We start from the raw sequence: 1,153,433 nt of genomic DNA, 5'->3' as shown, positions 1-1,153,433 counted from the left end.
TTACCACCGATAATCCTGCCCCCCACCATATCACACATAATCCCGCCCAACACCACATTACCACATAATCCCGCCCAACACCACATTGCCACATAATCCCGCCCCCCACCACATTACCACACATAATCCCGCCCCCACACCACATTACCACACATAATCCTGCCCCCCCACCACATTACCACACATAATCCCCCCACCACGTTACCACACAATCCCGCCCCCCACCATATTACCACACATAATCCCGCCCCCCACCACATTACTACACATAATCTCGCCCCTACTACATTACTACAGATAATCCTGCCCTCCAACACATTACCACACTTAAAGGGAACCTGTCACCCCCAAAATGGCTGGTGAGGTAAGCTCACCGGCATCAGGGGCTTATCTACAGCATTCTGTAATGCTGTAGATAAGCCCCCAATGTTACCTGAAAGAGGAGAAAAAGACGTTAGATTATACTCACCCAGGGGCGGTCCCGCTCTGGTCCGCGTCCGATGGGTGTCTCCGGTCTGCTCCGGCGCCTCCCATCTTCATTCCATGGCGTCCTCTTCGGGTCTTTACGCCGCGGCTCCGGCGCAGGCGTACTTTGTCTGCCCTGTTGAGGGCAGAGCAAAGTACTGCAGTGCGCAGGCGCCGGAAAGGTCAGAGAGGCCCGGCGCCTGCGCAATGCAGTACTTTGCTCTGCCCTCAATAGGGCAGACAAAGTACGCCTGCGCCGGAGCCGCGGCGCGAAGACCCTAAGAGGACGTCATGGAACGAAGATGGGAGGCGCCGGAGCGGACCGGAGACACCCATCGGACGCGGACCAGAGCGGGACCGCCCCTGGGTGAGTATAATCTAACGTCTTTTTCTCCTCTTTCAGGTAACATCGGCGGCTTATCTACAGCATTACAGAATGCTGTAGATAAGCCCCTGATGCCGGTGAGCTTACCTCACCAGCCATTTTGGGGGTGACAGGTTCCCTTTAATCCTGCCCCTGTTGTGGACTCCGTTTTCAGGCTCCCTCTTGTGGTCACAGATGGTATTGTGTGACTTTGGTTTTTTGGCTCCCCCTGGTGGTTTGGTTTATTATCCTGCAGGTCTGCTGGATCAGCTGCCTCGTTATTCACCAGGGAGGCTCCTATTTAGCTCTGCTTCACTTCCACTTGTTGCCGGCTGTCAATGTATTGAGTGCTATTCTGATTACTCCTGATTATCTCGTTTTCTGCCTCTTCAGGATAAGCTAAGTTCTGTTTGAATATTTTTTGCTCATCTGCCTGCAATATGATTTCTGTGTATGATGAGTCTAGTCCAGCTTGCTAACATGTGATTTCTTTTTGCTGGTAAGCTCTGGGGTACGGAGTTGCTTCCCCCGCACCGTTAGTTGGTGCGGGGGCTCGAGCAATCTCTGCGTGGATATTTTGAATAGGGATTTTTATTGACCGCACAGTTTCCTTCCTATTTTCTGCTATCTAGTATTAGCGGGCCTCATTTGCTAAATCTGATTTCATCTCTGCGTTTGTGCTTTCCCCTTAACTCACCGTTAATATTTGTGGGGGGCTATTCTATATCTTTGGGGTCTTCCACTGAGGCAAGTGAGGACTTACTTCTCCTCCAGGAATAGTCAGTTTCTCAGGCCGTGACGAGACGTCTAGGATTTTTAGGTAACGTTCCACGGCTGCCTATAGTTGTTTGCGGATAGGATCAGGTTGCGGTCAATCTAGTTACCACTTCCCCAGAGCTAGTAGTCTGTTCAGTTACTTAGCTAGTCCGACCTGCGATCCTTGCCACTAGGATCATAAGATGCCCCCCCACCACATTACTACAGTTAATCCTGCCTCCCCACCACATTACCACACATAATCTCGCCCCATACCACATTACTACAGATAATCCCGCCCCCCCACCACATTACCACACATAATCTCGCCCCATACCACATTACTACAGATAATCCTGCCCTCCAACACATTACCACATATAATCCCGCCCCCACCTCATTACCACACATAATCCTGCCCCCCCACCACATTACTACAGTTAATCCCGCCCCCCCACCACATTACCACACATAATCCCGCGCCCCCACCACATCACCACACATAATCCCGCCTCCCGACATTACCACACATAATCCCGCCGCCTCACCACATTACCACACATAATCCTGCCCCACCACATTACCACAGATAATCCCGCCCCCACCACATTACCAAACATAATCCCTCCCCCCACCACATTACCCCACATAATCCCGCCCCCCCACCCCATCACCACATATATTCCCGCCCCCCCACCCCATCACCACACATAATCCCGTCCCCCCACCCCTTGACCACACATAATCCCACCCCCCACCCCATCACCACATATAATCTCGCCCCCCCACCACATCACCACACATAATCCCGCCCCCCACCATATTACCACACATAATCCCATCCCTACCACATTACTACAGATAATCCCGCCCCCCACCACAATACCACACATAATCCCGCCCCCACCACATTACCAGACATAATCCCGCCGCCTCACCACATTACCACACATAATCCCGCCACCTCACATTACCACACATAATCCCGCCCCACCACATTACCACAGAAAAACCCGCCCCCACCACATTACCACACACAATCCTTCCCCCCACCACATTACCACACATAATCCGGCCCCCCACCCCATCACCACACATAATACCACCCTCCCACCCCATCACCACACATAATCCCGCCCCCCACACCCCATCACCACACATAATCCTGCCCCCCCACCCCATCACCACACATAATCCCGCCCCCCACCCCATCACCACACATAATCCCGCCCCCCCACCCCATCTCTACAGATAATACCACCCCCCACCACATTACCACACATAATCCCGCCCCCAACCACATTACCACACATAATCCCGCCCCCACCACATTACCACACATAATCCCGCCCCCCACCACATTATCACAGATAATCCCGCCCCCACCACATTACCAAAAATAATCCAGCCGCCCCACCACATCACCACACATAATCCTGCCCCCCACAACATTACAACACATAATCCCGCCCCCCACCACATTATCACAGATAATCCCGCCCCCACCACATTACCAAAAATAATCCAGCCGCCCCACCACATTACCACAGATAATCCCGCCCCCACCACTTTACCACACATAATCCCGCCCCCACCACATCACCACACAAAATCCCGCCCTGCACCACATCACCAAACATAGTCCTGCCCCCCCACCACATCACCACACACAATCCCGCCCCCCCACCACATCACCACACATAATCCCACCCCCCACCACATCACCACACATAATCCTGCCCCCCAACACATCACCACACAATCCCGCCCCCCAACACATCACGACACATAATCCCACCCCCCACCACATTACCACACACAATCCCGCCCCCCCACTACATTACCACACATAATCCCGCCCCCAACACATCACACATAATCCGCCCCCCCACCACATTACTACAGATAATCCCGTCCCCCCCACATTACCTCACATATTCCCGCCCCCACCACATTACCACACATAATCCCGCCGCCTCACCACATTACCACACATAATCCCGCCCCACCACATTACCACAGATAATCCCGCCCCCACCACATTACCACACATAATCCCTCCCCCCACCACATTACCACACATAATCCCGCCGCCCCACCACATCACCACACATAATCCTGCCCCCCAACACATTACAACACATAATCACGCCCCCCACCACATTACCACAGATAATCCCGCCCCCACCACTTTACCACACATAATCCCGCCCCCCACCACATGACCACACATAATCCCGCCCCCCACCACATCACCACACATAATCCTGCCCCCCAACACATCACCACACAATCCCGCCCCCCAACACATCACGACACATAATCCCACCCCCTGTCATGGTTCCCAATGGCAAGGGAACGTAAGAAACATATGAATAACGAACGAGCTCTCGGGTGATGGAAACTCGAGTTGACCGTGAGCTAAATCTACCACACAACTAATAGTAGCCAGGGAGCATACCTACGGCTTCCTATATGCCACGCGCCAGCCGGAGGACTAACTACGCCTGGTAGAGGAAGAAACAGACCTGGCTTACCTCTAGGGAAATACCCCAAAAGATGATAGCAGCCCCCCACATGTAATAACGGTGAATTAAGAGGAAAAGACATACACAGTATGAAAGTAGATTTAGCAAAGAGAGGTCCACTTACTAGATAGCAGAAGGATACAAAAGAGGACTTCACGGTCAACTGAAAACCCTTTCAAAAACCATCCTGAAATTACTTTAAGACTCCTGTGTCAACTCATGACACAGGAGTGGCAATTTCAGCCCGCAAGAGCTTCCAGCTACAGAGAATTACAAAAACTGCAAACTGGACAAAAGGTACAAAACAAAAGGACAAAGTCCACTTAGCTGATCAGCAGACTAGTAGCAGGAACATGCAACCGAAGGCTCTGGTTACAATGATGACCGGCAAGGAAATGACTGGAGAGCAAGGCTAAATAGGAAACTCCCAAACGCTGATGGAAGCAGGTGAACAGAAGCAGCAAAGTGCAAACAAGTCACCAGTACCACCAGCAACCACCAGGGGAGCCCAAAAAGCGGATACACAACAGTACCCTCCCCTTAAGGAGGGGGCACCGAACCCTCACAAGAACCGCCAGGGCGATCTGGATGAGCCCTATGAAAGGCACGAACCAAATCCGAGGCATGAACATCAGAGGCAGTTACCCAAGAATTATCTTCCTGACCATAGCCCTTCCATTTAACCAGATATTGAAGTCTCCGTCTGGAAATACGGGAGTCCAAGATCTTTTCTACCACGTACTCCAATTCACCCTCCACCAGCACAGGAGCAGGAGGTTCAGTAGAAGGAACCACCGGTACCTCATATCTCCGCAACAACGACCGATGGAACACAATATGGATAGCGAAAGATGCCGGGAGGTCCAAACGAAAGGAAACAGGGTTAAGAATCTCCAAAATCCTATAAGGACCGATGAACCGAGGCTTAAATTTAGGAGAAGAAACCCTCATAGGGACAAAACGGGAAGACAACCACACCAAGTCCCCAACACGAAGGTGGGGGCCAACACGACGACGGCGGTTAGCAAACTGCTGAGTCCTCTCCTGGGACAATTCCAAATTATCCACCCCTGGCCCCAAATCTGATGCAACCGATCCACTACCGCATCCACTCCAGGACAATCCGAAGATTCAACCTGACCAGATGAAAAACGCGGATGAAACCCTGAATTGCAAAAGAAAGGAGAAACCAAAGTGGCAGAACTAGCCCGATTATTAAGAGCAAACTCCGCCAACGGCAGAAAGGCAACCCAATCATCCTGATCCGCAGACACAAAACACCTCAAATAAGTCTCCAAAGTTTGATTAGTTCGTTCCGTCTGGCCATTGGTCTGAGGATGGAATGCAGACGAAAAAGACAAATCAATGCCCAACCTGGCACAGACTGCCCGCCAAAATCTAGACACGAACTGGGTACCCCTGTCAGAAACGATGTTTTCCGGAATACCATGCAAGCGAACCACATTTTGAAAAAACAGAGGGACCAACTCAGATGAGGAAGGCAACTTAGGCAATGGCACCAAATGAACCATTTTAGAAAAACGGTCACACACCACCCAGATGACAGACATCTTCTGAGAAACAGGGAGGTCCGAGATAAAGTCCATAGAGATGTGCGTCCAAGGCCTCTTCGGAATAGGCAAGGGCAACAACAACCCACTAGCCCTAGAACAACAAGGCTTGGCCCGAGCACACACATCGCAAGACTGCACAAAAACACGCACATCTCGAGACAAGGAAGGCCACCAGAAGGATCTAGCCACCAAATCTCTGGTGCCAAAAATTCCCGGATGACCTGCCAGAGTAGAAGAATGAACTTCCGAGATGACTCTAGTGGTCCACTCGTCAGGAACAAACAGTTTACCAGACGGACAACGATCAGGTCTATCCACCTGAAATTCTTGCAAAACACGTCGCAAATCTGGAGAGACAGCAGACAAAACCACTCCATCATTAAGGACACCAGCAGGTTCAGAATTCCCAGGAGAGTCAGGCTCAAAACTCCTAGAAAGAGCATCTGCCTTCACATTCCTAGAACCCGGTAAGTACGAGACCACAAAATTAAACCGGGAAAAGAACAACGACCAACGTGCCTGTCTAGGATTCAGGCGCCTGGCAGACTCCAAATAAATTAAATTCTTGTGATCAGTCAAAACTACCACCTGATGTCTGGCACCCTCAAGCCAATGATGCCACTCCTCAAATGCCCACTTCATGGCCAAAAGCTCCCGATTACCAACATCATAGTTTCGCTCGGCGGCCGAAAATTTTCGCGAAAAGAACGCACAAGGTCTCATCACCGAGCAGTCGGAACTTCTCTGCGTCAAAACCGCCCCCGCTCCGATCTCGGAAGCATCGACCTCAACCTGAAAGGGAAGAGAAACATCAGGCTGGCGCAACACAGGGGCAGACAAAAAGCGGCGCTTAAACTCCCGAAAGGCCTCCACGGCAGCAGGGGACCAATTGGCAACATCAGCACCCTTTTTAGTCAAATCCGTCAGAGGTTTAGCAACGCCAGAAAAACCAGCTATAAATCGACGATAAAAATTAGCAAAGCCCAAGAATTTCTGGAGACTCTTCAGAGAAGTAGGCTGCGTCCAGTCGTAAATAGCCCGAACCTTGACAGGGTCCATCTCAATAGAAGAAGGGAAAAAAATGTACCCCAAAAAGGAAATTTTTTGAACCCCAAAAACACACTTTGAACCCTTTACACACAAAGAATTCTCCCGCAAAACCTGAAAAACCCTCCTGACCTGCTGAACATGAGACTCCCAGTCATCAGAAAAAATCAAAATATCATCCAAGTAAACAATCAAAAATTTATCCAAATATTCACGGAAAATATCATGCATTAAGGACTGAAAGACCGAAGGAGCATTAGAAAGGCCGAAAGGCATTACCAAATACTCAAAATGGCCCTCAGGCGTATTAAATGCGGTTTTCCACTCATCCCCCTGCTTAATTCGCACCAAATTATACGCCCCACGAAGATCAATCTTAGAGAACCACTTAGCCCCCCTTATGCGAGCAAACAAATCAGTCAGCAAAGGCAATGGATACTGATATTTGACTGTAATTTTATTCAGGAGTCGATAATCAATACAAGGCCTCAGAGAGCCATCCTTTTTAGAGACAAAGAAAAAACCGGCTCCTAAAGGTGATGAAGAAGGACGAATATGTCCCTTTTCCAGGGACTCCTTAATATACTCGCGCATAGCAACATGTTCGGGTACAGATAGGTTAAACAAACGACCCTTTGGAAATTTACTGCCAGGAATCAGATCTATGGCGCAATCACAATCCCTGTGAGGAGGGAGTGAACCAGTCTTAGGCTCCTCAAAAATATCACGATAATCAGACAAAAATGCCGGAATCTCAGATGGAATAGATGACGAAATGGACACCATAGGAGTGTCCCCATGAGCCCCCCGACATCCCCAGCTTAACACAGACATAGCCTTCCAGTCAAGGACTGGGTTATGAGACTGTAACCATGGTAATCCAAGCACCAAAACATCATGTAAATTGTACAACACAAGGAAGCTAATCACCTCCTGATGGTCTGGAGTCATACGCATAGTCACTTGCGTCCAGAACTGTGGTTTATTACAAGCCAAAGGTGTAGAATCAATACCCTTCAGAGGTATAGGGACTTCCAGAGGCTCTAAATCAAACCCACAGCGCCTGGCAAAGGACCAGTCCATAAGACTCAGAGCGGCGCCAGAGTCCACATAGGCATCCACGGTAATAACTGATAATGAACAAATCAAGGTTACAGACAAAATAAATTTGGACTGTAAAGTACCAATTGAAATGGACTTGTCAACCTTCCTAGTACGTTTAGAGCATGCCGATATAACATGAGCAGAATCACCACAATAGAAGCATAACCCATTTTTACGCCTATAATTCTGCCGCTCGCTTCTGGACATAACTCTGTCACATTGCATTTTCTCTGGCATCTCTTCAGAAGATACCGCCAAATGGTGCACGGGTTTGCGCTCCCGCAAACGCCGATCAATCTGAATTGCCATTGTCATGGACTCATTCAGACCTGTAGGCGCAGGGAACCCGACCATAACATCTTTAACGGCATCAGAAAGACCCTCTCTGAAATTTGCCGCTAAGGCGCACTCATTCCACTGAGTAAGCACAGACCATTTACGAAATTTTTGGCAGTATATCTCCGCTTCATCTTGCCCTTGAGATAGGGCTATCAAAGCTTTTTCAGCTTGAATCTCCAAATTAGGTTCCTCATAAAGCAACCCTAAAGCCAGGAAAAACGCATCCACATTGAGCAACGCAGGATCCCCTGGTGCCAATGAAAATGCCCAATTTTGAGGGTCACCTTGCAGCAAAGAGATTACAATCTTAACCTGCTGGACAGGATCTCCTGAGGAGTGAGGTCTGAGAGAAAGGAATAATTTACAATTATATTTGAAATTCAAAAACCGAGATCTATCTCCGGAAAACACCTCTGGTGTAGGGATTTTAGGTTCAGAAATAGGAGCATGTATAACAAAATCTTGTAAATTTTGAACCTTCGTAGCAAGATTATTTAAACCTGCAGCCAAACTCTGAGGATCCATCTTTAAACAGGTGAGCTCAGAGCCATTCAAGGATTATAAGGAGAGAAAGGCAAAGGCTGTAATTAGAGCTGAAATACAACTGATCCAACTATGGAGCAAGCATAGGGGAAAAAGAGAAAAAAAAAAAAAATTTACAGACTTCTTTTTTCTCTCCTTTCTTCTGCCAATAAGTTTAACACAGGCCGGTCATACTGTCATGGTTCCCAATGGCAAGGGAACATAAGAAACATATGAATAATGAACGAGCTCTCGGGTGATGGAAACTCGAGTTGACCGTGAGCTAAATCTACCACACAACTAATAGTAGCCAGGGAGCATACCTACGGCTTCCTATATGCCACGCGCCAGCCGGAGGACTAACTACGCCTGGTAGAGGAAGAAACAGACCTGGCTTACCTCTAGGGAAATACCCCAAAAGATGATAGCAGCCCCCCACATGTAATAACGGTGAATTAAGAGGAAAAGACATACACAGTATGAAAGTAGATTTAGCAAAGAGAGGTCCACTTACTAGATAGCAGAAGGATACAAAAGAGGACTTCACGGTCAACTGAAAACCCTTTCAAAAACCATCCTGAAATTACTTTAAGACTCCTGTGTCAACTCATGACACAGGAGTGGCAATTTCAGCCCGCAAGAGCTTCCAGCTACAGAGAATTACAAAAACTGCAAACTGGACAAAAGGTACAAAACAAAAGGACAAAGTCCACTTAGCTGATCAGCAGACTAGTAGCAGGAACATGCAACCGAAGGCTCTGGTTACAATGATGACCGGCAAGGAAATGACTGGAGAGCAAGGCTAAATAGGAAACTCCCAAACGCTGATGGAAGCAGGTGAACAGAAGCAGCAAAGTGCAAACAAGTCACCAGTACCACCAGCAACCACCAGGGGAGCCCAAAAAGCGGATACACAACAACCCCCCCACCACATTACCACACACAATCCCGCCCCCCCACTACATTACCACACATAATCCCGCCCCCAACACATCACACATAATCCGCCCCCCCACCACATTACTACAGATAATCCCGTCCCCCCCCACATTACCACACATAATCCCGCCCCCACCACATTACCACACATAATCCCGCCGCCTCACCACATTACCACACATAATCCCGCCCCACCACATTACCACAGATAATCCCGCCTCCACCACATTACGACACATAATCCCGCCCCCCCACCCCATCACCACACATATTCCCGCCCCCCCACCCCATCACCACACATAATCCCGCCCCCCCACCCCATCACCACACATAATCCCGCCCCCCCACCCCATCACCACACATAACCCCGCCCCCCACCCCATCACCACACATAATCCCACCCCCCACTAAATCACCACATATAATCTCGCCCCCCACCACATCACCACACGTAATCCTGCCCCTCACCACATTACCACACATAATCCCATCCCTACCACATTACTACAGATAATCCCGCCCCCCACCACATTACCACAAATAATCCTGCCCCCACCACATTACCACAGATACTCCCTCCCCCACCACATCACACATAATCCTGCCCCCCACCACATCACCACACATAATCCCGCCCCCACCAAGTCACCACACATAATTCCGCCCCCCCAACACATCACCACACATAATCCCGCGCCCCACCATATTACCACACATAATAACGCCCCCTACCACATTACCACACATAATCCCGCCCCCCCACAACATTACCACACATAATCCTGCCCCCACCACATTACCACACATAATCCCGCCCCCCACAACATTACCAAATAATCCCACCCCCACCACATTACCACACATAATCCTGCCCCCATCACATCACCACACATAATCCCGCCCCCCCACCACAGCAACACACATAATCCCGCCCCCCCACCATATCACCACACATAATCCCGCCCGCCCACCACATCACCACACATAATCCTGCCCACCACATCAGCACACATAATCCCGCCCGCCCACCACATCAGCACACATAATCCCGCCCCCCACCACATCACCACACATAATCCCACCCCCCACTCCATTACCACACATAATCACGCCCCACCACACATAATCCCACCCCCCTCCACATTACCACACATAATCCCGCCCCCCCACCCCATCGCCACACATAATCCCACCCCCCACCCCATCGCCACACATAATCCCGCCCCCCCACCCCATCACCACACATAATCTCGCCCCCCCACCACATCACCACACATAATCCCGCCCCCCCACCCCATCACCTCACATACTCTCGCCCCCCTACCACTTTACTACAGATAATCCTGCCCCCCATCACATTACCACAGATAATCCAACCCCCCTCACATTATCACACATAATCCCGCCCCACCACATTACCACACATAATCCTGCCTCCCCACCCCATCACCACACATAATCCCGCCACCCCACCACATTAGTACACATAATCCCACCCCCACCACATTAACACACATAATCCCGCCCCCCACCACATCACCACACACAATCCCGTCACCCCACCACATTACTACACATAATCCCGCACCCCACCACATTATCACACATAATCCCACCCCCCACCACATTACCACACACAATCCCTCCCCCCATCATCACACATAAGCCCGCCCCCCACCCTATCACCACATATAATCCCACCCCCCACCCCATCACCACACATAATCGCGCCCCCCTACCACATTACTACAGATAATACCACCCCCACCACATTACCACACATAATCCCGCCCCAACCACATTACCACCGATAATCCTGCCCCCCACCACATCACACATAATCCCGCCCAACACCACATTACCACATAATCCCGCCCAACACCACATTACCACATAGTCCCGCCCAACACCACATTACCACATAATCCCACCCTCCACCACATTACCACAGATAATCCCACCCCCCACCACATTACCACTCATAATCCTGCCCCCCACCACATTACCACACATAATCCCCCCATCACATTACCACACATAATCCCGCCCCCACCACATTACCACCGATAATCCTGCCCCCCACCACATCACACATAATCCCGCCCAACACCACATTACCACATAATCCCGCCCAACACCACATTACCATATAATCCCGCCCCCCACCACATTACCACACACAATCCCGCCCCCCCACCACATTACCACACATAATCCTGCTCCCCCACCACATTACCACACATAATCCCCACCACCACATTACTACACATAATCCCGGCCCCCCACCACATTACCACACATAATCTCGCCCCCTACCACATTACTACAGATAATCCCGCCCCCCCACCACATTACCACACATAATCCCGCCCCCCACCACATTACCACACATAATCCCGTCCCCCACCACATTACCACACATAATCCCGCCCCAACACCACATTACTACAGATAATCCCACCCCCCACCACAATACCACACATAATCTCGCCCCCACCACATTACCACAGATAATCCCGCCGCCCCACCACATCACCACGCATAATCCTGCCCCCCAACACATCACCACACAATCCCGCCCCCCTACACATCACCACACATAATCCCGCCCCCCCACCACATCACCACACACAATCCCGCCCCACACCACATCACCACACATAATCCCGCCCCCACCACATCACCACACATAATCCTGCCCCCCAAAACATAACCACACAATCTCGCCCCCAACACATCACCACACATAATCCCACCCCCACCACATTACCATACATAATCCCGTCCCCCACCACATTACCACACATAATACCGCTCCACACCACATTACCACAGTTTATCCCGCCCCCACCACATCACACATAATCTTGCCCCCTACCACATCACCACACATAATCCTGCCCCCACCAAATCACAACATAATCCCGCCCCCCACCAAATCAACACACATAATCCCACCCCCCACCATATTACCACACATACCGCTTCTCCACCACATTACCACACAATCCCGCCCCCCCACCACATTACCTCACATAATCCCGCCCCCCTACCACATTACTACAGATAATCCTGCTCCCCACCACATTACCACAGATAATCCAACCCCCCCTCACATTATCACACATAATCCCGCCCCCACCACATTACCACACATAATCCTGCCTCCCCACCCCATCACCACACATATTCCCGCCACCCCACATTAGTACACATAATCCCACCCCCCACCACATTACCACACGTAATCCCGCCACCCACCACATCACCACACACAATCCCGCCACTCCACCACATTACTACACATAATCCCGAACCCCACCACATTACGACACATAATCCCACCCCCATCACATTACCACACAATCCCGACCCTCACCCCATCACCGCACATAAACCCGCCCCCCACCCCATTACGACATATAATCCCACCCCATCACCACACATAATCGCGCCCCCCTACCACATTACTACAGATAATACCGCCCCCACATTACCACACATAATCCCACCCCCACCACATTACCACCGATAATCCTGCTCCCCACCACATCACACATAATCCCGCCCAACACCACATTACCACATAATCCCGCCCAACGCCACATTACCACATAATCCCGCCCCCCACCACATTACCACACATAATCCTGCCCCCCACCACATTACCACACATAATCTCGCCCCCACCACATTACCACCGATAAACCTGCCCCCCACCACATCACACATAATCCCGCCCAACACCACATTACCACATAATCCCGCCCCCCACCACATTACCACACATACTCCTGCTCTCCCACCACATTACCACACATAATTCTAACCACCACATTACTACACATAATCCCGGCCCCCCCACCACATTACCACACATAATCCCGCCCCCCACCACATTACCACACATAATCCCGCCCCCACCACATTACCACACATAATCTCGCCCCAACACCACATTACTACAGATAATCCCGCCCCCCACCACAATACCACACATAATCTCGCCCCAACCACATCACCACACATAATCCCGCCCCCCACCACATCACCACACATAATCCCGCCCCCCACCATATTACCACACATACCGCCCCTCCACCACATTACCACACATAATCCTGCCCTCCACCACATTACCACACATAATCCCGCCCCCCACAACATTACCACATAATCCCACCCCCACCACATTACCACACAATCTCGCCCCCCCACCACATTACCACACATAATCCCACCCCCACCACATTACCACACATAATCCCACCCCCACCACATTACCACACATACCGCCCCCCCACCACATTACCACACATAATCCCGCCCCCCACCACATTACCACACATAATCCCGCCCCCCACCACATTACCACACATAATCCCGCCCCCCACCACATTACCACACATAATCCCGCCCCCCCACCACATTACCACACATAATCCCGCCCTCCACCACATTACCACACATAATGCCGACCCCACATTACCACATAATCCTGCCCCCACCACATTACCACACATAATCCCGCCCCACCATATTACCACAGATAATCCCGCCCCCACCACATTACCACACAAAATCCCGTCCCCCACCACATTACCACACATAATCCCGCCCCAACACCACATTACTACAGATAATCCCGCCCCCCACCACAATACCACACATAATCTCGCCCCCACCACATTACCACAGATAATCCCGCCACCCCACCACATCACCACACATAATCCTGCCCCCAACACATCACCACACAATCCCGCCCCCCTACACATCACCACACATAATCCCGCCCCCCCACCACATCACCACACACAATCCCGCCCCCCACCACATCACCACACATAATCCCGCCCCCACCACATCACCACACATAATCCTGCCCCCAACACATCACCACACAATCCCGCCCCCCACCACATCACCACACATAATCCCACCCCCACCACATTACCACACATAATCCCGCCCCCCCACCACATTACCACACATAATACCGCTCCACACCACATTACCACAGATTATCCCGCCCCCACCACATCACACATAATCTTGCCCCCTACCACATCACCACACATAATCCTGCCCCCACCAAATCACAACATAATCCCGCCCCCACCAAATCACAACATAATCCCGCCCCCCACCAAATCAACACACATAATCCCACCCCCCACCATATTACCACACATACCGCTTCTCCACCACATTACCACACAATCCCGCCCCCCCACCACATTACCTCACATAATCCCGCCCCCCTACCACGTTACTACAGATAATCCTGCCCCCCACCACATTACCACAGATAATCCAACCCCCCCTCACATTATCACACATAATCCCGCCCTCACATTACCACACATAATCCTGCCTCCCCACCCCATCACCACACATATTCCTGCCACCCCACCACATTAGTAGACATAATCCCACCCCCCACCACATTATCACACGTAATCCCGCCACCCTCCACATCACCACACACAATCCCGCCACTCCACCACATTACTACACATAATCCCAAACCCCTCCACATTACCACACATAATCCCACCCCCATCCCATTACCACACAATCCCGACCCTCACCCCATCACCGCACATAAACGCGCCCCCCCACCCCATTACCACATATAATTCCACCCCCCCACCCCATCACCACACATAATCGCGCCCCCCTACCACATTACTACAGATAATACCGCCCCACCACATTACCACACATAATCCCGCCCCCACCACATTACCACACATAATCCTGCTCCCCACCACATCACACATAATCCCGCCCAACACCACATTACCACATAATCCAGCCCCCCACCACATTACCAAACATAATCCCGCCCCCCACCACATTACCATACATAATCCTGCCCCCCACCACATTAACACACATAACCCCCCACCACATTACCACACATAATCTCGCCCCCACCACATTACCACCGATAATCCTGCCCCCCACCACATCACACATAATCCCGCCCAACACCACATTACCACATAATCCCGCCCAACACCATATTACCACATAATCCCGCCCCCCACCACATTACCACACATAATCCTGCTCCCCCACCACATTACCACACATAATTCTAACCACCACATTACTACACATAATCCCGGCCCCCCCACCACATTACCACACAATCTCGCCCCCTACCACATTACTACAGATAATCCCGCCCCCCACCACATTACCACACATAATCCCGCCCCTCACCACATTACCACACATAATCCCGCCCCCACCACATTACCACACATAATCTCGCCCCAACACCACATTACTACAGATAATCCCGCCCCCCACCACAATACCACACATAATCTCGCCCCAACCACATTACCACACATAATCCCGCCCCCCACCACATCACCACACATAATCCCGCCCCCCACCATATTAACACACATAATCCCGCCCCCCACATTACCACATAATCCCGCCCCATCACATCACCACACATAATCCCGCCCCCCCACCACAGAACTACACATAATCCCGCCCCCCCACCACATCACCACACATAATCCCGCCCGCCCACCACATCACCACACATAATACCGTCCCTCACCACATCACCACACATCTCACCCCCACCACATCACCACACATAATCCCGCCCCCCACTCCATTACCACACATAATCTCGCCCCCACCACGCATAATCCTGCCCCCCTCCATATTACCACAGATAATCCCACCCCCCCTCCACATGACCACACATAATCCCGCCTCCACCACATTACCACACATAATCCCGCCCCCCCACTCCATCACCACACATAATCCCGCCCCCCCACCCCATCACCACACATAGTCCCGCACCCCCCACCCCATCACCACACAATCCCGCCCCCCCACCCCATCACCACACATAATCCCTCCCCCCCACCCCATCACCACACATAATCCCGCCCCCCACTCCATCACCACACATAATCCCGCCCCCCCACCCCATCACCACACATAATCCTGCCGCCCCACCCCATCACCACACATAATCCGCCCCCACTCCATTACCACACATAATCCCGCCCCCCACCACATTACCACACATAATCCCGCCCCCACCACATTACCACACATAATCCGGCCCCCACATTACCACACATAATCCGGCCCCCACATTACCACACATAATCCGGCCCCCCACCACATCACACATAATCCCGCCCAACACCACATTACCACATAATCCCGCCCAACACCACTTTGCCACCGATAATCCTGCCCCCCACCACATTACCACACATAATCCCTCCCCCACACCACCACACATAATCCTGCCCCCCACCACATTACCACACATAATCCCCCCACCACATTACCACACATAATCCCGCCCCCCACCATATTACCACACATAATCCCACCCCCCATCACATTACCACACATAATCCCGCCCCCACCTCATTACCACACATAATCCTGCCCCCCACCACATTACTACAGTTAATCCCTCCTCCCCACCACATTACCACACATAATCTCGCCCCATTCCACATTACTAAAGATAATCCCGCCCCCACCACATTACCACACATAATCTCGCCCCATACCACATTACTACAGATAATCCCGCCCTTCAACACATTACCACATATAATCCCGCCCCCACCTCATTACCACACATAATCCTGCCCCCCCACCACATTACTACAGTTAATCCCGCCCCCCCACCACATTACCACATAATCCCGCACCTCCACCACATCACCACACATAATCCCGCCCCCACCACATTACCACACATTATACCGCCACCCCACCACATTACCACACATAATCCCGCCCCCACAACATTACCACATAATCCCGCCCCCACATTACCACATAATCCCGCCCCCCACCACATCACCACATAATCCCGCCCCCCATCACATCACCACACATAATCCCACCCCCCCACCCCATTACCACACATAATCCCACCCCCCACCCCATTACCACACATAATCCCACCCCCCACCCCATTACCACACATAATCCCCCCCACCCCATTACCACACATAATCCTGCCCCCCACCACAGCACCACACATAATCCCACTACATCACCACACATAATCCCGACCGCCCACCACATCACCACACATAATACCGTCCTCCACCACATCACCACACATAATCCCGCCCCCACCACATCACCACATAATCCCACCCCCCACCATATCACCACACATAATCCCGCCCCCAACCCCATTACCACACATAATACCGCCCCCCCACCCCATTACCACAAATACCGCCCCCCCACCACAGCACCACACATAATCCCACCCCCCACCACATCACCACACATAATCCCGCCCGCCCACCACATCACCACACATAATCCCGCCCGCCCACCACATCAACACACATAATCCCGCCTCCACATCACCACACATAATCCCGCCCCAACACATCACCACACAATCCCGCCCCCCAACACATCACCACACATAATCCCACCCCCCACCACATCAACACACATAATACCGTCCTCCACCACATCACCACACATAATCCCGCCCCAACACATCACCACACAATCCCGCCCCCCAACACATCACCACACATAATCCCGCCCCCCCAACACATCACCACACACAATCCCGCCCCCCACCACATCACCACACATAATCCCGCCTCCACATCACTACACATAATCCTGCCCCCCAAAACATCACCACACAATCTCGCCCCCCAACACATCACCACACATAATCCCGCCCCCCCACCACATTACCTCACATAATCCCGCCCCCTACCACATTACTACAGATAATCCTGCCCCCCACCACATTACCACAGATAATTCCCCCCTCACATTCACACATACTCCCGCCCCCACCACATTACCACACATAATCCTGCCTCCCCACCCCATCACCACACATATTCCCGCCACCCCACCACATTAGTACACATAATCCCGCCCCCCACCACATTACCACACGTAATCCCGCCCCACCACATCACCACACACAATCCCGCCACCCCACCACATTACTACACATAATCCTGCACCCCACCACATTACCACACATAATCCCACCCCCCACCACATTACCACACATAATCCCGCCCGTCACCCCATCACCACACATAAGCCCGCCCCCACCCCATCACCACATATAAACCCACCCCCCCACCCCATCACCACACATAATTGCACACCCCACCACATTACTACAGATAATACCGCCCCCACATTACCACACATAATCCCGCCCCACCATATTACCACCGATAATCCTGCTCCCCAATACATCACACATAATCCCGCCCAACACCACATTACCACATAATCCCGCCCAACACCACATTACCACATAATCCCGCCCCCACCACATTACCACACATAATCCCGCCCCCCACCACATTACAACACATAATCCTGCCCACCACCACATTACCACACATAACCCCCCCACCACATTACCACACATGATCCCGCCCCCACCACATTACCACCGATAATCCTGCCCCCCACCACATCACACATAATCCCGCCCAACACCACATTACCACATAATCCCGCCCAACAACACATTACCACATAATCCCACCCCCACCACATTACCACACACAATCCCGCCCCCCCACCACATTACCACACATAATCCCAACCACCACATTACTACACATAATCCCGGCCCCCCACCACATTACCACACATAATCCTGCCTCCCCACCCCATCACCACACATAATCCCGCCCCCCCACCCCATCACCACACATAATCCCGCCCCCACCCCATCACCACACATAATCCCGCCCCCCCACCCCATCACCACACATAATCCCGCCCCCCCATCCGCCCCCCCACCCCATCACCACACATAATCCCGCCCCCCCACCCCATCACCACACAATCCAGCCCCCCCACCCCCCCATCACCACACATAATCCTGCCCCCCACCCCATCACTACACATAATCCCGCCCCCCCACCCCATCACCACACATAATCTTGCCCCCCCACCCCATCAGCACACATAATCCTGTCCCCCCACCCCATCACCACACATAATCCCGCCCCCCACCAAATTTCCACACATAATCCCGCCCCCCAACACATCACCACACAATAACGCCCCCAACACATCACCACACATAATCCCGCCCCCCCACCCCATCACCACACATAATCCCGCCCCCCCACCCCATCACCACACATAATCCCGCCCCCCACCCCATCACCACACATAATCCCGCCCCCCCACCCCATCACCACACATAATCCCGCCCCCCCACCCCATCACCACACATAATCCCGCCCCCCCACCCCATCACCACACATAATCCCGCCCCCCCACCCCATCACCACACATAATCCCGCCCCCTCACCCCATCACCACACATAATCCCGGCCCCCCACCCCATCAACACACATAATCGCGCTCCCCCACCCCATCACCACACATAATCCCGCTTCCCCACCCCATCACCACACATAATCCCACCCCACCATCCCAAAACTACACATAATCCCGCCCCCCACCACATTACCACAGATAATCCCGCCCCCACCACATTACCACACATAATCCTGCCCCCACCACATTACCACAGAAAATCCCGCCCCCACCACATCACACATAATCCTGCCTCCCACCACATCACCACACATAATCCCGCCCCCACCACATCACCACACATAATCCCGCCCCCCGCCACATCACCACACATAATCCCGCCCCCCACAATATTACCACACATTGTCCCGCCCCCCCACATTACCACATAATCCCGCCCCCACACATTACCACACATAATCCCGCCCCCATCACATCACCACACATAATCCCGCCCTGCCACCACAGCACCACACATAATCCCACCCCCCCACCACATCACCACACAGAATCCCGCCCGCCCACCACATCACCACACATAATCCCGCCCGCCCACCACATCACCACACATAATACCGTCCCTCACCACATCACCACACATAATCTCGCCCCCCACCACACATAATCCCGCCCCCACCACACATAATCCCGCCCCCACCCCATTACCACACATAATCCCGCCTCCACCACACATAATCCCACCCCCCTCCACATTACCACAGATAATCCCACCTGTTATGGTTCTCAATGGCAAGAGAACATAGCCCAGCATACATAAGAACAAGCTCTTGGAAGGATGGAAACTGAAACTGACCATGAACTAAACCTGCCGCACAACTAACAGTAGCCGGGTAGCGTGCCTACGTTTTATCCCTAGACGCTCAGCGCCAGCCGGAGGACTAACTAATCCTAGCAGAGGAAAATACAGTCCTGGCTCACCTCTAGAGAAATTTCCCCGAAAGGCAGACAGAGGCCCCCACATATATTGGCGGTGATTTTAGATGAAAATGACAAACGCAGTATGAAAATAGGTTTAGCAAAATCGAGGTCCGCTTACTAGATAGCAGGAAGACAGAAAGGGCACTTTCATGGTCAGCTGAAAACCCTATCAAAACACCATCCTGAAATTACTTTAAGACTCTAGTATTAACTCATAACATCAGAGTGGCAATTTCAGATCACAAGAGCTTTCCAGACACAGAAACGAAACTGCAGCTGTGAACTGGAACAAAATGCAAAAAACAAACAAGGACAAAAGTCAGACCTAGCTGGGAGTTGTCTAGAAGCAGGAACATGCACAGAAAGGCTTCTGATTACAATGTTGACCGGCATGGAAATGACAGAGGAGCAAGGTTAAATAGCGACTCCCACATCCTGATGGGAACAGGTGAACAGAGAGGATGATGCACACAAGTTCAATTCCACCAGTGGCCACCGGGGGAGCCCAAAATCCAATTTCACAACAGTACCCCCCCCCCCTCAAGGAGGGGGCACCGAACCCTCACCAGAACCACCAGGGCGATCAGGATGAGCCCTATGAAAGGCACGGACCAGATCGGAGGCATGAACATCAGAGGCAGTCACCCAAGAATTATCCTCCTGACCGTATCCCTTCCATTTGACCAGATACTGGAGTTTCCGTCTGGAAACACGGGAGTCCAAGATTTTTTCCACAACGTACTCCAACTCGCCCTCAACCAACACCGGAGCAGGAGGCTCAACGGAAGGCACAATCGGTACCTCATACCTGCGCAATAATGACCGATGAAAAACATTATGAATAGAAAAAGATGCAGGGAGGTCCAAACGGAAGGACACAGGGTTAAGAATCTCCAATATCTTGTACGGGCCGATGAACCGAGGCTTAAACTTAGGAGAAGAAACCCTCATAGGGACAAAACGAGAAGACAACCACACCAAGTCCCCGACACAAAGCCGAGGACCAACCCGACGCCGGCGGTTGGCAAAAAGCTGAGTCTTCTCCTGGGACAACTTCAAATTGTCCACTACCTGCCCCCAAATCTGATGCAACCTCTCCACCACAGCATCCACTCCAGGACAATCCGAAGATTCCACCTGACCGGAGGAAAATCGAGGATGAAACCCCGAATTACAGAAAAAAGGAGACACCAAGGTGGCAGAGCTGGCCCGATTATTGAGGGCAAACTCCGCTAAAGGCAAAAAAGCAACCCAATCATCCTGATCTGCAGACACAAAACACCTCAAATATGTCTCCAAGGTCTGATTCGTCCGCTCGGTCTGGCCATTAGTCTGAGGATGGAAAGCAGACGAGAAAGACAAATCTATGCCCATCCTAGCACAGAATGCCCACCAAAATCTAGACACGAATTGGGTTCCTCTGTCAGAAACGATATTCTCCGGAATACCATGCAAACGAACCACATTTTGAAAAAACAGAGGAACCAACTCGGAAGAAGAAGGCAACTTAGGCAGGGGAACCAAATGGACCATCTTAGAGAAACGGTCACACACCACCCAGATGACAGACATCTTCTGAGAAACAGGAAGATCCGAAATAAAATCCATCGAGATGTGCGTCCAAGGCCTCTTCGGGATAGGCAAGGGCAACAACAATCCACTAGCCCGAGAACAACAAGGCTTGGCCCGAGCACAAACGTCACAAGACTGCACAAAGCCTCGTACATCTCGTGACAGGGAAGGCCACCAGAAGGACCTTGCCACCAAATCCCTGGTACCAAAGATTCCAGGATGACCTGCCAACGCAGAAGAATGAACCTCAGAAATGACTTTACTGGTCCAATCATCAGGAACAAACAGTCTACCAGGTGGGCAACGATCAGGTCTATCCGCCTGAAACTCCTGCAAGGCCCGCCGCAGGTCTGGAGAAACGGCAGACAATATCACTCCATCCTTAAGGATACCTGTAGGTTCAGAATTACCAGGGGAGTCAGGCTCAAAACTCCTAGAAAGGGCATCCGCCTTAACATTCTTAGAACCCGGTAGGTATGACACCACAAAATTAAACCGAGAGAAAAACAACGACCAGCGCCTGTCTAGGATTCAGGCGTCTGGCGGACTCAAGATAAATTAAATTTTTGTGGTCGGTCAATACCACCACCTGATGTCTAGCCCCCTCAAGCCAATGACGCCACTCCTCAAAATCCCACTTCATGGCCAAAAGCTCCCGATTCCCAATATCATAATTCCGCTCGGCGGGCGAAAATTTACGAGAAAAAAAAGCACAAGGCTTCATCACGGAGCAGTCGGAACTTCTCTGCGACAAAACCGCCCCAGCTCCGATTTCAGAAGCGTCGACCTCAACCTGAAAAGGAAGAGCAACATCAGGCTGACGCAACACAGGGGCGGAAGAAAAGCGGCGCTTAAGCTCCCGAAAGGCCTCCACAGCAGCAGGGGACCAATCAGCAACATCAGCACCCTTCTTAGTCAAATCAGTCAATGGTTTAACAACATCAGAAAAACCAGCAATAAATCGACGATAAAAGTTAGCAAAGCCCAAAAATTTCTGAAGACTCTTAAGAGAAGAGGGTTGCGTCCAATCACAAATAGCCTGAACCTTGACAGGATCCATCTCGATGGAAGAGGGGGAAAAAATGTATCCCAAGAAGGAAATCTTTTGCACCCCAAAAACGCACTTAGAACCCTTCACACACAAGGAATTAGACCGCAAAACCTGAAAAACCCTCCTGACCTGCTGGACATGAGAGTCCCAGTCATCCGAAAAAATCAGAATATCATCCAGATACACAATCATAAATTTATCCAAATAATCACGGAAAATGTCATGCATAAAGGACTGAAAGACTGAAGGGGCATTTGAAAGGCCAAAAGGCATCACCAAATACTCAAAGTGGCCCTCGGGCGTATTAAATGCGGTTTTCCACTCATCCCCCTGCCTAATTCGCACCAAATTATACGCCCCACGGAGATCTATCTTAGAGAACCACTTGGCCCCCTTTATGCGAGCAAACAAATCAGTCAGCAGTGGCAACGGATATTGATATTTAACCGTGATTTTATTCAAAAGCCGATAATCAATACACGGCCTCAAAGAGCCATCTTTCTTAGACACAAAGAAAAAATCGGCTCCTAAGGGAGATGACGAAGGACGAATATGTCCCTTTTCCAAGGACTCCTTTATATATTCTCGCATAGCAGCATGTTCAGGCACAGACAGATTAAATAAACGACCCTTAGGGTATTTACTACCCGGAATCAAATCTATGGCACAATCGCACTCCCGGTGCGGAGGTAATGAACCAAGCTTAGGTTCTTCAAAAACGTCACGATAGTCAGACAAGAATTCAGGAATCTCAGAAGGAATAGATGATGAAATGGAAACCAAAGGTACGTCCCCATGTATCCCCTTACATCCCCAGCTTAACACAGACATAGCTTTCCAGTCGAGGACTGGGTTATGAGATTGCAGCCATGGCAATCCAAGCACCAACACATCATGTAGATTATACAGCACAAGAAAGCGAATAATCTCCTGATGATCCGGATTAATTCGCATAGTTACTTGTGTCCAGTATTGTGGTTTATTACTAGCCAATGGGGTGGAGTCAATCCCCTTCAGAGGTATAGGAGTTTCAAGAGGCTCTAAATCATACCCACAGCGTTTGGCAAAGGACCAATCCATAAGACTCAAAGCGGCGCCAGAGTCGACATAGGCGTCCGCGGTAATAGATGATAAAGAACAAATCAGGGTCACAGATAGAATAAACTTAGACTGAAAAGTGCCAATTGAAACTGACTTATCAAGCTTCTTAGTACGCTTAGAGCATGCTGATATAACATGAGTTGAATCACCACAATAAAAGCACAACCCATTTTTTCGTCTAAAATTCTGCCGTTCGCTTCTGGACAGAATTCTATCACATTGCATATTCTCTGGCGTCTTCTCAGTAGACACCGCCAAATGGTGCACAGGTTTGCGCTCCCGCAGACGTCTATCGATCTGAATAGCCATTGTCATGGACTCATTCAGACCCGCAGGCACAGGGAACCCCACCATAACGTCCTTAATGGCATCAGAGAGACCCTCTCTGAAATTCGCCGCCAGGGCGCACTCATTCCACTGAGTAAGCACAGACCATTTACGGAATTTTTGGCAGTATATTTCAACTTCATCTTGCCCCTGAGATAGGGACATCAAGGCTTTTTCCGCCTGAAGCTCTAAATGAGGTTCCTCATAAAGCAACCCCAAGGCCAGAAAAAACGCATCCACATTGAGCAACGCAGGATCCCCTGGAGCCAATGCAAAAGCCCAATCTTGAGGGTCGCCCCGGAGCAAGGAAATCACAATCCTGACCTGCTGTGCAGGATCTCCAGCAGAGCGAGATTTCAGGGACAAAAACAACTTGCAATTATTTTTGAAATTTTGAAAGCAAGATCTATTCCCCGAGAAAAATTCAGGCAAAGGAATTCTAGGTTCAGATATAGGAACATGAACAACAAAATCCTGTAAATTTTGAACTTTCGTGGTGAGATTATTCAAACCTGCAGCTAAACTCTGAATATCCATTTTAAACAGGTGAACACAGAGCCATTCCAGGATTAGAAGGAGAGAGAGAGAGGAAGGCTGCAATATAGGCAGACTTGCAAGTGATTCAATTGAAAGCACACTCAGAACTGAAGGAAAAAAAAAATAATAATTTTCAGCAGACTTCTTTTTTCTCTCCTTTCTCTGCCAATTAATTTAACCCTTTGTGGGCCGGTCAAACTGTTATGGTTCTCAATGGCAAGAGAACATAGCCCAGCATACATAAGAACAAGCTCTTGGAAGGATGGAAACTGAAACTGACCATGAACTAAACCTGCCGCACAACTAACAGTAGCCGGGTAGCGTGCCTACGTTTTATCCCTAGACGCTCAGCGCCAGCCGGAGGACTAACTAATCCTAGCAGAGGAAAATACAGTCCTGGCTCACCTCTAGAGAAATTTCCCCGAAAGGCAGACAGAGGCCCCCACATATATTGGCGGTGATTTTAGATGAAAATGACAAACGCAGTATGAAAATAGGTTTAGCAAAATCGAGGTCCGCTTACTAGATAGCAGGAAGACAGAAAGGGCACTTTCATGGTCAGCTGAAAACCCTATCAAAACACCATCCTGAAATTACTTTAAGACTCTAGTATTAACTCATAACATCAGAGTGGCAATTTCAGATCACAAGAGCTTTCCAGACACAGAAACGAAACTGCAGCTGTGAACTGGAACAAAATGCAAAAAACAAACAAGGACAAAAGTCAGACCTAGCTGGGAGTTGTCTAGAAGCAGGAACATGCACAGAAAGGCTTCTGATTACAATGTTGACCGGCATGGAAATGACAGAGGAGCAAGGTTAAATAGCGACTCCCACATCCTGATGGGAACAGGTGAACAGAGAGGATGATGCACACAAGTTCAATTCCACCAGTGGCCACCGGGGGAGCCCAAAATCCAATTTCACAACAGTACCCCCCCCCCTCAAGGAGGGGGCACCGAACCCTCACCAGAACCACCAGGGCGATCAGGATGAGCCCTATGAAAGGCACGGACCAGATCGGAGGCATGAACATCAGAGGCAGTCACCCAAGAATTATCCTCCTGACCGTATCCCTTCCATTTGACCAGATACTGGAGTTTCCGTCTGGAAACACGGGAGTCCAAGATTTTTTCCACAACGTACTCCAACTCGCCCTCAACCAACACCGGAGCAGGAGGCTCAACGGAAGGCACAATCGGTACCTCATACCTGCGCAATAATGACCGATGAAAAACATTATGAATAGAAAAAGATGCAGGGAGGTCCAAACGGAAGGACACAGGGTTAAGAATCTCCAATATCTTGTACGGGCCGATGAACCGAGGCTTAAACTTAGGAGAAGAAACCCTCATAGGGACAAAACGAGAAGACAACCACACCAAGTCCCCGACACAAAGCCGAGGACCAACCCGACGCCGGCGGTTGGCAAAAAGCTGAGTCTTCTCCTGGGACAACTTCAAATTGTCCACTACCTGCCCCCAAATCTGATGCAACCTCTCCACCACAGCATCCACTCCAGGACAATCCGAAGATTCCACCTGACCGGAGGAAAATCGAGGATGAAACCCCGAATTACAGAAAAAAGGAGACACCAAGGTGGCAGAGCTGGCCCGATTATTGAGGGCAAACTCCGCTAAAGGCAAAAAAGCAACCCAATCATCCTGATCTGCAGACACAAAACACCTCAAATATGTCTCCAAGGTCTGATTCGTCCGCTCGGTCTGGCCATTAGTCTGAGGATGGAAAGCAGACGAGAAAGACAAATCTATGCCCATCCTAGCACAGAATGCCCACCAAAATCTAGACACGAATTGGGTTCCTCTGTCAGAAACGATATTCTCCGGAATACCATGCAAACGAACCACATTTTGAAAAAACAGAGGAACCAACTCGGAAGAAGAAGGCAACTTAGGCAGGGGAACCAAATGGACCATCTTAGAGAAACGGTCACACACCACCCAGATGACAGACATCTTCTGAGAAACAGGAAGATCCGAAATAAAATCCATCGAGATGTGCGTCCAAGGCCTCTTCGGGATAGGCAAGGGCAACAACAATCCACTAGCCCGAGAACAACAAGGCTTGGCCCGAGCACAAACGTCACAAGACTGCACAAAGCCTCGTACATCTCGTGACAGGGAAGGCCACCAGAAGGACCTTGCCACCAAATCCCTGGTACCAAAGATTCCAGGATGACCTGCCAACGCAGAAGAATGAACCTCAGAAATGACTTTACTGGTCCAATCATCAGGAACAAACAGTCTACCAGGTGGGCAACGATCAGGTCTATCCGCCTGAAACTCCTGCAAGGCCCGCCGCAGGTCTGGAGAAACGGCAGACAATATCACTCCATCCTTAAGGATACCTGTAGGTTCAGAATTACCAGGGGAGTCAGGCTCAAAACTCCTAGAAAGGGCATCCGCCTTAACATTCTTAGAACCCGGTAGGTATGACACCACAAAATTAAACCGAGAGAAAAACAACGACCAGCGCCTGTCTAGGATTCAGGCGTCTGGCGGACTCAAGATAAATTAAATTTTTGTGGTCGGTCAATACCACCACCTGATGTCTAGCCCCCTCAAGCCAATGACGCCACTCCTCAAAATCCCACTTCATGGCCAAAAGCTCCCGATTCCCAATATCATAATTCCGCTCGGCGGGCGAAAATTTACGAGAAAAAAAAGCACAAGGCTTCATCACGGAGCAGTCGGAACTTCTCTGCGACAAAACCGCCCCAGCTCCGATTTCAGAAGCGTCGACCTCAACCTGAAAAGGAAGAGCAACATCAGGCTGACGCAACACAGGGGCGGAAGAAAAGCGGCGCTTAAGCTCCCGAAAGGCCTCCACAGCAGCAGGGGACCAATCAGCAACATCAGCACCCTTCTTAGTCAAATCAGTCAATGGTTTAACAACATCAGAAAAACCAGCAATAAATCGACGATAAAAGTTAGCAAAGCCCAAAAATTTCTGAAGACTCTTAAGAGAAGAGGGTTGCGTCCAATCACAAATAGCCTGAACCTTGACAGGATCCATCTCGATGGAAGAGGGGGAAAAAATGTATCCCAAGAAGGAAATCTTTTGCACCCCAAAAACGCACTTAGAACCCTTCACACACAAGGAATTAGACCGCAAAACCTGAAAAACCCTCCTGACCTGCTGGACATGAGAGTCCCAGTCATCCGAAAAAATCAGAATATCATCCAGATACACAATCATAAATTTATCCAAATAATCACGGAAAATGTCATGCATAAAGGACTGAAAGACTGAAGGGGCATTTGAAAGGCCAAAAGGCATCACCAAATACTCAAAGTGGCCCTCGGGCGTATTAAATGCGGTTTTCCACTCATCCCCCTGCCTAATTCGCACCAAATTATACGCCCCACGGAGATCTATCTTAGAGAACCACTTGGCCCCCTTTATGCGAGCAAACAAATCAGTCAGCAGTGGCAACGGATATTGATATTTAACCGTGATTTTATTCAAAAGCCGATAATCAATACACGGCCTCAAAGAGCCATCTTTCTTAGACACAAAGAAAAAATCGGCTCCTAAGGGAGATGACGAAGGACGAATATGTCCCTTTTCCAAGGACTCCTTTATATATTCTCGCATAGCAGCATGTTCAGGCACAGACAGATTAAATAAACGACCCTTAGGGTATTTACTACCCGGAATCAAATCTATGGCACAATCGCACTCCCGGTGCGGAGGTAATGAACCAAGCTTAGGTTCTTCAAAAACGTCACGATAGTCAGACAAGAATTCAGGAATCTCAGAAGGAATAGATGATGAAATGGAAACCAAAGGTACGTCCCCATGTATCCCCTTACATCCCCAGCTTAACACAGACATAGCTTTCCAGTCGAGGACTGGGTTATGAGATTGCAGCCATGGCAATCCAAGCACCAACACATCATGTAGATTATACAGCACAAGAAAGCGAATAATCTCCTGATGATCCGGATTAATTCGCATAGTTACTTGTGTCCAGTATTGTGGTTTATTACTAGCCAATGGGGTGGAGTCAATCCCCTTCAGAGGTATAGGAGTTTCAAGAGGCTCTAAATCATACCCACAGCGTTTGGCAAAGGACCAATCCATAAGACTCAAAGCGGCGCCAGAGTCGACATAGGCGTCCGCGGTAATAGATGATAAAGAACAAATCAGGGTCACAGATAGAATAAACTTAGACTGAAAAGTGCCAATTGAAACTGACTTATCAAGCTTCTTAGTACGCTTAGAGCATGCTGATATAACATGAGTTGAATCACCACAATAAAAGCACAACCCATTTTTTCGTCTAAAATTCTGCCGTTCGCTTCTGGACAGAATTCTATCACATTGCATATTCTCTGGCGTCTTCTCAGTAGACACCGCCAAATGGTGCACAGGTTTGCGCTCCCGCAGACGTCTATCGATCTGAATAGCCATTGTCATGGACTCATTCAGACCCGCAGGCACAGGGAACCCCACCATAACGTCCTTAATGGCATCAGAGAGACCCTCTCTGAAATTCGCCGCCAGGGCGCACTCATTCCACTGAGTAAGCACAGACCATTTACGGAATTTTTGGCAGTATATTTCAACTTCATCTTGCCCCTGAGATAGGGACATCAAGGCTTTTTCCGCCTGAAGCTCTAAATGAGGTTCCTCATAAAGCAACCCCAAGGCCAGAAAAAACGCATCCACATTGAGCAACGCAGGATCCCCTGGAGCCAATGCAAAAGCCCAATCTTGAGGGTCGCCCCGGAGCAAGGAAATCACAATCCTGACCTGCTGTGCAGGATCTCCAGCAGAGCGAGATTTCAGGGACAAAAACAACTTGCAATTATTTTTGAAATTTTGAAAGCAAGATCTATTCCCCGAGAAAAATTCAGGCAAAGGAATTCTAGGTTCAGATATAGGAACATGAACAACAAAATCCTGTAAATTTTGAACTTTCGTGGTGAGATTATTCAAACCTGCAGCTAAACTCTGAATATCCATTTTAAACAGGTGAACACAGAGCCATTCCAGGATTAGAAGGAGAGAGAGAGAGGAAGGCTGCAATATAGGCAGACTTGCAAGTGATTCAATTGAAAGCACACTCAGAACTGAAGGAAAAAAAAAATAATAATTTTCAGCAGACTTCTTTTTTCTCTCCTTTCTCTGCCAATTAATTTAACCCTTTGTGGGCCGGTCAAACTGTTATGGTTCTCAATGGCAAGAGAACATAGCCCAGCATACATAAGAACAAGCTCTTGGAAGGATGGAAACTGAAACTGACCATGAACTAAACCTGCCGCACAACTAACAGTAGCCGGGTAGCGTGCCTACGTTTTATCCCTAGACGCTCAGCGCCAGCCGGAGGACTAACTAATCCTAGCAGAGGAAAATACAGTCCTGGCTCACCTCTAGAGAAATTTCCCCGAAAGGCAGACAGAGGCCCCCACATATATTGGCGGTGATTTTAGATGAAAATGACAAACGCAGTATGAAAATAGGTTTAGCAAAATCGAGGTCCGCTTACTAGATAGCAGGAAGACAGAAAGGGCACTTTCATGGTCAGCTGAAAACCCTATCAAAACACCATCCTGAAATTACTTTAAGACTCTAGTATTAACTCATAACATCAGAGTGGCAATTTCAGATCACAAGAGCTTTCCAGACACAGAAACGAAACTGCAGCTGTGAACTGGAACAAAATGCAAAAAACAAACAAGGACAAAAGTCAGACTTAGCTGGGAGTTGTCTAGAAGCAGGAACATGCACAGAAAGGCTTCTGATTACAATGTTGACCGGCATGGAAATGACAGAGGAGCAAGGTTAAATAGCGACTCCCACATCCTGATGGGAACAGGTGAACAGAGAGGATGATGCACACAAGTTCAATTCCACCAGTGGCCACCGGGGGAGCCCAAAATCCAATTTCACAACACCCACCCCCCCTCCACATTACCACACATAATCCCGCCCCCACCACATTACCACACATAAGCCTGCCCCCCCACCCCATCACCACACATAGTCCCGCCCCCCCACCCCACTCTATCACCACACATAATCCCGCCCCCCCACCACCACACATAATCCCGCCCCCCCACCACCACACATAATCCGGCCCCCTTACCCCATCACCACACATAATCCTGCCGCCCCACCCCATCACCACATATAATCCGCCCCCCACTCCATTACCACACATAATCCCGCCCCCACCACATTACCACACATAATCCTGCCCCCACCACATGACCACCGATAATCCTGCCCCCCACCATATCACACATAATCCCGCCCAACACCACATTACCACATAATCCCGCCCAACACCACATTGCCACATAATCCCGCCCCCCACCACATTACCACACATTATCCCGCCCCCACACCACATTACCACACATAATCCTGCCCCCCCACCACATTACCACACATAATCCCCCCACCACATTACCACACAATCCCGCCCCCCACCATATTACCACACATAATCCCGCCCCCCCACCCCATCACCACACATAATCCCGCCCCCCCACCCCATCACCACACATAATCCTGCCGCCCCACCCCATCACCACACATAATCCGCCCCCACTCCATTACCACACATAATCCCGCCCCCCACCACATTACCACACATAATCCCGCCCCCACCACATTACCACACATAATCCGGCCCCCACATTACCACACATAATCCGGCCCCCACATTACCACACATAATCCGGCCCCCCACCACATCACACATAATCCCGCCCAACACCACATTACCACATAATCCCGCCCAACACCACTTTGCCACCGATAATCCTGCCCCCCACCACATTACCACACATAATCCCTCCCCCACACCACATTACCACACATAATCCTGCCCCCCACCACATTACCACACATAATCCCCCCACCACATTACCACACATAATCCCGCCCCCCACCATATTACCACACATAATCCCACCCCCCATCACATTACCACACATAATCCCGCCCCCACCTCATTACCACACATAATCCTGCCCCCCACCACATTACTACAGTTAATCCCGCCTCCCCACCACATTACCACACATAATCTCGCCCCATTCCACATTACTAAAGAAAATCCCGCCCCCACCACATTACCACACATAATCTCGCCCCATACCACATTACTACAGATAATCCCGCCCTTCAACACATTACCACATATAATCCCGCCCCCACCTCATTACCACACATAATCCTGCCCCCCCACCACATTACTACAGTTAATCCCGCCCCCCCACCACATTACCACATAATCCCGCACCTCCACCACATCACCACACATAATCCCGCCCCCACCACATTACCACACATTATACCGCCACCCCACCACATTACCACACATAATCCCGCCCCCACAACATTACCACATAATCCCGCCCCCACATTACCACATAATCCCGCCCCCCACCACATCACCACATAATCCCGCCCCCCATCACATCACCACACATAATCCCACCCCCCCACCCCATTACCACACACAATACCGCCCCCCCACCCCATCACCCCACATAATCCCGCCCCCCCACCCCATCACCACACATAAGCCCGCCCCCACCCCATCACCACATATAAACCCACCCCCCCACCCCATCACCACACATAATTGCACACCCCACCACATTACTACAGATAATACCGCCCCCACATTACCACACATAATCCCGCCCCACCATATTACCACCGATAATCCTGCTCCCCACTACATCACACATAATCCCGCCCAACACCACATTACCACATAATCCCGCCCAACACCACATTGCCACATAATCCCGCCCCCCACCACATTACCACACATTATCCCGCCCCCACACCACATTACCACACATAATCCTGCCCCCCCACCACATTACCACACATAATCCCCCCACCACATTACCACACAATCCCGCCCCCCACCATATTACCACACATAATCCCGCCCCCCCACCCCATCACCACACATAATCCCGCCCCCCCACCCCATCACCACACATAATCCTGCCGCCCCACCCCATCACCACACATAATCCGCCCCCACTCCATTACCACACATAATCCCGCCCCCCACCACATTACCACACATAATCCCGCCCCCACCACATTACCACACATAATCCGGCCCCCACATTACCACACATAATCCGGCCCCCACATTACCACACATAATCCGGCCCCCCACCATATTACCACACATAATCCCACCCCCCATCACATTACCACACATTATACCGCCACCCCACCACATTACCACACATAATCCCGCCCCCACAACATTACCACATAATCCCGCCCCCACATTACCACATAATCCCGCCCCCCACCACATCACCACATAATCCCGCCCCCCATCACATCACCACACATAATCCCACCCCCCCACCCCATTACCACACATAATCCCACCCCCCCACCCCATTACCACACATAATCCCACCCCCCACCCCATTACCACACATAATCCCCCCCCACCCCATTACCACACATAATCCTGCCCCCCACCACAGCACCACACATAATCCCACCACATCACCACACATAATCCCGACCGCCCACCACATCACCACACATAATACCGTCCTCCACCACATCACCACACATAATCCCGCCCCCACCACATCACCACATAATCCCACCCCCCACCATATCACCACACATAATCCCGCCCCCAACCCCATTACCACACATAATACCGCCCCCCCACCCCATTACCACAAATACCGCCCCCCCACCACAGCACCACACATAATCCCACGCCCCACCACATCACCACACATAATCCCGCCCGCCCACCACATCACCACACATAATCCCGCCCGCCCACCACATCAACACACATAATCCCGCCTCCACATCACCACACATCATCCCGGCCCCAACACATCACCACACAATCCCGCCCCCCAACACATCACCACACATAATCCCACCCCCCACCACATCAACACACATAATACCGTCCTCCACCACATCACCACACATAATCCCGCCCCCAACACATCACCACACAATCCCGCCCCCCAACACATCACCACACATAATCCCGCCCCCCCAACACATCACCACACACAATCCCGCCCCCCACCACATCACCACACATAATCCCGCCTCCACATCACCACACATAATCCTGCCCCCCAAAACATCACCACACAATCTCGCCCCCCAACACATCACCACACATAATCCCGCCCCTCCACCACATTACCTCACATAATCCCGCCCCCAACCACGTTACTACAGATAATCCTGCCCCCCACCACATTACCACAGATAATTCCCCCCTCACATTCACACATAATCCCGCCCCCACCACATTACCACACATAATCCTGCCTCCCCACCCCATCACCACACATATTCCCGCCACCCCACCACATTAGTACACATAATCCCGCCCCCCACCACATTACCACACGTAATCCCGCCCCACCACATCACCACACACAATCCCGCCACCCCACCACATTACTACACATAATCCTGCACCCCACCACATTACCACACATAATCCCACCCCCCACCACATTACCACACATAGTCCCGCCCGTCACCCCATCACCACACATAAGCCCGCCCCCACCCCATCACCACATATAAACCCACCCCCCCACCCCATCACCACACATAATTGCACACCCCACCACATTACTACAGATAATACCGCCCCCACATTACCACACATAATCCCGCCCCACCATATTACCACCGATAATCCTGCTCCCCACTACATCACACATAATCCCGCCCAACACCACATTACCACATAATCCCGCCCAACACCACATTACCACATAATCCCGCCCCCACCACATTACCACACATAATCCCGCCCCCCACCACATTACAACACATAATCCTGCCCACCACCACATTACCACACATAACCCCCCCACCACATTACCACACATGATCCCGCCCCCACCACATTACCACCGATAATCCTGCCCCCCACCACATCACACATAATCCCGCCCAACACCACATTACCACATAATCCCGCCCAACAACACATTACCACATAATCCCACCCCCCACCACATTACCACACACAATCCCGCCCCCCCACCACATTACCACACATAATCCTGCTCCCCCACCACATTACCACACATAATCCCAACCACCACATTACTACACATAATCCCGGCCCCCCACCACATTACCACACATAATCCTGCCTCCCCACCCCATCACCACACATAATCCCGCCCCCCCACCCCATCACCACACATAATCCCGCCCCCACCCCATCACCACACATAATCCCGCCCCCCCACCCCATCACCACACATAATCCCGCCCCCCCATCCGCCCCCCCACCCCATCACCACATAATCCCGCCCCCCCACCCCATCACCACACAATCCAGCCCCCCCACCCCCCCATCACCACACATAATCCTGCCCCCCACCCCATCACTACATATAATCCCGCCCCCCCACCCCATCACCACACATAATCTTGCCCCCCCACCCCATCAGCACACATAATCCTGTCCCCCCACCCCATCACCACACATAATCCCGCCCCCCACCAAATTTCCACACATAATCCCGCCCCCACAACATTACCACCGATAATCCTGCCTCCCCCACATCACACATAATCCCGCCCCCCCACATCACTACACACAATCCCGCCCCCCACATCACCACACATAATCCCACCCCCACCACATCACCACACATAATCCTGCCCCCAAAACATCACCACACAATCTCGCCGCCCAACACATCACCACACATAATCCCACCCCCACCACATTACCACACATAATCCAACCCCCCCACCACATTACCACACATCATACCGCCCCACACCACATTAACACACAATCCCGCCCCCCACCACATTACCACACATAATCCCACCCCCACCACATTACCACACATAATCCCACCCCCACCACTTTACCACACATAATCCCACCCCCACCACATTACCACACATACCGCCCCCCCACATTACCACACATAATCCCGGCCCCCACCACATTACCACACATAATCCTGCCCTCCACCACATTACCACACATAATCCTGCCCCCCACAACATTACCACATAATCCTGCCCCCACCACATTAGCACACATAATCCCGCCCCATCATATCACCACACATAATCCCGCTTCCCCACCCCATTACCACACATAATCCTGCCCCCCAAAACATCACCACACATAATCCCGCCTGCCCACCACATCACCACACATAATCCCGCCCGCCCACCACATCACCACACATAATACCGTCCCCCACCACATCACCACACATAATCCCGCCCCAACACATTACCACAGATAATCACTCCCCCACCACATTACCACACATAATCCTGCCCCCCCACCCCATCACCACACATAATCCCGCCCCCCCACCCCATCACCACACACAATACCGCCCCCCCACCCCATCACCCCACATAATCCCGCCCCCCCACCCCATCACCACACATAAGCCCGCCCCCACCCCATCACCACATATAAACCCACCCCCCCACCCCATCACCACACATAATTGCACACCCCACCACATTACTACAGATAATACCGCCCCCACATTACCACACATAATCCCGCCCCACCATATTACCACCGATAATCCTGCTCCCCACTACATCACACATAATCCCGCCCAACACCACATTACCACATAATCCCGCCCAACACCACATTACCACATAATCCCGCCCCCACCACATTACCACACATAATCCCGCCCCCACCACATTATAACACATAATCCTGCCCACCACCACATTACCACACATAACCCCCCCACCACATTACCACACATGATCCCGCCCCCACCACATTACCACCGATAATCCTGCCCCCCACCACATCACACATAATCCCGCCCAACACCACATTACCACATAATCCCGCCCAACAACACATTACCACATAATCCCACCCCCCCACCACATTACCACACACAATCCCGCCCCCCCACCACATTACCACACATAATCCTGCTCCCCCACCACATTACCACACATAATCCCAACCACCACATTACTACACATAATCCCGGCCCCCCACCACATTACCACACATAATCCTGCCTCCCCACCCCATCACCACACATAATCCCGCCCCCCCACCCCATCACCACACATAATCCCGCCCCCACCCCATCACCACACATAATCCCGCCCCCCCACCCCATCACCACACATAATCCCGCCCCCCCATCCGCCCCCCCACCCCATCACCACACATAATCCCACCCCCCCACCCCATCACCACACAATCCAGCCCCCCCACCCCCCCCATCACCACACATAATCCTGCCCCCCACCCCATCACTACATATAATCCCGCCCCCCCACCCCATCACCACACATAATCTTGCCCCCCCACCCCATCAGCACACATAATCCTGTCCCCCCACCCCATCACCACACATAATCCCGCCCCCCACCAAATTTCCACACATAATCCCGCCCCCACAACATTACCACCGATAATCCTGCCTCCCCCACATCACACATAATCCCGCCCCCCCACATCACTACACACAATCCCGCCCCCCACATCACCACACATATTCCCACCCCCACCACATCACCACACATAATCCTGCCCCCAAAACATCACCACACAATCTCGCCGCCCAACACATCACCACACATAATCCCACCCCCACCACATTACCACACATAATCCCACCCCCCCACCACATTACCACACATCATACCGCCCCACACCACATTAACACACAATCCCGCCCCCCACCACATTACCACACATAATCCCACCCCCACCACATTACCACACATAATCCCACCCCCACCACTTTACCACACATAATCCCACCCCCACCACATTACCACACATACCGCCCCCCCACATTACCACACATAATCCCGGCCCCCACCACATTACCACACATAATCCTGCCCTCCACCACATTACCACACATAATCCTGCCCCCCACAACATTACCACATAATCCTGCCCCCACCACATTAGCACACATAATCCCGCCCCATCATATCACCACACATAATCCCGCTTCCCCACCCCATTACCACACATAATCCTGCCCCCCAAAACATCACCACACATAATCCCGCCTGCCCACCACATCACCACACATAATCCCGCCCGCCCACCACATCACCACACATAATACCGTCCCCCACCACATCACCACACATAATCCCGCCCCAACACATTACCACAGATAATCACTCCCCCACCACATTACCACACATAATCCTGCCCCCCCACCCCATCACCACACATAATCCCGCCCCCCCACCCCATCACCACACACAATACCGCCCCCCCACCCCATCACCCCACATAATCCCGCCCCCCCACCCCATCACCACACATAATCCCGCCCCCTCACCCCATCACCACACATAATCCCGCCCCCCCAGCCCATCACCAAACATAATCCCGCCCCCCACCCCATCACCACACATATTCCCGCTCCCCCACCCCATCACCACTCATAATCCCGCCCCCCTAGCACATTACTACAGATAATCCCACCCCCCACCACATTACCACACATAATCCCGCCCCCCTACCACATTACTACAGATAATCCCACCCCCCACCACATCACCACACATAATCCCGCCCCCCAACACATTACCACACATAATCCCGCCCCCCAACACATCACCACACAATAACGCCCCCAACACATCACCACACATAATCCCGCCCCCCCACCCCATCACCACACATAATCCCGCCCCCCCACCCCATCACCACACATAATCCCGCCCCCCTATCACATTACTACAGATAATCCCACCCCCACCACATTACCACACATAATCCCGCCCCCCACCACATTACCACACATAATCCCGCCCCCACCACATTACCACACATAATCCCGCCCCATCACATTATCACAGATAATCCCGCCCCCACCACATTTTACAAATAATCCAGCCGCCCCACCACATCACCACACATAATCCTGCCCCCCACCACATTACAACACATAATCACGCCCCCCACCACATTACCACAGATATTCCCACCCCCACCACTTTACCACACATAATCCCGCCCCCCACCACATCACCACACAATCCCGCCCTCCACCCCATCACCACACATAATCCCGCCCCCCTACCACATCACCACACACAACCCCGCCCCCCCCACCACATCACCACACATAATCCCACCCCCCACCACATCACCACACATAATCCCGCCCCCCACCACATCACCACACAATCCCGCCCCCCAACACATCACCACACATAATCCCGCCCCCCACCACATTACCACACATAATCCTGCCCCCAACACATCACACATAATCCGCCCCCCACCACATTACTACAGATAATCCCGTCCCCCCCACATTACCACACATAATCCCGCCGCCTCACCACATTACCACACATAATCCCGCCCCACCACATTACAACAGATAATCCAGCCCCCACCACATTACCACACATAATCCCTCCCCCCACCACATTACCACACATAATCCCGCCCCCCCACCCCCATCACCACACATAATCCCGCCCCCACCACATCACCACACATAATCCCGCCCCCCACCCCATCACCACGCATAATCCCGCCCCCCACCCCATCACCACACATAATCCTGCCCCCCACCCCATCACCACACATAATCCCGCCCCCCACCCCATCACCACACATAATCCCACCCCCCCACTAAATCACCACATGTAATCTCGCCCCCCCACCACATCACCACACGTTATCCCGCCCCTCACCACATTACCACACATAATCCCATCCGTACCACAATACTACAATTAATCCCGCCCCCACCACATTACCACAGATAATCCCTCCTCCACCACATCACACATAATCCTGCCCCCAACCACATCACCACACATAATCCCGCCCCCACCAAATCTCCACACATAATTCCGCCCCCCACTATATTACCACACATAATCCCGCCCCCCCACAACATTACCACACACAATCCTGCCCCCACCACATTACCACACATAATCCCGCCCCCCACATTACCAAATAATCCCACCCCCACCACATTACCACACATAATCCCGCCCCCATCACATCACCACACATAATACCGCCCCCCAACCACAGGACCACACATAATCTCGCCCGCCCACCACATCACGACACATAATCCCGCCCACCACATATAATCCCGCCCGCCCACCACATCAGCACACATAATACCGTCCCCCACCACATCACCACATATAATCCCGCCCCCCAGCACATCACCACATATAATCCCGCCCCCATCACATCACCACACATAATGCCGCCCTCCCACCACAGCACCACACATAATCCCGCCCCCCCACCACATCACCACACATAATCCTGCCCCCCACCACATCACCACACATAATCCTGCCCTCCACATCACCACACATAATCCCGCCCGCCCACCACATCAGCACACATAATACCGTCCCCCACTCCATTACCACACATAATCCCGCCCCCACCACACATAATCCTGCCCCCACCCCATTACCACACATAATCCCACCCCACCACACATAATCCCACCCCCCTCCACATTACCTCACATAATCCCGCCCCCCACCCCATCGCCACACATAATCCCACCCCCCACCCCATCGCCACACATAATCCCACCCCACCACACATAATCCCACCCCCCTCCACATTACCTCACATAATCCCGCCCCCCACCCCATCACCACACATAATTGCACACCCCACCACATTACTACAGATAATACCGCCCCCACATTACCACACATAATCCCGCCCCACCATATTACCACCGATAATCCTGCTCCCCACTACATCACACATAATCCCGCCCAACACCACATTACCACATAATCCCGCCCAACACCACATTACCACATAATCCCGCCCCCACCACATTACCACACATAATCCCGCCCCCCACCACATTACAACACATAATCCTGCCCACCACCACATTACCACACATAACCCCCCCACCACATTACCACACATGATCCCGACCCCACCACATTACCACCGATAATCCTGCCCCCCACCACATCACACATAATCCCGCCCAACACCACATTACCACATAATCCCGCCCAACAACACATTACCACATAATCCCACCCCCCACCACATTACCACACACAATCCCGCCCCCCCACCACATTACCACACATAATCCTGCTCCCCCACCACATTACCACACATAATCCCAACCACCACATTACTACACATAATCCCGGCCCCCCACCACATTACCACACATAATCCTGCCTCCCCACCCCATCACCACACATAATCCCGCCCCCCCACCCCATCACCACACATAATCCCGCCCCCCCACCCCATCACCACACATAATCCCGCCCCCACCCCATCACCACACATAATCCCGCCCCCCCACCCCATCACCACACATAATCCCGCCCCCCCATCCGCCCCCCCACCCCATCACCACATAATCCCGCCCCCCCACCCCATCACCACACAATCCAAAATCACTACACCCCCCCATCACCACACATAATCCTGCCCCCCACCCCATCACTACATATAATCCCGCCCACCCACCCCATCACCACACATAATCTTGCCCCCCCACCCCATCAGCACACATAATCCTGTCCCCCCACCCCATCACCACACATAATCCCGCCCCCCACCAAATTTCCACACATAATCCCGACCCCACAACATTACCACCGATAATCCTGCCTCCCCCACATCACACATAATCCCGCCCCCCCACATCACTACACACAATCCCGCCCCCCACATCACCACACATAATCCCACCCCTACCACATCACCACACATAATCCTGCCCCCAAAACATCACCACACAATCTCGCCGCCCAACACATCACCACACATAATCCCACCCCCACCACATTACCACACATAATCCAACCCCCCCACCACATTACCACACATCATACCGCCCCACACCACATTAACACACAATCCCGCCCCCCACCACATTACCACACATAATCCCACCCCCACCACATTACCACACATAATCCCACCCCCACCACTTTACCACACATAATCCCACCCCCACCACATTACCACACATACCGCCCCCCCACATTACCACACATAATCCCGGCCCCCACCACATTACCACACATAATTCTGCCCTCCACCACATTACCACACATAATCCTGCCCCCCACAACATTACCACATAATCCTGCCCCCACCACATTAGCACACATAATCCCGCCCCATCATATCACCACACATAATCCCGCTTCCCCACCCCATTACCACACATAATCCTGCCCCCCAAAACATCACCACACATAATCCCGCCTGCCCACCACATCACCACACATAATCCCGCCCGCCCACCACATCACCACACATAATACCGTCCCCCACCACATCACCACACATAATCCCGCCCCAACACATTACCACAGATAATCACTCCCCCACCACATTACCACACATAATCCTGCCCCCCCACCCCATCACCACACATAATCCCGCCCCCCCACCCCATCACCACACACAATACCGCCCCCCCACCCCATCACCCCACATAATCCCGCCCCCCCACCCCATCACCACACATAAGCCCGCCCCCACCCCATCACCACATATAAACCCACCCCCCCACCCCATCACCACACATAATTGCACACCCCACCACATTACTACAGATAATACCGCCCCCACATTACCACACATAATCCCGCCCCACCATATTACCACCGATAATCCTGCTCCCCACTACATCACACATAATCCCGCCCAACACCACATTACCACATAATCCCGCCCAACACCACATTACCACATAATCCCGCCCCCACCACATTACCACACATAATCCCGCCCCCCACCACATTATAACACATAATCCTGCCCACCACCACATTACCACACATAACCCCCCCACCACATTACCACACATGATCCCGCCCCCACCACATTACCACCGATAATCCTGCCCCCCACCACATCACACATAATCCCGCCCAACACCACATTACCACATAATCCCGCCCAACAACACATTACCACATAATCCCACCCCCCCACCACATTACCACACACAATCCCGCCCCCCCACCACATTACCACACATAATCCTGCTCCCCCACCACATTACCACACATAATCCCAACCACCACATTACTACACATAATCCCGGCCCCCCACCACATTACCACACATAATCCTGCCTCCCCACCCCATCACCACACATAATCCCGCCCCCCACCCCATCACCACACATAATCCCGCCCCCACCCCATCACCACACATAATCCCGCCCCCCCCACCCCATCACCACACATAATCCCGCCCCCCCATCCGCCCCCCCACCCCATCACCACACATAATCCCGCCCCCCCACCCCATCACCACACAATCCAGCCCCCCCACCCCCCCATCACCACACATAATCCTGCCCCCCACCCCATCACTACATATAATCCCGCCCCCCCACCCCATCACCACACATAATCTTGCCCCCCCACCCCATCAGCACACATAATCCTGTCCCCCACCCCATCACCACACATAATCCCGCCCCCCACCAAATTTCCACACATAATCCCGCCCCCACAACATTACCACCGATAATCCTGCCTCCCCCACATCACACATAATCCCGCCCCCCCACATCACTACACACAATCCCGCCCCCCACATCACCACACATATTCCCACCCCCACCACATCACCACACATAATCCTGCCCCCAAAACATCACCACACAATCTCGCCGCCCAACACATCACCACACATAATCCCACCCCCACCACATTACCACACATAATCCCACCCCCCCACCACATTACCACACATCATACCGCCCCACACCACATTAACACACAATCCCGCCCCCCACCACATTACCACACATAATCCCACCCCCACCACATTACCACACATAATCCCACCCCCACCACTTTACCACACATAATCCCACCCCCACCACATTACCACACATACCGCCCCCCCACATTACCACACATAATCCCGGCCCCCACCACATTACCACACATAATCCTGCCCTCCACCACATTACCACACATAATCCTGCCCCCCACAACATTACCACATAATCCTGCCCCCACCACATTAGCACACATAATCCCGCCCCATCATATCACCACACATAATCCCGCTTCCCCACCCCATTACCACACATAATCCTGCCCCCCAAAACATCACCACACATAATCCCGCCTGCCCACCACATCACCACACATAATCCCGCCCGCCCACCACATCACCACACATAATACCGTCCCCCACCACATCACCACACATAATCCCGCCCCAACACATTACCACAGATAATCACTCCCCCACCACATTACCACACATAATCCTGCCCCCCCACCCCATCACCACACATAATCCCGCCCCCCCACCCCATCACCACACACAATACCGCCCCCCCACCCCATCACCCCACATAATCCCGCCCCCCCACCCCATCACCACACATAATCCCGCCCCCTCACCCCATCACCACACATAATCCCGCCCCCCCAGCCCATCACCAAACATAATCCCGCCCCCCACCCCATCACCACACATATTCCCGCTCCCCCACCCCATCACCACTCATAATCCCGCCCCCCTAGCACATTACTACAGATAATCCCACCCCCCACCACATTACCACACATAATCCCGCCCCCCTACCACATTACTACAGATAATCCCACCCCCCACCACATCACCACACATAATCCCGCCCCCCAACACATTACCACACATAATCCCGCCCCCCAACACATCACCACACAATAACGCCCCCAACACATCACCACACATAATCCCGCCCCCCCACCCCATCACCACACATAATCCCGCCCCCCCACCCCATCACCACACATAATCCCGCCCCCCTATCACATTACTACAGATAATCCCACCCCCACCACATTACCACACATAATCCCGCCCCCCACCACATTACCACACATAATCCCGCCCCCACCACATTACCACACATAATCCCGCCCCATCACATTATCACAGATAATCCCGCCCCCACCACATTTTACAAATAATCCAGCCGCCCCACCACATCACCACACATAATCCTGCCCCCCACCACATTACAACACATAATCACGCCCCCCACCACATTACCACAGATATTCCCACCCCCACCACTTTACCACACATAATCCCGCCCCCCACCACATCACCACACAATCCCGCCCTCCACCCCATCACCACACATAATCCCGCCCCCCTACCACATCACCACACACAACCCCGCCCCCCCCACCACATCACCACACATAATCCCACCCCCCACCACATCACCACACATAATCCCGCCCCCCACCACATCACCACACAATCCCGCCCCCCAACACATCACCACACATAATCCCGCCCCCCACCACATTACCACACATAATCCTGCCCCCAACACATCACACATAATCCGCCCCCCACCACATTACTACAGATAATCCCGTCCCCCCCACATTACCACACATAATCCCGCCGCCTCACCACATTACCACACATAATCCCGCCCCACCACATTACAACAGATAATCCAGCCCCCACCACATTACCACACATAATCCCTCCCCCCACCACATTACCACACATAATCCCGCCCCCCCACCCCCATCACCACACATAATCCCGCCCCCACCACATCACCACACATAATCCCGCCCCCCACCCCATCACCACGCATAATCCCGCCCCCCACCCCATCACCACACATAATCCTGCCCCCCACCCCATCACCACACATAATCCCGCCCCCCACCCCATCACCACACATAATCCCACCCCCCCACTAAATCACCACATGTAATCTCGCCCCCCCACCACATCACCACACGTTATCCCGCCCCTCACCACATTACCACACATAATCCCATCCGTACCACAATACTACAATTAATCCCGCCCCCACCACATTACCACAGATAATCCCTCCTCCACCACATCACACATAATCCTGCCCCCAACCACATCACCACACATAATCCCGCCCCCACCAAATCTCCACACATAATTCCGCCCCCCACTATATTACCACACATAATCCCGCCCCCCCACAACATTACCACACATAATCCTGCCCCCACCACATTACCACACATAATCCCGCCCCCCACATTACCAAATAATCCCACCCCCACCACATTACCACACATAATCCCGCCCCCATCACATCACCACACATAATACCGCCCCCCGACCACAGGACCACACATAATCTCGCCCCCCACCACAGCACCACACATAATCCCGCCCGCCCACCACATCACGACACATAATCCCGCCCACCACATATAATCCCGCCCGCCCACCACATCAGCACACATAATACCGTCCCCCACCACATCACCACATATAATCCCGCCCCCCAGCACATCACCACATATAATCCCGCCCCCATCACATCACCACACATAATGCCGCCCTCCCACCACAGCACCACACATAATCCCGCCCCCCCACCACATCACCACACATAATCCTGCCCCCCACCACATCACCACACATAATCCTGCCCTCCACATCACCACACATAATCCCGCCCGCCCACCACATCAGCACACATAATACCGTCCCCCACTCCATTACCACACATAATCCCGCCCCCACCACACATAATCCTGCCCCCACCCCATTACCACACATAATCCCACCCCACCACACATAATCCCACCCCCCTCCACATTACCTCACATAATCCCGCCCCCCACCCCATCGCCACACATAATCCCACCCCCCACCCCATCGCCACACATAATCCCACCCCACCACACATAATCCCACCCCCCTCCACATTACCTCACATAATCCCGCCCCCCACCCCATCACCACACATAATTGCACACCCCACCACATTACTACAGATAATACCGCCCCCACATTACCACACATAATCCCGCCCCACCATATTACCACCGATAATCCTGCTCCCCACTACATCACACATAATCCCGCCCAACACCACATTACCACATAATCCCGCCCAACACCACATTACCACATAATCCCGCCCCCACCACATTACCACACATAATCCCGCCCCCCACCACATTACAACACATAATCCTGCCCACCACCACATTACCACACATAACCCCCCCACCACATTACCACACATGATCCCGACCCCACCACATTACCACCGATAATCCTGCCCCCCACCACATCACACATAATCCCGCCCAACACCACATTACCACATAATCCCGCCCAACAACACATTACCACATAATCCCACCCCCCACCACATTACCACACACAATCCCGCCCCCCCACCACATTACCACACATAATCCTGCTCCCCCACCACATTACCACACATAATCCCAACCACCACATTACTACACATAATCCCGGCCCCCCACCACATTACCACACATAATCCTGCCTCCCCACCCCATCACCACACATAATCCCGCCCCCCCACCCCATCACCACACATAATCCCGCCCCCACCCCATCACCACACATAATCCCGCCCCCCCACCCCATCACCACACATAATCCCGCCCCCCCATCCGCCCCCCCACCCCATCACCACATAATCCCGCCCCCCCACCCCATCACCACACAATCCAAAATCACTACACCCCCCCATCACCACACATAATCCTGCCCCCCACCCCATCACTACATATAATCCCGCCCCCCCACCCCATCACCACACATAATCTTGCCCCCCCACCCCATCAGCACACATAATCCTGTCCCCCCACCCCATCACCACACATAATCCCGCCCCCCACCAAATTTCCACACATAATCCCGCCCCCACAACATTACCACCGATAATCCTGCCTCCCCCACATCACACATAATCCCGCCCCCCCACATCACTACACACAATCCCGCCCCCCACATCACCACACATAATCCCACCCCTACCACATCACCACACATAATCCTGCCCCCAAAACATCACCACACAATCTCGCCGCCCAACACATCACCACACATAATCCCACCCCCACCACATTACCACACATAATCCAACCCCCCCACCACATTACCACACATCATACCGCCCCACACCACATTAACACACAATCCCGCCCCCCACCACATTACCACACATAATCCCACCCCCACCACATTACCACACATAATCCCACCCCCACCACTTTACCACACATAATCCCACCCCCACCACATTACCACACATACCGCCCCCCCACATTACCACACATAATCCCGGCCCCCACCACATTACCACACATAATCCTGCCCTCCACCACATTACAACACATAATCCTGCCCCCCACAACATTACCACATAATCCTGCCCCCACCACATTAGCACACATAATCCCGCCCCATCATATCACCACACATAATCCCGCTTCCCCACCCCATTACCACATAATCCTGCCCCCCAAAACATCACCACACATAATCCCGCCTGCCCACCACATCACCACACATAATCCCGCCCGCCCACCACATCACCACACATAATACCGTCCCCCACCACATCACCACACATAATCCCGCCCCAACACATTACCACAGATAATCACTCCCCCACCACATTACCACACATAATCCTGCCCCCCCACCCCATCACCACACATAATCCCGCCCCCCCACCCCATCACCACACACAATACCGCCCCCCCACCCCATCACCCCACATAATCCCGCCCCCCCACCCCATCACCACACATAAGCCCGCCCCCACCCCATCACCACATATAAACCCACCCCCCCACCCCATCACCACACATAATTGCACACCCCACCACATTACTACAGATAATACCGCCCCCACATTACCACACATAATCCCGCCCCACCATATTACCACACATAATCCTGCTCCCCACTACATCACACATAATCCCGCCCAACACCACATTACCACATAATCCCGCCCAACACCACATTACCACATAATCCCGCCCCCACCACATTACCACACATAATCCCGCCCCCCACCACATTATAACACATAATCCTGCCCACCACCACATTACCACACATAACCCCCCCACCACATTACCACACATGATCCCGCCCCCACCACATTACCACCGATAATCCTGCCCCCCACCACATCACACATAATCCCGCCCAACACCACATTACCACATAATCCCGCCCAACAACACATTACCACATAATCCCACCCCCCCACCACATTACCACACACAATCCCGCCCCCCCACCACATTACCACACATAATCCTGCTCCCCCACCACATTACCACACATAATCCCAACCACCACATTACTACACATAATCCCGGCCCCCCACCACATTACCACACATAATCCTGCCTCCCCACCCCATCACCACACATAATCCCGCCCCCCACCCCATCACCACACATAATCCCGCCCCCACCCCATCACCACACATAATCCCGCCCCCCCACCCCATCACCACACATAATCCCGCCCCCCCATCCGCCCCCCCACCCCATCACCACACATAATCCCGCCCCCCCACCCCATCACCACACAATCCAGCCCCCCCACCCCCCCATCACCACACATAATCCTGCCCCCCACCCCATCACTACATATAATCCCGCCCCCCCACCCCATCACCACACATAATCTTGCCCCCCCACCCCATCAGCACACATAATCCTGTCCCCCACCCCATCACCACACATAATCCCGCCCCCCACCAAATTTCCACACATAATCCCGCCCCCACAACATTACCACCGATAATCCTGCCTCCCCCACATCACACATAATCCCGCCCCCCCACATCACTACACACAATCCCGCCCCCCACATCACCACACATATTCCCACCCCCACCACATCACCACACATAATCCTGCCCCCAAAACATCACCACACAATCTCGCCGCCCAACACATCACCACACATAATCCCACCCCCACCACATTACCACACATAATCCCACCCCCCCACCACATTACCACACATCATACCGCCCCACACCACATTAACACACAATCCCGCCCCCCACCACATTACCACACATAATCCCACCCCCACCACATTACCACACATAATCCCACCCCCACCACTTTACCACACATAATCCCACCCCCACCACATTACCACACATACCGCCCCCCCACATTACCACACATAATCCCGGCCCCCACCACATTACCACACATAATCCTGCCCTCCACCACATTACCACACATAATCCTGCCCCCCACAACATTACCACATAATCCTGCCCCCACCACATTAGCACACATAATCCCGCCCCATCATATCACCACACATAATCCCGCTTCCCCACCCCATTACCACACATAATCCTGCCCCCCAAAACATCACCACACATAATCCCGCCTGCCCACCACATCACCACACATAATCCCGCCCACCCACCACATCACCACACATAATACCGTCCCCCACCACATCACCACACATAATCCCGCCCCAACACATTACCACAGATAATCACTCCCCCACCACATTACCACACATAATCCTGCCCCCCCACCCCATCACCACACATAATCCCGCCCCCCCACCCCATCACCACACACAATACCGCCCCCCCACCCCACATAATCCCGCCCCCCCACCCCATCACCACACATAATCCCGCCCCCCCACCCCATCACCACACATAATCCCGCCCCCTCACCCCATCACCACACATAATCCCGCCCCCCCAGCCCATCACCAAACATAATCCCGCCCCCCACCCCATCACCACACATATTCCCGCTCCCCCACCCCATCACCACTCATAATCCCGCCCCCCTAGCACATTACTACAGATAATCCCACCCCCCACCACATTACCACACATAATCCCGCCCCCCTACCACATTACTACAGATAATCCCACCCCCCACCACATCACCACACATAATCCCGCCCCCCAACACATTACCACACATAATCCCGCCCCCCAACACATCACCACACAATAACGCCCCCAACACATCACCACACATAATCCCGCCCCCCCACCCCATCACCACACATAATCCCGCCCCCCCACCCCATCACCACACATAATCCCGCCCCCCCACCCCATCACCACACATAATCCCGCCCCCCCACCCCATCACCACATAATCCCGCCCCCCCACCCCATCACCACACATAATCCCGCCCCCCCACCCCATCACCACACATAATCCCGCCCCCCCACCCCATCACCACACATAATCCTGCCCCCTCACCCCATCACCACACATAATCCCGACCCCCCACCCCATCAACACACATAATCGCGCTCCCCCACCCCATCACCACACATAATCCCGCTTCCCCACCCCATCACCACACATAATCCCGCCCCACCATCCCAAAACTACACATAATCCCGCCCCCCACCACATTACCACAGATAATCCCGCCCCCACCACATTACCACACATAATCCTGCCCCCACCACATTACCACAGAAAATCCCGCCCCCACCACATCACACATAATCCTGACTCCCACCACATCACCACACATAATCCCGCCCCCACCACATCACCACACATAATCCCGCCCCCCGCCACATCACCACACATAATCCCGCCCCCCACAATATTACCACACATTGTCCCGCCCCCCACATTACCACATAATCCCGCCCCCACCACATTACCACACATAATCCCGCCCCCACCACATCACCACACATAATCCCGCCCTGCCACCACAGCACCACACATAATCCCACCCCCCCACCACATCACCACACAGAATCCCGCCCGCCCACCACATCACCACACATAATCCCGCCCGCCCACCACATCACCACACATAATACCGTCCCTCACCACATCACCACACATAATCTCGCCCCCCACCACATCACCACACATAATCCCGCCCCCCCACTCCATTACCACACATAATCCCGCCCCCACCACACATAATCCCGCCCCCACCCCATTACCACACATAATCCCGCCTCCACCACACATAATCCCAACCCCCTCCACATTACCACATATAATCCCACCCCCCCTCCACATTACCACACATAATCCCGCCCCCACCACATTACCACACATAAGCCTGCCCCCCCACCCCATCACCACACATAGTCCCGCCCCCCCACCCCACTCTATCACCACACATAATCCCGCCCCCCCACCCCATCACCACACATAATCCTGCCGCCCCACCCCATCACCACATATAATCCGCCCCCCACTCCATTACCACACATAATCCCGCCCCCACCACATTACCACACATAATCCTGCCCCCACCACATGACCACCGATAATCCTGCCCCCCACCATATCACACATAATCCCGCCCAACACCACATTACCACATAATCCCGCCCAACACCACATTGCCACATAATCCCGCCCCCCACCACATTACCACACATTATCCCGCCCCCACACCACATTACCACACATAATCCTGCCCCCCCACCACATTACCACACATAATCCCCCCACCACATTACCACACAATCCCGCCCCCCACCATATTACCACACATAATCCCGCCCCCCACCACATTACTACACATAATCTCGCCCCCTACCACATTACTACAGATAATCCTGCCCTCCAACACATTACCACACATAATCCCGCCCCCACCTCATTACCACACTTAATCCTGCCCCTGTTGTGGACTCCGTTTTCAGGCTCCCTCTTGTGGTCACAGATGGTATTGTGTGACTTTGGTTTTTTGGCTCCCCCTGGTGGTTTGGTTTATTATCCTGCAGGTCTGCTGGATCAGCTGCCTCGTTATTCACCAGGGAGGCTCCTATTTAGCTCTGCTTCACTTCCACTTGTTGCCGGCTGTCAATGTATTGAGTGCTATTCTGATTACTCCTGATTATCTCGTTTTCTGCCTCTTCAGGATAAGCTAAGTTCTGTTTGAATATTTTTTGCTCATCTGCCTGCAATATGATTTCTGTGTATGATGAGTCTAGTCCAGCTTGCTAACATGTGATTTCTTTTTGCTGGTAAGCTCTGGGGTACGGAGTTGCTTCCCCCGCACCGTTAGTTGGTGCGGGGGCTCGAGCAATCTCTGCGTGGATATTTTGAATAGGGATTTTTATTGACCGCACAGTTTCCTTCCTATTTTCTGCTATCTAGTATTAGCGGGCCTCATTTGCTAAATCTGATTTCATCTCTGCGTTTGTGCTTTCCCCTTAACTCACCGTTAATATTTGTGGGGGGCTATTCTATATCTTTGGGGTCTTCCACTGAGGCAAGTGAGGACTTACTTCTCCTCCAGGAATAGTCAGTTTCTCAGGCCGTGACGAGACGTCTAGGATTTTTAGGTAACGTTCCACGGCTGCCTATAGTTGTTTGCGGATAGGATCAGGTTGCGGTCAATCTAGTTACCACTTCCCCAGAGCTAGTAGTCTGTTCAGTTACTTAGCTAGTCCGACCTGCGATCCTTGCCACTAGGATCATAACAGTACAGCCGGCCTATAAAGTGTTCATTGCATGGCAGAAGCAGGAGAAAAGAAGCTTGGAGATTTTTTTTTTTTTTTTGCCTCCGTGTGTCTAGCTGCTGTGTGTCTGGCTTCTCTCCTCCTCTTAATCTTGGTGTGGCTCTGAGTTCAGCTGCTGATATGGGTATCCAGAGTTTAGCCTCCAGTGTAGATCATCTTGCTGCAAGGGTACAAAGTATTCAGGATTTTGTTGTGCACAGTCCTATGTCAGAGCCTAGAATACCTATTCCGGAGTTGTTTTCTGGAGATAGATCTAGGTTCCTGAATTTTAAGAACAATTGCAAGTTGTTTCTTTCTTTGAAACCTCGTTCCTCTGGGGATTCTGTTCAGCAAGTTAAGATTATTATTTCTTTCTTGCGTGGCGATCCTCAAGATTGGGCTTTCGCATTGGCTCCAGGGGATCCTGCATTGCTCAGTGTGGATGCGTTTTTTCTGGCCCTTGGATTGCTCTATGAGGAACCTAATCTTGAGAACCAGGCTGAAAAAGCGTTGTTGGCCCTCTCTCAGGGGCAAGATGATGCAGAGGTGTACTGCCAGAAATTTCGGAAATGGTCCGTGCTTACTCAATGGAATGAGTGTGCCCTGGCTGCAAATTTCAGAAAAGGTCTTTCTGAAGCCATTAAGAATGTCATGGTGGGGTTCCCTACGCCTGCAGGTCTGAATGAGTCAATGACTCTGGCCATTCAGATTGAGCGTGTTTGTGGGAGCGCAAACCTGCGCACCATTTGGCGATGTCTTCTGAACAGACACCTGAGTCTATGCAATGTGATAGAATTCTGACCAGAAGTGAACGGCAAAATTATAGACGGCAAAATGGGTTGTGCTTTTACTGTGGTGACTCAGCTCATGTTATCTCAGCATGCTCTAAGCGCACAAAAAAGATTGATAAATCTGTCACCATCGGTACTTTACAGCCTAAGTTTATTTTGTCTGTTACCCTGATTTGTTCCCTGTCATCTTACTCGGTTATGGCTATTGCGGCCAGAACGCAGCCAGCGGGTAAGGAAAGGGTGAATCAAACACCCGAAAACCCCGCCCATATGACCCAAAACTGGTCCCGCCAAATTCAGGTGACAGGTTCCCTTTAATGTGGTTCTTGGTAAAACAAGTTATCACTGATCCATGGGCTCCACAGGATAGGTGATCGCTTAGATCTGACCATTAGAAACTGGGGAAGTTTTATCCCTGACAGGACACTTTTATCACTATTTTAAAATGCAGCGGCAGGTGGGATTTCTGACCGCAGCTCCATTCATTCTCTTTGGGGCTTCCAGAAAAAAACAAGTGCAGCCACTGAGGGAATGAATGGATCAGTGATCTAGTCGGACATGCCACTCCAGTCTAATGGGGATAAAAAGTTCCACATTTTGCTGAGTGGGTCCAAGCAGTCAGACCCCACCAATCAATATGTTATCACTTATCCTGTGGAGAGGTGATTACTTTTTTCCACAGGAAACCCCTGTAAGTGCATCTCCGCCGCTGTGTATAAAGCATTAAAACTCTAAGGGTGCGTGTCCACGGTCAGGATGGCCGGCGGTATCGCCAGAGCGGAGAAGCCACTCGGCGCTAAGCCCCGCCCCCTTTCTGGGACGCGATGATGCCGGATGTATACAGTACACATCCGGGATCATCGCACCCCTCGCCATAGGGCCCTGTGATATTACTTGCGGACATGCTGCGATCTGAAAAGACGCGCAGCATGTCCGGAGTCGCAGGGCCGCCGCGTGCGGGTTTCCACGCATAGTGGACACGGGATTTCAAAAAATCCCCTCCACTATGCTGGAACATCTGGATGCTGCGTGTTTGACGCTGCAGCGTCAAACACGCAGCATTTACTTACCGTGGACACTCACCCTAATGGAAATAAAGAATCTTCTCCTAATTAATATCAGAGAGAACAAATGACCGCCATACACAACACAATCCACTATACCAAGACCAATATTACCACATACAGGAAAAAATACCACCACACCATGACCAGACCACATAGTGACCGAATAATACTACATACAAGGGACAAATACCACCGCACCATGTCAAGACCACATATTACCACTACATAGTGACTGAATACTACAATACTGATCAGAAATTAAAAAAATAAAAAAAAAACACAATACTATCACCATAAGGCTGCTGTCACACTAGCAGTATTTGGTCAGTATTTTACATCAGTATTTGTAAGCCAAAACCAGGAGTGGAACAATTTGAGGAAAAGTATAATAGAAACATGTGCACCACTTCTGCATTTATCACCCACTCCTGGTTTTGGCTTACAAATACTGATGTAATATACTGACCAAATACTGAATGTGTGACGGCAGCCTAAGTGACATTATACACAGGAGATCTGTACTTAGTATGCAGTGTCTGTGTAGAGGTAATACAGAGATCACTGGTGACATTATACACAGGAGCTCTGTATATAATGTATAGGTAATACAGTGATCACTGGTGACATTATACACAGGAGCTCTGTATATAGTATACAGTGTATAGTGTCAGTGTATAGGTAACACTGACTCACCAGTGACGTCTCTAGGTGAAGTCCTTCATCTTTCATCCAGCACAGACCGCCATCATTTCTTCCAGCCAGGACTCATTTCTGCAGGAAATAGCAGTTATCTCGAGCTCCGCTTGCAGAACACATTACTTAATTTTTCACAACTTCTACATTACCCCACATGAAGAAAAAAAGGCGACAGTGTCACTCTACACAGTAACAGGACCGCCCCCCCAATTAAAACAGTATACTCAAAAAATAAAATAAATACATCACTGCAGTAATAATATCCCTTAATTAGCCCCTATGGTAATAATATTCCCCACCCTGGCCCCGTTTATCTCATTCCTGGCTCCAGCCATATGTTCTCGCATCCTGCCCTCATGAGTATCCATTCTACCCCATATGATCTCCCCATCCTGCGCCATCTGTCTCCATCGTATCCATCCTGCCCCATGATCCAATCCTGCCCCATGTCTTTCATTCTGCCCCGTGTCTCCAATCATGCCCTGTATCTACATTCTGCCCATGCCTCCAGTCCTGCCCCCAGTGTGTCCAGCAATCTACCCCAGTGTGTCCAGCATATTACCCCCAGTGTGTCCAGCAACCTGCCCCAGTATGTCCAGCATATTGCCCCAGTGTCCAGCAATCTGCCCCAGTGTGTCCAGCATTGCCCCCAGACAGTGTGTCCAGCATTCTGCCCCAGTATGTCCGGCAATCTGCCCCAGTGTCCAGCAATCTGTCCCAGTATGTCCAGCATTGCCCCCAGACAGTGTGTCCAGGAATCTGCCCCAGTATGTCCGGCAATCTGCCCCAGTGTGTCCAGCAATCTGCCCCAGTATGTCAAGCATATTGCCCCAGTGTGTCCAGTATTGCCCCCAGTGTGTCCAGCAATCTGCCCCAGTGTGTCCAGCATATTACCCCCAGTGTGTCCAGCAATCTGCCCCAGTGTGTCCAGCATTCTGCCCCCAGTGTGTCCAGCATTCTGCCCCCAGTGTGTCCAGCATTCTGCCCCCAGTGTGTCCAGCATTCTGCCCCCAGTGTCCAGCACTGCCCCTAGTGTGTCCAGCACTGCCCCTAGTGTGTCCAGCACTGCCCCCAGTGTCCAGCGTTCTGCCCCCAGTGTCCAGCGTTCTGCCCCCAGTGTGTCCAGCGTTCTGCCCCCAGTGTGTCCAGCGTTCTGCCCCAAGTGTGTGCAGCGTTCTGCCCCAAGTGTGTGCAGCGTTCTGCCCCCAGTGTGTCCAGCGTTCTGCCCCCAGTGTGTCCAGCGTTCTGCCCCCAGTGTGTCCAGCGTTCTGCCCCCAGTGTGTCCAGCGTTCTGCCCCCAGTTTGTCCAGCGTTCTGCCCCCAGTTTGTCCAGCGTTCTGCCCCCAGTGTGTCCAGCGTTCTGCCCCCAGTGTGTCTCCAGCATTCTGCCCCAGTGTGTCTCCAGCATTCTGCCCCAGTGTGTCTCCAGCATTCTGCCCCAGTGTGTCCAGCAATCTGCCCCAGTGTGTCTCCAGCATTCTGCCCCAGTGTGTGTCCAGCAATCTGCCCCAGTGTGTCTCCAGCATTCTGCCCCAGTGTGTCTCCAGCATTCTGCCCCAGTGTGTCTCCAGCATTCTGCCCCAGTGTGTCTCCAGCATTCTGCCCCAGTGTGTGTCCAGCATTCTGCCCCAGTGTGTCTCCAGCATTCTGCCCCAGTGTGTGTCCAGCATTCTGCCCCAGTGTGTCTCCAGCAATCTGCCCCAGTGTGTCTCCAGCAATCTGCCCCCAGTGTGTGTCCAGCATTCTGCCCCCCCAGTGTCCCCCACTGCTCCGGGGGCCCTCCCGGCCGCCCTCCTTGAAGACGATACTCACTCTGCTGCCTGCTCCAGCGATGGTCTCGGCGTCTGCTCTGCACTGCATCTTCTTCCTGCTTGTTCTTGTGAGGTCATGTGATACTGATTAAAGTCATAAATCTGCGCATATTCATGACCTTAATGAAGCGGTACCACGTGACCGCACAAGCAGGAAGAAGATGCAGTGCAGAGCAGACGCCGAGACCATCGCTGGAGCAGGGTGAGTATCGTCTTCAAGGAGGGTGGGTGGGGGGCGGCCGGGGGGGCCCCCGGAGCAGTGGGGGCCCCTGGAGCAGTGGGGGCCCTGCCAGCAGATGTCAATGCCTGGGCCCACCGGAGGATCCTCCGGTTCTCCGGTGGGCCAGTCCGAGCCTGACGGGATCCCTGAAAATATTGTTTCCGACAGAGGATCCCAGTTTGTGTCTAGATTTTGGCGGACCTTTTGTGCTAAGATGGGCATTAATTTGTCTTTTTCGTCGGCCTTCCATCCTCAGACGAATGGCCAAACCGAGCGCACTAATCAGACTTTGGAAACCTATTTAAGATGTTTTGTTTCTGCTGATCAGGACGACTGGGTGACTTTTTTGCCATTGGCCGAGTTTGCCCTTAATAATCGGGCTAGTTCTGCTACTTTGGTTTCGCCTTTTTTTTGTAATTCAGGGTTTCATCCTCGTTTTTCCTCGGGTCAGGTGGAGTCTTCTGACTGTCCTGGAGTGGATGTTGTGGTGGATAGGTTGCATCAGATTTGGAATCATGTGGTGGACAATTTGAAGCTGTCACAAGAGAAGGCTCAGCGCTTTGCCAACCGCCGTCGCTGTGTGGGTCCCCGACTTCGCGTTGGGGATTTGGTGTGGTTGTCTTCTCGCTTTGTTCCTATGAAGGTCTCCTCTCCTAAGTTTAAGCCTCGGTTTATCGGTCCTTATAAGATTTTGGAAGTCCTTAACCCTGTGTCATTTCGTTTGGACCTCCCGGCATTGTTTGCTATTCATAATGTGTTCCATCGGTTGTTGTTGCGGAGGTATGTGGTGCCTGTGGTTCCTTCGGTTGAGCCTCCTGCCCCTGTGCTGGTTGAGGGAGAATTGGAATACGTGGTGGAGAAGATCTTGGATTCTCGTATTTCTAGACGGAGGCTTCAGTATTTGGTTAAGTGGAAAGGCTATGGTCAAGAGGATAATTCCTGGGTTGTCGCCTCTGATGTTCATGCGGCCAATTTGGTTTGTGCCTTCCATGTGGCTCACCCTGATCGCCCTGGGGGTTTTGATGAGGGTTCGGTGACCCCTCCTCAAGGGGGGGTACTGTTGTGGACTCCGTTTTCAGGCTCCCTCTTGTGGTCACAGATGGTATTGTGTGACTTTGGTTTTTTGGCTCCCCCTGGTGGTTTGGTTTATTATCCTGCAGGTCTGCTGGATCAGCTGCCTCGTTATTCACCAGGGAGGCTCCTATTTAGCTCTGCTTCACTTCCACTTGTTGCCGGCTGTCAACGTATTCAGTGCTATTCTGATTACTCCTGATTATCTCGTTTTCTGCCTCTTCAGGATAAGCTAAGTTCTGTTTGAATATTTTTTGCTCATCTGCCTGCAATATGATTTCTGTGTATGATGAGTCTAGTCCAGCTTGCTAACATGTGATTTCTTTTTGCTGGTAAGCTCTGGGGTAAGGAGTTGCTTCCCCCGCACCGTTAGTTGGTGCGGGGGCTCGAGCAATCTCTGCGTGGATATTTTGAATAGGGTTTTTTATTGACCGCACAGTTTCCTTCCTATTTTCTGCTATCTAGTATTAGCGGGCCTCATTTGCTAAATCTGATTTCATCTCTGCGTTTGTGCTTTCCCCTTAACTCACCATTAATATTTGTGGGGGGCTATTCTATATCTTTGGGGTCTTCCACTGAGGCAAGTGAGGACTTACTTTCCCTCTAGGAATAGTCAGTTTCTCAGGCCGTGACGAGACGTCTAGGATTTTTAGGTAACGTTCCACAGCTGCCTATAGTTGTTTGCGGATAGGATCAGGTTGCGGTCAATCTAGTTACCACTTCCCCAGAGCTAGTAGTCTGTTCAGTTACTTAGCTAGTCCGACCTGCGATCCTTGCCACTAGGATCATAACATGCACCCCACCACATTACTACAGTTAATCCTGCCTCCCCACCACATTACCACACATAATCTCGCCCCATACCACATTACTACAGATAATCCCGCCCCCCCACCACATTACCACACATAATCTCGCCCCATACCACATTACTACAGATAATCCTGCCCTCCAACACATTCCAACACATAATCCCGCCCCCACCTCATTACCACACATAATCCTGCCCCCCACCACATTACTACAGTTAATCCCGCCCCCCCACCACATTACCACACATAATCCCGCCCCCCACCACATTACCACACACAATCCTGCCCCCCACCACATTACCAGACATAATCCCTCCCACCACATTACCACACATAATCCCGCCCCCACCACATTACCACCGATAATCCTGCCCCCACCACATCGCACATAATCCTGCCCAACACATTACCACATAATCCCGCCCAACACCATATTACCACATAATCCCGCCCCCACCACATTACCACACACAATCCCGCCCCCCCACCACATTACCACACATAATCCTGCTCCCCCACCACATTACCACACATAATCCCCACCACCACATTACTACACATAATCCCGGCCCCCTACCACATTGCCACACATAATCTCGCCCCCTATCACATTACTACAGATAATCCTGCCCCCCACCACATTACCACACATAATCCCGCCCCCCACCACATTACCACACATAATCCCGCCCCCCACCACATTACCACACATAATCCCGCCCCAACACCACATTACTACAGATAATCCCGCCCCCCACCACAATACCACACATAATATCGCCTCCACCACATTACCACAGATAATCCCGCCACCCCACCACATCACCACACATAATCCCGCCCCCCAACACATCACCACACAATCCCGCCCCCCAACACATAACCACACATAATCCCGCCCCCCCACCACATCACCACACACAATCCCGCCCCCCCACCACACCACCACAAATAATCCCGCCCCCACCACATCACCACACATAATCCGTCCCCCAAAAACATCACCACACAATCTCGACCCCCAACACATCACCACACATAACCCCACCCCCACCACATTACCACACATAATCCCGCCCCCCCACCACATTACCACACATAATACTGCTCCACACCACATTACCACAGATTATCCTGCCCCCACCACATCACACATAATCTTGCCCCCACCACATCACCACACATAATCCTGCCCCCACCACATCACCACACATAATCCCGCCCCCCACCACATCACCACACATAATCCCGCCCCCCACCATATTACCACACATACCGCCCCTCCACCACATTACCACACATAATCCCGCCCCCCACCACATTACCTCACATAATCCCAACCCCTACCACATTACTACAGATAATCCCGCCCCCCACCACATTACCACAGATAATCCCACCCCCCCTCACATTATCACACATAATCCCGCCCCCACCACTTTACCACACATAATCTCGCCTCCCACCACATTACCACACATAATCCTGCCACCCACCACATTACCACACATAACCCCCCCACCACATTACCACACATAATCTCGCCCCCACCACATTACCACCGATAATCCTGCCCCCCACCACATCACACATAATCCCGCCAAACACCACATTACCACATAATCCCGCCCATCTCCACATTACCATATAATCCCGCCCCCCACCACATTACCACACACAATCCCGCCCCCCCACCACATTACCACACATAATTTTGCTCCCCCACCACATTACCACACATAATCCCAACCACCACATTACTACACATAATCCCGGCCCCCCACCACATTACCACACATAATCTCGCCCCCTACCACATTACCACACATAATCCCGCCCCCACCACATTACCACACATAATCCCGCCCCAACACCACATTACTACAGATAATCCCGCCCCCCACCACAATACCACACATAATCTCGCCCCCACCACATTACCACAGATAATCCCGCCGCCCCACCACATCACCACACATAATCCCACCCCCCAACACATCACCACACAATCCCGCCCCCCAACACATCACCACACATAATCCTGCCCCCCACCACATCACCACACACAATCCCGCCCCCACCACATCACCACACACAATCCCGCCCCCCCACCACATTACCACACATAATACCGCTCCACACCACATTACCACAGATAATCCCGCCCCCACCATATCACACATAATCCTGCCCCCACCACATCACCACACATAATCCTGCCCCACCACATCACCACACATAATCCCGCCCCCCACCACATCACCACACATAATCCCACCCTCCACCACATTACCACACATAATCCCGCCCCCCACAACATTACCACATAATCCTGCCCCCACCACATTACCACACATAATCCCGCCCCACCACATTACCACAGATAATCCCGCCCCACCACATTACCACACATAATCCCTCCCCCACCACATTACCACACATAATCCCGCCCCCCCACTCCATCACCACACATAATCCCGCCCCCCCACCCCATCACCACACATAATCCCGCCCCCCTATCACATTACTACAGATAATCCCACCCCCACCACATTACCACACATAATCCCGCCCCCCACCACATTACCACACATAATCCCGCCCCCACCACATTACCACACATAATCCCGCCCCATCACATTATCACAGATAATCCCGCCCCCACCACATTTTACAAATAATCCAGCCGCCCCACCACATCACCACACATAATCCTGCCCCCCACCACATTACAACACATAATCACGCCCCCCACCACATTACCACAGATATTCCCACCCCCACCACTTTACCACACATAATCCCGCCCCCCACCACATCACCACACAATCCCGCCCTCCACCCCATCACCACACATAATCCCGCCCCCCTACCACATCACCACACACAACCCGCCCCCCCCACCACATCACCACACATAATCCCACCCCCCACCACATCACCACACATAATCCCGCCCCCCACCACATCACCGCACAATCCCGCCCCCCAACACATCACCACACATAATCCCGCCCCCCACCACATTACCACACATAATCCTGCCCCCAAAACATCACACATAATCCGCCCCCCACCACATTACTACAGATAATCCCGTCCCCCCCACATTACCACACATAATCCCGCCGCCTCACCACATTACCACACATAATCCCGCCCCACCACATTACAACAGATAATCCAGCCCCCACCACATTACCACACATAATCCCTCCCCCCACCACATTACCACACATAATCCCGCCCCCCCACCCCCATCACCACACATAATCCCGCCCCCACCACATCACCACACATAATCCCGCCCCCCACCCCATCACCACGCATAATCCCGCCCCCCACCCCATCACCACACATAATCCTGCCCCCCACCCCATCACCACACATAATCCCGCCCCCCACCCCATCACCACACATAATCCCACCCCCCCACTAAATCACCACATGTAATCTCGCCCCCCCACCACATCACCACACGTTATCCCGCCCCTCACCACATTAACACACATAATCCCATCCCTACCACAATACTACAATTAATCCCGCCCCCACCACATTACCACAGATAATCCCTCCTCCACCACATCACACATAATCCTGCCCCCAACCACATCACCACACATAATCCCGCCCCCACCAAATCTCCACACATAATTCCGCCCCCCACTATATTACCACACATAATCCCGCCCCCCCACAACATTACCACACATAATCCTGCCCCCACCACATTACCACACATAATCCCGCCCCCCACATTACCAAATAATCCCACCCCCACCACATTACCACACATAATCCCGCCCCCATCACATCACCACACATAATACCGCCCCCCAACCACAGGACCACACATAATCTCGCCCCCCACCACAGCACCACACATAATCCCGCCCGCCCACCACATCACGACACATAATCCCGCCCACCACATATAATCCCGCCCGCCCACCACATCAGCACACATAATACCGTCCCCCACCACATCACCACATATAATCCCGCCCCCCAGCACATCACCACATATAATCCCGCCCCCATCACATCACCACACATAATGCCGCCCTCCCACCACAGCACCACACATAATCCCGCCCCCCCACCACATCACCACACATAATCCTGCCCCCCACCACATCACCACACATAATCCTGCCCTCCACATCACCACACATAATCCCGCCCGCCCACCACATCAGCACACATAATACCGTCCCCCACTCCATTACCACACATAATCCCGCCCCCACCACACATAATCCTGCCCCCACCCCATTACCACACATAATCCCACCCCACCACACATAATCCCACCCCCCTCCACATTACCTCACATAATCCCGCCCCCCACCCCATCGCCACACATAATCCCGCCCCCCCACCCCATCGCCACACATAATCCCACCCCCCACCCCATCGCCACACATATTCCCGCCCCCCACCCCATCACCACACATAATTGCACACCCCACCACATTACTACAGATAATACCGCCCCCACATTACCACACATAATCCCGCCCCACCATATTACCACCGATAATCCTGCTCCCCACTACATCACACATAATCCCGCCCAACACCACATTACCACATAATCCCGCCCAACACCACATTACCACATAATCCCGCCCCCACCACATTACCACACATAATCCCGCCCCCCACCACATTACAACACATAATCCTGCCCACCACCACATTACCACACATAACCCCCCCACCACATTACCACACATGATCCCGCCCCCACCACATTACCACCGATAATCCTGCCCCCCACCACATCACACATAATCCCGCCCAACACCACATTACCACATAATCCCGCCCAACAACACATTACCACATAATCCCACCCCCCACCACATTACCACACACAATCCCGCCCCCCCACCACATTACCACACATAATCCTGCTCCCCCACCACATTACCACACATAATCCCAACCACCACATTACTACACATAATCCCGGCCCCCCACCACATTACCACACATAATCTTGCCCCCCCACCCCATCAGCACACATAATCCTGTCCCCCCACCCCATCACCACACATAATCCCGCCCCCCACCAAATTTCCACACATAATCCCGCCCCCACAACATTACCACCGATAATCCTGCCTCCCCCACATCACACATAATCCCGCCCCCCCACATCACTACACACAATCCCGCCCCCCACATCACCACACATAATCCCACCCCCACCACATCACCACACATAATCCCACCCCCCAACTAAATCACCACATATAATCTCGCCCCCCACCACATCACCACACGTAATCCCGCCCCTCACCACATTACCACACATAATCCCATCCCTACCACAATACTACAATTAATCCTGCCCCCACCACATTACCACAGATAATCCCTCCCCCACCACATCACACATAATCCTGCCCCCCACCACATCACCACACATAATCCCGCCCCCACCAAATCTCCACACATAATTCCGCCCCCCACTATATTACCACACATAATCCCGCCCCCCCACAACATTACCACACATAATCCTGCCCCACCACATTACCACACATAATCCCGCCCCCCACAACATTACCAAATAATCCCGCCCCCACCACATTACCACACATAATCCCGCCCCCATCACATCACCACACATAATCCCGCCCCCCCCACCACAGGACCACACATAATCTCGCCCCCCACCACAGCACCACACATAATCCTGCCCGCCCACCACATCACGACACATAATCCCGCCCACCACATATAATCCCGCCCGCCCACCACATCAGCACACATAATACCGTCCCCCACCACATCACCACACATAATCCCGCCCCCCACCACATCACCACATATAATCCCGCCCCCATCACATCACCACACATAATGCCGCCCTCCCACCACAGCACCACACATAATCCCGCCCCCCCACCACATCACCACACATAATCCCGCCCCCCACCACATCACCACACATAATCCTGCCCACCACATCACCACACATAATCCCGCCCGCCCACCACATCAGCACACATAATACCGTCCCCCACTCCATTACCACACAGAATCCCGCCCCCACCACACATAATCCTGCCCCCACCCCATTACCACACATAATCCCACCCCACCACACATAATCCCACCCCCCTCCACATTACCTCACATAATCCCGCCCCCCACCCCATCGCCACACATAATCCCACCCCCACCCCATCGCCACACATATTCCCGCCCCCCCACCCCATCACCGCACATATCCTCGCTCCCCCACCCCATCACCACACATAATCCCGCCCCCCACCCCATCACCTCACATAATCCCGCCCCCTACCACATTACTACAGATAATCCTGCCCCCCACATTACCACAGATAATCCAAACCCCCTCACATTATCACACATAATCCCGCCCCCACCACATTACCACACATAATCCTGCCTCCCCACCCCATCACCACACATAATCCCGCCACCCCACCACATTAGTACACATAATCCCGCCCCCCACCACATTAACACATGTAATCCCGCCCCCCACCACATCACCACACACAATCCCGCCACCCCACCACATTACTACACACAATCCCGCACCCCACCACATTACCACACATAATCCCACCCCCCACCATATTACCACACATAATCCCGCCCCTCACCCCATCACCACACATAAGCCCGCACCCAACCCTGCCCCCCCACCCCATCACCACACATAATCGCGCCCACCTACCACATTACTACAGATAATACCGCCCACACCACATTACCACCGATAATTCTGCCCCCCACCACATCACACATAATCCCGCCCAACACCACATTACCACATAATCCCGCCCCCCACCACATTACCACAGATAATCCTGCCCCCCACCACATTATCACACATAATCCTGCCCCCCACCACATTACCACACATAATCCCTCCCACCACATTACCACACATAATCCTGCCCCCACCACATTACCACCGATAATCCTGCCCCCAACACATCACACATAATCCCGCCCAACACCACATTACCACATAATCCCGCCCAACACCACATTACCACATAATCCCACCCCCCACCACATTACCACACACAATCCCGCCTCCCCACCACATTACCACACATAATCCTGCTCCCCCACCACATTACCACACATAATCCCCACCACCACATTACTACACATAATCCCGGCCCCCCACCACGTTGCCACACATAATCTCGCCCCTACCACATTACTACAGATAATCCCGCCCCCCCCACCACATTACCACACATAATCCCGCCCCCCACCACATTACCACACATAATCCCGCCCCCCACCACATTACCACACATAATCCCGCCCCAACACCACATTACTACAGATAATCCCTCCCCCCACCACAATACCACACATAATCTCGCCTCCACCACATTACCACAGATAATCCCGCCGCCCCACCACATCACCACACATAATTCCACCCCCCAACACATCACCACACAATCCCGCCCCCCAACACATCACCACACATAATCCCGCCCCCCCACATCACCACACACAATCCCGCCCCCACACCACACCACCACAAATAATCCCGCCCGCACCACATCACCACACATAATCCTGCCCCCAAAAACATCACCACACAATCTCGCCCCCCAACACATAACCACACATAATCCCACCCCCACCACATTACCACACATAATCCCGCCCTCCACCACATTACCACACATAATACCGCTCCACACCACATTACCACAGATTATCCCGCCCCCACCACATCACACATAATCTTGCCCCCACCACATCACCACACATAATCCTGCCCCCACCACATCACCACACATAATCCCGCCCCCCACATCACCACACATAATCCCGCCCCCACCATATTACCACACATACCGCCCCTCCACCCCATCACCACACATAATCCCGCCCCCAACCCCATCACCACACATAATCCCGCCCCCCCACCCCTTCACCACACATAATCCCGCCCCCCCACCCCATCACCACACATAATCCCGCCCCCCCACCCCATCACCACACAGAATCCTGCCCCCCCATCACCACACATAATCCCGTGCCCCCACCCCATCACCACATATAATCTCGCCCCCCCACCACATCACCACACATAATCCCGCCCCCCACAACATTACCACACATAATCCCGCCCCCACAACATTACCACCGATAATCCTGCCCCCCACCACATCACACATAATCCCGCCCCCCCCACATCACTACACACAATCCCGCCCCCCACCACATCACCACACATAATCCCGCCCCCACCACATCACCACACATAATCCTGCCCCCCAAAACATCACCACACAATCTCGCCCCCCAACACATCACCACACATAATCCCACCCCCACTACATTACCACACATAATCCCGCCCCCCCACCACATTACCACACATAATACCGCCCCACACCACATTACCACACATAATCCCGCCCCCCCACCACATTACCACACATAATCCCACCCCCACCACATTACCACACATAATCCCACCCCCACCACATTACCACACATAATCCCACCCCAACCACATTACCACACATACCGCCCCCCCACCACATTACCACACATAATCCCGCCCCCCACCACATTACCACACATAATCCCGCCCTCCACCACATTACCACACATAATCCCGCCCCCCACAACATTACCACATAATCCTGCCCCCACCACATTAGCACACATAATCCCGCCCCATCACATCACCACACATAATCCCGCTCCCCCACTACATCACCACACATAATCCCGCCTGCCCACCACATCACCACACATAATCCCGCCCGCCCACCACATCACCACACATAATACCGTCCCCCACCACATCACCACACATAATTCCGCCCCCTACCACAATACTACAGATAATCCCACCCCCACCACATTACCACACATAATCCCGCCCCCCCAACACATTACCACACATAATACCGCTCCACACCACATTACCACAGATAATCCCACCCCCACCACATCACACATAATCCTGCCCCCCACCACATCACCACACATAATCCTACCCCCCACCACATCACCACACATAATCCTGCCCCCACCACATCACCACACATAATCCCGCCCCCCACCACATCACCACACATAATCCGGCCCCCCACCATATTACCACACATACCGCCTCTCCACCACATTACCACACATAATCCCGCCCCCCAACCACATTACCACACATAATCCCGCCCTCCACCACATTACCACACATAATCCCGCCCCCCACAACATTACCACATAATCCTGCCCCCACCACATTACCACACATAATCCCACCCCACCACATTACCACAGATAATCCCTCCCCCACCACATTACCACACATAATCCCGCCCCCCCACTCCATCACCACACATAATCCCGCCCCCATATTACCAGATAATCCCGCCCCCACCACATCACCACACATAATCCTGCCCCCATATTACCACAGATAATCCCACTCCCAACCATATTACCACACATAATCCCGCCCCCCACCACATTACCACACATAATCCCGCCCCCATATTACCACAGATAATCCCGCCCCCACCACATCACCACACATAATCCTGCCCCCTACCACATTACCACACATAATCCCGCCCCCATATTACCACACATAATCCCACCCCCACCACATTACCACAGATAATCCCACCCCCACCACATTACCACACATAATTACGCCCCCCCTCCCCATCACCACACATAATCCCACCCCCCCACCCCATCACCACACATAATCCCACCCCCCCACCCCATCACCACACATAATCCCGCCCCCCACCCCATCACCACACATAATCCGGCCCCCCCACCCCATCACCACACATAATCCCGTGCCCCCACCCCATCACCACATATAATCTCGCCCCCCCCACCACATCACCACACATAATCCCGCCCCCCACCCCATCACCACACATAAAAACGCCCCCCCACCCCATCACCACACATAATCCCGCCCCCCCACCCCATCACCACACATAATCCCGCCCCCCCACCCCATCACCACACATAATCCCGCCCCCCACCCCATCACCACACATAATCCGGCCCCCCCACCCCATCACCACACATAATCCCGTGCCCCCACCCCATCACCACATATAATCTCGCCCCCCCCACCACATCACCACACATAATCCCGCCCCCCACCACATTACCACACATAATCCCGCCCCCACAACATTACCACCGATAATCCTGCCCCCACCACATCACACAAAATCCCGCCCCCCCACATCACTAGACACAATCCCGCCCCCCACCACATCACCACACATAATCCCGCCCCCACCACATCACCACACATAATCCTGCCCCCCAAAACATCACCACACAATCTCGCCCCCCAACACATCACCACACATAATCCCGCCCCCACCACATTACCACACATAATCCCGCCCCCCACCACATTACCACACATAATACCGCCCCACACCACATTACCACACATAATCCCACCCCACCACATTACCACACATAATCCCGCCCCACCACATTACCATAGATAATCCCTCCCCCACCCCATCACCACACATAATCCCGCCCCCCCACCCCATCACCACACATAATCCCACCCCCCCATCCCATGACCACACATAATCCCGCCCCCCTACCACATTACCACATAATCCCGCCCAACACATTAACACATAATCCCGCCCCCCACCACATAACCACACGCAATCCCGCCCGCCCACCACATTACCACACATAATCCTGCTCCCCCACCACATTACCACACATAATCCCAACCACCACATTACTACACATAATCCCGGCCCCCCACCACATTACCACACATAATCTCGCCGCCTACCACATTACCACACATAATCCCGCCCCCCACCACATTACCACACATAATCCCGCCCTCCACCACATTACCACACATAATCCCACCCCCCACCACATTACCAAAGATAATCCCGCCCCCACCACATTACCACACATAATCCCTCCCCCACCATACTACCACACATAATCCCGCCCCCCACCCCATCACCACACATAATCCCGCCCCCCTACCACATTACCACACATAATCCCGCCCCCCACCCCTTCACCACACATAATCCCGCCCCCCTACCACATTACCACATAATCCCGCCCAACACCACATTACCACATAATCCCGCACCCCACCACATTACCACACGCAATCCCGCCCCCCACCACATTACCACACATAATCCTGCTCCCCCACCACATTACCACACATAATCCCAACCACCACATTACTACACATAATCCCGGCCCCCCACCACATTACCACACATAATCTCGCCGCCTACCACATTACCACACATAAACCCGCCCCCCACCACATTACCACACATAATCCCGCCCCCACCACAAAACCACACATAATCTCGCCCCCACCACATTACCACAGATAATCCCGCCCCTCAACACATCACCACACAATCCCGCCCCCCAACACATCACCACACATAATCCCGCCCCCCCACCACACCACCACACACAATCCCGCCCGCCACCACATCACCACACATAATCCCGCCACCCCACCACATTACCACACAATACCGCTCCACAGCACATTACCACAGATAATCCCGCCCCCACCATATCACACATAATCGTGCCCCCCACCACATCACCACACATAATCCTGCCCCCCACATCACCACACATAATCCTGCCCCCACCACATCACCACACATAATCCCGCCCCCCACCACATCACCACACATAATCCCGCCCCCCACCATATTTCCACACATACCGCCCCTCCACCACATTACCACACATAATCCCGCCCCCCACCACATTACCACACATAATCCCACCCTCCACCACATTACCACACATAATCACGCCCCCCACAACATTACCACATAATCCCGCCCCCACCACATTACCACACATAATCACGCCCCACCACATTACCACAGATAATCCCGCCCCCACCACATTACCACACATAATCCCTCCCCCACCACATTACCACACATAATCCCGCCCCCCCCACCTCATCACCACACATAATCCCACCCCCCCACCCCATCACCACACATAATCCCGCCCCCCCACCCCATCACCACACATAATCCCGCCCCCCACATCACTACACACAATCCCGCCCCCACCACATCACCACTCATAATCCCGCCCCCCCACCACATTACCACACATAATCCCGCCCTCCACCACATTACCACACATAATCCCGCCCTCCACCACATTATCACACATAATGCCGACCCCACATTACCACATAATCCTGCCCCCACCACATTACCACACATAATCCCGCCCCACCACATTACCACAGATAATCCCTCCCCCACCACATTACCACTCATAATGCCGCACCCCCACCCCATCACCACATAATCCCACCCCCCAGCCCTTCACCACATAATCTCGCCCCCCCACCCCATCACCACACATAATCCCGCCCCCCACCCCATCACCACACATAATCCCGCCCCCCACCCCATCACCACACATAATCCCGCCCTTCCACCCCATAACCACACATAATCCCGCTCCCCCACCCCATCACCACACATAATCCCGCCCCCTACCATATTACTACAGATAATCCCACCCACCATATTACTACAGATAATCCCACCCCCCACCACATTACCACACATAATCCCGCCCCCCACCACATTACCACACATAATCCCCCCACCACATTACCACACATAATCCCGCCCCCCACCACATTACCACACATAATCCCACCCCCCACCACATTACTCCAGATAATCCCGCCCCCACCACATTACCACACATAATCCCTCCCCCCACCACATGACCACACATAATCCCACCCCCCAACACATCACCACACAATCCCGCCCCCACCCCATCACCACACATAATACCGCCCTCCCACCCCATCACCACACATAATCCCGCCCCCCACCCCATCACCACACATAATCCCGCCCCCGAACCTCATCACCACACATAATCCCGCCCCCCACCACATTACCACACATAATCCCATGCCTACCACATTTCTACAGATAATCCCGCCCCAACCACATCACACATAATCCTGCCTCCCACCACATCACCACACATAATCCCGCCCCCACCACATCACCACACATAATCCCGCCCCCCCGCCACATCACCACACATAATCCCGCCCCCCCGCCATATTACCACACATAATCCCGCCCCCATCACATCACCACACATAATCCCGCCCCCCCACCACAGCACTACACATAATCCCGCCCCCCCACCACAGCACTACACATAATCCCGCCCCCCACCACATCTCCACACATAATCCCGCCCACCACATCACCACACATATTCCCGCCCGCCCACCACATCACCACACATAATCCCGCCCACCACATCACCACACATAATCCTGCCCACCACATCACCACACATAATCCCGCCCACCACATCACCACACATAATCCCGCCCACCACATCACCACACATAATATCGTCTCCCACTACATCACCACACATAATCTCACCCCCCACCACATCACCACACATAATCCCGCCCCCCCACTTCATTACCACACATAATCCCGCCTGTTGTGAACTATACTTTTTGGCTCCCTCTTGTGGTCACTAGTGATTTGGCACTTGGATTGTCTTTTACCAGGTTGGTGCTCACCTGCTTCGTTAGGCCTGGGGTGTTGCTATTTAAACTTCCTGGATTCTCAGTCCAGTGCCTGGCATCGTTGTAATCAGTTCACTTCTGTTTGCTCCTGTCTTCAGGTCCTGGTTCTTTGCAAGATAAGCTAAGTTCTGCTTTCGTACTCTTGATCATTTGCATTGTTCATATTTTTTGTCCAGCTTGTACAATATGTGATTCCTGTTATTGCTGGAAGATCTAGGGGGGCTGATATTCTCCCCCCACACCGTCAGTCGGTTTGGGGGTTCTTGGATATTCAGCGTGGTTATTTTGCAGGGTTTTTTGCTGACCATATAAGTCTTCTTACTATATTCTGCTATTAGTCAGTGGGCCTCTCTTTGCTAAATCTAGTTCATTCTTACGTTTGTCTTTTCTTCTTACCTCACCGTTATTATTTGTTGGGGGCTTGTATTACTTTGGGGTCTTTTCTCTGGAGGCAAGAGAGGTCTTATTTTCCCTGATAGGGGTAGTTAGTTCTCCGGCTGGCGCGAGACGTCTAGGATCAACGTAGGCACGTTCCCCGGCTGCTGTTAGTGTTTGCGCTAGGATCAGATATATGGTCAGCCTAGTTACCACTTCCCTATGAGCTGGTATTTATGTTTTGCAGACTTTGCTGTAATCTTTGAGGTCCCCTGCCATTGGGATCATAACAGTATGCCAGGCCAATAAATAGTTAATGCATTGCTGAAGTGGGATTAAAAGAAAAGAAGTTCTGAGTTTTTTTTTTTTTTCTTCCTCCCCTTTATCTCTGAGTGGCTTGAAGCTTTGCTGCAGACATGAATGTTCAGACCTTGATTACTAGTGTGGATCAGCTTGCTGCACGTGTGCAGGGCATTCAGGATTTTGTTGTTAGCAGTCCTATGTCAGAGCCTAAGATACCTATTCCTGAGCTGTTCTCTGGAGATCGATTTAAATTTAGGAATTTTAGGAATAATTGTAAATTGTTTCTATCTTTGAAACCTCGTTCGTCTGGATATTCAGCTCAGCAAGTTAAAATTATTATCTCCTTCTTGCGTGGCGACCCTCAGGATTGGGCTTTCTCGTTAGCGCCAGGAGATCCTGCATTGGCGGATGTTGATGCGTTTTTTCTGGCGCTCGGATTGCTTTATGAGGAGCCTAATCTTGAAATTCAGGCAGAAAAAGCTCTACTGGCCATCTCTCAGGGCCAGGATGAGGCTGAGGTGTACTGCCAAAAATTTCGGAAATGGTCCGTGCTTACTCGATGGAATGAATGTGCTCTGGCCGCAAATTTCAGAAATGACCTTTCTGAAGCCATTAAGAATGTGATGGTGGGTTTTACAATTCCTACAAGTCTGAATGATTCTATGGCGCTGGCTATTCAGATTGATCGGTGTTTGCGGGAGCGCAAATCCGCTAAACCTCTGGCGGTGTTGTCTGAACAGACACCTGTCTCAATGCAATGCGATAGAATCCTGACTAGAACCGAACGACAAAATCATAGACGTCAGAATGGGCTGTGTTTTTACTGTGGTGATTCTACACATGTTATATCAGCATGTTCTAAACGCCTAACCAAGGTTGTCAGTCCTGTCACCATTGGTAATTTGCAGCCTAAATTTATTTTGTCTGTGACTTTAATTTGTTCATTGTCTTCCTACCCTGTTATGGCATTTGTGGATTCAGGTGCTGCCCTGAGTCTTATGGACTTGTCGTTTGCCAAGCGCTGCGGTTTTGTCCTGGAGCCTTTAAAGATTCTGATTCCTCTCAGAGGAATTGATGCTATGCCACTGGCGGAAAATAAACCGCAGTATTGGACACAAGTGACCATGTGCATGACTCCTGAACATCGGGAGGTGATTCGTTTTCTTGTTCTGCATAAAATGAATGATTTGGTCGTTTTAGGTCTGCCATGGTTACAGACCCATAATCCTGTTTTGGATTGGAAGGCTATGTCTGTCTCAAGTTGGGGTTGTCAGGGAATTCATTGCGATTCTCCGTCGGTGTCTATTGCTACTTCTACTCCTTCAGAAGTTCCTGAGTATTTGTGTGACTATCAGGATGTATTCAGTGAGTCCAGGTCCAGTGCTCTTCCTCCTCATAGGGACTGTGACTGCGCTATAGATTTGATTCCTGGCAGTAAATTTCCTAAGGGACGATTATTTAATTTGTCTGTACCCGAGCATGCCGCGATGCGTTCTTATGTCAAGGAGTCTTTGGAGAAGGGGCATATTCGTCCATCCTCTTCCCCTCTCGGTGCGGGATTCTTTTTTGTGGCCAAGAAAGACGGGTCTTTGAGACCTTGTATAGACTATCGGCTTCTGAATAAAATCACTGTTAAGTTTCAGTATCCGTTGCCGCTATTGTCAGACTTGTTTGCTCGGATTAAGGGCGCCAAGTGGTTCACCAAGATAGATCTTCGTGGTGCGTACAACCTTGTGCGCATTAGGCAGGGAGATGAATGGAAAACTGCATTCAATACGCCCGAAGGTCATTTTGAATACTTGGTGATGCCCTTTGGGCTCTTTAATGCCCCTTCAGTGTTTCAGTCCTTTATGCATGATATCTTCCGGAAGTATCTGGATAAATTTTTGATTGTGTATCTTGATGATATTCTAGTTTTCTCGGATGATTGGGATTCTCATGTAAAGCAGGTCAGGATGGTGTTTCAGGTTTTGCGTGATAACGCTTTGTTTGTGAAGGGCTCAAAGTGTCTCTTTGGAGTGCAGAAGGTTTCCTTTTTGGGTTTTATTTTCTCCCCTTCTGCCGTGGAGATGGACCCAGTCAAGGTCCGAGCTATTCATGATTGGACTCAGCCCACGTCTGTTAAGAGTCTTCAGAAGTTCTTGGGGTTCGCTAATTTCTACCGTCGCTTTATCGCTAATTTTTCTAGCGTTGTTAAACCTTTGACGGATATGACCAAGAAAGGTTCTGATGTGGCTAATTGGGCTCCTGCAGCCGTGGAGGCCTTCCAGGAGCTGAAGCGCCGGTTTACTTTGGCGCCTGTTTTGTGCCAGCCTGATGTCTCACTTCCCTTTCAGGTTGAAGTGGATGCTTCTGAGATCGGTGCTGGGGCTGTTTTGTCGCAGAGAGGCTCTGGTTGTTCTGTGATGAGACCATGTGCCTTTTTCTCTAGGAAGTTTTCGCCTGCTGAGCGGAACTATGATGTTGGTAATCGGGAGTTGTTGGCCATGAAGTGGGCATTTGAGGAGTGGCGTCATTGGCTCGAGGGTGCTAAGCATCGTGTGGTGGTCTTGACTGATCACAAAAATCTGATGTATCTCGAGTCTGCTAAGCGCCTGAATCCTAGACAGGCTCGTTGGTCATTGTTTTTCTCTCGTTTTGACTTTGTGGTCTCATACCTGCCTGGTTCGAAGAATGTTAAGGCTGATGCTCTCTCTAGGAGCTTTGTGCCTGACTCTCCTGGAGTCTCGGAGCCAGCTGGTATTCTTAAAGAGGGAGTGATCGTGTCGGCCATATCTCCGGATTTGCGACGTGTGTTGCAGAGATTTCAGGCTGGTAGACCTGACTCGTGTCCACCCGACAGACTGTTTGTTCCTGATAAATGGACCAGCAGAGTCATTTCCGAGGTTCATTCCTCGGTGTTGTGTCATGAATCCCAATGGCTAGGGATAGCACAGGACAAGCAAAGTACAAATAAATAACGGACGAGCTCTAGGGTGATGGAACCTGGGCTGACCGCTGCCCTACGCCTGACAAACGCAACTAGAGATAGCCAGGGAGCGTGCCTACGTTGGTTCTAGACGCCACGCACCAGCCTAAGAGCTAACTAGCACTGCAGAGAAAATAAAGACCTCACTTGCCTCCAGAGGAATGAACCCCAAAAGATATAGTTGCCCCCCACATGTAATGACGGTGAAATGAGAGGAAGGCACACACATAGAGATGATATATATAGTTTTAGCAAATTGAGGCCCGCTGTAAACTAGAAAGCAGAACGATACAAAAGGGGACTGAGCGGTCAGCAAAAAACCCTAATCAAAAAAACCATCCTGAGATTACAAGAACCCATGTGCCAACTCATGGCACATGGGGAGAACCTCAGTCCACTAGAGCTACCAGCTAGCATAGAGACATAATAAGCAAGCTGGACAAAAAACCAAACAACTGAAAATCAGCACTTAGCTTATCCTGAAAGATCTGGGAGCAGGTAGGCAGGAACCAAACAGAGCACATCTGAATACATTGATAGCCGGCAAGGGAATGACAGAAAGGCCAGGTAAAATAGGAAACACCCAGCCTCTGATGGACAGGTGGAAACCAAAGGCCGCAACCCACCAAAGTCACCCAGTACCAGCAGTAACCACCAGAGGGAGCCCACAAACAGAATCCACAACAGTGTTGGCAGGGCATCCGGGAATTTTTGGTACCCGAGATTTGGTGGCTAGGTCCTTTTGGTGGCCTTTCTTGTCACGGGATGTGCGGTCATTTGTGCAGTCCTGTGGGACTTGTGCTCGGGCTAAGCCTTGTTGTTCTCGTGCTAGCGGGTTGCTTTTGCCCTTGCCCGTCCCGAAGAGGCCTTGGACGCACATTTCCATGGATTTCATTTCTGATCTTCCGGTGTCTCGGGGAATGTCTGTCATCTGGGTGGTGTGTGATCATTTTTCCAAGATGGTCCATTTGGTACCCTTGCCTAAGTTGCCTTCCTCTTCCGATCTGGTTCCTTTGTTTTTTCAGAATGTGGTTCGTTTACACGGCATTCCGGAGAATATCGTGTCCGACAGAGGATCCCAGTTTGTGTCCAGATTCTGGCGATCTTTTTGTGCTAGGATGGGCATTGATTTGTCGTTTTCATCTGCCTTCCATCCTCAGACTAATGGTCAAACGGAGCGAACTAATGAGACACTGGAGGCTTATTTGAGATGTTTTGTTTCTGCGGACCAGGATGATTGGGTGACCTTCTTGCCATTGGCGGAGTTTGCCCTTAATAATCGGGCTAGTTCCGCTACTTTGGTTTCGCCATTTTTCTGCAACTCTGGTTTTCATCCTCGTTTCTCCTCGGGTCATGTTGAGTCTTCTGACTGTCCTGGGGTGGATTCCGTGGTGGATAGGTTGCAGCGGATTTGGAATCATGTGGTGGACAACTTGAAGTTGTCACAGGAGAAGGCTCAGCGTTTTGCCAACCGCCGCCGCGGTGTGGGCCCCCGACTTCGTGTTGGGGATTTGGTTTGGTTGTCTTCTCGGTATGTCCCTCTGAAGGTTTCCTCTCTTAAGTTTAAGCCTCGCTTTATTGGTCCTTATAAAATTTTGGAAGTTCTTAACCCGGTTTCTTTTCGTTTGGATCTTCCGGTGTCGTTTGCCATTCACAACGTGTTCCATAGGTCTTTGTTACGGCGGTACGTTGTGCCTGTGGTTCCTGCTGTTGAGCCTCCTGCTCCGGTGTTGGTTGAGGGCGAGTTGGAGTACGTGGTGGAGAAGATCTTGGATTCTCGTCTCTCTAGACGGAGGCTCCAGTATTTGGTCAAATGGAAGGGCTATGGTCAGGAGGATAATTCCTGGGTGGCCGCCTCTGATGTTCATGCGGCCGATTTGGTTCGTGCCTTCCACGCTGCTCATCCTGGTCGCCCTGGTGGTCTTGGTGAGGGTTCGGTGACCCCTCCTTAAAGGGGGGGTACTGTTGTGAACTATACTTTTTGGCTCCCTCTTGTGGTCACTAGTGATTTGACACTTGGATTGTCTTTTACCAGGTTGGTGCTCACCTGCTTCGTTAGGCCTGGGGTGTTGCTATTTAAACTTCCTGGATTCTCAGTCCAGTGCCTGGCATCGTTGTAATCAGTTCACTTCTGTTTGCTCCTGTCTTCAGGTCCTGGTTCTTTGCAAGATAAGCTAAGTTCTGCTTTCGTACTCTTGATCATTTGCATTGTTCATATTTTTTGTCCAGCTTGTACAATATGTGATTCCTGTTATTGCTGGAAGATCTAGGGGGGCTGATATTCTCCCCCCACACCGTCAGTCGGTTTGGGGGTTCTTGGATATTCAGCGTGGTTATTTTGCAGGGTTTTTTGCTGTCCATATAAGTCTTCTTACTATATTCTGCTATTAGTCAGTGGGCCTCTCTTTGCTAAATCTAGTTCATTCTTACGTTTGTCTTTTCTTCTTACCTCACCGTTATTATTTGTTGGGGGCTTGTATTACTTTGGGATCTTTTCTCTGGAGGCAAGAGAGGTCTTATTATCCCTGATAGGGGTAGTTAGTTCTCCGGCTGGCGCGAGACGTCTAGGATCAACGTAGGCACGTTCCCCGGCTGCTGTTAGTGTTTGCGCTAGGATCAGATATATGGTCAGCCTAGTTACCACTTCCCTATGAGCTGGTATTTATGTTTTGCAGACTTTGCTGTAATCTTTGAGGTCCCCTGCCATTGGGATCATAACACCCGCCCCCACCACACATAATCCCGCCCCCACCCCATTACCACACATTATCCCGCCTCCACCTCACATAATCCCACCCCCCTCCACATTACCACAGATAATCCCACCCCCCCTCCACATTACCACACATAATCCCGCCCCCACCACATTACCACACATGATCCTGCCCCCCCACCCCATCACCACACATAGTCCCGCCCCCCACCCCACCACCACACATAATCCCGCCCCCCACCACATTACCACACATAATCCCATGCCTACCACATTTCTACAGATAATCCCGCCCCCACCACATCACACATAATCCTGCCTCCCACCACATCACCACACATAATCCCGCCCCCACCACATCACCACACATAATCCCGCCCCCCCGCCACATCACCACACATAATCCCGCCCCCCCGCCATATTACCACACATAATCCCGCCCCCCACATTACTACATAATCCCGCCCCCACCACATTACCACACATAATCCCGCCCCCATCACATCACCACACATAATCCCGCCCCCCACCACAGCACTACACATAATCCCACCCCCCCACCACAGCACTACACATAATCCCGCCCCCACCACATCACCACACATAATCCCGCCCACCACATCACCACACATAATCCCGTCCGCCCACCACATCACCACACAATACCGTCCCCCACTACATCACCACACATAATCTCACCCCCCACCACATCACCACACATAATCCCGCCCCCCCACTTCATTACCACACATAATCCCGCCCCCACCACACATAATCCCACCCCCACCCCATTACCACACATTATCCCACCTCCACCTCACATAATCCCACCCCCCTCCACATTACCACAGATAATCCCACCCCCCCTCCATATTACCACACATAATCCCGCCCCCACCACATTACCACACATAATCCTGCCCCCCCACCCCACCACACATAATCCTGCCCCCCCACCCCATCACCACACATAGTCCCGCCCCCCACCCCACCCCATCACCACACATAATCCCGCCCCCCCACCCCATCACCACACATAATCCCGCCCCCCCACCCCATCACCACACAATCCCGCCCCCCCACCCCATCACCACACAATCCCGCCCCCCCACCCCATCACCACACAATCCCGCCCCCCGCCCCATCACCACACATAATCCTGTCGCCCCACCCCATCACCACTAATAATCCCGCCCCCCACCACATTACCACCGATAATCCTGCCCCCCACCACATTAGACATAATCCCGCCCAACACCACATTACCACACATAATCCCGTCCCCACCACATTACCACACATAATCCCTCCCCCACACCACATTACCACACATAATCCTGCCCCCCCACCACATTACCACACATAATCCCCACAACACATTACCACACATAATCCCGCCCCCCACCATATTACCACACATAATTCCACCCCCCACCACATTACCACACATAATCTCGCCCCATACCACATTACTACAGATAATCCCGCCCTCCAACACATTACCACATATAATCCCGCCCCCACCTCATTACCACGCATAATCCTGCCCCCCACCACATTACTACAGTTAATCCTGCCCCCCCACCACATTACCACAGATAATCCCGTGCCCCCACCACATCACCACACATAATCCCGCCCCCACCACATTACTACACATAATACCGCCACCCCACCACATTACCACACATAATCCCACCCCCCACCACATTACCACACATAATCCCGCCCCCCACCACATCACCACATAATCCCGCCCCCCACCACATCACCACATAATCCCGCCCCCCACCACATCACCACACATAATCCCGCCCCCATCACATCACCACACATAATCCCGCCCCCATACCATTACCACACATAATCCCGCCCCCACCCCATCACCACACATAATACCGCCCCCCACCCCATTACCACACATAATACCGCCCCCCCACCACAGCACCACACATAATACTGTCCTCCACCACATCACCACACATAATCCCGCCCCCACCACATCACCACATAATCCCACCCCCCACCACATCACCACACATAATCCCGCCCCCACCACATCACCACATAATCCCACCCCCCACCACATCACCACACATAATCCCGCCCCTCACCCCATTACCACACATAATACCGCCCCCCCACCCCATTACCACACATAATACCGCCCCCCCACCACAGCACCACACATAATCCCACCCACCACCACATCACCACACATAATCCCGCCCGCCCACCACATCACCACACATAATCCCGCCCGCCCACCACATCACCACACATAATACCGTCCTCCACCACATCACCACACATAATCCCGCCCCCACCACATCACCACACATAATCCCACCCCACCACATCACTACACATAATCCCGCCCCCCAAAACATCACCACACATAATCCCGCCCCCCACTCCATTACCACACATAATCCCGCCCACCACCACACATAATCCCGCCCCCACCCCATTACCACACATAATCCCGCCCCCCCACCCCATTACCACACATAATCCCGCCCCCCACCCCATTACCACACATAATCCTGCCCCCCCACCCCATTACCAAACATAATCCTGCCCCCCCACCCCATTACCACACATAATCCTGCCCCCCACCACATGACCACATAATCCTGCCCCCCACCACATGACCACACATAATCCCGCCCCCAACACATCACCACACTATTGTTATTAACTTCATTTTAATTAAATTTACCACCTGCGTAAGGGCTATTGAATGTTGTCATTATTTACTTTAGTTTAATCACCAGCAATCATAAAAATCCGCTAAAAAACCCGCTATAAAAGTAAATCAAACCCCCCTTCATCACCCCCTTAGTTAGCGAAAAATTAAAAAAATTGTATTTATTTCTATTTTCCCATTAGGGTTAGGGTTAGGGCTAGGGTTAGGTCTAGGGTTAGGGTTAGGGTTAGGGCTAGGGTTGGGGTTAGGGTTGGGGCTAGGGTTAAGGCTACAGTTAGGGTTAGGGTTTGGATTACATTTACGGTTGGGAATAGGGTTGGGATCAGGGTTAGGGGTGTGTCAGGGTTAGGGGTGTGGTTAGGGTTACCGTTGGGATTAGGGTTAGGGATGTGTTTGGATTAGGGTTTCAGTTATAATTGGGGGGTTTCCACTGTTTAGGCACATCAGGGGCTCTCCAAACGCGACATGGCGTCCGATCTCAATTCCAGCCAATTCTGCGTTGAAAAAGTAAAACAGTGTTCCTTCCATTCCGAGCTCTCCCATGCGCCCAAACAGGGGTTTACCCAAACATATGGGGTATCAACGTACTCAGGATACATTGGACAACAACTTTTGGGGTCCAATTTCTTCTGTTACCCTTGGGAAAATACAAAACTGGGGGCTAAAAAATAATTTTTGTGGAAAAAAAAGGATTTTTTATTTTCACGGCTCTGCGTTATAAACTGTAGTGAAACACTTGGGGGTTCAAAGTTCTCACAACACATCTAGAAAAGTTCCTTGGGGGGGTCTAGTTTCCAATATGGGGTCACTAGTGGGGGGTTTCTACTGTTTAGGTACATTAGGGGCTCTGCAAATGCAATATGACGCCTGCAGACCAATCCATCTAAGTCTGCATTCCAAATGACGCTCCTACCCTTCCGAGCTCTGCCTTGCGCTCAAACGGTGGTTCCCCCCCACATATGGGGTATTAGCGTACTCAGGACAAATTGGACAACAACTCTTGGGGTCCAATTTCAACTGTTACCCTTGGAAAAATACAAAACTGGGGGCTAAAAAATAATTTTTGTGGAAAAAAAGATTTTTTATTTTCACGGCTCTGCGTTATAAACTGTTGTGAAACACTTGGGGTTCAAAGCTCTCACAACACATCTAGATGAGTTCCTTAGGGGGTCTACTTTCCAAAATGGTGTCACTTGTTGGGGGGTTTCAGTGTTTAGGCACATCAGGGGCTCTCCAAACGCAACATGGCGTCCCATCTCAATTCCAGTCCATTTTGCATTGAAAATTCAAATGGCGCTCCTTCGCTTCCGAGCTCTGCCATGCGCCCAAACAGTGGTTCACCCCCACATATGGGGTATCAACGTACTCAGGACAAATTGGACAACAACTTTTGGGGTCCAATTTCTTCTCTTACCCTTGGGAAAATAAAAAATTGGGGGCGAAAAGATCATTTTTGTGAAAAAATATGATTTTTTATTTTTACGGCTTTGCATTATAAACTTCTGTGAATCACTTAATGGGTCAAAGTGCTCACCTTACAACTAGATAAGTTCCTTAGGGGGTCTACTTTCCAAAATGGTGTCACTTTGGGGGGTTTTCAATGTTTAGGCACATCAGGGGCTCTCCAAACGCAACATGGCGTCCCATCTCAATTCCAGTCAATTTTGCAATGAAAAGTCAAATGGCGCTCCTTCGCTTCCGAGCTCTGCCATGCGCCCAACAGTGGTTTACCCCCACATATGGGGTATCGGCGTACTCAGGACAAATTGTACAACTTTTGGGGTCCATTTTCTCCTGTTACCCTTGGTAAAATAAAACAAATTGGAGCTGAAGTCAATTTTTTGTGAAAAAAAGTTAAATGTTCATTTTTATTTAAACATTCCAAAAATTCCTGTGAAACACCTGAAGGGTTATTAAACTTCTTGAATGTGGTTTTGAGCACCTTGAGGGCTGCAGTTTTTAGAATGGTGTCACACTTGGTCATTTTCTATCATATAGACCCCTCAAAATGACTTCAAATGAGATGTGGTCCCTAAAAAAAAATGGTGTTGTAAAAATGAGAAATTGCTGGTCAAATTTTAACCCTTATAACTCCCTAACAAAAAAAAAATGTTGGTTCCAAAATTGTGCTGATGTAAAGTAGACATGTGGGGAATGTTACATATTAAGTATTTTGTGTGACATATCTCTGTGATTTAATTGCATAAAAATTCAAATTTGGAAAATTGCAAAATTTTCTACATTTTCGCCAAATTTCCATTTTTTTCACAAATAAACGCAGGTAATATCAAAGAAATTTTACCACTATCATGAAGTACAATATGTCTCGAGAAAACATTGTCAGAATCATCAGGATCCGTTGAAGCGTTCAAGAGTTATAACCTCATAAAGGGACAGTAGTCAGAATTGTGAAAATTGGCCCGGTCATTAATGTGCAAACCACCCTTGGGGGTAAAGGGGTTAAGGTATTACATGATGAGACAACACATGGTACACTTAGGTAAAGAAGTGGTATCAATTCATACAATAATAAAGATTTTTTTTATTGCATTATGTAAACAGTAAATTCTCCTCATCAAGTTTACATACCCCAGCAGAATTTTTGCTTTTTTGGCCTTTTTTTTCAGAGAATATGAATGATAGCACCAAAACTTTTTCTCCAGTCATGGTTAGTCATATCAGAGGAGAGAGAGATTAAATGAGAAATCAGACTTTTTTTTATTTGCGGTCGCTGTTATTCCATGAATAACGGTGATCGCAACACTGGGGTCAGTAAAAACCGACCCGAACCATGATCTCCGAGCCGAGACCCCAGAAAATTTACCATGTTGGGGGGCGCTATAACATTATCTCTCAGCGCCGTTAAAAAGCAGATCTGAGGAATAAGTACCCTTAACTGCCGCCATTAAAAGGCGTATCGGCAGTTGTTAAGGAGTTAATTATTCTCAGAAATACATTTGGTATTCATATATATTTATTAAACCACCATCTAGTGGCAACTAAAGGAATGGTATTCTATTAGAACTATTAACATCAACATATACTAAGAGGAATGAGGGCCCTGCTCGCAAGCTTACAATCTATGAGGAAAAGGGGAGACACAAAAGATGGATGGTAACAATTATTTTAGGTGTTAGGACCAGCCATAGTGTAAAAATTTGGGTGTTCATGTAATGCTGCATGAACCGGTTATCTGCCAGAATACGTAACAGTACAGACACAGAGGGCTATTAAATGCATAAAGCGTACGAGAGCATGATGCAAGGAACCTGGTTATGGCAAAAATTTTGAATGGGCTATGCTGTGATAGATTAATGTGTTGAGGCGGTAGGCTAGTCATTTTATGAAAATGAATTGTTATTGTGTGTAATAAAGATTTGCTAATTATCATTTTAAATTGAGTTCTCCAGTTTTTTTTTCTGAGAGGATGTTATTAACCTCTCAACCGGATAGGAGATACTGTACTTTTGCCCAACTATCGGATATTTTGTTTTTTGACCTATGAAGGTAATTGCTTGCACGACAAATTTTTACGGGCTTCATAGCAAAAGGAGTGAATATATATGCGCATGCCAATTTTCAATTATTGTATCTCATTTGGGCCTATATTTTTCTCACTTTACCAACTTAGACTATTTAGTGCTGATGCATCACACACAAATCAGATAACAAAAATGCTTAAACACAAGTTGTAAATGTAACAAAATAGTTAAAAAGGGGGTGAATAGTTTTGCAAGCCACTGTATGTATACTTTACTGTGTCTTTTTCTCCACTGTATACAGGCTGTTACAGGAGTTACAGGAATGGGATGATATTGTATATAAACCTGCGGACAAAGGGGGTAATTTGGTGGTGTGGCCATCTGTGATGTACGAGCGCCAGGCATTGAAATTGCTTGATGATAGTGACTGCTATAAAAAACTGGCATATAATCCCACATCTTCTTTTCAACAGATTTTGGTGTCCATTTTGGAAAAAGCATTTGATGATGGTCTGATTTCTAAGACACTTTTGGATAGGACTCGTAAATTGGTACCTAGACTCCCTACTTTCTACCTCATCCCCAAGGTACATAAAAATCCCACAGATCCCCCAGGACGCCCGATTGTGGCAGGAAACGGGGGTCTGTGTGAGATCATCTCTGATATTGCTGACTATTTCCTTAAACCCATTGTCTCTACCCTTCCATCCTTTATTAGAGACACCAACCAGGCCCTTCAACGATTAGATCAAGTACAACTGGATGATAATATGATACTAGTTACAGCAGACGTAGAAGCGCTATATACGTCAATCAAGCATAGTGATGGTTTAGCGGCTACATCATGGTTTCTATTGCAAATAATCATATAACAATTTATTAGTGTACATACACATCAAAGACAGCAGTGCAAATGTATGCAGTAGAAAGCGTATACATAGACGTTTCGAACCCCACCGGGTTCTTATTCATATAACGCTGTGGAAAAAGTGGGGAAATATAAACACATGAATCATAACAAATCATAAACATTAAGAAAAAAGTTTATTGAAGGCAGAAAGTAAGAAAATGTACACAAAAAGGCACAGAGCCCAAAAGGAGGTAGCCCCAAATCAAAAATAAGTAAAGACTCATACCAGTCCCAATGAGGAAGGGTGAAAATTCACCAATAATATTGAATAATCACCAGAACAGACCAGAACCACCATAAAATCACACTGGAGTGAGTAAAGGGAAGTCAGAATTACCTTACAATGACATGTAGTAAAGAGAGTAAACGGATATCCCAGCCGGGATAGAGTATTGCACTGAGCAGAAATGCTGTGGGGAATTGTGTGATAATTAGAAAACTACTGAAAATGGAGGTAGGTCAAATTAGTATATGATAGGTACCTAATAAAAATGTGGGGAGAATCCACTTGCAGGCTAGCTGTCGCTAGAAAATAAAGCCTGTGGACAAAAAATGTGTCATAAGCGATCTTGGATGCAAATAGAGCCTTGGGGGGCTGTTGTGGATTCTGTTTGTGGGCTCCCTCTGGTGGTTACTGCTGGTACTGGGTGACTTTGGTGGGTTGCGGCCTTTGGTTTCCACCTGTCCATCAGAGGCTGGGTGTTTCCTATTTTACCTGGCCTTTCTGTCATTTCCCTTGCCGGCTATCAATGTGTTCAGATGTGCTCTGTTTGGTTCCTGCCTACCTGCTCCCAGATCTTTCAGGATAAGCTAAGTGCTGATTTTCAGTTGTTTGGTTTTTTTGTCCAGCTGGCTTAGAATGTCTCTATGTTAGCTGGTTGCTCTAGTGGACTGAGGTTCTCCCCATGTGCCATGAGTTGGCACATGGGTTCTTGTAATCTCAGGATGGTTTTTTTGATTAGGGTTTTTTGCTGACCGCTCAGTCCCCTTTTGTGTCATTCTGCTTTCTAGTTTTCAGCGGGCCTCTATTTGCTTAAGCTATATACATCATCTCTATGTGTGTGCCTTCCTCTCATTTCACCGTCAATACATGTGGGGGGCAACTATACCTTTGGGGTTTTTTCCTCTGGAGGCAAGTGAGGTCTTTGTTTTCTCTGCAGTACTAGTTAGCTCTTAGGCTGGTGCGTGGCATCTAGAACCAACGTAGGCACGCTCCCTGGCTATCTCTAGTTGCGTTTGTCAGGCGTAGGGCAGCGGTCAGCCCAGGTTCCATCACCCTAGAGCTCGTCCGATATTTATTATACTTTGCTTGTCCTGTGCTATCCCTCGCCATTGGGGATTCATGACAGGGGGCCAGAAGCTGCACATTAGGGGTGCATTACCTTTGGCTTGAGAAGTGAAGAGCGGCGCCCCCGCGCCCTGCTGTGCTGCACCAGTAAGGGGTAATGACCGGGTTTAAATAGAAACTTGTAAGTGGTGTACCGGAAGTAGCTATAGCGAAACCGGAAGTGATGTAGCGCTAACTAGCAAGTACACCTCGTTTATGTGAGTGTAACTATGGACGCTTGGAAGTGCTATGTGTTCATTAGAACACAGGGCGCCTGCGCAGTAGTGGCCAGAGTGGCAATAACCAGGAGCTGTGTGCAACATACTTTACATCACAGCGCAATGCATCCGGACGGAGGCAGCGGTAAAAAGGCTGTATAATGTGGCATAATGTATGGGTCCACTGTCAGTGGCTGGCAAAATCATGACAAGGGACATGGAAGTAAATGCAAAAGGTAGTGAGAGATCAATGTTAGCAAATTTTGGGAAACTAATGGGTAGACACTAGATAAAAAATGGGAATCCACGGAATCCACAAAGATAAAAGTAAAAATAAATAAAAAATAAAAATGGTAATAAATACAAACATGTAGCCTGGACCCATGCAAGGTGATGTCGAAAACAACAGAAATATTAGAAAAAATAAAGTATAAATAAAATAGAATGAAAAAAATGAAAAAAAGAGAAAAAAAGAGAAAAAAAATGAGACAATATAAAATGGAAAATAATGAAATAAAAATATATAAACTAAAAATAAAAATAAAAATGATAATAAAATGAAAAATAATCAAAGTAAAAATGAAAATTGGCAATAATCGGAGCTAGGTCACAAAATAGACTCACCAGCAGGGTATCCAGGTCAACGTGTCTAGGAAAAAAGAACAAATTGTTAGAAGGTCCGGGAATTTATGGAAGCCAATCCATCTCTCTATTTAGACCCCTGGGTTCCAGGGTGTCCAATGTATATATCCAGTAGGACTCCCTTTGCTTTAGAAGTCTAACGCGATCACCACCTCTCCTAGGACGACGCACCTGTTCAATGACCTGGAAACGTAACTGCGCTACAGTATGTCTGAATTTGGTGAAGTGATCTGGTAATGGAAGCCAGTTCTTGCTGCATCTGATCGTAGACTTGTGGCTTGCTATGCGTTCACGGACACATTGTGTGGTCTCTCCTACGTATAGGAGACCACAGGGGCAATTCACTACGTAGACCACAAAGTTAGAATTACATGTAAAGTAACCGCGAATGGGGTAGCTCTTGCCCGTTCTAGGGTGAGTAATATTCTCCGATTTAGTGACATTGGAACAAGCTGCACAGCAGAGACATGGAAATGTGTCATGGTTCCCAATGGCAAGGGAACGTAAGAAACATATGAATAACGAACGAGCTCTCGGGTGATGGAAACTCGAGTTGACCGTGAGCTAAATCTACCACACAACTAATAGTAGCCAGGGAGCATACCTACGGCTTCCTATATGCCACGCGCCAGCCGGAGGACTAACTACGCCTGGTAGAGGAAGAAACAGACCTGGCTTACCTCTAGGGAAATCCCCCAAAAGATGATAGCAGCCCCCCACATGTAATAACGGTGAATTAAGAGGAAAAGACATACACAGTATGAAAGTAGATTTAGCAAAGAGAGGTCCACTTACTAGATAGCAGAAGGATACAAAAGAGGACTTCACGGTCAACTGAAAACCCTTTCAAAAACCATCCTGAAATTACTTTAAGACTCCTGTGTCAACTCATGACACAGGAGTGGCAATTTCAGCCCGCAAGAGCTTCCAGCTACAGAGAATTACAAAAACTGCAAACTGGACAAAAGGTACAAAACAAAAGGACAAAGTCCACTTAGCTGATCAGCAGACTAGTAGCAGGAACATGCAACCGAAGGCTCTGGTTACAATGATGACCGGCAAGGAAATGACTGGAGAGCAAGGCTAAATAGGAAACTCCCAAACGCTGATGGAAGCAGGTGAACAGAAGCAGCAAAGTGCAAACAAGTCACCAGTACCACCAGCAACCACCAGGGGAGCCCAAAAAGCGGATACACAACAGTACCCTCCCCTTAAGGAGGGGGCACCGAACCCTCACAAGAACCGCCAGGGCGATCTGGATGAGCCCTATGAAAGGCACGAACCAAATCCGAGGCATGAACATCAGAGGCAGTTACCCAAGAATTATCTTCCTGACCATAGCCCTTCCATTTAACCAGATATTGAAGTCTCCGTCTGGAAATACGGGAGTCCAAGATCTTTTCTACCACGTACTCCAATTCACCGGCAAGGAAATGACTGGAGAGCAAGGCTAAATAGGAAACTCCCAAACGCTGATGGAAGCAGGTGAACAGAAGCAGCAAAGTGCAAACAAGTCACCAGTACCACCAGCAACCACCAGGGGAGCCCAAAAAGCGGATACACAACAGTACCCTCCCCTTAAGGAGGGGGCACCGAACCCTCACAAGAACCGCCAGGGCGATCTGGATGAGCCCTATGAAAGGCACGAACCAAATCCGAGGCATGAACATCAGAGGCAGTTACCCAAGAATTATCTTCCTGACCATAGCCCTTCCATTTAACCAGATATTGAAGTCTCCGTCTGGAAATACGGGAGTCCAAGATCTTTTCTACCACGTACTCCAATTCACCGGCAAGGAAATGACTGGAGAGCAAGGCTAAATAGGAAACTCCCAAACGCTGATGGAAGCAGGTGAACAGAAGCAGCAAAGTGCAAACAAGTCACCAGTACCACCAGCAACCACCAGGGGAGCCCAAAAAGCGGATACACAACAGTACCCTCCCCTTAAGGAGGGGGCACCGAACCCTCACAAGAACCGCCAGGGCGATCTGGATGAGCCCTATGAAAGGCACGAACCAAATCCGAGGCATGAACATCAGAGGCAGTTACCCAAGAATTATCTTCCTGACCATAGCCCTTCCATTTAACCAGATATTGAAGTCTCCGTCTGGAAATACGGGAGTCCAAGATCTTTTCTACCACGTACTCCAATTCACTCTCCACCAGCACAGGAGCAGGAGGTTCAGTAGAAGGAACCACCGGTACCTCATATCTCCGCAACAACGACCGATGGAACACATTATGGATAGCGAAAGATGCCGGGAGGTCCAAACGAAAGGAAACAGGGTTAAGAATCTCCAAAATCCTATAAGGACCGATGAACCGAGGCTTAAATTTAGGAGAAGAAACCCTCATAGGGACAAAACGGGAAGACAACCACACCAAGTCCCCAACACGAAGGTGGGGGCCAACACGACGACGGCGGTTAGCAAACTGCTGAGTCCTCTCCTGGGACAATTCCAAATTATCCACCACTTGTCCCCAAATCTGATGCAACCGATCCACTACCGCATCCACTCCAGGACAATCCGAAGATTCAACCTGACCAGATGAAAAACGCGGATGAAACCCTGAATTGCAAAAGAAAGGAGAAACCAAAGTGGCAGAACTAGCCCGATTATTAAGAGCAAACTCCGCCAACGGCAGAAAGGCAACCCAATCATCCTGATCCGCAGACACAAAACACCTCAAATAAGTCTCCAAAGTTTGATTAGTTCGTTCCGTCTGGCCATTGGTCTGAGGATGGAATGCAGACGAAAAAGACAAATCAATGCCCAACCTGGCACAGACTGCCCGCCAAAATCTAGACACGAACTGGGTACCCCTGTCAGAAACTATGTTTTCCGGAATACCATGCAAGCGAACCACATTTTGAAAAAACAGAGGGACCAACTCAGATGAGGAAGGCAACTTAGGCAATGGCACCAAATGAACCATTTTAGAAAAACGGTCACACACCACCCAGATGACAGACATCTTCTGAGAAACAGGGAGGTCCGAGATAAAGTCCATAGAGATGTGCGTCCAAGGCCTCTTCGGAATAGGCAAGGGCAACAACAACCCACTAGCCCTAGAACAACAAGGCTTGGCCCGAGCACACACATCGCAAGACTGCACAAAAACACGCACATCTCGAGACAAGGAAGGCCACCAGAAGGATCTAGCCACCAAATCTCTGGTGCCAAAAATTCCCGGATGACCTGCCAGAGTAGAAGAATGAACTTCCGAGATGACTCTAGTGGTCCACTCGTCAGGAACAAACAGTTTACCAGACGGACAACGATCAGGTCTATCCGCCTGAAATTCTTGCAAAGCACGTCGCAAATCTGGAGAGACAGCAGACAAAACCACTCCATCCTTAAGGACACCAGCAGGTTCAGAATTCCCAGGAGAGTCAGGCTCAAAACTCCTAGAAAGAGCATCTGCCTTCACATTCCTAGAACCCGGTAAGTACGAGACCACAAAATTAAACCGGGAAAAGAACAACGACCAACGTGCCTGTCTAGGATTCAGGCGCCTGGCAGACTCCAAATAAATTAAATTCTTGTGATCAGTCAAAACTACCACCTGATGTCTGGCACCCTCAAGCCAATGACGCCACTCCTCAAATGCCCACTTCATGGCCAAAAGCTCCCGATTACCAACATCATAGTTTCGCTCGGCGGCCGAAAATTTTCGCGAAAAGAACGCACAAGGTCTCATCACCGAGCAGTCGGAACTTTTCTGCGACAAAACCGCCCCCGCTCCGATCTCGGAAGCATCGACCTCAACCTGAAAGGGAAGAGAAACATCAGGCTGGCGCAACACAGGGGCAGACAAAAAGCGGCGCTTAAGCTCCCGAAAGGCCTCCACGGCAGCAGGGGACCAATTGGCAACATCAGCACCCTTTTTAGTCAAATCCGTCAGAGGTTTAGCAACGCCAGAAAAACCAGCTATAAATCGACGATAAAAATTAGCAAAGCCCAAGAATTTCTGGAGACTCTTCAGAGAAGTAGGCTGCGTCCAGTCGTAAATAGCCCGAACCTTGACAGGGTCCATCTCAATAGAAGAAGGGGAAAAAATGTACCCCAAAAAGGAAATTTTTTGAACCCCAAAAACACACTTTGAACCCTTTACACACAAAGAATTCTCCCGCAAAACCTGAAAAACCCTCCTGACCTGCTGAACATGAGACTCCCAGTCATCAGAAAAAATCAAAATATCATCCAAATAAACAATCAAAAATTTATCCAAATATTCATGGAAAATATCATGCATTAAGGACTGAAAGACCGAAGGAGCATTACAAAGGCCGAAAGGCATTACCAAATACTCAAAATGGCCCTCAGGCGTATTAAATGCGGTTTTCCACTCATCCCCCTGCTTAATTCGCACCAAATTATACGCCCCACGAAGATCAATCTTAGAGAACCACTTAGCCCCCCTTATGCGAGCAAACAAATCAGTCAGCAAAGGCAATGGATACTGATATTTGACTGTAATTTTATTCAGGAGTCGATAATCAATACAAGGCCTCAGAGAGCCATCCTTTTTAGAGACAAAGAAAAAAACGGCTCCTAAAGGTGATGAAGAAGGACGAATATGTCCCTTTTCCAGGGACTCCTTAATATACTCGCGCATAGCAGCATGTTCAGGTACAGATAGGTTAAACAAACGACCCTTTGGAAATTTACTGCCAGGAATCAGATCTATGGCGCAATCACAATCCCTGTGAGGAGGGAGTGAACCAATCTTAGGCTCTTCAAAAATATCACGATAATCAGACAAAAATGCCGGAATCTCAGATGGAATAGATGACGAAATGGACACCATAGGAGTGTCCCCATGAGCCCCCCGACATCCCCAGCTTAACACAGACATAGCTTTCCAGTCAAGGACTGGGTTATGAGACTGTAACCATGGTAATCCAAGCACCAAAACATCATGTAAATTGTACAACACAAGGAAGCGAATCACCTCCTGATGGTCTGGAGTCATACGCATAGTCACTTGCGTCCAGAACTGTGGTTTATTACAAGCCAAAGGTGTAGAATCAATACCCTTCAGAGGTATAGGGACTTCCAGAGGCTCTAAATCAAACCCACAGCGCCTGGCAAAGGACCAGTCCATAAGACTCAGAGCGGCGCCAGAGTCCACATAGGCATCCACGGTAATAACTGATAATGAACAAATCAAGGTTACAGACAAAATAAATTTGGACTGTAAAGTGCCACTTGAAATGGACTTGTCAACCTTCCTAGTACGTTTAGAGCATGCCGATATAACATGAGCAGAATCACCACAATAGAAGCATAACCCATTTTTACGCCTATAATTCTGCCGCTCGCTTCTGGACATAACTCTGTCACATTGCATTTTCTCTGGCGTCTCTTCAGAAGATACCGCCAAATGGTGCACGGGTTTGCGCTCCCGCAAACGCCGATCAATCTGAATTGCCATTGTCATGGACTCATTCAGACCTGTAGGCGCAGGGAACCCGACCATAACATCTTTAACGGCATCAGAAAGACCCTCTCTGAAATTTGCCGCTAAGGCGCACTCATTCCACTGAGTAAGCACAGACCATTTACAAAATTTTTGGCAGTATATCTCCGCTTCATCTTGCCCTTGAGATAGGGCTATCAAAGCTTTTTCAGCTTGAATCTCCAAATTAGGTTCCTCATAAAGCAACCCTAAAGCCAGGAAAAACGCATCCACATTGAGCAACGCAGGATCCCCTGGTGCCAATGAAAAATGCCCAATTTTGAGGGTCACCTCGCAGCAAAGAGATTACAATCTTAACCTGCTGGACAGGATCTCCTGAGGAGTGAGGTCTGAGAGAAAGGAATAATTTACAATTATATTTGAAATTCAAAAACCGAGATCTATCTCCGGAAAACACCTCTGGTGTAGGGATTTTAGGTTCAGAAATAGGAGCATGTATAACAAAATCTTGTAAATTTTGAACGTTCGTAGCAAGATTATTTAAACCTGCAGCCAAACTCTGAGGATCCATCTTTAAACAGGTGAGCTCAGAGCCATTCAAGGATTATAAGGAGAGAAAGGCAAAGGCTGTAATTAGAGCTGAAATACAACTGATCCAACTATGGAGCAAGCATAGGGGAAAAAGAGAGAAAAAAAATTTTTTTACAGACTTCTTTTTTCTCTCCTTTCTTCTGCCAATAAGTTTAACACTGGCCGGTCATACTGTCCTGGTTCCCAATGGCAAGGGAACATAAACATATGAATAACGAACGAGCTCTCGGGTCATGGAAACTCGAGTTGACCGTGAGCTAAATCTACCACACAACTAATAGTAGCCAGGGAGCATACCTACGGCTTCCTATATGCCACGCGCCAGCCGGAGGACTAACTACGCCTGGTAGAGGAAGAAACAGACCTGGCTTACCTCTAGGGAAATACCCCAAAAGATGATAGCAGCCCCCCACATGTAATAACGGTGAATTAAGAGGAAAAGACATACACAGTATGAAAGTAGATTTAGCAAAGAGAGGTCCACTTACTAGATAGCAGAAGGATACAAAAGAGGACTTCACGGTCAACTGAAAACCCTTTCAAAAACCATCCTGAAATTACTTTAAGACTCCTGTGTCAACTCATGACACAGGAGTGGCAATTTCAGCCCGCAAGAGCTTCCAGCTACAGAGAATTACAAAAACTGCAAACTGGACAAAAGGTACAAAACAAAAGGACAAAGTCCACTTAGCTGATCAGCAGACTAGTAGCAGGAACATGCAACCGAAGGCTCTGGTTACAATGATGACCGGCAAGGAAATGACTGGAGAGCAAGGCTAAATAGGAAACTCCCAAACGCTGATGGAAGCAGGTGAACAGAAGCAGCAAAGTGCAAACAAGTCACCAGTACCACCAGCAACCACCAGGGGAGCCCAAAAAGCGGATACACAACAGAAATGTGCCTAAACGTTGTGCGTTAAGAAATCTCTGAGTAGTATCTGGACGTGAGCTACCCAAGTCGGCCCTAACAACTGTGTCTTTGATGTTAGTGGGCCTCCAGGTACAAATTAGTGCGGGTATACTAAATGATTCAATCTTGGGGTATGCCTTAGAGAGGAGGGACCAATGCTTCCTAATAATGGAGTAGACCTTAGGCATGCATGGATGGTATGTATGGACAAACGGTACCCTGTCAATTTTCCGGGATGGTGGGGTAGGGGACAGTGCAGTGGTGGCCCATGTCTTTTCTCTCTCCAGCAGTCTGGTAGGGTATTGTCTTTCTCTAAACTTCTTGCTCATAGCATCCAGTCTAATGTCCCGTGTTCCAGGGTCTGTGACTATCCGTGCCACTCTGGTAAATTGGGACCGCGGTAAACTATCTCTTGTGGCTTTGGGATGACAACTGGAATAATGGAGTAAATTGTTACGGTCAGTGGGTTTGCCATATAGATCAAGGGAAAGAAGTCCAGTGTCATCCTTGACCACTAGTGTGTTTAGAAAGGGTATTTCCTTCATATTGTATTGAATGGTGAAATCGAGTTCTGGTATGATTGAATTAAGATACTCATGAAATGTTATAAGGGAATCCAAGGACCCAGACCAGATGCAGAATATATCGTCGATATAGCGATGATAGCATTTTGCATGTTGTAGGAATAGAGTATTTTCAAAGATGTGTTTAGTTTCAAACTCGTTCATGTATGCATTTGCATACGCGGGTGCTACGTGCGAACCCATGGCGGTCCCCTGCTTCTGAATGTAAAAACTGTCCTCATAGAGAATTTTTTTTTCGTATAAAACGAGTTTAAGCAAATCCATACAGAACTGTATGGAACCTTCGGGTAATTTTGACGAGCTCAAAAGCGACCTCGTGGCTTCCATACCTCTGGTGTGTGAAATTGAGGTATATAAACTGTTAACGTCGAAGGTGACTAACCAGCTGGTGGGGGGTATGCTTCTCAGGTCCTTTATGACTCGTATAAAGTGACCTGTATCCAAGATGAATGACCTCGTTGTTTTAATAAGTGGTGTTAATATTTTTTCGAGAAAAATAGATAACGGGGACAGAATAGAATCAGTGGATGCCACGATTGGTCTACCCGGTGGGTTTACAAGGGATTTGTGAATTTTAGGCAATACATAAAATACAGGTATTATGGGGTGAGCGTTTGTAAGAAATGTGGCAGTTTTCTTGTCAATAATATGTCTCTCAAGATAATGTGAGATTATTTTGTCTATCTTAATTTTGATCTCCGTGGTCGGGTCCCTCTGGATGTTCATGTGTGTCTCCTGATCGGAAAGTTGACGTAAGATTTCTTGAGTGTATGATAATCGGTCCATGACTACCACTGCTCCGCCTTTGTCGGCAGGTTTAATGGTAATCTGTTTATTGTCTTGGAGAGACCTGAGTGCTATTCTTTCACTTTGTGATAGATTAGAATGAGTCGGAAAGAAACCCAATTTGTGCTCATGTGAGAGCTGTTTCACCTCTCGATCCACCAAATCAATAAATGTTTCTATTGCATGATGGGTACGTGGTGGTTGGAAATGGCTAGGAGTGCGAAGACCAAGAGATGAGATAGAAAGTTCAGAGTGAACAGAATCACCAGTAAGGAGAGACCTTTGTTCGACTACATTGGGTGATAAGCCAAAATGAGTTTTGAGTCTTAGTGAGCGATAAAACATTTGTAAATCTCTCTCCAGTTGGAATGCATTCCAGCCAGGGGTTGGACAAAAGGATAAACCCTTTTCCATTACTTAGGACTCATTGTCCGTTACACCTGCACCTTCTGTCGATATAGCATGAGTGCAGACTAATTTCTCCCCGACATCATGGTTTCTACAATCAAGCAACATTGATGGCCCCCTGGCCGACCTTATTTTGGTGTTACTGGAATTCATCTTAACCCATAATGTCTTTACCTTCAATGGAAAAATATACCGGCAATTACAAGGTACGGCTATGGGGGCATCATGTGCTCCGTCCTATGCGAATCTTTTCTTGGGGGCCTGGGAAAGGCGAATTTTCTTGGGAGAGGAAATTGAGGAAATAGGTCGTGTACATAACTGGATAAGGTATATCGATGATATACTGTTTGTATGGGAAGGGGACGAACCTGGGCTTGTAGGATTGATGCAGAAATTAAACAACAATGATGTTAACATTAAGTTGACGTTTAAAACCGGTAGATGTTTGGAATTTTTAGATATTTGGATTAAGGCGTCAGAAGAAGGTGTGATCCATACTGACATCTACAGGAAACCCACGGCTACTAATTCATACCTCATGGCGGATTCAGCTCACCCCATTAGCACCATCCGGGGAATCCCTATTGGCCAGTTCCTCAGAGCAAGAAGAATCTGCTCGGATTCAACGGCATTTGAGAAACAATGCCAAGATCTAACAAGGAGGTTTGAAGACCGAGGCTATAGCCGTAGGATGATTCGAAGAGGATACAAAAGAGCGTCATCTATAACAAGAAACCAATTGTTATATAGTGGGAAAAAGACTGCTACCAATGAGGATAAGTCACAGGTACGATTCATCTCCTCATACAATGGAGAATGGAATAATCTCAGAGATTATTGGAAAACATTGGGGAGTTTTACTTACTGATCCCGCTTTGAAACAGATCTTGCCTTCATCTCCCCAATATGTAGCCCGTCGGTCAGCCAACCTCAGAGACCTCTTGGTGCATAGTCACTATGAGGTCTCTGGGGGGCATAATACCAATTATCCTGAGAAATGGGTTTTTTTTCCATGTGGCCTTTGTAAGGTGTGTTTAAATCTGATAAAGACCAAAAATTTAAAAAATGCGGATGGATCCCGTACTTTTCAAATAAGGAAACATCTTACGTGTTCTTCTAAAGGAGTGATCTATCACGCTGAGTGTCCCTGTGGGAAAGTTTATGTGGGCCTTACTACCAGGGAATTCAAGATCAGAGTTAGGGAACACATATTAGATATTGAAAAGGCGGCCCTGATTAAAGATGAGTCTGGTTTAAAAACACTACCAAGACACTTTAAAAGGTACTATGGATGTAATCCTAAATATCTAATGTTTAAGGCTATTGACCAATTACATCTAGGTATCAGAGGTGGTGATTTGGGTAGAGCTTTGGCCCAATTGGAATGTCGGTGGATCCATCGCTTAGGGACCATGAGTCCCAAGGGTCTGAACGAAAATATGGGCTTTTCAGCATTTTTATAAGAGGCATTCTTTTTTAGGGGTGAGGGTTGCTGGGTGTACATTGTTTTGTATTTGTATTCTAACCTTTTTTATTCTTTCAGTTTAGACTCTGGGAGTCTTCAATAAAGATGATCGTATGTGGATATGTATGGATGTCAGTGGATTATGTCAACATCTCATGAAGAAGTTCTCCACGTCCTCTATATGTTCTCCTATTGTATATAAAATTATAGGCTATTTTAGATTTATAGTTAGGGGTATGTTCTATAATATTGGCAGCTTATGTATTGTGTTTTGTATGTTTGGGCAGTGGTCTTGTATGTAATTAATATTATTCAATTGGGCACTTTACATAGTATTATACACAGATTTATATGTAATTTATTGTATTTATTCTATAAAGGGTACTACATTTATATATATATTTTTTATCACTTGTATCACAGTGCAATTATCACTATGCACTTTAATAATCGTATTTATTATGGAATTGTTAATTAGATGTATTCAATGGTTATGCACTTTATTAATTATGTATTTTGGCTTTTTTATTTATTTACATGCATATGTGCATTAGTATTCTGTTTCCATTTATGTATGCTGCTTTTTCGTTTCCCCTTTCTGCTCGTTGTATTTTGGATGTCCCCCTTTGGTATTTATTACACTATGGGTTACATGTTTTATACTTTCCACATATGCTGTTCCGGCTTTAATCGCAGTGGTGTCATAGCCGATAGTGAGCATGCGCGCCGTCCCGATCCTCTGTCGCTTCCTATGACGCTCACACACTGACACGCAGCCTTTGGGCTTGTGTGTCATTGAGCGGCGGCAGGAAGTGATGTTATCGGAGGAGGGCAGACGCGCGATTCACCGACGTTATCGGTGGCGTGACTTACACTGCGGGCTGGTAATTGGACACCTCCGGTTTAAAAGCTCGGCTCTCCTTCACCCTGACACGCCCCCGGAAGAAGCTGGCGGCGAAACGCGCGTGAAGGGACGCCCGGGAGAAGCTGTGCAGCAGGTAATATAAATCCGGCTGTTACCTCTCTTATCCCCCCATTTCTATTGAGGCTGTTATGCCCTCCATATTGGCCCATTGTGGCATGTACATATGAATTGGGGAGGTTAAGTATTGTATTAGAGACCCTATGTTATAGGATCTTGGGTATTGATATAAATGCCGTCTAGATTCTCAGCAACATTGAAGTTGGTATAGTGTCAGCATGTATTTGGCTTAGGTACGTTTTGTCATCCTCTAGCATGTGCTATATGCAGAAGGTTGCTGTACATATATATATACCTATACTCATTTTGTTCTGTGGCGTCCCTTAGTATGGTATCTGATGTATTTTTGGATTGATCAATTGTTCTATTTTAATTATTTACTAAAAAACATGATTTTATATTGTATTTGTGGGATGTCTTCTTGGCCCCATTGAGACTATTATGGGATCGTGTGTTGTAGTGTTGTTGAAGTGCCCTATGTTATAGTTGGACATTTAGTGATTTATTTGTATACAGGCTGTGTATACTGTACTGGGAATTATTCTCCACTGTGTACAGTTACTTATACTTTCCTGAGTCTTGCCTTCTACTGTATATGGGCTGTGTATACTGTACCGGGCATTGTTCTCCACTGTATAACAGTGTAAGGTTAGTGGAACTCCTAAGGTGAACCCGCAGGACCGTGACAATGAACCTCCCAAGGGTGAGCTGACCTGGTGGACCACCCCCTATACAGGAAGCGTCAGGGGCAGGCCCAGGAGAGACTATTGCCGCAGAAGCTGATACCTGGGGATAGGAGGTAGGAGACACACGAAAAGGAAGATGAGGAAACAGGTAGCAGAGACTGGAGAGTACAGGAAGGGCTGCTAAGGATCAGACTGGGGATGGCAGAGGAGGAACACACAGGAGGAACTGTAGAAACGGAACAGGCAAGGAGCAAACAGGGAAGGACGGATGGCACTAGGTGAGCACACAAAGAGGTCACAGGATTTGGTAGCACAGGATACAAGGCAGGACCCAATACTGGGCTGACAGGCAGGTAGATAGAGAAGCTCAAGGAAACAAGGGACCTGGATCAAGCGTGAAACACAATTGACAGACAGGCACAGAACAGGGGGAGAGGCTACCTGATATAGGAAGAGTACCGCAGGACTTCCGGGTCAAGAACCTCCAGGATCATAGAAAGGAGGAACGGAGCGAACAAAGACCAGCCCGTGGAGATGCGCGTGCACTGCTGGAGTTGGAAAGCGCAGTGCCCATGCGTATCCGATGAGAATCAAGAGCCGGTGACAAGACGGGAAGAGAGGAGGTCGGGTGACGCGCACACACACCGGAAGTGCGCAGGGACGGGTGAGTATGTCGGAAGCTCGAGGAAGATACGGCAGATGCGGCAGCAGCGTGCAGGGACGGGTATGTCAGGAGCCAGGAGGGGAAGCGGCAGGTGTGACATACAGCTACTTATACTTTCCTGAGTCTTGCCTTCTGCTGTATATGGGCTGTGTATGCTGTACCGGGCATTGTTCTCCACTGTATACAGCTACTTATACTTTCCTGAGTCTTGTCTTCTGCTGTATATGAGCTGTGTATACTGTACCGGGCATTGTCCTCCACTGTATACAGTTACTTATAATTTCCTGAGTCTTGCTTTCTACTGTATATGAGCTGTGTATATACGGTACCGGGCATTGTCCTCCACTGTATACAGCTACTTATACTTTCCTGAGTCTTGCCTTTTGCTGTATTTGGGCTGTGCATACGGTACTGGGCATTGTCATCCACTGTATACAGTTACTTATACTTTCACGAGTCTTGCCTTCTGCTGTATATGGGCTGTGTATATACGGTACCGGGCATTGTTCTCCACTGTATACAGTTACTTACTTTTCTGAGTCTTGCCTTCTGCTGTATTTGTGCTGTGTATACGGTACCGGGCATTGTTCTCCACTGTATACAGTTACTTACTTTTCTGAGTCTTGCCTTCTGCTTTATATGGGCTGTGTATATACGGTACCAGGCATTGTTCTCCACTGTATATGCAGCGCCCCAGAGTCCTGGTCCTTGCAGTAATGTTATTCTTCCACCAGGGGGAGTGATATTACGTCTGAAGGCAATAAAGGACATCTTCTGTCCAGGAATCACAAACCATACACCACACTTCACACTCCAGTCCACCAGGGGGAGCCTTGCTCCTATTCACTAGGGCACTCCTCACAATTAGGTAAAACTGGTGGGCTGGATGGAAAGTTAGTCAGACACTGGGCAGCACCCTGGGAGTGAGACGCTGACTGGGCTTCACCCAGGCAGTTCCTGTCAGGCAGACAGAGGGGAAGGAGGAACATCACAGAGCTGCAGACAGAGAGGTCACTGACAGGGGTTGGATCCTGTCAGAGGCCTAGACAGAAGGCCACGGAGCTGCGCCTGCCTCACGTGCAGCAGCATCCTAAGAAAGGACACGAAAGCGAATTGTATTGTAGCGGGTGAGAAACGAAGTCATAGCACAAGGAGAGGAAACCAGGAGTTCTGCCCTGCAAAAGGCTGCCTCCTTCTGAGGCGCAGAAGCCGGTGGCCGGAACACCGAGGGAGCAACAGTCTCTAAGCCTTGCTCCAGAGACCGTCAGGACAGTCAATTCCACGAGTGGCTGCCCGACCATATACCCAGGAGGCACGGTGGCAACTTGTGGGGGCTGGGGCGTCGTAGGGTCCCTGTAAAAAGCCTCAGGCCATCAGTCATACGGGTTTGTCCTATCCATACCATCTGGGGGACAGAGAGGAAGACATAACACCTAGAACATCTACAACAGTTGTGAGGACCTTACAGAGAAGCTCAGCAGGGAGGTACTACAACACACAGGCGCTAGAGAAAGGCTACTGATTTCTACCTGGATAAGGGGACTCTGGATTTGCCTTCAGACAGGCTGGACTCTGCCTACTCTGTGGTCTGTACCCTGGACTGTGGATGCTGAAGCCTTCAGTAAAGGTAAAGAGACTGCAACCTTGTGTCCTCGTTATTCACTGCGCCTCACATCATCAACCATCCATCACCTACACTTTGGGAAGCCCTGGGGACACCCTTCACCTGTGGGAAGATATACCTTCTTGCTGCCATAACATCACCCCAGCGGACCCCTAAGCAGCGTCGGTCACCCTGACCGAATACCACAGGTGGCGTCACGAACATTATACAAACTTTCCCTTTAATTGGACGCCCCTCAAAAGGGCCACGGACCGAGTCAGGCCACCGTGACATTCCCTGAACCGAAGGACCCGGTACCGAGTACCCCATTGCCCTTACGTGGGGGCGCTCCATATACAGTTACTTACTTTCCTGAGTCTTGCCTTCTGCTGTATTTGTGTTGTGTATACTGTACCGGGCATTGTTCTCCACTGTATACAGTTCCTTACACTTTCCCGAGTCTTGTCTTCTGCTGTATATAGGCTGTGTATACTGTACCTGGCATTGTCCTCCACTGTATACAGTTACTTACTTTCCTGAGTCTTGCCTTCTGCTGTATATGGGCTGTGTATATACGGTACCGGGCATTGTTCTCCACTGTATACAGTTACTTACTTTCCTGAGTCTTGCCTTCTGCTGTCTTTGTGCTGTGTATACTGTTCCGGGCATTGTTCTCCACTGTATACAGTTACTTATACTTTCCTGAGTCTTGCCTTCTGCTGTATATGGGCTGTGTATATACGTACCGGGCATTGTTCTCCACTGTATACAGTTACTTACTTTCCTGAGTCTTGTCTTCTGCTGTATTTGTGCTGTGTATACTGTACCGGGCATTGTTCTCCACTGTATACAGTTAATTATACTTTCCTGAGTCTTGTCTTCTACTGTATATGGACTGTGTATACTGTACCTGGCATTGGCCTACACTGTATACAGCTACTTATACTTTCCTGAGTCTTGCCTTCTGCTGTATATGTGCTGTGTATCCCCGGGTATATTCTGGCCTAGCCAAATTATACCCCGGGGTATAAATTGGACTAGTCCAGTTTATACCCCTCTGGGCCAGATTATACCCCAGGTATATTCTGGCCTAGCCCAAACTATACCCCGGGGTACAAATTGGACTAGTCCAGTTTATACCCCTCCAGGTCAGAATATACCCCAGCTACTGTAGATCAGATTTTTCAGGCTTTTGAGAACCATTGAGTGCCATTCTTAATAACGGGGACCCAGGCAGCACCCAGGGCCCCAGGCAGCACACAGGGGCCCCAGGAAGCACACAGGGGCCACAGGCAGCGCATGGAGCCCCAGGCAGAGCACAGGGGCCACAGGCAGCGCATGGGGCCCCAAGCAGCGCACAGAGGCACCAGGCAGCGCCCAGGGCCCCAGGCAGCGCCCAGGGCCCCAGGCAGCGCACAGGGCCCCAGGCAGCGCACGGGGCCCCAGGCAGCGCACGGGGCCCCAGGCAGCACACGGAGCCCCAGGCAACGCACGAGGTCCTAGGCAGAACACAGGGGCCCCAGGCAGCACACGGGCCCCAGGCAGAGCACGGGGGCCCAGACAGCACAGGGCCCCATGCAGTGCACAGGGCCCAAGGCAGCACACAGGGACCCATGCAGCACACGAGGTCCCAGGCAGCACACAGGGGCCCCAGGCAGCAAACAGGGCCCCAGGCAGCACATGGGGCCCCAAGCAACACACGAGGTCCCAGGCAGCACACAGGGGCCCCAGGCAGTGCACGGGGCCCCAGGCAGAGCACGGGGGCCCAGACAGCGCACAGTGGGGCAGAGACAGTGAAGAAGGCAGGGGGATAGTGACAGTGTGGAAGGGGGGAAGAGACAGCGCGCAGGGCCCCTGTGCGCTGTCTCTGCCCCCTGTGCGCTGTCTGGGATCCCATGTGCGCTGTTTGGGACCCCCTGTGTGATGTCTGTGGCCCCGTTCTTGAGTATATTAAAGATTAAAGCATATTAAAGATCAGATTTTTTACGTTTATGAGCACCATTGAGTGATATACTCAAGAATTACATAATTTTTCAACATTTTAGTGTTTAAAACTCTAAACACACAGACTTTTTTTTACTTCAACCTGAAAACCTTGACTGTTCATAAAAAAACTGTTCAGGATATAATAAAAGTTATAACATTCTGAAACTTCAACTTATAAAGGTACTTTTACATGGGGCGATTATTGGTTCCAGAGAGGCTTTCGGCTGATAATCGTACACATGGCTGGTGACAGGACACTACAATATAAACGCTCAAAGGTAATCACTGATAACAACATTAAAATGATTAGTAAACACTGATAACATTAAAATGATTAGTAAACACTGATAACAACATTGAAATGATCATGATTGTTTTAAAGATAAAGTGCATGTTCTGTTGTTGACTGCAGATTGAAGCTTGCGGGATAGGTCAACCAATGCATGGTGTCACCAACTCTGGTGTGGATGACGATGTCACAACTCAACAGATTTGTTGTGGCCATGATTTCAGCATCAGTTGCCCAGACTCCATCACGAGAGATGCCAGAGGTGTTTACATATTCATTCACATCTTGATTTCAGTAGCCCTGTAGTTTTTGGACAAGTCAGTTTTCATGTGGTGGATGACTTTAGCTCTGAGAAGGGAGTAGTTGTCCTCTGTTCCTGTCAGGAAATAGCTGATGGCCCGAAAATAGCAGTTCCAATCACCTTTGGTTTTATATGTACGCCGTGGTTGTCCAAGATCTCTTGTGCCTCCAAAGTACACAACCCTATTAAACTTAAGGTCAAGAGTGGTGGTAAGATACTTCCTTCCTGAACTTGGTAGTGGGTTGAAAGTCTTGGTTTGTTGGTGTTTCTGTGTGGCAGAGTCACTGGGACAGTCATCAGGGGACTGGAGTGCTAGAGAAGTCTCTTTATCCTGGTAAATCTTAAGGTTGCTGGCATGGTAGGTGTTGTTTAGTATCTTGCCAGTCTTATTGTTTTTAAGTTTTACTCGTCCCTTGGTTAAGGATTCCACAACTATGTAGGGTCCAACCCAGCGTGGTGCCATCTTTGAACCCATGCGATGAATACGACATTAATTCTTGATATAAACAATGGTGCCAGCAGTGATTTCTTTGTTGCTCTTGTGTCGGCGATCAAAGGCACACTTTTGGTGTTCCTGAGCAGAATGGATGTTGGTACTTACAGTTGAGAGGATCCTGTTATGAATGGTTGTGAGTGTATTTAGCACATCAGGGTTGGCATCATCTGAAAGAGACATGACATCCACAGTGTCATTTGCTGATGGATTGAGGTCAATAGGAAGCTTAGACTTTTGTCCATACATGACCTCAAATGGAGCGCACTTGGTTGAGGCATGCACAGATGTGTGATAGGCAAACAAAACACCAGGGATGAATTGGTCCCAGTTGGTTCCTTGCTCATTGACACGCTTGCAAAGAGATTCTTTGAGTGTTCAATTGTCACGTTCCCGCTGGCCATTTGTTTGTGGGAGGTAGGCAGATGGATCATTTTAAAACAGATCACCGCATTTCATCAGGTTGTCTTTGATCGAGTTCACAAACTCTCTTCCCTGGTCGCTAATCAGAGTGTCCATACAGCCTAAGTGGCAAATAATGTACAAAAATTTTGCTACTGACATGGCACTCTTGTCTGGAACAGCTGTTGCTTCAGTCCACTTCGAGAAATGATCAGTGACAGCAACTATATATTTGTTGCCGTTTGATGTTTCCTGAAGAGGACCGATCATATCTGTCATGATATGGTATGAAATATCATAAGTTTAGTTTCTCTTGTCAGCCCAGGATGTGGGCTAAGAAAACCCCCTTCTCTTTTACTTCAGAGTTGAGCTTGCCTTGCCAATGTATGTGAGAGGGGAGTTTTATTGAAGAAAGGTATTTACGACCGGCATTTCCTGCCGCGTAAGCTCTTGTCCAGCTATCACTGGACTAGAAGCTTCTAGAATCATGAAAGTCCTTTGTTCTGTTTTTGTAAGATATTAGGCAAACGATTTAAAATACGAACACCAAAATATATCGTCATAATCACACTCGGAGGATCTACGCATCACTCTAAATACGGGCGTCTAACTCCATCTGGTGAAGAAGTAGGGATTTCTCTGTAAATATGTATCCCAGACAGGGCATATTTGATCTTATTAGAAAGCCCACGTTACTCCGAGATGAATGCTGGTTATGTTAGGACTATGATAGGTACAGCAGCGGAATTACAAGTCTTAGAAAGATTTAGCTTATACTTAGTCAGAATGCAGAGAGAGGAGGGACTGGGATAGCCAGCCTTTTTGGTGATGTCACCAGGCTAAGCTATAACTGTTTTGGCCGGACTCCAGCAGTCAGTCTGTTGCTGGAAGAACATGTGGGTCTGACCTGAAGAGCTGTACCTCATGCATTGGGATTTTTGGGAGCCCCTCCCACTAGCATGGTGTTTGCCTGAACTGATATGAACTAAGAACATGTGAGTTATCTTTTCTTCCTTTAATCCTTTTATTTTCATAATTACCTTGTACATATTTGCAATTGTCTCATTTGTAACATCTTTGTATAATTTTGATAAAGCACTGCCTAACCTTTCTGGAGTATAATATTTAATGCTAGTTCTTCCTCCCTGCTCTAAAAACGTACCCTAAGTCTCTTGAAGGGAAATTACGCTACTGTTTTGGGTTAGCTCCGGACCCGTTTGATTGAAGCTGGTGGCAGCGACCGTGTGCAGGCTTTTGGGTGCTGTTTCAGCGACTGCGGCTTGATAATTATTGTTCCTGCCTGCGTGGGAGTAGTTATCGCGTCGCTGCAGCGCGCCCAATAGCCAGTACATAGCAGGCAGCCTTTCTGGCGACTAATTACCCTAGGTGCAGTACCTAATCTGACCTGAGAGTAAGGGGGGCGCCAGAGAGCTGCAAGTGTTAAGTGGAACTGTAAGCGGGATACACAAATCCCTGCAGTTCATGGTATATTGGAGAGCAGTGGGATAACTAAGATAAGCCCCCTGCACATGTGATAGCCGTCTGCTGGTCTAAAGTCACCCCAATTCGTGACATATTGTGGGCAGCGGCTAAGGGATCTTGACAGTCACGGTGTGAATCGTGACAATTGGTGGCAAGGCGGTGGGATATTAGAGCATTAGTGATTCGGTTTGAGCAATCATTCCTCTCACTAAAAACTTGCAGAAAGTTCTTGCGAGGACTCTGCGCAAATAAGTTTGGGAGAACGAACTCAGTGTTTTTTAGTCTTGAGACAATTGTGTACTGGTAATTATCCCCTCCCTTTTTCTTCGTTTTTCTATCCTATCTTTTATTTGGCAACCATGGTTGTGCTGGGAGAAACCTTTTATAAGAAGCAGTCCAAGGACACTCTTATGGCCTTGTGCATGTCACAGCAGATTGACTGTAGAAACAAAACCAAGGCTCAAATGATCGCTGAACTGGTGCAATTTGAAGCAGACCAAGCCAGGCCACAGAGCCCAGAGGCCGCAGAAGCCGGCACCAGCGAACATGGTGCTGCAGCAGAGGTCCAACCACTGAATGCTGGCCCTGTTAGCAATCCGGGCGAATTGGACCCCCACCTGCAGGCGGCCTTGAAAGAATTCCCCACTGACGACCATGAGGGACGTCGGCAGCTGATTCAGCAATACCGGCAGGAGGCCGAGGCCTGAGCCGAGCGAGAGGCCCAGCGAGCCGAGCGAGAGGCCCAAGCGCAGCGGGAGTACCAGCTGCAGATGGCCCGACTGCAAATGCAGGGGTCGTCCCAGTCCAGTCGTGAGCCCAGCAGCGCTCAGACACCAAAGCCCCATCCCGACCACTTTCCTGTTATGGAAAAGGATGGGGACTTGGACACTTTTCTGCGGGCCTTTGAGAAAGCCTGCAGACAGTACCAGCTGCCTACACAAGAATGGGCACGATACCTGACACCAGGGCTGAGAGGAAAAGCTCTGGAGGCGTTTGCTGCCCTCCCTCAAGAACAAGATGGTGACTATGAGGCCATCAAGCAGGCTCTCATAGCCAAGTACCAGCTTACACCCGAGGTGTACCGTAAGAAGTTCCGGACCCTCCAACGTGGCAAACACGACAGTTACAGTGATGTGGTGCATGGACTGGGGACCCACTTTGACCAGTGGACCCAAGGACTGTCAGTGACCACCTTTGCACAGCTGCGAGACCTGATGATCAAAGACCAGTTCTTCCATCTTTGCCCAACTGAGGTGCGACAGTTCGTGATGGACAGAGAACCCAAAGACGTGACGAAAGCAGCGCAGATTGCCGATGCCTATGAGGCCAACCGTAGATCGGAAGTGCGGAAGCCAGTCACCACCAGCTGGAGAGGGGGTAAGCCTGCATCCAACGCCAGTACCCCTGCCAGCCAACCTACCAGAGGTCCTGTCCCCGTGGCCAACAGCACCAGACCTACCACCGAACTTCGCCAGTGTTACCACTGCAGGCAGACTGGACACCTCAGTCACCGATGTCCAGCCAAGCAGAAGAACCCCTCATCCCAGGCCCCAGGGCCTAACGCAGCAGTTCTTTTGGTGGGTGGTGTGGCTGGGAGGGGGTGTGATAACGTACAGCATGTCATTGTGGGGGGTCATGTTGCTACAGGCCTCAAAGACACCGGAGCTGAACGAACCCTCATCCGACCCGAACTGGCGGCCCCTGAAGAAATCATTCTGGGGAAAACCCTAACTGTCACTGGGATTGGGGGCATCAGCTGTCCCTTACCGATGGCCCGGGTTTTTATTGATTGGGGTGCCGGGAGTGGGGTGAAGGAAGTGGGGCTGTCTGATAATTTGCCCACTGATGTTTTGTTGGGGACTGATTTGGGGAGGTTGGTTGCATACTTCGTGGATGACCCTCCTCCCCAATCTACTAATGAGGGTAAAGTTAACCCTGATGATGATGATGATGGGAAATCGCATGTGTTACCTGACCATGCTTTATCTTGTAATGTTGCATCTGATAACCATTTTTTCCCTAGGATTGATGGGGAAATGTTGTACCTGTGCCAACTGTATCTGATAATGATGTTTCTGTGAAAGTTGATGTGTCCATAGGTACAGGAGTGCTCAGCCACGTCGCTCTGCGGAGTGAGACGGCTGAGGAACCCCTAGCAGGGGCAAGTGTCGGTGCTACAAGAAATGGGGAGATACATGGGAACCGTGAGGAAGGTGATGCCATGCAATTGACCAGTGCCACCGAGAAAGGTAACTGGCCCATAAGTAGCAATGCTCCTGAGGTAATGGGGGAGGATGGGGAGGTAGAGCCCATAGCAGCGTCGGCTGATGGGTCTGTAGAAACCCCCGGGGAGACAGCCTACGTAGCTGCTGTCACCCGCAGTCAGAGTGCCCGGAACGCAGATAACTGTCTGCCTTCCGGACCCTCCTCAGTCATCATTATGACTGAACCAGAGGTGGACCCAGGGCAGGTCCCAGAGGGCTCCCGTGGGGAAGGGACCCTGACGTCGCTTCTGGCTTCCCCTAGCCAGGAGTTTCAGGCCGCTCTGCACACAGATGCGAGCCTAGAGAGTTTGAGACAACTCGCCGGGACGTCATTCTCCGAGACTGATAAGGAGAAGGTGTTCTGGGAAGGAGGAAGGTTGTACCGGGCGACAGTACCTGGAGAATCACAAAAGGAGTGGTTGAGGGAAAGACAGCTGGTCGTCCCACAGCAATTCCGGGGTGAGTTGTTGCGGATTGCCCATGAGATCCCGCTAGCTGGACACTTGGGGATCAGCAAAACTAAGGTCCGGCTGTCTCAACACTTCTATTGGCCTAAGATGGGGACAGATGTGTCAAACTACTGCCGCTCCTGTGTCACCTGTCAAAGAGTGGGGAAGGCGGGGCCTGCTCTTAAGGCTCCCCTGATCCCTTTGCCAGTGATAGAGGAGCCTTTCCAGAGGATTGCGGTGGACATTGTGGGCCCGCTGGCCGTCCCCAGCAGCTCTGGAAAGCAATATATTCTTACTGTGGTAGACTACGCTACCCGGTACCCAGAGGCAGTAGCTCTGTCGTCAACTAGGGCAGATAAGGTGGCGGATGCCCTGTTGGCCATCTTTTCACGTGTAGGATTTCCCAGGGAAATGCTTACTGATCAAGGGACCCAATTTATGTCTCACCTAATGGAGGCTCTCTGTAAGAAAATGCAGGTGAAGCACCTGGTATCGAGTGCGTATCACCCACAGACCAATGGCTTGTGTGAACGCTTCAATGGTACCCTCAAACAGATGCTACGCATGCTGGTTGAGACACAAGGGCGCGACTGGGAGCGGTACCTCCCACACCTGCTATTCGCTTACCGAGAGGTTCCGCAGGCCTCGACGGGGTTCTCCCCCTTCGAGCTCCTGTACGGCAGGCGAGTCCGGGGACCCCTTGGGTTGGTAAGAGAATCCTGGGAAGGGGAGCCGAACCCTTCTGAAGTGTCCATAGTGGAGTATGTCATGCGCTTCCGTGACAAGATGCAGACCTTGACGCAGTTGGTGCATGACAACATGACGCAGGCTCAGGCTGATCAGAAGCACTGGTACAACCAGAACGCCCGGGAGCGGACCTACCACGTGGGTCAAAAGGTGTGGGTGCTGGTTCCTGTACCAACGGATAAGCTTCAGGCAGCCTGGGAGGGCCCGTACGTCGTCCACCAACAGCTCAACCTGGTCACCTACGTGGTCACGCTTGACCACACTCGGGGTAGGCGAAAGGCCTTTCACGTCAACATGATGAAGGCTCATCACGAACGTGAACCTTTCGTCCTACCGGTCTGCAGCGCACCCGAAGAAGGGGAGGAAGACACCCTCCTGGACATGCTGGCCCAAGCCAAGGCCCGTGGGTCCATTGAGGACGTAGAGGTAAGTGCCTCGCTAGATGAACCACAGCGGTTGCAGTTGCAAACCACACTGGAACCCTTCCGGGTCGTGTTCTCCAACCGGCCTGGAAGGACTGAGTTAGCCGTCCACGAGGTGGACACCGGGAATCACGCCCCACTACGGCGAACACCCTATCGAATCTCTGACCAGGTGCAGCAGATTATGCGCCAGGAGATCGATGAGATGTTACAGCTGGGGGTGATTCGACGGTCAAAGAGCGCGTGGGCCTCACCTGTAGTTCTCGTGCCAAAGAAGGACCGGACCACCCGGTTCTGCGTGGACTACAGGGGGCTCAACGTCATTACAGCCTCTGACGCGCACCCAATGCCGCGCATCGAGGAGCTGCTTGAGAAGTTAGCTGGTGCAAAATACCTGACAATAATGGATCTGAGTCGCGGATACTGGCAAATTCCCCTGAGACCCGAGGCGCAGGAGAAGTCCGCCTTTATCACACCCTTTGGACTGTACGAGTTCACGGTCATGCCCTTCGGCATGAAGAATGCCCCTGCCACTTTCCAGCGGATGGTCAATCTCCTGCTTCAGGGACTGGAGAAGTACGCCGTGGCGTACTTAGATGACATTGCCATCTTCAGTCCTTCCTGGGATGAACACCTGCAGCATCTCGAGGAGGTGCTCAGGCGAATTCACCAAGCAGGCCTGACTATCAAGCCGGGAAAGTGCCAGATGGGCATGAGGGAGGTCCACTACCTGGGGCACCGGGTAGGCGGAGGCACCCTGAAACCAGAGCCTGACAAAGTGGGCGTGATCGTGAACTGGCCCACTCCTGGGACCAAGAAACAGGTGATGTCCTTCCTGGGCACTGCAGGGTACTATAGGCGCTTTGTGCAGCACTATAGTAGCCTGGCAAAACCTTTGACGGACCTCACCAGGAAGAAGCTACCCCACATCGTCAACTGGACAGATGGCTGTGAGGGGGCCTTCCAGGCGTTGAAAACAGCACTGTGCAACGCCCCGGTGTTGAAAGCAGTCGACAGCAGTCGACCGTTCTTGGTACAGACCGACGCCAGCGAGTTTGGCCTTGGTGCTGTGCTCAGCCAGGTTGACTCGGAGGACCAAGAGCACCCCGTGTTGTACCTGAGCCGGAAACTTTTGCCGAGGGAAGTGGCCTACTCCACCATCGAGAAGGAGTGCCTGGCCATAGTCTGGGCCCTGCAGCGCTTGCAGCCCTACTTGTACGGTCGCACCTTCACGGTGGTGACCGACCAGAACCCTCTGCGCTGGCTAAGCACCATGTGTGGAACCAACAGCAGGTTGCTACGCTGGAGCCTTGCCCTTCAGCAATTTGACTTCACCATTGAACACAAAGCGGGCAGGGAGCATGGGAATGCAGATAGACTCTCCCGCCAGGGTGAACCCACGGAGGTGCGCATGGAGGCATACCGAGAGGTTCTGCCGCCGTAGCGCACGCCAAAAGGGGGAGGTGTCACGATATGGTATGAAATATCATAAGTTTAGTTTCTCTTGTCAGCCCAGGATGTGGGCTAAGAAACCCCCCTTCTCTTTTACTTCAGAGTTGAGCTTGCCTTGCCAATGTATGTGAGAGGGGAGTTTTATTGAAGAAAGGTATTTACGACCGGCATTTCCTGCCGCGTAAGCTCTTGTCCAGCTATCACTGGACTAGAAGCTTCTAGAATCATGAAAGTCCTTTGTTCTGTTTTTGTAAGATATTAGGCAAACGATTTAAAATACGAACACCAAAATATATCGTCATAATCACACTCGGAGGATCTACGCATCACTCTAAATACGGGCGTCTAACTCTATCTGGTGAAGAAGTAGGGATTTCTCTGTAAATATGTATCCCAGACAGGGCATATTTGATCTTATTAGAAAGCCCACGTTACTCCGAGATGAATGCTGGTTATGTTAGGACTATGATAGGTTCAGCAGCGGAATTACAAGTCTTAGAAAGATTTAGCTTATACTTAGTCAGAATGCAGAGAGAGGAGGGACTGGGATAGCCAGCCTTTTTGGTGATGTCACCAGGCTAAGCTATAACTGTTTTGGCCGGACTCCAGCAGTCAGTCTGTTGCTGGAAGAACATGTGGGTCTGACCTGAAGAGCTGTACCTCATGCATTGGGATTTTTGGGAGCCCCTCCCACTAGCATGGTGTTTGCCTGAACTGATATGAACTAAGAACATGTGAGTTATCTTTTCTTCCTTTAATCCTTTTATTTTCACAATTACCTTGTACATATTTGCAATTGTCTCATTTGTAACATCTTTGTATAATTTTGATAAAGCACTGCCTAACCTTTCTGGAGTATAATATTTAATGCTAGTTCTTCCTCCCTGCTCTAAAAACGTACCCTAAGTCTCTTGAAGGGAAATTACGCTACTGTTTTGGGTTAGCTCCGGACCAGTTTGATCGGAGCTGGTGGCAGCGACCGTGTGCAGGCTTTTGGGTGCTGTTTCAGCGACTGCGGCTTGATAATTATTGTTCCTGCCTGCGTGGGAGTAGTTATCGCGTCGCTGCAGCGCGCCCAATAGCCAGTACATAGCAGGCAGCCTTTCTGGCGACTAATTACCCTAGGTGCAGTACCTAATCTGACCTGAGAGTAAGGGGGGCGCCAGAGAGCTGCAAGTGTTAAGTGGAACTGTAAGCGGGATACACAAATCCCTGCAGTTCATGGTATATTGGAGAGCAGTGGGATAACTAAGATAAGCCCCCTGCACATGTGATAGCCGTCTGCTGGTCTAAAGTCACCCCAATCCGTGACATATTGTGGGCAGCGGCTAAGGGATCTTGACAGTCACGGTGTGAATCGTGACAATATCAATCCCAACTAAGCTCCATACTTTTTCAGGCACTGGTATACTGTTGAGTGGTGGAGCTTCTTTGCTGATTTTGGGACATGTTACAATACATTTTTGACAGGCTTTGACATGTTGGTAACCATCATTCTTCATTCCCTTCCGGTAATAACGGTCAGAAATTTTGGCAAATGTTTTATCTCTGCCAAAATGGCCACCAGAAGTTGCATTGTCGTGACAGGCCTTCAGCATATTTGGCAGTCGGCTTTTAGTTAGAACCTCCTTTTTTCCATAGTAAATTATCCCTTTCTCTGCTCGATATGGCTTAGATGTTCATCTAAACTGGGACTTGGCATTTGAACGTTTCTCTGGAGATAGATCGTGGATCCACTGGGGGTACTTTTGTTCTGTTGCAGTGTAGAATCTCATAAGCTGATCATATAGTTGGTCTTCCATTGTTGTCAAAATTGGAAAACTTTTTATTTTTGTTGGAGGTGTTCCAAGTTCACTTTATATACCTTATCAGGATAGAATAGGAACTCACACTGGAGAACTTAAGGTGCATATCATAGAGAGAAGGGAGAAACATAAATAACAAGTTACAACACATAACATTAACTATGCACTGATGGAACTGCACCATCTACTGTCAGTTCAATGTAATGCCTCCAACACATGCTATAAGTCTAGTCCACCCGTTCCTTTGCACTAGATTTGCTGCTGATTTTCAACAGGGAAAAAATCAGCAGTCAATCTGCATCAAAATCCGCATCCCATCGATGTGGATTTTTTTGTGCAGAAGCACAGCAGATTTCTCCGTGTCACGTGGAAGAGGGAAATCTGCTGCAGACTGCATTAAAATCTGACAAAAGCCGCATGAAATGGTATATGGTTTGTGTATGTGCATCTATATATACTGTAGCACTACAGCAGCAAAAACACACTAATATTCTGCCCTAGAGGAGTATAGACCATGGGTATATTATACCTAGGCCAGATTATACTCCTCCGGGACAGAATATACCCCTGCTGCTGTAGATTAGATTTTTCACTCTTATGAGAACCATTGAGTGATGTACTCAAGAACGGGGCCCCGCACATTACACAGGGGCCCTAGACATCTTAGGCTAGTTTCACATTTGCGCACGGCTGTGTACGCTCTTAGTGAAGCCCCGCCCACTTCCGCGCCTGCCAGGTAAGCTCCGCCCAGGTACGCATGCAGCCTGTGTACCCTATCTTTATCATTGGGTACGCAGGCCCTGTGGATGTTTGCGTTTGCGTCCGCATGCGTTGTTTTGACGATTCGGTGAATGCAAGAAAATCCAACTTGTTACCTTCGCCGCGGGTTGCAGCACCGTCAAAAGAACGTGGGTGGAGCTTAACCGGCGGGGCGCAGCAGTGGTCAAGGCTTCACTGATAGTGTACACATGTGCACGGCTGTACGCAAATGTGAAACTAGCCTTACAGGATTGAGTGATATACTCAAGAGCAGGGCCCCAGACATCGCAAAGGGGGTCCCAGACAGCATACAGTGGGTCACAGATAGCACACAGGGGGTCCCAGACAGCGCACAGGGGACATGCGCTCTGTCTATTTCCCCCCCTTGCGCGCTATCTCTTAGGCTACTTTCACACTAGCGTCGTACGACGCACGTCGCAATGCGATGTTCCGACGCATACTGTGAAAGCGCCGCACAGCGGGGGCAGCGGATGCAGTTTTTCCACGCTTCCGCTGCCCCATTGTGAGCTCCGGGGAGGAGGGGGCGGAGTTCCGGCCGCGCATGCGCGGTCGGAAATGCTGGACACGATGCACCAAAAAACATTACATGCAACTTTTTTTGTGCCAACGGTCCGACGCAACACGACGCAACCGTTGCACGAGCAGTTTGCAGGATGCGTTTTTTTCCAAAACGATGCATTGCAACGAAAGAGGCCTTAACCCCTTGCTCACTGTCTCTGCCCCCCTGTGCGATATCTGGGACCCCCTGTGTGCTGCCTGGAGCCCTGTGTGCTGCCTGGGGCCCTGTGTGCTGCCTGGGGCCCTATGGGCTGCCTGGGGCCCTATGGGCTGCCTGGGGCCCCGTATGCTGTTTGGGGCCCTGTGCACTTCCTGTAGCCCCGGTGCTCTTCCTGGGGCCCCTCTGTGCTGCCTGGGGCCCCTCTGTGCTGCCCGGGGCCCTGTGCGCTGCCTGGGGCCCCTCTGTGCTGCCTGGGGCCCTGTGCGCTGCCTGAGGCCCTGTGTTCTGCCAGGGCCCCGTGTGCTACCTGGTGCCCCTGTTCTCTGCCTGGGGCCCCATGTGCTGCCTGGAGCTCCATGTGCTGCCTTGGGCCTCGTGCGCTGCCTGGAGCTCCATGTGCTGCCTTGGGCCTCGTGCGCTGTCTGGGACTTCGTGTGCTGCCTGAGGCCCTGCGCACTGCCTGGGGCCCTATGGGCTGCCTGGGGTCCCTGTGGGCTGCCTGGGGTCCTGTGCGCTGCCTGGGGCCCCGTAAGCTGTTTGGGGCCCCGTGCTCTTCCTGGGGCCCCTCTGTACTGCCTGGGGCCCCTCTGTGCTGCCTGGGGCCCCTGTGCTCTTCCTGGGGCCCCTCTGTGCTGCCTGGGGCCCCATGTGCTGCCTGGAGCTCAGCGTCGGACTGGAGTAGCTTGGGCCCACCAGAGAAAATCATTCTAAGGGCCCACCATGCTTAAGGGGTACTAGCTGCAGAGTCTTCCCTTAGCTTCCATCTGGTCAAGCACGCTAGACACAGGATACATACACGTGACACACACCAGTCACACGCTAGACACAGGATACATACACGTGACACACACCAGTCACACACTAGACACAGGATACATACACGTGACACACACACCAGTCACACACTAGACACACGATACATACACGTGACACACACCAGTCACACCCTAGACACAGGATACATACACGTGACACACACCAGTCACACGCTAGACACAGGATACATACACGTGACACACACACCAGTCACACACTAGACACAGGATACAAATACGTGACACACACCAGTCACACGCTAGACACAGGATACATACACGTGACACACACCAGTCACACGCTAGACACGGGATACATACACGTGACACACACCAGTCACACGCTAGACACAGGATACATACACGTGACACACACCAGTCACATGCTAGACACAGGATACATACACGTGACACACACCAGTCACACGCTAGACACAGGATACAAATACGTGACACACACCAGTCACACGCTAGACACAGGATACATACACGTGACACACACCAGTCACACGCTAGACACAGGATACATACGCGTGACACACACGTCACACGCTAGACACAGGATACAAATACGTGACACACACCAGTCACACGCTAGACACAGGATACATACACGTGACACACACCAGTCACACACTAGACACAGGATACATACACGTGACACACACCAGTCACATGCTAGACACAAGATACATACACATGATACACACACCAGTAACACGCTAGACACAGGATACATACACGTGACACACAGCCTCATCATCCCTCCTTCTCCACACAGCCTCATCATCCCTCCTTCTCCACACAGCTCATCATCATCCCTCCTTCTACACACAGCCTCATCATCCCTCTTTCTCCACACAGCTCATCATCCCCTTCTCCACACAGCTCCTCATCATCCCCCCTTCTACACACAGCCTCATCATCCCTCCTTTTCCACACAGCCTCATCATCCCCCCTTCTCCACACAGCCTCATCATCCCTCCTTTTCCACACAGCCTCATCAACCCCCCCTCTCCACAGCCTCATCATCCCCCCTTCTCCACACAGCTCATCATCCCCCCTTCTCCACACAGCTCCTCATCATTCCCCCTTCTCCACACAGCTCATCATCCCCCCTTCTCCACACAGCCCCTCATCATCCCTCCTTCTCCACACAGCCTCATCATCCCTTTTCCACACAGCCTCATCATCCCTCCTTCTCCACACAGCCTCATGATCCCTCCTTCTCCACACAGCTCATCATCCCCTTTTCCACACAGCCTCATCAACCCCCCCTCTCCACAGCCTCATCATCCCCCCTTCTCCACACAGCTCATCATCCCCCCTTCTCCACACAGCTCCTCATCATTCCCCCTTCTCCACACAGCTCATCATCCCCCCTTCTCCACACAGCCCCTCATCTTCCCTCCTCCACACAGCCTCATCATCCCCCCTTTTCCACACAGCCTCATCATCCCTCCTTCTCCACACAGCCTCATCATCCCTCCTTCTCCACACAGCTCATCATCCCCCCTTCTCCACACAGCTCATCATCCCTCCTTCTCCACACAGCCTCATCATCCCTCCTTCTCCACACAGCTCCTCATCATCCCCCCTTCTCCACACAGCTCATCATCCCCCCTTCTCCACACAGCCTCATCATCCCCCCTTTTCCACACAGCCTCATCATCCCTCCTTCTCCACAGCCTCATCATCCCTCCTTCTCCACACAGCCTCATCATCATCCCGCTTTTCACACAGCCCCTCATAATTACCCTTTTTTCATACAGCCCGTCATTATCATCTCCCCTTCTACACACAGCCTCATCATCCCTCCTTCTCCACACAGCTCATCATCATCCCCCTTCTCCACACAGCCCCTTATCATCCCTCCTTCTCCACACAGCCTCGTCATCCCCCCTTCTCCACACAGCCTCATCATCCCTCCTTTTCCACACAGCCTCATCATCCCCCCTTTTCCACACAGCCTCATCATCCCTCCTTCTCCACACAGCCTCATCATCCCTCCTTCTCCACACAGCCTCATCATCCCTCCTTCGCCACACAGCCTCATCATCCCTCCTTCTCCACACAGCTCCTCATCATCCTCCCTTCTCCACACAGCCTCATCATCCCTCTTTCTCCACACAGCCTCATCATCCCTCCTCCTCCACACAGCCTCATCATCCCTCCTTCTCCACGCAGCTCCTCATCATCCCTTCTCCACACAGCCTCATCATCCTCCCTTCTCCACACAGCCTCATCATCCCTCTTTCTCCACACAGCCTCATCATCCCTCCTTCTCCACACAGCCTCATCATCCCTCCTTCTCCACGCAGCTCCTCATCATCCCTCCTTCTCCACACAGCCTCATCATCCCCCCTTTTCCACACAGCCTCATCATCCCTCCTTCTCCACACAGCCTCATCATCCCTCCTTCGCCACACAGCCTCATCATCCCCCCTTTTCCACACAGCCTCATCATCCCTCATTCTCCACACAGCCTCATCATCCCTCCTTCTCCATACAGACTCATCATCCCTCCTTCTCCATACAGCCTCATCATCCCTCCTTCTCCATACAGCCCCCTCATCATCCCGCTTTTCACACAGCCCCTCATCATGACCCTTTTTCCATACAGCCCGTCATTATCATCTCCCCTTCTACACACAGCCTCATCATCCCTCCTTCTCCACACAGCTCATCATCCCCCCTTCTCCACACAGCCCCTTATCATCCCTCCTTCTCCACACAGCCTCGTCATCCCCCCTTCTCCACACAGCCTCATCATCCCCCCTTTTCCACACAGCCTCATCATCCCTCCTTCTCCACACAGCCTCATCATCCCTCCTTCTCCACACAGCCTCATCATCCCTCCTTCTCCACGCAGCTCATCATCCCCCCTTCTCCACACAGCCTCATCATCCCCCCTTTTCCACACAGCCTCATCTGTTATGACCCCAATGGCGAGGGTCTCAGAGGAACAAGTAAGTCTGCGAAGTACAAAAATCCAGCTCATAGGGCAGTGGTAACTGGGTTGACCATATATCTACTCCTAACGCCAACACTAGAAGTAGCCGGGGAACATGCCTACGTTGGTCGCTAGATGTCTTGCGCCACCCGGATGACTAACTACCCCTAGAAGAGGAAAACAAAGACCTCTCTTGCCTCCAGAGAATAGACCCCAAAAGTAGGATACAAGCCCCCCACAAATAATAACGGTGAGGTAAGTGGAAATGACAAACACAGAGATGAACTAGGTTTAGCAAAGAGAGGCCCACTTACTAATAGCAGAATGTAGTAAGATAACTTATATGGTCAACAAAAACCCTAACAAAAATCCACACTGGAGATTCAAGAACCCCCGAACCATCTAACGGCCCGGGGGGAGAACTCCAGCCTCCCTAGAGCTTCCAGCAAGGTTAGGATACAGATTATGAACAAGCTGGACAAAAATGCAAACAAAAACAAATAGCAAAAAAGCAGACTTAGCTTAATTTAGCAGGAACCAGGATCAGCAGACAAGAGCACAACAGATTAGCTCTGATTACAACGTTGCCAGGCATTGAACTGAAGGTCCAGGGAGCTTATTGTTGTGGATTCTGTTTGTGGGCTCCCTCTGGTGGTTACTGCTGGTACTGGGTGACTTTGGTGGGTTGCGGCCTTTGGTTTCCACCTGTCCATCAGAGGCTGGGTGTTTCCTATTTTACCTGGCCTTTCTGTCATTTCCCTTGCCGGCTATCAATGTGTTCAGATGTGCTCTGTTTGGTTCCTGCCTACCTGCTCCCAGATCTTTCAGGATAAGCTAAGTGCTGATTTTCAGTTGTTTGGTTTTTGGTCCAGCTTGCTTAGAATGTCTCTATGCTAGCTGGTTGCTCTAGTGGACTGAGGTTCTCCCCATGTGCCATGAGTTGGCACATGGGTTCTTGTAATCTCAGGATGGTATTTTTGATTAGGGTTTTTTGCTGACCGCTCAGTCCCCTTTTGTATCATTCTGCTTTCTAGTTTTCAGCGGGCCTCTATTTGCTAAAGCTATATACATCATCTCTATGTGTGTGCCTTCCTCTCATTTCACCGTCAATACATGTGGGGGGCAACTATACCTTTGGGGTTAATTCCTCTGGAGGCAAGTGAGGTCTTTGTTTTCTCTGCAGTACTAGTTAGCTCTTAGGCTGGTGCGTGGCGTCTAGAACCAACGTAGGCACGCTCCCTGGCTATCTCTAGTTGCGTTTGGTCAGGCGTAGGGCAGCGGTCAGCCCAGGTTCCATCACCCTAGAGCTCGTCCGATATTTGTTATACTTCGCTTGTCCTGTGCTATCCCTCGCCATTGGGGATTCAGGACAGTATAGCCGGCCAACAAAGTGTTAATTGTTTGGGCTGAAGCAGGAGAAAAAGAAGTGTTCAAGGGAAATTTTTTTTTTTTTTTCCTTTCAGAGTTTTGCTGCCTAAGCCCTTAATTGCGGTCTAGCTGCTTCTTACCTCCTCTTAACCCTTGAATGGCTCTGATCTTAGCTGTTTATCATGGATGTCCAGAGTTTGGCTTCCAGCCTGAGTAATCTCGCAGCAAAGGTTCAAAACATACAGGATTTCGTGGTTCACACTCCCATGTCTGAACCTAGAATTCCTATTCCAGAGTTTTTTTCTGGAGATAGATCTACCTTCCTGAATTTCAGGAACAATTGTAAATTGTTTCTCTCTTTGAAATCTCGCTCCTCTGGAGACCCTGCTCAACAGGTCAAGATTGTTATATCGTTCCTACGGGGCGACCCTCAGAATTGGGCATTTGCATTGGCACCAGGGGATCCTGCATTGCTCAGTGTGGATGCGTTTTTTCTGGCATTGGGATTGCTCTATGAGGAACCTAACCTAGAGATTCAGGCTGAAAAGGCTTTATTAGCCCTCTCTCAGGGGCATGATGAAGCGGAAATATATTGTCAGAAATTTCGGAAATGGTCGGTGCTTACTCAGTGGAATGAGTGCGCCCTGGCTGCAAACTTCAGAAATGGTCTTTCTGAGGCCATTAAGGATATTATGGTGGGGTTCCCTGCGCCTGCAGGTCTGAATGAGTCTATGGCTATGGCCATTCAGATTGATCGGCGTTTACGGGAGCGCAAACCCGTGCACCAGTTGGCGGTGTCTTCTGAACAGGCACCTGAGACTATGCAATGTGATAGAATTCAGTCCAGAAGTGAACGGCAAAATTATAGGCGGAAAAATGGTTTGTGTTTTTATTGTGGTGATTCTGCTCATGTTATATCAGCATGCTCTAAACGCACAAAAAGGGTTGATAAATCTTTTGCCATTGATACTCTGCAGTCTAAGTTCATTTTGCCTGTGACTCTGATTTTTTCACTGTCTTCCATTTCCGTCGATGCCTATGTGGATTCAGGCGCTGCCCTGAGTCTTATGGATTGGTCATTTGCGAAACGCTGCGGTTTTAGTCTAGAGCCTCTGGAAGTTCCTATTCCTCTGAAGGGAATTGATTCTACACCATTGGCTATGAATAAACCGCAGTATTGGACACAAGTGACCATGCGCATGACTCCCGTTCATCAGGAGGTGATTCGCTTCCTTGTACTGTATAATTTACATGATGTACTAGTGCTTGGTCTGCCATGGTTACAAACTCATAATCCTGTCCTGGACTGGAAAACAATGTCTGTGCTAAGCTGGGGATGTCAGGGGGTTCATGATGATGCACCTCCGATTTCTATCGCTTCATCTACTCCTTCGGAGATCCCTGCGTTTTTGTCGGATTATAGGGATGTTTTTGAGGAGCCTAAGCTCAATTCGCTCCCTCCTCATAGAGAGTGTGACTGTGCGATAGAATAGATTCCTGGCAGTAAGTTCCCTAAGGGTCGTTTATTTAATCTGTCACTGCCAGAGCATACTGCTATGCGGAATTATATTAAGGAGTCCTTGGAAAAGGGACATATTCGTCCATCTTCGTCCCCTCTGGGAGCAGGTTTTTTTTTCGTGGCAAAAAAAGATGGTTCCCTGAGGCCTTGTATAGATTATCGCCTTCTGAATAAGATTACAGTCAAATACCAGTATCCATTGCCTTTATTTACTGATTTGTTTGCTCGCATTAAGGGGGCTAGGTGGTTCACTAAAATAGATCTTCGTGGTGCGTATAATCTGGTGCGGATAAAACAGGGGGATGAGTGGAAAACCGCATTTAATACGCCTGAGGGCCATTTTGAGTATTTGGTAATGCCTTTTGGACTCTCCAATGCTCCGTCAGTCTTTCAGTCCTTTATGCACAATATTTTCCGTGAATATCTGGATAAGTTTATGATTGTGTATTTGGATGATATTTTGGTGTTTTCTGATGACTGGGAGTCTCATGTTCTACAGGTCAGGAAGGTGTTTCAGGTTTTGCGGGCCAATTCTCTGTTTGTGAAGGGCTCAAAGTGTCTCTTCGGAGTCCAGAAGATTTCTTTTCTGGGGTACATTTTTTCTCCTTCTACTATTGAGATGGATCCCGTTAAGGTTCGGGCTATTTGTGACTGGACACAGCCTACGTCTGTTAAGAGCCTTCAGAAGTTCTTGGGGTTTGCTAATTTTTATCGTCGGTTCATTGCTAATTTTTCCAGTATTGTTAAACCTTTGACTGATTTGACTAAAAAGGGTGCTGATGTTGCTGATTGGTCTCCTGCGGCCGTGGAGGCCTTTCGGGAACTTAAGCGCCGGTTTTCTTCTGCTCCTGTGTTGTGTCAACCAGATGTTTCACTTCCTTTTCAGGTGGAGGTTGATGCTTCCGAGATTGGTGCGGGGGCGGTTTTGTCACAGAGAAGTTCTAATGGCTCGGTGATGAAGCCATGTGCTTTCTTCTCTAGAAAATTCTCGCCCGCCGAGCGCAATTATGATGTGGGTAATCGGGAGCTTTTGGCCATGAAGTGGGCATTTGAGGAGTGGCGTCATTGGCTTGAGGGTGCTAAACATCGCGTGGTGGTCTTGACTGATCACAAGAATCTCATTTACCTTGAGTCTGCCAGGCGTTTGAATCCTAGACAGGCTCGTTGGTCGTTATTTTTTTCTCGTTTCAATTTCGTGGTTTCATACCTGCCAGGTTCAAAGAATGTGAAGGCGGATGCTCTTTCCAGGAGTTTTGTGCCTGACTCTCCTGGAGACACTGGGCCTGCTGGTATCCTTAGGGATGGGGTAATATTGTCCTCCGTATCCCCAGACTTGCGACGCGCATTGCAGGAGTTTCAGGTGGATAAACCGGATCGATGTCCACCAGAAAGACTGTTTGTTCCGGATGATTGGACCAGTAGAGTCATCTCCGAGGTCCATTCTTCTGTGTTGGCTGGTCATCCTGGAATATTTGGTACAAGAGACTTGGTGGCCAGGTCTTTTTGGTGGCCTTCCTTGTCTAGGGATGTGCGTACCTTTGTGCAGTCTTGTGAAGTGTGTGCTCGAGCTAAGCCTTGCTGTTCACGGGCTAGTGGGTTGTTGTTATCATTGCCCATCCCGAAGAGGCCTTGGACGCACATTTCCATGGATTTTATTTCTGATCTCCCGGTTTCACAGAAAATGTCCGTTATCTGGGTTGTGTGTGACCGTTTTTCTAAGATGGTTCATTTGGTGCCCTTGCCTAAGTTGCCCTCCTCCTCTGAGTTGGTTCCTTTGTTTTTTCAGAACGTGGTTCGTTTGCATGGGATTCCGGAGAATATCGTTTCTGACAGGGGATCCCAGTTTGTGTCTAGATTTTGGCGGACGTTTTGTGCCAAGATGGGCATTGATTTGTCTTTCTCGTCTGCATTCCATCCTCAGACGAATGGCCAGACGGAGCGAACTAATCAGACCTTGGAAACTTATTTGAGGTGTTTTGTTTCGGCTGATCAGGATGACTGGGTTGCTTTTTTGCCACTGGCCGAATTTGCTCTTAATAATCGGGCTAGTTCTGCCACGTTGGTCTCTCCTTTTTTTTGTAATTCGGGGTTTCATCCTTGTTTTTCCTCTGGTCAGGGGGAATCTTCGGATTGTCCTGGAGTGGACGTGGTGGTGGACAGGCTGCATCAGATTTGGAATCAGGTGGTGGACAATTTGAAGTTATCTCAGGAGAAGACTCAGCAGTTTGCTAATCGCCGTCGCCGCGTGGGTCCCCGACTTCTTGTTGGGGACTTGGTGTGGTTGTCTTCTCGTTTTGTCCCTATGAAGGTCTCTTCTCCTAAGTTCAAGCCTCGGTTCATCGGTCCTTATAGGATCTCGGAGATTCTTAACCCTGTATCTTTTCGTTTGGATCTCCCAGCATCGTTTGCTATTCATAATGTGTTCCATCGGTCGTTGTTGCGGAGGTATGAGGTGCCCGTTGTTCCTTCGGTCGAGCCTCCTGCTCCGGTGCTGGTGGAGGGAGAATTGGAGTATGTTGTTGAAAAGATCTTGGATTCTCGTGTTTCCAGACGCAAACTCCAGTATTTGGTTAAGTGGAAGGGTTATGGTCTGGAGGATAATTCCTGGGTGGTCGCCGCCGATGTTCATGCTACTGATTTGGTCCGCGCCTTCCATAGAGCTCACCCTGATCGCCCTGGGGGTTCTCGTGAGGGTTCGGTGACCCCTCCTCAAGGGGGGGGTACTGTTGTGGATTCTGTTTGTGGGCTCCCTCTGGTGGTTACTGCTGGTACTGGGTGACTTTGGTGGGTTGCGGCCTTTGGTTTCCACCTGTCCATCAGAGGCTGGGTGTTTCCTATTTTACCTGGCCTTTCTGTCATTTCCCTTGCCGGCTATCAATGTGTTCAGATGTGCTCTGTTTGGTTCCTGCCTACCTGCTCCCAGATCTTTCAGGATAAGCTAAGTGCTGATTTTCAGTTGTTTGGTTTTTGGTCCAGCTTGCTTAGAATGTCTCTATGCTAGCTGGTTGCTCTAGTGGACTGAGGTTCTCCCCATGTGCCATGAGTTGGCACATGGGTTCTTGTAATCTCAGGATGGTATTTTTGATTAGGGTTTTTTGCTGACCGCTCAGTCCCCTTTTGTATCATTCTGCTTTCTAGTTTTCAGCGGGCCTCTATTTGCTAAAGCTATATACATCATCTCTATGTGTGTGCCTTCCTCTCATTTCACCGTCAATACATGTGGGGGGCAACTATACCTTTGGGGTTAATTCCTCTGGAGGCAAGTGAGGTCTTTGTTTTCTCTGCAGTACTAGTTAGCTCTTAGGCTGGTGCGTGGCGTCTAGAACCAACGTAGGCACGCTCCCTGGCTATCTCTAGTTGCGTTTGGTCAGGCGTAGGGCAGCGGTCAGCCCAGGTTCCATCACCCTAGAGGTCGTCCGATATTTGTTATACTTCGCTTGTCCTGTGCTATCCCTCGCCATTGGGGATTCATGACAGCTTATATAGCAACACCCCTGACCTAACGACCCAGGTGAGCATACAAGGGATGGCAGACATTCCCAGAGTCAAATCACTAGTAACCACTAGAGGGAGCCAAAAAGATAAATTCACAACAGTACCCCCCCCTTAGTGAGGGGTCACCGAACCCTCACCAAGACCACCAGGGCGATCAGGATGAGCGGTGTGAAAGGCACGAACCAAATCGGCCGCATGCACATCAGAGGCGACCACCCAGGAATTATCCTCCTGACCATAGCCCTTCCACTTGACCAGGTACTGAAGCCTCCGCCTGGAGAGACGAGAATCTAAGATCTTCTCCACCACGTACTCCAACTCGCCCTCAACCAACACCGGAGCAGGAGGCTCAGCAGAAGGAAACACAGGCACAACGTACCGCCGCAACAAGGACCTATGAAATACGTTGTGGATGGCAAACGACACCGGAAGATCCAGGCGAAAGGATACAGGATTAATGATTTCCAATATCTTGTAAGGACCAATGAAGCGAGGCTTAAATTTGGGAGAGGAGACCTTCATAGGAACAAATCGAGAAGACAGCCATACCAAATCCCCAACGCGAAGTCGGGGACCCACACCGTGGCGGCGGTTGGCAAAACGCTGAGCCTTCTCCTGTGACAACTTCAAGTTGTCCACCACATGACTCCAGATCCGCTGCAACCTATCCACCACGGAATCCACCCCAGGACAGTCAGAAGGCTCCACATGTCCCGAGGAAAAACGAGGATGGAAACCAGAGTTGCAGAAAAATGGCGAAACCAAGGTGGCGGAACTAGCCCGATTATTAAGGGCAAATTCAGCCAACGGCAAGAAGGTCACCCAATCATCCTGATCAGAAGAGACAAAACACCTCAAATAAGCCTCCAGAGTCTGATTAGTTCGCTCCGTTTGTCCGTTAGTCTGGGGATGGAAAGCGGATGAAAACGACAACTCAATGCCCATCCTACCACAAAAGGATCGCCAGAACCTGGAAACAAACTGATATCCTCTGTCCGACACAATATTCTCAGGAATGCCGTGCAAACGAACCACGTTCTGGAAGAACACAGGAACCAGATCAGAAGAGGAGGGCAGCTTAGGCAAAGGAACCAAATGGACCATCTTGGAGAAACGATCACATATCACCCAGATGACAGACATGCCCTGAGACACCGGAAGATCAGAAATGAAATCCATAGAGATGTGTGTCCAAGGTCTCTTCGGGACAGGCAAGGGCAAGAGCAACCCGCTGGCACGAGAGCAGCAAGGCTTAGCTCGAGCACAAGTACCACAGGACTGCACAAATGACCGCACATCCCTTGACAAGGAAGGCCACCAAAAGGACCTGGCCACCAGATCTCTGGTGCCAAAAATTCCCGGGTGCCCTGCCAACACCGAGGAATGAACCTCGGAAATGACTCTGCTGGTCCATCTAGCAGGCACAAACAATCTGTCAGGTGGACAAGAGACAGGCCTACCAGCCTGAAATCTCTGTAACACACGTCGCAGATCTGGAGAAATAGCAGACACGATAACTCCTTCCTTAAGAATACCCACAGGTTCAGCGACTCCAGGAGCATCAGGCACAAAGCTCCTAGACAGAGCATCGGCCTTCACATTCTTAGAACCTGGTAAATACGAGACCACAAAGTCAAAACGGGAGAAAAACAATGACCAGCGGGCCTGTCTAGGATTCAGGCGTTTAGCAGACTCGAGGTACATCAGATTTTTGTGATCAGTCAAGACCACCACACGATGCTTAGCACCCTCGAGCCAATGACGCCACTCCTCAAATGCCCACTTCATGGCCAACAACTCCCGATTGCCCACATCATAATTTCGCTCTGCCGGCGAAAACTTCCTAGAGAAAAAGGCACAAGGTCTCATAGTAGAGCAACCAGGGCCTCTCTGCGACAAAACGGCCCCTGCCCCAATCTCCGAAGCATCCACCTCAACCTGAAAGGGAAGTGAGACGTCAGGCTGGCACAAAACAGGCGCCGAAGTAAACCGGCGTTTCAACTCCTGGAAAGCCTCCATGGCAGCAGGAGCCCAGTTAGCTACATCAGAGCCTTTCTTGGTCATATCCGTCAGCGGTTTAACAACGCTAGAGAAATTTGCGATAAAACGACGGTAGAAGTTAGCAAAACCCAAGAACTTCTGAAGACTCTTAACTGACGAGGGTTGAGTCCAATCATGAATAGCTCGGACCTTGACTGGATCCATCTCCACAGCAGAAGGGGAAAAAATGAACCCCAAAAAGGGAACCTTCTGTACACCAAAGAGACACTTTGAGCCTTTTACAAACAAAGAATTTTCACGCAGAATCTCAAAAACCATCCTGACCTGCTCCACATGCGAGTCCCAATCATCAGAAAAAAACAGAATATCATCCAGATAAACAATCAAAAATTTATCCAGATACTTCCGGAAAATGTCATGCATGAAGGACTGAAAAACTGAAGGTGCATTAGAGAGCCCAAATGGCATCACCAAGTACTCAAAATGACCTTCGGGCGTATTGAATGCGGTTTTCCATTCATCGCCCTGCCTAATGCGCACAAGGTTGTACGCACCACGAAGGTCTATCTTGGTGAACCACTTGGCACCTTTAATCCGGGCAAACAAATCTGACAACAGCGGCAAAGGATACTGAAATTTGACAGTGATCTTATTTAAAAGCCGATAGTCAATACAAGGCCTCAAAGATCCGTCCTTTTTGGCCACAAAAAAGAATCCCGCACCAAGAAGGGAAGAAGGACGGATATGCCCCTTCTCAAGAGACTCCTTGATATATGAACGCATCGCGGTATGTTCAGGTACCGACAGATTAAACAGTCTCCCCTTAGGAAACTTACTGCCAGGAATCAAATCTATTGCACAGTCACATTCCCTATGAGGAGGCAGTGCACTGGACTTAGACTCGCTGAAGACATCCTGATAATCAGACAAATACGCCGGAACTTCCGAAGGCGTAGAAGAAGCAATAGACAAGGGCAGGGAATCTCCATGAATTCCATGGCAGCCCCAACTTGACACTGACATAGCCTTCCAGTCCAAGACTGGATTATGGGTCTGTAACCATGGCAACCCCAACACAACCAAATCATGCATTTTATGCAGAACAAGAAAACGTATTACCTCCCGATGTTCGGGAGTCATGCACATGGTAACCTGTGTCCAAAACTGCGGTTTATTTTTTGCCAATGGCGTAGAATCAATACCCCTAAGAGGGATAGGATTTTCCAATGGCTCAAGAACAAATCCGCAGCGCTTGGCAAATGACAGATCCATAAGGCTCAGGGCAGCACCTGAGTCCACAAACGCCATGACAGGATACGATGACAGTGAGCAAATCAAAGTTACAGATAGAATAAATTTAGGTTGCAAATTACCAATGGCGACCGGACTAACAACCTTAGTAAGACGTTTAGAGCATGCTGAGATAACATGTGTAGAATCACCACAGTAGTAACACAAGCCATTCTGGCGTCTATGAATTTTCCGCTCATTTCTAGTCAGGATTCTATCACATTGCATTAAATCAGGTGCCTGTTCAGACAACACCATGAGGGAATTTGCGGTTTTGCGCTCCCGCAACCGCCGGTCGATTTGAATAGCCAGGGCCATAGAATTATTCAGACCTGTGGGAATGGGAAAACCCACCATCACATTCTTAATGGCTTCAGAAAGGCCATTTCTAAAATTTGCAGCCAATGCACACTCGTTCCACTGGGTCAGCACGGACCATTTCCGAAATTTTTGGCAATACACTTCAGCCTCGTCCTGGCCCTGAGACATCGCCAGCAAGGCTTTTTCTGCCTAAATCTCAAGATTGGGTTCCTCATAAAGCAAACCGAGCGCCAGAAAAAACGCATCAATGTCAGCCAATGCCGGATCTCCTGGCGCCAGCGAGAAGGCCCAATCCTGAGGGTCGCCCCGTAAAAAAGAAATAACAATTTTTACTTGCTGAGCGGAGTCTCCAGATGAACAGGGTCTCAGGGACAAAAACAATTTACAATTATTCCTGAAATTTCTAAATTTAAATCGGTCTCCGGAAAACGGTTCAGGAATCGGAATCTTAGGTTCTGACATAGGATTTCTGATAACATAATCTTGTATACCCTGCACACGAGCAGCAAGCTGGTCCACACTTGTAATCAAGGTCTGGACATTCATGTCTGCAGCAAACACAAGCCACTCAGAGGTAAAGGGGAAAAGAAAAAAAAAATGAGAGAGAAAAAAAAACTCAGAACTTTCTTTCTTATAATCCCGCTTCTGCAATGCATTTAACATTTAATACTGGCCTGGCAAACTGTTATGACCCCAATGGCGAGGGTCTCAGAGGAACAAGTAAGTCTGCGAAGTACAAAAATCCAGCTCATAGGGCAGTGGTAACTGGGTTGACCATATATCTACTCCTAACGCCAACACTAGAAGTAGCCGGGGAACATGCCTACGTTGGTCGCTAGATGTCTTGCGCCAGCCGGAGGACTAACTACCCCTAGAAGAGGAAAACAAAGACCTCTCTTGCCTCCAGAGAATAGACCCCAAAAGTAGGATACAAGCCCCCCACAAATAATAACGGTGAGGTAAGTGGAAATGACAAACACAGAGATGAACTAGGTTTAGCAAAGAGAGGCCCACTTACTAATAGCAGAATGTAGTAAGATAACTTATATGGTCAACAAAAACCCTAACAAAAATCCACACTGGAGATTCAAGAACCCCCGAACCGTCTAACGGCCCGGGGGGAGAACTCCAGCCTCCCTAGAGCTTCCAGCAAGGTTAGGATACAGATTATGAACAAGCTGGACAAAAATGCAAACAAAAACAAATAGCAAAAAGCAAGAAAGCAGACTTAGCTTAATTTAGCAGGAACCAGGATCAGTAGACAAGAGCACAACAGATTAGCTCTGATTACAACGTTGCCAGGCATTGAACTGAAGGTCCAGGGAGCTTATATAGCAACACCCCTGACCTAACGACCCAGGTGAGCATACAAGGGATGGCAGACATTCCCAGAGTCAAATCACTAGTAACCACTAGAGGGAGCCAAAAAGATAAATTCACAACACTCATCATCACTCCATCTCCACACAGCCTCATCATCCCTCCTTCTCCATACAGCCTCATCATCCCTCCTTCTCCATACAGCCCCCTCATCATCCCGCTTTTCACACAGCCCCTCATCATGACCCTTTTTCCATACAGCCCATCATTATCATCTCCCCTTCTCCGCACAGCCCCTCATCATCTTCCCTTTACAAGCCCCACTCAAGTTACATCAACCCTTTCCAAAATACATCCTCTCACCACTCTCACTGAATCCTGGGTCTTCATTCCTATTGGTGCAAGGGTCCATTGTGCAGCTTCTCGGTCCTCTCCTCACGGGGCTCCATGGTGCAGCCTCTCATTTCATTCCTCTCCAGGCAGCAGCCTCAGAACACGCTGCTTCCTGCTTTCAGATCACTGGTCTGATGGAGGCCCCGCCCCTTCCGGTGACATCATGCCATTGCCCTCAAAAAATCAACTCCGCTCTAGAGGCTGTGTGCAGTGCAGTCTCACAGCCTGTGGCTCTGTTTTGTGCGTGGTGTGTTATTCCACACCAGGAGCCGGCCGCCTGCTCTGCTCAGCAACAAGTGATGTGAGGTGAGCGCTTTCTCATCACCTGCTGCTGCGGCTTCTATTGATCTCATCCAGCACGCCACAGCTGATAGAGCGGTGAGTGCCACAAGATCAGTAAAAGCCGCAGCAGCAAATGATGAGAAAGCGTTCACATCACATCACTTGTTGCTGAGCAGTGCAGACGGCCGGCACCGGGTGTGGAATAACGAACTCACCGCTGGGTGCAGGCGCCGCAATCCTAATACAGGGCAGAGCAGGCACTAATGAGTGAGGCAGGAGTCTGTTGCTGGTGAGGGGGAGGGCCCACTGGGAGGCGGGCCCACCGGAGGATTCTCCGATCTCCCGGTGGGCCAGTCCGACGCTGCTGGAGCTCCATGTGCTGCCTTGGGCCTCGTGCGCAGCCTGGGACCTCGTGTGCTGCCTGGGACCTCGTGTGCTGCCTGAGGCCCTGTGCACTGCCTGGGGTCCCTGTGGGCTGCCTGGAATACAATTAATAGTTCCATAAATTGGTTAGACCCTCTGCTACAAATATCCTCCCATCTTGTAATAAAACTTTCGTCATCAACTGGAAATGAAGGGAAAATTTGAATCCGGAGGCCGCGAGGAATATACTTCTTTTTCACATAATTTTCAAGGAACGCCCTATTCCACCAAATTTTGGTTCTTTTATGTATGAGCCGCTGTATTTTCAGCTGCAAGGTACTCAGATCATTCACTTCTCCCGACCCGTGAAATTTGACTCACCAAACACCTGGGCTACTTGTGACAGCCAGACGCTATCCCTGGCTTTAAAATCCATGAGTGCAAGAGGTACTCAGTTCTGTGAAAATACACAGAAAATAACATGAACATCAGATGGTAACCTGTAGCAAAAGGGACTCACAATTAGCATACTATGTGAACTGAAAAATTCAGAAGAATGTAGCATCCAAATTGGATAAATGATAAATGTGAACACCTGTTCTATGCTAAATTCATGTAATCATATAGAAAACAAAGTATATTGAACAATAACTATAACAATCTTTATTGATATACGCTACAACCAGACGGACTTAACGAAGCATTGAGTTTTGCTCCTTTCATTTAGATCCTGACCCCGTGCAAAATAATTTTTTCGGCATCATTGTATATGGAGCGCCCCCACGTAAGGGCAATGGGGTACTCAGTACCGGGTCCTTCAGTTCGGGGGGATATCACGGTGGCCTGACCCAGTCCGTGGCCCTTTGAGGGGAGTCCAATAAAAGTGATAGTTTTTATGGGAATAGTGTTCGTGACTAGTGTTGAGCATTCCGATACTGCGGGTATCGGCCGATATTTGTGGTTTCGGAATTCCGATACCGAGTTCCGATATTTTTGTGATATCGGAAATCGGAATCGGAAGTTCCCAGTGAATGGTTCCCAGGGTCTGAAGGAGAGGAGACTCTCCTTCAGGCCCTGGGATCCATATTCATGTAAAAAATAAAGAATTTAAATAAAAAATATGGATATACTCACCCCTCCGGCGGCCCCTGGACCTTACCGATGTAACCGGCAGCCTCCGTTCCTAAGAATGAGGAGTTTAGGACCTGCGATGACGTCGCGGCTTGTGATTGGTCGCGTGAGCCTCGCGTGAGGTCCAGGGGCCGCCGGAGGCGTGAGTATATCCATATTTTTTATTTAAATTCTTAATTTTTTTACATGAATATGGATCCCAGGGCCTGAAGGAGAGTTTCCTCTCCTTCAGACCCTGGGAACCATCCAGGATACCTTCCGATACTTGTGTCCCATTGACTTGCATTGGTATCGGGTATCGGCGATATCCGATATTTTTTGGATATCGGCCGATACCATCCGATACCGATACCTTTGAGTATCGGAAGGTATCGCTCAACACTATTCGTGACGCCACCTGTGGTATTCGGTCAGGGAGACCGACGCTGCTTAGGGGTCCGCTGGGGTGATGTTATGGCAGCAAGATGGTATAACTTCCCACAGGTGAAGTGTATCCCCAGGGCTTCCCAGAGTGTAGATGGTGGATGATGTAAGGTGCAGTGAATAACGAGGACACAAGGTTGCAGTCTTTTTACCTTTACTGAAGGCTTCAGCATCCACAGTCCAGGGTACAGACCACAGGGTAGGCAGAGTCCGGACGATCTGAAGGCAAATCCAGAGTCCCCTTATCCAGGTGGAATTCAATAGCCTTCCTCTAGCGCCTGGGTGTTGTAGTACCTCCTCTTCACGGTAAGGTCCTCACAACTATTGTAGATGTAATGTCTCTGTCTCTCTGTCCCCCTGATAAATAGGATAGGACAAACCCGTATGACTGATGGCCTGAGGCTTTTTACAGGGACTCTATCACGCCCCGGCCCCCACAAGTTGCCACCGTGCCTCCTGGGTATAAGGTCGGGCAGCCAACGTGGAATTAACTGTCCTGCCAGTCTCTGAAGTAAAGTGTAGAGATCCTTACTCCCTCGGTGTTCTGGCTACCGGATTACTGCGCGTCAGACGGAGGCAGCCTTTTACAGGGTAGAACTCCTTCTGGTCTCTTCTCCTTTTGCTATGACTTCGTTGCTCACTCACTACAACGCAAATTCCCTTCTATGTCTCTTTCTTTGGATGCTGCCGCAAGTGGGGCAGGCGCAGCTCCGTGGACCCTCGTCCTACGCAGACAGCAGTCTGCATCTGACTCCCTCTCCCTCCAGTCAGCTTCTGCCTAACTTCCTGTCCAGACTACCAGTTTTACCTAACTGTGAGGCGTGCCCTAATAGATAGAAGCGTAGCTCCCCCTGGCGGCCTGGAGTGTGAAGTGTGTTGTGTGGTTTGTGATACCTGGCAAGAAGATCTCCTTTATTGCCCTCAGACGTAACATCACTCCCCCTGGTGGAAGAACTACATTACTGTAATGACCAGGACTCTGGGGCGCTGCATATATATTTTGTTTATGTTGTTTTTATGGTGTTTTTATTTGGTACGAATATATGCTATTTTCTATGCTTCTTAGTATGATCTTGGAGACTGATGGATTGACTATACTCTATTCCTTCCCCATCGTTGCCTTCTTCCTCCTCCCTCCGTTGGCTTGAGAAAGATAATATTGTGATGACTGTATAAGAAGAATGGGTACCTTTACCAAATAAGACAAGATTTATCTGATATCTTTCATCATCCAGTATATTAATATGGACATTTTCTGCCCAAGATTGGACCAATGTTGGTCTACTATATTTTAGATATGGACTTTATTGCGGATGACTAATTGGAAACCGAGTGAAGCTGTATCTGCTGTCTATTGGAACATTGAATCATTCATTGCTTTTATGACCTACTAATTGAATAGATAACACTCCCTTTGTGATAGTTATAGTAATATGTGATTCTTTGTTGAGCAGTTTTTATATTGATTCTCTACACCATGTTTATATATATATTGTATTGATTTCACTTCTAGGTGGGATATGTGGTGCAACTTTATATACTTGTTGATATCACTTTTTTACTATTCTATAGTATCACATTTGTAATTGCAACTGTGGTCAAGTATTTTATATTTTTTATTAAAATGGCACTTTGGCACTTTATCACAGTTTCTTAATTGACTCTGGACATTGCTATTTGTTCCTTTCACTAATACTTTAATGTGTATTGGGTCACTTCTTACCCTCATTTTTTATCACTTTTATAGGCATTTGATCACTTTAATAATGTAGTTAGATTGTCTCTGTTGAGACGTGTTTATATATATATTCTATCACATGATATAATTCTTTATATTCACTGTGGTGGTGTTTATATTTTAAGGCTGCTTATACACTATAATATCACTGGGTGGTCCATTATACTTGTATATATATGGGTTGAAGGATCGAGAATTTTAGGTCACTATTAATTTGTATTAAATGATAAGACTTTGTTCTATCTGTAGACATATATTTACGATATTGATTGGCAGATAACTTGCTATTTAGATAATGGACAGTTGCGGTACTGATACCATCAGAGTTTCAGCCAGTGCGCATGCGCTTTTGCATCCTGGAGGTGTTGGTGGTAACGGTGTCTATCACTGGCGGTGAGCGGGGTGCTGGGTCCTGCCCCTTCCCACGTGGTCTCGCGCGGCTTGTGGCTCGATCTCGGTGCGTCGCTGCTTGCCAACACGCACTTGCCTGCCTCATTTTGTCCGTGATAGCCTGCGCTGCATGGGCCACAACATGGCCATTTTATAGATGACTATTGATCACTGTTTTGATAGTAATCTATACCAAAACTACAAGTACTGGCATTCCACCTGCCTATGTCACATGGGGTTTAGGGTGGGGTTATATCGCTATTGGTCAGCCTTGATTTAAAAGGAGCATGACTTGGTTATGATGCCACTCCACCTGAGGAAGGCACGCCGCCTAAACGCGCGTAGGGGCAGCGGCACCATCACTAGAGCATTGGGTAAGTTTGTATTCTTTATTGTTACTATTTTCACTTCTTGTCCAGTGTTCAATATGTCACTATTGATCTGTGATTCTAGATGTATGTAATATGGGCACGCTAATATGGTCTGATAGACTTCTAACTGATTATATAAATTGATAGTGCCTCTCTGTCTTTATTTAGAACTACTATAGCGATAGGGGAACACTGCGTAATATGTGTATTATTATATTATTTTATTCCTAATACTACCTGCTCAGTGGTGGTGCCACTTTACATCTGCTTTGCTCAACTGCTAGCATTTCTGGCTACCATTTTTAATTCTGTATGTATGTTTTTAATATCAATAAAGATTGATATAGTTATTGTTCAATATACGCTGTTTTCTATATAATTCTATACTCCTCCTTCTAGACCTGTCCTCTGCTTTCAACACAGTTGACCACTGCCTCCTACTACAGATCCTCTCCTCTTTTGGTATCAAAGACCTCGCCCTATCCTGGATCTCCCCATACCTTTCCAATCGCACATTCAGCGTCTCCCACTCCCACACTATCTCCTCATCCCACCCTCTCTCTGTTGGAGTCCCCCAAGGTTCTGTTCTTAGACCCCTACTCTTCTTAATCTATACATTTGGCCTGGGACAACTCAAAGTCCCATGGATTCCAGTACCACCTTTATACTGATGATACTCAGATCTACCTCTCTGGCCCAGACGTCACTTCTCTGCTGTCCAGAATCCCAGAGTGTCTATCAGCCATATATTCCTTCTTCTCCTCTCGCTTCCTCAAACTCAAGTGTGGACAAATCTGAACTCATCATCTTTCCTCCATGTCATAGATCTTCCTTACATGACCTACTGTATCTATCACAACGAAATTACGCTTTCCCCCGTACCAGAAGTCCGCTGCCTCAGAGTAACCTTTGACTCTGCCCTGTCCTTCAAACCACACATCCAAGCTCTTTCCACCTCCTGTTGCCCCCAGCTTAAAAATATCTCCAGAATCCGCCCTTTCCTCAACTGTCAATCTACTAAAATGTTTGTGCATGCCCTCATCATCTCCGGCCTCGACTACTGCAACATCCTTTTCAAGGGTTTATAACATGCGATAAGTGCATGTTATAGGAGTGGAGCTCTATTGTTTACATTAAAATACTTATGCACTTTACTGAACATTTGGCTATGCTTTAGAGGTGAAGATAACCATTCTTAACTTGGAAGGGTTTATATAGTAACATTATCATATGTCAAAAAAACCTTCAGTACTATAAGAGAGTCTAGAGACTATTAGCGAGATCATAGATGCTTTGTTTCATTTGTGTGCATGTTGGATAATATTGGTACCGCTTTAGTAATAGGGACCTGCAAGGATTTCAAGGGACAGCCGACGTTAAGTGGGGGCACCACATCAAATTTTAGGGTGCTAACCTCCGCTGTCAGGCAGGCTATCAGCTTATTAGGGCATTTATACGGGCAGCGTGAGGACTGTATCATTACATTGTCCATTTTTCTCTGGCAATATTCCCATAATCTAAACCTTTGGGAGGTACGATTTGCATTTGTTAAGAATTTAACTAGGGAATTTTTCTAGGGAATTTTTTAAATCCTATTGTATTTAAAAGTTACATTTTAAGGTTTGGTTTTTTTTTTGGTTTTGAGCGTAATCACACCCATCACAATTGTTTTTGGTTGCCCTCCAAGAGTACCCGACCGCGGAGGTTACGTTTTCCAGCCCGTGTGGAGAAATAAGACATGTGGTGGGAATGGTAAAAACTATCCCGTATGGGGCTGTGTTGGGAAGAGACTTGCCCCTGTTCTGGTCCCTATGGGAGATCAGGGTTAACCCTCCCAAGGAAAATGCTATTCCGGGCACAGAACCCAAAGATCTCGAGTTAGGGATACCTGCCATAGGGGTCGCCAACATAGGGACAGAATGTAACCCCGATAGGTTTCCCCTAGAGGTATTGGCAGGAGAGGTCGAGGAGACCCCATGATCCTCGAACTGCAAGTGTCTCCTGGTAAGTTCGGGACAACACAGCTCCAGGATCCTACCCTGGCCCAGGCACAAGAAAAGGTGATTGAAATTAATTGGGTAGCTCAGCAACCAGGTGCAGAGACAGTTTTGCCCCACGTGGCTATCCACCAGGAGTTGTTATACCGGGTGGATAAAGTCTGGGAGGAGGTGATGGAACAGCTGGTGCTGCCCCAATCTTACCATTGGATGGTGCTCGATATGTCTCACACTCATGCTAGGAGGGTACTTGGGGACCTAAAAGATGCAGGAGCGCACACCCTGCAGCATTTTTCTGGCCTGGTGTATGCGGAGGACCAGAGGTACTGGTACTGTGATGCATGTCCAGAGTGCCAACCATCCTCTCCCACCACAAACTACTGGAGTCCATTGGTCCCTCATCCCATCATAGGCTAGTTTCACATTTGCGTTACAATCCGCAGCGTTTGATCCGCATGCGCAAGTGCAGGAAAAAACGCATAGAAACACGTCCAAACGCGGCGTTTTTTAGACGCATGCGGGAACGCATGCGGTTAAAAAAACGCAGCGTTTGCACGCTTTTCTATGCGTTTTTTCCTGCGTTCGCGTTTTTGGTGCGCATGGTGACAAATTTTACAGGAGAAAAATTTAGATAACCAGACTGCTGATCTCTATATATAGACCCTAGGGCTGCTGAAATCTTAACAGTGTGCTACTGTATCCTGTGTCATGATGGATCTTCGCATGGAGAGCTTTTATTTCAACCTGGATTTCAGCTTCAAACTGTTTCTTGCCTGTGCATTTGCTTGGGAGCAAGACAGAAATCGCCAAAGACGGAGAAGGAGACAACGTAGGCGTTTTTGGAGGCACCCCATTATCGAACTACGTGAGAGCCGTGGAACCTACCACACGCTCTATGCCGAGCTTAATGCCAACCCGGAGAAATTCCAGGAATACACACGAATGTCGCTAGACTCGTTCCGGGATTTGCTTGCTCGTGTCCAAGGAGCCATACGGAGACAGGACACCCAGCTCCGTAGAGCGATTCCACCAGAGGAATGTCTGCTGGTTACATTAAGGTATGTAACAAATCTAAACCAATGGCAGTGCTAATTTTGGGTGTCCTGACATGCTAAAGACATAAAGGAAAATACAAAAAAAAACCATAACAACACCATAAATAGAATTGATAGTAAAACAGATCTATACTCATCAAGTCAGGTGTCAGAAATAATGAATTCATGATGCACATAGCCTCATGAATTCACTATTTCTGACACATGTACAGGTGAGCATAGATATGCCGTGTATGACAGCCATCGTCCCTTCACTTTGTGTGAAATAGATTACGTACACAGAAGAGAAAATAGAGGTTATACAAGGCAGTTCTCTACTCACCAGGTCAGGTGTCCTAAAACTAATGAGTTTGTGGACACCTGACCTGTTGAGTATAGTTCTGCATTTTATTTCCGCCATTTTCTCTTCACTCTGCAACACTAGTCACAGACTAAGCAGAAGGAAGAGATTATGGAGATAATACAAGTATAAATATTTTGGCCCACCTCATATCTCTATACTAAAGACACACAAAGCTGCAGTCTTTTATTTGCTAAAACTACTGGAGCTATGGTGTGGCCAAAAAATTAAGTGTTCGGGGTACGGTGTGTGTTGACGGTGGCGAAATACACAAGTAAACCACACATAATTGGGGGCAAAAAACAATATTATTTATTTTGTTTAAGACAAAATTTTTATTTACTGCGCCTGCTTGGGGTTGAGTGATGTAAACGGGGGGTGTGAAGCAGTGAGGCCTGGCTAACCGTGGACGACGCAGAGGTGGCAGGAGAAGGGGCAATGAAACTTGTGGGGTCTGGTAGTTCGGGGATAGGGCTTGACACATGAGAGGCTTGAGACGCACTGGAAGGGTGAGACAAACCTGACATTACAGACACACTGGGAGGTGAAGGGAGAGGAATACTAAGAGTCCGCTGTTTTTTGTTTTTTTTTTTGTTTCTGGGATTGCCGGGTTCTGGTAAGCCTCGGTGGGCTCATATGTCGTGGCATGGTCGTGGTGGGTGACCTGTCAGGGTCCGGCTGCACTGTGTCAGAGTCCATAGTGCTCGTAGAGCGTGTAGCCATGCCAGAGTCCATAGTGGTCGTAGAGCGTGCAGCCATGCCAGAGTCCATAGTGCTCGTAGAGCGTGCAGCCATGCCAGAGTCCATAGTGGTCGTGGAGCGTGCAGTCATGCCAGAGTCCATAGTGCTCGTAGAGCGTGCAGCCATGCCAGAGTCCATAGCACTTGTAGAGCGGAAGGCCATGCCAGGGTCCTGCTGCATCGTGGTGGTGGCGGAACGGAAGGCCATGCCTGGGTCCTGATGCATCGTGGTGGTGGTGGCGGTACGGAAGGCCATGCCAGGATCCTGCTGCATCGTGGTGGTGGCGGTACGGAAGGCCATGCCTGGGTCCGGCTGCATCGTAGTGTCAGTGGAGGAGGTCCAAGCAGGAGCAGCGGTTGTCATGGTGGTGGTGGTGGGCTGTCCAACAGCACTCGGCATGGTGGTGGTGCTGTACTGGTATCAGGCAGTGCTAGGAATAGAGGTGGCCATGCAGTGGTATGCAGCAGAGGTCGGCACTGAGGTTAATCGTGACAGTGAAGGCACAGGTGGATATGCCGCCACTGTCTGCTGAAAATACCGACTCTGCTGCATAGCCTGCACGTAAGCAGCATTGCAGGCCTGCATGACAGTAAGCTGGAGATCAGGAGTAAGGTGTTCTGACATGCCCTGCTCAATTTGGTTAAAAAAATGATGTGCTGGCCTCTGGAGGTCGGCTTTTACTTAGTCAAGGCTTTTGGTGACCTCCTGGATACGTGTATTCATGTGGCTAAGGGAAATATCCTTTCAGTCACCCAAAGCCTTGAGTTCTTCGTGAAAAACCGAGCTCAAGTGCAAAAACTCGGGCATGAGGGACCTGTCCGATGCCCTCTGCCGCTGCCGGGAGGAGCCCCCAAAAAAGGGGCAGTGGCAGAGGACTGGGAAAGGGGAAGACCTGATGGACCAGCTTCCTGGTCTCCAGTTTGTGTGGCAGGCCCACTTGCTGCAGTGCTGCTGGATGGCTGGGACGGGTCCGTGGCTGTCTGATGAAGGACCGCTCCAGAAGCTGGGCCAACAGTGCTGCTCCATGTGCTGTGAAAAAACGATAAAAAAATTAATACCACAAATTAACCAGACGCCAACTCCTGTGGAATAGAAACAAACAGATTATGGCAATACAACACAACCTAATGCACAGAAGAAATACTTACGTTCTCTGGGCAAGGACCGGTCTTAAAAATGCCAGAACGCGATGGTATTTGTACTTTCTGATCCTTGCTCCTGAACCACTGGGAACACGGCTCTCTTGACGCAGGTCCTTGTTGAAGCGGTCCTTCATCGAACGCCAACGTGTTTTGACTCTGGCCACTGTTGAAAAAACAAAACATAATGGTCAGACAATGGACTTTTGGCTGTGCTCACACAACTGTGTGTGATGAGAGAAACTCCTGAGAGTTTATCTCATCACACACAGTTGTGTGAGCATGGCCAAGGTCTCTGCTGCTTCACACTGCATTGCAATACTTACCAAATGCATTTCGGACCCGAGTCGGGGTGTTGTCCCAGCCATCCCACATCTCTTTTGCCACCTCATTCCATAGGCGCCAGATCGTCACATTGCCCGAGTGCTGTGGAACCCGGGTGTCCCACAACGGGACTCGCTCCTGGACCAGGGAGATGAGGAGGTCAATTTCTATGAGGTCTTCATCCCGTTCTGGAAAGTAAAAATTAAATAAAGACATTAATGTTGGATACATTAACATAAGGAAAAGAAAGAAAACAGAGGCTGAGAAATGGCATGAATAAGGTAAGTCAAGATACAAAAGGATTCCAGAAGAAAAATGTAAAGAAATAGGAATGTAAAGAAAGGAAGATTCAAGAATACTAAAGTGAGGATACAGTAAACAGTCAGACTTGTATACGTACATGCTGCCGCCTTGCCACCCGACCGTGACTCCGCTGCTCCTGCCCAGTCTCTGCCGCAGTAGAAGAAGTGCTCTAAAAAAATGAAAAACAAAAATTGTCATATGTGTAGATGTGACAGTGAATACTTACCAATCTGAGGAGGTGAGTACTCACTTCACTGACATGTTCTACTTCAGAAGGCCCAGGACGTTACTCCTCATCAGAAGAAGACATTCTGATGCATGCATGCAGAAAGAAATGGCAGATATTAGGACATGTAGAGACAGAAAATAGAAAATAAAGGCATTGGCTAGGATATACTCACATTGTTCAGAGGCTTGTTTGCTCCAAGATACTGTGGTCTGTCTGCTCTGCTTGGCTGTCTGCTCCCTTTATCACCTTGTATGTGGGGGGTGGCTTATCAGTGTCTAGACATGTTTTTCTCTGGTGCAACGCATGCGTTCACGAACGCAAGCAAACACATGTGCCTATGAACGCATGCGTTCACATAGACAGCAATGCGTTTTTTTGGCGAATTCCTTACGCAATCGACCGCATACGTTTCTAAGCGGCAAATTGACGCCTCTAAAAGTTACTACATGTAGCATTTCCGCGCCAAACCGCAGACGACGAAACGACGCATGCATCATCAAACGAGGCAAAAAGCAACCGATCGCAGACGCATGCATCCCTAATGTTAAATATAGGAATACACAACGCATGCGAATATCTGTGGAAGAAACGCTGCGGACACAACCGCAAATGTGAAACCGGCCATAGAGGTACCATTTGAGCGGATAGAGAGGTTTAGCTAGGGTCTTGGTTCAGAGGGGTTAAACTTCTGAGTAGGCCCCTAACCAGGTAACCTTAATTACAACTTGGTGAGGCACCCTAATAGTGGATGTAGGAGAACCTAAGCAGATGACTGCACTGTTGCTGAAAATAATCTCTATACAAAAACCAACATTGATATTACCGCCATATGGTCAGTGGTAAATACCAGTACTACAGAACATATAAGTGATTACATCACATGGTAACTTACAGCTGAAGTTCCTTCTGATGGAATCGTTCACTTTTCCCATGTTTTCCATCTGGCCAAGACCGACATGACAACTTCTTCCAGCCTGGACTCGGCTGCAGAGAATACAACAAAGACAAATTTCCATTCTCATATTCCAGCCATCACCAACCTGCACAAACTGCTTATCCTGCGGATACCCCAATGCTGAGCCACTGCTGCCGTAAATGTCCCTATTACTGCACCTGCTGTGTGGTTCTGTGTGCCCTCTAACTTCTAAAACAACCCTGTAGTAATGCCAGGTGCAAGAGCCCTAGAAAACAGTGCCCACATTTTCTCACTAGAAACCTAGAAAGTAATAGTGCCCTGTGTGACCCTTTGACAGTCACAGTAACCTGAGTTCCCATATAACAATAAGTGCCCACTTTACATTTAATAATGTCCCGAGTCTCCCCCCTGTACAGCTCCCCTACACACAGTATGACTCCTCGCTGTATAGTACCACCCAGACAGTATTCTAACCCCTTAGTAGCCAACAGACTGTTTAATGGCTCCAACACCGTGTGATGGCCCCCTAGATAGCCTCTATATTGTATACTGCACTCCCCATAGGCCTCCATATAGTGTAATGTACTCCCCATAGGCCTCTATAGTATAATGCATTCCCCATGGGCATACTCTATTTAGTATAATGCACTGCTCATAGGCAGACTCTATAGGGTATAATGCACCCCCTATAGGCAGACTCTATAGTATAATGCACCCCCCATAGGCAGACTCTATAGTATAATACATACGTAGGCAGACTCTACATTAGGCAGACTCCATAATGCACCCCCCACAGGCAGACTTTATAATATAATACAGCCCCCACAAAGTAGGCTGACTCTATAGAAGGCAGACTCTATAGTATAATGCAGCCCCATAAAAACAATAAATACTCACCTCTATTTCTCCTGGTTATCCATCACTGTTAGCTATGCTACTGGCGGATAGCCATGGATCAGTTAAGGCCTCTTTCACACTTGTGTTGGTACGGGTCCATCGCTATGCGTCGGGCCAACGTACCGACACACGTTGTGAAATTTGTGCACGATGTGGGCAGCGGATGCAGTTTTTCAACGCATCCGCTGCCCATTCTGAAGTCCGGGAAGGAGGGAGCAGAGTTTCGGCTGCGCATGCGTGGTAGAAAATGGCACACGTGATGGACAAAAAAACGTTCACTTGAATGTTTTTTCGTGCCGACGGTCCGCCAAAACACGACGGATCCGTTGCACGACGGACGCAACGTGTGACCATCCGTCGTGATCAGTCGCTAATACAAGTCTCTGGGAAAAAAACGCATCCTGCGAGCACATTTTAAGGATCCGTTTTTTTCCCAAAACGACGGATTGCGACGGATGCCAAACGACGCAAGTGTGAAAGATTCCTAAGCCCCATAGTGAAATCCGCCCATGGCCATCAACATATTTTGGTCATAGTGGACTATGCCACCCGGTACCCAGAGGCGATACCTCCCCCTCACACCTCAGCCAAACTAATAACTTGTGAGCTATTTGCCATGTTTTGTCGCCTTTGGCTATCAAAGGAGATTCTTGCAGATCAGGGGACTTCTTTTATGTCCAAGGTGACCAGGGAGCTATGTAAGCTGCTCCGGATTAAACAGCTACGTATGTTGGGTTGGTGGAGAGGTTTAATAAGACCTCAAAGCCAAGTTCAAAAAGGTGGCTGCCAAGGATGGCAGGAATTGGGACATGTTATTGCCCTATCTGATGTTCGCTATCCATGAGGTACCACAAGTGTCCACAGGTTTTTCCCGATTTTAGCTGTTATGTGGCAGGCATCCGAGGGGACTGCTCTATGTAGCTAAGGAGATGTGGAAACAGGAACCCACTACCACATCAAAGAGTAATTGAGCACGTGACAAGCATGCATGACTGGATTGCGGCAGTACAGCCCATAGTAAAAGAGCATCTGATGGATGCCCAGGCTGCGCAGAGCTATACATAGAATAAAAGAGCCACAGTCAGGACCTTTAAAGAAGGGGACTGGGTGTTGTTACTGGTGCCCACCCTAGAGAGTAAGCTCATGGCCAGGTGACAGGGGCCTTATGCGATACGGAGGAAGGTGGGAGAAGTGAATTATAGGGTGTACCAACCTGGAAAAAGGAAACTTGAGCAACTATACCATGTCAACCTACTGAAAGCCTGGAAGGACTGGGAATGTTTGGTCATGGAGGCGTCTCCAGTCATACCACTGGGGAACCCACTGGCACCGGCTGGGGGTCAGGTTAAAATTAATGACGCGCTCACCAAACAGCAGCGATATGAGGTTCGGGCACTGCTACAACAGAATACAGGCGTATTCTCAAAGCTGCCGGGGCGAACCTCGGTGATCTAGCATGACATAGTCACCAAGCCCCGGGTAAGGGTACGGATTAAACTGTACCGGGTGCCAGAAGCCCGAAGGCAAGCAATTGTGGCTGAAGTGAAACAAATGCTCCAGTTAGGAGTCATTGAGGAATCCCGGAGTGAGTGGGCTAGCCCCATTGTGCCAATTCCAAAGCCAGATTGGTCTTTACGTTTTTGTAATGACTTTAGGAAATTGAATGAGGTATCTACGTTTGCCCTCTATCCAATGCCCCTGATCGATGAGCTAATTGAGAGATCTTGGGAGGACCAGTACTTCACCACACTCGATCTCACCAAAGGTTACTTGCAGGTCCCATTAACGGCATCGGCAAAAGAAAAGACAGCATTTATCACACCAGAGGGTCTCTATCAGTATGTTGTCTTGCCTTTTGGGTGACATGGGGCTCCGGCCACATTCCAGAGGCTGATGGACGTTGTGTTAGAGCCTCATCGGAAATACGCTTCGAACCTATTTGGATGACATATTCATTTATAGTAGCAACTGGGATACCTAACTATCCCAGTTACAAGCAGTGCTGCAGTCTCTCAGAATCATGGGGTTAACAGCAAACCAAAAGAAATACGCGATAGGATTCACGGAAGCCAGGTGTCACGCTACAGCTCTTCCGGTAAATGCAAACTCCACTAGGTGGCTGCAGAGTGGAGAGAGGACTGAAGTCCTGTTCAGAGCAGACAAGCAGAACTGCAGCAGGACTGCACCAGGCAGCAGCAGAATAGTCAAACAGGTGAGGACATTCCTTGGCATCATTGGGTACTACCGCCGGTTTATACCCAATTTTGAGGGGAAATCGGCACCCTTAACTGACCTATTAAAAGGTACGAAGTCAGTTATGGTTCGGTGGAATCCTCAAGCAGAGGAAGCATTCCAGTCCTTGAAGTCGGCGTTGTGTAGACAGCCAGTCCTCATCAGCCCCAACTTCAAGAAAACCTTCATTATACAAACTGAAACGGATGCCTCAGAGGTAGGTCTAGGAGCAGTGCTGTTGCAAGAGGTGAATGGGGATGAAAACCCAGTCACCTACTTGAAGCAGGAAACTGACTCTGGTGGAGAAAAATTATAACGTAGTGGAGAAGGAGTGCTTGGCGATTAAGTGGGCCTTGGAGTCCCTATGCTACTATTTGCTCAGGCATCAGTTTCGGTTGATAACAGACCATTATCCCCTTGTCTGGATGAGCAATACAAAAGAGAAGAATGCTCAAGTCACCAGATGGTTCCTGTCCCTACAAAACTTTTTGTTCTCAGTGGAACATCAGGCGGGGAAGTCACAGGGAAATGCGAATGTCCTGTCGCGGGCCCCTTGTATGGTTACAAATGTTCAACCTCACAAATTTGAACAGAGGGAGGGGTATGCGAGGCAGTGACTGGGGTCATATGCGAGGGTCGATATATATCCCCCAGGATACGGACGGAGTCCTATTAGACCTGCTGCAGTGCCTCATATTCACAGCGTTATGCCTGTGAGTCACAGGCAAAGTTAAAGTGTGAACCTGGTCAAGCTATTTGACCAAGGCATTGTTCAGGAAAACCCGTTATGGGCTTTTATTTTTTAAATGGACTACAGGAAGGCAGTGGGGTTTTTCCTTTTCCTCCGGCCGGGTTTTTCATATGGCCTACGGCCACAGGTTGATTGTTAAAAACATTTACGGACTGTCTGGTTTCCCAGGTGCAATCCGGAGGATACTGTTGTGTTTTGTTTGTAAGTTTGGACATTACGGCTGCCGTTACACTAGCAGTATTTGGTCAGTATTTTACATCAGTATTTGTAAGCCAAAACCAGGAGTGGGTGATAAATGCAGAAGTGGTGCATATGTTTCTATTATACTTTTCCTCTAATTGTTCCACTCCTGGTTTTGGCTTACAAATACTGATGTAAAATACTGACCAAATACTGCTAGTGTGACGGCAGCCTAAAACTGCGTTTTACTTTGAACTTTCCTGGGTCACAGCATCATCACTGTATAGTGTGGGCATTGCTGTACTACAGGGGTCAGTCTTTACAAGGGTTGTTTTTTTTGTGAGCTGGTGTTAACAATGGGCGGAACGCTTACTCACCATATCTCCACCTCAATGGTATGGTTGGTGTAATGTATAAGAATTAGATCTGTCTCTTTAAGAAAGTGAGGGCGGGAGTTGAGTTTAGTTTCAGTTTATGATATAGCCTGAGGAGAAGATGTTATGCTGTGTGCTGGAGGAAAAGAGGAGAAGAATAAAATATGTAACGCCGCCTTTTCATACTTACCTGCCCGGCCGGCGCGCTCCCGATGCTCCCTCCTCTTCTCTGTCTTCCTGCTTTTCTGGCGCTCGTCCCTCCTGTGCTTCGCGCATGCGCAGACGCGCTCCTTTCGTCGCTGGGTTTGCTGGGAGGTCGTGACCCGGTGGCTCCTCCTCCAATATGGCGTCGCCCGTCGGGTACTTCTTCCCAGCGCCTGCCCTGCTTAGACGCCTTTGCGTCTATTGCGTTTGCTGGTTAACCGCCAGCAATCCCTTAGGTGCCTTGGCTCTGATCAGTGTCTCTTACGTCCTTAGTTTGCTGTCTCCTGCCCAGTCCTGTGTTACTGCCGTATCCAGCCCAGTCCTGTGTTCCTGCCGTATCCTGCCAAGTCCTTTGTTCCTGCCGTATCCAGCCCAGTACTGTGTTCCTGCCGTATCCAGCCAAGTCCTGTGTTCCTGCCGTATCCTGCCAAGTCCTGTGTTCCTGCCGTATCCAGCCAAGTCCTGTGTTCCTGCCGTATCCTGCCTAGTCCTGTGTTCCTGCCGTGTCCTGCCAAGTCCTGTGTTCCTGCCGTGTCCTGCCAAGTCCTGTGTTCCTGCCGTATCCTGCCCAGTCCCGTGCTCCTGCCTAATCCCACCTAGTCCTGTGCTCCTGCCTTGTTCTGCCAGTCCTGTGTTCCTGCCGTTCCCAGCCAGGCCAAAGGCTCCGTTGTCTCCATCTCTCGAGTACGAGCGTCTTATCGGTTAGTACCTTGTCTTTGCTTCCTCCACCATTTTAGTTACTCCACTAGTCCCGTCTCCCCGCTGCCTGTCATTCTCTCTGTGCTCTAACTACAGTCGTCCCTTTGGCTCCGGCAGTTGCAGCTTCACCCTCCTTGGGCTTGTCCCTAACTCTCCCTGTACAGGGGGTGGCATCATCTGGTCCACTCGTCCTTGGGGGCTCTGAAGCCGTGACCCAGAGGGTCCACTTCCCTAGACCTAATAGAACGCAAAGGCCATGGACCCCCGCTGGAGCTGCAGCCGCGCAGAAAGAGCTTCTTTTTCTGCGGGAGAACCAATCCCGCATGATGTCTTTCATGAAGTCTATGGAGTCCCGTCTCTCTGCCCTCCAGGTCTCCGACCCGGGGATTGCCTCTCAGCTGGCCAGTTTACAACAAGAACTGGCTCAGCAGCGCGATGCTCAGTCCCAAATTCTGGGGTATATGGCTTCTGTAGATAGTCGACTGCTTTCTCTCCAGTCTGCTACGTCCGTTCCTTCCCCAGCTCTTGCTCCTCATCCCACTCCCCGTTTGGCCAAACCTCCTCGCTATAACGGGGATCCCAAACAATGTCGGGGATTTCTCAATCAGTGCCGTCTTCAATTTGAGCTCCTTCCCATGCAGTATCCTATGGATCGGGCCAAGGTGGCTTTCATTGTTTCCCATTTAGAGGGAGATGCTTTAGCATGGGTAAATCCTCTTTGGAAGCGGGATGATCCAGTGGTACTTCAACTCACTCCATTCTTGGAGACCTTTTCTCAGGTTTTTGATGAGCCGGGTCGCTTGGCCTCAACTACTGAGGCTTTGTTTAATTTACTGCAGGGCTCCTTGACGGTGGGGCAATACGCTATTCAGTTTCGGACTTTAACTTCAGACTTGGGTTGGAATAATGAGGCGTTAGTAGGGGCATTTTGGCGGGGGCTTTCTAGTCGTATTAAAGACGAATTGGCAGGTCGTGATACTCCAACTAATTTGGAGGATTTGATTTCCTTGGCTACTCGCATAGTCCTTTGCTTTCAGGAGCGAGCTCGGGAGAGAAGATTCCCACGCTCGTCCATGCCCTCTCGTAGACCTCCTAGTCCATGGCCCAGAGCCTCTGCTTCGGTCTCTGCTCCTGAGCCAATGCAAGTGGATCGCATTAAACTCTCCGAACAACGTCGGAAGGAGAGACGCACCCAGGGTCTCTGTTTTTACTGTGGGAGTTCCTCTCATCTTCTTCGAGTCTGCCCTGAACGTCCGGAAAACTCCTCCACCTAGGTCAGGTAAGAGAGGCCTCCCTATGTGCATGTGAAACCTCTCTACCCCTCACTCTGTCAGTTTTATTGTACGCTCATGATAAGCGCATTTCTCTTGAGGCCTATGTGGACTCCGGTGCTGCGGGAAATTTTATTAGATTAGAGGAGGTTATTAAGTTCTCTGTCCCCGTTAAGTTTTTAGAGAATCCTCTTTTCCTAGCTTCCGTAGATGGAAGACCTCTGCAAGAGACTGTCACTCAAGTCACTCAGGTTGTTGAGCTTCAAGTAGGGGCTCTTCATAGGGAGCGAATCTCGTTTTTTGTTTTAGCCAACATTTCTCATCCCATTCTTCTCGGTCTTCCGTGGCTACGGGTCCACGAACCCTTTTTAGATTGGCATAGGGGCAACATTCTTCGCTGGGGGATTCTTGTCAGGCTCGTTGTCTGTTGCCGGTGCATCCTGTTGGTGTCCCCTGTCCTACTCCCATTCCCACCGGGTTGCCCTCTGTTTATGCCTCCTTTGCGGACGTTTTTGACAAAAAGGAAGCAGATAATCTTCCACCACATTGTCCCTATGATTGTCCCATAGACCTTGTACCTGGTACCACTCCTCCTAGAGGAAGAATTTATCCTCTCTCGCTGGCAGAGACCCAAGCTATGTCGGAGTATATTCAAGAGAATCTTTCCAAAGGGTTCATTCGAAAATCTTCTCCAGCTGGGGCTGGTTTCCTTTTTGTGAAAAAGAAGGATGGTACCCTTCATCCGTATATTGACTACAGAGGGTTAAATAACATCACTGTGAAGAATAAATATCCTTTGCCTCTTATTTCTGAACTCTTCGACCGCCTGAGGGAGCACAAATTTTTACCAAGCTGGACCTGCGAGGAGCCTACAATTTGATCCGTATCCGTGCTGGAGACGAGTGGAAAACCGCATTCAACACTCGGGACGGTCACTACGAGTATTTGGTAATGCCTTTTGGACTTTGCAATGCTCCTGCGGTTTTCCAAGAGTTCGTCAACGATATCTTTCGTGATTGCCTCTATACCAGAGTCGTGGTCTATTTGGATGACATCCTCATCTTCTCTCCAGATTTGTCCACTCATCGGCGTGATGTTCGCCAAGTTTTACTATGGTTAAGACAGAATCATCTTTTAGCGAAGATAGAGAAATGTGTCTTCGAACAGTCCTCGGTACCTTTCCTGGGTTATATTGTCTCTGAAGATGGTCTGAAGATGGATCCTGAAAAAGTTTCGGCCGTTCTAAATTGGCCACGTCCTTCAGGAGAGAAGGCTATTCAGCGATTCCTAGGCTTTGCCAACTACTATAAACAGTTTATCCCTCATTTTTCTTCTTTGACCAAACCAATTTCTGCTCTGATCCGCAAAGGGGCAAACTCTAATCTCTGGTCTGCCAAGGCCGAAGCTGCTTTCCAAACTCTAAAGCAAGAGTTTGCTTCTGCACCAGTACTCCATCGACCTGATTCCAACAAACCGTTTATCCTTGAAGTTGATGCATCCTCTATTGGAGCAGGAGCGGTCTTACTTCAGAGGTCTAACTCGGGTCGTTTTGTCACCTGTAGGTTTTTCTCCAAAGCTTTCTCTCCTCCGGAGCGAAACTATTCCATAGGTGACAAGGAATTACTGGCCATAAAATTGGTTCTAGAAGAGTGGCGGTACCTCCTGGAAGGGGCAGTACATCCTTTTGTTATTTTTACGGATCACAAGAATCTGTCCTATGTCCAGTCCGCTCAGAGGCTTAACCCCCGACAAGCCAGATGGTCTTTGTTTTTTAGACGTTTCGATTTTGAGTTGCATTTCCGACCCGGGAATAAGAACATTAAAGCTGACGCTCTGTCAAGGTCTTTTCAATCTCAGGATGAAGAGGAGAGACCAGCACATATTCTTGACCCGGCTAAGATTGTCTCGTTGGCTCCTCTGAAGGTGATCACTACACCCCCGGGAAAGACCTCCGTATCCAATCATGACAAACTGAAAGTTTTACGTAGGGGTCATTCTTCCCGATTCGCTGGTCATGTTGGGGGCAAGAAGACTCTCTCCCTGATTTCTCGCCATTACTGGTGGCCTTCACTTCGGCAAGATGTCCTGGATTTCGTTGCCTCTTGTTCTTCATGTGCTAGAAACAAAGTTCCTCGACAGCTTCCTTCTGGACCTCTCCATCCACTTCCTGTGCCCTCGGTCCCCTGGAGTCACATTGCAATGGATTTCATCACCGATTTGCCGAAATCTTCAAATTGTACTGAAATTTTGGTGGTGGTAGATAGATTTTCCAAGATGGCTCACTTCATCTCTCTACCTGGTTTACCTTCAGCTCCTGAGCTAGCAAAGGTCTTTCTTCATCAGATATTTCGGCTTCATGGATTCCCTCAGCAAATCGTGTCCGACCGTGGAGTTCAGTTTACCTCCCGTTTCTGGAGAGCTCTGTGTGGACTTATGAAGGTATCACAAAATTTTTCTTCTGCATACCATCCCCAGTCTAACGGTCAAGTGAAGCGGGTAAATCAAATTCTTACATCTTATCTTCGCCATTTTACTAATGCTCATCATGATGACTGGGTGTCTCTTCTTCCTTGGGCAAAATTCACTTATAATAACCATACTAGCGAATCTTCGTCTAAATCTCCTTTTTTCATTGTTTTTGGGCAACATCCCGGCATTCCTCTCCCTGTTTCCCCCACCTCAGGTGTAATGGCGGCAGATTCCTTGTCTGTGGAATTCTCCAAAATTTGGCAGGAGGCTAAGGAGGCGCTTCAAAGAGCAAGTTTCAGAATGAAAAAGTATGCTGATAAAAAGCGTTTAGATGTTCCTCCGTATCGTCCAGGTGACAAAGTCTGGTTATCCTCTCGTTACATCAGACTCAAGATTCCCTCTCAAAAATTTGGCCCACGTTACATTGGTCCCTTTGAGATTTCTAGTCAAATTAATGATGTAGCCTATAAGTTGAAGTTGCCCTCCTCGTTATGTATTCCTAACTCTTTTCATGTTTCACTTCTCAAACCCGCAATTTTTAATCATTTTCATTCTGCTCCGTCGCATTCTCATTTTCCTATTTCTTCCGATGCTGCTTTTGAGGTTAAGGATATTCTTGCTAGGAAATTTGTTAAGGGTAAGGCTTACTACTTAATCGATTGGAAGGGCTTTGGTCCCGAGGAGAGGTCCTGGGAACCCCTGGAGAACATCAACGTTCCTGTGATCTTAAAAAAATTCCTTTCCAGTTTTAAAGAGAGGGGGGGTAAGAGAGGGGGTACTGTTACGCCGCCTTTTCATACTTACCTGTCCGGCCGGCGTGCTCCCGATGCTCCCTCCTCTTCTCTGTCTTCCTGCTTTTCCGGCGCTCGTCCCTCCTGTGCTTCGCGCATGCGCAGATGCGCTCCTTCCGTCGCTGGGGCTGCTGGGAGGTCGAGACCCGGCGGCTCCGCCTCCAATATGGCGGTGCCCGTCGGGTACTTCTTCCCAGCGCCTGCCCTGCTTAGACACCTTTGCGTCTATTGCGTTTGCTGGTTAACCGCCAGCAATCCCTTAGGTTCCTTGGCTCTGATCCATGTTATCTCCGCAGTGTCTCTTACGTCCTTAGTTTGCTGTCTCCTGCCCAGTCCTGTGTTCCTGCCTTATCCAGCCAAGTCCTGTGTTCCTGCCGTATCCTGCCAAGTCCTGTGTTCCTGCCGTATCCAGCCCAGTCCTGTGTTCCTGCCGTATCCCCGTGTACCTGCCGTATCCTGCCAAGTCCTGTGTTCCTTCCGTATCCAGCCAAGTCCTGTGTTCCTGCCGTATCCTGCCAAGTCCTGTGTTCCTGCCGTGTCCTGCCAAGTCCTGTGTTCCTGCCGTGTCCTGCCAAGTCCTGTGTTCCTGCCGTGTCCTGCCAAGTCCTGTGTTCCTGCCGTGTCCTGCCAAGTCCTGTGTTCCTGCCGTATCCTGCCCAGTCCCGTGCTCCTGCCTAATCCTGCCTAGTCCTGTGCTCCTGCCTTGTTCTGCCAGTCCTGTGTTCCTGCCGTTCCCGGCCAGTGCAAAGGCTCCGTTGTCTCCATCTCTCGAGTACCAGCGTCTTATCGGTTAGTTCCTTGTCTTTGCTTCCTCCGCCATTTTAGTTACTCCACTAGTCCCGTCCCGTCTCCCCGCTGCCTGTCATTCTCTCTGTGCTCTAACTACAGTCGTCCCTTTGGCTCCGGCAGTTGCAGCTTCACCCTCCTCGGGCTTGTCCCTAACTCTCCCTGTACAAGGGGTGGCATCATCTGGTCCACTCTTCCTCGGGGGCTCTGAAGCCGTGACCCAGAGGGTCCACTTCCCTAGACCTAATAAAATACAGTTAAAGCTTACTCTTTCTTAAATTCCTTACACCATGTGGATGCTACAACTGGCAACAAGGATGGCATTGAATCACCTGCTACTGTGAGTACTGACCCCTGCTTTACTGCTTCACATGCCAGCGCCACTGAGAGACTCCATCATGGCTGAATACTTGCACACGTTCCCACAGTTTGATATGACTGATGTTACTAATCTCTCTCATAACTGGAGAAAATGGTTAAATCGGTTTGAGACTTTCCTGGAAGCAATAGATATTAAGGATGAGAAAAGAAAGAGGGCTGTGTTCCTGCATTGCGCGGGCACAGGAGTCTATGACATATACAGCACATTACCGGCAGCAGAGACAGACACGTACAGCAACTGCTCCAAAGCTCTCACTGACTACTTCAACCCTAAACAAAACATCAGATATGAAAGATACAAGTTCAGGATTGCTAACCAGCTTCCAGAAGAATCCATAGACACCTATGTCACCCGGCTAAAAGAACTTGCACATGGGTGTGCTTTTACTGACGTAGATGATGAAATCCTAACTCAAGTAATTGTCACCTGCTCGTCTAATAACATAAGGCGTAAAGCTCTGCAGCAGGATCTCTCTCTGAATGATTTACTCAAGATGGCCCGTGCTATGGAGATAGCAGATCATCAGGCAACTGCAATGGAGAATGGGGATAATTTACATGTGCATAATCTCAAACATAACAGTACACAAGGCAAGCAAGCCCCGAAACAGAAGAAATGTTATAGATGTGGACAAGATTTCCCACACCACATGAACAAATGTCCAGCTATAGGACATACTTGCAGTAAATGTGGAAAAGGGAACCATTTTGCAGTTGTCTGCAAATCAGCACCCAACAAGTCTCCTCTGCCAATGACAAAGCCTGCAAATATACAAATGCTAAATCAGGATATAGAAGAAATGTCTGTGGCTGAGAACTATGTGTTCACAACTTCTGTCACTGGCTCAGTGCAGTCCCCATGTATTACACTCACCATCTGCAACACGGATATCACCTTTACAATAGATACAGGAGCTTCGGTGGATATCATAGAAAGCAATACTTATGAACAGTTGAAAACAAAGCCAGTCTTTGTCATGTCGGACGCTGTTCAGACCAGGTCGTTCGACAGACAGCGGTACTTCCGCTTTTGACCAGACCAGCTAGATAAAATCTAGCTGACGCCAATGAGCACATGCTCATTGGCGTCAGCTAGATTTTATCTAGCTGGTCCGGGGTTAATTTACCTGATGCTCGGATTGGAAGCTGGGCCATGCCCATTGCCTTTAAATAGTTCTCCTGAACATTAGGCGTCGCCGATTATAGCTTCTGTCTTGTGCGTTATCTCGGTCTGGAGTGGTGAGCTAGTAGTTGGAGTATCGTTGCTGGTGGTGTATTTCCCTTTGTCTTATTTACTCCTTCCTATATTTGTATTTATTTTGCCCTGAGCATTTATAGTGTATTCCTGAGTGACTGCAGCGTGGTGTATATTTTCCGTTATCCTTGTCTGTTCTAACTGTGGGTATTGGTGTATGATCTTTTCACTGGGTGGTGGGCGGTGGTTTCAGCCTAGGGTTGAAACAGGAGACCGGGCGAGGGTCGAGGCCTAGACATGCACACCATCAGTGTAAACTCTAGGTAGAGGGTCAGTCAGGATTTCCCTAGTCTGAGGGAAATTGCAGGGACCCGGTTTATTAGCTCTTGCCCACCTAGTCTCCCCGTGACATTATAATCGGCCTTTAACACAAAAAAAAAAAGAAAAAAGAAGGGGTTTCCTTTTTTTTTTGTCATGGATCCCATGACTTCCATAACCCGCCAGTTGGAGGTGCTGTCCCTACAGGTCACTGAGTTGAGGGGGGCAGTGCAGCAACAAGGACTAGCAGTATCTAATGTGCAAGCTGGAGCGACAGGGTGAGTTGCTGAGCCTAAGTTTCCTTTGCCTGAAAAATTTGCTGGGGAACGCAGTAAATTTGTTTCTTTTCGTGAAGCTTGCAAACTATATTTCCGTATGCGCCCGATCTCCTCAGGTAATGAGGCTCAGCGTGTGGGCCTGGTGTTGTCATTGTTAAGCGGGGATCCCCAAGCATGGGCGTTTTCTTTGCCATCTGATTCTGCTGCATTTGACTCTGTGGAGAGTTTTTTTTCCTTTCTTGGAAATATTTACGATGAGCCAGACAGAATGGCTCTAGCAGAATCTAAGATACGCACTATTCGCCAGGGGGAGCGAGTTGCAGAGGATTACTGTTCTGAATTTCGTCGCTGGGCGATTGATACACAGTGGAATGATCCAGCGCTGCGGAGTCAGCTTATTCATGGTGTTTCTGAAAGGGTTAAAAAAGCCCTTCTGATGTACGAGACTCCTACTTCTCTAGATTCCGCTATGAGTCTGGTTGTCCGCATTGATCGCCGTTTGCGTCAGGGGGAGCATGAGACACCGCCTATGGGAGAGGGTTTAGGTTCATGTTATGATCCTAGTGGCTGAGGATCACAAAACGGACTAGCTAAGTTTATGAACATAGACACGAGCTCTAGGGAGGTGGTAACTGGACTGACCGCAAAACCTGATCCTAACCAAACACACTAAAGGTAGCCGGTGAACGTGCCTAAATTCCTAGACTGTTATGATCCTAGTGGTAGAGGATCTCTGGTATTCCGGCAAGTCTGCGAAAAACATAGAACTGCTCTACGGAGGTGGAAACTGGGCTAACCGCAAACCTGATCCTAACACACAACTAGAAGTAGCCGGTGAACGTGCCTACGTTGATTCTAGACGTCTCGAGCCAGCCGGAGAACTGACTACCCCTAGAGGGAAAATAAGACCTCACTTGCCTCCAGAGAAATTAACCCCAAAGATGTAGAAAGCCCCCAACAAATAATAACGGTGAGGTAAGAGGAAAACAGAAACATAGAGATGAACTAGATTCAGCAAAGTGAGGCCCACTAATCTAGATAGGCAGAAAATAGAAAGTGAACTATGCGGTCAGCAGAAAACCCTGCAAAAACATCCACGCTGAATATTCAAGAACCCCCGCACCGACTGACGGTGTGAGGGGAGAATATCAGCACCCTAGAGCTTCCAGCGAGCTAGTGAATCACATTTTGAGTAAGCTGGACAAAAAACACTGATAATGCAAATGATCCAAAGTATGCAAACAGGACTTAGCTTTTCTTGCATGAGACAGATGGCAAGGAATCAGGAGACCAAATTGGACTGAATACATCGATACCAGGCAAGAGACTGAGTCCTAAGGAGGACTAAATAGGGAACACCCACAGCTTAATGAAACAGCTGAAGTCCAGGCCTGCAGAAAGACAAGACTCATACCATACCATTAGTGACCACAAGAGGGAGCCCAGAAACACAGTTCACAACAGTACCCCCCCCTTGAGGAGGGGTCACCGAAACCTCACCAAGACCCCCAGGGCGATCAGGATGAGCAGCGTGAAAGGCATGAACCAAATCAGCCGCATGAACATCAGAGGCGACAACCCAGGAATTATCCTCCTGACCATAGCCCTTCCACTTAACCAAATACTGAAGTCGACGTCTAGAGATAAGAGAATCCAAGATCTTCTCTACTACGTACTCCAACTCGCCCTCAACCAAAACCGGGGCAGGAGGCTCAACAGCAGGAACCACAGGCACCACGTACCGCCGCAACAAGGACCTATGGAACACATTATGAATAGCAAATGACGCTGGAAGGTCCAAACGAAAAGACACCGGGTTAAGGATTTCCAAAATCTTATAAGGACCGATAAAGCGAGGCTTGAACTTAGGAGAGGAGACCTTCAAAGGAACATGCCGAGAAGACAACCAAACCAAATCCCCAACACGAAGTCGGGGACCCACACCGCGGCGGCGGTTGGCAAAACGCTGAGCCGTCTCCTGTGACAATTTCAAATTGTCCACCACATGGTTCCAAATCCGCTGCAACCTATCCACCACAGAATCAACCCCAGGACAGTCAGAAGGTTCAACCTGGCCCGAGGAAAAACGAGGATGAAAACCAGAATTGCAGAAAAAGGGCGAAACCAAAGTGGCAGAACTAGCCCTATTATTAAGGGCAAACTCGGCCAGTGGCAAAAAGGTCACCCAATCATCCTGATCAGCAGAAACAAAACATCTTAAATAAGTTTCCAAGGTCTGATTAGTTCGCTCGGTTTGGCCATTAGTCTGAGGATGAAAAGCCGATGAGAACGACAAGTCAATACCCATCTTAGCACAAAAGGATCGCCAGAATCTGGACACAAACTGGGATCCTCTGTCAGACACAATATTCTCAGGGATGCCGTGCAAACGAACCACATTCTGAAAGAACAAAGGAACCAAATCGGAGGAGGAAGGCAACTTAGGTAAGGGCACCAAATGGACCATTTTAGAAAAACGATCACACACCACCCAGATGACAGACATCTTCTGAGATACTGGAAGATCCGAAATAAAATCCATGGAAATGTGCGTCCAAGGCCTCTTCGGGACAGGCAAAGGCAAAAGCAAACCGCTGGCATGAGAACAGCAAGGCTTAGCCAGAGCACAAATCCCACAGGACTGCACAAAGGAACGCACATCCCGCGACAAGGAAGGCCACCAGAAGGACCTAGCCACCAAATCTCTGGTACCAAAAATCCCAGGATGGCCTGCCAACACCGAAGAATGAACCTCGGAAATAACTCTGCTGGTCCATCTATCTGGGACAAACAGTCTCTCTGGTGGGCAACGGTCAGGTCTATCCGCCTGAAATTTCTGCAGCATTAGTCGCAAATCTGGGGAAATGGCAGACAAAATCACTCCCTCTCTAAGGATACCAGCCGGCTCTGAAACTCCCGGAAAGTCAGGCACAAAACTCCTAGAAAGAGCATCAGCCTTCACGTTCTTCGAACCAGGCAGGTACGAGACCACAAAATCGAAACGGGAGAAAAACAACGACCAACGAGCCTGTCTAGGATTCAGCCGCTTGGCAGACTCGAGATAAATCAGATTTTTGTGATCAGTTAAGACCACTACACGATGCTTAGCTCTCTCGAGCCAATGTCGCCACTCCTCAAATGCCCACTTCATAGCCAACAACTCCTGATTACCAACATCATAATTCCGCTCGGCAGGCGAAAACTTTCTTGAAAAGAAAGCACAAGGCTTCATCACAGAGCAATCAGAGCTTCTCTGCGACAAAACAGCCCCTGCTCCAATCTCAGAAGCATCAACCTCGACCTGAAAAGGAAGAGAGACATCAGGCTGACACAAAACTGGAGCCGAAGAAAACCGGCGCTTCAGCTCCCGAAAGGCTTCCACGGCCGCAGGAGACCAATTAGTTACATTAGAACCCTTCTTGGTCAAATCCGTCAAGGGTTTAACCACACCAGAAAAATTAGCAATGAAGCGACGGTAAAAATGAGCAAAACCCAAGAAGGCTGAGTCCAGTCATGAATAGCCTGGACCTTGACTGGGTCCATCTCAATAGTAGAAGGAGAAAAAATAAAACCCAAAAAGGAAACCTCCTGTACTCCGAAGAGACATTTTGAGCCCTTCACAAATAAGGCATTAGCATGCAGGACCTGAAATACCATCCTGACCTGCTTCACATGGGACTCCCAGTCCTCAGAAAAGACCAAAATGTCATCCAGATACACAATCATAAATTTATCCAGAAATTCTCGGAAGATGTCATGCATGAAGGACTGGAACACAGAAGGAGCATTAGAGAGTTTAAAAGGCATCACCAAGTACTCAAAATGGCCTTCGGGCGTATTAAATGCTGTTTTCCATTCATCCCCCTGCTTAATGCGCACAAGGTTATACGCACCACGAAGATCTATCTTGGTGAACCAACTGGACCCTTTAATCCGAGCAAACAGATCAGACAACAATGGCAAAGGATACTGAAATTTGACCGTGATTTTATTTAGAAGATGATAATCTATACAAGGTCTCAGAGAACCATCCTTCTTGGCCACAAAAAAGAATCCTGCACCAAGAGGGGAGGAGGACGGGCGAATATGTCCCTTCTCTAAAGACTCCTTTATATAGCTCCGCATTGCGGCATGTTCTGGTACAGACAAATTAAAAAGTCGTCCCTTAGGGAACTTACTACCAGGAATCAAATTTATAGCACAATCACAATCCCTGTGAGGAGGCAGGGCACCGGATCTAGGCTCATCAAATACATCCTGGTAGTCCGACAAAAACTCAGGGACCTCAGAAGGAGTGGAAGAAGCAATTGATACCAAAGGAGCATCGCCATGAATCCCCTGGCAACCCCAACTTGACACAGACATAGCTTTCCAATCCAGAACTGGATTATGGGCCTGCAGCCATGGCAGACCCAACACGACAACATCATGCAAATTATGCAGCACAAGAAAGCGAATCACCTCCTGATGCACAGGAGTCATGCAAATGGTCACTTGAGTCCAATATTGAGGCTTAGCAATAGGCAGAAGGCTGACAGCACTCACTACCTGGAGCGCCCGTCCGTGTCCAGGGAACCATCCAGGACCGTAGAAATCTCAGGCAATAGAAGAACAGCGCTCCATCCAGGTGTGTAGTATAAAAAAGTAGTTTTATTTAGCCAAAAAACAGCAACGTTTCGGCCCCAAAGGCCTTTATCAAGCATGCTTGATAAAGGCCTTTGGGGCCGAAACGTTGCTGTTTTTTGGCTAAATAAAACTACTTTCCAATATTGAGGCTTATTCTCAGCCAATGGTGTAGCATCAATTCCCCTCAGTGGAATAGGGAATTCCAAAGGCTCCAGGACAAAACCACAGCGCCTGGCAAACGACAAATCCATCAGATTCAGGGCAGCACCTGAATCCACAAAAGCCATAACCGAGTAGGATGACAAAGAACAAATTAAAGTAACAGACAAAATGAATTTAGGCTGTATAGTACCAATGGTGACAGGTTTAGCGATTTTTTTAACGCGCTTAGAGCATGCTGAGATAACATGAGTTGAATCACCACAGTAAAAGCACAACCCATTTTGACGTCTATGATTTTGCCTCTCAATTCTGGTCAGAACTCAGTCACATTGCATAGACTCAGGTCTCTGTTCAGAAAACACCGCCAGATGGTGCGCAGATTTGCGCTCCCGCAAACGCCGATCAATCTGAATGGCCAAAGCCATTGAGTCATTCAGACTTGCAGGCGTGGGGAACCCCACCATAACATTCTTAATGGCTTCAGAAAGACCTTCTCTGAAATTTGCAGCCAGGGCACACTCATTCCATTGAGTAAGCACCGACCATTTCCGAAATTTTTGAAAATACACCTCAGCTTCATCCTGGCCCTGAGAAAGAGCCAGCAAGGCCTTTTCTGCCTGGTTCTCAAGATTAGGTTCCTCATAAAGCAGTCCAAGCACCAGAAAAAACGCATCCACATTCAGCAATGCAGGATCTCCTGGCACCAGAGAGAAAGCCCAATCTTGAGGGTCGCCACGTAACAAGGAGATAACAATTTTAACTTGCTGAGCGGAATCACCAGAGGAACGAGGTCTCAAAGATAGAAATAATTTACAATTATTCTTAAAATTCAGAAACCTAGATCTATCTCCAGAAAACAACTCAGGAATAGGTATTTTAGGCTCTGACATAGGGCTATGAACAACAAAATCCTGAATGCTTTGCACCCTTGCAGCAAGATGATCCACACTAGAAGTCAGACTCTGAATATCCATGTCTGCAGCTGAACACAAAACCACCCAGAGATTAAGGGGATGAGAGAAGCTGGACAGACTGCAGCAAAGATAGAGAGGAAAAAAAAAATTGTACTCAGGGCTTCTCTTATCCCACTTCTGCGATGCATTAAACACTTTTCGGCCTGCTGTACTGTTATGATCCTAGTGGCTGAGGATCACAAAACGGACTAGCTAAGTTTATGAACATAGACACGAGCTCTAGGGAGGTGGTAACTGGACTGACCGCAAAACCTGATCCTAACCAAACACACTAAAGGTAGCCGGTGAACGTGCCTAAATTCCTAGACGTCTCGACGCAGCCTGAGAAATTAGCTACCTCTAGAGAGAAAGAAAGTAAGACCTCACTTGCCTCAGAGAAATAACCCCAAAGATATAGAAAGCCCCCAACAAATAATAACGGTGAGGTAAGGGGAAAATACAAACGTAGAAATGAAACAGATTCAGCAAATGAGGCCCGCTAATACTAGATAGCAGAAGACAGATAGGAAACTGTGCGGTCAGTAGAAAACCCTATACAAAATATCCACGCTGAGAATTCAAGAACCCCCACACCAACTAACGGTGTGAGGGGAGAAACTCAGCCCCCTAGAGCTACCAGCAAGCGAGGAAATCACATATTAGCAAGCTGGACAAGGACAGATAATAAACCAAGAAACATATTGAACACTGATGATCAAAAAATGAACAAACAGAAACTTAGCTTCTCTTGAAGAGACTGATAACGAAGGACTGCAGGAGAGCTCCAAAATAGCACTGAAGACATTGACAGCAGGCAACAACTGAGAGTCCAGGTGAACTAAATAGGAAACCAGCTAACAGATAACGAGACAGCTGATCAAGCCTCAGACCTGAAGAATGACACAAAGAGCCACCAGAGGGAGCCCAAAGACAGCACTCACACAGTACCAGTTGTGACCACAAGATGTGTGTGCAGCATAATGTGCATATTGTGTAATAATAATAATAATAATAATAATAATGCAGCATAATGTGTGCAGCAAAATGTTAGAAATGTTCTACCAGTCTGTGGTGGCAAGTGCCATCTTTTTTGCAATCATATGCTGGGGTAATAGTGTGCGGGCCTCTGATGCTAATAAGCTGAATAAGATTATCAAGAAGGCAAGCTCTGCTGTGGGCTGCAATCTGGACTCTCTTGAGGAGGTAGTGGAGAGAAGAACTCTGAAAAAGTGTATGGCAATCATGAACAATAATGCACATCCACTATATGAGCTATTCATGAGACAGAAGAGCACCTTCAGTAACCGGCTAATACTTCTGAGGTGTAAGAAGGAAAAATATAGGAAATCGTTTGTGCCAACTGCGATGGGAATGTACAACAATAACATTAGGGTTAAATCATCAAGGTGAATGTCTGCTTTATTCCTTCTACTTTTCAGTTTACCTGCGGTGTATGTCCTATTCTAATGTATAATGTCCTTCTGTCAACTACACTGTCATGTCAATTAAGTAATTCATTTTATGATTCTTATGATGTAAGTTGTGCTGCTGTGATACCATAATTTCCCACGGGATCAATAAAGTGTATCGTATCGTATCGTATCGTAAGAGGGAGCCCAAAAACAGAGTTCACAACAGGTTCACGTGTGGTTGCTGCAGGTGAGCCCATGGAGCCTATGCAAATCGCAGGGGTGTCACATGTGAAGTGTCGAGCCCCTGAGCTCAGGAAGCAGGGAGCCTGTTTTTACAGCGGTAAGACTGGTCATTTTATTAACATCTGTCCTCTACTGTCTAAGAAAAACGCAACGGCGGAAAACTTCTAAGCTCAGAGGGTGTGGAGGAGACCAATCTGAGCTTATGTATATCCTCCATGGTGGTTTCTCAATGCATGCTCCCTGCTAAGGTTATAATCGCTGGCAGTGAGCTGCCAATTACTGTTTTTGTGGATAGTGGTTCAGCCACAAATCTCATTGATGAGGAGTTTGCGCGCACAGCAGGTTTTAGGATTGAAAAACTGCCTCATCCTATCCGCGTGGTCACCATCAATGCTGCTCCTCTCTCACAGGGGGAGATTACTGAATTTGTAGCTGAGGTGAAACTCCACATTGGGGTTCTACATTCCGAGCAGGTTACATGCAAGGTGCTCAGGAATCTTCCTGCTCAGGTGGTTTGGGGTTTTCCATGGTTGTCTATGCACAACCCGGTAATTGACTGGAAAACTCAGGACATAATTCAGTGGAGAGAATTCTGCCAGGAGAATTGCCTGGCCACATGTGTGTCTGCTGTGACTTCAAGCGTTCCGGAATCACTTCTGGATTTTGTAAATGTGTTCTCTGAGAAGGGTTGTTCAGAGTTGCCGCCACATCGCCCCTATGACTGTACTATCAGATTTAAACCAGGGGCCAAGTTGCCTAAAGCAAGGATGTTTAACATCTCCGGTCCGGAGAGACAAGCATTAAAGGATTACATTGCTGAAAGTTTGAGCAAAGGGCACATCAGGCCTTCATCCTTGCCTGTGGCAGCAGGGTTCTTCTTCATGAAGAAGAAAGATGGCGGATTACGCCCGTGTTTGGATTTCAGGGAATTGAACCAGATTACAGTTCGTGATCCATACGCTATGCCTCTAATACCAGATTTGTTCAACCAGGTGGCAGGTGCGAAGTGGTTTACCAAGCTTGACCTCAGGGGGGCGTACAACCTCATAAGAGTCCGTCAAGGTGATGAGTGGAAGACGGCTTTTAATACCCCTGAGGGTCATTTTGAAAATTTGGTGATGCCATTTGGGTTGACTAAGGCACCTGCAGTATTCCAACATTTCATTTATGATGTGTTTTCACATGTTTTGGGGAAATTCTTTATCGTGTACCTAGATGACATTCTCATATATTCTTGCGACCGTGATACTCATTTAGATCACGTCAGGCAGGTGTTACAGCTTCTCAGAGAGAATAAGCTGTATGCTAAACTTGAGAAATGTGTATTTTCTGTTCAAGAGTTGCCTTTCTTGGGTTATATTGTGTCTGCTTCTGGTTTTAAAATGGACGACGCTAAGGTGCAAGCGGTGCTGCATTGGGAACAGCCTGATAACCTAAAAGCACTTCAGCGGTTCCTTGGGTTTTCTAACTACTATAGGAAATGTATCAAGGATTTTTCCATCATTGCTAAACCGCTAACTGACATGACTAAAAGGGGTACCAATTTCTCCGTTTGGCCTGAGGCTGCTGTGCGCGCATTTGAATTTCTTAAGAACAGTTTTGTTTCAGCCCCCATTCTTGTGCAGCCAGACGTATCAAAACCTTTTGTTGTGGAAGTCGATGCGTCTGAGGTGGGTGTGGGGGGGTACTATCACAAGGCTCATCTTTGAGTGACTTGTGTCCTTTCGCCTATTTCTCCAAGAAACTGTCGTCCGCCGAACGTAACTACGATATCGGCAACTGGGAGTTGTTGGCAATCAAGTTGGCCTTTGAGGAATGGCGACACTTCTTGGAGGGGTCGGTACATCAGGTTACTGTTATTACCGATCATAAGAATCTGCTGTATTTGGAGTCAGCCAAGCGTCTGACCCCCAGGCAGGCTCGCTGGGCATTGTTTTTCACGCGGTTCAATTTTGTTGTCACTTACAGACCGGGGTCTAAAAACACTAAGGCGGATGCTCTGTCCAAATGTTTTCCGGGGGGAGAACCTCGGGAAGATCCAGTACCCATTCTCCAAAAGGGTGTTGTGGTTTCAGCTCTCACTACCGAGGTTGAGGCTGAGATTGCCGAGGCTCAGGAGGAGCAACCAGCTGAGCTTCCCATCAACAAATCTTTTGTACCCCTTCATCTCCGCTTAAAGGTTTTGGTGGAGCATCATGATGCTGTCCCAGGGGTTAGAGGTACCTTGGAGTTGGTGTCACGTCGGTTTTGGTGGCCCAAGATCCGACAGGACGTGGTCTCATACGTGTCAGCTTGTACCACGTGCGCTAGGGCTAAGATGCCCCGCTCCCGTCCTGTTGGCACACTACTTCCTCTTGAGGTACCTAGTTAAGCCATGGACGGAAATCTCCATGGATTTCATCACTGATTTGCCCTCCTCAGCTGGGAACACGGTCATCTTGGTGATTGTTGATCGGTTTTCAAAAATGTCGCACTTTGTGTCTTTGCCTTCGTTGCCTAACGCTAAGACTCTGGCTCAGGTATTTGTGCAGGAGGTGGTCAGACTTCATGGGGTTCCGTCTGACATCGTGTCTGATAGGGGTACTCAGTTTGTGGCAAAATTTTGGAAAGCATTTTGCTCACGGCTGGGGATCAAGTTGTCTCATTCATCGGCGTTTCATCCTCAGTCAAATGGTCAGACTGAGCGTATGAACCAAAATTTGGAACAGTTCTTACGCTGCTTTGTCTGGTTCAGTTCTTACGCTGTAGACTGGAGGAGTGGTCTACCTTTCTTCCTTTGGCTGAGTTTGCCATCAATAATCACCGCCAGGAGTCGACTGGGGAGTCTCTGTTTTTTGGTGTTTACGGGCTACATCCTCAATTTTGTACTTTGAGTCAGAGGGGCTCTTCCGGCGTTCCGGAGGAGGACCAGTTAGGAGCACAATTGTCATCAGTCTGGAGGAGAGTTAAACAGCGCCTGTTGAGTGTGGGTGCTAGGTACAAACGTGTGGCTGACAGTAGACGTGTGCCAGGTCCGGACCTGAGTGTGGATGACTGGGTGTGGTTATCCACAAAAAACATAAGACTCAAAATACCATCCCTTAAATTGGGTCCACGGTTTATTGGTCCATTTAGGGTCACCGCCATCATTAACCCAGTAGCGTACCGATTGGAGCTTCCCACGGTGTATAAGATACACAACGTGTTCCACAGGTCTCTTTTAAAGAAGGTGGTGGGTTCTGTGGACGCGGCGCCTATGCCACCTCCAGTCTTGGTGGATGGTAATTTGGAATTTGAAGTCTCCAAGGTGGTTGATTCTCGCGTAGTGCGCCGCACTTTACAGTACTTGGTACACTGGCGTGGTTATGGGCCTGAGGAGAGGTCCTGGGTACCAGCCTCGGACATTCATGCGGATCGGCTGGTCAGGTTTTTTCACCGTCGCCATCCAGACAAGCCGGGCCCTATAAGCTGTGAGGGCCCTGGGGGTCCCTCGTAGAAGGCGGGGTACTGTCATGTCGGACGCTGTTCAGACCAGGTCGTTCGACAGACAGCGGTAATTCCGCTTTTGACCACTATGTGCTCATTGGCGTCGGCTAGATTTTATCTAGCTGGTCCGGGGTTAATTTACCTGATGCTCGGATTGGAAGCTGGGCCATGCCCATTGCCTTTAAATAGTTCTCCTGAACATTGGGCGTCGCCGATTATAGCTTATGTCTTGTGCGTTGTTATCTCGGTCTGGAGTGGTGAGCTAGTAGTTGGAGTATCGTCGCTGGTGGTGTATTTCCCTTTGTCTTATTTACTCCTTCCTATATTTGTATTTATTTTGCCTGCGCATTTATAGTGTATTCCTGAGTGACTGCGGCGTGGTGTATATTTTCCGCTATCCTTGTCTGTTCTAACTGTGGGTATTGGTGTATGATCTTTTCACTGGGTGGTGGGCGGTGGTTTCAGCCTAGGGTTGAAACAGGAGACAGGGCGAGGGGCGAGGGTCGAGGCCTAGACATGCACACCATCAGTGTAAACTCTAGGTAGAGGGTCAGTCAGGATTTCCCTAGTCTGAGGGAAATTGCAGGGGCCCGGGTTATTAGCTCTTGCCCACCTAGTCTCCCCGTGACAGTCTTACAGCAAGTTCATACTAAAATCTTTCCATATGGATCTAAAACACCTCTAGATACAATGGGAGAATTTGATGCTGAACTTAGCTATAAAGAAAATAGGCAGAAAACCACTTTTCACACATTACAAGGATCGGGAGGCTGTCTTCTCAGCTATCACACTGCCTTGAAGCTAGGACTCATCCAGATTGTTCATACCATAACTGACCCTGCGGACCTGGATGTACAAGCCATGGTGAACAGTTTTCCCTCCCTATTTAGTGGATTAGGAAAATTAAAGGACTCTCAAGTGCATCTTCATGTGGATGACAGTGTTCGTCCAGTAGCCCAGGCTCACAGGCGTATTCCATTTCACCTGAGAAAAGCTGGAGTTACACTAAACGACTTACCAACTATCACGACCAGCGATACGACCTGGCCGTGATCGTTGGTAAGTCGCTGTGTGGTCGCTGGGGAGCTGTCACACAGACAGCGCTCTCCAGCGACCAACGATCAGGGGAACGACTTCGGCATCGTTGAAACAGTCTTCAACGATGCCGAAGTCCCCCTGCAGCACCCGGGTAACCAGGGAAAACATCGGGTTACTAAATGCAGGGCCGCGCTTAGTAACCCTGGTTACCATTGTAAAAGTAAAAAAAAAAAAACACTACATACTCACATTCTGATATCTGTCACATCCCCTGCCGGCGTCCACAGGGTTAAAACTGCTTTCGGCAAGAGCGCTGCTAATTCACGCGCTTCCCTGCACTGAATGTGTCAGCGCCGGCAGTAACAGCGGTGACGTCACCGCTGTGCTTTGCTTTACGGCCGGCGCTGACACAGTCAGTGCAGGGAAGCGCGTGCATTAGCAGCGCTCTTGCGAAAGCAGTTTTAACCCTGTGGACGCCGGGGGACGTGACAGACATCAGAATGTGAGTATGTACTGTTTTTTGTTTTTTTTTTTTAACTTTTACAATGGTAACCAGGGTAAATATCGGGTTACTAAGCGCGGCCCTGCGCTTAGTAACCCGATATTTACCCTGGTTACAAGTGAACACATCGCTGGATCGGCATCACACATGCCGATCCAGCGATGACAGCGGGTGATCAGCGACCAAAAAATGGTCCTGATCATTCCCATCGACCAACGATCTCCCAGCAGGGGCCTGATCGTTGTTCGCTGTCACACATAACGAGATCGTTAGCGGGATCGTTGCTACGTCACCAAAAGCGTGACGTTGCAACGATATCGTTAACGATATCGTTATGTGTGAGTCAGCCTAAAGAAGGTAGAAAAGGAACTCCAATTACTCATGGATGATGATGTCATAGAAACTGTTTCTGGTCCCACTCCGTGTGTCTCTCCACTTGTGGTAGTTCCAAAACCAAAGACTCCAGAGCAGGTGAGACTGTGTGTTGACATGCGCCTGCCCAACACTGCTATTCAAAGGGAAAGACACATCTGACCCACAATTGATGACATTATTCATTTATTAAATGGAGCAACCGTTTTTTCAAAGCTCGACCTCAATAAGGGCTATCATCAACTAGAATTGAGTCCAGAATCCAGATACTTAACAACATTTTCCACCCATGTGGGTCTCAGAAGATACAAAAGATTGACGTTTGGGGTCTGCTCAGCAGCGGAAATTTTTCAAGATACGATAAGGAGCGTCATTCAACATATTCCAAATGCCTTTAATTACAGTGATGACATACTGGTTTTTGGGAAAACTCAAGCTGAACATAATTGTGCTCTATATGCTATCTTTGAATGTCTGCTCTCTGCTGGACTCACTTTAAACAAAGAAAAATGCGAATTTGATAAAAATTCATTGGAGTTCTATGGTCACATTTTCTCGGCGGAAGGAGTACGACCTGATCCCAAGAAAGTGGAATCCATCAGAGCAGCTTCAATTCCACAGAATGCCAGTGAAGTGCGCTCTTTTCTTGGAATGGCAAGCTACTGTGCTGGATATATTCCAAATTTTTCGACAATCAGCACTCCATTAAGGGAACTTACGAAACAAAATTGCATTTTTCAATGGTCCCAAGACTGTCAGGCCTCTTTTGAAACAATTAAAAATGAACTCTGCTCAACAACCACCATGGCCTATTTTGATCCAGCTCTTCGAACCGAACTGATTGTGGATGCCAGTCCCGTGGGACTGGGTGCAATTTTAGCACAATACAAGGATGACAATCAAAGTCCCCACATCATTTCTTATGCAAGTAAAAGCTTAACAAGCACTGAAAGTATTCGCAACCTGAAAAAGAAAGCTTGGCAGTCATCTGGGGATGTGAACACTTTCACTTATTTCTCTATGGAGCTCCCTTCACTATTGTCACAGATCATCAAGCCCTCCTTACAATTTTTGGAAATCCCAGAGCTAAAATGCCGGCACGGATTGAACGATGGGGTCTACGTCTACAGGACTATAATTACAAAATTGTTCACAAACCTGGAAAATACAGCAATCCGGCTGATTATCTCTCAAGACATCTTACGAATGATAATTTACCTGTGCATTCCTCCATTGAAGAATTCATCCACTTTGTTACAGCTCATGCCGTGCCAAAAGCACTTTCTGTTGATCAGTTTGTGAATACAACAAGTGACAAGACACTCTGTGCCTTAAAGGGGTTGTCCACTACTTTCAATTAACCCCCCAATGTATCCCCCCGGGGCCCCTGATGAATTGTGTAATTACCTTCCGTTGCCGTTTTTGCCTGTGAGAGGCGCTATTCCGGCGGCTGAGTCCGGGTCACGTGACCCCCAGGCTGCAGCCGCCGCTTATTTCCGCTGACGTCACGTCAATTTCCAGACTCTGGAAATTGACGTGACGTCAGTAGCAGGGCGTGAGCCAGCCTCACAGTCAGCAGTCACTCATCAAGAGTGACTGGGTTGTGGGCGGGGCTGGTGGCTGCAGGCCTGTGCTGGGGGGGGCAAGGCAGGGATGTGTGGGCGGGGCTAGGCAGGGATGATTGTGCGGGCGCCGGTGCTCTGCAGGCCGGCGCCGGTGCTCTGTGGGCCGACGCCGGTGCTGTGCGAGCCGACGCCGGTGCTGTGCGGGCCGACGCCGGTGCTGTGCGGGCCGACGCCGGTGCTGTGCGGGCCGGCGCCGGTATGTGCTGGGGTCTGCTGGGGGGGTGGTCTTTGGGGTGTGTGTGTGTCTCTGTGTGCAGGCATCGTCCGATGGGACTACAAGTCCCATCGGGCTCTGCCTGCTACAGTGACAGTGAGTGACACATTAGCCAATGATGGGACAGTAGTAGTCCCATCATCCGGCTAATGTGTTGAATGAAAAAAAAAAATACACATATACAGTACATACATACATACATACACCATGTGACAACATGCACCATGCGATATGCGAAAACATGCAACATACGACATGCACCATGCGACGACATGCACCATGCGACGACATCCAACATGCACCATGTGACGACATGCGACATGTACCATGCAATGACATGCACCATGCTACGACATGCAACATGCACCATGCGATGACATGCGACATGTACCATGCGATGACATGCACCATGCTGGGACATGCACCATGCTGGGACATGCACCATGTGACGACATGCACCATGCGACGACATGCACCATGCGGCGACATGCACCATGCGGCGACATGCACCATGCGGCAACATGCGGCAGACATGCACCATGCGATGACATGCACCATGCGACATGCACCATGCGACATGCACCATGCACCATGCGGCGACATGCACCATATGACATGCACCATGCGACGACATGCACCATGCGACGACATGCAACATATGACATGCACCATGCAACGACATGCGCCATGCGACGACATGCGCCATGCGACGAAATGCGCCATGCACCCTGCGGCAACATGCGACGACATGCAACATGTGACATGCAACATGCCACATACAGTACGTACATACATACAACATACATACAGACATACAGTACATGTAACAGAGTACATACTCACCATCACTTGTCACCTTGATCCCCGAAGCCATTGTCATCTGTAAAAAATATAAAAATAATAAACAACCAATATACTCCCTGATCCGCAGAAATCCAATTAAAACGAGTGTCCCTCGACGATCTCCCGTGGAGAGCAGGAGCATCTGCTGATGCGACTGCTCTACAGGGACTCCAGGAACACAATGATGGAAGGTATCCTTCCACAATGTATTCCTCACAATGCATTCCTACGCCCCTGTGAGAAAATAGTCCCTAGTCTCACTTTATGGCATTGCTGTATGAGAAATATTCCCATGCAGCTTTTTGCCATAAAGTAAGACTTTGAACATTAGTAACCTCAGTGATGCACTGCAGGAGCCATTGTCTCCTGTCAGTGTGTCACTGAGGGTCCTATAGAGCAGTGACATCACCCGATGTCACTGTTCTATAAGGGAGATTGTCGTGGGACACTCGTTATTATTTGGACTACGGCGGACAGGTAGTATACGGTTTATTATTTTACGTTTTTTGCAGGCGCTGAAGTATGGTAAGTATGGTTAAATGAAGAATATTAAAATACATTTTTCCTAATGTGTGTGTGTGTTTTATTAACCCTTTATTACTATTGGATTAATAATGGATAGCAATAGCAAGGTGACATTAACCCCTTATTACCCCATATCCCACCGCTAAACGGGAGTGGGAAGAGAGGGGCTAAGTGCCGGAATTGGCGCATCACAGATGCGCCATCTCTGGGGTGGCTGCGGACTGGTATTTGTAGCCGGGGGGGACCAATATCCATGGCCCCTCTCTAGGCTATGAATATCAGCCCGCAGCTGTCTGCGTAGCCTTTCTGGCTATAAAATATAGGGGGACCCCACGTCATTTTTTTTGGTGGTCCCCCTATTTTAATAGCCAGTAAAGGCTACGCAGACAGCTGCGGGCTGATATTCATAGCAGGCTACAAATATTGGCCCCCGGCCGTCGGCTTTCCCCCTCTGGCGCAGAATATTGCGCGGGAGCCCAAGCCATTTTTTTCCATTTTTTAATTAAATTAAATGCTCATTAAGGCCTCTTTCGCACTTGCGTCGTACGGGTCCATCGCTATGCGTCGGGCCTACGTACTGACGCATGTTGTGAAATTTGTGCACGTCATGCGCAGCGGATGCAGTTTTTCAACGCATACCCCTTGCCCATTCTGAAGTCCGGGGAGGAGGAGGCGGAGTTTTGGCCGCGCATGCCCGGTAGAAAATGGCGGACGCGACGGACAAAAAAAGTTAACTTTAAAGTTTTTTCGTGCCAACGGTCCGCCAAAACACGACGCATCCGTTGCACAAAGGACGCGACGTGTGGCCATCCGTCACTAATACAAGTCTATGGGTAAAAAACGCAGCCTGCGAGCATATTTGCAGGATCCGTTTTTTCCCAAAAAGACGGATTGCTAAAAACGCAAGTGTGAAAGTAGCCTTAGGCTGCTTTCACACTAGCATCGGTAAGGGGCCGTCGCGCTGCGTCCCTAATAAAAGTCTATGGAGAAAAAATGCATCTTGCAGACAACTTTGCAGGACGTGTTTTTTCTCCACAACGACGCATTGCGACGTGCAGTGCACGACGCTAGTGTGAAAGAGGCCTTAGAAACATTGGCCTTTCTATTATATATCTATGGATATATCTATCTATAGAAATATTTATAGATAGATATATCTATAGATACATAGATGTATCTATCCATATATTTGGCTGCTTTTACACATCAGGTTTTTGCCGTGAGGCACAATCCGGCGAGTTTTGAAAAAAACGGATCCATTTTTTTCCGCCGGATCCGTTTTTTTGTCATAGAGTTGTATTAGCGCCGGATTGCGCCTGATGGCCACACGTTTCATCCGTTTTTTGCCGGATCCGTCAAAAAAGCTGTTTCCGCTGGATGGAAAACACATACAGAGGAACGTTTTTTCTGTCCGGCGAAAAAACGCACAGTGACGGATCAGGCAAAAAAACGTATGAAACTGAGCTGTGAAATGATGAATCTGGCCTTGGAATCCGTTTTTTCATGCATGTTTCCATTCAAATCATGCACATTTTCCGTTTATTTACTTATTTCCAAAAACGGCATTAAAACCGCACCAAAAAAAGCATAAAAACTGCACTAAAAACTGCATCAAGACTGCACCAAAAACTGCATCAAGACTGCACCAAAAACTGCATCAAAACCTGGTGCAGTTTTGCAGTTTTGGTGCGGTTTTGATGGAGTTTTTGGTGCGGTTTTGATACAGTTTTTGGTGCGGTTTTGGCGCAGTTTTGATTCAGTTTTTGGTGCAGTTTTGATGCAATTTTGGTGCAGTTTTGATGCTTTTTTTTCAGTTTTGATGCGTTTTTTATGCAGTTTTTTGCACGGTTTTGGTGCATTTTTTAATTCGCTTTTGGTGCGGTTTTTGCACGGTTTTTAGGCGTTTTGGTGCATTTTTGAAAGCTAAATAAAGATGTATTATTGAACAAAAGAAAAAGATTTGTGATGTCATTATTGTCCAACCTCCTCTTTTACATTTGTCCAACCCACACTCCATTAAACACACAGATAGACAGACATATAGATGATAGATGAAATGGATGGACAGATCTACATATAGATAGATCTATAGATGCATACATCTATCTATTCATATATCTATCTGTAGATGTGTCTGGATAGATATATCTATTGATAGATGTATGGATAGCGTAGGGTGTGTGTCCACTGTCCGAATGAGCTACAGATTGGATGCTGCGTACTTTTAGTCCCATCAGATGATGCCTGCACACACACCCCAAAAGACCCCCTGCACAGCCCCGCACACACCGGAACAGTCCCGCACACACCCGAACAGCCCCGCACACACCCGAACAGCCCCGCACACACACAAACAGTCCAGCACAGGGCTGTACACATCTGAACAGTCCCACACACATCCGAACAGCCCGCAGACCCCGCACACACCTGAACAGTCCCGCACAGCGCTGCACACATCCGAACAGCCCGCAGACCCCGCCCGCACACATACACGCACACCGTCACCGCCCACACACTTCCATCCTCCCGAGCTGCAGCGTTTCTCGGACCCACATCCGCAGCAAAACTGCAGATCTTTTTTACATCTGTGGTTTTGCTACGGATGTGCCCAACTCAATGAAAGTCTAAAGGTGCAGAAACGCTGCAGTTCCACATAAAAGAAGTGACATGCTGCGAGAAAAAAAAGCTGCATTTCGGTGCGGCTTTTTCCGCAGCATGTGCACAACAAGTCTGCGGCTCCCATAGACTTACATTGGTTGTGCACTACACTGCGGATTTGATGCAATTCAGTGCGGCAAAAAACGCTGCGGATCTGGAATCAAATCCGCAATGTGTAAACACAGCCTTAGCATTTAGTGAACCTAGCAAAAAAGCCAAGCAAAAAACAAGTGTGGGATTGCACTTTTTTTTGCAATTTCATTGCACTTTGAATTTTTTTCACATTTTCTGTTACACGACATGCTAAAACCAATGATGTCGTTCAAAAGTAGAACTTGTCCCGCAAAAGACAAGCCCTCACATGGCTATATTGACGGAAAAATTATGGCTCTGGATAGAAGGGGAGCGATAAACGAAAACAAAAAAGCTCCAGGGGTGAAGGGGTTTAGAAACATGGATATGGACATATCCAGCGTCGGACTGGAGCACCTTGGGCCCACCAGAGAAAATCACTCTTGGGGCCCACTATGTAGCTACATAGAAATAAATACAAGACCACCAATTGTGTGGTAAAACATGCTAATATCAGGGTATAATATAAGGTAGTACACGTCTTAATTGTGTAGCAGGGGTTGGGGTAGCCCCCTCATAGGGTACAATGTATCCCCCTCACAGAATATAATGCAGCCCCCTATAGAATATAATGTAGCCCCCCCCATAGAATATAATGCAACCAGCCTCAGAGTATAATGCAGCCCCCCATAGGGTATAATGTAGCCCCCTTAGAGTATAGTGCAACCCCCCTCATAAGATATAATGCAGCCCCTTCATGGAATATAATGTAGCCCCCTCATAGGGTATCACGCTGCCCCCTCTCATAGGGTATCATGCAGCTCACCCTCGTAGGGCATCATACAGCTCCCCCCCATAGGGCATCATGCAGCTCACTCCCCCCCCCCATAGGGTATCAGGCAGCTCACTCCCCTCATAGGGTATCAGGCAGCTCACTCCCCCCATAGGGCATCATGCAGCTCACCCTCCCCATAGGGTATCAGGCAGCTCACTCCCCCCATAGTGTATCAGGCAGCTCACCCTCCCCATAGGGTATCAGGGAGCTCACCGCCCCATAGGGCATTATGCAGCTCACCCTCCCCATAGGGTATCAGGCAGCTCACTCCCCCATAGGGCATCATGCAGCTCACCCTCCCCATAGGGTATCAGGCAGCTCACCCTCCGCATAGGGCATCATGCAGCTCACCCCCCCATAGGGCATCATGCAGCTCACTCCCCCCATAGGGTATTAGGCAGCTCACTCCCCCATAGGGTATTAGGCAGCTCACTCCCCCCATAGGGTATCAGGCAGCTCACTCCCCCCATAGGGCATCAGGCAGCTCACTCCCCCCATAGGTCATCAGGCAGCTCACTCCCCCTATAGGGCATCATGCAGCTCACCCCCCCCTTGCCCCATAGGTCATCATGCAGCTCACCCCCCCTTGCCCCATAGGGCATCATGCAGCTCACCTCCCCCTAGCCCCATAGGGCATGCAGCTCACCCCCCCTCCTCTCCTTGCCCCATAGGGCATCATGCAGCTCACCCTCCCCCCTTGCCCCATAGGGTATCAGGGAGCTCACCGCCCCATAGGGCATTATGCAGCTCACCCTCCCCATAGGGTATCAGGCAGCTCACTCCCCCATAGGGCATCATGCAGCTCACCCTCCCCATAGGGTATCAGGCAGCTCACCCCCCCATAGGGCATCATGCAGCTCACCCTCCCCATAGGGTATCAGGCAGCTTACCCTCCCCATAGGGCATCATGCAGCTCACCCCCCATAGGGCATCATGCAGCTCACTCCCCCCATAGGGTATTAGGCAGCTCACTCCCCCATAGGGCATTAGGCAGCTCACTCCCCCCATAGGGTATCAGGCAGCTCACTCCCCATAGGGTATCAGGCAGCTCACTCCCCCCATAGGGCATCAGGCAGCTCACTCCCCCTATAGGGCATCATGCAGCTCACCCCCCCTTGCCCCATAGGTCATCATGCAGCTCACCCCCCTTGCCCCATAGGGCATCATGCAGCTCACCTCCCCCTAGCCCCATAGGGCATCATGCATCTCACCCTCCCCCCTGCCCCATAGGGCATCATGCAGCTCACCCTCCCCCCTTGCCCCATAGGGCATCATGCAGCTCACCTTCCCCCCCGCCCCATAGGGCATCATGCAGCTCACCTTCCCCCCTTGCCCCATAGGGCTTCATGCAGCTCACCCCCCCTTGCCCCATAGGGCATCGTGCAGCTCAGCCCCCCCCCATACAACCAGGACTCAATAACAAAAAAAGCACAATACTCACCTCTCCTCCTCGCTCCCACGCTGACTCCAGCAGCGGCTCTGCTCCGATGTCAGGAGCTGCGCTGCTGTCGGCCTCACACAGCAGGTGCGCGATGAAGTGACGTCATCGCGCCCCTGCTGTGTGTCAGCGGCGAGGGGAATCATGGGAGAGGGAGCGTCATCTGACGCTCTCTCCCCATTAACGAGCACTGGGGGGCGGCGTTGGCGCCGGGACCCCTGGCTTACGGCCCCATAGCAGCCGTGTGAGCTGGGGGCCCATGAGGGAGCGGCGGGGGGAGCCCCTGGTCTGCGGGCTCTGCATAGCGGGCAGTGTTTAGCCGCAGTTTGCGACAAACGCTGCCCCCTATTATAATTAAATGAATTCACTCCTCTCCACGCCCATGGGGGCGTGGGGAAGCGTGAATATTCATTTCACTTTAGCAGCGGGGACAGGCTTAGGCTTCCTGTCACCCGCTGCTTCTCCGCTGGTACCGGGAGCCCCATAGCAGCTGCGTGGTGTGTGCTATTAGCGACACCCCACTTGCTGGGGGCCCCTGGAGCAGTGGGGGCCCTGGGCACTGCATGCCAGCAGGTGTCAGAGCCTGGGCCCACCGGAGAATCCTCCGGTTCTCCGGTGGGCCAGTCCGACCCTGGACATATCTATGGAAATAGACATAGATATATCTGTATCTATCTATCTATCTATCTATCTATCTGTGTAATGGAGTGTGGGTTGGACAAATGTAAAAGAGGAGGTTGGACAGAAATGACATCACAAATCTTTTTGAAGAGAGAGGAGGGAGAGGAGGGAGGGGTTGGGGTGTGTTTTGGAGTGGGTGTGCAAGGTGCAGAGTTACAGGCGAGTGCAATGCATCATGGAACTTGTAGTATTAGAGCACAGTAAGTTAGGAGAAAGGAAGTTGTCGATTAACCCCATGAGAGCTGGATCCAGCACTAAAGATGTGCTGCTACAGCATGATAAAAGGTAATATTGCTAAAATAAACACAGTAGATGTTTTCAGTGGCACATAATAGCAAGATTTCTGAAAAAAAAGGTTATAGTAGTGGACAACTTCTTTAATACAAATTATCCAAAACAGAAGGTGGCATGAAATTCAAAAGAAAAAATTTCCTGAAGATGGGATTGATCTGAAGGAGTTAAAACTATTTTCAAATGTACGTGAGGAATTATCAGTCACTGAAGACCAACTCATCCTTCGTGGTACCAAACTGGTTGTACCTAAGGCCTTGCGCAACCTAGTCATACAGATAGCACACGAAGGTCATCTAGGAATTGTTGGCACAAAAAAGTTACTCAGAGAAAAAGTGTGGCTCCCAAATATGGATAAATTGGTGGAAGAGAAGATTAGACATTGCTCCACTTGTCAATTAATTACTCCATCGTCAACTCTAGAGCCATTACAAATGTCTCCGTTACCCACTGCTGTATGGGAGGAAGTGGCAGTCGACATATATGGACCATTACCAAATGGCCAATACATACTAGTAACAATTGATGAATATTCTAGATGTCATTTCATTCATCTCTTCAATGTCTGCTAATAGTGTCATACCAGAACTGGACGACATATTCTCTGCATATGGCATTCCAAGAGTGGTCAAAACAGATAATGGACCTCCATTCAATAGACATGTGTTTGCACAGTTTTCTGAATACTTGGTGTTCAACCACAGAAAGATCACACCTTGCTGGCCGCAAGCTAATGGAATTGTAGAACGTTTCATGCGCACCATGGGGAAACGAATCAAGGCAGCTAGCCTGGAGCACACCCCACTGAAACAGTCACTATACAAATTCATGCGCAATTACCGCAATACGCCACATTCCAGCACTAATGCTGCTCCATCTCATCTAATGTTCAGCAGAACTCTTCGTACACGGATCCCTGATGTGACTAGTCATCCCTTACCAAATGACTCTTCAGTGCGATCAACAGATTTCTTTAGCAAGCACGCCATGAAACATTATGCAGACAGAAAGCGAGGGGCACAGCCATGTGCCATCAAAAGAGGTGATATGGTTGTTGTGCGTCAAAAATCAACCAACAAAACCTCAGCTGTATATAGTCCTGCAAAATATAATGTTACTGAGAGAAAAGGCAATATGGTCACAGCTGAACGAGACAGACACTCCATCACTCGAAATTCCTCACATTTTAAAATCATACCGCAGAACAATGGTAATGAAATCCCACCAGTGGAAGATTTGATACCCAACGGTGGAGAGGACCAACAAGAGGTGGCTGATCCGTCAGCACTGGACACCCCCAATGAACCCAGACATTACCCTACACGGGAAAGAAGGGCTCCATCAAGACTTATTGAAGAGATATAATTTAAAAAAAGGGGGGAATTAGACAATACAGACATATGGTTTTTCTTGGACATTTTGATGTTGTTGCATTGTCAATATTTGTTTTACGTTGTTAATATATATATATATATATATATATATATATATATATATATATATATATATATATATATATACACTCACCGGCCACTTTATTAGGTACACCTGTCCAACTTCTTGTTAATACTTAATTTCTAATCAGCCAATCACATGGCGGCAACTCAGTGCATTTAGGCATGTAGACATGGTCAAGACAATCTCCTGCAGTTCAAACCGAGCATCAGTATGGGGAAGAAAGGTGATTTGAGTGCCTGTGAACGTGGCATGGTTGTTGGTGCCAGAAGGGCTGGTCTGAGTATTTCAGAAACTGCTGATCTACTGGGATTTTCACGCACAACCATCTCTAGGGTTTACAGAGAATGGTCCGAAAAAGAAAAAAAATCCAGTGAGCGGCAGTTCTGTGGGCGGAAATGCCTTGTTGATGCCAGAGGTCAGAGGAGAATGGGCAGACTGGTTCGAGCTGATAGAAAGGCAACAGTGACTCAAATCGCCACCCGTTACAACCAAGGTAGGCCTAAGAGCATCTCTGAACGCACAGTGCGTCGAACTTTGAGGCAGATGGGCTACAGCAGCAGAAGACCACACCGGGTACCACTCCTTTCAGCTAAGAACAGGAAACTGAGGCTACAATTTGTACAAGCTCATCGAAATTGGACGGTAGAAGATTGGAAAAACGTTGCTTGGTCTGATGAGTCTCGATTTCTGCTGCGACATTCGGATGGTAGGGTCAGAATTTGGCGTAAACAACATGAAAGCATGGATCCATCCTGCCTTGTATGGAGCATCTTTGGGATGTGCAGCCGACAAATCTGCGGCAACTGTGTGATGCCATCATGTCAATATGGACCAAAATCTCTGAGGAATGCTTCCAGCACCTTGTTGAATCTATGCCACGAAGAATTGAGGCAGTTCTGAAGGCAAAAAGGGGTCCAACCCGTTACTAGCATGGTGTACCTAATAAAGTGGCCGGTGAGTGTATATTAAAAAAAAGAAAAAAGGGTGATGATGTAATGTATAAGAATTAGAGCTGTCTCTTTAAGAAAGTGAGGGCGGGAGTTGAGTTTAGTTTCAGCTTCTGATATAGCCTGAGGAGAAGATGTTATGCTGTGTGCTGGAGGAAAAGAAGAGAAGAATAAAATACAGTTAAAGCTTACTCTCTCTTAAATTCCTTACACCTTGTGGATGCTACAGTTGGGAAGTTAAATGTCCAGCTACTGCTTTTTGTCTCTGTTGTGTGTTTGGAGACAGACAAGTCTCCAGACGGTAATTCCAGGTGGAGCTGAAGACTAAAGGCTGAGTCACACATAACGATATCGTTAACGATATCGTTGCAACGTCACACTTTTGGTGACGTAGCAATGATCCCGCTAACGATCTCGTTATGTGTGACAGCGACCAACGATCAGGCCCCTGCTGGGAGATCGTTGGTCGTTGGGGAATGATCAGGAACATTTTTTGGTCGCTGATCACCCGCTGTCATCGCTGGATCGGCGCGTGTGACGCCGATCCAGCGATGTGTTCACATGTAACCAGGGTAAATATCGGGTTACTAAGCGCAGGGCCGCGCTTTGTAACCCAATATTTATCCTGGTTACCATTGTAAAAGTTAAAAAAAAAACAGTACACACTCACATTCTGATGTCTGTCACGTCCCCCGCCGGCGTCCACAGGGTTAAAACTGCTTTCGCCAAGAGCGCTGCTATAATGAATGCGCTGCTGCCGAGAGCTTCCCTGCACTGACTGTGTCAGCGCCGGCCGTAAAGCAGAGCACAGCGGTGACGTCACCGCTGTTACTGCCGGCGCTGACACATTCAGTGCAGGGAAGCTCTCGGCAGCAGCACGTGCATTATAGCAGCGCTCTTGCCGAAAGCAGTTTTAACCCTGTGGACGCCGGCGGGGGACGTGACAGACATCAGAATGTGAGTATGTAGTGTTTTTTTTTTTTTTTACTTTTACAATGGTAACCATGGTAATTATCGGGTTACTAAGCGCGGCCCTGCACTTAGTAACCCGATGTTTACCCTGGTTACCCGGGTGCTGCAGGGGGACTTCGGCATCGTTGAAGACAGTTTCAACGATGCCGAAGGCGTTCCCCAGATTGTTGGTCGCTGGAGAGAGCTGTCTGTGTGACAGCTCCCCAGCGACCACACAACAACTTACCAACGATCACTGCCAGGTCGTATCGCTGGTCGTGATCGTTGGCAAGTCGTTTAGTGTAAAGGTACCTTTAAAAGAACGAACATACAAAGGCTGTAACCAAACAGCAACTGTTAATTTATAAATTGTTACTCCCGCGTAATTTTAATAACCAGCAGAGGGAAAGCCATCAGCTAAGGGTTGATGTTAATAATCTGATAAGGAGCCAATAGCCATAAAGGTTCCCAGGCTATTAATATCAGCTCACAACTGTTTGGTTAGCCATTACCGGCTAGTTTACAGGGGAACCCCAGAAAAAAATTGACATAGTGTCCCCCTATAAAATCTAACCAACAAAGGCTAGGCAGACAGCTGTTGGCTGATATTAATAGCCTAGGAAGGGGTCATGGATATAACCCCGCAGCGCTCTGATGGACAGTCTTACTGGCGCTAGCGATAGATAGCAGTAATTCCACTTTCGTCCACTACACGCTCAGTGGCGTCGGCTAGATTTTATCCAGCTTGCTCGGGGTTAATCTAGCTGGTAATCAGGTTGGAGGCTGGGTCACGCCCACGGCCTTTAAATAGTCGCGCTGGACTTTGGGGGTCGCCAATTATAGCTTGTGCTTTATGCCTGGTAATTCCGGTCTGGAGTGGTGGTCTTGTTGTAGGAATATCGTATCTGGTGGTGTATAATCCTTTGTCATATTCCTCCTTCCTATTTGTATTTGTTTTGCCCTGTGCACATTATAGTGTATTCCTGTGTGTCTGCGGTGTGGTGCATTTTTCAGTTTTCCCTGTCTGTGCTTTCTGTGGGGATTGGTGTGTGGTCTCTTCACTGGGTGGCAGGTGGTGGTTTCAGCTTAGGGCTGAAACAGGAGTCAGGGTCAGGCCTGGCGGCCCAGACATGCACACCCTTCGTGTAACTTCTGGGAAAGGGACAGACAGGGGCCCGGGTAACCAACCTTAGTCTACCCAGTTCCCCCGTGACAATCGCACTGCAAATACTTAAGGAAATTTACTGATCATGTGCACAACACTTCAGGATTCTCATTGAATTAGCTTGCATAAGGATTCCAGTGTTTTTGCCCCATTTCCATGCTGAGAAAACACATAAAAAACGCATTGTGAGTGTAGGATGGGGCCAGGGCTGTAATCATGGCCGACAGTAATCCCTGTATTACCCGCTGGCCCTTTCCCTTCCGAGTACCTCGGTACTGCTCCGGGGTTATTTCCTCTGCAGATGCTTTCACAGATAAAGAGTCACAGTCCGGCTTCACTTTAACTTCAACTCTTTTACTCAGCATGACATCATCCAGGGCACAATCAATAACTGCAATTGGCAACGCTTTCCCTTGCCTCTTCTCTCTGTTGCTAAGCCTGTCCCTAGGACGGACCACATCTTCTGATCCCTCAGTGTCCTCAATGCCCAGAATTTCTGCTTCTCATGGGCGTAGTCTCTGCCGTTTCGCCCCTGTCATAAGAATAGCGGCCCATGCAAAACTCTGTCACATGTTGGATTACTTGCTCCCGTACTGCTTAGCCTTCTTCCTCAGTGCTACAGCCCCAGCCACTCTGCGTGGGCTAGCTCGGCTGCTGCTGTACTCTCTTCAGTGCTCTGGCCCCCTGGATGCTAGATGCTGGGCCCACTCTTCTAGAATGTTACGTGGCACGGTGTTGCCCTTGGCTAGACCGCTCTAGTGAGCTACACGGGTGCACCGGCCCCAACTAACTCAAACCGGGAAGACCTCTCTATCTTATCCCACCATGCCCCTCCTACTTTAACTATTTCCTATCTTAACTACCTCTTAGCTATAAGGCTAACCCTGCAATGCCCCATCTAGTGGCCAATTTGAGGTAAACTGTCCCTATTTAGTACATACAAATACAGTAAATGGTAATACATATGAGATGTAACAGTACCAATATTACAATGGTAATACACCTTAGTGGTGTAGCAGTACCAAAACATAACAGCATATATAATAACATATTTAATGTAAGGACCTGTTAAGGTGGAAAGTCTAAGGCTGGTTTCACATTTGCGTTTGTTGCCGCAGCGTTTGTACCGCATATAAACGCATGCGTCGTGTTTTCCTATATTTAACATTAAAAACGCATGCGTTTTTTTTTGTTCGCGTTTTGCCGCGTTTGACGACGCATGCGTCGTCTTGTCGTTTGCGGCTTGACGCGGAAATGCAACATGTAGTAATTTCTGAGGCGTCTATTTGCCGCCAGGAAACGCATGCGGTCGATTGCGCAAGGATTGCGACCAAAAAACGCATTGCTGTCTATGTAAACACATTGCCTCGTCAGATTGGTAAGTATTCACTGTCACATCGACACATGTGACAATTTAAATTTTTCTTTTTTTAGAGCTCTTCTACTGCGGCAGAGACAGGGCAGGAGCAGCGGAGTCAAGGTCCGGTGGAAAGATGGCAGCGGGTACGTATACAAGGCTGACTGTCCTCAGTGTAATATTCTTGAATCTTCCTTTCTTTCCATTCTTATTTCTTTACTTTTTTCTTCTGGAATCCTTTTGTATGTTGACTTCACTATTCATGCCATTTCTCAGCATCTTTTTTCTTTCTTTTCCTTCTGTTAATTGAGCAAACTGTAATGACGTTCTTTCATTTTTAGGTTTCACAACGGGAGGATGATCTTATCGAGAATGACATCCTCATCCCCCTGGTCCAGGAGCGAGTCCCGTTGTGGGACACCCGGGATCCACTGCACTCAAACAACGTGACGATCCGGCGGTTATGGAATGAGGTGGCCCAAGCGATGTGGGATGGCTGGGACAACGCCTCGACACGGGTCCGAGCTGCATTTGGTAAGTATTGCACTGCAGTGTGAAGCAGCAGAGACCTTGGCCGTGCTCACTCGACTGTGTGTGATGAAAGAAACTCTCATGAGCATGGCCAAAAGTACTTTTTTTGACCACCATTTTTTATTTAACAGTATCCAAAGTCAAAACACGTTGGCGTTCGATGAAGGACCGCTTCAACAAGGACCTGCGTCAAGAGAGCCGTGTTCCCAGTGGTTCAGGAGCAAGGATCAGACGCTACAAATACCATCGCGTTCTGTCATTTTTAAGACCACTCCTCACCCAGAGAATGTAAGTATTTATCACGTGCATTAGGTTGTATTGTATTGCCATAATCTGTATTTTTACATTCCACATGATTTTGCGTCTGGTAAATATTTGATAGTAATTTTCTTTTTCCTTTTTTCACAGCACATACAGCACTACTGTTGGCCCAGGTTCTGGAGCGGTCCTTCATCCGACAGCCACGGACCCGTCCCAGCCATACAGCAGTGCAGCAGCAAGTGGGCCTTCCACACTAACTGGAGACCAGGGAGCTGGTCCATCAGGTCTTCCCCTTTCGCAGTCCTCTTCCACTGCCCCTTTTTTTTTGGGCTCCTCCCGGCAGTGGCAGAGGGCTTAGGACAGGTCACTCATGCCCGAGTTTTTGCACTTGAGCTCAGTTTTACACGAAGCAATCAAGGCTTTGGGTGAACGAATGGATGTTTCACATAACCTCTTGAATGCACGTATCCAGGAGGTCAGCAAAAGCCTTGATCAAGTGAAAGCCGACCTCCAGAGGCCAGAACATCATTTTTTTTTTAACCAAATTGAGCAGGGCATGTCGGAACACCTTACTCATGATCTCTAGCTGAGTGTCATGCAGGCCTGCAATGCTGCTTACGTGCAGGCTATGCAGCAGAGTCGGTATTTCCAGCAGACAGTGGGGGCATATCCACCTGTGCCTTCACTGTCACGCTTGGCCACAATGTTGACCTCTGCTGCATCCCACTGCACGGCCACCTCAATTCCTTCCACAGCCGGACACCACTACAGCACCACCACCATGCCGAGTGCAGTTGGACATACCACCGCCACCACCATGACATCAGCTGCTCCTGCTTGGACCTCCTCCACTGACACCACGATGCAGCAGGACCCTGGCATGGCCTTCCGTACCGCCACCTCCACGATGCAGCAGGACCCTGACATGGCCTTCCGTACCGCCACCACCACGATGCAGCAGGACCCTGGCATGGCCTTCCGTGCCGCCACCTCCACGATGCAGCAGGACCCTGGCATGGCCTTCCGCACCGCCACCTCCACGATGCAGCAGGACCCTGGCATGGCCTTCCGCTCTACAAGAACTATGGACTCTGGCATGGCTGCACGCTCTACAAGCACTATGGACTCTGGCATGGCTGCACGCTCTACGAGCACTATGGACTCTGGCATGGCTGCACACTCTATGAACACTATGGACTCTGGCATGGCTGCACGCTCTACTAGCACTATGGACTCTGACACAGTGCAGCCGGACCCTGACAGGTCACCCGCCACCATGCCATGCCATATGAGCCCACCAAGACCTCCCACAACCAGGCAAACAAAAAAAACCCAGAAAAACAAACAAACAGAGGACTCTTAGCATTCCTCCCCCTTCACCTCCCAATGTGTCTATAATGTCAGGTTTGTCTCACCCTTCCAGTGCGTCTCAAGCCTCTCATGTGTCAAGCTCTATCCCCGAACTACCAGACCCCACAAGTTTCATTGCCCCTTCTCCTGCCACCTCTGCGTCCTCCACGGTTAGCCAGGCCTCAGTTCTTCACACCCCCCGTTTACATCACTCTACCCCAAGCCGGCGCAGTAAATAAATTTTTGAGTTGTTTACAAAATAAAAAAAGTTTTATTTGACACAATTATGTTTGGTTTATTGTGTCTTCCGACGCCGGCAACACACACCGTGCGCCAAGAAACTTCGCCACACACTTACTTTTTGGGCCACATCATATCTCCACTAGTTAAAAATAAAGACTGCAGCTTTGTGTGTCTTTAGTATACAGATATGAGGTGGGCCAAAAAATATTACATGTATCTCCATAATCTCTTTTTGTCTGTGCCTAGTGTGGCAGTCTAAAGAGAAAATGGTGGAAATACAGTGCAGACCTCTACTGAACAGGTCAGGTGTCAAAAAACTCATTAGTAATGACACCTGACCTGTTCAGTAGAGAACTGCCTTGTATAACCACCATTTTCTCTTCTTTATACATAATCTATTACACACAAATTGAGGGGACAATGGTGGTCACACACTACATATCTATGCTCACCTGCGCAGGTGTCAGAAATAGTGAATTCATGAGCCTGTATATGTTTATCATGAATTCATTATTTCTGAAACCTGACTTCATGAGTATAGATAGTGTGACAGTGATTGTCTCTTCAGTTTGTGTCAAATGGATACCGGAGAAGAGAATCATGATGCAATGACGTCAACAAGCTTACCAATAAAGCAACATGGCTGCCATTACTAGCAGTATGTGTCCAGTGTTTTAGATCAGTATTTGTAAGCCAAAACAAGGAGTGGAACAATTAGAGGTAAATTATGATATTAACATAACTAGCACCTCTGCTTTTATCACCCACTCCTGGTTTAGGGTTACAAAAACTGATATTAAATACAGATCAAATATTGCAAGTTTAGGAGAGTGTTATGACCTGGTGGTTAGGAGCACCTGGAATGACCTGATGGTTAAACTAGAAGACAGGACAAGCTCTGGGGAGTGGGATCTCTGCTGACCGCAAACTCTAATCCTATCGCACACACTAGAAATAGCCGTGGAGCGTACCTAACTCTCCCTAGACGCCTCTTCACAGACTAAGAGCTAACTACCCATAAAGATAGAAAATAAAGCCTTACCTTGCCTCAGAGAAATTCCCCAAAGGAAAAGGCAGCCCCCCACAAATATTGACTGTGAGTTAAGAGGAAAGTCACAAACACAGGAATGAAACAGGTTTTCAGCAAAGGAGGCCAGACTTACTAAATAGACTGAGGATAGGAAAGGGATCTATGCGGTCAGCACAAAAAACTACAAAAAGCCACGCAGAGTGTGCAAAAAGACCCCCGCACCGACTCACGGTGCGGAGGTGCCACTCTGCACCCCAGAGCTTCCAGCTAGCAAGGCAAAATCATGTTAGCAAGCTGGACTAGAACTTAGCAAGTACTAATAAATATATTCAGTACACAATGAACAACAAATGAACTAGCAGGGACTTAGCTTCTGCTGGAGTAGACAGGTCATCAGAAAGATCCGAGAGAGATCTGAACCAGTACCGATACATTGACAGCTGGCATGAAGTAACGATCTGACTGGAGTTAAATAGAAAAGCCAGCCTAGCCCCAAACGAGGGCAGCTGAGGAAACAACCTCAGAACCAGCAGTTCCACTCACAGCCACCAGAGGGAGTCCACGGACAGAACTCGCCGAAGTACCATTCATGACCACAGGAGGGAGTTTGAGAACGGAATTCACAACAGGAGAGCCTTGGTTTGGAGAGGAAAAAGTTAGGAGACACGGTCAACTCAACCAAAACTAAAGTTTATTAATGAGAAATATTATAAAGTTTATTAATGAGAAATATTATTATCATTGTAGAAAATAACTTGTACAGATCGAATTACAACTGGACATTTACACAACATTGTCCTGCCATGACACACGTCCAATATCTGAATCAAAAAAGGCCGCAAATTGGTCCCGCATGTGACCAACTGCTGCAGTTGACCGCAGCGGGTGATGCTGGAAATCGGGCAGTGGGTGTGCAACTGGTTCATCCAGTTCAATGTTGGGTTGCTCCTTAACCATTATATAATTATGCAGAACCACACAGGCTTTGACCACCTCGTCGACTGTTTCCACTTTTAGATTTATGGCTGATGCAAGAATGCGCCATTTAGCGACCAGAATGCCAAAGGTACACTCCACTGTTCTTCGGGCCCTGGTCAGTCTGTAGTTAAAGGTCCTTCTAGTGTGGTTCAAGTCCCGACTGGAATAGGGCTTCAGTAGGTTTTCACACATCTGAAAGGCCTCATCCCCAACCATAACAAATGGCATTGGTGGTCGTTGAGTGTTAGGGAGAGGTTGTGGCGGGGGAAAATTGAAATTGTTGCCATACACACCCCGGCCCATATCCGAGTTCTTGAAAGTCTGGGAATCTTTGCCACGTCCAAAAGCTCCTATGTCCACGGCGATGAAGCGACAGTTCGCATCGGCTATTGCCATGAGCACAACAGAAAAATATTTTTTGTAATTGAAGTACTCCGATCCTGTTCTGGCTGGTTTGATAATGCGAATGTGCTTTCCATCCACCGCTCCTAAACAGTTGGGGAAATCACACGCACTCCAGAATTTCGCCGCAATTTCTAGCCACACGTCCAAGGTGGGTAGGGGTATAAACTCATCCCAGAGTACATTCCACAAAGCCCGGCAGGTGTCCACAACTATTCCGGACAGGGTGGATATTCCAAGCCGGTATTGGAAGTGGAGGGATGATAAACTCTCTCCGGTGGCCAGAAATCTGGAAGAAAAACAAACACAAAAAACATTACAATCTATTCTTTTTAGGGTGTTGTTACTCTAAAGAAAGAAAGGAGAATACCCAAAAAATACATGTCAGAAAACACTAAATTTGGACTATCATTGGTTTAGATTTTGAACGTACCTTAATGTAACCAGTAGACGTTCCTCGGGTGGAATCGCTCTACGGAGCTGGGTGTCCTGTCGCCGTATGGCTCCTTGGACACGAGAAAGCAAATCCCGGAACGAGTCTTGCGACATTCGTGTGTATTCCTGGAATTTCTCCGGGTTGGCATTAAGCTCGGCATAGAGCGTGTGGTAGGTTCCACGGCTCTCACGTAGTTCGATAATGGGGTGCCTCCAAAAACGCCTACGTTGTCTCCTTCTCCATCTTTGGCGATTTCTGTCTTGCTCCCAAGCAAATGCACAGGCAAGAAACAGTTTGAAGCTGAAATCCAGGTTGAAATAAAAGCTCTCCATGCGAAGATCCATCATGACACAGGATACAGTAGCAAACTGTTAAAATTTCAGTAGCCCTAGGGTCTATATATAGAGATTTCATAATACACCCCCTCTGTAGTCCCATTGGCGTTGTCTGGTTATCTTGATTTTTCTCTTGTGAAATTTCTCATCATGCGCACCAAAAACGCAAACGCAGGAAAAAACGCATGTAAACATGTACAAACACAGCATTTTTTTAACCGCATGCGTCAACGCATGCGTCAAAAAAACGCCGCATTTGTACGCGTTTATTTGCGTTTTTTCCACAACTTGCGGATGCGTTTTAAATGCTGCGGATTTAAACGCAAATGTGAAACTAGCCTAAAAGGAACATTATCCTCCTCCCTTACATGTGCACACAGCCTTATGGTATTTTGAGAGGGCAAATCCAGAAGTTATAAGAACTCTGCTATGCTTTATCTTTTGTTTTTGCCGTTATGCCTAAAAAGACATGTTTATTTTGTGAAATCCTGCCATGGTTTATGGTGTGCTTTAATAAACCAGCAGGCTATTGACCCAAGAAGTTTTTCTGTGTCTGCCTCTGAGAGCAGCTAAGTGAGGCAACGTACTACAGCCACAACCACACACACTCGCTGAAAAGGCAGCCACATAGGATCAAGGGGACCAGGAGGACGTCTCCCAACAGGATCCGAGGCTGCTGGCTTGGGACACTGTGTGTGAAGGCGCAGGGCAGGAGAGGCAGGAGCCAGTGCAGTGAGACGGCCAGGGAAGGAACATAAGGGGAGGGTTCTGGCAAAGTGGACCTCAAATTACCCGAGAGCTGGCTGGACCACAGACCCGGAGGACACAGCACCCGGGACGGCATTTAAGAACTGTGAGTAAAGTGTAGAAACTGCACCCTGCTGTGTCCTCTGAATTATTACTGTGTCACCTGCCCTGCATCACAGTATTCACCATCATTTACTTTAACCTCTTCCCGACCTTTGACGCCACGTAGGCGTCATGAAAACCCGTGCCAATCCGACCCATGACACCTATGTGGCGTCATGGAAAGATCGCATCCCTGCAGATCGGGTGAAAGGGTTAACTCCATTTTCACCCGATCTGCAGAGACAGGGGGAGTGGTACTTCAGCCCAGGGGGGGTGGCTTCACCCCCCTGTGGCTACGATCGCTCTGATTGGCTGTTGAAAGTGAAACAGCCAATCAGAGCGATTTGTAATATTTCACCTATGAAAATGGTGAAATATTACAATCCAGCCATGGCCGATGCTGCAATAGCATCTGCCATGGCTGGAGACCCCGATCTGCCCCCCCCCCACCGATCGCCCCCCTAGTCGTCATTTCTGCCCCGATCTCCTGTCCGCTCCCCTCCTCCCTCCTGTCCGCTCCCCCGGTCCTCTTGTCCGCTCCCCCGGTCCTCCGATCCCCCCCCCCGTGTTCCGATCCCACCCCCCAATACTTACCTAGCTTCGATGTCCCTCCCGGTGTCCGGCTGTCTTCTTCATGGGCGCCGCCATCTTGGAAAATGGCGGGCGCATGCGCAGTGCGCCCGCCGAATCTGCCAGCCGGCAGATTCATTACAAGTACATTTTGATCGCTGTGGTGGGTTCTATCGCAGTGATCAAAATAAAAAAATAATAAATACCCCCCCCCCCTTTATCACCCCCATAGGTAGGGACAATAATAAAATAAAGAAAATATTTTTTTTTCTTTTTCCACTAGGGTTAGGGTTAGAACTAGGGTTAGAACTAGGGGTAGGGTTAGGGTTACGGGTAGGGTTAGGGGTAGGGTTATGGCATGTGCACACAGTGCGGATTTGGCTGCGGATCCGCAGCGGATCGGCCGCGGTTCGGAAGCGGATCGGCCGCGGATCCGCAGCGGAACGGCCGCGGATCCGCAGCGGATCGGCAGCGGATCCGCAGCGGATCGGGCGCGGATCCGCAGCGGATCGGCCGCGGATCCGCAGCGGATCGGTCGCGGATCCGCAGCGGATCGGCCGCGGATCCGCAGCGGATTGGCAGCGGATCCGCAGCGGATTGGCCGCGGATCCGCAGCGGATGGGTCGCGGATCTGCAGCGGATTGGCCGCGGATCCGCAGTGGATTGGCCGCGGATCCGCAGCGGATTGGCAGCTGCGAATTCGAAGCAGTTTTCCATCAGGTTTACAGTACCATGTACACCTATGGAAAACCAAATCCGCTGTGCCCATTGTGCGGAAAATTCCGTGCAGAAACGCTGCGTTGTATTTTCCGCAGCATGTCAATTCTTTGTGCGGATTCCACAGCGTTTTACACCTGTTCCTCAATAGGAATCCGCAGGTGAAATCCGCACAAAAAAACACTGGAAATCTGCTGTAAATCCGCAGGTAAAACGCAGTGCCTTTTACCTGCAGATTTTTCAAAAATCGTGCGGAAAAATCTCACACGAATCCGCAACGTGGGCACATAGCCTTAGGGTTAGGGTTGGAATTAGAGTTAGGGTTGGAATTAGGGCTAGGGTTTGAAATAGGGTTAAGATTAGGCTTGTGGTTAGGGTTACGGATAGGGTTAGGGGTGTGTTGGGGTTACAGTTGTGGTTAGGGTTGGGATTAGGGTTACGGTTGGGATTAGGGTTAGGATTAGGGTTGGAATTAGGGTTACTGTTGTGTTGCGGTTAGGGTTGTGGTTAGGGGTGTGTTGGGGTTAGGGTTGTGATTAGGGTTATGGCTACAGTTGGGATTAGGATTAGGGGTGTGTTGGGGTTAGTGTTGAAGTTAGAATTGAGGGGTTTCCACTGTTTAGGCAAATCAGGGGTCTCCAAACGCAACATGGCGCCACCATTGATTCCAGCCAATCTTGCGTTCAAAAAGTCAAATCGTGCTCCCGCCCTTCCAAGCCCCGACGTGCGCCCAAACAGTGGTTTACCCCCACATTTGGGGTACCAGCGTACTCAGGACAAACTGGGCAACAACTGTTGGGGTCCAATTTCTCCTGTTACCCTTGCAAAAATAAAAAATTACTTGCTAAAACATAATTTTTGAGGAAAGAACAATTATTTTTTATTTTCACGGCTCTGCGTTGTAAACTTCTGTGAAGCACTTGGGGGTTGAAAGTGCTCACCACACATCTAGATAAGTTCCTTCGGGGGTCTAGTTTCCAAAATGGGGTCACTTGTGGGGTGTTTCTACTGTTTAGGCACATCAGGGGCTCTGCAAATGCAATGTGACGCCCGCAGACCATTCCATCAAAGTCTGCATTTCAAATGTCACTACTTCCCTTCCGAGCCCTGACGTGTGCCCAAACAGTGGTTTACCCCCACATATGGGGTATCAGCGTACTCACAACAAACTGGGCAACAAATATTGGGGTCCAAATTCTCCTGTTACCCTTGTGAAAATAAAAAATTGCTTGCTAAAACATCTTTTTTGAGGAAAGAAAAATGATTTTTTATTTTCACGGCTCTGCGTTGTAAACTTCTGTGAAGCACTTGGGGGTTGAACGTGCTCACCACACATCTAGATAAGTTCCTTAGGGTGTCTAGTTTCCAAAATGGGGTCACTTGTGGGGGGTTTCTACTGTTTAGGCATATCAGGGGCTCTGCAAACGTAACATGATGCCCGCAGACCATTCCATCAAAGTCTGCATTCCAAAACGTCACTACTTCCCTTCCGAGCCCCGGCATGTGCCCAAACAGTGGTTTACCCCCACATACGGGGTATCAGCGTACTCAGGAGAAACTGGACAACAACTTTTGGGGTCCAATTTCTCCTGTTACTCTTGCAAAAATAAAAAATTCTGGGCTAAAAAAATATTTTTGAGGAAAGGAAACACATTTTTTATTTTCACGGCTCTGCGTTATAAACTTCTGTGAAGCACTTGGGGGTTCAAGGTGCTCACTACACGTCTAGATAAGTTCCCTTGGGGGTCTAGTTTCCAAAATGGAGTCACTTGTGGGGAGTTCCTACTGTTTAGGCACATCAGGGGCTCTGCAAACGCAACCTGACGCCCGCAGAGCATTCCATCAAAGTCTGCATTTCAAAACGTCACTACTTCCCTTCCGAACCCCGACGTGTGCCAAAACAGTGGTTTACCCCCACATATGGGGTATCAGCGTACTCAGGAGAAACTGGACAACAACTTTTGAGGTCCAATTTCTCCTGTTACCCTTGGGAAAATAAAAAATTGTGGGCTAAAAAATCATTTTTGAGAAAAGAAAAATTATTTTTTATTTTCATGGCTCTGCGTTATAAACTTCTGTGAAGCACTTGGGGGTTCAAAGTGCTCACCACACATCTAGATTAGTTCCTTGGGAGGTCTAGTTTCCAAAATGGGGTCACTTGTGCGGGAGCTCCAATGTTTAGGCACACAGGGGCTCTCCAAACGCGACATGGTGTCCGCTAATGATTGGAGCTAATTTTCCATTCAAAAAGCCAAATGGCGTGCCTTCCCTTCCGAGCCCTGCCGTGCGCCCAAACAGTGGTTTACCCCCACATATGGGGTATCATCGTACTCAGGACAAACTGGACAACAACATTTGGGGTCCAATTTCTCCTATTATCCTTGGGAAAATAAAAAATTCTGGGCTAAAAATCATTTTTGAGGAAAGAAAAATTATTTTTTTATTTTCACGGCTCTGCGTTATAAACTTCTGTGAAGCACCTGGGGGTTATAAGTGCTTAATATGCATCTAGATAAGTTCCTTGGGGGGGTCTAGTTTCCAAAATGGGGTCACTTGTAGGGGAGCTCCAATGTTTAGGCACACAGGGGCTCTCCAAACGCGACATGGTGTCCGCTAACGATTGGAGCTAATTTTCCATTCAAAAAGTCAAATGGCACGCCTCCCCTTCCGAGCCTTGCCGTGCACCCAAACAGTGGTTTACCCCCAAATATGAGGTATCGGCATACTCAGGAGAAATTGCCCAACAAATTTTAGGATCCATTTTATCCTGTTGCCCATGTGAAAATGAAAGAATTGAGGCTAAAAGAAATTTTGTGTGAAAAAAAAGTACTTTTTCATTTTTGCAGATCAATTTGTGAAGCACCTGGGGGTTTAAAGTGCTCACTATGCCTCTAGATGAGTTCCTTGGGGGGTCTAGTTTCCAAAATGGGGTCACTTGTGGAGGAGCTCCAATGTTTAGGCACACAGGGGCTTTCCAAACGCGACATGGTGTCTGCTAACGATGGAGATAATTTTTCATTCAAAAAGTCAAATGGCGCTCCTTCCCTTCCGTGCCTTACCATGTGCCCAAACAGTGGTTTACCCCCACATGTGAGGTATTGGTGTACTCAGGAGAAATTGCCCAACAAAATTTAGGATCCATTTTATCCTGTTGCCCATGTGAAAATGAAAAAATTGAGGCTAAAATACTTTTTTTGTGAAAAAAAAGTACTTTTTAATTTTTACGGATCAATTTGTGAAGCACCTGGGGGTTTAAAGTGCTCACTATGCTTCTAGATAAGTTCCTTGGGGGGTCTAGTTTCCAAAATGGGGTCACTTGTGGGGGAGATCCAATGTTTAGGCACACGGGGGCTCTCCAAACGCGACATGGTGTCCGCTAAAGATTGCAGCCAATTTTTCATTCAAAAAGTCAAATGGCGCTCCTTCCCTTCCGAGCCCTGCCGTGCGCCCAAACAGTGGTTTACCCCCACATATGAGGTATCAGCGTACTCAGGACAAATTGGACAACAACCTCCATGGTCCAGTTTCTCCTTTTACCCTTGGGAAAATAAAAAAATTGTTGCTAAAAGATCATTTTTGTGACTAAAAAGTTAAATGTTCATTTTTTACTTCCATGTTGCTTCTGCTGCTGTGAAACACCTGAAGGGTTAATACACTTCTTGAATGTGGTTTTGAGCACCTTGAGGGGTGCAGTTTTTAGAATGGTGTCACTTTTGGGTATTTTCAGCCATATAGAACCCTCAAAATGACTTCAAATGTGAGGTGGTCCCTAAAAAAAATGGTTTTGTAAATTTTGTTGTAAAAATGAGAAATCACTGGTCAAATTTTAACCCTTATAACTTCCTAGTGTTATGGAAATATTAGGGTTGGATAAATATATCCCTGTGTGTGCTGTGGCCGCTCCCAATTAGACTGAGTATTTTGAGCGCTCAAAGGAATGAGACTGCAACACCATTGTGTCAGAACAACATTCCATCAATACTCATACTTTATTGTACATACATAGTTTTATATTTTCACATAGAAAGGAGTGGTTAGGGGTTGTCAGGGGTGGTTAGTTAATTACCATATTGTCTAGCTCCTCTGTCATTGGTTATCTAAACATATATGGAATATTGTGATTAATGCTCATATGACTGCTGATCAAGCAACTAAACTCGAGTTCTCTGTCTAGGACAAAGTGGAGACACCTGACACTGTTGGTCTGCCGTTTCAGCAAGATTCAGCTAGATTCTAGGCATTATCTCAGACATCTGACCCGATTTCCTGTTTTTAAGATGGAAAAACACCATATGATCTGTCTGGGTTATATCAGGCTTATATCAGTTCAGTTTGTGTCAGCCATTTTAAACCATTGATTATAATGTATATATTAGCTGTGAGCATATAAGTATATATTTGATTATAGAGGAGTATACATGCAAGTGAGATCTACATGATATATATATTTCTATCACAAGCCCCCCTTAGATATCACTTGCCCTAATCCTAGCCTCCTGTCCCAAAGCGCTGCAACTCTTTTGTGCTGTTGGCGAACTGACACAAGCCTAACGCCTGTGCCCCACTCCATACAGACTTTTCGCAAATGGGCGGTCAGGAGATCTGTCCCTAACGGGGGTTCGTTGCAATCAGTCTCTTAGTCAATAGCAGGTGTAGTGAGCGATGTGCAGTCTTTATCAGGTAGGTCATCTGTTCGGTCAGGCAGGGCATCCACGACATCATTCTGGCTTGGGTGTCATCTTCTGGTAGGGGAGCTTTCTTGCCATGCGATGAGTGGATCCAAGCGAGTCTTCCCTCCAGTTTCACAGAGTTTGGTGTCATCAGCAGCACTTGAGCAGGACCATCAAATCTGGGATCGAGTGGTGTTCTCCTTACAAGCTTTTTCACCAACACCCAGTCTCCTGGCTTCTAGGAGTGCATACCGGACACTGAATCTGGATCTGGCAATGAAGAAAAAAACTCGAGAATGGATGTTAGCAAGTTTCTTGGTGATTTCAATTACATAAGCAGACAAAGTATCATATTGCATAATCAGCTGCTAAGGGAAAGGATACCCCTAACCTGGGACTAGACACAAACAAAATTTCATATGGTGACAGCTTTGCTGGGCCTCTGGGAGTATGCCTAACACTGAGTAGTGTGATTGGGAGTGTGTAGGCCTAAGTCTGACCCTACTGCTGACTAGATCTCTCATGTGAGGTTTGCTGTGAATGTGGGTCCCTGGTCACTCTCTATCACTTCTGGGACCCCATAGCTGCATATCTCGTATCTGAGAGTAGCTTCTTTGCAGTAGTCTTTGCTGACCGGTTCTTCACTGGGAAAGCTTCTGGCTGTCATCCTGAGAACATGTCCATGGCCACAAGGGCATATTCGAATCCTCCACTTGGCGGCATCTTGATGTGGTCTATCTGGATCCTCTGGAAGGGGGTACAGTGGTCTGGCAAGACGATGTGTGGGAACTTTCTTCATTCTTCCAGGGTTGCATTTGCCACAGGTCAGACAGCTGTTTATGAACTTGGCTGTTAGGGTGGAGATTTCTGGAGCGAACCAGTAAGCACCAATCGGATCATTCATCTGTGTCTTTAATCTGTGTGTGGGCCCATGTGCCCACTGGACCACCATAGGGTACATGCTTCGGGGTAAACAGGGTTTGTAGTCTATTTAGTATACCCTTCCTTCTTCATGTGTTGCTCACTTCTGCACCCAGCATTCCTTCTTGTCCTTTGGGGCTTGCTCTTGCAACTTTTTTGAGCAGATCCCAGGATGTCATCTTGTCAGGTTTCCTGTCTTCAGCCGTCCTGTAGTAGCCGTCCGGCTCTACGACCTCTTCCACTTGTCCATATTGTCTTCCCTTGACTGTTTCTTTGGCTGCCATATCCGCCATGTTGTTGCCTCGTGCCCCTACTGTGTTCAGTTTTCCATGCGCTTTGACTTTTAGCATTGTCACCACTTTTGGAAGTTGAAGTGTGTTCAGCAGGTCCTTAATGGCTCCATTGATGCTTCACGGTTGTTCCGCTTGCTGTGAGGAAGTCCCTTGCAGCCCAGATGGGTCCGAAGTCGTGTGCTATGCCATGCAAGTACCTTGAATCGGTAAACATTTTCTCAGTCTTGTCTTCTGCCATCTGGTAGGCCTTCATCAGCGCTATCAGTTCTACTTCCTGGGCTGACAGACTGGGCGGCAGACTTCTGGACCACAGGATCTCTTGATTGCTGGTCGCTGCACCTCCCGTGTGGAATCTTCCTTCATCATCTGCAAATCTGGAGCCATCCACATAGAGGATCAACTCTGGGTTGGTCAGTGGCTCTTCTGCCACCTTGGGTAGTCCTGCTGTTTCCTGTTGCATGATGCTGAAGCAATCATGGTCATCCGTCCGGAGCAAATTCAGATCCCTGCAGAAGGTATCATGCAGATTTTGATCAGACTTTTTATCTGAGGATCCGTATCTGTATCCCCCCTTGGGAGTGGGAGTAGAGTGGGCGAATTGAGGACTGTGCATTTGGAGATGGTGACATTGTTGGGCAGGAGTAGAGAGCACTGGAGGCGAAGATGCCTGGCGGTGGAGAGATGTTTTAGCTGGGTTTGGTTGAGGATTGCTGAGATGTCATGCAGAGCCAGGATTTCCAATGGTTTTTCCACTGATGTCAGTAGTCCTGTCCAGGAGGGCGTGTGCTGCAACTGCTGCTCTCATGCGGGAGGAAGAGGCTCCCCTTGCAACTGGATCCAGGCAAGCTGAAAAGTAGTCCGAAAGTCTCTGCTTTCCCCCCTGAAGCTGTGTCAGGACTCCAGTAGCAAGGCCTTCTCTTCTCATCAAGTAGAGACGGAATGGCTTCTTGTAGTCAGATAGGCCTAGTGCTGGCGCTGAGACTACAGAGCCTTTTAACTTCTTGAACGAACTGAAGGCCACATCTGTCTGGAGGAACGGGGTCACACTGACGTATTCACACAGAGGCTGCATTAGGATGGAAGCATCAGGGATCCAGGCTCTGCAATATGAAACTAGACCAAGGAAGGCCTGTAGCACCTTTGGAGTCGGAGGGACCATCTTCTCCACTGTGGTCTTCCGGTCATCTGTCAGGTGTTTCGCCTGGTGAGCAATACAGTGTCTCTGGAACGTAACTTGCTTCAGACACCACTGGACTTTGTTCTTTGAGATCTTGCAGTGCTGCTCCGCCAGGTAGAGTAGGAGATACAAGGAATGGGCTTTACACGTGTCAAAGTCAATTGCACAAAGGAGTAGATTGTCCACGTATTGTAGCAGGGTTACTTCTGCATGTTCTGCGACCCAGTTGGTGAAGACTGTGGACATTGCTTTGGTGAACTGTGAATGGCTTTTCTGGGCCCACTGTGGCATCACTGTTCATGTGTGGTGTCCCCCCTGGTGCATTAAGGCAAACAGGAACTGGTCATCCGGGTGAAGGGGGAACACTGGAGAAAATCTTAGTCAGGTCGGTCACTGTGAACACTTTTGCTGTGGCAGGCACATTCGAGAGCAGAGTGTGCGGATTCGGCATAATTGTTTCAAACTCTGTGGCGTCATTCACAGCTCTCAGGTTATATACCATTCTGAACTTGGCTGGCTCTCCTTTTACAGTCTTTTTCTTGACGGGGAAAAGCGGGGTATTGCAAGGCGATTTGCGAGGAACAATGATTCCTATTTCCAGGTAGACCTTCAGTTGGTCACAGGCAGCTTGACTCTAGGCCTGGCCTGGGCCTTACGAGGGTACGGGGTACATGGCTTGAGTGACACCCGTACTGGGGCAACTTGAGGTTTTCTCACGTGCTGGGGTCCCTTAGACCATAGACTTTCTGGTACTACATCCAGTACCTCCTTGGGTAGGCCTCATCGATTGTTTAATGTTCTTGTAGGGCCGCCAGCATGACTCTTCTCGGGTCAGGGATGAAGAAAGTGTCACTGTCCCATCTTCCTGGAACACTGTGGTTGTCTTCAGCTTCTGCAGTAGGTTCGCTCCCAGCAGGTTGAGTGGCAGGTCCTTTACACCACAAACTGGGACAGGATAGAGTGTCCTGGCTGAGTGCACACGCTCAGTGGCTTTGTAAGCTGAGAATGTCTGACTTGACCATCAATGCCCATGCGAGACACAGAGAATTCTGATAGGCAGGTGGGATCAGCGAGTTCCACAGGTGTCATCACACTTCTGGCTGCAACACTTTGGATCTGACAACGCCATCCACTTTTAAAGGTAATTTGAGGTATTGGTCCTGCAGATGAAGTTTTACATGTCAGGAGCGTAGTGTCTTGCGGACCTGGCTTGCTTGCCTCTGTCCTATGAATGGGGTACTTCACTGCTTTCTGCACTTCCTCCTTGACCTGTTTCTCTGGACCAACTCTTGGGTTGCATGGGTCCAGTCTCTTCGGGGGCGTGGGTGCTTTTGCACTGGTTCTGGTAATGGCCAAACTTGCCACAGATGTAACACTTGACACTTTTTCTGTCTTTGTAGGGTGGTTGCGCTTTCAGGTCAGTGGTCACCATGAGAGGGGCTGTCTTCTGCACCCCTGGTTGGGACTCAATCCCTTTGGCTACTGTGGACAACGGCATGATGGGTACTGTAGCGGCAGCGGGGTCCGGCCTGCTGATTGAAGCTGCGGTGGTAAGACGGGGCCTGCAGGTGCATTCGTGGCGAGGCCCGGGGTGCCATGAGACCGGCGGCTGCATCCAACCCAAGGTCTTGGGGCGTTACAGGGGCTGTGGCTGCATCTGCCATCACTTCTTCCTCCTGCTCCGACATAGCTTCTCCCCTTTGCTAACCTTATTGAGGTCGGTGTCTCCTCTCTGGAGTCTGCAGCGGTTCTTCTGGTGGTGTGTTGGTCGGCACTTTGCAGCGTCTTCACCTCTGGCTCCCCTTCTGGTGTTCTCAGCAGCACGGCACCCTTTTCCTTCTTTGTGCTCTTTTGTGGTGCTAAAATGGTGCAATTTTGGTGACAATCGGCAATAAACAGTCTCCTAGGCGCACATAAAACATTTTTTCTGGGTCAGTCCACTGCTATTGACCTGTTCCTAGGCCTAGCCACTATCAGTGGTTTCCTGATTGGCTGTCTCAGTCCATGCCCAAAGGCCTGTGTATCTGGTCATGAATGGTGAAGCCCAAGTCTTGGAATACTTGCATTACTCTGCAATGAAACTTCTTTACAGACTCTGTCTTTTCTTGGCTCATGTCATGGCTCACTCTCTGAGCTGTTCAATTAGCTGTGGCCCTGACTTCCAAGCGTGTATGTCTGATTCTGCTGGAAGTTTGAATTGTTCCTTCATGATTGGCCAGAGTGCATCACCTGCTTCTATTTTCATTCATGGCCCAGAGACCATTCCAGCTGGCTGCATATGTTTACTGCTTCTGCTACTCTCTTCGGTAAAATGGCATGGGATGCATCCCTGGGTCTGGAAGATTGTCACCTGACTTGAAGTGCAGTGCACATAGTGTGATGGTGGTGCCTCTATCTGCCCCTGCATTCTTGGTGCCTGTGGGTTTCTTTTCTAGTACTAGACAGCATGTATGATGTTCCCTCTTCATCTTCATCAGAGGAATAGTTGTGATAGCTTGTACTGGGGTCGTACACTGACTGATTTTGAACTTAGAAGTTGCTTTTTTATGTGAGGATGTCTCCCCCCTTGCTGAAGCTGTGATGGATTAGGCTTATAGTTTCATGTTGGTGTGAATGTGGATGCAGGCAGCTCTGACCGGTGCTGAAGCTGTACATTATCAATACATGGTGATATCAAAGTTCATGTAAAACCTTAAGGGTTACAATATTGTTGACTGTGAAATGAGGTAACGGAGGATCTGTCAGTGAGCTCGTTCTGATATCACTCCTCCCCCCTCTGCACCCAGGGCTGAGCTGACTGCTGCCTGACGTGTCTGGGGCTGCCCACTGTAGGGGGGGCTTTCACCTTCTCTCCCCGATATCACAAATGGCAATGGCTGGACTGTGCCAGGGACACCTTGTGCTGTAAGCACCATATTGTTTGAATTGGGCGTTGGCCCAGCCGGCAACACGGAGGAAAAAAAGAGGAAGAAGAAGGAGGAGGGGTTGAGGAGTGAGACAAAGGAATAGTAGGAGGGGAGAGAGAATGTGGAGAGAGAGAAGAAAGGTGTGGTGGGGGAGTGGATAAGGAGGGAGGAGAAGATGGAGGGTGGAGGGAGGAGAGAGGGAGGAGAAGAGAGGAGTGGAGAAAGAGGGGAAGAGAGAGAAGAGAAAAAATGTGGAGGAAGAGGAAAGGAGAGAGAGAGAGAGAGAGAGAGAGAGAGTGCGGAGAGAAAAGACTGACAGAGGAAAAAGAGGATAGATTAGAACAACAAGAATAATAGAGAGGAGCAATTATGCCTTCTCCCTGTAGGGAGAGACGGGGCGCACCACATACTGTGCAAAAATAACTACCTATACCATGGATTCTGCTAAAAGCAGACTGCGCAGATTCTCCCGTCTCATACCCACAAAAATCACTTCCTGGTTTGCTCACATAACTTTCTGTACCAACTAAACGATGTAAGCTCTGCTGCCACTTCATACCATGTATTAGTATTCAGCAATCTAACATCAGCTAACTTCCCTTATTTTCCTTTCTACGTCATGCCACTCCGCAGCTTGAAATCTGCCATTCTAATGAATTTCACATACTTTATACCTTCCAAAATCTTCACATACTTAACACCTTCGTATTCTGTCACTATCTACTGACTGTTTTCTCATCAGGAAGTAAAAAGACTTTCCTGTTGCTCGGCCACTTTATTCCCCATAGCAAAAGCAAAAAAATGAAAATGAAAAACACACAAAAATGAGAAAAGAAAACAGTACTAAAAAAAACTTCTAAAAATGAGTATATAAAACACTAAGTAAAACTCAAAACGATAAAAAAAACCTTCAAAAACTTAGTTCACAACCAAAAACTCAAAACTTTGATACAAGAGTAAAAAAAAACTTTTTTCAAAAATAAATAAATAAAAAATAAAAAGGTAAAGAGATTGAAGATTGAGGAAAACTTAATTAAAAACTTTAAAATGCCGCAAAAAAAAAAGACCCTTTAAGAGAGTAAAAAAAATTAAAAATTAAAACGGCTGTCAGTCAGCAATAATATCAAATGTCACTAAAATCACGTTTCTGAAAACATTTATGTCACATCAAAAATGATAGATACAACTTAAATTTCACTTCTTCACAAAAAAAACTACACATACCCAGCACTGCAGCTGAAAACAGTCCGGAAAAAAAAATGTGACAGTTTGATTTACAATGCATATCTCTCCTCTCAGCTGAAAAAGAGGAAGTTCATGAAAGAAGGAAAAAAAAAACCAAAACTTTCTTTTCACTATTTCATGCTTCTTAAAGCGGCAATAGTACATGACACAAACAGACACAGATAGACAATCCGAGAGACGCCCTTTTAAATTCTGTGACACATGCAGGTTGCGCTGGGAACAGACTACTGCCAATCGCACTGGACGCACCTGCGCCCGGGTTCTACCACCCCGGTCCGGACGTCCTGACTGGATCGCCGGCACTACGGGAATCTGCAGTAGCCCCTCTAAGTTATCACTACCCGTGCCTGGATCATGGGACCACCTGCCCCGGAACTCTGCGTGTTCCTCCTATGCACGGGGATCCTGCAATAACTTATCGAGCGATTTGACTTCCTGCGGTCTGTTTCTCAGCAACCATAAACAAAAGTCACTTTTTCCTTCCTCTCTCGGATTTTACACAAACACATACACGGTCCACAGCAGACACCTCCCAGGGTGGATTCGTGGCTCCGGATTTTTTTTTACACTACCTGGGAATTTGTGACCACATCTTACCGGCAAGAGGCATAGACAAGGACTGGGCACAGGGGACTTTCAGGTAAGATGATAACATTTTCTTACCTTACTTATGGAGCTGCGCAGTCTCCTGCCCCTGTGCCAGGCCACGCTACAACTTCCGTATCTCCGGTAAGAAGGATCACGTGCTTTTCATCCGGGCCCCACGTTGGGCGCCATTAATGTTATGGAAATATTAGGGTTGGATAAATATATCCCTGTGTGTGCTGTGGCCGCTCCCAATTAGACTGAGTATTTTGAGCGCTCAAAGGAATGAGACTGCAACACCATTGTGTCAGAACAACATTCCATCAATACTCATACTTTATTGTACATACATAGTTTTATATTTTCACATAGAAAGGAGTGGTTAGGGGTTGTCAGGGGTGGTTAGTTAATTACCATATTGTCTAGCTCCTCTGTCATTGGTTATCTAAACATATATGGAATATTGTGATTAATGCTCATATGACTGCTGATCAAGCAACTAAACTCGAGTTCTCTGTCTAGGACAAAGTGGAGACACCTGACACTGTTGGTCTGCCGTTTCAGCAAGATTCAGCTAGATTCTAGGCATTATCTCAGACATCTGACCCGATTTCCTGTTTTTAAGATGGAAAAACACCATATGATCTGTCTGGGTTATATCAGGCTTATATCAGTTCAGTTTGTGTCAGCCATTTTAAACCATTGATTATAATGTATATATTAGCTGTGAGCATATAAGTATATATTTGATTATAGAGGAGTATACATGCAAGTGAGATCTACATGATATATATATTTCTATCACACTAGCAAAAAAAAATTGTTTCCAAAATTGTGCTGATGTAAAGTAGACATGTGGGAAATGTTATTTATTAACTATTTTGTGTCACATAACTCTCTGGTTTAACAGAATAAAAATTAAAAATGTGAAAATTGCGAAATTTTCAAAATTTTCGCCAAATTTCCATTTTTTTCACAAATAAACTCAGAAATTATCGACCTAAGTTTACCACTAACATGAAGCCCAATATGTCACGAAAAAACAATCTCAGAATTGCTAGGATCCGTTGAAGCGTTCCTGAGTTATTACCTCATAAAGGGACACTGGTCAGAATTGCAAAAAACGGCAAGGTCATTAAGGCCAAAATAGGCTGGGTCATGAAGGGGTTAACTAACTGCCCTGGGGCCTAGCTCTACCCGTGGAGAGCTGAAACATCTCTGCTGCGTCACCATCTGCCCCAGTGGACCTGAACCCGAAACCGCAGTTTTACCTTTTGCCGAGTTCCACGGGTGGCATCACAAACTAATCCCTTATAAACTTTATTTCCCCTTCATTCTCATTTTATTGGATGCCCAGGGCCACAGCCCGGGTCATTGCTGCCATGACAACCCCCTGAAGAACCGTCGGACTCGGCCCGAGTACCCCAAGGTCCTAGCGGGTGCTCCACAGGATTTTTCTAAGTAAACTACAGACAATCTCAGGTTGGCAGTGTTACACTGATTAAAATGATACCTGGGGTGAAGAAATCCATCTTGTTGCTCTTGTATAACCAGTGTTAAAAGTTTTCAGTTAATGAGATGCCCGTGCTCCGGGGCAGGACTGTAGGCAGAGTCTTATCTTCCTGCTCCAAGCCAGAGAATCCAAGGAAAGACCTACCCACAAGCCTCCCCAAAGCACAAACAGTGTGTCTTTATGATAAGGATCATGTTTGTGCATTCGAGGTGGGCCTGTGGGCAGGTCTTTCCTTGTATTCTCTGGCTTAAGGTACCGTCACATTAAGCGACGCTGCAGCGATATAGACAACGATGCCGATCGCTGCAGCATCGCTGTTTCGTCGCTGTGTGGTCGCTGGAGAGCTGTCACACAGACAGCTCTCCAGCGACCAGCGATGCCGAAGTCCCCTGGTAACCAGGGTAAACATCGGGTTACTAAGCACACGGCCGCGCTTAGTAACCCGATGTTTACCCTGGTTACCAGTGTAAATGTAAAAAAACCCAAACACTACATACTTACATTCCGGTGTCTGTCCCCCGGCCTCAGCTTCCCTGCACTGTCTCAGTGCCGGCCCTAACAGCAGAGCGGTGACGTCACCGCTGTGCTTTACGGCCGTCTGGCGCTCACAGTCAGTGCGGGAAGCTGACGGCGAGGGGACAGACACCAGAATGCAAGTATGTACTGTTTGGTTTTTTTTACATTTACAATGGTAACCAGGTTAAACATCGGGTTACTAAGCGCGGCCCTGCGCTTAGTAACCCGATGTTTACCCTGGTTACCAGTGAAGACATCGCTGAATCCGTGTCACACACACCGATTCAGCGATGTCTGCGGGAGATCCAGCGACGAAATAAGGTGCTGGCCTTCTAGCTCCGACCAACGATTTCACAGCAGGATCCAGATCGCTGCTACGTGTCAAACACAACGATATCGCTATCCAGGACGCTGCAATGTCACGGATCGCTAGCGATATCGTTGTTAAGTCGCTCAGTGTGAAGGTACCTTTAGAGCAGAAAGATAAGACTCTCACATAGTCCCACCTCGGCGCATGGGCATCTCATTAACTGAAAACATCTAACTCTGATTACACAAGGACCACAAGATGAATTTCTTTACCCCATATTTCATTTTGATCAGTATAATGACGCCAACCTGCTAATGCCTGTAGTTTACTCAGCAAAATCCAGCTGGCAGGTTCACTTTAAATAAGTTGTGTGGGATGAGGGGACGCTGAGCACATCCCTCGTGGCGGCTGTACTTCACATTATACAAGTACAGGTCCTTCTCAAAAAATTAGCATATAGTGTTAAATTTCATTATTTACCATAATGTAATGATTACAATTAAACTTTCATATATTATAGATTCATTATCCACCAACTGAAATTTGTCAGGTCTTTTATTGTTTTAATACTGATGATTTTGGCATACAACTCCTGATAACCCAAAAAACCTGTCTCAATAAATTAGCATATCAAGAAAAGGTTCTCTAAATGACCTATTACCCTAATCTTCTGAATCAACTAATTAACTCTAAACACATGCAAAAGATACCTGAGGCTTTTAAAAACTCCCTGCCTGGTTCATTACTCAAAACCCCCATCATGGGTAAGACTAGCGACTTGACAGATGTCAAGAAGGCCATCATTGACACCCTCAAGCAAGAGGGTAAGACCCAGAAAGAAATTTCTCAACAAATAGGCTGTTCCCAGAGTGCTGTATCAAGGCACCTCAATGGTAAGTCTGTTGGAAGGAAACAATGTGGCAGAAAACGCTGTACAACGAGAAGAAGTGACCGGACCCTGAGGAAGATTGTGGAGAAGGACCGATTCCAGACCTTGGGGAACCTGAGGAAGCAGTGGACTGAGTCTGGTGTGGAAACATCCAGAGCCACCGTGCACAGGAATGTGCAGGAAATGGGCTACAGGTGCCGCATTCCCCAGGTAAAGCCACTTTTGAACCATAAACAGCGGCAGAAGCGCCTGACCTGGGCTACAGAGAAGCAGCACTGGACTGTTGCTAAGTGGTCCCAAGTACTTTTTACTGATGAAAGCAAATTTTGCATGTCATTCGGAAATCAAGGTGCCAGAGTCTGGAGGAAGACTGGGGAGAAGGAAATGCCAAAATGCCTGAAGTCCAGTGTCAAGTACCCACAGTCAGTGATGGTGTGGGGTGCCATGTCAGCTGCTGGTGTTGGTCCACTGTGTTTCATCAAGGGCAGGGTCAATGCAGCTAGCTATCAGGAGATTTTGGAGCACTTCATGCTTCCATCGGCTGAAATGCTTTATGGAGATGAAGACTTCATTTTTCAGCATGACCTGGCACCTGCTCACAGTGCCAAAACCACTGGTAAATGGTTTACTGACCATGGTATTACTGTGCTCAATTGGCCTGCCAACTCTCCTGACCTGAACCCCATAGAGAATCTGTGGGATATTGTGAAGAGAAAGTTGAGAGACGCAAGACCCAACACTCTGGATGAGCTTAAGGCCGCTATTGAAGCATCCTGGGCCTCCATAACATCTCAGCAGTGTCACAGGCTGATTGCCTCCATGCCACGCCGCATTGAAGCAGTCATTTCTGCCAAAGGATTCCCGACCAAGTATTGAGTGCATAACTGAACATTATTATTTGATGGTTTTTTTGTTTGTTATTAAAAAACACTTTTATTTGATTGGACGGGTGAAATATGCTAATTTATTGAGACAGGTTTTTTGGGTTATCAGGAGTTGTATGCCAAAATCATCAGTATTAAAACAATAAAAGACCTGACAAATTTCAGTTGGTGGATAATGAATCTATAATATATGAAAGTTTAATTGTAATCATTACATTATGGTAAATAATGAAATTTAAGACTATATGCTAATTTTTTGAGAAGGACCTGTATACCTTACTCTTTTCTGACTGTTAATCCTACTTTTAGTCAGCACCTTATTATATTAGACTTTACAGTACTCCAGCTTTAGAGCTTATCTGATTATTGCTAACAGTACTAGGGGATATATAGTGGACTCTGATATCCCTTCACCCCACCTGGATTTTGTATACCTTGAGACCACCGCCATTTTGTGGAGGTTTATTTCTTGCACTCATATTTATGTACTGCATGATATAGAGAGTTTGGCCATCTGGCTAATGGGGGGGGTTATTAAACAGTTACTATACCACATTTACCTAGTACATTATATGCTTCCATTTACATCTGCTCTGCGTCCCTTTTACAGCATTATTCTGCCTTTTAATGGTATGTTTTAATATTTTTCAATAAAATTAATATTTAATTTTTTTCTGTTGGATCGCTTCTTTCACCCTTCCACATTAACCCTTTGTGTGGGGCTTCAGGTTGTTGCAAGTTCATTTTAATGCATAACTTTCAGAAGAACAGTGGTATATGGCTCCACTATTCAAGGTCTCCCAGAAAGCTGCTTACGTTAACACCTAAACAGGTGAGCGCTGAAGATCGCTATGCAGCAAGAACACGTGGTCAAGTATAAAGGCAAGATGGTTGGTTGTTCTTATATTGCCGACAATGCTCGACAGCATCCCTGTCCTTGTACATAGTGCCAGGGCAGCCATCAGGGCAGTACTGCTGTACAGAAGCACAGATTAGTAAAGAAAATTGGCGCGCACTCAGGGTAAATTAGGGAGCGAGGTGCAGGTGTAGTGGGCTATGAAAGCCCCACGTACATAGAAAATATAGTACACCGCACACTCTGTATATATATTGCAAAGGTGAAGATTTATTTACAAAATGACTATGTGATATGAAAGCGACCAGAGGCAGTTATGACGTTTCGGCCCTACCAGAGCCTTAATCATATAGTCGCTAGGAAAAAACAGAAACAAAATACGTAAGTATACAGTATGTACAGTACATAATAATCAAAATCGGTAAATGAAAATAAACATAAAAATAAAAGGATCCCGACTTGGATGGAGGAAATGAAAACATAAACAAATAACAAAGAAAAACGGACATAGTAACTTCATAAAATCATGGTACATGTTATATACAGAACACCACGTATATACGCCCAGAAGGGGGCGTTGGTAATATTACACAATCAAGGGTAGAAGGCTAAGGAAGCCAGAACATATGACTAAGCAGATTGGCAAAACCAGATAAGGCATCATTTACCTTGGTAAAGCAAAAGGGAGAGGATATGAGATCCTTGAGGATGAAGGCATACACTGTGAAAAGGAACAGTAAATGTATATGAGTAAGAGAAGGTACATTGAGGATATAGTGATCATAGCAGATCTGTAAGTAGTGTACCTTAAATGCCTAGATGCTGTGGGTATAGGGTTGCAGAGGTAACCCTGCTGTGAGGTCTGTAGATAAATATAAGGATGGGTAAGTAAGGGACATAAAACCAGCATACTTGCATTATTGTGCAGTGGTGGAGAAGGCCCGGTGTGCGGATAAAGAGGAGGGGTTACCTTAGTTGTCAGATTAATGAGCGGCGCTCCCGCGCCCTGCTGCCAGAGTGTAGCGTGACCGGCGGCGTTGTGGCTTAAATACGCGCACCGGAAGTGGGGCCTGCGGTGCCGGAAATGATGTCGGCGGTATGGGAATGCTTATGCGCATGCGCGGCCAGCGATTTAATATGGGCCTGGTTGCTGGGAGACATGAATGCTGCAGTGATGTCAGGGGCATGGGGCTCACTACTGCGCTTGCGCAACAGGCGATACTGTGTGTATTTATTTGTTAGGCAGCACAACCGCTGCAGTATGTATTGGAAAGCCTGTGCAAGTAGTGAGTGCCCAGCCTGAGTGCAATTCTTGCCACTGGGTAATGAAGCTTAATGTGTGATGCCGTCAAGCGCAATGTTCAATGGAACCACATAAGATACTAGGCATAGGATGCTCATATATAGTGGTCTAGCTTAGGGACTATAAAAGTAATGGCTGGGATTTTGACGTTATTTAATGGCGGAAGGAACTCACCATAGTGTTCAACGAATCTGTAAGGGAAGAGGAAAGAGTTAATAAGCTGGAAGGACAATTTAAAGTAGCCAGTCGATTTCCCTATTGAGGCCCCTAGGTGCAAGGGTGTCTAGTGTATATATCCAGTACGTTTCCCTGGACCTCAGCAGTTTAACATGGTTGCCACCCCGTCTAGGACGGGGTACCTGTTCCAGGACTTGGTATCTCAGTTGGGCTACTGAATGTCGGGCCCTGGTAAAGTGGTCAGGAAGGGAAGCCAAGTTTTTTTGCACCTAATTGTGGACTTGTGGCTTGCGATCCTATCACGTACGTGCTGGGTGGTTTCACCCACATAGAGCAGGCCGCAAGGGCATTTGATGATGTAAACCACAAAATTTGAGTCATACGTATAAAATCCGCGAATAGGGTAAGATTTCCCTGTTCTTGGGTGGGTCACATTGTCGGCCTTGATCACGTTCGAGCAGGCGGCACAGTTCAAGCAAGGGAAAGTGCCATTGCGGCGTGTTCCCAAAAACTGTTGAGTTGGAACTCGGAGTATACTACCCATATCAGCCCTGACTATTTGGTCACGGATGTTGGGGGGTCTCCTGGTACTCATGAGTGCGGGCACCCTAAAGGATGCGATCTCAGGGTGGGCTCTACCAAGAAGGGGCCAGTGCTTCTTGATGACAGAATAAACTTTTGTCATAAATGGATGGTGAGTGTGCACGAACGGAATCCTATCTTGGGATTGACGTGGTGCTGGACTCATGGGTGGACCCGAGGACCAAGCGAGTTCCTGTGTCAAGAGAGTAGAGGGGTAATCCCTATCGCTGAACTTTTGCGCCATGGATGCCAGTCTGATTTGTCGTGTTTCAGGGTCCGTGACGATGCGGGAAACTCTTTTAAATTGGGAACGAGGTAGACTGTTTTTGGTGGTGATTGGATGGCAGCTTGAATAAAGTAGTAGGTTGTTACAGTCCGTAGGTTTTGTATATAGGTCCGTTTTAAGAAATCCATTGGCATCCTTCAGTACCAGGGTATCCAGAAAGGCTATTTGTGTTTCGTGGGAATGAATGGTGAATTGGAGTTCCTGAGAAATGGCGTTGAGGGTAGAGAAGAAAAAATCCAGGGTGTCAGATGTCCCAGTCCAGACCAGGAAGATATCATCTATGTACCTACAGTAATTCAAGACAAATTGTGAAAATAGCTCATTATTATAGACGTGATGTGACTCAAAGTGATTCATGTATGCGTTAGCGTAGGCTGGAGCTACGTTTGAGCCCATAGCGGTCCCGCATACTTGGACATAGTAGGTGTCCTCGTATAAGAAATAGTTTTCAAAAAGGACTGTTTTCAAGAGGTCAAGACAGAAGGAAATAGCATTCTGGGACATATTAGTCTGTTCTAGGAGGTCTCTGGTAGCGAGCAAGCCCTTCTCATGGGTTATAGATGTGTATAAACTATTGACGTAGTGACAAGGAGGCTATGGGAAAGTACTTGGTGCATCTGTTTTATTTTTTCAAGAAACTGGCTTGTATCTAATATATAGGATCTGGTGTTTTTCGTTAAGGGGGTCCGTTTTTACAGGACTATAAGACTTAAGACTCATTTCGGCACTATGCCTGTATTGGACCCAGTTGTGGGATCTTCCAGATCCATGAACATTATGTCAGAATTGTCCATTTCTTCCCTGGGACTCCGCAATGTCAGCACTTTCTCACCTCCTCACTCTCACCATGCTATAGAGACCTTCATCTCTCTCGTGGATCGCGACGTTAAATCTTTGTCGCACCAACAGAGATTGGGCTTTTTTCCAACACACACGAACATGACACTTGAGGAGAAACAGGCACTTTCTTCCCTACGGTCCAATAATACCATCACTATAAAACCTGCTGACAAAGGGGGCGCGACTGTTGTCATGGATCGGTCACAATACCGAGGCGAGATCCTTAGACAACTTTCTGACACTAACACCTATAGGTCCATACCTAGGGACCCTACTGCATCTATTACCACCAAAATTAAGGATCTTATTGGAACATACCTTGACAAGAAAACTATTGATAGCAAGACAGCTACTTTTTTACAGAACCCCCATCCCATTATCCCAGTTTTTTACGTCCTTCCCAAGATACACAAATCCCTCCATAATCCACCGGGTAGGCCAATTGTGGCCTCCACGGATTCAGTGCTTTCACCGCTCTCCATATTTCTGGAAAAGATTTTGACCCCCTTAAAGAAAAACACCCGATCCTATATATTAGATACAAGCCAGTTTCTTGAAAAAATAAAACAGATGCACCAAGTACCTTCCCATAGCCTCCTTGTCACTATGGACGTCAATAGTTTATACACATCTATAACCCATGAGAAGGGCTTGCTCGCTACCAGAGACCTCCTAGAACAGACTAATATGTCCCAGAATGCTATTTCCTTCTGTCTTGACCTCTTGAAAACAGTCCTTTTTGAAAACTATTTCTTATACGAGGACACCTACTATGTCCAAGTATGCGGGACCGCTATGGGCTCAAACGTAGCTCCGGCCTACGCTAACGCATACATGAATCACTTTGAGTCACATCACGTCTATAATAATGAGCTATTTTCACAATTTGTCTTGAATTATTGTAGGTACATAGATGATATCTTCCTGGTCTGGACTGGGACATCTGACACCTTGGATTTTTTCTTCTCTACCCTCAACGCCATTTCTCAGGAACTCCAATTCACCATTCATTCCCACGAAACACAAATAGCCTTTCTGGATACCCTGGTACTGAAGGATGCCAATGGATTTCTTAAAACGGACCTATATACAAAACCTACGGACTGTAATAACCTACTACTTTATTCAAGCTGCCATCCAATCACCACCAAAAACAGTCTACCTCGTTCCCAATTTAAAAGCGTTTCCCGCATCGTCACGGACCCTGAAACATGACAAATCAGACTGGCATCCATGGCGCAAAAGTTCAGCGATAGGGATTACCCCTCTACTCTCTTGACACAGGAACTCGCTTGGTCCTCGGGTCCACCCATGAGTCCAGCACCACGTCAATCCCAAGATAGGATTCCGTTCGTGCACACTCACCATCCATTTATGACAAAAGTTTATTCTGTCATCAAGAAGCACTGGCCCCTTCTTGGTAGAGCCCACCCTGAGATCGCATCCTTTAGGGTGCCCGCACTCATGAGTACCAGGAGACCCCCCAACATCCGTGACCAAATAGTCAGGGCTGATATGGGTAGTATACTCCGAGTTCCAACTCAACAGTTCTTGGGAACACGCCGCAATGGCACTTTCCCTTGCTTGAACTGTGCCGCCTGCTCGAACGTGATCAAGGCCGACAATGTGACCCACCCAAGAACAGGGAAATCTTACCCTATTCGCGGATTTTATACGTGTGACTCAAATTTTGTGGTTTACGTCATCAAATGCCCTTGCGGCCTGCTCTATGTGGGTGAAACCACCCAGCACGTACGTGATAGGATCGCAAGCCACAAGTCCACAATTAGGTGCAACAAAACTTGGCTTCCCTTCCTGACCACTTTACCAGGGCCCGACATTCAGTAGCCCAACTGAGATACCAAGTCCTGGAACAGGTACCCCGTCCTAGACGGGGTGGCAACCATGTTAAACTGCTGAGGTCCAGGGAAACGTACTGGATATATACACTAGACACCCTTGCACCTAGGGGCCTCAATAGGGAAATCGACTGGCTACTTTAAATTGTCCTTCCAGCTTATTAACTCTTTCCTCTTCCCTTACAGATTCGTTGAACACTATGGTGAGTTCCTTCCGCCATTAAATAACGTCAAAATCCCAGCCATTACTTTTATAGTCCCTAAGCTAGACCACTATATATGAGCATCCTATGCCTAGTATCTTATGTGGTTCCATTGAACATTGCGCTTGACGGCATCACACATTAAGCTTCATTACCCAGTGGCAAGAATTGCACTCAGGCTGGGCACTCACTACTTGCACAGGCTTTCCAATACATACTGCAGCGGTTGTGCTGCCTAACAAATAAATACACACAGTATCGCCTGTTGCGCAAGCGCAGTAGTGAGCCCCATGCCCCTGACATCACTGCAGCATTCATGTCTCCCAGCAACCAGGCCCATATTAAATCGCTGGCCGCGCATGCGCAGAAGCATTCCCATACCGCCGACATCATTTCCGGCACCGCAGGCCCCACTTCCGGTGCGCGTATTTAAGCCACAACGCCGCCAGTCACGCTACACTCTGGCAGCAGGGCGCGGGAGCGCTGCTCATTAATCTGACAACTAAGGTAACCCCTCCTCTTTATCCGCACACCGGGCCTTCTCCACCACTGCACAATAATGCAAGTATGCTGGTTTTATGTCCCTTACTTACCCATCCTTATATTTATCTACAGACCTCACAGCAGGGTTACCTCTGCAACCCTATACCCACAGCATCTAGGCATTTAAGGTACACTACTTACAAATCTGCTATGATCACTATATCCTCAATGTACCTTCTCTTACTCATATACATTTACTGTTCCTTTTCACAGTGTATGCCTTCATCCTCAAGGATCTCATATCCTCTCCCTTTTGCTTAACCAAGTTAAATGATGCCTTATCTGGTTTTGCCAATCTGCTTAGTCATATGTTCTGGCTTCCTTAGCCTTCTACCCTTCATTGTGTAATATTACCAACGCCCCCTTCTGGGCGTATATACGTGGTGTTCTGTATATAACATGTACCATGATTTTATGAAGTTACTATGTCCGTTTTTCTTTGTTATTTGTTTATGTTTTCATTTCCTCCATCCAGGTCGGGATCCTTTTATTTTTATGTTTATTTTCATTTACCGATTTTGATTATTATGTACTGTACATACTGTATACTTACGTATTTTGTTTCTGTTTTTTCCTAGCGACTATATGATTAAGGCTCTGGTAGGGCCGAAAAGTCATAACTGCCTCTGGTCGCTTTCATATCACATAGTCATTTTGTAAATAAATCTTCACCTTTGCAATATATATACAGAGTGTGCGGTGTACTATATTTTCTACAGAAGCACAGATTGGCGGCCCAGACCTAGTCCAGGGTATAATAAAGTGCTATGCGCTGCGGAGGGAAAGGGAGCTTTCCCAGAGCTCCACGGATGTCAAACCTGAACGGCTGTGCAGCTCCAGCTACCTCCGCCTTTTGTCGACGTCTAGTCAGGCGATGGCGTGTACGATATGTACAGTGGGTATGGAAAGTATTCAGACTCCTTAAAATTTTGACTGTGTTTCATTGCAGCCATTTGGTAAATTCAAAAAAGTTCATTTTTTCACATTAATGTATACTCTGCACCCCATTTTGACTGAAAAACACAAATTTAGTAATTTTTGCAAATGTAATAAAAAAGAAAATGAAATATCACATGTTCATAAGTATTCAGACCCTTTGCTCAGACACTCATATTTAAGTCACATGCTGTCCATTTCCTTGTGATCCTCCTTGAGATGGTTCTACTCCTTAATTGGAGTTCAACTGTGTTAAATGAAACTGATAGAACTTGATTTGGAAAGGCACACACCTGTCTATATAAGACCTCACAGCTCACAGTGCATGTCAGACCAAATGGGAATCATGAGGTCAAAAGGAACTGGCCGAGGAGCTCAGAGACAGAATTGTAAAAGGCACAAATCTGGCCAAGATTACAACAGAATTTCTGCAGTACTCAAGGTTCCTAAGAGCTCAGTGGCCTCCATGATCCTTAAATGGAAGAAGTTTGGGACCACCAGAAGTCTTCCTAGACCTGGCCGACCAGCCAAACTGAGCAATCGTAGGCGAAGAGCCTTGGTGGGAGAGGTAAAGAATAACCCCAAGATCACTGTGGATGAGCTCCAGAGATGCAGTAGGGAGATGGAAGAAAGTTCCACAAAGTCAACTATCACTGCAGCCCTCAACCAGTCGGGCCCTTAAAGCAGAGTGGCCAGACGGAAGCTTCTCTTCAGTGCAAGACATATGAAAGCCTGCATAGAGTTTCCTTAAAACACATGAAGAACTCCAAGACTATAAAAAATTCTCTGGTTTGATGAGATAAAGATAGACCTCTTTAATGATAATTCTAAGCGGTATGTGTGGAGAAAACCAGGCACTGGGGGTGTTTTTCAGGTGCAGGGACAGGACGACTGGTTGTCATTGCAGGAAACATGAATGCGGCCTAGTATAGAAATATCCTGGATGAAAACCTATTTCAGAGTGCCCTGGACCTCAGACTTGGCCGAAGGTTCACCTTCTAACAAGGCAATGACCCTAAGCAAACAGCTAAAATAACAAAGTGGCGGCTTGAGAACAACTCTGAGACCATTCTTGACTGGCCCAGACAGAGCCCTGACCTAAACCCAATTGAGCATCTCTGGAGAGACCTGAAAATGGCTGTCCACCAACATTCACCATCCAACCTGAAGGAACTGGAGAGGATCTGCAAGGAAGACTGGCAGAGGATCCCTAAATCCAGATGTGAAAAACTTGTTGCGTCATTCCTGAGAAGAGTCATGGCTGTACTAGCTCAAAAGGGTGCTTCTACTCATGAATGAGCAAAGGGATCTGAATTCTTATGACCATGTGATATTTAAGTTTTTCTTTTTTAATAAATTTGCAAAAATTACTACATTTCATTTTTGTTCAGTCAATATGGGGTGCAGAGTGTACATTAATGAGAAAAAAAATTAACTTTTTTGAATTTCATATAAAACTGAGATATCGCGCTAAACACTGTGTGTCCTACTCGAGACTGTCAATTAAAACACAAAGACCTTTTCTAAAGTGATAATAATAATAATAGCAAACTACCGCCACTATGAGTGCCAAATCCAGTGTAGATTATATAAAGAAAGTGAGCTCTGCTCCTTACCCCAAGAGGTGACTTGATAGGGGTTACGGCTGGTATAGCGATGCTGATAGTAGGTGTCAGTCGTTGTAGATACTAGACACCTGGCGGCAGGATTAGATATCAAGATGCCCGTAGTCAGGGGACGCGCAGAGCCAGCAGCGCTCCGGCCGGTAGCGATACTGGATGCGCGTATGAAAAAATGGCCGCCGCTGCTAGGCAGCAGCGTGTGACGTCACAAAAACTACGGCGTGTAGAACAGGGCAAAAAGCTAAACCAACGCGTTTCGAGGGACTCCGTCCCTCTTCGTCAGGGTTACCGCCCCCTCACTGCCGATCACTATATATACTATAACAGTGTAATTACTAGATTAGCCAATTAACCCCTACAAAGAAACATGAGTGTGCGATAATTACTTGCACTGATTTATTGTGATATGTGGGATAAAGTGTATAAAGTTACCAACGATTCCTGCATGAAATAAGATAAAATCAATTTTATTTTATTAATATCCTAATTAAAAACAAAAAAGTATTTAAATACATATACCAATATAATAATATAATAGGATGTATAAAAAATTATGTATAAAAAGTTACTTACTTTCCATGTAGGAAATAAATACGGAATTAAATAAGGAATTAGATAAATATATATTATATAAAACTAACAGTTATCATGTGCATGAAAAGTATATACGTATGTTTGAGCTACTCCGTCTCAAAGCTATTATATTTTAATTAAAATTAAAATCTATACCACCAATACGAAGGCATTAAAATGCATATAATTCTAATTCATAGTTCAGGCCCATAGGGGCCAGACTATTTAAATTAAAAATCCATAGGGATTCGACCCTGGACATTTTCATCAAATAGTCCCCACCCCTCTGGCTATGGGGGACAGTCTGTATACCGCAAAAGGTGACATTTCTCAAAGATTGGTTGTGTCTTTCTTTAAAATGGCGGGAAAGGGGGTGTCCCACAAAGCCCCTTTGTATGTTTCTGAAATGCTCATTGATGCGCTCCATAAGGCGGCGTTTGGTGCGACCAACGTATAACTTCCCACATGGGCATTTGATCAGATAAATTACCCCTGAAGAAAAACAAGAGATATTTTCTTTAATTAAAAATTCTTTAGTACCATTTGTGTCATAAAATGCATTTATTCGGGTCTTCTTAAAAGAGGTGTGTAGGCAGCCAAAACAACCGCCGCATGGCAAAAAAACAGCCTTTAATTGGTTGGCTGTTTGAACGCCTTTTCTGGTATTATCAGCCAAAGTGGGGGGCTATAAGATTGCCCAGTGTTTGTGCCCTCCTATATATAAATCAAGGGTGAGGGGGAAGAAGTTCACCTATCACTTTGTCTTTCTGTAGGACAGGCCAATGTTTGCGAATGATGCGGGTAAACTTATTGTAACCCGCATGAAATTGTGTCACAAATGGTAAACTATACACTTGTTTCGATAAGCCCCCATTGGTTGGGTCCTCTTTAGATGTTGGTAAAAGCAGGGCACGCCTATCTGTTTCGGCCAATTCAATTCTTGTTCTTTCCAACAACGGTCTAGGGTATCCCTTTTCCACAAATTTTTTATAGTGAGAAAGCTAGACTCCAAGTGATAATTATCTATCGTTGAGCAATTACGTCTGATCCTTGTGAATTGCCCCTTTGGTATGTTTGTAAGCCTACCGTCTACCGCCTCTAATAGTGCCAGGACGTTCAGTTTGCTAATATAGTGTAAAGTGGGGTCCCCAGTAAGTTGCTTATACGTTACTTGATCCTGTAAAAGCCTGACCGATTCCTTAGGTCCTTAGGTTCTCTTTATTGTGGATTGCATTAAATTCATTTTGCAACACAACTATTTCACATATGAGGGCCAGTATTACTTACAAACTATAGACGACATCCTGTTTATATGGGAGGGGTCCCAAGTTGAGCTTAATACCTTCTTATCGGGACTTAATAATAATTCCTATGGTTTGGAGTTTACATCACATACAAGCTCTGTGGAGGTTAACTTTTTGGACCTCACCATCTATGTGGAGAATAACCAATTGTGTACTAGATGCCACCGGAAGGCGGTAGACTCTAATAGTTTCATACATCTTACTAGCTGCCACCTTCCGGTTTGGCTTACAAACATACCAAAGGGGCAATTCACAAGGATCAGACGTAATTGCTCAACGATAGATAATTATCACTTGGAGTCTAGCTTTCTCACTAAAAAATTTGTGGAAAAGGGATACCCTAGACCGTTGTTGGAAAGAACAAGAATTGAATTGGCCGAAACAGATAGGCGTGCCCTGCTTGTACCAACATCTAAAGAGGACCCAACCAATGGGGGCTTATCGAAACAAGTGTATAGTTTACCATTTGTGACACAATTTCATGCGGGTTACAATAAGTTTACCCACATCATTCGCAAACATTGGCCTGTACTACAGAAAGACAAAGTGATAGGTGAACTTCTTCCCCCTCACCCTAGATTTATATATAGGAAGGCACAAACATTGGGAAATCTTATAGCCCCCACTTTGGCTAATAATACCAGAAAAGGCATTCAAACAGCCAACCAATTAAAGGCTGGTTTTTTTGCCATGCGGCGGCTGTTTTGGCTGCCTACACACCTCTTTTAAGAAGACCCGAATAAATGCATTTTATGACACAAATGGTACTAAAGAATTTTTAATTAAAGAAAATCTCTTGTTTTTCTTCAGGGGTAATTTATCTGATCAAATGCCCATGTGGGAAGTTATACGTTGGTCGCACCAAACGCCGCCTTATGGAGTGCATCAAGGAGCATTTCAGAAACATACAAAGGGGCTTTGTGGGACACCCCCTTTCCCGCCATTTTAAAGAAAGACACAACCAATCTTTGAGAAATGTCACCTTTTGCGGTATACAGACTGTCCCCCATAGCCAGAGGGGCGGGGACTATTTGATGAAAATGTCCAGGGTCGAATCCCTATGGATTTTTAATTTAAATAGTCTGGCCCCTATGGGCCTGAACTATGAATTAGAATTATATGCATTTTAATGCCTTCGTATTGGTGGTATAGATTTTAATTTTAATTAAAATATAATAGCTTTGAGACGGAGTAGCTCAAACATACGTATATACTTTTCATGCACATGATAACTGTTAGTTTTATATAATATATATTTATCTAATTCCTTATTTAATTCCGTATTTATTTCCTACATGGAAAGTAAGTAACTTTTTATACATAATTTTTTATATATCCTATTATATTATTATATTGGTATATGTATTTAAATACTTTTTTGTTTTTAATTAGGATATTAATAAAATAAAATTGATTTGATCTTATTTCATGCAGGAATCGTTGGTAACTTCATACACTTTATCCCACATATCACAATAAATCAGTGCAAGTAATTATCGCACACTCATGTTTCTTTGTAGGGGTTAATTGGCTAATCTAGTAATTACACTGTTATAGTATATATAGTGATCGGCAGTGAGGGGGCAGTAACCCTGACGAAGAGGGACGGAGTCCCTCGAAACGCGTTGGTTTAGCTTTTTGCCCTGTTCTACACGCCGTAGTTTTTGTGACGTCACACGCTGCTGCCTAGCAGCGGCGGCCATTTTTTCATAAGCGCATCCAGTATCGCTACCGGCTGGAGCGCTGCTGGCTCTGCGCGTCCCCTGACTACGGGCATCTTGATATCTACTCCTGCCACCAGGTGTCTAGTATCTACAACGACTGACACCTACTATCAGCATCGCTATACCAGCCGTAACCCCTATCAAGTCACCTCACTTTCTTTATATAATCTACACTGGATCTGGCACTCATAGTGGCGGTAGTTTGCTATTATTATTATTATCACTTTAGAAAAGGTCTTTGTGTTTTAATTGACAGTCTCGAGTAGGACACACAGTGTTTAGCGCGATATGTCAGTTTTATATGTTTTTCGTGGTTCACCAGCAGGTGTGACGGGCGAGGCACGGCACCCGTCTGATATCAGCAGCTTGCACACTTACCTACTACCTCATTAGCGCCAGTGTGCTATTGTTTGTTTTTTAACTTTTTTGAATTTACCAAATGGCTGCAATGAAACTAAGAGTGAAAAATTTAAAGGGGTTTGAATACTTTCCGTACCGTGTGCGCGTCACTTACTGTTGCCAGGACACCAGAAGCAGAGCTGAGCCTGCAGGGGATCGTCAGTGAGATAAGTAGAACATTTTCTTTTCTATATAAATTGAATGTAATGGGTGAGGTGGGGACTGCAAATGATGAAGTGAGGGGGAAAGAGGGACTGCAAATGATGAAGTTGGGGAGGGGAACTGCAAATGATGACGTGATGGGGACTTCAAATGATGAAGTGAGGGGAGGAACTGCAAATGATGAAGTTAATGGGGGGACTGCAAATGTTGAAGTGGTGGAAAGGGGATTGAAAATGATGAAGTGAGAGGGGATGGCAAATGATGAAGTGGGGGAAGGGGACTGAAAATGATGAAGTGAGGGGGAAGACTGCAAATGATTAAGTGAGGGAGGAGGGGACGGCAAATGATGAAGTGAGGGAGGAGGGGGACTGTATATGATGAAGTAAGGGGGACTGCAAATGATGAACTGAGGGGGGGGATTTCAAATTATCAAGTGAGGCGGGGAAAATGGGGCAACCATCACCCCAAAGGAGGGGTCGATGGAGCATGATTAGTACACAAGCATTGACCCTACTAATGAATAAGGGACATGGATATCAGTGTATCTTGCTGCATAAGGCATCTAGGCAAAGGAAAACTATAATGACCAGCATCAGTGAGTATAAGGTGTCTGCGCACCCTTAATCATAATAGATAGAGAAACTTCTGATGGCTTTCCCACCTGACAGCAGGGTTTCAGTGTAAGAACAAGGCAGAAGAAGAAGAAGTCCCCAACACAGCTGGTGAACCGTCACCACCTCGAAAGGCAGGGTTAGCATGGGCACAATGTGGAAAAACTTTATGATCATGCCACAACATCCGGCAACACCATGTGATACTGGCAAAAAACGAAAAAACAGCACCAGGTGATTTCCATAAAAATTCAAGTTTTGTGTTTTATTTAATCCATTCTTTGTAAAAAGTAAAAAACATACATATCATAGAGTCTCAAGGGGCAAACATCCCCCGCACGCCTGACGCATTTAATACTTTATGTCCTTACGTTTAACCTAGAACTGTCCCTTGTTAAAATAAACAGCCCACTTACTTTGAGTGTTCCTGTGATCTGCAAAAGAAGGGAGGGGGGAGCATCTGTGCAGGAGGACAGGGTCAGCATGGCCCATCCTAAAGAACTTGAACTTTTTGTTCCAGGGCTCCAACCAAGTGGAGCTGGGGTCATGGATGACCCACTGAAGTCAACAGAGATTGTGTCAATTTTATTAACCCCTTAGTGACGGAGCCAAATTTTTGAAATCTGACCAGTGTCACTTTATGTGGTAATAACTCTGCAACGCTTCAACAAATCCCAGTGATTTTGAGATAGTTTTTTCGTGACACATTATACTTTATGATAATGGTAAATTTCGGTCAATATGTTTTGTTTATTTATAAAAAATATAAAAAATTTGAGAAAAATGTTAAAAAATTAGCGATTTTCAAAATTTGAATGATTATCCCTTTAATCCAGATGGCCATACCACAGCAAACCATTAATAAATATCATTTCCCCCACATGTTGGCTTTACATCACCACCATTTGTAAAATGTTCTTTTATTTTGATAGCATTTTAGGAGGATTAATAATGTAGCAGCAATTTTTCATTTTTTCAAGGAAATTTACAAAATTTATTTTTTTAGAGACTTATCCATGTTTGAAGTGACTTTAGGGATCTCATATATTGGGAAACCCCCAAACGTGATACCATTTTAAAAACAGCACCCCCTGACATATTGAAAACTGCAGTCAGGTAGTTTATTAACCCTTCAGGTGCTTTACAGGAATTAATGCAAAGTGGCATGTCAGAAATGAAAATGTGTATTTTTATCACCTAAACGTCTCTAACTTCTGAACAGATTACTACAGCCGCCAGATTCTTAGGCCACTATTTGGTCGTGAATTGCCATGGCAAACATCAGGACCACAAAATCATGATCTGAGGGCAGCAATTGGGATAAAGAGGAAGCCCTCAAACTCTGTTAACCATTAATAATGATGTAGTCACTATTGACAGCAGCATCTAAGGGGTTAAACAGATATGGACGGTGCAAACACTGATTGTGGCTGATGCAGCAAGTTGTCAGCTATAGTGTACAGCCGACAGCTGCTGGATTGTCACCTGTATGGAGAGGCTATTCTCTTATATCTCAGGTCAGTTAAAAGACGTATTGGCTGTCATTAAGGGGTTAATGCTATTATGTGTTTTATATGACCATGTTTAAGAAGGGATGAATGTAAGGGGGTGACTTGGTACGTCACATGCCACTCCTCCTTTGACTGCTGTGTATATGAGATACCTGCTGTATCTGGATGACTTGTTAATGTTTTGCTATGATATACATTGGAGTGTGTTAGTTATATACAGTATTTGTTATGTAATGTGTTCTGCATAAGAGATAGGGATAGGTTAGGAATTAGTACAGGATTGTAAGGGGCACATTAGAGTTAGGATATATGATAGATGTAAGAGTAGGAAGATTCAGGCAGCAAAGTTAAATAGATGGGAGAGGCACATAGCAGAGCAGCACATAGGAAAGGGACTTCCTGGTAGAAGAGACTCGAGAGAGAACGGTCTAGGACCTCAGACAAGACAGATGTATATGAACACAGGGCATTGCCAGGCTTCCAAGTCGGGAGGGAACTGCTGCCCTGAATTAAGGACTGAATACTCAGAGAGTGATGCCCAGGCAGCTTGCTCAGGGGCAAGATGTGTGGAGAGACAGTGAAGATGGGACCATCTTGTTAATATCCTCTGTAAGAGTCATGTCGGTCTGGTAGTCGCGGGCAGGTATATCTCGCCCAGGTACTTGTCCTATGTGAATTAGGCCGCTCAGTATTTTCAGGATACTCAGGGGTTAATAAGTGTAGGAATAAAGGATGACCAGCTGGGGGTTTTCAGCGTCAGCCTGGGGCACACAGAATGCCTGTCTGTGTGAGACAAACGTGAGTGAGAGCTGTGCTCATGATCTGTGTAATGTTAGCTGGGAGGGAGAAGCCCCCCCAGTTGTTAGATAGCAACGTATTTGTTTAGTTAGCGCCGGACAGGCTAGGATTTATTTTTAGGTTTTGTTTTCTGTATTTGCTTTCACTTTAATAAACCTGACCTGAGGTCAGTCAACTTGGAAACCTGCTGTTGCCTCAGAGTTCAATGCACAAACCACGTGACCTTTGACCCCAGCAAAGGCGATCCCGGAGCGTTTTGTTACACCTCTTATTCTGGTGCTGGGGTCTAAGACAGGGACAGGAGCAACAGTGGAAGCACTCCTGGGATCTCTCCTTATAGGAGCGGGACCAAGTACAGATCAGAAGCTGATAATAAAGAGGAACAAGAGGGTACAAGAACAGAACGGGAACTGGTCACAGAAAGGGACTTATAGCAATACGGTCAGTCCTAAGGATAGGGCCGGAGTTGCCAGACAGCGGTAGCATTTGAAGAAAACAGAATCTGTCAGATTTTCCATGGAATGAAAGGACTGTGCTGCTGAATTTAATGTTTGCTGCATATAAAGGAAAATACGTTTCTTTTCAATGTTAAGTTAAGTTGCCATGTTGAAAGAACTTTTGGAGTACAGCGTGCTTATTGGAGCTTTATTATCAAAGACTGGACCAGAGTGGAATCTTCAGTAACTGAAGTGAGTACAAAAATTGCATACTGCATTAATCAGAATTGACATTATTCTTGTGAGACAACAGGGTGTTGGAATAGTTCTAACCGTCGCCACGACTACCACCCTGGCTGTCTTAAGTATAGCAGCACCAGCCTCCCCTGTTCACCAGTATATAGCAGCACCAGCCTCCCCTGTTCACCAGTATACAGCAGCACCAGCCTCCCCTGTTCACCAGTATACAGCAGCAGCCTCCCCTGTCACCAGTCTCCCCTGTTCACCAGTATACAGCACAGTCTCCCCTGTTCCCAGTCTCCCCTGTTCACCAGTATACAGCAGCAGTCTCCAGTCACCAATCTCCCCTGTTCACCAGTATACAGCAGCCTCCCCTGCTACCAGCCTCCCCTGTTCACCAATATATAGCAGCATCCTCCCCTGTCACCAGCATACAGCACAGCCTTCCCTTTCACCAGCATACAGCACAGCCTCCCCTGTCACCAGTCTCCCCTGTTCACCAATATACAGCACAGCCTCCCTTGTCACCAGTCTCCCCTGTTCACCAGTATACATACAGCACAGTCTCCCCTGTCACCAGTCTCCCCTGTTCACCAGTATACAGCACCAGCCTCCCTTGTCACCAGTCTCCCCTGTTCACCACTATACAGCAGCAGCCTCCCCTGTTCACCAGTATTCAGCAGCAGCCTCCCCTGTTCACCAGTATACTGCAGCAGCCTTCCCTGTCACCAGCCTCCCCTGTTCACCAGTATACAGCAGCAGCCTCCCCTGTTCATCAGTATACAGCAGCAGCCTCCCATCTCCAGTATACAGCACAGCCTCCCCGTCACCAGCCTCCTCTCACCTGTATACTGCACACCCTCCCCCGTCACCAGCCTCCACTCACGAGCATATAGCAGCAGCCTCCCGTCACCAGCCTCCTCTCACCAGTATACAGCAACAGCCTCCCCTGTCACCAGCCTGCTCTCACAGTATACAGCAGCAGCCTCCCCTGTCACCAGCCTCCTCTCACCAGTATACAGCAGCAGCTCCCCTCTCACCAGCCTCCCCCCATCTTCAGCTCTATGAGCGCTCACCTGCTCCTGTGTCCTTCTCCCATGTTGTCTTCCTCCTCCTCTGCTGTGATGTCTGCAGTGAGAGACGAGCTCATCCTCCTCGCTTGCACAGATGCTGAAGCACCTTGGATGCAGGGACCTCTCTGACCCTGAAATTTGGGACGCCACTACTTTCTGGGTAAGTCAGCTCCCTGCATCGAGGTGAATATGGAGGTGCACGCCCCTCCCCCCACGAAAAGAAAGCAGATTTCCTGGATTGTCTAACGGAGGGAGGGGAGGCTAAGAAAAAAAATATATATTCTTCCCTGTCTTGGTGCCGTACCCTGCAGCCCAGCACCCTAGGCATGTGCCCTCCAGTGCCTAGTGGCAAATACGGCCCTGTCAATCATTTTAAAGCATCTCAATGTGAAATATATGAAGTGAGAATAGCAAAATGGCTTTTGAAATTTAGGAAAAATACACGAGATGTTTAGCACAAAATTTGGCTAAATAGTGTGAGCCCATCAACCATCGTCAAGGTAATCTCATGAATCTGATGGGTCCCTGACCTAACTGCCCAGTGTGAACACTTACCTATGGCTAATGTCAATGTATGGGTGAATATAAACACCTCTATTGGTAACCTAGACCACAAAGAGAAACTACAGTGTAGTGCCGAGTTAAAAATATCTTTTATTTAAACACAATAAAAAAAGAAAAAACACTATAATATCCAAGGTAACTGCATTCCAAGCAGGGAAAACCACCATACAAGATGTACAGTAATTACACAGCGCTTGCACTCTTATTTTTTTTTTCAAAATATATTTATTAACAAATTTTTATTAACAAAATTTTACAAACAATAAAACTACTTTTATAGTGTTGTTATACATCAGCTATATAGAGGAAAAGCTGGGAAAGGTAAGGAAGGGAAAGGGGAAAAATGGGAAAGAGGGGGTACAGGGTAATTGTAGCAAAAATAAAAGCACAGCAAAAATAAAAACAAACAAACATAAGGAAAGAAAAAAAACTAAACAAAACAAATGTATAAACAATAATCATGCTTTTTGGGCCATTGACCTGGATAGGTCAAAAGAATGCCCTAAAAAATACAATTGACTATTATATTTTATTACACTTCTTAGTTACATCGTCAACAACAACCATATCTGCTGAATAGATTATTGGTTTTGGAATTTGATGTTCCACTTATTCCATTTTCTTTCGTATTTATGTAAACATCCATTAACTATAGCAAATTTAAGATCTAAAGAGTTATGAAGGCTAAGATTGTCCACAACGTCAGGGAATCTCGGAGTCTCTGAACTTTTCCACATTGCTTCAATTTTATTTTTAATCAACAACAAGATGTGAATAATCACAAACCTCGTTGAACCATGTAATTTTCCGGTGTCCACCGAAAGGAGAGCCGTCTGGGGAGTAAGTACAAAGTCCTCATTAAGCAGATTACCTATATATTCAGATGTCTGCTTCCAGAGGTTGGTTAGTTTTGGGCATGACCAAAAAATGTGGAGCATATCTCCCCTGTTTCCACAGTCCCTCCAACACAATGGTGAAGAATCACCACCAAAGTGTGAAATTCTATCTGGAGTAAGGTACAATCTTGTAAGGATCTTATAGAATGTCTCGTGAAGCTGTAAGGAAATGTTAGAAGCATAAGTGTGTCTTAGTGCCTCCTCCCACTGATCCTCATCTATATGCAGGCCTAATGTTTTCCCCCATTTTTTCATATATTTATTCTTTTTAAATGTACAATCTTTGTTAAAATTGCTGTAAAGGAACTTGGTACTCCCAAAAATTTTATGTTCATGATTTCTGAACAGTAAATAGATTAATTCAGATTTGGGGGTGACCTTGGATATGTAAGTCTGGAGGAATTCTTTGATTATGTTATACTGAATGAACTCTGAGGATGGAATATTGAATTTTTGCTTAATTTCTGAGAAGCTTTGTAGCTTATTATTTACCAGCAGATCTCCTAGTTTTTTAACTCCTTTCTGTTCCCACAATGATGGAATTTGTTGCCCGAAGAAGGATGCAATTAAAGAGATTGGTAGAGATTCCCCAATTGTCTTTTTGTTTTTCTTTCCAGGAATTTTAGCTATTTTATCCCATGCTTGGAGAATTGCTGAAATAATCGGGTGGTTAAGTTTGTACCTGTTTAGATTTAGAGTATGTTTAAAGAGAATATTTCCCAACGAGTCCGATTTGTTCAAAGACGATTCCATTTCAAACCATACCTGTTTTCCCTTATTTGTTAACCATTCCTGACTATGTTTTATTAAGTTTGTATTATAGTAAGCTGATATATTCGGGAGACCCAACCCACCATTAATTTTGCTTTTATACAGGATGTCCCTAGTAATTCTGTTTTTTTTTCCCATTCCAGATGAAAGATATAATTTTTTTTCTGAGAATTTTTAAAAAACTCCAAAGGAAACCTTAAAGGCAAGGCTCTGAAGATGTATAAAATTTTTGGAAGAATCATAGTCTTTACTGCTAATACCCTACCCATCAGTGATAACCCAGCTTTGCCCCATTTTTGAAAATCTTTATTGATTACCGAAAGAATGTTTTCCCCATTAGTTTTGGATAACTCACCAACCCTTTTTGTAAATGTGATTCCCAAGTATGAAATCTGTTCCTGCTCCCAGGTAAAGTCTACGGTTTGTTTTATAAGGTTAACGGTTTCTTCCTGTAAGTTGAGTTTAAGAATTTTTGATTTAGTATTATTTATTTTAAATAGAGAAACTTTAGAAAATTCCTCTAGTACTTCCAAAAGATTTTTGATGGAGTGGTAGGGGTCCGTGAGGGTTAGCAACATATCATCTGCAAAAAGGGAAATTTTATACTGGTTATAGCCAAAGTCCACCCCTTGAATATTCTTATTTGTCCTAATCATTTCTGCCAAAGGTTCAATTGCAAGGGCAAACAAAAGAGGGGATAACGGGCAACCCTGTCTAGTACCATTATTTAATGGGAAGGAACTTGATAGGTTGTTATTAATATGTATTTTTGCACTGGGAACTGAGTAAAGTGCAAATACCGATGTCAGCCATCCCTGATCGAAACCAAATTTCTCCATCACCATTCGGAGGTAAGTCCAATTTATCCTATCAAACGCCTTTTCGGCGTCAAGCGCCAGCAAGACCGATGGGATACCATTGGCGTTGATCTTACTAAGAATGTTAATTAACCTCCTAGTGGCATCAGAAGTCTGCCTCCCCTCAATGAACCCTGACTGATCGTGTTTTATTATTTTTGGTAAAATCCTTTTTAGTCTATTGGCCAAAATTTTCGAGTAAACTTTAACCTCAGTGTTTATCAGTGAAATAGGCCTATAATTTTTAATTTCCTCAATGCTGCCCTGTGATTTTGGGATCATTATCAAGGTTGCCTCCAACATTTCTCTGGGAAAAGTCCCGGAGGTTGCAGCTATATTAAAAATATTAGTCATATGGGGGGCTAAAACTTCTGAGAAAATCCTATACTATTCGTTGACAAACCCATCTGGACCTGGAGATTTTTGTAGTTTAAGGGAGTTTATTGTTTCTGTCACTTCGGGAACAGTGATGGTCGCTGTCAAGTCGCTTAAATCCGAGGGTTCAACTGTTGAAAGATGTAATTTACTAAGAAATAACTCAATTTCCTTAGGATCTGGACTAGGTGTTAAGGTATCGTCCTTTAAATTATACAAATTGCGGTAAAATTTCATAAATTCCTCCGCTATGTCTGTAGGATGGTGAATCATGTCTCCCGAACTATCCCTCACCTTTTTGATTCTTTTGTTTATCCTGTCACCTTTAAGTTTAGCTAACAAATTTCGTTGGTTTGATAGTCTCGGAATAGTTCCTAAATTTGGATGCCTTTATGATTTTTTCATAATCTTCCATGATGGCTTTATTCAACAATTGTCTCAAAACTACGATGTCTTTATGAACGCTTTGTGTATCACTATTTGAAGTATTAAGACTATTCTCTTTTTCACGAATTTTTTCCTGAATACTCTTAATGTTTTCTCTTTTTTTTGCGTTATGTCTGACCGAAATTTGTATTAATTTTCCCCTAATTACTGCTTTGTGGGCGTTCCAAATGATAAATGGGTGAGTCTCACCGTTTATATTTTCCTTGAAATAATTTTGTAATGAGGTTTTGATTTCTTCTCTGTAATCTGGAACGTTCAACAGATAGCTATTGCACTTCCACAAAGCAGAATTTTTCAGATAAGGTCCAATCAAGACTTCAGTCATGATAAGAGAGTGATCAGAAATTGACCTGTCCATAATACTGCTTTTTTTACTTTAGTTATATTAAATATTTCTGTGAGAAACAGATCTATCCTGGACTTAGTTTTATGTACCAATGAGAGACAGGAAAACTCCCTCGAGGCAGCGTTCAGACATCTGAAGGTGTCAAACAGCTCATTATTAATGATCCATTTGTCTAGATTAACTAAGGAGAGGCGTGAGGCCGAATTGGAATCAAGTTTTGCGTCTGGAACCATGTTAAAATCCCCCATGAGGTATAGTTCTCCTTTTTTATATTTGTGTATTTTCTTCATAACCTTATTAAAAAAGCTGAGTTGTTTCATATTAGGGGCGTATATGTTTACAATGGTGCATGTAACCGCGTTAATTTGGCACACCAGAATGTGAAATCTGCCATTTGGGTCCCTAACCTCTTCTAAAAGTTGAAATGGTACAGTGTCCCTGACCATTGTGAGCACACCTGCCCTTCTCCCTTTTGATAGGGAAGAAAAGCAGTGCGAACATTTTTTATTTGTAAATGAGGGGGGATTACCTTCTCGGAACTTTATTTCTTGTAAGCATACTATTTCTGCTTGTAAATGTTTAATCTCCTTCCAGATGGCACACCTGTTCCACGGACTATTGAGACCCCTGACGTTATAGGACATAAATTTCAGTTGCATGTTGTAGACCGCTGACGATGCTGCAAAAAAAAAAAAAAATTAAAACAAATTTAAAGCTTTAAGAATAACTAGATTGAACCAGGTATAAGAAAAAGAAAAAACAATAACAAGAAAAACCACCTAAACTAAAAACAATCCGGTTCAATTGACCGATCTTCGTCCCTTAAAGGGACCTTTGATCCAATGGGGGAAAAGTTCGTGTAATGAAACTCCCCAACCCCCCAATGATTAGAGACCATCTTTTGATAAAAACCTACTGTAAAGAAAAAATGGGTTCATCAGACTACTCTATATAAACCATTCTGTAACAGTTAACATATCAAGTTTGAGCTCTAAAAAGGCTCCTCCACTGAGTTAATAATATTAAATTTGTCCTTGTAATGGAACATAAGCTTTGTGGGGAAACCCCACCTGTACTGAATATGCTCCTCCTTGAGAATATCAGTCACCGGTTTGAAGGACCTACGCGAGTATTGGACATTTGGTATGCTTGGAGAGGTCCGTAAATACTTTCAAGCCATCGTAAGGTTTTGGCAACGATCCCTTATCCTTGATAAAATTTTGAATTTTTTCCTTAGTCCCATAGAAATGTAAGCGCAAAATGGTGTCCCTAGGTTTCTCCTCTGGTATACCCTTTGGCCTAGGTAGTCTATGGGCCCTGTCGATGCAAAGATCCAGATTGGAAATATCGGGCAAAGCTTTCTTGAACACAGTTTGAATAAAGTCTGGAAGATCCGATTGTTTCACCTCCTCTGGTATATCCCTTATTTTTAGATTATTCCTACGACTCCTATCCTCAATATCCGCTATTTTGGATCTCATGTCGTTTATCTCCATTTTTAAGGCCATATTTTGGTTTGTTAGGGACTCCGTTTTCTGTTCCAATTCCACTAATTTAGAATCAAGTATTTCGAATTTTTTTGTAAAGGCGCTACATACTTCCTCAAAAATCGAATTGTGTTTTTCAAATCCGGCATTCATCTTATCATCTATTAGCTTTGAAATGATTTGAAAAAATTCTTCATTACGGTTTGGTTTTACCGCGTCTATCTCCGAATCCGGATGATCCCTTTTAATATTACCGACGGGTCCCAATGACTCCTCAGAAGCAGATCTTTTTGCTGACACAGAAGTATCCATCGCCGGTGCCCCAGTCGGGGCACCAACAGATGCGTAGGTGGCAGATTTTACTTTCGTCTCCTTATCCGTTTTTGTGTTATTAGATCGTATTGCGGTCACACTTTTTTGGGAAGCCATTCTTATGCTACTTGATTGTGACATTTTGTTTGACTTATGGTCATCCCCTTTTAAGGGGGATCTAAACTTGATTGGGCTCAACAGGTTAGGTATATCCACATATGACTTAGAGACTGTTTTTTTCCAACTCTTTGCTCCATTTAATAGGGATTACAGTTATAACAATACTACAGTCTCTTTGCTGATTTCCTTTATGTGAGATCTCCCTAGATGTTTTGTGCAATAATGATAGTGTCTGTCTCTTTAAATATTGGAGCTGAAAAAAAAATAAAAACAAAGGAAACGAAGATATTGACCAAAGGATTCCTGTTATTGCTAAAAGATGTTCATACGGCCATCAGATGGTGCTATTGCACTAATGCTTATTGGTACTTAGTTCAGGTATCAATGTTCCTTAAAACTATGTGGGATTGGAGGAGCAAATTAGTACACTGTCCTTCACCACAGCAATATGCTGATGTAGGCTCAAAATAACTCACAGCTTTGTCTCCCTTCTCTCTGCAAAAGTATAGTTATACCAAGTAATATCCCAGCACTGGCTCCCACTTTTAATATGCTTTATCAATTGTAAAAATAGCACTTATTCCACAGAATCTGCTCCCTTCCGCTTCCACTTTAGTAATTCCACCGCTTTGCTCCCTGTCCCCTCCGGTATAAAAGTTCCACAGCAGCTCCCAAATGATTAATATTATTTCCACAGTTATGGCTCCCGCTGCTCAGAGAAGGAAGATCCCTTCCTATATTCTTACTGCTCGTCAATGTCTAGGGGAGATTCCTGATAGATGGCTTACCTCGAGCCCCCAAATGCAAGGAGGGCACTGGCGCTGCTGTGTACTGTGCTGTAGCGATGTTCCGGATGAAGTCCTGTGTCGCTGCCGTGGTCAGAAGCGGCTCCTCAGCTGTGATGGGGAGATGTCTGGAGCAGTCACCGTAATCCAGACATCCAGCGGTGCTCCGGATTGTCAGCTGTTGGATGGCGGTGTCCCGGCTGTGATGCGAGAACGTCAGAAGCGGCAGGTCCTGTGCGGGAATCCGGCGCTGGTGATGATTGGCAGCTCCTGCCTGCAGCGCTGTAGAAGCAGGTCAGGAGCGGCTGCTTCAAACCTGAAGTCCGGCGCTGGTGATGATTGGCAGTTCCTGCCTGCAGCACTGTACGGAGGGGAATTCCCCTGTCAGACACCGCTTAAGCCAGCGTGGGAAGGAGCACCGATCAGCTGTGAGGGAGAGACTCACCGATAGCTACGGTAAGAGGAGCGATCTCTCCTCCTGTCCTCGGCTGAATCCACGGCTCTTTGTCTCTGAGTAGCTTCACTGGTTGGGAGCTTCAGCGCAGCTCCCAGTCTGATGCTGCTGTGCTGTGATGAGGAAGGCTTCAGATCCCAGTCTCTGCCGCTGATGAAATACGGGCAAAACAGCCTCCCCTCTGTACCATCCCCCAATAAGCAGGGGAAGCTAGCGTCGCAGACGATGAGCTGCAGAGCAAATCCTAGGCACAAGGGAGTAGTCAGCTCCAAGATGGCGGCTCCTTCCACCACCCAGTCAGACAGAGAAGGGCCTGTCCACAACTCAGTCCAAAAACTGGCCACAGACCCAATCCTGGTCTCAAATGATAGCTTGCAGAATTGGCTTTTAAATAAAGTTGTAATATCCACAAAAATGTCTCTGTAAGTCGCTTCTTTGTTGCTTAAAAAAGGGTGCTACAGGAGAGCTCCAAGCTCCTGCTTCCTCACATGGCAGAAGCTAGGCCACACCCCCCGCTTGCACTCTATTATATATCCTTAGAGCCACTTGTAAATCAAATATATAGGAGAGGGATGTATTCCCTATAAGGCAGGCAATAATATACAGTTAGGTCCATATATATTTGGACAGAGACAACATTTTTCTAATTTTGGTTAGAGACATTACAACAATGAATTTTAAACAAACAATTCAGATGCAGTTGAAGTTCAGACTTTCAGCTTTCATTTGAGGGTATCCACATTAAAATTGGATGAAGGGTTTAGGATTTTCAGCTCCTTAACATGTGCCACCCTGTTTTTAAAGGGACCAAAAGTAATTGGACAATTGACTCCAAGGCTATTTCATGGACAGGTGTGGGCAATCTCTTTGTTATGCCATTCTCAATTAAGCAGATAAAAGGCCTGGAGTTGACTTGAGGTGTGGTGCTTGCATTTGGAAGATTTTGCTGTGAAGTAAACATGTGGTTAAAGGAGCTCTCCATGCAGGTGAAACAAGCCATCCTTAAGCTGCGAAAACAGAAAAAACCAATCCAAGAAATTGCTACAATATTATAATAGTCCACGGAAAACAGCAGTGGTGGATGATCGCAGAATAATCTCCATGGTGAAGAGAAACCCCTTCACAAAAGCCAACCAAGTGAACAACACTCTCCAGGAGGTAGACGTATCAATATCCAAATCTACCATAAAGAGAAGACTTCATGAAAGTAAATACAGAGGGTTCACTGCACAGTGCAAGCCACTCCTAAGCATCAAGAATAAAAAGGCTAAACTGGACTTTGCTAAAAAAAAATCTAAAAAAGCCAGCACAGTTCTGGAATAACATTCTTTGGACAGATGAAACCAAGATCAACCTCTACCAAAATGATGGAAAGAGAAACGTATGGCGAAGGCGTGGTACAGCTCGTGATCCAAAGCATACCACATCATCTGTAAAACACAGCGGAGGCAGTGTGATGGCTTGGGCATGCATGGCTGCCAGTGGCACTGGGTCACTAGTGTTTATTGATGATGTGACACAGGACAGAAGCAGCAGAATGAATTCTGAGGTATTCAGAGCCATAATGTGTGCTCAAATCCAGCCAAATGCAGCAAAACTGATTGGTCGTCGTTTCATACTACGGATGGACAATGACCCAAAACATAAAGCAAAAGCAAACCAGGAGTTTATTAAAGCAAAGAAGTGGAATATTCTTGAATGGCCAAGTCAGTCACCTGATCTCAACCCAATTGAGCATGCATTTCACTTGTTAAAGACTAAACTTCAGACAGAAAGGCCCACAAACAAACAGCAACTGAAAACCACCGCAGTGAAGGCCTGGTACAGCATCAAAAAGGAGGAAACACAGCATCTGGTGATGTCCATGAGTTCAAGACTTCAGGCAGTCATTGCCAACAAAAGGTTTTCAACCAAGTACTAAAAATGAACATTTTATTTAAAATTATTGAATCTGTTCAATTACTTTTGGTCCCTTTTAAAACAGGGTGGCGCTTGGTAACCCCTTCCCGACCTTTGACACCATGTAGGCGTCATGAAAGTCGGTGCCAATCCGACCTGTGATGCTGTCAGGACTCTGAACATTTTTTACCTTTTGTGCATTACTGCCCTTTTCCAACATGGCGTCTTTGGTCTCATGTGCACTTGCCTTCCTGCTATAAAACTCCACCCCAGCCTTCAGTCTGTGCTAGATTATTCTGCTTTGCATCCATCTCCTGATTACTCCCTGGCCTTGCACCTGCTCCTGTGAACCTGTGTTGGAGATCCTGCCACTCTGCTCTGAGTTCCTGCTGCATACACCATTGTTCAGTAATCCTTCATCTGCTGCTCGTGTTACTTCCATCTGCATTTGCTGGACATGTAAGCTGTGCTGCTCTGCAATAACCTGAGACTATTAACCAGGCCTCCCTGGTTGAGCTAAGATATGATTTGAACTGCCTTATAAGCTTATCTATCTGTGTCTGGACTAAGTCAAGGATCTATTCATGTCAAGTTTCCTCAAGAATAACTGTGCTTCACAGACTTTCTGTTTGTTTGCATCTACCTCTGAAGTTTCCTATTGACTGCTAAGCTGCGTTTATTATTTGCACCAAGTGTTGTGGACTTGAGTTTCTCTCTGCACCTGTTTGAATCACCGTGTGATAATATAAACTTTACCACTTATAAAACTGTGTCCTGTTGTCTTGTTCCACGCAAAGAGTCTCCTGAATTATCCCCTATAATTATTACAGGATAATCTAGCCATAAAAAAAGGAGACTGCTGGAACAATGACTGCAGAGAGCAGATTAGAGCAGGTGTTTTCCATAATTAGATCACTGCAGAAAGATGTGGAAGGTCTGCAAAAGAAGCTTGGGAGCTTTGAACACAATCAACAAGTGTTTGGACAAACTTTGCAGGACTTAAGCAATCGCATGGCAGCCCAGGAAAACAAACTTGCTGACATAGAGTCCCAGTATGGACGGGCTTTTCAGGACATAAGCACGCAAATAGCTGCACAAGTGACTTTACCCTCTGGGCAACCGCCACCAGCTAGCCCACCTAAGTTGCCCCCATTCAGATTTAATGGTGATTGCGACAAATTTCGTGGCTTTGTGAATCAATGTATGCTATATTTTGATGTGCATGCTGACCGTTTTCCTACTGATAGATCCAAAGTATTGTGTGTAATAATGCTACTGACCTCACGAGCGCTCGCCTGCGCGAATCCGATGATTGAGTCTCGTGACCCACGGTTAAATGACTTGGATGATTTCTTGGCCGCTATGGCATTAATGTTTGATGACCCTAATCGCCGTGCAACCGCTGAATCTGCTTTGTTGTCTTTACGCCAGGCTAAACGTTCTGTTATTGAGTATGCCACTGAATTCAGGAGATTGGCGGCAGATACCAATTGGGGCAGTTATGCACAATTGCCTATTTTTAAAAGGGGTCTGTCTAGTATTATAAAAGATGAACTAGCTCGCTCGGAGTCACCACAAGAACTAGAGACATTTATACAGCATTGTGTGCGCATAGACATTCGCCTTACTGAGCGTAGGCAGGAGAAATTTGCTGCATATAACCGTATTTCTAACTTTTCCCTTCCTTCCAAAGATACTGCAGGTAAAACATCTCGGGAAGTGGAGGAGGTGCCAATGCAAATTGATTCCGTTCAGAGACGAGAGATCAATGAGCGCCGGGAGCATCGCCTTCGTAAAAGTCTATGTTTCTACTGCGGCCAGTCTGACCACTTCTTGATCAATTGTCCTAAGTGTCCTAGACGGCCTAACAAGGTGCTAGCAGCAATAGGGGAGTATGACAACTGTGATGATGAATCTGACATCTCTGAATGTAGCCTGCCTTTAAACGCTGTATTCCATTCACTTTCTATGACTTCACCCCCCAAGGAGCTGAAGGAAAAGAACTCTCACTGTTCTCTCCCTATTAAGATCCTGTGTTCAGGACAGTGGATTTCCAGTTCAGCTATGATTGACTCTGGTGCAAATGGAAATTTCATGGATATCGCATTTGCAAAGGAACATGGTATTAAAATTCAGCAAAGAGCCTCTCCAATTACCATGGAAACAGTGGATGGGTCACCTTTAATCTCTGGGCCTGTGGATCAGGAGACCGTACCCCTTGAAATTTGTTGGAGTCTAATCATCAGGAGCAACTTTCTTTCTTGCTAATTTTTCTCCTCATTTTCCTGTGATTTTAGGCATTCCTTGGTTGCGTTCTCAGAACCCAATTATCAACTGGGAGACAAAGGAGATTATCTTTCCAACACGGAGCAACTCAGCATTAACAGAAGCTGTCCCTGAGTCCACGGCTACGGAACCACATATACAGGTATTTTCTTTACCTCCAGCATATAAAGAGTTCTCTGACCTCTGTGACAAGAAGAATGCAGATCAGCTTCCTCCACACAGGCATTATGACTGTTCCATTGAGTTGCTTCCTGGGGCAGATATTCCTTTTGGTCACGTATACCCTTTGGCGGCACCTGAGCTTCAAGCCTTAAAGGAGTATATTGATGAAAATCTGGCCAAAGGCTTCATACGTCCTTCTTCCTCACCAGCAGTGGCACCCATTTTTTTGTAAAGAAGAAGGATGGGACCCTGAGACCCTGTGTTGACTATCGGGAACTCAATAAGGTAACCGTATGAAACCGTTACCCTTTGCCTCTGATTTCCGAATTACTGGAAAGAGTCCGCCATGCTAAGGTGTTCTCTAAGCTGGATCTTCGTGGGGCTTATAATTTGGTGCGTATTCGTCCAGGGGATGAGTGGAAGACAGCATTCAGATGCCAGTATGGACACTTTGAATCTCTTGTGATGTCCTTCGGGCTTTGTAACGCCCCTGCAGCATTTCAACACCTTGTTAATGACATCTTCAGAGATTTGTTGGACCAGTTTGTGGTGATCTATTTGGACGATATACTAATCTTTTCTGACTCTCTACAGGAACATGAAGAACATGTCAAAACTGTTTCAAGACGTCTAAAAGAGAACCAACTGTATATCAAGCCGGAGAAATGCGAGTTCCATCGTTCTGAGATACAGTTTTTGGGTTATATCATCTCTCCCCGGAAGCTGAACATGGAATCTGGTAAGATTCAGGCTATCCTTGACTGGCCGGCACCCAAGAACGTTAAGGAGGTCCAACTTTTTTTGGTTTTGCAAATTTCTACAGATGCTTCATTCGAAATTTATCTGATATTGTCCGTCCCATTACTTCCTTGACAAAGGAAAAGTGTTATGAACTGGTGGTTTAGGAGCAACATGGGACGTGCTCTGGAGGAGGTGGTACCTGTACTGACCGCAGTTCCTGAGCTTAACACAACACTAGAAGTAGCCGTGGGATGTTCCTGTCACTCCCTAGACACCTCGTCACAGCCAGAGGACTAACTACCCCTAGAGATAGAAACAGGAAAGCTATCTTGCCTCAGAGAAAATTCCCAAAGGATAGGCAGCCCCCCACAAATATTGGCTGTGAGTGGAGAGGGAAATGACATACGCAGAATGAAACCAGGATGTAGCAAAGGAGGCCAGTCTAGCTAGATAGATCGAACAGGACGGAATACTGTGCGGTCAGTATTAAAAACTAGAAAAATCCACCACAGAGTTTACAAAAATCTCCACACCTGACTAAAGGTGTGGAGGGTAAATCTGCTTCCCAGAGCTTCCCGCTTAACTGAATAAATCCATACTGACAAGCTGGACAAGAAAAAACATAGAAAGTGCAGAACGATTAAGTCCACAACAAGTGAACTGCAAAAGAACAAAGCAAGGACTTATCTTTGCTGAACAGGTCAGAATATCATGGAAATCCAAGCAGAGATGTGAATCCAAGCAGGAACCATTGACAACTGGCACAGGCTGAAGGATAGACCCAGGTTAAATAGCCGAGCCAGAAAGACAATCAGTGGAAGCAGCTGCTGACTGCTAAATCCAAGGAGCAGCAGTACCACTTAAAATCACCGGAGGGAGCCCAAGAGCAGAATTCACAACAGTACCCCCCCCCTTGAGGAGGGGACACCGAACCCACACCAGAGCCCCCGGGCCGATCAGGACGAGCCAAGTGAAAAGCACGAACCAAATCGGCGTCATGGACATCGGAGGCAACAACCCAAGAATTATCCTCCTGGCCATAACCCTTCCACTTGACAAGATACTAAAGCCTCCGCCTCGAAAAACGAGAATCCAAAATTTTCTCAACCACATATTCCAACTCCCCCTCGACCAACACCGGAGCAGGAGGATCAACCGAGGGAACAACGGGCACCACATATCTCCGCAACAAAGATCTATGGAAAACATTATGGATGGCAAAAGAGGCTGGAAGGGCTAAATGAAAAGACACCGGATTGATAATCTCAGAAATCTTATAAGGACCAATAAACCGAGGCTTGAACTTAGGGGAAGAAACCTTCATAGGAACATGACGAGAAGATAACCAGACTAAATCCCCCACCCGAAGTCGGGGACCAACACACCGACGGCGGTTAGCAAAACGCTGAGCCTTTTCCTGAGACAACGTCAAATTGAGTACCACATGAGTCCAAATCTGCTGTAACCTGTCCACGACAGAATCCACACCAGGACAATCAGAAGGCTCCACCTGCCCCGAAGAAAAACGAGGATGAAAACCAAGATTACAAAAGAAAGGCGAAACCAAAGTAGCCGAACTAGCCCGATTATTAAGGGCAAACTCGGCCAACGGCAAGAAAGCCACCCAGTCATCCTGATCAGCAGACACAAAGCATCTCAAATAGGTTTCCAAGGTCTGATTAGTTCGCTCAGTTTGGCCATTTGTCTGAGGATGAAACGCCGAAGAAAAAGACAAATCAATGCCCATCCTAGCACAAAAGGCCCGCCAAAACCTAGAAACAAACTGGGAACCTCTGTCAGACACAATATTCTCCGGAATGCCATGCAAACGAACCACATGCTGAAAAAACAATGGAACCAAATCAGAGGAGGAAGGCAATTTAGGCAAAGGTACCAAATGGACCATTTTAGAGAACCGGTCACAAACCACCCAGATAACAGACATCTTCTGGGAAACAGGAAGATCCGAAATAAAATCCATGGAAATGTGCGTCCAGGGCCTCTCAGGGACCGGCAAAGGCAAAAGCAACCCACTAGTGCGGGAACAGCAAGGCTTGGCCCGGGCACAAGTCCCACAGGACTGCACAAAAGAACGCACATCCCGCGACAAGGAAGGCCACCAAAAGGACCTAGCAACCAAATTTCTGGTACCAAAAATCCCAGGATGACCAGCCAACACTGAACAATGAACCTCAGAAATTACCTTACTAGTCCATCTATCAGGAACAAACTGCTTCCCCACAGGACAGCGGTCAGGTTTATCAGCCTGAAATTCCTGAAGCACCCGCCGTAAATCAGGGGAGATGGCAGAAAGAATCACCCCTTCTTTAAGAATGTCAACCGGCTCAAGGACTCCAGGAGAATCAGGCAAAAAGCTCCTGGAGAGGGCATCAGCCTTAACATTCTTAGATCCCGGAAGATACGAGACCACAAAATCAAAATGGGAGAAAAACAGGGACCATCGAGCCTGTCTAGGGTTCAGCAGCTTGGCCGACTCGAGGTAAATCAGATTCTTATGATCGGTCAAGACCACAACGCGGTGCTTGGCTCCCTCAAGCCAATGTCGCCACTCCTCAAATGCCCACTTCATAGCCAACAACTCCCGATTGCCAACGTCATAATTGCGCTCCGCAGGCGAAAACTTTCTGGAAAAAAAAGCACACTGCTTCATCAAAGAACCATCAGAATTACTCTGAGACAAAACGGCCCCTGCCCCAATCTCAGAAGCATCAACCTCAACCTGAAAAGGAAGAGAAACATCCGGCTGACGCAACACAGGGGCAGAAGTAAATTGGCGTTTAAGCTCCTGAAAGGCCTCAACAGCCGCAGAGGACCAATTCGTCACATCAGCGCCTTTCTTCGTCAAATCGGTCAGGGGTTTAACCACACTGGAAAAGTTGGCAATGAAACGGCGATAAAAATTAGCAAAGCCCAAAAATTTCTGAAGGCTCTTCACCGATCTGGGTTAAATCCAGTCATGAATGGCTTGGACCTTAACAGGATCCATTTCTATAGACGAGGGAGAAAAAATAAAACCCAAAAAAGAGACCTTCTGAACTCCAAATAGGCACTTAGACCCCTTCACAAATAAAGCATTATCACAAAGGATCTGGAATACCATCCTGACCTGCTTCACATGAGACTCCCAATCATCGGAAAAAATCAAAATATCATCCAAATATACAATCATGAATTTATCAAGATAATTGTGGAAAATATCATGCATGAAGGACTGAAATACAGAAGGAGCATTAGAAAGCCCGAAAGGCATCACAAGGTATTCAAAATGGCCTTCGGGCGTATTAAATGCCGTTTTCCATTCGTCACCCTGTTTAATACGAACAAGATTATATGCCACCCGAAGGTCAATCTTAGTAAACCAACTGGCCCCCTTAATCTGAGCAAACAAATCAGAAAGCAAAGGTAAAGGGTATTGGAATTTGACCGTGATCTTATTAAGAAGGCGATAATCAATACAGGGTCTCAAGGAGCCATCCTTCTTGGCAACAAAAAAAACCCCGCTCCCAATGGTGATGAAGACGGCCGAATATGCCCCTTCTCCAAAGACTCCTTGACATAACTCCGCAAGGCGGCATGCTCTGGCACAGACAGATTGAAAAGTCGGCCCTTAGGGAACTTACAGCCAGGAATCAAGTTAATAGCACAATCACAGTCCCTATGTGGAGGAAGGGAACTGGACTTGGGCTCATCAAATACATCCTGGAAATCCGACAAAAACTCAGGGACTTCAGAAGAGGGAGAAGAGGAAATTGACATCAAAGGAATATCACCATGAACCCCTTGACAACCCCAACTAGTCACAGACATAGATTTCCAATCCAGCACCGGATTATGTTCCTGTAACCATGGAAAACCCAGTACAACAACATCATGCAAGTTATGCAACACCAGAAAACGGCAATCTTCCTGATGTGCTGGAGCCATGCACATGGTCAGCTGAGTCCAATACTGAGGTTTATTCTTGGCCAACGGTGTAGCATCAATGCCCCTCAAAGGAATAGGACTCTGCAAAGGCTGCAAGGAAAAACCACAGCGCCTGGCGAATTTCAAGTCCATTAAGTTCAGGGCAGCGCCTGAATCCACAAATGCCATGACAGAAAAGGACGATAATGAGCAAATCAGGGTCACAGATAAGAGAAATTTAGGCTGTACAGTACTGATGGTAACAGACCTAGCGACCCTCTTAGTACGCTTAGGGCAATCAGAAATAACATGAGCAGAATCACCACAGTAAAAACACAGCCTATTCTAATGTCTGAATCCCTGCCGCTCTGCTCTAGTCAAAATCCTATCACATTGCATAGGCTCAGGACTCCGCTCAGAGGACACTGCCATATGGTGCACAACTTTGCGCTCGCGCAGGCGCCGATCAATCTGAATGGCTAGAGACATAGATTCGCTCAAACCAGCAGGCGTGGGGAAGCCCACCATAACATCTTTAAGGGCTTCAGAAAGACCTTTTCGGAAAATTGCTGCCAGAGCATCCTCATTCCATTTAGTGAGCACAGATAATTTTCTAAATTTCTGGCAGTATAATTCTGCCGCTTCCTGACCCTGACATAGGGCCAACAAGGTTTTTTCTGCATGATCCACAGAATTAGGTTCGTCATACAATAATCCGAGCGCTTGAAAAAATGCGTCTATATTAAGCAATGCCGGATCCCCTGATTCAAGGGAGAATACCCAGTCCTGAGGGTCACCACGCAGCAGAGAGATGACAATTTTAACCTGCTGAATGGGATCACCAGAGGAACGGGGTTTCAAAGCAAAAAACAATTTGCAGTTATTTTTAAAGTTCAAAAACTTGGATCTGTCCCCAAAAAACAAATCAGGAGTAGGAATTTTAGGCTCTAAAGCCGGAGTCTGGACAACATAATCTTGGATACTCTGTACCCTTGCAGCAAGTTGATCCACACGAGAATACAAACCCTGAACATCCATGCAAGCGCCAAAATCCTGAACCACCCAGAGATTAAGAGGAATAAAAAGACAAAACAGACTGCAGAAAAAAAAATGGCTCAGAACTTATTTTTTCCTTCTTTTGAGATGCATTTAAAGGGAACCTGTCACCACGTTTTTGGAAGATGGGATAAAAATAGCGTTAAATAGGGGCAGAGGTGGGCGTTACATTAGTGTGTGTGTTATGCGTTTATTACCCACCTAAGTTGCCGAAATAACTTTGCAAAGTCTCCGTTTTCGCCTGTCAATCAGGCTAGTCTGGTCAGATGGGCGTTGTCTTCACCCAGATTTGGCGTAGTTTTCCGTTGGTGGCGTAGTGGTGTGCGCATGCCCAAGGTCCCGAATCCTCTTCCAGGGGATTTAAAATAGCGCGGTGTTCGTTATTGCATTGGTGATCGGTGGGCGCGGCCATCTTCCTTTGGCCGCGCGTGCGCAGAAGCGGCGCTCTGCTGGCCGCGGCTTCAGGAAAATGGCCGCCGCGATATCCATCTGCGCACGCGCGGCATCGCGGCGGCCATTTTCCTGAAGCCGCGGCCAGCAGAGCGCCGCTTCTGCGCACGCGCGGCCAAAGGAAGATGGCCGCGCCCACCGATCACCAATGCAATAACGAACACCGCGCTATTTTAAATCCCCTGGAAGAGGATTCGGGACCTTGGGCATGCGCACACCACTACGCCACCAACGGAAAACTACGCCAAATCTGGGTGAAGACACCACGCCCATGCGACCTGACCAGCCTGATTGACAGGCGAAAACGGAGACTTTGCAAAGTTATTTCGGCAACTTAGGTGGGTAATAAACGCATAACACACACAATAATGTAACGCCCACCTCTGCCCCTATTTAACGCTATTTTTATCCCATCTTCCAAAAACGTGGTGACAGGTTCCCTTTAATTCATTTTTGGCCAGTTGTACTGTTATGAACTGGTGGTTTAGGAGCAACATGGGATGTGCTCTGGAGGAGGTGGTACCTGTACTGACCGCAGTTCCTGAGCTTAACACAACACTAGAAGTAGCCGTGGGATGTTCCTGTCACTCCCTAGACACCTCGTCACAGCCGGAGGACTAACTACCCCTAGAGATAGAAACAGGAAAGCTATCTTGCCTCAGAGAAAATTCCCAAAGGATAGGCAGCCCCCCACAAATATTGGCTGTGAGTGGAGAGGGAAATGACATACGCAGAATGAAACCAGGATGTAGCAAAGGAGGCCAGTCTAGCTAGATAAATCGAACAGGACGGAATACTGTGCGGTCAGTATTAAAAACTAGAAAAATCCACCACAGAGTTTACAAAAATCTCCACACCTGACTAAAGGTGGGGAGGGTAAATCTGCTTCCCAGAGCTTCCCGCTTAACTGAATAAATCCATACTGACAAGCTGGACAAGAAAAAACATAGAAAGTGCAGAACGATTAAGTCCACAACAAGTGAACTGCAAAAGAACAAAGCAAGGACTTATCTTTGCTGAACAGGTCAGAATATCAGGGAAATCCAAGCAGAGATGTGAATCCAAGCAGGAACCATTGACAACTGGCACAGGCTGAAGGATAGACCCAGGTTAAATAGCCGAGCCAGAAAGACAATCAGTGGAAGCAGCTGCTGACTGCTAAATCCAAGGAGCAGCAGTACCACTTAAAACCACCGGAGGGAGCCCAAGAGCAGAATTCACAAAAGTGCCACTTACAACCACCGGAGGGAGCCCAAGAGCGGAATTCACAACAGAAAAGCCCTTTAAGTGGTCATCACAGGCTCAAGAAGTTTTAGATCGGCTGAAGATCTGTTTCACATCAGCACCGCTGTTGATACACCCAGATCCAACACATCCTTTCATTGTGGAGGTGGATGCTTCTGATAATGCTTTGGGGGCTATTCTCTCCCGAAGAACTGGAGAGAAGGGTCTGCTACATCCTTGTGCTTTCTTTTCCCGTAGACTAACCTGTCATGAATCCCAATGGCTAGGGATAGCAAGGGACAAGCAAAGTAATACAAAATATCGGACGAGCTCTAGGGTGATGGAACCTGGGCTGACCGCTGCCCTACGCCTGACAAACGCAACTAGAGATAGCCAGGGAGCGTGCCTACGTTGGTTCTAGATGCCATGCACCAGCCTAAGAGCTAACTAGTACTGCAGAGAAAATAAGACCTCACTTGCCTCCAGAGGAATGAACCCCAAAAGGTATAGTTGCCCCCCACATGTATTGACGGTGAAATGAGAGGAAGGCACACACATAGAGATGATATATATAGGTTCAGCAAATTGAGGCCCGCTGTAAACTAGAAAGCAGAACGATACAAAAGGGGTCTGAGCGGTCAGCAAAAAACCCTAATCAAAAAAACCATCCTGAGATTACAAGAACCCATGTGCCAACTCATGGCACATGGGGAGAACCTCAGTCCACTAGAGCTACCAGCTAGCATAGAGAAATAATAAGCAAGCTGGACAAAAAACCAAACAACTGAAAATCAGCACTTAGCTTATCCTGAAAGATCTGGGAGCAGGTAGGCAGGAACCAAACAGAGCACATCTGAATACATTGATAGCCGGCAAGGAAGTGACAGAAAGGCCAGGTAAAATAGGAAACACCCAGCCTCTGATGGACAGGTGGAAACCAAAGGCCGCAACCCACCAAAGTCACCCAGTACCAGCAGTAACCACCAGAGGGAGCCCACAAACAGAATCCACAACAGTACCCCCCCCTTGAGGAGGGGTCACCGAACCCTCACGAGAACCCCCAGGGCGATCAGGGTGAGCTCTATGGAAGGCGCGGACCAAATCAGTCGCATGAACATCGGAGGCGACCACCCAGGAATTATCCTCCTGACCATAACCCTTCCACTTAACCAAATACTGGAGTTTGCGTCTGGAAACACGAGAATCCAAGATCTTCTCAACAACATACTCCAATTCTCCCTCCACCAGCACCGGAGCAGGAGGCTCAAACGAAGGAACAACGGGCACCTCATACCTCCGCAACAACGACCGATGGAACACATTATGAATAGCAAACGATGCTGGGAGATCCAAACGAAAAGATACAGGGTTAAGAATCTCCGAGATCCTATACGGACCGATGAACCGAGGCTTGAACTTAGGAGAAGAGACCTTCATAGGGACAAAACGAGAAGACAACCACACCAAATCCCCAACAAGTCGGGGACCCACGCGGCGACGGCGATTAGCAAACTGCTGAGTCTTCTCCTGAGATAACTTCAAATTGTCCACCACCTGATTCCAAATCCGATGTAGCCTGTCCACCACCACGTCCACTCCAGGACAATCCGAAGACTCCACCTGACCAGAGGAAAAACGAGGATGAAACCCCGAATTACAAAAAAAAGGAGAGACCAACGTGGCAGAACTAGCCCGATTATTAAGAGCAAATTCGGCCAGTGGCAAAAAAGCAACCCAGTCATCTTGATCAGCAGAAACAAAACACCTCAAATAAGTTTCCAAGGTCTGATTAGTTCGCTCCATCTGGCCATTCGTCTGAGGATGGAATGCAGACGAGAAAGACAAATCAATGCCCATCTTGGCACAAAACGTCCGCCAAAATCTAGACACAAACTGGGATCCCCTGTCAGAAACGATATTCTCCGGAATCCCATGCAAACGAACCACGTTCTGAAAAAATAAAGGGACCAACTCAGAGGAGGAAGGCAACTTAGGCAAGGGCACCAAATGAACCATCTTAGAAAAGCGGTCACACACAACCCAGATAACGGACATTTTCTGTGAAACCGGGAGATCAGAAATAAAATCCATGGAAATGTGCGTCCAAGGCCTCTTTGGGATGGGCAAGGATAACAACAACCCACTGGCCCGAGAACAGCAAGGCTTAGCTCGAGCACACACTTCACAAGACTGCACAAAAGGTACGCACATCCCTAGACAAGGAAGGCCACCAAAAAGACCTGGCCACCAAGTCTCTAGTACCAAATATTCCAGGATGACCAGCCAACACAGAAGAATGGACCTCGGAGATGACTCTACTGGTCCAATCATCCGGAACAAACAGTCTTTCTGGTGGACAACGATCCGGTTTATCCACCTGAAACTCCTGCAATGCACGTCGCAAGTCTGGGGATACGGCGGACAATATTACCCCATCCTTAAGGATACCAGTAGGCCCAGAGTCTCCAGGAGAGTCAGGCACAAAACTCCTGGACAGAGCATCTGCCTTCACATTCTTTGAACCTGGCAGGTATGAAACCACGAAATTGAAACGAGAAAAAAACAACGACCAACGAGCCTGTCTAGGATTCAAACGCCTGGCAGACTCAAGGTAAATGAGATTCTTGTGATCAGTCAAGACCACCACACGATGTTTAGCACCCTCAAGCCAATGACGCCACTCCTCAAATGCCCACTTCATGGCCAAAAGCTCCCGATTACCCACATCATAATTGCGCTCGGCGGGCGAGAATTTTCTAGAGAAGAATGCACATGGCTTCATCACCGAGCCATTAGAACTTCTCTGTGACAAAACCGCCCCCGCTCCAATCTCGGAAGCATCAACCTCAACCTGAAAAGGAAGTGAAACATCTGGTTGACAACACAGGAGCAGAAGAAAACCGGCGCTTAAGTTCCTGAAAGGCCTCCACGGCCGCAGGAGACCAATCAGCAACATCAGCACCCTTTTTAGTCAAATCAGTCAAAGGTTTAACAATACTGGAAAAATTAGCAATGAACCGACGATAAAAATTAGCAAACCCCAAGAACTTCTGAAGGCTCTTAACAGATGTAGGTTGTGTCCAGTCACAAATCGCCTGAACCTTGACGGGATCCATCTCAATAGTAGAAGGAGAAAAAATGTACCCCAAAAAAGAAATCTTCTGGACTCCGAAGAGACACTTTGAGCCCTTCACAAACAGAGAATTGGCCCGCAGAACCTGAAACACCTTCCTGACCTGTAGAACATGAGACTCCCAGTCATCAGAAAACACCAAAATATCATCCAAATACACAATCATAAACTTATCCAGATATTCACGGAAAATATTGTGCATAAAGGACTGAAAGACTGACGGAGCATTGGAGAGTCCAAAAGGCATTACCAAATACTCAAAATGGCCCTCAGGCGTATTAAATGCGGTTTTCCACTCATCACCCTGTTTTATCCGCACAAGATTATACGCACCGCGAAGATCTATCTTAGTGAACCACCTAGCCCCCTTAATGCGAGCAAACAAATCAGTCAATAATGGCAATGGATACTGATATTTGACTGTAATCTTATTCAGAAGGCGATAATCTATACAAGGCCTCAGGGAACCATCTTTTTTTGCCACGAAAAAAAAACCTGCTCCCAGAGGGGACGAAGATGGACGAATATGTCCCTTTTCCAAGGACTCCTTAATATAATTCCGCATAACAGTATGCTCTGGCAGTGACAGATTAAATAAACGACCCTTAGGGAACTTTCTGCCAGGAATCAATTCTATAGCACAGTCACAATCTCTATGGGGAGGGAGCGAATTGAGCTTAGGCTCCTCAAAAACATCCCTATAGTCAGACAAAAACGCAGGGATCTCAGAAGGAGTAGATGAAGCGATTGAAATCGGAGGTGCATCATCATGAACCCCCTGACATCCACAGCTTAACACAGACATTGTTTTCCAGTCCAGGACAGGATTATGAGTTTGTAACCATGGCAGACCAAGCACTAGTACATCATGTAAATTATACAGTACAAGGAAGCGAATCACCTCCTGATGAACGGGAGTCATGCGCATGGTCACTTGTGTCCAATACTGCGGTTTATTCATAGCCAAAGGTGTAGAGTCAATTCCCTTCAGAGGAATAGGAACTTCCAGAGGTTCCAGACTAAAACCGCAGTGTTTAGCAAATGACCAATCCATAAGACTCAGGGCAGCGCCCGAATCCACATAGGCATCGACGGAAATGGAAGACAGTGAAAAAATCAGAGTCACAGACAAAATGAACTTAGGCTGCAGAGTACCAATGGCAAAAGATTTATCAAGCTTTTTTGTGCGTTTAGAGCATGCTGATATAACATGAGCTGAATCACCACAATAAAAACATAATCCATTTTTCCGCCTATAATTTTGCCGTTCACTTCTGGACTGAATTCTATCACATTGCATAGTCTCAGGTGCCTGTTCAGAAGACACCGCCAACTGGTGCACGGGTTTGCGCTCCCGTAAACGCCGATCAATCTGAATGGCCATAGCCATAGACTCATTCAGACCTGTAGGCGTAGGGAACCCCACCATAATATCCTTAATGGCCTCAGAAAGACCATTTCTGAAGTTTGCAGCCAGGGCGCACTCATTCCACTGAGTAAGCACCGACCATTTCCGAAATTTTTGACAATATATTTCCGCTTCATCATGCCCCTGAGAAAGGGCCAACAAAGCCTTTTCAGCCTGAATCTCTAGGTTAGGTTCCTCATAGAGCAATCCCAATGCCAGAAAAAACGCATCCACACTGAGCAATGCAGGATCCCCTGGTGCCAATGCAAATGCCCAATTCTGAGGGTCGCCCCGCAGGAAAGATATTACAATCCTGACCTGTTGAGCAGGGTCTCCAGAGGAGCGAGATTTTAAAGAAAGAAACAATTTACAATTGTTCCTGAAATTCAGGAAGGTAGATCTATCCCCAGAAAAGAACTCTGGAATAGGAATTCTAGGTTCAGACATGGGAGTGTGAACAACAAAATCCTGTATGTTTTGAACTTTTGCTGCGAGATTACTCAGGCTAGAAGCCAAACTCTGGACATCCATGTTAAACAGCTAATATCAGAGCCATTCAAGGGTTAAGAGGAGGTAAGAAGCAGCTAGACAGCAATTAAGGGCTAGGCAGCAAAACTCTGAAGGAAAAAAAAAAAATAAAAAATTTCCCTTGAACACTTCTTTTTCTCCTGCTTCAGCCCAAACAATTAACACTTTGTGGGCCGGCTATACTGTCATGAATCCCAATGGCTAGGGATAGCAAGGGACAAGCAAAGTAATACAAAATATCGGACGAGCTCTAGGGTGATGGAACCTGGGCTGACCGCTGCACTACGCCTGACAAACGCAACTAGAGATAGCCAGGGAGCGTGCCTACGTTGGTTCTAGACGCCACGCACCAGCCTAAGAGCTAACTAGTACTGCAGAGAAAATAAGACCTCACTTGCCTCCAGAGGAATGAACCCCAAAAGGTATAGTTGCCCCCCACATGTATTGACGGTGAAATGAGAGGAAGGCACACACATAGAGATGATATATATAGGTTCAGCAAATTGAGGCCCGCTGTAAACTAGAAAGCAGAACGATACAAAAGGGGTCTGAGCGGTCAGCAAAAAACCCTAATCAAAAAAACCATCCTGAGATTACAAGAACCCATGTGCCAACTCATGGCACATGGGGAGAACCTCAGTCCACTAGAGCTACCAGCTAGCATAGAGAAATAATAAGCAAGCTGGACAAAAAACCAAACAACTGAAAATCAGCACTTAGCTTATCCTGAAAGATCTGGGAGCAGGTAGGCAGGAACCAAACAGAGCACATCTGAATACATTGATAGCCGGCAAGGAAGTGACAGAAAGGCCAGGTAAAATAGGAAACACCCAGCCTCTGATGGACAGGTGGAAACCAAAGGCCGCAACCCACCAAAGTCACCCAGTACCAGCAGTAACCACCAGAGGGAGCCCACAAACAGAATCCACAACACTAACCTCAGCAGAGAAGAATTACTATGTGGGAGACAAGGAATTGCTGGCTATTATTGCGGCTTTCAAAGAATGGAGGCATCATCTGCAAGGAGCTGCACAACAGATCATAGTGCTAACTGACCATTGCAATCTAGAGTTCCTTAGATCCGCTAGATGTCTTTCTCCTCGTCAGCCTCGTTGGAACTTATTCTTAAATCAATTTAACTTTGTTATCTCGTACCGTCCAGGTTCTCGTATTGGGAAGGCTGATGCTTTATCCCGAATCAATGCTGCGGATTCCGTACCTGGAGCCCCGTCCAAGACCATTCTATCTGATGCCAATTTCATCGGAGTTATCCACGATCAGGACTTGGGGAAGGAGTGCAGGGAGGCCTATGAAGGTGATGTATTTCTGGCCAACCCACCTGTGGATATTAATCTTGTCTTTAAGGGTGGCATGTGGTTCAGAGATCGACGTATTTACATCCCGGAGGTCGTCCGTCTGCAGGTCCTCAAGTTGGTACATGACTCCAAGTTGGCTGGTCACAGGGGGGTACAGAAGACACAAGAGTTCCTGAGCCGATTCTTCTGGTGGCCAACTTGCCTGAAGGATACCAAGGACTATGTTCTCTCTTGCGAGGTATGTGCCCATTACAAGACTCCTCATGTGGCACCTACGGGTCTTCTACAACCATTACCTGTTCCATCCCACCCTTGGGGGTCTATATCAATGGACTTTATTGTGGAGCTGCCTACATCGGGGGGCATGAATACAATCATGGTGGTAGTTGATCGCCTGACTAAAGCTGCTCATTTTGTTCCGTGCACCAGCCTCCCCTCAGCTAAAGATACAGTGAACTTGGTTATACAGAATGTCTTTCGGTTGCATGGGGTGCTGGATGAGATCATCTTTAACCATGGAGTACAGTTCACTTCAAGATTCTGGAAGGGGTTTTGCTCTGCACTCAATATTAATGTCTGTCTCTCTTCTGCTTACCATCCCCAGACAAATGGTCAGACTGAGAGTACCAACCAGACGCTGGAACAATATCTAAGATGCTATGTCAGCCATCTCCAGGATGATTGGTTGGAGTTGTTGCCGTTAGCCGAATTTTCATATAATAATTCTCAGAGCGCCTCCACTAAATTTACACCTTTATTTGCCAATCTGGGTTATCATCCGTGTATTTTACCTAGGTCTCCCATTAATTCTCCGGTTCCAGCAGTGGAGGAAAGGCTGACTGCGATGAGACAAAATCTGGAGGTTCTGAAGGAATCCCTGACCACGGCTCAAGAACGTTATAAGAGATCGGCTGATAGATTCCGTAAACCTGCACCCACGTTCAAGGTAGGAGATTCCGTGTGGTTAGCAACTAAGAATCTGAAGTTAAAAGTTCCTTCACAAAAACTTGGACAGAAATTCATTGGCCCTTTCAAGATCAACAGTATTGTGAGCTCTGTGGCCTGCCGGCTGAAGCTACCTAGGACAATGAAGGTACACCCAGTTTTTCATGCATCTTTACTAAAGCCTGTATCTCCTAATACCTTCCAGGGACGTGTTGTGCCACCTCCGCAGCCTGTGTTGATTGATGGGCAAGAACAATTTGTGGTGGAGGAAATTATTGATTCCAGGATTCACAGGAATCGGCTCCAATATCTGATAAGATGGCAGGGATATCCCCCTGAGGAAGACTCTTGGGAACCTGTGGAAAACATCAATGCCCAACAGAAGATTTCTCGTTTTCATCAGAGATTCCCTGAGAAACCAGGTCCAGGATCGTCCTGAGGCCGCTTCTAAGGAGGGAGTAATGTCAGGACTCTGAACATTTTTTACCTTTTGTGCATTACTGCCCTTTTCCAACATGGCGTCTTTGGTCTCATGTGCACTTGCCTTCCTGCTATAAAACTCCACCCCAGCCTTCAGTCTGTGCTAGATTATTCTGCTTTGCATCCAGATCCTGATTACTCCCTGGCCTTGCACCTGCACCTGCTCCTGTGAACCTGTGTTGGAGATCCTGCCACTCTGCTCTGAGTTCCTGCTGCATACACCAGTGTTCAGTAATCCTCCATCTGCTGCTCGTGTTACTTCCATCTGCATTTGCTGGACATGTAAGCTGTGCTGCTCTGCAATAACCTGAGACTATTAACCAGGCCTCCCTGGTTGAGCTAAGATATGATTTGAATTGCCTTATAAGCTTATCTATCTGTGTCTGGACTAAGTCAAGGATCTATTCGTGTCAAGTTTCCTCAAGAATAACTGTGCTTCACAGACTTTCTGTTTGTTTGCATCTACCTCTGAAGTTTCCTATTGACTGCTAAGCTGCGTTTATTATTTGCACCAAGTGTTGTGGACTTGAGTTTCTCTCAGCACCTGTTTGAATCACCGTGTGACAATATAAACTTTACCACTTATAAAACTGTGTCCTGTTGTCAGGGCCGTATTTAGAGTTTCTGCTGCCCTAGGCACTTTTAGCGCTGCCTCCGCCTTTGGTGAGTATGACACTATCGGCAGTGACTTTTGGCAATAATCGCTGATGTGAAAGTCGCCTTTTGCAGCAGATTGGGCAGTTTTTCTGCATGTGCCACGTAACGGATCACTTACAGCAACACTGCGTTCGGCCTCATTAATTCCCTATGGGATTTGTGGCACTTGCCATGATCTGGAAAATGTGGTACTATACCTCCCAACTTTCAAAGAAGGGAAGGAGGTATAAAGTTTGCGTAGTGCGCCGCGGCAAATTTTAGGCCACGCCTCTGACCACACCCATTTCACAACTAGTCACACCCATATCCACGTTCCAACCACAGCCATTTAGCACTGCTGATCACACTGTTTTATATACAATAATTATAAACAAAAAAAAATATGGCCACAGTGCTCCATACTGTATAATGGCCAGACATGATGCTCCATACTGTATAATGGCCAGACATGATGCTCCATACTGTATAATGGCCACACATGATGCTCAATACTGTATAATGGCCACACATGATGCTCCATACTGTATAATGGCCACACATGATGCTCCATACTGTATAATGACTGCACATGATGCTCCATACTGTATAATGACTGCACATGATGCTCCATACTGTATAATTGCCACACATGATGCTCAATACTGTATAACGGCCACACATGATGCTCCATCCTGTATAACGGCCACACATGATGCTCCATCCTGTATAACGGCCACACATGATGCTCCATCCTGTATAACGGCCACACATGATGCTCCATACTGTATAATGGCCAGACATGATGCTCCATACTGTATAATGGCCACACATGATGCTCCATACTGTATAATGGCCACACATGATGCTCCATACTGTATAATGACTGCACATGATGCTCCATACTGTATAATGACTGCACATGATGCTCCATCCTGTATAACGGCCACACATGATGCTCCATCCTGTATAACGGCCACACATGATGCTCAATACTGTATTATGGCCACACACAGTTCTCCATACTGTATATTGACACCCCCCCCCTCCTGTATGCATGGCTCATATTCACCCCCCCCCCTGTATGCATGGCTCATATTCACCCCCCCCCCTGTATGCATGGCTCATATTCACCCCCCCCCCCGTATGCATGGCTCATATTAACCTCCCCCCCCCTGTATGCATGGCTCATATTAACCTCCCCCCCCTGTATGCATGGCTCATATTAACCTCCCCCCCCTGTATGCATGGCTCATATTAACACCCCCCCTGTATGCATGGCTCATATTAAACCCCCCCTGTATGCATGGCTCATATTAACCCCCCCCCCTGTATGCATGGCTCATATTCACCCCCCCCGTATGCATGGCTCATATTCACCCCCCCCCCCGTATGCATGTCTAATATTAACCTCCCCCCCTGTATGCATGGCTCATATTAACCTCCCCCCCTGTATGCATGGCTCATATTCACCCCCCCCTGTATGCATGGCTCATATTCACCCCCCCCCTGTATGCATGGCTCATATTCACCCCCCCCTGTATGCATGGCTAATATTAACCTCCCCCCCCTGTATGCATGGCTCATATTAACCTCCCCCCTGTATGCATGGCTCATATTCACCCCCCCCTGTATGCATGGCTCATATTCACCCCCCCCCCTGTATGCATGGCTCATATTAACCTCCCCCCCTGTATGCATGGCTCTTATTAACCTCCCCCCCCTGTATGCATAGCTCATATTAACCTCCCCCCCCGTATGCATGGCTCATATTAACACCCCCCCCTGTATGCATGGCTCATATTAAACCCCCCCCTGTATGCATGGCTCATCTCCCCCCCGGGCCTGGCTCTGGCTGTATGCGTGGCGCCGCGGCTCATCGGCTCACCGACGCTCCCATCCTGTGTGGCTCGGCTCCCCGTCCACCGCGGGCCTCCTACATCCTCCCCGGCCCCCCTACTCCTCCCTGGCTGACGCTGTCAATCATCATTCATACTCACCTCACACACACCGCGCAGAAGGACGGAATCCTCGGAGTCGGAATCCTCAGGCTCTGTCCCTGCGCAGCACCGTCCTCCTCGCCTCGTCCTGTGTGAGCGCTGCGGTCAGGTGGTACCGCTTAATGAGGCGGCACCATGTGACCGCTCACACAGGGCGAGCTGCAGTCGTGCAGTCGCTGAGAGCAGACCAGCCGGCACCGCTGGAGCAGGTGAGGTGAGTATGAGACAGACAGTCAATGGGGGCTGTGCCAGCAAGGAGGCATCAGCAGCAGCGGCGGCGGCGGAGCTGGGGGGGCTGGGGGGGGCGGTCGGACCGGACCGGACAAGACAAAGTGATATAAAAAAAACCAAAAACCTGCTCAGGTGCCGCCCCCCCGCATTGCCCCGCCCTAGGCACGTGCCCTCACGTGCCTAGTGGCAAATACGGCCCTGCCTGTTGTCTTGTTCCACGCAAAGAGTCTCCTGAATTATCCCCTATAATTATTACAGACGCCTGTGTGGCGTCATGGAGGGATCGCCTCCCTGCAGATCGGGTGAAAGGGTTAACTCCAATTTCACCTGATCTGCAGGGACAGGGGGAGTGGTGCTTCAGCCCAGGGGGGGTGGCTTCACCCCCCGTGGCTACGATCGCTCTGATTGGCTGTTGAAAGTTTAACAGCCTATCAGAGCAATCTGTAATATTTCACCTGTGAAAATTGGTGAAATATTACAATACAGCCATGGTCGATGCTGCAATAGCATCTGCCATGGCTGGAGACCCCGATCTGCCCCCCCACCGCCACCGATCTCCTCCTATCCGTCCTGTCATGTCCCCTGCTCCCCTCCGTCCTGTCCGCTCCCCCAGTCCTCCTGTCCGCTCCCCCGTGCTCCGATCCCACCCCCCATACTTACCGAGCTCCAATGTCCCTCCCGGTGTCTGTCCGTCTTCTCCATGGGCGCCGCCATCTTCCAAAATGGCGGGCGCATGCACAGTGCGCCTGCCGAATCTGCCGGGTGGCAGATTCTTTCCAGGTACATTTCCAGGTACATTTTCCAGGTACATTTTGATCGCTGTGATAGGTTCTATCACAGCGATCAAAATAAAAAAAACAGTAAATAAACCCCCCCTTTATCAACCCCATGGGTAGAGAACATAAAAAAATAAAGAAAATATATTTATTTTTATTTTTCCACTAGGGTTAGGGCTAGGGTTGCACTTAGAGTTAGGGTTGCACTTAGGGTTAGGGTTGCACTTAGGGTTAGGGTTGCACTTAGGGTTAGGGTTGCACTTAGGGTTAGGGTTGCACTTAGGGTTGTACTTAGGGTTAGGGTTGCACTTAAGGTTAGGGTTGCACTTAGGGTTAGAATAAGGGTTAGGGTTGCAATTAGGGTTGGGGTTGCAATTAGGGTTAGAATTAGGGTTAGGGTTGCACTTAGGGTTAGGGTTGCAATTAGGGTTAGGGTTAGAATTAGGGTTACAATTAGGGTTAGGGTTACAATTAGGGTTAGAATTAGGCGGATTCGTAGCAGTTTTCCATCACGTTTACAGTACCACGTAAACCTATGGAAAACCAAATCCGGTTCTAGACGTCTCGCGCCAGCCGGAGAACTAACTAACCCTAGAAGGGAAAAGATAGACCTTTCTTGCCTCCAGAGAAAAGACCCCAAAAGTTGGATACAAGCCCCCAACAAATAATAACGGTGAGGTAAGAAGAAAAGACAAACGTAAGAATGAACTAGATATTTAGCAAAGAGAGGCCCACTGACTAATAGCAGAATATAGTAAGATGACTTATACGGTCAGCAAAAACCCTATCAAAATTTCCACGCTGGATATTCAAGAACCCCCGAACCGTCTAACGGCCCGGGGGGAGAATACCAGCCCCCTAGAGCTTCCAGCAAAATCAGGAATCACATTTAGTACAAGCTGGACAAAAAATAAGAGCAAAGCAAAAACCAAAAAACAAAGAAGCAGGACTTAGCTTAATTTTGCAAGATCCAGGACCAGCAGACAGGAGCAAACAGAAAGGAACTGATTACAACGATGCCAGGCACCAGACTGAGAATTCAGGAAGTTTATATAGCAACACCCCTGGAATAACGACCCAGGTGGGTGCCAAACTGAGGAAAGACAATCCCAGAGTCATATCACTAGTGACCACAAGAGGGAGCCAAAAAAGTCTAATTCACAACAGTTAGGGTTGTGATTAGAGTCATGGTTAGAGTTTAAATTAGGGTTAGGGGTGTGTTGGGGTTAGTGTTGGAGTTCGAATTGAGGGTTTTCCAATGTTTAGGCACATCAGGGGGTCCACCACTGATTCCAGCCAATCTTGCATTGAAAAAGTCAAATGGTGCTCTTTCCCTTCCGAGCCCCGACGTGTGCCCAAACAGTGGTTTACCTCCACATATGGGGTACCAGCATACTCAGGAGAAACTGGACAACAACTTTTGGGGTTAAATTTTTCCTTCCTGTAACCCTTGGGAAAATAAAAAATTGCGGGCTAAAAAATTATTTTTGAGGAAAGAAAAATTATTTTTTATTTTCACAGCTCTGCGTTATAAACTTCTGTGAAGCACTTTGTTAGGAGTCGAGTTCCCGCTGCTGCACAGGGGGAATCTCGAGCCGTGTCTGCTGCGGTCTCCCATTCTGCATCGGCCGCAGTGGAGCCTGCTCAGCGGAGACGTCGGTCCCAGTGTCTCACTGAGTCTGATACTGTGCAAAGGGTTACTGCTGTCTCTCCAGGCTCTGCTATTGTACCCTGCACTGATCTGCAGCGAGCAGGCTTTTCTGGGACCAAGTCCTGCTTTGCACACACTGAGCATGCCCAGGGTAAGATTTCTCTGTGGAGATCAAGGGTCACATGCTCAGGTACTGCAGCAACTTCCATTGGTCCTCCAGGAAGGTCCTGTACCTGATAATGTTCTGTGGCAGCCTTCCATTGGTCCTTCTTGGAAGGTCCTGTAGGTGCTGCAGCTATATAAGGTTCTCATGACCGCACGGCCATGCGCTAGTGTCAAATATGTACGAGCTCAGCGCCAGTGTGGTCGTGTGTGTGGTCAGGAACCCGACTGAAATAAGCCCCTAGAATGTTGGCACCTCCGGCGAGGAGTTTATGTGTGAATTCACGGCTGGCTAATAGCCGATAGAATTTTGGCTCCACCGGAGAGGAGCTGTGTGTTGGTTGGACTGCATGACCACTGTCGGCTCTACACAATAGCTGTGTCCCCTGTGAGCTAAACTGGGCACAGCATTCTCTTTACTATGGGCTCTGTGCAGTAACAGAGTTCGTTTATTCTAATTTGCTTTGCTGCCTTACTTAGCAGCAGGTTCTTTCCTGCACAGTGGATCCCGGGTTGCGAACGCACCTATCCCATCTAATAAATATATTCGGTGCGTTCCGCCAACTCTAACACACTTGGAGGTTCAAAGTGCTCACCACACATCTAGATAAGTTCCTTTGGGGGTCTATTTTCCAAAATGGGGTCACTTGTGGGGGGTTTCTACTGTTTAGGCACATCAGGGGCTCTGCAAACGCAACGTGATGCCCGCAGAGCATTCCATCAAAGTCTGCAATTCAAAACGTCACTACTTCCCTTCCGAGCCCAGTCGGAATTGAGGCTGAAAGAAATATTTTGTGAAAAAAAGTACTTTTTCATTTTTATGGATCAATTTGTGAAGCACCTGAGGGTTTAAAGTGCTCACTATGCATCTAGATAAGTTGATTGGGGGGTCTAGTTTACAAAATGGGGTCACTTGTGGGGGAGCTCCAGTGTTTAGGCACACAGTGGCTCTCCAAACGCGACATGGTGTCCGCTAATGATTGGAGCTTATTTTTCATTCAAAAAGTCAGATGGCGCTCCTTTCCTTCTGAGCCCTGTCGTGCGCCCAAACAGTGGTTCCCCCCACATATGAGTTATCAGCGTACTCAGGACAAATTGGACAACAACTTTCGGGGTCCAGTTTCTCCTTTTACCGTTGGGAAAATAAAAAAATTGTTGCTAAAAGATCATTTTTGTGACTAAAAATTTAAATGTTCATTTTTTCCTTCCATGTTGCTTCTGCTGCTGTGAAACACCTGAAGGGTTAATAAACTTCTTGAATGTGGTTTTGAGCACCTTGAGGGGTGCAGTTTTTAGAATGGTGTCACTTTTGAGTATTTTCAGCCATATAGACCCCTCAAACTTACTTCAAATTGAGGTGGTCCCTAAAAAAATGGTTTTGTAAATTTTGTTGTAAAAATGAGAAATCACTGGTCAAATTTTAACCCTTATAACTTCCTAGCAAAAAAAAAAATTTGTTTCCAAAATTGTGCTCATGTAAAGTAGACATGTGGGAAATGTTATTTATTAACTATTTTGTGTCACATAACTCTCTGGTTTAACAGAATAAAAATTCAAAATTTGAAAATTGCGAAATTTTCAAAATTTTTGCCAAATTTCCGTTTTTTTCACAAATAAATGCAAAAATTATCTACCTAATTTTACCACCATGACGAAGCCCAATATGGCACGAAAAAACAGTCTCAGAACCGCTATGATCCGTTGAAGCGTTCCGGAGTTATTACCTCATAAAGGGACACTGGTCAGAATTGCAAAAAATGGGCAGGTCATTAAGGTCAAAATAGGCTGGGTCATGAAGGGGTTAAGGAGCTGAAACTCCTAAACCCTTCATCCAATTTTAATGTGGATACCCTCAAATGAAAGCTGAAAGTCTGAACTTCAACTGCACCTGAATTGTTTTGTTTAAAATTCATTGTGGTAATGTCTATAACCAAAATTAGAAAAATGTTGTCTCTGTCCAAATATATATGGACCTAACTGTAGTAATGAATAGTAGCACTTACATGAGTCACGAATCTGTGTGTGGCGTTCCCGCCGCCACAACGCATGTTTCGCTTCTTAATCAGGAGGCGTGTGCTAGGGAGGGGTAGGGCTGATTAAATAGTATGGCCAACCAATCAGCGGTAGCAAATGTGGAGGTGTGCGCTGGTCACATGCATGTAGTGCTGTGTGCATAGATGATACAGGAGGCGTTTCTGGTATACTGTGCGCATGTGCTGCTGACGTCACCCAGCTGCTGAGACGCATGGACTTGTGGCCATGGAACGCAAGCCAGCATGGTCCGTCTGTAAGACGGCACATGCACCTGAGCCCCCAAATGGTCACTTATCCAGGCGTCAGAGGGTGAGAGAGCGCCACATGCAACACACCGATACTTAGAAGCCAAGAATATGATCTCGTATAGAAACTTATGTTATGAATAAGGAGAGCAAGATAAGTGAAATTAGTAATTATGTTACATATGGTATAAATATTAAAAATGAAAGCAAAGAATGCTTTGTATTGAAAAGCCACTTATAGGCTGTGAGTATGTGATATCTGACCAATAATGTGATATGACAGAATGTGATGTATGATACTATAAATGAAAAAGGGACGAAAATAAAAAAACAATAATAAACATGCAAATGCCGCTATTCATGCGTCACATGCTAATTACAAATAAATACCTTTAACAACTGCCACAAAGACAGAGCTAGGCATGAAAGTGACAATAGTGCAAAAAAGTGCCATGTGCTTACGTATCATGATGAGTAAAACATTGGAGTGCCATAAATTACACATAGTTTTTTATTTTTGTGCACTATCTTAAAATATAATTGATCTCCTCCAAACTGTCGATCATGAAGAAGTCACGAGACAAAAGTCCTTAGTTAAATTTACTTAGTGCAGGTGTCCTGGTGAATATTCACCAGCAACTTTCTCCGTAGCAGCAGCGTAGACGTAGGTCACAGTTAAAAGAAAAACCCGAGGCACAAGACCACGTCAGATCTAATATGTCGCGAGGCAAATAGACGGATATTGTGTATTTTTAGAATAGATAAAAATCAATTAATATGCTATCAGATAAAATATGGATACCAAGTTAAGAATTACATACTAAAAAAAAAAATAAGCTTATTGCATGACCCATAAAAACTAAGTCCATCACCCTGCCCCCCAAAAAATGAAAGATAACAAGATTCAGAGGAATGAACTGAACACAAAATTTTCATTGAGGCCTAATGGTGCAACTGTCTGTAGCCAGTAACTCCAGTGACTCTCTATCTGTGCTAATCTCTTGGATAGATTACCCCCCCCTGACCCATTGATACCTGATCGATGGCCCTCAGGATGAGTTTACTCAAGTCCGAATTCTCTGAAATGTTTCAGTAGATTCTTTAAAGGTTCTTCTGCACTCATGGTCCTGGATTTGTCAATGTCTCTTATATGCTCTCTTACACGGATTTTAAATTTCCGGATTTTAAGCCTAACACGCAGGGCCGGCTCCAGGTTTTTGAGGGCCCCGGGCGAAAGAGTCTCAGTGGGCCCCCACCTTTAACACATACCCCGATTCATGATGCCCAGATACGGCACAGAAATGTATAGTACAATGCCAGATTTCACTTCTTACATAAGTGACAGCTATTGTAAATTCTGCAGTGTATATATACAGGACAGGAGGAGTGGTACTGTGCAGTGTATATATACAGGACACGAGGAGCGGTACTGTGCAGTGTATATATACAGGGGAGTGATGGTACTGTGCACGGTATATATACAGGGGCGTGATGGTACTGTGCAGTGTATATATACAGGAGGAGTGATACTGTGCAGTGTATATATACAGAACAGGGGGAGTGCAGTGTATATATACAGGAGTGATACTGTGCAGTGTATATATATACAGGACAGGAGGAGCGGTATTGTGCAGTGTATATATACAGGAGGAAAGGTGCTGTGCAGTGTATATATACAGGAGAGGTGCTGTGCAGTGTATATATACAGGAGGAAAGGTGCTGTGCAGTGTATATATACAGGGGGAGAGGTGCTGTGCAGTGTCGTGAGCAGGGCGTTGTTGTATCAGAAAATCTTTTGTTTTGAGTTTTTCTATAAAACAAAGACTTTTCTACATAAACAACGTTGTTTGGTTTTGCGGCCCCGACAGATCTGTGCTACAAAGTAACAGGCGGCTCAGGCATTAATGAGGGACCTGATGCTGAATCCTTTCCACAAACCCTAATGATCCAATTAGTGCCCCCTCATTAGAAGCTCATTAAAAGCCTCCCTGTCCCGAGCAGTCATGTACAGTATGGGGGGATCCTGCAGCCCACCCCCTGACTGCTCCATACCATACACTGCCCTCTGTTGCGCTCACTATTATCCTGTGCATTTCTCCTTCATCGTTACCCTTGTCACCCCCCACTACAGAGTAGCAGGGCAGCCAATGTCACAGGTCACCCCCTCCCGGACCCTAATGGCAGCAGGAAATGTCTGCTCCTCTATTGGGTTGGAACCTGATTTAATCAAGGAATAATGTGGATTTGTTGCCGGTGGCCGCAGGGGAAGGGTTAAGTAATGCCATGTCCGTGGTGGGAGTGGTGGCAGCTGCTGGGACCTGGACAGACACAACCAATGTTGCTGTGACTGCACTGTGTGATGTGGAGGAGAGAAGCTGAGACTCAGAAATCACCCACATGCCAGCTCTGGGCAGAGTCCCTCCAGTCACCAGCCTGGGGCCACGGGGGCCCCAACGTACAGCCCACAGCTCAGTTTTAGCCATGGCAGCAGCTCCTTTTCCTCCTGGCATCTGGTTAACCCCATTTATGCGGGTCGGATTGTTATCTTTAAGGTTCAGCAATAACCTTCATACAGATGGGAAGGGGTTAAGCTTCTTCCTACCCCACTGGTGCAGGTTCGGGGGGCGGCATGCAGGACTGGCATGCCATGGGTTAATCAGCAGTGGTTGCAGTTGGACTTGTGGCTCAGTCTGCTGCTGTCTGTCTCGCTGCCTAAAAATGTGGGTGATGTCTGGAGGAGCTGGTGGGGTGCAGCCTGCAACCTGCAGCCGCCCAGCTCACCCAGAACCCCAGAATACAGGGATACCTGTATATACCTCCGGATCCAGAATCTGCCTGATAAGTTCAGCACTGCAGCCAGCCAGGGGCAGAGAGCAGGAGAACGTGCTCTCTCCGCCCACAAAGTCGGCTGGCTGCGTTCTCTTAACCCCTATGTGCCTGCTGCCTGGCTGCACTGAGTGAGTTAGAAGATGCTTGTGCCGGCAGCTGTATCTATGACAGCGTGAGTGGGCCCCCCTCTCTCACCAGTGCCCCGGCACTTGCCCGGGTACGCCGGGTGCTGACGCCGGCCCTGCTAACACGCTTTATGAAAAACAGGCATAAAAACTGCTATCTGACAAAAATTGCTACAGAAAATTATCATATAATCCCATAGATAAATTCCAGGAAGAACAATCTGCCATCATGATCAGGGCCTTTGAGGATTGTGTAATTCCCAAAAAGATGATAGAAATAATTGTTACAACTAAACCCCGCATGCCCACTTTTTACTTAGTTCCCAAAGTTCATAAAAATTCCACAGATCCCCGGGGGCGAACTATTGAGTCCGGGATTGGAGGTCCCTGTGAAATAGAGTGTCAATTTATCAAATTGTACCTCAAACCACTTGTCTCATTTTTACCCTCATATATTAGAGACACTACATCTGCTCTTGGTCAATTTGATCGACTACTCTTGCATGAAAACATGATCTTGGTAACGGCAGACGTTGAGAGTCTGTATACGTCGATTAGACACACTGATGGCTTAAATGCAGCCTCTTGGTTTCTGCAAACAAGCAATCTTGAGAGACCCCTGATAGATTTCATTATCAACCTATTGGATTTTATACTAAAGCACAATTGCTCTATCGTCAACAACCAAATATATCTCCAGCTCCAAGGAACAGCTATGGGGGCCACGTGTGCCCCCTCGTATGCAAATCTGTACCTTGAGGCATGGGAACATGTCATCTTTCTATGTAACGTGTCAAACATGTTGACAAAATACACCACTAGATTTGTTACATAGACAATATTTGGCTTACCTGGGAGGGTTCCATAGATGAACTTAACCCTTTAGTGACAGAGCCAATTTGCAGCTTAATGACAGGCCAATTTTTACAATTCTGACCACTGTCATTTCATGAGGTTATAACTCTGGAATGCTTTAGAGGATCCCGCTGAGTCTGAGAATGTTTTTTCGTGACATATTGTACTTCATGTTAGTGGTAAAATTTATTCAATATTACTTGCTTTTATTTATGAAAAAATGGAAATATGGCGAAAATTTTTAAAATTTAGCAATTTGCAAACTTTGAATTTTTATGCCTTTAAATCAGAGAGATATGTCTCACAAAATAGTTATTAAATAACATTTCCCACATATCTACTTTACATCAGCACAGTAAGGGTTAAAAGTTGACAAGCGATTTTCTCATTTTTACAACAAAATTTGCAAAACCATTTTTTTAGGGACCATCTCACATTTAAAGTCACTTTGAGGAGTGTACATGACAGAAAATACCCCAAAAGTGACACCATTCTAAAAACTACACCCCTCAAGGTGCTAAAAACCACATTCAAGAAGTTTATTAACCCTTTACGTGCTTCACAGGAACTGAAGCATTGTGGAAGGAAAAAATTAAAATTTTTTTTTTTTTTTGACAAACATTTTACTTCAGAACCATTTTTTTTATTTTCACAAGTGTAAAAAGAGAAAATGAACCACAAATTTTTTTGTGCAATTTCTCCTGAATACGCCGATACCCTATATGTGGGGGTAAACCACTGTTTGGGCACATGGCAGAGCTTGGAAGAGAAGGAGTGCCGTTTTACTTTTTCAATGCAGAATTGCCTGGAATTGAGATCGGACACCATTTTGCTTTTGGGGAGCCCCTGGTGTGCCGAACCAGTGGAAACCCCCCACAAGTGACACCATTTTGGAAACTAGACCCCTTAAGGAACTTAACTACACTGTGTTCCAAATTATTATGCAAATAATATTTCCTCCTATTTTCTCTAAATTACATATCTGAATTGCAGTCATTGTTATTTTCCAGTCATCTACTATTCTAGTATAATTGCAATGTTTTGGAACAAACTGCCTATGAAAACAGTATCTTTTTTAAACAAAATAAACACTCAAAATGCATGTTCCAAATTATTATGCACAGCAGAGATTTCAACCTTTTTTTTTATTTTGAACAAAAAAATGGCCAATTGTGAAGTTATAAGCTTTATCAGCTTATTACAAAATGAAATCAAACAGTTTTCAAGTGAAAACTTTATTCTAGGTGATGTTGCATTTGCACATAGGACCCCTTGTTTCGAAAGAAGCTTCTGAACTCTCTCGTCCATTGAATCTGTCAGTTTTTGGATGGTTTCTGCTTCAATTGTTTTGCATGTGGACAGAATACCCTCCCAGAGCTGTTGCTTAGATGTGAACTGCCTCCCGCCATCATAGACACTCCTTTTGATGATTCTCCAGAGGTTCTCAATGGGGTTGAGGTCAGGGGAAGATGGTGGCCACACCATAAGTTTGTCCTCTTTTATGCCCATAGCAGCCAGAGATGCAGATGTGTTTTTTGCAGCATGAGACGGTGCATTATCATGCATGAAAATGATCTTGCTGCAGAAAGCACAGTTCTTCCTCTTGAATCATGGCAGGAAGTGTTGTTTTAGAAACTCCACAAAGATTATGGAGTTCATCTTTACCCCTTCAGGGATCATAAAGGGGCTGACAATCTCTCTCCCCATGATTCCTGCCCAAAACATTACTCCACCTCCTCCTTGTTGGCGCCTTAGCCGTGTTTTCATGGGGTGTCCATCAATCAGCCATCCTCCACTCCATCCATCTGGACCATCGAGCGTTGCACGGCACTCATCGGTGAACAAAACAGTTTGGAAGTCAGTCTTCATGTATCATTTGGCCCACTGGAGCCGTTTCTGCTTGTGTACAGTGGATAGAGGTGATCGACAGGATGGCTTACGCACAGCTGCAAACCTCTGAAGGACCCTGCATCTTGTTGTTCTGGGGACGTTGGAGGCACCAGCAGCTTCAAAAACTTGTCTGCTGCTATGACAAGGCATTTTTGCAGCTGCTCTTTCAACCTTACGCAATTGCTTGTTGGAAAGAGTCCTCAATTTTTCCTTATCAGCACGCACACGTGTGTGCTTGGAATCAGCTACAGACTTCTTGATTGTGCGATGATCACGATGAAGTGTCTTGGCAATGTTGATTGTAGTCATGCCTTGACCTTAATACTCCACAATTTGTTGCTTCTCAGCAGCCGACACATCCTTCTTCTTTTCCATTTTGGCAAAAAATGTAGGCTGCTTAATAATGTGGAACAGCCTTCTTAAGCAGTCTTGCCTTTATTTGGACACACCTGCCAAACTAATTTGCACAGGTATCTGCAATTGCTTTCAGTGATATAAAGAGCCCTGACGCACATCACCATCAATGAGTTTAAATGACAAACAAAAAAATTCTAACCTTATCACTCCTAAACTCTATGTGCATAATAATTTGGAACACAGTGTAGATGTGTGGTGAGCACTATTAATTCCCAAGTGCTTCACAGAAGTTTATAATGTAGAGCAGTGAAAATAAAAAATCTTTTTATTTTCCTCAAAAATGATTTTTTAGCCCGCAATTTTTATTTTCTCAAGGGTAACAGGACAAACTGGACAACAACTTTTGGGGTTCAATTTCTCCTGAGTACGACTATACCCCATATGTGGTTGGGCACACATCGGGGCTCGGAAGGGAAGTAATGATGTTTTAAAATGCAGACTTTGATGGAATGGTCTGCGGGCGTCATGTTGCGTTTGCAGAGCCCCTGATGTACCTAAACAGTAGAAACCCCCTACAAGTGACCCCACTTTGGAAATTAAACCCCCCAAGGAGCTTATCTAGATGTGTGGTGAGCACTATGAACCCCCAAGTGCTTCACAGAAGTTTACAACGTAGAGCCGTGAAAATAAAAAATCATTTTTTCCATAAAAATTATTTTTCACCCCCAAATTTTTACTTTCGCAAGGGTAGCAGGAGAAATTGTACCATGAAAGTTGTTGTGCAATTTGTCCTGAGTACACTGATACCGCATATGTGGGGGGACCACTGTTTGGGTGCATGGCAGGGCTCGGAAGGGAAGGAGCGCCGTTTTGGAATGCAGACTTTGAAAGAATGGTCTGCGGGCGTCATGTTGAATTTGCAGAGCCCCTGATGTGCCTAAACAGACTAAACAAACTAGACTCCCCAAGGAACTTATCTAGATGTGTGGTGAGCACTTTGAATGCCCAAGTGCTTCACAGAAGCTTATAATGCAGAGCCGTGAAAATAAAAAATCATTTTTTTCCACAAAAATTATTTTTTTAGCCCCAATTTTTTTTTATTTTTCCAAGGGTAACAGGAGAAACTGGACACCAAAAGTTGTTGTCCAATTTATCCTGAGTGCGCTGATACCCCATATCTGGGGGTGAACCACTGTTTGGGCGCACAGCAGAGCTCAGAAGGGAGTAAGCACTATTTGACTTTTTGAATGCAAAATGGGCTGCAATCAATGGTGGAGCCATGTCGCGTTTGGAGACCCCCTGATATACCTTAACAGTGGAAACTCCCCAATTCTAATCCCAACCCTAACCATAACCCTAACCACACCCCTAACCCCAACACACCCCTAACCCTAATCCAAACCCTAATAATAACCCTAATCACAATCCTAACCCCAACACACCTCTAACCCTAATCCCAGCCCTAACCATAACCCTAATCAAAACCCTAACCCAACACAACCCTAATCCCAACCATAACCATAATCTCAACTCTAACCCTAACTTCAGCCCAAAGCCTAACTTTAACCTCGACCCTAAATTTAGCCCAGCTCACTTTAGCTCAACTGTAACCCTAATTGGAAAGTGGAAACAAATACATTTTCTTTATTTTACTATCTTTTCCTAACTAAGGGAGTGATAAAGGGGGGTTATTTACTATGTTTTATTTTGATCACTGTGATAGGGTCCATCACAGTGACAAAAATGAACCAATTGGAAAAATCTTCCTATTGTTGCCGGGTGCAGGCCGGCAGATCTTGGCGGGCGCACTGTGCATGAGTCTGCCATTTTCTTCCCGGAAAAATATGCTTTTTTATCCTTCCAACCTTACGTTGGAAGAACGACATGCTCTCAAATCACTACAAGTTAACTATTCGATTGTCATAAAACCAGCCGATAAGGGTGGGGCTTTGGTGGTTATGGACAAGTCATTGTACTTGACAGAAATCACGCGACAACTGAGCGACAACTCGGTATATCGCCTTCTCAATAAGGATCCCTCATGTAGTATTCCTAATGAAATAGATATTATTCTCCAAAAATACTCCACTTTAGGGGTCTTCAACCGAAAAACTTGCGACTTTCTCACCAACAATAACCCCATCACCCCGGTCTTCTATACCCTCCCAAAAACACATCATAACCTCGGAAAAAACCCTGGGAGACCTATCGTAGCATCAACCAATTCGATTCTGTCACTATTAGCAATATACCTGGAGAAAATCCTAACTCCCCTGATCCAGCAAACAAAATCCTATCTCCTTGACACGGGCACTTTTTTGACCACCATCCAACAATTAGTGCATTCGCCGGTATAGTTCCTATTAGTGACCCTTGATGTTAAGGATCTATATACCTCATCCCCCATTCGGAGAGCATAGACTCCACATACCGGTTACTAGCGGCCACAGACATGGATAGGGACCAAAAACAAATGTGTGTTGACCTCCTTAAGTTGGTACTTACCTCCAATTACTTTCGCTTTCAAGAGGAGTTTTTTCTACAGATACGTGGGACAGCGATGGGCTCCAATGTGGCACCCCATATGCAAACGCCTACATGGCTGATTTTGAGGAGAGCAGCATATACAATATTAATCTGTTTTGCAACAATGTTATCCTATGTAAATGTTACATAGATGATTTTTTTGCATATGGGGGGCCCATTGGAGTCCTTACTCCAATTCATTGACTTCCTCAATGCATCTAGGCCTGGGATTGGATTTACCATGGGGCATGACCTCTGGTGTATGAATTTTTTGGATACTGTGGTAATCAAAGACTCTGAAGGTACCTTGTCCACGGATCTTTATATTAAAAAAAAAATCGTAATAGCATCTTACATTTCCAGAGTCTCCACCCCCCTTCAACCAAAAGGTCAATTCCCAGGTCACAATACCACAGAGTACGCCGCATCGTCACGACACCAACATCAGAGACCAGCGCCTTAACGAAATGACCGATAAATTCCTCTCAAGGGGTTACCCATCCGCTCTATTGAATAAATCTAGAGCCATTATTAGTAATCTCCAAAAAAAATCTCAAAATGTATACCATTCATACATACGTTCCACCCCTTCGCCTACATCATCCATAAATCGATACATAAGAACTGGCCGTTGTTACCTGCCGCTCACCCCGATGTCCTTGAATTCAGACAACCATTTCTTCCGTGCTTCAAACGAGCACCAAATATAAAAGACTCTCTTGTGAAAGCTGATATTGGTCCAAAATTTCCACTTGATAAACAACGATTTCTACAAAGACTGAAAATGGGGACCAATAATAATAATAATAATAATAATAATAATATTTATTTATATAGCGCCAACATATTCCGCAGCGCTTTACAGTTTAACAGTTTCAAAAACAACAGTCATAGGTAACAACGATAACAATACAATAATAAAGCAAAATAAGACGACCCTGCTCATGAGATCTTACAATCTACAATGAGGTGGGGGAGATACTAAGTACAGGTGTGTATTTACAATAATGTATTTACAATGATGGTCCAGCCATCTTCAGGGGGTGGGGGGTAGATGGAGATAGTGAATGGGCTACACACACACACAAACATAAAATGACTTTGATTAGTTTGATTACTTAATGTGGTAGGCCGCTCTGAACAAATGTGTTTTGAGCGAGCGCCTAAAACTATGCAAGTTGTGGATGGTCCTAATATCTTGGGCTAGAGCATTCCAGAGGATTGGCGCAGCACGGGAGAAGTCTTGGAGTCAGGAGTGGGAGGTACGGATTAGTGCAGAGGTTAGTCGAAAGTCATTTGCAGAGCGCAGCGGTCGGCTAGGCCGATAGACAGAAATGAGGGAGGAGATGTAAGGGGGTGCCAGACTGTGGAGTGCTTTGTGGGTGAGAACAAGTGCTTTGAATTGTATCCTGTAATGAATGGGCAGCCAGTGTAATGACTGGTGAAGAGCGGATGCATTTGAGTAGCCAGATGGACAACCCTGGCTGCCGCATTAAGGATAGACTGGAGAGGGGAAAGTCGAGTAAGGGGGAGGCCAATTAATAGAGCATTGCAGTAGTCCAGGCGGGAGTGGATTAGGGCGACAGTCAGGGTTTTTGTTGTCTCCATGGTGAGAAAAGGGCGTATTCTAGAGATGTTCTTTAGGTGTAAGAGGCACGAGTGGGCAAGAGATTGTATATGGGAGGTGAAGGAGAGATCAGAGTCAAACATAACACCCAGACAGCGTGCCTGCTGCCGGGGTGTTATTATGGTGCCACCCACGGAGAGGGAAATGTCAGATTTAGGGAGGTTAGTAGAAGGCGGGAGCAGAAGAAGTTCAGTTTTGGAGAGGTTGAGTTTCAGATAGAGAGCGGACATGATGTTGGAGACTGCAGACAGACAGTCAGTGGCATTCTGTAGTACAGCGGGGGTAAGGTCAGGGAATGACGTGTATAGTTGTGTGTCATCAGCATAAAGATGGTACTGAAAGCCAAATCTGCTGATGGTCTGTCCAATTGGGGCTGTGTAGAGGGAGAAGAGAAGGGGCCAAGGACAGAGCCCTGAGGTACCCCAAGAGTGAGAGGAAGAGGAGATGAAGTGGAGCCAGAGAACAGAACACTGAAGGAGCGGTCAGAAAGGTAGGACGAGAACTAGGAGAGAGCAGTGTCCTTAATGCCTAGAGACTGGAGCCTAGAGAGTAGGAGAGGGTGGTCAACAGTGTCGAAAGCTGCAGAAAGGTCAAGGAGAATGAGCAGAGAGTGGTCACCGTTACATTTTGCTGTCAGAAGGTCATTGGTCACCTTGATGAGCGCAGTTTCTGTCGAATGCAGGGGAAGGAAACCGGACTGTGAAGGGTCTAGGAGGGAATGAGTGGAGAGGTAATGGGTAAGGCGGGAGTAGAGCAGGCACTCCCAGAGTTTTGAGATGAAGGGGAGATTGGAGACCGGTCTGTAGTTGTTTGTGCAGGATGGGTTGAGGGTGGGGTTTTTAGTAATGGAGTAATTATAGAGTGTTTGAAGGAGGAGGGGAAAATGCCAGAGGAGAGGGAGAGATTAAAAATTGTAGTTAGGTGAGTTGTGACGACTGGAGGAGGTGTATGGGAATGGGGTCGGTGGTGCATGTAGTCGGACGAGAAGAGGAGAGGAGCTTGGAGACTACTTCTTCTGTGATGGGATCGAATGTGGAGAGTGAGCCAGGGGAGATGCAGGGAGGGACGGGAGTCATTGCACTTGGTGTCTGGGAGCGGATTTCCTGACAGATATTGTCTATTTTCTCTATAAAGTGGGAAGCCTAAAGTGGGACCTTTCCATGTTTACACTGTGTCCAATGCAACAACGTTCTCAGAGGGGATAAAGTCGTACACCCCTTCTCCGGTAAAGAATTTAGGATTCAAAACTAGTTTACATGTAACTTGTCATATGTTATCTATATTATCAAATGCCCTTGTGGCCTTCGGTATGTGGGAGAAACGACAACCGATTCGAGATAGAATCTCTAAACATAAATCCACAATGAGATGTAAGATTCTCCTTCTCCCCATTCCTCACTACTTTGTTACTCATGGATACATTTCCCAGCTCAGGTATCAAGTTATTGAACAGGTGCCACCCCCACGACAAGGAAGGTGGCAAAAGGATTCTTACCCTAAAAAGACGTGAGGCTTTTTGGATTTATACCTTAGACACCATGAGCCCTAAGGGCCTAAATAGGGAATATGAATTATCGGCATTTATATAAGATTTAACTTTACTCATTCATATGGTTACCGGTTATAAATACATATGAAGATTGATATTTGATATGTGATACTTCTTAACCCATGGTGTCTTTCTCTTGACAATCTACATTTTTCATTTGTTTTTTTTCATAGAGCCGCTTGTACTAATATGTATGGATCAGATATCACCACCACGAATATATTCTGCACGCTTCCAGAACCGATCACGATCACAACCTTATAGTCCCGGGCCAAAGGAATACGCTGCTATTCAGTTGGAAATATACCATCAGCACTCGATCTATTCTATCTAATACTTTGCAGTGTCTATAGATATTATTGGTGCTCACATATATTTGTTATAGCCGCTCTCCTTCCCTCCCATCTTCTTTCATGATCATTTGACAGACTATTAGCTCTTTCCAGTCCCTATCCCATACTTCACTTATAGCCATACGCAATCGCCTTACAGCCAAGCGCTAAGAACCTCCTCGCAGCAACAAATCCAATATGGATGTGCTGGAGCGCAAGCTGCATACAGAGTGGAACGCACCACCATTAAGTTCCGGTACGTCATTTCTGGTATACACCGGCTCTCTATTGGCTGGCTGCCGAACAAGACCTGCCTCTTCACACACTTATTCCCACCTCCCCAGACTTGCGGTGGACTCTGCATCTGGTAGCACGTTTGCCTGATCGACATTACAGCTATTACTTCTATCTTCTATCCGTTATTGAGCGGCGCGGCACATTTCATCACATTTATTAACGGCTGTCACCACTCTATTTGCAGCTTCTTGTACCGAACCATACGGTCTTCTGTTGTAAGTATCACAGTGTCAAATACTCCCAACAACTTACGCTACTTTCGTTTGACCACATCTTTCTCCATAGATAACGTACAAAATACCAAGTCTCTCATTTGAGAGTTATGCATCTTTACATGCTCAGTACAGCACGGTACGTGTTATATACTTTATGTGGGTACTCTATTCCACTTCCTCATCACACAGTATGTCAAATTCTCCTTATTCACCCTCACATAGGCAGGATTGAGTGGCGTTCTTGGCTAGGACTCACTGCTACTTATGAAATGTCCACTATTGACCTAAGTCTCTTGCATTGTATATACCATACCCCTTTTGTTTTATTGTATCATTTTACTACGCTATGCTGCATATATTTTGTTTTGTGTTGTAGTAACTGAAGATGGTTCTGTATGAGCCATCTTCATTGATGACGTCCTCTTCTTGTCGTGGCTCCGGCGCAGGCGTACTTTGTCTGCCTTGTTGAGGGCAGAGCTATATACTGCAGTGCGCAAGAGCCGGGCCTCTCTGACCTTTCTCGGCGCCTGCGCACTGCAGTACTTTGCTCTGCCCTCAACAGGGCAGATAAAGTACGCCTGTGCAGGAGCTGCAGCGTGAAGACAAGAAGAGGACGTCATCGTATGAAGATGGGAGGCACTGGACCGGACCGCGACGCCCATCGGACCGGGACCGCCCCCGGGGTGAGTGTAATATAACTTTTATTTCTCATCTTTCAGGTTACATCGGGGGCTTATCTACAGAATTACAGATCGATGTAGATAAGCCCCTGATGCCGGTGGCCGCAGCTCAGATACGATTTTGGGGGTGACAGACTCCCTTTAACACTGCATTCATTTTTCGGTCACTTTAGTGGTACTATTTTCTACTGTGGCCATTAATCTTTTGGTGCTCTTTTATGCAGGATTTAATTTTTTTAAACTGCTTTGTTTTTCTCTGCCCATGTAAGCGTCACTATAGCTGCTGTGCACTTGGTAGGTTTGCTTCATGCTACTTCTGCCATCTTGTGGCCATGCTTCTTTATTGCTCAGGGTACTGCTACACATTATCCTCCATGTTTCTGAATCTTTCATGTGTATTTTTTGTATTTCTTAGTTTCTCTAGTTATTTATAGTTATACACTTGGGACAAAAGTCTGCGGTCACTATGTTACCATGTATGCAATTTGCATACTGGTGGTCAAGTGTCAAGTTAAGTTATCTGGTTTCTCTCAATTCACTTCAATTGAAAGAAGCCGAACACGTCATTGGCAAACTACTGAAAGTGTGCAAATCATGGAGGTTATTTTGCCATCAATTTAAAAATCACTGGTACAATAGGACTAAATTAGTGGACGTCCATCTCACGGGTCTTATAGGGGAACTATAAAGGGAGATACTTATCAGACAGATGCCCAGTAATTTAGTTCACTGCACCAATGATTTTTAAATTGATAATATACTTACAGTGGTGCTTGTAAGTTTGTGAATTCTTCTGAATTTTCATTAATTTGTGCATAAATTTGACCTAAAAATACAAGAGGTTGTAGATAGGGAAACAAATGAGTAAAAATATCAGATTGTCACTGTCACGACTCTGTTGTCGGGTGTCCTGGGGCTCCTTCACTGTCCCTAACAATAGGGGCACCCTAGCTAGGTGTGTTTCTCGGATTACTTCTAATTATTAAGATGCCAGGGCCACATACCTTGCTGAGCTCCTGATATCACCCTCAGTCGGTTCGCTCCCCCCATCCAGGGAAGAGGAGAGTTGTAGTGTATGGCTATACACCAACCAGACAAACAAGGTAATAAGAACAGGGATAAAGGAAAATACCAATTCTGCAAAAATATACTCACAAACAGCAGATGTAAACACTGGGGAGTGCAGGATGAAAAAGACCAAAGAAGGAGAGGATTTGCACACAGCCAATACCAAGCAACAGTCTTAGATAAATCCACCAAATACCTGCCTGACCATAGCGATAGGCCCTGGTTAGGGAGGGGATGGGGTATGCACGTGTCAGTCCCGAATACAACTAAAGACAGAGAGGGTAGACGAACGAGGGGAACACTTAGCTTGAGAAGACAACAGAGATGCCACACCAGCAATCCTTCAAGAGTCCTTTCAGAAGGAACTAACCGAATGTTAGCACTTCCAACTAGACAGAGACAAGAGCGAAAACCAGCAACATGAACGGAACATGCACGGAATGAATATAAACTTTCAGCAAAGGTATCTTATTAGCAGCAGAAGGAGGTAACCATTGGGTCCTAAAGGGAGAGGGATATCACTCTACAACAGAGATACAAAAATCAAGAAGGTGAGTGAGCTAATTGCAAAGATCTTTTATAGCCGGATCCAGGACGAGTGTGTCACCCCTGACACACCTTTGACAGTACCCACTCTTCTACAAGTGGTGTCACGCTCACACCCAGACTGGATGGCGCGAGCGTGGGATTGTGGCCCCACTGTGCCACAAACCAGACTACCCTGGAAGGGGCGTGACTAAGCAGCTACCTTGGTGTTCACTGGAGCCCCTGATGGTGAGGTCAGGCTTGTGCAGCAGTTAGCTGCCAGGTACCACTCCAGGGCAGTGTCTGGCTGTGGCAGCTGATCCCACTGAGGGACTAACACAAGATGCAGGTGCAAGCAAGTATGGTTAGGCACGACTGGTACTCTGGCGGGCACGGCTGGCACTCTGGTAGGCAGGCAGGCATGGCTGGCACTCTGGCAGGCGGGCACTGCTGGCACTCATGGCAGGCAGGCGGGCACAGCTGGCACTCTTTGCTGACAGTCAGGCATGACAGACACTGGCAGACAGGCGGGCACAGCTGGCAGGACTGGAACTAGTTCGGGTAGGATGGGAACATAGGCAGGAACCAGTACTGACTAGAGGGTGAGGAACAGGTAGGCACGAGCACAGACTGGACGGACAGGAACAGGTAGGAACCAGTATAGACTAAAGGGCGAGAACCGCAGGGAGAGGAGCAGAGCAGAACCACAGTACGCGGTGCAGTGCGGAAGTGCAGGAGGTGATGCAGAGCCACAGGAGGTGGGGCAGAACCACAGGAGGCGGGGCTAAGAGGAGAGCCACAGGGTGCAGAGCAAAGAGCAGAGCAGAACAGCGGGGTGCGGAGCAAAGAGCAGATCCACAGGGTGCGGAGCAAAGAGAAGAGTCACAGAGTGGGAAGCAAAGAGCAAAGCAGAGCTGCAGAGTGCGGAGCAAAGAGCAGAGCAGAGTCGCAGAGTGCGGAGCAAAGAGCAGAGCAGAGCCACAGGGTGCAGAGCAAAGAGCAGAGCCACAGGAGGTGGAGCTAAGAGCAGAGCCACAGAATGCCACCAGGAAAGCCTCTAGGTCCGAGATGATGGGACCCTCTGCTTCCCAGTGGCGATTGAGCCATTCCAAAGCATCTCCTGTTAGGTAGGAAATTATGAAACCCACCTTGAACACATCAGAGGGGAAATCGGAAGCATACCATTCAAAGTTCTGCATGCACTGGTCCAGGAACACACGGCACTGCTTTGGATCCCCATACTACCTTGACGGATCTGCAGGAGCTTGCTTTTCGTAGGCCAGAAATTGATTAAAGATAGCATCAGAGACTATGATTGGTGCATCTTGCTCTGGGAGTGAAAGGACATGGGACTCAGCGGGGACAATGTCCTGAGCAAACTGTCACGTTCATGCCCAGACTGGATGGCACGAGCGGGGGATTGTGGCCCCACTGTGCCATAAATGAGACTACCCTGGAAGGGGCGTGACTAAGCAGCTACCTTGGTGTTCACTGGAGCCTCTGATGGTGAGGTCAGGCTTGTGCGGCAGGTAGCTGCCAGGTACCACTCCAGATCGTTGTCTGGCTGTGGCAGCTGATCCCACTGAGGGATAAAACACGAGGCAGGTGCGAGCGAGTACGGTTAGACACGACTGGTACTCTGGTGGGCACGGTTGACAGGCGGGCATGACAGACACTGGCAGACAGGTGGGCACAGCTGATACACTGGCAGACAGGCAGGCACGGCTGGAAGGACTGGAACTAGTTCGGGTAGGATGGGAACAGAGGCAGGGACCAGTACTGACTAGAGGGTCAGGAACAGGTAGGCATCAGTACAGACTGGAGGGACAGGAACAGGTAGGAACCAGTAAAGACTAAAGGGCGAGAACCGCAGGGAGCGTAACAGAGCAGAACCGAAGGACGCGGTGCAGTGCGGAAGCGCAGGAGGCGGTGCAGAGCCACAGTAGGCAGAGCAGAGCCACAGGAGGCGGGGCACAGCCACAGGAGGGGGGCTAAGAGCAGAGCCGCAGGGTGCAGAGCAAAGAGCAGAGCCGCAGGGTGCAGAGCAAAGAGCAGAGCCGCAGGGTGCAGAGCAAAGAGCAGAGCCGCAGGGTGCAGAGCAAAGAGCAGAGCCGCAGGGTGCGAAGCAAAGAGCAGAGCAGAGCCGCATGGTGTGGAACAAAAAGCAGAGCCGCAGGGTGCGGAGCAAAGAACAGAGCAGAACCGCAGGGTGCGGAGAGCATAGCAAGGCCGCAGAGTGCGGAGCAAAGAGCAGAGCAGCAGGGTGCAAACAGAGAACAGAGAAAGGTCGCAGAGTGCGGAGCCGAGAGCAGAGCAAAGCTGCAGAGTGCGGAGCCGAAAGCAAAAGGAGTGAACACAAGGAAACACACAGAGAGATAGGGAAGGCTCAAGACAGGGATACAAATGGACAGGTATAGGACTTCGTTCAGACAAGGACAGGTATGGGACAAGGCACAGAAACCAGGATTCAGATGGCGAAAACGAGAGACAGGAAACAGGCACTGACGAGGGTACAAAGCCCCACTGCATGGCAGACACAAGAGAAAGAACACAGGTACAGGCCAGGGTACAAAGCCCCACTGGGTGGCTAACACAAGAGGTAAAGACAGGACCTGGCACCTCAGCAGTGAGACACTAACTGAGGAAGTAAGTTGCTCAGGCATTCCCCTAGGGGTGGGAATGCCTTAAGTACCAGAGGCCTCTTGGCAATTGGCTGGTGACACCTTTGGAAGGTGCACACTGATTATAAGAACCAGGAAGTGTTGGCACCGCCCGCCTACGCACACAGCCAGGAAGTATGCAAAGAGCAGGCAGGAGACATGAGGTACACAGCATGGAGTCGGCAGAAGACAGAACTCAGCATGGACCAGGGTAGTGGGTAAGTTGGTGTGTAAGGCAGGTGGGGGATGGGAGGCCATGCAGTGATGTCGGCAGGGTTGTTACAAGTGGTCTCTGGACACTCAGAACCCGGTTTTTCAGGATGAGAGGCATGGAATGAACAAACCAGTCTAGGGGCATTCACCTCTGATGCTGAAACCCACATCCTCTCTTCTGGACCATAACTCCTCCAGTGCATCAAGTACTGCAGGGAATAACGCTGAAGATGAGAATAAACAATCCTCGAGATCTGGAACTCCAAATTACCATCAACAATGATTGGGGAAGGCGGTAAGGGAGAGGACTCACAAAGTCATTCACACTTAGGTATGGCGAGCGTTTTCTGATACATGCCATACATTTGTACCTGTCTCCCAGGACCTTCAAATTACTCTGAACCCCCCCCCCCCACTAAAGAGTGAGGAAGCAAAACTTTCCTCCTCAGTAAGGGTACCGTCACACAGTGCCATTTTCATCGCTACGACGGCACGATCCGTGACGTCGCAGCGTCGTATGATTATCGCTCCAGCGTCGTAGACTGCGGTCACACTTTGCAATCACGGCGCTGGAGCGATGCCGAAGTCCCCAGGTAACCAGGGTAAACATCGGGTTACTAAGCGCAGGGCCGCGCTTAGTAACCCGATGTTTACCCTGGTTACCAGCGTAAACGTAAAAAAAGCAAACAGTACATACTCACATTCCGGTGTCTGTCCCCCGGCGTTCTGCTTCTCTGCACTGTGTAAGCACCATAGCCGGAAAGCAGAGCGGTGACGTCACCGCTGTGCTCGCTTTCCGGCCGGCAGGCGCTCACAGTGCAGAGAAGCTGAGACGCCGGAGGACAGACACCGGAATGTAAGTATGTACTGGTTTTTTTTTTTTTACGTTTACGCTGGTAACCAGGGTAAACATCGGGTTACTAAGCGCGGCCCTGCGCTTAGTTACCCGATGTTTACCCTGGTTACAAGCGAACACATCGCTGGATCGGTGTCACACACAACGATCCAGCGATGTCAGCGGGTGATCAAGCGACGAAAGAAAGTTCCAAACGATCTGCTACGACGTACGATTCTCAGCGTGATGTCTGATCGCAGTAGCGTGTCAGACACAACGATATCGTAACGATATCGCTAGAACGTCACGAATCGTGCCGTCGTAGCGATGAAAATGGCACTGTGTGACGGTACCCTAACTCTCAAAGCCCCTCCCCCACTAAAAGTACTACTAAACTGTGGATGAAAACCATATGCACCAAAGAATGGTGACCTGCCGGTAGATTTTTTGATGATGATTATTAATAGCAGTATAGTATTAAACTTTAGCACACTCCAGTGGGTATGATGCAAAAGGGGTATTTAATGCAATACATACAGTAGTCACAAACGTTTCGGTCTGCAAAGACCTTTATCAGTGTACTACAAAAACAAAATTAAAGGTGCATAAACAAACAATAAAATAACAAAAGTATATACAGTGAGAGCAATAAATAGATATGGTCATAAGTGACACTATTGAACAACCATAGAAGATTAACCCTCAGCAAAATCCACTCAAAATTCAATTGTATCAAGACTAAGAGCAATATACGCTGGATGTACAGGAAAAAACAGCACAAGAACAAGGACATGCTATTTTGCGTCTCTGACTTGCTGTGGATACCGCGTCTTTGCCTCCCCTTCTAGCCTTTTATCGGCTTTGGTAAGTAATGCACTCCCACGTCCTCCACCACCGTTACCATGAGACTCTTGTTATACGTGTTATACACATTTACACTGTGTATATATTTTCCTTTAGACTGGCCATTATCCGGCCCTTCAAAATAACAGCATTTACTCTATTGGTAGATATTGCACCAGCTTACCCCTCTCCACGTATATCACATCCTCATAGACTCTTCATTTTACTCCAGATGCAAATACTTTTTTTCACGGCTTAAATCATCCATACCCCATTCCTGCTACTTATAGGTACGTGTTCACTTTATCCACGCAGTCCTCCACTAAGTATTGTCACCTTGTTCTTGTCCTCTGTTTTTTCCTGTATATCCAGTGTATATTGCTCTTGATACAATTGAATTTTGAGTGGATTTTGCTGAGGGTTAATCTTGTATGGTTGCTCAATAGTGTCACTTATGACCATATCTATATTTATTGCTCTCACTGTATATACTTTTGTTATTTTATTATGTTTATGCACATTTAATTTTGTTTTTGTAGTACACCGATGAAGGTCCTTGCAGACTGAAACGCTTGTGACTACTGTATGTATTGCATTAAATACCCCTTTTGCATCATACCCACTGGAGTGTGCTAAAGTTTCATACTATACTAGTACTCAAGGTTTGTGAACCTACTTTAGAGGCACCTCCACTTATAGGCTGTGCTGAACATTTTCTTTACTGATTATTAATAGCAAACTCGGCCAACGGTAAGTAAGATGCCCAATCCTCCTGGTTTTCGGAGACAAAACACCTGAGGTACGTCTCCAAATTCTGATTAGTGCGCTCGGTCTGTCTATTCGACTGAGGATGGAAAGCAGAGGAAAAGGACAGCTGCACTCCCATCTGAATACAGAATGCCTTCCAGAACAAATTGGGTCCCCTGATCCGATATCACATTGGAGGGAACCTTGTGAAGCTTCACAATTAGTGATGAGCGAATATACTCGTTACTCGAGATTTCCCGAGCACGCTCGGGTGTCCTCCGAGTATTTTTTAGTGCTCAGAGTTTTAGTTTTTAGCGCCGCAGCTGCATGATTTACATCTGTTAGTCTGCATCAGTACATGTTGGGGTTGCCTGGTTGCTAGGGAACCCCCACATGTACTTATGCTGTCTAACAGATGTAAATCATTCAGCTGCGGCGCTAAAAACGAAAACGCCGAGAACTAAAAAATACTCGGAGGACACCCGAGCGTGCTCGGGAAATCTTGAGTAACGAGTATATTCGCTCATCACTATTCACAATCACATTAACAAAAACCTGAGCAAGAGTCCTGGCATTCAGAAGTGCCGGTAAAGCAATGGAATGCACCATTTTACTGAAACTATCCACACCCACCAGAACCACAGTCTTGACTGCCAATATCGGAAGCTCAGTAAAAAAATCCATGGACAAGTGTGTCCATGGTCTGCTAGGAATGGGTAGTGGAAGGAGAGTACCAGACGGACAGGTATGCGATACTTTACAATGCACGCAAACACTGCAAGCAAACACCTGTTCAACCACTTCCCGATGCAACCCCCGGTCACCAAAAATGACAAGAATGGAGGTCCGCGGTTGCCTTACCACCTGGATGACCAGCAAGTACAGAGTTATGACGATCCCTAATTACTTTACAGCGCAAATCAGAAGGCAGCAGGCAGGGGCGTCCCCCTGAGCCTCCAACACCTCACCCTCCAGGTCAGGGTATAAGGCCGAGATGACTACCTCCTTCTGAAAAATTGGGGCAGGGTCCTCATGGTCACCACCACCAGGAAAACTCCGGGACAAATCATCCGCCTTGGTGTTTTTAATTCATGGATGGAAAGTGACTACAAAATTGAATCTAGTAAAGAACAGGAACCACCTAGCCTGTCTAGGGTTAAGACGTTTAGCTGATTGAAGATATGACAGGTTCTTGTAGTCTGTGATAACAGTAATAAAATTTAATGCCCCCTCCAACCAATGTTGCCACTCTTTGAACACGAATTTAATCAACAAAAGCTCTCTATTACCCGCGTCATAATTTCTCTCAGCCGAGGAGAATTTTTTTGAAAAAAAGGCTCACGGATGCCAGGACGGACCCTGCGACAATACAACCTGACCCCACACCTCCGACGCATCCACTTCTACGATAAAAGACTGAGAAACATCAGGTTGACTGAGTATAAGTGCAGTGTCAAAACAACTGTTTAAGGAGGAAAAAGGTGGCTGAGCAGCATCTGATCATTTAGAAAAATCAGACCCCTTCCTTGTCATGTCAGTAAGGGGTTTCACCATTAGCAAAAAATTATGAATAAACTTTTGGTAAAAATGTTTAAAACCCAGAAAACGCTGTAATGCCTTCAGGTTCTCGGCACGGTCCCAATTGATTACATCCCAAACCTTTTCCAGATCCATCCGTAAACCTGAAGATGATAAAAGGTACCCCAAAAACAATCTCCTGGATGGCAAAAACGCATTTCTCTAGTTTGGCATAAAGCTTGTTATCCCTTAATATCTGAAGCACCTGTCTCACATGCCCCCTATGTGTTTCCAAATCAGGTGAATAAACCAAAATATCGTTCAGATAGACCACCACAAACCTGCCCACCAAATGATGGAAAATATCATTAGTGAAATGCTGGAACACAGCTTGTGCATTGGACAGACCGAAAGGCATAACCAGACTCTCAATATGACCCCCACGGGTATTGAACGCCATTTTCCATTCATCCCCTTCCCTGATTCTAACCAGTTTATAGGCCCCCCCTTGAATCTAAAGGTACCGTCACACTAAGCGACGGTGCAGCGATACAGACAACGATGCTGATCGCTGCAGCGTCGCTGTTTGGTCGCTGGAGAGCTGTCACACAGACCGCTCTCCAGCGACCAACGATGCCGAGGTCCCCGGGTAACCAGGGTAAACATCGGGTTGCTAAGCGCAGGGCCGCGCTTAGTAACCCGATGTTTACCCTGGTTACCAGTGTAAAATGTAAAAAAACAAACACTACATACTCACCTTCACGTCCCTCGCCGTCCGCTTCCTGCACTGACTGAGCGCCGGCCCTAACAGCAGAGCGGTGACGGCACCGCTGTGCTGTACTTTCACTTTGCGGCCGGCCGAAGCTCACAGTCAGTGCAGGAAGTGGACGTCTGATATGTCCCTTTTCAAGACTCTCGGCAATAAAATCTTTCATTGCTTGTCTTTCAGGACTGGACAGATTGTAGTCGGGACTTGGATAGTATAGCTCCAGGGGTGAGGTTAATAGGACAGTCATATGCACAATGGGAAGACAAATCTTGACACCTCCTTCTCAGAAAATATGTCCTCAAAGCCAGATAAAAATCCTAGTAGGGTCCCCGTAGACACTGCGGAAAGGGATATGTTTAGGTAGTTATGACAGTAATCTCCCCACTCCCCAATTTCTCTGGATTGACAAACCACAGTCGGATTATGCTTCACCAACCAGGTTAAACCCAGAAAAATAGGAATGGGGAGACCCTCCGGGACATAACAAGGAATTATCTCATAATAAAAAGACCCCACCCTCAGTCTTATGTTATGCACAATCTGCATCAGAGCTCTCTGTGCAAGTGGTGCTGAGTCTATGGCGAAAATAGGAATAGGCTTAACTAAGGTAGAGCAAGCAAGTCCATAAGTTCTGGCAAACTCAGCGTCAACCATACTGACTCCAGCTCCACTGTCTACCAACACAGAAATTTTCTCAGTCCTGCTCTCTAGAACCACTTCTGCTGTCAGGACAAACTGAGAGTTACAGGTTGAAGATGAACTTACCCCTTGATTATCAAACTCCATGCTCCCAAGGGTTAATCAAAGGATATACCCTAATTAAAATGTCCCTTCCTCCAACAAATGCGAATGTCAAGAGAGACATAAGACGCGGAATCACCTCCTAAATGCATGGGTACCTCTAACTCCACAAGAATAGGTTCACCCGACGCAGGGGCATTGTGTCGAAGAGAGGGCTCAGGAGAGGGTGATCTCACCCCCATCTAACCTGCAGGCATATATCCAACTGTATAGCCAATGACATGGCAGCCTTCATTGACTCAGGGGTTTCATACACTGCCAAAGCATCTTTTAACCTTTCAGTAAGACCTTGACAAAATTGGCTTCTGAGAGCCGGGTCTTTCCATTTGGTATCGATTGCCCAGCTGTAGAATTCAGAGCTATAATTCTCCACTGAACGATTCCCTTGCTGAAGGCGATGGAGCCTGGACTCAACCAAGGAAATACGGTCAGGATCAAAATACAGGTGCATCTCACAAAATTAGAATATCATGAAAAAGTTAATGTATTTCAGCTCTTCAATACAAAAAGTGAAACTCATATTATATAGAGTCATTACAAACAGAGTGCTCTATTTCAAGTGTTTATTTCTGTTACTGTTGATGATTACGGCTTACAGCCAATGAAAACCCAAAAGTTATTATCGCAGTAAATTAGAATACTTTATAACACCAACTTGAAAAAATGATTTTAATGTACGAAATGTTGGCCTACTGAAATGTATGTTCAGTAAATGCACTCAATACTTGGTCGGGGTTCCTTTTGCATCAATTACTGTATCAATGCTGCGTGGCATGGAGATCAGTCTGTGGCACTGCTGAGGTGTTATGGAAGCCCAGGTTGCTTTGATAGCAGCTTCAGCTCGTCTGCTGCATTGTTGGATCTGGTGTCTCTCATTTTCCTATTGACAATACCCCATAGATTCTCTATGGGATTAAGGTCAGACGAGTTTACTGGCTAATCAAGCACAGTGATACTCTTGTTTTTAAACCAGGTAATGGTACTTTTGGCAGTGTGGACAGGTGCCAAGTCCTACTGGAGAATTAAATTTCCATCTCCAAAAAGCTTGTCGGCAGAAGGAAACAAGAAGCGCTCTAAAATTTCCTGGTAGACGGCTGCGCTGACTTTGGTCTTGATAACACACAGTGTACCTATACCAGCAGATAACATGGCTCCCCAAACCATCACTGATTGTGGAAAGTTCACACTAGAACTCAAGCAGCTTGGATTGTTTGTCTCTCCAATCTTCCTCCAGACCCTGGGACCTTGATTTCCAAGGTCTACTGTGAAGTCACAGACTGCTCATATCCATGCCACGCCGCATTGATGCAGTAATTGATGCAAAAGGAGCCCCGACCAAGTAATGAGTGCATTTACTGAATATACATTTCAGTAGGCAAACATTTCAGATGTTAAAATCATTTTTTCAAGCTGGTGTTATAAAGTACTCAAATTTACTGAGAACGACTCAACAGTAACAGAAATAAACACTTGAAATACATCACTCTATTTGTAATGACTAATATATGAGTGTCATGATCCATCCCGGGTTTTGGGTCTTGTCTCCCCTTTCCCCGGTCTAGTTATGTCAGGGGTTAACGTTCTTTGCCTTGTTCTGGTGTCAGGTCTGCTATTTCTCTGCGCTACATCCTGCAGGCAGAGTCAGTTATACTTCCTGCCTACGGCTTGTGTAGCTGACTCTGGTGATACCGATGTGTCCTGCTGCATTTAGCTGTCTTTGCCTGTGTCTATTCATTCCTCTCTTCTTGCCCCGACTCTGTGTTTCCCTTCGTTTTTGGAATACCAGCTACTCGAATCTGCTTTGGCTCCAACCTGATTCTATCTCTTCCTTCTGGTATTTCTGCTTCGGACTGGTACTAACTTTTGGCGCTCCTCTGACTCTGTGTTCGGTATTCCCCTTTGTACTACGCTACTCTCTGGTATCGATCCGGTTTGACTATTCTGCTGCCATCTGGTGGTAGCCTCGCTGCAGTTCTGCTGGTCTGCTCTGAGCCGGATTTCAGCCCTCTCTCCACTCTGCTGCCATCTATTGGAGTTTGTGTTTACCTGCAAAGCTGCAGCGTGACATTTTAACTGAACTTGGACAGATTTTTTTCCTTTGTTCCTCTCTTTATGGATCTGCTTCGCACCTTGGCGGATCAGATGTCTAATCTGACTCAAACAATGCAGGAATTTTTTGTGGAACATAGAGTCCTGGCCACTTCCCATAATCAACTACAGAGGGAACTTACCGAGACGGTTAAGTCTTTTCAAGGTTCTACTACACAATCAAGGACTGTCGGATCATCTCAAGGGCGCTATGACTCTCCATCTGCCACCTAGCTTCTTGGAGGAGGCCATGATTCAGGTCATTCGTATGGATTTGAGGTTGTGGCAGAAAGGTGTAATGCAGCGAGAGGTTTCTTTACATCCTGATAATTCTGATGTGGTGCCATATAAAGGAACCTATGGAGGTTGGAGCAACCAACCTCAGGTGTCACGACTCCTGGGTATTACTGCTGCGGTGAGAGCTCCGCGCCTCAACAAGGGAGCTGAGAGCAGTGCGGCGGGGAATTCACCTGATAGCAAACAGAAGCTGAACCACGTGACAGGGTAGGAGGTGGTTGAGTATTGCGCCAGACGCCAGGGTGCAGAGGAGACGATATACACTGGAGTAGTTAAACGTGCCAAGATCAAAACCAGGAGATAGCGAGGTAACCGAGGGGTGAGGCGGAGGGATAGTCAGAAAGGGAGCCAAAGGTCAGAAAGCCAACAGAACAAACAGAGTAAAACAAGGAGAGTAAAACAAGTAAATGCAAACCGAGCACACACTCAAGGGGTCAGACACACAGACTAAACAAAAGTATAGCTGACAGGGAATCTTAGTCTGGAGTGTGTATAAATATCCCTCCCAGATCCAAACAGAGGCCAGCAATATTAACCCTGAGAGAGCAAGACATGAAACATGTCCTATACCATGACAGTACCCTGTTATGATCCGGTGGTAGGATCACCAAACTGACCTGATAGGTAAACCTGAATAGTAGGACAAGCTCCGGGGATGTGGGAACTATACCGACCGCGATCCTGATCCTATCCACACACACTAAAGGCAGCCGTGGAGCGTTACCTAAAAACCTAGATGCCTCTTCACAGCCTGAGAAACTGGCTACCCCTAGAGAGAAAGCAAAGCCTCACTTGCCTCAGAGAAATAACCCCAAAGTTTAGACAGCCGCCCACAAATAATAACGGTGAGTTAAGGGGAAAATACAAACGTAGGAATGAAAACAGGTTTAAGCAAATGAGGCCCGCTAACACTAAATAGACAGAAGATAGCAAGGGATCTATGCGGTCGGTACAAAAACTACCAAAAACTATCCACGCAGAAAGTACAAGAACCCCCACACCGACTCACGATGTGAGGGGCACACTCTGCACCCCAGAGCTACCAGCAAGCGAAAAATCACATATAAGCAAGCTGGACTGAACACATCATATACTGAGAAACATTTTCAAGGAAACAATGAGCAAAAAGAACTAGCAAGACTTAGCTTCTCAGAAAGAGACAGGTCACCAGGGAAATCCAGGAGAGGTCAGAACCAGTACTGAATACAACGACAGCAGGCAACAAGTAAAGGTCCAGGTGGAGTTAAATAGGAACCAGCATAGCAGGAAATGAGGCAGCTGAGCCCAGCTCCAGACCCGCAGTATCGCTAAAGGCCACCAGAGGGAGCCCAGACGGAATACACAACAGTACCCCCCCCTTGAGGAGGGGTCACCGAACCCTCACCAGAACCCCCAGGCCGATCAGGACGAGCCGAATGAAAGGCACGAACCAAATCGGCCCCATGGACATCAGAGGCGACAACCCAGGAATTATCCTCCTGACCATAGCCCTTCCACTTAACCAAGTACTGAAGCTTCCGTCTCGAAACACGAGAATCCAAGATCTTCTCCACCACATACTCCAATTCTCCCTCGACCAAGACCGGAGCAGGAGGATCAACAGAAGGGACCACAGGCACCACATATCTCCGCAATAATGACCTATGGAACACATTGTGAATGGCAAACGATGCTGGGAGGTCCAAACGAAATGACACAGGGTTGAGGATTTCCAAAATTTTATAAGGACCGATGAAACGAGGCTTGAACTTAGGAGAGGAAACCTTCATCGGAACATAACGAGAAAACAACCATACCAAATCCCCCACACGAAGTTGGGGACCCACACAGCGACGGCGGTTAGCAAAGCACTGAGCCTTCTCTTGTGACAATGTCAAATTGTCCACCACGTGGTTCCAAATCTGCTGGAACCTATCCATCACGGAATCCACCCCAGGACAGTCGGAAGGCTCAACCTGACCTGAGGAAAAACGAGGATGAAAACCAGAATTGCAAAAAAAAAAGGCGAAACCAAAGTAGCAGAACTAGCCCGATTATTGAGGGCGAACTCAGCCAATGGCAAAAAAGTCACCCAATCATCCTGATCAGCAGAAACAAAACATCTCAGATAAGTCTCCAAGGTCTGATTAGTTCGTTCGGTTTGGCCATTCGTCTGAGGGTGGAAGGCCGATGAAAAAGATAATTCAATGCCCATCTTAGCACAAAAGGACCGCCAAAATCTGGACACAAACTGGGATCCTCTGTCAGACACAATGTTCTCAGGAATACCATGCAAACGAACCACATTCTGAAAAAACAGTGGAACCAAATCAGAGGAGGAAGGCAGCTTAGGCAAGGGCACCAAATGGACCATTTTAGAAAAACGATCACAAACCACCCAGATAACAGACATCCTCTGAGAGACTGGAAGATCCGAAATAAAATCCATGGAAATATGCGTCCAGGGCCTCTTCGGGACAGGCAAAGGCAAAAGCAATCCACTGGCACGAGAACAGCAAGGCTTGGCCCGAGCACAAATCCCACAGGACTGCACAAAGGAACGCACATCCCGCGACAAGGAAGGCCACCAGAAGGACCTAGCCACCAAATCCCTGGTACCAAAAATCCCCGGATGACCCGCCAACACCGAAGAATGAACCTCGGAAATGACTCTACTGGTCCATCTATCCGGGACAAACAGTCTCTCCGGTGGACAACGGTCAGGTCTATTGGCCTGAAACTCCTGCAGCACCCGTCGCAAATCAGGGGAGATGGCAGACAAAATCACCCCTTCTCTGAGGATACCAGCCGGTTCAGAAACTCCCGGAGAGTCAGGCACAAAGCTCCTAGAAAGGGCATCAGCTTTCACGTTCTTCGAACCCGGAAGGTATGAAACCACGAAATCGAAACGGGAGAAAAACAGCGACCATCGAGCCTGTCTAGGATTTAACCGTTTAGCAGACTCGAGATAAGTCAAATTCTTGTGATCCGTCAAGACCACCACATGATGTTTGGCTCCCTCAAGCCAATGTCGCCACTCCTCAAATGCCCACTTCATTGCCAACAACTCCCGATTACCAACATCATAATTCCGCTCGGCAGGCGAAAACTTTCTTGAAAAGAAAGCACATGGCCTCATCACAGAGCCATCAGAGCTTCTCTGTGACAAGACAGCCCCTGCTCCAATCTCCGAAGCATCAACCTCGACCTGGAAGGGAAGAGAGACATCCGGCTGGCGCAAGACAGGAGCCAAAGAGAACCGACGTTTGAGCTCCTGAAAGGCCTCCACGGCCACAGGAAGACCAATTCGTCACATCAGAACCCTTCTTGGTCAAATCCGTCAAAGGCTTCACCACACTGGAAAAATTAGTGATGAAGCGACGGTAAAAATTAGCAAAACCCAAGAACTTCTGAAGACTCTTTACCGATGTAGGTTGAGTCCAGTCATAAATAGCCTGGACCCTGACTGGATCCATCTCAATGGTAGAAAGAGAAAAAATAAAGCCCAAAAAGGAAACCTTCTGGACTCCGAAGAGACATCTAGAGCCCTTCACAAACAAGGCATTGGCTCGCAGGACCTGAAATACCATCCTGACCTGCTTCACATGAGATTCCCAATCATCAGAAAAGATCAAAATATCATCCAGGTACACAATCATAAACCTATCCAGATACTCTCGGAAGATGTCGTGCATGAAGGACTGGAAAACAGAAGGGGCATTAGAAAGCCCAAAAGGCATCACCAAGTACTCAAAATGGCCTTCGGGCGTATTAAATGCTGTTTTCCATTCATCGCCCTGCTTTATACGCACAAGATTATACGCTCCACGAAGATCTATCTTGGTGAACCAACTGGCCCCCCTAATCCGAGCAAACAGATCGGACAACAGTGGCAAAGGATACTGAAATTTGACCGTGATGTTATTTAGAAGGCGATAATCTATACAGGGTCTCAGAGAACCATCCTTCTTGGCCACAAAAAAGAACCCCGCACCCAAAGGGGACGAGGACGGGCGAATATGCCCCTTCTCCAACGACTCCTTGATATAACTCCGCATAGCGGCATGTTCTGGTACAGACAAATTAAAAAGTCGTCCCTTAGGGAACTTACTACCAGGAATCAAATTTATGGCGCAGTCACAATCCCTATGAGGAGGTAGGGCACTGGACTTGGGCTCATCAAATACATCCTGGTAGTCCGACAAAAATTCAGGGACTTCAGAAGGAGTAGAAGAAGCAATAGACACCAAAGGAGCATCGCCATGAATCCCCTGGCAACCCCAACTTGACACAGACATAGCTTTCCAATCCAGGACTGGACTATGAGCCTGCAGCCATGGCAGACCCAACACGACAACATCATGCAAATTATGTAACACAAGAAAGCGAAGCACCTCCTGATGTGCAGGAGTCATGCACATGGTCACTTGAGCCCAGTACTGAGGTTTATTCTTGGCCAATGGCGTGGCATCAATTCCCTTTAGTGGAATAGGGAATTGCAAAGGCTCCAAGATAACACCACAGCGCCTGGCAAAAGACAAATCCATCAAATTCAGGGCAGCACCTGAATCCACAAAAGCCATAACTGAGTAGGATGACAGAGAGCAAATCAAAGTAACAGACAAAATGAATTTAGGCTATACAGTACCAATGGTGACAGACTTAGCGAAGTTTTTTGTGCGCTTAGAACAATCTGAGATAACATGAGCAGAATCACCACAGTAAAAGCACAACCCATTCTGACGTCTGTGATTTTGCCGTTCAATTCTGGTCAGAATCCTGTCACATTGCATAGACTCAGGCTTCTGCTCAGAAAATACCGCCAGATGGTGCACTGGTTTGCGCTCCTGCAAACGCCGATCAATCTGAATGGCCAAAGACATTGACTAATTCAGACCCGCAGGCGTGGGGAACCCCACCATAACATCCTTAATGGCTTCAGAAAGACCCTTTCTGAAAATCGCTGCCAGGGCACACTCATTCCATTGAGTGAGCACAGACCATTTCCTAAACTTCTGACAGTAAACCTCTGCTTCATCCTGACCCTGGGAGAGAGTGTTGTGAATTTGGATTCTGGGCTCCCCCGGTGGCTACTGGTGGAATTGAACTGGTGTCTTCATCTTCTCTGTTCACCTGTTCCCATCAAGATGTGGGAGTCGCTATATAACCTTGCTGCTCTGTTAGTTGCTTGCCGGTCAACAATGTTATCAGAAGCCTCTCTGTGCTTGTTCCTGCTCCTAGACAACTACTAGATAAGTTGGACTTTTGTCCATGTTTGTTTTTGCATTTTGGTTCCAGTTCACAGCTGTAGTTTCGTTACTGTGTCTGGAAAGCTCTTGTGAACAGGAATTGCCACTCTGGTGTTATGAGTTAATGCCAGAGTTTTAAAGTAATTTCTGGATGGTGTTTTTGATTAGGGTTTTCAGCTGACCATGAAAGTGTCCTTTCTGTCTTCTGCTATGTAGTAAGTGGACCTCAAATTTGCTAAACCTATTTTCATCCTTCGTTTGTTATTTCATCTTAATTCACCGCCAATACATGTGGGGGGCCTCTGTCTCCTTTTGGGGTATTTCTCTAGAGGTGAGCTAGGACTAATATTTTCCTCTGCTAGCATTATTTAGTCCTCCGGCTGGTGCTGGGCATCTAGAATCAACGTAGGCATGCTACCCGGCCACTGCTAGTTGTGTGTTAGGTTTAGTTCATGGTCAGCTCAGTTCCCATCTTCCAAGAGCTAGTTCCTATATATGCTTATGCTATGATCTCTTGCCATTAAGATCATGACAGTTTGACCGGCCCACTAAAGGGTTAAAATCCTTGGCTGAGAAAGGAGAGAAATAAGTAGTCTGCTGAAATTTTTCTTTTTTTTTTTTTTTTCTCTCCTTTGAATGGCTCTGTGTCCACCTGTTTGTAATGGATCTTCAGAGTGTAACTGCAGGTTTGAATAATCTCGCCACGAAGGTACAAAATTTGCAAGATTTTGTTTGTCATGCACCTGTATCTGAGCCGAGAATTCCTTTGCCGGAATTTTTCTCGGGGAATAGATCTGGGTTTCAGAATTTTCGAAATAATTGCAAATTATTTTTGTCCCTGAAATCTCGCTCTGCCGGAGACCCTGCACAGCAGGTCAGGATTGTGATTTCCTTGCTCCGGGGCGACCCTCAAGACTGGGCTTTTTCATTGACACCAGGGGATCCTGCGTTGCTCAATGTGGATGCGTTTTTTCTGGCCTTGGGGTTGCTTTATGACGAACCTCATTTGGAGCTTCAGGCAGAAAAAACTTTGATGTCCCTATCTCAGGGGCAAGATGAAGCGGAAATTTACTGCCAAAGATTCCGTAAATGGTCTGTGCTTACTCAGTGGAATGAGTGCGCCCTGGCGGCGACTTTCAGAGAGGGTCTCTCTGATGCCATTAAGGATGTTATGGTGGGGTTCCCTGTGCCTGCGGGTCTGAATGAGTCCATGACAATGGCTATTCAGATCGATAGGCGTTTGCGGGAGCGCAAACCAGTGCACCATCTGGCGGTGTCCACTGAGAAGTCGCCAGAGAGTATGCAGTGTGATAGAATTCTGTCCCGAAGCGAGCGGCAGAATTTTAGACGGAAAAATGGGTTGTGTTTCTATTGTGGTGATTCTACTCATGTTATATCAGCATGCTCTAAGCGCACTAAAAAACTTGGTAAATCTGTTTCCATTTGCACCTTACCGTCTAAGTTTATTCTATCTGTGACCCTGATTTGCTCTTTGTCATCTATTACCACGGACGCCTATGTCGACTCTGGCGCCGCTTTGAGTCTTATGGATTGGTCCTTTGCCAAACGCTGTGGGTATGATTTAGAGCCTTTGGAGACTCCTATTCCTCTGAAGGGGATTGACTCCACCCCATTGGCTAATAATAAACCACAATACTGGACACAAGTAACTATGCGTATTAATCCGGGTCACCAGGAGATTATTCGCTTTCTGGTGCTGTATAATCTACATGATGATTTGGTGCTAGGATTGCCTTGGCTGCAATCTCACAACCCAGTCCTCGACTGGAGAGCTATGTCTGTGTTGAGCTGGGGATGTAAGGGGGCTCATGGGGATGTACCTGTGGTTTCCATTTCATCATCTATTCCCTCTGAAATTCCTGAGTTCCTGTCTGACTATCGTGACGTCTTTGAAGAATCCAAGCTTGGTTCGTTACCTCCGCACCGAGAGTGCGATTGTGCCATAGATTTAATCCCGGGTAGTAAATACCCAAAGGGTCGTTTATTTAATCTGTCTGTGCCTGAACATGCTGCTATGCGAGAATATATAAAGGAGTCCTTGGAAAAGGGACATATTCGTCCATCGTCATCTCCCTTAGGAGCCGGTTTTTTCTTTGTGTCAAAAAAAGACGGCTCTTTGAGACCATGTATTGATTATCGGCTTTTGAATAAAATCACTGTTAAATATCAATACCCATTGCCGTTGCTGACTGATTTGTTTGCTCGCATAAAGGGGGCCCAAGTGGTTCTCTAAGATTGACCTTCGTGGGGCGTATAATTTGGTGCGAATCAGGCAGGGGGATGAGTGGAAAACCGCATTTAATACGCCCGAGGGCCACTTTGAGTATTTAGTGATGCCTTTTGGTCTTTCTAATGCTCCGTCAGTTTTCCAGTCCTTTATGCATGATATTTTTCGCGATTATTTGGATAAATTTATGATTGTGTATCTGGATGATATTCTGATTTTTTCGGATGACTGGGACTCTCATGTCCAGCAAGTCAGGAGGGTTTTTCAGGTTTTGCGGTCTAATTCTTTGTGTGTGAAGGGTTCTAAGTGTGTTTTTGGGGTACAGAGGATTTCCTTTTTGGGATATATTTTTTCCCCCTCTTCCATTGAGATGGATCCTGTCAAGGTTCAAGCTATTTGTGATTGGACGCAGCCCTCTTCTCTTAAGAGTCTTCAGAAATTTTTGGGCTTTGCTAACTTTTATCGTCGATTTATTGCTGGTTTTTCGGATATTGCTAAGCCATTGACCGATTTGACTAAGAAGGGTGCTGATGTTGCTGATTGGTCCCCTGATGCTGTGGAGGCCTTTCGGGAGCTTAAGCGCCGTTTTTCCTCTGCCCCTGTGTTGCGTCAGCCTGATGTTGCTCTACCTTTTCAGGTTGAGGTCGACGCTTCTGAGATCGGAGCTGGGGCAGTGTTGTCGCAGAAAAGTTCTGACTGCTCCGTGATGAGGCCTTGTGCCTTCTTTTCCCGTAAATTTTCGCCCGCTGAGCGGAATTATGATGTTGGGAATCGGGAGCTTTTGGCCATGAAGTGGGCTTTTGAGGAGTGGCGCCATTGGCTTGAGGGGGCCAGACATCAGGTGGTGGTATTGACTGACCACAAAAATTTGATTTATCTTGAGACCGCCAGGCGCCTGAATCCTAGACAGGCGCGCTGGTCATTATTTTTCTCTCGGTTTAATTTTGTGGTGTCATACCTACCGGGTTCTAAGAATGTTAAGGCGGATGCCCTTTCTAGGAGTTTTGAGCCTGACTCACCTGGTAACTCTGAGCCCACAGGTATCCTTAAGGATGGAGTGGTATTGTCAGCCGTTTCTCCAGACCTGCGGCGGGCCTTGCAGGAGTTTCAGGCGGATAGACCTGATCGTTGCCCACCTGATAAACTGTTTGTTCCTGATGATTGGACCAGTAGAGTCATCTCTGAGGTTCATTCTTCTGCGTTGGCAGGTCATCCTGGCATTTTTGGTACCAGGGATTTGGTGGCAAGGTCCTTCTGGTGGCCTTCCCTGTCACGAGATGTGCGAGGCTTTGTGCAGTCTTGTGACGTTTGTGCTCGGGCCAAGCCTTGTTGTTCTCGGGCTAGTGGATTGTTGTTGCCCTTGCCTATTCCTAAGAGGCCTTGGACGCACATCTCGATGGATTTTATTTCAGATCTGCCTGTTTCTCAGAAGATGTCTGTCATCTGGGTGGTGTGTGACCGTTTCTCTAAGATGGTCCATTTGGTTCCTCTGCCCAAGTTGCCTTCTTCTTCCGAGTTGGTTCCTCTGTTTTTTCAAAATGTTGTTCGTTTGCATGGTATTCCTGAGAATATCGTTTCTGACAGAGGGACCCAATTCGTGTCTAGATTTTGGCGGGCATTCTGTGCTAGGATGGGCATAGATTTATCTTTTTCGTCCGCTTTCCATCCTCAGACGAATGGCCAGACCGAGCGGATTAATCAGACCCTGGAGACATATCTGAGGTGTTTTGTGTCTGCTGACCAGGATGATTGGGTTGCTTTTTTGCCATTGGCGGAGTTCGCTCTCAATAATCGGGCCAGCTCTGCCACTTTGGTGTCCCCGTTTTTCTGTAATTCGGGGTTTCATCCTCGATTTTCCTCTGGTCAGGTGGAATCTTCGGATTGTCCTGGAGTGGATGCTGTGGTGGAGAGATTGCATCAGATCTGGGGGCAGGTGGTGGACAATTTGAGGTTGTCCCAGGAGAAGACTCAGCTTTTTGCCAACCGCCACCGTCGTGTTGGTCCTCGGCTTTGTGTTGGGGATTTGGTGTGGTTGTCTTCTCGTTTTGTCCCTATGAGGGTCTCTTCTCCTAAGTTTAAGCCTCGGTTCATTGGCCCGTATAAGATATTGGAGATTCTTAACCCTGTTTCCTTCCGTTTGGACCTCCCTGCATCCTTTTCTATTCATAACGTTTTTCATCGGTCATTATTGCGCAGGTATGAGGTACCGGTTGTGCCTTCCGTTGAGCCTCCTGCTCCGGTGTTGGTTGAGGGTGAGTTGGAGTACGTTGTGGAGAAAATCTTAGACTCTCGTGTTTCCAGACGGAGACTCCAGTATCTGGTCAAGTGGAAGGGATACGGCCAGGAGGATAATTCTTGGGTGAATGCATCTGATGTTCATGCCTCTGATCTGGTTCGTGCCTTTCATAGGGCCCATCCTGATCGCCCTGGTGGTTCTGGTGAGGGTTCGGTGCCCCCTCCTTGAGGGGGGGGTACTGTTGTGAATTTGGATTCTGGGCTCCCCCGGTGGCTACTGGTGGAATTGAACTGGTGTCTTCATCTTCTCTGTTCACCTGTTCCCATCAAGATGTGGGAGTCGCTATATAACCTTGCTGCTCTGTTAGTTGCTTGCCGGTCAACAATGTTATCAGAAGCCTCTCTGTGCTTGTTCCTGCTCCTAGACAACTACTAGATAAGTTGGACTTTTGTCCATGTTTGTTTTTGCATTTTGGTTCCAGTTCACAGCTGTAGTTTCGTTACTGTGTCTGGAAAGCTCTTGTGAACAGGAATTGCCACTCTGGTGTTATGAGTTAATGCCAGAGTCTTAAAGTAATTTCTGGATGGTGTTTTGATAGGGTTTTCAGCTGACCATGAAAGTGTCCTTTGTCATGATCTCCATGGCCAGAGAACTAGCATAAGCCTCAATAGGAACAAGCTCTTGGAAGATGTAACTATACTGACCATGAACTAAACCTACCGCATCATCTAGAAGTAGCCAGGTAGCATGTCCTACTTTTTATCCCTATATGCCCAGCGCCGGCCGGAGAACTAAATAATGCTAGCAGAGGGAAATATAAGACCTGACTCACCTCTAGAGAAATGCCCAAAAAGGAGACAGAGGCCCCCCACATATATTGGCGGTGATATGAGATGAAACAACAAACGCAGCAGGAAAATAGTTTTAGCAAATTTGAGGTCCGCTTTCTAGATAGCAGAAGACAGAAAGCATACTTTCATGGTCAGTAGAAAACCCTAACAAAACACATCCAGAAATTACTTTAGGACTCTGGCATTAACTCATAATACCAGAGTGGCAATTCCTGATCAACAAGAGCTTTCCAGACACAGTAACGAAACTGCAGCTGTGAACTGGAACCAAAATACAAAAACAAAACATGGACGAATGTCCAACTTATCTAGTAGATGTCTGGGAGCAGGAACAAGCACAGAGAGGCTTCTGATAACATTGTTGACCGGCAAGCATCTAACAGAGAAGCCAGGTTATATAGCGACACCCAGATCTAATCAAAACAGGTGAACAGGGAAGATGATGTCACAAGTTCAATTCCACCAGTAGCCACCGGGGGAGCCCAGAATCCAAATTCACAACAGTACCCCCCCCTCAAGGAGGGGGCACCGAACCCTCACCAGAACCACCAGGGCGATCAGGATGGGCCCTATGAAAGGCACGAACCAGATCAGAGGCATGAACATCAGATGCAGTGACCCAAGAATTATCCTCCTGGCCGTATCCCTTCCACTTGACCAGATACTGGAGTCTCCGTCTGGAAACACGGGAGTCTAGGATTTTTTCCACAACGTACTCCAACTCACCCTCAACCAACACCGGAGCAGGAGGCTCAACGGAAGGCACAACCGGTGCCTCATACCTGCGCAATAACGACCGATGAAAAACGTTATGAATAGAAAAGGATGCAGGGAGGTCCGCTTTCTAGATAGCAGAAGACAGAAAGCATACTTTCATGGTCAGTAGAAAACCCTAACAAAACACATCCAGAAATTACTTTAGGACTCTATTGTTGACCGGCAAGCATCTAACAGAGAAGCCAGGTTATATAGCGACACCCAGATCTAATCAAAACAGGTGAACAGGGAAGATGATGTCACAAGTTCAATTCCACCAGTAGCCACCGGGGGAGCCCAGAATCCAAATTCACAACAGTCCTTTCTGTCTTCTGCTATGTAGTAAGTGGACCTCAAATTTGCTAAACCTATTTTCATACTACGTTTGTTATTTCATCTTAATTCACCGCCAATACATGTGGGGGGCCTCTGTCTCCTTTTGGGGTATTTCTCTAGAGGTGAGCTAGGACTAATATTTTCCTCTGCTAGCATTATTTAGTCCTCCGGCTGGTGCTGGGCATCTAGAATCAACGTAGGCATGCTACCCGGCCACTGCTAGTTGTGTGTTAGGTTTAGTTCATGGTCAGCTCAGTTCCCATCTTCCAAGAGCTAGTTCCTATATATGCTTATGCTATGATCTCTTGCCATTGAGATCATGACAAGAGAGCCAGCAAAACCTTTTCTGCTTGGTCTACCAGATTAGGTTCCTCATAAAGCACTCCAAGCACCAGAAAAAACGCATCCACATTTTGCAATGCAGGATCTCCTGGCGCCAGAGAGAATGCCCAATCTTGAGGGTCACCACGCAACAAAGAAATAATAATTTTAACTTGCTGAACCGGATCACCAGAGGAACGAGGTCTCAGAGAAAGGAATAATTTGCAATTATTTTTAAAGATCAAAAACCTAGATCTGTCTCCGGAGAACAGCTCAGGAATAGGTATCTTAGGCTCTGACATAGGACTGTGAACTACATAATCCTGAATGCCTTGTACCCTAGCAGTGAGATGATCCACACTAGAAGACAGACTCTGAAGGTCCATAGCTGCAGCTGAATTCTGAACCACCCAGAGATTAAGGGGAGGAGAGAGGCTAGACACACTGCAGAGGAAAAAAAAAAAAATGAACTCAGGATTTCTCTTATCCCTCTTTTGCGATGCATTAACTCTTTACGGGCCTGCTGTACTGTTATGATCCGGTGGTAGGATCACCAAACTGACCTGATAGGTAAACCTGAATAGTAGGACAAGCTCCGGGGATGTGGGAACTATACCGACCGCAATCCTGATCCTATCCACACACACTAAAGGCAGCCGTGGAGCGTTACCTAAAAACCTAGACGCCTCTTCACAGCCTGAGAAACTGGCTACCCCTAGAGAGAAAGCAAAGCCTCACTTGCCTCAGAGAAATAACCCCAAAGTTTAGACAGCCCCCCACAAATAATAACGGTGAGTTAAGGGGAAAATACAAACGTAGGAATGAAAAACAGGTTTAAGCAAATGAGGCCCGCTAACACTAAATAGACAGAAGATAGCAAGGGATCTATGCGGTCGGTACAAAAACTATCAAAAACTATCCACGCAGAAAGTACAAGAACCCCCACACCGACTCACGATGTGAGGGGCGCACTCTGCACCCCAGAGCTACCAGCAAGCGAAAAATCACATATAAGCAAGCTGGACTGAACACATCATATACTGAGAAACATTTTCAAGGAAACAATGAGCAAAAAGAACTAGCAAGACTTAGCTTCTTAGAAAGAGACAGGTCACCAGGGAAATCCAGGAGAGGTCAGAACCAGTACTGAATACAACGACAGCAGGCAACAAGTAAAGGTCCAGGTGGAGTTAAATAGGAACCAGCATAGCAGGAAATGAGGCAGCTGAGCCCAGCTCCAGACCCGCAGTATCGCTAAAGGCCACCAGAGGGAACCCAGACGGAATTCACAACAGTACCCCCCTCTTAACGGGGGGCCACTGGACTCCCAGGCTTCTCAGGGTGTCTGGCATGAAAAGCCCGCACCAGTCGATCAACGTGCACAAAACTGGCCGGAACTCATGACCGATCCTCAAGAGGCTATCCCTTCCAATGTATTAGGTACTGAAGCCTCCGATGCACCCACAGTGAATCAATGATGTGCCCTACCTCGTACTACAGCTGACCCTCTACCAACATTGGCGGAACATTGGATGAGGAATCTTCTCTAACCGTCCCCACAGGTTTTAATAGGGACCTGTGGAAGACATTAGATATTTTGAAGGAGGTGGGCAACTGTAATCTATAGGCCACCGGGTTGATCACCTCCACAAACTTGTACGGACGTATAAACCTGGGGCCCAGCAACACAGAGGGTATTTTAAGCTTGATGTTACGGGTGGACAACCACACCTTCTCACCCCACTGCCAATGCCGACCTGACCCCCTCCTCCTGTCCGCAAATCGTTTGTACCTTTTCTGGGCTTTAGAGATGTTCCCCTGAACCTCCTTCCAAAGGGTTCTCAAATGTTGTACCATGGCCTCAGCATCAGGACAATCTGAAACCATGCGGAAAAATTCCCCAAACTGCGGGATAAATCCATAAATGACCTGAAAGGGAGACTTTCCAGTAGACTGATTAATATGACAGTTGAAAGTAAATTCTGCCATGGGTAATACCTCACACCAGTCTTCCTGTCTGGACGAGGCCAGGCATCTCAGAATTTGCTCCGACGACTGATTCAGCCTGTCCGTTAGATTCCAGGTGATATTCAGAGGAGAATGATAATGTGACCCCCAACTTCTTACAAGACACTCTCCAAAACCAGGCCATAAATTGCACTGTTGTGTGTTCGACACCACATTCACCGGTACGCCATGCACCCAAACCATGTGCTGTATAAATAAGTGGGCCAAGGTTTCAGCAGCCGGTAACGCGGGTAACTGTACAAAATGGGCTTGTTTAGAAAACCTATCAGCCACCACCCATACCACTGAGTTTCCCTTGGAAGGAGGACGATTAGTGAAAAAGTCCATGGACAGATGTGTCCATGGTCTATCCGGAATTGGCAAAGGCACCAATTCCCCGGCCGGACGGACCTTAGAGAGAGCACATACCCCACAAGTGCTCACAAACTTTTTGATATCAGCAACCATGGAGAGCCACCAAAAACCCCTAGCCACTGCCCCATGGGTAGCTGCAATCCCAGGGTGTGCACTTAACACAGTATCATGAAACTCCTGCAGGAGTGTGAGATGAAAATTTTCGGATACAAACAATTTACCGGGGGGTTTATTTCTGGGAGCTTGTGCTTCCAGAATCTCTCACTGTAACTCAGATGAGACTTCTGCCACAACCACTCCCGGCTGAAGAATGGAGAAAGGAGATTTTGGAGGGGACACAATTAAAACTTTGGGATAAGGCATCCACCTTTGCATTTTTAGACCCTGGTTGGAACGTAATGGTAAAATGAAACAGAGAAAGAAAAAAAAAAGTGTCCACCGAGCCTGTCTGAGGGTCAATCTCTTAGCAGACTCGATATAGGCCAAATTTTTATTATCAGTGATGACCGTAATGGGATGGATGGCCTCCTCCAAAAAATGCCTCCATTCTTCGAAGGCCAATTTAACGACCAACAATTCCCTTTGCTGACATCATAATATCTCTCGGCCGAAGATAATTTTTTTTTTTAGAGAAAAAGGCGCAGGGTTTGAGGTTAGTGAGGATGGAAGGGTCCTGGGATAACACTGCCCTCACCCCCACCTCAGAAGCATCGACCTCTACAATAAAAGGTCTCGACAGATCGGGTTGTACCAACACAGAGGCTGAAGTAAAACATTTATTCAGTGTCAGGAAGCAAATTTTTGCAACCACGGACCAAGTTTTTAAATCCGCCCCTTTGAGAGTGACATCCGTCAAAGGTTTCACCACCTTGGAAAACCCTTTAATGAACTTTCTATAGAAGTTAGCGAAGCCCAGGAATCACTGCTACCCCTTTAGGTCATGAGGCTGCACCCAATCCGTAATGGCCTGAACCTTCCTAGGATCCATGCGGAATCCCTCCCCTGATATAATTAATTCCACAAAAGACAGTTACTGCACAAAGAACGAGCATTTCTCCAGTTTAGCATATAAATGGTTCTCCCCGAGACTCATAAGAACCATATGCAGATGATGTAAATGAGACTAGCTGTCCTCTGAGTTTATCAGAATGTCATCCAGGTAGATGACTACATAACGCCCAATCAGGTCAGAAAAAATAACATTAATATAATTCTGGAAAACAGCAGGGGCTTTAGTGAGACCGAAAGGCATTACCAGGTTTTCAAACAGTCCCTCGGTCGTCAGGAATGCTGTTTTCCATTCATCCCCCTCCCGGACCCTTATAAGGTTATAAACCCCCATAAATCGAGGTTAGAAAACCATTTGGCCCCTGTGAGTTGGTTGCATAAATTGGGAATCAGAGGGCGAGGGTATGTGTTCTTTACAGTAATTTTGTTCAGTTCCCGAAATTCGAGGCACGGTCGCAAACCACCATCCTTTTTCTTTACAAAGAAAAACCCTGCTGCCACGGGTGAGACAGAAGGCTTGATGGCATGGCACTCAGGCCCGGACAACACGTCTTCGAAATCCTTAAGGTATTCCGGAATACCCTCCAGAAAGACAGACGACACAGATACAAATTTTACCGGGTTGACAAAAGGTCCCAGGTTACAACACAGACCATTATCCTTACATCCCCATTGAGTGATCTCCCCCATCACCCAATCAATGACAGGATTGTGGCTTTGCAGCCAGGGCATCCCCAGTATCAGTCCTGCAGGCAGATTATTCATAACAAAACAACTTAATTTTTCCACGTGAGTGGAACCCACTTTCTGAGAAAAGACATCAGACATGAAACAAATTCCATCCCGGGTGAGAGGGGATGAATCAATAGCCAAAATTTTAACAGGGTTTTTCAGTCTGACTGTCCCCATCTTAAGTGTCATGACTTAGGCATCAATCAGATTAATGGAGGAACTGCATTCAACAAAGGCGGTAGTCACCACAGGACCGCCAGCAAGTTCCAATTCAACCTGGAGCACAATTTTAGCAAGCAAGGAAAAATGTACCTTGGAGTCTGGACAACCTCCTCGATTGATGCCCAGACAAAGTCGTTTTCCAATGGTTTCACTGAAGAAAAGCAGGAGGGACAGTCCCTTTTCCAATGTCCAGAGGCTCCACTGTAAAAGCATAGTAGATGGTCTCTACGGTGCCTTCTCTCTCTTTCCTTTACCGAGATAGACCCAATCTCCATGGGCTCAGGTACGGGTGCAGCGTCACACAATTTGGAGTACAAGGGAGTCTCTTGATACATCATTCCTCTAGCACGGAGTCTCCGATCCATACGGACCATCTGCGTCATGGCGTCCTCCAGGGTATCAGGAGGAGGATGTAATGCCAGAGCGTCCTGTAGATGGTCAGACAGGCCTCTGCAGAACAAACCCCTCAGGGTGACGTCTTTCCAAGATACTTCGGCTGCTCAATGTTCAAACTCTGAGCAGAACCATTCAGCAGAGTGCCTTCCGTGTCATACTCATCAACATATCCTCTGTCAGACACACTCTTTCAGGCACATCATAAATGTGCCCCACAGCCTCAAAGAACAGGTTCACAGACATAAGTTCAGAAGCAGAGGAAGAGAGAGAGAGAAAGCCCATGCCTGTGCAGACCCCCTAAACAAGGACATTACGATCCCCACCCCCTGCCCTTCATTTCCAGAGGCCCGGGGACGTAATTCAAATTACAACTTGCATCTCTCCTTGAAGAGAAAATCTCTGGAAAAATTGTCGGGTAACTTTACCGGTGGCTCGGGGTCCGCTAGGGATACAACAGTGGGGCCCCCCTCTGGAACCTTGATGGAGCAGACCTCTGTAGAGTGCCTGCCACATCTCTCTTCACCTGTTGGTGCGAGCGAACCTGGACTTGCTGCTCCATGGACAGCTTCTGCATAATCTGGGAAAGCTCAATAACCGCTTCGTGAGAGCCTTTACCGGATACATAATATACTAAAACCCCACCACCAGGGAAAGACTGTACGGTCAGCTATAATGTCATGACTCCCAGGTATTACTGCTGCGGTGAGAGCTGCGCACCGCAGCAAGGGAGCTGAGAGTAGTGCGGCAGGGAATTCATCTGGTAGCAAACAGGACCTGAACCACGTGACAGGGTAGGAGGTGGTCGAGGGTTGCGCCAGATGCCGGGGTGCAGAGGAGACGATAAACACTTAAGAGTAGTTAAACGTGCCAAGATCAAAACCAGGAGATAGCGAGGTAACCGAGGGGTGAGGCGAAGGGATAGTCAGAAAGGGAGCCAAAGGTCAGAAAGTCAACAGAACAAAAAGAGTAAAACAAGGAGAGCAAAACAAGTAAATGCAAACCGAGCACACACTCAAGGGGATCGGACACACAGACTAAACGAAAGTATAGCTGACAAGGAATCTTAGTCTGGAGTGTGTATAAATACCCCTCCCAGATCCAAAGAGAGGCCAGCAATATTAACCCTGAGAGAGCAAGACATGAACCATGTCCTATACCATGACACAAGGAGAAGGAGGTATATACTACATGAAGGGAGATTATGCTTTTATTGTAGAAGTCCTGGACATTGGAAAAAGGACTGCCCCTATTGCCCACCGACTAACAAGTTGTCGGGAAACGCCTAAGTCTGCTTGATTGCCAAGGAGGTCACGCAGACTCTCAGGTACCTTTTTCATTTCAAAAGATTTTGTTGGAGGTGGAACTTTGTTGTGGGGGTGGTTACACACCCACTTCAGCTTTCGTGGACTGTGGGTCATCCATGAACTTCATTGACTCAAGCTTGGAGTCCAAGAGTAAGATAGGGACAGTTAGGCTTGCAACCCCAATTCATATAATTGCCATTGATAAAACACAGCTGGTTAAGAATACTGTTAAGCTTGTCTCGGAGGAGTTTATCCTCAAGGTGGGATCCTTGCATCAGGAACGCATTTCATGTTATGTTCTGGATAATTTTCCAGCGGGACTGGTGTTGGGGTTCCCCTGGATAGTTATATAATCCTGTTATTGACTGGGGATATTGTGAAATGGGGTCCTAATTGTTCAAACTGTTGTCTTTCTGCTGTTCTGGTGTCGTCTGTTAATCTGGAGGGTATTCTGGAGTACCTGAAAGATTTTAAGGACGTTTTCCAAAAAAAGAGGCTTAGGTCTTGCCACCTCATCGCCCCTATGACTGTGCTATTAGTCTCATTCCAGGTGCTAAATTGCCCAAGGCCTGTCTGTACAATCTTTCCAGCCCGGAAAGTACAGCTATGAAAGATTATATCTCAGAAAGTTTACATAAAAATCACATCCGTCCCTCTGTATCTCCGGTGGCTGCTGAATTCTTTTTTGTAAAAAAAAATATGGTGGTTTACGTCCTTGCCTCGCTTTTTGGCAACTAAAAATTACGGTGAGAAATACCTACCCTCTCACGCTTATTCCTGATCTTTACAACCAATTATCTGGGGCTAAGTGGTTTTCCAAGTTGGATCTCAGGGGAGCGTATAATCTTATTCGGGAGGAAGAAGAGTGGAAAACGGCATTTCTCACCTCTGAAGGTTTGTTTGAAAATCTGGGCATGCCCTTTGGTCTCACGAACGCGCCAGCAGTTTTTAAAAATTTCATTAATGATGTATTTTTTGACTTTACTGGCCGCTTTATGGTGGTATATCTAGATGACATTCTTGTATTTTCATCTGACAAAGAATCTCACATGGGTCATTTACGTGCAGTTCTTCAGAAGTTACGGGAGAACTCTCTGTTCGCTAAACCTGAGAAGTGTTAATTTTGTGTCCAAGAGCTGTCCTTTCTGGGGTTCATACTTTCTACCAAGGGGTTTTCGTATGGACCCTGGAAATGGATTTTCCATTGTTGATTGGGTGCAACCCGGAGACCTCAAGGGTCTTCAGCGTTTTTTTGGTTTTGCCAATTACTATCGCAAATTAATTAAGGTGTTTTCTCAGGTGGTCAAGCCTCTTACTGATCTCACTCATAAGGGGGCTGATCTTAAAAACTGGTAGCCCCTGGCAGTTGTAGCGTTTTCTACATTGAAAAAATGTTTTAGATCTGCTCCAGACCGATCCGTCTGAACCATTCATTGTACTAATTTTGCAGGCTGATCACTTCTACAGTGTAGGGATGCAACCACATGCTGCAGAAACTGTCAGCTCTGCACTGACAGGGAAAGTTGCTGATCATGCACTGTGCATGATTCGCAAGCTTCCTAGCTCTGGTGACCCAGATATCGTCATGACGGCATTGGGTCACCATGGCAATTATCGGGACCCGGCGTCACGCCGCGGGGTCTCCGATCCAAAAGCAGAGGGACAGTCAGCCCTCTGCCTACTCCTGGAATGCGGTGACCTTGTTCGAGCGCAGCATTTCTTGGGTTAAAGTGTCGGGACCAGTGCATGACTGCTCACAGTACTTAGTGCCATGTGTCAGCTGTCAGAATCAGCTGTCATCCTGCGGCGATCGCCGCACACCACCCGTGTGAGCGGGTGATCACGCAGACAGTGATCCGTCCCTGGTCTGATAGACCCAGGTCACATGGATGGATTATTATGTCTGATGTCAGAAAGAGGTTAAATAGAAAAAACCTATCCCTACCTCCTGAAAACCAGTCGAGGGCAATTGTGTGTTCAAGCTGGACTGACCTGCTCGCAGAGTCCCCCACAATAGGAGTATGCAGCCGCTGTCGTTGCTGCTGAACCTCAGAACGAAGGTTGGTCACCTCCAGTTACAACCTCTGCAGCTGCTCTGTCAGCACAGAAATGGGATCCACAAACCCGGAAAAAGAAAAAAACCCATACCGAAAAAACCCACACACAAAAAAAAACAAGTTTCAGGGGTTTTTTTTTTAATCAAAAGTGTACATCTGGTGTTAATGTCATGCTGGGTGAAGTGCACAACAACTGGGAGAGGTGGGGGGAGACCAAACACTAGGGAAGTGGGGAGTGGAGACCCCTAGGCATATTTAAAATCACCCAGTCTGCCCCAACAAACCCTATACGAGTTCTGCACCTATCGCCGAGCAGGAAACTAATCCCTGCCTGACGATAGCAATAGGCCCTGGTTACGGGGTATACACTTGTCAGTCTCCGCTACAACTAAAGACAGAGAGGGAAGACAAACAAGGGGAACACTTAGCTTAGAAGACAACCGAGATGCCACACCAGCAATCCTCCAACAGTCCTCGGAGAATGAACTAACCGACTGTTAGTACATTCAACTAGACACAGACAAGCGCTAACATCAGCAACATGCTGCAGACACAGAATCAGTATAAACTTTCAGCAATGGTGTCTACTTAGCAGCAGAAGGTGGAGGTAACCATTGGGTCCTTAAGGGAAAGAGATTATCGCTCCACAACAGATTTACAATAAACAAGAAGGTGCTTGAGCTAATTGCAAAGACTACAGCCGGATCCAGGATGAGTGTCAGTCACTTCTGACACACCCGTTACAGCTGAGAGCCTAAAAGCAGGTAAGTTTCCAGGAGCTCTCAACTGAGTAAATTAACCCCTGCACTGCTTCTAATTGCCAGAGAAGGAGTAGGAAAAAAAAATCAGACGGCACAGTCTTCTGGCTCTTCTCTGTCATGGTAAACCCATGAAGGTCACTTTTTTAAATGGGGAAAATTATCTTAGATCATGTGAGTGGTAAAAGTATGTGAACTTTTTTCAGTACTAGATGTGATCAACTTTTGCAACAGTAACTTCATCAAAATGTGCCCGGTAATTGGTTTAGTCCTGCACATCGGCTTTAAGGATTTTGTAACCTATTTCTCCCCCCAAAAAACAGCTTCAACTCGGATAATGTTTTTTCCCCATGAACTGCTCTGATATATTTAATTGTAAATATGCATTTTGTATTTGGGCACTATTGGGCATTAACAGGTGTAATTTTCTGAGCAGACAAAAGCTTGTTTTTATCATGAGTATAAGTGCTAGTGTATGTCTTCTATCAGCACTCTGAAAGCAAATTTATTTAGTTAGACAACCAGGTTTTCTTACCTATTTTGCCTGTATTTCTATAAACAAACAAAACACAGAAGTAAGCTGCATCAAACTCACTGAAGATATTTCAGTTGAAAAACAAAATGTATTTAAAAATATTGCAAAAATAAACAGTTAAGGGGGGTTGTTCTCATCTTCATGGAGGCATACTTTCAGATAGTCACTGCAAAAACAAGCACTCTTGCAATTTATAGTGTATTACAATTTGATGCCACTTTTTCCTTTTCAGCTTGTTGCTTCAGAGAACGACCACTGCTGCTGTCTAGTTTGTAAGCACTGCACTGAAGTTGGCCAGCATTAGGAGGTAACAGTCCAGTGATCCTGGCCAGCTTCAAAACAGTGATTACAAGCTGAATATAAAAGCGCTTGTAAGCACTGGGCATGTTTTGCAGTGCAAGGTAACAAGCTGTGAGCTAAAGTGTTGCTATCTCAAGAACTGAAAATTTTAGTAAGTAGGAAATTGCTAAATTACTTGTATTTATAAGCAGTGTCTGACAATATCCATATTTAAATATGGGAGCTACACTTTAAAATAAAATGTGCAGTCACGATTGAGATACGGTGACAAATATGTTGCTAAACTTTTGAGTCATCAAAATTCTCATTGCTATGGAATCTTTTCTTAAGCTGCACTCCACCTTGAGAGTCTGTCATGTCAATACTTTCATTTGGGATTCCTCTTTTTCTTTTCAGAACAAGATCACTTTCTTTCTCTCCAAGTTTTCCTTCTGGAAGTCCTAATGTTCGAAGACACACAATGGCTGCAGCCTGCTCTGCTAACTTCTTTGACTTGTCCCTGAAAGTAGAAAAAGAAAAGGGTTGAAAATTCACAGATTAATTTAAATAAGTGTAGTACCAGAAAAGTAATCAATCACTGTTTAAATCAAAATGTTATGTCAACCATGAATTTTTCACTGATGGGGTATAGTTGAGTTCAATTAGTGCTCTGCACCCGTTGCCACGTAAGGTTCATTGGAGCCTAACAGCTGTCAACCACTTTAAATAGTGACTAAAGTCTCTATTTTCCAATCTCCCTGGGAGTGTTCAGACCTATACATGATATTCCAAAATATATACATGTATACGCACACACACATTTTTATATCACAGTTTATTATGTGTTGAGGCCTCATGTCCGAATTCGCTTTTCTACTATCCACTGTGTTCTATAAACACTTGAAAATATAATCCTAACTTTGCAATTATTTTTAATCTCAGATTTAAAAAAAAATCCTGAAATATTGCAGTTTTCACAGTAGTTTCTCTCAGTGTTTCCCAATCTGTGGACCAGAAGCCACATGTAAGCAGCGCGTGCGCAGATGGAGATCACGGTGGCCATCTTCCTGAAGCCCCGGGAAGCAGAGAACTCAATCTGCACACGCGCGGCCTCAGGAAGATTGCCGATGCCACCGAGAAAGCCGTGATTCACCCGGCTCTGCTATTTGCCTTGAATACTGGGCCGCGGCGTCACCTCACCTGTGGAAGGGACTCTGCTCACGCCATACCGCTCACTGCACCTCATCATCCCCGCACCTCTGCCGCCGCCACACTTCTGCTACAACCAACTGGTAAGCCTGCATTCCAACTATAAGATGCACCCCCCATTTTCCTCACAGTTTTTTTTGGGAAAAAGTGCGTCTTATAGTCCGAAAAATACGGTCGTAAGCTGCAGATAGTACGATACTATCCGTCAGAGGAAGTACTTGAAACTGGATGCAATAGGATGGTGGGAGTGCTTGATGCGAGAACAAGGAATGGGAGTATAGTAGGAACCACTGGATGTAGGGATACGGCATATAAAAGGACAGGTGCACAAGATTTTGGTAAGTTTTCTGTGTGGACGCTTTGTCATTGTACCGAAAATGGGGGACTCTGGATGTCACTATTGTGGGGGGAAATAACTTGTAGGAAAGAAGCGCAAATAGTGTCTTATCTCACAAGTTATAGAGGATTTACCTGTAAAATTAACTGGTCACCTCATGTAGAATATTCACAAGCATATAGTGCCGGCTGCCGCAGATCCATTGGTCGACATGCGGCCGTAGTTATATCGCTGAAAAGGAGGATTTGTGGGTTATGATGTGCGCTGCCAGCACATCCAAAAACAGACCAATTGTATAGTTGACCAGTAGTGTTGAGCGATACCTTCCGATATCGGAAAATATCGGATCGGATTGGATGGGACCGATACCCCAAAAATACCAGATATCGCCGATTCCGATACCGGAAACCAATGCAAGTCAATGGGACACAAATATCGGAATTAAAATAAACCCTTTCTTTCCTTGCACATCCAGTTCGGGGGGGGGCGGGGTCTGTGCGGGCCTGCCAGGGTCTGTACGGGCCTCTCGGAAGTCTGTGCGGGCCTGCCGGGGCTTGTATGGGCCTCTTGGGGGACTGTGATGGCCTGCTGGGGCCTGTACAGGCCTCTCGGGGGTCTGTGCTGGCCTGCTGGGGCCTGTACAGGCCTCTCGGGGGTCTTTGTGTCTGTGTGCAGGCATCATCCGATGGGACTACAAGTCCCATCGGGCTATGCCTGCTGCAATGACAGTGATTGACACATTAGCCAATGATGGGACAGTAGTAGTCCCATCATCCGGCTAATGTGTTGAATGTAAAAAAAACAAAAAACACAAACATACATACTACATACATACAACATACATACATACAAAATACTACATACATACTACATACATACAACATACTACCAACATACTATATACTACATACATACAACATACTACATACATACTACATACATACATACTACATACATACAACATGCATACATACCACATACTACATACATAGTTATATATATGTATATGTACATACATATAGTTATATGTATGTATTGTATGTAATGTATGAATGTAGTATGTATGTAGTATGTATGTTGTATGCATGCATGTATGTAGTATGTATGTTTGAAGTATGTATGTTGTATGTAGTATGTTGTATGTATGTGGTATGTATGTTGTATGTATGTATGTAGTATGTATGTAGTATATAGTATGTAGTATGTATGTAGTATGTTGCATGTATGTAGTATGTATGTAGTATGCTGCATGTACAGTCATGGCCAAAAGTTTTGAGAATGAGACCAAAATTATATTTTCACATGATCTGCTGCCCTCTGGTTTTTATTAGTGTTTGTCTGATGTTTATATCACATACAGAAATATAATTGCAATCATATTATGAGTACCAATAGGTTATATTGACAGTTAGAATGAGTTAATGCAGCAAGTCAATATTTGCAGTGTTGACCTTTCTTCAAGACCTCTGCAATTCTCCCTGGCATGCTCTCAATCAACTTCTGGACCAAATCCTGACTGATAGCAGTCCATTCTTGCATAATCAATGCTTGCATTTTGCCTGAATTTGTTGGTTTTTGTTTGTCCACCCGTCTCTTGATGATTGACCACAAGTTCTCAATGGGATTAAGATCTGGGGAGTTTCCAGGCCATGGACCCAAAATCTCTATGTTTTGTTCCATGAGCCATTTAGTTATCACCTTTGCTTTATGGCAAGGTGCTCCATCATGCTGGAAAAGGCATTGTTGGGCGCCAAACTGCTCTTGGACGGTTGGGAGAAGTTGCTCTTGGAGGACATTCTGGTACCATTCTTTATTCATGGCTGTGTTTTTAGGCAAGACTGTGAATGGTTTCAGGATGCTTTTCAGTTGGCATGAGACAAGACTGGTGGTAGCGCTCACCTCTTCTCCAAATAAGCTGTTTTCCAGATGTCCCAAACAATCGAAAAGGGGATTCATCAGAGAAAATGACTTTGCCCCAGTCCTCAGCAGTCCACTCCCTGTACCTTTTGCAGAATATCAGTCGGTCCCTGATGTTTTTTCTGGAGAGAAGTGGCTTGTTTGCTGCCCCCCTTAAAACCAGGCCTTGCTCAAAGTGTCTCCGCCTCACAGTGCGTGCAGAGGCACTCACACCAGCCTGCTGCCATTCCTGAGCAAGCTCGGCACTGCTGGTAGTCCGATCCCGCAGCAGAAACAGTTTAAGATACGGTCCTGGCGCTTGCTGGTCTTTCGTGGGCGCCCTGGAGCCTTTTTGACAACAATGGAAGCTCTCTCCTTGAAGTTCTTGATGATGCGATAGATTGTTGACTGAGGTGCAATCTTCGTAGCTGCGATACTCTTCCCTGTTAGGCCATTTTTGTGCAGTGCAATGATGGCTGCACGTGTTTCTTTAGAGATAACCATGGTTAACTGAAGAGAAACAATGATACCAAGCACCAGCCTCCTTTTAAAGTGTCCAGTGATGTCATTCTTACTTAATCATGACTGATTGATCGCCAGCCCTGTCCTCATCAACACCCACACCTGAGTTAATGGATCAATCACTAAAACGATGTTAGCTGTTCCTTTTAAGGCAGGACTGCAATGATGATGAAATGTGTTTTGGGGGTTAAAGTTCATTTTCTGGGCAAATATTGACTTTGCAAGTACAGTAATTGCTGTTAAGCTGATCACTCTGACATTCAGGAGTATATGCAAATTGCCATTAAAAAAAATGAAGCAGTAGACTTTAGAAAAATTAATATTTGTCTCATTCTCAAAATTTTTGTCCATGGCTGTATGTATGTAGTATGTATGTAGTATGTTGTATGTATGTATGTAGTATGTATGTAGTATGTTGTATGCAGTATGTATGTTTGTGTTTTGTTTTTTTTTTTACATTCAACACATTAGCCGGATGATGGGACTACTACTGTCCCATCATTGGCTAATGTGTCAATCACTGTCATTGTAGCAGGCACAGCCCGATGGGACTTCTAGTCTCATAGGATGATGCCTGCACACAGACATAAAGACCCCCGGCAGGCCCGCACAGACCCCCGAGTGGCTCGTACAGACCCCCGAGAGGCCCGTACAGACCCCAGGCAGGCAGGCCCGCACAGACACGCAGTCTCCGCCACGCACCGCCCACCACCAACATAATTTCAGTAGCCAATCACAGCCATGCCATTAGTTAACATGGCTAACATGCCTAACAGGATGTGCCTACACTTTTTAGGATCCCATTGGCTGAATAGAATAAAACTGGTTCATTGCATTAGGGGAACTTCCGATTCCGGTTTTCGATATTGTAAAATTATCGGAACTCAGTATCGGAACTCCGATACAGCGAATATCGGCCGATACTCGATATTTGCAGTATCTGAATGCTCAACACTATTGACCAGTGATGTATTCTACACGTTTCGGAATACCCATGACTCCTTCCTCAGGAAATGCAACAAGTACAGACAAAAGTGGTTACACACTTTAAATAGGTTCAGATTTCAAAATTCAAATAAACGCGCCAAGGATTCACCTGACATTTGACGTCACAGGTGCTGACGTGTTAGCACATGACAAGATTATTATTAAATAAAGAATTGGTTTAAAGATAGTTCAATATATAATAAATGCCTTCTTATCTACAGTACAGACCAAAAGTTAGGACACACCTCCTCATTTAAAGATTATTCTGTATTTTCATGACTATGAAAATTGTACATTCACACTGAAGGCATCAAAACTATGAATTAACACATGTGGAATTATATACTTAACAAAAAAGTGTGAAACAACTGAAATTATGTCTTATATTCTAGGTTCATCAAAGTAGCCACCTTTTGCATTGATGACTGCTTTGCACACTCTTGGCATTCTCTTGATGAGCTTCAAGAGGTAGTCACCGGGAATGGTCTTCCAACAATATTGAAGGAGTTCCCAGAGATGCTTAGCACTTGTTGGCCTTTTTGCATTCACTCTGCGGTCCACCTCACCCCAAACCATCTCACCCCATCACTCTCCTTCTTGGTCAAATAGCCCTTACACAGCCTGGAGGTGTGTTTGGGGTAATTGTCCTGTTGAAAAATAAATGATGGTCCATTTAAACGCAAACCGGATGGAATAGCATGCTGCTGCAAGATGCTGTGGTAGCCATGCTGGTTCAGTATGCCTTCAATTTTGAATAAATCCCCAACAGTGTCACCAGCAAAGCACCCCCACACCATCACACCTCCTCCTCCATGCTTCACGGTGGGAACCAGGCATGTAGAGTCCATCCGTTCACCTTTTCTGCGTCGCACAAAGACATGGTGGTTCGAACCAAAGATCTCAAATTTGGACTCATCAGACCAAAGCACAGATTTCCACTGGTCTAATGTCCATTCCTTGTGTTCTTTAGCCCAAACAAGTCTCTTCTGCTTGTTGCCTGTCCTTAGCAGTGGTTTCCTAGCAGCTATTTTACCATGAAGGCATGCTGTACAAAATTTCCTCTTAACAGTTGTTGTAGAGATGTGTCTGCTGCTAGAACTCTGTGTGGCATTGACCTGGTCTCTAATCTGAGCTTGCTGTTAACCTGCGATTTCTGAGGCTGGTGACTCGGATAAACTTATCCTCAGAAGCAGAGGTGACTCTTGGTTTTCATTTCCTGGGGAGGTCCTCATGTGAGCCAGTTTCTTTGTAGCGCTTGATGGTTTTTGCCACTGCACTTGTGGGGACACTTTCAAAGTTGCCCAATTGTTCAGACTGACTGACCTTCATTTCTTAAAGTAATGATGGCAACTCGTTTTTCTTTACTTAGCTGCTTTTCTCTTGCCATAATACAAATTCTAACAGTCTATTCAGCTGTGCATCCACCAGACTTCTGATGGTCCTAACCCCATTTATAAGGCAAGAAATCCCACTTATTAACCCCTTCATGACCCAGCCTATTTTGGCCTTAATGACCTTGCCGTTTTTTGCAATTCTGACCAGTGTCCCTTTATGAGGTAATAACTCAGGAACGCTTCAACGGATCCTAGCGATTCTGAGATTGTTTTTTCGTGACATATTGGGCTTCATGTTAGTGGTAAATTTAGGTCGATAATTTCTGAGTTTATTTGTGAAAAAAACGGAAATTTGGCGAAAATTTTGAAAATTTCGCAATTTTCACATTTTGAATTTTTATTCTGTTAAACCAGAGAGTTATGTGACACAAAATAGTTTTAAATTTTTTTTTTGCTAGGAAGTTATAAGGGTTAAAATTTGACCAGTGATTTCTCATTTTTACAACAAAATCTACAAAACCATTTTTTTTAGGGACCACCTCACAATTGAAGTCAGTTTGAGGCGTCTATAAGGCTGAAAATACCCAAAAGTGACACCATTCTAAAAACTGCACCCCTCAAGGTGCTCAAAACCACATTCAAGAAGTTTATTAACCCTTCAGGTGTTTCACAGCAGCAGAAGCAACATGGAAGTAAAAAATGAACATTTAACTTTTTAGTCACAAAAATGATCTTTTAGCAACAATTTTTTTATTTTCCCAACGGTAAAAGGAGAAACTGGACCACGAACGTTGTTGTCCAATTTGTCCTGAGTACGCTGATACCTCATATGTGGGGGTAAACCACTGTTTGGGCGCACGGCAGGGCTCGGAAGGGAAGGAGCGCCATTTGACTTTTTGAATGAAAAATTGGCTCCAATCTTTAGCGGACACCATGTCGCGTTTGGAGAGCCCCCCGTGTGCCTAAACATTGGAGCTCCCCCACAAGTGACCCCATTTTGGAAACTAGACCCCCCAAGGAACTTATCTAGATGCATAGTGAGCACTTATAACCCCCAGGTGCTTCACAGAAGTTTATAACGCAGAGCCGTGAAAATAAAAAATAATTTTTCTTTCCTCAAAAATGATTTTTAGCCCAGAATTTTTTATTTTCCCAAGGGTAAAAGCAGAAATTGGACCCCAAAAGTTGTTGTCCAGTTTCTCCTGAGTACGCTGATACCCCATATGTGGGGGTAAACCACTGTTTGGGCACATGCCGGGGTTCGGAAGGGAAGTAGTGACGTTTTGAAATGCAGACTTTGATGGAATGCTCTGCGGGCGTCCGGTTGCGTTTGCAGAGCCCCTGATGTGCCTAAACAGTAGGAACTCCCCACAATTGACCCCATTTTGGAAACAAGACCCCCAAGAAACTTATCTAGATATGTGGTGAGCACTTTGAACCCCCAAGTGCTTCACAGAAGTTTACAACGTAGAGCCGTGAAAATAAAAAATAATTTTTCTTTCCTTAAAAATGATGTTTTAGCAAGCAATTTTTTATTTTCACAAGGGTAACAGGAGAAATTGGACCCCAATAGTTGTTGCCCAGTTTGTCCTGAGTACACTGATACCCCATATGTGGGGGTAAACCACTGTTTGGTCACAAGTCGGGGCTCGGAAGGGAGGTAGTGACGTTTTGAAATGCAGGCTTTGATGGAGTGGTCTGCGTGCGTCACATTCCATTTCCAGAGCCCCTGATGTGCCTAAACAGTAGAAACCCCCACAAGTGACCCCATTTTGGAAACTAGACCCCCCAAGGAACTTATCTAGATGTATAGTGAGCACTTTGAACCCCCAAGTGCTTCACAGAAGTTTATAACGCAGAGCCGTGAAAATAAAAAATCATTTTTCATTCCTCTAAAATTATGTTTTAGCAAGCAATGTTTTATTTTTGCAAGGGTAACAGGAGAAATTGGACCCCAATAATTGTTGCCCAGTTTGTCCTGAGTATGCTGGTACCCCATATGTGGGGGTAAACCACTGTTTGGGCACACGTCGGGGCTCGGAAGGGAGGGAGCACCATTTGACTTTTTGAACGCAAGATTGGCTGGAATCAATGGTGGCGCCACGTTGCGTTTGGAGACCCCTGATGTGCCTAAACAGTGGAAACCCCTCAATTCTAACTCCAACACTAACCCCAACACACCCCTAAGCCTAATCCCAACCCTAACCCCAACACACCCCTAACCCTAATCCCAACTCTAGCCATAACCCTAATCACAACCCAACCCCAACACACCCCTAACCACAACCCTAACCCTAATCCCAACCCTAACCCTAATCCCAACCCTAACCACAACTTTAACCCCAACACACCCCTAACCCTAACCATAACCCTAACCACAAGCCTATTCTTAATCCTATTTCCAACCCTAGCCCTAATTCCAACCCTAACTCTAATTCCAACCCTAACCCTAAGGCTATGTGCCCACGTTGCGGATTCGTGTGAGATTTTTCCGCACCATTTTTGAAAAATCCGCAGGTAAAAGGCACTGCGTTTTACCTGCGGATTTACCATGGATTTCCAGTGTTTTTTATGCGGATTTCACCTGCGGATTCCTATTGAGGAACAGCTGTAAAACGCTGCTAAATCCGCACAAAGAATTGACATGCTGCGGAAAATACAGCACAGCATTTCAGCGCGGTATTTTCCGCACCATGGGCACAGCGGATTTGGTTTTCCATAGGTTTACATGGTACTGTAAACCTGATGGAACACTGCTACGAATCCGCAGCCAAATCCGCACCGTGTGCACATAGCCTAATTCTAACGCTAACCCTAGTTCTAACCCTAACCCTACCCCTAACCCTAACTCTAACCCTAGTGGAAAAAAAAAATATTTTCTTTATTTTATTATTGTCCCTACCTATGGGGGGTGAAGGGGGGGGGTCATTTACTATTTTTTTATTTTGATCACTGTGATAAGTTTATCACAGTGATCAAAATGTACATGGAACGAATCTGCCGGCCGGCAGATTCGGCGGGCGCACTACGCACGCGCCCGCCATTTTGGAAGATAGCGGCGCCCAGGGAGAAGACGGACCGACTTCGGGAGGCTCGGTAAGTATGAGGGGGTGGTGGATCGGAGCACAGGGGGGGTGGATCGGAGGACGGCGGGAGCGGACAGGAGCACGGGGGAGCGGACAGGGGGACGGAGGGGGGTACCGGACAGAACGGAGGACTGGGGAGGAAATCGGGGGCGGTGGGGGGGGGGGGCAGAACATGATTTCCAGCCATGGCAGATGCTATTGCAGCATCGGCCATGGCTGGATTGCAATATTTCACCATTTTCATAGGTGAAATATTGCAAATTGCTCTGATTGGCTGTTGCACTTTCAACAGCCAATCAGAGCGATCGTAACCACGTGGGAACAAAGCCACCCCACCTGGGCTGAAGTACAACTCCCCCTCTCCCTGCAGATCGGGTGAAATAGGAGTTAACCCTTTCACCCGATCTGCAGGGACGCGATCATTCCATGATGCAACAAAGGCGTCATGGGTCGGATTGGCACCGACTTTCATGACGCCTACGTGGCGTCAAAGGTCGGGAAGGGGTTAAACCTGCCAGGGCACACCTGTGAATTGAAAACCATTCCTGGTGACTACTTCTTGAAGCTCATCAAGAGAATGCCAAGAGTGTGCAAAGCAGTCATCAAAGCAAAATGTGGCTACTTTGAAGAACCTAGAATATAAGACATAATTTCAGTTGAACACACTTTTTTGTTAAGTATATAATTCTTTGGTATTATTATCTTCATTTAATTTGTCTTAGATGAAAAAACACAAAAGAGAATGAAGCAAAAAGCAAAACATTTATCATTTCACACAAAACTCCAAAAATGGGCCAGACAAAAGTATTGGCACCCTCAGCCTAATACTTGGTTGCACAACCTTTAGCCAAAATAACTGCGACCAACCGCTTCCGGTAACCATCAATGAGTTTCTTACAATGCTCTGCTCGAATTTTAGACCATTCTTCTTTGGCAAACTGCTCAAGGTCCCTGATATTTGAAGGGTGCCTTCTCCAAACTGCCATTTTTAGATCTCTCCACAGGTGTTCTATGGAATTCAGGTCTGGACTCATTGCTGGCCACCTTAGAAGTCTCTAGTGCTTTCTCTCAAACCATGTTCTAGTGCTTTTTGAAGTGTGTTTTGGGTCATTGTCCTGCTGGAAGACCCATGACCTCTGAGGGAGACCCAGCTTTCTCACACTGGGCCCTACATTATGCTGCAAAATTTGTTGGTAGTCTTCAGACTTCATAATGCCATGCACACGGTCAAGCAGTCCAGTGCCAGAGGCAGCAAAGCAACCCCAAAACATCAGGGAACCTCCGGCATGTTTGACTGTAGGGACCGTGTTCTTTTCTTTGAATGCCTCTTTTTTTCTCCAGTAAACTCTATGTTGATGCCTTTGCCCAAAAAGCTCTACTTTTGTCTCATCTGACCAGAGAACATTCTTCCAAAACGTTTTAGGCTTTTTCAGGTAAGTTTTGGCAAACTCCAGCCTGGTTTTTTTATGTCTCGGGGTAAGAAGTGGGGTCTTCCTGGGTCTCCTACCATACAGTCCCTTTTCATTCAGGCGCCGACGGATAGTACGGGTTGACACTGTGGTACCCTCGGGCTGCAGGGCAGCTTGAACTTGTTTGGATGTTAGTCGAGGTTCTTTATCCAACATCCGCACAATCTTGTGTTGAAATCTCTTGTCAATTTTTCTTTTCCGTCCACATCTAGGGAGGTTAGCCACAGTGCCATGGGCTTTAAACTTCTTGATGGCACTGCGCACAGTAGACACAGGAACATTCAGGTCTTTGGAGATGGACTTCTAGCCTTGAGATTGCTCATGCTTCCTCACAATTTGGTTTCTCAAGTCCTCAGACAGTTCTTTGGTCTTCTTTTCTCCATGCTCAATGTGGTGCACACAAGGACACAGGACAGAGGTTGAGTCATCTTTAATCCATGTTTACTGGCTGCAAGTGTCATTTAGTTATTGCCAACACCTGTTAGGTGCCACAGGTAAGTTACAGGTGCCGTTAATTACACAATTTAGAGAAGCATCACATGATTTTTCGAACAGTGCCAATACTTTTGTCCACCCCCTTTTTTGTTTGGTGTGGAATTATATCCAACTTGGCTTTAGAACAATTCTTTTTGTGTTTTTTTCATTTAAGACAAATTCAATGAAGATAATAATACCAAAGAATTTGTGTTTACAATCATTTTCAGGAAGAAACTGAGTATTATCTGACAGAATTGCAGGGGTGTGAATACTTTTGGCCATGACTGTATAATATATATATATATATATATATATAGAATAAAGAAAAATGAGGGGCAAGAACTCGTAGAGAAAAATGTGTAATTGCATCTAGTTCGCTCTCTTTATTATCTGCCATGACCTTCCATGAAAAATTTTCTTTTCAAGTGTTTACAATATATTTCTCTGAATGTGTATATTCCACCATTAATTGATATTTATTTATTCAATAAAAACATATGAAACATATGAAATAAAATAAAAGCATAGTTACTTACCGATAACGTTATTTCTCAGAGCCCATGACAGCACTACCAGAGAGAGGGGATCCGCCCTTCAGGGACAGGAAACCTATAGGATAAAAGGGCAGTACCTCTCTCCTGCGTCAGTTTGGTTTACAGAGCATCAGAGGTCCTCCAGGTTAGTGACAACAGGAAAATATACAATTTTAACATATTGCTTAATAGGACTACACCATGTCTATAATAAAAATATACATTTCATATAATAAAGTGCTCACCGCACACGTGATAAGGGGGGGGAATAAGCAGGTGCTGTCATGGGCTCTGAGAAATACCATTACCGGTAAGTAACTATGCTTTTCTCAGTTGCCCATGACAGCACTACCAGAAAGAATTTCAGAGATTCTTGCTTAGGGAGGGACCACAGCCTGCAAGACCCTTCTTCCGAAGGTTAAGTCAGATGAAGAGGCTAGATCTAAGCGGTAGTGTCTAAAAAAGGTTGAAGGTGATGACCAGGTGGCCGCTTTACAGATTTTGTCTATTGATACCTCCAACCTTTCGGCCCAGGAGGTCGCCATAGCTCTTGTAGAGTGTGCTTTGAGCCCCTCAGGAACTGTGTTTCCAGTGGACGAACACGCCAAGGCTATCGCATCTGTTACCCAGCGAGCTATAGTGCTTTTGGAGGCTTTGTGTCACGGGAAGACTAGGTGGGCAAGAGCTAATAACCCGGGCCCCTGCAATTTCCCTCAGACTAGGGAAATCCTGACTGACCCTCTACCTAGAGTTTACACTGATGGTGTGCATATCTAGTCCTCGACCCTCGCCCTGTCTCCTGTTTCAACCCTAGGCTGAAAACCACGCCCACCACCCAGTGAAAAGATCATACACCAATACCCACAGTTAGCACAGACAAGGATAACGGAAAATATACACCACGCCGCAGTCACTCAGGAATACACTATAAATGCGCAGGGCAAAATAAATACAAATATAGGAAGGAGTAAATAAGACAAAGGGAAATACACCACCAGATACGATACTCCAACTCCTAGCTCACCACTCCAGACCGAGATAACCAAGCACAAGACAGAAGCTATAATCGGCGACGCCCAATGTTCAGAAGAACTATTTAAAGGCAGTGGGCGTGGCCCAGCTTCCAATCCGAGCACCAGCTAAATTAACCCCGGACCAGCTAGATAAAATCTAGCTGACGCCACTGAGCACATAGTGGACAAAAGCGGAATTACCGCTGTCTGTTGAACGCCCTGGTATGAACAGCGTCTGACATGACAGTACCCCGCCTTCTACGAGGGACCCCAGGGCCCTCACGGCTTATAGGACCCGGCTTGTCCGGATGACGGCGGTGAAACATACTGACCAGCCGGTCCGCATGAACGTCCGAGGCTGGTACCCAGGACCTTTCTTCAGGCCCATAACCACGCCAGTGAACCAAGTACTGTAAAGTGCGGCGCACTACACGAGAGTCAACCACCTTGGAGACTTCGAATTCCAAATTACCATCCACCAAGACTGGAGAAGGCATAGGTGTCGCGTCCACAAGACCCACCGTCTTTTTTAGCAACGATGTGTGGAACACGTTGTGTATCTTATACACCGTAGGAAGCTACAATCGGTACGCTACAGGGTTAATGACGGCGGCGACCCTAAATGGACCAATAAACCTTGGACCCAATTTAAGGGATGGTATCTTGAGTCTTATGTTTTTTGTGGATAACCACACCCAGTCATCCACACTCAGGTCCGGACCTGGCACACGCCTACTGTCAGCCACACGTTTGTACCTAGCACCCACACTCAACAGGCGCTGTTTAACTCTCCTCCAGACTGCTGACAATTGTGCTCCTAACTGGTCTTCCTCCGGAACGCCGGAAGAGCCCCTCTGTTGTGAATTCCGTTTTTGGGCTCCCTCCTGTGGTTATGAATGGTACTTTTGTGAGTTCTGCCCTTGGGCTCCCTCTGGTGGTTTCGAGTGGAACTGCTGCTCCTTGAGTTTAGCTGTAGCAGCTGCTTTCACTGATCGTCTCTCCTGGCCTTGCTATTTAATCTGGCTCTGGTCTTCAGTTCATGCCGCTGTCAATGTTTTCTGGGTTGGATTCAGATCTCTCCTTGGATTTCTCTGATGGCCTGTCCATTTCAGCAAAAGATAAGTTCTTGCTAGTTCTTTTGGTTGTCCATTTGCTTTGGACTTTATTGCTCAGCTCATGTTATGTTTCTTTTTGTCCAGCTTGTCATTATGATATATTCAGGCTAGCTGGAAGCTCTGGGGAAGCAGATTTATCCCTCCACATCGTGAGTCGGTGTGGAGATTATTTTTGTAAACTCTGCGTGGATTTTTAGTTTTTAATACTGACCGCACAGTATCCTTTCCTATTCTGTCTGTCTATCTAGATTAGTTTTGGCCTCCTTTGCTAAAATCTGTTTTCATTTCTGTGTATGTCATTTCCCTCTCCACTCACAGTCAATATTTGTGGGGGGCTATCTTTCCTTTTGGGAATTTCTCTGAGGCAATATAGCTTTCTGTTTCCATCTTTAGGGGTAGTTAGTTCTCAGGCTGTGACGAGGTGTCTAGGGAGAGACAGGAACATCCCACGGCTATTACTAGTGTTGGTGTTAGGATTAGGAACTGCGGTCAGTAAAGATACCACCTCCTCAGAGCTTGTCCCATGTTGTTTTTTAACCACCAGGTCATATCAGTGTTGCTCCTTAACCACCAGGTCATAACAGTACAGCTGGTCCGCAATGTGTTGAATGCATCTCAAAAGAGGGAAAAGTTCTGAGTCATTTTTTTTTCTTTGCAGCCTGTTTTGTCTTTTTTTTCCCTTTAATCTCTGGGTGGTTCAGGATTTTGGTGCTGACATGGAGGTTCAGGGTCTGTCCTCACATGTGGATCAACTCGCTGCAAGGGTACAGAGTATCCAAGATTATGTTGTTCAGACTCCGGTTTTAGAGCCTTGTTTTTTGCTCTGAGACCCGGTTCCTCTGGTGACCCCATTCAGCAGGTGAAGATTGTCATTTCTCTGCTACGTGGAGACCCGCAAGACTGGACATTCTCCCTTGAGCCAGGGAATCCTGCATTGCTCAATGTAGACGCATTTTTTCAAGCGCTCGGATTGCTGTATGATGAACCTAATTCTGTGAATCAGGCAGAAAAAACCTTGCTGGCTCTGTGTCAGGGTCAGGAAGCGGCAGAAGTATACTGCCAGAAATTTAGAAAGTGGTCTGTGCTCACAAAATGGAATGAGTATGCCCTGGCAGCAATTTTCAGAAAGGGTCTTTCTGAAGCCCTAAAAGATGTTATGGTGGGGTTCCCCACGCCTGCTGGTCTGAACGAATCAATGTCTTTGGCCATTTAGATTGATCGGCGCCTGCGCGAGCGCAAGGTGGTGCACCATATGGCGGTGTCCTCTGGGCTGAGTCCTGAGCCTATGCAATGTGATAGGATTTTGACTAGAGCAGAACGGCAGGAATTCAGACGTCAAAATGGGCTGTGTTTTTACTGTGGTGACTCTACTCATGCTATTTCTGATTGCCCGAAGCGTACTAAGAGGGTCGCTAGGTCTGTTGCCATTAGTACTGTACAGCCTAAATTTCTCTTGTCTGTTACCCTGATTTGCTCATTGTCGTCCTTTTCTGTTATGGCATTTGTAGATTCAGGCGCTGCCCTGAACTTAATGGACTTAGAATTTGCCAAACGCTGTGGTTTTTCCTTGGAGCCTTTGCAGAGCCCTATTCCCTTAAGGGGGATTGATGCTACGCCATTGGCCAAGAATAAACCTCAGTACTGGACACAGTTGACCATATACATGGCTCAAGCACATCAGGAAAATATTCGCTTTTTGGTGTTGCATAATTTGTTGATGTTGTTGTGCTGGGTTTTCCATGGTTACAGGTACATAATCCAGTGCTGGATTGGAAATCTATGTCTGTGACTAGTTGGGGTTGTCAAGGGATACATAGTGATATTCCTTTGATGTCAATTTCCTCTTCCCCTTCTTCTGAAGTTCCTGAGTTTTTGTCGGATTTCCAGGATATATTTGATGAGCCCAAGTCCAGTTCCCTACCTCCTCATAGGGACTGCGATTGTGCCATTAATTTGATTCCTGGCTGTAAGTTCCCTAAGGGCCGACTTTTCAATCTGTCTGTGCCAGATCATGCCGCTATGCGGAGTTATGTAAAGGAGTCTTTGGAGAAGGGGCATATTCGCCCGTCTTCGTCACCGTTGGGAGCAGGGTTCTTTTTAGTTGCCAAGAAGGATGGCTCCTTGAGACCCTGTATAGATTATCGCCTTCTCAATAAGATCACGGTCAAATTCCAGTACCCTTTACCTTTGCTTTCTGATTTGTTTGCTCGGATTAAGGGGGCTAGTTGGTTTACCAAGATCGACCTTCGAGGGGCGTATAATCTGGTTCGTATTAAACAGGGTGATGAATGGAAAACAGCATTTAATACGCCCGAAGGCCATTTTGAATACCTTGTGATGCCATTCGGGCTCTCTAATGCTCCATCTGTGTTTCAGTCCTTTATGCATGATATCTTCCGGAATTATCTGGATAAATTCATGATTGTATATTTGGATGATATTTTGTTTTTTTCCGATGATTGGGAGTCTCATGTGAAGCAGGTCAGGATGGTATTTCAGATCCTTCGTGCTAATGCGTTGTTTGTGAAGGGGTCTAAGTGCCTCTTTGGAGTTCAGAAGGTTTCTTTTTTGGGGTTAATTTTTTCTCCCTCGGCTATTGAAATGGACCCTGTTAAGGTCCAGGCCATTCATGATTGGACTCAACCCACATCTGTGAAGAGCTTTCAGAAATTTTTGGGCTTTGCTAATTTTTATCGCTGCTTCATTGCTAATTTTTCCAGTGTGGTTAAGCCTCTGACCGATTTGACGAAGAAAGGCGCTGATGTGATGAATTGGTCCTCTGCGGCTGTTGAGGCCTTTCAGGAGCTTAAACGTCGTTTTACTTCTGCCCCTGTGTTGCGTCAGCCAGATGTTTCTCTCCCTTTTCAGGTTGAGGTTGACGCTTCTGAGATTGGGGCAGGGGCCGTTTTGTCTCAGAGAAGTTCTGATGGCTCTTTGATGAAGCCGTGTGCTTTCTTCTCCAGAAAGTTTTCGCCTGCTGAGCGTAATTATGATGTCGGCAATCGGGAGTTGTTGGCTATGAAGTGGGCATTCGAGGAGAGGCGACATTGGCTTGAAGGAGCCAAGCATCGCGTTGTGGTCTTGACCGATCATAAGAATCTGATTTACCTTGAGTCTGCCAAGCGGTTGAATCCTAGACAAGCTAGATGGTCTCTGTTCATCTCCCGTTTTAATTTTGTGGTCTCGTATCTTCCGGGATCTAAGAATGTGAAGGCTGATGCCCTCTCTAGGAGTTTTTTGCCTGATTCTCCGGGAGTCCTTGAGCCAGCTGGTATTCTCAAGGAGGGGGTGATTCTTTCTGCCATCTCTACTGATTTACGGTGGGTGCTTTGGGAGTTTCAGGCTGATAAACCTGACCACTGTCTAGTGGGGAAACTGTTTGTTCCTGATAGATGGACTAGTAAGGTAATTTCTGAGGTTCATTGTTCAGTATTGGCTGGTCATCCTGGGATTTTTGGTACCAGAGAGTTGGTTGCTAGGTCCTTTTGGTGGCCTTCCTTGTCGCGGGATGGGCGTTCTTTTGTGCAGTCCTGTGGGACTTGTGCCCAGGCTAAGCCTTGCTGTTCCCGTGCTAGTGGGTTGCTTTGCCCTTGCCGGTCCCTGAGAGGCCCTGGACGCATATTTCCATGGATTTTATTTCTGATCTTCCAGTTTCTCAGAAGATGTCTCATCTGGGTGGTTTGTGACCGGTTTTCTAAGATGGTCCATTTGGTACCTTTGCCTAAGTTGCCTTCCTCCTCTGATTTGGTTCCTTTATTTTTTCAGCATGTGGTTCGTTTGCATGGCATTCCGGAGAATATTGTGTCTGACAGAGGTTCCCAGTTTGTTTCTAGGTTTTGGCGGTCCTTTTGTGCTAGAATGGGCATTGATTTGTCTTTTTCTTCAGCATTTCATCCTCAGACAAATGGCCAAACGGAGTGAACCAATCAGACTTTGGAAACCTATTTGAGATGCTTTGTGTCTGCTGATCAGGATGATTGGGTGACCTTCTTGCCGTTGGCCGAGTTTGCCCTTAATAATCGAGCTAGTTCGGCTACCTTGGTTTCGCCTTTCTTTTGTAACTTTGGTTTTCATCCTCGTTTTTCTTCAGGGCAGGTTGAGCCTTCTGACTGTCCTGGTGTGAATTCTGTGGTGGACAGGTTACAGCAGATTTGGACTCATGTGGTGGACAATTTAACGTTGTCTCAGGAAAAGGCTCAACGTTTTGCTAACCGTCGTCGGTGTGTTGGTCCCCGGCTTCGTGTTGGGGATTTGGTCTGGTTGTCTTCTCGTCATGTTCCTATGAAGGTTTCTTCCCCTAAGTTCAAGCCTCGCTTTATTGGTCCTTATAAGATTTCTGAAATTATCAATCCGGTGTCTTTTCGTTTGGCCCTTCCAGCTTCTTTTTCCATCCATAATGTTTTCCATAGCTCTTTGTTGCGGAGATATGTGGTGCCCATGGTTCCCTCTGTTGATCCTCCTGGTCCGGTGTTGGTTGAGGGGGAGTTGGAATATGTGGTGGAGAAGATTTTGGATTCTCGTCTTTCGAGGCGGAAGCTTCAGTATCTGGTCAAGTGGAAGGGTTATGGCCAGGAGGATAATTCTTGGGTTGTTGCCTCCGATGTCCATGCTGCTGATTTGGTTCGTGCTTTTCACTTGGCTCGTCCTGATCGGCCTGGGGGCTCTGGTGAGGGTTCGGTGACCACTCCTCAAGGGGGGGTACTGTTGTGAATTCCGTTTTTGGGCTCCCTCCTGTGGTTGTGAATGGTACTTTTGTGAGTTCTGCCCTTGGGCTCCCTCTGGTGGTTTCGAGTGGAACTGCTGCTCCTTGAGTTTAGCTGTAGCAGCTGCTTTCACTGATCGTCTCTCCTGGCTTTGCTATTTAATCTGGCTCTGGCCTTCAGTTCATGCCAGCTGTCAATGTTTTCTGGGTTGGATTCAGATCTCTCCTTGGATTGCTCTGATGGCCTGTCCATTTCAGCAAAAGATAAGTTCTTGCTAGTTCTTTTGGTTGTCCATTTGCTTTGGACTTTATTGCTCAGCTCATGTTATGTTTCTTTTTGTCCAGCTTGTCATTATGATATATTCAGGCTAGCTGGAAGCTCTGGGGAAGCAGATTTATCCCTCCACATCGTGAGTCGGTGTGGAGATTATTTTTGTAAACTCTGCGTGGATTTTTAGTTTTTAATACTGACCGCACAGTATCCTTTCCTATTCTGTCTATCTAGATTAGTTTTGGCCTCCTTTGCTAAAATCTGTTTTCATTTCTGTGTATGTCATTTCCCTCTCCACTCACAGTCAATATTTGTGGGGGGCTATCTTTCCTTTTGGGAATTTCTCTGAGGCAAGATAGCTTTCTGTTTCCATTTTTAGGGGTAGTTAGTTCTCAGGCTGTGACGAGGTGTCTAGGGAGAGACAGGAACATCCCACGGCTATTACTAGTGTTGGTGTTAGGATTAGGAACTGCGGTCAGTAAAGATACCACCTCCTCAGAGCTTGTCCCATGTTGTTTTTTTAACCACCAGGTCATAACAGTGTTGCTCCTTAACCACCAGGTCATAACACCCTCTGACTCAAAGTACAAAATTGAGGATGTAGCCCGTAAACACAAAAAAACGGAGACTCCCCAGACGACTCCTGGCAGTGATTATTGATGGCAAACTCAGCCAAAGAAAGGAACGTAGACCACTCCTCCTGGTTATCAGAGACAAAGCAGCGTAAGTACTGTTCCAAATTTTGGTTCATACGCTCAGTCTGACCATTTGACTGAGGATGAAACGCCGAAGAATGAGACAACTTGATCCCCAGCCGTGAGCAAAATGCTTTCCAAAGTTTTGCCACAAACTGAGTACCCCTATCAGACACAATTTCAGATGGAACCCCATGAAGTCTGACCACCTCCTGCACAAATACCTGAGCCAGAGTCTTAGCGTTAGGCAACGAAGGCAAAGACACAAAGTGCGACATTTTTGAAAACCGATCAACAATCACCAAGATGACCATGTTCCCAGCTGAGGAGGGCAAATCAGTGATGAAATCCATGGAGATTTCCGTCCATGGCTTACTAGGTACCTCAAGAGGAAGTAGTGTGCCAACAGGACGGGAGCGGGGCGTCTTAGCCCTAGCGCACGCGGTGCAAGCTGACACGTATGAGACCACGTCCTGTCGGATCTTGGGCCACCAAAACCGATGTGACACCAACTCCAAGGTACCTCTATCCCCTGGGTGGCCAGCCAGGACAGCATCATGATGCTCCGCCAAAACCTTTAAGCGGAGATGAAGCGGTACAAAAGATTTGTTGATGGGAAGCTCAGATGGTACCTCCTCCTGAGCCTCGGCAATCTCAGCCTCAACCTCGGTAGTGAGAGCCGAAACCACAACACCCTTTTGGAGGATGGGTAACGGATCCTCCCGAGGTTCTCCCCCCGGAAAACACCTGGACACAGCATCCGCCTTAGTGTTTTTAGACCCCGGTCTGTAAGTGACAACAAAATTGAACAGCGTGAAAAACAATGCCCAGCGAGCCTGCCTGGGGGACAGACGCTTGGCTGACTCCTAATACAGCAGATTCTTATGGTCGGTGATCACAGTGACCTGATGAACCGACCCCTCCAAGAAGTGTCGCCATTCCTCAAAGGCCAACTTGATTGCCAACAACTCCCTGTTGCCGATATCGTAGTTACGTTCGGCGGACGACAGTTTCTTGGAAAAATAGGCGCATGGACGCAAATCACTCAAAGATGAGCCTTGTGATAGTACCGCCCCCACACCAACCTCAGACGCATCGACTTCCACAACAAAAGGTTTTGATACATCTGGCTGCAAAAGAATGGGGGCTCAAACAAAACTGTTCTTAAGAAATTCAAATGCGCGCACAGCAGCCTCAGGCCAAACGGAGAAATTGGTACCCTTTTTAGTCATGTCAGTTAGCGGTTTAGCAATGATGGAAAAATCCTTGATAAATTTCCTATAGTAGTTAGAAAACCCAAGGAACCGCTGAAGTGCTTTCAGGTTATCAGGCCGTTCCCAATGCAGCACCGCTTGCACCTTAGCGGCGTCCATTTTAAAACCAGAAGCAGACACAATATAACCCAAGAAAGGCAACTCTTGAACAGAAAATACACATTTCTCAAGTTTAGCATACAGCTTATTCTCTCTGAGAAGCTGTAACACCTGCCTGACATGATCTAAATGAGTATCACGGTCGCAAGAATATAAGAGAATGTCATCTAGGTACATGATAACGAATTTCCCCAAAACATGCGAAAACACATCATTAATGAAATGTTGGAACACTACAGGTGCGTTAGTCAACCCAAATAGCATCACCAAATTTTCAAAATGAACCTCAGGGGTATTAAAAGCCGTCTTCCACTCATCACCTTGACGGACTCTTATGATGTTGTACGCCCCCCTGAGGTCAAGCTTGGTAAACAACTTAGCACCTGCCACCTGGTTGAACAAATCTGGTATCAGTGGCATAGGGTATGGATCACGAACCGTAATCAGGTTCAATTCCCTGAAATCCAAACACGGGCGTAATCCGACATCTTTCTTCTTCACGAAGAAGAACCCTGCTGCCACAGGCGAGGATCAAGGCCTGATGTGCCCTTTGCTCAAACTTTCAGCAATGTAATCCTTTAACGCTTGTCTCTCCAGACCGGAGATGTTAAACATCCTTGCTTTAGGCAATTTGGCCCCTGGTTTAAACCTGATAGTACAGTCATAGGGGCGATGTGGCGGCAACTCTAAACAACCCTTCTCAGAGAACACATCCACAAAATCCAGAAGTGACTCCGGAACGCTTGAAGTCACAGCAGACACACATGTGGCCAGGCAATTCTCCTGGCAGAACTCGCTCCACTGAATTATGTCCTGAGTTTTCCAGTCAATCACCGGGTTGTGCACAGACAACCATGGAAAACCCAAAACCACCTGAGCAGGAAGATTCCTGAGCACCTTACATGTAACCTGCTCGGAATGTAGAACCCCAATGTGGAGTTTCACCTCAGCCACAAATTCAGTAATCTCCCCTTGTGAGAGAGGAGCAGCATTGATGGTGACCATGCGGATAGGATGAGGCAGTTTTTCAATCCTAAAACCGGTTGTGTGCGCAAACTCCTCATCAATGAGATTTGTGGCTGAACCACTATCCACAAAAACAGTAATTGGCAGCTCACTGCCAGCGATAATAACCTTAGCAGGGAGCATGCATTGAGAAACCACCATGGAGGATATACATAAGGTCAGATTGGTCTCCTCCACACCCTCTGAGCTTAGAAGTTTTCCGCCGTTGCGTTTTTCTTAGACAGCAGAGGACAGATATTAATAAAATGACCAGTCTTACCGCAGTAAAAACAGGCTCCCTGCTTCCTGAGCACAGGGGCTCGACGCTTAACATGTGTCACCCCTGCGATTTGCATAGGCTCCGTGGGCCCACCTGCAGCAACCACACGTGAACCTAAACCCTCTCCCATAGGCGGTGTCTAAAGCTCCCCCTGACGCAAACGGCGATCAATGCGGACAACCAGACTCATAGCGGAATCTAGAGAAGTAGGAGTCTCGTACATCAGAAGGGCTTTTTTAACCCTTCCAGAAACCCCATGAATAAACTGACACTGCAGCGCTGGATCATTCCACTGAGTATCGATCGCCCAGCGACGAAATTCAGAACAGTAATCCTCTGCAACTCGCTCCCCCTGGCGAATAGTGCGTATCTTAGATTCTGCTAGAGCCATTCTGTCAGGCTCATCGTAAATGTTTCCAAGAAAGGAAAAAAAAAACTTAACAGTCAAATGCAGCAGAATCAGATGGCAAAGAAAACGCCCATGCTTGGGGATCCCCGCTTAACAATGACAACACCAGGCCCACACGCTGAGCCTCATTACCTGAAGAGATCGGGCGCATACGGAAATATAGTTTGCAAGCTTCACGAAAAGAAACAAATTTACTGCGTTCCCCAGCAAATTTTTCAGGCAAAGGAAACTTAGGCTCAGCAACTCTACCTGCCGCTCCAGCTTGCACATTAGATACTGCTAATTCCTGTTGCTGCACTGCCCCCCTCAACTCAGTGACCTGTAGGGACAGCGCCTCCAACTGGTGGGTTATGGAAGTCATGGGATCCATGACAAAACAAAAAAAGGAAACCCCTTTTTTTTGTTTTGTTTTTAAGGCCGATTATAATGTAACGGGAAGACTAGGTGGGCAAGAGCTAATAACCCGGGCCCCTGCAATTTCCCTCAGACTAGGGAAATCCTGACTGACCCTCTACCTAGAGTTTACACTGATGGTGTGCATGTCTAGGCCTCGACCCTCGCCCTGTCTCCTGTTTCAACCCTAGGTTGAAAACCACCGCCCACCACCCAGTGAAAAGATCATACACCAATACCCACAGTTAGCACAGACAAGGGTAACGGAAAATATACAGCACGCCGCAGTCACTCAGAATACACTATAAATGCGCAGGGCAAAATACATACAAATATAGGAAGGCGTAAATAAGACAAAGGGAAATACACCACCAGATACAATACTCCAACTCCTAGCTCACCACTCCAGACCGAGATAACCAAGCACAAGACAGAAGCTATAATCGGCGACGCCCAATGTTCAGAAGAACTAGTTAAAGGCAGTGGGCGTGGCCCAGCTTCCAATCCGAGCACCAGCTAAATTAACCCCAGACCAGCTAGATAAAATCTAGCTGATGCCACTGAGCACATAGTAGACAAAAGCGGAATTACTGCTGTCTGTCGAACGCCCTGGTATGAACAGCGTCCGACATGACACTTTGAGTCCTTTTCTGAGTCCCTGAAAACAGATAAAGAGAGACCCTTCCTTCCTATACTGCTGGGTGGATTCTAAATATTGTACTAGACACCTTCTCACATCTAACGGTACCTTCACACTAAACAACTTTACAACGAGAACGACAACGATCCGTGACGTTGCAGCGTCCTAGTTAGCGATCTCGTTGTGTTTGACACGCAGCAGCGATCAGGATCCTGCTGTGATATCGCTGGTCGGAGCTAAAAGTCCAGAACTTTATTTGGTCGTCAGATCGGCGTGTATCGTCGTGTTAGACAGCAAAAGCAACGATATCAGCAATGTTAAACATGGAGCTAATGACCTGTGAGAACGATAAGTGCATCACCGCTACGTCACAGGATCACTCCTGCATCGTTGTGGAGCTGCTGTGTTTGACATCTCTACAGCGACCTAAACAGTGACGCTGCAGGGATCGGCTCGTTGTCTATATCGCTGCAGCGTTGCTGAGTGTGACGGTACCTTTATGTGTGGAATTTTTCCTCTTTCTTATTTTTAGGGTCTGGGCAGAAGGAAGGATTATCTCCTGGGACCTGTGAAAATTGGACGCAACCTTGGGTAGATAAGCAGGGTCTGTTTTCAGTATTACCCTATCATCCATGATTTGCGTGAAGGGAGGATTTGCAGATAGGGCCTGGAGATTACTTATTCTACGGGCAGATGTTAAGGCTGTGAGAAGGGCCATTTAAGTCAGTGATTTTCAACCTTTTTTCAGTCGCGGCACACTTTTTATACTTAAAAAATCCCGGGGCACACCACCAACCAAAATGGCACAAAATGACACTAAAAGAGTACATATTCTACATATAGTTAATAATATAGATTCTAAATGTATTTATACTCACTCAGTGTGAAACCTGGGCCTGTTTCGATAAACACAAAAGGGATATCCTGGCAGGAATGGTGGAAAGACACACACGAAGCTCTTCCTCAACAGTTCTCAGTCTCTCCCTGTTTTTAGTTTTTATCGCAGTCAAGCTTGAGAAGCCCAGCTCACATAGATATGTGGTCGAAAATGGGAGTAATGTCAAAATAGCTTTGTTGGCCACAATGGGGAATTCCTTGGCAACAGATAACCAAAAACTGTCCAAAGGAAGATCAGCAAACTTTAGCTTTAAACCGCGATCTTGCTTCAGTTCAATGAGTTCCTCTTGCTCCTTTAAAGTCATGTCCTTTCCAGCAACGGATAATGAGCTGTATGGGTCCCTAACCCAGTCAAGGCATTCTGTGAAGGTTGAAGAGAAATAAAATGATAACTTCTCCTCAAGAGTTTTCAAATGTCTGCCAATCACCTCGCACATTGCAGCAGTGTTGTCATCATGCAGTTTATCGGTGAGCGGGAACATCTGAAGGTTGCCACCCTGCACATGTTGCTGCCAGAGCTGCAACTTTAAACGGAATCCGTTCATTTTATCAGTGCTTGTAAGCAGATTTTCATTTCGGCCTTGCATCCGTGTGTTTAGTTCATTCAGATATTGAAATATATCAGCCAGGTATGCCAGCTTTGCACACCACTCATCACTTGCAAGCAGCTTTGAATAATCGGACCTCTCGTTTGTCAGAAATATTTTAAGTTCCTCTCGCAACTCATAGACACGGGCCAGCACTTTGCCGCGTGACAGCCACCTGACCTCTGTGTGGAGCAATAAGATTTTATGTTCCGCTCCCATTTCTGTACACAAAGACGCAAATAAGCGACATCTCAAAGGTCGCATCTTCACAAAGTTCACTATGCGCACAACATCATCCAACACGGGAGCTAGATCTGCTGGTAAGGTCTTTGCAACGAGGGCCTCACGGTGCAAGAAACAGTGGGTAACAAGAACATCTGGGTTTCTTTCTTTAACCCTACTTACAAAGCCTTTGATGCGCCCGACCATGGCTGCGGCTCCATCAGTGCAGACACCTGTGCAGTTTTCCCATGTAAGCCCACTTTTATCAAGATATTCCGATGTGACCTGGAATATTACCTTTCCTGTTGATTTTTCTGGCAGTGCCTTGCAAAATAGGAAGTTTTCTCTAATGTCTTCTCCATCCACAAAATGCGCATTGGCCAACAGCTGACAATGTCCACTGATATCCGTCGACTCATCAAGTTGCAAGGCAAATTTCTTACTGATCCGCACCTTTTCCAAAACAACTGTTTCAATGTCCGCAGACATGTCATCAATCCGTCTGGCAATTGTGTTATCAGAGAGAGGCACTTTAGCTATCTCTTTGGCTGCGTCAGGGCCAAGCATCTCATTTACAATAGCTTTACAAGCTGGCAGTATTAATGTTTCTGCCACAGTGTGTGACTTTTTTGATTTAGCTATGACTTCAGCAACAATGTAGCTAGCTTTGAGGGCTCTCTCATTTACCTTTGTGCTTTTTCTCAAAAAAGTTGCCCCTTTCTCATTGTTTGTACGTACGCGTACAAAATACTCCATCGGCTTGTTTTGAACGGAAGGGTGTTTCGTTTGGAGATGGCGTTTAAGCTTGCTTGGCACCATGGCGCTATTGGATAGCTTCTCACCACACACCAAGCACAGTGGTGTTGGTGCTGTCGCATCCCCAGTGAAAGTAAATCCAAATGAAAGATAGCTTTTACTGTATTGCCTTGAGCTCACCGTCTTGTCTTTTTTCTTTTGTCGACCTCTCATACTAGGGCCTTCATCTGGGTTAGAATTGTGTCCAGGGTCCTGTTCGGCATTTGCCTTTTCCATTCTCAAATACTTCTCCATCACTGCTGAGATAGTGTGCGCAGCCACACCTAAAATAGAAGAGTATTACATTATCTGCCACACTTAAAGGACCTCTGCCAGGTACTAAAAGTACCAGCTCATATGCTGAGTATTCTGCCAACAGTTCATATACTCAGGCAAAAGCTCATATAGTCAGCAACAGCTGATTAACTGTTAATGAGCTGTTGCTGACTTAATGATTATACACAGCATTATTGGCGGGCATTACCTTGGCGGCGGGCAAATGCGAGAGTCTCTCCGCTCTCAGGATGACGCGCCGGCCTCGGTGACGTCATTAAGTCGCGCGAGCGTTCAAAGCTCGCGCATGTGTTATTCCGTGACTGCGCATCGCTGCGCATTGCCGGGGAACAAAACAAAGGGGGCACCATAGTTTGGGGAACTTACCCAGCGGCACACCCGACCATGTGTCGCGGCACACTAGTGTGCTGCGGAACACTGGTTGAAAATCACTGGTTTAAGTGATAAGGTTTTAAGTGGTATCGAATCTATGGGCTCAAACGGGGGCTCTGTTAGAGCTGACAAGACTAAGTTTAAGTCCCAGGTTGGTAGTTTTTTAATGTTTATGGGTTTAGATCTTACAGCAGCTTTAATAAACCTTGTTACCCATGGATTAGCGGCTATATTCTCACTGTATAGTGCCCCTAAAGCCGCTATTTGCACTTTTAAAGTGCTTACCGAGAGGCCTAGAGCTAAGCCTTTTTGTAGGAATTCTAACACTTTAGCAACTGGAACTCCATCTTGTAATTTTACCCCAGAGGTGGACAGAAACTTTTTCCAGGTTATGCCGTAGATTTTAGTTGTTACTATTTTCCTACTTTTCAATAGTGTGGACACTAGTTTATCCGAAAAACCCCTTGCCTTTAGTAGTGACCTCTCAAATTCCACGCTGTCAAGTGGAGTCTCTCTGACTGAGGGTGGAACACCGGTCCCTGCGATAGGAGGTCCGGAAGATCCGGGAGAACCCAGGGATCGGTGACCGATAGCATCCTCAGCCAGGAAAACCAGGTCCTTTTGGGCCAGAAAGGGGCTATTAGGATGAGACTCGCCCTGTCCTGTCTGATTTTCCGCAGAACTGCCGGAATAAGAATATAAGGGGGAAAGGCATATGCGAGACCCTGAGTCCAGGGAATCGTGAATGCATCCAGTGCCCGAGGGCCCCCCCTGGGGTCTAGAGAACAGAATTCTTTTACTTTCCTGTTCTCTACACTGGCAAAAAGGTCTATTACAGGGACCCCCAATAGTTTGGTGATCTGATTGAAGATGCTTTGATTCAGTGTCCATTCCCCCTGTTTTAAATGGGTACGGCTTAAGAAGTCTGCTTTTTGGTTTTCTACCCCGTTTATATGTAGCGCAGAGAGGGATAGAAAGTTGTTTTCTGCTAAAGTGAAGATTTGGGAAGTGGCCTTCATTAGGGCTCGAGACCTGGTCGCCTCCTGGTGGTTCAGGTAGGCTACCACTACCTGATTGTCTGAGAAAACCCGGACATGATGCCCCCGCAGGCTGTGAAGGAAGTATGATAGAGCATGGCTCACCCCCCAAAGTTCTTTTTGGTTTGAGGATGCCCCGTATTCTTGACCTGTCCAGACTCCCTGAGTGATACTGTTGCCCAGGTGAGCTCCCCACCCCGTGGGACTGGCATCCATGGTAACTATCCGAGATATGCCTATTACCCAAGGAACCCCTTTTGATAGGTTGTTGGAATCCAACCACCAGGTTAGTGAACGAATAGTGTCTGAATTTAGAGTCATATGTCCTTCTAGATGTCCCTCTAGTGTGATCTGATTCCTCAGAATATCCCACTGGAGATTTCTCGTGTGAATTTGTGCCCACTGTATTGCCAGGAGGCAGGCAGAAAGGGACCCCAATAGTGACATCGCCCCTCTCAAGGTCATAAGAGGGTTTGAGCAAGCTCTTGAGACAAGATTTAATATTTTTTGTTTTTTCTGGTCTGGAAGACGACATTCCTGTGTTATCGAGTCCAAAGATAGGCCCAAAAACTCTTGAACCCTGGTCAGTTCTAGTTTTGATTTTTGGAGTTTAATAAGCCAGCCTAACTCAGTCAAAGTTTTTATTACTCTGTCGCATTGTTGGCGATGGTGTTGGGCTGAATTGCTGATAATTATAAAGTCGTCCAAGTATGGTACTATTAAAATGTCTTTTTCTCTTAGATGGGCCATCATTTCCGCTATCAATTTGGTAAATCTGCGGGGTGCCACGGAAATGCCAAAGGGAAGGGCTTTGTACTGGTATTCCCTAACTTCTCCTCCCATGACCACTGCTATTCTGAAGTATTTTTGGGAGTTGTTGTGGATGGGGACGTGATAACACGCGTCGCTGAGATCCAACACTATCATGAAGCAATTCGGAAACAGGTTTTTGATTGTTGATTTTATTGATTCCATTTTGAAACTTTGGTTCTTTAGGCTGGTTTCACATTTGCGTTTGTTGCCGCAGCGTTTGTACCGCATATAAACGAATGCGTCGTGTTTTCCTATATTTAACATTAAAAAAGCATGCTTTTTTTGGTTCGCGTTTTGCCGCGTTTGACGACGCATGCGTCGTCTCGTCGTTTGCGGCTTGGCGCGGAAATGCAACATGTAGTAATTTCTAGAGGCGTCTATTTTCTTTTTTTAGAGCTCTTCTTCTACTGCGGCAGAGAGAGGGCAGGAGCAGTGGAGTCAAGGTCCGGTGGAAAGACGGCAGCGGGTACGTATACAAGGCTGACTGTCCTCAGTGTAATATTCTTGAATCTATCTTTCTTTCCATTCTTATTTCTTTACTTTTTTCTTGTGGAATCCTTTTGTATGTTGACTTTACTATACATGCCATTTCTCAGCATCTTTTTTCTTTCTTTTCCTTCTGTTAATTGAGCAAACTGTAATGACTTTCTTTAATTTTTAGGCTTCACAACGGGAGGATGATCTTATCGAGAATGACCTCCTCATCCCCCTGGTCCAGGAGAGTTCCGTTGTGGGACACCCGGGATCCACTGCACTCAAACAACGTGACGATCCGGCGCTTATGGAATGAGGTGGCCAAAGAGATGTGGGATGGCTGGGACAACGCCCCGACACGGGTCCGAGCTGCATTTGGTAAGTATTGCACTGCAGTGTGAAGCAGCAGACACCTTGGCCGTGCTCACTCGACTGTGTGTGATGAAAGAAACTCTCAGGAGTTTCTCTCATCACACACAGTTGTGTGAGCACGGCCAAAAGTACTTTTTCTGTCCACAACTTTTTTTTTTTTTTTTTTTTTTTAACAGTATCCAAAGTCAAAACACGTTGGCGTTCGATGAAGGACCGCTTCAACAAGGATCTGCGTCAAGAGAGCCGTGTTCCCAGTGGTTCAGGAGCAAGGATCAGAAGATACAAATACCATCGAGTTCTGGCATTTTTAAGACCGGTCCTTGCCCAGAGAACGTAAGTATTTATCACGTGCATTAGGTTGTATTGTATTGACATAATCTGTATTTTTACATACCACAGGATTTTGCATCTGTTAAATTTTTGATAGTAATTTTCTTTTTCCTTTTTTCACATAACATACAGCACTCCTGTTGGCCCAGGTTCTGGAGCGGTCCTTCATCCAACAGCCACGGACCCGTCCCAGCCATCCAGCAGCGCAGCAGCAAGTGGGCCTTCCACACTAACTGGAGACCAGGGAGCTGGTCCATCAGGTCTTCCCCTTTCGCAGTCCTCTTCCACTGCCCCTTTTTTTTGGGGCTCCTCCCGGCAGCGGCAGAGGGCTTCGGACAGGTCACACATGCCCGAGTTTTTGCACTTGAGCTCGGCTTTACACGAAGCAACCAAGGCTTTGGGTGACCGAATGGATGTGTCACATAGCCTCTTGAATGCACATATCCAGGAGGTCAGCAAAAGCCTTGATCAAGTGAAAGCCGACCTCCAGAGGCCAGCAGATCATTTTTTTAACCAAATTGAGCAGGGCATGTCGGAACACCTTACTCCTGATCTCCAGCTGAGTGTCATGCAGGCCTGCAATGCTGCTTACGTGCAGGCTATGCAGCAGAGTCGGTATTTCTAGCAGACAGTGGAGGCATATCCACCTGTGCCTTCACTGTCACGCTTGACCACAATGTCGACCTCTGCTGCATCCCACTGCACGGCCACCTCAATTCCTTCCACAGCCGGACACCACTACAGCACCACCACCATGCCGAGTGCAGTTGGACATCCCACTGCCACCACCATGACTTCCGCTGCTCCTGCTTGGACCTCCTCCACTGACACCACGATGCAGCAGGACCCTGGCATGGCCTTCCGTAACACCACCTCCACGATGCAGCAGGACTCTGGCATGGCCTTCCGTACCGCCACCTCCACGATGCAGCAGGACCCTGGCATGACTTTCCGTACCGCCACCACCACGATGCAGCAGGACCCTGGCATGGCTTTCCGTACCGCCACCACGATGCAGCAGGACCCTGGCATGGCTTTCCGTACACCACGATGCAGCAGGACCCTGGCATGGCATTCCGTACCGCCACCACCACGATGCAGCAGGACCCTGGCATGGCCTTCCGCTCTACAAGCGCTATGGACTCTGGCATGGCTGCACGCTCTACGAGCACTATGGACTCTGGCATGGCTGCACGCTCTACGAGCACTATGGACTCTGGCACAGTGCAGCCGGACCCCGACAGGTCACCCGCCACGCCATATGAGCCCACCAAGACCTCCCACAACCAGGCAAACCAAAAAGAAAACACAGAAAAAAACAAAAACAGAGGACTCTTAGCATTCCTCCCCCTTCACCTCCCAATGTGTCTGTAATGTCAGGTTTGTCTCACCGTTCCAGTGCGTCTCAAGCCTCTCATGTGCAAGCCCCATCCCCGAACTTCCAGACCCTTCTAATTTCATTGCCCCTTCTCCTGCCACCTCTGCGTCGTCCACGGTTAGCCAGGCCTCAGTGCTTCACACCCCTCGTTTACATTACTCTACCCCAAGCCGGCGCAGTAAAAAATAATTTTTTGAGTTGTTAACAAAATAAAAAAAGTTTGATTTGACACAATTATGTTTGGTTTATTGTGTCTTCCGCCGCCAGCAACACACACTGTGCGCCAAGAAACTTCGCCACACACTTACTTTTTGGGCCACATCATATCTCCACTAGTTAAAAAAAAAAATTCAGCTTTGTGTGTCTTTAGTATACAGATATGAGGTGGGCCAAATAATATTACAGGTATCTCCATAATCTCTTTTTGTCTGTGCCTTGTGTGGCAGTCTGAAGAGAAAATGGTGGAATTACAGTGCAGACCTCTACTGAACAGGTCAGGTGTCAAAAATCTCATTAGTTATGACACCTGACCTGTTCAGCAGAGAACTGCCTTGTATAACCACCATTTTCTCTTCTTTATACATAATCTATTACACACAAATTGAGGGGACAATGGTGGTCACACACTGCATATCTATGCTCACCTGCACAGGTGTCAGAAATAAATCAAAGTAGACACAGAGGAAAAACCAGTTAATATATAGAGGGCTAATATATAAACAGATATTCCATCATCCAATATTAATTATAGTAATACTGGTCACCACCTGTGTCGAAAAATATAGTGAAACCACTAGGAAGACAAAAAAATAACATGCACCAAGTATGAACCAAACCAGTGGAAGAAATGATGACAGAGAATTTTTCAAATTTTTAGATATGTACGGTATCTCTTTTATTTCATGGCAAGAGCAGAAAAACAAAAAAAATGTAATATTAAAAAATGGTATTATTAAAATAGTAGAATTAAAACTGTATATATGTATATTGCTCACGGGCACATATCAAAAAATATTAATATATGTTTATATAGTACAATATATAATAGCACAAGGCTGGTCTCAATATTTTATATACTGGGTACCCCGGTAGGTATAATTAATGTCAAAAAGCAAAGTAGGGATCATATGTGACACATAGTAATAAAAATATATATAAATCTAAAAACAATATAAAAGCCAAAAGTGTGAGGGTGTGTAAAGTAAATATATATATATATATATACATATATATATATATATATATATATACATATACACACACACGCTTACACATATATAAAGAGTGTACTACACATAAAAATTATTATAAAATTATCAAAGGGTGCAAGGAGTGCAACAACAGTGCAATGTGCCAATTATATAACAATTAAATTCTAGTATAAATACAAATCGTGCATATTACACACAAAAGAAGTGCTGTATGCACATATGATCCAATACCACTTACTTATGAAGCTGGGGGAAATATTTCCAGGACCGCCAGGTGTTTGATAATGTGCACCCCGACAGGTGTTTCGGACCCAAAGTTCCTTCGTCAGGGGGTATATCGCATTGTGACCGAGGGGTTTATATATCATTGGAGTGATTACCGATGTCAGTGCCCACAGCGTGTGCGGCGCACGCGCCACTCAGACAACCCGGAAGCCCAGGACCCAGTACCACGTGACCGGACGCACATGATAGTTCATGGCGTTGCCAAGGAACTTTGGGTCCGAAACACGTGTCGGGGTGCACATTATCAAACACCTGGCGGTCCTTGAAATATTTCCCCCAGCTTCATAAGTAAGTAGTATTGGATCATATGTGCATACAGCACTTCTTTTGTGTGTAATATGCACGATTTGTATTTATACTAGAATTTAACTGTTATATAATTGGCACATTGCACTTTTGTTGCACTCCTTGCACCCTTTGATAATTTTATAATAATTTTTATGTGTAGTACACTCTTTATATATGTGTATGCGTGTATATACACACACACATATATATATATATATATATATATATATATATATATATATATATATATATATATATACACTCACTGGCCACTTTATTAGGTACACCTGTCCAACTTCTTGTTAACACTTAATTTCTAATCAGCCAATCACATGGCGGCAACTCAGTGCATTTAGGCATGTAGACATGGTCAAGACAATCTCCTGCAGTTCAAACCGAGCATCAGTATGGGGAAGAAAGGTGATTTGAGTGCCTTTGAACGTGGCATGGTTGTTGGTGCCAGAAGGGCTGGTCTGAGTATTTCAGAAACTGCTGATCTACTGGGATTTTCACGCACAACCATCTCTAGGGTTTAAAGAGAATGGTCCGAAAAAGAAAAAAAATCCAGTGAGCGGCAGTTGTGGGCGGAAATGCCTTGTTGATGCCAGAGGTCAGAGGAGAATGGGCAGACTGGTTCGAGCTGATAGAACGGCAACAGTGACTCAAATCGCCACCCGTTACAACCAAGGTAGGCCTAAGAGCATCTCTGAACGCACAGTGCGTCGAACTTTGAGGCAGATGGGCTACAGCAGCAGAAGACCACACCGGGTACTACTCCTTTCAGCTAAGAACAAGAAACTGAGGCTACAATTTGTACAAGCTCATCGAAATTGGACAGTAGAAGATTGGAAAAACGTTGCTTGGTCTGATGAGTCTCGATTTCTGCTGCGACATTCGGATGGTAGGGTCAGAATTTGGCGTAAACAACATGAAAGCATGGATCCATCCTGCCTTGTATGGAGCATCTTTGGGATGTGCAGCCGACAAATCTGCGGCAACTGTGTGATGCCATCATGTCAATATGGACCAAAATCTCTGAGGAATGCTTCCAGCACCTTGTTGAATCTAAGAATTGAGGCAGTTCTGAAGGCAAAAGGGGGTCCAACCCGTTACTAGCATGGTGTACCTAATAAAGTGGCCGATGAGTGTATATATATATATATATATATATATTTTGACATTAATTATACTTGAGGCTTGAGAAAGGCTCAGTTGAGCCGAAACGTTGCTGAGACATGTGGGTTCATTAAAGTCCTGCATATTTTTGGAAACTGGAGTGCTGCCTGCTTTGTCAGAATATTGATTGGAGACGACCGGTGGACGGGTGGTCTATGGGCATTGCACCTGAAGCTAAGTATAGGAGTTGTGCTGTTCCAATTTTTGGGTATTATATATATATATATATATATATATATATATATATATATATATATATATATATATATATAAATACTTTACACACCCTCACTTTTGGCTTTTATATTGTTTTTAGATTTATATATATTTTTATTACTATGTGTCACATATGATCCCTACTTTGCTTTTTGACATTAATTATACCTACCGGGGTACCCAGTATATAAAATATTGAGACCAGCCTTGTGCAATTATATATTGTACTATATAAACATATATTAATATTTTTTGATATGTGCCCGTGAGCAATATACGGTACATATATACAGTTTTAATTCTACTATTTTAATAATACCATTTTTTAATATTAAATTTTTTTTTGTTTTTCTGCTCTTGCCATGAAATAAAAGAGATACATATCTAAAAATTTGAAAAATTCTCTGTCATAATTTCTTCTCCTTTTTAGGTGTCAGAAAGTGAATTCATGAGGCTGTAATATGTGCATCATGAATTCATTATTTCTGACACCTGACTTGATGAGTATAGATAGTGTGACAGTCATTGTCTCTTCAGTGTGTGTCCAAAGGATGCAGCAGAACAGAATCAGGACGCAATGACGTCAACAAACTTCCCAATAAAGCAACATGGCTGCCATAACACTAGAAGTATGTGGCCAGTGTTTTATATTAGTTACCCTTTGCCACATGGGGTTTTTTTGCCTTCCCCTGGATCAACATGTTAGGGCATGTTAGGTTAGGCTATGGGTTGAACTAGATGGACTTACAGTCTTCCTTCAACCTTAATAACTATGTAACTATGTAACTATGTAAATTAGTATTTGTAAGCCAAAACAAGGAGTGGAACAATTAGAGTTAAATTATGATATTAACATAACTAGCACCTCGGCTTTTATCACCCACTCCTGGTTTGGGATTACAAAAAATGATATTAAATACAGATCAAATATTGCAAGTTTAGTACAGGCTTGGTTTGGAGAGGAAAAAGATAGGAGACACGGTCAACTCAACCAAAACTAAAGTTTATTAATGAGAAATATTATCATTGTAGAAAATAACTGGTACAGATCGAATTAGGCTGGTTTCACACTTGCGTTTTGATCTGCAGCGTTTTAGCACTAAAAAACGCATACTTTTTTTTCCTATACTTAACATTAAAAACGCATGCGTTTTTTAGCGTGCGTTTTGACGCGTTTTCAGCAACGCATGCGTTTTTTGACGCGTGCGTTCAGTTGCACAAATGCAACATGTAGTAATTTCTAGCGGCGTTTTTTTGCCGCAAAAAAAACGCATGCGTCTATTCGCGGCAAAAAAATGCATTGCTGTCTATGTAAACGCATGCGTTTTTAAGCACATGCGTTTGCTTGCATTAAAAACACATGCGTTTTTATAGAAAAACACAAGAAAACACAAGAAAACACTAACCCTAAACACAAGAAAAAACAAGAAAACCCTAACCCTAACCACAAGAAAAAAACAAGAAAACCCTAACCCTAGGGTTACTAGGGATCCTAACCCTAAACCTAACCCTAAGGTTAGGATCCCTAGTAACCCTAGGGATCCTAACCCTAACCCTAGGGATCCTAACCCTAACCCCTAGGGTTAGGATCCTAACCCTTAGGGTTAGGGTTAGGATCCCTAGGGTTAGGGTTAGGGTTAGAGTTAGGATCCCTAGGGTTAGGGTTAGGATCCCTAGGGTTACTAGGGATCCTAACCCTAACCCTAGCTATTTCTGTTTATAGTGGGTTTTCTAGTTGATTTTGATGATTGGCAGCTGTCACACACTTCTCAGCATGCGTTTAAAAAACGCAAACACAGGAAAAAACGCATGTAAACGCGGCAAAACGCCGTGTTTTTTTGTTCTGCATGCAAAAACGCGGCGTTTTGCCGCGTTTACATGCGTTTTTTCACCACCTGCGTTTTTTTTTTAAAACGCTGCAGATCAAAACGCAAGTGTGAAACCAGCCTTACAACTGGACATTTACACAACATTGTCCTGCCATGACACACGTCCAATATCTGAATAAAAAAAGGCCGCAAATTGGTCCCGCAGAACTCCGATCCTGTTCTGGCTGGTTTGATAATGCGAATGTGCTTTCCATCCACCGCTCCTAAACAGTTGGGGAAATCACACACACTCCAGAATTTCTAGCCACATGTCCAAGGTGGGTAGGGGTATAAACTCATCCCGGAGTACATTCCACAAAGCCCGGCAGGTGTCCACAACTATTCTGGACAGGGTGGATATTCCAAGCTGATATTGGAAGAGGAGGGATGATAAACTCTCTCCGGTGGCCAGAAATCTGGAAGAAAAACAAACACAAAAAACATTACAATCTATTCTTTTTAGGGTGTGGTTACTCTTAAGTAAGAAAGGAAAATACCCAAAAAATACATGTCTGAAAACACTAAATTTGGACTGTCATTGGTTTAGATTTTGAACGTACCTTAATGTAACCAGCAGACGTTCCTCGGGTGGAATCGCTCTTCGGAGCTGGGTGTCATGTCGCCGTATGGCTCCTTGGACACGAGAAAGCAAATCCCGGAAAGAGTCTTGCGACATTTGTGTGTATTCCTGGAATTTCTCCGGGTTGGCATTAAACTCGGCATAGAGCATGTGGTAGGCTCCACGGCTCTCACGTAGTTCGATAATGGGGTGCCTCCAAAAACGCCTACGTTGTCTCCTTCTCCATCTTTGGCGATTTCTGTCTTGCTCCCAAGCAAAAGCACAGGCAAGAAACAGTTGGAAGCTGAAATCCAGGTTGAAATAAAAGCTCTCCATGCGAAGATCCATCATGACACAGGATACAGTAGCAAACTGTTAAAATTTCAGTAGCCCTAGGGTCTATATATAGTGTAAAGCTGTATTAGCATCGTATGCAGTGAAGAAGCAGTGACCCACAAATTCAAACACAAAAGTCTCTTTTAATGTGTTTCTTCACAGCATTAAAGTCCAGTTCACATAAATGCATATAACTTTAGTGACCAGTTTACACCAGTTCAATGCAATACATTTCACATGGCTTTAGATTTGCGGTCCCTAAACAGGCCAGACTTCCCTTGTCCAGTTACCCTGGGCGACTGCACGCCATCTCAGACTCTATACACACAGCCTCATATGTTGCAGACACTACTCACGCCAGCCCTCCTCTGACTAGTTCCCGTGGGTGTCCTGCATCGCTGTATCACAGTCTCTGTACTCACTCAGCGCACTGCACTCTTTATCCTCTGGAGTGCAGCCGGGTACAAATAAGACAGTCTCTTACAGACTCTTTACTCACACAGTCGTACACAGTTCAGGATATCCTCCGGATAGCAGCCGGGCACCATATCCACCTGTTTGCAATCGTTGCACATGCTAGTCCTCTTTCGGGCACAGGACATCCACCTCCGGGCACAGGTCTGTCCACATCCGAGACCAGTACCATGGACGACTTGCATCTCTGTGTACGCTGCGGGTGCCAGGCTATTCAGCTGCCCTGGGTGCTGGCTCTGCTGGCCTCCATGCACTCTGCAGACCAGCACACACCAGACTGACACTGACGTGCACCTCGCACACCTGGCCTCACCTGGCCAGACGCCTGACACAGCCTGCACGGCCTGACACGGCCTGCACGGCCTGACACGGCCATACCCCTTACTGCAGGGCTTTTAAAACACACACAAACCTGTGGCCTTCAGCCACCTGGAAAACACGGACCGGAAATCTGTGACTCTCATGCACACCTATGGACTTCATCCGTCTGCATGGACATTCTGGGGAGAACAAACAGTGCCCCCTAGCTGTATCAGAGGCCACAGCCTCACATATCCTCCCCCCCTGTTCATACCTGTGGGGTTGAACACTTGTTACCCAGTATGGGCGCGAGATAATAAGGCATCCGTATGACCCTGTGACATCCCCGCCCCAAAACGTTTTCAGTTTCTCCTGCCAAAACCTCTAGGGGGAGCCTATCGGGATTACACTCTGACCCTAATTTGGTGACCCCTATTGGCAGGTATCTCAATATTTTCAGGTTCTACGCCAAAAACAGTACATAAACACATTCTCTGCTGCAACTGCAGCGCCTCTAGCTGTTGCTGCCAGAACTGCAGCTCCTGCTGCGCAGACTTCGTGAACCCGCCGATCCACAGCAAATCTTCGTAACCCCGAGTTACCGCCAGAAGCTTTCAATCTTCATGGCCCCGCCGAGCCACAGCAAGACAGTCTTGAGAAAAAAAAAAAAATTCCAGCTGACTTTGCACAATGCTATGCAGCAAGCTTTGGGGTATGCCTCAGTTCACACTGCCCGCAATCTCTCCACCATATGTAAAGCTGTATTAGCATCGTATGCAGTGAAGAAGCAGTGACCCACAAATTCAAACACAAAAGTCTCTTTTAATGTGTTTCTTCACAGCATTAAAGTCCAGTTCACATAAATGCATATAACTTTAGTGACCAGTTTACACCAGTTCAATGCAATACATTTCACATGGCTTTAGATTTGCGGTCCCTAAACAGGCCAGACTTCCCTTGTCCAGTTACCCTGGGCGACCGCACGCCATCTCAGACTCTATACACACAGCCTCATATGTTGCAGACACTACTCACGCCAGCCCTCCTCTGACTAGTTCCCGTGGGTGTCCTGCATCACTGTATCACAGTCTCTGTACTCACTCAGCGCACTGCACTCTTTATCCTCTGGAGTGCAGCCGGGTACAAATAAGACAGTCTCTTACAGACTCTTTACTCACACAGTTGTACACAGTTCAGGATATCCTCCGGATAGCAGCCGGGCACCATATCCACCTGTTTGCAATCGTTGCACATGCTAGTCCTCTTTCGGGCACAGGACATCCACCTCCGGGCACAAGTCTGTCCACATCCGACTCCTACGGGCACAGGACAACCACCTCCGGGCACAGGACTGTCCACCTCCGAGACCAGTACCATGGACGACTTGCATCTCTGTGCACGCTGCGGGTGCCAGGCTATTCAGCTGCCCTGGGTGCTGGCTCTGCTGGCCTCCATGCACTCTGCAGACCAGCACACACCTGACTGACACTGACGTGCACCTCGCACACCTGGCCTCACCTGGCCAGACGCCTGACACAGCCTGCACGGCCTGACACACCCATACCCCTTACTGCAGGGCTTTTAAACACACACAAACCTGTGGCCTTTAGCCACCTGGAAAACCCGGACCGGAAATCCGTGACTCTCATACACCTATGGACTTCATCCGTCTGCATGGACATTCTGGGGAGAACAAACAGCGCCCCCTAGCTGTATCAGAGGCCACAGCCTCACAATAGAGATTCCATAATACACGCCCTCTGTAGTCCCATTGGCGTTGTCTGGTTATCTAGATTTTTCTCTTGTGAAATTTCTCATCATGCGCACCAAAAACGCAAACGCAGGAAAAAAACGCATGTAAACGCGTACAAACGCGGCGTTTTTTTAACCGCATGCGTCAACGCATGCGTCAAAAAAACGCCACGTTTGTACGCGTTTACATGCGTTTTTTCCACCACTTGCGGATGCGTTTTAAACGCTGCGGATTTAAACGCAAATGTGAAACTAGCCTTACATAGCCATTTAACTTCCGCAAGTTTATTATTGTGCGGAAGGACCCGTCCGGTTTTGGAACCAGAAAAAGTGGGGAATAAAACCCTGTCCCTCTTTCCAGCAGGGGGACTTCTTGAATGACGTCTTTGTTTATGAGCTTTGAAATTTGTTGTTCCAATGCCTGTTGTTGCTGAGGTGAGAATTTTAGTGGGGTGACCACATAGTTTTGGGGAGGAAGGGAAGTAAAGTTTATCTGAAGTCCCATTTTTATCAAGTTCAAAACCCAAGTGCTGGTTGAGATTTTTTCCCAGGCCGGAAGGTGTTGAGATAATCTCCCTCCCACCCTGGGGAAGGTGTCACTTAGGGGTCTTTTTATCTCTTGGGGAATTACCAAAGAGGAACCCCCTATCTCTCCTTTTCCCATCATCCCATCTGTTCTGTTCCCTTGGGGGACGTCTCCGGAAAAATTTCCTATTCCGAAAGGGCCGCTTAACAAATGGTGTGACCATTGTTTTTCTATGTTATCTATCCAAATCATTAGAGATCTAGAAGTACACGCGGCTGCTATTGCAGGCCTTAAACATCCCCCTGCCGATTCCCAGGCCCCTTTAAGGAAGGTATCGGATCTTTTATCAAGGGGATCCTTCAGAGTTCCCATGTCCTGAAAGGGCAACGCAAATTTTTTTTATTTTTTTTTAATTTTTTTAGCTACTGCTACGTCAAGTTTAGGGGCTTTATCCCAAGATGTAGAAGCCTCTTCCTCGAAGGGATATTTCCTTTTAAGGGAGGGTACGGATGAGATTTTTTCTTTCTGGTTTCTCCCACTCCTTTTTAATTAATGCTTGAACATTTTCGTTAAGTGGAAAGACTCTACGCTTTTTTTTTTACCTAATCCTCCAAACATGATGTCCTGTACCGTCTTGTCAGGACGGGGATCCAGGACCCCTATGGTCGATCTTACAGCCTTCACAAGGGCATCGACTTCATCTAAAGGGAAGCAGTGGCGACCTCCGCTCTCAGAATCCGAGGAGGAGGAGGACCCCCGTCTGTCTGAATCTCCATCTTCAGAACTAGAGGAATCGGAGTGTGAATAGGGTACAGGTGTTTTCTCTTTGACCCCTTCCCCTTTAAGGGATTTAAACACTCTTTCTACCTCTGATCTGATTACAGATCGCAATTCAGAGGCTAAACTAGGGGTTTCCTCACAAAGGACCTGTCCTATACATGAATCACACAATTTCTTATCCTAGGTTTGCGACAGGGGTTTTCTGCACAGGGGACATGACCTATGCTTAGTTTTCTCCGTTCTTTTTCTTGCCTAAAAATAAATGGAAAAGGGGACCCTAATTATTTGGTGATCTTTCACGAAGATCACTCACCCATTTTGCGCAGCCACAGGTACCGGTTCTGGAGGAGGTATAGCATCCTGTATGAGATCCGTAGTCGGTGGTGTCGGCTGGTTAGCCTTAGTGGAGACTTTACTCTGCGGCATGGAATGGCTGCTGGAGTGAGTACTGCTGGTGCCGGTAGAGGATCTCTTTCTTTGAGCATCCGGCTTGCGCTGGTGGTGACGCTGCTGCGGCAGCTCTAATGGCTGCGGCGGCAGGAGCTGCTGATCGCTGTCCTCCATTATTGGGACTGCATGCAGCAAGGAAACATCTCCACAGCGATGTTTAAAACATATTTTTGGCGCAAATCCACCCCCTCCTCCAGGGCTGCGTCATCGGGAAACGCTGATCCCTCTGATCTGCGCATGCGCGCGCTGCCTGGGACCCGGAAGTAGAGATTACTAGATCCGGGGCGGCAGCCATCTTGGTGCACCTCGCACACCGTGCGCCCGCCCCGAATCAGGAAGTGCTTGTTGCGGCGTGAGATGTACGGCTCACCGGGTCCCCGAAGCCCCTACCCCAATCCGGGGAGGCGGCCGCGCTTCCCTCCGCGCACTCTGCAGACCCCTCAGGCCCAGCAGTGGTGGCGTCGGACACCGCACCAGCCGTGACAGGGGCCTCCCCGCCGTCATAGATCGACTGGCCGGCTCCGGATCTTCAGGTACCGATCATAGAGGGTTCCCTGTCTGGGACAGGAAATCAAACTGATGCAGGAGAGAGGTACCGCCCTTTTATCCTATAGGTTTCCTGTCCTTGAAGGGCGGATCCCCTCTCTGGTAGTGCTGTCATGGGTGACTGAGAAAAATGTGTTAAAATTATTTATTTTATATTGCTAAATAAAAATTTTAAATTATATAAAAAGTATTTGGATACTTTTTATATAATTTAAAATTTTATTTAGCAATATAAAATAAATAATTTTAACACATACATTTTTATTTTACATATTTTTTTCATATGTTTTTATTGAATAAATAAATATCAATTAATGGTGGAATATACACATTCAGAGAAATATATTTCTTTCTTCTTTTTTTCCCCCTTTTCTTCTGTATTCCCATAAAGCAATATATAGATAAGAAGGCATTTATAATATATTGAACTATCTTTACACCAATTCTTTATTTAATAATATACCTATCATGTGCTAACACGTCAGCACCTGTGTCAGGTGAATCCTTGGCGCGTTTATTGAATTTTGAAATCTGAAGCTATCTTTAGTGTGTAACAACTTTTGTCTGTACTTGTGGTATTTCCTGAGGAATGAGTCATGTGTACTCCGAAACGAGTAGAATAAACCACTGTTCAACTATACAATTGGTCTGTTTTTGGATGTGCTGTCAGCGTGGATCATAACCCACAAATCCTCCTTTTCAGCGATTTATTGCGGGGTGAAGGAGAGCTAGATGTGGCTCATGACCACGACCTTAGAGCTGAATGTGGCTCTCAAGGTAATAAAGGTTGGGGACCATTGGTTTGTACAATAAACTGACAATTATCTCATTATGAAGATTACAAAGAAAGCTAACACTTCTATTTTGAATATGAAGCTAGATAAAACAGGATCCCCTCTGAAAATATGTAATAAAAAGATAAAAAGGTGCACCGCTGGTGGACACAGACAGAAGAGGCCCCTGTGCAAGCACAATAGTCATAGTTACTCACCGATAACGGTGTTTCTCAGAGCCCATGACAGCACACCAGAGAGAGGGGATCCGCCCTTCAGGGACAGCAAACCTACAGGATAAAAGGGCGGTACCTCTCCCCTGCATCAGTTTTGTTTACAGAGCATCGGAGGTCCTCCAGGTTAGTCACAACAACAAAAAATATACAACGTTATCATATTGCTTAACAAGTAAACACCGTGTCTATATGAAAAGGCACTTCACACAAAATAATGTGCTCACCGCACACGTGATGAGGGGGGAATAAGCAGGTGCTGTCATGGGCTCTGAGAAACACCGTTATCGGTGAGTAACTATGACTTTCTCAGTCGCCCATGACAGCACACCAGAGAGAATTGCAGAGATATATTGGTTAGGGAGGGACCACAGCCTGCAGAACCCTTCTTCCGAAGGTTAGGTCAGATGAAGAGGCTAGGTCTAAGCGATAGTGTCTGAAAAAGGTTGAAGGTGATGACCAGGTGGCCGCCTTACAAATTTGATCTAATGGTACCTCTGACCTTTCGGCCCAGGAGGTCGCCATAGCCCTTGTAGAGTGGGCCTTCAGTCCCTGTGGAATGGCGTTCCCAGTGGATGAGTAGGCCAAGGCTATTGCCTGTTACCCATCGCGCTATAGTGCTCTTAGAAGCTTTAAGTCCTTTCCTAGGTCCCTGGAAGCAGATAAAAAGAGACCCTTCCTTCCTACACTGTTGGGTGGATTTAATATATTGGATTAGACACCTTCTCACATCTAGTGTGTGGAATTTTTCTTCTTCCCTATTTTTAGGGTCTGGACAGAAGGAAGGAAGGATTATTTCCTGAGACCTATGAAATGTGGATACTACTTTGGGTAGATAGGCAGGGTCTGTCTTTAGTACAACCTTATCATCCAGGATTTGTGTAAAGGGAGGGTTTGCGGACAGGGCTTGGAGATCACTTATTCTACGGGCCGATGTCAGGGCTATTAGGAGGGCAGTTTTAACCCCTTCCTGACATCCGACGTACTATCCCGTCGAGGTGGGGTGGGCCCGTATGACCGCCGACGGGATAGTACGTCATAGCCGATCGGCCGCGCTCACGGGGGGAGCGCGGCCGATCGCGGCCGGGTGTCGGCTGCATATCGCAGCTGACATCCGGCACTATGTGCCAGGAGCGGTCACGGACCGCCCCCGGCACATTAACCCCCGGCACACCGCGATCAAACATGATCGCGATGTGCCGGCGATGCAGGGAAGCATCGCGCAGGGAGAGGGCTCCCTGCGGGCTTCCCTGAGCCCCCCGCAGCAACGCGATGTGATCGCGTTGCTGCGAGGGTCTTACCTCCCTCCCTGCCTGCTCCAGACCCGGATCCAAGATGGCCGCGGATCCGGGTCCTGCAGGGAGGGAGGTGGCTTCACAGACGCCTGCTCAGAGCAGGCACTGTGAAGCAGCCTGTACTTCTCGCAGATCGGTGATCTGTCAGAGTGCTATGCAAACTGGCAGATCACCGATCTGTATTGTCCCCCCCTGGGGCAAAGTAAAAAAGTAAAAAAAAAAATTTCCAAATGTGTAAAAAAAAATAAAAAAAAATATTCCAAAATAATGAAAAAAAAAAAATATATTATTCCCATAAATACATTTCTTTATCTAAATTTAAAAAAAAAACAATAAAAGTACACATATTTAGTATCGCCACGTCCGTAACGACCCAACCTATAAAACTGCCACACTAGTTAACCCCTTCAGTAAACACCGTAAGAAAAAAAAAAAAAAACGAGGCAAAAAACAACGCTTTATTACCATACCGCCGAACAAAAAGTGGAATAACACGCGATCAAAAAGACTGATATAAATATCCATGGTACCGCTGAAAACGTCATCTTGTCCCGCAAAAAACAAGCCGCCATACAGCATCATCAGCAAAAAAATAAAAAAGTTATAGTCCTGAGAATAAAGCGATACCAAAATAATTATTTTTTCTATAAAATAGTTTTTATCGTATAAAAGCGCCAAAACATAAAAAAAATGATATAAATGAGATATCGCTGTAATCATACTGACCCGACGAATAAAACTGCTTTATCAATTTTACCAAACCCGGAACGGTATAAACGCCTCTCCCAAAAGAAATTCATGAATAGCAGGTTTTTGGTCATTCTGCCTCACAAAAATCGGAATAAAAAGCGATCAAAAACGGTCACGTGTCCGAAAATGTTACCAATAAAAACGTCAACTCGTCCCGCAAAAAACAAGACCTCACATGACTCTGTGGAGCAAATGTGGAAAAATTATAGGTCTCAAAATGTGGAGACGCAAAAACTTTTTTGCTATAAAAAGCGTCGCTGGTTTCACACTTCCGTTTTTGTCTGCAGCGTTTTTTGCACAAAAAAACGCATGCGTTTTTTCCCTATATTTAACATTGAAAACGCATGCGGTTTTTTTGTACGCGTTTGGTCGCGTTTTCAAACGCATGCGGTTTTTTTCTGCATGCGTTCATTTTCAGAAATACAACCTGCAGTATTTTCTTGCGTTTTTAAGCACATGCGTTTGTTTGCGTTAAAAATGCATGCATTTTTATCGAAAAAAACAGAAAACACACTGAAAAGCCACCCACCACCATCAAGGTGATAAAGGGATCCAAACCCTAACCCTAACTCTACCCCTAACCTCACCCCTAACCGTTTAATGAACATTTTCTGACAGTCATAGTGCCACGTATTTCAGTGCCACGTATTTCAGTGCCACGTATTTCAGTGCCACGTATTTCAGTGCCATGTATTTCAGTGCCACGTATCACGTATTTCAGTGCCACGTGTTTCAGTGCCACGTATTTCAGTGCCACGTATCACGTATTTCAGTGCCACGTATTTCAGTTGCACGTATTTCAGTGCCACGTATTTCAGTGCCACGTATTTCAGTGCCACGTATTTCAGTGCCACGTATTTCAGTGCCACGTATCACGTATTTCAGTGCCACGTGTTTCAGTGCCACGTATTTAAGTGCCACGTATCACATATTTCAGTGCCACGTATTTAAGTGCCACGTATTTAAGTGCCACGTATTTAAGTGCCACGTATTTCAGTGCCACGTATTTAAGTGCCACGTATCACATATTTCAGTGCCACGTATTTAAGTGCCACGTATTTCAGTGCCACGTATTTCAGTGCCACGTATTTCAGTGCCACGTATTTCAGTGCCACGTATTTCAGTGCCACGTGTTTCAGTGCCACGTATTTAAGTGCCACGTATCACGTATTTCAGTGCCACGTATTTCAGTGCCACGTGTTTCAGTGCCACGTATTTAAGTGCCACGTATTTAAGTGCCACGTATCACGTATTTCAGTGCCACGTATTTCAGTGCCACGTATTTCAGTGCCACGTATTTCAGTGCCACGTATTTCAGTCACGTTTAGGGTTAGGGTTAGGGGTAGGGTTAGGGTTAGGGCTAGGGTTGGAGGTAAAGTTAGGGTTGGGGCTAAAGTTAGGGTTGGGGCTAAAGTTAGGGTTAGGGTTTGGATTACATTTACGTTTGGATTAGGGTTGGGATTAGAATTATGGGTGTGTCAGGGCTAGGGGTGTGGTTAGGGTTACCGTTGGGATTAGGGTTAGGGGTGTGTTTGGGTTAGGGTTTCAGGTAGAATTGGGGGGTTTCCACTGTCCAGGCACATCAGGGGCTCTCCAAGCGCGACATGGCGTCCAATCTCAATTCCAGCCAATTCTGCGTTGAAAAAGTAAAACAGTGCTCCTTCCCTTCCGAGCTCTCCCGTGCGCCCAAAAAGGGGTTTACCCCAACATATGTGTTATCAGCGTACTCGGGACAAATTGAACAACAACTTCTGGGGTCCAAGTTCTCTTGTTATCCTTAGGAAAATAAAAATTTGGGGGGCTAAAAATCATTTTTGTGGGAAAAAAAAGATGTTTTATTTTCACGGCTCTGCATTATAAACTGTAGTGAAACACTTGGGGGTTCAAAGTTCTCACAACACATCTAGATAAGTTCCTTGGGAGGTCTAGTTTCCAATATGGGGTCACTTGTGGGGGGTTTGTACTGTTTGGGTACATCAGGGGCTCTGCAAATGCAACGTGACGCCTGCAGACCAATCCATTTAAGGCTGCATTCCAAATGGCGCTCCTTCCCTTCCGAGCTCTGTCATGCGCCCAAACAGTGGTTCCCCCCGACATATGGGGTATCAGCGTACTCAGGACAAATTGGACAACAACTTTTGGGGTCTAATTTATCCTGTTACCCTTGTGAAAATACAAAACTGGGGGCTAAAAAATCATTTTTGCGAAAAAAAAAAAGAATTTTTATTTTCACGGCTTTGCGCTATAAACTTTAGTGAAACACTTGGGGGTTCAAAGTTCTCAAAACACATCTAGATAAGTTCCTTGGGAGGTCTAGTTTCCAATATGGGGTCACTTGTGGGGGGTTTGTACTGTTTGGGTACATCAGGGGCTCTGCAAATGCAACGTGACGGCTGCTGACCAATCCATTTAAGTCTGCATTCCAAATGGTGCTCCTTCCCTTCCGAGCTCTGTCATGCGCCCAAACAGTGGTTCCCCCCCACATATGGGGTATCAGCGTACTCAGGACAAATTGGAAAACAAATTTTGGGGTCCAATTTATTCTGTTACCCTTGTAAAAATACAAAGCTGGGGGCTAAAAAATCATTTTTGAGAAAAAAAAAAAAATTATTTTCACGGCTCTGCGTTATAATCTGTAGTGAAACACTTGGGGGTTCAAAGCTCTCAAAACACATCTAGATAAGTTCCTTAGGGGGTCTACTTTCCAAAATGGTGTCACTTGTAGGGAGTTTCAATGTTTAGGCACATCAGGGGCTCTCCAAACGCAACATGGCGTCCCATCTCAATTCCAGTCAATTTTGCATTGAAAAGTCAAATGGCGCTCCTTCCCTTCCAAGCTCTGCCATGCGCCCAAACAATGGTTTACACCCACATATGGGGTATCAGCGTACTCAGGACAAATTGCACAACATTTTTTGGGGTCCAATTTCTTCTCTTACCCTTGGGAAAATAAAAAATTGGGGGCAAAAAGATCATTTTTGTGAAAAAATATGATTTTTTATTTTTACGGCTCTGCATTATAAACTTCTGTGAAGCACTTGGTGGGTCAAAGTGCTCACCACACATCTAGATAAGTTCCTTAGGGGGTCTACTTTCCAAAATGGTGTCACTTGTAGGGAGTTTCAATGTTTAGGCACATCAGGGGCTCTCCAAACGCAACATGGCGTCTCATCTCAATTCCAGTCAATTTTGCATTGAAAAGTCAAATGGCGCTCCTTCCCTTCCAAGCTCTGCCATGCGCCCAAACAATGGTTTACACCCACATATGGGGTATCAGCGTACTCAGGACAAATTGCACAACATTTTTTGGGGTCCAATTTCTTCTCTTACCCTTGGGAAAATAAAAAATTGGGGGCGAAAAGATCATTTTTGTGAAAAAATATGATTTTTTATTTTTACGGCTCTGCATTATAAACTTCTGTGAAGCACTTGGTGGGTCAAAGTGCTCACCACACATCTAGATAAGTTCCTTAGGGGGTCTCCTTTCCAAAATGGTGTCACTTGTAGGGAGTTTCAATGTTTAGGCACATCAGGGGCTCTCCAAACGCAACATGGCGTCCCATCTCAATTCCAGTCAATTTTGCATTGAAAAGTCAAATGGCGCTCCTTCCCTTCCAAGCTCTGCCATGCGCCCAAACAATGGTTTACACCCACATATGGGGTATCAGCGTACTCAGGACAAATTGCACAACATTTTTTGGGGTCCAATTTCTTCTCTTACCCTTGGGAAAATAAAAAATTGGGGGCGAAAAGATCATTTTTGTGAAAAAATATGATTTTTTATTTTTACGGCTCTGCATTATAAACTTCTGTGAAGCACTTGGTGGGTCAAAGTGCTCACCACACATCTAGATAAGTTCCTTAGGGGGTCTACTTTCCAAAATGGTGTCACTTGTAGGGAGTTTCAATGTTTAGGCACATCAGGGGCTCTCCAAACGCAACATGGCGTCCCATCTCAATTCCAGTCAATTTTGCATTGAAAAGTCAAATGGCGCTCCTTCCCTTCCAAGCTCTGCCATGCGCCTAAACAATGGTTTACACCCACATATGGGGTATCATCGTACTCAGGACAAATTGTACAACAACTTTGGGGGTCCATTTTCTCCTGTTACCCTTGGTAAAATAAAACAAATTGGAGCTGAAATAAATTTTGTGTGAAAAAAAGTTAAATGTTCATTTTTATTTAAACATTCCAAAAATTCCTGTGAAACACCTGAAGGGTTAATAAACTTCTTGAATGTGGTTTTGAGCACCTTGAGGGGTGCAGTTTTTAGAATGGTGTCACACTTGAGTATTTGCTATCATATAGACCCCTCAAAATGACTTCAAATGAGATGTGGTCCCTAAAAAAAAATGGTGTTGTAAAAATGAGAAATTGCTGGTCAACTTTTAACCCTTATAACTCCGTCACAAAAAAAAATTTTGGTTCCAAAATTGTACTGATGTAAAGTAGACATGTGGGAAATGTTACTTATTAAGTATTTTGCGTGACATATGTCTGTGATTTAAGGGCACAAAAATTCAAAGTTGGAAAATTGCAAAATTTTCAAAATTTTCGCCAAATTTCCATTTTTTTCACAAATAAACGCAAGTTATATCGAATAAATTTTACCTTTAACATGAAGTACAATATGTCACGAGAAAACAATGTCAGAATCGCCAAGGTCCGTCAAAGCGTTCCAGAGTTATAGCCTCATAAAGGGACAGTGGTCAGAATTGTAAAAATTGGCCTGGTCATTAACGTGCAAACCACCCTTGGGGGTGAAGGGGTTAAGTGATAGAATCCTAAGAGGTATTGACTCTACCGGCTCAAAAGGGGGTTCTGTCAGGGCTGACAAGACTAAGTTCAAGTCCCAAGTTGGCAATCTATGTACTGTTACAGGTTTAGACCTTGCGGCTGCTCTGATAAACCGTATCACCCAAGGGTTTGCTGCTATGTTTTCACAGTACAGTGCTCCTAGGGCTGATATCTGTACTTTTAAGGCACTTATTGAAAGGCCCAGGTCTAGCCCCTTTTGTAGAAATTCTAATATTTCAGTCACTGGAACCCCGTCTTGCAACCTGACCCCGGAGGAGGACAAAAATTTTTGCCAAGTTTTACCATATATTTTTGTGGTCACAAGTTTTCTACTTTTCATTAGTGTAGAGACTAGTTGGTTAGAAAACCCTCCATCCGTCAATAGTGACCTCTCAAATTCCACGCTGTTAAGTGGAGATTCTCTGACTGGGGGTGGAACACCGGTCCCTGAGACAGAAGGTCCGGAAAATCCGGAAGGACCCAGAGATCGGTGATCGATAGCATCCTCAGCCAGGAGAACCAGGCCCTTTTGGGCCAGAAGGGGGCTATTAGGATAAGTCTGGATTTGCCCTGCCTGATTTTCCGCAGAACTGCTGGAATGAGGATGATGGGAGGAAACGCGTACGCAAGAGTTTGTGTCCAGGGAATCGTAAATGCATCTACTGCCTGAGGATTCCCTCTGGGATCTAAGGAGCAAAAGGTTTTCACCTTCCTGTTGTGCATGTTTGCGAAGAGGTCTATTACAGGGACTCCCCATAAGTCTGTAATTTTGTTGAAGATCCCCTGATTCAAGGACCATTCTCCTTGTTTTAGTTGGGTACGACTTAGAAAGTCGGCTTCCTGGTTCTCTACATCTTTTATATGTAGGGCTGATAAGGATAGAAAATTGTTCTGTACCAGGCTGAAAATTTCGGAGGTAATTTCCATTAATGTTTGAGACCTGGTCCCCCCCTGGTGGTTCAAGTAAGCTACAACTACTTTGTTGTCTGAAAAAATTTGGACATGATGCCCTTGTAATTCTCTTAGGAAAAAAAGTAGTGCATGATTCACCGCCCTCAGCTCTTTTTGGTTTGAGGAAGTCTCGAGTTCCCGACTCGTACATACCCCCTGAGCGACTTTGTTGTTCAGATGAGCCCCCCACCCTGTGGGACTTGCGTCGGTTGTTACTATCTGAGGGCCTTCTATCACCCAGGGAATCCCTTTTGATAGATTGGTGGGATTTAACCACCAGGTTAGGGAATGAATAACAGGCGAACTTAGAGTCATGCGACCCTCTAACCGACCCCTTAGTAAACTCTGGTTTTTTTAAATGTCCCACTGGAGGGGTCTCGTGTGGATCTGCACCCACTGAACTGCTGGAAGGCAAGCAGAAAGGGACCCCAGTAACGACATCGCCTTCCTTAGAGACATGGATGGTTTTGAACAAGCTTCTGACACTAGATGTAATATCTTTTGTCTTTTCTGAACTGGGAGGCGACATTCTTGGGAACTTGAGTCCAAAGTGAGACCCAAAAATTCCTGAACCCTGGTTGGTTCCAGTTTTGACTTCTGAAGGTTCACCAGCCAGCCTAGTTTTTTTAAAATGTCTATCACTCTGTCGCATTGCTGACTGCAGAGTTGGGCCGAGCTGCTTACAATCAGAAAGTCGTCCAAATATGGAACGATTAAAATGTCCTCCTCTCTTAGGTGTGCCATCATCTCTGCTACCAATTTGGTGAAGATGCGAGGTGCGATTGATATGCCGAAAGGAAGAGCTCTGTATTGGTATTCCCTTATCTGTCCATCTGGTTTATGCCCACCGCCAGTCTGAGGTTTTTTATTGTCGACTTTATTGATTCCATTTTGAATCGTTTGTTCTTTACGCAAGTATTTAATCTCCGTAAGTTTATTATGGTCCGGAAGGACCCGTCTGGTTTGGGAACCAGGAATAATGGGGAGTAGAACCCCTTCTTTCTCTCCAGAGGGGGAATTTCCTGGATGACATTTTTGTCCAATAATTTTAAAATTTCGAGTTCTAGAGCTTCTTGTTGTTGGGGAGAAGACCTCAGTGGAGTTACTACATAGTGTTGGGGGGGTAGGGAAAAAAATTCTATTTGAAGCCCTGCGTTTATCAGATTTAGTATCCAGGGGCTGGTAGTAATTTTTTCCCAGGCCGGGAGGAATTGACACAACCTCCCTCCCACCCTGGGGGAGACGTCACTTAGGGGGGGGTTTCTTATCTCGTGGGGAACTACCGAAGAGAAAACCTCTTTCTCTATTTTTCCCATCGTCCCAGCGGTTTTGTTCTCTTGGCGGTCTTTTCCTAAAAAATTTCCTACTCCGAAAGGGCCGCTTATTGAACGTTGGAGTCAGGTTGGGGAACCCCTTCTTTTTATCACCTGCTTTTTGCAGGATATCGTCCAGAGTCTCTCCAAAAAGAAACTTGCCCTCACACGGGATAGAACACAGTTTGTGTTTAGTTTGTAAATCTCCTGGCCAGCTTTTTAGCCATAGGGTTCTGCGCGCTGCATTCGAGAGGGCTGCAGATTTAGATGTTAACTTAATTGAGTCGGCAGACGAATCAGCTAGAAATGCTGCGACACCTGTAATCATAGGAATAGAGTCTAACACCTTATTTCTGGGTACCCCATCCCTCAGCTGCTTCTCTAAGTTGTCAATCCAGATCATAAGGGAGCGTGACGTGCATGCAGCTGCTATGGCCGGTCTCAAGCATCCTCCTGCCGACTCCCAGGCACCTTTAAGAAAGGTGTCGGCTCTCTTATCAAGAGGATCTTTTAGGGTTCCCATATCTTCAAATGGTAACGCGTATCTTTTTGAGGCTTTATCTACCGCCACGTCGAGTTTGGGAGCCTTATCCCATGAAGTGGAAGCTTCCTCTTCAAAGGGATATTTTCTTTTAATAGAGGGAACTGATGCATTTTTCCTCTCTGGTTTTTCCCACTCTTTTTTGATTAATGTTTGTATATTTTCATTTAGGGGAAAAACTTTCCGCTTTTTTTGGCATAGTCCTCCAAACATAACATCCTGAACTGTTTTGTCAGGACGAGGGTCCAATACCCCCATTGTCGACCTCACCGCTTTAACAAGGCCGTCAACCTCATCTAGGGGAAAACAATGACGACCTCCCCTTTCGTCATCTGAAGAAGAGAAAGAGGAGTCCTGTGTATCTGAGTTTACAATATCAGAGCTGGAGGAATCAGAATTCCTATAAGGAATAGGTTTTTCCCTACTGACTTTCCTTCCTCCTTTAAGGGTTTTAAACACAGATTCCACCTCTGTTTTAATTACGGATCGTAACTCAGAGGCAAAGTTTGGAGTCTCCTCACAGAGAACTTGACCAATACACGAGTCACATAATTTTTTATCCCAAGATTGCGGTAATTCTTTATCGCACAATGGGCAGGTTCTGTGCTTTGTTTTTGCCGTTCTCTTCCTTGCCTAGGATAAAGGAGAAGAGGGACCCCAATTACAAAAAATGAGCTTTCACGAAGATCACTCACCAATCAGACGCAGCTACAGGTACCGATTCTGGAGGAGGGGTAGGATCTTGAAGAGAGAGATCCGTAGATGGTAGCTGATTCACCACGCTGGAATTCTTGCTACGTTGCGTGGAATGGCTACCAGACCGAGAACTCCGGGTGCCAGCAGAGGTTCGCTTCATTTGCGCGTCCGGTTTCGGTCGTTGATGGTGGCGCTGCTGCTGCGGCGGTGGCGGCTGGAGCTGCTGATCGCTGTCTTCCATGGCTTTATTACCTTGGGACGGCATGCAGCAAAGAGTCTCCATGTGCACCATCTTTTAAGCAAAGCGCTCATTATTAGCCCCTCCTCTGTGGCTGCATCGATGAGGAAGCGTTCATTTTTATTTTTTTTTTTGCCGAAAATTCTACTGCGCATGCGCGCACAGTCAGGAACCCGGAAATGAAGTAATCCGGTTCCGGGGCAGCGCCATCTTGGTACACCTTGGTTACTGCGCTGCCCCTGAACCGGAAGCCGTCCTATCATCTCCGGTGCGGCGCCATCTTGGAACGCCGGCGTCCTGAGTGCGGCCGAATGCCGGGAGCCCCAACACCTATTCGGAGTGGAGGCTGCACTTCCCCCCGCTCACGCTGAGGACCCATCGGTCGTAGCCGTGGCGGCTTCGGACATCGCACCAGCCGTGGCAGGGGCCTCCCCGCTGCCAGGACTCGGACTGGCCGGTTCCGGATTCTTCAGGCTTTCTACACGGTTTTAGTTCTTCTCAGGTACCGTCCCAGAAGGTTCCCTGTCAGGGACAGGAAACCAAACTGATGCAGGGGAGAGGTACCGCCCTTTTATCCTGTAGGTTTCCTGTCCCTGAAGGGCGGATCCCCTTTCTCTGGTGTGCTGTCATGGGCGACTGAGAAATATGGCATTTCAATACAATAGCTCAGCATAATGCATAATTCCACCTGCCTTGAAGGTGAGTGTGAGCCCCCTTACCTTATGTGTAGGATTGGGGCCACCAGGGTGTTTCTAAAACTAGGAAGCCCTTCTTATAGGGACTCTGTCAGCACAGATAGAACAAAGTACAAGAGCTCAGTGCTCCATGGCGGGCAAACCGTTAAGCACAACTTCCCGCCTGCTTGCTTTCCACCCATCTCCATCCTTATCTGGTTCTATGGGCTGTCAATCAAGGAAGGGGGGTGGAAATTAAGGGAAGCCAAACAGGTGGAAGGGGTGTATATAAATGATGGGCTCTGTCATGGAGCACAGAGCAGTGGGACTTCGTTTGAACAGTCATTCTGTGCTTACACAGTCCCTTTTAAAAAATGAAAGCATAGTCTTTCACAGTATTACAAGGAGGGCACAACTTAAATGGCATATTTGTAGGAAAATTGCAACTTTCATTATTCACCATCCTCAGTGGTGTAATTTTTAGAACACACCTGTGGTCAAACTTCTTAAGGGGTGTAGATGCCAAAATAGGGTCACCTCTGTTTTTATTTTATTTTTTTACTGCGCTTAGGGCCGGAGTCAGGACCTGGGCAAGTGCCGGGGCCCTTAGCAGGCGAGGGGTCCCACTTGCAGTAGGGGACACCACCGCACTGTGGGGGCCCAATGCCAGCGCCCGAGAGTCGGCCCTCTTCCCTGTAATACTTACCTCTCCCAGTTGATCCGCAGCTGCTGCGTCTTCTGACTCTGACGTTTCAGGTCTGAGGATGCGATGACGTCACTAATGTGCACCCTCTGCCTGAACAGTCACAGTGCAGAGAGCAGGAAGGCAGCGATGCTGAGGAGTCCATTGCAGAGAAGCGACCAGCAAGGAGAGGTTAGTTTAATTTTTTAATGTTTGAAGCAATATATGGGGCCCATCATACACTGGAGCATTATATGGGGCCCATTTTATATGGAACAATATGGGGCCCATTCTGTAATGAGCATTATATCGGGCCCATCATATACTGTATGGAGCAATATATGGGAATATAATATAATAATAATTATAATAATTTTTATTTATATAGCGCCAACATATTCCGCAGCGCTTTACAACTTATAGAGGGGACTTGTACAGACAATAGACATTACAGCATAACAGAAATCACAGTTCAAAATAGATACCAGGAGGAATGAGGGCCCTGCTCGCAAGCTTACAAACTATGAGGAAAAGGGGAGACACGAGAGGTGGATGGTAACAATTGCTTTAGTTATTTGGACCAGCCATAGTGTAAGGCTCGGGTGTTCATGTAAAGCTGCATGAACCAGGAATCATTAAACTGTATGGAGTAATATATGAAGCTCATTATGCTGTACGGAGAAATATATGGGCTCCATTATACTCTATGTAGCAATATATGGGGTTCCTTATACTGTGTGGCTCATTATATGGGGTCCATTTATTCTGTATGTAGCAATATATGGGGCTCATTCTGTATGGAGAACTGTGTGGTGCCCATTATACTGTATGGAACAATATATGGGGCTCGTTATTCTATATGGAGCACTATGAAGTGCCCATAATACTGTATGGATCAACATCTGGGGCTCACTATTCTGCATGGACACTATAATGGTGCCCATAATACTGCATGGAGGACTATACTGTCCGGTTTCTGAGCTACTTAAGAATTTACAATAGATATCACTCATGTAATGTAAGTAGTAAATGAAATCCTTGGCATTGTATCTGGGAATAATGAATCGTGTTATGTGTTAAAGAGGCCCAGTGAGGCCATTTCACCCGGGGCCCACGAAAAACCTGGAACTGGCCCTGACTGCACTAATACCCTTAGGGGTTCTATAAATGAAGAATTGCGCACAATAACTATACCATAAAAATCCATGGTCCAAAAATGACATTCCTTGCCATGCGCATGAAAAGCAGTTTGTGGTCACATATGGGCTACTTGCGTACTTGGAAGAAATTGATGGTATACTATGGGTTGCTTTTTCTGTGGAACACTTGTGCAAAATGCTCAGTACACTACTGGATGAATTGCTTGAAGGATGGATGTAGCGTCTAAAATAGGGTCACTTTTGGGGGGTTTCTGGTATCTCAAGAGAATTGCAAATGCAACATGATGTCTGCAAACCATTCCAGCAATCTAATATATAAAGCTGAATGTGTGTATGTGTGTATGTCCGGGATTGGCATCTGAACCGTCGCAGCTACAGGCACAAAATGTTGCACAGTCACACATCTGGACCCCGAGAGCGTCATAGGCTATGTTATGAGGCGAAATTTTAACCCCGCGCTTTCCAATTCACCAAACAATTTTGCCCCTATCTACATAATGGGGAAAAAATGAAAGGAAAAGTGTTGGAGGCAAATTAACAGCTGCCAGATGTGAACAAGGGGGACTTAAAGAGTGAGAGCGATGGCGCCAAAGAGTATATACTGTACAGTTGCTAAGGTGGGGCCCCGACATGGGATAATCACCACACCACCACGGGGATATGAACACACACACAAAATGCGCCACACACTACTACGTGCTCGAACACATATACCACCCTCAGCGCACATTTCACCACACATACACCAACCTCGCCACATAAAAGTCGAAGCACAAAAGTCGCCGCTCAAAACTCGCCACGAGCAAAACTCTCCACATGTGCAAAACTCACCTCATGGAAAACTCGCCACACGCAAAACTTGCACACGCGGAAAAATTGCCACATGCACAAAAGTTGCAACACATGCAAAAGTTGCCTCACACAAAACTTGCACATACTCAAAAGGCACCACACATAAAACTCGCCACGCGCAAAACTCGCCATGCGCAAAACTTGCTGCACACAACTTGCTACACTAACCTGTCACATGCAACTCGACACACAAAAAGTTGCTACACGCATGTCGCCACACAAAACTCTTCTCACAAAAGCCGCTACATGCATGTCGCCACACGCAACTCAACACACACAACTTGACACACGAAACTCGCCCTAAAACACACACAAGTCTGGTATTATCCTTCAAAAATAAAAATCTGATTAATAAGCAGACAAACTACAAAAGCAACAAATGTACCATATAGGAATCCGGCAACTGTCAGTCACATGACCTGTCTATTATGTGTATGTGTGAGCTAATATATACTGCCAGGGCGTGGGCTTACTGTTGGCTGGGGATTTATCAGGCTGCCAATTTAGCTTACAAATACTGAGGTAAAAATACAGAGCAAATAACGTGTGAACGAGGTCTAATACAGGAGGAGATGACATACAGATATATACTATTTACAGGGGAGATGACACACAGGTATATACTATATACAGGAGGAGATGACACACAGATATATACTATATACAGGAGAGATGACACACAGGTATATACTATATAGAGGAGGAGATGACATACAGGTACATACTACATACAGGAGGAGATGACATACAGGTATATACCATATACAGGAGGAGATGACACACAGGTATATACTATATACAGGAGCAGATTACCTACAGGTATATAGTATATACAGGAGGAGATGACATATAGGTATATGCTATGTATAGGAGATGACATACAGGTATATACTATATACAGGAGGAGATGACACACAGATATATACTATATATAGGTGAGATGACACACAGGTATATACTATATACAGGAGGAGATGACATACAGGTATATACTATATATAGGAGGAGATGACATACAGGTATATACTATATACAGGGGAGATGACACATCAGGTATATACTATATACAGGAGGAGATGGCATACAGGTACATACTATGTACAGGAGATGACATACAGGTGTATACTATATATAAGGGAGATGACAAACATGTATATACTGAGGTGAAAATGAGAGGTGTGAGGTGAAAATGAAAAGGTGTGAGTGCAAAATGAGAGGAGTGAGGGAAAATAGTGGAGTGATCGGAAAATGACAGATGTGAGGTCGAAATGACAAGTGTTAGGGGGGAATGAGAGGAGTGAGGGGGAAAATAAGAGGTGTGAGGGAGAAAATGAGAGATGTGAGGGGGAAAATTAAAGATGTGATGGGGAAAATGAGAGGCGTGATGGGAAAATAAGAGAAGTGAGGTGCTATAACTAACCACAGATATTTACTATGCCCAGGCAACGCCGGGCTCTTCAGCTAGTATCCATATAAAACATAAATGGAAGTCCTTACATTCCTATCCCTGCCATGTGCCAACCAGCAGTTTACTGCCACATATGGGATATTTCTAAATGTGGAAGAAACCGGTTTTAACATGTTTCAGTCCCTCAAAGACATTTCAAAGCTGGATTCGTTTCCAAAAAACAGTGTTTGTAGCTTTCCTGAAAAATGTAACAAAATTGCTCCTAAAATGTATAACCCTTCTCACATCGTAAAAAAACCAAAAAGGACAATTAAAAAATGATGCCAACATAAAAACATTAAAGTACTGCAGACGTTCGGATGGAGTTAAAGGGTATCATTTATAGTTTTTTACAACGTCACACCAGATACAAATACATATAGATATATATTTTATATATCTATTTATATTATCCCTCTCTCTCTTTCTATATATATATATACAGCTCTGGCAAAAATTAAGAGACCACTGCAGAGTTTTATAAAAAACAGCTTCTCTACATATCTGACAGACATTCCTTTCCAGAGTCAGTTGAATTCCAACCAGAGTACACCTCATTCTACTTAATGTGCTTCTGATTAGGTGATTACCTGAACCAAATCTTATTTAACGAAGGAAAGTATAAAAAAACACTGCTGTGGTGTTCACAATCCTCTTGAAATAGGACAAGCTGGATGGCAAAACAAGTGCTAGTAATATCCCAAAAGTAATAGGAATGAAAAAATAACTTTTAACTATGCCAAAGGAGTTGAAAAGAAAAGTCTTAAGTGAGAATAAGAAGGGCTCAATTCTGGCTTTACTAGCAGAGGGACACCGTGAGCGTTATGTTGCCTCCATCCTTGAAAAGAAAAAAAAAAAAAAAAGGTCAAGCAGCAGACATTGGGGACAACAAAGCTACAGACCGGCAGAGGGCGAAGACGACTCTCCACTGACCGGGATGACCGTCATCTTATTCAAATGTCACTCAGCAACTGCAGGATGACATCAAGGGACCTACAAAAGGAATGGCAAATGGCAGTTGGGGTGAAGTGCACGGCAAGAACAGTTCGTAACAGGTTACAAAGGCAGGACTTGAGTCATGTAAAGCCCTTTATCAATGAGAAGTAAAGGAGAGCCAGGCTGAAGTTTTCCAAAGACCATAAGGACCATAGAGGACTGGAGTAAGGTAATGTTCACCGATGAGACTAATTTTCAGCTTTGTCCAACACCTGGTCGTCTAATGGTTAGCCGGAGACCTGGAGAGGCGTACAAGCCACAGTGTCTTGCACCCGCTGTGAAATTTGGTGGAGCATCAGTGATGATCTGGGGATTCTTCAGCAAGGCTGGAATTGGGCAGGCTAATCTTTGCGATGGACGTATGAATCAAGCCGCATACAAGGTTATCCTGGAAAAACAGTTGATTCCTTCTGCTCAGGCAATGTTCTCCAAACTCTGAGGACTGTTTTTTCCAGCAGAACAATGCACCAGGCCACACAGCTAGGTCAATCAAAGTGTGGATTAAGGACCACCACATCAAATCCCTGTCATGCCCAGCCCAATCTCCAGAACTGAACTCCAGGAAAACCTCTGGAATGTAATCAAGAGGAAGATGGGTAGTCACAAGCCATCAAACACAGAAGAACTGCTTACATTTTTGTACCAGGAGTGGCATAAGGTCACCCAAAAGTGTGAAAGACTGGCGGAAAGCATGCCAAGACACATAAAAGAAGGTGATTAAAAATCATGGTTATTCCACAAAATATTCATTTCTGAACTCTTCCCGAGTTAAAACTTTAGTATTGTTGTTTCTAAATGATTATGAACTTGTTTTTTTGGCATTATTTGAGGACTGCAAGCAATGCATTTTTTTTGTTATATTGACCATTTCTCATTTTCAGAAAATAAATACAAAATGTATTGCTTGGAACTTCAGAGATATGTCAGTAGTTTATAGAATAAAAGCACAATTTACATTTTACTTAAAAAATATACAGTACAGACCAAAAGTTTGGACACCTTCTCATTTAAAGATTTTTCTGTATTTTCATGACTATGAAAATTGTACATAAACACTGAAGGCATGAAAACTATGAATTAACACATGTGGAATTATATACTTAACAAAAAAGTGTGAAACAACTGAAAATATGTCTTATATTCTAGGTTCTTCAAAGTAGCCACCTTTTGCTTTGATGACTGCTTAGCACACTCTTGGCATTATCTTGATGAGCTTCAAGAGGAAGTCACCGAGAATGGTCTTCCAACAATCTTTAAGGAGTTCCCAGAGATGCTTAGCACTTGTTGGCCCTTTTGGCTTCACTCTGCGGTCCAGCTCACCCCAAACCATCTCGATTGGGTTCAGGTCTGGTGACTGTGGAAGCCAGGTCATTTGGCTTAGCACCCCATCACTCTCCTTCTTGGTCAAATAGCCCTTACACAGCCTGGAGATGTGTTTGGGGTTATTGTCCTGTTGAAAAATAAATGACTGTCCAACTAAACGCAAACCGGATGGAATAGCATGCCGCTGCAAGATGCTGTGGTAGCCATGCTGGTTCAGTATGCCTTCAATTTTGAATAAATCCACAACAGTGTCACCAGCAAAGCACCCCCACCCCATTACACCTCCTCCTCCATGCTTCGCGGTGGGAATCAGGCATCTAGAGTCCATCCATTCACCTTTTCTGCGTCGCACAAAGACACGGTGGTTGGAATCAAAGATTTCAAATTTGGACTCATCAGACCAAAGCACAGATTTCCACTGGTCTAATGTCCATTCCTTGTGTTCTTTAGCCCAAACAAGTCTCTTCTGCTTGCTGCCTATCCTTAGCAGTGGTTTCCTAGCAGCTACTTTACCATGAAGGCCTGCTGCACAAAGTCTCCTCTTAACAGTTGTTGTAGAGATGTGTCTGCTGCTAGAACTCTGTGTGGCATTGACCTGGCTGGTCTCTATTCTAAGCTGCTGTTAACCTGCGATAAACATCCTCAGAAGCAGAGGTGACTCTTGGTCTTCCTTTCCTGGGGTGGTCCTCATGTGAGCCAGTTTCTTTGTAGCGCTTGATGGCTTTTGTCACTGCACTTGGGGACACTTTCAAAGTTTTCCCAATTTTTCGGACTGACTGACCTTCATTTCTTAAAGTAATGATGGACACTCGTTTTTCTTTACTTAGCTGCTTTTTTCTTGCCATAATACAAATTCTTACAGTCTATTCAGTAGGACTATCAGATGTGTATCCACCAGACTTCTGCACAACACAACTGATGATCCCAACCCCATTTATAAGGCAAGAAATCCCACTTATTAAACCTGACAGGGCACACCTGTGAAGTGAAAACCATTCCCGGTCACTACCTCTTGAAGCTCATCAAGAGAATGCCAAGAGTGTGCAAAGCAGTCATCAAAGCAAGAAGTGGCTACTTTGAAGAACCTAGAATATAAGACACATTTTCAGTTGTTTGACACTTTTTTCTTAAGTATATAATTCCACACGTGTTAATTCATACATACGTTGATACTCCAGCTCCGATAAAAGTGCGTAAAGTCTTTATTATTCCAAAATGGTTAAAACATGATCCTTACATCAATGGACCAGACAGGTGTTTATAAATGGTATGGCAACGCGTTTCGACCCATATAGGTCTTACTCATGCCTATATGTGGAAATGTTTCGCTGCCATAGAAACGTTTCTGTTAGGAATGTTACAGTTATTTACATCTCTAAGATGTTCTAACAGAAACGTTTCTACGGCAGCGAAACATTTCCACATAGTACATAATGGAGATACCACAGCCTTCAAAGTTCATGGCATAGAAAAAGTCCATCCTCCTAATCGAAGGGGAGAAATGAAAAGACGTTTACTCACAAGAGAGGCGTTTTGGATTTATAATTTGAATACTCGCTTCCCTGTAGGCTTGAACAAAAGAAACGAAATATTGTATAATTATTGATTATTTATTGTTATCATTTGCCTCTATTTTATGTATATATTCTTTGTATTTTTGTATTTTAAGTCATTTGGACATATATATTTGCAGGACCTGTATAGTGAATCATGTGACTTTTAAGGGGCAGGTCTTGGACTCATGAGCACTATATATATAATCCTCATTCCTACTGTGACTAAGGCATGAGTAATGAAAGAACAGATGATTGGCCTCGGGGAGACCAAAACATCCAACACCGCGGAGACACCATCACGTGTTTCTTTCACAGCCTTTTACTAGGCACTGCTCCTAATAGCCAGATTCCTACTCCACAATGATGAGGGGCAAACACCCCGAAACAGCTGTCTGTGGATGGATACTGTTGTGAACTCCGTTTTCAGGCTCCCTCTTGTGGTCACAGATGGTATTGTGTGACTTTGGTTTTTTGGCTCCCCCTGGTGGTTTGGCTTATTATCCTGCGGGTCTGCTGGATCAGCTGCCTCGTTATTCACCAGGGAGGCTCCTATTTAGCTCTGCTTCACTTCCACTTGTTGCCGGCTGTCAGGGTATGTCTCCACGTTCAGGATTGCATCAGGATTTGGTCAGGATTTTCCATCAGTATTTGTAAGCCAAAACCAGGAGTGGAACAATCAGAGGAAAAGTATAATAGAAGCATATGCACCACTTCTGCATTTATCACCCACTCCTGGTTTTGGCTTACAAATACTGATGGAAAATCCTGACCAAATCCTGATGCAATCCTGAACGTGGAGACATACCCTCAATGTATTCACTGCTATTCTGATTACTCCTGATTATCTCGTTTTCTGCCTCTTCAGGATAAGCTAAGTTCTGTTTGAATATTTTTTGCTCATCTGCCTGCAATATGATTTCTGTGTATGATGAGTCTAGTCCAGCTTGCTAACATGTGATTTCTTTTTGCTGGTAAGCTCTGGGGTACGGAGTTGCTTCCCCCGCACCGTTAGTTGGTGCGGGGGCTCGAGCAATCTCTGCGTGGATATTTTGAATAGGGTTTTTTATTGACCGCACAGTTTCCTTCCTATTTTCTGCTATCTAGTATTAGCGGGCCTCATTTGCTAAATCTGATTTCATCTCTGCGTTTGTGCTTTCCCCTTAACTCACCGTTAATATTTGTGGGGGGCTATTCTATATCTTTGGGGTCTTCCACTGAGGCAAGTGAGGACTTACTTTCCCTCCAGGAATAGTCAGTTTCTCAGGCCGTGACGAGACATCTAGGATTTTTAGGTAACGTTCCACGGCTGCCTATAGTTGTTTGCGGATAGGATCAGGTTGCGGTCAATCTAGTTACCACTTCCCCAGAGCTAGTAGTCTGTTCAGTTACTTAGCTAGTCCGACCTGCGATCCTTGCCACTAGGATCATAACAGTACAGCCGGCCTATAAAGTGTTAATTGCATGGCAGAAGCAGGAGAAAAGAAGCTTGGAGATATTTTTTTTTTTTTTTTTTGCTGCCGTGTGTCTAGCTGCTGTGTGTCTGGCTTCTCTCCTCCTCTTAATCTTGGTGTGGCTCCGAGTTCAGCTGCTGATATGGATATCCAGAGTGTAGCCTCCAGTGTAGATCATCTTGCTTCAAGGGTACAAAGTATTCAGGATTTTGTTGTGCACAGTCCTATGTCAGAGCCTAGAATACCTATTCCGGAGTTGTTTTCTGGAGATAGATCTAGGTTCCTGAATTTTAAGAACAAATGTAAATTGTTTCTTTCTTTGAAACCTCGTTCCTCTGGTGATTCCGTTCAGCAAGTTAAGATTATTATTTCTTTCTTGCGTGGCGATCCTCAAGATTGGGCTTTCGCATTGGCTCCAGGGGATCCTGCATTGCTCAGTGTGGATGCGTTTTTTCTGGCCCTTGGATTGCTCTATGAGGAACCTAATCTTGAGAACCAGGCCGAAATAGCGTTGTTGGCCCTCTCTCAGGGGCAAGATGATGCAGAGGTGTACTGCCAGAAATTTCGGAAATGGTCAGTGCTTACTCAATGGAATGAGTGTGCCCTGGCTGCAAATTTCAGAAAAGGTCTTTCTGAAGCCATTAAGAATGTCATGGTGGGGTTCCCTACGCCTGCAGGTCTGAATGAGTCAATGACTCTGGCCATTCAGATTGATCGGCGTTTGCGGGAGCGCAAACCTGCGCACCATTTGGCGGTGTCTTCTGAACAGACACCCGAGTCTATGCAATGTGATAGAATTCTGACCAGAGGTGAACGGCAAAATTATAAACGGCAAAATGGGTTGTGCTTTTACTGTGGTGACTCAGCTCATGTTATCTCAGCATGCTCTAAGCGCACAAAAAAGATTGATAAATCTGTCACCATCGGTACTTTACAGCCTAAGTTTATTTTGTCTGTTACCCTGATTTGTTCCCTGTCATCTTACTCGGTTATGGCTTTTGTGGATTCAGGTGCTGCCCTGAGTCTGATGGATTTGTCATTTGCCAGGCGCTGTGGTTTTGTTTTGGAGCCTTTAAAATTCCCTATTCCACTAAGGGGAATTGATGCTACACCATTGGCTATGAATAAACCTCAGTACTGGACACAAGTGACCATGTGCATGACTCCTGTTCATCAGGAGGTGATTCGCTTTCTTGTATTGCATAATTTGCATGATGTTGTCGTGTTGGGCCTGCCATGGTTGCAGACTCATAATCCAGTCCTGGATTGGAAAGCAATGTCTGTGTCAAGTTGGGGTTGTCAGGGAATTCATGGCGACGCTCCTGTGGTGTCAATTGCTTCATCCACTCCTTCTGAGGTCCCTGCGTTTTTGTCAGATTACCAGGATGTATTTGATGAGCCCAAACTCAGTTCTCTACCTCCTCATAGGGATTGTGATTGTGCTATAAATTTGATTCCTGGTAGTAAGTTTCCTAAGGGACGACTTTTCAATTTGTCAGTGCCGGAGCATGCTGCTATGCGGAGTTATATAAAGGAGTCTTTGGAGAAAGGACTTATTCGCCCCTCCTCCTCCCCTCTTGGTGCGGGGTTCTTTTTTGTGGCTAAGAAGGATGGTTCCTTGAGACCTTGTATTGATTATCGTCTTCTAAATAAAATCACGGTCAAATTTCAGTATCCTTTGCCATTGTTATCTGATCTGTTTGCTCGCATTAAGGGGTCTAGTTGGTTCACCAAGATAGATCTTCGTGGTGCGTATAACCTTGTGCGTATTAAGCAGGGTGATGAATGGAAAACTGCATTTAATATGCCCAAAGGCCATTTTGAGTACTTGGTGATGCCTTTTGGACTTTCTAACGCTCCTTCTGTCTTTCAGTCCTTTATGCACGACATCTTCCGCGAATATCTGGATAAATTTATGATTGTGTATCTGAATGATATTCTGTTTTTTTCGGATGATTGGGAGTCCCATGTTAAGCAGGTCAGGATGGTGTTTCAGGTCCTGCGTGCCAATGCTTTATTTGTGAAGTGCTCAAAATGTCTTTTTGGAGTCCAGAAGGTCTCTTTTTTGGGTTTCATTTTTTCTCCTTCTGCTATTGAGATGGACCCAGTCAAGGTTCAGGCTATTCATGACTGGACTCAGCCTACATCTGTTAAGAGTCTTCAGAAGTTCTTGGGTTTTGCTAATTTTTACCGTCGCTTCATCGCTAATTTTTCTGCTGTTGTTAAGCCATTAACGGATTTGACCAAGAAGGGTTCTGATGTTACTAATTGGTCTCCTGCGGCTGTGGAGGCCTTTCGGGAGCTGAAGCGCCGGTTTTCTTCGGCTCCGGTCTTATGTCAGCCAGACGTCTCCCTTCCTTTCCAGGTCGAGGTTGATGCTTCTGAGATTGGAGCGGGGGCTGTTTTGTCGCAGAGAAGCTCTGATGGCTCTGTGATGAAGCCATGTGCTTTCTTTTCAAGAAAGTTTTCGCCTGCCGAGCGGAATTATGATGTTGGTAATCGGGAGTTGTTGGCTATGAAGTGGGCATTTGAGGAGTGGCGACATTGGCTCGAGGGAGCTAAGCATCGTGTGGTGGTCTTGACTGATCACAAGAATTTGATGTATCTCGAGTTGGCCAAGCGGCTGAATCCTAGACAGGCTCGTTGGTCGTTGTTTTTCTCTCGTTTTGATTTCGTGGTCTCATACCTGCCTGGTTCGAAGAATGTGAAGGCTGATGCTCTTTCTAGGAGTTTTGTGCCAGACTCTCCTGGTGATTCAGAGCCAGATGGTATCCTCAGAGAAGGGGTGATTTTGTCTGCCATCTCGCCAGATTTGCGACGAGTGCTGCAGGAGTTTCAGGCGGATAGACCTGACCGTTGTCCACCGGAGAGACTGTTTGTCCCGAATAGATGGACCAGCAGAGTTATTTCCGAGGTTCATTCTTCGGTGTTGGCAGGCCATCCTGGGATTATTGGTACCAGAGATTTGGTGGCTAGGTCCTTCTGGTGGCGTTCCTTGTCGCGGGATGTGCGTTCCTTTGTGCAGTCTTGTGGAATTTGTGCTCGGGCTAAGCCTTGCTGTTCTCGTGCCAGTGGCTTGTTGTTGCCCTTGCCTGTCCCGAAGAGGCCTTGGACGCACATTTCCATGGATTTTATTTCAGATCTCCCTGTCTCTCAGAGAATGTCGGTCATTTGGGTGGTGTGTGATCGTTTTTCTAAAATGGTCCATTTGGTGCCCTTGCCTAAGTTGCCTTCCTCCTCTGAGTTGGTTCCTCTGTTTTTTCAAAATGTGGTTCGTTTGCACGGGATCCCTGAAAATATTGTTTCCGACAGAGGATCCCAGTTTGTGTCTAGATTTTGGCGGACCTTTTGTGCTAAGATGGGCATTAATTTGTCTTTTTCGTCGGCCTTCCATCCTCAGACGAATGGCCAAACCGAGCGCACTAATCAGACTTTGGAAACCTATTTAAGATGTTTTGTTTCTGCTGATCAGGACGACTGGGTGACTTTTTTGCCATTGGCCGAGTTTGCCCTTAATAATCGGGCTAGTTCTGCTACTTTGGTTTCGCCTTTTTTTTGTAATTCAGGGTTTCATCCTCGTTTTTCCTCGGGTCAGGTGGAGTCTTCTGACTGTCCTGGAGTGGATGTTGTGGTGGATAGGTTGCATCAGATTTGGAATCATGTGGTGGACAATTTGAAGCTGTCACAAGAGAAGGCTCAGCGCTTTGCCAACCGCCGTCGCTGTGTGGGTCCCCGACTTCGCGTTGGGGATTTGGTGTGGTTGTCTTCTCGCTTTGTTCCTATGAAGGTCTCCTCTCCTAAGTTTAAGCCTCGGTTTATCGGTCCTTATAAGATTTTGGAAGTCCTTAACCCTGTGTCATTTCGTTTGGACCTCCCGGCATCGTTTGCTATTCATAATGTGTTCCATCGGTCGTTGTTGCGGAGGTATGTGGTGCCTGTGGTTCCTTCGGTTGAGCCTCCTGCCCCTGTGCTGGTTGAGGGAGAATTGGAATACGTGGTGGAGAAGATCTTGGATTCTCGTATTTCTAGACGGAGGCTTCAGTATTTGGTTAAGTGGAAAGGCTATGGTCAGGAGGATAATTCCTGGGTTGTCGCCTCTGATGTTCATGCGGCCGATTTGGTTCGTGCCTTCCATGTGGCTCACCCTGATCGCCCTGGGGGTTTTGATGAGGGTTCGGTGACCCCTCTTCAAGGGGGGGGGGGGGTACTGTTGTGAACTCAGTTTTCAGGCTCCCTCTTGTGGTCACAGATGGTATTGTGTGACTTTGGTTTTTTGGCTCCCCCTGGTGGTTTGGTTTATTATCCTGCGGGTAGCTGGATCAGCTGCCTCGTTATTCACCAGGGAGGCTCCTATTTAGCTCTGCTTCACTTCCACTTGTTGCCGGCTGTCAATGTATTCAGTGCTATTCTGATTACTCCTGATTATCTCGTTTTCTGCCTCTTCAGGATAAGCCAAGTTCTGTTTGAATATTTTTTGCTCATCTGCCTGCAATATGATTTCTGTGTATGATGAGTCTAGTCCAGCTTGCTAACATGTGATTTCTTTTTGCTGGTAAGCTCTGGGGTACGGAGTTGCTTCCCCCGCACCGTTAGTTGGTGCGGGGGCTCGAGCAATCTCTGCGTGGATATTTTGAATAGGGTTTTTTATTGACCGCACAGTTTCCTTCCTATTTTCTGCTATCTAGTATTAGCGGGCCTCATTTGCTAAATATGATTTCATCTCTGCGTTTGTGCTTTCCCCTTAACTCACCGTTAATATTTGTGGGGGCTATTCTATATCTTTGGGGTCTTCCACTGAGGCAAGTGAGGACTTACTTTCCCTCCAGGAATAGTCAGTTTCTCAGGCCGTGACGAGACGTCTAGGATTTTTTAGGTAACGTTCCATGGCTGCCTATAGTTGTTTGCGGATAGGATCAGGTTGCGGTCAATCTAGTTACCACTTCCCCAGAGCTAGTAGTCTGTTCAGTTACTTAGCTAGTCCGACCTGCGATCCTTGCCACTAGGATCATAACAGGATACCATGCTTGGCATAGGTGGTTTTCCTGTATTGGATGTTTTCCTTTATTGGATGCTGCCCTTCCCGTGGTTGTTCCTTCCCGGGGAAAGGTCTGGCTATTCACTGCTTGCGTTGAGAAACACGTGATGGTGTCTCCGCAGCTATCCTACATGCATAAGGCATGAGTAAGACCTATATGGGTCGAAGCGCGTTGCCATACCATTTATAAGCACCTGTCTGGTCCATTGATGTAAGGATCATGTTTTAACCATTTTGGAATAATAAAGACTTTACCCACGTTTATCGGAGCTGGAGTATCAACGTATGTTTGGATTTGCTGCTGCTGTTCGACGTCTGGGTCAGGACGGACTCCCGTGCTTCGTGCCTTTGGTCTGGTTGGTGAGCTGGCTACGGCTTTGCAGCCGATTTTTAGTTTTATGTTAATTCATAGTTTTGATGCCTTCAGTGTGAATGTACAATTTTCATAGTCATGAAAATACAGAAAAATCTTTAAATGCGAAGGTGTGTCCAAACTTTTGGTCTGTACTGTACCTATAAAGAGAAAAATAAGACAAACTGAAAATTTTGCAGTGGTCTCCTAATTTTTGCCAGAGCTGCATATATTAATCGTTTTCCATTTTCTGACTGTAGATTTTATGACTTTTTCTGTACCTGAGATATGATTTAACACCAGTATACAAAGATGTTCTAGCCATTCTGTGACCTCTGCAGAGGTTATTGTTCAAGAAGGAGAAAGGGCTGTGACCCAACGTTATCTACATACAGATGTTGCATTTTGTGACGACACAGCATTTTATGTTAATTTACCAGACATCTATTTTCAGTAAGCCAGGAGGAATAGACTTATGTTGACTTTTGAATTTATGTATTTCTTTCTTGTTGGTCAAGAGTCTGAAATGTTGATTCTCTTGTAGGTTAAATTGATATTTGTAAATTGAGGAATAGTTGTTTTTTACCACCTTATATCAGCCATATTGGAAACTCCTACATTCAGCTGTGCTCGGTTAGCCACTTCTGTTTCCCTATAAAATCTTGACTCGATTACAAAGTCCTCGTCATAATTAGCATTTGCTGCATGACATTTGAGTGGGAGAAGTTGGTTTTGAGAAGGAGAGCTGGAGGAATTTATTAGCAACTTTTATCTGGTGTGTACACTTGGAAATTCCTTATCTTACCCAGTTTTGCTTCCTTCCCCCTCCCTACACACCCTGGTGAATACCTCTGTTATATGTGAGTCTGTATGTTGTGTGTGGAGTTTTCAGTTTACCCTTTTCTTTGTTACTTTGTCTGTAAGGTTGGTGTACTGCGGTGCATGGTAGCGCCTCTCTTCCCTGGGTGGGTGGGAAGGGGACAGACGAAGGGCTGTACTAGATGATAACGCATGGGCGTAGGCCTGAAGTATCCCAGTGAACAGGGCAAGCTAGGGTGCCCCCTAGTGTTAGGGCCAGGAAAGGTGCCCCTAGTCCCAGATCACTCACCTGTCGGATCGTGACAGAGACAATTTACAAATGACAGAAAAACGACTGACACATCCAAACTAGTGTGAGTAGGTGCATACCAGGAGCAGCTTCCTCCATATACAATATACAAAAAAAGTTTGCACTCTATTGTGCCAAAGCATGTCGAATATGAAATATAAATAGCAAAATGGCTTTTGAACATTAGGGAAAATATTTATGAGACGCTTTGCACAAAATTTGGCCAAATCGTGTGAGCCCATCAACCATCGTCAAGGTGGCCTCAATCTCATGGGTCATTTTGCTATTCATATTTCATGTATTTCATATTCGACATGCTTTGGCACGATAGAGTGCAACTTTTTTTTTATATTGTACATGGAGGTATGTAGGCTTTACTGAGGGAGGTGTCCACATTCACCCATGCATTCAGATATTAGCCTTAGGTAAGAGTTCACAATTGGACAGGGAGGTCAGGGACCTATCAGATTAATGAGGCCACCTTGACGATGTTTGATGGGCTCACACGATTTGGCCAAATTTTGTGCAAAGCATCTCATAAATATTTTTCCTAATGTTCAAAAGCCATTTTGCTATTCATATTTCATGTATTTCATATTCGACATGCTTTGGCACGATAGAGTGCAACTTTTTTTTTTATATTGTACATGGAGGTAGCTGCTCCTGGTATGCACCTATTCACACTAGTTTGGATGTGCCAGTAGTTTTTCTGTCATTTCTATGTTAGCTTACTGACTGAGCACTCCTCCCTTCACCATGTAGTTTTTAATTACCGTATTTTTCGCTTTGTAAGACGCTCCGGATTATAAGACGCACCCCAAATTTTTGAGGAGAAAAATAGGAAAAAACATTTTTTAATAAATTGGTGGGGCGTCTTATAATCCATGTGTCTTATTACTTACCCGGGGTTGTGGCTGCGGTGGATCAGGGTCCCAGGGTCGTTGCTGGAGGCTGGGATGAGGAGGTCTGCAGGGGGGCTCCTGTGCAGCAGGCTGGGATGAGGGGGTCTGCAGGGGGGCTCCTGTGCAGCAGGCTGGGATGAGGGGGTCTGCAGGGGGGCTCCTGTGCTACAGGCTGGGATGAGGCAGTCTGCAGGGGGGCTCCTGTGCTGCAGGCTGGGATGAGGCGGTCTGCAGGGGGGCTCCGGTGCTGCAGGGGGGCTCCGGGGCTGCAGGGCTGTCTCCGAGGCTGCAGGGCTGTCTCCGGGGCTGCGGGGGCTCTGCCGACATATTGTGAAAGGCCAGAGCCCCCCGGCAGTTCGTCCATGTGTTCCTGTATGACTGACTCCGGGAAAATGGCCGCCGGAATCTCGAGAGATGAGATCTCAGCGCTGAAATCTCATCTCCCGAGATTCCGGCGGCCATTTTCCAGGAGTCAGTCATACAGGAAGGAACGCATGGACGAACTGCCGGGGGGGCTCTGGTCTTTCACAAAATGTCGCCAGAGCCCCCCGCAGCACCGGCGGAGTTTCCAGCATCACCCGGGGCAGCAGCGGACAACCGCGGTGGCAGGCGACAGCGGTGGCGGGCGGCAGCGGCGGTGGGCGGCAGCGGACACCCCCTCATCCCAGCCTGTAACTGTAAGCGGTATATCCGCTTTGTAAGACGCACCCCCATTTCCCCCCCAAATACAAAGCGGAAAATACGGTACATCTACATAGTTACATAGCTACATAGTTATTAAGGTTGAAGGAAGACTGTAAGTCCATCTAATTCAACCCATAGCCTAACCTAACATGCCCTAACATGTTGATCCAGAGGAAGGCAAAAAAAAACCCATGTGGCAAAGAGTAACTCCACCATGGGGAAAAAAATTCCTTCCCGACTCCACATACGGCAATCAGACTAGTTCCCTGGATCAACGCCTTATCAAGGAATCTAGTGTATATACCCTGTAACATTATACTTTTCCAGAAAGGTATCCAGTCCCCTCTTAAATTTAATTAATGAATCACTCATTACAACATCATACGGCAGAGAGTTCCATAGTCTCACTGCTCTTACAGTAAAGAATCCGCGTCTGTTATTATGCTTAAACCTTCTTTCCTCCAGAAGTAGAGGATGCCCCCTTGTCCCTGTCTCAGGTCTATGATTAAAAAGATCATCAGAAAGGTCTTTGTACTGTCCCCTCATATATTTATACATTAAAATAAGATCACCCCTTAGTCTTCGTTTTTCCAAACTAAATAGCCCCAAGTGTAATAACCTATCTTGGTATTGCAGACCCCCCAGTCCTCTAATAACCTTGGTCGCTCTTCTCTGCACCCGCTCCAGTTCAGCTATGTCTTTCTTATACACCGGAGACCAGAACTGTGCACAGTATTCTAAGTGTGGTCGAACTAGTGACTTGTATAGAGGTAAAATTATGTTCTCCTCATGAGCATCTATGCCTCTTTTAATACATCCCATTATTTTATTTGCCTTTGTAGCAGCTGCCTGACACTGGCCACTGAATATGAGTTTGTCATCCACCCATATACCCAGGTCTTTTTCATTGACGGTTTTGCCCAGAGTTTTAGAATTAAGCACATAGTTATACATCTTATTACTTCTACCCAAGTGCATGACCTTACATTTATCCCCATTAAAGCTCATTTGCCATTTATCAGCCCAAGCTTCTAGTTTACATAAATCATCCTGTAATATAAAATTGTCCTCCCCTGTATTGATTACCCTGCAGAGTTTAGTGTCATCTGCAAATATTGAAATTCTACTCTGAATGCCCCCTACAAGGTCATTAATAAATATGTTAAAAAGAAGAGGGCCCAATACTGACCCCTGTGGAACCCCACTGCTAACCGCGACCCAGTCCGAGTGTGCTCCATTAATAACCACCCTTTGTTTCCTATCCCTGAGCCAGCTCTCAACCCACTTACACATATTTTCCCCTATCCCCATTACTCTCATTTTATGTAACAACCTTTTGTGTGGCACCGTATCAAAAGCTTTGGAAAAGTCCATATACACTACGTCCACTGGGTTCCCTTGGTCCAGTCCGGAACTTACCTCTTCATAGAAGCTGATCAAATTAGTCTGACATGAACGGTCCCTAGTAAACCCGTGCTGATACTGGGTCATAAGGTTATTCCTCTTCAGATACTCCAGTATAGTATCCCTTAGAATGCCCTCCAGGATTTTACCCACAGTAGAGGTTAAGCTTACTGGCCTATAATTACCGAGTTCAGTTTTTGCCCCTTTTTTGAATATTGGCACCACATTTGCTATACGCCAGTCCTGTGGTACAGACCCTGTTATTATGGAGTCTTTAAAGATTAAAAATAATGGTCTATCAATGACTGTACTTAGTTCCTGCAGTACTCGGGGGTGTATCCCATCCGGGCCCGGAGATTTGTCAATTTTAGTTATTTTTAGACGCCGCAGTACTTCCAGCTGGGTTCCGGCCAACCCATTTATGTAGGCTTTACTGAGGGAGGTGTCCACATTCACCCATGCATTCAGATATTAGCCTTAAGGCTGAGTCACACATAACGATATCGTTAACGATATCGTTGCAACGTCACACTTTTGGTGACGTAGCAACGATCCCGCTAACTATCTCGTTATGTGTGACAGCGACCAACGATCAGGCCCCTGCTGGGAGATCGTTGGTCGATGGGAATGATCAGGACCTTTTTTTGGTCGCTGATCACCCGCTGTCATCGCTGGATCGGCATGTGTGACGCCGATCCAGCGATGTGTTCACTTGTAACCAGGGTAAATATCGGGTTACTAAGCGCAGGGCCGCGCTTAGTAACCCGATATTTACCCTGGTTACCAACTGCCGAAAGCAGTTTTAACCCTGTGGACGCCGGGGGACGTGACAGACATCAGAATGTGAGTATGTACTGTTTTTTTTTTTTACTTTTACAATGGTAACCAGGGTAAATATCAGGTTACTAAGCGCGGCCCTGCACTTAGTAACCCGATGTTTACCCTGGTTACCCGGGTGCTGCAGGGGGACTTTGGCATCGTTGAAGACAGTTTCAACGATGCCGAAGTCGTTCCCCTGATCGTTGGTCGCTGGAGAGAGCGGTCTGTGTGACAGCTCCCCAGCGACCACACAACGACTTACCAACGATCACGGCCAGGTCGTATCACTGGTCGTGATCGTTGGTAAGTCGTTTAGTGTAAAGGTACACTGCTGCTGATCCCACCGGGGAACGGAACATAGACAGGCAAGCGGGCACGGCTGGCACTCAGGCAGACACAGCTGGGACACAGGCAGGCAGACGGGTACAACAGAGACACTGGCAGGCACGGCTGGCTCTCTGGCAGGCAGGCGGTCACGGCTGGCTCTCTGGCAGGACAGGCGGACAAGACTGGAACACTGGAAGAACCGGTAGGAACCGGTCTGCAGCCAGGCATGTAAAACAGGTAAGAACCTGTTCAGATAGGAGGACTTAAGAATAGGTAGAGAAAGACCACAAGAGCGGATGCAGAGCGAAAGCACAGGAGCTGGAGCCAAGTGCAGAAACGCAGGAGGCGGAGCCAAGAGCAGGAGGTGGAGCCAAGTGCAGAAATGCAGGAGGTGGAGCCAAGAGCGGGAGGCGGAGCCAAGTGCAGAAATGCAGGAAGCGGAGCCAAGAGCGGGAAAAGTAGAACCGCAAGGAGCGGAGCCAAGTAGAACCACAAGAAGCGGAGCCGCAGAGCGAGAGCTGAGCGGAGCCACAGAGCAGGGCCAACTAGTGCAGAGCAAAGTCAGAGTACAGAGCAAAGTGCAGAGCAAAGCTACAGAGAGCAGAGCTGAGAGCAAAGCCACAGAGTGCAGAGCTGAGCGCAGAGCAAAGTCAGAGTGCAGAGCAAGGCGCAAAGCAAGGTTGCAGAGAGCGGAGCCGAAAGCAGAGCAAAGCAAGACACAGAGGGCAGAGCAGGGCAAAGCAAGACACAGAGTACGCACAGCAGAAAAAGCAAACCAAGACGGATATAAACGGACACAGGAACGGGACTAGACTAAGACAGAGTCAGGAACGAGACTAGGCACAGAGACATAGAGACATGGACACAAGCCAGGGTACGAGGCCCCTCTGGGTGGCGGACATAGGCCAGGGTACGAAGCCCCGCTGGGTGGCTACACAGAAAACAGACCAGGGTACAACACCGTCCCGGGTGGCGGACATGACAGTAAGCGAGACAGGGCCTGGCACCTCAGCAGCTAAGAACTGACTGAGGGAGTAAGTTGCACAGGCCCCCACCAATGGGTGGGGATGTCTTAAATACAGGAAGCCTTATGGCGATTGGCTAGGGACACCTTAGCAAGGTGCACACAGTCTCTATAAGAAACAGGAGTTGCCGGCGCCGCCCCCTATGCACACAGACAGAGCATGCACAGAGCAAACAGCAGACATGAGGCACACAGCATGGAGCTGGCAGCAGAGAGAAGTCACAACAAGGCCCAGAGAAGTAAGTGAGTTTGAGTGTAATGCAGGTGGGGGATGGGAGGCCATGCACATGCATGCAGAGTTGCTACAGTGACTCCATTACAAGGGACACAGATTTATCATTCTACAAGATGCCAGCTTAGTGGACCAAGGGCTCGACTGAAACCATACAGATCTGCTCCACTGACCATCACTGAACCCATGGATACATTTGGGGTAGCCAGGATTTGGACCCACCAGTCACCTGAGCCCCATGGAGATGTTCGGAGAAATCAGGTTGTGACCCTCCGGTCATCTGGCCTTGTACCTCAATAGCACGTCAGCTTCCTCAGCTTGTTGTTACCTCCTCTCTGCGCGTGTCACAGGTGTGGTTAGTCGGCCCTGGAAGCTCTGAAGTCACAGCTGCTCTTATCATAGTGAGTCAGCGGAACGGAGACTCTGTAAATTTGCACCACCTTGGTTATTTTGCTGGGACTGTTCTATGTGTTATTGTCTGTTTTGTGGTTCAATAAAAGTATTGTCACACTGATTTACCATCACCCTATTATACCCACAGTAAAAGGAGAATGGGCATTTGGTGGGATGATCACTGGTCCATGCAGTCTCGAGCCAGCGGACTAGAGCACTCGCTGACTCCCTTGTTTCCACACTTTCATTATAAACCTTAATGTGATGATAAAGAGATGACAGCTGCAATTCATCTCTAAAGAACAGGAATCACAGCCTATTTTGAGTTCAATGGTTAGAATGAAAACTGCATGAGTTCAACATGATTATATGGTCAATATGAAAAAAATATAGAAGTAAAATATAAAAAATAATAACAAAAACATTATTTTTAAACAATATGTCTACATTCTCTTTATATGGCCGAGATAGGAAGAAATGCATCTAGTTGCCGGGCCACTTGAGGTGGGGCTCCTAAAACAAGCCATTTGCATTACTGCAAGAGAACGCTTCAACGGATCCCAGTTATTCTGAGACTATTTTTTTTTACAACACATTGTGCTTCATGTTAGTTGTAAATTGAGGCCAATATGTTTTGAGTTTATTTGTGAAAATATCTGAATATGGGCGAAAGTTTCACAATTTTCAAACTTATAATTTTTATGCCCTTAAACCAGAGAGTTATATCACACAAAATAGTTAATAAACAACATTTACCACATGTCTACTTTACATCAGCATAATTTTTAAACATTTTTGTTAGGAAGTTAGAGTTAAAAAATTATCAGCAATGAATTTTCCAACAAAATTTACAAAACAATTTTTTTTTTAGGGACCACATCACATTTGAAGAGACTTTGAGTGGCCTATATGACAGAAAATATCCAAAAGTGTCACCATTTTAAAAACTGCACCCCTCAAAGTGCCCAAAACCACATTCATTTGCTAAAACTTCACGTTATTCACAGGAATAAAAGCATTGTGGACGGAAGAAATGAAAATTTTATGTTTTATACAAAAATGTTGCTTTAGCCCCAAATTTTGTATTTTCACAAGGGGAAAAAATTATTTTTTTAAAATGTGGTGCCCAGAACTGGACACAATATTATAGATGATGGCTAACCAAAGAGGAGTAGAGTGGGATAATTACTTCACAGGATCTTGACTCTATGCTTCTGTTAATGCAACCAAGAGTCCTGTTTGCCATTTTTTGCTGCTACATTACACTGTTGACTATTGTGTAGTCTGTGAGCTATTAGTGATCTATTAGTATACCCAAGTCTATTTCACACATGTCTTTGCTTAGCCCTATTCCTCCCTGTATAGGCTTTTTCATTTTTCTTGCCTATGAGTAGGATTTAGCATTTCTCCCTGTTAAAAACAATTTTGTTAGTTGCTGCCCACAGCTCCCGTTTGTTTAGATCTTTTTTAATCCTCTCTCACTTTTCTCCATTAGCTATTCCTCCTACCTTTGTGTCGTCAGCAAATTTAATCAGTTTACCCTTAATTCCTTCATCTAAATCATTTATAAAGAAGTTGAACAACACAGGGCCCAGGGCAAAGCCCTTTGGTACCCCACTTGAGACATTCTTCCAACTGGATGTGAAGCCACTCTTTGGGTCCGATCACTAAACCAGTTATGAAACGAACTAGCAGTTGCCTTCTCCATTTCATACTAGGTAATTTTTCAGTAAGGATAGTATGAGATACTTTGTCAAAATGCTTTGCCGAAGTCAAGATATACTATATCTACTGTGTTATTATTTACAAACCCATGCTGGCTCTGGATAATCACTTAATTCTCATCCAGGTACTTGCATACATGTTGTTTAACCCCTTTGCCCTGAAGTCTGTTTTCACCTTCCTGACCAGGCCAATTTTTACAATTCTGACCACTGTCATTTTATGAGGTAAAAAACTCTGGAACGCTTCAATGGATCTCACGGATTCTGAGACTGTATTCTGTATGTATGGTTTGAGGACTTGATCTACACTCCCCATGTACCAATAGATACCATCTGGCTTTGAGACTGGTGTTGTGGTCCCTCAAACAGTGACAAGGGAGCTGTTGTCAAGGTGTATGGTGGTCAAGATAAGGACATCCCTTTTGTCTTTATATTTGACCACCAGCATGTTGTCGCTGCACTGGGCTCTGCTTTCGCCTTTTCTCAGTGTTTGCCCAATTAACGGCTTAGGGAGGCCTCGCTGATTTTTTCGCTCGTTCCCACATACAACTGTACCTTTAACAGAGAGGGTCTTGAAGAGCGGGATGCTGGTGTAAAAGTTATCAATGTAGAGGTGATAACCCTTATCCAGCAGTGGGTGCAGCAATTCCCACACAATTTACCCACTCACCCTAGGAAGAGGGAGCATTCATGGGGTTTTTCTGGGTGTCCTTACCCTTGCAAACCCTAAATCTGTGGGTGTACCCTGAGGTACTCTCGCACAGTTTGTACAGTTTTAGTCCGTACCTGGCCCTCTTACTGGGCAGGTACTGTTGGAATTTTAACCTCCCTTTGAAATGAACCAAAGATTCAATCATAGCGATGTCCCTCTGGGGTGTTTACGCCTCAGCAAATTTTCTGAAGTGTTCAACCACTGGCCGAATTTTATATGTAGTTTGGATCGTCTCGAGGAGGACACTGTGCATTATCATTATGTTAAGGTTAATTATTTGATTGTGAAGATATACAAAAAATGGACACTTACAAACAAGATTGACGCTTTGCTGAATATATATAAAAATCGCAGATATTAATTAATGTGTGTGTACACGCTCCAAGTCACTGTCAACAGGTTATACAACACACAAGTGGACTCTGATATGACATGTCCACTCAGATAATAAAGAATGAGTAATGCTTAGGGGAAAAAACAGTCATAAAAGCTAATGAATATTAATGAAGCCTTCGCAAAAGAAGGAGGACTTGGGGAGTTAACCACTGATTTACATTGATAATTGATCATCCGTAAAAGGATGTGCCTTCCAATCAATAAAACAGAGTTGCTGCTAGTGACTGTCAATCACGAGTGGTTTTTCTTCGTGCATGTAAAATATCTCTCAGAGATACAATTTGGCCACAGACAATTAAGAAGATTCACACCCTAGTGTGACCCTTCAACAATTTGGCGCCCAACGTGGGGCCAGGGCAAAACATCCAGAGGACTAGCAGGGCAAAACATCCAGAGGACCATCCGCACAAGTCTCCCCCAGGACGGACGTCATCAGTGGGAACAAAGTCTGCAGCTGTACCTAAAATTTCTTTAGTGCATGTCTGGGTTGAATTGAGATATCTGGCTGTTATCTCTGGACAATAATTGACCACAAGTGAAAAGTCCTAGTGATAGTGATGCTACACTGCACAAGGGGTGTCAAAACAGAGATAGAGGAGTGATGCATAACACCGAGCAATCGCCCTGGTTCTGACCTTAGAAGGTCGATGAACTAGTCTCAGAGATACTCATGTCTGGCCACCTACCCCAAGATTCAAGTCCCGGGTCCGGCCGCACGACTGGTAGTAAATAAAAAAAGGATAGAGGCATTACTTCGTTCCTCTGCTTGCATATGATTTGCAAAAAAAATCAGAGCAAAAAGATCCAAGCTAGTTAATCATATGTCCCCCAGGCTAAATCCAAAGGTTAAATCCTGATTGCCTTGGTGACTCATTGTTTGTCAGGTCAAAGGGAGAGTTCTCAAAGTAGCAGTGATACCATATGGTTAACGGTCTTGTGGAAAAAGTATTAACAATTTCACTACTGGCCACACTGGTCAGATGTCGTGCCCTTATTGTGTGCAGACCCTAGAGCTCAGCATTTCTCAACAAGGTTGGTGTGTTATCAAAGTACTAGACACACCCCTCCCCAGATTCCAAACTGGTTATACTGCTTTTTCAATTGAATTTCTGGAATTTAAAGTGTTTAGATTGCACCTACACGCCAAGATAACTGTTCCTAGTCCGGAGGGCACATTACTACACGACATGGAGTCTAATAGGCTGTATAACCCCACACACGAAGCACCCTTCAGGTGTAGCCATAACTACGGAAGTCCAGAAGGTTTTGGCAAGGCAGGAAGTACAGTGGTTGGGAATCAAATTGTGACATGGGTACCAATCAGTCTAAAACCAGTGATCCCTCTGCACAGGAGTTAGTGGCAGAGAGAGAAGCTAAACAGTATGTTAAAATGCAAAAGTTCTCTTGAAGCTCACGGGATATACAACCAGTGGGGGGAGACTTGATGAGGAAGAATGGAAACGCATGTTGATTAGCAAGAAAGGGTTCTTACGAGATAAATGTCTTGAAGGATGCCGAGGCATGGCATAGAACATCAAAGGAAGTTAACAAATGTGGATCAAAATATGTGATTCCGTGACTGGTGAATATATGTACTGATCACCTCCCAACAAAATGGCTGACTTCGGCAGCTGCACCCACACAGTACAGACCACCCCCATATTCCCTGGAAGGGGTGGACATGTGCAGTCTGCCAAAACCAGAACCCAGATTGGAGGGACAAGTGCACTGTTTGTGGGGCACCATGCCCACACAATCCTATTTGTTAGTATCCAGTAATTAATATAGATGGCACGCCCTATGTCCCAGCAGCCATTTTAAGTCAGGCCACACTCACACCAGCAGCCATTTTGGATAAGGGCACATCTACACCTGTAGCCATTTTAGGTAGGGGCATGCACCATCCAGCGGCCATTTTAGCTCCGGTATCTGGCATATACACACACAGGGTGAGGAAGAGGAAGAAACTGCTAAGGAGGAAAATGTAGAATACCCTCGAGCAACAACCTCACCCCCACTACAGAACCCAAGCAGTAGCACAACAGGACAAGAAGCAAACCAAAGCAGGTCAACAGGATAAGAATACACCACACAAAGGGGATATATGCCCCATTTCAATGATATTCCAAGCAGAGCGGAATCTATGGGTGACAACTACTGAGCTCTTACAAGGGACACTCACCGACAAACTTCTTCCCCTAGACCTAGCCCCAACTACGTAAGCTGGAGGCCCCAGGAAGCTGCTACTCTGGTGATCTGGATGGGCATCCTATGCCTTTCTACCAGAAAATGAGTGAGATACATAATACGCACGCTGCCTCATGGATAGACCTGATTGGACTAGCTTAAAATAAAGCAGGTGATTCTTTCTGGCCTGTGATGAAATCTGCCTTAAGGCCCGAAGCTTGGCCACTTGACTGTTTCAAAAGAATGGAGTCAGGGCAGCATTTCCTTGATAAACTCCATGCTTGGGCTAAAGACTGCCTAGCAGATCAAGCCACCTTCTTGCAGGATACCATGCAAGAGAAAGATGAAACTGTGGAGAAATTTTTCCACAGATAAAACCAGATGTTCACATGCCTGGGATTCAATCTCAATGACAAAGCCCATCACCAGAACTGGGTACAAGCCTTTGTGCAAGGCCTCCGAGAGCCTATATGCAAACATCTGCAGACCACAAGGCCAGATTATCGGAGGCTAGGCTCAAACATACTCCACACAGTGGCAAAAGGGCTGGAGATTAATCAGCCAGCCAGGTCCTGAATCTATCTTCTGGTTTCACAAGACCCCTCAAATAACACAAATGCACAAAGGCCTAGAATCACATGCTACAACTGTGGCAATGAACGACATCTGAAAAGGAACTGCTCCTCTCAGGAGGGAGTCAAGACAGAAGCTGCAGCAGTCACAGGGGCCAGCTGGACCCCAGCCACAATAGGACATTGGCAAGCCGGATCAACCACACACACCAGGACCACTTATACTCTTACACTCTACAAAACAGCCGAGTAGACCAACATCTACCAACCAGATAAAGGTTGAGGGTGTCAGGAACATTTACTTACCAGACTCAGATTGTCTCACTGATGAAGTGGTGTCTTGTGTAGGGGAGGATGGTAACACACGGTACATTCCAATGACCACACCCCTACACATAGGCCTACAGCCCACACAGTATGCTGACTCAGCTAGTAGTCTCATCTACCTGCCCCATCAATCTGCTAGGAATGGAGCAATCATTCCCACCAAGTCACCTTGCAATACCTCATTGATTCCAGTGAAGAAGAAAAACACCAAAGGGGCAACCTACCAAGTTCTGCATGGTACATGACTAGCGTGCTGTCAATGAGACCACAGTACTGGACACACCAATTGTGCCAAATCCACATACTCTGCTTTCATCAATACCACCTACCTCCCAATGGTTCATGGTGACTGACTTTGCCAATGCCTTGTTCAGTGTTCCACTACACCCTGACAGCCAGTACGTGTTTGCTTTCACACGAGGGCCAACTATGTGCTTAGACTATGATGCCTCAAGGGGCACAAAACAGCCCTTCCATGTTCATCCAGGCCATGACCACAGTCCTGAAGCCCTGGAAGATGAGACATCTCACTGTCACTCTTGTACAGTATGATGATGACCTCCTCCTCTGCACCGACACTCTGACAGAAGCACAGAGGGAGTCCACCTCTTTACTTCAGTTCCTGGCACACAATGGATGTGTCATGCGGGTACTGGGTAGACTACAGCTGATTACCCGGGCCCCTGCGATATCCCTCAGACTAGGGAAAACCCTGTCTGTCCCTCTCCCAGAATTTACACTGATGGTGTGCTTGTCTGGGCCGCCAGGCCTGACCCTGACTCCCGTTTCAGTCCTATGCTGAAATCTTCACCCGCCACCCAGTGATAAGACTACACACCAACCCCTACAGAAAGCACAGACAGGGAAAACTAAAAACGCACCACGCCGTAGAGACACAGAAAAATACTATAATGTGCACAGGGCAAAACAAATACAAATATAGGAAGGAGAAATATGACAAAGGATAATACACCACCAGATACGATATTTCTTCTCCTAGACCACCACTCCAGACCAAGATCACCAGGCACAAGACACAAGCTATAATCGGTGATGCCCAAAGTCCAGAATGATTATTTAAAGGCCACGGGTGTGACCTAGCCTCCAACGCGATTACCAGCTAGATTAACCCCGGACAACCTGGACAAAGTCTAGCCGGCGCAACTGAGCGTATAGTGGACGAATGTGGAATTACCGCTGTCTGTCGGACGCCCTAGTGTGAATAGCCTCCGACATGACAGTATGCAAGGCATTCAAAGACAAACTGCAGTTCTGCCAGGAAAAAGTTGTGTTCCTAGGACACTGCATCTCCCACCAAACAAAACACATAACTGAAGACAGGAAAGCAGCTGTGCAGAACATACCTCTGCCAACCAAGCCACAGTCCTTCCTTGGACTTGAATCCTACTGCCATCCCTGGATTCTTGATGCCTCTCTAGACATGCAAACCAAGGAAGCCATTGACGGATTCTACATGCTAAAGACTGCAATCACATCCTCTCCTGCTCTAGGATTACCAAACTACAACGAACTGTTCTGCCTGTTTGTCAAGGAGAAGCAAGGCCATGCAACTGGAGATCTGACAACTTCACGGAGGAAGACAATGTCCTCTTGGGTACGACTGTCAGACTTGACCCAGTTGCTTGTGGAGCAACAACCTGCATGCGAGCCGTGTTTGCACCTTTTGCTGGATAAAACCTCTGACATCATTCTGGGCCATCAGCTGAAGATAATGACACCGCATTAAATTACTGTCATTCTGGCCCAGACACAGCCAAAACACCTGTCTGCTGCCCGCCACCTACGTCTACGGTGCGCTCTTCTGCTTGCAGACAACGTCAACATCTCCAGAAGTGCTGTCCTTAACCCAGCTACTCTCCTACCTCTGACGAGGGGGGAGAACAGGATGAAGATCAAATTTCTGACACACTAGTGGAAGAGGTAGTCGACTCTGCAATGGCTCAACACGATTGTGGATTTGTGGATGGATCAAGGTATGCAGACCAAGAAGGCTGCTTCCACACTGGTATAGCAGTAGTCACAGGAGATACTGTGCTGCTAGAAAAACCACTGCCTCCATCATTTTCTGCACAGGAGGCAGAACTGCGGTCCTTGACAGAAGCATGCAAGACGTCTGCTCAACACAAAGTTACAATATACTCCGACTCACGCTACGCTCATGGCGGGTGTCATGACTATTGACCAAAGTGGAGGGCAAGAGACTTCATCGCAGCTAATGGAATGCCTGTCAGACACCACAGAGCCATACAAGAACTTATGGAGTCTGTTGTGAATTCCGTTCTTGGACTCCCTCCTGTGGTCATGAATGGTACTTCAGTGAGTTCTGTTCTTGGACTCCCTCTGGTGGCTTTGAGTGGTACTGCTGTTCCTTGAGATTGCTTTCCCAGCTGCCCTCGTTTATCTCTAGGCTGGCTTCTCTATTTAACTCCACTCAGATCGTTACCTCATGCCTGCTGTCAATGTTTCAGTACTGGTTCAGATCTCTCTTGGATTTCTTTGATGACCTGACTGTTCCAACAGAAGCTAAGTCCCTGCTAGCTTATTTATTGTTTATTGAGTTCTAAATATATTTCTTAGTACTTGCTAAGTTCTGTCCAGCTTGCTATCATGATATCTCCTTGCTAGCTGGAAGCTCTGGGGGCGCAGGGTTGCACCTCCACACCGTGAGTCGGTGTGGAGGGCTTTTTGCACACTCTGCGTGGTTTTTGTAGTTTTTTGTGCTGACCGCATAGATCCCTTTACCTCTGTCTATTTAGTGAAGACTGGCCTCCTTTGCTATTACCTGTTTCATTCCTGTGTTTTGTGACTTTCCTCTTAACTCACCGTCAATATTTGTGGGGGCTGCCTTTTCCTTTGGGGAATTTCTCTGAGGAAAGGTAAGGCTTTATTTCCTATCTTTAGGGGTAGTCAGCTCTTAGGCTGTGAAGAGGCGTCTAGAGAGAGTTAGGTACGCTCCACGGCTGTTTCTAGTGTTTGTGTGATAGGATTAGGGTTGCGGTCAGCAGAGCTCCCACTCCCCAGAGCTTGTCCCGATTTCCAGTTTAACCATCAGGTCATTCTGGGTGCACCTAACCACCAGGTCCATAACAGGAGTCCTTAGTGATGCCAGAAAGAGTTGCGGTGGTAAAGGTGAAGGCGAACACTGGAGGAACCTCAAGGGAAGCAGTGGGCAACAGACTGGCTGATGCAACAGCAAAAGAAGCAGCAATGCTACTTGACACAGAAAAATCTCATCTGTACTCTCTAATGGATCTGGAAACAGAGGAAAAGAGACAATCCTGGGTGAAGATGCTCTCGACCCTCCAGAAGCAAGCATCCAAAGAAGGAAAGGAGAAATGGACCCAAGACGGAGCCACACAGGATGAAATACACCTAATGATGAACAAAGGGAAACCCTGCCTACCAAGAGTCTTCTATCCTATGGTGGCCAAATGGGCCCACAGCACAACCCATCAGTCCAAAATCAAGATGCACAATCTTGTTAAACAGTACTACCATGCACCGGGCTTCTCAACAGTAGCTGCAAATGTCACAAAGGGATGTCTTTTATGTGCCTACTGCAATCCAGAGAAAACAGAAAAGTCACCCCAAAAGTGCACACCCAGACCCCTGTACCCTTTCCAGCGCATTCAAATAGACCACATACAAATGCCACACTCAGGTGTGCTTGAGTATGCCTTAGTGGTGGTACACATATTCTCAGGGTGGCCAGAAGCTTTTCCGGTGAAAAAAATCAGTCATCCTAAACCACTGCAAAGAAGCTTCTCTCTGAGAAGCCCAGATATTGGCTCCCAGAGACCACAGAAAGTGACCAAGGGCCTGCATTCACAGCCAATCTTACAAATGAGATATGGGAAGCTCTAGGAACAGAGTTAGCCCTAAACATTCCATACCGTCCACAAAGCAGAGGGAAGGATGAGAGGTTAAATGGGACACTAAAAGGTAAAATGCTCAAAGCAGCACAAGAGACAGGGAAGCCATGGCATGAGATTCTTCCCCTCGAACTGTTTAGCGTTAGACACACACCAGCTGGTCCACCCAAACTTAGCTCATATGAGATCCTGTTTGGAAGTGCTCCCAGATTAGGATTGTACTTCCCACAGCAGTTGTCTATGCAAAATGACACTTTGACTAAGTTTGTGATTGAACTGACCAAACACCTAACTAAAATCCATTCTTGAGTTTTTTTTATCCATCCCAGACCCTGAGGATCTAGAAGGAGCCCACCAGATCCCGCCCGTTGACTGGGTCCTCACCAAGAGGTTCGACAGACGTACCCTCGAGCCCAGATACGACGGCCCGTTCCAAGTCCTGTTGACCACTGCCACAGCAGTGAAGCTCGAAGGAAAGCCCATATGGAGCCACTCTTCCCACTGCAAGAAGGTGCCAGATCCAGAGGCCAGTGGTGGATGCCACTCTTCATCCATCTAATACTTATCCTTTCTTTAGACCAAGGTGTAGCCAGCCACCAGGAGGCAGTCACTCATGAGGAGGGGTAAGTGACCATCTGGTATAATGTCTCCACCCCAAGAGTAACATAGTTTGACTACTGCCTCATAATAGAGTGCCCAGGCCCCATGGAACAGTTTGACATCTGATTAGGCACACAATTCATCTGTGTCACCTCTGCTGAAACAGGGGAAGGGTCAAACTGTGAGGATTGGTCACTTGTTGGGTGGCACACTGGTGAAAGTAACTAGGGGTATCAACCAGTCCAGGCCCTGCAACTCAGAGATAAATGGGGAGCCAGCCTATTAACCCGCATGACCCTGACAAAAGCCCCTTTTAAGGGCCGGAGGGGCCTTTCAGGTTCAAGATTTCCCATCCTTGATACTCATTGCCCCAAGGACGGATGCATAGTTTTGTACCTCACCATTGGCAATCCCTTGGAGAATGACCAAGGGTTATACGTACTAGGCTCAAGTACCAAACTTGGGAGAGAGAGAGATGATAAGAAAATGGGTAAATTTTGGTTAAGAAACATGGGTATTACATACCTGGTAATGTGTTTTTTCATGAGACATGACGGCACCACGAGAGAGGGGATCCGCCCATCAAGGACAGGAAACCTTCAAGATAAAAGGGGCGGCTCCTCTCTCCACATCAGTTGTTTTACAGAGTACGAGAGGAACTCCGCTGGTTAGTGTACACATAAATAATACATCCTATACGGTTCTATTCACCGATACCCCAGGGAGTGTATAATACAAATAATGCTAATAATGCACCCAACTAATGACGTGATCACAAGGGTGGGAATATAAGGGTGCCGTCATGTCTCATGAAAAAACACATTACCAGGTATGTAATACCCGTGTTTTTCCATCATACATGACGGCACCACGAGAGAGTTACAGAGATTGTATTCTCTTTTAGGGAGGGATCACTGCTTGTAACACTCTTCTCCCAAATGTGAGATCAGAGGTAGCAGATAGGTCTAGCCTATAATGTTTAAAAAATGTAGACGGAGAGGACCAAGTGGCCGCCTTACAGATTTGGTCGATGGTAGCATCTGCTCTCTCCGCCCACGACGTCACCATGGCCCTCGTGGAGTGGGCTTTCAGACCCTGTGGAACAACCCTGCCTGCACTACTATACGCTAGAATAATGGCCTCTCACACCCATCTAGCTATAGTCTGTTTCGAGGCTATAAGGCCCTTCCTTGACCCCTGGAATGAAACAAACAAAGCCCTCTATTTCCTCCAGGATTTTGTACTCTCTAAATACTGCAGGATACATCTCCTGACATCTAGGCAATGGAGTCTCTCCTCTTTCTTGTTCATAGGATTAGGACAGAAAGAGGGTAGGGTTATGTCCTGAGCCCTATGAAATCTCGATACCACTTTGGGGAGATATGCCGGATCTAATTTTAATACAACCCTATCGTCCATAATTTGTGTGTAAGGGGGGTCAGCTGACAATGCGTGTAAATCCCCCACCCTACGGGCCGATGTAAGTGCCACTAACAAAGCTGTTTTTAATGTTAGTATTGTATCTGAGGTTGTATTTAACGGCTCAAAGGGGCTTTCTGTTAAAGCTGTCAACACTAAGTTTAGATCCCATGGTGGAGGAGTAGGGGATGGAACAGAGTTATCTCTACTACAGGCTCGGATAAACATCACCACCCACCTATTGCTTGCCAGGTCACAGTTGAATAGGGCTGCTAAGGCTGAAATGTGTACTTTGAGGGTACTAACAGCTAACCCCAGATCTAAGCCCTTTTGCAGGAACTCTAGTATTGCCACTATCGGGACCTCCCCTTCCTGTATTGGCCCTGAACTGGACAGGAATTTCTTCCATATTCTCCCATAGATCTTGGTCGTTACTGGTTTTCTGCTGCTGAGCAAGGTGGATATTAACCCAGCTGAGAACCCTTCTCTCTCTAGTAATGACCGCTCAAATGCCAGGCTGTCAAATGAAGCCCGGAGTTCTGCGGGTGGTTGAAGGGACCCTGCGTTAGAAGGTCCTGGTCTTCCGGGAGAACCCACGGGTCCGTCACTGACATCACTCTCAGCCAGTAAAACCATGGTCTTTTCGGCCAGAAGGGAGCTATCACAATTACCCTGGCCTTGTCCTCCCTGATCTTCCTCAGAACTGCTGGAACTAGACATATCGGTGGGAAGGCATACAGGAGTCCTGACGTCCATTCTATACTGAAGGCGTCTACTGCCAACGGCCTGTCTGCTGGGTTCAGGGAGCAGAATCTTTGAACTTTCTTGTTGGCTTTTGAGGCAAAGAGGTCTACCCTGGGTCTTCCCCACATGTGTACTATCTGTTGAAAAACGGACTTTTTTAGGGACCATTTCCCTTGCCTCAAGTGGTTCCTGCTTAAAAAGTCTGCCTTTATATTGTCCACACCTCGAATATGCAGGGCCGATAATGACAGGAAATGCCTTTCGGCTAGAGACATGAGTCTTCTGGTTATGTGCATCAGTGACCGAGAACGGGTGCCCCCCTGGTGGTTCACGTATGCGACCGCTGTCCGGTTGTCCGATAGGACCCTCACATGATGCCCTGTCAAGTGTGGAAGTAATCTCTCTAGCGCCTTTTCTATTGCTAGGAGTTCCTACTCGTTTGAGGATAGATTTTTCTCCTCTTGAGCCCAGGGATCTTGGACCCACAGTGTGTCTGAGTGAGCTCCCCACCCCCATGGACTGGCGTCCGTTGTGATCACTTTGGAGGCTGTGTATGTCCAGGGGACTCCTCTCGGAGATGACTATCTGTAACCACCATCTGAGAGATTGGAGCACAGAGAATGGGAGTGAGATTCTGCTATAGCTGCCCCTGAAGTTCCAGGTCGTTCTGCAGCACACACCATTGCAGTTCTCTTGCATGGAACTGGGCCCATTTTACTGCCGGTATGCAGGAGGTTAGGAACCCCAATACTGACATGGCCCTTCTCAAAGTCATCACTGGTTTTGTTAATGTTGTTATAATCATCTGCTTGATTTTTTCCTCTTTTTCTTCTGGGAGGCGACATTCCTGCGCCACGGAATCTATCATTATCCCCAAGAAATTCTGGACCATTGCTGGCTCTAGTTTGGACTTCTTGAGGTTTAGTTGCCATCCCAGTGTCTGTAGAGTGTCCATCACTACCCTGACCTGCTCCTGACAGTGAGAAAAATTCTTCCCCACTATCAGGAAGTCGTCCAAGTAGGGTATTATCAGAGTGTCTTTTTCTCTGAGATGTGCTGTGACCTCTGCTATCAGCTTTGTGAATACCGATGGGGCTGTTGATCCCAAAGGGCAGAACCCTGTATTGAAAGTGACACAACTGGGACCCCATCTGGACTGCCACTCTGAGAAAACGGCGATCTTGTTGTCTGATTGGGACATGATAATAAGCGTCCTTGAGTTCGAGGACGGACATGTAACACTGGGGATATAGAAGCTTCACCGCTGATTTTATGGTTTCCATCTTGAATGATGGTATTACAAGAAAATTGTTGAGGCCTTTTAAATTTATTATTGTCCTCCAGGAATTGTCTGTTTTTTTTATGAGAAAAAGAGGGGAATAAAATCCTTCCCTCCTTTACTCTATAGGAACCTCTTCCAAGACGTGCTTGTCTAGGAGTGATGTTACTTCCCCCTCCAGACTGTCTTGTTTCTCTTGGGAGGACTGTACCGGAGTCTTCATATATCGTTTTGGAGGCCAGTGGTGGAATTTTAGTTTTAGGCCTGATCCTACGATCTGCCGGATCCACATGCTGGATGAGATCCTCTCCCAGGCTGGAAGGAAGTGAGAGAGCCTCCCTCCCACCTGAGAAGGACCGTCACTGGGAGGGTTTCTTGGTGTCTCTGGGGGACTTACCAAAATAGAAGCCCTTTCATCCCCCCTGGGTCGCTTGTCCAGGTTGCTCCTGTCTCGGGCTCTATACTGCTGTCTTCGGAATTTTGGGCCTTTCCGAAAGGAGCGACGAAAGGGCTGAAATGGCTGTTTCGGAAAGTTTTTCTTTTTGTCCCCGGCTTTCTCTAATACCTCGTCTAATGCCGGTCCAAACAGGAAGTTCCCCTCACAAGGCAAAGAGCAAAGCTTCATCTTCGCCTGAGTATCTCCTGGCCAGCATTTAAGCCATACGGCACTGCGTCCTGTGTTAGTTAAAGCTGGTGATTTGGCTGCCAGTCTAGCTGAGTCTGCTGATGCTTCAGCTAGAAACACTGCCGCTGCTCTCATGGTTGGTATTGCCTGTAGGATAGTCTCTCTGGGAACTTTTTGCTCTACCTGTTCCTCCAGGTTGTGTATCCAGACTTTTCAGGATCTGGCTACACAAGTGGCCGCTATAGCTGGCCTTAGTGCACCTGCCGAGGCTTCCCATGCCATTTTTAGGAACTATCCACCTTCCTGTCCAGAGGTTCTTTTAGAGAACCTAGGTCCTCGAATGGCAGGGAGGATTTCCTGGCAACTTTTGAGACTGCCACATCAATCCTTGGGGCTCTATCCCAAGATGAGGACGCCTCTTCCTCAAACGGATACCTTCTCTTTAGGGAGGTGGTTATTTGGGACCTCTTTTCCGGTTTTTACCATTCCTTTTTAATCAGTATTTGTAATTGTTCATTAATAGGGAATGACCTCCGTTTTCACTTCTGTAGGAAACTGAACATAAGTTCCTGGGCTGTCTTTTTATCCTTCTCATCTACCAGCCCCATGGTAGAGCGAACAGCTTTTATAAGCCTATTCGTAGCCTCTGCAGGAAATGTATCCTCCTCCTCTGAGCTACTATCTGAGTAGTGAGCTGTATCCGAGTCCCCCTCTGACTCCGAGGAATCTCTTTGGGATGCTACTGAGGGGCTGGATCTGTCCCTAGATCTGGTATCCGTGTCCGCTGTCTGTAATGCTTTTACGGACCTAGAGACTTCGGACTGGATCATAGATCTTAGGCTGTCCGTAAAGGAGGGTGTTTCCTCCGCCACAGTCTTGTTGATACACTCCTGACACAGTCTTTTATCCCAAGATGCCTTTAGAGGCTTTTTACATAAGGGCCATTCCTTATTTTTAGTCTTTCCCTTATACTTTTTGGGGACCTCCTATACTCCACCCCGCAATGTATGTAAGAAAAGAGGGGAGAGACGGAGATAAGAGAAAAGAACAGACATTAGCGTGCTGGACTTTCTCGCAGTTCACTCACCACTCGGACGCTTTCAAAGTACGGGTACCGGATCCGGAGGTTGGCTGGTTTTCTCCATGTCTCCCAATGAGCCTAGGGACCCCTCCTTGGTATGGCGATCCGTCCGTACGCTGTCCGAGCGGCTTCTGCTGCTGCCACTGCGGGTCTGGCTCTTTTCACTTGAGCGGGACCGCCTCTCCTGCATGTCTTGCTGTGGCATCATTAAATGCTCTGGTGAAAGGCTCTCCATCATACACACTACCACTTAACAAGAGTAGTCACCTTCAACCTGGCCTGGTCTTAGTGACACAGGGCAGCACTTCTGGCTCGTTTAAATAGGTTCACTTTTGTTTTTTTGTTTTTAATGGATCACCTGGTTGATCCTGCCATTACTGGCCGCTTCACTAGTCAGGTGCATATGCGCACGTGTCATGAATTAATTACCTGGCTGATCGTGCCTGCACCACTTCCGGTGCTTATAGATGCCATCAATCACCTGGTTGATCCTGCCTTTGCCGCCGCCAGCGCAACGCCTGAACTGTGTAATTATGCCAGAGCGCGCCCCCGGCAACCACTTCCGGTGCGCGCTCACCATTAACCTGGTTGATCCTGCCTCCCCGGAGACTACTGACGGACCTGCGCGCGCACCTGGACTTACTTCCGGTGCTCGCTGCTGTATTGTGCTTCAGGCGCATCCGGTTACCACTTCCGGTGCGCGATGCCTCTTTCGGTCCCCCTGCTGCTTAGCACCTCTATAATGTTCCGAGTGCTGCTGCCGGGTACTGTGCGCATGCGTGTACCTGCCATTTCTGGGTACCCGACGCCAGCTGAGCAGGAGCTCGCAAAGCCAGAAAATGTCCACACCACGGACTCCAGGAGCCAGATGCGCAGCACTCACCCCCAACAGCCAGACAGCTTCTCAGCGGACACCGCTCCAAAGTGCTCCTTTGTACAGGTATCGACCAGGGAGGAGGGAGGAGGGGGAAGGGGGGAGACCTGCTCTTCACGCTCGACAGGGAGGGCCCCAAAATCCTCCGAGGAGCTTACGTAGCCCGGGCACCGATGTGCCTCACGGGCTGCATGGCCACCTTTGGTCAACAGGGGGGGCACCATAAGGTGACCCCTGTGGACAGCAGGATTTCTAACTCGACAGGGGGGAAAGCGCCACCTGCGGCCCCCGTGGAGAATCTTCACCCGGGCGTTCGCCTCAAGGGCTGTGGCCATGCTTCGCTCAGGGGGGCATGGTATACATGGACCCCCGAGGCGACTACCGGTACCTGGTGACGGGTGCAGCAGACCAGCGCCTGCCCAAATCCACCCGACCCAGGCCCAGGCATCCTCTTCTATCTTCATCAGAAGTCTTCCATCTTGAGGGTTCCCCGTCAAGGACAGGAAACAAACTGATGTGGAGAGAGGAGCCGCCCCTTTTATCTTGAAGGTTTCCTGTCCTTGATGGGCGGATCCCTCTCTCGTGGTACCGTCATGTATGATGGAAAAACATTGATTCCAGGCACATCTCTGACACACAAACTGAAGATGTAGATGAAACAATACCAGGAGCCAGACTCCTATTAGATTTGACCTATGAGGATAATCTTGCCATAGAAACAGTATTCTCCGACTCCAACACCTGGCTAGAATAGGTAAGATACACTGTCACTAATGCAAATCGCTCCTCATACATAGCCTGCACCACTGCCCGACCTCATTTAAGCACAGTGCCTTTCCCAATAGACTCAAGGGAAGATGAAGAGGGATTCACATGTGCCATATCACTGTACATGAAAAACCACCCAGGTAACTCACAAAAATGCCTAGCTGTATCCAATTTATACCTACCTTATAAGTAAGGAACCAACTGGCCATGGGATCACCACCTATCCAGGGAATTACACCTGTTTTGAACATGATGGTCCTGGGGTACATGTAGATAAGTTACCATTTGACTACTGTAATAACATCATCCAGGTCCAGGAAGGAAGCCCATACAATGATTCCTTGTTGGTCGGCCAAAATTACCAATTGCCTGACGTCTATTGGCTATGTGGTAACATGAAAATTAGGCCCAGACTGCACAACCCTTGGAAAGGACAGTGTGCTATGGTAAAAGCCCTTATGCCCTTCCATATATTTGATCTACCCAGCTGGGATCAAGTACTCCATGATGACCACCTACTAGTGATGAGCGAGTGTACTCGTTGCTCGGTATTTGTTAGTGTTGGGAGATTTAGTTTTCATCACGGCAGCTGAATGATTTACAGCTATTAGCCAGGCTGAATACATGTGGGGGTTGCCTGGTTGCTAGGGAATCCCCACATGTAATCAAGCTGGCTAATAGCTGTAAATCATGCTGCTGAGGCGATGAAAACAATCTCCGAGCAGTCATAAATACTCGGAGACCACCCGAGCGTGCTTGGGAAGACCCGAGCAACAAGTACACTCGCTCATCACTACCACCTACCCCAAAAGGTAAAAAGGGAACTACAAGGGTCCCTTGACCCCCATATCTATATAGACGCCATTGGGGTCCCACAGGGAATATCTAACGAGTTCAAAGACAGAAATGAGGTAGCAGCTGGATTGGAATCAATTATCCCCATGATTGGGATAAACAAGAATGCAAAATGGATAAACTACCTAAACTATAATCAGCAAAGGTTTGTTAATTTCACTAGAGATGCTATAAGGGAACTTATTGAGCAACTAGGCCCCACATCAATCATGGCGTTCCAGAGCAGAATGGCCCTAGACATGATCCTGACAGGAAAAGGTGGAGTCTGCAAAATTATAGGTACTCGATGCTGCACTTGCATACCTAACAACACAGCTCCAGATGGGAGCATATCAAGAGGACTTAAAGGCCTTACTGACCTATCAGAAGAACTAGCCCAAAACTCAGTGGTTAAGGATGAATGGGACACCTGGTTGGGTAGTGGGATGGGTGGCAAAGAGCACTCACAAAATTTGGAATAGCAATCCTATGTGTTTTGATAGTATTAGCCGAACTTGTTTGGATGTTAGTCGAGGTTCTTTATCCAACATCCGCACAATCTTGTGTTGAAATCTCTTGTCAATTTTTCTTTTCCGTCCACATCTTGGGAGATTAAAGCCCATGGCACTGTGGCTAAACTTCTTGATGACACTGCGCACGGTAGACACAGGAACATTCAGGTCTTTGGAGATGAACTTGTAGCCTTGAGATTGCTCATGCTTCCTCACAATTTGGTTTCTCAAGTCCTCAAACAGTTCTTTGGTCTTCTTTCTCTTCTCCATGCTCAATGTGGTACACACAAGGACACAGGGCAGAGGTTGAGTCAACTTCAATCCATGTCAACTGGCTGCAAGTGTGATTTAGTTATTGCCAACACATGTTAGGTGCCACAGGTAAGTTACAGGTGCTGTTAATTACACAAATTAGAGAAGCATCACATGATTTTTCGAACAGTGCCAATACTTTTGTCCACCCCCTTTTTTATGTTTGGTGTGGAATTATATCCAATTTGGCTTTAGAACAATTCTTTTTGTGTTTTTTCATTTAAGACAAATTAAATAATGACAATAATAACAAAGAATTTGTGTTTGCAATCATTTTCAGGAAGAAACTGAGTATTATCTGACAGAATTGCAGGGGTGTGAATACTTTTGGCCATGACTGTATGTTTCACTGTACATAGATAGGTGCAAAATGAGTTAACTGTGAATCTGTTGATGAGCTTCTTCTGAAAATTTATGACTTATCTGGTGAACTTCTTTAAGATCATTTATTACATCACTGACTGCTGAATATGTACAGTTTATACCTGCAGATTAACACTATGGCTGTAGGTAAATACAGATTTTTCTGATGGCATGTTCCCGTTAATATGATTTTTTCACACAAAAGTACATTGTTCCAAGTTTTGGCAGTTTTTCCACTGCACTATCTGAAGTGATGAGCAAAAACATATTCTGGACCTGGATGATCATCCAAGTACAAAGACTGCATATAAAGTTAAAGGATTCATTTTTGTGTTAATCGTCAATCATTAATCAAAAAGATAAAAACAAAAAAAAAACTTTTTTCTTTGATAATGTTCTCTTACAGAAGGCATAAAACAAAAGGATGTGCATTCAATGTTTAACCCCTTCACCCCCAAGGGTGGTTTGCACGTTAATGACCGGGCCAATTTTTACAATTCTGACCACTGTCCCTTTATGAGGCTATAACTCTGGAACGCTTTGACGGATCTTGGCGATTCTGACATTGTTTTCTCGTGACATATTGTACTTCATGTTAGTGGTAAAATTTATTCGATATAACTTGCGTTTATTTGTGAAAAAAATGGAAATTTGGCGAAAATTTTGAAAATTTTGCAATTTTCCAACTTTGAATTTTTATGCCCTTAAATCACAGACATATGTCACGCAAAATACTTAATAAGTAACATTTCCCACATGTCTACTTTACATCAGTACAATTTTGGAACCAAAATTTTTTTTTGTGACGGAGTTATAAGGGTTAAAAGTTGACCAGCAATTTCTCATTTTTACAACACCATTTTTTTTTAGGGACCACATCTCATTTGAAGTCATTTTGAGGGGTCTATATGATAGAAAATACCCAAGTGTGACACCATTCTAAAAACTGCACCCCTCAAGGTGCTCAAAACCACATTCAAGAAGTTTATTAACCCTTCAGGTGTTTCACAGGAATTTTTGGAATGTTTAAATAAAAATGAACATTTAACTTTTTTTCACACAAAATTTATTTCAGCTCCAATTTGTTTTATTTTACCAAGGGTAACAGGAGAAAATGGACCCCCAAAGTTGTTGTACAATTTGTCCTGAGTACGCTGATACCCCATATGTGGGGGTAAACCACTGTTTGGGCGTATGGCAGAGCTCGGAAGGAAAGGAGCGCCATTTGACTTTTCAATGCAAAATTGACTGGAATTGAGATGGGACGCCATGTTGCGTTTGGAGAGCCCCTGATGTGCCTAAACACTGAAACCCCCTACAAGTGACACCATTTTGGAAAGTAGACCCCCTAAGGAACTTATCTTGATGTGTGGTGAGCACTTTGACCCACCAAGTGCTTCACAGAAGTTTATAATGCAGAGCCGTAAAAATAAAAAATCATATTGTTTCACAAAAATGATCTTTTCGCCCCCAATTTTTTATTTTCCCAAGGGTAAGAGAAGAAATTGGACCCCAAAAAATGTTGTGCAATTTGTCCTGAGTACGATGATACCCCATATGTGGGTGTAAACCATTGTTTGGGCGCATGGCAGAGCTTGGAAGGGAAGGAGCGCCATTTGACTTTTCAATGCAAAATTGACTGGAATTGAGATGGGACGCCATGTTGCGTTTGGAGAGCCCCTGATGTGCCTAAACATTGAAACTCCCTACAAGTGACACCATTTTGGAAAGTAGACCCCCTAAGGAACTTATCTAGATGTGTGGTGAGCACTTTGACCCACCAAGTGCTTCACAGAAGTTTATAATGCAGAGCCGTAAAAATAAAAAATCATATTTTTTCACAAAAATGATCTTTTCGCCCCCAATTTTTTATTTTCCCAAGGGTAAGAGAAGAAATTGGACCCCAAAAAATGTTGGCCAATTTGTCCTGAGTACGATGATACCCCATATGTGGGTGTAAACCATTGTTTGGGCGCATGGCAGAGCTTGGAAGGGAAGGAGCGCCATTTGACTTTTCAATGCAAAATTGACTGGAATTGAGATGGGACGCCATGTTGCGTTTGGAGAGCCCCTGATGTGCCTAAACATTGAAACTCCCTACAAGTGACACCATTTTGGAAAGTAGACCCCCTAAGGAACTTATCTAGATGTGTGGTGAGCACTTTGACCCACCAAGTGCTTCACAGAAGTTTATAATGCAGAGCCGTAAAAATAAAAAATCATATTTTTTCACAAAAATGATCTTTTCGCCCCCAATTTTTTATTTTCCCAAGGGTAAGAGAAGAAATTGGACCCCAAAAAATGTTGGCCAATTTGTCCTGAGTACGATGATACCCCATATGTGGGTGTAAACCATTGTTTGGGCGCATGGCAGAGCTTGGAAGGGAAGGAGCGCCATTTGACTTTTCAATGCAAAATTGACTGGAATTGAGATGGGACGCCATGTTGCGTTTGGAGAGCCCCTGATGTGCCTAAACATTGAAACTCCCTACAAGTGACACCATTTTGGAAAGTAGACCCCCTAAGGAACTTATCTAGAAGTGTGGTGAGCACTTTGACCCACCAAGTGCTTCACAGAAGTTTATAATGCAGAGCCGTAAAAATAAAAAATCATATTTTTTCACAAAAATGATCTTTTCGCCCCCAATTTTTTATTTTCCCAAGGGTAAGAGAAGAAATTGGACCCCAAAAAATGTTGGCCAATTTGTCCTGAGTACGATGATACCCCATATGTGGGTGTAAACCATTGTTTGGGCGCATGGCAGAGCTTGGAAGGGAAGGAGCGCCATTTGACTTTTCAATGCAAAATTGACTGGAATTGAGATGGGACGCCATGTTGCGTTTGGAGAGCCCCTGATGTGCCTAAACATTGAAACTCCCTACAAGTGACACCATTTTGGAAAGTAGACCCCCTAAGGAACTTATCTAGATGTGTGGTGAGCACTTTGACCCACCAAGTGCTTCACAGAAGTTTATAATGCAGAGCCGTAAAAATAAAAAATCATATTTTTTCACAAAAATGATCTTTTCGCCCCCAATTTTTTATTTTCCCAAGGGTAAGAGAAGAAATTGGACCCCAAAAAATGTTGGCCAATTTGTCCTGAGTACGATGATACCCCATATGTGGGTGTAAACCATTGTTTGGGCGCATGGCAGAGCTTGGAAGGGAAGGAGCGCCATTTGACTTTTCAATGCAAAATTGACTGGAATTGAGATGGGACGCCATGTTGCGTTTGGAGAGCCCCTGATGTGCCTAAACATTTAAACTCCCTACAAGTGACACCATTTTGGAAAGTAGACCCCCTAAGGAACTTATCTAGATGTGTGGTGAGCACTTTGACCCACCAAGTGCTTCACAGAAGTTTATAATGCAGAGCCGTAAAAATAAAAAATCATATTTTTTCACAAAAATGATCTTTTCGCCCCCAATTTTTTATTTTCCCAAGGGTAAGAGAAGAAATTGGACCCCAAAAAATGTTGGCCAATTTGTCCTGAGTACGATGATACCCCATATGTGGGTGTAAACCATTGTTTGGGCGCATGGCAGAGCTTGGAAGGGAAGGAGCGCCATTTGACTTTTCAATGCAAAATTGACTGGAATTGAGATGGGACGCCATGTTGCGTTTGGAGAGCCCCTGATGTGCCTAAACATTGAAACTCCCTACAAGTGACACCATTTTGGAAAGTAGACCCCCTAAGGATCTTATCTAGATGTGTTTTGAGAGCTTTGAACCCCCAAGTGTTTCACTACAGATTATAACGCAGAGCCGTGAAAATAATTTTTATTTTTTTTCTCAAAAATGATTTTTTAGCACCCAGCTTTGTATTTTTACAAGGGTAACAGAATAAATTGGACTCCAAAATTTGTTTTCCAATTTGTCCTGAGTACGCTGATACCCCATATGTGGGGGGGAACCACTGTTTGGGCGCATGACAGAGCTCGGAAGGGAAGGAGCGCCATTTGGAATGCAGACTTAAATGGATTGGTCAGCAGCCGTCACGTTGCATTTGCAGAGCCCCTGATGTACCCAAACAGTACAAACCCCCCACAAGTGACCCCATATTGGAAACTAGACCTCCCAAGGAACTTATCTAGATGTGTTTTGAGAACTTTGAACCCCCAAGTGTTTCACTAAAGTTTATAGCGCAAAGCCGTGAAAATAAAAATTCTTTTTTTTTTTCACAAAAATGATTTTTTAGCCCCCAGTTTTGTATTTTTACAAGGGTAACAGGATAAATTAGACCCCAAAAGTTGTTGTCCAATTTGTCCTGAGTACGCTGATACCCCATATGTGGGGGGGAACCACTGTTTGGGTGCATGACAGAGCTCGGAAGGGAAGGAGCGCCATTTGGAATGCAGCCTTAAATGGATTGGTCTGCAGGCGTCACGTTGCATTTGCAGAGCCCCTGATGTACCCAAACAGTACAAACCCCCCACAAGTGACCCCATATTGGAAACTAGACCTCCCAAGGAACTTATCTAGATGTGTTGTGAGAACTTTGAACCCCCAAGTGTTTCACTACAGTTTATAACGCAGAGCCGTGAAAATAAAACATCTTTTTTTTCCCACAAAAATGATTTTTAGCCCCCCAAATTTTTATTTTCCTAAGGATAACAAGAGAACTTGGACCCCAGAAGTTGTTGTTCAATTTGTCCCGAGTACGCTGATAACACATATGTTGGGGTAAACCCCTTTTTGGGCGCACGGGAGAGCTCGGAAGGGAAGGAGCACGGTTTTACTTTTTCAACGCAGAATTGGCTGGAATTGAGATTGGACGCCATGTCGCGCTTGGAGAGCCCCTGATGTGCCTGGACAGTGGAAACTCCCCAATTCTACCTGAAACCCTAACCCAAACACACCCCTAACCCTAATCCCAACGGTAACCCTAACCACACCCCTAGCCCTGACACACCCATAATTCTAATCCCAACCCTAATCCAAACGTAAATGTAATCCAAACCCTAACCCTAACTTTACCTCCAACCCTAGCCCTAACCCTAACCCTACCCCTCACCCTAACCCTAAACGTGACTGAAATACGTGTCACTAAAATACGTGTCACTAAAATACGTGGCACTGAAATACGTGGCACTGAAATACGTGGCACTGAAATACGTGGCACTGAAATACGTGGCACTGAAATACGTGATACGTGGCACTTAAATACGTGGCACTGAAACACGTGGCACTGAAATACGTGATACGTGGCACTGAAATACGTGGCACTGAAATACGTGGCACTGAAATACGTGGCACTTAAATACGTGGCACTGAAATACGTGGCACTGAAATACGTGGCACTGAAACACGTGGCACTGAAACACGTGGCACTGAAATACGTGGCACTGAAATACGTGGCCCTGAAATACGTGGCACTGAAATACGTGGCACTGAAATATGTGGCACTGAAATACGTGGCACTGAAACACGTGGCACTGAAACACGTGGCACTGAAATACGTGGCCCTGAAATACGTGGCACTGAAATACGTGGCACTGAAATATGTGGCACTGAAATACGTGGCACTGAAATACGTGGCACTGAAATACGTGGCACTGAAATACGTGGCACTGAAATACGTGGCACTGAAATACGTGGCACTGAAATATGTGGCACTGAAATACGTGGCACTGAAATACGTGGCACTGAAATATGTGGCACTGAAATACGTGGCACTGAAACACGTGGCACTGAAACACGTGGCACTGAAATACGTGGCCCTGAAATACGTGGCACTGAAATACGTGGCACTGAAATATGTGGCACTGAAATACGTGGCACTGAAATACGTGGCACTGAAATACGTGGCACTGAAATACGTGGCACTGAAATACGTGGCACTGAAATACGTGGCACTGAAATATGTGGCACTGAAATACGTGGCACTTAAATACGTGGCACTGAAATATGTGATACGTGGCACTGAAATACGTGGCACTGAAATACGTGGCACTGAAATACGTGGCACTGAAATACGTGGCACTGAAATACGTGGCACTGAAATACGTGGCACTGAAATATGTGATACGTGGCACTTAAATACGTGGCACTGAAACACGTGGCACTGAAACACGTGGCACTGAAATACGTGGCACTGAAATACGTGGCACTGAAATACGTGGCACTGAAATACGTGGTACTAAAATATGTGGCACTGAAATACGTGATACGTGGCACTGAAATACGTGGCACTGAAACACGTGGCACTGAAATACGTGATACGTGGCACAGAAATACGTGGCACTGAAATACGTGGCACTGAAATACGTGGCACTGAAATACGTGGCACTATGACTGTCAGAAAATGTTCATTAAACGGTTAGGGGTGAGGTTAGGGGTAGAGTTAGGGTTAGGGTTTGGATCCCTTTATCACCTTGATGGTGGTGGGTGGCTTTTCAGTGTGTTTTCTGTTTTTTTTCGATAAAAATGCATGCGTTTTTAACGCAAACAAACGCATGTGCTTAAAAACGCAAGAAAATACTGCAGGTTGTATTTCTGAAAATGAACGCATGCAGAAAAAACCGCATGCGTTTGAAAACGCGACCAAACGCGTACAAAAAAACCGCATGCGTTTTCAATGTCAAATATAGGGAAAAAACGCATGCGTTTTTTTGTGCAAAAAACGCTGCAGACAAAAACGCAAGTGTGAAACCAGCGACGCTTTTTATAGCAAAAAAGTTTTTGCGTCTCCACATTTTGAGACCTATAATTTTTCCACATTTTGCTCCACAGAGTCATGTGAGGTCTTGTTTTTTGCGGGACGAGTTGACGTTTTTATTGGTAACATTTTCGGACACGTGACCATTTTTGATCGCTTTTTATTCCGATTTTTGTGAGGCAGAATGACCAAAAACCTGCTATTCATGAATTTCTTTTGGGAGAGGCGTTTATACCGTTCCGCGTTTGGTAAAATTGATAAAGCAGTTTTATTCGTCGGGTCAGTACGATTACAGCGATATCTCATTTATATCATTTTTTTATGTTTTGGCGCTTTTATACGATAAAAACTAAAATATAGAAAAAATAATTATTTTGGTATCGCTTTATTCTCAGGACTATAACTTTTTTATTTTTTTGCTGATGATGCTGTATGGCGGCTTTTTTTTTGCGGGACAAGATGACGTTTTCAGCGGTACCATGGATATTTATATCAGTCTTTTTGATCGTGTGTTATTCCACTTTTTGTTCGGCGGTATGGTAATAAAGCGTTGTTTTTTGCCTCATTTTTTTTTTTTTTTCTTACGGTGTTTACTGAAGGGGTTAACTAGTGGGGCAGTTTTATAGGTTGGGTCGTTACGGACGCGGCGATACTAAATATGTGTACTTTTATTGTTTTGTTTTTTTTATTTAGATAAAGAAATGTATTTATGGGAATGATATATTTTTTTTATTATTATTTATTTAGGAATTTTTTTTTTATTTTTTTTTACACATGTGGAAAAATTTTTTTTTTACTTTTTTACTTTGTCCCAGGGGGGGACATCACAGATCATTGATCTGGCAGTGTGCACAGCACTCTGCCAGATCGACGATCTGCTGTGCAGGGCTGCAGGCTTTCCAAGTGTCTGCTCTGAGCAGACACTCGGTAAGCCACCTCCCTCCCTGCAGGACCCGGATGCCGCGGCCATCTTGGATCCGGGACCTGCGGCGAGGAGGGAGGTAGGAGACCCTCGCAGCAACGCGATCACATCGCGTTGCTCCGGGGGTCTCAGGGAAGCCCGCAGGGAGCCCCCTCCCTGCGCGATGCTTCCCTATACCGCCGGTACACTGCGATCATGTTTGATCGCGGTGTGCCGGGGGTTAATGTGCCGGGGGCGGTCCGTGACCGCTCCTGGCACATAGTGCCGGATGTCAGCTGCGATATGCAGCTGACACCCGGCCGCGATCGGCCGCGCTCCCCCCGTGAGCGCCGCTGATCGATGATGACGTACTATCCCGTCGGCGGTCATACGGGCCCACCCCACCTCGACGGGATAGTACGTCAAATGTCGGGAAGGGGTTAAAAAAAATGTCAAGGTAGAAAAAAAAAATCAAATGTAAAAAAAAAAATCAAATGTAAACTTTGAAAGAGTAATAAATATATACAAAATCCAATCTTACCACAGAGTGGAACAGTATTTCTTTTCATTCACAGTGACCACAGATCGAAAAAATTTATCAAGCGATCTCTGAACCTAAAAAAAAAAAAAAAAAAAAATCAAATTTACTAAATATTAAACCTACATGAATATTTTTAACATAGAGACATAACCCCGTCACCTGCATACATTACAGGCCTTAACGACAAAAGCAAATTTAGCAACGTTTCTCTACTTGTAGTTGGCAGGTTGCATTTTTGTACAAACTGTATGTATCTTTATCAATTTTTTTTTTTCTTTCAGCACAGAATGTTGTGTATACATATATACACAATATACATCTACACACACGCTATATATCATATCTCATAGGTATTCTTAGATTTTTTTTTTTAGACAAATCTTAAAAGAGGTTTTCTAATAGGACCTTCAACCAGATCCAAGTTATCTGTGGATGTTTGCTTTTTAAATCGGGTAGTCATACTACAGAAGGCCCACTTCACACGTCAGTGTCTCCATTACTTGTGGTGACAAATTTTACATGTACTGGAGACACATACACACATAGACCCATTTAAATATATGGGCCTGCGCTGTGTGTCCATGTGAACCACATGCAGACATGTCTGTTTTCTCCTGCAGCATCCAGCACAAGTGCATCCTGATGACATAAAGTGTGTCATCAGTGTGTACAAGGATAGAAATGACAGATGTTTAAGCATTAGATGTGCATAGAGATTGGATAGATGTCTTGAAAAACATAATTTGTGAAGTGCGTGTGTAATTAACTGTACATGTAGCTGAGAGGAACACGGCACTCTTGGTCTGAGGTGCTGTAGGTGCCCAAGTCAGGTGTCTCCTATTATTCACATTCTGAGTGCCAAGTTTGTTATATTATAACTGTACATGTAGTTAGCCAAAAAAATAAATAAATGGAAAAAAATGCAATGAGATCCCACTTATTTTTAATACCCAGCTAAGGGAAAGCAGGAAGCTGAGAGCTGGTCTTATTATGCTGGGAAGGGCCCAACAACCATGGAGATTACCAACCTATTAATATCAGCTCACAGCTGTCTGTTTAGCCTTTATTAACTATTAAAGAAGTGGGACCCTAAAAAAAAAAAATTACATTGAGTCCTCCCTATTTTTAATAACCAGCAAAGACTAAGCAGACCGCTACTGGCTGATATTAATAGGCTAGGAAGGTCCATGGATATTGGCCCCTTCCCAGCCTGATACAATCAGCTCTAAGCCGCCCTTGAAATGGAAAATCCATTAGATGCACTATTTCTGGTGCTTATCCTCGTCTCTTCTTGATTTCCCTAGTGCGGTGGCAATCGGGGTAATGGGTTTGATTTCAGCAGCTGTCAAGCACATCAAGCCCTGGGGTTAGTAATGGAGAGGCATCTATCAGACACCTCCACTACTAACCCCGTAGTCAAAAGAAATAAACACTAAAGTCCTTCATTTATAAAAATCACTCCCTGACAATTTCCCTCTTTCACCCATATATTAAAATAAAAATAATCTACACCGGTCTGCAGTAGTCCAAATGGAGGTCCCACGACATTCCCAGTCTTCTTCACTCACTGTATGGAGCTCCTTTCAGACAACGTAGCTCCATTAACTGGAGCAGCAGCCACTGCCGGTTCTTACGCTGTGCTCCACAAGAACCCGGCTGTTGTGAGGAGAAAGACATCAGTAAGGTTAACCGTTACCATGGTGACATCAATGCTTATCATTTTGGCTCTTACACTGACCTTGTGAGAATTGGTGGCTGTGAACTTCGGTGACCTTGACTGACGTCACCTATCCTCACAGAGTGCAGTGCGAGAACTGGCAGTGGCTGCTGCTCCAGTCTATGGAGCTTCGGTCTCTGGACAATGGACGAAGAAGACTGGGATTGTCATGGGACCTCTGTGGATTATGTCGGACTAGAGTGGATTTTTAAATTTTTAATAAATAGGTGAAAGAGGGAAATTGTCGGGGAGTGCATTTTTCAAATAAAGGACTTTCATGTGTGTCTATTTCTTTTAACTATGGGGTTAGTAATGCAGGTGTCTAGCATACACCTTTCCTTTACTAACCCCAGGGCTTGATGTCATTACCCAGAATCCCATTACCCTGACTGCCACAGCACCAGAACAATCGGAAAGAGCCGAGGTTAAGTGCCAGAATTGGCACATTTAATGAATGTGCCATATCAGGGGTAGTTGAGGGATGGTCTTATAAGGCTAAGAAGGGGCTAATAATTTTGGCCTTTCCAAGCTTATTAATATAAGCCTGCAGCTGTCTGTTTAGCCTTTGCAGATTATTAAAAATAGGAGGGACCCCCAAGTCATTTTTTAGGGCGAGTTCATGTCTATGGTCTGGGAAGCTCCATGGTTATTGGGCCCTTCCCAGCATAATAAGACCAGCTCACAGCTGCCTGCTTTCCCTTAGCTGGTTATTAAAAATAGGGGAGACCCCACCCCATTTTTTTTTACATTAGCTAAATACATGTACATGTGTTACCTGTTCAGGTTCAGCACCCCTAACATCGGGTGTTTCATACACTGTCATCTGCACAAGAAACACCGGTGGCTCTGATCGGCAGTAAAATCATTACCGTCGGTCAGCAGGCCACACGCTGTCAGATGACAGCATGAGCCAGCAGCTGTGACAGGTGGTAAAAAGGTTACAGCCGGTCACAGGCATCGGGCTGATGAGAGAATACTACTCTCATCCGCTACGCCTGCTGTCCCTGATAACAGAAAGAGCAGGCACCGCTGATGGGAGAATTCATCAGCAGGCGCCTGTGCTGTACATAAATAAAAAATGATGTGGGGTCTCTTCAATTTTTGATAACCAGCAAAGGCAAAACTGACAGCTGTGGGTTGCAACCCTCAGCTTTATCATGGTTGGTTATCAAAAATAGAGGGGTCCCAAGCAGTTTTTCAAAATTATTGAAATAAATAATGAAAAAAAGTCATGGAGTCCCCCCCATTTTTGACAACCAGCCAAGCTAAAGCAAACATCTGGGGGCTGGTATTCTCAGACTGATAAGGGTCTATGAAAATTGCCCCCAGCGTAAAAGTAACAGCCCGCAGCCGCTCAAGAAAAGGCGCACATTAGAATCGCCAATCATGTTGCTTTGCCCACCTCTTCCCACTTGCCCTGGTGCGGTGGCAAGTGGGGTAATAATTGTAAAGTTGATGTCAGCTGTTCTGTAGGCTTGATGTCAGCGGCCAGAAGTTTGTAATGGAGAGGTATCTATAAGTTGCCCCCATTACTAACCTCATAGTTAGATTGTAGAAATGAAAATAGCCAGAATAAAATCCTTTAATTGAAATAATGACACAGACACCTTTGCTTGAAATAAAAAAAGCACAGTTATACTCACCTTTATGCCTAATCCACCAATGCCCATGTCCCCAGGAAAAGAAGAAAAATATTAAAACAACCATATCCCTCACCTGTCCAACGTGACAATAATCCATACTGCCCCACGATGATCCGGATAACTTGGAGAGCAGTAACACCAGTGAATGCTCTCCCAGCATGCCGCCTCACACTGACATAGGAGCGCAATCGCTTCTGCAGTGACTAGCGCTGAGCTGCCATGAGAAAATTCATCGTAGTTCATAGCTGATGAACCCAGTGACCTCACTTAGGGCACTGCTAGCTGAGCATGCTGAAGGTTCAGGAGGAGATATTGGATCCAAGCTGCAGGATAAGGCATCTGTCTTCACATTCTTGGAACCAGGCCTAAAAGTGATGGAAAACTGAAATCGAGAAAAAAAAATGTGACCACCTTGCCTGCCTCGGGGTTAAACGTTTGGCCGACTCAATATAAGACAGGTTATTGTGGTCTGTGATGACCATAATTCGATGGACAGCCCCCTCCAAAAAATGCCTCCATTCTTCAAAAGCCAATTTAATGGCTAGTAACTCCCGGTTACCCACATCGTAATTCCTTTTCACAGAGGAAGAAAACTTTTTAGAAAAGAAGGCACAGGGTCTTAAATTGGGTTGTGTGAGAACGGCCAAAAGTCCATTGTCTAACCATTATTTTTTTTTTTCACCAGTTTTCAAAGTCAAAACACATTGGCGTTCGATAAAGGACTGCCTCAACAAGGACCTGCGTCAAGAGAGCCGTGTTCCCAGTGGTTCTGGAGCAAGGATCCGAAAGTATAAATATTTTTAAGACCGGTCCTTGCCCAGAGAACTAAAGTATTTTTCCTGTGTATTAGGTTGTGTTGTATTGCCATAATCTGTATGTTTCTATTCAACAGGAGTTGGCATTTTTTAAGTTTTTGGTATTAATTTTTTTTTCCTTTTTTCACAGCACATGGAGCAGCACTGTTGACCCAGGTTCTGGAGCGGTCCCTGCAGCGCTGCAGCAAGTGGGCCTGCCACACTAACTGGAGACCAGGAAGCTGGTCCATCAAGTGTTCCCCTTTCCCAGTCCCTCTGCCTCTGCCCCCTTTTTTTGGGGCTCCCCCCGGCAGCGGCAGAGGGCATCGGACAGGTCACTCATGCCTGAGTTTTTGCACTTGAGCTCGGTTTTTCACGATGGACTCAAGGCTTTGGGTGATTGGTGTATTCATTTGGCTAATTGGGTGGATACTGCCATTAGCCAAATGAATACACGTATCCAGGAGGTCACGAAAAGCCTTGACCAAGTAAAAGCCGACCTCCAGAGGCCAGCACATCATTTCCTTAACCAAATTGAACAGGGCATGTCGGAACACCTTACTCCTGATCTCCAGCTCAGTGTCATGCAGGCCTGCAATGCTGCTTACATGCAGGCTATGCAGCAGAGTCAGTATTTTCAGCAGACAGTGGCGGCATATCCACCTGTGCCTACACTGTCATGACTGTCCTCAATGCCTACCTCTGCTACATACCACTGCACGGCCACCTCCATTCCTAGCACTGCCACTACAGCACCACCACCATGCCGAGTGCTGTAGGACAGCCCACCGCCACCACCATGACAACTGCTGCTCCTGCTTGGACCTCCTCCACCGACACCACCATGCAGCAGCAGGACCCTGGCATGGTCTTCCGCTCCGCCACCGCGATGCAGCAGGACCCTGGCATTCCAATCCGCTCTGCCACCACGATGCAGCAGGACCCTGGCATTCCCTTCCGCTCCGCCACCATGATGCAGCAGGACCCTGGCATTCCCTTCCACTCCACCACCACGATGCAGCAGGACCCTGGCATTCCCTTCCGCTCAGTGGCTTATCTAGGGGGGGCAGCCGGGGCATGAGCCCTGGGCGCAGCCGGCAGGGGGGGCGCAGTCGGGCCGCCTAAAGCGGCGGTCCACAGTGTCTCCCTCAGCAGCTACATTCTGCCGCCCCCCGCACTGGGAGTCGGCTATTCTCTGTGCCGAATGTCAAGCTGACAGCCGGCACAGAGAAGCTGCGGCGCACCGGCCGGCTCCCAGTGTTCAATTGTACTGCATCTGAGATGCGAGTACAGTTGAAGCTCTGACTGTCGGGTCAGAGCGACGCCAGCAGCGTGATCAGGTCATGTGATCACGCTGCTGACGTCACTCACCTGCGCGGCAGAGCAGACTCCTCACCAGGCTCCCGGGGCAGCGTCAGTCATCTTTCTTTGCTTACAGCCACCCACAGTGCAGGATGTACAAACACTGCCCTGCACGGTGCGTGTCTGTGATTGGCTGTGAGTTCCTCCTCACAGCTTCCTGGACCTCCTGTTCAGCCACAGGGACAAGAGAACTTTCCCTGTGTGTGCAGAGCGGTGCACAGACTCCATGGCAACAAGCAAGAAAGGGAAGAGGTGGGCGGAGCCAGGTATGTGGGGGGAATTAGACACAGACAGTGCTGAAATGAGGAGAGTTGGTTATTGAAGAAGCTACTGAGGAGAGGAGAGGGGTGATGGGAAAAGCTACTGAGTGGAGATTGATACACACTACTGGGCAGTTATATTCCTGCGGAGAGGGTGGAAACCTTACAGCACTTAACCCCTGCATGGCTGCTATTCACAGACAGGAGCCCCCTCCCTCCTGTAATGCTCCCTGTAATGCTCCCAGCAGCTCAGCAGTCGGGACGGGGTGGGGGGAGGCATGCAGAACTGACAAGATTGATTCCTGACTACATGACCCCCCATTTCCTGTCCTCTATATGTTTGTATACAGTGTGTATTGTGTGTGTGCAGGCTGTGTGCTCTACTGTCAGTATATATACAGTGTGTATAGTGTGTGCAGGTTGTGTGTTGTACTGTTAGTTTATATGTGTATATACAGTGTGTATGGTGTGTGCAGGTTGTGTGTTGTACTGTTAGTTTATATGTGTATATACAGTGTGTATGGTGTGTGCAGGTTGTGTGTTGTACTGTTAGTTTATATGTGTATATACAGTGTGTATGGTGTGTGCAGGCTGTGTGCTGTAATGTCAGTATATATACAGTGTGTATAGTGTGTGCAGGCTGTGTGCTGTAATGTTAGTATATATGTATATACAGTGTGTATGGTGTGTGCAGGCTGTATGCTGTAATGTCAGTATATATACAGTGTGTGCAGGCTGTGTGCTGTACTGTCAGTATATATATATAGTGTGTTCAGGATGTGTGTTGTACTGCTAGTTTATATGTGTATATACAGTGTGTATGGTGTGTGCAGGCTGTGTGCTGTAATGTCAGTATATATGTGTATAGTGTGTGTGCAGGTTGTGTGCAGGCTGTGTGCTGTACTAGGGAGGGGGGATTTATTGTGTGTGGGGAGAATTGGAGTGGAGATGGGGGATTGAATGTGTGGGGTAGATCTGAGGACACAAAATGAAGAGCAAAGGGGGAGATGGGGGGCACGTATGAGAAAACAGTATGGGGGAATGTATGAGGAAACAGTATGGGGGATGGGTGCAGACAGTTTGGGGAGCAAACGGGGGAATGTATGCAGACACAGTATGAGTAGCGATGTGAAAAACGTATGTGGACAGAGTACGGGGAGTGAGGGTGTTGGGATGTGTGCATGCGTAGCATGGAGGGACAGTGTAAGGGCACATCCAGGCGGGGACAGTATACCAAGGAGGGGGAGTGTGATGAGAGAGTACAGTATAAATACTGGGCCCTATAGGGGGACACAGTGTGAGAGGACAGTGTAAAAATGGGGGCCGGTATGGAAAGGGGAGGTCAGTGTAAAGTGCGTGTACCATCAGAGGGACAGTGTGGGGGTCATATTTTATGCAGAGAATATAGCGAGGGGCACTTTTTTATTCAGGAGCATTATAATGACACTTGTATCTTTAAGGGCGTCATGTGGAGATTTTCTGCAAAAGAGCGGAGAAGATGGAAGTCTGCAGAGACGGCTGTGGATGAGAAAACTCATCATGGGGTCTGGCCAAGATGAAGAAAAGAAGGAGAACGACTCCAGAGACAACGTCATCTATAAGGTACCTCGATGTAAATGTTATTTGTGATACTGACTAACTCTCATGTTTTTATTTATGTTAGGAGCATTAAAGGGGATGTCCAGGTTTGTAATGAGTCTGCAGTCATTCTTTGTGACTGCAGACATCTGAATTCTCACAGTGCGCACTGCATGCTGTCAGGATTCTCTCATGCAGGCGATTTTACATATATGCGGTCACGTGCTGACTAGACATGTGTGGCCTCACTCAATGAAAATGAACTTAGTGAGGCCGGGCACGTCTGGTCGGAATGTGGTCAGAAGTATACAAATCACATGCTTATGCTGACATGACTGTCCACTGGCAAGGGAGAATCCTAAAAGTGTGCAGTGCATGCGTTGTGAGAATTCAGAAGCTGCGATGTCAGGATTCAGCTCTGCAGATTCCAGTAGTCATCACATGGACACCTCACTCATATGCGACTTTCACACTTATGGTCCTGTGACAACGAGCTTCACTTCTGCTTCTCTCAATTTTTCACTGAACATTGAGAGCATTAGGGAGAGGAGCCCGTGGGTACATTACTAAGTGTGAAAATCGCATACGTTCTGGGGGGGGGGGCAAACTGAATTCTTGCCCCGGGTGCCAGAAACCCTATATACACCTCTGCTTCCGCTCCGCCACCACGATGCAGCAGGACCCTGGTAGGGCCTTACAAACTTCTACCACAACCATGCAGCAGCAGCAGCATGATAAAGACAGTGACAGTTTGGCCACTATGACTAGGCCGCAAGAAATGAGCCCGCCGAGGCTCCCCAGACCGCTGCGCCGATCCCAAAAAGGGAGGAAAAAAAAAGCGGACTATTTCTATTCCTCCCCCCTCACCTCCCAATGTGTCTTATGTCAGGTTTGTCTCACCCTTCCAGTGTGTCTCAGCCCTCTCATGCGTCGAGCCCCAACCCCGATCTGCCAGACGCCAGTAATTTACTTGCCCCTTCTCCTGCCACCCCTGCGTCGTCCACAGTGAGTCAAGCTTCACAGCTACATACCCCCCGTTTACAGCACTCTACCCCAAGCAGGCGCAGTTAATTTTTTTTTTTATTTGGTAAAAAAATAAATAATAATGTTTTTTGCCCTAAAAAGGTTTGGTTAATTGTGTATTTCGCCGCCGGCAACACACCGTGCGCCAAATAAAAAACTGTGCCGCACACTTTATTTTTTGCCCACATCATAGCTCCAGTAGTTAACAAGTACAACACTGCAGTTTTGTGTGTCTTTAGTATAGAGATATGAGGTGGGCCAAAAAATGTATACTTGTATTTTATCCATAATCTCTTCCTTCAGCTTAGTCTGTGACTAGTGTTGCAGACTGAAGAGAAAATGGCGGCAATACAATGCAGAACTATACTCAACAGGTCAGGTATCCAAAAACTCATTAGTTAGGACACCTGACCTGGTGAGTAGAGAACTGCCTTGTTTAACCTCCATTTTCTCTTCTGTGTACGTAATCTATTTCACACAAAGTGAAGGGACGATGGCGGTCATACAAGGCATATCTATGCTCACCTGGACATGTGTCAGAAATAGTGAATTCATGAGGCTGTTATATGTGCATCATAAATTCATTATTTCTGACACCTGACTTGATGAGTACAGATCTGTTTTGTATTAAATAGCCATCTTCTCTTCAGTCTGCGTCCAATGGATACTGCAGAACAGAATCAGGACGCAATGACAACAACCTTACCACTAACAACCTGGCTGCTGTCACACTAACAGTATGTGGTCAGTATTTTAACATCAGTATCTGTAAGGCCTTTTTCACATTTCCGTCGGTACGGGGCCGTTGCAAACCGTCAGCCCGACGGACGTTGTGCAAATAGTGCACAACGTGGGCAGCGGATGCAGTTTTCAGATGCATCCGCTGCCCATTATGAGTTCAGAGGAGGAGGGGGCGGAGTTTCGGCCGCGCATGCGCGGTCGAAAATGGCGGACGTGTCGCACAAAAAAAGTTAAATTGAAAGGTTTTTTGTGACGACGGTCCACCAAGACTGTGGAGACCTGGGTGTCGTAACCAGTGCCTTCCCCCCTCCCATCAATCCCGTAATGAAACACACACAGTCCTAGGTGGGTTGAACAGGTCGGTCACAGTTTATTAATTAAATAAGCTGAGAAGGGCAATTACATATCGTAACGGCCGCTCGCGCCGAGCTCCTGTCCGTGATCGACAGGGGAATTGGACCAACGAGCGACTACGACCTTTGCCCTCCTCCGCTTCTTCCGCCACGGAGGATCCCGTGTATTACCTACGCGGGACTCCGACCTCACCCATCACTTTTAGGGCCTGTTCAACCCCGTCCTGTAAACCAGACAGAAAAATATCGAGGCCAATGTCCGTTAGGTGAACTCCGTCCGGTCTTAATTGTGGCGTATTTTTCTTTTGTAGGTATTGGTGATGAATCACGATACCGCCTCTTCCTCTCACATTTCACCCTTGTCCGCTCTATGGCTTTTTTATCTCTTACCCCACGCCATTCGGCCCGTGGTGTTATCTCCGACCACACCAATATCATGTTCCTGAACAGACTGCTGAACCATTCCGTATCCGTTGTCACCCATTTGTACAACTCGGCCACCTTTTGTTTGCCCAGGTCATTGCCACCCGCGTGTAACACCATTATCACATGGCGTTCCGCCAACCTTGCTATGCCAACCATCTCCTTGAACACCTGTTTCCACCGGAGGCCTCGGATACCCCTCCAGTTAACTTTTATTCCCGGGATGTAGAGATTTGTTCCTCCTGGCCGCAGCTGGGCATCTTTTCGGCCCAGTGCACGTAGGAATCTCCTACCACCCAAACTTCAACCCCTGTAAGAGACAACACATGTTAATTAAGCAAGTCGGGTCTTATGTATCTGGCGAAGCATGCGGACTTCCAACGACCCATTCTCTGAACTTCGGCCTCTGACACTCCTGCCCTAGCTGCCTCTGTGGCCGCCCCTATCCGGAACGAATGTGTTCCGTACTCCTTTGGATTTGCGCCGGTTTTTTTCAAGCATAGCTTGAATATTGCCTGGAATTGGTACTTGGTCAGAGGGGACCCATCTGTATGAGTGAAGAAAAATCTACCAGCGTGTCTTATTACGGCGTATGTTTTAACCATTTTTAGTGGGCAAGCTGGGCCCTCTGTAGAGTTAACCAGGACCCATGTGCCCCTACCGGTGGGATCGCATTTGGATTTTCTAACCCTGATGCGCAGGGCGTCGCTGCATATAACTATGTCCTCGTTAATTAGGCCTCCTTCCGACGCGTTTTTTGACCGCGGTAGCAATTCGCTAATACGCAGTGCTCCGAAAAAGACGGTCGCAAAAGCTGCCGATATGAGGGCCACCTCATATTGCGATGAGCAGATTGACGGGGATATCGCAATCAGGTCCTGCAATAGTTTCAGAGAAATGGGGCGGCGACATTCTTGGCTTGGCTGAAGCCTTTTCCAACCTTTTATGGCTTGTCTTATGCAGAAGGATTTAATTACGTCTACCCATCCCAATAATTGAAAGAAAAATGCTAGCCCCGATAATTTTCGTTGTGCCGAGGTGCCCGACGCCCCGCCTTCCCTCATCTGTAGTAGAAAATCGGTTGTCACCGCGCTTCGCGCTCCGTCGCTTTCGTCGACTGGCCTACCCTGAATTAGTGAGCACCACTCCTCCAAAGCCTTACCATACACCTGCCAGGTAGCTGGCGAAACAGAGGCCCGGATTAAGGGCATCAATGATTGGCCACTGTGTCCCACAGGGACAGTGGACACAGAATACCCCGGGGTTGCGCGTTGGGCTGCTGGATTCTGAAAGCCTGCCAATTGGAAAATAACAGTGGGTTAATGATATTATCATCTACTTCCGCCACCACGGTGGCTCTACACCAAATATTGTTTTCAAGGCAAATTAGCGCTAGCCGGCGCAAGAGAGCGAGTATGGGCAGGGATGAAGAAGACATATGATTTAGACTCTTCGCTGTTTTCGCATTTTTTGTTTGGAAACGAATGTTCGTGTTTCTCAACTGAACGGCCCATATCTCCATCGCTGCTACAACCGCAAACACTTCCCATAGGGCCGGGTCTTGCCCCCACTTTGTTGTCGTCCATCTCTCTGGCCAGCCAGATTTGCACCATTGGTTTTTATAAATTGCTGCAAAACCCTCTTTTTTGTTCCACCCTATTGTCAGCCCTAATTCCTTGCTTGCGATCTCTCTCGCCATAACACACGTGTGACCGTTGTACGATTGCAGGAACGTTTGCCATACTAGCAGATCTGCTTTTAGCGAACGAGTGAGCCTGATTCTATGGCCAGGCTGAGAAGCGCCTTTTGTTGCCAAGGATAGTCTGCGTGAGAATGCTCTGCCGACCGGCATTACGCGGCAGGCGAACGTTAGTAGGCCCAATAATGCTTGCATTTGCTGGAGGGTTACCTTGTTAACTTCTCGAAAGCCTTTCAACATTTGCTGGGTTTTTAATATTTTATCCTTTGGTAAGCGGAAAACCATTGAATTGGTATCTATTTCGATGCCCAAGAAAGGCAATACATTACATGGTCCCTCCGTTTTTTCCGGTGACAATGGCACGCCGAATTTGAGTGAGATAGATTTGAATTTTTCTAGTAGGTTGGAGCAGAGTTTAGACTTTGCGGGGCCTACGAACAGGAAATCATCGAGGTAGTGAATTAGGGATTTACTGCCCGTTTCGTACCGAACTACCCAATCTAGGAAGGTGCTGAATAGCTCAAAATAGTGACATGAGATGGAACATCCCATCGGGAGGCACATGTCGAAGTAATAGAACTCGTCCACTTTGCAGCCCAGAAGGTGGAAACATTCGGGGTGCACGGGTAGTAAACGGAAAGCCGATTCGATGTCAGATTTGGCTAGCAGGGCGCCGGGTCCGGCTGCCCGGACTAATTCCACCGCCTTATCAAAAGACGCGTATGAGACAGAGGCTTCTTCTGGGGAAATTGCATTGTTAACCGAATCGCCCTTTGGGTGAGATAAATGATGAATTAAGCGGTATTTACCGGGTTCCTTTTTTGGTATAACGCCTAGCGGTGATATTTTTTTCATGTTTTTGAAGGGGAGCGACTGGAAGGGGCCTGCTATTCTACCCAACTCTACCTCCTTTTCAATTTTTTGTGTAAGTATTTAGTGGAATTCGCGAGCCGATTTTAGGTTATCGGATAGGGTTGTCGTTCTTATTAGCCTAAAGGGAATAAAAAACCCGTCGGAGAATCCTGCTTGCAGCTGCTGAGCCGCTTTCTTATTGGGGTAGAGCTTTAGCCAGGGGGCCATCGCGATTACGCTCACTGGGGTTCTGCCGTGTAGGCGCTTTGTAAGGCTGACGAGTGCACCTTGACGCTGGGTGTCCCCCCCCGCAAGCGGAACAATCATGTCTGAATTTGCATAATGCGTGGAAACGGCAGTTTCCCTCATTGAACAAACAGCAGGCCCCGGGTTTTCGCACGACCACTGAGTTTTGACCTGCGACTGCGGAGTAATTAGTGGTCGTGGCCGAAAAGGGGGGCTGCTTTTGGGACAGCATCAAACGCAACCATACGTCTGTTGCTTTAACCCCCCAGCCTAGATCGGGCTGTAGGGCCAGACGCCTGCGGAACTCCTCATCATACCGCCGCCAGGCTGAACCGCCGTGCGACTTGTATGAACTATATATCATGTCCTGATATATAAACAATTCGGAGCAGCTTTCCGGATGTTTCTGGCTCATAATACAGCCCAATACTGCGAAGGCCTGGAGCCAATTATTCATGGTTAACGCGATTCTCGATCTCCCCCTATCGAAACCCCTCTCGTTAGGTTTATCCACCGTTTGTTGGTCCGCTGATAACAGCAACCATATGTCAATATAATCGTTGCTCCAGATTTTCTGTCTCGTTTCCTGATCTATATGGGCGCCTAGCGGGCTGATCCCGCAGAAGAAGGCGTCTTTGTGTAGATTAGCTGATGGTGGTGTAGTATTGTTCACCACCTTTCCGCTCGAGTGTGATAGTTGTAAGATTAACTCCTTTACCGCTGAGGTTAGCTCCATTTCCTTTAAGTTAACACTGTAGCGTAACATTCCCTCGCTACCGTTGGAACACTCACCGCTGTGTGACTCTGGACGAGTGTACTCCGATCCTGGAGGAACCCCCGCAGATGTTGACGGGGTGATGTCGCAGGATGGGGAAACTCTGGCTCCCGCTACAGCGTGGGACTGGCCGATGGTCTGAGTATCGTGCGTTGGAGCCCGATTACAACCACATAGTGGCGGATTACTGGCTCTGTCTTCGGCGCCCGCACGGTTGTTGTTGTTGTGGCTGGAAGCCGTGGGGGATTGTTCTCCCCGGCTGAAAGCCCTAGAGGGTGCGCGTGATTTTGAAGTCTTGTCCCGTGCCCGATGACTCCTATCCGGGCTCTGCGATACATCGGACCCCTCAGATGTTGCTGATGACAGCCATCCTGAGGCCCGCGATCTGCGGCGGCTCCTATGGGAGCTGCGTCTACATCGGTGACGGGAGGGGCGTTTAGAGGGGTAGCACGAATGGCGACGTGAGTTATCAGAGGAAGATTGGGAGGACGTGCGGCGTCTACGCCTTCGTCCGCCATTACTATGCGGTGTCATGGGAGGGATTCTATCGGTAGCCCGAAGGGGATCGTCGGCCGTAGGCGGTCCTGTAGTGCTACTTAGGAGGGGGGGCGTTAGGAGGCCACCGTATTCTGGCCTATTACTGGGATTTAACAGGGCGGCGGCTATCGGATAATTTTTATTGGGCATGTGGGCGGTGCGAGTGTGTCCGTGATTGGTGCCGTTAACCAATATTTCACAGTAATTTTTGTTGTGCAGCTGTTCAGCGCCTTGATCGGTCCTTGCGGACCGAACAATGCGCTCCTCAGCTGCCCTGTACCCTGTACTGCCCGACCCCTGATACCCCCGTGCAGGCAACAGTGCTGCGTCTGCCGGGGGTATGCTGGAGGTCGGACCTGGTGGGGGATCTGCGCACTGATCGGTCGGATTCGACCGATCAGAGCACTCAGGGGGCTGCATGGCATTAATGCCAGCCTCTCGATTACCCCCTGCGGGCGGCGTATATGTACCCGCAAGGAAGGCAATGGAGGACCGGCCAGCGCTGCTGGGGAATTGCGGTGACAGGAAGTCGGGGACCGGAAGTGCCCGGCCGGGGCCCTTGCAGAGCTCCGGGCCGACGCCGAGGGAGCAGGAAGCCGCCGGCTGCAGCGAGGCGGCGAGGACGCCCCCTCCCCTACCTGGAGACGCTCCGGGGCGCGGGGTAAGCGGGCGGATCGCCTTCCCCCCGGCGCCGCCGTCAGCGTCTCCGGAGCGGCCAGGGAAATGGGGGATTCCGCGCAACGCCTGGCGCTGCCAGGATTAGCCCCACCAGCCCGGGACGGAGCTCCCGTCGCCGGCCGCACACCGCAACCCCCCGCCCCTGCAGGAGCCTGCACAGACGCCGTCTCCGCTGAGATGCCTCCCACGCTCCGACGGGTGTGACGCCCGGCTCTGCCCCGCCTCCTTCGTGCGGTCCCCGGGCCCTCTGCAGCAGGGAGCCCCGGTGCCTGCAGCGGCGCCGAGAGGGGCCTCTGCATATCGTTCTGGGCCGCTCCAACCTCTGGTCCCTCGGGTGCTGGCGTTCCGGATGGCAGCGAAGGTGAGCTAGACCCGAGGGGACCCGGGGGCGAAGGGGAGAGGGAGGCCGGAACTAGTGGACCCAGGGGCGAGTGAGGCCGGACCAAGGGGACCCGTGGGCGGGGGGGGGGTGAGTGCGAACGGATCATGGGGTGAAGGGGTGAGGAAGGACAGGTCGGGAGAGGGCCCAGAGAGGTGAGCCCTGACGCCGGTAAGAATGGACTGAAGCCAGTGCTCACCTCTCTGTTCCACCCCTTTCAGCAGGGCCTCGACCAGGGGATCTGACATAATTCCAGAGATGCAGGGGGACAATGCTTCCAGGTGTCCGCCGGGAGGAAAAGAGAAAGTTCCCGGCCGGACACCTGGATTTAACCCCTGTAGGAGTGGCCGTAGGACCCCTCCCCTCCAGTGACCACTGGCCGGCTGGGGGTCTTCCAATTAGTGCATCACTAAAGGGGAGTGATGCCAGGGGGGGAACTAGCACTGACAACCTTTCCGTGCTGCTTTATCTAGGTGCTCCCCAGTCAGAGACGCGCACCTTATTCAGTACCGCGTTTGCCATTACCGACGCATCCAGTGCACGACGTATGGAACGTGTGTCCATACATCCGCGATGCGTCGGTAATACAAGTCTATGTGCAAAAAACGCATCCTGCGGGCAACTTTGCAGGATGCGTTTTTTGCACAGAACGATGCATTGCAACGTCTTCAAAAAGACGGAAATGTGAAAGAGGCCTAAGCCAAAACCAGGAGTGGAACAATTATAGGAAAAGTAGAATATAAACATATTTATCACTTCTACATTTATCACCCACTCCTGGTTTTGGCTTACAAATAGTGATATAAAATACTGACCAAATACTGCTATTGTGACGGCAGCCTTGGTTTGTAGAGGAAATACATAGGAGACACGGTCAAGATACCAAAAAATAAAGTTTATTAACAACAAATATTAGTGACATTTAAAAAAATAACTGGTACAGACCAAATCCCAAAAGGACATTTACACAACATTGTCCTGCCATGACACACGTCCAATATCTGAATTAAAAAAGGCAGCAAATTGGTTCCGCATGTGGCCAACTTCAGCAGTTGACCGCAGCGGGTGATGCTGGTAATCTGGCAATGGGTTTCCAACTGGTTCATCCAGTTCAATGTTGGGTCTCTCCTTAGCCATTATGTAATCGTGGAGAACCACACAGGCTTTGACCACCTCATCGACGGTCTCCATTTTTAGATTAATGGCTGTTGCAAGAATGCGCCATTTTAAGACTAGAATCCCAAAGGTACACTCTACTGTTCTTCGGGCCCTGGTCAGTCTGTAGTTAAAGATCCTTTTAGTGTGGTTCAAGTCCCGACTGGAATATGGTTTCAGTAGGTTTTCACACATCTGAAAGGCCTCATCCCCAACCATAACAAATTGCATCGGTGGACCTTGAGTGTTGGGGAGAGGTCGTGGCCGTGGAAAATTAAAATTTTTGCCATACACATGGCGCCCCATATCCGAGTTCTTTAAAGTCTGGGATTCGTTGCCACGGCCAAAAGCTCCAATGTCCACGGCGATGAAGCGACAGTCTGCATCTGCTATTGCCATGAGCACAACAGAAAAATATTTTTTATAGTTGAAGTACTCCGATCCTGTTCTGGCTGGTTTGATAATGCGGATGTGCTTTCCATCCACCGCTCACAAACAGTTGGGGAAATCACACACACACTTCAGAATTTTTCAGCTATTTCAATCCACATGTCCGCGGTGGGTAGGGGTATAAACTCATCCCAGAGAACATTACACAAAGCCCGGCAGGTGTCCGCAACTATTCCGGACAGGGTGGAAACTCCAAGCCGGTATTAGAAGTGGAGGGATGATAAACTCTCTCCGGTTGCCAGAAATCTGGAAGAAAAAACAAACAAAAAACAATTACTATCAATTCTATTTATGGTGTTGTTCTGCTAAAGACAAAGAAAAATACAAAGAATACATGTCAGAACACCCACAATTAGCACTGGCATTTGTTTAGAATTGTTATGTACCTTAATGTAACCAGCAGACGTTCCTCTGGTGGAATCGCTCTACGGAGCTGGGTGTCCTGTCTCCGGATGGCTCCTTGGACACGAGCAAGCAAATCCCGGAAAGAGTCTTGCGACATCCTGGTATATTCCGGGAATTTGTCAGGGTTGGCATTAAGCTTGCCATACAGCGTGTGATAGGCTCCACGGCTCTCACGTAGTTCGATAATGGGGTGTCTCCAAAAACGCCTACGCCGTGTCCTTCTCCATCTTTCGCGATTTCTGTGTTGCTCCCAAGCAAACGCACAGGCAAGAAACAGCTTGATGCTTAAATCCAGGTTGAAATAAAAGCTCTCCATGCGAAGATCCATCATGACACAGGATACAGTAGCACACTGTTGAGATTTCAGCAGCCCTAGGGTCTATATATAGAGATCCCATAATACACGCCCTCTGTAGTCCCATTGGCAGCAAAATTTTCCACCATGCGCACAAAAAATGCAAACGCATGACAAAACGCATGGAAAAGCGTGAAAACGTGGCGTTTTATTAACCGCATGCGTTCAAAAAACGTTTCTATGCGTTTTTTCCTGCACTTGAGGATGCGGATTAAACACTGCGGATTCGAACGCAAATGTGAAACTAGCCTTAGAGAACCTCCTGGCCCTGGTCAATTGATTGTACAAATCAGGAATAAGTGGGAGGGGGTAAGTATTCCTCACGGTGATCTTGTTTAACCTCATTACCCCAAAGAGTGGTTAGCACGTTATTGACCAGGCCAATTTTTACAATTCTGACCACTGCCCCTTTATGAGGTAATAACTCTGGAACACTTCCATGGATCCGGGAATTTTGACATTGTTTTCTAGTGACACCTTTTACTTCACGTGAGTGGTAAAATTTCTTTGATACGACTTGCATTTATTTGTGAAAAAAACAGAAATTGGGCGAAAATTTTGAAGATTTCGCAATTTGTCACACAAAATACTTAATAAGTAACATTTACCACATGTCTACTTTGCATCAGCACAATTTTGGAACCCAAATTTTTTCTTAGTTAGGAAGTTATAAGGGTTAAAAGTTGTCCAGCAATTTCTCATTTTTACAACACCATTTTTTGGGGGGACCACGTCACATTTGAAGTCACTTTGAGGGGTCTATATGATAGAAAATATCCAAAAGTGAAACCAGTTTAAAAACTGCACCCCTCAAGGTGCTCAAAACCACATTCAATAAGATTATTAACACTTTCGGTGCTTCACAGGAATTTTTGGAATGTTTAAAAAAAAAAAAATGAACATTTAACATTTTTTCACAAAAAAAGTAATTCAGACTCATTTTTTTTTTTTTCCCAAGGGTAACGGGAGAAATTGGACCCCAAAAGTTGTTGTCCATTTTGTCCCGAGTATGCTGATACCCCATATGTGGGGGTAAATCACTGTTTGGGTGCACAGCAGAGCTTGGAAGGGAAGGAGCACCATTTGACTTTTTCAACGCAGAATTGGCTGGAAATGAGATCGGACGCCATGTCGCGTTTAGAAAGCCCCTGATGTGCCTAAACAGTGGAAGCCCCCAATTCTAAATCCAACCCTAACCCCAACTAACCCCTAACCCTAATCCCAGCCCTAACCATAACCCCAAACACAATCCCAACCCTAATCCAAACCGTAACTTTAGCCACAATCCTAATCCTAACTTTAGCCCCAGCCCTAACGGGAAAATGAAAATACTTTTTTATTTTATTATTTTTCCCTGACTAAGGGGGTGATAAAGGTGGGGTTTGATTTACTATTTATAGAGGGCATTTATATCGGAGTTTTATGTTTGGCAGCTGTCACACACTAAAAGATGCTTTTTATTGCAAAAAATAGCTTTTGCATCACCACATTTTGAGAGCTATAATTTTTCCATATTTTGGCCCACAGAGTCATGTGAGGTCTTGTTTTTTGTGTGACGAGATGACATTTTTATTGGTTTTATTTTTTCCGGCACATGACATTTTTGTGATCGCTTTTTATTACGATTTTTGGGAGGCAACAAAAACCAGCAATTCAAGAATTTCTTTTGGGTGGGGCGTTTATACTATTCCGCGTGTGGAAAAATTGATAAGGGAGTTGTATTCTTCGGGTCAGTACGATTACAGCGATACCTTATTTATATATTTTTTTATGTTTTGGCGCTTTTATACAACAAAAACTATTTTATATAAAAAATTATTATTTTTGCATCGCTTTATTCTGAGAGCTATAATTTTTTTCTTTTTTTGGCTGATGAGGCTGTATGGCGGCTCGTTTTTTGAGGGACAAGATGACGTTTTCAGCGGTACCATGTTTATTTATATCCGTCTTTTTGATCACGTATTATTCCACTTTTTGTAAGCCTCCTTACCTTGACAAGCCACAGTTGGTATGTCACTCTCCACAAGGAGAAACCTTACCTCTTCTTCCAATAGACGTTTAGCCAACAGCAAGTATTGGCCAAAAGATTAACGCTTGCAGTCACAACAGTGATCCATGAGAATCAAACACTGTTCATCCAACACAAAAGAGCCGGACAGTCCACTCTCAATGCTGCCAGAGCTCTTGATAGCATTGAATGGAATTTCCTATGGAGTTTTGGTTAAAATGGGCTTTTTTTTCAGGGTCATCACCCTGGTTAAGTTGTTATACATTTCAGCAATGGCAACAATTTGGGTGAATGATTGTATAATGAACCTTTTGACTTGGGAAGATGCACCAACCAGAAATTACAACTCTGCCCACTACCATTTTTGGCACCTTTATTGCATTCATCCAGTGAAATTACAGGCTTTAAATGTGGTTCCATAGATCAACGAGTATCTTTCTTTGCAGATAACTTACTCCTATATATGGGGGATGTTGAATCTTCTACTACTATTCCAGCAACAAATATAGTTGTGGAGTTCCGTAAGAGCTTTGAACTTCTTATTAATTAGACTAAATCAGTTTGGATGCCTGTAGACCCTCTATCATTGGGGTTCCCTGTTTCACAAATACAAATTCCCATTGTTGATAGATTTAAGTATTTGAGATAGTTGTGAGCAGTAGACCACTAGATTATTATGCTCTTAATGTAGATGACCATCTTGTCCAGTTTAGGATGAAGATTAATACCTGGGGTCATCTTCCACAGTCAGTGGTTGGTAGAGCCAATGTAATCAAAATGTTTCAGATGCCGCAACTCCTTTACTTTCTACATAATGCCCCTGTTTGGATCCCATATGTCTCTCTTCAGCAAAATTAATACTCTATTTAAGGAACTTATTGGGAGAAAACATACAACAGTCCAGTTGGATGTAGTTCTGAGAAGCAAGCATGCAGGGGTCCTGGACATATAATAATCCCTGGATATATTGTGTCAAAGATGCAGCATTTTCGGGGATGGGGAAGAGATGGGTTAAAGGATGAAGAGGGCAGTTTGGTAATAGAGGGAAAATGGTGGCAATTTCCAATAGGTACAGTGCTGTGCAAATTAATTGTGACAAAGCATTTTTTAAGTAAAATGGTAAGTTGGTTACCAGTCAGTGATTCAAACCAATTTTAATATATAATAAATAAATCTTGGTCAACTAGCCAGTGGAAAAAGGTAATTTTCAGAATTAGTATGTAACAGTGCATTATAACATTTCATTATTAAATATTCAAAAATGTGTTTTTTTGCTTTGTCCCAATTAATTTGCACAGCAGTGTACTTTGGAGGTAGGGCATTCTCCAACAAGCTCACGGTGTCAGCTCTAATTTCAGGTGTTTTAACAAGTGCAACTCATGAGATGAGGTGATAGAAAGGCACAGACCTGCTGTCAATTATAAATTTGTTTACGGTCAACTTTCCAAGTTACCCTCATCAATGATGTCAACAATATGTGTGTATTATGACACCATTCAGTAGTACTGGGGCATTGATCCACCTACTTGTATTTTCATGTTTAACCCCTTTACCCCCAAAGGGTGGTTTGCACATTAATGACCGGGCCAATTTTTACAATTCTGACCACTGTCCCTTTATGAGTTTATAACTCTGGAACGCTTCAGCGGATCTTGGCGATTCTGACAATGTTTTCTCGTGACATATTGTACTTCATGATAGTGGTAACATTTCTTCGATATAACTTGCGTTTATTTGTGAAAAAAACAGAAATTTGGCGAAAATTTAGAAAATTTCGCAATTTTCCAACTTTGAATTTTTATGCCCTTAAATCACAGAGATATGTCACACAAAATACTTAATAGGTAACATTTCCCACATGTCTACTTTACATCAGCACAATTTAGGAACCAAAATTTTTTTTTGTTAGGGAGTCATAAGGGTTAAAAGTTGACCAGCAATTTCTCATTTTTACAACACCATTTTTTTTTTTTAGGGACCACATCTCATTTTAAGTCATTTTGAGGGGTCTATATGATAGAAAATACCCAAGTGTGACACCATTCTAAAAACTGCACCCCTCAAGGTGCTCAAAACCACATTCAATAAGTTTATTAACCCTTCAGGTGTTTCACAGGAATTTTTGGAATGTTTAAATAAAAAATAACATTTAAATTTTTTTTACACAAAATTTGTTTCAGTTCCAATTTGTTTTATTTTACCAAGGGTAACAGGAGAAAATGGACCCCAAAAGTTGTTGTACAATTTGTCATGAGTACGCCGATACCCCATATGTGGGGGTTAACCACTGTTTGGGCGCACCGCAGAGCTCGGAAGGGAAGGAGCGCCATTTGACTTTTCAATGCAAAATTTACTGGAATTGAGATGGGACCCCATGTTGCGTTTGGAGAGCCCCTGATGTGCCTAAACATTGAAACCCCCCACAAGTAACACCATTTTGGAAAGTAGACCCCCTAAGGAACTTATCTAGATGTGTTTTGAGAGCTTTGATCCCTCAAGTGTTTCACTACAGGTTATAACGCAGAGCCGTGAAAATAAAAATTCTTTTTTTTTTTTTTCACAAAAATGATTCTTTAGCCCCCAGTTTTGTATTTTCACAAGGGTAACAAGATAAATTGGACCCCAAAAGTTGTTGTACAATTTGTCCTGAGTACGCTGATACCCCATATGTGTGGGGGGGGACCACTGTTTGGGCGCATGGCAGAGCTCGGGAGGGAAGGAGTGCCATTTGGAATGCAGACTTAGATGGATTGGTTTGCAGGCGTCACGTTGCATTTGCAGAGCCCCTGATGTACCCAAACAGTAGAAACCCCCCACAAGTGACCCCATATTGGAAACTAGACCTCCCAAGGAACTTATCTAGATGTGTTGTGAGAATTTTGAACCCCCAGGTGTTTCACTACAGTTTACAACGCAGAGCCGTGAAAATAAAAAATCTTTTTTTTCCCATAAAAATTATTTTTAGCCCCCCAAATTTATATTTTCCCAATGATAACAAGAGAACTTGGACCCCAAAAGTTTTTGTCCAATTTGTCCCGAGTATGCTGATGCCCCATATGTTGGGGTAAACCCCTGTTTGGGCGCACGGTAAAGCTCGTAAGGGAAGGAGCACTGTTTTTCTTTTTCAATGCAGAATTGGCTGGAATTGAGATCGGACGCCATGTCGCGTTTGGGGAGCCCCTGATGTGCCTAAACAGTGGAAACTCCCCAATTTTAACTGAAACCCTAATTCAAACACACCCCTAACCCTAATCCCAACGGTAACCCTAACCACACCCCTAACCCTAATCCCAACCCTAATCCCAACCGTAAATGTAATCCAAACCCTAACCCTAACTTTAGCCCCAACCCTAACCCTAACTTTAGCCCCAACCCTAACCCTAACTTTAGCTCCAACCCTAGCTCCAACCCTAGCCCCAACGCTAACCCCAGCCCTAACCCTAACCCTAGCCCTAACCCTAATGGGAAAATGGAAATAAATACATTTTTTTAATTTTATTATTTTTCCCTAACTAAGGGGGTGATAAAGGGGGGGTTTGATTTACTTTTATAGCATTTTTTATAGCGGATTTTTATGATTGGCAGCCGTCACACACTAAAAGACGCTTTTTATAGCAAAAAAGTTTTTGCGTCCCCACATTTTGAGACCTATAATTTTTCCATATTTTGGTCCACAGAGTCATGTGAGGTCTTGTTTTTTGCGAGACGAGTTGACGTTTTTATTGGTAACATTTTCGGACACGTGACAGTTTTTGATCGCTTTTTATTCCGATTTTTGTGAGACAGAATGACCAAAAACCAGCTATTCATGAATTTCTTTTGGGGAAGGCGTTTATACCATTCCACGTTTGGTAAAATTGATAAAGCAGTTTTATTCTTTGGGTCAGTACGATTACAGCGATACCTCATTTATATAATTTTTTTATGTTTTGGCGCTTTTATACGATAAAAACTATTTTATAGAATAAATATTTTGGCATCGCTTTATTCTGAGGACTATAACTTTTTTATTTTTTCTTTGATGACGCTGGCTGGCGGCTCGTTTTTTGCGGGACAAGATGACGTTTTCAGCGGTACCATAGTTAATTATATCAGTCTTTTTGATCACGTGTTATTCCACTTTTTGTTCGGCGGTATGATAATAAAGCGTTGTTTTTTGCCTAGTTTTTTTTTTTTTCCCCCTACGGTGTTCACTGAAGGGGTTAACTAGTGATATAGTTTTATAGGTGGGGTCGTTACGGACACGGCGATACTAAATATGTGTACTTTTATTGTTTTTTTTTTTATTTAGATAAAGAAATGTATTTATGGGAATATTATATATTTTTTTCTTTATTTAGGAATTTTTTTTTTTTTTTTTTTTTTTTTACACATGTGGAATTTTTTTTTTTTACTTTTTTACTTTGTTCCAGGGGGGAACATCACAGATCGGTGATCTGACAGTTTGCACAGCACTCTGTCAGATCACCGATCTGACTTACAGCACTGCAGGCTTACCAAGCGCTTGCTCTGAGCAGGCACTCGGTAAGCCACCTCCCTCCCTGCAGGACCCGGATGCCGCGGCCATCTTGGATCCGGGCACCTGCAGGGAGGAGGAGGTAAGAGACCCTCGCATTAACGCGATCACATCTAATTGTGAAAAACATTAATCAAGAAGGATGTAGATGTGAGGCCAAAAGGGATCATTCACTAGGCAACATATTGTTACCAAGATTATGTAAAGGGGTGTCCACTACTAGATCAATCCCTTTTCAATCTGAAGGTTTGCCCCATTAAAATAAATACACATACTCACCCCTTATTCCGCCACTGTTCCAGTGGTGTCAGTACTCGCGTTCCCGAGGTTGTCACGCTGAAATCAGTACTAGTGTCAGATCCCTGACTTCAGTGGTACAATTAAGGCTACTTTCACACTAGCGTTAACTGCAATACGTCGCAATGCGTCGTTTTGCTGAAAAAACGCATCCTGCAAAAGTGCTTGCAGGATGCGTTTTTTCTGCATTGACTAACATTAGCGACGTATTGCGACGCATTGCCACGTTACATGTAACGTTTTTTGCTGCCGACGGTCCGCTTTTTCCGACCGCGCATGCGCGGCCAGAACTCCGCCCCCACCTCCCCGCACCTCACAGTGGGGCAGCAAATGAGCTGGAAAAATGCATCCGCTGCCCCCGTTGTGCGGCGCAGAGAACGCTAGCGTCGGTAACCTCGGCCCGACGCACTGCGACGGGCCGAGCCCGACGCTAGTGTGAAAGAAGCCTAATCAAGAAGACGTCAATTCTGTGGCTGGCAGATCACTTCCTCTTGATTACCTAAACGTCTGAAGGCGGGGACCGCAATGCCAGCGCTGATTGGGGGCAGGGCTCACGTGTCATAACAATCTCACGTCATCCCCGGGAACAGTGCTCACGTGTGAGTATAAAGGTTGTTATTTTAACGGGGGGCAAACATTCAGATTGAGATGGGGTTGTCCTAGTAGTGGATGAAACCTTTACTGAAAATGTGCACAGCAAAAGTAAGCTCTTTTAAAAAGGGTTTCTTTAAAACAGAGAGAAAAAAGATGTGCTGTGTGAATTTTTGCTGAAAATAAGAACGTTTCTGAACTGCATGGTGGGAGCTGTATGATCGATAGCTCCATGAATTGCAGCATGTACCATGTGTTAAGAGTGTAAAAGTTGTAACATGAATTATAAAATGGCCTTCTGACTAACGTTACTACAATTATTCTATGCAGCAGATAGTGTCAAGTCGGACGCTATTCACACTAGGGCGTCCAACAGACAGCGGTAATTCCACATTCGTCCACTATACGCTCAGTGGCGCTGGCTAGACTTTATCCAGGTTGTCCGGGGCTAATCTAGCTGGTAATCGGGTTGGAGGCTGGGTCACGCCCGTGGCCTTTAAAGGGAACCTGTCACCCCGTTTTTTCCGTATGAGATAAAAATACTGTTAAATAGGGCCTGAGCTGTGCATTACAATAGTGTATTTTGTGGACCCCGATTCCCCACCTATGCTGCCGAAATACGTTACCAAAGTAGTCGTTTTCACCTGTCAATCAGGCTGGTCTGGTCAGATGGACGTGGTGTCTTCCCCCAGATCTTGCTTAGTTTTCCGTTGGTGGCGTAGTGGTGTGCGCATGCCCAAGGTCCCGAATCCACTGCACAGGGGAGTGAAAAGAGCGCGATGTGCGATATTTCATTGGTGATCGGTGGGGGTGGCCATCTTCCTTTGGCCGCGCGTGCGCAGAAGCGGCGCTCTGCTGGCCGCGGCTTCAGGAAAATGGCCGCGGGATGCCGCGCGTGCGCAGATGGAGATCGCGGCGGCCATTTTCCTGAAGCCGAGATGCGAACTCTGCTTCAGGAAAATGGCCGCCGCGATCTCCATCATCCCGCGGCCATTTTCCTGAAGCCGCGGCCAGCAGAGCGCCGCTTCTGCGCACGCGCGGCCAAAGGAAGATGGCCACCCCCACCGATCACCAATGAAATATCGCACATCGCGCTCTTTTCACTCCCCTGTGCAGTGGATTCGGGACCTTGGGCATGCGCACACCACTACGCCACCAACGGAAAACTAAGCAAGATCTGGGGGAAGACACCACGCCCATCTGACCAGATCAGCCTGATTGACAGGCGAAAACGACTACTTTGGTAACGTATTTCGGCAGCATAGGTGGGGAATCGGAGTCCACAAAATACACTATTGCAATGCACAGCTCAGGCCCTATTTAATAGTATTTTTATCTCATACGGAAAAAACGGGGTGACAGGTTCCCTTTAAATAGTCATTCTGGACTTTGGGCATCGCCGATTATAGCTTGTGTCTGGTGATCTCGGTCTGGAGTGGTGGTCTAGGAGAAGAAATATCGTATCTGGTGGTGTATTATCCTTTGTTATATTTCTCCTTCCTATATTTGTATTTGTTTTGCCCTGTGCACATTATAGTATTTTCCTGTGTGTCTGCGGCGTGGTGTGTTTTTAGTTTTCCCTGTCTGTGCTTTCTGTAGGGGTTGGTGTGTGGTCTAATCACTGGGTGGCGGGTCGAGGTTTCAGCATAGGACTGAAACAGGAGTCAAGGTCAGGCCTGGCATCCCAGACAAGCACACCATCAGTGTAAATTCTGGGAGAGGGACAGACAGGGTTTTCCCTAGTCTGAGGGATATCGCAGGGCCCGGGTAATCAGCTGTAGTCTACCCAGTACCCGCATGACAGATAGTACTCCATGTGTACTTATAGGTATAGCAATATAATACTCTGACACATTAGCACATGATTGGTGTTAACCCATTTTAACCCATAAGTGACAGAGCCAATTTGCTGCTTAATGACCAGGCCAATTTTTACAATTCAGATCATTGTCACTTTATGTGGTTAAAACTCTGGAATGCTTCAACGGAACCCGGTGATTCTGAGACTGTTTCTTCGTGACATATTGTACTTCATGATAGTGGTAAAATTTCTTAGACATGACTTGCGTTTATTTATGAAAAAAAAACAGAAATATGTCAAAAATGTTGTAATTTTCAAACTTTGAATTTGGATGCCCTTAAATCAGAGAGTCAAGTCACATAAAATAGTTAATAAATAATATTTCCCACATGTCTACTTTACATCAGCACAATTTTGGAAACAAAATTTTTGTTTGTTAGGACATTATGTGGGTTAAAAGTTGACCAGCGAGTTCTCATTTTTCAAAAAAAAAAAAAATTACAAAACCAATTTTTTTAGGGACCACCTCACATTTGAAGTGACATTGGGGGGTCAATATAACAGAAAATACCCAAAAGTGACACCATTCTAAATACTGCACCCATCAAGGTGCACAAAACCACATTCAAGAAGTTTATTAACCCTTCAGGTGCTTCACGAGAACAAAAGCAATCTGGAAGGAAAAAATAGAATTAGACTTACCGGTAATTCGGTTCCACAATGGCATATGGAGGTTGCCTCTTTGTCCTGATGGGGAACAGGAAACACAGAGAGGTTAAAAGGCTCTCCCACCTCCCACTTGCCAGTGACTTATAACTGAGACCATAGCACTGGTTTACCTTCTGAATCCCAGATTTTATCCAGGAATAAAGGGGTGGGAATTAGCGCCTTTGTGGAAGGTTCCTAGAAACCGAATTACCAGTAAGTCTAATTCTATTTTCTTTAGTCACCTTCCACAACAGCATATGGAGGAATACCAACTAATTTGGCGCTAGGAGGGACAAAGGCCTGGAGTACTTTTCGGCCAAAAATTAGGTCCGTATTGGACAATATGTCCAGTCTATAATGCTTGGAAAAAGTATGTAGTGAGGACCATGTTGCTGCCCTACAGATCTGCTCTGCAGATGTGCCTGCTTTTTCTGCCCAGGAAACTGAAGTGGATCTGGTTGAGGGGGCTTTAACCCCCACTGGGGGTGACTTATTTTAAACAAGATATGCTTCCGTTATAGCTCTTTTAATCCAATTAGAGATGGTGCTTTTAGGCACCTTCTTCCCTTTATTTTGCACTGGGAGGTGGACAAACAGGTTCTGATCAATTCTACAATTACGGGTTTGTTCTAAGTAATGTAGGACCATGCACCACACATCAAGAGTGTGGAATTTTCCCTTTTTTGAGTTTTCAGATTCTTGGCAAAATGATGGTAGAATGATCTTTTGGGAATGGTGGAATTCAGAGACTACATTTGGAAGGAAAGATGGATCAAGACGTAGGACTATTAAGTCATCTCTAATTAATAGATAGGGCTCTCTTATTGATAAGGCTTGCAATTCTCCTACTCTCCTAGCTGTAGTTATGGCCACCAAGAAAGCCATCTTGTATGCAAGGTTTTGAGGAGAACAGGAAAAAAAAGGGTTCAAAGGGTGGACCTGTGAGACCTTGGAGTACTAAGTTAAGGTCCCATGAGGGAACCACAATCTGTCTCTTGGGATTTATCCTGACTGCTGCTGATGTCATGAATCTCTTGATCCAGCGATGACCTGCTAGATCCTGGTCAAAAACAGAGCTGAGAGCAGAGAAGTGGACTTTCAGGGTGCTAGGTTTAAGGCCGATCGCTAACCCTTTTTGTAAAAAATCAAGTATTCTTGATATATTTGGGAAAAGTGGATCCGGTAGATCAGGTAGACAGAAGGATGAAAATAATTTCCAGATCTTATTGTAGATGGCGTTAGTTACTGGCTTCCTGGATCTCTGCAGGGTAGCTATCACTGGGTCTGACAACCCTTTAGCTTTCAATACCTGAGCTTCAGTAACCACGCCGCTGAATTCCACCTCTGAGGATCTGAGTGGAGAATTGGCCCCTGGGAGAGGAGGTCGACTTTTATTGGTAAAGGGATCGGACCGTCCGCTTGTAGTTGGATGATCAATTTGAACCAACTCCTTTTGGGCCATAACGGGGCTACCAAGATAGTTGGGGTTCGGTCTTCTCAAAATTTTTCATAGAACTTTTGCCAGAATCGGAATCAGTGGGAAAGCATAGGCCAGGTGAAAATTCCAACTCTGGGCTAGGGCACCTACTCCCCTTGAATTGTCTCTGGGGTTTAAGGAGAAGAAGGTTTCGACCTTCGCGTTTTGGTGAGAAGCGAAAAGATCGATTTCCGGTAGTCCCCACCTGTCTATCAGTATTTTGAAGCTCTGATCGTTTAGACTCCATTCCCCAGGGTGGATGTCTTGGCAACTTAGATAATCCGCCTGGATGTTGGAAGAGCCTTTTAGGTGGACTGCTGTCAGCGACAGTAGGCTTTTCTCGGCCCAACAGAATATTCGGGCAGAAACCCTCTTTAGGCTTTTGAACCTTGTGCTGCCTTGGTGCTTGATATGAGCTGACCATATATCTGGCGATTTGCTACCAGAAGGGCTTCTTCCACAGCTTTCAGTTCTCTGAAATTTGACGACTTCAGCTTATTGTCTGGTCCCAGAGTCCTTGGAACGGAACATGGTTTACCATGGCTCCTCAGCCTCTCCTGCTGGCATCCGATGTGATCGTAATCAGCGGAACCGGAGTCCAGCTTACGTCTTTGTGGAGATTTTTGGAATTTATCCACCATGCCAAGCAGGCTTTCACCTGACCTGCCGTGTGTATCCTTCTGTTCAGGGTGCCAGGATGACCGTTCCAGTTGTCTAAAATGTGATCTTGGAGGACTCTGGAGTGGGCTTGTGCCCAAGCTACTGATTGTATACAGGCTGTCATTGAGCCTAAGACCGACATGCCTACCCGGAGTGTAGGAGACCTCATCTCCCTGAACCTTTTGACCTTTGCTATTAATGTTAGACGGTGGTCGTCCAGAAGAAAGGAGATCTGTTTTGCCGAATTTAGTAGTACTCCCAGAAATTTTCTGGTCTTGGAGGGTTGTAGCTGAGATTTTTTCAGGTTTGGGATCCATCCCAGAGACCTTAGTATCTCTAGGGTGACCGACACATGGGATTTCAGGACTGTCTCGGTGGAAGCTATTATCAGTAGGTCGTCCAGATAGGGCACTATACAGACACCTTGTCTCCAGATAAATGGAACTACCTCTGCAATTATTTTGGAGAAGACTCACGGCGCTGAAGAGATTCCAAATGGAAGAATGCTGAACTGATAGTGCTCCATCCGACGACTCCCCTGTACCGCAAACCTGAGATATTTCCTGTGTCACAGGTGGATTGGGATATGGAAATAGGCATCCTTCAAGTCGATGGTCGACATGAAGAAATGAGGCCCGACAAGAGGAATGGCTGATCTTACGGACTCCATTTACTTGCGGTATTTTACGTGTTGGTTCAGTGCCTTCAGATTTATAATAACACGGGCCTCACCTGATGGTTTGGATACCAGAAACAACCGAGAGTAATGGCCAAGACCCCATTCCGATTCTGGAACCGGGGAGATCACCTTTGATTTTATAAGGTCTCTGAGACCCACTAGTAGAGTTGCATGATCTTTGGGAGTTGGAAGGAAAGTGATTTTCAGACCCTGTGGAGGAAAGGAGATAAACTCTATCAAAATGGCCTCCTTGATAACATTGAGGACCCAGTGGGAGCTGGTGATATTTTTCCACTGATGCACGAATCTTGAGAGTCCCACCCCAACCGGGTCGGAGTCATTGTTTCTCCTGTTGAGACGGCTGCTGTGGGAAGAGGATATTTCTCCCCCTACCCTTTGCGTAGCTCCATCTCCCGGTATTGCCCTTTCCTCTCGCCTCTTGCCCTTTCTTTAGGAGACTTTCCATTTTCCTGTCCATAGGATCCTTCAACTGTGAAGAATCTTTGAATGGGAGCGCAGTTCTTTTTGGAACTCTAGCCACCTGGACATCAACTTTGGGAATTTCCCTTTTGACCAAATCACCTTCCAGGGGAAACCTATTGTCACGGGATGAACTGGGTAGACTAAAGTTGGTTACCCGGGCCCATGCGATATCCCTCAGGCTAGGGAAACCCTGTCTGTCCCTTTCCCAGAAGTTACCCTAAAGGTGTGCATGTCTGGGCCGCCAGGCCTGACCCTGACTCCTGTTTCAGCCCTCAGCTGAAACCATCACCCGCCACCCAGTGAAGAGACCACACACCAATCCCCACAGAAAGCACAGACAGGGAAAACTGAAAAACGCACCACGCCACAGACACACAGGAATACACTATAATGTGCACAGGGCAAAACAAATACAAATAGGAAGGAAGAATATGACAAAGGATTATACACCACCAGATACGATATTCCTACAACAAGACCACCACTCCAGACCGGAATCACCAGGCATAAAGCACAAGCTATAATCGGCGACGCCCAAAGTCCAGTGCGACTATTTAAAGGCCGTGGGTGTGACCCAGCCTCCAAAGATTACCAGCTAGATTAACCCCGAGCAAGCTGGATAAAATCTAGCCGACGCCACTGAGCGTGTAGTGGACGTAAGTAGAATTACTGCTGTCTGTCGGATGCCCTAGTGTGAACAGAGTCCGACATGACAGTACCCCGCCTTCTACGAGGGACCCCAGGGCCCTCACGACTTATAGGACCTGGCTTGTCCGGATGGCGGCGATGAAACATACTGACCAGCCGGTCCGCATTTATGTCAGAGGCTGGTACCCAGGACCTCTCTTCCGGCTCATAACCACGCCAGTGTACCAGGTACTGTAATGTGCAGTGCACTACACGAGAGTCAACCACCTTGGAGACTTCAAACTCCAAATTGCCATCCACCAAGACTGGAAGTGGCATAGGCACCGTGTCCACGGAACCCACCACCTTTTTTAATAAAGACCTGTGTAACACGTTGAGTATTTTATATACCGTAGGGAGCGCCTAACGGTAGGCTACCGGGTTAATGTTGGCGGCAACCCTAAATGGACCAATAAACCTTGCACCCAATTTCAAGGATGGAATCTTGAGTTTTATGTTTTTTGTGGACAACTACACCCAGTCACCCACACTCAGGTCTGGACCTGTCACACGTTTACTGTCAGCCACTCGTTTGTACCTTGCACCTACGCTTAGCAAGCGCTGTTTCACTCTCCTCCAAACGGATGACAGTTGTGCTCCTAACTGGTCCTCCTCCGGGACGCCAGTAGAGCCCCCCTGACCCAGAGTACAAAACTGAGGATGGAGCCCGTAAACACAAAAGAATGGGGATTCCCCAGACGATTCCTGATGGTGATTATTTATAGCAAACTCAGCCAAAGGAAGGAACGTCGACCACTCCTCCTGATTGTCAGAAACAAAGCAGCGTAAGTACTGCTCCAAATTCTGGTTCATACGCTCGGTCTGACCATTTGACTGAGGATGAAAAGCAGAAGAATGCGACAACTTGATTCCCAGTCGTGAGCAAAAAGCTTTCCAAAATTTTGCCACAAACTGAGTACCCCTATCAGACACGATGTCAGACGGGACCCCGTGAAGTCTGACCACCTCCTGCACAAAAAGCTGAGCCAGAGTCTTAGTGTTAGGCAACGAAGGCAAAGACACAAAGTGCAACATCTTTGAGAACCGATCAACAACCACAAAAATGACCATGTTCCCAGCAGAGGAGGGCAAATCTGCGATAAAATCCATGGAAATCTCCGTCCATGACCTACTGGGTACCCCGAGAGGATGTAGTGTGCCAGCAGGACGAGAGCGGGACGTCTTAGCCCTAGCGCACGTGGTACATGCTGATACGTAAGAGACCACGTCCTGTCGGATTTTGGGCCACCAAAACCGACGTGACACCAACTCCAAGGTACCCCTAACTCCTGGATGGCCAGCCAGAACAGCATCATGATGCTCACCCAACACCTTTAGGCGAAGATGGAGTTGTTAATGGGAAGCTCTGGTGGTACCTCCACCTGAGCCTCGGCAATCTCAGCCTCAACCTCGGTCGTGAGAGCCGAGACCACTACACCCTTTTGGAGGATGGGTACCGGATCTTCCCGAGGTTCTCCCCCCGGAAAACACCTGGACAAAGCATCCGCCTTAGTGTTCTTAGACCCAGGTCGGTACGTAATAAAAAAGTTGAACCACGTGAAAAAATGCCCAGCGAGCCTGCCTGGGGGACAGACGCTTGGCTGACTCCAAATACAGCAGATTTTTATGGTCGGTGATAACTGTATCCTGATGGACCGGCCCCTCCAAAAAGTGTCGCCATTCCTCAAAAGCCAACTTGATATCGGCAACAGGGAGTTGTTGGCTATCGTAATTACGTTCGGCAGACGACAGCTTCTTGGAAAAATAGGCGCAAGGATGCAACTCGCCCAAGGATGAGCCTTGCGACAGCACCGCCCCCACTCCAACCTCAGACGCATCGACTTCCACGGTAAATGATTTTGCTATGTCCGGTTGCACCAGAATGGGGGCCGAAGCAAAACTGTTCTTCAGATATTCAAATGCGCACACAGCAGCCTGAGGCCAGGCAGAGAAATTGGTACCCTTTTTCGTCATGTCAGTAAGCGGTTTAGCAATGGTAGAAAAATCTTTGATAAACTTTCTATAATAGTTGGAAAACCCAAGGAACCGCTGGAGTGCTTTTAGGTTATCAGGCCGTTCCCAATGCAGCACCGCTTGCACCTTAGCGGCGTCCATTTTAAACCCTGAAGCAGACACAATATAACCCAAGAAAGGCAACTCCTGAACCGAAAATACACATTTCTCAAGTTTTGCATAGAGCTTATTTTCCCTGAGAAGCTGTAACACCTGCCTCACATGCTCTAAATGAGTATCACGGTCACATGAATAAATGAGAATGTCATCTTGGTACACAATAACGAATTTCCCCAGAACATGCGAGAATACATCATTTATGAAATGTTGAAAAACTGCAGGTGCGTTTGTCAACCCAAATGGCATCACCAAATTTTCAAAATGACCCTCAGGAGTATTAAAAGCCGTCTTCCACTCATCACCTTGACCGACTCTTATGGGGTTGTAAGCCCCCCTGAGGTCAAGCTTGGAGAACCACTTAGCACCAGCCACCTGGTTGAACAAATCAGGTATCAGTGGCATAGGGTATGGATCACGAACCGTAATCTGGTTTAACTCCCTGAAATCCAGACACGGGCGTAGTCCGCCATCTCTCTTTTTAATGAAGAAGAACCCCGCTGCCACCGGCGAGGACGAAGGCCTGATGTGCCCTTTGCTCAGATTCTCAGCAATGTAATCTATTAAAGCTTGCCTCTCAGGACCAGAGATGTTGAACATCCTTGCTTTCGGCAATTTAGCCCCTGGTTTAAACCTAATAGTACAGTCATAGGGGCGATGTGGTGGCAATTCTGAGCAACCCTTCTCTGAGAACACATCCGCGAAATCCAGTAGTGACTCAGGAATGCTTGGAGTCACAGCGGACACACATGGGGCCAGGCAATTCTCCTGGCAAAATCCGTTCCACTGAATTATGTCCTGAGTTTTCCAGTCAATAACCGGGTTGTGCATGGATAACCATGGAAAACCCAGAACCATTTGTGCAGGAAGATTACGGAGCACCCTACATGTAACCTGCTCAGAATGTAGGACCCCAATGTGGAGTTTAACCTCAGCCACAAACTCAGTAATCTCCCCCTGTGGGAGAGGGGTAGCATTGATGGTGACCACCCGGATAGGATGAGGCAATTTTTCGACCGTGAACACGGCCGTGCGCGCAAACTCCTCATCAATGAGATTAGTGGCAGAACCACTATCCACAAAAACAGTGATTGGCAGCTCTCTGCCAGCGACCATAACTCTGGCAGGAAGCATACATTGAGAGACCACCATGGAGGATATGCATAAGCTCAGACTGGCCTCCTCCACACCCTCTGAGCTTAGTAGATTTCCGCCGTTGCGTTTTTTTTTTTTGTGAACAGAGTCCCTGCTTCCTGAGCGAGGGGGCTTGATGACGTGACACCCCTGCGATTAGCATAGGCTCCGTGGGCTCACCTGCAGCAACCTCACGAGCACCTACAACCTCCCCCATAGGCGGCCTCTCTAGCGCCCCCTGACGCAAACGGCTATCAATGCGGACAACAAGACTCATGGCAGACTCTAGAGAAGCAGGAGTCTCATACATCAGAAGGGCTTGTTTAACCCTTCTCGAAAACCCACATACAAACTGACTCCGCAGCGCCGGGTCATTCCATTGTGTCCACCGCCCAGTGCGAAATTCAGAACAGTAATCCTCCGCCATTCGCTCCCCCTGGCAGAGAGTGCGTATTTTAGATTCTGCTAGAGCCAATCTGTCAGGATCATCGTATAAGAGTCCAAGAGCAGAAAAAAAAATCTCTACTGAGTTAACTGCAGCTGAATCAGATGTTAATGAAAATGCCCATGCTTGGGGGTCTCCGTTAAGTAATGACAATACCAGGCCCACAAGCTGAGCCTCATTACCTGAGGAAAGCGGGCGCATACGAAAATACAATTTGCAAGCTTCACGGAAAACAACAAATTTACTGTGTTCCCCAGCAAACCTCTCAGGTAAAGGGATTTTTAACTCTGCAACTCTACCTGCAGTTTCCACTTGCACATTAGATACCACAAGACCCTGTTGCTGAACTGCCCCCTTCAATTCAGTGACCTGTAAGAACAGCGCCCTCAACTGGCGGTTTATGGAAGTCATGGGATCCATGACATTCAAAAAAAAAAAATATATATATATTTTCTTTTTTTTTTTCTTTTGGGCCGATTATAATGTCACGGGACGAACTGGGTAGACTAAGGTTGGTTACCCGGGCCCCTGCGATATCCCTCAGGCTAGGGAAACCCTGTCTGTCCCTTTCCCAGAAGTTACACTAAAGGTGTGCATGTCTGGGCCGCCAGGCCTGACCCTGACTCCTGTTTCAGCCCTAAGCTGAAACCACCACCCGCCACCCAGTGAAGAGACCACACACCAATCCCCACAGAAAGCACAGACAGGGAAAACTGAAAAACGCACCACGCCGCAGACACACAGGAATACACTATAATGTGCACAGGGCAAAACAAATACAAATAGGAAGGAGGAATATGACAAAGGATTATACACCACCAGATACGATATTCCTACAACAAGACCACCACTCCAGACCGGAATCACCAGGCATAAAGCACAAGCTATAATCGGCGACGCCCAATGTCCAGCGCGACTATTTAAAGGCCGTGGGTGTGACCCAGCCTCCAACCTGATAACCAGCTAGATTAACCCCGAGCAAGCTGGATAAAATCTAGCCGACGCCACTGAGCGTGTAGTGGACGTAAGTGGAATTACTGCTGTCTGTCGGACGCCCTAGTGTGAACAGCGTCCGACATAGTTACATAGTTATTATTAAGGTTGAAGGAAGACTGTAAGTCCATCTAGTTCAACCCATAGCCTAACCTAACATGCCCTAACATGTTGATCCAGAGGAAGGCAAAAAAAAACCATGTGGCAAAGAGTAACTCCACCATGGGGAAAAAAATTCCTTCCCGACTCCACATACGGAATCAGACTAGTTCCCTGGATCAACGCCTTATCAAGGAATCTAGTGTATATACCCTGTAACATTATACTTTTCCAGAAAGGCATCCAGTCCCCTCTTAAATTTAATTAATGAATCACTCATTACAACATCATACGGCAGAGAGTTCCATAGTCTCACTGCTCTTACAGTAAAGAATCCACGTCTGTTATTATGCTTAAACCTTTTTTCCTCCAGACGTAGAGGATGCCCCCTTGTCCCTGTCTCAGGTCTATGATTAAAAAGATCATCAGAAAGGTCTTTGTACTGTCCCCTCATATATTTATACATTAAAATAAGATCACCCCTTAGTCTTCGTTTTTCCAAACTAAATAGCCCCAAGTGTAATAACCTATCTTGGTATTGCAGACCCCCCAGTCCTCTAATAACCTTGGTCGCTCTTCTCTGCACCCGCTCCAGTTCAGCTATGTCTTTCTTATACACCGGAGACCAAAACTGTGCACAGTATTCTAAGTGTGGTCGAACTAGTGACTTGTACAGAGGTAAAATTATGTTCTCCTCATGAGCATCTATGCCTCTTTTAATACATCCCATTATTTTATTTGCCTTTGTAGCAGCTGTCTGACACTGGCCACTGAATATGAGTTTGTCATCCACCCATATACCCAGGTCTTTTTCATTGACGGTTTTGCCCAGAGTTTTAGAATTAAGCACATAGTTATACATCTTATTACTTCTACCCAAGTGCATGACCTTACATTTATCCCCATTAAAGCTCATTTGCCATTTATCAGCCCAAGCTTCTAGACATAACACCTATGCTTCATTTCCGAGGGGATGCTGAGGCGTTTTTCCGGTAGCTCCCATTCCTGAGCAATCATACTAAGAATGTTAGGATGCACCGGGAACCCCGACCTTTACTCCATTTTTAGCCCGCCAAATGTTTGATCCTGAATGGACTGAGGCTCAGGTTCCTCCTCTAGACCCATGGTGTTACGTACTGCGGAAACCAGATCCTCAATATAGTCAGAAGAGAAGAAGTACTTCATGGATTCAGCACTGGGTGATACAAGATCCTCCCATCTACCCAAGGACGAAGTATAGGACAGGTCTGACTCGGACTCAAAGTCCTCGACCTGAAATTTCCTCTTCTTCCCTGGAGAATGTGGAGGTGGGGGTGGAGGACTAAAAGCTGCCAGAGAAGTTTGCACCTCTTGTTTAACTAGAGCGCGAATTTCCTCTAAAAGGGATGGTTGCTCCGCTCTGACTACTCTGTCAGTGCATGACTGATAAGATATTTTTATCCCATAAAGGTGGGAATTTTATATTACAGATAGGGCATTTCTTCTTATTGGCGGCAGACTTGTCTCCCTAAAATAAGAGGGAGAGAGTTGTCAGGAAAGGGGACCCCTTGAAAATAACCACCTTCCTGACTCATTCCCTGCATACACTCACTGTAGCAGGGGCAGAGCATGAAGTGGCTTCCATACTGAGGGAATAGTCTTACCTCAGCTGAGACTTCTGCAGGATTTGCTATCCATCAATTGGTAGCACCTGCATCTAGCGTAATTACACTCCCCCTCTCCTCCTGGGTCCACGCCTTTCATCAGCATTCACACACGAGCAGGCACATGGAGAAGGCCGGGGAGCTCTGGGAGGCCCCCGGCCGGGGATCCCTGGTCTGCTTTGCCCTCTTGGGGGGGGAAGACGAGGAGGAGTCCCGACGTCACCACAGAGGGGTCGATGGGAGCAGCTTCGGAGGAGGCAAGAAGCGACCATCCACTGCCCGGCTAGACAGGCAAAGCCTGACACCAAAGGTACTGGAGTTGCCGGCCACCACAGCATACTGAAACTCTCCCTGTCCCATGGGGAACAGGAAAGACACTGGCAAGTAGGAGGCCCTTTTAAACTCTCCGTGTTTCCTGTTCCCAATCAGGACAAAGAGGCAACCTCCATATGCAGTCGTGGAAGGTGACTAGAGAAAACGATCATTTTCCTTTTTTTCACAAAAAAATTACTTTGGAACCAAATTTTTTTAATTTCACAAGGGTATCAGGAAACAATGGACCATAAAATTTGTTGTGTAATTTCTCCTGAGTTCACCAATACCCCGTTTGTGGGTGAAAGCCACTGTTTTGGCACATGGCAGGGCTCAGAAGGGAGAGAGCACCGCTCGACTTTTTGAACACAAAATTGGCTGGAATCAATTTTGGTGCCATGTCGTGTTTGAAGACCCCCTGATGTACCTAAACAGTTGAACCCCAAAGTCTAACTCTACCCATAACCCCAACCCCAACAAACCCCTGACCCTAATCCCAACTCTAACCATAACCCTAACTACAACCCTAACCTCAACACACCCCTAACCCTTATCCCAACCCTAACCGCAACCCTAACCCACCCCTAACCATAACCAAAACCCTAACACTAGCTTTAGCTCAACCGTAACTTTAGCCCAACCCTAACACTAGCCTCAACCCTAACTTTAGCTCAACCCTAACTTTAGCTCAACCCTAACTTTAGCCTCAAAACTAAAAGTAGCTATAATCCCAACCATAACCCTAGCTATAACCCGAACTATAAGCCCAACCATAACCCTAATCCTAATGAAAAAATGGAAATACATTTTTTTATTTTATTACTTTTACCTAACTAAGAAGGCGATAAAGGGGGGTTTGATGTACTATTTTTTTACTTTGATCACTGTGATAGGGTCTATGGGAAATTAAATGGGAAATCTGAGGGGTTTTTTTGCGGTCGTCGTTATTCCATTAATAACGAACATCGCAACACTGCGGTCAGTAAAAACCGACCTGAATCATATTCTCTGGGGTCTCAGCTACCCTAGATAGCCGAGACCCCGGAGAAATTCAGACGCTCGGGGGCGCTGAGGAATAAGTACCCTTAACTGCCACTATTAAAAGGCGTATCGGGGGTCGTTAAGGGGTTAACGGACAACAACATAATCTATGGCCTCGATTAATCGTATACCCTAAACAAGATGTAAATGAGGGACAGTACAATATATTGAAAAGGTGGAATTTGTATTACCTCACTATTCTGAATGTGAATAATATTTTACTTCAAGTAAAATGACACAATCTGGTGTTGTAGAGTTTAATCATTGACACAAAACTTTACTCCAAACATGTACAGAAGATTTATGAGACTATATAAAATTCTTTCTTCATAAAGTACAACTACAGCAGTTTTCATCATTTCACCCCTGGAGAGGTACAGTATCACTAATAACTGTTACCTGTCTGTAATAATATACTTACAGTTATTCAGAATTATTTATAGAAAGGGGGGTTCAAAATCACAATTAAAGCTTACATGGGAAACCCCAAGAAAAAAAATGATATATAAAATATAACTTTTAATACAATAATAGTAACATTCAACACAGACACCATACACAAAGAGTGCACACTGAGTTCACCCTGTGTATAGGACCCACACCTTGCCCACTATCTACCAGCAGAGGTTGGCACCCCAGATTATAATGATAGGAGACTGGGACCCCCGCTCCTCAACGGCTGACCTTAACTGCCCTGTTTCACCCTGCAAATAAGGCTACTTGCACACTAGCGTCGTGCACTGCGCGTCCGACGCATACTGTGCAAGCGCCGCACAACGGGCAGCGGATGCTGTTTTTCAACGCATCCGCTGCCCTATTGTGAGGTGCGGAGAGGCGGAGTTCCGGCCGCGCATGCGCGGTCGGAAAAGATGGGAACGACGCACCAAAAAACGTTATAAGCAACGTTTTTTGATGGCGACGGTCCGACGCAACAGTCGCACGACGGTTGCGACGTGTGGCAATGCGTCGCTAATGCAAGTCAATGGAGAAAAAACGCACCCTGCAAGCACTTTTGCAGGATGCGTTTTTTTCTCCAAAACGACGCATAGCGACGTGCAGTGCACGACGCTAGTGTGAAAGTAGCCTAAGTGAAGTCAACCACCCACTCATGCATTAGTGAGGAGGAAGGGAAAAAGTTAATCAGACCAGTGGTCAGCTAGGGTTCAAACATATGGGTAGGTCATAGTCAAAGTTAGAAATATGGGAGCGTGAACCCCAAAAGCATCATTTAGGATATAAATAAGATAAATTGATATGCAACATGAAATGATGTGTATACGTGAGAATACCCCATATACTGTTACCTATCTGAACAAACCTGCCTAGTAATGGAGGTTGGCACTCTACTTGACAGTGGATATGGCGCCCCTGCTCAACGATGGCTGACCCTGGGAGTCCCTATACTAGGCAATATAACCCCCAAGGAAGAACACAGGCAGACAATATTAGTGTCATAATAGAAAGTAGAAACAATCACAGACAGGGTCAATACAACTAAAAACAATATAACAGCTAATATGGAACAAACAGCATCAAGAGGTACTTATGTTAGCTATTTTAGGGTAAGTTCACACAGTCCGTTTTTGCTGCGTTTTTTCCTGCTTTTTTTGCTGCTTTTTTATGCTAAATTTCAGCTGCTTTTTACAATACCAGGAAAGCCTATGAGATTTCAGAAATCTCATGCACACACATTGGGTTTTTGTGTGATCAGTATTTTGTGCTTTGCTGCGTTATTTGGACATAGAGCTTGTCACTTCTTTCAGCGCTTTTCCTGTGTTTTTTCACCCATTGACTTGAATGGGTGTTGAAAAAAAAGCAGCAAAAACGCAGGTATCATTATTTGCTGCGTTTTTGCTGCTGAAAATCCAAGGACATTAGCATGGACAAAGAGAAAAAAAACGCAGCAAAAAAACGCACTAAATACGCAAAAAAACCGCATCTAAACCTGCGTTTTTGACGCAGCTTCTTTCCTGCCAAGATGATCAGGTTTTGCTGCAGTAAAAAAAAGCAGCAAAAAAGCCCTGTGTGAACTTACCCTAAACCTCTACGTGTCTAATACCTCCAATGTAAACCTTAGGACATCCCTGTGGGTCGTGTATTTGTAGGGACCTAGAGTACAGAAGATGATATGTTCCAATGATCGATTGTCCCATATCAAGAACCGCCTATATGAAGTGAAGAGTGAGTCTGTTGTGCTTACTCTTCCCACAAAAATGGCGGTTGCAGGCGGACCTTTCAACTAACCTACGTGTTAAAAAAAGGAGTAAAGACCATACAATTATATAGAGGGAGACTTCCAAAATTTGTGATATACCCAAAAGAAGAGAAGTGCACAACGCAAGATAAAATAAGAATATTTTATTAGTGTACTCATTAAAACAGAAGTCTTAAAGGAAAGTAATAATACAAGTAGGTAGTTGAGAAAAGGGCATAGAAAAAGGCAGAGTGACCTCCAAGCAACCAAAATCACAGTAGTCCAAGTAAAACAGGTAAATACACAAAAGTAGAAATATAGTAAAAAGTAGCCACATACAATAAATTAAATGGAAGTATAAACCAAATGGGTATGATGCATTTGAAACAGCTGTGGCAACAAAGTAGAGCATGAATAAAAAAGTACACCAGCAAGCAATGAAGTGGCAGATGAAAGTATTCAAGGATCAAACTAGTAATAAATAAAGTGTTGCATATAAAGAGTCAGAAGGGAGTAATCCACACAAGATGAAGACGCAGTGTGCTAAAGTGCATAACAAATGGGGACACCAGAATACATAATGACCATTGCAACGATAGGATCCGGGGGCATAAGGTAAACTGTGAAAATGCGGCCTGTACCTGTATAATCAAGGTTGCTCAGGAGGCAGCGACTCGGCAGATCAAAACTAGTATAACAGGACTGGAGTGGCGCTTAGAACAGCAGTGGAAATAAAAAAAAAACGCTACAGTGCTTTAAGAAGTTTGACTTACTGTGCAGTAAACTGGCTGCGGTAACTTTTCCTTTCTGCACCATTCCAAAAGAAACATCTTAGGAGTAATTTGAGGAAGGTAGTCCTTTCTGAAAATGAGAAAATGGGTCAACATTAGCATCAACAAGTGAAAAGAAAACACAATTGCCACAAGAAGTTTTTATCATTAAACCATATATTTCCTTTTCAAATTATAATCACAACATAAAAGTTCCTGATAACAGACTACAGGGAACACACACACACAATGAAACAAAGTTAAAGCTGCATACACACTGTGAACCGCATTCAGTGGAAGCACTGGGTAAGATTCTGGTGCCTGCACAGTTTACATTTATCCAGCATACATCAAGAGGGTCATTTTCTAATGTACCGAAACCCAGAAAGAAAAAAGAAAAAAAAAGTACACGTCTCATTAAAAGGCTTTTAATTCTTTTAAAACTATTGAGGCTATTTATGAGACTCCCAAACTGTATACCGACACCGTGGCATAAGCCACAGCCTTCTATTAGAGGAGTGTTGTGAATTCCGTTCTTGGGCTCCATCCTGTGGTTGCGAATGGTATTTTTGGGAGTTCTGCTCTTGGGCTCCCTCTGGTGGTTTCAAGTGGAACTTAGCAGCTGCTTTCACTAATCGGTTCCCTGGCCTTGTTATTTAACTGGGCTTTTGGCTGTACTTGATGCCAGCTGTCAATGTTTCTTCCTGTGGATTCAGTCCTTTCCTGGAAGTTCTCTGTTGGCCAGTCCATTTCAGCTTAAGATAAGTTCTGCTAGTTTTTGGGTGTTTCCCTGCTTTTGACCTTCTGTTCAGTTTAAGTTTTGTCTCTTTTGTCCAGCTTGTCATTATTGTAAGGTTTCTCTTACTGAGAGTGTTGGGGGACACTCACTTGGCCGCGATATTCAAGCACACGGGCACGGGTTTATAAAACAAAGCAGTCCATGCGGTTTATTAAGCCTCATAAACCGGGTTACGCACAGTTCATAACATGAAACACAACAGGCACCAACTGGTGATATTTACTTGCAGCTTCAAACACTTCAGTGTACGGCTTTGCCCCACGGACACTAACGTGCTGGGCCTCTCACTTCGCCCAGTTACCAGGGTGTCCGTACGCCGTACACTACACCAACGTCCCAAGTCACAGACAGCACATGTGACTCCGGGTTGCCGTCTCTAAACACGCTGGTACTCCCTTAACCAGCTCCCAAGGGAGACCACACAGTTCATAGAACTTCACAAGCACTACCGGCCTGTACGGTACCTGACGGGAGCTCCGGCTCCACCTGCTGACTCCTTGCCAGTCCACACCTCCGGGTAAGCTGCCTTACAGGGATCACCAACTTGCCTGGCCGGCACACACTAGTCAGTCCAGAGCCACTGAAGGATTGTAGCTTCCCCAGTTCCACTGTGCACTGCTCCGGGATCCGGTCCCCTCCTAGGACCTCCCACGCCAGCAGGTGCTTTCCAGGAAGCCTCCTCCCAGGCTTCCAACACAGGAACATACCGAGCCCTCAGGAACTCCCTCAGGGATTTTGCACTTGGACCCTTCAGGTCCAAACACTGGAACCACACAGGAACATGTGACCCACACTCTGGTCACGTTATGTACCTGTAACCACACCCACAGTAATGGATCACATGGGCTGGTCACGTGATCCTGACATCACTGCAGGTCAATTCTCACGGCCTCAATACAACTCCGTGCACATCCCGGGGAGACCATGCAGCGCCCCCTACCTGTTACAGGGGTTACTGCATCACATATATCACATTATGAAATATTCCGGCTAGTTGGAAGCTCTGGGGTTGCAGATTTTCCCCTCCACACCGTGAGTCGGTGTGGAGGTTATTTTTGTAAACTCTGCATGGACATTTAGTTTTTATACTGACCACACAGTAGCCTTTTCTATCTCTGTCTATTTAGATAGTATTGGCCTCCTTTGCTAAAATCTAGTTTCATTTCTGAGTTTGTCATTTCCCTCTTCACTCACCGTCAATATTTGTGGGGGGCTATCCTTCCTTTGGGGGTTTCTCTGAGGCGAGATAGTTTTCCGTTTCCATCTTCAGGGGTAGCTAGTTCTTAGGCTGTGAAGAGGCGTCTAGGCAGAGATAGGAACGTGTTGTGATCTCTATTTTTAGGCTCCCTCTAGTGGTCACAAGCGGTACTGTGTAGTGTTGTCTTTCTGCAGGTTGGCTGCATCAGCTGGTTCGTTATCCTTGGTTGGTTTCCTATTTAACTCACCTGGATACTCAGTTCCTTGCCTGCTATCAATGTATTCAGTGCTCTTCAGATTCCTTGTGATTACCTTGCTCCCAGCCTCTCCAAGACAAGCTAAGTTTTTGTCCGTTCATTTTTTGATTATCAGCATTCATCATGTTTCTTGTCCAGCTTGCTAAGATGTGATCTCCTCGCTTGCTGGTTGCTCTAGGAGACTGAGTTTCTCCCCCCACACCGTTAGTTGGTGCGGGGGTTCTTGAAATCTGTGTGGATATTTTGTTAGGGTTTTTTACTGACCGCACAGACCCCTTTACTATCTTCTGCTATCTAGTATTAGTGGGCCTCATTTGCTGAATCTGCTTTCACCCCTGTGTATGTGCCTTCCTCTTACCTCACCGTTATTATTTGTTGGGGGCTTCTATATCTTTGGGGATTATTTCTCTGGAGGCAAGAGAGGTCTTTCTTTCTCTCTAGGGGTAGTTAGTTCCTCAGGCTGGCTCGAGACGTCTAGGATTTTTATTAGGCACGTTCACCGGCTACTTCTAGTGTGTTTGGATAGGTTCAGATTTGCGGTCAGTCCAGTTTGCCACCTCCCTAGAGCTTGTCCTATGTTTGTTACTTAGCTGGAGTAATTCGTGATCCTCAACCACTAAGGATCATAACAGGAACGCTCCACGGCTATTTCTAGTGTTGGTGTTAGGAGTAGGGATTGCGGTCAGTAAAGCTACCACCTCCTCAGAGCTTGTACATTATTTGTTTTACCCACCAGGTCATTTCAGTGCTGCTCCGTAATCACTAGGTCATATCAGTGATTTCTGTCTGTGGAGCTGCCACCTCCTCTGAGCTTGTCCATGATTGGTTTTACCCACCAGGTCATCTCCGTACCGCTCCGTAACCACCAGGTCGTAACAGAGGAGTATGTAGGGAATTTTCTCTGAATTATGAAATAATCAGGTAGACTTCAGGGGAACCTCCCTATGTACTGTATTTTTTGGACTATAAGACGCACCGGACCATAAGGCGCACCTCAAAATTTCAGAAGGAAAAAGGGGGGAAAAAAATGTAAGCGTCAAACGGGGGTCCGTCTTCCAGTCCTGAATTCAACTTACCTGGGGGGGGGGGGAAATCGGCAGCGCTGGTTAAGCTGGTGGAGTGGAGTCACAGGGGGTGTTAGGTGATCCGGCGATGATGTGACCCAGACTGGTGCGCAGGTTACGCAGTGCGGAGGGCTACGGCGACATTTTGGGAAAGCCCGGAGCCCCCGCACATCCTTTGCTGCGACGTGGTGGTCTCCGGGAAATACCTGGGGGGGGGGAACGGCAGCGCTGGTTGAGCTGGTGGAGGGGAGTCTGTTGTGAATTTGCTTTTTGCTCCCTCTAGTGGTTACTAGTTTTTTGACTCTGGTTTTTCTGTCATTCCTTTTATCCGCACCTGGGTCGTTAGTTAGGGGTGTTGCTATATAAGCTCCCTGGACCTTCAGTTCAATGCCTGGCAACGTAGTTATCAGAGCTAGTCTGCTGTGCTCTTGTCTACTGATCCTGGTTCCAGTAATATCAGCTAAGTCTGCTTTTTGCTTTTTGCTATTTGTTTTGGTTTTGTATTTTTGTCCAGCTTGTTCCAAATATATATCCTGACCTTTGCTGGAAGCTCTAGGGGGCTGGTGTTCTCCCCCCGGACCGTTAGACGGTTCGGGGGTTCTTGAATTTCCAGTGTGGATTTTGATAGGGTTTTTGTTGACCATATAAGTTACCTTTCTTTATTCTGCTATCAGTAAGCGGGCCTCTCTGTGCTAAACCTGGTTCATTTCTGTGTTTGTCATTTCCTCTTACCTCACCGTTATTATTTGTGGGGGGCTTCTATCCAGCTTTGGGGTCCCCTTCTCTGGAGGCAAGAAAGGTCTTTTGTTTTCCTCTACTAGGGGTAGCTAGATTCTCCGGCTGGAGCGTGTCATCTAGAATCAACGTAGGAATGATCCCCGGCTACTTCTAGTGTTGGCGTTAGGAGTAGATATATGGTCAACCCAGTTACCACTGCCCTATGAGCTGGATTTTTGTATTCTGCAGACTTCCACGTTCCTCTGAGACCCTCGCCATTGGGGTCATAACAGGAGTCACAGGGGGTGTTTGGTGATCCGGCGATGATGTGACCCAGACTGGTGCTGCAAGTTCGGCGGTGCGCGGGCTAAGTCAACATTTTGGGAAGTCCGAAGCCCCCATCCTTCTATTGCTTCGATGCTGTGGCCCCCCTGGAAAATGGCTGCCGGAGGCGGCGCATGCGCAGATTGAGATCTCAGAGCAGAGTTCTCAATCTGCGCATGTGCCGCCTCCGGCGGCCATTTCTCCGGAAGTCAGATTGATACCCCAGGCGCAGATTGAGATCTCGTCCTTCAATGTACCCTACCCTCATGGCTTCTTTTCTTTGCTATTTTGCCTGGTGAAATCTGAATATTTTGTGCATATTTTGATTGTTAAAAATTTATTAAAAAAACTTACCGTAATAAAAATTACAGTTATAAAAAATGCCAACAAGGATCAGTACCAAAAGAACACCACAACCACAGTGAGAAATGGTGGAGGAAGAATTATGCACTGGGGCGGTTTTTCAACAGTTGAAACTGAGGTGTTAGCCAAAGTGTAGGGAAATATTAACATATGGTCCTTCTCGCTCTCCCTAGCCGAATCACGTGTTTACCCACGTGTTCGTGACGTCACGATAGGTCCTGCTACGGCGGAGTACCTAACGGCTACACTAGCGCTCATCGATTACACGTGGTAGGCGAGCTTGGGGCGTTTTGCCACCGGCCGGGGCAGCGCACATAGCCTGCCTACCTGAAGATATCGCACAGTCCAGTTGGCGATAAAGCGGCACCCTCTACAGAGCTGCACAAAAGATTCTACGGTAACGCTACAGATCCTTAAGGTAACTGTGCCTTATTTGTATATTATCCATACCGGACTTACGCACCTGAACCCTGAATGAAAGATTACGTTCCGGGACAGACTCCAATTTGAAGGGATTATTCAGCGCGGGTATTCTATTATTAATTATTAAATATTAACATATCCAAATATTAGTCAGTCAATTTTGCAACAAAACCTTCAGGCCACTGCTAAAAAGCTAAAGATGAAGAGGAATTTCACTTTTGAGAACTCTATCAACCCTAAGCAACCTGCAAAACAAGATACCGGTAATTTCTTCTCCAGAAGATCAAAGTTTTGGAATGGCCAAGCCAGAGTCCATTTTCTTAAACTTTTTTATTATTATTACAATTACTTTTTCAGTTTCCCTAGGGTACTTCAACCTGCCATTGTTTAATGCTTGTGCTATATACTGCAATACTTTAGGACTTCAAAAGGGGCATGCATGCATGTCTGGGTGCTGGAAAGAGTTAATCGGACAGGTGCCTGTGAACATGTGCAAGCTGGATGGTTTGGCTGCTCCCTTCATGTGTAGGAATATGTGCTACCAGTGAATATTCTGATCTAATATTGGAGATACAAAGGGTGGTTGAGATAAGAAGAGGCCACTTTGCTTCTGGAGGAGAGAAGGTTTTTCCACCAACAGAGAAGAAGATTCTTTACTGTTAGGGCAGTGAGAATCTGGAATTCCTTGCCTGAGGAGGTGGTGATGGTGAACTCAGTCAAGGTGTTCGAGAGAGGCCTGGATGTCTTCCTGTAGCGTAACAATATTGTATCTTACAGTTATTAGGTTCTTTAGAAGGACGTAGGTCTGGGGATTTATTCTGATGGAATATAGGCTGAACTGGATAGATAAATGTCTTTTTTCGGCCTTGCTAACTAAGTTACTGCTGTCTACCATGTGTTTCTGACCTAATAATGGAGACACTTGCAGTGCTGAGAAAAGAGGCTGCTCATACTGCTGTCCTTCATGTCTATCTAATCCAATATTAGTGATATAGGGATGCTAAGGTAAGAAGAGGCTGCTCACACTGCTGTCCTCCAGGTCTTTCTGAATCCTTAGTGGCCGCAGGTAACTGGAATTTGATTTATTCAATGACATGAAAAAAAGAACAAAAATGTATCCATTGCCTTTCAGCAACAATACCACTCGTTGCCTTATAATATTTTCCCTTATTTTAATAAAGTATAACTTTAATTTTGCTCTATTAAAATAACTAACAATTGTGCTTTGTGGTCTCCTTGCATGTGCTCTTACAAATTACTGCCTTATTAGTTGCTGAATATATTATTTTTTTACAGCAAAGCAATAGTTATTTTTAAATTACAGCTTATAGATATTCTTTTATTCCTATGTTGCAAAAAAATGTACTTTTATCTGTTTGCAATAATTGTAGTAATCAATACAGCTATACATATGTGGGATCACAAAGACAATGGCTGTTTAAATACAAAGCTATATATTTCAGAATATAAAACAGGTTATCCACTACCTTGATATTGATGTCCAACCCTTAGTATATGACAGTAATATCATATTGGAAAGGGTCTGACACCTGGCATCTCCATCAATCAGTTGTCACCAGCTCCACCAGACGACAAACTGTGTACAGACAGGGCTGCACGGTGCCACACATGATTCAGTGGACACTGCTGTGAACTGCAGTTCAGCTCCTATTCAATTAGATTTGTCCTTTTTACAATGTTATATAAGCTCTTTATTGTGAATTATCAACAAGCTGCACCAACAAGCTCTTTAAAAGACAGATCCATTAAGGCCACCGTACATTAGACTAACACCGGCCAAACCCACAGATATTGGGGTCTCCTGATTCTACCTCCACCGTTCATGTAGAGGAAAAGAAGGACCCAGCATGTTGGATTTTAGACTGCTGTTCCTTTTATTCTCGGTGAGCAGAGTGCTCCTGGTTATGGAGGAGTTGAGAACTGTCTTTCGATAGATCGTCTGAACCATGGTTCGGCTAACAGCCATCTTTTGTGAACGGGGAGCATTCGACTACGTGCACACACAGCAGACTTGACATTTTTGTGATTGAGAAGTTGTACTAAACATCAGGGACATTTCTGTATCATGTATCTAAATAAAACGATCGGTCACATCTCAAAGAATTTTAAGAATATTAAATTCCATAGAGTGAAGGTTAAATTTGGTTAAACAAATTGCTATGTTTATGGAGGACATCCTTAGGAAAGGTACTGTAATGCATATACAATTCATGGAGGGTCATTTATCTAATACAAGCTATATAGACATGAAATATCCTACAGAAAATCCTACCTCTCAAACTTAACTGGCATTTGAACGGTGTCATGATTTTCCTCATTGTCATTCTCAGTCTTTAGGGTCTCTTTAATACTGACATTTAGGGAACCTTTCTTGGCTTCTTGAGACAACTGGCAGCTCTCATAAAATGAAGTCATTTCAAATACTTCACTAAGAAAGAAGAACAATGGCATATCTCAATCATATTCATATTTACTTTTTGTTAGTAGCTAATATACCACTAAACAAGGAAATGTATACGGCACGAGTCTTCAGCCATTAACCCCTTATGAACAAGACCTAGTTTGGGCCTTAAAAGGGGTTGCCCTCTAATCAGACAACCCTTTTCAATTACTATATTCCCTCCAAGTAAAATAACAACAATTATACTCCCCTCCGGGGCCCAGCAATATAGCTCTCCAGATGCTCCCATGACATTGTTATGCTATGTAATCCCTGAAGCCAAAAGGCAACAGTTTCACTCTCCCTCTCACCTCCTTCGGACAAATCTGACTTAGTGCTGCTCTCACTTCCCAGGTTGTCAGAAAGGGGGGAGAGTGAAGGCAGCACTGATTGTTATGCAATGGGAGCCCTGCAGACAATGTCACGTGAGCCCCGGGACAGCCAGTGACAACACCACTAGAATGGCAATGGCATTGGCACCAGAGGCGAGTGTAGCTGTTATTAATTCATAAAGGGGAATTAGTGATGGAGAAAGGGTTGTTGAATAGTGACATGAAACCTATTATGCCCCACCTTGGACAGGTTATAGTAGACTTTAGAACAATGCATTTGTTGAAGGGAACCAGCCATGTCCCTAAACACGATTAGCCTTCAAAAATGGGGTGTTAACAGTAGGTTAATGCCGTTATAAAGCTGTGTGGCAGCAGGGAGCCTCAGGCTTTGTGTCACAGAGACGTAGCTTCAGCCATCGCTCAGTACACAGTCAGCGGCAGCTGCAACCATGACCCCAGAACGGACTGACAGCCGGCTCAGAACTGATGCACTGTAGAGCTGGCTGTCAGTCAGTGCCAGGATGTGGCTATTCTGGTTACTTTTGGCCCCATTCACTTGGATAGGGACTACAGCAGTTGAGAACATTTATTTTTAGAAAACCCAGAAACCCCTTTAAAAATTCTTTACAAGCAAAACAACATTCTCACCAAATATCCAATGTGGACTGTGTTGCATGGAGTTTTCTTCCCAGAGGAGACTCAAGTTGGTCTCTTATCATCTGGCACAGGCAATATTTAGTATTGGTGTAGTGATTATTATACAAAACTGCCTGTTTAGAGAAAAGAAATATGATTTATGTTATAAAACAATAGTACAAATCGGTAAAAGAATACGGCTATGTTCATAATGGGCATTTTTTTTAGCAGTGACAAAGCAAAAAATACTCGTGACAAAAAAAAAAAAAAAACAATGTGTGTGCATGAGATTTTTGAAATCTCATAGGCATGGCTGGTACTGCACAATGCAGCTGAAAATTAGCATTAAAGGGAACCTGTCACCCCCCCCAGTCGTTTCAAACTAAAAGAGCCACCTTGTGCAGCAGTAATGCTGCATTCTGACAAGGTGGCTCTTTTAGTTCTGGGTGCTGTAACTAGAGAAATAATCCGTTTTTTAATTTGTCAGAAATACCTGGTCTTCAGTCAAGGAGGCCGGCGTTTCCCCCCCTGCTTTAGACGCCACACAGCTGTCACTCACATCTGTTTTGAAAATAGCCGGCGCCTGCGCTCTTTTCCCCTGCCTGGTGCAGGCACAGTGAGCGCTGCCCGTCTTTCCTCATATGCAGTCCAGCTGACTGCGCCTGCGCGGCCGCCCAGCTTGTGATTCACAGACACCTTTTCATTATTAAGCCTAGAGCTACATTTCAAGGACAGCTGCTGCCCTAATCCCATTACCCTGATGCTACAATGCATCAGCATGAAAAAGGTGGTGTTGAGCCAATAAATCACATCACAAAACTTTTTTTTTTAAATATCTTTATTTAGCTAAAAAAAAACTTACTTGCCGTACAAAAATGCATGCAAACACACATACAAAAAATGCATAAGAAAACGCACCAAATTGCGTTTTTCCTCCAAAAGAGCTGCAGAAACCTTGCAGAAATGTCTTAAAGCAAAAACTCAACGTGCGCACATAACCTAAGACTGGTTTTCTCTGTCCCTCAGAAGTCACCACCTTTGTTGGGCAGTGAATGTGGCATCGGCACTGCCAGCAAATCACTATTATACCCGTGCTCCCACAGCTTCACTCCTCTGGAGACCGCCATCACATGACTTCAGGGAAAAACTGTGCCCCCCATAGTACCTAAGGATATGTGTGTATAAAATGTATTCAGACAGGTTCGCTCAGTACCCTGCACTAAAAAAATGCAAGGAAAAATAAACCTATCCAGTGAAACGTTAAAAAAATATATATATATTGCTGTGCTGTGGAAAAAACATAACTACTGAAAATTTGCCAACAAAGAAGCAGTTTGCCTTAAAGTTTAAAGGGACTCTGTCACCCCCTCCAGCCGTTATAAGGCCATGTTCACACAGTGCGTTTTTTACCGCGGAACCGCAGCGGTTTTGCCGCTGCGGTTCCGCAGCTTTTTTCCATGCAGGGTACAGTACAATGTACCCTATGGAAAACAGGAACCACTGTGCACACGATCCTGAATTTCCAAAAAAAAGCCGCGCTGAATAGCTGCGGGAAAAAAGAAGGAGCATGTCACTTCTTTGTCCGAAACAGCAGCGGTTCTGCACCCATAGACCTCCATTGTGAGGTCAAACCCGCAGTAAAACCCGCAGATCAAAAATATATCTGCGGGTTTTATTGCGGTTTGTGGTGCAGAACCGCTGCAGCAGGAAGTGCGGGGAAGCGGCCGGAAGTGCGTGGGCGGAAGTGCTTGGGCGGAGAGACATGGAGGCATACCGTCGCATGGGGATCGTGTCGGCCGTTTGATTGATTTGGTATGTGTGTGTGTGTGTGTGTCCCCATGCGACGCTAGTGCCACCATTGTGCTAAGTCGCCGTATGGGACTACTACTCCCATCCGGTATTAGGATGGGAGAGTTGTCCCTGTGTCCGGCGACTTAGCACAGTTGTAAAGTTACACAAAACACTCACAATACACATACATGACACACAGTACATACAACATATAACACAGAGTATATACTCACCAACAGCACACTTGTAGGCGAAGCCCTCGATCCCCTAGATAAAATCCCAAAATAAAAAATCAAATTCATACTCCCTGTCCGCAGAATCCATAAACCGAGTGTCCCACGCCGATCGGCTGCTCTCCGGCGATACACTGCCAGGAGCGAAGCTCCTAGCAGTGTATCGCGTACTGTTCCGGAGTTCAATGGCTCCGGCGTCTCAGTTAACGGCAGTACAGCTGCGTTGAACTTTCCCACGCAGCACTGCCGTTAAGCGAGAGTGCCGGGGTCAATGACCGCCGGTAAACTCGCTCGCGCTTGCGCAGTGACACACCGACAGGAACTATGGCTCCTGTCAGTGTGTTATACGTTATATATGTGTGATACGTGGCACTTAAATACGTGATACGTGGCACTGAAATACGTGATACGTGGCACTGAAATACGTGGCACTTAAATACGTGATACGTGGCACTGAAATACGTGGCACTTAAATACGTGATACGTGGCACTTAAATACGTGGCACTGAAATACGTGGCACTGAAATACGTGATACGTGGCACTTAAAAACGTGGCACTGAAATACGTGGCACTTAAATACGTGATACGTGGCACTGAAATACGTGGCAGTTAAATACGTGGCAGTTAAATACGTGGCACTGAAATACGTGGCACTGAAATACGTGGCACTGAAATACGTGGCACTGAAATACGTGATACGTGGCACTTAAATACGTGGCAGTTAAATACGTGGCACTTAAATACGTGGCACTTAAATACGTGATACGTGGCACTGAATTACGTGGCACTGAAATACGTGGCACTGAAATACGTGGCACTGAAATACGTGGCACTGAAATACGTGGCACTGAAATACGTGGCACTGAAATACGTGGCACTTAGGCTATGTTCACATTTGCGTTGTGCGCCGCAACACAACGCAAACAAAAACGCAGCAAAACGCATGCACAACGCTGCGTTTTGCGCCGCATGCGTCCTTTTTTTGATTGATTTTGGACGCAGCAAAAATGCAACTTGCTGCGTCCTCGGTGCCCGGATGCGTGCGCTGCAGTGACGCATGCGGCGCAAAACGCAAGTACGACGCATGTCCATGCGCCCCCATGTTAAATATACGCTGCGGCGCAGACCGCAAATGTGAACGTAGACTTAAATAGCTGGATAGAGCTGGATCCGCGGGCTGTGATCTGGCCTACGCTCAGCACTCTGCGGAGCGCTGTCATTCAAAACACGTCCACTCATTTTGGTGTTTAGTCCCAAAATGGAGGATGGAAGAAGAAAAGGGTTGGACAAGGAAATGACATCATTTCTTTTTTTTTCCCCCACTGCAGTTAAAGCTTTATTTGTGTCAAACACAGACAATCTGCAGAGAAAACTGCATCAAAAACCGCATCAAAAACGCACCAAAAACGCACCTGCGTTTTCTGCCAAGAGCTGCGGTTTTAGTCCTCAAAAAAAAGGATTGAAATCAGGAACGTGTGAACATACCCTAAGCTAAAAGAGCCACCTTGTGCAGCAGTAACGCTGCATTCTGACAAGGTGGCTCTTTTAGTTATTGGTGCAGTCAAAGCAGAAATAAAGCGTTTTATAATTTCGCAAAAATACCTGTCTTTAGCCCTGGAGGCAGGTCTTAACCCCCCTGCTGCACACGCCACACTGCCGTCACTCAAGGCTTCTTCGGCGCCGGCCCCTCCGCGCTGTTTTCTAATCAAATCCGGCTGCGCATAATGCATAAAACACTGCGGGGCTGGGATTCACAAGCTGGGTGGCCGCACAGGCGCAGTCTGCGAGACTGCATGTGAGGTCAGACAAGGCAGCGTTCACTGCGCCTGCCCCAGGCAGAACAAAACAGCGCAGGCGCCGGATTTGATTTGAAAACAGCGCGGAGGGGGTGGCGCCCGGCGCCGAAGAAGCCTTGAGTGACGGCAGTGTGGCGTGTGCAGCAGGGGGGTTAAGACCTGCCTCCAGGGCTAAAGACAGGTATTTTTGCGAAATTATATAACGCTTTATTTCTGCTTTGACTACACCAATAACTAAAAGAGCCACCTTGTCACAATGCAGCATTACTGCTGCACAAGGTGGCTCTTTTAGTTTATAACGGCTGGAGGGGGTGACAGAGTCCCTTTAAGAGACCTTGTGTGCACATATCCTTAGCCCATATACTCTAGCCGCTGATCCCTCTGATCTTCCTGCACAAGCAGAAATCTGTCAGGTGAGCCAACATCACATGGCCACTTGTAACCTTCACTAATAAGCAGCCACACAAAGACCAGGCTGCACTTCAGTAAATCTGCTACCACTGATCTTTACAATGGGAAAAACAGAGCCCTACATCTGCATTGTAGCCTACTCTTTGCATTTTCTCCACTACACAGTGCTGCTGCACTACATACCTCTGGCTTTAAGTCTTTACCTAAAGAAACACTACAATAAAAAACTGTGGCTGCCTTAAAAATAGGAGGAAACCAATTTTACAAATCTTATTCCACACCAAGCCTTCACATCTAACCCTGAAGCTTCCATACTGTCCCTGGCTGGATAACACATTTGCAGTCTTTGGACAATGACACCTATACTTTCTGGCGTAAGTTAGTTCCAATCTCTCATAAACTTACCTGTGATCTAACCTCATTGTCCTCACCGTGGAATTATTGCTCTCACTTGCAGCAACTTACGGGACTGACTCATCTATTTGTCCATCCGTCCCCCAATACGGATAAGTCACTGCTTATTTGTCCTGCTGATATGGTTAAGAAGGGTCATAAAAGTCAACCAATCTTTCACACCTCCAAGAACCTCTGCAAGTAAACTTGGTAAGTCCCATCCAGCTACAACAGCTTAGCTCTGCAAATTTTTGACTGGAGGTAAACCTTCACCCATTTCCCCCTATGACAGTCCTAACTCTCCAGTCATGGAAGACAATCCATCAGCCACTTTTGTAGTGCGTGAGGTGACTAGACTCATGTTATTAAACAACGCCTCGTCCTTCTTCACACTTCTACAGATATGGCTTACTTAAATCAGATATGCAACAACTCTCGAGAGCTCACAAAATTGGAGACCAGTGCTGTTAAAATGGAATTTACTCTATCCATGGCTGAAGATAGACTCTTCTCCCAGAAAATCTCCTCTACAGTGGTTTTGGAGCAGCTAGATGACCTGCAGATCGGATGCTGGAGGGACAATCTCCAATTCCTGGGTATCCAAGAAATCCATTTGTTGACAGTGAGATACGAGGTCCCCTGAGCCTCAATCTCCCTACATTAGTCACTGAAAAGATGTACTGAGTAGATCAAGATCATAGAGATGCACAAGCTCACCATTAGCATCGTCAAATACCTGAGCTACAAGGCCACAAAATTCTAATTTTCCAAGACAACTTGATATCGATTACACAACAAAGATGAACTTTTTACTTTCTGCAGACATCCACTAGCCAAAGGCCATAGATTCTAGCTCATGTACCCAGCCAAACTCATTGTCACGACGGACAACAAAACCTCCTTCGTCAATGAACTTTCTAAAGTTAGCCAAGGGATAAGAACTCTGGACCCATGACTGCAAGTAGCTGGAATGGTAGTGGCATTAGTCCCTTCTTGCTTCCCTTTTCCAGGGAACATTTTTTTTTAATGTTACTATTGGTATAGTAACATTTAATGCACTTTATGTATTGGCAGTGTTAAAGCACACAATATTTAACTTTGTAGGTTTTTTCTAGCTCATCTATCAATACTCTGATTCAAGTGACCCACCTATCAGGTTTTTCTACAATTTTCAATGTTTTTTTACAGCTAGCTGGGACAGGTAGGGACCACTGCAAGACTGATTTAAATGGCCTCCAATATTGACCCAAGGGGAACAAGGATAAGTGCTACACTCACACAAGGCTCTGACTCCTAAACACCACAATCTCTGATTAAAATAGTTTCATGGAATCTTGCTTGCCTCAATATCCTGATAAAACAGAAAAAAGTTGGCCAATTTCAAACGGCTGAAGCCGCCGGACTTAGTCTTCCAATCATTCAGAAAAGCAGGCTCTGGCTCTATCCTTCCTACCTGGCATGTTCTCCAGATTTCAAACATGTTTGCAAATCCAAAAGGGGTAACTTCATAGATGATAATATAGCGCATGTGGATGATTTGCCCTTTCTATGGGCTACATCAAAGGCAATGCTGCGCGGTCATACAAGTTCTGTCAATCTACAAAAAAAAATTCCAAAACTTTCAAACGCTTTATAATTGAAGATAAGTGAGCGTACTCGGATATCGTGTTATCTGAGCATCCTCGGGTGTTATCAGAGTATCTCAAGCGTGTTCAAATAATATGTTTGAGTCCCCGAAGCTGCATGATATGCGGCTGTTAGACAGCCTCAACAAACATGGGGACTGCCGGTTTGCGAAACATGTAACCGCAGGGACTCAACATATTATTCAATCATGACCGAGACATTCCGATAACACCCGAGCATGCTCGAATAACATTACATTTGAGCATGGTCACTCATCACCATTCATGACTGCTTATCAAGCCCATATGCAAAACCCAAAAGAACAAACCAAACTAATTTATAAAGATGCAGGCTCTCTTTGACACGCATACAGAACAAATATCTTAGTTGGGATAAGGTTGGCCTCCTTTCAGCGCACCTCACTCGACCAACCAAGACTAACACCACATTATGACTAAACTATGAGACTCCATGAAAGGGAATTCGCTGATTCATGAATTGGAAATTTCCGCAACATGAAACACAAACTACGGGTTCATTATCTTCACGTCACCTGTCTTATCTATGGCATTTTTCTGTGCTGTGTTATGCACAAATATGTGATTCTTCAGAATTTGTATTAGTCTATGCCTGATGAAGAGACCTGTGTAGTCTCGAAAGGCTTGCAATTTGTTACCATCTTTTCAGTTAGCCATTAAAAGGTATCAACCACTGAGGACTCTCAATTCTAAATATTTTCTATCCACTGGCTAACACGGTACCAAGATATATATCTTTCCGGTATTAAACAGTGAATATTGCTACAAAGCACCATAATTAGCAGTAGTAGTAGAGAATCAAACAAACTTAAAATTATAAAGAAAAGACATTCAGACATTTTAAGATCCACGTCACCTTGAGTACCAATGCAGAATGCTAACTGAATAAATGCTTGCGCATTCTATCAACAATACGAACGGTCATCTACTAATGGTTATGTCAAATCTGGGCCCATGGCGGTTCTGAGATTTAAGAAAAAAAAAAGAGGATACTTGCTGACTAGATCCCAGACTCTCATACGCACTGCTTTTCTTTTTCTCTTTATGCCTCCCGGTCTCATTTAATTCCCAAAAATTTGTAGTGGACAACCCCCCTAACATTGTTCTCATTGTCTTCATAGGAACATTAATCTTTTGTCACCATTACACATTATTTTAAGAAAAGCTCTAGGAGAAACACTTACATATCTAATGTAATCACGCATTACATCTTCTTGAGGTAAAGAGCCCTCTCTTCTGAAAATAGAAGGATTCCACATGGCTGCTTGTGCCACCATAACAGATGATGCAGCTGTGACAGATCTAAAAGCTTCTATGTCTTGGAACTCTCGTATAAGTTCCTGTGAACCTCCACTTAAAAGAAAATAGATGTTGTTACATTTAACTGTAATTATCAAACAAATATCCATACATTTTGCAAAACAATTATTATAATTATAAACAATTCACCCAATACATTTTCACACTACAAGTGATGACAGCTGTGATTTCACTGCACCTCTGCTGGCAATTAGTAGCTGTACAGATAACTGACCTAGGATCAATAATAGAGTGGGTGCAGTGCAAACGTATTTCCAAAGGGCATGCTGTGCTTGAATAGTTTGAAGCCAGTTTGTTCTACTGCCACTTCCGTTTAAAGGTACCTTCACACGAAAAGACTTTGTAACGATATCGCTAGCGATCCGTGACGTTGCAGCGTCCTCGCTAGCGATATCGTTTAGTTTGACACGCAGCAGCGATCAGGATCCTGCTGTGATGTCGCTGGTCGCTGAATAAAGTCCAGAACTTTATTTGGTCGTCCGATCGCCGTGTATCGTTGTGTTTGAAAGCAAAAGCAACGATACCAGCGATGTTTTACACTGGTAACCAGGGTAAACATCGGGTTACCAAGCGCAGGGCCGCGCTTAGTAACCCGATGTTTACCCTGGTTACCAGCGTAAAAGTAAAAAAAACAAACAGTACATACTCACCTGCGCGTCCCCCAGCGTCTGCTTCCTGACACTTACTGAGCGCCGGCCCTAAAGTGAAAGTGAAAGCACAGCGGTGACGTCACCGCTGTGCTGTTAGGGCCGGCGCTCAGTCAGTGTCAGGAAGCAGACGCTGGGGGACGCGCAGGTGAGTATGTACTGTTTGTTTTTTTTACTTTTACGCTGGTAACCAGGGTAAACATCGGGTTACTAAGCGCGGCCCTGCGCTTAGCAACCCGATGTTTACCCTGGTTACCCGGGGACCTCGGCATCGTTGGTCGCTGGAGAGCGGTCTGTGTGACAGCTCCCCAGTGATCAAACAGCGACGCTGCAGCGATCGGCATCGTTGTCGCTATCGCTGCAGCGTCGCTTCGTGTGAAGGTACCTTAACACTCAACCTAAATACCGCGATTGTCATGGGAATACAGCGACAAAGAGAGGCCAGAAGATAACAGCATCTGGTTTCACAAACTCCTGCACTGATTAGAAGTACTTCATCTTAGGCTAGTTTCACACTAGCGTTAACTGCAATACGTCGCAAATGCGTCGTTTTGCCGAAAATACGCATCCAGCAAAAGTTCTTGCTGGATGCGTTTTTTCGTCATAGACTAACATTAGCGACGCATTTGCGACGCATTGCCAAACGTCGCGTCCGTTTTGCGACGCTTGGACGTGTGGTAGCGGACCGTCGGGAGAAAAAAAACCTTACATGTAACGTTTTTTGCTCCCGACGGTCCGCTTTTTCCGACCGCGCATGCGTGGCCGGAACTCCGCCCCCACCTCCCCGCACTTCCCCGCACCTCACAATGGGGCAGCGGATGCGTGGGAAAAATGCATCCGCTGCCCCCGTTGTGCGGCGGGGACAACGCTAGCGTCGGGGACCTCGGCCCGACGCACGGCGACGGGCCGAGCCCGACGCTAGTGTGAAAGTAGCCTTACTGAACAATGCAGGTTTTCTGTTCTAGTTTACCTCCTGGAGCTATCTAGATTTTCTCAGCAGTTCAGTGTTTGCCACTCCCCTCTGTTATATATGCTCTACTCTGGCACTTGGGAATTGCCAGTGTTGGTTCTTACTACCTGGTTAGGAGTTGGAGTTTGTGGTTGGAGTTGGCGTCTGGAAACTTGTTCAGGAGATAGGAAAAATTCTGGCCCCTTTTAAAAGTAGATCGCACCCTCTCTAAATATCTACCCAACCATCCTTCTATCACTTACAGAAAATCCCCCAACCTTAAAGACCAGCTTGTCCGGAGTTATTACCCCGGACCAACATTGGATAAAGCCTTCTCCGCCAGAGGGCCTAAATGGGGCTTTTTTCCATGTGGCGATTGCATCACATGCCCCAATATGTCACGTGCCACAACGTTTAACTCTTGTGATGGGAAAACAACCTTCTCCATCACTCAGCACATCACATGCAATACTATAAGTGTGATATACTATGCCTTTTGTCCATGCCCTAAAGTGTATGTAGGCCTTACATCTAGGCCGCTCAAAACCAGGATCAGGGAACATTACCGTGACATCATCAATGCACGTGAAATAGAAGACCCCACACTCCTCAAATCCGTACCTAGACACTTTAAGTCGACGCACAACTGCGATGCTACCCTTTTAAAAGCCATAGGCATAGACAAGATACACATCGATATAAGAGGAGGAAATTGGAGAAAGTCCCTTGCCCAATTAGAAGCTCGATGGATCCACAGGGTGGGATCAGTTCAACAGGCCGGTCTTAATGAAATACTCAGTTTTGCCCCATTTCTCTAGTTTTGTACATATTATTTTAGCTTTTTTATCATGTTTTAACTCTTTCTTTTCTCTCCTTTTATTGATAGATACCATATATTTATATTTTTCCCATATTGAAAACCCTTTATCATTATTGCCTGTCATGGATGCTCTGGGCACCTCCTGTGTGATCTACCATCGATTTACCCGCCGGCCTTTTCATAAGGACTTTTTAGAGGATTTCTTCATATGTGCATGGACTCGAGTCTCACCCCTTTATTTTTCCTATTTAATTATATATATATATACATACTTCTTAATATAAAAAATCTTTTTATATATCCGTATTCTTTAATATATAATTTTATATAATATTATGACTGCTATATGTAAAATTTATGCTGATGTAATTCACATACGTCACTTTCCATCACTTCTTTTTTCCTATTTATAATAATTATATTGATGCATTTGTTTATTTATTTTCTTACTTGCCATCTTATAATCCCTCCACTTCTCTTTATTATAGTGCTTTGGAACAAAGCACTATACTGTTATTCCACCGTGGTAAACTTCTTCTTCTTATTATAGTGCTTTGGAACAAAGCACTATACTGTTATTCCATCGTGGATAACTTCTTCTTATTATAGTGCTTTGGAACAAAGCACTATACTGTTATTCCACTGTGGTAAACTTCTTATTATAGTGCTTTGGCACAAAGCACTATACTGTTATTCCATCGTGGTAAACTTCTTATTATAGTGCTTTGGAACAAAGCACTATACTGTTATTCCATCGTGGTAAACTTCTTCTTCTTATTATTATAGTGCTTTGGAACAAAGCACTATACTGTTATTCCACCGTGGATAACTTCTTCTTCTTCTTATTATAGTGCTTTGGAACAAAGCACTATACTGTTATTGCACCGTGGATAACTTCTTCTTATTATTATTATTATAGTGCTTTGGAACAAAGCACTATACTGTTATTCCACCGTGGATAACTTCTTCTTATTATTCTTATTATAGTGCTTTGGAACAAAGCACTATACTGTTATTCCACCGTGGTAAACTTCTTATTATAGTGCTTTGGAACAAAGCACTATACTGTTATTCCACCGTGGTAAACTTCTTCTTATTCTTATTATTCAGTCCGCACGTAATGCGGCCCGAACCGCTAAACTCACAGACTCCAGTGAGGTGTCATTTCGAAGCCAGCGTTCCTGAGAGGTGTGCTAAGTATTTTTCGTGTCGATCGGATTTGTAGTTTTTGCGCAATTTGTGTTTGAAAAAAGTCTTTCAATGCGTTTCAATGGAGAAATTTTCCTATACGTTTATAATGGGCTGGTTTCTGAGGCAATTTCTAAAAATAACTGCCACCTGGCTGATTAGCTCATTGATATGCGCAGTCAGACACAGTTACTATGCCAACTCCTATGAAATCTACATCAGCTCACCAGGTCACAAGTTTTGTCAGATAATATCAGCTCTTAAAGTGACAGTACAGCACAATTCCAAACCACTATCCGTAGTCTTATGATTATTAGACTGTGGCCCGATTCTAACTCATCGGGTATTCTAGAATATGCATGTCCACGTAGTATATTGCACAGCCACGCAGTATACAGTGCAGAGCCGTGCAGTACACAGCGCAGAGCCGCGCAGTACACAGCGCAGAGCCGCGCAGTACACAGCGCAGAGCCGCGCAGTATAAAGCGCAGAGCCGCGCAGTACACAGCGCAGAGCCGCGCAGTACACAGCGCAGAGCCGTGCAGTACACAGCGCAGAGCCGCGCAGTATAAAGCGCAGAGCCGCGCAGTACACAGCGCAGAGCCGTGCAGTACACAGCGCAGAGCCGCGCAGTACACAGCGCAGAGCCGCGCAGTATAAAGCGCAGAGCCGCGCAGTATAAAGCGCAGAGCCGCGCAGTACACAGCGCAGAGCCGCGCAGTACACAGCGCAGAGCCGTGCAGTACACAGCGCAGAGCCGCGCAGTATAAAGCGCAGAGCCGTGCAGTACACAGCGCAGAGCCGCGCAGTACACAGCGCAGAGCCGTGCAGTACACAGCGCAGAGCCGCGCAGTATAAAGCGCAGAGCCGTGCAGTACACAGCGCAGAGCCGTGCAGTACACAGCGCAGAGCCGCGCAGTACACAGCGCAGAGCCATGCAGTACACAGCGCAAAGCCGCGCAGTATAAAGCGCAGAGCCGCGCAGTATAAAGCGGAGAGCCGTGCAGTACAGAGCGCAGAGCCGCACAGTATACCGCGCAGAGCCGTGCAGTACACAGCGCAGAGCCGCGCAGTACACAGCGCAGAGCCGCGCAGTACACAGCGCAGAGCCGCGCAGTACACAGCGCAGAGCCGCGCAGTACACAGCGCAGAGCCGAGCAGTACACAGCGCAAAGCCGCGCAGTACACAGCGCAGAGCCGCGCAGTACACAGCGCAGAGCCGCGCAGTATACAGCGCAGAGCTGCGCAGTACACAGCGCAGAGCCGCGCAGTATACAGCGCTGAGCCGCGTAGTATACAGCGCAGAGCCCCGCAGTATACAGTGCAGAGCCCCGCAGTATACAGCGCAGACACGCGCAGTACACAGCACGGACACGCGCAGTACACAGCGCAGAGCCGCGCAGTACACAGCGCAGAGCCGCGTAGTATACAGCGAAGAGCCACGCAGTATATAGCGCAGAGCCGCGCAGTACAAAGCGCAGAGCTGCGCAGAGCTGCGCAGTATACAGCGCAGAGCCGCGCAGTATACAGCGCAGAACGCGCAGTACACAGTGCAGAGCCGCGCAGTACACAGCGCAGAGCCATGCAGTACACAGCGCAGAGCCGCGCAGTACACAGCGCAGAGCCACGCAGTATACAGCGCAGAGCCGCGTAGTATACAGCGCAGAGCCGCGTAGTATACAGCGCAGAGCCACGCAGTATACAGCACAGAGCCACGCAGTATACAGCGCAGAGCCACGTAGTTATACTGCCCAGTCACGTAGTATATTGTCCAGTCACATAGTATACTGCATATCCCTGTTAAAAAAAAAAAGAATTAAAATAAAAAAGTTACATACTCACCTCCTGGAGCGGCCGGTATCTGATGGTTGTTGCACCTCCTAGAGCGGCCGGTACACGATGCTTGTTGCACCTGGAGTGGCCGGTACCCGATGCTTGTTAAGCGCTCCGGTCCCAAGAGTGCATTGCGGTCTCACGAGATGATGACGTAGCGGTGTTGTGAGACAGAAAGACGGAAGTGCCCTTAGATAATTAGATAGTAGATTAACCCGCTCACCAATTCGGAACCCGAGAGGCCCGGCCCACCAAATCGGACCCCGAGGGGCCCGGCCCACCAAATCGGACCCAGAGTGACCCCGCCCCCTAGATCAGACCCAGAGTGACCCCGCCCACCAAATCGGACCCAGAGTGGCTCCGCCCACCAAATCGGACCCAGAGTGACCCCTTCCACCAAATCAGACCCAGAGTGACCCCGTCCACCAAATCGGACCCAGAGTGACCCCTTCCACCAAATCGGGCCCAGAGTGACCCCGCCCACCAAATCGGACCCAGAGTGACCCCACCCACCAAATCGGACCGTGAGGTGCCCAGCCCACCAAATCAGACCCTGAGGTGCCCAGCCCACCAAATCGGACCGAGTGACCCCACCCACCAAATTGGTCCCTAAGGTGCCCCGCCCACCAAATCGGACCCAGAGTGGCTCCGCCCACCGAATCGGACCCAGAGTGGCCGCGCCCACAGAATCGGACCAAAAGTGACCCCGCCCACCGAATCGGACCTAGATTTACCCCAATGAAGAAAAAAGTTGATTCCAGCTCCACAGAGATGCCTTGAATAAAATTGAATCCTTTATTGGTACATTTTTAAAAAGACAAAAGTTGTCATGCTCTCCATAATTAACGGGAAACGAGCTACGCGTTTCGATCTGTTACAGATCTTTTTCAAAGCTACACAAACACAGACAAATCAGCATTTTAACGCTACCACCAACCAATCAATACAAAACACAAAATCATGTGACTAAAAGGTCCTTCTGATACGATACAAAATGATTCTTCTAAAAACAAACCATTTATATAAAAATTCATTTCAATATGAATATGCATGAAAAAGAATGAAAACAAAAATTATGTAAACAGCTCATGATATGATATTAATAATGGTACATTAACTCGTTACGTTTGTTAAGACCGGCTGGAAACCGGGTATTTAAATGAAAGATCCAAAAGGCTTCACGTGTGAGAAGACAACGTTTGAAATTTCCACCTCGCTGAGGTTTGTTAACACGTTCAATGCCATATGCCAAGAAGTATTTAGTACTACACGCATGTTGAGTAATAAAATGTCTAGATGCAGCCGAAACTGATCGAGAAGAATTACCTGCATTTCCTATATCATATAAATGTTCATTGATGCGCACTTTTAGCTTGCGTGATGTACAACCGACATATGACAATTGACACATAGTGCAATCGATTTTATATATCACAAAGGCAGTATTGCAATTGATGTATTGCTTAATAATAAAATTTTGTGATTTGTCAGAATTGGTGAATGACTTATTAACTACCGTATGGGCGCACATTTTACATCTGTTACTACCGCATTTGTAAAACCCATTATGATTTAACCATGTTTTATTTGTATTTTTATGTGGGCAAAACATACTCGGGGAAATTCGGTTGCCTATAGTTGCCGCCCTTCTGGGAATTACATTAATGCCTGTGTCGAGAATTCTCGCCAGGCTTGAATCCTCATAAAGAATAGGTAAAAATTTGTTAATAAGATTTTTAATTTTACTAAATTGAGGACTAAATTGAAAACAAATAAAAGGTTTTTTATTTCTGTCTCTATTTGTTGGATTTGAAACAGATTTATTTGTACTAACTGGTGTAATTAAATCATGACGATCCCTATGATCAACAATTTTGTGAGCCCTGTTTATCATCCAATGTGGATAGTTGCGACGTCTCAATTTATTAGCTGCCAATTCGATTTCATCTTTTAATACTGAATTATCACTACAGTTTCTCTTAACTCTAACAAACTCACCCACCGGTATAGATTGAATGGTATGTGAAGGATGTCCACTCCGGGCATGTAGAATAGAGTTCCCACTAAGAGATTTATGGTGAGTTTTCGTTTCCACAACATGATCAGCGATACCAATTAAATTTAAATCTAAGAAACTAATCTCATTTCGATTAAATCTGTGAGTAAACCGTAAATTATAATCATTCAAATTCAAATAATTAATAAAATCGGGTATGGCAGATACATCGGCGGACCAGATGATAAGTAAATCGTCGATGTATCTGCCATACCAATGAATGCAGGAAAGAAAAGGATTAGAAACCGAAAAAATATAATTGTGCTCCCAAAATGCCATAACTAGGTTAGCCAAAGAGGGTGAAAATTTAGCCCCCATGGCCACGCCTGTTTTCTGTAAATAATAACGAGAATCAAATGTGAAAAAATTATGAGTCATAAGAAAAAAAACAACCTGTAAAATATATTGTTTTAAATCCACGGAATAATTACTAAAACTATCCAACTGAAACTGTAAAGCCCGCATAGCTACATGATGTGGAATACATGAATACAATGAGACCACATCGCAGCAGAGCCACGTAAATTTAGCTGACCATGTTTTATCTGAAAAAACTCTCAGGACTTCCCGTGAGTCCTTGATATACCCAGGGATTTTATTTACAAGTGGTTGTAATAGGGAGTCAACCCATTCACAGAGATGCTCATTAGCTGAGCCAATGCCAGATACTATTGGTCTTAATGGGGGGATCCTATCGCTCTTGTGTACTTTAGGTAAACCATGTATGATCGGGCACACAGGATCTTGTACAATTAAATAATCTGATTGTTTTTTAGTTATAACCCCTAAACTGACACCCTCTTCGATTATTTTAGTTGTTTCATCTTTAAATTCCATGGACGGGTTTCCCTTTAGTTCAGTATAGGTAGATGAATCAGACAGCAATTCCATTAACTTGAGATGATAATCAGTTACATTAAGGACAACAACTAAACCACCCTTATCGGACATTTTAACTATAATGTCTTTCATGTCCTGTAATTGATGTAAAGCCTGCCATTGTTTCCCTGAAAAATTATTGTCAAATTCAGACCTATTAAGCGTTACATCCTGATCCAGATTGCGCAATTCTCGCTCCATCACCTCCTGGAATCTGTCCATACATTCAGATCTAGACTGGATGGGGTAAAAGATAGGATTCTTTGTTGCAAAATTATAAGATTGGTTAGTTGTCATTGCCTCTACCTGGTTTTCATTATGTAAAGATTGTAAAGAAACTAAAGAAACCTGATCCAAAAAATCCATTCCATGAAATTCATTAGTTGGGGAAAAGATCTCCTGTTGTTGTTGTTCAATATCTCCTGCATTATCCACATTGGTCAAAAAATGTTTTTTGACTGTTAAATTGCGGATGAACTTGTTGATGTCCAGGAGGGTGGAAAATAAGTCAAATTTCTGGCTGGGGACGAAATTCAAACCAAGGGATAAAACCGCTAGTTGATCATTGGTTAGGACTCTAGATGATAAATTCAAAACATTGTCATTATTGTTCACTTGAACATGCGTCTCCTGTTGCGTGTTGTAACACCTTGAGTTTCCACGATGTTTTCTGCCCCCACGTCTTTGGCGTTTTTTGAATGCCGAAAAAACTTTTTCCTTCCACCCACTCCTACATCATTAACAGATACATCCGATAAACTGCGGTTATTGTCCGAAGAATCTGGATCAGAAGAAGTAAAATTCACATGCATTTTTGCTGCCGTTTGTCTTATAATTTTGCAACAAAGAATCCTATCTTTTACCCCATCCAGTCTAGATCTGAATGTATGGACAGATTCCAGGAGGTGATGGAGCGAGAATTGCGCAATCTGGATCAGGATGTAACGCTTAATAGGTCTGAATTTGACAATAATTTTTCAGGGAAACAATGGCAGGCTTTACATCAATTACAGGACATGAAAGACATTATAGTTAAAATGTCCGATAAGGGTGGTTTAGTTGTTGTCCTTAATGTAACTGATTATCATCTCAAGTTAATGGAATTGCTGTCTGATTCATCTACCTATACTGAACTAAAGGGAAACCCGTCCATGGAATTTAAAGATGAAACAACTAAAATAATCGAAGAGGGTGTCAGTTTAGGGGTTATAACTAAAAAACAATCAGATTATTTAATTGTACAAGATCCTGTGTGCCCGATCATACATGGTTTACCTAAAGTACACAAGAGCGATAGGATCCCCCCATTAAGACCAATAGTATCTGGCATTGGCTCAGCTAATGAGCATCTCTGTGAATGGGTTGACTCCCTATTACAACCACTTGTAAATAAAATCCCTGGGTATATCAAGGACTCACGGGAAGTCCTGAGAGTTTTTTCAGATAAAACATGGTCAGCTAAATTTACGTGGCTCTGCTGCGATGTGGTCTCATTGTATTCATGTATTCCACATCATGTAGCTATGCGGGCTTTACAGTTTCAGTTGGATAGTTTTAGTAATTATTCCGTGGATTTAAAACAATATATTTTACAGGTTGTTTTTTTTCTTATGACTCATAATTTTTTCACATTTGATTCTCGTTATTATTTACAGAAAACAGGCGTGGCCATGGGGGCTAAATTTTCACCCTCTTTGGCTAACCTAGTTATGGCATTTTGGGAGCACAATTATATTTTTTCGGTTTCTAATCCTTTTCTTTCCTGCATTCATTGGTATGGCAGATACATCGACGATTTACTTATCATCTGGTCCGCCGATGTATCTGCCATACCCGATTTTATTAATTATTTGAATTTGAATGATTATAATTTACGGTTTACTCACAGATTTAATCGAAATGAGATTAGTTTCTTAGATTTAAATTTAATTGGTATCGCTGATCATGTTGTGGAAACGAAAACTCACCATAAATCTCTTAGTGGGAACTCTATTCTACATGCCCGGAGTGGACATCCTTCACATACCATTCAATCTATACCGGTGGGTGAGTTTGTTAGAGTTAAGAGAAACTGTAGTGATAATTCAGTATTAAAAGATGAAATCGAATTGGCAGCTAATAAATTGAGACGTCGCAACTATCCACATTGGATGATAAACAGGGCTCACAAAATTGTTGATCATAGGGATCGTCATGATTTAATTACACCAGTTAGTACAAATAAATCTGTTTCAAATCCAACAAATAGAGACAGAAATAAAAAACCTTTTATTTGTTTTCAATTTAGTCCTCAATTTAGTAAAATTAAAAATCTTATTAACAAATTTTTACCTATTCTTTATGAGGATTCAAGCCTGGCGAGAATTCTCGACACAGGCATTAATGTAATTCCCAGAAGGGCGGCAACTATAGGCAACCGAATTTCCCCGAGTATGTTTTGCCCACATAAAAATACAAATAAAACATGGTTAAATCATAATGGGTTTTACAAATGCGGTAGTAACAGATGTAAAATGTGCGCCCATACGGTAGTTAATAAGTCATTCACCAATTCTGACAAATCACAAAATTTTATTATTAAGCAATACATCAATTGCAATACTGCCTTTGTGATATATAAAATCGATTGCACTATGTGTCAATTGTCATATGTCGGTTGTACATCACGCAAGCTAAAAGTGCGCATCAATGAACATTTATATGATATAGGAAATGCAGGTAATTCTTCTCGATCAGTTTCGGCTGCATCTAGACATTTTATTACTCAACATGCGTGTAGTACTAAATACTTCTTGGCATATGGCATTGAACGTGTTAACAAACCTCAGCGAGGTGGAAATTTCAAACGTTGTCTTCTCACACGTGAAGCCTTTTGGATCTTTCATTTAAATACCCGGTTTCCAGCCGGTCTTAACAAACGTAACGAGTTAATGTACCATTATTAATATCATATCATGAGCTGTTTACATAATTTTTGTTTTCATTCTTTTTCATGCATATTCATATTGAAATGAATTTTTATATAAATGGTTTGTTTTTAGAAGAATCATTTTGTATCGTATCAGAAGGACCTTTTAGTCACATGATTTTGTGTTTTGTATTGATTGGTTGGTGGTAGCGTTAAAATGCTGATTTGTCTGTGTTTGTGTAGCTTTGAAAAAGATCTGTAACAGATCGAAACGCGTAGCTCGTTTCCCGTTAATTATGGAGAGCATGACAACTTTTGTCTTTTTAAAAATGTACCAATAAAGGATTCAATTTTATTCAAGGCATCTCTGTGGAGCTGGAATCAACTTTTTTCTTCATTGTTATATTTCACCACGTGGATCGGCGTGGAGGTTCCGTGCACCCATCAACGGTTGTCTGGTGAGCTGGCTTTTTGTTCGTTTTTTTGTGTTCTAGATTTACCCCGCCCACAAAATCAGACCCAGATTGACCCAACCCACCAAATCGGACCGCCTGAGGGGCACCCAAGTGTGAAAGTCTTGCAGGGGCAGCCCGGGCACCATTCCAAAGCACTATCTGTAGTTCCTTCAGGAAATACCCATCTAGTTCTTATTATTATTATTCAGTCCGCACGTAATGCGGCCCGAACCGCTAAACTCACAGACTCCAGTGAGGTGTCATTTCGAAGCCAGCGTTCCTGAGAGGTGTGCTAAGTATTTTTCGTGTCGATCGGATTTGTAGTTTTGGCGCAATTTGCGTTTGAAAAAAGTGTCTCAATGCATTTCAATAGGGAAATTTTCCAATACGTTTATAATGGGCCTGATTTCTGAGGCAATTTCTAAAAATAACTGCCACCTGGCTGATTACCTCATTGATATGAGCAGTGAGACCCAGTTACTATGCCAACGCCTATAAACTCTACCAGCCCACCAGGTCACAAGTTTTGTCAGATAATATCAGCTCTTAAAGTGACAGTACAGCACAATTACAAAGCACTATCTGTAGTCTTATCATTATTGCCCCGCTCACCAAATCGGACCCAGCCCACCAAATCGGACCCAGAGTGGCGCCGCCCGCCAAATCGGACCCAGAGTGGCGCCGCCCGCCAAATCGGACCCAGAGTGGCGCCGCCCGCCAAATCGGACCCAGAGTGGCGCCGCCCGCCAAATCGGACCCAGAGTGGCGCCGCCCGCCAAATCGGACCCAGAGTGGCGCCGCCCGCCAAATCGGACCCAGAGTTGCGCCGCCCGCCAAATCGGACCCAGAGAGGCGCCGCCCGCCAAATCGGACCCAGAGTGGCGCCGCCCGCCAAATCGGACCCAGAGTGGCGCCGCCCGCCAAATCGGACCCAGAGTGACCCGGGCCACCAAATCGGACCCAGAGTGACCCGGGCCGCCAAATCGGACCCAGAGTGACCCGGGCCGCCAAATCGGACCCAGAGTGACCCGGGCCGCCAAATCGGACCCAGAGTGACCCGGGCCGCCAAATCGGACCCAGAGTGACCCGGGCCGCCAAATCGGACCCAGAGTGACCCGGGCCGCCAAATCGGACCCAGAGTGACCCGGGCCGCCAAATCGGGCCCAGAGTGACCCGGGCCACCAAATCGGGCCCAGAGTGACCCGGGCCACCAAATCGGGCCCAGAGTGACCCGGGTTGACCAAATCGGGCCCAGAGTGACCCGGGCCACCAAATCGGGCCCAGAGTGACCCGGGCCACCAAATGGGACCCAGAGTGACCCGGGCCACCAAATGGGACCCAGAGTGACCCGGCCCACCAAATGGGACCCAGAGTGACCCGGCCCACCAAATGGGACCCAGAGTGACCCGGCCCACCAAATGGGACCCAGAGTGACCCGGCCCACCAAATGGGACCCAGAGTGACCCGGCCCACCAAATGGGACCCAGAGTGACCCGGCCCACCAAATCGGACCCAGAGTGACCCGGCCCACCAAATCGGACCCAGAGTGACCCGGCCCACCAAGCCTCAACCCTGAGGGGCTACAACTACCAAACCAGCGCCTGAGGGGCACCCAAGTGTGAAAGTCTTGCAGGGGCAGCCCGGGCACCATTCCAAAGCACTATCTGTAGTTCCTTCAGGAAATACCCATCTAGTTCTTATTATTATTCAGTCCGCACGTAATGCGGCCCGAACCGCTTCACTCACAGACTCCAGTGAGGTGTCATTTCGAAGCCAGCGTCCCCAAGAGGTGTGCTAAGTATTTTTCGTGTCGATCGGATTTGTAGTTTTGGCGCAATTTGCGTTTGAAAATGTTTTTTCCCCTCATTGTAATGCTTTTCAATAGGGAAATTTTCACATAGGTTATAATGGCCGGGTTTCTGAGGCAATTTGAAATGTACCTGCCACCTGGCTGATTAGCTCATTGATATGCTCAGTCAGGCCCAGTTACTATGCCAACGCCTGCGAACTGTACATGACCCTAGCAGGACAGTTTTGGCAGATAATATCAGCTCTTAAAGTGATAGCACAGCACAATTTCAAAGCACTATCTATAGTCTTATTATAATTATTGCCCCGCTCACCAAATCGGACCCAGCCCGCCAAATCGGACCCAGAGTGGCGCCGCCCGCCAAATCGGACCCAGAGTGGCGCCGCCCGCCAAATCGGACCCAGAGTGGCGCCGCCCGCCAAATCGGACCCAGAGTGGCGCCGCCCGCCAAATCGGACCCAGAGTGGCGCCGCCCGCCAAATCGGACCCAGAGTGGCGCCGCCCGCCAAATCGGACCCAGAGTGGCGCCGCCCGCCAAATCGGACCCAGAGTGGCGCCGCCCGCCAAATCGGACCCAGAGTGGCGCCGCCCGCCAAATCGGACCCAGAGTGGCGCCGTTCGGCCAAATCGGACCCAGAGTGGCGCCGCCCGCCAAATCAGACCCAGAGTGGCGCCGCCCGCCAAATCGGACCCAGAGTGGCGCCGCCCGCCAAATCGGACCCAGAGTGGCGCCGCCCGCCAAATCGGACCCAGAGTGGCACCGAATGCCAAATCGGACCCAGAGTGGCACCGAATGCCAAATCGGACCCAGAGTGGCGCCGCCCGCCAAATCGGATCCAGAGTGGCGCCGCCCACCAAATCGGACCCAGAGTGGCGCCGCCCGCCAAATCGGACCCAGAGTGGCGCCGCCCGCCAAATCGGACCCAGAGTGGCGCCGCCCGCCAAATCGGACCCAGAGTGGCGCCGTTCGGCCAAATCGGACCCAGAGTGGCGCCGCCCGCCAAATCGGACCCAGAGTGGCGCCGCCCGCCAAATCGGACCCAGAGTGGCGCCGCCCGCCAAATCGGACCCAGAGTGGCGCCGCCCGCCAAATCGGACCCAGAGTGGCGCCGCCCGCCAAATCGGACCCAGAGTGGCGCCGCCCGCCAAATCGGACCCAGAGTGGCGCCGCCCGCCAAATCGGACCCAGAGTGGCGCCGCCCGCCAAATCGGACCCAGAGTGGCGCCGCCCGCCAAATCGGACCCAGAGTGGCGCCGCCCGCCAAATCGGACCCAGAGTGACGCCGTCCGCCAAATCGGACCCAGAGTGGCGCCGCCCGCCAAATCGGACCCAGAGTGGCGCCGCCCGCCAAATCGGACCCAGAGTGGCGCCGCCCGCCAAATCGGACCCAGAGTGGCACCGAATGCCAAATCGGACCCAGAGTGGCGCCGCCCGCCAAATCAGACCCAGAGTGGCGCCGCCCGCCAAATCGGACCCAGAGTGGCGCCGCCCACCAAATCGGACCCAGAGTGGCGCCGCCCGCCAAATCGGACCCAGAGTGGCACCGAACGCTAAAATCGGACCCAGAGTGGCGCCGCCCGCCAAATCGGACCTAGAGCGGCGCCGCCCGCCAAATCGGACCCAGAGCGGCGCCGCCCGCCAAATCGGACCCAGAGTGGCGTTGCCCGCCAAATCGGACCCAGAGCGGCGCCGCCCGCCAAATCGGACCCAGAGCGGCGCCGCCCACCAAATCGGACCCAGAGCGGCGCCGCCCACCAAATCGGACCCAGAGCGGCGCCGAACGCTAAAATCGGACCCAGAGTGGCGCCGCCCGCCAAATCGGACCCAGAGTGGCGCCGCCCGCCAAATCGGACCCAGAGTAACCCGGCCCACCAAATCGGACCCAGAGTGACCCGGCCCACCAAATCGGACCCAGAGTGACCCGGCCCACCAAATCGGACCCAGAGTGACCCGGCCCACCAAATCGGACCCAGAGTGACCCGGCCCACCAAATCGGACCCAGAGTGACCCGGCCCACCAAATCGGACCCAGAGTGCCCCGGGCCACCAAATCGGACCCAGAGTGCCCCGGGCCACCAAATCGGACCCAGAGTGGCCCCGCCCACCAAATCCTCAACTACCAAACCAGCGTCTGAGGGGCACGCAAGTGTGAAAGTCTTGCAGGGGCAGCCCGGGCACCATTCCAAAGCACTATCTGTAGTTCCTTCAGGAAATACCCATCTAGTTATTATTATTATAGTGCTTTGGAACAAAGCACTATACTGTTATTCCATCGTGGTAAACTTCTTCTTATTATAGTGCTTTGGAACAAAGCACTATACTGTTATTCCATCGTGGTAAACTTCTTCTTCTTATTATTATTATTAGGCTTTTTTCCGCAATTAATGCGGCCCATACCGCTGCACTCACAGACTCCAGTGAGGCGTCATTTCGAAGCCAGTGTCCACGAGAGGTGTGCTAAGTATTTTTCGTGTCGATCGGATTTGTAGTTTTGGCGCAATTTGCATTTGAAAATTGTTTCCCCCCCATTGGAAAGCATTGCTCAATGCGTTTCAATAGGGAAATTTCCTAATAGGGTATAATGGCCTGTGGTTTCTGAGGCAATTTCTAAAAATAACTTCCAACTGCCACCTGGCTGATTAGCTCATTGATATGCGCAGTCAGATCCAGTTACTATGCCAACGCCTACGAGCCCACTAGGAAACAGGTTTTGTCAGTCAGATAATATCAGCTCCTCTCTGTTATCAGTCATTCCCCTGTCCTGCTGTCAGTCTATTTCTCTCTGTTATCAGCCATTCCCCGTACTGCTGTCAGTCTATTTCTCTCTGTTATCAGCCATTCCCCGTACTGCTGTCAGTCTATTTCTCTCAGTTATCAGCCATTCCCCTGTCCTGCTGTCAGTCTATTTCTCTCTGTTATCAGCCATTCCCCATGCTGCTGTCAGTCTATTTCTCTCTGTTATCAGAAATTCCCCGTCCTGCTGTCAGTCTATTCTCTCTGTTATCAGCCATTCCCCCGTCCTGCTGTCAGTCTATTTCTCTGTTATCAGCCATTCGTCCTGCTGTCAGTCTATTTCTTTCTGTTATCAGCCATTCCCCTGTCCTGCTGTCAGTCTATTCTCTCTGTTATCAGCCATTCCCTTATCCTGCTGTCAGTCAGAGTGACCCGGGCCACCAAATCGGACCCAGAGTGACCCGGGCCACCAAATCGGACCCAGAGTGACCCGGGCCACCAAATCGGACCCAGAGTGACCCGGGCCACCAAATCGGACCCAGAGTGACCCGGGCCACCAAATCGGACCCAGAGTGACCCGGGCCACCAAATCGGACCCAGAGTGACCCGGGCCACCAAATCGGACCCAGAGTGACCCGGGCCACCAAATCGGACCCAGAGTGACCCGGGCCACCAAATCGGACCCAGAGTGACCCGGGCCACCAAATCGGACCCAGAGTGACCCGGGCCACCAAATCGGACCCAGAGTGACCCGGGCCACCAAATCGGACCCAGAGTGACCCGGGCCACCAAATCGGACCCAGAGTGACCCAGCCCACCAAATCGGACCCAGAGAGACCCGGCCCGCCAAATCGGACCCAGAGTGGCGCCGCCCGCCAAATCGGACCCAGAGTGGCGCCGCCCGCCAAACCGGACCCAGAGTGGCGCCGCCCGCCAAATCGGACCCAGAGTGACCCGGGCCACCAAATCGGACCCAGAGTGACCCGGGCCACCAAATCGGACCCAGAGTGACCCGGGCCACCAAATCAGACCCAGAGTGACCCGGGCCACCAAATCGGACCCAGAGTGACCCGGGCCACCAAATCGGACCCAGAGTGACCCGGGCCACCAAATCGGACCCAGAGTGACCCGGCCCACCAAATCGGACCCAGAGTGACCCGGCCCACCAAATCGGACCCAGAGTGGCCTCAACCCTGAGGGGCTACAACTACCAAACCAGCGCCTGAGGGGCACCCAAGTGTGAAAGTCTTGCAGGGGCAGCCCGGGCACCATTCCAAAGCACTATCTGTAGTTCCTTCAGGAAATACCCATCTAGTTATTATTATTAGGCTTTTTTCCGCAATTAATGCGGCCCGAACCGCTAAACGCACAGACTCCAGTGAGGTGTCACTTCGAAGCCAGCATCCACGAGAGGTGTGCTAAGTATTTTTCGTGTCGATCGGATTTGTAGTTTTGGCGCAATTTGCGTTTGAAAATTGTTTTCCCCCCATTGGAAAGCATTGCTCAATGCATTTCAATAGGGAAATTTCCTCATAGGGTATAATGGCCTGGTTTCTGAGGCAATTTCAAAACTGCCACCTGGCTGATTAGCTCATTGATATGCGCAGTCAGACGCAGTTACTATGCCAACGCCTACGAGCCCACTAGGAAACAGGTTTTGTCAGTCAGATAATATCAGCTCCTCTCTGTTATCAGCCATTCCCCTGTCCTGCTGTCAGTCTATTTATTCTTATTAGGCTTTTTTCCCGCAATTATTCTCTCTGTTATCAGCCATTACCCGTACTGCTGTCAGTCTATTTCTCTCTGTTATCAGCCATTCCCCTGTCCTGCTGTCAGTCTATTCTCTGTTATCAGCCATTCCCCGTCCTGCTATCAGTCTATTCTCTCTGTTATCAGCCATTCGCCCATCCTGCTGTCAGTCTATTTCTCTCTGTTATCAGCCATTCCCCTGTCCTGCTGTCAGTCTATTTCTCTCTGTTATCAGCCAATCCCCGTCCTGCTGTCAGTCTATTTATCTCTGTTATTAGCCATTCCCTTGTCCTGCTGTCAGTCAGAGTGACCCGGGCCACCAAATCGGACCCAGAGTGACCCGGGCCACCAAATCGGACCCAGAGTGACCCGGCCCGCCAAATCGGACCCAGAGTGACCCGGCCCGCCAAATCGGACCCAGAGTGACCCGGCCCGCCAAATCGGACCCAGAGTGACCCGGCCCGCCAAATCGGACCCAGAGTGACCCGGCCCGCCAAATCGGACCCAGAGTGACCCGGCCCGCCAAATCGGACCCAGAGTGACCCGGCCCGCCAAATCGGACCCAGAGTGACCTGGCCCGCCAAATCGGACCCAGAGTGACCCGGCCCGCCAAATCGGACCCAGAGTGACCCGGCCCTCCAAATCGGACCCAGAGTGACCCGGCCCTCCAAATCGGACCCAGAGTGACCCGGCCCTCCAAATCGGACCCAGAGTGACCCGGCCCACCAAATCGGACCCAGAGTGACCCGGCCCACCAAATCGGACCCAGAGTGACCCGGCCCACCAAATCGGACCCAGAGTGACCCGGCCCACCAAATCGGACGCAGAGTGACCCGGGCCACCAAATCGGACGCAGAGTGACCCGGGCCACCAAATCGGACGCAGAGTGACCCGGGCCACCAAATCGGACCCAGAGTGACCCTGGCCACCAAATCGGACCCAGAGTGACCCGGGCCACCAAATCGGACCCAGAGTGACCCGGGCCACCAAATCGGACCCAGAGTGACCCGGGCACAAAATCGGACCCAGAGTGACCCGGGCCACCAAATCGGACCCAGAGTGACCCGGGCCACCAAATCGGACCCAGAGTGCCCCGGCCCACCAAATCGGACCCAGAGTGACCCGGCCCACCAAATCGGACCCAGAGTGACCCGGCCCACCAAATCGGACCCAGAGTGAACCGGCCCACCAAATCGGACCCAGAGTGACCGGGCCCACCAAATCGGACCCAGAGTGACCCGGCCCACCAAATCGGACCCAGAGAGACCCGGGCCACCAAATCGGACCCAGAGTGACCCGGGCCACCAAATAGGACCCAGAGTGACCCGGCCCACCAAATCGGACCCAGAGTGACCCGGCCCACCAAATCTGACCCGGAGTGGCCTCAACCCTGAGGGGCTACAACTACCAAACCGGCGCCTGAGGGGCACCCAAGTGTGAAAGTCTTGCAGGGGCAGCCCGGGCACCATTCCAAAGCACTATCTGTAGTTCCTTCAGGAAATACCCATCTAGTTATAATTATTGCCCCACTCACCAAATCGGACCCAGAGTGGCGCCGCCCGCAAAATCGGACCCAGAGTGGCGCCGCCCGCCAAATCGGACCCAGAGTGGCGCCGCCCGCCAAATCGGACCCAGAGGCGCCGACCGCCAAATCGGACCCAGAGTGACGCCGCCCGCCAAATCGGACCCAGAGTGGCGCCGAACGCCAAATCGGACCCAGAGTGGCGCCGAACGCCAAATCGGACCCAGAGTGGCGCCGAACGCCAAATCGGACCCAGAGTGGCGCCGCCCGCCAAATCGGACCCAGAGTGGCGCCGAACGCCAAATCGGACCCAGAGTGGCGCCGCCCGCCAAATCGGACCCAGAGTGGCGCCGCCCACCAAATCGGACCCAGAGTGGCGCCGCCCGCCAAATCGGACCCAGTGTGGCGCCGCCCGCCAAATCGGACCCAGAGTGGCGCCGCCCGCCAAATCGGACCCAGAGTGGCGCCGCCCGCAAAATCGGACCCAGAGTGGCGCCGCCCGCAAAATCGGACCCAGAGTGGCGCCGCCCGCCAAATCGGACCCAGAGTGGCGCCGCCCGCCAAATCGGACCCAGAGTGGCGCCGCCCGTCAAATCGGACCCAGAGTGGCGCCGCCCGCCAAATCGGACCCAGAGTGGCGCCGCCCGCCAATTCGGACCCAGAGTGGCGCCGAACGCCAAATCGGACCCAGAGTGGCGCCGCCCGCCAAATCGGACCCAGAGTGGCGCCGCCCGCCAAATCGGACCCAGAGTGGCGCCGCCCGCCAAATCGGACCGAGTGGCGCCGCCCGCCAAATCGGACCCGAAGTGGCGCCGCCCGCCAAATCGGACCCGAAGTGGCGCCGCCCGCCAGAGTGGCGCCGGCCGCCGAATCGGACCCGGAGTGGCGCCGCCCGCCAAATCGGACCCAGAGTGGCGCCGCCCGCCAAATCGGACCCAGAGTGGCGCCGCCCGCCAAATCGGACCGAGTGGCGCCGCCCGCCAAATCGGACCCGAAGTGGCGCCGCCCGCCAAATCGGACCCGAAGTGGCGCCGCCCGCCAGAGTGGCGCCGGCCGCCGAATCGGACCCGGAGTGGCGCCGCCCGCCAAATCGGACCCAGAGTGGCGCCGCCCGCCAAATCGGACCCAGAGTGGCGCCGCCCGCCAAATCGGATCCCGAGTGGCGCCGCCCGCCAAATCGGACCCAGAGTGGCGCCGCCCGCCAAATCGGACCCAGAGTGGCACCGCCCGCCAAATCGGACCCAGAGTGGCGCCGCCCGCCAAATCGGACCCAGAGTGGCGCCGCCCGCCAAATCGGACCCAGAGTGGCGCCGCCCGCCAAATCGGACCCGAAGTGGCGCCGCCCGCCAAATCGGACCCGAAGTGGCGCCGCCCGCCAGAGTGGCGCCGGCCGCCGAATCGGACCCGGAGTGGCGCCGCCCGCCAAACCGGACCCAGAGTGGCGCCGCCCGCCAAATCGGACCCAGAGTGGCGCCGCCCGCCAAATCGGAGCCAGAGTGGCGCCGCCCGCCAAATCGGACCCAGAGTGGCGCCGCCCGCCAAATCGGACCCAGAGTGGCGCCGAACGCCAAATCGGACCCAGAGTGGCGCCGAACGCCAAATCGGACCCAGAGTGGCGCCGAACGCCAAATCGGACCCAGAGTGGCGCCGCCCGCCAAATCGGACCCAGAGTGGCGCCGCCCGCCAAATCGGACCCAGAGTGGCGCCGCCCGCCAAATCGGACCCAGAGTGGCGCCGCCCGCCAAATCGGACCCAGAGTGGCACCGCCCGCCAAATCGGACCCAGTGTGGCGCCGCCCGCCAAATCGGACCCAGAGTGGCGCCGCCCGCCAAATCGGACCCAGAGTGGCGCCGCCCGCCAAATCGGACCCAGAGTGGCGCCGCCCGCCAAATCGGACCCAGAGTGGCGCCGCCCGCCAAATCGGACCCAGAGTGGCGCCGAACGCCAAATCGGACCCAGAGTGGCGCCGAACGCCAAATCGGACCCAGAGTGGCGCCGCCCGCCAAATCGGACCCAGAGTGACCCGGGCCACCAAATCGGACCCAGAGTGACCCGGGCCACCAAATCGGACCCAGAGTGACCCGGGCCACCAAATCAGACCCAGAGTGACCCGGGCCACCAAATCGGACCCAGAGTGACCCGGGCCACCAAATCGGACCCAGAGTGACCCGGGCCACCAAATCGGACCCAGAGTGACCCGGCCCACCAAATCGGACCCAGAGTGACCCGGCCCACCAAATCGGACCCAGAGTGGCCTCAACCCTGAGGGGCTACAACTACCAAACCAGCGCCTGAGGGGCACCCAAGTGTGAAAGTCTTGCAGGGGCAGCCCGGGCACCATTCCAAAGCACTATCTGTAGTTCCTTCAGGAAATACCCATGTAGTTTCTAATAACCTTTTATACACTATGCACCATATGTTTGTCATTTGCGAACCATTTTTCTATATTTATATTATGGTTCAATATCATGTACAAAATAATTTTTTTTTTTTTTTTTTACCTTCACCATATAGCCTTGTAATCGCTCATTTACATATATATGTAGAGTCTACCTTATCCCCTCGCACATATCTATACATACGTATGTAGAGTCTACCTTATCCACTTGCGCATATCCCCATATCATCCCTTTTTTGTCTTTCCTTTCTTTTTTTTTTTACTCCCAATTGCATTTAGCACATTCCACTACCTCTTTTACACTACCCGCATCATTTTGCACACTTCTTTTATACATTACCTATCCCTCCTTTCCAGCGGTGTGCGCTCCATCCGGATGTCCTGCAGGAGCGTTGCCGGGGCAACGCGTCTTCATGTGTCTGGTTCGGCCTCCCCGCTCTGACGTGTCAGGTGGGGAGGAGCATCAGAATCACATGACGCCGAGACCCAGTGATGTTAGGCGGACTCTTCTGGCGGAAGCGCCGCACACAGCCGCTGCCACCAATGCCGGGCATACATGATATATAAGCTTCCCAGACCCTAACATATGCAGCAGAACCCCTCGATAAAGCTGTACGCGAAACGCGCGTCGGGGTTCCTGGTCCACACCTCACAGGTAATATGCCTATGCTACTAGCGTTATACCTCTAATCCTGGTTACCTTTAGCTACATATGGCTTTTTTTCTTCTCAACATTAGCCTCTAAACCGGCTTTTCTACTTTCTTCACCTTGGCACATGCTATGATATAATATCTGTTGTTCCTACTGGTTATTAACTATTAGATGAACGATTTGGAGGTTTCATGCACTTTATAGGTCACTATGACCACTAAAGGGGCCTGTTTACCCTTTTTGATATGAGCATTTATTTCGTATATATGTATACCTTCATTTTATATTATTCCACTCAGCATTTGTAGCTATATTTATCTTGGTAAATCTTGGCATCTTTCCATATTGGTGTGGTCCATTCTATCTTTTGCATACGCTATCTCCACGGTTTTACTATATTTCTGTTGTTATTTTTTTTATCAAAAACTCATTTTAACCTGACCTCAATAAAATGTTGAATTTTTAAGGCACTAGCTTTTTTCTAATGGATCATTCTTTGAAAGCTGCCTAACATAGGCTTTGTTATATTTTGATTAAATTGTTCAGGAGATTGTTGCTTGGAGTTTTGTTTGTGTGCACATTCTCATCCTCTCATGTTTGGGGTTTCATTCCTTTAACTACCATGTTTTCAACTCTGTTGCTTGGCGAGTGTATTTTTATGATTGTTATTTTCATTTATCCCTGCCCATCTCACCTTGTTTGTCTGGCTAGTGCATTCCTATACACTTTAGCTTCCCACTTCCCTGTGTGGGGAAGGGGACAGATAAGGGTTGATTTAAGAGCATAGCAAGGCATGTGAACACAGTGTCTGTACCTTCAGGAGTAATACGGGGGACAAAGATAGACCAGGGCGCCCCTAGTTCTAGGGACCAGGCTAATGCCCACAGTCCCAAGGCACTGCATGACACCTCCAAAGACTAATATAAATTGTCTCACCGACAGGTCTTGTACCATAGATTGTAAGCTTGCGAGCAGGGCCCTCATTCCTACTGGTATCTGTTTTGAACTGTGATTTCTGTTATGCTGTAATGTCTATTGTCTGTATAAGTCCCCTCTATAAGTTGTAAAGCGCTGCGGAATATGTTGGCGCTATATAAATAAAATTATTATTATTTATGGAGTGATGCATTTCAGTTAATTAAAGGAACACTAAATACAGAAAATGAGCTAAGCAAAAAAACATTCCAGCAATTCCACCCCATAATCTCCCCCGTTTATCTATTCCTATTTTGTCTCATGTATTTGGAATTCATGCTGCCCAAACAAAGTGGTCATGTTCCCTACTGATAAAACAAAGAATGGAGTATATGCACACAACATCTATTAAGGGCAAATCTGTTACGTACCCGGCCTAAAAAAGCGCTAATTAAATGCTAAAAAGAATTAACATCTGCACTTGCTGAAAATATGCTCAGTCTTTTGAGCTTCAATTAACAGCTTCAGGTTTTCAAAGACGCCAAGAGGATAAAATAGGTAATCCACCCATTTTTCATGTTACCGCAAGGAAGCCACTCACTAGTGCTTAATACAATTCCACCGTATCCGCCCACTCGCTGTCTCCATCTGCATGGACTTTTTTGGGGGAGGAGGGGCCTCCACCAATCAGTGTGTGAAACAGCTGACGAGATGACGTCATTTCATTGAGTCAGCTGTGTACTGCGGAGAGTCGGCACACTGGAGGCAGGTAGAGAAGCAGAGCACAGAGGAATGGAACCGAGGTGAGTATGTGGTGTTTTGTTTTTTTCATGTGTATGGGATGTTTGAGTGGGCATGGGGAGGCTAAAGGGGTGTCATGCAGCACCACCATGTAGTATATGGGGGTGACATGATGCACATGGTGCTGCATATGAGGGTGACATGCTGCACATGGTGCTGCATATGGGAGTGACATGCTGCACATGGTGCTGCATATGGGAGTGACATGCTGCACATGGTGCTTCATATGGGGGTGACATGCTGCACATGGTGCTGCATATGGGGGTGACATGCTGCACATGGTGCTGCATATGGGGTTGACATGCTGCACATGGTGCTGCATAAGGGGGTTGACATGCTGCACATGGTGCTGCATATGGGGGTGACATGCTGCACATGGTGCTGCATATGGGGGTGAGATGCTGCACATGGTGCTGCATATGGGGGTGACATGCTGCACATGGTGCTGCATATGGGGGTGACATGGTGCTGCACATGGGGGAAGACAAGCTGCATATGGTGCTGCATATGGGGGTAAAACACTGCACATGGTGCTGCATATGGGGGTAAAACACTGCACATGGTGCTGCATATGGGGGAGACATACTGCACATGGTGCTGCATAAGGGAGTGACATGGTGCTGCATATGGGGGTGACATGGTGCTGCATATGGGAAGGCTATGGGGGCGTCATGATGGGCATTGGGAGGCTATGGGGTGTCATGCTGCGCATTGGGAGGCTATGGGGCATCATGCTGCACATTGGGAGGCTATGGGGGCGTCATGCTGCACATTGGGAGGCTATGGGGGCGTCATGCTGCACATTGGGAGGCTATGGGGGCGTCATGCTGCACATTGGGAGGCTATGGGGGCGTCATGCTGCACATTGGGAGGCTATGGGGGCGTCATGCTGCACATTGGGAGGCTATGGGGGCGTCATGCTGCACATTGGGAGGCTATGGGGGCGTCATGCTGCACATTGGGAGGCTATGGGGGCGTCATGCTGCACATTGGGAGGCTATGGGGGCGTCATGCTGCACATTGGGAGGCTATGGGGGCGTCATGCTGCACATTGGGAGGCTATGGGGGCGTCATGCTGCACATTGGGAGGCTATGGGGGCATCATGCTGCACATTGGGAGGCTATGGGGGCGACATGCTGCATATTGGGAAGCTATGGGGGCGTCATGCTGCACATTGGGAGGCTATGGGGGCGTCATGCTGCGCATTGGGAGGCTATGGGGGCGTCATGCTGCATTTCATTCCTATCAAAGGTTGGGAAACTTAAGGACAGCTCTACTATACAGCTAAAGAATTAGGTAAGGCAAGTCAGGAGAAGAAACATACTGATAGGGAACTTAGATTGTGAGCCCCATCGGGGACAGCGATGATAATGTGTGCAAACTGTAAGCGCTGCAGAATATGTTAGCACTATATCTAAAAATAAAAATTATTATTATGCACAGACACATCTTTGTATGCATTTTTGGGGAAAGGAATGTACTTTGTTACTTACTGGAAAGTGTAGAAATCTATAACAATTCTCAGTTTATAAAGTTTAATTAGTTTAACTAAAGTTTACAAACCGCTTTACTTCTACTTCTTAGCGAAAAGCAAGAGTAGGATTTACTAATTCTGTATATGAAGAGGAATGTTCTCATTGACTGACAGCAAACAGTAACAGTGACAATGTGAAACACATCTAATATATAATTGCCTAGAATACTACTTCCTGCAATTTGTGCCAACTTCCGTGGCTTTGTCCGGAGCTAATGTCCGGAGCTAATGTCCGGAGATAAGTGACGTCACCAGTGTCCTACACCCAGGCAGAGCACAGTGGCCCCAGGCAGAGCACAGGGGCCCCAGGCAGAACATGGGGCCCCAGGCAGAGCACAGGGGCCCCAGGCAGCATATGGGGCCCCAGGCAGCATATGGGGCCCCAGGCAGAGCACAGTGGCCTCAGGCAGAGCACACACCAAATCGGAGGCCGAGGGGCCCAGCCAACCAAATCGGAGGCCAAGGAGCCCCGCCCACCAAAGCGGAGGCCGAGGGGCCCGGCCCCGCCCACCAAAGCGGAGGCCGAGGGGCCCGGCCCCGCCCACCAAAGCGGAGGCCGAGGGTCCCCGCCCACCACATCGGAGGCCGAGGGTCCCCGCCCACCAAATCGGAGGCCGAGGGTCCCCGCCCACCAAATCGGAGGCCGAGGGTCCCCGCCCACCAAATCGGAGGCCGAGGGTCCCCGCCCACCAAATCGGAGGCCGAGGGTCCCCGCCCACCAAATCGGAGGCCGAGGGTCCCCGCCCACCAAATCGGAGGCCGGGGGTCCCCGCCCTCCACATCGGAGGCCGAGGGGCCCCGCCCACCACATCGGAGGCCGAGGGGCCCCGCCCACCAAATCGGAGGCCGAGGGTCCCCGCCCACCAAATCGGAGGCCGAGGGTCCACACCATCCAAATCGGAGGCCGAGGAGCCCCGCCCACCAAATCGAAGGTCGAGGGGCCCCGCCCACGAAAGCGGAGGCCGAGGGTCCCCGCACACCAAATCGGAGGCCGAGGGACCCCGCCCACCAAATCGGAGGCCGAGGGGCCCCGCCCACCAAAGCGGAGGCCGAGGGTCCCCGACCACCAAATCGGAGGCCGAGGGTCCCCGCCCACCAAATCGAAGGTCGAGGGGCCCCGCCCACGAAAGCGGAGGCCGAGGGTCCCCGCACACCAAATCGGAGGCCGAGGGACCCCGCCCACCAAATCGGAGGCCGAGGGGCCCCGCCCACCAAAGCGGAGGCCGAGGGTCCCCGACCACCAAATCGGAGGCCGAGGGTCCCTGCCCACCAAATCGGAGGCCGAGGGGCCCCACCCACCAAATCGGAGGACGAGGGGCCCCACCAACCAAATCGGAGGCCAAGAGTCCCCGACCACCAAATCGGAGGCCGAGGGGCCCCACCCACCAAATCGGAGGACGAGGGGCCCCACCAACCAAATCGGAGGCCGAGGAGCCCCGCCCACCAAAAGTAAGTGCGGCCCCAAAAGTAAGTGCGCCCCCGGGTGCAAAAGTAAGTGCGCCCCCGGGTGCAAAAGTAAGTGCGCCCCCGGGTGCAAAAGTAAGTGCGCCCCCGGGTGCAAAAGTAAGTGCGCCCCCGGGTGCAAAAGTAAGTGCGCCCCCGGGTGCAAAAGTAAGTGCGCCCCCGGGTGCAAAAGTAAGTGCGCCCCCGGGTGCAAAAGTAAGTGCGCCCCCGGGTGCAAAAGTAAGTGCGCCCCCGGGTGCAAAAGTAAGTGCGCCTGTTATGGTTCTCAATGGCAAGAGAACATAGCCCAGCAAACATAAGTACTAGCTCTTGGAAGGATGGAAACTAAACTGACCATGAACTAAACCTGCCGCACAACTAACAGTAGCCGGGTAGCGTTGCCTACGTTTTTTATCCCTAGACGCCCAGCGCCGGCCGGAGGACTAACTAATCCTGGCAGAGGAAAATATAGTCCTGGCTCACCTCTAGAGAAATTTCCCCGATAGGCAGACAGAGGCCCCCACATATATTGGCGGTGATTTTAGATGAAATGACAAACGTAGTATGAAAATAGGTTTAGCAAAATTGAGGTCCGCTTACTAGATAGCAGGAAGACAGAAAGGGCACTTTCATGGTCAGCTGAAAACCCTATCAAAAATACCATCCTGAAATTACTTTAAGACTCTAGTATTAACTCATAACATCAGAGTGGCAATTTCAGATCACAAGAGCTTTCCAGACACAGAAACAAAACTACAGCTGTGAACTGGAACAAAATGCAAAAACAAACGAGGACTAAAGTCCAACTTATCTGGGAGTTGTCTAGCAGCAGGAACATGCACAGAAGGGCTTCTGATTACAATGTTGACCGGCATGGAAGTGACAGAGGAGCAAGGTTAAATAGTGACTCCCACATCCTGATGGAAGCAGGTGAACAGAGGGGATGATGCACACCAGTTCAATTCCACCAGTGGCCACCGGGGGAGCCCAAAATCCAATTTCACAACAGTACCCCCCCCTCAAGGAGGGGGCACCGAACCCTCACCAGAACCACCAGGGCGATCAGGATGAGCCCTATGAAAGGCACGGACCAGATCGGAGGCATGAACATCAGAGGCAGTCACCCAAGAATTATCCTCCTGACCGTATCCCTTCCATTTGACCAGATACTGGAGTTTCCGTCTGGAAACACGGGAGTCCAAGATTTTTTCCACCACGTACTCCAACTCGCCCTCAACCAACACCGGAGCAGGAGACTCAACGGAAGGCACAACCGGTACCTCATACCTGCGCAACAATGACCGATGAAAAACATTATGAATAGAAAAAGATGCAGGGAGGTCCAAACGGAAGGACACAGGGTTAAGAACCTCCAATATCTTGTACGGGCCGATGAACCGAGGCTTAAACTTAGGAGAAGAAACCCTCATAGGGACAAAACGAGAAGACAACCACACCAAGTCCCCAACACAAAGCCGAGGACCAGTTCAATTCCACCAGTGGCCACCGGGGGAGCCCAAAATCCAATTTCACAACATGCGCCCCTGGGTGCAAAAGTAAGTGCGCCCCCGGGTGCAAAAGTAAGCGCGCCCCCGGCCCCGGGTGCAAAAGTAAGCGTGCCCCCCAGTCCCGTGTGTGAAAAGTGCTGCTGTAAAGCTGGTAGCGCTGTTCAAGCACCATGTATTTCCTTCAGGAAATGCCCATCTAATATATAATTGCCTAGAATACTACTTCCTGCAATTTGTGCCAACTTCCGTGGCTTTGTCCGGAGCTAATGTCCGGAGCTAATGTCTGGAGATAAGTGACGTCACCAGTGTCCTACACCCAGGCAGAGCACAGGGGCCCCAGGCAGCATATGGGGCCCCAGGCAGAGCACAGTGGCCCCAGGCAGAGCACAGTGGCCCCAGGCAGCATATGGGGCCCCAGGCAGAGCACAGGGGCCCCAGGCAGCATATGGAACCCCAGGCAGCATATGGGGCCCCAGGCAGAGCACAGGGGCCCCAGGCAGAGCACAGGGGCCCCAGGCAGAGCACAGGGGCCCCAGGCAGAGCATATGGGGCCCCAAGCAGAGCACAGGGGCCCCAGGCAGCATATGGGGCCCCAGGCAGAGCACAGTGGCCCCAGGCAGAGCACAGGGGCCCCAGGCAGAACATGGGGCCCCTGGCAGAGCACAGGGGCCCCAGGCAGAGCACAGGGGCCCCAGGCAGCATATGGGGCCCCAGGCAGAGCACAGGGGCCCCAGGCAGAGCACAGGGGCCCCAGGCAGCATATGGGGCCCCAGGCAGCATATGGGGCCCCAGGCAGAGCACAGGGGCCCCAGGCAGAGCACAGGGGCCCCAGGCAGCATATGGGGCCTCAGGCAGAGCACAGGGGCCCCAGGCAGCATATGGGGCCTCAGGCAGAGCACAGTGGTCCCAGGCAGAGCACAGGGGCCCCAGGCAGAACATGGGGCCCCAGGCAGAGCACAGGGGCCCCAGGCAGCATATGGGGCCCCAGGCAGAGCACAGGGGCCCCAGGCAGAGCACAGGGGCCCCAGGCAGCATATGGGGCCCCAGGCAGAGCACAGTGGTCCCAGGCAGAGCACAGAGGCCCCAGGCAGCCTATGGGGCCCCAGGCAGAGCACAGTGGTCCCAGGCAGAGCACAGGGGCCCCAGGCAGCCTATGGGGCCCCAGGCAGAGCACAGTGGCCCCAGGCAGCATATGGGGCCCCAGGCAGAGCACAGTGGTCCCAGGTAGAGCACAGGGGCCCCAGGCAGCATATGGGGCCCCAGGCAGAGCACAGGGGCCCCAGGCAGCATATGGGGCCCCAGGCAGAGCACAGTGGCCCCAGGCAGAGCACAGGGGCCCCAGGCAGAACATGGGGCCCCAGGTAGAGCACAGGGGCCCCAGGCAGAGCACAGGGGCCCCAGGCAGCATATGGGGCCCCAGGCAGAGCACAGGGGCCCCAGGCAGCATATGGGGCCCCAGGCAGAGCACAGCGATATTTTGGACCACTGTGCGGTGTTTCAGACCCCCTGTGTGATGTCTGGGGCCCTGTTCTTAAGTATATTAAAGATTAAAGTAACGTATATTAAAGTATATTATAGATCAAATTTGACACGTTTATGAGCACCATTGAGTGATATACTCAAGAATGACATAATTTTTCAACATTTTATGGTTTCAAACTGTAAACACTCAGAGTTTTTTTTACTTCAACCAGAAAACCTTAACGGTTCATAAAAAACTTGACTGTTCAGGATATGATAAAAGTCATAGTATTCTGAATCTTTAACTTATAAAGATACCTTTACATGGGGTGATTATTGGTTCCAGAGAGGCTTTCGGCCGATAATCGTACACATGGCTGGTGACAGGACAATACAATATAAACGTTCAAAGGTAAACACTGATAACATTAAAATCTAATATATACAGGTCCTTCTCAAAAAATTAGCATATAGTGTTAAATTTCATTATTTACTATAATGTAATGATTACAATTAAACTTTCATATATTATAGATTCATTATCCACCAACTGAAATTTGTCAGGTCTTTTATTGTTTTAATACTGATGATTTTGGCCTACAACTCCTGATAACCCAAAAAACCTGTCTCAATAAATTAGCATATCAAGAAAAGGTTCTCTAAACGACCTATTACCCTAATCTTCTGAATCAACTAATTAACTCTAAACACATGCAAAAGATACCTGAGGCTTTTAAAAACTCCCTGCCTGGTTCATTACTCAAAACCCCCATCATGGGTAAGACTAGCGACCTGACAGATGTAAAGAAGGCCATCATTGACACCCTCAAGCAAGAGCGTAAGACCCAGAAAGAAATTTCTCAACAAATAGGCTGTTCCCAGAGTGCTGTATCAAGGCACCTCAATTGTAAGTCTGTTGGAAGGAAACAATGTGGCAGAAAACGCTGTACAACGAGAAGAGGTGACCGGACCCTGAGGAAGATTGTGGAGAAGGACCGATTCCAGACCTTGGGGAACCTGAGGAAGCAGTGGACTGAGTCTGGTGTGGAAACATCCAGAGCCACCGTGCACAGGCGTGTGCAGGAAATGGGCTACAGGTGCCGCATTCCCCAGGTAAAGCCACTTTTGAACCATAAACAGCGGCAGAAGCGCCTGACCTGGGCTACAGAGAAGCAGCACTGGACTGTTGCTAAGTGGTCCCAAGTACTTTTTTCTGATGAAAGCAAATTTTGCATGTCATTCGGAAATCAAGGTGCCAGAGTCTGGAGGAAGACTGGGGAGAAGGAAATGCCAAAATGCCTGAAGTCCAGTGTCAAGTACCCAGTCAGTGATGGTGTGGGGTGCCATGTCAGCTGCTGGTGTTGGTCCACTGTGTTTCATCAAGGGCAGGGTCAATGCAGCTAGCTATCAGGAGATTTTGGAGCACTTCATGCTTCCTGGCACCTGCTCACAGTGCCAAAACCACTGGTAAATGGTTTACTGACCATGGTATTACTGTGCTCAATTGGCCTGCCAACTCTCCTGACCTGAACCCCATAGAGAATCTGTGGGATATTGTGAAGAGAAAGTTGAGAGACGCAAGACCCAACACTCTGGATGAGCTTAAGGCCGCTATTGAAGCATCCTGGGCCTCCATAACATCTCAGCAGTGTCACAGGCTGATTGCCTCCATGCCACGCCGCATTGAAGCAGTCATTTCTGCCAAAGGATTCCCGACCAAGTATTGAGTGCATAACTGAACATTATTATTTGATGGTTTTTTTGTTTGTTATTAAAAAACACTTTTATTTGATTGGACGGTTGAAATATGCTAATTTATTGAGACAGGTTTTTTGGGTTATCAGGAGTTGTAGGCCAAAATCATCAGTATTAAAACAATAAAAGACCTGACAAATTTCAGTTGGTGGATAATGAATCTATAATATATGAAAGTTTAATTGTAATCATTACATTATGGTAAATAATGAAATTTAACACTATATGCTAATTTTTTGAGAAGGACCTGTAATTGCCTAGAATACTACTTCCGGCAATTTGTGCCAACTTCCGTGGCTTTGTCCGGAGATAAGTGACGTCACCAGCGTCCTACACCCGCTCAGGGTGGACAAAGATATATGCCTTCGTGGTGCGCAGCACTTTTCTGATTGGTTGCCGCCTGCCGCGAGCGACCAATCAGAAATGTGCCGTACTGTCAAGAATTGTCAAGAGCTGGTGAGTGCAGCCATTTTTTGTTCTTTCTTACTATTATTTATTAATTGTATTATTCTTACATTTGAATAAATAAAGTATATATGGATTCTAGACTCCCGATTCTTTAGAATAGGGCTGCCATCTAGTCAGTATATAATGTACCTTTCTATTTTGAATGCTTAAGAATGAAACACTAACTGCTAAGGTCCATTTACACTGCACGGTTATAGTGAATCAGTTTTCCAAGAACCCCTCGTTCCATGATGATCATGCAGTGTAAACAGGCTGCCGACACCCCATGTCTGAGCAAAAAGCTCGTTCGTCAGGAGAAATGATATTTTGTGCAATCAAAATACCATCATTATTGTCAACACACTGTCCTGCGCTGGCGAGAACAATGGCAGCCTATGCACACTGAATGATCTTTTCCCTATGTAAAAAGGCTATGAAACCAGCCTGTGGTGGATATGGACAAGAAATGGCCCTGTGCAAGAACAGTATATGGCCCCTTGGAAGTCCCACAATTCAATGATATGTTCACCCCTGAAACCACCGCTACCCCGCAAACAAATAGCCGATTGACCATCATTGACTAAACACCGATTGGTTGGTGTAAACGGATCTTTACATGACTTTCTCTTACTTGGCGATAATGGGAATGGATACAGCCTCAGATACTGCCTTGATGAAATCACAGTGGACAGGATGCTGTGGTCTCTCCTCTTTCTTCCTTTAAATAAACAGAAAAGAACGTTTTTGATGAAAAGTAAACAATAAGAACTCTATGATCCCTTAGTATCAGAGACAATTTTGGCCTTCGTAACCAAACCCCATATTTCCATTCTGACATGTGTGACTTTATGTGGTAAAAACTTTGGAATGCTCCTACCTACATATTTCAGTGATCCGGAGACTTTTTTCCATGGCACATTGTACTTTATATATAGCTATAGCACTTAAGTATTGCACTTTATGTATGGTATATTATGAAAAAAAATTACAAACTTTTCAAGCTCTGAATGATTATAACCTTAAACCAGGCAGTCATACCAAACAAAACAAGCTAATAAATAATATTTACCATATGTTTAATTTACATCAGCAAAATTTTTCAAACATTATTTTATTTTGTTAGGATGTTGGAATTGTAAGCAGCAATTTATATTAATTTTTTTTCAAGGAAAAGCGATTCTGTTGGGAGCTTCCGACTTTTGATTTGACTTTGAGTGGCCTATATATCGGAAAACCCCCCAAATGATACCATTGTAAAAACTGCACCCCTTAAATTATTTGGACTGCCAAAGGGAACATTGCTAGCCCTTCTGGAGCTTCACAGAAATTAACGCAGATTACATTTTTCAACCTAACAATTGCTTTGACCCCAAGATTTTTTATTTTCAGACAGACCAATAGGATAAAATGGACCCCACAATTTATTATGCAATTGGTCTCAAAAACCCTGTGTTTGGTTGTAAACTACCGTTTAGGCAAATAGAAGGGCTTGCTTGGAAGGAAAACCAAAATTTTTGATTTTTGGAGTGCAATACTGGCTGGAATAAATTGCAGTCACCATAATGCATTTTCAGAGCCTCTTTGGTGCCAAATAAGCAGAAAGACCCCACAAGTGACCCCATACTTAAAACTAAAGCCTTGAAAGGATTAATCTAAGGATTTGATGAGCATTTTAAACCCAGAAGTAGTTCACAACATTTTTGTAAACACTGGTCTATGAAAAAATAAGTGTTTTTTTAACCAACAAATGTTGCTTTTACCCCACACAATTAATTTGTACGAGGGTCAACAGCCGAAAACGGAGAATTAATTGTTGTACAATTTCTACTGAACGTGGCAGTTCCCCATATGTGATGTTGGGGTCCACTAACTAGGAACCTGAAGCCAAAGGGTTTCTTACATCACACATGGAATAGTGTTTATTTCAACTGGTTACAAACATAAATCCCTAGCCTTGTCCAGGGGCTATCTAAACAATACAGACCCTGGCTACTAACACAGCTAATACCAGTTCGGTCACACAAAACAGCGATCGTCCATAGGAAGCAGTGATACTTGCAGTTTGGTGCACATTGCCCGAGCAGTCTCTTCTCATGGAGATTCTGGCCTGACTCTCTCCTGCTCCAATACCACCCACTGTGCTCAGCTTCCTCCAGCTGGCTGACAAGTGACCACATAGCCTGGTTCTAATCCTGGCTATCCAGGTGCACCTTATTAGGACCTGTAGTGCTAGGATTTAACCCTAGCCTACCTGGCTTTCCTGCAGTGGCAATATATTACTATTTAGGCACAAGCCAGGCTCGAAAGGGGAGCAGCACGGATTTAGCTGGAATAGATAGTGGGCAGCCTTTACAGAAACTTCATTCCTCAAGGAATTCATCTAGGGTGTCATGAGTATTCTGAACCCCCATGGGCAACACAACATTTGATAACATAAGACCATGGAAATAAAAAAATAAAATGACATTATAATGTCATAATTAACATAATAATAATAATGACATAGTAAGCAAAAACAGCTTCTTGTGGAAAAGAAAAAAAACTATATAAGGCATCATTCAGATAAGTGTATATTCTGTAAGCATTATGTCAGTGTGCAAAAGTGATGGTATGCAGAGAGCACACTGACCACTGCAAGTCAATGTGGGAGTTCACAAGAATTATTTTACACCAGACTGTTCTGCAGGTAAAAAAAAAAATCACAGCATGTACTACTTTAATAAAGTTAAGACTTGCTCATTACATACAGCAGGGGTGTCAAACTGCATTCCTCGAGGGCCTCAAACCATGAGTGTTTTCAAGATTTCCTTCTCATTGCACAAGGTGCTGGAATCATTCTGTGCAGGTGATTAAATTATCACCTGTGCAATACAAGGAAATTTTGAAAACATGACCTGTTTGCAGCCCTTGAGGAATGCAGTTTGACACCCCTGACATACAGGTTACCATCTAGATCCATTAGAACGTAGATGTTAACCTTAGGCCCGCAAAGCAATTATATTTGGCAAGTGAGAAAAAAACAACAATGCTGCACAAATGCTGCGCTTCCGGCCTGCGTCTCATATGGTTATACTAGTTTTTAGCTTTGCTGGTTTCAGATTCAATGTTTAAGCAAAACTTAAGTTTGTTTCCATATGAACAGGTTCATCATTATATTTGAGGAGGACGGAAAACATCATCAATTGAAAATATTTTTTTCAATAAATACCAAGGTTGGCCCAAGGCCGGTTTCACACGTCAGTGGCTCCGGTACGTGTGGTGTCAGTTTTCTCACATACCGGAGACACTGACACACGTAGACACATTAAAATCAATGTGTCTCTGCACATGTCAGCGTGTTTTCACGGACTGTGTGTCCGGTTGAAAAACACGGAGACATGTCAGTGTTCGTGGGAGCGCACGGATCACACGGACCCATTAAAGTCAATGGGTCCGTGTAAAACACGTACCGCACACGGATGCTGTCCGTGTGCAGTCTGTGTGGCGTGCAGGAGACAGCGCTACAGTAAGCGCTGTCCCCCCAGCGTGGTGCTGAAGCCGCCATTCATTTCTTCTCTCCAGCAGCGTTCGCTGGAGAGAAGGAATGAAAAATCATTGTTTTGGTTTTTTTTGTGTTTAAAATAAAGATCCTTGTCACTACCCCCCTCCCACACCCTGTGCGCCCGCCCGCTGGAAATAAAATACTCACCCGGCTCCCTCGATGCTTCCTCTCAGCGCCGCAGCTTGTCCTGTATGAGCAGTCACGTGGTGCCGCTCATTACAGTGATGAATATGCGGCTCCACCTCCCATAGGGGTGGAGCCGCATATTCATCACTGTAATGAGCGGTACCAAGTGACCGCTCTTACAGGAAGAAGCTGCGGCGCTGAGAGGAAGCATCGAGGGAGCCGGGTGAGTATATTATTTCCAGCGGGCGGGCGCACAGGGGGTGGGATGGGGGTGGAGACAAGGATCTTTATTTTAAACACAAAAAAAAATAAAAACAATGATTTTTCATTCCTTCTCTCCAGCGAACGCTGCTGGGAAGGAATGAATTCCGGCTTCAGCACCAGATGCAGGGGACAGCGCTTATCTCTAGCGCTGTCTCCTGCACGGTCTGTGTGGTACCCAGTCGGCACACGGCTGCCGCACCTGTGCCACACTGATGTGCCACGTGAGCACACAGACACAGATAACTCCGGTACCGGAATTATCTGGACGTGTGGGACAGGCCCAAGACTAAGTTTTTAAGTTTGGCCCTCTGTGTATTTGAGTTTGACATCCCTGCATTAGAACATAGGAAACTGTACGTAGCCCTTCATTATTAAATTGTGTAAAAAGAACAGATTCTTTACAGAAGACACACAGATTGAATACGGGTGACAAAATTAGTGAAAAAACTAATAACTATAAGGGCGCCTTCTCACTTGAAAGAAATACGTCCGAGTCTCGCAAGTTAAAACCCTGCTCTGGCGCAGGCATTCCAGAGCGAAGTGTGCAGCTCCATGTATTACTGTGCGGCCGCATGCTCCGCTCTGGAGTGCCGGCACCAGAGCAGGGTTTTAACCTGCGAGACTCGGACGTATTTCTAGCAAGTGAGAAGGAGCCCTAAGGGTAAAGTTCACACAGGGCTAATTTTCAGCTGCTTTTTACAGTACCAGCCAAGTCTATGAGATTTCCGAAATCTCATGCACACACATTGGGTTTTTGTGTGATCAGTATTTTGTGGTTTGCAGCGTTTTTTTTTACATAGAACATGTCACTTCTTTCAGCGTTTTTCCAGCGTTTTCCACCCATTGACTTGAATGGATGGTGAAAAAACGCTGCAAATACACTGGTTGACTTTTCTTGCAGCATATTTGCTGCAGAAAAGTCAAGGACAGCCGGATGTGATGTCACACTCGGCACTGCTACATCTAGATGGCAGGATGCATGATGCGTCCATACAGCCTGACATCCAGCAGAGCGGACCTGATCCCCATTTACTTGAATGTGGGGTCCGACATTACAGTGTTTGACACGCTGTCATATTAATGACAGCGTGGCAAACACCGCTTCTGATGGGCGGGGAAATCATCGCCGGTCAGAGAGCCGCGGCTCCCACACTGTCAAAAGACAGTCAAAAGAGGTCCGCCTCAGCTGTGATCGGAGGTGTAAACTCACCTCCGATCACTGGTGTCCGCTGATGGGACTACTGATCCCATCATCTGACACCTGCTACCGCTAATTACAGCGAGTCATATATTTAAGAAAACAGCCGCCCTCAGATTTTGGATTTTTGAATGCATAACAAGAGCAAAAGTTTATTCAAGTCACCACAGTATTAGGGCAATTTAGAGAAGGTCTCCGTAGTAGGTTTAAAGTAGGTAACGTTTCGACCCCGTGGTGGGTCTTTATCAAACCTCACTTTAGAGGAAAGCATTAAGCTACTTACGGGTAGCGGCATTTTTTGGAGGCCCATGACAGCACCACGAGAGAGGGGATCCGCCCCTTTAGGAACAGGAAACCCACAGATACAAAAGGGCGGCACCTCTCCCACGCATCAGTTGGATTACAGAGCCTGAGAGGACTACCGCAGTTAATGACAAGCAAATACAGTATTACATACTATTTAAACACAATGACTTTAATAAAGTAACAATTGAGATAACACACGTGAAAAAAAAGAACTTTTCTTCTTTAAATTATTTAGTTCTTTATAACCCCAGGATGTGCAACCCCCATGTGAAAAGGGAGGGAACTAAGGGTGCTGTCATGGGCCTCCGAAAAATGCCGCTACCCGTAAGTAGCTTAATGCTTTATTCGGACTCCCATGACAGCACCACGAGAGATTTACAGAGATGTAAGCCATTCTAGGGAGGGACCACAGCCTGCAGCACCCTTAACCCGAATGTGAGATCTGAGGAGAAACCCAAGTCCAACCTATAGTGTTTAAAAAAGGTGGAAGGGGATGACCATGTGGCCGCCTTACATATCTGGTCGACCGACACTCCAGACCTTTCTGCCCAGGATGACGCCATGGCTCGGGTGGAATGTGCTCTCAAATTCTGCGGAGCTGGACCCCCACCTGTCGTGTAAGCAAGAGAGATAGCCTCCCTAATCCATTTAGCTAGTATGTATTTTGAAGCTCTAGCCCCTTTCCTCGGACCTTGGAAGGACAGGAATAGTGCATTATCCTTCTTCCAATCATTAGTGACCGAGATATATTGTAGAAGGCATCTCCTGACATCTAAGGTATGGAGCTCACTTTCTTTAGGGTTAGAAGGATTAGGGATAAATGAAGGTAAAACTATCTCCTGCGATCTGTGAAACTGGGATACTACCTTTGGTAAGTAGGCTGGGTCCGGTCTAAGGATAACTCTATCCTGGAGAAATTCTGTATACGGGGGAAGTCTAGAGAGCGCCTGGATGTCTCCTATTCTGCGAGCTGATGTTATAGCTATTAGGAAAGCTGTTTTGAGAGACAACATCCTGACTGAGGCTTCATTCAACGGCTCAAAAGGGGGTCTTGTCAAAGAAGAAAGGACAAGATTTAAATCCCATGGCACCATTTTGTTTCTATATAACGGTCTAATTCTACCGACCGCCTTAATAAATCTCGACACCCAGTAGTTGCCCGCAATATTACATGAGAACAGGGCTCCAAGTGCTGAAACTTGTACTCTTAATGTGCTTGTGGAGAGTTTTAACTCTAACCCTCTTTGCAGAAATTCCAATATTTGACGAATTGGTACCCCATTATTAATGTTAAATTCTGAGGAAGATAGGAACTTTCTCCAGGTTCTGGAGTAGATTCTTGTTGTTATTGGCTTTCTACTTTTTAAAAGGGTATCGACTAATTTAGGAGAGAAGCCTTTATTTTCTAACAATGACCGCTCAAACTCTAAGCCGTCAAATGAAGTCCCTTCACTTGTGGATGGAGTATCGGCCCCTGGGAGAGTAAATTTGGGATGTCTGGAAGCACCCAGGGATCGCCCACTGACATTGTCCTGAGCCATGAAAACCAAGTTCTCCTGGGCCAGAAGGGAGCAATCAGAATGAGTCTCGCACGATCTTCTCTGATTTTCCTCACCACTAGAGGTAATAGGTTTAATGGTGGGAAGGCGTAGGCCAGAGAAAAATCCCATTTTATGAGGAATGCATCCACTGCCAGTGGATTTTCCCTGGGATTTAGGGAACAAAAGTTTTTTACTTTTTTGTTTTCTTTCGTGGCAAATAGGTCCACCACTGGTCGACCCCATAAGCGAACAATCTGTTTGAAGATGTCTCCATTTAGAGACCATTCTCCTTGTTTTAGAACATTGCGGCTGAGAAAGTCCGCTTTTATATTGTCTTTTCCTGTGATGTGTAGAGCAGTCAAAGATAGAATATTCTCTTCTGCCATCCGGAGGAGACGATTTGTGATCTGCATCAGAGTCTCGGAGCGTGTACCTCCTTGATGATTTATATAGGAGACTGCCACCCGGTTGTCCGAGAGGATCCTGACGTGGTGGCCCTGCAGATACATGAGGAGTTTTTTAACTGACAATTCGATTGCCAATAATTCTCTCTGATTGGATGAAGATGTTGAGTATGGTTCCCAATGGCCTTGAACTACAATGTCATTCATGTGAGCCCCCCACCCTGAGGAGCTGGCATCCGTAGTTATAACCCGGGATACTTCTATCATCCAGGGAACGCCTGCCGACAAATTATCCCTAACCAGCCACCAATTGTTGTGAATTTATATTTTTGGCTCCCTCTAGTGGTTACTAGTGATTTGACTCTGGGAATGTCTGCCATCCCTTGTATGCTCACCTGGGTCGTTAGGTCAGGGGTGTTGCTATATAAGCTCCCTGGACCTTCAGTTCAATGCCTGGCAACGTTGTAATCAGAGCTAATCTGTTGTGCTCTTGCCTACTGATCCTGGTTCCTGCTAAATTAAGCTAAGTCTGCTTTCTTGCTTTTTGCTATTTGTTTTTGTTTGCATTTTTGTCCAGCTTGTTCATAATCTGTATCCTAACCTTGCTGGAAGCTCTAGGGAGGCTGGAGTTCTCCCCCCGGGCCGTTAGACGGTTCGGGGGTTCTTGAATCTCCAGTGTGGATTTTTGTTAGGGTTTTCGTTGACCATATAAGTTATCTTACTACATTCTGCTATTAGTAAGTGGGCCTCTCTTTGCTAAACCTAGTTCATCTCTGTGTTTGTCATTTCCTCTTAGCTCACCGTTATTATTTGTGGGGGGCTTCTATCCTACTTTTGGGGTCTATTCTCTGGAGGCAAGAGAGGTCTTTGTTTTCCTCTTCTAGGGGTAGTTAGTCCTCCGGCTGGCGCGAGACATCTAGCGACCAACGTAGGCATGTTCCCCGGCTACTTCTAGTGTTGGCGTTAGGAGTAGATATATGGTCAACCCAGTTACCACTGCCCTATGAGCTGGATTTTTGTACTTCGCAGACTTACTTGTTCCTCTGAGACCCTCGCCATTGGGGTCATAACAGTTTGCCAGGCCTGTATTAAATGTTAAATGCATTGCAGAAGCGGGATTATAAGAAAGAAAGTTCTGAGTTGTTTTTTTTCTCTCTCTCATTTTTTTTTCTTTTCCCCTTTACCTCTGAGTGGCTTGTGTTTGCTGCAGACATGAATGTCCAGACCTTGATTACAAGTGTGGACCAGCTTGCTGCTCGTGTGCAGGGCATACAAGATTATGTTATCAGAAATCCTATGTCAGAACCTAAGATACCGATTCCTGAACCGTTTTCCGGAGACCGATTTAAATTTAGAAATTTCAGGAATAATTGTAAATTGTTTTTGTCCCTGAGACCCTGTTCATCTGGAGACTCCGCTCAGCAAGTAAAAATTGTTATTTCTTTTTTACGGGGCGACCCTCAGGATTGGGCCTTCTCGCTGGCGCCAGGAGATCCGGCATTGGCTGACATTGATGCGTTTTTTCTGGCGCTCGGTTTGCTTTATGAGGAACCCAATCTTGAGATTTAGGCAGAAAAAGCCTTGCTGGCGATGTCTCAGGGCCAGGACGAGGCTGAAGTGTATTGCCAAAAATTTCGGAAATGGTCCGTGCTGACCCAGTGGAACGAGTGTGCATTGGCTGCAAATTTTAGAAATGGCCTTTCTGAAGCCATTAAGAATGTGATGGTGGGTTTTCCCATTCCCACAGGTTTGAATGATTCTATGGCCCTGGCTATTCAAATCGACCGGCGGTTGCGGGAGCGCAAAACCGCAAATTCCCTCATGGTGTTGTCTGAACAGGCACCTGATTTAATGCAATGTGATAGAATCCTGACTAGAAATGAGCGGAAAATTCATAGACGCCAGAATGGCTTGTGTTACTACTGTGGTGATTCTACACATGTTATCTCAGCATGCTCTAAACGTCTTACTAAGGTTGTTAGTCCGGTCGCCATTGGTAATTTGCAACCTAAATTTATTCTATCTGTAACTTTGATTTGCTCACTGTCATCGTATCCTGTCATGGCGTTTGTGGACTCAGGTGCTGCCCTGAGCCTTATGGATCTGTCATATGCCAAGCGCTGCGGATTTGTTCTTGAGCCATTGGAAAATTCTATCCCTCTTAGGGGTATTGATTCTACGCCATTGGCAAAAAATAAACCGCAGTTTTGGACACAGGTTACCATGTGCATGACTCCCGAACATCGGGAGGTAATACGTTTTCTTGTTCTGCATAAAATGCATGATTTGGTTGTTTTGGGGTTGCCATGGTTACAGACCCATAATCCAGTCTTGGACTGGAAGGCTATGTCAGTGTCTAGTTGGCGCTGCCATGGAATTCATGGAGATTCCCTGCCCTTGTCTATTGCTTCTTCTACGCCTTCGGAAGTTCCGGCATATTTGTCTGATTATCAGGATGTCTTCAGCGAGTCTAAGTCCAGTGCACTGCCTCCTCATAGGGAATGTGACTGTGCAATAGATTTGATTCCTGGCAGTAAGTTTCCTAAGGGGAGACTGTTTAATCTGTCGGTACCTGAACATACCGCGATGCGTTCATATATCAAGGAGTCTCTTGAGAAGGGGCATATCCGTCCTTCTTCTTCCCTTCTTGGTGCGGGATTCTTTTTTGTGGCCAAAAAGGACGGATCTTTGAGGCCTTGTATTGACTATCGGCTTTTAAATAAGATCACTGTCAAATTTCAGTATCCTTTGCCGCTGTTGTCAGATTTGTTTGCCCGGATTAAAGGTGCCAAGTGGTTCACCAAGATAGACCTTCGTGGTGCGTACAACCTTGTGCGCATTAGGCAGGGCGATGAATGGAAAACCGCATTCAATACGCCCGAAGGTCATTTTGAGTACTTGGTGATGCCATTTGGGCTCTCTAATGCACCTTCAGTTTTTCAGTCCTTCATGCATGACATTTTCCGGAAGTATCTGGATAAATTTTTGATTGTTTATCTGGATGATATTCTGTTTTTTTCTGATGATTGGGACTCGCATGTGGAGCAGGTCAGGATGGTTTTTGAGATTCTGCGTGAAAATTCTTTGTTTGTAAAAGGCTCAAAGTGTCTCTTTGGTGTACAGAAGGTTCCCTTTTTGGGGTTCATTTTTTCCCCTTCTGCTGTGGAGATGGATCCAGTCAAGGTCCGAGCTATTCATGATTGGACTCAACCCTCGTCAGTTAAGAGTCTTCAGAAGTTCTTGGGTTTTGCTAACTTCTACCGTCGTTTTATCGCAAATTTCTCTAGCGTTGTTAAACCGCTGACGGATATGACCAAGAAAGGCTCTGATGTAGCTAACTGGGCTCCTGCTGCCGTGGAGGCTTTCCAGGAGTTGAAACGCCGGTTTACTTCGGCGCCTGTTTTGTGCCAGCCTGACGTCTCACTTCCCTTTCAGGTTGAGGTGGATGCTTCGGAGATTGGGGCAGGGGCCGTTTTGTCGCAGAGAGGCCCTGGTTGCTCTACTATGAGACCTTGTGCCTTTTTCTCTAGGAAGTTTTCGCCGGCAGAGCGAAATTATGATGTGGGCAATCGGGAGTTGTTGGCCATGAAGTGGGCATTTGAGGAGTGGCGTCATTGGCTCGAGGGTGCTAAGCATCGTGTGGTGGTCTTGACTGATCACAAAAATCTGATGTACCTCGAGTCTGCTAAACGCCTGAATCCTAGACAGGCCCGCTGGTCATTGTTTTTCTCCCGTTTTGACTTTGTGGTCTCGTATTTACCAGGTTCTAAGAATGTGAAGGCCGATGCTCTGTCTAGGAGCTTTGTGCCTGATGCTCCTGGAGTCGCTGAACCTGTGGGTATTCTTAAGGAAGGAGTTATCGTGTCTGCTATTTCTCCAGATCTGCGACGTGTGTTACAGAGATTTCAGGCTGGTAGGCCTGTCTCTTGTCCACCTGACAGATTGTTTGTGCCTGCTAGATGGACCAGCAGAGTCATTTCCGAGGTTCATTCCTCGGTGTTGGCAGGGCACCCGGGAATTTTTGGCACCAGAGATCTGGTGGCCAGGTCCTTTTGGTGGCCTTCCTTGTCAAGGGATGTGCGGTCATTTGTGCAGTCCTGTGGTACTTGTGCTCGAGCTAAGCCTTGCTGCTCTCGTGCCAGCGGGTTGCTCTTGCCCTTGCCTGTCCCGAAGAGACCTTGGACACACATCTCTATGGATTTCATTTCTGATCTTCCGGTGTCTCAGGGCATGTCTGTCATCTGGGTGATATGTGATCGTTTCTCCAAGATGGTCCATTTGGTTCCTTTGCCTAAGCTGCCCTCCTCTTCTGATCTGGTTCCTGTGTTCTTCCAGAACGTGGTTCGTTTGCACGGCATTCCTGAGAATATTGTGTCGGACAGAGGATCCCAGTTTGTTTCCAGGTTCTGGCGATCCTTTTGTGGTAGGATGGGCATTGAGTTGTCGTTTTCATCCGCTTTCCATCCCCAGACTAACGGACAAACGGAGCGAACTAATCAGACTCTGGAGGCTTATTTGAGGTGTTTTGTCTCTTCTGATCAGGATGATTGGGTGACCTTCTTGCCGTTGGCTGAATTTGCCCTTAATAATCGGGCTAGTTCCGCCACCTTGGTTTCGCCATTTTTCTGCAACTCTGGTTTCCATCCTCGTTTTTCCTCGGGACATGTGGAGCCTTCTGACTGTCCTGGGGTGGATTCCGTGGTGGATAGGTTGCAGCGGATCTGTAGTCATGTGGTGGACAACTTGAAGTTGTCACAGGAGAAGGCTCAGCGTTTTGCCAACCGCCGCCGCGGTGTGGGTCCCCGACTTCGCGTTGGGGATTTGGTATGGCTGTCTTCTCGATTTGTTCCTATGAAGGTCTCCTCTCCCAAATTTAAGCCTCGTTTCATTGGTCCTTACAAGATATTGGAAATCATTAATCCTGTATCCTTTCGCCTGGATCTTCCGGTGTCGTTTGCCATCCACAACGTATTTCATAGGTCCTTGTTGCGGCGGTACGTTGTGCCTGTGGTTCCTTCTGCTGAGCCTCCTGCTCCGGTGTTGGTTGAGGGCGAGTTGGAGTACGTGGTGGAGAAGATCTTAGATTCTCGTCTCTCCAGGCGGAGGCTTCAGTACCTGGTCAAGTGGAAGGGCTATGGTCAGGAGGATAATTCCTGGGTGGTCGCCTCTGATGTGCATGCGGCCGATTTGGTTCGTGCCTTTCACACCGCTCATCCTGATCGCCCTGGTGGTCTTGGTGAGGGTTCGGTGACCCCTCACTAAGGGGGGGGGGGGTACTGTTGTGAATTTATATTTTTGGCTCCCTCTAGTGGTTACTAGTGATTTGACTCTGGGAATGTCTGCCATCCCTTGTATGCTCACCTGGGTCGTTAGGTCAGGGGTGTTGCTATATAAGCTCCCTGGACCTTCAGTTCAATGCCTGGCAACGTTGTAATCAGAGCTAATCTGTTGTGCTCTTGCCTACTGATCCTGGTTCCTGCTAAATTAAGCTAAGTCTGCTTTCTTGCTTTTTGCTATTTGTTTTTGTTTGCATTTTTGTCCAGCTTGTTCATAATCTGTATCCTAACCTTGCTGGAAGCTCTAGGGAGGCTGGAGTTCTCCCCCAGGGCCGTTAGACGGTTCAGGGGTTCTTGAATCTCCAGTGTGGATTTTTGTTAGGGTTTTCGTTGACCATATAAGTTATCTTACTACATTCTGCTATTAGTAAGTGGGCCTCTCTTTGCTAAACCTAGTTCATCTCTGTGTTTGTCATTTCCTCTTACCTCACCGTTATTATTTGTGGGGGGCTTCTATCCTACTTTTGGGGTCTATTCTCTGGAGGCAAGAGAGGTCTTTGTTTTCCTCTTCTAGGGGTAGTTAGTCCTCCGGCTGGCGCGAGACATCTAGCGACCAACGTAGGCATGTTCCCCGGCTACTTCTAGTGTTGGCGTTAGGAGTAGATATATGGTCAACCCAGTTACCACTGCCCTATGAGCTGGATTTTTGTACTTCGCAGACTTACTTGTTCCTCTGAGACCCTCGCCATTGGGGTCGTAACACCAATTTAGGGATTCAAGAGTCGCTGGTTCTAAAGTTATCTTTTCCTCCAATACACCCCTCAAGATCCTGTCCTTAATCAAAACCTCTTTCTGGAGGGATCTAGCATGAAAATGTGCCCACCTTACCGCTGGAATGCAGGATGTGAGGGACCCCAGTAGGGACATAGCTTGCCGAAGGGTCATAGAGGGTGTATTAATTGCTTTTAATACCTGATGTTGAATCTGGTCTAATTTATTTTCCGGAAGATAACACTGTTGTGAAGTTGAATCTAATAATAAACCTAGGAACTTCTGAATTTTTTGAGGCTGTAACCGAGATTTTTCAAAATTAATTATCCAGCCCAGGCATTCCAGCTTAACCCTAGTTAGTTCTAGTTGGGACAAACAGTGTTCTACCGAGTTCCCTACTATGAGGAAATCGTCGAGGTATGGGACAATAAGAATATTAGATTCCCGCAAGTGAGCCATCACTTCCGCCACTATTTTTGTGAATACTCTAGGGGCTGATGTTATACCGAAAGGAAGAGCTCTGTACTGAAAATGATTAATCACTCCTCCCATTAATACTGCTACTCTCAAGTACTGCTGAAAATCCACATGAATAGGTACATGGTAATAGGCATCCTTTAAATCGACTACCACCATAAAGCAGTTTTTGAACAGTATTTTTATTGTTGAGCTGATAGACTACATCTTAAAAGTATGCTTAACCAGATAGCTATTAAGATGCCTGAGATTTATGATGGTTCTATACGTCTTATCAGGTTTCTGTATAAGAAACAAGGGAGAATAAAATCCTTTCCCTCTATCAGACTCTGGAACCTGTGTGAGTACATTCTTAGAGCAAAGAGACCGGACCTCTTCTTCTAGAGCAGATTGTTCTAGGGGATTAGAACGCAAGGGAGTCAACATAAATTTATCCCGTGGGGTATGGCAGAACTCAAGTGTAAGACCCCGAGAAATAGTATCTTGTACCCAGATACTATTCGTGATCTCTGACCATTCCGAACAGAAATGTAATAGTCTACCCCCCACCGGGGTTCCTAGTCATTTATCTTCTTTCTTTCCTTTGAGGAACGACGGAACATATATCCCGTACCTCGTCTACGTCTGTCTTCCCATCTAGACTGATCCCTTGAAGGTGAAAAGGTACGCTTTCCTCCGCGACCAAACCTTCTTTTATTAAAGGGACGACGATAGGACCCAAGCAGATTGGGGAATTTCTTTTTGTCATCCCCCGCTTTCTCTAGGAGTTCATCCAAGGTGGGCCCGAATAGATACTCCCCTTCACATGGAATGGCACAAAGTTTTGATCTTGTTTGTATATCACCTGGCCAACATTTCAGCCATAGAGCCCTCCTGGCTGCGTTTGAGAGACCTGCTGCTCTAGCAGCCATTTTAACGGAGTCAATGGATGCATCTGATATGAAAGCAGCTGCTTCTTGAATTATTGGTAAGGCAGTCAGAATAGAATCCCTAGATGCACCTTCTTTCAACTGGGTCTCTAATTGATCCAGCCAGACCATCATTGATCTGGCTGTACAGGTTGAAGCCACCGCAGGCCTTAGGGAACCGGCTGCCATCTCCCAGGTACTCTTTAGAAAGGTGTCCGCTTTTCTATCAAGGGGGTCTTTAAGGGTCCCCATGTCCTCAAAGGGGAGAGAGGCCCGTTTTGCCACCTTGGCAATTGCCGCATCCAACTTAGGGGCTTTTTCCCAATTGGTGACTGCTGGATCATCGAATGGATATCTGCGCTTCTGCACTGGAGGTAGGGAACCCTTTCTATCGGGTTTTTTCCACTCCCTTTTGATAAGATCCTGGATTTTCTCATTGAGCGGAAAAATCCTACGTTTTTTCTGCTCCAACCCACTAAACATAATTTCCTCCTTGGAAAGTTGGGGTCTCGATTCTGCTATGCCCATCGTTCCTCTGACCGCTTTAACCAGCTTATCCACTCGTTCAAGGGGTAGACAGAAGCGGGCGGTGTCCTCATCCGAGGAAGAGGACGATGCAGCTGAACCGGAGAAAACTTCCTCCTTATCCTCCTCTACTGAAGAATCGGAGAGTAATGGAGCTTTAGCTTTAGAACTTCCTCCTTGAGAAAGACCCTTTAAGGATTGTCTGACCTCCATTCTGATCATCTCTTTCAAGCTGGTGGTCATAGTAAGGGATTCCTCCGCTACCTGAGGGGGTAAGTAAAGCAATCTAATCCCTGTAGATATAATGCTCTCAGCCCCTCCCCTTTCCTGAGACCTCACCGTCTGCTGGATACAGGGGCCACATAATTTTTTAGGGCACGAATCAGGTAGGGGAACCCCGCAGATACCACATTCCCTGTGTTTCGCCTTCCCGGCACATTTCTTCCCCTATAATAGAACATATAAGGGGAATCATGTCACTGGGTGAACTTTCACGAAGATCACTTACCAGCGGCTGCCCAAAGAAAAGTACCGGAATACGAGGGGGATTTTCTCTGGCTGACACTCCAGACCCCTGCCTGGAGGAGCTTTTGTGGCCAGACTCACTACTCCTTTTGTCGCGATCCTTCCTTTTAGGCTTCTGGGATACCTCTTCCAGCAGCTGCACGTGCTCGTCCTCCATCTCCATACCATATGAGGCCAGAAGCAAGGAACCACGATCCGGAGTTCTTTTTATCACCCCTCCTCCGGTCAGCAGCTGTGCCTAGCGTTCCCCTGATTGACTCTTCCGGCCTCCCCCAGGTGTAGGCGGTTATTTCTGGGGCTCAGAACGCCAGCGACGCTATACCGGTGGGCGCCGCCATTTTGGGATACACTGCGCATGCGCAGGACCCCGGAAACCCGGAAGTGACTGCCGACTCCTCCCCCGACGTCACCCCGGCTCCCGGCACTTCCCATCAGCGCAGAGCGGCGAGGGACGCTGGACAGAGCCGCAGCACCCCGGTTGGCGCCCCCAAGCGCCCGCTGCATACAGAGACCCCAGCCACCCCAGAAGGAGGAGACCCAGGGGACATACTTACCCAGCGCTGGCTTGGAGACAGGACACCACCGGCGACCGCTCCCTGCTGGAATGCCACCGACATGCAGCCCTACCAGGGCCATCGTGACATCATCCAGAGACTCCGCACCGGCCGAAGTAGGAGACCCCCCCGCTACCTGAGTCGGCCGGCCGGTCTGGGATCCTTTTGTATATTCTGCAGGATCCCGTCCCATTAGGAACAGGAAACCAACTGATGCGTGGGAGAGGTGCCGCCCTTTTGTATCTGTGGGTTTCCTGTTCCTAAAGGGGCGGATCCCCTCTCTCGTGGTGCGGTCATGGGAGTCCGAATAAATGCAAATACCGAGCTGTAGTAGAGAAGGAATCTGAAAGGTTTCCCAGTATGGGCTATAATGAATACACATAGGGACCCGGTATGGCACGGAGGGGGTATGTCCCTGAGAGTGCTGGGAAGACTGTCGCGGTATCTTGTGGTGAGAGCAGGAGCGGCGGATGGGAGTATTCATCTGCCACTCCCACGCTATAAATAAATAATTTTTTTTTTAAAACAGCGTGGGTTCCCCCCTAATTTTGATATCCAGCCAGACAAAACTCACAGCTGGGGGCTGCAATCCTCAGCTGTCTGCTTCAGCAAGGCTAGTTATCAAGAATAGAGGGGTCCTCACGCTTTTTGTTTTAATTATTTAAATAAATTTAAAAAACGGCATGGGTTATCCCCCACATTTTTGACAACCAGCCTTGCTAAAGCTCACAGCTGGGGGCTGGTATTCTCAGGCTGGTAAGGGGCCATTGACATAGGCCCCACAGCCTAAAAATAGCAGCCGGCAGCTGCCGAGAAAAGGCAAATCTATTAGATGCGCCAATTCTGGCGCTTTGCCTGACTCTTCCCACTTGCCCTGTAGCTGTGGCGAGCGGGGAAATGAGGGGTTAATGTCACCTTGCTATTGTAAGGTGACATTAAGAAGCTTAGTAATGGAGAGGTGTCAATAAGACACCTATCCATTACTAATCCTATATTAATTAAAGGGTTAAATAAACACACACACATGCAGAAAAAAAGTATTTTAATGAAATAAAACACCACACAGTTTTGACAATCTTTTTATTGTTCTGCCATTCCAAAGTGAAGCCCTCGATCTTCTGTAATAAAAATAAAATAAAAAAGCAAAAGTATACTCCCTGATCCGTCATAGTCCGATATAATGAGTGTCCCACGCAGCATCTGGGGGAGATAAAGCTTACAACCAGGAGCGCTGCTAATGCGACCGCTCCTGGCTGTAAGCGACTGGGGAATGAATGAGCTGGAGCAGGCGCAGGGTCAGTAAGGCTACTTTCACACAACAGGTTTTTTGCATCAGGCACAATCCGGCGAATGTTGGAAAAACCAGATCCGGTGCAGATTGTGAAAAACTGGTGCAACGGATCCGTTTTTTTGACGGATCAGGCTAGCATATCCAGGTTATTGGATAAAAAAAATTTGGAGCATGCTCAGTTTAAAAAAACTGAATCCGGCGCCGGAATCCGTCATTTTCCGGATCCGACACCTTCCGGCTCCCATAGGCTTCCATTCTAGCAAACAGCCGGAACGCCGGATCCGGCGCTTCCAGCTTTTTCGCCGAGACAAAAAACGTTGCTATGGATGTTTTTCAAGAAACCGGAAACAGCAGATTTGCTGGACCCGGCGAACACCGGACAAAAACCTGATGTGTGAAAGTAGCCTAACTAGCTGTGACGTCACCGAGCCTGCGCTTCCTCACAGCCTGACCTGAGGTAACCTCTGCACTGTGGGAAAATGCCAGGGAAGAGGATACTGCAGGTAATGTATCGATCTATTCTATCAATCTATCTATCTATTCATTCTATATATCTATTCATTCTATCTATCTACAGGAAATTGTTTTTTTTTCGCTGTGTGCACTCAAGTTTATTGGCATGCACAAAAAGGAAAAAAAAAACGCATGAAAAAACGCACCAAAAATGCACCTAAACCTGCGTTTTTGTTGCAGCTTCTTTATTGCCAAGATGATAAGGTTTTGCGGCAGAAAAAAAAAACAGCAAAAATGCCCTGTGTGAACTTACCCTAACAAGTTATATATGCTGCATGGTGAACAATGAGAAACCTATTGCTCACTTCGACACAAAAATAGTTCATATAAGTTACTGTACAGCTGCAATGAAAAAATTCAACCCCTTATTACAAATTAGGCTTAGTAACACAATATACAAACCTTTTACTGTTTGCAATAAACTAAACAAACAAAAACAATCTGTGTAACTGTTTTCTCCATATTCAACAGACTTAACCCCTTACTGATGACAAAGAGGGACACAGAGAGACAGACATGTTAGGGCATGTTAGGTTAGGCTATGGGTTGAACTAGATGGACTTACAGTCTTCCTTCAACCTTAATAACTATGTGACACTGAGAGACAAAGAGACAGAGACACAGAGAGAGACAGAGAGAGACAAAGACAGAGTGAGAGAGACAGACACAGAGAGAGAGAGAAAGAGAGAGACAGACACACAGGCAGAGAGAGAGACAGAGACAGGAATAGACAATGACAGACAAAGAGACAGAGAGAAACAGACAAACAGACCGAGAGACACACACACACACACAGAGAGATACAGACAAAGACAAAGAGAGAGAGAGACAAAGAGACAGAGAAACAGACAGAGAGAAACAGACAGGGAGACAGACAGAGAGAAATACAGACAGAGAAAGAGACAGAGACAAAGAGAGAGACAAAGAAAGAGACATACAGAGAGACAGACCGAGAGACAGAAAGAGAGACAGACCGAGACAGAAAGAGAGACAGAGACACACACGCAGAGAGACAGACACACGCAGAGAGACAGAGACACACACGCAGAGAGACAGAGACACACACGCAGAGAGACAGAGAAAGAGACAGAGAGAGACAAAGTCAGAGAGACAGAGACAAAAAAAGAGAGACAGAGAGAGACAGAAAGAAACACACAAAGAAAGACAAACAGACAGAGACAGAGAGAGAGACAAAGATAGACAAAGAGAGACAGACCGAGAGACAGAGACACGCACAGGCAGAGAGCCTGAGAGAGAGACAGAGAGAAAGAGAGAAAGAGACAGACCGAGAGAGAGACACACACAGAGGCAGAGAGAGAGACCGAGAGAGAGACAGAGAAACAGAGAGAGAAACAGACAGAGACAAACAGAGAGACAGACAAACAGAGCGAGACCGAGAGACAGAGACACACACAGGCAGAGAGACCGAGAGAGAAAGAGACAGACCGAGAGAGAGATAGACCGAGAGAGAGAGAGACACAGAGGCAGGGAGAGAGACCAAGAGAGAGACAGAGAAACAGAGAAAGAAACAGACAGAGAGACAAACAGAGACAGAGAGAGACAAAGAGAGAAAAACAGACAAAGAGAGACATACAGAGAGAGACAAAGAGAGACAGACAGACTGAGACAAACAAAGAGAGAGACAGACCGAGAGAGACAAAGAGAGACAGACCGAGAGAGACAGACAGAGACACACGCAGAGAGAGAGACAAAGAGAGACAAACAGAGACAGAGAAAGACAAAGAGAGACACAGAGACAAAGAGGGACAGAGAGAGACAAAGGGAGAAAGACAAAGAGAGAGACAGAGACAAAGAGAGAGACAGACCGAGAGACAACGAGAGGGAGACAAAGAGAGACAGAAAGACAGAGAAAGACCGAGAGAGACACACACAGACAGAGAGACCGAGAGAGACAGAGAGAAAAAGAGACAGACCGAGAGAGACAGACAGAGACAGAGAGAGAGACACACAGAGGCAGAGAGACCAAGAGAGAGAGAGACAAACAGACAGAGACAGACACACACAGGCAGAGAGACCGAGAGAGACAGACCGAGAGAGACAGACCGAGAGAGACAGACACAGAGGCAGAGAGAGACCGAGAGAGACAGACACAGGGTCAGAGAGAGACAGACACAGGGTCAGAGAGAGACAGACACAGGGTCAGAGAGAGAGACCGAGAAACAGAGAGAGAAACAGACAGATAAACAGAGAGAGACAAAGAGAGACAGACAAAGAGAGAGACAGTCCGATAGAGAGAGCGAAACAGAGAGACAGACAGAGAGACACAGGCAGAGAGACAGAGACAAACAAAGAGAGGGACAGAGAGAGAAAGACAAAGAGAGAGACAGACCGAGAGAGACACACACACACAGGCAGAGAGAGACAAAGACAGAGAGAGACAAAGAGAGAGAAAGAAACAGACAGACAGAGAGAGAAATAGAGACAGAGAGAGACAAAGAGAGAGAGAGAAAGACAGAGAGAAAGACAAAGAGACAAAGACAGATAGAAAGAGACAAAGAGAGAAAGACAAAGAGAGGCAGAGAGACAAAGACAGAGAGAGACTGTAAAAAAAGTACGTGTGCACTACCTAGAGAGGGTGCAATGGTAGGCTCCCACACCATACAGTATATAAAATGAAAAAACCTTGCACTCAACTTATAAATGCTCAATGCTCAATGCTCAAAACGTTTCGGTCCAAACATACAGGACCTTCATCAGTTACTACAACCAAAGGTGAGACACCACAAATAAATACATAAAGATGCAAACCATACAGAAAAGAAACAAGAAAATAAATAAAGTATATACAAAATAGCTCGGTAATGGATATGATGTCTCTGAGCAAAAACCATGTCATGATATGAACAATAGAGGAATATTTTGGACTAAACGTCCTGCTAGAAGAGAGATACCAATAATATCTGGTGCCGATATAAGTGAAGAGTGAGTATGGAGAAGCAAAAGAGGTAAGCTGAAGATCATACCGTACTGATATATAGATAGTGGGTGCACGCTATCAGCGTGTTTCTGGGCACTGGTGCACACAGCGTCTATGGCGGACAGAAAATGGGGTGATGACCACAAATACATGTGTGGAAATGTGCGCATGCTGACACAAAAGTCAGAGGGGAGGCATACCTGAGGTAGAACTTAGGAAGAGACCAGACCTTCTAAAGAGGGGGGTAAATGAGAGTCATTAAGACTTGTGCTGTAACAATCTACCGCGGCGTACCGCCGCCAGTGAAGTGTGCCTCATCAGAGGATAATTACCTGGTGTCCGTTAGTGTGCAGAGATGTGCCCAGTTAGACGCGGTATCCACCGCTCGTCTATGTGAGTCTTAATGACTCTCATTTACCCCTCTCTTTAGAAGGTCTGGTCTCTTCCTAAGTTCTACCTCAGGTATGCCTCCCCTCTGACTTTTGTGTCAGCATGCGCACATTTCCACACATGTATTTGTGGTCATCACCCCATTTTCTGTCCGCCATAGACGCTGTGTGCACCAGTGCCCAGAAACACGCTGATAGCGTGCACCCACTATCTATATATCAGTACGGTATGATCTTCAGCTTACCTCTTTTGCTTCTCCATACTCACTCTTCACTTATATCGGCACCAGATATTATTGGTATCTCTCTTCTAGCAGGACGTTTAGTCCAAAATATTCCTCTATTGTTCATATCATGACATGGTTTTTGCTCAGAGACATCATATCCATTACCGAGCTATTTTGTATATACTTTATTTATTTTCTTGTTTCTTTTCTGTATGGTTTGCATCTTTATGTATTTATTTGTGGTGTCTCACCTTTGGTTGTAGTAACTGATGAAGGTCCTGTATGTTTGGACCGAAACGTTTTGTGGAGTACTACATTAAAATATCTCACTTGAGCATTTATAAGTTGAGTGCAAGGTTTTTTCATTTTAAAGACAGAGAGAGAGACACACACATACAGACAGAGAGAGAAAGAGACAGACAAAGACAGAGAGAGACAAAGAGAGACAGAGACAAAGAGAGACATAGAGAGTGAGTGAGACACAGACTGACTCAAATGTCTGGGAGTCCATTGGTTTTCAAAGGAGTTTGGGTTTTGGTTCACTTCCGGTACCCGAACCGAACTTTGGAATAAATTCAGGTTGGGTACCATGACCCGAACTTCCACGGTCAGCTCATCCCTATCCAAGACAAAGACAGAAGCATGGATCACAAGTTCAATGTTTAACATCTTAAAAGGTAACCTGTCAGGACCCCTATACCCTCCATCTCAGCAGCATTCACTATTTTATGGGTAAATTCCTTGCCTAGCTATCCCTGTATAACGTTTTTCTGTACAAAAGAGGTTTTTTTAAAAAAAATAATTTATATTGCCCCCCTTTGCTATGGTAATGAGGGCTTTGACTAGTCGATGGGGCGTTAGTTGCCCAGACTAGTCAGCCCTCTTTCCATGTTATCAGGCCACTCATGCAAATCTAGCACAGGCGCATCACTCATTCCAGCAGCATCATTGCATCTCTGAAGCTGAGTGTACGCTTCCCGGCTTCAGAGGCACACACTGAGCATGTCCAGAAGTTTAGAAGATGGCTAACGGGCGTGATAACATGGAAAGAGGGCTGACTTGTCTGGGCCATAACTGTTTTGCTGTTGACATGCACGTATGAGGACATTTTCTTTTTGTGGGACTAGTTGTAGTTTTGATCACATTCATTTTATGATATCATGTACGTGAGGAATATGAAGAAAGCTTGAATGATGTGAAATAGTGAGGGAAAAAAAAAAACAATTCACATATTGTTTTTTTGGGTTTAGTTTTTATGGTGTTAATTGAGTGGCAAAAATGACGTGGCAACATGATTCTCCAAGAACAATTATGGTGAAATTAAAATATGCAGTTTCTGTACTACGGCAGTGGCTTAAAAAAAGCCAAGAACTGCATAAAATAAAATGAAAGGATCTAATGCTATGCCCAGAGATGTAATACTAAAGATGCACTATGAGGAGACCCGTGATCAGATCTTGCTGGCGGCTAGAAACCAACCTATCTTACCTGGCCTACCAGACTCAGTGCACATTTATGCAGACATTGCGCCCACTACATTGGCCAGAAGAAGGGCCCTCAGGCCAATTACTACCTCCCTACAAGAGGCTCAGGTTAAATACAAGTGGGGTTTTCCATTCTCTCTTATCTTCACTTTCAAGTCTCAGCTCTATACCTGCCGGTCACTAGAGGAAGGAACCCAGGCCTTGATAAAGGCTAGTATTCCACTATCTCCAGAGACTCCCTCGCTTCCACAAAGAAAACCCAGGCCAAGAAGGGAATGGACAAACCATCCCAGAACAAGAAGTCAAGACATTCAGATTACCTGATTTGCATACCTCAAGATTTGATATCCCCAAAATAATTCATGTTTCTCTAGGTTATATTTATGGGGCCAGTTGTCTTTGCCCTGTTCTGGATTTAGGTTAACTACCTAGCAGTTAATGTTCGGTCTATCTACAGTTGTATTACCTGCTAATGCATTATCTAGTTTCCTTCTCCTTCCCCCCCTTTCCCCCCCCTCCCTTCTCCCCCCTCTCCCTCCTCCTTTCCCCTCCCCCCTTCTCTCTCCCCCCCTCCCCCCTTCTCTCTCCCCCCCTCCCCCCTTCTCTCTCCCCCCTTCTCTCTCCCCCCTTCTCTCTCCCCCCTCCCCCCTCCCCCCTTCTCTCTCCCCCCTCCCCCTTCTCTCTCCCCCCTTCTCCCCCCTCCTCTCCTCCCTCCTCTCTCCCCCCTCCCCCCCTTCTCTCTCCCCCCTCTCCCTCCCCCTCCCTCTCCCCCCTCCCCCCTCCCTCTACTCTCTCCCCCCCTTCTCTCTCCCCCCTCTCCCTCCCCCATCCCCCCCTTCTCTCTCCCCCCCTCCCCCCCTTCTCTCTCCCCCCTTCTCTCTCCCCCCTTTCCCCCTTCTCTCTCCCCCCTCCCCCCTTCTCCCCTCCCTCCCGTCCCCCCTTCTCTCTCCCCCCCTCTCCCCCCTCCCCCTCCCCCCCTTCTCCCCTCCCTCCCCTCTCCCCCCTCCCCCCCTTCTCCCCTCCCTCCCCTCTCCCCCCTCTCCCCCCCTTCTCCCCTCCCTCCCATCCCCCCTTCTCTCTCCCCCTCCCCCCCTTCTCCCCTCCCTCCCGTCCCCCCTTCTCTCTCCCCCCCTTCTCTCTCCCCCTCCCGCCTTCTCTCCCCCCTCCCCCCTCCTCTCTCTCCCTCCCCCCTCCTCTCTCCCCCTCCCCCCTCCTCTCTCCCCCTCCCCCCTTCTCTCCCCCTCCCCCCTCCTCTCTCTCCCTCCCCCCTCCTCTCTCTCCCCCCCTCCTCTCTCTCCCCCCCTCCTCTCTCTCCCCCCTTCTCCCTCCCCCCTCCCCCCTTGTCCCCCCTCCCCCCTTCTCTCTCCCCCCTTCTCTCCCCCTCCCCCCTTCTCCTCTCCCCCTCCCCCCTTCTCCGTCCCCCTTCTCCCCCCTCTTCCCCTCCCCGCTTCCCCCCTCTTTTCCCCTCCCCCCTCCCCCCTCTTTTCCCCTCCCCCCTCCTTTCTCCTCCCCCCTCCCCCCCTTCTCCCCCCTCCCCCCCTCCCCCCTCCTTTCTCCTCCCCCCTCCCCCCCTTCTCCCCCCTCCCCCTCTTTTCCCCTCCCCCCTTCTCCCCCCCTCGATAGAGGCAAGTAACACCTTCCCACAGAAGGGATCTCTCACCCCAGAGAGGTCTGCATCACTGCACTGAGGCCTTGTGGACGCAGGCTCTGTCCACCCCTCCTCCCCCTGCACAGGAGACACTGAGGGAGAACAGCATACCTCAGAGAGGGATAAGGAGCCCCCCTTCCAGCCCTGAGAACTCCAGCTGAGGAGGCCGCACAGACCTGACCCCGAGCGACACCTGAGGAACAGGCACCCTCCATTCCCCACCTGCCATTGAGGACCACGTGCGATAGCTGATAGCTGCAGCAGGAAGATTACCAGACAGGAATCTCCTGAATCCTTTGATCTGGGGAGGGGAGCGCTGAAGGAGTGAGAGGGGGTCTGAGAGGAGCCACACAGGAGCCGCAGATTACAAGCCCTGCTTGATCGGCAGGAGACAGCAGCTACACCTTATAGATATAAGATAAGAGACCTCAGCGCAATCTTGAACTCTCTCCAAGCAGCCCTTATAACTATAAGAAGGGGAGATAGGACTGGAGAAAGGGTGCTGTAAATTTAAAACCATAGCACATCTTGCCCACCACTCCCTCACCCTGTAGTACTTGTGCTACATTATATAACAAGGCTAAATAACTTTACACAGATCCTAAGGTGCAGTTATATACATCCGGATGACTAGTCATTAGAGAAACATAGAATGCCCTAAAGGGCCTATCCATTTACCTGGCTGGAACAATCTAATCTAAACACCTGCAGCGTGCATGGCTATGAATATGTACAGGATAGCTATCTATAAGATATATATTACCTCGAGATGAGCAGATAAAAGATCCAAAATCTCCGCTTAAAGCTATGTTCTTTTATTCCTCTTCTCACCATTAGAGGAGCTAAATTGAAGCAAATACTCCATCTAGTGGCGACTGGGAATTAAGCAGGAAAAACAATTTTCTTATAACAAAAAAAAAAAAAGAGAATTTCTTAAAGAGACTATGGTTAAAATTGGTCGTTCCACGGATCACGGGGGACAACCTCCAAACAATAATATGGAAAAATTTATCACTAAACCTGGAGGTCCAAAACATAATTCCCCATATAACAAAGATACCCAGGATGACTCGGGGTCTGGTGAGTGGGGAGTGAATCCGTCCGAACCCGAAGACTCCGACAAACCAATATCAAGAGGTTTCATTAAAAATATTCTAACTACTGCTCTGGCACCTTTATCTAAAGATCTCTCTGAAATCAAGAAAGACTACAACACATTGGTAACAGAGTGGAAGAACTGGAGGAATCCCAGGCGAAACTCACAACCTATGCTAAAGCTCTCTCCACGGGAATTCAACAACATGAAGAACATCTCAATACCCTTTGCACCGCAATGGAGGACATAGTCTACATTCACATTTGCGGTCTGCGCCGCAGCGTCGCCGCATGCGTCATGCGCCCCTATATTTAACATGGGGGCGCATGGACATGCGTTGCACTTGCGTTTTGCGACGCATGCGTCACTGCGGCGCACGCGTCCGGGAGCAGAGGACGCAGCAAGTTGCATTTTTGCTGCGTCCAAAATCAACCAAAAAAAGGACGCATGCGTCGCAAAATGCAGCGTTGTGCATGCGTTTTGCTGCGTTTTTGTTTGCGTTGTGCGTTGCGTCGCCGACGCTGCGGCGCACGACGCAAATGTGAACGTAGCCTTAGAGAATAGAAACAGAAGAAACAACTTGAGAGTGAGGGGTATCCCAGAGGCCCCTGACCGGGAGGACGTCCCTGCTATTCTTCAAGAGCTCTTCCTCCCGCTGGCGGAATGAAGTGAAGGTGAGGCCCTGATTTTGGAGAGAGCTCATACAGCACTAAAACCAAAACCCAAAACCTCGGAACGACCAAGAGATATCATCTGCAAGATTATGGACTTCCGAGTTAAAGAAAAAATCATCAGGAATGCCAGATCTCAAGAAACACTGACATACAAAACTTCAAAAATCCAAATTTTTCAGGACCTCGCACCATCAACCCTTACCAAAAGGTACCTTCTGAGACCCTTGACAGATGTCCTCAAGGAACGGCGCTTTCTTTTTCGCTGGCTATTTCCATTTGGTTTACTAATAACTGCTAATGGTAAGAGGTTTACAGTTAGAACATCCCCGGACATTAGCCGAGTATGTGAGGAACTGGACATTCGCTTGGACCACCTTCCGGATCTGAGAACAATCCATACTGATCTTCAACTCCCGAGGCTTCCGGACCACGAGCCCTGGAACACTACAGAGAATTCAAAGTGTCAAAGACCTAAAAAGCGCCAAACGAAATCTCAGAGATGAACCTTCATAACGACTGGAGAATTCCCATCTTCCCAATTCCTAAGAACAAGGACCTTGATCAAAAATGCTTCCCTTTAGTTGCTGAGGTTTCGAAAGTGGAACGGTGATTAAGTTTGTTTAACCACGTACACATCTGAATGTTTATTTGCATATATTTAAAAAAAATAAAAAAAAAAAGTCTCTGGTCCACTTTACATATGAGTTGGACGCATCTTTAGATTGCTCCTTTAGGATGGTTGAAATAACCATTACTCTTAGATTTTTTGAACATAGATAGATTATTTTTGAACATAGATTATCTGAATGTTATGTTCGTTGCTTATTATTACTTGTTAAGCTTAATTTTCAGCTGGGTATAACCTAAAAAGCCTAATGGTTCTAATATATGGTACTGGGCGTCAAGCCCCTGTTATTGTTTTAATTTTAATGTTTTTTCACCTTTCTTTTTCAATTTCTCACCTCCCCACCCTCCCATCCCACCCCGACCGGCGAACAAACCTATATAAACAATGGAGACCCATCCATATTCAGATCTGGAATGACTGACCACATTCAGGAGACAACCATCGCTTCATATAACGTAAGAGGCCTAAACGCGCCGATCAAGAGAGCCCAGGTATTAGCACACATTAAGAGACTTGGTGTAGATATTCTTTTATTACAAGAAACTCCCTTTATCCAAGACAAATCCCCCAATTTTGAAAAACATTTTTATAATACTTGGTTCCATTCTTTCTCGACATCCAGGAAATCTAGGGGGGTAGCAATCGCTATATCGAAACATACCCCTTTCCAACTTCTAGACATTCTTAGAGATAAGGAGGGCAGGTTCATCTTTATTAAGGGCATAGTTAATAAGCTAATCACGATTGGTAATGTCTACACACCCAACACAAAACAGGATATCTGGTTATCTAAAACAATGAAAGAAGTAGACAGCTTTATTGAAGGCCCATTAATATTAGGAGGAGATTTTAATACTCCACTAGAACCAGTAATGGACTCTTCGACTGGGAAATCTAATGTCCCCAAAAAAGCTTTCAGGCGTATCCACTCGATTCTAAAGTTTCATCAATTAATAGATGCCTGGAGGTACTTTCATCCTACCTCCAAGGATTATACGCATTTTTCTCAAACACAATTATCTTACAGTCGTATTGACTATCTCTTTATCCCACTGCAAATGTTCTCATTTCTAAAAGATATACAAATAACTCCAAGTGTCCATTCAGATCACTCGATACTCATTAGCAAACTACAGATTGGCCATAGGCCTAAAAATAATGTATGGAGGTTGAACAAGACTCTATTGACTGATAAATCATCCAGAGAGAAAATATTAAAAAAGCTAAAGGAATTCTTTGTAACTAACGATCACGATACTATTCCCTTTGCTACAGTATGGGAAGCCCATAAGGCGGTTTTAAGAGGAGAGATGATCTCCCTGACCTCATATAAAAATAAAATAAGACAAACTGAAGTTAGAACCCTTTATACAGAGATTCAGACATTGGAAAAAAAACACAAATTATCGCTAAACCCCCAAGTACTAACATCACTCTCGAGAAAAAGACAAGCTCTGAAAGATCTTTTAAACCAAAACTCGCATAAAATATACAATAAATGGAAAAATAAAATGTTTGCACACGGAGATAAAATGTCTAAGTTTATGGTAACAATGATCAAGAAACGGAAGGCAAGAGCGGTAATATATTCAATAAAAAACCCGAGTGGAACTTCAACTAAAAATCCAGATGAAATTGCCTCTGCATTTAGAGATTATTATGCCGACTTATATAATATACGCCCAGGTGAAACTGACGATCAATTAACTAAACGTAAAGTTGAGATCAGCTCATTCCTGGAATCGCTGAGACTTCCGTCCCTCAGTGAAACTCAGCGTACCGAGCTGGCGGCCCCCTTTGGGCTGAGCGAACTCCGGTCCGCCCTGTCGAGCAGCCCAATGGGTAAAAGTCCAGGGCCTGATGGCCTCCGAAACTCCTATTATAAAACCTTCCAAGAAACCCTCAGCCCTTTACTTCTGAAACTGTTTAATAAAACGCTAGAGGGGTCACCCTTCTCCAAACAAACATTGGAGGCCCATATTTCTCTTATACACAAGGAGGGTAAGGACCCCGAAGTGTGTAGCAACTACAGGCCGATCTCTCTTTTAAACAATGATCTCAAATTGTTTGCAAAGATGATCGCTAATCGAATCAACCTGGTACTGGACTCATTGGTTTTGCCAGAGCAAACAGGTTTTGTGAAGGGCAGAGAGGGCAGAGACAATTCTTTGAAAATACTTTATTTAATGCAACGAGCTATCGCCCACAATAAGCCATTGGTTCTGTTGGGAACAGATGCTGAGAAGGCGTTCGACAGGGTGGACTGGGCTTTCATGCAGGGGACATTGGGACGCTTTGATTTTCCACCCATTCTAATAAAAGCTATTTTTCAAATGTATAACTCCCCTCCCTGCAAAAGTGAGGGTAAATGGAGACTTTTCTGCCCCCTTTGAAATTAGGAATGGTACGCGACAGGGCTGTCCCTTGTCTCCTACACTATTTGTCCTGTCGATTGAAACTTTAATCCAAAATATTAGACAACACCCAGACATTGGGGGAGTTCAATTAGAGGGATCAACCCACACGGTGGCGGCTTTTGCCGATGACTTACTACTAACTTTGACCAACCCTGATAAAGAGATACCAGCAGTTTTAGGTGTGTTCGAGAAGTTTGGGACCCTCTCAAATTTTAAAATAAACTTGGACAAATCGGAAGCAATGAACATAAATGTAGATCAAAAAACCATCGGAGGCATCACAACTAAACTACCAATAAAGTGGAACTCGAAATTCATCAAATATTTAGGAATAAAATTGAGCCCGCACTGGCATTTATTACTCTCACTTAATTACACCCCACTACTTAATAACACCATTGAACTGATGAAGTCGTGGAGAGCCCCTTATGTCTCGTGGATAGGAAGGAAGAATCTTTTGAAAGGTTTTATACTCCCTAAATTCAGCTATATTTCCAGAATGTTACCAATAGCCGTTCCCAACACATTCTTTACAAGGGTACGTTCGATGTTCGGGAGGTATATCTGGAGAGACTCTAGGCCCAGAATCAACTATGCGACACTATCACTTCCCAGATCTAGGGGGGGAATGGGAGCCCCAGACCCTCAAAAGTACCACGATGCGGCGACATTATCTTTAATAATTGATTGGTGGAGAGGAGATGCCCATAAGCTCTGGACACAAATAGCGGACACTACAATACCAGTACCTATACATGCTATACTCCATGCTTCTAAGGCTACATTCACATTTGCGTTGTGCGCCGCAGCGTCGTCGCCGCAACAAAACGCATGCGTCGTGCGGCCCTATCTTTAACATTGGGGCCGCATGTACATGCGTTGTCATGCGTTTTGGTGCGTTGTACGCCGCATGCGGCGTTAGGGCGCACCTGTCAGGGCGCGGCAAACGCAACATGTTGCATTTTTTGGGCGTCGCAGACTTTTTTAAAAACGCATGCGTCGTGTTTGCGTCGTGTTTGCGTCGTCGATGCGCCTTTTTTCCCCATTGACTTGTATTGACAACGCAGACGACGCAAGTAGTTGCGTCGAAGTGCGTTATACGACGCATGCGTTTTCCAATAAAAAATGCAAAACATTGTCTAGACTTTGGGGGGGGGATGAAGAATGACTCAATGCAAAAAAAAAAACGCATGCGGCGCAAAACGCTGCGTTTTTTGTTCAAAACGCACCTGCGTTTTTGTTTGCGTTGTGCGTTGCGGCGACGACGCTGCGGCGCACAACGCAAATGTGAACGTAGCCTAAGGAATTTATTCTCAAAATTAAAATCTCAAATGCAATATCCAAGAACATTATTCGAACTTGGTCAAGATACTCACAGTTGCTGATGCCTCTGCCCTCCCCGCTCGTTAGAGTAGCAGATTTACCAGAGCTCTACCAGAAAGATTATATAGCACCTATTTCAGACCCCCTATGCAAGATCAGAGACAATTTAGAAGGTATAATGATTGACGGCACTTTGCTTCCATTAATGGAATTACAATCAAAATTCCCCCAACTTCAAATAAGCTTCCTTCATTATAAAAGGCTCAAAAATGCCATAAAACACTACTTCAAAATCGGCAACCTTTATAGGGAACTGACGGGTTTTGAGAAACTATTAGCCCACAGGAATCCACCAAAGAAGGTTCTGACCAAAATATATCAAGCAATTATAGTTAACTCAACCCCACTCAAACGAGCTTATATCCGTGGTTGGGAGAAAGATTTGGGTATTGAATTACAGGATTGGGAGGTGGACCAAGTATATAAAAATTCGCATGGCCCATCAAGTTGCATTAGGGTGCAAGAAAATTCATATAAAGTCATCACTAGATGGTATACCACCCCATCGTTATCTCATCTATGGTACCCTAAATCCACATCAACCTGCTGGAGATGCTCTAAAGATACTGGAACTTTCCTGCATATGTGGTGGTCTTGTGAGACAATACAAATCTTCTGGAAGGAAGTGTTGAAATATACAACTAATATCTGCAAATTACTACAGCCTCCGTCTCTGACACTCATTTTTCTGAATTGGAAGGGAGACAGTTCGAAATTTAAAAATAAATCTCTACTGGCATTTCTTCTTTCGGCAGCTAAACTTCTAATCTAATCTAATCTGACTAAAAACTGCCCGAGCCTCTCAGATTGGGTCAATAAAGTGGATCAGTTATATTATATAGAGGAAATATCTGCACACACATATTTCTCACAAGATAGATTCTATTTAACATGGGCTCCCTGGAAATCTTTTAGATCTAGTAATGAATATCTTACCATCATTAACACTTAATGATCCTCTGGATTCTTAGACTCCACTACAAATCAAAATATTCACTCTGATTTACTATATCACTTCTCTAGTTTTTACTTCGATATGCCGGCTACTACCCCCACCTTAGGGGTAAATCGTAAATCTTGCCTCCCCCATCTTTCTTTCCCCCTCTTTCTATTCTGTTCTGTCATGTTAAAGTTATATTGGTGACCTACTAATTCTAACTTCAGAATAGTCACTAGTTTACTTCACTTTGCTGTGAATCGTTTTTATTACATGTTTTACTATGTTTCAGCTGTTTGTATAACCAACTATTTTACTAACGATATTGTTCTTCTAAGAAGATCTGACTAATTCAATTACTGTGAATGTTATCACATGAATATCTCATCACCGCTACTTTTTGATTGTTTTATATGTTAAACTCAATAAAAAGATGTTTAAAAAAAAAATAAAAATACTTGGTCGGGGCTCCTTTTGCATCAATTACTGCATCAATGCAGAGTGGCATGGAGGTGATCAGCCTGTGGAACTGCTGAGGTGTTATGGAAGCCCAGGTTGCTTTGATAACAGCCTTCAGCTCGTCTGCATTGTTGGGACTGATGTCTCATCTTCCTCTTGACAATAACCCATAGATTCTCTATGGCAGGGGTGGGGAACCTCTGGTGCCTTTTCATGCAGCCTGCGGGCAGGTCCCCAGAGTCCCCAATGCTCGGGCTCTAGCCGCATCCTGCCGGCCCTTTAACCCTCAAGTGCACGGCACGGAGCGTTCATTATAGAATGCTGCCTGCCCTGCACATGAATGATATCATCAGGGTGGGCGGGGTTATTGCGGGAGTGGGTGGGGTTAGCGTCCAATGCTCTCCCGTCCTCCTGTAACGGCAGAGGAGCTGCTGCTGAGTCCAGAGCAATCTCTGTGCCGGCAGCTCTGTGCCTCCCCAGGGATCTCTGTTCCTGCAGCTCTGTGCTTTTCTACTGGTGATATGTGCCCCCTGTGATCTATGTGCCTCCTCAGCTATGCAGCTATGTGCCCCCCTATGATCTCTGTGCCCCCCAGCTATGTGCCCCATTGTGATCTTTTTGCCCACTGTGATCTGTGCCCCCCCAACTATATGCCAACTTGTGATCTTTGTGCCTCCCAGCTATGTGCCCTATGTGATCTGTGCCCCCCCTGTGATCTCTGTGGACCCAACTATGTGCCCCCTCCGTGATCTCTTTCCCCATAGCTATATGTCTCCCTGTGATCACTGTTCCTCCCAGCTATGTGCCCCGTGATTTCTGTGCCCCAGTTATATGCCCCCTGTGACCTCCAGCTATGTGCCCCACTGTGATCTGTGCCCCCCAGCTTTATGCCCCGTGATTTGTGCCCCCCAGCTATATGCCTCCATGGGATCTCTGTGCCCCCCAGCTATGTGCAACCCTGTGATATCTCTGGCTCTCAGCTTTGTGCCCCCTGTGATCTATGTACCCCCTGTGATATTTGTGCTCCCATGTGATCTCTGTGCCCCTGTGATCTCTGTCCCCTCCAGCTATGTGCCACTCGGTGATCTATGAGCCCCCCACCCCTGTGATCTATGTGCCTCCCTGGCAATGCCTGTCCCTGCAGTGCTGTATATCCCCCCTCCCCCAGTGCTGTATATGCCCCCACAGCTGTATGTGCCCCCAAGTGATGTGTATATTCCCCAGTGCTGCATTTACCCCAAAAGTGCTGTATATCCCTCCCAGAGTACTGTATATCCCCCCACCTGTGATATATAGCCTCCAGTGATGTATGTGACCCCACCAGTGATGCATATTCCCCCCAGGAACAAATATACCTCCAGTGCTGTCTGTGCTTCCTAGTGATGTATATAGCCCCTCAGTGATGTCTATTCCCCCCAGCCTCCCCAGTGATGAATACGTCCCAGCATCTCCTGTGATGTCTATGCCCCCCCCAGCCCCTCCTGTAATTTATATGACCCCAGAGTCTCCTGTGATGCATATATATCAGTCTCAATGTTTCCTATGTTATGTACAGCAGTCGCAGCTTCTATGTGATGTACAGTATATAGTGCAGTATATACAGCAGTCCCAGCATCTACAGTGTGATGTATATACAGCAGTCCTAGCGTCTCCTGTGTGATGTATATACAGCAGTCCCTGCGTCTCCTATGTGATGTATATAAAACAGTCCCTGTGTCTCCTATGTGATGTAAATACAGCTGTCTCAGCATCCTCTATGTGAAATAGATAGCGCAGTCTTCTGTGTGATGTATATACAGCAGTCCCAGCGTCTCCTATTTGATGTGTATGATTTACAAAACTTCTTATGACAAAAAGTTGACAGCTCTCCTGGCCGACACAAACCTGGAAAAGCAGTGTGAGAAGCAATATGATCAGTATCACCTCACATCACAGCTGCACCAAAGAGAAGCAGCTCCAGCTGTCACATTAAGGGTGAGTTACTGTAATTGTTTGACTAAATATATCGGTGAAATTTTCAAGGTGATCATTTTTTTCGTGTGGCCTCCGAATGACAGTAGATATTTGCAAATGGCCCCCGGCTGTTGAAAGGTTCCACACTCCTGCTCTATGCGGTTAAGGTCAGGCGAGTTTGCTGGCCTATCAAGCACAGTTTGTTGTTTTTAAACCAGGTATTGATACTTTTGGCAGTGTGGACAGGTGCCAAGTCCTGCTGGAAAATGAAATTTCTATCTCCAAAAAGCTTGTCGGCAGAGGGAAGTGCTTTAAAATTTCCTAGCAGACGGCTGCGCTGACTTAGGTCTGGATAAAACACACTGGACCTACACCAGCAGATGACATGGCTCTCCAAACCATCACTGATTGTGGAAACTTCACACTAGACCTCAAGCAGCTTGGATTGTGGCCTCCCTACTCTTCCTACAGACTCTGGGACCTTTATTTACAAAATTAAATGCAAAACTTACTTTCATCTGATAACAACACCTTTAACCACTTAGCAACCGACCAGTTGTTTTGCTCCTTGGCCCAGGTAAGACACTTCTGGCATTGTCTATTGGTTATGAGTGGATTGACATAAGGAATGCGACACTTGTAGCCCATATCTTGGAAATGTCTGTGTGGTGGCTCTTGAAGCAATGACTCCAGAAGCAGACCACTCCTTGAGAATCTCCTCCAAATTTTTGAATGGCCTTTTCTTAACAATCCTTTCAAGGCTGCGGTTATCCCGGTTGCTTGTGCACCTTTTTCTACCACACTTTTTCCTTCCATTCAACTTTCCATTAATATGCTTGGATACAGCACTCTGAACAGCCAGCTTCTTAAGCAATGACCTTTTGTGGTTTACCCTCCTTGTGGAGTGTGTCAAAGACTGCCTTCTGCACATCTATCAAGTCAGCATTCTTCTCCATGATTGTGGAGCTACTGAAACAGACTAAGGGATCTTTTTAACCCCTTCACCCCCAAGGGTGGTTTGCACGTTAATGACCGGGCCAATTTTTACAATTCTGACCACTGTCCCTTTATGAGGTTATAACTCTGGAACGCTTAAACGGATCTTGGCGATTCAGACACTGTTTTCTCGTGACATATTGTACTTCATGATAGTGGTAAAATTTCTTCGATATAACTTGCGTTTATTTGTGAAAAAAAACGAATATTTGGCGAAAATTTTGAAAATTTTGCAATTTTCCAACTTTGAATTTTTATGCCCTTAAATCACAGACATATGTCACACAAAATACTTAATAAGTAACATTTCCCACATGTCTACTTTACATCAGCACAATTTTGGAACCAAAATTTTTTTTTGTGACGGAGTTATAAGGGTTAAAAGTTGACCAGCAATTTCTCATTTTTACAACACCATTTTTTTTTAGGGACCACATCTCATTTTAAGTCATTTTGAGGGGTCTATATGATAGAAAATACCCAAGTGTGACACCATTCTAAAAACTGCACCCCTCAAGGTACTCAAAACCACTTTCAAGAAGTTTATTAACCCTTTAGGTGTTTCACAGGAATTTTTGGAATGTTTAAATAAAAATGAATATTTAACTTTTTTTCACACAAATTTTATTTCAGCTCCAATTTGTTTTATTTTACCAAGGGTAACAGGAGAAAATAGACCCCAAAATTTGTTGTACAATTTGTCCTGAGTACGCTGATACCCCATATGTGGGGGTAAACCACTGTTTGGGCGCATGGCAGAGCTCGGAAGGAAAGGAGCGCCATTTGACTTTTCAATGCAAAATTGACTGGAATTGAGATGGGACGCCATGTTGCATTTGGAGAGCCCCTGGTGTGCCTAAACATTGAAACCCCCCACAAGTGACACCATTTTGGAAAGTAGACCCCTTAAGGAACTTATCTAGATGTGTGTTGAGCACTTTTACCCAACAAGTGCTTCACAGAAGTTTATAATGCAGAGCCGTAAAAGCAAAAAATCATATTTTTTCACAAAAATGATCTTTTCGCCCCCAATTTTTTTTTTCCCAAGGGTAAGAGAAGAAATTGGACCCCAAAAATTGTTGTGCAATTTGTCCTGAGTACGACGATACCCCATATGTGGGGGTAAACCACTGTTTGGGCGCATAGCAGAGCTCGGAAGGGAAGGAGCGCTATTTTACTTTTCAATGCAAAATTGACTGGAATTAAGATGGGATGCCATGTTGCGTTTGGAGAGCCCCTGATGTGCCTAAACATTAAAAACCCCCACAAGTGACCCCATATTGGAAACTAGACCCCCCAAGGAACTTAGCTAGATGTGTTGTGAGAGCTTTGAACCCCCAAGTGTTTCACTACAGTTTATAACGCAGAGCCGTAAAAATAAAAATTCTTTTTTTTTTTCACAAAAATGATTTTTTAGCCCCCAGTTTTGTATTTTCACAAGGGTATCAGGATAAATTGGACCCCAAAAGTTGTTGTCCAATTTGTCCTGAGTACGCTGATACTCCATATGTGGGGGGGAACCACTGTTTGGGCGCATGACAGAGCTCGGAAGGGAAGGAGCGCCATTTGGAATGCAGACTTAAATGGATTGGTCTGCAGGCGTCACGTTGCATTTGCAGAGCCCCTGATGTACCCAAACAGTACAAACCCCCCACAAGTGACCCCATATTGTTAACTAGACCCCCCAAGGAACTTATCTAGATGTGTTGTGAGAACTTTGAACCCCCAAGTGTTTCACTACAGTTTACAACGCAGAGCCGTGAAAATAAAAAATCTTTTTTTTCCCACAAAATTTATTTTTTGGCCCCCAGTTTTGTATTTTCCCAAGGGTAGCAGGAGAAATTGGACCCCAAAAGATGATGTCCAATTTGTCCTGAGTACGCTGATACCCCATATGTTGGGGTAAACCCCTGTTTGGGCACACGGGAGAGCTCTGAAGGGAAGGAGCACTGTTTTCCTTTTTCAACGTAGAATTGGCTGGAATTCAGATCGGATGCCATGTCCCGTTTGGAGAGCCCCTGATGTGCCTAAACAGTGGAAACCCCCCAATTATAACTGAAACCCTAATCCTAACACACCCCTTACCCTAATCCCAACAGTAACCCTAACCACTCCTCTAACCCAGACACACCCAACCCTATTCCCAACCGTAAATGTAATCCAAACCCTAACCCTATCTTTAGCCCCAACCCTAACTGTAGCCCCAACCCTAGCCCCAACCCTAACCCTAGCCCTAACCCTAGCAATAACCCTAGCCCTATCACTAGCCCTAACACTAGCCCTAGCCCTAACCCTAGCCCCAACCCTAGCCCCAACCCTAGCCCTAACCCTAGCCCTAACCCTAGCCCTAACCCTAACCCTAGTCCTAACCCTTGCCCTAACCCTAGCCCTAACTCTAGTCCTAACTCTAGCCCTAACCCTAACCCTAACCCTAATGGGAAAATGGAAATAAATACATTTTTTAATTTTTTTATTTTTCCCAAACTAAGGGGGTGATGAAGGGGGGTTTGATTTACTTTTATAGCGGGGTTTTTAGCGGATTTTTATGATTGGCAGCCGTCACACACTGAAAGACGCTTTTCATTGCAAAAAATATTTTTTGCGTTACCACATTTTGAGAGCTGTAATTTTTCCATATTTGAGTTCACAGAGTCATGTGAGATCTTGTTTTTTGCGGGACGAGTTGACGTTTTTATTGGTAACATTTTTGGACACGTGGCATTTTTTGATCGCTTTTTATTCCGATTTTTGTGAGGCAGAGTGATCAAAAACCAGCTATTCATGAATTTCTTTTGGGGGAGGCGTTTATACCGTTCCGCGTTTGGTAAAATTAATAAAGCAGTTTTATTCGTCAAGTCAGTACGATTACAGCGATATCTCAGTTATATCATTTTTTTAATGTTTTGGCGCTTTTATACGATAAAAACTATTTTATAGAAAAAATAATTATTTTGGTATCGCTTTATTCTCAGGACTATAACTTTTTATTTTTTGCTGATGATGCTGTATTGTGGCTCGTTTTTTGCTGGACAAGATGACGTTTTCAGCGGTACCATGGTTATTTATATCTGTCTTTTTGATCGCGTGTTATTCCACTTTTTCTTCGGCGGTATGATAATAAAGCGTTGTTTTTTGCCTCGGTTTTTTTTTTTTTCGTACGGTGTTTACTGAAGGGGTTAACTAGTGGGGCAGTATTATAGGTTGGGTCGTTACGGACGCGGCGATACTAAATATGTGTACTTTTATTGTTTTTTTTATTTTATTTAGCTAAAGAAATGTATTTATGGGAATAATTTTTTTTTTTCTTTATTTAGGATATTTTTTTAATTTTTTTTTTACACACATGTGGGGAATTTTTTTTTTACTTTTTTACTTTGTCCCAGGGGGGGACATTACAGATCATTGATCTGACAGTGTGCACAGCACTCTGTCAGATCGACGATCTGCTGTGCAGGGCTGCAGGCTTACCAAGTGTCTGCTCTGAGCAGGCACTCGGTAAGCCACCTCCCTCCCTGCAGGACCCGGATGCCGCGGCCATCTTGGATCCGGGACCTGCGGCGAGGAGGGAGGTAGGAGACCCTCGGAGCAACGCGATCACATCGCGTTGCTCCGGGGGTCTCAGGGAGCGGCCGATCATGAGCGCGGCCGATCGCGTATGACGTACTATCCCGTCGGTGGTCATACGGGCCCACCCCACCTCGACGTGATAGTACGTCTGATGTCAGGAAGGGGTTAAACACTTAGGAAGCATTTGCAACTGTTTTTTTGTTAATTATTCTAATTTACTGAGATAATGATTTTTGGGTTTTCATTGGCTGTAAGCCATTATCATCAACGGGAAATGTTTACTGTCTAACAGTAAATAATTCAAATAATTAATAAAGTTTTACAATTCAAATATTTCATACAATACAAAAATCCCTCACAGTAAGAAGCTTGCCTGTGCAGCAGCGTTTTAGATAAAAACTGTGGATTTATTTTAAATAGATCTAAGAAATTCCCAGAATCAGAGCTGTAAACAAGAATACAGCAATTAACAAAACTCTACCTTCCATGAACTGCAATAGCTGCAACACCAGTTCTCTCAATTATCTTCACCAAATTCACAGTTTCTTCAAGCTAAAAAATAATATAAGAATTTGACCATTCATAATATAAGCACTAGTGGAAAAAATACTTATCAACCCAGAAGACGGGAAAACTAGAATAATATGGAACATTATTCTTATAATGGACATTATGGAATCAGAATATTAGTAATCATTAATGATTTATTTCTCAGTACTAATTAGCAGCAAATACAAAACTTTCTATCTTAGTATTATTGTCCAGGATTAGAAATATTTGTTGGCTTTTTGACTGTGTTAAACATCAAAATAGTCATAGAAGTGTAACTAAATGTAAATAGCAAGCAACAAATAGAGAAGCCTGAAGTTTTCTGAACCGATAAGAAAAGTGTGCAGTGAATGTGTGATTGCAGAGTGCCAAGCTTCCCGCAGAGAGGACCGGGCTGTGCCCTGGCACTACTGCTTAGCTAAAGGATACTGAAATATAAGACTGAGAAAATTGAAAACTTTAAAAAAGCCAGAGAATAGCAAAACACTTACTGTAGGCAGGATGCGGATTTTACATGTCACAGGCTTGGCAATTCCATTTACCAGTGTTTTCAATATCTATGGAAAAATAGAATTCAATTTCGATTTACTGCACTCCACTACATTTTATAATACCTCCATGGATTTAACCCCTTCACCCCCAAGGGTGGTTTGCACGTTAATGACCGGGCCAATTTTTACAATTCTGACCACTGTCCCTTTATGAGGTTATAACTCTGGAACGCTTCAACGGATCTTGGCGATTCAGACATTGTTTTCTCGTGACATATTGTACTTCATGATAGTGGTAAAATTTCTTCGATATAACTTGTGTTTATTTGTGAAAAAAATGAATATTTGGCGACAATTTTGAAAATTTCGCAATTTTCCAACTTTTAATTTTTATGCCCTTAAATCACAGACATATGTCACGCAAAATACTTAATAAGTAACATTTCCCACATGTCTACTTTACATCAGCACAATTTTGGAACCAAAATTTTTTTTTGTGACGGAGTTATAAGGGTTAAAAGTTGACCAGCAATTTCTCATTTTTACAACACCATTTTTTTTTAGGGATCACATCTCATTTGAAGTAATTTTGAGGGGTCTATATGATAGAAAATACCCAAGTGTGACACCATTCTAAAAACTGCACCCCTCAAGGTACTCAAAACCACTTTCAAAAAGTTTATTAACCCTTCAGGTGTTTCACAGGAATTTTTGGAATGTTTAAATAAAAATAAACATTTAACTTTTTTTCACACAAAATTTATTTCAGCTCCAATTTGTTTTATTTTACCAAGGGTAACAGGAGAAAATAGACCCCAAAATTTGTTGTACAATTTGTCCTGAGTACGCTGATACCCCATATGTGGGGGTAAACCACTGTTTGGGTGCATGGCAGAGCTTGGAAGGAAAGGAGCGCCATTTGACTTTTCAATGCAAAATTGACTGGAATTGAGATGGGACGCCATGTTGCATTTGGAGAGCCCCTGATGTGCCTAAACATTGAAACCCTGTACAAGTGACACCATTTTGGAAAGTAGACCCCTTAAGGAACTTATCTAGATGTGTGTTGAGCACTTTGACCCAACAAGTGCTTCACAGAAGTTTATAATGCAGAGCCGTAAAAATAAAAAATCATATTTTTTCACAAAAATGATCTTTTCGCCCCCAGTTTTGTATTTTCACAAGGGTATCAGGATAAATTGGACCCCAAAAGTTGTTGTCCAATTTGTCCTGAGTACGCTGATACCCCATATGTGGGGGGAACCACTGTTTGGGCGCATGACAGAGCTCGGAAGGGAAGGAGCGCCATTTGGAATGCAGACTTAAATGGATTGGTCTGCAGGCGTCACGTTGCATTTGCAGAGCCCCTGATGTACCCAAACAGTACAAACCCCCCACAAGTGACCCCATATCGGAAACTAGACCCCCCAAGGAACTTATCTAGATGTGTTGTGAGAACTTTGAACCCCCAAGTGTTTCACTACAGTTTACAACGCAGAGCCGTGAAAATAAAAAATCTTTTTTTTCCCACAAAACTTATTTTTTGGCCCCCAGTTTTGTATTTTCCCAAGGGTAGCAGGAGAACTTAGACCCCAAAAGATGATGTCCAATTTGTCCTGAGTACGCTGATACCCCATATGTTGGGGTAAACCCCTGTTTGGGCACACGGGAGAGCTCTGAAGGGAAGGAGCACTGTTTTCCTTTTTCAACGCAGAATTGGCTGGAATTCAGATCGGATGCCATGTCCCGTTTGGAGAGCCTCTGATGTGCCTAAACAGTGGAAACCCCCCAATTATAACTGAAACCCTAATCCAAACACAACCCTTACCCTAATCCCAACAGTAACCCTAACCACTCCTCTAACCCAGACACACCCAACCCTATTCCCAACCGTAAATGTAATCCAAACCCTAACCCTATCTTTAGCCCCAACCCTAACTGTAGCCCCAACCCTAGCCCTAACCCGAGCAATAACCCTAGCCCTATCACTAGCCCTAACACTAGCCGTAACACTAGCCCTAACCCTAGCCCCAACCCTAGCCCTAACCCTAGCCCTAACCCTAGCCCAACCCTAGCCCCAACCCTAGCCCTAACCCTAGCCCCAACCCTAACCCTAGCCCCAACCCTAGCCCCAACCCTAACCCTAGCCCTAACCCTTGCCCTAACCCTTACCCTAGCCCTAACCCTAGCTCTAACCCTAGCCCTAACTCTAGTCCTAACTCTAGCACTAACTCTAGCCCTAACCCTAACCCTAATGGGAAAATGGAAATAAATACATTTTTTTATTTTTTTATTTTTCCCTAACTAAGGGGGTGATGAAGGGGGGTTTGATTTACTTTTATAGCGGGGTTTTTAGCGGATTTTTATGATTGGCAGCCGTCACACACTGAAAGACGCTTTTCATTGCAAAAAATATTTTTTGCGTTACCACATTTTGAGAGCTGTAATTTTTCCATATTTGAGTCCACAGAGTCATGTGAGATCTTGTTTTTTGTGGGACGAGTTGACGTTTTTATTGGTACCATTTTCGGACACGTGACATTTTTTGATTGCTTTTTATTCCGATTTTTGTGAGGCAGAGTGATCAAAAACCAGCTATTAATGAATTTCTTTTGGGGGAGGCGTTTATACCGTTCCGCGTTTGGTAAAATTGATAAAGCAGTTTTATTCTTCGGGTCAGTACGATTACAGCGATATCTCATTTATATCATTTTTTTTATGTTTTGGCGCTTTTATACGATAAAAACTATTTTATAGAAAAAATAATTATTTTGGTATCGCTTTATTCTCAGGACTATAACTTTTTTATTTTTTTGCTGATGATGCTGTATGGCGGCTCGTTTTTTTGCGGGACGAGATGACGTTTTCAGCGGTACCATGGTTATTTATATCAGTCTTTTTGATCGCGTGTTATTCCACTTTTTGTTCGGCGGTATGATAATAAAGCGTTGTTTTTTGCCTCGTTTTTTTTTTTTTTTTCTTTCGGTGTTTACTGAAGGGGTTAACTAGTGGGGCAGTTTTATAGGTTGGGTCGTTACGGACGCGGCGATACTAAATATGTGTACTTTTATTGTTTTTTTTATTTTATTTAGCAAAAGAAATGTATTTATGGGAATAATATATATATTTTTTTTTCTTTATTTAGGATATTTTTTTTATTTATTTTTTTACACATGTGGGGAATTTTGTTTAAACTTTTTTACTTTGTCCCAGGGGGGGACATCACAGATCATTGAACTGGCAGTGTGCACAGCACTCTGCCAGATCTGCGATCTGCTGTGCAGGGCTGCAGGCTTACCAAGTGTCTGCTCTGAGCAGACACTCGGTAAGCCACCTCCCTCCCTGCAGGACCCGGATGCCGCGGCCATCTTGGATCCGGGACCTGCGGCGAGGAGGGAGGTAGGAGACCCTCGGAGCAACGCGATCACATCGCGTTGCTCCAGGGGTCTCAGGGAAGCCCGCAGGGAGCCCCCTCCCTGCGCGATGCTTCCCTATACCGCCGGTACACCGCGATCATGTTTGATCGCGGTGTGCCGGGGGTTCATGTGCCGGGGGCGGTCAGTGACCGCTCCTGGCACATAGTGCCGGATGTCAGCTGCGATATGCAGCGGACACCCGGCCGCGATCGGCCGCGCTCCCCCCGTGAGCGCGGCCGATCGCGTATGACGTACTATCCCGTCGGTGGTCATACGGGCCCACCCCACCTCGACGGGATAGTACGTCAGATGTCAGGAAGGGGTTAATCCCTTAATGGCCACCAATACGACTTAAAAGTGACCTGAGATATAAGAGAATAGCATCCTCTGATGAGTGACAATCAGCAGCTGTCAACTGTACACTATATCAGACAACTTACTGCATCAGCCATGATCAGAGTTGGCTCTGACCATTGCTGTTTAGCCCCTTAACCCACTCATGACCGGAACATTTTTCGGTTTAATGCAATGCAATTTCATTTTAATGCAATGTCGCGGCGACCAAAAAAACGTAATTCTGGCGTTTCAATTTTTTCTTGCTATGCCGTTTAGCGATCAGGTTAATCCTTTTTTTTATTGATAGATCAGGCGATTCTGAAGCAGCGATACAAAATATGTGTATGTTTGATTTTTTTACTGTTTTATTTTGAATAGGGCAAAAGGGGGTGATTTAAACTTTTATATTTTTTAATTTTTTTAATATTTTTAAAACTATTTTTCTTTAAGTTTTGGCATGCTTCAATAGCCTCCAAGGAAGGCTAGAAGCTACCACAACTTGATCGGCTCTGCTACATAGAGGCGATGATCAGATTGCTTCTATGTAGCAGAATTACTGCATCGCTATGAGAGCCGACCACAGGGTTGCGCTCATAGCAATCCGGCATCAACAACCATAGAGGTCACATGACGGGGGTCAGCGGTGCGAGTATTTCCGGCCCGATGCGTGTGTTAAATGCTGCTGTCAGAGTTTGACAGCGGCATTTAACTAGTTAGTAGGCGCGGGCAGATCGTGATTCCACCCACGCCTATTGCGGGCACGTCAGCTGTTCAAAACAGCTGACACGTCCGGGCTTTGATGCGGGCTCACCGCCGGAGTCCACATCAAAGCAGGAGTACTGCCATTGGACGTACTATCCCGTCCAATGGCAGTAAGAATACTGCTGTAAATAGTGACTACAACAGCTAGATGGTTAACAGAGTATGGAACTTCCCTCTTAAACCCCATTGGTTCCCTGAGATCTTGATCGTGTGGTCCTCATGTTTGCCATGGCAGATCATGGCTAAATAGCGGCCTTAAAGTCTTCCAGCTATAGCGGCCTGTTCAGAAATTAGAAATAAAAAACTATTTTTTTTTTTAATTCCAGTCACTTTCATTAATTCCTGAAAAGGATCTGAAGGGTTAATGAACTACCTGAAAGCAATTTTGAAAACTTTGATGGGTGCGGTCTTTAAAATGATATTATTATTGGGAGGTTCCAATATATAGGCCCCACGAAGTCACTACAAAACTAAATTGGTCCTTTAAAAATAATCTTGTAAATTGCCTTGAAAACTGATATTATATAGAGTCATTACAAACAGAGTGATCTATTTCAAATGTTTTTTTCTGCTAATGTTGATGATTATGGCTTACAGCCAATGGAAACTCAAAAGTCATTATCTCGGTATATTGGAATAACAAAAAACACCTGCAAAGGCTTCCTAAGCATTTAAAAAGGTCCCTTAGTCTGTTTCAGTAGGCTCCACAATCATGGAGAAGAATGCTGACTTGATAGATGTGCAGAAGGCAGTCATTGACACACTCCACAAGGAGGGTAAACCACAAAAGGGCATTGCTAAAGAAGCTGGCTGTTCAGAGTGCTGTATCCAAGCATAATAATGGAATGTTGAGTGGAAGGAAAAAGTGTGGAAGAAAAAGGTGCACAAGGAACCGGGATAACTGCAGCCTTGAAAGGATTGTTAAGAAAAGGCCATTCAAAAATTTGGAAGAGATTCACAAGAAGTGGTCTGCTGCTGGAGTCATTGCTTCAAGAGCCACCACACACAGATGTATCCAAGACATGGGCTACAAGTGTCGCATTCCTTATGTCAAGCCACTCATGACCAATAGACAACGCCAGAAGTGTCTTACCTGGGCCAAGAAGCAAAACAACTGTCAGTTGCTCAGTGGTCCAAGGTGTTATCAGATGAAAGTAAATTTTGCATTTCATTTGGAAATCAAGGTCCCAGAGTCTGGAGGAAGAGTAGAGAGGCACTCAATCCAAGTTGCTTGAGGTCTAGTGTGAAGTTTCCACAATCAGTGATGGTTTCGGGAGCCATGTCATCTGCTGGTGTATGTCCACTGGGTTTTATCAAGACTAAAGTCAGCGCAGCCATCTACCAGGAAATTTTAGAGCACTTCATGCTTCCCTCTGTCGGCAAGCTTCTTGGAGATGGAAATGTAAGGCCACGTTCACACGTTGCGGCTTGCTCTGCGGGTTAATCCCGCAGCGGAATTGATAAATCTGCAGGGCAAAACCGCTGCGGTTATCCCTGCAGATTTATCGCGGTTTGTTCCGCGGTTTCCGCTGCGGGATTACTCCTGTACTATTGATGCTGCATATGCAGCAATATGCAGCATCAATAGTAATGTAAAAAATAATAAAAATTGGTTATACTCACCCTCTGACGTCGCGATCTCCCCGGCGCTGCACGCGGCTGTGCCGACAAGGACCTTCGTGACGTCACGGTCATGTGACCGCGGCGTCATCACGGTCATGTAACCGCGACGTCACCACAGGTCCTGCAAGCACAGCAACTGAGACCGGACGCCGCGGGCAGCGCTGAGAGGTGAGTATAGCATCATTTTTTATTTTAATTCTTTTCTTTACACCAAAATATGCTTCCCAGGGCCTGGAGGAGAGTCTCCTCTCCTCCACCCCGGGTACCATCTGCACATTATCCGCTTAACTTCCCGCAACGTGGGCACAGCCCCATGCGGGAAGTGAGCGGATCAATGCATTTCTATGGCTGCACCAAGAAATGACATGCTCCTTCTTTTTTTCCACAGAAAAGCCGCGCGGCTTTTCCCGCGGAAATCCGCAGCGTGGGCACAGCGGGTTTTGTTTTCCATAGGGTAACATTGTACTGTACCCTGCATGGAAAACTGCTGTGGATCCGCAGTGTCAAACCCGCTGCGGATCCGCGGCAAAACCCGCAAAGTGTGAACATAGCCTTATTCTCCAGCAGGACTTGGCACCTGTCCACACTGCCAAAAGTATCAATATCTGGTTTAAAAGCAACAAAACTGTGCTTGACTGGCCAGCAAACTCACCTGACCTTGCAAGAGAATCTATGGGGTATTGTCAAGAGGATGATGACAGACACCAGACCCAACAATGCACATGAGCTGAAGGCTGCTATCAAAGCAACCTGGGCTTCCATAACACCTCAGCAGTGCCGCCATAGGCTGAGAAGGATCGCCAACCAAGTATTGTGCGCATTTACTGAACAAACATGTCAACATTTTGGATTTTAAAATCATTTTTCAAGCTGGTGTTATAAAGTATTCTAATTTACTGAGATAATGACTTTTGGGTTTTCATTGGCTGTAAGACATAATCATCAACATTAACAGAAACAAACACTTGAAATAGATCACTCTGTTTGTAAGGACTCTACATAATACAGTGTAGCATTTCACCCGCTACGGGTCTAGGGGACACTCGCTTAGGTGCAGCAGGATGACACTCAGGAGACACGTTTCCTTAAAAGTTCACAGGGTTTACTGCTCCATAAACCACATTGCAACAGGAACAACAGGTAAACAGTCTTACGTCAGACAGGTGATTCCCCAATGTCCATAGTAGAGCTCCACTCTTTCACGTCTGTGGGCACACAGACCGTGCTATGACCAGCACGTAGGCTCTCCAGCCTAAAGATGGTCTCTGTGTGTTGTTCAGGACGTCTGTCCCCACTTGAAACCGTCCAACACACAGGCCACTCTGCAGTGTCCAGCCAGGACACATGGAAGTGTGTCCACCCTGACACACACCCACACACTCCCATCATGTGCTACACACACCTCTTTACATAGGTGTAACCACACCCAGGTACCTGTCACATGGCTAGTCAGGTGAGCGTGACATCACCACAGGTCCTTACACACAAAACCATCTTACGTGTTCAGACACGCCTCTTTGGGTGGGTTTGTAGGTGACTGAACCCACCCATCTCTTTAATCACCTGGAAGCCTCCCAACGTAAACAAATCCCTCAGCAGTAGATCTGCTTGAGCAAAACATATCCAGGCTTCCATCACAGGGCCACCCACCTCTGCGATACACACCGTCCATCAATCACACGACCAGTCGCTATGCCACACAGTTATAGGAAAAAGTTTGGGCACCCCTATTAAAACTTAAGCTTAATGTTTTATAAAAATTGTTTTTTTTTGCAACAGCTATTTCAGTTTCATATATCTAATAACTGTTGGACACAGTAATGTTTCTGCCTTAAAATGAGGTTTATTGTACTAACAGAAAATGTGCAATCTGCATTCAAACAAAATTTGACAGGTGCATAAGTATGGGCACCTCACCAGAAAAGTGACATTAATATTTAGTAGATCCTCCTTTTGCAAAAATAACAGCCTCTAGTCGCTTCCTGTAGCTTTTAATGAGTTCCTGGATCCTGGATGAAGGTATTTTTGACCATTCCTCTTACAAAACAATTCCAGTTCAGTTAAGTTTGATGGTCGCCGAGCATGGACAGCCCTCTTCAAATGATCCCACAGATGTTCAATGATATTCAGGTCTGGGGACTGGGATGGCCATTCCAGAACAGTGTAATTGTTCCTAAGCATGAATGCCTGAGTAGATTTGGAGCGGTGTTTTGGATCATTGTCTTGCTGAAAGATCCACTGTCACTGATTAATGAACATTATTGTCAAGAATCTGCTGATACTGAGAGGAATCCACGCATCCCTCAACTTTAACAAGATTCCCGATGCCGGCATTGGCCACACAGCCCCAGAGCATGATGGAACCTCCACCAAATTTTACTGTGGGTAGCAAGTGTTTTTCTTGGAATGCCGTGTTTTTTTGCCGCCATGCACAACACCTTTTTTTATGACCAAACAACTCAATCTTGGTTTCATCAGTCCACATGACCTTCTTCCAAAAATAAATTGGCTTCTCCAAATGTGCTTTTGCATACCTCAGCCGACTCGGTTTGTGGCGTGCTTGCAGAAACTGCTTCTTTCGCATCACTCTCCCATACAGCTTCTCCTTGTGCAAAGTGAGTTGTATAGTTGACGGATGCACAGTGACACCTGTTGTGTATCCGCTTTTTGGGCTCCCCTGGTGGTTGCTGGTGGTACTGGTGACTTGTTTGCACTTTGCTGCTTCTGTTCACCTGCTTCCATCAGCGTTTGGGAGTTTCCTATTTAGCCTTGCTCTCCAGTCATTTCCTTGCCGGTCATCATTGTAACCAGAGCCTTCGGTTGCATGTTCCTGCTACTAGTCTGCTGATCAGCTAAGTGGACTTTGTCCTTTTGTTTTGTACCTTTTGTCCAGTTTTTGTAATTCTCTGTAGCTGGAAGCTCTTGCGGGCTGAAATTGCCACTCCTGTGTCATGAGTTGACACAGGAGTCTTAAAGTAATTTCAGGATGGTTTTTGAAAGGGTTTTCAGTTGACCGTGAAGTCCTCTTTTGTATCCTTCTGCTATCTAGTAAGTGGACCTCTCTTTGCTAAATCTACTTTCATACTGTGTATGTCTTTTCCTCTTAATTCACAGTTATTACATGTGGGGGGCTGCTATCATCTTTTGGGGTATTTCCCTAGAGGTAAGCCAGGTCTGTTTCTTCCTCTACCAGGCGCAGTTAGTCCTCCGGCTGGCGCGTGGCATATAGGAAGCCGTAGGTATGCTCCCTGGCTACTATTAGTTGTGTGGTAGATTTAGCTCACGGTCAACTCGAGTTTCCATCACCCGAGAGCTCGTTCGTTATTTATATGTTTCTTACGTTCCCTTGCCATTGGGAACCATGACAGTATGACCGGCCAGTGTTAAACTTATTGGCAGAAGAAAGGAGAGAAAAAAGAAGTCTGTAAATTTTTTTTTTTTTCTCTTTTTCCCCTATGCTTGCTCCATAGTTTGATCAGTTGTATTTCAGCTCTAATTACAGCCTTTGCCTTTCTCTCCTTATAATCCTTGAATGGCTCTGAGCTCACCTGTTTAAAGATGGATCCTCAGAGTTTGGCTGCAGGTTTAAATAATCTTGCTACAAAGGTTCAAAATTTACAAGATTTTGTTATACATGCTCCTATTTCTGAACCTAAAATCCCTACACCAGAGGTGTTTTCCGGAGATAGATCTCGGTTTTTGAATTTCAAATATAATTGTAAATTATTCCTTTCTCTCAGACCTCACTCCTCAGGAGATCCTGTCCAGCAGGTTAAGATTGTAATCTCTTTGCTGCGAGGTGACCCTCAAAATTGGGCATTTTTCATTGGCACCAGGGGATCCTGCGTTGCTCAATGTGGATGCGTTTTTCCTGGCTTTAGGGTTGCTTTATGAGGAACCTAATTTGGAGATTCAAGCTGAAAAAGCTTTGATAGCCCTATCTCAAGGGCAAGATGAAGCGGAGATATACTGCCAAAAATTTCGTAAATGGTCTGTGCTTACTCAGTGGAATGAGTGCGCCTTAGCGGCAAATTTCAGAGAGGGTCTTTCTGATGCCGTTAAAGATGTTATGGTCGGGTTCCCTGCGCCTACAGGTCTGAATGAGTCCATGACAATGGCAATTCAGATTGATCGGCGTTTGCGGGAGCGCAAACCCGTGCACCATTTGGCGGTATCTTCTGAAGAGACGCCAGAGAAAATGCAATGTGACAGAGTTATGTCCAGAAGCGAGCGGCAGAATTATAGGCGTAAAAATGGGTTATGCTTCTATTGTGGTGATTCTGCTCATGTTATATCGGCATGCTCTAAACGTACTAGGAAGGTTGACAAGTCCATTTCAATTGGCACTTTACAGTCCAAATTTATTTTGTCTGTAACCTTGATTTGTTTATTATCAGTTATTACCGTGGATGCCTATGTGGACTCTGGCGCCGCTCTGAGTCTTATGGACTGGTCCTTTGCCAGGCGCTGTGGGTTTGATTTAGAGCCTCTGGAAGTCCCTATACCTCTGAAGGGTATTGATTCTACACCTTTGGCTTGTAATAAACCACAGTTCTGGACGCAAGTGACTATGCGTATGACTCCAGACCATCAGGAGGTGATTCGCTTCCTTGTGTTGTACAATTTACATGATGTTTTGGTGCTTGGATTACCATGGTTACAGTCTCATAACCCAGTCCTTGACTGGAAAGCTATGTCTGTGTTAAGCTGGGGATGTCGGGGGGCTCATGGGGACACTCCTATGGTGTCCATTTCGTCATCTATTCCATCTGAGATTCCGGCATTTTTGTCTGATTATCGTGATATTTTTGAAGAGCCTAAGATTGGTTCACTCCCTCCTCACAGGGATTGTGATTGCGCCATAGATCTGATTCCTGGCAGTAAATTTCCAAAGGGTCGTTTGTTTAACCTATCTGTACCTGAACATGCTGCTATGCGCGAGTATATTAAGGAGTCCCTGGAAAAGGGACATATTCGTCCTTCTTCATCACCTTTAGGAGCCGGTTTTTTCTTTGTCTCTAAAAAGGATGGCTCTCTGAGGCCTTGTATTGATTATCGACTCCTGAATAAAATTACAGTCAAATATCAGTATCCATTGCCTTTGCTGACTGATTTGTTTGCTCGCATAAGGGGGGCTAAGTGGTTCTCTAAGATTGATCTTCGTGGGGCGTATAATTTGGTGCGAATTAAGCAGGGGGATGAGTGGAAAACCGCATTTAATACGCCTGAGGGCCATTTTGAGTATTTGGTAATGCCTTTCGGCCTTTCTAATGCTCCTTCGGTCTTTCGGTCCTTAATGCATGATATTTTCCGTGAATATTTGGACACATTTTTGATTGTTTATTTGGATGATATTTAGATTTTTTCTGATGACTGGGAGTCTCATGTTCAGCAGGTCAGGAGGGTTTTTCAGGTTTTGCGGGAGAATTCTTTGTGTGTAAAGGGTTCAAAGTGTGTTTTTGGGGTTCAAAAAATTTCCTTTTTGGGGTACATTTTTTCCCCTTCTTCTATTGAGATGGACCCTGTCAAGGTTCGGGCTATTTACGACTGGACGCAGCCTACTTCTCTGAAGAGTCTCCAGAAATTCTTGGGCTTTGCTAATTTTTATCGTCGATTTATAGCTGGTTTTTCTGGCGTTGCTAAACCTCTGACGGATTTGACTAAAAAGGGTGCTGATGTTGCCAATTGGTCCCCTGCTGCCGTGAAGGCCTTTCGGGAGCTTAAGCGCCGCTTTTTGTCTGCCCCTGTGTTGCGCCAGCCTGATGTTTCTCTTCCCTTTCAGGTTGAGGTCGATGCTTCCGAGATCGGAGCGGGGGCGGTTTTGTCGCAGAAAAGTTCCGACTGCTCGGTGATGAGACCTTGTGCGTTCTTTTCGTGAAAATTTTCGGCCGCCGAGCGAAACTATGATGTTGGTAATCGGGAGCTTTTGGCCATGAAGTGGGCATTTGAGGAGTGGCGTCATTGGCTTGAGGGTGCCAGACATCAGGTGGTGGTTTTGACTGATCACAAGAATTTAATTTATTTGGAGTCTGCCAGGCGCCTGAATCCTAGACAGGCACGTTGGTCGTTGTTCTTTTCCCGGTTTAATTTTGTGGTCTCGTACTTACCGGGTTCTAGGAATGTGAAGGCAGATGCTCTTTCTAGGAGTTTTGAGCCTGACTCTCCTGGGAATTCTGAACCTGCTGGTGTCCTTAAGGATGGAGTGGTTTTGTCTGCTGTCTCTCCAGATTTGCGACGTGCTTTGCAAGAATTTCAGGCGGATAGACCTGATCGTTGTCCGTCTGGTAGACTGTTTGTTCCTGACGAGTGGACCACTAGAGTCATCTCGGAAGTTCATTCTTCTACTCTGGCAGGTCATCCGGGAATTTTTGGCACCAGAGATTTGGTGGCTAGATCCTTCTGGTGGCCTTCCTTGTCTCGAGATGTGCGTGTTTTTGTGCAGTCTTGCGATGTGTGTGCTCGGGCCAAGCCTTGTTGTTCTAGGGCTAGTGGGTTGTTGTTGCCCTTGCCTATTCCGAAGAGGCCTTGGACGCACATCTCTATGGACTTTATCTCGGACCTCCCTGTTTCTCAGAAGATGTCTGTCATCTGGGTGGTGTGTGACCGTTTTTCTAAAATGGTTCATTTGGTGCCATTGCCTAAGTTGCCTTCCTCATCTGAGTTGGTCCCTCTGTTTTTTCAAAATGTGGTTCGCTTGCATGGTATTCCGGAAAACATCGTTTCTGACAGGGGTACCCAGTTCGTGTCTAGATTTTGGCGGGCAGTCTGTGCCAGGTTGGGCATTGATTTGTCTTTTTCGTCTGCATTCCATCCTCAGACCAATGACCAGACGGAACGAACTAATCAAACTTTGAAGACTTATTTGAGGTGTTTTGTGTCTGCGGATCAGGATGATTGGGTTGCCTTTCTGCCGTTGGCGGAGTTTGCTCTTAATAATCGGGCTAGTTCTGCCACTTTGGTTTCTCCTTTCTTTTGCAATTCAGGGTTTCATCCGCGTTTTTCATCTGGTCAGGTTGAATCTTCGGATTGTCCTGGAGTGGATGCGGTAGTGGATCGGTTGCATCAGATTTGGGGACAAGTGGTGGATAATTTGGAATTGTCCCAGGAGAGGACTCAGCAGTTTGCTAACCGCCGTCGTCGTGTTGGCCCCCACCTTCGTGTTGGGGACTTGGAGTGGTTGTCTTCCCGTTTTGTCCCTATGAGGGTTTCTTCTCCTAAATTTAAGCCTCGGTTCATCGGTCCTTATAGGATTTTGGAGATTCTTAACCCTGTTTCCTTTCGTTTGGACCCCCCGGCATCTTTCGCTATCCATAATGTGTTCCATCGGTCGTTGTTGCGGAGATATGAGGTACCGGTGGTTCCTTCTACTGAACCTCCTGCTCCTGTGCTGGTGGAGGGTGAATTGGAGTACGTGGTAGAAAAGATCTTGGACTCCCGTATTTCCAGACGGAGACTTCAATATCTGGTTAAATGGAAGGGCTATGGTCAGGAAGATAATTCTTGGGTAACTGCCTCTGATGTTCATGCCTCGGATTTGGTTCGTGCCTTTCATAGGGCTCATCCAGATCGCCCTGGCGGTTCTTGTGAGGGTTCGGTTCCCCCTCCTTAAGGGGAGGGTACTGTTGTGTATCCGCTTTTTGGGCTCCCCTGGTGGTTGCTGGTGGTACTGGTGACTTGTTTGCACTTTGCTGCTTCTGTTCACCTGCTTCCATCAGCGTTTGGGAGTTTCCTATTTAGCCTTGCTCTCCAGTCATTTCCTTGCCGGTCATCATTGTAACCAGAGCCTTCGGTTGCATGTTCCTGCTACTAGTCTGCTGATCAGCTAAGTGGACTTTGTCCTTTTGTTTTGCACCTTTTGTCCAGTTTGCAGTTTTTGTAATTCTCTGTAGCTGGAAGCTCTTGCGGGCTGAAATTGCCACTCCTGTGTCATGAGTTGACACAGGAGTCTTAAAGTAATTTCAGGATGGTTTTTGAAAGGGTTTTCAGTTGACCGTGAAGTCCTCTTTTGTATCCTTCTGCTATCTAGTAAGTGGACCTCTCTTTGCTAAATCTACTTTCATACTGTGTATGTCTTTTCCTCTTAATTCACCGTTATTACATGTGGGGGGCTGCTATCATCTTTTGGGGTATTTCCCTAGAGGTAAGCCAGGTCTGTTTCTTCCTCTACCAGGCGCAGTTAGTCCTCCGGCTGGCGCGTGGCATATAGGAAGCCGTAGGTATGCTCCCTGGCTACTATTAGTTGTGTGGTAGATTTAGCTCACGGTCAACTCGAGTTTCCATCACCCGAGAGCTCGTTCGTTTTTTATATGTTTCTTACGTTCCCTTGCCATTGGGAACCATGACAGACACCATCTGCAGCAAGTTGATGCTGCAGCTCTCTGGAGGTGGTCTGAGGATTGTCCTTGACTGATCTCACCATTCTTCTTCTCTGCCTTTCTGATGTTTTTCTTGGCCTGCCACTTCTGGCCTTAACAAGAACTGTACCTGTGTTCTTCCATTTCCTTACTATGTTCCTCACAGTGGAAATTGACAGGTTAAATCTCTGAGACAGCTTTTTGTATCCTTCCCCTGAACAACTATGTTACATAGTTACATAGTTATTAAGGTTGAAGGAAGACTGTAAGTCCATCTAGTTCAACCCATAGCCTAACCTAACATGCCCTAACATGTTGATCCAGAGGAAGGCAAAAAAAACCCATGTGGCAAAGAGTAACTCCACCATGGGGAAAAAAATTCCTTCCCGACTCCACATACGGCAATCAGACTAGTTCCCTGGATCAACGCCTTATCAAGGAATCTAGTGTATATACCCTGTAACATTATACTTTTCCAGAAAGGTATCCAGTCCCCTCTTAAATTTAATTAATGAATCACTCATTACAACATCATACGGCAGAGAGTTCCATAGTCTCACTGCTCTTACAGTAAAGAATCCGCGTCTGTTATTATGCTTAAACCTTCTTTCCTCCAGACGTAGAGGATGCCCCCTTGTCCCTGTCTCAGGTCTATGATTAAAAAGATCATCAGAAAGGTCTTTGCACTGTCCCCTCATATATTTATACATTAAAATAAGATCACCCCTTAGTCTTCGTTTTTCCAAACTAAATAGCCCGAAGTGTAATAACCTATCTTGGTATTGCAGACCCCCCAGTCCTCTAATAACCTTGGTCGCTCTTCTCTGCACCCGCTCCAGTTCAGCTATGTCTTTCTTATACACCGGAGACCAGAACTGTGCACAGTATTCTAAGTGTGGTCGAACTAGTGACTTGTATAGAGGTAAAATTATGTTCTCCTCATGAGCATCTATGCCTCTTTTAATACATCCCATTATTTTATTTGCCTTTGTAGCAGCTGCCTGACACTGGCCACTGAATATGAGTTTGTCATCCACCCATACACCCAGGTCTTTTTCATTGACGGTTTTGCCCAGAGTTTTAGAATTAAGCACATAGTTATACATCTTATTACTTCTACCCACGTGCATGACCTTACATTTATCCCCATTAAAGCTCATTTGCCATTTATCAGCCCAAGCTTCTAGTTTACATAAATCATCCTGTAATATAAAATTGTCCTCCCCTGTATTGATTACCCTGCAGAGTTTAGTGTCATCTGCAAATATTGAAATTCTACTCTGAATGCCCCCTACAAGGTCATTAATAAATATGTTAAAAAGAAGAGGGCCCAATACTGACCCCTGTGGTACCCCACTGCTAACCGCAACCCAGTCCGAGTGTGCTCCATTAATAACCACCCTTTGTTTCCTATCCCTGAGCCAGCTCTCAACCCACTTACACATATTTTCCCCTATCCCCATTACTCTCATTTTATGTAACAACCTTTTGTGTGGCACCGTATCAAAAGCTTTGGAAAAGTCCATATACACTACATCCACTGGGTTCCCTTGGTCCAGTTCGGAACTTACCTCTTCATAGAAGCTGATCAAATTAGTCTGACATGAACGGTCCCTAGTAAACCCGTGCTGATACTGGGTCATAAGGTTATTCCTCTTCAGATACTCCAGTATAGTATCCCTTAGAATGCCCTCCAGGATTTTACCCACAGTAGAGGTTAAGCTTACTGGCCTATAATTACCGAGTTCAGTTTTTGCCCCTTTTTTGAATATTGGCACCACATTTGCTATACGCCAGTCCTGTGGTACAGACCCTGTTATTATGGAGTCTTTAAAGATTAAAAATAATGGTCTATCAATGACTGTACTTAGTTCCTGCAGTACTCGGGGGTGTATCCCATCCGGGCCTGGAGATTTGTCAATTTTAGTTATTTTTAGACGCCGCTGTACTTCCTGCTGGGTTAAGCAGGTGACATTTAATGGGGAATTTTTATCACTAGTCATTTTGTCTGCCATGGGATTTTCTTTTGTAAATACTGATGAAAAAAAGTCATTTAGCATATTGGCTTTTTCCTCATACACCATTTCCCCCAGATTATTTTTAAGGGGGCCAACACTGTCATTTTTTAGTTTCTTACTATTTATATAGTTAAAGAATATTTTGGGATTATTTTTACTCTCTCTGGCAATGAGTCTCTCTGTCTCAATCTTTGCTGCCTTGATTTGCTTTTTACAGAATTTATTTAATTTTCTATATTTATTTAATGCCTCCTCACTACCTACTTCCTTTAATTCTCTAAATGCTTTCTTTTTGTCCCTTATTGCGCCCCTTACAGCTCTATTTAGCCATGTTGGTTTCCTCCTATTTCTAGTATGTTTATTCCCATACGGTATATACTGTGCACAGGTCCTATCCAGGATGCTAATAAACGTCTCCCATTTTCTTTGTGTATTTTTGTGTCTCAGGATATCGTCCCAGTTAATTACACCAAGATCCTCTCTCATCCGTTGGAAATTTGCCCTCCTGAAGGTTAATTGTCCTTGTCACCCCCCTACTACCCATCTTATTAAAGGTTACATGAAAACTTATTATTTTGTGATCACTATTCCCCAAGTGACCCCCAACCCTTAAATTTGATATGCGGTCTGGCCTGTTGGTTAATATTAGGTCTAGCAGTGCCCCCCTCCTTGTTGGGTCCTGAACCAGTTGTGAAAGGTAATTGTCTCTCATAGTTGTCAAAAACCGATTACCTTTGCTGGAACTGCAGGTTTCTGTTCCCCAATCTATTTCAGGGTAGTTGAAGTCCCCCATAATAATGACTTCTCCTTGAGTCGCAGCTTCATCTATTTGCTTTACGAGGATATTCTCCATTGCTTCCATTATTTTTTGAGATTTATAACAAATCCCTATCAGTAATTTATTATTTTTTCCCCCTCCCCTTATCTCCACCCACAGGGACTCTACATTTTCATTAAATTCACCTATATTATCACGCAGGATGGGTTTTAAGGAAGATTTTACATATAGACACACCCCTCCCCCTCGCTTATCTGTACGGTCATTTCTGAACAGGCTATAGCCCTGCAAGTTAACAGCCCAGTCATGGCTCTCATCCATCCATTTTGTTGGCGAGGCTTCTGGCATTAGTATACATGCACTTGATGTTACTCTCTGTACCTCTATTCTTTCTTAAATTACTAACTGTTCTAACCCCACCCCCCATGCCACCGCCACCCCCAACTTCCTTATTTGTGCCCAGGTCTCTATCTGCACTATCTTCCCCTCCTATAAAATGAATACCCTCCCCCCCATTCCCTAGTTTAAACACTCCTCCAACCTTCTAACCATTTTCTCCCCCAGCACAGCTGCCCCTTCCCCATTGAGGTGCAGCCAGTCCCTAGCGTAGAGCCTGTAGCCAACTGAGAAGTCGGCCCAGTTCTGCAGGAACCCAAACGCCTCCTTCCTACACCAATTCTTGAGCCACTTATTAACCTCCCTAATCTCCCGTTGCCTCTCTGGCGTGGCACGTGGTACAGGCAGTATTTCGGAAAACACCACGTTGGAGGTCCTTGCTTTCAGCTTGCAGCCTAATTCCCTGAAATCATCTTTAAGGACCTTCCACTTACCTCTAACTTTGTCATTTGTGCCAATGTGCACCATGACCGCTGGGTCCTCACCAGCCCCTCCCAGTAATCTGTCCACCCGATCAGCGATGTGTCGGACTCGAGCGCCAGGTAGGCAGCACACCGTCCAACGATCCCTGTCTTTGTGACAGATTGCCCTATCTGTTCCCCTAATAATTGAGTCCCCCACTACCAGCACCTGTCTGGCCTGCCCTGCTCTCCTATTTCCCTCCTTACTGGAGCAGTCACTCCTCCGGCTTTCAGACGACATGCCTGGCTGCCGCAGTGCTACCCCTGTACTGGCACCCCCCTCATCTGCCAACTTAGCAAACTTATTGGGGTGTGCCAGATCAGGACTAGCCTCCCTGGCACTCTTCCCTCTACCCCGCCTTCTATCTGTCACCCAGCTAACTGCCACACTGTCCTGCAGCTCCATCCTACCATCCCCCTCCTCATCTATCCCATTGAGCGTCTGCTCTGTGAGCAGAAGACTCCTCTCCATATTGTCTATGGATCTCAGTGTTGCCAGCTGCACATTTAGATCCAGTATCTGGGTTTCCAAATGCACAATGTGCTCACATCTCGCACAGCAGTATGCACCCTTAACCAGCTGGTCAAGGACTGCATACATGTGGCAAGATGTGCACTGGATGGCATTAACAATTGTGGAGCACATTTCCTAATGGGGATTGCACCACACAGAAACGTTAATTAAAAATAAATACAAAGTATTAATTAAAAAAAAAAAAAACAGAAGCAATTCCACCCTTGGCAACTCCCTGATCTTTGTTTTCAGATCATTTGATTTGAGGAGCCCATGATGCCACTCTTCAGAGGAGATTCAAACAGGAGAAGAACTTGCAAGTGGCCACTTTAAGTAGCTTTCCTCATGATTGCATACACCTGGCTATGAAGTTCAAAGCTCAATGAGGTTACAAAACTAAAAAAAGTGATTTAGTAAGTTAGTAAAAAGTAGGCAGGAGTATTTAAAACAAGAAAATGATAATGGTGCCCATACTTACACCTGTCAAATTTTGTTTGAATGCAGATTGCACATTTTCTGTTAGTACAATAACAAGGCATAACAATAACAACTAGATGGGTATTTCCTGAAGGAACTACAGATAGTGCTTTGGAATGGTGCCCGGGTTGCCCCAGCAAGACTTTCACACTTGGGTGCCCCTCAGGCGCTGTTTTGGTAGTTGTAGCCACTCTGGGTCCGATTTGGCGGGCGGCGCCACTCTGGGTCCGATTTGGCGGGCGGCGCCACTCTGGGTCCGATTTGGCGGGCTGCGCCACTCTGGGTTCGATTTCGCGGGCGGCGCCACTCTGGGTCCGATTTGGCGGGCGGCGCCACTCTGGGTCCGATTTGGCGGCCCGGGTCACTCTGGGTCCGATTTGGCGGCCCGGGTCAATCTGGGTCCGATTTGGTGGGCCGGGTCACTCTGGATCCGATTTCGCGGGCGGCGCCACTCTGGGTCCGATTTGGCGGGCGGCGCCACTCTGGGTCCGATTTGGCGGCCCGGGTCACTCTGGGTCCGATTTGGCGGCCCGGGTCAATCTGGGTCCGATTTGGCGGCCCGGGTCACTCTGGGTCCGATTTGGCGGGCCGGGTCACTCTGGATCCGATTTGGTGGGCCGGGTCACTCTGGGTCCTATTTGGTGGGCCGGGTCACTCTGGGTCCTATTTGGTGGACCGGGCCACTCTGGGTCCGATTTGGCGGGCGGCGCCACTCTGGGTCCGATTTGGCGGGCGGCGCCACTCTGGGTCCGATTTGGCGGGCGGCGCCACTCTGGGTCCGATTTGGCGGGCGGCGCCACTCTGGGTCCGATTTGGCGGGCGGCGCCACTCTGGGTCCGATTTGGCGGGCGGCGCCACTCTGGGTCCGATTTGGCGGGCGGCGCCACTCTGGGTCCGATTTGGCGGGCGGCGCCACTCTGGGTCCGATTTGGCGGGCGGCGCCACTCTGGGTCCGATTTGGCGGGCGGCGCCACTCTGGGTCCGATTTGGCGGGCGGCGCCACTCTGGGTCCGATTTGGCGGGCGGCGCCACTCTGGGTCCGATTTGGCGGGCGGCGCCACTCTGGGTCCGATTTGGCGGGCGGCGCCACTCTGGGTCCGATTTGGCGGGCGGCGCCACTCTGGGTCCGATTTGGCGGGCGGCGCCACTCTGGGTCCGATTTGGCGGGCGGCGCCACTCTGGGTCCGATTTGGCGGGCGGCGCCACTCTGGGTCCGATTTGGCGGGCGGCGCCACTCTGGGTCCGATTTGGCGGGCGGCGCCACTCTGGGTCCGATTTGGCGGGCGGCGCCACTCTGGGTCCGATTTGGCGGGCGGCGCCACTCTGGGTCCGATTTGGCGGGCGGCGCCACTCTGGGTCCGATTTGGCGGGCGGCGCCACTCTGGGTCCGATTTGGCGGGCGGCGCCACTCTGGGTCCGATTTGGCGGGCGGCGCCACTCTGGGTCCGATTTGGCGGGCGGCGCCACTCTGGGTCCGATTTGGCGGGCGGCGCCACTCTGGGTCCGATTTGGCGGGCGGCGCCACTCTGGGTCCGATTTGGCGGGCGGCGCCACTCTGGGTCCGATTTGGCGGGCGGCGCCACTCTGGGTCCGATTTGGCGGGCGGCGCCACTCTGGGTCCGATTTGGCGGGCGGCGCCACTCTGGGTCCGATTTGGCGGCCCGGGCCACTCTGGGTCCGATTTGGCGGCCCGGGCCACTCTGGGTCCGATTTGGCGGCCCGGGCCACTCTGGGTCCGATTTGGCGGCCCGGGCCACTCTGGGTCCGATTTGGCGGCCCGGGTCACTCTGGGTCCGATTTGGCGGCCCGGGTCACTCTGGGTCCGATTTGGCGGCCCGGGTCACTCTGGGTCCGATTTGGCGGCCCGGGTCACTCTGGGTCCGATTTGGCGGCCCGGGTCACTCTGGGTCCGATTTGGCGGCCCGGGTCACTCTGGGTCCGATTTGGCGGCCCGGGTCACTCTGGGTCCGATTTGGCGGCCCGGGTCACTCTGGGTCCGATTTGGCGGCCCGGGTCACTCTGGGTCCGATTTGGCGGCCCGGGTCACTCTGGGTCCGATTTGGCGGCCCGGGTCACTCTGGGTCCGATTTGGCGGCCCGGGTCACTCTGGGTCCGATTTGGCGGCCCGGGTCACTCTGGGTCCGATTTGGCGGCCCGGGTCACTCTGGGTCCGATTTGGCGGCCCGGGTCACTCTGGGTCCGATTTGGTGGCCCGGGTCACTCTGGGTCCGATTTGGTGGCCCGGGTCACTCTGGGTCCGATTTGGTGGCCCGGGTCACTCTGGGTCCGATTTGGTGGCCCGGGTCACTCTGGGTCCGATTTGGTGGCCCGGGTCACTCTGGGTCCGATTTGGTGGCCCGGGTCACTCTGGGTCCGATTTGGTGGCCCGGGTCACTCTGGGTCCGATTTGGTGGCCCGGGTCACTCTGGGTCCGATTTGGTGGCCCGGGTCACTCTGGGTCCGATTTGGTGGCCAGGGTCACTCTGGGTCCGATTTGGTGGCCCGGGTCACTCTGGGTCCGATTTGGTGGCCCGGGTCACTCTGGGTCCGATTTGGTGGCCCGGGTCACTCTGGGTCCGATTTGGTGGCCCGGGTCACTCTGGGTCCGATTTGGTGGCCCGGGTCACTCTGGGTCCGATTTGGTGGCCCGGGTCACTCTGGGTCCGATTTGGTGGCCCGGGTCACTCTGGGTCCGATTTGGTGGCCCGGGTCACTCTGGGTCCGATTTGGTGGCCCGGGTCACTCTGGGTCCGATTTGGTGGCCCGGGTCACTCTGGGTCCGATTTGGTGGCCCGGGTCACTCTGGGTCCGATTTGGTGGCCCGGGTCACTCTGGGTCCGATTTGGTGGCCCGGGTCACTCTGGGTCCGATTTGGTGGCCCGGGTCACTCTGGGTCCGATTTGGTGGCCCGGGTCACTCTGGGTCCGATTTGGTGGCCCGGGTCACTCTGGGTCCGATTTGGTGGCCCGGGTCACTCTGGGTCCGATTTGGTGGCCCGGGTCACTCTGGGTCCGATTTGGTGGCCCGGGTCACTCTGGGTCCGATTTGGTGGCCCGGGTCACTCTGGGTCCGATTTGGTGGCCCGGGTCACTCTGGGTCCGATTTGGTGGCCCGGGTCACTCTGGGTCCGATTTGGTGGCCCGGGTCACTCTGGGTCCGATTTGGTGGCCCGGGTCACTCTGGGTCCGATTTGGTGGCCCGGGTCACTCTGGGTCCGATTTGGTGGCCCGGGTCACTCTGGGTCCGATTTGGTGGCCCGGGTCACTCTGGGTCCGATTTGGTGGCCCGGGTCACTCTGGGTCCGATTTGGTGGCCCGGGTCACTCTGGGTCCGATTTGGTGGCCCGGGTCACTCTGGGTCCGATTTGGTGGCCCGGGTCACTCTGGGTCCGATTTGGTGGCCCGGGTCACTCTGGGTCCGATTTGGTGGCCCGGGTCACTCTGGGTCCGATTTGGTGGCCCGGGTCACTCTGGGTCCGATTTGGTGGCCCGGGTCACTCTGGGTCCGATTTGGTGGCCCGGGTCACTCTGGGTCCGATTTGGTGGCCCGGGTCACTCTGGGTCCGATTTGGTGGCCCGGGTCACTCTGGGTCCGATTTGGTGGCCCGGGTCACTCTGGGTCCGATTTGGTGGGCCGGGTCACTCTGGGTCCGATTTGGTGGGCCGGGTCACTCTGACTGACAGCAGGATAAGGGAATGGCTGATAACAGAGAATAGACTGACAGCAGGACAGGGGAATTGCTGATAACAGAGAGAAATAGACTGACAGCAGGACAGGGAATGGCTGATAACAGAGATAATATAGACTGACAGCAGGACAGGGGAATGGCTGATAACAGAGAAAAATAGACTGACAGCAGTACGGGGAATGGCTGATAACAGAGAAATAGACTGACAGCAGGACGGGGAATGGCTGATAACAGAGAGAATAGACTGAGAGCAGGACGGGGAATGGCTGATAACAGAGAGAATAGACTGACAGCAGGACAGGGGAATGGCTGATAACAGAGAGAAATAGACTGACAGCAGTACGGGGAATGGCTGATAACAGAGAGAAATAGATGGGTATTTCCTGAAGGAACTACAGATAGTGCTTTGGAATGGTGCCCGGGTTGCCCCAGCAAGACTTTCACACTTGGGTGCCCCTCAGGCGCTGGTTTGGTAGTTGTAGCCACTCTGGGTCCGATTTGGTGGGTGGGGCCCCTCAGGGGCCGATTTGGTGGGCGCTGTATACTGCGCGGCTCTGCGCTGTATACTGCGCGGCTCTGCGCTGTATACTGCGGGGCTCTGCGCTGTATGCTGCGCGGCTCTGCGCTGTAAGCTGCGCGGCTCTGCGCTGTATGCTGCGCGGCTCTGCGCTGTATGCTGCGCGGCTCTGCGCTGTATGCTGCGTGGCTCTGCGCTGTATAATGCGGGGCTCTGCGCTGTATGCTGCGGGGCTCCGAGCTGTATGCTGCGCGGCTCCGCGCTGTAGGCTGCGCAGCTCTGCGCTGTAGGCTGCGCGGCTCCGCGCTGTAGGCTGCGCAGTTCCGCGCTGTAGGCTGCGCGGCTCCGCGCTGTAGGCTGCGCGGCTCCGTGCTGTAGGCTGCGCGGCTCCGAGCTGTAGGCTGCGCGGCTCTGCGCTGTATACTGCGCGGCTCTGCGCTGTATACTGCGGGGCAATGCGCTGTATGCTGCGGGGCTCTGCGCTGTATACTGTAATAATAATAAGACTACAGATAGTGCTTTGAAATTGTGCTGTGCTGTCACTTTAAGAGCTGATATTATCTGACAAAACTGTGACCTGGTGGAGTTGATAGGCGTTGGCATAGTAACTGTGTCTGACTGCGCATATCAATGAGCTAATCAGCCAGGTGGCATTTGGCAGTTAAGTTATTTTTAGAAATTGCCTCAGAAACCAGCCCATTTTAAACGTATAGGAAAATTTCCCTATTGAAATGCATTACAATGAGGGGAAAAAACATTTTCAAACGCAAATTGCGCCAAAACTACAAATCCGATCGACACGAAAAATACTTAGCACACCTCTTGGGGACGCTGGCTTCGAAATGACACCTCACTGGAGTCTGTGAGTGAAGCGGTTCGGGCCGCATTACGTGCGGACTGAATAATAATAAGAACTAGATGGGTATTTCCTGAAGGAACTACAGATAGTGCTTTGGAATGGTGCCCGGGTTGCCCCAGCAAGACTTTCACACTTGGGTGCCCCTCAGGCGCTGTTTTGGTAGTTGTAGCCACTCTGGGTCCGATTTGGTGAGCGGCGCCACTCCGGGTCCGATTTGGCGGGCGGCGCCACTCCGGGTCCGATTTGGCGGGCGGCGCCACTCCGGGTCCGATTTGGCGGGCGGCGCCACTCCAGGTCCGATTTGGCGGGCGGCGCCACTCCGGGTCCGATTTGGCGGGCTTCGCCACTCTGGGTCCGATTTGGCGGGCGGCGCCACTCTGGGTCCGATTTGGCGGGCGGCGCCACTCTGGGTCCGATTTGGCGGGCGGCGCCACTCTGGGTCCGATTTGGCGGGCGGCGCCACTCTGGGTCCGATTTGGCGGGCGGCGCCACACTGGGTCCGATTTGGCGGGCGGCGCCACTCTGGGTCCGATTTGGCGGGCGGTGCCACTCTGGGTCCGATTTGGCGGGCGGCGCCACTCTGGGTCCGATTTGGCGGGCGGCGCCACTCTGGGTCCGATTTGGCGGGCGGCGCCACTCTGGGTCCGATTTGTCGGGCGGCGCCACTCTGGGTCCGATTTGGGGGGCAGCGCCACTCTGGGTCCGATTTGGCGGGCGGCGCCACTCTGGGTCCGATTTGGCGGGCGGCGCCACACTGGGTCCGATTTGGCGGGCGGCGCCACTCTGGGTCCGATTTGGCGGGCGGCACCACTCTGGGTCCGATTTGGTGGGCGGCGCCACTCTGGGTCCGATTTGGCGGGCGGCGCCACTCTGGGTCCGATTTGGCGGGCGGCGCCACTCTGGGTCCGATTTGGCGGGCGGCGCCACTATGGGTCCGATTTGGCGGGCGGCGCCACTCTGGCGGGCGGCGCCACTCTGGGTCCGATTTGGCGGGCGGCGCCACTCTGGGTCCGATTTGGCGGGCGGCGCCACTCTGGGTCCGATTTTGCGGGCGGCGCCACTCTGGGTCCGATTTTGCGGGCGGCGCCTCTCTGGGTCCGATTTGGCGGGCGGCGCCACTCTGGGTCCGATTTGGTGAGCGGGGCAATAATTATAATAAGACTACAGATAGTGCTTTGAAATTGTGCTGTGCTATCACTTTAAGAGCTGATATTATCTGGCAAAACTGTGCTGGGGTCATGTACAGTTCGCAGGCGTTGGCATAGTAACTGGGCCTGACTGCACATATCAATGAGCTAATCAGCCAGGTACATTTCAAATTGCCTCAGAAACCCGGCCATTATAGCCTATGGGAAAATTTCCCTATTGAAATGCATTACAATGAGGGGAAAAAACATTTTCAAACGCAAATTGCGCCAAAACTACAAATCCGATCGACACGAAAAATACTTAGCACACCTCTTGGGGACGCTGGCTTCGAAATGACACCTCACTGGAGTCTGTGAGTGAAGCGGTTCGGGCCGCATTATGTGCGAACTGAATAATAATAATAACTAGATGGGTATTTCCTGAAGGAACTACAGATAGTGCTTTGGAATGGTGCCCGGGCTGCCCCTGCAAGACTTTGACACTTGGGTGCCCCTCAGGCGGTCCGATTTGGTGGGTTGGGTCAATCTGGGTCTGATTTTGTGGGCGGGGTAAATCTAGGTCCGATTCGGTGGGCGGGGTCACTTTTGGTCCGATTCTGTGGGCGCGGCCACTCTGGGTCCGATTTGGTGGGCGGGGCACCTTAGCGACCAATTTGGTGGGTGGGGTCACTCGGTCCGATTTGGTGGGCTGGGCACCTCAGGGTCTGATTTGGTGGGCTGGGCACCTCAGGGTCCGATTTGGTGGGTGGGGTCACTCTGGGTCCGATTTGGTGGGCGGGGTCACTCTGGGCCCGATTTGGTGGAAGGGGTCACTCTGGGTCCGATTTGGTGGAAGGGGTCACTCTGGGTCTGATTTGGTGGAAGGGGTCACTCTGGGTCCGATTTGGTGGGCGGAGCCACTCTGGGTCCGATTTGGTGGGCGGGGTCACTCTGGGTCTGATTTAGGGGGCGGGGTCACTCTGGGTCCGATTTGGTGGGCCGGGCCCCTCGGGGTCCGATTTGGTGGGCCGGGCCTCTCGGGTTCCGAATTGGTGAGCGGGGTAATCTACTATCTAATTGTCTAAGGGCACTTCCGTCTTTCTGTCTCACAACACCGCTACGTCATCATCTCGTGAGACCGCAATGCACTCTTGGGACCGGAGCGCGCAACAAGCATCGGGTACCGGCCACTCCAGGTGCAACAAGCATCGTGTACCGGCCGCTCTAGGAGGTGCAACAACCATCAGATACCGGCCGCTCCAGGAGGTGAGTATGTAACTTTTTTATTTTAATTCTTTTTTTTTTTTAACAGGGATATGCAGTATACTATGTGACTGGACAATATACTACGTGACTGGGCAGTATAACTACGTGGCTCTGCGCTGTATACTGCGTGTCTCTGCGCTGTATACTGCGTGGCTCTGCGCTGTATACTACGCGGCTCTGCGCTGTATACTACGCGGCTCTGCGCTGTATACTACGCGGCTCTGCGCTGTATACTGCGTGGCTCTGCGCTGTGTACTGCGCGGCTCTGCGCTGTGTACTGCGCGGCTCTGCGCTGTGTACTGCACGGCTCTGCGCTGTGTACTGCGCGGCTCTGCACTGTGTACTGCGCGTTCTGCGCTGTATACTGCGCGGCTCTGCGCTGTATACTGCGCGGCTCTGCGCTGTATACTGCGCAGCTCTGCGCTTTGTACTGCGCGGCTCTGCGCTATATACTGCGTGGCTCTTCGCTGTATACTACGCGGCTCTGCGCTGTGTACTGCGCGGCTCTGCGCTGTGTACTGCGCGTGTCCATGCTGTGTACTGCGCGTGTCTGCGCTGTATACTGCGCGGCTCTGCGCTGTGTACTGCGCGGCTCTGCGCTGTGTACTGCACGGCTCTGCGCTGTATACTGCGGGGCTCTGCACTGTATACTGCGGGGCTCTGCGCTGTATACTACGCGGCTCAGCGCTGTATACTGCGCGGCTCTGCGCTGCATACTGCTTGGCTCTACGCTGCGTACTGCGCGGCTCTGCGCTATATACTGGGTGGCTCTGCGCTGTGTACTGCGCGGCTCTGTGCTGTGTACTGTGCGGCTCTGCACTGTGTACTGCGCGGCTCTGCGCTGTGTACTGCGCGGCTCTGCGCTGTGTACTGCGCGGCTCTGCGCTTTATACTGTGCGGCTCTGCGCTCTGTACTGCGCGGCTCTGCGCTGTGTACTGCGCGGCTCTGCGCTGTATACTGCGCGGCTCTGCGCTGTGTACTGCGCGGCTCTGCGCTGTGTACTGCGCGGCTCTGCGCTGTGTACTGCTCGGCTCTGCGCTGTGTACTGCGCGGCTCTCCGCTGTGTACTGCGCGGCTCTGCGCTGTGTACTGCGCGGCTCTGCGCTGTGTACTGCGCGGCTCTGCGCTGTGTACTGCGCGGCTCTGCGCTGTGTACTGCGCGGCTCTGCGCTTTATACTGCGCGGCTTTGCGCTGTGTACTGCGCGGCTCTGCGCTGTGTACTGCGCGGCTCTGCGCTGTGTACTGCACGGCTCTGCGCTTTATACTGCGCGGCTCTGCGCTGTGTACTGCACGGCTCTGCGCTGTGTACTGCGCGGCTCTGCGCGGTATACTGCGCGGCTCTGCGCTTTATACTGTGCGGCTCTGCGCTCTGTACTGCACGGCTCTGCGCTGTCTACTGCGCGGCTCTGCGCTGTGTACTGCTCGGCTCTGCGCTGTGTACTGCGCGGCTCTCCGCTTTATACTGCGCGGCTCTGCGCTGTGTACTGCGCGGCTCTGCGCTGTGTACTGCGCGGCTCTGCGCTTTATACTGCGCGGCTTTGCGCTGTGTACTGCATGGCTCTGCGCTGTGTACTGCGCGGCTCTGCGCTGTGTACTGCGCGGCTCTGCGCTGTGTACTGCGCGGCTCTGCTCTTTATACTGTGCGGCTCTGCGCTGTGTACTGCGCGGCTCTGCGCTGTGTACTGCGCGGCAATGCGCTGTGTACTGCACGGCTCTGCGCTGTGTACTACACGGCTCTGCGCTGTATACTGCGCGGCTCTGCGCTGTGTACTGCACGGCTCTGCGCTGTGTACTGCGCGGCTCTGCGCTGTGTACTGCGCGGCTCTGCGCTGTGTACTGCGCGGCTCTGCGCTGTGTACTGCGCGGCTCTGCGCTGTGTACTGCGCGGCTCTGAGCTGTGTACTGCGCGGCTCTGCGCTGTGTACTGCGCGGCTCTGCGCTGTGTACTGCGCGGCTCTGCGCTTTATACTGCGCGGCTCTGCGCTGTGCACTGCGCGGCTCTGCGCGGTATACTGCGCGGCTCTGCGCTTTATACTGCGCGGCTCTGCGCTGTGTACTGCGCGGCTCTGCGCTGTATACTGCGCGGCTCTGCGCTGTGTACTGCGCGGCTCTGCGCTGTGTACTGCGCGGCTCTGCGCTGTGTACTGCGCGGCTCTGCGCTGTGTACTGCGCGGCTCTGCGCTGTGTACTGCGCGGCTCTGCGCTTTGTACTGCGCGGCTCTGCGCTGTGTACTGCGCGGCTCTGCGCTGTGTACTGCGCGGCTCTGCGCTGTGTACTGCGCGGCTCTGCGCTGTGTACTGCGCGGCTCTGCGCTGTATACTGCGCGGCTCTGCGCTGTGTACTGCGCGGCTCTGCGCTGTGTACTGCGCGGCTCTGCGCTGTGTACTGCGCGGCTCTGCGCTGTATACTGCGTGGCTCTGCGCTGTGTACTGCGCGGCTCTGCGCTGTGTACTGCGCGGCTCTGCGCTTTATACTGCGCGACTCTGCGCTGTGTACTGCGCGGCTCTGCGCTGTGTACTGCGCGGCTCTGCGCTGTGTACTGCGCGGCTCTGCGCTTTATACTGCGCGACTCTGCGCTTTGTACTGCGCGGCTCTGCGCTTTATACTGCGTGGCTCTGCGCTGTGTACTGCGTGGCTCTGCGCTGTGTACTGCGCGGCTCTGCGCTGTGTACTGCGCGGCTCTGCGCTTTATACTGCGCGACTCTGCGCTTTGTACTGCGCGGCTCTGCGCTGTGTACTGCGCGGCTCTGCGCTGTGTACTGCGCGGCTCTGCGCTGTGTACTGCGCGGCTCTGCACTGTATACTGCGTGGCTGTGCAATATACTACGTGGACATGCATATTCTAGAATACCCGATGAGTTAGAATCGGGCCACAGTCTAATAATCATAAGACTAAGGATAGTGGTTTGGAATTGTGCTGTACTGTCACTTTAAGAGCTGATATTATCTGACAAAACTTGTGACCTGGTGAGCTGATGTAGACTTCATAGGCGTTGGCATAGTAACTGTGTCTGACTGCGCATATCAATGAGCTAATCAGCCAGGTGGCAGTTATTTTTAGAAATTGCCTCAGAAACCAGCCCATTATAAACGTATGGGACAATTTCCCTATTGAAACGCATTGAAAGACTTTTTTCAAACACAAATTGCGCAAAAACTACAAATCCGATCGGCACGAAAAATACTTAGCACACCTCTTGGGGACGCTGGCTTCGAAATGACACCTCACTGGAGTCTGTGAGTTTAGCGGTTCGGGCTGCATTACGTGCGGACTGAATAATAAGAATAAGAAGAAGTTTACCACGGTGGAATAACAGTATAGTGCTTTGTTCCAAAGCACTATAATAAGAACTAGATGGGTATTTCCTGAAGGAACTACAGATAGTGCTTTGGAATGGTGCCCGGGCTTGCCCCTGCAAGACTTTCACACTTGGGTGCCCCTCAGGCGCTGGTTTGGTAGTTGTAGCCCCTCAGGGTTGAGGCTTGGTGGGCCGGGTCACTCTGGGTCCAATTTGGTGGGCCGGGTCACTCTGGGTCCGATTTGGTGGGCCGGGTCACCCTGGTTCCCATTTGGTGGGCCGGGTCACTCTGGGTCCCATTTGGTGGGCCGGGTCACTCTGGGTCCCATTTGGTGGGCCGGGTCACTCTGGGTCCCATTTGGTGGGCCGGGTCACTCTGGGTCCCATTTGGTGGGCCGGGTCACTCTGGGTCCCATTTGGTGGGCCGGGTCACTCTGGGTCCCATTTGGTGGGCCGGGTCACTCTGGGTCCCATTTGGTGGGCCGGGTCACTCTGGGTCCCATTTGGTGGGCCGGGTCACTCTGGGTCCCATTTGGTGGGCCGGGTCACTCTGGGTCCCATTTGGTGGGCCGGGTCACTCTGGGTCCCATTTGGTGGGCCGGGTCACTCTGGGTCCCATTTGGTGGGCCGGGTCACTCTGGGTCCCATTTGGTGGGCCGGGTCACTCTGGGTCCCATTTGGTGGGCCGGGTCACTCTGGGTCCCATTTGGTGGGCCGGGTCACTCTGGGTCCCATTTGGTGGGCCGGGTCACTCTGGGTCCCATTTGGTGGCCCGGGTCACTCTGGGTCCCATTTGGTGGCCCGGGTCACTCTGGGTCCCATTTGGTGGCCCGGGTCACTCTGGGTCCCATTTGGTGGCCCGGGTCACTCTGGGTCCCATTTGGTGGCCCGGGTCACTCTGGGTCCCATTTGGTGGCCCGGGTCACTCTGGGTCCCATTTGGTGGCCCGGGTCACTCTGGGTCCCATTTGGTGGCCCGGGTCACTCTGGGCCCGATTTGGTGGCCCGGGTCACTCTGGGTCCGATTTGGCGGGCGGTGCCACTCTGGGTCCGATTTGGCGGGCGGCGCCACTCTGGGTTCGATTTGGCGGGCGGCGCCACTCTGGGTCCGATTTGGCGGGCGGCGCCACTGTGGGTCCGATTTGGCGGCCCGGGTCACTCTGGGTCCGATTTGGCGGGCAGCGCCACTCTGGGTCCGATTTGGCGGGCGGCGCCACTCTGGGTACTATTTGGCGGGCGGCGCCACTCTGGGTACTATTTGGCGGGCGGCGCCACTCTGGGTCCGATTTGGCGGGCGGCGCCACTCTGGGTTTGATTTGGCGGGCGGCGCCACTCTGGGTCCGATTTGGTGGGCGGCGCCACTCTGGGTCCGATTTGGCGGGCGGCGCCACTCTGGGTCCGATTTGGCGGGCGGCGCCACTCTGGGTCCGATTTGGCGGGCGGCGCCACTCTGGGTCCGATTTGGCGGACGGCGCCACTCTGGGTCCGATTTGGCGGACGGCGCCACTCTGGGTCCGATTTGGCGGGCGGCGCCACTCTGGGTCCGATTTGGCGGGCGGCGCCACTCTGGGTCCGATTTGGCGGGCGGCGCCACTCTGGGTCCGATTTGGCGGGCGGCGCCACTCTGGGTCCGATTTGGCGGGCGGCGCCACTCTGGGTCCGATTTGGCGGGCGGCGCCACTCTGGGTCCGATTTGGCGGGCGGCGCCACTCTGGGTCCGATTTGGCGGGCGGCGCCACTCTGGGTCCGATTTGGCGGGCGGCGCCACTCTGGGTCCGACTTGACGGGCGGCGCCACTCTGGGTCCGATTTGGCAAGCGGGGGCACTCTGGGTCCGATTTGGCAAGCGGGGGCACTCTGGTCCGATTTGGTGGGCTGAGTCCGATTTGGTGAGCGGGGCAATAATGATAAGACTACAGATAGTGCTTTGTAATTGTGCTGTACTGTCACTTTAAGAGCTGATATTATCTGACAAAACTTGTGACCTGGTGGGCTGATGTAGAGTTTATAGGCGTTGGTATAGTAACTGGGTCTCACTGCGCATATCAATGAGGTAATCAGCCAGGTGGCAGTTATTTTTAGAAATTGCCTCAGAAATCAGGCCCATTATAAACGTATTGGAAAATTTCCCTATTGAAATGCATTGAGACACTTTTTTCAAACGCAAATTGCGCCAAAACTACAAATCCGATCGACACGAAAAATACTTAGCACACCTCTCAGGAATGCTGGCTTCGAAATGACACCTCACTGGAGTCTGTGAGTTTAGCGGTTCGGGCCGCATTACGTGCGGACTGAATAATAATAATAAGAATAAGAAGTTTACCACGGTGGAATAACAGTATAGTGCTTTGGTTCCAAAGCACTATAATAAGAAGAAGTTATCCACGGTGGAATAACAGTATAGTGCTTTGTTCCAAAGCACTATAATAATAATAAGAAGAAGTTTACCACGATGGAATAACAGTATAGTGCTTTGTTCCAAAGCACTATAATAACTAGATGGGTATTTCCTGAAGGAACTACAGATAGTGCTTTGGAATGGTGCCCGGGCTGCCCCTGCAAGACTTTGACACTTGGGTGCCCCTCAGGCGGTCCGATTTGGTGGGTTGGGTCAATCTGGGTCTGATTTTGTGGGCGGGGTAAATCTAGGTCCGATTCGGTGGGCGGGGTCACTTTTGGTCCGATTCTGTGGGCGCGGCCACTCTGGGTCCGATTCGGTGGGCGGAGCCACTCTGGGTCCGATTTGGTGGCCGGGGCACCTTAGGGACCAATTTGGTGGGTGGGGTCACTCGGTCCGATTTGGTGGGCTGGGCACCTCAGGGTCTGATTTGGTGGGCTGGGCACCTCAGGGTCCGATTTGGTGGGTGGGGTCACTCTGGGTCCGATTTGGTGGAAGGGGTCACTCTGGGCCCGATTTGGTGGAAGGGGTCACTCTGGGTCCGATTTGGTGGAAGGGGTCACTCTGGGTCTGATTTGGTGGAAGGGGTCACTCTGGGTCCGATTTGGTGGGTGGAGCCACTCTGGGTCTGATTTGGTGGGCGGGGTCACTCTGGGTCCGATTTAGGGGGCGGGGTCACTCTGGGTCCGATTTGGTGGGCCGGGCCCCTCGGGGTCCGATTTGGTGGGCCGGGCCTCTCGGGTTCCGAATTGGTGAGCGGGGTAATCTACTATATAATTGTCTAAGGGCACTTCCGTCTTTCTGTCTCACAACACTGCTACGTCATCATCTCGTGAGACCGCAATGCACTCTTGGGACCGGAGCGCGCAACAAGCATCGGGTACCGGCCACTCCAGGTGCAACAAGCATCGTGTACCGGCCGCTCTAGGAGGTGCAACAACGATCAGATACCGGCCGCTCCAGGAGGTGAGTATGTAACTTTTTTATTTTAATTCTTTTTTTTTTTTTTTTTAACAGGGATATGCAGTATACTATGTGACTGGACAATATACTACGTGACTGGGCAGTATAACTACGTGGCTCTGCGCTGTATACTGCGTGTCTCTGCGCTGTATACTGCGTGGCTCTGCGCTGTATACTGCGTGGCTCTGCGCTGTATACTACGCGGCTCTGCGCTGTATACTACGCGGCTCTGCGCTGTATACTACGCGGCTCTGCGCTGTATACTGCGTCGCTCTGCGCTGTGTACTGCGCGGCTCTGCGCTGTGTACTGCGCGGCTCTGCGCTGTGTACTGCACGGCTCTGCGCTGTGTACTGCGCGGCTCTGCACTGTGTACTGCGCGTTCTGCGCTGTATACTGCGTGGCTCTGCGCTGTATACTGCGCGGCTCTGCGCTTTGTACTGCGCGGCTCTGCGCTATATACTGCGTGGCTCTTCGCTGTATACTACGCGGCTCTGCGCTGTGTACTGCGCAGCTCTGCGCTGTGTACTGCGCGTGTCCGTGCTGTGTACTGCGCGTGTCTGCGCTGTATACTGCGCGGCTCTGCGCTGTGTACTGCGCGGCTCTGCACTGTGTACTGCACGGCTCTGCGCTGGATACTGCGGGACTCTGCACTGTATACTGCGGGGCTCTGCGCTGTATACTACGCGGCTCTGCGCTGTATACTGCGCGGCTCTGCGCTGCATACTGCGTGGCTCTACGCTGTGTACTGCGCGGCTCTGCGCTGTATACTGCGCGGCTCTGCGCTGTATACTGGGTGGCTCTGCGCTGTGTACTGCGCGGCTCTGTGCTGTGTACTGCGCGGCTCTGCACTGTGTACTGCGCGGCTCTGCGCTGTGTACTGCGCGGCTCTGCGCTGTGTACTGTGCGGCTCTGCGCTCTGTACTGCACGGCTCTGCGCTGTCTACTGCGCGGCTCTGCGCTGTGTACTGCTCGGCTCTGCGCTGTGTACTGCGCGGCTCTCCGCTTTATACTGCGCGGCTCTGCGCTGTGTACTGCGCGGCTCTGCGCTGTGTACTGCGCAGCTCTGCGCTGTGTACTGCGCGGCTCTGCGCTTTATACTGCGCGGCTCTGCGCTGTGTACTGCGCGGCTCTGCGCTGTGTACTGCGCGGCTCTGCGCTGTGTACTGCGCGGCTCTGCGCTGTGTACTGCGCGGCTCTGCGCTGTGTACTGCGCGGCTTTGCGCTTTATACTGCGCGGCTCTGCGCTGTGTACTGCGCGGCTCTGCGCTGTGTACTGCGCGGCTCTGCGCTGTGTACTGCACGGCTCTGCGCTTTTTACTGCGCGGCTCTGCGCTGTGTACTGCACGGCTCTGCACTGTGTACTGCGCGGCTCTGCGCTGTGTACTGCACGGCTCTGCGCTTTATACTGCGCGGCTCTGCGCTGTGTACTGCACGGCTCTGCACTGTGTACTGCGCGGCTCTGCGCTGTGTACTGCACGGCTCTGCACTTTATACTGCGCGGCTCTGCGCTGTGTACTGCGCGGCTCTGCACTGTGTACTGCGCGGCTCTGCGCTGTGTACTGCGCGGCTCTGCGCTTTATACTGCGCGGCTCTGCGCTGTGTACTGCGCGGCTCTGCGCTGTGTACTGCGCGGCTCTGCACTGTATACTGCGTGGCTGTGCAATATACTACGTGGACATGCATATTCTAGAATACCCGATGAGTTAGAATCGGGCCACCATCTAATAATTATAAGACTACAGATAGTGGTTTGGAATTGTGCTGTACTGTCACTTTAAGAGCTGATATTATCTGACAAAACTTGTGACCTGGTGAGCTGATGTAGATTTCATAGGCGTTGGCATAGTAACTGTGTCTGACTGCGCATATCAATGAGCTAATCAGCCAGGTGGCAGTTATTTTTAGAAATTGCCTCAGAAACCAGCCCATTATAAACGTATAGGAAAATTTCTCTATTGAAACGCATTGAAAGACTTTTTTCAAACACAAATTGCGCAAAAACTACAAATCCGATCGGCACGAAAAATACTTAGCACACCTCTCAGGAACGCTGGCTTCGAAATGACACCTCACTGGAGTCTGTGAGTGAAGCGGTTCGGGCCGCATTACGTGCGGACTGAATAATAAGAATAAGAAGTTTACCACGGTGGAATAACAGTATAGTGCTTTGTTCCAAAGCACTATAATAAGAAAGTTTACCACGATGGAATAACAGTATAGTGCTTTGTGCCAAAGCACTATAATAATAAGAATAAGAAGAAGTTATCCACGATGGAATAACAGTATAGTGCTTTGTTCCAAAGCACTATAATAAGAATAAGAAGAAGTTATCCACGATGGAATAACAGTATAGTGCTTTGTTCCAAAGCACTATAATAATAACTAGATGGGTATTTCCTGAAGGAACTACAGATAGTGCTTTGGAATGGTGCCCGGGCTGCCCCTGCAAGACTTTCACACTTGGGTGCCCCTCAGGCGCTGGTTTGGTAGTTGTAGCCCCTCAGGGTTGAGGCTTGGTGGGCCGGGTCACTCTGGGTCCCATTTGGTGGGCCGGGTCACTCTGGGTCCCATTTGGTGGGCCGGGTCACTCTGGGTCCCATTTGGTGGGCCGGGTCACTCTGGGTCCCATTTGGTGGGCCGGGTCACTCTGGGTCCCATTTGGTGGGCCGGGTCACTCTGGGTCCCATTTGGTGGGCCGGGTCACTCTGGGTCCCATTTGGTGGGCCGGGTCACTCTGGGTCCCATTTGGTGGGCCGGGTCACTCTGGGTCCCATTTGGTGGGCCGGGTCACTCTGGGTCCCATTTGGTGGGCCGGGTCACTCTGGGTCCCATTTGGTGGGCCGGGTCACTCTGGGTCCCATTTGGTGGGCCGGGTCACTCTGGGTCCCATTTGGTGGGCCGGGTCACTCTGGGTCCCATTTGGTGGGCCGGGTCACTCTGGGTCCCATTTGGTGGGCCGGGTCACTCTGGGTCCCATTTGGTGGGCCGGGTCACTCTGGGTCCCATTTGGTGGGCCGGGTCACTCTGGGTCCCATTTGGTGGGCCGGGTCACTCTGGGTCCCATTTGGTGGGCCGGGTCACTCTGGGTCCCATTTGGTGGGCCGGGTCACTCTGGGTCCCATTTGGTGGGCCGGGTCACTCTGGATCCCATTTGGTGGGCCGGGTCACTCTGGGTCCCATTTGGTGGGCCGGGTCACTCTGGGTCCCATTTGGTGGGCCGGGTCACTCTGGGTCCCATTTGGTGGGCCGGGTCACTCTGGGTCCCATTTGGTGGGCCGGGTCACTCTGGGTCCCATTTGGTGGGCCGGGTCACTCTGGGTCCCATTTGGTGGCCCGGGTCACTCTGGGTCCCATTTGGTGGCCCGGGTCACTCTGGGTCCGATTTGGTGGCCCCGGTCACTCTGGGTCCGATTTGGTGGCCCCGGTCACTCTGGGTCCGATTTGGTGGCCCCGGTCACTCTGGGTCCGATTTGGTGGCCCCGGTCACTCTGGGTCCGATTTGGTGGCCCCGGTCACTCTGGGTCCGATTTGGTGGCCCCGGTCACTCTGGGTCCGATTTGGTGGCCCCGGTCACTCTGGGTCCGATTTGGTGGCCCCGGTCACTCTGGGTCCGATTTGGTGGCCCCGGTCACTCTGGGTCCGATTTGGTGGCCCGGGTCACTCTGGGTCCGATTTGGTGGCCCGGGTCACTCTGGGTCCGATTTGGTGGCCCGGGTCACTCTGGGTCCGATTTGGTGGCCCGGGTCACTCTGGGTCCGATTTGGTGGCCCGGGTCACTCTGGGTCCGATTTGGTGGCCCGGGTCACTCTGGGTCCGATTTGGTGGCCCGGGTCACTCTGGGTCCGATTTGGTGGCCCGGGTCACTCTGGGTCCGATTTGGTGGCCCGGGTCACTCTGGGTCCGATTTGGTGGCCCGGGTCACTCTGGGTCCGATTTGGTGGCCCGGGTCACTCTGGGTCCGGTTTGGTGGCCCGGGTCACTCTGGGTCCGATTTGGTGGCCCGGGTCACTCTGGGTCCGATTTGGTGGCCCGGGTCACTCTGGGTCCGATTTGGTGGCCCGGGTCACTCTGGGTCCGATTTGGTGGCCCGGGTCACTCTGGGTCCGATTTGGTGGCCCGGGTCACTCTGGGTCCGATTTGGTGGCCCGGGTCACTCTGGGTCCGATTTGGTGGCCCGGGTCACTCTGGGTCCGATTTGGTGGCCCGGGTCACTCTGGGTCCGATTTGGTGGCCCGGGTCACTCTGGGTCCGATTTGGTGGCCCGGGTCACTCTGGGTCCGATTTGGTGGCCCGGGTCACTCTGGGTCCGATTTGGTGGCCCGGGTCACTCTGGGTCCGATTTGGTGGCCCGGGTCACTCTGGGTCCGATTTGGTGGCCCGGGTCACTCTGGGTCCGATTTGGTGGCCCGGGTCACTCTGGGTCCGATTTGGTGGCCCGGGTCACTCTGGGTCCGATTTGGTGGCCCGGGTCACTCTGGGTCCGATTTGGTGGCCCGGGTCACTCTGGGTCCGATTTGGTGGCCCGGGTCACTCTGGGTCCGATTTGGTGGCCCGGGTCACTCTGGGTCCGATTTGGTGGCCCGGGTCACTCTGGGTCCGATTTGGTGGCCCGGGTCACTCTGGGTCCGATTTGGTGGCCCGGGTCACTCTGGGTCCGATTTGGTGGCCCGGGTCACTCTGGGTCCGATTTGACGGGCGGCGCCACTCTGGGTCCGATTTGACGGGCGGCGCCACTCTGGGTCCGACTTGGCGGGCGGCGCCACTCTGGGTCCGACTTGGCGGGCGGCGCCACTCTGGGTCCGACTTGGCGGGCGGCGCCACTCTGGGTCCGACTTGGCGGGCGGCGCCACTCTGGGTCCGACTTGGCGGGCGGCGCCACTCTGGGTCCGACTTGGCGGGCGGCGCCACTCTGGGTCCGACTTGGCGGGTGGCGCCACTCTGGGTCCGACTTGGCGGGCCGGGTCACTCTGGGTCCGATTTGGCGGGCCGGGTCACTCTGGGTCCGATTTGGCGGGCCGGGTCACTCTGGGTCCGATTTGGCGGGCCGGGTCACTCTGGGTCCGATTTGGCGGGCCGGGTCACTCTGGGTCCGACTTGACGGGCGGCGCCACTCTGGGTCCGATTTGGCGGGCGGGGGCACTCTGGGTCCGATTTGGCAAGCGGGGGCACTCTGGGTCCGATTTGGCAAGCGGGGGCACTCTGGTCCGATTTGGTGGGCTGGGTCCGATTTGGTGAGCGGGGCAATAATGATAAGACTACAGATAGTGCTTTGTAATTGTGCTGTACTGTCACTTTAAGAGCTGATATTATCTGACAAAACTTGTGACCTGGTGGGCTGGTAAAGTTTATAGGCGTTGGCATAGTAACTGGGTCTCACTGCGCATATCAATGAGGTAATCAGCCAGGTGGCAGTTATTTTTAGAAATTGCCTCAGAAATCAGGCCCATTATAAACGTATTGGAAAATTTCCCTATTGAAATGCATTGAGACACTTTTTTCAAACGCAAATTGCGCCAAAACTACAAATCCGATCGACACGAAAAATACTTAGCACACCTCTCAGGAACGCTGGCTTCGAAATGACACCTCACTGGAGTCTGTGAGTTTAGCGGTGCGGACTGAATAATAATAATAAGAAGAAGTTTACCACGATGGAATAACAATATAGTGCTTTGTGCCAAAGCACTATAATAATAAGAAGTTTACCACGATGGAATAACAGTATAGTGCTTTGTTCCAAAGCACTATAATAACAATTTCAAGGCAGAAACATTACTGTGTCCAACAGTTATTAGATATATGAAACTGAAATAGCTGTTGCAAAAAAAACAATTTTTATAAAACATTAAGCTTAAGATTAATAGGGGTGCCCAAACTTTTTCATATAACTGTATATGAGTTTCACTTTTTGTAATGAAGAACTGAAATAAATTAACTTTTTGAAGACATTCTAATTTTGTGAGAAGCACCTGTATGTATAGAGAAAATCACGATCTTCTATGAACACCTGCTTTTGACAACCCATGTGTTGCTCGTTCAGCTGATACACGGATGTGACATTGGTGGTCGTCATGCAGTGCTACACCCAATAGAGCAGTGATCCACTAAAGAGGTTGTCATGTCATGGCGGTGTGCTTATATGCTTTGATCAAGATTTTAAGAACCTGTAGTAGATTAATGTATACTATTTGGATGTGTGGTCCAAGTCCTCCTTTTCATGATGTAGTTAAGATTTTAGTGCTCAGAGCCATCCAAAACAGCAATGTAAAAAGTGCTACACCCTTAGTGTGTAGGGAACGTGTAAAGAGAAACATACAGCATAGGGTCTCTTAACGACTTCATTACATAAGTAACCGAAATTACCATGAACATCACTTACCTTCTCAATTTTTTCTGGACTTGATAGAAGGGCTGCTCCCATACCACCCTACAGAATAAACAATTTAATCAAGAAAAAGGTTTGATGAGCAGTGTTCAGTTTCGGTAATAGAGCACACCCCTATAGACCCAGGGCATATAAGGGTATGTCCAGGCTTGCTGCAAAGACAACACCCACGCATTATACAACTCTACAGCGTAATGCAGAGGACTAGGGATATTTGCAGGAACCATACTGGATGTGTTTCCTGAAGCTCAACCACCTGTACAGCTTTTAACTCCTTCCTGACACAGGATGCAATAGTACGTCCCATGTCAGGTCCCCGGGTATAGAGCGGTCTCAGGAGCTGAGCTTGTAGCATTACAGTCAGATGCCAGCTGTGTTACGTAGATGACATCTGCCTATAACTGCAGTGATCAGCGAGTGCTCCAATTGCCGCAGTTTAACCATTTAAATGCTGCTGTCAATCACTGTCAGTGTCATTGAACTTATGTGATTGCAGATGCATGCCAATGTGTTGTCAGGGCGGCATGGGACCTGCTCAAGGATTCCGTGGCTACCATCTTTTTCCTTGTGTGAAATCCAGCCTGTGTTGCCTTGGTGGGAAGGGGGTGTTTGAAGGTTATAACTTATCACCTATCTACAGAATGCTTGCAAGCTGCTGATCACTGGTGTGCACCAACTATAAGTATACCATCTGTAATAGGCCTGGTAACAATGTTTTTAATTCTTTGCTATGCAACACTTACTAATAAATTACTATAGGTCCATTACTAAAAAAATGGTCTTTCAATGCAATGTTCTTGCAGGCAAGAGTCAAATCTCCAGGATCCAGAAGGTCTTCGATCTAATGACCATATGCCCAAATAGTGCTGTCATAAGACAACAGCGTCAGTGCAAAGTTACTCTCCACAGTTTAACAGGTTATATTAGTAATCTCATTCATCAGATAAGTGAGGTTCCTTCCTAGTGGGATTTATACAGTTAGCAACATTCAATCACACCCAAATGAAAAAGCTGCAGTCCTCTTGGCAGCAATGAGTACCGTAATCATTTTCTAGCCAGCAGCAATTAAGAACATAGCTTAAAAAAAGAAAGCCTAAAAAAGATGAAATCAAAACAAAAAAGGAAAATACCTTGGTGGAATACTCCTTTGGACAGCCCATGTTAATGTCAATTGCGGCAACGTCATTTTCTCTACAAATAAAAATTGACAGTTGCATGTTAAACAGAACAACTGAAAATGGCAGTAATTTCAATAATCATGACCAACTAATAGCATTGTTCTTACGAATTCCAATATATTGCCATATCCAACTCATGCACTGTTAAAAGAGATGTCCACGTTTTTTCTTTTTTTAGCATAGGGCCCATAGCAGTGCTAAAAGTAAAATGTACTCACCCATCAGGCTCAATTCCTTTCCATGCTGCAGCTGTTTTTTTTCCTGGCTTCCTGTTACAGGAGGAGATATTAGGTGACCGCTGCAGGCAATCGGTGGGCACTGAATGACTGCAGCGGTCATGTTCCATCTAAGATTAAAGTAAGTGCTAGGATACGGTTTCTTTCGAAGCAGATGGAACAGAGCTGCTTTACCAATCAATGGTGTCCGGACTTCCTTGCCAGAAGCAGCCAGGAGATCAGCAGCAGTATAAAGGAGCAAGGGCGGTCCAGTAGGCAAGGTTTTTCCTATTTATGCATCACTGGCACATTAAAGGGAACCTGTCACCTGAATTTGGCGGGACCAGTTTTGGGTCATATGGGCGGGGTTTTCGGGTGTTTGATTCACCCTTTCCTTACCCGCTGGCTGCATGCTGGCCGCAATATTAGATTGAAGTTCATTCTCTATCCTCCGGAGTACACACCAGCGCAAGGCAATATTGCCTTACGCAGGCGTGTACTATGGAGGACAGAGAATTAACTTCAATCCAATATTGCGGCCAGCATGCAGCCAGCGGGTAAGGAAAGGGTGAATCAAACACCCGAAAACCCCGCCCATGTGACCCAAAACTGGTCCCGCCAAATTCAGGTGACAGGTTCCCTTTAAGGATATGTGCACACGTAAGAAAAGAGGTGCAGAATTTTCTGCACAAAATCCGCATCTCCTGGCAGAATCCGCAGCTGCGGATTTGCAGCGGTTTTTATGCGGATTTTGTGCGTTTTTTGTACGTAATTGATGCGGATTTTGTGCGGATTTTGTGCAGTTTTTCCCAATGCAGATTTCTATTATGGAGGTGTGCAGAAACGCTGCAGATCCGCACAAAAGAAATGACATGCACTTCTTTGAAATCCGCAGCAATTCCGCACTGATTTTTCCGCACCATGTGCACAGGTTTTTTTTTTTTTTTACATTGATTTACATTGTACTGTAAATCACAGTGCGGATCTGGAGTGTTTCTGCGCGGAAAAAAAACGCTGCGGATCCGCACTAAATCCGCATCGTGTGCACACAGCCTTAAGAGGCTGCAATGCTGTAGATAAGCCCCCGATGTATTCTGAAAGATGAGAAAAAGAGGTTAGATTATACTCACCCAGGGACGGCCCCACTGCGGTCCGGTCCGATTGGAGTCACGGTCCGGGGCCTTCCATCTTCTTACGATGACGTCTTCTTCTTATCTTCACGCTGTGGCTCCGGTGTAGGCGTACTTTGTCTGCCCTGTTGAGGGCAGAGCAAAGTACTGCAGTGCGCAGGTGGCGGGAAAGGTCAGAGAGGCCCAGCGCCTGCGCACTGCAGTACTTTGCTCTGCCCTCAACAGGGCAGACAAAGTACGCCTGCGCTGGACCCGCAGCGTGAAGACAAGAGGACGTCATCATAAGAAGATGGGAGGCCCCGGACCGGACCACGATGTTCATCGGATCGGACCGCCCGCCCAGGTGAGTATAATCTAACCTCTTTTTCTTTTCTTTCAGGATACATCGGGGGCTTATCTACAGCATTCCAGAGGCTTAGCTCACCTTCAATTTTGGGGGTGACAAGTTCCCTTTAACCCCTCAATCCCATTGGACGTACTATCCCGTCAAGGTGACCTGGGACTTAATTCCCAGTGAATGGATAGTACGTCGATCAGCTGCGCTCATGGGGGGAGCGCGGCCAATCGTGGCCGGGGGTCAGCCGACTATCGCAGCTGACATCCGGCACTATGTGACAGGAGTGGTCATGGACCGCCCCTTGCACATTAACCCCTGGCACACTGCGATCAAAGATGATCGCAGAGTTCCGGGGGCATAGGAAAGCATCGCGCAGGGAGGGGGATCCCTGCAGGCCCCTGATCCAAAGTGGCCGCGGGGCTACTTCCGGTCCAGTGGCAAGCGCTGGTAAGCCTGCAGCCCTGCATGTCAGATCGCTGATCTGACACAGTGCTCTGCAAAGTGTCAGATCTGCGATCTGACCCTATAACATGATGCCCCCCCCACGGGGCAATGATATAAAGTAAAAAAAAAAAAAAAAAAAATTCCTAAATAAAGAGAAAAAAAAATTGTTCCCATAAATACATTCCTTTATCTAAATAAAAAAAACAATAAAAGTACACATATTTAGTATCGCCGCGTCTGTAACGACCCGACCTATAAAACTGTCCCACTAGTTAACCCCTTCAGTAAACACCGTAAAAAAAAAAATTAAAAATATGAGGCAAAACACAACCCTTTATTATCATACCACCGATCAAAAAGTGGAGTAGCACGCGATCAAAAAGACAGATATAAATAACCATGGTACCGCTGAAAACGTCATCTTGCCCCGCAAAAAACGAGCCACCATACAGCGTCATCAGCGAAAAAAGAAAAAAGTTATAGTCCTCAGAATAAAGCGATGCAAAAATAATTCATTTTTCTATAAAATAGTTTTTATCGTATAAAAGCGCCAAAACATAAAAAAATGATATAAATGAGGTATCGCTGTAATCGTACTGACCTGAAGAATAAAACTGCTATGTCCATTTTACCAAACGCGGAACGATATAAACGCCCCCCAAAAGAAATTCATGAATAGCTGGTTTTTGGTCATACTGCCTCACAAAAATCGGAATAAAAAGCGATCAAAAAATGTCACGTGCCCGAAAATGTTACCAATAAAAACGTCAACTTGTCCCGCAAAAAACAACACCTCACATGACTCTGTGGACCAAAATATGGAAAAATTATAGCTCTCAAAATGTGGTAACACAAAAAAATATTTTTTGCAATAAAAAGCGTCTTTTAGTGTGTGACAGCTGCCAATCATAAAAATTCGCTAAAAAAAAAACGCTATAAAAGTAAATCAAACCCCCCTTCATCACCCCCTTAGTTAGGGAAAAATAAAAAAAAATAAAAAATGTATTTATTTCCATTTTCCCATTAGGGATAGGGCTAGGGTTGGGGCTAGGGTTAGGGTTGGGGTTAGGGCTAGGGTTAGGGTTGAAGCTAGGGTTAGGGTTGGGGCTAGGGTTTGGATTACATTTACGGTTGGGATTAGGGTTAGGGGTGTGTCAGTGTTAAGGGTGTGGTTAGGGTTATGGTTGGGATTAGGGTTAGAGGTGTGTTGGAGTTAAGGGTGTGGTTAGGATTGGGATTAGGGTTAGGGGTGTGTTGGGGTTAGGGGTGTGGTTGGGATTAGGTGTTTGGGTTAGGGTTTCAGTTACAATTGGGGGTTTCCGCTGTTTAGGCACATCAGGGGCTCTCCAAACGCGACATGGCGTCCGATCTCAATTCCAGCCAATTCTGGGTTGAAAAAGTAAAGCAGTGCTCCTTCCCTTCCGAGCTCTCCCGTGCACCCAAACAGGGGTTTACTCCAACATATGGGGTATCAGCATACTCAGGACAAATTGGACAACAACTTTTGAGGTCCAATTTGTCTTGTTACCCTTGGGAAAATAAAAATTTGGGGGGCTTAAAAAACATTTTTGTGGGAAAAAAATGATTTCTTATTTTCACGGCTCTGCGTTATAAACTGTAGTGAAACACTTGGGGGTTCAATGTTCTCACAACACATCTAGATAAGTTCCTTGGGGGTCTAGTTTCCAATATGGGGTCACTTGTGGGGGGTTTCTACTGTTTAGGTACATCAGGAGCTCTGCAAATGCAACTTGACGCCTGCAGACCATTCCATCCAAGTCTGCATTCCAAATGGTGCTTCTTCCCTTCCGAGCTCTGCCATGCGCCCAAAAGGTGGTTGCCCCCAACATATGGGGTATCAGCGTACTCAGGACAAATTGCACAACAACTTTTGGGGTCCAACTTCTCCTGTTACACTTGGGAAAATACAAAACTGGGGGCTAAAAAATAATTTTTGTGGAAAAAAATAATTTTTATTTTCACGGCTCTGCTTTATAAACTGTAGTGAAACACTTGGGGATTCAAAGCTCTCACAACACATCTAGATAAGATCCTTAGGGGGTCTACTTTCCAAAATGGTGTCACTTGTGGGAGGTTTCAATGTTTAGGCACATCAGAGGCTCTCCAAACGCAACATGGCGTCCCATCTCAATTCCAGCCAATTTGGCACTGAAAAGTCAAACGGCGCTCCTTCCCTTCCGAGCTCTGCCATGCGCCCAAACAGTGGTTTACCCCAACATATGGGGTATTGGCATACTCAGGACAAATTGCACAACAACTTTTGTTTCTTCTCTTACCCTTGGGAAAATAAAAAATTGGGGGCGAAAAGTTCATTTTTGTGAAAAAATATTATTTTTAATTTTTACGGCTCTACATTATAAACTTCTGTGAAGAACTTGGTGGGTCAAAGTGCTCACCACACATCTAGATAAGTTCCTTAGTGGGTCTACTTTCCAAAATGGTGTCACTTGTGGGGGGTTTCAATGTTTAGGCACATTAGTGGCTCTCCAAACGCAACATGGCGTCCCATCTCAATTCCAGCCAATTTTGCATTGAAAACTCAAATGGCGCTCAGAGCTCTGCCATGCGCCCAAACAGTGGTTTACCAAGTCAAATGGCGCTCCTTCCCTTCCGAGCTCTGCCATGCACCCAAACAGTGGTTTACCCCCACATATGGGGTATCGGGGTACTCAGTACAAATTGTACAACAACTTTTGGGGTCTGTGACGGGGTGTACGGCAGAGCAGGAAGGGACAACAGGCCGAGGGACGATCCAACGAGATTTATTAAAGCAACATCAAATATCCATAATGTCCTTCAAGTCCATGAGAAGTCCACAATAAGTCCAAGTAAAGAAACAGATCTGGAGGTGCTTTCCAGTAATCTCGCACCCGATAAACGAAACAATAGTCCTTCCACGAGTCCAACAGATCCACCACAATCACACGGATACCGATTGCTTCCTCAGACAGCTTCGGTTCCTTCTCTTCCAGTATCCAACTGGCTAGATCACACATGGGTCTCTTGTCTGTGCTCCTGGGATCCGCCCATGAAGGGGGGTAGGGGTCACACCTTCTATTCAATGGTTGGGTCCACCAGAAGATTCTAGACTGGTCGGCTCCGCTTAGGGTACTGTCTCACAGTGGCACTTTTGTCGCTACGACGGTACGATCCGTGACGTTCCAGCGATATCCATACGATATCGCTGTGTCTGACACGCAGCAGCGATCAGGGACCCTGCTGAGAATCGTACGTCGTAGCAGATCGTTTGGAACTTTCTTTCGTCGCTGGATCTCCCACTGTCATCGTTGGATCGGTGTGTGTGACACCGATCCAACGATGTGTTCGCTTGTAACCAGGGTAAACATCGGGTTACTAAGCGCAGGGCCGCGCTTAGTAACCCAATGTTTACCCTGGTTACCATCGTAAAAGTAAAAAAAAAACAAAACGTACATACTCACATTCCGGTGTCCGTGAGGTCCCTCGCAGTCTGCTTCCCGCTCTTACTGACTCCCGACCGGAATGTAAGAGCAGAGCACAGCGGTGACGTCACCGCTGTGATCTGCTTTCACTTTACGGCCGGGAGTCAGTCAGAGCGGGAAGCAGACTGCAAGGGACCTGACGGACACCGGAATGTGAGTATGTACTGTTTGTTTTTTTTTACTTTTACGATGGTAACCAGTAAACATCGGGTTACTAAGCGCGGCCCTGCGCTTAGTAAGCTGATGTTTACCCTGGTTACCCGGGGCCTTCGGCATCGTTGGTCGCTGGAGAGCTGTCTGTGTGACAGCTCTCCAGCGACCACACAACGACTTTCCAACGATCACGGCCAGGTCGTATCGCTGGTCGTGATCGTTGGAAAGTTGCAGAGTGTGACAGTACCCTTAGTCTATCTAGTATGTACATTTGACTAGCCACCTGCTGTGAGGAAGAATGGCTATTCTTCACTAGTGGTGTTGACAAAGCTTAATTACATTATAGCTTAGGGCTGCAAGTATTGGGGGAAGGAGACATATTGTTACAGGTGAACTCCCAGCTCAAGAAAATACATAAATTACAGCTAATAGAAACCAGAGAACAGTTACATACATCAAATGGCATATTACTCAACAGGACAGGGCAAAAGTACATATCATGACAGGGTCCATTTTCTCCAGTTACCCTTGGTAAAATAAAACAAATTGGAGCTGAAGTAAATTTTTTGTGAAAAAAAATTAAATGTTCATTTTTTTTTCAAAAAATTCCTGTGAAACACCTGAAGGGTTAATAAACTTCTTGAATGTGGTTTTGAGCACCTTGAGGAGTGCAGTTTTTAGAATGGTGTCACACTTGGTTATTTTCTATCATATACACCCCTCAAAATGACTTCAAATGTGACGTGGTCCCTAAAAAAAAAAATGGTGTTGTAAAAATGAGAAATTGCTGGTCAATTTTTAACCCTTATAGCTCCCTAACAAAAAAAAAATGTTTGGTTCCAAAATTGTGCTGATGTAAAGAAGACATGTGGGAAATGTTACTTATTAAGTATTTTGTGTGACATATCTCTGTGATTTAAGGGCATAAAAATTCAAAGTTGGAAAATTGCGAAATTTTCACTTTTTTTTTTTGACAAATAAACGCAGCTAATATCAAAGAAATTTTACCACTATCATAAAGTATAATATGTCTCTAGAAAACATTGTCAGAATCACTGGGATCCGTTGAAGCGTTCCAGAGTTATAACTTCATAAAGGGACAGTGGTCACAATTGTAAAAATTGGTCCGGTCATTAACGTGCAAACCACCCTCGGGGCTTAAGGGGTTAATGCTCAACACACAAAAACACAGCACACAATATCCTCCGGATCGCCACCGGGGACCATATCCTCTGGATTGCAGCCAAACATAACTGTCCAACTTCAAGACCAGTTGCCATGGGCGACTACACTGCACGCTGTGGGTGCCAGGCCTTCCAGCTGCCTTGGCTGTTTGACTCCGCTGGCCTGTTTTGCCTCACACAGGTGGAGTTCTGCAGAGCCTCCTGCTCTGTACTCCTGCCAACACCAGACTGACACCGATTCTGAAACTGACACCCAAACCCTTTACTACAGGGCTTTCAATTGGAATCTGTGGCCATGGGCCACATGGAAGACCCGGGCAGGGAATGGAATAGACTGCACCACTACCATCCTTTTGTCTGTTTCAAAACACAACAGCCCAGAGCAGGTTTTCCCTAAATCTGTCTTGGACAAATAGTTTGCTGAATACTAACACTTACTTTTTTATTCTGCATTGCAATCACAGCTACGCCTGTGACTGCAATGCACTCCATGGTTTTGACCTCAATACGCCTCTGTGCACTTCCTGGGAGGGAACACACAGCAACCTTCACATGTAACACCAGTCACTGCCTTACAATAATATATACATATATCTCTAATATTTAAAGCTGAATGTGTTTATGTCCGGGATTGGCATCTGCACCGTCGCAGCTACAGCCACAAAATTTTGCACAGTCACACGTCTGCATCCCGAGAGCGTCATAGGCTATGTTGTGAGGTGAAATTTTAACCCCACGCGTTCCAATTCACCAAACAATTTTGCCCCTATCTACATAATGGGGAAAAAGTGAAAGGAAAAGTGTTGGAGGCAAATTGACAGCTGCCAGATGTGAACAAGGGGGACTTAAAGAATGAGAGCGATGGCGCCAAAGAGTATATACCGTACAGTTGCTAAGGTGGGGCCCCGACATGGGATACTCACCACACACGGGGATATGAACACACACACAAAATCCGCAAGACACTGCCACGTGCTTGAACACATATACCACCCTCAGCACACATTTCACCACACATACATCAACCTCGCCACATAAAAGTCGAAACACAAAAGTCTCCACTCAAAACTCGCCACATGCAAAACTAGGCTCACGCAAAACTCTCCACGCGTGCAAAGCTCACCACATGCAAAACTCGCCACATGGAAAACTTGCACATGCGGAAAAATTGCCACATGCACAAAAGTTGCAACACATGCAAAAGTTGCCTCACACAAAACTTGCATACTCAAAACGCACCACACATTAAACTCGCCACGCGCAAAACTCGCCATGCGCAAAACTTGCTGCACACAACTTGCTACAGTAACCTGTCACATGCAACTCGACACGCAAAAAGATGCTACACGCATGTCGCCACACAAAACTCATCTCACAAAAAATGCTACATGCATGTCGCCACAAGCAACTCAACACACACAACTTGACACATGAAACACGCCCTAAAACACACACAAGTCTGGTATTATCCTTCAAAAATAAAAATCTGATTAATAAGCAAACAAACTACAAGAGCAACAAATGTACCATATAGGAAATTCGGCAGCTGTCACATGACCTGTCTATTATGTGTATGTGTGAGCTAATATATACTGCCAGGGGGAGAGCTTCCTGTTGGCTGGGGATTTATCAGGCTGCCAATAGCAACCAACCACAGCTAGGCTTCTATTTTGTTACAGTTAATTAATCTGAGCTCTGATTGGTTAATATAGGCAACAAAGGACATTCTCAGTATAACAAAGCTTGTGTGAGGTAATAGCATGTCAGTTAGGGTGTGTTGGTGGAAAGGCTGATGTCAGTTACATTACCTCTATGTGAGAGGATATAGAAACTGCCAGTTACAGACTATTTTTACCACAATAATGCCTCATAGGAAAAGAATTCCATGGCACGAATGTCAGCTGATGCGAAAAGAAAAGCTGCATTACGGGCCAATGAATAATGTGAAGACCGAGAAACATGGCGGACACACATGAGAACAGCAGCTGCTTCCTCAAGAGTCAATGAACTTTCTGAGCAGAGGGAAGCGAGGCTTGCAGACATTAAAACAAGAGCTGCTTCCTCAAGAGCCAATGAACTTAGTTTTTGCCTTTTAGTAATTACATTTCTATCTATTTGTTTTGTGGTTTTTGTGTGCAGAATACATTTTTGTTAACACATTCTATTTTGCTAACAGCAGTTATTAACCTGGGCAAAGCCGGGTAGTACAGCTACAGTAGTATATATATGTATATTAAAGCACCGTTTAATCACTTGTCACAATCCCTGATGCAAAAGAAGTGGAGCAAAAAATGAAAACGCAAAAAACGGAACTACCTCTGGTCGTGAAGGGGTTAAAAGTGGTAATACACTCCCTTTACTAAATGTGTAAGCATTTTCAAAAAGTCAGTATTAACTGAAAATAAGACACTCCCGTTGTCAGATTAGTGTATAGTGGTTGACCCTATTGGCTATTCATCAGCCCAGAAATAAAAAGCATAGCATCACAATTTACTGCATACTGGGAGACTGACAATAGAATAATTATCAGATGTAAGATCAACTTGTCTGGATGATATTAGCAGTAAACACTAATAAATGGGAGAGTCACATTATACGGACACGAAGAACAGAAGTGCGCTTGTGATTTTCACTCTAAGACTCTTTTCATTCATCAGAGATATACAAGTGCATTGGACATAAATGGTGCATGCTACCACTATGTAGGAAAAACAAAAACAAATTGGACAACTTTTTCAAAGACAATGGAAAATTCAAATTTGCTGCACAAGGAGAAATATTGTAATAATTAGTGATGAGCGAGTATACTCATTGCTCGGGTTTTCCCGAGCACGCTCGGGTGACCTCCGAGTATTTGTGACTGCTCGGAGATATAGTTTTCATCACGGCAGCTGAATGATTTACAGCTATTAGCCAGGCTGAGTACATGTGGGGGTTGCCTGGTTGCTAGGGAATTCCCACACGTAATCAAGCAGACTAGTAGCTGTAAATCATTCAGCTGCCGCAATGAAAACTAAGTCTCCGAGCAGTCATAAATACTCGGAGATCACCCGAGCAACGAGTACACTCGATCATCACTAGTAATAATCTCGAGTGTCTAACAGCTTGTGGATAACAGAGGTCAAACAAATCCGTACCTCTGGCCTTTCTTTACTGGAATGTTTATTTTAGCAGATTTATCTTACACTTTTGCACAATACATCACACATACAGAAATACAATCATCAATAAACTTACATGAATTTGGCAACTGCCAGCGCCCTTTCTGGATCAGAAGTTCCCTATAGAAAAATATAGACATATGAAACCATAAATCACAAGTAAATGTTTTTTACCAAGTAGTATTAGGCTATGTTCACACGTTTTATCAAATGTCCATAGACCATAATGCGCATACCTCACAGCAATCATGTCAAACCAAATTCCCCATATGAGATAAATGAGGAAAAACGAGGCTTTAGCAAACTATACCATATACATAAAATATATAATTTTATTAAACAATTTAAAACAATATTTACAACAAGAAAAACCTCTTCATAAAATAGCTGGGAACAACATCTCAGCAGGAGAAATGCGAAAATGGCAATAAAATATAATATACGAAGGCTACCGGTACCAATATGCACACCAACTGCACTAATCTGGTATAAATCCTAAAGAATTAGGAGCTACAGTAAATCATAAAAGGATTATTATGGAAACAAAATTCCTATAATATCTGTAACTATATAAATCCATTCATTAATCCACTCCTAATGCTAATATAGAGCTGAAATAAGGTGCATCGTGCTATAAAAATTGGACCATGCCCATAAATAATGCCAAAAGAATCAGACTTACATCAGTGTAAACTCCAAGCAGAGAGTGCTCCACAGCGACCCCGACAGCGCCGTTTCGCCTGACTGGCTTCCTCACATAAGGGGCGTAAGTGTCTATCACTAGCTACTCTGCCTTTATATACCATAGGAACAGCTGTTCTGAGCGTCGGCATAATGGGGATGGTGTAGCGCATGCGCAGGTTCTCAGACGTCACTAAGTAAAAGTGACTTCCGGAACTCTGCGCCTGGAACGCGAGCGTGGAACGCTTCGCCCTCCTATGTGCACAGAGCAGGAAGTCACCGTGACATCACTAACCGGTGCATGCGCAGCCCACATGCAGAGGCTGAAAAGAAGCGCCGGTGAATATACCGAAGGCAGAGATAGAAGAAAAAATATCTAATTACTAAAACAAACATTCTAGGTGGCTGCAACATGAATAAATATAATGGCATTTATATATATATATACACACAGAACGGGGACTATAAAAGACATACAAGCCATATAAATACCCACATATAAAAATAAATAAATATATAAATATACAACTATATAAAATATTACAAATAAGTGATAAAGTATATTAATACAAATATAATATTGATATCTTATAAATATACATAATACATCCATCCAATACCAGAATTAATAGGTGAACAATGTGTATATAACAAATAATTTGCTAATTTATAGTATAATTATCAAAAATGATTTAATTAACTAATAAATATATCATTAATAAATACATAAATTAAATAAAAAGTGTAGGTGCATATAATAAATAAAGACATAAATAAACAAACATATAACAGTCTCCGAGATATTAAAGTCTGTGAACATCATCATGTGGCTTCCTGCTGCTGTATCTTCTTTCTACAACTTCATCAGAAAAAAGAGGAGGCCATCATATCAGAAGGATAAAGTACCATAAGGTAAGTTGCTGCCAAACATATAAACTTGATCACTAAATATAAAACATACACAATTAGTCTAAAACATATAGACACATACAAACACAATTAAAAGACTACAAGAAATATTCAAGATAAAAAGGAGAAAAATGCAAAAACAAAAACTAAAGGCCTCAAGAAAAAAAGCGGAACCTCAAAATAATGAAGGACTTTGAAGCAATGCTAGATAGGTGAAAGAACAATGGGTACAACACTAGGAGATTGGAATTTATTATAAAAAAGAATTAAAGCCCAGGGTCTCATTAAGGCCATGTGGTGCCAAAGTTCCCAATAAATAAATCCATTTACTCTCTTTTTGGGCTAGAGCTTTGGCTAGGTTACCCCCCTCTAATACCAAGTTGGATCTGATCAATAGCCTGGATCTAAGTCCCCTAGGATCAGATTGGTGATGTACCTTAAAATGCCTAGGCAGAGTTTTTAAAGTACTAAGATCATTGACGGTTACAGACTTCTCAATGTACATGTTCCCTTGTTATTACCCGTAATTCTCGCGTAGTTAGACCAATGTAAACTTTTTTACATGGGCAATGGGCATGATGTATCACACCTTTAGATGTACAGGTGAGCCTCTTACGTATCTCAAAAACTCTAGATCCATCAAAATTAGTAAACGAACTACTTCTAAACAAATTACAACATCCTTTGCACATTTTACAAGGAAAAAAGCCGTTACATCCAAACATAGCAGGCTTGTAACCAGTTGCAGAATAGTGACTATGTACAAGAAGATCCTTTAGGTTCCAGGATCTTCTAGGAACCATTAGAGGACGACTCGGACGAAATGTATTCAGAATAGGATCAGATAGTAGAATACTCCAATGCTTATGCATAATCTTAGATAATTCCGGCCATTGTTTGTTGAACTTAGTAATGAACCTCACTTCATTCTTAATATTTTTTACTTCAGCTTTCCGTTTATTACCATATAGCAGTTCATCTCTAGAGACATCGGCGGCTTTTTTGAGTCCCCTTTTGATTTGTCGATTACTGTATCCTCTGTCACCAAATCTTCTAGCCAGATCAGAAGCTTGATTATCATAATCATCAGTGGTCGTACAAATCCTCTTAATTCTGAGAAACTGCCCAGTCGGTGTGCCATTGATAGTAGACCTGTGGTGTGCAGAGGAAGCGTGCAACAAGGTGTTAGTTGCCGTGGGTTTTCTAAAGACGTCCGTGACAATCTTACCATCCTCCAAAGCCAAGATGCTCAGATCCAAAAACTCAACTTTTCTACCAAAATTATAAGTCAGTTTGATATTAAAAGGATTCTGATTAAGTCTGGTCATGACCAAAGGCAATTTGTCAATAGAATCTTCCCATATAAACAGGATGTCGTCGATATAACGACTCCACCCCTGTATGGCTTGAATATCCCAATCATCGTCCTGAAAAACACATCGCTCCCAGTACCCCATGAATAAGTTGGCATAAGCCGGGGCACAAGAGGCCCCCATGGCAGTACCCTGCTGTTGAATAAACACCTCCTTGTTGAATATAAATACATTATGTTCTAATATGAACTTCAACAGAGTTAAAAGAAGCTCAATTAGTGGGGACTCCATGTTGCTCTCATACAAGTAGTGGGAAACTGCCTCCAAACCATCATCATGCCTAATGGAAGAGTAAAGTGCCTCCACATCGGCCGTAACTAAGACCGCCCCTTTGTCCAAATGCAGCGAGTCCAGTCTTTTTAACATCATGGTAGTATCTTTAATATACGAAGGTAGTGTCTGTACTAACGGCTGCAAGTAATAATCTACAACAGTACAGATTATTTCACAAAGACTACCATTCCCTGCCACGATGGGCCTTCCTGGCGGATCTGTTGGACTCTTGTGCAATTTGGGCAGCAAATAGAATGTTGCCATTTTGGGTTGCAATTTAATTACAACATCAACCAATTTTTTAGGGATGATGCCGTCATCAAAGGCGGATTCAAGAATATTAACTAGTTCTTGCTGGAACTCAGTTAGGGGGTTATAACACAACTTCTTGTAACCACTGGTGTTGCCCAATATTTTATATGCTTGTTTCTCGTGCATTTTACAAGGCCACAACACCTTGTTATCCGCCTGCTTGATGACGACATCATCCATTGCTTGTAATTCTTTAAGCGCCCTATTCTCATTAGCACTCAAATTAGACATCCAATTAGGGACAGCCGGCAAACTCTCAACTTCTTTAATCACCATCTTAATAAAAATGTTCACTGCTGAGCAGGTATTCAGACTAGGTAATTTACTTGATTTCCCCAACAGATGCATGGGAAACTTACCATCCATTTCCTGTTCATTTCTTCTAGCAGTTCCTCCAAACACCTCAAAGCTTCCTTTTCGACATCAGTAGGAAATATTTCATCTAGATCTGTTCTATGGTGTAATTTCTCTAAAATGATCTTGCGTGCAAACAGATGCAAATCCTTAAATACTTCGAACTTATCTAAGTAGGAAGAGGGTGAAAAAGTTAGACCCTTTTCCAAAAGTCGTGTTTGAGATTCTGTTAGCACATGATCTGATAAATTTATTACCTTTAATCTGTCACTGCCACGTCTATTGGTCTTCTTATTATAGAAGATATCAGGATATCTCCTATTATCTCTATTGGAAGAGCCCTGGTACGTGTGGAGGTCTCACTGAAGCTCTCCGCTTCACTACATGAAGTACTGCTTTCCGCATATGATGATTGTTCTCGTAGAGATCCCATTATTTTTGAACCTGAAATCAGATTTCTTTTTGGGAAGCTGCCATCTGAAGATCTTATCTGTCTCAAAATCCGTGGTGTCTCTCATAAATTTCTTGAGTTTGAGTTCACTAATATCAGTTTCTTTTTTATCTATTTCTTTTTCCATAGTCTGTGTGAAGTTTTCCATCTTATCTGCCGCTAATTGTCTCTTAAGGGTTTTATGTAGTTCCTCAATTTCATTATCCAGCATATTCAGGCTAGCAGTGTTCTTATCAATAATAATCTTCATAAATTCTATTGAACATGAAATAGCAGCTTTCTTTTTCTGATGAAGTTGTAGAAAGAAGATACAGCAGCAGGAAGCCACATGATGATGTTCACAGACTTTAATATCTCGGAGACTGTTATATGTTTGTTTATTTATGTCTTTATTATATGCACCTACACTTTTTATTTAATTTATGTATTTATTAATGATATATTTATTAATTAATTGAATCATTTTTGATAATTATACTATAAATTAGCAAATTATTTGTTATATACACATTGTTCACCTATTAATTCTGGTATTGGATGGATGTATTATGTATATTTATAAGATATCAATATTATATTTGTATTAACATACTTTATCACTTATTTGTAATATTTTATATAGTTGTATATTTTTTTATAATTATTTATTTTTATATGTGGGTATTTATATGGCTTGTATGTCTTTTATAGTCCCCGTTCTGTGTGTATATATATATATATATATATAAATGCCATTATATTTATTCATGTTGCAGCCACCTAGAATGTTTGTTTTAGTAATTAGATATTTTTTCTTCTATCTCTGCCTTCGGTATATTCACCGGCGCTTCTTTTCAGCCTCTGCATGTGGGCTGCGCATGCACCGGTTAGTGATGTCACGGTAACTTCCTGCTCTGTGCACATAGGAGGGCGAAGCGTTCCACGCTCGCGTTCCAGGCGCAGAGTTCCAGAAGTCACTTTTACTTAGTGACGTCTGAGAACCTGCGCATGCGCTACACCATCCCCATTATGCCGACGCTCAGAACAGCTGTTCCTATGGTATATAAAGGCAGAGTAGCTAGTGATAGACACTTACGCCCCTTATGTGAGGAAGCCAGTCAGGAGAAACGGCGCTGTCGGGGTCGCTGTGGAGCACTCTCTGCTTGGAGTTTACACTGATGTAAGTCTGATTCTTTTGGCATTATTTATGGGCATGGTCCAATTTTTATAGCACGATGCACCTTATTTCAGCTCTATATTAGCATTAGGAGTGGATTAATGAATGGATTTATATAGTTACAGATATTATAGGAATTTTGTTTCCATAATAATCCTTTTATGATTTACTGTAGCTCCTAATTCTTTAGGATTTATACCAGATTAGTGCAGTTGGTGTGCATATTGGTACCGGTAGCCTTCATATATTATATTTTATTGCCATTTTTGCATTTCTCCTGCTGAGATGTTGTTCCCAGCTATTTTATGAAGAGGTTTTTCTTGTTGTAAATATTGTTTTAAATTATTTGTTAATAAAATTATATATTTTATGTATATGGTATAGTTTGCTAAAGCCTCGTTTTTCCTCATTTATCTCATATGGGGAATTTGGTTTGATATGTTCACACGTTGCAATTTTGATGCATTTTTTCCTGCACGTAAAACCTGCTCTCTTGGCGGTAAGAAATTTGTGTGACAAAAGCAGGTTTTGTTGCGTTTTTGTTAGGGTACATGTGTTTCTTATGCATGCTGATCAACTGTAGTGCATAAAAAAAATAATCTGATTCTACTTCATCAGGTTTTGCACCAAAAATGTTACCAACAGAGTAGGCAAAAATATATATAAATCATATCCTTTAATGATAATGCCCTAAAATATGCCCTAATCCACGATGCATAATAAACAACAAAACATACATAAAGCGAAAGTGCTCCAAACAGCCGTGCTCTAGATAAAAAACTGGCACAATCTCAATAATGTAGAACCTCCTTCGTCCTGTATTTTTCCATCACTTCATATTCAGAATATCTTTGACTCAGACAATAAAAAATCAACAAATATGATAGGGGGATTTTCAGGAGTATTTTTTAGTATTTTACCTCTCCATGTCGTGCCCCTGTGTTGCTCCTGCCCTAACAAGGGCAGTACCTTAGTGTAAACCTGTTATAAGTTACCCATAGGGACATGTAGCCTCCCCTACGCGTTTCTCCCTCCGTTCGGGGGGGGAAGGTTCATCAGGGGGTAGAATAAACCTTTTTCAAAAGATATAATATTGTCTATAATGGGTTCCTTGCAGTGGCAAGCAGAACCTCATAGAAGGCTGATTGCATCAGCATCCCTGTCAGGGGAAAAGAAGGAAATAGTTATAATTCATTCATTCACTTTGCTGTCAGTTAAATAGTCCCTGGATCATTCCAGCGTCTGACCTCTTTTCCGTATCATTAGGGGTAGCCAATGCTTTACACGCGCCCCTAGGGTCAGTCAAATGTATAATCCTCTATGTTCCATGTGTCACTGCACTTCAGCAGTGGAACACTTACCTCATTTCCGTCCCATCCACTACCGTTGCGTCCTGACAGTGAGGTGGTGGAACACCTACGTAATTTCCGGCCGGACAGCAGACTTCCGGTTAGTACGCCTACCTCATCCTCTCGGTGTTCCAGCAGTGGCACGCTCACATCACTACCGGTCGGACCTTGTACTTCCAGTCAGACCGCCCACTTTATAGTCATTGCGTTCAAACAGTGGAGCGCATACATACAGTACCTTCCAGTCTTTAGACCCCACAGCGCTTCTGTGCAACGCACGCATCAACATTCATCCACACGATGGGTATGTAATTGGAGTTTAATAAATGTCACAATAGGACATTGTAGTCCCATGGAATAAATGTGGATATAAATGTGGATAGTATATGAGTTATTGTCATGATAATATGAGTATGCCATGTTTTGAGTACATACCAAAAAGGTCCATGGCTTTTCAGACCCATGCCTGTGGGTGATGACAGCCCCCCTTCCAGCTGAGGAAAAACAGCTTTTCTCCTTCTGCCTCTGCCTGTAAGTGTAATCCAAAACCCCTCATTTTCCCCCCTCCCACCAGCATTTTTATGGCTTGGTGCTGTGAAAACTAGACTCTGTGTAAAACTCCTCATTCCCCCTCCCACCGGATACTGGCTGAAATTGGTACAGCAAGCATAGGATTCTATTGTTCTTTTAAGGTTATGTATATTGGCACCAATCCAGGCTAGAGATATAAGGATTATATATTCTGGATGTCCATCGAGACATCTATAGCTCAAGGAAATCGCTAGGAGCGGGTTTCTCCGTAAGCGGGTCATGTAACTACACCGTGTTTACACTTAAAAGAATCACCCCGACGTGGTGCACATCCTGATCATATGTCGTTCGTATACAAGGTTCATTCAGCAAGCTATGTATAAAAATGGTCGGTCACAGCTCTAAGAATGGGGAGGATTCAGCCCCTGAGTGAGGTCACCTGTCAGGACTCTGAACATTTTTTTTACCTTTTATGCATTACTGCCCTTTTCCAAGATGGCGTCTTTCGTCTCATGTGCACTATGTCTTCCTGCTATAAAACTCCACCCCAGCCTTCAGTCAGTGCTAGAGTATTCTGCCTTGCATCCAGCGCCTGACTCCGATTACTCCCTGGCAGTATACCTGCTCCTGTGAACCTGTGTGGTGATCCTGCTACTCTGCTCTGAGTTCCTGCTGCATTCACCAGTTTCCAGTAATCCTCCTTCATCTGCTGCTCGTCTTTACTTCCATCTGCATTTGCTGGACATGTAAGCTGTTGCTGCTCTGCAAAAACCTGAGACTATTACCCAGGCTTCCCTGGTTGAGCCAAGATATTATTTGAACTGCCTTATAAGCATATCTATCTGTGTTTTGGACTAAGCAAGGACTTATTCGTGTCAAGTATCCTCAAGAATAATTGTGCTTCATAGACTTTCTGCGTGATTGCATTTTCCTCTGAAGTTCCCTATAGACTGCTAAGCTGCGTTTAATATTTACATCAAGTGCTGTGGACTGCAGTTTCTCTCTGCACCTGTTTGAATCACCGTGTGATAATATAGACTTTACCACTTATAAAACTGTGTCCTGTAGTTGTCTTCTCCATGCAAAGAGTCTCCTGAGTTATCCCCTATAATTATTACAGGACACTCTAGCCAGAAAAGAGGAGACTGCTGGAACAATGACTGCAGAAAGCAGATTAGAGCAGGTGTTTTCCATAATTAGATCACTGCAGAAAGATGTGGAAGGTCTGCAAAAGAAGTTTGGAAGCTTTGAACACAATCAACAAGTGTTTGGACAGACTTTGCAGGACTTAAGCACCCGCATGGCAGCCCAGGAAAACAAACTTGCTGGCATAGAGTCCCAGTATGGGCGGGCTTTTCAGGACATAAGCACGCAAATAGCTGCACAAGCGACTTTACCCTCTGGGCAACCGCCACCAGCTAGCCCACCTAAGTTGCCCCTATTCAGATTTAATGGTGATCGCGACAAATTTCATGGCTTTGTGAACCAATGTATGCTATATTTTGATGTGCATGCTGACCATTTTCCTAATGCTAGATCCAAAGTATTGTGTGTAGTAATGCTGCTGACCGCACGAGCGCTCGCCTGGGCGAATCCGATGATTGAGTCTCGTGACCCACGGTTAAATAACTTGGATGATTTTTTGGCCACTATGGCATTAATGTTTGATGATCCTAATCGCCGTGCAACCGCTGAATCTGCTTTATTGTCTTTACGCCAGGCTAAACGTCCTGTTAATGAGTATGCTACTGAATTCAGGAGATTAGCGGTAGATACCAATTGGGACAGTTATGCACAATTGCCTATTTTTAAAATGGGTCTGTCTAGTATTGTAAAAGATGAACTAGCTCGCTCTGAGTCACCACAAGAGCTAGAGACATTTATACAGCATTGTGTGCGCATTGACATTTGCCTTACTGAGCGTAGGCCGGAGAAGTTTGCTGCATATAACTGTATTTCTAACTTTTCTCTTCCTTCCAAAGAGCCTGCAGGTAAAACATCTTGGGAGGTGGAGGAGGTGCCCATGCAAATTGATTCCGTTCAGAGGCGTGAGATCAATGATCGCCGGGAGCATCGCCTTCGTGAAAGTCTATGTTTCTACTGCGGCCAGTCTGACCACTTCTTGATCAATTGTCCTAAGTGTCCTAGACGGCCTAACAAGGTGCTAGCAGCAATAGGGGAGTATGACAACTGTGATGATGAATCTGACATCTCTGAATGTAGCCTGCCTTTAAACGCTGTATTCCATTCACTTTCTATGACTTCACCCCCAAGGAGCTTAAGGAAAAGAACTCTCACTGTTCTCTCCCTATTAAGATCCTGTGTTCAGGATAGTGGATTTCCAGTGCAGCTATGATTGACTCTGGGGCAGGTGGCAATTTCATGGATATTGCATTTGCCAAGGAACATGGTATTAAAATTCAGCAAAGAGCCTCTCCAATTACCATGGAAACAGTGGATGGGTCACCTTTAATCTCTGGGCCTGTGGATCAGGAGACCGTACCCCTTGAAATTTTGTTGGAGCCTAATCATCAGGAGCAACTTTCTTTCTTGCTAATTTCTTCTCCTCATTTTCCTGTAATTTTAGGCATTCCTTGGTTGCGTTCTCAGAACGCAATTATCAACTGGGAGACCAAGGAGATTATCTTTCCAACAAGGAGCAACTCAGCGTTAACAGAAACTGTCCCTGAGTCCACGGCTACGGAACCACATGTACAGGTATTTTCTTTACCTCCAGCATATAAAGAGTTCTCTGACATCTGTGACAAGAAGAATGCAGATCAGCTTCCTCCACACAGGCATTATGACTGTCCCATTGAGCTGCTTCCTGGGGCAGCTATTCCTTTTGGTAACGTATACCCTTTGGCGGCACCTGAGCTTCAAGCCTTAACCCCTTCCCGACCCATGTCGACACGTAGGCATCATGAAAGTCAGTGCCAATCCGACCCATGACGCCTATGTGGCGTCATGGAATGATCGCGTCCCTGCAGATCGGGTGAAAGGGTTAACTCCAATTTCACCCGATCTGCAGGGACAGGGGGAGTGGTACTTCAGCCCAGGGGGGGTGGCTTCACCCCCCCCCCCCCCCGTGGCTACGATCGCTCTGATTGGCTGTTGAAAGTGAAACAGCCAATCAGAGCGATTTGTAATATTTCACTATGAAAACTATGAAATATTACAATCCAGCCATGGCCGATGCTGTAATACCATCGGCCATGGCTGGAAACCCTGACCTGTCCCCCCCACCGCCACCGATCTCCTCCCCAGTCCTCCATCCTGTGCTCCGCTCCCCTCCGTCATCCTGTCCGCTCCCCCCGTGCTCCGATCCCCCCCTCATACTTACCGAGCCTCCCGGTGTCCGTCCGTCTCCTCCACGGGCGCCGCCATCTTCCAAAATGGCGGGCGCATGCGCAGTGCGCCCGCCGAATCTGCCGGTCGGCAGATTCGTTCCAGCTACATTTTGATCACTGTGATCAAAATAAAAAAAATAGTAAATGAAACCCCCCCATTATCACCCCCATAGGTAGGGACAATAATAAAATAAAGAAAATATTTTTTTTTTTCCACTAGGGTTAGAACTAGGGTTAGGGGTAGGGTTAGGGTTAGAACTAGGGTTAGCGTTAGAATTAGGCTATGTGCACACGGTGCGGATTTGGCTGCGGATCTGCAGCGGATTGGCCGCTGCGGATTCGTAGCAGTGTTCCATCAGGTTTACAGTACGATGTAAACCTATGGAAAACCAAATCCGCTGTGCCCATGGTGCGGAAAATACCGCACGGAAATGCTGCGTTGTATTTTGCGCAGCATGTCAATTCTTTGTGCGGATTTCGCAGTGTTTTACACCTGTTCCTCAATAGGAATCCGCAGGTGAAATCCGCATAAAACACACCGGAAATCCGCGGTAAAACAGCAGGTAAAATGCAGTGCCTTTTACCTGCGGATTTTTCAAAAACGGTGCGGCAAAATCTCACACGAATCCGCAACGTGGGCACATAGCCTTAGGGTTGGAATTAGAGTTAGGGTTGGAATTAGGGCTACGTTTGGAAATAGAGTTAAGAATAGGCTTGTGGTTAGGGTTATGGTTAGGGGTGTGTTGGGGTTAAAGTTGAGGTTAGGGTTGGGGTTAGGGTTGTGATTAGGGTTAGGATTGTGGTTAGGGGTGTGTTGGGGTTTGGGTTGTGATTAGGGTTATGGCTAGAGTTGGGATTAGGGTTTGGGGTGTGATGGGGTTCGTGTTGGAGTTAGAATTGAGGGCTTTCCACTGTTTAGGCACATCAGGGGTCTCCAAACGCAACATGGCGCCACCATTGATTCCAGCCAATCTTGCGTTCAAAAAGTCAAATGGTGCTCCCTCCCTTCCGAGCCCTGACGTGTGCCCCAAACAGTGGTTTACCCTCACATATGGGGTACCAGCATACTCAGGACAAACTGGGCAACAACTATTGGGGTCCAATTTCTCCTGTTACCCTTGCGAAAATAAAAAATTGCTTGCTAAAACATAATTTTAGAGGAATGAAAAATATTTTTTTATTTCCACGGCTCTGCATTATAAACTTCAGTGAAGCACTTGGGGGTTCAAAGTGCTCACCACACATCTAGATAAGTTCCTTGGGGGGGTCTAGTTTCCAAAATGGGGTCACTTTTTTGCGGGTTTCTACCGTTTAGGCACATCAGGGGCTCTGCAAATGAAATGTGACGCCCGCAGACCACTTCATCAAAGTCTGCATTTCAAAACGTCACTACTTCCCTTCCGAGCCCCGACTTGTGCCCAAACAGTGGTTTACCCCCACATATGGGGTATCAGTGTACTCAGGACAAACTGGGCAACAACTATTGGGGTCCAATTTCTCCTGTTACCCTTGGGAAAATAAAAAATTGCTTGCTAAAACATAATTTTTGAGGAAAGAAAATTGATTTCTTATTTTCACGGCTCTGCGTTGTTAACTTCTGTGAAGCACTTGGGGGTTCAAAGTGCTCACCACATATCTAGATAAGTTCCTTGGGGGGTCTAGTTTTCAAAATGGGGTCACTTGTGGGGGGTTTCTACTGTTTAGGCACATCAGGGGCTCTGCAAACGTAACATGATGCCCGCAGACGATTCCAACAAAGTCTGCATTCCAAAACGTCACTACTTCCCTTCCGAGCCCCGACTTGTGCCCAAACAGTGGTTTTCCCCCAAATATGGAGTATCAGCGTACTCAGGAGAAACTGGACAACAACTCTTGGGGTGAAATTTCTCCTGTTACCCTTGGGAAAATAAAAAATTGTGGGCTAAAAAAATCATTTTTGAGAAAAGAATTTTTTTTTTTTTTTTTCATGGCTCTGCGTTATAAACTTCTGTGAAGCACCTGGGGGTTTAAAGTGCTCACTATGCTTCTAGATAAGTTCCTTGGGGGGTCTAGTTTCCAAAATGGGGTCACTTGTGGGGGAGCTCCAATGTTTAGGCACACGGGGGCTCTCCAAACGCGACATGGTGTCCGCTAAAGATTGGAGCCAATTTTTCATTCAAAAAGTCAAATGGCGCTCCTTCCCTTCCAAGCCCTGCCGTGCGCCCAAACAGTGGTTTACCCCCACATATGAGGTATCAGCGTACTCAGGACAAATTGGACAACAACGTTCGTGGTCCAGTTTCTCCTTTTACCCTTGGGAAAATAAAAAAAATTGTTGCTAAAAGATCATTTTTGTGACTAAAAAGTTAAATGTTCATTTTTTCCTTCCATGTTGGTTCTGCTGCTGTGAAACACCTGAAGGGTTAATAAACTTCTTGAATGTGGTTTTGATCACCTTGAGGGGTGCAGTTTTTAGAATGGTGTAACATTTGGGTATTTTCAGCCATATAGACCCCTCAAACTGACTTCAAATGTGAGGTGGTCCCTAAAAAAAATGGTTTTGTAGATTTTGTTGTAAAAATGAGAAATCACTGGTCAAATTTTAACCCTTATAACTTCTTAGCAAAAAATAAAAATTTGTTTCCAAAATTATGCAGATGTAAAGTAGACATGTGTGAAATGTTATTTATTAACTATTTTGTGTCACATAACTCTCTGGTTTAACAGAATAAAAATTAAAAATGTGAAAATTGCGAAATTTTCAAAATTTTCACCAAATTTCCATTTTTTTCACAAATAAACTCAATAATTATCGACCTAAATTTACCACTAACATGAAGCCCAATATTTCACGAAAAAACAATCTCAGAACCGCTAGGATCCGTTGAAGCGTTCCTGAGTTATTACCTCATAAAGGGACACTGGTCAGAATTGCAAAAAACGGCCAGGTCATTAACCCCTTCCTGACATCTGACGTACTATCCCGTCGAGGTGGGGTGGGCCCGTATGACCACCAACGGGATAGTACGTCATACGCGATCGGCCGCGCTCATGAGGGGAGCGCGGCCGATCGCGGCCGGGTGTCAGCTGCATATCACGGACCGCCCCCGGCACATTAACCCCCGGCACACCGCGATCAAACATGATCGCGGTGTACCGGCGGTATAGGGAAGCATTGCGCAGGGAGGGGGCTCCCTGCGGGCTTCCCTGAGACCCCCGGAGCAACGCGATGTGATCGCGTTGCTCCGAGGGTCTCCTACCTCCCTCCTCGCCGCAGGTCCCGGATCCAAGATGGCCGCGGCATCCGGGTCCTGCAGGGAGGGAGGTGGCTTACCGAGTGTCTGCTCAGAGCAGGCGCTGGTAAGCCTGCAGCCCTGCACAGCAGATCGCAGATCTGGCAGAGTGCTGTGCACACTGCCAGATCAATGATCTGTGATGTCCCCCCCTGGGACAAAGTAAAAAGTTTAAAAAAAAATTCCCCACATGTGTGTAAAAAAAAAAAAAAATAAATAACCTAAATAAAGAAAAAAAATATATATATTATTCCCATAAATACATTTCTTTTGCTAAATAAAATAAAAAAAACAATAAAAGTACACATATTTAGTATCGCCGCGTCCGTAACGACCCAACCTATAAAACTGCCCCACTAGTTCACCCCTTCAGTAAACACCGTAAGAAAAAAAAAAAAAAAACGAGGCAAAAAAAACCGCTTTATTATCATACCGCCGAACAAAAAGTGGAATAACACGCGATCAAAAAGACTGATATAAATAACCATGGTACCGCTGAAAACGTCATCTTGTCCCGCAAAAAACGAGCCGCCATACAGCATCATCAGCAAAAAAATAAAAAAGTTATAGTCCTGAGAATAAAGCGATACCAAAATAATTATTTTTTCTATAAAATAGTTTTTATCGTATAAAAGCGCCAAAACATAAAAAAAATGATATAAATGAGATATCACTGTAATCGTACTGACCCGACGAATAAAACTGCTTTATCAATTTTACCAAACGCGGAACGGTATAAACGCCTCCCCCAAAAGAAATTCATGAATAGCTGGTTTTTGATCACTCTGCCTCACAAAAATCGGAATAAAAAGCGATCAAAAAATGTCACGTGTCCGAAAATGTTACCAATAAAAACGTCAACTCGTCCCACAAAAAACAAGATCTCACATGACTCTGTGGACTCACATATGGAAAAATTACAGCTCTCAAAATGTGGTAACGCAAAAAATATTTTTTGCAATGAAAAGCGTCTTTCAGTGTGTGACGGCTGCCAATCATAAAAATCCGCTAAAAAACCCACTATAAAAGTAAATCAAACCCCCCTTCATCACCCCCTTAGTTAGGGAAAAATTAAAAAATTAAAAAATTTATTTATTTCCATTTTCCCATTAGGGTTAGGGTTAGGGCTAGAGTTAGGACTAGAGTTAGGACTAGAGTTAGGGCTAGGGTTAGAGCTAGGGTTAGGGCTAGGATTAGGGTTAGGGCAAGGGTTAGGGCTAGGGTTAGGGCTATGGTTAGGGCTAGGGTTAGGTTTGGGGCTAGGGTTGGGGCTAGGGTTAGGGTTAGGGCTAGGGTTAGGGCTAGGGTTGGGCTAGGGTTAGGGTTAGGGCTAGGGTTGGGGCTAGGGTTAGGGCTAGGGTTAGGGTTGGGCTAGGGTTAGGGCTAGGGTTAGGGCTAGGGTTAGGGCTAGGGTTGGGGCTAGGGTTGGGGCTAGGGTTAGGGCTAGTGTTACGGCTAGTGTTAGGGCTAGTGATAGGGCTAGGGTTATTGCTCGGGTTAGGGCTAGGGTTAGGGCTAGGGTTGGGGCTAGGAAGGGGGCAACAGTTAGGGTTGGGGCTAAAGATAGGGTTAGGGTTTGGATTACATTTACGGTTGGGAATAAGGTTGGGTGTGTCTGGGTTAGAGAAATGGTTAGGGTTACTGTTGGGATTAGGGTAAGGGGTGTGTTTGGATTAGGGTTTCAGTTATAATTGGGGGGTTTCCACTGTTTAGGCACATCAGGGGCTCTCCAAACGGGACATGGCATCCGATCTGAATTCCAGCCAATTCTGCGTTGAAAAAGGAAAACAGTGCTCCTTCCCTTCAGAGCTCTCCCGTGTGCCCAAACAGGGGTTTACCCCAACATATGGGGTATCAGCGTACTCAGGACAAATTGGACATCATCTTTTGGGGTCCAAGTTCTCCTGCTACCCTTGGGAAAATACAAAACTGGGGGCCAAAAAATAAGTTTTGTGGGAAAAAAAAAAATTATTTTCACGGCTCTGCGTTGTAAACTGTAGTGAAACACTTGGGGGTTCAAAGTTCTCACAACACATCTAGATAAGTTCCTTGGGGGGTCTAGTTTCCAATATGGGGTCACTTGTGGGGGGTTTGTACTGTTTGGGTACATCAGGGGCTCTGCAAATGCAACGTGATGCCTGCAGACCAATCCATTTAAGTCTGCATTCCAAATGGCACTCCTTCCCTTCCGAGCTCTGTCATGCGCCCAAACAGTGGTTCCCCCCCACATATGGGGTATCAGCGTACTCAGGACAAATTGGACAACAACTTTTGTGGTCCAATTTATCCTGATACCCTTGTGAAAATACAAAACTGGGGGCTAAAAATCATTTTTGTGAAAAAAAAAAAGAATTTTTATTTTCACGGCTCTGCGTTATAAACTGTAGTGAAACACTTGGGGGTTCAAAGTTCTCACAACACATCTAGATAAGTTCCTTGGGGGGTCTAGTTTCCAATATGGGGTCACTTGTGGGGGGTTTGTACTGTTTGGGTACATCAGGGGCTCTGCAAATGCAACGTGATGCCTGCAGACCAGTCCATTTAAGTCTGCATTCCAAATGGCGCTCCTTCCCTTCCGAGCTCTGTCATGCGCCCAAACAGTGGTTCCCCCCCACATATGGGGTATCAGCGTACTCAGGACAAACTGGACAACAACTTTTGGGGTCCAATTTATCCTGATACCCTTGTGAAAATACAAAACTGGGGGCTAAAAATCATTTTTGTGAAAAAAAAAATAATTTTTATTTTCACGGCTCTGCGTTATAAACTGTAGTGAAACACTTGGGGGTTCAAAGCTCTCAAAACACATCTAGATAAGTTCCTTAGGGGGTCTACTTTCCAAAATGGTGTCACTTGTGGGGGTTTTTAATGTTTAGGCACATCAGGGGCTCTCCAAACGCAACATGGCATCCCATGTTAATTCCAGTCAATTTTGCATTGAAAAGTAAAATAGCGCTCCTTCCCTTCCGAGCTCTGCTATGCGCCCAAACAGTGGTTTACCCCCACATATGGGGTATCGTCGTACTCAGGACAAATTGCACAACAACTTTTGTGGTCTAATTTCTTCTCTTACCCTTGGGGAAATTAAAAAATGGGGGCGAAAAGATCATTTTTGTGAAAAAATATGATTTTTTATTTTTACGGCTCTGCATTATAAACTTCTGTGAAGCACTTGTTGGGTCCAAGTGCTCAACACACATCTAGATAAGTTCCTTAAGGGGTCTACTTTCCAAAATGGTGTCACTTGTACAGGGTTTCAATGTTTAGGCACATCAGGGGCTCTCCAAACGCAACATGGCGTCCCATCTCAATTCCAGTCAATTTTGCATTGAAAAGTCAAATGGCGCTCCTTCCCTTCCGAGCTCTGCCCTGCGCCCAAACAATGGTTTACACCCACATATGGGGTATCAGCGTACTCAGGACAAAATGCACAACAATTTTTCGGGTCTAATTTCTTCTCTTACCCTTGGGAAAATAAAAAATTGGGGGCGAAAAGATCATTTTTGTGAAAAAATGTGATTTTTTATTTTTACGGCTCTGCATTATAAACTTCTGTGAAGCACTTGTTGGGTCAAAGTGCTCAACACACATCTAGATAAGTTCCTTAAGGGGTCTACTTTCCAAAATGGTGTCACTTGTGGGGGGTTTCAATGTTTAGGCACATCAGGGGCTCTCCAAATGCAACATGGCGTCCCATCTCAATTCCAGTCAATTTTGCATTGAAAAGTCAAATGGCGCTCCTTTCCTTCCGAGCTCTGCCATGCGCCCAAACAGTGGTTTACCCCCATATATGGGGTATCAGCGTACTCGGGACAAATTGTACAACAAATTTTGGGGTCTATTTTCTCCTGTTACCCTTGGTAAAATAAAACAAATTGGAGCTGAAATAAATTTTGTGTGAAAAAAAGTTAAATGTTTATTTTTATTTAAACATTCCAAAAATTCCTGTGAAACACCTGAAGGGTTAATAAACTTTTTGAAAGTGGTTTTGAGTACCTTGAGGGGTGCAGTTTTTAGAATGGTGTCACACTTGGGTATTTTCTATCATATAGACCCCTCAAAATTACTTCAAATGAGATGTGGTCCCTAAAAAAAAATGGTGTTGTAAAAATGAGAAATTGCTGGTCAACTTTTAAGCCTTATAACTCCGTCATAAAAAAAAATTTTGGTTCCAAAATTGTGCTGATGTAAAGTAGACATGTGGGAAATGTTACTTATTAAGTATTTTGCGTGACATATGTCTGTGATTTAAGGGCATAAAAATTCAAAGTTGGAAAATTGCAAAATTTTCAAAATTTTTGCCAAATATTCGTTTTTTTCACAAATAAACGCAAGTTATATCGAAGAAATTTTACCACTATCATGAAGTACAATATGTCACGAGAAAACAATGTCTGAATCGCCAAGATCCGTTGAAGCGTTCCAGAGTTATAACCTCATAAAGGGACAGTGGTCAGAATTGTAAAAATTGGCCCGGTCATTAACGTGCAAACCACCCTTGGGGGTGAAGGGGTTAAGGTCAAAATAGGCTGGGTCATGAAGGGGTTAAAGGAGTATATTGATGAAAATCTGGCCAAAGGCTTAATATGTCCTTCCTCCTCACCAGCAGGGGCACCTATATTTTTTGTTAAAAAGAAGGATGGGACCCTGAGACCGTGTGTTGACCATCGGGAACTCAATAAGGTAACCGTACAAAACCGTTACCCTCTGCCTCTGATTCCTGAATTACTGGAGAGTCCGCCATGCTAAGGTGTTCTCTAAACTGAATTTCGTGAGGCTTATAATTTGGTGCGTATTCGTCCAGGGGATAAGTGGAAGACAGCATTCAGATGCCGGTATGGACACTTTGAATCTCTTGTGATGCCCTTCGGGCTTTGTAACGCCCCTGCAACGTTTCAACACCTTGCTAATGACATTTTCAGAGATTTGTTGGACCAGTTTGTGGTGATCTATTTGGACGATATACTAATCTTTTCTGACTCTCTACAGGAACATGAAGAACATGTCAAAACTGTTTTAAGATCTCTGAAAGAGAACCATCTGTATATTAAGCCGGAGAAATGCGAGTTCCATCATTCTGAGATACAGTTTTTCGGGTTATACCATCTCTCCCCAGGGGCTGAACATGGAATCTGGTAAGATTCAGGCTATCCTTGACTGGCTGGTACCCAAGAATGTTAAGTAGGTCCAACGTTTTATTGGTTTTGCAAATTTCTACAGACGCTTCATTCGAAATTTTTCTGATATTGTCTGTCCCATTACTTCCTTGACAAAGAAGGAAAAGCCCTTTAAGTGGTCATCACAGGCTCAAGAAGCTTTTGATCGGCTTAAGATCAGTTTCACATCAGCACCGCTGTTGATACCCTCAGATCCAACACTTTCTTTCATTGTGGAGGTGGACGCTTCTGATAATGCTTTGGGGGCTATTCTCTCCCAAAGAACTGGAGAGAAGTGTCTGCTACATCCTTGTACTTTCTTTTCCCGTAGACTAACCTCAGCAAAGAATTACGACGTGGGAGACAAGGAATTGCTAGCTATTATTGCGCCTCTCAAAGAATGGAGGCATCATCTGCAAGGAGCTGCACAACAGATCATAGTGCTAACTGACCATCGCAATTTAGAGTTCCTTAGATCCGCTAGATGTGTTTCTCCTCGTCAGGCTCGTTGGAACTTATTTTTAAATCAGTTTAACTTTGTTATCTCATACCGTCCAGGTTCTCGTAATGGGAAGGCTGATGCTTTATCCTGAATCCATGCTGCGGATTCCGTACCTGGAGCCCCGTCCAAGACCATTCTATCTGATGCTAATTTCATCGGAGTTATCCAAGATCAGGACTTGCAGAAAGAGTGCAGGGAGGCCTATGACGGTGATGTATTTCTGGCCAACCCACCTGTGGATATTAATGTTGTCTTTAAGGGTGGCATGTGGTTCAGAGATCGACCTATCTACGTCCCTGAGGTCATCCGTCTGCAGATCCTCAAGTTGGTACATGACTCCAAGTTGGCTGGTCACAGGGGGGGTACAGAAGACACAAGAGTTCCTGAGCCGATTCTTCTGGTGGCCAACTTGCCTGAAGAATACCAAGGACTATGTTCTCTCTTGCGAGGTATGAGCTTGTTACAAGACTCCTCATGTTGCAGCTACAGGTATTCTACAACCATTACCTGTTCCGTCCCGCCCTTGGGGGTCTATATCAATGGACCTTATTGTGGAGCTGCCTACATCAGGGGGCATGAATACAATCATGGTGGTAGTTGATCGCCTGACTAAAGCTGCTCATTTTGTTCCGTGCACCAGCCTCCCCTCAGCTAAAGATACAGTGAACTTGATTATACAGAATGTCTTTCGGTTGCATGGGGTTCTGGATGAGATCATCTCTGACCGTGGAGTACAGTTCACTTCAAGATTCTGGAAGGGGTTTTGCTCTGCACTCAATATTAATGTCTGTCTCTCTTCCGCTTACCATCCCCAGACAAATGGTCAGACTGAGCATACCAACCAGACACTGGAACAATATCTAAGATGCTATGTCAGCCATCTCCAGGATGATTGGTTGGAGTTGCTGCCGTTAGCCGAATTTTCATATAACAATTCTCAGAGCGCCTCCACTAAATTTACACCTTTCTTTGCCAATCTGGGTTATCATCCATGTATCTTACCTAGGTCTCCAATTAATTCTCCGGTTCCGGAAGTGGAAGAAAGGCAGACTGCGATGAGGCAAAATGTGGAGGTTCTGAAGGAATCCCTGACCACAGCTCAAGAACGTTATAAGAGATCGGCTGATAGATTCCGTAAACCTGCACCCATGTTCAAGGTAGGAGGTTCCGTGTGGTTAGCAACTAAGAATCTGAAGTTAAACGTTCCTTCACAAAAACTTGGACAGAAATTCATTGGCCCTTTCAAGATCAACGATATTGTGAGCTCTGTGGCCTGCCGGCTGAAGCTGCCTAGGACTATGAAGGTACATCCAGTTTTTCATGTATCTTTACTAAAGCCTGTATCTCCTAATACCTTCCAGGGACGTGTTGTGCCACCTCCGCAGCCTGTGGTGATTGATGGGCAAGAACAATTCGTGGTGGAGGAAATTGTTGATTCCAGGATTCACAGGAATCACAGGAATCGGCTCCAATATCTGATAAGATGGCAGGGATATCCCCCTGAGTAAGACTCTTGGAAACCTGTGGAAAACATCAATGCCCAACAGAAGATTTCTCGTTTTCATCAGAGGTTCCCTGAGAAACCAGGATCGTCCTGAGGCCGCTTCTAAGGAGGGAGTAATGTCAGGACTCTGAGTATTTTTCATTACCTTTTTGTGCATTACTGCCCTTTTCCAAGATGGCGTCTTTGGTCTCATGTGCACTGTGTCTTCCTGCTATAAAACTCCACCCCAGCCTTCAGTCTGTGCTAGAGTATTCTGCCTTGCATCCAGCTCCTGACCTCTGGTTACTCCCTGGCTATATACCTGCTCCTGTGAACCTGTGGGGTTATCCTGCTACTCTGCTCTGAGTTCCTGCTGCATACACCAGTTCCAGTAATCCTCCTTCATCTGCTGCTCGTGTTTGCTTCCATCTGCATTTGCTGGACATGTAAGCTGTTTCTGCTCTGCAAGAACCTGAGACTATTACCCAGACCTCCCTGGTTGAGCTAAGATATTATTTGAACTGCCTTATAAGCATATCTATCTGTGTTTTGGACTAAGCGAGGACTTATTCGTGTCAAGTATCCTCAAGAATAATTGTGCTTCATAGACTTTCTGCGTGATTGCATTTTCCTCTGAAGTTCTCTATAGACTGCTAAGCTGCGTTTAATATTTACACCAAGTGTTGTGGACTCGAGTTTCTCTCTGCACCTGTTTGAATCACCGTGTGATAATATAGACTTTAACACTTATAAAACTGTGTCCTGTAGTTGTCTTGTTCCATGCAAAGAGTCTCCTAAGTTATCCCCTATAATTATTACATCACCACAGGGGAAGTGCCTTGGGTTTGAGCTGGGAGATAACTGAGTGGGACATCAGTCTTCCAGAGTATTTTGTCTGGGGTCTACCTACTATACAGATGTGTGATGCATCTTGATGTGTCCCCTGAGCACATGGTCAGCCAGGAGGTGAAGATATCTGAACGAAATGTAAGTGTTTTTTCAACTTTAAACCCATTTTATTTTTAATTGTACTGTACGTACAATACTTGTCTTCTTTATAATATCTTTTTATACTTCTGTCAACGCTGCCTACGTTTTTTTGGAGTAAAATATAAAATTACTAGCTTTGTCTCTCTTTGCTCTGTAATGAACTGTCACGTCCTCTGAAGTGAATTACGCTACTAATTTGGGTTTGCTCCGGACCTGTTAATAATTAAGAAATCGGAGCTGGAGGCAGCGGATTTGTCCTGTGGTTTGGGAGTCTTTGTAGCGACTGGCGGAGTTGATAATTACTGTGTAGTGAAAACTCCACCAGGGGGAGCTGGTGAAGGAGGAGAGGTTAAACACTAAGCGCAGCAAAACAGAGCAAGAGCACAGGTGTCACAGGTAATGAGAGTGGTCAGACGAACCGAGTCAGAAACGATCAGGAACAGAAGTACTGTTATGACCCCAATGGCGAGGGTCTCAGAGGAACGTGGAAGTCTGCAGAATACAAAAATCCAGCTCATAGGGCAGTGGTAACTGGGTTGACCATATATCTACTCCTAACGCCAACACTAGAAGTAGCCGGGGATCATTCCTACGTTGATTCTAGATGACACGCGCCAGCCGGAGAATCTAGCTACCCCTAGTAGAGGAAAACAAAGACCTTTCTTGCCTCCAGAGAAGGGGACCCCAAAGCTGGATAGAAGCCCCCCACAAATAATAACGGTGAGGTAAGAGGAAATGACAAACACAGAAATGAACCAGGTTTAGCACAGAGAGGCCCGCTTACTGATAGCAGAATAAAGAAAGGTAACTTATATGGTCAACAAAAACCCTATCAAAATCCACACAGGAAATTCAAGAACCCCCGAACCGTCTAACGGTCCGGGGGGAGAACACCAGCCCCCTAGAGCTTCCAGCAAAGGTCAGGATATAGATTTGGAACACGCTGGACAAAAATACAAAACCAAAACAAATAGCAAAAAGCAAAACGCAGACTTAGCTGATATAACTGGAACCAGGATCAGTAGACAAGAGCACAGCAGACTAGCTCTGATAACTACGTTGCCAGGCATTGAACTGAAGGTCCAAGGAGCTTATATAGCAACACCCCTAACTAACGACCCAGGTGCGGATAAAAGGAATGACAGAAAAACCAGAGTCAAAAAACTAGTAACCACTAGAGGGAGCAAAAAGCAAATTCACAACAGTACCCCCCCCTTAGTGAGGGGTCACCGAACCCTCACCACGACCACCAGGGCGATCAGGATGAGCGGCATGAAAGGCACGAACTAAATCGGCCGCATGAACATCAGAGGCGACCACCCAGGAATTATCCTCCTGACCATAGCCCTTCCACTTGACCAGGTACTGAAGCCTCCGCCTGGAGAGGCGAGAATCCAAGATCTTCTCCACCACGTACTCCAACTCGCCCTCAACCAACACCGGAGCAGGAGGCTCAGCAGAAGGAACTACAGGCACAATGTACCGCCGCAACAAGGACCTATGAAATACATTGTGAATAGCAAACGACACAGGAAGATCCAGACGAAAAGATACAGGATTAAGGATTTCCAATATCTTGTAAGGCCCAATAAAACGAGGTTTAAATTTGGGAGAGGAGACCTTCATAGGAACAAAGCGGGAAGAAAGCCATACCAAATCCCCAACGCGTAGTCGGGGACCCACACCGCGGCGGCGGTTGGCAAAGCGCTGAGCCCTCTCCTGTGACAACTTCAAGTTGTCCACCACATGATTCCAGATCCGCTGCAACCTATCCACCACAGAATCCACCCCAGGACAGTCAGAAGGCTCCACATGACCCGAAGAAAAGCGAGGATGGAAACCAGAGTTGCAGAAAAAAGGCGAAACCAAGGTGGCGGAACTAGCCCGATTATTAAGGGCAAACTCAGCCAACGGCAAGAATGTCACCCAATCGTCCTGATCAGCAGAGACAAAACACCTCAAATAAGCCTCCAAAGTCTGATTGGTTCGCTCCGTCTGTCCATTAGTCTGAGGATGGAAAGCAGACGAAAACGACAAATCAATGCCCATCCTACTACAAAAGGATCGCCAGAACCTGGAAACGAACTGGGATCCTCTGTCTGACACAATATTCTCAGGGATGCCGTGCAAACGAACCACGTTCTGGAAAAACACAGGAACCAGATCGGAAGAGGAAGGCAGCTTAGGCAAAGGAACCAAATGGACCATCTTGGAGAAGCGATCACATATCACCCAGATAACGGACATGCCCTGAGATAGCGGAAGATCAGAAATGAAATCCATGGAGATATGTGTCCAAGGTCTCTTCGGGACAGGCAAGGGCAAGAGCAAACCGCTGGCACGAGAACAGCAAGGCTTAGCTCGAGCACAAGTCCCACAGGACTGTACAAATGACCGCACATCCCTTGACAAGGAAGGCCACCAAAAGGACCTGGCCACCAGATCTCTGGTGCCAAAAATTCCCGGGTGACCTGCCAACACCGAGGAATGAACCTCGGAAATGACTCTGCTGGTCCACTTCTCCGGGACAAACAGTCTGTCAGGTGGACAAGACTCAGGCCTATCAGCCTGAAATCTCTGCAACACACGTCGCAGATCCGGAGAAATAGCTGACAAGATAACTCCATCTTTAAGAATACCAACAGGATCAGCGACTTCAGGAGCATCAGGGACAAAGCTCCTAGAAAGAGCATCGGCCTTCACATTCTTTGAACCTGGTAAATACGAGACAACAAAATCAAAGCGGGAGAAAAACAATGACCAGCGGGCCTGTCTCGGATTAAGGCGTTTAGCAGACTCGAGATACATCAGATTTTTGTGATCAGTCAAGACCACCACACGATGCTTAGCACCCTCGAGCCAATGACGCCACTCCTCAAATGCCCATTTCATGGCCAACAACTCCCGATTGCCCACATCATAATTTCGCTCGGCAGGCGAAAACTTCCTAGAGAAAAAGGCACAAGGTTTCATAACAGAGCAACCAGGGCCTCTCTGCGACAAAACGGCCCCTGCTCCAATCTCTGAAGCATCCACCTCAACCTGAAAGGGAAGTGAGACATCGGGCTGGCACAAAACAGGCGCCGAAGTAAACCGGCGTTTCAACTCCTGGAAAGCCTCCACGGCAGCAGGAGCCCAGTTAGCTACATCGGAGCCCTTCTTGGTCATATCCGTCAAAGGTTTCACAATGCTAGAAAAATTAGCGATAAAACGACGGTAGAAGTTAGCGAAACCCAAGAACTTCTGAAGACTCTTAACTGACGAGGGCTGAGTCCAATCAAGAATAGCTCGGACCTTGACTGGGTCCATCTCCACAGCAGAAGGGGAAAAAATGAACCCCAAAAAGGGAACCTTCTGTACACCAAAGAGACACTTTGAGCCCTTGACAAACAAAGAATTTTCACGCAAAATTTTAAAGACCAACCTGACCTGCTCCACATGCGAATCCCAATTATCAGAAAAAACCAAAATATCATCCAGATAAACAATCAAAAATTTATCCAGATACTTCCGGAAAATGTCATGCATAAAGGACTGAAAAACTGAAGGCGCATTGGAGAGCCCAAAAGGCATCACCAAGTACTCAAAATGACCTTCGGGCGTATTGAATGCGGTTTTCCATTCATCACCTTGCTTAATGCGCACAAGGTTGTACGCACCACGAAGGTCTATCTTGGTGAACCACTTGGCACCTTTAATCCGGGCAAACAAGTCAGACAACAGCGGTAAAGGATACTGAAATTTGACAGTGATCTTATTTAAAAGCCGATAATCAATACAAGGCCTCAAAGATCCGTCCTTTTTTGCCACAAAAAAGAATCCCGCACCAAGAGGGGAAGAAGACGGACGAATATGTCCTTTCTCCAGAGACTCCTTGATATATGAACGCATAGCGGTATGTTCAGGTACCGACAGATTAAACAGTCTTCCCTTAGGAAATTTACTGCCTGGGATCAAATCTATAGCACAGTCACAGTCCCTATGAGGAGGCAGTGCACTGGACTCAGACTCACTGAAGACATCCTGATAATCAGACAAATACTCAGGAACTTCCGAAGGCGTAGAAGAAGCAATAGACACAGGCAGGGAATCCCCATGAATACCACGACAGCCCCAACTTGAGACTGACATAGCCTTCCAGTCCAGGACTGGATTATGGGTCTGTAACCATGGCAGCCCTAAAACAACCAAATCATGCATTTTATGTAAAACCAGGAAACGTATCACCTCGCGGTGTTCAGGAGTCATGCACATGGTAACCTGTGTCCAATACTGCGGTTTATTTGCTGCCAATGGCGTAGCATCAATACCCCTAAGAGGAATAGGATTTTCTAATGGTTCAAGAGTAAAACCACAGCGCTTAGCAAATGACAGATCCATAAGACTCAGGGCAGCACCTGAATCTACAAACGCCATGACAGGATAAGACGACAGTGAGCAAATCAAAGTTACAGACAGAATAAATTTAGGTTGCAAATTACCAACGGTGACAGGACTAACAACCTTAGCTATACGTTTAGAGCATGCTGAGATAACATGTGTAGAATCACCACAGTAGTAGCACAAGCCATTCCGGCGTCTATGAATTTTCCGCTCATTTCTAGTCAGGATTCTATCACATTGCATTAAATCAGGTGTCTGTTCAGACAACACCATGAGGGAATTTGCGGTTTTACTATCACATTGCACCGAATTAGGTGTCTGTTCAGACAACACCATGAGGGAATTTGCGGTTTTGCGCTCCCGCAACCGCCGGTCAATTTGAATAGCCAGTGCCATAGTATCATTCAGACCTGTGGGAATGGGAAAACCCACCATAACATTCTTAATGGCTTCAGAAAGGCCATTTCTAAAATTAGCGGCCAGTGCACACTCGTTCCAATGTGTCAGCACGGACCATTTCCGAAATTTTTGGCAATACACTTCAGCCTCGTCCTGCCACTGAGACATAGCCAGCAAGGCCTTTTCTGCCTGAATCTCAAGATTGGGTTCCTCATAAAGTAAACCGAGCGCCAGAAAAAACGCATCAATATCAGCCAATGCCGGATCTCCTGGCGCTAGCGAAAAAGCCCAATCCTGAGGGTCGCCCCGTAAGAACGAAATAACAATTTTTACTTGCTGAGCAGAGTCTCCAGATGAACAGGGTCTCAGGGACAAAAACAATTTACAATTATTCACGAAATTCCTAAACTTAAACCTGTCTCCGGAAAACAGTTCAGGAATCGGTATTTTAGGTTCTGACCTAGGATTTCTGATAACATAGTCTTGTATGCCCTGCACACGAGTAGCCAGCTGGTCCACACTTGTAATCAAGGTCTGGACATTCATGTCTGCAGCAAGCATAGCCACTCTGAGGTAAAGGGGAAGAAGAAAAAAAAAAACTCAGAATCTTCTTTCTTATAATCCCTCTTCTGCAATGCATTAAACATTTAATACTGGCCTGGCAAACTGTTATGACCCCAATGGCGAGGGTCTCAGAGGAACGTGGAAGTCTGCAGAATACAAAAATCCAGCTCATAGGGCAGTGGTAACTGGGTTGACCATATATCTACTCCTAACGCCAACACTAGAAGTAGCCGGGGATCATTCCTACGTTGATTCTAGATGACACGCGCCAGCCGGAGAATCTAGCTACCCCTAGTAGAGGAAAACAAAGACCTTTCTTGCCTCCAGAGAAGGGGACCCCAAAGCTGGATAGAAGCCCCCCACAAATAATAACGGTGAGGTAAGAGGAAATGACAAACACAGAAATGAACCAGGTTTAGCACAGAGAGGCCCGCTTACTGATAGCAGAATAAAGAAAGGTAACTTATATGGTCAACAAAAACCCTATCAAAATCCACACTGGAAATTCAAGAACCCCCGAACCGTCTAACGGTCCGGGGGGAGAACACCAGCCCCCTAGAGCTTCCAGCAAAGGTCAGGATATAGATTTGGAACACGCTGGACAAAAATACAAAACCAAAACAAATAGCAAAAAGCAAAACGCAGACTTAGCTGATATAACTGGAACCAGGATCAGTAGACAAGAGCACAGCAGACTAGCTCTGATAACTACGTTGCCAGGCATTGAACTGAAGGTCCAAGGAGCTTATATAGCAACACCCCTAACTAACGACCCAGGTGCGGATAAAAGGAATGACAGAAAAACCAGAGTCAAAAAACTAGTAACCACTAGAGGGAGCAAAAAGCAAATTCACAACAAGTACAAGAAGGAGCAGCCATACACAGTCAAAATACTAAGCCGAGGGTCAAAGAGCCAAACATAAGCGCGGGGTCCAAAAACGTGAGACGGAAGATTATGGACTATTACATATTTTATGCATTGATGTAATAATCACCCAGGAACAAAGTGTCAACCAATATCAGGTAAGTGATGACGTTATGTTTCACTGACGATGCAGTTTAACATCATAGTATTATAAAATTCAAAGGATAACAGTGTATCTCAAAAAAACGGTTTTATCTGACCAGTTTCCAACATTATGATCCTATAAGAGCAATGTCCAACAGAAGTCCTGATTAAACCAAATTGAGATATACGATATAAGAAGAGATAGGATGGGAAGAAGAGTGTGAGGACAGGGGACAACCTGGGGGAATAGGTAGAAATGATTCATTATACCGCAAAAAACAATACAATACATACACAATGTTGGACTTATAAAAAAACAGCCAAAGTTCAATAATTAATTTAACCCATGCGGTTGTTGGGTATCCAGTCGAAATATCCAACGGGATTCTCTCTGTAGAACCATCTTATCAAAATCACCTCCCCTTTTGGGTGGTCTGATCTTATCAATCCCCATAAATATGATCATCTGTAGATTTCCCCCATGATTCCTATTGATGTGCTTGGCCAGAGGAATAGCCTTGCTGTTACGAATATCAACCAATGTTCCCCCACCCTTCTCCTGAATTCCCGAATAGTCTTCCCCATATGGGATTTCTCACAACTGCACATAGCCTTATAGATAATCCCAGTAGTTTCACAGTTTTTGAAATCTTTGATTAAAAATCTCTCATGCATTTGATCATTTTGGAATTCCTAGCCATTATGTATGAATTCATAGGCCACACAGGTTCCACATCTGTAACAACCCCTTGGTTTTTCTGGCAACCAGGTTTTCTTTGTGCAAGAATCTACAAAGTGACTGTGCACTAATCTGTCACCTAATGACTTGTTCTTTCTGTATGTAATCTGTGGTATAGGACCAATCGCGCCTGCAAGATCTTTATCAATTAAAAGTGTCCCCCAATGTCTCTTTAGGAAGTTCCTAACCATTGGCGCACCATTATCAAAAGTGGAGATAATGCAGACACACTTATCTATGTCATCAGTCTTTTCTTTGGGTATCAGCAGGGTATCTCTTTTTTTATTGTTGGGCATGTCAAAACAGGACAGGGACCCAATTACTAAGGGTACCGTCACACAGTGCCATTTTCATCGCTACGACGGCACGATTCGTGACGTTGCAGCGTCGGATGATTATCGCTCCAGCGTCGTAGACTGCGGTCACACGTTGCAATACACGGCGCTGGAGCGATAATTTCATGACGTATTTGCGATGTAGAAGCCGTTGGTTACTGTGCGCACATCGTATACAACCTGTGTCACACGATGCAATCATGCCGCCACAGCGGGACACTAGACGACGAAAGAAAGTTTCAAACGATCTGCTACGACGTACGATTCTCAGCGGGGTTCCGGATCGCAGTAGCGTGTCAGACACTACGATATCGTAACGATATCGCTAGAACGTCACGAATCGTGCCGTCGTAGCGATGAAAATGGCACTGTGTGACGGTACCCTTAGGATGCCTTGACATGGCAATTGGGCTCACATACATTGGCCAATTTAAGCGCAAAGTACCTTCCTTTTTTCATAGCAATTTTTGCAGATAAATATTTCATGTGTACATTACACAGCGCTTTTTTCCTAGTTTCTATGGCAGTAATGCATTTTCAATATTCTAGTGTAATCATTCTTGGTAAATAATGGTGCAACCTTTATAGTTTTTAAACTTATATGCTTTTTTGGTTGGTGCCTGCTCACACTAGTTTGGATGTGCTGGTCTTATTCTCTAATTGTAATCACTTGAACATAACTCATCATTCTCCCCTGCTCACGCTGAATGCCGGCAGAGCAAGGGAGAGTGATGAAAGAAGTCTTCAGCACTCGGCAACAGGGAACAGCGCTTACTGTACCGCTGTTATGACCCCAATGGCGAGGGTCTCAGAGATATCAGCAAGTCTGCGAAGTACAAAAATCCAGCTCATAGGGCAGTGGTAACTGGGTTGACCATATATCTACTCCTAACGCCAACACTAGAAGTAGCCGGGGAACATGCCTACGTTGGTCGCTAGATGTCTCGCGCCAGCCGGAGAGCTAACTACCCCTAGAAGAGGAAAACAAAGACCTCTCTTGCCTCCAGAGAAAAAGACCCCAAAAGTAGGACACAAGCCCCCCACAAATAATAACGGTGAGGTAAGAGGAAATGACAAACAGAGATGAACTAGGTTTAGCAAAGAGAGGCCCACTTACTAATAGCAGAATGTAGTAAGATAACTTATATGGTCAACAAAAACCCTATCAAAATCCACGCTGGAGATTCAAGAACCCCCGAACCGTCTAACGGCCCGGGGGGAGAACACCAGCCACCCTAGAGCTTCCAGCAAGGTCAGGATACAGATAATATACAAGCTGGACAAAAAATTCAAACAAAAACGAATAGCAAAAAGCAAGAAAGCAGACTTAGCTTAATCAAGCAGGAACCAGGATCAGTAGACAAGAGCACTACAGATTAGCTCTGATATCAACGTTGCCAGGCATTGAACTGAAGGTCCAGGGAGCTTATATAGCAACACCCCTGACCTAACGACCCAGGTGAGCATACAAGAAATGAATGACATACCCAGAGTAAAATCACTAGTAGCCACTAGAGGGAGCCAAAAGGTAAATTCACAACAACCGCTGCTTCTCAGGCGCCGGTACATGTCACACGGATGACATCCATGTGTGTCAACCGTGTGGAGGACGTTTGCGGCCCGTGCTACCTGTTAAAAATGGACATGTCAGCGAATTGTACCCACGGACACACGGTCCGTGGAAACACACTGACGTGCACAGACCCATTCACTTGAATGGGTCTACGTGAGCAAGTGTTTCTAGTACGTGTGAAAACGGTCACCACACGTACTGGAGACAGGCGTGTGAAAGAGGCCTACAGTATTTTTCGTACTATAAGACTCTTTTTCCTCGAAAAATAAGGAGAAAAATGGGGGTGCGTCTTATAGTCTGGATATACTGGCTCTGGCTGTGGTGGGAAGGTGGGGGAGCGGCAGAGGTGGAGCAGCATGTCACAAGAGGCAGGAGATGGTGGAAGCGGCTAACTCCTGTGCCCGCTGCTAAAGAGAAATGAATATTCACTGCATTCCACGCCCATGGGCGTGGAGAGTAGTGAATATTAATTTCTGTTTAATAGCGGACACGCTGTTAGCCGCAAGCTTCCTGCAGCTGCTGGGCTTTCGCATGTCCCCGCTACTTAAGGCAATTAATATGCACTTCTTTCTACTTCCATAGGCGTGGAATGCAGTGCATATTCATTCCCTTTAGTAGCGGGGACACATGAAAGCCTGGCAGCTGCAGGAATTCAGTGGCTGCAGCGAACACTGTGCTAGCTATTAAAGAGCAATGAATACTCACTCTTCTCCACGCACATAGTCCTGGAGTGGAGAGCAGTGAGTATTCTGACAGATGTCCTCGGCTTGTAAGCAGCACATAATGTCGCTGCCGTATGCTGCTTTCAAGCAAAAAGCAGCTGTGGGCATTAGAACAATACGCTGTGAGGGAGCGAAGGAAGGTGAGTAGAATAACAAGTTGTTTTTTTTTAATGTTTTTTTCTGATGGGGGCCATGCATACCAGGATTGGGATGGGGGCCAAGCGTACCAAGATCAGGATGGGTCCATGCATACCAGGACGGATATGGGGGGCCTTCATACCAGGATAGGGATGAGGGGGCCATGCATACCAGGATAGGGATGGGGGTCAATCATACCAGTATAAGGACGGGGCCATGCATACCAGGATAGGGATTAGGGGGGACAATGCCTACCAGGATACAGATGAAAAGGCCATGCATACAAGGATACAGATGAAAAGGCCATGCATACAAGGATATGGATGAGGAGGCCATGCATACCAGTGTAGGGATGGAGGCCATGCATACCAGGATAGGGATGAGGGAGCCATGCTTATCAGGATGGAGATGAGGGAGCCATGTACGTCAGGATAGGGATGAGGGGGCCATGCATGCCTGGATTGAGGACACACACACACATATATATATATATATATATAGACACATACATATAAGAGACATCGTGATTACTCGCTAATCCTGCCCCCTGCACAGTAGCTCCGCCCCCATCGCCACACACAATCCCGCCCCCACCACATTACCACACACAATCTGCACCACATCACCACACACAATCCTGCCCCCCACAAATCCTGCCCCACCACCACACATAATCCCGCCCCCACCACATCACCACACAATCCCACCCCCTTAACACATCACCACACATAATCCCGCCCCCCTCCACATCACCACACAATCCCGCCCCCCACTACATCACCACACATAATCCCGCCCCCCACATCAACACACATAATCCCGCCCCCCAACACATCACCACACAATCCCGCCCCCCACCACATTACCACACATAATCCCGCCCCCCATCACATTACCACACATAATCCTGCCCCCCCACATTACCACCGATAATCCTGCCCCCCACCACATCACACATAATCCCGCCCAACACATCACCACATAATCCCGCCCACCACCACATTACCACACATAATCCCGCCCCCACATTACCACACATAATCCCGCCCCACATTACCACACATAATCCTGCCCCCCACATCACCACACAATCCTGCCCCCACCACATCACCACACATAATCCCACCCCCCACCATATTACCACACATAATAACGCCCCCACCACATGACCACACATAATCCCGCCCCCCATATAATCCCGCCCCTATATTACCAAATAATCCCGCCCCCACCACATTACCACACATAATCCCGCCCCCCACCACATCACCACACATAATCCTACCCCCCACATCACCACACATAATCCCGCCCCCCACCACATCACCACACATAAACCCGCCCCCCACATCACCACACATAATCCCGCTCCCACATCACCACACAAAATCCCGCCCCCAACACATCACCACATAATCCCGCCCCCCCACCCCATTACCACACATAATCCCGCGCCCCCACTCCATTACCACACATAATGCCGCCCCCCACCACATCACCACACATAATCCCGCCCCCAACACATCACCACACTATTGTTATTAACTTCATTTTAAGTTAATTTACCACCTGCGAAAGGGCTATTGAATGTTGTCATTATTTACTTTAGTTTAATCACCAGCAGCATTAGATAGCAATGAGCGTGCCGAGCGTTAGCTGGCTGGAAACATCTAGTACATAGATATATATAATTGTCTAAGGGTTTTTTCGTCTGTCTGTTTGTCTGTCTGTCCTGGAAATCCCGCGTCTCTGATTGGTCGAGGCCCCGACCAATCAGCGACGGGCACAGTATCGACGTAGATGTCATAATGGTTGCCATGGCGACGATGAGGTCATAAAGGTTGCCTCGACCAATCAGCGACGGGCACAGTCTGCCACGAATTCTGGAATCATCATTGTCCATATACTACGGGGACATGCATATTCTAGAATACCCGATGCGTAAGAATCGGGCCACAATCTAGTGTATATATATATATATATATATATATATATATATATATATATATATATATATATATATATATATATATATATATATACATATATATATACACATACCTTTATACATACATATATACACATACATATATACATACATATATATATATATATATACACACACACACACACACACACACACACACACAGTACAGACCAAAAGTTTGGACACACCTTCTCATTTAAAGATTTTTCTGTAATTTTCATGACTATGAAAATTGTACATTCACACTGAAGGCATCAAAACTATAAATTAACACGTGGAATTATATACTTAACAAACAAGTATGAAACAACTGAAATTATGTCTTATATTCTAGGTTCTTGAAAGTAGCCACCTTTTGTTTTGATGACTGCTTTGCACACTCTTGGCATTCTCTTGATAAGCTTCAAGAGGTAGTCTCCGGGAATGGTCTTCCAACAATCTTGAAGGAGATCCCATTGATGCTTAGCACTTGCTGGCCCTTTTGCCTTCACTCTGCGGTCCAGTTTTCATAGTCATGAAAATACAAAAAAATCTTTAAATGAGAAGGTGTGTCCAAATGTCCAAACTTTTGGTCTGTACTGTATATATATATATATATATATATATATATATATATATATATATATATATATATATATATATATATACACACACACATACACACACACACACACACATCAGGATAGGGGATATTAGCACAGAATTTACCACATTTTTTGCTTCAATTTTTTTTTCTATTTTACTCCTCTGAAACCTAGGTCCGTCTTATAGTCTGAAAAATACAGTAATAGGATGGGTACACATTCTGAAATAGGATTATTAGCGAGAAAATATTCAAACACTGTGGTGATGCTCAGTGCTGAGCATACAACAGTGTGTAGGATATGTATTATTACTTTTTTTAAAACCAACAGTTTTTGAAATATAAACATTTATGGTGTGAACCACTTTTGTTCTGATGCTGTATGCGACAGCTTATGGATTTGAAATCACTCCTCGAGGGGGTCAGCTTCCCTCATAACATGGTATAAATCGCTCTTTCCTCTATGTGCACTCTGACTCTACTACCATAACTTATTTAACCATGATACAGGGGAAAATGCCAAACTCTTCCACCTTCTAACCTGTTGCCTCCCAGATGGTATCTATGCTTAACTAATCCTCATGAACTCTAGCATATATTTACATGCACTATCCATTCTTTAGTCATGTTTACTCCTGAGGAAAATCAATCTGGAAGTTACGTGGTTAGTTTCTGCGCTGCTGTAAAGATGAAAAGATGATAAAGATTTCATCATCTCCTGAGGAAGAAGTCCTAGTGACTTCGAAACGCGTTGAGAGAATAAACCATCATCTTTATCTTCAAGATGTCTGGACATTCATCTTTACAGCAGCGTGGATACTAACCACGTAACTTCCAGATTGATTACCCTGACTTGGTCAAGAGCTGACCTATTGGATCTGCGGCAGCTGTCAAAACTTTGATGAGTTTGTTATGCGGTGTTCTACATCAAATAGGTGAGTGCAATCTTATTGTACTTTTTAAACTCTCCATCGGATAAGACCCTATTGCGCTTTTTTTTCCTTTAGTTGTTCTCCGATACCCCTGAAGGAAGACACACTTGTGTCGATACACGTGGGTTCCCCCCCCCCCCTTCTTTGACCAGATAGTGTGCTTTGGGGGATGTTTATTAGGGAGTGTGGAGATCAGACTGAACCAAAGAATCCATCTTGTCTTCCTCCTGAGAAATCTGGTTTACAACAAGAAACTTGAGCAAACTTGACATTTCCTTTTATGGAAGTAATCACGCGCGCATTTCTCCTTGATATTGTAGCCTTTCATCCACATACCAGATATTGTAACTTTTCACTAGAATAGATTTGCTTTGTAAGTGATTGTGAAATATGAGCGCTTGTGCGCATGTCTGTAAAATGCCTAACTTTTTACTATATAAAGAAGGGGCAGCGCCCAGTGAGGCAGGCGTGCTCCAGGGCTACCCCTGTTTATGAACACACAACCTTTGTGCTGCGTGTCATTTACTTGGATCCCTACATCCAGGAAGCCAGGGACGGAGAAGGACTCAACATTTCTTGGCGCACCGAACAGGGACCCGAGGCGAGAGTATCTGCTCGAGATTCACCTGCGGATACGGACAACGGAGATCTGGGATAATGGACGGCAAATGAACTGAAAAACCTGGCCAGGTAAGAGACATTATTAGTTCTCTTTTATCTGCCCTGTATTATCCGAAAGATCTCTACGAGCCGTGTCACGCTGGGTTAGTCTAGTAGTGAGTAGATACCTATAAAACTCGGGTTACCATATTGTATAGATTTATGAGTCTTGTCCCTGGCAGTGTGTGAACAGTGTGAAGGTTGTGGCATGTTATGAAAGAAGGATAAAAGTACGTAGAACAATAAGCCACGATTGTTAGAACAAGGTTATTGGTGAAGTCAGCCTAACTGGGTCATGTGGTTGCGTCCTTTCGGGGAGACCTCCGCCCATGCTTGACTCTCCTATAGAACTTGTTTCTACATTTCCTGGATAAGGTGTGATAGAATGAGCCCAGGACACGGTTCCATGAGCCTGGGACAAGTATGATATCGGAAACTGAGAGTTTTATGATCTGTATGGTGTTGTTGAGTCTGTTCGCAGTACTAATAGCAATTAAGTACGTTCTACACGTTAGAAGAAACGGAGCAGACAAAGCTTTCAATATTTTAGCTCCTTAGGAGAGAAGACAACGAGACCCCGCTCTGAGAAAAGTGGTTGTCCAAACGTCACCTAGGGTAGGCATAGCTGATATTGAAAAGTAATGGGAAATAAACAGACCAAAACTGTCTTAGGACAAGTAGAAGCAGCGGATATCATACAAGAAAGATGTGGGAACTCAGTTAGGAAACAGATCAGAAGGGTAAGGAAGAAATTGGGAATTCCAGAAGCACTTGTGTTCAGCACAGAATGGGAAAGAGTGAGCAAGGAACGAGGTGGAATCATTAAAGATAATGGATGGGAGGATATCGTGCACTGCATGATTAAAGTTTCAAAAACAGCCATAGAGGAAAATTGGAAGTATGATCCAGATACTTCTAAATGGAGTCTAGGTTCAGGGAAAAGCTGGACCCCAACTCATTCAGTTCCTCCTCCTTACCTAAATCCAAATGTCCAACCATTTGTACCCTCTGAAAATATAGAAAGAGGGAAACCAACCTTGTACCCAAATCTAAGTGGAGTAGCAGGATGGGTATGTCAGAATTGTGGCCAACAAAATCCCGAATGGAGGACCAATTGTTTAGCATGTGGAGCACCTAGAGATCATCAACTCTTAGCACCCATAAGGATAGTACCAAGACCCTTTAGAGAACAGGGTGCGGATGGGACAATGGCGACTAGATACCACCGAACCCAACAATATTTTCCTTGGTCCCCCGCTGAGGGTATGTCTCTTTTACACAATGCACCAGATCCTACCCAGTGTCCAGTTAGATTTGCACTATATATACAGCAGATTATGCAAACTCATGCTGGGGTATGGGCAGATGGAGAAGAGTTATGTAGAATGAAAATGAATCCTGGACTCTTCCAGGAACTGTTAGCACATTTACAGGGACATAGACCCCAATTGGGAGATGGAGCCACACAAACAGCAGAATCAGGAACACAATTTCTAGACCATTTAATAGTCTTTATGAGGGAGAAACAGAGGCAAAGAGGAACTACGGGAGTGGTGGCTCAAAAACCCGGACAATCAGTAGATGAATATTATTTGGGAGTAGAGAATAATTTCAGAGATGAAGGCTTAGATTTAGAAGCCCCGGGAATGATGAGGTTAATCACAAAAACCTTTATAGATGGATTGTCCCCAAAGGTAAAAGAAAAACTCAAAGCCGCAACTCCTGATTGGAGAACACTAGAAGATCCACATCTGGCTAGGCAGAAAGCCGTAGGAATAGAGTTGGACTTAAGAGAAAATTCTAAGCCTGTTAGAATAGCACAGGCAAATACAACAGGTGGAAGGGCAAGACATAATTTTCCTTGTCATTACTGCAAGAAACCAGGACATTTCCAGAGAGAATGTAGAAAGAAGCAGGCAGACATAAAATCAGGAAAATTTGTACCAAAGAATAAGCCCTCAGATACCCAACAGACATCCATAGTGGATGGTCCCATACCAGACTCAGATTGACTCAATGTGTTACAAACTTCCCTACCAGCTAGAAGACCTATGATACAGGTGAATGTAGGGGGGAGAGAGATTCCATTTTTGATAGATACAGGTGCAACTTCCTCAATTTTGAATCAAGATTTTCTTCCGAAACCGGAAGATATTTCACAAAAAACAACTTTTGCTGAGGGTTATGATGGGGTAATTCGAACACTGCCATATACTGTGCCCCTAGAGGTCTCATTAGGACCTAAATGTTTTGCATCCAGATTTTTGTATGCCAGAGGTGCCCCAACATGTCTGTTAGGAACTGATGTCCTTAAGAAATTAGAAGCTAATATCAATTTTAGGGAAGATGGCACAGTTATGCTGACTATCCCTGATGATGCAGAAACATTAGAACAATATGTCAGAATTCAGGCTTTTGAGGATTATACTGAAGAAAAAGAGTACACCACAGATCTAGACCTCTCAACGGTCCCAGAAACACTGTGGGCACAGGGTGACACTGATGTGGGATTATTGCATATCTCTCCTGTAAAATTATCTGTGCAACCAGGAACTGTTCTCCCACAGCTCAGACAATACCCTGTGAGTGCCCAGCAGGAACTAGCAATTACAAAACAGATAGAGGAATATAGAGAGAAAGGAGTTTTGGTAGAGATACAATCACCTGCTAACACTCCTCTGTATCCAGTCAAGAAGAGAACTCTTGATAAGAGTTCTATGCCCAAATATCGTATGGTACATGATCTAAGAGAAATAAACAAAGTTCTAGATCCAATCACCCCAGTTGTACCCAATCCTCATACGTTACTATCACAGATACCAGCCAGTTCTCAAGTGTTTACTGTAATAGATCTTTCAAATGCATTTTTCTCGGTTCCTTTACACCAAGATAGTTGGCATTTGTTTGCATTTACATTTAAGGGCAAACAGTTGGCGTGGACACGCCTTCCACAGGGAATGATACACTCCCCTACTCTTTATTCAAATGCCCTACAAACAGTCCTCCAGAGGTTTGAACCCGAACCACAGGTAGTAATTTTGCAGTATGTGGATGACCTACTACTTTGCTGCCCAGATCTAGAAACTGCAGAAAGGTCCACTGTGAGTTTACTATGTTTTCTAGAAAAAGAAGGGTGTAAAGTGAATAGACAAAAACTACAAGCTTGTCAGACCAAAGTGGTCTTTCTAGGTCATTGCATTTCTCAAGGTAAAAAGCATCTTACACCTCAAAGAACTGAAGCAATAAGACAGATGAATGAGCCTAGAAATCATAAACAGCTACGAGCATTTTTAGGAATAGTGTCTCATTGTAGACAATGGATTATACATGCCAGTCAACTAATGCAACCACTGTATGACTGTGTAAAAAGTGAACCTTACTTGTTGACAAAAGAAGGTCAGATTTCATTCCAACAATTAAAAGATGCCCTTGTTTCAGCTCCAGCGTTAGGGCTACCAGACTACACCAAACCGTTTCAGCTTATGGCTGCAGAAGTTGATTCCCATGCAACAGGAGTTCTTACCCAGAAGCATGCAGGGAAACAAAGACCAATTGCATATCTTTCAGCAAGGTTAGATCCCGTAGCTAGAGCAGCGCCAACCTGTGTACGTGTAGTTGTTGCTGTCTCACTATTGTTGGACAAAGCATCAGAAATTGTCCTAGAGCATCCACTCACAGTTCAAACTACACATGATGTTTATGGGATATTAAACCAGGTCCAACCAAAACACATTTCCATGGCCAGACATTTGCGGCTGCAGTGTTCTTTGCTGCTCCCCTCTACTATCACATTTGCAAGGCTTCAGACTCTCAATTTAGCTACACTGCTACCTCTCGAGTCTGAAGGGGGGAATAAGGACACTGATCCACACGCAAATTTTTTCCCTACAGACACACATGATTGTACAGAGCTCATTTTACAAGAAACGGTAGGCTTACCCAATGTATCCGAAACACCACTTCAAAATCCAGATTTAGAGCTGTTTATAGATGGTAGTAGGTTTGCAAATGACACAGGTAACTTCCATACAGGGTATGCAGTTGTGTCAGAATCTGAAACTCTCAAAGCAGAACCACTTCCACCGAAACAGTCTGCACAAGAAGCAGAACTAACAGCATTGATTGAAGCGCTAAAAATAGCTGAGAATCAGACAGCTAATATATACACTGATTCTAGGTATGCACATGGTATTGTGTTTGATTTTGGAGTAATCTGGAGAGCTAGAGGTTACATGACAGCGTCAGGACAACCTGTAAAACATGCTTCTCTGATCAAACAGATCTTAGAGGCTGCACAAGAAACAAAAGAAGTAGCAGTAATCAAGGTAGCTGCACATGTGAGACTCGACACTAGGGAATCTAGGGGAAATGATAGGGCTGATAAAGCAGCTAAAGCAGCAGCAGTCAAACCCTTACAACAGGTCCATACTGTAAACCCCACGGAAAATACTGAAGATAGACTGAGACAAGCACAGGAAGATGCAGGAGGAGAGGGACAGGTGGAAAAAGGAAGGGGCAGAAGAACAAGCGGGAATTTGGAAAAAAGATGGACTAATATGTCTACCTAGAGCCTGGTACCCGATTGTAGTTGGTGGATTGCACCACCCTACGCATGTGTCTGCAAATGCAATGACACTACTGGCAAAGCAAGTCTGGTTGGCTCCAGGTTTTGGCAACTATGCAAGAGACTATTGTGCTGCATGCGCTATATGCCTGGCACATAATCCCGGACAGACAACAAAGACCCCTATGAAGCACCACGTCCGACCTCTCTACCCGTTTCAGCGATTACAGATAGACTTTATCCAGCTGCCAAAAAGTAATGGGTATGAGTATGTGTTGGTGTGTGTGGACATGTTCTCGGGGTGGCCAGAGGCCTATCCAGTTCGGAAGGCTTCAGCTAAAAACACTGCTGTAAAGCTAGTTGCCGAACTGGTGCCCCGTTACGGTCTCCCTGAAGTGATCGAGTCAGATAGGGGTACTCATTTCACTGGAGAAATATTTCAAAATGTACTGAAAATGTTGGGTGTTGAAAGTCAGTTACACACTCCGTATCAGCCTCAAAGTTCTGGTAAGGTGGAACGCATGAATGGAACTTTAAAATTAAAAATACAGAAAGCCATGGCTGAAACAGGAAAGCCTTGGACAGAATGCCTTCCACTGGCCCTTTACTCAATACGCAATACCCCAAGGGGTAAGACTAAACTGTCTCCATATGAAATTTTGTTTGGCAGGACTGCCAATTTAGGATGTTATTTTCCACAGCAACTTGTATTAAATATTGAGTCATTGACTTCTTATGTGCAAAATCTTCAGAAACAATTAACTAAGGTGCATGCACAAGTTTTTGCTTCCCTTCCAGATCCTGACAACACTGAAGGAAGTCACAAGTTGGAACCAGGTGATCAAGTCTATGTAAAAAGACACACCAGAAAGGCTCTTGAACCAAGATTTGACGGACCCTTCCAAGTCCTGTTGACAACACCTACATCAGTCAAGCTTGAAGGAAAGGCATCATGGATACATGCAAGCCATTGCAAAAGAGCAGTATAAAACTCATGATATTGATGTTAATAATGTTAACCTCAACGGAGGCGTGGGATAGACTGAATTCTCTAGCCCCTTTGAACAATAGATTCGTACAACATCATAGAAAATTAGTGCATGACTTGTTAAATAATACACAACCCCTGGCAGATTGTTGGATCTGTACCCATTCACCAGTATCAGCCACAAGTATACCTTTTCTAGCAGTTCCCGTGTCAGTTGAAGAAATATTCGCTTGGCCTAATTGTTCAGACAAACTGGCCAACAACCAAACTGGTAATACTAGGCTGTGGAATACTACTATCGCCATACCAATTGTGGGATGGGTAGAATTTCCTTGGTGGCAGGGTAATCTCTCAGGGACTAGTACACATCTACAATATTTGGCCTATAAGGGTGGGGCCTGGGTACCTAGGAATAAGACTGGATTAACTAATTTAGGACAGGTCCCCACAGAAAATCTACAGCTCAGTTTCAGTACAACCGCCCCTCCCTCTGATGCTTTCAAACCTGTAGTATTGGAAAGATACATACATAATAGAAAATGGGAACATTCTGAGTTGTTCCCCCAAGGTAATGCAAGCGATTGTACAAGCAAACCAGGGAACCTGGTTTGTAATGAATCCGATGAGTATGTCAACGGAATGCCTGTATGTGGGAATCCCGCAGCCGGGTACTGTAGCCCCTTGGGACAAAAACCCTCTTGGTGTATGCTTCAGAATGTATCTAGTTTTGTGGATTTGGCTCACAGATTGGTATTGCAGCACTCAGCTCTATGGGATCTGCCTGAAGGTACATTTTGGATATGCGGAGAAGGAGCATATAAATGGCTTCCTGTAGGTATAAAGGGTACTTGTACATTAGGACGCCTAACCCCGGCTACTTTCATAATTTCAAATAAACAAGTAAATATGCAAGCCGTGCCCAAGCACACACTGTATAAAAGAGCTGCAGATAACTCACCACGTCCCTCGGGGAGGCCACATATAGTACAAATGGGAATACCCAACAAAATTGTTAGTACCATTTTTATTTATCCTATGTTAACACAAATGTGGGATAAATTAGTTAGAGCCACAGATTATCTAGATGATCAGATCTGGGATATATTGGATATACTAAACACTAGTATAGCTGTACAGAATCAGCTTATAATAGTCGTCAACCAACATACCCTGGTATTGGATTACCTAACTGCCTCACAAGGGGGTATGTGTCAAATCATTGGACCCACCTGCTGTCATTATATAGACCCGAATAGTACTATGAGTATGACATTTAAATTAAAGGACGTACAACGACTCAGAGATCAGTATGACAAAGACAATGACCAGAATAAGGATAGCTGGTGGTCAGATACCTTTTCTTTTCTTAACCCAGCCAACTGGTTCAGAGGGATCGGTGGGTGGGTTGCCGGGATTATGCAGAGCATAATACATATAGTTATGATCATTGTAATCATATATGTATTATTCAAGATTGTGCTCAAGGGTATCTCAATATGCACAGATAAATTTTGTGTAATAGATGCAAGAGTATAAATTTTCTTCTTCATTCTTATGTTATCCTCTAGTGATTCTAATTATTATTGCCGTACTAATTTTTGTTTTTATATTTTAGTATACTGCTGTATAAAGAAGAGAATGCACAAATTTTTATGCAAGAATTTGTGATAGATTATAAAAGAATATGTCAAAGGGGGGAATTGTGGAGATCAGACTGAACCAAAGAATCCATCTTGTCTTCCTCCTGAGAAATCTGGTTTACAACAAGAAACTTGAGCAAACTTGACATTTCCTTTTATGGAAGTAATCACGCGCGCATTTCTCCTTGATATTGTAGCCTTTCATCCACATACCAGATATTGTAACTTTTCACTAGAATAGATTTGCTTTGTAAGTGATTGTGAAATATGAGCGCTTGTGCGCATGTCTGTAAAATGCCTAACTTTTTACTATATAAAGAAGGGGCAGCGCCCAGTGAGGCAGGCGTGCTCCAGGGCTACCCCTGTTTATGAACACACAACCTTTGTGCTGCGTGTCATTTACTTGGATCCCTACATCCAGGAAGCCAGGGACGGAGAAGGACTCAACAGGAGTGATAAGTATACATGTTGTCACGGGTTTACCGCAACAGAGAGGACACAGAAGATTGCAGCATCTGAGTCCTCCTAGTCCTGCACAGAATAGAAGCACTTCACCTTCTTATTAAAACAGGTTACATTTCTTTGGGCAGTGCAGGGGTTCATCTGCCCTGTTGAGAACTCTTGGAGCTAAGGCTTTCAGCTGCGCACTGTTAGCCACTCCCATTCTCTATGTAATCTGGGTCCTTACTTAGGCCCCTTTCACACATAAGTTTTTTGCCATCAGTCGCAATCCGTTGAATTTAGAAAAAAACGGATCCTGCCACTGATGCCGCCGGATCCGTTTTTTTATCTCAGACTTGTATTAGCGACAGAAAGCCTCACGTTTCATCCGTCGTTTGCCGGATCCGTCGAAAATTGTTTGTCCAGCGGCCGGAGACAACGGACATAGTAACATTTTTAGTGTCCGTTGAAAAACGGACAGCGACGGATCCATCGCCGTCCGTCGTTTGCTAGAATGGAAGCCTATGGCGCCGGGTCCGTCAGATAACGGAATTCCGTTTTTTTTAACTGAGCATGCTCCGATATTTTTAGGATCCAATTAGCTGGATCAGCTAGTCTGCGACGGATCCGTTTTTTTCAATATTCAACGGATTGTGACTGATGGCAAAAAACTGATGTGTGAAAAATATAGTTCTTACCAATAACGGTATTTCTCTGAGCCCATGACGGCACCACGGAGAGAGGGGATCCGCCCACCGAGGACAGGAAACCTACAGATAAAAAGGCGGTACCACTCTCCCGCATCAGTTGTTTACTAGAGAACGATGGGAGACTATTGAATAGCGTATTAGTTTTAACATTACTTAATTGAGATACCGCATGACCTAATCATATAAATAACACATGGCACTATGTTAGTGTGCACACCCATAAGTGAAGGGAGGGAATGTACTGGTGCCGTCATGGGCTCAGAGAAATACCGTTATTTCCCATGATGGCACCACGGAGAAATTTGCATAGATTGTACATTCAGGGAGGGACCACCGCTTCCAGAACCCTTTTACCGAAGGTAAGGTCTGAAGAGGAGATAAGGTCCAATCTATAGTGCCTATAGAATGTGGATGGTGATGACCAGGTAGCAGCTCTACATATCTGGTCAACTGAAGCTCCGGCCTTCTCCGCCCAAGAAGTTGCTACTGCTCTCGTTGAGTAAGCCTTGACATCTCCCGAGACGGACATTCCACTTGATGAGTATGACAGGCTGATGGCATCCGTGATCCATCTCGCCAAAGTGGCTTTGGAGGCTTTTTTCCCCTTCCGGGGACCCTGAAAGCACACAAAAAGAGAGGCATCCTCCCTACTCTCTCTGGTGGCCTCTATGTACTGCATGAGGCATCTCCTGACATCTAGTGTATGTAATGATTCTTCCTCCTTAGTTTTAGGGTTGGGACAAAAGGAGGGAAGAGATATCTCTTGAGTTCTGTGGAACCGGGATGCCACCTTCGGGAGGTATGCTGGGTCTATTTTGAGAACAATCCTATCCTCTAAAAACTGTGTGTAAGGATGGTTAGCAGATAGAGCCTGTATGTCGCTAACTCAACGAGCAGAGGTGAGGGCGACGAGCAGGGATGTTTTGAGGGATAAGAATTTCAATGGGATATCTCCTAAGGGCTCGAAGGGAGGTTTAGTCAGGGCTTTAAGGACCAAATTTAAATCCCATTGAGGGGTAACTTCTACTGGAAGTGGTCTCGATCTACCTGCTGCCCTGATGAACCTAGAAACCCACCGATTCCCTGCCAAATCATAGTTAAATAGGGCTCCCAATACTGCCTCATGGACTTTTAGGGTACTCATGGCTAGACCGATCTCCAACCCGTTTTGTAAAAATTCTAATATGGATTTAAGAGGGACCTCTGCCCCTATTTTAGCGCCCGATGATGAAAGGAATTTTTTCCATATCTTCCCATACTGCTTTGTTGTAATCAGTTTCCTACTTTGTAAAAGAGTAGATACCAGCCCTGGAGAGAAACCTCTGCTTTCTAGTAGCTTCCTCTCAAATGCCAGGCTGTCAAGTGTAAGCTCGTAACTTGTGGATGGTGAACTGGGCTCTGGGAGAGTAGGTTTGGGAGGTCTGGGAGTACCCACGGGTCGATCTCGACATTCTCCTCATCCAAGAGAACCAAGGCCTCTTCGGCCAGAACGGGGCTATTAAGATCACATGAGCCCCGTCCTCCCGAATCTTCCTCAGCACTGCCGGAATCAGAGCACATGGGGGAAACGCGTAAGCCAGCTGATGTAGCCATGGAATCAGGAACGCATCCAACGCCACTGGATTCCCCAGTGGAGTTATGGAGCAAAAAGAGTTTACTTTTTTGTTTAGGTTGTTTGCAAATAGGTCTATGTTGGGTACCCCCATTTTTCTGTAATCCGGGTGAATATTGCCTGATTTAGCTCCCATTCCCCTTGCTTTAGACGGGAACGACTCAAAGTCCGCTTTGTAGTCCAGAATCCGTCCTTTCCTCAACCGTCAATCTACTAAAATGCTTGTGCATGCCCTCATCATCTCCCGCCTTGACTACTGCAACATCCTTTTCTGCAGCTTCCCTGCTAACACCCTTGCACCTCTCCAGTACATCCTTAACTCTGCTGCCCGACTAATCCATCTCTCTCCTCGCTACTCCTCCGCAAATCTCTTCACTGGCTCCCATTCCCTCAGCGTACCCAGTTCAAATTACTAATATTGACCTACAAAGCCATCCATAACTTGACTCCTCCATATATCTCTTTACTAATCTCCCGATATCTTCCCTCACGTAATCTCCGGTCCTCCCAAGACCTCCTTCTCTCCTCCACACTTATTCGCTCCTCATCCAATCGCCTCCAAGACTTCTCCCGAATATCCCCCATCCTCTGGAACTCTCTGCCCCAACACGTCCGACTATCAACCACAGTCGGATCCTTCGGACGGAACCTGAAAACTCAACTCTTCAGGAAAGCCTACAGCCTGCACTGACCTCGCTGCCTCCTCATCACTACCAAAGCTACCGCCTCACCAACACCAGAGCTCCCGCAACCCCCAACCTACTGTCTCCTTCCCCATAATCCTGTAGAATGTAAGCCCGCAAGGGCAGGGTCCTCGCCCCTCTGTATCAGTCTGTCATTGTAAGTTTGTCTACTGTAAGTGATATCTGTAACCTGTATGTAACCCCTTCTCATGTACAGCACCATGGAATCAATGGTGCTATATAAATAAATAATAATAATATTGTCCACCCTGTCATGAATCCCCAATGGCTAGGGATAGCACAGGACAAGCAAAGTACAAATAAATGACGGACGAGCTCTAGGATGATGGAACCTGGGCTGACCGCTGCCCTACGCCTGACAAACGCAACTAGAGATAGCCAGGGAGCGTGCCTACGTTGGTTCTAGACGCCACGCACCAGCCTAAGAGCTAACTAGTACTGCAGAGAAAATAAAGACCTCACTTGCCTCCAGAGGAACGAACCCCAAAAGATATAGTTGCCCCCCACATATATTGACGGTGAAATGAGAGGAAGGCACACACACAGAGATGATATATATAGCTTTAGCAAATTGAGGCCCGCTGTAAACTAGAAAGCAGAACGATACAAAAGGGGACTGAGCGGTCAGCAAAAAACCCTAATCAAAAAAACCATCCTGAGATTACAAGAACCCATGTGCCAACTCATGGCACATGGGGAGAACCTCAGTCCACTAGAGCTACCAGCTAGCATAGAGACATATAAGCAAGCTGGACAAAAAACCAAACAACTGAAAATCAGCACTTAGCTTATCCTGAAAGATCTGGGAGCAGGTAGGCAGGAACCAAACAGAGCACATCTGAATACATTGATAGCCGGCAAGGGAAATGACAGAAAGGCCAGGTAAAATAGGAAACACCCAGCCTCTGATGGACAGGTGGAAACCAAAGGCCGCAACCCACCAAAGTCACCCAGTACCAGCAGTAACCACCAGAGGGAGCCCACAAACAGAATCCACAACAGTACCCCCCCCTTGAGGAGGGGTCACCGAACCCTCACGAGAACCCCCAGGGCGATCAGGGTGAGCTCTATGGAAGGCGCGGACCAAATCAGTCGCATGAACATCGGAGGCGACCACCCAGGAATTATCCTCCTGACCATAACCCTTCCACTTAACCAAATACTGGAGTTTGCGTCTGGAAACACGAGAATCCAAGATCTTTTCAACAACATACTCCAATTCTCCCTCCACCAGCACCGGAGCAGGAGGCTCAACCGAAGGAACAACGGGCACCTCATACCTCCGCAACAACGACCGATGGAACACATTATGAATAGCAAACGATGCTGGGAGATCCAAACGAAAAGATACAGGGTTAAGAATCTCCGAGATCCTATAAGGACCGATGAACCGAGGCTTGAACTTAGGAGAAGAGACCTTCATAGGGACAAAACGAGAAGACAACCACACCAAATCCCCAACAAGAAGTCGGGGACCCACGCGGCGACGGCGATTAGCAAACTGCTGAGTCTTCTCCTGAGATAACTTCAAATTGTCCACCACCTGATTCCAAATCTGATGTAGCCTGTCCACCACCACGTCCACTCCAGGACAATCCGAAGACTCCACCTGACCAGAGGAAAAACGAGGATGAAACCCCGAATTACAAAAAAAAGGAGAGACCAACGTGGCAGAACTAGCCCGATTATTAAGAGCAAATTCGGCCAGTGGCAAAAAAGCAACCCAGTCATCTTGATCAGCAGAAACAAAACACCTCAAATAAGTTTCCAAGGTCTGATTAGTTCGCTCCGTCTGGCCATTCGTCTGAGGATGGAATGCAGACGAGAAAGACAAATCAATGCCCATCTTGGCACAAAACGTCCGCCAAAATCTAGACACAAACTGGGATCCCCTGTCAGAAACGATATTCTCCGGAATCCCATGCAAACGAACCACGTTCTGAAAAAATAAAGGGACCAACTCAGAGGAGGAGGGCAACTTAGGCAAGGGCACCAAATGAACCATCTTAGAAAAGCGGTCACACACAACCCAGATAACGGACATTTTCTGTGAAACCGGAAGATCAGAAATAAAATCCATGGAAATGTGCGTCCAAGGCCTCTTCGGGATGGGCAAAGATAACAACAACCCACTGGCCCGTGAACAGCAAGGCTTAGCTCGAGCACACACTTCACAAGACTGCACAAATGTACGCACATCCCTAGACAAGGAAGGCCACCAAAAAGACCTGGCCACCAAGTCTCTCGTACCAAATATTCCAGGATGACCAGCCAACACAGAAGAATGGACCTCGGAGATGACTCTACTGGTCCAATCATCCGGAACAAACAGTCTTTCTGGTGGACATCGATCCGGTTTATCCACCTGAAACTCCTGCAATGCGCGTCGCAAGTCTGGGGATATGGCGGACAATATTACCCCATCCCTAAGGATACCAGTAGGCCCAGTGTCTCCAGGAGAGTCAGGCACAAAACTCCTGGAAAGAGCATCTGCCTTCACATTCTTTGAACCTGGCAGGTATGAATCCACGAAATTGAAACGAGAAAAAAATAACGACCAACGAGCCTGTCTAGGATTCAAACGCCTGGCAGACTCAAGGTAAATGAGATTCTTGTGATCAGTCAAGACCACCACACGATGTTTAGCACCCTCAAGCCAATGACGCCACTCCTCAAATGCCCACTTCATGGCCAAAAGCTCCCGATTACCCACATCATAATTGCGCTCGGCGGGCGAGAATTTTCTAGAGAAGAAAGCACATGGCTTCATCACCAAGCCATTAGAACTTCTCTGTGACAAAACCGCCCCCGCTCCAATCTCGGAAGCATCAACCTCAACCTGAAAAGGAAGTGAAACATCTGGTTGACACAACACAGGAGCAGAAGAAAACCGGCGCTTAAGTTCCCGAAAGGCCTCCACGGCCGCAGTAGACCAATCAGCAACATCAGCACCCTTTTTAGTCAAATCAGTCAAAGGTTTAACAATACTGGAAAAATTAGCAATGAACCGACGATAAAAATTAGCAAACCCCAAGAACTTCTGAAGGCTCTTAACAGATGTAGGTTGTGTCCAGTCACAAATAGCCTGAACCTTGACGGGATCCATCTCAATAGTAGAAGGAGAAAAAACTGTACCCCAAAAAAGAAATCTTCTGGACTCCGAAGAGACACTTTGAGCCCTTCACAAACAGAGAATTGGCCCGCAGAACCTGAAACACCTTCCTGACCTGTAGAACATGAGACTCCCAGTCATCAGAAAACACCAAAATATCATCCAAATACACAATCATAAACTTATCCAGATATTCACGGAAAATATTGTGCATAAAGGACTGAAAGACTGACGGAGCATTGGAGAGTCCAAAAGGCATTACCAAATACTCAAAATGGCCCTCAGGCGTATTAAATGCGGTTTTCCACTCATCACCCTGTTTTATCCGCACCAGATTATACGCACCGCGAAGATCTATCTTAGTGAACCACCTAGCCCCCTTAATGCGAGCAAACAAATCAGTTAATAATGGCAATGGATACTGATATTTGACTGTAATCTTATTCAGAAGGCGATAATCTATACAAGGCCTCAGGGAACCATCTTTTTTTGCCACGAAAAAAAAACCTGCTCCCAGAGGGGACGAAGATGGACGAATATGTCCCTTTTCCAAGGACTCCTTAATATAATTCCGCATAGCAGTATGCTCTGGCAGTGACAGATTAAATAAACGACCCTTAGGGAACTTACTGCCAGGAATCAATTCTATAGCACAGTCACACTCTCTATGAGGAGGGAGCGAATTGAGCTTAGGCTCCTCAAAAACATCCCTATAGTCAGACAAAAACGCAGGGATCTCAGAAGGAGTAGATGAAGCGATTGAAATCGGAGGTGCATCATCATGAACCCCCTGACATCCCCAGCTTAGCACAGACATGGTTTTCCAGTCCAGGACAGGATTATGAGTTTGTAACCATGGCAGACCAAGCACTAGTACATCATGTAAATTATACAGTACAAGGAAGCGAATCACCTCCTGATGAACGGGAGTCATGCGCATGGTCACTTGTGTCCAATACTGCGGTTTATTCATAGCCAATGGTGTAGAGTCAATTCCCTTCAGAGGAATAGGAACTTCCAGAGGCTCCAGACTAAAACCGCAGCGTTTAGCAAATGACCAATCCATAAGACTCAGGGCAGCGCCCGAATCCACATAGGCATCGACGGAAATGGAAGACAGTGAAAAAATCAGAGTCACAGACAAAATGAACTTAGGCTGCAGAGTATCAATGGCAAAAGATTTATCAACCCTTTTTGTGCGTTTAGAGCATGCTGATATAACATGAGCTGAATCACCACAATAAAAACACAATCCATTTTTCCGCCTATAATTTTGCCGTTCACTTCTGGACTGAATTCTATCACATTGCATAGTCTCAGGTGCCTGTTCAGAAGACACCGCCAATTGGTGCACGGGTTTGCGCTCCCGTAAACGCCGATCAATCTGAATGGCCATAGTCATAGACTCATTCAGACCTGTAGGCGTAGGGAACCCCACCATAATATCCTTAATGGCCTCAGAAAGACCATTTCTGAAGTTTGCAGCCAGGGCGCACTCATTCCACTGAGTAAGCACCGACCATTTCCGAAATTTCTGACAATATATTTCCGCTTCATCATGCCCCTGAGAGAGGGCTAATAAAGCCTTTTCAGAATGAATCTCTAGGTTAGGTTCCTCATAGAGCAATCCCAATGCCAGAAAAAACGCATCCACACTGAGCAATGCAGGATCCCCTGGTGCCAATGCAAATGCCCAATTCTGAGGGTCGCCCCGCAGGAAAGATATTACAATCCTGACCTGTTGAGCAGGGTCTCCAGAGGAGCGAGATTTTAAAGAAAGAAACAATTTACAATTGTTCCTGAAATTCAGGAAGGTAGATCTATCTCCAGAAAAAAACTCTGGAATAGGAATTCTAGGTTCAGACATGGGAGTGTGAACAACAAAATCCTGTATGTTTTGAACTTTTGCCGCGAGATTACTCAGGCTGGAAGCCAAACTCTGGACATCCATGTTAAACAGCTAAGATCAGAGCCATTCAAGGGTTAAGAGGAGGTAAGAAGCAGCTAGACAGCAATTAAGGGCTAGGCAGCAAAACTCTGAAGGGAAAAAAAAAAAAACAAATTTCCCTTGAACACTTCTTTTTCTCCTGCTTCAGCCCAAACAATTAACACTTTGTGGGCCGGCTATACTGTCATGAATCCCCAATGGCTAGGGATAGCACAGGACAAGCAAAGTACAAATAAATGACGGACGAGCTCTAGGGTGATGGAACCTGGGCTGACCGCTGCCCTACGCCTGACAAACGCAACTAGAGATAGCCAGGGAGCGTGCCTACGTTGGTTCTAGACGCCACGCACCAGCCTAAGAGCTAACTAGTAATGCAGAGAAAATAAAGACCTCACTTGCCTCCAGAGGAACGAACCCCAAAAGATATAGTTGCCCCCCACATATATTGACGGTGAAATGAGAGGAAGGCACACACATAGAGATGATATATATAGCTTTAGCAAATTGAGGCCCGCTGTAAACTAGAAAGCAGAACGATACAAAAGGGGACTGAGCGGTCAGCAAAAAACCCTAATCAAAAAAACCATCCTGAGATTACAAGAACCCATGTGCCAACTCATGGCACATGGGGAGAACCTCAGTCCACTAGAGCTACCAGCTAGCATAGAGACATATAAGCAAGCTGGACAAAAAACCAAACAACTGAAAATCAGCACTTAGCTTATCCTGAAAGATCTGGGAGCAGGTAGGCAGGAACCAAACAGAGCACATCTGAATACATTGATAGCCGGCAAGGGAAATGACAGAAAGGCCAGGTAAAATAGGAAACACCCAGCCTCTGATGGACAGGTGGAAACCAAAGGCCGCAACCCACCAAAGTCACCCAGTACCAGCAGTAACCACCAGAGGGAGCCCACAAACAGAATCCACAACACCACCCCCTTTATATGCAGACTTGTCAGAGATAGAAGGTTGCTTTCGGCTCTTTGAAATATTGACTCGGTTACTTCCATCAGTTTTTGAGAGCTAGTACCCCCTTGGTGATTCAGGTACGCCACTACTACCCTGTTGTCTGACATAACTCTGACATGGTGAGAGTGAAGGGCCCCCAAGAATTCCAGCAGAGCGAACTTGACCGCTAGAAGTTCTTTCATATTGGAAGATTCTTTTGCTAGAGAAGGCGACCAGGTGCCTTGGGCTAATAGGTCGCTCAGATGAGCCCCTCACCCACTGGGGCTTGCGTCTGTGGTTACGATTTTTGAAATTGGAGTTACCCACGGGACTCTCAAGGAAAGATTTTTTTGCGATGTCCACCAGATTAGTGACCGAGTTGTGCGTGGAGATAACCTGAACCGACCTTCTAAATGCCCCCTTAGAGAGACTTCCTCTGACAAAATTTGCCATTGAAGGTCTCTCGAATGGAGCGGAGCCCATTGGACCGCAGGGATGCATGAACTCATGGATTCCAAGAGGGACATAGCCTGGCGGAGAGTTATGGAGGGGAGAGCTTGTACCTTGGACACCAGCCCTGTTATTTTTTGTATTTTTTCCCCGGGAAGGTGGCATTCCTCCTTTACGGAGCCTAGAGTGAGACCTAGATATTCCTGGATCTGGGAAGGTAACAACCTGGACTTTTTTAAGTTTATCACCCAGCCCAGCTTCTCTAGAGAACGCATTACTGTTTCTGCTGTTCGATGCAGTGTAGGGGAGATGTGCCTATTACCAAAAGGGTCGTCTAGGTATGGCACAATCAGGGTGTCCTGTTCTCTCAGATGAGCCATTACCTCCGCGATTAGCTTTGTGAATATTCTTGGGGCTTTGGCTAGTCCGAAGTGAAGGGCTGAAAACTGAAAGTGGTGTAACACCCCCCTGATGTGAACTGCTATCCTGAGAAACCTCTGGTGATCTCTGTGGATAGGGACGTGATAGTAGGCATCCTTCAGATCCAGGACTACCATGAAACACCAAGGAAACAGCATTTTTATAGATGTCTTTACTGTTTCCATCTTGAACGCTTGTACCTTTAGGTATTTGTTTAGGTTTTTCAAGTTTATGATAGTCCTGTATGACCCGTCCGGTTTTTTTCTCAGGAACAGAGGGAAATAGTATCCTTGTCCTCTTTCTTGTGGGGGAACTTCCAGAAGGACTCCCTTGTCCACTAGTCCAATTACCTCGTTTTCCAATGCCAATTGTTCTTCCACTGAAGACCATGGTGATTTTATTATAAAGGAGGGGCGAGGGGTTTTGAGAAATGTCAGTTTCAGCCCTAATTTTATTATGCCCAGGATCCATGGGCTGCGTGTAATTTTCTCCCAGAGAAAGAGTGTCAATCTTCCCCCCACCTGAGGCAAACCTTCATTGGGAAGGTTTCCTGTTGTCGCTGGGGTTTTTATTAAACAAGAATCCTTTATTTTTGCTTTTCTTATCCTCCCATTTTTCCTGGTTTTTCCCCGGCTTTTTACGGAAAAACCTCTTGCTCCAAAAGGGCCTTCTATAAGAGGAGAAACCCAGGGAGGGAAAAGATTTCTTTTTATCCCCTGCATTCTCTAGGATTTTATCTAAGGTGGGACCAAACAGGAATTCCCCCTCACAGGGAATGGTACATAATTTTGATTTTGTCTGTAAGTCCCCTAGCTAGCACTAAAGCCAGAGGACGCGCCTAGCCGCGTTAGAGAAAACTGCTTATCTAGCAGCTAATCTAATTGAATCGGCAGAAGCATCTGCCAAAAACGCGGCCGCCCCCCTCATTACCGGCAAGGTATTTAGTATGGAGTCTCGGGATGTTTTCCCTTTTAGCTGGCCTTCCAGCTGGTCTAATCAAACCATTAACGAACGGGATGTGAATGCGTCGGCGACTGCTGGCTTTAGACCTCCCCCAGCTGCTTCCCAGGAACTTTTGAGAAAGGCGTCCGCCTTTTTGTCCATGGGGTCCTTCAAGACCCCCATGTCCTCAAATGGGAGGGCGAATTTCTTTGATTCCTTAGCTATGACGACATCTAGTTTGTGGGCTTTTTCCCAGAAGGAGCAAGATTCAGCCTCAAAAGGGTACTTTCTTTTTGGTGTTAATAACGCCTTCCTTATGGGTTTTTTCCACTCTTTTTGGATTAGTGAGGATATTGCCTCAATAAGGGGAAAAGCTCTCCTCTTTTTTTGCTCAAGACCTCCGAACATGATGTCCTGTACCGATCTTTTGGGGTGAGAGTCCACTAACCCCATAGTGCTTCTAACTGCTTTAATGAGGCCATCTGTGTCTTCCAAGGGAAAACAACTGTGACCCCCAGAGGAAGATGATGATGATGATGATGATGAAGAAGAAGAAGAGTAGGACGTATCTGAGTCCACATCATCACTGTCCATATTAGACCCTGGAGACGGGGACCTGTGCCTAGTCTTCCTCTGGTTTATACCGCTTTTAAGGGATCTAAAGGTGTCTTCTACCTGATTTTTTAATCAGGGTTTTGAGATCGGCTGCAAACCCGGGAAGCCATTCGGATACTGTCTGCTGTATACGCATGTTACAAAGTCTTTTCACCCAGGTAGTTGGAAGGTCTTCTCTACAAAGGGCACAGATCCTATGCTTAGTTTTGCCTAAGCTTTTCTTCCCCTAAAGTAATAAAAGACAAATATACCCTTACTGTCACTGTCTTTCACGAAGATCACTTACCACCTCACAGACCCATAAATACCGGTTGGGGATGCTCTGCATCTGTCTTTTTGCTGGACGCCGTACTAGACTCCTTGCTATGCTGGGACCTTTGGCGTTCTTTACCGGTAGTATCTTGGTGTCCTTTTTGCTGTCGCCGCTTTTGCTGCTGCTGAGGCGATGCTGGTGGTGGTGGCGATTCTGGTAAGGGTGATGCCCCCAGGTCGCTCATGGCCTATGCTGTTGCTTGCTGCGGCTGTGCTGCGACTGCTGGCTGCTGCGCTGCGGCTGTTTGTCACCGCTGCCTGTTACTCCCACCGAAGCAGGTTAACAGGGCACCTTTTTTATGTGGCGGTAATTCCCGCCACCTAATTTAATCCTGCGCCTGCGCAGTCGCGCTCTATTTGCCGGCGCATGCGCAATGGCTCGTTATCGCGGTAATCCCGGCCAAAACCCGCGCAGTCGGCCCAAGATGGCGCCACGCATAGCGCGCGTGGGACGCTGCACACTAGAGCCCCCGTTTTTTTGCAGCTTGCAGGCTGATTTTCGGGAGGGAGAGCGCCACTCTCCCTGCAGCCACAGAGGGACCCCCCTGGATCATTATCGCTGCTGCAGCATCTTACCCGAGGAGGTGGCCGCGAACACCCTGCCACCTCCCCCGCACACCCTAGAGGCCCACTAGCCCCAGCGGTGGCGCTTCGGGTCACCACACCAGCCGAGGCAGGGGGACCTCCGCTGCCTGAGTCGGACTGATTGGCCCCGGAATCCAACGATGTCTTCTTGTCGGTAAGCTGTAGGTCTCCCATCAAGGACAGGAAACCAACTGACGCGGGAGAGTGGTACCACCTTTTTATCTGTAGGTTTCCTGTCCTTGGTGGGCGGATCCCTTCTCTCCGTGGTGCAGTCATGGGCGTCAGAGAAGAGGCCTAAAACACATCATCAGAACTAGCATTTGCAGCATGGCTTGGGGGATAGTAGTTGGTGGTTATTTGAGTAGTTGGTTGGCAGATTCATCTGTGACAGTTGCTTGGTTTTGTGAGTGTGATAATTCCCTTCTCCTACTTTGGTATATGCTGGCATATTTCAGTTCTCCATTGTACCTGCTGTCCTATTTAACCATTCATGTGATTTGGCTACTGTCTATATCCATTTAATAACATGGATGCTGATATGGTTTTTTTACTTACACCCCTGCATGTCACATATTAATTTAAAATATTCTGGTCTCTTTAGGGTCCACTACAACCTTATTTGTTTTTTCTGGCATGAATTTGTATAGTGGCTGGGTTTTTAAATGTATGTTTTTTGCATGTATCTTGCTGTATTAATACAGATTTGCCATTTTTATGATGATCCCTTTGTATGCACACTTCTTGTTCTTTTTTCTAGCATATACCGTATATACTCGTGTATAAGCCGAGTTTTTCAGTACTTTTTTTGTGCTGAAAACACCCCCCTCGGCTCACACGAGTCACGATCCCAGAAAGCCGGCGGGGGAGGGGGAGTAGCGGATGACAGAACCCGCACAGTGCCAGCCGCAGGCTATCAGCACATAGGCTTGGCGCGCACATTCATTACCTTAATGAGCGGGGCCACGTGATCGCTCGGCAGGAAGAGTTTCTGGAAACCGGAACAAGATGCAGTGCCACCGAGGGATCGCAGGCAGGTAAATAAGATGTTTTTTTTTTAATAACAGGAATCTTACATAGGGATAAGGAGCCATGCATACAATAACAGGGGAGCCATGCATACAATGACAGGGGAGCCATGCATACAATGACAGGGATTGGGGAGCCATGCATACAATGACAGGGCCTGGGGACCCATGCACACCAGGACAGGGACTGGGGAGCCATGCATACAATGACAGGGGAGCCATGCATACAATGACAGGGACTGGGGAGCCATGCATACAATGACAGGGACTGGGGAGCCATGCATACAATGACAGGGACTGGGGAGCCATGCATACAATGACAGGGACTGGGGAGCCATGCACACCAGGACAGGGACTGGGGAGCCATGCACACCAGGACAGGGACTGGGGAGCCATGCACACAGGACAGAGACGGGGGAGCCTTGCACACCAGGACAGGGACTGGGGAGCCATGCATACAATGACAGGGACTGGGGAGCCATGCATACAATGACAGGGACTGGGGAGCCATGCACAAAATGACAGGGACTGGGGAGCCATGCACAAAATGTCAGGGACTGGGGAGCCATGCACACAATGTCAGGGACTGGGGAGCCATGCATACAATGACAGGGACTGGGGAGCCATGCACACCTGGACAGGGACTGGGGAGCCATGCACACCAGGACAGGGACTGGGGAGCCATGCACACCAGGACAGGGATGGGTGGAGCCATGCACACCAGGACAGGGACCGGGGAGCCACACATACAATGAAAGGGAAGGGGGGAGCCACGCATACAATGACAGGGGAGCCATGCATACAATGACAGGGACTGGGGAATCATGCACACCAGGACAGGGACTGGGGAGCCATGCACACCAGGACAGGGACTGGGGAGCCATGCACACCAGGACAGGGACTGGGGAGCCATGCACACCAAGACTGGGACTGAGGAGCCATGCACACCAGGACAAGGACTGGGGAGCCATGCATACAATGACAGGGAATGGGGAGCCATGCATACAATGACAGGGAATGGGGAGTTATGCACACCAGGGCAGAGACTGGGGAGCCATGCATACAGTGACAGGGAATGGAACACAGGAAACATACACAATCACATATGGGACTGCAAACTGTATAAATGATTAAAATAGCATGATGTTAAGTAACTAGTGCATTAAAGTGTCAGCAGAAAAGATGTCAGATGATGCTATGAGCTGCTTACCCGCTCTCTCGCCATGCCCAACGCGCGTTTCACCGCAGCTTTAACCAGGGACAGGGAAGCAGAGGGGAGTGGACTATTTAAATAAAGCAAGTTCAACAAACAAGAATTGGTATTTTAATGTGGTAGTTCCCTAGGAAGGTGTTGTGGGACCCTAGTACCATGCATGGTAGCTCCCATTACACTTCCGATGCCGCGTGACGTGCATCCTCAGAACGCAACACACAGACCAGAAGTGGAGTGACACTTGTTATTTTTTCTGTAGTTATTCACAAAGACAAATGCAATATCCTAAGTTGCACCTTATTTCAAGCAAAGATTCAAGTTTTTTCAATTTTTTCAAGCCATAGACTTGAAGGCCTCATTCACGTGTCAGTAGTTTTGCATCAGTATTTGTATGCCAAAACAAAGAGTGTCTCCAAAACACAGACCAGGTGTCAATCTTTCAATTATAATTTTTCTCTGTATGTTTCACTCCTGTTTTTGGCATAAAAACACTGACGCAGATACTGATCAATGAGGCCTTAATCTACAGGTGACTGAATCTGAATAGAGTCGTGTTTCATAATATATATCAAGTTCTGGTAAAAAATGTTCAGTTTGTCTAGTTTTCTTTTTATAGGTATATTTTTGAGTAAAATGTAAATTGTTCTTTTATTCTATAAACTACTGACAACATGTCTCCGAATTTCCAAGCAATACATTTTGTATTTATTTTCTGAAAATGAGAAATGTTCTAAGTAAAAAAAACAAGTTCATAATCATTTAGAAATAACAATACTAATGTTTTAACTCAGGAAGAGTTCAGAAATCAATATTTTGTGGAATAACCATGATTTTTAATCACAGCTTCCATGCGACTTGGCATACTTTCCACCAGTCTTTCACACTGCTTTTGGGTAACCTTATGCCACTCCTGGAACAAAAATGTAAGCAGTTCTTCTTTGTTTGATGGCTTGTGATTATACATCTTCCTCTTGATTACATTCCAGAGGTTTTCAATGGGGTTCAGGTCTGGAGATTGGGCTTGCCATGACAGGGATTTGATGTGGTGGTCCTTCATCCACACATTGATTGATCTAGCTGTGTGGCATGGCGCATTGTCTTGCTGGAAAAACCAGTCCTCAGAGTTGGGGAACATTGGCTGAGCAGAAGGAATCAACCGTTTTTCCAGGATAACCTTGTATGCGGCTTGATTTATATGTCCTTCGCAAAGATTACCCTGCCCAATTCCAGCCTTGCTAAAGAATCCCCAGATCATCATCAATCCTCCACCAAATTTCACAGTGGTTCAAGACACTGTGGCTTGTACGCCTCTCCTGGTCTCCATCTAACCATTAGATGATCAGGTGTTGGGCAAAGCTGAAAATTAGACTCATCGGAGAAGATTACCTTACTCCAGTCTTCTATGGTCCAATCCTTATGGTCTTTGGCCAACTTCAGCCTGGCTCTCCTTTGCTTCTCATTGATGAAAGGCTTTTTTCTAGCTTTACATGGCTTGAGCCCTTCCTCTAGGAGCCTGCTACGAACTGTTCTTGCCGAGCACTTCAACCCAGCTGCCATTTGCCATTCCTTTTGTAGGTTACTTGATGTCATTCTGCGGTTGGTAAGCGACATTCGAATAAGAAGACGGTAATCTCGGTCAGTGGAGAGTGGTTTTCGCCCTCTGCCGGTCTGTAGCTTTCTTGTCCCCAATGTCTGCTGTTTGACCTTGTTGTAATGGACAGCCATCTTAGAAATTTTAAGGATGGAGGCAACATGACGCTTATTGTATTCCTCTGCTAGGAAAGCCAGAATTGAGCCCTTGTTTTCCTCACTCAAGAATTCTTTTCAAGTCCTTTGGCATGGTTAAAAGTTATTTTTTCATTCCTATTACTTTTGGGATATTACTAGCACTTGTTTTGCCATCCAGCTTGTTCTATTGTAAGAGGATTGTGAACACCACAGAAGTGCTTTTGTCATGTCGGACGCTGTTCAGACCAGGTCGTTCGACAGACAGCGGTAATTCCGCTTTTGACCACTATGCGCTCATTGGCGTCGGCTAGATTTTATCTAGCTGGTCCAGGGTTAAATTACCTGGTGCTCGGATTGGAAGCTGGGCCATGCCCTCTGCCTTTAAATAGTTCTCCTGAACATTGGGCGTCGCCGGTTATAGCTTCTGTCTTGTGCATGTTATCTCGGTCTGGAGTGGTGAGCTAGTAGTTGGAGTATCGTTGCTGGTGGTGTATTTCCCTTTGTCTTATTTGCTCCTTCCTATATTTGTATTTGTTTTGCCCTTTGCATTTATAGTGCATTCCTGAGTGACTGCGGCGTGGTGCTTATTTTTCCGTTATCCTTGTCTGTGCTAACTGTGGGTATTGGAGTGTGGACTCTTCACTGGGTGGTGGGTTGTGGTTTCAGCCTAGGGTTGAAACAGGAGATAGGGCGAGGGTGGAGGCCCAGACATGCACACCATCAGTGTAAACTCTGGGAGAGGGTCAGTCAGGGTTTCCCTAGTCTGAGGGAAATCGCAGGGGCCCGGGTTATTAGCTCTTTCCTGCCTAGGTCTCCCGTGACAGTTTTATATACTTTCCTTCGTGAAATAAGATTTGGTTCAGGTGATCACCTAATCAGAAGCACATTATATAGAATGAGGTGTACTCTGGTTGGAATTCAACTGACACTGGAATTAAAGCTGATTTTTATAAAACTGTGCAGTGGTCTCATAATTTTTGCCTGAGCTGTATATAGATATTTATATTATACTAGATGGTGGCCCGATTCTAACGCATCGGGTAATCTAGAATATGCATGTCCACGTAGTATATTGCCCAGTCACGTAGTATATTACCCAGTCACGTAGTATATTGCCCAGTCACGTACTATATTGCCCAGCCACGTAGTATATTGTCCAGGTCTCATAATTTTTGCCTGAGCTGTATATAGATATTTATATTATATATCTTTAATTAATTAGTCATTTGAGTAATAATTTTCAATGCTAGCATTAAGAGAGATACATTAAACTTTCTAAAGGGTTTGTATCATGATTAGAAGTAATCCCCTACCCACAGAGTACAAGATAACTCCCAGATAACTTGGGGTGTAACTACCAGAAATCCTATGATCGAAATGGAGCAGAAGTCGAGCATGTGCACCTCCCCTCCATTTATGTTCAATGAGAGTGCCTATGATAGGTGATCCAATGCCATTGCATTTAAGAGTTGTTCCTTAATGAAAGTGAGCGGTGCCGATGATATTATGGCCCCACTCACCCGGAGAGACACATTAGTGATTAGCTAGGGTTCAAACAAGTGAGAAACAATCTGAAAATGCTGTATATGTTAGTTACACTAAAATTCCTTGCAGTCAGGAACTTCGCATTCATTCTCCTTTTCCACTTTTTATTAGGTGTTTTACACATGTGATCCACACTAAGCAGCATTTATTCACCACAGTGCATGCTAGGGCGCTGAATTTAGTAGTGCACAGTCTTACCATCTGGAAGACAACCCGATCTTTCTCCCTTTCACAAGTCTGAAAAATGACTCTCTCTGTAGGCGCAATGTAGTCCACTGTCTGGAGAACATCTGCAGTAAATAAAGTACAAGTGATTGATCCATATTAAGTTTACATAGGAAATTGTTTACAGATAATCTGATTTAGTGTTATTTCTCTGCATCTTTATACTCTTGGGCTGCATTCAAACTTTACAATATATTACAGCTGTTGCAAAAATGAATCAAAGATGCAGCAGGTTTATTACACCGAGAACTTGCTAACCATTAACCCCTTCACGATCTTGGGATTTTCAGATTTTGTGTTTCCATTTTTTTTCTCCTTCTTCCCAGAGTTTTTGGTCAAAATGGTCATGTGAGGACTTGTTTATTGCGGGATGAGTTGTACTTTTGAATGACACCATTGGTTTTATTCAGTTATATTGTTATATTGTGTACCGCAAAATGGGAAAAAAAATTCAAAGTGAGATGAAATTGCTAAAAAGTGCAGTCCCACATTTTTTTTTTACCATGTTCACTAAATGCTAAAATGGACCTGCCATTATAATTCTCCAGATCATTAAGAGTTCGCATATACCAAACATGCATGTTATTATTTAAGTGTCGAAAAAAAAATTAAATGTTTGAATTAACCCCTTCACGCCGCTGCCCTTTTTGGTTTTTGCATTTGTTTTTCGCCCCCTTCTTCCCAGAGCCATAACTTTTTTTTTTCATCAATATGGCCATGTGAGGGCTTGTTTTTTGCAGAACGAGTTGTACTCATGCTGATTCATCGGTGACCTGCGATCATGTGATGGAGTCACCAATGGGTGGGCGGAATTAGTGACACGCTTCCGGTGTGGTCACAGTAAGTGGTAAAATGTATTCAATATGACTTAAATGTGAAAAAACGTAAATTTGGCAAACATTTTGAAAATGTTGCACTTTCCAAATGTTGAATGTTTATGCCCCATAATCATTGAGTTATATCGCACAAAATAAATAATAATTAAAATGTTGCACATGTCAACTTTACAACAGCACACTTTGAAACATCTTTTTTTGTTAGGAAGTTAGAAGGGTTAAAAGTTTTATTTTTCCAACAAAAAATACAAAACCTTTTTTTTAGGGACCACATCACATTTGAAGAAGTGTCTTTCAGGGGGCTATATGACAGAAAATACCCCAAAGTGTCACCATTCTAAAAACTGCACCCCTCAAGGTACTCAAAACCACATTCAAGAAATGTATTAACCATTCAGATGCTCCACAGGAATTTTTGAAATGCGAAAGGAAAAAATGAACATTTAATAACTTTTTCTCACAAAAATGTTACTTTAAACCAAAAACTTTTTTTATTTTCGCAAAAGTGACATGAAAAAATTGGACCCCAAAATGTGTTATGCAATTTCTCCTAAGCATGCAGATACCCAATATGGAGAGGGAACTTCTGTTTGGCCACACAGTATGGCATGGAAGGGAAGTAGCGCCATTTGACTTTATAAATGCAAAATTATCTGGAATAACTAGTGGATGCCATGTCGAGTTTGGAGAGCCCCTCATGTGCCTAAACAGTGGAAATCCCCACAAGTAACACCATTTTGGAAACTAGAGCCCTCAGGGAACTTATTTACATGTTTGGTGAGCACCTTGAACCCCCCCCCAGTTGCTTCACAGAAGTTTATAAAATTGAGCCTTGAAAATTAAAATAAATAAATCACAGTTTCTCCACAAAAATGTTTTTTAGTCCCCCGTATTTTACATTCTCACAAGAGTAAGAGTAGAAATGTCACCATAATTAGTTGTGCAATTTATCCTCAGTACTCAGATACCCCATATGTGGGGGTAAAAAACTGTTCAGGCTCACAGCAGTGCTTAGAAATGATGGAGTGACGTTTTGGAACGCAGACATTGATGAAATCATCTGTCGGTGTCATGTCTGATTTAGAGAGGCCCTGATGTGCCTAACCAGTAAAAAAAAAAAACCACAAGGGACAGCATTTTGTAAGCTAGACCCCTCAATAAATGTATCTGGATGTATGGTGAACACCTTGAACCACCAGCTGCTTCACAGAAGTTTATAACGTAGAGCAGTAAAAATAAAAAAAAAATAAAATAAAAAAATCACATTTTTTCCAAAAAAAATGTTATTTTAGCCCAATTGTTTTTATTTTCACAAGCACAGCAGGAAAAAATGGACTCCAAAATTTGTTGTGCAATTTCTTAATATACTGGTATGAATGGCCCCCTCATCTCTATACTGGTATGCATGGTCCCCTCATCCCTATATAGGTAAGCATGGCCCCCATTCCCGTATGCATGGCCCCCATTCCCATCCTGGTATCATGGCCTTCTCATCCCTATCCAGGTATGCATAGCCCCCCTCATCCCTATCCTGGTATTCCTATCAGAATCTTGTATTTCAAAGATTTAAACAGAAATCCAGGTGTAAGCGCTCAGCTCAGTAGCGTGCAGGATAAATGGGAGCCAAGCCTTAGGCCGGCCTCACACTAGCGAGTTTTACGGACGTATGAGCGCATAAACTACGTCCGTAAAATACGCATAACACACGGCCCAATGATTCTCTCTGTCCCAGCTCCTATCAGCCGTATTTTACTGATCCGTATTATACGGTCTTGTACGGCCGTACAAAATCGCAGCATGCTGCCTTTGTCACCATATTGCACAAAAAAAATCGCCAATGAAAGTCTATGGGGGCGAGAAAAATACGGATTACACACGGACCAGCAGTGTGACCTGCGAGAAATACGCACCGGTGTTAGAGAGAAAAGCCGGTAATTCAATTGCCAGCTTTTCATTTCTCCTTCCCAAACCCGACAGGATATGAGACATGGTTTACATACAGTAAACCATCTCATATCCCTTTTTTTTTGCATATTCCACACTACTAATGTTAGTAGTGTGTATGTGCAAAATTTTGGCGCTGTAGCTGCTAAAATAAAGAGTTAAATGGCGGAAAAAATTGGCATGGGCTCCCGCGCAATTTTCTCCGCCAGAGTGGTAAAGTCAGTGACTGAGGGCAGATATTAATAGCCTAGAGAGGGTCCATGGTTATTGCCCCTCCCTGGCTACAAACATCTGCCCCCAGCCACCCCAGAAAAGGCACATCTGGAAGATGCACCTATTCTGGCACTTGGCCTCTCTCTTCCCACTCCCGTGTAGCGGTGGGATATGGGGTAATGAAGGGTTAATGTCACCTTGCTATTGTAAGGTGACCTTAAGCCAGATTAATAATGGAGAGGCGTCAATTATGACACCTATCCATTATTAATCCAACTAGTGCCATTCTATCTCTATACTTGGGCTCTTGCTGTTTTGAACTGTTCACTTTTTGAATTGAGCACAGGTGGTCACAAGCGAGACTCTAATAAATATATAAAATGGAGGTCAGTCATCAAGACACTATGGATTCAGACCCAGGCAATGCAGTGGAGGATGGTTTACTGGCTGGTAGAGAAGGTGCAGAGGAGTTCTTTATGGATTGTAACCATAAAGACGAATTATCATTAATAAGCACGAAAACTTTAGAAACTAAAATATACTCTTAGACTATATTGGACCATACAATCATTGAAATCATATACGGAATGTGGACGTGTTCCAAGGGGTTTGCGTGTCTATAAAGAAATCTCCCAATTTAGCGGAGATGAATTATTCCAAAAAGCTTGGGAAGAAATCCATCTACAGTGTTCTCGGAATCTCTTAACACTAGTCATTAGTCAAAATGAAAAAGAGTATGCGGTATTATGTGAGCAACTGGAGAATGCCAAACAGGAGCTAACTTCAAGGGTAACAGAAAACCATAATATAACGTTTTAAAAAAAGTTAAATAAAAAATTAGTTTTAATACAGATGGAAACAAAACAAAAGAAAAAAGATAAATTCTTAAGAGACAAGAATGACTTTGCCACAGGACAGATTTTTTCTTGGAATAGAAATAATAAAAGAAGAAATTTTCAAAGAAACCAGTCTTATAAAAAATTTAACAAACGTAAAATATATAGAGATGGATGGGTAACGGACTCAGATTCTAGTGGCATGGAAGAACCATCGGATAATACTGAAACTACAGCAATGGTTGAACAAAAAGACATCCCTTTAGGAAAAAGATCCGACGAGGTGGACGGAAAAAGAAATCAGCAGAAAAAACGCAAACAGGTGTCGTGGAGGCGATAGCAAACGATAACAATAAACTCCAAAAAACTCCAAGTAATAAATCTATCAGGAAGAACACTTACCAACGAACAAAGGCAGGTTCTATCATTGGGCTTGAACTTTTGCATTCCTGAAGAATTTGATTTAATTGACTTTAAGATTGATTTATTTAAGGCCACAAGAAAGTTACATTTAAAAAAAATTTTTTCAAATGTCAAAGATAAAAAACCATCTACTAATGTTTCTACCGAAAACCCAGTGACTATCGGGAATTTAGGTTTTATGGCTTTTCCACCTACAGATTTAAAAGATATCGAGGATGCATGGCTTTTGGCTAATTTAAGTGAACCTGTTACCACCGCATGCGATTGGAGTATTGATTCTGATTCCGTCTTGTATTCAGATCCCATCTCGCATATTGAACCATTTACAGGGGGTACCCAGTCAACATTTATGCCCCCCATCTCTCCAGGGAATGCTATAGACTTATTCCAGGACCTAGTGGTTAAAGACGTGGAAGCCATACTATACCGTTTACCTCAAAAAAATATGTCGAAAGAGGAGAAAGCCATACGTGAAATGCAGCAGTGGAATGATACAATCATAAGGAAAGCGGACAAGGGTGATAATATCGTTATTCTAGACAAAAATTACTATATTGAGGAAGCTATGTCCCAATTAAACAATAGATCTGTTTATACCACTCTAGATCATAATCCCATTTCAAAATTCAAAGAAAAATTGAGGACACATTTAAATAAATATGTTACAAAGGGTGTACTATTAAAAAATAAAGCAGAGAAGCTGCTTCCAGAACATCCCATTATACCTAATTGGTATAGCGTACCCAAAATTCACAAACATGCAACTAAACCGCCCGGACGTCCTATAATATCCGGCATCGGATCTTTAACGGAACCCTTGTCCAAATTCCTTGATTGGCTACTCAAACCACTGCTCCAAAAAATTCCATCTTTTGTAAAAGACTCTGGCGACTTCCTACTGGCCTTAAGAACTTTTGATTGGCAACCCACATTTTCTCTTGTCTCGATTGATATTGTAAACCTGTACATGCGTATCCCCCAGAACAAAGGTATCGAGGCCATCCGCACCATTCTACTTAATTGTAATAAAGACCAGGACTTCATTGATTTTATCACTGAAAGCCTGGACTTTATTTTGTCACACAACGCGTTTAAATTCAATAATAAGTGGTTCCTGCAGTGTTCAGGAACCGCGATGGGTACGCCCATCGCTTGTGTATTTGCTAACTTGTTTTTAGCTGTATTTGAAGAGAAACATATTACTTCCATCTCTAATCCGTTTTTACGATTCATACGGACTTATCACAGGTTTGCGGATTACATTTTCATGTTGTGGAGTGGTTCGGAAGATGACTTTAACAACTTCGTAACCTACCTCAATGAGGGCAATAAAGATAACATGCAATTTACTGCTTGCTTTGGGGGAAAAATGCTAGATTTTTTAGACGTTAAAATGGAGATAGCGGAAAATAAAATTAATACAAGTATACATAAAAAATCTACCGCGTCAAATAGCCTATTACATTATAATAGTGCCCATCCCTTTCACACAAAGAACAGCATACCGTATAGTCAAATGGTCAGATACAGAAAAATCAATAATAATGAGGTGGTATTTTCCCAACAACTAACCGAATTAAAGACTAATTTCTTGAATAGAGATTATCCTCAAAAAATCTTGTCAGCAGCTGAGAATAGGGTTAGGAAACTAACACAGGAAGATCTGTTATTAAAAAATCGTAGTAAACGCGCACGGTCTCCTAGGGAGGATGCCAATAAAAAATTTGTATTTTCATTTACACATAGCCCTATGGATAAAGAAATTTACGCGGCTATAAATAAAAATTGGCACATACTACAAACTGACCGGGAATTATCATCTTTAACAAAGCATCATCCAACTTTTGCCTATAAACGTACAAAAAATATAGGAGATCTCCTTGTAAAAAATCGTTTAGTAACAGCAGAAAATACTAACTGGTTAAAAAAGCTGCAACCCATCGGCAACCACAAATGTGGCAATTGTAGTTTTTGCCACTTTAGATTGTTAGACAATCCCATCCGCATCGGTCCTGTTTCTCACACAGTCCGTCAGCTAATCACATGCAGAACCCAGTATGTGGTATATATTATTACATGCCCCTGTCAATTCTTTTATATCGGCAAAACCCTTCGCCCGATGTTCCATAGATTTAGAGAACATTTTAGTTCCATCGCTTCGGGCAAAGGAAGCCACCGCTTTATAAAACATATGCGCGACATACATAATGCGAACCCAAATGTTTTACGTTTTGCCTGATTGGAAATAGTGAAAAATCCACCGAATGGAGGTGATCGCAATAAATTGCTTCTAAGACGAGAAGCAAGGTGGATCATAGAAACTAATGCACAGGGGGCTATCGGACTGAATGACAAACTCGATATGTAGATTTTCCTATAAAAAATAATAAGTAAAATATTACCGTGAGTACATTTGCCGATAAAGAGAGTTTTCTATCATGCTTATTAATGTAATTTGGTGCACTTTTGCCAAATGTTGTTTTTAATCACCTCACCTGTTTGTATCAAGTTGTCCAGTTCCCTATATAGGATGTGACGTTTTTAATACATGCACCTGGACCCGTTGAAGCGCACGAGCGCGAAACGGCCGTTGTCCTCTTTCCTCCTCTTGCACCGTTACTCTCACCAGCCGCCTCTCCACATCGTGTCAATGTCTGCATATTTTGAATAAAGGACATCATTTCACAGCAAATATTGGGTGAGTGCCACGTTCTTTTCTTCATTAATTTAGTTTTATAGGTCAGGTCGTTCCAGACGTGGCGATAACAAATATGTGCACTTTTATTGTTTATATTTTTCTTCATACAAATATTTATTTATCGGTACAATACAGATATACAGTTATATGAAAAAGTTTGGGCACCCCTATTAATCTTAAGCTTAATGTTTTATAAAAATAGTTTTTTTTGCAACAGCTATTTCAGTTTCATATATCTAAGAACTGTTGGACACAGTAATGTTTCTGCCTTGAAATGAGGTTTATTGTACTAACAGAAAATGTGCAATCTGCATTCAAACAAAATTTGACAGGTGCATAAGTATGGGCACCTCACCAGAAAAGTGACATTAATATTTAGTAGATCCTCCTTTTGCAAAAATAACAGCCTCTAGTCGCTTCCTGTAGCTTTTAATGAGTTCCTGGATCCTGGATGAAGGTATTTTTGACCATTCCTCTTACAAAACAATTCCAGTTCAGTTAAGTTTGATGGTCGCCGAGCATGGACAGCCCTCTTCAAATGATACCACAGATGTTCAATGATATTCAGGTCTGGGGACTGGGATGGCCATTCTAGAACAGTGTAATTGTTCCTCTGCATGAATTCCTGAGTAGATTTCGAGCGGTGTTTTGGATCATTGTCTTGCTGAAAGATCCATACCCTGCGTAACTTCAACTTTGTCACTGAATCATGAACATTATTGTCAAGAATCTGCTGATACTGAGAGGAATCCATGTGTCCCTCAACTTTAACAAGATTCCCGGTGCAGGCATTGGCCACACAGCCCCAAAGCATGATGGAACCTCCACCAAATTTTACTGTGGGTAGCAAGTGTTTTTCTTGGAATGCTGTGGTTTTTTGCCGCCATGCATAACGCCTTTTTGAATGACCAAACAACTCAATCTTGGTTTCATTAGTCCACAGGACCTTCTTCCAAAAAGTAATTGGCTTCTCCAAATGTGCTTTTGCATACCTCAGTTGACTCTGTTTGTGGCGTGCTTGCAGAAATGGCTTCTTTCACATCACTGTCCCATACAGCTTCTCCTTGTGAAAAGTGCGTTGTATAGTTGACCGATGCACAGTGACACCATCGGCAGCAAGTTGATGCTGCAGCTCTCTGGAGGTGGTCTGAGGATTGTCCTTGACTGATCTCACCATTCTTCTTCTTTGCCTTTCTGACGTTTTTCTTGGCCTGCCACTTCTGGCCTTAACAAGAACTTTACCTTTGTTCTTCCATTTCCTTACTATGTTCCTCACAGTGGAAATTGACAAGTTAAATCTCTTAGAAAGCTTTTTGTATCCTTCCCCTGAACAACTATGTTGAATAATCTTTGTTTTCAGATCGTTTGACAGTTGTTTTGAGGAGCCCATGATGCCACTCTTCAGAGGAGATTCAAACAGGAGAACAACTTGCAAGTGGCCACTTTAAGTAGCTTTTCTCATGTTTGCATACACCTGGCTATGAAGTTCAAAGCTCAATGAGGTTACAAAACCAAAAAAAGTGCTTTAGTAAGTCAGTAAAAAGTAGGTAGGAGTATTTAAAACAAGAAAATGATAAGGGTGCCCATACTTATGCACCTGTCAAATTTTGTTTGAATGCAGATTGCACATTTTCTGTTAGTACAATAAACCTCATTTCAAGGCAGAAACATTACTGTGTCCAACAGTTCTTAGATATATGAAACTGAAATAGCTGTTGCAAAAAAAACAATTTTTATAAAACATTAAGCTTAAGATTAATAGGGGTGCCCAAACTTTTTCATATAACTGTATATAGATTTTTGTGATTTTTTTACACCTTTTTTCACTTTTTTTTAATTTACCGTATATACTTGAGTATAAGCCAACCCATATATAAGCCGAGGCACCTAATTTTACCACAAAAAAATGAGAAAGCATATTGACTCGATTAAGCCTCATCCCTATCCTGGTATGCATCGGCCCCATCGACATCTTGGTATGCACGGCCCCCCTCATTCCTATCCTGGTATGCATGGCCCCCATCTTGGTATGCATGGCCCCCTCATCCCTATAATGGTATGCATGGCCCCCTTATCCCTATACTGGTATGCATAGCGCCCTCATCCCTATTCTGGTATGCATGGCCCTCTCATCCCTATAATGGTATGCATGACCCCCTTATCCCTATACTGGGATGCATAGCGCCCTCATCCCTATAATGGTATGCATGGCCCCCTTATCCCTATACTGGTATGCATAGCACCCCTTATCCCTACACTGGTATGCATAGCGCCCTCATCTCTATCCTGGTATGCATGGCCCCCTCATCCCTATAATGGTATGCATGGCCCCCTCATCCGTATACTGGTATGCATGGCGCCCTCATCCCTATAATGGTAAGCATGCCCCCCTCCTCTATACTGGTAAGCATGCCCCCCTCATCTCTATACGGGTTTGCATTCCCCCATCATCTCCATACTGGTATGCATGCCTCCCTCATCCCTATACTGGTATGCATGCTACCCTCATCCCTATAGTGGTATGCATGCCCCCCTCATCTCTATACTGGTATGCATGGCCCCCATTCCCATCCTGGTATCATGGCCTTCTCATCCCTATCTTGGTATGCATGGCCCCTCACATAACTATCCTGGTATGCATAGCCCCTTCCCTCATCCTATCCTGGTATGCCTGGCCCCCACATCCCTATCCTCGTATGAACTGCCCCTCATCCCTATACTGGTATGCATGCCCCCCTCATCTCTATACTGGTATGCATGGCCCGCTCATCCCTATATAGGTAAGCATGGCCCCCATTCCCATTCTCGTATGCATGGCCCCCATTCCCATCCTGGTATCATGGCCTTCTCATCCCTATCCAGGTATGCATAGCCCCCCTCATCCCTATCCTGGTATGCCTGGCCCCGACATCCCTATCCTGGTATGCACGGCCCCCACATCCAAAGTTCAAAGCGGCGGCGGGGGAGTTGGCGCTTGCGACAGGCGAGCGCCCCTGCCTCACAGGGGCCCCATAGCAGCTGTGTGATGTGCCGCTAGCTGAGGGCCTCTGGGGGAGCGGGGGCCCTAGGCACTGGCAGCTGCCTGCCCCTAACGCCGGCCCTGAATGGGCCCCCCTGTCTCGCCAGGGCCCCGGCACTTGCCCGGGTACTGACGCCGGCCCTGCATGACCCCCTCATCACTATCCTTTTACGCATGGCCCCCTCATCCTTATCCTGGTATGCACAGCCCCCCACATCCCTATACTGGTATGCACGGCCCCCTCATCCCTATACTGGTATGTATGGCCCCCTCATCCGTATACTGGTATGCATGGCCCCCATTCCCATTCTGGTATGCATGCCCCCCCATCCTGGTATGCATGGCCTTATCATCCCTATCCTGGTATGCACAGCCCCCACATCTGTATCCTGGTATGCACGGCCCCCACATCCATATCCTGGTATGCACGACCCCCACATCCCTATATTAGTATGCATGGCCCCCTCATCATTATCCTGGTATGCACAGTCCCCCACATCCCTATCCTGGTATGCACGGCCCCCACATCTGCATCCTGGTATGCATGGCCCCCTCATCCCTATACTAGTATGCATGGTCCCCTAATCACTATCCTTTTATGCATGGCCCCATCTCATCCCTATTCTGGTATGCATGGACCTCCCATCCCTTTTCAGGTATGCCTGGCCCCCTCATCCCTATGCTGATATGCCTGGCCCCCTCATCCCTATACTGGAATGCATGGCCCCATCATCCCTAAACTGGTATGCATGGCCCCCTCATCGCTATCCTGGTTTGCATGGCCCCCCACATCGCTATCCTGTTATGCATGGCCCCCCACATACCTATCCTGGTTTGAATGGCCCCCCACATACCTATCCTGGTTTGCATGGCCCCCCACATTGCTATCCTGGTATGCATGGCCCCCCACATACCTATCCTGGTATGTATGGCCCCCCACATCCCTATCCTGGTATGCATGCCCCCCACATCCCTATCCTGGTATGCATGGACACCACATCCCTATCCTGGTATGCATGGCCCCCTGTCACACACAGCATAGGACAGACTAAGTGCAACACAAAGGGATAAGGGAAGGGCAACCAAACACTATGGAAGGTGGAAGTGGAGACCCCTAGATTTATCCAACGTCACCATCTCTGTCCTACCGTCCCTATATAGGTTACGCACCTATCACCGAGCAGGATACTTAGTCCCTGTGTGAACCGGGCAATAATCCCTGCATCGGGAAGAACAGGATGGACGCTAGTCAATCCCACTAACATTAAAGACAGTAAGGATAAATGAAACCAGGGGGAGACTTAGCTTGAGCAGACTCAGAGAGAAACGCCGATGCCTTCCAAACTTCAAGAGGACACTAGCAGACTGCTACAGCTCCAAGCTTCAACAGAGAAGTGGAAATAGGAAATATCACCCACAACTCAAAACAGCAAGTTGGGAGTTATAAACACCCAGGTCCAGGTGTGGCCATTAGCACCGGGGCAGTTGGCCACTAGTCTGCAAAGCAAGCAACTGCGACCTTCTGAAGAAGCAGTGCAACGCTCTGCAGCCTTTGACACATCCGTGGCACCCCCTCATCCCTATCCTGGTATGCATGGCCCCTGTTATGAGCTGGTGGTTTAGGAGCAACATGGGACGTGCTCTGGAGGAGGTGGTACCTGTACTGACCGCAGTTCCTGAGCTTAACACAACACTAGAAGTAGCCGTGGGATGTTCCTGTCACTCCCTAGACACCTCGTCACAGCCGGAGGACTAACTACCCCTAAAGCTAGAAACAGGAAAGCTATCTTGCCTCAGAGAAAATCCCCAAAGGATAAGACAGCCCCCCACAAATATTGACTGTGAGTAGAGATGGAAATGACATACGCAGAATGAAACCAGGATGTAGCAAAGGATGCCAGTCTAACTAGATAAATAGAACAGGAAAGAATACTGTGCGGTCAGTATTAAAAACTAGAAAAATCCACCACAGAGTTTACAAAAATCTCCACACCTGACTAAAGGTGTGGAGGGTAAATCTGCTTCCCAGTGCTTCCAGCTTAACTGAATAAATCTATACTGACAAGCTGGACTAGAAAAAACATAGAAAGTGCAGAAAGATTAAGTCCACAACAAGTGGACTGCAAAAGAACAAAGCAAGGACTTATCTTTGCTGAACTGGTCAGAATATCAGGGAAATCCAAGCAGAGATGTGAATCCAACCAGGAACCATTGACAACTGGCACAGGCTGAAGGATAGAACCAGGCTAAATAGTCGAGCCAGAAAGACAATCAGTGGAAGCAGCTGCTGACTACTAAATCCAAGGAGCAGCAGTACCACTTAAAACCACCGGAGGGAGCCCAAGAGCGGAATTCACAACAGTACCCCCCCCTTGAGGAGGGGTCACCGAACCCTCACCAGAACCCCCAGGCCGATCAGGACGAGCCAAGTGAAAAGCACGAACCAAATCGGCGGCATGGACATCGGAAGCAACAACCCAAGAATTATCCTCCTGGCCATAACCCTTCCACTTGACAAGATACTGAAGCCTCCGCCTCGAAAAAAGAGAATCCAAAATTTTCTCCACCACATATTCCAACTCCCCATCAACCAACACCGGGGCAGGAGGATCAACAGAGGGAACAACGGGCACCACATATCTCCGCAACAAAGATCTATGGAAAACATTATGGATGGCAAAAGAGGCTGGAAGGGCCAAACAAAAAGATACCGGATTGATAATCTCAGAAATCTTATAAGGACCAATAAACCGAGGCTTGAACTTAGGGGAAGAAACCTTCATAGGAACATGACGAGAAGATAACCAGACTAAATCCCCCACCCGAAGCCGGGGACCAACACATCGACGGCGGTTAGCAAAACATTGAGCCTTTTCCTGAGACAACGTCAAATTGTCTACCACATGAGTCCAAATCTGCTGTAACCTGTCCATTACAGAATCCACACCAGGACAATCAGACGGCTCAACTTGCTCCGAAGAAAAACGAGGATGAAAACCAAAATTACAAAAGAAAGGCGAAACCAAAGTAGCCGAACTAGCCCGATTATTAAGGGCAAACTCGGCCAACGGCAAGAAAGCCACCCAATCATCCTGGTCAGCAGACACAAAGCATCTCAAATAGGTTTCCAAGGTCTGATTAGTTCGCTCAGTTTGGCCATTTGTCTGAGGATGAAATGCCGAAGAAAAAGACAAATCAATGCCCATCCTAGCACAAAAGGCCCGCCAAAACCTAGAAACAAACTGGGAACCTCTGTCAGACACAATATTCTCCAGAATGCCATGCAAACGAACCACATGCTGAAAAAACAATGGAACCAAGTCAGAGGAGGAAGGCAATTTAGGCAAAGGTACCAAATGGACCATTTTAGAGAACCGGTCACAAACCACCCAGATAACAGACATCTTCTGGGAAACAGGAAGATCCGAAATAAAATCCATGGAAATATGCGTCCAGGGCCTCTCAGGGACCGGCAAAGGCAAAAGCAACCCACTAGCGCGGGAACAGCAAGGCTTGGCCCGGGCACAAGTCCCACAGGACTGCACAAAAGAACGCACATCCCGCGACAAGGAAGGCCACCAAAAGGACCTAGCAACCAAATCTCTGATACCAAAAATCCCAGGATGACCAGCCAACACCGAACAATGAACCTCAGTAACTACCTTACTTGTCCATCTATCAGGAACAAACAGCTTCCCCACAGGACAGCGGTCAGGTTTATCAGCCTGAAATTCCTGAAGCACCCGCCGTAAATCAGGGGAGATGGCAGAAAGAATCACTCCTTCCTTAAGAATGCCAACCGGCTCAAGGACTCCAGGAGAATCAGGCAAAAAACTCCTAGAGAGGGCATCAGCCTTAACATTCTTAGATCCCGGAAGATACGAGACCACAAAATCAAAACGGGAGAAAAACAGGGACCATCGAGCCTGTCTAGGGTTCAGCCGCTTAGCCGACTCGAGGTAAATCAGATTCTTATGATCGGTCAAGACCACAACGCGGTGCTTGGCTCCCTCAAGCCAATGTCGCCACTCCTCAAAAGCCCACTTCATGGCCAACAACTCCCGATTGCCGACATCATAATTGCGCTCCGCAGGCGTAAACTTTCTGGAAAAAAAGGCACACGGTTTCATCAAAGAACCATCAGAACTCCTCTGAGACAAAACGGCCCCTGCCCCAATCTCAGAAGCGTCAACCTCAACCTGAAAAGGAAGAGAAACATCCGGCTGACGCAACACAGGGGCAGAAGTAAATCGGCGTTTAAGCTCCTGAAATGCCTCAACAGCCGCAGAGGACCAATTCGTCACATCAGCGCCTTTCTTCGTCAAATCGGTCAGGGGCTTAACCACACTGGAAAAGTTGGCAATGAAACGGCGATAAAAATTAGCAAAGCCCAAAAATTTCTGAAGACTCTTCACAGATTTGGGTTGAATCCAGTCATGAATGGCTTGGACCTTAACAGGATCCATTTCTATAGACGAGGGAGAAAAAATAAAACCCAAAAAAGAGACCTTCTGAACTCCAAATAGGCACTTAGACCCCTTCACAAATAAAGCATTATCACGAAGGATCTGGAATACCATCCTGACCTGCTTCACATGAGACTCCCAATCATCGGAAAAAAATCAAAATATCATCCAAATACACAATCATGAATTTATCAAGATAATTGAGGAAAATATCATGCATGAAGGACTGAAATACAGAAGGAGCATTAGAGAGCCCGAAAGGCATCACAAGGTATTCAAAATGGCCTTCGGGCGTATTAAATGCAGTTTTCCATTCGTCACCCTGTTTAATACGAACAAGATTATATGCCCCTCGAAGGTCAATCTTAGTAAACCAACTAGCCCCCTTGATCCGAGCAAACAAATCAGAAAGCAAAGGTAAAGGGTATTGGAATTTGACCTTGATCTTATTAAGAAGGCGATAATCAATACAGGGTCTCAAGGAGCCATCCTTCTTGGCAACAAAAAAGAATCCCGCTCCCAATGGTGACGAAGACGGCCGAATATGCCCCTTCTCTAAAGACTCCTTAACATAACTCTGCATAGCGGCATGCTCTGGCACAGACAGATTGAAAAGTCGGCCCTTAGGGAACTTACAGCCAGGAATCAAGTTAATAGCACAATCACAGTCCCTATGTGGAGGAAGGGAACTGGACTTGGGCTCATCAAATACATCCTGGAAATCCGACAAAAACTCAGGAACTTCAGAAGAGGGGGAAGAGGAAATTGACATCAAAGGAATGTCACTATGTACCCCTTGACAACCCCAACTAGTCACAGACATAGATTTCCAATCCAGCACAGGATTATGTCCCTGTAACCATGGAAAACCCAGTACAACAACATCATGCAAATTATGCAACACCAGAAAACGGCAATCTTCCTGATGTGCTGGAGCCATGCACATGGTCAGCTGAGTCCAATATTGAGGTTTATCCTTGGCCAACGGCGTAGCATCAATGCCCCTCAAAGGAATAGGGCTCTGCAAAGGCTGCAAGGAAAAGCCACAGCGCCTGGCGAATTCCAAGTCCATCAAGTTCAGGGCAGAGCCTGAATCCACAAATGCCATGACAGAAAAGGACAATAATGAGCAAATCAAGGTCACAGATAAGAGAAATTTAGGTTGTACAGTACTGATGGTAACAGACCTAGCGACCCTCTTAGTACGCTTAGGGCAATCAGAAATAACATGAGCAGAATCACCACAGTAAAAACACAGCCTATTCTAATGTCTGAATCCCTGCCGTTCTGCTCTAGTCAAAATCCTAACACATTGCATAGGCTCAGGACTCTGCTCAGAGGACACTGCCATATGGTGCACAACTTTGCGCTCGCGCAGGCGCCGATCAATCTGAATGGCTAGAGACATAGATTCGTTCAAACCAGCAGGCGTGGGGAACCCCACCATAACATCTTTAAGGGTTTCAGAAAGACCCTTTCTAAAAATTGCTGCCAGAGCCTCCTCATTCCATTTAGTGAGCACAGACCATTTTCTAAATTTCTGGCAGTATACTTCTGCCGCTTCCTGACCCTGACGTAGGGCCAACAAGGTCTTTTCTGCATGATCCACAGAATTAGGTTTGTCATACAATAATCTGAGCGCTTGAAAAAATGTGTCTACATTAAGCAATGCCGGATCCCCTGATTCAAGGGAGAATGCCCAGTCCTGAGGGTCACCACGCAGCAGAGAGATGACAATTTTAACCTGCTGAATGGAATCACCAGAGGAACGGGGTTTCAAGACAAAAAACAATTTGCAGCTATTTTTAAAGTTCAAAAACTTGGATCTGTCCCCAAAAAACAAATCAGGGGATGGAATTCTAGGCTCTAAAGCCGGAGTCTGGACAACATAATCTTGGATACTCTGTACTCTTGCAGCAAGTTGATCCACATGAGAAAACAAACCCTGAACATCCATGCCAGCGCCAAAATCCTGAACCACTCAGAGATTAAGAGGAAAAAAAAGACAAAACAGACTTGTTGTGAAATTGGATTCTGGGCTCCCCCGGTGGCCACTTGTGGAATTGAACTTGTGTGCATCATCCCTTCTGTTCACCTGCTCCTATCAGGATGTGGGAGTCGCTATATAACCTTGCTCCTCTGTCAGTTTCATGCCGGTCAACAATGTTATCAGAAGCCTTTCTGTGCATGTTCCTGCTACCAGACAACTCCCAGCTAAGTTGGACTTTTGTCCTTGTGTGTTTTTGCATTTTGTTCCTGTTCACAGCTGCTGTTTCGTTACTGTGTCTGGAAAGCTCTTGTGATCGGAAATTGCCACTCTGGTGTTATGAGTTAATGCTAGAGTCTTAAAGTAATTTCTGGATGGTGTTTTGATAGGGTTTTCTGCTGACCATGAAAGTGCCCTTTCTGTCTTCCTGCTATCTAGTAAGCGGACCTCGATTTTGCTAAACCTATTTTCATACTACGTTTGTCATTTCATCTAAAATCACCGCCAATATATGTGGGGGCCTCTATCTGCCCTTTGGGGAAATTTCTCTAGAGGTGAGCCAGGACTGTCTTTTCCTCTGCTAGGATTAGGTAGTTCTCCGGCTGGCGCTGGGCATCTAGGGATAAAAAACGTAGGCATGCTACCCGGCCACTTCTAGTTGTGCGGCAGGTTTAGTTCATGGTCAGTATAGTTTCCATCTTCCAAGAGCTAGTTCTCATATATGCTGGGCTATGTTCTCTCGCCATTGAGAATCATGACAGTTTGACCGGCGCAAAAAAAAGGGTTAATTTACTGGCTGAGAAAGGAGAGAAAAAAGAAGTCTGCTACAATTTTTTTTTTTTTTTTTTTCCCTCTAGTTCTGAGTGTGCTCTTAATTGAATCACTTGCTAGTCTGCCTATACTGCAGCCTTCCTCTCTTTCTCTCCTTCTAATCCTTGAATGGCTCTGTGTTCACCTGTTTCAAATGGATCTTCAGAGTGTAGCTACAGGTTTGAATAATCTCGCCACAAAGGTACAAAATTTGCAAGATTTTGTTGTTCATGCACCTATGTCTGAGCCTAGAATTCCTTTGCCTGAATTCTTCTCGGGGAATAGAGCTCACTTTCAAAATTTTAAAAATAATTGCAAATTGTTTTTGTCCCTGAAGTCTCGCTCTGCCGGAGACCCTGCACAGCAGGTCAGGATTGTAATTTCCTTGCTCCGGGGCGACCCTCAAGACTGGGCTTTTGCATTGGCACCAGGGGATCCTGCGTTGCTCAATGTGGATGCATTTTTTCTGGCCTTGGGGTTGCTTTATGAGGAACCTCATTTAGAGCTTCAGGCGGAAAAGGCCTTGATGTCCTTGTCTCAGGGGCAAGATGAAGCTGAAATATACTGCCAAAAATTCCGAAAATGGTCTGTGCTTACTCAGTGGAATGAGTGCGCCCTGGCGGCGATTTTCAGAGAAGGTCTCTCTGATGCCATTAAGGATGTTATGGTTGGGTTCCCTGTGCCTGCGAGTCTGAATGAGTCCATGACGATGGCTATTCAGATCGATAGGCGTCTGCGGGAGCGCAAACCTGTGCACCATTTGGCGGTGTCTACTGAGAAAACGCCAGAAAATATGCAATGTGATAGAATTCTGTCCAGAAGCGAGCGGCAGAATTTTAGACGAAAAAATGGGTTGTGCTTCTATTGTGGTGATTCAACTCATGTTATATCAGCATGCTTTAAGCGTACTAAGAAGCCTGACAAGTCTGTTTCAATTAGCACTTTACAGTCTAAGTTTATTCTATCTGTGACCCTGATTTGTTCTTTGTCATCTATTACCGCGGACGCCTATGTCGACTCTGGCGCTGCTTTGAGTCTTATGGATTGGTCCTTTGCCAAACGCTGTGGGTATGATTTGGAGCCATTGGAGGCTCCGATACCTCTGAAAGGGATTGACTCCACCCCATTGGCTAGTAATAAACCACAATACTGGACACAAGTGACTATGCGTGTTAATCCGGATCACCAGGAGGTTATTCGCTTTCTGGTGCTGTGTAATCTACATGATGTTTTGGTGCTGGGATTGCCATGGCTGCAATCTCATAACCCAGTCCTCGACTGGAGAGCTATGTCTGTGTTAAGCTGGGGATGTAAGGGAACTCATGGGGACGTGCCTTTGGTTTCCATTTCATCATCTATTCCCTCTGAGATTCCTGAATTCTTGTCTGACTTTCGTGACGTTTTTGAAGAACCCAAGGTTGGTTCACTACCTCCGCACCGGGAGTGCGATTGTGCCATAGACTTGATTCCGGGTAGTAAATACCCTAAGGGTCGTTTATTTAATCTATCTGTGCCTGAACACGCTGCTATGCGAGAATATATCAAGGAGTCCTTGGAAAAGGGACATATTCGTCCTTCGTCATCTCCCTTAGGAGCCGGTTTTTTCTTTGTGTCTAAGAAAGACGGCTCTTTGAGGCCGTGTATTGATTATCGACTTTTGAATAAAATCACGGTTAAATATCAATATCCGTTACCACTGCTTACTGATTTGTTTGCTCGTATAAAGGGGGCCAAGTGGTTCTCTAAGATTGATCTCCGTGGGGCGTATAATTTGGTGCGAATCAAGCAGGGGGATGAGTGGAAAACCGCATTTAATACGCCCGAGGGCCATTTTGAGTATTTGGTGATGCCTTTTGGTCTTTCAAATGCCCCTTCAGTCTTCCAGTCCTTTATGCATGACATTTTCCGCGATTATTTGGATAAATTTATGATTGTGTATCTGGATGATATTCTGATTTTTTCGGATGACTGGGACTCTCATGTCCAGCAGGTCAGGAGGGTTTTTCAGGTTTTGCGGTCTAATTCCTTGTGTGTGAAGGGTTCTAAGTGTGTTTTTGGGGTTCAAAAGATTTCCTTCTTGGGATACATTTTTTCCCCCTCTTCCATCGAGATGGATCCTGTCAAGGTTCAGGCTATTGGTGATTGGACGCAACCCTCTTCTCTTAAGAGTCTTCAGAAATTTTTGGGCTTTGCTAACTTTTATCGTCGATTTATTGCTGGTTTTTCTGATGTTGTAAAACCATTGACTGATTTGACTAAGAAGGGTGCTGATGTTGCTGATTGGTCCCCTGATGCTGTGGAGGCCTTTCGGGAGCTCAAGCGCCGCTTTTCTTCCGCCCCAGTGTTGCGTCAGCCTGATGTTGCTCTTCCTTTTCAGGTTGAGGTCGACGCTTCTGAAATCGGAGCTGGGGCGGTGTTGTCGCAGAGAAGTTCCGACTGCTCCGTGATGAGACCTTGTGCTTTTTTTTCCCGTAAATTTTCGCCCGCCGAGCGGAATTATGATATTGGGAATCGGGAGCTTTTGGCCATGAAGTGGGCTTTTGAGGAGTGGCGTCACTGGCTTGAGGGGGCCAGACATCAGGTGGTGGTATTGACTGACCACAAAAATTTAATTTACCTTGAGTCTGCCAGGCGCCTGAATCCTAGACAGGCGCGCTGGTCGTTGTTTTTCTCTCGGTTTAATTTTGTGGTGTCGTACCTACCGGGTTCTAAGAATGTTAAGGCGGATGCCCTTTCTAGGAGTTTTGAGCCTGACTCCCCTGGTAATTCTGAGCCCACAGGTATCCTTAAAGATGGAGTGATATTGTCTGCCGTTTCTCCAGACCTGCGGCGGGCCTTGCAGGAGTTTCAGGCGGATAGACCTGATCGTTGCCCACCTGGTAGACTGTTTGTTCCTGATGATTGGACCAGTAGAGTCATCTCTGAGGTTCATTCTTCTGCGTTGGCAGGTCATCCTGGAATCTTTGGTACCAGGGATTTGGTGGCAAGGTCCTTCAGGTGGCCTTCCCTGTCACGAGATGTGCGAGGCTTTGTGCAGTCTTGTGACGTTTGTGCTCGGGCCAAGCCTTGTTGTTCTCGGGCTAGTGGATTGTTGTTACCCTTGCCTATCCCGAAGAGGCCTTGGACGCACATCTCGATGGATTTTATTTCGGATCTGCCTGTTTCTCAGAAGATGTCTGTCATCTGGGTGGTGTGTGACCGTTTCTCTAAGATGGTCCATCTGGTTCCCTTGCCTAAGTTGCCTTCTTCTTCCGAGTTGGTTCCTCTGTTTTTTCAAAATGTTGTTCGTTTGCATGGTATTCCGGAGAATATCGTTTCTGACAGAGGGACCCAATTCGTGTCTAGATTTTGGCGGGCATTCTGTGCTAGGATGGGCATAGATTTGTCTTTTTCGTCTGCTTTCCATCCTCAGACTAATGGCCAGACCGAGCGGACTAATCAGACCTTGGAGACATATCTGAGGTGTTTTGTGTCTGCGGATCAGGATGATTGGGTTGCTTTTTTGCCTTTGGCGGAGTTCGCCCTCAATAATCGGGCCAGCTCTGCCACCTTGGTGTCCCCGTTTTTCTGTAATTCGGGGTTTCATCCTCGATTTTCCTCCGGTCAAGTGGAATCTTCGGATTGTCCTGGAGTGGATGCTGTGGTGGAGAGGTTGCATCAGATTTGGGGGCAGGTGGTGGACAATTTGAAGTTGTCCCAGGAGAAGACTCAGCTTTTTGCCAACCGCCGTCGTCGTGTTGGTCCTCGGCTTTGTGTTGGGGACTTGGTGTGGTTGTCTTCTCGTTTTGTCCCTATGAGGGTTTCTTCTCCTAAGTTTAAGCCTCGGTTCATCGGCCCGTACAAGATATTGGAGATTCTTAACCCTGTGTCCTTCCGTTTGGACCTCCCTGCATCCTTTTCGATTCATAATGTTTTTCATCGGTCATTGTTGCGCAGGTATGAGGTACCGGTTGTGCCTTCCGTTGAGCCTCCTGCTCCGGTGTTGGTTGAGGGTGAGTTGGAGTACGTTGTGGAAAAGATCTTAGACTCTCGTGTTTCCAGACGGAAACTCCAGTATCTGGTCAAATGGAAGGGATACGGTCAGGAGGATAATTCTTGGGTCACTGCCTCTGATGTTCATGCCTCCGATCTTGTCCGTGCCTTTCATAGGGCTCATCCTGATCGCCCTGGTGGTTCTGGTGAGGGTTCGGTGCCCCCTCCTTGAGGGGGGGGTACTGTTGTGAAATTGGATTCTGGGCTCCCCCGGTGGCCACTTGTGGAATTGAACTTGTGTGCATCATCCCTTCTGTTCACCTGCTCCTATCAGGATGTGGGAGTCGCTATATAACCTTGCTCCTCTGTCAGTTTCATGCCGGTCAACAATGTTATCAGAAGCCTTTCTGTGCATGTTCCTGCTACCAGACAACTCCCAGCTAAGTTGGACTTTTGTCCTTGTGTGTTTTTGCATTTTGTTCCTGTTCACAGCTGCTGTTTCGTTACTGTGTCTGGAAAGCTCTTGTGATCGGAAATTGCCACTCTGGTGTTATGAGTTAATGCTAGAGTCTTAAAGTAATTTCTGGATGGTGTTTTGATAGGGTTTTCTGCTGACCATGAAAGTGCCCTTTCTGTCTTCCTGCTATCTAGTAAGCGGACCTCGATTTTGCTAAACCTATTTTCATACTACGTTTGTCATTTCATCTAAAATCACCGCCAATATATGTGGGGGCCTCTATCTGCCCTTTGGGGAAATTTCTCTAGAGGTGAGCCAGGACTGTCTTTTCCTCTGCTAGGATTAGGTAGTTCTCCGGCTGGCGCTGGGCATCTAGGGATAAAAAACGTAGGCATGCTACCCGGCCACTTCTAGTTGTGCGGCAGGTTTAGTTCATGGTCAGTATAGTTTCCATCTTCCAAGAGCTAGTTCTCATATATGCTGGGCTATGTTCTCTCGCCATTGAGAATTATGACACAGACTGCAGGAAAAAAAATGGCTCAGGACTTCCTTTTCCTTCTTTTGAGATGCATTTAATTCATTTTTGGCCAGTTGTACTGTTATGAGCTGGTGGTTTAGGAGCAACATGAAACATGCTCTGGAGGAGGTGGTATCTGTACTGACCGCAGTTCCCTGAGCTTAACACAACACTAGAAGTAGCCGTGGGATGTTCCTGTCACTCCCTAGACACCTCGTCACAGCCGGAGGACTAACTACCCCTAAAGCTAGAAACAGGAAAGCTATCTTGCCTCAGAGAAAATCCCCAAAGGATAGGACAGCCCCCCACAAATATTGACTGTGAGTGGAGATGGAAATGACATACGCAGAATGAAACCAGGATGTAGCAAAGGATGCCAGTCTAACTAGATAAATAGAACAGGAAAGAATACTGTGCGGTCAGTATTAAAAACTAGAAAAATCCACCACAGAGTTTACAAAAATCTCCACACCTGACTAAAGGTGTGGAGGGTAAATCTGCTTCCCAGAGCTTCCAGCTTAACTGAATAAATCCATACTGACAAGCTGGACTAGAAAAAACATAGAAAGTGCAGAAAGATTAAGTCCACAACAAGTGGACTGCAAAAGAACAAAGCAAGGACTTATCTTTGCTGAACTGGTCAGAATATCAGGGAAATCCAAGCAGAGATGTGAATCCAACCAGGAACCATTGACAACTGGCACAGGCTGAAGGATAGAACCAGGCTAAATAGTCGAGCCAGAAAGACAATCAGTGGAAGCAGCTGCTGACTACTAAATCCAAGGAGCAGCAGTACCACTTAAAACCACCGGAGGGAGCCCAAGAGCAGAACTCGCAAAAATGCCACTTACAACCACCGGAGGGAGCCCGAGAGCGCCCCCTCATGCCCATCCTGGTATGCATGGCCCCACAATCCCTGTCCTGGTTTACATGGCGCCCATCATAAAAACATTAAAAAAAAGAAACCATCCTACTTACTATCCCTGCACTCCCACACAGTCTCCTGTTCTGATGCCAGCAGCTGATTTATGCTTGTAAGCAGAGCACGCAGTGATGTCATGCGCTGCTTACAAGCAGAGGACAGTTGCGGAAATACTCACTGCTCTCCATGCTGGGACTAAGGGCAATATTGCCTTGCGCAGGTGTGTACTCCGGAGGACAGAGAATGAACTTCAATCCAATATTGCGGCCAGCATGCAGCCAGCGGGTAAGGAAAGGGTGAATCAAACACCCAAAACCCCCGCCCATATGACCCAAAACTGGTCCCGCCAAATTCAGGTGACAGGTTCTCTTTAATAGCGGGAACAGTAACCTCAGCTGTTGGCTTGCTGCTGCGCCTGGGTGATCACGTGTGCCCGCTACTAAAGGGAATGAATATTCACTGCTCTCCATGTGCATGGGAGCAGACAGCAGTGAATATTCATTTTCTTAAGTAGTGGACACACTAGCCTGCCCGGACGCTGCAGGAAGCCAACGGCTTCTGCTACTGTGCCGGCTATTGAAGAAAATTAAATTAATATATACTACTCTTCATGCCCATGGGAGTGCAGAGCAGTGAATATTCATTTCTCTTTAGCAACAGGCACTGGTGTTAGCCACAGCAACTGGCTCCTGCCTCCTGTGACCCGCTGCTCCGCAGCTGCAGCTCCCCCTCCGTCTTGAGGGACCCTCACTCGAGCATAAGCTGAGGGGGGTTTTTTCAGCATAAAAAATGAGCGGAAAAACTCGGATTATACTCGAGCATATACGGTATTCCCACTATGGGACTTTTACTTGCAATCTGATCGGAGTTATAAGGTATTTAGAGGGTTAAAGTGCCGGGTGTCAGCTGTTAGTATAAGCCATAACGTACATATACTGCATTGGTCGGCAAGTCCTTCCCGATCATGACGTATATGTAGTGCATATGTCGGGAAGGGGTTAAAGTCATCAGTTCCAAACATATTTATCTTGGTTTCATCACTCCAGAATGTAGAGTTCCAGTAGCCTTCATATATTTCAGAGTGGGCCTTGGCAAATTATAGGCGGGCTTTTTGAGAGGCTTCCTTCGTTGACAACACTCATGCATTCTGTCACAGGAAAAACTCACCCAGTTTGGCTTTCTACTTTAGATAACTGCAGTGAACTTGCATGTTGATTTTCTTCAATCTTTCTCGTTAGAAGACACTACTGTTCTTCTTGTAGCTTTCACTTTTCTTGTGTAAAGAGATTATTTTTTCTTTCTTTCTCATGTCTTCTGACATTTCTCTTCCAAGTGGGGCCATTGCTGACAGCATGAGATGGGAAGTTGTTTACTTTGCTAAGGCCCTTTTATAGTGAACTATCTGCTGGACACCTGTTAATGAATAATTAGACTTGCCTGTGGTAGAATTCTTGTTGATTAGAATTTTGGAGTCTAAATTTGTTAACTTTGTTAGGAAAATTAAATTTTTTGGGTGTGTAAAATAAAAAATCTTGTTTGCAATCAATGGCCCACATTAGTGGAGAGTATTTTGTAGTGTGGTATTACAAAGAAAATGTTGATTCTGAAAGGAAACTAAAGTTTGTTCACAAATATAATGGGGTGTACTCATTTATACTGATCACTGTATATAGTGCTAACAAGTAAGATGACCAATACATGTGTAACAGCCCCTTAACAGATATACACTAGGCTAATGGCTTAGCCTTGCATAGGTCATCAATATTCGATCAGTGGGAGTGTGACACCCAACCGCCCCTCTATCAGCTACTTTCCTAGTGTCACCGGCAGCAGAATGTTGCCAGTTGCAAAGTCCAGCACATCCACCTCTATTCTTTTTTGTATCAGATAGATTTTTATTATCCGCAAAGAATAAACAAATCAGAATAATTCTCATGACCATGTTACATTAAACATTGACAGATAACTTTTTATCCCCGACCCAGAGCCCCCCCATCCCACCCAACCCCCAGAGACCTCAGCCAGAGCCACCCCAATTCCCATCATAATACAAGCATTTGAATAAACATCCATTATATTTCCATTGAATACTAGGCTCCCTATAGTCTCATTTATCATCCTAATTCAAGTCCATCCACAGTTGCCAAGTTGCCACAGCTTGTGGAAGATGTCCAGCTTATTCCTTTTGGTGTAGATACTTTTCTCCAATGTAAGTATATGCTCCGTTTGCTGAAGAAAGTCTCTCCTTGTTGGAGGTTCCTCTCTAATCCAAAATTTGGCGATCAATTTCCTAGCAATGAATAACAATCGTGCAATAACTATTTTAAACATGTTGTCCGTAACGATTTCCTCCACATATCCCAAAATGCAAGTCAGTGGATTCCTAGGGACAGAACATCCATACACCAGTTCAATACGATTTAAGACAACTATCCAGAAGGAGGACAGTCTAGGGCACTGCCACATCATATGCAATATCCCCGCTTGGGATTGTGAGCACCGAGGGCATTCCGAGTTTTGCCTAAGCCCAGCATTGAACAACCTGTTAGGGGTTCTATAGGCCCTATGGATTATGAATAACTGTGATAGCCTGCCAGGTTCACTCAATGATATCTTGGGCACATATTCTAGGATCGACTCCCATCTATCATTATCATTCATTCCCAATTCAGCTTCCCATTTCCCTTTAGCTCGGATGGGATGTTTTTCCAGGAAAGAAAAAAGCAGAAACCCATATATTTCTGAAATCGCCCCCTTCGTGCAGCTATTCTTAAGGATGTAGTCGAGCATGAGATCAATCTGTACCACTATGGCTCCCCTTTTATTTTGTGCCTGATAAGCATGAGAGATACGAGTATACTGGAACAATTCAGACCGTGGCAACTGAAATTCTTCCTGCAACTCCTCAAATGTTTTAAGTCTGCTCTGACTTATCAGCTGCCCCAACCGTTTAATACCTGCTGCAGACCAAGAGTGAAAACCCTCGCTCTGCCTGAATTCTGGTAAATATATGTTGTCCCAAATAGGCGAGAATCTGGTGAACCCACTCACATTCCTAATGAGTTTAACTTTTTCCTATACACTGTGAATTAATCTAATAGTGCACCCCTGTGAACCCATTTTTTTGAATTGTCCTCCCTCCAAACTCACTCAAAACGTCCGCCTGTAGTAAGAACCTCAAACTATTAGGTATTTGCACATTCCCTGCCTCCTCTCCCCATCCTTTAAGATGTTGACACTGTGCTGCTAAGAAGTATAGCCATGGATTAGGATTAAGAGGTTCACCCTACCAACCACCGATAGATGTAATTTGTTCCACGCCGTAATCTTGGTACGAATTTTCAGCATTAACGGACTTAAATTCAGTTCCTCAAAGGTAGTCAGAGGAAGAGCAATCTGAATACCCAAATATTTGAATTTTTGAACAGACTTTAATTTTGTGGTTATCACCCTCTCTCCACTGCCCATACTGTCCTCCTCAATCAACAACATACAAGACTAATCCCAGTTTATTGTGAGCCCCGAAAACCGACCAAACTCCTCAATCAAAGCAACCGCATTGCACAAGGACCTCTCGGAATCCTCCAGGAACAACAACATATCGTCAGCATATAATGCAATTTTGTCTTCCCTCTAACCTCCTGAGCACCTCTTAATTTAGCCGCTAACGGCTCCACGGCCAGAGCGAAGAGCAACGGGGACAGCGGACACCCCTGTCTGGTACCCCTAAACAGCGGGAAACTCTCTGACAATTTATTATTAACTCTAATTTTTGCTGTTGGGAACGAGTACAACAACTTAACCCAGGAGATGAATATTGGACCAAACCCCAGGCGACCCAGTACCGACCACAAGTAACTCCACTCCACGCAATCAAAGGCCTTGTGGGCATCTAAAGACACCACAACTCTTTTTCCGGCATTGTCTGCGGGAATTTGCATATTTAAAAATAGCCTCCTCAAGTTAATTGCTGTGGATTTATTGGGCATAAAGCCAGATTGGTCTGGGTGAATCAATTTATCAATCACTTGGGACAGCCTGTTCGCCAGGGCCTTCGCCAAAATCTTTATGTCAGCCGTTAGAAGTGAAATTGGTCTATACGACTCCGGCTGCTGAGGGTCTTTATCAGCTTTAGGAATAATCACAATGGCCTCTCTCATTGATGGGGGCAGCACTCCCCTCTCCAACGACTCAGAGAACACTCGCTCCAATTTGGGCATTAACTCTGCATTGAGAATTTTATAAACCTCTACTGGGATACCGTCCGTCCCCGGAGCCTTCCCACCCGCCATATCCGCCAAAGCCACCTTCAATTCTTCCTCCCCAAGCGGTTTATCCATCCACTCCCTTTCCTCTCTACCTAGTCTGGGTAAGTCAACCTCATTCAGATATCTATTCATTTCCTCAGGACTTTTATCCACCCTAGAGGAATATAATTTACTATAAAATCTCCGAAAAATGTCTAAAATTCCCCCCCCCCCCCGAGTAACCGCCTTACCTTCCTCTGTTCTTATGGAATATACATGTGAAGAATCCCGCTGTGCAGAAACCACCACCGAGAGCAAATGTCCCACCTTCTCTCCCTCCGAATAGAATGTTTCCTTTTGAAAGGCTCTCAACCTATCTGCCCTACGCATATGAAGTTGATCGACCGCCGCCTGAGCCGCCCTCATACGAAGTTGCGATTCTCTTGTATTCTGAGAGGCCAGTGCCTCTTCTGCCACCCTCAGCTCCTCCATCACTGCATTGTCTTGAATTTTAGACTTAAGGTACCATCACATTAAGCGACGCTGCAGCGATATAGGCAACGATGCCGATCGCTGCAGCGTCGCTGTTTTGTCGCTGTGTGGTCGCTGGAGAGCTGTCACACAGACAGCTCTCCAGCGACCAACGATGCCAAAGTCCCCTGGTAACCAGGGTAAACATCGGGTTACTAAGCGCAGGGCCGCGCTTAGTAACCCGATGTTTACCCTGGTTACCAGTGTAAATGTAAATAAAATAAAAAAACAGTACATACTTACATTCCGGTGTCTGTCCCCCGGCCTCAGCTTCCCTGCACTGTGTCAGCGCCGGCAGCAGAGCGGTGACGTCACCGCTGTGCTTTACGCCGGCCGGTGCTCACAGTGCGGGAAGCTTACGGCGAGGGGACAGACACCGGAATGTAAGTATGTACTGGTTTTTTTTTTTTTACATTTACAATGGTAACCAGGGTAAACATCGGGTTACTAAGCGCGGCCCTGCGCTTAGTAACCCGATGTTTACCCTGGTTACCAGTGAAGACATCGCTGGATCGGTGTCACACACCGATCCAGCGACGAAATAAGGTGCTGGCCTTCTAGCTCCGACCAACGATGTCACAGCAGGATACAGATCGCTGCTGCGTGTCAAACACAACGATATCGCTATCCAGGACGCTGCAACGTCACGGATCGCTAGCGATATCGTTGTTAAGTCGCTCAGTGTGAAGGTACCTTTAGTTTTATGTCTCGAGATGTCCCAGAATAAAATTCCTCTCAGGTATGCCTTCATGGTGTCCCACACTATAAGATTCCCCGCACTCCCTTCATTAATCCTGAAAAACTCCCCGAGTTCAATTCCCACCTGTTCCATATCCAAATACTGTAGCCAGGAGGGGTGAAATTTCCATCCCAACCCCGCTAGACTACTCCTCCCTGTCATTTGTACCGAGACCAGTACTGGGCTATGCTCCGATATTACTCTAGGCCTATACTCCACCTTATGACATCTACCTCTATTCAAACCCTGCTGCAGCCACTATGCCGATGAAGAAGGTTTGCGGTTCTCCTCAACAACTGATTGAAACCGGCAGGCAGAGGGAACAGCTGATCGTGGGGGTGATGGATGTCACATCCCCATTGATCTGATATCGATGACCTGTCCTAATCATGGGTCATCAATACGAAACTACTGGACAACCCCTTTAATTAAAGATTGTAAATATTAAAGGGGGAAAACTTTTGCTAATAAGGCTATGTGTACACGTCAGGATTTCTTGCAGAAATTTCCTGAACAAAACCGGACATTTTCTGCAAGAAATCCGAATGCGTTTTTTTCCGCGTTTTTTTTCGTGTTTTTGACGTGTTTTTTTCGAGTTTTTTTCCGGAGCTTCCCAATGCATTAAATTAAATTTTTTACCGCGATGCGTTTTTTTTTGAGGAAAAAAACGGATCATGTGCACAAAAATTGCAGAATGCATTATAATTGATGGGATGCATATGTATGCGTTTTTTATGCGTTTTTATCGCGAAACATGTGCACACAGCCTTAGTGTGCGCATCTTATAGTCCAGAGTCAGCTTCCTGTGAAGGAGAACACAGACACCTCATTCTTCATGATTACAGACAGAACTGCTCTCTCTGCTCCTGCCCCACACTGATCTATGTGATCGCCGCAGGGCAGGAAAGGAAGTTACCGGAACCTGCACAGATGCTACACACCATGTACAGCTTAAGGATCTTCCACCTGACCAGCTCCAGTACCTTTCAGGTTATATGATCAGTCACATGCCTGGAAGGAACTACAAAATGTGGTAATACATATGGCGGTGTGTGGCAGAGAGGTTTGTGTGTATCCTGCAACAAAGCATTACGCAGCTAAGCATAGAGACGCCGCAGTTATTTCAACGGCAGTTAGTCACGGCAGGAGTCAGGACCCCACTCTATGATCTGTTTCTTTTGGGTATGTCTTCTGAGTAAGCACTTCTTATTACTTGGATCTAGCTTTTCTATTAACCCATCTAAAGGTACCGTTACACTAAGCGATGCTCCAGCGATATAGACAACGATCCGACCTAAACTAGATCGCTGGAGCGTCGCTGTTAGGTCGCTGTAGAGACGTCAAACACAGCAACTCCAGAACGATGCAGGAGCGATCTAGTGACGTAACGGCGACTCACTTATCGTTCACGCTCCATGTAAAAACATTGCTGACATCGTTGCTTTTGCTGTCAAACATGACGATACACGCCGATCTAGCGACCAAATAAAGTTCCAGACTTCTAGCTCCGACCAGCGATATAACAGCGGGATCCAGATCGCTGCTGGGTGTCAAACTCAACGAGATCGCTATCCAGGACGCTGCAACGTCACGGATCGTTGTCGTTCTCGTTGGAAAGTTGTTTAGTGTGAAGGTACCTTTACTCCTTCACCATGTTTACCTATGCCCTTACAGTGTTTGCTCCACTAATCCTCTCTCTCCTTCGCTATCACAAACCCCAGCACTCTCTAACCTAATAATCATCTCCCCATCCATCTTACCTCCCCACCTGTCCTCCTTTGCTGACCTGCTCCTCAACCTCAAATCTGTCCTAAGAAAACAGAAAACAAGTCGTCCACCCTCTTTCTCCTACCTGCTCTCCCTTTCTCTGCTTTTCCTCACTGCTGGAGACATATCTACCAACCCGGGACCCCCACAGCTCATACCTCCCACTACTACCCCCTCCTATCGCTCCCTATCTAATATGAACTACCGCAATCTTTCCAACATAAAACCCGTGCCCATGACGCCCACCCCCATGCTCCCTCTCTCTGGAGCACTCTAGAATGCCCGCTCAATGTGCAATAAGCTTCATGTGATTCACAACCTTTTTCTCTCTCGCAATCTTGCCTTCCTTGGCCTCACAGAAACATGGCTAACACCCTCTGACACCGCCTTCCCTGCTGCGCTGTTACGGAGGCCTCCACTTAACCCACACCCCTCGACCCAGCAACAAACATGGTGGAGGAGTGGGTCTTCTCCTTTCCTCTAACTGCACCTTTAACCCAATCCCACCTCTACCCTCCCTTATCCTCCCCTCTTTTGAAGTCCATTCTGTCCGCATCTACTCTCCCTCCAACTTCCAAGTGGCAATCATATACCGACCTCCCAGCCCAGCCACTGCCCTTATTGACCAATTCTCCACCTGGCTTCTTCACTTTCTCTCTGCTGACATTCCCACCATCATCATGGGTGACTTCAACATCCCCATTGATACTCTTCAGTCAACAGCCTCCAAACTTCTGTCCCTTACCTCATTCTTTGGACTTACTCAGTGGTCCTCCGCAGCCACCCACACAGACGGACATACACTAGACCTGGTCTTCACCCGTCTCTGCTCTCTATCTAACTTCACCACCTCCCCTCTCCCTCTCTCCGACCACCATCTGCTCACCTTCTCATCCCTGTCCTCCTCACCGGTAATCCATGTCCAGCAAAATGTGCACCCCCGCAGAAACCTTGCACACCTAGACACCCACACACTCTCCGACTCTATCCTACCACTGGCATCCATATCCTCACTCCACAACACAGACAGTGCCACTGCTTTCTACAATGCCACTCTTGCATCAGCTATTGACACAGTTGCCCCTCTCGTCCATGGCAGAATGCGACGTATCAATAGACAACCTTGGCACAATAACACCACTAAAAAGCTCCGGCAAGTGTCCAGGGTTGCGGAGCGGCGTTGGAAGAAAACACACTTGCAAGATGACTTCACTGCATTCAAGCAGGCAACACTCGCTTTTAAATCTGCTCTCACCTTTGCTAAACAGGCCTACTTCACAACCCTCGTATCTTCCCTATCCTACAACCCCAAACAGTTATTCAAAACCTTCAACTCCCTCCTCCGCCCCCCACTGCCCCCTCCAACCTCCCTCATCTCTGCTGAGGACTTTGCCACACACTTTAAAAATAAGATCGACCAGACAAGGCAAGTCTTCATTGTTCAACCACCACAACCCCTTTGTATACCAGACCAATGCCCAAACCCCATAACCTCCCTATCCAACATCACTGAAGGGGGCTTAACTGTCTCCTCTCCAAATCGCACTTCACCACCTGTGCGCTCGACCCCATCCCATCCCACCTCCTCCCCAACCTCACCACCACATTTATCCCATCCCTAACCCACCTCTTTAACCTATCACTATCTTGTGGCACCTTCCCTTCTGCTTTCAAACATGCCACAATCACGACTATCCTTAAAAAGCCAACCCTCGATCCAACTGCTATGTCCAGCTATCGCCCAATATCGCTGCTCCCATTCGCTTCCAAACTCCTGGAGCAGCACGACCACTCTGAACTTTCCTCCCACCTCTCATCTAATCTGGTTTCCGCCCCCATCACTCAACTGAGACAGCCCTGACCAAAATCACTAACGACCTACTTACCGCCAAAACTAATGGACATTACTCTGTACTCCTCCTTCTAGACCTGTCCTCTGCTCTCGACACAGTTGACCACTGCCTCCTACTACAGATCCTCTCCTCCTTTGGCATCAAAGACCTCGCCCTATCCTGGATCTCCTCGTACCTTTCCAACCGCACATTCAGCGTCTCCCACTCCCACACTACCTCCTCATCCCACCCTCTCTCTGTTGGGAGTCACCCAAGGCTCTGTTCTAGGACCCCTACTCTTCTCAATCTATACACTTGGCTTGGGACAACTCATAAAGTCCCATGGATTCCAGTACCACCTCTATGCTGATGACACTCAGATCTACCTCTCTAGCCCAGACGTCACCGCTCTGCTGTCCAGAATCCCGGAGTGTCTATCAGCCATATCCTCCTTCTTCTCCTCTCGCTTACTCAAACTCAATGTGGACAAATCTTAACTAATTATCTTTCCTCCATCTCATAGATCTTCCTTACCTGACCTATCTATTGCAATCAATGACATCATGCTTTCCCACGTACTGGAAGTCCGCTGCCTCGGAGTAACCTTCGACTCTGCCCTGTCCTTCAAACCGCACATCCAAGCTCTTTCCACCTCCTGTCGCCTCCAGCTTCAAAATATCTCCAGAATCCATCCTTTCCTCAACCGTCAATCTACTAAAATGCTTGTGCATGCCCTCATCATCTCCCGCCTTGACTACTGCAACATCCTTTTCTGCAGCCTCCCTGCTAACACCCTTGCACCTCTCCAGTACATCCTTAACTCTGCTGCCCGACTAATTCATCTCTCTCCTCGCTACTCCTCCGCTTCCCCCCTCTGCAAATCTCTTCACTGGCTCCCATTCCCTCAGCGAATCCAGTTCAAATTACTAATACTGACCTACAAAGCCATCCATAACTTGTCTCCTCCATATATCTCTGAACTAATCTCCCGATATCTTCCCTCACGTAATCTCCGGTCCTCCCAAGACCTCCTTCTCTCCTCCATACTTATTTGCTCCTCACCCAACCGCCTCCAAGACTTCTCCCAAATATCCCCCATCCTCTGGAATTCTTTGCCCCAACACGTCCGACTATCAACCACATTCGGATCCTTCAGACAGAACCTGAAAACCCATCTCTTCAGGAAAGCCTACAGCCTGCACTGACCCCGCTGCCTCCTCATCACTACCGAAGCTACCGCCTCACCAACACCGGAGCTCCTGTAACCCTCAACCTACTGTCTCCTTCCCCATAATCCTGTAGAATGTAAGCCTGCAAGGGCAGGGTCCTCGCCCCTCTGTATCAGTCTGTCATTGTTAGTTTGTTTACTGTAAGTGATATCTGTAACTTGTATGTAACCCCTTCTCATGTACAGCACCATGGAATCAATGGTGCTATATAAATAAATAATAATAATAATAATAAAAAAATAATATATAAAATGTGCATGTAGCAAAGCTGTCTGTGTATATATAAATGTGCATGTAGCAAAGCTGTGTGTGAATATAAATGGGTATGTAAGCAGATGCTGTATGTAAATGTGCTTGCAGCAGAGCTTTGTGTGTGTATAGATGGGCATGTAGCAAAGCTGGAAGTGTGTATACGGCAGAGTATACACAGAGTAAGTATTGTTCATGCAGCAGTGTAGTGTATGTGTGTGCTATAAAGCTGTAAGTGTATGACATGACATGTGCAAGACATCGTATACAAGTATGCAGTGTCATGCATCCCCACATCTTAGGCTACTTTCACATTTCCGTCTTCCAAATCTGCACAGGATCCGTCAAGACATTGAAATGACGGATCCTGTGCAGATTGTGGAAAACGTGTGCATTGGGACCGTCTTTCTGAAGGACCCATCGAGCCTATGTGCACCTGTTGTGTGTGCGTCTTTGCAGCGGTTTTCCTCTGCGAAAATGCATACACAACACAAACCAGGTTAAAAAAAATCAAAAAAAAAATCGCAGTATTCTCACCTACCGGCGTTCCCGCGCAGCGATGCTCCCGGCAGCTAGCGTTCCTAGTAATATATTGTGAAATCTCGCGAGAAGTCGCGGTCTCGCAAGACTTCGCAATGTATTACTAGTAAGTAACGCTAGCTGCCGGGAGCATCGGTGACACCACGCGGGACGCCGGTAGGTGAGAATACTGTGATTTTTTATTTTTTTAAATTATTTTTGACATTATATCTTGTTACTATTGATACTGCATAGGCAGCATCAATAGTAAAAAGAGAAAGAGAGTGAGCGAGAGAGAATTTCCCTGACAGGAAATTCTTCCACGCATGCTCTCTTTGAAAAGGCCGGACCCGTGGCTGGATTCCTGCTTGTCACAGGCAGCGACGCATCCTGCGCCAATAGGCTTCCATTGTAGCCAGTGACGGACAGCGCAGGATGCGTCGCTGAACAATTTTCCGACATGCAGAAAAAACGTTCCTCTGAACGTTTTCTCTGCCCGACGGACCGTTTTTTAATGCAGGATCCAGTGCACGACGGATGAAACGGATGGCCATCTGTCACAATGCGTCGCTAATACAAGTCTATGGGAAAATGCAGGATCCTGCAAATTTTTTTGCAGGATCCTGCATTCTCAAAAATCTACGGATTGTGACGGGAGCTGAAAGACGGAAGTGTGAAAGAGGCCTTACAGGCAGCTCTGTACATGCTTGTGAGATTATCAGGTTAGTACAGCATTATTCAAAATTCTAATGTGACATGTGTGTGACATTATTGAGTGTTAGGTCACTGTAAAACCCTTGCCAGAATAGAAAACTGGGAAAATAAAATATGGAACATCTTTTGTATTCCAGAACTCTTTAGTGATCACAGAAGTTGAAATGCTCCAAAAGATCAGCATGTGACAGTTCTCCAAACATCAGCACACTATCAGTCCATAAAAGCATTCCGATAAATTGTGTAATGTGGCCAAACCGAATAAGTGGTTACCCTTAGTACAAACATCATCAATAAACAGAAAATCATCTTACCATTAACAACTCGCTTACACTGTAACATCTTTATATCCACTAGCTCCTAAAAGGAATCAGATTATCGTCTATTACACATTTGTGCATAATATCAGACCACATAATAATAATCTTTTTTATATAGCGCCAACATATTCCGCAGTTCAAACCATATACAGACTTTTTTTTTTTTCACATAATTTAGGCTGAGGCTACACAGCTATTTTAGCAGTGACACCTGACGTTCGACCAAAATTCGCTGAGTGTTGCTGCTACATGGCAGCGCAGCACAAATGAATGGAATCGGATTGCGACCTCAAGGATACTCCGACCACAACAAGCAAGTCACAAAAAGTCCAACCATATCAGAGTTTTTGTGACGGCTTGTCGAACTCACAGTATCCTCGGTGTTGCAACGTGACCCTAGTCACTTGTATTACACTGTAATGTACTAGTGACACCTAATGAACTTTGGTCGCATGCAGGTGCCATTCATTCAGTCGTATTAATTTTTAAATAAGCAAGAAAGCACACAAATAGATTATAAAACGGTAAAAAAAATATAAGAGTATAATATAAACATTAAAGGAAGGAGACATACAGGTGATAAACATGCAGACGTTCTGCATCCCAGCGAAGGACTTTAAGCTTGTCCAGACTATGGCTTGGAGGTCAGCAATACAACCATTTTGAGAGGACTGCTATAGTGTTAAAGAAAGTTTCCTTACGTTTAACAAAGTGTGCAGCCTTTTTATCTTCTCAATACCATAATGGAAGTAATCATTTCAAAATCCAGGGACATGGTAAGCAATTTATTTTTACTTTAACCTTTCAGAAGTAGAATATTGGATTTTGTTTTAAAAGCATAAAGAGTGGGGAAAATAAACAAACATACTAAAACAGGCAAACATCTAACAATTTATTCAACCAAAAATTCATATGCCATCAGATCTCAAATGAATAACTACTCTAAAAATCTAGTATTACGTGCTTCGTTTTAAATGGCTATGCAGTTTGAAGTTAAAAATACAAGAATTCCAGGTTATTCCCCCACTGGCTGTAACAGTAAAGAGTTGAGGCCAGTGATTAGCTGCAGTGGTCATCAGGGTAGTCAGGGACATCACTGCAGCAGAAAAATAAACAAGTCATATCGAAGTGCAAAAGAAGCAGAGTTCGATAAAGGGGAAACATCATACTTAGTTGATTTAAGTTAACTTGTTATAACAGAAATTAAATATAGATGGTAAAAGTGTCACCCAGAAATATGATGTATAATGCGACCGTCCCGGTTGTAAACTACTGGGGAATGAATGAAATGCAGGGAGCGGAGCTTCAGTGATTAGCGGTGATGTCACCGAAGCTGCGCTCCCTGCCGGCACAAACTCAAATGAACTCTTGAGCGTGGGAAAATCAGCTGGCATTCTGGGCTGGTAGCATTAGCACAGCTCCCAGTTGTAAACTGTATATACCCCAGATATGGATTACGGCATGGGACTGATTGTACGCCGGACAGGTATGGTATATATTGTTGTTTTTTTATTTTACATTTTTTACAGGAGATCAAGGGCTTCGCTTAAATTACCAGTAACAATAAAATGGTCAAACAGTGTTAAGTGTTTTATTTCATTAAAAGACTTTATTCTGCATGTGTGTGTGTTTATTTAACCCTTTCCAAACTATAGGATTAGTAATAGATAGGTGTCTTATTGACATCTGGGGGCATTCTCACACCTTCCTGTGTCTTCTGGCTCTGTCTCATCTGCAAGGGCTGCATGTGTCCTGTCAGTGCAGGAGTGACTCTCAGCTCCCATCTTCCCCTTGACTCAGAAGGAACAGGCACACTTATAATATTGCTAGTAGTAGACAAATCAAGACACAGTGGGGGACCAGGACTTGCGGTCCCAGTAGCCACATACTGTGACACTAGCCGCCCCAAATCCGTCCCAAGTTAAAACACTCGCGGGAATATTCGCCGACACTCCCACCTACCTCATTCCCCTCCCAGCGCCCCAGTCCAGATGAACCATGGTTTTGGGGATGAGAACAGGGCCTTGGGGCGCTGGGGTTACATGGCCCTGAAGTGCCCGGGTTGGTTGCAGTGGTGACACCTCCTGAGTTCTGCCCCTGGCCTGGAGAGGGAAACAGAGGGTGGCACCCCTTGCATTCTAGGGGCTGAGAAAACAGGGGCAGGATGAGTCTTACCCCCTCTCCAGGTGCTGTGGGCGACCCGCTTGGCTTCAGGGGCCCGGTTATTGGCATATTCATCTACCAGGGTGGCTGTAGCATCGGCCCCCTGTGGTTTCCGGTCACTGAGGTACTGTTGAAGATCCTCTGGGCAGTTCCACAAGAATTGCTCCATGACAAACGTCTCCTGGATCTCATGGCCGGTGGTCCAGTGTTCTGCAGCTCTCATAAGGACCAGCGTGTGGTCAGCCCACGTGTCCTTGGGGCCTTTTTGCAGGCTCCGGAACTTCATGCGGTAAGACTCCAGAGTGAGGTTGAACTGCTGGATCAGGGCCTGTTGGATGCTCTCATAGTTCTGTTCCACCCTGGCAGGTAAGTCCCCCTAAACTTCCAGAGACTTACCCCTCAAAAGGGGGTCAGGAACTTGTCCCACTGATCCGAGGCCAGATGGTGCTGTCAGCAGGTCCGCTCAAAGGCTCGCAGATAAGGAGTCCAGGTCTCCATCCTTCACCAGCAACCGTCCTTCTCCAGCAAGGGGAAGTCCTCGGCTCGGAACTTGGCTGTCTTGGGTTCCGGAGGTGATGTGGTGGGCGGTAGGAGACCCTGCCGGGCCAACTCCAGCTGATGCTCTCGCTCGGCGTTCTGACGCCTCTCGCTCCTGCTCTGCTTGCGCCGCCTCTCGATCTGCCTGGCGCTCTGCCGCTTTCAGGAGGGCTGCGTAGGCTCCCTCGTGCCCCGCCTCGAGACTCGCCAGGGCAGCTTGAAAGAGGGCCTCCAATCTGAGCTGTCCGGGGAGAAGGGCAGTAGGAGGGTGCTGTCCTGCGGCAGGCTAGTGCACTGTCGGCGAGGCACTTGGGGAGCCCGGGCAGGACCCCCCAAGTTCAACCCTTTTTCAGAAACAGTACAGTCATTCTCCGCATTACGGGCTAGCTCTGCGGCCATCATTCTTGTCCGACTTCGAGTTCTTGCAGACAGTCTTTTCAGCCCTCGGTCACGGACACAGCGACAACCCGAGCACCCACACACCTACTGTACTTTGCACTCGGACTGTCTAGTGCTGAGCTGATCTTAAGACACCAGCAGCAAAAACTAAGGCTGTTAGTCCTTAGTGTCTGGGAGTAGGGATCCCCTCCCGGCGACACTGCCAGAATTCCTCACTAAAATAATATGGTATTCTGCCACCAATTCCTCATTTAAAATAAGCCCTGCTTACATCGGGTCAGGAACCGTAACGTATAATAACCAACAGAGCGTGCGGACGTGGGGATTCGTGGATCGAGATAAAAGTGCAGCCCAAGATTAATTTTATATTTAATCGCCGAGGAGGCGCACTAGAAAATACAGCTATACATACAAGAGCAAATATATACAGTCAGGAGTGTAGTACAAGGATAGGGTATAGATAGGTTGCAATTACCGTGTTATGCAGCATATGACCACAGGGAGGCGCTGATGGATCACAGGTCCAAATCTTAGTTACAGGCTTTCCGGGCTGCGTCAGCAAACGTATCCTTCGGCCATCAGAAAAATCTCAGTCCAAAATGAGGGGCTGCCTTATATCTCCTAGCTTGCTACCTCACACATCTGCTCCCACCCCTGGATGGTGCAGCTTCTCTCCTCCCATGTCTGAGACTATGATTTTCTGACTAGAACTGTGGCTGACCCAAAACTTTGCGCCCAAGCTCTGAATGGGTTGGTTGTACCGCCACTGGATTCCGCTGGATTTTATCTGCACATAGAGACTAAATATGACTCTACAGTATGTAATTACTGTTAGCTACGCTTTATATCTCTATAATCCAGAGTGCTACAGGTGGATAAATAATATGGGCACGTGGAGAAAGGAACGCCGATTCGGTATACGGTATGTGCTCGGCTCATATTAGAGATATTGCATTCTGTTGTTATAGGTCATTTTCCAGATTCCATACCTCAGTCTGCTGTGACTTGTTGTTCCATGCGCTTAGTCACACACAGAGGTTCAGGTTGCTATAGCTGCACAAAAGTATTATGGCCTTGGGGGGAAGCCAAGGGAGGGGGCACATTTCAGGAGTGGAGAGACATTTACTTGGTCCCTCACACGGCTTAATGTCTCCTTACAATACAAAGGTGACATTAACCCCTTATTCCCCATATGCCACCACTACAGTGCAGTGGGAAGAGAGAGGCTAAGTGCCGAATTGGTGCATCTTTTTACAGATGTGCCTTTTCTGGGGTAGCTGGGGGCAGATGATTTTAGCTAGGGGGCCAATAACCATGGTCCCTTTCTAGGCTATAAATATCTGCCCTCAGTCACTGGCTTTCCCTCTCTGGCACAGAATTTTTTTTTCCGTGAAAACATTCTTTTATTAAGTACATACAGATCCCAAATTTTACACACACACACACACACACACACACTACTGACAGCGTTAGACACCTATATCTAACATCTATAAATCTAACATCTATAAATCTAACTGTTCTGAAATGGCTTACTGTATGTAAACCATCTCTCACATCCTGTGGGCTTCTGCAATGATTTTGCAAAAGCCGACAAATGAATCATCGGCTATCCTGCTATCTATGAAATATATATATATATATATATATATATATATATATATATATATATATATATACACACACACACACACACACACACACACACACACACACACACACACACACACAGTACAGACCAAAAGTTTGGACACACCTTCTCATTTAAAGATTTTTTTGTATTTTCATGACTATGAAAATTGTAAATTCACACTGAAGGCATCAAAACTATGAATTAACACATGTGGAATTATATACTTAACAAAAAAGTGTGAAACAACTGAAAATATGTCTTATATTCTAGGTTCTTCAAAGTAGCCACCTTTTGCTTTTATGATGGCTTTGCACACTTTTGGCATTCTCTTGATGAGCTTCAAGAGGTAGTCACCGGAAATGGTCTTCCAACAATCTTGAAGGAGTTCCCAGAGATGCTTAGCACTTGTTGGTCCTTATGCCTTCACTCTGCGGTCCAGCTCACCCCAAACCATCTCGATTGGGTTCAGGTCTGGTGACTGTGGAGGCCAGGTCATCTGGCGTAGCACCCCATCACTCTCCTTCTTGGTCAAATAGCCCTTACACAGCCTGGAGGTGTGTTTGGAGTCATTGTCCTGTTGAAAAATAAATGATGGTCCAACTAAACGCAAACCGGATGGAATAGCATGCCGCTGCAAGATGCTGTGGAAGTCATGCTGGTTCAGTATGCCTTCAATTTTGAATAAATCCCCAACAGTGTCACCAGCAAAGCACCCCCACACCATCACACCTCCACCTCCATGCTTCACGGTGGGAACCAGGCATGTAGAGTCCATGCGTTCACCTTTTCTGCGTCACACAAAGACACGGAGGTTGGAACCAAAGATCTCAAATTTGGACTCATCAGACCAAAGCACAGATTTCCACTGGTCTAATGTCCATTCCTTGTGTTCTTTAGCCCGAACAAGTCTCTTTTGCTAGTTGTCTGTCCTTAGCAGTGGTTTCCTAGCAGCTATTTTACCATGAAGGCCTGCTGCACAAGGTCTCCTCTTAACAGTTGTTGCAGAGATGTGTCTGCTGCTAGACCTCTGTGTGGCATTGACCTGGTCTCTAATCTGAGCTGCTGTTAACCTGCGATTTCTGAGGCTGGTGACTTGGATAAACTTATCCTCAGAAGCAGAGGTGACTCTTGGTCTTCCTTTCCTGGGGCGGTCCTCATGTGAGCCAGTTTCTTTGTAGCGCTTGATGGTTTTTGCCACTGTACTTGGGGACACTTTCAAAGTTTTCCCAATTTTTTGGACTGACTGACCTTCATTTCTTAAAGTCATGATGGCCATTCTAACAGTCTATTCAGTAGGACTATCAGCTGTGTATCCATCAGACTTCTGCACAACACAATTGATGGTCCCAACCCCATTTATAAGGCAAGAAATCCCACTTATTAAACCTGACAGGGCACACCTGTGAAGTGAAAACCATTCCCGGTGACTACCTCCTTGAAGCTCATCAAGAGAATGCCAAGAGTGTGCAAAGCAGTCATCAAAGCAAAAGGTGGCTACTTTAAAGAACCTAGAATATAAGACATATTTTCAGTTGTTTCACACTTTTTTGTTAAGTATATAATTCCACATGTCTTAATTCATAGTTTTGATGCCTTCTGTGTGAATTTACAATTTTCATAGTCATGAAAATACAGAAAAATCTTTAAATGAGAAAGTGTGTCCAAACTTTTGGTCTGAACTGTATATATATATATATATATATATATATATATATATATATATATATATATATATATTCTATATTTTCTATTCTTAACATGTCTGTGTGATTTTACTGTACACCGGACATGAATTGCCGGCTTTTCAACGGACACCGGTGCGTAAAAATCAGACAGCACTAACATGGTGCGAGTGCTGTGCGATTTTTTTCTCGCACCCATTGACTTACATTGGTAAGTCACGTCCGAGATACGCGGCAATACGCAGCATGCTGCAATTTTTTTCTCAGTCCGATTTCAGCTGAGAAAAAAAAATCACAGACGAGATGTAACTGAATGACTAACATTGGTCCGAGTGCAATCCGATTTTTTATTGGATTGCACTCGTCCGTTTCTCGCACACATGAGCCCTAACACTTACATTCCCTAATGGCAGTGGCGTCGGGGTGTTGACTTGAAGAGTCTATTGTGTAGCTCTCAAACCGATCATGAATCTGTTGAATGATCTAACCTGTTTGGTACATGAAGGGGTCCTACTCAATATTACACAGGCGATTTTAAACACTATAGTAGCTGGAAGTAGATTTGCTTACCTCGCAGTATACAATGTCCGCACCATAATCTAAAGCAAGAAGTCGCATAGGTAAAGTGCCCACTCGAACCATAGGAGCCAGGATGATTTTGTCACAAAATGAAAGAACCATTGTTCCTAAGAAAAAGAACAAAAACAGAGTATGTTCATATACGGTTTGTTTCTTGCTCTTTAATATCCATAACTATAACACACAGTTACAGGGATGCCATTTACATGTATATATAGGGGTAATCTCCAGGCATACAGCATTGTCATCATGTCAAATTAAACTCCCCATACATGAATTCTACAGGAAAAAGAGGCTTAGGCAAAATTTACAAATGTCATAAAAATCATTTTTAATAAGAAATAATTAAAAAACATTAATATTCAACAGGAAATCCTCTTCATAAAAATACTGAAAACAACATACAAGCAGGAAAAACCTCAATAAGGTAAAAATATATGGTATGGCATAACGGTTACAGTATAGTAAATAATGCACTAATGCTCCATATCTCCTACTCAAAATTAATTCACTATGTGGTAATGAGCAAAATTTACCATGGAAACCAAGTTCCTATGACCACAATAAGGGCTATACACGCAAGTGCTACTAACCTCCCAATAACATATTGGGGTGAACCAAATTGGTATATGTGGTATATATAATGAGCAAAATTTACCATGGAAACTAAGTTCCCATCACCACGATAAGGGCTATACACGCAAGTGCTAATAACCTCCCAATAACAGGGGTCGCTGTGGAACACTTCTTGTCAGGAACATGCACTCATGTAAGTTTCATCATTTTGGCAACAGCTTTAACCCCTTCACCCCCAAGGGTGGTTTGCACGTTATGGACCGGGCCAATTTTTACAATTCTGACCACTGTCCCTTTATGAGGTTATAACTCTGGAACGCTTCAACGGATCCTGGTGATTCTGACATTGTTTTCTCGTGACATATTGTACTTCATGACAGTGGTAAAATTTCTTTGATATTACCTGCGTTTATTTGTGAAAAGAATGGAAATTTGGTGAAGATTTTGAAAATTTCGCAATTTTCCAAATTAGAATTTTTATGCAATTAAATCACAGTGATATGTCACACAAAATACTTAATAAGTAACATTTCCCACATGTCTACTTTACATCAGCATCATTTTGGAACCCAAATTTTTTTTTGTTAGGGAGTTATAAGGGTTAAAAGTTGACCAGCAATTTCTCATTTTTACAACACCATTTTGAGGGGTCTATATGGTAAAAAATACCCAAGTGTGACACCATTCTAAAACCTGCACCCCTCAAGGTGCACAAAACCACATTCAAGAAGTTTATTAACCCTTCAGGTGTTTCACAGGAATTTTTGGAATGTTTAAATAAAAATGAACATTTAACTTTTTTTCACACAAAATTTAATTCAGCTCCAATTTGTTTTATTTTACCAAGGGTAACAGAAGAAAATGGACCCCAAAAGATGTTATACAATTTGTCCTAAGTACGCCGATACCCCATATGTGGGGGTAAACCACTGTTTGGGCGCATGGGAGAGCTCGGAAGGGAAGGAGCGCCGTTTGACTTTTCACTGCAAAATTGACAGGAATTGAGATGGGACGCCATGTTGCTTTTGGAGAGCCACTGATGTGCATAAACATTGAAACCCCCCACAAGTGACACCATTTTGGAAAGTAGACCCCCTAAGGAACTTATCTAGATGTGTGGTGAGCACTTTGACCCACCAAGTGCTTCACAGAAGTTTATAATGCAGGACCGTAAAAATAAAAAATCATATTTTTTCACAAAAATGATCTTTTCGCCCCCAATTTTTTATTTTCCCAAGGGTAAGAAGAAATTGGACCACAAAAGTTGTTGTGCAATTTGTCCTGAGTACGCTGATACCCCATATGTGGGGGTAAACCACTGTTTGGGCGCATGGGAGAGCTCGGAAGGGAAGGAGCGCCGTTTGACTTTTCACTGCAAAATTGACAGGAATTGAGATGGGACGCCATGTAGCGTTTGGAGAGCCACTGATGCGCCTAAACAGTGAAACCCCCCCACAAGTGACACCATTTTGGAAAGTAGACCCTCTAAGGAACTTATCTAGAGGTGTGGTGAGCACTTTGACCCACCAAGTGCTTCACAGAAGTTTAAAATGCAGAGCCGTAAAAATAAAACACAAATTTTTTCCCACAAAAATTATATTTTAGCCCCCAGTTTTGTATTTTCCCGAGGGTAACAGGAGAAATTGGACCCAAAAAGTTGTTGTCCAATTTGTCCTGAGTACGCTGATACCCCATATGTGGGTGGGAACCACCGTTTAAGCGCATGGGAGGGCTCGGAAGGGATGGAGCGCCATTTGGAATGCAGACTTAGATGGAATGGTCTGCAGGCGTCACATTGCGTTTGCAGAGCCCCTAATGTACCTAAACAGTAAAAAAAAACCACAAGTGACACCATTTTGGAAAGTAGACCCCCTAAGGAACTCATCTAGATGTGTTGTGAGAGATTTGAACCCCTAAGTGTTTCACTACAGTTTATAACGCAGAGCCGTGCAAATAAAAAATATTTTTTTTTCCACAAAAATTATTTTTTAGCCCCCAGTTTTGTATTTTTCCAAGGGTAACAGGAGAAATTAGACCCTATATATTGTTGTCCAATTTGTCCTGAGTACGCTGATACCTGATATCTGGGGGGGAACCACCGTTTGAGCGCATGGCAGAGCTCGGAAGGGAAGGAGCATCATTTGCAATGCAGACTTAGATGGATTGGTCTGCAGGCGTCACATTGCGTTTGCAGAGCCCCTAATGTTCCTAAACAGTAGAAACCCCCCACAAGTGACCCAATATTGGAAACTAGACCCCCCAAGGAACTTATCTAGTTGTGTTGTGAGAACTTTGAACCCCCAAGTGTTTCACTACAGTTTAGAACGCAGAGCCGTGAAAATAAAAAAATAAAACATTTCCCCCCAAAATTATTTTTTAGCCCCCAGTTTTGTATTTTCCCAATGGTAACAGGAGAAATTGGACCCCAAAAGTTGTTGTCCAATTTGTCTTGAGTACGCTGATACCCCATATGTGGGGGGGAACCACCGTTTGGGAGCATGGGAGGGCTCGGAAGGGAAGGAGCGCCATTTGGAATGCAGACTTACATGGAATGGTCTGCAGGCGTCACATAGCGTTTGCAGAGCCCCTAATGTACCTAAACAGTAGAAACCCCCCACAAGTGACACCATTTTGGAAAGTAGACCCCCTAAGGAACTCATCTAGATGTGTTGTGAGAGCTTTGAACCCCCTAGTGTTTCACTACAGTTTATAACGCAGAGCCATGCAAATAAAAAATATTTTTTTTTTCCACAAAAATTATTTTTTAGCCCCAGTTTTGTATTTTCCCAAGGGTAAAAGGAGAAATTGGACCCCAAAAGTTGTTCTCCAATGTGCTCCGAGTACGCTGATACCCCATATGTTGGGGTAAACCCCTGTTTGGGCGCACGGGAGAGCTTGGAAGGGAAGGAGCACTGTTTTACTTTTTCAACGCAGAATTGGCTGGAATTGAAATGGGACGCCATGTCACGTTTGGAGAGCCCCTGATGTGCCTAAACAGTGGAAACTCCCCAATTATAACTGAAACCCTAATCCACACACACCCCTAACCCTAATCCCAACGGTAACCCTAACCACACCTCTAACCCAGACACACCCCTAACCCTAATCCCAACCCTATTCCCAACCGTAAATGTAATCCAAACCCTAACCCTAACTTTAGCCCCAACCCTAACCCTAACTTTAGCCCCAACCCTAAATGTAGCCCTAACCCTAGCCCTAACCCTAGCCCTAACCCTAGCCCTAACCCTAACCCTAATGGGAAAATGGAAATAAATACATTTTTTAATTTTTTTTAATTTTTCCCTAACTAAGGCTACGTTCACATTAGTGTTCTGCGCCGCAGCGTCGACGCATGCGTCATGCGCCCCTATATTTAACATGGAGGCGCATGGACATGCGTTGCACTTGCGTTTTGCGACGCATGCGTCACTGCGGCGCACGCGTCATGGCGCAGAGGACGCAGCAAGTTGCATTTTTTGTGCGTACAAAATCAAGCAAAAAAAGGAGGTGCTCCTGCGTTGTGTGTTGTGTCGCCGACGCTGCGGCACACAACGCAAATGTGAACGTAGCCTAAGCGGGTGATGAAGGGGGGTTTGATTTACTTTTATAGCGGGTTATTTAGCGGATTTTTATGATTGGCAGCCGTCACACACTGAAAGACGCTTTTTATTGCAAAACATATTTTTTGCGTTACCACATTTTGAGAGCTATAATTTTTCCATATTTGAATCCACAGAGTCATGTGAGGTCTTGTTTTTTGCGGGACGAGTTGACGTTTTTATTGGTAACATGTTCGGGCACGGGAGATTTTTTGATCGCTTTTTATTCCGATTTTTGTGAGGCAGAATTACCAAAAACCAGCTATTCATTAATTTCTTTTGGGGGAGGCGTTTATACCGTTCCGCGTTTGGTGAAATTGATAAAGCAGTTTTATTCTTCGGGTCAGTACGATTACAGCGATATCTCATTTACATCACTTTTTTATGTTTTGGCGCTTTTATACGATAGAAGCTATTTTATAGAAAAAATAATTATTTTGGCATCGCTTTATTCTGAGGACTATAACTTTTTTATTTTTTCGCTGATGATGGTGAATGGCACCTCGTTTTTTGCGGGACAAGATGACGTTTTCAGCGGTACCATGGTTATTTTATCTGTCTTTTTGATCGCGTGTTATTCCACTTTTTGATTGGCGGTATGAGAATAAAGCGTTGTTTTTTGCCTCGTTTTTTTTTTTTTTTACGGTGTTCACTGAAGGGGTTAACGAGTTATGTAGTTTTATAGGTGGGGTCGTTACGGACGCGGCGATACTAAATATGTGTACTTTTATTGTTTGATTTTTTTTTTATTTAGATAGAGAAATGTATTTATGGGAATAATTTTATTTATTTATTTATTTATTTAGGAATTTTTTTTTTATTTTTTTTTTTACACATGTGGACATTTTTTTTTTACTTTTTTACTTTGTCCCGGGGGGGACATCACAGATCATCGATCTGGCAGTGTGCACAGCACTCTGCCAGATCTGCGATCTGCTGTGCAGGGCTGCAGGCTTACCAAGTGTCTGCTCTGAGCAGGCACTCGGTAAGCCACCTCCTTCCCTGCAGGACCCGGATGCCGCGGCCATCTTGGATCCGGGACCTGCAGCGAGGAAGGAGGTAGGAGACCCTCGGAGCAACGCGATCACATCGCGTTGCTCCGGGGGTCTCAGGGAAGCACGCAGGGAGCCCCCTCCCTGCGCAATGCTTCCCTATACCGCCGGTACACCGCGATCATGTTTGATCGCGGTGTGCCGGGGGTTAATGTGCCGGGGGCGGTCCGTGACCACTCCTGGCACATAGTGCCGGATGTCAGCTGCGATAGTCAGCTGACACCCGGCCGCGATCGGCCGCGCTCCCCCCGTGAGCGCGGCCGATCGTGCTGGACGTACTATTCCGTCCTTGGGAAGTAGGGCCCACCCCACATGGACGGAATAGTACGTCCAATGACAGAAAGGGGTTAAGCACGGTTCACTTTTATAGCACGGTACACTTTAGTTCAGCCCAATATGTTATTGGGAGGTTAGTAGCACTTGCGTGTATAGCCCTTATTGTGGTCATAGGAACTTGGTTTCCATGGTAAATTTTGCTCATTATATATACCACATTAGTGAATCAATTTTGAGTAGGAGATATGGAGCATTAGTGCATTATTTACTATACTGTGACCATAATGCCATACCATATATTTTTACCTTATTGAGGTTTTTCCTGCTTGAATGTTGTTTCCAGTATTTTTATGAAGAGGATTTCCTGTTGAATATTGTTTTTTAATTATTTCTTATTAAAAATATATTTTTATGACATTTGTAAATTTTGCCTAAGCCTCTTTTTCCTGTAGAATTCATGTATGGGCAGTTTGGTTTGACATGACTATTGTGAGGTGTGCACAACACTGTCTATGGACATATGATAAAACTATAGCATTGTCATCATGTCTGGCAGTGTAACTGGTACAGCAGCTACAGTGAGGAAATGGAGTGGTATTCTCCGCGCAGTAGTCACTGCCTGCACCTTACTGGGAGCAGACAACCAATGAACTAGCAATAAGGACATAGATGCCCAGAACTACTTGTCGCAGAGCGCGAGAGAGGGCTGTGCCGATGCCACAGAGAAGACACTATTTCCACAGAAAATGTTAAAAAATATGCAGCATTAGCACAGCATTGCGGAATCCCATTGAATTCAACGGGTTGTGTTGTGTATGCATTTTTGCGGCGAAAACAATCTGCAACGTGTGCACATAGCCTAAAAGGACTTGCCCAACAAAGTATATTGTAATTAATAGGCCTTGGAATAAAAAGTAATTCCACAATTGGTGTTTAACCCCTTCATGACCCAGCCTATTTTGGCCTTAATGACCTTGCCGTTTTTTGCAATTCTGACCAGTGTCCCTTTATGAGGTAATAACTCAGGAACGCTTCAACGGATCCTAGCGATTCTGAGATTGTTTTTTCGTGACATATTGGGCTTCATGTTAGTGGTAAATTTAGGTCGATAATTTCTGAGTTTATTTGTGAAAAAAACGGAAATTTGGTGAATATTTTGAACATTTTGCAATTTTCACATTTTGAATTTTTATTCTGTTAAACCAGAGAGTTATGTGACACAAAATAGTTAATAAATAACATTTCCCACATGTCTACTTTACATCAGCACAATTTTGGAAACAAATTTTTTTTTTGCTAGGAAGTTATAAGGGTTAAAATTTGACCAGTGATTTTTCATTTTTACAACAAAATTTACAAAACCATTTTTTTTAGGGACCACCTCACATTTGAAGTCATTTTGAGGGTTCTATATGGCTGAAAATACCCAAAAGTGACACCACTCTAAAAACTGCACCCCTCAAGGTGCTCAAAACCACATTCAAGAAGTTTATTAACCCTTCAGTTGTTTCACAGCAGCAGAAGCAACATGGAAGGAAAAAATTAACATTTAACTTTTTAGTCACAAAAATGATCTTTTCGCAACAATTTTTTTATTTTCCCAAGGGTAAAAGGAGAAACTGGACCACGAACGTTGTTGTCCAATTTGTCCTGAGTACGCTGATACCTCATATATGGGGGTAAACCACTGTTTGGGCGCACGGCAGGGCTCGGAAGGGAAGGAGCGCCATTTGACTTTATGAATGAAAAATTGGCTCCAATCTTTAGCGGACACCATGTCGCGTTTGAGGAGCCTCCGTGTGCATAAACATTGGAGCTCCCCCACAAGTGACCCCATTTTGGAAACTAGACCCCCCAAGGAACTTATCTAGAAGCATAGTGAGCACTTTAAACCCTCAGGTGCTTCACAAATTGATCCGTAAAAATGAAAAAGTACTTTTTTTTCACACAAAATTTCTTTTAGCCTCAATTTTTTCATTTTCACATGGGCAACAGGATAAAATGGATCCTAAAATTTGTTGGGCAATTTCTCCTGAGTACGCCGATACCTCATATGTAAGGGTAAACCACTGTTTGGGTGCACAGCAATGCTCGGAAGGGAAGGCGCGCCATTTGACATTTTGAATGGAAAATTAGCTCCAATCGTTAGCGGACACCATGTCGCGTTTGGAGAGCCTGTGTGCCTAAACATTGGAGCTCCCCTACAAGTGACCCCATTTTGGAAACTAGACCCCGCAAGGAACTTATCTAGATGCATAGTGAGCACTTAAAACCCCCAGGTGCTTCACAGAAGTTTATAACGCAGAGCCGTGAAAATAAAAAATAATTTTTCTTTCCTCCAAAATGATTTTTAGCCCACAATTTTTTATTTTCCCAAGGGTAACAGGAGAAATTGGACCCCAAAAGTTGTTGTCCAGTTTCTCCTGAGTACGCTGATACCCCATATGTGGGGGTAAACCACTGTTTGGGCACATGCTGGGGCTCGAAAGGGAAGTAGTGACGATTTGTAATGCAGACTTTGATGGAATGGTCTGCGGGCATCATGTTACGTTTGCAGAGCCCCTGATGTGCCTAAACAGTAGAAACCCCCCACAAGTGACCCCATTTTGGAAACTAGACCCCCCAAGGAACTTATCTAGATATGTGGTGAGCACGTTCAACCCCCAAGTGCTTCACAGAAGTTTACAACGCAGAGCCGTGAAAATAAAAAATCATTTTTCTGTCCTCAAAAAAGATGTTTTAGCAAGCAATTTTTTATTTTCACAAGGGTAGCAGGAGAAATTGGACCCCAATATTTGTTGCCCAGTTTGTTGTGAGTACGCTGGTACCCCATATGTGGGGGTAAACCACTGTTTGGCCGCACGTCATGGCTTGGAAGGGAAGTAGTGACATTTGAAATGCAGACTTTGATGGAATGGTCTGCGGGCGTCACGTTGCATTTGCAGAGCCCCTGATGTGCCTAAACAGTAGAAACACCCCACAAGTGACCCCATTTTGGAAACTAGACCCCCCAAGGAACTTATCTAGATGTGTGGTGAGCACTTTCAACCCCCAAGTGCTTCACATAAGTTTATAACGCAGAGCCGTGAAAATAAAAAATAATTGTTCTTTCCTCAAAAATTATGTTTTAGCAAGTAATTTTTTATTTTCGCAAGGGTAACAGGAGAAATTGGACCCCAATAGTTGTTGCCCAGTTTGTCCTGAGTACACTGGTACCCCATATGTGGGGGTAAACCACTGTTTGGGCGCACGTCGGGGCTTGGAAGGGAGGGAGCACCATTTGACTTTTTGAACGCAAGATTGGCTGGAATCAATGGTGGCGCCATGTTGCGTTTGGAGACCCCTGATGTGCCTAAACAGTGGAAACCCCTCAATTCTAACTTCAACACTAACCCCAACACACCCCTAACCCTAATCCCAACTGTAGCCATAACCCTAATCACAACCCTAACCCCAACACACCTCTAACCACAACGCTAACCCCAACACACCCGTAACCCTATTCCCAACCCTAACCGTAATCCTAACCCTAATCCCAACCCGAACCCTAATCCCAACCCTAACCACAACTGTAACCCCAACACACCCCTAACCCTATCCTTAACCCTAACCACAAGCCTAATCTTAACCCTATTTCCAACCCTAGCCCTAATTCCAACCCTAACTCTAATTCCAACCCTAACCCTAAGGCTATGTGCCCACTTTGCGGATTCGTGTGAGATTTTTCCGCACCATTTTTGAAAAATCCGCAGGTAAAAGGCACTGCGTTTTACCTGTGGATTTACAGCGGATTTCCAGTGTTTTTTTGTGCGGATTTCACCTGCGGATTCCTATTGAGGAACAGGTGTAAAACGCTGTGGAATCCGCACAAAATTGACATGCTGCGGAAAATACAACACAGCGTTTCCGCACGGTATTTTCCGCACAATGGGCACAGCGGATTTGGTTTTCCATAGGTGTACATGGTACTGTAAACCTGATGGAAAACTGCTATGAATTCGCAGCGGCCAATCCGTTGCAGATCCTCGGCCAATTCGCTGCGGATCCGCGGCCAATCCGCTGCGGATTCGCAGCCAAATCCGCACTGTGTGCACATGCCCTAACCCTACCCCTACCCCTAACCCTAGTAGAAAAAGAAAAAAATATATTTTATTTATTTTTATTATTGTCCCTACCTATGGGGGTGATAAAGGGGGGGTCATTTACAATTTTTTTTATTTTGATCACTGCGATATAGCCTATCTGAAACGAATCTGCCGGCCGGCAGATTCGGCGGGCGCACTGCGCATGCGCCCGCCATTTTGGAAGATGGCAGCGCCCATGGAGAAGACGGACGGACACCGGGAGGCCCGGTGAGTATGAGGGGGGTGATCGCATCACGGGGGGGGGGGGACCGGAGCACAGGGGGAGCGGACAGGACGACGGGGGGAGCGGACAGGACCACTTAGGGGGGCGGACCACATAACGGCCACATAAAAGTCGAAACACAAAAGTCAAAACAAAACAAAGATTATTCAACATACTTGTTCAGGGGAAGGATACAAAAAGCTGTCTCAGAGATTTAACCTGTCAGTTTCCACTGTGAGGAACATAGTAAGGAAATGGAAGAACACAGGTACAGTTCTTGCTAAGGCCAGAAGTGGCAGGCCAAGAAAAACATCAGAAAGGCAGAGAAGAAGAATGGTGAGATCAGTCAAGGACAATCATCAGACCATCTCCAGAGAGCTGCGGCATCAACTTGCTGCAGATGGTGTCACTGTGCATTGGTCAACTATACAACGCACTGTGTTTTTTTGCCGCCATGCATAACGCCTTTTTGTATTACCAAACAACTCAATCTTGGTTTCATCAGTCCACAGGACCTTCTTCCAAAAAGAAATTGGCTTCTCCAAATGTGCTTTTGCATACCTCAGACGACTCTGTTTGTGGCGTGCTTGCAGAAACGGCTTCTTTCGCATCACTCTCCCATACAGCTTCTCCTTGTGCAAAGTGCGTTGTATAGTTGACCGATGCACAGTGACACCATGTGCAGCAAGTTGATGCTGCAGATCTCTGGAGGTGGCCTGAGGATTGTCCTTGACTGATCTCACCATTCTTCTTCTCTGCCTTTCTGATGTTTTTCTTGGCCTGCCACTTCTGGCCTTAACAAGAACTGTACCTGTGTTCTTCCATTTCCTTACTATGTTCCTCACAGTGGAAATTGACAGGTTAAATCTCTGAGACAGCTTTTTGTATCCTTCCCCTGAACAACTATGTTGAATAATTTTTGTTTTCAGATCATTTGACAGTTGTTTTGAGGAGCCTATGATGCCACTCTTCGGAGGAGATTCAAACAGGAGAACAACTTGCAAGTGGCCACTTTAAGTAGCTTTTCTCATGTTTGCATACACCTAGCTATGAAGTTCCAAGCTCAATGAGGTTACAAAACCAAAGAAAGTGCTTTAGTAAGTCAGTAAAAAGTAGATAGGAGTATTTAAAACAAGAAAATGATAAGGGTGCCCATACTTATGCACCTGTCAAATTTTGTTTGAATGCAGATTGCACATTTTCTGTTAGTACAATAAACCTCATTTCAAGGCAGAAACATTACTGTGTCCAACAGTTATTAGATATATGAAACTGAAATAGCTGTTGCAAAAAAAAACATTTTTATAAAACATTAAGCTTAAGATTAATAGGGGTGCCCAAACTTTTTCATATGACTGTATATACTATATACAGGGGAGATGACACAAGTATATACTATATACAGGAGGAGATGACACACAGGTATATACTATACACAGGAGATGACAGACAGGTATATACTATATACAGGGGAGATGACACACACATATATACTATATACAGGGGAGATGACACACAGGTATATACTATATACAGGAGATGACATACAGGTATATACTATATACAGGAGGAGATGACACACACATATACTATATACAGGGGAGATGACATACAGGTACATACTATATACAGGGGAGATGACACGCAGGTATATACTATAAACAGGGGAGATGACACACGTATATACTATATACAGGGGAGATGACACACACAGGTATGTACTATATACAGGAGGAGATGACATACAGGTACATACTATATACAGGAGATGACATACAGGTACATACTATATACAGGAGATGACATACAGGTACATACCATATACAGGGGAGATGACACACAGATATATACTATATACAGGAGATGACACACAGGTATATACTATATACAAGGGAGATGACACACGTATATACTATATATAGGAGCAGATGACACAGGTATATACTATATACAGGAGATGACACACAGGTATAAACTATATACAGGAGGAGATGACATACAGGTACATACTATATACAGGAGGAGATGACACACAGGTATATACTATATACAGGAGATGACTTACAGGTATATACTATATACAGGAGGACATGACACACGTATATACTATATAAAAGAGATGACACATAGGTATATATGTGAGAATAACTAGGGAAAAGATGGAAAGTGGACCCACTGGACCGTGATGACGATCCCCCCACGGACAAGCTGACCAGGTGGACCGCCCCCTATACAGGGAGAGTTAGGGCCAGGCCCGTGAGGGACTATCACCACAGAAGCTGGGGAAGCAATATAGAACAGGCAAAAGGTTACGTGGGACCGGAGGAAACAAAAGAGGAACCAGACTGACGGGAGCGGGTGAAACACAGGACTGTGAAGATACCGGAGTGGTAACACAGGGACAGCAGGAGGACTGTGGCAATTCAGGACTGGAAACACAGGGACGACAGGAGAACTGCAGCGATACAGGACTGGTAACACAGGGACAGCAGGAGGACTGGTAACACAGGGATGGCAGGAGGACTGGTAACACAGGGACGGCAGGAGGACTGGTAACACAGGGACGGCAGGAGGACTGGTAACACACGGACGGCAGGAGGACTGGTAACACACGGACGGCAGGAGGACTGGTAACACAGGGACAGCAAAAAAAGAGCACAGAGGGGAGGCCAAGAGCACAAGCATAACACAAGTGATCTTCAGGCACTGAGAGGCGGACGGAAGCCGCTTACATACCAATGCAGCAAGGCACTTCCGGGTGAAGATCCTCCAGGAAGAGAGAGGAGAGGAGTGCCGCCAGGAAGGTTTAGAGGTGCGCGCGCGCAGTGTTGAATCTGGCGCGCGCGCGCACCCGACGAGCAACAGGAGCTGGGAGCGAGCACAGCGATGAGGACTAGGGTTGAGCGACTTTCATTTTTTTACGGTCGAGTAGGGTTTTGTGAAACCCGACTTTGTCCAGAGTCGAGTCGAGTGCAGTCGGCCGATTATCGCTAAAAGTCGGGGATCGACCGAAACACGAAACCCAATGCAAGTCAATGAGGAAGCATAGTCGGCAGTGAGTGGAGGCCAGGAAAACACCTACAGTGCCCATTTTAATGGCAAAAACATCCATTCTTGTTTCTGAAGCTTGTCAATCTTAATTAAATTAATAATAATAATTGGGCATTGGAAATTGGGGTCATTTGGCAAAAGTTGTGGGGGGTAGGGCTGGTTCAAGGTTTTAGTGGGCACAGGAAACGTGGACTACGTCACGGCGGTGGAGCAGTGAGAGGTAAGTATGTCAAGTTTGCAAGTGCTGTGATCCTAAGCAAGCAGGGGGGCCCACTCGTTGGCATTGGCACTGGCACAGGGCCCCTCAAAGTACAGCGGTGTGTTTGCACGGCGGGGGCGCCTCCCACCGGCAGCGACACTTTTGCGTACTCTGAGGGGCCCTGTGCCAGTGACGTCGCCAACGAGTATGCCCCCCCCACCTGATGAAGGAACCTGCACTTTCATCTGCACCTTCCTCTTTGTCCCTGTGTAAGGTGGTATAACATGCGGGAAGGGGAACCTTACTTTCAGCAGGGTCAGATTCTGGCTCTGTAGAGTGCAAGGGGAATGTAGTGGTCTAGGTCAATGTACCAGCAGACTCATCTAGCAGTGGCTGGGGAATGGGCAGGATGAGGAGGAAACAGATATAGGGCCAAAGAATAAAGTAGGTTAAATGCAGTTCAAAATTGGTAACAGGACTAAACAGGCGGCTTTGCTTTGTTGAGTGGAGTAGCAAACCCAGGAGCAGCAGACACTGTTTTAAGGGCCCAAACACACTAATAGGCCAAATGCAGTTTAATATTTGCTACTGTAGGCCAAAAGCCAGAAGGTAGAAGCTCAGCTTTATTCAGTTGAGGACAACACCAGGCAGGGGCAGACACCGTTAGTAGGCCGGAACCACCAATCTTTTAAAAAACAGCACTTAATGAGAGCCAGAAGGTAGAAGCTCAGCTTTATTCAGTTGAGGACAACACCAGGCAGGGGCAGACACCGTTAGTAGGCGGGAACCACCAATTTTTTTAAAAACAGCAGTTAATCAGAGCCAGAAGGTAGAAGCTCAGCTTTATTCAGTTGAGGACAACACCAGGCAGGGGCAGACACCGTTAGTAGGCCGGAACCACCAATTTTTTAAAAAACAGCAGTTAATCAGAGCCAGAAGGTAGAAGCTCAGCTTTATTCAGTTGAGGACAACACCAGGCAGGGGCAGACACCGTTAGTAGGCCGGAACCACCAATTTTTTTAAAAACAGCAGTTAATCAGAGCCAGAAGGTAGAAGCTCAGCTTTATTCAGTTGAGGACAACTTGAATTAGGGACTGCAGACAGACTTACCAGGCTGTCCTCTGTGTGGACCATGCATGCAATACATTAACCCATTGCGCCACAAAGGACACGTAACCTTCCGTGGCCATGCCTTCCGCTCCATGTGTCTGTTGTCAGGTGTACCTTTGGACTCACAGATTGACAGAATGAAAGGACAATGTGGTCTTTAACATGCTGGTGGAGGGGTGGGATGGCTTTTCTCGCAAAAGAATTGTCAACTGGGTAGCTCATAGCGTGGTATAGCGTAGTCCATCATGGCTTTATTAATATTAAATAAAATAAAACAATAGGCTCTATGCACTGTAAAATAGGTTCCAGGGGTACACGGGCAGCAGTGGTCTGGTCAGTGGAGGCCTAGTGGAAGGAGGGACCGCAGACAGGCTTCGAAGGCCTAACATAATAAAATGGGCTGGCTGTAGGCACTGTAAAATAGGTTCCAGGGGTACACGGGCAGCAGTGGTCTGGTCAGTGGAGGCCTAGTGGAAGGAGGGACCGCAGACAGGCTTCAAAGGCCTAACACAATAAAATGGGCTGGCTGTAGGCACTTTATAATTGGTTCCAGGGGTACACGGGCAGCAGTGGTCTGGTGAGTTGAGGCCTAGTGGAAGGAGGGACCGCAGACAGGCTTCGAAGGCCTAACACAATAAAATGGGCTGGCTGTAGGCACTGTAAAATAGGTTCCAGGGGTACACGGGCAGCAGTGGTCTGGTCAGTGGAGGCCTAGTGGAAGGAGGGACCGCAGACAGGCTTCGAAGGCCTAACACAATAAAATGGGCTGGCTGTAGGCACTGTAAAATAGGTTCCAGGGGTACACGGGCAGCAGTGGTCTGGTCAGTGGAGGCCTAGTGGAAGGAGGGACCGCAGACAGGCTTCGAAGGCCTAACATAATAAAATGGGCTGGCTGTAGGCACTGTAAAATAGGTTCCAGGGGTACACGGGCAGCAGTGGTCAGGTCAGTGGAGGCCTAGTGGAAGGAGGGACCGCAGACAGGCTTCGAAGGCCTAACATAATAAAATGGGCTGGCTGTAGGCACTGTAAAATAGGTTCCAGGGGTACACGGGCAGCAGTGGTCTGGTCAGTGGAGGCCTAGTGGAAGGAGGGACCGTAGACAGGCTTCGAAGGCCTAACACAATAAAATGGGCTGGCTGTAGGCACTTTATAATTGGTTACAGGGGTACACGGGCAGCAGTGGTCAGGTCAGTGGAGGCCTAGTGGAAGGAGGGACAGCAGACAGGCTTCGAAGGCCTAACACAATAAAATGGGCTGGCTGTAGGCACTTTATAATTGGTTCGAGGGGTACACGGGCAGCAGTGGTCTGGTCAGTGGAGGCCGATTGTAATGAGTGTCTGCCAGTTAGTAGTCAAAAACAAAAAATAAATGTGAATGTCTCGCATTAAAACAAAACAAAAACACTAAAGGGTGCAATCATTAGGTTCAGGGGTGGGATCCTCTGCGTTGTTTCAGACCTACTAATTTAGCGCAAAGTATTTACTGTGGTAAATAGAGGACACTGCCCCTGACTATGTTAAGTACCATCATACATGTCAACACAATGGTATTGTCAGTGGCAGGTATGGAAGGATGTCAGCGCATAGACTAAACATTGGTGGAAGTGTGAGAGATAACTGTGGAAGTGGTAGAGCAATGTTTGACCTGGGGGTGGGTGAACTCTCTTGTGGCCGGCGGTACAGGCCCAGGGCCCCTCATGTTACAACAGTGTGTCTGACGTTGGGTGCGCACCACCACCGCCAGAGACACTTTATTGTACTATGAGGGACCCAGTAGCAATGCCGTCGACCAAAAGCGAGCACACCCACCTCTTCAGACAAACAGCAGTCTCACGGGTGCTTGCGCCAAGTCGCGATACCACGGCCCCGTGTGGGGAGTTTGGCCATTTAGGGAGGTGTAAACAGGTCGTATGCTGGACAATCAGCTGCAGCAAATTAGACATTAGAAAAGTAATTCACAGTAGTCCACAGGCAAGAGCTTTTCATAGGAAAGCTAGGTGTCGGCCGGGCAAGGTGGGGCAAAAGATTTCGAAATCCAGTTGTGGTTCATTTTAATGAATGTTAGATCGTCAACATTTTGGGTAGCCAGACGAGTCCTTTTTTCGGTTAATATTGAACCTGCAGCACTGAATACTCTTTCTGATAGGACACTTGCTGCCGGGCAAGCAAGCTCCTGCAATGCATATTCTGCCAATTCTGGCCAGGTGTCTAATTTTGATGCCCAGTAATCAAATGGGAATGACGGTTGAGGGAGAACATCGATAAGGGATGAAAAATAGTTAGTAACCATACTGGACAAATGTTGTCTCCTGTCACTTTCAATTGATGCAGCAGTACCTGTCCTGTCTGCGGTCATAGCAAAATCACTCCACAACCTGGTCAGAAAACCCCTCTGTCCAACGCCACTTCTGATGTGTGCACCCCTAACACTCCTAGTCTGCTGCCCCCTGGAGCTCGTGTGAGAACGATCACGTGCGCTGTGTGCTGGGAATGCCTGAAGCAAACGGTCAACAAGAGTTGATTGTTTGGTTGCTAATATTAGTTCCAAGTTCTCATGTGGCATAATATTTTGCAATTTGCCTTTATAGCGTGGATCAAGGAGGCAGGCCAACCAGTAATCGTCATCGCTCATCATTTTCGTAATGCGTGTGTCCCTTTTTAGGATACGTAAGGCATAATCCGCCATGTGGGCCAAAGTTCCAGTTGTCAAATCTCCGGTTGTGATTGGTTGAGGGGCAGTTTCAGGCAAATCTACGTCACTTGTGTCCCTCAAAAAACCAGAACCCGGCCTTGCCACGCAACCAATTTCCAGTGCCCCCGGGAAAGCTTCCGCATTAAAAATATACTCATCCCCATCATCCTCCTCGTCCTCCACCTCCTCTTCGCCCGCTACCTCGTCCTGTACACTGCCCTGACCAGACAATGGCTGACTGTCATCAAGGCTTTCCTCTTCCTCTGGTGCAGACGCCTGCTCCTTTATGTGCGTCAAACTTTGCATCAGCAGACGCATTAGGGGGATGCTCATGCTTATTATGGCGTTGTCTGCACTAACCAGCCGTGTGCATTCCTCAAAACACTGAAGGACTTGACACATGTCTTGTATCTTCGACCACTGCACACCTGACAACTCCATGTCTGCCATCCTACTGCCTGCCCGTGTATGTGTATCCTCCCACAAAACATAACAGCCCGCCTCTGTTGGCACAGTCTCTGAAGCATGTGCAGTGTTGAGTTCCACCTTGTTGCAACGTCTATGATTAGGCGATGCTGGGGAAGGTTCAAAGACCGCTGATAGGTCTGCATACGGCTGGAGTGTACAGGCGAACGTCGGATATGTGAGCAAAGTCCACGCACTTTGAGGAGCAGGTCGGAGAACCCAGGATAAGTTTTCAATAAGCACTGCACCACCAGGTTTAAGGTGTGAGCCAGGCAAGGAATGTGTTTCAGTAGGGAAAGGGAGATGGCAGCCATGAAATTCCTTCCGTTATCACTCACTACCTTGCCTGCCTCAAGATCTACTGTGCCCAGCCACGACTGCGTTTCTTGTTGCAAGAACTCGGACAGAACTTCCGCGGTGTGTCTGTTGTCGCCCAAACACTTCATAGCCAATACAGCCTGCTGACGCTTGCCAGTAGCTGGCCCATAATGGGACAACTGGTGTGCAACAGTGTCATCTGCCGATGGAGTGGTTGGCCGACTGCGGTCTGTGGAAGAGCTGTAGCTTCTGCAGAAGGACGAGGAGGAGGAGGGGGTGCGAACGCCTACAGCCAACTGTTTCCTAGACCGTGGGCTAGGCACAACTGTCCCGAAATTTATGTCCCCTGTGGACCCTGCATCCACCACATTCACCCAGTGTGCCGTGATGGACACATAACGTCCCTGGCCATGCCTACTGGTCCATGCATCTGTAGTCAGGTGCACCTTTGTACTCACAGATTGCCTGAGTGCATGGACGATGCGCTGTTTAACGTGCTGGTGCAGGGCTAGGATGGCTTTTCTGAAAAAAAAGTGTCGACTGGGTAGCTGGTATCGTGGTTCAGCGTACTCCATCAGGGCTTTGAAAGCTTCGCTTTCAACTAACCGGTAGGGCATCATCTCTAACGAGATTAGTCTAGCTATGTGGGCGTTAAAACCCTGTGTACGCGGATGCGAGGATAAGTACTTCCTTTTTCTAACCAGAGTCTCATGTAGGGTGAGCTGGACTGGAGAGCTGGAGATCAAGGAACTTTCGGGTGTGCCGGTGTACATGGCAGACTGAGAGACGGTTGGAGACGGTATTGTTTCCGCCGGTGACCTAGATGCAATATTTCCTCCTACAAAACTGGTGATTCCCTGACCCTGACTGCTTTTGGCTGGCAAAGAAACCTGCACAGATACTGCCGGTGGTGCGGAAAATGGTGGCCTTACAGTGACGGAAGGGATGTTGCGTTGCTGACTAGCTTCATTGGCCGAGGGTGCTACAACCTTAAGGGACGTTTGGTAGTTAGTCCAGGCTTGAAAATGCATGGTGGTTAAGTGTCTATGCATGCAACTAGTATCTAGACTTTTCAGATTCTGACCTCTGCTTAAGCTAGTTGAACATTTTTGACAGATGACTTTGCGCTGATCAATTGGATGTTGTTTAAAAAAATGCCAGACTGCACTCTTCCTAGCATCGGATCCCTTTTCAGGGATTGCAGACTGAGCTTTAACCGGATGGCCACGCTGTCCTCCAACAGGTTTTGGCTTTGACACGCGTTTTGGGCCAGATACGGGCCCGGCAGATGGAACCTGTTGCGATGTTGATGCCTGCTGCGGCCCCTCCTCCACCTCCGCTTCTGAACTACTGCCGCCTGCACCCTGTTCCCCCAATGGCTGCCAATCGGGGTCAACAACTGGGTCATATATTACCTCCTCTTCGAGCTCGTGTGCAACTTCGTCTGTGTCACTGTGTCGGTCGGTGGTATAGCGTTCGTGGCGGGGCAATATAGTCTCATCAGGGTCTGATTGTGGATCAGTACCCTGAGAGGGCAATGTGGTGGTCTGAGTCAAAGGAGCAGCATAGTACTCTGGCTGTGGCTGTGCATCAGTGCACTCCATGTCAGAATCTACTTGTAATGGGCATGGCCTGTTAAGTGTTTCACTTTCTAAGCCAGGGACGGTATGTGTAAAGAGCTCCATGGAGTAACCCGTTGTGTCGCCTGCTGCATCCTTCTCTCTTGTTGTAGTTTTTGCTGAAGAGGACAAGGAAGCGACTTGTCCCTGACCGTGAACATCCACAAGCGACGCGCTGCTTTTACATTTACCAGTTTCAGAAGAGGAGGCAAAAGAGCTAGAGGCTGAGTCTGCAATGTAAGCCAAAACTTGATGTTGCTGCTCCGCCTTTAAAAGCGGTTTTCCTACTCCCAGAAAAGAGAGCGTTCGAGGCCTTGTGTAGCCAGACGACGAAACTGGCTCCACAGCTCCAGACTTAGGTGGAATATTTTTATCCCCACGACCACCTGATGCTCCACTACCACTACCATCATTACCAGCTGACAATGAACGCCCACGGCCACGACGACCTCTTGCACCAGACTTCCTCATTGTTTTAAAAACTTAACCAAAGTAACTTTATTTGTTGCTGTCAAACAACTTACACGGTGAGCTATAACTTCAGTATGATTTCAATATCCCTTAACAGGTTGGTGAGACCACAAGGAAAATCAGGCACAATGTTACACACTCTGTTTTCTGTGGCACAAAATCACAGAGATGCCACACACGCAGGACTGTCACTCAAGCACAAATGTCAATATTAATCTCCCACTGTTTGAATTTTTTTTTTTTCTTTTTCAGGGAGACTTTAGAAACCAAATAATAAAAATAAATAGGCTTTCTATGGCCCACTGAGTGAGAGATGGCACACACAGGAGTCAGGAATGGCACACAAGCCCTGAGGCCAATATTTTTCTCCCACTGATTGATGTAGTGATTTTTTTTCAGGTACATTTTAGAACCCAAATCAAGCAAAAAAATAAATAGGCTTTCTATGGCCCACTGAGTGAGAGATGGCACACACAAGGATGGCACTCTAGCAGAAATGCCAATCTTAATCTCCCACAAAAAAATTAAAAAAAAAAAACAGGGACTGTCCTACAATTACTATCTCCCTGCAGTAATCTCAGCCAGGTATGGCAGGCAGCAATAAGGAGTGGACTGATGCACAAATTAAATAAAAAGTGTGGACAAACAAAAAAGATAGCTGTGCAGAAAGGAAGGAACAAGAGGATTTGTGCTTTGAAAAAAGCAGTTGGTTTGCACAGCGTCGTACACACACAGGCACAGCAACGCAGCTATCAGGGTCAGGGAGCCTTCTAGGGCAGCCCAATGAGCGACAGCGCTGAGGAAAAAAAAATTTAGCTTCCACTGTCCCTGCAAACAAAAGGTGGTGTTGGACAGTGGAAATCGCTACAGCACAAGCGGTTTGCAGCTTTATGTACCCTGCCTATCACTATCCCTGCTTCTGAAGAAGCGGCAGCAACCTCTCCCTACGCTCAGATCAGCAGCAGTAAGATGGCGGTCGGCGGGAACGCCCCTTTATAGCCCCTGTGACGCCGCAGAAAGCAAGCCAATCACTGCAATGCCCTTCTCTAAGATGGTGGGGACTGAGATCTATGTCATCACGCTGCCCACACTCTGCGTTCACCTTCATTGGCTGAGAAATGGCGCTTTTCGCGTCATTGAAACGCGACTTTGGCGCGAAAGTCGCGTACCGCATGGCCGATGCAACGCTGGGATCGGCTCGGTTTCATGAGACGCTGACTTTGCCAAAAGTCGGCGACTTTTGAAAATGAACGACCCGTTTCGCTCAACCCTAATGAGGACGCCGCAGGAGAGGAGGCGTGCCGAGACACCGAAGACAGGTGAGTATAAGGCGGCAGCGGCGTAACAGTACCCCCGTCCTTACAACCCCCCTTACCCTTAAGGCTGGAAAGAAACCTAGCTCAAATACTAGGAGCTTGAATGTTTTCCCGAGGCTCCCAGGACCTCTCCTCAGGCCCAAAACCCTTCCTGTCTACCAAAAACAAAGTTTTACCCCTACGCTTTTTCATGGCTAAAATATCCTTAATCTCAAAGATATTATCCGTAGAAACAGGAGAAGATGAAGACAAGGTTGAGGCATGAAAATGATTAAAAACTACAGGTTTAAGGAGAGAAACATGAAACGAATCGGGAATATGAAGAGAGGCTGGAAGCTTAAGTTTGTAAGAAACATTGTTAATACGTGCCAAGACCTCGAAAGGACCAATAAAGCGAGGACCCAGTTTGTGCTAAGGGATTTTAAGGCGAATACATTTAGACGCAAGCCAGACCTTATCCCCCGGATGGAATATAGGAGAATCAAGACGTCTTTTATCCGCATGTTTCTTCATCCTAAGCTGAGCTAGTTTGAGAGCAGACTTGGTCTCCTGCCAGATCCTGGAGAATTCCCTAGACAGAAGCTCCGATGCCGGCACAGACGAGACAGGAGGAACCGGTAGAGGAAGTCCGGGGTTTTGTCCATAAACAACAAAAAATGGAGACTTGGCAGAGGCTTCACTGGTATGATTATTATAAGAAAACTCGGCCTATGGTAGTAAGCCGGACCAATCATTATGATGAGCGATGGAGAAGTGCCGGAGATAAGTTACCAAAGTTTGGTTAGTACACTCCACTTGGCCGTTGGACTGAGGATGATAGGCCAAAGAAAAGTCAAGCGAAATGTTCATCGACTTACAGGGAGACCTCCAGAATCGAGCGGTGAATTGGACTCCACGGTCAGAAACGATATGCTGTGGTAGACCATGAAGGCGAAAAATATGTTGAACAAAAATCTTCGCCAACACAGGAGCTGATGGCAAACCTGAGAGAGGAATGAAATGAGCCATCTTAGAGAAACAGTCTACTACCACGAGGATGACGGTGCAACCAGAAGAATGAGGCAAATCAGTAATAAAATCTACTGCAATATGTTGCCATGGAGCAGAAGGCACAGGAAGAGGATGCAGAAGAACTGAAGGCAACTGTCTTGGAACCTTGTTCTTGGCACAAGATGGACAAGACTCGACAAAACTTCGGACATCCTTCAAAAGAGTTGACCACCAGTAGTAGCGGGATATGAGATTGTAGGTTTTCTTGAAACCAACATGGCCCGCCAGCTTGGAGGCATGTCCCCAAAGTAAAACACGTCTCTTGTCTTTATCAGAAACAAAGGTCTTACCCGGAGGTAAAGAGGTCAGGGAGATTGGAGCTACCGTGATGACCCTGGTTGGATCAATGATGTGCATGGTCTCCTCCTCAGTGTCCATCAGCGAGAAAGATCTGGACAAGGCGTCGGCCTTGAAGTTTTTTTCACCAGGCAGAAAGCGGAGTTCAAAGTCAAATCCGGGCGAAGAATAAAGCCCATCTGGCTTGTCGAGGATTTAGTCGATGCGCTGAACGGATGTATGCCAGATTCTTATGGTCCGTATAGATTACAAAAGGATGGAGCGCTCCCTCCAGTAGATACCTCCATTCCTCCAGTGCCATTTTGATGGCTAAAAGTTCTTTATCGCCAACGGAATAATTTTTTTCAGAAGACGAGAAGCTCTTGGAGAAGAAGCCACAAGACGACCAGAAGTGGACCTCTGAGAAAGCACAGCTCCAGCTCCGATTGCGGAGGCATCAACCTTTAGGAAGAAGGGTTTATTTGCTTCAGGGCGATGGAGTACAGGAGCTGAAGCAAAAGCTTCCTGGAGAGACAGGAAAGCCTCTTCGGCCTCTGCTGGCCAATGATGAGGATTGGCACCTTTTTTTGTCAAAGAAGAGATGGGGGCCGACAAGGAAGAGAAGTGAGGAATAAACTGCCGATAATAATTTGCGGAGATGATGAAACCCAAGAACGGCAGTGACGACTGTTCAAAGGCACATTTTTCTAGTTTTGCCTAAAGCCGATTCTCTCTCTAACGAAGAAGAACTTGACGGACATCTCTTCGATGAGAAAGTAGATCCGGAGAAAACACAAGTATATCGTCCAAATATACCACAACACAGGTGTAAAGTAGGTCCCGAAAAACATCATTCACCAACTCTTGAAAGACTGCAGGAGCGTTACATAGGCCGAAGGGCATCACCAAATACTCATAATGACCGTCGCGGGTGTTAAACGCTGTCTTCCATTCGTCACCCGAGCGAATACGGATCAAATTGTAAGCTCCTCTGAGATCCAGTTTAGTGAAGATGCGTGCTCCCCGTAGACGGTCAAAGAGTTCCGGAATGAGAGGCAGAGGATACTTATTTTTAATCGTGATACTATTGAGGCCACGATAACACTGGTCAACAGCATTTTTGGTGCCCAAGATATTTCATCGAATTTAGGGTATTTTTGGGGTGCTGATTCTGAATATGTCATCAGTTTTGCCAGATTGGCTCAAGTTTTTGAGATTTTTGGTATCTTATTTATAGCACTTGTTGGTAAATGCGACGCATCATCTCATTAATTTCTTTGGATTAGTACTTGAACTGAGCAGTTCTCAATATAGTTTTGTGTTAATTAGTGTTCTAAAAGTTTGTTCATAGCTTGATTTTTGCACTAACTTTATGTTGTTGTCTGTTTTCCAGTGAAAAGCATGAACTCATCAAGAAGAAGTTGTCTTAACGATCCAGACTCATTCTGTTACATTTGTGGTGAATACACACTGCCAAAACATAGAAGAAACATAACAGACTTCGTAAAAAAAGTGTATTTTGCCTATTTTGGGGTTATGCTTGGGGACCAAGACAAGTTTTGGGCACCACACATAGTGTGCAAAGCATGTATCGAATTATTACGAAAATGGAGCAAAGGACAAAGAAAAAGCTTCAAATTTGGTGTTCCAATGGTGTGGAGAGAGCCAAAAAATCATCATGATGACTGTTATTTATGGTAAACACAGGTACAGGCACATCTTCACAATGAGGGACAGGCCTTCTTGCAGATTCCATGTTACTCCCATTTTCGTTTCTTATGCTTATTGAATCCTTGCACTTGCACTGCACAGAAATAACAGTCATCATGATGATTTTTTGGCTCTCTCCACACCATTGGAACACCAAATTTGAAGCTTTTTCTTTGTCCTTTGCTCCATTTTCGTAATAATTCGATACATGCTTTGCACACTATGTGTGGTGCCCAAAACTTGTCTTGGTCCCCAAGCATAACCCCAAAATAGGCAAAATACACTTTTTTTACGAAGTCTGTTATGTTTCTTCTATGTTTTGGCAGTGTGTATTCACCACAAATGTAACAGAATGAGTCTGGATCGTTAAGACAACTTCTTCTTGATGAGTTCATGCTTTTCACTGGAAAACAGACAACAACATAAAGTTAGTGCAAAAATCAAGCTATGAACAAACTTTTAGAACACTAATTAACACAAAACTATATTGAGAACTGCTCAGTTCAAGTACTAATCCGAAGAAATTAATGAGATGATGCGTCGCATTTACCAACAAGTGCTATAAATAAGATACCAAAAATGTCAAAAACTTGAGCCAATCTGGCAAAACTGATAGCATATTCAGAATCAGCACCCCAAAAATACCCCAAATTCATTAAAATATTTTGGACACCAGAAAAAATTTTTTTTTTTGTTGACCTGTGTAATCAATGCAGGGTCGAAGGGAACCATCCTTCTTCTTAACAAAGAAAAACCCAGCCCCTGCAGGAGATGAAGATTTTTGGTAACAGGTCCCTGGCAGGAGGACTGGTAACACAGGGACGGCAGGAGGACTGGTAACACAGGGACAGCAACAAAAGAGCACAGAGGGGAGGCCAAGAGCACAAGCATAACACAAGTGATCTTCAGGCACTGAGAGGTGGACGGAAGCCGCTTACATACCAATGCAGCAAGGCACTTCCGGGTGAAGATCCTCCAGGAAGAGAGAGAGGAGAGAAGGAGTGCCGCCAGGAAGGTTTAGAGGTGCGCGCGCGTAGTGCTGAATCTGGCGTGCGCGCGCACCCGACGAGCAACAGAAGCTGGGAGCGAGCACAGCGATGAGGACGCCGCAGGAGAGGAGGCGTGCCAAGACGCCAAAGACAGGTGAGTATAAGGCGGCAGCGGCGTAACAATATAGAGGAGGAGATGACATACAGCAGGTATATACTATATACAGGGGAGATGACATACAGGTATATACTATATACAGGAGATGACATACAGGTATATACAGGAGATGACATACAGGTATATACTATATACTAGATTGTGGCCCGATTCTAACACATCGGGTATTCTAGAATATGCATGTCCCCGTAGTAAAAGGACAATGATGATTCCAGAATTCGCGGCAGACTGTGCCCGTCGCTGATTGGTCGAGGCAACCTTTATGACATCATTGTCGCCATGGCAACCATTATGACATCTACGTCGATACTGTGCCCGTCGCTGATTGGTCGAGGCGAATTCGCGGCAGAATGTGCCCGTCGCTGATTGGTCGAGGCAACCTTTATGACATAATCGTCGCCATGCTGTGCCCGTCGCTGATTGGTCGAGGCCTGGCGGCCTCGACCAATCAGAGATGTGGGATTTCCAGGACAGACAGGCAGAAAAACCCTTAGACAATTATATATATAGATAGGAGATGACCTACAGGTATATAGTATATACAGAAGAGGTGACATACAGGTATATACACTATATACAGGAGGAGATGACACATAGGTATATACAATATACAGGAGATGACAGAGCAGGTATATACTATTTACAATGGAGATGACATACAGGTATATACTATATATACTATATACAGGAGATGACATACAGGTGTATACTATATATAAGGGCGATGACAAACATGTATATACTGAAGGGAAAATGAGAGGTGTGAGGTGAAAATGAGGGGTGTGAGGTGAAAATGAAAAGGTGTGAGTGCAAAATGAGAGGAGCGAGGGAAAATAGTGGATGTGAGGTCGAAATTACAAGTGTTAGGGGGGAATGAGAGGAGTGAGGGGGGAATGAGAGGAGTGAGGGGGAAAATAAGAGGAGTGAGGGGGAAAATGAGAGGCTTGATGGGAAAATAAGAGAAGTGAGGTGCTATAACTAATCACAGATATTTACTATGCCCAGGCAACGCCGGGCTCTTCAGCTAGTAATCTTATAAATGTGCCTCTGCTGTGTACTGTGTAATTGCGTGTCTGCCTGTACAGGGACATGGTCTGATCATACCTCAGCTCCTGAGTAAGGAGGGAGCAAATGAATATACAGACAGAACAGCGGGGGATTTCGGTGAGGTAAAACAAGTTTAACCCGTTTCTGAGATAGGGCATAATAGTATACCAATATCGGACTCCTCCTGCTTGGTGCAGACTCCGGTGCTGGGGCCCACAACAGCCGCAGGTGGAATCACGATCCACCAGTGCCTGTTAACTAGATAAATGCCGTCAATTTCTGACAGCGGCATTTAACAAGAGCTTACCGGAAGTGCGTTGTAAATCCCACCCATCGGTGACCCCGTCATATGATTGCGGGTCACTGATGGGTCGGCATGACAACCAGAGGTCTGAAGCAGACCTATATGGTGGACATTGCCAGATTGCTATGAGCACCGCCCGATGGTTGGCGCTCATAGCTAGTGAGCATTTCTACTACAGAGATGATCTAATCATCACCTGTGAGTAGCAGAGGCAATCAGAAGATCACAGTTTCTAGTCTCCCATGGAGACTATTGAAGCATGCAAAAGTAAAAAAGTTTTTTAAATATATTAAAAAAAAAAATATGTAAACGTTCAAATCACCCCCCCCCCCCATTCAAAATAAAATAAAAAAATAATATATACACATATTTGGTACCGCCGTGTTCAGAATCGCCCGATCTAAACAACATAACGAGAAAAAAATTAAAAACGCCAGAATTATATTATTTTCGGTTGCCACTACATTGCATTAAAATGCAATAATGGGCGATCAAAAGATCGTATCTACACCCAAATGGTATAATTAAAAACATCAGCTCGGAGAACAATAAACAAGCCCTCACCAGACCCCAGATCATGAAAAATGGAGACGCTACAGGTCTCGGAAAATGGTGCCATTCTTTTACCAAAGTTTGAATATATTTTTCACTACTTAAATAAAAAAACAACCTACCCATGTTTGGTGGCTATGAACTAGTAATGACCTGAAGAATCATAGTGGCAGGTCAGTTTTAGCATTTGGTGAACAAGGAAAAAAAAGTAGGAATTAGTCCTACCGGTATGTTTCCAGGAGTCCATCATGACAGCACCACCAGGAGGTTGTCCTTCTTATCCTTGATAGGGACAGGAAACACAGAAGAGGTTAAATAGCCCCTCCCCATCTCCACCCCTCAGTGATTTTTCCAAGTACCACACCAGGATGGATGCAACTCTATTTTATTGAAATTCCTTCTACACATGTTTATATCACATATCAGACAGGAACTCAAGGGAGGGTATATAAGGGGTGCTGTCATGATGGACTCCTGGGAACATACTTACCGGTAGGACTAATTCCTACTTTCCAGGACGTCCCTCCTGACAGCACCACCAGGAGAAATACCAAATAACGCCTTATTTTTTAGGGCGGGATCACAGCCTGGAGGTCTTTCCTCCCAAATGTAGTCTGTTGATTCACAGTTACATCTAACTTTTAATGTCTACAAAAGGTATTTGACCTCGACCATGTTGCAGCTTTGCATATCTGGTCCATAGAAGCCCCAGCGCTTTCTGCCCATGAGGCTGAGATTGCTCTCAAAGAATGCACCTTGAGGCTTTCCGGAGGAGTTCTTCCTGCCGAGATATAGGCTGCCGTGATGGTAGATTTAATCCATCTTGCTAGAGTAGCTTTGGATGCTTTTTTCCCTTTGTTCTTTCCGGCCATCTGGATGAAGAGGTTAGAGTTAATTCTCCAACTATCTGTAATCTCCAAGTAGTGTAGAATTGTCCTTTTTACATCTAGAGCGTGAAGAAACCGCTCCTTGTCATTACTGAAGTTCTGGCAGAACGTAGGCAGAACAATTTCTTGACTTCTGTGGAAGTCTGTAACCACTTTAGGAAGGAACCCGGGATTTAGTTTAAGGATGATACAGTCATCCTGGACCTTTAAGTATGGATGTTTAATAGAGAAAGATTGGATCTCACCAACGCGACGCACTGACGTTATTGCCACTAGGAAGAGAACCTTAAATGTTACGGCTCTCAGGTCTGCTTGAGCTAATGGCTCATATGGTTCCTTACAAAGTTCATTTAGCACTAAGTTTAGGTCCCAGGGAGGCACTGAACTGTGAATTGTAGGTCTAAAGGTACCTTCACACTGAGCGACTTAACAACGATAACGATAGCGATCCGTGACGTTGCAGCGTCCTGGATAGCGATATCGTTGTGTTTGACACGCAGCAGCGATCTGGATCCTGTTGTGATATCGTTGGTCGTTGCTGAAAGTCCAGAACTTTATTTGGTCGTCAGATCGGCGTGTATCGTTGTGTTTGACAGCAAAAGCAACGATGCCAGCAATGTTTTACAATGGTAACCAGGGTAAATATCGGGTTACTAAGCGCAGGGCCACGCTTAGTAACCCGATATTTACCCTGGTTACCATTGTAAAAGTTAAAAAAAACACTACATACTCACCCTCTGATGTCTGTCACGTCCCCCGACGTTCGCGCTGCTGCTCAGAGCTTCCTGCACTGACTGTGTCAGTGCCGGCCGTAAAGCAAAGCACAGCGGTGACGTCACCGCTCTGATTTAGGGCCGGCGCTTACACAGTGCAGGGAAGCTGAAGGCGAGGGACGCGACAGACACGGCAATGTAAGTATGTAGTGTTTGGTTTTTTTTACATTTACACTGGTAACCAGGGTAAACATCGGGTTACTAAGCGCGGCCCTGCGCTTAGTAACCCGATGTTTACCCTGGTTACCCGGGGACTTCGGCATCGTTGGTCGCTGGACAGCTGTCTGTGTGACAGCTCTCCAGCGACCACACAGCGACGCTGCAGCGATCGGCATCGTTGTCGATATCGCTGCAGCGTCGCTTAATGTGACGGTACCTTTAGTCTCTGAATGGCCTTGACGAACCTCACTATCCATGGATGGGAGGCTAGCGGGAAGTCGTAGAAGGAACTGAGGGCCGAGATCTGTACCTTCAGTGTACTAGTCTAACATACGAAAAACCCCCATAAAACTGTAATACTTTATTAAATTTGCAAAAGACTAAACAATGAGTAACGCCCTATCTAAAAAGTCAGCTGGGGTAAAGGGGGGAAAAAATTCAATCCCCAAATGACCCCCTACATATATATTGATAAATACTAGGCGGTATATCAAATTTAAAAGTGATTTAGCCTATGTGATACCAGATAAACAACTATAAGGGTGTACAGATATATGTGAAATATACCTAGGCTAAATGGGTGCCCTGGAGATGAATCTACCTAGATGCGGAGGTTGGCACCCTAATAGAGAACGAGAATGGCGCCCCCGCTCGTCCGATGGCTCTCCCTAGTCTCCTAACTCTTCCCTATAAGGGATAGATTGAGAAACAGAATGCCAGATGGCTGATAATAACTTGTACAAATATGTGATACCCCTTATACAGCGTCTCAGGCCCTCCCCTCAAGTGTGCTGTGAGGCCCAGAGGATAGAAATAAATATATAATATGTACAATAGGGGGCAATGATACTGGGAGGAGGTTATAGAGCAACGGGCACCAAACTAAAGACCACCTAGTAAAGCTGACCGGTAAATTAACTCTAAAAAATAAATACCACATAGATAACCTAATAATGCCACATGCATCTAGAACAGATAATTACAGGTACTAGTGAAGCATCATAAGATCAATGCATTAATACAAGATGGTATTATACTCATCTGTTGTAGTACGTAAACTGCACTTAGTCCAGATATCGTGGCTCAAAAGGATAACTCAGAGGCGAGGAACACCTCACCACCACTCTCAACGCGTTTCCCCCACATGGCTGGGTTCATCAGGAGAGACTCGATAAACATATGGCAGCCCTATCTTTTCTCACCTATCTAAACTGCCATATGTTTATCGAGTCTCTCCTGATGAACCCAGCCATGTGGGGGAAACGCGTTGAGAGTGGTGGTGAGGTGTTCCTCGCCTCTGAGTTATCCTTTTGAGCCACGATATCTGGACTAAGTGCAGTTTACGTACTACAACAGATGAGTATAATACCATCTTGTATTAATGCATTGATCTTATGATGCTTCACTAGTACCTGTAATTATCTGTTCTAGATGCATGTGGCATTATTAGGTTATCTATGTGGTATTTATTTTTTAGAGTTAATTTACCGGTCAGCTTTACTAGGTGGTCTTTAGTTTGGTGCCCGTTGCTCTATAACCTCCTCCCAGTATCATTGCCCCCTATTGTACATATTATATATTTATTTCTATCCTCTGGGCCTCACAGCACACTTGAGGGGAGGGCCTGAGACGCTGTATAAGGGGTATCACATATTTGTACAAGTTATTATCAGCCATCTGGCATTCTGTTTCTCAATCTATCCCTTATAGGGAAGAGTTAGGAGACTAGGGAGAGCCATCGGACGAGCGGGGGCGCCATTCTCGTTCTCTATTAGGGTGCCAACCTCCGCATCTAGGTAGATTCATCTCCAGGGCACCCATTTAGCCTAGGTATATTTCACATATATCTGTACACCCTTATAGTTGTTTATCTGGTATCACATAGGCTAAATCACTTTTAAATTTGATATACCGCCTAGTATTTATCAATATATATGTAGGGGGTCATTTGGGGATTGAATTTTTTCCCCCCTTTACCCCAGCTGACTTTTTAGATAGGGCGTTACTCATTGTTTAGTCTTTTGCAAATTTAATAAAGTATTACAGTTTTATGGGGGTTTTTCGTATGTTAGACTGATTATTTTCCCTATATATATAGATATATTTTGCTGTTAGCCCTTCAGTGTACTAGGCCTTAGTCCTTTATCGAACCCCGACTGGAGAAAGTCTAGAATTTTTGGAATATTTGGACCGTGAGAGATTGATACGGGAACTGTACTCTGAGAACAGAACTTTTTCCATATCTTTCTGTATATTGCGGCAGTTACCGGTTTTCTACTGTTTTGAATAGTAGCAATGACTGGTTCCGAGAGGCCTTTTGATCTTAGGATCTCTTTTTCAGGATCCATGCTGCTAACTGTAGTTGGCCCGGGTTCTGATGGACTAGGGGCCCTTGAGACAAAAGGTCCGGTACCGCTGGTAGATGGATTGGATCCTCCCAGGACATCTTTTTTAGTAGAGGAAACCAGCTCCTTTTGGGCTGGTAAGGGGCTATTAAGATAACTGATGTCTGGCTCTCCTGAATCTTCCTCAATACTCTCGGTATTAGGGCCAATGGAGGAAAAGCGTAAGCCAACTTCATGTCCCAGTTCTGAGCCAGTGCATCTATTCCTGTTGGCCTGTCTCCTGGGTTTAGTGAGAAGAATCTTTCTGTCTTTGCGTTCTTCCCTGAGGCGAATAGATCTACTTCCAGGAAGCCCCAAAGTTGGGTTATTTGGAGGAAGATTTGTTCGTTTAAGGACCATTCTGTAGGACATAGTTTCTGTCTGCTTAGGAAGTCGGCTACCTGGTTTTTGGTTCCTTTCAGGTGCACTGCCGTTATTGATCTGACTGTTCTGCCCAAGAGAATATTGTGTCTGATAGGTCTTGTAAGTGACGATGCTTTGGACCTCCTTGGTGAAGTAGAAAGGCTACTGTTGTCGAGTTGTCTGAAAAGACACGGATGTGTTGGTCTTTTAACTTTCCCTGGAATGCCTTTAAGGCCCCCCACACTGCCCTGAGTTCTCTGTAATTCGAAGACCTGCTTTGTACTGATACAGGCCAAGTCCCCTGGGAGTAATTCTCTTCTATGTGGGCTCCCCAGCCGCTGTGACTTGCATCTGTAGTGATGTTTACAGACGGAGATGTTCTCCAAGGCCTTCCTTTCTTGAGTTTTTTTGTTATGGTCCACCATGACAGTGAACTTTTTGTATCTAGGGATAATTGTATTTTGTTGTCCAGGGTTACGTCCCTGCAGTCCCAAAGCGAGAGGATCTCTTGCTGCAGGGGTCTTGAGTGATATTGGCTCCACTGGACGCTGGAAATGCAAGAGGTCATTAAGCCCAATACCCGCATGGCCTTTCTTATGGATGTCTGCTTCTGCTTTTGTAGTATTTGGATTTCTTTTTTGAATGACTCCTGCTTGTGATGTGGGAGGTATGTTCCTGAACTGAGTCTAGGATTACCCCAAGAAATGATTTTCTTGTTTCGGGTTTGAGGCTTGACTTTTTGAAGTTTATTAGCCATCCTAGCTTTTCCAGGAGTGAAATAGTTGTTGATAAGTTCTCTTCCATCTGTTGTGGAGAGTCTGCTATGAGTAGGATGTTGTCCAGATAAGGGACGGAGAGTATCCCTTTTTCTCTCAAGAACGCCATCACTTCTGCCATGAGTTTGGTGAATACTCTGGGAGCAGACGAGATGCCAAATGGCAGACATGTGAACTGATAGTGTAGAATTTGGCCCTGGTCTTTTATGGCGAATCTGAGATACTGTTGGTGTGAGACGGAGATGGGAACCGGATAATAGGCACTTTTTAAATCTAATGTGCTCATTACTGATCCTTTCTGGATTAGAGGTATTGCAGATTTGAGGGATTCCATTTTGAATCGTTTGTAAGTAACTGACCGATTCAGAGGTTTTAGGTTTATTATCGTACGGAATTCTCCGCTTGTTTTTTTTATGGAGAATAGACTCGAATAGTGTCCTCTGAACCTCTGGGCATGGGGTAACGGAATGATGGCTTTTATCTGGATAAGTTCTTGAATATCCTTTAGAAGCCTCTGCTGAACCGATAAAGACTGGGTCTGAGTTAGGCAAAATCGTTTGGGAGGTGTTTGGCTGAACTCTATTTTGTATCCTCGTTCTATCAAACTTAGGATCCATGGGTTCTGAGTGATGTTTTGCCAACCCTGTAGGAAGTACTGAAGCCTTCCCCCCACTAGGTTGGCGTCATTGTTTATTAGTTTTTGATTTTTGGTCCTGAAAGGTACCCCTGCCTCTACCACTTTCCGGGTAACTCCATCTTCCGCCCTTCCCTTTCCCTCTATAATCTTGCCTGGGATGGAAACGAGACCTACGAAAGGACGGCGTGTTTTTCGGTTTTTCTTCCGGGAAACCCTTTTTCTTATCCACTGCTTTTTCAAGCAATTCGTCCAATAGCGGACCGAAGACATGGAGGCCAGAGAAGGGTATTGAGCACAGTTTATTCTTTGACTGTGTATCACCGGACCATGATCTGAGCCATAGAGCTCTTCTTGCTGCATTAGGTAAGGCATTGTTCCTTGCAGCAAACCGCACTGACTCTGCCGAAGCATCGGCCATAAAGTCCGTTGCTATCTTCAGGAGTGGTAAAGATTTTAGGATCTCGTCTCTAGGCGTTTTATTATTAATCTGGGTCTCTAGTTTTTCTACCCACAGAGACATTGACCTGGCAACTGAGGTGGCCGCAATATTGGTCTTCATGATAGCGGCTGAAGCTTCCCAGGCCTTTTTGAGGAGATCTTCGGATCTTTTGTCCATGGGATCTTTGAGACCCGAGGAGTCCTCAAAAGGGATGGCGGTCTTTTTTGAGACCTTGGCTACAGGTATATCCACTTTAGGAACGGATTCCCAGATTTTGGTCTCCTCTGGATCAAAGGGCAGACGATATTTGAAATCTCTTGGGACTATCAGTTTTTTCCCTACAAATAGATCAATGGCCAAACTATCCCTACATCACCCCATTCTTCCAAGATCATTTCTATTTCAACACCCTCATCACCTCGCTGTCCAATAACCCTAAACGTCTCTTCGACACTTTCCAGTCCCTACTCAACCCAAGAGAGCAGGCCCCAACCACAGATCTCCGCGCTGACGATCTGGCCAATTACTTCAAAGAAAAAATTGACCACATTCGACAGGAAATCATCTCCCAATCTCTTCATACCATGCACTGTCCTCCCTCCCCCACTGCATCTAGTTCACTCTCTGACTTTGAACCAGTTACAGAAGAAGTAAGCAGGCTCCTTGCATCTTCTCGCCTGACCACTTGCACCAGTGACCCCATTCCGTCACATCTCCTCCAGTCCCTTTCCCCGGCTGTCACCTCTCACCTAACAAAAATATTCAACCTTTCCCTCACTTCCGGTATTTTTCCCTCCTCATTTAAGCATGCCATCATACATCCATTACTTAAAAAACCCTCCCTCGACCAAAATTGTGCCGCTAATTATAGACCTGTCTCTAACCTACCCTTCATCTCTAAACTCCTCTAACGCCTGGTCCACTCCCGTCTTAAGGTACCGTCACACTTAGCGATGCTGCAGCGATACAGACAACGATGCCGATCGCTGCAGCGTCGCTGTTTGGTCGCTGGAGAGCTGTCACACAGACCGCTCTCCAGCGACCAACGATGCAGAGGTCCCTGGGTAACCAGGGTAAACATCGGGTTGCTAAGCGCAGGGCCGCGCTTAGTAACCCGATGTTTACCCTGGTTACCAGTGTAAAATGTAAAAAAACAAACACTACATACTCACCTTCGCGTCCCCCGGCGTCCGCTTCCTGCACTGACTGAGTCGGCCCTAACAGCAGAGCGGTGACGTCACCGCTGTGCTGTACTTTCACTTTACGGCCGGCGCACAGTCAGTGCAGGAAGAGGACGGCGGGGGACGCGAATGTGAGTATGTACTGTTTGTTTTTTTACATTTTACACTGGTAACCAGGGTAAACATCGGGTTACTAAGCGCGGCCCTGCGCTTAGTAACCCGATATTTACCCTGGTTACCACTGTAAAACATCGCTGGTATCGTTACTTTTGCTGTCAAACACAACGATACACGGCGATCTGACGACCAAATAAAGTTCTGAACTTTAATCAACGACCAGCGATATCACAGCAGGATCCAGATCGCTGCTGCGTGTCAAACACAACGATATCGCTAGCCAGGACGCTGCAACGTCACGGATCGCTAGCGATATCGTTTAGTGTGAAGGTACCTTTACCCGCTATCTCTCAGATAACTCTCTACTCGACCCTCTTCAATCTGGCTTCCGCTCTTTACACTCGACTGAAACTGCCCTCACTAAAGTCTCTAATGACCTACTAACAGCTAAATCTAATGGTCACTACTCCATGCTAATTCTATATAAGCAGGAGAAAATAAGGAGCATATAGTATTATGTAAACAAATATCCTTTATTAATACAAAAATATTAAAACAGTAATACATTTCAAATAGATGGTATTTCCCAGTCAAGCACGAGAGGGGGAATTACCCCCTATATTGCCCCCATATGTAAATACATAGATAAACGTAAGAGGAGAGCATGAGCAAGCCCCCCACAATGGAAAATGGAACTAAACACACCAGGGTATATCCTCCGCTAATGCAGTAGCCAAAGCAAGGCCGCAATAAAAGTGCATAGTGCATAATAGTGTGATGGATACCATCGGTGAGCTTACCAATTAGGAGGGCAAAGAAGGGGGGTCCCACCGGAACAAAAAAGCGCCCCGATGCGCGTTTCGCGGCTTTACCACTCTGCTTTCTCAAGGGGATGGATTATGGACAGTGCAGGACCTTCTAATAACCCCCCCCCCCCCCCCCCCCCGACCCCGGTCACATGTATAATACCGGCCAATCCGAGCGGCACCGCCGGCGCATGCGCACTGCGACGGACGGGTCAGGAATGTGGGACGGGCGTCAGACAAAAACCTGGAGATCGCGCACAGGGCACTGAGACGCCCGCCCACAGACCGGAGCCACCCGTACACAGCGCGACGCGCACGGCCACACGGGTGAGCCAATGGAAAGGGAAACCGCGGCCGCTAATATAAAGAAGTCTGACCATATAAAGAATGTATAAATACGGGCGGTCTTGACAGTAAGATATGCTGCAGTGCCAAACCATAGTACATATATATGTAAAGCTACACATATATATGTACTATGGTTTGGCACTGCAGCATATCTTACTGTCAAGACCGCCCTTATTTATACATTCTTTATATGGTCAGACTTCTTTATATTAGCGGCCGCGGTTTCCCTTTCCATTGGCTCACCCGTGTGGCAGTGTGCGTCGCGCTGTGTACGGGTGGCTCCGGTCTGTGGGCGGGAGTCTCAGTGCCCTGTGCGCGATCTCCAGGTTTTTGCCTGGCGCTTGCGTACTGTGTCTGACGCCCGTCCCGCATTCCTGACCCGTCCGTCTCAGTGCGCATGCGCCGGCGGTGCCGCTCGGATTGGCCGGTATTATACAGGTGACCGGGGTCGGGGGGGGTTATTAGAAGGTCCTGCACTGTCCATAATCCATCCCCTTGAGAAAGCGGTGTGGTAAAGCCGCGAAACGCGCGTCGGGGCGCTTTTTTGTTCCGGTGGGACCCCCCTTCTTTGCCCTCCTAATTGATAAGCTCACCGATGGTATCCATCATACTATTATGCACTATGCACTTTTATTGCGGCCTTGCTTTGGCTACTGCATTAGCGGAGGATATACCCTGGTGTGTTTAGTTCCATTTTCCATTGTGGGGGGCTTGCTCATGCTCTCCTCTTACGTTTATCTATGTATTTACATATGGGGGCAATATAGGGGGTAATTCCCCCTCTCGTGCTTGACTGGGAAATACCATCTATTTGAAATATATTACTGTTTTAATATTTTTGTATTAATAAAGGATATTTGTTTACATAATACTATATGCTGCTTATTTTCTCCTGCTTATATATATACTCTATGGAGCTTAATTTGTCTGGAGGCACCTAATGTGTATGTGCTTGGGTCCGGACTATCGCTATGACTTTGGGAATTCTGTTAATATCCATGCTAATTCTCTTGGATCTCTCCGCAGCATTCGACACTGTGGATCATCAGCTCCTCCTCACTATGCTCCGCTCCATCGGCCTCAAGGACACCGTTCTCTCCTGGTTCTCCTCCTATCTCTCTGACCGATCCTTCACTGTATGTTTTGCTGGTTCCTCCTCCTCTCATCTTCCCCTTACTGTTGGGGTTCCTCAAGGATCAGTCCTAGGCCCCCTCCTCTTCTCTTTGTATACTGCCCCTATTGGACAAACAATCAGTAGATTTGGTTTCCAGTACCATCTCTATGCTGACGACACCCAATTATACACCTCTTCTCCTGCTTTCACGCCGACCTTCTTAGAAAACACCAGTGATTGTCTTACCGCTGTCTTTAACATCATGTCCTCCCTCTATCTGAAACTGAACCTGTCAAAAACAGAACTCCTCGTGTTCTCTCCCTCTACTAACCTACCTTTGCCTGACATTGCCATCTCCGTGTGCGGTTCCACCATTACTCCAAAGCAACATGCCCACTGCCTTGTGGTCATCCTTGATTCCGAGCTTTCATTCACCCCCCACATCCGATCACTGGCTCGCTCTTCTTATCTGCATCTCAAAGACATTTCTAGAATTCGCCCTTTTCTTACTTTCGACTCTGCAAAAATTCTTACTGTCTCACTTCTTCATTCTCGTCTCGACTATTGTAACTCTCTACTAATCGGCCTCCCTCTTACCAAACTCTCCCCGCTCCAATCTGTCCTGAATGCTGCTGTCAGGATCATATTCCTCACCAACCGTTACACCGATGCCTCTACCTTGTGCCAGTCATTATACTGGCTACCCATCCACTCGAGAATCCAGTACAAAACTACTACCCTCATCCATAAAGCACTCCATGGCTCAGCACCACCCTACATCTCCTCTCTGGTCTCAGTCTACCACCCTACCCGTGCCCTCCGCTCCGCTAATGACCTCAGGTTAGCATCCTCAATAATCAGAACCTCCCATTCTTGTCTCCAAGACTTTACACGTGCTGCGCCGATTCTTTGGAATGCACTACCCAGGTTAATACGATTAATCCCCAATCTCCACAGTTTTAAGCGTGCCCTAAAAACGCATTTGTTCAGAGTGGCCTACCGCCTCAATGCATTAACCTAACTATCCCTGTGTGGCCTAATATAAAAAAATAAAAATAAACATAATCAGGTTCCTCGCATCATGTTCTCATACACTTTATGCAGTTAATAGCCCTCTGTGTCTGTACTGTTACATACTTAGGCTGTTAACTGGTTCATGCAGCTTTACATGAACACCCGAGCCTTACACTATGGCTGGTCCAAATAACTAAAGCAATTGTTCCATCCACCTCTCGTGTCTCCCCTTTTCCTCATAGTTTGTAAGCTTGCGAGCAGGGCCCTCATTCCTACTGGTATCTGTTTTGAACTGTGATTTCTGTTATGCTGTAATGTCTATTGTCTGTACAAGTCCCCTCTATAAGTTGTAAAGCGCTGCGGAATATGTTGGCGCTATATAAATAAAAATTATTATTATATATTTCTTGAATATGGCGATTTACGGGAAACACTCTGCTTCTACGAGCTCTGAGCCCCCCAAACATTTTGTCTTGGATTGTAAGGGGTTCCGTAGCCTCCTCTACCCTCATGGTATCTCTGACGGCTTGTAGTAATGTCTCTGTGTGTTCAGAAGAAAATAGATATCTCTTCTTTTCCTCTGGGAGGATATTAGAAGAGCATTCTCCCTCCATGGAATCGGATACGGAGTAAGCTGAAAGCTCCCCTTCTTCTGAACTAAGATCCTGCTCCCACCTAGGTCTCTTAGGGCGGGGAGATTCGACTGGCAACAGCGCTGATACTGTAGACTGTACTTCCTCTCTGATCATAGTTTTTATACTATCCAGAAGGGAAGTCTGTTCTCCTTTAAGCAGTCCTGCCATACATTTATCACACACTTTTTTCCTATGTCACTCTGGTAGCCTATTGGAGCATAGAGGGCATTTACTTGTTATGCGCTTTTGGCCTGACGCTGGGCGCTTGGAAGCCTCCTTATCCTGCAATAGATACAGAGAGGCCTTCTAGCTTGTGTTGCAATATGTGATACAGACCCCCTATGTATAACTTACATGATCGGGGGCGAGCTCTGAGGATAGGATCTCTGGATGATCTGCACCCTCCATCTCTCTAGGATTAGTGTGCAGTCAGATGTTCGTGATTAAATAGGATACTCTTACCTGTCTTCAAATCATCTGATTCGTCCTCCTTCCGAGCTCAGCAGCCGGTGATCACTGCAGGTCTGTGACGCCCACTGCTGCCGGGCGGGATTTTCATTCTTCAGCTGTATGATACAGCCCGACGCTGACTTCCGGCGTCCCCGAGGCCACGAGCTGCCCGGGAACGCCACCGGAAGTTCACATTGGTGATTACAGCGTCCCTGAAGCGGCGCGCCCCAGAAACGCGGCGCACTCACCGGCGCGTCGCTCCCCGGTGACGCGGCACGCCCCAGAGACGCGGCACGCCCACTGTGCGCCGATCCAAGGCACTCCCAGCAGGTCCAACCCGGCGCGCTCCCTGGCATGTGTTGGGAGGATCACCGCCGGTATCCGGGTACAGCAAAGAGGTGCAGAGCCCTCTGAAGAGGGATGCACCGGAGTCGGGAGCACAGCTCAACCGGCGCTGAGGGACCTCCAGCGGTATCAGCGCTATTATGCAGAGTCCTGCTCCGCCTGCTCAGAGCCTTCGAGAGAGGGATGAGGCCGCTCCGGGAGCCCTCTTGACCGGTTACCTGGAATCTTCAGCACGGTAAGCCGTGCCAACTCCTCTGCGTCTGTCTCTGATAGGGACAGGAAAAACACTGAGGGGTGGAGTTGGGGAGGGCTATTTAACCTCTTCTGTGTTTCCTGTCCCTATCAAGGATAAGAAGGACAACCTCCTGGTGGTGCTGTCAGGAGGGACGTCCTGGAAAATGTGGAATTGTCCTTATTTTTATAATTTCAATGAACTAGGATTTATTTTCCTGCTTGCCAGTACATGATATGTTAAAACCAATGGTGTTGTTCAAGAGAACTACTTGTCTTGCACTAAACAAGCCCTCACATGGCCATATTGACCGAAAAATAAAAAAAAGTTATGGCTCTAGGAGAAAGAGGAGCAAAAAACGAAAACGCAAAAACGAAAATACCTCTGGTCGTGAAGCGGTTAACAAGCAGCAAATGTCTTACCTGACCGAAAGAATCAGCCGTGTTCCCATACTGTAAGGCCTATGCAAGACAATCTCAGCACATAAGGAACTGCCACCATAGAAGCTAAGCAAAAATGGAATGAGAACATCAAAAGTTGCTAATTAGTTTAGCCTTACATTGCACCAAAACTTTGTGACTTTTCAAAACTTTTTACACCAGAATTCTGTTGTAAAATCTTGTTTGGATGAATCGGGGCCACAGTGCAGCTCAGCTTCATCCTTAGCTGCAGACTGGTCAAGTGCTTACCCCTGTCCACCACCAATAGGCATATGACCTCAGAATCGGACATCGGAGTAATAGAAGAAGGTGGCCTGGTATCACAAACCATGTCTTCTTTAAAGGGAACCTGTCACCCCCCCCAGGCGTTTTTAACTAAAAGAGCCACCTTGTGCAGCAGTAAGGCCCCTTTCACACATCAGTTTTTTGCCGTCAGTCATAATCCGTTGGCTCGTTGGATCCGTCGCAGATTGTGAAAAACTGATGCGACGGATTTGTTTTTTCGACGGATCCAACAAGCGGATCTATCTAATTAGATCCTAAATAAATCGGAGCATGCTCAGTTAAAAAAATGGAATCCGTCGCCGGATTCCATCATTTGACGGATCCGGCGCCCTTAGGCTTCCATTCTAGCAAACGACGGACGGCGACGGATCAGTCACTGACCGATTTTTCGACGTACACAAAAAACGTTACTTTGTCCATTGTCTCCGGCTGCGGGACAAACAATTTTCGACGGATCCGACAAACGACGGATGAAACGTGAGGCCATCCATCGCTAATACAAGTCTGAGAAAAAAACGGATCCAGCGACATCATTCGCCGGATTCGTTTTTTCAAAATTCAAAGGATTGTGACAGATAGCAAAAAACTGATGTGTGAAAGAGGCCTAATGCTGCATTCTGACAAGGTGGCTCTTTTAGTTCTGGGTGCTGTAACTGCCGAAATAATTAGTTTTGTAATTTGTCCTAAATAACTTTTCTTCAGTCAAGGAGGCAGGCCTTTCCCCCCTGCTGCAAATGCCACACTGTCACTCAAATCTTCTTGGCGCCGCCTCCTCACCGCTGTTTTGAAATGATCCGGCGCCTGCGCTCTTTTCTCCTGCCTTGGGCAGGCGCAGTGAGCGCTGCCCGTTTGTCCTCATATGCAGTCCAGCTGACTGCGGCTGTGCGGACGCCCTGCCTGTGAATCCCAGCCCCGCATTGTCTTCTTATTTATTCATACTACGGGGCTGGGATTCACAGGCAGGGCGTCCGCACAGGTGCAGTCAGCTGGACTGCATATGAGGACAGACGGGCAGCGCTCACTGCGCCTGCCCAAGGTAGGGGAGAAAAGAGTGCAGGCGCCGGATCATTTCAAAACAGAGGCGAGGAGGCGGCGCCCGGCACCAAGAAGATTTGAGTGACGGCTGTGTGGAGTCTGCAGCAGGGGGGAAAGGCCTGACTCCTTGACTGAAGAAAAGGTATTTAGGACAAATAACAAAACTGATTATTTCGGCAGTTACAGCACCCAGAACTAAAAGAGACACCTTGTCAGAATGCAGCATTACTGCTGCACAAGGTGGCTCTTTTAGTTAAAAACGCCTGGGGGGGGTGACAGGTTCCCTTTAATCGTAGACAGATGTGAGCAGGTGAGTTACAATGGCACGTGGAGGCAGTACGGGAAGAATACTAGTGGCAGTGCGATGCTCTAGGCAACACTCTGCTGAAAAACGTTGGATCCAGGCATTTGTGTGGATGTAAAGACTCATTCACAAGTCTGATTTTTCCACAGACAGGAAAATCGGCCTGAACATTCTGATCAGACTCTGATCACAGTTTGATCAGATTGTGGCATGAGCGTCATCTGATTTTCACATACATGGAGAAATTAAAGGAAAAAAAATTCTCCACCTTCTCGATTCTGAGTGTGCGTGAAAATCGGTCTACATTCGGATGTCATCCAAGTTTGATCCAACTTGCATTCCCAATTTTATTCCGACCCTGGGATCAAAAAGCAAACATGTCTCCGATATTTGCTGCGGACCACCTGGTCCGGGGAAAAAAAGAATCAGACATGTGAATGGTCCCATAGACTATCATGGGTCAGAGTGTTATTTATAAAAACACAGATAGCACTCGTACACAAAAACTGGACATCTGTATGAGGCCTTATTTTGACACACACCACCAACATAAACATTGTGACACTCTTTCATGACAGAAGTATTTCCTAATGAAGGTGCCTTCTTTCAGCAGAGTAACACATCATGCCACACTGCTAATTTTGTTCACGAATGGCTTGTGTCACAGGGTCCTTCTCCGATACCACACAATCAACAGAGCAAGAGAATAATGAACAATTCCAAAAGCTTCATTTAGGCAAAAACACGAAAGGTCCATATACGATCCACCACACAAAGGATAAGATAGTCCAGAAGCCGAATGCAGTTCAGTAACCGGATAAATGTCCAAGGAGATGAGAGCCCAATAATCCAGCAGACAGAGGATAAAAAATGGTCCTTATGCATCCCCTTCTCTCTGACATGCTGTGTTGACATCATCATTCCACACAAGACTGATCTGTGTATCACCTCCCTGATACTTACAAGTTCCTCTCCTCATTCACAGGTTAGGGGCGTGGGTCGCAGGGGCTCATTGTTTCAACAAGCTAGTTCAATATGTCATTAGCATATTAGCAAACAACATTATTCACTGACCCTTCAGAGAGATAACAGTACAGGACTGTGGGGGCTGATATCAGATGGCAAATAACAGCAATTCATCAATTGAGAAATAACTCATCCTATAAGAGAACACCATGATAATCAGTAAAATATAAATATAAACAAAGTGATACCCACGTAACATATCACACCATCACAGCTTGATAAACAGACAAACCAAAAATTGGGGGTGTTGATTTGATTTCCAAATTCCCTAATGGCTGAGTCACACATAACGATATCGTTGCAAAGTCATGCTTTTGATGACGTAGCAACGATCCTGCTAACGATCTCGATATGTGTGACAGCGACCAACGATCAGGCCCCTGCTGGGAGATCGTTGGTCGTTGGGGAATGATCAGGACCATTTTTTGGTCGCTGATCACCCGCTGTCATCGCTGGATCGGCGTGTGTGACGCCGATCCAGCGATGTGTTCACTTGCAACCAGGGTAAATATCGGGTTACTAAGCGCAGGGCCGCGCTTAGTAACCTGATATTTACCCTGGTTACCATTGTAAAAGTAAAAAAAAAAAACAGTACATACTCACATTCTGATGTCTGTCACGTCCCCCGGCGTCCACAGGGTTAAAACTGCTTTCGGCAGGAGCGCTGTTAATGCACGCGCTGCTGCCAAGAGCTTCCCTGCACTGACTGTGTCAGCGCCGGCCGTAAAGCAGAGCACAGCGGTGACGTCATCGCTGTTACTGCCGGCGCTGACACATTCAGTGCAGGGAAGCTCTCGGCAGCAGCGCATGCATTAGCAGCGCTCTTGCCAAAAGCAGTTTTAACCCTGCGGACGCCGGCAGGGGACGTGACAGACATCAGAATGTGAGTATGTAGTGTGTTTTTTTTTTTTTACTTTTACAATGGTAACCAGGGTAAATATCGGGTTACTAAGCGCGGCCCTGCACTTAGTAACCCGATGTTTACCCTGGTTACCCGGGTGCTGCAGGGGGACTTCGGCATCGTTGAAGACAGTTTCAACGATGCCGAAGTCTTTCCCCTGATCGTTGGTCGCTGGAGAGAGCTGTCTGTCTGACAGCTCCCCAGCGACCACACAACGACTTACCAACGATCACGGCCAGGTCGTATCGCTGGTCGTGATCGTTGGTAAGTCGTTTAGTGTGACTTAGGCTTAAGTCTAGTTCTGTAGCATGTGCTAATAAAACCAGTCTGATCTACAATGGTAGAACCTGACAGTTCATAAACAATCTGCAGCAAAAGGATAAAAAATCTGCTGATAAAATACCACAATAAACCTTTACACTTGTTATGGGGTCTTTGTCGCAACGTGTCACAGCTGTTTTGGCAACATGAGGAGGGGGGGGGATCTACTGAATATTAGGCAGATGGTTCTAATGTTGTAACTGACCTGTTTAACACTCATGTAATGTAAGCATGTAATTAATACTTGTATGAATCTTACATAGCAATGCTAGAAGTCGACAATTATATGGGAGAAAGTGGCCTTACATTAGCACTGCTAATCTTTGTTAGCAAAAACAGACAAGTCTGTATGAAATCTCTTCTCCTGTACCATCCACTGTTGAACATTGTATTTGAGAATGTCAAAGATACTAATGTTAAAGTCACTGCAGTTGCATGTCTAACAACTGTTCGATAGCCGAATCACAAGCGGGGATCGAATAACAGACAATTCTTGCATGTGTTGTGACTGTCGAACAGCAGCAAGACATGCAGACACAGCAACTTGGACATAGTATTCGAGCATGCCAAAGATACTCTGTTAGCACCCGAGCATGTTCACGCATCACTATTTAACATTAAAAAGGTTTCTAATATGCATAAATGGGCATTGTGCGACGAGACAGCATGGGGAGATGGGGGAAAGTGCGACGAGACAGCATGGGAAGCTGGGGGAAAGTGCGAAGAGACAGCAAGGGGAACTGGGGGAATGTGCGATGAGACAGCATGGGGAGCTGGGGGAATGTGGGACGAGACAGCATGGGGAGCTGGGGGAATGTGTGACGAGACAGCATGGGGAGATGGGGGAATGTACGACGAGACAGCATGGAGAGCTGGGGGAATGTGCGACGAGACAGCATGGGGAGGTGGGGGAATGTGCGACAAGACAGCATGGGGAGCTGGAGAAATGTGTGATGAGACAGCATGGGTAGCTGGGGGAATGTGCGACGAGACAGCATGGGGAGTTGGGGGAATGTGCGACGAGACAGCATGGGGAGCTGGGGCAATGGACGAGACACCATGGCGAGCTGGGGGAATGTGCGACGAGACAGCATGGGGAGTTGGGGGAATGTGCGACGAGACAGCATGGGGAGCTGGGGAAATGTGCGACGAGACAGCATGGGTAGCTGGGGCAATGTGCGACGAGACAGCATGGGGAGCTGGAGGAATGTGCGACGAGACAGCATAGCGAGTTTGGGGAATGTGCGAAGAGACAGCATGGGGATCTGGGGGAATGAGTGAAGAGACAGCATGGGGAACTGGGGGAATGAGCAAGGAGACAGCATGGGGAGCTGGAGAAATGAGTGAGGAAAACATGGGGAGCTGGAGGAATGAGTGAGGAAAACAAGGGGAGCTGGAGGAATGAGTGAGACAGCATGGGGAGAATGGAGAAAGTGTGTTTAGAGACAGTATGGGGATGAGGTGGAAATGTGTGCGGAGACTGTATAGGGAGAATGTGAGAGAAGACAGTTTGGGGAATGGGGATGGCTTAACGTGTGAGGAGATAGTATGGGGAGTAGGGAGAATGGGTGAAAAAAGAAAGATCGAGAGTGGGGGGAATGTGTAAGTAGATATTATGGTGATAGGAAAATGTGTGAGGAGACAGTATGGAGAGCATGTGTGAGGAGACATTATGGGGAGTGAGCGAGAGTGAAGGGAATGTGTGAGTAGACAATATGGGGAGGAGGTAATGGTGAGTAGACAGTATAGACAAAAAAAGATGGAAATGTGTTACGAGACAGTAAGGGGAGAGGAGGGGAAAATATGTAAGGTGGTAGTATAGGGGGGGGGGGAGTGTGAGGGGGCACAGTATAGAGACTGGATAGTGTCTGGCAGTAAAGAGATGTGCAGGTTGGCAAAACAGTATGTAGAGGGGGAGAGTATGAGGAAGAGGTATAGAATATAGACTGGTGAGTAATGGGGGACAGTGCAAAGAGGGAGCCAAGGACCATAAGAAGAAAAGTGTGGGACTAATATCTTGTGCAAAGAGAAAGGCAACTATTTAGAGAGTGTAATGGGAGAAATCCAGCTCAACAGAATAAAATCTTCAGCTATATTAGTATAAGGTTAGAACGTTTTCACATACATCATTAGACCATAGATTAGAACATCAATGTGCTTTTATTGCATTCAGCACTATTAGTAGTGATGTGATCACATCATGAGTAAGGGTACCGTTACACAAAGCGATACGACCTGGCCGTGATCGTTGGTAAGTCGTTGTGTGGTCGCTGGGGAGCTGTCATACAGACAGCTCTCCAGCGAACAACGATGCCGAGGTCCCCAGGTAACCAGGGTAAACATCGGGTTACTAAGCGCAGGGCCTAGCTTAGTAACCCAATGTTTACCCTGGTTACCATCGTAAATGTAAAAAAAAACAAACACTACATACTCACATTCCGGTGTCCGTCAGGTCCCTTGCCGTCTGCTTCCCGCACTGACTGACTGCCGGCCGTAAAGTGAAAGCAGAGCACAGCGGTGACGTAGCGGCCCTGCGCTTAGTAACCCGATGTTTACCCTGGTTACAAGCGAACGCATCGTTGGATTGGTGTCACACACACTGATCCAACGATGACAGCGGGAGATCCAGCGACGAAAGAAAGTTCCAAACGATCTGCTACGACGTACGATTTTCAGCGGGGTCCCTGATCGCTGCTGCGTGTCAGACACAGCGATATCGTATGGATATCGCTGGAATGTCACGGATCGTGCCGTCGTAGCGATCAAAGTGCCACTGTGAGACGGTACCTTTAGGATATGAAGTACACCAGAAACGCGTTGATGTTCTTATCTATGGATTAATGATTCATGTGAATACCTTTTTATCTTATACATAAAAAGCTGAGGATTTTATACCGTGGAGACAGATTTCTCCCACTACATTCTGATTATCAGTCAGTGGCAGAGATATTCTTTCCTTGCTCCAGAGGAACTAGGCAACAGCAGTGAGTAAGCTTATTGTCATTTTTCCAATTTGTAATTATCCAGGAGCACTGTGTCAGATAGAGAATTTTTTTATAGATAATCAGGCTGTTATTTTTAAGAGCATGGTGTGAAGATGTGCTGTCAGAAGAGCAAGATGGAGAATAAAACAAAGAAAGACTCCAGAGAAGGTATGCAAATTGCCTCTTAAGAGAAAAAGAGGACTTGAACTCTGTAGCGCCACCTGTTGGAAGTAGCGATCCTACAAGTTACAATCAAGCCTTTAACGAGTCTTGCAATATGACTTAGGATAATATATAATATAAGAGCCAAATCAGTATCTCAATTCGCAGACATGGTGTTTCGGGCTGTTGGCCCTCGTCAGTGCGAAGCATGAGAACTGATTTGGCTAGATGAGAGGCTCTGGTCTGAGGTCTAAGGGGTAAGACTTCTCCAGAGAAGATGTCAGCTATAAATTACATGGATGAAAATGTAGTATGTGATAATTAGGCATGAGCGAATAACTTTGGATAACTCCTTAACCGAATAGCTATAGCCCTTACCGACTGAGTGACAGTCACAACACATGCAAGGAGAGCATGTTTTGGAGAGCCTGTTTGTTGGGCTCTCCCTGCATGTGTTGTGACTGTCACAGTCGGTAAGCGCTATAGCTACTCGGATAAGGAGTTATCCAAAACTATTCACTATTCGCTCATCCTTAGTGACAACGTCTCATCAATATGGTGGTTCCTGTATGGTTAGCAGTCTGATAGTGGCTGGTAACAACTCCCAACATCTCCTTATCAATGTTAAGGACATAGTGGGAATTGTAGGTTCATTCGATATAAGTGTATTTTGAATTGACCTCACACTGCAATTTATCGCTGTACTAAGCATGGTACTGTGTTCATGTACTGATGGTAGTTCTGGTGACATATTCTTGTACTGATGTTGGCTCTGGTGATGTATTTCTGTACTAATAGGAATTCTGTTCCGGTTATGCATTCCTGCGCCGTTATTGGTTCTGATCCTGTACAAGTGTAACAATCTCATAACCTGTAATATTAGATGATACATGGCTATGTTAATAAAGTGCAGTCTGAAAAATTAAGGGTTACATTGGTATTTCTGTTAGGAGCAATAAAGGGGTTGTCCAGGTTTCTGATTAAAGTCTGTAGTCATTCTATGTGACTGCAGACTTCTGAATCTTTACAGTACACACTGTCCATTGTCAGGATTCTCTGGGGTCAGCGGTGAGAGCAGGAGACCACATGACCAAAGTATGCGATCTGCATACATATGTTCACATGCCACCTAAACGTGTGCTGCCTGACACACTTCACCTGTATTGAGCGAGACCTAGCATGTCTAGTTGGAATGTGTATACAAATTGCATACTTCCAGTCAATAGACCACCGCTTTCACCACCAGCGTGGGAGAATCCTGGCAGCTTGCAGTGCGTGTGCTGTGAGGAATCCCGAGTCACATAGAATGACTGCAGACTTTTATCACAAACCTGGACAGCCTGTTTGATTATAAAAATTAAGCCCTGTAGCATGCCCAGTCCTAACAGAGTGTAATATGTGCACTGTCAGAATCCGACGCAGTCATCACGTGACCAGTCATATGTGATTTTCATACTTACGGCCACGTGCAGACCAGCTTCTCTTCCTGCTTCTCTCAATAAAGCTGAGGTTGTAGTGTTTCACTAAACCTTGAGAGATTCATGCTGGGGAGCTCGTCGGAACGTGACTTTAAGTGTGCAAATCACATAAGTGGTCACATGACAACTACTCCAACTTATTTCCTGACCATAACGTATCTCTTGCGTGTCCGCTTCCATTTGACTTACCTTTGCATTGAATTTTTTGTGCACTTCACCGCTATTGCTATATGCGCTAGGCAGATATTGATCTTGAAATCACCCAGCAGCTGCTCCCTTGCTGTGATGAGACCCACTGATTCTACATATAACTAGCATGAACCTTAGACTAGTTACCAGCAATAGGTTCCACAAGCACACACGCTGGGTCCCGCACGCGCGCATGCACACCTGGACATCAATATTCTTATTTTTCCCTCATGTTTTGCCGTTGTTTGAGCTGTTATAACGTTCTATGCCCTAGTGCGCATGCGCCGCTCGATTAACACATTACCACACCATCCCTGTGGCTATCTCTTCATGCGATGTGCGCTTGCCTCATGACGTCATCTGGCAAACCTTTTTGCCTGCAGGCGCACACCGTATTGACGGTCGCATGACGAGATGGATACTTCCGGTCTGCGTTCCTCGGGGCTCATGCGCCGCACCTGTGGGCAATGTAAGGGATTTCTATTTAAACTAAGGGGACACAACACACGCTACTCCCCTTCTTGAAGAAGCACTTACGCGAAACGCGCGTCAAGGGGTTACAGCAGGCGGACCTAGGACACTTGTAATTATGGGTGAGTGATGGCAACCTATTGATCTGTGTAGGGGGTCTGGGGGCTCTTGGAGGCTTATGTACAGAGTCTGGATATTGGATCTATTTCGAATTTAATTGTGCCCTCCTTCCCTCTTACTGGGTGTTGCCATACCATCCCTTACCTGATACTATTTTCGGTCTATATACGCCTGCTGTACTAGCAGGTTCCCAATATAGCCCCTCTTAATTGTTTTTTTGCCCGCTAATTGGGCTGTTGTCATATTATGTATATTTTAAAATGTTGCAATAAAATTTACAGTTTTATCTTCTATATTTGCTAGTGTCTTTTACGCCATGTTCTCTAGTTTAATATGGGGTATCTGCAGGGAATAACAAGTGTTAATAAAACTGTCAATAAAGAGTCATCCCTAATGTCTCAAAACTAGAAGCAAATACCTTATATAACCTGACAGTGGTATACGGATAGCCTAGTCTCGGCGCACAGAACATGGAATCTGTATTAGGATATATAGGGTTGAGTAGTATGTAATAAAGAGCGGAAGGAAAAAGGCGTATTAGGTGGTAGAGCCGGGTGTTTACCTGGCAGCGCTGGAGAGCAGGCGGCGTTACCGTGTTTGAGAGGTGTACAGGGTTTCTGCAGGGAATACAGGGTGTTAACAGTGCTGCTGTAGAGAATGACATAGCTCTAACTTAATAACTGTAGTACAGGGTATAGAAAGGCATGTACAATGGTGGATCAGTGGATTACCTGGTAGGCTAGGAGTATGAGCGGCGCTCCCGCGCCTAGCTGTATCAGGCACCTAGTGCATAGTAACCCAGCCCTGGTTTATAAGCCGCGTCAGGTATATGGCAGTGTGCGCAAGCGCAGGCAAAGTACGTAGAGGGAGTATAACTGGGATGTGTCACATAGATGTGTCTGTTAGTACTAGCGCATGCGCTGTCCTGCATACCAACTAACCCCTGCATTAACTGCAGGACCCGCAATGTACTTCGGTGAGGATCCCCTGGGAACTTGGTAAAAAAAGGGGGGGAGCGCCTGAAAATAAAAGCAGTGAAGGCACTGGCCCACGTATTCCAACAGAAGAACCCTGGAATCAAAAAACAATAGAATCGCAGCAAACTGTCAAAATATTAGTAAGAAAGTAAAAAAAACAAAAATAAAACAGGGAAATTAGGTCAATAAAAAAATAGAAAAAATAATAAAGAATAAAAATAAGGGGACAAAAAGTGGTAAAAAATGAAAAAGTAAATAAATAGAACCTTGGGAATTCATGGAAAAATAAAAAAATAAAAGGACAAAAAAAAGGAAAAGGAAAAAGAAAAAGGGAAAAAACAAAAAGCAAAAACACTAGAGGAAGAGGGTAGTCCTAATGAAAATAGGTATAAAACTCACCATCATGATTAAAGGGAACCTGTCACCTCGTTTTTTAAAGATGAGATAAAAATAGGGTTTAATAGGGGCAGAGCTGTGCTTTACATTAGTGTCTTTTTTGTGCCTTTATTCCCCAGCTATGCTGCCGAAATACCTTTGTAAAGTCGCCGTTTTGGGCTGTCACTCACGCTGGTCTGGTCAAATGGGCGTGGTGACAGGAAGATGGCCGCCCCCACCGATCACCTGGGGAATAGCGCAGATCGCGCTCTTCCTTCACCTGCGCAATGGATTCGGCAGCTGGTCATGCGCAAACCACTACGCCACCAACGGACAGATAAGCAAGATCTGGGGGAAGAAACAGCGATGTCACCACGCCCATTTGACCAGACCAGCATGAGTGACAGCCCAAAACGGCGACTTTACAAAGGTATTTCGGCAGCATAGCTGGGGAATAAAGGCACAAAAAAGACACTAATGTAAAGCACAGCTCTGCCCCTATTTAACGCTATTTTTATCTCATCTTTAAAAAACGGGGTGACAGGTTCCCTTTAACGGGTCTATATGGAGGAAGGAAAAAGAGAAAAAAAATAGTAAATGATTACACCAGCCAGTCAATTTCTCTATTTAAGCCCTTCGGCGCTAGGGTATCTAGAGTATAAATCCAGTATGTTTCCCTCGACTTTAGAAGCTTGATGTGTTCGCCCCCACGTCTGGGTCGTGGTACCTGTTCTACAACTTGAAATTTGAGTTGCGCCACTGAATGCTTGGCCGCAGAGAAATGGGCAGGTAAGGGAAGCCATGTTTTGCCACATCTTATTGTGGATTTATGGCTAGAGATACGATCTCTTACGTGTTGTATCGTTTCTCCGACATAGAGTAGGCCACATGGGCATTTAACTACCTAAACTACAAAGTTGGACTCGCAAGTGAAAAAACCTCGAATGGGAAAGGACTTGCCGGTCCTGGGATGTGTGACACTATATTATTGGATAAATCTGACATGTCTCACAACTCTTAATTTCTGCCTGGACTTGTTAAGGATAGTACTCTACGAAAACTACTTCCTATACGAGGACACGTATTACGTACAGGCACGGGGGACCGCAATGGGCTCAAACGTAGCTCCGGCCTACGCTAATGCTTATATGCACTCTTTTGAAGAACGATACGTCTATAACAATGAATTGTTTCTCCAATATGCGATTGAATACCATCGCTATATTGATATTTTCCTAATCTGGACAGGCACCCCTGACACACTGAAGAACTTCTACGGTTACCTTAACTCCATCTACCAAGAATTCCAGTTCACTATGAACTCTAGCATTACACAAATTGCCTTCCTTAACACTCTGGTCCTAAAAGACCACCGGGGAGTTTTAAGTACAGATCTATATACCAAGCCATACCGACTGCAATAGTCTACTGCTATATTCAAGCTGCCATCCCAAGTCCACTAGAGACAGCCTACCCCGTTCCCAGTTTAAAAGAGTGTCTCGGATAGTGTCTGATCCGGAGACACGTCACACTAGACTTAATCTAATATCACAGAAATTTCAGGATAGAGAATATCCGTCCGTACTCCTGCAACAGGAATTGACACTCTCCTCTAATTCCAAGCATACCAGACTTCCCAAACAACCACAGGAGAGGGTACCACTTGTGCATACTCACCACCCCTTCATGTCTAAAGTCCATTCGGCAATTAGAAAACACAGGCCCCTCTTGGGTAGGGCTTACCCCAACATACCCTCCTTCCAGACACCAGTACTAATGAGCACAAGAAGGCCCCCTAATATAAAAGACCGGCTCCTCAGGGCAGACATAGGTAAGTGCACGTGTTGAACTTACCCAACAACTACTCAGCACACGCCGCTATGGCACGTTCCCATGCCTCAAATGTGCTGCCTGCTCCAACGTTATCCGGTCTGTTAGTGTCACACATCCCAGGACCGGCAAGTCCTTTCCCATTCGAGGTTTTTTCACTTGCGAGTCCAACTTTGTAGTTTAGGTAGTTAAATGCCCATGTGGCCTACTCTATGTCGGAGAAACGATACAACACGTAAGAGATCGTATCTCTAGCCATAAATCCACAATAAGATGTGGCAAAACATGGCTTCCCTTACCTGCCCATTTCTCTGCGGCCAAGCATTCAGTGGCGCAACTCAAATTTCAAGTTGATGTGGGGGCGACCACATCAAGCTTCTAAAGTCGAGGGAAACATACTGGATTTATACTCTAGATACCCTAGCGCCGAAGGGCTTAAATAGAGAAATTGACTGGCTGTTGTAATCATTTACTAATTTTTTTCTCTTTTTTTTCCTTCCTCCATATAGACCCGTTAATCATGATGGTGGGTTTTATACCTATTTTCATTAGGACTACCCTCTTCCTCTAGTGTTTTTGCTTTTTGTTTTTTCTTTTTCCTTTTTATTTTTTTATTTTTCCATGAATTCCCAAGGTTCTATTTATTTACTTTTTCATTTTTTATCACTTTTTGTCCCCTTATTTTTATTTTTATTCTTTATTATTTTTTCTATTTTTTATTGACCTTATTTCCGTTTTATTTTTGTTTTTTTTTACTTTCTTACTAATATTTTGACAGTTTGCTGAGATTCTACTGTTTTTTGATTCCAGGGTTCTTCTGTTGGAATATGTGGGCCATTGCCTTCACTGCTTTTATTTTCAGGCGCTCCCCCCCTTTTTTTACCAAGTTCCCAGGGGATCCTCACCGAAGTACATTGCGGGTCCTGCAGTTAATGCAGGGGTTAGTTGGTATGCAGGACAGCGCATGCGCTAGTACTAACAGACACATCTATGTGACACATTCCAGTTATACTCCCTCTACGTACTTTGCCTGCGCTTGCGCACACTTACATATACCTGACGCGGCGGGACTTCCGGTGCCGGGTGACGCACTTCCAGTACCGCGGGTCCCGCCGCTCTTATAAACCAGGGCTGGGTTACTATGCACTAGGTGCCTGATACAGCTAGGCGCGGGAGCGCCGCTCATACTCCTACCCTACCAGGTAATCCACTGATCCACCATTGTACACGCCTGTCTATACCCTGTACTACATTTATTAAGTTAGAGCTATGCCATTCTCTACAGCAGCACTGTTAACACCCTGTATTCCCTGCAGAAACCCTGTACACCTCTCAAACACGGTAACGCCGCCTGCTCTCCAGCGCTGCCAGGTAAACACCCGGCTCTACCACCTAATACGCCTTTTTCCTTCCGCTCTTTATTATATACTACTCAACCCTATATATCCTAATACAGATTCCATGTGCTGTGCGCCGAGACTAGGCTATCCGTATACCACTGTCAGGTTATATAAGGTATTTGCTTCTAGTTTTGAGACATTAGGGATGAAGAGGAGCAGATATAAACACGGTCAGGCCCTCTCCTTCCTGAGGCGAACAATGCTGAGCAGAGTGTAAGTATTCTAACGCCCACTAATAACCATGTTAACCTGTCTAACTTAGTTTGGTTTCAGTCAGGGCTTTTTCATATCAATATATTAATTTCTTTTGTTTTTTCTTTCACAGCACCTTCTCCAGCCACCGGGCGCCTGCATCTTCCTCTGCGCCCTCTGGAGCAATCCCTCCTGAGTCCGCCACTGAGGGCCAAGTCGGTAGGCCCCACACCACTGACCCCTCCTCTGACCCCTCTGTCCCCTCCACCTCATCTGCCCCAAGCAGTGGAGCATTATTGCAGCCTTCATTGCTCGCATCTGATGCTGAACAGATAGCGTTCCTTTTACCCCACCCCTCTGATCCTGCCACCTCGAGACCACCATTAGGTTCGTGGCGGCAGCGACAGAGGGGTCAGGAAAGGAGCTATGCTCCTGAATTCTTACATCTGAATGCATCCTTCCAAAGCTCTTTCAAAATTTTGGGAGAGCAAGTGACTGCTGGTTTCAACATGGTGCAATCACGCATCAGTGAAACAAGCCATGAAACCAGCAGTCGCTTGGATAGGCTGTATTCAGATGTAAGTCAATCTCTGGCCAATCTTTTTTTCCAATCCATGCTCAGGAGCATGGAGAAGCTTTCTTTTGAGCAACAGATGCGGGTAATGAATACCTGCCATAATGCTCTACTGAAGGCCCTTAACGAACCCCAATCTACCCACACATCCACTACAATTCCACCCCAGGCCCCACCCCAGGCCCCATTTCCACACCATGCCCCACCCCAGGCCCCATTTCCACACCATACCCCCCAATACCCACACCAGCCCCAATATCAAACCCAGCCCCAATCCCCACACCAGCCCCATTACCAAACCCAGCCCCAATACCCACGCCAGCCCCAATACCAAACCCAGTCCCAATACCCAACCCAGTCCCCATACCCATCCCGGCCACCAAACCAAATTTCTTCCCCAATGTTTTCTTCCTTGCCCAGCTTCTCTTCCCCAGTAAGTATTCCCCCTACCCCAACACCACCCCCCTCTGGTCAGCCTCCTGGTTTTACCCCCCCTTCCACTACACCCCAAACAAGTAGGGTTTCCCCACCTATCGACGTGGTCCAACCTTCCAGCCCCTCCTCCCCTCGTATCTCCACCCCACACTTTGAAGATTTGTAATGTTATGTACAAATGTTTGTTTGTAAATGTTATTAAAAAAAAAAATTGAAAAGTTTTAGAAAAAAAAATTTGAAAATAAAAAATCTCAACTTTTTTTTGCAAAGAAAAATTTTTTTTTCAAAAAAAGAGTTAAAATAAAATTCTGTCTGATTTAAATTCTACTCTTTGTGTGTGTGTGGAATTATTAAGGTAATGGTGACTAATAAAAAAGGTAAAATAAAAACACCAGACGTGTGAAAGGTACATATTGATTTTAGTAGCAAGATGACCACGCTTTTGGGCTTTTTTTTTTTTTTTTTGTGGAGAAACACATTTTTTACATAAACAAAACACATGGAAAACAGGTCACACAATCATGTCTTGCCATGGGATCCGCCCGACAGGTGACACAAAATAATCCGCAAACTGGTCCCTCATCCTTGTAACAGAACCTGTGGAGCGAACCAAGCTGCCGCGGTAGTCCCACAAGGTTGTCTCCAATTCTTCGTCATCCAAGGAAACGGGCTCCTTTGAAAGGACAAAGTTGTGGAGCACCACACAGGCTTTAACAACCTCGTCTATAGTTGTGGTTTTCAGTTTGATTGCCGTCAGCAGAACTCGCCACTTCGCCATCAATATACCAAAAGAACACTCTACTACTCTTCGTGCTCTAGTAAGCCGGTAATTAAATACCCGCTTGGTACGGGTTAAGTTCCGGCTACTATACGGTTTCAGTAGGTGCGGCGACAGTTGAAACGCTTCATCACCTACACAAACATATTCCATGGCTGGTTCACTTGTTCCTGGCAGTGGTCTGGCTGGCGGGAAATCGTAGGTCTCTCCATAAAGGCAACGACCCATTGGAGAGTTTTTAAAAACTTGCGAATCGTTGGACCGTCCATACGCTCCTATGTCCACAGCAAGGAACTTGCAGTTGGCGTCTGCAATAGCCATAAGGACGATGGAGAAGTACTTCTTGTAATTATAGTACTCCGATCCTGTTCCTGCCGGTTTCGCAATCCTTATGTGTTTCCCTTCAACTGCACCCACACAATTTGGGAAATGGCAAATTTGATGAAACTGTTCGGCACTTCTCAACCAGATGTCCATGGATGGTTGGGGGATATACTCTGGCTGTAAAGTGGTCCAAATAGCCCGACATGTCTCCTTCACTATTCCTGAAATAGTGGAAATGCCCAGCCGGAATTGGTAATGGAGCGAAGTCATCGATTCACCAGTAGCTAGGAAACTTTAAAAAAAAAAAAAAAAAAAATGTTAGAAAAAATTGCACAGACCAACAAGTTTCAATAAATGGCACTGTGAAAAATTTTTTTAGGACGGGACACACAATAAAACCTGCATGAAACCGGTGTAAAAAAGCAGTGGAATGGCCGCAAACAAAACAAAAATTACATGCTGCAGAAAATAGTGCGCAATATGTCAGCGCAGTATTGTCTGCAGCATGTAATATAACATTAAAAATGACCAATGACAGAAAAAAAAGCAGTTGCATGTCAACAAACCCCCCCAAAAAAAAAAAAATCGGCAGAAAATGCAACGCGATATTTCAGCGCAGTATTTTCTGCAGTCTGTTATAGGACATTCAATATGAGCAATGGCATTAAAAAAAAACAGTGGAATGGCCGCAAACAAAACAAAAATTACATGCTGCAGAAAATAGTGCGCAATATGTCAGCGCAGTATTGTCTGCAGCATGTAATATAACATTAAAAATGACCAATGACAGAAAAAAAAGAGGCTTACCGCAGGGTCACCATCAGCCGCTCCGCCAGTGTGATGGCAAGCCTCATCCTTGTGTCCTGCCTTCGGATGACATCCTCCAGTTTTTCAAGCAAAAAGTCAAAATTTTCCATCCTCATCCGCACGTAATTGTAGAATTTGTGTGGATTGTGCCGCAACTCCAGGTACAGAGTGGACTGGACACCCCGGGTCATCCGTAGTTCATTAATCGGATGTATCCAGAGTCGTCTCCATTCCTGCAGAAGCATCCTACGTTTTTCCGCTGCCACCTCCTTCTCCCGCACTATGATAGCCAGGCGATTAGTCTCAAAGATAACGTCGGTAACCAAACTAGCAATCCTCACAAGAACACCTTCCATCGCTGCCACAAAACTAAAACCCTCAAATATGGGCTGTAAAAACAGTAACTATATAGTTTTCCATATTTTCCAGTAGCCAATCAAATTTGGGAGCCTCCCATTTTAAAAACGGATCCATCGTAAAAACGGATGCAAAGGATGGTAAAAACGGATGCAACGTATGCAACGCATCCAGTATTTCGACGGAAAAGTTTAGCGGATTTGCGACGGATCCGTCGAAATGCTGTATGCGTTGCATACGTTTTTCAATTTTTTGACGCATCCGTTTTTTCGGCAAAAAAGACGATTTGAGACGGTTTGCAGTTAACGCTAGTGTGAAAGTAGCCTTAGACTACAGAGAACAGTCTGCTTATTTGGGAGACAGAAGTGGTTTATGCCGTATGTCGGATCACACACTGTATCAACGTGTATGAAGACAGAACACCTTTCGATTGGCTGCCGGCTTTTAACCATTATCGTGCGGGCACACACGGCAATAGAGTTTAACCCCTTTACCCCCAAGGGTGGTTTGCACGTTAATGACCGGGCCAATTTTTACAATTCTGACAACTGTCCCTTTATGAGGTTATAACTCTGGAACGCTTCAACGGATCCCGGTGATTGACATTGTTTTCTCGTGACATATTGTACTTCATGATAGTGATAAAATTTCTTTGATATTACCTGCGTTTATTTGGGAAAAAAACAAAAATTTGGCGAAAATTTTGAAAATTTCGCAATTTTCCAACTTAAAATTTTTATGCAATAAAATCACAGAGATATGTCACACAAAATACTTAAAGGGAACCTGTCACCACGTTTTTGGAAGATGGGATAAAAATAGCGTTAAATAGGGGCAGAGGTGGGCGTTACATTAGTGTGTGTGTTATGCGTTTATTACCCACCTAAGTTGCCGAAATAACTTTGCAAAGTCTCCGTTTTCGCCTGTCAATCAGGCTGGTCAGGTCGCATGGGCGTTGTCTTCCCCCAGATTTGGCGTAGTTTTCCGTTGGTGGCGTAGTGGTGTGCGCATGCCCAAAGTCCGGAATCCTCTTCCAGGGGATTTAAAATAGCGCGGTGTTCGTTATTGCATTGGTGATCGGTGGGCGCGGCCATCTTCCTTTGGCCGCGCGTGCGCAGAAGCGGCGCTCTGCTGGCCGCGGCTTCAGGAAAATGGCCGCCGCGATATCTATCTGCGCACGCGCGGCATCCCGCGGCCATTTTCCTGAAGCCGCGGCCAGCAGAGCGCCGCTTCTGCGCACGCGCGGCCAAAGGAAGATGGCCGCGCCCACCGATCACCAATGCAATAACGAACACCGCGCTATTTTAAATCCCCTGGAAGAGGATTCCGGACTTTGGGCATGCGCACACCACTACGCCACCAACGGAAAACTACGCCAAATCTGGGTGAAGACACCACGCCCATGTGACCTGACCAGCCTGATTGACAGGCGAAAACGGAGACTTTGCAAAGTTATTTCGGCAACTTAGGTGGGTAATAAACGCATAACACACACACTAATGTAACGCCCACCTCTGCCCCTATTTAACGCTATTTTTATCCCATCTTCCAAAAACATGGTGACAGGTTCCCTTTAATAAGTAACATTTCCCACATGTCTACTTTACATCGGCACAATTTTGGAACCAAAATTTTTTTGTTAGGGAGTTATAAGGGTTAAAAGTTGACCAGCAATTTCTCATTTTTACAACACCATTTTTTTTAGGGACCACATCTCACTTGAAGTCATTTTGAGGGGTCTATATGATAGAAAATAACCAAGTGTGACACCATTCTAAAAACTGCACCCCTCAAGGTGCTCAAAACCACATTCAAGAAGTTTATTAACCCTTCAGGTGTTTCACAGGAATTTTTGGAATGTTTAAATAAAAATGAACATTTAACTTTTTTTCACAAAAAATTTACTTCAGCTCCAATTTGTTTTATTTTACCAAGGGTAACAGGAGAAAATGGACCCCAAAAGTTGTTGTACAATTTGTCCTGAGTACGCCGATACCCCATATGTGAGGGTAAACCACTGTTTGGGTGCATGGTAGAGCTCGGAAGCGAAGGAGCGCCATTTGACTTTTCAATGCAAAATTGACTGGAATTGAGATGGGACGCCATGTTGCGTTTGGAGAGCCCCTGATGTGCCTAAACATTGAAACTCCCCACAAGTGACACCATTTTGGAAAGTAGACCCCCTAAGGAACTTATCTAGATGTGTGGTGAGCACTTTGACCCATTAATTGATTCACAGAAGTTTATAATGCAGAGCCGTAAAAATAAAAAATCATATTTTTTCACAAAAATGATCTTTTCGCCCCCAATTTTATATTTTCCCAAGGGTAAGAGAAGAAATTGGACCCCAAAAGATGTTGTACAATTTGTCCTGAGTACGCTGATACCCCATATGTGGGGGTAAACTACTGTTTGGGCGCATGGTAGAGATAGGAAGGGAAGGAGCGCCGTTTGACTTTTCAATGCAAAATTGACAGGAATTGAGATGGGACGCCATGTTGCGTTTGGAGAGCCACTGCTGTGCCTAAACATTGAATACCCCCACAAGTGACACCATTTTGGAAAGTAGACCCCTTAAGGAACTCACCTAGATGTGTTGTGAGAACTTTGAACCCCCAAGTGTTTCACTACAGTTCATAACGCAGAGCCGTGAAAATAAAAACTTTTTTTTTTTTCCACAAAAATTATTTCTTAGCCCCCAGTTTTGTTTTTTTCCAAGGATATCAGGAGAAATTGGACCCCAAAGTTGTTGTCCAATGTGTCCTGAGTATGCTGATACCCCATATGTTGGGGTAAACCCCTGTTTGGGCGCACGGGAGAGCTCAGAAGGGAAGGAGCACTGTTTTACTTTTTCAACGCAGAATTAGCTGGAATTGAGATTGGACGTTTGGAGAGCCCCTGATGTGCCTAAACAGTGAAAACCCCCCAATTATAACTGAAACCCTAATTCAAACACATCCCTAACCCTAATCCCAAAGGTAACCCTAACCACACCCCTAACCCTGACACACCCCTAACTCTAATCCCAACCCTAATCCCAACCGTAAATGTAATCCAAACCCTAACTTTAGCCCCAACCCTAACTTTAGCCCCAATCCTAACTGTAGCCTTAACCCTAACCCTAATGGGAAAATGTTAATAAATACATTTTTTAAATTTTTTAGCGGATTTTTATGATTGGCAGCCGTCACACACTGAAAGACGCTTTTTATTGTAAAAAATATTTTTTGCGTTACCACATTTTGAGAGCAAAAATTTTTCCATATTTTGGTCCACGAGTCATTTGAGGTCTTGTTTTTTGCGGGACGAGTTGACGTTTTTATTTGTAACATTTTCGGGCACTTGACATTTTTTGATCGCTTTTTATTCCGATTTTTGTGAGGCAGAATGACCAAAAACCAGCTATTCATGAATTTCTTTTGGGGGAGGCGTTTATACCGTTCCGCGTTTGGTAAAATGGATAAAGCAGTTTTATTCTTCGGGTCAGTACGATTACAGCGATACCTCATTTATATCATTTTTTTATGTTTTGGTGCTTTTATACGATAAAAACTATTTTATAGAAAAAATACTTATTTTTGCATCGCTTTATTCTGAGGACTATAACTTTTTTATTTTTTCTTTGATGACGCTGTATGGCGGCTCGTTTTTTGCGGGACAAGATGTTTTCCGCGGTACCATGCTTATTTACATCCGTCTTTTTGATCGCTTATTATTCCACTTTTTATTTGGCTGTATGATAATAAAGCGTTGTTTTTTGCCTCGGTTTTTTTTTTTTTTTTTTACGATGTTCACTGAAGGGGTTAACTAGTGGGACAGTTTTATAGGTCGGGTCGCTACGGATAATGAAATGTATTTATAGGAACAATATATATATATTTTTTTACACTATAACATTGCCACGGGGGGGACATGATGTTATAGTGTAAGATCGCCGATCTGACACTTTGCTGTGCACTGTGTCAGATCGGCGACGTGCACAGCTCCTGGAGGCTTCCCGGCGCCTGCTCTGAGCAGGCGCAGTAAAGCCACCTCCCTGCAGGACCCGGATGCCGCGGCCATCTCGGATCCGGGCCTGCTGCAGGGAGGAGGAGGTAAGAGACCCTCGGAGCAACGCGATTACATCACGTTGCTCCGGGGGTCTCAGGGAAGCCCGCAGGGAGCTCCCTCCCTGCGCGATGCTTCCCTATACCGCCGGAACACTGCGATCATGTTTGATCGCAGTGTGCCGGGGGGTTAATGTGCCGGGGGCGGTCCGTGACCACTCCTGGCACATAGTGCCTGATGTCAGCTGCGATCCCGTCGGTGGTCATACGGGCACACCCCACCTCGACGGGATAGTACGTCCGATGTCAGAAAGGGGTTAAATTAACCTGCGTCTAGGACACAGGTTCAGTTACTGCACCGGCAGAAGCCTGCCGCTGGGGCCCGGTGAACAGATCAGACGGGGCCTGATGCAGTGGCCCTGACTGGGTGTGCACATACCCGATGGCCCTGCTTCTTTGCTCCTTGTTCACAGTGTTTTTGCAGCCCCCCAGAGACAAACACTGTGCCCACTCCCTTCTTGTATATTGAGTGTCAGGAATCCCCAATGGCTAGGGATAGCACAGGACAAGCAAAGTATAAAAAATATCGGACGAGCTCTAGGGTGATGGAACCTGGGCTGACCGCTGCCCTACGCCTGACAAACGCAACTAGAGATAGCCAGGGAGCGTGCCTACGTTGGTTCTAGACGCCACGCACCAGCCTAAGAGCTAACTAGTACTGCAGAGAAAACAAAGACCTCACTTGCCTCCAGAGGAATTAACCCCAAAAGGTATAGTTGCCCCCCACATGTATTGACGGTGAAATGAGAGGAAGGCACACACATAGAGATGATGTATATAGCTTTAGCAAATAGAGGCCCGCTGAAAACTAGAAAGCAGAATGACACAAAAGGGGACTGAGCGGTCAGCAAAAAACCCTAATCAAAAAAACCATCCTGAGATTACAAGAACCCATGTGCCAACTCATGGCACATGGGGAGAACCTCAGTCCACTAGAGCAACCAGCTAGCATAGAGACATTCTAAGCAAGCTGGACCAAAAACCAAACAACTGAAAATCAGCACTTAGCTTATCCTGAAAGATCTGGGAGCAGGTAGGCAGGAACCAAACAGAGCACATCTGAACACATTGATAGCCGGCAAGGGAAATGACAGAAAGGCCAGGTAAAATAGGAAACACCCAGCCTCTGATGGACAGGTGGAAACCAAAGGCCGCAACCCACCAAAGTCACCCAGTACCAGCAGTAACCACCAGAGGGAGCCCACAAACAGAATCCACAACAGTACCCCCCCCTTGAGGAGGGGTCACCGAACCCTCACGAGAACCCCCAGGGCGATCAGGGTGAGCTCTATGGAAGGCGCGGACCAAATCAGTCGCATGAACATCGGAGGCGACCACCCAGGAATTATCCTCCTGACCATAACCCTTCCACTTAACCAAATACTGGAGTTTGCGTCTGGAAACACGAGAATCCAAGATCTTTTCAACAACATACTCCAATTCTCCCTCCACCAGCACCGGAGCAGGAGGCTCGACCGAAGGAACAATGGGCACCTCATACCTCCGCAACAACGACCGATGGAACACATTATGAATAGCAAACGATGCTGGGAGATCCAAACGAAAAGATACAGGGTTAAGAATCTCCGAGATCCTATAAGGACCGATGAACCGAGGCTTGAACTTAGGAGAAGAGACCTTCATAGGGACAAAACGAGAAGACAACCACACCAAGTCCCCAACAAGAAGTCGGGGACCCACGCGGCGACGGCGATTAGCAAACTGCTGAGTCTTCTCCTGAGATAACTTCAAATTGTCCACCACCTGATTCCAAATCTGATGTAGCCTGTCCACCACCACGTCCACTCCAGGACAATCCGAAGATTCCCCCTGACCAGAGGAAAAACGAGGATGAAACCCCGAATTACAAAAAAAAGGAGAGACCAACGTGGCAGAACTAGCCCGATTATTAAGAGCAAATTCGGCCAGTGGCAAAAAAGCAGCCCAATCATCCTGATCAGCAGAAACAAAACACCTCAAATAAGTTTCCAAGGTCTGATTAGTTCGCTCCGTCTGGCCATTCGTCTGAGGATGGAATGCAGACGAGAAAGACAAATCAATGCCCGTCTTGGCACAAAACGTCCGCCAAAATCTAGACACAAACTGGGATCCTGTTGTGAATTTGCTTTTTGCTCCCTCTAGTGGTTACTAGTTTTTTGACTCTGGTTTTTCTGTCATTCCTTTTATCCGCACCTGGGTCGTTAGTTAAGGGTGTTGCTATATAAGCTCCCTGGACCTTCAGTTCTATGCCTGGCAACAGTTGGCCAGGCCCGTATTAAATGTTTAATGCATTGCAGAAGAGGGATTATAAGAAAGAAGATTCTGAGTTTTTTTTTTTTTTTTTCTTTCTTCTTCCCCTTTACCTCAGAGTGGCTATGCTTGCTGCAGACATGAATGTCCAGACCTTGATTACAAGTGTGGACCAGCTGGCTACTCGTGTGCAGGGCATACAAGACTATGTTATCAGAAATCCTAGGTCAGAACCTAAAATACCGATTCCTGAACTGTTTTCCGGAGACAGGTTTAAGTTTAGGAATTTCGTGAATAATTGTAAATTGTTTTTGTCCCTGAGACCCTGTTCATCTGGAGACTCTGCTCAGCAAGTAAAAATTGTTATTTCGTTCTTACAGGGCGACCCTCAGGATTGGGCTTTTTCGCTGGCGCCAGGAGATCCGGCATTGGCTGATATTGATGCGTTTTTTCTGGCGCTCGGTTTACTTTATGAGGAACCCAATCTTGAGATTCAGGCAGAAAAGGCCTTGCTGGCTATGTCTCAGGGGCAGGACGAGGCTGAGGTGTATTGCCAAAAATTTCGGAAATGGTCCGTGCTGACACATTGGAACGAGTGTGCACTGGCCGCTAATTTTAGAAATGGCCTTTCTGAAGCCATTAAGAATGTTATGGTGGGTTTTCCCATTCCCACAGGTCTGAATGATACTATGGCACTGGCTATTCAAATTGACCGGCGGTTGCGGGAGCGCAAAACCGCAAATTCCCTCATGGTGTTGTCTGAACAGACACCTAATTCGGTGCAATGTGATAGAAAAACCGCAAATTCCCTCATGGTGTTGTCTGAACAGACACCTGATTTAATGCAATGTGATAGAATCCTGACTAGAAATGAGCGGAAAATTCATAGACGCCGGAATGGCTTGTGCTACTACTGTGGTGATTCTACACATGTTATCTCAGCATGCTCTAAACGTATAGCTAAGGTTGTTAGTCCTGTCACCGTTGGTAATTTGCAACCTAAATTTATTCTGTCTGTAACTTTGATTTGCTCACTGTCGTCTTATCCTGTCATGGCGTTTGTAGATTCAGGTGCTGCCCTGAGTCTTATGGATCTGTCATTTGCTAAGCGCTGTGGTTTTACTCTTGAACCATTAGAAAATCCTATTCCTCTTAGGGGTATTGATGCTACGCCATTGGCAGCAAATAAACCGCAGTATTGGACACAGGTTACCATGTGCATGACTCCTGAACACCGCGAGGTGATACGTTTCCTGGTTTTACATAAAATGCATGATTTGGTTGTTTTAGGGCTGCCATGGTTACAGACCCATAATCCAGTCCTGGACTGGAAGGCTATGTCAGTCTCAAGTTGGGGCTGTCGTGGTATTCATGGGGATTCCCTGCCTGTGTCTATTGCTTCTTCTACGCCTTCGGAAGTTCCTGAGTATTTGTCTGATTATCAGGATGTCTTCAGTGAGTCTGAGTCCAGTGCACTGCCTCCTCATAGGGACTGTGACTGTGCTATAGATTTGATCCCAGGCAGTAAATTTCCTAAGGGAAGACTGTTTAATCTGTCGGTACCTGAACATACCGCTATGCGTTCATATATCAAGGAGTCTCTGGAGAAAGGACATATTCGTCCGTCTTCTTCCCCTCTTGGTGCGGGATTCTTTTTTGTGGCAAAAAAGGACGGATCTTTGAGGCCTTGTATTGATTATCGGCTTTTAAATAAGATCACTGTCAAATTTCAGTATCCTTTACCGCTGTTGTCTGACTTGTTTGCCCGGATTAAAGGTGCCAAGTGGTTTACCAAGATAGACCTTCGTGGTGCGTACAACCTTGTGCGCATTAAGCAAGGTGATGAATGGAAAACCGCATTCAATACGCCCGAAGGTCATTTTGAGTACTTGGTGATGCCTTTTGGGCTCTCCAATGCGCCTTCAGTTTTTCAGTCCTTTATGCATGACATTTTCCGGAAGTATCTGGATACATTTTTGATTGTTTATCTGGATGATATTTTGGTTTTTTCTGATAATTGGGATTCGCATGTGGAGCAGGTCAGGTTGGTCTTTAAAATTTTGCGTGAAAATTCTTTGTTTGTCAAGGGCTCAAAGTGTCTCTTTGGTGTACAGAAGGTTCCCTTTTTGGGGTTCATTTTTTCCCCTTCTGCTGTGGAGATGGACCCAGTCAAGGTCCGAGCTATTCTTGATTGGACTCAGCCCTCGTCAGTTAAGAGTCTTCAGAAGTTCTTGGGTTTCGCTAACTTCTACCGTCGTTTTATCGCTAATTTTTCTAGCATTGTGAAACCTTTGACGGATATGACCAAGAAGGGCTCCGATGTAGCTAACTGGGCTCCTGCTGCCGTGGAGGCTTTCCAGGAGTTGAAACGCCGGTTTACTTCGGCGCCTGTTTTGTGCCAGCCCGATGTCTCACTTCCCTTTCAGGTTGAGGTGGATGCTTCAGAGATTGGAGCAGGGGCCGTTTTGTCGCAGAGAGGCCCTGGTTGCTCTGTTATGAAACCTTGTGCCTTTTTCTCTAGGAAGTTTTCGCCTGCCGAGCGAAATTATGATGTGGGCAATCGGGAGTTGTTGGCCATGAAATGGGCATTTGAGGAGTGGCGTCATTGGCTCGAGGGTGCTAAGCATCGTGTGGTGGTCTTGACTGATCACAAAAATCTGATGTATCTCGAGTCTGCTAAACGCCTTAATCCGAGACAGGCCCGCTGGTCATTGTTTTTCTCCCGCTTTGATTTTGTTGTCTCGTATTTACCAGGTTCAAAAAATGTGAAGGCCGATGCTCTTTCTAGGAGCTTTGTGCCTGATGCTCCTGAAGTCGCTGATCCTGTTGGTATTCTTAAAGATGGAGTTATCTTGTCAGCTATTTCTCCGGATCTGCGACGTGTGTTGCAGAGATTTCAGGCTGATAGGCCTGAGTCTTGTCCACCTGACAGATTGTTTGTCCCGGATAAGTGGACCAGCAGAGTCATTTCCGAGGTTCATTCCTCGGTGTTGGCAGGTCACCCGGGAATTTTTGGCACCAGAGATCTGGTGGCCAGGTCCTTTTGGTGGCCTTCCTTGTCAAGGGATGTGCGGTCATTTGTGCAGTCCTGTGGGACTTGTGCTCGAGCTAAGCCTTGCTGTTCTCGTGCCAGCGGTTTGCTCTTGCCCTTGCCTGTCCCGAAGAGACCTTGGACACATATCTCCATGGATTTCATTTCTGATCTTCCGCTATCTCAGGGCATGTCCGTTATCTGGGTGATATGTGATCGCTTCTCCAAGATGGTCCATTTGGTTCCTTTGCCTAAGCTGCCTTCCTCTTCCGATCTGGTTCCTGTGTTTTTCCAGAACGTGGTTCGTTTGCACGGCATCCCTGAGAATATTGTGTCAGACAGAGGATCCCAGTTCGTTTCCAGGTTCTGGCGATCCTTTTGTAGTAGGATGGGCATTGATTTGTCGTTTTCGTCTGCTTTCCATCCTCAGACTAATGGACAGACGGAGCAAACCAATCAGACTTTGGAGGCTTATTTGAGGTGTTTTGTCTCTGCTGATCAGGACGATTGGGTGACATTCTTGCCGTTGGCTGAGTTTGCCCTTAATAATCGGGCTAGTTCCGCCACCTTGGTTTCGCCTTTTTTCTGCAACTCTGGTTTCCATCCTCGCTTTTCTTCGGGTCATGTGGAGCCTTCTGACTGTCCTGGGGTGGATTCTGTGGTGGATAGGTTGCAGCGGATCTGGAATCATGTGGTGGACAACTTGAAGTTGTCACAGGAGAGGGCTCAGCGCTTTGCCAACCGCCGCCGCGGTGTGGGTCCCCGACTACGCGTTGGGGATTTGGTATGGCTTTCTTCCCGCTTTGTTCCTATGAAGGTCTCCTCTCCCAAATTTAAACCTCGTTTTATTGGGCCTTACAAGATATTGGAAATCCTTAATCCTGTATCTTTTCGTCTGGATCTTCCTGTGTCGTTTGCTATTCACAATGTATTTCATAGGTCCTTGTTGCGGCGGTACATTGTGCCTGTAGTTCCTTCTGCTGAGCCTCCTGCTCCGGTGTTGGTTGAGGGCGAGTTAGAGTACGTGGTGGAGAAGATCTTGGATTCTCGCCTCTCCAGGCGGAGGCTTCAGTACCTGGTTAAGTGGAAGGGCTATGGTCAGGAGGATAATTCCTGGGTGGTCGCCTCTGATGTTCATGCGGCCGATTTAGTTCGTGCCTTTCATGCCGCTCATCCTGATCGCCCTGGTGGTCGTGGTGAGGGTTCGGTGACCCCTCACTAAGGGGGGGGTACTGTTGTGAATTTGCTTTTTGCTCCCTCTAGTGGTTACTAGTTTTTTGACTCTGGTTTTTCTGTCATTCCTTTTATCCGCACCTGGGTCGTTAGTTAAGGGTGTTGCTATATAAGCTCCCTGGACCTTCAGTTCTATGCCTGGAAACGTAGTTATCAGAGCTAGTCTGCTGTGCTCTTGTCTACTGATCCTGGTTCCAGTTATATCAGCTAAGTCCGCTTTTTGCTTTTTGCCATTTTGTTTTGGTTTTGTATTTTTGTCCAGCTTGTTCCAAATCTATATCCTGACCTTTGCTGGAAGCTCTAGGGGGCTGGTGTTCTCCCCCCGGACCGTTAGACGGTTCGGGGGTTCTTGAATTTCCAGTGTGGATTTTGATAGGGTTTTTGTTGACCATATAAGTTACCTTTCTTTATTCTGCTATCAGTTAGCGGGCCTCTCTGTGCTAAACCTGGTTCATTTCTGTGTTTGTCATTTCCTCTTACCTCACCGTTATTATTTGTGGGGGGCTTCTATCCAGCTTTGGGGTCCCCTTCTCTGGAGGCAAGAAAGGTCTTTTGTTTTCCTCTACTAGGGGTAGCTAGATTCTCCGGCTGGAGCGTGTCATCTAGAATCAACGTAGGAATGATCCCCGGCTACTTCTAGTGTTGGCGTTAGGAGTAGATATATGGTCAACCCAGTTACCACTGCCCTATGAGCTGGATTTTTGTATTCTGCAGACTTCCACGTTCCTCTGAGACCCTCGCCATTGGGGTCATAACAGGATCCCCTGTCAGAAACGATATTCTCCGGAATCCCATGGAAACGAACCACATTCTGAAAAAACAAAGGAACCAACTCAGAGGAGGAGGGCAACTTAGGCAAGGGCACCAAATGAACCATCTTAGAAAAGCGGTCACACACAACCCAGATAACGGACATTTTCTGTGAAACCGGGAGATCAGAAATAAAATCCATGGAAATGTGCGTCCAAGGCCTCTTCGGGATGGGCAATGATAACAACAACCCACTAGCCCGTGAACAGCAAGGCTTAGCTCGAGCACACACTTCACAAGACTGCACAAAGGTACGCACATCCCTAGACAAGGAAGGCCACCAAAAAGACCTGGCCACCAAGTCTCTTGTACCAAATATTCCAGGATGACCAGCCAACACAGAAGAATGGACCTCGGAGATGACTCTACTGGTCCAATCATCCGGAACAAACAGTCTTTCTGGTGGACATCGATCCGGTTTATCCACCTGAAACTCCTGCAATGCACGTCGCAAGTCTGGGGATACGGCGGACAATATTACCCCATCCCTAAGGATACCAGCAGGCCCAGTGTCCCCAGGAGAGTCAGGCACAAAACTCCTGGAAAGAGCATCTGCCTTCACATTCTTTGAACCTGGCAGGTATGAAACCACGAAATTGAAACGAGAAAAAAATAACGACCAACGAGCCTGTCTAGGATTCAAACGCCTGGCAGACTCAAGGTAAATGAGATTCTTGTGATCAGTCAAGACCACCACACGATGTTTAGCACCCTCAAGCCAATGACGCCACTCCTCAAATGCCCACTTCATGGCCAAAAGCTCCCGATTACCCACATCATAATTGTGCTCGGCGGGCGAGAATTTTCTAGAGAAGAAAGCACATGGCTTCATCACCAAGCCATTAGAACTTCTCTGTGACAAAACCGCCCCCGCTCCAATCTCGGAAGCATCAACCTCCACCTGAAAAGGAAGTGAAACATCTGGTTGACACAACACAGGAGCAGAAGAAAACCATCGCTTAAGTTCCCGAAAGGCCTCCACAGCCGCAGGAGACCAATCAGCAACATCAGCACCCTTTTTAGTCAAATCAGTCAAAGGTTTAACAATACTGGAAAAATTAGCAATGAACCGACGATAAAAATTAGCAAACCCCAAGAACTTCTGAAGGCTCTTAACAGATGTAGGTTGTGTCCAGTCACAAATAGCCTGAACCTTAACGGGATCCATCTCAATAGTAGAAGGAGAAAAAATGTACCCCAAAAAAGAAATCTTCTGGACTCCGAAGAGACACTTTGAGCCCTTCACAAACAGAGAATTGGCCCGCAAAACCTGAAACACCTTCCTGACCTGTAGAACATGAGACTCCCAGTCATCAGAAAACACCAAAATATCATCCAAATACACAATCATAAACTTATCCAGATATTCACGGAAAATATTGTGCATAAAGGACTGAAAGACTGACGGAGCATTGGAGAGTCCAAAAGGCATTACCAAATACTCAAAATGGCCCTCAGGCGTATTAAATGCGGTTTTCCACTCATCACCCTGTTTTATCCGCACCAGATTATACGCACCACGAAGATCTATTTTAGTGAACCACCTAGCCCCCTTAATGCGAGCAAACAAATCAGTAAATAATGGCAATGGATACTGGTATTTGACTGTAATCTTATTCAGAAGGCGATAATCTATACAAGGCCTCAGGGAACCATCTTTTTTTGCCACGAAAAAAAAACCTGCTCCCAGAGGGGACGAAGATGGACGAATATGTCCCTTTTCCAAGGACTCCTTAATATAATTCCGCATAGCAGTATGCTCTGGCAGTGACAGATTAAATAAACGACCCTTAGGGAACTTACTGCCAGGAATCAATTCTATAGCACAGTCACACTCTCTATGAGGAGGGAGCGAATTGAGCTTAGGCTCCTCAAAAACATCCCTAAAATCCGACAAAAACGCAGGGCTCTCCGAAGGAGTAGATGAAGCGATAGAAATCGGAGGTGCATCATCATGAACCCCCTGACATCCCCAGCTTAGCACAGACATGGTTTTCCAGTCCAGGACAGGATTATGAGTTTGTAACCATGGCAGACCAAGCACTAGTACATCATGTAAATTATACAGTACAAGGAAGCGAATCACCTCCTGATGAACGGGAGTCATGCGCATGGTCACTTGTGTCCAATACTGCGGCTTATTCATAGCCAATGGTGTAGAATCAATTCCCTTCAGAGGAATAGGAACTTCCAGAGGCTCTAGACTAAAACCGCAGCGTTTAGCAAATGACCAATCCATAAGACTCAGGGCAGCGCCTGAATCCACATAGGCATCGACGGAAATGGAAGACAGTGAAAAAATCAGAGTCACAGACAAAATGAACTTAGACTGCAGAGTATCAATGGCAAAAGATTTATCAACCCTCTTTGTGCGTTTAGAGCATGCTGATATAACATGAGCTGAATCACCACAATAAAAACACAAACCATTTTTCCGCCTATAATTTTGCCGTTCACTTCTGGACTGAATTCTATCACATTGCATAGTCTCAGGTGCCTGTTCAGAAGACACCGCCAACTGGTGCACGGGTTTGCGCTCCCGTAAACGCCGATCAATCTGAATGGCCATAGCCATAGACTCATTCAGACCTGTAGGCGCAGGGAACCCCACCATAATATCCTTAATGGCCTCAGAAAGACCATTTCTGAAGTTTGCAGCCAGGGCGCACTCATTCCACTGAGTAAGCACCGACCATTTCCGAAATTTCTGACAATATATTTCCGCTTCATCATGCCCCTGAGAGAGGGCTAATAAAGCCTTTTCAGCCTGAATCTCTAGGTTAGGTTCCTCATAGAGCAATCCCAATGCCAGAAAAAACGCATCCACACTGAGCAATGCAGGATCCCCTGGTGCCAATGCAAATGCCCAATTCTGAGGATCGCCCCGTAGGAACGATATAACAATCTTGACCTGTTGAGCAGGGTCTCCAGAGGAGCGAGATTTCAAAGAGAGAAACAATTTACAATTGTTCCTGAAATTCAGGAAGGTAGATCTATCTCCAGAAAAAAACTCTGGAATAGGAATTCTAGGTTCAGACATGGGAGTGTGAACAACGAAATCCTGTATGTTTTGAACCTTTGCCACGAGATTACTCAGGCTGGAAGCCAAACTCTGGACATCCATGATAAACAGCTAAGATCAGAGCCATTCAAGGGTTAAGAGGAGGTAAGAAGCAGCTAGACAGCAATTAAGGGCTAGGCAGCAAAACTCTGAAGGAAAAAAAAAAAAAAAAAAATTTCCCTTGAACACTTCTTTTTCTCCTGCTTCAGCCCAAACAATTAACACTTTGTTGGCCGGCTATACTGTCAGGAATCCCCAATGGCTAGGGATAGCACAGGACAAGCAAAGTATAAAAAATATCGGACGAGCTCTAGGGTGATGGAACCTGGGCTGACCGCTGCCCTACGCCTGACAAACGCAACTAGAGATAGCCAGGGAGCGTGCCTACGTTGGTTCTAGACGCCACGCACCAGCCTAAGAGCTAACTAGTACTGCAGAGAAAACAAAGACCTCACTTGCCTCCAGAGGAATTAACCCCAAAAGGTATAGTTGCCCCCCACATGTATTGACGGTGAAATGAGAGGAAGGCACACACATAGAGATGATGTATATAGCTTTAGCAAATAGAGGCCCGCTGAAAACTAGAAAGCAGAATGACACAAAAGGGGACTGAGCGGTCAGCAAAAAACCCTAATCAAAAAAACCATCCTGAGATTACAAGAACCCATGTGCCAACTCATGGCACATGGGGAGAACCTCAGTCCACTAGAGCAACCAGCTAGCATAGAGACATTCTAAGCAAGCTGGACCAAAAACCAAACAACTGAAAATCAGCACTTAGCTTATCCTGAAAGATCTGGGAGCAGGTAGGCAGGAACCAAACAGAGCACATCTGAACACATTGATAGCCGGCAAGGGAAATGACAGAAAGGCCAGGTAAAATAGGAAACACCCAGCCTCTGATGGACAGGTGGAAACCAAAGGCCGCAACCCACCATAGTCACCCAGTACCAGCAGTAACCACCAGAGGGAGCCCACAAACAGAATCCACAACAATTGAGTGTCCTGAATATGAAGTGGGGGCCAAACTGACACTTTTCTAACCAAGTGCCGGAAAACCTAGTTCCACTTCTATCTTTAAGTCCTTCTGTTTCTTAAGAAAAAGAAATTCGGCACTCTCAGTTATCATGCAAAAAACAAAAGTCAGTGTTTTATTATTGATCCACTGTTGACAAAAAATCATTGACGTTTCGGCCAATACTTAGGCCTTCATCAGAACTCTAATAAATGAACATAAAAAAATACACATATCAGTATAATGCAGAGTATCAAGAAACCACAGCAGTGGAAAACCATTGGGCAAAAAAAGAAATAAAGAGAATATAATAGCAGGATAATTGAGGCAAATCATGAAGTACTAACAAAGGCGGATGGTAGGACATCAAACAGATAATATATAATATAAAAAAAGGCAAAATATGGCCATACGCCATACAATAATATGGGATTGTGAAAGAATATCAAGCAAAAACAATAAATAAAAAAATAACAAAGGGCGTCTATAGAATAACAGGAAGGAATCATATCATGATGCATACGTATATCATCACATATATTTGTCTTCAGTGTGCATGGATCGCTTGGACAAGTGTTATCACTAGAAAGAAACATATATACATTAAGTCAGTATAACAAAACATGAGGGCACATCTAGCACATTGCACGGCAAGTTCATGGAAGTACATTGGGCCCTAAGAGAGGATCTAACTCACCAGACGATGTCGCGTATTGGTGTATGCTGAATAATGGCACCGAACGTGCAGGGGAAGATAGCGACATGTGTATGGCGTCAGGGTGTTTGTTTAAATAGGAATCCTAGCCCTATACCTGATGCATCTGGCGCCATGCAATCGCGAAACCGGAAGTTCTCGATGATGTGACGTCACCGGAAGTGACGCGACGGGACCGTGCAAGGGAGAAAGAACTCCTCCGTGCATAGTATGTTAGATGTAATGGAGCCGACTTACTGTGATTAGAACATGTCACAAGAAATGATGTAATGACTCCTGTATATATTACAAAAGGCTAGGTGAGAAAAAAACAAGGAAGTTTCCCCGGAATTATAACTAACATGTGTACGCAATTGTGAACCACTACTGAGAAGGGAAATTTGGAGATAAAATACAGAAAGGATATCTCTAATCAATGAAGAGCTGCCGGCTTACCTAGAGGAAAAACAGGAAACGATCTATATATATAATTGTCTAAGGGGTACTTCCGTCTTTCTGTCTGTCTGTCGGCAACTTCTGTCACGGTTATTCATTCGCTGATTGGTCTCGCCAGCTGCCTGTCATGGCTGCCTCGACCAATCAGCGACGGGCACAGTCCGATTAGTCCCTCCCTACTCCCCTGCAGTCACTGCCCGGCGCCCGCTCCATACTCCTCGCAGTCACGGCTCACACAGGGTTAATGCCAGCGGTAACGGACCGCGTTATGCCGCGGGTAACTCACTCCGTTACTGCCGCTATTAACCCTGTGTGACCAAGTTTTTACTATTGAGGCTGCCTATGCAGCTTCAATAGTAAAAACATGTAATGTGAAGAATAATAAAAAAAAAACCAAATCATTATATACTCACCTTCCGCCGCCTTTCCGACGCTCCGGTGACCAGTCCATGCAAGCGGCAGGTTCCGGTGCTAAGTTTGGTGTGCGACAAGGACCTGCCATGACATCACGTTCATGTGACCGCGACGTCATCACAGGCCCTGCGCACCTGCGCGAGCAGGACCTGCCATGACGTCACGGTCATGTGACCGCGACGTCACCACAGGCCCTGCGCGAAGAAGCTGCGGTACCATGGGACAGGCAGGGACAGCGTCAGGAGTGCCAGGAGCAGGTGAGTATTTCATATTCACCTATCCATATTCCATCCGCCGGGCGCCGCTCCGTCTTCCCATCCTCTTGCACTGACTGTGCAGGCTAGAGGGCGCGATGACGTATTAGTGTGCGCGCCACCCTCTGCCTGAACAGTCAGTGAGGAGAGACGTGAGTATGTGATTTTTTTTTTGTTTTTTATTGCAGCAGCAGCATTACATCTGGTACAATGCTGTATGGAGCGTCTATGGGGCATCTATGGGGCCATAACTGCATGGAGCATTATATGGGGCATCAATGGGGCCATAACTGCATGGAGCATAATATGGGGCATCTATGGGGCCATAACTGCATGGAGTATTATACTACGTGACTGGGCAAAATACGTGACAGAGCAAAATACTACGTGACTGGGCAATATACTACGTGGACATGCATATTCTAGAATACCCGATGCAATAGAATCGGGTCACTGTTGTGAAATTGGATTTTGGGCTCCCCCGGTGGCCACTGGTGGAATTGAACTGGTGTGCATCATCCCCTCTGTTCACCTGTTTCCATCAGGATGTGGGAGTCGCTATTTAGCCTTGCTCCTCTGTCACTTCCATGCCGGTCAACATTGTAATCAGAAGCCTTTCTGTGCATGTTCCTGCTGCTAGACAACTCCCAGCTAAGTTGGACTTCAGTCCTTGTTTGTTTTTGCATTTTGTTCCAGTTCACAGCTGTAGTTTCGTTTCTGTGTCTGGAAAGCTCTTGTGATCTGAAATTGCCACTCTGATGTTATGAGTTAATACTAGAGTCTTAAAGTAATTTCAGGATGGTGTTTTGATAGGGTTTTCAGCTGACCATGAAAGTGCCCTTTCTGTCTTCCTGCTATCTAGTAAGCGGACCTCAATTTTGCTAAACCTATTTTCATACTACGTTTGTCATTTCATCTAAAATCACCGCCAATATATGTGGGGGCCTCTGTCTGCCTTTCGGGGAAATTTCTCTAGAGGTGAGCCAGGACTATATTTTCCTCTGCCAGGATTAGTTAGTCCTCCGGCCGGCGCTGGGCGTCTAGGGATAAAACGCAGGCAACGCTACCCGGCTACTGTTAGTTGTGCGGCAGGTTTAGTTCATGGTCAGTTTAGTTTCCATCCTTCCAAGAGCTAGTTCTTATGTTTGCTGGGCTATGTTCTCTTGCCATTGAGAACCATAACAGTTTGACCGGCCCCAAAGGGTTAAATTAATTGACAGAGAAAGGAGAGAAAAGAGAAGTCTGCTGAAGATTTATTTATTTTTTTTCCCTTCAGTTCTGAGTGTGCTTGTAATTGAATCTCTTGCAAGTCTGCCTATATTGCAGCCTTTCTCTCTCTCTCTCCTTCTAATCCTGGAATGGCTCTGTGTTCACCTGTTTAAAATGGATATTCAGAGTTTAGCTGCAGGTTTGAATAATCTCACCACGAAAGTTCAAAATTTACAAGATTTTGTTGTTCAGGTTCCTATATCTGAACCTAGAATTCCTTTGCCTGAATTTTTCTCGGGGAATAGATCTTGCTTTCAAAATTTCAAAAATAATTGCAAGTTGTTTTTGTCCCTGAAATCTCGCTCTGCTGGAGATCCTGCTCAGCAGGTCAGGATTGTGATTTCCTTGCTCCGGGGCGACCCTCAGGATTGGGCTTTTGCATTGGCTCCAGGGGATCCTGCGTTGCTCAATGTGGATGCGTTTTTTCTGGCCTTGGGGTTGCTTTATGAGGAACCTCAGTTAAAACTTCAGGCGGAAAAGGCCTTGATGTCCCTATCTCAGGGGCAAGACGAAGCTGAAATATACTGCCAGAAATTCCGTAAATTGGCTGTGCTTACTCAGTGGAATGAGTGCGCCCTGGCGGCGAATTTCAGAGAGGGTCTCTCTGATGCCATTAAGGATGTTATGGTGGGGTTCCCTGTGCCTGCGGGTCTGAATGAGTCCATGACAATGGCTATCCAGATCGATAGGCGTCTGCGGGAGCGCAAACCTGTGCACCATTTGGCGGTGTCTACTGAGAAGACGCCAGAGAATATGCAATGTGATAGAATTCTGTCCAGAAGTGAACGGCAGAATTTTAGACGAAAAAATGGGTTGTGCTTCTATTGCGGTGATTCAACTCATGTTATATCAGCATGCTCTAAGCGTACTAAGAAGCTTGATAAGTCTGTTTCAATTGGCACTTTACAGTCTAAGTTTATTCTATCTGTGACCCTGATTTGTTCTTTATCATCTATTACCGCGGATGCCTATGTCGACTCTGGCGCCGCTTTGAGTCTTATGGATTGATCCTTTGCCAAACGCTGTGGGTATGATTTGGAGCCTCTTGAAACTCCTATACCCCTGAAGGGGATTGACTCCACCCCATTGGCTAGCAATAAACCACAATACTGGACACAAGTAACTATGCGGATTAATCCGGATCACCAGGAGATTATTCGCTTTCTTGTGCTGTATAACCTACATGATGTGTTGGTGCTTGGATTGCCATGGCTGCAATCTCATAACCCGGTCCTTGACTGGAAAGCTATGTCTGTGTTAAGCTGGGGATGTAAGGGGACGCATGGGGACGTACCTGTGGTTTCCATTTCATCATCTATTCCCTCTGAGATTCCTGAATTCTTGACTGAATATCGTGACGTTTTTGAAGAACCTAAGCTTGGTTCATTACCTCCGCACCGGGAGTGCGATTGTGCCATAGATTTGATTCCGGGTAGTAAATACCCTAAGGGTCGTTTATTTAATCTGTCTGTGCCTGAACATGCTGCTATGCGAGAATATATAAAGGAGTCCTTGGAAAAGGGACATATTCGTCCTTCGTCATCTCCCTTAGGAGCCGTTTTTTTCTTTGTGGCTAAGAAAGATGGCTCTTTGAGGCCGTGTATTGATTATCGGCTTTTGAATAAAATCACGGTTGAATATCAATATCCGTTGCCACTGCTGACTGATTTGTTTGCTCGCATAAAGGGGGCCAAGTGGTTCTCTAAGATAGATCTCCGTGGGGCGTATAATTTGGTGCGAATTAAGCAGGGGGATGAGTGGAAAACCGCATTTAATACGCCCGAGGGCCACTTTGAGTATTTGGTGATGCCTTTTGGTCTTTCAAATGCCCCTTCAGTCTTTCAGTCCTTTATGCATGACATTTTCCGTGATTATTTGGATAAATTTATGATTGTGTATCTGGATGATATTTTGATTTTTTCGGATGACTGGGACTCTCATGTCCAGCAGGTCAGGAGGGTTTTTCAGGTTTTGCGGTCTAATTCCTTGTGTGTGAAGGGTTCTAAGTGCGTTTTTGGGGTTCAAAAGATTTCCTTTTTGGGATATATTTTTTCCCCCTCTTCCATCAAGATGGATCCTGTCAAGGTTCAGGCTATTTGTGATTGGACGCAACCCTCTTCTCTTAAGAGTCTTCAGAAATTTTTGGGCTTTGCTAACTTTTATCGTCGATTTATTGCTGGTTTTTCTGATGTTGTTAAACCATTGACTGATTTGACTAAGAAGGGTGCTGATGTTGCTGATTGGTCCCCTGCTGCTGTGGAGGCCTTTCGGGAGCTTAAGCGCCGCTTTTCTTCCGCCCCTGTGTTGCGTCAGCCTGATGTTGCTCTTCCTTTTCAGGTCGAGGTCGACGCTTCTGAAATCGGAGCTGGGGCGGTTTTGTCGCAGAGAAGTTCCGATTGCTCCGTGATGAGACCTTGTGCTTTTTTCTCGCGTAAATTTTTGCCCGCCGAGCGGAATTATGATGTTGGGAATCGGGAGCTTTTGGCCATGAAGTGGGCTTTTGAGGAGTGGCGTCATTGGCTTGAGGGGGCTAGACATCAGGTGGTGGTATTGACTGACCACAAAAATCTAATTTATCTTGAGTCCGCCAGACGCCTGAATCCTAGACAGGCGCGCTGGTCGTTGTTTTTCTCTCGGTTTAATTTTGTGGTGTCCTACCTGCCGGGTTCTAAGAATGTTAAGGCGGATGCCCTTTCTAGGAGTTTTGAGCCTGACTCCCCTGGTAATTCTGAACCTACAGGTATCCTTAAGGATGGAGTGATATTGTCTGCCGTTTCTCCAGACCTGCGGCGGGCCTTGCAGGAGTTTCAGGCGGATAGACCTGATCGTTGCCCACCTGGTAGACTGTTTGTTCCTGATGATTGGACCAGTAAAGTCATTTCTGAGGTTCATTCTTCTGCGTTGGCAGGTCATCCTGGAATCTTTGGTACCAGGGATTTGGTGGCAAGGTCCTTCTGGTGGCCTTCCCTGTCTCGAGATGTGCGAGGCTTCGTGCAGTCTTGTGACGTTTGTGCTCGGGCCAAGCCTTGTTGTTCTCGGGCTAGTGGATTGTTGTTGCCCTTGCCTATCCCGAAGAGGCCCTGGACGCACATCTCGATGGATTTTATTTCGGATCTTCCTGTTTCTCAGAAGATGTCTGTCATCTGGGTGGTGTGTGATCGTTTCTCTAAGATGGTCCATTTGGTTCCCCTGCCTAAGTTGCCTTCTTCTTGCGAGTTGGTTCCTCTGTTTTTTCAAAATGTGGTCCGTTTGCATGGTATTCCGGAGAATATCGTTTCTGACAGAGGTACCCAATTCGTGTCTAGATTTTGGCGAGCATTCTGTGCTAGGATGGGCATAGATTTGTCTTTCTCGTCTGCTTTCCATCCTCAGACTAATGGCCAGACCGAGCGGACGAATCAGACCTTGGAGACATATTTGAGGTGTTTTGTGTCTGCAGATCAGGATGATTGGGTTGCTTTTTTGCCTTTAGCGGAGTTTGCCCTCAATAATCGGGCCAGCTCTGCCACCTTGGTGTCTCCCTTTTTCTGTAATTCGGGGTTTCATCCTCGATTTTCTTCTGGTCAGGTGGAATCTTCGGATTGTCCTGGAGTGGATGCTGTGGTGGAGAGGTTGCATCAGATTTGGGGGCAGGTAGTGGACAATTTGAAGTTGTCCCAGGAGAAGACTCAGCTTTTTGCCAACCGCCGGCGTCGGGTTGGTCCTCGGCTTTGTGTTGGGGACTTGGTGTGGTTGTCTTCTCGTTTTGTCCCTATGAGGGTTTCTTCTCCTAAGTTTAAGCCTCGGTTCATCGGCCCGTACAAGATATTGGAGATTCTTAACCCTGTGTCCTTCCGTTTGGACCTCCCTGCATCTTTTTCTATTCATAATGTTTTTCATCGGTCATTATTGCGCAGGTATGAGGTACCGGTTGTGCCTTCCGTTGAGCCTCCTGCTCCGGTGTTGGTTGAGGGCGAGTTGGAGTACGTTGTGGAAAAAAGCTTGGACTCCCGTGTTTCCAGACGGAAACTCCAGTATCTGGTCAAATGGAAGGGATACGGTCAGGAGGATAATTCTTGGGTGACTGCCTCTGATGTTCATGCCTCCGATCTGGTCCGTGCCTTTCATAGGGCTCATCCTGATCGCCCTGGTGGTTCTGGTGAGGGTTCGGTGCCCCCTCCTTGAGGGGGGGGGTACTGTTGTGAAATTGGATTTTGGGCTCCCCCGGTGGCCACTGGTGGAATTGAACTGGTGTGCATCATCCCCTCTGTTCACCTGTTTCCATCAGGATGTGGGAGTCGCTATTTAGCCTTGCTCCTCTGTCACTTCCATGCCGGTCAACATTGTAATCAGAAGCCTTTCTGTGCATGTTCCTGCTGCTAGACAACTCCCAGCTAAGTTGGACTTCAGTCCTTGTTTGTTTTTGCATTTTGTTCCAGTTCACAGCTGTAGTTTCGTTTCTGTGTCTGGAAAGCTCTTGTGATCTGAAATTGCCACTCTGATGTTATGAGTTAATACTAGAGTCTTAAAGTAATTTCAGGATGGTGTTTTGATAGGGTTTTCAGCTGACCATGAAAGTGCCCTTTCTGTCTTCCTGCTATCTAGTAAGCGGACCTCAATTTTGCTAAACCTATTTTCATACTACGTTTGTCATTTCATCTAAAATCACCGCCAATATATGTGGGGGCCTCTGTCTGCCTTTCGGGGAAATTTCTCTAGAGGTGAGCCAGGACTATATTTTCCTCTGCCAGGATTAGTTAGTCCTCCGGCCGGCGCTGGGCGTCTAGGGATAAAACGCAGGCAACGCTACCCGGCTACTGTTAGTTGTGCGGCAGGTTTAGTTCATGGTCAGTTTAGTTTCCATCCTTCCAAGAGCTAGTTCTTATGTTTGCTGGGCTATGTTCTCTTGCCATTGAGAACCATAACAGGTCACCATCTAGTTAGTAATATGCAACTAGCAAAAGGATTAACAAAAAAAGATCTTTTTTGAAAAGAGGGGCTAAAAAAAGAAAAATTAAATGATACTAATAGACTAATTAAAATCTTTAAAAAAAAAAAATAATAATAATAATAATGGACAATAGATAGAATCTGTTCCAGTACCTGAAAACGTAACTGAGAAATATTATGCTTTTTAAGAACAAAATGGTGTGGCAAAGGGAGGTATGTCTTACCACAGCGGATACTTGACTTGTGCTGTGAGATGCGGTCTCGCACATGCTGGGTAGTTTCCCCAGCATATACGAGACCGCAAGGGCACTTCACAGCATAGACGACAAAGGAAGAATCGCATGTATAGAAACCTCCAATTTTGATACCTTCACCTGTATAAGGGTGAAAGATTTTTTCACCTTTTTGTACATTCCCACATTGTGGGCAGTAAAGACATGGAAAAGTGCCTCTTTTAGGAGTGCCCAGAAAAGTTTGTAACGGCAACTTCTTGATGGGGCCGACATCAGCCCGTACTAATCTATCTCGTAAATTGGTAGGTCTTCTGAAGCAGGGCAAGAATGGAACCTGGAATTCATTAATTTTTGGATAACTCGTCTTCAATATATTCCAGTGTTTTCTGATATTCTTATGTAATCGATACATAAAAGAGTGAAAAGTGTGAATGAACGGTAATCTCATACCTACGAGAGATTCTTTAGGCGTTTGTTCACGCGGTATACGCATCTTATTGAGAAGTCTATTAGGATAACCTCTGTCAGAAAAATTTTTTGGGATCTCATTAAGTCTAGTTTCTCTAGTAACCGGGTTAGATACAATTCTAGTTACTCTACTAAATTGTGACAAAGGGAGAGATTCTCTAGTTGCTCTCGGGTGACTACTTGAAAATAAAAGGAGGCTATTCCGATCGGTCTCCTTGACATGTAGATCGATTTCCAAAAGACCCTCAGACTTTTTGATGATCCTGGTATCCAAAAAAACTTACTGTATCCAGGTCATAATGTATCGTGAACTGTAATTCAGGCCAAATTCGATTGAGGTACGTATGAAAGGAAAGGAGGGAATCCAACGGGCCCCGCCATATGCAAAAAATATCGTCGATATATCGACGCCACAATATAACATGATCTTTGAAGTTTGTGTTGGGGTATATAAAATGTTCTTCAAAAAAAGCCATAAAACAATTTGCATATGGCGGGGCCACATTGGACCCCATTGCTGTACCTTGTTTCTGCAAGAAAAAGTCATCACCAAACATAAAAAATTTTTTCCCGGAGTACCAAATTAAGGAGTTCCATACAAAACCTGATTGTGCTGTCATCCAGTGCTGAGCCATTAAGTAATTCCTGAACCGCTGTTAATCCTTTCTCATGTTTTATAGAGGTATATAGGCTATTTACATCCCATGTGACTAAAATAGAGTCACATGGGACCTGACCAATTTCCCTGATAATGTTGATAAAATCACCTGTATCTAGGATAAAGGATTTGGTAAATCTAACCATAGGTGTCAGTATTTTTTCTAGTAGTATGGATAATGGAGATAAAATAGAGTCGGTGGAAGCGACAATAGGGCGTCCTGGTGGTTTATCTAATCGTTTATGTACTTTAGGAAGTATATAAAAAACAGGTGTTATAGTGTATTGATTCACCAAAAAATCTTACACTTTCTTGTCTATGTTGTTATTATGTAAGTAAGGTTCAATAATATTATTAATTTTAGTAGCAATAGATTAAGTAGGGTTATGAGAAAGAGTTCATAAATGGTACGATCTGCCAATTGCCTATGAATTTCAGCCAAATAGTCTTTTTGGTCCATGACCACTATGGCCCCGCCTTTATCGGCGGGCTTCACTACCAGTTCCTTATCTTTAACCCCTTTCTGCCATTGGACGTACTATTCCGTCCATGTGGGGTGGGCCCTAATTCCCAAGGACGGAATAGTACGTCCAGCACGATCGGCCGCGCTCACGGGGGGAGCGCGGCCGATCGCAGCCGGGTGTCAGCTGCCTATCGCAGCTGACATCCGGCACTATGTGCCAGGAGCGGTCACGGACCGACCCCGGCACATTAACCCCCGGCACACCGCGATCAAACATGATAGCGGTGTGCCGGCGGTACAGGGAAGCATCGCGCAGGGAGGGGGCTCCCTGCGGGCTTCCCTGAGACCCCCGGAGCAATGCGATGTGATCGCGTTGCTGCGAGGGTCTCCTACCTCCTATCCCTGCAGGCCCCGGATCCAAAATGGCCACGGGGCTGCATCCGGGTCCTGCAGGGATTACTTCCGGGTGCCGTGCAGGTGCCTGTAAGCCTGCACGGCTGTAAGTGAGATCGGTGATCTGACAGAGTGCTGTGCACACTGTCAGATCAACGATCTGTAATGTCCCCCCTGGGACAAAGTAAAAAAGTTTAAAAAAAAATTCCCTACATGTGTAAAAAAAAAAAGAAAAAAAAAATTCCTAAAGAAAAAAAATATATATGTTATTCCCATAAATACATTCCTTTATCTAAATAAAAAAAATCAAACAATAAAAGTACACATATTTAGTATCGCCGCGTCCGTAACGACCCCACCTATAAAACTATATCACTAGTTAACCCCTTCAGTGAACACCGTAAAAAAAAAAAAAAACGAGGCAAAAAACAACGCTTTATTCTCATACCGCCAAACAAAAAGTAGAATAACACACGATCAAAAAGACGGATATAAATAACCATGGTACCGCTGAAAACGTCATCTTGTCCCGCAAAAAATGAGCCGCCATATAGCATCATCAGCGAAAAAATAAAAAAGTTATAGTCCTCAGAATAAAGCGATGCCAAAATAATTATTATTTCTATAAAATAGTTTTTATCGTATAAAAGCGCCAAAACATAAAAAAAAATGATAGAAATGAGGTATCGCTGTAATCGTACTGACCCTAAGAATAAAACTGCTTTATCAATTTTACCAAACGCGGAACGGTATAAACGCCTCCCCAAAAAGAAATTCATGAATAGCTGGTTTTTGGTCATTCTGCCTCACAAAAATCGGAATAAAAAGCGATCAAAAAATCTCCCGTGCCCGAGCATGTTACCAATAAAAACGTCAACTCGTTCCGCAAAAAACAAGACCTCACATGACTCTGTGGACTCAAATATGGAAAAATTATAGCTCTCAAAATGTGGTAACGCAAAAAATATTTTTTGCAATAAAAAGCTACTTTCAGTGTGTGACGGCTGCCAATCATAAAAATCAGCTAAAAAACCCGCTATAAAAGTAAATCAAACCCCCCTTCATCACCCCCTTAGTTAGGGAAAAATAAAAAAAATTAAAAAAATGTATTTATTTCCATTTTACCATTAGGGTTAGGGCTAGGGTTAGGGCTAGGGTTAGGGTTAGGGTTGGGGCTAGGGTTGGGGCTAGGGTTGGGGCTAGGGTTAGGGTTGGGGCTAGGGTTGGGGCTAGGGTTAGGGTTAAGGCTACAGTTAGGGTTGGGGTTGGGGCTAAAGTTAGGGTTTGGATTACATCTACGGTTGGGAATAGGGATGGGATTAGGGTTAGGGGTGTGTCTGGGTTAGAGGTGTGGTTAGGGTAACCGTTGGGATTAGGGTTAGGGGTGTGTTTGGATTAGGGTTTCAGTTATAATTGGGGGGTTTCCACTGTTTAGGCACATCAGGGGCTCTCCAAATGCGACATGGCGTCTGATCTCAATTCCAGCCAATTCTGCGTTGAAAAAGTAAAACAGTGCTCCTTCCCTTCCGAGATCTCCCGTGCACCCAAACAGGGGTTTACCCCAATATATGGGGTATCAGCGTACTCGGAGCACATTGGAGAACAACTTTTGGGGTCCAATTTCTCCTGTTACCCTTGGGAAAATACAAAACTGGGGGCTAAAAAATAATTTTGGGGGGAATTTTTTTTTAAATTATTTTCACGGCTATGCGTTATAAACTGTAGTGAAACACTTGAGGGTTCAAAACTCTCACAACACATCTAGATGAGTTGCTTAGGGGGTCTACTTTCCAAAATGGTGTCACTTGTGGGGGGTTTCTACTGTTTAGGTACATTAGGGCCTCTGCAAACGCAACGTGACGCCTGCAGACCATTCCATCTAAGTCTGCATTCCAAATGGCGCTCCTTCCCTTCCGAGCCCTCCCATGAGCCCAAACGGTGGTTCCCCCCCACATATGGGGTATCAGCGTACTCAAGACAAATTGGACAACAACTTTTGGGGTCCAATTTCTCCTGTTACCCTTGGGAAAATACAAAACTGGGGGCTCAAAAATAATTTTTGTGGGAAAAAAATGTTTGTTTTATTTTTACGGCTCTGCATTATAAACTTCTGTGAAGCACTTGGTGGGTCAAAGTGCTCACCACACCTCTAGATAAGTTCCTTAGGGGGTCTACTTTCCAAAATGGTGTCACTTGTGGGGGGTTTCAATGTTTAGGCACATTAGTGGCTCTCCAAACGCAACATGGCGTCCCACCTCAATTCCTGACAATTTTGCATTGAAAAGTCAAACGGCGCTCCTTCGCTTCCGAGCTCTGTAATGCGCCCAAACAGTGGTTTACCCCCACATATGGGGTATCGGCGTACTCAGGACAAATTGTACAACATCTTTTGGGGTCCATTTTCTCCTGTTACCCTTGGTAAAATAAAACAAATTGGAACTGAAGTAAATTCTGTGTGAAAAAAAAGTTAAATGCTCATTTTTTATTAAAACATTCAAAAAATTCCTGTGAAACACCTAAAGGGTTAATAAACTTCTTGAATGTGGTTTTGAGCACCTTGAGGGGTGCAGTTTTTAGAATGGTGTCACACTTGGGTATTTTCTATCATATAGACCCCTCAAAATGACTTCAAATGAGATGTGGTCCCTAAAAAAAAATGGTGTTGTGAAAATGAGAAATTGCTGGTCAAATTTTAACCCTCATAACTCCCTAACAAAAAAAAATTTTGGTTCCAAAATTGTGCTGATGTAAAGTAGACATGTGGGAAATGTTACTTATTAAGTATTTTGTGTGACATATCACTGTGATTTAATTGCATAAAAATTCAAAGTTGGAAAATTGCGAATTTTTCAAAATTTTCGCCAAATTTCCCTTTTTTTCACAAATAAACGCAGGTAATATCAAAGAAATTTTACCACTATCATGAAGTACAATATGTCACGAGAAAACAGTGTCAGAATCACCGGGATCCGTTGAAGCGTTCCAAAGTTATAACCTCATAACTGAACAGTGGTCAGAATTGTAAAAATTGGCCCGGTCCATAACGTGCAAACCACCCTTGGGGGTGAAGGGGTTAATAAGGGAATCTAAAGCCTGTTGTTAAAGATTAGTCATGTTAGTGGGGCAGTATAATTTGCCTCTAGAAATATGTTGTTTAAACAGCTCAACATTCCTCTCAATAAGTTCAATGAAAGTTTCTACGGGATGATCACTTTTGGGAGGCATAAAGCTACTCCTGGTTTTAATACCTAATTGTTGTAAATTGATAGGAGAGGGAACACTGACTGTTCAGGCAGAGGGCGGAGCGCACACTAATACGTCATCGCGCCCTCTGACCTGCGCAGTCAGTGCAAGAGGACGGGAAGACGGAGCGGCGCCCGGCGGATGGAACGCGGACAGGTGAATATGAAATACTCACCTGCTCCTGGCACTCCTGACGCTGTCCCTGCCTGTCCCATGGTACCGCAGCTTCTTCGCGCAGGGCCTGTGGTGACGTCGCGGTCACATGACCGTGACGGCATGGCAGGTCCTGCTCACGCAGGCGCGCAGGGCCTGTGATGACATCGCGGTCACATGACCGTGACGTCATGGCAGGTCCTTGTCGCACACCAAACTTAGCACCGGAACCTACCGCTTGCATGGGCCGGTCACCGGAGCGTCGGAAAGGCGGCAGAAGGTGAGTATATAATGATTTGTTTTTTGTTTTTAATTATTTTTCACATTACATGTTTTTACTATTGAAGCTGCATAGGCAGCCTCAATAGTAAAAACTTGGTCACACAGGGTTAATAGCGGCGGTAACGGAGTGAGTTACCCGCGGCATAACGCGGTCCGTTACCGCTGGCATTAACCCTGTGTGAGCCATGACTGCGGGGAGTATGGAGCAGGCACCGGGCAGTGACTGCAGGGGATGCAGGGGAGTAGGGAAGGACTAATCGGGCTGTGCCCGTCGCGGATTGGTCGCAGCAGCCATGACAGGCAGCTGGCGAGACCAATCAGCGAATGAATAACCAAGACGGAAGTTGCCGACAGACAGACAGAAGGACAGACAGAAAGACGGAAGTACCCCTTAGACAATTATATATATAGATCGTTTCCTATTTTTCCTCTAGGTAAGCCAGCAGCTCTTCATTGATTAGAGATATCCTTTCTGTATTTTATCTCCAAATTTCCCTTCTCAGTAGTGGTTCACAATTGCGTACACATGTTACTTATAATTCCGGGGAAACTTCCTTGTTTTTTTCTCACTTAGCCTTTTGTAATATATACAGGAGTCATTACATCATTTCCTGTGACATGTTCTAATCACAGTAAGTCGGCACCATTACATCTAACATACTATGCACGGAGGAGTTCTTTCTCCCTTGCACGGTCCCGTCGCGTCACTTCCGGTGACGTCACATCATCGAGAACTTCCGGTTTCGCGATCGCATGGCGCCAGATGCATCAGGTATAGGGCTAGGATTCCTATTTAAACAAACACCCTGACGCCATACACATGTCGCTATCTTCCCCTGCACGTTCGGTGCCATTATTCAGCATACACCAATACGCGACATCATCTGGTGAGTTAGATCCTCTCTTAGGGCCCAATGTACTTCCATGAACTTGCCGTGCAATGTGCTAGATGTGCCCTCATGTTTTGTTAGACTGACTTAATGTATATATGTTTCTTTCTAGTGATAACACTTGTCCAAGCGATCCATGCACACTGAAGACAAATGTATGTGATGATATACGTATGCATCATGATATGACTCCTTCCTGTTATTCTATAGACGCCCTTTGTTATTTTTTTATTTATTGTTTTTGCTTGATATTCTTTCACAATCCCATATTATTGTATGGCGTATGGCCATATTTTGCTTTTTTTATATTATATATTATCTGTTTGATGTCCTACCATCCGCCTTTGTTAGTACTTCATGATTTGCCTCAATTATCCTGCTATTATGCTCTCTTTATTTCTTTTTTTGCCCTATGGTTTTCCACTGCTATGGTTTCTTAGTTTCAATAATTTTATTTTCAATAACATAGCAATTGAACAACAGTTTCCCTTACAAGGGAGTTCAATAAGCTTAAATCTGAACAATGTGGCAAAACCATACATATATTAACTCAAAATCAAAAATACAAATATAACAAGACAAGAACATGGGGAGACATAAAAGAGGGAAAGTGGGGAGGGAAATGAGATACTGCACTTTATTTCGTGGTAAGCTATAGTATATTTACCAGACAAGGTTGTACTATGTTCCGTTTTATGAGTTCTGCCTCCCACCTCCCCGCACCCCACCCCACTCCGGCTCAACCCCAGTGTTATCAGAATCTCTCACAGGACAATAGAGTCTCAAATAGATAAAGTCAAGGTTTGTTCAAGATTTAAGTTCGTGTTAAGATCCATCCACGGTTTCCAAATCTGGTAGAAGGCCTCCCACAGATCTTCCCTAGTCGCATGTATACGTTCATATAAGAGGATTGAATTCATTTTATCTCTAACTGCCTGGACAGAGAGAAACGACGACCTCCAGCTGGTAGCTATATGTAGCTTAGCGGCCATAAGCAGCTGGCCTATCAGCCTGTGAAATTTATTAGTAAACCCCGGGTATTTGGCTCCCAGGAGGAATGTGGCCAGGTCAGGTTGTATTGTCCCGCCATACATTTTTCCAATTATTAATCCTACTTCCTGCCACATAGACGAGGCTATCGGGCATTCCCACCAAATATGCTTCATATCTCCCACTGCGCCACATCCTCTAAAGCAGTGATTTTCAACCTTTTTTGAGCCGCGGCACATTTTTTATACTTAAAAAATCCCGAGGCACACCACCAACCAAAATGGCACAAAATGGTGCGTCCAGGTTTGAGATGAAAGTCTGCAGTCATTCTATGTGACTGCAGGCTTTTGAATTCTCACAGCGCAAGCACTGCACACTTTCAGGATTCTCCCTTGCCGGTGGCCAGAGTGGACGGTCATGACAGCACAAGTATGTGATTTGGATACTTCTGGTCACATTCTAACTAGACGTGTCCGGCCTCAGTCAATTCATTTTCATTGAATGAGGCCACACATGTCTAGTCAGCACGTGACCGCATGTATGTAAATCACCAACATCAGAGAATTATGATAGCAGTGTGCACTGTGAGAATTCAGAAGTCTGCAGTCACATAGTATGACTGCAGACTCATCACAACCTTGGACATCCCCTTTAATGTTCCTAACAAATAAAAATGAGAATTAGTATCACAAAAAAAACACATTTACATCCAGGTACCTGATAGATGACGTTGTTTGTGGAGTCGCCTCTTTCTTTTCATCTTCACCTTGTCCAGATGCCATGATGACTCTTCTCATCCACCGGCAGAGCTCGTTTCTGCAGAATTCCATCTTCTCCTGTCTTCTGCAGCACATCCCGACACAACACCCTTAAAGATAGCAGTGTTATTATAATGCTCCGGAATAACAATATCTGCCCTAGGCTGAGCCTCTGAGTAAATAATTGCCCCTCACTTTATTCCCAGCACATAATATGACCCTCACTGTCCCTCTTATGGTACATGCCATCCACACTACCCTCTCTCTCTTTTCCATACTTCACACTGCCTTCTCATACGGTGTCCCTCATAGAGAGCCCAGTCTCTCTACTGTGCCCCTTCATTACACTCCTCCTACTTGGCATACTGTCTCCTCCTGGCTGTTACCCTCACACTACTCAGTATCTATTATGTGTCCACTCACACTTTCATCCCCCCATACTGTCTGCACACATTTCTAATAGCCTTCTCCTGTACATCCCCCCCCTGCTAACATACCCCTTTGCTCTCTCCATATTTCCTCCTCACACATTCCCCCCTCACACATTCCCCCGACTCCCCATACTGTCCTCACACATCCCATCACCGTTGCTCCCAGTACTGTCAGCACACATTTTTCCCCTCGCTACTGTGTCCACCCCCATCTCCCCACTCACCCCCACAGAATATATCCACTGCCCTTCCGATAGAATAAATCCATCCCCTTCCACAGAATAAATGCACCCTGCCCCACACATGCTAAATAAATTCCAGCCCCCCCCCCCACGTACACACTGAATAAATCCCCCACACACACTGAATAAATCCCCCCACACACTGAATAAATCCCCCCACATACTCCCCATAAACCCACCCCACGCTGAATCTTCGGTGTCTTCAGCTCCACAGCACAGGAGCACTTACCACCAAGTCTCTTCTTTCTCCTGCGCGCCGGATAGTGACGTCAGCAGCGTGATCACATGACTTGATCACGCTGCTGGCGTCGCTCTGACCCGGCAGTCAGAGCCTCAATTGTACTCGCAGCTGGTAGATGTCTGCGAGTACAATTGATCTCCGGGAGCCGGCGCGCTGCAGCTTCTCTGTGCCGGCTGTCAGCTTGACAGTCGGCACAGAGAACAGCTGACTCCCGTTCCCCGCGGCACACCCGATCATGTGTCGCGGCACACTAGTGTGCCGCGGCACACTGGTTGAAAAACACTGCTCTAAAGCATTTATCTGAAATGTTGGGGTATATAGCGTGGAGTTTACTTGGAACTTGGTATGTTCTGTGTAAGACCTTAATGGATGTCTCTGCCAGGGAGGCTTGATGACTACCCCTGGAAACTGTGTCACAGCATCGTCTCCAATTTCCCAAAGTTAATTGGATACCCAGATCTTCCTCCCACTGTTTCATGTAATGTAATTTGTCAACTCCATGTGCCGCATTGAGGGATCCGTATAGCAGAGAAATAGTTCCCCTTCCCAGTGGGTCACCCATGCATCTCTGTTCAAAGCCAGTCGCGCGAAAAGGGATTTTCCGCCGCAGAATCTGTTCCGCGAAATGGAAAACCTGATAGATACGAAAAGTTTCGCTAATGGGTGGATTGTATTTATGGAGGAATTCTTGTCTAGATAATATCATATTAAAGGGTGAGCAGAGGTGCTTTAGAGTAGTAATTCCGTTAACTTTCCACCATGCAAAAGAACGTGGGTCAAGTCCTGGTGGGAACATGGGGTTGCAGAAGAGGGGAGTCAGTGGGGCAGACTCGGATTAGAGTTCAAATTTAAATCTTTCCTTTCTCCAGAGGATCAGGGAATGTGCTGTGAAAGGTGCTGTGATGTGTAGACCTTTTGGTAATTTTTGTGTGGACCACATAAGGCCCGACAAGGAAAACGGAAGTAAAAGGGACGATTCCAGGTCAACCCATCTCGGTGCACGATCGGCAGCACAGGCATTAGTCAATTGGGCTAACTGAGCCGATTTGTAATACAGTGTGAAGTTAGGCATGGAAAACCCCCCCAGTCTTCTATGTTTGAACATAGTTTTTTGACGGATTCTAGGTTTTTTCCCCTGCCAAATAAATTTTGAAATCATGGAGTGAACTTCGCGTAGGGTCTCATGGGGCAACGGTATGGGGAGAGAGCGGAATAAGTACAGAAATCTAGGCAAAGAGACCATTTTAATTGCATGTAACCTGCCCAACCAGGTCAGCTTCATGGCAGACCATCTAGTTAAGTCAGCTCGGAGATTTTTTATTAATGGGAAATAATTCCACTTAAATAGGGTCGACTTATGAGAGGTGAGGTTGACTCCGACATAAGTTATATAATGTTCATTTTTTGTAAATTTGAACTGGGAGATAATATTTGTTTGCATGTCCTTAGTGGTGTTAAGAAATAGAGCTTCGGATTTGTCAACATTAATTCTGAGTCCTGAGATCGATTCAAATCTACGTAGGACTGAAAATAAATTTGGGAGAGTGGTGAGTGGGCTGGATAGAGTCAGTAGTAAATCATCCGCAAATAAGCTTGCTTTATATTGTGCGTCAAGCCCCACAGGTCCAAGTATGTTCGGGTTAAGCCTTTTTGCCTCAGCCAATGGTTCCATGGCCATGGCAAATAGGGCTGGAGAAAGTGGGCAGCCCTGTCTCGTCCCTCTTTGTATGTTGATAGGAGTAGGTTTAGTTGACGGGAGTTTTAGGTAGGCTGTTGGACTGTCGTACAATAGTTGAAGGCATGAAACAAGGGTGCGAGGGATGCCAAATCTGGTTAGGACCTCAAATAGGTAGGGCCATGAGATCGAGTCGAAAGCTTTTTCTATGTCCAAAGCTAGTAGTAGTAGGGGTTGTTTATGGTAGTTTGCTGAATGTGTAATATTTAAATTCCTTCTAATATTGTCGGGACCTTGTCTATTAGGTATGAACCCCACTTGGTCTCGGTGAATAAGGGTAGGTAAAAATTTGTTGAGCCTAGTGGTAATGATGGATGTAAAGAGTTTGAGGTCAACATTTAGCAACGATATAGGTCTATAATTCTTGGGAAGGAGATGGTCTTTCTTTATTACGGTCACATGGGCGAAATAGAATTCAGGGGGCATCTGGGAGCCATTTAGTAAAGCATTACAGTAATTTTTAATGTGCGGTGAGAGGATGTTTGTAAGTTTCTTGTAGTATAGTGCCGTGAGGCCGTCAGGTCCGGGGGCTTTGTTTTTTTTTAGGTTTTTAATTACTGTAGAAATTTCGTCCTCAGATATTGGTGTATGCAGTTGGTCTATCGAGGAGTTGGGGATTTTAGGTAATTTCAATTCATCTAGGAAGGAGGATAAGGATTGCGGTGAAGATATCTGTGGGGAAGTATATAGTTTCTGATAGTAGTCTCGGAATGTTTCGTATACTATATCCGGGTGTGCGGAGATTCTGTCTTTGATGGAGGTGACATTATTTAAGGATTCTTTGCATCTGAGCCTACGTGCCAACATGCCAGAAGGTTTATTTGCATATTTATAAAAAGTTGACTTCGTCCAAGTTAGCGCTCTCTCTTTTGTTTGTAAGAATGGTGTCTAATTGTAGCTTAGTGTCTCTGATTTGTTTAATCAGAAAGAGGGAAGTGGTGGCCTGGTTAGTGAGTTCAAGTTTCACAAGTTTAGTCTCTAAGCATGTTTGTAGTTCAGATCTTTGTTTCTTTTTATTTGACGCAATTTTAATTAGGGAGCCAGTAATAAATTATTTATGCGCCATCCATACTAGTCCAGGGGAAATGTCGTCAGTGGAATTGGTCTGGAAGTACAGTCCCAACTCCTCTTTAACTTTAGAGAGTGTAGCAGGGTCAGTAAGTAAGGATTCGTTCAGTCTCCATTTGAATAATTTAGAAGTGGTGACATTGAATTTAAATGTTGATAGGACAACATCATGGTCAGACCACGATGATGGAATATGACGAGAGAATAGGACAGATGGGATTGTTCTTGCAGTAGTTAGGTGTAGGTCTATTCGAGAATATGACTGGTGTGCAGGTGAGAAGTATGTGTAACCCTTTATAGGACCATTTAGTTCCCTCCATACATCGACCAGGCAGTTGTCTTTCATTAGGTGTTGTATTTTCTTTTTGTCAGCTTTTGTTAAATCCGATCGCTTCTGAGCGCTGCTATCTAATTTAGGATTAATGATAAAGTTGAAGTCGCCGCACCAGATAAGGTGGTCATACGTAAGAGTAGCTAGTTTTGATATAATTAGTTGAAAGACCGATCTCTGGGATGTTGCGGGCAAATAGCTATTAACAATGCAAATTGTCTGGTTTCGTGATGTTCCAAGAGTAATGAGGAATCTGCCCTCTGAGTCCGAATGTGCGCTAATGAGCTGAAATGGGAAGTTATTCCTAATGAATGTGGCGACACCTCGTTTTTTTTATCCCAGTTTGACATATAGTGTTGTGAATACTTGGCATCAAAGTGCTTAGGGTGGGAGGAGGTGGAAAAATGGGTCTCCTGGAGACAAATAATGTCTGGTGCATGTTTTGAGTAGTCAAGGAAGGCTTTCTTACGTTTAATAGGCGAGTTAAATCCTCGGACATTATGAGAAATAACATTACACATTTTTCAGTAAATATTTACCGCTGAAGAGTGTGGAGGCTTGAGCGGGAACAAGAACCGTGTCTCGGATTAATAGATGATGAGTTAGTCGATAAGTGCAGTGATGATCTCTGTGGGGAAACAATAGGAAGGGAACAGACTGGGGGGAGACAAAGACAAACATAACAATTAATAATAACAAACGGATATCATATCCGGAAAATATGGCGATCTGGTTTACCATATTAATTGGAGTACCAGGTGTCGCCAAGTTTAAGCAGCATGTTATAAACCCGACATTTAGGCCCTTGGTAGAGAGATAGGTATAAAGGGGAGAGGGAAAAGAAGAAGCAGGAGAGGAGGGGAAAAAAAAAAAAAAGGGGGGGGGAGGAGGAGAGAGATGGGGGAGAGAGGGGAGGAAAGAAAGGGGAAGGAGGGAAGGGAGGGGGGAAAGGGAAAGGAGGACGGGAGGAGAGGAAGGAGGGGAGGGAGATGGGAGGAAGGGGGGGGAGGTGAGGGGAGTGGGGTAAGAAGGGGTAAGGAGAAGTGGGGGGAAAGGGGAAAGGGAAAAAAAAAAAAAAAAAGGGGGGAGTAAGGGGGGGAGAGGGAGGAGAAAAGGAGAGGACTGTGGTACGGGAATTATTGGGAAGAAGGGGGGAGGAAGGGGGGAATCAGAGTGAGGTAGGTAGGGGAGGAATAGGGTCAATTAGGAATGTAGTAATCTGATGGACCACTTGCATGTAAAGACAGAATAGAATATCTATACAAATATTCAGCATACATTTACTAATTCTGGAGGGCTAAGAGGAGAGGCAGCAAAGAGCCATCAATCCCTTCCCTCCAACTCCGGGAGCAATCAGGATGAACAGTATCAGCTCGATCCGCCCCACGGAAATCAAGGTGGATGATCTTGTAATTTGGACATATCAGACGACCCGTGCGTTTTGGCCCCTTGTTCTGGGAGTGTTTTGCCATTCTCTTGGTGGTCTTGGCTTTCTCTGCGGCATGGCTGAAGGCTCTAGTGAGATCGGGATCCCAGCTTTAAGCATGGCTTGTTTCCCTTCTTCTAGTGTACGGCAGGTGTACAGTTGGGAGTTGTATGTAAAGATGAGGGCGAAGGGGAAGTTCCATCTGTATTTAATCTGTGCCGTCTGCAAGGCTGATGTTACTGGTTTGAGGCATCTCCTCCTGGCGAGGGTGGTTGACGCGATATCCGCATAGATATGTACCGAAGATGGCAGTCCCGGTAGATCTGGATTGTCACGTGCAGCATTCAGGATTAGATCTCGTGCCTCCTCATAATGTAGTTTTAGGATCACATCCCTGGGCATATCGTTGTTGCGCGGCCTGCCCAGGGATCTATGGATTCTGGTGATATGCAGCATGGACTGGTCTGTGTCAGGGAGTAGTGCGGTGAAAAGGGCAGTAGCAGTGTCTTTGAGAGCTACAATATTTTCGGGGAGTCCCCTGATCCGCAGATTACCCCGACGTGATCTGTTCTCATAGTCTTCGCATCGGAGTTCTAGTTCTGCGACACGTTCTGCATGTAGTTTGAGGGTTTCGCGATCTTCTTCTAAGGCATCTGAAGTGGCATCCATCTTTTCTTCTAGAGCCACCGTACGCTGCATAATGTCCTGTATCTGGGAGGAGATCTTCTGCATAGCTGAGGAAAGCTCAGATCGGAAAGTCTCTTGCAAGGACTTGGTAAGAGTTGCCGTGGAGATCGTTGTCTCTATGTGGGGACTGGCTTCATCTTGATCCATTGTATCTCCTGTGCTCCCCGTAGAGGCCAAGGGGAGAAAAGTCGTAGTAGTCGTCTTGGAAACGCTGCCACTCTGAAAAAGGTCTACAATATTAAGGCCCGGTGTTTGTGCTGCGCCTCCCTTCTTAGGCATCGCCAGAAGGAGGGTCTCCTGAGAGTGTAGTGAGTCCAGTTGTGGTGCGTTTGGCGTGATTCAGATGCTGATTAGGGCCTAAATAGGTAGGTCGGGTAGCGGAAATCAGCAAGACATGACTGTCACCGCTGAAGACCGCACATGCGCCTCTAAGAAAAGGATTTTTTAGATAATCCTCATAATGTGCACAGGATTAGAGCTCAACATGGACACTAGGTGTCGCTATTGTATCAGTGGGGACGTTCTGTGGCCAGTTGAGTCTTTTTTTGTGTATTATAAAATGTATCACCAGTTCTGAAATTGGGCACTAGATGTCACTAGGTGTCTGTCTTTCAGAGGACTTCCTTTGTATTTATGAATCCCAGGAGGATATCAGTGACACAGGGAGACTGAAGTCTGGAGATTATATTAGTAATTACTGCGCTGTAAGTTGTTTGAAATGCGGTTGTTCTTCTGTAGGCGTAGCTCAGAGGTTGGTGTGAAAGAAACAGAAATATTGCAAATGCAGCGCTGAGTTGTGAAGGAGAGATGGCTACAGACAAATTGAGGTGCACATTTATGTTCTCTGCAGCCCCCTCTGTCCTCCAAAGTCTTTTCTTTATTGTGATGCACTGAGTCTGCAGTGGAAAGAGTTAGTCTACAAGACAGACCAATTCTCAACGCAGCAAAGAGGTTCTGTATTAATTGAGCTGGAGCTGGATATAGACAAAAAGGGTATGGGGCAGCAGGAGGTGTAATGCAATTATAAGCTGTAGGTGAGGAGAGGTCTAAGCACCAGATATAGTACTTTGTATTAGTGCACACTAAGTGTAATGTGTGCTCTGGTCACAAACAATTCCTCCAGCCTCTTAGCCCCCAATTAGATGGATGTGGGGGGGTCGGGAGACAGCGTGCAGGGTTCAGTTGTAAACTATAGGTGGTGAGCGATCCCAGACCGGTACAGACCCCCAGCCAGGCATGTAGAGGATCTCCCCGCACTGCACGACAGACTCAAGATGGCGCCGGGGCTGGCGGGAAAATTCCAGCGCTCCACACACCGCTGCTAGGGAAGCGTCCGGGATAACCACCAGGCCGCCGGGGGAAAGGAGCGCCGCCACGGAGGGTGAGTCTGATCAGTTATGTTTCTGATCGCTATGTTCCGCAAAACGCATCGTAAGGTGCAGGGGCCGGGTGGCTGCAACAGCCGTGCGGCACGATGCGGGGCGCCTCCAGAGGTGTCAGGTCGGAGGGGCCGTCTCCACCGGTAGGCAGGGAGATGTATGTGCGGACAGTCTCAGTAAAAGAGGGTGCGGAGGAAGGGGGGAAGATCGTACCTCCCTGCGTCCTCTTTAGTCCGGTGCAGGTTGGCTCGTGGTTCTGTTTTAGATGGCGGCGTCTTCAATCTCACTCCCTCCCTCCTCTTAAGACCTGGGCTCCGCGCCGGGATGGGACCCCCCAATCTTCCAAAAACTGCTCCAGGATCAGGTACTCCCCCCTTGTCCGCCAAAAGGGGTTATTTTCACGATCTTTAGATAATTAAATTCTGTGGGTAACCAGCGCTGGGCAGGAGCTCCACAAAGATGCGACTGTTCCTCTTCACAGCTAGGCCACGCCCCCCCCCCCCCACTGCTATGGTTTCTTGATACTCTGTGCATTATACTGATATGTGTATTTTTTATGTTCATTTATTAGAGTTCTGATGAAGGCCTAAGTATTGGCCGAAACGTCAACGATTTTTTGTCAACAGTGGATCAATAATAAAACACTGACTTTTGTTTTTTGCATGATATCTGAGAGTGCCGAATTTCTTTTTCTAAATATTGGGAGTGGTACCCTATTCGTGCACTTCGCCGTATACGAGTGCCGTGCAATTTACTTTTCCTTCTGTTTCTTTAGGAAGAGGTTCTTCAGCAGCTGCAGTTGCCATTTCCCAGCATTCTGCTGCTGACAAGTATCACTTACACATGAATGAAACTGTCAAGTGTACAGGTAGTGTGCGGTACCGCAGCGATACCGCAGAGAATGGGTGAACGCACCTCCCCTTACCTCTCCTTCTGCGGCTCCGAACTCTCTCTGCACGTGCGCCTGTCACTGCCGTCTGTTTACGTAGGAGCCTGACGTCACTTCCGGCGCGCCGCTCCGTCACCACCCGGGGACGCTGTGTCCCGTGCACGCCATGTCTGCGCTCCGTGAGGTAACAGTAATGTTTCCGGTCTGTGTTCACACGTGGAGTCCCGCACTGCGATGTTGTTTCCGCGGCTTTGCCGCCAGCGATCTCCCGGTGATCCAGCTCCCCAGACGGACCCAGCAGTACCTGGAGAGGCGGCAGCAGGAGCGGCCGGGCCCGGTGCATGCTCCCCGTGCCGGCAGGCTGCTCATCAGTTCCCGCAGGCGGGAGCTCAATCAGTTCTCCGGTGAGACGCGCGGGCGGTGGGAGACGCCGGCCCTAGTGAGCCGGGGATGGAAGCACCGCCTGGCCAGCGGAGACTATTTCACCATTACCCGGCAGCAAGAGCAGCGGCTGGAGCCGGAGGACACGTTCCGCTCGCTGTGCCTAGACCCCCGGGTGGTGTCTGCCCTGGAGACCCAGGACATCACGGCCCCGACCTGGATCCAGAGGCAGTGCATCCCCGGGCTGCTGCAGGGCCGGAACATGCTGTGCGCCTCGGAGACCGGCAGCGGGAAGACCCTGCTGTATGTGCTGCCCATCGTGCACAGGCTGCTGAGCCCGGACAGTGAGGGTTCGCCGGACCCCCGCAGCCTCATCCTGGTGCCGTCCCGGGAGCTCGGCCAGCAGGTGACATCGGTGGCTAAGTCTCTGTGTGCCCGGCTCGGCTTAACCGTGCGCTTTGTGGGAGGAGGTAGCGGGCGCAGAGCTATGGAGCAGCCGTTCCGCTGTGAGGCCCTGGACATCCTGGTGGCTACGCCCGGTGCCCTCACCAAGGCCCTGAAGCGGGATCTGGTGACGCTGTCGGCCCTCCACTTTGTGGTCCTGGACGAGGCGGACACGCTGTTTGATGACACGTTCTGTGAGCTCATCGAGGGGATTCTCATGAGGACCCAGATCGCCTCCCGGGCTAGCGACTTGCAGGGGCTGGATAGGAAAGCCCAGCTGGCAGTCATTGGAGCCACCTTCCCCCAAGGCGTGGCCAAGATACTTAACAAGGTGACAGATCTAGGCAGCATTGACACCATCAAAAGCAAGAGGCTCCATTTCGTGATGCCCCACGTCCAACAGATGTTCAAAAAGCTGAAGGGATCAGAGAAACTGTCTGAACTCATGGAGCTACTGAAGAAGCGAGCGGAGGAGAGCGCCAACACCGCAGTGCTGGTTTTCTGTAACAACGCCAGCACTGTCAACTGGCTGGGTTACTTATTGGACAACCATGGCATCAAGCATGCCAGACTTCACGGCCAAATGCCAGGTGACCGGCGTTCTGGTATCTTTGAAGCCTTTCAGAAAGGCCAGGGTGACGTGTTGGTCTGCACGGACATTGTCTCCCGAGGGCTGGACAGTCTCCGAGTGGGCACTGTGGTAAATTACGATTTTCCTCCCACTTTAGAGGACTATTTGCACAGGGCAGGAAGGGTGGGCCGCATTGGTAGTGAGAGCAAGGGAACCGTCGTGAGTTTTGTCACCCACAAATGGGACGTTGAACTGGTGCAAAAGATTGAAACTGCGGCTCGTAAGCGAAGCAGTCTCCCCGGGATGGAGTCCCGAATAAGGGATCCTGTAAGCTCCAGTGACCTTATAAAAGAGCAGAAGGAGTAAAAGCATTCTGCAAATCACTGTGTAAAACGTAGCAAACCTATTTCCCAGCTAGATAATATTAAGGATAAATACATAAAAAATATATATATATATATATATATATATATATATATATATATATATATATATATATATATAATCAAAGGAATATGTGATTGCTAAAAAATAGAATGGCAAACCATTCGGAACACTAAAGAGAACATTAAAACCCAAAGTAGGATCCCAAATGGAAATAAAAACAAAATTCTATTTGTATTTTTTATATTAACATGCATGTATTTTTAAACCATTACTGTCTAGCTGTTATTTCCAAGTACGGGCACATTGTACTAGTGCTACCGTTTGCCAGATAATATGTAATAAAGGCATTTTTATTGTATCATTTTATTATATTTTGTCTTACTACATTATTATAGATTAATATTATTCTAATTAGATTTCTCTGGGATCCTATATTGGGTTTAATTGTTCTCTTTAAATCACTCAGTGTAAAGAGTTACCATCGGATTATCAGTGATACATGTGAAAATAAAGCGGGTTATATCTGTCTTCAGTGAATACTTTCCCATTACTGAGGTAGTGATCGCAGGTGGTGCTTATGAAGTTCTGTGGAGACCTGTAAATGTTTCCTTGGAGCTTGTAGCAGAATGTCTGTGCCTGCTTCCTCCCATCTTGATTGAATCTTATAAGAACCCGTTGCCTTCACTGAATACAGATTTTACAGCTTTTACCAGAGTTGGTCTGATTGATTTGCGGGACTCGTCATTCGGCCACGTGAGTAGTTGCTTGTCGAGAGGCTCACAAATGTCTTACCTTCCAAGATCCCCCGCAAGGCTCTTGATTTGCCTGGCTGGAGTGATGTCATCTGCGTTGTGGCAGCCTGTTTAATCTAAAGCTGTTCCAGGGATCCTGGATGGTGAGAGGTTCACAAGTCTCACTGCCAGAGACTACCGGCCTTGCTGCTGGTCTGGATCCATCTACCCAACTCAAGCACTAACTCTTGAATTGAGATTGAAATAAAATGTATGAGGATGCTTATTGTGGCTTGCAATTCTGATTAGGGTTGTTGCTTTTTCTCAGAATAAAACAGTGAAAGGTCTCCACTAGTTTGTGGCAAAATCTGTGTCCTGGTTCTCTTGGAATAAAATATATAATCTACTATATTGTGGCCCGATTCTAACGCATCGTGTACCCTAGAATATGCATGTCCCCGTAGTATATGGACAATGATGATTCCAGAGTTCGCGGCAGACTGTGCCCGTCGCTGATTGGTCGAGGCAACCTTTATGACATCGTCGCCATGGCAACCATTATGACATCTACGTCGATACTGTGCCCGTCGCTGATTGGTCGAGGCGAATTCGCGGCAGACTGTGCTCTTCGCTGATTGGTTGAGGCAACCTTTATGACATCATCGTCGCCATGCTGTGCCCGTCGCTGATTGGTCGAGGCCTGGCGGCCTCGACCAATCAGAGACGCGGGATTTCCAGGACAGACAGAAAAACCCTTAGACAATTATATATATAGATTATTTTAACACTAGATGGTGGCCCGATTGTAACGCATCGGGTAATCTAGAATATGTATGCGTAGTGTATAGCGCAGCCCACGCAGTACATTGCGCAGCCCACGCAGTACATTGCGCAGCCCACGCAGTACATTGCGCAGCCCACGCAGTACATTGCGCAGCCCACGCAGTACATTGCGCAGCCCACGCAGTACATTGCGCAGCCCACGCAGTATATTGCCCAGCCCACGCAGTATATTGCCCAGCCCACGTAGTATATTGCCCAGCCCACGTAGTATATAGCAATGTGGGCATCATATCCCTGTTAAAAAAAAAAATAAAATAAAAAATAGTTATATACTCACCATCCGGAGCACCCGGATCCAAGCGAAGCGGTTACCGTTCTGCTCGTGCGCTCCGGTCTCAAGAGTACATTGCGGTGTCGCGAGATGACGTAGCGGTCTCGCGAGATCGCAGCATGGACCGTTTACCGTAGCGTCGCGAGCGGGAAAGGCCTGTTGTCAATCCGGGGGCCGACGGACGGTGAGTATATAACAATTTTTTTGTATTATTATTTTTAACATTAGATCATTTTACTATTCATGCTGCATAGGCAGCATGAATAGTAAAAAGTAGGTCACACAGGGTTAATAGTGGTAACGGAGTGCATTACACCGCGGCATAACGCGGTCCGTTACCGCTGCCATTAACCCTGTGTGAGGGCTGACTGGAGGGGATAATGGAGCGGGCACTGACTGCAGGGAGGAAGGAGTGGCCATTTTTCCGCCGGACTGTGCCTGTCGCTGATTGGTCGTGGCTGTTTTGCCATGACCAATCAGCGACTTGGGTTCCATGACCGACAGAGGCCGCGACCAATGAATATCCGTGACAGACAGACGGAAGTGACCCTTAGACAATTATATAGTAGATATGTAATACTTGTTGGTAAGGCAAGTAGATGAAGGGTTTTTCCTGAAAGAGCTTTCTTCCTTTGCAGCCCAGCACTTACTGACACAATGGGGCAGAATGACTAAAATGGTCTCCACTTCCGGCCCAATTTATTATTGTACTAGATGGTGGCTAGAAATATGTATGTAGTTTATTTATGAAGATTTCAGACTAATGCATTGAATACACAGGATTCGGGCAGCCGGGCGCGACCAATCAGTGAAGCCAGGGCCAGCTCCAGGTTTTTGAGGGCCCCGGGCGAAAGAGTCTCACAGCTCACGTAGTATATAGCACAACCCACGTATTATATAGCACAGCCCACGCAGTATATAACAGCCACGTAGTATATTGCACAGCCCACATAATATATAGCACAGCGACGTAGTATATAACACAGCCCACGCAGTATATAGCAATGTGGGCACCAATATCCCTGTTTTAAAAAAAAAAAGTATTAAAATAAAAAATAGTTATATACTCATCTTCCAGCAGCCCCCGAATCCAGGCCTTTAGCTATGCTCCTCGTGACGCTCCGTTCCCCGTAATGCTTTGCGGCAATAACCCGTGATGATGTTGCCGTCTCGCGAGACTGCTACGTCATCTGGGGTCATTGCCACAATGCATTCTTGGGACCGGAGCATCACGAGGAGCGGGAAAGGCTGCCGCGGACATCGGAAGGTGAGAATATAATGAATTTTTTTATTATTTTTAACATGTTTTTACTATGATGCTGCATAGGCAGCATCAATAGTAAAAAGTTGGTCACACTTATAGGGTTAATGGCAGCGATAACGGACTGCGTTATGCCGCGGTGTAACGTAGTCCGTTTAACGGACTGCTAAAACACTGTTGGCGCTGACTGGAGGGGAGTATAGAGGGGGCACTGACTCCAGGGGAGTAGGGAGGGGCCAATTCGCGGCCGGACTGTGCCTGTCGCTGATTGGTCGCGCCCAGCCGGCCGCGACCCATCAGCAACGCGGGATTTCCGTTACAGACAGACGGAAGTGGACCTTAGACAATTATATATATATAGATTTGCATTTTTTTCAGATTCTGACATTTATTATTTGTACCTTATTCTTTTAATTTTTACGATTTTTTTAAAGTCAACTTATGTGCTCATCTGCTTTTTCTATGTTCCTCATTGTTGTTTGGGTTTCCAGATGTTTTTTGCGTGTTCATTATTTTTAAAAAGTCACACAATTTTCCTTAAAAGTACTCATTCCTTCCTGGAGTTATTTTATGTATATACATACAGTGGGGCAAAAAAGTATTTAGTCAGTCAGCAATAGTGCAAGTTCCACCACTTAAAAAGATGAGAGGCGTCTGTAATTTACATCATAGGTAGACCTCAACTATGGGAGACAAACTGAGAAAAAAAAATCCTGAAAATCACATTGTCTGTTTTTTTATCATTTTATTTGCATATTTTGGTGGAAAATAAGTATTTGGTCAGAAACAAAATTTCATCTCAATACTTTGTAATATATCCTTTGTTGGCAATGACAGAGGTCAAACGTTTTCTGTAAGTCTTCACAAGGTTGCCACACACTGTTGTTGGTATGTTGGCCCATTCCTCCATGCAGATCTCCTCTAGAGCAGTGATGTTTTTGGCTTTTCGCTTGGCAACACGGACTTTCAACTCCCTCCAAAGGTTTTCTATAGGGTTGAGATCTGGAGACTTGCTAGGCCACTCCAGGACCTTGAAATGCTTCTTACGAAGCCACTCCTTCGTTGCCCTAGCGGTGTGCTTTGGATCATTGTCATGTTGAAAGACCCAGCCACGTTTCATCTTCAATGCCCTTGCTGATGGAAGGAGGTTTGCACTCAAAATCTCACGATACATGGCCCCATTCATTCTTTCATGTACTCGGATCAGTCATCCTGGCCCCTTTGCAGAGAAACAGCCCCAAAGCATGATGTTTCCACCACCATGCTTTACAGTAGGTATGGTGTTTGATGGATGCAACTCAGTATTCTTTTTCCTCCAAACACGACAAGTTGTGTTTCTACCAAACAGTTCCAGTTTGGTTTCATCAGACCATAGGACATTCTACCAAAACTACTCTGGATCATCCAAATGCTCTCTAGCAAACTTCAGACGGGCCCGGACATGTACTGGCTTAAGCAGTGGGACACGTCTGGCACTGCAGGATCTGAGTCCATGGTGGCGTAGTGTGTTACTTATGGTAGGCCTTGTTACATTGGTCCCAGCTCTCTGCAGTTCATTCACTAGGTCCCCCCGCGTGGTTCTGGGATTTTTGATCACCGTTCTTGTGATCATTCTGACCCCACGGGGTGGGATTTTGCGTGGAGCCCCAGATCGAGGGAGATTATCAGTGGTCTTGTATGTCTTCCATTTTCTAATTATTGCTCCCACTGTTGATTTCTTCACTCCAAGCTGGTTGGCTATTGCAGATTCAGTCTTCCCAGCCTGGTGCAGGGCTACAATTTTGTTTCTGGTGTCCTTTGACAGCTCTTTGGTCTTCACCATAGTGGAGTTTGGAGTCAGACTGTTTGAGGGTGTGCACTGGTGTCTTTTTATACTGATAACAAGTTTAAACAGGTGCCATTACTACAGGTAATGAGTGGAGGAAAGAGGAGACTCTTAAAGAAGAAGTTACAGGTCTGTGAGAGCCAGAAATCTTGTAATTTTGTTTCTGACCAAATACTTATTTTCCACCATAATATGCATATAAAATGATAAAAAAAACAGACAATGTGATTTTCTGGATTTTTTTTTCTCAGTTTGTCTCCCATAGTTGAGGTCTACCTATGATGTAAATTACAGACGCCTCTCATCTTTTTAAGTGGTGGAACTTGCACTATTGCTGACTGACTAAATACTTTTTTGCCCCACTGTAAATACTATGTATAGAAATACTTGTGCAAATTCTGTAATATTTAGGAGGAACGTGACTTCTTCCATAAAAAAAAAAAAAATTCACAAAGATTAAGAGCATTTGTTATTTTGCACAAAATTTCTGAACCACATGTGCCATCTGGAAGAATTAACCCAAAAACTGAACAAATACCACAAGGCAAAAGAAAGAAGAGACTTAAAAGGAATGTCTCCCCCGGGATTTGTATGACCTATTGATATAGGCATACAGGTGATAGAAATGTGACACTAGTCCTACCTGTATGCCTCATACATTGCGACCTGGGTTTTACTTCCCATGGACGGAGTAGTACGTCATTAGCGATCGGCCGCTAAGCAGGAGAAAATGATGAGAGCCGTGTTCAGCACCGAAGAACAGCGCTTACTGTAACGCTTCTTCCCCGTTGCCTTCTGGGTGACTTCTATGTGTGTTATGTGTATGCACGTGTGCTGGATGTTTTGTGGCACGGGCTGACATAAAAAAACGGACATGTCAGCGTGTTTTGCCCACAGACACACGGTCCATGGAAACACACTGACATGTGCACAGACCCATTCACTTGAATAGGCAAATAGCGCGCCGTTCCTCCCGAGTCTCTCCGCATGGCTGCCCAATGGTATAAAATTCTGTGACACACCCATGGTGTCAATATGATCACTGCACCCCTAGATGAATTCATTGTCAGGTGTAATTCATAAAATAGGGTCACTTATGGGGGTTCTGCTGTTTTGGCGCCTCATGGGCTCTCCCACTGGGTCATGACACCTGCAAACCACAACAGTAAGGCCATGTGCACACGTTCAGTATTTTTCGCGTTTTTTCGCTATAAAAACGTGATAAAAACGCTAACATATGCCTCCCATTATTTTCAGTGTATTCCGCATTTTTTGTGCAAATGTAGCCTTTTTTTCCGCGAAAAAATCGCATTGCGGAAAAAAAAGCAACATGTTCATTAAAATGCGGAATTGCAGGGGATTCCGCACACCTAGGAGTGCATTGATCTGCTTACTTCTCGCACGGGGCTGTGCACACCATGCGGGAAGTAAGCAGATTATGTCCGGTTGGTACCCAGGGTGGAGGAGAGGAGACTCTCCTCCACGGACTGGGCACCATATAATTGGTGAAAAAAAAAAAAGAATTAAAATAAAAAATAGTCCTATACTCACCTTCGATGTCTTCCCGCCTCTCTGCTTCATGCTGCCACTTCGGTTTCTAAAGTTGGTGTGCGGTGAAGGACCTGCGATGACGTCTGTCTTGTGATTGGTCGAGACCGGTCATGTGACCGCTCACATGACCGCGACGTCATGGTAGGTCCTGAACCACAACGGCATCTATAGGAACGGACGCCTGCAGGTGAGTATAACCATTTTTTTAATTATTTTTAAACATTCTATCTTTTACTATAGATGCTGCATAGGCTGCATCTATAGTAAAAAGATGGTCACACTTGTCAAACGCTATGTTTGACAAGTGTGACCAACCTGTCAGTCAGTTTTCCAAGCGATGCTACAGATCGCTTGGAAAACTTTAGCATTCTGCAAGCTAATTACGCTTGCAGAATGCTAAAAAAAACGCGAAAAATAACGCCAAAAAAAAATGCGGATTTCTTGCAGAAAATTTCCGGTTTTCGTCAGGAAATTTCTGCAAGAAATCCGGACGTGTGCACATACCCTAAAAGCTGGCACTTCTGAGCGCTGCCATGTGCCCAAACAGTGGTTTACCCCCACATATAGGGTATCGGCGTACTCGGGTAAACTGCAAAATACCTCTTGGGATCCAATTTCTTCTATTACCCCTGAGAAAATAAAAATTGGGGGTGAAAAGATCATTTTTATGGAAAAAATATGATTTTTAAATGTTACGGCTCTACATTATAAACTTCTGTGAAGCCCTTAGGGGTTCAAAGTTCTCACCACACATGTAGATAAGTTCCTTGGGGGGTCTAGTTTCCAAAATAATGTAACTTGTGGGGGGTTTTCACTGTTTAGGCACAACAGGGGCTCTCCAAACGCGACATGGCGTGCAATCTTAATTCCAGCCAATTTTGCATTGAAAAAGTCAAACGGCGCTCCTTCCCTTCCGAGCTCTGCCATGCGCCCAAACAGTAGTTCCCCCCACATATAGGGTATCAGCGTATGCAGGACAAATTGAACAATAACTTTTGGGGTCCAATTTCTCCTGTTACCCTTGGGAAAACAAAAAAAAATTGGATCTTTAGTAATTGTTTTTTGAAAAAAGGTTAAATGTTCATTTTGTTTACACATTCCAAACATTCCTGTGAAGCACTTGAAGTTTTAATAAACTTCTTGAATGTGTGTTTGAGCACCTTGAGGGGTGCAGTTTTTAGAATGGTGTCACTTTTGGGTATTTTCTATCATATAAACCCCTCAAAGTGACTTCAAATGTGATGTGGTCCCTTAAAAAAAAATGATGTAAAAATGAGAAATCGCTGGTCAACTCTTAACCCTTATCACTTCTTAACAAAAAAAAAAATTGGGTTCCAAAATTGTGCTGACGTAAAGTAGACATGTGGGAAATGTTACTTAAATATATCTGTGTGATTTGAGGGCATGAAAATTCAAAGTTGGAAAATTGCGAAATTTTCAAAATTTTTGCCAAATTTCCAATTTTTTTCACAAATATCAAAGAAATTTTACCACTAACATGAAGTACAATATGTCACAAGAAAGCAATGTCATAATCACCGGGATCCATAGAAGCGTTCCAGAGTTATAACCTCATAAAGGCACAATGGTCAGAATTGTAAAAATTGGCCTGGTCATTAACGTGCAAACCACCCTTGGGGGTAAAGGGGTTAAGTCTTGTTGTTGAGAAATGTTATATTCTGTCTTTCGCTACTTTTACGCTAGCGTCGTGCGACGCACGTTGCAATGCGACGTGGCGACATACCGACGCATACTGTGAAAGCGCCGCACAACGGGGGCAGCGGATGCAGTTTATCAACGCATCCGCTGCCCTATTGTGAGCTCCGGGGAGGCGGGGGCAGAGTTCCGGCCGCGCATGCGCGGTTGGAAATGCTGGACATGACGCATCAAAAAACGTTACATGCAACTTTTTTTGTACCGTCGCACGGTAGCATGGAATGCTAATGTTAGCCTATGGAGAAAAAACGCATCCTGCAAGCAATTTTGCAGGATGCGTTTTTTCTCCAAAACGATGCATTGCGACGTGCGTCGTACGACGCTAGTGTGAAAGTAGCCTTAGTTAAAGGGAACCTGTCACCCCCAAAATCGAAGGTGAGCTAAGCCCACCGGCATCAGCGGCTTATCTACAGCATTCTGTAATGCTGTAGATAAGCGGGTGGTGGTTTCAGCTTAGGGCTGAAACAGGCGGCCCAGACATGCACACCTTTAGTGTGACTTCTGGGAAAGGGTCAGACAGGGTTTCCCTAGCCTGAGGGATATCGCACGGGCCCGGGTAACCAGCCTTAGTTTACCCAGTACTCCCGTGACAGCTGTAGATAAGCCCCTGATGCCGGTGGGCTTAGGTCACCTTCGATTTTGGGGGTGACAGGTTCCCTTTAATGATTAGGGATGAGCGAGTGTACTCCTTGCTCGGGTTTTCCCGAGCACGCTCGGGTAACCTCAGATATTTATGACTGCTCAGAGATTTAGTTTTCATCGCAGCAGCTGAATGATTTACAGCTACTAGCCAGGCTGAGTATATGTGGAGGTTGCCTGGTTGCTATTGAATCTCCACATGTAATCAAGCTGTCTAGTAGCTGTAAATCATTCATCTGCCGTGATGAAAACTAAATCTCCGAGCAGTCATAAATACTCGGAGGTCACCCGAGCAACGAGTACACTCGCTCATCACTATTGATTTCTTCCAGGCTGTGGGGCGTGCGGTACCTGGAAGAAAACCCTGCTTCCTGTCCTTATTACAATACTACCCCCCATGCACTACAGCCTGCGCCCCACACTCCCTCAGAAATATATACCTCATCCTCCCTTCCATGGGCACTGAACTCAGGGATTATCTGTGTAACAAATGGAAAAGGAGGCACAGAAGATGAAGTTCACATTCGTTTTTAGTGAAGTTTAATGTGAAACGTCGGGATCACGTTACGGGGGTGCTCCGAAGGGGGTGTGACTACGTGAGCCCCAGACACCCGTAGTGTGTCCCCTCGAACAGGGTCAGAATGGAATGCCTGGGGGACACGGGTGCTACCTCCAGTTAGACCCCGGACTCGTGGCAGCTGTCCCAGCGGAACAGACGGACAAGCAGGGTTAGCGGAAGACGTAGAGCTAACCAGATGATACCGGGTATACTGGTGAGAGCTGGTACAGGCGAGTCTGGCATCTGTAGAGGTAGATGGCTGACTGACGGGACGAGACGGGTTTGCTCAGATCGACCTGTCATCATCCAGGATCGCCGGGTAACAGGTAGCTGATGATCTGGAAACAGATAGAATAAGCGGAGTACTAGCAAAAGAACTTCAGAAACAGGAGCACGTGCAGGCAGGAACCGGAAGTAAAAGCTCACAGACGCACAAAGAGGACTTAAAAATCCTCCAGAAAATTGACAAAAAAATCACAGAGAAAAAAGCAGAGATGATTACCTGCTGAAGCCTCCAAACACATGCACCAGCAGGGCGCATCGGACCCGATAAATGATGGCAACAACACAGGTGCAAAAAATACCGATGAAACAACCACTTTCAATCCAGTATTGGTTGTTTGGCATTAGTGCACAAAAGGATAAACGATAATAGTCTGTATGTGGCATTGTTCACACAAGCAATGCAGACCATCTGGTCTACAGCCTATTACTAACGCACATATATGCGGGCCGCCCAGTGCTACAAAATGCATGCTGTGTGAATAGAGGCCTACAGTTTACAGAGCCATCTTGGTCCGACTGCGCCCTGCAAGATAAAGTGCAAAAAAAACCACATATCAATGTATGTAAGGTATTAGTTTATATTGGGGCCTCAATACGTAAGCCGGCAACCCACGTCACGGGTCCTTACATTTTTGCCGGTCCTAACGCTAAACATTGAGTAAAAGCTCACAGACGCACAAAGAGGACTTAAAAATCCTCCAGAAAATTGACAAAAAAAATCACAGAGAAAAAAGCAGAGATGGTTACCTGCTGAAGCCTCCGAACACATGCACCAGCAGGGCGCTTCGGACCCGATAAATAATGGCAACAACACAGGTGCAAAAAATACCAATGAAACAACCACTTTCAATCCAGTATTGGTTGTTTGGCATTAGTGCACAAAAGGATAAACGATAATAGTCTGTATGTGGCATTGTTCACACAAGCAATGCAGAGCATCTGGTCTACAGCCTATTACTAACGCACATACAGGCGGGCTGCCCAGTGCTACAAAATGCATGCTGTGTGAATAGAGGCCTACAGTTTACAGAGCCATCTTGGTTCGACTGCGCCCTGCAAGATAAAGTGCAAAAAAAAAATATATACATACATACAAACATACATTGATATGTGGGTTTTTTTGCACTTTATCTTGCAAGGCGCAGTCGGACCAAGATGGCTCTGTAAACTGTAGGCCTCTATTCACACAGCATGCATTTTGTAGCACTGGGCAGCCCGCCTGTATGTGCGTTAGTAATAGGCTGTAGACCAGATGCTCTGCATTGCTTGTGTGAACAATGCCACATACAGACTATTATCGTTTATCCTTTTGTGCACTAATGCCAAACAACCAATACTGGATTGAAAGTGGTTGTTTCATCGGTATTTTTTGCACCTGTGTTGTTGCCATCATTTATCGGGTCTTATGCGCCCTGCTGGTGCATGTGTTTGGAGGCTTCAGCAGGTAACCATCTCTGCTTTTTTCTCTAGGAACCGGAAGTAAGCAACAGTGGATACTTGATGCTCCAGCACCATCCCAATGGTGGAGGGGCTAGAAATAGTGATCACTAACACACCATTGGTCAGAAGAACTTTTTGAAAAATGTGCGCTGTCTCTTTAAGAGACAGGGAGCGAGCTCGCGACCTAAGTTCTCTGCTCGGGAACCTGCTGGCTGCATGTCAGGAAGCAGCTGAGGGAGGAGGAGCGGAGGCTGTATCCAGACAGCATGGAGCCGGCACAGAGCTGGAGCACCGACGGGGACCCCGGGAATGGTACAGAAGCAGGACCGGGTGTAACAGTATCCCCCTCCTTACGCCCCCTCTTTTTCAAGCCTGCGTAAAATCTTTTAAGAAGGAGAGGAGCCCGGATATTCTCTTTAGGCTCCCATGACCTCTCCTCAGGACCAAAGCCCTTCCAATCCACCAAATACAAAATCTTACCCCTTACTCTTTTAGTGGCCAGGATGTTCTTTACCTCTAAGGCTAGTTTCACATTTGCGTTAGAATCCGCAGCGTTTAATCCGCATCCGCAAGTGGTGGAAAAACGCGTACAAACGCGGCGTTTTTTAAACGCATGCGGTTTAAAAAATGCAGCGTTTGCACATTTTTACATGTGTTTTTTTCTGCATTTGCGTTTTTGGTGCGCATGGTGACAAATTTTACAGGAGAAAAATCTAGATAACCAGACACCGCCAATGGGACTACAGAGGGTGTGTATTATGAGATATTTTTATATAGACCCTTGAACAGCTGAAACCTTCAGATTTTGCTCCTGTATCCTGTGTCATGATGGATCTTCGCATGGAGAGCTTTTATTTCAACCTGGATTTAAGCATCAAGCTGTTTCTTGCCTGTGCATTTGCTTGGGAGCAAGACAGAAATCGCAAAAGATGGAGAAGGAGAAGTTTTTGGAGACACCCCATTATTGAATTACGTGAGAGCCGTGGAGCCTATCACACGCTGTATGGCAAGCTTAATGCCAACCCGGACAAATTCCCGGAATATACAAGGATGTCGCAAGACTCGTTCCGGGATTTGCTTGCTCGTGTCCAACGAGCCATACGGAGACAGGACACCCAGCTCCGTAGAGCGATTCCACCCCAGGAACGTCTGCTGGTCACATTAAGGTACGTAAGAAATGTAAACCAATGCCAGTGCTAATTTTGGGTGTACTAAACATGTTTTTTTTTTGGTTTGGTAATTTCCTTTCTGTCTTTAGCATAACCACACCTTAAATAGAACTGATTGTAATTTTTCTTTAATTCTTTTCTTCCATATTTCTGGCAATCGTAGAGAGTTTATCATCCCTCCATTTCCAATACCGTCTTGGAATATCCACCCTGTCGGGAATAGTTGCGGACACCTGCCGGGCTTTGTGGAATGTATTCCGGGATGAGTTTATACCCCTACCCACCTTGGACATGTGGCTTGAAATTGCGGAAAAATTCTGGAGTGTGTGTGATTTCCCCAACTGTTTAGGAGCGGTGGATGGAAAGCACATCCGCATTATCAAACCAGCCAGAACAGGATCGGAGTATTTCAACTATAAAAAAATATTTTTCTGTTGCGCTCATGGCAATAGCTGATGCGGACTGTCGCTTCATCGCCGTGGACATTGGAGCTTTTGGCCGTGGCAATGATTCCCAGACTTTCAAGAACTCGGATATGGGCCGCCGTGTGTATTGCAAAAATTTTAATTTTCCACGGCCACAACCTCTCTCCCCAACACTCAAGGTCCACCGATGCCATTTGTTATGGTTGGGGATGAGGCCTTTCAGATGTGCGAAAACCTACTGAAGCCATATTCCAGTCGTGACTTGAACCACACTAAAAGGATCTTTAACTACAGACTGACCAGGGCACGAAGAGTGTACCTTTGGGATTCTAGTCTCAAAATGGCGCATTCTTGCATCAGCCATTAATCTAAAAATGGAGACAGTTGACGAGGTGGTCAAAGCCTGTGTGGTTCTGCACAATTACAATATGGCTAAGGAGCGGCCCAACATTGAACTGGATGAACCAGTTGCACACCCACTGCCGGATTACCAGCATCACCAGCTGCTGTCAACAGCTTAAGTTGGCCACATGCGGAATCAATATGCTGCCTTTTTTGATTTGAATATTGGACGTGTGTCATGGCAGGACAATGTTGTGTAAATGTCCTGTTGTTATTTTATCTGTACCAGTTATTTTCTTAAATGTTACTAATGTTTCTCGTTAATAAACTTTTTTTGTTGTCTTGACCGTGTCTCATATGTATTTCCTCTATAAACCGAGGTTGTCCTCACACTAGCAGTATTTGGTCTGTATTTATTATCAGTATTTGTAATCCAAAACCAGGAGTGGGTGATGAAGGCTGAAGTGCTAGATATGCTAATATTATACTTTTCCTCTAGTAGTTCCACTCCTTGTTTTGGCTTACAAATACCAATATAAAGTAGTGACCACATACTGCTAGTGTCACGGAAGCCATGTGGTTTTAGTGATAAGGTTGTTGACGTCATTGCGTCCTGATTCTGTTCTGCTATGCAGTATCCATTGGACACAGACTGATGAGACAATGGCTGTCATAAAAAACAGATCTATACTCATCAAGTCAGGTGTCAGAAATAATGAATTCATGATGCACATATAACAGCCTCATGAATTCACTATTTCTGACACATGTGCAGGTGAGCATAGATATGCCGTGTATGACCGCCATCGTCCCTTGAGTTTGTGTGAAATAGATTATGTACATAGAAGAGAAAAAGGAAGCTATACAATGCACTTCTCTACTCACCAGGTCAGGCGTCCCAACTATTGTTGAGCGATACCGTCCGATACTTGAAAGTATCGGTATCGGAAAGTATCGGCCGATACCGGCAAAGTATCGGATCCAATCCGATACCGATACCCGATACCAATACAAGTCAATGGGACTCAAGTATCGGACGGTATTCCTGATGGTTCCCAGGGTCTGAAGGAGAGGAAACTCTCCTTCAGGTCCTGGGAACCATATTAATGTGTAAAAGAAAGAATTAAAATAAAAAATATTGCTATACTCACCTCTCCGACGCAGCCTGCACCTTACCGAGGGAAGCGGCAGCGTTCTTTGTTTAAAATTCGCGCGTTTACTTGGTTACGTGAAGTCCCGGCTTGTGATTGGTCGCGGCGGCCATGTTGCCGGGACGCGGACCAATCACAGCAAGCCGTGACGTAATTTCAGGTCCTGCAGGATTTTAAAATTACGTCCCGGCGTTGTGATTGGTTGCGCCGCAGTCACATGGGCGACGCAACCAATCACAAGCCGTGACGTCACGGGAGGCTGGACACGCGCGTATTTTAAAATGCGCGCTTGTCCAGCCTCCCGTGACGTCACGGCTTGTGATTGGTTGCATCGCGGTCAACCAATCACAAGCCGGGAGGCTGGACGCGCGCATTTTAAAATGCGCGCTTGTCCAGCCTCCCGTGACGTCCCGGCTTGTGATTGGTTGCATCGCGGTCAACCAATCACAAGCCGGGAGGCTGGACGCGCGCATTTTAAAATGCGCGCTTGTCCAGCCTCCCGTGACGTCCCGGCTTGTGATTGGTTGCATCGCGGTCAACCAATCACAAGCCGGGAGGCTGGACGCGCGCATTTTAAAATGCGCGCTTGTCCAGCCTCTCGTGACGTCCCGGCTTGTGATTGGTTGCATCGCGGTCAACCAATCACAAGCCGGGAGGCTGGACGCGCGCATTTTAAAATGCGCGCGTGTCCAGCCTCCCGTGACGTCCCGGCTTGTGATTGGTTGCATCGCGGTCAACCAATCACAAGCCGGGAGGCTGGACGCGCGCATTTTAAAATGTGCGCGTGTCCAGCCTCCCGTGACGTCACGGCTTGTGATTGGTCGCGGCGGCTATGTTGCCGGGACGCGGACCAATCACAGCAAGCCGTGACGTAATTTCAGGTCCTGCAGGATTTTAAAATTACGTTCTGGCGTTGTGATTGGTCCGCGTCCCGGCAACATGGCCGCCGCGACCAATCACAAGCCGGGACGTCACGGGAGGCTGGACACGCGCGCATTTTAAAATGTGCGCGTGTCCAGCCTCCCGTGACGTCCCGGCTTGTGATTGGTTACGTCGCCCATGTGACCACGACGCGCCCAATCACAACGCTGGAACGTAATTTTAAAATCCTGCAAGGACCTGAAATTACGTCACGGCTTGCTGTGATTGGTCCGCGTCCCGGCAACATGGCCGCCGCGACCAATCACAAGCCGGGACTTCACGTAACCAAGTAAACGCGCGAATTTTAAACAAACAACGCTGCCGGTTCCCTCGCTGAGGTCCGGGCTGCGTCGGAGAGGTGAGTATAGCAATATTTTTTATTTTAATTCTCTCTTTTACACATTATTACATTAATGTTGTTTCGATACCCGATACCACAAAAGTATCGGATCTCGGTATCGGAATTCCGATACAGCAAGTATCGGCCGATACCCGATACTTGCAGTATCGGAATGCTCAACACTAGTCCCAACTTATGAGTTTTTGGACACCTGACCTGTATAGTATAGTTTTGCATGGTATTGCCACCATTTGCTCTTCAGTCTGCAATACTAGTCACAGACTAAGCAGAATGAACAGATTAAGAAGAAAATACAAGTATACATTTTTTGGTCCACCTCATAGCTCTATACTAAAGACACACAAAATCTTGTACTTGCTAACTACTGGAGCTATGATGTGGCCAAAAAATAAAGTGTGTGGCGAAGTTTGTTATTTGGCGCACGGTGTGTGTTGCCGATGGCGAAAGACAAAATAAACCAAACATAATTGGGGCAAAAAAACCTGTATTTATTTTTTTACAACCAAAATATTTAACTGCGCCTGCTTGGGGTAGAGTGATGTAAACAGGGGTTGTGAAGCACTGAGGCATGGCTAACCGTGGACGACGCAGAGGTGGCGGGAGAAGGGGCAATGAAACTAGTGGGGTCTGGTAGTTCGGGGATAGGGCTTGACACATGAGGCTTGAGACGCACTGGAAGGGTGAGACAAACCTGACATTACAGACACACTGGGAGGTGAAGGGGGAGGAATATTAACAGTCCGCTGTTTTTTGTTTTTTTTCTGGGATTGCCGGGTTCTGGTAAGCCTCGGTGGGCTCATATGTCGTGGCATGGTCGTGGTGGGTGACCTGTCAGGGTCCGGCTGCACTGTGTCAGAGTCCATAGTGCTCGTAGAGCGTGTAGCCATGCCAGAGTCCATAGTGCTCGTAGAGCGTGCAACCATGCCAGAGTCCATAGTGCTCGTAGAGCGTGCAGCCATGCCAGAGTCCATAGCGATTGTAGAGCGGAAGGCCATGCCAGGGTCCTGCATCGTGGTGGCGGTACGGAAGGCCATGCCAGGATCCTGCTGCATCGTGGTGGTGGCGGTACGGAAGGCCATGCCGGGGTCCTGCTGCATCGTGGTGGTGGCAGTACGGAAGGCCATGCCAGGGTCCTGCTGCATCGTGGTGGTGGCGGTACGGAAGGCCATGCCTGGGTCCTGCTGCATCGTGGTGGCGGTACGGAAGGCCATGCCTGGGTCCTGCTGCATCGTCGTGTCAGTGGAGGAGGTCCAAGTAGGAGTAGCGGTTGTCATGGTGGTGGCGTTGGGCTGTCCAACAGCACTCAGCATCGTGGTGGTGCTGTACTGGTGTCCGGCAGTGCTAGGAATGGAGTTGGCCATGCAGTGGTATGCAGCAGAGGTCGGCATTGAGGTTAATCTTGACAGTGAAGGCCCAGGTGGATATGCCGCCACTGTCTGCTGAAAATAACGACTCTGCACCATAGCCTGCACGTAAGCAGCATTGCAGGCCTGCATGACACTCAGCTGGCGATCAGGAGTAAGGTGTTCCGACATGTCCTGCTCACTTTGGTTAAAAAATGATGTGCTGGCCTCTGGATGTCGGCTTTTACTTGGTCAAGGCTTTTGGTGACCTCCTGGATACGTGTATTCATGTGGCTAAGTGAAATATCCATTCGGTCACCCAAAGCATTGAGTCCTTCGTGAAAAACCGAGCTCAAGTGCAAAAACTCGGGCATGAGGGACCTGTCCGATGCCCTCTGCTGCTGCCGGGAGGAGCCCAGAAAAAAGGGGCAGTGGCAGAGGACTGGGAAAGGGGAACACCTGATGGACCAGCTTCCTGGTCTCCAGTTTGTGCGGCAGGCCCACTTGCTGCAGCGCTGCTGGATGGCTGGGACGGGTCCGTGGCTGTCTGAAGAAGGACCGCTCCAGAACCTGGGCCAACAGTGCTGCTCCATGTGCTGTGAAAAAAGTGAAAAAAATTAATGCCGAAAATTAACCAGAAGCAAAATCCTGTGGAATAGAAATATACAGATTATGGCAATACAATACAACCTAATGCACGGGAGAAATACTTATGTTCTCTGAGCAAGGACCGGTCTTAAAAATGCCAGAACGCGATGGTATTTGTATTTTCTGATCCTTGCTCCTGAACCACTGGGAACACGGCTCTCTTGACGCAGGTATTTGTTGAAGCGGTCCTTCATCGAACGCCAACGTGTTTTGACTCTGGCCACTGTTGAAAAAACAAAACATAATGGTTAGACAATGGTCTTTTGGCCGTGCTCACACAACTGTGTGTGATGAGAAACTCCTGAGAGTTTATATCATCACACAGTTGTGTGAGCACGGCCAAGGTCTCTGCTGCTTCACAATGCATTGCAATACTTACCAAAAGCATTTCGGACCCGATTCGGGGCGTTGTCCCAGCCATCCCACATTTCTTTGGCCACCTCATTCCATAGGCGCCGGATCGTCACGTTGTCCGAGTGCTGTGGAACCCGGGTGTCCCACAATGAGACTCGCTCCTTGACCAGGGAGATGAGGATATCGTTGTCAATGAGGTTCTCATCCCGTTCTGGAACCTAAAACATAAATGAAGACATTAAATGTTGTATACATTAAAATAAGGAAAAGAAAGAAAACAGAGGCTGAGAAATGGCATGAATAAGGAAAGTCAAGATAAAAAAGGAGTCTAGAAGAAAATTATAAAGAAAGAGGAAAGTAAAGAAAGGAAGATTCAAGAATACTAAAGTGAGGATACAGTAAACAGTCAGCCAGGTATACTTACACACTGCCGCCTTGACACTCGACTGTGACCCCACTGCTCCTGCCCAGCCTCTGCCGCAGTAGAAGTGCTCTAAAAAGAGGAAAACAAAAATTGTCATATGTGTAGATGTGACAGTGAATACTTACCAATCTGAAGAGGTGAGTACTCACTTCACTGACATGTTCTACTTCAGAAGGCCCAGGATGTTGCTCCTCATCAGAAGAAGAAGACATTCTGATGCATGGAGAAAGAAAGAAATGGCAGAAATTAGGACATGTAGAGACAGAAAATAGAAAATAAAGGCATTGGAAAGGATATACTCACATTGTTCAGAGTCTTGTTTCCTCCAAGGATGTAGCCTGCGTCTCGTCTGCTTCAGTGTCTGCTGAGTAGTGACCTGCAAATGTCCACACCCTCCCTTTATCACCTTGTATGTGGGGGGTGGCTTATCAGTGTCTAGACATGTTTTTCTCTTGTGGAACGCATGCATTCACGAAAGCAAGCAAACACATGTGCTTGTGAACGCATGTGTTCATATAGACAGCAATGCGTTTTTTTGGTGCATTCCTTAAGCAATCGACTGCATACGTTACCAGGCGGCAAATTGACGCCTGTAGAAATTACTACATGTTGCATTTCCGCGCCAAACCGCAGACGACGAAACGATGCATGCATCGTCAATCGCGGCAAAATGCGAACGATCGCAGACGCATGCGTCCCTAATGTTAAATATAGGAATATACAACGCATGCAGATATTTGCGGAAGAAACGCTGCGGACACAACCACAAATGTGAAACCGGCCTAAAACATCCTCCTCAGTGACGGGATCAGGAGTGGAACCTGGATTTTTAAAGAAGGAGCTCAAAACTACTGGTTTGAGGAGGGAAACATGAAAAGAGGCACACGTAAAGAAGCAGGCAATTTCAATTTGTACGAGACTGCATTGATCTGTTTCAAGAACTCAAATGGACCGATGAAGCTTGGACCCAACTTGTATGAGGGCATCTTCAGATGAATATACCTGGAAGAGAGCCACACCTTATCTCCGGGCTGAAAGATAGGTGCATCCAGATGTCTTTTATCCTCGTGCTTCTTCATGCGTTGTGAGGCTTTTTCCAAAGCGACCTTGGTGTCGCTCCATATTTTCGAAAATTCTTCAGTAGAGGTGTAAGCAGCAGGGATGCCAGAAGACCCAGAGATGGGAAGAGGAATCCCGGGTTGGAGTCCAAATACTATCTGAAACGGAGATTTCCCAGAGGATTCACTTACTTGATTGTTGTACGAGAATGCTACCCAAGGTAGCAATTTGATCCAGTCATCATGATGGTCATTGACGAAGTGATGCAGGAATCCAGTCAGGATTTGATTGGTCCTCTCTACTTGCCCATTAGATTGAGGGTGATACGCAGAAGAGAAGTACAGTTCCACTTGCACCGATTTACAAAACGCTATCCAGAACTTGGAAGTGAACTGGACACCCCTGTCAGACACAATGTGGAGACGAAACCCATGAAGACGGAAAATATGCTGTATGAAAAGATCTGCAAGCTCAGAAGCAAACAGAAGATCAGGTAACGGAACGAAATGAGCCATCTTCGAAAAACGATCCACCACTACCCAGATGACAGAACATCCGGAAGAGACTGGAAGATCAGTAATGAAATCCATTGCGATGTGCTGCCAGGGAACTGAAGGAACAGAAAGAGGTAAAAGCTGCCCGGAGGGCAGATGTTTAGCCATCCTGTTGCGGGCACACGAAGGACAAGCAGCCACATATTCCTGGACATCTTTGCCCATGGTGGGCCACCAGTAATAACGGGAGATGAGCTGCAGAGTCTTTCTGACCGGCATGGCCAACCAACTTGGAAGAATTACCCCACGGAGGACACAGCTTTGATTAGAAGAAGATACCAAAGTCTTTCCCGGGGGAAGTCGAGCAAGATTAACTGTGGCTACGGACACAAACCTGGACGGTTCAATGATGTGTTGTGGTTCCTCCTCAAGATCGGGCGGCAGGAATGCTCGAGAGAGTGCATCGGCTTTAACGTTCTCAGCTAGACGGAAATGAAGAACAAAATTAAATCGGGCAAAAAACAAGGCCCACCGGGCCTGACGAGGATTCAGCCTACGTGCAGATTGAAGATAAGCGAGATTCCTGTGATCAGTGAAGATGACAACCTGATGAATCGCTCCCGCAAGGAGATGTCGCCACTCTTGCAGGGCTAGCTTGATAGCCAACAATTCACGATCACTCACGGAATAATTCCTTTCGGAAGTAGAAAAGACCTTCGAGAAGAAGCCACAGGTGACCACCCAACCGGTAGACGACTTCTGGGTGAGTACTGCTCCAGCACCTATAGAAGAAGCGTCTACCTCCATAAATAATTGTTTATCAGAATCAGGTTGATGTAGAACTGGTGCAGAAGACAAGGCCTGTTTTAGAAGAAACAAAGGCCACCTCTGCCTCAGGAGTCCAATCCTTGCCGTTTGCGCCTTTCTGGGTCAAGGCCAAGACTGGTGCCACTCGGGTGGAGAAGTGAGGGATAAATAAACGGTAATAGCGAAGCCCAGGAACCCTTGAATAGCCTTTAAACCGGATGGACGAGGCCACTTAAGGATGGCAGATACCTTCTCCGGATCCATCTTCAACCCTGTGGACGAGACTATATAACCCAGGAAAGGCAGAGAACATTGTTCAAAAAGGCACTTTTCAAATTTAGCATAAAGTCTGTTCTCCCTAAGTCTCTGTAAAACCAGACGTACTTGCCTCCGGTGGGAGGATAAATCAGCAGAGAAAATCAGGACGTCGTCCAGGTAAATAACACGCGAATAGAGCAGATATCTGAAAATATCATTTACGAATTCCTGAAAAACTGCAGGTGCGTTACTTAGGCCGAACGGCATTACCAGGTATTCGTAGTGTCCGTCCCGAGTGTTAAAAGCGGTCTTCCACTCATCTCCTTTACGAATACGTATCAAATTGTAGGTCCCCCTGAGGTCTAGTTTGGTGAAGATTTTAGACCCTCTAAGACGATCAAACAATTCAGAAATAAGAGGCAACGGATACGTGTTCTTTACTGTAATCTGGTTAAGCCCCCTGTAATCGATATAGGGCCATAGTGATCCATCGTTTTTCTTTACAAAGAAGAATCCTGCCCTGCTGGCAAGGATGATCTCCGGATAAATCCTCTGGCCAGATTCTCCTGAATGTATTCAGACATGGACTGGGTCTCTGCTTGAGAAAGAGGATAAATTTGCCCTCGAGGAGGTGATGTTCCGGGAAGTAGATCTATCGGGCAATCATACAACCTGTGCGGACATAATTTCTCAGCCTCCTTTTTCCCAAATACATCAGCGAAGGCCCAATAAGAGGAAGGTAGACCTGGCAGGGCAGTAGGCTGGACTGAAGGAAGAACAGGTCGAACGGGGACGATACACCGAATCAAGCAGGATTCTCCCCAGCGCAGAATCCCACCCATCTTCCAATTTAAGACTGGTTCATGCATCCGGAGCCAGGGAAGACCTAGAAGCAATGGGTGAGACGAACGTGGCAACACATAAAAGCGGATTCTTTCTGAATGAGTTAAACCTACCTGGAGTTCCAGGGGCACAGTCTGGAACCGAACGGACTCAGACAGGGGTTTGACATCTACAGATGTCACCTGTAACGGTTCTGGAAGGCGCTGGACGGGTATCTGATAACGATCCACAAGAGCCTGCTGAACGAGGTTTCCAGCAGCTCCAGAGTCCAGGTGACAGTTCAGAAAATTTTACCTTGCCGAAGACCTCAGAGACTGTTATTTGCAGTGGTGGAGAGAGATGATCCTTATCTAGGGCTGCCTCTCCAACCGACCCTAGGCACTGGAGTTTCCCGACTTCTTTGGACAGGTGCGGATGAAATGCTCAGAACTGCCACAGTAGAAACAGCTCCCCTCCTGGCGACGCGCCTCCTGGCTGCGGTTGCCCAAGCTTACCCGGTCTACTCCCATAGCCATAGGTGAGGGAAACATAGTTGGAGAAGACGCTGATTTAAAAGTACTAGCAGCCGGGTGGTAGGAACCTCTCTCACGTCTGATCTCCTTGGATCGTTCCTGAAACTGTAGGTCAATCCGGACTGCCAGAGAAATCAGGTCATCGATGATTGAAGGTACGTCCCGTCCCGCCAGCACATCTTTTATTATTCCTGAAAGGCCTTCCCAGAAGGTAGCCACCAAGGCTTCATTGTTCCAGGATAATTCGGACGAAAGAGTACGGAACCGCACCGCATACTGAGCCACAGTAAGAGCCTCCTGGCGTAGTCGAAGAAGAGCTGAAGCTGTCGACGTAGCACGACCAGGTTCATCAAAGGTCCTGCGGAATGCCTCTAGAAAAGACTGAAGATTAGTAACCAGAGGATCCATTCTCTCCCACAGCGGATTCAGCCAGGCGAGGGCCTCTCCGTCAAGGTGAGATATAATGAAGCCCACCTTGGGCCGATCAGAAGAGTTCAAAGTGCAGCGTGCACTGGTTAATGAACCCTCAACACTGAACGGGGTCACCACGGAAGCGCGTTGGAGACACCAAGCGAGGACCTTTAGTTGCTGTGCAGGTAGATACCTGGATTCCCATGGCAGAGGCAGGTGCAGGTGAGGGAACCAAAGAATCCATGCGAGTAGACAAGTTGTGCAGAAAAGTCGTGATCTTGTCTTGTTGACTCCTCAAACGGGTAACCTCTTGACATAGCTCTACGGCAGGAGGTGTTTGAGATCCAGCGGGTTCCATGGCCGGAGCAATCTGTAAGGAATGGAAACGGAGGCACAGAAGATGAAGTTCACATTTGTTTTTATTGAAGTTTAATGTGGAACCTCGGGACCATGGTCCGGGGGGCTCCGAAGGGGGCGTGACTACGTGGGCCCCAGACACCCGAAGTATGTCCCCTCGCACAGGGTCAGAATGGAATACCTGGGGGACATGAGTGCTACCTCCAGTTAGACCCCGGACTTGTGGCAGCTGTCCCAGTGGAACAGACGGACAAGCAGGGTTAGCGGAAGACGTAGAGCTAACCAGATGATACCGGGTATACGGGTAAGAGCTGGTACCGGCGAGTCTGGTGTTGTCCGAAGAGGTAGATGGCTGACTGATGGGACAAGACGGGATTGCGTAAGATTGACCTGTCATCATCCAGGATAGCCGGGTAACAGGTAGCTGATGATCTGTGGAAGCAGATAGAATAAGCGGAGTACTAGCAAAAGAACTTCAGAAACAGGAGCACGTGCAGACAGGAACTGGAAGTAAGCAACAGTGGATACTTGATGCTCCGGCACCCTCCCTATGGTGGAGGGGCTAGAAATAGTGATCACTAACACACCATTGGTCAGAAGAACTTTTTGAAAAATGCGCGCTGTCTCGTTAAGAGACAGGGAGTGAGCGCGCGTGCGACCTAAGTACTCTGCTCGGGAACCTGCTGGCTGCATGCCAGGAAGCAGCTGAGGGGGGGAGGAGCAGAGGCTGTATCCAGACAGCATGGAGCTGGTACAGAAGCAGGACCAGGTGTAACAGTCTGCGCAGGCGAGTCAATGTGACTTCCGGCGTGCGCACCCATAAAGGTGCTCTGCCCACTTCCTCCCTGCACAGTCATCGCTATGAACCATGTGTACATAGCGATGACTATGGAGGGAAGAATTGGGGAGAGCACCTTTCTGGCGTGGACCTCACTGGAGTGGAAGTCGCCGGCACCTGCACAGACGATCCCTAAATGCAGTGCCCATAAAAGTGAGGATGAGGTATGGATCTCTGAGGGAGTGCAGGCGCAAGATTCAGTCTCCACAACTTACGTGCATGGGAGGGGGTAGTGTTATAATGAACACAGGAGGCAGGGATTTCTTCCAGGAACTGCACACCCTGGAGCCTGGAAGAAATCATTAGTATACAGAAAGAATATGAAACTTCTCAACAACAAGACCGTTAATGAGGCCTACAGGTAGGACTAGCGTGACATTACTATCACCTGTATGCCCATATAAATAGGTCATAAATGTTCTGGGGGGTGGCAGATTCCCTTTAAAAAAAAAATTCCACAACTGATCAATAAGACCACTTAGGCCTCTTTCACACTTCCGTCTTTTAGCTCCCATCAAAATCCGTTGATTTTTGAAAAAACAGGATCCTGCAAATTTTTCTGCAGGATCCTGTTTTTTTCCCATAGACTTGTATTAGCGATGGATTGTGACGGATGGCCATCCATTTCATCCGTCATGCACTGGATCTGTCGGAAAATTGCTGTCCGTCGGGCGGAGAAAACGTACAGAGGAACATTTTTTCTGCACGTCAGAAAATCGCTCTGCGAGGGGTCCCACGCTGCCCGCTGTCAGCTATAATGGAAGCCTATGGACGCACGATCCGTCGCTGACCGTCAAAAACATGAATCCAGTGACGTATCCCGTTTTTCTATTCTGAGCATGCCCGGAAGGATTTTCTAGTCAGGGGAAAATTCTCTCTCGTACTTAACATACAGTGTTTTATAGTACTAGCATGATCAATGGGATTTCTGAAATATGTGAGAAATGCAAGTAAAAATGCTGCAAAAACATTGACAAATCCACGTATTGTATGCAGTTATTTTCTTACCACCACTCTGGTTATTTTCGCAGATTTTTTTTTTTAAAGGAAATGAGAAGCTGCATTTTACAGTACCAGCAAAAATGAGATTTCAGGAATCTCTTGCACCACACTTTTTCTTCATAACTTAACTTGATTTACTTAATTAACCCCTTTACCCCAAAGGGTGGTTTGCACGTTAATGACCTGGCCTGGCATAGACTAAAGCAAATTCTGAAGAATCACATATTTATTCACAACACAGCACAGATAAATATCTTGGTACCTTGTTAGCCAGTTCTGTGCTGTGATGAGTATAAATATGTGATTCTTCAGAATTTGCTTTAGTCTATGCCTGATGAAGAGACCTGTGTAGTCTCGAAAGCTTGCAATTTGTTACCATCTTTTCAGTTAGTCATTAAAAGGTATCAACCACTGAGGGCTCTCAATTCTAAATATTTTAAAAAAAAAATGAACATTTAACTTTTTTTTTCACAAAAATTACTTCTGATCCAATTTTCTTTTATTTTCCCAAGAGTAACAGGAAAAATTGGTCCCTAAAAGTTGTTGTATAATTAGTCCTGAGTGTGCTGATACCCCAAATTTGCAGGTAAACCACTATTTAGGCACATGGCAGAGCTCAGAAGGGAAGGAGCACCGTTTGACTTTTCAATGCAAAATTAGCTGGAATTGATATTGGAAGCCATGTTGCATTTGCAGAGCCCCTGATGTGCCTAAGCAGTGGAAACCCCCCACAAGTGACCCCATTTTGGAAACTAGACCCCCTAAGGAACTTATCTAGATGTGTGGTGAGCACTTTGAGCCCCCAAGTTCTTCACAGAAGTTTATAACGTAGAGCCGTAAAAATAAAAATTATTTTTTTTTACAAAAATGATCTTTTCGCCCCCAATTTTTTATTTTACCAAGTGTAGCGGAAGAAATTGGACTCCAAAAGTTATCCAATTTGTCCTGAGTATGCCGATACCCCATATGTGTAGGTAAATCCACTGTTTGGGCGCAGAGCTCAGAAGGGAAGGAGCACCGTTTGACTTTTTCAAAGCAGAATTGGCTGGAATTGAGATTGGGCGCCATGTCGTGTTTGGAGAGCCCCTGATGTGCCTAAACAGTGGAAACCCCCCAATTCTAACTCCAACCCTAACCCCAACACAAACCTAACCCTAATCCCAGCCCTAATCATAACCCTAACACACCCCTAATCGAAACCCTAACCCCAACTCTAGTCCCAACCCTAACTTTAGCCCAACTCTAACCCTAATGGGAAAATGGAAATAAATATTTGTATTTTATTTTATTATTTTTCCCTAACTAAGGGGGTGATAAAGGGGGGTTTGATTTACTTTTTTTTTATTTTGATCACTGTGATAGGGTCTATCACAGTGATCAAAATGAACCAATAGGAAAAAAAATCTATTGTTGCTGGATGCCGGCTGGCAGATCTCGGCGGGCACACTGCGTGCATGCCAGCCATTTTCTCCTGGAAGAAGAAGCCAGCGGCCCGGGGGACTTCAGGGGGGCCTGCAGAGACAATGGAGGTACCGGGGGGTGATCGGGGGACCCTATTTCTCCTCTGATGTGCGATCACATCAGAGAGAGAAATTAAAAGGAAAATCTGATTTTTATTTTTTTTTGGCGGTAACTGTTATACCGTTAATAACGGCGATCACAACACCGGGGTTGGTAAAAACCAACTCGAATCATGTTCTCTGGGGTCTCGGCTACCCCTGGCAACTGAGACTACGGAGAAATTCCGATGCTGGGGGCGCTATAACCTTAAACCTCAGCACCGTTAAAAAGCAGCGCTGTGGTTTACCCTTAACTGCTGCCGTTAAAAGGCATATCAGCGGTCATTAAGGGGTTAAATATAACAAATCATTCTCCCCTACTTGCGCCGATCGCCAACAGAGCAGGGGAGAATGCGGGGAAGAGCGCTTACTGTAACACTTATTCGTTGACGCCCGTCCGTGTGGTACTGATGCGGCACACACATGCCACACGTTTGCCGCAAGAATTAAACACACAGACACTGACATCTCCGGTACCGGAAATATCAGGACGTGTGAAAGAGACCTTATGTTTGGCAGCTGTCACAAGCTAAAAGACGCTTTTTATTGCAAAAAAATGTTTTTACATCACCATATTTTGAGAGCTATAATTTTTCCATATTTTGGCCTACAGAGTCATGTGATGTCTTTTTTTTGCGGGACAAGTTGGCGTTTTTATTGGTAACATTTTCGGGCACATGACATTTTTTGATCACTTTCTATTCTGATTTTTGAGAGACAGAATGAGTAATTAATGAATTTCTTTTTTGGTGGGGCATTTACACCGTTCCGCTTGTGGTAAAATTGCTAAGGCAGTTTTACTCTTCGGGTCAGTACAATTACAGCGATACCTAATTTATATTTTTTTTATGTTTTGACGCTTTTATTCACTAAAAACTATTTTATATAAAAAATTATTCTTGCAACACTTTATTCTGAGAGCTATAACTTTTTTATTTTTTCATATGATGGAGCTGTATGGCGGCTTGTTTTTTGCGGGACAAGATGACATTTTCAGCGGTACCATGTTTATTTATATCCATCTTTTTGATCGCGTATCATTCCACTTTATATGCGGTATGATGATAAAGCATTTATTTTTTTTTCCCTTGTTAACTAGTGGGACTGTTTTATAGGTTGGGTCGTTACGGACGTGGCGATATCAAATATGTGTACTTTTATTGTTTACATTTTTTTCATTCAAATATTTATTGATAGAATAAATATCAATTTTTTTCATATTTTTACAATTATTTAAAAACATTTTTTTTTACCATTTTCTTACTTTTACACTTTGTCCCACTATGGGACAAACATTTTTTTGCAGGCTCATACCTTATATGTCATGCAGATGAAGCAGCATCTGCATGCTATATAAGCTGTCAGTGCTGCACTTTCTGCACACCGACCTGAGAGACTTTTTGACATGCACTGCGCATGACAAGAAGTTTCTCAGCTCTGGTAACCCGGATGTCATGACGACATCGGGTTACCATAGCAGCAATCGGGACCCCGTGGGGTCTCCGATCCAAAGGCAGAGGGGCTGCCGGCACCAGAACACTGCGATCTTGTTTGATCGTTGTGTTTCAGTGTTTCGGGGGCTAAAGTGTCGGGAGCGGTCTGTGACCGCTCTTGTCACTTAATGCCGGGTGTCAGCTGTGTGAATTAGCTGACACCATCCCGCAATTGGCCCTCGCTTCCCTCCATGAGCGCTGTTGTGAATTAGACTTTTTTGGCTCCCTCTTGTGGTCACTAGTGATATGACTCTGGGATTGTCTTTCCTCAGTTTGGCACCCACCTGGGTCGTTAGTCCAGGGGTGTTGCTATATAAACTTCCTGGTTTCTCAGTCCAGTGCCTGGCATCGTTGTAATCAGTTCCTTTCTGTTTGCTCCTGTCTGCTGGTCTTGGATCTTGCAAAATTAAGCTAAGTCCTGCTTCCTTGTTTTTTGGTTATTTGCTTGGCTCTTATTTTTTGTCCAGCTTGTACTAAATGTGATTCCTGATTTTGCTGGAAGCTCTAGGGGGCTGGTGTTCTCCCCCCGGGCCGTTAGACGGTTCGGGGGTTCTTGAATATCCAGCGTGGAAATTTTGATAGGGTTTTTGCTGACTATATAAGTCATCTTACTATATTCTGCTATTAGTCAGTGGGCCTCTCTTTGCTAAATATCTAGTTCATTCTTACGTTTGTCTTTTCTCCTTACCTCACCGTTATTATTTGTTGGGGGCTTGTATCCAACTTTTGGGGTCTTTTCTCTGGAGGCAAGAAAGGTCTATCTTTTCCCTTCTAGGGTTAGTTAGTTCTCCGGCTGGCGCGAGACGTCTAGAACCAACGTAGGCACGTTCCCCGGCTGCTGCTATTTGTGGTGCTAGGATTAGATATACAGGTCCTTCTCAAAAAATTAGCATATAGTGTTAAATTTCATTATTTACCATAATGTAATGATTACAATTAAACTTTCATATATTATAGATTCATTATCCACCAACTGAAATTTGTCAGGTCTTTTATTGTTTTAGTACTGATGATTTTGGCATACAACTCCTGATAACCCAAAAAACCTGTCTCAATAAATTAGCATATCAAGAAAAGGTTCTCTAAATGACCTATTACCCTAATCTTCTGAATCAACTAATTAACTCTAAACATATGCAAAAGATACCTGAGGCTTTTAAAAACTCCCTGCCTGGTTCATTACTCAAAACCCCCATCATGGGTAAGACTAGCGACCTGACAGATGTCAAGAAGGCCATCATTGACACCCTCAAGCAAGAGGGTAAGACCCAGAAAGAAATTTCTCAACAAATAGGCTGTTCCCAGAGTGCTGTATCAAGGCACCTCAATGGTAAGTCTGTTGGAAGGAAACAATGTGGCAGAAAACGCTGTACAACGAGAAGAGGTGACCGGACCCTGAGGAAGATTGTGGAGAAGGACCGATTCCAGACCTTGGGGAACCTGAGGAAGCAGTGGACTGAGTCTGGTGTGGAAACATCCAGAGCCACCGTGCACAGGCGTGTGCAGGAAATGGGCTACAGGTGCCGCATTCCCCAGGTAAAGCCACTTTTGAACCATAAACAGCGGCAGAAGCTGTACTTTTTTCTGATGAAAGCAAATTTTGCATGTCATTCGGAAATCAAGGTGCCAGAGTCTGGAGGAAGACTGGGGAGAAGGAAATGCCAAAATGCCTGAAGTCCAGTGTCAAGTACCCACAGTCAGTGATGGTGTGGGGTGCCATGTCAGCTGCTGGTGTTGGTCCACTGTGTTTCATCAAGGGCAGGGTCAATGCAGCTAGCTATCAGGAGATTTTGGAGCACTTCATGCTTCCATCGGCTGAAATGCTTTATGGAGATGAAGATTTCATTTTTCAGCACGACCTGGCACCTGCTCACAGTGCCAAAACCACTGGTAAATGGTTTACTGACCATGGTATTACTGTGCTCAATTGGCCTGCCAACTCTCCTGACCTGAACCCCATAGAGAATCTGTGGGATATTGTGAAGAGAAAGTTGAGAGACGCAAGACCCAACACTCTGGATGAGCTTAAGGCCGCTATTGAAGCATCCTGGGCCTCCATAACATCTCAGCAGTGTCACAGGCTGATTGCCTCCATGCCACGCCGCATTGAAGCAGTCATTTCTGCCAAAGGATTCCCGACCAAGTATTGAGTGCATAACTGAACATTATTATTTGATGGTTTCTTTGTTTGGTATTAAAAAACACTTTTATTTGATTGGTCGGGTGAAATATGTTAATTTATTGAGACAGGTTTTTTGGGTTATCAGGAGTTGTATGCCAAAATCATCAGTATTAAAACAATAAAAGACCTGACAAATTTCAGTTGGTGGATAATGAATCTATAATATATGAAAGTTTAATTGTAATCATTACATTATGGTAAATAATGAAATTTAACACTATATGCTAATTTTTTGAGAAGGACCTGTATGGTCAGCCCAGTTACCACTGCCCTATGAGCTGGTTTTTTGTGTTTGCAGACTTGGTAGGTACTTTTGAGACCCTCTGCCATTGGGGTCATAACAGTATGCCAGGCCTCGGTTGAATGTTTAATGCATTGCAGAAGTGGGATTACAAGAAAGGAAAGTCTGAGTTTTTTTTTTTTGTTTTTTTTTTTCCCTCTCTTTTTAACTCCCCTTTACCTCTGAGTGGCTTGTGCTTGCTGCAGACATGAATGTCCAGACTTTGATTACAAGTGTGGATCAGCTTGCTGCTCGTGTGCAGGGCATACAAGATTTTGTTACCAGTAGTCCAATGTCTGAACCTAAAATACCTATTCCTAAACTGTTCTCTGGAGACCGATTTAAGTTTAGGAATTTCAGGAATAATTGTAAATTGTTTCTATCTCTGAGACCCCGTTCATCTGGAGACTCAGCTCAGCAAGTTAAAATTGTTATCTCTTTCTTACGGGGCGACCCTCAGGATTGGGCCTTCTCGCTAGCGCCAGGAGATCCGGCATTGGCAAATATTGATGCTTTTTTTCTGGCGCTCGGATTGCTTTACGAGGAACCCAATCTTGAAATTCAGGCAGAAAAAGTCTTGCTGGCTATTTCTCAGGGTCAGGATGAAGCTGAAGTGTATTGCCAAAAATTTCGGAAATGGTCCGTGCTTACTCAGTGGAATGAGTGTGCTCTGGCCGCAAATTTCAGAAATGGCCTTTCTGAAGCCATTAAGAATGTGATGGTGGGTTTCTCCATTCCTACAGGTCTGAATGATTCCATGGCGCTGGCTATTCAAATTGACCGGCGTTTGCGGGAGCGCAAAGCCGCGAATCCTCTGGTGGTGTTGTCTGAACAAACACCTGATTTAATGCAATGTGATAGAATTCAGACTAGAAATGAACGGAAAAATCATAGACGTCAGAATGGGTTGTGTTTTTACTGTGGTGATTCTACACATGTTATATCAGCATGCTCTAAACGCCTAACTAGGGTTGTTAGTCCTGTCGCCATTGGTAATTTGCAACCTAAATTTATTTTGTCTGTGACTTTAATTTGCTCATTGTCCTCCTACCCTGTTATGGCGTTTGTGGATTCAGGTGCTGCCCTGAGTCTTATGGATCTGTCGTTTGCCAAGCGCTGTGGTTTTGTTTTTGAGCCGTTGTTAAATCCTATCCCTCTTAGAGGTATTGATGCTACGCCATTGGCGGAAAATAAACCGCAGTTTTGGACACAGGTAACCATGTGCATGACTCCTGAACATCGGGAGGTGATTCGTTTTCTTGTTCTGCATAAAATGCATGATTTGGTCGTTTTGGGTCTGCCATGGTTACAGACCCATAATCCAGTCTTGGATTGGAAGGCAATGTCTGTGTCAAGTTGGGGCTGTCGGGGAATTCATGGTGATTCCCCGCCGGTGTCTATTGCTTCCTCTACTCCTTCGGAAGTTCCTGAGTATTTGTCTGATTACCAGGATGTATTCAGCGAGTCCAGGTCCAGTGCTCTTCCTCCTCATAGGGACTGTGACTGCGCTATAGATTTGATTCCAGGTAGTAAATTTCCTAAGGGAGGATTATTTAATCTGTCTGTACCTGAGCATACCGCAATGCGTTCGTATATCAAGGAATCTCTGGAGAAGGGGCATATCCGTCCATCCTCTTCCCCTCTTGGTGCGGGATTCTTTTTTGTGGCCAAGAAGGACGGATCTTTGAGACCTTGTATTGACTATCGGCTTCTGAATAAAATCACTGTTAAATTTCAGTATCCTTTGCCTCTGTTGTCGGACTTGTTTGCCCGGATTAAAGGTGCCAAGTGGTTCACCAAGATAGATCTTCGTGGTGCGTACAACCTTGTGCACATTAAGCAAGGAGATGAATGGAAAACTGCATTTAATACGCCCGAAGGTCATTTTGAGTACTTGGTGATGCCTTTCGGGCTCTCTAATGCTCCTTCAGTGTTTCAGTCCTTTATGCATGATATTTTCCGGAAGTATCTGGATAAATTTATGATTGTTTATCTGGATGATATTCTGTTTTTTTCTGATGATTGGGACTCGCATGTAGAGCAGGTCAGGATGGTGTTTCAGGTTTTGCGTGAGAATGCTTTGTTTGTTAAGGGCTCAAAGTGTCTCTTTGGAGTACAGAAGGTTCCCTTTTTGGGTTTTATTTTTTCCCCTTCTGCGGTGGAGATGGACCCAGTCAAGGTCCGAGCTATTCATGATTGGACTCAACCCACGTCAGTTAAGAGTCTTCAGAAGTTCTTGGGTTTTGCTAACTTCTACCGTCGTTTTATCGCTAATTTTTCTAGCGTTGTTAAACCTTTGACGGATATGACCAAGAAAGGTTCTGATGTTGCTAACTGGGCTTCTGCAGCCGTGGAAGCCTTTCAAGAGTTGAAGCGCCGGTATACTTCGGCGCCTGTTTTGTGCCAGCCTGATGTCTCACTTCCCTTTCAGGTTGAAGTGGATGCTTCTGAGATTGGGGCAGGGGCCGTTTTGTCGCAGAGAGGCCCTGGTTGCTCTGTAATGAGACCATGTGCTTTTTTCTCTAGGAAGTTTTCACCTGCTGAGCGGAATTATGATGTTGGCAATCGGGAGTTGTTAGCCATGAAGTGGGCATTTGAGGAGTGGCGTCATTGGCTCGAGGGTGCTAAGCATCGTGTGGTGGTCTTGACTGATCACAAAAATCTGATGTATCTCAAGTCTGCTAAACGCCTGAATCCTAGACAGGCCCGCTGGTCATTGTTTTTCTCCCGTTTTGACTTTGTGGTCTCGTATTTACCAGGTTCAAAGAATGTGAAGGCTGATGCTCTTTCAAGGAGCTTTGTGCCTGACTCTCCTGGAGTCGCAGAACCAGTTGGTATTCTCAAAGAGGGAGTTATCCTGTCAGCCATTTCTCCGGATTTGCGACGTGTGTTGCAGAGATTTCAGGCTGGTAGACCTGACTCTTGTCCACCTGACAGACTGTTTGTTCCTGATAAGTGGACCAGCAGAGTCATTTCCGAGGTTCATTCCTCGGTGTTGGCAGGGCATCCGGGAATTTTTGGCACCAGAGATCTGGTGGCTAGGTCCTTTTGGTGGCCTTCCTTGTCACGGGATGTGCGGTCATTTGTGCTGTCCTGTGGGACTTGTGCTCGAGCTAAGCCTTGCTGTTCTCGTGCCAGCGGGTTGCTCTTGCTCTTGCCTGTCCCGAAGAGGCCTTGGACACACATTTCCATGGATTTCATTTCAGATCTTCCGGTGTCTCAGGGCATGTCTGTCATCTGGGTGGTATGTGATCGCTTTTCCAAGATGGTCCATTTGGTATCTTTGCCTAAGCTGCCTTCCTCTTCCGATCTGGTTCCTTTGTTCTTTCAGAATGTGGTTCGTTTACACGGCATTCCTGAGAATATTGTGTCTGACAGAGGATCCCAGTTTGTTTCCAGGTTCTGGCGATCCTTTTGTGCTAGGATGGGCATTGATTTGTCGTTTTCGTCTGCCTTTCATCCTCAGACTAATGGACAAACGGAGTGAACTAATCAGACTCTGGAGGCTTATTTGAGGTGTTTTGTTTCTGCAGATCAGGATTAGAGTTGAGCGACTTTCATTTTTTTAAGATCGAGTCGGGTTTTGTGAAACCCGACTTTGTCCAGAGTCGAGTCGAGTGCAGTCGGCCGATTATCGCTAAAAGTCGGGGATCGACCGAAACGCGAAACCCAATGCAAGTCAATGGGGAAGCATTGTCGGCAGTGAGTGGAGGCCAGGAAAACACCTACAGTGCCCATTTTAATGCCAAAAACATCCATTCTTGTTTCTGAAGCTTGTCAATCTTAATTAACTTTATAATAATAGTTGGGCATAGGAAATTGGGGGTCATTTGGCAAAAGTTGTGGGGGGAGTAGGGCTGGCTCAAGTTTTTTGTGGGCCCAGGAAATGCGGACTACGTCACGGCGGTGTTGCAGGGAGAGGTAAGTATTAAAACGTTGCAAGTGCTGTGATCCTGAGGAAGCAGGGGGGGCCCACTCGTTCGCATTGGCACTGGCACAGGGCCCCTCAAAGTACGGCGGTGTGTTTGCATGGCGGGGGCGCCTCCCACCAGCAGCGACACTTTTGCGTACTCTGAGGGGCCCTGTGCCAGTGACGTCGCCAACGAGTATGCCCCCCCCACCTGATGAAGGAACCTGCACTTTCATCTGCACCTTCCTCTTTTCCCTGTGTAAGGTGGTATAACATGCGGGAAGGGGAACCTTACTTTCAGCAGGGTCAGATTCTGGCTGTGTAGAGTACAAGGGGAATGTAGTGGTCTAGGTCAATGTACCAGCAGACTCATCTAGCAGTGGCTGGGCAATGGGCAGGATGAGGAGGAAACAGATATAGGGCCAAAGAATAAAGTAGGCTAAATGCAGTTCAAAATTGGTAACAGGACTAAACAGGCGGCATTGCTTTGTTCAGTGGAGTAGCAAACCCAAGAGCAGCAGACACTGTTTCAAGGGCCTAACCACACTAGTAGGCCAAATGCAGTTTAATATCTGATAGTATAGGCCGAAAGCCAGAATGTGGAAGCTCAGCTTTGTTCAGTTGAGGACAACACCAGGCAGGGGCAGACACCTTTAGTAGGCCGGAACAGCCAATTTTTTTTTAAAAAACAGCAGTTAATAAGAGGCAGAAGGTAGAAGCTCAGCTTTATTCAGTTGAGGACAACACCAGGCAGGGGTAGACACCTTTACTAGGCCGGAACAGCCAATTTCATTTTTAAATATCGTCATTTGGAACAGAAGGTTGAAGCTCAGCTTTATTCAGTTGAGGACAACACCAGGCAGGGGCAGACAACTTTACTAGGCCGGAACAGCCAATTTCATTTTTAAAAATCGTCATTTGGAACAGAAGGTTGAAGCTCAGCTTTATTCAGTTGAGGACAACACCAGGCAGGGGCAGACACCTTTAGTAGGCCGGAACAGCCAATTTCATTTTTAAAAATCGTCATTTGAAACAGAAGGTTGAAGCTCAGCTTTATTCAGTTGAGGACAACACCAGGCAGGGGCAGACACCTTTAGTAGGCCGGAACAGCCAATTTTTTTTAAAAAACAGCAGTTAATAAGAGGCAGAAGGTAGAAGCTCAGCTTTATTCAGTTGAGGACAACACCAGGCAGGGGCAGACACCTTTACTAGGCCGGAACAGCCAATTTCAATTTTAAAAATCGTAATTTGGAACAGAAGGTTGAAGCTCAGCTTTATTCAGTTGAGGACAAGACCAGGCAGGGGCAGACACCTTTAGTAGGCCGGAACAGCCAATTTCATTTTTAAAAATCGTAATTTGGAACAGAAGGTTGAAGCTCAGCTTTATTCAGTTGAGGACAACACCAGGCAGGGGCAGACACCTTTAGTAGGCCGGAACAGCCAATTTCATTTTTAAAAATCATCATTTGGAACAGAAGGTTGAAGCTCAGCTTTATTCAGTTGAGGACAACACCAGGCAGGGGCAGACACCTTTAGTAGGCCGGAACAGCCAATTTTTTAAAGAAAACAGCAGTTAATAAGAGGCAGAAGGTAGAAGCTCAGCTTTATTCAGTTGAGGACAACACCAGGCAGGGGCAGACACCTTTACTAGGCCGGAACAGCCAATTTCATTTTTAAAAATCGTAATTTGGAACAGAAGGTTGAAGCTCAGCTTTATTCAGTTGAGGACAACACCAGGCAGGGGCAGACACCTTTAGTAGGCCGGAACAGCCAATTTCATTTTTAAAAATCGTCATTTGGAACAGAAGGTTGAAGCTCAGCTTTATTCAGTTGAGGACAACACCAGGCAGGGGCAGACACCTTTAGTAGGCCGGAACAGCCAATTTTTTTAAAAAAACAGCAGTTAATAAGAGGCAGAAGGTAGAAGCTCAGCTTTATTCAGTTGAGGACAACACCAGGCAGGGGCAGACACCTTTAGTAGGCCGGAACAGCCAATTTCATTTTTAAAAATCGTTATTTTGGAACAGAAGGTTGAAGCTCAGCTTTATTCAGTTGAGGACAACATCAGGCAGGGGCAGACACCTTTAGTAGGCCGGAACAGCCAATTTTTTTTAAAAAACAGCAGTTAATAAGAGGCAGAAGGTAGAAGCTCAGCTTTATTCAGTTGAGGACAACACCAGGCAGGGGCAGACACCTTTAGTAGGCTGGAACAGCCAATTTCATTTTTAAAAATCGTTATTTTGGAACAGAAGGTTGAAGCTCAGCTTTATTCAGTTGAGGACAACACCAGGCAGGGGCAGACACCTTTAGTAGGCCGGAACAGCCAATTTCATTTTTAAAAATCGTAATTTGGAACAGAGGGTTGAAGCTCAGCTTTATTCAGTTGAGGACAACACCAGGCAGGGGCACACACCTTTAGTAGGCCGGAACAGCCAATTTTTTTTAAAAAACAGCAGTTAATAAGAGGCAGAAGGTAGAAGCTCAGCTTTATTCAGTTGAGGACAACACCAGGCAGGGGCAGACACCTTTAGTAGGCCGGAACAGCCAATTTCATTTTTAAAAATCTTTATTTTGGAACAGAAGGTTGAAGGTCAGCTTTATTCAGTTGAGGACAACACCAGGCAGGGGCAGACACCTTTACTAGGCCGGAACAGCCAATTTCATTTTTAAAAATCGTAATTTGGAACAGAAGGTTGAAGCTCAGCTTTATTCAGTTGAGGACAACACCAGGCAGGGGCAGACACCTTTAGTAGGCCGGAACAGCCAATTTCATTTTTAAAAATCGTCATTTGGAACAGAAGGTTGAAGCTCAGCTTTATTCAGTTGAGGACAACACCAGGCAGGGGCAGACACCTTTAGTAGGCCGGAACAGCCAATTTCATTTTTAAAAATCGTCATTTGGAACAGAAGGTTGAAGCTCAGCTTTATTCAGTTGAGGACAACACCAGGCAGGGGCAGACACCTTTAGTAGGCCGGAACAGCCAATTTCAATTTTAAAAATCGTAATTTGGAACAGAAGGTTGAAGCTCAGCTTTATTCAGTTGAGGACAACACCAGGCAGGGGCAGACACCTTTAGTAGGCCGGAACAGCCAATTTCATTTTTAAAAATCGTAATTTGGAACAGAAGGTTGAAGCTCAGCTTTATTCAGTTGAGGACAACACCAGGCAGGGGCAGACACCTTTCGTAGGCCGGAACAGCCAATTTCATTTTTAAAAATCATCATTTGCAACAGAAGGTTGAAGCTCAGCTTTATTCAGTTGAGGACAACACCAGGCAGGGGCAGACACCTTTAGTAGGGCGGAACAGCCAATTTTTTAAAGAAAACAGCAGTTAATAAGAGTCAGAAGGTAGAAGCTCAGCTTTATTCAGTTGAGGACAACACCAGGCAGGGGCAGACACCTTTAGTAGGCCGGAACAGCCAATTTCAATTTTAAAAATCGTAATTTGGAACAGAAGGTTGAAGCTCAGCTTTATTCAGTTGAGGACAACACCAGGCAGGGGCAGACACCTTTAGTAGGCCGGAACAGCCAATTTCATTTTTAAAAATCGTAATTTGGAACAGAAGGTTGAAGCTCAGCTTTATTCAGTTGAGGACAACACCAGGCAGGGGCAGACACCTTTAGTAGGCCGGAACAGCCAATTTCATTTTTAAAAATCGTAATTTGGAACAGAAGGTTGAAGCTCAGCTTTATTCAGTTGAGGACAACACCAGGCAGGGGCAGACACCTTTAGTAGGCCGGAACAGCCAATTTTTTTTAAAAAACAGCAGTTAATAAGAGGCAGAAGGTAGAAGCTCAGCTTTATTCAGTTGAGGACAACACCAGGCAGGGGCAGACACCTTTAGTAGGCCGTAACAGCCAATTTCATTTTTAAAAATCGTCATTTTGGAACAGAAGGTTGAAGCTCAGCTTTATTCAGTTGAGGACAACACCAGGCAGGGGCAGACACCTTTAGTAGGCCGGAACAGCCAATTTCATTTTTAAAAATCATCATTTGGAACAGAAGGTTGAAGCTCAGCTTTATTCAGTTGAGGACAACACCAGGCAGGGGCAGACACCTTTAGTAGGCCGGAACAGCCAATTTTTTAAAGAAAACAGCAGTTAATAAGAGGCAGAAGGTAGAAGCTCAGCTTTATTCAGTTGAGGACAACACCAGGCAGGGGCAGACACCTTTAGTAGGCCGGAACAGCCAATTTTTTAAAAAAAACAGCAGTTAATAAGAGGCAGAAGGTAGAAGCTCAGCTTTATTCAGTTGAGGACAACACCAGGCAGGGGCAGACACCTTTAGTAGGCCAGAACAGCCAATTTCATTTTTAAAAATCGTTATTTTGGAACAGAAGGTTGAAGCTCAGCTTTATTCAGTTGAGGACAACTCCAGGCAGGGGCAGACACCTTTACTAGGCCGGAACAGCCAATTTCATTTTTAAAAATCGTTATTTTGGAACAGAAGGTTGAAGCTCAGCTTTATTCAGTTGAGGACAACACCAGGCAGGGGCAGACACCTTTACTAGGCCGGAACAGCCAATTTCATTTTTAAAAATCGTAATTTGGAACAGAAGGTTGAAGCTCAGCTTTATTCAGTTGAGGACAACACCAGGCAGGGGCAGACACCTTTATTAGGCCGGAACAGCCAATTTCATTTTTAAAAATCGTAATTTGGAACAGAAGGTTGAAGCTCAGCTTTATTCAGTTGAGGACAACACCAGGCAGGGGCAGACACCTTTACTAGGCCGGAACAGCCAATTTCATTTTTAAAAATCGTTATTTTGGAACAGAAGGTTGAAGGTCAGCTTTATTCAGTTGAGGACAACACCAGGCAGGGGCAGACACCTTTAGTAGGCCGGAACAGCCAATTTCATTTTTAAAAATCGTCATTTGGAACAGAAGGTTGAAGCTCAGCTTTATTCAGTTGAGGACAACACCAGGCAGGGGCAGACACCTTTAGTAGGCCGGAACAGACAATTTAAAAAAAAAACAGCAGTTAATAAGAGGCAGAAGGTAGAAGCTCAGCTTTATTCAGTTGAGGACAACACCAGGCAGGGGCAGACACCTTTAGTAGGCCGGAACAGCCAATTTCATTTTTAAAAATCGTCATTTGGAACAGAAGGTTGAAGCTCAGCTTTATTCAGTTGAGGACAACACCAGGCAGGGGCAGACACCTTTAGTAGGCCGGAACAGCCAATTTCATTTTTAAAAATCGTCATTTGGAACAGAAGGTTGAAGCTCAGCTTTATTCATTTGAGGACAACACCAGGCAGGGGCAGACACCTTTAGTAGGCCGGAACAGCCAATTTTTTTAAAAAAACAGCAGTTAATAAGAGGCAGAAGGTAGAAGCTCAGCTTTATTCAGTTGAGGACAACACCAGGCAGGGGCAGACACCTTTAGTAGGCCGGAACAGCCAATTTCATTTTTAAAAATCGCTATTTTGGAACAGAAGGTTGAAGCTCAGCTTTATTCAGTTGAGGACAACACCAGGCAGGGGCAGACACCTTTACTAGGCCGGAACAGCCAATTTCATTTTTAAAAATCGTTATTTTGGAACAGAAGGTTGAAGCTCAGCTTTATTCAGTTGAGGACAACACCAGGCAGGGGCAGACACCTTTACTAGGCCGGAACAGCCAATTTCATTTTTAAAAATCGTAATTTGGAACAGAAGGTTGAAGCTCAGCTTTATTCAGTTGAGGACAACACCAGGCAGGGGCAGACACCTTTACTAGGCCGGAACAGCCAATTTCATTTTTAAAAATCGTAATTTGGAACAGAAGGTTGAAGCTCAGCTTTATTCAGTTGAGGACAACACCAGGCAGGGGCAGACACCTTTACTAGGCCGGAACAGCCAATTTCATTTTTAAAAATCGTTATTTTGGAACAGAAGGTTGAAGGTCAGCTTTATTCAGTTGAGGACAACACCAGGCAGGGGCAGACACCTTTACTAGGCCGGAACAGCCAATTTCATTTTTAAAAATAGTAATTTGGAACAGAAGGTTGAAGCTCAGCTTTATTCAGTTGAGGACAACACCAGGCAGGGGCAGACACCTTTAGTAGGCCGGAACAGCCAATTTCATTTTTAAAAATCGTTATTTTGGAACAGAAGGTTGAAGCTCAGCTTTATTCAGTTGAGGACAACACCAGGCAGGGGCAGACACCTTTACTAGGCCGGAACAGCCAATTTCATTTTTAAAAATCGTCATTTGGAACAGAAGGTTGAAGCTCAGCTTTATTCAGTTGAGGACAACACCAGGCAGGGGCAGACACCTTTAGTAGGCCGGAACAGCCAATTTCATTTTTAAAAATCGTCATTTGGAACAGAAGGTTGAAGCTCAGCTTTATTCAGTTGAGGACAACACCAGGCAGGGGCAGACACCTTTAGTAGGCCGGAACAGCCAATTTTTTTAAAAAAACAGCAGTTAATAAGAGGCAGAAGGTAGAAGCTCAGCTTTATTCAGTTGAGGACAACACCGGGCAGGGGCAGACACCTTTAGTAGGCAGGAACAGCCAATTTCATTTTTAAAAATCGTTATTTTGGAACAGAAGGTTGAAGCTCAGCTTTATTCAGTTGAGGACAACACCAGGCAGGGGCAGACACCTTTACTAGGCCGGAACAGCCAATTTCATTTTTAAAAATCGTTATTTTGGAACAGAAGGTTGAAGCTCAGCTTTATTCAGTTGAGGACAACACCAGGCAGGGGCAGACACCTTTACTAGGCCGGAACAGCCAATTTCATTTTTAAAAATCGTAATTTAGAACAGAAGGTTGAAGCTCAGCTTTATTCAGTTGAGGACAACACCAGGCAGGGGCAGACACCTTTACTAGGCCGGAACAGCCAATTTCATTTTTAAAAATCGTTATTTTGGAACAGAAGGTTGAAGCTCAGCTTTATTCAGTTGAGGACAACACCAGGCAGGGGCAGACACCTTTACTAGGCCGGAACAGCCAATTTCATTTTTAAAAATCGTAATTTGGAACAGAAGGTTGAAGCTCAGCTTTATTCAGTTGAGGACAACACCAGGCAGGGGCAGACACCTTTAGTAGGCCGGAACAGCCAATTTCATTTTTAAAAATCGTAATTTGGAACAGAAGGTTGAAGCTCAGCTTTATTCAGTTGAGGACAACACCAGGCAGGGGCAGACACCTTTAGTAGGCCGGAACAGCCAATTTCATTTTTAAAAATCGTAATTTGGAACAGAAGGTTGAAGCTCAGCTTTATTCAGTTGAGGACAACACCAGGCAGGGGCAGACACCTTTAGTAGGCCGGAACAGCCAATTTTTTTTAAAAAACAGCAGTTAATAAGAGGCAGAAGGTAGAAGCTCAGCTTTATTCAGTTGAGGACAACACCAGGCAGGGGCAGACACCTTTAGTAGGCCGTAACAGCCAATTTCATTTTTAAAAATCGTCATTTTGGAACAGAAGGTTGAAGCTCAGCTTTATTCAGTTGAGGACAACACCAGGCAGGGGCAGACACCTTTAGTAGGCCGGAACAGCCAATTTCATTTTTAAAAATCATCATTTGGAACAGAAGGTTGAAGCTCAGCTTTATTCAGTTGAGGACAACACCAGGCAGGGGCAGACACCTTTAGTAGGCCGGAACAGCCAATTTTTTAAAGAAAACAGCAGTTAATAAGAGGCAGAAGGTAGAAGCTCAGCTTTATTCAGTTGAGGACAACACCAGGCAGGGGCAGACACCTTTAGTAGGCCGGAACAGCCAATTTTTTAAAAAAAACAGCAGTTAATAAGAGGCAGAAGGTAGAAGCTCAGCTTTATTCAGTTGAGGACAACACCAGGCAGGGGCAGACACCTTTAGTAGGCCAGAACAGCCAATTTCATTTTTAAAAATCGTTATTTTGGAACAGAAGGTTGAAGCTCAGCTTTATTCAGTTGAGGACAACTCCAGGCAGGGGCAGACACCTTTACTAGGCCGGAACAGCCAATTTCATTTTTAAAAATCGTTATTTTGGAACAGAAGGTTGAAGCTCAGCTTTATTCAGTTGAGGACAACACCAGGCAGGGGCAGACACCTTTACTAGGCCGGAACAGCCAATTTCATTTTTAAAAATCGTAATTTGGAACAGAAGGTTGAAGCTCAGCTTTATTCAGTTGAGGACAACACCAGGCAGGGGCAGACACCTTTATTAGGCCGGAACAGCCAATTTCATTTTTAAAAATCGTAATTTGGAACAGAAGGTTGAAGCTCAGCTTTATTCAGTTGAGGACAACACCAGGCAGGGGCAGACACCTTTACTAGGCCGGAACAGCCAATTTCATTTTTAAAAATCGTTATTTTGGAACAGAAGGTTGAAGGTCAGCTTTATTCAGTTGAGGACAACACCAGGCAGGGGCAGACACCTTTAGTAGGCCGGAACAGCCAATTTCATTTTTAAAAATCGTCATTTGGAACAGAAGGTTGAAGCTCAGCTTTATTCAGTTGAGGACAACACCAGGCAGGGGCAGACACCTTTAGTAGGCCGGAACAGACAATTTAAAAAAAAAACAGCAGTTAATAAGAGGCAGAAGGTAGAAGCTCAGCTTTATTCAGTTGAGGACAACACCAGGCAGGGGCAGACACCTTTAGTAGGCCGGAACAGCCAATTTCATTTTTAAAAATCGTCATTTGGAACAGAAGGTTGAAGCTCAGCTTTATTCAGTTGAGGACAACACCAGGCAGGGGCAGACACCTTTAGTAGGCCGGAACAGCCAATTTCATTTTTAAAAATCGTCATTTGGAACAGAAGGTTGAAGCTCAGCTTTATTCATTTGAGGACAACACCAGGCAGGGGCAGACACCTTTAGTAGGCCGGAACAGCCAATTTTTTTAAAAAAACAGCAGTTAATAAGAGGCAGAAGGTAGAAGCTCAGCTTTATTCAGTTGAGGACAACACCAGGCAGGGGCAGACACCTTTAGTAGGCCGGAACAGCCAATTTCATTTTTAAAAATCGCTATTTTGGAACAGAAGGTTGAAGCTCAGCTTTATTCAGTTGAGGACAACACCAGGCAGGGGCAGACACCTTTACTAGGCCGGAACAGCCAATTTCATTTTTAAAAATCGTTATTTTGGAACAGAAGGTTGAAGCTCAGCTTTATTCAGTTGAGGACAACACCAGGCAGGGGCAGACACCTTTACTAGGCCGGAACAGCCAATTTCATTTTTAAAAATCGTAATTTGGAACAGAAGGTTGAAGCTCAGCTTTATTCAGTTGAGGACAACACCAGGCAGGGGCAGACACCTTTACTAGGCCGGAACAGCCAATTTCATTTTTAAAAATCGTAATTTGGAACAGAAGGTTGAAGCTCAGCTTTATTCAGTTGAGGACAACACCAGGCAGGGGCAGACACCTTTACTAGGCCGGAACAGCCAATTTCATTTTTAAAAATCGTTATTTTGGAACAGAAGGTTGAAGGTCAGCTTTATTCAGTTGAGGACAACACCAGGCAGGGGCAGACACCTTTACTAGGCCGGAACAGCCAATTTCATTTTTAAAAATAGTAATTTGGAACAGAAGGTTGAAGCTCAGCTTTATTCAGTTGAGGACAACACCAGGCAGGGGCAGACACCTTTAGTAGGCCGGAACAGCCAATTTCATTTTTAAAAATCGTTATTTTGGAACAGAAGGTTGAAGCTCAGCTTTATTCAGTTGAGGACAACACCAGGCAGGGGCAGACACCTTTACTAGGCCGGAACAGCCAATTTCATTTTTAAAAATCGTCATTTGGAACAGAAGGTTGAAGCTCAGCTTTATTCAGTTGAGGACAACACCAGGCAGGGGCAGACACCTTTAGTAGGCCGGAACAGCCAATTTCATTTTTAAAAATCGTCATTTGGAACAGAAGGTTGAAGCTCAGCTTTATTCAGTTGAGGACAACACCAGGCAGGGGCAGACACCTTTAGTAGGCCGGAACAGCCAATTTTTTTAAAAAAACAGCAGTTAATAAGAGGCAGAAGGTAGAAGCTCAGCTTTATTCAGTTGAGGACAACACCGGGCAGGGGCAGACACCTTTAGTAGGCAGGAACAGCCAATTTCATTTTTAAAAATCGTTATTTTGGAACAGAAGGTTGAAGCTCAGCTTTATTCAGTTGAGGACAACACCAGGCAGGGGCAGACACCTTTACTAGGCCGGAACAGCCAATTTCATTTTTAAAAATCGTTATTTTGGAACAGAAGGTTGAAGCTCAGCTTTATTCAGTTGAGGACAACACCAGGCAGGGGCAGACACCTTTACTAGGCCGGAACAGCCAATTTCATTTTTAAAAATCGTAATTTAGAACAGAAGGTTGAAGCTCAGCTTTATTCAGTTGAGGACAACACCAGGCAGGGGCAGACACCTTTACTAGGCCGGAACAGCCAATTTCATTTTTAAAAATCGTTATTTTGGAACAGAAGGTTGAAGCTCAGCTTTATTCAGTTGAGGACAACACCAGGCAGGGGCAGACACCTTTACTAGGCCGGAACAGCCAATTTCATTTTTAAAAATCGTAATTTGGAACAGAAGGTTGAAGCTCAGCTTTATTCAGTTGAGGACAACACCAGGCAGGGGCAGACACCTTTACTAGGCCGGAACAGCCAATTTCATTTTTAAAAATCGTAATTTGGAACAGAAGGTTGAAGCTCAGCTTTATTCAGTTGAGGACAACACCAGGCAGGGGCAGACACCTTTACTAGGCCGGAACAGCCAATTTCATTTTTAAAAATCGTTATTTTGGAACAGAAGGTTGAAGGTCAGCTTTATTCAGTTGAGGACAACACCAGGCAGGGGCAGACACCTTTACTAGGCCGGAACAGCCAATTTCATTTTTAAAAATCGTAATTTGGAACAGAAGGTTGAAGCTCAGCTTTATTCAGTTGAGGACAACACCAGGCAGGGGCAGACACCTTTAGTAGGCCGGAACAGCCAATTTCATTTTTAAAAATCGTTATTTTGGAACAGAAGGTTGAAGCTCAGCTTTATTCAGTTGAGGACAACACCAGGCAGGGGCAGACACCTTTACTAGGCCGGAACAGCCAATTTCATTTTTAAAAATCGTAATTTGGAACAGAAGGTTGAAGCTCAGCTTTATTCAGTTGAGGACAACACCAGGCAGGGGCAGACACCTTTAGTAGGCAGGAACAGCCAATTTCATTTTTAAAAATCGTTATTTTGGAACAGAAGGTTGAAGCTCAGCTTTATTCAGTTGAGGACAACACCAGGCAGGGGCAGACACCTTTACTAGGCCGGAACAGCCAATTTCATTTTTAAAAATCGTTATTTTGGAACAGAAGGTTGAAGCTCAGCTTTATTCAGTTGAGGACAACACCAGGCAGGGGCAGACACCTTTACTAGGCCGGAACAGCCAATTTCATTTTTAAAAATCGTAATTTGGAACAGAAGGTTGAAGCTCAGCTTTATTCAGTTGAGGACAACACCAGGCAGGGGCAGACACCTTTACTAGGCCGGAACAGCCAATTTCATTTTTAAAAATCGTAATTTGGAACAGAAGGTTGAAGCTCAGCTTTATTCAGTTGAGGACAACACCAGGCAGGGGCAGACACCTTTACTAGGCCGGAACAGCCAATTTCATTTTTAAAAATCGTTATTTTGGAACAGAAGGTTGAAGGTCAGCTTTATTCAGTTGAGGACAACACCAGGCAGGGGCAGACACCTTTACTAGGCCGGAACAGCCAATTTCATTTTTAAAAATCGTAATTTGGAACAGAAGGTTGAAGCTCAGCTTTATTCAGTTGAGGACAACACCAGGCAGGGGCAGACACCTTTAGTAGGCCGGAACAGCCAATTTCATTTTTAAAAATCGTTATTTTGGAACAGAAGGTTGAAGCTCAGCTTTATTCAGTTGAGGACAACACCAGGCAGGGGCAGACACCTTTACTAGGCCGGAACAGCCAATTTCATTTTTAAAAATCGTAATTTGGAACAGAAGGTTGAAGCTCAGCTTTATTCAGTTGAGGACAACACCAGGCAGGGGCAGACACCTTTAGTAGGCCGGAACAGCCAATTTTTTTTAAAAAAACAGCAGTTAATAAGAGGCAGAAGGTAGAAGCTCAGCTTTATTCAGTTGAGGACAACACCGGGCAGGGGCAGACACCTTTAGTAGGCAGGAACAGCCAATTTCATTTTTAAAAATCGTTATTTTGGAACAGAAGGTTGAAGCTCAGCTTTATTCAGTTGAGGACAACACCAGGCAGGGGCAGACACCTTTACTAGGCCGGAACAGCCAATTTCATTTTTAAAAATCGTTATTTTGGAACAGAAGGTTGAAGCTCAGCTTTATTCAGTTGAGGACAACACCAGGCAGGGGCAGACACCTTTACTAGGCCGGAACAGCCAATTTCATTTTTAAAAATCGTAATTTGGAACAGAAGGTTGAAGCTCAGCTTTATTCAGTTGAGGACAACACCAGGCAGGGGCAGACACCTCTACTAGGCCGGAACAGCCAATTTCATTTTTAAAAATCGTAATTTGGAACAGAAGGTTGAAGCTCAGCTTTATTCAGTTGAGGACAACACCAGGCAGGGGCAGACACCTTTACTAGGCCGGAACAGCCAATTTCATTTTTAAAAATCGTTATTTTGGAACAGAAGGTTGAAGGTCAGCTTTATTCAGTTGAGGACAACACCAGGCAGGGGCAGACACCTTTTCTAGGCCGGAACAGCCAATTTCATTTTTAAAAATCGTAATTTGGAACAGAAGGTTGAAGCTCAGCTTTATTCAGTTGAGGACAACACCAGGCAGGGGCAGACACCTTTAGTAGGCCGGAACAGCCAATTTCATTTTTAAAAATCGTCATTTGGAACACAAGGTTGAAGCTCAGCTTTATTCAGTTGAGGACAACACCAGGCAGGGGCAGACACCTTTAGTAGGCCGGAACAGCCAATTTTTTAAAAAAATTAGCAGTTAATAAGAGGCAGAAGGTAGAAGCTCAGCTTTATTCAGTTGAGGACAACACCGGACAGGGGCAGACACCTTTAGTAGGCCGGAACAGCCAATTTCATTTTTAAAAATCGTTATTTTGGAACAGAAGGTTGAAGCTCAGCTTTATTCAGTTGAGGACAACACCAGGCAGGGGCAGACACCTTTACTAGGCCGGAACAGCCAATTTCATTTTTAAAAATCGTAATTTGGAACAGAAGGTTGAAGCTCAGCTTTATTCAGTTGAGGACAACACCAGGCAGGGGCAGACACCTTTACTAGGCCGGAACAGCCAATTTCATTTTTAAAAATCGTAATTTGTAACAGAAGGTTGAAGCTCAGCTTTATTCAGTTGAGGACAACACCAGGCAGGGGCAGACACCTTTACTAGGCCGGAACAGCCAATTTCATTTTTAAAAATCGTAATTTGGAACAGAAGGTTGAAGCTCAGCTTTATTCAGTTGAGGACAACACCAGGCAGGGGCAGACACCTTTTCTAGGCCGGAACAGCCAATTTCATTTTTAAAAATCGTTATTTTGGAACAGAAGGTTGAAGGTCAGCTTTATTCAGTTGAGGACAACACCAGGCAGGGGCAGACACCTTTACTAGGCCGGAACAGCCAATTTCATTTTTAAAAATCGTCATTTGGAACAGAAGGTTGAAGCTCAGCTTTATTCAGTTGAGGACAACACCAGGCAGGGGCAGACACCTTTACTAGGCCGGAACAGCCAATTTCATTTTTAAAAATCGTTATTTTGGAACAGAAGGTTGAAGCTCAGCTTTATTCAGTTTAGGACAACACCAGGCAGGGGCAGACACCTTTACTAGGCCGGAACAGCCAATTTCATTTTTAAAAATCGTAATTTGGAACAGAAGGTTGAAGCTCAGCTTTATTCAGTTGAGGACAACACCAGGCAGGGGCAGACACCTTTACTAGGCCGGAACAGCCAATTTCATTTTTAAAAATCGTAATTTGGAACAGAAGGTTGAAGCTCAGCTTTATTCAGTTGAGGACAACACCAGGCAGGGGCAGACACCTTTACTAGGCCGGAACAGCCAATTTCATTTTTAAAAATCGTTATTTTGGAACAGAAGGTTGAAGGTCAGCTTTATTCAGTTGAGGACAACACCAGGCAGGGGCAGACACCTTTACTAGGCCGGAACAGCCAATTTCATTTTTAAAAATAGTAATTTGGAACAGAAGGTTGAAGCTCAGCTTTATTCAGTTGAGGACAACACCAGGCAGGGGCAGACACCTTTACTAGGCCGGAACAGCCAATTTCATTTTTAAAAATCGTTATTTTGGAACAGAAGGTTGAAGGTCAGCTTTATTCAGTTGAGGACAACACCAGGCAGGGGCAGACACCTTTACTAGGCCGGAACAGCCAATTTCATTTTTAAAAATAGTAATTTGGAACAGAAGGTTGAAGCTCAGCTTTATTCAGTTGAGGACAACACCAGGCAGGGGCAGACACCTTTAGTAGGCCGGAACAGCCAATTTCATTTTTAAAAATCGTTATTTTGGAACAGAAGGTTGAAGCTCAGCTTTATTCAGTTGAGGACAACACCAGGCAGGGGCAGACACCTTTACTAGGCCGGAACAGCCAATTTCATTTTTAAAAATCGTCATTTGGAACAGAAGGTTGAAGCTCAGCTTTATTCAGTTGAGGACAACACCAGGCAGGGGCAGACACCTTTAGTAGGCCGGAACAGCCAATTTCATTTTTAAAAATCGGCATTTGGAACAGAAGGTTGAAGCTCAGCTTTATTCAGTTGAGGACAACACCAGGCAGGGGCAGACACCTTTAGTAGGCCGGAACAGCCAATTTTTTTAAAAAAAACAGCAGTTAATAAGAGGCAGAAGGTAGAAGCTCAGCTTTATTCAGTTGAGGACAACACCGGGCAGGGGCAGACACCTTTAGTAGGCAGGAACAGCCAATTTCATTTTTAAAAATCGTTATTTTGGAACAGAAGGTTGAAGCTCAGCTTTATTCAGTTGAGGACAACACCAGGCAGGGGCAGACACCTTTACTAGGCCGGAACAGCCAATTTCATTTTTAAAAATCGTTATTTTGGAACAGAAGGTTGAAGCTCAGCTTTATTCAGTTGAGGACAACACCAGGCAGGGGCAGACACCTTTACTAGGCCGGAACAGCCAATTTCATTTTTAAAAATCGTAATTTAGAACAGAAGGTTGAAGCTCAGCTTTATTCAGTTGAGGACAACACCAGGCAGGGGCAGACACCTTTACTAGGCCGGAACAGCCAATTTCATTTTTAAAAATCGTTATTTTGGAACAGAAGGTTGAAGCTCAGCTTTATTCAGTTGAGGACAACACCAGGCAGGGGCAGACACCTTTACTAGGCCGGAACAGCCAATTTCATTTTTAAAAATCGTAATTTGGAACAGAAGGTTGAAGCTCAGCTTTATTCAGTTGAGGACAACACCAGGCAGGGGCAGACACCTTTACTAGGCCGGAACAGCCAATTTCATTTTTAAAAATCGTAATTTGGAACAGAAGGTTGAAGCTCAGCTTTATTCAGTTGAGGACAACACCAGGCAGGGGCAGACACCTTTACTAGGCCGGAACAGCCAATTTCATTTTTAAAAATCGTTATTTTGGAACAGAAGGTTGAAGGTCAGCTTTATTCAGTTGAGGACAACACCAGGCAGGGGCAGACACCTTTACTAGGCCGGAACAGCCAATTTCATTTTTAAAAATCGTAATTTGGAACAGAAGGTTGAAGCTCAGCTTTATTCAGTTGAGGACAACACCAGGCAGGGGCAGACACCTTTACTAGGCCGGAACAGCCAATTTCATTTTTAAAAATCGTTATTTTGGAACAGAAGGTTGAAGGTCAGCTTTATTCAGTTGAGGACACCACCAGGCAGGGGCAGACACCTTTACTAGGCCGGAACAGCCAATTTCATTTTTAAAAATCGTAATTTGGAACAGAAGGTTGAAGCTCAGCTTTATTCAGTTGAGGACAACACCAGGCAGGGGCAGACACCTTTAGTAGGCCGGAACAGCCAATTTCATTTTTAAAAATCGTCATTTGGAACAGAAGGTTGAAGCTCAGCTTTATTCAGTTGAGGACAACACCAGGCAGGGGCAGACACCTTTAGTAGGCCGGAACAGCCAATTTTTTTTAAAAAAAAGCAGTTAATAAGAGGCAGAAGGTAGAAGCTCAGCTTTATTCAGTTGAGGACAACACCGGGCAGGGGCAGACACCTTTAGTAGGCAGGAACAGCCAATTTCATTTTTAAAAATCGTTATTTTGGAACAGAAGGTTGAAGCTCAGCTTTATTCAGTTGAGGACAACACCAGGCAGGGGCAGACACCTTTACTAGGCCGGAACAGCCAATTTCATTTTTAAAAATCGTTATTTTGGAACAGAAGGTTGAAGCTCAGCTTTATTCAGTTGAGGACAACACCAGGCAGGGGCAGACACCTTTACTAGGCCGGAACAGCCAATTTCATTTTTAAAAATCGTAATTTGGAACAGAAGGTTGAAGCTCAGCTTTATTCAGTTGAGGACAACACCAGGCAGGGGCAGACACCTTTACTAGGCCGGAACAGCCAATTTCATTTTTAAAAATCGTAATTTGGAACAGAAGGTTGAAGCTCAGCTTTATTCAGTTGAAGACAACACCAGGCAGGGGCAGACACCTTTACTAGGCCGGAACAGCCAATTTCATTTTTAAAAATCGTTATTTTGGAACAGAAGGTTGAAGGTCAGCTTTATTCAGTTGAGGACAACACCAGGCAGGGGCAGACACCTTTTCTAGGCCGGAACAGCCAATTTCATTTTTAAAAATCGTAATTTGGAACAGAAGGTTGAAGCTCAGCTTTATTCAGTTGAGGACAACACCAGGCAGGGGCAGACACCTTTAGTAGGCCGGAACAGCCAATTTCATTTTTAAAAATCGTTATTTTGGAACAGAAGGTTGAAGCTCAGCTTTATTCAGTTGAGGACAACACCAGGCAGGGGCAGACACCTTTACTAGGCCGGAACAGCCAATTTCATTTTTAAAAATCGTAATTTGGAACAGAAGGTTGAAGCTCAGCTTTATTCAGTTGAGGACAACACCAGGCAGGGGCAGACACCTTTAGTAGGCCGGAACAGCCAATTTCATTTTTAAAAATCGTCATTTGGAACAGAAGGTTGAAGCTCAGCTTTATTCAGTTGAGGACAACACCAGGCAGGGGCAGACACCTTTAGTAGGCCGGAACAGCCAATTTTTTTTAAAAAAACAGCAGTTAATAAGAGGCAGAAGGTAGAAGCTCAGCTTTATTCAGTTGAGGACAACACCGGGCAGGGGCAGACACCTTTAGTAGGCAGGAACAGCCAATTTCATTTTTAAAAATCGTTATTTTGGAACAGAAGGTTGAAGCTCAGCTTTATTCAGTTGAGGACAACACCAGGCAGGGGCAGACACCTTTACTAGGCCGGAACAGCCAATTTCATTTTTAAAAATCGTTATTTTGGAACAGAAGGTTGAAGCTCAGCTTTATTCAGTTGAGGACAACACCAGGCAGGGGCAGACACCTTTACTAGGCCGGAACAGCCAATTTAATTTTTAAAAATCGTAATTTGGAACAGAAGGTTGAAGCTCAGCTTTATTCAGTTGAGGACAACACCAGGCAGGGGCAGACACCTCTACTAGGCCGGAACAGCCAATTTCATTTTTAAAAATCGTAATTTGGAACAGAAGGTTGAAGCTCAGCTTTATTCAGTTGAGGACAACACCAGGCAGGGGCAGACACCTTTAGTAGGCCGGAACAGCCAATTTCATTTTTAAAAATCGTCATTTGGAACAGAAGGTTGAAGCTAAGCTTTATTCAGTTGAGGACAACACCAGGCAGGGGCAGACACCTTTAGTAGGCCGGAACAGCCAATTTCATTTTTAAAAATCGTCATTTGGAACACAAGGTTGAAGCTCAGCTTTATTCAGTTGAGGACAACACCAGGCAGGGGCAGACACCTTTAGTAGGCCGGAACAGCCAATTTTTTAAAAAAATTAGCAGTTAATAAGAGGCAGAAGGTAGAAGCTCAGCTTTATTCAGTTGAGGACAACACCGGACAGGGGCAGACACCTTTAGTAGGCCGGAACAGCCAATTTCATTTTTAAAAATCGTTATTTTGGAACAGAAGGTTGAAGGTCAGCTTTATTCAGTTGAGGACAACACCAGGCAGGGGCAGACACCTTTTCTAGGCCGGAACAGCCAATTTCATTTTTAAAAATCGTAATTTGGAACAGAAGGTTGAAGCTCAGCTTTATTCAGTTGAGGACAACACCAGGCAGGGGCAGACACCTTTAGTAGGCCGGAACAGCCAATTTCATTTTTAAAAATCGTTATTTTGGAACAGAAGGTTGAAGCTCAGCTTTATTCAGTTGAGGACAACACCAGGCAGGGGCAGACACCTTTACTAGGCCGGAACAGCCAATTTCATTTTTAAAAATCGTAATTTGGAACAGAAGGTTGAAGCTCAGCTTTATTCAGTTGAGGACAACACCAGGCAGGGGCAGACACCTTTAGTAGGCCGGAACAGCCAATTTCATTTTTAAAAATCGTCATTTGGAACAGAAGGTTGAAGCTCAGCTTTATTCAGTTGAGGACAACACCAGGCAGGGGCAGACACCTTTAGTAGGCCGGAACAGCCAATTTTTTTAAAAAAACAGCAGTTAATAAGAGGCAGAAGGTAGAATCTCAGCTTTATTCAGTTGAGGACAACACCGGGCAGGGGCAGACACCTTTAGTAGGCAGGAACAGCCAATTTCATTTTTAAAAATCGTTATTTTGGAACAGAAGGTTGAAGCTCAGCTTTATTCAGTTGAGGACAACACCAGGCAGGGGCAGACACCTTTACTAGGCCGGAACAGCCAATTTCATTTTTAAAAATCGTTATTTTGGAACAGAAGGTTGAAGCTCAGCTTTATTCAGTTGAGGACAACACCAGGCAGGGGCAGACACCTTTACTAGGCCGGAACAGCCAATTTCATTTTTAAAAATCGTAATTTGGAACAGAAGGTTGAAGCTCAGCTTTATTCAGTTGAGGACAACACCAGGCAGGGGCAGACACCTCTACTAGGCCGGAACAGCCAATTTCATTTTTAAAAATCGTAATTTGGAACAGAAGGTTGAAGCTCAGCTTTATTCAGTTGAGGACAACACCAGGCAGGGGCAGACACCTTTAGTAGGCCGGAACAGCCAATTTCATTTTTAAAAATCGTCATTTGGAACAGAAGGTTGAAGCTAAGCTTTATTCAGTTGAGGACAACACCAGGCAGGGGCAGACACCTTTAGTAGGCCGGAACAGCCAATTTCATTTTTAAAAATCGTCATTTGGAACACAAGGTTGAAGCTCAGCTTTATTCAGTTGAGGACAACACCAGGCAGGGGCAGACACCTTTAGTAGGCCGGAACAGCCAATTTTTAAAAAAAATTAGCAGTTAATAAGAGGCAGAAGGTAGAAGCTCAGCTTTATTCAGTTGAGGACAACACCAGGCAGGGGCAGACACCTTTACTAGGCCGGAACAGCCAATTTCATTTTTAAAAATCGTAATTTGGAACAGAAGGTTGAAGCTCAGCTTTATTCAGTTGAGGACAACACCAGGCAGGGGCAGACACCTTTACTAGGCCGGAACAGCCAATTTCATTTTTAAAAATCGTTATTTTGGAACAGAAGGTTGAAGGTCAGCTTTATTCAGTTGAGGACAACACCAGGCAGGGGCAGACACCTTTACTAGGCCGGAACAGCCAATTTCATTTTTAAAAATCGTAATTTGGAACAGAAGGTTGAAGCTCAGCTTTATTCAGTTGAGGACAACACCAGGCAGGGGCAGACACCTTTACTAGGCCGGAACAGCCAATTTCATTTTTAAAAATCGTTATTTTGGAACAGAAGGTTGAAGGTCAGCTTTATTCAGTTGAGGACACCACCAGGCAGGGGCAGACACCTTTACTAGGCCGGAACAGCCAATTTCATTTTTAAAAATCGTAATTTGGAACAGAAGGTTGAAGCTCAGCTTTATTCAGTTGAGGACAACACCAGGCAGGGGCAGACACCTTTAGTAGGCCGGAACAGCCAATTTCATTTTTAAAAATCGTCATTTGGAACAGAAGGTTGAAGCTCAGCTTTATTCAGTTGAGGACAACACCAGGCAGGGGCAGACACCTTTAGTAGGCCAGAACAGCCAATTTTTTAAAAAAAACAGCAGTTAATAAGAGGCAGAAGGTAGAAGCTCAGCTTTATTCAGTTGAGGACAACACCGGGCAGGGGCAGACACCTTTAGTAGGCAGGAACAGCCAATTTCATTTTTAAAAATCGTTATTTTGGAACAGAAGGTTGAAGCTCAGCTTTATTCAGTTGAGGACAACACCAGGCAGGGGCAGACACCTTTACTAGGCCGGAACAGCCAATTTCATTTTTAAAAATCGTTATTTTGGAACAGAAGGTTGAAGCTCAGCTTTATTCAGTTGAGGACAACACCAGGCAGGGGCAGACACCTTTACTAGGCCGGAACAGCCAATTTCATTTTTAAAAATCGTAATTTGGAACAGAAGGTTGAAGCTCAGCTTTATTCAGTTGAGGACAACACCAGGCAGGGGCAGACACCTTTACTAGGCCGGAACAGCCAATTTCATTTTTAAAAATCGTAATTTGGAACAGAAGGTTGAAGCTCAGCTTTATTCAGTTGAAGACAACACCAGGCAGGGGCAGACACCTTTACTAGGCCGGAACAGCCAATTTCATTTTTAAAAATCGTTATTTTGGAACAGAAGGTTGAAGGTCAGCTTTATTCAGTTGAGGACAACACCAGGCAGGGGCAGACACCTTTACTAGGCCGGAACAGCCAATTTCATTTTTAAAAATCGTAATTTGGAACAGAAGGTTGAAGGTCAGCTTTATTCAGTTGAGGACAACACCAGGCAGGGGCAGACACCTTTAGTAGGCCGGAACAGCCAATTTCATTTTTAAAAATCGTTATTTTGGAACAGAAGGTTGAAGCTCAGCTTTATTCAGTTGAGGACAACACCAGGCAGGGGCAGACACCTTTACTAGGCCGGAACAGCCAATTTCATTTTTAAAAATCGTAATTTGGAACAGAAGGTTGAAGCTCAGCTTTATTCAGTTGAGGACAACACCAGGCAGGGGCAGACACCTTTAGTAGGCCGGAACAGCCAATTTCATTTTTAAAAATCGTCATTTGGAACAGAAGGTTGAAGCTCAGCTTTATTCAGTTGAGGACAACACCAGGCAGGGGCAGACACCTTTAGTAGGCCGGAACAGCCAATTTTTTTTAAAAAAACAGCAGTTAATAAGAGGCAGAAGGTAGAAGCTCAGCTTTATTCAGTTGAGGACAACACCGGGCAGGGGCAGACACCTTTATTAGGCAGGAACAGCCAATTTCATTTTTAAAAATCGTTATTTTGGAACAGAAGGTTGAAGCTCAGCTTTATTCAGTTGAGGACAACACCAGGCAGGGGCAGACACCTTTACTAGGCCGGAACAGCCAATTTCATTTTTAAAAATCGTTATTTTGGAACAGAAGGTTGAAGCTCAGCTTTATTCAGTTGAGGACAACACCAGGCAGGGGCAGACACCTTTACTAGGCCGGAACAGCCAATTTCATTTTTAAAAATCGTAATTTGGAACAGAAGGTTGAAGCTCAGCTTTATTCAGTTGAGGACAACACCAGGCAGGGGCAGACACCTCTACTAGGCCGGAACAGCCAATTTCATTTTTAAAAATCGTAATTTGGAACAGAAGGTTGAAGCTCAGCTTTATTCAGTTGAGGACAACACCAGGCAGGGGCAGACACCTTTACTAGGCCGGAACAGCCAATTTCATTTTTAAAAATCGTTATTTTGGAACAGAAGGTTGAAGGTCAGCTTTATTCAGTTGAGGACAACACCAGGCAGGGGCAGACACCTTTTCTAGGCCGGAACAGCCAATTTCATTTTTAAAAATCGTAATTTGGAACAGAAGGTTGAAGCTCAGCTTTATTCAGTTGAGGACAACACCAGGCAGGGGCAGACACCTTTAGTAGGCCGGAACAGCCAATTTCATTTTTAAAAATCGTTATTTTGGAACAGAAGGTTGAAGCTCAGCTTTATTCAGTTGAGGACAACACCAGGCAGGGGCAGACACCTTTACTAGGCCGGAACAGCCAATTTCATTTTTAAAAATCGTAATTTGGAACAGAAGGTTGAAGCTCAGCTTTATTCAGTTGAGGACAACACCAGGCAGGGGCAGACACCTTTAGTAGGCCGGAACAGCCAATTTCATTTTTAAAAATCGTCATTTGGAACAGAAGGTTGAAGCTCAGCTTTATTCAGTTGAGGACAACACCAGGCAGGGGCAGACACCTTTAGTAGGCCGGAACAGCCAATTTTTTTAAAAAAACAGCAGTTAATAAGAGGCAGAAGGTAGAAGCTCAGCTTTAATTCAGTTGAGGACAACACCGGGCAGGGGCAGACACCTTTAGTAGGCAGGAACAGCCAATTTCATTTTTAAAAATCGTTATTTTGGAACAGAAGGTTGAAGCTCAGCTTTATTCAGTTGAGGACAACACCAGGCAGGGGCAGACACCTTTACTAGGCCGGAACAGCCAATTTCATTTTTAAAAATCGTTATTTTGGAACAGAAGGTTGAAGCTCAGCTTTATTCAGTTGAGGACAACACCAGGCAGGGGCAGACACCTTTACTAGGCCGGAACAGCCAATTTCATTTTTAAAAATCGTAATTTGGAACAGAAGGTTGAAGCTCAGCTTTATTCAGTTGAGGACAACACCAGGCAGGGGCAGACACCTCTACTAGGCCGGAACAGCCAATTTCATTTTTAAAAATCGTAATTTGGAACAGAAGGTTGAAGCTCAGCTTTATTCAGTTGAGGACAACACCAGGCAGGGGCAGACACCTTTAGTAGGCCGGAACAGCCAATTTCATTTTTAAAAATCGTCATTTGGAACAGAAGGTTGAAGCTAAGCTTTATTCAGTTGAGGACAACACCAGGCAGGGGCAGACACCTTTAGTAGGCCGGAACAGCCAATTTCATTTTTAAAAATCGTCATTTGGAACACAAGGTTGAAGCTCAGCTTTATTCAGTTGAGGACAACACCAGGCAGGGGCAGACACCTTTAGTAGGCCGGAACAGCCAATTTTTTAAAAAAATTAGCAGTTAATAAGAGGCAGAAGGTAGAAGCTCAGCTTTATTCAGTTGAGGACAACACCGGACAGGGGCAGACACCTTTAGTAGGCCGGAACAGCCAATTTCATTTTTAAAAATCGTTATTTTGGAACAGAAGGTTGAAGCTCAGCTTTATTCAGTTGAGGACAACACCAGGCAGGGGCAGACACCTTTAGTAGGCAGGAACAGCCAATTTCATTTTTAAAAATCGTTATTTTGGAACAGAAGGTTGAAGCTCAGCTTTATTCAGTTGAGGACAACACCAGGCAGGGGCAGACACCTTTACTAGGCCGGAACAGCCAATTTCATTTTTAAAAATCGTTATTTTGGAACAGAAGGTTGAAGCTCAGCTTTATTCAGTTGAGGACAACACCAGGCAGGGGCAGACACCTTTACTAGGCCGGAACAGCCAATTTCATTTTTAAAAATCGTAATTTGGAACAGAAGGTTGAAGCTCAGCTTTATTCAGTTGAGGACAACACCAGGCAGGGGCAGACACCTCTACTAGGCCGGAACAGCCAATTTCATTTTTAAAAATCGTAATTTGGAACAGAAGGTTGAAGCTCAGCTTTATTCAGTTGAGGACAACACCAGGCAGGGGCAGACACCTTTAGTAGGCCGGAACAGCCAATTTCATTTTTAAAAATCGTCATTTGGAACAGAAGGTTGAAGCTAAGCTTTATTCAGTTGAGGACAACACCAGGCAGGGGCAGACACCTTTAGTAGGCCGGAACAGCCAATTTCATTTTTAAAAATCGTCATTTGGAACACAAGGTTGAAGCTCAGCTTTATTCAGTTGAGGACAACACCAGGCAGGGGCAGACACCTTTAGTAGGCCGGAACAGCCAATTTTTTAAAAAAATTAGCAGTTAATAAGAGGCAGAAGGTAGAAGCTCAGCTTTATTCAGTTGAGGACAACACCGGACAGGGGCAGACACCTTTAGTAGGCCGGAACAGCCAATTTCATTTTTAAAAATCGTTATTTTGGAACAGAAGGTTGAAGCTCAGCTTTATTCAGTTGAGGACAACACCAGGCAGGGGCAGACACCTTTACTAGGCCGGAACAGCCAATTTCATTTTTAAAAATCGTTATTTTGGAACAGAAGGTTGAAGGTCAGCTTTATTCAGTTGAGGACAACACCAGGCAGGGGCAGACACCTTTTCTAGGCCGGAACAGCCAATTTCATTTTTAAAAATCGTAATTTGGAACAGAAGGTTGAAGCTCAGCTTTATTCAGTTGAGGACAACACCAGGCAGGGGCAGACACCTTTAGTAGGCCGGAACAGCCAATTTCATTTTTAAAAATCGTTATTTTGGAACAGAAGGTTGAAGCTCAGCTTTATTCAGTTGAGGACAATACCAGGCAGGGGCAGACACCTTTACTAGGCCGGAACAGCCAATTTCATTTTTAAAAATCGTAATTTGGAACAGAAGGTTGAAGCTCAGCTTTATTCAGTTGAGGACAACACCAGGCAGGGGCAGACACCTTTAGTAGGCCGGAACAGCCAATTTCATTTTTAAAAATCGTCATTTGGAACAGAAGGTTGAAGCTCAGCTTTATTCAGTTGAGGACAACACCAGGCAGGGGCAGACACCTTTAGTAGGCCGGAACAGCCAATTTTTTTAAAAAAACAGCAGTTAATAAGAGGCAGAAGGTAGAAGCTCAGCTTTATTCAGTTGAGGACAACACCGGGCAGGGGCAGACACCTTTAGTAGGCAGGAACAGCCAATTTCATTTTTAAAAATCGTTATTTTGGAACAGAAGGTTGAAGCTCAGCTTTATTCAGTTGAGGACAACACCAGGCAGGGGCAGACACCTTTACTAGGCCGGAACAGCCAATTTCATTTTTAAAAATCGTTATTTTGGAACAGAAGGTTGAAGCTCAGCTTTATTCAGTTGAGGACAACACCAGGCAGGGGCAGACACCTTTACTAGGCCGGAACAGCCAATTTCATTTTTAAAAATCGTAATTTGGAACAGAAGGTTGAAGCTCAGCTTTATTCAGTTGAGGACAACACCAGGCAGGGGCAGACACCTCTACTAGGCCGGAACAGCCAATTTCATTTTTAAAAATCGTAATTTGGAACAGAAGGTTGAAGCTCAGCTTTATTCAGTTGAGGACAACACCAGGCAGGGGCAGACACCTTTAGTAGGCCGGAACAGCCAATTTCATTTTTAAAAATCGTCATTTGGAACAGAAGGTTGAAGCTAAGCTTTATTCAGTTGAGGACAACACCAGGCAGGGGCAGACACCTTTAGTAGGCCGGAACAGCCAATTTCATTTTTAAAAATCGTCATTTGGAACACAAGGTTGAAGCTCAGCTTTATTCAGTTGAGGACAACACCAGGCAGGGGCAGACACCTTTAGTAGGCCGGAACAGCCAATTTTTTAAAAAAATTAGCAGTTAATAAGAGGCAGAAGGTAGAAGCTCAGCTTTATTCAGTTGAGGACAACACCGGACAGGGGCAGACACCTTTAGTAGGCCGGAACAGCCAATTTCATTTTTAAAAATCGTTATTTTGGAACAGAAGGTTGAAGCTCAGCTTTATTCAGTTGAGGACAACACCAGGCAGGGGCAGACACCTTTACTAGGCCGGAACAGCCAATTTCATTTTTAAAAATCGTAATTTGGAACAGAAGGTTGAAGCTCAGCTTTATTCAGTTGAGGACAACACCAGGCAGGGGCAGACACCTTTACTAGGCCGGAACAGCCAATTTCATTTTTAAAAATCGTAATTTGGAACAGAAGGTTGAAGCTCAGCTTTATTCAGTTGAGGACAACACCAGGCAGGGGCAGACACCTTTACTAGGCCGGAACAGCCAATTTCATTTTTAAAAATCGTTATTTTGGAACAGAAGGTTGAAGGTCAGCTTTATTCAGTTGAGGACAACACCAGGCAGGGGCAGACACCTTTACTAGGCCGGAACAGCCAATTTCATTTTTAAAAATCGTAATTTGGAACAGAAGGTTGAAGCTCAGCTTTATTCAGTTGAGGACAACACCAGGCAGGGGCAGACACCTTTACTAGGCCGGAACAGCCAATTTCATTTTTAAAAATCGTTATTTTGGAACAGAAGGTTGAAGGTCAGCTTTATTCAGTTGAGGACACCACCAGGCAGGGGCAGACACCTTTACTAGGCCGGAACAGCCAATTTCATTTTTAAAAATCGTAATTTGGAACAGAAGGTTGAAGCTCAGCTTTATTCAGTTGAGGACAACACCAGGCAGGGGCAGACACCTTTAGTAGGCCGGAACAGCCAATTTCATTTTTAAAAATCGTCATTTGGAACAGAAGGTTGAAGCTCAGCTTTATTCAGTTGAGGACAACACCAGGCAGGGGCAGACACCTTTAGTAGGCCAGAACAGCCAATTTTTTTAAAAAAACAGCAGTTAATAAGAGGCAGAAGGTAGAAGCTCAGCTTTATTCAGTTGAGGACAACACCGGGCAGGGGCAGACACCTTTAGTAGGCAGGAACAGCCAATTTCATTTTTAAAAATCGTTATTTTGGAACAGAAGGTTGAAGCTCAGCTTTATTCAGTTGAGGACAACACCAGGCAGGGGCAGACACCTTTACTAGGCCGGAACAGCCAATTTCATTTTTAAAAATCGTTATTTTGGAACAGAAGGTTGAAGCTCAGCTTTATTCAGTTGAGGACAACACCAGGCAGGGGCAGACACCTTTACTAGGCCGGAACAGCCAATTTCATTTTTAAAAATCGTAATTTGGAACAGAAGGTTGAAGCTCAGCTTTATTCAGTTGAGGACAACACCAGGCAGGGGCAGACACCTTTACTAGGCCGGAACAGCCAATTTCATTTTTAAAAATCGTAATTTGGAACAGAAGGTTGAAGCTCAGCTTTATTCAGTTGAAGACAACACCAGGCAGGGGCAGACACCTTTACTAGGCCGGAACAGCCAATTTCATTTTTAAAAATCGTTATTTTGGAACAGAAGGTTGAAGGTCAGCTTTATTCAGTTGAGGACAACACCAGGCAGGGGCAGACACCTTTACTAGGCCGGAACAGCCAATTTCATTTTTAAAAATCGTAATTTGGAACAGAAGGTTGAAGGTCAGCTTTATTCAGTTGAGGACAACACCAGGCAGGGGCAGACACCTTTAGTAGGCCGGAACAGCCAATTTCATTTTTAAAAATCGTTATTTTGGAACAGAAGGTTGAAGCTCAGCTTTATTCAGTTGAGGACAACACCAGGCAGGGGCAGACACCTTTACTAGGCCGGAACAGCCAATTTCATTTTTAAAAATCGTAATTTGGAACAGAAGGTTGAAGCTCAGCTTTATTCAGTTGAGGACAACACCAGGCAGGGGCAGACACCTTTAGTAGGCCGGAACAGCCAATTTCATTTTTAAAAATCGTCATTTGGAACAGAAGGTTGAAGCTCAGCTTTATTCAGTTGAGGACAACACCAGGCAGGGGCAGACACCTTTAGTAGGCCGGAACAGCCAATTTTTTTTAAAAAAACAGCAGTTAATAAGAGGCAGAAGGTAGAAGCTCAGCTTTATTCAGTTGAGGACAACACCGGGCAGGGGCAGACACCTTTATTAGGCAGGAACAGCCAATTTCATTTTTAAAAATCGTTATTTTGGAACAGAAGGTTGAAGCTCAGCTTTATTCAGTTGAGGACAACACCAGGCAGGGGCAGACACCTTTACTAGGCCGGAACAGCCAATTTCATTTTTAAAAATCGTTATTTTGGAACAGAAGGTTGAAGCTCAGCTTTATTCAGTTGAGGACAACACCAGGCAGCGGCAGACACCTTTACTAGGCCGGAACAGCCAATTTCATTTTTAAAAATCGTAATTTGGAACAGAAGGTTGAAGCTCAGCTTTATTCAGTTGAGGACAACACCAGGCAGGGGCAGACACCTCTACTAGGCCGGAACAGCCAATTTCATTTTTAAAAATCGTAATTTGGAACAGAAGGTTGAAGCTCAGCTTTATTCAGTTGAGGACAACACCAGGCAGGGGCAGACACCTTTACTAGGCCGGAACAGCCAATTTCATTTTTAAAAATCGTTATTTTGGAACAGAAGGTTGAAGGTCAGCTTTATTCAGTTGAGGACAACACCAGGCAGGGGCAGACACCTTTTCTAGGCCGGAACAGCCAATTTCATTTTTAAAAATCGTAATTTGGAACAGAAGGTTGAAGCTCAGCTTTATTCAGTTGAGGACAACACCAGGCAGGGGCAGACACCTTTAGTAGGCCGGAACAGCCAATTTCATTTTTAAAAATCGTTATTTTGGAACAGAAGGTTGAAGCTCAGCTTTATTCAGTTGAGGACAACACCAGGCAGGGGCAGACACCTTTACTAGGCCGGAACAGCCAATTTCATTTTTAAAAATCGTAATTTGGAACAGAAGGTTGAAGCTCAGCTTTATTCAGTTGAGGACAACACCAGGCAGGGGCAGACACCTTTAGTAGGCCGGAACAGCCAATTTCATTTTTAAAAATCGTCATTTGGAACAGAAGGTTGAAGCTCAGCTTTATTCAGTTGAGGACAACACCAGGCAGGGGCAGACACCTTTAGTAGGCCGGAACAGCCAATTTTTTTAAAAAAACAGCAGTTAATAAGAGGCAGAAGGTAGAAGCTCAGCTTTATTCAGTTGAGGACAACACCGGGCAGGGGCAGACACCTTTAGTAGGCAGGAACAGCCAATTTCATTTTTAAAAATCGTTATTTTGGAACAGAAGGTTGAAGCTCAGCTTTATTCAGTTGAGGACAACACCAGGCAGGGGCAGACACCTTTACTAGGCCGGAACAGCCAATTTCATTTTTAAAAATCGTAATTTGGAACAGAAGGTTGAAGCTCAGCTTTATTCAGTTGAGGACAACACCAGGCAGGGGCAGACACCTTTACTAGGCCGGAACAGCCAATTTCATTTTTAAAAATCGTTATTTTGGAACAGAAGGTTGAAGGTCAGCTTTATTCAGTTGAGGACAACACCAGGCAGGGGCAGACACCTTTACTAGGCCGGAACAGCCAATTTCATTTTTAAAAATCGTAATTTGGAACAGAAGGTTGAAGCTCAGCTTTATTCAGTTGAGGACAACACCAGGCAGGGGCAGACACCTTTACTAGGCCGGAACAGCCAATTTCATTTTTAAAAATCGTTATTTTGGAACAGAAGGTTGAAGGTCAGCTTTATTCAGTTGAGGACACCACCAGGCAGGGGCAGACACCTTTACTAGGCCGGAACAGCCAATTTCATTTTTAAAAATCGTAATTTGGAACAGAAGGTTGAAGCTCAGCTTTATTCAGTTGAGGACAACACCAGGCAGGGGCAGACACCTTTAGTAGGCCGGAACAGCCAATTTCATTTTTAAAAATCGTCATTTGGAACAGAAGGTTGAAGCTCAGCTTTATTCAGTTGAGGACAACACCAGGCAGGGGCAGACACCTTTAGTAGGCCAGAACAGCCAATTTTTTTAAAAAAACAGCAGTTAATAAGAGGCAGAAGGTAGAAGCTCAGCTTTATTCAGTTGAGGACAACACCGGGCAGGGGCAGACACCTTTAGTAGGCAGGAACAGCCAATTTCATTTTTAAAAATCGTTATTTTGGAACAGAAGGTTGAAGCTCAGCTTTATTCAGTTGAGGACAACACCAGGCAGGGGCAGACACCTTTACTAGGCCGGAACAGCCAATTTCATTTTTAAAAATCGTTATTTTGGAACAGAAGGTTGAAGCTCAGCTTTATTCAGTTGAGGACAACACCAGGCAGGGGCAGACACCTTTACTAGGCCGGAACAGCCAATTTCATTTTTAAAAATCGTAATTTGGAACAGAAGGTTGAAGCTCAGCTTTATTCAGTTGAGGACAACACCAGGCAGGGGCAGACACCTTTACTAGGCCGGAACAGCCAATTTCATTTTTAAAAATCGTAATTTGGAACAGAAGGTTGAAGCTCAGCTTTATTCAGTTGAAGACAACACCAGGCAGGGGCAGACACCTTTACTAGGCCGGAACAGCCAATTTCATTTTTAAAAATCGTTATTTTGGAACAGAAGGTTGAAGGTCAGCTTTATTCAGTTGAGGACAACACCAGGCAGGGGCAGACACCTTTACTAGGCCGGAACAGCCAATTTCATTTTTAAAAATCGTAATTTGGAACAGAAGGTTGAAGGTCAGCTTTATTCAGTTGAGGACAACACCAGGCAGGGGCAGACACCTTTAGTAGGCCGGAACAGCCAATTTCATTTTTAAAAATCGTTATTTTGGAACAGAAGGTTGAAGCTCAGCTTTATTCAGTTGAGGACAACACCAGGCAGGGGCAGACACCTTTACTAGGCCGGAACAGCCAATTTCATTTTTAAAAATCGTAATTTGGAACAGAAGGTTGAAGCTCAGCTTTATTCAGTTGAGGACAACACCAGGCAGGGGCAGACACCTTTAGTAGGCCGGAACAGCCAATTTCATTTTTAAAAATCGTCATTTGGAACAGAAGGTTGAAGCTCAGCTTTATTCAGTTGAGGACAACACCAGGCAGGGGCAGACACCTTTAGTAGGCCGGAACAGCCAATTTTTTTAAAAAAAACAGCAGTTAATAAGAGGCAGAAGGTAGAAGCTCAGCTTTATTCAGTTGAGGACAACACCGGGCAGGGGCAGACACCTTTATTAGGCAGGAACAGCCAATTTCATTTTTAAAAATCGTTATTTTGGAACAGAAGGTTGAAGCTCAGCTTTATTCAGTTGAGGACAACACCAGGCAGGGGCAGACACCTTTACTAGGCCGGAACAGCCAATTTCATTTTTAAAAATCGTTATTTTGGAACAGAAGGTTGAAGCTCAGCTTTATTCAGTTGAGGACAACACCAGGCAGCGGCAGACACCTTTACTAGGCCGGAACAGCCAATTTCATTTTTAAAAATCGTAATTTGGAACAGAAGGTTGAAGCTCAGCTTTATTCAGTTGAGGACAACACCAGGCAGGGGCAGACACCTCTACTAGGCCGGAACAGCCAATTTCATTTTTAAAAATCGTAATTTGGAACAGAAGGTTGAAGCTCAGCTTTATTCAGTTGAGGACAACACCAGGCAGGGGCAGACACCTTTACTAGGCCGGAACAGCCAATTTCATTTTTAAAAATCGTTATTTTGGAACAGAAGGTTGAAGGTCAGCTTTATTCAGTTGAGGACAACACCAGGCAGGGGCAGACACCTTTTCTAGGCCGGAACAGCCAATTTCATTTTTAAAAATCGTAATTTGGAACAGAAGGTTGAAGCTCAGCTTTATTCAGTTGAGGACAACACCAGGCAGGGGCAGACACCTTTAGTAGGCCGGAACAGCCAATTTCATTTTTAAAAATCGTTATTTTGGAACAGAAGGTTGAAGCTCAGCTTTATTCAGTTGAGGACAACACCAGGCAGGGGCAGACACCTTTACTAGGCCGGAACAGCCAATTTCATTTTTAAAAATCGTAATTTGGAACAGAAGGTTGAAGCTCAGCTTTATTCAGTTGAGGACAACACCAGGCAGGGGCAGACACCTTTAGTAGGCCGGAACAGCCAATTTCATTTTTAAAAATCGTCATTTGGAACAGAAGGTTGAAGCTCAGCTTTATTCAGTTGAGGACAACACCAGGCAGGGGCAGACACCTTTAGTAGGCCGGAACAGCCAATTTTTTTAAAAAAACAGCAGTTAATAAGAGGCAGAAGGTAGAAGCTCAGCTTTATTCAGTTGAGGACAACACCGGGCAGGGGCAGACACCTTTAGTAGGCAGGAACAGCCAATTTCATTTTTAAAAATCGTTATTTTGGAACAGAAGGTTGAAGCTCAGCTTTATTCAGTTGAGGACAACACCAGGCAGGGGCAGACACCTTTACTAGGCCGGAACAGCCAATTTCATTTTTAAAAATCGTTATTTTGGAACAGAAGGTTGAAGCTCAGCTTTATTCAGTTGAGGACAACACCAGGCAGGGGCAGACACCTTTACTAGGCCGGAACAGCCAATTTCATTTTTAAAAATCGTAATTTGGAACAGAAGGTTGAAGCTCAGCTTTATTCAGTTGAGGACAACACCAGGCAGGGGCAGACACCTCTACTAGGCCGGAACAGCCAATTTCATTTTTAAAAATCGTAATTTGGAACAGAAGGTTGAAGCTCAGCTTTATTCAGTTGAGGACAACACCAGGCAGGGGCAGACACCTTTAGTAGGCCGGAACAGCCAATTTCATTTTTAAAAATCGTCATTTGGAACAGAAGGTTGAAGCTAAGCTTTATTCAGTTGAGGACAACACCAGGCAGGGGCAGACACCTTTAGTAGGCCGGAACAGCCAATTTCATTTTTAAAAATCGTCATTTGGAACACAAGGTTGAAGCTCAGCTTTATTCAGTTGAGGACAACACCAGGCAGGGGCAGACACCTTTAGTAGGCCGGAACAGCCAATTTTTTTAAAAAATTAGCAGTTAATAAGAGGCAGAAGGTAGAAGCTCAGCTTTATTCAGTTGAGGACAACACCGGACAGGGGCAGACACCTTTAGTAGGCCGGAACAGCCAATTTCATTTTTAAAAATCGTTATTTTGGAACAGAAGGTTGAAGCTCAGCTTTATTCAGTTGAGGACAACACCAGGCAGGGGCAGACACCTTTACTAGGCCGGAACAGCCAATTTCATTTTTAAAAATCGTAATTTGGAACAGAAGGTTGAAGCTCAGCTTTATTCAGTTGAGGACAACACCAGGCAGGGGCAGACACCTTTACTAGGCCGGAACAGCCAATTTCATTTTTAAAAATCGTAATTTGTAACAGAAGGTTGAAGCTCAGCTTTATTCAGTTGAGGACAACACCAGGCAGGGGCAGACACCTTTACTAGGCCGGAACAGCCAATTTCATTTTTAAAAATCGTAATTTGGAACAGAAGGTTGAAGCTCAGCTTTATTTAGTTGAGGACAACACCAGGCAGGGGCAGACACCTTTACTAGGCCGGAACAGCCAATTTCATTTTTAAAAATCGTAATTTGTAACAGAAGGTTGAAGCTCAGCTTTATTCAGTTGAGGACAACACCAGGCAGGGGCAGACACCTTTACTAGGCCGGAACAGCCAATTTCATTTTTAAAAATCGTAATTTGGAACAGAAGGTTGAAGCTCAGCTTTATTCAGTTGAGGAAAACACCAGGCAGGGGCAGACACCTTTTCTAGGCCGGAACAGCCAATTTCATTTTTAAAAATCGTTATTTTGGAACAGAAGGTTGAAGGTCAGCTTTATTCAGTTGAGGACAACACCAGGCAGGGGCAGACACCTTTACTAGGCCGGAACAGCCAATTTCATTTTTAAAAATCGTCATTTGGAACAGAAGGTTGAAGCTCAGCTTTATTCAGTTGAGGACAACACCAGGCAGGGGCAGACACCTTTAGTAGGCCGGAACAGCCAATTTTTTTTTAAAAAACAGCAGTTAATAAGAGGCAGAAGGTAGAAGCTCAGCTTTATTCAGTTGAGGACAACACCAGGCAGGGGCAGACACCTTTACTAGGCCGGAACAGCCAATTTCATTTTTAAAAATCGTAATTTGGAACAGAAGGTTGAAGCTCAGCTTTATTCAGTTGAGGACAACACCAGGCAGGGGCAGACACCTTTACTAGGCCGGAACAGCCAATTTCATTTTTAAAAATCGTAATTTGTAACAGAAGGTTGAAGCTCAGCTTTATTCAGTTGAGGACAACACCAGGCAGGGGCAGACACCTTTACTAGGCCGGAACAGCCAATTTCATTTTTAAAAATCGTAATTTGGAACAGAAGGTTGAAGCTCAGCTTTATTCAGTTGAGGACAACACCAGGCAGGGGCAGACACCTTTTCTAGGCCGGAACAGCCAATTTCATTTTTAAAAATCGTAATTTGTAACAGAAGGTTGAAGCTCAGCTTTATTCAGTTGAGGACAACACCAGGCAGGGGCAGACACCTTTACTAGGCCGGAACAGCCAATTTCATTTTTAAAAATCGTAATTTGGAACAGAAGGTTGAAGCTCAGCTTTATTCAGTTGAGGACAACACCAGGCAGGGGCAGACACCTTTTCTAGGCCGGAACAGCCAATTTCATTTTTAAAAATCGTTATTTTGGAACAGAAGGTTGAAGGTCAGCTTTATTCAGTTGAGGACAACACCAGGCAGGGGCAGACACCTTTACTAGGCCGGAACAGCCAATTTCATTTTTAAAAATCGTCATTTGGAACAGAAGGTTGAAGCTCAGCTTTATTCAGTTGAGGACAACACCAGGCAGGGGCAGACACCTTTAGTAGGCCGGAATAGCCAATTTTTTTTTAAAAAACAGCAGTTAATAAGAGGCAGAAGGTAGAAGCTCAGCTTTATTCAGTTGAGGACAACACCGGGCAGGGGCAGACACCTTTAGTAGGCAGGAACAGCCAATTTCATTTTTAAAAATCGTTATTTTGGAACAGAAGGTTGAAGCTCAGCTTTATTCAGTTGAGGACAACACCAGGCAGGGGCAGACACCTTTACTAGGCCGGAACAGCCAATTTCATTTTTAAAAATCGTAATTTGGAACAGAAGGTTGAAGCTCAGCTTTATTCAGTTGAGGACAACACCAGGCAGGGGCAGACACCTTTACTAGGCCGGAACAGCCAATTTCATTTTTAAAAATCGTAATTTGGAACAGAAGGTTGAAGCTCAGCTTTATTCAGTTGAAGACAACACCAGGCAGGGGCAGACACCTTTACTAGGCCGGAACAGCCAATTTCATTTTTAAAAATCGTTATTTTGGAACAGAAGGTTGAAGCTCAGCTTTATTCAGTTGAGGACAACACCAGGCAGGGGCAGACACCTTTACTAGGCCGGAACAGCCAATTTCATTTTTAAAAATCGTAATTTGGAACAGAAGGTTGAAGGTCAGCTTTATTCAGTTGAGGACAACACCAGGCAGGGGCAGACACCTTTAGTAGGCCGGAACAGCCAATTTCATTTTTAAAAATCGTTATTTTGGAACAGAAGGTTGAAGCTCAGCTTTATTCAGTTGAGGACAACACCAGGCAGGGGCAGACACCTTTACTAGGCCGGAACAGCCAATTTCATTTTTAAAAATCGTAATTTGGAACAGAAGGTTGAAGCTCAGCTTTATTCAGTTGAGGACAACACCAGGCAGGGGCAGACACCTTTAGTAGGCCGGAACAGCCAATTTCATTTTTAAAAATCGTCATTTGGAACAGAAGGTTGAAGCTCAGCTTTATTCAGTTGAGGACAACACCAGGCAGGGGCAGACACCTTTAGTAGGCCGGAACAGCCAATTTTTTTTAAAAAAACAGCAGTTAATAAGAGGCAGAAGGTAGAAGCTCAGCTTTATTCAGTTGAGGACAACACCGGGCAGGGGCAGACACCTTTATTAGGCAGGAACAGCCAATTTCATTTTTAAAAATCGTTATTTTGGAACAGAAGGTTGAAGCTCAGCTTTATTCAGTTGAGGACAACACCAGGCAGGGGCAGACACCTTTACTAGGCCGGAACAGCCAATTTCATTTTTAAAAATCGTAATTTGGAACAGAAGGTTGAAGCTCAGCTTTATTCAGTTGAGGACAACACCAGGCAGGGGCAGACACCTTTAGTAGGCCGGAACAGCCAATTTCATTTTTAAAAATCGTTATTTTGGAACAGAAGGTTGAAGCTCAGCTTTATTCAGTTGAGGACAACACCAGGCAGGGGCAGACACCTTTACTAGGCCGGAACAGCCAATTTCATTTTTAAAAATCGTAATTTGGAACAGAAGGTTGAAGCTCAGCTTTATTCAGTTGAGGACAACACCAGGCAGGGGCAGACACCTTTAGTAGGCCGGAACAGCCAATTTCATTTTTAAAAATCGTCATTTGGAACAGAAGGTTGAAGCTCAGCTTTATTCAGTTGAGGACAACACCAGGCAGGGGCAGACACCTTTAGTAGGCCGGAACAGCCAATTTTTTTAAAAAAACAGCAGTTAATAAGAGGCAGAAGGTAGAAGCTCAGCTTTATTCAGTTGAGGACAACACCGGGCAGGGGCAGACACCTTTAGTAGGCAGGAACAGCCAATTTCATTTTTAAAAATCGTTATTTTGGAACAGAAGGTTGAAGCTCAGCTTTATTCAGTTGAGGACAACACCAGGCAGGGGCAGACACCTTTACTAGGCCGGAACAGCCAATTTCATTTTTAAAAATCGTTATTTTGGAACAGAAGGTTGAAGCTCAGCTTTATTCAGTTGAGGACAACACCAGGCAGGGGCAGACACCTTTACTAGGCCGGAACAGCCAATTTCATTTTTAAAAATCGTAATTTGGAACAGAAGGTTGAAGCTCAGCTTTATTCAGTTGAGGACAACACCAGGCAGGGGCAGACACCTCTACTAGGCCGGAACAGCCAATTTCATTTTTAAAAATCGTAATTTGGAACAGAAGGTTGAAGCTCAGCTTTATTCAGTTGAGGACAACACCAGGCAGGGGCAGACACCTTTAGTAGGCCGGAACAGCCAATTTCATTTTTAAAAATCGTCATTTGGAACAGAAGGTTGAAGCTAAGCTTTATTCAGTTGAGGACAACACCAGGCAGGGGCAGACACCTTTAGTAGGCCGGAACAGCCAATTTCATTTTTAAAAATCGTCATTTGGAACACAAGGTTGAAGCTCAGCTTTATTCAGTTGAGGACAACACCAGGCAGGGGCAGACACCTTTAGTAGGCCGGAACAGCCAATTTTTTTAAAAAATTAGCAGTTAATAAGAGGCAGAAGGTAGAAGCTCAGCTTTATTCAGTTGAGGACAACACCGGACAGGGGCAGACACCTTTAGTAGGCCGGAACAGCCAATTTCATTTTTAAAAATCGTTATTTTGGAACAGAAGGTTGAAGCTCAGCTTTATTCAGTTGAGGACAACACCAGGCAGGGGCAGACACCTTTACTAGGCCGGAACAGCCAATTTCATTTTTAAAAATCGTAATTTGGAACAGAAGGTTGAAGCTCAGCTTTATTCAGTTGAGGACAACACCAGGCAGGGGCAGACACCTTTACTAGGCCGGAACAGCCAATTTCATTTTTAAAAATCGTAATTTGTAACAGAAGGTTGAAGCTCAGCTTTATTCAGTTGAGGACAACACCAGGCAGGGGCAGACACCTTTACTAGGCCGGAACAGCCAATTTCATTTTTAAAAATCGTAATTTGGAACAGAAGGTTGAAGCTCAGCTTTATTTAGTTGAGGACAACACCAGGCAGGGGCAGACACCTTTACTAGGCCGGAACAGCCAATTTCATTTTTAAAAATCGTAATTTGTAACAGAAGGTTGAAGCTCAGCTTTATTCAGTTGAGGACAACACCAGGCAGGGGCAGACACCTTTACTAGGCCGGAACAGCCAATTTCATTTTTAAAAATCGTAATTTGGAACAGAAGGTTGAAGCTCAGCTTTATTCAGTTGAGGAAAACACCAGGCAGGGGCAGACACCTTTTCTAGGCCGGAACAGCCAATTTCATTTTTAAAAATCGTTATTTTGGAACAGAAGGTTGAAGGTCAGCTTTATTCAGTTGAGGACAACACCAGGCAGGGGCAGACACCTTTACTAGGCCGGAACAGCCAATTTCATTTTTAAAAATCGTCATTTGGAACAGAAGGTTGAAGCTCAGCTTTATTCAGTTGAGGACAACACCAGGCAGGGGCAGACACCTTTAGTAGGCCGGAACAGCCAATTTTTTTTTAAAAAACAGCAGTTAATAAGAGGCAGAAGGTAGAAGCTCAGCTTTATTCAGTTGAGGACAACACCAGGCAGGGGCAGACACCTTTACTAGGCCGGAACAGCCAATTTCATTTTTAAAAATCGTAATTTGGAACAGAAGGTTGAAGCTCAGCTTTATTCAGTTGAGGACAACACCAGGCAGGGGCAGACACCTTTACTAGGCCGGAACAGCCAATTTCATTTTTAAAAATCGTAATTTGTAACAGAAGGTTGAAGCTCAGCTTTATTCAGTTGAGGACAACACCAGGCAGGGGCAGACACCTTTACTAGGCCGGAACAGCCAATTTCATTTTTAAAAATCGTAATTTGGAACAGAAGGTTGAAGCTCAGCTTTATTCAGTTGAGGACAACACCAGGCAGGGGCAGACACCTTTTCTAGGCCGGAACAGCCAATTTCATTTTTAAAAATCGTAATTTGTAACAGAAGGTTGAAGCTCAGCTTTATTCAGTTGAGGACAACACCAGGCAGGGGCAGACACCTTTACTAGGCCGGAACAGCCAATTTCATTTTTAAAAATCGTAATTTGGAACAGAAGGTTGAAGCTCAGCTTTATTCAGTTGAGGACAACACCAGGCAGGGGCAGACACCTTTTCTAGGCCGGAACAGCCAATTTCATTTTTAAAAATCGTTATTTTGGAACAGAAGGTTGAAGGTCAGCTTTATTCAGTTGAGGACAACACCAGGCAGGGGCAGACACCTTTACTAGGCTGGAACAGCCAATTTCATTTTTAAAAATCGTCATTTGGAACAGAAGGTTGAAGCTCAGCTTTATTCAGTTGAGGACAACACCAGGCAGGGGCAGACACCTTTAGTAGGCCGGAACAGCCAATTTTTTTTTAAAAAACAGCAGTTAATAAGAGGCAGAAGGTAGAAGCTCAGCTTTATTCAGTTGAGGACAACACCGGGCAGGGGCAGACACCTTTAGTAGGCAGGAACAGCCAATTTCATTTTTAAAAATCGTTATTTTGGAACAGAAGGTTGAAGCTCAGCTTTATTCAGTTGAGGACAACACCAGGCAGGGGCAGACACCTTTACTAGGCCGGAACAGCCAATTTCATTTTTAAAAATCGTAATTTGGAACAGAAGGTTGAAGCTCAGCTTTATTCAGTTGAGGACAACACCAGGCAGGGGCAGACACCTTTACTAGGCCGGAACAGCCAATTTCATTTTTAAAAATCGTAATTTGGAACAGAAGGTTGAAGCTCAGCTTTATTCAGTTGAAGACAACACCAGGCAGGGGCAGACACCTTTACTAGGCCGGAACAGCCAATTTCATTTTTAAAAATCGTTATTTTGGAACAGAAGGTTGAAGGTCAGCTTTATTCAGTTGAGGACAACACCAGGCAGGGGCAGACACCTTTACTAGGCCGGAACAGCCAATTTCATTTTTAAAAATCGTAATTTGGAACAGAAGGTTGAAGGTCAGCTTTATTCAGTTGAGGACAACACCAGGCAGGGGCAGACACCTTTAGTAGGCCGGAACAGCCAATTTCATTTTTAAAAATCGTTATTTTGGAACAGAAGGTTGAAGCTCAGCTTTATTCAGTTGAGGACAACACCAGGCAGGGGCAGACACCTTTACTAGGCCGGAACAGCCAATTTAATTTTTAAAAATCGTAATTTGGAACAGAAGGTTGAAGCTCAGCTTTATTCAGTTGAGGACAACACCAGGCAGGGGCAGACACCTTTAGTAGGCCGGAACAGCCAATTTCATTTTTAAAAATCGTCATTTGGAACAGAAGGTTGAAGCTCAGCTTTATTCAGTTGAGGACAACACCAGGCAGGGGCAGACACCTTTAGTAGGCCGGAACAGCCAATTTTTTTTAAAAAAACAGCAGTTAATAAGAGGCAGAAGGTAGAAGCTCAGCTTTATTCAGTTGAGGACAACACCGGGCAGGGGCAGACACCTTTATTAGGCAGGAACAGCCAATTTCATTTTTAAAAATCGTTATTTTGGAACAGAAGGTTGAAGCTCAGCTTTATTCAGTTGAGGACAACACCAGGCAGGGGCAGACACCTTTACTAGGCCGGAACAGCCAATTTCATTTTTAAAAATCGTTATTTTGGAACAGAAGGTTGAAGCTCAGCTTTATTCAGTTGAGGACAACACCAGGCAGGGGCAGACACCTTTACTAGGCCGGAACAGCCAATTTCATTTTTAAAAATCGTAATTTGGAACAGAAGGTTGAAGCTCAGCTTTATTCAGTTGAGGACAACACCAGGCAGGGGCAGACACCTCTACTAGGCCGGAACAGCCAATTTCATTTTTAAAAATCGTAATTTGGAACAGAAGGTTGAAGCTCAGCTTTATTCAGTTGAGGACAACACCAGGCAGGGGCAGACACCTTTAGTAGGCCGGAACAGCCAATTTCATTTTTAAAAATCGTCATTTGGAACAGAAGGTTGAAGCTAAGCTTTATTCAGTTGAGGACAACACCAGGCAGGGGCAGACACCTTTAGTAGGCCGGAACAGCCAATTTCATTTTTAAAAATCGTCATTTGGAACACAAGGTTGAAGCTCAGCTTTATTCAGTTGAGGACAACACCAGGCAGGGGCAGACACCTTTAGTAGGCCGGAACAGCCAATTTTTTAAAAAAATTAGCAGTTAATAAGAGGCAGAAGGTAGAAGCTCAGCTTTATTCAGTTGAGGACAACACCGGACAGGGGCAGACACCTTTAGTAGGCCGGAACAGCCAATTTCATTTTTAAAAATCGTTATTTTGGAACAGAAGGTTGAAGCTCAGCTTTATTCAGTTGAGGACAACACCAGGCAGGGGCAGACACCTTTACTAGGCCGGAACAGCCAATTTCATTTTTAAAAATCGTAATTTGGAACAGAAGGTTGAAGCTCAGCTTTATTCAGTTGAGGACAACACCAGGCAGGGGCAGACACCTTTACTAGGCCGGAACAGCCAATTTCATTTTTAAAAATCGTAATTTGGAACAGAAGGTTGAAGCTCAGCTTTATTCAGTTGAGGACAACACCAGGCAGGGGCAGACACCTTTACTAGGCCGGAACAGCCAATTTCATTTTTAAAAATCGTTATTTTGGAACAGAAGGTTGAAGGTCAGCTTTATTCAGTTGAGGACAACACCAGGCAGGGGCAGACACCTTTACTAGGCCGGAACAGCCAATTTCATTTTTAAAAATCGTAATTTGGAACAGAAGGTTGAAGCTCAGCTTTATTCAGTTGAGGACAACACCAGGCAGGGGCAGACACCTTTACTAGGCCGGAACAGCCAATTTCATTTTTAAAAATCGTTATTTTGGAACAGAAGGTTGAAGGTCAGCTTTATTCAGTTGAGGACACCACCAGGCAGGGGCAGACACCTTTACTAGGCCGGAACAGCCAATTTCATTTTTAAAAATCGTAATTTGGAACAGAAGGTTGAAGCTCAGCTTTATTCAGTTGAGGACAACACCAGGCAGGGGCAGACACCTTTAGTAGGCCGGAACAGCCAATTTCATTTTTAAAAATCGTCATTTGGAACAGAAGGTTGAAGCTCAGCTTTATTCAGTTGAGGACAACACCAGGCAGGGGCAGACACCTTTAGTAGGCCAGAACAGCCAATTTTTTAAAAAAAACAGCAGTTAATAAGAGGCAGAAGGTAGAAGCTCAGCTTTATTCAGTTGAGGACAACACCGGGCAGGGGCAGACACCTTTAGTAGGCAGGAACAGCCAATTTCATTTTTAAAAATCGTTATTTTGGAACAGAAGGTTGAAGCTCAGCTTTATTCAGTTGAGGACAACACCAGGCAGGGGCAGACACCTTTACTAGGCCGGAACAGCCAATTTCATTTTTAAAAATCGTTATTTTGGAACAGAAGGTTGAAGCTCAGCTTTATTCAGTTGAGGACAACACCAGGCAGGGGCAGACACCTTTACTAGGCCGGAACAGCCAATTTCATTTTTAAAAATCGTAATTTGGAACAGAAGGTTGAAGCTCAGCTTTATTCAGTTGAGGACAACACCAGGCAGGGGCAGACACCTTTACTAGGCCGGAACAGCCAATTTCATTTTTAAAAATCGTAATTTGGAACAGAAGGTTGAAGCTCAGCTTTATTCAGTTGAAGACAACACCAGGCAGGGGCAGACACCTTTACTAGGCCGGAACAGCCAATTTCATTTTTAAAAATCGTTATTTTGGAACAGAAGGTTGAAGGTCAGCTTTATTCAGTTGAGGACAACACCAGGCAGGGGCAGACACCTTTACTAGGCCGGAACAGCCAATTTCATTTTTAAAAATCGTAATTTGGAACAGAAGGTTGAAGGTCAGCTTTATTCAGTTGAGGACAACACCAGGCAGGGGCAGACACCTTTAGTAGGCCGGAACAGCCAATTTCATTTTTAAAAATCGTTATTTTGGAACAGAAGGTTGAAGCTCAGCTTTATTCAGTTGAGGACAACACCAGGCAGGGGCAGACACCTTTACTAGGCCGGAACAGCCAATTTCATTTTTAAAAATCGTAATTTGGAACAGAAGGTTGAAGCTCAGCTTTATTCAGTTGAGGACAACACCAGGCAGGGGCAGACACCTTTAGTAGGCCGGAACAGCCAATTTCATTTTTAAAAATCGTCATTTGGAACAGAAGGTTGAAGCTCAGCTTTATTCAGTTGAGGACAACACCAGGCAGGGGCAGACACCTTTAGTAGGCCGGAACAGCCAATTTTTTTTAAAAAAACAGCAGTTAATAAGAGGCAGAAGGTAGAAGCTCAGCTTTATTCAGTTGAGGACAACACCGGGCAGGGGCAGACACCTTTATTAGGCAGGAACAGCCAATTTCATTTTTAAAAATCGTTATTTTGGAACAGAAGGTTGAAGCTCAGCTTTATTCAGTTGAGGACAACACCAGGCAGGGGCAGACACCTTTACTAGGCCGGAACAGCCAATTTCATTTTTAAAAATCGTTATTTTGGAACAGAAGGTTGAAGCTCAGCTTTATTCAGTTGAGGACAACACCAGGCAGCGGCAGACACCATTACTAGGCCGGAACAGCCAATTTCATTTTTAAAAATCGTAATTTGGAACAGAAGGTTGAAGCTCAGCTTTATTCAGTTGAGGACAACACCAGGCAGGGGCAGACACCTCTACTAGGCCGGAACAGCCAATTTCATTTTTAAAAATCGTAATTTGGAACAGAAGGTTGAAGCTCAGCTTTATTCAGTTGAGGACAACACCAGGCAGGGGCAGACACCTTTACTAGGCCGGAACAGCCAATTTCATTTTTAAAAATCGTTATTTTGGAACAGAAGGTTGAAGGTCAGCTTTATTCAGTTGAGGACAACACCAGGCAGGGGCAGACACCTTTTCTAGGCCGGAACAGCCAATTTCATTTTTAAAAATCGTAATTTGGAACAGAAGGTTGAAGCTCAGCTTTATTCAGTTGAGGACAACACCAGGCAGGGGCAGACACCTTTAGTAGGCCGGAACAGCCAATTTCATTTTTAAAAATCGTTATTTTGGAACAGAAGGTTGAAGCTCAGCTTTATTCAGTTGAGGACAACACCAGGCAGGGGCAGACACCTTTACTAGGCCGGAACAGCCAATTTCATTTTTAAAAATCGTAATTTGGAACAGAAGGTTGAAGCTCAGCTTTATTCAGTTGAGGACAACACCAGGCAGGGGCAGACACCTTTAGTAGGCCGGAACAGCCAATTTCATTTTTAAAAATCGTCATTTGGAACAGAAGGTTGAAGCTCAGCTTTATTCAGTTGAGGACAACACCAGGCAGGGGCAGACACCTTTAGTAGGCCGGAACAGCCAATTTTTTTAAAAAAACAGCAGTTAATAAGAGGCAGAAGGTAGAAGCTCAGCTTTATTCAGTTGAGGACAACACCGGGCAGGGGCAGACACCTTTAGTAGGCAGGAACAGCCAATTTCATTTTTAAAAATCGTTATTTTGGAACAGAAGGTTGAAGCTCAGCTTTATTCAGTTGAGGACAACACCAGGCAGGGGCAGACACCTTTACTAGGCCGGAACAGCCAATTTCATTTTTAAAAATCGTTATTTTGGAACAGAAGGTTGAAGCTCAGCTTTATTCAGTTGAGGACAACACCAGGCAGGGGCAGACACCTTTACTAGGCCGGAACAGCCAATTTCATTTTTAAAAATCGTAATTTGGAACAGAAGGTTGAAGCTCAGCTTTATTCAGTTGAGGACAACACCAGGCAGGGGCAGACACCTCTACTAGGCCGGAACAGCCAATTTCATTTTTAAAAATCGTAATTTGGAACAGAAGGTTGAAGCTCAGCTTTATTCAGTTGAGGACAACACCAGGCAGGGGCAGACACCTTTAGTAGGCCGGAACAGCCAATTTCATTTTTAAAAATCGTCATTTGGAACAGAAGGTTGAAGCTAAGCTTTATTCAGTTGAGGACAACACCAGGCAGGGGCAGACACCTTTAGTAGGCCGGAACAGCCAATTTCATTTTTAAAAATCGTCATTTGGAACACAAGGTTGAAGCTCAGCTTTATTCAGTTGAGGACAACACCAGGCAGGGGCAGACACCTTTAGTAGGCCGGAACAGCCAATTTTTTTAAAAAATTAGCAGTTAATAAGAGGCAGAAGGTAGAAGCTCAGCTTTATTCAGTTGAGGACAACACCGGACAGGGGCAGACACCTTTAGTAGGCCGGAACAGCCAATTTCATTTTTAAAAATCGTTATTTTGGAACAGAAGGTTGAAGCTCAGCTTTATTCAGTTGAGGACAACACCAGGCAGGGGCAGACACCTTTACTAGGCCGGAACAGCCAATTTCATTTTTAAAAATCGTAATTTGGAACAGAAGGTTGAAGCTCAGCTTTATTCAGTTGAGGACAACACCAGGCAGGGGCAGACACCTTTACTAGGCCGGAACAGCCAATTTCATTTTTAAAAATCGTAATTTGTAACAGAAGGTTGAAGCTCAGCTTTATTCAGTTGAGGACAACACCAGGCAGGGGCAGACACCTTTACTAGGCCGGAACAGCCAATTTCATTTTTAAAAATCGTAATTTGGAACAGAAGGTTGAAGCTCAGCTTTATTTAGTTGAGGACAACACCAGGCAGGGGCAGACACCTTTACTAGGCCGGAACAGCCAATTTCATTTTTAAAAATCGTAATTTGTAACAGAAGGTTGAAGCTCAGCTTTATTCAGTTGAGGACAACACCAGGCAGGGGCAGACACCTTTACTAGGCCGGAACAGCCAATTTCATTTTTAAAAATCGTAATTTGGAACAGAAGGTTGAAGCTCAGCTTTATTCAGTTGAGGACAACACCAGGCAGGGGCAGACACCTTTTCTAGGCCGGAACAGCCAATTTCATTTTTAAAAATCGTTATTTTGGAACAGAAGGTTGAAGGTCAGCTTTATTCAGTTGAGGACAACACCAGGCAGGGGCAGACACCTTTACTAGGCCGGAACAGCCAATTTCATTTTTAAAAATCGTCATTTGGAACAGAAGGTTGAAGCTCAGCTTTATTCAGTTGAGGACAACACCAGGCAGGGGCAGACACCTTTAGTAGGCCGGAACAGCCAATTTTTTTTTAAAAAACAGCAGTTAATAAGAGGCAGAAGGTAGAAGCTCAGCTTTATTCAGTTGAGGACAACACCAGGCAGGGGCAGACACCTTTACTAGGCCGGAACAGCCAATTTCATTTTTAAAAATCGTAATTTGGAACAGAAGGTTGAAGCTCAGCTTTATTCAGTTGAGGACAACACCAGGCAGGGGCAGACACCTTTACTAGGCCGGAACAGCCAATTTCATTTTTAAAAATCGTAATTTGTAACAGAAGGTTGAAGCTCAGCTTTATTCAGTTGAGGACAACACCAGGCAGGGGCAGACACCTTTACTAGGCCGGAACAGCCAATTTCATTTTTAAAAATCGTAATTTGGAACAGAAGGTTGAAGCTCAGCTTTATTCAGTTGAGGACAACACCAGGCAGGGGCAGACACCTTTTCTAGGCCGGAACAGCCAATTTCATTTTTAAAAATCGTAATTTGTAACAGAAGGTTGAAGCTCAGCTTTATTCAGTTGAGGACAACACCAGGCAGGGGCAGACACCTTTACTAGGCCGGAACAGCCAATTTCATTTTTAAAAATCGTAATTTGGAACAGAAGGTTGAAGCTCAGCTTTATTCAGTTGAGGACAACACCAGGCAGGGGCAGACACCTTTTCTAGGCCGGAACAGCCAATTTCATTTTTAAAAATCGTTATTTTGGAACAGAAGGTTGAAGGTCAGCTTTATTCAGTTGAGGACAACACCAGGCAGGGGCAGACACCTTTACTAGGCCGGAACAGCCAATTTCATTTTTAAAAATCGTCATTTGGAACAGAAGGTTGAAGCTCAGCTTTATTCAGTTGAGGACAACACCAGGCAGGGGCAGACACCTTTAGTAGGCCGGAACAGCCAATTTTTTTTTAAAAAACAGCAGTTAATAAGAGGCAGAAGGTAGAAGCTCAGCTTTATTCAGTTGAGGACAACACCGGGCAGGGGCAGACACCTTTAGTAGGCAGGAACAGCCAATTTCATTTTTAAAAATCGTTATTTTGGAACAGAAGGTTGAAGCTCAGCTTTATTCAGTTGAGGACAACACCAGGCAGGGGCAGACACCTTTACTAGGCCGGAACAGCCAATTTCATTTTTAAAAATCGTAATTTGGAACAGAAGGTTGAAGCTCAGCTTTATTCAGTTGAGGACAACACCAGGCAGGGGCAGACACCTCTACTAGGCCGGAACAGCCAATTTCATTTTTAAAAATCGTAATTTGGAACAGAAGGTTGAAGCTCAGCTTTATTCAGTTGAGGACAACACCAGGCAGGGGCAGACACCTCTACTAGGCCGGAACAGCCAATTTCATTTTTAAAAATCGTAATTTGGAACAGAAGGTTGAAGCTCAGCTTTATTCAGTTGAGGACAACACCAGGCAGGGGCAGACACCTTTAGTAGGCCGGAACAGCCAATTTCATTTTTAAAAATCGTCATTTGGAACAGAAGGTTGAAGCTAAGCTTTATTCAGTTGAGGACAACACCAGGCAGGGGCAGACACCTTTAGTAGGCCGGAACAGCCAATTTCATTTTTAAAAATCGTCATTTGGAACACAAGGTTGAAGCTCAGCTTTATTCAGTTGAGGACAACACCAGGCAGGGGCAGACACCTTTAGTAGGCCGGAACAGCCAATTTCATTTTTAAAAATCGTCATTTGGAACAGAAGGTTGAAGCTCAGCTTTATTCAGTTGAGGACAACACCAGGCAGGGGCAGACACCTTTAGTAGGCCGGAACAGCCAATTTTTTTAAAAAAACAGCAGTTAATAAGAGGCAGAAGGTAGAAGCTCAGCTTTATTCAGTTGAGGACAACACCGGGCAGGGGCAGACACCTTTAGTAGGCAGGAACAGCCAATTTCATTTTTAAAAATCGTTATTTTGGAACAGAAGGTTGAAGCTCAGCTTTATTCAGTTGAGGACAACACCAGGCAGGGGCAGACACCTTTACTAGGCCGGAACAGCCAATTTCATTTTTAAAAATCGTTATTTTGGAACAGAAGGTTGAAGCTCAGCTTTATTCAGTTGAGGACAACACCAGGCAGGGGCAGACACCTTTACTAGGCCGGAACAGCCAATTTCATTTTTAAAAATCGTAATTTGGAACAGAAGGTTGAAGCTCAGCTTTATTCAGTTGAGGACAACACCAGGCAGGGGCAGACACCTTTACTAGGCCGGAACAGCCAATTTCATTTTTAAAAATCGTAATTTGGAACAGAAGGTTGAAGCTCAGCTTTATTCAGTTGAGGACAACACCAGGCAGGGGCAGACACCTTTACTAGGCCGGAACAGCCAATTTCATTTTTAAAAATCGTTATTTTGGAACAGAAGGTTGAAGGTCAGCTTTATTCAGTTGAGGACAACACCAGGCAGGGGCAGACACCTTTACTAGGCCGGAACAGCCAATTTCATTTTTAAAAATCGTAATTTGGAACAGAAGGTTGAAGCTCAGCTTTATTCAGTTGAGGACAACACCAGTCAGGGGCAGACACCTTTAGTAGGCCGGAACAGCCAATTTCATTTTTAAAAATCGTTATTTTGGAACAGAAGGTTGAAGCTCAGCTTTATTCAGTTGAGGACAACACCAGGCAGGGGCAGACACCTTTACTAGGCCGGAACAGCCAATTTCATTTTTAAAAATCGTAATTTGGAACAGAAGGTTGAAGCTCAGCTTTATTCAGTTGAGGACAACACCAGGCAGGGGCAGACACCTTTAGTAGGCCGGAACAGCCAATTTCATTTTTAAAAATCGTCATTTGGAACAGAAGGTTTGAAGCTCAGCTTTATTCAGTTGAGGACAACACCAGGCAGGGGCAGACACCTTTAGTAGGCCGGAACAGCCAATTTTTTTTAAAAAAACAGCAGTTAATAAGAGGCAGAAGGTAGAAGCTCAGCTTTATTCAGTTGAGGACAACACCGGGCAGGGGCAGACACCTTTAGTAGGCAGGAACAGCCAATTTCATTTTTAAAAATCGTTATTTTGGAACAGAAGGTTGAAGCTCAGCTTTATTCAGTTGAGGACAACACCAGGCAGGGGCAGACACCTTTACTAGGCCGGAACAGCCAATTTCATTTTTAAAAATCGTTATTTTGGAACAGAAGGTTGAAGCTCAGCTTTATTCAGTTGAGGACAACACCAGGCAGGGGCAGACACCTTTACTAGGCCGGAACAGCCAATTTCATTTTTAAAAATCGTAATTTGGAACAGAAGGTTGAAGCTCAGCTTTATTCAGTTGAGGACAACACCAGGCAGGGGCAGACACCTCTACTAGGCCGGAACAGCCAATTTCATTTTTAAAAATCGTAATTTGGAACAGAAGGTTGAAGCTCAGCTTTATTCAGTTGAGGACAACACCAGGCAGGGGCAGACACCTTTACTAGGCCGGAACAGCCAATTTCATTTTTAAAAATCGTTATTTTGGAACAGAAGGTTGAAGGTCAGCTTTATTCAGTTGAGGACAACACCAGGCAGGGGCAGACACCTTTTCTAGGCCGGAACAGCCAATTTCATTTTTAAAAATCGTAATTTGGAACAGAAGGTTGAAGCTCAGCTTTATTCAGTTGAGGACAACACCAGGCAGGGGCAGACACCTTTAGTAGGCCGGAACAGCCAATTTCATTTTTAAAAATCGTTATTTTGGAACAGAAGGTTGAAGCTCAGCTTTATTCAGTTGAGGACAACACCAGGCAGGGGCAGACACCTTTACTAGGCTGGAACAGCCAATTTCATTTTTAAAAATCGTAATTTGGAACAGAAGGTTGAAGCTCAGCTTTATTCAGTTGAGGACAACACCAGGCAGGGGCAGACACCTTTAGTAGGCCGGAACAGCCAATTTCATTTTTAAAAATCGTCATTTGGAACAGAAGGTTGAAGCTCAGCTTTATTCAGTTGAGGACAACACCAGGCAGGGGCAGACACCTTTAGTAGGCCGGAACAGCCAATTTTTTTAAAAAAACAGCAGTTAATAAGAGGCAGAAGGTAGAAGCTCAGCTTTATTCAGTTGAGGACAACACCGGGCAGGGGCAGACACCTTTAGTAGGCAGGAACAGCCAATTTCATTTTTAAAAATCGTTATTTTGGAACAGAAGGTTGAAGCTCAGCTTTATTCAGTTGAGGACAACACCAGGCAGGGGCAGACACCTTTACTAGGCCGGAACAGCCAATTTCATTTTTAAAAATCGTTATTTTGGAACAGAAGGTTGAAGCTCAGCTTTATTCAGTTGAGGACAACACCAGGCAGGGGCAGACACCTTTAGTAGGCCGGAACAGCCAATTTCATTTTTAAAAATCGTAATTTGGAACAGAAGGTTGAAGCTCAGCTTTATTCAGTTGAGGACAACACCAGGCAGGGGCAGACACCTCTACTAGGCCGGAACAGCCAATTTCATTTTTAAAAATCGTAATTTGGAACAGAAGGTTGAAGCTCAGCTTTATTCAGTTGAGGACAACACCAGGCAGGGGCAGACACCTTTAGTAGGCCGGAACAGCCAATTTCATTTTTAAAAATCGTCATTTGGAACAGAAGGTTGAAGCTAAGCTTTATTCAGTTGAGGACAACACCAGGCAGGGGCAGACACCTTTAGTAGGCCGGAACAGCCAATTTCATTTTTAAAAATCGTAATTTGGAACAGAAGGTTGAAGCTCAGCTTTATTCAGTTGAGGACAACACCAGGCAGGGGCAGACACCTCTACTAGGCCGGAACAGCCAATTTCATTTTTAAAAATCGTAATTTGGAACAGAAGGTTGAAGCTCAGCTTTATTCAGTTGAGGACAACACCAGGCAGGGGCAGACACCTCTACTAGGCCGGAACAGCCAATTTCATTTTTAAAAATCGTAATTTGGAACAGAAGGTTGAAGCTCAGCTTTATTCAGTTGAGGACAACACCAGGCAGGGGCAGACACCTTTAGTAGGCCGGAACAGCCAATTTCATTTTTAAAAATCGTCATTTGGAACAGAAGGTTGAAGCTAAGCTTTATTCAGTTGAGGACAACACCAGGCAGGGGCAGACACCTTTAGTAGGCCGGAACAGCCAATTTCATTTTTAAAAATCGTCATTTGGAACACAAGGTTGAAGCTCAGCTTTATTCAGTTGAGGACAACACCAGGCAGGGGCAGACACCTTTAGTAGGCCGGAACAGCCAATTTCATTTTTAAAAATCGTCATTTGGAACAGAAGGTTGAAGCTCAGCTTTATTCAGTTGAGGACAACACCAGGCAGGGGCAGACACCTTTAGTAGGCCGGAACAGCCAATTTTTTTAAAAAAACAGCAGTTAATAAGAGGCAGAAGGTAGAAGCTCAGCTTTATTCAGTTGAGGACAACACCGGGCAGGGGCAGACACCTTTAGTAGGCAGGAACAGCCAATTTCATTTTTAAAAATCGTTATTTTGGAACAGAAGGTTGAAGCTCAGCTTTATTCAGTTGAGGACAACACCAGGCAGGGGCAGACACCTTTACTAGGCCGGAACAGCCAATTTCATTTTTAAAAATCGTTATTTTGGAACAGAAGGTTGAAGCTCAGCTTTATTCAGTTGAGGACAACACCAGGCAGGGGCAGACACCTTTACTAGGCCGGAACAGCCAATTTCATTTTTAAAAATCGTAATTTGGAACAGAAGGTTGAAGCTCAGCTTTATTCAGTTGAGGACAACACCAGGCAGGGGCAGACACCTTTACTAGGCCGGAACAGCCAATTTCATTTTTAAAAATCGTAATTTGGAACAGAAGGTTGAAGCTCAGCTTTATTCAGTTGAGGACAACACCAGGCAGGGGCAGACACCTTTACTAGGCCGGAACAGCCAATTTCATTTTTAAAAATCGTTATTTTGGAACAGAAGGTTGAAGGTCAGCTTTATTCAGTTGAGGACAACACCAGGCAGGGGCAGACACCTTTACTAGGCCGGAACAGCCAATTTCATTTTTAAAAATCGTAATTTGGAACAGAAGGTTGAAGCTCAGCTTTATTCAGTTGAGGACAACACCAGTCAGGGGCAGACACCTTTAGTAGGCCGGAACAGCCAATTTCATTTTTAAAAATCGTTATTTTGGAACAGAAGGTTGAAGCTCAGCTTTATTCAGTTGAGGACAACACCAGGCAGGGGCAGACACCTTTACTAGGCCGGAACAGCCAATTTCATTTTTAAAAATCGTAATTTGGAACAGAAGGTTGAAGCTCAGCTTTATTCAGTTGAGGACAACACCAGGCAGGGGCAGACACCTTTAGTAGGCCGGAACAGCCAATTTCATTTTTAAAAATCGTCATTTGGAACAGAAGGTTTGAAGCTCAGCTTTATTCAGTTGAGGACAACACCAGGCAGGGGCAGACACCTTTAGTAGGCCGGAACAGCCAATTTTTTTTAAAAAAACAGCAGTTAATAAGAGGCAGAAGGTAGAAGCTCAGCTTTATTCAGTTGAGGACAACACCGGGCAGGGGCAGACACCTTTAGTAGGCAGGAACAGCCAATTTCATTTTTAAAAATCGTTATTTTGGAACAGAAGGTTGAAGCTCAGCTTTATTCAGTTGAGGACAACACCAGGCAGGGGCAGACACCTTTACTAGGCCGGAACAGCCAATTTCATTTTTAAAAATCGTTATTTTGGAACAGAAGGTTGAAGCTCAGCTTTATTCAGTTGAGGACAACACCAGGCAGGGGCAGACACCTTTACTAGGCCGGAACAGCCAATTTCATTTTTAAAAATCGTAATTTGGAACAGAAGGTTGAAGCTCAGCTTTATTCAGTTGAGGACAACACCAGGCAGGGGCAGACACCTCTACTAGGCCGGAACAGCCAATTTCATTTTTAAAAATCGTAATTTGGAACAGAAGGTTGAAGCTCAGCTTTATTCAGTTGAGGACAACACCAGGCAGGGGCAGACACCTTTACTAGGCCGGAACAGCCAATTTCATTTTTAAAAATCGTTATTTTGGAACAGAAGGTTGAAGGTCAGCTTTATTCAGTTGAGGACAACACCAGGCAGGGGCAGACACCTTTTCTAGGCCGGAACAGCCAATTTCATTTTTAAAAATCGTAATTTGGAACAGAAGGTTGAAGCTCAGCTTTATTCAGTTGAGGACAACACCAGGCAGGGGCAGACACCTTTAGTAGGCCGGAACAGCCAATTTCATTTTTAAAAATCGTTATTTTGGAACAGAAGGTTGAAGCTCAGCTTTATTCAGTTGAGGACAACACCAGGCAGGGGCAGACACCTTTACTAGGCTGGAACAGCCAATTTCATTTTTAAAAATCGTAATTTGGAACAGAAGGTTGAAGCTCAGCTTTATTCAGTTGAGGACAACACCAGGCAGGGGCAGACACCTTTAGTAGGCCGGAACAGCCAATTTCATTTTTAAAAATCGTCATTTGGAACAGAAGGTTGAAGCTCAGCTTTATTCAGTTGAGGACAACACCAGGCAGGGGCAGACACCTTTAGTAGGCCGGAACAGCCAATTTTTTTAAAAAAACAGCAGTTAATAAGAGGCAGAAGGTAGAAGCTCAGCTTTATTCAGTTGAGGACAACACCGGGCAGGGGCAGACACCTTTAGTAGGCAGGAACAGCCAATTTCATTTTTAAAAATCGTTATTTTGGAACAGAAGGTTGAAGCTCAGCTTTATTCAGTTGAGGACAACACCAGGCAGGGGCAGACACCTTTACTAGGCCGGAACAGCCAATTTCATTTTTAAAAATCGTTATTTTGGAACAGAAGGTTGAAGCTCAGCTTTATTCAGTTGAGGACAACACCAGGCAGGGGCAGACACCTTTAGTAGGCCGGAACAGCCAATTTCATTTTTAAAAATCGTAATTTGGAACAGAAGGTTGAAGCTCAGCTTTATTCAGTTGAGGACAACACCAGGCAGGGGCAGACACCTCTACTAGGCCGGAACAGCCAATTTCATTTTTAAAAATCGTAATTTGGAACAGAAGGTTGAAGCTCAGCTTTATTCAGTTGAGGACAACACCAGGCAGGGGCAGACACCTTTAGTAGGCCGGAACAGCCAATTTCATTTTTAAAAATCGTCATTTGGAACAGAAGGTTGAAGCTAAGCTTTATTCAGTTGAGGACAACACCAGGCAGGGGCAGACACCTTTAGTAGGCCGGAACAGCCAATTTCATTTTTAAAAATCGTCATTTGGAACACAAGGTTGAAGCTCAGCTTTATTCAGTTGAGGACAACACCAGGCAGGGGCAGACACCTTTAGTAGGCCGGAACAGCCAATTTTTTTAAAAAATTAGCAGTTAATAAGAGGCAGAAGGTAGAAGCTCAGCTTTATTCAGTTGAGGACAACACCGGGCAGGGGCAGACACCTTTAGTAGGCCGGAACAGCCAATTTCATTTTTAAAAATCGTTATTTTGGAACAGAAGGTTGAAGCTCAGCTTTATTCAGTTGAGGACAACACCAGGCAGGGGCAGACACCTTTACTAGGCCGGAACAGCCAATTTCATTTTTAAAAATCGTAATTTGGAACAGAAGGTTGAAGCTCAGCTTTATTCAGTTGAGGACAACACCAGGCAGGGGCAGACACCTTTACTAGGCCGGAACAGCCAATTTCATTTTTAAAAATCGTAATTTGTAACAGAAGGTTGAAGCTCAGCTTTATTCAGTTGAGGACAACACCAGGCAGGGGCAGACACCTTTACTAGGCCGGAACAGCCAATTTCATTTTTAAAAATCGTAATTTGGAACAGAAGGTTGAAGCTCAGCTTTATTCAGTTGAGGACAACACCAGGCAGGGGCAGACACCTTTACTAGGCCGGAACAGCCAATTTCATTTTTAAAAATCGTTATTTTGGAACAGAAGGTTGAAGGTCAGCTTTATTCAGTTGAGGACAACACCAGGCAGGGGCAGACACCTTTACTAGGCCGGAACAGCCAATTTCATTTTTAAAAATCGTCATTTGGAACAGAAGGTTGAAGCTCAGCTTTATTCAGTTGAGGACAACACCAGGCAGGGGCAGACACCTTTAGTAGGCCGGAACAGCCAATTTTTTTTAAAAAAACAGCAGTTAATAAGAGGCAGAAGGTAGAAGCTCAGCTTTATTCAGTTGAGGACAACACCGGGCAGGGGCAGACACCTTTAGTAGGCAGGAACAGCCAATTTCATTTTTAAAAATCGTTATTTTGGAACAGAAGGTTGAAGCTCAGCTTTATTCAGTTGAGGACAACACCAGGCAGGGGCAGACACCTTTACTAGGCCGGAACAGCCAATTTCATTTTTAAAAATCGTAATTTGGAACAGAAGGTTGAAGCTCAGCTTTATTCAGTTGAGGACAACACCAGGCAGGGGCAGACACCTTTACTAGGCCGGAACAGCCAATTTCATTTTTAAAAATCGTAATTTGTAACAGAAGGTTGAAGCTCAGCTTTATTCAGTTGAGGACAACACCAGGCAGGGGCAGACACCTTTACTAGGCCGGAACAGCCAATTTCATTTTTAAAAATCGTAATTTGGAACAGAAGGTTGAAGCTCAGCTTTATTCAGTTGAGGACAACACCAGGCAGGGGCAGACACCTTTACTAGGCCGGAACAGCCAATTTCATTTTTAAAAATCGTTATTTTGGAACAGAAGGTTGAAGGTCAGCTTTATTCAGTTGAGGACAACACCAGGCAGGGGCAGACACCTTTACTAGGCCGGAACAGCCAATTTCATTTTTAAAAATCGTCATTTGGAACAGAAGGTTGAAGCTCAGCTTTATTCAGTTGAGGACAACACCAGGCAGGGGCAGACACCTTTAGTAGGCCGGAACAGCCAATTTTTAAAAAAAAAACAGCAGTTAATAAGAGGCAGAAGGTAGAAGCTCAGCTTTATTCAGTTGAGGACAACACCGGGCAGGGGCAGACACCTTTAGTAGGCAGGAACAGCCAATTTCAATTTTAAAAATCGTTATTTTGGAACAGAAGGTTGAAGCTCAGCTTTATTCAGTTGAGGACAACACCAGGCAGGGGCAGACACCTTTACTAGGCCGGAACAGCCAATTTCATTTTTAAAAATCGTTATTTTGGAACAGAAGGTTGAAGCTCAGCTTTATTCAGTTGAGGACAACACCAGGCAGGGGCAGACACCTTTACTAGGCCGGAACAGCCAATTTCATTTTTAAAAATCGTAATTTGGAACAGAAGGTTGAAGCTCAGCTTTATTCAGTTGAGGACAACACCAGGCAGGGGCAGACACCTCTACTAGGCCGGAACAGCCAATTTCATTTTTAAAAATCGTAATTTGGAACAGAAGGTTGAAGCTCAGCTTTATTCAGTTGAGGACAACACCAGGCAGGGGCAGACACCTTTACTAGGCCGGAACAGCCAATTTCATTTTTAAAAATCGTTATTTTGGAACAGAAGGTTGAAGGTCAGCTTTATTCAGTTGAGGACAACACCAGGCAGGGGCAGACACCTTTTCTAGGCCGGAACAGCCAATTTCATTTTTAAAAATCGTAATTTGGAACAGAAGGTTGAAGCTCAGCTTTATTCAGTTGAGGACAACACCAGGCAGGGGCAGACACCTTTAGTAGGCCGGAACAGCCAATTTCATTTTTAAAAATCGTTATTTTGGAACAGAAGGTTGAAGCTCAGCTTTATTCAGTTGAGGACAACACCAGGCAGGGGCAGACACCTTTACTAGGCCGGAACAGCCAATTTCATTTTTAAAAATCGTAATTTGGAACAGAAGGTTGAAGCTCAGCTTTATTCAGTTGAGGACAACACCAGGCAGGGGCAGACACCTTTAGTAGGCCGGAACAGCCAATTTCATTTTTAAAAATCGTCATTTGGAACAGAAGGTTGAAGCTCAGCTTTATTCAGTTGAGGACAACACCAGGCAGGGGCAGACACCTTTAGTAGGCCGGAACAGCCAATTTTTTTAAAAAAACAGCAGTTAATAAGAGGCAGAAGGTAGAAGCTCAGCTTTATTCAGTTGAGGACAACACCGGGCAGGGGCAGACACCTTTAGTAGGCAGGAACAGCCAATTTCATTTTTAAAAATCGTTATTTTGGAACAGAAGGTTGAAGCTCAGCTTTATTCAGTTGAGGACAACACCAGGCAGGGGCAGACACCTTTACTAGGCCGGAACAGCCAATTTCATTTTTAAAAATCGTTATTTTGGAACAGAAGGTTGAAGCTCAGCTTTATTCAGTTGAGGACAACACCAGGCAGGGGCAGACACCTTTACTAGGCCGGAACAGCCAATTTCATTTTTAAAAATCGTAATTTGGAACAGAAGGTTGAAGCTCAGCTTTATTCAGTTGAGGACAACACCAGGCAGGGGCAGACACCTCTACTAGGCCGGAACAGCCAATTTCATTTTTAAAAATCGTAATTTGGAACAGAAGGTTGAAGCTCAGCTTTATTCAGTTGAGGACAACACCAGGCAGGGGCAGACACCTTTAGTAGGCCGGAACAGCCAATTTCATTTTTAAAAATCGTCATTTGGAACAGAAGGTTGAAGCTAAGCTTTATTCAGTTGAGGACAACACCAGGCAGGGGCAGACACCTTTAGTAGGCCGGAACAGCCAATTTCATTTTTAAAAATCGTCATTTGGAACACAAGGTTGAAGCTCAGCTTTATTCAGTTGAGGACAACACCAGGCAGGGGCAGACACCTTTAGTAGGCCGGAACAGCCAATTTTTTAAAAAAATTAGCAGTTAATAAGAGGCAGAAGGTAGAAGCTCAGCTTTATTCAGTTGAGGACAACACCGGACAGGGGCAGACACCTTTAGTAGGCCGGAACAGCCAATTTCATTTTTAAAAATCGTTATTTTGGAACAGAAGGTTGAAGCTCAGCTTTATTCAGTTGAGGACAACACCAGGCAGGGGCAGACACCTTTACTAGGCCGGAACAGCCAATTTCATTTTTAAAAATCGTAATTTGGAACAGAAGGTTGAAGCTCAGCTTTATTCAGTTGAGGACAACACCAGGCAGGGGCAGACACCTTTACTAGGCCGGAACAGCCAATTTCATTTTTAAAAATCGTAATTTGTAACAGAAGGTTGAAGCTCAGCTTTATTCAGTTGAGGACAACACCAGGCAGGGGCAGACACCTTTACTAGGCCGGAACAGCCAATTTCATTTTTAAAAATCGTAATTTGGAACAGAAGGTTGAAGCTCAGCTTTATTCAGTTGAGGACAACACCAGGCAGGGGCAGACACCTTTTCTAGGCCGGAACAGCCAATTTCATTTTTAAAAATCGTTATTTTGGAACAGAAGGTTGAAGGTCAGCTTTATTCAGTTGAGGACAACGCCAGGCAGGGGCAGACACCTTTACTAGGCCGGAACAGCCAATTTCATTTTTAAAAATCGTAATTTGGAACAGAAGGTTGAAGCTCAGCTTTATTCAGTTGAGGACAACACCAGGCAGGGGCAGACACCTTTACTAGGCCGGAACAGCCAATTTCATTTTTAAAAATCGTAATTTGGAACAGAAGGTTGAAGCTCAGCTTTATTCAGTTGAGGACAACACCAGGCAGGGGCAGACACCTTTACTAGGCCGGAACAGCCAATTTCATTTTTAAAAATCGTTATTTTGGAACAGAAGGTTGAAGGTCAGCTTTATTCAGTTGAGGACAACACCAGGCAGGGGCAGACACCTTTACTAGGCCGGAACAGCCAATTTCATTTTTAAAAATAGTAATTTGGAACAGAAGGTTGAAGCTCAGCTTTATTCAGTTGAGGACAACACCAGGCAGGGGCAGACACCTTTACTAGGCCGGAACAGCCAATTTCATTTTTAAAAATCGTTATTTTGGAACAGAAGGTTGAAGGTCAGCTTTATTCAGTTGAGGACAACACCAGGCAGGGGCAGACACCTTTACTAGGCCGGAACAGCCAATTTCATTTTTAAAAATAGTAATTTGGAACAGAAGGTTGAAGCTCAGCTTTATTCAGTTGAGGACAACACCAGGCAGGGGCAGACACCTTTAGTAGGCCGGAACAGCCAATTTCATTTTTAAAAATCGTTATTTTGGAACAGAAGGTTGAAGCTCAGCTTTATTCAGTTGAGGACAACACCAGGCAGGGGCAGACACCTTTACTAGGCCGGAACAGCCAATTTCATTTTTAAAAATCGTCATTTGGAACAGAAGGTTGAAGCTCAGCTTTATTCAGTTGAGGACAACACCAGGCAGGGGCAGACACCTTTAGTAGGCCGGAACTGCCAATTTTTAAAAAAAAACAGCAGTTAATAAGAGGCAGAAGGTAGAAGCTCAGCTTTATTCAGTTGAGGACAACACCGGGCAGGGGCAGACACCTTTAGTAGGCAGGAACAGCCAATTTCATTTTTAAAAATCGTTATTTTGGAACAGAAGGTTGAAGCTCAGCTTTATTCAGTTGAGGACAACACCAGGCAGGGGCAGACACCTTTACTAGGCCGGAACAGCCAATTTCATTTTTAAAAATCGTTATTTTGGAACAGAAGGTTGAAGCTCAGCTTTATTCAGTTGAGGACAACACCAGGCAGGGGCAGACACCTTTACTAGGCCGGAACAGCCAATTTCATTTTTAAAAATCGTAATTTGGAACAGAAGGTTGAAGCTCAGCTTTATTCAGTTGAGGACAACACCAGGCAGGGGCAGACACCTTTACTAGGCCGGAACAGCCAATTTCATTTTTAAAAATCGTAATTTGGAACAGAAGGTTGAAGCTCAGCTTTATTCAGTTGAGGACAACACCAGGCAGGGGCAGACACCTTTACTAGGCCGGAACAGCCAATTTCATTTTTAAAAATCGTTATTTTGGAACAGAAGGTTGAAGCTCAGCTTTATTCAGTTGAGGACAACACCAGGCAGGGGCAGACACCTTTACTAGGCCGGAACAGCCAATTTCATTTTTAAAAATCGTAATTTGGAACAGAAGGTTGAAGCTCAGCTTTATTCAGTTGAGGACAACACCAGGCAGGGGCAGACACCTTTAGTAGGCCGGAACAGCCAATTTCATTTTTAAAAATCGTTATTTTGGAACAGAAGGTTGAAGCTCAGCTTTATTCAGTTGAGGACAACACCAGGCAGGGGCAGACACCTTTACTAGGCCGGAACAGCCAATTTCATTTTTAAAAATCGTAATTTGGAACAGAAGGTTGAAGCTCAGCTTTATTCAGTTGAGGACAACACCAGGCAGGGGCAGACACCTTTAGTAGGCCGGAACAGCCAATTTCATTTTTAAAAATCGTAATTTGGAACAGAAGGTTGAAGCTCAGCTTTATTCAGTTGAGGACAACACCAGGCAGGGGCAGACACCTTTACTAGGCCGGAACAGCCAATTTCATTTTTAAAAATCGTCATTTGGAACAGAAGGTTGAAGCTCAGCTTTATTCAGTTGAGGACAACACCAGGCAGGGGCAGACACCTTTAGTAGGCCGGAACAGCCAATTTTTTAAAAAAACAGCAGTTAATAAGAGGCAGAAGGTAGAAGCTCAGCTTTATTCAGTTGAGGACAACACCGGGCAGGGGCAGACACCTTTAGTAGGCAGGAACAGCCAATTTCATTTTTAAAAATCGTTATTTTGGAACAGAAGGTTGAAGCTCAGCTTTATTCAGTTGAGGACAACACCAGGCAGGGGCAGACACCTTTACTAGGCCGGAACAGCCAATTTCATTTTTAAAAATCGTTATTTTGGAACAGAAGGTTGAAGCTCAGCTTTATTCAGTTGAGGACAACACCAGGCAGGGGCAGACACCTTTACTAGGCCGGAACAGCCAATTTCATTTTTAAAAATCGTTATTTTGGAACAGAAGGTTGAAGCTCAGCTTTATTCAGTTGAGGACAACACCAGGCAGGGGCAGACACCTTTACTAGGCCGGAACAGCCAATTTCATTTTTAAAAATCGTTATTTTGGAACAGAAGGTTGAAGCTCAGCTTTATTCAGTTGAGGACAACACCAGGCAGGGGCAGACACCTTTACTAGGCCGGAACAGCCAATTTCATTTTTAAAAATCGTTATTTTGGAACAGAAGGTTGAAGCTCAGCTTTATTCAGTTGAGGACAACACCAGGCAGGGGCAGACACCTTTACTAGGCCGGAACAGCCAATTTCATTTTTAAAAATCGTAATTTGGAACAGAAGGTTGAAGCTCAGCTTTATTCAGTTGAGGACAACACCAGGCAGGGGCAGACACCTTTACTAGGCCGGAACAGCCAATTTCATTTTTAAAAATCGTAATTTGGAACAGAAGGTTGAAGCTCAGCTTTATTCAGTTGAGGACAACACCAGGCAGGGGCAGACACCTTTACTAGGCCGGAACAGCCAATTTCATTTTTAAAAATCATTATTTTGGAACAGAAGGTTGAAGGTCAGCTTTATTCAGTTGAGGACAACACCAGGCAGGGGCAGACACCTTTACTAGGCCGGAACAGCCAATTTCATTTTTAAAAATCGTAATTTGGAACAGAAGGTTGAAGCTCAGCTTTATTCAGTTGAGGACAACACCAGGCAGGGGCAGACACCTTTAGTAGGCCGGAACAGCCAATTTCATTTTTAAAAATCGTTATTTTGGAACAGAAGGTTGAAGCTCAGCTTTATTCAGTTGAGGACAACACCAGGCAGGGGCAGACACCTTTACTAGGCCGGAACAGCCAATTTCATTTTTAAAAATCGTCATTTGGAACAGAAGGTTGAAGCTCAGCTTTATTCAGTTGAGGACAACACCAGGCAGGGGCAGACACCTTTAGTAGGCCGGAACAGCCAATTTCATTTTTAAAAATCGTCATTTGGAACAGAAGGTTGAAGCTCAGCTATATTCAGTTGAGGACAACACCAGGCAGGGGCAGACACCTTTAGTAGGCCGGAACACCCAATTTTTTAAAAAAAAACAGCAGTTAATAAGAGGCAGAAGGTAGAAGCTCAGCTTTATTCAGTTGAGGACAACACCGGGCAGGGGCAGACACCTTTAGTAGGCAGGAACAGCCAATTTCATTTTTAAAAATCGTTATTTTGGAACAGAAGGTTGAAGCTCAGCTTTATTCAGTTGAGGACAACACCAGGCAGGGGCAGACACCTTTACTAGGCCGGAACAGCCAATTTCATTTTTAAAAATCGTTATTTTGGAACAGAAGGTTGAAGCTCAGCTTTATTCAGTTGAGGACAACACCAGGCAGGGGCAGACACCTTTACTAGGCCGGAACAGCCAATTTCATTTTTAAAAATCGTAATTTGGAACAGAAGGTTGAAGCTCAGCTTTATTCAGTTGAGGACAACACCAGGCAGGGGCAGACACCTCTACTAGGCCGGAACAGCCAATTTCATTTTTAAAAATCGTAATTTGGAACAGAAGGTTGAAGCTCAGCTTTATTCAGTTGAGGACAACACCAGGCAGGGGCAGACACCTTTAGTAGGCCGGAACAGCCAATTTCATTTTTAAAAATCGTCATTTGGAACAGAAGGTTGAAGCTAAGCTTTATTCAGTTGAGGACAACACCAGGCAGGGGCAGACACCTTTAGTAGGCCGGAACAGCCAATTTCATTTTTAAAAATCGTCATTTGGAACACAAGGTTGAAGCTCAGCTTTATTCAGTTGAGGACAACACCAGGCAGGGGCAGACACCTTTAGTAGGCCGGAACAGCCAATTTTTTTTTAAAAAACAGCAGTTAATAAGAGGCAGAAGGTAGAAGCTCAGCTTTATTCAGTTGAGGACAACACCGGGCAGGGGCAGACACCTTTAGTAGGCAGGAACAGCCAATTTCATTTTTAAAAATCGTTATTTTGGAACAGAAGGTTGAAGCTCAGCTTTATTCAGTTGAGGACAACACCAGGCAGAGGCAGACACCTTTACTAGGCCGGAACAGCCAATTTCATTTTTAAAAATCGTAATTTGGAACAGAAGGTTGAAGGTCAGCTTTATTCAGTTGAGGACAACACCAGGCAGGGGCAGACACCTTTACTAGGCCGGAACAGCCAATTTCATTTTTAAAAATCGTAATTTGGAACAGAAGGTTGAAGCTCAGCTTTATTCAGTTGAGGACAACACCAGGCAGGGGCAGACACCTTTAGTAGGCCGGAACAGCCAATTTTTTTTTAAAAAACAGCAGTTAATAAGAGGCAGAAGGTAGAAGCTCAGCTTTATTCAGTTGAGGACAACACCGGGCAGGGGCAGACACCTTTAGTAGGCAGGAACAGCCAATTTCATTTTTAAAAATCGTTATTTTGGAACAGAAGGTTGAAGCTCAGCTTTATTCAGTTGAGGACAACACCAGGCAGAGGCAGACACCTTTACTAGGCCGGAACAGCCAATTTCATTTTTAAAAATCGTAATTTGGAACAGAAGGTTGAAGCTCAGCTTTATTCAGTTGAGGACAACACCAGGCAGGGGCAGACACCTTTAGTAGGCCGGAACAGCCAATTTTTTTTTAAAAAACAGCAGTTAATAAGAGGCAGAAGGTAGAAGCTCAGCTTTATTCAGTTGAGGACAACACCGGGCAGGGGCAGACACCTTTAGTAGGCAGGAACAGCCAATTTCATTTTTAAAAATCGTTATTTTGGAACAGAAGGTTGAAGCTCAGCTTTATTCAGTTGAGGACAACACCAGGCAGGGGCAGACACCTTTACTAGGCCGGAACAGCCAATTTCATTTTTAAAAATCGTTATTTTGGAACAGAAGGTTGAAGCTCAGCTTTATTCAGTTGAGGACAACACCAGGCAGAGGCAGACACCTTTACTAGGCCGGAACAGCCAATTTCATTTTTAAAAATCGTAATTTGGAACAGAAGGTTGAAGCTCAGCTTTATTCAGTTGAGGACAACACCAGGCAGGGGCAGACACCTCTACTAGGCCGGAACAGCCAATTTCATTTTTAAAAATCGTAATTTGGAACAGAAGGTTGAAGCTCAGCTTTATTCAGTTGAGGACAACACCAGGCAGGGGCAGACACCTTTACTAGGCCGGAACAGCCAATTTCATTTTTAAAAATCGTTATTTTGGAACAGAAGGTTGAAGGTCAGCTTTATTCAGTTGAGGACAACACCAGGCAGGGGCAGACACCTTTTCTAGGCCGGAACAGCCAATTTCATTTTTAAAAATCGTAATTTGGAACAGAAGGTTGAAGCTCAGCTTTATTCAGTTGAGGACAACACCAGGCAGGGGCAGACACCTTTAGTAGGCCGGAACAGCCAATTTCATTTTTAAAAATCGTCATTTGGAACAGAAGGTTGAAGCTCAGCTTTATTCAGTTGAGGACAACACCAGGCAGGGGCAGACACCTTTAGTAGGCCGGAACAGCCAATTTTTTTAAAAAAACAGCAGTTAATAAGAGGCAGAAGGTAGAAGCTCAGCTTTATTCAGTTGAGGACAACACCAGGCAGGGGCAGACACCTTTAGTAGGCAGGAACAGCCAATTTCATTTTTAAAAATCGTTATTTTGGAACAGAAGGTTGAAGCTCAGCTTTATTCAGTTGAGGACAACACCAGGCAGGGGCAGACACCTTTACTAGGCCGGAACAGCCAATTTCATTTTTAAAAATCGTTATTTTGGAACAGAAGGTTGAAGCTCAGCTTTATTCAGTTGAGGACAACACCAGGCAGGGGCAGACACCTTTACTAGGCCGGAACAGCCAATTTCATTTTTAAAAATCGTAATTTGGAACAGAAGGTTGAAGCTCAGCTTTATTCAGTTGAGGACAACACCAGGCAGGGGCAGACACCTCTACTAGGCCGGAACAGCCAATTTCATTTTTAAAAATCGTAATTTGGAACAGAAGGTTGAAGCTCAGCTTTATTCAGTTGAGGACAACACCAGGCAGGGGCAGACACCTTTAGTAGGCCGGAACAGCCAATTTCATTTTTAAAAATCGTCATTTGGAACAGAAGGTTGAAGCTAAGCTTTATTCAGTTGAGGACAACACCAGGCAGGGGCAGACACCTTTAGTAGGCCGGAACAGCCAATTTCATTTTTAAAAATCGTCATTTGGAACACAAGGTTGAAGCTCAGCTTTATTCAGTTGAGGACAACACCAGGCAGGGGCAGACACCTTTAGTAGGCCGGAACAGCCAATTTTTTAAAAAAATTAGCAGTTAATAAGAGGCAGAAGGTAGAAGCTCAGCTTTATTCAGTTGAGGACAACACCGGACAGGGGCAGACACCTTTAGTAGGCCGGAACAGCCAATTTCATTTTTAAAAATCGTTATTTTGGAACAGAAGGTTGAAGCTCAGCTTTATTCAGTTGAGGACAACACCAGGCAGGGGCAGACACCTTTACTAGGCCGGAACAGCCAATTTCATTTTTAAAAATCGTAATTTGGAACAGAAGGTTGAAGCTCAGCTTTATTCAGTTGAGGACAACACCAGGCAGGGGCAGACACCTTTACTAGGCCGGAACAGCCAATTTCATTTTTAAAAATCGTAATTTGTAACAGAAGGTTGAAGCTCAGCTTTATTCAGTTGAGGACAACACCAGGCAGGGGCAGACACCTTTACTAGGCCGGAACAGCCAATTTCATTTTTAAAAATCGTAATTTGGAACAGAAGGTTGAAGCTCAGCTTTATTCAGTTGAGGACAACACCAGGCAGGGGCAGACACCTTTTCTAGGCCGGAACAGCCAATTTCATTTTTAAAAATCGTTATTTTGGAACAGAAGGTTGAAGGTCAGCTTTATTCAGTTGAGGACAACACCAGGCAGGGGCAGACACCTTTACTAGGCCGGAACAGCCAATTTCATTTTTAAAAATCGTAATTTGGAACAGAAGGTTGAAGCTCAGCTTTATTCAGTTGAGGACAACACCAGGCAGGGTCAGACACCTTTAGTAGGCCGGAACATCCAATTTTTTTTTAAAAAACAGCAGTTAATAAGAGGCAGAAGGTAGAAGCTCAGCTTTATTCAGTTGAGGACAACACCGGGCAGGGGCAGACACCTTTAGTAGGCAGGAACAGCCAATTTCATTTTTAAAAATCGTTATTTTGGAACAGAAGGTTGAAGCTCAGCTTTATTCAGTTGAGGACAACACCAGGCAGGGGCAGACACCTTTACTAGGCCGGAACAGCCAATTTCATTTTTAAAAATCGTTATTTTGGAACAGAAGGTTGAAGCTCAGCTTTATTCAGTTGAGGACAACACCAGGCAGGGGCAGACACCTTTACTAGGCCGGAACAGCCAATTTCATTTTTAAAAATCGTAATTTGGAACAGAAGGTTGAAGCTCAGCTTTATTCAGTTGAGGACAACACCAGGCAGGGGCAGACACCTCTACTAGGCCGGAACAGCCAATTTCATTTTTAAAAATCGTAATTTGGAACAGAAGGTTGAAGCTCAGCTTTATTCAGTTGAGGACAACACCAGGCAGGGGCAGACACCTTTAGTAGGCCGGAACAGCCAATTTCATTTTTAAAAATCGTTATTTTGGAACAGAAGGTTGAAGCTCAGCTTTATTCAGTTGAGGACAACACCAGGCAGGGGCAGACACCTTTACTAGGCCGGAACAGCCAATTTCATTTTTAAAAATCGTCATTTGGAACAGAAGGTTGAAGCTCAGCTTTATTCAGTTGAGGACAACACCAGGCAGGGGCAGACACCTTTAGTAGGCCGGAACAGCCAATTTCATTTTTAAAAATCGTCATTTGGAACAGAAGGTTGAAGCTCAGCTTTATTCAGTTGAGGACAACACCAGGCAGGGGCAGACACCTTTAGTAGGCCGGAACAGCCAATTTTTTTAAAAAAACAGCAGTTAATAAGAGGCAGAAGGTAGAAGCTCAGCTTTATTCAGTTGAGGACAACACCGGGCAGGGGCAGACACCTTTAGTAGGCAGGAACAGCCAATTTCATTTTTAAAAATCGTTATTTTGGAACAGAAGGTTGAAGCTCAGCTTTATTCAGTTGAGGACAACACCAGGCAGGGGCAGACACCTTTACTAGGCCGGAACAGCCAATTTCATTTTTAAAAATCGTTATTTTGGAACAGAAGGTTGAAGCTCAGCTTTATTCAGTTGAGGACAACACCAGGCAGGGGCAGACACCTTTACTAGGCCGGAACAGCCAATTTCATTTTTAAAAATCGTAATTTGGAACAGAAGGTTGAAGCTCAGCTTTATTCAGTTGAGGACAACACCAGGCAGGGGCAGACACCTCTACTAGGCCGGAACAGCCAATTTCATTTTTAAAAATCGTAATTTGGAACAGAAGGTTGAAGCTCAGCTTTATTCAGTTGAGGACAACACCAGGCAGGGGCAGACACCTTTAGTAGGCCGGAACAGCCAATTTCATTTTTAAAAATCGTCATTTGGAACAGAAGGTTGAAGCTAAGCTTTATTCAGTTGAGGACAACACCAGGCAGGGGCAGACACCTTTAGTAGGCCGGAACAGCCAATTTCATTTTTAAAAATCGTCATTTGGAACACAAGGTTGAAGCTCAGCTTTATTCAGTTGAGGACAACACCAGGCAGGGGCAGACACCTTTAGTAGGCCGGAACAGCCAATTTTTTTAAAAAAACAGCAGTTAATAAGAGGCAGAAGGTAGAAGCTCAGCTTTATTCAGTTGAGGACAACACCGGGCAGGGGCAGACACCTTTAGTAGGCAGGAACAGCCAATTTCATTTTTAAAAATCGTTATTTTGGAACAGAAGGTTGAAGCTCAGCTTTATTCAGTTGAGGACAACACCAGGCAGGGGCAGACACCTTTACTAGGCCGGAACAGCCAATTTCATTTTTAAAAATCGTCATTTGGAACACAAGGTTGAAGCTCAGCTTTATTCAGTTGAGGACAACACCAGGCAGGGGCAGACACCTTTAGTAGGCCGGAACAGCCAATTTTTTTAAAAAAACAGCAGTTAATAAGAGGCAGAAGGTAGAAGCTCAGCTTTATTCAGTTGAGGACAACACCAGGCAGGGGCAGACACCTTTAGTAGGCCGGAACAGCCAATTTCATTTTTAAAAATCGTCATTTGGAACAGAAGGTTGAAGCTAAGCTTTATTCAGTTGAGGACAACACCAGGCAGGGGCAGACACCTTTAGTAGGCCGGAACAGCCAATTTCATTTTTAAAAATCGTCATTTGGAACACAAGGTTGAAGCTCAGCTTTATTCAGTTGAGGACAACACCAGGCAGGGGCAGACACCTTTAGTAGGCCGGAACAGCCAATTTTTTAAAAAAATTAGCAGTTAATAAGAGGCAGAAGGTAGAAGCTCAGCTTTATTCAGTTGAGGACAACACCGGACAGGGGCAGACACCTTTAGTAGGCCGGAACAGCCAATTTCATTTTTAAAAATCGTTATTTTGGAACAGAAGGTTGAAGCTCAGCTTTATTCAGTTGAGGACAACACCAGGCAGGGGCAGACACCTTTACTAGGCCGGAACAGCCAATTTCATTTTTAAAAATCGTAATTTGGAACAGAAGGTTGAAGCTCAGCTTTATTCAGTTGAGGACAACACCAGGCAGGGGCAGACACCTTTACTAGGCCGGAACAGCCAATTTCATTTTTAAAAATCGTAATTTGTAACAGAAGGTTGAAGCTCAGCTTTATTCAGTTGAGGACAACACCAGGCAGGGGCAGACACCTTTACTAGGCCGGAACAGCCAATTTCATTTTTAAAAATCGTAATTTGGAACAGAAGGTTGAAGCTCAGCTTTATTCAGTTGAGGACAACACCAGGCAGGGGCAGACACCTTTTCTAGGCCGGAACAGCCAATTTCATTTTTAAAAATCGTTATTTTGGAACAGAAGGTTGAAGGTCAGCTTTATTCAGTTGAGGACAACACCAGGCAGGGGCAGACACCTTTACTAGGCCGGAACAGCCAATTTCATTTTTAAAAATCGTAATTTGGAACAGAAGGTTGAAGCTCAGCTTTATTCAGTTGAGGACAACACCAGGCAGGGTCAGACACCTTTAGTAGGCCGGAACAGCCAATTTTTTTTTAAAAAACAGCAGTTAATAAGAGGCAGAAGGTAGAAGCTCAGCTTTATTCAGTTGAGGACAACACCGGGCAGGGGCAGACACCTTTAGTAGGCAGGAACAGCCAATTTCATTTTTAAAAATCGTTATTTTGGAACAGAAGGTTGAAGCTCAGCTTTATTCAGTTGAGGACAACACCAGGCAGGGGCAGACACCTTTACTAGGCCGGAACAGCCAATTTCATTTTTAAAAATCGTTATTTTGGAACAGAAGGTTGAAGCTCAGCTTTATTCAGTTGAGGACAACACCAGGCAGGGGCAGACACCTTTACTAGGCCGGAACAGCCAATTTCATTTTTAAAAATCGTAATTTGGAACAGAAGGTTGAAGCTCAGCTTTATTCAGTTGAGGACAACACCAGGCAGGGGCAGACACCTCTACTAGGCCGGAACAGCCAATTTCATTTTTAAAAATCGTAATTTGGAACAGAAGGTTGAAGCTCAGCTTTATTCAGTTGAGGACAACACCAGGCAGGGGCAGACACCTTTAGTAGGCCGGAACAGCCAATTTCATTTTTAAAAATCGTTATTTTGGAACAGAAGGTTGAAGCTCAGCTTTATTCAGTTGAGGACAACACCAGGCAGGGGCAGACACCTTTACTAGGCCGGAACAGCCAATTTCATTTTTAAAAATCGTCATTTGGAACAGAAGGTTGAAGCTCAGCTTTATTCAGTTGAGGACAACACCAGGCAGGGGCAGACACCTTTAGTAGGCCGGAACAGCCAATTTCATTTTTAAAAATCGTCATTTGGAACAGAAGGTTGAAGCTCAGCTTTATTCAGTTGAGGACAACACCAGGCAGGGGCAGACACCTTTAGTAGGCCGGAACAGCCAATTTTTTTAAAAAAACAGCAGTTAATAAGAGGCAGAAGGTAGAAGCTCAGCTTTATTCAGTTGAGGACAACACCGGGCAGGGGCAGACACCTTTAGTAGGCAGGAACAGCCAATTTCATTTTTAAAAATCGTTATTTTGGAACAGAAGGTTGAAGCTCAGCTTTATTCAGTTGAGGACAACACCAGGCAGGGGCAGACACCTTTACTAGGCCGGAACAGCCAATTTCATTTTTAAAAATCGTTATTTTGGAACAGAAGGTTGAAGCTCAGCTTTATTCAGTTGAGGACAACACCAGGCAGGGGCAGACACCTTTACTAGGCCGGAACAGCCAATTTCATTTTTAAAAATCGTAATTTGGAACAGAAGGTTGAAGCTCAGCTTTATTCAGTTGAGGACAACACCAGGCAGGGGCAGACACCTCTACTAGGCCGGAACAGCCAATTTCATTTTTAAAAATCGTAATTTGGAACAGAAGGTTGAAGCTCAGCTTTATTCAGTTGAGGACAACACCAGGCAGGGGCAGACACCTTTAGTAGGCCGGAACAGCCAATTTCATTTTTAAAAATCGTCATTTGGAACAGAAGGTTGAAGCTAAGCTTTATTCAGTTGAGGACAACACCAGGCAGGGGCAGACACCTTTAGTAGGCCGGAACAGCCAATTTCATTTTTAAAAATCGTCATTTGGAACACAAGGTTGAAGCTCAGCTTTATTCAGTTGAGGACAACACCAGGCAGGGGCAGACACCTTTAGTAGGCCGGAACAGCCAATTTTTTTAAAAAAACAGCAGTTAATAAGAGGCAGAAGGTAGAAGCTCAGCTTTATTCAGTTGAGGACAACACCGGGCAGGGGCAGACACCTTTAGTAGGCAGGAACAGCCAATTTCATTTTTAAAAATCGTTATTTTGGAACAGAAGGTTGAAGCTCAGCTTTATTCAGTTGAGGACAACACCAGGCAGGGGCAGACACCTTTACTAGGCCGGAACAGCCAATTTCATTTTTAAAAATCGTTATTTTGGAACAGAAGGTTGAAGCTCAGCTTTATTCAGTTGAGGACAACACCAGGCAGGGGCAGACACCTTTACTAGGCCGGAACAGCCAATTTCATTTTTAAAAATCGTAATTTGGAACAGAAGGTTGAAGCTCAGCTTTATTCAGTTGAGGACAACACCAGGCAGGGGCAGACACCTTTACTAGGCCGGAACAGCCAATTTCATTTTTAAAAATCGTAATTTGGAACAGAAGGTTGAAGCTCAGCTTTATTCAGTTGAGGACAACACCAGGCAGGGGCAGACACCTTTACTAGGCCGGAACAGCCAATTTCATTTTTAAAAATCGTTATTTTGGAACAGAAGGTTGAAGGTCAGCTTTATTCAGTTGAGGACAACACCAGGCAGGGGCAGACACCTTTACTAGGCCGGAACAGCCAATTTCATTTTTAAAAATCGTAATTTGGAACAGAAGGTTGAAGCTCAGCTTTATTCAGTTGAGGACAACACCAGGCAGGGGCAGACACCTTTAGTAGGCCGGAACAGCCAATTTCATTTTTAAAAATCGTTATTTTGGAACAGAAGGTTGAAGCTCAGCTTTATTCAGTTGAGGACAACACCAGGCAGGGGCAGACACCTTTACTAGGCCGGAACAGCCAATTTCATTTTTAAAAATCGTAATTTGGAACAGAAGGTTGAAGCTCAGCTTTATTCAGTTGAGGACAACACCAGGCAGGGGCAGACACCTTTAGTAGGCCGGAACAGCCAATTTCATTTTAAAAAATCGTCATTTGGAACAGAAGGTTGAAGCTCAGCTTTATTCAGTTGAGGACAACACCAGGCAGGGGCAGACACCTTTAGTAGGCCGGAACAGCCAATTTTTTTAAAAAAAACAGCAGTTAATAAGAGGCAGAAGGTAGAAGCTCAGCTTTATTCAGTTGAGGACAACACCGGGCAGGGGCAGACACCTTTAGTAGGCAGGAACAGCCAATTTCATTTTTAAAAATCGTTATTTTGGAACAGAAGGTTGAAGCTCAGCTTTATTCAGTTGAGGACAACACCAGGCAGGGGCAGACACCTTTACTAGGCCGGAACAGCCAATTTCATTTTTAAAAATCGTTATTTTGGAACAGAAGGTTGAAGCTCAGCTTTATTCAGTTGAGGACAACACCAGGCAGGGGCAGACACCTTTACTAGGCCGGAACAGCCAATTTCATTTTTAAAAATCGTAATTTGGAACAGAAGGTTGAAGCTCAGCTTTATTCAGTTGAGGACAACACCAGGCAGGGGCAGACACCTCTACTAGGCCGGAACAGCCAATTTCATTTTTAAAAATCGTAATTTGGAACAGAAGGTTGAAGCTCAGCTTTATTCAGTTGAGGACAACACCAGGCAGGGGCAGACACCTTTAGTAGGCCGGAACAGCCAATTTCATTTTTAAAAATCGTCATTTGGAACAGAAGGTTGAAGCTCAGCTTTATTCAGTTGAGGACAACACCAGGCAGGGGCAGACACCTTTAGTAGGCCGGAACAGCCAATTTTTTAAAAAAATTAGCAGTTAATAAGAGGCAGAAGGTAGAAGCTCAGCTTTATTCAGTTGAGGACAACACCGGACAGGGGCAGACACCTTTAGTAGGCCGGAACAGCCAATTTCATTTTTAAAAATCGTTATTTTGGAACAGAAGGTTGAAGCTCAGCTTTATTCAGTTGAGGACAACACCAGGCAGGGGCAGACACCTTTACTAGGCCGGAACAGCCAATTTCATTTTTAAAAATCGTAATTTGGAACAGAAGGTTGAAGCTCAGCTTTATTCAGTTGAGGACAACACCAGGCAGGGGCAGACACCTTTACTAGGCCGGAACAGCCAATTTCATTTTTAAAAATCGTCATTTGGAACAGAAGGTTGAAGCTCAGCTTTATTCAGTTGAGGACAACACCAGGCAGGGGCAGACACCTTTAGTAGGCCGGAACAGCCAATTTCATTTTTAAAAATCGTCATTTGGAACAGAAGGTTGAAGCTCAGCTTTATTCAGTTGAGGACAACACCAGGCAGGGGCAGACACCTTTAGTAGGCCGGAACAGCCAATTTTTAAAAAAAAACAGCAGTTAATAAGAGGCAGAAGGTAGAAGCTCAGCTTTATTCAGTTGAGGACAACACCGGGCAGGGGCAGACACCTTTAGTAGGCAGGAACAGCCAATTTCATTTTTAAAAATCGTTATTTTGGAAAAGAAGGTTGAAGCTCAGCTTTATTCAGTTGAGGACAACACCAGGCAGGGGCAGACACCTTTACTAGGCCGGAACAGCCAATTTCATTTTTAAAAATCGTTATTTTGGAACAGAAGGTTGAAGCTCAGCTTTATTCAGTTGAGGACAACACCAGGCAGGGGCAGACACCTTTACTAGGCCGGAACAGCCAATTTCATTTTTAAAAATCGTAATTTGGAACAGAAGGTTGAAGCTCAGCTTTATTCAGTTGAGGACAACACCAGGCAGGGGCAGACACCTTTACTAGGCCGGAACAGCCAATTTCATTTTTAAAAATCGTAATTTGGAACAGAAGGTTGAAGCTCAGCTTTATTCAGTTGAGGACAACACCAGGCAGGGGCAGACACCTTTACTAGGCCGGAACAGCCAATTTCATTTTTAAAAATCGTTATTTTGGAACAGAAGGTTGAAGCTCAGCTTTATTCAGTTGAGGACAACACCAGGCAGGGGCAGACACCTTTACTAGGCCGGAACAGCCAATTTCATTTTTAAAAATCGTAATTTGGAACAGAAGGTTGAAGCTCAGCTTTATTCAGTTGAGGACAACACCAGGCAGGGGCAGACACCTTTAGTAGGCCGGAACAGCCAATTTCATTTTTAAAAATCGTTATTTTGGAACAGAAGGTTGAAGCTCAGCTTTATTCAGTTGAGGACAACACCAGGCAGGGGCAGACACCTTTACTAGGCCGGAACAGCCAATTTCATTTTTAAAAATCGTAATTTGGAACAGAAGGTTGAAGCTCAGCTTTATTCAGTTGAGGACAACACCAGGCAGGGGCAGACACCTTTAGTAGGCCGGAACAGCCAATTTCATTTTTAAAAATCGTAATTTGGAACAGAAGGTTGAAGCTCAGCTTTATTCAGTTGAGGACAACACCAGGCAGGGGCAGACACCTTTACTAGGCCGGAACAGCCAATTTCATTTTTAAAAATCGTCATTTGGAACAGAAGGTTGAAGCTCAGCTTTATTCAGTTGAGGACAACACCAGGCAGGGGCAGACACCTTTAGTAGGCCGGAACAGCCAATTTTTTTAAAAAAACAGCAGTTAATAAGAGGCAGAAGGTAGAAGCTCAGCTTTATTCAGTTGAGGACAACACCGGGCAGGGGCAGACACCTTTAGTAGGCAGGAACAGCCAATTTCATTTTTAAAAATCGTTATTTTGGAACAGAAGGTTGAAGCTCAGCTTTATTCAGTTGAGGACAACACCAGGCAGGGGCAGACACCTTTACTAGGCCGGAACAGCCAATTTCATTTTTAAAAATCGTTATTTTGGAACAGAAGGTTGAAGCTCAGCTTTATTCAGTTGAGGACAACACCAGGCAGGGGCAGACACCTTTACTAGGCCGGAACAGCCAATTTCATTTTTAAAAATCGTTATTTTGGAACAGAAGGTTGAAGCTCAGCTTTATTCAGTTGAGGACAACACCAGGCAGGGGCAGACACCTTTACTAGGCCGGAACAGCCAATTTCATTTTTAAAAATCGTTATTTTGGAACAGAAGGTTGAAGCTCAGCTTTATTCAGTTGAGGACAACACCAGGCAGGGGCAGACACCTTTACTAGGCCGGAACAGCCAATTTCATTTTTAAAAATCGTTATTTTGGAACAGAAGGTTGAAGCTCAGCTTTATTCAGTTGAGGACAACACCAGGCAGGGGCAGACACCTTTACTAGGCCGGAACAGCCAATTTCATTTTTAAAAATCGTAATTTGGAACAGAAGGTTGAAGCTCAGCTTTATTCAGTTGAGGACAACACCAGGCAGGGGCAGACACCTTTACTAGGCCGGAACAGCCAATTTCATTTTTAAAAATCGTAATTTGGAACAGAAGGTTGAAGCTCAGCTTTATTCAGTTGAGGACAACACCAGGCAGGGGCAGACACCTTTACTAGGCCGGAACAGCCAATTTCATTTTTAAAAATCGTAATTTGGAACAGAAGGTTGAAGCTCAGCTTTATTCAGTTGAGGACAACACCAGGCAGGGGCAGACACCTTTAGTAGGCCGGAACAGCCAATTTCATTTTTAAAAATCGTTATTTTGGAACAGAAGGTTGAAGCTCAGCTTTATTCAGTTGAGGACAACACCAGGCAGGGGCAGACACCTTTACTAGGCCGGAACAGCCAATTTCATTTTTAAAAATCGTCATTTGGAACAGAAGGTTGAAGCTCAGCTTTATTCAGTTGAGGACAACACCAGGCAGGGGCAGACACCTTTAGTAGGCCGGAACAGCCAATTTCATTTTTAAAAATCGTCATTTGGAACAGAAGGTTGAAGCTCAGCTTTATTCAGTTGAGGACAACACCAGGCAGGGGCAGACACCTTTAGTAGGCCGGAACAGCCAATTTTTTTTAAAAAAACAGCAGTTAATAAGAGGCAGAAGGTAGAAGCTCAGCTTTATTCAGTTGAGGACAACACCGGGCAGGGGCAGACACCTTTAGTAGGCAGGAACAGCCAATTTCATTTTTAAAAATCGTTATTTTGGAACAGAAGGTTGAAGCTCAGCTTTATTCAGTTGAGGACAACACCAGGCAGGGGCAGACACCTTTACTAGGCCGGAACAGCCAATTTCATTTTTAAAAATCGTTATTTTGGAACAGAAGGTTGAAGCTCAGCTTTATTCAGTTGAGGACAACACCAGGCAGGGGCAGACACCTTTACTAGGCCGGAACAGCCAATTTCATTTTTAAAAATCGTAATTTGGAACAGAAGGTTGAAGCTCAGCTTTATTCAGTTGAGGACAACACCAGGCAGGGGCAGACACCTCTACTAGGCCGGAACAGCCAATTTCATTTTTAAAAATCGTAATTTGGAACAGAAGGTTGAAGCTCAGCTTTATTCAGTTGAGGACAACACCAGGCAGGGGCAGACACCTTTACTAGGCCGGAACAGCCAATTTCATTTTTAAAAATCGTTATTTTGGAACAGAAGGTTGAAGGTCAGCTTTATTCAGTTGAGGACAACACCAGGCAGGGGCAGACACCTTTTCTAGGCCGGAACAGCCAATTTCATTTTTAAAAATCGTAATTTGGAACAGAAGGTTGAAGCTCAGCTTTATTCAGTTGAGGACAACACCAGGCAGGGGCAGACACCTTTAGTAGGCCGGAACAGCCAATTTCATTTTTAAAAATCGTTATTTTGGAACAGAAGGTTGAAGCTCAGCTTTATTCAGTTGAGGACAACACCAGGCAGGGGCAGACACCTTTACTAGGCCGGAACAGCCAATTTCATTTTTAAAAATCGTAATTTGGAACAGAAGGTTGAAGCTCAGCTTTATTCAGTTGAGGACAACACCAGGCAGGGGCAGACACCTTTAGTAGGCCGGAACAGCCAATTTCATTTTTAAAAATCGTCATTTGGAACAGAAGGTTGAAGCTCAGCTTTATTCAGTTGAGGACAACACCAGGCAGGGGCAGACACCTTTAGTAGGCCGGAACAGCCAATTTTTAAAAAAAAACAGCAGTTAATAAGAGGCAGAAGGTAGAAGCTCAGCTTTATTCAGTTGAGGACAACACCGGGCAGGGGCAGACACCTTTAGTAGGCAGGAACAGCCAATTTCATTTTTAAAAATCGTTATTTTGGAACAGAAGGTTGAAGCTCAGCTTTATTCAGTTGAGGACAACACCAGGCAGGGGCAGACACCTTTACTAGGCCGGAACAGCCAATTTCATTTTTAAAAATCGTTATTTTGGAACAGAAGGTTGAAGCTCAGCTTTATTCAGTTGAGGACAACACCAGGCAGGGGCAGACACCTTTACTAGGCCGGAACAGCCAATTTCATTTTTAAAAATCGTAATTTGGAACAGAAGGTTGAAGCTCAGCTTTATTCAGTTGAGGACAACACCAGGCAGGGGCAGACACCTCTACTAGGCCGGAACAGCCAATTTCATTTTTAAAAATCGTAATTTGGAACAGAAGGTTGAAGCTCAGCTTTATTCAGTTGAGGACAACACCAGGCAGGGGCAGACACCTTTAGTAGGCCGGAACAGCCAATTTCATTTTTAAAAATCGTCATTAGGAACAGAAGGTTGAAGCTAAGCTTTATTCAGTTGAGGACAACACCAGGCAGGGGCAGACACCTTTAGTAGGCCGGAACAGCCAATTTCATTTTTAAAAATCGTCATTTGGAACACAAGGTTGAAGCTCAGCTTTATTCAGTTGAGGACAACACCAGGCAGGGGCAGACACCTTTAGTAGGCCGGAACAGCCAATTTTTTAAAAAAATTAGCAGTTAATAAGAGGCAGAAGGTAGAAGCTCAGCTTTATTCAGTTGAGGACAACACCGGACAGGGGCAGACACCTTTAGTAGGCCGGAACAGCCAATTTCATTTTTAAAAATCGTTATTTTGGAACAGAAGGTTGAAGCTCAGCTTTATTCAGTTGAGGACAACACCAGGCAGGGGCAGACACCTTTACTAGGCCGGAACAGCCAATTTCATTTTTAAAAATCGTAATTTGGAACAGAAGGTTGAAGCTCAGCTTTATTCAGTTGAGGACAACACCAGGCAGGGGCAGGCACCTTTACTAGGCCGGAACAGCCAATTTCATTTTTAAAAATCGTAATTTGTAACAGAAGGTTGAAGCTCAGCTTTATTCAGTTGAGGACAACACCAGGCAGGGGCAGACACCTTTACTAGGCCGGAACAGCCAATTTCATTTTTAAAAATCGTAATTTGGAACAGAAGGTTGAAGGTCAGCTTTATTCAGTTGAGGACAACACCAGGCAGGGGCAGACACCTTTACTAGGCCGGAACAGCCAATTTCATTTTTAAAAATCGTAATTTGGAACAGAAGGTTGAAGCTCAGCTTTATTCAGTTGAGGACAACACCAGGCAGGGGCAGACACCTTTAGTAGGCCGGAACAGCCAATTTTTTTTTAAAAAACAGCAGTTAATAAGAGGCAGAAGGTAGAAGCTCAGCTTTATTCAGTTGAGGACAACACCGGGCAGGGGCAGACACCTTTAGTAGGCAGGAACAGCCAATTTCATTTTTAAAAATCGTTATTTTGGAACAGAAGGTTGAAGCTCAGCTTTATTCAGTTGAGGACAACACCAGGCAGAGGCAGACACCTTTACTAGGCCGGAACAGCCAATTTCATTTTTAAAAATCGTAATTTGGAACAGAAGGTTGAAGGTCAGCTTTATTCAGTTGAGGACAACACCAGGCAGGGGCAGACACCTTTACTAGGCCGGAACAGCCAATTTCATTTTTAAAAATCGTAATTTGGAACAGAAGGTTGAAGCTCAGCTTTATTCAGTTGAGGACAACACCAGGCAGGGGCAGACACCTTTAGTAGGCCGGAACAGCCAATTTTTTTTTAAAAAACAGCAGTTAATAAGAGGCAGAAGGTAGAAGCTCAGCTTTATTCAGTTGAGGACAACACCGGGCAGGGGCAGACACCTTTAGTAGGCAGGAACAGCCAATTTCATTTTTAAAAATCGTTATTTTGGAACAGAAGGTTGAAGCTCAGCTTTATTCAGTTGAGGACAACACCAGGCAGAGGCAGACACCTTTACTAGGCCGGAACAGCCAATTTCATTTTTAAAAATCGTAATTTGGAACAGAAGGTTGAAGCTCAGCTTTATTCAGTTGAGGACAACACCAGGCAGGGGCAGACACCTTTAGTAGGCCGGAACAGCCAATTTTTTTTTAAAAAACAGCAGTTAATAAGAGGCAGAAGGTAGAAGCTCAGCTTTATTCAGTTGAGGACAACACCGGGCAGGGGCAGACACCTTTAGTAGGCAGGAACAGCCAATTTCATTTTTAAAAATCGTTATTTTGGAACAGAAGGTTGAAGCTCAGCTTTATTCAGTTGAGGACAACACCAGGCAGGGGCAGACACCTTTACTAGGCCGGAACAGCCAATTTCATTTTTAAAAATCGTTATTTTGGAACAGAAGGTTGAAGCTCAGCTTTATTCAGTTGAGGACAACACCAGGCAGAGGCAGACACCTTTACTAGGCCGGAACAGCCAATTTCATTTTTAAAAATCGTAATTTGGAACAGAAGGTTGAAGCTCAGCTTTATTCAGTTGAGGACAACACCAGGCAGGGGCAGACACCTCTACTAGGCCGGAACAGCCAATTTCATTTTTAAAAATCGTAATTTGGAACAGAAGGTTGAAGCTCAGCTTTATTCAGTTGAGGACAACACCAGGCAGGGGCAGACACCTTTACTAGGCCGGAACAGCCAATTTCATTTTTAAAAATCGTTATTTTGGAACAGAAGGTTGAAGGTCAGCTTTATTCAGTTGAGGACAACACCAGGCAGGGGCAGACACCTTTTCTAGGCCGGAACAGCCAATTTCATTTTTAAAAATCGTAATTTGGAACAGAAGGTTGAAGCTCAGCTTTATTCAGTTGAGGACAACACCAGGCAGGGGCAGACACCTTTAGTAGGCCGGAACAGCCAATTTCATTTTTAAAAATCGTCATTTGGAACAGAAGGTTGAAGCTCAGCTTTATTCAGTTGAGGACAACACCAGGCAGGGGCAGACACCTTTAGTAGGCCGGAACAGCCAATTTTTTTAAAAAAACAGCAGTTAATAAGAGGCAGAAGGTAGAAGCTCAGCTTTATTCAGTTGAGGACAACACCAGGCAGACACCTTTAGTAGGCAGGAACAGCCAATTTCAGTTTTAAAAATCGTTATTTTGGAACAGAAGGTTGAAGCTCAGCTTTATTCAGTTGAGGACAACACCAGGCAGGGGCAGACACCTTTACTAGGCCGGAACAGCCAATTTCATTTTTAAAAATCGTTATTTTGGAACAGAAGGTTGAAGCTCAGCTTTATTCAGTTGAGGACAACACCAGGCAGGGGCAGACACCTTTACTAGGCCGGAACAGCCAATTTCATTTTTAAAAATCGTAATTTGGAACAGAAGGTTGAAGCTCAGATTTATTCAGTTGAGGACAACACCAGGCAGGGGCAGACACCTCTACTAGGCCGGAACAGCCAATTTCATTTTTAAAAATCGTAATTTGGAACAGAAGGTTGAAGCTCAGCTTTATTCAGTTGAGGACAACACCAGGCAGGGGCAGACACCTTTAGTAGGCCGGAACAGCCAATTTCATTTTTAAAAATCGTCATTTGGAACAGAAGGTTGAAGCTAAGCTTTATTCAGTTGAGGACAACACCAGGCAGGGGCAGACACCTTTAGTAGGCCGGAACAGCCAATTTCATTTTTAAAAATCGTCATTTGGAACACAAGGTTGAAGCTCAGCTTTATTCAGTTGAGGACAACACCAGGCAGGGGCAGACACCTTTAGTAGGCCGGAACAGCCAATTTTTTAAAAAAATTAGCAGTTAATAAGAGGCAGAAGGTAGAAGCTCAGCTTTATTCAGTTGAGGACAACACCGGACAGGGGCAGACACCTTTAGTAGGCCGGAACAGCCAATTTCATTTTTAAAAATCGTTATTTTGGAACAGAAGGTTGAAGCTCAGCTTTATTCAGTTGAGGACAACACCAGGCAGGGGCAGACACCTTTACTAGGCCGGAACAGCCAATTTCATTTTTAAAAATCGTAATTTGGAACAGAAGGTTGAAGCTCAGCTTTATTCAGTTGAGGACAACACCAGGCAGGGGCAGACACCTTTACTAGGCCGGAACAGCCAATTTCATTTTTAAAAATCGTAATTTGTAACAGAAGGTTGAAGCTCAGCTTTATTCAGTTGAGGACAACACCAGGCAGGGGCAGACACCTTTACTAGGCCAGAACAGCCAATTTCATTTTTAAAAATCGTAATTTGGAACAGAAGGTTGAAGCTCAGCTTTATTCAGTTGAGGACAACACCAGGCAGGGGCAGACACCTTTTCTAGGCCGGAACAGCCAATTTCATTTTTAAAAATCGTTATTTTGGAACAGAAGGTTGAAGGTCAGCTTTATTCAGTTGAGGACAACACCAGGCAGGGGCAGACACCTTTACTAGGCCGGAACAGCCAATTTCATTTTTAAAAATCGTAATTTGGAACAGAAGGTTGAAGCTCAGCTTTATTCAGTTGAGGACAACACCAGGCAGGGGCAGACACCTTTACTAGGCCGGAACAGCCAATTTCATTTTTAAAAATCGTAATTTGGAACAGAAGGTTGAAGCTCAGCTTTATTCAGTTGAGGACAACACCAGGCAGGGGCAGACACCTCTACTAGGCCGGAACAGCCAATTTCATTTTTAAAAATCGTAATTTGGAACAGAAGGTTGAAGCTCAGCTTTATTCAGTTGAGGACAACACCAGGCAGGGGCAGACACCTTTAGTAGGCCGGAACAGCCAATTTCATTTTTAAAAATCGTCATTTGGAACAGAAGGTTGAAGCTAAGCTTTATTCAGTTGAGGACAACACCAGGCAGGGGCAGACACCTTTAGTAGGCCGGAACAGCCAATTTCATTTTTAAAAATCGTCATTTGGAACACAAGGTTGAAGCTCAGCTTTATTCAGTTGAGGACAACACCAGGCAGGGGCAGACACCTTTAGTAGGCCGGAACAGCCAATTTTTTTAAAAAAACAGCAGTTAATAAGAGGCAGAAGGTAGAAGCTCAGCTTTATTCAGTTGAGGACAACACCGGGCAGGGGCAGACACCTTTAGTAGGCAGGAACAGCCAATTTCATTTTTAAAAATCGTTATTTTGGAACAGAAGGTTGAAGCTCAGCTTTATTCAGTTGAGGACAACACCAGGCAGGGGCAGACACCTTTACTAGGCCGGAACAGCCAATTTCATTTTTAAAAATCGTTATTTTGGAACAGAAGGTTGAAGCTCAGCTTTATTCAGTTGAGGACAACACCAGGCAGGGGCAGACACCTTTACTAGGCCGGAACAGCCAATTTCATTTTTAAAAATCGTAATTTGGAACAGAAGGTTGAAGCTCAGCTTTATTCAGTTGAGGACAACACCAGGCAGGGGCAGACACCTTTACTAGGCCGGAACAGCCAATTTCATTTTTAAAAATCGTAATTTGGAACAGAAGGTTGAAGCTCAGCTTTATTCAGTTGAGGACAACACCAGGCAGGGGCAGACACCTTTACTAGGCCGGAACAGCCAATTTCATTTTTAAAAATCGTTATTTTGGAACAGAAGGTTGAAGGTCAGCTTTATTCAGTTGAGGACAACACCAGGCAGGGGCAGACACCTTTACTAGGCCGGAACAGCCAATTTCATTTTTAAAAATCGTAATTTGGAACAGAAGGTTGAAGCTCAGCTTTATTCAGTTGAGGACAACACCAGGCAGGGGCAGACACCTTTAGTAGGCCGGAACAGCCAATTTCATTTTTAAAAATCGTTATTTTGGAACAGAAGGTTGAAGCTCAGCTTTATTCAGTTGAGGACAACACCAGGCAGGGGCAGACACCTTTACTAGGCCGGAACAGCCAATTTCATTTTTAAAAATCGTAATTTGGAACAGAAGGTTGAAGCTCAGCTTTATTCAGTTGAGGACAACACCAGGCAGGGGCAGACACCTTTAGTAGGCCGGAACAGCCAATTTCATTTTAAAAAATCGTCATTTGGAACAGAAGGTTGAAGCTCAGCTTTATTCAGTTGAGGACAACACCAGGCAGGGGCAGACACCTTTAGTAGGCCGGAACAGCCAATTTTTTTTAAAAAAACAGCAGTTAATAAGAGGCAGAAGGTAGAAGCTCAGCTTTATTCAGTTGAGGACAACACCGGGCAGGGGCAGACACCTTTAGTAGGCAGGAACAGCCAATTTCATTTTTAAAAATCGTTATTTTGGAACAGAAGGTTGAAGCTCAGCTTTATTCAGTTGAGGACAACACCAGGCAGGGGCAGACACCTTTACTAGGCCGGAACAGCCAATTTCATTTTTAAAAATCGTTATTTTGGAACAGAAGGTTGAAGCTCAGCTTTATTCAGTTGAGGACAACACCAGGCAGGGGCAGACACCTTTACTAGGCCGGAACAGCCAATTTCATTTTTAAAAATCGTAATTTGGAACAGAAGGTTGAAGCTCAGCTTTATTCAGTTGAGGACAACACCAGGCAGGGGCAGACACCTCTACTAGGCCGGAACAGCCAATTTCATTTTTAAAAATCGTAATTTGGAACAGAAGGTTGAAGCTCAGCTTTATTCAGTTGAGGACAACACCAGGCAGGGGCAGACACCTTTAGTAGGCCGGAACAGCCAATTTCATTTTTAAAAATCGTCATTTGGAACAGAAGGTTGAAGCTCAGCTTTATTCAGTTGAGGACAACACCAGGCAGGGGCAGACACCTTTAGTAGGCCGGAACAGCCAATTTTTTTAAAAAATTAGCAGTTAATAAGAGGCAGAAGGTAGAAGCTCAGCTTTATTCAGTTGAGGACAACACCGGACAGGGGCAGACACCTTTAGTAGGCCGGAACAGCCAATTTCATTTTTAAAAATCGTTATTTTGGAACAGAAGGTTGAAGCTCAGCTTTATTCAGTTGAGGACAACACCAGGCAGGGGCAGACACCTTTACTAGGCCGGAACAGCCAATTTCATTTTTAAAAATCGTAATTTGGAACAGAAGGTTGAAGCTCAGCTTTATTCAGTTGAGGACAACACCAGGCAGGGGCAGACACCTTTACTAGGCCGGAACAGCCAATTTCATTTTTAAAAATCGTAATTTGTAACAGAAGGTTGAAGCTCAGCTTTATTCAGTTGAGGACAACACCAGGCAGGGGCAGAAACCTTTACTAGGCCGGAACAGCCAATTTCATTTTTAAAAATCGTAATTTGGAACAGAAGGTTGAAGCTCAGCTTTATTCAGTTGAGGACAACACCAGGCAGGGGCAGACACCTTTTCTAGGCCGGAACAGCCAATTTCATTTTTAAAAATCGTTATTTTGGAACAGAAGGTTGAAGGTCAGCTTTATTCAGTTGAGGACAACACCAGGCAGGGGCAGACACCTTTACTAGGCCGGAACAGCCAATTTCATTTTTAAAAATCGTAATTTGGAACAGAAGGTTGAAGCTCAGCTTTATTCAGTTGAGGACAACACCAGGCAGGGGCAGACACCTTTTCTAGGCCGGAACAGCCAATTTCATTTTTAAAAATCGTTATTTTGGAACAGAAGGTTGAAGGTCAGCTTTATTCAGTTGAGGACAACACCAGGCAGGGGCAGACACCTTTACTAGGCCGGAACAGCCAATTTCATTTTTAAAAATCGTAATTTGGAACAGAAGGTTGAAGCTCAGCTTTATTCAGTTGAGGACAACACCAGGCAGGGGCAGACACCTCTACTAGGCCGGAACAGCCAATTTCATTTTTAAAAATCGTAATTTGGAACAGAAGGTTGAAGCTCAGCTTTATTCAGTTGAGGACAACACCAGGCAGGGGCAGACACCTTTAGTAGGCCGGAACAGCCAATTTCATTTTTAAAAATCGTCATTTGGAACAGAAGGTTGAAGCTAAGCTTTATTCAGTTGAGGACAACACCAGGCAGGGGCAGACACCTTTAGTAGGCCGGAACAGCCAATTTCATTTTTAAAAATCGTCATTTGGAACACAAGGTTGAAGCTCAGCTTTATTCAGTTGAGGACAACACCAGGCAGGGGCAGACACCTTTAGTAGGCCGGAACAGCCAATTTTTTTAAAAAAACAGCAGTTAATAAGAGGCAGAAGGTAGAAGCTCAGCTTTATTCAGTTGAGGACAACACCGGGCAGGGGCAGACACCTTTAGTAGGCAGGAACAGCCAATTTCATTTTTAAAAATCGTTATTTTGGAACAGAAGGTTGAAGCTCAGCTTTATTCAGTTGAGGACAACACCAGGCAGGGGCAGACACCTTTACTAGGCCGGAACAGCCAATTTCATTTTTAAAAATCGTTATTTTGGAACAGAAGGTTGAAGCTCAGCTTTATTCAGTTGAGGACAACACCAGGCAGGGGCAGACACCTTTACTAGGCCGGAACAGCCAATTTCATTTTTAAAAATCGTAATTTGGAACAGAAGGTTGAAGCTCAGCTTTATTCAGTTGAGGACAACACCAGGCAGGGGCAGACACCTTTACTAGGCCGGAACAGCCAATTTCATTTTTAAAAATCGTAATTTGGAACAGAAGGTTGAAGCTCAGCTTTATTCAGTTGAGGACAACACCAGGCAGGGGCAGACACCTTTACTAGGCCGGAACAGCCAATTTCATTTTTAAAAATCGTTATTTTGGAACAGAAGGTTGAAGCTCAGCTTTATTCAGTTGAGGACAACACCAGGCAGGGGCAGACACCTTTACTAGGCCGGAACAGCCAATTTCATTTTTAAAAATCGTAATTTGGAACAGAAGGTTGAAGCTCAGCTTTATTCAGTTGAGGACAACACCAGGCAGGGGCAGACACCTTTAGTAGGCCGGAACAGCCAATTTCATTTTAAAAAATCGTCATTTGGAACAGAAGGTTGAAGCTCAGCTTTATTCAGTTGAGGACAACACCAGGCAGGGGCAGACACCTTTAGTAGGCCGGAACAGCCAATTTTTTTTAAAAAAACAGCAGTTAATAAGAGGCAGAAGGTAGAAGCTCAGCTTTATTCAGTTGAGGACAACACCGGGCAGGGGCAGACACCTTTAGTAGGCAGGAACAGCCAATTTCATTTTTAAAAATCGTTATTTTGGAACAGAAGGTTGAAGCTCAGCTTTATTCAGTTGAGGACAACACCAGGCAGGGGCAGACACCTTTACTAGGCCGGAACAGCCAATTTCATTTTTAAAAATCGTTATTTTGGAACAGAAGGTTGAAGCTCAGCTTTATTCAGTTGAGGACAACACCAGGCAGGGGCAGACACCTTTACTAGGCCGGAACAGCCAATTTCATTTTTAAAAATCGTAATTTGGAACAGAAGGTTGAAGCTCAGCTTTATTCAGTTGAGGACAACACCAGGCAGGGGCAGACACCTCTACTAGGCCGGAACAGCCAATTTCATTTTTAAAAATCGTAATTTGGAACAGAAGGTTGAAGCTCAGCTTTATTCAGTTGAGGACAACACCAGGCAGGGGCAGACACCTTTAGTAGGCCGGAACAGCCAATTTCATTTTTAAAAATCGTCATTTGGAACAGAAGGTTGAAGCTCAGCTTTATTCAGTTGAGGACAACACCAGGCAGGGGCAGACACCTTTAGTAGGCCGGAACAGCCAATTTTTTTAAAAAATTAGCAGTTAATAAGAGGCAGAAGGTAGAAGCTCAGCTTTATTCAGTTGAGGACAACACCGGACAGGGGCAGACACCTTTAGTAGGCCGGAACAGCCAATTTCATTTTTAAAAATCGTTATTTTGGAACAGAAGGTTGAAGCTCAGCTTTATTCAGTTGAGGACAACACCAGGCAGGGGCAGACACCTTTACTAGGCCGGAACAGCCAATTTCATTTTTAAAAATCGTAATTTGGAACAGAAGGTTGAAGCTCAGCTTTATTCAGTTGAGGACAACACCAGGCAGGGGCAGACACCTTTACTAGGCCGGAACAGCCAATTTCATTTTTAAAAATCGTAATTTGTAACAGAAGGTTGAAGCTCAGCTTTATTCAGTTGAGGACAACACCAGGCAGGGGCAGACACCTTTACTAGGCCGGAACAGCCAATTTCATTTTTAAAAATCGTAATTTGGAACAGAAGGTTGAAGCTCAGCTTTATTCAGTTGAGGACAACACCAGGCAGGGGCAGACACCTTTTCTAGGCCGGAACAGCCAATTTCATTTTTAAAAATCGTTATTTTGGAACAGAAGGTTGAAGGTCAGCTTTATTCAGTTGAGGACAACACCAGGCAGGGGCAGACACCTTTACTAGGCCGGAACAGCCAATTTCATTTTTAAAAATCGTAATTTGGAACAGAAGGTTGAAGCTCAGCTTTATTCAGTTGAGGACAACACCAGGCAGGGGCAGACACCTTTAGTAGGCAGGAACAGCCAATTTCATTTTTAAAAATCGTTATTTTGGAACAGAAGGTTGAAGCTCAGCTTTATTCAGTTGAGGACAACACCAGGCAGGGGCAGACACCTTTACTAGGCCGGAACAGCCAATTTCATTTTTAAAAATCGTTATTTTGGAACAGAAGGTTGAAGCTCAGCTTTATTCAGTTGAGGACAACACCAGGCAGGGGCAGACACCTTTACTAGGCCGGAACAGCCAATTTCATTTTTAAAAATCGTAATTTGGAACAGAAGGTTGAAGCTCAGCTTTATTCAGTTGAGGACAACACCAGGCAGGGGCAGACACCTCTACTAGGCCGGAACAGCCAATTTCATTTTTAAAAATCGTAATTTGGAACAGAAGGTTGAAGCTCAGCTTTATTCAGTTGAGGACAACACCAGGCAGGGGCAGACACCTTTAGTAGGCCGGAACAGCCAATTTCATTTTTAAAAATCGTCATTTGGAACAGAAGGTTGAAGCTAAGCTTTATTCAGTTGAGGACAACACCAGGCAGGGGCAGACACCTTTAGTAGGCCGGAACAGCCAATTTCATTTTTAAAAATCGTCATTTGGAACACAAGGTTGAAGCTCAGCTTTATTCAGTTGAGGACAACACCAGGCAGGGGCAGACACCTTTAGTAGGCCGGAACAGCCAATTTTTTTAAAAAAACAGCAGTTAATAAGAGGCAGAAGGTAGAAGCTCAGCTTTATTCAGTTGAGGACAACACCGGGCAGGGGCAGACACCTTTAGTAGGCAGGAACAGCCAATTTCATTTTTAAAAATCGTTATTTTGGAACAGAAGGTTGAAGCTCAGCTTTATTCAGTTGAGGACAACACCAGGCAGGGGCAGACACCTTTACTAGGCCGGAACAGCCAATTTCATTTTTAAAAATCGTTATTTTGGAACAGAAGGTTGAAGCTCAGCTTTATTCAGTTGAGGACAACACCAGGCAGGGGCAGACACCTTTACTAGGCCGGAACAGCCAATTTCATTTTTAAAAATCGTAATTTGGAACAGAAGGTTGAAGCTCAGCTTTATTCAGTTGAGGACAACACCAGGCAGGGGCAGACACCTTTACTAGGCCGGAACAGCCAATTTCATTTTTAAAAATCGTAATTTGGAACAGAAGGTTGAAGCTCAGCTTTATTCAGTTGAGGACAACACCAGGCAGGGGCAGACACCTTTACTAGGCCGGAACAGCCAATTTCATTTTTAAAAATCGTTATTTTGGAACAGAAGGTTGAAGGTCAGCTTTATTCAGTTGAGGACAACACCAGGCAGGGGCAGACACCTTTACTAGGCCGGAACAGCCAATTTCATTTTTAAAAATCGTAATTTGGAACAGAAGGTTGAAGCTCAGCTTTATTCAGTTGAGGACAACACCAGGCAGGGGCAGACACCTTTAGTAGGCCGGAACAGCCAATTTCATTTTTAAAAATCGTTATTTTGGAACAGAAGGTTGAAGCTCAGCTTTATTCAGTTGAGGACAACACCAGGCAGGGGCAGACACCTTTACTAGGCCGGAACAGCCAATTTCATTTTTAAAAATCGTAATTTGGAACAGAAGGTTGAAGCTCAGCTTTATTCAGTTGAGGACAACACCAGGCAGGGGCAGACACCTTTAGTAGGCCGGAACAGCCAATTTCATTTTAAAAAATCGTCATTTGGAACAGAAGGTTGAAGCTCAGCTTTATTCAGTTGAGGACAACACCAGGCAGGGGCAGACACCTTTAGTAGGCCGGAACAGCCAATTTTTTTTAAAAAAACAGCAGTTAATAAGAGGCAGAAGGTAGAAGCTCAGCTTTATTCAGTTGAGGACAACACCGGGCAGGGGCAGACACCTTTAGTAGGCAGGAACAGCCAATTTCATTTTTAAAAATCGTTATTTTGGAACAGAAGGTTGAAGCTCAGCTTTATTCAGTTGAGGACAACACCAGGCAGGGGCAGACACCTTTACTAGGCCGGAACAGCCAATTTCATTTTTAAAAATCGTTATTTTGGAACAGAAGGTTGAAGCTCAGCTTTATTCAGTTGAGGACAACACCAGGCAGGGGCAGACACCTTTACTAGGCCGGAACAGCCAATTTCATTTTTAAAAATCGTAATTTGGAACAGAAGGTTGAAGCTCAGCTTTATTCAGTTGAGGACAACACCAGGCAGGGGCAGACACCTCTACTAGGCCGGAACAGCCAATTTCATTTTTAAAAATCGTAATTTGGAACAGAAGGTTGAAGCTCAGCTTTATTCAGTTGAGGACAACACCAGGCAGGGGCAGACACCTTTAGTAGGCCGGAACAGCCAATTTCATTTTTAAAAATCGTCATTTGGAACAGAAGGTTGAAGCTCAGCTTTATTCAGTTGAGGACAACACCAGGCAGGGGCAGACACCTTTAGTAGGCCGGAACAGCCAATTTTTTTTAAAAAAACAGCAGTTAATAAGAGGCAGAAGGTAGAAGCTCAGCTTTATTCAGTTGAGGACAACACCGGGGAGGGGCAGACACCTTTAGTAGGCAGGAACAGCCAATTTCATTTTTAAAAATCGTTATTTTGGAACAGAAGGTTGAAGCTCAGCTTTATTCAGTTGAGGACAACACCAGGCAGGGGCAGACACCTTTACTAGGCCGGAACAGCCAATTTCATTTTTAAAAATCGTTATTTTGGAACAGAAGGTTGAAGCTCAGCTTTATTCAGTTGAGGACAACACCAGGCAGGGGCAGACACCTTTACTAGGCCGGAACAGCCAATTTCATTTTTAAAAATCGTAATTTGGAACAGAAGGTTGAAGCTCAGCTTTATTCAGTTGAGGACAACACCAGGCAGGGGCAGACACCTCTACTAGGCCGGAACAGCCAATTTCATTTTTAAAAATCGTAATTTGGAACAGAAGGTTGAAGCTCAGCTTTATTCAGTTGAGGACAACACCAGGCAGGGGCAGACACCTTTACTAGGCCGGAACAGCCAATTTCATTTTTAAAAATCGTTATTTTGGAACAGAAGGTTGAAGGTCAGCTTTATTCAGTTGAGGACAACACCAGGCAGGGGCAGACACCTTTTCTAGGCCGGAACAGCCAATTTCATTTTTAAAAATCGTAATTTGGAACAGAAGGTTGAAGCTCAGCTTTATTCAGTTGAGGACAACACCAGGCAGGGGCAGACACCTTTAGTAGGCCGGAACAGCCAATTTCATTTTTAAAAATCGTCATTTGGAACAGAAGGTTGAAGATCAGCTTTATTCAGTTGAGGACAACACCAGGCAGGGGCAGACACCTTTAGTAGGCCGGAACAGCCAATTTCATTTTTAAAAATCGTAATTTGGAACAGAAGGTTGAAGCTCAGCTTTATTCAGTTGAGGACAACACCAGGCAGGGGCAGACACCTTTACTAGGCCGGAACAGCCAATTTCATTTTTAAAAATCGTTATTTTGGAACAGAAGGTTGAAGGTCAGCTTTATTCAGTTGAGGACAACACCAGGCAGGGGCAGACACCTTTTCTAGGCCGGAACAGCCAATTTCATTTTTAAAAATCGTAATTTGGAACAGAAGGTTGAAGCTCAGCTTTATTCAGTTGAGGACAACACCAGGCAGGGGCAGACACCTTTAGTAGGCCGGAACAGCCAATTTCATTTTTAAAAATCGTCATTTGGAACAGAAGGTTGAAGATCAGCTTTATTCAGTTGAGGACAACACCAGGCAGGGGCAGACACCTTTAGTAGGCCGGAACAGCCAATTTCATTTTTAAAAATCGTTATTTTGGAACAGAAGGTTGAAGGTCAGCTTTATTCAGTTGAGGACAACACCAGGCAGGGGCAGACACCTTTACTAGGCCGGAACAGCCAATTTCATTTTTAAAAATCGTAATTTGGAACAGAAGGTTGAAGCTCAGCTTTATTCAGTTGAGGACAACACCAGGCAGGGGCAGACACCTCTACTAGGCCGGAACAGCCAATTTCATTTTTAAAAATCGTAATTTGGAACAGAAGGTTGAAGCTCAGCTTTATTCAGTTGAGGACAACACCAGGCAGGGGCAGACACCTTTAGTAGGCCGGAACAGCCAATTTCATTTTTAAAAATCGTCATTTGGAACAGAAGGTTGAAGCTAAGCTTTATTCAGTTGAGGACAACACCAGGCAGGGGCAGACACCTTTAGTAGGCCGGAACAGCCAATTTCATTTTTAAAAATCGTCATTTGGAACACAAGGTTGAAGCTCAGCTTTATTCAGTTGAGGACAACACCAGGCAGGGGCAGACACCTTTAGTAGGCCGGAACAGCCAATTTTTTAAAAAAATTAGCAGTTAATAAGAGGCAGAAGGTAGAAGCTCAGCTTTATTCAGTTGAGGACAACACCGGGCAGGGGCAGACACCTTTAGTAGGCCGGAACAGCCAATTTCATTTTTAAAAATCGTTATTTTGGAACAGAAGGTTGAAGCTCAGCTTTATTCAGTTGAGGACAACACCAGGCATGGGCAGACACCTTTATTAGGCCGGAACAGCCAATTTCATTTTTAAAAATCGTAATTTGGAACAGAAGGTTGAAGCTCAGCTTTATTCAGTTGAGGACAACACCAGGCAGGGGCAGACACCTTTACTAGGCCGGAACAGCCAATTTCATTTTTAAAAATCGTAATTTGGAACAGAAGGTTGAAGCTCAGCTTTATTCAGTTGAGGACAACACCAGGCAGGGGCAGACACCTTTACTAGGCCGGAACAGCCAATTTCATTTTTAAAAATCGTAATTTGGAACAGAAGGTTGAAGCTCAGCTTTATTCAGTTGAGGACAACACCAGGCAGGGGCAGACACCTTTACTAGGCCGGAACAGCCAATTTCATTTTTAAAAATCGTTATTTTGGAACAGAAGGTTGAAGGTAAGCTTTATTCAGTTGAGGACAACACCAGGCAGGGGCAGACACCTTTACTAGGCCGGAACAGCCAATTTCATTTTTAAAAATCGTAATTTGGAACAGAAGGTTGAAGCTCAGCTTTATTCAGTTGAGGACAACACCAGGCAGGGGCAGACACCTTTAGTAGGCCGGAACAGCCAATTTCATTTTTAAAAATCGTCATTTGGAACAGAAGGTTGAAGCTCAGCTTTATTCAGTTGAGGACAACACCAGGCAGGGGCAGACACCTTTAGTAGGCCGGAACAGCCAATTTCATTTTTAAAAATCGTCATTTGGAACAGAAGGTTGAAGCTCAGCTTTATTCAGTTGAGGACAACACCAGGCAGGGGCAGACACCTTTAGTAGGCCGGAACAGCCAATTTTTTTAAAAAAACAGCAGTTAATAAGAGGCAGAAGGTAGAAGCTCAGCTTTATTCAGTTGAGGACAACACCGGGCAGGGGCAGACACCTTTAGTAGGCCGGAACAGCCAATTTCATTTTTAAAAATCGTTATTTTGGAACAGAAGGTTGAAGCTCAGCTTTATTCAGTTGAGGACAACACCAGGCAGGGGCAGACACCTTTACTAGGCCGGAACAGCCAATTTCATTTTTAAAAATCGTTATTTTGGAACAGAAGGTTGAAGCTCAGCTTTATTCAGTTGAGGACAACACCAGGCAGGGGCAGACACCTTCAGTAGGCCGGAACAGCCAATTTCATTTTTAAAAATCGTCATTTGGAACAGAAGGTTGAAGCTCAGCTTTATTCAGTTGAGGACAACACCAGGCAGGGGCAGACACCTTTAGTAGGCCGGAACAGCCAATTTCATTTTTAAAAATCGTCATTTGGAACAGAAGGTTGAAGCTCAGCTTTATTCAGTTGAGGACAACACCTGTTGTGAAATTGGATTCTGGGCTCCCCCGGTGGCCACTTGTGGAATTGAACTTGTGTGCATCATCCCCTCTGTTCACCTGCTCCTATCAGGATGTGGGAGTCGCTATATAACCTTGCTCCTCTGTTAGTTTCATGCCGGTCAACAATTTAATCAGAAGCCGTTCTGTGCATGTTCCTGCTACTAGACAACTCCCAGCTAAGTTGGACTTTTGTCCTTGTGTGTTTTTGCATTTTGTTCCTGTTCACAGCTGCTGTTTCGTTACTGTGTCTGGAAAGCTCTTGTGATCGGAAATTGCCACTCTGGTGTTATGAGTTAATGCTAGAGTCTTAAAGTAATTTCTGGATGGTGTTTTGATAGGGTTTTCTGCTGACCATGAAAGTGCCCTTTCTGTCTTCCTGCTATCTAGTAAGCGGACCTCGATTTTGCTAAACCTATTTTCATACTACGTTTGTCATTTCATCTAAAATCACCGCCAATATATGTGGGGGCCTCTGTCTGCCTTTTGGGAAAATTTCTCTAGAGGTGAGCCAGGACTGTCTTTTCCTCTGCTAGGATTAGGTAGTTCTCCGGCTGGCGCTGGGCATCTAGGGATAAAAAAACGTAGGCATGCTACCCGGCCACTTCTAGTTGTGCGGCAGGTTTAGTTCATGGTCAGTATAGTTTCCATCTTCCAAGAGCTAGTTCTCATATATGCTGGGCTATGTTCTCTCGCCATTGAGAATCATGACAAACACCAGGCAGGGGCAGACACCTTTAGTAGGCCGGAACAGCCAATTTTTTTAAAAAAACAGCAGTTAATAAGAGGCAGGAGGTAGAAGCTCAGCTTTATTCAGTTGAGGACAACACCAGGCAGGGGCAGACACCTTTACTAGGCCGGAACAGCCAATTTCATTTTTAAAAATCGTTATTTTGGAACAGAAGGTTGAAGGTCAGCTTTATTCAGTTGAGGACAACACCAGGCAGGGGCAGACACCTTTACTAGGCCGGAACAGCCAATTTCATTTTTAAAAATCGTAATTTGGAACAGAAGGTTGAAGCTCAGCTTTATTCAGTTGAGGACAACACCAGGCAGGGGCAGACACCTTTAGTAGGCCGGAACAGCCAATTTCATTTTTAAAAATCGTCATTTGGAACAGAAGGTTGAAGCTCAGCTTTATTCAGTTGAGGACAACACCAGGCAGGGGCAGACACCTTTAGTAGGCCGGAACAGCCAATTTCATTTTTAAAAATCGTCATTTGGAACAGAAGGTTGAAGTTCAGCTTTATTCAGTTGAGGACAACACCAGGCAGGGGCAGACACCTTTAGTAGGCCGGAACAGCCAATTTCATTTTTAAAAATCGTCATTTGGAACAGAAGGTTGAAGCTCAGCTTTATTCAGTTGAGGACAACACCAGGCAGGGGCAGACACCTTTAGTAGGCCGGAACAGCCAATTTTTTTAAAAAAAACAGCAGTTAATAAGAGGCAGAAGGTAGAAGCTCAGCTTTATTCAGTTGAAGACAACACCGGGCAGGGGCAGACACCTTTAGTAGGCCGGAACAGCCAATTTCATTTTTAAAAATCGTTATTTTGGAACAGAAGGTTGAAGCTCAGCTTTATTCAGTTGAGGACAACACCAGGCAGGGGCAGACACCTTTACTAGGCCGGAACAGCCAATTTCATTTTTAAAAATCGTTATTTTGGAACAGAATTGCTCAGCTTTATTCAGTTGAGGACAACACCAGGCAGGGGCAGACACCTTTACTAGGCCGGAACAGCCAATTTCATTTTTAAAAATCGTAATTTGGAACAGAAGGTTGAAGCTCAGCTTTATTCAGTTGAGGACAACACCAGGCAGGGGCAGACACCTTTACTAGGCCGGAACAGCCAATTTCATTTTTAAAAATCGTAATTTGGAACAGAAGGTTGAAGCTCAGCTTTATTCAGTTGAGGACAACACCAGGCAGGGGCAGACACCTTTACTAGGCCGGAACAGCCAATTTCATTTTTAAAAATCGTTATTTTGGAACAGAAGGTTGAAGGTCAGCTTTATTCAGTTGAGGACAACACCAGGCAGGGGCAGACACCTTTAGTAGGCCGGAACAGCCAATTTCATTTTTAAAAATCGTCATTTGGAACAGAAGGTTGAAGCTCAGCTTTATTCAGTTGAGGACAACACCAGACAGGGGCAGACACCTTTAGTAGGCCGGAACAGCCAATTTCATTTTTAAAAATCGTCATTTGGAACAGAAGGTTGAAGCTCAGCTTTATTCAGTTGAGGACAACACCAGGCAGGGGCAGACACCTTTAGTAGGCCGGAACAGCCAATTTCATTTTTAAAAATCGTCATTTGGAACAGAAGGTTGAAGCTCAGCTTTATTCAGTTGAGGACAACACCAGGCAGGGGCAGACACCTTTAGTAGGCCGGAACAGCCAATTTCATTTTTAAAAATCGTCATTTGGAACAGAAGGTTGAAGCTCAGCTTTATTCAGTTGAGGACAACACCAGGCAGGGGCAGACACCTTTAGTAGGCCGGAACAGCCAATTTTTTTTAAAAAAACAGCAGTTAATAAGAGGCAGAAGGTAGAAGCTCAGCTTTATTCAGTTGAGGACAACACCGGGCAGGGGCAGACACCTTTAGTAGGCCGGAACAGCCAATTTCATTTTTAAAAATCGTTATTTTGGAAAAGAAGGTTGAAGCTCAGCTTTATTCAGTTGAGGACAACACCAGGCAGGGGCAGACACCTTTACTAGGCCGGAACAGCCAATTTCATTTTTAAAAATCGTTATTTTGGAACAGAAGGTTGAAGCTCAGCTTTATTCAGTTGAGGACAACACCAGGCAGGGGCAGACACCTTTAGTAGGCCGGAACAGCCAATTTCATTTTTAAAAATCGTCATTTGGAACAGAAGGTTGAAGCTCAGCTTTATTCAGTTGAGGACAACACCAGGCAGGGGCAGACACCTTTAGTAGGCCGGAACAGCCAATTTTTTTAAAAAAACAGCAGTTAATAAGAGGCAGAAGGTAGAAGCTCAGCTTTATTCAGTTGAGGACAACACCAGGCAGGGGCAGACACCTTTAGTAGGCCGGAACAGCCAATTTCATTTTTAAAAATCGTTATTTTGGAACAGAAGGTTGAAGGTCAGCTTTATTCAGTTGAGGACAACACCAGGCAGGGGCAGACACCTTTACTAGGCCGGAACAGCCAATTTCATTTTTAAAAATCGTAATTTGGAACAGAAGGTTGAAGCTCAGCTTTATTCAGTTGAGGACAACACCAGGCAGGGGCAGACACCTTTAGTAGGCCGGAACAGCCAATTTCATTTTTAAAAATCGTCATTTGGAACAGAAGGTTGTAGCTCAGCTTTATTCAGTTGAGGACAACACCAGGCAGGGGCAGACACCTTTAGTAGGCCGGAACAGCCAATTTCATTTTTAAAAATCGTCATTTGGAACAGAAGGTTGAAGCTCAGCTTTATTCAGTTGAGGACAACACCAGGCAGGGGCAGACACCTTTAGTAGGCCGGAACAGCCAATTTTTAAAAAAAAACAGCAGTTAATAAGAGGCAGAAGGTAGAAGCTCAGCTTTATTCAGTTGAGGACAACACCGGGCAGGGGCAGACACCTTTAGTAGGCCGTAACAGCCAATTTCATTTTTAAAAATCGTTATTTTGGAACAGAAGGTTGAAGCTCAGCTTTATTCAGTTGAGGACAACACCAGGCAGGGGCAGACACCTTTACTAGGCCGGAACAGCCAATTTCATTTTTAAAAATCGTAATTTGGAACAGAAGGTTGAAGCTCAGCTTTATTCAGTTGAGGACAACACCAGGCAGGGGCAGACACCTTTACTAGGCCGGAACAGCCAATTTCATTTTTAAAAATCGTAATTTGGAACAGAAGGTTGAAGCTCAGCTTTATTCAGTTGAGGACAACACCAGGCAGGGGCAGACACCTTTACTGGGCCGCAACAGCCAATTTCATTTTTAAAAATCGTTATTTTGGAACAGAAGGTTGAAGGTCAGCTTTATTCAGTTGAGGACAACACCAGCCAGGGGCAGACACCTTTAGTAGGCCGGAACAGCCAATTTCATTTTTAAAAATCGTCATTTGGAACAGAAGGTTGAAGTTCAGCTTTATTCAGTTGAGGAGAACACCAGCCAGGGCAGACACCTTTAGTAGGCCGGAACAGCCAATTTCATTTTTAAAAATCGTCATTTGGAACAGAAGGTTGAAGCTCAGCTTTATTCAGTTGAGGACAACACCAGGCAGGGGCAGACACCTTTAGTAGGCCGGAACAGCCAATTTCATTTTTAAAAATCGTTATTTTGGAACAGAAGGTTGAAGCTCAGCTTTATTCAGTTGAGGACAACACCAGGCAGGGGCAGACACCTTTAGTAGGCCGGAACAGCCAATTTCATTTTTAAAAATCGTCATTTGGAACAGAAGGTTGAAGCTCAGCTTTATTCAGTTGAGGACAACACCAGGCAGGGACAGACACCTTTAGTAGGCCGGAACAGCCAATTTCATTTTTAAAAATCGTTATTTTGGAACAGAAGGTTGAAGCTCAGCTTTATTCAGTTGAGGACAACACCAGGCAGGGGCAGACACCTTTAGTAGGCCGGAACAGCCAATTTCATTTTTAAAAATCGTAATTTGGAACAGAAGGTTGAAGCTCAGCTTTATTCAGTTGAGGACAACACCAGGCAGGGGCAGACACCTTTAGTAGGCCGGAACAGCCAATTTTTTAAAGAAAACAGCAGTTAATAAGAGGCAGAAGGTAGAAGCTCAGCTTTATTCAGTTGAGGACAACACCAGGCAGGGGCAGACACCTTTAGTAGGCCGGAACAGCCAATTTTTTTAAAAAAACAGCAGTTAATAAGAGGCAGAAGGTAGAAGCTCAGCTTTATTCAGTTGAGGACAACACCAGGCAGGGGCAGACACCTTTAGTAGGCCAGAACAGCCAATTTCATTTTTAAAAATCGTTATTTTGGAACAGAAGGTTGAAGCTCAGCTTTATTCAGTTGAGGACAACTCCAGGCAGGGGCAGACACCTTTACTAGGCCGGAACAGCCAATTTCATTTTTAAAAATCGTTATTTTGGAACAGAAGGTTGAAGCTCAGCTTTATTCAGTTGAGGACAACACCAGGCAGGGGCAGACACCTTTACTAGGCCGGAACAGCCAATTTCATTTTTAAAAATCGTAATTTGGAACAGAAGGTTGAAGCTCAGCTTTATTCAGTTGAGGACAACACCAGGCAGGGGCAGACACCTTTATTAGGCCGGAACAGCCAATTTCATTTTTAAAAATCGTAATTTGGAACAGAAGGTTGAAGCTCAGCTTTATTCAGTTGAGGACAACACCAGGCAGGGGCAGACACCTTTACTAGGCCGGAACAGCCAATTTCATTTTTAAAAATCGTTATTTTGGAACAGAAGGTTGAAGGTCAGCTTTATTCAGTTGAGGACAACACCAGGCAGGGGCAGACACCTTTAGTAGGCCGGAACAGCCAATTTCATTTTTAAAAATCGTCATTTGGAACAGAAGGTTGAAGCTCAGCTTTATTCAGTTGAGGACAACACCAGGCAGGGGCAGACACCTTTAGTAGGCCGGAACAGACAATTTCATTTTTAAAAATCGTTATTTTGGAACAGAAGGTTGAAGGTCAGCTTTATTCAGTTGAGGACAACACCAGGCAGGGGCAGACACCTTTAGTAGGCCGGAACAGCCAATTTCATTTTTAAAAATCGTCATTTGGAACAGAAGGTTGAAGTTCAGCTTTATTCAGTTGAGGAGAACACCAGCCAGGGCAGACACCTTTAGTAGGCCGGAACAGCCAATTTCATTTTTAAAAATCGTCATTTGGAACTGAAGGTTGAAGCTCAGCTTTATTCAGTTGAGGACAACACCAGGCAGGGGCAGACACCTTTAGTAGGCCGGAACAGCCAATTTCATTTTTAAAAATCGTTATTTTGGAACAGAAGGTTGAAGGTCAGCTTTATTCAGTTGAGGACAACACCAGGCAGGGGCAGACACCTTTAGTAGGCCGGAACAGCCAATTTCATTTTTAAAAATCGTCATTTGGAACAGAAGGTTGAAGCTCAGCTTTATTCAGTTGAGGACAACACCAGGCAGGGGCAGACACCTTTAGTAGGCCGGAACAGCCAATTTCATTTTTAAAAATCGTTATTTTGGAACAGAAGGTTGAAGCTCAGCTTTATTCAGTTGAGGACAACACCAGGCAGGGGCAGACACCTTTAGTAGGCCGGAACAGCCAATTTCATTTTTAAAAATCGTCATTTGGAACAGAAGGTTGAAGCTCAGCTTTATTCAGTTGAGGACAACACCAGGCAGGGGCAGACACCTTTAGTAGGCCGGAACAGCCAATTTTTTAAAGAAAACAGCAGTTAATAAGAGGCAGAAGGTAGAAGCTCAGCTTTATTCAGTTGAGGACAACACCAGGCAGGGGCAGACACCTTTAGTAGGCCGGAACAGCCAATTTTTTAAAAAAAACAGCAGTTAATAAGAGGCAGAAGGTAGAAGCTCAGCTTTATTCAGTTGAGGACAACACCAGGCAGGGGCAGACACCTTTAGTAGGCCAGAACAGCCAATTTCATTTTTAAAAATCGTTATTTTGGAACAGAAGGTTGAAGCTCAGCTTTATTCAGTTGAGGACAACTCCAGGCAGGGGCAGACACCTTTACTAGGCCGGAACAGCCAATTTCATTTTTAAAAATCGTTATTTTGGAACAGAAGGTTGAAGCTCAGCTTTATTCAGTTGAGGACAACACCAGGCAGGGGCAGACACCTTTACTAGGCCGGAACAGCCAATTTCATTTTTAAAAATCGTAATTTGGAACAGAAGGTTGAAGCTCAGCTTTATTCAGTTGAGGACAACACCAGGCAGGGGCAGACACCTTTATTAGGCCGGAACAGCCAATTTCATTTTTAAAAATCGTAATTTGGAACAGAAGGTTGAAGCTCAGCTTTATTCAGTTGAGGACAACACCAGGCAGGGGCAGACACCTTTACTAGGCCGGAACAGCCAATTTCATTTTTAAAAATCGTTATTTTGGAACAGAAGGTTGAAGGTCAGCTTTATTCAGTTGAGGACAACACCAGGCAGGGGCAGACACCTTTAGTAGGCCGGAACAGCCAATTTCATTTTTAAAAATCGTCATTTGGAACAGAAGGTTGAAGCTCAGCTTTATTCAGTTGAGGACAACACCAGGCAGGGGCAGACACCTTTAGTAGGCCGGAACAGACAATTTCATTTTTAAAAATCGTCATTTGGAACTGAAGGTTGAAGCTCAGCTTTATTCATTTGAGGACAACACCAGGCAGGGGCAGACACCTTTAGTAGGCCGGAACAGCCAATTTTTTTAAAAAAACAGCAGTTAATAAGAGGCAGAAGGTAGAAGCTCAGCTTTATTCAGTTGAGGACAACACCAGGCAGGGGCAGACACCTTTAGTAGGCCGGAACAGCCAATTTCATTTTTAAAAATCGCTATTTTGGAACAGAAGGTTGAAGCTCAGCTTTATTCAGTTGAGGACAACACCAGGCAGGGGCAGACACCTTTACTAGGCCGGAACAGCCAATTTCATTTTTAAAAATCATTATTTTGGAACAGAAGGTTGAAGCTCAGCTTTATTCAGTTGAGGACAACACCAGGCAGGGGCAGACACCTTTACTAGGCCGGAACAGCCAATTTCATTTTTAAAAATCGTAATTTGGAACAGAAGGTTGAAGCTCAGCTTTATTCAGTTGAGGACAACACCAGGCAGGGGCAGACACCTTTAGTAGGCCGGAACAGCCAATTTCATTTTTAAAAATCGTCATTTGGAACAGAAGGTTGAAGCTCAGCTTTATTCAGTTGAGGACAACACCAGGCAGGGGCAGACACCTTTACTAGGCCGGAACAGCCAATTTCATTTTTAAAAATCGTTATTTTGGAACAGAAGGTTGAAGGTCAGCTTTATTCAGTTGAGGACAACACCAGGCAGGGGCAGACACCTTTACTAGGCCGGAACAGCCAATTTCATTTTTAAAAATCGTAATTTGGAACAGAAGGTTGAAGCTCAGCTTTATTCAGTTGAGGACAACACCAGGCAGGGGCAGACACCTTTAGTAGGCCGGAACAGCCAATTTCATTTTTAAAAATCGTTATTTTGGAACAGAAGGTTGAAGCTCAGCTTTATTCAGTTGAGGACAACACCAGGCAGGGGCAGACACCTTTACTAGGCCGGAACAGCCAATTTCATTTTTAAAAATCGTAATTTGGAACAGAAGGTTGAAGCTCAGCTTTATTCAGTTGAGGACAACACCAGGCAGGGGCAGACACCTTTAGTAGGCCGGAACAGCCAATTTGTTTTAAAAAACAGCAGTTAATAAGAGGCAGAAGGTAGAAGCTCAGCTTTATTCAGTTGAGGACAACACCGGGCAGGGGCAGACACCTTTAGTAGGCCGGAACAGCCAATTTCATTTTTAAAAATCGTAATTTGGAACAGAAGGTTGAAGCTCAGCTTTATTCAGTTGAGGACAACACCAGGCAGGGGCAGACACCTTTAGTAGGCCGGAACAGCCAATTTCATTTTTAAAAATCGTCATTTGGAACAGAAGGTTGAAGCTCAGCTTTATTCAGTTGAGGACAACACCAGGCAGGGGCAGACACCTTTAGTAGGCCGGAACAGCCAATTTTTTTAAAAAAACAGCAGTTAATAAGAGGCAGAAGGTAGAAGCTCAGCTTTATTCAGTTGAGGACAACACCGGGCAGGGGCAGACACCTTTAGTAGGCCGGAACAGCCAATTTCATTTTTAAAAATCGTTATTTTGGAACAGAAGGTTGAAGCTCAGCTTTATTCAGTTGAGGACAACACCAGGCAGGGGCAGACACCTTTACTAGGCCGGAACAGCCAATTTCATTTTTAAAAATCGTTATTTTGGAACAGAAGGTTGAAGCTCAGCTTTATTCAGTTGAGGACAACACCAGGCAGGGGCAGACACCTTTACTAGGCCGGAACAGCCAATTTCATTTTTAAAAATCGTAATTTGGAACAGAAGGTTGAAGCTCAGCTTTATTCAGTTGAGGACAACACCAGGCAGGGGCAGACACCTTTACTAGGCCGGAACAGCCAATTTCATTTTTAAAAATCGTAATTTGGAACAGAAGGTTGAAGCTCAGCTTTATTCAGTTGAGGACAACACCAGGCAGGGGCAGACACCTTTATTAGGCCGGAACAGCCAATTTCATTTTTAAAAATCGTAATTTGGAACAGAAGGTTGAAGCTCAGCTTTATTCAGTTGAGGACAACACCAGGCAGGGGCAGACACCTTTACTAGGCCGGAACAGCCAATTTCATTTTTAAAAATCGTTATTTTGGAACAGAAGGTTGAAGGTCAGCTTTATTCAGTTGAGGACAACACCAGGCAGGGGCAGACACCTTTAGTAGGCCGGAACAGCCAATTTCATTTTTAAAAATCGTCATTTGGAACAGAAGGTTGAAGCTCAGCTTTATTCAGTTGAGGACAACACCAGGCAGGGGCAGACACCTTTAGTAGGCCGGAACAGACAATTTCATTTTTAAAAATCGTTATTTTGGAACAGAAGGTTGAAGGTCAGCTTTATTCAGTTGAGGACAACACCAGGCAGGGGCAGACACCTTTAGTAGGCCGGAACAGCCAATTTCATTTTTAAAAATCGTCATTTGGAACAGAAGGTTGAAGTTCAGCTTTATTCAGTTGAGGAGAACACCAGCCAGGGCAGACACCTTTAGTAGGCCGGAACAGCCAATTTCATTTTTAAAAATCGTCATTTGGAACAGAAGGTTGAAGCTCAGCTTTATTCAGTTGAGGACAACACCAGGCAGGGGCAGACACCTTTAGTAGGCCGGAACAGCCAATTTCATTTTTAAAAATCGTTATTTTGGAACAGAAGGTTGAAGGTCAGCTTTATTCAGTTGAGGACAACACCAGGCAGGGGCAGACACCTTTAGTAGGCCGGAACAGCCAATTTCATTTTTAAAAATCGTCATTTGGAACAGAAGGTTGAAGCTCAGCTTTATTCAGTTGAGGACAACACCAGGCAGGGGCAGACACCTTTAGTAGGCCGGAACAGCCAATTTCATTTTTAAAAATCGTTATTTTGGAACAGAAGGTTGAAGCTCAGCTTTATTCAGTTGAGGACAACACCAGGCAGGGGCAGACACCTTTAGTAGGCCGGAACAGCCAATTTCATTTTTAAAAATCGTCATTTGGAACAGAAGGTTGAAGCTCAGCTTTATTCAGTTGAGGACAACACCAGGCAGGGGCAGACACCTTTAGTAGGCCGGAACAGCCAATTTTTTAAAGAAAACAGCAGTTAATAAGAGGCAGAAGGTAGAAGCTCAGCTTTATTCAGTTGAGGACAACACCAGGCAGGGGCAGACACCTTTAGTAGGCCGGAACAGCCAATTTTTTTAAAAAAACAGCAGTTAATAAGAGGCAGAAGGTAGAAGCTCAGCTTTATTCAGTTGAGGACAACACCAGGCAGGGGCAGACACCTTTAGTAGGCCAGAACAGCCAATTTCATTTTTAAAAATCGTTATTTTGGAACAGAAGGTTGAAGCTCAGCTTTATTCAGTTGAGGACAACTCCAGGCAGGGGCAGACACCTTTACTAGGCCGGAACAGCCAATTTCATTTTTAAAAATCGTTATTTTGGAACAGAAGGTTGAAGCTCAGCTTTATTCAGTTGAGGACAACACCAGGCAGGGGCAGACACCTTTACTAGGCCGGAACAGCCAATTTCATTTTTAAAAATCGTAATTTGGAACAGAAGGTTGAAGCTCAGCTTTATTCAGTTGAGGACAACACCAGGCAGGGGCAGACACCTTTATTAGGCCGGAACAGCCAATTTCATTTTTAAAAATCGTAATTTGGAACAGAAGGTTGAAGCTCAGCTTTATTCAGTTGAGGACAACACCAGGCAGGGGCAGACACCTTTACTAGGCCGGAACAGCCAATTTCATTTTTAAAAATCGTTATTTTGGAACAGAAGGTTGAAGGTCAGCTTTATTCAGTTGAGGACAACACCAGGCAGGGGCAGACACCTTTAGTAGGCCGGAACAGCCAATTTCATTTTTAAAAATCGTCATTTGGAACAGAAGGTTGAAGCTCAGCTTTATTCAGTTGAGGACAACACCAGGCAGGGGCAGACACCTTTAGTAGGCCGGAACAGACAATTTCATTTTTAAAAATCGTCATTTGGAACTGAAGGTTGAAGCTCAGCTTTATTCATTTGAGGACAACACCAGGCAGGGGCAGACACCTTTAGTAGGCCGGAACAGCCAATTTTTTTAAAAAAACAGCAGTTAATAAGAGGCAGAAGGTAGAAGCTCAGCTTTATTCAGTTGAGGACAACACCAGGCAGGGGCAGACACCTTTAGTAGGCCGGAACAGCCAATTTCATTTTTAAAAATCGCTATTTTGGAACAGAAGGTTGAAGCTCAGCTTTATTCAGTTGAGGACAACACCAGGCAGGGGCAGACACCTTTACTAGGCCGGAACAGCCAATTTCATTTTTAAAAATCATTATTTTGGAACAGAAGGTTGAAGCTCAGCTTTATTCAGTTGAGGACAACACCAGGCAGGGGCAGACACCTTTACTAGGCCGGAACAGCCAATTTCATTTTTAAAAATCGTAATTTGGAACAGAAGGTTGAAGCTCAGCTTTATTCAGTTGAGGACAACACCAGGCAGGGGCAGACACCTTTAGTAGGCCGGAACAGCCAATTTCATTTTTAAAAATCGTCATTTGGAACAGAAGGTTGAAGCTCAGCTTTATTCAGTTGAGGACAACACCAGGCAGGGGCAGACACCTTTACTAGGCCGGAACAGCCAATTTCATTTTTAAAAATCGTTATTTTGGAACAGAAGGTTGAAGGTCAGCTTTATTCAGTTGAGGACAACACCAGGCAGGGGCAGACACCTTTACTAGGCCGGAACAGCCAATTTCATTTTTAAAAATCGTAATTTGGAACAGAAGGTTGAAGCTCAGCTTTATTCAGTTGAGGACAACACCAGGCAGGGGCAGACACCTTTAGTAGGCCGGAACAGCCAATTTCATTTTTAAAAATCGTTATTTTGGAACAGAAGGTTGAAGCTCAGCTTTATTCAGTTGAGGACAACACCAGGCAGGGGCAGACACCTTTACTAGGCCGGAACAGCCAATTTCATTTTTAAAAATCGTAATTTGGAACAGAAGGTTGAAGCTCAGCTTTATTCAGTTGAGGACAACACCAGGCAGGGGCAGACACCTTTAGTAGGCCGGAACAGCCAATTTTTTTTAAAAAACAGCAGTTAATAAGAGGCAGAAGGTAGAAGCTCAGCTTTATTCAGTTGAGGACAACACCGGGCAGGGGCAGACACCTTTAGTAGGCCGGAACAGCCAATTTCATTTTTAAAAATCGTAATTTGGAACAGAAGGTTGAAGCTCAGCTTTATTCAGTTGAGGACAACACCAGGCAGGGGCAGACACCTTTAGTAGGCCGGAACAGCCAATTTCATTTTTAAAAATCGTCATTTGGAACAGAAGGTTGAAGCTCAGCTTTATTCAGTTGAGGACAACACCAGGCAGGGGCAGACACCTTTAGTAGGCCGGAACAGCCAATTTTTTTAAAAAAACAGCAGTTAATAAGAGGCAGAAGGTAGAAGCTCAGCTTTATTCAGTTGAGGACAACACCGGGCAGGGGCAGACACCTTTAGTAGGCCGGAACAGCCAATTTCATTTTTAAAAATCGTTATTTTGGAACAGAAGGTTGAAGCTCAGCTTTATTCAGTTGAGGACAACACCAGGCAGGGGCAGACACCTTTACTAGGCCGGAACAGCCAATTTCATTTTTAAAAATCGTTATTTTGGAACAGAAGGTTGAAGCTCAGCTTTATTCAGTTGAGGACAACACCAGGCAGGGGCAGACACCTTTACTAGGCCGGAACAGCCAATTTCATTTTTAAAAATCGTAATTTGGAACAGAAGGTTGAAGCTCAGCTTTATTCAGTTGAGGACAACACCAGGCAGGGGCAGACACCTTTACTAGGCCGGAACAGCCAATTTCATTTTTAAAAATCGTAATTTGGAACAGAAGGTTGAAGCTCAGCTTTATTCAGTTGAGGACAACACCAGGCAGGGGCAGACACCTTTATTAGGCCGGAACAGCCAATTTCATTTTTAAAAATCGTAATTTGGAACAGAAGGTTGAAGCTCAGCTTTATTCAGTTGAGGACAACACCAGGCAGGGGCAGACACCTTTACTAGGCCGGAACAGCCAATTTCATTTTTAAAAATCGTTATTTTGGAACAGAAGGTTGAAGGTCAGCTTTATTCAGTTGAGGACAACACCAGGCAGGGGCAGACACCTTTAGTAGGCCGGAACAGCCAATTTCATTTTTAAAAATCGTCATTTGGAACAGAAGGTTGAAGCTCAGCTTTATTCAGTTGAGGACAACACCAGGCAGGGGCAGACACCTTTAGTAGGCCGGAACAGACAATTTCATTTTTAAAAATCGTTATTTTGGAACAGAAGGTTGAAGGTCAGCTTTATTCAGTTGAGGACAACACCAGGCAGGGGCAGACACCTTTAGTAGGCCGGAACAGCCAATTTCATTTTTAAAAATCGTCATTTGGAACAGAAGGTTGAAGTTCAGCTTTATTCAGTTGAGGAGAACACCAGCCAGGGCAGACACCTTTAGTAGGCCGGAACAGCCAATTTCATTTTTAAAAATCGTCATTTGGAACAGAAGGTTGAAGCTCAGCTTTATTCAGTTGAGGACAACACCAGGCAGGGGCAGACACCTTTAGTAGGCCGGAACAGCCAATTTCATTTTTAAAAATCGTTATTTTGGAACAGAAGGTTGAAGGTCAGCTTTATTCAGTTGAGGACAACACCAGGCAGGGGCAGACACCTTTAGTAGGCCGGAACAGCCAATTTCATTTTTAAAAATCGTCATTTGGAACAGAAGGTTGAAGCTCAGCTTTATTCAGTTGAGGACAACACCAGGCAGGGGCAGACACCTTTAGTAGGCCGGAACAGCCAATTTCATTTTTAAAAATCGTTATTTTGGAACAGAAGGTTGAAGCTCAGCTTTATTCAGTTGAGGACAACACCAGGCAGGGGCAGACACCTTTAGTAGGCCGGAACAGCCAATTTCATTTTTAAAAATCGTCATTTGGAACAGAAGGTTGAAGCTCAGCTTTATTCAGTTGAGGACAACACCAGGCAGGGGCAGACACCTTTAGTAGGCCGGAACAGCCAATTTTTTAAAGAAAACAGCAGTTAATAAGAGGCAGAAGGTAGAAGCTCAGCTTTATTCAGTTGAGGACAACACCAGGCAGGGGCAGACACCTTTAGTAGGCCGGAACAGCCAATTTTTTTAAAAAAACAGCAGTTAATAAGAGGCAGAAGGTAGAAGCTCAGCTTTATTCAGTTGAGGACAACACCAGGCAGGGGCAGACACCTTTAGTAGGCCAGAACAGCCAATTTCATTTTTAAAAATCGTTATTTTGGAACAGAAGGTTGAAGCTCAGCTTTATTCAGTTGAGGACAACTCCAGGCAGGGGCAGACACCTTTACTAGGCCGGAACAGCCAATTTCATTTTTAAAAATCGTTATTTTGGAACAGAAGGTTGAAGCTCAGCTTTATTCAGTTGAGGACAACACCAGGCAGGGGCAGACACCTTTACTAGGCCGGAACAGCCAATTTCATTTTTAAAAATCGTAATTTGGAACAGAAGGTTGAAGCTCAGCTTTATTCAGTTGAGGACAACACCAGGCAGGGGCAGACACCTTTATTAGGCCGGAACAGCCAATTTCATTTTTAAAAATCGTAATTTGGAACAGAAGGTTGAAGCTCAGCTTTATTCAGTTGAGGACAACACCAGGCAGGGGCAGACACCTTTACTAGGCCGGAACAGCCAATTTCATTTTTAAAAATCGTTATTTTGGAACAGAAGGTTGAAGGTCAGCTTTATTCAGTTGAGGACAACACCAGGCAGGGGCAGACACCTTTAGTAGGCCGGAACAGCCAATTTCATTTTTAAAAATCGTCATTTGGAACAGAAGGTTGAAGCTCAGCTTTATTCAGTTGAGGACAACACCAGGCAGGGGCAGACACCTTTAGTAGGCCGGAACAGACAATTTCATTTTTAAAAATCGTCATTTGGAACTGAAGGTTGAAGCTCAGCTTTATTCATTTGAGGACAACACCAGGCAGGGGCAGACACCTTTAGTAGGCCGGAACAGCCAATTTTTTTAAAAAAACAGCAGTTAATAAGAGGCAGAAGGTAGAAGCTCAGCTTTATTCAGTTGAGGACAACACCAGGCAGGGGCAGACACCTTTAGTAGGCCGGAACAGCCAATTTCATTTTTAAAAATCGCTATTTTGGAACAGAAGGTTGAAGCTCAGCTTTATTCAGTTGAGGACAACACCAGGCAGGGGCAGACACCTTTACTAGGCCGGAACAGCCAATTTCATTTTTAAAAATCATTATTTTGGAACAGAAGGTTGAAGCTCAGCTTTATTCAGTTGAGGACAACACCAGGCAGGGGCAGACACCTTTACTAGGCCGGAACAGCCAATTTCATTTTTAAAAATCGTAATTTGGAACAGAAGGTTGAAGCTCAGCTTTATTCAGTTGAGGACAACACCAGGCAGGGGCAGACACCTTTACTAGGCCGGAACAGCCAATTTCATTTTTAAAAATCGTAATTTGGAACAGAAGGTTGAAGCTCAGCTTTATTCAGTTGAGGACAACACCAGGCAGGGGCAGACACCTTTACTAGGCCGGAACAGCCAATTTCATTTTTAAAAATCGTTATTTTGGAACAGAAGGTTGAAGGTCAGCTTTATTCAGTTGAGGACAACACCAGGCAGGGGCAGACACCTTTACTAGGCCGGAACAGCCAATTTCATTTTTAAAAATCGTAATTTGGAACAGAAGGTTGAAGCTCAGCTTTATTCAGTTGAGGACAACACCAGGCAGGGGCAGACACCTTTAGTAGGCCGGAACAGCCAATTTCATTTTTAAAAATCGTTATTTTGGAACAGAAGGTTGAAGCTCAGCTTTATTCAGTTGAGGACAACACCAGGCAGGGGCAGACACCTTTACTAGGCCGGAACAGCCAATTTCATTTTTAAAAATCGTAATTTGGAACAGAAGGTTGAAGCTCAGCTTTATTCAGTTGAGGACAACACCAGGCAGGGGCAGACACCTTTAGTAGGCCGGAACAGCCAATTTTTTTAAAAAAACAGCAGTTAATAAGAGGCAGAAGGTAGAAGCTCAGCTTTATTCAGTTGAGGACAACACCGGGCAGGGGCAGACACCTTTAGTAGGCCGGAACAGCCAATTTCATTTTTAAAAATCGTAATTTGGAACAGAAGGTTGAAGCTCAGCTTTATTCAGTTGAGGACAACACCAGGCAGGGGCAGACACCTTTAGTAGGCCGGAACAGCCAATTTCATTTTTAAAAATCGTCATTTGGAACAGAAGGTTGAAGCTCAGCTTTATTCAGTTGAGGACAACACCAGGCAGGGGCAGACACCTTTAGTAGGCCGGAACAGCCAATTTTTTTAAAAAAACAGCAGTTAATAAGAGGCAGAAGGTAGAAGCTCAGCTTTATTCAGTTGAGGACAACACCGGGCAGGGGCAGACACCTTTAGTAGGCCGGAACAGCCAATTTCATTTTTAAAAATCGTTATTTTGGAACAGAAGGTTGAAGCTCAGCTTTATTCAGTTGAGGACAACACCAGGCAGGGGCAGACACCTTTACTAGGCCGGAACAGCCAATTTCATTTTTAAAAATCGTTATTTTGGAACAGAAGGTTGAAGCTCAGCTTTATTCAGTTGAGGACAACACCAGGCAGGGGCAGACACCTTTACTAGGCCGGAACAGCCAATTTCATTTTTAAAAATCGTAATTTGGAACAGAAGGTTGAAGCTCAGCTTTATTCAGTTGAGGACAACACCAGGCAGGGGCAGACACCTTTACTAGGCCGGAACAGCCAATTTCATTTTTAAAAATCGTAATTTGGAACAGAAGGTTGAAGCTCAGCTTTATTCAGTTGAGGACAACACCAGGCAGGGGCAGACACCTTTACTAGGCCGGAACAGCCAATTTCATTTTTAAAAATCGTTATTTTGGAACAGAAGGTTGAAGGTCAGCTTTATTCAGTTGAGGATAACACCAGGCAGGGGCAGACACCTTTACTAGGCCGGAACAGCCAATTTCATTTTTAAAAATCGTAATTTGGAACAGAAGGTTGAAGCTCAGCTTTATTCAGTTGAGGACAACACCAGGCAGGGGCAGACACCTTTAGTAGGCCGGAACAGCCAATTTCATTTTTAAAAATCGTCATTTGGAACAGAAGGTTGAAGCTCAGCTTTATTCAGTTGAGGACAACACCAGGCAGGGGCAGACACCTTTACTAGGCCGGAACAGCCAATTTCATTTTTAAAAATCGTAATTTGGAACAGAAGGTTGAAGCTCAGCTTTATTCAGTTGAGGACAACACCAGGCAGGGGCAGACACCTTTAGTAGGCCGGAACAGCCAATTTCATTTTTAAAAATCGTCATTTGGAACAGAAGGTTGAAGCTCAGCTTTATTCAGTTGAGGACAACACCAGGCAGGGGCAGACACCTTTAGTAGGCCGGAACAGCCAATTTCATTTTTAAAAATCGTCATTTGGAACAGAAGGTTGAAGCTCAGCTTTATTCAGTTGAGGACAACACCAGGCAGGGGCAGACACCTTTAGTAGGCCGGAACAGCCAATTTTTTTTAAAAAACAGCAGTTAATAAGAGGCAGAAGGTAGAAGCTCAGCTTTATTCAGTTGAGGACAACACCGGGCAGGGGCAGACACCTTTAGTAGGCCGGAACAGCCAATTTCATTTTTAAAAATCGTTATTTTGGAACAGAAGGTTGAAGCTCAGCTTTATTCAGTTGAGGACAACACCAGGCAGGGGCAGACACCTTTACTAGGCCGGAACAGCCAATTTCATTTTTAAAAATCGTTATTTTGGAACAGAAGGTTGAAGCTCAGCTTTATTCAGTTGAGGACAACACCAGGCAGGGGCAGACACCTTTAGTAGGCCGGAACAGCCAATTTCATTTTTAAAAATCGTCATTTGGAACAGAAGGTTGAAGCTCAGCTTTATTCAGTTGAGGACAACACCAGGCAGGGGCAGACACCTTTAGTAGGCCGGAACAGCCAATTTCATTTTTAAAAATCGTCATTTGGAACAGAAGGTTGAAGCTCAGCTTTATTCAGTTGAGGACAACACCAGGCAGGGGCAGACACCTTTAGTAGGCCGGAACAGCCAATTTTTTTAAAAAAACAGCAGTTAATAAGAGGCAGGAGGTAGAAGCTCAGCTTTATTCAGTTGAGGACAACACCAGGCAGGGGCAGACACCTTTAGTAGGCCGGAACAGCCAATTTCATTTTTAAAAATCGTTATTTTGGAACAGAAGGTTGAAGCTCAGCTTTATTCAGTTAAGGACAACACCAGGCAGGGGCAGACACCTTTACTAGGCCGGAACAGCCAATTTCATTTTTAAAAATCGTTATTTTGGAACAGAAGGTTGAAGCTCAGCTTTATTCAGTTGAGGACAACACCAGGCAGGGGCAGACACCTTTAGTAGGCCGGAACAGCCAATTTCATTTTTAAAAATCGTCATTTGGAACAGAAGGTTGAAGCTCAGCTTTATTCAGTTGAGGACAACACCAGGCAGGGGCAGACACCTTTAGTAGGCCGGAACAGCCAATTTCATTTTTAAAAATCGTCATTTGGAACAGAAGGTTGAAGCTCAGCTTTATTCAGTTGAGGACAACACCAGGCAGGGGCAGACACCTTTAGTAGGCCGGAACAGCCAATTTTTTAAAAAAAACAGCAGTTAATAAGAGGCAGGAGGTAGAAGCTCAGCTTTATTCAGTTGAGGACAACACCAGGCAGGGGCAGACACCTTTAGTAGGCCGGAACAGCCAATTTCATTTTTAAAAATCGTTATTTTGGAACAGAAGGTTGAAGGTCAGCTTTATTCAGTTGAGGACAACACCAGGCAGGGGCAGACACCTTTACTAGGCCGGAACAGCCAATTTCATTTTTAAAAATCGTAATTTGGAACAGAAGGTTGAAGCTCAGCTTTATTCAGTTGAGGACAACACCAGGCAGGGGCAGACACCTTTAGTAGGCCGGAACAGCCAATTTCATTTTTAAAAATCGTCATTTGGAACAGAAGGTTGAAGCTCAGCTTTATTCAGTTGAGGACAACACCAGGCAGGGGCAGACACCTTTAGTAGGCCGGAACAGCCAATTTCATTTTTAAAAATCGTCATTTGGAACAGAAGGTTGAAGCTCAGCTTTATTCAGTTGAGGACAACACCAGGCAGGGGCAGACACCTTTAGTAGGCCGGAACAGCCAATTTTTTTTAAAAAAACAGCAGTTAATAAGAGGCAGAAGGTAGAAGCTCAGCTTTATTCAGTTGAGGACAACACCGGGCAGGGGCAGACACCTTTAGTAGGCCGGAACAGCCAATTTCATTTTTAAAAATCGTTATTTTGGAACAGAAGGTTGAAGCTCAGCTTTATTCAGTTGAGGACAACACCAGGCAGGGGCAGACACCTTTACTAGGCCGGAACAGCCAATTTCATTTTTAAAAATCGTTATTTTGGAACAGAAGGTTGAAGCTCAGCTTTATTCAGTTGAGGACAACACCAGGCAGGGGCAGACACCTTTACTAGGCCGGAACAGCCAATTTCATTTTTAAAAATCGTAATTTGGAACAGAAGGTTGAAGCTCAGCTTTATTCAGTTGAGGACAACACCAGGCAGGGGCAGACACCTTTACTAGGCCGGAACAGCCAATTTCATTTTTAAAAATCGTAATTTGGAACAGAAGGTTGAAGCTCAGCTTTATTCAGTTGAGGACAACACCAGGCAGGGGCAGACACCTTTACTAGGCCGGAACAGCCAATTTCATTTTTAAAAATCGTTATTTTGGAACAGAAGGTTGAAGGTCAGCTTTATTCAGTTGAGGACAACACCAGGCAGGAGCAGACACCTTTAGTAGGCCGGAACAGCCAATTTCATTTTTAAAAATCGTCATTTGGAACAGAAGGTTGAAGCTCAGCTTTATTCAGTTGAGGACAACACCAGGCAGGGGCAGACACCTTTAGTAGGCCGGAACAGCCAATTTCATTTTTAAAAATCGTCATTTGGAACAGAAGGTTGAAGCTCAGCTTTATTCAGTTGAGGACAACACCAGGCAGGGGCAGACACCTTTAGTAGGCCGGAACAGCCAATTTCATTTTTAAAAATCGTCATTTGGAACAGAAGGTTGAAGCTCAGCTTTATTCAGTTGAGGACAACACCAGGCAGGGGCAGACACCTTTAGTAGGCCGGAACAGCCAATTTCATTTTTAAAAATCGTCATTTGGAACAGAAGGTTAAAGCTCAGCTTTATTCAGTTGAGGACAACACCAGGCAGGGGCAGACACCTTTAGTAGGCCGGAACAGCCAATTTTTAAAAAAAAACAGCAGTTAATAAGAGGCAGAAGGTAGAAGCTCAGCTTTATTCAGTTGAGGACAACACCGGGCAGGGGCAGACACCTTTAGTAGGCCGGAACAGCCAATTTCATTTTTAAAAATCGTTATTTTGGAACAGAAGGTTGAAGCTCAGCTTTATTCAGTTGAGGACAACACCAGGCAGGGGCAGACACCTTTACTAGGCCGGAACAGCCAATTTCATTTTTAAAAATCGTCATTTGGAACAGAAGGTTGAAGCTCAGCTTTATTCAGTTGAGGACAACACCAGGCAGGGGCAGACACCTTTAGTAGGCCGGAACAGCCAATTTTTAAAAAAAAACAGCAGTTAATAAGAGGCAGAAGGTAGAAGCTCAGCTTTATTCAGTTGAGGACAACACCGGGCAGGGGCAGACACCTTTAGTAGGCCGGAACAGCCAATTTCATTTTTAAAAATCGTTATTTTGGAACAGAAGGTTGAAGCTCAGCTTTATTCAGTTGAGGACAACACCAGGCAGGGGCAGACACCTTTACTAGGCCGGAACAGCCAATTTCATTTTTAAAAATCGTAATTTGGAACAGAAGGTTGAAGCTCAGCTTTATTCAGTTGAGGACAACACCAGGCAGGGGCAGACACCTTTAGTAGGCCGGAACAGCCAATTTCATTTTTAAAAATCGTCATTTGGAACAGAAGGTTGTAGCTCAGCTTTATTCAGTTGAGGACAACACCAGGCAGGGGCAGACACCTTTAGTAGGCCGGAACAGCCAATTTCATTTTTAAAAATCGTCATTTGGAACAGAAGGTTGAAGCTCAGCTTTATTCAGTTGAGGACAACACCAGGCAGGGGCAGACACCTTTAGTAGGCCGGAACAGCCAATTTTTTAAAAAAAACAGCAGTTAATAAGAGGCAGAAGGTAGAAGCTCAGCTTTATTCAGTTGAGGACAACACCGGGCAGGGGCAGACACCTTTAGTAGGCCGGAACAGCCAATTTCATTTTTAAAAATCGTTATTTTGGAACAGAAGGTTGAAGCTCAGCTTTATTCAGTTGAGGACAACACCAGGCAGGGGCAGACACCTTTACTAGGCCGGAACAGCCAATTTCATTTTTAAAAATCGTAATTTGGAACAGAAGGTTGAAGCTCAGCTTTATTCAGTTGAGGACAACACCAGGCAGGGGCAGACACCTTTACTAGGCCGGAACAGCCAATTTCATTTTTAAAAATCGTAATTTGGAACAGAAGGTTGAAGCTCAGCTTTATTCAGTTGAGGACAACACCAGGCAGGGGCAGACACCTTTACTAGGCCGTAACAGCCAATTTCATTTTTAAAAATCGTAATTTGGAACAGAAGGTTGAAGCTCAGCTTTATTCAGTTGAGGACAACACCAGGCAGGGGCAGACACCTTTACTGGGCCGGAACAGCCAATTTCATTTTTAAAAATCGTTATTTTGGAACAGAAGGTTGAAGGTCAGCTTTATTCAGTTGAGGACAACACCAGGCAGGGGCAGACACCTTTAGTAGGCCGGAACAGCCAATTTCATTTTTAAAAATCGTCATTTGGAACAGAAGGTTGAAGATCAGCTTTATTCAGTTGAGGACAACACCAGCCAGGGCAGACACCTTTAGTAGGCCGGAACAGCCAATTTCATTTTTAAAAATCATCATTTGGAACAGAAGGTTGAAGCTCAGCTTTATTCAGTTGAGGACAACACCAGGCAGGGGCAGACACCTTTACTAGGCCGGAACAGCCAATTTCATTTTTAAAAATCGTAATTTGGAACAGAAGGTTGAAGCTCAGCTTTATTCAGTTGAGGACAACACCAGGCAGGGGCAGACACCTTTACTAGGCCGGAACAGCCAATTTCATTTTTAAAAATCGTAATTTGGAACAGAAGGTTGAAGCTCAGCTTTATTCAGTTGAGGACAACACCAGGCAGGGGCAGACACCTTTAGTAGGCCGGAACAGCCAATTTCATTTTTAAAAATCGTCATTTGGAACAGAAGGTTGAAGCTCAGCTTTATTCAGTTGAGGACAACACCAGGCAGGGGCAGACACCTTTAGTAGGCCGGAACAGCCAATTTTTAAAAAAAAACAGCAGTTAATAAGAGGCAGAAGGTAGAAGCTCAGCTTTATTCAGTTGAGGACAACACCGGGCAGGGGCAGACACCTTTAGTAGGCCGGAACAGCCAATTTCATTTTTAAAAATCGTTATTTTGGAACAGAAGGTTGAAGCTCAGCTTTATTCAGTTGAGGACAACACCAGGCAGGGGCAGACACCTTTACTAGGCCGGAACAGCCAATTTCATTTTTAAAAATCGTAATTTGGAACAGAAGGTTGAAGCTCAGCTTTATTCAGTTGAGGACAACACCAGGCAGGGGCAGACACCTTTACTAGGCCGGAACAGCCAATTTCATTTTTAAAAATCGTAATTTGGAACAGAAGGTTGAAGCTCAGCTTTATTCAGTTGAGGACAACACCAGGCAGGGGCAGACACCTTTACTAGGCCGGAACAGCCAATTTCATTTTTAAAAATCGTAATTTGGAACAGAAGGTTGAAGCTCAGCTTTATTCAGTTGAGGACAACACCAGGCAGGGGCAGACACCTTTACTGGGCCGGAACAGCCAATTTCATTTTTAAAAATCGTTATTTTGGAACAGAAGGTTGAAGGTCAGCTTTATTCAGTTGAGGACAACACCAGGCAGGGGCAGACACCTTTAGTAGGCCGGAACAGCCAATTTCATTTTTAAAAATCGTCATTTGGAACAGAAGGTTGAAGATCAGCTTTATTCAGTTGAGGACAACACCAGCCAGGGCAGACACCTTTAGTAGGCCGGAACAGCCAATTTCATTTTTAAAAATCATCATTTGGAACAGAAGGTTGAAGCTCAGCTTTATTCAGTTGAGGACAACACCAGGCAGGGGCAGACACCTTTACTAGGCCGGAACAGCCAATTTCATTTTTAAAAATCGTAATTTGGAACAGAAGGTTGAAGCTCAGCTTTATTCAGTTGAGGACAACACCAGGCAGGGGCAGACACCTTTACTAGGCCGGAACAGCCAATTTCATTTTTAAAAATCGTAATTTGGAACAGAAGGTTGAAGCTCAGCTTTATTCAGTTGAGGACAACACCAGGCAGGGGCAGACACCTTTAGTAGGCCGGAACAGCCAATTTCATTTTTAAAAATCGTCATTTGGAACAGAAGGTTGAAGCTCAGCTTTATTCAGTTGAGGACAACACCAGGCAGGGGCAGACACCTTTAGTAGGCCGGAACAGCCAATTTTTTAAAAAAAACAGCAGTTAATAAGAGGCAGAAGGTAGAAGCTCAGCTTTATTCAGTTGAGGACAACACCGGGCAGGGGCAGACACCTTTAGTAGGCCGGAACAGCCAATTTCATTTTTAAAAATCGTTATTTTGGAACAGAAGGTTGAAGCTCAGCTTTATTCAGTTGAGGACAACACCAGGCAGGGGCAGACACCTTTACTAGGCCGGAACAGCCAATTTCATTTTTAAAAATCGTAATTTGGAACAGAAGGTTGAAGCTCAGCTTTATTCAGTTGAGGACAACACCAGGCAGGGGCAGACACCTTTACTAGGCCGGAACAGCCAATTTCATTTTTAAAAATCGTAATTTGGAACAGAAGGTTGAAGCTCAGCTTTATTCAGTTGAGGACAACACCAGGCAGGGGCAGACACCTTTACTAGGCCGGAACAGCCAATTTCATTTTTAAAAATCGTAATTTGGAACAGAAGGTTGAAGCTCAGCTTTATTCAGTTGAGGACAACACCAGGCAGGGGCAGACACCTTTACTGGGCCGGAACAGCCAATTTCATTTTTAAAAATCGTTATTTTGGAACAGAAGGTTGAAGGTCAGCTTTATTCAGTTGAGGACAACACCAGGCAGGGGCAGACACCTTTAGTAGGCCGGAACAGCCAATTTCATTTTTAAAAATCGTCATTTGGAACGGAAGGTTGAAGATCAGCTTTATTCAGTTGAGGACAACACCAGCCAGGGCAGACACCTTTAGTAGGCCGGAACAGCCAATTTCATTTTTAAAAATCGTCATTTGGAACAGAAGGTTGAAGCTCAGCTTTATTCAGTTGAGGACAACACCAGGCAGGGGCAGACACCTTTAGTAGGCCGGAACAGCCAATTTCATTTTTAAAAATCGTCATTTGGAACAGAAGGTTGAAGCTCAGCTTTATTCAGTTGAGGACAACACCAGGCAGGGGCAGACACCTTTAGTAGGCCGGAACAGCCAATTCTTTTAAAAAAACAGCAGTTAATAAGAGGCAGAAGGTAGAAGCTCAGCTTTATTCAGTTGAGGACAACACCAGGCAGGGGCAGACACCTTTAGTAGGCCGGAACAGCCAATTTCATTTTTAAAAATCGTTATTTTGGAACAGAAGGTTGAAGCTCAGCTTTATTCAGTTGAGGACAACACCAGGCAGGGGCAGACACCTTTAGTAGGCCGGAACAGCCAATTTCATTTTTAAAAATCGTCATTTGGAACAGAAGGTTGAAGCTCAGCTTTATTCAGTTGAGGACAACACCAGGCAGGGGCAGACACCTTTAGTAGGCCGGAACAGCCAATTTCATTTTTAAAAATCGTCATTTGGAACAGAAGGTTGAAGCTCAGCTTTATTCAGTTGAGGACAACACCAGGCAGGGGCAGACACCTTTAGTAGGCCGGAACAGCCAATTTCATTTTTAAAAATCGTCATTTGGAACAGAAGGTTGAAGCTCAGCTTTATTCAGTTGAGGACAACACCAGGCAGGGGCAGACACCTTTAGTAGGCCGGAACAGCCAATTTTTTTAAAAAAACAGCAGTTAATAAGAGGCAGAAGGTAGAAGCTCAGCTTTATTCAGTTGAGGACAACACCGGGCAGGGGCAGACACCTTTAGTAGGCCGGAACAGCCAATTTCATTTTTAAAAATCGTTATTTTGGAACAGAAGGTTGAAGCTCAGCTTTATTCAGTTGAGGACAACACCAGGCAGGGGCAGACACCTTTACTAGGCCGGAACAGCCAATTTCATTTTTAAAAATCGTAATTTGGAACAGAAGGTTGAAGCTCAGCTTTATTCAGTTGAGGACAACACCAGGCAGGGGCAGACACCTTTACTAGGCCGGAACAGCCAATTTCATTTTTAAAAATCGTAATTTGGAACAGAAGGTTGAAGCTCAGCTTTATTCAGTTGAGGACAACACCAGGCAGGGGCAGACACCTTTACTAGGCCGGGAACAGCCAATTTCATTTTTAAAAATCGTAATTTGGAACAGAAGGTTGAAGCTCAGCTTTATTCAGTTGAGGACAACACCAGGCAGGGGCAGACACCTTTACTGGGCCGGAACAGCCAATTTCATTTTTAAAAATCGTTATTTTGGAACAGAAGGTTGAAGGTCAGCTTTATTCAGTTGAGGACAACACCAGGCAGGGGCAGACACCTTTAGTAGGCCGGAACAGCCAATTTCATTTTTTAAAATTGTCATTTGGAACAGAAGGTTGAAGATCAGCTTTATTCAGTTGAGGACAACACCAGCCAGGGCAGACACCTTTAGTAGGCCGGAACAGCCAATTTCATTTTTAAAAATCGTCATTTGGAACAGAAGGTTGAAGCTCAGGTTTATTCAGTTGAGGACAACACCAGGCAGGGGCAGACACCTTTAGTAGGCCGGAACAGCCAATTTCATTTTTAAAAATCGTCATTTGGAACAGAAGGTTGAAGCTCAGCTTTATTCAGTTGAGGACAACACCAGGCAGGGGCAGACACCTTTAGTAGGCCGGAACAGCCAATTCTTTTAAAAAAACAGCAGTTAATAAGAGGCAGAAGGTAGAAGCTCAGCTTTATTCAGTTGAGGACAACACCGGGCAGGGGCAGACACCTTTAGTAGGCCGGAACAGCCAATTTCATTTTTAAAAATCGTTATTTTGGAACAGAAGGTTGAAGCTCAGCTTTATTCAGTTGAGGACAACACCAGGCAGGGGCAGACACCTTTAGTAGGCCGGAACAGCCAATTTCATTTTTAAAAATCGTCATTTGGAACAGAAGGTTGAAGCTCAGCTTTATTCAGTTGAGGACAACACCAGGCAGGGGCAGACACCTGTAGTAGGCCGGAACAGCCAATTTCATTTTTAAAAATCGTCATTTGGAACAGAAGGTTGAAGCTCAGCTTTATTCAGTTGAGGACAACACCAGGCAGGGGCAGACACCTTTAGTAGGCCGGAACAGCCAATTTCATTTTTAAAAATCGTCATTTGGAACAGAAGGTTGAAGCTCAGCTTTATTCAGTTGAGGACAACACCAGGCAGGGGCAGACACCTTTAGTAGGCCGGAACAGCCAATTTTTTTAAAAAAACAGCAGTTAATAAGAGGCAGAAGGTAGAAGCTCAGCTTTATTCAGTTGAGGACAACACCAGGCAGGGGCAGACACCTTTAGTAGGCCGGAACAGCCAATTTCATTTTTAAAAATCGTTATTTTGGAACAGAAGGTTGAAGGTCAGCTTTATTCAGTTGAGGACAACACCAGGCAGGGGCAGACACCTTTACTAGGCCGGAACAGCCAATTTCATTTTTAAAAATCGTAATTTGGAACAGAAGGTTGAAGCTCAGCTTTATTCAGTTGAGGACAACACCAGGCAGGGGACCTTTAGTAGGCCGGAACAGCCAATTTCATTTTTAAAAATCGTCATTTGGAACAGAAGGTTGAAGCTCAGCTTTATTCAGTTGAGGACAACACCAGGCAGGGGCAGACACCTTTAGTAGGCCGGAACAGCCAATTTCATTTTTAAAAATCGTCATTTGGAACAGAAGGTTGAAGCTCAGCTTTATTCAGTTGAGGACAACACCAGGCAGGGGCAGACACCTTTAGTAGGCCGGAAAAGCCAATTTTTTTAAAAAAACAGCAGTTAATAAGAGGCAGAAGGTAGAAGCTCAGCTTTATTCAGTTGAGGACAACACCGGGCAGGGGCAGACACGTTTAGTAGGCCGGAACAGCCAATTTCATTTTTAAAAATCGTTATTTTGGAACAGAAGGTTGAAGCTCAGCTTTATTCAGTTGAGGACAACACCAGGCAGGGTCAGACACCTTTACTAGGCCGGAACAGCCAATTTCATTTTTAAAAATCGTTATTTTGGAACAGAAGGTTGAAGCTCAGCTTTATTCAGTTGAGGACAACACCAGGCAGGGGCAGACACCTTTACTAGGCCGGAACAGCCAATTTCATTTTTAAAAATCGTAATTTGGAACAGAAGGTTGAAGCTCAGCTTTATTCAGTTGAGGACAACACCAGGCAGGGGCAGACACCTTTAGTAGGCCGGAACAGCCAATTTCATTTTTAAAAATCGTCATTTGGAACAGAAGGTTGAAGATCAGCTTTATTCAGTTGAGGACAACACCAGGCAGGGGCAGACACCTTTAGTAGGCCGGAACAGCCAATTTCATTTTTAAAAATCGTCATTTGGAACAGAAGGTTGAAGCTCAGCTTTATTCAGTTGAGGACAACACCAGGCAGGGGCAGACACCTTTAGTAGGCCGGAACAGCCAATTTCATTTTTAAAAATCGTCATTTGGAACAGAAGGTTGAAGCTCAGCTTTATTCAGTTGAGGACAACACCAGGCAGGGGCAGACACCTTTAGTAGGCCGGAACAGCCAATTCTTTAAAAAAAACAGCAGTTAATAAGAGGCAGAAGGTAGAAGCTCAGCTTTATTCAGTTGAGGACAACACCGGGCAGGGGCAGACACCTTTAGTAGGCCGGAACAGCCAATTTCATTTTTAAAAATCGTTATTTTGGAACAGAAGGTTGAAGCTCAGCTTTATTCAGTTGAGGACAACACCAGGCAGGGGCAGACACCTTTAGTAGGCCGGAACAGCCAATTTCATTTTTAAAAATCGTCATTTGGAACAGAAGGTTGAAGCTCAGCTTTATTCAGTTGAGGACAACACCAGGCAGGGGCAGACACCTTTAGTAGGCCGGAACAGCCAATTTCATTTTTAAAAATCGTCATTTGGAACAGAAGGTTGAAGCTCAGCTTTATTCAGTTGAGGACAACACCAGGCAGGGGCAGACACCTTTAGTAGGCCGGAACAGCCAATTTCATTTTTAAAAATCGTCATTTGGAACAGAAGGTTGAAGCTCAGCTTTATTCAGTTGAGGACAACACCAGGCAGGGGCAGACACCTTTAGTAGGCCGGAACAGCCAATTTTTTTAAAAAAACAGCAGTTAATAAGAGGCAGAAGGTAGAAGCTCAGCTTTATTCAGTTGAGGACAACACCAGGCAGGGGCAGACACCTTTAGTAGGCCGGAACAGCCAATTTCATTTTTAAAAATCGTTATTTTGGAACAGAAGGTTGAAGGTCAGCTTTATTCAGTTGAGGACAACACCAGGCAGGGGCAGACACCTTTACTAGGCCGGAACAGCCAATTTCATTTTTAAAAATCGTAATTTGGAACAGAACGTTGAAGCTCAGCTTTATTCAGTTGAGGACAACACCAGGCAGGGAACCTTTAGTAGGCCGGAACAGCCAATTTCATTTTTAAAAATCGTCATTTGGAACAGAAGGTTGAAGCTCAGCTTTATTCAGTTGAGGACAACACCAGGCAGGGGCAGACACCTTTAGTAGGCCGGAACAGCCAATTTCATTTTTAAAAATCGTCATTTGGAACAGAAGGTTGAAGCTCAGCTTTATTCAGTTGAGGACAACACCAGGCAGGGGCAGACACCTTTAGTAGGCCGGAACAGCCAATTTTTTTAAAAAAACAGCAATTAATAAGAGGCAGAAGGTAGAAGCTCAGCTTTATTCAGTTGAGGACAACACCGGGCAGGGGCAGACACCTTTAGTAGGCCGGAACAGCCAATTTCATTTTTAAAAATCGTTATTTTGGAACAGAAGGTTGAAGCTCAGCTTTATTCAGTTGAGGACAACACCAGGCAGGGGCAGACACCTTTACTAGGCCGGAACAGCCAATTTCATTTTTAAAAATCGTTATTTTGGAACAGAAGGTTGAAGCTCAGCTTTATTCAGTTGAGGACAACACCAGGCAGGGGCAGACACCTTTAGTAGGCCGGAACAGCCAATTTCATTTTTAAAAATCGTCATTTGGAACAGAAGGTTGAAGCTCAGCTTTATTCAGTTGAGGACAACACCAGGCAGGGGCAGACACCTTTACTAGGCCGGAACAGCCAATTTCATTTTTAAAAATCGTAATTTGGAACAGAAGGTTGAAGCTCAGCTTTATTCAGTTGAGGACAACACCAGGCAGGGGCAGACACCTTTACTAGGCCGGAACAGCCAATTTCATTTTTAAAAATCGTTATTTTGGAACAGAAGGTTGAAGCTCAGCTTTATTCAGTTGAGGACAACACCAGGCAGGGGCAGACACCTTTACTAGGCCGGAACAGCCAATTTCATTTTTAAAAATCGTAATTTGGAACAGAAGGTTGAAGCTCAGCTTTATTCAGTTGAGGACAACACCAGGCAGGGGCAGACACCTTTACTAGGCCGGAACAGCCAATTTCATTTTTAAAAATCGTTATTTTGGAACAGAAGGTTGAAGGTCAGCTTTATTCAGTTGAGGACAACACCAGGCAGGGGCAGACACCTTTAGTAGGCCGGAACAGCCAATTTCATCTTTAAAAATCGTCATTTGGAACAGAAGGTTGAAGCTCAGCTTTATTCAGTTGAGGACAACACCAGGCAGGGGCAGACACCTTTAGTAGGCCGGAACAGCCAATTTCATTTTTAAAAATCGTCATTTGGAACAGAAGGTTGAAGATCAGCTTTATTCAGTTGAGGACAACACCAGGCAGGGGCAGACACCTTTAGTAGGCCTGAACAGCCAATTTCATTTTTAAAAATCGTTATTTTGGAACAGAAGGTTGAAGGTCAGCTTTATTCAGTTGAGGACAACACCAGGCAGGGGCAGACACCTTTAGTAGGCCGGAACAGCCAATTTCATTTTTAAAAATCGTCATTTGGAACAGAAGGTTGAAGCTCAGCTTTATTCAGTTGAGGACAACACCAGGCAGGGGACCTTTAGTAGGCCGGAACAGCCAATTTCATTTTTAAAAATCGTCATTTGGAACAGAAGGTTGAAGCTCAGCTTTATTCAGTTGAGGACAACACCAGGCAGGGGCAGACACCTTTAGTAGGCCGGAACAGCCAATTTCATTTTTAAAAATCGTCATTTGGAACAGAAGGTTGAAGCTCAGCTTTATTCAGTTGAGGACAACACCAGGCAGGGGCAGACACCTTTTGTAGGCCGGAACAGCCAATTTTTTTAAAAAAACAGCAGTTAATAAGAGGCAGAAGGTAGAAGCTCAGCTTTATTCAGTTGAGGACAACACCGGGCAGGGGCAGACACCTTTAGTAGGCCGGAACAGCCAATTTCATTTTTAAAAATTGTTATTTTGGAACAGAAGGTTGAAGCTCAGCTTTATTCAGTTGAGGACAACACCAGGCAGGGGCAGACACCTTTACTAGGCCGGAACAGCCAATTTCATTTTTAAAAATCGTTATTTTGGAACAGAAGGTTGAAGCTCAGCTTTATTCAGTTGATTACAACACCAGGCAGGGGCAGACACCTTTACTAGGCCGGAACAGCCAATTTCATTTTTAAAAATCGTAATTTGGAACAGAAGGTTGAAGCTCAGCTTTATTCAGTTGAGGACAACACCAGGCAGGGGCAGACACCTTTACTAGGCCGGAACAGCCAATTTCATTTTTAAAAATCGTAATTTGGAACAGAAGGTTGAAGCTCAGCTTTATTCAGTTGAGGACAACACCAGGCAGGGGCAGACACCTTTACTAGGCCGGAACAGCCAATTTCATTTTTAAAAATCGTTATTTTGGAACAGAAGGTTGAAGGTCAGCTTTATTCAGTTGAGGACAACACCAGGCAGGGGCAGACACCTTTAGTAGGCCGGAACAGCCAATTTCATCTTTAAAAATCGTCATTTGGAACAGAAGGTTGAAGCTCAGCTTTATTCAGTTGAGGACAACACCAGGCAGGGGCAGACACCTTTAGTAGGCCGGAACAGCCCATTTTATTTTTAAAAATCGTCATTTGGAACAGAAGGTTGAAGATCAGCTTTATTCAGTTGAGGACAACACCAGGCAGGGGCAGACACCTTTAGTAGGCCAGAACAGCCAATTTCATTTTTAAAAATCGTCATTTGGAACAGAAGGTTGAAGCTCAGCTTTATTCAGTTGAGGACAACACCAGGCAGGGGCAGACACCTTTAGTAGGCCGGAACAGCCAATTTCATTTTTAAAAATCGTCATTTGGAACAGAAGGTTGAAGCTTAGCTTTATTCAGTTGAGGACAACACCAGGCAGGGGCAGACACCTTTAGTAGGCCGGAACAGCCAATTCTTTTAAAAAAACAGCAGTTAATAAGAGGCAGAAGGTAGAAGCTCAGCTTTATTCAGCTGAGGAGAACACCGGGCAGGGGCAGACACCTTTAGTAGGCCGGAACAGCCAATTTCATTTTTAAAAATCGTTATTTTGGAACAGAAGGTTGAAGCTCAGCTTTATTCAGTTGAGGACAACACCAGGCAGGGGCAGACACCTTTAGTAGGCCGGAACAGCCAATTTCATTTTTAAAAATCGTCATTTGGAACAGAAGGTTGAAGCTCAGCTTTATTCAGTTGAGGACAACACCAGGCAGGGGCAGACACCTTTAGTAGGCCGGAACAGCCAATTTCATTTTTAAAAATCGTCATTTGGAACAGAAGGTTGAAGCTCAGCTTTATTCAGTTGAGGACAACACCAGGCAGGGGCAGACACCTTTAGTAGGCCGGAACAGCCAATTTCATTTTTAAAAATCGTCATTTGGAACAGAAGGTTGAAGCTCAGCTTTATTCAGTTGAGGACAACACCAGGCAGGGGCAGACACCTTTAGTAGGCCGGAACAGCCAATTTCATTTTTAAAAATCGTCATTTGGAACAGAAGGTTGAAGCTCAGCTTTATTCAGTTGAGGACAACACCAGGCAGGGGCAGACACCTTTAGTAGGCCGGAACAGCCAATTTTTTTTAAAAAAACAGCAGTTAATAAGAGGCAGAAGGTAGAAGCTCAGCTTTATTCAGTTGAGGACAACACCGGGCAGGGGCAGACACCTTTAGTAGGCCGGAACAGCCAATTTCATTTTTAAAAATCGTTATTTTGGAACAGAAGGTTGAAGCTCAGCTTTATTCAGTTGAGGACAACACCAGGCAGGGGCAGACACCTTTACTAGGCCGGAACAGCCAATTTCATTTTTAAAAATCGTTATTTTGGAACAGAAGGTTGAAGCTCAGCTTTATTCAGTTGAGGACAACACCAGGCAGAGGCAGACACCTTTACTAGGCCGGAACAGCCAATTTCATTTTTAAAAATCGTAGTTTGGAACAGAAGATTGAAGCTCAGCTTTATTCAGTTGAGGACAACACCAGGCAGGGGCAGACACCTTTACTAGGCCGGAACAGCCAATTTCATTTTTAAAAATCGTAATTTGGAACAGAAGGTTGAAGCTCAGCTTTATTCAGTTGAGGACAACACCAGGCAGGGGCAGACACCTTTACTAGGCCGGAACAGCCAATTTCATTTTTAAAAATCGTTATTTTGGAACAGAAGGTTGAAGGTCAGCTTTATTCAGTTGAGGACAACACCAGGCAGGGGCAGACACCTTTAGTAGGCCGGAACAGCCAATTTCATTTTTAAAAATCGTCATTTGGAACAGAAGGTTGAAGCTCAGCTTTATTCAGTTGAGGACAACACCAGGCAGGGGCAGACACCTTTAGTAGGCCGGAACAGCCAATTTTTTTAAAAAAACAGCAGTTAATAAGAGGCAGAAGGTAGAAGCTCAGCTTTATTCAGTTGCGGACAACACCGGGCAGGGGCAGACACCTTTAGTAGGCCGGAACAGCCAATTTCATTTTTAAAAATCGTTATTTTGGAACAGAAGGTTGAAGCTCAGCTTTATTCAGTTGAGGACAACACCAGGCAGGGGCAGACACCTTTACTAGGCCGGAACAGCCAATTTCATTTTTAAAAATCGTTATTTTGGAACAGAAGGTTGAAGCTCAGCTTTTTTCAGTTGAGGACAACAACAGGCAGGGGCAGACACCTTTAGTAGGCCGGAACAGCCAATTTCATTTTTAAAAATCGTCATTTGGAACAGAAGGTTGAAGCTCAGCTTTATTCAGTTGAGGACAACACCAGGCAGGGGCAGACACCTTTAGTAGGCCGGAACAGCCAATTTCATTTTTAAAAATCGTCATTTGGAACAGAAGGTTGAAGCTCAGCTTTATTCAGTTGAGGACAACACCAGGCAGGGGCAGACACCTTTAGTAGGCCGGAACAGCCAATTTTTTTAAAAAAACAGCAGTTAATAAGAGGCAGAAGGTAGAAGCTCAGCTTTATTCAGTTGAGGACAACACCAGGCAGGGGCAGACACCTTTAGTAGGCCGGAACAGCCAATTTCATTTTTAAAAATCGTCATTTGGAACAGAAGGTTGAAGCTCAGCTTTATTCAGTTGAGGACAACACCAGGCAGGGGCAGACACCTTTAGTAGGCCGGAACAGCCAATTTCATTTTTAAAAATCGTCATTTGGAACAGAAGGTTGAAGCTCAGCTTTATTCAGTTGAGGACAACACCAGGCAGGGGCAGACACCTTTAGTAGGCCGGAACAGCCAATTTCATTTTTAAAAATCGTAATTTGGAACAGAAGGTTGAAGCTCAGCTTTATTCAGTTGAGGACAACACCAGGCAGGGGCAGACACCTTTAGTAGGCCGGAACAGCCAATTTCATTTTTAAAAATCGTCATTTGGAACAGAAGGTTGAAGCTCAGCTTTATTCAGTTGAGGACAACACCAGGCAGGGGCAGACACCTTTAGAAGGCCGGAACAGCCAATTTCATTTTTAAAAATCGTAATTTGGAACAGAAGGTTGAAGCTCAGCTTTATTCAGTTGAGGACAACACCAGGCAGGGGCAGACACCTTTACTAGGCCGGAACAGCCAATTTCATTTTTAAAAATCGTCATTTGGAACAGAAGGTTGAAGCTCAGCTTTATTCAGTTGAGGACAACACCAGGCAGGGGCAGACACCTTTAGTAGGCCGGAACAGCCAATTTTTTTAAAAAAACAGCAGTTAATAAGAGGCAGAAGGTAGAAGCTCAGCTTTATTCAGTTGAGGACAACACCGGGCAGGGGCAGACACCTTTAGTAGGCCGGAACAGCCAATTTCATTTTTAAAAATCGTTATTTTGGAACAGAAGGTTGAAGCTCAGCTTTATTCAGTTGAGTACAACACCAGGCAGGGGCAGACACCTTTACTAGGCCGGAACAGCCAATTTCATTTTTAAAAATCGTTATTTTGGAACAGAAGGTTGAAGCTCAGCTTTATTCAGTTGAGGACAACACCAGGCAGGGGCAGACACCTTTACTAGGCCGGAACAGCCAATTTCATTTTTAAAAATCGTAATTTGGAACAGAAGGTTGAAGCTCAGCTTTATTCAGTTGAGGACAACACCAGGCAGGGGCAGACACCTTTAGTAGGCCGGAACAGCCAATTTCATTTTTAAAAATCGTCATTTGGAACAGAAGGTTGAAGCTCAGCTTTATTCAGTTGAGGACAACACCAGGCAGGGGCAGACACCTTTAGAAGGCCGGAACAGCCAATTTCATTTTTAAAAATCGTAATTTGGAACAGAAGGTTGAAGCTCAGCTTTATTCAGTTGAGGACAACACCAGGCAGGGGCAGACACCTTTACTAGGCCGGAACAGCCAATTTCATTTTTAAAAATCGTCATTTGGAACAGAAGGTTGAAGCTCAGCTTTATTCAGTTGAGGACAACACCAGGCAGGGGCAGACACCTTTAGTAGGCCGGAACAGCCAATTTCATTTTTAAAAATCGTCATTTGGAACAGAAGGTTGAAGCTCAGCTTTATTCAGTTGAGGACAACACCAGGCAGGGGCAGACACCTTTAGTAGGCCGGAACAGCCAATTTCATTTTTAAAAATCGTCATTTGGAACAGAAGGTTGAAGATCAGCTTTATTCAGTTGAGGACAACACCAGGCAGGGGCAGACACCTTTAGTAGGCCGGAACAGCCAATTTCATTTTTAAAAATCGTTATTTTGGAACAGAAGGTTGAAGGTCAGCTTTATTCAGTTGAGGACAACACCAGGCAGGGGCAGACACCTTTACTAGGCCGGAACAGCCAATTTCATTTTTAAAAATCGTAATTTGGAACAGAAGGTTGAAGCTCAGCTTTATTCAGTTGAGGACAACACCAGGCAGGGGACCTTTAGTAGGCCGGAACAGCCAATTTCATTTTTAAAAATCGTCATTTGGAACAGAAGGTTGAAGCTCAGCTTTATTCAGTTGAGGACAACACCAGGCAGGGGCAGACACCTTTAGTAGGCCGGAACAGCCAATTTCATTTTTAAAAATCGTCATTTGGAACAGAAGGTTGAAGCTCAGCTTTATTCAGTTGAGGACAACACCAGGCAGGGGCAGACACCTTTAGTAGGCCGGAACAGCCAATTTTTTTAAAAAAACAGCAGTTAATAAGAGGCAGAAGGTAGAAGCTCAGCTTTATTCAGTTGAGGACAACACCGGGCAGGGGCAGACACCTTTAGTAGGCCGGAACAGCCAATTTCATTTTTAAAAATCGTTATTTTGGAACAGAAGGTTGAAGCTCAGCTTTATTCAGTTGAGGACAACACCAGGCAGGGGCAGACACCTTTACTAGGCCGGAACAGCCAATTTCATTTTTAAAAATCGTTATTTTGGAACAGAAGGTTGAAGCTCAGCTTTATTCAGTTGAGGACAACACCAGGCAGGGGCAGACACCTTTACTAGGCCGGAACAGCCAATTTCATTTTTAAAAATCGTAATTTGGAACAGAAGGTAGAAGCTCAGCTTTATTCAGTTGAGGACAACACCAGGCAGGGGCAGACACCTTTACTAGGCCGGAACAGCCAGTTTCATTTTTAAAAATCGTAATTTGGAACAGAAGGTTGAAGCTCAGCTTTATTCAGTTGAGGACAACACCAGGCAGGGGCAGACACCTTTACTAGGCCGGAACAGCCAATTTCATTTTTAAAAATCGTTATTTTGGAACAGAAGGTTGAAGGTCAGCTTTATTCAGTTGAGGACAACACCAGGCAGGGGCAGACACCTTTAGTAGGCCGGAACAGCCAATTTCATCTTTAAAAATCGTCATTTGGAACAGAAGGTTGAAGCTCAGCTTTATTCAGTTGAGGACAACACCAGGCAGGGGCAGACACCTTTACTAGGCCGGAACAGCCAATTTCATTTTTAAAAATCGTCATTTGGAACAGAAGGTTGAAGCTCAGCTTTATTCAGTTGAGGACAACACCAGGCAGGGGCAGACACCTTTAGTAGGCCGGAACAGCCAATTTCATTTTTAAAAATCGTCATTTGGAACAGAAGGTTGAAGCTCAGCTTTATTCAGTTGAGGACAACACCAGGCAGGGGCAGACACCTTTAGTAGGCCGGAACAGCCAATTTCATTTTTAAAAATCGTCATTTGGAACAGAAGGTTGAAGATCAGCTTTATTCAGTTGAGGACAACACCAGGCAGGGGCAGACACCTTTAGTAGGCCGGAACAGCCAATTTCATTTTTAAAAATCGTTATTTTGGAACAGAAGGTTGAAGGTCAGCTTTATTCAGTTGAGGACAACACCAGGCAGGGGCAGACACCTTTACTAGGCCGGAACAGCCAATTTCATTTTTAAAAATCGTAATTTGGAACAGAAGGTTGAAGCTCAGCTTTATTCAGTTGAGGACAACACCAGGCAGGGGACCTTTAGTAGGCCGGAACAGCCAATTTCATTTTTAAAAATCGTCATTTGGAACAGAAGGTTGAAGCTCAGCTTTATTCAGTTGAGGACAACACCAGGCAGGGGCAGACACCTTTAGTAGGCCGGAACAGCCAATTTCATTTTTAAAAATCGTCATTTGGAACAGAAGGTTGAAGCTCAGCTTTATTCAGTTGAGGACAACACCAGGCAGGGGCAGACACCTTTAGTAGGCCGGAACAGCCAATTTTTTTAAAAAAACAGCAGTTAATAAGAGGCAGAAGGTAGAAGCTCAGCTTTATTCAGTTGAGGACAACACCGGGCAGGGGCAGACACCTTTAGTAGGCCGGAACAGCCAATTTCATTTTTAAAAATCGTTATTTTGGAACAGAAGGTTGAAGCTCAGCTTTATTCAGTTGAGGACAACACCAGGCAGGGGCAGACACCTTTACTAGGCCGGAACAGCCAATTTCATTTTTAAAAATCGTTATTTTGGAACAGAAGGTTGAAGCTCAGCTTTATTCAGTTGAGGACAACACCAGGCAGGGGCAGACACCTTTACTAGGCCGGAACAGCCAATTTCATTTTTAAAAATCGTAATTTGGAACAGAAGGTTGAAGCTCAGCTTTATTCAGTTGAGGACAACACCAGGCAGGGGCAGACACCTTTACTAGGCCGGAACAGCCAATTTCATTTTTAAAAATCGTAATTTGGAACAGAAGGTTGAAGCTCAGCTTTATTCAGTTGAGGACAACACCAGGCAGGGGCAGACACCTTTACTAGGCCGGAACAGCCAATTTCATTTTTAAAAATCGTTATTTTGGAACAGAAGGTTGAAGGTCAGCTTTATTCAGTTGAGGACAACACCAGGCAGGGGCAGACACCTTTAGTAGGCCGGAACAGCCAATTTCATCTTTAAAAATCGTCATTTGGAACAGAAGGTTGAAGCTCAGCTTTATTCAGTTGAGGACAACACCAGGCAGGGGCAGACACCTTTAGTAGGCCGGAACAGCCAATTTCATTTTTAAAAATCGTCATTTGGAACAGAAGGTTGAAGCTCAGCTTTATTCAGTTGAGGACAACACCAGGCAGGGGCAGACACCTTTAGAAGGCCGGAACAGCCAATTTCATTTTTAAAAATCGTCATTTGGAACAGAAGGTTGAAGCTCAGCTTTATTCAGTTGAGGACAACACCAGGCAGGGGCAGACACCTTTAGTAGGCCGGAACAGCCAATTTAATTTTTAAAAATCGTCATTTGGAACAGAAGGTTGAAGCTTAGCTTTATTCAGTTGAGGACAACACCAGGCAGGGGCAGACACCTTTAGTAGGCCGGAACAGCCAATTCTTTTAAAAAAAACAGCAGTTAATAAGAGGCAGAAGGTAGAAGCTCAGCTTTATTCAGTTGAGGACAACACCGGGCAGGGGCAGACACCTTTAGTAGGCCGGAACAGCCAATTTCATTTTTAAAAATCGTTATTTTGGAACAGAAGGTTGAAGCTCAGCTTTATTCAGTTGAGGACAACACCAGGCGGGGCAGACACCTTTAGTAGGCCGGAACAGCCAATTTCATTTTTAAAAATCGTCATTTGGAACAGAAGGTTGAAACTCAGCTTTATTCAGTTGAGGACAACACCAGGCAGGGGCAGACACCTTTAGTAGGCCGGAACAGCCAATTTCATTTTTAAAAATCGTCATTTGGAACAGAAGGTTGAAGCTCAGCTTTATTCAGTTGAGCACAACACCAGGCAGGGGCAGACACCTTTAGTAGGCCGGAACAGCCAATTTCATTTTTAAAAATCGTCATTTGGAACAGAAGGTTGAAGCTCAGCTTTATTCAGTTGAGGACAACACCAGGCAGGGGCAGACACCTTTAGTAGGCCGGAACAGCCAATTTCATTTTTAAAAATCGTCATTTGGAACAGAAGGTTGAAGCTCAGCTTTATTCAGTTGAGGACAACACCAGGCAGGGGCAGACACCTTTAGTAGGCCGGAACAGCCAATTTTTTAAAAAAAACAGCAGTTAATAAGAGGCAGAAGGTAGAAGCTCAGCTTTATTCAGTTGAGGACAACACCGGGCAGGGGCAGACACCTTTAGTAGGCCGGAACAGCCAATTTCATTTTTAAAAATCGTTATTTTGGAACAGAAGGTTGAAGCTCAGCTTTATTCAGTTGAGGACAACACCAGGCAGGGGCAGACACCTTTACTAGGCCGGAACAGCCAATTTCATTTTTAAAAATCGTTATTTTGGAACAGAAGGTTGAAGCTCAGCTTTATTCAGTTGAGGACAACACCAGGCAGGGGCAGACACCTTTACTAGGCCGGAACAGCCAATTTCATTTTTAAAAATCGTCATTTGGAACAGAAGGTTGAAGCTCAGCTTTATTCAGTTGAGGACAACACCAGGCAGGGGCAGACACCTTTAGTAGGCCGGAACAGCCAATTTTTTTTAAAAAAAACAGCAGTTAATAAGAGGCAGAAGGTAGAAGCTCAGCTTTATTCAGTTGAGGACAACACCAGGCAGGGGCAGACACCTTTAGTAGGCCGGAACAGCCAATTTCATTTTTAAAAATCGTTATTTTGGAACAGAAGGTTGAAGCTCAGCTTTATTCAGTTGAGGACAACACCAGGCAGGGGCAGACACCTTTACTAGGCCGGAACAGCCAATTTCATTTTTAAAAATCGTTATTTTGGAACAGAAGGTTGAAGCTCAGCTTTATTCAGTTGAGGACAACACCAGGCAGGGGCAGACACCTTTACTAGGCCGGAACAGCCAATTTCATTTTTAAAAATCGTAGTTTGGAACAGAAGATTGAAGCTCAGCTTTATTCAGTTGAGGACAACACCAGGCAGGGGCAGACACCTTTACTAGGCCGGAACAGCCAATTTCATTTTTAAAAATCGTAATTTGGAACAGAAGGTTGAAGCTCAGCTTTATTCAGTTGAGGACAACACCAGGCAGGGGCAGACACCTTTACTAGGCCGGAACAGCCAATTTCATTTTTAAAAATCGTTATTTTGGAACAGAAGGTTGAAGGTCAGCTTTATTCAGTTGAGGACAACACCAGGCAGGGGCAGACACCTTTAGTAGGCCGGAACAGCCAATTTCATTTTTAAAAATCGTCATTTGGAACAGAAGGTTGAAGCTCAGCTTTATTCAGTTGAGGACAACACCAGGCAGGGGCAGACTCCTTTAGTAGGCCGGAACAGCCAATTTTTTTAAAAAAACAGCAGTTGATAAGAGGCAGAAGGTAGAAGCTCAGCTTTATTCAGTTGAGGACAACACCGGGCAGGGGCAGACACCTTTAGTAGGCCGGAACAGCCAATTTCATTTTTAAAAATCGTTATTTTGGAACAGAAGGTTGAAGCTCAGCTTTATTCAGTTGAGGACAACACCAGGCAGGGGCAGACACCTTTACTAGGCCGGAACAGCCAATTTCATTTTTAAAAATCGTTATTTTGGAACAGAAGGTTGAAGCTCAGCTTTATTCAGTTGAGGACAACACCAGGCAGGGGCAGACACCTTTAGTAGGCCGGAACAGCCAATTTCATTTTTAAAAATCGTCATTTGGAACAGAAGGTTGAAGCTCAGCTTTATTCAGTTGAGGACAACACCAGGCAGGGGCAGACACCTTTAGTAGGCCGGAACAGCCAATTTCATTTTTAAAAATCGTCATTTGGAACAGAAGGTTGAAGCTCAGCTTTATTCAGTTGAGGACAACACCAGGCAGGGGCAGACACCTTTAGTAGGCCGGAACAGCCAATTTTTAAAAAAAAACAGCAGTTAATAAGAGGCAGAAGGTAGAAGCTCAGCTTTATTCAGTTGAGGACAACACCAGGCAGGGGCAGACACCTTTAGTAGGCCGGAACAGCCAATTTTATTTTTAAAAATCGTCATTTGGAACAGAAGGTTGAAGCTCAGCTTTATTCAGTTGAGGACAACACCAGGCAGGGGCAGACACCTTTAGTAGGCCGGAACAGCCAATTTTTTAAAAAAAACAGCAGTTGATAAGAGGCAGAAGGTAGAAGCTCAGCTTTATTCAGTTGAGGACAACACCGGGCAGGGGCAGACACCTTTAGTAGGCCGGAACAGCCAATTTCATTTTTAAAAATCGTTATTTTGGAACAGAAGGTTGAAGCTCAGCTTTATTCAGTTGAGGACAACACCAGGCAGGGGCAGACACCTTTACTAGGCTGGAACAGCCAATTTCATTTTTAAAAATCGTTATTTTGGAACAGAAGGTTGAAGCTCAGCTTTATTCAGTTGAGGACAACACCAGGCAGGGGCAGACACCTTTACTAGGCCGGAACAGCCAATTTCATTTTTAAAAATCGTAGTTTGGAACAGAAGATTGAAGCTCAGCTTTATTCAGTTGAGGACAACACCAGGCAGGGGCAGACACCTTTACTAGGCCGGAACAGCCAATTTCATTTTTAAAAATCGTAATTTGGAACAGAAGGTTGAAGCTCAGCTTTATTCAGTTGAGGACAACACCAGGCAGGGGCAGACACCTTTACTAGGCCGAAACAGCCAATTTCATTTTTAAAAATTGTTATTTTGGAACAGAAGGTTGAAGGTCAGCTTTATTCAGTTGAGGACAACACCAGGCAGGGGCAGACACCTTTAGTAGGCCGGAACAGCCAATTTCATTTTTAAAAATCGTCATTTGGAACAGAAGGTTGAAGCTCAGCTTTATTCAGTTGAGGACAACACCAGGCAGGGGCAGACACCTTTAGTAGGCCGGAACAGCCAATTTTTAAAAAAAAACAGCAGTTGATAAGAGGCAGAAGGTAGAAGCTCAGCTTTATTCAGTTGAGGACAACACCGGGCAGGGGCAGACACCTTTAGTAGGCCGGAACAGCCAATTTCATTTTTAAAAATCGTTATTTTGGAACAGAAGGTTGAAGCTCAGCTTTATTCAGTTGAGGACAACACCAGGCAGGGGCAGACACCTTTACTAGGCCGGAACAGCCAATTTCATTTTTAAAAATCGTTATTTTGGAACAGAAGGTTGAAGCTCAGCTTTATTCAGTTGAGGACAACACCAGGCAGGGGCAGACACCTTTAGTAGGCCGGAACAGCCAATTTCATTTTTAAAAATCGTCATTTGGAACAGAAGGTTGAAGCTCAGCTTTATTCAGTTGAGGACAACACCAGGCAGGGGCAGACACCTTTAGTAGGCCGGAACAGCCAATTTCATTTTTAAAAATCGTCATTTGGAACAGAAGGTTGAAGCTCAGCTTTATTCAGTTGAGGACAACACCAGGCAGGGGCAGACACCTTTAGTAGGCCGGAACAGCCAATTTTTTAAAAAAAACAGCAGTTAATAAGAGGCAGAAGGTAGAAGCTCAGCTTTATTCAGTTGAGGACAACACCAGGCAGGGGCAGACACCTTTAGTAGGCCGGAACAGCCAATTTTATTTCTAAAAATCGTCATTTGGAACAGAAGGTTGAAGCTCAGCTTTATTCAGTTGAGGACAACACCAGGCAGGGGCAGACACCTTTAGTAGGCCGGAACAGCCAATTTCATTTTTAAAAATCGTCATTTGGAACAGAAGGTTGAAGCTCAGCTTTATTCAGTTGAGGACAACACCAGGCAGGGGCAGACACCTTTAGTAGGCCGGAACAGCCAATTTTTTTTAAAAAAACAGCAGTTAATAAGAGGCAGAAGGTAGAAGCTCAGCTTTATTCAGTTGAGGACAACACCAGGCAGGGGCAGACACCTTTAGTAGGCCGGAACAGCCAATTTCATTTTTAAAAATCGTTATTTTGGAACAGAAGGTTGAAGGTCAGCTTTATTCAGTTGAGGACAACACCACGCAGGGGCAGACACCTTTACTAGGCCGGAACAGCCAATTTCATTTTTAAAAATCGTAATTTGGAACAGAAGGTTGAAGCTCAGCTTTATTCAGTTGAGGACAACACCAGGCAGGGGCAGACAGCTTTAGTAGGCCGGAACAGCCAATTTCATTTTTAAAAATCTTCATTTGGAACAGAAGGTTGAAGCTCAGCTTTATTCAGTTAAGGACAACACCAGGCAGGGGCAGACACCTTTAGAAGGCCGGAACAGCCAATTTCATTTTTAAAAATCGTAATTTGGAACAGAAGGTTGAAGCTCAGCTTTATTCAGTTGAGGACAACAACAGGCAGGGGCAGACACCTTTACTAGGCCGGAACAGCCAATTTCATTTTTAAAAATCGTCATTTGGAACAGAAGGTTGAAGCTCAGCTTTATTCAGTTGAGGACAACACCAGGCAGGGGCAGACACCTTTAGTAGGCCGGAACAGCCAATTTCATTTTTAAAAATCGTCATTTGGAACAGAAGGTTGAAGCTCAGCTTTATTCAGTTGAGGACAACACCAGGCAGGGGCAGACACCTTTAGTAGGCCGGAACAGCCAATTTCATTTTTAAAAATCGTCATTTGGAACAGAAGGTTGAAGCTCAGCTTTATTCAGTTGAGGACAACACCAGGCAGGGGCAGACACCTTTAGTAGGCCGGAACAGCCAATTTTTTTAAAAAAACAGCAGTTAATAAGAGGCAGAAGGTAGAAGCTCAGCTTTATTCAGTTGAGGACAACACCAGGCAGGGGCAGACACCTTTAGTAGGCCGGAACAGCCAATTTCATTTTTAAAAATCGTCATTTGGAACAGAAGGTTGAAGCTCAGCTTTATTCAGTTGAGGACAACACCAGGCAGGGGCAGACACCTTTAGTAGGCCGGAACAGCCAATTTCATTTTTAAAAATCGTCATTTGGAACAGAAGGTTGAAGCTCAGCTTTATTCAGTTGAGGACAACACCAGGCAGGGGCAGACACCTTTAGTAGGCCGGAACAGCCAATTTCATTTTTAAAAATCGTAATTTGGAACAGAAGGTTGAAGCTCAGCTTTATTCAGTTGAGGACAACACCAGGCAGGGGCAGACACCTTTAGTAGGCCGGAACAGCCAATTTCATTTTTAAAAATCGTCATTTGGAACAGAAGGTTGAAGCTCAGCTTTATTCAGTTGAGGACAACACCAGGCAGGGGCAGACACCTTTAGAAGGCCGGAACAGCCAATTTCATTTTTAAAAATCGTAATTTGGAACAGAAGGTTGAAGCTCAGCTTTATTCAGTTGAGGACAACACCAGGCAGGGGCAGACACCTTTACTAGGCCGGAACAGCCAATTTCATTTTTAAAAATCGTCATTTGGAACAGAAGGTTGAAGCTCAGCTTTATTCAGTTGAGGACAACACCAGGCAGGGGCAGACACCTTTAGTAGGCCGGAACAGCCAATTTCATTTTTAAAAATCGTCATTTGGAACAGAAGGTTGAAGCTCAGCTTTATTCAGTTGAGGACAACACCAGGCAGGGGCAGACACCTTTAGTAGGCCGGAACAGCAAATTTCATTTTTAAAAATCGTCATTTGGAACAGAAGGTTGAAGATCAGCTTTATTCAGTTGAGGACAACACCAGGCAGGGGCAGACACCTTTAGTAGGCCGGAACAGCCAATTTCATTTTTAAAAATCGTTATTTTGGAACAGAAGGTTGAAGGTCAGCTTTATTCAGTTGAGGACAACACCAGGCAGGGGCAGACACCTTTACTAGGCCGGAACAGCCAATTTCATTTTTAAAAATCGTAATTTGGAACAGAAGGTTGAAGCTCAGCTTTATTCAGTTGAGGACAACACCAGGCAGGGGACCTTTAGTAGGCCGGAACAGCCAATTTCATTTTTAAAAATCGTCATTTGGAACAGAAGGTTGAAGCTCAGCTTTATTCAGTTGAGGACAACACCAGGCAGGGGCAGACACCTTTAGTAGGCCGGAACAGCCAATTTCATTTTTAAAAATCGTCATTTGGAACAGAAGGTTGAAGCTCAGCTTTATTCAGTTGAGGACAACACCAGGCAGGGGCAGACACCTTTAGTAGGCCGGAACAGCCAATTTTTTTAAAAAAACAGCAGTTAATAAGAGGCAGAAGGTAGAAGCTCAGCTTTATTCAGTTGAGGACAACACCGGGCAGGGGCAGACACCTTTAGTAGGCCGGAACAGCCAATTTCATTTTTAAAAATCGTTATTTTGGAACAGAAGGTTGAAGCTCAGCTTTATTCAGTTGAGTACAACACCAGGCAGGGGCAGACACCTTTACTAGGCCGGAACAGCCAATTTCATTTTTAAAAATCGTTATTTTGGAACAGAAGGTTGAAGCTCAGCTTTATTCAGTTGAGGACAACACCAGGCAGGGGCAGACACCTTTACTAGGCCGGAACAGCCAATTTCATTTTTAAAAATCGTAATTTGGAACAGAAGGTTGAAGCTCAGCTTTATTCAGTTGAGGACAACACCAGGCAGGGGCAGACACCTTTAGTAGGCCGGAACAGCCAATTTCATTTTTAAAAATCGTCATTTGGAACAGAAGGTTGAAGCTCAGCTTTATTCAGTTGAGGACAACACCAGGCAGGGGCAGACACCTTTAGAAGGCCGGAACAGCCAATTTCATTTTTAAAAATCGTAATTTGGAACAGAAGGTTGAAGCTCAGCTTTATTCAGTTGAGGACAACACCAGGCAGGGGCAGACACCTTTACTAGGCCGGAACAGCCAATTTCATTTTTAAAAATCGTCATTTGGAACAGAAGGTTGAAGCTCAGCTTTATTCAGTTGAGGACAACACCAGGCAGGGGCAGACACCTTTAGTAGGCCGGAACAGCCAATTTCATTTTTAAAAATCGTCATTTGGAACAGAAGGTTGAAGCTCAGCTTTATTCAGTTGAGGACAACACCAGGCAGGGGCAGACACCTTTAGTAGGCCGGAACAGCCAATTTCATTTTTAAAAATCGTCATTTGGAACAGAAGGTTGAAGATCAGCTTTATTCAGTTGAGGACAACACCAGGCAGGGGCAGACACCTTTAGTAGGCCGGAACAGCCAATTTCATTTTTAAAAATCGTTATTTTGGAACAGAAGGTTGAAGGTCAGCTTTATTCAGTTGAGGACAACACCAGGCAGGGGCAGACACCTTTACTAGGCCGGAACAGCCAATTTCATTTTTAAAAATCGTAATTTGGAACAGAAGGTTGAAGCTCAGCTTTATTCAGTTGAGGACAACACCAGGCAGGGGACCTTTAGTAGGCCGGAACAGCCAATTTCATTTTTAAAAATCGTCATTTGGAACAGAAGGTTGAAGCTCAGCTTTATTCAGTTGAGGACAACACCAGGCAGGGGCAGACACCTTTAGTAGGCCGGAACAGCCAATTTCATTTTTAAAAATCGTCATTTGGAACAGAAGGTTGAAGCTCAGCTTTATTCAGTTGAGGACAACACCAGGCAGGGGCAGACACCTTTAGTAGGCCGGAACAGCCAATTTTTTTAAAAAAACAGCAGTTAATAAGAGGCAGAAGGTAGAAGCTCAGCTTTATTCAGTTGAGGACAACACCGGGCAGGGGCAGACACCTTTAGTAGGCCGGAACAGCCAATTTCATTTTTAAAAATCGTTATTTTGGAACAGAAGGTTGAAGCTCAGCTTTATTCAGTTGAGGACAACACCAGGCAGGGGCAGACACCTTTACTAGGCCGGAACAGCCAATTTCATTTTTAAAAATCGTTATTTTGGAACAGAAGGTTGAAGCTCAGCTTTATTCAGTTGAGGACAACACCAGGCAGGGGCAGACACCTTTACTAGGCCGGAACAGCCAATTTCATTTTTAAAAATCGTAATTTGGAACAGAAGGTAGAAGCTCAGCTTTATTCAGTTGAGGACAACACCAGGCAGGGGCAGACACCTTTACTAGGCCGGAACAGCCAGTTTCATTTTTAAAAATCGTAATTTGGAACAGAAGGTTGAAGCTCAGCTTTATTCAGTTGAGGACAACACCAGGCAGGGGCAGACACCTTTACTAGGCCGGAACAGCCAATTTCATTTTTAAAAATCGTTATTTTGGAACAGAAGGTTGAAGGTCAGCTTTATTCAGTTGAGGACAACACCAGGCAGGGGCAGACACCTTTAGTAGGCCGGAACAGCCAATTTCATCTTTAAAAATCGTCATTTGGAACAGAAGGTTGAAGCTCAGCTTTATTCAGTTGAGGACAACACCAGGCAGGGGCAGACACCTTTACTAGGCCGGAACAGCCAATTTCATTTTTAAAAATCGTCATTTGGAACAGAAGGTTGAAGCTCAGCTTTATTCAGTTGAGGACAACACCAGGCAGGGGCAGACACCTTTAGTAGGCCGGAACAGCCAATTTCATTTTTAAAAATCGTCATTTGGAACAGAAGGTTGAAGCTCAGCTTTATTCAGTTGAGGACAACACCAGGCAGGGGCAGACACCTTTAGTAGGCCGGAACAGCCAATTTCATTTTTAAAAATCGTCATTTGGAACAGAAGGTTGAAGATCAGCTTTATTCAGTTGAGGACAACACCAGGCAGGGGCAGACACCTTTAGTAGGCCGGAACAGCCAATTTCATTTTTAAAAATCGTTATTTTGGAACAGAAGGTTGAAGGTCAGCTTTATTCAGTTGAGGACAACACCAGGCAGGGGCAGACACCTTTACTAGGCCGGAACAGCCAATTTCATTTTTAAAAATCGTAATTTGGAACAGAAGGTTGAAGCTCAGCTTTATTCAGTTGAGGACAACACCAGGCAGGGGACCTTTAGTAGGCCGGAACAGCCAATTTCATTTTTAAAAATCGTCATTTGGAACAGAAGGTTGAAGCTCAGCTTTATTCAGTTGAGGACAACACCAGGCAGGGGCAGACACCTTTAGTAGGCCGGAACAGCCAATTTCATTTTTAAAAATCGTCATTTGGAACAGAAGGTTGAAGCTCAGCTTTATTCAGTTGAGGACAACACCAGGCAGGGGCAGACACCTTTAGTAGGCCGGAACAGCCAATTTTTTTAAAAAAACAGCAGTTAATAAGAGGCAGAAGGTAGAAGCTCAGCTTTATTCAGTTGAGGACAACACCGGGCAGGGGCAGACACCTTTAGTAGGCCGGAACAGCCAATTTCATTTTTAAAAATCGTTATTTTGGAACAGAAGGTTGAAGCTCAGCTTTATTCAGTTGAGGACAACACCAGGCAGGGGCAGACACCTTTACTAGGCCGGAACAGCCAATTTCATTTTTAAAAATCGTTATTTTGGAACAGAAGGTTGAAGCTCAGCTTTATTCAGTTGAGGACAACACCAGGCAGGGGCAGACACCTTTACTAGGCCGGAACAGCCAATTTCATTTTTAAAAATCGTAATTTGGAACAGAAGGTTGAAGCTCAGCTTTATTCAGTTGAGGACAACACCAGGCAGGGGCAGACACCTTTACTAGGCCGGAACAGCCAATTTCATTTTTAAAAATCGTAATTTGGAACAGAAGGTTGAAGCTCAGCTTTATTCAGTTGAGGACAACACCAGGCAGGGGCAGACACCTTTACTAGGCCGGAACAGCCAATTTCATTTTTAAAAATCGTTATTTTGGAACAGAAGGTTGAAGGTCAGCTTTATTCAGTTGAGGACAACACCAGGCAGGGGCAGACACCTTTAGTAGGCCGGAACAGCCAATTTCATCTTTAAAAATCGTCATTTGGAACAGAAGGTTGAAGCTCAGCTTTATTCAGTTGAGGACAACACCAGGCAGGGGCAGACACCTTTAGTAGGCCGGAACAGCCAATTTCATTTTTAAAAATCGTCATTTGGAACAGAAGGTTGAAGATCAGCTTTATTCAGTTGAGGACAACACCAGGCAGGGGCAGACACCTTTAGAAGGCCGGAACAGCCAATTTCATTTTTAAAAATCGTCATTTGGAACAGAAGGTTGAAGCTCAGCTTTATTCAGTTGAGGACAACACCAGGCAGGGGCAGACACCTTTAGTAGGCCGGAACAGCCAATTTAATTTTTAAAAATCGTCATTTGGAACAGAAGGTTGAAGCTTAGCTTTATTCAGTTGAGGACAACACCAGGCAGGGGCAGACACCTTTAGTAGGCCGGAACAGCCAATTCTTTTAAAAAAAACAGCAGTTAATAAGAGGCAGAAGGTAGAAGCTCAGCTTTATTCAGTTGAGGACAACACCGGGCAGGGGCAGACACCTTTAGTAGGCCGGAACAGCCAATTTCATTTTTAAAAATCGTTATTTTGGAACAGAAGGTTGAAGCTCAGCTTTATTCAGTTGAGGACAACACCAGGCGGGGCAGACACCTTTAGTAGGCCGGAACAGCCAATTTCATTTTTAAAAATCGTCATTTGGAACAGAAGGTTGAAACTCAGCTTTATTCAGTTGAGGACAACACCAGGCAGGGGCAGACACCTTTAGTAGGCCGGAACAGCCAATTTCATTTTTAAAAATCGTCATTTGGAACAGAAGGTTGAAGCTCAGCTTTATTCAGTTGAGCACAACACCAGGCAGGGGCAGACACCTTTAGTAGGCCGGAACAGCCAATTTCATTTTTAAAAATCGTCATTTGGAACAGAAGGTTGAAGCTCAGCTTTATTCAGTTGAGGACAACACCAGGCAGGGGCAGACACCTTTAGTAGGCCGGAACAGCCAATTTCATTTTTAAAAATCGTCATTTGGAACAGAAGGTTGAAGCTCAGCTTTATTCAGTTGAGGACAACACCAGGCAGGGGCAGACACCTTTAGTAGGCCGGAACAGCCAATTTTTTAAAAAAAACAGCAGTTAATAAGAGGCAGAAGGTAGAAGCTCAGCTTTATTCAGTTGAGGACAACACCGGGCAGGGGCAGACACCTTTAGTAGGCCGGAACAGCCAATTTCATTTTTAAAAATCGTTATTTTGGAACAGAAGGTTGAAGCTCAGCTTTATTCAGTTGAGGACAACACCAGGCAGGGGCAGACACCTTTACTAGGCCGGAACAGCCAATTTCATTTTTAAAAATCGTTATTTTGGAACAGAAGGTTGAAGCTCAGCTTTATTCAGTTGAGGACAACACCAGGCAGGGGCAGACACCTTTACTAGGCCGGAACAGCCAATTTCATTTTTAAAAATCGTCATTTGGAACAGAAGGTTGAAGCTCAGCTTTATTCAGTTGAGGACAACACCAGGCAGGGGCAGACACCTTTAGTAGGCCGGAACAGCCAATTTTTTTTAAAAAAAACAGCAGTTAATAAGAGGCAGAAGGTAGAAGCTCAGCTTTATTCAGTTGAGGACAACACCAGGCAGGGGCAGACACCTTTAGTAGGCCGGAACAGCCAATTTCATTTTTAAAAATCGTTATTTTGGAACAGAAGGTTGAAGCTCAGCTTTATTCAGTTGAGGACAACACCAGGCAGGGGCAGACACCTTTACTAGGCCGGAACAGCCAATTTCATTTTTAAAAATCGTTATTTTGGAACAGAAGGTTGAAGCTCAGCTTTATTCAGTTGAGGACAACACCAGGCAGGGGCAGACACCTTTACTAGGCCGGAACAGCCAATTTCATTTTTAAAAATCGTAGTTTGGAACAGAAGATTGAAGCTCAGCTTTATTCAGTTGAGGACAACACCAGGCAGGGGCAGACACCTTTACTAGGCCGGAACAGCCAATTTCATTTTTAAAAATCGTAATTTGGAACAGAAGGTTGAAGCTCAGCTTTATTCAGTTGAGGACAACACCAGGCAGGGGCAGACACCTTTACTAGGCCGGAACAGCCAATTTCATTTTTAAAAATCGTTATTTTGGAACAGAAGGTTGAAGGTCAGCTTTATTCAGTTGAGGACAACACCAGGCAGGGGCAGACACCTTTAGTAGGCCGGAACAGCCAATTTCATTTTTAAAAATCGTCATTTGGAACAGAAGGTTGAAGCTCAGCTTTATTCAGTTGAGGACAACACCAGGCAGGGGCAGACTCCTTTAGTAGGCCGGAACAGCCAATTTTTTTAAAAAAACAGCAGTTGATAAGAGGCAGAAGGTAGAAGCTCAGCTTTATTCAGTTGAGGACAACACCGGGCAGGGGCAGACACCTTTAGTAGGCCGGAACAGCCAATTTCATTTTTAAAAATCGTTATTTTGGAACAGAAGGTTGAAGCTCAGCTTTATTCAGTTGAGGACAACACCAGGCAGGGGCAGACACCTTTACTAGGCCGGAACAGCCAATTTCATTTTTAAAAATCGTTATTTTGGAACAGAAGGTTGAAGCTCAGCTTTATTCAGTTGAGGACAACACCAGGCAGGGGCAGACACCTTTAGTAGGCCGGAACAGCCAATTTCATTTTTAAAAATCGTCATTTGGAACAGAAGGTTGAAGCTCAGCTTTATTCAGTTGAGGACAACACCAGGCAGGGGCAGACACCTTTAGTAGGCCGGAACAGCCAATTTCATTTTTAAAAATCGTCATTTGGAACAGAAGGTTGAAGCTCAGCTTTATTCAGTTGAGGACAACACCAGGCAGGGGCAGACACCTTTAGTAGGCCGGAACAGCCAATTTTTTTAAAAAAACAGCAGTTAATAAGAGGCAGAAGGTAGAAGCTCAGCTTTATTCAGTTGAGGACAACACCAGGCAGGGGCAGACACCTTTAGTAGGCCGGAACAGCCAATTTTATTTTTAAAAATCGTCATTTGGAACAGAAGGTTGAAGCTCAGCTTTATTCAGTTGAGGACAACACCAGGCAGGGGCAGACACCTTTAGTAGGCCGGAACAGCCAATTTTTTAAAAAAAACAGCAGTTGATAAGAGGCAGAAGGTAGAAGCTCAGCTTTATTCAGTTGAGGACAACACCGGGCAGGGGCAGACACCTTTAGTAGGCCGGAACAGCCAATTTCATTTTTAAAAATCGTTATTTTGGAACAGAAGGTTGAAGCTCAGCTTTATTCAGTTGAGGACAACACCAGGCAGGGGCAGACACCTTTACTAGGCTGGAACAGCCAATTTCATTTTTAAAAATCGTTATTTTGGAACAGAAGGTTGAAGCTCAGCTTTATTCAGTTGAGGACAACACCAGGCAGGGGCAGACACCTTTACTAGGCCGGAACAGCCAATTTCATTTTTAAAAATCGTAGTTTGGAACAGAAGATTGAAGCTCAGCTTTATTCAGTTGAGGACAACACCAGGCAGGGGCAGACACCTTTACTAGGCCGGAACAGCCAATTTCATTTTTAAAAATCGTAATTTGGAACAGAAGGTTGAAGCTCAGCTTTATTCAGTTGAGGACAACACCAGGCAGGGGCAGACACCTTTACTAGGCCGAAACAGCCAATTTCATTTTTAAAAATTGTTATTTTGGAACAGAAGGTTGAAGGTCAGCTTTATTCAGTTGAGGACAACACCAGGCAGGGGCAGACACCTTTAGTAGGCCGGAACAGCCAATTTCATTTTTAAAAATCGTCATTTGGAACAGAAGGTTGAAGCTCAGCTTTATTCAGTTGAGGACAACACCAGGCAGGGGCAGACACCTTTAGTAGGCCGGAACAGCCAATTTTTAAAAAAAAACAGCAGTTGATAAGAGGCAGAAGGTAGAAGCTCAGCTTTATTCAGTTGAGGACAACACCGGGCAGGGGCAGACACCTTTAGTAGGCCGGAACAGCCAATTTCATTTTTAAAAATCGTTATTTTGGAACAGAAGGTTGAAGCTCAGCTTTATTCAGTTGAGGACAACACCAGGCAGGGGCAGACACCTTTACTAGGCCGGAACAGCCAATTTCATTTTTAAAAATCGTTATTTTGGAACAGAAGGTTGAAGCTCAGCTTTATTCAGTTGAGGACAACACCAGGCAGGGGCAGACACCTTTAGTAGGCCGGAACAGCCAATTTCATTTTTAAAAATCGTCATTTGGAACAGAAGGTTGAAGCTCAGCTTTATTCAGTTGAGGACAACACCAGGCAGGGGCAGACACCTTTAGTAGGCCGGAACAGCCAATTTCATTTTTAAAAATCGTCATTTGGAACAGAAGGTTGAAGCTCAGCTTTATTCAGTTGAGGACAACACCAGGCAGGGGCAGACACCTTTAGTAGGCCGGAACAGCCAATTTTTTAAAAAAAACAGCAGTTAATAAGAGGCAGAAGGTAGAAGCTCAGCTTTATTCAGTTGAGGACAACACCAGGCAGGGGCAGACACCTTTAGTAGGCCGGAACAGCCAATTTTATTTCTAAAAATCGTCATTTGGAACAGAAGGTTGAAGCTCAGCTTTATTCAGTTGAGGACAACACCAGGCAGGGGCAGACACCTTTAGTAGGCCGGAACAGCCAATTTCATTTTTAAAAATCGTCATTTGGAACAGAAGGTTGAAGCTCAGCTTTATTCAGTTGAGGACAACACCAGGCAGGGGCAGACACCTTTAGTAGGCCGGAACAGCCAATTTTTTTTAAAAAAACAGCAGTTAATAAGAGGCAGAAGGTAGAAGCTCAGCTTTATTCAGTTGAGGACAACACCAGGCAGGGGCAGACACCTTTAGTAGGCCGGAACAGCCAATTTCATTTTTAAAAATCGTTATTTTGGAACAGAAGGTTGAAGGTCAGCTTTATTCAGTTGAGGACAACACCACGCAGGGGCAGACACCTTTACTAGGCCGGAACAGCCAATTTCATTTTTAAAAATCGTAATTTGGAACAGAAGGTTGAAGCTCAGCTTTATTCAGTTGAGGACAACACCAGGCAGGGGCAGACAGCTTTAGTAGGCCGGAACAGCCAATTTCATTTTTAAAAATCTTCATTTGGAACAGAAGGTTGAAGCTCAGCTTTATTCAGTTAAGGACAACACCAGGCAGGGGCAGACACCTTTAGAAGGCCGGAACAGCCAATTTCATTTTTAAAAATCGTAATTTGGAACAGAAGGTTGAAGCTCAGCTTTATTCAGTTGAGGACAACAACAGGCAGGGGCAGACACCTTTACTAGGCCGGAACAGCCAATTTCATTTTTAAAAATCGTCATTTGGAACAGAAGGTTGAAGCTCAGCTTTATTCAGTTGAGGACAACACCAGGCAGGGGCAGACACCTTTAGTAGGCCGGAACAGCCAATTTCATTTTTAAAAATCGTCATTTGGAACAGAAGGTTGAAGCTCAGCTTTATTCAGTTGAGGACAACACCAGGCAGGGGCAGACACCTTTAGTAGGCCGGAACAGCCAATTTTTTAAAAAAAACAGCAGTTAATAAGAGGCAGAAGGTAGAAGCTCAGCTTTATTCAGTTGAGGACAACACCAGGCAGGGGCAGACACCTTTAGTAGGCCGGAACAGCCAATTTCATTTTTAAAAATCGTCATTTGGAACAGAAGGTTGAAGCTCAGCTTTATTCAGTTGAGGACAACACCAGGCAGGGGCAGACACCTTTAGTAGGCCGGAACAGCCAATTTCATTTTTAAAAATCGTCATTTGGAACAGAAGGTTGAAGCTCAGCTTTATTCAGTTGAGGACAACACCAGGCAGGGGCAGACACCTTTAGTAGGCCGGAACAGCCAATTTTTTTTAAAAAACAGCAGTTAATAAGAGGCAGAAGGTAGAAGCTCAGCTTTATTCAGTTGAGGACAACACCAGGCAGGGGCAGACACCTTTAGTAGGCCGGAACAGCCAATTTCATTTTTAAAAATCGTTATTTTGGAACAGAAGGTTGAAGGTCAGCTTTATTCAGTTGAGGACAACACCAGGCAGGGGCAGACACCTTTACTAGGCCGGAACAGCCAATTTCATTTTTAAAAATCGTAATTTGGAACAGAAGGTTGAAGCTCAGCTTTATTCAGTTGAGGACAACACCAGGCAGGGGCAGACAGCTTTAGTAGGCCGGAACAGCCAATTTCATTTTTAAAAATCGTCATTTGGAACAGAAGGTTGAAGCTCAGCTTTATTCAGTTGAGGACAACAAAAGGCAGGGGCAGACACCTTTAGTAGGCCGGAACAGCCAATTTCATTTTTAAAAATCGTCATTTGGAACAGAAGGTTGAAGCTCAGCTTTATTCAGTTGAGGACAACACCAGGCAGGGGCAGACACCTTTAGTAGGCCGGAACAGCCAATTTTTTTTAAAAAACAGCAGTTAATAAGAGGCAGAAGGTAGAAGCTCAGCTTTATTCAGTTGAGGACAACACCAGGCAGGGGCAGACACCTTTAGTAGGCCGGAACAGCCAATTTCATTTTTAAAAATCGTTATTTTGGAACAGAAGGTTGAAGGTCAGCTTTATTCAGTTGAGGACAACACCAGGCAGGGGCAGACACCTTTAGTAGGCCGGAACAGCCAATTTCATTTTTAAAAATCGTCATTTGGAACAGAAGGTTGAAGATCAGCTTTATTCAGTTGAGGACAACACCAGGCAGGGGCAGACACCTTTAGAAGGCCGGAACAGCCAATTTCATTTTTAAAAATCGTCATTTGGAACAGAAGGTTGAAGCTCAGCTTTATTCAGTTGAGGACAATACAAGGCAGGGGCAGACACCTTTAGTAGGCCGGAACAGCCAATTTAATTTTTAAAAATCGTCATTTGGAACAGAAGGTTGAAGCTTAGCTTTATTCAGTTGAGGACAACACCAGGCAGGGGCAGACACCTTTAGTAGGCCGGAACAGCCAATTCTTTTAAAAAAACAGCAGTTAATAAGAGGCAGAAGGTAGAAGCTCAGCTTTATTCAGTTGAGGACAACACCGGGCAGGGGCAGACACCTTTAGTAGGCCGGAAAAGCCAATTTCATTTTTAAAAATCGTTATTTTGGAACAGAAGGTTGAAGCTCAGCTTTATTCAGTTGAGGACAACACCAGGCGGGGCAGACACCTTTAGTAGGCCGGAACAGCCAATTTCATTTTTAAAAATCGTCATTTGGAACAGAAGGTTGAAGCTCAGCTTTATTCAGTTGAGGACAACACCAGGCAGGGGCAGACACCTTTAGTAGGCCGGAACAGCCAATTTCATTTTTAAAAATCGTCATTTGGAACAGAAGGTTGAAGCTCAGCTTTATTCAGTTGAGGACAACACCAGGCAGGGGCAGACACCTTTAGTAGGCCGGAACAGCCAATTTCATTTTTAAAAATCGTCATTTGGAACAGAAGGTTGAAGCTCAGCTTTATTCAGTTGAGGACAACACCAGGCAGGGGCAGACACCTTTAGTAGGCCGGAACAGCCAATTTCATTTTTAAAAATCGTCATTTGGAACAGAAGGTTGAAGCTCAGCTTTATTCAGTTGAGGACAACACCAGGCAGGGGCAGACACCTTTAGTAGGCCGGAACAGCCAATTTTTTTAAAAAAACAGCAGTTAATAAGAGGCAGAAGGTAGAAGCTCAGCTTTATTCAGTTGAGGACAACACCGGGCAGGGGCAGACACCTTTAGTAGGCCGGAACAGCCAATTTCATTTTTAAAAATCGTTATTTTGGAACAGAAGGTTGAAGCTCAGCTTTATTCAGTTGAGGACAACACCAGGCAGGGGCAGACACCTTTACTAGGCCGGAACAGCCAATTTCATTTTTAAAAATCGTAGTTTGGAACAGAAGATTGAAGCTCAGCTTTATTCAGTTGAGGACAACACCAGGCAGGGGCAGACACCTTTACTAGGCCGGAACAGCCAATTTCATTTTTAAAAATCGTAATTTGGAACAGAAGGTTGAAGCTCAGCTTTATTCAGTTGAGGACAACACCAGGCAGGGGCAGACACCTTTAGTAGGCCGGAACAGCCAATTTTTTTAAAAAAAACAGCAGTTAATAAGAGGCAGAAGGTAGAAGCTCAGCTTTATTCAGTTGAGGACAACACCAGGCAGGGGCAGACACCTTTAGTAGGCCGGAACAGCCAATTTCATTTTTAAAAATCGTTATTTTGGAACAGAAGGTTGAAGCTCAGCTTTATTCAGTTGAGGACAACACCAGGCAGGGGCAGACACCTTTACTAGGCCGGAACAGCCAATTTCATTTTTAAAAATCGTTATTTTGGAACAGAAGGTTGAAGCTCAGCTTTATTCAGTTGAGGACAACACCAGGCAGGGGCAGACACCTTTACTAGGCCGGAACAGCCAATTTCATTTTTAAAAATCGTAGTTTGGAACAGAAGATTGAAGCTCAGCTTTATTCAGTTGAGGACAACACCAGGCAGGGGCAGACACCTTTAGTAGGCCGGAACAGCCAATTTTTAAAAAAAAAACAGCAGTTGATAAGAGGCAGAAGGTAGAAGCTCAGCTTTATTCAGTTGAGGACAACACCGGGCAGGGGCAGACACCTTTAGTAGGCCGGAACAGCCAATTTCATTTTTAAAAATCGTTATTTTGGAACAGAAGGTTGAAGCTCAGCTTTATTCAGTTGAGGACAACACCAGGCAGGGGCAGACACCTTTACTAGGCCGGAACAGCCAATTTCATTTTTAAAAATCGTTATTTTGGAACAGAAGGTTGAAGCTCAGCTTTATTCAGTTGAGGACAACACCAGGCAGGGGCAGACACCTTTAGTAGGCCGGAACAGCCAATTTCATTTTTAAAAATCGTCATTTGGAACAGAAGGTTGAAGCTCAGCTTTATTCAGTTGAGGACAACACCAGGCAGGGGCAGACACCTTTAGTAGGCCGGAACAGCCAATTTCATTTTTAAAAATCGTCATTTGGAACAGAAGGTTGAAGCTCAGCTTTATTCAGTTGAGGACAACACCAGGCAGGGGCAGACACCTTTAGTAGGCCGGAACAGCCAATTTTTTAAAAAAACAGCAGTTAATAAGAGGCAGAAGGTAGAAGCTCAGCTTTATTCAGTTGAGGACAACACCAGGCAGGGGCAGACACCTTTAGTAGGCCGGAACAGCCAATTTTATTTTTAAAAATCGTCATTTGGAACAGAAGGTTGAAGCTCAGCTTTATTCAGTTGAGGACAACACCAGGCAGGGGCAGACACCTTTAGTAGGCCGGAACAGCCAATTTTTTAAAAAAAACAGCAGTTGATAAGAGGCAGAAGGTAGAAGCTCAGCTTTATTCAGTTGAGGACAACACCGGGCAGGGGCAGACACCTTTAGTAGGCCGGAACAGCCAATTTAATTTTTAAAAATCGTTATTTTGGAACAGAAGGTTGAAGCTCAGCTTTATTCAGTTGAGGACAACACCAGGCAGGGGCAGACACCTTTACTAGGCCGGAACAGCCAATTTCATTTTTAAAAATCGTTATTTTGGAACAGAAGGTTGAAGCTCAGCTTTATTCAGTTGAGGACAACACCAGGCAGGGGCAGACACCTTTACTAGGCCGGAACAGCCAATTTCATTTTTAAAAATCGTAGTTTGGAACAGAAGATTGAAGCTCAGCTTTATTCAGTTGAGGACAACACCAGGCAGGGGCAGACACCTTTACTAGGCCGGAACAGCCAATTTCATTTTTAAAAATCGTTATTTTGGAACAGAAGGTTGAAGGTCAGCTTTATTCAGTTGAGGACAACACCACGCAGGGGCAGACACCTTTAGTAGGCCGGAACAGCCAATTTCATTTTTAAAAATCGTCATTTGGAACAGAAGGTTGAAGCTCAGCTTTATTCAGTTGAGGACAACACCAGGCAGGGGCAGACACCTTTAGTAGGCCGGAACAGCCAATTTTTTTTAAAAAAACAGCAGTTAATAAGAGGCAGAAGGTAGAAGCTCAGCTTTATTCAGTTGAGGACAACACCAGGCAGGGGCAGACACCTTTAGTAGGCCGGAACAGCCAATTTCATTTTTAAAAATCGTTATTTTGGAACAGAAGGTTGAAGGTCAGCTTTATTCAGTTGAGGACAACACCACGCAGGGGCAGACACCTTTACTAGGCCGGAACAGCCAATTTCATTTTTAAAAATCGTAATTTGGAACAGAAGGTTGAAGCTCAGCTTTATTCAGTTGAGGACAACACCAGGCAGGGGCAGACAGCTTTAGTAGGCCGGAACAGCCAATTTCATTTTTAAAAATCTTCATTTGGAACAGAAGGTTGAAGCTCAGCTTTATTCAGTTAAGGACAACACCAGGCAGGGGCAGACACCTTTAGAAGGCCGGAACAGCCAATTTCATTTTTAAAAATCGTAATTTGGAACAGAAGGTTGAAGCTCAGCTTTATTCAGTTGAGGACAACAACAGGCAGGGGCAGACACCTTTACTAGGCCGGAACAGCCAATTTCATTTTTAAAAATCGTCATTTGGAACAGAAGGTTGAAGCTCAGCTTTATTCAGTTGAGGACAACACCAGGCAGGGGCAGACACCTTTAGTAGGCCGGAACAGCCAATTTCATTTTTAAAAATCGTCATTTGGAACAGAAGGTTGAAGCTCAGCTTTATTCAGTTGAGGACAACACCAGGCAGGGGCAGACACCTTTAGTAGGCCGGAACAGCCAATTTTTTTAAAAAAACAGCAGTTAATAAGAGGCAGAAGGTAGAAGCTCAGCTTTATTCAGTTGAGGACAACACCAGGCAGGGGCAGACACCTTTAGTAGGCCGGAACAGCCAATTTCATTTTTAAAAATCGTCATTTGGAACAGAAGGTTGAAGCTCAGCTTTATTCAGTTGAGGACAACACCAGGCAGGGGCAGACACCTTTAGTAGGCCGGAACAGCCAATTTCATTTTTAAAAATCGTCATTTGGAACAGAAGGTTGAAGCTCAGCTTTATTCAGTTGAGGACAACACCAGGCAGGGGCAGACACCTTTAGTAGGCCGGAACAGCCAATTTTTTTTAAAAAACAGCAGTTAATAAGAGGCAGAAGGTAGAAGCTCAGCTTTATTCAGTTGAGGACAACACCAGGCAGGGGCAGACACCTTTAGTAGGCCGGAACAGCCAATTTCATTTTTAAAAATCGTTATTTTGGAACAGAAGGTTGAAGGTCAGCTTTATTCAGTTGAGGACAACACCAGGCAGGGGCAGACACCTTTACTAGGCCGGAACAGCCAATTTCATTTTTAAAAATCGTAATTTGGAACAGAAGGTTGAAGCTCAGCTTTATTCAGTTGAGGACAACACCAGGCAGGGGCAGACACCTTTAGTAGGCCGGAACAGCCAATTTCATTTTTAAAAATCGTCATTTGGAACAGAAGGTTGAAGCTCAGCTTTATTCAGTTGAGGACAACAAAAGGCAGGGGCAGACACCTTTAGTAGGCCGGAACAGCCAATTTCATTTTTAAAAATCGTCATTTGGAACAGAAGGTTGAAGCTCAGCTTTATTCAGTTGAGGACAACACCAGGCAGGGGCAAACACCTTTAGTAGGCCGGAACAGCCAATTTTTTTTAAAAAACAGCAGTTAATAAGAGGCAGAAGGTAGAAGCTCAGCTTTATTCAGTTGAGGACAACACCAGGCAGGGGCAGACACCTTTAGTAGGCCGGAACAGCCAATTTCATTTTTAAAAATCGTTATTTTGGAACAGAAGGTTGAAGGTCAGCTTTATTCAGTTGAGGACAACACCAGGCAGGGGCAGACACCTTTAGTAGGCCGGAACAGCCAATTTCATTTTTAAAAATCGTCATTTGGAACAGAAGGTTGAAGATCAGCTTTATTCAGTTGAGGACAACACCAGGCAGGGGCAGACACCTTTAGAAGGCCGGAACAGCCAATTTCATTTTTAAAAATCGTCATTTGGAACAGAAGGTTGAAGCTCAGCTTTATTCAGTTGAGGACAATACAAGGCAGGGGCAGACACCTTTAGTAGGCCGGAACAGCCAATTTAATTTTTAAAAATCGTCATTTGGAACAGAAGGTTGAAGCTTAGCTTTATTCAGTTGAGGACAACACCAGGCAGGGGCAGACACCTTTAGTAGGCCGGAACAGCCAATTCTTTTAAAAAAACAGCAGTTAATAAGAGGCAGAAGGTAGAAGCTCAGCTTTATTCAGTTGAGGACAACACCGGGCAGGGGCAGACACCTTTAGTAGGCCGGAAAAGCCAATTTCATTTTTAAAAATCGTTATTTTGGAACAGAAGGTTGAAGCTCAGCTTTATTCAGTTGAGGACAACACCAGGCGGGGCAGACACCTTTAGTAGGCCGGAACAGCCAATTTCATTTTTAAAAATCGTCATTTGGAACAGAAGGTTGAAGCTCAGCTTTATTCAGTTGAGGACAACACCAGGCAGGGGCAGACACCTTTAGTAGGCCGGAACAGCCAATTTCATTTTTAAAAATCGTCATTTGGAACAGAAGGTTGAAGCTCAGCTTTATTCAGTTGAGGACAACACCAGGCAGGGGCAGACACCTTTAGTAGGCCGGAACAGCCAATTTCATTTTTAAAAATCGTCATTTGGAACAGAAGGTTGAAGCTCAGCTTTATTCAGTTGAGGACAACACCAGGCAGGGGCAGACACCTTTAGTAGGCCGGAACAGCCAATTTCATTTTTAAAAATCGTCATTTGGAACAGAAGGTTGAAGCTCAGCTTTATTCAGTTGAGGACAACACCAGGCAGGGGCAGACACCTTTAGTAGGCCGGAACAGCCAATTTTTTTAAAAAAACAGCAGTTAATAAGAGGCAGAAGGTAGAAGCTCAGCTTTATTCAGTTGAGGACAACACCGGGCAGGGGCAGACACCTTTAGTAGGCCGGAACAGCCAATTTCATTTTTAAAAATCGTTATTTTGGAACAGAAGGTTGAAGCTCAGCTTTATTCAGTTGAGGACAACACCAGGCAGGGGCAGACACCTTTACTAGGCCGGAACAGCCAATTTCATTTTTAAAAATCGTAGTTTGGAACAGAAGATTGAAGCTCAGCTTTATTCAGTTGAGGACAACACCAGGCAGGGGCAGACACCTTTACTAGGCCGGAACAGCCAATTTCATTTTTAAAAATCGTAATTTGGAACAGAAGGTTGAAGCTCAGCTTTATTCAGTTGAGGACAACACCAGGCAGGGGCAGACACCTTTAGTAGGCCGGAACAGCCAATTTTTTTTAAAAAAACAGCAGTTAATAAGAGGCAGAAGGTAGAAGCTCAGCTTTATTCAGTTGAGGACAACACCAGGCAGGGGCAGACACCTTTAGTAGGCCGGAACAGCCAATTTCATTTTTAAAAATCGTTATTTTGGAACAGAAGGTTGAAGCTCAGCTTTATTCAGTTGAGGACAACACCAGGCAGGGGCAGACACCTTTACTAGGCCGGAACAGCCAATTTCATTTTTAAAAATCGTTATTTTGGAACAGAAGGTTGAAGCTCAGCTTTATTCAGTTGAGGACAACACCAGGCAGGGGCAGACACCTTTAGTAGGCCGGAACAGCCAATTTCATTTTTAAAAATCGTCATTTGGAACAGAAGGTTGAAGCTCAGCTTTATTCAGTTAAGGACAACACCAGGCAGGGGCAGACACCTTTAGAAGGCCGGAACAGCCAATTTCATTTTTAAAAATCGTAATTTGGAACAGAAGGTTGAAGCTCAGCTTTATTCAGTTGAGGACAACAACAGGCAGGGGCAGACACCTTTACTAGGCCGGAACAGCCAATTTCATTTTTAAAAATCGTCATTTGGAACAGAAGGTTGAAGCTCAGCTTTATTCAGTTGAGGACAACACCAGGCAGGGGCAGACACCTTTAGTAGGCCGGAACAGCCAATTTCATTTTTAAAAATCGTCATTTGGAACAGAAGGTTGAAGCTCAGCTTTATTCAGTTGAGGACAACACCAGGCAGGGGCAGACACCTTTAGTAGGCCGGAACAGCCAATTTTTTTAAAAAAACAGCAGTTAATAAGAGGCAGAAGGTAGAAGCTCAGCTTTATTCAGTTGAGGACAACACCAGGCAGGGGCAGACACCTTTAGTAGGCCGGAACAGCCAATTTCATTTTTAAAAATCGTCATTTGGAACAGAAGGTTGAAGCTCAGCTTTATTCAGTTGAGGACAACACCAGGCAGGGGCAGACACCTTTAGTAGGCCGGAACAGCCAATTTCATTTTTAAAAATCGTCATTTGGAACAGAAGGTTGAAGCTCAGCTTTATTCAGTTGAGGACAACACCAGGCAGGGGCAGACACCTTTAGTAGGCCGGAACAGCCAATTTTTTTTAAAAAACAGCAGTTAATAAGAGGCAGAAGGTAGAAGCTCAGCTTTATTCAGTTGAGGACAACACCAGGCAGGGGCAGACACCTTTAGTAGGCCGGAACAGCCAATTTCATTTTTAAAAATCGTTATTTTGGAACAGAAGGTTGAAGGTCAGCTTTATTCAGTTGAGGACAACACCAGGCAGGGGCAGACACCTTTACTAGGCCGGAACAGCCAATTTCATTTTTAAAAATCGTAATTTGGAACAGAAGGTTGAAGCTCAGCTTTATTCAGTTGAGGACAACACCAGGCAGGGGCAGACACCTTTAGTAGGCCGGAACAGCCAATTTCATTTTTAAAAATCGTCATTTGGAACAGAAGGTTGAAGCTCAGCTTTATTCAGTTGAGGACAACACCAGGCAGGGGCAGACACCTTTAGTAGGCCGGAACAGCCAATTTCATTTTTAAAAATCGTCATTTGGAACAGAAGGTTGAAGCTCAGCTTTATTCAGTTGAGGACAACACCAGGCAGGGGCAGACACCTTTAGTAGGCCGGAACAGCCAATTTTTTTTAAAAAACAGCAGTTAATAAGAGGCAGAAGGTAGAAGCTCAGCTTTATTCAGTTGAGGACAACACCAGGCAGGGGCAGACACCTTTAGTAGGCCGGAACAGCCAATTTCATTTTTAAAAATCGTTATTTTGGAACAGAAGGTTGAAGGTCAGCTTTATTCAGTTGAGGACAACACCAGGCAGGGGCAGACACCTTTAGTAGGCCGGAACAGCCAATTTTTTTTAAAAAAACAGCAGTTAATAAGAGGCAGAAGGTAGAAGCTCAGCTTTATTCAGTTGAGGACAACACCAGGCAGGGGCAGACACCTTTCGTAGGCCGGAACAGCCAATTTCTTTTTTAAAAATCGTCATTTGGAACAGAAGGTTGAAGCTCAGCTTTATTCAGTTGAGGACAACACCAGGCAGGGGCAGACACCTTTAGTAGGCCGGAACAGCCAATTTCATTTTTAAAAATCGTCATTTGGAACAGAAGGTTGAAGCTCAGCTTTATTCAGTTGAGGACAACACCAGGCAGGGGCAGACACCTTTAGTAGGCCGGAACAGCCAATTTCATTTTTAAAAATCGTTATTTTGGAACAGAAGGTTGAAGGTCAGCTTTATTCAGTTGAGGACAACACCAGGCAGGGGCAGACACCTTTACTAGGCCGGAACAGCCAATTTCATTTTTAAAAATCGTAATTTGGAACAGAAGGTTGAAGCTCAGCTTTATTCAGTTGAGGACAACACCAGGCAGGGGCAGACACCTTTAGTAGGCCGGAACAGCCAATTTCATTTTTAAAAATCGTCATTTGGAACAGAAGGTTGAAGCTCAGCTTTATTCAGTTGAGGACAACACCAGGCAGGGGCAGACACCTTTAGAAGGCCGGAACAGCCAATTTCAATTTTAAAAATCGTCATTTGGAACAGAAGGTTGAAGCTCAGCTTTATTCAGTTGAGGACAACACCAGGCAGGGGCAGACACCTTTTGTAGGCCGGAACAGCCAATTTCATTTTTAAAAATCGTCATTTGGAACAGAAGGTTGAAGCTCAGCTTTATTCAGTTGAGGACAACACCAGGCAGGGGCAGACACCTTTAGTAGGCCGGAACAGCCAATTTTTTTTAAAAAACAGCAGTTAATAAGAGGCAGAAGGTAGAAGCTCAGCTTTATTCAGTTGAGGACAACACCAGGCAGGGGCAGACACCTTTAGTAGGCCGGAACTGCCAATTTCATTTTTAAAAATCGTTATTTTGGAACAGAAGGTTGAAGCTCAGCTTTATTCAGTTGAGGACAACACCAGGCAGGGGCAGACACCTTTACTAGGCCGGAACAGCCAATTTCATTTTTAAAAATCGTTATTTTGGAACAGAAGGTTGAAGCTCAGCTTTATTCAGTTGAGGACAACACCAGGCAGGGGCAGACACCTTTACTAGGCCGGAACAGCCAATTTCATTTTTAAAAATCGTAGTTTGGAACAGAAGATTGAAGCTCAGCTTTATTCAGTTGAGGACAACACCAGGCAGGGGCAGACACCTTTACTAGGCCGGAACAGCCAATTTCATTTTTAAAAATCGTAATTTGGAACAGAAGGTTGAAGCTCAGCTTTATTCAGTTGAGGACAACACCAGGCAGGGGCAGACACCTTTACTAGGCCGGAACAGCCAATTTCATTTTTAAAAATCGTTATTTTGGAACAGAAGGTTGAAGCTCAGCTTTATTCAGTTGAGGACAACACCAGGCAGGGGCAGACACCTTTAGTAGGCCGGAACAGCCAATTTCATTTTTAAAAATCGTCATTTGGAACAGAAGGTTGAAGCTCAGCTTTATTCAGTTGAGGACAACACCAGGCAGGGGCAGACACCTTTAGTAGGCCGGAACAGCCAATTTCATTTTTAAAAATCGTCATTTGGAACAGAAGGTTGAAGCTCAGCTTTATTCAGTTGAGGACAACACCAGGCAGGGGCAGACACCTTTAGTAGGCCGGAACAGCCAATTTCATTTTTAAAAATCGTCATTTGGAACAGAAGGTTGAAGCTCAGCTTTATTCAGTTGAGGACAACACCAGGCAGGGGCAGACACCTTTAGTAGGCCGGAACAGCCAATTTCATTTTTAAAAATCGTCATTTGGAACAGAAGGTTGAAGCTCAGCTTTATTCAGTTGAGGACAACACCAGGCAGGGGCAGACACCTTTAGTAGGCCGGAACAGCCAATTTCATTTTTAAAAATCGTCATTTGGAACAGAAGGTTGAAGCTCAGCTTTATTCAGTTGAGGACAACACCAGGCAGGGGCAGACACCTTTAGTAGGCCGGAACAGCCAATTTTTTTAAAAAAACAGCAGTTAATAAGAGGCAGAAGGTAGAAGCTCAGCTTTATTCAGTTGAGGACAACACCGGGCAGGGGCAGACACCTTTAGTAGGCCGGAACAGCCAATTTCATTTTTAAAAATCGTTATTTTGGAACAGAAGGTTGAAGCTCAGCTTTATTCAGTTGAGGACAACACCAGGCAGGGGCAGACACCTTTACTAGGCCGGAACAGCCAATTTCATTTTTAAAAATCGTTATTTTGGAACAGAAGGTTGAAGCTCAGCTTTATTCAGTTGAGGACATCACCAGGCAGGGGCAGACACCTTTAGTAGGCCGGAACAGCCAATTTCATTTTTAAAAATCGTCATTTGGAACAGAAGGTTGAAGCTCAGCTTTATTCAGTTGAGGACAACACCAGGCAGGGGCAGACACCTTTAGTAGGCCGGAACAGCCAATTTCATTTTTAAAAATCGTCATTTGGAACAGAAGGTTGAAGCTCAGCTTTATTCAGTTGAGGACAACACCAGGCAGGGGCAGACACCTTTAGTAGGCCGGAACAGCCAATTTCATTTTTAAAAATCGTCATTTGGAACAGAAGGTTGAAGCTCAGCTTTATTCAGTTGAGGACAACACCAGGCAGGGGCAGACACCTTTAGTAGGCCGGAACAGCCAATTTCATTTTTAAAAATCGTCATTTGGAACAGAAGGTTGAAGCTCAGCTTTATTCAGTTGAGGACAACACCAGGCAGGGGCAGACACCTTTAGTAGGCCGGAACAGCCAATTTTTTTAAAAAAACAGCAGTTAATAAGAGGCAGAAGGTAGAAGCTCAGCTTTATTCAGTTGAGGACAACACCGGGCAGGGGCAGACACCTTTAGTAGGCCGGAACAGCCAATTTCATTTTTAAAAATCGCTATTTTGGAACAGAAGGTTGAAGCTCAGCTTTATTCAGTTGAGGACAACACCAGGCAGGGGCAGACACCTTTACTAGGCTGGAACAGCCAATTTCATTTTTAAAAATCGTTATTTTGGAACAGAAGGTTGAAGCTCAGCTTTATTCAGTTGAGGACAACACCAGGCAGGGGCAGACACCTTTACTAGGCCGGAACAGCCAATTTCATTTTTAAAAATCGTAATTTGGAACAGAAGGTTGAAGCTCAGCTTTATTCAGTTGAGGACAACACCAGGCAGGGGCAGACACCTTTACTAGGCCGGAACAGCCAATTTCATTTTTAAAAATTGTAATTTGGAACAGAAGGTTGAAGCTCAGCTTTATTCAGTTGAGGACAACACCAGGCAGGGGCAGACACCTTTACTAGGCCGGTACAGCCAATTTCATTTTTAAAAATCGTTATTTTGGAACAGAAGGTTGAAGGTCAGCTTTATTCAGTTGAGGACAACACCAGGCAGGGGCAGACACCTTTAGTAGGCCGGAACAGCCAATTTCATTTTTAAAAATCGTCATTTGGAACAGAAGGTTGAAGCTCAGCTTTATTCAGTTGAGGACAACACCAGGCAGGGGCAGACACCTTTAGTAGGCCGGAACAGCCAATTTCATTTTTAAAAATCGTCATTTGGAACAGAAGGTTGAAGATCAGCTTTATTCAGTTGAGGACAACACCAGGCAGGGGCAGACACCTTTAGTAGGCCAGAACAGCCAATTTCATTTTTAAAAATCGTCATTTGGAACAGAAGGTTGAAGCTCAGCTTTATTCAGTTGAGGACAACACCAGGCAGGGGCAGACACCTTTAGTAGGCCGGAACAGCCAATTTCATTTTTAAAAATCGTCATTTGAAACAGAAGGTTGAAGCTCAGCTTTATTCAGTTGAGGACAACACCAGGCAGGGGCAGACACCTTTAGTAGGCCGGAACAGCCAATTTCATTTTTAAAAATCGTCATTTGGAACAGAAGGTTGAAGCTCAGCTTTATTCAGTTGAGGACAACACCAGGCAGGGGCAGACACCTTTAGTAGGCCGGAACAGCCAATTTCATTTTTAAAAATCGTCATTTGGAACAGAAGGTTGAAGCTCAGCTTTATTCAGTTGAGGACAACACCAGGCAGGGGCAGACACCTTTAGTAGGCCGGAACAGCCAATTTTTTTTAAAAAAACAGCAGTTAATAAGAGGCAGAAGGTAGAAGCTCAGCTTTATTCAGTTGAGGACAACACCGGGCAGGGGCAGACACCTTTAGTAGGCCGGAACAGCCAATTTCATTTTTAAAAATCGTTATTTTGGAACAGAAGGTTGAAGCTCAGCTTTATTCAGTTGAGGACAACACCAGGCAGGGGCAGACACCTTTACTAGGCCGGAACAGCCAATTTCATTTTTAAAAATCGTTATTTTGGAACAGTAGGTTGAAGCTCAGCTTTATTCAGTTGAGGACAACACCAGGCAGGGGCAGACACCTTTAGTAGGCCGGAACAGCCAATTTCATTTTTAAAAATCGTCATTTGGAACAGAAGGTTGAAGCTCAGCTTTATTCAGTTGAGGACAACACCAGGCAGGGGCAGACACCTTTAGTAGGCCGGAACAGCCAATTTCATTTTTAAAAATCGTCATTTGGAACAGAAGGTTGAAGCTCAGCTTTATTCAGTTGAGGACAACACCAGGCAGGGGCAGACACCTTTAGTAGGCCGGAACAGCCAATTTTTTTTAAAAAACAGCAGTTAATAAGAGGCAGAAGGTAGAAGCTCAGCTTTATTCAGTTGAGGACAACACCAGGCAGGGGCAGACACCTTTAGTAGGCCGGAACAGCCAATTTCATTTTTAAAAATCGTCATTTGGAACAGAAGGTTGAAGCTCAGCTTTATTCAGTTGAGGACAACACCAGGCAGGGGCAGACACCTTTAGTAGGCCGGAACAGCCAATTTCATTTTTAAAAATCGTCATTTGGAACAGAAGGTTGAAGCTCAGCTTTATTCAGTTGAGGACAACACCAGGCAGGGGCAGACACCTTTAGTAGGCCGGAACAGCCAATTTCATTTTTAAAAATCGTCATTTGGAACAGAAGGTTGAAGCTCAGCTTTATTCAGTTGAGGACAACACCAGGCAGGGGCAGACACCTTTAGTAGGCCGGAACAGCCAATTTTTTTTAAAAAAACAGCAGTTAATAAGAGGCAGAAGGTAGAAGCTCAGCTTTATTCAGTTGAGGACAACACCGGGCAGGGGCAGACACCTTTAGTAGGCCGGAACAGCCAATTTCATTTTTAAAAATCGTTATTTTGGAACAGAAGGTTGAAGCTCAGCTTTATTCAGTTGAGGACAACACCAGGCAGGGGCAGACACCTTTACTAGGCCGGAACAGCCAATTTCATTTTTAAAAATCGTTATTTTGGAACAGTAGGTTGAAGCTCAGCTTTATTCAGTTGAGGACAACACCAGGCAGGGGCAGACACCTTTAGTAGGCCGGAACAGCCAATTTCATTTTTAAAAATCGTCATTTGGAACAGAAGGTTGAAGCTCAGCTTTATTCAGTTGAGGACAACACCAGGCAGGGGCAGACACCTTTAGTAGGCCGGAACAGCCAATTTCATTTTTAAAAATCGTCATTTGGAACAGAAGGTTGAAGCTCAGCTTTATTCAGTTGAGGACAACACCAGGCAGGGGCAGACACCTTTAGTAGGCCGGAACAGCCAATTTCATTTTTAAAAATCGTCATTTGGAACAGAAGGTTGAAGCTCAGCTTTATTCAGTTGAGGACAACACCAGGCAGGGGCAGACACCTTTAGTAGGCCGGAACAGCCAATTTCATTTTTAAAAATCGTCATTTGGAACAGAAGGTTGAAGCTCAGCTTTATTCAGTTGAGGACAACACCAGGCAGGGGCAGACACCTTTAGTAGGCCGGAACAGCCAATTTTTTTAAAAAAACAGCAGTTAATAAGAGGCAGAAGGTAGAAGCTCAGCTTTATTCAGTTGAGGACAACACCGGGCAGGGGCAGACACCTTTAGTAGGCCGGAACAGCCAATTTCATTTTTAAAAATCGCTATTTTGGAACAGAAGGTTGAAGCTCAGCTTTATTCAGTTGAGGACAACACCAGGCAGGGGCAGACACCTTTACTAGGCTGGAACAGCCAATTTCATTTTTAAAAATCGTTATTTTGGAACAGAAGGTTGAAGCTCAGCTTTATTCAGTTGAGGACAACACCAGGCAGGGGCAGACACCTTTACTAGGCCGGAACAGCCAATTTCATTTTTAAAAATCGTAATTTGGAACAGAAGGTTGAAGCTCAGCTTTATTCAGTTGAGGACAACACCAGGCAGGGGCAGACACCTTTACTAGGCCGGAACAGCCAATTTCATTTTTAAAAATTGTAATTTGGAACAGAAGGTTGAAGCTCAGCTTTATTCAGTTGAGGACAACACCAGGCAGGGGCAGACACCTTTACTAGGCCGGTACAGCCAATTTCATTTTTAAAAATCGTTATTTTGGAACAGAAGGTTGAAGGTCAGCTTTATTCAGTTGAGGACAACACCAGGCAGGGGCAGACACCTTTAGTAGGCCGGAACAGCCAATTTCATTTTTAAAAATCGTCATTTGGAACAGAAGGTTGAAGCTCAGCTTTATTCAGTTGAGGACAACACCAGGCAGGGGCAGACACCTTTAGTAGGCCGGAACAGCCAATTTCATTTTTAAAAATCGTCATTTGGAACAGAAGGTTGAAGATCAGCTTTATTCAGTTGAGGACAACACCAGGCAGGGGCAGACACCTTTAGTAGGCCAGAACAGCCAATTTCATTTTTAAAAATCGTCATTTGGAACAGAAGGTTGAAGCTCAGCTTTATTCAGTTGAGGACAACACCAGGCAGGGGCAGACACCTTTAGTAGGCCGGAACAGCCAATTTCATTTTTAAAAATCGTCATTTGGAACAGAAGGTTGAAGCTCAGCTTTATTCAGTTGAGGACAACACCAGGCAGGGGCAGACACCTTTAGTAGGCCGGAACAGCCAATTTCATTTTTAAAAATCGTCATTTGGAACAGAAGGTTGAAGCTCAGCTTTATTCAGTTGAGGACAACACCAGGCAGGGGCAGACACCTTTAGTAGGCCGGAACAGCCAATTTCATTTTTAAAAATCGTCATTTGGAACAGAAGGTTGAAGCTCAGCTTTATTCAGTTGAGGACAACACCAGGCAGGGGCAGACACCTTTAGTAGGCCGGAACAGCCAATTTTTTTTAAAAAAACAGCAGTTAATAAGAGGCAGAAGGTAGAAGCTCAGCTTTATTCAGTTGAGGACAACACCGGGCAGGGGCAGACACCTTTAGTAGGCCGGAACAGCCAATTTCATTTTTAAAAATCGTTATTTTGGAACAGAAGGTTGAAGCTCAGCTTTATTCAGTTGAGGACAACACCAGGCAGGGGCAGACACCTTTACTAGGCCGGAACAGCCAATTTCATTTTTAAAAATCGTTATTTTGGAACAGTAGGTTGAAGCTCAGCTTTATTCAGTTGAGGACAACACCAGGCAGGGGCAGACACCTTTAGTAGGCCGGAACAGCCAATTTCATTTTTAAAAATCGTCATTTGGAACAGAAGGTTGAAGCTCAGCTTTATTCAGTTGAGGACAACACCAGGCAGGGGCAGACACCTTTAGTAGGCCGGAACAGCCAATTTCATTTTTAAAAATCGTCATTTGGAACAGAAGGTTGAAGCTCAGCTTTATTCAGTTGAGGACAACACCAGGCAGGGGCAGACACCTTTAGTAGGCCGGAACAGCCAATTTTTTTTAAAAAACAGCAGTTAATAAGAGGCAGAAGGTAGAAGCTCAGCTTTATTCAGTTGAGGACAACACCAGGCAGGGGCAGACACCTTTAGTAGGCCGGAACAGCCAATTTCATTTTTAAAAATCGTTATTTTGGAACAGAAGGTTGAAGCTCAGCTTTATTCAGTTGAGGACAACACCAGGCAGGGGCAGACACCTTTACTAGGCCGGAACAGCCAATTTCATTTTTAAAAATCGTTATTTTGGAACAGAAGGTTGAAGCTCAGCTTTATTCAGTTGAGGACAACACCAGGCAGGGGCAGACACCTTTACTAGGCCGGAACAGCCAATTTCATTTTTAAAAATCGTAATTTGGAACAGACGATTGAAGCTCAGCTTTATTCAGTTGAGGACAACACCAGGCAGGGGCAGACACCTTTACTAGGCCGGAACAGCCAATTTCATTTTTAAAAATCGTAATTTGGAACAGAAGGTTGAAGCTCAGCTTTATTCAGTTGAGGACAACACCAGGCAGGGGCAGACACCTTTAGTAGGCCGGAACAGCCAATTTCATTTTTAAAAATCGTCATTTGGAACAGAAGGTTGAAGCTCAGCTTTATTCAGTTGAGGACAACACCAGGCAGGGGCAGACACCTTTAGTAGGCCGGAAAAGCCAATTTCATTTTTAAAAATCGTCATTTGGAACAGAAGGTTGAAGCTCAGCTTTATTCAGTTGAGGACAACACCAGGCAGGGGCAGACACCTTTAGTAGGCCGGAACAGCCAATTTCATTTTTAAAAATCGTCATTTGGAACAGAAGGTTGAAGCTCAGCTTTATTCAGTTGAGGACAACACCAGGCAGGGGCAGACACCTTTAGTAGGCCGGAACAGCCAATTTTTTAAAAAAAACAGCAGTTAATAAGAGGCAGAAGGTAGAAGCTCAGCTTTATTCAGTTGAGGACAACACCGGGCAGGGGCAGACACCTTTAGTAGGCCGGAACAGCCAATTTCATTTTTAAAAATCGCTATTTTGGAACAGAAGGTTGAAGCTCAGCTTTATTCAGTTGAGGACAACACCAGGCAGGGGCAGACACCTTTACTAGGCCGGAACAGCCAATTTCATTTTTAAAAATCGTTATTTTGGAACAGAAGGTTGAAGCTCAGCTTTATTCAGTTGAGGACAACACCAGGCAGGGGCAGACACCTTTACTAGGCCGGAACAGCCAATTTCATTTTTAAAAATCGTAATTTGGAACAGAAGGTTGAAGCTCAGCTTTATTCAGTTGAGGACAACACCAGGCAGGGGCAGACACCTTTACTAGGCCGGAACAGCCAATTTCATTTTTAAAAATCGTAATTTGGAACAGAAGGTTGAAGCTCAGCTTTATTCAGTTGAGGACAACACCAGGCAGGGGCAGACACCTTTACTAGGCCGGAACAGCCAATTTCATTTTTAAAAATCGTTATTTTGGAACAGAAGGTTGAAGCTCAGCTTTATTCAGTTGAGGACAACACCAGGCAGGGGCAGACACCTTTAGTAGGCCGGAACAGCCAATTTCATTTTTAAAAATCGTCATTTGGAACAGAAGGTTGAAGCTCAGCTTTATTCAGTTGAGGACAACACCAGGCAGGGGCAGACACCTTTAGTAGGCCGGAACAGCCAATTTCATTTTTAAAAATCGTCATTTGGAACAGAAGGTTGAAGCTCAGCTTTATTCAGTTGAGGACAACACCAGGCAGGGGCAGACACCTTTAGTAGGCCGGAACAGCCAATTTCATTTTTAAAAATCGTCATTTGGAACAGAAGGTTGAAGCTCAGCTTTATTCAGTTGAGGACAACACCAGGCAGGGGCAGACACCTTTAGTAGGCCGGAACAGCCAATTTCATTTTTAAAAATCGTCATTTGGAACAGAAGGTTGAAGCTCAGCTTTATTCAGTTGAGGACAACACCAGGCAGGGGCAGACACCTTTAGTAGGCCGGAACAGCCAATTTCATTTTTAAAAATCGTCATTTGGAACAGAAGGTTGAAGCTCAGCTTTATTCAGTTGAGGACAACACCAGGCAGGGGCAGACACCTTTAGTAGGCCGGAACAGCCAATTTTTTTAAAAAAACAGCAGTTAATAAGAGGCAGAAGGTAGAAGCTCAGCTTTATTCAGTTGAGGACAACACCGGGCAGGGGCAGACACCTTTAGTAGGCCGGAACAGCCAATTTCATTTTTAAAAATCGTTATTTTGGAACAGAAGGTTGAAGCTCAGCTTTATTCAGTTGAGGACAACACCAGGCAGGGGCAGACACCTTTACTAGGCCGGAACAGCCAATTTCATTTTTAAAAATCGTTATTTTGGAACAGAAGGTTGAAGCTCAGCTTTATTCAGTTGAGGACATCACCAGGCAGGGGCAGACACCTTTAGTAGGCCGGAACAGCCAATTTCATTTTTAAAAATCGTCATTTGGAACAGAAGGTTGAAGCTCAGCTTTATTCAGTTGAGGACAACACCAGGCAGGGGCAGACACCTTTAGTAGGCCGGAACAGCCAATTTCATTTTTAAAAATCGTCATTTGGAACAGAAGGTTGAAGCTCAGCTTTATTCAGTTGAGGACAACACCAGGCAGGGGCAGACACCTTTAGTAGGCCGGAACAGCCAATTGTTTTTAAAAAACAGCAGTTAATAAGAGGCAGAAGGTAGAAGCTCAGCTTTATTCAGTTGAGGACAACACCAGGCAGGGGCAGACACCTTTAGTAGGCCGGAACAGCCAATTTCATTTTTAAAAATCGTTATTTTGGAACAGAAGGTTGAAGCTCAGCTTTATTCAGTTGAGGACAACACCAGGCAGGGGCAGACACCTTTACTAGGCCGGAACAGCCAAATTCATTTTTAAAAATCGTAATTTGGAACAGAAGATTGAAGCTCAGCTTTATTCAGTTGAGGACAACACCAGGCAGGGGCAGACACCTTTACTAGGCCGGAACAGCCAATTTCATTTTTAAAAATCGTAATTTGGAACAGAAGGTTGAAGCTCAGCTTTATTCAGTTGAGGACAACACCAGGCAGGGGCAGACACCTTTAGTAGGCCGGAACAGCCAATTTCATTTTTAAAAATCGTCATTTGGAACAGAAGGTTGAAGCTCAGCTTTATTCAGTTGAGGACAACACCAGGCAGGGGCAGACACCTTTAGTAGGCCGGAACAGCCAATTTCATTTTTAAAAATCGTCATTTGGAACAGAAGGTTGAAGCTCAGCTTTATTCAGTTGAGGACAACACCAGGCAGGGGCAGACACCTTTAGTAGGCCGGAACAGCCAATTTTTTTAAAAAAACAGCAGTTAATAAGAGGCAGAAGGTAGAAGCTCAGCTTTATTCAGTTGAGGACAACACCGGGCAGGGGCAGACACCTTTAGTAGGCCGGAACAGCCAATTTCATTTTTAAAAATCGCTATTTTGGAACAGAAGGTTGAAGCTCAGCTTTATTCAGTTGAGGACAACACCAGGCAGGGGCAGACACCTTTACTAGGCTGGAACAGCCAATTTCATTTTTAAAAATCGTTATTTTGGAACAGAAGGTTGAAGCTCAGCTTTATTCAGTTGAGGACAACACCAGGCAGGGGCAGACACCTTTACTAGGCCGGAACAGCCAATTTCATTTTTAAAAATCGTAATTTGGAACAGAAGGTTGAAGCTCAGCTTTATTCAGTTGAGGACAACACCAGGCAGGGGCAGACACCTTTACTAGGCCGGAACAGCCAATTTCATTTTTAAAAATTGTAATTTGGAACAGAAGGTTGAAGCTCAGCTTTATTCAGTTGAGGACAACACCAGGCAGGGGCAGACACCTTTACTAGGCCGGTACAGCCAATTTCATTTTTAAAAATCGTTATTTTGGAACAGAAGGTTGAAGGTCAGCTTTATTCAGTTGAGGACAACACCAGGCAGGGGCAGACACCTTTAGTAGGCCGGAACAGCCAATTTCATTTTTAAAAATCGTCATTTGGAACAGAAGGTTGAAGCTCAGCTTTATTCAGTTGAGGACAACACCAGGCAGGGGCAGACACCTTTAGTAGGCCGGAACAGCCAATTTCATTTTTAAAAATCGTCATTTGGAACAGAAGGTTGAAGATCAGCTTTATTCAGTTGAGGACAACACCAGGCAGGGGCAGACACCTTTAGTAGGCCAGAACAGCCAATTTCATTTTTAAAAATCGTCATTTGGAACAGAAGGTTGAAGCTCAGCTTTATTCAGTTGAGGACAACACCAGGCAGGGGCAGACACCTTTAGTAGGCCGGAACAGCCAATTTCATTTTTAAAAATCGTCATTTGGAACAGAAGGTTGAAGCTCAGCTTTATTCAGTTGAGGACAACACCAGGCAGGGGCAGACACCTTTAGTAGGCCGGAACAGCCAATTTCATTTTTAAAAATCGTCATTTGGAACAGAAGGTTGAAGCTCAGCTTTATTCAGTTGAGGACAACACCAGGCAGGGGCAGACACCTTTAGTAGGCCGGAACAGCCAATTTCATTTTTAAAAATCGTCATTTGGAACAGAAGGTTGAAGCTCAGCTTTATTCAGTTGAGGACAACACCAGGCAGGGGCAGACACCTTTAGTAGGCCGGAACAGCCAATTTTTTTTAAAAAAACAGCAGTTAATAAGAGGCAGAAGGTAGAAGCTCAGCTTTATTCAGTTGAGGACAACACCGGGCAGGGGCAGACACCTTTAGTAGGCCGGAACAGCCAATTTCATTTTTAAAAATCGTTATTTTGGAACAGAAGGTTGAAGCTCAGCTTTATTCAGTTGAGGACAACACCAGGCAGGGGCAGACACCTTTACTAGGCCGGAACAGCCAATTTCATTTTTAAAAATCGTTATTTTGGAACAGTAGGTTGAAGCTCAGCTTTATTCAGTTGAGGACAACACCAGGCAGGGGCAGACACCTTTAGTAGGCCGGAACAGCCAATTTCATTTTTAAAAATCGTCATTTGGAACAGAAGGTTGAAGCTCAGCTTTATTCAGTTGAGGACAACACCAGGCAGGGGCAGACACCTTTAGTAGGCCGGAACAGCCAATTTCATTTTTAAAAATCGTCATTTGGAACAGAAGGTTGAAGCTCAGCTTTATTCAGTTGAGGACAACACCAGGCAGGGGCAGACACCTTTAGTAGGCCGGAACAGCCAATTTTTTTTAAAAAACAGCAGTTAATAAGAGGCAGAAGGTAGAAGCTCAGCTTTATTCAGTTGAGGACAACACCAGGCAGGGGCAGACACCTTTAGTAGGCCGGAACAGCCAATTTCATTTTTAAAAATCGTTATTTTGGAACAGAAGGTTGAAGCTCAGCTTTATTCAGTTGAGGACAACACCAGGCAGGGGCAGACACCTTTACTAGGCCGGAACAGCCAATTTCATTTTTAAAAATCGTTATTTTGGAACAGAAGGTTGAAGCTCAGCTTTATTCAGTTGAGGACAACACCAGGCAGGGGCAGACACCTTTACTAGGCCGGAACAGCCAATTTCATTTTTAAAAATCGTAATTTGGAACAGACGATTGAAGCTCAGCTTTATTCAGTTGAGGACAACACCAGGCAGGGGCAGACACCTTTACTAGGCCGGAACAGCCAATTTCATTTTTAAAAATCGTAATTTGGAACAGAAGGTTGAAGCTCAGCTTTATTCAGTTGAGGACAACACCAGGCAGGGGCAGACACCTTTAGTAGGCCGGAACAGCCAATTTCATTTTTAAAAATCGTCATTTGGAACAGAAGGTTGAAGCTCAGCTTTATTCAGTTGAGGACAACACCAGGCAGGGGCAGACACCTTTAGTAGGCCGGAAAAGCCAATTTCATTTTTAAAAATCGTCATTTGGAACAGAAGGTTGAAGCTCAGCTTTATTCAGTTGAGGACAACACCAGGCAGGGGCAGACACCTTTAGTAGGCCGGAACAGCCAATTTCATTTTTAAAAATCGTCATTTGGAACAGAAGGTTGAAGCTCAGCTTTATTCAGTTGAGGACAACACCAGGCAGGGGCAGACACCTTTAGTAGGCCGGAACAGCCAATTTTTTTTAAAAAAACAGCAGTTAATAAGAGGCAGAAGGTAGAAGCTCAGCTTTATTCAGTTGAGGACAACACCGGGCAGGGGCAGACACCTTTAGTAGGCCGGAACAGCCAATTTCATTTTTAAAAATCGCTATTTTGGAACAGAAGGTTGAAGCTCAGCTTTATTCAGTTGAGGACAACACCAGGCAGGGGCAGACACCTTTACTAGGCCGGAACAGCCAATTTCATTTTTAAAAATCGTTATTTTGGAACAGAAGGTTGAAGCTCAGCTTTATTCAGTTGAGGACAACACCAGGCAGGGGCAGACACCTTTACTAGGCCGGAACAGCCAATTTCATTTTTAAAAATCGTAATTTGGAACAGAAGGTTGAAGCTCAGCTTTATTCAGTTGAGGACAACACCAGGCAGGGGCAGACACCTTTACTAGGCCGGAACAGCCAATTTCATTTTTAAAAATCGTAATTTGGAACAGAAGGTTGAAGCTCAGCTTTATTCAGTTGAGGACAACACCAGGCAGGGGCAGACACCTTTACTAGGCCGGAACAGCCAATTTCATTTTTAAAAATCGTTATTTTGGAACAGAAGGTTGAAGGTCAGCTTTATTCAGTTGAGGACAACACCAGGCAGGGGCAGACACCTTTAGTAGGCCGGAACAGCCAATTTCATTTTTAAAAATCGTCATTTGGAACAGAAGGTTGAAGCTCAGCTTTATTCAGTTGAGGACAACACCAGGCAGGGGCAGACACCTTTAGTAGGCTGGAACAGCCAATTTCATTTTTAAAAATCGTCATTTGGAACAGAAGGTTGAAGATCAGCTTTATTCAATTGAGGACAACACCAGGCAGGGGCAGACACCTTTAGTAGGCCAGAACAGCCAATTTCATTTTTAAAAATCGTCATTTGGAACAGAAGGTTGAAGCTCAGCTTTATTCAGTTGAGGACAACACCAGGCAGGGGCAGACACCTTTAGTAGGCCGGAACAGCCAATTTCATTTTTAAAAATCGTCATTTGGAACAGAAGGTTGAAGCTCAGCTTTATTCAGTTGAGGACAACACCAGGCAGGGGCAGACACCTTTAGTAGGCCGGAACAGCCAATTTCATTTTTAAAAATCGTCATTTGGAACAGAAGGTTGAAGCTCAGCTTTATTCAGTTGAGGACAACACCAGGCAGGGGCAGACACCTTTAGTAGGCCGGAACAGCCAATTTCATTTTTAAAAATCGTCATTTGGAACAGAAGGTTGAAGCTCAGCTTTATTCAGTTGAGGACAACACCAGGCAGGGGCAGACACCTTTAGTAGGCCGGAACAGCCAATTTTTTTAAAAAAAACAGCAGTTAATAAGAGGCAGAAGGTAGAAGCTCAGCTTTATTCAGTTGAGGACAACACCGGGCAGGGGCAGACACCTTTAGTAGGCCGGAACAGCCAATTTCATTTTTAAAAATCGTTATTTTGGAACAGAAGGTTGAAGCTCAGCTTTATTCAGTTGAGGACAACACCAGGCAGGGGCAGACACCTTTACTAGGCCGGAACAGCCAATTTCATTTTTAAAAATCGTTATTTTGGAACAGAAGGTTGAAGCTCAGCTTTATTCAGTTGAGGACAACACCAGGCAGGGGCAGACACCTTTACTAGGCCGGAACAGCCAATTTCATTTTTAAAAATCGTAATTTGCAACAGAAGGTTGAAGCTCAGCTTTATTCAGTTGAGGACAACACCAGGCAGGGGCAGACACCTTTACTAGGCCGGAACAGCCAATTTCATTTTTAAAAATCGTAATTTGGAACAGAAGGTTGAAGCTCAGCTTTATTCAGTTGAGGACAACACCAGGCAGGGGCAGACACCTTTACTAGGCCGGAACAGCCAATTTCATTTTTAAAAATCGTTATTTTGGAACAGAAGGTTGAAGGTCAGCTTTATTCAGTTGAGGACAACACCAGGCAGGGGCAGACACCTTTAGTAGGCCGGAACAGCCAATTTCATTTTTAAAAATCGTCATTTGGAACTGAAGGTTGAAGCTCAGCTTTATTCAGTTGAGGACAACACCAGGCAGGGGCAGACACCTTTAGTAGGCCGGAACAGCCAATTTCATTTTTAAAAATCGTCATTTGGAACAGAAGGTTGAAGATCAGCTTTATTCAGTTGAGGACAACAACAGGCAGGGGCAGACACCTTTAGTAGGCCAGAACAGCCAATTTCATTTTTAAAAATCATCATTTGGAACAGAAGGTTGAAGCTCAGCTTTATTCAGTTGAGGACAACACCAGGCAGGGGCAGACACCTTTAGTAGGCCGGAACAGCCAATTTCATTTTTAAAAATCGTCATTTGGAACAGAAGGTTGAAGCTCAGCTTTATTCAGTTGAGGACAACACCAGGCAGGGGCAGACACCTTTAGTAGGCCGGAACAGCCAATTTCATTTTTAAAAATCGTCATTTGGAACAGAAGGTTGAAGCTCAGCTTTATTCAGTTGAGGACAACACCAGGCAGGGGCAGACACCTTTAGTAGGCCGGAACAGCCAATTTCATTTTTAAAAATCGTCATTTGGAACAGAAGGTTGAAGCTCAGCTTTATTCAGTTGAGGACAACACCAGGCAGGGGCAGACACCTTTAGTAGGCCGGAACAGCCAATTTTTTTAAAAAAAACAGCAGTTAATAAGAGGCAGAAGGTAGAAGCTCAGCTTTATTCAGTTGAGGACAACACCGGGCAGGGGCAGACACCTTTAGTAGGCCGGAACAGCCAATTTCATTTTTAAAAATCGTTATTTTGGAACAGAAGGTTGAAGCTCAGCTTTATTCAGTTGAGGACAACACCAGGCAGGGGCAGACACCTTTACTAGGCCGGAACAGCCAATTTCATTTTTAAAAATCGTTATTTTGGAACAGTAGGTTGAAGCTCAGCTTTATTCAGTTGAGGACAACACCAGGCAGGGGCAGACACCTTTAGTGGGCCGGAACAGCCAATTTCATTTTTAAAAATCGTCATTTGGAACAGAAGGTTGAAGCTCAGCTTTATTCAGTTGAGGACAACACCAGGCAGGGTCAGACACCTTTAGTAGGCCGGAACAGCCAATTTCATTTTTAAAAATCGTCATTTGGAACAGAAGGTTGAAGCTCAGCTTTATTCAGTTGAGGACAACACCAGGCAGGGGCAGACACCTTTAGTAGGCCGGAACAGCCAATTTTTTTTAAAAAACAGCAGTTAATAAGAGGCAGAAGGTAGAAGCTCAGCTTTATTCAGTTGAGGACAACACCAGGCAGGGGCAGACACCTTTAGTAGGCCGGAACAGCCAATTTCATTTTTAAAAATCGTTATTTTGGAACAGAAGGTTGAAGCTCAGCTTTATTCAGTTGAGGACAACACCAGGCAGGGGCAGACACCTTTACTAGGCCGGAACAGCCAATTTCATTTTTAAAAATCGTTATTTTGGAACAGAAGGTTGAAGCTCAGCTTTATTCAGTTGAGGACAACACCAGGCAGGGGCAGACACCTTTACTAGGCCGGAACAGCCAATTTCATTTTTAAAAATCGTAATTTGGAACAGAAGATTGAAGCTCAGCTTTATTCAGTTGAGGACAACACCAGGCAGGGGCAGACACCTTTACTAGGCCGGAACAGCCAATTTCATTTTTAAAAATCGTAATTTGGAACAGAAGGTTGAAGCTCAGCTTTATTCAGTTGAGGACAACACCAGGCAGGGGCAGACACCTTTAGTAGGCCGGAACAGCCAATTTCATTTTTAAAAATCGTCATTTGGAACAGAAGGTTGAAGCTCAGCTTTATTCAGTTGAGGACAACACCAGGCAGGGGCAGACACCTTTAGTAGGCCGGAACAGCCAATTCTTTTAAAAAAACAGCAGTTAATAAGAGGCAGAAGGTAGAAGCTCAGCTTTATTCAGTTGAGGACAACACCGGGCAGGGGCAGACACCTTTAGTAGGCCGGAACAGCCAATTTCATTTTTAAAAATCGTTATTTTGGAACAGAAGGTTGAAGCTCAGCTTTATTCAGTTGAGGACAACACCAGGCAGGGGCAGACACCTTTAGTAGGCCGGAACAGCCAATTTCATTTTTAAAAATCGTCATTTGGAACAGAAGGTTGAAGCTCAGCTTTATTCAGTTGAGGACAACACCAGGCAGGGGCAGACACCTTTAGTAGGCCGGAACAGCCAATTTCATTTTTAAAAATCGTCATTTGGAACAGAAGTTTGAAGCTCAGCTTTATTCAGTTGAGGACAACACCAGGCAGGGGCAGACACCTTTAGTAGGCCGGAACAGCCAATTTCATTTTTAAAAATCGTCATTTGGAACAGAAGGTTGAAGCTCAGCTTTATTCAGTTGAGGACAACACCAGGCAGGGGCAGACACCTTTAGTAGGCCGGAACAGCCAATTTCATTTTTAAAAATCGTCATTTGGAACAGAAGGTTGAAGCTCAGCTTTATTCAGTTGAGGACAACACCAGGCAGGGGCAGACACCTTTAGTAGGCCGGAACAGCCAATTTTTTTTAAAAAAACAGCAGTTAATAAGAGGCAGAAGGTAGAAGCTCAGCTTTATTCAGTTGAGGACAACACCGGGCAGGGGCAGACACCTTTAGTAGGCCGGAACAGCCAATTTCATTTTTAAAAATCGTTATTTTGGAACAGAAGGTTGAAGCTCAGCTTTATTCAGTTGAGGACAACACCAGGCAGGGGCAGACACCTTTACTAGGCCGGTACAGCCAATTTCATTTTTAAAAATCGTTATTTTGGAACATTAGGTTGAAGCTCAGCTTTATTCAGTTGAGGACAACACCAGGCAGGGGCAGACACCTTTACTAGGCCGGAACAGCCAATTTCATTTTTAAAAATCGTAATTTGGAACAGAAGATTGAAGCTCAGCTTTATTCAGTTGAGGACAACACCAGGCAGGGGCAGACACCTTTACTAGGCTGGAACAGCCAATTTCATTTTTAAAAATCATAATTTGGAACAGAAGGTTGAAGCTCAGCTTTATTCAGTTGAGGACAACACCAGGCAGGGGCAGACACCTTTAGTAGGCCGGAACAGCCAATTTCATTTTTAAAAATCGTCATTTGGAACAGAAGGTTGAAGCTCAGCTTTATTCAGTTGAGGACAACACCAGGCAGGGGCAGACACCTTTAGTAGGCCGGAACAGCCAATTCTTTTAAAAAAACAGCAGTTAATAAGAGGCAGAAGGTAGAAGCTCAGCTTTATTCAGTTGAGGACAACACCGGGCAGGGGCAGACACCTTTAGTAGGCCGGAACAGCCAATTTCATTTTTAAAAATCGTTATTTTGGAACAGAAGGTTGAAGCTCAGCTTTATTCAGTTGAGGACAACACCAGGCAGGGGCAGACACCTTTAGTAGGCCGGAACAGCCAATTTCATTTTTAAAAATCGTCATTTGGAACAGAAGGTTGAAGCTCAGCTTTATTCAGTTGAGGACAACACCAGGCAGGGGCAGACACCTTTAGTAGGCCGGAACAGCCAATTTCATTTTTAAAAATCGTCATTTGGAACAGAAGGTTGAAGCTCAGCTTTATTCAGTTGAGGACAACACCAGGCAGGGGCAGACACCTTTAGTAGGCCGGAACAGCCAATTTCATTTTTAAAAATCGTCATTTGGAACAGAAGGTTGAAGCTCAGCTTTATTCAGTTGAGGACAACACCAGGCAGGGGCAGACACCTTTAGTAGGCCGGAACAGCCAATTTCATTTTTAAAAATCGTCATTTGGAACAGAAGGTTGAAGCTCAGCTTTATTCAGTTGAGGACAACACCAGGCAGGGGCAGACACCTTTAGTAGGCCGGAACAGCCAATTTTTAAAAAAAAACAGCAGTTAATAAGAGGCAGAAGGTAGAAGCTCAGCTTTATTCAGTTGAGGACAACACCGGGCAGGGGCAGACACCTTTAGTAGGCCGGAACAGCCAATTTCATTTTTAAAAATCGTTATTTTGGAACAGAAGGTTGAAGCTCAGCTTTATTCAGTTGAGGACAACACCAGGCAGGGGCAGACACCGTTACTAGGCCGGAACAGCCAATTTCATTTTTAAAAATCGTTATTTTGGAACAGAAGGTTGAAGCTCAGCTTTATTCAGTTGAGGACAACACCAGGCAGGGGCAGACACCTTTAGTAGGCCGGAACAGCCAATTTCATTTTTAGAAATCGTCATTTGGAACAGAAGGTTGAAGCTCAGCTTTATTCAGTTGAGGACAACACCAGGCAGGGGCAGACACCTTTAGTAGGCCGGAACAGCCAATTTCATTTTTAAAAATCGTCATTTGGAACAGAAGGTTGAAGCTCAGCTTTATTCAGTTGAGGACAACACCAGGCAGGGGCAGACACCTTTAGTAGGCCGGAACAGCCAATTTCATTTTTAAAAATCGTCATTTGGAACAGAAGGTTGAAGCTCAGCTTTATTCAGTTGAGGACAACACCAGGCAGGGGCAGACACCTTTAGTAGGCCGGAACAGCCAATTTCATTTTTAAAAATCGTCATTTGGAACAGAAGGTTGAAGCTCAGCTTTATTCAGTTGAGGACAACACCAGGCAGGGGCAGACACCTTTAGTAGGCCGGAACAGCCAATTTTTTTAAAAAAACAGCAGTTAATAAGAGGCAGAAGGTAGAAGCTCAGCTTTATTCAGTTGAGGACAACACCGGGCAGGGGCAGACACCTTTAGTAGGCCGGAACAGCCAATTTCATTTTTAAAAATCGTTATTTTGGAACAGAAGGTTGAAGCTCAGCTTTATTCAGTTGAGGACAACACCAGGCAGGGGCAGACACCTTTACTAGGCCGGAACAGCCAATTTCATTTTTAAAAATCGTTATTTTGGAACAGTAGGTTGAAGCTCAGCTTTATTCAGTTGAGGACAACACCAGGCAGGGGCAGACACCTTTAGTAGGCCGGAACAGCCAATTTCATTTTTAAAAATCGTCATTTGGAACAGAAGGTTGAAGCTCAGCTTTATTCAGTTGAGGACAACACCAGGCAGGGGCAGACACCTTTAGTAGGCCGGAACAGCCAATTTCATTTTTAAAAATCGTCATTTGGAACAGAAGGTTGAAGCTCAGCTTTATTCAGTTGAGGACAACACCAGGCAGGGGCAGACACCTTTAGTAGGCCGGAACAGCCAATTTTTTTTAAAAAACAGCAGTTAATAAGAGGCAGAAGGTAGAAGCTCAGCTTTATTCAGTTGAGGACAACGCCAGGCAGGGGCAGACACCTTTAGTAGGCCGGAACAGCCAATTTCATTTTTAAAAATCGTTATTTTGGAACAGAAGGTTGAAGCTCAGCTTTATTCAGTTGAGGACAACACCAGGCAGGGGCAGACACCTTTACTAGGCCGGAACAGCCAATTTCATTTTTAAAAATCGTTATTTTGGAACAGAAGGTTGAAGCTCAGCTTTATTCAGTTGAGGACAACACCAGGCAGGGGCAGACACCTTTACTAGGCCGGAACAGCCAATTTCATTTTTAAAAATCGTAATTTGGAACAGAAGATTGAAGCTCAGCTTTATTCAGTTGAGGACAACACCAGGCAGGGGCAGACACCTTTACTAGGCCGGAACAGCCAATTTCATTTTTAAAAATCGTAATTTGGAACAGAAGGTTGAAGCTCAGCTTTATTCAGTTGAGGACAACACCAGGCAGGGGCAGACACCTTTAGTAGGCCGGAACAGCCAATTTCATTTTTAAAAATCGTCATTTGGAACAGAAGGTTGAAGCTCAGCTTTATTCAGTTGAGGACAACACCAGGCAGGGGCAGACACCTTTAGTAGGCCGGAACAGCCAATTCTTTTAAAAAAACAGCAGTTAATAAGAGGCAGAAGGTAGAAGCTCAGCTTTATTCAGTTGAGGACAACACCGGGCAGGGGCAGACACCTTTAGTAGGCCGGAACAGCCAATTTCATTTTTAAAAATCGTTATTTTGGAACAGAAGGTTGAAGCTCAGCTTTATTCAGTTGAGGACAACACCAGGCAGGGGCAGACACCTTTAGTAGGCCGGAACAGCCAATTTCATTTTTAAAAATCGTCATTTGGAACAGAAGGTTGAAGCTCAGCTTTATTCAGTTGAGGACAACACCAGGCAGGGGCAGACACCTTTAGTAGGCCGGAACAGCCAATTTCATTTTTAAAAATCGTCATTTGGAACAGAAGGTTGAAGCTCAGCTTTATTCAGTTGAGGACAACACCAGGCAGGGGCAGACACCTTTAGTAGGCCGGAACAGCCAATTTCATTTTTAAAAATCGTCATTTGGAACAGAAGGTTGAAGCTCAGCTTTATTCAGTTGAGGACAACACCAGGCAGGGGCAGACACCTTTAGTAGGCCGGAACAGCCAATTTTTTAAAAAAAACAGCAGTTAATAAGAGGCAGAAGGTAGAAGCTCAGCTTTATTCAGTTGAGGACAACACCGGGCAGGGGCAGACACCTTTAGTAGGCCGGAACAGCCAATTTCATTTTTAAAAATCGTTATTTTGGAACAGAAGGTTGAAGCTCAGCTTTATTCAGTTGAGGACAACACCAGGCAGGGGCAGACACCGTTACTAGGCCGGAACAGCCAATTTCATTTTTAAAAATCGTTATTTTGGAACAGAAGGTTGAAGCTCAGCTTTATTCAGTTGAGGACAACACCAGGCAGGGGCAGACACCTTTAGTAGGCCGGAACAGCCAATTTCATTTTTAGAAATCGTCATTTGGAACAGAAGGTTGAAGCTCAGCTTTATTCAGTTGAGGACAACACCAGGCAGGGGCAGACACCTTTAGTAGGCCGGAACAGCCAATTTCATTTTTAAAAATCGTCATTTGGAACAGAAGGTTGAAGCTCAGCTTTATTCAGTTGAGGACAACACCAGGCAGGGGCAGACACCTTTAGTAGGCCGGAACAGCCAATTTCATTTTTAAAAATCGTCATTTGGAACAGAAGGTTGAAGCTCAGCTTTATTCAGTTGAGGACAACACCAGGCAGGGGCAGACACCTTTAGTAGGCCGGAACAGCCAATTTCATTTTTAAAAATCGTCATTTGGAACAGAAGGTTGAAGCTCAGCTTTATTCAGTTGAGGACAACACCAGGCAGGGGCAGACACCTTTAGTAGGCCGGAACAGCCAATTTTTTTAAAAAAACAGCAGTTAATAAGAGGCAGAAGGTAGAAGCTCAGCTTTATTCAGTTGAGGACAACACCAGGCAGGGGCAGACACCTTTAGTAGGCCGGAACAGCCAATTTCATTTTTAAAAATCGTTATTTTGGAACAGAAGGTTGAAGCTCAGCTTTATTCAGTTGAGGACAACACCAGGCAGGGGCAGACACCTTTACTAGGCCGGAACAGCCAATTTCATTTTTAAAAATCGTTATTTTGGAACAGAAGGTTGAAGCTCAGCTTTATTCAGTTGAGGACAACACCAGGCAGGGGCAGACACCTTTACTAGGCCGGAACAGCCAATTTCATTTTTAAAAATCGTAATTTGGAACAGAAGATTGAAGCTCAGCTTTATTCAGTTGAGGACAACACCAGGCAGGGGCAGACACCTTTACTAGGCCGGAACAGCCAATTTCATTTTTAAAAATCGTAATTTGGAACAGAAGGTTGAAGCTCAGCTTTATTCAGTTGAGGACAACACCAGGCAGGGGCAGACACCTTTAGTAGGCCGGAACAGCCAATTTCATTTTTAAAAATCGTCATTTGGAACAGAAGGTTGAAGCTCAGCTTTATTCAGTTGAGGACAACACCAGGCAGGGGCAGACACCTTTAGTAGGCCGGAACAGCCAATTCTTTTAAAAAAACAGCAGTTAATAAGAGGCAGAAGGTAGAAGCTCAGCTTTATTCAGTTGAGGACAACACCGGGCAGGGGCAGACACCTTTAGTAGGCCGGAACAGCCAATTTCATTTTTAAAAATCGTTATTTTGGAACAGAAGGTTGAAGCTCAGCTTTATTCAGTTGAGGACAACACCAGGCAGGGGCAGACACCTTTAGTAGGCCGGAACAGCCAATTTCATTTTTAAAAATCGTCATTTGGAACAGAAGGTTGAAGCTCAGCTTTATTCAGTTGAGGACAACACCAGGCAGGGGCAGACACCTTTAGTAGGCCGGAACAGCCAATTTCATTTTTAAAAATCGTCATTTGGAACAGAAGGTTGAAGCTCAGCTTTATTCAGTTGAGGACAACACCAGGCAGGGGCAGACACCTTTAGTAGGCCGGAACAGCCAATTTTTTTAAAAAAACAGCAGTTAATAAGAGGCAGAAGGTAGAAGCTCAGCTTTATTCAGTTGAGGACAACACCGGGCAGGGGCAGACACCTTTAGTAGGCCGGAACAGCCAATTTCATTTTTAAAAATCGCTATTTTGGAACAGAAGGTTGAAGCTCAGCTTTATTCAGTTGAGGACAACACCAGGCAGGGGCAGACACCTTTACTAGGCTGGAACAGCCAATTTCATTTTTAAAAATCGTTATTTTGGAACAGAAGGTTGAAGCTCAGCTTTATTCAGTTGAGGACAACACCAGGCAGGGGCAGACACCTTTACTAGGCCGGAACAGCCAATTTCATTTTTAAAAATCGTAATTTGGAACAGAAGGTTGAAGCTCAGCTTTATTCAGTTGAGGACAACACCAGGCAGGGGCAGACACCTTTACTAGGCCGGAACAGCCAATTTCATTTTTAAAAATTGTAATTTGGAACAGAAGGTTGAAGCTCAGCTTTATTCAGTTGAGGACAACACCAGGCAGGGGCAGACACCTTTACTAGGCCGGTACAGCCAATTTCATTTTTAAAAATCGTTATTTTGGAACAGAAGGTTGAAGGTCAGCTTTATTCAGTTGAGGACAACACCAGGCAGGGGCAGACACCTTTAGTAGGCCGGAACAGCCAATTTCATTTTTAAAAATCGTCATTTGGAACAGAAGGTTGAAGCTCAGCTTTATTCAGTTGAGGACAACACCAGGCAGGGGCAGACACCTTTAGTAGGCCGGAACAGCCAATTTCATTTTTAAAAATCGTCATTTGGAACAGAAGGTTGAAGATCAGCTTTATTCAGTTGAGGACAACACCAGGCAGGGGCAGACACCTTTAGTAGGCCAGAACAGCCAATTTCATTTTTAAAAATCGTCATTTGGAACAGAAGGTTGAAGCTCAGCTTTATTCAGTTGAGGACAACACCAGGCAGGGGCAGACACCTTTAGTAGGCCGGAACAGCCAATTTCATTTTTAAAAATCGTCATTTGGAACAGAAGGTTGAAGCTCAGCTTTATTCAGTTGAGGACAACACCAGGCAGGGGCAGACACCTTTAGTAGGCCGGAACAGCCAATTTCATTTTTAAAAATCGTCATTTGGAACAGAAGGTTGAAGCTCAGCTTTATTCAGTTGAGGACAACACCAGGCAGGGGCAGACACCTTTAGTAGGCCGGAACAGCCAATTTCATTTTTAAAAATCGTCATTTGGAACAGAAGGTTGAAGCTCAGCTTTATTCAGTTGAGGACAACACCAGGCAGGGGCAGACACCTTTAGTAGGCCGGAACAGCCAATTTTTTTTAAAAAAACAGCAGTTAATAAGAGGCAGAAGGTAGAAGCTCAGCTTTATTCAGTTGAGGACAACACCGGGCAGGGGCAGACACCTTTAGTAGGCCGGAACAGCCAATTTCATTTTTAAAAATCGTTATTTTGGAACAGAAGGTTGAAGCTCAGCTTTATTCAGTTGAGGACAACACCAGGCAGGGGCAGACACCTTTACTAGGCCGGAACAGCCAATTTCATTTTTAAAAATCGTTATTTTGGAACAGTAGGTTGAAGCTCAGCTTTATTCAGTTGAGGACAACACCAGGCAGGGGCAGACACCTTTAGTAGGCCGGAACAGCCAATTTCATTTTTAAAAATCGTCATTTGGAACAGAAGGTTGAAGCTCAGCTTTATTCAGTTGAGGACAACACCAGGCAGGGGCAGACACCTTTAGTAGGCCGGAACAGCCAATTTCATTTTTAAAAATCGTCATTTGGAACAGAAGGTTGAAGCTCAGCTTTATTCAGTTGAGGACAACACCAGGCAGGGGCAGACACCTTTAGTAGGCCGGAACAGCCAATTTTTTTTAAAAAACAGCAGTTAATAAGAGGCAGAAGGTAGAAGCTCAGCTTTATTCAGTTGAGGACAACACCAGGCAGGGGCAGACACCTTTAGTAGGCCGGAACAGCCAATTTCATTTTTAAAAATCGTTATTTTGGAACAGAAGGTTGAAGCTCAGCTTTATTCAGTTGAGGACAACACCAGGCAGGGGCAGACACCTTTACTAGGCCGGAACAGCCAATTTCATTTTTAAAAATCGTTATTTTGGAACAGAAGGTTGAAGCTCAGCTTTATTCAGTTGAGGACAACACCAGGCAGGGGCAGACACCTTTACTAGGCCGGAACAGCCAATTTCATTTTTAAAAATCGTAATTTGGAACAGACGATTGAAGCTCAGCTTTATTCAGTTGAGGACAACACCAGGCAGGGGCAGACACCTTTACTAGGCCGGAACAGCCAATTTCATTTTTAAAAATCGTAATTTGGAACAGAAGGTTGAAGCTCAGCTTTATTCAGTTGAGGACAACACCAGGCAGGGGCAGACACCTTTAGTAGGCCGGAACAGCCAATTTCATTTTTAAAAATCGTCATTTGGAACAGAAGGTTGAAGCTCAGCTTTATTCAGTTGAGGACAACACCAGGCAGGGGCAGACACCTTTAGTAGGCCGGAAAAGCCAATTTCATTTTTAAAAATCGTCATTTGGAACAGAAGGTTGAAGCTCAGCTTTATTCAGTTGAGGACAACACCAGGCAGGGGCAGACACCTTTAGTAGGCCGGAACAGCCAATTTCATTTTTAAAAATCGTCATTTGGAACAGAAGGTTGAAGCTCAGCTTTATTCAGTTGAGGACAACACCAGGCAGGGGCAGACACCTTTAGTAGGCCGTAACAGCCAATTTTTTTAAAAAAACAGCAGTTAATAAGAGGCAGAAGGTAGAAGCTCAGCTTTATTCAGTTGAGGACAACACCGGGCAGGGGCAGACACCTTTAGTAGGCCGGAACAGCCAATTTCATTTTTAAAAATCGCTATTTTGGAACAGAAGGTTGAAGCTCAGCTTTATTCAGTTGAGGACAACACCAGGCAGGGGCAGACACCTTTACTAGGCCGGAACAGCCAATTTCATTTTTAAAAATCGTTATTTTGGAACAGAAGGTTGAAGCTCAGCTTTATTCAGTTGAGGACAACACCAGGCAGGGGCAGACACCTTTACTAGGCCGGAACAGCCAATTTCATTTTTAAAAATCGTAATTTGGAACAGAAGGTTGAAGCTCAGCTTTATTCAGTTGAGGACAACACCAGGCAGGGGCAGACACCTTTACTAGGCCGGAACAGCCAATTTCATTTTTAAAAATCGTAATTTGGAACAGAAGGTTGAAGCTCAGCTTTATTCAGTTGAGGACAACACCAGGCAGGGGCAGACACCTTTACTAGGCCGGAACAGCCAATTTCATTTTTAAAAATCGTTATTTTGGAACAGAAGGTTGAAGGTCAGCTTTATTCAGTTGAGGACAACACCAGGCAGGGGCAGACACCTTTAGTAGGCCGGAACAGCCAATTTCATTTTTAAAAATCGTCATTTGGAACAGAAGGTTGAAGCTCAGCTTTATTCAGTTGAGGACAACACCAGGCAGGGGCAGACACCTTTAGTAGGCTGGAACAGCCAATTTCATTTTTAAAAATCGTCATTTGGAACAGAAGGTTGAAGATCAGCTTTATTCAATTGAGGACAACACCAGGCAGGGGCAGACACCTTTAGTAGGCCAGAACAGCCAATTTCATTTTTAAAAATCGTCATTTGGAACAGAAGGTTGAAGCTCAGCTTTATTCAGTTGAGGACAACACCAGGCAGGGGCAGACACCTTTAGTAGGCCGGAACAGCCAATTTCATTTTTAAAAATCGTCATTTGGAACAGAAGGTTGAAGCTCAGCTTTATTCAGTTGAGGACAACACCAGGCAGGGGCAGACACCTTTAGTAGGCCGGAACAGCCAATTTCATTTTTAAAAATCGTCATTTGGAACAGAAGGTTGAAGCTCAGCTTTATTCAGTTGAGGACAACACCAGGCAGGGGCAGACACCTTTAGTAGGCCGGAACAGCCAATTTCATTTTTAAAAATCGTCATTTGGAACAGAAGGTTGAAGCTCAGCTTTATTCAGTTGAGGACAACACCAGGCAGGGGCAGACACCTTTAGTAGGCCGGAACAGCCAATTTTTTTAAAAAAAACAGCAGTTAATAAGAGGCAGAAGGTAGAAGCTCAGCTTTATTCAGTTGAGGACAACACCGGGCAGGGGCAGACACCTTTAGTAGGCCGGAACAGCCAATTTCATTTTTAAAAATCGTTATTTTGGAACAGAAGGTTGAAGCTCAGCTTTATTCAGTTGAGGACAACACCAGGCAGGGGCAGACACCTTTACTAGGCCGGAACAGCCAATTTCATTTTTAAAAATCGTTATTTTGGAACAGAAGGTTGAAGCTCAGCTTTATTCAGTTGAGGACAACACCAGGCAGGGGCAGACACCTTTACTAGGCCGGAACAGCCAATTTCATTTTTAAAAATCGTAATTTGCAACAGAAGGTTGAAGCTCAGCTTTATTCAGTTGAGGACAACACCAGGCAGGGGCAGACACCTTTACTAGGCCGGAACAGCCAATTTCATTTTTAAAAATCGTAATTTGGAACAGAAGGTTGAAGCTCAGCTTTATTCAGTTGAGGACAACACCAGGCAGGGGCAGACACCTTTACTAGGCCGGAACAGCCAATTTCATTTTTAAAAATCGTTATTTTGGAACAGAAGGTTGAAGGTCAGCTTTATTCAGTTGAGGACAACACCAGGCAGGGGCAGACACCTTTAGTAGGCCGGAACAGCCAATTTCATTTTTAAAAATCGTCATTTGGAACTGAAGGTTGAAGCTCAGCTTTATTCAGTTGAGGACAACACCAGGCAGGGGCAGACACCTTTAGTAGGCCGGAACAGCCAATTTCATTTTTAAAAATCGTCATTTGGAACAGAAGGTTGAAGATCAGCTTTATTCAGTTGAGGACAACAACAGGCAGGGGCAGACACCTTTAGTAGGCCAGAACAGCCAATTTCATTTTTAAAAATCATCATTTGGAACAGAAGGTTGAAGCTCAGCTTTATTCAGTTGAGGACAACACCAGGCAGGGGCAGACACCTTTAGTAGGCCGGAACAGCCAATTTCATTTTTAAAAATCGTCATTTGGAACAGAAGGTTGAAGCTCAGCTTTATTCAGTTGAGGACAACACCAGGCAGGGGCAGACACCTTTAGTAGGCCGGAACAGCCAATTTCATTTTTAAAAATCGTCATTTGGAACAGAAGGTTGAAGCTCAGCTTTATTCAGTTGAGGACAACACCAGGCAGGGGCAGACACCTTTAGTAGGCCGGAACAGCCAATTTCATTTTTAAAAATCGTCATTTGGAACAGAAGGTTGAAGCTCAGCTTTATTCAGTTGAGGACAACACCAGGCAGGGGCAGACACCTTTAGTAGGCCGGAACAGCCAATTTTTTTAAAAAAAACAGCAGTTAATAAGAGGCAGAAGGTAGAAGCTCAGCTTTATTCAGTTGAGGACAACACCGGGCAGGGGCAGACACCTTTAGTAGGCCGGAACAGCCAATTTCATTTTTAAAAATCGTTATTTTGGAACAGAAGGTTGAAGCTCAGCTTTATTCAGTTGAGGACAACACCAGGCAGGGGCAGACACCTTTACTAGGCCGGAACAGCCAATTTCATTTTTAAAAATCGTTATTTTGGAACAGTAGGTTGAAGCTCAGCTTTATTCAGTTGAGGACAACACCAGGCAGGGGCAGACACCTTTAGTGGGCCGGAACAGCCAATTTCATTTTTAAAAATCGTCATTTGGAACAGAAGGTTGAAGCTCAGCTTTATTCAGTTGAGGACAACACCAGGCAGGGTCAGACACCTTTAGTAGGCCGGAACAGCCAATTTCATTTTTAAAAATCGTCATTTGGAACAGAAGGTTGAAGCTCAGCTTTATTCAGTTGAGGACAACACCAGGCAGGGGCAGACACCTTTAGTAGGCCGGAACAGCCAATTTTTTTTAAAAAACAGCAGTTAATAAGAGGCAGAAGGTAGAAGCTCAGCTTTATTCAGTTGAGGACAACACCAGGCAGGGGCAGACACCTTTAGTAGGCCGGAACAGCCAATTTCATTTTTAAAAATCGTTATTTTGGAACAGAAGGTTGAAGCTCAGCTTTATTCAGTTGAGGACAACACCAGGCAGGGGCAGACACCTTTACTAGGCCGGAACAGCCAATTTCATTTTTAAAAATCGTAATTTGGAACAGAAGATTGAAGCTCAGCTTTATTCAGTTGAGGACAACACCAGGCAGGGGCAGACACCTTTACTAGGCTGGAACAGCCAATTTCATTTTTAAAAATCATAATTTGGAACAGAAGGTTGAAGCTCAGCTTTATTCAGTTGAGGACAACACCAGGCAGGGGCAGACACCTTTAGTAGGCCGGAACAGCCAATTTCATTTTTAAAAATCGTCATTTGGAACAGAAGGTTGAAGCTCAGCTTTATTCAGTTGAGGACAACACCAGGCAGGGGCAGACACCTTTAGTAGGCCGGAACAGCCAATTCTTTTAAAAAAACAGCAGTTAATAAGAGGCAGAAGGTAGAAGCTCAGCTTTATTCAGTTGAGGACAACACCGGGCAGGGGCAGACACCTTTAGTAGGCCGGAACAGCCAATTTCATTTTTAAAAATCGTTATTTTGGAACAGAAGGTTGAAGCTCAGCTTTATTCAGTTGAGGACAACACCAGGCAGGGGCAGACACCTTTAGTAGGCCGGAACAGCCAATTTCATTTTTAAAAATCGTCATTTGGAACAGAAGGTTGAAGCTCAGCTTTATTCAGTTGAGGACAACACCAGGCAGGGGCAGACACCTTTAGTAGGCCGGAACAGCCAATTTCATTTTTAAAAATCGTCATTTGGAACAGAAGGTTGAAGCTCAGCTTTATTCAGTTGAGGACAACACCAGGCAGGGGCAGACACCTTTAGTAGGCCGGAACAGCCAATTTCATTTTTAAAAATCGTCATTTGGAACAGAAGGTTGAAGCTCAGCTTTATTCAGTTGAGGACAACACCAGGCAGGGGCAGACACCTTTAGTAGGCCGGAACAGCCAATTTCATTTTTAAAAATCGTCATTTGGAACAGAAGGTTGAAGCTCAGCTTTATTCAGTTGAGGACAACACCAGGCAGGGGCAGACACCTTTAGTAGGCCGGAACAGCCAATTTTTAAAAAAAAACAGCAGTTAATAAGAGGCAGAAGGTAGAAGCTCAGCTTTATTCAGTTGAGGACAACACCGGGCAGGGGCAGACACCTTTAGTAGGCCGGAACAGCCAATTTCATTTTTAAAAATCGTTATTTTGGAACAGAAGGTTGAAGCTCAGCTTTATTCAGTTGAGGACAACACCAGGCAGGGGCAGACACCGTTACTAGGCCGGAACAGCCAATTTCATTTTTAAAAATCGTTATTTTGGAACAGAAGGTTGAAGCTCAGCTTTATTCAGTTGAGGACAACACCAGGCAGGGGCAGACACCTTTAGTAGGCCGGAACAGCCAATTTCATTTTTAGAAATCGTCATTTGGAACAGAAGGTTGAAGCTCAGCTTTATTCAGTTGAGGACAACACCAGGCAGGGGCAGACACCTTTAGTAGGCCGGAACAGCCAATTTCATTTTTAAAAATCGTCATTTGGAACAGAAGGTTGAAGCTCAGCTTTATTCAGTTGAGGACAACACCAGGCAGGGGCAGACACCTTTAGTAGGCCGGAACAGCCAATTTCATTTTTAAAAATCGTCATTTGGAACAGAAGGTTGAAGCTCAGCTTTATTCAGTTGAGGACAACACCAGGCAGGGGCAGACACCTTTAGTAGGCCGGAACAGCCAATTTCATTTTTAAAAATCGTCATTTGGAACAGAAGGTTGAAGCTCAGCTTTATTCAGTTGAGGACAACACCAGGCAGGGGCAGACACCTTTAGTAGGCCGGAACAGCCAATTTTTTTAAAAAAACAGCAGTTAATAAGAGGCAGAAGGTAGAAGCTCAGCTTTATTCAGTTGAGGACAACACCGGGCAGGGGCAGACACCTTTAGTAGGCCGGAACAGCCAATTTCATTTTTAAAAATCGTTATTTTGGAACAGAAGGTTGAAGCTCAGCTTTATTCAGTTGAGGACAACACCAGGCAGGGGCAGACACCTTTACTAGGCCGGAACAGCCAATTTCATTTTTAAAAATCGTTATTTTGGAACAGTAGGTTGAAGCTCAGCTTTATTCAGTTGAGGACAACACCAGGCAGGGGCAGACACCTTTAGTAGGCCGGAACAGCCAATTTCATTTTTAAAAATCGTCATTTGGAACAGAAGGTTGAAGCTCAGCTTTATTCAGTTGAGGACAACACCAGGCAGGGGCAGACACCTTTAGTAGGCCGGAACAGCCAATTTCATTTTTAAAAATCGTCATTTGGAACAGAAGGTTGAAGCTCAGCTTTATTCAGTTGAGGACAACACCAGGCAGGGGCAGACACCTTTAGTAGGCCGGAACAGCCAATTTTTTTTAAAAAACAGCAGTTAATAAGAGGCAGAAGGTAGAAGCTCAGCTTTATTCAGTTGAGGACAACGCCAGGCAGGGGCAGACACCTTTAGTAGGCCGGAACAGCCAATTTCATTTTTAAAAATCGTTATTTTGGAACAGAAGGTTGAAGCTCAGCTTTATTCAGTTGAGGACAACACCAGGCAGGGGCAGACACCTTTACTAGGCCGGAACAGCCAATTTCATTTTTAAAAATCGTTATTTTGGAACAGAAGGTTGAAGCTCAGCTTTATTCAGTTGAGGACAACACCAGGCAGGGGCAGACACCTTTACTAGGCCGGAACAGCCAATTTCATTTTTAAAAATCGTAATTTGGAACAGAAGATTGAAGCTCAGCTTTATTCAGTTGAGGACAACACCAGGCAGGGGCAGACACCTTTACTAGGCCGGAACAGCCAATTTCATTTTTAAAAATCGTAATTTGGAACAGAAGGTTGAAGCTCAGCTTTATTCAGTTGAGGACAACACCAGGCAGGGGCAGACACCTTTAGTAGGCCGGAACAGCCAATTTCATTTTTAAAAATCGTCATTTGGAACAGAAGGTTGAAGCTCAGCTTTATTCAGTTGAGGACAACACCAGGCAGGGGCAGACACCTTTAGTAGGCCGGAACAGCCAATTCTTTTAAAAAAACAGCAGTTAATAAGAGGCAGAAGGTAGAAGCTCAGCTTTATTCAGTTGAGGACAACACCGGGCAGGGGCAGACACCTTTAGTAGGCCGGAACAGCCAATTTCATTTTTAAAAATCGTTATTTTGGAACAGAAGGTTGAAGCTCAGCTTTATTCAGTTGAGGACAACACCAGGCAGGGGCAGACACCTTTAGTAGGCCGGAACAGCCAATTTCATTTTTAAAAATCGTCATTTGGAACAGAAGGTTGAAGCTCAGCTTTATTCAGTTGAGGACAACACCAGGCAGGGGCAGACACCTTTAGTAGGCCGGAACAGCCAATTTCATTTTTAAAAATCGTCATTTGGAACAGAAGGTTGAAGCTCAGCTTTATTCAGTTGAGGACAACACCAGGCAGGGGCAGACACCTTTAGTAGGCCGGAACAGCCAATTTCATTTTTAAAAATCGTCATTTGGAACAGAAGGTTGAAGCTCAGCTTTATTCAGTTGAGGACAACACCAGGCAGGGGCAGACACCTTTAGTAGGCCGGAACAGCCAATTTTTTAAAAAAAACAGCAGTTAATAAGAGGCAGAAGGTAGAAGCTCAGCTTTATTCAGTTGAGGACAACACCGGGCAGGGGCAGACACCTTTAGTAGGCCGGAACAGCCAATTTCATTTTTAAAAATCGTTATTTTGGAACAGAAGGTTGAAGCTCAGCTTTATTCAGTTGAGGACAACACCAGGCAGGGGCAGACACCGTTACTAGGCCGGAACAGCCAATTTCATTTTTAAAAATCGTTATTTTGGAACAGAAGGTTGAAGCTCAGCTTTATTCAGTTGAGGACAACACCAGGCAGGGGCAGACACCTTTAGTAGGCCGGAACAGCCAATTTCATTTTTAGAAATCGTCATTTGGAACAGAAGGTTGAAGCTCAGCTTTATTCAGTTGAGGACAACACCAGGCAGGGGCAGACACCTTTAGTAGGCCGGAACAGCCAATTTCATTTTTAAAAATCGTCATTTGGAACAGAAGGTTGAAGCTCAGCTTTATTCAGTTGAGGACAACACCAGGCAGGGGCAGACACCTTTAGTAGGCCGGAACAGCCAATTTCATTTTTAAAAATCGTCATTTGGAACAGAAGGTTGAAGCTCAGCTTTATTCAGTTGAGGACAACACCAGGCAGGGGCAGACACCTTTAGTAGGCCGGAACAGCCAATTTCATTTTTAAAAATCGTCATTTGGAACAGAAGGTTGAAGCTCAGCTTTATTCAGTTGAGGACAACACCAGGCAGGGGCAGACACCTTTAGTAGGCCGGAACAGCCAATTTTTTTAAAAAAACAGCAGTTAATAAGAGGCAGAAGGTAGAAGCTCAGCTTTATTCAGTTGAGGACAACACCAGGCAGGGGCAGACACCTTTAGTAGGCCGGAACAGCCAATTTCATTTTTAAAAATCGTTATTTTGGAACAGAAGGTTGAAGCTCAGCTTTATTCAGTTGAGGACAACACCAGGCAGGGGCAGACACCTTTACTAGGCCGGAACAGCCAATTTCATTTTTAAAAATCGTTATTTTGGAACAGAAGGTTGAAGCTCAGCTTTATTCAGTTGAGGACAACACCAGGCAGGGGCAGACACCTTTACTAGGCCGGAACAGCCAATTTCATTTTTAAAAATCGTAATTTGGAACAGAAGATTGAAGCTCAGCTTTATTCAGTTGAGGACAACACCAGGCAGGGGCAGACACCTTTACTAGGCCGGAACAGCCAATTTCATTTTTAAAAATCGTAATTTGGAACAGAAGGTTGAAGCTCAGCTTTATTCAGTTGAGGACAACACCAGGCAGGGGCAGACACCTTTAGTAGGCCGGAACAGCCAATTTCATTTTTAAAAATCGTCATTTGGAACAGAAGGTTGAAGCTCAGCTTTATTCAGTTGAGGACAACACCAGGCAGGGGCAGACACCTTTAGTAGGCCGGAACAGCCAATTCTTTTAAAAAAACAGCAGTTAATAAGAGGCAGAAGGTAGAAGCTCAGCTTTATTCAGTTGAGGACAACACCGGGCAGGGGCAGACACCTTTAGTAGGCCGGAACAGCCAATTTCATTTTTAAAAATCGTTATTTTGGAACAGAAGGTTGAAGCTCAGCTTTATTCAGTTGAGGACAACACCAGGCAGGGGCAGACACCTTTAGTAGGCCGGAACAGCCAATTTCATTTTTAAAAATCGTCATTTGGAACAGAAGGTTGAAGCTCAGCTTTATTCAGTTGAGGACAACACCAGGCAGGGGCAGACACCTTTAGTAGGCCGGAACAGCCAATTTCATTTTTAAAAATCGTCATTTGGAACAGAAGGTTGAAGCTCAGCTTTATTCAGTTGAGGACAACACCAGGCAGGGGCAGACACCTTTAGTAGGCCGGAACAGCCAATTTTTTTAAAAAAACAGCAGTTAATAAGAGGCAGAAGGTAGAAGCTCAGCTTTATTCAGTTGAGGACAACACCGGGCAGGGGCAGACACCTTTAGTAGGCCGGAACAGCCAATTTCATTTTTAAAAATCGCTATTTTGGAACAGAAGGTTGAAGCTCAGCTTTATTCAGTTGAGGACAACACCAGGCAGGGGCAGACACCTTTACTAGGCTGGAACAGCCAATTTCATTTTTAAAAATCGTTATTTTGGAACAGAAGGTTGAAGCTCAGCTTTATTCAGTTGAGGACAACACCAGGCAGGGGCAGACACCTTTACTAGGCCGGAACAGCCAATTTCATTTTTAAAAATCGTAATTTGGAACAGAAGGTTGAAGCTCAGCTTTATTCAGTTGAGGACAACACCAGGCAGGGGCAGACACCTTTACTAGGCCGGAACAGCCAATTTCATTTTTAAAAATTGTAATTTGGAACAGAAGGTTGAAGCTCAGCTTTATTCAGTTGAGGACAACACCAGGCAGGGGCAGACACCTTTACTAGGCCGGTACAGCCAATTTCATTTTTAAAAATCGTTATTTTGGAACAGAAGGTTGAAGGTCAGCTTTATTCAGTTGAGGACAACACCAGGCAGGGGCAGACACCTTTAGTAGGCCGGAACAGCCAATTTCATTTTTAAAAATCGTCATTTGGAACAGAAGGTTGAAGCTCAGCTTTATTCAGTTGAGGACAACACCAGGCAGGGGCAGACACCTTTAGTAGGCCGGAACAGCCAATTTCATTTTTAAAAATCGTCATTTGGAACAGAAGGTTGAAGATCAGCTTTATTCAGTTGAGGACAACACCAGGCAGGGGCAGACACCTTTAGTAGGCCAGAACAGCCAATTTCATTTTTAAAAATCGTCATTTGGAACAGAAGGTTGAAGCTCAGCTTTATTCAGTTGAGGACAACACCAGGCAGGGGCAGACACCTTTAGTAGGCCGGAACAGCCAATTTCATTTTTAAAAATCGTCATTTGGAACAGAAGGTTGAAGCTCAGCTTTATTCAGTTGAGGACAACACCAGGCAGGGGCAGACACCTTTAGTAGGCCGGAACAGCCAATTTCATTTTTAAAAATCGTCATTTGGAACAGAAGGTTGAAGCTCAGCTTTATTCAGTTGAGGACAACACCAGGCAGGGGCAGACACCTTTAGTAGGCCGGAACAGCCAATTTCATTTTTAAAAATCGTCATTTGGAACAGAAGGTTGAAGCTCAGCTTTATTCAGTTGAGGACAACACCAGGCAGGGGCAGACACCTTTAGTAGGCCGGAACAGCCAATTTTTTTTAAAAAAACAGCAGTTAATAAGAGGCAGAAGGTAGAAGCTCAGCTTTATTCAGTTGAGGACAACACCGGGCAGGGGCAGACACCTTTAGTAGGCCGGAACAGCCAATTTCATTTTTAAAAATCGTTATTTTGGAACAGAAGGTTGAAGCTCAGCTTTATTCAGTTGAGGACAACACCAGGCAGGGGCAGACACCTTTACTAGGCCGGAACAGCCAATTTCATTTTTAAAAATCGTTATTTTGGAACAGTAGGTTGAAGCTCAGCTTTATTCAGTTGAGGACAACACCAGGCAGGGGCAGACACCTTTAGTAGGCCGGAACAGCCAATTTCATTTTTAAAAATCGTCATTTGGAACAGAAGGTTGAAGCTCAGCTTTATTCAGTTGAGGACAACACCAGGCAGGGGCAGACACCTTTAGTAGGCCGGAACAGCCAATTTCATTTTTAAAAATCGTCATTTGGAACAGAAGGTTGAAGCTCAGCTTTATTCAGTTGAGGACAACACCAGGCAGGGGCAGACACCTTTAGTAGGCCGGAACAGCCAATTTTTTTTAAAAAACAGCAGTTAATAAGAGGCAGAAGGTAGAAGCTCAGCTTTATTCAGTTGAGGACAACACCAGGCAGGGGCAGACACCTTTAGTAGGCCGGAACAGCCAATTTCATTTTTAAAAATCGTTATTTTGGAACAGAAGGTTGAAGCTCAGCTTTATTCAGTTGAGGACAACACCAGGCAGGGGCAGACACCTTTACTAGGCCGGAACAGCCAATTTCATTTTTAAAAATCGTTATTTTGGAACAGAAGGTTGAAGCTCAGCTTTATTCAGTTGAGGACAACACCAGGCAGGGGCAGACACCTTTACTAGGCCGGAACAGCCAATTTCATTTTTAAAAATCGTAATTTGGAACAGACGATTGAAGCTCAGCTTTATTCAGTTGAGGACAACACCAGGCAGGGGCAGACACCTTTACTAGGCCGGAACAGCCAATTTCATTTTTAAAAATCGTAATTTGGAACAGAAGGTTGAAGCTCAGCTTTATTCAGTTGAGGACAACACCAGGCAGGGGCAGACACCTTTAGTAGGCCGGAACAGCCAATTTCATTTTTAAAAATCGTCATTTGGAACAGAAGGTTGAAGCTCAGCTTTATTCAGTTGAGGACAACACCAGGCAGGGGCAGACACCTTTAGTAGGCCGGAAAAGCCAATTTCATTTTTAAAAATCGTCATTTGGAACAGAAGGTTGAAGCTCAGCTTTATTCAGTTGAGGACAACACCAGGCAGGGGCAGACACCTTTAGTAGGCCGGAACAGCCAATTTCATTTTTAAAAATCGTCATTTGGAACAGAAGGTTGAAGCTCAGCTTTATTCAGTTGAGGACAACACCAGGCAGGGGCAGACACCTTTAGTAGGCCGGAACAGCCAATTTTTTTAAAAAAACAGCAGTTAATAAGAGGCAGAAGGTAGAAGCTCAGCTTTATTCAGTTGAGGACAACACCGGGCAGGGGCAGACACCTTTAGTAGGCCGGAACAGCCAATTTCATTTTTAAAAATCGCTATTTTGGAACAGAAGGTTGAAGCTCAGCTTTATTCAGTTGAGGACAACACCAGGCAGGGGCAGACACCTTTACTAGGCCGGAACAGCCAATTTCATTTTTAAAAATCGTTATTTTGGAACAGAAGGTTGAAGCTCAGCTTTATTCAGTTGAGGACAACACCAGGCAGGGGCAGACACCTTTACTAGGCCGGAACAGCCAATTTCATTTTTAAAAATCGTAATTTGGAACAGAAGGTTGAAGCTCAGCTTTATTCAGTTGAGGACAACACCAGGCAGGGGCAGACACCTTTACTAGGCCGGAACAGCCAATTTCATTTTTAAAAATCGTAATTTGGAACAGAAGGTTGAAGCTCAGCTTTATTCAGTTGAGGACAACACCAGGCAGGGGCAGACACCTTTACTAGGCCGGAACAGCCAATTTCATTTTTAAAAATCGTTATTTTGGAACAGAAGGTTGAAGGTCAGCTTTATTCAGTTGAGGACAACACCAGGCAGGGGCAGACACCTTTAGTAGGCCGGAACAGCCAATTTCATTTTTAAAAATCGTCATTTGGAACAGAAGGTTGAAGCTCAGCTTTATTCAGTTGAGGACAACACCAGGCAGGGGCAGACACCTTTAGTAGGCTGGAACAGCCAATTTCATTTTTAAAAATCGTCATTTGGAACAGAAGGTTGAAGATCAGCTTTATTCAATTGAGGACAACACCAGGCAGGGGCAGACACCTTTAGTAGGCCAGAACAGCCAATTTCATTTTTAAAAATCGTCATTTGGAACAGAAGGTTGAAGCTCAGCTTTATTCAGTTGAGGACAACACCAGGCAGGGGCAGACACCTTTAGTAGGCCGGAACAGCCAATTTCATTTTTAAAAATCGTCATTTGGAACAGAAGGTTGAAGCTCAGCTTTATTCAGTTGAGGACAACACCAGGCAGGGGCAGACACCTTTAGTAGGCCGGAACAGCCAATTTCATTTTTAAAAATCGTCATTTGGAACAGAAGGTTGAAGCTCAGCTTTATTCAGTTGAGGACAACACCAGGCAGGGGCAGACACCTTTAGTAGGCCGGAACAGCCAATTTCATTTTTAAAAATCGTCATTTGGAACAGAAGGTTGAAGCTCAGCTTTATTCAGTTGAGGACAACACCAGGCAGGGGCAGACACCTTTAGTAGGCCGGAACAGCCAATTTTTTTAAAAAAAACAGCAGTTAATAAGAGGCAGAAGGTAGAAGCTCAGCTTTATTCAGTTGAGGACAACACCGGGCAGGGGCAGACACCTTTAGTAGGCCGGAACAGCCAATTTCATTTTTAAAAATCGTTATTTTGGAACAGAAGGTTGAAGCTCAGCTTTATTCAGTTGAGGACAACACCAGGCAGGGGCAGACACCTTTACTAGGCCGGAACAGCCAATTTCATTTTTAAAAATCGTTATTTTGGAACAGAAGGTTGAAGCTCAGCTTTATTCAGTTGAGGACAACACCAGGCAGGGGCAGACACCTTTACTAGGCCGGAACAGCCAATTTCATTTTTAAAAATCGTAATTTGCAACAGAAGGTTGAAGCTCAGCTTTATTCAGTTGAGGACAACACCAGGCAGGGGCAGACACCTTTACTAGGCCGGAACAGCCAATTTCATTTTTAAAAATCGTAATTTGGAACAGAAGGTTGAAGCTCAGCTTTATTCAGTTGAGGACAACACCAGGCAGGGGCAGACACCTTTACTAGGCCGGAACAGCCAATTTCATTTTTAAAAATCGTTATTTTGGAACAGAAGGTTGAAGGTCAGCTTTATTCAGTTGAGGACAACACCAGGCAGGGGCAGACACCTTTAGTAGGCCGGAACAGCCAATTTCATTTTTAAAAATCGTCATTTGGAACTGAAGGTTGAAGCTCAGCTTTATTCAGTTGAGGACAACACCAGGCAGGGGCAGACACCTTTAGTAGGCCGGAACAGCCAATTTCATTTTTAAAAATCGTCATTTGGAACAGAAGGTTGAAGATCAGCTTTATTCAGTTGAGGACAACAACAGGCAGGGGCAGACACCTTTAGTAGGCCAGAACAGCCAATTTCATTTTTAAAAATCATCATTTGGAACAGAAGGTTGAAGCTCAGCTTTATTCAGTTGAGGACAACACCAGGCAGGGGCAGACACCTTTAGTAGGCCGGAACAGCCAATTTCATTTTTAAAAATCGTCATTTGGAACAGAAGGTTGAAGCTCAGCTTTATTCAGTTGAGGACAACACCAGGCAGGGGCAGACACCTTTAGTAGGCCGGAACAGCCAATTTCATTTTTAAAAATCGTCATTTGGAACAGAAGGTTGAAGCTCAGCTTTATTCAGTTGAGGACAACACCAGGCAGGGGCAGACACCTTTAGTAGGCCGGAACAGCCAATTTCATTTTTAAAAATCGTCATTTGGAACAGAAGGTTGAAGCTCAGCTTTATTCAGTTGAGGACAACACCAGGCAGGGGCAGACACCTTTAGTAGGCCGGAACAGCCAATTTTTTTAAAAAAAACAGCAGTTAATAAGAGGCAGAAGGTAGAAGCTCAGCTTTATTCAGTTGAGGACAACACCGGGCAGGGGCAGACACCTTTAGTAGGCCGGAACAGCCAATTTCATTTTTAAAAATCGTTATTTTGGAACAGAAGGTTGAAGCTCAGCTTTATTCAGTTGAGGACAACACCAGGCAGGGGCAGACACCTTTACTAGGCCGGAACAGCCAATTTCATTTTTAAAAATCGTTATTTTGGAACAGTAGGTTGAAGCTCAGCTTTATTCAGTTGAGGACAACACCAGGCAGGGGCAGACACCTTTAGTGGGCCGGAACAGCCAATTTCATTTTTAAAAATCGTCATTTGGAACAGAAGGTTGAAGCTCAGCTTTATTCAGTTGAGGACAACACCAGGCAGGGTCAGACACCTTTAGTAGGCCGGAACAGCCAATTTCATTTTTAAAAATCGTCATTTGGAACAGAAGGTTGAAGCTCAGCTTTATTCAGTTGAGGACAACACCAGGCAGGGGCAGACACCTTTAGTAGGCCGGAACAGCCAATTTTTTTTAAAAAACAGCAGTTAATAAGAGGCAGAAGGTAGAAGCTCAGCTTTATTCAGTTGAGGACAACACCAGGCAGGGGCAGACACCTTTAGTAGGCCGGAACAGCCAATTTCATTTTTAAAAATCGTTATTTTGGAACAGAAGGTTGAAGCTCAGCTTTATTCAGTTGAGGACAACACCAGGCAGGGGCAGACACCTTTACTAGGCCGGAACAGCCAATTTCATTTTTAAAAATCGTTATTTTGGAACAGAAGGTTGAAGCTCAGCTTTATTCAGTTGAGGACAACACCAGGCAGGGGCAGACACCTTTACTAGGCCGGAACAGCCAATTTCATTTTTAAAAATCGTAATTTGGAACAGAAGATTGAAGCTCAGCTTTATTCAGTTGAGGACAACACCAGGCAGGGGCAGACACCTTTACTAGGCCGGAACAGCCAATTTCATTTTTAAAAATCGTAATTTGGAACAGAAGGTTGAAGCTCAGCTTTATTCAGTTGAGGACAACACCAGGCAGGGGCAGACACCTTTAGTAGGCCGGAACAGCCAATTTCATTTTTAAAAATCGTCATTTGGAACAGAAGGTTGAAGCTCAGCTTTATTCAGTTGAGGACAACACCAGGCAGGGGCAGACACCTTTAGTAGGCCGGAACAGCCAATTCTTTTAAAAAAACAGCAGTTAATAAGAGGCAGAAGGTAGAAGCTCAGCTTTATTCAGTTGAGGACAACACCGGGCAGGGGCAGACACCTTTAGTAGGCCGGAACAGCCAATTTCATTTTTAAAAATCGTTATTTTGGAACAGAAGGTTGAAGCTCAGCTTTATTCAGTTGAGGACAACACCAGGCAGGGGCAGACACCTTTAGTAGGCCGGAACAGCCAATTTCATTTTTAAAAATCGTCATTTGGAACAGAAGGTTGAAGCTCAGCTTTATTCAGTTGAGGACAACACCAGGCAGGGGCAGACACCTTTAGTAGGCCGGAACAGCCAATTTCATTTTTAAAAATCGTCATTTGGAACAGAAGTTTGAAGCTCAGCTTTATTCAGTTGAGGACAACACCAGGCAGGGGCAGACACCTTTAGTAGGCCGGAACAGCCAATTTCATTTTTAAAAATCGTCATTTGGAACAGAAGGTTGAAGCTCAGCTTTATTCAGTTGAGGACAACACCAGGCAGGGGCAGACACCTTTAGTAGGCCGGAACAGCCAATTTCATTTTTAAAAATCGTCATTTGGAACAGAAGGTTGAAGCTCAGCTTTATTCAGTTGAGGACAACACCAGGCAGGGGCAGACACCTTTAGTAGGCCGGAACAGCCAATTCTTTTAAAAAAACAGCAGTTAATAAGAGGCAGAAGGTAGAAGCTCAGCTTTATTCAGTTGAGGACAACACCGGGCAGGGGCAGACACCTTTAGTAGGCCGGAACAGCCAATTTCATTTTTAAAAATCGTTATTTTGGAACAGAAGGTTGAAGCTCAGCTTTATTCAGTTGAGGACAACACCAGGCAGGGGCAGACACCTTTAGTAGGCCGGAACAGCCAATTTCATTTTTAAAAATCGTCATTTGGAACAGAAGGTTGAAGCTCAGCTTTATTCAGTTGAGGACAACACCAGGCAGGGGCAGACACCTTTAGTAGGCCGGAACAGCCAATTTCATTTTTAAAAATCGTCATTTGGAACAGAAGTTTGAAGCTCAGCTTTATTCAGTTGAGGACAACACCAGGCAGGGGCAGACACCTTTAGTAGGCCGGAACAGCCAATTTCATTTTTAAAAATCGTCATTTGGAACAGAAGGTTGAAGCTCAGCTTTATTCAGTTGAGGACAACACCAGGCAGGGGCAGACACCTTTAGTAGGCCGGAACAGCCAATTTCATTTTTAAAAATCGTCATTTGGAACAGAAGGTTGAAGCTCAGCTTTATTCAGTTGAGGACAACACCAGGCAGGGGCAGACACCTTTAGTAGGCCGGAACAGCCAATTTTTTTTAAAAAAACAGCAGTTAATAAGAGGCAGAAGGTAGAAGCTCAGCTTTATTCAGTTGAGGACAACACCGGGCAGGGGCAGACACCTTTAGTAGGCCGGAACAGCCAATTTCATTTTTAAAAATCGTTATTTTGGAACAGAAGGTTGAAGCTCAGCTTTATTCAGTTGAGGACAACACCAGGCAGGGGCAGACACCTTTACTAGGCCGGTACAGCCAATTTCATTTTTAAAAATCGTTATTTTGGAACATTAGGTTGAAGCTCAGCTTTATTCAGTTGAGGACAACACCAGGCAGGGGCAGACACCTTTACTAGGCCGGAACAGCCAATTTCATTTTTAAAAATCGTAATTTGGAACAGAAGATTGAAGCTCAGCTTTATTCAGTTGAGGACAACACCAGGCAGGGGCAGACACCTTTACTAGGCTGGAACAGCCAATTTCATTTTTAAAAATCATAATTTGGAACAGAAGGTTGAAGCTCAGCTTTATTCAGTTGAGGACAACACCAGGCAGGGGCAGACACCTTTAGTAGGCCGGAACAGCCAATTTCATTTTTAAAAATCGTCATTTGGAACAGAAGGTTGAAGCTCAGCTTTATTCAGTTGAGGACAACACCAGGCAGGGGCAGACACCTTTAGTAGGCCGGAACAGCCAATTCTTTTAAAAAAACAGCAGTTAATAAGAGGCAGAAGGTAGAAGCTCAGCTTTATTCAGTTGAGGACAACACCGGGCAGGGGCAGACACCTTTAGTAGGCCGGAACAGCCAATTTCATTTTTAAAAATCGTTATTTTGGAACAGAAGGTTGAAGCTCAGCTTTATTCAGTTGAGGACAACACCAGGCAGGGGCAGACACCTTTAGTAGGCCGGAACAGCCAATTTCATTTTTAAAAATCGTCATTTGGAACAGAAGGTTGAAGCTCAGCTTTATTCAGTTGAGGACAACACCAGGCAGGGGCAGACACCTTTAGTAGGCCGGAACAGCCAATTTCATTTTTAAAAATCGTCATTTGGAACAGAAGGTTGAAGCTCAGCTTTATTCAGTTGAGGACAACACCAGGCAGGGGCAGACACCTTTAGTAGGCCGGAACAGCCAATTTCATTTTTAAAAATCGTCATTTGGAACAGAAGGTTGAAGCTCAGCTTTATTCAGTTGAGGACAACACCAGGCAGGGGCAGACACCTTTAGTAGGCCGGAACAGCCAATTTCATTTTTAAAAATCGTCATTTGGAACAGAAGGTTGAAGCTCAGCTTTATTCAGTTGAGGACAACACCAGGCAGGGGCAGACACCTTTAGTAGGCCGGAACAGCCAATTTTTAAAAAAAAACAGCAGTTAATAAGAGGCAGAAGGTAGAAGCTCAGCTTTATTCAGTTGAGGACAACACCGGGCAGGGGCAGACACCTTTAGTAGGCCGGAACAGCCAATTTCATTTTTAAAAATCGTTATTTTGGAACAGAAGGTTGAAGCTCAGCTTTATTCAGTTGAGGACAACACCAGGCAGGGGCAGACACCGTTACTAGGCCGGAACAGCCAATTTCATTTTTAAAAATCGTTATTTTGGAACAGAAGGTTGAAGCTCAGCTTTATTCAGTTGAGGACAACACCAGGCAGGGGCAGACACCTTTAGTAGGCCGGAACAGCCAATTTCATTTTTAGAAATCGTCATTTGGAACAGAAGGTTGAAGCTCAGCTTTATTCAGTTGAGGACAACACCAGGCAGGGGCAGACACCTTTAGTAGGCCGGAACAGCCAATTTCATTTTTAAAAATCGTCATTTGGAACAGAAGGTTGAAGCTCAGCTTTATTCAGTTGAGGACAACACCAGGCAGGGGCAGACACCTTTAGTAGGCCGGAACAGCCAATTTCATTTTTAAAAATCGTCATTTGGAACAGAAGGTTGAAGCTCAGCTTTATTCAGTTGAGGACAACACCAGGCAGGGGCAGACACCTTTAGTAGGCCGGAACAGCCAATTTCATTTTTAAAAATCGTCATTTGGAACAGAAGGTTGAAGCTCAGCTTTATTCAGTTGAGGACAACACCAGGCAGGGGCAGACACCTTTAGTAGGCCGGAACAGCCAATTTTTTTAAAAAAACAGCAGTTAATAAGAGGCAGAAGGTAGAAGCTCAGCTTTATTCAGTTGAGGACAACACCGGGCAGGGGCAGACACCTTTAGTAGGCCGGAACAGCCAATTTCATTTTTAAAAATCGTTATTTTGGAACAGAAGGTTGAAGCTCAGCTTTATTCAGTTGAGGACAACACCAGGCAGGGGCAGACACCTTTACTAGGCCGGAACAGCCAATTTCATTTTTAAAAATCGTTATTTTGGAACAGTAGGTTGAAGCTCAGCTTTATTCAGTTGAGGACAACACCAGGCAGGGGCAGACACCTTTAGTAGGCCGGAACAGCCAATTTCATTTTTAAAAATCGTCATTTGGAACAGAAGGTTGAAGCTCAGCTTTATTCAGTTGAGGACAACACCAGGCAGGGGCAGACACCTTTAGTAGGCCGGAACAGCCAATTTCATTTTTAAAAATCGTCATTTGGAACAGAAGGTTGAAGCTCAGCTTTATTCAGTTGAGGACAACACCAGGCAGGGGCAGACACCTTTAGTAGGCCGGAACAGCCAATTTTTTTTAAAAAACAGCAGTTAATAAGAGGCAGAAGGTAGAAGCTCAGCTTTATTCAGTTGAGGACAACGCCAGGCAGGGGCAGACACCTTTAGTAGGCCGGAACAGCCAATTTCATTTTTAAAAATCGTTATTTTGGAACAGAAGGTTGAAGCTCAGCTTTATTCAGTTGAGGACAACACCAGGCAGGGGCAGACACCTTTACTAGGCCGGAACAGCCAATTTCATTTTTAAAAATCGTTATTTTGGAACAGAAGGTTGAAGCTCAGCTTTATTCAGTTGAGGACAACACCAGGCAGGGGCAGACACCTTTACTAGGCCGGAACAGCCAATTTCATTTTTAAAAATCGTAATTTGGAACAGAAGATTGAAGCTCAGCTTTATTCAGTTGAGGACAACACCAGGCAGGGGCAGACACCTTTACTAGGCCGGAACAGCCAATTTCATTTTTAAAAATCGTAATTTGGAACAGAAGGTTGAAGCTCAGCTTTATTCAGTTGAGGACAACACCAGGCAGGGGCAGACACCTTTAGTAGGCCGGAACAGCCAATTTCATTTTTAAAAATCGTCATTTGGAACAGAAGGTTGAAGCTCAGCTTTATTCAGTTGAGGACAACACCAGGCAGGGGCAGACACCTTTAGTAGGCCGGAACAGCCAATTCTTTTAAAAAAACAGCAGTTAATAAGAGGCAGAAGGTAGAAGCTCAGCTTTATTCAGTTGAGGACAACACCGGGCAGGGGCAGACACCTTTAGTAGGCCGGAACAGCCAATTTCATTTTTAAAAATCGTTATTTTGGAACAGAAGGTTGAAGCTCAGCTTTATTCAGTTGAGGACAACACCAGGCAGGGGCAGACACCTTTAGTAGGCCGGAACAGCCAATTTCATTTTTAAAAATCGTCATTTGGAACAGAAGGTTGAAGCTCAGCTTTATTCAGTTGAGGACAACACCAGGCAGGGGCAGACACCTTTAGTAGGCCGGAACAGCCAATTTCATTTTTAAAAATCGTCATTTGGAACAGAAGGTTGAAGCTCAGCTTTATTCAGTTGAGGACAACACCAGGCAGGGGCAGACACCTTTAGTAGGCCGGAACAGCCAATTTCATTTTTAAAAATCGTCATTTGGAACAGAAGGTTGAAGCTCAGCTTTATTCAGTTGAGGACAACACCAGGCAGGGGCAGACACCTTTAGTAGGCCGGAACAGCCAATTTTTTAAAAAAAACAGCAGTTAATAAGAGGCAGAAGGTAGAAGCTCAGCTTTATTCAGTTGAGGACAACACCGGGCAGGGGCAGACACCTTTAGTAGGCCGGAACAGCCAATTTCATTTTTAAAAATCGTTATTTTGGAACAGAAGGTTGAAGCTCAGCTTTATTCAGTTGAGGACAACACCAGGCAGGGGCAGACACCGTTACTAGGCCGGAACAGCCAATTTCATTTTTAAAAATCGTTATTTTGGAACAGAAGGTTGAAGCTCAGCTTTATTCAGTTGAGGACAACACCAGGCAGGGGCAGACACCTTTAGTAGGCCGGAACAGCCAATTTCATTTTTAGAAATCGTCATTTGGAACAGAAGGTTGAAGCTCAGCTTTATTCAGTTGAGGACAACACCAGGCAGGGGCAGACACCTTTAGTAGGCCGGAACAGCCAATTTCATTTTTAAAAATCGTCATTTGGAACAGAAGGTTGAAGCTCAGCTTTATTCAGTTGAGGACAACACCAGGCAGGGGCAGACACCTTTAGTAGGCCGGAACAGCCAATTTCATTTTTAAAAATCGTCATTTGGAACAGAAGGTTGAAGCTCAGCTTTATTCAGTTGAGGACAACACCAGGCAGGGGCAGACACCTTTAGTAGGCCGGAACAGCCAATTTCATTTTTAAAAATCGTCATTTGGAACAGAAGGTTGAAGCTCAGCTTTATTCAGTTGAGGACAACACCAGGCAGGGGCAGACACCTTTAGTAGGCCGGAACAGCCAATTTTTAAAAAAAAACAGCAGTTAATAAGAGGCAGAAGGTAGAAGCTCAGCTTTATTCAGTTGAGGACAACACCGGGCAGGGGCAGACACCTTTAGTAGGCCGGAACAGCCAATTTAATTTTTAAAAATCGTTATTTTGGAACAGAAGGTTGAAGCTCAGCTTTATTCAGTTGAGGACAACACCAGGCAGGGGCAGACACCTTTACTAGGCCGGAACAGCCAATTTCATTTTTAAAAATCGTTATTTTGGAACAGTAGGTTGAAGCTCAGCTTTATTCAGTTGAGGACAACACCAGGCAGGGGCAGACACCTTTAGTAGGCCGGAACAGCCACTTTCATTTTTAAAAATCGTCATTTGGAACAGAAGGTTGAAGCTCAGCTTTATTCAGTTGAGGACAACACCAGGCAGGGGCAGACACCTTTAGTAGGCCGGAACAGCCAATTTCATTTTTAAAAATCGTCATTTGGAACAGAAGGTTGAAGCTCAGCTTTATTCAGTTGAGGACAACACCAGGCAGGGGCAGACACCTTTAGTAGGCCGGAACAGCCAATTTTTTTAAAAAAACAGCAGTTAATAAGAGGCAGAAGGTAGAAGCTCAGCTTTATTCAGTTGAGGACAACACCAGGCAGGGGCAGACACCTTTAGTAGGCCGGAACAGCCAATTTCATTTTTAAAAATCGTTATTTTGGAACAGAAGGTTGAAGCTCAGCTTTATTCAGTTGAGGACAACACCAGGCAGGGGCAGACACCTTTACTAGGCCGGAACAGCCAATTTCATTTTTAAAAATCGTTATTTTGGAACAGAAGGTTGAAGCTCAGCTTTATTCAGTTGAGGACAACACCAGGCAGGGGCAGACACCTTTACTAGGCCGGAACAGCCAATTTCATTTTTAAAAATCGTAATTTGGAACAGAAGATTGAAGCTCAGCTTTATTCAGTTGAGGACAACACCAGGCAGGGGCAGACACCTTTACTAGGCCGGAACAGCCAATTTCATTTTTAAAAATCGTAATTTGGAACAGAAGGTTGAAGCTCAGCTTTATTCAGTTGAGGACAACACCAGGCAGGGGCAGACACCTTTAGTAGGCCGGAACAGCCAATTTCATTTTTAAAAATCGTCATTTGGAACAGAAGGTTGAAGCTCAGCTTTATTCAGTTGAGGACAACACCAGGCAGGGGCAGACACCTTTAGTAGGCCGGAACAGCCAATTCTTTTAAAAAAACAGCAGTTAATAAGAGGCAGAAGGTAGAAGCTCAGCTTTATTCAGTTGAGGACAACACCGGGCAGGGGCAGACACCTTTAGTAGGCCGGAACAGCCAATTTCATTTTTAAAAATCGTTATTTTGGAACAGAAGGTTGAAGCTCAGCTTTATTCAGTTGAGGACAACACCAGGCAGGGGCAGACACCTTTAGTAGGCCGGAACAGCCAATTTCATTTTTAAAAATCGTCATTTGGAACAGAAGGTTGAAGCTCAGCTTTATTCAGTTGAGGACAACACCAGGCAGGGGCAGACACCTTTAGTAGGCCGGAACAGCCAATTTCATTTTTAAAAATCGTCATTTGGAACAGAAGGTTGAAGCTCAGCTTTATTCAGTTGAGGACAACACCAGGCAGGGGCAGACACCTTTAGTAGGCCGGAACAGCCAATTTCATTTTTAAAAATCGTCATTTGGAACAGAAGGTTGAAGCTCAGCTTTATTCAGTTGAGGACAACACCAGGCAGGGGCAGACACCTTTAGTAGGCCGGAACAGCCAATTTCATTTTTAAAAATCGTCATTTGGAACAGAAGGTTGAAGCTCAGCTTTATTCAGTTGAGGACAACACCAGGCAGGGGCAGACACCTTTAGTAGGCCGGAACAGCCAATTTTTTTAAAAAAACAGCAGTTAATAAGAGGCAGAAGGTAGAAGCTCAGCTTTATTCAGTTGAGGACAACACCGGGCAGGGGCAGACAACTTTAGTAGGCCGGAACAGCCAATTTCATTTTTAAAAATCGTTATTTTGGAACAGAAGGTTGAAGCTCAGCTTTATTCAGTTGAGGACAACACCAGGCAGGGGCAGACACCTTTACTAGGCCGGAACAGCCAATTTCATTTTTAAAAATCGTTATTTTGGAACAGAAGGTTGAAGCTCAGCTTTATTCAGTTGAGGACAACACCAGGCAGGGGCAGACACCTTTAGTAGGCCGGAACAGCCAATTTCATTTTTAAAAATCGTCATTTGGAACAGAAGGTTGAAGCTCAGCTTTATTCAGTTGAGGACAACACCAGGCAGGGGCAGACACCTTTAGTAGGCCGGAACAGCCAATTTCATTTTTAAAAATCGTCATTTGGAACAGAAGGTTGAAGCTCAGCTTTATTCAGTTGAGGACAACACCAGGCAGGGGCAGACACCTTTAGTAGGCCGGAACAGCCAATTTCATTTTTAAAAATCGTCATTTGGAACAGAAGGTTGAAGCTCAGCTTTATTCAGTTGAGGACAACACCAGGCAGGGGCAGACACCTTTAGTAGGCCGGAACAGCCAATTTCATTTTTAAAAATCGTCATTTGGAACAGAAGGTTGAAGCTCAGCTTTATTCAGTTGAGGACAACACCAGGCAGGGGCAGACACCTTTAGTAGGCCGGAACAGCCAATTTTTTTAAAAAAACAGCAGTTAATAAGAGGCAGAAGGTAGAAGCTCAGCTTTATTCAGTTGAGGACAACACCGGGCAGGGGCAGACACCTTTAGTAGGCCGGAACAGCCAATTTCATTTTTAAAAATCGTTATTTTGGAACAGAAGGTTGAAGCTCAGCTTTATTCAGTTGAGGACAACACCAGGCAGGGGCAGACACCTTTACTAGGCCGGAACAGCCAATTTCATTTTTAAAAATCGTTATTTTGGAACAGAAGGTTGAAGGTCAGCTTTATTCAGTTGAGGACAACACCAGGCAGGGGCAGACACCTTTAGTAGGCCGGAACAGCCAATTTCATTTTTAAAAATCGTCACTTGGAACAGAAGGTTGAAGCTCAGCTTTATTCAGTTGAGGACAACACCAGGCAGGGGCAGACACCTTTAGTAGGCCGGAACAGCCAATTTCATTTTTAAAAATCGTCATTTGGAACAGAAGGTTGAAGCTCAGCTTTATTCAGTTGAGGACAACACCAGGCAGGGGCAGACACCTTTACTAGGCCGGAACAGCCAATTTCATTTTTAAAAATCGTTATTTTGGAACATTAGTTTGAAGCTCAGCTTTATTCAGTTGAGGACAACACCAGGCAGGGGCAGACACCTTTAGTAGGCCGGAACAGCCAATTTCATTTTTAAAAATCGTCATTTGGAACAGAAGGTTGAAGCTCAGCTTTATTCAGTTGAGGACAACACCAGGCAGGGGCAGACACCTTTAGTAGGCCGGAACAGCCAATTTCATTTTTAAAAATCGTCATTTGGAACAGAAGGTTGAAGCTCAGCTTTATTCAGTTGAGTTCAACACCAGGCAGGGGCAGACACCTTTAGTAGGCCGGAACAGCCAATTTTTTTTTAAAAACAGCAGTTAATAAGAGGCAGAAGGTAGAAGCTCAGCTTTATTCAGTTGAGGACAACACCAGGCAGGGGCAGACACCTTTAGTAGGCCGGAACAGCCAATTTCATTTTTAAAAATCGTTATTTTGGAACAGAAGGTTGAAGCTCAGCTTTATTCAGTTGAGGACAACACCAGGCAGGGGCAGACACCTTTACTAGGCCGGAACAGCCAATTTCATTTTTAAAAATCGTTATTTTGGAACAGAAGGTTGAAGGTCAGCTTTATTCAGTTGAGGACAACACCAGGCAGGGGCAGACACCTTTAGTAGGCCGGAACAGCCAATTTCATTTTTAAAAATCGTCATTTGGAACAGAAGGTTGAAGCTCAGCTTTATTCAGTTGAGGACAACACCAGGCAGGGGCAGACACCTTTAGTAGGCCGGAACAGCCAATTCTTTTAAAAAAACAGCAGTTAATAAGAGGCAGAAGGTAGAAGCTCAGCTTTATTCAGTTGAGGACAACACCGGGCAGGGGCAGACACCTTTAGTAGGCCGGAACAGCCAATTTCATTTTTAAAAATCGTCATTTGGAACAGAAGGTTGAAGCTCAGCTTTATTCAGTTGAGGACAACACCAGGCAGGGGCAGACACCTTTAGTAGGCCGGAACAGCCAATTTCATTTTTAAAAATCGTCATTTGGAACAGAAGGTTGAAGCTCAGCTTTATTCAGTTGAGGACAACACCAGGCAGGGGCAGACACCTTTAGTAGGCCGGAACAGCTAATTTCATTTTTAAAAATCATCATTTGGAACAGAAGGTTGAAGCTCAGCTTTATTCAGTTGAGGACAACACCAGGCAGGGGCAGACACCTTTAGTAGGCCGGAACAGCCAATTTCATTTTTAAAAATCGTCATTTGGAACAGAAGGTTGAAGCTCAGCTTTATTCAGTTGAGGACAACACCAGGCAGGGGCAGACACCTTTAGTAGGCCGGAACAGCCAATTTTTTTTAAAAAACAGCAGTTAATAAGAGGCAGAAGGTAGAAGCTCAGCTTTATTCAGTTGAGGACAACACCGGGCAGGGGCAGTGTTGTGATTTCGCTTTTTGCTCCCTCTGGTGGTTACTAGTTTTTTGACTCTGGTTTTTCTGTCATTCCTTTTATCCGCACCTGGGTCGTTAGTTAGGGGTGTTGCTATATAAGCTCCCTGGACCTTCAGTTCTATGCCTGGCAACGTAGTTATCAGAGCTAGTCTGCTGTGCTCTTGTCTACTGATCCTGGTTCCAGTTATATCAGCTAAGTCTGCCTTTTGCTTTTTGCTATTTGTTTTGGTTTTGTATTTTTGTCCAGCTTGTTTCAAATCTATATCCTGACCTTTGCTGGAAGCTCTAGGGGGCTGGTGTTCTCCCCCCGGACCGTTAGACGGTTCGGGGGTTCTTGAATTTCCAGTGTGGATTTTGATAGGGTTTTTGTTGACCATATAAGTTACCTTTCTTATTTCTGCTATCAGTAAGCGGGCCTCTCTGTGCTAAACCTGGTTCATTTCTGTGTTTGTCATTTCCTCTTACCTCACCGTTATTATTTGTGGGGGCTTCTATCCAGCTTTGGGGTCCCCTTCTCTGGAGGCAAGAAAGGTCTTTTGTTTTCCTCTACTAGGGGTAGCTAGATTCTCCGGCTGGCGCGTGTCATCTAGAATCAACGTAGGAATGATCCCCGGCTACTTCTAGTGTTGGCGTTAGGAGTAGATATATGGTCAACCCAGTTACCACTGCCCTATGAGCTGGATTTTTGTATTCTGCAGACTTCCACGTTCCTCTGAGACCCTCGCCATTGGGGTCATAACAGTTTGCCAGGCCAGTATTAAGTGTTTAATGCATTGCAGAAGAGGGATTATAAGAAAGAAGATTCTGAGTTTTTTTTTTTTTCTTCTTCCCCTTTACCTCAGAGTGGCTATGCTTGCTGCAGACATGAATGTCCAGACCTTGATTACAAGTGTGGACCAGCTGGCTACTCGTGTGCATGGCATACAAGACTATGTTATCAGAAATCCTAGGTCAGAACCTAAAATACCGATTCCTGAACTGTTTTCCGGAGACAGGTTTAAGTTTAGGAATTTCAGGAATAATTGTAAATTGTTTTTGTCCCTGAGACCCTGTTCATCTGGAGACTCTGCTCAGCAAGTAAAAATTATTATTTCGTTCTTACGGGGCGACCCTCAGGATTGGGCTTTTTCGCTGGCGCCAGGAGATCCGGCATTGGCTGATATTGATGCGTTTTTTCTGGTGCTCGGTTTGCTTTATGAGGAACCCAATCTTGAGATTCAGGCAGAAAAGGCCTTGCTGGCTATGTCTCAGGGGCAGGACGAGGCTGAAGTGTATTGCCAAAAATTTCGGAAATGGTCCGTGCTGACACATTGGAACGAGTGTGCACTGGCCGCTAATTTTAGAAATGGCCTTTCTGAAGCCATTAAGAATGTTATGGTGGGTTTTCCCATTCCCACAGGTCTGAATGATACTATGGCACTGGCTATTCAAATTGACCGGCGGTTGCGGGAGCGCAAAACCGCAAATTCCCTCATGGTGTTGTCTGAACAGACACCTAATTCGGTGCAATTTGATAGAAAAACCGCAAATTCCCTCATGGTGTTGTCTGAACAGACACCTGATTTAATGCAATGTGATAGAATCCTGACTAGAAATGAGCGGAAAATTCATAGACGCCAGAATGGCTTGTGCTACTACTGTGGTGATTCTACACATGTTATCTCAGCATGCTCTAAACGTATAGCTAAGGGTGTTAGTCCTGTCACCGTTGGTAATTTGCAACCTAAATTTATTCTGTCTGTAACTTTGATTTGCTCACTGTCGTCTTATCCTGTCATGGCGTTTGTAGATTCAGGTGCTTCCCTGAGTCTTATGGATCTGTCATTTGCTAAGCGCTGTGGTTTTACTCTTGAACCATTGGAAAATCCTATTCCTCTTAGGGGTATTGATGCTACGCCATTGGCAGCAAATAAACCGCAGTATTGGACACAAGTTACCATGTGCATGACTCCTGAACACCGCGAGGTGATACGTTTCCTGGTTTTACATAAAATGCATGATTTGGTTGTTTTAGGGCTGCCATGGTTACAGACCCATAATCCAGTCCTGGACTGGAAGGCTATGTCAGTCTCAAGTTGGGGCTGTCGTGGTATTCATGGGGATTCCCTGCCTGTGTCTATTGCTTCTTCTACGCCTTCGGAAGTTCCTGAGTATTTGTCTGATTATCAAGATGTCTTCAGTGAGTCTGAGTCCAGTGCACTGCCTCCTCATAGGGACTGTGACTGTGCTATAGATTTGATCCCTGGCAGTAAATTTCCTAAGGGAAGACTGTTTAATCTGTCGGTACCTGAACATACCGCTATGCGTTCATATATCAAGGAGTCTCTGGAGAAAGGACATATTCGTCCGTCTTCTTCCCCTCTTGGTGCGGGATTCTTTTTTGTGGCAAAAAAGGACGGATCTTTGAGGCCTTGTATTGATTATCGGCTTTTAAATAAGATCACTGTCAAATTTCAGTATCCTTTACCGCTGTTGTCTGACTTGTTTGCCCGGATTAAGGGTGCCAAGTGGTTCACCAAGATAGACCTTCGTGGTGCGTACAACCTTGTGCGCATTAAGCAAGGTGATGAATGGAAAACCGCATTCAATACGCCCGAAGGTCATTTTGAGTACTTGGTGATGCCTTTTGGGCTCTCCAATGCGCCTTCAGTTTTTCAGTCCTTTATGCATGACATCTTCCGGAAGTATCTGGATACATTTTTGATTGTTTATCTGGATGATATTTTGGTTTTTTCTGATAATTGGGATTCACATGTGGAGCAGGTCAGGTTGGTCTTTAAAATTTTGCGTGAAAATTCTTTGTTTGTCAAGGGCTCAAAGTGTCTCTTTGGTGTACAGAAGGTTCCCTTTTTGGGGTTCATTTTTTCCCCTTCTGCTGTGGAGATGGACCCAGTCAAGGTCCGAGCTATTCTTGATTGGACTCAGCCCTCGTCAGTTAAGAGTCTTCAGAAATTCTTGGGTTTCGCTAACTTCTACCGTCGTTTTATCGCTAATTTTTCTAGCATTGTGAAACCTTTGACGGATATGACCAAGAAGGGCTCCGATGTAGCCAACTGGGCTCCTGCTGCCGTGAAGGCTTTCCAGGAGTTGAAACGCCGGTTTACTTCGGCGCCTGTTTTGTGCCAGCCCGATGTCTCACTTCCCTTTCAGGTTGAGGTGGATGCTTCAGAGATTGGAGCGGGGGCCGTTTTGTCGCAGAGAGGCCCTGGTTGCTCTGTTATGAAACCTTGTGCCTTTTTCTCTAGGAAGTTTTCGCCTGCCGAGCGAAATTATGATGTGGGCAATCGGGAGTTGTTGGCCATGAAATGGGCATTTGAGGAGTGGCGTCATTGGCTCGAGGGTGCTAAGCATCGTGTGGTGGTCTTGACTGATCACAAAAATCTGATGTATCTCGAGTCTGCTAAACGCCATAAGGCCCCGTCTCACATAGCGAGATCGCTAGCGAGATCGCTGCTGAGTCACAAGTTTTGTGACGCAACAGCGACCTCCATAGCGATCTCGCTATGTGTGACACGTACCAGCGATCAGGCCCCTGCTGCGAGATCGCTGGTCGTGTCAGAATGGCCTGGACCTTTTTTTGGTCGTTGAGGCCCCGCTGACATTGCTGAATCGGTGTGTGTGACACCGATCCAGCGATGTCTTCACTGGTAACCAGGGTAAACATCGGGTTACTAAGCGCAGGGCCGCGCTTAGTAACCCGATGTTTACCCTGGTTACCAGCGTAAATGTAAAAAAAAACAAACAGTACATACTCGCCTTCTGATGTCCGTCAGGTCCCTTGCTGTCTGCTTCCTGCTCTCACTGACTGCCGGCCGGAAAGTGAGAAGTGAGAGCACAGCAGTGACGTCACCGCTGCGCTCTGCTCTCAGTGTACGGCGGCTCAGTCAGAGCAGGAAGCAGACGGCAAGGGACCTGGACACCGAAAGGCGAGTATGTAGTGTTTGTTTTTTTTGGTAACCAGGGTAAACATCGGGTTACTAAGCGCGGCCCTGCGCTTAGTAACCCGATGTTTACCCTGGTTACCCGGGTGCTGCAGGGGGATTTCGGCATCGTTGAAGACAGTTTCAACGATGCCGAAGTCGTTCCCCTGATCGTTGGTCGCTGGAGAGAGCGGTCTGTGTGACAGCTCCCCAGCGACCACACAGCGACTTACCAACGATCACGGCCAGGTCATATCGCTGGTCGTGATCGTTGGTAAATCGCTATGTGAGACGGGGCCTTTAATCCGAGACAGGCCCGCTGGTCATTGTTTTTCTCCCGCTTTGATTTTGTTGTCTCGTATTTACCAGGTTCAAAGAATGTGAAGGCCGATGCTCTTTCTAGGAGCTTTGTGCCTGATGCTCCTGAAGTCGCTGATCCTGTTGGTATTCTTAAAGATGGAGTTATCTTGTCAGCTATTTCTCCGGATCTGCGACGTGTGTTGCAGAGATTTCAGGCGGATAGGCCTGAGTCTTGTCCACCTGACAGACTGTTTGTCCCGGATAAGTGGACCAGCAGAGTCATTTCCGAGGTTCATTCCTCGGTGTTGGCAGGTCACCCGGGAATTTTTGGCACCAGAGATCTGGTGGCCAGGTCCTTTTGGTGGCCTTCTTTGTCAAGGGATGTGCGGTCATTTGTGCAGTCCTGTGGGACTTGTGCTCGAGCTAAGCCTTGCTGTTCTCGTGCCAGCGGTTTGCTCTTGCCCTTGCCTGTCCCGAAGAGACCTTGGACACATATCTCCATGGATTTCATTTCTGATCTTCCGCTATCTCAGGGCATGTCCGTTATCTGGGTGATATGTGATCGCTTCTCCAAGATGGTCCATTTGGTTCCTTTGCCTAAGCTGCCTTCCTCTTCCGATCTGGTTCCTGTGTTTTTCCAGAACGTGGTTCGTTTGCACGGCATCCCTGAGAATATTGTGTCAGACAGAGGACCCCAGTTCGTTTCCAGGTTCTGGCGATCCTTTTGTAGTAGGATGGGCATTGATTTGTCGTTTTCGTCTGCTTTCCATCCTCAGACTAATGGACAGACGGAGCGAACCAATCAGACTTTGGAGGCTTATTTGAGGTGTTTTGTCTCTGCTGATCAGGACGATTGGGTGACATTCTTGCCGTTGGCTGAGTTTGCCCTTAATAATCGGGCTAGTTCCGCCACCTTGGTTTCGCCGTTTTTCTGCAACTCTGGTTTCCATCCTCGCTTTTCTTCGGGTCATGTGGAGCCTTCTGACTGTCCTGGGGTGGATTCTGTGGTGGATAGGTTGCAGCGGATCTGGAATCATGTGGTGGACAACTTGAAGTTGTCACAGGAGAGGGCTCAGCGCTTTGCCAACCGCCGCCGCGGTGTGGGTCCCCGACTACGCGTTGGGGATTTGGTATGGCTTTCTTCCCGCTTTGTTCCTATGAAGGTCTCCTCTCCCAAATTTAAACCTCGTTTTATTGGGCCTTACAAGATATTGGAAATCCTTAATCCTGTATCTTTTCGTCTGGATCTTCCTGTGTCGTTTGCTATTCACAATGTATTTCATAGGTCCTTGTTGCGGCGGTACATTGTGCCTGTAGTTCCTTCTGCTGAGCCTCCTGCTCCGGTGTTGGTTGAGGGCGAGTTGGAGTACGTGGTGGAGAAGATCTTGGATTCTCGCCTCTCCAGGCGGAGGCTTCAGTACCTGGTCAAGTGGAAGGGCTATGGTCAGGAGGATAATTCCTGGGTGGTCGCCTCTGATGTTCATGCGGCCGATTTAGTTCGTGCCTTTCATGCCGCTCATCCTGATCGCCCTGGTGGTCGTGGTGAGGGTTCGGTGACCCCTCACTAAGGGGGGGGTACTGTTGTGATTTCGCTTTTTGCTCCCTCTGGTGGTTACTAGTTTTTTGACTCTGGTTTTTCTGTCATTCCTTTTATCCGCACCTGGGTCGTTAGTTAGGGGTGTTGCTATATAAGCTCCCTGGACCTTCAGTTCTATGCCTGGCAACGTAGTTATCAGAGCTAGTCTGCTGTGCTCTTGTCTACTGATCCTGGTTCCAGTTATATCAGCTAAGTCTGCCTTTTGCTTTTTGCTATTTGTTTTGGTTTTGTATTTTTGTCCAGCTTGTTTCAAATCTATATCCTGACCTTTGCTGGAAGCTCTAGGGGGCTGGTGTTCTCCCCCCGGACCGTTAGACGGTTCGGGGGTTCTTGAATTTCCAGTGTGGATTTTGATAGGGTTTTTGTTGACCATATAAGTTACCTTTCTTATTTCTGCTATCAGTAAGCGGGCCTCTCTGTGCTAAACCTGGTTCATTTCTGTGTTTGTCATTTCCTCTTACCTCACCGTTATTATTTGTGGGGGGCTTCTATCCAGCTTTGGGGTCCCCTTCTCTGGAGGCAAGAAAGGTCTTTTGTTTTCCTCTACTAGGGGTAGCTAGATTCTCCGGCTGGCGCGTGTCATCTAGAATCAACGTAGGAATGATCCCCGGCTACTTCTAGTGTTGGCATTAGGAGTAGATATATGGTCAACCCAGTTACCACTGCCCTATGAGCTGGATTTTTGTATTCTGCAGACTTCCACGTTCCTCTGAGACCCTCGCCATTGGGGTCATAACAGGGCAGACACCTTTAGTAGGCCGGAACAGCCAATTTCATTTTTAAAAATCGTTATTTTGGAACAGAAGGTTGAAGCTCAGCTTTATTCAGTTGAGGACAACACCAGGCAGGGGCAGACACCTTTACTAGGCCGGAACAGCCAATTTCATTTTTAAAAATCGTTATTTTGGAACAGAAGGTTGAAGCTCAGCTTTATTCAGTTGAGGACAACACCAGGCAGGGGCAGACACCTTTAGTAGGCCGGAACAGCCAATTTCATTTTTAAAAATCGTCATTTGGAACAGAAGGTTGAAGCTCAGCTTTATTCAGTTGAGCACAACACCAGGCAGGGGCAGACACCTTTAGTAGGCCGGAACAGCCAATTTCATTTTTAAAAATCGTCATTTGGAACAGAAGGTTGAAGCTCAGCTTTATTCAGTTGAGGACAACACCAGGCAGGGGCAGACACCTTTAGTAGGCCGGAACAGCCAATTTTTTTTAAAAAACAGCAGTTAATAAGAGGCAGAAGGTAGAAGCTCAGCTTTATTCAGTTGAGGACAACACCAGGCAGGGGCAGACACCTTTAGTAGGCCGGAACAGCCAATTTCATTTTTAAAAATCGTTATTTTGGAACAGAAGGTTGAAGCTCAGCTTTATTCAGTTGAGGACAACACCAGGCAAGGGCAGACACCTTTACTAGGCCGGAACAGCCAATTTCATTTTTAAAAATCGTTATTTTGGAACAGAAGGTTGAAGCTCAGCTTTATTCAGTTGAGGACAACACCAGGCAGGGGCAGACACCTTTACTAGGCCGGAACAGCCAATTTCATTTTTAAAAATCGTAATTTGGAACAGAAGATTGAAGCTCAGCTTTATTCAGTTGAGGACAACACCAGGCAGGGGCAGACACCTTTACTAGGCCGGAAAAGCCAATTTCATTTTTAAAAATCGTAATTTGGAACAGAAGGTTGAAGCTCAGCTTTATTCAGTTGAGGACAACACCAGGCAGGGGCAGACACCTTTACTAGGCCGGAAAAGCCAATTTCATTTTTAAAAATCGTAATTTGGAACAGAAGGTTGAAGCTCAGCTTTATTCAGTTGAGGACAACACCAGGCAGGGGCAGACACCTTTACTAGGCCGGAACAGCCAATTTCATTTTTAAAAATCGTTATTTTGGAACAGAAGGTTGAAGGTCAGCTTTATTCAGTTGAGGACAACACCAGGCAGGGGCAGACACCTTTAGTAGGCCGGAACAGCCAATTTCATTTTTAAAAATCGTCATTTGGAACAGAAGGTTGAAGCTCAGCTTTATTCAGTTGAGGACAACACCAGGCAGGGGCAGACACCTTTAGTAGGCCGGAACAGCCAATTTCATTTTTAAAAATCGTCATTTGGAACAGAAGGTTGAAGCTCAGCTTTATTCAGTTGAGGACAACACCAGGCAGGGGCAGACACCTTTACTAGGCCGGAACAGCCAATTTCATTTTTAAAAATCGTTATTTTGGAACAGAAGGTTGAAGCTCAGCTTTATTCAGTTGAGGACAACACCAGGCAGGGGCAGACACCTTTAGTAGGCCGGAACAGCCAATTTCATTTTTAAAAATCGTCATTTGGAACAGAAGGTTGAAGCTCAGCTTTATTCAGTTGAGGACAACACCAGGCAGGGGCAGACACCTTTAGTAGGCCGGAACAGCCAATTTCATTTTTAAAAATCGTCATTTGGAACAGAAGGTTGAAGCTCAGCTTTATTCAGTTGAGGACAACACCAGGCAGGGGCAGACACCTTTAGTAGGCCGGAACAGCCAATTTTTTTAAAAAAACAGCAGTTAATAAGAGGCAGAAGGTAGAAGCTCAGCTTTATTCAGTTGAGGACAACACCAGGCAGGGGCAGACACCTTTAGTAGGCCGGAACAGCCAATTTCATTTTTAAAAATCGTCATTTGGAACAGAAGGTTGAAGCTCAGCTTTATTCAGTTGAGGACAACACCAGGCAGGGGCAGACACCTTTACTAGGCCGGAACAGCCAATTTCATTTTTAAAAATCGTTATTTTGGAACAGTAGGTTGAAGCTCAGCTTTATTCAGTTGAGGACAACACCAGGCAGGGGCAGACACCTTTAGTAGGCCGGAACAGCCAATTTCATTTTTAAAAATCGTCATTTGGAACAGAAGGTTGAAGCTCAGCTTTATTCAGTTGAGGACAACACCAGGCAGGGGCAGACACCTTTAGTAGGCCGGAACAGCCAATTTCATTTTTAAAAATCGTCATTTGGAACAGAAGGTTGAAGCTCAGCTTTATTCAGTTGAGGACAACACCAGGCAGGGGCAGACACCTTTAGTAGGCCGGAACAGCCAATTTTTTTTAAAAAACAGCAGTTAATAAGAGGCAGAAGGTAGAAGCTCAGCTTTATTCAGTTGAGGACAACACCAGGCAGGGGCAGACACCTTTAGTAGGCCGGAACAGCCAATTTCATTTTTAAAAATCGTTATTTTGGAACAGAAGGTTGAAGCTCAGCTTTATTCAGTTGAGGACAACACCAGGCAGGGGCAGACACCTTTACTAGGCCGGAACAGCCAATTTCATTTTTAAAAATCGTTATTTTGGAACAGAAGGTTGAAGCTCAGCTTTATTCAGTTGAGGACAACACCAGGCAGGGGCAGACACCTTTACTAGGCCGGAACAGCCAATTTCATTTTTAAAAATCGTAATTTGGAACAGAAGATTGAAGCTCAGCTTTATTCAGTTGAGGACAACACCAGGCAGGGGCAGACACCTTTACTAGGCCGGAACAGCCAATTTCATTTTTAAAAATCGTAATTTGGAACAGAAGGTTGAAGCTCAGCTTTATTCAGTTGAGGACAAGACCAGGCAGGGGCAGACACCTTTACTAGGCCGGAACAGCCAATTTCATTTTTAAAAATCGTTATTTTGGAACAGAAGGTTGAAGGTCAGCTTTATTCAGTTGAGGACAACACCAGGCAGGGGCAGACACCTTTAGTAGGCCGGAACAGCCAATTTCATTTTTAAAAATCGTCATTTGGAACAGAAGGTTGAAGCTCAGCTTTATTCAGTTGAGGACAACACCAGGCAGGGGCAGACACCTTTAGTAGGCCGGAACAGCCAATTCTTTTAAAAAAACAACAGTTAATAAGAGGCAGAAGGTAGAAGCTCAGCTTTATTCAGTTGAGGACAACACCGGGCAGGGGCAGACACCTTTAGTAGGCCGGAACAGCCAATTTCATTTTTAAAAATCGTTATTTTGGAACAGAAGGTTGAAGCTCAGCTTTATTCAGTTGAGGACAACACCAGGCAGGGGCAGACACCTTTAGTAGGCCGGAATAGCCAATTTCATTTTTAAAAATCGTCATTTGGAACAGAAGGTTGAAGCTCAGCTTTATTCAGTTGAGGACAACACCAGGCAGGGGCAGACACCTTTAGTAGGCCGGAACAGCCAATTTCATTTTTAAAAATCGTCATTTGGAACAGAAGGTTGAAGCTCAGCTTTATTCAGTTGAGGACAACACCAGGCAGGGGCAGACACCTTTAGTAGGCCGGAACAGCCAATTTCATTTTTAAAAATCGTCATTTGGAACAGAAGGTTGAAGCTCAGCTTTATTCAGTTGAGGACAACACCAGGCAGGGGCAGACACCTTTAGTAGGCCTGAACAGTCAATTTCATTTTTAAAAATCGTCATTTGGAACAGAAGGTTGAAGCTCAGCTTTATTCAGTTGAGGACAACACCAGGCAGGGGCAGACACCTTTAGTAGGCCGGAACAGCCAATTTTTTAAAAAAAACAGCAGTTAATAAGAGGCAGAAGGTAGAAGCTCAGCTTTATTCAGTTGAGGACAACACCGGGCAGGGGCAGACACCTTTAGTAGGCCGGAACAGCCAATTTCATTTTTAAAAATCGTTATTTTGGAACAGAAGGTTGAAGCTCAGCTTTATTCAGTTGAGGACAACACCAGGCAGGGGCAGACACCTTTACTAGGCCGGAACAGCCAATTTCATTTTTAAAAATCGTTATTTTGGAACAGAAGGTTGAAGCTCAGCTTTATTCAGTTGAGGACAACACCAGGCAGGGGCAGACACCTTTAGTAGGCCGGAACAGCCAATTTCATTTTTAAAAATCGTCATTTGGAACAGAAGGTTGAAGCTCAGCTTTATTCAGTTGAGCACAACACCAGGCAGGGGCAGACACCTTTAGTAGGCCGGAACAGCCAATTTCATTTTTAAAAATCGTCATTTGGAACAGAAGGTTGAAGCTCAGCTTTATTCAGTTGAGGACAACACCAGGCAGGGGCAGACACCTTTAGTAGGCCGGAACAGCCAATTTTTTTAAAAAAACAGCAGTTAATAAGAGGCAGAAGGTAGAAGCTCAGCTTTATTCAGTTGAGGACAACACCAGGCAGGGGCAGACACCTTTAGTAGGCCGGAACAGCCAATTTCATTTTTAAAAATCGTTATTTTGGAACAGAAGGTTGAAGCTCAGCTTTATTCAGTTGAGGACAACACCAGGCAAGGGCAGACACCTTTACTAGGCCGGAACAGCCAATTTCATTTTTAAAAATCGTTATTTTGGAACAGAAGGTTGAAGCTCAGCTTTATTCAGTTGAGGACAACACCAGGCAGGGGCAGACACCTTTACTAGGCCGGAACAGCCAATTTCATTTTTAAAAATCGTAATTTGGAACAGAAGATTGAAGCTCAGCTTTATTCAGTTGAGGACAACACCAGGCAGGGGCAGACACCTTTACTAGGCCGGAAAAGCCAATTTCATTTTTAAAAATCGTAATTTGGAACAGAAGGTTGAAGCTCAGCTTTATTCAGTTGAGGACAACACCAGGCAGGGGCAGACACCTTTACTAGGCCGGAAAAGCCAATTTCATTTTTAAAAATCGTAATTTGGAACAGAAGGTTGAAGCTCAGCTTTATTCAGTTGAGGACAACACCAGGCAGGGGCAGACACCTTTACTAGGCCGGAACAGCCAATTTCATTTTTAAAAATCGTTATTTTGGAACAGAAGGTTGAAGGTCAGCTTTATTCAGTTGAGGACAACACCAGGCAGGGGCAGACACCTTTAGTAGGCCGGAACAGCCAATTTCATTTTTAAAAATCGTCATTTGGAACAGAAGGTTGAAGCTCAGCTTTATTCAGTTGAGGACAACACCAGGCAGGGGCAGACACCTTTAGTAGGCCGGAACAGCCAATTTCATTTTTAAAAATCGTCATTTGGAACAGAAGGTTGAAGCTCAGCTTTATTCAGTTGAGGACAACACCAGGCAGGGGCAGACACCTTTACTAGGCTGGAACAGCCAATTTCATTTTTAAAAATCGTTATTTTGGAACAGAAGGTTGAAGCTCAGCTTTATTCAGTTGAGGACAACACCAGGCAGGGGCAGACACCTTTAGTAGGCCGGAACAGCCAATTTCATTTTTAAAAATCGTCATTTGGAACAGAAGGTTGAAGCTCAGCTTTATTCAGTTGAGGACAACACCAGGCAGGGGCAGACACCGTTAGTAGGCCGGAACAGCCAATTTCATTTTTAAAAATCGTCATTTGGAACAGAAGGTTGAAGCTCAGCTTTATTCAGTTGAGGACAACACCAGGCAGGGGCAGACACCTTTAGTAGGCCGGAACAGCCAATTTTTTTTAAAAAACAGCAGTTAATAAGAGGCAGAAGGTAGAAGCTCAGCTTTATTCAGTTGAGGACAACACCAGGCAGGGGCAGACACCTTTAGTAGGCCGGAACAGCCAATTTCATTTTTAAAAATCGTTATTTTGGAACAGAAGGTTGAAGCTCAGCTTTATTCAGTTGAGGACAACACCAGGCAGGGGCAGACACCTTTACTAGGCCGGAACAGCCAATTTCATTTTTAAAAATCGTTATTTTGGAACAGAAGGTTGAAGCTCAGCTTTATTCAGTTGAGGACAACACCAGGCAGGGGCAGACACCTTTACTAGGCCGGAACAGCCAATTTCATTTTTAAAAATCGTAATTTGGAACAGAAGATTGAAGCTCAGCTTTATTCAGTTGAGGACAACACCAGGCAGGGGCAGACACCTTTACTAGGCCGGAACAGCCAATTTCATTTTTAAAAATCGTAATTTGGAACAGAAGGTTGAAGCTCAGCTTTATTCAGTTGAGGACAACACCAGGCAGGGGCAGACACCTTTACTAGGCCGGAACAGCCAATTTCATTTTTAAAAATCGTTATTTTGGAACAGAAGGTTGAAGGTCAGCTTTATTCAGTTGAGGACAACACCAGGCAGGGGCAGACACCTTTAGTAGGCCGGAACAGCCAATTTCATTTTTAAAAATCGTCATTTGGAACAGAAGGTTGAAGCTCAGCTTTATTCAGTTGAGGACAACACCAGGCAGGGGCAGACACCTTTAGTAGGCCGGAACAGCCAATTTTTTAAAAAAAACAGCAGTTAATAAGAGGCAGAAGGTAGAAGCTCAGCTTTATTCAGTTGAGGACAACACCGGGCAGGGGCAGACACCTTTAGTAGGCCGGAACAGCCAATTTCATTTTTAAAAATCGTTATTTTGGAACAGAAGGTTGAAGCTCAGCTTTATTCAGTTGAGGACAACACCAGGCAGGGGCAGACACCTTTAGTAGGCCGGAACAGCCAATTTCATTTTTAAAAATCGTCATTTGGAACAGAAGGTTGAAGCTCAGCTTTATTCAGTTGACGACAACACCAGGCAGGGGCAGACACCTTTAGTAGGCCGGAACAGCCAATTTCATTTTTAAAAATCGTCATTTGGAACAGAAGGTTGAAGCTCAGCTTTATTCAGTTGAGGACAACACCAGGCAGGGGCAGACACCTTTAGTAGGCCGGAACAGCCAATTTCATTTTTAAAAATCGTTATTTTGGAACAGAAGGTTGAAGGTCAGCTTTATTCAGTTGAGGACAACACCAGGCAGGGGCAGACACCTTTACTAGGCCGGATGTTATGACCCCAATGGCGAGGGTCTCAGAGGAACGTGGAAGTCTGTAGAATACAAAAATCCAGCTCATAGGGCAGTGGTAACTGGGTTGACCATATATCTACTCCTAACGCCAACACTAGAAGTAGCCGGGGATCATTCCTACGTTGATTCTAGATGACACGCGCCAGCCGGAGAATCTAGCTACCCCTAGTAGAGGAAAACAAAATACCTTTCTTGCCTCCAGAGAAGGGGACCCCAAAGCTGGATAGAAGCCCCCCACAAATAATAACGGTGAGGTAAGAGGAAATGACAAACACAGAAATGAACCAGGTTTAGCACAGAGAGGCCCGCTTACTGATAGCAGAATAAAGAAAGGTAACTTATATGGTCAACAAAAACCCTATCAAAATCCACACTGGAAATTCAAGAACCCCCGAACCGTCTAACGGTCCGGGGGGAGAACACCAGCCCCCTAGAGCTTCCAGCAAAGGTCAGGATATAGATTTGGAACAAGCTGGACAAAAATACAAAACCAAAACAAATAGCAAAAAGCAAAAAGCTGACTTAGCTGATATAACTGGAACCAGGATCAGTAGACAAGAGCACAGCAGACTAGCTCTGATAACTACGTTGCCAGGCATTGAACTGAAGGTCCAGGGAGCTTATATAGCAACACCCCTAACTAACGACCCAGGTGCGGATAAAAGGAATGACAGAAAAACCAGAGTCAAAAAACTAGTAACCACTAGAGGGAGCAAAAAGCGAATTCACAACAGTACCCCCCCCCTTAGTGAGGGGTCACCGAACCCTCACCACGACCACCAGGGCGATCAGGATGAGCGGTATGAAAGGCACGAACTAAATCGGCCGCATGAACATCAGAGGCGACCACCCAGGAATTATCCTCCTGACCATAGCCCTTCCACTTGACCAGGTACTGAAGCCTCCGCCTGGAGAGGCGAGAATCCAAGATCTTCTCCACCACGTACTCCAACTCGCCCTCAACCAACACCGGAGCAGGAGGCTCAGCAGAAGGAACTACAGGCACAATGTACCGCCGCAACAAGGACCTATGAAATACATTGTGAATAGCAAACGACACAGGAAGATCCAGACGAAAAGATACAGGATTAAGGATTTCCAATATCTTGTAAGGCCCAATTAAACGAGGTTTAAATTTGGGAGAGGAGACCTTCATAGGAACAAAGCGGGAAGAAAGCCATACCAAATCCCCAACGCGTAGTCGGGGACCCACACCGCGGCGGCGGTTGGCAAAGCGCTGAGCCCTCTCCTGTGACAACTTCAAGTTGTCCACCACATGATTCCAGATCCGCTGCAACCTATCCACCACAGAATCCACCCCAGGACAGTCAGAAGGCTCCACATGACCCGAAGAAAAGCGAGGATGGAAACCAGAGTTGCAGAAAAAAGGCGAAACCAAGGTGGCGGAACTAGCCCGATTATTAAGGGCAAACTCAGCCAACGGCAAGAATGTCACCCAATCGTCCTGATCAGCAGAGATAAAACACCTCAAATAAGCCTCCAAAGTCTGATTGGTTCGCTCCGTCTGTCCATTAGTCTGAGGATGGAAAGCAGACGAAAACGACAAATCAATGCCCATCCTACTACAAAAGGATCGCCAGAACCTGGAAATGAACTGGGATCCTCTGTCTGACACAATATTCTCAGGGATGCCGTGCAAACGAACCACGTTCTGGAAAAACACAGGAACCAGATCGGAAGAGGAAGGCAGCTTAGGCAAAGGAACCAAATGGACCATCTTGGAGAAGCGATCACATATCACCCAGATAACGGACATGCCCTGAGATAGCGGAAGATCAGAAATGAAATCCATGGAGATATGTGTCCAAGGTCTCTTCGGGACAGGCAAGGGCAAGAGCAAACCGCTGGCACGAGAACAGCAAGGCTTAGCTCGAGCACAAGTCCCACAGGACTGCACAAATGACTGCACATCCCTTGACAAAGAAGGCCACCAAAAGGACCTGGCCACCAGATCTCTGGTGCCAAAAATTCCCGGGTGACCTGCCAACACTGAGGAATGAACCTCGGAAATGACTTTGCTGGTCCACTTATCCGGGACAAACAGTCTGTCAGGTGGACAAGACTCAGGCCTATCCGCCTGAAATCTCTGCAACACACGTCGCAGATCCGGAGAAATAGCTGACAAGATAACTCCATCTTTAAGAATACCAACAGGATCAGCGACTTCAGGAGCATCAGGCACAAAGCTCCTAGAAAGAGCATCGGCCTTCACATTCTTTGAACCTGGTAAATACGAGACAACAAAATCAAAGCGGGAGAAAAACAATGACCAGCGGGCCTGTCTCGGATTAAGGCGTTTAGCAGACTCGAGATACATCAGATTTTTGTGATCAGTCAAGACCACCACACGATGCTTAGCACCCTCGAGCCAATGACGCCACTCCTCAAATGCCCATTTCATGGCCAACAACTTCCGATTGCCCACATCATAATTTCGCTCGGCAGGCGAAAACTTCCTAGAGAAAAAGGCACAAGGTTTCATAACAGAGCAACCAGGGCCTCTCTGCGACAAAACGGCCCCTGCTCCAATCTCTGAAGCATCCACCTCAACCTGAAAGGGAAGTGAGACATCGGGCTGGCACAAAACAGGCGCCGAAGTAAACCGGCGTTTCAACTCCTGGAAAGCCTCCACGGCAGCAGGAGCCCAGTTGGCTACATCGGAGCCCTTCTTGGTCATATCCGTCAAAGGTTTCACAATGCTAGAAAAATTAGCGATAAAAAGATGGTAGAAGTTAGCGAAACCCAAGACATTCTGAAGACTCTTAACTGACGAGGGCTGAGTCCAATCAAGAATAGCTCGGACCTTGACTGGGTCCATCTCCACAGCAGAAGGGGAAAAAATGAACCCCAAAAAGGGAACCTTCTGTACACCAAAGAGACACTTTGAGCCCTTGACAAACAAAGAATTTTCACGCAAAATTTTAAAGACCAACCTGACCTGCTCCACATGCGAATCCCAATTATCAGAAAAAACCAAAATATCATCCAGATAAACAATCAAAAATTTATCCAGATACTTCCGGAAGATGTCATGCATAAAGGACTGAAAAACTGAAGGCGCATTGGAGAGCCCAAAAGGCATCACCAAGTACTCAAAATGACCTTCGGGCGTATTGAATGCGGTTTTCCATTCATCACCTTGCTTAATGCGCACAAGGTTGTACGCACCACGAAGGTCTATCTTGGTGAACCACTTGGCACCCTTAATCCGGGCAAACAAGTCAGACAACAGCGGTAAAGGATACTGAATAATTGACAGTGATCTTATTTAAAAGCCGATAATCAATACAAGGCCTCAAAGATCCGTCCTTTTTTGCCACAAAAAAGAATCCCGCACCAAGAGGGGAAGAAGACGGACGAATATGTCCTTTCTCCAGAGACTCCTTGATATATGAACGCATAGCGGTATGTTCAGGTACCGACAGATTAAACAGTCTTCCCTTAGGAAATTTACTGCCTGGGATCAAATCTATAGCACAGTCACAGTCCCTATGAGGAGGCAGTGCACTGGACTCAGACTCACTGAAGACATCCTGATAATCAGACAAATACTCAGGAACTTCCGAAGGCGTAGAAGAAGCAATAGACACAGGCAGGGAATCCCCATGAATACCACGACAGCCCCAACTTGAGACTGACATAGCCTTCCAGTCCAGGACTGGATTATGGGTCTGTAACCATGGCAGCCCTAAAACAACCAAATCATGCATTTTATGTAAAACCAGGAAACGTATCACCTCGCGGTGTTCAGGAGTCATGCACATGGTAACCTGTGTCCAATACTGCGGTTTATTTGCTGCCAATGGCGTAGCATCAATACCCCTAAGAGGAATAGGATTTTCTAATGGTTCAAGAGTAAAACCACAGCGCTTAGCAAATGACAGATCCATAAGACTCAGGGCAGCACCTGAATCTACAAACGCCATGACAGGATAAGACGACAGTGAGCAAATCAAAGTTACAGACAGAATAAATTTAGGTTGCAAATTACCAACGGTGACAGGACTAACAACCTTAGCTATTCGTTTAGAGCATGCTGAGATAACATGTGTAGAATCACCACAGTAGTAGCACAAGCCATTCCGGCGTCTATGAATTTTCCGCTCATTTCTAGTCAGGATTCTATCACATTGCATTAAATCAGGTGTCTGTTCAGACAACACCATGAGGGAATTTGCGATTTTGCGCTCCCGCAACCGCCGGTCAATTTGAATAGCCAGTGCCATAGTATCATTCAGACCTGTGGGAATGGGAAAACCCACCATAACATTCTTAATGGCTTCAGAAAGGCCATTTCTAAAATTAGCGGCCAGTGCACACTCGTTCCAATGTGTCAGCACGGACCATTTCCGAAATTTTTGGCAATACACTTCAGCCTCGTCCTGCCCCTGAGACATAGCCAGCAAGGCTTTTTCTGCCTGAATCTCAAGATTGGGTTCCTCATAAAGCAAACCGAGCGCCAGAAAAAACGCATCAATATCAGCCAATGCCGGATCTCCTGGCGCCAGCGAAAAAGCCCAATCCTGAGGGTCGCCCCGTAAGAACGAAATAATAATTTTTACTTGCTGAGCAGAGTCTCCAGATGAACAGGGTCTCAGGGACAAAAACAATTTACAATTATTCATGAAATTCCTAAACTTAAACCTGTCTCCGGAAAACAGTGCAGGAATCGGTATTTTAGGTTCTGACCTAGGATTTCTGATAACATAGTCTTGTATGCCCTGCACACGAGTAGCCAGCTGGTCCACACTTGTAATCAAGGTCTGGACATTCATGTCTGCAGCAAGCATAGCCACTCTGAGGTAAAGGGGAAGAAGAAAAAAAAAAACTCAGAATCTTCTTTCTTATAATCCCTCTTCTGCAATGCATTAAACATTTAATACTGGCCTGGCAAACTGTTATGACCCCAATGGCGAGGGTCTCAGAGGAACGTGGAAGTCTGTAGAATACAAAAATCCAGCTCATAGGGCAGTGGTAACTGGGTTGACCATATATCTACTCCTAACGCCAACACTAGAAGTAGCCGGGGATCATTCCTACGTTGATTCTAGATGACACGCGCCAGCCGGAGAATCTAGCTACCCCTAGTAGAGGAAAACAAAAGACCTTTCTTGCCTCCAGAGAAGGGGACCCCAAAGCTGGATAGAAGCCCCCCACAAATAATAACGGTGAGGTAAGAGGAAATGACAAACACAGAAATGAACCAGGTTTAGCACAGAGAGGCCCGCTTACTGATAGCAGAATAAAGAAAGGTAACTTATATGGTCAACAAAAACCCTATCAAAATCCACACTGGAAATTCAAGAACCCCCGAACCGTCTAACGGTCCGGGGGGAGAACACCAGCCCCCTAGAGCTTCCAGCAAAGGTCAGGATATAGATTTGGAACAAGCTGGACAAAAATACAAAACCAAAACAAATAGCAAAAAGCAAAAAGCTGACTTAGCTGATATAACTGGAACCAGGATCAGTAGACAAGAGCACAGCAGACTAGCTCTGATAACTACGTTGCCAGGCATTGAACTGAAGGTCCAGGGAGCTTATATAGCAACACCCCTAACTAACGACCCAGGTGCGGATAAAAGGAATGACAGAAAAACCAGAGTCAAAAAACTAGTAACCACTAGAGGGAGCAAAAAGCGAATTCACAACAGCCGGAACAGTCAATTTCATTTTTAAAAATCGTAATTTGGAACAGAAGGTTGAAGCTCAGCTTTATTCAGTTGAGGACAACACCAGGCAGGGGCAGACACCTTTAGTAGGCCGGAACAGCCAATTTCATTTTTAAAAATCGTCATTTGGAACAGAAGGTTGAAGCTCAGCTTTATTCAGTTGAGGACAACACCAGGCAGGGGCAGACACCTTTAGTAGGCCGGAACAGCCAATTTCATTTTTAAAAATCGTCATTTGGAACAGAAGGTTGAAGCTCAGCTTTATTCAGTTGAGGACAACACCAGGCAGGGGCAGACACCTTTAGTAGGCCGGAACAGCCAATTTTTTTAAAAAAACAGCAGTTAATAAGAGGCAGAAGGCAGAAGCTCAGCTTTATTCAGTTGAGGACAACACCGGGCAGGGGCAGACACCTTTAGTAGGCCGGAACAGCCAATTTCATTTTTAAAAATCGTTATTTTGGAACAGAAGGTTGAAGCTCAGCTTTATTCAGTTGAGGACAACACCAGGCAGGGGCAGACACCTTTACTAGGCCGGAACAGCCAATTTCATTTTTAAAAATCGTTATTTTGGAACAGAAGGTTGAAGCTCAGCTTTATTCAGTTGAGGACAACACCAGGCAGGGGCAGACACCTTTACTAGGCCGGAACAGCCAATTTCATTTTTAAAAATCGTAATTTGGAACAGAAGGTTGAAGCTCAGCTTTATTCAGTTGAGGACAACACCAGGCAGGGGCAGACACCTTTACTAGGCCGGAACAGCCAATTTCATTTTTAAAAATCGTAATTTGGAACAGAAGGTTGAAGCTCAGCTTTATTCAGTTGAGGACAACACCAGGCAGGGGCAGACACCTTTAGTAGGCCGGAACAGCCAATTTCATTTTTAAAAATCGTTATTTTGGAACAGAAGGTTGAAGGTCAGCTTTATTCAGTTGAGGACAACACCAGGCAGGGGCAGACACCTTTAGTAGGCCGGAACAGCCAATTTCATTTGTAAAAATCGTCATTTGGAACAGAAGGTTGAAGCTCAGCTTTATTCAGTTGAGGACAACACCAGGCAGGGGCAGACACCTTTAGTAGGCCGGAACAGCCAATTTCATTTTTAAAAATCGTCATTTGGAACAGAAGGTTGAAGATCAGCTTTATCCAGTTGAGGACAACACCAGGCAGGGGCAGACACCTTTAGTAGGCCGGAACAGCCAATTTCATTTTTAAAAATCGTCATTGGGAACAGAAGGTTGAAGCTCAGCTTTATTCAGTTGAGGACAACACCAGGCAGGGGCAGACACCTTTAGTAGGCTGGAACAGCCAATTTCATTTTTAAAAATCGTCATTTGGAACAGAAGGTTGAAGCTCAGCTTTATTCAGTTGAGGACAACACCAGGCAGGGGCAGACACCTTTAGTAGGCCGGAACAGCCAATTCTTTTAAAAAAACAGCAGTTAATAAGAGGCAGAAGGTAGAAGCTCAGCTTTATTCAGTTGAGGACAACACCAGGCAGGGGCAGACACCTTTACTAGGCCGGAACAGCCAATTTCATTTTTAAAAATCGTTATTTTGGAACAGAAGGTTGAAGCTCAGCTTTATTCAGTTGAGGACAACACCAGGCAGGGGCAGACACCTTTACTAGGCCGGAACAGCCAATTTCATTTTTAAAAATCGTAATTTGGAACAGAAGGTTGAAGCTCAGCTTTATTCAGTTGAGGACAACACCAGGCAGGGGCAGACACCTTTACTAGGCCGGAACAGCCAATTTCATTTTTAAAAATCGTAATTTGGAACAGAAGGTTGAAGCTCAGCTTTATTCAGTTGAGGACAACACCAGGCAGGGGCAGACACCTTTAGTAGGCCGGAACAGCCAATTCTTTTAAAAAAACAGCAGTTAATAAGAGGCAGAAGGTAGAAGCTCAGCTTTATTCAGTTGAGGACAACACCGGGCAGGGGCAGACACCTTTAGTAGGCCGGAACAGCCAATTTCATTTTTAAAAATCGTTATTTTGGAACAGAAGGTTGAAGCTCAGCTTTATTCAGTTGAGGACAACACCAGGCAGGGGCAGACACCTTTACTAGGCCGGAACAGCCAATTTCATTTTTAAAAATCGTAATTTGGAACAGAAGGTTGAAGCTCAGCTTTATTCAGTTGAGGACAACACCAGGCAGGGGCAGACACCTTTACTAGGCCGGAACAGCCAATTTCATTTTTAAAAATCGTAATTTGGAACAGAAGGTTGAAGCTCAGCTTTATTCAGTTGAGGACAACACCAGGCAGGGGCAGACACCTTTAGTAGGCCGGAACAGCCAATTTCATTTTTAAAAATCGTCATTTGGAACAGAAGGTTGAAGCTCAGCTTTATTCAGTTGAGGACAACACCAGGCAGGGGCAGACACCTTTAGTAGGCCGGAACAGCCAATTTCATTTTTAAAAATCGTCAGTTGGAACAGAAGGTTGAAGCTCAGCTTTATTCAGTTGAGGACAACACCAGGCAGGGGCAGACACCTTTAGTAGGCCGGAACAGCCAATTTCATTTTTAAAAATCGTTATTTTGGAACAGAAGGTTGAAGGTCAGCTTTATTCAGTTGAGGACAACACCAGGCAGGGGCAGACACCTTTACTAGGCCGGAACAGTCAATTTCATTTTTAAAAATCGTAATTTGGAACAGAAGGTTGAAGCTCAGCTTTATTCAGTTGAGGACAACACCAGGCAGGGGCAGACACCTTTAGTAGGCCGGAACAGCCAATTTCATTTTTAAAAATCGTCATTTGGAACAGAAGGTTGAAGCTCAGCTTTATTCAGTTGTGGACAACACCAGGCAGGGGCAGACACCTTTAGTAGGCCGGAACAGCCAATTTCATTTTTAAAAATCGTCATTTGGAACAGAAGGTTGAAGCTCAGCTTTATTCAGTTGAGGACAACACCAGGCAGGGGCAGACACCTTTAGTAGGCCGGAACAGCCAATTTTTTAAAAAAAACAGCAGTTAAGAAGAGGCAGAAGGTAGAAGCTCAGCTTTATTCAGTTGAGGACAACACCGGGCAGGGGCAGACACCTTTAGTAGGCCGGAACAGCCAATTTCATTTTTAAAAATCGTTATTTTGGAACAGAAGGTTGAAGCTCAGCTTTATTCAGTTGAGGACAACACCAGGCAGGGGCAGACACCTTTAGTAGGCCGGAACAGCCAATTTCATTTTTAAAAATCGTCATTTGGAACAGAAGGTTGAAGATCAGCTTTATCCAGTTGAGGACAACACCAGGCAGGGGCAGACACCTTTAGTAGGCCGGAACAGCCAATTTCATTTTTAAAAATCGTCATTTGGAACAGAAGGTTGAAGCTCAGCTTTATTCAGTTGAGGACAACACCAGGCAGGGGCAGACACCTTTAGTAGGCCGGAACAGCCAATTTCATTTTTAAAAATCGTCATTTGGAACAGAAGGTTGAAGCTCAGCTTTATTCAGTTGAGGACAACACCAGGCAGGGGCAGACACCTTTAGTAGGCCGGAACAGCCAATTTTTAAAAAAAAACAGCAGTTAATAAGAGGCAGAAGGTAGAAGCTCAGCTTTATTCAGTTGAGGACAACACCGGGCAGGGGCAGACACCTTTAGTAGGCCGGAACAGCCAATTTCATTTTTAAAAATCGTTATTTTGGAACAGAAGGTTGAAGCTCAGCTTTATTCAGTTGAGGACAACACCAGGCAGGGGCAGACACCTTTACTAGGCCGGAACAGCCAATTTCATTTTTAAAAATCGTTATTTTGGAACAGAAGGTTGAAGCTCAGCTTTATTCAGTTGAGGACAACACCAGGCAGGGGCAGACACCTTTACTAGGCCGGAACAGCCAATTTCATTTTTAAAAATCGTAATTTGGAACAGAAGGTTGAAGCTCAGCTTTATTCAGTTGAGGACAACACCAGGCAGGGGCAGACACCTTTACTAGGCCGGAACAGCCAATTTCATTTTTAAAAATCGTAATTTGGAACAGAAGGTTGAAGCTCAGCTTTATTCAGTTGAGGACAACACCAGGCAGGGGCAGACACCTTTACTAGGCCGGAACAGCCAATTTCATTTTTAAAAATCGTTATTTTGGAACAGAAGGTTGAAGGTCAGCTTTATTCAGTTGAGGACAACACCAGGCAGGGGCAGACACCTTTAGTAGGCCGGAACAGCCAATTTCATTTGTAAAAATCGTCATTTGGAACAGAAGGTTGAAGCTCAGCTTTATTCAGTTGAGGACAACACCAGGCAGGGGCAGACACCTTTAGTAGGCCGGAACAGCCAATTTCATTTTTAAAAATCGTCATTTGGAACAGAAGGTTGAAGATCAGCTTTATCCAGTTGAGGACAACACCAGGCAGGGGCAGACACCTTTAGTAGGCCGGAACAGCCAATTTCATTTTTAAAAATCGTCATTTGGAACAGAAGGTTGAAGCTCAGCTTTATTCAGTTGAGGACAACACCAGGCAGGGGCAGACACCTTTAGTAGGCCGGAACAGCCAATTTCATTTTTAAAAATCGTCATTTGGAACAGAAGGTTGAAGCTCAGCTTTATTCAGTTGAGGACAACACCAGGCAGGGGCAGACACCTTTAGTAGGCCGGAACAGCCAATTCTTTTAAAAAAACAGCAGTTAATAAGAGGCAGAAGGTAGAAGCTCAGCTTTATTCAGTTGAGGACAACACCAGGCAGGGGCAGACACCTTTACTAGGCCGGAACAGCCAATTTCATTTTTAAAAATCGTTATTTTGGAACAGAAGGTTGAAGCTCAGCTTTATTCAGTTGAGGACAACACCAGGCAGGGGCAGACACCTTTACTAGGCCGGAACAGCCAATTTCATTTTTAAAAATCGTAATTTGGAACAGAAGGTTGAAGCTCAGCTTTATTCAGTTGAGGACAACACCAGGCAGGGGCAGACACCTTTACTAGGCCGGAACAGCCAATTTCATTTTTAAAAATCGTAATTTGGAACAGAAGGTTGAAGGTCAGCTTTATTCAGTTGAGGACAACACCAGGCAGGGGCAGACACCTTTAGTAGGCCGGAACAGCCAATTCTTTAAAAAAAACATCAGTTAATAAGAGGCAGAAGGTAGAAGCTCAGCTTTATTCAGTTGAGGACAACACCGGGCAGGGGCAGACACCTTTAGTAGGCCGGAACAGCCAATTTCATTTTTAAAAATCGTTATTTTGGAACAGAAGGTTGAAGCTCAGCTTTATTCAGTTGAGGACAACACCAGGCAGGGGCAGACACCTTTAGTAGGCCGGAACAGCCAATTTCATTTTTAAAAATCGTCATTTGGAACAGAAGGTTGAAGCTCAGCTTTATTCAGTTGAGGACAACACCAGGCAGGGGCAGACACCTTTAGTAGGCCGGAACAGCCAATTTCATTTTTAAAAATCGTCATTTGTCACAGAAGGTTGAAGCTCAGCTTTATTCAGTTGAGGACAACACCAGGCAGGAGCTGACACCTTTAGTAGGCCGGAACAGCCAATTTTTTTTAAAAAACAGCAGTTAATAAGAGGCAGAAGGTAGAAGCTCAGCTTTATTCAGTTGAGGACAACACCAGGCAGGGGCAGACACCTTTAGTAGGCCGGAACAGCCAATTTCATTTTTAAAAATCGTTATTTTGGAACAGAAGGTGTAAGCTCAGCTTTATTCAGTTGAGGACAACACCAGGCAGGGGCAGACACCTTTACTAGGCCGGAACAGCCAATTTCATTTTTAAAAATCGTTATTTTGGAACAGAAGGTTGAAGCTCAGCTTTATTCAGTTGAGGACAACACCAGGCAGGGGCAGACACCTTTACTAGGCCGGAACAGCCAATTTCATTTTTAAAAATCGTAATTTGGAACAGAAGATTGAAGCTCAGCTTTATTCAGTTGAGGACAACACCAGGCAGGGGCAGACACCTTTACTAGGCCGGAACAGCCAATTTCATTTTTAAAAATCGTAATTTGGAACAGAAGGTTGAAGCTCAGCTTTATTCAGTTGAGGACAACACCAGGCAGGGGCAGACGCCTTTACTAGGCCGGAACAGCCAATTTCATTTTTAAAAATCGTTATTTTGGAACAGAAGGTTGAAGGTCAGCTTTATTCAGTTGAGGACAACACCAGGCAGGGGCAGACACCTTTAGTAGGCCGGAACAGCCAATTTCATTTTTAAAAATCGTAATTTGGAACAGAAGGTTAAAGCTCAGCTTTATTCAGTTGAGGACAACACCAGGCAGGGGCAGACACCTTTACTAGGCCGGAACAGCCAATTTCATTTTTAAAAATCGTTATTTTGGAACAGAAGGTTGAAGCTCAGCTTTATTCAGTTGAGGACAACACCAGGCAGGGGCAGACACCTTTACTAGGCCGGAACAGCCAATTTCATTTTTAAAAATCGTAATTTGGAACAGAAGGTTGAAGCTCAGCTTTATTCAGTTGAGGACAACACCAGGCAGGGGCAGACACCTTTACTAGGCCGGAACAGCCAATTTCATTTTTAAAAATCGTAATTTGGAACAGAAGGTTGAAGCTCAGCTTTATTCAGTTGAGGACAACATCAGGCAGGGGCAGACACCTTTACTAAGCCGGAACAGCCAATTTCATTTTTAAAAATCGTTATTTTGGAACAGAAGGTTGAAGGTCAGCTTTATTCAGTTGAGGACAACACCGGGCAGGGGCAGACACCTTTACTAGGCCGGAACAGCCAATTTCATTTTTAAAAATCGTAATTTGGAACAGAAGGTTGAAGCTCAGCTTTATTCAGTTGAGGACAACACCAGGCAGGGGCAGACACCTTTAGTAGGCCGGAACAGCCAATTTCATTTTTAAAAATCGTCATTTGGAACAGAAGGTTGAAGCTCAGCTTTATTCAGTTGAGTGTTGTTTATCCGCTTTTTAAGCTCCCCTGGTGGTTGCTGGTGGTACTGGTGACTTGTTTGCACTTTGCTGCTTCTGTTCACCTGCTTCCATCAGCGTTTGGGAGTTTCCTATTTAGCCTTGCTCTCCAGTCATTTCCTGGCCGGTCAGCATTGTAACCAGAGCCTTCGGTTGCATGTTCCTGCTACTAGTCTGCTGATCAGCTAAGTGGACTTTGTCCTTTTGTTTTGTACCTTTTGTCCAGTTTGCAGTTTTTGTAATTCTCTGTAGCTGGAAGCTCTTGCAGGCTGAAATTGCCACTCCTGTGTCATGAGTTGACACAGGAGTCTTAAAGTAATTTCAGGATGGTTTTTGAAAGGGTTTTCAGTTGATCGTGAAGTCCTCTTTTGTATCCTTCTGCTATCTAGTAAGTGGACCTCTCTTTGCTAAATCTACTTTCATACTGTGTATGTCTTTTCCTCTTAATTCACCGTTATTACATGTGGGGGGCTGCTATCATCTTTTAGGGTATTTCCCTAGAGGTAAGCCAGGTCTGTTTCTTCCTCTACCAGGCGTAGTTAGTCCTCCGGCTGGCACGTGGCATATAGGAAGCCGTAGGTATGCTCCCTGGCTACTATTAGTTGTGTGGTAGATTTAGCTCACGGTCAACTCGAGTTTCCATCACCCGAGAGCTCGTTCGTTATTTATATGTTTCTTACGTTCCCTTGCCATTGGGAACCATGACAGTATGACCGGCCAGTGTTAAACTTATTGGCAGAAGAAAGGAGAGAAAAAAGAAGTCTGTAAATTTTTTTTTTTTTCTCTTTTTCCCCTATGCTTGCTCCATAGTTGGATCAGTTGTATTTCAGCTCTAATTACAGCCTTTGCCTTTCTCTCCTTATAATCCTTGAATGGCTCTGAGCTCACCTGTTTAAAGATGGATCCTCAGAGTTTGGCTGCAGGTTTAAATAATCTTGCTACGAAGGTTCAAAATTTACAAGATTTTGTTATACATGCTTCTATTTCTGAACCTAAAATCTCTACACCAGAGGTATTTTCCGGAGATAGATCTCGGTTTTTGAATTTCAAATATAATTGTAAATTATTCCTTTCTCAGACCTCACTCCTCAGGAGATCCTGTCCAGCAGGTTAAGATTGTAATCTCTTTGCTGCGAGGTGACCCTCAAAATTGGGCATTTTCATTGGCACCAGGGGATCCTGCGTTGCTCAATGTGGATGCGTTTTTCCTGGCTTTAGGGTTGCTTTATGAGGAACCTAATTTGGAGATTCAAGCTGAAAAAGCTTTGATAGCCCTATCTCAAGGGCAAGATGAAGCTGAGATATACTGCCAAAAATTTCGTAAATGGTCTGTGCTTACTCAGTGGAATGAGTGCGCCTTAGCGGCAAATTTCAGAGAGGGTCTTTCTGATGCCGTTAAAGATGTTATGGTCAAGTTCCCTGCGCCTACAGGTCTGAATGAGTCCATGACAATGGCAATTCAGATTGATCGGCGTTTGCGGGAGCGCAAACCCGTGCACCATTTGGCGGTATCTTCTGAGGAGACGCCAGAGAAAATGCAATGTGACAGAGTTATGTCCAGAAGCGAGCGGCAGAATTATAGGCGTAAAAATGGGTTATGCTTCTATTGTGGTGATTCTGCTCATGTTTAGTGTTGAGCGATACCGTCCGATACTTGAAAGTATCGGTATCGGAAAGTATCGGCCGATACCGGCAAAGTATCGGATCCAATCCGATACCGATACCCGATACCAATACAAGTCAATGGGACTCATGTATCGGACGGTATTCCTGATGGTTCCCAGGGTCTGAAGGAGAGGAAACTCTCCTTCAGGCCCTGGGAACCATATTAATGTGTAAAAGAAAGAATTAAAATAAAAAATATTGCTATACTCACCTCTCCGAGGGAACCGGCAGCGTTGTTTGCTTAAAATTCGCGCTTTTCTTTCCTTACGTGAAGTCCCGGCTTTGTGATTGGTTGCGTCGCAGTCACATGGGCGACGCAACCTATCACAGCAAGCCGTGACGTAATTTCAGGTCCTTAAGGATTTTAAAATTACGTCCCGGCTTTGTGATTGGTTGCGTCGCAGTCACATGGGCGACGCAACCAATCACAGCAAGCCGTGACGTAATTTCAGGCCCTTAAGGATTTTAAAATTACGTCCCGGCTTTGTGATTGGTTGCGTCGCAGTCACATGGGCGACGCAACCAATCACAAGCCGTGACGTCACGGGAGGCTGGACACGCGCGCATTTTAAAATGCGCGCTTGTCCAGCCTCCCGTGACGTCCCGGCTTGTGATTGGTTGCGTCGCGGTCAACCAATCACAAGCCGGGAGGCTGGACACGCGCGCATTTTAAAATGCGCGCTTGTCCAGCCTCCCGTGACGTCCCGGCTTGTGATTGGTTGCGTCGCGGTCAACCAATCACAAGCCGGGAGGCTGGACACGCGCGCATTTTAAAATGCGCGCTTGTCCAGCCTCCCGTGACGTCCCGGTTTGTGATTGGTTGCGTCACGGTCAACCAATCACAAGCCGGGAGGCTGGACACGCGCGCATTTTAAAATGTTTAAAATGCGCGCGTGTCCAGCCTCCCGGCTTGTGATTGGTTCACCGCGACGCAACCAATCACAAGCCGGGACGTCACGGGAGGCTGGACAAGCGCGCATTTTAAAATGCGCGCGTGTCCAGCCTCCCGTGACGTCACGGCTTGTGATTGGTTGCGTCGCCCATGTGACTGCGACGCAACCAATCACAAAGCCGGGACGTAATTTTAAAATCCTTAAGGGCCTGAAATTACGTCACGGCTTGCTTTGATTGGTTGTGTCGCCCATGTGACTGTGACGCAACCAATCACAAAGCCGGGACGTAATTTTAAAATCCTTAAGGACCTGAAATTACGTCACGGCTTGCTGTGATTGGTTGCGTCGCCCATGTGACTGCGACGCAACCAATCACAAGCCGGGACTTCAAGTAAAGGAAAGAAAAGCGCGAATTTTAAACAAAGAACGCTGCCGCTTCCCTCGGTAAGGTGCAGGCTGCGTCGGAGAGGTGAGTATAGCAATATTTTTTATTTTAATTCTCTCTTTTACACATTTTTACATTAATATTGTTTCGATACCGATACCCGATACCACAAAAGTATCGGATCTCGGTATCGGAATTCCGATACCCGCAAGTATCGGCCGATACCCGATACTTGCGGTATCGGAATGCTCAACACTACTCATGTTATATCGGCATGCTCTAAACGTACTAGTAAGGTTGACAAGTCCATTTCAATTGGCACTTTACAGTCCAAATTTATTTTGTCTGTAACCTTGATTTGTTCATTATCAGTTATTACCGTGGATGCCTATGTGGACTCTGGCGCCGCTCTGAGTCTTATGGACTGGTCCTTTGCCAGGCGCTGTGGGTTTGATTTAGAGCCTCTGGAAGTCCCTATACCTCTGAAGGGTATTGATTCTACACCTTTGGCTTGTAATAAACCACAGTTCTGGACGCAAGTGACTATGCGTATGACTCCAGACCATCAGGAGGTGATTCGCTTCCTTGTGTTGTACAATTTACATGATGTTTTGGTGCTTGGATTACCATGGTTACAGTCTCATAACCCAGTCCTTGACTGGAAAGCTATGTCTGTGTTAAGCTGGGGATGTCGAGGGGCTCATGGGGACACTCCTATGGTGTCCATTTCATCATCTATTCCATCTGAGATTCCGGCATTTTTGTCTGATTATCGTGATATTTTTGAAGAGCCTAAGATTGGTTCACTCCCTCCTCACAGGGATTGTGATTGCGCCATAGATCTGATTCCTGGCAGTAAATTTCCAAAGGGTCGTTTGTTTAACCTATCTGTACCTGAACATGCTGCTATGCGCGAGTATATTAAGGAGTCCCTGGAAAAGGGACATATTCGTCCTTCTTCATCACCTTTAGGAGCCGTTTTTTTCTTTGTCTCTAAAAAGGATGGCTCTCTGAGGCCTTGTATTGATTATCGACTCCGGAATAAAATTACAGTCAAATATCAGTATCCATTGCCTTTGCTGACTGATTTGTTTGCTCGCATAAGGGGGGCTAAGTGGTTCTCTAAGATTGATCTTCGTGGGGCGTATAATTTGGTGCGAATTAAGCAGGGGTGTCATGATCTCAATGGCAAGAGATCATAGCATAAGCATATATAGGAACTAGCTCTTGGAAGATGGGAACTGAGCTGACCATGAACTAAACCTAACGCACAACTAGCAGTGGCCGGGTAGCATGCCTACGTTGATTCTAGATGCCCAGCACCAGCCGGAGGACTAAATAATGCTAGCAGAGGAAAATATTAGTCCTAGCTCACCTCTAGAGAAATACCCCGAAAGGAGACAGAGGCCCCCCACATGTATTGGCGGTGAATTAAGATGAAATAACAAACGTAGTATGAAAATAGGTTTAGCAAATTTGAGGTCCACTTACTACATAGCAGAAGACAGAAAGGACACTTTCATGGTCAGCTGAAAACCCTATCAAAACACCATCCAGAAATTACTTTAAGACTCTGGCATTAACTCATAACACCAGAGTGGCAATTCCTGTTCACAAGAGCTTTCCAGACACAGTAACGAAACTACAGCTGTGAACTGGAACAAAAATGCAAAAACAAACATGGACAAGAGTCCAACTTATCTAGTAGTTGTCTAGGAGCAGGAACAAGCACAGAGAGGCTTCTGATAACATTGTTGACCGGCAAGCAACTAACAGAGAAGCAAGGTTATATAGCGACTCCCACATCTTGATGGGAACAGGTGAACAGAGAAAATGAAGACACCAGTTCAATTCCACCAGTAGCCACCGGGGGAGCCCAGAATCCAAATTCACAACAGTACCCCCCCCTCAAGGAGGGGGCACCGAACCCTCACCAGAACCACCAGGGCGATCAGGATGGGCCCTATGAAAGGCACGAACCAGATCAGAGGCATGAACATCAGATGCATTCACCCAAGAATTATCCTCCTGGCCGTATCCCTTCCACTTGACCAGATACTGGAGTCTCCGTCTGGAAACACGGGAGTCTAAGATTTTCTCCACAACGTACTCCAACTCACCCTCAACCAACACCGGAGCAGGAGGCTCAACGGAAGGCACAACCGGTACCTCATACCTGCGCAATAATGACCGATGAAAAACGTTATGAATAGAAAAGGATGCAGGGAGGTCCAAACGGAAGGAAACAGGGTTAAGAATCTCCAATATCTTATACGGGCCGATAAACCGAGGCTTAAATTTAGGAGAAGAGACCCTCATAGGGACAAAACGAGAAGACAACCACACCAAATCCCCAACACAAAGCCGAGGACCAACACGACGGTGGCGGTTGGCAAAAAGCTGAGTCCTCTCCTGGGACAACCTCAAATTGTCCACCACCTGCCCCCAGATCTGATGCAATCTCTCCACCACAGCATCCACTCCAGGACAATCCGAAGATTCCACCTGACCAGAGGAAAATCGAGGATGAAACCCCGAATTACAGAAAAACGGGGACACCAAAGTGGCAGAGCTGGCCCGATTATTGATATTGGAGATTCTTAACCCTGTTTCCTTCCGTTTGGACCTCCCTGCATCCTTTTCTATTCATAACGTTTTTCATCGGTCATTATTGCGCAGGTATGAGGTACCGGTTGTGCCTTCCGTTGAGCCTCCTGCTCCGGTGTTGGTTGAGGGTGAGTTGGAGTACGTTGTGGAGAAAATCTTAGACTCCCGTGTTTCCAGACGGAGACTCCAGTATCTGGTCAAGTGGAAGGGATACGGCCAGGAGGATAATTCTTGGGTGAATGCATCTGATGTTCATGCCTCTGATCTGGTTCGTGCCTTTCATAGGGCCCATCCTGATCGCCCTGGTGGTTCTGGTGAGGGTTCGGTGCCCCCTCCTTGAGGGGGGGGTACTGTTGTGAATTTGGATTCTGGGCTCCCCCGGTGGCTACTGGTGGAATTGAACTGGTGTCTTCTCGTTTTGTCCCTATGAGGGTCTCTTCTCCTAAATTTAAGCCTCGGTTTATCGGCCCGTATAAGATATTGGAGATTCTTAACCCTGTTTCCTTCCGTTTGGACCTCCCTGCATCCTTTTCTATTCATAACGTTTTTCATCGGTCATTATTGCGCAGGTATGAGGTACCGGTTGTGCCTTCCGTTGAGCCTCCTGCTCCGGTGTTGGTTGAGGGTGAGTTGGAGTACGTTGTGGAGAAAATCTTAGACTCCCGTGTTTCCAGACGGAGACTCCAGTATCTGGTCAAGTGGAAGGGATACGGCCAGGAGGATAATTCTTGGGTGAATGCATCTGATGTTCATGCCTCTGATCTGGTTCGTGCCTTTCATAGGGCCCATCCTGATCGCCCTGGTGGTTCTGGTGAGGGTTCGGTGCCCCCTCCTTGAGGGGGGGGTTCCCTGTGCCTGCGGGTCTGAATGAGTCCATGACAATGGCTATTCAGATCGATAGGCGTTTGCGGGAGCGCAAACCAGTGCACCATCTGGCGGTGTCCACTGAGAAGTCGCCAGAGAGTATGCAGTGTGATAGAATTCTGTCCCGAAGCGAGCGGCAGAATTTTAGACGGAAAAATGGGTTGTGTTTCTATTGTGGTGATTCTACTCATGTTATATCAGCATGCTCTAAGCGCACTAAAAAGCTTGATAAATCTGTTTCCATTTGCACCTTACCGTCTAAGTTTATTCTATCTGTGACCCTGATTTGCTCTTTGTCATCTATTACCACGGACGCCTATGTCGACTCTGGCGCCGCTTTGAGTCTTATGGATTGGTCCTTTGCCAAACGCTGTGGGTATGATTTAGAGCCTTTGGAGACTCCTATTCCTCTGAAGGGGATTGACTCCACCCCATTGAATAATAATAAACCACAATACTGGACACAAGTAACTATGCGTATTAATCCGGATCACCAGGAGATTATTCGCTTTCTGGTGCTGTATAATCTACATGATGATTTGGTGCTAGGATTGCCTTGGCTGCAATCTCACAACCCAGTCCTCGACTGGAGAGCTATGTCTGTGTTGAGCTGGGGATGTACCTTTGGTTTCCATTTCATCATCTATTCCCTCTGAAATTCCTGAGTTCCTGTCTGATTATCGTGACGTCTTTGAAGAATCCAAGCTTGGTTCATTACCTCCGCACCGAGAGTGCGATTGTGCCATAGATTTAATCCCGGGTAGTAAATACCCAAAGGGTCGTTTATTTAATCTGTCTGTGCCTGAACATGCTGCTATGCGAGAATATATAAAGGAGTCCTTGGAAAAGGGACATATTCGTCCATCGTCATCTCCCTTAGGAGCCGGTTTTTTCTTTGTGTCAAAAAAAGACGGCTCTTTGAGACCATGTATTGATTATCGGCTTTTGAATAAAATCACTGTTAAATATCAATACCCATTGCCGTTGTTGACTGATTTGTTTGCTCGCATAAAGGGGGCCAAGTGGTTCTCTAAGATTGACCTTCGTGGGGCGTATAATTTGGTGCGAATCAGGCAGGGGGATGAGTGGAAAACCGCATTTAATACGCCCGAGGGCCACTTTGAGTATTTAGTTATGCCTTTTGGTCTTTCAAATGCTCCGTCAGTTTTCCAGTCCTTTATGCATGATATTTTTCGCGATTATTTGGATAAATTTATGATTGTGTATCTGGATGATATTCTGATTTTTTCGGATGACTGGGACTCTCATGTCCAGCAAGTCAGGAGGGTTTTTCAGGTTTTGCGGTCTAATTCTTTGTGTGTGAAGGGTTCTAAGTGTGTTTTTGGGGTACAGAGGATTTCCTTTTTGGGATATATTTTTTCTCCCTCTTCCATTGAAATGGATCCTGTCAAGGTTCAAGCTATTTGTGATTGGACGCAGCCCTCTTCTCTTAAGAGTCTTCAGAAATTTTTGGGCTTTGCTAACTTTTATCGTCGATTTATTGCTGGTTTTTCGGATATTGCTAAGCCATTGACCGATTTGACTAAGAAGGGTGCTGATGTTGCTGATTGGTCCCCTGATGCTGTGGAGGCCTTTCGGGAGCTTAAGCGCCGTTTTTCCTCTGCCCCTGTGTTGCGTCAGCCTGATGTTGCTCTACCTTTTCAGGTTGAGGTCGACGCTTCTGAGATCGGAGCTGGGGCAGTGTTGTCGCAGAAAAGTTCTGACTGCTCCGTGATGAGGCCTTGTGCCTTCTTTTCCCGTAAATTTTCGCCCGCTGAGCGGAATTATGATGTTGGGAATCGGGAGCTTTTGGCCATGAAGTGGGCTTTTGAGGAGTGGCGCCATTGGCTTGAGGGGGCCAGACATCAGGTGGTGGTATTGACTGACCACAAAAATTTGATTTATCTTGAGACCGCCAGGCGCCTGAATCCTAGACAGGCGCGCTGGTCATTATTTTTCTCTCGGTTTAATTTTGTGGTGTCATACCTACCGGGTTCTAAGAATGTTAAGGCGGATGCCCTTTCTAGGAGTTTTGAGCCTGACTCGCCTGGTAACTCTGAGCCCACAGGTATCCTTAAGGATGGAGTGGTATTGTCTGCCGTTTCTCCAGACCTGCGGCGGGCCTTGCAGGAGTTTCAGGCGGATAGACCGGATCGTTGCCCACCTGATAAACTGTTTGTTCCTGATGATTGGACCAGTAGAGTCATCTCTGAGCTTCATTCTTCCGCATTGGCCGGTCAAACTGTCATGATCTCAATGGCAAGAGATCATAGCATAAGCATATATAGGAACTAGCTCTTGGAAGATGGGAACTGAGCTGACCATGAACTAAACCTAACGCACAACTAGCAGTGGCCGGGTAGCATGCCTACGTTGATTCTAGATGCCCAGCACCAGCCGGAGGACTAAATAATGCTAGCAGAGGAAAATATTAGTCCTAGCTCACCTCTAGAGAAATACCCCGAAAGGAGACAGAGGCCCCCCACATGTATTGGCGGTGAATTAAGATGAAATAACAAACGTAGTATGAAAATAGGTTTAGCAAATTTGAGGTCCACTTACTACATAGCAGAAGACAGAAAGGACACTTTCATGGTCAGCTGAAAACCCTATCAAAACACCATCCAGAAATTACTTTAAGACTCTGGCATTAACTCATAACACCAGAGTGGCAATTCCTGTTCACAAGAGCTTTCCAGACACAGTAACGAAACTACAGCTGTGAACTGGAACAAAAATGCAAAAACAAACATGGACAAGAGTCCAACTTATCTAGTAGTTGTCTAGGAGCAGGAACAAGCACAGAGAGGCTTCTGATAACATTGTTGACCGGCAAGCAACTAACAGAGAAGCAAGGTTATATAGCGACTCCCACATCTTGATGGGAACAGGTGAACAGAGAAAATGAAGACACCAGTTCAATTCCACCAGTAGCCACCGGGGGAGCCCAGAATCCAAATTCACAACACAGGGGGATGAGTGGAAAACCGCATTTAATACGCCTGAGGGCCATTTTGAGTATTTGGTAATGCCTTTCGGCCTTTCTAATGCTCCTTCGGTCTTTCAGTTTTTAATGCATGATATTTTCCGTGAATATTTGGATAAATTTTTGATTGTTTACTTGGATGATATTTTGATTTTTTCTGATGACTGGGAGTCTCATTTTCAGCAGGTCAGGAGGGTTTTTCAGGTTTTGCGGGAGAATTCTTTGTGTGTAAAGGGTTCAAAGTGTGTTTTTGGGGTTCAAAAAATTTCCTTTTTGGGGTACATTTTTTCCCCTTCTTCTATTGAGATGGACCCTGTCAAGGTTCGAGCTATTTACGACTGGACGCAGCCTACTTCTCTGAAGAGTCTCCAGAAATTCTTGGGCTTTGCTAATTTTTATCGTCGATTTATAGCTGGTTTTTCTGGCGTTGCTAAACCTCTGACGGATTTGACTAAAAAGGGTGCTGATGTTGCCAATTGGTCCCCTGCTGCCGTGGAGGCCTTTCGGGAGCTTAAGCGCCGCTTTTTGTCTGCCCCTGTGTTGTGCCAGCCTGATGTTTCTCTTCCCTTTCAGGTTGAGGTCGATGCTTCCGAGATCGGAGCGGGGGCCGTTTTGTCGCAGAAAAGTTCCGACTGCTCGGTGATGAGACCTTGTGCGTTCTTTTCGCGAAAATTTTCGGCCGCCGAGCGAAACTATGATGTTGGTAATCGGGAGCTTTTGGCCATGAAGTGGGCATTTGAGGAGTGGCGTCATTGTCTTGAGGGTGCCAGACATCAGGTGGTAGTTTTGACTGATCACAAGAATTTAATTTATTTGGAGTCTGCCAGGCGCCTGAATCCTAGACAGGCACGTTGGTCGTTGTTCTTTTCCCGGTTTAATTTTGTGGTCTCGTACTTACCGGGTTCTAGGAATGTGAAGGCAGATGCTCTTTCTAGGAGTTTTGAGCCTGACTCTCCTGGGAATTCTGAACCTGCTGGTGTCCTTAAGGATGGAGTGGTTTTGTCTGCTGTCTCTCCAGATTTGCGACGTGCTTTGCAAGAATTTCAGGCGGATAGACCTGATCGTTGTCCGTCTGGTAGACTGTTTGTTCCTGACGAGTGGACCACTAGAGTCATCTCGGAAGTTCATTCTTCTACTCTGGCAGGTCATCCGGGAATTTTTGGCACCAGAGATTTGGTGGCTAGATCCTTCTGGTGGCCTTCCTTGTCTCGAGATGTGCGTGTTTTTGTGCAGTCTTGCGATGTGTGTGCTCGGGCCAAGCCTTGTTGTTCTAGGGCTAGTGGGTTGTTGTTGCCCTTGCCTATTCCGAAGAGGCCTTGGACGCACATCTCTATGGACTTTATCTCGGACCTCCCTGTTTCTCAGAAGATGTCTGTTGTTGTGAATTCGGTTTGTGGGCTCCCCCGGTGGTCTGTTATGGTAGTGTCTCTTATGTGCCTTCCTCCATCTCTGATTACCTGTCGCCACCCTCTTGGGGAGTTTCCTATTTAAGGCTGCTTGGCTGTTAGTCACATGCCGGCCAACAATGTGCTAGTAGCATTCTGTTGCATTCACCTGCCTCAAGTTCCAGTTCAGCTAAGTTGAATTTTGTTTCTTGTTTTGCTATTTTTGTCCAGCTATCTGCAATGTGACTCTTCAGTGCTGGAAGCTCTTGTGGACAGAAAATTACTACTCCAGTGGCATGAGTTGTCACTGGAGTTTAAAGTAATTTCTGGATGGTGTTTTTGAATAGTGATTTTTAGGTCGACCGTGAAGTAACTCTTTCCTGTCCTTCTGCTATCTAGTAAGCGGACCTCACTGTGCTAAATCTGCTGTTCATCCTACGTATGTCATTTCCTCTGAACTCACCGTCAATATCTGTGGGGGCCTACTATCATCTTTTGGGGTTCCTCACTGGAGGTAAGGCAGGCCTGTATGTTCCTCTTATAGGGGTAGTTAGATCTCCGGCTGGCGCGTGGTGTCTAGGGCATCGTAGGTACATCCCCCGGCTACTGTAAGTGTTGGGTCAGGTTCAGGTCACGGTCGACCTTAGTTTCCATCACCCGAGAGCTAGTCCGTTTTGTATTTTTTTCCCATGGTCATTGGGGTAACCATAACAGTTTGGCCGGCCAGTAAAAAATCTATGTGTTAAAATATGCACTAAAGTAGGAAGGAGAAGAAAAGGTTTTTTTTTTTTTTCTGTGTTTGAAAGTGCACCTTAGTTTGATCATTTGTATTCCTTGCTTAAACTGCAGTCTTCAGCCTTTTTTTTTTCTCCTCTCCTCTTAACCTCTGAATGCTTGGGTTACACCCATTTGAAACATGGATCCACAGAGTTTAGTTGCGGGTTTGAATAACCTTGCGACAAAAGTACAGAACCTACAAGATTTTGTTATACGTGCTCCAATGTCTGAACCTAAGATTCCTCTGCCTGAATACTTTACCGGAGACAGATCCCGGTTTTTGAGTTTCAGAGAAAATTGCAAATTGTTTTTGTCTCTGAGATCTCACTCTGCTGGTGATCAGACTCAACAAGTTAAAATTGTTATCTCTCTACTGCGCGGCGACCCACAAAGTTGGGCATTTGCATTATCGCCAGGGGATCCTGCGTTGTTAAATGTAGATGCGTTTTTTCAGGCTTTGGGGTTGCTTTATGAAGAACCTAATTTGGAGATTTTGGCTGAGAAAGCCTTGATAGCTCTTTCCCAAGGGCAAGATGAAGCTGAGATATACTGCCAGAAATTCCGTAAATGGTCGGTGCTTACTAAATGGAATGAGTGCGCTTTAGCAGCTAATTTCAGAAAAGGTCTCTCTGATGCCGTGAAGGATGTCATGGTGGGGTTCCCTGTGCCTACAGGTCTGAATGATGCCATGAAATTGGCTATCCAGATTGATCGGCGTTTGCGGGAGCGCAAATCTGTGCACCATATGGCGGGGTCTTCTGAGGAAGAATCTGTGCACCATATGGCGGTATCTTCTGAGCAAAAACCTGTGCACCATATGGCGGTGTCTTCTGAGCAAAGACCTGTGCACCATTTGGCGGTGACCTCTGAAAAGGCATTAGAGCATATGCAATGCGATCGTGTTTTGTCTAGAGGCGAACGTCAAAATTACAGGCGCAAAAATGGATTGTGCTTCTACTGTGGAGATCCAGCTCATGTTATATCAGCATGCTCTAAACGTATAAATAAGGTTGATAAAAAGGTTGATAAATCTTTTTCTACAGGTACCTTGCAGTCAAAATTTCTTTTGTCCGTGACATTGATTTGTACCTTATCATCTGTGACTGTGAATGCTTATGTGGATTCTGGCGCCGCTCTGAGTCTCATGGATTGGTCCTTTGCCAAGCGTTGTGGGTTTGATTTGGAGCCGTTGGAAGTTTCTATTCCCCTGAAGGGTATTGATTCTACACCTTTGGCTAGCAATAAACCACAATATTGGACACAAGTGACTATGCGTCTTACCCCAGACCATCAGGAGATTATTCGTTTCCTTGTATTATATAACCTACATGATGTCTTAGTGCTTGGATTACCATGGTTACAGATTCATAATCCCGTCTTGGACTGGAAATCTATGTCTGTGTTGAGCTGGGGATGTCGGGGTATTCATGGGGATGCACCTTTGGTTCCTATTTCTTCATCTACTCCCTCTGAGATCCCAGCATTTCTGTCAGATTTTTATGATGTCTTTCAAGAGCCTAAAGTTGATTCTCTCCCTCCCCACAGAGAGTGTGACTGCGCTATTGAATTGATCCCCGGTAGTAAGTTTCCTAAGGGTCGCTTGTTTAATTTGTCTGTACCTGAACATACTGCTATGCGGGAGTATATCAGAGAATCCTTGGAAAAGGGTCATATTCGCCCCTCGTTGTCTCCACTAGGGGCAGGATTTTTCTTTGTAGGTAAAAAGGATGGTTCATTGAGACCTTGTATCGACTATCGACTTTTGAATAAGATTACAGTTAAATACCAGTACCCGTTACCTTTACTGACTGATCTGTTTGCTCGTATAAAGGGGGCTAAGTGGTTCACTAAGATCGATCTACGTGGTGCGTATAATTTGGTGCGGATTAAGCAGGGGGATGAGTGGAAGACCGCATTTAATACGCCTGAAGGCCATTTTGAGTATTTGGTAATGCCTTTCGGTCTCGCAAATGCCCCTTCCGTTTTTCAGTCCTTTATGCACGATATTTTCCGTGAATATCTGGATAAGTTTATGATTGTGTATTTGGATGATATTCTTGTTTTTTCGGAGGACTGGGAATCTCACGTTCAACAGGTCAGGAGAGTTTTTCAGGTTTTGCGAGCTAATTCTCTTTTTGTAAAGGGCTCAAAGTGTAGTTTTGGAGTTCAGAGAATTTCCTTTTTGGGATATATTTTTTCCCCTTCATCTATGGAGATGGACCCTGTCAAGGTCCAGGCTATTTGTGATTGGATGCAACCTACTTCTTTGAAGAGTCTGCAAAAGTTCTTGGGTTTTGCTAATTTCTATCTCCGATTTATAGCGGGTTTTTCTGCCATTGCTAAACCTTTGACTGATTTGACCAAAAAGGGTGCTGATGTTGCTAATTGGTCCTCTGCGGCTGTGGAGGCCTTTCAAGAGCTTAAGCGCCGCTTTTCTTCCGCTCCTGTGTTGCGCCAACCTGATGTGTTACTTCCGTTCCAGGTTGAGGTGGATGCTTCGGAGATCGGAGCAGGTGCAGTTTTGTCGCAGAAAGATCCTGACTGCTCAGTAATGAGACCATGTGCGTTTTTCTCCCGAAAATTTTCGCCCGCTGAGCGAAATTATGATGTGGGAAATCGGGAACTTCTGGCCATGAAGTGGGCGTTTGAGGAGTGGCGTCATTGGCTTGAGGGTGCTAGACACCAGGTGGTGGTCCTCACTGACCACAAGAATCTAATTTATCTTGAGTCGGCCAGGCGTCTGAATCCTAGACAGGCGCGCTGGTCGTTGTTTTTCTCCCGATTTAACTTTGTGGTGTCATATCTGCCTGGGTCCAAGAATGTGAAGGCGGATGCCCTCTCTAGGAGTTTTGAGCCTGACTCGCCTGGTGATTCCGAACCTACCGGCATCCTGAAGGATGGGGTGATATTGTCAGCTGTCTCCCCAGACCTGCGGCGTTCTTTGCAGGAGTTTCAGGTGGATAGGCCTGATCGCTGTCCGCCTGGTAGACTGTTTGTCCCTGATGATTGGACCAGTAGAGTTATCTCGGAGGTTCATTCTTCCGCGTTGACAGGTCATCCTGGAATTTTTGGCACCAGGGATTTGGTGTCTAGGTCCTTCTGGTGGCCTTCTTTGTCTCGAGATGTGCGCATGTTTGTGCAGTCTTGTGATGTTTGTGCTCGGGCCAAGCCCTGCTGTTCTAGGGCCAGTGGGTTGTTGTTGCCCTTGCCTATTCCTAAGAGGCCTTGGACGCACATCTCTATGGACTTTATTTCTGACCTTCCGGTTTCTCGTAGGATGTCTGTCATCTGGGTGATTTGTGACCGTTTTTCCAAGATGGTTCATTTGGTACCTTTACCCAAATTGCCCTCCTCCTCTGAGTTGGTTCCTCTATTTTTTCAGAATGTGGTGCGTTTGCATGGTATTCCTGAGAATATAGTGTCTGACAGGGGTACTCAGTTTGTGTCTAGATTTTGGCGGACGTTCTGTGCCAGGATGGGTATCGATTTGTCTTTTTCGTCTGCATTCCATCCTCAGACTAATGGCCAGACTGAGCGTACTAATCAGACCTTGGAGACTTACTTGAGGTGTTTTGTGTCCGCTGATCAGGATGATTGGCTTGACTTTTTGCCATTGGCAGAGTTTGCCCTTAACAATCGGGCTAGTTCTGCCACTTTGGTTTCTCCATTTTTTTGTAATTCAGGGTTTCACCCTCGGTTTTCGTCCGGTCAATTGGAGTCTTCGGATTGTCCTGGAGTGGATGCTGTGGTTGATAGGATGCATCAGATTTGGGGACAGGTTGTGGACAATCTGAAGTTGTCCCAGGAGAAGACTCAACAGTTCACTAATCGTCATCGGCGTATTGGTCCTCGTCTTTGTGTTGGGGACCTGGTGTGGCTGTCTTCTCGATTTGTTCCTATGAAGGTCTCGTCTCCTAAGTTTAAGCCTCGGTTTATCGGCCCTTATAGGATTCTGGAGGTTCTTAATCCTGTGTCCTTTCGTTTGGACCTCCCAGCATCTTTTAATATCCATAATGTTTTCCATCGGTCATTATTGCGGAGGTATGAGGTACCGGTTGTTCCTTCTGCTGATCCACCTGCTCCTGTGTTGGTTGAGGGTGAATTGGAGTATGTGGTGGAAAAGATCTTGGACTCCCGTGTTTCCAGACGGAAACTTCAGTATCTGGTTAAGTGGAAAGGTTATGGCCAGGAGGATAATTCTTGGGTGACAGCATCCGATGTTCATGCTCCCGATTTGGTTCGTGCATTTCATAGTGCTCATCCAGGTCGCCCTGGTGGTTCTGGTGAGGGTTCGGTGCCCCCTCCTTAAGGGGGGGGTACTGTTGTGAATTCGGTTTGTGGGCTCCCCCGGTGGTCTGTTATGGTAGTGTCTCTTATGTGCCTTCCTCCATCTCTGATTACCTGTCGCCACCCTCTTGGGGAGTTTCCTATTTAAGGCTGCTTGGCTGTTAGTCACATGCCGGCCAACAATGTGCTAGTAGCATTCTGTTGCATTCACCTGCCTCAAGTTCCAGTTCAGCTAAGTTGAATTTTGTTTCTTGTTTTGCTATTTTTGTCCAGCTATCTGCAATGTGACTCTTCAGTGCTGGAAGCTCTTGTGGACAGAAAATTACTACTCCAGTGGCATGAGTTGTCACTGGAGTTTAAAGTAATTTCTGGATGGTGTTTTTGAATAGTGATTTTTAGGTCGACCGTGAAGTAACTCTTTCCTGTCCTTCTGCTATCTAGTAAGCGGACCTCACTGTGCTAAATCTGCTGTTCATCCTACGTATGTCATTTCCTCTGAACTCACCGTCAATATCTGTGGGGGCCTACTATCATCTTTTGGGGTTCCTCACTGGAGGTAAGGCAGGCCTGTATGTTCCTCTTATAGGGGTAGTTAGATCTCCGGCTGGCGCGTGGTGTCTAGGGCATCGTAGGTACATCCCCCGGCTACTGTAAGTGTTGGGTCAGGTTCAGGTCACGGTCGACCTTAGTTTCCATCACCCGAGAGCTAGTCCGTTTTGTATTTTTTTCCCATGGTCATTGGGGTAACCATAACAGTCTGTCATCTGGGTGGTGTGTGACCGTTTTTCTAAAATGGTTCATTTGGTGCCATTGCCTAAGTTGCCTTCCTCATCTGAGTTGGTCCCTCTGTTTTTTCAAAATGTGGTTTGCTTGCATGGTATTCCGGAAAACATAGTTTCTGACAGGGGTACCCAGTTCGTGTCTAGATTTTGGCGGGCAGTCTGTGCCAGGTTGGGCATTGATTTGTCTTTTTCGTCTGCATTCCATCCTCAGACCAATGGCCAGACGGAACGAACTAATCAAACTTTGGAGACTTATTTGAGGTGTTTTGTGTCTGCGGATCAGGATGATTGGGTTGCCTTTCTGCCGTTGGCGGAGTTTGCTCTTAATAATCGGGCTAGTTCTGCCACTTTGGTTTCTCCTTTCTTTTGCAATTCAGGGTTTCATCCGCGTTTTTCATCTGGTCAGGTTGAATCTTCGGATTGTCCTGGAGTGGATGCAGTAGTGGATCGGTTGCATCAGATTTGGGGACAAATGGTGGATAATTTGGAATTGTCCCAGGAGAGGACTCAGCAGTTTGCTAACCGCCGTCGTCGTGTTGGCCCCCACCTTCGTGTTGGGGACTTGGTGTGGTTGTCTTCCCGTTTTGTCCCTATGAGGGTTTCTTCTCCTAAATTTAAGCCTCGGTTCATCGGTCCTTATAGGATTTTGGAGATTCTTAACCCTGTTTCCTTTCGTTTGGACCTCCCGGCATCTTTCGCTATCCATAATGTGTTCCATCGGTCGTTGTTGCGGAGATATGAGGTACCGGTGGTTCCTTCTACTGAACCTCCTGCTCCTGTGCTGGTGGAGGGTGAATTGGAGTACGTGGTAGAAAAGATCTTGGACTCCCGTATTTCCAGACTTCAATATCTGGTTAAATGGAAGGGCTATGGTCAGGAAGATAATTCTTGGGTAACTGCCTCTGATGTTCATGCCTCGGATTTGGTTCGTGCCTTTCATAGGGCTCATCCAGATCGCCCTGGCGGTTCTTGTGAGGGTTCGGTGCCCCCTCCTTAAGGGGAGGGTACTGTTGTGTATCCGCTTTTTGGGCTCCCCTGGTGGTTGCTGGTGGTACTGGTGACTTGTTTGCACTTTGCTGCTTCTGTTCACCTGCTTCCATCAGCGTTTGGGAGTTTCCTATTTAGCCTTGCTCTCCAGTCATTTCCTGGCCGGTCAGCATTGTAACCAGAGCCTTCGGTTGCATGTTCCTGCTACTAGTCTGCTGATCAGCTAAGTGGACTTTGTCCTTTTGTTTTGTACCTTTTGTCCAGTTTGCAGTTTTTGTAATTCTCTGTAGCTGGAAGCTCTTGCGGGCTGAAATTGCCACTCCTGTGTCATGAGTCGACACAGGAGTCTTAAAGTAATTTCAGGATGGTTTTTGAAAGGGTTTTCAGTTGATCGTGAAGTCCTCTTTTGTATCCTTCTGCTATCTAGTAAGTGGACCTCTCTTTGCTAAATCTACTTTCATACTGTGTATGTCTTTTCCTCTTAATTCACCGTTATTACATGTGGGGGGCTGCTATCATCTTTTGGGGTATTTCCCTAGAGGTAAGCCAGGTCTGTTTCTTCCTCTACCAGGCGTAGTTAGTCCACCGGCTGGCGCGTGGCATATAGGAAGCCGTAGGTATGCTCCCTGGCTACTATTAGTTGTGTGGTAGATTTAGCTCACGGTCAACTCGAGTTTCCATCACCCGAGAGCTCGTTCGTTATTTATATGTTTCTTACGTTCCCTTGCCATTGGGAACCATGACAGTTGAGGACAACACCAGGCAGGGGCAGACACCTTTAGTAGGCCGGAACAGCCAATTTCATTTTTAAAAATCGTCATTTGGAACACAAGGTTGAAGCTCAGCTTTATTCAGTTGAGGACAACACCAGGCAGGGGCAGACACCTTTAGTAGGCCGGAACAGCCAATTTTTTTTAAAAAACAGCAGTTAATAAGAGGCAGAAGGTAGAAGCTCAGCTTTATTCAGTTGATGACAACACCGGGCAGGGGCAGACACCTTTAGTAGGCCGGAACAGCCAATTTCATTTTTAAAAATCGTTATTTTGGAACAGAAGGTTGAAGCTCAGCTTTATTCAGTTGAGGACAACACCAGGCAGAGGCAGACTTCTTTACTAGGCCGGAACAGCCAATTTCATTTTTAAAAATCGTTATTTTGGAACAGAAGGTTGAAGCTCAGCTTTATTCAGTTGAGGACAACACCAGGCAAGGGCAGACACCTTTACTAGGCCGGAACAGCCAATTTCATTTTTAAAAATCGTAATTTGGAACAGAAGGTTGAAGCTCAGCTTTATTCAGTTGAGGACAACACCAGGCAGGGGCAGACACCTTTACTAGGCCGGAACAGCCAATTTCATTTTTAAAAATCGTAATTTGGAACAGAAGGTTGAAGCTCAGCTTTATTCAGTTGAGGACAACACCAGGCAGGGGCAGACACCTTTACTAGGCCGGAACAGCCAATTTCATTTTTAAAAATCGTAATTTGGAACAGAAGTTTGAAGCTCAGCTTTATTCAGTTGAGGACAACACCAGGCAGGGGCAGACACCTTTACTAGGCCGGAACAGCCAATTTCATTTTTAAAAATCGTTATTTTGGAACAGAAGGTTGAAGGTCAGCTTTATTCAGTTCAGGACAACACCAGGCAGGGGCAGACACCTTTACTAGGCCGGAACAGCCAATTTCATTTTTAAAAATCGTAATTTGGAACAGAAGGTTGAAGCTCAGCTTTATTCAGTTGAGGACAACACCAGGCAGGGGCAGACACCTTTACTAGGCCGGAACAGCCAATTTCATTTTTAAAAATCGTTATTTGGAACAGAAGGTTGAAGCTCAGCTTTATTCAGTTGAGGACAACACCAGGCAGGGGCAGACACCTTTACTAGGCCGGAACAGCCAATTTCATTTTTAAAAATCGTAATTTGGAACAGAAGGTTGAAGCTCAGCTTTATTCAGTTGAGGACAACACCAGGCAGGGGCAGACACCTTTACTAGGCCGGAACAGCCAATTTCATTTTTAAAAATCGTTATTTTGGAACAGAAGGTTGAAGCTCAGCTTTATTCAGTTGAGGACAACACCAGGCAGGGGCAGACACCTTTAGTAGGCCGGAACAGCCAATTTTTTAAAAAAACAGCAGTTAATAAGAGGCGGAAGGTAGAAGCTCAGCTTTATTCAGTTGCAGCTTCTTGGCAATAATATAAAGAAGACGCGACAGGACAACACTCGGTGGATGCCATATCTGTGTTTTCAATGGAAAAAAACCTTTCAGTTAACTACTTGCAGGAGAAAGTTTTTGTAGCTGGTGGCCAATTTTTTTCAAAAAAAGCAGTTAATAAGAGGCAGAAGGTAGAAGCTCAGCTTTATTCAGTTGCAGCTTCTTGGCAATAATATAAAGAAGATGCGACAGGACAACACTCGGTGGATGCCATATCTGTGTTTTCAATGGAAAAAAACCTTTCAGTTAACTACTTGCAGGAGAAAGTTTTTGTAGCTGGTGGCCAATTTTTTTCAAAAAAAGCAGTTAATAAGAGGCCGAAGGTAGAAGCTCAGCTTTATTCAGTTGCAGCTTCTTGGCAATAATATAAAGAAGACGCGACAGGACAACACTCGGTGGATGCCATATCTGTGTTTTCAATGGAAAAAAACCTTTCAGTTAACTACTTGCAGGAGAAAGTTTTTGTAGCTGGTGGCCAATTTTTTTCAAAAAAAGCAGTTAATAAGAGGCAGAAGGTAAAAGCTCAGCTTTATTCAGTTGCAGCTTCTTGGCAATAATATAAAGAAGACGCGACAGGACAACACTCGGTGGATGCCATATCTGTGTTTTCAATGGAAAAAAACCTTTCAGTTAACTACTTGCAGGAGAAAGTTTTTGTAGCTGGTGGCCAATTTTTTTCAAAAAAAGCAGTTAATAAGAGGCAGAAGGTAGAAGCTCAGCTTTATTCAGTTGCAGCTTCTTGGCAATAATATAAAGAAGACGCGACAGGACAACACTCGGTGGATGCCATATCTGTGTTTTCAATGGAAAAAAACCTTTCAGTTAACTACTTGCAGGAGAAAGTTTTTGTAGCTGGTGGCCAATTTTTGTACTGTACCAGTTTTTTGTTGTATGTGTTTTTGTTTTTAATGTTAAAATGTCTGCATTTGATATCTCTCCAGTATTTTCTTTTTTATAAGCAAAATACTGCAGTTTTACATCGGTTACATGGATACACAGGCAGCTTGGTGGTCAGTGGAGGAGTATTGCAAGGAGTGACCGCAGACAGGCTATCAAAGGCCTAAAATAACAAACAATAGGCTCATGGCAGTTTTACATCGGTTACATGGATACACGGGCAGGCAGCTTGGTGGTCAGTGGAGGAGTATTTAAAGTAGGGACCGCAGACAGGCTATCAAAGGCCTAAAATAACAAACAATAGGCTCATGGCAGTTTTACATCGGTTACATGGATACACGGGCAGGCAGCTTGGTGGTCAGTGGAGGAGTATTTAAAGTAGGGACCGCAGACAGGCTATCAAAGGCCTAAAATAACAAACAATAGGCTCATGGCAGTTTTACATCGGTTACATGGATACACGGGCAGGCAGCTTGGTGGTCAGTGGAGGAGTATTTAAAGTAGGGACCGCAGACAGGCTATCAAAGGCCTAAAATAACAAACAATAGGCTCATGGCAGTTTTACATCGGTTACATGGATACACGGGCAGGCAGCTTGGTGGTCAGTGGAGAGTATTTAAAGTAGGGACCGCAGACAGGCTATCAAAGGCCTAAAATAACAAACAATAGGCTCATGGCAGTTTTACATCGGTTACATGGATACACGGGCAGGCAGCTTGGTGGTCAGTGGAGGAGTATTTAAAGTAGGGACCGCAGACAGGCTATCAAAGGCCTAAAATAACAAACAATAGGCTCATGGCAGTTTTACATCGGTTACATGGATACACGGGCAGGCAGCTTGGTGGTCAGTGGAGGAGTATTGCAAGGAGTGACCACAGACAGGCTATCAAAGGCCTAAAATAACAAACAATAGGCTCATGGCAGTTTTACATCGGTTACATGGATACACGGGCAGGCAGCTTGGTGGTCAGTGGAGGAGTATTGCAAGGAGTGACCGCAGACAGGCTATCAAAGGCCTAAAATAACAAACAATAGGCTCATGGCAGTTTTACATCGGTTACATGGATACACGGGCAGGCAGCTTGGTGGTCAGTGGAGGAGTATTTAAAGTAGGGACCGCAGACAGGCTATCAAAGGCCTAAAATAACAAACAATAGGCTCATGGCAGTTTTACATCGGTTACATGGATACACGGGCAGGCAGCTTGGTGGTCAGTGGAGGAGTATTGCAAGGAGTGACCGCAGACAGGCTATCAAAGGCCTAAAATAACAAACAATAGGCTCATGGCAGTTTTACATCGGTTACATGGATACACGGGCAGGCAGCTTGGTGGTCAGTGGAGGAGTATTTAAAGTAGGGACCGCAGACAGGCTATCAAAGGCCTAAAATAACAAACAATAGGCTCATGGCAGTTTTACATCGGTTACATGGATACACAGGCAGCTTGGTGGTCAGTGGAGGAGTATTGCAAGGAGTGTCTGTCCCAGTACTCCCAAAATATAAATAGATGTTAATGTCTCGCAAAACAACCAAAAAAAAAAAAAGGTGGCATACTTAGGTACAGGGGTGGGCTCATCTGCTGAGTTTCTGACATAGTAATTTGGCAGTAACTATTTAATGGTGCCAATATAGGACACAGACACAGACTACTTTAAGTTGCATCATAGATGTCTACAAATTTGTATTGTCAGTGCCAGACATTGAATGATGTCAGCGAATAGACTAAAGATTGGTGGAGCTGTGCGACATAATTTTGCACGTGGTAGAGCACAGTTTGAGCTGGGGGAGGGGGGAACTCTCTTGAGGCCGGCGGGACCGCCCCAGGGCCCCTCATGTTACAACGGTGTGTCTGACGTTGGGTGCGCACCACCACCGCCAGAGACACTACATTGTACTATGAGGGACCCAGTGGCAGTGCCGTCGACCAAAAGCGGCCACACCCACCTCTTCAGACAAACAGCAGTCTCACGGGTGCTTGCGCCAAGTCGCGATACCACGGCCCCGTGTGGGGAGTTTGGCCATTTAGGGAGGTGTAAACATGTCGTATGCTGGACAATCAGCTGCAGCAAATTATACATTAGAAAAGTAATTCACAGTAGTCCACAGGCAAGAGCTTTTCATAGGAAAGCTAGGTGTCGGCCGGGCAAGGTGGGGCAAAAGATTTCGAAATCCAGTTGTGATTCATTTTAATGAATGTTAGATCGTCAACATTTTGGGTAGCCAGACGAGTCCTTTTTTCGGTTAATATTGAACCTGCAGCACTGAATACTCTTTCTGATAGGACACTTGCTGCCGGGCAAGCAAGCTCCTGCAATGCATATTCTGCCAATTCTGGCCAGGTGTCTAATTTTGATGCCCAGTAATCAAATGGGAATGACGGTTGAGGGAGAACATCGATAAGGGATGAAAAATAGTTAGTAACCATACTGGACAAATGTTGTCTCCTGTCACTTTCAATTGATGCAGCAGTACCTGTCCTGTCTGCGGTCATAGCAAAATCACTCCACAACCTGGTCAGAAAACCCCTCTGTCCAACGCCACTTCTGATGTGTGCACCCCTAACACTCCTAGTCTGCTGCCCCCTGGAGCTCGTGTGAGAACGATCACGTGCGCTGTGTGCTGGGAATGCCTGAAGCAAACGGTCAACAAGAGTTGATTGTTTGGTTGCTAATATTAGTTCCAAGTTCTCATGTGGCATAATATTTTGCAATTTGCCCTTATAGCGTGGATCAAGGAGGCAGGCCAACCAGTAATCGTCATCGTTCATCATTTTCGTAATGCGTGTGTCCCTTTTTAGGATACGTAAGGCATAATCCGCCATGTGGGCCAAAGTTCCAGTTGTCAAATCTCCGGTTGTGATTGGTTGAGGGGCAGTTTCAGGCAAATCTACGTCACTTGTGTCCCTCAAAAAACCAGAACCCGGCCTTGCCACGCAACCAATTTCCAGTGCCCCCGGGAAAGCTTCCACATTAAAAATATACTCATCCCCATCATCCTCCTCGTCCTCCACCTCCTCTTTGCCCGCTACCTCATCCTGTACACTGCCCTGACCAGACAATGGCTGACTGTCATCAAGGCTTTCCTGTTGTGATTCGGTTATTTGGCTCCCCCAGTGGTCGCTTGTGGTACTGGTGTCTTGTGAGCTTTTCACTTGTTTCTATCAGGATGTGGGAGTTTCCTATTTAGCCTTGTTCCTCAGCCATTCCAATGCCGGCCATCAATGTAACCAGGGTCTTTCTGTTGCATGTACCTGCTCCCAGTCTGCTGACCAGCTAAGTTGGACATTTCTGTCCTTAGTCTATTTTTGTATGTTTTGTCCAGTTTGCAGTTATGTGATTCTCTGCAGCTGGAAGCTCTTGTGGGCTGAAATTGCCACTCCGGTGCCATGAGTTGGCACATGAGTTTAAGGTAATTTCAGGATGGTTTTTGATAGGGTTTTGTAGCTGACTGCGAAGTCCACTATTGTATCCTTCTGCTATCTAGTTAGTGGGCCTCGCTGTGCTAAATCTGTTTTCATACTACGTTTGTCTTTTCACCTTAACTCACCGTTATTATATGTGGGGGGCTACTATCTCCTGTGGGGAATTTTCCTCTGGAGGCAAGCCAGGACTGTGTTTCATCTATTAGGGGTAGTTAGTCCTCCGGCTGGTGCGAGACGTCTAGCGAAAACGTAGGCACGTTCCCTGGCTACTATTAGTTGTGTGTATAGGTTTAGCATCGCGGTCAGCTCTAGTTTCCATCACCCGAGAGCTTGTCCGTTTTTCTATGTTTCTGATGTTCCCCTGCCATTGGGAACCATAACAGTATGGCCGGCCAACATGTTTAATCTATGGGCTGAAGCAGGAGAGAAAAAGGAACTGTGTGGAATTTTTTTTTTTTTTCTCTGAAGTTGCACTCCAGTTCTAATTGCAGTCTCCTGCTTTCCTCTCCTCTTAACCCCTGAATGGCTCAGATTTTATCTGTTGAAATATGGATCTCCAGAGTCTGGCTACAAATTTGAATAAACTTGCTGCTAAAGTTCAGAATATACAAGATTTTGTTATACATGCTCCTCGGTCTGAACCTAAAATTCCTTTACCAGAGTTTTTCTCCGGAGATCAATCTTGTTTTCTGAATTTTAAATACAATTGTAAATTGTTTCTTTCTCTGAGATCTCACTCTGCTGGAGATCCTGCACAGCAGGTTAAAATAGTGATTTCACTATTGCGGGGTGACCCTCAAAATTGGGCATTTTCATTGGCGCCAGGGGATCCTGCGTTGCTCAATGTGGATGCATTTTTTCTGGCCTTAGGGTTGCTTTATGAGGAACCTAATTTAGAGATACAGGCTGAAAAGGCCTTGATAGCCCTCTCTCAGGGGCAAGATGAAGCCGAAATATATTGCCAAAAATTTCGAAAATGGTCTGTGCTTACTCAGTGGAATGAGTGCGCTCTGGCGGCAAATTTCAGAGAAGGTCTCTCTGATGCCGTAAAAGACGTCATGGTGGGGTTTCCTACGCCTACGGGTCTGAATGAGTCCATGACAATGGCTATTCAGATTGATCGGCGTTTACGGGAACGCAAACCTGTGCACCATTTGGCGGTGTCTTCTGAGAAAGCACCAGAGAGTATGCAATGTGATAGTTTTCTGTCCAGAAGCAAACGACAGAATTATAGGCGCAAAAATAAGTTGTGCTTCTATTGTGGGAATTCAACTCATGTTATATCAGCATGCTCAAAACGAACAAACAAAGTTGCTAAATCCTCTGCTATTGGCACTTTGCAGTCCAAGTTTATTTTGTCTGTGACTTTAATTTGTTCGTTATCTTCTATTGTCGCGGATGCTTATGTGGATTCTGGTGCCGCTTTGAGTGTTATGGATTGGTCCTTTGCCAGGCGCTGTGGGTTTGATCTAGAGCCTCTGGAAGTCCCTATACCTTTAAAGGGTATTGATTCTACACCATTGGCTAGTAATAAACCACAATACTGGACACAAGTGACTATGCGTTTGACTCCAGACCATCAGGAGGTGATTCGCTTCCTTGTGTTGTTTAATCTACATGATGTATTAGTGCTGGGATTGCCATGGTTGCAAACCCATAACCCAGTCCTTGACTGGAAAACAATGTCTGTACTAAGCTGGGGATGTCAGGGAAATCATGGGGGCGCACCTTTGGTTTCCATTGCTTCATCTATTCCCTCTGAGATCCCGGCTTTTTTGTCTGATTATTGTGATGTTTTTGAGGAGTCTACTCTTAATTCTCTTCCCCCTCACAGAGATTGTGATTGCGCCATAGATTTGATTCCTGGCAGTAAATTTCCTAAGGGTCGTTTATTCAATCTGTCTGTACCTGAACATGCTGCTATGCGAGAGTATATTAGGGAGTCCTTGGAAAAAGGACATATTCGTCCTTCTTCGTCTCCTTTAGGAGCAGGGTTCTTTTTTGTAGCCAAAAGAGATGGTTCTTTGAGACCTTGTATTGATTATAGACTCTTAAATAAGATCACAGTCAAATATCAGTATCCTTTGCCATTGCTGACAGATTTATTTGCTCGCATTAAGGGAGCTAAGTGGTTCTCTAAGATTGATCTTCGCGGTGCGTATAATTTGGTGCGAATTAAGCAGGGGGATGAGTGGAAAACCGCATTTAATACGCCCGAGGGCCATTTTGAGTATTTGGTAATGCCTTTTGGTTTGTCAAATGCCCCTTCGGTCTTTCAGTCTTTTATGCACAATATTTTCCGTGAATATCTGGATAAATTCATGGTTGTGTATCTGGATGATGTTTTGATTTTTTCGGATGACTGGGAGTCTCATGTTCAACAGGTTAGGAAGGTTTTTCAGGTTTTGCGGACCAATTCTCTGTTTGTAAAGGGTGCAAAGTGTGTTTTTGGGGTTCAGAAGATTTCTTTTCTGGGGTACATTTTTTCCCCTTCTTCTATTGAGATGGATCCTGTTAAGGTTCGGGCAATTTGTGACTGGACGCAGCCGACTTCTCTTAAGAGCCTTCAGAAATTTTTGGGCTTTGCTAATTTTTATCGTCGATTCATAACTGGTGTTTCTAGCGTGGTCAAGCCTTTGACTGATTTGACTAAAAAAGGTGCTGATGTTGCCGATTGGTCTCCTGCTGCTCTGGAGGCCTTTCGAGAGCTTAAGCGCCGCTTTTCTTCTGCCCCTGTGTTGCGCCAGCCTGATGTTTCACTTCCTTTTCAGGTGGAAGTTGATGCTTCCGAGATTGGAGCGGGGGCGGTTTTGTCACAGAAAAGTTCAGATGGTTCAGTGATGAGACCTTGTGCGTTCTTTTCTCGAAGATTTTCGCCCGCCGAGCGAAACTATGATGTTGGTAATCGGGAGCTTTTGGCGATGAAATGGGCATTCGAGGAGTGGCGTCATTGGCTTGAGGGTGCTAGACATCAGGTGGTGGTCTTGACTGATCACAAGAATTTGATTTATCTTGAGTCGGCCAGACGTCTGAATCCTAGACAGGCGCGCTGGTCGTTGTTTTTCTCTCGGTTTAATTTTGTGGTCTCGTATCTGCCAGGTTCTAAGAATGTGAAGGCTGATGCCCTTTCTAGGAGTTTTGAACCTGATTTCCCTGGTGATTCCAAACCTACGGGTATCCTTAAGGATGGGGTGATATTGTCTGCTGTCTCCCCTGACCTGCGACGTGCTTTACAAGAGTTTCAGGCGGATCGGCCTGATCGTTGTCCGCCTGGTAGATTGTTTGTGCCGGATGAGTGGACCAGTAGAGTCATCTCGGAGGTTCATTCTTCTGCGTTGGCAGGTCATCCGGGAATTTTTGGTACCAGGGATTTGGTGGCTAGGTGTTGTGAATTTGCTTTTTGCTCCCTCTAGTGGTTACTAGTTTTTTGACTCTGGTTTTTCTGTCATTCCTTTTATCCGCACCTGGGTCGTTAGTTAGGGGTGTTGCTATATAAGCTCCCTGGACCTTCAGTTCAATGCCTGGCAACGTAGTTATCAGAGCTAGTCTGCTGTGCTCTTGTCTACTGATCCTGGTTCCAGTTATATCAGCTAAGTCTGCGTTTTGCTTTTTGCTATTTGTTTTGGTTTTGTATTTTTGTCCAGCTTGTTCCAAATCTATATCCTGACCTTTGCTGGAAGCTCTAGGGGGCTGGTGTTCTCCCCCCGGACCGTTAGACGGTTCGGGGGTTCTTGAATTTCCAGTGTGGATTTTGATAGGGTTTTTGTTGACCATATAAGTTACCTTTCTTTATTCTGCTATCAGTAAGCGGGCCTCTCTGTGCTAAACCTGGTTCATTTCTGTGTTTGTCATTTCCTCTTACCTCACCGTCATTATTTGTGGGGGGCTTCTATCCAGCTTTGGGGTTCCCTTCTCTGGAGGCAAGAAAGGTCTTTGTTTTCCTCTACTAGGGGTAGCTAGATTCTCCGGCTGGCGCGTGTCATCTAGAATCAACGTAGGAATGATTCCCGGCTACTTCTAGTGTTGGCGTTAGGAGTAGATATATGGTCAACCCAGTTACCACTGCCCTATGAGCTGGATTTTTGTATTCCTCAGACTTCCACGTTCCTCTGAGACCCTCGCCATTGGGGTCATAACAGCTAGGTCCTTCTGGTGGCCTTCCCTGTCTCGGGACGTGCGTACTTTTGTGCAGTCTTGTGATGTTTGTGCTCGGGCCAAGCCTTGTTGTTCTCGGGCTAGTGGATTGTTGTTGTCCTTGCCTATTCCTAAGAGGCCTTGGACACACATCTCTATGGATTTTATTTCTGATCTCCCTGTTTCTCAGTAAATGTCTGTCATCTGGGTGGTGTGTGACCGTTTTTCTAAGATGGTTCATTTGGTACCTTTGCCCAAGTTGCCTTCCTCATTTGAGTTGGTGCTTCTGTTTTTTCAGAATGTGGTTCGGTTGCATGGTATCCCGGAGAATATAGTTTCTGACAGGGGATCTCAGTTTGTGTCCAGATTTTGGCGGGCGTTTTGTGCCAGGATGGGCATTGATTTGTCTTTTTTGTCTGCATTTCATCCTCAGACGAATGGCCAGACGGAGCGTACTAATCAGACCTTGGAGACTTATTTGAGGTGTTTTGTGTCTGCTGATCAGGATGACTGGGTCACCTTTTTGCCGTTGGCAGAGTTTGCCCTTAATAATCGGGCCAGTTCTGCCACTTTGGTTTCCCCTTTCTTTTGCAATTCGGGGTTCCATCCTCGTTTTTCATCTGGTCAGGTGGAATCTTCGGATTGTCCTGGAGTGGATACTATGGTGGACAGGTTGCATCGTATTTGGGGTCAGGTGGTGGACAATTTAAAGCTGTCCCAGGAGAGGACTCAGCATTTTGCTAATCGCCATCTTCATGTTGGTCCTCGTCTTCGTGTTGGGGACTTGGTGTGGTTGTCTTCCCGTTTTGTCCCTACGAGGGTCTCTTCTCCTAAGTTTAAGCCTCGGTTCATCGGTCCTTATAGGATTTTGGAAATTCTTAACCCTGTGTCTTTTCGTTTGGACCTCCCAGCATCCTTTGCTATCCATAATGTTTTCCATCGGTCGTTATTGCGGAGGTATGAGGTGCCAGTTGTGCCTTCTGTTGAGCCTCCTGCTCCTGTGCTGGTTGAGGGTCAGTTGGAGTACGTGGTGGAGAAAATCTTGGACTCCAGACGGAGACTTCAATATCTGGTTAAGTGGAAGGGCTACGGTCAGGAGGATAATTCTTGGGTTTCAGCTTCAGATGTTCATGCCTCTGATTTGGTCCGTGCCTTTCATAGGGCTCATCCAGATTGCCCTGGTGGTTCTTGTGAGGGTTCGGTGCCCCCTCCTTAAGGGCGGGGTACTGTTGTGATTCGGTTATTTGGCTCCCCCAGTGGTCGCTTGTGGTACTGGTGTCTTGTGAGCTTTTCACCTGTTTCTATCAGGATGTGGGAGTTTCCTATTTAGCCTTGTTCCTCAGTCATTCCAATGCCGGCCATCAATGTAACCAGAGTCTTTCTGTTGCATGTACCTGCTCCCAGTCTGCTGACCAGCTAAGTTGGACATTTCTGTCCTTAGTCTATTTTTGTATGTTTTGTCCAGTTTGCAGTTATGTGATTCTCTGCAGCTGGAAGCTCTTGTGGGCTGAAATTGCCACTCCGGTGCCATGAGTTGGCACATGAGTTTAAGGTAATTTCAGGATGGTTTTTGATAGGGTTTTGTAGCTGACTGCGAAGTCCACTATTGTATCCTTCTGCTATCTAGTTAGTGGGCCTCGCTGTGCTAAATCTGTTTTCATACTACGTTTGTCTTTTCACCTTAACTCACCGTTATTATATGTGGGGGGATACTATCTCCTGTGGGGAATTTTCCTCTGGAGGCAAGCCAGGACTGTGTTTCATCTATTAGGGGTAGTTAGTCCTCCGGCTGGTGCGAGACGTCTAGCGAAAACGTAGGCACGTTCCCTGGCTACTATTAGTTGTGTGTATAGGTTTAGCATCGCGGTCAGCTCTAGTTTCCATCACCCGAGAGCTTGTCCGTTTTTCTATGTTTCTGATGTTCCCCTGCCATTGGGAACCATAACACTTTCCTCTTCCTCTGGTGCAGACGCCTGCTCCTTTATGTGCGTCAAACTTTGCATCAGCAGACACATTAGGGGGATGCTCATGCTTATTACGGCGTTGTCTGCACTAACCAGCCGTGTGCATTCCTCAAAACACTGAAGGACTTGACACATGTCTTGTATCTTGGACCACTGCACACCTGACAACTCCATGTCTGCCATCCTACTGCCTGCCCGTGTATGTGTATTTTCCCACAAAAACATAACAGCCCGCCTCTGTTGGCACAGTCTCTGAAGCATGTGCAGTGTTGAGTTCCACCTTGTTGCAACGTCTATGATTAGGCGATGCTGGGGAAGGTTCAAAGACCGCTGATAGGTCTGCATACGGCTGGCGTGTACAGGCGAACATCGGATATGTGAGCAAAGTCCACGCACTTTGAGGAGCAGGTCGGAGAACCCAGGATAAGTTTTCAATAAGCACTGCACCACCAGGTTTAAGGTGTGAGCCAGGCAAGGAATGTGTTTCAGTTGGGAAAGGGAGATGGCAGCCATGAAATTCCTTCCGTTATCACTCACTACCTTGCCTGCCTCAAGATCTACTGTGCCCAGCCACGACTGCGTTTCTTGTTGCAAGAACTCGGACAGAACTTCCGTGGTGTGTCTGTTGTCGCCCAAACACTTCATAGCCAATACAGCCTGCTGACGCTTGCCAGTAGCTGGCCCATAATGGGACAACTGGTGTGCAACAGTGTCATCTGCCGATGGAGTGGTTGGCCGACTGCGGTCTGTGGAAGAGCTGTAGCTTCTGCAGGAGGACGAGGAGGAGGAGGAGTGTCATGAATCCCCAATGGCTAGGGATAGCACAGGACAAGCAAAGTACAAATAAATGACGGACGAGCTCTAGGGTGATGGAACCTGGGCTGACCGCTGCCCTACGCCTGACAAACGCAACTAGAGATAGCCAGGGAGCGTGCCTACGTTGGTTCTAGACGCCACGCTGTTATGGTTCTCAATGGCAAGAGAACATAGCCCAGCAAACAAAGAACTAGCTCTTGGAAGGATGGAAACTAAACTGACCATGAACTAAACCTGCCGCACAACTAACAGTAGCCGGGTAGCGTTGCCTACGTTTTTTATCCCTAGACGCCCAGCGCCGGCCGGAGGACTAACTAATCCTGGCAGAGGAAAATATAGTCCTGGCTCACCTCTAGAGAAATTTCCCCGAAAGGCAGACAGAGGCCCCCACATATATTGGCGGTGATTTAAGATGAAAATGACAAACGTAGTATGAAAATAGGTTTAGCAAAATTGAGGTCCGCTTACTAGATAGCAGGAAGACAGAAAGGGAACTTTCATGGTCAGCTGAAAACCCTATCAAAACACCATCCTGAAATTACTTTAAGACTCTAGTATTAACTCATAACATCAGAGTGGCAATTTCAGATCACAAGAGCTTTCCAGACACAGAAACGAAACTACAGCTGTGAACTGGAACAAAATGCAAAAACAAACGAGGACTAAAGTCCAACTTAGCTGGGAGTTGTCTAGCAGCAGGAACATGCACAGAAAGGCTTCTGATTACAATGTTGACCGGCATGGAAGTGACAGAGGAGCAAGGCTAAATAGCGACTCCCACATCCTGATGGAAACAGGTGAACAGAGGGGATGATGCACACCAGTTCAATTCCACCAGTGGCCACCGGGGGAGCCCAAAATCCAATTTCACAACAGTACCCCCCCCCTCAAGGAGGGGGCACCGAACCCTCACCAGAACCACCAGGGCGATCAGGATGAGCCCTATGAAAGGCACGGACAAGATCGGAGGCATGAACATCAGAGGCAGTCACCCAAGAATTATCCTCCTGACCGTATCCCTTCCATTTGACCAGATACTGGAGTTTCCGTCTGGAAACACGGGAGTCCAAGATTTTTTCCACAACGTACTCCAACTCGCCCTCAACCAACACCGGAGCAGGAGGCTCAACGGAAGGCACAACCGGTACCTCATACCTGCGCAATAATGACCGATGAAAAACATTATGAATAGAAAAAGATGCAGGGAGGTCCAAACGGAAGGACACAGGGTTAAGAATCTCCAATATCTTGTACGGGCCGATGAACCGAGGCTTAAACTTAGGAGAAGAAACCCTCATAGGGACAAAACGAGAAGACAACCACACCAAGTCCCCAACACAAAGCCGAGGACCAACCCGACGCCGGCGGTTGGCAAAAAGCTGAGTCTTCTCCTGGGACAACTTTAAATTGTCCACTACCTGCCCCCAAATCTGATGCAACCTCTCCACCACAGCATCCACTCCAGGGCAATCCGAAGATTCCACCTGACCAGAAGAAAATCGAGGATGAAACCCCGAATTACAGAAAAAAGGAGACACCAAGGTGGCAGAGCTGGCCCGATTATTGAGGGCAAACTCCGCTAAAGGCAAAAAAGCAACCCAATCATCCTGATCTGCAGACACAAAACACCTCAAATATGTCTCCAAGGTCTGATTCGTCCGCTCGGTCTGGCCATTAGTCTGAGGATGGAAAGCAGACGAGAAAGACAAATCAATGCCCATCCTAGCACAGAATGCTCGCCAAAATCTAGACACGAATTGGGTTCCTCTGTCAGAAACGAAATTCTCCGGAATACCATGCAAACGGACCACATTTTGAAAAAACAGAGGAACCAACTCGGAAGAAGAAGGCAACTTAGGCAGGGGAACCAAATGGACCATCTTAGAGAAACGGTCACACACCACCCAGATGACAGACATCTTCTGAGAAACAGGAAGATCCGAAATAAAATCCATCGAGATGTGCGTCCAGGGCCTCTTCGGGATAGGCAAGGGCAACAACAATCCACTAGCCCGAGAACAACAAGGCTTGGCCCGAGCACAAACGTCACAAGACTGCACAAAGCCTCGCACATCTCGAGACAGGGAAGGCCACCAGAAGGACCTTGCCACCAAATCCCTGGTACCAAAGATTCCAGGATGACCTGCCAACGCAGAAGAATGAACCTCAGAAATGACTTTACTGGTCCAATCATCAGGAACAAACAGTCTACCAGGTGGGCAACGATCATGTCTATCCGCCTGAAACTCCTGCAAGGCCCGCTGCAGGTCTGGAGAAACGGCAGACAATATCACTCCATCCTTAAGGATACCTGTAGGTTCAGAATTACCAGGGGAGTCAGGCTCAAAACTCCTAGAAAGGGCATCCGCCTTAACATTCTTAGAACCCGGCAGGTAGGACACCACAAAATTAAACCGAGAGAAAAACAACGACCAGCGCGCCTGTCTAGGATTCAGGCGTCTGGCGGACTCAAGATAAATTAGATTTTTGTGGTCAGTCAATACCACCACCTGATGTCTAGCCCCCTCAAGCCAATGACGCCACTCCTCAAAAGCCCACTTCATGGCCAAAAGCTCCCGATTCCCAACATCATAATTCCGCTCGGCGGGCGAAAATTTACGCGAGAAAAAAGCACAAGGTCTCATCACGGAGCAATCGGAACTTCTCTGCGACAAAACCGCCCCAGCTCCGATTTCAGAAGCGTCAACCTCAACCTGAAAAGGAAGAGCAACATCAGGCTGACGCAACACAGGGGCGGAAGAAAAGCGGCGCTTAAGCTCCCGAAAGGCCTCCACAGCAGCAAGGGACCAATCAGCAACATCAGCACCCTTCTTAGTCAAATCAGTCAATGGTTTAACAACATCAGAAAAACCAGCAATAAATCGACGATAAAAGTTAGCAAAGCCCAAAAATTTCTGAAGACTCTTAAGAGAAGAGGGTTGCGTCCAATCACAAATAGCCTGAACCTTGACAGGATCCATCTCGATGGAAGAGGGGGAAAAAATATATCCCAAAAAGGAAATCTTTTGAACCCCAAAAACGCACTTAGAACCCTTCACACACAAAGAATTAGACCGCAAAACCTGAAAAACCCTCCTGACCTGCTGGACATGAGAGTCCCAGTCATCCGAAAAAATCAAAATATCATCCAGATACACAATCATAAATTTATCCAAATAATCACGGAAAATGTCATGCATAAAGGACTGAAAGACTGAAGGGGCATTTGAAAGACCAAAAGGCATCACCAAATACTCAAAGTGGCCCTCGGGCGTATTAAATGCGGTTTTCCACTCATCTCCCTGCTTAATTCGCACCAAATTATACGCTCCACGGAGATCTATCTTAGAGAACCACTTGGCCCCCTTTATGCGAGCAAACAAATCAGTCAGCAGTGGCAACGGATATTGATATTTAATCGTGATTTTATTCAAAAGCCGATAATCAATACACGGCCTCAAAGAGCAATCTTTCTTAGCCACAAAGAAAAAAACGGCTCCTAAGGGAGATGACGAAGGACGAATATGTCCCTTTTCCAAGGACTCCTTTATATATTCTCGCATAGCAGCATGTTCAGGCACAGACAGATTAAATAAACGACCCTTAGGGTATTTACTACCCGGAATCAAATCTATGGCACAATCGCACTCCCGGTGCGGAGGTAATGAACCAAGCTTAGGTTCTTCAAAAACGTCACGATATTCAGTCAAGAATTCAGGAATCTCGGAGGGAATAGATGATGAAATGGAAACCACAGGTACGTCCCCATGCGTCCCCTTACATCCCCAGCTTAACACAGACATAGCTTTCCAGTCAAGGACTGGGTTATGAGATTGCAGCCATGGCAATCCAAGCACCAACACATCATGTAGGTTATACAGCACAAGAAAGCGAATAATCTCCTGGTGATCCGGATTAATCCGCATAGTTACTTGTGTCCAGTATTGTGGTTTATTACTAGCCAATGGGGTGGAGTCAATCCCCTTCAGGGGTATAGGAGTTTCAAGAGGCTCCAAATCATACCCACAGCGTTTGGCAAAGGACCAATCCATAAGACTCAAAGCGGCGCCAGAGTCGACATAGGCATCCGCGGTAATAGATGATAAAGAACAAATCAGGGTCACAGATAGAATAAACTTAGACTGTAAAGTGCCAATTGAAACAGACTCAAGACTATCAAGCTTCTTAGTACGCTTAGAGCATGCTGATATAACATGAGTTGAATCACCGCAATAGAAGCACAACCCATTTTTTCGTCTAAAATTCTGCCGTTCACTTCTGGACAGAATTCTATCACATTGCATATTCTCTGGCGTCTTCTCAGTAGACACCGCCAAATGGTGCACAGGTTTGCGCTCCCGCAGACGCCTATCGATCTGGATAGCCATTGTCATGGACTCGTTCAGACCCGCAGGCACAGGGAACCCCACCATAACATCCTTGATGGCATCAGAGAGACCCTCTCTGAAATTCGCCGCCAGGGCGCACTCATTCCACTGAGTAAGCACAGCCCATTTACGGAATTTCTGGCAGTATATTTCAGCTTCGTCTTGCCCCTGAGACAGGGACATCAAGGCCTTTTCCGCCTGAAGCTCTAACTGAGGTTCCTCATAAAGCAACCCCAAGGCCAGAAAAAACGCATCCACATTGAGCAACGCAGGATCCCCTGGAGCCAATGCAAAAGCCCAATCCTGAGGGTCGCCCCGGAGCAAGGAAATCACAATCCTGACCTGCTGAGCAGGATCTCCAGCAGAGCGAGATTTCAGGGACAAAAACAACTTGCAATTATTTTTGAAATTTTGAAAACAAGATCTATTCCCCGAGAAAAATTCAGGCAAAGGAATTCTAGGTTCAGATATAGGAACATGAACAACAAAATCTTGTAAATTTTGAACTTTCGTGGTGAGATTATTCAAACCTGCAGCTAAACTCTGAATATCCATTTTAAACAGGTGAACACAGAGCCATTCCAGGATTAGAAGGAGAGAGAGAGAAAGGCTGCAATATAGGCAGACTTGCAAGAGATTCAATTACAAGCACACTCAGAACTGAAGGAAAAAAAAAAAAAAAAAAATCTTCAGCAGACTTCTCTTTTCTCTCCTTTCTCTGTCAATTAATTTAACCCTTTTTTCGGGCCGGTCAAACTGTTATGGTTCTCAATGGCAAGAGAACATAGCCCAGCAAACAAAGAACTAGCTCTTGGAAGGATGGAAACTAAACTGACCATGAACTAAACCTGCCGCACAACTAACAGTAGCCGGGTAGCGTTGCCTACGTTTTTTATCCCTAGACGCCCAGCGCCGGCCGGAGGACTAACTAATCCTGGCAGAGGAAAATATAGTCCTGGCTCACCTCTAGAGAAATTTCCCCGAAAGGCAGACAGAGGCCCCCACATATATTGGCGGTGATTTAAGATGAAAATGACAAACGTAGTATGAAAATAGGTTTAGCAAAATTGAGGTCCGCTTACTAGATAGCAGGAAGACAGAAAGGGAACTTTCATGGTCAGCTGAAAACCCTATCAAAACACCATCCTGAAATTACTTTAAGACTCTAGTATTAACTCATAACATCAGAGTGGCAATTTCAGATCACAAGAGCTTTCCAGACACAGAAACGAAACTACAGCTGTGAACTGGAACAAAATGCAAAAACAAACGAGGACTAAAGTCCAACTTAGCTGGGAGTTGTCTAGCAGCAGGAACATGCACAGAAAGGCTTCTGATTACAATGTTGACCGGCATGGAAGTGACAGAGGAGCAAGGCTAAATAGCGACTCCCACATCCTGATGGAAACAGGTGAACAGAGGGGATGATGCACACCAGTTCAATTCCACCAGTGGCCACCGGGGGAGCCCAAAATCCAATTTCACAACACCACGCACCAGCCTAAGAGCTAACTAGTACTGCAGAGAAAATAAAGACCTCACTTGCCTCCAGAGGAACGAACCCCAAAAGATATAGTTGCCCCCCACATATATTGACGGTGAAATGAGAGGAAGGCACACACATAGAGATGATATATATAGCTTTAGCAAATTGAGGCCCGCTGTAAACTAGAAAGCAGAACGATACAAAAGGGGACTGAGCGGTCAGCAAAAAACCCTAATCAAAAAAACCATCCTGAGATTACAAGAACCCATGTGCCAACTCATGGCACATGGGGAGAACCTCAGTCCACTAGAGCTACCAGCTAGCATAGAGACATATAAGCAAGCTGGACAAAAAACCAAACAACTGAAAATCAGCACTTAGCTTATCCTGAAAGATCTGGGAGCAGGTAGGCAGGAACCAAACAGAGCACATCTGAATACATTGATAGCCGGCAAGGGAAATGACAGAAAGGCCAGGTAAAATAGGAAACACCCAGCCTCTGATGGACAGGTGGAAACCAAAGGCCGCAACCCACCAAAGTCACCCAGTACCAGCAGTAACCACCAGAGGGAGCCCACAAACAGAATCCACAACAGTACCCCCCCCTTGAGGAGGGGTCACCGAACCCTCACGAGAACCCCCAGGGCGATCAGGGTGAGCTCTATGGAAGGCGCGGACCAAATCAGTCGCATGAACATCGGAGGCGACCACCCAGGAATTATCCTCCTGACCATAACCCTTCCACTTAACCAAATACTGGAGTTTGCGTCTGGAAACACGAGAATCCAAGATCTTTTCAACAACATACTCCAATTCTCCCTCCACCAGCACCGGAGCAGGAGGCTCAACCGAAGGAACAACGGGCACCTCATACCTCCGCAACAACGACCGATGGAACACATTATGAATAGCAAACGATGCTGGGAGATCCAAACGAAAAGATACAGGGTTAAGAATCTCCGAGATCCTATAAGGACCGATGAACCGAGGCTTGAACTTAGGAGAAGAGACCTTCATAGGGACAAAACGAGAAGACAACCACACCAAATCCCCAACAAAAAGTCGGGGACCCACGCGGCGACGGCGATTAGCAAACTGCTGAGTCTTCTCCTGAGATAACTTCAAATTGTCCACCACCTGATTCCAAATCTGATGTAGCCTGTCCACCACCACGTCCACTCCAGGACAATCCGAAGACTCCACCTGACCAGAGGAAAAACGAGGATGAAACCCCGAATTACAAAAAAAAGGAGAGACCAACGTGGCAGAACTAGCCCGATTATTAAGAGCAAATTCGGCCAGTGGCAAAAAAGCAACCCAGTCATCTTGATCAGCAGAAACAAAACACCTCAAATAAGTTTCCAAGGTCTGATTAGTTCGCTCCGTCTGGCCATTCGTCTGAGGATGGAATGCAGACGAGAAAGACAAATCAATGCCCATCTTGGCACAAAACGTCCGCCAAAATCTAGACACAAACTGGGATCCCCTGTCAGAAACGATATTCTCCGGAATCCCATGCAAACGAACCACGTTCTGAAAAAATAAAGGGACCAACTCAGAGGAGGAGGGCAACTTAGGCAAGGGCACCAAATGAACCATCTTAGAAAAGCGGTCACACACAACCCAGATAACGGACATTTTCTGTGAAACCGGAAGATCAGAAATAAAATCCATGGAAATGTGCGTCCAAGGCCTCTTCGGGATGGGCAAAGATAACAACAACCCACTGGCCCGTGAACAGCAAGGCTTAGCTCGAGCACACACTTCACAAGACTGCACAAATGTACGCACATCCCTAGACAAGGAAGGCCACCAAAAAGACCTGGCCACCAAGTCTCTCGTACCAAATATTCCAGGATGACCAGCCAACACAGAAGAATGGACCTCGGAGATGACTCTACTGGTCCAATCATCCGGAACAAACAGTCTTTCTGGTGGACATCGATCCGGTTTATCCACCTGAAACTCCTGCAATGCGCGTTGCAAGTCTGGGGATACGGCGGACAATATTACCCCATCCCTAAGGATACCAGTAGGCCCAGTGTCTCCAGGAGAGTCAGGCACAAAACTCCTGGAAAGAGCATCTGCCTTCACATTCTTTGAACCTGGCAGGTATGAAACCACGAAATTGAAACGAGAAAAAAATAACGACCAACGAGCCTGTCTAGGATTCAAACGCCTGGCAGACTCAAGGTAAATGAGATTCTTGTGATCAGTCAAGACCACCACACGATGTTTAGCACCCTCAAGCCAATGACGCCACTCCTCAAATGCCCACTTCATGGCCAAAAGCTCCCGATTACCCACATCATAATTGCGCTCGGCGGGCGAGAATTTTCTAGAGAAGAAAGCACATGGCTTCATCACCGAGCCATTAGAACTTCTCTGTGACAAAACCGCCCCCGCTCCAATCTCGGAAGCATCAACCTCAACCTGAAAAGGAAGTGAAACATCTGGTTGACACAACACAGGAGCAGAAGAAAACCGGCGCTTAAGTTCCCGAAAGGCCTCCACGGCCGCAGTAGACCAATCAGCAACATCAGCACCCTTTTTAGTCAAATCAGTCAAAGGTTTAACAATACTGGAAAAATTAGCAATGAACCGACGATAAAAATTAGCAAACCCCAAGAACTTCTGAAGGCTCTTAACAGATGTAGGTTGTGTCCAGTCACAAATAGCCTGAACCTTGACGGGATCCATCTCAATAGTAGAAGGAGAAAAAATGTACCCCAAAAAAGAAATCTTCTGGACTCCGAAGAGACACTTTGAGCCCTTCATAAACAGAGAATTGGCCCGCAGAACCTGAAACACCTTCCTGACCTGTAGAACATGAGACTCCCAGTCATCAGAAAACACCAAAATATCATCCAAATACACAATCATAAACTTATCCAGATATTCACGGAAAATATTGTGCATAAAGGACTGAAAGACTGACGGAGCATTGGAGAGTCCAAAAGGCATTACCAAATACTCAAAATGGCCCTCAGGCGTATTAAATGCGGTTTTCCACTCATCACCCTGTTTTATCCGCACCAGATTATACGCACCGCGAAGATCTATCTTAGTGAACCACCTAGCCCCCTTAATGCGAGCAAACAAATCAGTTAATAATGGCAATGGATACTGATATTTGACTGTAATCTTATTCAGAAGGCGATAATCTATACAAGGCCTCAGGGAACCATCTTTTTTTGCCACGAAAAAAAACCTGCTCCCAGAGGGGACGAAGATGGACGAATATGTCCCTTTTCCAAGGACTCCTTAATATAATTCCGCATAGCAGTATGCTCTGGCAGTGACAGATTAAATAAACGACCCTTAGGGAACTTACTGCCAGGAATCAATTCTATAGCACAGTCACACTCTCTATGAGGAGTGTTATGACCCCAATGGCGAGGGTCTCAGAGGAACGTGGAAGTCTGCAGTATACAAAAATCCAGCTCATAGGGCAGTGGTAACTGGGTTGACCATATATCTACTCCTAACGCCAACACTAGAAGTAGCCGGGGATCATTCCTACGTTGATTCTAGATGACACGCTCCAGCCGGAGAATCTAGCTACCCCTAGTAGAGGAAAACAAAAGACCTTTCTTGCCTCCAGAGAAGGGGACCCCCAAAGCTGGATAGAAGCCCCCCACAAATAATAACGGTGAGGTAAGAGGAAATGACAAACACAGAAATGAACCAGGTTTAGCACAGAGAGGCCCGCTAACTGATAGCAGAATAAAGAAAGGTAACTTATATGGTCAACAAAAACCCTATCAAAATCCACACTGGAAATTCAAGAACCCCCGAACCGTCTAACGGTCCGGGGGGAGAACACCAGCCCCCTAGAGCTTCCAGCAAAGGTCAGGATATAGATTTGGAACAAGCTGGACAAAAATACAAAACCAAAACAAATAGCAAAAAGCAAAAAGCGGACTTAGCTGATATAACTGGAACCAGGATCAGTAGACAAGAGCACAGCAGACTAGCTCTGATAACTACGTTGCCAGGCATTGAACTGAAGGTCCAAGGAGCTTATATAGCAACACCCCTAACTAACGACCCAGGTGCGGATAAAAGGAATGACAGAAAAACCAGAGTCAAAAAACTAGTAACCACTAGAGGGAGCAAAAAGCAAATTCACAACAGTACCCCCCCCCTTAGTGAGGGGTCACCGAACCCTCACCACGACCACCAGGGCGATCAGGATGAGCGGCATGAAAGGCACGAACTAAATCAGCCGCATGAACATCAGAGGCGACCACCCAGGAATTATCCTCCTGACCATAGCCCTTCCACTTGACCAGGTACTGAAGCCTCCGCCTGGAGAGGCGAGAATCCAAGATCTTTTCCACCACGTACTCCAACTCGCCCTCAACCAACACCGGAGCAGGAGGCTCAGCAGAAGGAACTACAGGCACAATGTACCGCCGCAACAAGGACCTATGAAATACATTGTGAATAGCAAACGACACAGGAAGATCCAGACGAAAAGATACAGGATTAAGGATTTCCAATATCTTGTAAGGCCCAATAAAACGAGGTTTAAATTTGGGAGAGGAGACCTTCATAGGAACAAAGCGGGAAGAAAGCCATACCAAATCCCCAACGCGTAGTCGGGGACCCACACCGCGGCGGCGGTTGGCAAAGCGCTGAGCCTTCTCCTGTGACAACTTCAAGTTGTCCACCACATGATTCCAGATCCGCTGCAACCTATCCACCACAGAATCCACCCCAGGACAGTCAGAAGGCTCCACATGACCCGAAGAAAAGCGAGGATGGAAACCAGAGTTGCAGAAAAAAGGCGAAACCAAGGTGGCGGAACTAGCCCGATTATTAAGGGCAAACTCAGCCAACGGCAAGAATGTCACCCAATCGTCCTGATCAGCAGAGACAAAACACCTCAAATAAGCCTCCAAAGTCTGATTGGTTTGCTCCGTCTGTCCATTAGTCTGAGGATGGAAAGCAGACGAAAACGACAAATCAATGCCCATCCTACTACAAAAGGATCGCCAGAACCTGGAAACGAACTGGGATCCTCTGTCTGACACAATATTCTCAGGGATGCCGTGCAAACGAACCACGTTCTGGAAAAACACAGGAACCAGATCGGAAGAGGAAGGCAGCTTAGGCAAAGGAACCAAATGGACCATCTTGGAGAAGCGATCACATATCACCCAGATAACGGACATGCCCTGAGATAGCGGAAGATCAGAAATGAAATCCATGGAGATATGTGTCCAAGGTCTCTTCGGGACAGGCAAGGGCAAGAGCAAACCGCTGGCACGAGAACAGCAAGGCTTAGCTCGAGCACAAGTCCCACAGGACTGCACAAATGACCGCACATCCCTTGACAAGGAAGGCCACCAAAAGGACCTGGCCACCAGATCTCTGGTGCCAAAAATTCCCGGGTGACCTGCCAACACCGAGGAATGAACCTCGGAAATGACTCTGCTGGTCCACTTATCCGGGACAAACAGTCTGTCAAGTGGACAAGACTCAGGCCTATCAGCCTGAAATCTCTGCAACACACGTCGCAGATCCGGAGAAATAGCTGACAAGATAACTCCATCTTTAAGAATACCAACAGGATCAGCGACTCCAGGAGCATCAGGCACAAAGCTCCTAGAAAGAGCATCGGCCTTCACATTCTTTGAACCTGGTAAATACGAGACAACAAAATCAAAGCGGGAGAAAAACAATGACCAGCGGGCCTGTCTCGGATTAAGGCGTTTAGCAGACTCGAGATACATCAGATTTTTGTGATCAGTCAAGACCACCACACGATGCTTAGCACCCTCGAGCCAATGACGCCACTCCTCAAATGCCCATTTCATGGCCAACAACTCCCGATTGCCCACATCATAATTTCGCTCGGCAGGCGAAAACTTCCTAGAGAAAAAGGCACAAGGTTTCATAACAGAGCAACCAGGGCCTCTCTGCGACAAAACGGCCCCTGCTCCAATCTCTGAAGCATCCACCTCAACCTGAAAGGGAAGTGAGACATCGGGCTGGCACAAAACAGGCGCCGAAGTAAACCGGCGTTTCAACTCCTGGAAAGCCTCCACGGCAGCAGGAGCCCAGTTAGCCACATCGGAGCCCTTCTTGGTCATATCCGTCAAAGGTTTCACAATGCTAGAAAAATTAGCGATAAAACGACGGTAGAAGTTAGCGAAGCCCAAGAACTTCTGAAGACTCTTAACTGACGAGGGCTGAGTCCAATCAAGAATAGCTCGGACCTTGACTGGGTCCATCTCCACAGCAGAAGGGGAAAAAATGAACCCCAAAAAGGGAACCTTCTGTACACCAAAGAGACACTTTGAGCCCTTGACAAACAAAGAATTTTCACGCAAAATTTTAAAGACCAACCTGACCTGCTCCACATGCGAATCCTAATTATCAGAAAAAACCAAAATATCATCCAGATAAACAATCAAAAATTTATCCAGATACTTCCGGAAAATGTCATGCATAAAGGACTGAAAAACTGAAGGCGCATTGGAGAGCCCAAAAGGCATCACCAAGTACTCAAAATGACCTTCGGGCGTATTGAATGCGGTTTTCCATTCATCACCTTGCTTAATGCGCACAAGGTTGTACGCACCACGAAGGTCTATCTTGGTAAACCACTTGGCACCTTTAATCCGGGCAAACAAGTCAGACAACAGCGGTAAAGGATACTGAAATTTGACAGTGATCTTATTTAAAAGCCGATAATCAATACAAGGTCTCAAAGATCCGTCCTTTTTTGCCACAAAAAAGAATCCCGCACCAAGAGGGGAAGAAGACGGACGAATATGTCCTTTCTCCAGAGACTCCTTGATATATGAACGCATAGCGGTATGTTCAGGTACCGACAGATTAAACAGTCTTCCCTTAGGAAATTTACTGCCTGGGATCAAATCTATAGCACAGTCACAGTCCCTATGAGGAGGCAGTGCACTGGACTCAGACTCACTGAAGACATCCTGATAATCAGACAAATACTCCGGAACTTCCGAAGGCGTAGAAGAAGCAATAGACACAGGCAGGGAATCCCCATGAATACCACGACAGCCCCAACTTGAGACTGACATAGCCTTCCAGTCCAGGACTGGATTATGGGTCTGTAACCATGGCAGCCCTAAAACAACCAAATCATGCATTTTATGTAAAACCAGGAAACGTATCACCTCGCGGTGTTCAGGAGTCATGCACATGGTAACCTGTGTCCAATACTGCGGTTTATTTGCTGCCAATGGCGTAGCATCAATACCCCTAAGAGGAATAGGATTTTCTAATGGTTCAAGAGTAAAACCACAGCGCTTAGCAAATGAGAGATCCATAAGACTCAGGGCAGCACCTGAATCTACAAACGCCATGACAGGATAAGATGACAGTGAGCAAATCAAAGTTACAGACAGAATAAATTTAGGTTGCAAATTACCAACGGTGACAGGACTAACAACCTTAGCTATACGTTTAGAGCATGCTGAGATAACATGTGTAGAATCACCACAGTAGTAGCACAAGCCATTCCGGCGTCTATGAATTTTCCGCTCATTTCTAGTCAGGATTCTATCACATTGCATTAAATCAGGTGTCTGTTCAGACAACACCATGAGGGAATTTGCGGTTTTTCTATCACATTGCACCGAATTAGGTGTCTGTTCAGACAACATCATGAGGGAATTTGCGGTTTTGCGCTCCCGCAACCGCCGGTCAATTTGAATAGCCAGTGCCATAGTATCATTCAGACCTGTGGGAATGGGAAAACCCACCATAACATTCTTAATGGCTTCAGAAAGGCCATTTCTAAAATTAGCGGCCAGTGCACACTCGTTCCAATGTGTCAGCACGGACCATTTCCGAAATTTTTGGCAATACACTTCAGCCTCGTCCTGCCCCTGAGACATAGCCAGCAAGGCCTTTTCTGCCTGAATCTCAAGATTGGGTTCCTCATAAAGTAAACCGAGCGCCAGAAAAAACGCATCAATATCAGCCAATGCCGGATCTCCTGGCGCCAGCGAAAAAGCCCAATCCTGAGGGTCGCCCCGTAAGAACGAAATAACAATTTTTACTTGCTGAGCAGAGTCTCCAGATGAACAGGGTCTCAGGGACAAAAACAATTTACAATTATTCCTGAAATTCCTAAACTTAAACCTGTCTCCGGAAAACAGTTCAGGAATCGGTATTTTAGGTTCTGACCTAGGATTTCTGATAACATAGTCTTGTATGCCCTGCACACGAGTAGCCAGCTGGTCCACACTTGTAATCAAGGTCTGGACATTCATGTCTGCAGCAAGCATAGCCACTCTGAGGTAAAGGGGAAGAAGGAAAAAAAAAAAAAACTCAGAATCTTCTTTCTTATAATCCCTCTTCTGCAATGCATTAAACATTTAATACTGGCCTGGCAAACTGTTATGACCCCAATGGCGAGGGTCTCAGAGGAACGTGGAAGTCTGCAGTATACAAAAATCCAGCTCATAGGGCAGTGGTAACTGGGTTGACCATATATCTACTCCTAACGCCAACACTAGAAGTAGCCGGGGATCATTCCTACGTTGATTCTAGATGACACGCTCCAGCCGGAGAATCTAGCTACCCCTAGTAGAGGAAAACAAAAGACCTTTCTTGCCTCCAGAGAAGGGGACCCCCAAAGCTGGATAGAAGCCCCCCACAAATAATAACGGTGAGGTAAGAGGAAATGACAAACACAGAAATGAACCAGGTTTAGCACAGAGAGGCCCGCTAACTGATAGCAGAATAAAGAAAGGTAACTTATATGGTCAACAAAAACCCTATCAAAATCCACACTGGAAATTCAAGAACCCCCGAACCGTCTAACGGTCCGGGGGGAGAACACCAGCCCCCTAGAGCTTCCAGCAAAGGTCAGGATATAGATTTGGAACAAGCTGGACAAAAATACAAAACCAAAACAAATAGCAAAAAGCAAAAAGCGGACTTAGCTGATATAACTGGAACCAGGATCAGTAGACAAGAGCACAGCAGACTAGCTCTGATAACTACGTTGCCAGGCATTGAACTGAAGGTCCAAGGAGCTTATATAGCAACACCCCTAACTAACGACCCAGGTGCGGATAAAAGGAATGACAGAAAAACCAGAGTCAAAAAACTAGTAACCACTAGAGGGAGCAAAAAGCAAATTCACAACAGAGGAGGGAGCGAATTGAGCTTAGGCTCCTCAAAAACATCCCTATAGTCAGACAAAAACGCAGGGATCTCAGAAGGAGTAGATGAAGCGATTGAAATCGGAGGTGCATCATCATGAACCCCCTGACATCCCCAGCTTAGCACAGACATTGTTTTCCAGTCCAGGACAGGATTATGAGTTTGTAACCATGGCAGACCAAGCACTAGTACATCATGTAAATTATACAGTACAAGGAAGCGAATCACCTCCTGATGAACGGGAGTCATGTGCATGGTCACTTGTGTCCAATACTGCGGTTTATTCATAGCCAATGGTGTAGAGTCAATTCCCTTCAGAGGAATAGGAACTTCCAGAGGCTCCAGACTAAAACCGCAGCGTTTAGCAAATGACCAATCCATAAGACTCAGGGCAGCGCCCGAATCCACATAGGCATCGACGGAAATGGAAGACAGTGAAAAAATCAGAGTCACAGACAAAATGAACTTAGGCTGCAGAGTATCAATGGCAAAAGATTTATCAACCCTTTTTGTGCATTTAGAGCATGCTGATATAACATGAGCTGAATCACCACAATAAAAACACAATCCATTTTTCCGCCTATAATTTTGCCGTTCACTTCTGGACTGAATTCTATCACATTGCATAGTCTCAGGTGCCTGTTCAGAAGACACCGCCAACTGGTGCACGGGTTTGCGCTCCCGTAAACGCCGATCAATCTGAATGGCCATAGTCATAGACTCATTCAGACCTGTAGGCGTAGGGAACCCCACCATAATATCCTTAATGGCCTCAGAAAGACCATTTCTGAAGTTTGCAGCCAGGGCGCACTCATTCCACTGAGTAAGCACCGACCATTTCCGAAATTTCTGACAATATATTTCCGCTTCATCATGCCCCTGAGAGAGGGCTAATAAAGCCTTTTCAGCCTGAATCTCTAGGTTAGGTTCCTCATAGAGCAATCCCAATGCCAGAAAAAACGCATCCACACTGAGCAATGCAGGATCCCCTGGTGCCAATGCAAATGCCCAATTCTGAGGGTCGCCCCGCAGGAAAGATATGACAATCCTGACCTGTTGAGCAGGGTCTCCAGAGGAGCGAGATTTTAAAGAAAGAAACAATTTACAATTGTTCCTGAAATTCAGGAAGGTAGATCTATCTCCAGAAAAAAACTCTGGAATAGGAATTCTAGGTTCAGACATGGGAGTGTGAACAACAAAATCCTGTATGTTTTGAACTTTTGCCGCGAGATTACTCAGGCTGGAAGCCAAACTCTGGACATCCATGTTAAACAGCTAAGATCAGAGCCATTCAAGGGTTAAGAGGAGGTAAGAAGCAGCTAGACAGCAATTAAGGGCTAGGCAGCAAAACTCTGAAGGGAAAAAAAAAAAAACAAATTTCCCTTGAACACTTCTTTTTCTCCTGCTTCAGCCCAAACAATTAACACTTTGTGGGCCGGCTATACTGTCATGAATCCCCAATGGCTAGGGATAGCACAGGACAAGCAAAGTACAAATAAATGACGGACGAGCTCTAGGGTGATGGAACCTGGGCTGACCGCTGCCCTACGCCTGACAAACGCAACTAGAGATAGCCAGGGAGCGTGCCTACATTGGTTCTAGACGCCACGCACCAGCCTAAGAGCTAACTAGTACTGCAGAGAAAACAAGACCTCACTTGCCTCCAGAGGAATTAACCCCAAAAGGTATAGTTGCCCCCCACATGTATTGACGGTGAAATGAGAGGAAGGCACACACATAGAGATGATGTATATAGGTTTAGCAAATAGAGGCCCGCTAAAAACTAGAAAGCAGAATGACACAAAAGGGGACTGAGCGGTCAGCAAAAAACCCTAATCAAAAAAACCATCCTGAGATTACAAGAACCCATGTGCCAACTCATGGCACATGGGGAGAACCTCAGTCCACTAGAGCTACCAGCTAGTATAGAGACATATAAGCAAGCTGGACAAAAAACCAAACAACTGAAAATCAGCACTTAGCTTATCCTGAAAGATCTGGGAGCAGGTAGGCAGGAACCAAACAGAGCACATCTGAATACATTGATAGCCGGCAAGGGAAATGACAGAAAGGCCAGGTAAAATAGGAAACACCCAGCCTCTGATGGACAGGTGGAAACCAAAGGCCGCAACCCACCAAAGTCACCCAGTACCAGCAGTAACCACCAGAGGGAGCCCACAAACAGAATCCACAACAGAGGAGGAGGGGGTGCGAACGCCTACAGCCAACTGTTTCCTAGACCGTGGGCTAGGCACAACTGTCCCGAAATTGATGTCCCCTGTGGACCCTGCATCCACCACATTCACCCAGTGTGCCGTGATGGACACATAACGTCCCTGGCCATGCCTACTGGTCCATGCATCTGTAGTCAGGTGCACCTTTGTACTCACAGATTGCCTGAGTGCATGGACGATGCGCTGTTTAACGTGCTGGTGCAGGGCTGGGATGGCTTTTCTTGAAAAAAAGTGTCGACTGGGTAGCTCGTATCGTAGTTCAGCGTACTCCATCAGGGCTTTGAAAGCTTCGCTTTCAACTAACCGGTAGGGCATCATCTCTAACGAGATTAGTCTAGCTATGTGGGCGTTAAAACCCTGTGTACGCGGATGCGAGGATAAGTACTTCCTTTTCCTAACCAGAGTCTCATGTAGTGTGAGCTGAACTGGAGAGATGGAGATCGTGGAACTTGCGGGTGTGCCGGTGGACCTGGCAGACTGAGAGACGGTTGGAGACGGTATTGTTTCCGCCGGTGCCCTAGATGCAATATTTCCTCCTACAAAACTGGTGATTCCCTGACCCTGACTGCTTTTGGCTGTCAAAGAAACCTGCACAGATACTGCCGGTGGTGCGGAAAATGGTGGCCTTACAGTGACGGAAGGGATGTTGCGTTGCTGACTAGCTTCATTGGCCGAGGGTGCTACAACCTTAAGGGACGTTTGGTAGTTAGTCCAGGCTTGAAAATGCATGGTGGTTAAGTGTCTATGCATGCAACTAGTATTGAGACTTTTCAGATTCTGACCTCTGCTTAAGCTAGTTGAACATTTTTGACAGATGACTTTGCGCTGATCAATTGGATGTTGTTTAAAAAAATGCCAGACTGCACTCTTCCTAGCATCGGATCCCTTTTCAGGGATTGCAGACTGAGCTTTAACCGGATGGCCACGCTGTCCTCCAACAGGTTTTGGCTTTGACACGCGTTTTGGGCCAGATACGGGCCCGGCAGATGGAACCTGTTGCGATGTTGATGCCTGCTGCGGCCCCTCCTCCACCTCCGCTTCTAAACTACTGCTGCCTGCACCCTGTTCCCCCAATGGCTGCCAATCGGGGTCAACAACTGGGTCATCTATTACCTCCTCTTCGAGCTCGTGTGCAACTTCGTCTGTGTCACTGTGTCGGTCGGTGGTATAGCGTTCGTGGCGGGGCAACATAGTCTCATCAGGGTCTGATTGCGGATCAGTACCCTGAGAGGGCAATGTTGTGGTCTCAGTCAAAGGAGCAGCATAGTACTCTGGCTGTGGCTGTGCATCAGTGCACTCCATGTCAGAATCTACTTGTAATGGGCATGGCCTGTTAAGTGTTTCACTTTCTAAGCCAGGGACGGTATGTGTAAAGAGCTCCATGGAGTAACCCGTTGTGTCGCCTGCTGCATCCTTCTCTCTTGTTGTTGTTTTTGCTGAGGGGGACAAGGAAGCGACTTGTCCCTGACCGTGAACATCCACAAGCGACGCGCTGCTTTTACATTTACCAGTTTCAGAAGAGGAGGCAAAAGAGCTAGAGGCTGAGTCTGCAATGTAAGCCAAAACTTGCTGTTGCTGCTCCGGCTTTAAAATCGGTTTTCCTAATCCCAGAAAAGAAAGCTTTCGAGGCCTTGTGTAGCGAGACGACGAAACAGCCTCCACAGCTCCAGACTTAGGTGGAATATTTTTATCCCCACGACCACCTGATGCTCCACTACCACTACCATCATTACCAGCTGACAATGAACGCCCACGGCCACGACCTCTTGCACCAGACTTCCTCATTGTTTGAAAAACTTAACCAAATTAACTTTATTTGTTGCTGTCAAACAACTTACACGGTGAGCTATAACTTCAGTATGATTTCAATATCCCTTAACAGGTTGGTGAGACCACAAGGAAAATCAGGCACAATGTTACACACTCTGTTTTCTGTGGCACCAAATCACAGAGATGACACACACGCAGGACTGTCACTCAAGCACAAATGTCAATATTAATCTCCCACCTATTTTTTTTTTCTCAGGGAGACTTTAGAAACCAAATAAGATACAATGTTTTTTTCAGGGACAATTTAGAAACCAAATAATAAAATTAAAAAAAAAAAAAGGCTTTCTATGGCCCACTGAGTGAGAGATGGCACACACAGGAGTGGCACACAAGCCCTGACTGAGGCCAATATTTTTCTCCCACTGATTGATGTAGTGTTTATTTTTAAGGTAGATTTTAGAACCCAAATCAAGCAAAAAAATAAATAGGCTTTCTATGGCCCACTGAGTGAGAGATGGCACACACAGGAGTGGCACACAAGCCCTGACTGAGGCCAATATTTTTCTCCCACTGATTGATGTAGTGTTTACTTTTAAGGTAGATTTTCGAACCCAAATCAAGGAAAAAAATAAATAGGCTTTCTATGGCCCACTGAGTGAGAGATGGCACACACAGGAGTGGCACACAAGCCCTGACTGAGGCCAATATTTTTCTCCCACTGATTGATGTAGTGTTTATTTTTAAGGTAGATTTTAGAACCCAAATCAAGCAAAAAAATAAATAGGCTTTCTATGGCCCACTGAGTGAGAGATGGCACACACAGGAGTGGCACACAAGCCCTGACTGAGGCCAATATTTTTCTCCCACTGATTGATGTAGTGGTTTTTTTTAAGGTAGATTTTCGAACCCAAATCAAGGAAAAAAATAAATAGGCTTTCTATGGCCCACTGAGTGAGAGATGGCACACACAGGAGTGACACACAAGCCCTGACTGAGGCCAATATTTTTCTCCCACTGATTGATGGAGTTTTTTTTTTTTAAGGTAGATTTTCGAACCCAAATCAAGGAAAAAAATAAATAGGCTTTCTATGGCCCACTGAGTGAGAGATGGCACACACAGGAGTGACACACAAGCCCTGACTGAGGCCAATATTTTTCTCCCACTGATTGATGTAGTGTTTTTTTGTTAAGGTAGATTTTCGAACCCAAATCAAGGAAAAAAATAAATAGGCTTTCTATGGCCCACTGAGTGAGAGATGGCACACACAGGAGTGGCACACAAGCCCTGACTGAGGCCAATATTTTTCTCCCACTGATTGATGTAGTGTTTTTTTTTAAGGTAGATTTTAGAACCCAAATCAAGCAAAAAAATAAATAGGCTTTCTATGGCCCACAATTTGAGAGAGAGAGGTGGCACACCCAGGAGTCAAGACTGGCACACAAGCTGAAAGGGCAATATTAATCTCCCACTGTTTTTTTTTTATTTTTATTTTTTTCAGGGAGACTTTAGAAACCAAATAATAAAATTAAAAAAAAAAAAGGCTTTCTATGGCCCACTGATTGATGTAGTGTTTTTTTGTTAAGGTAGATTTTAAAACCCAAATCAAGGAAAAAAATAAATAGGCTTTCTATGGCCCACTCAGTGAGAGATGGCACACACAGGGATGGCACTCTAGCAGAAATGCCAATCTTAATCTCCCACAAAAAAAAAAAAAAAAAAAAAACAGGGACTGTCCTACAATTACTTTCTCCCTGCAGTAATCTCAGCCAGGTATGGCAGGCAGCAATAGGAGTGGACTGATGCACAAATTAAATAAAAAGTGTGAACAAACAAAAAAGATAGCTGTGCAGAAAGGAAGGAACAAGAGGATATGTGCTTTGAAAAAAGCAGTTGGTTTCCACAGTGGCGTACACACAGCAATACAGCTATCAGGGAGCCTTCTAGGGCAGCCCAATGAGCTACAGCGCTGAGAGAAAAAAAAATAAATTTAGCTTCCACTGTCCCTGCACACCGAAGGTGGTGTTGGACAGTGGAAATCGCTACAGCACAAGCGGTTTGGTGGTTAGTGGACCCTGCCTAACGCTCTCCCTGCTTCTGACGAAGCGGCAGCAACCTCTCCCTAAGCTCAGATCAGCAGCAGTGAGATGGCGGTCGGCGGGAACGCCCCTTTATAGCCCCTGTGATGCCGCAGACAGCAAGCCAATCACTGCAATGCCCTTCTCTAAGATGGTGGGGACCAGGACCTATGTCATCACGCTGCCCACACTCTGCGTTCACCTTCATTGGCTGAGAAATGGTGCTTTTCGCGTCATTGAAACGCGACTTTGGCGCGAAAGTCGCGTACCGCATGGCCGACAAGCACAGGGGTCGGATCGGGTTTCATGAGACGCCGACTTAGCCAAAAGTCGGCGACTTTTGAAAATGAACGATCCGTTTCGCTCAACCCTACTGATCAGTAGCATCACGTCGGTGTTTCTCACGCTGTCACACAGATGACAGCATGGGAAGCACCATGGGAAGCCTGCAAAAACGCAAACAAAACTCAGCGAATCCGTAAACATTTTTATATCTGTGTTTTTGCTATGGATTTGACTGACTCAATTAAAGTCATTGGGTGTAAAACGCTAAAAATCCATACAAAGAATTGACATGCTGCAGAATAAAATGCACTGCAAATACTCAAGGAAAATTACTGATCATGTGAACAACACTTCAGAATTGTCATTGAATTAGCTGGCATAAGGATTCCATAACGTTTTTGGCCCATTTCTGTGTGGAAAAAACGTTGCAAAAAGGCACCGTGTACACATAGCTTTAGTGTTTTTGCAGCTTTTTTCACCCATAGAAAGTAATGAGCAAATGGTGAATACAAATAACTTTTTTAACCCCTTAAGCCCCGAGGGTGGTTTGCACGTTAATGACCAGACCAATTTTTACAATTCTGACCACTGTCCATTTATGAGGTTATAACTCTGGAACGCTTCAATGGATCCCGGTGATTCTCACATTGTTTTCTCGCGACATATTGTACTTCATGATAGTTGTATAATTTGTTTGATATTACCTGCATTTATTTGTGAAAAAACGGAAATTTGGCGAAAATAGATGTCACACAAAATACTTAATAAGTAACATTTCCCACATGTCTACTTAACATCAGCACAATTTTGGAAACAAAATTTTTTTTGTTAGGGAGTTATAAGGGTTAAAATTTGACCAGCAATTTCTCATTTTTACAACACCATTTTTTTTAGGGACCACATCACATTTGAAGTCATTTTGAGGGGTCTATATGATAGAAAATAACCAAGTGTGACACGATTCTAAAAACTGCATCTCTCAAGGTGCTCAAAACCACATTCAAGAAGTTTATTAACCCTTCTGGTGCTTCACAGGAATTTTTGGAATGTCTAAAAAAAATGAACATTTAATTTTTTTTTCACAAATGATTTCCTTCAGCTCCAATTTGTTTTATTTTACCAAGGGTAACAAGAGAAAATGGACCTCAAATGTTGTTGTACAATTTGTCCTGAGTACCCCGATACCCCAAATGTGTAGGTAAACCACTGTTTGGGTGCATGGCAGAGCTCGGAAGGGAAGGAGCGCCGTTTGACTTTTCAATGCAAAATTGGCTGGAATTGAGATGGGATGCCATGTTACGTTGGGGAGCCCCTGATGTGCCTAAACATTGAAACCCCCCACAAGTGACACCATTTTAGAAAGTATACCCCCTAAGGAACTTATCTAGATGAGTGGTGAGCACTTTGACCCACCAAGTGCTTCACAGAAGTTGTAGAGCCATAAAAGTAAAAAATATTTTTCCCCAAGCATGAACTTTTCACCCCCAATTTTTTATTTTCCCAAGGTTATAAGAAGAAATTGTACCCCAAACGTTGTTGTGCAATTTGTTCTGAGTATGCTGATATTCTATATGTGGGGGTAAACCACTGTTTGGGTGCATGGCAGAGCTCGGATGGGAAGGAGCGCCGTTTGTCTTTTCAATGCATAATTGACAGGAATTAAGATGGGACGCCATGTTGCATTTGGAGAGCCCCTGATGTGCCTAAACATTGAAACCCCCACAAGTGACACCATTTTGGAAAGTAGACCCCCTAAGGAACTCATCTAGATGTGTTGTGAGAGCTTTGAACCCCAAGTGTTTCACTACAGTTTATGACGCAGAGCCGTGAAAATTAAAAATAAAATGTTATTCCACAAAAATTATTTTTTAGCCCCAGTTTTGTATTTTCCCAAGGGTAAAAGGAGAAACTGGTACCCAAAAGTTGTTGTCCAATTTGTCCTGAGTACGCTGATACCCTATATGTGGGGGGTAACCACCGTTTGGGCGCATGGCAGAGCTCGGAAGGGAAGAAGCGCCATTTGGAATGCAGACTTAGATGGATTGGTCTGCAGGCGTCACGTTGTATTTGCAGAGCACTGATATACCTAAACAGTAGAAAAAACTAGAGCCCTCAAGGAACGTATCTAGATGTGTTGTGAGAACTTTGAACCCCCAAGTGCTTCACTACAGTTAATAACGCAGAGCCGTGAAAATAAAAATAAAAAATTCCACAAAAATTATCTTTAACACCCAGTTTTGTATTTTCCCAAGGATAAAAGGATAAATTGGTCCCCAAAAGTTGTTGTCCAATTTGTCCAGAGTGCGCTGATACCTCATATGTTGGGGTAAACCCCTGTTTGGGTGCACGGGAGAGCTCGGAAGGGAAGGCGTACTGTTTTACTTTTTCAACGTAGAATTGGCTGGAATTGAGATCGGACGCCATGTCGCGTTTGGAGAGCCCTGATGTGCCTAAACAGTGGAAACCCCCAATTCTATCTGAAACCCTTACCCTGACTCACCCCTAACCCTAATCCCAACCGTAAATGTAATCCTAGCCCTAACCCTATCCCTAACCCTAGCCCAAACCCTAGCCCAAACCCTAACCCTAACCCTAACCCATAATGGGAAAATGGAAATAAATACATTTTTTTAATTTTTTTATTAACTTAACTAAGGGGGTAATGAAGGAGGGTTTGATTTACTTTTATAGCAGGTTTTTTAGTGGATTTCTATGATTGGCAGCCATCACAAACTAAAAGATGCTTTTTATTGCAAAAAAAATTTTTTTGCATTACCACATTTTGAGAGCTATAATTTTTCCATATTTTGGTCCACAGAGTCATGTGAGGTCTTGTTTTTTGCGGGACGAGTTGACGTGTTTATCGGTAACATTTTCGGGCATGTGACTTTTTTGATCGCTTTTTATTCCGATTTTTAGGAGGCAGTATGACCAAAAAACAGCTATTCATGAATTTCTTTTGGGGTGTTTATACCGTTCCGCTTTAGGTAAAATGGATAAAGCAGTTTTATTCTTCGGGTCAGTACGATTACAGAGATACCTCATTTATATTTTTTTTAATGTTTTGGCGCTTTTATACGATAAAAACTATTTTATAGAAAAAATAATTATTTTTGCATCGCTTTATTCTGAGGACTATAACTTTTTTATTTTTTCAGCAAAGAAGAAAAATGCAGACAGCACTCACCGGTCCTTAAAACTTCATCCTTTATTCAAATTGTCATTGTCATGGCCAGAGGAACAGGTTGCTGGAATGTGTGAGCTGGTGTAAGACGACGGCCGTTTCGCGCCACTTAGCGCTTCAACGGGTCTATACTTCAGAGGATATGACGGTGAGTGATATACCTTAGTCCAGGACAAGCTCCTCCCATCATATCAACCACATGACAAAGTGCAAAAGACATACAACTGTTAATTATAAACTGTTAACTGTCAACTGTTAGTATAAACTTGTCAGGGAGTTATTATTATGCCTGGCTTGGCCTGTAGCAGAGAGAAAAAAAAAAAAAGGGATATATGCGCCCTTAGGGACCAGGCTTACCTAGTTATTTCACAGGAATATGGACATGTCCATTCTATCATTTAACCCCATAGGTCCCATTGCGCCCATGCGCATGATCCATTTTGCTTCTCGCTGCAACAACAATCTATGCAAATTTCCACCTCTAAGTGGCAGCACTACTCTCTCCAAACCTGCGAACATCAAGACATTAGGATCTCCCATGTGCTTTTCTTTAACGTGATTGATCAATCGTGGGATGCCTTTACCTGTCATTACAGATTTATAGTGTTCTCTGAAACGTACGTATAATGGTATGTGCACACGTCAGGATTTCTTGCAGAAATTTCCTGAAGAAAACCGGAAATTTTCTGCAAGAAATCCGCATTTTTTTTTTGCGTTTTTTCGCGTTTTTTTAGCATTTTGCAAGCATAATTAGCTTGCAGAATGCTAAAGTTTTCCAAGCGATCTGTGGCATCGCTTGGAAAACTGATTGACAGGTTGGTCACACTTGTCAAACATAGTGTTTGACAAGTGTGACCAACTTTTTACTATAGATGCAGCCCATGCAGCATCAATAGTAAAAGATAGAATGTTTAAAAATAATAAAAAAATAAAAAAAGTGGTTATACTCACCTGCAGACAGCCGATCTCCGGACGGAAGTGGCAGCATGCACCGATGAGAGGCGGGAAGACCCCGGGGGCCATCGAGAGTGAGTATATGACTATTTTTAATTTTAATTTTTTTTTTTTACCAACTATATGGTGCCCAGTCCGTGGAGGAGAGTCTCCTCTCCTCCACCCTGGGTACCAACTGCACATAATCTGCTTACTAGTAGAAGTAAGCAGATCAATGCATTCCTAGGTGTGCGGAATCCCTGCAATTCCGCAAATTTAATGAACATGTTGCTTTTTTTTCCGCGATGCGATTTTTTCGCGGAAAAAAATGCAACATTTGCACAAGAAATGCGGAATACAGTGAAAATAATGGGAGGCATATGAGTAGTAGAGCATCGGGTGGTTTCGTCAAACTCAATTTGACAGGTGGACACGCCCCTATCAAAGTGTATCAAAGTGTGTAACCCCACCCCTGCCCTGTCTTCTGACAGCAGCTGTGTGACTGCTCCCCCTCCCTTTTTGATATAGTTTAATATTATTATCACTGTATTTGATACAGTGTTTATTATCCCAGTAATTGTTTTATATTAGATTAATGTGCTGTATTAAAGTTTACTCTTGTTTGATAAGCCGATGATAGGGAGAATGAGCCTGTGTTTCTGCTATCACAGTGTTTAATATTGTTAATACAGTGTTTATTATCCCAGTAATACACAATGTAAGAGCCCCGTGATATTGGGCTATGTCTGCAAGCAGCATTTTACACAAGATTCAGGAATCCTGCAAGAATCACATGACATGTCATTTGTGTCTTAAAATAGCTCACTCGTCTATGTGAATAAACTCACTCTTCTATGTGAAAATCCTGCAAGATTCACATGACATCTCATGGCTGCTGTCAGCAGCTGTGTGCCTGACCCCCCTCCCCCTTTCTGAGAACCCAGACAGATGATCAAAACACAGAAAGCTTTATCAGAGATTTAGAGTCTGTATAATTATCGGACTTCAGTATCGCTGTAAGCTGCAGACTGCCCATTTGATAATAAATTGTTATCAAAGTGACACCAAAGCATATTAAATAGATAACACACCAAAATCATAGTGGATCAAAGTGTATTATTTTATTTATAGTCCCAATAATATTTATTCTCTTTTATTGACATTTTCACAAACCTACAGTTCCAATAATATTTATTTGACCAGCAGATAATTAATTAAAATCGCATAAAGCGTGTTAAATAGACATCATACGGATATCGTAGTGAATCAAAATGTATTAAATTGATTACTGATACGATTCCAACAAATTGATAATAAATTGTTAGAAAGTGACACCAAAGCATATTAAATAGATAACACACCAAAATCATAGTGTATCAAAGTGTATTATTTTATTTATAGTCCCAATAATATTTATTCTCTTTTCTTGACATTTTCATACACCTATAGTCCCAATAATATTTATTTGACCAGTGTTGGACAGTCATTTATCAGTTTTTCATACGTATCACAGAAAGATTTTAGTTTGATCTGATTTAAAATCATATAGTTCAGCGATAATGTCAGGTGTTGGACAGTCATTTATCAGTTTTTCATACGTATCACAGAAAGATTTAGCTTGATCTGTGCGAGTTTGTTGGCATATTATGTACATTCTGTGTTTATGCATGATTATTTCATACTGTGATTCTCATTTTATGAGTTTTATAACAGATCAGACTGATTTACGGACATATGTATAATTATTAGTTAATTGGACAGTAGTGTTGAGCGATACCGTCCGATACTTGAAAGTATCGGTATCGGAAAGTATCGGCCGATACCGGCAAAGTATCGGATCTAATCCGATACCGATACCCGATACCAATACAAGTCAATGGGACTCATGTATCGGACGGTATTCCTGATGGTTCCCAGGGTCTGAAGGAGAGGAAACTCTCCTTCAGGCCCTGGGAACCATATTAATGTGTAAAATACAGAATTAAAATAAAAAATATTGCTATACTCATCTCTCCGACGCAGCCTGCACCTTACCGCGGGAACCGGCAGCGTTGTTTGCTTAAAATTCGCGCTTTAACTTCCTTACGCGAAGTCCCGGCTTGTGATTGGTCGCGCGCCGCCCATGTGGCCGGGACGCAACCAATCACAGCAAGCCGTGACGTAATTTCAGGTCCTTCAGGATTTTAAAATTACGTTCCGGCGTTGTGATTGGTTGCGTCGCGGTCACATGGTCGACGCGACCAATCACAAGCCGTGACGTCACGGGAGGCTGGACACGCGCGCATTTTAAAATGCGCGCGTCTCCTGCCTCCCGTGACGTCACGGCTTGTGATTGGTCGCGTCGCCCATGTGACCGCGACGCAACCAATCACAGCAAGCCGTGACGTAATTTCAGGTCCTTCAGGATTTTAAAATTACGTTCCGGCGTTGTGATTGGTTGCGTCGCGGTCACATGGGCGACGCGACCAATCACAAGCCGTGACGTCACGGGAGGCAGGAGACGCGCGCATTTTAAAATGCGCGCGTGTCCAGCCTCCCGTGACGTCACGGCTTGTGATTGGTCGCGTCGCCCATGTGACCGCGACGCAACCAATCACAACGCCGGAACGTAATTTTAAAATCCTGAAGGACCTGAAATTACGTCACGGCTTGCTGTGATTGGTTGCGTCCCGGCCACATGGGCGGCGCGCGACCAATCACAAGCCGGGACTTCGCGTAAGGAAGTTAAAGCGCGAATTTTAAGCAAACAACGCTGCCAGTTCCCTCGGTAAGGTGCAGGCTGCGTCGGAGAGGTGAGTATAGCAATATTTTTTATTTTAATTCTTTATTTTACACATTAATGTTGTTTCGATACCGATACCCGATACCACAAAAGTATCGGATCTCGGTATCGGAATTCCGATACAGCAAATATCGGCCGATACCCGATACTTGCGGTATCGGAATGCTCAACACTATTGGACAGTCATTTATCAGTTTTTTCATACGTATCACAGAAAGATTTTAGTTTGATCTGATTTAAAATTATATAGTTCAGCGATAATGTCAGGTGTTGGACAGTCATTTATCAGTTTTTCATACGTATCACAGATAGATTTTAGTTTGATCTGATTTAAAATTATATAGTTCAGCGATAATGTCAGGTGTTGGACAGTCATTTATCAGTTTTTCATACGTATCACAGATAGATTTTAGTTTGATCTGATTTAAAATCATATAGTTCAGCGATAATGTCAGGTGTTGGACAGTCATTTATCAGTTTTTCATACGTATCACAGAAAGATTTAGCTTGATCTGTGCGAGTTTGTTGGCATATTATGTACATTCTGTGTTTATGCATCATTATTTCATACTGTGATTCTCATTTTATGAGTTTTATAACAGATCAGACTGATTTACGGACATATTATGTATAATTATTTTAGAATGAAGCAGGCCCAGAGACGCCCCCAACCTGTACAGATAATGTTCAGTGTTAGTGTGATACAGCATTGTGTTATTATTCCAGGCTGTAACATTTCTATTCCCACAATTTCAACGATCTCTTGATTTTTATCAGAGTCGGTATTCACATATAATAATAATAATAATAATAATAATAACCATCGGTGATATTATGTATATCATGTGTTTTGACAGGTATAAAACGGTTGTTTTATACATGACTGGTATATGAATATAAAAAGTAAAAATCATCACATGTACAATTAATATACATCATTACACTTCTTACAAAATAGATAATATACAGTATATAGTTCAGTGATAATTGTTACAGTATTTTATTTTCCCGGTGTTACTTTTGTTCATGTATTACCGGATGCTTCTGCAGTTGTGATTCTCACCTTTCTATATAAATAGTGCAATAATTCACACACACGGCCAGTTTTCCGTTAAAAATATGAATATTATTGAATATAATGTTTTACTTATGTTACAGTTTTTTTTGTTTTTTTTTCCCTGATGCTACTTTTGTTCGTGTATTATCGGCGTCTTCTTCAGTTGTGATTCTTACCTTTTCTATATAAACATGGGTAAATGAATTGTCCAGTGCCAGCATAATTTTTCAGCGAGTCCAGGGGTTGTGTTTAACTATCCTTTTAGAGTGTCTAGTAGTTTTATATTCTTTGTCTGTTATATTTCTACACAAAGCTTCAAAACTATTTTGTAATTTATAATGTATCACAGTAGTTTCATATGAAGTTACATCTTAGGCTCTGTTCAGACTATTGTAATATCTGTAGCTTAAAATAGAGCCAAATAGCTACTTTCAAATCCGGACATACACCATTGATTTTAATGGGGTCTAAGGGGATTCTATCAAGCTTTTCCACATAATAGTTATGGAAAGAATAATGCTACAGAATTGGCCGCTCCAGTTATAAAACAAAAATGATGAAAATTATCCTTGATGATAATGTGAAAAGGCTTATGCAGTGGGTTTATGGATCTCTACAATAAACACCATGTGTAGAAATTTGGTTCTAGAACTTGTTGGATTAGTGAATATAATAACGTTTGGCATATTTTATAACATACAGCTAATGATTCATGCTTTTAACTTGTATGTAACTGGTTAATGTTACTAATACCCTCTAACATGGGGGCATGGCTCTGCATTTTCTGAAGAGTTGAGCTTCAGCTCCATCTTTCTTTAATTCTACATTATTTTATCACATATTAATTTCACAGCTGTCTGTGCTGGCTATTTGCACACAGCCTTCTTGAATTCAATGTTTTGTAGATTTTTCTGTCATGGAAAAAAAAAAAAAAAAAAACGTGTGCAAAGTTAAAACATAATTAAAATAAAGAATAATGACCTAGCTGGTTGTTTGGGTGATATTGTAAAATCATTTATTGTTTCTACTACTTGGCAATTGTTACACTCAATTATTATTATTTTTTTTTTTTCCCTTGGATTTTTTTAGTCATTACAATTATTTTTGCTCCCAAGATAGGGTTTTAGAGTCACCAAGTAACATAAATGTGCAGACTCCTGAAAATTACAATTACAAAACATTCAAAGTTTGTTTCTCCACTTTTTGCAGATAATAAATTTTAATTTCTTTATAATTTGACTTTTAGTTATAGTTTGTTTCAGCTCTTTGCCGTTCTATGTATACCGTAAATTTTGCTTCCTTTCAGTGAATAATATAAGACAAATTATTTTTATTCAAAGACATCTAACTTATGTATACTTTTAAAGCTTTGTTACATTTCTATCCAGTCTACACCATGCTGTGTAACATAAATACATGTGGTCTTGTAGTATGGTTTTTGGTTTCTCTGAACTGCCGCAAACAAAACATATAAGGTAGTACGGCACAAGATGTGAGCGTACCCGCAGCTCACTGAGCATTACCGCTGCACTCACTTCTCTTTGCAGCTTCTGAATGTACACTATTCTCACCCATGGAGAGTTTTCCTTTAAAAATATGAATATTATTGAATATAATGTTTTACATATGTTACAGTATTTTATTTTCCATGCAAAAATCCATCTTTGTGCTGATGGAGGCATCAACATTTTTGTATAACAGATGTGTTTCTCCTGATTTTTCTTGGTTAAGGGATCACTGATGTTTTAATAAACTTTGAATAAATAACTGGTCATACATAAGAAACCTTGCAATATATCTTTATAGAAATAATACTCCTGCACTCATGGCCACTTCTCCTCTACCTTTGCCTCCTGAACTCATCATAGCAGCTGCTTGTCAATCACTAAGTTGACTCGGCAATGGCTTCAGCAGCACATGTGTGTTGTGTGTGTTTGTGATTCTTGTGTGTGTGTGTGTTCTGTGTGTGTGTGTTCTGTGTGTTTGTTGTGTGTTGCATGTGTTGTGTGTGTTCTGTATGTTGTGTGTGTGTATGTTTGTTGTGTGTGTTGCCTGTGTTGTGTGTGTTCTGTATGTTGTGTGTATGTTTGTTGTGTGTGTTGCCTGTGTTGTGTGTGTTCTGTATGTTGTGTGTATGTTTGTTGTGTGTTGCCTGTGTTGTGTGTGTTCTGTATGTTGTGTGTATGTTTGTTGTGTGTGTTGTATGTGTTGTGTGTGTTCTGTATGTTATGTGTGTTTGTTGTGCATGTGTTCTGTGTGTTGTGTGTGACTGCCTCCATCTCCGTTCTGCAATTCTCCTCTCTCTTTACAGAACCATAAACTTATAATGGCAAAATGTTGATGCCTCCATCAGCACAAAGATGGATTTTTGCATGGAAAATAAAATACTGTAACATATGTAAAACATTATATTCAATAATATTCATATTTTTAAAGGAAAACTCTCCATGGGTGAGAATAGTGTACATTCAGAAGCTGCAAAGAGAAGTGAGTGCAGCGATAATGCTCAGTGAGCTGCGGGTACGCTCACATCTTGTGCCGTACTACCTTATATGTTTTGTTTGCGGCAGTTCAGAGAAACCAAAAACCATACTACAAGACCACATGTATTTATGTTACACAGCATGGTGTAGACTGGATAGAAATGTAACAAAGCTTTAAAAGTATACATAAGTTAGATGTCTTTGAATAAAAATAATTTGTCTTATATTATTCACTGAAAGGAAGCAAAATTTACGGTATACATAGAACGGCAAAGAGCTGAAACAAACTATAACTAAAAGTCAAATTATAAAGAAATTAAGATTTATTATCTGCAAAAAGTGGAGAAACAAACTTTGAATGTTTTGTAATTGTAATATTCAGGAGTCTGCACATTTATGTTACTTGGTGACTCTAAAACCCTATCTTGGGAGCAAAAATAATTGTAATGACTAACAAAATCCAAGGAAAAAAAAAAATAAAAAAAAAAATAACTGAGTGTAACAATTGCCAAGTAGTAGAAACAATAAATGATTTTACAATATCACCCAAACAACCAGCTAGGTCATTATTCTTTATTTTAATTATGTTTTAACTTTGCACACGTTTTTTTTTTTTTTTTTTCTTTTTTCCATGACAGAAAAATCTACAAAACATTGAATTCAAGAAGGCTGTGTGCAAATAGCCAGCACAGACAGCTGTGAAATTAATATGTGATAAAATAATGTAGAATTAAAGAAAGATGGAGCTGAAGCTCAACTCTTCAGAAAATGCAGAGCCATGCCCCCATGTTAGAGGGTATTAGTAACATTAACCAGTTACATACAAGTTAAAAGCATGAATCATTAGCTGTATGTTATAAAATATGCCAAACGTTATTATATTCACTAATCCAACAAGTTCTAGAACCAAATTTCTACACATGGTGTTTATTGTAGAGATCCATAAACCCACTGCATAAGCCTTTTCACATTATCATCAAGGATAATTTTCATCATTTTTGTTTTATAACTGGAGCGGCCAATTCTGTAGCATTATTCTTTCCATAACTATTATGTGGAAAAGCTTGATAGAATCCCCTTAGACCCCATTAAAATCAATGGTGTATGTCCGGATTTGAAAGTAGCTATTTGGCTCTATTTTAAGCTACAGATATTACAATAGTCTGAACAGAGCCTAAGATGTAACTTCATATGAAACTACTGTGATACATTATAAATTACAAAATAGTTTTGAAGCTTTGTGTAGAAATATAACAGACAAAGAATATAAAACTACTAGACACTCTAAAAGGATAGTTAAACACAACCCCTGGACACGCTGAAAAATTATGCTGGCACTGGACAATTCATTTTCCCATATTTATATAGAAAAGGTAAGAATCACAACTGAAGAAGACGCCGATAATACACGAACAAAAGTAGCATCAGGGAAAAAAAAAAAACTGTAACATAAGTAAAACATTATATTCAATAATATTCATATTTTTAACGGAGAACTGGCCGTGTGTGTGAATTATTTCACTATTTATATAGAAAGGTGAGAATCACAACTGCAGAAGCATCCGGTAATACATGAACAAAAGTAACACCGGGAAAATAAAATACTGTAACAATTATCACTGAACTATATACTGTATATTATCTATTTTGTAAGAAGTGTAATGATGTATATTAATTGTACATGTGATGATTTTTACTTTTTATATTCATATACCAGTCATGTATAAAACAACCGTTTTATACCTGTCAAAACACATGATATACATAATATCACCGATGGTTATTATTATTATTATTATTATTATATGTGAATACCGACTCTGATAAAAATCAAGAGATCGTTGAAATTGTGGGAAAAGAAATGTTACAGCCTGGAATAATAACACAATGCTGTATCACACTAACACTGAACATTATCTGTACAGGTTGGGGGCGTCTCTGGGCCTGCTTCATTCTAAAATAATTATACATAATATGTCCGTAAATCAGTCTGATCTGTTATAAAACTCATAAAATGAGAATCACAGTATGAAATAATGATGCATAAACACAGAATGTACATAATATGCCAACAAACTCGCACAGATCAAGCTAAATCTTTCTGTGATACGTATGAAAAACTGATAAATGACTGTCCAACACCTGACATTATCACTGAACTATATGATTTTAAATCAGATCAAACTAAAATCTATCTGTGATACGTATGAAAAACTGATAAATGACTGTCCAACACCTGACATTATCGCTGAACTATATAATTTTAAATCAGATCAAACTAAAATCTTTCTGTGATACGTATGAAAAACTGATAAATGACTGTCCAACACTGGTCAAATAAATATTATTGGGACTATAGGTGTATGAAAATGTCAAGAAAAGAGAATAAATATTATTGGGACTATAAATAAAATAATACACTTTGATCCACTATGATTTTGGTGTGTTATCTATTTAATATGCTTTGGTGTCACTTTGATAACAATTTATTATCAAATGGGCAGTCTGCAGCTTACAGCGATACTGAAGTCCGATAATTATACAGACTCTAAATCTCTGATAAAGCTTTCTGTGTTTTGATCATCTGTCTGGGTTCTCAGAAAGGGGGAGGGGGGTCAGGCACACAGCTGCTGACAGCAGCCATGAGATGTCATGTGAATCTTGCAGGATTTTCACATAGAAGAGTGAGTCTATTCACATAGACGAGTGAGCTATTTTAAGACACAAATGACATGTCATGTGATTCTTGCAGGATTCCTGAATCTTGTGTAAAATGCTGCTTGCAGACATAGCCCAATATCACGGGGCTCTTACATTGTGTATTACTGGGATAATAAACACTGTATTAACAATATTAAACACATTAATCTAATATAAAACAATTACTGGGATAATAAACACTGTATCAAATACAGTGATAATAATATTAAACTATATCAAAAAGGGAGGGGGAGCAGTCACACAGCTGCTGTCAGAAGACAGGGCAGGGGTGGGGTTACACACTTTGATACACTTTGATAGGGGCGTGTCCACCTGTCAAATTGAGTTTGACGAAACCACCCGACGCTCTACTACTCATATGTAAGTGTTTTTTTCGCGTTTTTATCAAGTTTTTATAGCGAAAAAACGCTAAAAAAACACGAAAAATACTGAACGTGTGCACATGGCCTAAGGGGCGTATTGTTTTGCCAATATAGAAAGACCCGCATGTGCATAAGATGACATATACCACAAAGTTTGTTTTACATGATATCAATTGATTTACAGTGTGTTTTATTGCCCCCATGCGCCAAAATGTCTCTCAATCTCGTGCTTCGTCTGCACGAGATAAGGGGCACTCTAGCCACAATCTCAGTAAGATCTTTGTCCCTTTCTAGGATATGCTAGTTTTTTCTTATGGAGGAGCATATCTGCTGGTCCATAGGACCAACAACATCATTATTATACTCTTTTACTTTTTCCTCCACCTTTTCCAACGCTGCATGCAGCATAGTACTAGGATACCCTCTTTGCCTAAATCTATTAAATAGATCCTCAGCCTGCTGTTGGTACCCTTCCTGTGTGTTATTTATCCGCTTTAATCTTAAAAACTGGCTATATGGCAGTGATTGTTTGGTATACCCCGGGTGATAACTATTGAAATGCATCATGGAGTTGGTAGCCGTGGGTTTACGGTACGTGGGGGTGCAGATGGATCCCTCTTTTATCTCAACCAACACACCAAGGAATTCCATCCTTGTTCCCCCATAATTCGACGTGAACGACATATTCATATCATTGCTCTGATTAAGGTATAGTACAAAATCCTGGAATATTTGTTCTGTACTATCCCATACTATGAACACGTCGTCAACGTACCGAAAATATGTCTTAATATGCTTCAAATAGGGGTTTTGTGTAGTGTATACAAATTTTTCCTCAAAATAGCCGAGAAACAGATTTGCAAAAGTACATGCTGCCGGAGTCCCCATCGCAGTCCCAGTTTTTTGTAGATACCATGTATCCATAAATGTGAAAGCATTAGGCTGCCGTCACACTAGCAGTATTTGGTCAGTATTTTACATCAGTATTTGTAAGCCAAAACCAGGAGTGGAACAATTAGAGGAAAAGTATAATAGAAACACGTCACCACTTCCGTATTATCATGCACTCCTGGTTTTGGCTTACAAATACTGATGTAAAATACTGCCAAGTACTGCTCACATAAGAGGGTAGTGGCCCACTCTGGCACAGGGGTGCACCAGAGGATTCTCCTGTTCTTGCGTGGGCCAGTCCAAGCCTGTGTACAATTTTCCATCCAATCACACTGTGATGTGATTTTCCAGCTTACCCCTACTTTTTCACCTTTCCCTATCGTCAAGTCTAAGCCCAGCGCAGGAGGTCAGTAATGGAGAGGCTGCATGAACATCGATAAAAATATTTGTTTTTTCGAGTGGCAGCCACTGAGCACCCTCTTGTCCACAAAGATAAAAGGCTGTCATAATAAAAAGGTCTGTGTTGATTGCATGTCTTGTATGATTTTAATCTCCTGTTTGTTCATAAGCTGATCTTCCATGATAGTAAATTTCTGTCCCAACTTTGGAAATTTTAAACAGAGACTAACAGAGTGCAGAACATGTACAATGTTACAGAAAGGAATATTCATTATTCCTATATAGTCACAAAAGGAGTTAAAAATAAGCATCTTATATGAAATCAAATATCATGTTGGACTCCTGCCCAGCCATGTGTTTCACCCATTTGCAGCTTCTTCCAGGGCAAGTCTGATGTGCTAAATTTTTTAGTAACTTGTTTTGGCATGCATACGACTTTTATACTGCTTTTCTAGTAAGGAGCTGTGGATTCTTCCCATTCAGTCAGGGTGTAGCTCTGCCGTAAGCTTGGATATTTCTACCCAAGTCTGGCTGTGACTTATGGTTTATAACTTTTGTACATTTATTTAGAAAATCTGGAGTCTGCATTAATTCATTTTGAGTTCTGGGGTCTTAATAAATTCAATTTGGGGTCCAAAATCTGTATTATATCTATGTAGGGCCTGTTTAAGGTATATTTTGATATATTTTGGAACCTGTACTAGTTTTGAATTCTGGGGGTTGAAGTCTCAGTACAAATGAATTCTCATAATTTAAGGGTATTGAGGGTCCTCTATAGATGTGGGCTGTATAAAGCAGTGGCTTAGGTGGCTCTAGAAAATGCTAGGCCCTTTGTGACGTTTGATTCAAGCGTTTGGAAAAAAGTGACAAAGAAGTTGGCAACCTTAACTACATCCAATGCAACCTGAGATGATAGTCAATATCTTACAAATCTTTTGCTAGCTGTATTACAAGCATTAGGTTTACATAAAATCAGAAATTGAGACATTGAGAGGCATCCTAAATATTTTAGCAACCCTTATTCTTATATATTGGAAGAATGTAATTAAAGTACCTTCTGTGTTTGAGCTAGAAAAATGTATAAACTATATACGGGATAAGCACTCAAGCACGCAATTGGTACTCCATACAATCTCTATAATAGAAAAAGAAACTGATTTAATTTCTGTATATAAAGAGAAGAAAATATCTGCCACTATGTTTATATCATCCTTGATGTATTAAGACTAGTGTTGAGCGATACCGGAAAGTATCGGCCGATACCGGCAAAGTATCAGATCCAATCCGATACCCGATACCAATACAAGTCAATGGGACTCAAGTATCGGACGGTATTCCTGATGGTTCCCAGGGTCTGAAGGAGAGGAAACTCTCCTTCAGGCCCTGGGAACCATATTAATGTGTAAAAGAAAGAATTAAAATAAAAAATATTGCTATACTCACCTCTCCGACGCAGCCTGCACCTTACCGAGGGAACCGTGTTATGACCCCAATGGCGAGGGTCTCAGAGGAACGTGGAAGTCTGCAGAATACAAAAATCCAGCTCATAGGGCAGTGGTAACTGGGTTGACCATATATCTACTCCTAACGCCAACACTAGAAGTAGCCGGGGATCATTCCTACGTTGATTCTAGATGACACGCGCCAGCCGGAGAATCTAGCTACCCCTAGTAGAGGAAAACAAAGACCTTTCTTGCCTCCAGAGAAGGGGACCCCAAAGCTGGATAGAAGCCCCCCACAAATAATAACGGTGAGGTAAGAGGAAATGACAAACACAGAAATGAACCAGGTTTAGCACAGAGAGGCCCGCTTACTGATAGCAGAATAAAGAAAGGTAACTTATATGGTCAACAAAAACTCTATCAAAATCCACACTGGAAATTCAAGAACCCCCGAACCGTCTAACGGTCCGGGGGGAGAACACCAGCCCCCTAGAGCTTCCAGCAAAGGTCAGGATACAGATTTGGAACAAGCTGGACAAAAATACAAAACCAAAACAAATAGCAAAAAGCAAAAGGCAGACTTAGCTGATATAACTGGAACCAGGATCAGTAGACAAGAGCACAGCAGACTAGCTCTGATAACTACGTTGCCAGGCATAGAACTGAAGGTCCAGGGAGCTTATATAGCAACACCCCTAACTAACGACCCAGGTGCGGATAAAAGGAATGACAGAAAAACCAGAGTCAAAAAACTAGTAACCACTAGAGGGAGCAAAAAGCAAATTCACAACAGTACCCCCCCCTTAGTGAGGGGTCACCGAACCCTCACCACGACCACCAGGGCGATCAGGATGAGCGGCATGAAAGGCACGAACCAAATCGGCCGCATGAACATCAGAGGCGACCACCCAGGAATTATCCTCCTGACCATAGCCCTTCCACTTGACCAGGTACTGAAGCCTCCGCCTGGAGAGGCGAGAATCCAAGATCTTCTCCACCACGTACTCCAACTCGCCCTCAACCAACACCGGAGCAGGAGGCTCAGCAGAAGGAACTACAGGCACAATGTACCGCCGCAACAAGGACCTATGAAATACATTGTGAATAGCAAACGACACAGGAAGATCCAGACGAAAAGATACAGGATTAAGGATTTCCAATATCTTGTAAGGCCCAATAAAACGAGGTTTAAATTTGGGAGAGGAGACCTTCATAGGAACAAAGCGGGAAGAAAGCCATACCAAATCCCCAACGCGTAGTCGGGGACCCACACCGCGGCGGCGGTTGGCAAAGCGCTGAGCCCTCTCCTGTGACAACTTCAAGTTGTCCACCACATGATTCCAGATCCGCTGCAACCTATCCACCACAGAATCCACCCCAGGACAGTCAGAAGGCTCCACATGACCCGAAGAAAAGCGAGGATGGAAACCAGAGTTGCAGAAAAAAGGCGAAACCAAGGTGGCGGAACTAGCCCGATTGTTAAGGGCAAACTCAGCCAACGGCAAGAATGTCACCCAATCGTCCTGATCAGCAGAGACAAAACACCTCAAATAAGCCTCCAAAGTCTGATTGGTTCGCTCCGTCTGTCCATTAGTCTGAGGATGGAAAGCAGACGAAAACGACAAATCAATGCCCATCCTACTACAAAAGGATCGCCAGAACCTGGAAATGAACTGGGATCCTCTGTCTGACACAATATTCTCAGGGATGCCGTGCAAACGAACCACGTTCTGGAAAAACACAGGAACCAGATCGGAAGAGGAAGGCAGCTTAGGCAAAGGAACCAAATGGACCATCTTGGAGAAGCGATCACATATCACCCAGATAACGGACATGCCCTGAGATAGCGGAAGATCAGAAATGAAATCCATGGAGATATGTGTCCAAGGTCTCTTCGGGACAGGCAAGGGCAAGAGCAAACCGCTGGCACGAGAACAGCAAGGCTTAGCTCGAGCACAAGTCCCACAGGACTGCACAAATGACCGCACATCCCTTGACAAGGAAGGCCACCAAAAGGACCTGGCCACCAGATCTCTGGTGCCAAAAATTCCCGGGTGACCTGCCAACACCGAGGAATGAACCTCGGAAATGACTCTGCTGGTCCACTTATCCGGGACAAACAGTCTGTCAGGTGGACAAGACTCAGGCCTATCAGCCTGAAATCTCTGCAACACACGTCGCAGATCCGGAGAAATAGCTGACAAGATAACTCCATCTTTAAGAATACCAACAGGATCAGCGACTTCAGGAGCATCAGGCACAAAGCTCCTAGAAAGAGCATCGGCCTTCACATTCTTAGAACCTGGTAAATACGAGACAACAAAATCAAAGTGGGAGAAAAACAATGACCAGCGGGCCTGTCTCGGATTAAGGCATTTAGCAGACTCGAGATACATCAGATTTTTGTGATCAGTCAAGACCACCACACGATGCTTAGCACCCTCGAGCCAATGACGCCACTCCTCAAATGCCCATTTCATGGCCAACAACTCCCGATTGCCCACATCATAATTTCGCTCGGCAGGCGAAAACTTCCTAGAGAAAAAGGCACAAGGTTTCATAACAGAGCAACCAGGGCCTCTCTGCGACAAAACGGCCCCTGCTCCAATCTCTGAAGCATCCACCTCAACCTGAAAGGGAAGTGAGACATCGGGCTGGCACAAAACAGGCGCCGAAGTAAACCGGCGTTTCAACTCCTGGAAAGCCTCCACGGCAGCAGGAGCCCAGTTAGCTACATCGGAGCCCTTCTTGGTCATATCCGTCAAAGGTTTCACAATGCTAGAAAAATTAGCGATAAAACGACGGTAGAAGTTAGCGAAACCCAAGAACTTCTGAAGACTCTTAACTGACGAGGGCTGAGTCCAATCAAGAATAGCTCGGACCTTGACTGGGTCCATCTCCACAGCAGAAGGGGAAAAAATGAACCCCAAAAAGGGAACCTTCTGTACACCAAAGAGACACTTTGAGCCCTTGACAAACAAAGAATTTTCACGCAAAATTTTAAAGACCAACCTGACCTGCTCCACATGCGAATCCCAATTATCAGAAAAAACCAAAATATCATCCAGATAAACAATCAAAAATTTATCCAGATACTTCCGGAAAATGTCATGCATAAAGGACTGAAAAACTGAAGGCGCATTGGAGAGCCCAAAAGGCATCACCAAGTACTCAAAATGACCTTCGGGCGTATTGAATGCGGTTTTCCATTCATCACCTTGCTTAATGCGCACAAGGTTGTACGCACCACGAAGGTCTATCTTGGTGAACCACTTGGCACCTTTAATCCGGGCAAACAAGTCAGACAACAGCGGTAAAGGATACTGAAATTTGACAGTGATCTTATTTAAAAGCCGATAATCAATACAAGGCCTCAAAGATCCGTCCTTTTTTGCCACAAAAAAGAATCCCGCACCAAGAGGGGAAGAAGACGGACGAATATGTCCATTCTCCAGAGACTCCTTGATATATGAACGCATAGCGGTATGTTCAGGTACCGACAGATTAAACAGTCTTCCCTTAGGAAATTTACTGCCTGGGATCAAATCTATAGCACAGTCACAGTCCCTATGAGGAGGCAGTGCACTGGACTCAGACTCACTGAAGACATCCTGATAATCAGACAAATACTCAGGAACTTCCGAAGGCGTAGAAGAAGCAATAGACACAGGCAGGGAATCCCCATGAATACCACGACAGCCCCAACTAGAGATTGACATAGCCTTCCAGTCCAGGACTGGATTATGGGTCTGTAACCATGGCAGCCCTAAAACAACCAAATCATGCATTTTATGTAAAACCAGGAAACGTATCACCTCGCGGTGTTCAGGAGTCATGCACATGGTAACCTGTGTCCAATACTGCGGTTTATTTGCTGCCAATGGCGTAGCATCAATACCCCTAAGAGGAATAGGATTTTCTAATGGTTCAAGAGTAAAACCACAGCGCTTAGCAAATGACAGATCCATAAGACTCAGGGCAGCACCTGAATCAACAAACGCCATGACAGGATAAGACGACAGTGAGCAAATCAAAGTTACAGACAGAATAAATTTAGGTTGCAAATTACCAACGGTGACAGGACTAACAACCTTAGCTATACGTTTAGAGCATGCTGAGATAACATGTGTAGAATCACCACAGTAGTAGCACAAGCCATTCCGGCGTCTATGAATTTTCCGCTCATTTCTAGTCAGGATTCTATCACATTGCATTAAATCAGGTGTCTGTTCAGACAACACCATGAGGGAATTTGCGGTTTTTCTATCACATTGCACCGAATTAGGTGTCTGTTCAGACAACACCATGAGGGAATTTGCGGTTTTGCGCTCCCGCAACCGCCGGTCAATTTGAATAGCCAGTGCCATAGTATCATTCAGACCTGTGGGAATGGGAAAACCCACCATAACATTCTTAATGGCTTCAGAAAGGCCATTTCTAAAATTAGCGGCCAGTGCACACTCGTTCCAATGTGTCAGCACGGACCATTTCCGAAATTTTTGGCAATACACTTCAGCCTCGTCCTGCCCCTGAGACATAGCCAGCAAGGCCTTTTCTGCCTGAATCTCAAGATTGGGTTCCTCATAAAGTAAACCGAGCGCCAGAAAAAACGCATCAATATCAGCCAATGCCGGATCTCCTGGCGCCAGCGAAAAAGCCCAATCCTGAGGGTCGCCCCGTAAGAACGAAATAATAATTTTTACTTGCTGAGCAGAGTCTCCAGATGAACAGGGTCTCAGGGACAAAAACAATTTACAATTATTCCTGAAATTCCTAAACTTAAACCTGTCTCCGGAAAACAGTTCAGGAATCGGTATTTTAGGTTCTGACCTAGGATTTCTGATAACATAGTCTTGTATGCCATGCACACGAGTAGCCAGCTGGTCCACACTTGTAATCAAGGTCTGGACATTCATGTCTGCAGCAAGCATAGCCACTCTGAGGTAAAGGGGAAGAAGAAAAAAAAAAAAAAAAAAAACACAGAATCTTCTTTCTTATAATCCCTCTTCTGCAATGCATTAAACATTTAATACTGGCCTGGCAAACTGTTATGACCCCAATGGCGAGGGTCTCAGAGGAACGTGGAAGTCTGCAGAATACAAAAATCCAGCTCATAGGGCAGTGGTAACTGGGTTGACCATATATCTACTCCTAACGCCAACACTAGAAGTAGCCGGGGATCATTCCTACGTTGATTCTAGATGACACGCGCCAGCCGGAGAATCTAGCTACCCCTAGTAGAGGAAAACAAAGACCTTTCTTGCCTCCAGAGAAGGGGACCCCAAAGCTGGATAGAAGCCCCCCACAAATAATAACGGTGAGGTAAGAGGAAATGACAAACACAGAAATGAACCAGGTTTAGCACAGAGAGGCCCGCTTACTGATAGCAGAATAAAGAAAGGTAACTTATATGGTCAACAAAAACTCTATCAAAATCCACACTGGAAATTCAAGAACCCCCGAACCGTCTAACGGTCCGGGGGGAGAACACCAGCCCCCTAGAGCTTCCAGCAAAGGTCAGGATACAGATTTGGAACAAGCTGGACAAAAATACAAAACCAAAACAAATAGCAAAAAGCAAAAGGCAGACTTAGCTGATATAACTGGAACCAGGATCAGTAGACAAGAGCACAGCAGACTAGCTCTGATAACTACGTTGCCAGGCATAGAACTGAAGGTCCAGGGAGCTTATATAGCAACACCCCTAACTAACGACCCAGGTGCGGATAAAAGGAATGACAGAAAAACCAGAGTCAAAAAACTAGTAACCACTAGAGGGAGCAAAAAGCAAATTCACAACAGAACCGGCAGCGTTGTTTGCTTAAAATTCGCGTCACGGCTTGCTGTGATTGGTCGCGTCGCGGCCACATGGGCGACGCGACCAATCACAAGCCGGGACGTCACGGGAGGCAGGACACGCGCGCATTTTAAAATGCGCGCGTGTCCAGCCTCCCGTGACGTCACGGCTTGTGATTGGTCGCGTCGCCCATGTGACCGCGACGCGACCAATCACAAGCCAGAACGTAATTTTAAAATCCTGAAGGACCTAAAATTACGTCACGGCTTGCTGTGATTGGTCGCGTCGCGGCCACATGGGCGGCACGCGACCAATCACAAGCCGGGACTTCACGTAAGGAAGGAAAAGCGCGAATTTTAAGCAAACAATGCTGCCGGTTCCCTCGGTGAGGTCCAGGCTGCGTCGGAGAGGTGAGTATAGCAATATTTTTTTATTTTAATTCTCTCTTTTACACATTTTTACATTAATGTTGTTTCGATACCGATACCCGATACCACAAAAGTATCGGATCTCGGTATCGGAATTCCGATACCCGATACTTGCGGTATCGGAATGCTCAACACTAATTAAGACCACACGTTGGCAGTAACAGCCTATACTTCGGCAAGAGGAGTTATTTAGGCTTCTAAATGGTTGCTAATGGCGAACTGACAACAGACCATTTTCTAAGCTAATTTCACTGAAGTGGTTTGTTTTTGTTATTGATTTCAGAAAAAGAATGGAGGATTGGTAATGGTGAATTTTCACAAGGAGTTCATTGCATGCAGCAAAACTGCAAACATATCTATATTGGCAGGTTTGTATTTCTATGCAACTTTCATGCCATCCCCAAACATCTTATGAAACTGATGTATTGGTTTATGAACATTTTTGTGAAGGCTCTCTGTACACAAATAGAGGAGGTTATGTTATTCTTTACCAACTGTAAAACCTACCCACTGATAAAAAGCACCATCCTGTCACACTGTGATGGTCTTCGGTAAGGAAGGGTGGCATCAAACTGTCCCATGAACTGAGATTCTAAGTATCCTTGTCCAGGTAGAGAGGCCTGAGCTCCAACTTACTATGCTCCTGTTAATGTCCTAAGCTGTCTCCTACCCCTACCCCAAGAGGCCTGGGACAGATATGTTACTGTATAAACACATAAGAAAAACCGGTATAACAAAAAACACTTACCAAGGTTAGAGAAGAATAAAGGGAAGGATAGGAATGTACAAACCAATTGGGAATAGGATAATGGAGAAAGCATATACCCAAAAAGAGCCAACTGCAATCTCCAGCAGCAACTACAAACTCCACCTTCAGCACACCAAGGCCAGGAAGTAAACTTTCACAGGCGGAGATGAGAAAGTCTGGCCAGGTTTTATAGAGCAAGAAAATGAGCAGGTCAGGAGCAGCTGTGAAATGGAGCTACATGTCTCTAATCAGCATACAAAAATTCATTAACTTCTTCGGGCCAAAGCAAACAAAGTCAATTTCTTATGACGAACAAAGCACACAGGCTAAATGGAAGATCTGCGATTCACAATACATAATGATCGTCTAACCCCAGATCTTCCAGAAGGATGTGGCACACTCGTGATACATATTTTGCATATGAGAAAAAATTCCCTCAATTATACATAGTATTGCTTTTGAAATGCATTTATAATATTGCTAGCTTGGTTACATAGCATCACATGTCCAATTTTTTAATGAAAGTCTGTAGTCAGTTTATGTTACTACAGAATTGTGAAGCCCCACACACATATGCAGTGCACGCTGTGAGGATTTTATGGTGCCAGTGGTGAAACCGAGATGTTATGTTACTGCAAATATACAATAAGTATACTTCTTGCCACATAGAAACTATATGTGTGTGGCCTCACTCAATACAAGTAAACTGAGTGAAGCTGCGCATGTCTAGTTGGAATATGGCTGGAAGTGTCATGCTGGTGCAATGCAGGTAAGTGCAGGCTTTTCAAGATGGCAGTAGAGAGGAAGCAGGTCTGCACCTAAACAGAGCTGACCTGCAGTGCAGCAGTGAGGCTACCACAGGGGGCAGCAGAATAGTCAAACAAGCCGATTCTATATAGTCAGTAGTGCAGTACCAAAGGAAAAGATAAAACACAGAGTCAGAGACAATCCAAAAGGTCAGTAACAGTCAGGAGAGGATAAGCCAAAGACAGAAGACAAAAACAGGTCTGGATACAAGCCAATTCAAAACCGGGGGGGGTTGCACACTAAAGGGAAACACTGAGTCAAGATGGGAACGGGGAAAACAGGGACACTGGTTCAGGCAGCTAAAGCAGCAGGACAAATTAGGATATACCAGAGTCAGCTACAGACGCTGTACTCAGAACTATAACTGACACCACCTGCAGGATGCAACAGAGATAAATAGCAAAACCTGAAACCAGACTGAGGCTAAGAAAAGTTAACCTCTGACATGATCAGACCGGGAAAAGGGAAGACAGGGCTCAAAACCCAGTCTGGATCATGACAGGAAGTATGTATAATGCCGCTTTGTCTCACACAGACACCATAGAATCCTCTCCTAGAATTCGAATTTGCAAGTAGCCTTTTCATACAGGAGGACTGTAACTCTAGGCCATCTATTGGAAGTAGTAATCTTAAAACTCAATATCAACCCTTTAAAGGGCCTTGCCATATGACTTAGGAAAAGCAGCCAAGCCAGAAGCTTCATTTGAAGACATGTTTCTGGGTGCTTTTCCATTAGTCTCCCTTTTGGAAGCCTTTCACCCAACCAAACCAGCTCTCCATTTTTGCATTGATGAGGAGCAAACACCCTGAAACACTTGTCTGCAAATGGAATTTCTGGAATGTCCTCTTATACTAAGTCACATGGCTAGGCACTTTAAAGTATCTATATTGACTTTTAGAATTGTGACTTACAATAGGTGGCACTAGAGTTCCTCTTTTCTTCCTCTCTGACGATGTTACTTGCATATTGATTACCTTGTGATAATGACATCTCTCAGGTTGTGGGTTAAATTAGGCAGGAAGTGACCAGGCAGCTCTTGAAGTTGATGTGTTGTAAACAGTAAAAATGGCCAAGTATAAAGATTAAAGCAGCTTTGATATGGTTTGAATTGTGAGAGCATGATAACTGGATTAGAGCATCCTCTAAACATTAGATCTAGTTTTAGCAATACTAGTATGCAGGGCTTAATGTTGCCTACTCAATGGTTATTGAATCTGACATTGTGGAAAAAGTTAAAGGCAATGATGGAAAATTGTCTGAACATAGGGTACATCAGCTTATAGAGCTGGGAAACTCCAGGCCAGTTAGAGTGACCGAGTGCCAATGTTGATCCTTGTCCACCACTGAAAGGACCGTTATTGGCCATTGGGGTATAGGAACTGGACCACAGAGCAATAGAAAAAGGTGGACTGGTCTGTTGAGTCTAGTTTTGTATTATATTATGTAGAAGGCCAGATGTGTCAGCGTTAATTACCTTGGAAAACGGTGGCAAGCTTACGCATGCAATTGGATATTTTGCTGGGAAACCTTGGTTCTAATTGTTTAAATACATATTACTCTTTTTCTTTGATTAAGTACCAAGACACAATCACAAAACAATGTTTAGGAATAGAGAGGAGCAAATCAGGTAAAACCTAATTCGATTTGCAGAGAAATTTTCTTCCTGAATTCAATGTCCCTTACTATAATTACCTATACTATGCTCTGGAGTCTCTAAAGAGATCCCAGAGCATGATAAACGTATGATGTAGAAAATTAAAAAAAATACCTTTACTCACCTTATCGCTCTCCTCTCCGGCCCCTCTTCTCCTCACCATCAACTACCTAGTCCATCTTCTAATTACTATCATTAATGATGAATCCCTGAGCCTCTTTACACTAGGCTGAAACTTCCAACCATGGTGGTGAGCAGGACCATGTGTGTGCCTTGTCCTTGCATGCACAGAACCATCCCAGGTTTCCTCAGACCTGGACGTTCTGGCCTAGCATTAGGAGGAATTTAGCGAGGATCGGATGGCTGACAATGTGGAAATGAGGGGCCAGAGAGGGAAAGTGAATACATGTTCTTTTGGATTTTTTAACCCTTTGATGGCTTTTTATGGTTCAGAAAAAGAGTGGCAAGTGGCTGTCATCTAAACGGAAGCTATTTACAATCAAATCTGTATTTTAGCAAAATCTGATTTGTCATATTCGTGTAGAATTAAATTCAACGCAAATATATTCACTCATCTCTACTTACAAATGGCTTGGTAAATATGAAAAATGGTTCTAGGTATTGACTTGACCTTCAACCACCAATCAATCTGAGCATCTATGGAATTTGCTAATTATTCAAGTTTATGGAGGCACCACTTCACATTTTAAAGGATTTTAAAGGCCTGCTGCAGGAGGAATTGCGCTATTGCTCTGCATAGGGCACATATATTTTTCTTGCACTGGGGTCCTCTATCTATCTATGTTTGCTCCTCATTAGATACTATTACGGTAATGTCTTTTTTACTTTTAAAATGCTGCAATATTACAAAAGTTACTGTACTTGATGAATGCAAGTTCCTTTGATAAAAACATATTGAACCATAAACTAAAAAATATTTGTAAATCCAATGCTTGTAAACTTTTTTTCTTTAGACCATTTTGACTACATTAAAAATTTAACAGGACCAGAATCGGTTGGAATTGGTGGAGATTACAATGGAGCAAATGGGTAAGCCATCCTTTTTAGGATTACTTATGGAAAATTTGATTATCTTTGTAATGTTTATGTTTAAAGGAAAGCTATCATCAGAAAGCAAAGTAATATTTAAAGGGAACCTGTCACCCCCAAAATCGATGGTGAGGTAAGCTCACGGTCATCAGGTGCTTATCTACAGCATTCTGTAATGCTGTAGATAAGCCGCCGATGTTACCTGAAAGAGGAGAAAAAGACGTTAGATTATACTCACCCAGGGGCGGTCCCGCTGTGATGGGCGTCTCAGGTCCGGTACAGCGCCTCCCATCTTCATTCCATGATGTCCTCTTCTGGTCTTCACACCGCGGCTCCGGCACAGGCGTACCTTGTCTGTCCTGTTGAGGGCAGAGCAAAGTACTGCAGTGCGCAGGCGCCGGAAAAGTCAGAGAGGCCCGGCCACTGCAGTACTGTGCTCTGCCCTCAACAGGGCAGACAAAGTATGCCTGCGCCGGAGCAGCGGCGTGAAGACCAGAAGAGGACATAATGGAATCAAGATAGGAGGCGCCGGAGCGGACCTGAGACGCCCATCGGACCGGACCGCAGCGGGACCGCCCCTGGGTCAGTAGAATGTAACCTCTTTTTCTTCTCTTTCAGGTAACATCGGGGGCTTATCTACAGCATTACAGAATGCTGTAGATAAGCCCCTGATGACGGTGAGCTTACCTCATCATCGATTTTGGGGGTGAAAGGTTCCCTTTAAATCAGATTTGTGTGTTACATGTATTTTTCACACATTTTTGGCAAATTTTCTTTATTTGATCTTTATTAATCCCTTCAGCCCCCAAGCCTGTTTTAACCTTCATGACCAGGTCAAATTTTACAATTCTGACAAGTGTCATTTTATGGGGTAATAACTCTGGAAAGATTCAACGGCTCCCACTCATTCTAAAGGTACCTTCACATTAAACGATATATCTAGCGATCCGTGATGTTGCAGCGTCCTGGCTAGCGATATCGTTGAGTGTGACAGGCAGCAGCGATCAGGATCCTGCTGTGATATCGCTTGTCGTTGGTTAAAGTTCAGAACTTTATTTGGTCGTCAGATCGCCGTGTATCGTTGTGTTTGACAGCAAAAGCAACGATACCAGCGATGTTTTACAGTGGTAACCAGGGTAAACATCGGGTTACTAAGCGCAGGGCCGCGCTTAGTAACCCGATGTTTACCCTGGTTACCAGTGTAAAATGTAAAATAACAAACACTACATACTCACCTTCGCGTCCCCCGGCGTCCGCTTCCTGCACTGACTGAGCGCTGGCCGTAAAGTGAAAGTACAGCACAGCGGTGACGTCACCGCTCTGCTGTTAGGGCCAGCACTCACAGTCAGTGCAGGAAGCGGACGCCGGGGGACGCGAAGGTGAGTATGTACTGTTTGTTATTTTACATTTTACACTGGTAACCAGGGTAAACATCGGGTTACTAAGCGCGGCCCTGCGCTTAGCAACCCGATGTTTACCCTGGTTACCCGGGGACCTTCGGCATCGTTGGTCGCTGGAGAGCTGTCTGTGTGACAGCTCTCCAGCGACCAAACAGCGACGCTGAAGCGATCGGCATCGTTGTCTGTATCGCTGCAGCGTCGCTTAGTGTGAAGGTACCTTAAGACTGTTTTCTAGAAACATATTGTACTTCATGATAGTGCTAAAATTTCTTCGATATGACTTGCGTTTATTTGTGAAAAAAATGGAAATTTGGAGAAAATTTTGCAATTTTCAAACTTAATTTTTATGCCCTTAAAATAGAGAGTTACGGTATGTCATAAAATTAGTTACTAAATAACATTTCCCCCATGTCTACTTTACATCAGCACAATTTTTGAAACATATTTTTTTGTTATGAAGTTGTGAGGATTAAAATTTAACCAGCGATTTCTCCTTTTTTCAACAAAATTTACAAAACCATTTTTTTTGTGACAACAGTACATTTGAAGTGACTTTGAGAGGTCTATATGACATAAAATACTAAAAGTTACACCATTCTAAAAACGGCAGCCCTTAAGGTGCTCAAATCCACATTCAATATGTTTTTTTTACCACTTCTGGTGCTTCACAGTAAGTTTTGGAATGTAGAAGGGAAAATTAACATTTAACTTTTTTCACAAAATTTTTTTTATTTTAGATCCAAATTTTTTTATTTTCACAAAGGTTACAGGAAAAAATGGACCCCAAAATGTGTTGTGCAATTTTTTCTGAGCATACTGATACCCCATATGTAGGGGAAAACGACTGTTTGAGCATAAAGAAAAGATCGGAAGGGAAGGAGCACCGTTTTAATAATTAGTAGATTCCATGTTGGGTTTGTAGAGCCCATGATGTACCTAAATAGTGGAAACCAACAACAACTGACTCAATTTTGGAAACTAGACCCCTCTCGAAATGTATCTATATGTGTGGTGAGCACCTTAAACCCCCAAGTGCTTCATAGAAGTTTATAACATTGAGCCATGAAAGTAAAAAAAAAAATCACATTTTGCCACAAAAATGTTTCTAGCCCTAAATATTGTATTTTCACAAGGAGGAATTGCACCATACAATTTGCTGTGCAATTTTTCCTGAGTATGCAAGATACCCTATGTATTGCCGTAAACTAATTTTTGTGCGCATGACAGGGCTCAGAAGGAAAGGAGCACCATTTGACTATTTGAACGCAAAATTTTCTGGAATTGATTAGTGACTCCAATCCATGTTTGGAGGGCCCCTGTTGTGAAAATACCCAAGTGTAACACCATTCTAAAAACTGCACCCCTCAAGGTGCTCAAAACCACATTCAAGAAGTTTATTAACCCTTCAGGTGTTTCACAGGAATTTTTGGAATGTTTAAATAAAAATGAACATTTAACTTTTTTTCACAAAAAATTTACTTCAGCTCCAATTTGTTTTATTTTACCAAGGGTAACAGGAGAAAATGGACCCCAAAAGATGTTGTACAATTTGTCCTGAGTACGCTGATACCCCAAATGTGGGGGTAAACCACTGTTTGGGTGCATGGGAGAGCTCGGAAGGGAAGGAGCACCGTTTGACTTTTCAATGCAAAATTGACAGGAATTGAGATGGGATGCCATGTTGCGTTTGGAGAGCCACTGATGTGCCTAAACATTGAACCCCCCCACAAGTGACACCATTTTGGAAAGTAGACCCCCTAAGGAACTTATCTAGATGTGTGGTGAGCACTTTGCATTAAAAGTTCTGTGGAGCCCTTGGTGGGTCAAAGTGCTCACCACACATCTAGATAAGTTCCTTAGGGGGTCTACTTTCCAAAATGGTGTCACTTGTGGGGTTTTCTACTGTTTAGGTACATTAGGGGCTCTGCAAACGCAATGTGACGCCTGCAGACCATTCCATCTAAGTCTGCATTCCAAATGGCGCTCCTTCCCTTCCGAGCCCTCCCATGCGCCCAAACAGTGGTTCCCCTCCACATATGGGGTATCAGCGCACTCAGGACAAATTGGACAACAACTTTGGGGGTCCAATTCCTCCTGTTACCCTCGGAAAAATACAAAACTGGGGGCTAAAAAATAATTTTTGTGGGAAAAAATTTTTGTTTTATTTTTACGGCTCTGCATTAAAAACTTCTGTGAAGCCCTTGGTGGGTCAGAGCCGTAAAAATAAAACAAAAATTTTTTCCCACAAAAATTATTTTTTAGCCCCCAGTTTTGTATTTTTCCGAGGGTAACAGGAGGAATTGGACCCCCAAAGTTGTTGTCCAATTTGTCCTGAGTGCGCTGATACCCCATATGTGGAGGGGAACCACTGTTTGGGCGCATGGCAGAGCTCGGAAGGGAAGGAGCGTCATTTGGAATGCAGACTTAGATGGATTGGTCTGCAGGCGTCACATTGCGTTTGCAGAGCCCTTAATGTACCTAAACAGTAGATACCCCCCACAAATGACCCCATGTTGGAAACTAGACCCCCCAAGGAACTTATCTAGATGTGTTGTGAGAACTTTGAGCCCCCAAGTGTTTCACTACAGTTTATAACGCAGAGCCGTGAAAATAAAAAATCTTTTTTTTTTTCCCACAAAAATTATTTTTTAGCCCTCAGTTTTGTATTTTCCCAAGGGTAACAGGAGAACTTGGACCACAAAAGTTGTTGTCCAATTTGTCCTGAGTACGCTGATACCCCATATGTTGGGGTAAACCCCTGTGTGGGCACACGGGAGAGCTCGGAAGGGAAGGAGCACTGTTTTACTTTTTCAACGCAGAATTGGCTGGAATTGAGATCGGACGCAATGTCGCGTTTGGAGAGCCCCTGATGTGCCTAAACAGTGGAAACCCCCCAATTATAACTGAAACCCTAATCCAAACACATCCCTAACCCTAATCCCAACGGTAACCCTAACCACACCTCTAACCCAGACACACCCCTAACCCTAATCCCAACCCTATTCCCAACCATAAATGTAATCCAAACCCTAACTTTAGCCCCAACCCTAACTTTAGCCCCAATCCTAACTGTAGCCTTAACCCTAGCCCCAACCCTAGCCCTAACCCTAGCCCTAACCCTAGCCCTAGCCCTAACTCTAGCCCTAACCCTAACCCTAACCCTAGCCCTAACCCTAACCCTAGCCCTAATGGGAAAATGGAAATAAATACGTTTTTTTAATTTTTTTTATTTTTCCCTAACTAAGGGGGTGATGAAGGGGGGTTTGATTTATTTTATAGCGGGTTTTTTAGCGGATTTTTATGATTGGCAGCCGTCACACACTGAAAGACGCTTTTTATTGCAAAAAATATTTTTTGCGTTACCACATTTTGAGAGCTATAATTTTTCCATATTTGAGACCACAGAGTCATGTGAGGTCTTGTTTTTTGTGGGACGAGTTGACATTTTTATTGGTAACATTTTCGGGCACGTGACATTTTTTGATCGCTTTTTATTCCGATTTTTGTGAGGCAGAATGACCAAAAACCAGCTATTCATGAATTTCTTTTGGGGGAGGCATTTATACCGTTCCGCGTTTGGTAAAATTGATAAAGCAGTTTTATTCTTCTGGTCAGTACGATTACAGCGATATCTCATTTATATCATTTTTTTATGTTTTGGCGCTTTTATACGATAAAAACTATTTTATAGAAATAATAATTATTTTGGTATCGCTTTATTCTGAGGACTATAACTTTTTTATTTTTTTGCTGATGATGCTGTATGGCGGCTCTTTTTTTGTGGGACAAAATGACACTTTCAGCGGTACCATGGTTATTTATATCTGTCTTTTTTATCGCGTTTTATTCTACTTTTTATTCGGCGGTATGATAATAAAGCGTTGTTTTTTGCCTCGTTTTTTTTTTTTTTTTTTCTTACGGTGTTTACTGAAGGGGTTAACTAGTGGGACAGTTTTATAGGTTGGGTCGTTACGGACGCGGCGATACTAAATATGTGTACTTTTATTGTTTGTTTGTTTTTTATTTAGATAAAGAAATGTATTTATGGGAATAATAATATATATTTTTTTTCTTTATTTAGGATTTTTTATTTTATTTATTTTTTTACACATGTGGAAATTTTTTTACAAATTTTTTACTTTGTCCCAGGGGGGGACATTACAGATCGGTGATCTGACAGTGTGCACAGCACTCTGTCAGATCACCGATCTATCTTACAGTGCTGCAGGCTTACCAAGCGTCTGCTCTGAGCAGGCACTCGGTAAGCCACCTCCCTCCCTGCAGGACCCGGATGCCGCGGCCATCTTGGATCCAGGACCTGCAGCGAGGAAGGAGGTAGGAGACCCTCGGAGCAACGCGATCACATCGCGTTGCTGCGGGGGTCTCAGGGAAGCGCGCAGGGAGCCCCCTCCCTGCGCGATGCTTCCCTATACCGCCGACACACTGCAATCATGTTTGATCGCGGTGTGCCGGGGGTTAATGTGCCGGGGGCGATCCGTGACCGCTCCTGGCACATAGTGCCGGATGTCAGCTGCGATATGCAGCTGACACCCAGCCGCGATCGGCCGCGCTCCCCCCGTGAGCGCTGCCGATCGCGCTGGACGTACTATTCCGTCCTTGGGAAGTAGGGCCCACCCCACATGGACGGAATAGTACGTCCAATGACAGAAAGGGGTTAATCCAATAGTAAGAAAGGGTTAATAAAACATGCACACATTAGGAAAAAGTATTTTAATATTCTTCATTTCACCATACTTACCTGTTGTGAATTTGGATTCTGGGCTCCCCCGGTGGCTACTGGTGGAATTGAACTGGTGTCTTCATCTTCTCTGTTCACCTGTTCCCATCAAGATGTGGGAGTCGCTATATAACCTTGCTGCTCTGTTAGTTGCTTGCCGGTCAACAATGTTATCAGAAGCCTCTCTGTGCTTGTTCCTGCTCCTAGACAACTACTAGATAAGTTGGACTCTTGTCCATGTTTGTTTTTGCATTTTGTTCCAGTTCACAGCTGTAGTTTCGTTACTGTGTCTGGAAAGCTCTTGGTAACAGGAATTGCCACTCTGGTGTTATGAGTTAATGCCAGAGTCTTAAAGTAATTTCTGGATGGTGTTTTGATAGGGTTTTCAGCTGACCATGAAAGTGTCCTTTCTGTCTTCTGCTATGTAGTAAGTGGACCTCAAATTTGCTAAACCTATTTTCATACTACGTTTGTTATTTCATCTTAATTCACCGCCAATACATGTGGGGGGCCTCTGTCTCCTTTCGGGGTATTTCTCTAGAGGTGAGCTAGGCCTAATATTTTCCTCTGCTAGCTTTATTTAGTCCTCCGGCTGGTGCTGGGCATCTAGAATCAACGTAGGCATGCTACCCGGCCACTGCTAGTTGTGCGTTAGGTTTAGTTCATGGTCAGCTCAGTTCCCATCTTCCAAGAGCTAGTTCCTATATATGCTGATGCTATGTTCTCTTGCCATTGAGATCATGACAGTTTGACCGGCCTGCAAAGTGTTAATTGTATTGGCTGAAGTAGGAGGAAAAGAAGTCTGAGGAACCTTTTTTTTTTTTTTTTTTTTTTTCCTCTCTCTTACTCAGAGTGTGCTGCCTAGCCATAATTGCAGCCTGCTGCTTCTTTCCTCCTCTTAATCCTTGAATGGCTCTGTGTCCACCTGTTTGTAATGGATCTTCAGAGTGTAACTGCAGGTTTGAATAATCTCGCCACGAAGGTACAAAATTTGCAAGACTTTGTTTTTCATGCACCTGTATCTGAGCCGAGAATTCCTTTGCCGGAATTTTTCTCGGGGAATAGATCTGGGTTTCAGAATTTTCGAAATAATTGCAAATTATTTTTGTCCCTGAAATTTCGCTCTGCCGGAGACCCTGCACAGCAGGTCAGGATTGTGATTTCCTTGCTCCGGGGCGACCCTCAAGACTGGGCTTTTTCATTG

The 1,153,433-nt window shown here is 45.9% G+C and overlaps 2 protein-coding genes and 1 long non-coding RNA gene across 8 annotated transcripts; 2 read left to right on the top strand and 1 right to left on the bottom strand.

Moving 5' to 3' along the window:
- Positions 1 to 227,274: 227,274 nt before the first annotated feature.
- On the bottom strand, positions 227,275 to 796,284 carry DUS2 (dihydrouridine synthase 2). Of its 6 annotated transcripts, XM_077288143.1 has the most exons (19): positions 796,258 to 796,284; positions 792,380 to 792,497; positions 698,110 to 698,225; positions 691,120 to 691,165; positions 655,852 to 655,943; positions 594,059 to 594,102; positions 583,829 to 583,889; positions 582,693 to 582,740; positions 543,057 to 543,122; positions 542,498 to 542,568; positions 503,632 to 503,718; positions 470,401 to 470,569; positions 462,940 to 463,061; positions 461,792 to 461,947; positions 454,358 to 454,445; positions 412,262 to 412,335; positions 309,207 to 309,364; positions 231,637 to 231,786; positions 227,278 to 228,248 (listed from the first exon to the last, which is right to left on the bottom strand). In XM_077288143.1, exons 3-19 carry the CDS (start codon positions 698,218 to 698,220, stop codon positions 228,169 to 228,171), a joined length of 1,623 nt encoding a protein of 540 aa, XP_077144258.1. In that variant the 5' UTR covers positions 698,221 to 698,225; positions 792,380 to 792,497; positions 796,258 to 796,284; the 3' UTR covers positions 227,278 to 228,168. The 6 variants fall into 6 exon arrangements, with proteins under 6 accessions (XP_077144257.1, XP_077144256.1, XP_077144252.1 ...); XM_077288137.1 differs by lacking the exon at positions 796,258 to 796,284 and having other exon boundaries at positions 227,277 to 228,248; positions 792,380 to 792,650; XM_077288139.1 differs by lacking the exons at positions 792,380 to 792,497; positions 796,258 to 796,284 and adding an exon at positions 772,058 to 772,135.
- A 31-nt stretch (positions 796,285 to 796,315) lies between these two features.
- DDX28 (DEAD-box helicase 28) lies at positions 796,316 to 798,058 on the top strand. Its single transcript, XM_077288144.1, has one exon. It carries the CDS (start codon positions 796,388 to 796,390, stop codon positions 797,981 to 797,983), a length of 1,596 nt encoding a protein of 531 aa, XP_077144259.1. The 5' UTR covers positions 796,316 to 796,387; the 3' UTR covers positions 797,984 to 798,058.
- A 324,456-nt stretch (positions 798,059 to 1,122,514) lies between these two features.
- Positions 1,122,515 to 1,146,066, top strand: LOC143809695 (uncharacterized). The gene is made up of 3 exons (XR_013222403.1): positions 1,122,515 to 1,122,684; positions 1,142,115 to 1,142,199; positions 1,146,016 to 1,146,066. It is a non-coding gene; the product is annotated as an uncharacterized LOC143809695 (long non-coding RNA).
- Positions 1,146,067 to 1,153,433: the final 7,367 nt, after the last annotated feature.

Source organism: Ranitomeya variabilis, chromosome 2, assembly GCF_051348905.1.
Source record: "Ranitomeya variabilis isolate aRanVar5 chromosome 2, aRanVar5.hap1, whole genome shotgun sequence".
In the NCBI taxonomy this organism is placed as follows: Eukaryota; Metazoa; Chordata; class Amphibia; order Anura; family Dendrobatidae; genus Ranitomeya; species Ranitomeya variabilis.
The sequence above is the reverse complement of the archived record's forward strand: the minus strand, read 5'-3'. Positions and strand labels throughout refer to the sequence as shown.

Coding starts and splice junctions, on each gene's coding strand:
- DUS2 (XM_077288137.1), bottom strand. CDS start 792,581: ATGGTAAACCAGATCGCCATATTTTCCGGATATGATATCCGTTTGTTA. Junction 503,719..542,497: donor GCTATTGCAGTTCATGGAAG/GTAGAGTTTTGT, acceptor GTTTATTTAAAG/GAAGAAAGAGGAGAGACCAC. Junction 412,336..454,357: donor CGCAGCCAGTTTACTGCACA/GTAAGTCAAACT, acceptor TTTTTTTTTTAG/GTTCAGAGATCGCTTGATAA.
- DDX28 (XM_077288144.1), top strand. CDS start 796,388: ATGTCTGCGCTCCGTGAGGTAACAGTAATGTTTCCGGTCTGTGTTCAC.